We start from the raw sequence: 1,153,433 nt of genomic DNA on the forward strand, positions 1-1,153,433 counted from the left end.
GGGCTGCAGCTCATTTTATATTTAGATGTGTTAAATAACTTTTCCGGTTTACTTCTAGTTATCTTGTTCTGCATTGACTTTGACAAAGTAACTGTAGCTGGAAAAAGTAGATTGGAAGTATGGATAGTAAAAAGCAAATACCAATTATATGTAAAGTTTTGCTAATTTGTAGGACAGTAGCACTAGATTGGGATCTTGAGATAAAGTATCTATCTATAATATGCTAATTCCAAGAATGTAAATGAAAATATATTATTAAAATTTCTCATGTAATCATTTTTATGTAAATTCTGAGTTATAGCTAGAATGTCATGGGATCTATAAAGGGCTACATATTCACCAGACAGAATATACTGTAAATCTGCACTTACCCATATAAACGTCATTGACATATCCTCTTGGTAACAGTCATAGCCAGATCAACCAAATATGTTCAAAAATGTAAGAAAGCAATAGAAGCATACTAAAGTGCTATTACTATTTTACTTTTATCTGAAAGATGTGAGTTCTTAAAAACTGTTCTTTCTTTAGTCATATCTTTTCTAATTATCATTCACTTATGAAAATTTAATGGGTATTTGTATGTGAGCTATTTGTCAGGGAGGGAGTTAAATGATGAGTGAGACCGGGTCACAAACCTTAAAAAAACAACAAAACAAAACAAAACAAAAAACCCTACATTATAGTGGAGAACAAAATTGTAAACAATTGCATTAGATAAAATTTATGAAATTGCTGGTATTCAAAAAAATTAGGTAATGGCATTTTATATATATCGATCTGATATTACAAACCAGAATGAAATAATCATCACAGTGGAAATAACAACCGCCTTCAAAGTGCGAAGAATAACGAGCGGACTGAGAAAGGCTCACAGGAGAGGTAGAATTTGTACATTGTCTTCAAATATGTGAAAGATTTAGATGATAGAGAATGCCTGTTAGTAGCTATGCCATTTTATTCTTTTGTTGGATTGTCTCCACCCGTACCAGGTCAGCCTATGGTTTGGCATCTTGACATAAAATCAGTTATATGAACATGCCAATGTGAATGGAGGCAGGAAACCCCCAGGCACTACTGGGCTATGGGCTGAAAATGAAAATAAACATTGGCCCTTGACACAGTGGCTTATTGACAGGTTTCCTGGCAAAGTGTTAATTACTTACTGTGGCACTCTTCAGATAGATGATAAGAAACAGAATGAGGATAGTGAAGGTCCTGTGTTGGTAAATGTTTCCTAGCTGGTTCTCTTGAAGTGGGGAGAGTCCGATTTGTATTTTTTGCCAATTTCAAGCTACCAGACTCTGACGCACAAGAGATAGAGCCCGGAAAAGGTGCACATTTAGCTCTTGCAAACCCAGCCAGTATGAGGGGGCTCCAGCATGCTTGTGGTGGTGGATGTTTTTCCCTGAAGTGAAGTAACCATTATGAACCCTGGTTGAGAGTTCAAGTGCACTGATGTCATGATATCTGTCCTATAAACCCTGTCAGATTGATGATGTTTCAACGATCTATCTGCAGTACTTGTGTGGAGACCACTCCAAAATTATTTTAACCATCTCAGTATTTATACATCTTCCCCCAGAACCCCCCACCCCCCAAAAAATCTTTCTTTGATTATCAGTGGCTGTATTTTTAAAAGAAATTGATTGCATTTTGTACTTGTAATAAAAATAGTTTGTTCTAGATTTTCATAATTGTTTTGATGTCTACTGTTTGCTCCATTTTTGCAAGTAATTATTAACCTTCCAAAAAGTGTAAGTCTTTATCTTTTTAGTGAAAATTAAAGAAATAAGATCCCTAGGCACATCTTTCTGAGTTCTTAATAGGCACAGAAGACATCTAGAGAAAATTCACATTCAAATACAATTGTAATTTAAATTCACTAAGCATTTATTTTCTAGACTGTCAGTTTGAGCCACACTGAAAAGAAGTATAAAGACTTTTAACAGTTGCTATTATCAGATGTCAGCTTAATCTCAGATACTGCATTGAGATCTTTTCAAACCTCTTAGCAGCAGCAACCTGGTGCTTCTTTTATCTTGCTACTAATCAGATCTGCTGTTTATCCAGGTCTTGTTGAATAAACAAAATTTGCATGACAAGATGTCTCCATCTGAGAGAAGTTCTTTATACTCCATTTATCTTTTGCTAGAGGGTGAGTTTATGAGAAGGGATGTCTCATAAACTGGTATCAGACTTCTCCAGGCCTTCCCCATACCAAGACTCTTTTTCTTTCTTCTTTGGACTTTCAGATATCCAGATTTCTTTTGGTTCCTATCAACGCAGATGTGTGTGTCTGTACCAAGATCTTACACTGATATTGAATCTCCTCCTAACCCTTGCCTTTGTTTTAGATCAGTGCCCAGACTAAGGCTGTGTAATCTGAATAATGTAGTTTTCTCTTTTGTTCCATCTGCTCTGTCTGCAAATGTTTAAATATCCTTCCAGGTTTCCTTTAAAAACACATAGGCATTAACACAATGCACATCATTTTATAGCCCTGAACCATTAATGCCTTTTAAAGTCAAGACTTTGCAAGGTGGTATGGGTCACTTACTAATGCCAGTGCTCACTTTCTGTAACTTTGTAGCTAACACCCACCATTTCCCCTCTGTTTCCACTTTGTTTCATATGTAATTCTGTGCTTGAAAATGTGCTGAACTCTGCCATGGGATTCTCCACACCAAAGCCTGTTGGACTATGGGATGGTCAACACTATTGGATATTGCTGCTAAACTACTGCCTCCTATCAAAGGATAGAGCTTGGTAAATGTCACTTCTGGCCACATGTCCCTTTCAGGTTAAACATATTTTGAGAGATTGAGAGAAGAAAAAAACAAAAGAAACCTGGATCTCCTTGGACATGGCTTGATCATAAACCTTGGTACTCTATAAGTACCTTCAACAAAGAAACTATTTTGGGAAAAGAGATACAGCTATGGCCGCTCCCCACCTCAACATAACTATTTTTTTGTTCTCTAAAAACTTTTATTTCTCCCTTAGTCTTTTATTTTTTTTTATGTTTATGCATTTATTTGGGAGGGGGGTGGATTTCACAAGCTAGCATGCATGGGGGAGGAGCAGAGAGGGAGAGAATCCCAAACAGGCTCCATGCTATCAGCACAGAGACCCACATGAGGCTCCATCCCATGAACCGAGAGATCATGATCTGAGCCCAAATCAAGAGTCAGACGCTGACCCAACTGAGCCACCCAGGCGCCCCTCCTCCCTACTCTTTTTCTCATTGTCCTTTGATCCTTTATTAATTCTTTTCCTTTTCTCACCTTCTTTAATATTGTTTTCCTGGTTTCAATTTATAATTTCAGCTCTATTTGGCAGTCTCGCTTTACAGTCTCATTTTATTTTATCTGAATGAAGGAAGCTGTCTTCTCAGAGGTTTGTTGTTTAACCCACCTCCTCATCTCCTCCTCCACTTTCACAACTTGACCATAGACTTGCTTTCTTCTGTCTAAATTTCATGCACATCTCCAGCTGAAAAACTGTGGGAAAGAAAAATTTAAACTATGTACTCATCTTTTTTTTTTTTTTTTTCTTCCTCCTAATCCAAGGAAAACTCTCTGAAGGCCGGCTGGGATCCAACAGTCTCAATGAGTTCATTTGGACAATGTAAAGATACGCAGAGTGGCATTCACTAACACCTGTCTCTCTAAATCCACATTGAAAACTGCCTCTTTCAGAGAGCATTCTTGATTATCTTCTTGAATGAAGTGTTGCTTTTGGCAATGTGATGTAATGAAAGCCCCACATCTATGTTTATAAGCTTCCATAACAATTTCTGAAGGGGGGACATTCCCCTACAGGAGGATTTTAAAAATAACTTCCTTTTTTCTTAAAGGCCAATCTTAGCGCTACTGAGACAGTCTCACAATTATAGACTGTGCCATATCCATCACATTATCTTTTCATAGTTATTTATTCATTCAATAAATGCCACTGTGCTGGGCATTTACATTTGAAAGAATATTGAGCCATGATTCCTTTCTATTATTATACACAGGAAATTATTATACAATATAAGGGCTGTGTTATAAATTGCTAAGGTAACCCACGAGAAATATACCTAGAGACCAGGTGGCAGAGTACATGATCTGGTTGAATGAATGTTCTATTTAGGTCTTCCATGGCAGTAAAGAGTGAAAAATGCCTGCGTTTTGCAAAAGAAATGCCATTGAAAGAGATAAACCAGATTAATATGCTGATGCTGGCAAAGTTCTTTAGGTTTGAGATATTTTGTTGAATGGATGAATGCAACCTATTATTTTAATTGTTCCATTTAGTTTAAGAGCATAATCAAAAGTAATTTTGTCCTCTGCCTCATCCTGAGAATGCAACAAGCATTTCATTCTAGAATACATCGGTATGTTAGTGGCTTTTCAAAGTTGAGTATATAAAATGTTACAGTCAGATGTGTGTTTTGACTCTGGGTAAAAGGAGTCAAAAGCAATCTAATTTGATTATTAGCATTGTGCTTTAGGTGATTGGACGCCACTTGATCAGAAGAGAGGAATTAAGTTGATTTGACAGCCCTCCAATTTTGCTTTTACTGTTATTGATTCATTGAATCCAGGCTTTTCTATTCAAGGCTTGCTCTTGAAAAAGGCAATGATGGGCACATGTAGCCTAATCACATTTCATTGTCCATTTTCTGTGGGTAATGATAAATTTCACTACTCAGATCAATTTTGGTCTAATTTCCTCTAATAGAATATAACCCAAAGAAGTCTGTTAGATTAAAAGCAGTTTCTTTTACAAGATATATTAAAAGGGGGAAATGAACTAGAGGCATTTTGCTTTATAATTTTGGTTTAGATTTTATTTGAAGTGTACTACCAAAATAATCAGTGCTTGGGGTGTTGTGTAGGAGTCCAGGAGAAGAAAGATCGTTTTCATGATTAATTAAGGATGTTGTTCAGAGAACTATATGTATTTGACAATTTAAGGGATCATAGATACTATTAAAGTTATTTCCTTCATGTCTCAGACAAAAACAGGCTTAAAAGCATATGGACCAGAGCAGGAGATGCAAATTGTTATGGGTCAATTTCCATGTATCATGCCAATTTATCATGCCATGCCACCCCTACCCCCAATTAACATTTCACTAGTAAATGAATGGTATATTTGATCTAGAATACATGACTACATATAACATTTTATGAATTTAGATGGAAATTATAGTTAGGTTTTCCATGTTTATATTTATTTCTTGTCTTTATCCTTTCAATTAACAAATCAGAAACATAATTGCTTAGCAAAATGCGTAGTGAATTGTTTTAGAAGGTTAACACTGTGCATGTTCCCAGAAGTCAATTATGTTTGTAGGATTTGGAGATTGTGATGGACTGGACTCGGATTGACATATACAATTAAAATCTCTCTAACCTGCGTATCAAGAGAATTGTTTAAGTATTGAAGAGTTAATGCTGTGAAATGAGTTTCATTTAATGCAGATAATTACAGTGCCATGAAAACATAGGGGAAAAAAATCAACGGAGGGTCATATACAAGGAAAAACATTTATTCTGAGACATTATTTTCTTGTGTGTGTGTGTGTGTGTGTGTGTGTGTGTGTGTGTGAGGAAAGAAGAGAATTAGAAACTGTTGAGTATTATGAACAGAAATATAATGTGATGGGATAATAGATACTGAATCAAAGTCAAAGTTTTGTCATAAAAACACAACACATGTTAAAGAACAATAATAATAATCAAGATAGGGATCTATTCCAAGATCAGTTAGGTAGAAAAAGGTCAAGGGAATGAATGAGGGGGGAGAGAGGAATAGAAACTGAGAAGTGTTAAGGAAGGATGAGGAAAAGCAGCTTCTAAGAAAAGCTTGCGTAGAGAGGGTGAGTGAAGGTTGAGATACCAGGATTCTATCATTTGAATGCTGAGCTTCAGAATGTTCCTGGTATTGAGATGACAATTAGCTTATTCAATCCTTTAGAGCTTTTCACCTGCTCTTTTACTTTTGGACCTTACCATGCTTCTAAAAGGTATAGTCTCCTATATAGTTAACAGAGCACAGAGTAGCTTAGGATCAACTCTTGTCAGCCCTTTCTACCTCTCAAATAATATACAATGGATTATTCTTAGTGTTTGTGTTGAAAATCCTTACAGTTATATTCAGTAAAGTTTACTGAAACTATACAGACAGTCCTCACTTTTCAAGATAGTGCAAGGCTGTAAAAATGATTACACAAGCTTAAATTGTGCATAAATCTTATTACTCAAGTGGGTAAAGTTATGATTGTTCTGTGACCTTTAAAATGTTTGGTCAAAATGTTAAAAATTCTCTAACAATCTGTTATAATAAATAAGTAAGGATTTTTTTAAATAGGAAAACTCGTATCAATTTAGTACACCATAATTTAACATCAGAAACACTGAGGGTTAAAGCATTTTATTTCTTTATAAAAAAGCCATCACGAGTAGTTTGAACACTATTTGTTTTCTTCTTGTCATATAAGTGATGCTATGGACCGGGTATCTTTCCCATGATTTTGTAAATTCTCATTCTCTTTCTCAGTTTGGATCAACTTGAACAATTTATTCTTTGTGCTTTTAATGTAATGAAATATCTGTGAGAGTCCTTCAATTTGGGGTGTTTTGCCAGCATCGCTTCCTCTGGGACATCATCATTTTCTGCAAAACCACTTTCCTCATTTATGTCAGCAAGTTTGCCTTCACCAAGTACCTCTGGATGTGTCTATAGATCCTTTGGAGAACCAACATTTTCCACATTCACACAGACAGATAGCTATTGCTTCTGAAATTCCATGTCAGGGTGCCTGAGTTGAGCATCCTACCCTTGGACTCTTGATTTCAGCTCAGGTCATGATCCCAGAGTCATGAAATTGAGCCCCTTGTCAAGCTCCACGCTGAGTGTGGAGCCTGCTTAACACTCTCTCCCTCTCCCCCTAACCCTCCCCCACATGCTCTATCTCTCTCTCTCTCTGAAATAAAAAATAAAATAAAATAAGATAAAATAAAAAATAAATAAGATAAAATTTCATGTCTATCCAATTTGAATTTTACTTTCAGCATCATCACTTTCTGATTCTTTGTTTTTTTAATGTTTATTTTTGAGAGAGAGAGAGAGAGAGAGAGAGGGAGAGAGGGAGAGAGAGAACAGAGTGCGAGAAGGGGAGGGGCAGAGAGAGGGAGACACAGCATCTAAAGCAGGCTCCAGGCTCTGAGCTATCAGCACAGAGCCCGACATGGGGCTCGAACTCATGAACCATTAGATCATGACCTGACCTAAGCCAAAGTCAGATGCTTAACCAACTGAGCCACGCAGGCGTCCCACTTTCTGATTCTTTACTGCACTATTTTATTTTATTTTATTGTTTTTATTTTATTTTATTGTTTTTATTTTATTGTTTTATTTTATGGTGGTTAAAACACCTACCATGAAATCTATTATATTTTATAATATAATACATTATTGTATATTGTTATACAGCAGATATCTAGAACTTATTCACTTTGCATAAATGAAATTTTACATACATTGAACAATTCCTGATTTTCCTCTCTTCGTCGCCCTTGGCAACCACCATTCTATTTTCTACTTCTATGAGTTTGAATATTTTAGATTCCTCATACAAGTGGAATCCTGCAGAATTTGCCTTTCTATGACTGAATTGTATTACACATAATACAGTCGCCTTAACATTCACCCATGTTGTTGAATATTGCAGAATTTCCTTTTTTTTTTAATTTAATAGTATTTCATGTTATTTACATACCGTATTTTCTTCATCAATTTTTCTGTCAATGAACATTTAGGTTGTTTCCACCTGCTTGCTATTATGAATACTTCTCCAGTGAATATGGGAGCGCTAATATCTCTTTGAGATCTTGACTTAAATCTTTTTGGATAAATACTAAGAGATAGAATTGCTGGATCATATAGCGGTTCTGTTTTTATTTTTTTGAGGAAATTTTATAGTGTTTTCTATAGTATTTGCACTTTTGGTTTCCTACCAATATACACAGGTTCCAATTTCTCCACCTCCTTCTCAGCATTTGTTGTCTTTGTTTTCAAGACACTTTGACACGTGATTTTGTTGACCAAAGTCCTCAATCAATTGTCCATTTTTGTCAAATGACACATGGGTTAATTACTGGGAGATGAGAGTCAACACAACTATAAGGTTGTTTTCTGTGTATGAACTAAATAACAGATGTGCAGTGATCAATTACAGACAAACCTTGAAAGAAGTGACATAAGTCATCATTGATGATGATGATGCACATCTTTTGTTCATGTAGTGACTTGTGGGCTAAAGAGGTAGCAGCAAGATTTATACTTTATGAATTTACTCATAGTTAATATCTCATGGTAATTGAAATGTGAACCATGTTGTTGAGAGCCGGAAGTTATTTTTTCTAGCATGGAATGACTCAGATCTGTGCATTTCAGAACTCTGTACAAGGACTTCCTGTACATACAATACCACCTGAAATGTTAAGTATAGAATCCTAGTAAAACTGTTTACATTTTCATTACATTAGAAGCACAAAATATAGAAATTTTAGATGACCATGGCTTGAACTACTTACTGTGAGGTTGACTAAAATGTGGTAACTTATTTCTCTTTTGTTGATGATGTCAGTTAAGGCACTGTATAATGAGCTTCAGATCAGATCATTAATGAAGTCTTCTATCAATCATGAAATTTTACAGGTTGAAAGAATCTTTGAATTAATCTCATTGTATAATAGCTGAGTATGTCTCTTTCTTGATGTGTTCTGAGTATTGCCCATGGTCATAAGCTAGTTTGATATACAACTGGAACATGCCATTTGACTTCTCCAGTCAATTTTTCACAAGTTTGAAAGTCAATTACAAGTATATTTTCAGGAATAAAGACAATATAGACCACAGGGTGAAGTGAGATATTAAATTGGATTATTTTTAAAATGCTGTTTCTGACAATCTTCTATAGATATAGAGAATTTTGCTTTATAATATTAAGTCCTAAAGAAACCACAAATAATTCATCTCATTTTTTAAGTTTATTTATCTATTTTGAGAGAGAGAGAGAGAGCATGCATGCAAGCGGGGGAGGCGCAGAAAGAGATAGAATCCCAAGCAGGCTCTGTGCAGAGCCTGATGTTGGGCTAGATCCCACAAACCATGAGATAATGATGTTGGCCTAAGTCAAGACTCAGAGACATAACCAAGTGGGCTACCCAGGTGCCCCTAATTCACCTCAATTTTCAAAAATATGTGTTTTTGAAAAATATATTATAATTATATATACATGAGAAAAGTTAGACATTTAGCATGAAATCAAATCCTCTGAAAAACTTTAATGATGTTTTACTTATAAGTCATAGAAATTCCACCTAAGAAATTATTTGGTTGGATAATATCAACAATCTAAGTTAGACAAATCTAAATAATCTGACAATAGATGTTCGACCAAAGTCACAATTTCTATATAAATGTTATTATAGGCTAAATGTTTGTGTCCTCCCCCCCCCAAAATTCATATGTTGATGGTGTTGGAGGTGGCATCTTTGGGTGCAATTAGATTTAGATTAGGTCATAAGGTATGACCTCATGATGAAATTAGTGCCATTATACGAGGGGGAATACAGACTGGTCTTGCTCTTGCCCACATACTCAATGAGGAAAAGCTCTGTGAGGATATATGAAGAAGTTAGCTGTCTACCAGTCAGGAAGAGGGCCCTCACCAAGACCCTAATTTGTTGGCCCCTTGATCTTAATTCCTGACTTCTAGAAATGTGAGAAATAAATATCTTTTTTTAAGCCTCTCAGTCTAGGGCATTTTGTTATGGTATCCCAAGTCAAAACAAATATGAACATACTATACTTTTCATTGGGTTAATTTTTTATGATACCCTCACATATAAGGTGGACTATGCAAGAGTCTGCTGTGATTATTCAGTTTCCTTGGTGCTAGCCCAGGTCCACTTAAAGCAAATATCTTTTGATTCTAAGAGAGACAGACCCATTTGGCTAACCCAAATAACGGTTAAGTAGGAGGATTGGTTTTTGTAAGCACAATGGAGGTATGATGGAATCCAAGAAAACTGAGTCCAACTAGACTTATAGGAACTTCACTTTGGCAAGGTTTCTAGTATCTTTTCTATTTTGAATGAAGTAGATCAATTTTACTTGTAACATGCAGTCTCTTGGAGACTAATTTATTGTGATGCAATCGTTATGAGAAAGCACCATATAACACTGTCCCTTCCTTTAGTTTCTCTCCATGCTTGAACCCCAAGAATAAGGCACCTACCACCAATGGAGATCCATGCGTTGTGTTCACTCTTGAATTCAGCCAGAAAAGTGGATGACATGGCATAAGGTCTTCTAAGATCTTTGTAGGTAACAAGTTGTGCTGGTCTCACACATTTTTCTTCAAGGAAGCTGCCAAAAAGGAAAGTTATATCTAAACAGGCATCTCTACAAGACTGTTATGACTACAAGTGGTTTCACACCATCCTTCTATCTTGGCATAAATCTTTACAATAGTGATGACTTTTCTTTGCATCAGAAAGATGGATGATCTCCTTCTTAGGTCATTTAATTAATCCTCTAACCCAGGGGTATATGAAATTTTTCTGCATAAAAGTAGATAGTAAATATTTTAAGCTCTGCATGACATGTAGACTTTATGGCAACTGCTCAGCTTTGCTCTTGTAGCAAAAAAGCAGCCCTAAACAAAATGTAAATGAATAGGTGTGGCTATGCTCAAATAAAACTTAAGTTACAAAAAAAGGCAGTGGGCTGGATTTGGCCACTAAGTATAGTTTGCCCACCCCTGATCTAACCTGTTACCTCTCTGTATGTTCTGCTTGTAGTTCTGTGATAAATCCTCTATAATTACTCGCATTTGAGAAGCGGATATCCCAAATGCCTGAGTAATGCAATAGCTAATTAACTTTTCATTAACTCTACCTGGTTTACTCTTACATTTGTTGCTAAAAAGATTCCAAAAGGAAACAAAAATAGTACATACCGTGCAGCATATCTAAAGGAGTACATGTCTTAAATTCACTTTATTCTGTGACAGAGTATAAACTCAAGAAAAACGGGTATGTGAGCAATACCAAATGATGCAATAGTGTCCGGAAAGATGAGAAATAAAAATGGCCATTGGATTTGGCAATAAAGAGGTTATTGGTGACCTTCAAGAAAGCAATTTCAAGGGAATTATTGAGGCAGAAACTAAAATGCAGAATATTTAGGCCTGATAATGATAAGCTATAGAAGATCTTCTCATATTAAGCAAAGCTTAATTTAAAATGCACTCCACCCAAACATCCTCTCTACTTAAATATATTTCAGAATGCTTTCAAGCCAGTTTAAATAAATGTATTAATAGAATAAGCTTTCTTGCAGCATATTTGTGTGTGTGTGTGTGTGTGTGTGTGAAAACATTTATTGATTAAATTCCCTATGCCACACTTGAATTTAAAGCTGTGACCTGTGATCTCAAATTGACTTCATGACAATAATGATTAGGATGGTGGGTGAGCAGCACACATTTACTGATAATCTCTCTGTAGTAAAGTCAATGACTCTTTTTCCCAAAGAGAGAATCCAGTTATTAAAAAAAAAAAAAAAAAAGAAGTGTTTTCATTGGCATACTTTCTTAATCCACTTCATTTTCTAGTCACAAATGTAAACCTATGTTACATGTTTGTAATTCTACTCTTTTCACTTGATTTCTAGTCTGCACAAAAACAAAATAGAATTTCTAATGTAAATATGGGAATATAAACAATTATAAAGACAGAAATCTTTGTCATGTTTTTATATTACTTATAATCCTTTTGTTCCAGTGATTATTTGAATATGTGGTATTATTGAATTTGACTACTTTGTCTGGAAGTTACAATCTTCCTATTTCTGCCACCCAATATTCGAAAGTGAAAATGTCATTTTATTTTGACTTATGAGGTGGAGTAAGTATCATTTCTCTGCCTCTTCCTGCTTTCCCTAACCCCTTCCCCAACTCCCTAATCTTCCATTTTAGTTAAATACTATAGAATGTCACATGGTTGATAAATTCCTATTTTACGAGTTTTTTTTTAAGAAATTTAATGTAAATTCAATGTAAGCTTCAGTTATAAATATATTTAATATAAACTTTGGTTTTCTATGGGAAAAGAAATGATAGGCTATAAAGATATATGATGCCAATTTTATTCTTATTTGGAAGCACTGTAGAATCTTTCCAAGGAAATAAATTATACCTGAATATTTGTTATTTGTATCCTTTTATTGTTCAATTATTTATTAAATGTGTCTAATGTAATAAGAAACACACAAGCAACTTGAGACTCAAAAATAAATAGATGGAAGCTTTTACGATCTATTGTGTAGCTCACACTTAATGGGCAACAAATAAAAAAAAATAGATCAATCAATCTTAAAAGTTTATTTTTAGAGGCTTAAACACCTACCTACCTATGGGAGAATAGAGGAGGAAGCCATAATTGTCTCAGTTTTATAAAATTTTAATATCTATATTTTTCAGTTATTCTGAAAGCAAACAAGAGGTTTCTGGATCAAAAACAGACTATTTCTCTACACCCCAGTACCCCATCTGATGCAAAGAGATAAGAAATTCTTGGTTTTGTTTGTGTGGACAAAGGAATTTATACCCAAAAGGAGACTCCAAAATTATGAATCTTGAAGTTTATAGGGGAACTGCCACTTAGCTTACTTGAGACAGCACAAGAAACCTTCTGTCAAATGTTTTACACTTTGGAAATGTAACAAACTGGAATTGGGAATGTAAGTGGATGGCTTCTGCTTTCATTTTTGTCTGAAATGGAAGCACTTAGCTCAGGGGGGGATAAATATTTCTGAAGATCACTACCTAGGCAATCATTCTTTAACTTTCCAGGCATATCCTTTAGCCCAAGTTTCAGTTTTCTTTGCCTAGAATACCCAAAATACAGAGAAACATAAAAATTCTTTCTTTACAGTTCTACACAATTGAGGAAATGTTCTCTTATGGAGATGATATTAGAATCTAGACTATTAGATCTATACGTGTTCTCTACACAAAAAAGGAAAGCCATTCCTGGCAGAGGGAACAGACACACAGCAATTGGGGCATAAGACAGAACATGATGGAATTCGCATCCACTGTTTGACAGTCATTATTTCTGGGAAAGGGAGTTGCAGAGCAATTGAGAGTTTAAGGATATCTTACCAACTTTATTTACTGGAATCACTCATATCCAAACAACATTCATACATTATTCTCATTAAAAAATTCAAGTAAAAGAAGACAGCAGAATGTCATCCAGGAAACATGTCATTTTGTCATTTGTTGGTTGAACATGCAGCAGAACAAAAAACCAATCACAGATCATGAAAATGTGTATGCTGTATGTACTAATTTGGGCTTCATTCTTTAGGCACAGAGATCTAAAAGTTTTCCAGAAGGAGAGTGATAGGAATGTATGCAAGTTTTAGAAAGATTACTCTGACATAATAGATTAAATGAATGAATGAGTGAATCATCAGGGGATTGGAAGAAGGGGCACAGATTGGCATTGCAGTGATTGACCAGACTATTCAAATGATAGCAGAGGAATACAGAGGAGGGCAAACACCTAAGAGATGTTAACTGGATCAAATCAGTGAGCCTTAGTGTGTCATAGGATGTATGTCTTACAGGGACAATGGGAGTCAGGATGACTCCTGGGTTCCTGATGTGGGTAGGTGAATACATGATGGAGACATTAACTCCAAAAGGAAATATACATATTTGGTTTGGGTTTTGAGGGGAGAAGATATTGAATTTATCTTTAGATCTTAAATTTGAGGTTTCTATAAAATACTTTTACAGAAAGAAATGTTTACTAGTACCTTAAAAGATGGGCATAAGAGAGTCATTGTAAATTAGATATAGATTCTTTTAGGAATATGAGAGAGAGAGAGAGAGAGAGAGAGAGAGAGAGAGAAGAAATAAACATATCTAAGAACACCTATGTGTCACACAAAACTTAGGATCTGGAGTTTTGTGACTATTGGCATCTGTTTAGCAGATTAACAATGTAAAGTTCAATATCTCTTGGTTTTCTAAGCTCTTCTCATATTTGCTACCTCATGGTCATAAAATGAATGTTGGAGTTCCAGATATCACATGTACTTTCATGACAGGGGGAAAAAAATAAGGAGTTGTACAAGTTTGCCTATATCCTTGTATCAGCAAACTAAACTGTTCTTCAGAGTTCTCAGTTTTCCACTTGCATCTCATAGGCCAGAATTGTGTCAAATTGGAACACAGTGAATGGAGCCGGAAAACAAGAATTTAACTGGCTAGATGACTGTCTCAACAAACTGAGGATTATGACTACATAAAGGAGTGAGAGGGTATTGAGTAGCTACTTCAGCATCTGACACAGGAGATTTGAAGGAAGACAGTGAGGTCAGCAATGTTAGACGCTGTAGTGTTCTACGAATCAATTCTGGAGTTTCCAGAAATGAAATAGTTTCCAGATTAATTGTGTTTAAAATAAACTATAGGCATACCTAGTTTTATTGCACTTTGGTGTATTGCATTTTGCAGATAATTGCGATTTTTACAGATAGAGGGTGGCAGCAGCCCTGTGACTATTTTTCTGGCAGCATTTGCTCACTTTGTGTCTTTCTGTGACATTTTAGTAATTTGCATAATATTTTTAATTTTTCCATAATTATTGTGTGTGTTATGGTGATCTGTAGTCTTTGATGAAAGATCATTGCCAATGTACCCAGGCACCCAAAAACGCTAATGGAGACATACAGTGAGCTGAACGTTATTTTCAGACCTGCTAACACGACATCCTTTCTATAACCTATTGATCAAGGAGTCATCTCAACTTTCAAGTCTTATTATTTAAGAAAACATTTCATCAGGCTATGGCTGTCATAGGTAGTTAGACCTATGATAGGTCTTGGAAAAGTAAATGAAAACCTTCTATAAAGGATTCACCATTCTAGATGCCATTAAGGACATTCACAATCCATGGGAAGAGGTCAAAATATCAACATGAACAGGAATTTGGAATCTGTTAATTCCAATGCTTATGGCTGATTTTGAGGGGTTCAAGACTTCTGTGGAGGAAGTAACTGCAGATATGGTGGAAACATCAGGAGAACTGGGATTAGAAGTGGAGCCAGAGATGTGACTGAATTAGAGGACTCTTAGGATAAAATTTTAACAGATGAGGAGTTGCTTCTTATGGATGAGGAAAGAAAGTATTTTCCTGAGATGGACTCTAATCCTTGTGAAGGTACTGTGAAGATTGTTGAAATAACACATGATTTAAAATATTATATAAACTTGTTGAGTTGCTCATGAAAGCGTCAATTAATGCAGCAAATTTGGTTGCCATCTTATTTTCAGAAATTCCCACATGCATCTCAATCTTCAGCAATCACCACCCTGATCAGTCAGCAGCCATCAACACTGAGGCAAACCCTCTACCAGCAAGAATATAATGACTCATTGAAAACTCAGATGTGGTTAGCGGTTTTTAGTAATAATGTATTTTAAATCAGGGTATGCACACTAGTCATTTTAGACCTAATGGTATTGAACACCAAATGGACTACAGTATAGTGTAAACATCACTTATATATACACTGGGAAACCAAAAATATTCATTTGATTCACTTCAATGTGCTATTCAGCTTATTGTGGTGGTCTAGAACTGAACCTGCAATATCTCCAAAGTATGTCTGTAGCTTAAAATGCCTGCCATTGGGCCGATAAACATAAGGAAAGGTCATTAGGCTCATTGTCTGAAAATAAACATGTAGAAACAATGAGGTACCATTTCTTACACATCAGTCTTGAGCACCTATTTTAAGGCAGGCACTGTGTAAGGAAGGTGAAAGGCAATGGAATGGGAAGGCTGGAAGGACACACATCCAGGACGATGTACGCTGAGGTAATCACAGGTGCTGGGCAACAGTCCATTTTCATCAGCACCATGCTTTTTCTCACCTATCTTGAAACACTTTTCTCTGTCCGGAATTTTGTTATGCCTCACTCTTGGATACTTTGAAAAATCCTATTGACTATTACTTGATTTTACTTAGAAATCACTTCTTCCAGGCACCCATGATTTATGTCTCCAAAGAATGCCCAGGCTTCCACCTCTTTCTAGCATAGTTCCTTGTTCTCTACCTATCCCATATCTCTATAACTGCATTAATTACATTGTTCTGATTATTTATTAATCTCTGTGTTTCCTCCAAGGCTTCTAGGCAATGGGAAATTTGCTCTATTAACTTTTATGCTTACAGTGTGTACCACACTTCTTAAAATAGAATAGGCTCTCATTCATACCTGCTGATTGAACAAGAAACACTTCTATTTTTGCCTCTCATAGCCTAATCATTCTAATAAATTTTTTAATTGCTGCATGGTAATTATTTATAGGAAGAAGAGTAAGCATGACTCTTAATTAAGTTTTTGTCCCCATAACAGTAGGTACAAACATTCAAATCCAATATGCATCAAAATGAAGCATCTTTCCATTTTACATTGTTTTTGTTACTGTTGGTAGGAGCTTCTACTAGTCTTAAAGGAAAATTGAAGTAGTATGTTGTCTTATTATTCTGGAACATGCAATTACTACTGAAGGAGAATGCCATCGCCATGTGAAGGTCAAAAGGAAACGGGGAAGGAGAAAACACAAAGGGAAGTAAAAAAACTAAGAGCTAAGTGATGGCAATCTTGAAAAAAAAATCCTAGATGTCTGTGCTATGGTTCTGACTCCATTTCCTTTCCATATTTAAGTTCCTAAAAGATCCTTCTGTACCCTTATGAAAAGCAAATCAGTTGACAAAAACCTTCCTCGAGCAGGAATGGATGGGTCATTGTGACTTCTGGGTGCTCTTCCTTACCAGCATTCTTTTGGGAAAGGAAATGTTCTGTAGCGCTATGATCCAGATTCTGATCCTGTACCTACATGATGGCATTAACTCTATGTTTCAAAGTTTGTAAAGTATCTTAGTCACCACAGAACTCTTCTTCCTTTCTTTCCCTAACTTCCTCCTTTTTTTAAATATTAGAATGATGTTATTTTAGTTATGCTTTCAGTTTTTAAATAATTTTTCCACATGAAACATCTGTCATGGCATTTTTTAAAGTGCTCTTTGAAATCCTGTCCACAGGATGCTCCTAAAACTGTTTTGTTTTGTTTTTTTCAGATTCACAAGGAAGATAAGCATATTAAAAGTTCTGACAACTCTAAACTATAAAACCTAATAAACTGTTCAATCAAGGAAATTTATAAGTCAGTTTTTGTTTAAAAACTGACATTTCCCCAAATTTTTTGATGTAGACCTATCATTTAGCATCACATCTGTAAAAATCTTATGGAATGAGTCTTCCTTCAAACAAGCTTTGGGAAAGTGCTCTGTTACAATGCATGGGGAAAAACTTTCAGGCCTTTTTGACTTCATAATGAAGCACTTCAAACTCTTTATCCCATTTTAAACTTGTTTATTTTAATGTTGCTTTTGATAATCAGATAAATGATTTAATTATGCTCCTCTGAATTAAACCCAATAATTTTTTTCTAGTTTTAATCAGTGATTCCCATGCAATGATCCCTCTGTGCATTTTTTAAAAGGTTTTTGTTCTTCTAAGTTGTTATCTTAGTTATTTAGTTATGTCTAGCTCCACTGATGAATCTTCTGCCCATATTAATGAGATAATTCCAATGAACTGTTTTGGATGTGGTTTAACATCATAATGAGTGCCAAATGCAGTTTTGTCAGAAATGAATAATTCATTTCAAAATAAACTTGCTTTTGACCAATTCACTTCCTGAGGATTAGTGCAATGACTATTAAATATCAATAGTTCTTAAGAAAAGCTGGTAATTTTTATTGCATTAACCTTGAACAACAACAAACCCTCTTTTTTCTTTTCTTTTTATTTCTAAACAGTTGGTAAGATCGAGTTAGCAATCTTTATTCAAAATTAAGGACATACTTTAAAATGTCCTCCAAAATGTAAGGGAAGTTGACGAAGTGCTCAATCACACCTAGGTGGTGTAGAGGAATTTCGAGTCCATTGTAAACTATTATGTGGTAACATAAATTAGAAACGAATAGACTAGACTCCACTTAGTAAGATTAAATTGAGTTAGTTCTTATATGATAGATCTTGAACTGTGAATTTTTTTAAGTAAAAAAAATCTAAGAATTCAGAAAAATAGAGAAAAGTATACTTCAGAAAAATCTGCAGCAAACTGTATATCATTATATTAGGAAATAGGGTAGCTTCTTAAAAGAATGAAGTCTTTTGATACCCAGAGGTTAATTTTTGGCTTTTTTTGTAAAATGGAAAATGCAGACATTTGTCATACAGCCTCATATTAGGAAGGAAATTTTACCCATGGGTTGTTTACACCTTTTCCTTTTTAGTAACTAGATCAATCCTTGAATATAATCAGTTCCAATAAGTGTTGCTGTTGTTCATAGGGAGGGAATGAGGTAGAGTCTTTGAAGTAGGAAGTAATATTTCATAGGGTGTGGAAAAGCAGACTTACTCATCATTCAGGAATGGAATGATGGGTTCTGTGTCTAAAAGTAGCATTGTGAAAAATTTGTTTGAACCCATTGAAAAACAAGCAAACTTTGACATTAGCTAGAACTGAAAGGAAGTTAAACAAATTCCATTTTGAGAGAGGGATTTCTGAGAACATGTGACCAAGGAACCCATCCAGGACATGTATTTGTGGAATGTCATGTATCCAGCTAATGCTCCCTTTTAAAAGACCGCAATTTTAACAGAGTATAACAGGCCAGTACAGTACATTCAGTTGCTGAAGACCCCCATATCCTAGAGTCTAAAGGGTAGTTGGTGCTATAGTCAACACAGTGCAGTTTTCCAAAATTAGCACTAGACTGAAGTAGGATATAAATACACACTAATACACTACGCAGTTTCCAATGACAATGACTTTGGGAACTTTTTAACAAAATCTTTTTTCTTGCAAAAATCAGCATCTTTTATGAAATAGAGATTTATGGTTCTGCCAAGGAGTCTAGTGACTGTTTATTCAAAACTTTAGCCTATTCTTTTTAGTGTCCACAAACTGTGTGTTAGGCAAAGAAATGAGAGGGGTAGCTCCTAGTTTCGTAAATCTAAATTTGCAATAGGTCATAACAAGCTCATAAACAATATATGCTTCTGATACCACTCTAGGAACATTTTAAGTTTTTGGTCTGTTTATTTTAAATGGTAAGATGCAATGCCACTTTGTATGTGTACAATGATTAGGGATAAAATAGATTTCCCAGTGTATAATTAAACACAGAGAAAGAGAAGATCCTTTTTCTCTTCCATACAACAAATGATTAGAGATCCAGGCTCGGATTAAAAAGTTTCCCCACAGAATCTTATGTGAGTCTCTGGCAAACAATTTTGCTGAAATTCCAAGTCAGGCGGCTTGCACTATGCTTTTGTTAAAAATGCCACCACCACCACCACCAACAACAACAAAAAAAAACTCTTATAAGACCATCATTAAAATGTACCTTCAATAAAGATTGACTCAGCAGTCTACTTCAGAATTGTGGAAGATGAGAAAAATGGAAATCTTTAAGGCTGGTGTCTTTCTGGTGCGATCCAGCTCAGTAGCAGGGACAGTATAGTATTTGACAGTTCTCACATTCCCTGTGGTTCCTATTGTATCCCTTAAACCTAATTGCATTTGAACCGAAATCTTGACCCATGGTTTGTAACGTGAGAATGTTAAACATATGTCATGTGGAAAGTATCTGATGCATGTTGTGCATTGTAATAATCTACTAAAGATTAGAGCCACTAGAATCAAAGAAACCAAAATCTATAATTATTGGCATTTGTGGGAATTGTTCTAAGAACATTTAAACATTTTAATCCAATTTTCTTTCTTTATGGTCCTTAACGAAAAGGAAAATATACACAGAGGGCTTCAATCCACAGCCACCTTTTATTCTTTCTTATTGAGGAATATAAACCAGGTCTATGGCTTACCTAATATATAAATCTTATTCAACATACAAAAAAAGAGACATAGGTGCTCACAATGAATTTTTGTCAAGTTCTGTCTTTAAAAGAGGTTTAAGATTGGCCACAAAACAATTCTATGTTGACTTTTAGTTAGAAGCTTTGTTTTAAAAGTTTTCATCAGAATTATGTTCTTATAAAAGGCTAGTTTGTAAACAATCCTTCTAATGACAGAAAAAGTCACAATTTATGCATTTTTTGGAATTACTTTATTCTGTTTTATCACAGTTTTATTTATGAGATATGACCATGAAGAAGTAACACTGATTTATTTTGTTGACCTCTGCCTATTGTCAAGATAGATGCATTGATAATACATTTATTCAAGCAATTCTGTTTTAGATACTGTTTGATGTCTCTTTCTTTGAAACTGACATTAAAACTAGTTTATCAACTACAAAGAAATTGACATTATTGCTTTAGTAAGTACTTGAGCTTTACCGAGAAAGAAGAAAAAAAGGTACATCTCACTCATCTATTTATTTATTTGTTTGTGTGTTTAAAATATTTTTTTCACAGATAACAGATATGGATTCAAACATGATTTGGCTCATTAAAAAAAAAAAAAAGAAAAGAAAAAAAATCTGCCTTTATAAACTGGAAACATTCCACTCTGAGGATATTCAAAAGAATAAGAATATGCTTGTAATTTTGAAGAAAATTGAACTTTAGATAAGTCTAGATTGAGGTTACATGTCAAAGAACAAATACAACTTAATGTGCTAAAGTAAGAAAGAAAACTAATAAATAAATAAATCATCCCTTGTTTACACTTCAAACAGCAAACAAATTGGTAGTTTACCTAGCTGGTTGAACCTTGCTTACAGGCCACAAATGACTATTAAAAATGAAACAGTTGAGCCATCCTGTAGAATCCTGTTTTTCAATTCAGATCTCCATGACTGAGCTCAGATGTTGTGTGTGCTTAAATTTGCCTACAAGGAATCTTTGAATTGCTTAATGGGAAGGCCAATGACAAGCACCGCCCCTCATTCACTGATCACAGCAAATCCTTCTGAGTAACCAACTCTGCTGGTTGCAAACCACGTCTACTCTGAGGAAAATGTAACAACATCTCGTTGTAGCTTATTTCAAGAAGGTTATACATTGAGATCACTGCCACATTTAGAAACCTTTCTATCCATTTCCCAAATGCCTTTTTTTTTCCTTAAAATGTGAATTAAAAGCCATTGAAACTTATCAATGTGAAGGTAATATTTGACATGAGTGTTATAGCCACAGAGCAGACTAGTAAGCAGGCTAGTGCTATATATTTATTTATTTTTCATTTCTATCCGTAAATCTTTTACAAGGACTCTGTCCACAATTTCGTCATGCAAGGTAGCTTGTCTGAAAGGTAAGGGCTTCGATATTTTTCAGGAACTCTAAAGTTCTAAATGAACTGGCTCTAACATCAGTTTTAATTTATTTTTTTTTGAGAAACCAAATGAATGATATGTCTTGAAAAATGCTAAAAAAAAAAAAACAGCATGAAGGTAAAGCTTATCAAAGTACAGTAGTTTGACTCAGACATGCTATAAATTCTCCTGCAAAACCAGTTTTTAAAAGAATCTTTACAATTGGCAGTGAGAGGAATCAAAAGCAAAAACTATTGGCTGTGTTTTAGTTGGCTTCAATTAACAGTCTTTGAAAGTAACGCAGAAGATTACAAAACTACTTCTAACACAAATGATTTCAGAATGAAAGCTTCTTAGATACTTTTAATAAAAAAATATTTAGTAGCTCCTATAACTATGTATTTCTTACCTCAAAGATTTACATTTCATCTGCTGTAGGCATAAAATCCACCAGGTAGCATGGTTATAAATCTTGGCCTATTAGGTCTACTAACATTATATAACCTGCCCAAACCAGAAGGTAGCTCCCCATTTCATAAAGAAGTGAGTGAATAAATGATGTTTGTAAAAATCTATGACAGACAGGATTATCTCTGTAACAAATTTATATGAAAACATTACATGAGAGTAGGTCTCTGCTAAATAATTTTTATGACATGTCTCTAGTTGTCACAGAAGAATAAATGCAAGGTAAGGTCAGCTTAAGAGTTATATAAGAACAGCTTTCCCTACCTCCAGTTTGGCATTAGAAATTATAAGCAGCCTGTGCAATGCTAGTATAACTAATAGGCCAGGATTACTACCGTCCTACCTGATGGATTTTATGCTTACATGAGCTTAAACATAAATCTTAGTGGTCAGAATAACCATAGCTTTATCAAATTCTGTTCCTTTTGCCAATGTTATTTTAATACATTTCCAAAAGTAACTGTAATCATCCTTCCTTAGTTGGAAGGTAGACAGTGTGTTCCTGAATGTTCATCTTGGAACAATTTACTGAGGGAAAACCTACCATGAATGATCTTAAAAATCTTAGCAACTTAAGCCTAGAAGTCATTAAAATAAGAGAGCCTCTCTGGGGGTGCCTGGATGGCTCAGTTGACTGAGCATCTGGCTCTTGATCTCAGTTCAGGTCTTGATCTTGGGGTTGTGTGTCTGGGACCCGCATAGGGCTATGTGTTGGGCATGAAGACTATTAAAAAAAAAAAAAAAAAAAAAAAGGAATGAAAGCCTTTCTGTTCTTATAAGTAGTCACAGGGCATTAAAGATACAGGTCTTAGAAGCACTCATCATTTCAAAAAGTATTGCAAGAATATTCCCTTTAAGACTTATTTCTGGACAATGCTATTTCACAGATAGAGGTATTGAGCCTTCACATTTACTGGTAGAGACCTGTAGATTAGAACGTGTTTACAGTACCCAAAATAAGGGCTTTCTTTACCTGAAAACTCAAAATCACTGCCTCAAACATTTTAGTCAATTCTATTAAAAATCATTTTACTGTTTGTTTCCATGGACATAGTGTTCTTTCAAATGACACAAAATATAAAAGTGAATACAGACACATTCAACAAAACGTGAACCGATTTTCCAGGCATTGGGTCTTTTTGCCTCATTCTAATCCATCATTCCTTTAACATATTTTTTTTGATAATCACTTATGCATTCTCTACATGTGACATACCAGAAATTTTAGTGTAGTCATACTTTGTTAATTTTAGAGATGTAAAATTAGGTCTATATTTATATAGTTTGCTAAGGTTTTCCTTGGCCTGTATTATGTATACTTACAATGGAAATGTAACTTTAAATTCCATGAAAAATGCTAATTCAATGCTAACATAGATAAACATAAAAGGAATAATTTATTTGAACATATATACTTGGCTATTTTTTCCAATTGTCCAGACATAACAATGATATTTATACTGCCTCAGATGAGGATTTTAAAATTCAGTTAAATGGAGTGTTTGATTATATCTATTTAAACTATTCAAATTTTAACTGACTTTATTGTAATTTCCATTCTTCCCTTCTAAAATTTCTGATTTTATGTAGACAAATATTTATATAATTTAAAGTAAAAAAATAAACATGAAGTACATTTAATAAATTCATCCTGAGTGTTGTCATTAACAAAAACTTTTTGATAAGAATCTGCCAATAAAAATGTAAAAGTTCTGCTAGGAAAAAATGATATGTTTCAAAACTCAACTTCAGGGGCACCTGGGTGGCTCATTCGGTTGGGCGTCCAACTTTGGCTCGGGTCATGTTCTCACTGTTCGTGGGTTCGAGCATCGGGCTCTGTGCTGACAGCTCAGAGCCTGGAGACTGCTTCGGATGCTGTGTCTCCCCCTCTCTCTGCCCCTCCTCTGCTCGTGCTCTGTCTCTCTCTGTCTCTCAATAATGAATAAATGTTAAAAAAATTAAAAACTACAAGAAACACACCCTCACTTCAAATACGTACTTAGCTTAGAGCTGATCAAATAGGGGGCTACATAAGAGAATGGGGCATCTAACAGATAACTTTGTTAGTGTTGGTAGAGATAGGTAGTGTTTGCCATTCTCTGTTTATTCATGCAGAAAAGGTGTGAGAGGTGTCTGTATCTGTCTGAAAGCTGCCCCAGAGTTTCATAAGCATCTATTCTCCTAAAGGAAAGAAACGATAGAAAGGAGGCCAAAGAAACCTTAGATGGTACAGATCTTACATACTTCAAAGTGTGCTATAGGAAGAACCAAAACAAAGCAGTATACTTATTTTTACTTATTTATTTAGGAGGAGAGCCTATAAACTTGAGTAGCATAAAAACAAAATTTTTTTTAGAATTAGAACTAGTCATTCAGGTAAAAGAATATGCTTAGAATAGTTTAGTTTCCTAATTAAAATCCTGATTTAGGAGACTACTTATTTGCAGCTGTCCCTTGCAAAGTCCATCACTGAAGGGTAATGCTAAAAGGTTTTCAGCACAACCATCAAATTCTGATAATATGGCAATTGGCTACCAACTACTTTTGTCCTCAAAACATTCCAAGTTTTGACTCAAAAAGCTTTTTAAAAATATATATACAACTTAACAAAACCCATGATTGGAAAACTCAGGCATGGATCATAAAACAGTTTTGAGTCCCTCAATGTGAATCAAGGTGTCTATATACAATTTTCCAGGAGAGCTCACAGATTCCATTGGCATAAATTATCACCTTTCAAAAAAGTCATCCCAGATTCTCAAGTTTACTTTATATTCCAAATCAGAAATGTCTAATATTCCAACATAAACTTTAAAAATATCAAAAATTCTTACAAAGTTTCCCAACTTCTACATAAAGCATTTTTCTTCATTTTTGAAGTATTCATATTTTATACATCACCAGGGCTTCTGTGATAAGACAAATAAACACGTTTCATTTTGCCTTTCATCTATCATTTCTCATTAATTATAAAGCAGGGTATTTCTGATGAGTCTTTTGACTCTACAATTTTATTACCTTCATAATATAATGCAAGAAACTGTCATTATGATATATTTCTCCCCAGAAATGATTTTCAAGGTATTAAGTTCTTTATACCACGTTTCTCTGAATCTGATTACTTCCTGCATTATTTACTTGTTTATTTCATCTTCTTTTGACCAACCTTATCCTGCAATGCTGCTCTATGTCTTTCATCTTCAAAGCCCCATTTCTGGATCATATGTGAGTGTCTAAAGTTAGTTGCTGAAATAAACTTCAAATGCAAAACTTCAGTTTAAAAAATTCCAGCTGAACTTTATCATTCCTGAAAATGTACAGATGTTTCTACCACATTTAATCTTTTTATTGTCAGGATCATAAGGCTGAATGCTAGCAGCAGGCTGTTTTCATTTCAATCGTGCTATCAATTCAGGAAAAATCAGACTTTGATCTTTGGGAAGAAGATTTGGGACACCCAGTGTGTTACAATTGGCTTTAGAGATTTATTTTACAAGAAACTTGCCGTTGTTTTCCAGAGTGTGTTTTATATTTATTACCAACGGAAAGAGGAGGGGTAGGAAGTAATTCTGCTGTCAGCCTTGAAAAACTCAAGTTTAAGTGATTTAAAAAGTAGACTTAAGTGGGACTTATGTGACTTTGTATGGAGTAGGTCTCTGTGTTACCAGCAACACCTCTGGAAATGTTCCACAAACACTGAAGACAGGAAAGAGGGAACTAGCTTGAAGTAAGAAAACAGAAAGAATAAAATAGGAGGATATATTGTTGAGGACCTTTCACAGGCTTGATCACAGCTTATCCTGCAGGGAGATCTTAGATGGAAAGCATTTTCTTTTTCAAACAGATTTACTCAGAAATAATTTATGTACCAGTGTAAAGTGTGCAATACCATGGTTTTAACACATATACAGAATTATGCAGTCATCAGCATAAACTGATTTTAGAGTATCACCCTCAAAAGAAACCTTATATCCATTAGTATTCACTACCCCTTCCCTTTTGCTACATCCTGAACCTGGCTCCTGGCAATCACTGATCTCCTTTGTGTCTTTATAGATTTGTCTATTGGGGACATTTCATAAAGAGGAATCATAGGGGCACCTGGGTGGCTCAGTCGATTAAGAGTCAGACTTCGACTCAGGTCATGATCTCAAGGTTCATGGGTTTGAGCCCCCTGTGGGGCTCTGTCCTGGAGCCTGCTTCGGATTCTGTTTCCCTCTCTCTGCCCCTCACCGGCACACACACACTGTGTGTGTGTGTGTCTGTGTGTGTGTGTGTGTGTGTGTGTGTGTGTGTGTGTGTCTCAAAACCAAACATTAAAGAAAAAAAATTAAAAAATGGAATCATAAATGGGTCGCCTGGGTGGCTCAGTCAGTTAAGCAACCGACTTCGGCTTGGGTCATGATCTCATGGTTCGTGGGTTCGAGCCCCACATCAAGTTCTGTGCTGACACCTCAGAGTCTGGAGCCTGCTTCTGATTCTGTGTCTCCCTCTCTCTGCACCTCCCCTGCTTGTGCTCTGTCTCTCTCTGACTCCCAAAAAATAAATGTTAGTGAAAAAATTTTTAAAAATAGAATCATAAAATATGTGATCTCCTTTGTAGATGACTTCTTTCACTTAGCACATTTTCAAGGTTTATCTGTATCGTAGCATGTATCAGTACTTCATGCCTTTTTACTGGTGAATAGTATTCCTTTGAAGAATATGTGACATTTTGATTATCCATTCATTAGTTAATGGATCTTTGGATTGCTTCTACCTCTTGTCTATTATTAATAATGTTGCCATGAACATTCAAATCCTTTTTGAATTATCTTTTCTTAGGTATATCATTAATGTTGTTTCTTTGTAATCTGGAAAAAAAAACTATAGACACATTTTATTAGAGAAGTACATCACATCAATTATGTTTCAATAAACCTAAGAAATAAATTTTAAAAAGTAAATCACTTCTAATTATGCACATTAAAATTAGACTATTATTAGTGTATTACATGAATATCATAATAGTATTTTTGTGTTATAAAGTTTTGCTATTTGAGTGAAAAAAATAATTTTCCAATTATCAAAATTATGCCTTTAAAAATGTGCATTATAAAAATATACATTTATATGACTTGCTTTCTGAAATGAAACATGCTATTAAGGTAAGTGTCTATAGACTGATTTAATATCAAGCTTGAATGTAAAGAAAAAGTAAATATTTGAAAACCATTTATTGAGTTCCTCTTATATTCAAAGAGAATGTAGGAGATAAAATATAAGTAACACTGTCTTTGGGGGTTCAATCCATATATATATATATATATATATATGTGTGTGTGTGTGTGTGTGTGTGTGTGTGTATATGTGTATATATATATGTGTATATATACATGTGTGTGTGTATATATATATATATATATATATGACAAAATATTCCTTTACTTTATTTGAACCTTGGCTCTTCCTTGAAGACAGAATTTCTCTTGAAAAGCCCATGTGTAGAGGCAACAGAGTTCTTATTCTTGCCCTGCCCAGGGATGGAGTTGACATTCTCCATGCCTTCTGTAAGTCTCATTCCATCCCATTTTTACCTCCATGCAAAATTCTTTCATACATTTTTGTTTCTGTCATCCAATGCTTTTTAGCCCCATTATTATTTAGTCTATTGTTTACAGACTCCTTTATCCCTCACCTGCATTGATGACTATTGGCATACCTTTCTCCCTCATCCAAAATCTTGCTTTCATACTGCAATCAACAATATTTATGTAAGTTATAATTCTGACATCCTATGGCAGTTTCTCAGTGTGATATTTCTGCCACCCACATCTAAATCATCTGTTTAAAGAGATAAATTCATGGATTCCACACCACATCTATTGAATCAAAATTGTCAAAAGTAGAATAAGAGAACTTGCATTTCTCAGAAGCTCTGCAGGCAATGCTTAGCCACATTAAAGTTTGAGAACAAATGCCTATACCTCCTATTTCCTTATTCTGTTCAACAGTGTTATTCAACCTCCACACCATCTAGTCACACACTACTGGCTAGACACTGCTCTCCATTATTCTACTTTTGAAATGATAGATCTCTTTGAGCACAAACTTTGACTCGTTAATTTCTATTCATTCTATTTTTAACTTTTCCCCTCAGATGTTTCAGCGTTCTCACTTCATTTGCTTCTCCATGCAGCCTAAATTCCATTACCCAATACTTAAACTGTTTCAATCAGTGCTCTAGACCCCATTGCCCACTCATCTTTTCAATCACATCTGCTCCACAAACTCCAGCTGCTGATTCATCCAACTAATTGTCACTTTGATTCCTACATGTGTGGATGACTAGGAAACATTTCTCTAACTTACCAGACTATTGCCACTATCATATTTGCTGCTCTCTTTCTGCTCCTTTCAAAATACTCCTTAGCAACTAATCAGCTCTTGGCTCCAGTCTGCCCAACAACTACTTCAGAAATTTATAACACCAAGAATCCGAATTCACTGGCTATATCTTCTCTCAGCAGATGATCCTGCTTCCTGTTTCTTACCTCTAAACCCATATCCATTGGTTTACCAGATAAATTCTCTAGAATTTCCTACATCCACTTAAAATTAAGTATGTCTGTAGTAGGTTGAATAATAGTTCCAAGGATATCAGATACTAATCCCTGGTACCTTATGTGGGAAAATAGTCTTTATAGATGTGATTGAATTAAGGACCTTGAGATGGGGAGATTATCCTGTATTATGCAGGTGGGTCCTAAATGCATTCATTAAGTGTCCTGACAGGAGTCCTTAGAGGAAGACTTTCTAGACATGGAGGAAAAAGTGATATGACCAAGGTGGCTACTCTTGGAATGATTTGGCCACAGATCAAGGAATTCTGGAAGCCTCCAGAAACTGGAAGAGGCAAGAAACAGATTTCCCCCTAATGCCTCTGGAGGGAGTGCATCACTGTTGGAACTTGATTTCCCGAGTATACTTATTTGAGACTTCTGGTCTCCAGAATTTTGAGAGACTAAATTTCTATTGTTAAAAAACACCAAGTCATTGGTAATTTATTACAGTATCCACAGGATAGTAATAATGAAATACTGTGGCCAAGACGTTTCTTTTCAAATATATTTTCTTCCTCTGATGAAGTGACTAGCACAAACTTTTCTGTATATTTCCTTATTTGGATCCCCAATATCCCATCCGTCATCAAATTCCGTTGATTCTACTAAATGTATGTATCTCAAAATCGTTCATTCTTCTACAAGCCCACAGCCATTATCTATCTTGAGCCATAAACGAGTTTGGATCTGGTTTTGTAGAGTAGCCTCTGTTGCAGACCTAAGTTTTTATTATTTCAAGATTTTTCAGGTCCTTTGGTAAATACTGGTAGCTTCTGGTGACTAGGAAGTAGCTCTAGATCTAGTCTCTAAAAACTCTTCTCTGTTACAATGAAAGCAGGTACTAGACCAAAATCTGCTGTATACACAGAGTCTTTGTTGCCTGTCTATAAATATTAGCAAGCAAGAACAAAATTTCATACATGTTCCAGAATACTCAGCAAGTTCCTGTTAGCTCTCCTTAGGTAGTCCATTGAGAATCACCCCCTTAATCAATGCAGCAATATTATTGCCTTAAGAGCAGCCAAAATTCTAATTGGATCAAGAGATAGAATTTTACCATATTTGGGGATTTTCCCAAAGATAGCAGGTTCTTGGAGTTTCCAGTTTCTTACACAGTGTTCACAGAGGAGCAATGACTCTGTGGAACCTTTCAGCCAACCATGAATCCAGAATACTACTCATCTTCATTCGTCCAGTGGAAGGATTCCCCTTCCTCCAATGTAATGTCTAAATCCTTTATGCTAGTCAGTTAAACTTCTGCTATTGATTAGGTGATATGTGAAGTACTAGTCAAAGCTTCACCGGAATGTGTGTTTCAGATTGGGTTCCTTCAAATATCAATGAACCATCCTCAGGGTGTGATAAAAGTTAACATCACACACAAATACATCAATCAATCTGTTCTTCCGGAATTAATTCCAGTAAATTACTTCACAGAAAATTTAAAGATTCAATTCTCTTTACTTTTTATGTCTTCCCTTCATATCCTTTTTCACACTGTTTCCAGACTGATCTTTCAAACAGAACACCTGTTACTCATTGTTGACTCTTATGGCCTTCTGGGCAGATGTTGATCTTTGTCTACTTTTTTACTCACCATGCCATTGTTATTTCAGAAATATTTAACTAATAATAGTCCTCAAAAAAAAATCCAAGCTATAATCCTTCTAGATATACAGCTATCTCTTTGCCCTCTCCAGCTTGCTTACCAGAATATTTTTTTTCTCGTTCTTCAGATTTATACTTAAAATATAGATAGATCCCCTGTGGACCTACAGTATTTTTCTGTGTATCTTAGCTTCCTCTTCCCTCTGCCTTCACTTTTCTGAGTTTATGACCTTATGTTATGACATTGTTAAATTAACATGTGATAACTGGAGTACAAGCTACTGGATGGTGAATCATGGTTCAATGAAAGACCACAAGAGAAACTGAAATAGAGAAGTCTAATAATCACAGGTCTTAGAGGAGGTAGAGGGAGCACCACGAGGTGCCATGTGGAGAGGTCAAGGCAAGGTGCAGGCAGAGAGAGTGATAGGACCTGGGGCACTTCCTTTATTAGGGTCTGTGTGTAGAGGGCTCTCTTGTTTCCAAGCTAGGTCCAAATTGGTCAACTCAGACCAAAAGAGCAGGGTTATGGTAAGTCCCACAGGGGTTTTACCCAAGGAGTGCAGAAGGCACAGATGTGCTGGGAGGCAGGAGAGACTGTTGATTACAAGGCTGTTGGGGAGTCCTATCAGGAACCTGCATTTTCTTGTGGCTCGGTGGCTGCCATCCAGGACATGAACTTGCATGAAGGGCTGCTGTCAGCTTAGGTCCCCACAGGCTGCTTGGCTGCACAAAATGGATGCCAAAGCAGCAATACCATGGAGTAGGTTGGCTCAACTCTTGGCATTTTATATTTTTGCCGAAATGCATTTTAGATATTTGTATGAGTCCCCTGAAATCCAAACACATCAGTAAGCTTTCTGAGAGTTGCTACCATGTCTGTTTCATATGTGGGAGACTCATTTCTATCACAGTGCATGGTTGCCTGTCTATAAATATCTGGCAGATAAATGAATGAATGAATAAATGAATGAATGAATGAATGAATGAATGAATGAATTCCAGAACCAAAGAATATTGTTTATTTCATAAGCAAAAAATATCTCTTGCAACTACAGGAAAGAGGCCTATGTAATTTTTAGGCCTTTTATTTTTGAAAGTAGAAAAAACATGTGTAGATGTGGGTTATTATAAAATGAATTATGTATGAGCAGCATGTGTAAATTGGAACAGATATTCCCAATGATTGAGTTATCTAATTCTTTAAGCATATCTTTGTTCTATGTTACATTTAAAAACTGAAATAATGGCAAAATTGGCTATCAACCTTTTTTGAATATTGCATATACCACATTTTCATAGTCTCAAGGATGTAAAATGTCAGTATTTTTAAAGTAGAAAAGCTACACTATACATTTCTACAAAAATATATACCCTATATATTTCCCCACCCATGATGTTAAGCTGCTAGGCTCTAAGAATAAAGTTGTTTAAATCAGAAAATCTGGGCTCTGGTCTGGGTGGTCCTGAGATCACCATTTAATGCTAAAATGATCTTAAGTAAGAAAATACAAGAGACACACATGGGTGGGAGAAAGAAAGACAAAAGCATTAAATGGAAATATTCAAAATTACTGTTTTCTGATTTGCTGCTCTAAGTTCCTTTTATTCATCTGTATTTGGCTGATTTCTCTGAAGTGGTATGCTTACATTCATTTTTCATTCATTCAATGCCTATTTATTGATCCCTACTACGTACTCAACTCTAATGTGCTAAGAATAAAAAAATGAGGACAATGGCCTACTGCTGGAGATATTAAAAGAAATCTGCCTAACTGTAGGCACGTGCTTTTAATATATACCTAAGATATATTATAAAATATAATTGGTCTTATACATTATTTCTATATTACCTTTATTTCCCCCTCCTATCATAGTAACTATGTTCTATTACTGCACTAAAATTGGAGTTTCTAAGGGTTGATAAATTCCATGTTTTAGAAAATAAGCAAGATTTTATTTTATAGTTAATTTGAAATCTGTGAAATAAGTGTATTAATTTTCCTAACATTGATCTATATCTTTTCCTAAAGTTAATTCTTATAATATCGAATGTGATTGCAAATAATATCTTGTCAAGCTTTGTTTATTTATTTGTTTTAAAGCATTATTAAATCATAAACTTGAATTCTTCTTTTGCTGTAAATGTATCTTTATATTTAGTCCTCTCAGTGCCATAAAGCACAGCTTTCACTGGAAACCACAATGCTAGAAATTCATATATTTCAATTATGTCCCCCTAGAGGCCAGTAATTATTGGAAAAACAGTTAACTGGTTTTATGGTCAACCTTTGTCTTGAAGTTCATCCCTACAACCTACAATCTTTCACCTTACCTCTAAAATGTGAATGCAAAGTAGAAATGGTAACTCCACAGTAAAATACACTTATATGAAATCCATTATTTACTGATAAAAATGTGCCAGAAGGCATTTTGCTGGAAACATTTCCATTTTCACTTAAAAAAGATTTTGGTTTATAGAGTAAGCATTGTTAAAAGTATTGTTTTCACTACAAGACAGTGTGCTTTCTTTTTCTCTTATTTATTTTTTTCCTCTTTCTCCCTCTCTCCCCCACCACTTTTTTTTCTTTTTCGGGAGTTAGAGCATTTTCTTACAACTCTTAGTAATTTTGACTCTGCTCATGATTCAGGGATGATTTCTGTCTTGCTCTTCAGTCTTGACCCTGCTCTACTAACATCATAACATTCCCTATCAGAGATTTGTTTATTATCTTTTTCATTCTATAGAGGTGTTTTCAGTTCCTAATAAACAGATTGGACTCTGTAAATGGATCCTGACTATAACACCAGAGAAACTGTCTTTTTTAACACAAATAAGCAAAATAATTACCAAGGTTTTCTGATTGCTTTCAAGTAAAGCTGAATTCTAGGATGTAGTAATACAAATTATCCCAGAAATTGACTCTGAAAGCAATATGGGGGTATTCTCTTCCCTTTTCTGATAACTCTCTGCTCTAGTATTTGTAGTTTATTAAAACAAAATAATTCTGCAAATCTATGGCAGATGAGGTTTAATATACCCTTAGTTTTATGACTATCATAAGAATAAGCCATGAAACAATAAAACAATGAAAAGGACAAGAATATTTGATGTGTTTTGAGGCTTACTTTGAGTGTTCATATTTATGTTTAAACACTATAAATTTGCTATTTTTTCCTGTGAAGAATATATGTATTTCTAAAACACTTCCATTAACATAGTCTTAGTTTTATAACCTGGTATTTTACTTATTTCCATAGCTTGTGTATATAAAACAAATATTTGAAAACCATCAAAGTTTGTCTTCAGTAAAAATTTTAAAAATGATTAAATGTGGAAAAATCTAAGTATATATGGAAATATTGTTAAGTTGGTTAACATATTTATACATATGATTTAATGAAACCATCTGAATGTTCTCAGTAGATTTCCTTTACTATTCCAATGAGCGTTAAGGGAACCTACAGGTAAACAATGTGGTATGTATTTCCTGGGCATGGAAAAGTAGGTGGGAGGAGAGTTAAAATGGGGGGTGAGATACTGAAAGAGAATAAGAAATAGGAGAAGATGCTGAAAGAGAATGATCTGGGCAAGTAGAGAGAGATCAGCATCTGTCCTGGAGGCCATAAGATTCCTCAACAATGAATAACAGGTGTCCCGTTACTCTATGTTTTGGGCTCAGTGTCCAATTTGTTGGAAGTTTTTCTTAATTCACGATTTCTCAGGGAAAGTATTGGGTGCCAGGGAACCCCTTTGCATTGTTGTTGCAAGATTTAAACATCCATGAAAGACTATTATGCTTTTCCCCTGAAAATAACGATGAGTAAATTATTGTCACCTTATCCTGCTTTTCAACTTAAAACCCTCAATTATTGGCCACAGCATGATTTTTTCAAGCCATTCCTCAATGGTAACTCAAAGGAACACAATGTTAGTATAATTTTTCTGTTGCCTGGCATTGAATGATCAGTTTGAGGGAATTTTCCTACCGGACAGAAAGGTGTGCTCTGTTTGAGTTCTACTCCTATGGGGCTTATAAGCCCAGAGGAAGAAGAGCTCTGAAATCTAGTCTCACCTCACTACTCACTAGTAAAAAGACCTTGAATATACCACTTTCTGGTATTCATACAATTATTTCTAATACTTTTTAAATAACTGTTAGGAGAGAAGAATGATGTCTCTTAAGTTCATGGGGATTCTATATGAAGGAAAACAGATGAGGTTAGGTAAAGGCTTCATGGAAAAGGTAACATATGGCTGATGCTTAAAACTTGAGTAGAATTCATTAATTTATTTGACAAACATTTATTGATCATCTACTGTCTGCCAACATTGCAACAGAAATGAGGAAATGCAACAAATTTCCCCACAGCAAGGCATGATTCTCAGTTTTTCAGAGTTCTTTCAGAGATTACATCACCCAGAAATAATAATATGTTATTTTAAATACTGTAATGAGAGTATGTGCTATCAGTGGAAACTGGGAATAAAAAATGGTTTATTGTAACTGGGAGATCCAGAGAAAGCTTCAGTGCGAAAGTTACCAAAGGTCATTTTTGGAGAACGAGTAATAATTTTACAAATAGTGGAGGAACTCTCTGGCAGAAAAAAGAAAGAGCACATGTAAGAAGAGTGACGATTGGCACACAGTTTGATGTGGCTGAAGCTGATGCTGGAAAGATAAATTGAAGCAGATTGTAAAGTCTTCTTGTACTATGATGAGGACTTTGGATTTTATCCTGAAGCCTCTGGGGGAATCATTGGCGGTTTATAAGTAGGGGAGAACAGAGATGAGTTTTTAGAAAAATAACAGTTGTTGATGGGACATTGTGCAGAAGATGGGGACTGGAGTTGACCAACCAGCTAGGAAATTGATCAATTCTTGACATTCGTGATTTTCTCCAATAGATTTTTAATATTCCTCAGGGAAAGAACCCAATTTTATTGACTTTTTTTTAGTCCCTGAATAATGCTTGTTATATAAAGGCACTTATTCTTTGATGGTTGAAGAGGGGAGGAAGGGCCGGAAGAAAAAAAGGAAGAAAGCTTTCGTAAGTGATAAAGTGGTTTGAGTGAGTAATGGTGAGGACTGAAATGACATATCAGCTGTAGGATGGCCAGAAAAGACAGATTGGATATGGATTGGCACCATAATTTAGCAAACAGATTTCATTTCTGTACATATGGCCAATGAATATCTTTTACTTTTTTTCCTAATATGCCCTGGCACATGATCTCTGAGGTTTATGATGAGTCTAATGTACAAAGCTGATTTTGCATAGCTGATCATAATAGTTGTTGTGTATTCTTCCTTATGGTCCTGAATTGCTCACTTCCTAGCATACTGATGACGTTATAGTTGAGTGAAAAGGAAAAGTTTCCTAGGGACCTAGAAGCATATTTTGGCTCTATTTTCTGAAATGAAATCTATGAGAATGCCCAGTAATCTTATTCCCATAAGGGAAAGAGAGGTATTTACTCATTTGGAGGTGATCAGATACAAAACACCCATTTGAACATGGAAGAATATTCTCTGAATACTGGTTATCCAGGCTTCTGTGCCTGCCCAGAGGGAAGAACAATAGAGAAAGGCAAATTTCCCTAGATCTCAAGGGCCTGTGGATACAAACAAATGAGGTTGTATTAACTTTCCAAATTAAACGTGCTGGTTCATACAGTTACCATTTTCTTTCACCTTTGTCAGGTGTTATTTATATGAATCCCTAGGGATACATTGCACATGCCATAGGTCAAGTATTAGAAAAAAAAACTGCCAGAAGACATTTTTTCCTAAAGCCATTTCACTTAAAGATTAATTCACTAATATTGTCAAATTTACCAACTTATGAGTAACAATTATATCTAAATCTTAAATAGCACTATGTGTCAGTCATATTAGAAGCAGTTTACATAGGATGCCTGCGTGTCTCAGTCAGCTGAGTGTCAACTCTTGATTTTGGCTCAGGTCATGATCTCATGGTGGTAAGATCGAACCCTGCCTTGGGCTCTGTGCTGGCAGTGCGAAGCCTGTTGGGATTTTCTCTCTCCTTCTGTCTCTATGCCTCCCACGCTCTCTCTCAAAATAAACAAACATTAAAAAAAGATCAGTTTACACAAACTAATTCATTTTATCTTCCCAACAATATTTATAGTACCTTTGCACAGATGATGAGCTTAAGTAATGGGCCCAAGACACTCAACTATGCTGTATCTGGTTTTAAAGTCAATAATAAGAATGTTTAATAATTATTCACATCAGGAAATGAAAAAAAAATCAATGTTTCATTCAGCAATTTTTGCATTAATATTAATTTGTTTTCTCACATTTTAGAATTTTTAGGTTTCTTTTGCTAATTTCTCAAATAGTGTGTTAACATTTAGAAGAAAAGTTTTTTTTTTTTTTTTATTTTCATCAGTACCAGAAGTTGAATATTTCTGTTAAATAGGATGGCCATATAACTTATGAGATGGCCATATAACTTCTAAGCTGAGGATACTTTTGAAAGTTAAAGGGGGCATTATTAGTAATTCCCCAAAGAAAACAAATTTGAACTTGGACCCTCCCATAGTAACTGGAATGTTTGGTCCCATGTTATTAAACCATTTAAACTTTTTATTGTTTTCTTTTCTTTCTTTTTTTTTTTTTTTTTTTGGTAACCTCTTTTGTAGACTTTTTAACTAAGGCTCTTACATGTCACCAACATAATTTTTTAAATGTTTATTTATTTATTTATTTTGAGAGAAAGAGAAAAAACATGAATGGAGGAAGGACAAAGAGACAGAGAGAATCCCAAGCAGACTGCACACTCAGCGTGGAGCTGGACATGGGGCTCGATCTCACGACCATTAGATCATGACCTGAACTGAAATCAAGAGTCATCAGAGCCTAACCAGCTGAGCCACTAAGACACCTGTCACCAACAGAACTTTTAAAGGTGTAAATCCACAATCCCTATGTTTGGTGATGTTCTTTTGGAAAACTGACCATTTGGCCAAATTACTTTGAGCAAATTGATTTTCCTCTCTTCAAGGGCTCAAATCCAGTGCATAAGACTGAGCTAGAAACTTTCCTCAGGTGCCCTCTTCAAAAGACACACTGTAAACAACTCATCCAAAAGTTAGTTTGCTTTGTCACTCTTTATCACTTCCAGACATTTCAATAAGTAAAATTGCCATCTAGTGGGAGTAGGATTTGGATGTCCAGAAAGATGTCGTGACATTGCCTCTTCAAGAACCACATACACAGAGATCAGCCTCCAAAAACTGTGAAAGTATAAAAATAAGGTCGAAAATAAACCCTGGATTGAATTCCTCTACCTCATCTCTCCTCATTAATTAGATGAATCTCAAGAAGTCAAAGCAATTTTTTGCTTGATGCTATTTGGCATAAGTAACAACACAAATCAAAAATGCTCTGCAAATATTTCAGGAGACACTGAATGTTAGGTGGATAAGATTGTTTTTTTAGATTGTGTGGTGTTGGGAATTTTTATATTGAAAATTTTAAATACATTCAGTGTTAAGGTTGTTTAATGTTATTAAGTGTTCTAACACAGAGACAAATTGACACACACATGAATATACAACTATACAAAATATTCGCTTTTTCACCAATAATTGTGGATACAGGTGGAAAGACGTTTATAATTGCTGAAAGAAAAATCTGTGGTAATTATTAACTCTCACAAAGAGAAATACAGATTCGAATGAAATCTGTTCATCTTTTAATGTAAATTGGCCTTTGAATGCTCATTTGTGGACATTCTCTTATAGCCTCATTATCTAAAAATGTGATTTAATCTATTTTATTTTGAACTTGGAGTATATAATTTGTATATTGAATCCATGAAAAATTTTTAATAAAGTCTAAGGTAAAATCATTACTGTTTACTACTATTCTCAGTAAAAATTTAAAATTTACTGTTTAAACAAAGTACCTTTATTATTGACAGTAAATGGTAATCTAAAATATGTGAGGCAGAAAGCAATGGTAGTATTTCTTTGTTACAGCATACTCCATCCTGGTTTTATGTGCTCTCCCAAGATGTGCATGTATAAAATCTTTCTAAGGAGCAGGCTCTGAATGGTTACTGAGAATGATGGAGAATGAAGCATAATATAGCTTTAAAAATTTGATGCAAAAAATAATATAAAAATAGGGAGGGGAACAAAACATAGAGACTCCTAAATATGGAGAACAAACAGAGAGCTAGTGGAGGGGTTGTGGGAGGGGAGATTGGCTAAATGGATAAGGGGCATTCAGGGATCGACCCCTGAAATCATTTTTGCACTATAAGCTAACTAACTTGGATGTAAATTAAATAAATACAAATATATTAATAAATAAATAAACAAATAAATAAATAAAATAAAAGCTTGATGCAAGAATTGAATATTATTATTTATGATAATTATAACCATATATTACATGTTAAAAACTAATATGGTGGTTTCTTTCTCTCTGAAATATACTTAATTTGCTTCCTATAGATGAAATCTATGTATGAATAGTTTTATCAGGGTTATTTTTATTTATATTATTTTGTAATGAGGAAATTCACATTATTTTTATCATCCAGAATAGAATTTATCAATGTTGACCTTTTCATTATTCACTGATTTCTTTTTCTGGTAATGCCTATTATGATTCTACTATATGTACTTCTGAATGTCTCAAAAGACTTGTTTTCTCAATTTTATTGGAAGTTATTTTCTGAGATTTAGAATCCATTTACTCCTAGGAAACAACCAACAGAATTCAAAATGTCAATCTTAACTATAGAGAACAGACTGAGGGTTACTGGAAGAGAGGTGGGCAGGGAGATGGGATAAATGGGTGATGGGTAGGGGATGCCTGGGTGGCTCAGTTGGTTTAGCATTGACTCTTGATTTCAACTCAGGTCATGATCTCGTGGTTGTGAAATTGAGCCCTGAGTTGGGCTCTTTGCTGGGCATGGAGCCTGCTAAAGACTCTCTTTTCCTCTCTCTTTGCCCCTCCCCTACTTGTGCTCTCTAAATAAATAAATATATAAATAAATAAATAAATAAATAAATAAATACTAAATAAATAAATAAATAAATAAAATGTTTAAAAAATAGCTGATGGGTGTTAAGGAGGGCACTTGTGATGAGCCCTGGGTGTAAAGAATGAATCGCTGTTTTACTCCTAAAGCCAATAATGTACTGTATGTTAATTAACTAGAAGTTAAATAAAAAACTTGAAGCATAAAAAATAAAGAATTCAAAATGTCAAATAATGGTGAAGATGAAGTGGTGATGTTAGTCCAACTCTTCCACAAGGGTGAAACAAGTCTGTCTTACCATTAGTACAAGATTTAAGCAAATTGCTAAATAAAGCAAAAATCATTCGAAAGACATATTACTTATGAAATGCAGAAATTGTCTGCCCAATCTGGGACAAGTCACTTTTCTACACAAATGAATACAATAAAAAACAAGACAGGTAAGGCCTGATCCTCCTTAAGTTTATGTTCTCTGTGGGAGGTACATATAATAAACAAATGTTTACAACTGTGGAATATTGAAGGTTGAGATGTTCAGGCTTCTCAACCTCAACATTATTGCCTTTTGGGCCCCCAAAGATATTTTGGTGTGGGGGCCATTGTACACACTGTAGGATGTCTAGAGCATCCTTGATCTCTGTCTGAGATGCAAATAGGAGCACATCCCTCAGTTTTGACAATTAAAAATGCCTCCACACATTGCCAATTATCCCCTGGAGGAGGTTAGGGGAGTGGAGAAATTGTCCTCAATAAGAGCAACTGGGCTAGATGAAAAGAGAAGAATTGATCTTTGTATATAGTTAGCTAGAGGTCATTGATGACCTTGATAAACAGTTTGAACTGGAGAGCTGGAAATGAATATTAGAATGATGTGAATGAGTCAATAAGTAAAGACATGGAGACAACTCTCCAGAAAAATATTTTCTGTGAAGGGGGCATATAAATAGTGCAAAAGCTAGAGGTGGAGGTGACATCAAATTAGACTGTTTTGGTTATTTTTATTTCTTCATTGTTTTCTGTCTTTAAAACAAGAGAGGAGCACCTTGGTGGCTCACCTGGTTAAGCATCCGACTTCAGCTCGGGTCATGATCTCATAGTTCCTGAGTTCGAGTCCCCGTGCCTGGTTCTGTGCTGACAGCTCAGAGCCTGGAGCCTGCTTCAGATTTTGTCTCTGCCTCTCTTTCTGCCCCTCCCCTCCTCACACTCTGTCTTTCTCTCTGTCTCTCAAAAATAAATTAAACCTTATTATCATTATTTTTTTAAACAGTAGATGTGTGTTTTCTGGGTGGCTCAGTTAGTTGAGTATCCGACTCTTGATTTTGGCTCAGGTCACGATGCTAGGGTTGTGGGATCAAGCCCCAAGTTAGGCTCCACATTAAGCATGGAGCCTGCATAAGATTCTCTCTCTCTTCCTTTGCCCCTCCCCTGCGTGAGCATGCTCTCTCAATAAATAGATAGCAGGAGATGCTACCACATGTTGAGTGAGATATGCTGGGGAAAGTCTGGGCAGAATAGGGAGGATAAATGAAGTAACAGTCCCTAAAATGGTAGCTGGGTGAGGATTCAGCCTGTCAGTGAAGTAGTTGACATGGTAAGACACTTCTTACATTATAGCAAAGCAAAGAGAAATTTTGTGCTCAGATTCAGGAAGCAGGAGCATTAGTGATATGTTTTATTATTCAAGTAGGGAGCAAGGTCACCCACTGAAAAGAGACAAAGGTAGCTGTTGCAGGTAGTAAAAGTAGAGTTCGGCTTCCCATGGCTTTGTTTTCACTGTGTCAAAAATGGATAGAATCCAGATATTCTCTGTCAAGCCCTCTGACACTGATCTTGAAATAACGCCTTAAATAAAGCACACTCTTAATTCTAAGTCTTACTGACAGAACAGTACACTTTATGTCAAAGTAAATACAATTCCCATTTTTAAGTTTTTATACCAAAATATTTTTATTAATTATATACTTGTAGCCCATACAACACTGCACTCCAAATAATAGCAATAGTATAAGGAAAATTATTGGTAAGGAACAACTTTATCATTAAATCAATATATTCTTTGACATGAAGTCAATTTGCTTAGAGTTTTATATGGCCTTATTGATTTGAATCATAAAAGATACAAAAGAGGATACATTTGTACAAGTTCAATAACATAAAAAAGGAGAAAATGTCTTCAATGAAAAAGACCTCAAATTATTCAGTGCGTTGACAGATGCAGGAATTTGAAAACAATGTAAATTATTTCCTTTTTTATCACAAACTTGGAAGAAATCTGTAGTCTGTCTGCCATGTTATCTTACCCTCTCTTCTGACCTAGATATTCCCTGTGAGAAATGTGCCAGTGGAAAGTACTAACTCACACGCAAGAGAACTAAACATAAATTGAGGAAATGTTCACTTTGGCCTTTATTTTAAAAGCTTGACCAATGTTTTGAATTCTCTTACCCTGATTTCATCTTTAGTTGCTTTATTTTCTGACCTGAAAGAGTAAAACATACTTACATTTATAAAAAAAAACTTTGACTCTCATGACTAATGGATGTTAATTGCTATGACAGTGACATTTTGTATCTTACCCATATTTCTAGGTTATCTTTTATAGGAAAATCTTTGAGGACTAAATTACCAGGGCTTTTAGAAAAACTAAAATATAGTGCTTTCTAAAAATATCAAATCATTGCTAGCATAAAGCTTAATATAAATCACATGCAATTATAAGACTGTGTTTTAAAATTTCTTTGAAATATATTTTACTTTAGTAATTTGAATTTTTAAAGAAAGGTAATTAAGCAACTACATGAACAGAAAGGATAATTCTGTTTTGTATATTTATGGCATCTTTATTTTATCAATATTCTTGCCTTATCTTATCCTGGTCATTCTAGGGTGGTATAACCCTTTGAACTGTTGAAAACCAACGACTTCCTTCTGATAGTATTTTATAAATGCTGTGGTGTTTATTATAATCCTCTCTAGCTGGTTCTTAGCCTCGTAGCCTGATCTGTCTGTAGGATATTCCTAATCTCTTTACTGTGGTGGGGACCAAGTTTATAGGCTAAAACATTTAAGGATATATCTGAAATGCACTTTGGTCTCTGCCACAAATACCTTGTTTATCTACTTTTATCAAATGTGTTTATTTCAATCCAGGGAGATTTTTTTTTTAATCTTTAAAGTTAAAAAGAGAAGGCAAAAGAAATTAAGCATATTCGTCTTGATGAAAGCAGAAAATGGGACTTCTAAACTTTATAATTTTATGTGCTCAGATTTTAAATATTTATATGTCTAATCTTTATTTTATTAACATGGCTACATAAACTCACATGTCTTTGACCATTAGTAAAGATTCCTTTGCCAGTAAATGTGGCTGATATTTACTATAATAGAACTGAGCAGGAATCATATTTGTATTTATTTATAAGAGTATAACCTTTTTAGGGGCACCTGGGTGGCTCAGTCAGTTAAATGTCCGACTTCAGCTCAGGTCATGATCTCGAGATTTGTGAGTTCGAGCACCGTGTTGGGCTCTGTGCTGACAGCTCTGAGCCTGGAGCCTGCTTCAGATTCTGTGTCCCCTCTCTCTGCCCCTCCCCGACTTATGCTCTGTCTCTTTCTGTCTCAAATATAAATAAACATTTAAAAAGTTTGTTTTTAAATAAGAGTATAACCTTTTATTTAAAGTTTTTAATTTAATTTTAATTTATAGCATGACTGTCTAGCCATCAAGATTAAATGACAACTTTATTTATTTATTTTTTAATTTTTAAATTTTATTTAAATCCAAGTTAGTTAATGCATAGTGAAATAATGGTTTCACTAATAGAATTTAATGATTCATCACTTATATGTAATACCCAGTGCTCATCCCAACAAGTGCCCTCCTTAATGCCCATCACCCATTTAGCCCATCCACCTGCCCAATATCTTTCCAGCAACCCTCAGTTTATTCTCTGTATTTAAGAGTCTCTTATAGTTTGTCTCACTCTCTGTTTTTATCTTATAAAAAGTGATTTCTGGAGGAAGGGGTTGGGAATTTAAGACTCCAGGTTAGAATGGCATCATGTTTCACATTCTTTTTCTGAATGTCCAAGTTTCATTCTTGTTAAGGGCAGTAAGAGGTAAATTGCATTCTTTTTATGATGCAGTATAGTAGGCAAGGTCTACATACAGGTTATAGAAATACCTATCTGTGAGTGGTATGTGATGTACTAGGACTTGGTGTCCCCCATCTTAAGTGATATAGTTCATTTTTGATAAAATATTTCTTTTTCTTAGCTTATTCTTTGATCAGGAACAAGATAGTAGTTCAGTAAAACATCTCATTACATGTAGAGATATAAATGACTTCGTGACAGTAGATACAGGCATGTCTATTTAGATTTCCTGACAGTTATCAAGCTCTTCAGGTAAAAATATATATCAACAGAGATGCTGTGTGTAAACCTATAGATGTTCTTCATATTTTACCTGAAGAAGGCACTCCATAGAACTCCCTGGATACTTAACTTTTTTGTACTTCTAAAAGATGAAGGCTAGTTGATAATCAGGTTTCAGTCATAATTAAATCCTGAATTCTTATAATTTAGGCAAATAAATGCTTCCATGGATAAAAAACTGCCTTTGTTTCACCTGAATAAAAGAGTCATTTTAAAAAAAACTACTTTATGTGAAAATACAGAGCAAGAAAATTTGTAAGTATGACACAATGGAGAGATAAAGGTTGAAAGGATGATGTGAAGAAATATACCCAGGGCCTCTTTTAGATTCCATTTAATTCATAGCAAAGATAAGGCCAAATTTCTCCTACCCCAACCCCAAATAAAGATAAAAAGACACGGATAAATCTATACGCAATGCAACTAATTATAATTGTAGGACTGATTATCATGTAAGCCTTTGGAAACCAGGTAGCTTTTCCCAAGAATATCACAGCACATTAGATATATCTTGGTTTTATTATTATTATATTTTTGTGTCCAAATAAGAATGCAAACCTAATCTCAGCATTTTTTGTTTGTTAAAAAAGAATTTGTTTTAGAACATGCACACACACACACACTCACACACACACACACACACAAGGAGTTAATGTCCTTGTTCATTGAATAATGAACTTATTTTAACTTTTAATTTAACCCTCTGATGGGATCTAAAGATTGTACAGTAATTAAATAAAATATCTCCATGGCCAATAGTATTATGCTGAAACATTAGCAAATGATAATGTATTTTTATTTGCAATCTCCTTTAGGAAAATCCTGTATCAGATATTATCTGAAGGGCACTCTTTGATGTCTCAAAATGGCTTCCAGGAGCAACTAGGAGTACATAACCCAGGTCATGTACAAGGCCAAGTAATTTTTCCCCTCAAATTTAAATTTTTTTTTTTAATGTTTATTTATTTTTGAGACAGAGAGAGACAGAGCATGAACGGGGGAGGGTCAGAGAGAGGGAGACACAGAATCCGAAACAGGCTCCAGGCTCTGAGCTGTCAGCACAGAGCCCGACGCGGGGCTCAAACTCACCAACCGCGAGATCATGACCTGAGCCGAAGTCGTCCGCTTAACAGACTGAGCCACGCAGGCGCCCCCCCCTCAAATTTAAAACACAAGTCCTGGAATTTACTCTGATTGGATTAACCTAAGTCAAATATCAGTCCTTTAACCAATCACTTTGTCTAGGGCCAAGAATTTTACTAATTGGTTTAGGCCTGAGCTCTGCTAGGCCTAACCCTGGAACATAATGGCATCTTAAGGCATCAGTGTCCTAGGGAGAATAATGGAATAAAAATTGAGTACCTGTAACTCACAGAGAGAAGACCGGGTCAACTAAGCATATCAAGTACATTTTGCCCGTGACATCTGAACTACTCTGGATAGTTTTGTTTGTTATTGTTATTGTTGTTGTTTTTAGTTTTCCCATGACAAATGGAACTACATTCTACCTGCTGAGAATCATGTAAACGTGAAACAAAAAAAAAAAAAAAAAAAAAAAAAAGAATGAGGTGGTGAACAGAGAAGAATTAGATTATATTTTTTAAGAAATATTACATCATTCTGAGACTTTTATTCTCTTTTGTGATCCATTTTTCCTCTCGTGCTATGTAAGTCTAGTACCTATACTGCTTGACACATAAAAGAAACTCAATAAATTCTGAATTATTAAGTATAAATAAATGGAGAAAGTTTATGCAGTAACAAGTTGAGTTTTAATGCAATCTTTTAAAAATTAAATTAAATAGAAATTGGAGCAGGAAATAATTGGTTATCCCACTTTTTTTTCTAAAAGAAGCATAATTATTTAGTTGCATGGAATTTTGCTATGAAAACAATACATATGTTCATTCAGGCCTAATCAAAGGGTACTATTTTCTTCCCCTCCTGAAAGTATTCAGCTGTATTACATGATTTATTGTGTTACTGACTTTTAGCTTTCCCTGCCAGAAGACAAGGGATTCAGATCAATGACATTTTCTTATTCTATGAATGTTCTGTAAATGGGCCCCCTGCCTTTCAAATTACATTAGAAATCAAAAGTGCACATGACTTTGACAAGATTTATCTTTCCTTAAGTATATTTGAGAATTAATCTTTCTGCTATTAGTCTTATTTGTGTTCTAATAAGTTAAAATTGAGCTGTGTTTTGAAGAGAGATATGAGAAACGTACTGTTCCCATCTCTCTTGGTCAATAATGTCTCTTTCTCTCTCTCTCAAATCTATACATAGATTTTTCTATATGGATATATATATATATGGACTGGTCAATAAAAAGATATAAGTAGATATAATATAAGTCACTGAAAATCCTAATTTTTGTTATGTCTATATCTCTGTCTATATCTGTCTCTCTATCTCTTTAGGTTTTCAGTGACTAAATTTATCCCAGCTTCTTCGATTTCGACAGTTAACATGCTTTTCAGTACAACAGCCTTTCATTTATTTACTATATATGAGCTGTTTTTAAAAAACACATTGTAATAAGATTCAATAAGCCTCCTCGAATTACATTGTTTTGAATCATTTCAAGTTTTTCCTTACTAGTGGGAAGGTAAAGGAACAACTTGTGTGTGTGTGTGTGTGCGTGTGTGTGTGCATGTGTGTGTGTGTGTGTTTCTTCTGACCTGTTAACAATATAACTTGGCAACAAAAACCAAAGTGGACCATTTCAAGTTAGAATCTTTCTTATTTCTATTCCTTATTGTAATTTTTCTTTGTGTGCTAGAGTAACTACAACGAGTGTATCACTTTACATCTCCACGTTGGTTCTTTTATATGTGAGGACAGCTATTACCTTCATTTAGCATCTTTCCACATTTTCTGCAGTAAATGCATCCTACCATCTCTGAGGAACTGTCCTCTAAGCACACTCAAATCTATGCCAGGCCCTTCTTAAAACATGTCTGTTTGTTTTTATCTAGGAATATATGTAAAAACAAACAACACCTGCTCAATTTATTTAAACAACAAAATTATTTTACAGAACGGTGTAAGCAATAATTCCATATCATAGCCACCAGTAACTCTCACGGAATTTGTCTCAATTATTTTAAAGTTTATATATTCATTTTGAGACAGACAGAGAAAGCATTAGGGGACGAGGTGCAGAAAGAGAGAAAAAATCCCAAACAGGCACCACACTGCCAGCACAGAGCCCCATGCGGTGCTTGAACTCATGAACCATGAAATCATGACCTGAGCAGAAATCGCGTCAGACATGTAACTAACTGACATTTACATTTTTCATAGAATGTTATCTATCTATCTATCTATCTATCTATCTATCTATCTATCTATCTATCTATCATCTATCTATCTATCCCTATCTATCTATCTATCTATCTATCTATCTATCTATCTATCTATCTATCTATCTATCTTTTTCTATTTATCTACGACTTACTGGCATCTCTATGTGTCCTTCATGGAATTTTAAAACTATGTTTTTAAATGTAATGTACTAAGGCTTGGGTTTGGCCAAAGAAAATGGAGGGAATTTGTGTGAAAATAACTTACAGAAATCTACTTTTACACCTTAATATGAATAGGTAAACGAAACTACATTTGAATGAAGGTTGATTACTTTTAAAAATTAAAATATAGTTAAGGATTTTAAATAAAAAGAATCACAGACTTTATTTATCTGAATACTGTGCTTTATAACTGATCTCTGCTATTACAATTTTACTATCAAGAAGCTTTTCTAAAACATGAATAGCAAATTTATAAGCATGATAGAAAATGTAATTTCAGTCCTTGTCAGTCCTTGTCCAAGTCCTTAAAGAGCTTGTAAATGTGCATTAAAAAAAAAAAATAGGTGAATACGGGGAGCCTAGGTGACTCTGTAGGTTAAGTGGCCGACTTCGGCTCAGGTCATCATCTTACGGTTTGTGAGTTCAAGCCCCGGATCCGGCTCTATGCTGACAGCTCGGAGCCTGGACCCTGCTTCAAATTCTGTCTGTCTCTCTCTCTCTCTGCCCTTTCCCACTCATGGTCTGTCTCTCTCTCTCTCTCTCTCTCTCTCTCTCTCTCTCTCAAAAAAAAATAGATAAAACTTTAAAAATTTTAATAAAAAAATAAAAATAGTTGAATTCAAACAACTGTAATACTGAAACATCTTTAGATCTAGTTTGAATAAATTAAACATGTAATTCTCCCATTGAAATTATTTGTGGATTCCAGTTCAACCCAGGTATCAGTTTAATTTAATATTTGATTTTTGGAGGGAAGAATGAAAGGCAATGTATAGATTTAAGGATTTGCTTTGGAAACTCCATTTTGTATTATAACAGGAGAGAATTAATGGTCATAAGAACAAGTTCTAATTTCTATCTACATAGGCTACTAAGGGGCTGTCAAAAAGCATTTTGTTTCTCCTCTTTATCCCAATTTATTATTTCTGAATCATGGTGATACCTTTCAATCCATATAAATTTAACATGGCAGCATATTTGCCCTATGCTTTTTAAAATAAATTAACAGAATGTCCTAAAATTGAAAGGTAGGATATTGGGTCTTTATGTTCTCCCCATATCATTGTTTTTATGAAAATAAAAAGCCTAATATAATAAAAGAAAATATAAGTAATGTTTAATATTCTGTGATGTTGATAATGTTATTTCTAAGCATAAAACTAAAGAATCACAAAAGAAAATATTAACTGATTTACCTGATGCATAAAAAAACAGTTTTATTAAAGCTGCATATTTATTTGCAATACATATAAATGAATAAAAATACTAAAATAAGAATAACAACATATATAGGTTTATATAATTATTAATATGAAAATAATTCAGTTTCACTAGTAACGAAAGCAAACTAAAACATGTATATTTTCATTTTTAAAAATTTATTTATCATATTTATTTATTTATGGTATTTGTTTGTGTTGTTTCATTCTTTAAGCATATTACCCAACGTTAATAAGGTATAGGAAATCAACATATTAGTAAAGTTATAAATTGTTACAACTTTTTAGAGAATAATTTTTAATTTTGTTTTTTAACATTTATTTATTTTTGGAGACAGAGAGAGAGAGAGCGTGAGCAGGGGAGGGGCAGAGAGAGAGGAGACACAGAATCGGAAGCAGGCTCCAGGCTCTGAGCTGGCAGCACAGAGCCCAAAGCGGGGCTTGAACTCACAAAACCGTGAGATCATGACCTGAGCTGGAGTCTGACACTTAACTGACTGAGCCACCCAGTCTCCCCTAAAGGATAATTTTTAAATACACATGGAAATTTTTTTTAAATGTGAATATCTGGGATGCCTGGGTGTTTCAATCAGTCATGATCTCACCGTTGGTGAAATCAAGCCCTTTCTCCGGCTCTGCGCTCTGACTTCGTGGAACCTGCATGGGCTTCTCTCTTCCTCTCTCTCTGCTCCTCCCCACCTCTCAAAATTAATAAATATACCTTTAATAAAAAAAAATAAAATGTGCATATCTTTTGACACGCAATTCTAATTTTAGGAGTTAAGGAGGTAATCATAGATATGCATATGTAAATCTATTGTGATGTTCATCATATTGGGATTTGTAACATTGGGAAAATAAAATTAACCTAAAATTCAACTACATAATGCCAGTTAAATACACTTTGACTTATGTTTCTCACAAAAAAAAAAACTATGTACTTTTAAAAAGGCTATAGTTATGGCAGCATATTTAATAAAATATACATCGTACTGTATTATTTTTATTTACTTATTGGAGTATAACTGACATACAATATCTTATTATCTTCAGGTGCACATCATAGAGATTCAATATTTTTGTACACTATGAAATGATTCCCACCCTAAGTCCAGGGTTCACCATCTGTTCACCATACCAAGTAATAACAATAGGTGAAGGGGATTAAGAGGGACAAACTCCAGCTAAAATATAAATGTTATGCAGATGTAATGTACACCATACGGAATATAATCAATAATATTGTACTGTATTGTTAAATAGAAAAATAACAGGATAGAAAATGTATAGCATGACACATTTTTTGGTAAAAATTATGTATACATTTGGAGAGATTCAAAGACTGAAAAAATATAAGCTATGCTAATAGATATAATCTTTAGATGTTTAGATTATAAATGATTATACAGCTTGTTTTCTAAATATTCAGCAATCATCATGTATTATTTGAAATAATAATTCTTTAAAAGAAAAAAGTGAATCTATTCAGTATGTTACTATAATGGTGGATATATGTCAGCATAAATTTGTCCAGCCTCATAGAATGTACCAGCATGAACCCTAATGTAAACTGTTCACTGTGAGTGATAGTGATGTGTCAGTGTAGGTTTATCATTTGTAACAGATGTACCACTCTGGTGGGGGATGTTGATAACAGGAAGGCTTTGCTTGTGTGAATAAGAGGGTATATGGGAAAACTGTACCTCCTGCTCAATTTTGCTGTGAATCTGGAACTGCTTTTATAAATGATCTCTTTTAAAAGAAAGAAAGAAGTAGAAACATTCATTTTTTTCCCCAAATGCTTATATATAGGTATGGTACAATTATACCTTAGCGTTGCCCAGCTTATTAGAGTTTAAGTAGTTGGGACCCCATGTGATTACTCTTAAACTCAATATGATTTAGCAGTTTGCATACTATTAATGGATCACAAAATCAATTTCCTTTAAAATTAAATTGGGATAGAATAGGAAAGAACAAACAGAAAACAGTGTGCTTTTCTTGCTGTTGTTGCCCACAGTTGCTCATAGGGGATCAGGTAAACATACTATCACAAATTCTGACTTGAGTAGAATTGGTCACTAAAGGAAGTAGACCGTGAATATCCCTGGCAGCAGAACTTTCATAAGCAAAGACATGGAGGTTGATATAAAGAAATATATATCATTGGGTGTACAAATATTGAGGGTATAGGCCAATCCATGTGCATGGGAAGATGGTTGGACTTTATCCGATAGACAATAGTGCATCAGTTGAAGCATGGATGACTGGCAGTCCTTACATAAAGGTTTGGGGAGACAGGCTCAGGAAAACACCGCTCTGGGGGTGTGGTGAGGCCAGTTATGTATGATACCTTTCCCCCCTGGATCAGATTTATGTGTCCTGATATGCCTATGGATAAGGAGGTGTCAGGTAAAGATTGACATTAAAATACACTTAATACTCAGCTTTAAAGAATTAAAATTATGTTACAAAAAGGGTGTTCCCCCAAGAGCTGCACTTCTGCAAAGTTTGACAGGTTTGCAATGAAAACAGGTTCCGTGTCACCAAAAAAAAAATTATGAAAGTTGAATTAGAAAAATTTTCCCTTCTAAAGGATGTATCAAAGAACTTAATATGCCAGTTTGCATTCTGAATCTTTAAGAAAATATAGTACGAAAGGGCTCCTGGGTGGCTCCGTCATGAGTTCGTGCCCCACATCACGCTCTGTGCTGTCAGTACCTCCAATCCTCTGTCCCCCTCTCTCCCTTCTCCTCCCCACTCACTTTCTATGTCTCTTAAAAACAAATAAACATAAAAAATATTGAATATTGTAACAACTTTTATGCTCTGTTTTATTTATAGAGCCATAATTAGAAGCTTATATGCTGTTTTATTATTTTTAATATGCCTCTACTCTGCATTTAAAAAGTAATGGTCTAATAATGTGTGAATCCAATAAAGTTATACTTTCAGTTCAGACTACAAATATATACCCACAATAATACGCCTTAATTTTCCTCTTATAACCAATGAGCTATGGGCAGGGTGATTTGTGCAAACTCTCTGTCAAGTGGATGGGTGGTTGAGCTATTTTTTAAAATGATTGTTTTAAAAGAAAAAAGTTTGAGAGTTAGATATTTGATAATTCATATGTGATTTGTGGCAAACACTGCAGGTCACATATTGGAAAAGTATCAAAGGAGAGATCGTGTGTCTTGAAAAAGAAAGAACTCTTGGGACGACTGGATAGCTCAGTTGGTTAAGCATTACTCTTTTGGTCTGGGCTCAGGTCCTACATGATCTCACAGTTCATCAGTTCCAGCCCCAGGCTGGGCTCTGTGCTGATAGTGCAAAGCCTGTGTGGGATTCTCTCACTCCCTTTCTCTCTGCCCCTCCCTGCTTTAAATAAATAAATAGAAAGAAAGAAAGAAAGAAAGAAAGAAAGAAAGAAAGAAAGAAAGAAAGAAAGAAAGAAAGAAAGCTCTTCAGCATCTTCTGTTCTATTATTTCAACTTCCTCTTTCATTAAAATTTCTCATCTCAATTATATGACAGTACCAGCAGGGGCTGCTCTTAGCATTACAGGCAAACTAATTTTCTATGTAGTTGAATTATTTTCAGTCCTTGTTCTGAGTTTAACTGAAACACATTTAACTTCATGAACATTTTACAGTAAAACTAGTGGTCTTTTCTTTTTCCAAACTTCTTTTTTTCTTTTTTTTGCCTTCTCACTTTAAGCTTCCCATATATGAGGTCCATATGCATTAATGCAAATATCACTACTTCTTACAAATCTTTGTAAATTTTTTTATTGGAATAGATACAATAAAGGAAAGACAAGTTAGGAAATATGTGTTCATAAGATAAACTGCAGTTTTAATAGATATATCAGGAAGGAGAAAGAAAATCTGCTTTCAATAATAATCCCGATTTCAAATAGGAGCTGTCTTTCCTTAGGGCAATTCACAATAATACAGAAAGCAATTTAGTTTTGTTTTAGCTTTGTTTTCTGTTTTTTGTTTGTTTTTGGTTTTTTGTTTGTTTAATTTTGGTTATTTAAGCAAGCTTCTTCTTTCCAGGTTATTGGAAAAACTAAAATAAAAGACAGCTTCCTCTAAATGGTATTTGAGGATATGATACAGCATGTTGGCAAGATATGGACATAACTTGCATAGTAGTGTCTGCACAGAATTGGTGTTATTTGTCCAAGGCTAACTGCACTATATGCATTAAAGTTGCTACACTGGAGGGCCCGGGGGTTGGGGGTGGTGCATAACTTACTCACAATTCCTAAACGGCACTGTGACTTACTTCCTCAGTCTTGTGGCTGTTCTGTGTTTTATTTATGTTCCAGCTTTGCTGGAAAAGCTCCAAATAGTTGAATAAATCACCTGTCTTATGATGCTTAAGTATAAGAACTAAGAAAGTCTGATTACTTGTGATAATGCTGCTGCTTTTATTATTTCCAATTAAGAAATGTACCACTGATCAGATGCTATTAAGGCTTGCCAGGTACCCAAATCATATCTTTGGGTAAGACCTCCCTTTTAATAACTCACTCATAGACATCTCAAGGTTATTGCTAATAATGTGTTTGAGATCATCAAATTTGAGACTGTGCACTAATTAAGGAGTTTGGTACTTTGTCACTGCGTACATGCATTTGGGTATCAGGTGGTGGGGCTATTGTGTGATAGATGGAGAGAGAGGAGGAGGAATTGCAAAGGATGTTCAAAAATCTTAAAAGCTAATGGAGAAAATATCGGGCATGTATATATCCAGTCTGAATTCTATACAACTAATCACATTTAAATGAAAAAACACAAATGTTATTCAAATATTCACATTACTTACAATCTTTCACCACTACTGCTGTGCAGTATAAACTTTCTATACACTTGTTATATCCACCCATGAGGTAATTATGTAAATTCTATGACTAGATAACTTAATTTTTTGTTTCTTGGAAGTAATTTCATAATTGGCCTATTTCATTTTATATTCAGATTATTGATTAAACGAATCCTTCAATAAAATAAATTCTAAGAAATATAAAAATCTATTTATTTTTGTGCGTGGTCTTTATTCATTCATTCACTGAACATTTATTAAAGAATTTCCATGGGACAGTTCTAAAAGTACTCATTCAAATAAGATTCATTATTTACCTTTGAGTGTATCAGTCCTTGTGTTATTCTGGAACCAGTAAGTGTTGTAATAGAAGTATCCGGAGTGTTATAAGAGACTCGTTAAGAGACAACTACCTCAGAGTAAGAGTCAGTAACCATAGGTGGTTGGGGAGCTATGTCATAAGTTTATTTTGAAATTTTATCCTGAGAAAAAGGCATGTATAAAGAATTTTAACAATATTCAGATAAAGAGAAAGAATAAGGTACTTAAAGCATGAATAAAATTGTGTTAGAAAATTAGCTAGACTTCAAGACACAATCCTACCTCTGTACCTGTTCTGGCTTTGATTGTGCTCTCATCTTCATGTCCAAAGACATGTTTTCTTATGACTTCACCTCCACTGTATTATAACTTCCTTGTTTTAATGGACTATGCCTTTAAAAAAAAACAATCTCTATATTATTTGTGGGAAAATATTTTTTTTCTCTTTGAATTTGCCTTAGATTAGATCTGAAGATCACAAAGCTTGTGGAATATAAAAAATTCCTGATCCAACCACTGTAGCCCTTCCTCTGGATATGTGATCATCCTATCCACCTACCCAGTGTTAGGGGCAGTAAGAAATCTATGGTAAAGTTGTTGAAAATTACCTTGTTTTAAAATAACCTACAAATAGTATCAATTATTAATTACCTAATATGTGAAATTTAGGCCCAATAATAACATAAAATTTATCTAGTATGGTAGGCTTTTTTAATGTTTGTTTATTTATTTATTTATTTATTTTATTTAGTTTAATGTTTATTCATTTTTGAAAGACAGAGAGAGAGCACAAGCAGGGTGGATGGAGAGAAAGGGGCACAGAATAGGAAGCAGACTCCAGGCTCTGAGATGTCAGCACAGAGCCCCACATGCGGCTTGAACTCACGAACCGCGAGATCATGACCTGAGCCTGTCAGGCCCTCAACGGATTGAGCCACCCAGGCGCCCCATAATGTTTATTTATTTTAGAGAGAGAGAGAATGTGAGTCGGGGGTGAGCAGAGAGAGAGGGGGACAGAGGATCAAAGTGGGCTCCACACTGACAGCAGAGAGCCCGATGTGAGGCCCAAACCCACAAACCATGAGATTACGACCTGAGCCAAAGTCGGATGCTTTAACCAACTAGGTCACCCAGGTGCCCCTGGTAGTGGTTGTCTTTATACTCAGAAACTGTAAGTTGAATCTTCATGGTCTGTTGGCCAAGCTCAAGGAAAAAAGTATTGAATGAAATATGTCACTGGTTATTTTTACTCTTTGAAATATTTCTGCCTCTAAAATATAAAAGGTCTCAGTTACCAATATGAGAAATAATTTAAATGATAGGGAAATAGTCATGTAAATGACTATCCATAAGAGAATATTTATAAAATATTTGTATAGGACATAGTACGCAGTGATGAATTATTTTATATTTTGCTGCATTCCTGGATTTGGGAAGATTTTTCATTAAACTAGAATAAAGCACATCTATCATCATAGCTCCAGACATTCCATTGCAGTAAGAATGAATCTGGGGTGAAAAAATAATACATTTTTTCAGAAGACCAATGAAAATGCAGTTTACTTTTCCATAGTCATGTGATTATGTCATTTCAAAATGTTTGTAAAATAAAAATTTAAAAAATGAGGTTCATAGAATACTGCAATTTCCATGATAATTTCACAAAGCCAGATGATCCATTAGAGTTTAACATAATCTTTTACTTTTAATTACCTACTTTTCTTAATCTGTTTTCTTACTGGATAGTGGCCAAGAGTACTCCATCTGTAACCAAAGGCGATGGCAAGCTGTTCCCAGGGAGCTTTACAACCTGTTTTGACCCCAAGTAGTTCTATCCACAGGAAGATAAGTTCCTGTCTTCCAAGGCCATGTGGTCTTGTTGAATGAGGCACAGAAGGTTTTTATGAAATTTTCTAATTTAGAATAGGAACATGGCAGATATTTACATTGGATATATCTAAATGGAAACTAAGAAAGTGAAGAAATTATTAGTTATGAATAGGTTTGATATCTTGATACATAATTTAGGCCTAATCACATTGTGTCCAGAGACCTTGAAGATTATGGTCGCTAAATCCTCAAGTAATTTCAAAATATTGACATTTTTGTAGTGCCATGTAGTACATGTTTAAGGCCATGCTTTTTTTTTTTTTTTTTTTTTTTTTTTTTGTGCTATGCACATAGCAGCCCAGTAAGGGAGGTAGGGCGATATTCCATATTTTGTAGATAAGAAAATGGAGATAAAGAGAGGTTAAATTTAATGCAGCTTCACATAAAAAGTAAATGAAATGGGATTTCATTTTAGGTCTTACAATTCTCATCCTATGTTCATGCCCTTCAAGTCTATAATTACGAGACCCAGAGGCATAGAACTCCTAAGTTGTTCACTAAAAATAAAGATAGGACTAACTTAGATGGAAAAAAAAGAAAAGCGTATGTAACTTCAGATCCTTAATCGTACTAGTCCTCTTCTATGTTTTAGTCTCCAAGGAAAAGAAGGGTTGGGTTGATGCCTCTATGACCATCCTGGAGGTAGGTTTGGTGATCTTAGCCTGACTTGAACTTCTGGTAAATGTCACCAAGTTATGAAAATCATTCATCTTGACCTTAAAACTATAGCACCTGTAGTAGATAAAAAGTGACTCACTCATAGAAAAATAGTTCATGGGGTGCCTGGGTGGCTCAGTCGGTTAGGCATCCAACATTGGCTGAGGTCATCATCTCATGGTTCATGAGTTTGAGCCCCACATCAGGCTTCATGCTGATGGTGCAGAGCTTGCTTGGGATTCTTTCTCTCTGCCCCTTCTGTGTGCTCTATCTCTCTTGCTCTCGCTCTCTCTCAAAATAAATAAACTTAAAAAGAAAAATAGTTCATACTAATTAAAACCAGATAGCAAATTGGTTTGTTAAAATATACTATTACTGTTTTGTTTTGTTTTTCCTGAAACAGTAAATAAAAAGAGTGCTTTAGTTGTTAGGAGAGAGAAGAAGGAAATAAACATAATAAATGATGATGACATATACTTACACAAATTAGCTTGTCATATTCATCCTATGAGAAAGGTGATGAAGTCTTCTAAGCCATGGAGAGATTTCACTCAGCAGGGGTGAGGAAGTGAGGGTAAGGGCTACACTGTGAGTCACCAGCATCTGTCTCTGGAGAAGTTGTCAGCTTTTCCCCTAGTAAGCCTTCAGCAACAAAATTTTCTGTGAAAGACATGATTTATAAAAGGATAGCAAGAAGATGCCTCTAAGAGAGAACCAGAATTATAAAAGCAGAAAGAATTAAAGAAATTCTAATTAAGGAGCACCTTTATTCTTTGCCCATTCATCCCCATCCTCACCTACTTTTCTCACCTAATTTATCTCACTCCTTCTCCTTTTTTTCAGTACCATCTAATCACAACCACCAGATCTAACACTACCACCCTGGGCTGATTAAGTAATTTCTGTCAAACTTGATTTCACTATTTACTTCTCTGTTTGCCTCTTGTAAGTTTTCTAGAAGGCATTGTGTCCCCAGCATTTTGCAGACTGCCTGGCCCAGGTTAATTCTTCAAAAGATAAATGTTAAAATAATAGACAAAGATATACTGTAATATTTCATTAAAGGCAGACTAGAAAAGGAAATGTAAAACATAACTTGATACAAAAGCAAATGTATAGCTTCTTAAATCATCTGTAGTGAATGCAACTAAAATTGACATTGACAAAGAAAATTGCATAATTTTGTTTCAAGGGTGGAAAAAAAGAATATCCATTTCTGCAGCACTCTTGACCTTTAATACCTCTGTTTGAAAGTCATTGTCAGGAAATATCTTCTATTGAACAAAGATGTCAGGAAGAGACCTTCAGGTCTAGATGAACAAAACGTGCCTGTGCTATGACAGGGCTAAGGAAGCTGACTGAGAAGGTGATGGCTATAGCTCTACTTAGCTTCGAAGGCATGATATGAGGCCTACAAATGTATATTCTCAGGTTTTGCCATTGACCATCATATCTCTTGTTCATCTTTCCAACTCTCTTCAAGTGAGTACCTTCGCCAGCTCTGATACTTTGAGAGATCAAACAACTTCCTTGAGCCTTCCTCCAGAAATTCCCTAAAGTAGTTGAAACTTACTATTTAGTTCTTGAGTATTGCACCAATCACCTTTACATTAGTTGCAATGCTTATCCTACCTCTCTGTGGGGAAGATGAGACCTCCATGTTAAAAGCTGATATAGGCCTTAACATAATATATTAATCATAACAGCAGCTGGCAGCAGACATTTTTGTGCAATTATTTGCATTTTTTTAATGAAGGTCAGGGTGCCTGAGTGGCTCAGTCAATTCAGCTCCTGACACTTTGTGATCCCAGTGTCATGGGATGGAACCCTTTGTCAGGCTCTGTGTTGAGCATGGAACCTGTTTAAGATTCTCCCTCTCTTCCCCCTTTGCTCCTCTCCCCCACTCACATGTGTACTCTCTCTCTCTCTCTCTCTCTCTCTCTCGTAAATAAATAAATAAATTAATAGTGAAGATCACACACTAAGGAATTATAGTGGGAAAGGCTTTGACTATATGAACACATGTTTTTTTGTTTCTATTAAAAGGGAATGGCATGTATATTTAAAAATGATGTATATACATAACACACACACACACACACACACACACACACACACATACACACACACACACACAGGACTTTGGCCTCTTCGTTCTGTTTCATGTATTAAGGACCGAGTACACATACTGTTTTAAAATGGGTGTCCAGGGCACCTGGGTGGCTAAGTCAGTTAAGCATTCGACTTCAGCTCAGGTCATGATCTCATGCTCTGTGAGTTCGAGCCCCGGGTTGGGTTCTGTGCTGACAGCTCAGAGCCTGGACCCTGCTTCTGATTCTGTATCTCCCTCTCTCTCTGCCACTTCCCTGTTCGCTATTTCTTTCTATCAAAAATAAATAAATGTTTTAAAAATAAAAAATAAAATACAAAAAAAATAAAATGGATGTCCAAATAGTTCTGTATCTCTTGAGCTATCCTTTGTTTAAGGCAATTGTTTTTTTAACATAATTTGTTAAAGTTTAGTTTATTAATTTTGAGAAAGAGAGAGCACACAGCAGGCGCAGAGAGAAAGCAAGAGAGAGAATTCCACTGTCAGTGCAGAGCCCAATGCAGGGCTCGAACTCATGATCTGTGAGATCATGACCTGAGCCAAAATCAAGAGTCCTACGCTTAACTGACAGAGCCATCCATGCACCCAATGCTAATTCTTGATTAAACAGATCATAGTTTGAAATTATATTTACTCTTTCAAATCTCAATCATGTAGAGCCAGAAGGACTCTTAAATGATGAATCAAATTTTCTTATTTGCATATAAAGAAAGTGAAGTGCAGATAGACTAAATGTTTTGCCATAGTCAAAACTATTAAACAGAAAAGTTAAAACTGGAAATATTCTTCTGCTTTTTAGTCCTGTTTTGTTAATGATGTTTTTTTTTTTCCTTTTAATCTATCTTAAATATTACCTTGTTCCTTGAATCTAATCAAGTGTTTGGTTCTTATGTTTCTGACATAATTTGACTAAATGTCAGAATTTAAACAAGGACCAAATTTTCTTTCAACAATTTTAGTGCTTTTCCCCTTATACCACTGCTTCTCTTTAATCATGAGTTACTACTATAATATAGGATTTTTTTTTTTTTGGAATGTGCTATTAAAATGTAGAAATGCTAGACTTAAGTATATATTAATGCATATTTGAGGCTGGCAATTCAATAGGTAATAAAAGTGATAGATGCAGTTGTGGGCTTATCTATAAAACATTAAAGTATGACACAGTGCCTAGCACATAGTTGTAGCTCTGTAAAAGTCATTAAATAAATGTATTCATTATATGGATAAGAAAACATGAAACCATAAACAGTAAATATAATTTCTGAAATGTCTTTGTCTTGGGACCCAGCATTTCTAGAGGATATTTTTGTGGTGGCATGAGGCATTGGAAATTGGTCACGAGGTGACCTGGGTGTTAGGAAACTTGGGTTCCAGCCTCTTTCTTGTAACTACCTAGAGAAGGCATCCCTCTTTCTTGGACCATAATTTCACAAACTTCATAAAAATTTTGAAATCAGTGGGATTACTGATCCCATGATTAATCCCATCTATACACTGATCCATGATTATCTTTACCTAGTCCCTTGTATTAGTTTGCCATAACAAAGGACCACACCCTTGTTTCAGTTCTGCCCCCTTCAGCATGTATAATCTTGAATGAGTAACTTCCCTCTTCTGGGCCTCAGAATTCTCATCTATACAATGGCCAAGTTTAACCAGATTGTCTTTTAAATCTAATCCAGCTCTGACATGTGGAAAGAGGAAAATAATACACGTTCCAAGGAAGTAGTATATGAAACAAAGAAATAGTGAAACCACAAAAGAATAGAGTGACTCTCACTTGTGGTACTCATACAGAGATATTAGTTCCCTCAATAATTCAATGTAGATAATAGGATTTTAATAATAAAATATATTGAAAACTGTAAGTTTCAGGTGAATCTTTTAAAAACTTTAAAACATTTACGAGTATACTAAAATAGACTGTTTCCAAATTACTGAAAACATTATCCTCTCTTTTTCCCCTTGTAAAATAGTTTCCTATTACCTGCAGGCAAAATTAACCTCTGATTTTTTTTTTTTTAATACACACACCATGGCTAAAAATAAATATCTGGCTTTAAAAGAAAATGCGGCTTTTAAAAGAAAGCACAACAAAATGCCAAGAACACTTCTATAGGCAACTTCGTGCTTTGCCTGCTTCAGGAAAAGGCTAGTAGAAAACAGGTGTCACTAATCACCATGCAATCTGGGATCTCTAGTTGGAGGTAGAGAGAACCTCAACCAGCTGCTTTCTCCTCTGATTAAAAATTCCTTCATATTAAAGACCTAACCTTTTGCTCCTATACTCACACATGTTTTGTACTTTTTTTTTTTTTTTTTTTTTTTTTTGTCGGCTTGGGGAAATGAATGGATTAGCAGCATCTTACCTCTGAGTCAATAAGTTAATTAAAGAGTGTGTATATAAAATGGAATAATGAATTATTTAGCTGATAACAAACATGATAGAAAATTCCATTTGTTGAATAGCCAATTCAATTTTATTAGTTTTAGAATTATATAAATTATTTTTAACACAATGCAAAAATATTTAGTATTAGCAGATTTAGTTTTTATGTCATATGTTTGTTGTTCTTACAACTTTTGGGGGGTACTTAATGGAATGTTTTAAATATCTGATTTAAAAAAAGTGCAATTTGATTAAGAAGGAAATTATGCAGCTTCTGAATCAGAAAGACATAAAAGGCTGAATCATTCCTGCATTTTGTCTCCCCCTTTGTTCTTTAACCTAGGATACTCTCTAATCTTTTTTAAAGCATCATTTTTCAAAGTGAATTACATCATATCAGTATAACTAGGGAGCAATTTAAGCATAAATAGCATGACAAAACTTCCAAACCCTTATCTGGCATACCTCTTCTAGAAAAAAAAAATTCTATAAGATATATACAATTACTTAATTCAAGCCTTAGAGAAAAAAGTACTTCTGAGTAAGAGTTCAGGCTAATCTCAGTTCTGTCTCTGTCATTCAACAACTCAATTTTATGAGCATTTATAACTTCCTTTGTATAGGATGACCACACATTGAACTTACACTAGGACAGCCCCAGTTGAAGCATACAGTCCAACTACCTGTCTGGTGATTACTTCTTTTCAGTCTCATAGGGGTCCTGCTTTAGAACATAAAATATATAGCATCTTTAACACTGTGCATATACCATATAACCATTCTACAAATTGATTGCCTTAGCTAACTTAAAATGAGGAAATTGTCTACCGTTTCTTTCAAAATTAATTATTATATGCTGTCTTTTTTTCTCAGAACTAGACTTTATTATGTTGTTGTGTAATTGTATAATTATTGTATGATAATATTATTACTGTTCTTTACCTAAAGATATCTTCTTAAGAGACAGATATGCTGAGCCCCGTGATCTCCTGAAAATGCAAATACCATTTAGTTAAAGTTGTGACTTTGTATAATGTAATAAGCTGTCAGCAGGGCATGGGAGGAAGAAAACAGCATTTAGAATATAGCCTGATTTGTGCCCTTTAGCAAATTTAACTTCTTTAAGTTTCCATTTCCTCTTCCATAACTTGAAGCTAATAACACTTTTTGGAATGCTCGTTGTAAGAATTAAAATATTGTGTATCAGGTGCCCAAGAGAGTGCCTGGTGCAGAGCCAGGGTAGAAAATATGGTAGCAATTGTAGTTATAATTTTTTTATTGGATAACATCAGTGGACACTTATGGGTATCAATGGAGTAAAACAGTTTCTTTTTCATCTTCAGAGAAATCTCCCTAAACTAAGTAGGTTGGTAGGGTTCAACACAAGTTGAATTTCATAATGTGCTTGACTGTATTTGATTCCGGAGATTAGTATCTCGTTCAGATGTTTAAAAAAGTATGAACTTTTAAGAATTTAGTCAATTAAAACTAAAGATGGAACAGCTTAAAGCCTCATTATCCTTTAAAGTGATTTTATTTAATTCCTTTTGCTTATGATGAATTTGAGCAAATTTGGAATGAACAATACATTGGAAGAATAAGATTGTACCATGATTTTTTTTTAAAGTTCTTTGGTTTGCCACATAATGAACATCTGTCCTCAACCACATAAAAAAAAAATCTCAATATCTAAGAAAAATTATTCATTTAATAAAATACATAATTCAGTAAACCTTTGTATGAGTCAAATATTTATCCATCAAAATAAAGTAATAATAGGTTCTTTAATTATTTCTTTTCTTTTTCTACAATGAGAATTCCAGCTTTTACTTGTTCCTTAACATGAGCAAACTGTTTTGAGGGGTAAATTATGTTGAAATGTGTTCCAGATTTACATGGATGGTCCGTAATAACTACAAATAGACTCTTTGTCACATACACATTACATTAAACAATATGCCTCAAAATTGAAATTAAAAATTTCAGTATTTTCTCAAATTTTAATCAGAAAGTGGGACTTCAGATCCTAGTCCCAACTGTCATTTCAAAAAGTTACTAACCTCTCTGCACCTCCACATTCTCAATATTGTTTTCTATGCTTCTCATGCTAAAGTGTACCCTTCATGGAGGTCATGCGAGGCCTACCTGGCCAAACGTTCTGCACGGAGGTGGAAAAGGTGCCAAAGGTGGCCACTGGCTCCCAGAATTACCTGTGAAATCATGCCATTTTCAATTCCCTTTCAATAATGACAAAGTATGGTATGTCCCTAGCTTATCTCCCTCATATATTTTAAATTACATTGTTCATGATGCCTCCTTTAAATCCTTGATGTAGCAAAGTAAGATATAAATTAGAAAATTAATTAAACTTAGTAAATTCACTATTCAAAGTTAACATTTATATAGCAGTTAACTCTCTTAGTCTGTCTTAAACAAAGGCAGTAACATGTAAAAATTATCCTCCTTTGAAGACAATTGAAAATGCTATCATTAATGTATGAATATTCTTAACATCAATCACGCACTAAAAGGTTCTGTCATACCTGTTGATTTTAAGTTATTACAAAGCAGACAAGTTGAAAGCATTTGTCTAATGATGCCAACTACCCATTCTACCTACTTCAGGGGGTTGTTGTAAGACTCAAAGTGAAATAATGTATGCAAAATCACTTTATGTGATACAGTGATATATATAAAGCGTATTCATTCAATTAATATTGATATTGAATGTGTGCCATGTGCCAACCAATGTCTTAGGCACTTGATAGCCAACTATTCTATTAATAGTTAGACTACATCTAACTGGCCATTATAATTCCGTACTTTATATATATAAATATAGATATGAATTCTGCCCTTTCTTAATGACCTGTTCAATCACCACTGCTTTTGAAATTTGTTCTTATCTTTATCTGTTCCTTTATGTGTGTTCTTCCTCTTCAAGATCTAACTCATTTTCTTTCAACAAACTCATGAAAACAAATGCAAAGGTCTACACTTCATCCTTCAAGGTTATCCTAAACCTGCAGTGTCCTGCACCCATTATCTGTATTCCCCAGATTTTAAAGCCCATAGGAATCACCTGGGAATGTGGTAAAAGGGTGGATTCTGATTTGGTGGGACCTGAGAGACTGCGTTTCTAACAAGCTCCCAACTGACCCCCATGCTGCAGCTCTGCACAACACACTTTGGGGGGAACGGTTCTACTGCACTGAGCCTGTGCACTGAAGCCCCACTTCCTCTTGTTAAACTATTTTCCCGCATCCCACTTATTTTCAACAGACATTCTTCTTACAAATAATTAAATCTTTGAGCTGTAAACAGTATCCTGCATATTTATCCTAACTTTAACACATTCCATGTGTGGAAAATTTTAACCACAAAGGATCTTTGTTTTGTACCTGATCTAGGAAAGTCTCTCTCAATTCAATTAGCCAGTCCACGTGCAGTAAAATCACAGGAGCCAATTGATGTGAGCGCCATGTGTTTGTCCGTGGAGATTTTAATATAGAATCTGCTCTCCTTGTTGCTTGCTCCATTTTGATTACTGTATGTAAATGCGAATACTAGATGATTTGAACATAACCCAACACATACCGTGGCAAAGTTACATTAAGTCCACACCTGATTTCAATCCAGTTTCATTTGTGTTTCATAGAGGCTTTTTATTAAACATCTATGGTTTGTTTAAATATGCTTCTTCTCTGTCCCGAATTCGATTGTAACTTTATGCAGTTTTAACTACTTTGAAATATTTTAATTATACTGTTTCCATTGTTTGAAAGTACCCCCAAAGAAATCTTATAATATTAGCTTCTGCTTTCAATTGTTTGAGTTACATTATTAATATTAAATGACCATACTTTTATATACAAACTTCTGAGCGTGATAGAAGAGCCTTCAATTCCTGGCTCTATCTTAATTTCCCAGACTCATCTTCTTTAGCTGTCACATTTTTGTCTTACACCATAGCCATATCAAATTTAACTTGAATTTTTTGTTTATACTTTTTGACTTCTCAAATGTAAGTGCATTTGGAATGCCATGTCTTCAGACAGGGAGAGGGCTGACCACCTCGGTGGTCAAGGGTTCCTCCTGATGACCCCTCTAATCCCAATCCTCTGCAACCATTTCTTTAACCTCCTGTGCAGTAAACCCATTGCAGAGCCCACCCAATGCATATTTCTGTTGTAGTAACTTAGCAACTTTATTCTTAATTTATGTTTATGTTTCTACCTTCCCTGGAGACCTGAGGGCACTTTTTTTTTAATAGTTGTATTTCTAGTACCTAGATTTGGAGCTCTCACACATCTGTACTCAGTTATATGTTGTTGATTTTCTATTGAATGATATGCAACTAAATTTTAAATATTGAATATATGACTCTTATTTTCAAGTCAACTGTAGTTCCACCATGAGAACTATATATGTGGCCATTCATAGAGAAATGGGAAATGATAACTTTTCATACAGTTTCTCAGTAGGAGTGACAGGATATGACAATGCATACCAGACTCAAACCAGAATATGGTAGGTTTGAAAGATGGTCACAAATTCTTTGCCCTCCCACCTTTGAGATCTGAGGTTTATGTCACCTCCCTTTCAATATGAGCGGGATCATGAATGCTTTAACCAATAAAGTGTGGTGGCAATGATACTGGATGCTTCCAAGACTAGTTCATAAGAAGCCACATAACTTCCACCTGGTTTTCTTGACACAATTACTCTGAGGAAAGCCATATACCATGTAAGAACTACCTGAGACCCTCACATTGGAGGGGCCATTCATAGGTTCTCCAGTCAACAGACTCAGGTAAAATCCAAGCCAAGAGCCAGTGTCACTGCCTTCCATTGGTGGGATATCTCAGCTGTCCAGTTTAGGTCATATTTCTGATGACTAAGCCTGCCCCAGCTGACATCTGATTATAACCGCAAGAGAGATTCCAAGTCCAAACTACCCAGTAGAGCTCTTCATTCTTGAATCACGAAATAGGGAGAAAAATAAAATTGTTTTAAGCCACTCAGTTTAGGGGTAATTTGTTATACAACAGTAGTAACTGGAACCAATCCTAGTCACAACCAGGACTCTAGTCCCAAATCTATCTGTATGCTTTCAGGAAAGTCATCCTTTTTCTTTAGGTCTCATTTAATCTCTTTGTAGCTATCAACAGTAATAACTTGTATTTTCAAAATATTTTTATCTACATTATCATATGTCCAAATTCACACATAGAATGGCTATCCTTATTATCTCTACAACTGTGGCCTGAAGTCTCAAGGGTAGGCTTTGGCCACATAAGAACTTAAACCCAAGCCTTATTCCAAGTTCTTCATTAGCCAAGGAAACTGTGATCTACACATTTGCATACACCCCTACCTCTGCCCCACTTCACCTATAAATGAGAATTACCAATTCAATGAATGACTCTAAAGTCAGATGTAGCTCTATTTTCCCAAGATTCTATAATATTCTAAAAAATAATCTTTTTTTCCCCATTTTAACCTATGAATTCAGAGAAAGTAACAGTGTGAGCAGTGAGACTAGCAGGTTTTTAAAGTGGAGTGGTCGTGCTGTAAAATATGGGGGAGAAAATAACAGAAAGGAAATATGAACAATGGTTTGCTTGAGAAATAAAAACATAAGCAATGATTCAGATGGGGACACCCATTAAAAACATGAGCAAAGTAAAGCAGTAGCATTTTCTCCAAGTAGCAGTTGTTTTCTTTTGTAATGGGAAATATGACACTTACACTTGCCTCTATTTGGACAATGTGCTTGCCCAAACAAACCCTTGAATTGTCATGATTTTACCAATATCCTCAATAGATCTTTTCCTTAAAAACAAAGTGGGGGTGGAGGTGCAGTAATTTCTAAATAGGCAAGCTCTCATTGGGATAAATGGATAATGGAACAATAGCTAACGATTAACCATAAATCACTGTTAATATTGCCATTGCTCTCTAGAGGGTAATTGAATACTCTGAAGACATATATAGGACTAGGGAACTAGAGACTATGTATCTTGCCTCTAATATTGACTTGCAGAATGACAATAGGAGAGCAACTGAGAATACATAGCTTGAGAAATGGAAGGATTTCTACAAGGTGAAAATTATTCAAAATTCGCTTTGTTTATAGAATTTATAAGGAAATGAATCAATGCATAGAAAAAATGAGTTACCTATAAATGATAAATATAGGACAATAAATTATATTAACCTAACCTCAAAACAACAATGCCTACAGACACCTAAAGTAGTTGGCATCATTAGACTTCTGCTTTCAGTTTCTCGTTTTTGTATGAACTCTTATCAATCAACAAGTATGACAAAAACTTTTTAGTAAGTGATTAACATTCAGAATATTCATATATTAAAGATGATTTTTCAATTATCTTCTAAGAATGGATGATTGCTGTGCTTTATTGCCTTTGTTATTTAAAAAACAAAATATTTAACTTCTACATAAATTTTTATTTAAGTTGTATATTAGTGTGGTTAGCCAGTCAGGATACATGAAATAATTACTTAGCAATTAACTTATTTAATCACATCTTCTTGTTCCAAGAATGAGATAAAGTAGGCATCATGACTTTACAATTGTACTTTACAATATCAGTGACATAGGTTCACAAAATACTAAACATTATAATTAAGGATATAGAAATGGCAATAAAATTTTGCTTCAAGTGACATGAAGAATAGACATATCCTATAACTATTACTCTTCCATGAACTAATTTGAACCATTGTAGCTCAGAGAAATCTCCATAAAGAAAATTACATACAAAGTTGATTTAAAAAATAAAAAAAAACATTTTTTAGGGTATAACGCAGTAGGAGACTTTTTTGTTTTTTCTGAATTCAACTTTCCATTGTTCTACTTTTAAAGCAATGTATTGTACCAGGATGTATGTATTATCAGTACAGTGAAAGCACATCACATAAATATTGTAACCTCCAATTCAGTATGTACATAAGTTCATTCATACAAAGAGAATGTCATTGAATTATTCACATTATCAAATAACATTAACTACATTGTAGTTCTCAATTATTATTTTGTGCACATTAGCTTTTGGTGAATGTGGAATCTACTTTTATGGATTTTCCCTGAAGATAGACAAAGGGATGATATATTTTGGTAGCAAGTAAAGACAAATTACTATAATGTTAAATTTGCTTGTGTCTAAATGGAACTGATACAGTACACATTAACAACTTTTTCATCACATCCTCACCAACACTTGTTTCTTGAATTTCTTATTTTAGCTATTCTGCAGGGATGAGGTGATATCTTATTGTGGTTTTGACTTGCATTTCCCTGATGATGAGTGATGTTGAGCATCTTTTCATGTGTCTGTTGGCCATCTGTACATCTTTGGAGAAATGTCTGTTCATGTCTTCTATTTTTAATGGGATTATCTGGGGATTTTTTTCTGGTGTCAAGTTGTATAAGTTCTTTATATATTATAGATAATAACAAATATGTCCTTTGCAAGTATCTTGTCCTATTCAGTAGGCTGTCCTTTAGTTTTGTTGTTTCCTTCACTGTACAGAGGTTTTCTATTTTGATTCAGTCCCAACAGTTTATTTTTGCTTTCGTTTCCCTCACCTGAGGAGATAATATCTAGACAGATGTTGCAACCAACGTCAGGGAAATTGCTGCCTGTGTTCTCTTCTAGGATTTTTATGGTTACAGGTCTCAGATATAGGTCCTTAATCCATTTTGAGTTTACTTTTGTGTATGGAGTAAGAAAGAGGTCCAATTTCTTTCTTTGCATGTAACTGTCCAGTTTTCCCAGTACTATTTGTTGAAGAGACTTTTTTCCCCACTGCATATTCTTGCAATTCTTTATTGGCCATATAATTGTGGGTTAATCTCTGGGCTTTCTATTATGAATTATTGATTTTTAACCTATTTTTGTGCAAGTAATATCCTGTTTTTGATTACTTGAACTTCTTAATATAACTTGAAGTCTGGTATTTTGATATCTCCAGTTTTGTTTTTCTTTTTCAAGATTGCTTCATCTATTCAGGGTCTTTGTGGTTCAATACAAAGTTTAGGATTGTCTATTCCAGTTTTGTGAAAAATGCTGTTGGTATTTTCATAGGGCTTGCATTAAATCTGTAGATTGCTTTAAGTAGTATGGACATTTTAACAATATTTGTTCTTCCAATCCATGAGCATGGAATGTCTTTGCATTTCTTTGTGTCATCTTCAATTTCTGTTTTCAGTGTTTATGGTTTTTAGAGTAAAATTCTTTCACCACTTTAGTTAGGTTTATTCCTAGATGTCTTATTGGTTTTTGTGTAATTGTAAATGAGACTATTTTCTTAATTTCTCCTTCTGTTGCTTCATTATTAGTGTATAGAAATGCAACTGATTTTTGTACACTAATTTTGTATCCTGCAACTTTATTAAATTCATTAGTATTAGTAGTAGGGTTTTTTGGTGGAATCCTTAGGATTTTCTATATATAGTATCATATCATCTGCAAATAGTGAAAATTTTACTTCTTCCTTGCTAATGTGGATGCCTTTTTACCGTTTGTCTTTCCTGATTGCTGTGGCTAGGACTTCTAGTACTATGTTGAATTACAAATGGTGAGAGTGGACATCCTTATCTTCTTCCTGACATTAGGGAAAAAGCTCTCAGTTTTTCCTTACTGAGTATTGTGTTAGCTGTGGGTTTTTCATGGAAGGCCTTTATTGTTTTGAGGTATGTTCCCTCTAAACCTACTTTGTTGAGGGTTTTTATTATGAGTGGATGTTGTATTTTGTCAAATGGTTTTTCTGCATCTATTGAAATTATCATACAGTTCTTACCTTTTCTCTTGTTAATGTGATGTATCACATTGATTTGTGAATATAGAACCACACTTGCATCCCAGGAATAAATCCCACTTCATTGTTGTGAATGATTTTTTTAATGAATTGTTGGATTCTGTTTGCTAATATTTTGTTGAGGATTTTTGCACTTATATTCATCAGAGATATTGGCCTGTAGTTCCCTTTTTTTTGGTAGGGGGAGGCGGTGTCTTTATCCTGTTTTGGTATTAAGGTAATGCTGGCCTCATGTAATGAACTTGGATGTTTTCCTTCTCCTATTTTTTGAAATAGTTTGAGAAGAATAGATAATAGCTATTATTTAAATGTTTGGTAGAATTCATCTGTGAAGTTGCCTGTTCCCACTCTCGTTTTTTGGGAAATATTTTCATTACTTATTCAATTTCATTGCTGATAATCTGTTCAAATTTTCTATTTCTTCCTGTTTCATTTTTGGTAGGTTATATGTTCTAGGAATTTATCCATTCCTTTTAGGTTTTCCAATTTGTTGATGTATAATTTTTCATAATATTCTTACAATCATTTGTATTTCTGTGCTGTCAGTTGTTATTTCTCCTCCTTCATTTCTGATTGTTTTTGAGTCCTTTCTCTTTTTGTTTTTATTGTGTGTGTGTGTGTGTTGTTGTTGTTGTTGTTGTTGTTGTTGTTTTCACAAGTCTGGCCAAAGGTTTATCAATTTTGTTGATCTTTTCAAAGAACCACTTCCTAGTTACTGATCTGGTTTTGTTTGTTTGTTTGTTTTTGTTTTGTTTTGTTTTTAGTTTCAATATCATTTATTTCTGCTCTAATCTTTATTATTTCCTTCCTTCTCTGGCCTAGGGTTTTATTTGTTCTTTTTCTAGCTCCTTTAAGTGTAAGATTATGATGCTTTTTGGGATTTTTCTTGCTTCTTGGGGTAGACCTGTATTGCTATAAATTTCCTTCTTCAAACTGCTTTCATTGAATCCCAGTTTTGGGACCATTGTGTTTTCATTTTCATTTTTTTAAATTAATTAATTAATTAATTTATTTATTTATTTGATTTTGTGGCTGACCCATGCATTGTTTAGTAGCATGTTATTTAAGCTCCATATATTTGTGTTGTTTCCAGATTTTTGCTTGTGGTTGATTTCTAGTTTCATGGCTTTAGGGTCAGAAAAGATCCATGGTATGATTTCAATCTTTTAAATTTGTTAAGGTTTGTTTTATGGGCTAATATGTAATCTATTCTGGAGAATTTTCTATGTGCACTTGAAAAGAATGTGTATTCTCCTGTTTTGGGATGGAATGTTCTGAATACATCTATTAAAGCCGTCTATTCCGTCTATTGTGTCATTCAAATTCACCGTTTCCTTGTTGATTTTCTGTTTGAGTGATCTTTCCATTGTTATAAGTGGGGTGTTAAAGTCCCCTACTATAATTGTATTACTGTCACTTAGTTCTTTTATGTCTATAATTAACTGTTTTATTTGGGGGCTTTCATGTTGTGTGCATAAATATTTACAATTGTAATATCTTCTTGTTGGATTGTCCACCTTAGTTTTATGTAGTGTCCTTTGTCTCTTGTTACAGTCTTCATTGTTAAGTCTATTTGTCCGATATAAGTATTACTACTCTGGCTTTCTTTTGACATCCATTAGCCTGATATATGTTTCTCCATCCCCTCACTTTCAATCTGCATGTCTCTTTAGGTATGAAATAAGTCTCTTGTAGGCAGCATATAGATAAGTCTTTTTTTTGTTATCCATCATCCTGTGTTTTTTTAATTGCAGCATTTGGTCTATTTACATTCAAAGTAATTATTGATAGATATATATTTATTGCCATTTTGTTACTTGTTTTGTGATTGTTTTTTGTTGTTTTTTTCTCTGATCCTATCTTCTCTTGCTCTCTTTCGTGGTTCGCTTACTTTCTTTAGTGATATGCTTGGATTCTTTTCTCTTTATTCTTTGCATATCTATTATTGGTTTTTGATTTGTGGCTACCAATGTGTTTGTATATAACATCTTCTGCATAGAGCAGTCTATATTAAGTAGATGTTGGCTTGTGTTTGAACACACTCTTACTTCTCTGTTTCTCCACATTTAAGGCATATGATATCATATTTTATGTCCTTTTATTTTGTGAATTTCTTGACTAATTTTTATAAATATGCTTATTTTAATGCTTTGGTATTTCAAACTTTCCGTACTCTTTGCTTATGGTCTTTCCTTTCCCCTCAGAGTCTCCAGTAGTATTTCTTATAGGGGTGTTTTAGTGGTCATGAACTCCTTTAGTGTATTTTTCTGAGAAATTCTTCATCTTCCCTTCTATTCTGAATGACACCCTTGCTGAATAAAGGATTCTTGGACTCTTGGCAGCGTTTTTTTTGTTTGTTTGTTTGTTTTGTTTGGTTTTGTTTTGTTTTTCCCTTCAGCACTTTGAACATGTCATACCAGTCCCTTCTGGGCTGCAAAGTTTCTGCTGAAAAATTTGCTGATAGACTTGCAGGATTGCCCTTGTATGTAACTATCTTCTTTTCTCCTGTTGCTTTTAAAATTCTTTCTACATCAGTACTTTTTGTCATTTTAATTACTATGTGTCTTAGCGTGAACTTCCTTGGGTTGATTTTGTTGGGGGATTTCTGTGCCTCCTGGATCTGGATTTCTGTTTCCTTCCCAGATTAGGTAAGTTTTCAGCTATTATTTTTTCTAATAATTTTTCTGCCATTTTTTCTCTTTTTTTTTTTCTTCTGGGATCCCTATAATGTGAATCTTATTACACTTGATGGAGTCACTGAGTTCCCCTAAGTCATTTTCATTTTTTTTTTCTCTCACTTGCTCAGCTTGATTAATTTCCACTACTCTGTCTTCCAGGTTACTAACCCATTCTGCTACCTCCTCTAGCCTGTTATTTATTCCATCTAGTGTATTTTTCATTTAATTTATTGTGTTCTTCACTTTTGATTGGTTCTTTTTATCTCTTTGTTAATAGTCTCACTGATGTCCTACACTATTTTCTCAAGTTCAGAGTATCTTTATGATCATTACTTCAAATTCTCAATCAGGCATATTACTTATATCTGTTTTACTTAGGTCTGTTGCTATGGTTTCTCTTGTTCTTTGACTTGGAAATTATTCCTCTGTCTCCTCATTGCATCTAATTCTCTAGGTCTGTTTCTGTGTATTAGGACAGTCAGTTACCTCTCCTGCTCTTGTAAATAATGGTCTTATGAAGAAGAGGTCCTGTAGTATCCTGCCATGCAGTGTCCCTTGTTCCCCTGAAACTGGCATTTCAGAGGTTGTCTCCTATGTGTGTTGTATGTGCCCTGCTGTTGCATCCTGGAAACTTTTTCTTTCAGTCCAGTTATCTACAGAGGCTCTCTTTGCCTGTTATGGGCAGTGTTTTGTCCCTGGCTGAGATGGGACACACAGTTTTAACAAGATGTGGGCAAGTCTGCTTGCAAAATGAGACCTGTAGTTGCTGCTGCAGAGACTGGGACTGCATGGGTGGGGTGCACAATTTTAACAAGGTACACCTCAGGCTCCACAGGGCCCCCCACTGCTGCTGCCACTGAGACCAAGGCCCTGCAAAACACACTGGTCAGGATATGAGGTGTTGGCAAGGTTTTGCTGGTCTTCCGGGGGAGGGTATCCACAGAGCCTAGACTGAGGTAAATGTGACTGAAAAGAGTGGATCTGCCAAAATGTAGTGGGGGAGGGGGGTCTTGGTGTAAGCTAATTAGGTAGTGTTGACATTGTGCTGGTTCCTGCATGTGGTTGTGTGTTTATGTTGGGGCAAGGGGGCAAGGCAGGGAAATGTTGCCTCCCAGCTACTTTGTTCCTGAAGGAGTCTCCCTCTGGGATATGCTTTGAGATGAGTAAATAGCTTTTTTTCCAATGTGCTCCAGATGTTTTGTTTTTTTGTTTTGTTTGGTTTTTGTTTGTTTTGCTTTTTGTTTGTTTTTTTGTTTTCCAAACTGCTACTTCTATGCTGTATCTCCATGGGCATAGTGTAGAGTTCTTTTTTTAAGGATAGTGACTCAGCTTCCTATTGCCCTCTGGGCCCTCCCAGAACACAGCCTGTTGATTTTTAAAATTCCAGGATTTAAGTCTCTTTGGTAGTAAGAATTCAACAAAATTAGTGCCCTCTCCCCTTCAAAGCCAAATGCTAAGGGGAACTGTCTTCCCCATGCAGGCTCCCCGGTGTGAAAGTCTGTTTTTGTCCCCTTTTCTTTGCCTGTGGCTCCCTGCCTCCACTCCCTCTACAGAAGGCCGTGGTCCATTTTCAATACCCAATGCATCTTCACCCCCCCCTACCCTCTTTGATGTGGCCTCTTCTCAACCATTAGTTGTGGAGTTTGTTCTGCCAGTCTTCAGGTTGTTTTCTGGGTTATATACAATAAAGTGAGTTTTATCTAGTCATAGTCATAAGACAAGGTGAGCTTAGGGTCCTCTTACTCTGTTATCTTCCCAGCCTGTGGGATCGAAAACAGGGCTTTTTAACTGAGCTTTGAGAAACTCTACCATGTAATGACAAGATAGAGGAGTGTACGACTGTAGAACAGCACTTCTTAGCATTTAATGCACTTTCAAATAATTTGGAAATCTTATTGAAATTCAGATCATGATTCAGTGGGTCTAGAGTGGGATCTGTGAGTACACATTTTAACTAATTCTCAGGTGGTGATGATGGTGATGGTGATGATGATGAGGATGATGGTGTTGGTGATGATACTACATGGATCACAATTTGAGCACTACCAACACACCAGCATTTTGGTTTATCATTGGTCAGTTGTACAACTTAGGGCTCTATCTATGATCTACATTGATTGATATCTACCCTGACCTGTTCTATAAGTTCTATAAGATACAGATTGTTTATCTGTAAATCATAATCATAACAAAGGCCAAAATAAAACTAGAGTGTAAGACAAAAAGACAGTAGTCATTCCTTGTTAGCTAGCAATCCTTTACAGTTAAGTTAAATCTACTTTTAATATTTACTTTGTATTTTCAAAATGTGATCTTTCCAATGAGCTCTCCATCTGTAATTCCTTTGTTGCCTCTTGCCATAGAGCCCAGACCCTGCTAAAATTCATCCTTGATGTTTCAGTGTACAGCCAGGTCAGTAAATTAATCTCTCCTACTGTCCACTGCAGGCACATGTTCTTTATTTCAAGTCATCTGGCTTTAGAAAAGATCTTCTTTATAACTTACTATGTTTGTTCATCTCTTCTATGGTTTAGTTTAGTGTCCTAGCACTGATCATTTTTCTCTCCACTCCTATTTTATCTCTTAAATGACCATTTTCCATTTTTTAATAAATTTTGGAAGCTTCCAAAGAATATTGTCATTTGCAAATATATATTTTTCACTTAGTGTCAGCATTCTCTTTTATTCACAACTAATTTTAATAAAACATTATCTGATATTAAACAAATATAGCAGATTTTTAAATGACGATCATACAACACTTTACTTTGTAATTTTTGAGTAAATCATTCTGAAAAAATAACTAAGTTAGGCATAACTCTAAAAATTTCACAGGGTTTATATTTGCAGGGTTTGACTAAGAAGGTGTAACATTTGAATGGCTTAGGATTATAAATTATGGTTAAATTATAAAGCCACGGTTCTAACTTTGTGCTCCTATTTTTCTTCTTCCTCTTTCCCCTCCTTATCTTTTCATCATTGCTCATTCAAAATACTCTATTTATTTAATGTACGGATGGAAATACAGTCTTTCATCATGGTGTTGCCCTTTTTTCCTAGATGATGATGATTAATCAATTACAAAATTATGAAAAAGAAACACCTGGCACACTTCCATAAACAAATAGGTTTCCTGTGGTTTTACGAACAGCTGAGGGTATTTCAAAGGGTCAGGGGGCTCGGTGAGCAAAGCTCTCTTCACAGTTTGACTTCCCACATGCCTCTTTCTCATAAATATGCACCCTTACACCCAACATACATGTATTTATTTATTTATTTAGCAGGCACATGTTGCAAAGGCCACAGAGGAACAAAGAATACAAGGAAGAGAGAGGACAGGTTAACTTTAAAACTACGTATTTAAAAGTCACCCTTCTAAAATATATATGCATTTAAAAAGCCATAAGTGTAAACCAAAGAAAATAAAAATAGAAGCTACATGAGTCAGAGACATACAGCTCAGTACCTCCAACTGAGGTGATTTTGTCTTACAAGTTAATAGCGACAATTGGTGTTGGATACGAGGCATTGATAAAAGAAGCGTGCTCGGATACTTCCTTCAGCTGTTCTGCCAGACCTACTTTCTTGCCCTTGACTACACTTCTGTGGAAAATTCTACTGGTATGTTTTCACATTCAAGGGGGCGGGGGGGGGGGAATATTAAATTTATTATACTGTGAAATTTTCTACTTTTTAATATCTCCTATGCCTTTTCACCTCACTTTCCTTAAGTGTAGATTTCTTGTAAAAGGTAGGGTTTATGAGGATCGCTAATCAGTCCTCCAAGGCTTTGTGTTCAGTACAGTGGCTACTCCCCACGTGTCCCGATTGAGCTATGCTGCTCATGTAAAACATAGGAAGGTTTTAAAGACTTAAGATACAAAAAAAGGTTGGAAAGTATGCCATAGATAATTTGTTTGGGTTGATTATATTGGAAATGATAACATTTTTAATATATTGGGTTAAGTAAGATATATTGACAAAATTGTTAAAATCTCCCATTTGTTTTGTTCTTTTAAATACAGCTACCAGAAAATTTAAAACCACTTTGTGACTCACATGACTCACATGTGTCTTTTAGACAGCACATCTATAAGGTGTTTTTTCCTTTTTCTTTCATTCTGTAATGTAGAATATTGTTTTCTCCTTTTGAAATATTCATTCCCAATTAATCTGAATACTAAAATAACTACTCAAACATGGAAACTTAAAACAATCTCATAATAAGAGTAGTTATTTTTCCCAGGCTATATATTTGAGTCAAACTCAAAGTTAACATTTTTTGTTTTAAGTATTTAAGTATCATGAAGTGCTCAAATTTAGAGAAGTGTTTTTTTTTTTTTTTTTTCCATTCCTGGCCTTAAACAGGAATCAATATTGTATAAAATGACTATATGTTTTCTATAAATTTTTAAAAATTTGTTTGAAAATAAGTATAAAACTCAGTGAGAAAAGGGTAGAGAAAATAAAAATACTAAAGACAGAAACTTAAGGCATTTTCCTACTTATTTCATAGCTAAGCATCGTTTTACTCATAAAATGCTTCGTATAATGCTAATTCTTACTTTGAAAAAATACTTTAATACTGATTTAAAAATTACAGCATGGAAAGTTTGAAGATATTCACAAACATTGAATATTGCCACTAGCATTTTAATATATGTCCTTAATCATAGTAGGGTGAAGAGCTTTTCCAGCATGATTTAATAAACAACAGAAAGTCTGTTCTGGGCCTTCTTTAAGGGTGTTGATGTTTGATACAACAAAACTGCCTTACATAATGTGGGTTTGTTTATGAGGTAGCCTCATTCCATGATTTCAGATTACATTTTTATTAGTTCTTTGTAGTTAATTTAAAATATTTTTTCCAGAATCTATAATAGTCATATCTAAGGAAGGGCTAAGGTAAAGTGCTTTCTCAAGATTATTTTTTATTAATCACCAAACTATATATATATATATATATATATATATATATATATATATATATACACGTGTATATACGTATATATATATACATATATATAGATAGATAGATAGATACATGTATATACATATATATATACATATATATACACACACATATACATATATATATATATATAGCATATATATTAACACACATATTAAAAACATCTATTAGGTAAACTTTTCCATAGTTAGTGTAGTCCACTCTGCTCCATATTATACCTCATATTTCTTCAAGTTATCTTTGGGGATTCATGTTAAAGAAGTAGAATTTGATTTTTCTATTCACTGTAAATTTTAAAAGATTTATCTTAAGTTGACTTTGTTATGAGTGGACTTATTGAGTTACTAGAGAAGTGAAGATAGCACAGAGTGGTCCATGCATTATAATTTACTACTTTTTAAGGGGTACTGTAATCATCATGTCATGGTGATTTGCCAGAGTGGACTATTACTGAATCATGTGAATGATTTGTGCCACTTCCAGAGAATTCAATTGGTTTCCATTTTCATTAGTGGGAATCTATGTCCCTAACAGTCAATGATTTATATTTATGTCAACAACTGACACAAAAAATTTTGAATTAATACAGTAATGGGATGAAGCTGAAATTTCTCTATTTGCACACTATATTTCACAGTTGGTTTTCTAAGAGCTTTGAAATAGGCTGAAATTCTGAAGGACTGTGATGAGGAGAGCCTGAAATTCTGATAAAAGTCATACAAATACTATAACCATCAAAGTTAAGGCAAAAAGATAATTCAAAGAAAACATAAATGTGAGAAGCCACACATATACTTGATAAATGTGCATTGTCTTCACGTAATGAGAAGTGGAATCTGATGAATGAAATGTCATGGTCAAACCCTTTTAATCAATAATAAAATACAACATTATTCATATCATAACTGTCTTGAAGGTTTCTTTTATTGTGATTCATGTTTTATTCTTTTGTTAAAAAATTGTTAAATCTAATTAGATTATTAGACCTAAATTTATTCTGTTTTTGTTGTTGGGGGGAAGAAATAAAATTGTGATTTCATCAATAACTTGTTATTGAAAACTTCAAAGATTAGGTCAATCAACTGTATTAGATAAGTTTTATTCTTCCTTCACATACATTAGATTTTACCTGCACTTAATGATGAAATATATTTATACACACACACACACACACACACACACATGTATACACACACACACACACACACACACACACACATATATGCCTTATTTTTCTGCCTTGGTCTTTACTGCTTTTTTCATCACCAAATGTCATTCTTGAATCATTATTAGAATCGATATATACACTAATATATATCTCTCTGTAGCCATCTATGGAGTAGTATTCTTTACATGTATGTCATATATAGTCCTAGTTGAATATTTTTTGGATCCTGAGAACAGACTTAGACCCTCTGTTTAAATAGCATTATTTTAAAAACATCCATAAAAGAATGGTGGGGGGAGGGAAGCTTACAAAATAACCATGGGGAGAATACAAGCATACTGAATTTATTTTGTCTTAAACAATTCAAAGATGAGGGAGCATAATAACATGAGTAATGAATTACCAACTAAGTCATTGAAACTGTGACATTTGTTCCACTAGACATTTTGTACGATAAGTATGTACAAATATTGATTACTTTTCCTATTCTGATACAAATGTGCTCCTTTTTAGAATCAAGTGGCTGATGTAGTTGTTCTTTCAGTGGGACTTCAAGGCAGAGAATAATTGAGAAAGTTGTAAACATGTTTAGATGCTAAAACGTAAGCACAGTTGAGATTGTGGTATCTTCTTTGAAATGAATGAATCTTCATCTAATAGATGTGCCATATAACTTATGATGTAATTTTGAAAGTCATGAGTCAACTTTGTATTTCAAGTGCAGTTATGAAAAAATCAATTAAAAATACTGTTTACCCTAATACTGTAATTCACAAGATCTGATTTCTTGATCCTGGTATAACAACTAAATTGTTGTCTCTTCTGTTTTTAACTGCAAAAATAATTTTAGAATCATAGAATATCAGAGGTGGGCGAAAGATTCCATTTAATACATCACTTTTTATTCTTTTGAACGATCAACGTATATATAAATAATTATATTTCTTGGTTTAATTCATAGTACATCTTGGTTTAAATCTTTCTATTTTCTGGAAAAATCACAGTGTTAAAAGAGAAACCTGATATAAACCATGATTTGTGTTAATTTCTTTAATTGGTGCTTGCAGTTCCTCTAACAGGCTGGGTATAAAATTGCTAGACATCTTTAATTAATAGGAGTAAGGGAAAGGAGAAAGAATGTCAAGACCAATGGCAGATAGGAAGTAGGCTTTATTTTTGTTATGAAGAGAGGGTATCATTATTTTGATTTGAAAGAAATGTCCTATATTCTCGAAAGACAGTATTTCTGGTGGTTGCTTGAATTTTATAGTTCAAGAAAATACTAAATATAGAACTTATTAATATCCTAGGGTTTTTTCCCCGTTAGAATCAATTGAACCTTATTTCATCCCTAGCATTAACATCTTTTCAGAAGAGAGTATTGATGAAAATATTGATCTTTTGACAAAATCCATTTCATGGAGTATGTTGATGCTATTTAATTGTTCAGTCATATTAACCAGGCCTTCAAATTATTTTTGTAGCCTAAGAGTTTAAGCCTAAGTGAAATATAAAATTGGAATAGGACTTTTAGTTATCACTATAGTACGTTAAATGGTAAAATGTATTTATCTCCAAAACACCTAGAAAACAGGGATATAGAACATATTCTCTGTTTGTGCATTTAAGCATGTCTTACTTGCAGCTCTTCTCTACTATCCCAACTCACAGCATTTTCTGAACCTTTGCCCCCTATCTCTGTGTAATTCATGTCATCCAATGTAATACTTAGTGTGAACTCTTCTTATACATAGCTTTTCCCTCTCTCCAGAACATCTCAGCTTTTAACAGAGCATACATTTCAAGATTCTGACCAGAGCTGTGAATATTTCCCCCAAAGAAAAACAGAGATGGGTACTATTAAAAATGTTCAAAATTTTGGAATCTCTACATTTGTAACTATCTTAAATAAACTCCTCATGACTGAAGTGTAATAATATAACTAGCATAATTTTATATTAGTGTTAGCCCCAACTAGTAATATAAAAAGTCTTACTTTATAGTGATTTTTCAGGTAATGCTTGATGATGAATGATTGATTAATAAAAAATAAGCCTATGGAAGTAAACACATACACACAGACACACACACACACACACACATGAGAAGCACTCATCTTGATGTTGGTATTTAAAAAGTCCTTAATGAGAACTAAAATGCTATCTATTATAGATTATAATTGTGATTATTTTACATCAACAAGTATTGGCCAAGTAGAAAGAAAGTTGGCATCAATCACAAAAACATAAACTGGACAATGAAACGTTCTTGATATTTACTAGAAAGAGTCCTGGGTGCTTCCATCCTTTGGGAGCTGGTGAAGATCTTCCTTTTCACTTTTTCATGGTTCATTTCCCATGTGACTCAGTCATCTATTTATCATCACACAGGGATGATGATTCCTTACACACAGTGGGTATGCAGTAACTACTATTTACCAACCAAAAGAAGACTTGTAAAACTATACAATGAATTATGAATGAATGGCATCTTTAAACGAGCATATATAGCAGAGGTATAAATCTCAAGGGGGAAAATAATATTAAATTTGGCTGCACTGATGCTTCCAACATTTCCAGTAACCCTGGTGAAACTTTAGTTTTCAATGGCATATTATAATATTACCATAAAACTATAACACATAGGGCAGACTCCTAACTGCTTTTTCCCAGCTACTTTTTTCCTATGGGTTTAAGTATTCTGTTGATGTATTTATTACACGGTAACCATTTTGCAGTTAACTCATGTTCTGAATATCCTGTTAAAAGTGAGTAACTTAACTCAATGCTAGAGAGCCACAGTAGCATTCCTTCATTCCTGCAGTATAATCCTTAATTTGAAATGGAGTTTGATTGTTTTAACTACAAAACATAAAGGAGCCTGCACTACATCAAGACCTTTAATGGGAACTAATGGAAATTTTGGCATAAAATAGTAGAATTAATTAGATCCAGCAATGCACACTGTTTAACTGCTAGACTGCCATTTTACACTGATTTGAAGTCATACATACTTAACAAAAGACATTGGGTTGATTGCACAAAGGAGTTGAACACTCTTTTTACATTCGCTGTGTAAGTTATTATCCACTGTGAAAAGATTATTGACTTTTTTTAAGGAGATATTATGGAGAGAAATGATTGCTACCAGGATGACTGGTAGAATTATGTATGAGATAAGTAATAACTCTAATTTCTCATCTGCTGAATAAATGGCTTTAATTTTAAAATACTAGTTAGTGTATATGAGATTTCTGCTGAATTGAGCAGAATTCTCAAAGCTGGTTTTGAAATGTAATGGACACTGAAAATGAAACATAAAACAAAACCTTTATGTACACCTTTGTTTGATAGTTATATATCCTAAATTGTTAGTGATGTTTTGTATATTTTATTTATGACCTGAAAAAATATTGCACATATATGTGTTATCCTGGATGTTACTAATAGGGTGTAGAAAATGCTCATGCCTCTGGTTCTTATATAAAGATCAATCATACTTATTGATAATTGATGACCATTTAGTTGGTATGGAGACAAAGATCAATTAAATCTATGTAAGCATAAGACTCTAAAAAGTCCTTGTGTGATTTCCCTATAGTGTTTCTTTCCCAGTATTGTGATTTTCTGTAGTAGTATGCCTCAACCTTGCCTGCTTATTGGAACTATCTGAAAATCATGCTGTAAGATACAGATGTGCATCAGAATCAGTGACAGATTACTTCTTTGAAAGCCTGTCTGTGGTTAGTGACCACATACCTGTGAATCAGTATGCACACAGATAGCAACTGCAACACACACATCGGTGTTGACTACTTATCTCTCAGTGATAACCTGTGGTGTGTGTAAAAGTGGATAACTGAAAGAGGGAATTGACCGACAAAGATTAAACTAGTACAGCAGAGAAATGACAACTGAGAAGGGGTACTTATCAACATAAATTAGGGAAATGGTAGTGACAAAAAGGCTGAGGGCATCCCAGAGCAAGTGCTCTGACAAAGTATGTGACATTAAAGGAATTGAAATTTTCATAACGTTGAAAGTGTAGAAGATAAAATGTTGGAAGCGGACTCAAACTTAGGAAGAAGTGTGACAATTCACTAAGGCAGAGCAAAGATGCTCACTCCAGATCACAAGTTATGTGATAAGAAGGCAACCACTGTTCAAACCACACTTGATACATTTTTTTAACTTGTTTTATTTTTTATTTTTTTTAAATTTATATCCAAATTATTTAGCATATAGTGCAACACTGATTTCAGGTGTAGATTCCTTAGTGCCCCTTACCCATTTAGCCCATCCCCCCTCCCACGACCCCTCCCGTAACCCTCAGTTTATTCTCTATGAGTCTCTTCTGTTTTGTCCCCCTGCCTGTTTTTATATTATTTTTGTTTCCCTTCCCTTATGTTGATACATTTTTAACAGAGAAATAATACACTTCCATTCTCAAAGTTTCCAATATTTAAATCAGTGTTTTAATTAATAATTACTGTTACTATTTATATTTCCCTATACATTAATAACTGAGAATAAGAAATAACTGAGAATAATAAGAATAATAATAACTGAGAATAATAATTTTTGATGTTTTAACTATAATTTTTAAGCCACACAAATATCATTTTCCCATTGATATTATAATTTCTTTGCATGGTTTCAGCTTACACAGCCATTTTTATAATCCTGCACTACAATGCAAAGTGAAGACTGCCCATGTCTAGTTAGAAATAGTTCATTAACTAAATAGATGAATGAATGGTAAAATATCTGGGAGAGAATTTATTTATTTATTTATTTATTTATTTACTTATTTACTTATTTTTGAGATAGAGAGCAGGGGAGGGGCAGAGGGAGAGGGAAAGAGAGAATCCCAAGCAGGCTCCACATTGTCAGTGCAGAGCCCAATTAAGGGCTTGATCTCACCATCATGAAATCATGACCTGAGCCAAAACCAAGAGTCAGAGGCTTAACCAACTGAGCCACCCAGGTGACCTTGGGAGAAAATTCTAATGGTAGCATCTTTAAGTACTTCTCAAATCATGTTATTGTCAGTCTTCTACTTCAAGTCCAGGCTAACACTCTGTAAAAGATAAACAAGGTTCCCATTTACTGCTTTTATCTCACTTCTCTGCTCCTGTCAAAAAGTCCTCCTTCATCAACTCACAGTCACTGTGTCTCTTTCACCACATTTCCTTGCTTGTGCCTTTGTTTCTCAGTCCTTCTCCTTCTGCTTACTCCTCCTCACTTTCAAATGTTAGCTGGGGTCTTTTCCTCAGTGAAGGCTTCTAGATGTTTCTGTGTTGTCTTCTTCTCTTTTACAGCCTCACATAGAATTTTTATTTATACTTTCACTTACAGCAGTTACTATAGCTAAAATTTTCCATTTAGTAAAATAATTATTTCACTGAGGCCTGTCTTAAATACTCTAGTTCCTTCATAACAGCTTTCATGTCTGATGTGCAAACTAGGTTCTAAGTATTTGTGCAAAGTTATAGGGCTAGGAGTTGCCCTGTAAAGGATTTTGACCCAGGTCTTTTCTGCTCCATATTCCCAGCTCTTCCTATCATTCCAGGCTGAGTCCTAAAGAAACGACCCCAGAGAGCCCAGTCTATGGCACCATGGAGAAGTTTTCTTCATTAGCACATATTCTTTTCTTCATCCTCTTTATCCTTGGCTGGTTTTAGTTTCAATCCCTTTTAAATTCCCATCTCCTCCTTTTGTCTTCCATTACTATTTCAGTCTGAACAGGAAATTAAAACTGAGGTTCAAGTTTGGCAGGGCACTGTATAATAAATACCCTGTATTTTAATTGTTTATATGCTGGGAATTCTCAGGATCTGAAAATCAATCAACTAAAGCCTTCACTGAAGTAGGACTATCTTGTTAAGCTGTGAAGAAAGCTTGGCTCAAGTTCATCTGTGAGAATGCCCTCATAATACAAAGTTTTAATATAATAGCTCACCTACTAATACATATACCAAGGGTAAAATATATTTTATTTATTAAATCATACATTTCTGCTATTCTTTGTATAATTGGCATAGCAATCAACACTTTGATGGTACTTCTTTTTAAAAAGAAATAAAAATAAAATTAAATTATCTTTAAATCAGTATTTATTTCATATTGCATATTGTTCTAGAAATTGAAATAACTTACACTCAAAGCCAACTACTTAAGAGAGAAGGAAGGATTACATTTGGCTATGTCTGTATGCACATGACATAACACATACTCTTACAAATTCTCCTCCACTCCCACCAAAAACTTCCAGAGTGACAAATAAGCCAAACTCACTTGCCTAGTGATTAAAACCTAGAGTAGAGTATCCCATGAAAAACTCTCCCCTGCCCCCTAACACACAAAATTCCTGGACTTCAGATACGGATCTGAAATTAACAAAATGTGTCACTATTTCTTAGCTTCTTTTTCTGCAGCATTAGTCATACTATTAGTACCTACCTCATAGTATTGTTGCAAAAAGTAATGGAGATGATGTATTTAAGAGCTTAGCATAGAATCTAAAGACCAGAGAAGTGCTCAGTAAATATTAGTATTAGTTATTTATTAAGATGATGCTTGTATTGTTTTCTCCTTTGTATTTTTCCCATTAGTACTATGCCTTCTCCCAGGTGTTTTTCCCCACTTACACTACACCTCTACCTCATCATTTCTAAATGTCTCTAGAACAATTGGTTTTGTTACTCTGAACAATTGGTTTTGATGGAAGCAGGTTGCCAAGATGGTTGTTTCAAAGCAGATATTTCAAAGGGATGAAACTTGGGCATCTGATGAATGTCAGGACATAAGATTCCTTGGGCAGAATCTTTTGGTGATACACACATTTTAAGTGACTACATATAGACTAGTGCTACATACTGGTGAAAGTTAGATCTGGAGGCATTATGCCTTATCTTAAGAGGTTATCAGTCTTAATATCCAAATTAATATGGATCTGTTATAAATATCTTCATACTTAATTTTTTTCTAAGTTTTTATTTTCATTGAAGTCAGGTTTAGAGAGGGTATGGAGAAGGAAGGAACTATCCCACTGAATTTTAATCACTGAGTCCTAATTGAATTCCTGCTCCCAAATTTACTTTTTAAACTCTGTATGTATGTATATTGTGTATGTATGTATGTATGTTTATCAACCTATATCAGAGCTGGAAAACCCATATGGCCTACAGTTAGAACTTAATTCTCTCCATTTATTTATTCATAAATTTTCAGGAAATGAAGCTTTCAAGATTTTGTATTCTCCTATATTCTCATATCTAATATACATTTTTCCAGTTTGCCTCTCTGATCAATGTGTACTTAATGACAGAGATATATTCTACCTTTATTTGATCTAGGAGAATATTAAATAGTTTTAAAGTTTTAAATGATACCCTAGGACATTAGCAGGAAAACTTTTTTTCTCTAAAGGGGCAGATTGTAATTATTGAGGCTTCTTGGGCCATATGGTCTCTGTCACAATTATTCAACTGTACCATTGTAGCATGAAAACAACCACAGACAACATCTAAATAAATTGATGTAGTGGTATCCTAATATAATTTTACATATAGACACTAAAATTTAAATTTTATATAAATTTCATATGTTACAAAATAGCATTCTTGTTTGGATTTTTTTCAACCTTTTTAAATGTAAAAAAAAATCAAAACAAAAAACATTTTTTTTTGCTTCTGGGCCATACAAAAGCAGATGGCTGGCTGGATTTGGCATATGGACCATAGTTGGCCAAACCCTGCCGTAGCATTCTTAGTTACTTTCACCAGAGGGTAATGTTTAAATTTGTTTAGTGAGCACCAAAACCTCATGTACAAAGAGATAACACTCAACCCCAACATGATAAAGAGCATATGACTTCCGCAGTCTACTTGCAAAATTCTTTTGATATCCACAAATGTTTTCAGTGCATTACATTCAATATATATTCCAAAATGGTAAATGGGGCACACATTGTCACTCTCTCAGAAGTGACAAAACTGGTGACTCACTTAGCAACCAACCAGTATAGATTAAGGCAGAGATTTGCCTGGCATGTGAAATACATTTTAAAAGCCCAGAAAGGTTAAAAAAAAAAAAAAAGAAAGAAAGAAAGAAAGAAAACCACACACACACACACACACACACACACACACACACACACACACACAAATATCCCCTCAATGTATTTAAGTCTATAACAAGTGTCAGATAACAAAACAATTAGCATATGTTTTCCAGTGTATGCTATTAGCCAAGTATTTTCGCAAGCCATATTTCATTTGCTTTCTACAGCAACCTACAATGATATCAGTGCAGGAACATACCTAAGCACCCAGATAGCAATCCTCAATTACAATAAAAATAAATCTGATGTTGACAAGACTTAAAACAACCTTGAGAAATTAGCAGTATTCTATTTTATATTGGTCCAAATAGAGGAAAAAATTAAAGGAATGGGATTTCCTTTTATCTCCTCTACTGATCATCCTTATTTCTAAAATATTCCAGTTCTATTATCAGTAAAACAGAAGGAAAGGAATGGCAAAGGGAAGTGTTAGTAAAAACAAAGAACTCCTATCTATTAAGTGCCTAGATTACGCCAAGGACATAATAATATTAATAATAAATGTAGTCTTGGGGCAAAATATCTGGGAGAAAAGGAAAGGGTAATTTTGCCTCCAATCTACACAACACATACTCTTATAAATTCCATCTCTCCCACCTGAAATAGTGTGGAGTATAAGCTTGGTGTGCCCTACTTAGCCCTTACTCTACCAAGCGTATTGTTTAAAGTTCTTATTTTCTCTCTTAACAAACCTATTATAATTACTTACTCTGGAGAAACTGAAGCTCAGAGAAATTAACTTGTTTAAGTTCATGTATCTAATAAAGAATCAGAGACAGGACCTGGGCTAGAACAGACACCACTGTCTCCTAACGTAGATGTTGTCAATTTAGTATTAATTTTATGACAAGAAATTAGACTACAAAATTACTTTACAGCAGTTTGACATGAAAGGATTTTTTATATTATATCCACTTTATATATGATTTTATAATGACCATAGAAATGACATAGCACATTTATATAGTGAAACATTTTTTTGTATTCTTTATCTGAGCTTAAAGAGAAAACAGCTATTGTTGGAGACACATACAAAAAATGTCCACTAATATTTCAATAGTAGGCCCTTTGATATAGCACAGTTCAGTAAGTCTTTTTCCTCTAGCAAGCTAGGGGACCTAAGAGAAAGTTTAACAGTGATAATCAAAAGAACCTGAGAGTTGAACACTGATCCTATTATAGCAAATGATTAGTACAGGTGGACCTTTCTCCATGTTCAATGACTGTTGGTAATCCTTAAATAATCAGGCAGCTGCTAGATAGCAAGAAAATGTCAAGTCGAGCACCTGGGTGTTAAACATTTATACAGGCTTGTAGGCCACTTTTGATCTATCTTCCCAAAATGCCAAATGTCAGTGGCTTCACATAGGTTAGGAGGAAAGCACCTCATTAGAGCATGGCTAGAGTTTGCTTAGCATCAAAGGCACAAAGAATCCTGTACCCTTAGATGCAGGGCGGTTATTTCCCTGTGCGCTGAGCTTGCCAGTATTTTCCCGTAGCCTAGGTCCTCTATTGTCTGTCTGTCTATAAATTACTTTTTTCTTTTTTCTGTTAAAAAAAAAAAAAACAGTCCTATGCCTTTGTTTTCCCAAGCAGAACAATACAAATTACTGTTTAATGGCCTAGGATGCCATTATATAAAGAAGCAGACTGCACTGGCAACTCCAAATTACACTTGAAGTTCTTCAAGGAGTTAATGACTGGTGGCTACTTGCAGTATACGGGGGTAATCATCACAAGATAAGGCAGCATCCTGGCTCACAGGATGTTGTGCAGACAGAAGCATGCTGGCTGATTGCCTTTCCTAACCTTCTGTGTGGTTCTGTTCCCCTCGCTATTGTGCTGCAGATGCAGTAATTAGTTTGCGAAGGGCTTGGGGAAAACGGGTTCACAAGCGAACTCATTTTCTTTTTTTCAAAGAAGCTGCCCAAGTTCATAAGCTGTGGTGAGTGCCTCACTAAAATCAATGTAGAGTTTATAAGGACAAAGAGCATAACACAAAATGAAACTTGATTTTTCCGTCCAATTTAGGGGACAGCAAATTTGATTTAAGAAATAGAATGTCAAGAAAAAGGAATGTCATGTATTAAGTCAAGGGCTCAGAAAAAGAATATATAGCAAAGCCCACGAGGAACCTTTTGATTCTACCATAACTCTGCATGTTGTACACACTCCCAGCTACACAAATTGAAAAGAATTTAAAACAGTCCAAAGAGTAAATATTTCCTCATTTGGTCGCGTATGAACTATTGCTGTTTCTACATCTTAATGATTATAATGAAGTTCAAACTAAGATTGAATCTTTATTTTAGCAACTGGTTATAAGACACAGTTTAAAAAATCATTGGTGTACATATTCAAATAGAATTTGGGGTTGGCCTCAAACTACTCAATCAAAATATCCACCCGTTCTGAAGAGTAGTATCATTTGTTCAATCAAAGATGAAGATGCTCCTGAGGCGATAGTTTCCCCTAAACAAGGTATCCTGGGTCTGTTCTTAATAACTAGGATTTCCAAGTGAGATGAGAAATCGTATCCAAACTTGAACCTTTAGGATGATTACAGGAATTTGCCACTAAAACAAAGGGATTGGTGAGGAGAATTGTCGAGTACATTTTCAGAAATCGCAATGATGTGTATGCAGCCCCAAACATTACTACTGCCATGACATTGCCTATCCGGTGGTGCTAATTTAGCCACATTCATTTTTAATATTTGACTGAAATGTCTGTAAAAGCAGTCATAAAATCAATTTGCAGCAAATTTCCTCCTCACTTACTTGTTTTTACTCTGAATCTCTTTACCTTCACTATACTTGAGGTTACCAATTTTGATGGCACCATCTTTGGCCGGAACATGAGTTAAGAGAGTTCAAGCCTTGGTAAACTGGCTTGTTGTATATTTTGTATATTTACAAAGAGCCCCTTCTTCAACATTTTCTGCAGAGAATCTGGTTATCTCCTACATGTAAACTAAAATATAATCACTGATGGTGTATTCCTGAAGAACTCATCACAGCCCCTTTAGTCACGGCATACCCCCAAAGGTCCACACTTTCATGACTTCTAAACTACAGATTAGTTTGCATTCTTCTATATTTTATATAATGGAATCATATACTCTGTAGTCTTAATATTTGGTTTCTCTCATTCAGTGTAGTATATGTGAGATTCATCCATGTTATTGCATATTATTGTTAATTTATTCTCATTGTTGTATTGGTTTTCAGTATATAGCTATACTGTATTTTACTTATCCAGTTTTCTCTGCTGATGTATATTTGTATTGCTTCCTGCTTCTTACTGTTGTGAGATAATTTGTAGATAATACTGCCATGAGATATTTATTAATTATAATTTTATGTAAAATATTTTAATTGACTTTTCAGCAGTCAACTTTTATACTTTGTCAATCTGAGCTCCCTTACAATTGAGGCAAATAGAAAAATAGTGAAAAACCTATACAACTTTAGTGAGAACATATTTTATTTTATATAAATTCTGGAAAATTTCACTTTCAAATTTAACATCAGTAATAGCTTTGAGTCTAAACAAATGAGCCAAAGTGTATTTTAACATCATATTTTTAAAGGTAAAGTTCATTCTAAATTTAGAAACACTTGCATTTTGCACTTTGGTAATAATGGTCCTTCTGTTAGTTTTGTAAAGGGGAATAATAAAAGCTATTGAACTTTCGTAGGATTCCTAACTTTAAAGAAAAATCCTATAAATATATTATATGTGAAGGTAATACATCAAGAGCTTTGAAATTTGGGATAAAGCTGTAGATCGGTTATTATCATTAAAATGGTTTTCTATATCTGAACAATCTATATTATTCATTTCTATATATCATGTCCTGATTGTGTTTTAAGCCATTTTTTGACCCTACAGCAAATGGGTTTCATTAAAATTTATTACAGCTTTACTAAATATGGGTAGCAATATAAAATATATCCAGACTAAATCACTTGCGGCATTTCCTGTGCCAATCTATTTAAAATAAAAGTAACACCCTTATACTAACTTACTAAAGTATTTTCACTAGGATATTTTTTCTGGCTAACTAATCAGTTTTGGTAAAGCTAATCATTCTTTCCAATACACAATTTCTTTATTTGTAAAATAGGAATGACTACTTCACAAGATTATTTGTGAGCATTTTTCCTAATAATCCCATACAAACACATAGGAAATTATTTTTCTGGGTATATAGTATTTTAACTGTCTTGCGTATCTTCTTACTCAATCTACCATTCTCAGTACCTGACCTTCCAGGTTATTTGGGGGCTCGTGGAGGAGGGGCTTAAAACCACTATAAGATACCACTTTCAAAATAGTTTCTTTTGACCGAAAAAAAAATTGTTTCCTGGAATGATGAGTGTAGATGGTAAAATAAATGCTTTTAATAGTGATGTGGAGCCTATGAACCTTAACTTAGTAAATATTCAGCTGTATGCCGCATGGTGAAAGACAAGAACAAGTGACATGTGAGCCCCTGGAAAAACAGAACTTGGAAGTCTATGCCTTATGGAAAGTTACCTGGAGAGCTGTTTTCTTTATTGTCTCTAGAGAACACGCTTCAAGACCATGAATAAATACTTAAATTTAGAGATCTTCTTTTGGGCTCATTTGCATAGGTAGGACATAAATAAGGGCATCAAGTATTCTACCAAAGATAATTTTGGTAAGACCTTGAAAGATACAAGTAATGAAGTAATAAATGTTAGTAACATTTGTATAATTTGTCACCTACTTGATAAAAGAGATACTGTAGTAATAATTGGGTTCTTCACTTTCCTGCTTACTTTTGAGGCATTCAGAGAAGGCCATTAGCTTTCATCTGATTAACTTGGACATACTTCCTGAGACAAAAGAGATTCCCCTAGATAGTAAAATATCCCTTTCTTTCTACCTACATACTTCCTGGAACAAAAGAGATTCCCCTAGATAATAAAATATCCCTTTCTTTCTACCTAACGAAGAAGAAGAAGAAGAAGAAGAAGAAGAAGAAGAAGAAGAAGAAGAAGAAGAAGAAGAAGAAGGGAGGAAGGAAGAAGAAGGGGAAGAAGAAGAAGAAGAAAGGAGAGAAGGTGGGAGAAGGAAGAAAATACATTCAAAACAACCAAAAAAAACCCTAGTTTTCTGTACTTTTCTTAAATTATTATAGCAGTTTTGCTTAGTGTACTAGGTTTACTTAATTTTTAATTTTCCTGTGCATAATAAATTACATATTTGTGCAGGATCATATATTGTAGGTTATTTTTTTTAATCTTATTTCACAGGCTGGACTCCAGCCTGGACACTGAAAACAAATTTTATCAGTGCTTTTAGCAACTTGCAAGAATATGTACAATGAGTAGGAGGACCATGGTGAGAAGTTGGAGTCACTTTTAGCTAAGTCCTATACAACCATGGCTCTTAAAATTGACAAATGATGGGTTTAAGGGAACTAAAACATGAAGCTATAGGGAAATTATGCATTCGCTTGAAATTCAGATTTTCTGCTCAAGTTTACGGGTGGGCAAGCAGAGTGATGAAATTATATTTATGGGGTGAAGTCTATGTATAAGGAAACATCCTAGTGACATTACTCTTCTGGCAAATATTTACTGATCTCCTATCTTGTGTGGATACAGAGGCGAAGGAGCATGGTGGTCACATTCGCTGGGGAGGCAGTAAAAGTAAACAAATGAGAGACTGATGAGTGCCAACAGTGGCACTGGCTAACGTGGAGGATGAGCCCTAGAGGCGAGTCCCAGAGGTGAGCCTGGCCCTCGACCAGATGATCAAGGGAAGCTTGTCAGAGGGGCCAATTTGAGCTTAGAACCAAATCACAGGAGAGATTTACTCATGTGAGGATCTGAAGGGAGAGAGCATTCTGGGCAGAGTGAGCTGCAGGCAGAACATGGTATGTTTATGGTATAGAAAGAAGGCCAGTGATTTATTGCAGCCTGTTATCTAACAATGATAAGTACACAGACTGAGAAATGATGTCATAAATAACAGCATCCTTATATTAATAATAGTAACAGCTGGTATTTACTGGGGACTTTGTGCTTTGAGGTCAAACTTTTGGCATAAACTACATTGAAAGACAACTATGGTAGGATATTAAAGTTCATGCTTTGAGGGCATACAACCCTTGGATTTGAATCCTGGTTCTGTCAACGATGAGCTTTGCAATTACTGTTAAATTCCTTAATCTCTTTTCACCTTGTCTTACCTTTCTTTAGAATGGGAATAATAATAGGACCTACCTCCAAAGGTTGTTCTGAATATTAAGTACCATAATAATAGCTAACACTTCCTGAGTATTTATCATGAGGCAGTGCCTTAATATGAATTCATTTTCAACCTTGGCAGAATGAAACCTCGTTAGTTTCACATCAGAGCAAATGTTCTTTTTAATAAACAATCTCTGAAGCATTAGTATCAATTCTTTATACGTGCTCACTAGCAAAGTGCTATAGAGAAAAAAAAAACATGAAAACATTTTAAGACCTGATGCACACCAGTGGAGATCAATGAGGATAAATATTGCATTGTGGTTACAGTCCTTTTGGGGGTATAATCCCAAAATATTGTGAGCATTTTGAGAATTGGTGCTGTGGCCTATTCATTTTTAAGCCTCCATATCATAGTATCTGACACACAGTAGGCTCCTAATAAGTGATTGCTGAATGAATAAGTGAACTTTAGAATTTCTGCAGGTGAATCTTTATTTTTATTTGACTTCTTTTTTCTGTTCTTCTCTTGACTCTGTCAGTATAAATGTCTTTCCTTTGCACTTTCATTTTGGCTGTTTCTGCTCCACTTCACTTTTGATTATTTTTTTCCAACTACATGTTCCACTGAACACTTGTACAGCTGGGAATATCTACTCTTCTCTTTAAAGCCTTTGGTTTTACTCCTCCCCTCGAATGCTTTCTTTATATCGTTTAAAATATATCCTGCGACCAAGACATCTTGAAAAGAGAGCTAGGCATCTTTTCTTTTGACCACTGTTTTTACTCTGATTTCTTTATTTCTTTCTTTATCTATGTATACACACATATAGATATTTCATAGCTTTTGAGATACTAATTTTTAGCTATTACTGTAGCCTGGGTCAGAAAAACAGTATATAAGTTCTATTATTTCTTGCTCATAAAGCTTCTTAATTCTACTGACCTACTTCCATATTTGTGTGTGTGTGTGTGTGTGTGTGTGTGTGTGTGTGTGTGTGTGTATGCATGAATGTGTATGTGTGTGAAGTATATTCCAAACTGTTGGCATTTATATCTAAATAAGTATCCTTCATGTCTTACAGACTGAATCTAAATATTTGGCCTGTGGGTCATTTTCTGTTTTCTGCAATCCTGTCTGTTTCCTAAGACACAGTAGAAAGTCTGCCCTAACAGACACTTCTGTTGGTATGCTGGAATATGTAAGAGGGTTAAATCATTTTTTCCCTTCATATTTCTTTAGAGGTGGTGGAGTGTTACACATCTACAAATTGAATCTTTTCTTAATTTACTTCTTGGTCGAACATCTTCAAACTTGGATCTTGCACATCTCCAAACATAGCCTTGGTATCCTAAATTAAAGTCCCCCTCTATATTTCTTTTTCATTTACAGACCAAAGAAAGAGCCCCTGTCCCTCCCTTGATGTGAAATCAATTTCCTTCTTTGTATTGAAGCTTGTTTCTCTTGTACTAAGATTACATCTAGTCTTCTTCCTCTAGCTGTCTGTGTTCTTAATGCATTACATGGTTCTGCTTGAAGGTCTGCTTTTTCTATATCTGGGTGATTTTAATTAGTCCTTTGAAGTTTCTTTTGAAATCCTCTTCCCTTTCCCTTTTGATTATTTACTGTCTACAATTTTCCTTATCACACTCTCTATGTTAATTATTTTCTATATTATTATTTCTTCTAGAATTTTAATTCTAGTTATCAGGGCATTGGTCTGGTTATTTTCTGTGTGTGTGTGTGAGTGTGTGTGTGTGTGTGTGTGTGTGTGTGTGTGTGTGCATATCCATGGTGTAGTTACATGCATACACACAAATGCATTTTTCCCCTTTTAAAATTTTTCTCCACTTTCCTCTGGAAGCAGAAATGAGTCCCTATTCTTTCACAAGGACCCCTGAAAACCCAAGGAATAAACAAATGTTCTCCAAATAATGTGGTAAATTCTGTGGAACAGAGACCTATAAAAAAAGTAGATTATAGCAAACCCTAGCCGGTCAAGTTTTTGAAAAGAAGGTTCCTTGGATTTTGTTTTAAAAGTTGAATAGGAGTTTGCCAGAAAACATGAATAGAAATGAAACATTTTAGAAATAGTGACTTTAAAAGTATCTTCATCTTCTGAAAGAAAGCACCTCAAATTCTCAGAGATGCCAGCCAAAATGGTTAGCATATTTACCATTTAAAATTACACAGAACGGGGGTGCATGGGTGGCTCGGTGGCTCAGTCGATTAAGTGTCCAACCTGGGCTCAGGACATAATCTCATGGTTCATGAGTTCCAGCCCCCAGTAGAGCTCTGTGCTGACAGCTCGGAGCCTGGAACCTGATTTTGATTCTGTGTCTCCCTCTCTCTCTGCCCCTCCTTCACTCGCTCTCTCTCTCTCTCTCTCTCTCAAAAATAAATAAACTTAAGAAAAATAAAACTACACAGTAGGATAAATAAATAAATAAATAAATAAATAAATAAATAAATAAATCTATCTACATAGTAGATTTCCCAGCAACATTTAATGGGTAAGAGCTTTAGTCTACAATACAGAAAATTGTGGTTAAGGTATCACATCTGGTACTCAAATGATCAAATTTGTCTGTGACCTACCTCTCTTGACATTTGCCTTGCCTGTGCTTCTATTATATATATTTATATATTAATTTATATATTAATATACAGGCATATGATTTATAATATATACATATATAGTATACATACATTAATATATATACATATATGATTTATGGTAACATTGTGTGTCAACTCTACTCAAATAAAAACTAGAAGGAAGCCCTGGGTGGCCAGTTGGTTAAGTGTCCGACTCTTTTGATTTTGGCTCAGGTCATGATCTCAGGGTCCTGAGTCCTAAGGTCAAGTCCCACCTGGGACTCCACACTGGGTGTGGAGCCTGCTTAAGATTCTTTCTCTCATTCCCCTTCCTACTGCCCCTGCCCCACTCATGCACACTATCTCTCAAAAAATAATCATAAAATAAATAAATAAAAATAATAATAAATGACCCATCTTTAAAAACTGGGCAAGCAGTTTTTTTAAAACTTCTGGTTACAAGGGAATTACACTGATTTATTTTATTTATGGCAATTTTAAAAGATTAGTCTCATATATGGTGGATGTGAAATAGTTGTATATGCTGTCATTCAGTTTTATTGTAGAGTGATAGATCTGAGTTCTTTGTAAATGAATTTTTGTTAAATTATATTTTTTCTCAGGATGTCAGGAACAGGATCCTTTATATTAGTCTTAACTTGCAGATTTTTGCTTGTAATTCAAGTTGGAGTTGAGGCTTCTGTAACAAATTAGTTCTCAGCATTGGTATTTTTATTTCCTACTGTGTTCATACATGAAAATAACTTATAAACACATCCCTTTTAAAATTCTTATTTTCCATTAAATGAACAATTTCAGCTGTCTTCATTTATTGACAGGCCACAATGTGGAAGACTCCCTATAGATATGTTCACTAATAAGAACACCTACTAAAGGATTTTATTTGCCACCTACTTCAAAACTTCATAACTAACAAAAATTTGAAAATTCCCTCATCATCTTTTGATTCTGTGAATTCCTGGTATGAATTTACTAGAGAAGTAGAGTGAGTTCTGTGTGTGTTTATACTCTTTTAAATGACATCACAATGATGGGGTGCCTGGGTGGCTCAGTTGGTCAAATGTCCCACCTCAGCTCAAAGCATATTCTCATGGTTTGCGAGTTCGAGCTCCCTGCCGGGCTCTGTGCTGACAGCTCAGAGGCTGGAGCCTGATTTGGATTCTGTGTGTGTGTGTGTGTGTGTGTGTGTGTGTGTGTGTGTCTGTCCCTCCCCTGTTCCCACTCCCTCCCTCCCTCAAAAATAAATAAACATTAAAAATTTTTAAAAATAATGTTACAATGAAGAATATTCATAACAAACAGGTGGTGTACCTTCAGTCCTATTGTAAAGAGGCACTCATGACATATTTTTTTTTAATCTCTGATATGGTTTATGGGGTGCCTGAGTGGCTCAGTCAGTTGAGTGACCAACTTTAGCTCAGGTCATGACCTCATGGTTCGTCATTTCGAGCCCCGTGTTGTCTCACTGCTGTCAGTGCAGAGCTTGCTTCAGATCCTCTGTCCTCCTCTCTCTCTGCACCTCCCCCACTTGTGCTCTCTCTCTCTCTCTGAGATATATAAAGCATCAAAAAAATCTCTGATATGGCTTAAAAATATAATGAGTGAAAACCGATTATATGTATTCTGAAGGGGTTTTTCCTATTTTAAACAATCTAATATACAAGAAATATGTAAATAATTGAGCAGATAAATTATGATGATGTTCCAATCATTTGTATTAGAAAGGAATGAGTAATGAGTCTGGGTATGGAAGGTAGAGCCGAAGTGGCCAAGTACGTCATTATATTGTAAGTGATTAGGGAATGAAGAACTTAGTGGAAAGAGTGGAAAATTAATATGGAAGTAACGATACAGGGTATCGTAAAAGACCACTAATGTCAGCCACATTTCCCTGGTGGGATCCTGGCTCTCCCAATGATCACCTTGTGAGAGTAGACACTATCCTCTCTAAAGAACAATTTGTTTAGAGAAAATAAAACATGTGCTGAATGAACGAACGAATGAATGAACAAATGAATGAAATGCTTTATTAGTTTCTCATGGTGCTTAATACATGATCACATACATCTATTTAGACATCTATTCTCTCAAACCCCACTTGGGACCCCTTTTTATTATTCCATTTTTGCTCATCATTGTTTCTGCTTTAAAAAAATAGAGAGGAGGGGGCGCCTGAGTGGCTCAGTCGGTTGGGCGTCCGACTTGGGCTCAGGTCATGATCTCACCGTTCGTGAGTAGGAGCCCCGTGTTGGGCCCTGGGCTGACAGCTCAGAGCCTGGAACTCGCTTCAGATTCTGTGTCTCCCTCTGCTGCTTGCACTCTGTCTCTCGCATTGTCTCAAAAATAAATAAACATTAATTTTTTTTTTTTTTAAGTAGAGAGGAGGTATTCTTTTTAAATCAACTTATATCCTTTTTTTTTACAACATAAGGATAGAGTGAAGAATTAAGAAAAATAATAAAAAAACAATTCAATTAAGGAAAGTAGAGGAAAGATATGAGAACATATAAAATGAAGACCAATGAACAGTTAGGATGCCTTTTGATATTATTTCAGAGAGAAGTAATTAAATCTAGAATCATGGAGAATACATTGGAATTAGGAAGAGAGGGATATATTTGAGGGATATTATTATGCAATACTCATAATAAAGTGAATTGTCAGTACAATATAACTGACAGGATTTAGAGTTCAAACTATGAGATTTTTAAGATGACTCCAAGAGCATGGTTGAACTGAAAGATTAAAAAGGTATCAGTCGTGAGAACTGCAGAGTCATACAGAACAAAAAGGGTGATGGAAACTAGGACTATTTAGTTTTAGTCATTAAATAACATTGGAGAGTAGAGGAAGATACCAAGTACTATTCTAATATTGTTTTAGAAATAAGAGTGCTTATTGAGTCAAAGGTACTCAATAACTGACAAAGCTGACAAAGGTACTCAACTGACAAAGCTCACATAATCAGGGCACATTCAGGACCCCAGACTAAATTTTTTGATTATTTATAGTCTAGAATGACTTTCTATCAGACCACAGTTACTTTCCAGTATTAAATTGTGGGTGAAAGAAGAATATCAGACATAACAAATATGAGATATAAAGATAACACAGATGACATTTAGGGAAAGTAGCTGCATTAGAGGAAGACATTTGGATATTTCTGTATAGAAATAAAGCATTTTTCAGATGTGATCTTCAAGAGAAGCATAAAGAGAGAAAGATATCCAGCTATAAGATAAGCCTTAGGCCACAATCATATCTTGAAAGTAAAAGGAGGAAGACTAAATACCTACCACAGACACTGTTTATAGGGATTAAAGACTATTGAATATTATCATTCAGCTCAGTATTTGGCATGCAGTTTTTATGTGTCATACTTTATGCAACGTTACTCAGGAATGGTGAAAAATTCACCTGAGGACAAAAAATAGTCTAATAAGCTTTAAAAATTCCATTTTGTGTGTATATCAAAAAACCAGCATTCTGAAATTAAGAAAGGTTTTTGTTATTTCTTTCTTTCTTTCTTTAGTTTATTTTGAGAGAGAGAGCGGGCTGGGGCAGCGAGAGAGAGAGAGAGAGAGAGAGAGAGATTGAGAATCCCAAGCAGGCTCTGTACTGTCAACATGGAGCCAAACCAACAGGGACTCAGATTCACAAACTGTGAGATCATGACCTGAGCCGAAACCAAGAGTTGGATACTAAACCAACAGAGCTACCCAGGTGCCTCTGAAATTAAGAAAGGTATTAAGAGATAAAGCATTACTATTTGGGGAGGGCAGAGAAATTTCTTCTAAGACTAAACTATTTAACGACAGTTTGTGAGATGAGGATAATTTGGTTGTTTATTAATAAGATGCAAGTTACTTCCCTAATGAACCATTTTAATCAGTGATCTATCAGTTAATCAGTGTTAATCAGCATTTCATTACTAAATAAGGACTTCGTGATGAGGTGGACAAACTCATAGTGTTGCATGACTAATAAGTAGACATCATTTTTTTTCTAGAAGATTTTTATTATCTTAAAGTCTATAATATTCAAAGTTTGAGAAAAGACTATATATAGGCTAGCTGAATCCAGTGGCTTCACGAGAGGAGTGTAGCATTTGTGATCAGATGTTTCTGGGATGCACATCATCGTTGGCAAATGTGCAGCTTCTCCAAGTAGAAGAACCTGGAAAAAGTGCTCGTATTGTTTATTTTAGGTTGAAAAAAAAAATAGTCACTGAGAATTCTTTCTTTTGTGTTGGTTCTTGTTCCATTTTCTTATCAACAAAACAATATTGCTTATGTAAGATCTTAAAACTGATGGAATTCTTGAATGTTGAGATAAAATCAAACAGCTCTTGAAAAGTAGTCCTGCAACCATTCCCTTTGCTTGTCAGAGCATATCTGGAACATGGGATTTCGTTTTGAGTGTCATGTTGTAAATTTTGGTTGAGTTGTACCTCATCCAGATTCTTTGCAATCAACTCGCCTACATCTACCAGTTTTGATGAATTGTTACCTATGTAGACACTTTCAACTCCAACCCTGGCTTTTCCGCCCTGGAAAACCAAATATCAATCATTGTCATATCAAGAAAAAAAAAGAGGCAGATTGTGCTGGATTTTAGAGATTTTTATCTTTATACCTATTCTCCAGACTGCTTGCCTAGCATTTTGTAGTTACTGGTATTTTTGTTTCAGGAATCTAGATAGTATTCAAAGACTTTTTTCCTAAACAAATTTATTTTATGTTGAATTACCTGCATCATTATTTCTTTTTTAGTGTATATTTTGCCTATACAGTTTTATTGAGGTACAATTAGCATATATTAAATTCAGGTGTGTTACATAATGATTCAATATTTGCATATTGCAAAATGATCACCACAGTAAGTCTACATCCATCATACATAATTATTATTTTCTTGTGTTGAGAACTTTTAATATCTGCTGTCTCAACAACATTCAAATATGCAATATAATATAGTCACCATGCTATACATTACATTGCCATGACTTACCTGTTTTATAACTGGAAGTTTGTACCTTTTGATCTCCTTCACCCATTTCATCCACCTTCCACCCTCTCTGCCTCTGGTAACCACAAATCTAATCTCTGTATCTATGAGCTTGTTTTGTTGTTGTTGTTGTTGTTGTTTGTTTTTTTTAGATTCCATATAAAAGTGAGATCATATGGTATTTTCTCTGTATGACTTATTTCACATGTCTTCAAGGTCCATCCATGCTGTTGCAAATAGAAAGATTTTCTTTTTAATGGTTGAATAATGTCCTATTGTATTCAATCCACACACATACATGCATACATATACGTCATATCTTCTTTATTCATTCATCCATTGATAGACAAGTAGTTTCCTTATATTGGCTACTGTAAATAATGCTTCAGTGAACACAGGGCTGTATGTATCTTTTTGAGTTAGCACTTTCATTTTCTTCAAATAAATATCAAAGAGTGAAATTGTTGGATCATATGGTAGCTCTATTTTTCATTTTTTGAGGAATCTCCATACTCTTTTCCATAGTGGCTGCACCAATTTATATTCCTACCTACCAGTGTACAAGCATCCCTTTTTATCCTCACCAACACTTGTATTTCTTGTCTTTTTAATAATAACCATCCAATAGGTATGATGTGATATCTTATTGGGGTTTTGATTTTCATTTTCCTGATGATTGGTGATGTTGAGCATCTTTCCATGTGCGTGTTGGCCATGGAACACCATGGAAAAATGTCTATTCAGATCTTTCGGTCACATTTAAATCAGATTGTTTGTTTTGTGTCTGTTTTGAGTTGTATGAGTTCTTTATATATTTTGGATATTAACCTCTTATCAGATATGTGATTTGCAAATATTTTCTCCCATTCAGTAGGTTGCCTTCACATTTCATTGATGTTTTCCTTTTCTCTGAAGAAAGTTTTTAGTTTGGTGCAGTCCCACTTTTTAATTTGTTCATTTTTGACTGTGTATTTGGTATCAATTTCAAAAAGTCATCACCAAGACCAATGTCAAGGGGTTTACAACTTATGTTTTCTTCTAGTATTTTTATGATTTCAGGTCTATAACATTATTTATTATATTGAAATATATATATGTATATATACACATATACAATACATATATTTTTAAAGTTCATATGAATTTTTAATGTAAAAAATCTTTCAAAGAAAAACAATGTTTGTAGTAGATCATTCCATACCTAAAGCTCATAGGTATTTAAACATTTGGGCCCTTACTTATTAGAGAGATTTATAGATCTGAAAAAGGATTTGGAGAAGATTGGAGTAAATGAGAAGGCTTTATCCTGAATTTCAAAAAGGAAAAGTTGAAAGAATGGGGGGGAGAAAAGAATAGCAGAATAAACCTAATCATCTATGGCCTTTTTCTACCTTTATGTAGGATAGAATCAATTATTCATGATGAAACCTTTTATTTCTCTGAGGAAATATTCAATTACCCATAAAAACAAAATAATAGTTCTCAAATTAAGATATTTATAATTAAAATAAGACAGTAGAGTTTTCTAAAATATATTCATAAAATATCAGTAGACACCCAGTCAACACGTTTTAAACATAAAAGATGCAACTATAAAATATATAGGACAAAATTACTAAGGGAAAAAAGTTTCCCACAAAAACTATTAGTGGCATAATGATTATCATAAATCCAATTAAATATACGTTCCCCATAATAAAATTACCCTAGCATAGAAATGATATATGTATAAATATATATAATATTATATATATTATGTCTATGCTAGGATGCATATTTATAAATACAAAATGTAATACAAATATACAATATATAATACAAATCAAAATGAACTTGGATGGGAGACTCCTGAAAAAGCAGAATACATAAGCACATCTCATTGTTTGTACTGGCACTCTTACTAGGCAAACTTTAGAACTTGGAAGAATATTAAAACAATTCCTATCAGGAAAGTCAAATTAGCATAGCACACAGATGCTTTTAAGTATTGTCATAGCTCATTAAGAAAATTGTGCCTGCAGCCCCTTTCTCCAAGTATGTATACATACGCAAGGCCCAAATAATTATATTTTCAGATATTTCCCAGGTTTAAATAACATTACTGTTTTGAAACTTTAACACTGATTGATCTTTAGCCAAAAAAACCTGAAATTGAAGTACCACAAAAGTTTACTAATATGTAGGGAATATAAACCTGAGACTTAGGACATGTTTAGATTGGTTTTGTCCATCTTTTTGGTCAAAACATTTTTAAAAGTCTGTTTAACAATAATATTGTGTACAAACAAGAGTAATTGCCTCCAATGTTAAAATTTTATGGTTTTGTTGTAAGAAAGCTTTAAAATTCTGGATAGAGACAAATGCTTTAGTTTATAATTAGTTTGTACATGATAAGTGATGTAAAGTAACAATTTCCAAATTTATGAAAAACAGGTAAATATTCTAAGTAGTTACATACTCAACGCTATAATAAAATAGCCCAATATCTATATTCATTTTGGCTGCTCAAGTAGCTATCAGGAGAATTTCACCATTATGCATATATGTGTATATCTCAGAGCCCCTATCTTTGGCATACTCTATATGAGATATAATTGAAGATGAAAATTAAGGGATGTATTGTGTTATTGATGGAAAATCTGCTTGTACTAATTTAAGAACAGTGAAATATAACATGAACATGTTTAAGAGACAAATGAGAAACTAGAAAATTATATATTAATCTTTTAATAAGTCACTTTTAAATGACCACATAATTAACAATGTGGGCAAAATATAACTAAGTCATTCCCAAAAGAAATACAAGTGCTTGGTAAGCAAAAATACTGTTCAATTTCATGAGTAATCAGGAAAATAAACATAAAATGGCATTATATTTTTCCAAACTAGATTGGCAAATTAAAAACAAAGCATCAGTCTAGTCAGTATATGAGAAAATGAACATTCTCGAGCAATGCTGTTAGGAATATAAATTCACTTAAATAAAAAAGGTACTGTGTGTCCATCCCTGGGCAATGCACATATTAATGCAAGTTTAGATGACCATGACAATGGAGAATATTACAAATTGTGTTTGTGCCCAGGAATGGTGTAGAGAAAGTATAGTAGAGGTAGAAGACAAAACTTGAATAAAACTAGAAGCCTGAAGGATCTGTCCCTTTCCTCCTCTCCACTTCTTTTTTGTCTCCACCACTCCTAAACAAAAACCTCAGCAGCTTTCAACATTCAGAGTAAATACAGTACATGTCAATTTGTCCATTGCATTGGAAACGTGCATTTCTGTAATGAGTTAAAATTAACCTATTTGATCCTGAGAAACATAACAGAAACCCATGGGGGAGGGGAAGGAAAAAAAAAAAAAAAAAAAGAGATTAGAGTGGGAGAGAGCCAAAGCATTAGAGACTGTTAAAAACTGAGAACAAACTGAGGGTTGATGGGGGGTGGGAGGGAGGGCAGGGTGGGAGGGAGGGCAGGGTGGGTGATGGGTATTGAGGAGGGCACCTTTTGGGATGAGCACTGGGTGTTGTATGGAAACCAATTTGACAGTAAATTTCATATATTAAAAAAATAAAAAAAATAAAATAAATAAATAAAATAAAATGGCTCAAAAAAATAAATAAATAAATAAATAAATAAATAAATAAATAAATAAAAAATAAAAAAAATAAAATTAACCTATTTGATTAATAAGAAGCAGCTAAATTTAGTTTGAGAAAAATAAATATATTCTTTAAGTTAAATGAGTTGAAGCAATAGAATACATAAAAAAGCTAACTTCATTTTTCCCATTGATCAATTAAATATTATACAAAATATGCACTTAGCATGTCTTAATATATTATAATAAAGTCCTAAGAGATGGGTCCGGGAACCATGTAATTCAAGAAATAAAAAAGGAACTTTACGTATTACACCTGGCAGCTGTCCTTATAATAGACTTCTTTCACCTTGTGCCAAAAGGGATAATTGAAAGGAACATTGAAAAAAATTCTGGAAAAATAGAAGAAATTTTTAATAAAGGAATTTACTATTTTCTGAACCAGACCACTATGTAAAACTGATAAACAAAATACCGCGTTTGCTGAGTATCTGCCAGTGCTGAAGATCCAGAGAAGAAAACACAATTGTCTGTAGTTGAGTTCATAGTCATGCCTTCTCTTCACTTAGGATTTTCAAACATGCATTGTTAGTCTGATAGCTCTGAAATTAGGGCAGAAAAATGAGCTTCTTATTAAATTCCATTTGATAGGGTAGCCAAGCTAGTGATCGCATTGTTTAACAATAGTTTTTATTGTTTATTCTTTTTACTAGAGAAATTCAGTATCTAATTTTTTATAAAGGATCCAGGAGAAAAAAATTTACATCAAATGTCTTACCAGCCAGTACAGAATAAGATAGCAAATATCACCTCAACTCTCGTAGAGATTTTGAAAGACATCAACCCTATTTCTGTGAAATTTTTATGTTATGGTATGGATTCATGGGGCTCATTAAATAAACTATTTTAAACTTAAATTTGCAAAATATTTAAATCTTTTCCATCTTTTACCAGTCAATAGCAATAAATTATGTCCAATAAAATTGAAAATTTGTTAATGCAATCAACAATGAGTAGGTTACAACTATTAAAAATACTGGCGCTGATTCATGCTAGTCCCAAATGATGAATATTGTATTTTCAGGCATTTTCTGTGGAATTCTAAAATTGGAGTCACACGTTACCTTTTTCTTCTACTTTTTCCACCTTTTTCTTCTTTTTTCTTCTTTTTCTATTTTAAATAGAATCATTCGGTAAGGGCTAGAGAAAATGGCCTATCTTCTGGGTACTTTATTACATGTCAAACATTTCAGAGTTTAGAAAGCAGCTAATGAGAGTGTAATATTAAAATGTCAAACATGTACATACCATTTTCTTCCTCTTCCTGACTCCGAAACCCTCTGGTAACAACTATAATGATCTGTTTAGGCTTCGGTTCATTGTTCCCTTTCCTCACTCATATTTAGTAATTACTTTCTCCTCAAGGCTGCACTTTTCTTGAGGAAAGTAAATTTCCAGAGCGGTATTGAGTTTTGAATTAAATCCTGCTCCTATGACAGCAAAGACACATTAGGGGAGTGAATTCGACAGCTTGTAGCTTTCCCCATTTATTTCTATCTCTACAAAGTGCCTTACAAAATATTCAAGTATATTTTTCTCTGTTGAGAAGGATTTTTCCTTAGAAAGCTTTCTGACTAACTGCCTATGGATAACACCAGGGAGGATTTTAAACTGCCTGATATGTGTTATCCTTTTTGCTACTCAAACAGAGTGTAAGAAGGAAAAAGGAAAACATTTCTGCCAGCAAGTGCTGAGTAATTGAAAACAAAGTCCCTATTGCAGTGGCAGGACATTGATACTTGAAGACTAAATGTGGATTGGGAATTTTGTTATCAGTGGCACTCTATAGAAGAATGTAAGATGTTTGTAAAAACATGTGCCTTTTTCCAAGACTAGTTAATGTTCAAAGTGAATTTACAATAATAAATTTTAGTACCCTGCAGTATTCAGTAGAATTAGTGCAGAATTGTCATCAGGAAATGTTCCATAAATAAGTGTAATCATGGAATGAGTCAAAGTAAGTGATTAAGAATCAAGTAGTGACCATAATTGCTTTGCTATTGTTTGCGATTGCATATTGTTTGCTATTCTTTTTAAGTGCAAGGTCAGTGTAATACGTGAGATAGTTATGATATTAACACTTTCAATATGATGTTTGTCATGCTCAAGTACATGTGGTTTGTTTTAATGTCAACCATTAGCCTATTAAAAATAATTCAGAGCTACTGTCAACACTTGGAGTCTCTAAGTACAAAAACAAAGAATGGGTAGAAGATTCAAATGGCTGCCTGATCCTTCACCATTCATTAAGCTGGTGAAAATTGTGGTGTTGTAGATTGTGTACTATAAAGATAAGTATGTTTGTGTCTGTCAAGACATCATTGGGATAATTGTATTCTTTATGCTAAAACAAAGAGCTGGGACTCCAAACCAAAAGAAGGAAATTATTAAGAAATGTTACAGAAAAATGATCCAGTATCAACTCCTCAACCTTAAGCTCTCCATCTTAGATTTTCTCTCTTGAAACCCATCATAATATATAACTGCTATTAGTGATCTCAGCTATCCATTCTTTCAACAAATATTTTTGAGTGCCTGTTATGAGCAAGGCACTGGAGATATACAGTGAAATTAGATAAAAGCTTCATAGATAAACAAGTTACAAATGAATTATACCAAACAGAAGTGGAGAATGCTATGAGAATATAACAAGGTACTTAACCTAGTCAGGGGGTCAGTGAGGACATCTCTGTGCAAATGATATTTAACTTGAGATATGAAGAATGAGTAAGAATTAGGGAAAGGAAGTGGGGATCAGGGGTTAGGTAGATTAGGACATGAGAAAGTCTGTTGTCTCTTTGGATACCTTCTTCTAGACAAATATTGTCTCTCTAATCCCTTATTGAGCTGAACCTTCTGTTAAGCTACTGAGCTTTATTAGATAGTTGTGTTTCTTGACATCAGTGCTGTCCTGTAACGTGTCCAACCCTCTGGAAACCTCTTTCCTCATCCCAAGCCCCAGAAAATCACTAAAAAAATGTAACTTGAAGAAGAGAAAGAGAGCATGTTGATACTCTCTGGAACACTAAGAGAGCCACTTGTGTTGGAATTTAAGGAATTTTTTTTTTAAACGTCTAGGCTAGTAGATCATGTTCTATAGTAGAAAGATTGGTACTATAGATTAATTTACTGATAATTAATTTTATGAATAAGCATCTAGCATACAAAAACAGTGAAAAGATGTAATCCAATATGCCTTTTTTTTTTTTTGGTTTAAAGTATATTCAGACCAATAACAAAAGCTCTGCTGTTATCTTTATAGAGAAGCTTCAACTGGGACCTGTGTCTGTGTCATGTAAACCTATGTTGGGAGAATGAGGATAAATACTGGCTTTGGTTCAATAGGAGTTTTTAAATAAGTCAATCTCTATTCTGTCTATCTGATGACTCTATTTTTCTGTATGTTCTAATCAAAGACATAACTCACTTTCACTCAAAAAAAATGCTCTGCCAGGTAAATCATGAGTGACAGTCTGACTTGAGTTCAATCCTGGTTCAATATAGCCCCACTAACATGTCAGTTATTCGAGAAGCCCTGTTGATCGATTTGCTCCATGTATACATTATTCTGATTCACAGTGATTTTAAGCATCAGACTTTCAAGTACAATTGTATCCCATCTAAATCAACACCTCTAGCCTTCTCAATCATCCATAGACATGAACATGCACATTCCTTCTTCTAAGAGGAGATTTTATTTATAAAACATTGATGTGACATTAGTTTCAACAGAAAATAATTTCTACACCTGAATCAATATGATAAATAGTGTCCTTTAAGGCGCACAATAGTCCATTACATATGGAGAAGTGTAAATCTACTGTTTTCCTTTTATCACTTTGAATTTGATAATTAAAATATAACATAAAATCTTATTTTATTATGATTATATTTAATTTATGGCCATCATGGTAGGGCCATAATAAAGAGGAAAGATAGTACAGTTTTCTTTAAAAAAAAAACCTAAAAACGGAGGGGTTGCTGGGTGGCTCAGTCGGTTAAGTGTCTGACTTCCACCCAGGTTATGATCTCATTGTTTGTGAGTTCAAGCCCTGCATTGGGCTCTGTGCTGAAAGCTCAGAGCCTAGAGCTGGCTTCAGATTCTGTGTCTCCCTCCATCTCTGCCTCTCCCCCACTCTCATTCTGTCTCTCTGTCTCTGGAAAATAAATGAACATTAATTTTTTAATAAAAATAAAATAAAAATCTAAAAATGGAAAAATTCAGCCATAGCCAAATGAATTACACAAAATGACAGTAATTTATTGGCCTGAACTTGTTTATATCAGGAAATCCCAGTGGGTATGTAGTCGACAAAATTCACTGCACTAATGTACTTTGAAAGTAGTATTTTTTGAATTGGATTGAAGTATGAGTCTGAAAATATGCACTTATTATTTAAAACATGTAGTGTAGTGTGGATTATTGTGTATCTCTTTGTTATTAATACTTGCATCAGTTAGGTCTATTGAAAATTATGCCATAAACTTTTCTACTATCTAAGAATATTTTAATTAAAATTAGAATATGTTGATAGAAATATATTCAAGAGTAAATGATATTTGACTTACAAGAATCAACACCTGGAAGCTGGTGAAAATTTAAGTTCATAAGCTCACAGAAATCAAACTGACATCATTCAACTGTTTATTTGAAGGCATAATCATATTAACTTAGTCTTTTTAATTTTAAAATTCAGGAAATATTCCTCTGTGTATTGTCAAAACAACCTAAATAACAAACACCACATACAGTTAAGTGTAATATGCTTTCTATGAATTGGTATTATTTTGTTTTGTTCTTACATGTGGGACAGAATATATGCCCAGAATAAAAGTGACTATTCCTTTTTAATGATTTCGTTAAACAAATGTCTTTTATCATTTCATCAAGCCTATGGATTTTATATTTCCTTTACATAGCTCAACAATGCAAATATTGGGTTTGTAGATAAGAATTTAATTAGCATTTCAAAGAGGTCAAATTAATTCCCTCCCAGACAATAGCTGTTATTTCAGTCTACAAAGTAAAACTCAATTCTACAGCACAAAACAATTTTTAAATCTTACCAGTCATTTTGCTCATAGAAAAATACTGACTCTATAAATGAAAAGTTTTTGAACTAAAATCCTTAATCTTTTTAAAAACTATTTTTATCTTCTTTAAAAGGTTGTTATGAGGGATTTTGGAGTTCATATCTGGGAAGCACTTAGGACCATGTCTGGCATATAATAAATGCTAAGAAATAATAAAACACCCAAGTTCAAAAGAACCATTAATGTATAGAGTATTAGTGACTGTGTGATTCCAAGATCAGTGCAGAAAATTAGTGGCATCACAAGAGGTTAGGACACTAGGAATATTCTGCCCCAGGTGCCTTCCATGTTGGGTTCTTTGTGGGTAGAGAACTTTAAACAGTAATGAACTGACCAAAAGTTGGTCAACTTTTAACTATAATATGTACTGACAATTCCAAACAATCTCAGTGGTAAAATATTCCCCTCTGCCAGGGTCAACCACTCACATATCCCTACCATCCCTACCAAAGGGTGTGCAACTGCAGAAAATAATAAGAAGAAGGCAAATGCGTTTTGATTCCTGAATGATAAAACTCTAATTTTAAGTTCCCAAACTAAACATCAAATGCATTTAAAAATCAATGCTTTGTGGCATTTATCAGGTAAATTATTTACCGGACGTATTTGAACTGTAAATGACCTGCATCATAATGCTATTTATAAGTTTGAGTTAATAACAGCATTCATTGGATTCCTACTAGATGTTCTTTTTCGAAATAATCCTTTTTCAAAATAACCAGTGGAATTTCTAAAAAATGTTTAATGTTTATTTATTTTTGAGAGAGGTCAGGGTAAGAGGCAGAGAGAGAGGGAGACACAGAATCTGAAGCAGGCTCTAGAGTCTGAGCTGTCAGCACAGACCCTGAAGTGGGGCTCACTAACTGTGAGATCATAACCTGAGCTAAAGTCAGAGGCTTAACCATCTGAGCCACCCAGGCGCCCCATCCCTTCTTATTATTTATTTAATATCTGTCTTTCTCACTAAACTATAAGATCTATGAGGGCAAAGACAAGGTCTACCTTGTTCAATAAAATCCTGGTTCCTGACATATGGTGCATATTCAATATTTTTTTAAATGTCAGAAGTTTTTAATGTCACTATTTACTAGTGAAGGTTAAAAAATTATTTTTATGTAGCCCTACACAGTCATAAACTATCGTTTTCTTCATATAATGGTAAGAGGACTTCTGAGTCCTAGTTTTAGGTCATGTGCTATTGACACTGGAATACAAAATGGGAATTAATAACATTAGCAACAGGGAAGGTGGATGGAGGGATGGGCTAAATGGGTAATGGGAATGAAGGAGGACATTTGTTCTGATGAGCACTGGGTGTAATATGTAAGTGATGAATCACTAAATTCAGGGATCTATACATCAAAGAAGGTTAAGACCATGTTCTAGAGATTGGGAATATTTTTTCAATCGAACACATTTGGATATGGAAATAGTGGAATAATAGTTTAATATATATGAACAATTATAGATAATAACATCTAGGTCAAATAGAGGCATGAGACAGAGGAACAATAGTGACTTTCCCCACAGTTATATTAGTTGGATCAAAACTAAACTGTTATAACAAATAGACTCCAAATTATAGTGGGTTAATAACTATAAACATACCTCTGTCTATGAAATAGGTTTGACATAAGCAATCCAGGTTTATATGGCACCTCTTTTCATCACAGTCATTCAGGAATTAGATTCCTTCTAAATGGTTGCTCGATCATCCTTTAGAGCACTATTGTCATCTGTATGGTCATAGCTGAGCCACTCTACTTCTGTGTTCTGATCAGAAAGGAGGAAGAGAATGTAATAGAGACATGCATGATCTCTCAAGTCCCAGAAAAGGATATGGCATGTATCCCTTGTGTTCACACTCTATTGGTGAGAACTTGGTCCTATGGCCACACATAACTGCAAGGCAGCAAGTAAACAGACAAGCTGGGCAGTTTTGTGTCTGGCTATAATTCTGGGAGTATTAAAGAGGAGAAGGGCAGATTTTAAGGAAGAGCTTATACTCTCTGCCACACTTGTCTATTCTAATTCATACCTTCCCAGTTTGTGTGTTTTCATATTTTTCCAGACTTTATTACTTTCAGCTGCCCACTCATTTCTTTAATTAAAATGTCTTATTATCCATCTTGTCCTGAATAGTTTAATTGAGTGTACAAGTTAAGATTTAGTCAAGAGACAGAAGCCACATGAGTGATTTGAACATGGAAAGTTTCATATTAATATAATGGTTAAGTAGTAACAGGATATTAACCAACAAAAGGATGAAGAGAACTTCAAAGAATTCAGAAATAGCAAATATGGAGAGCAGGTACTACCTTTAGGGAGAGACATAGTACCCAAGGAAGAAGCAAACTTGTAAGAGGCCCCACTACCTAACTCCTGCCCTGTCCCCCAATACTGAGAGTCAGACTTTTTTGGAGAGGGTATGGCAGTGATTGCTGGATGGCACAGTTAGTTGAGATGATGCAGATCAACCATAGCTAACATGAAACTGTCTGCCAGGTTCCCATGAAAACTTCCTGGGAAAGATGCTGGCTTGTGAGCTCACAAAACTTACAAGGAAGCTTCCCTGGGGGTGCTAGGAAGCTTCCTGGAATGTGAGAACCACTAGATGTCCTCCACTCAACTTGTAGTCATGTACTAGGAAAAAGAATTAATTAGAAGTTGTACCAGAAGCAAGCAGAGAACCCCTTCTCCAAAGGTGTCCCCCCAGCACCTGCTGCCAAATAAGGCTTAACATCTTGCCAGCTGGAAAGGAAGATGTGTTTCCAGGATCCAGCATCAGTAGCATGAAACAGGGCAAAGAAACATGGAAAGTGGAAAGGCACAAAACTTTGATGACTGGCACAGTGGGTATGCCGCGAAATTATTGAATAATGTGCTTTTTATCACCACAAAGTTCCATTTTTAGAGCTGAATAAGATGAAAACAATGTCATAATTTTTATTTTCAATATAAACAAACAATACTTCCGCCAAATAAGGTGGCTTGTAATTCATGGATAATCTTCAATCTCAGAATTTCCCCCAGTGTTGTAGTATCCCTCAACAAGTTCCTTACCTCTCCATACAGCAATCTTGAAGAGAAATGTTGCCAATTGGTTTAACAATGATAGAAGTCCATCTTCTTATAGCCTTAGCTTACAAAAAATCTATAGTATATATTTCTGCCTGTTTTTACACAAAGCAGTGTACGTTTCATAGGATTGCTTGTGACCGTCTCCTCAATGACCCTGCCATTATCAGTGTGAGGAGTGAGAAAACGAAAACCAAAGCTGCAGATGTGTTCCTAGAGCCATCTGGCTCCTTTGGAAGGTAATTTACTTACCTAAAAATAACCACATGCATATGGACAAACCCCTCCCCCTTACCATAACATATTCCTAAAACTGTTAACATTCATCCCATTGAGTTTACAAAAACAGCATTTCTCCTGTGTGCACTGTTCTTTTGTTAATATTCATATGTGGTATCTCAGGAAAAGAAGCAACACTCACACGTCCTAGGAAGCAAGAAAAATCTGTTGATTAGTTTTTTTTTTTTTTTTAAATCAAAAGCATTCTTTTGGGCACATTCAATCAGTGGGTTTGTGTTTTTTTCTCTTAAGTAGCTATAATAGTGCCACATTTTGAAGCAGCAATTTAGAGTTTGATTCCAAACTAATTTTTCATATGCAGAGTTCTGAAAGGTAGATTTCCAATAGACTATGATCATCTTAGAAAATTTCTGGTTGTGCATAGCTCTGCCAGCATTGAAAATTTGAATTCTTCAAGCATGGCATTACAATCTGCCATGTAGAAAGAATAATGTAAGGCACACCCTAGGCTCTCATACATCATCCTTTCATTGTTTGGTTGAATAACGGTGAAGGCAGTTTAAGGTTGTGGGTATGATCCCTTCCACTGCTTTAGGGAGATGATGGGGTAGCCTTATCAGCCCAGCATTTCCTTTCAGTAATCAGTGGAAGAGTTAACTTATGTAACATCTTTATACTATGAAATGCTAATGGTGAATGCAGAGGTAATGTCTATACACATCAGCTGAGTGGTCTTCAGCTACTGGTGGGCTTGAGTGGTATGGCCCATAACAATATAAGCATGCTTCAGAGGACTAGATATATGTAGGACCACCCATGGGTAATGTTCTGTTCTTGTATGGGCTCATTCTTGAATCTCTTAAGCTGAAGATATATGACATATAAATACCTAGCACGTTGCCTGTATTCCAAAATATAAGCTAGTTCTCTGTTAGTAAAATTGGTTTAAAAGGAAACTATTGATTTTATGCTGGTCTCCATAATTTTACCTGACGTACGCATTCCCTAAATTATAATGATGCTCTTTTACATTTTTAACTTGTCAAAGTGTTTTTAAATAGCCTAGAAGTAAGAGCAAAGTGGAGAAACAGCTGTCCCTTGTTATTTTGTTTCCTGAATACAAATAGTCTTAAATTGCTGTAAATGGAAAGGTTGGAATGAATTCAAACACTGCTTGTTTAAATACACTCAGCCTGATGTTTGTGTGTTGGAACCTCTGGAGAGGGCAGCACTAGAAAATGCTCCACATTAACTTGTCGCACATGACAATATACGGTTATGGCTTCTCTTTCGTTTGTTAGGTAGAGTTGCTGTGGTATTGTTCAGAAATTTTTGTGACAGTAAATCACAAGAGATTTGAACAAAGATATCTGAAGAGCAGCATTAGCTCCTGAAACATTTAGTGTAATTTTTATTTAACTCCTCTTAGGAAAACAAAAGCCCTTTTGGACTTACACAGTTAACTGAGGTCAGGGGGGTATTTCAGAGTTTTATATGTCAGGAAAGGAATGAATGGATACATCTAGTCTTTGCTCTTTCCTTTCGGCTTCTGATCACTCACCATTTGAGAAGTTGGTCTATATGTAAAGGCCAAAAGAAAGTGATTCATCTGTTTTTCCTCCAAAACCCATTAGTTTAAGGTAAGCCCTACTCCCAGGATGTTCTTTATAAATAGAGCTTTATCCAACAGTTTTATTGACTATGTGGAATTGGAAAGATTGTTTAACAAATTCTTTCTTCTAAGTTTGAGTAAACAGCAGCAGAGAACGTTAAAGAAACGTTAAAGAAACCAAGGTCACATTTAGTGGCACAGTCACAAATGAGTTTTTGGTGTTCAGACTCACCATGCAGTATTTTTATCATAAAATCATTCTCACAATTCAGGTTAAGGACTCTCTCTAGCTGGCATATTACTCTACAGAGTAAGGGTAGTGTACTTATGCTGCAGAGCACCTCATTCAGCCACTTCCTCCAAATTCAGTATTACATTATTGCCTAATATTACAGACTCTTTTCCTATTAGTCTCACCCACAAACTCACTGCTGAGCTCATAATATGAAAGCTTAGGTAAAATATTGGTATGCTAAACCTTTGAAATTACAACTGCTATGATTTGACTACCTCACAGATTCTCGAAAGGTGATAAAGTGACAGTACCAACCAAGTAAAAAGGAAGAAAAAAGACTAAGGACCGTTAAGATTAGACTTATTTATTGCAGAAAAAATAAACTGTGAGATGAGCTTAAAATAAAGAGTTGTAGATACGAGGTAAGAATCAACTGTTCTGTATCCCCACCACAGATCGAAACTAGAAGATAAGGTAAAATTATGTCATTAGTCATGGTCACAGACTTATTTAAAGCAACACCCTGAATACAGTTGTGAGAGACCTGAATTCATGTCTTGCCCTTGCTTTGTGCCTTTGGTAAACTGGTGACCCTTTCCTTGAGTCTCAATTTCTACTTCGCTGTGTGGCTATGAGGAATAAATGAAATAATATATAAAGTCCCTATCTAGCACAATGCTGGCTCATGGTAGGTGTTCAGTAAATAATTCCTGTTTTGTTTTGTTTTTAATTTTTTTAACATTTATTTATTTTACATATATATGTGTGTGTGTGTATATACACACAGACACACACACACACACACACACACATATGTATATATAGGGGGAGAGAGAGAGAGAGAGAGAGAGACCGTGAGTGGGGGAGGGGTAGAAAAAGAGGGAGAAATAGACTCTGAAGCAGGATCCAGGCTCTGAGCTGTCAGCACAGAGCCCAACACAGAGCTCGAACTCACGAACCACAAGATCATGACCTGAGTCAAAGTTGGACGCTTAACCAACTGAGCGCCCCAAATGATTCCTGTTTTTATTTTATTTATAGTCATTTATATTTTATAATCATAACATATAGTATACATTGTATTAATAATTTTAATTAACTAAATGATTTATGTTAATAATATTTAATTCATATTATTCTTCCATTTAGACACAATATATTTAAATATAACAGTATATTAATTGTATATATAACTGCATATATAATTATATGTAGAATAATGTATATTATAGATGTACAATATATAATATATAATTGTATTTATAATTGTGTAATTCTTTTTTATTTATTCTTAGCACTAACTTAATGTTCATTGTATGGAGTGGAAGGAGAGCAAGCGATAAAATTTATTAGTGCACTAAAATGACTAGAGCACAGGTGTGTATTACTGAAAGGCATGAGCTATGTTTGAAAATTCATTCATTAATTGGGTTCTCGGAGGCACTCTCCCATTAGCAGTAATAATTTTCTAGGCTGTTTTAAACATAAAATATTCACTTTCACAATAAAAATCCATGTTTATGGGACATGTTTCCACATCACTGACATAACATGTATGTAAGTATATACAATCACCTTGATATGCTTATCATCCCTTATCCTGTGTTGTTTCTGGTCCTTATATAGTGCAACAGCTTTTGAATAAAGCTCACCTTGCCATTCCTGTCAAAAAACAGAACTTTTGGTAACCTCTTCTCACAGAGAAACAAATCATCTTTTCCCTTTTACAACCGACTGCCTTTGAGCCCCTCCTGTGTGGCTTTTTCTAGTCTACATGTTGTCTTATGATTTTTCCCTAAGTGCCTTTCATAGTTCAGCATCCTCCCTTTCTCTTTTCCCTTAGCCCACAAAAAGCCTGAGTCCCTTCAATCCAATTAAAAACCCTCCCTTAATCCTGCCTTTCCTAAATCACCTTCCCTTTTGGTTCCTTCCCTAACCCCCCAGAACTCATTTATTCTATATTTGCAGTTTCTGCTTCCTCAGCTTTCATAGGCAGCCTGCTCTAATCTTCTTTTCTCTCAGTAAGGTACTGAAAATGTCCTCTCAAAAATGCTACTTATTGCTAAACCCAGTCATGTATTTTCAGACTTTTTATCTTAGTTGATGTCCTGGCAGCATTGGATGACATGTCCTCCATCCTTACAAAAATCTCTTTTGAGGGACCCTCCCTTGACTTTATCCTCATTCTCCTCCTGCATTAAATCCCTGTCTTGATTTCTTCTCAAATTCTTTTCCCTTCACCCTTTTAGATGCTATGTTTTCTATGGCAACATCCTCAGTCATCTTCATTTTCATGTATAATGAGGAGCTTTAACAGATATTATTTCTCCAGTCCTGGTCTCTCTTTTCTGAAGTCCCAGCATAGATTTCCCAATGATTTCCAGAACATAATTTCTTGAACACCCACAACTCAGTCTGTCTTCTTATACATGCTCTTCCTTCAGTATTCACCATCTTGATTATTGCAAGAAATATTTGTGTTATTTGTGGACCTCAGCCATTGTAACACATTTTTTTCCCTCATCCTCACAACTGACTAGCTTCTATCAGTTCTGTCAATCACTTCAGAAACATCTGTTGTGTTCCCTGCACTCAATTTTTGCTATTGTTCTAATTCTTTGCAGAGGGTTCTCCTTTTTTATTTTTTTTTCTTTTCTAATCCAGCTTTCATAACTCCAACACAATATCCTCCCCAAAGCAATGTCTAATATTATCTCCTACTCAGAAAACATTTGTTTGTTCCTTATTGCTTACATAATAAAATATAATATTTTTAGCGTTTTCTACAATCTGGACTTTGTCACATCCTACGTCCTTCAGGCAGTCCAAGAATTTTCAAAATGTTCTCTACTTCATGACTTTGCTTGTGCTGTTTCCCTTCCCTGCCTCTTTATTCTACTCATATTTCAAAAATACAGATCAAAAGTCACACTTTGGCACACCCCAGTTAGGATTATTCTCATTATCTTAGAGTTATCCTTCTTGTTAGCACTCATCACAGTGCACTTGGGTTTTCTTCAATAGATATTAAGCCCAATTGCTACATGTAATATACAAAATAATACCTAGACATATTGTGTACATTTAGAAGCATCCTGGTCAAAAATATCCTGGCAAGCTATTAAGAATTGGGGAAGGGTTGTTTTATTTTTTTAATCATAATCTTTCTCTCAATGCTATTCGTATAGCATATACAGATAGCTATATGCTACATAATAAAAAGAATATTTTCAAATTAAAAATATGCAATTTTACAATATGATAAGTCCAATGATCTATTTAAAGAACTTTGAAAACACACTTGCTGATTTTAACAAATCTACAAAACAGGCTTAGCACAGAAACAATATGGATTATTGTGAAAAATCTACTAGAATATGTAAAGGCATGAATTTGTATAGGGTTATATTTTTAGTAGGCATAACATTACATAATGCGTTTCTTGTAGCAATAAAGAGATGAGGCCTACATTTTAAGTTCCTTTGAAAATATCTACAATATTAAATTAATCAGCTTTTCCCCAGGAGTCAAGTCATTGTAGGAGACCATTGCAGTCATTTGCTCCTGTGTCACCTTTATAAATCTGTGTTGTCTCTCATTTCACTTCCAATCATATTCCCTTTCTTTAGCACACACATCTATGTGAGATAAAAATTATTAATGGCTTCTCAAATTATTCTCTTAAAACGTCACAAACAAGAACAATCATTAGGATGCTTTGATTTATATTTAATGGAGATTCCAATATAAATTGCCTTAAACTTTTTAGAAGACTTATTGGATCATGTTCCTATAAAGGAAAGAATTTATGTTGGCAAAATTAGCTAAATTTTGTGCTGAATGGGTCAACACGGACCCAGCTTTGTACCCAGAATACCACGTGCTGACTAGCTTAGGCCAGGATTACTGGAATTTACTGGAATAGAAAAGAATACTTATTTGTTTAGAAGACTCAAAGCAATCCATGAAGTAGAGGAAGAAAGAAGAAATCAATCCCTTTCAGATTACATGATTGCTATACATGAGGGGAAGGTTGAAATTAATAAAATGAATGTTGGGAAGACAAGTACAATGACCACCAATAAGATTAATTAATAACTTTGACTTCATTTAATGCTTTCACTCTGAAATGTTCTACATAAGACTGAAAATATTTAACACAAATCAATGAATTAATTAAAGTACTTTCATATTATATCCAAAGAAAGTAAAGACTTATTGAACTAATTTTCAATTTAATGTGTCTCTAAATAAGCATAGAATTTGAGGACTGCTGGATATTATGTCAGGCTATTTCCTGCCCTTCGTTAAAATCAATATGAAGTTATAGCATACTTATTAATGACTAGGATTACAGAATTTATATAAGCCTCAGTCTTTGCCTCAATAAATTAACAACTCTGATTGTGGAGACAACACCTAAACACAGAAAATAATTGAAAAATGACACTATTTAATGCAACATAGAGTGCTATTTAGAATCATGATACGAGATAAATGCTCCCTCAAGAAAGGGAAGTCTCTTTGTTGACTAGATGTAAAGGAGTTAGGCTTCTAGAAACACTTGGGAACTGATAGGACTCTGGAAGGGTGGTATAATTTGGATAAGTAGGAAAAAAGGAGACAAACCCATTTGAGGTAAAGAAAAAAAATAAACAAGTAAAAATGATTGCGGAAGGTGTTCATGGGGTACGAATGCTTGTGGGAGTGAGGAAGGATGGGACAGGGAGGTGGCAAAAGAACAAGATGTCTGCCTAGAGACAGAAATATTTGTTCAAGATTAATGTTAGAAGGCATTTTATAGTTAGGGTGAGGATGGGTTATACCTAAAATTTTAACACAAGGACAGATTTCAGAAGTATAAAAATTGGGCAGTCTTCATCTGAGGGAAAACATGATCAAAGCAGTAGTATTTCAAAAATGTATCAGTGAGACTCATACAAATTCAGACCATAAGAACAAAGAGAAAGGCTAAAGTTCGCTTTTTGGGAGAAAGCACATGTCTCTTAAGTCCAGTGTGACAGGAAATGGTGAATGCGAGCGTCTTATCAAAATTCAGTTTCAGGGTCAAGAAGTGCAGAAATTGGTTAGGACATTTTAGCTTTTACAAGGGACGGGACCTTGGACAAGTGAATTTACCTCTTGAGATTTCAGTTCCCACGTCTATAAAATGAAAGGGGCTTCAAATCTCTATTAGGTCTGAATATATAGTCTGCAGATGTCAAATATGTGAACAAGATAATTTCCTTTATCATCCTCTTTTGCTCATTGAGACACAGGTTGGCAAAGTTTGGCAGGATCACACACGTAGCCCCCTCCTGCAATAAAAGAATAGTATGTACTGATATATGATTACCACCACTTATCAGATATATCATCAAAATTTTAATATTTTAATAAAAATTAAAGATTGTGGGATAGAGTGTTTTATCTGAGAATTATGAAGAAACAGACTATTTAGAAGACATATGTTATGTGGAAACACAAGAGTGTGAAGAGAGGTCAATGGTTTACATTTAGACCTTGATTGGTGTTGTATGGTGAGATTATACCAAAAATGAATGCACAAAGAAAGTTGTCTGTATTCCACAACTGCACTTAACTGTTACCACCAGTCATTTACTGTCCTCTGTTCTCACATACCCATTCAATTCTTTGCTTCTCTCTCATCTCTTCCTCTCCTCCCTCCCTCTCTGCCTCATCTCACTCTTGTACACTTGTAAATGCACTCACGGCCACACCCACTCTCAAACCAACACAAGTTTTAAATATTTTTTTCAGTCAGTAAAAAATAATTGAAAGTGCCCACTATGTCATTGTGGTGGCTAAAATTAGGTATTCAAAGATAATAGCACCCTTCCTATTGCCTTCTTAGTAGTTGAACTATCCAAACACTCACTGACCATTTTCCAACACAGTTTTTTTTTTCTTTTTGTTCCTTACTTTTGCTCATTTAAACTGGCTTTTGAAAATTCATGGTCCCAAATCTAAAGAATAAATTATATTTTTATCTGGAATTCATATTCTAACATCCAAGACCATGTACACTATTTGAATAAAACACACATAACATTTAACTTTTTAACTTATGAGAAATCCTTTTGAAACATCATGAGCAGACACCTGGGATTCTTGAATTTAAAACCAATGAGACTAACTCAAGGTCAGTTATACAATCAGCTCTGTCCTACTTGACAGATGGGATATAGGAACAATCTGTTATATCACATACTTAGTAACGATGATACCACTTGAATATTTGCTTTTAATTATTGCTTATATTTGATGAGCATTTATATGGATAGGAATGATAGTCATTCAGGATATATTTGTTATATGAATGAATAAATGACTTTGAAGATGTCGTTAATACATTATATACTAGTACCAATCAATGAAGGATTTCCTATATGATCTTCCACTGTGCTTTAGTTTGACCTGAAATGTTTCCAATATGTTTCTAATAGTTAAATGTTTTACGGGATTTTTGTATGTGACAGATATTGAATTTTTCCCAGTGCCACATTTGATTAAAAACAAATTCTCTGCCACTACCACCATCTTTGGTCCTTACATTCTTAACTTTGGCCCTTTTATGAATGAACTGTTATCCTCTTAACTTTGCTCACGACTTTTAAACAGTGTGCTAACTTGTTAGTTTGTTTAAAGTCTTAATTTTGGGGATGCCTGGGTAGCTCAGTTGGTTAAGTGTCAGACTTCTGATCTTAGCTCAGATCTTGATCTCAGGGTTGTGAGATCAAGCCCTGCTTGGGTTCTGTGCTGGATGTGAAACCTACTTAGGGAAATAAAAATAAAGCTTTAATTATTGAAAAAATTCTTGTGATGGGGAAAATATGGATTTTATTTTTTTAATGTTTTAATGTTTATTTACTTTTGAAAGAGAGAGAGATAGAGAGCGCAAGTGGGGGAGAGGCAGAGAGAAAGGGAGACAGAATCAGAAACAGGCTCCAGGCTCTGAACTGTCAGCATAGAGCCTGATGTAGCGCTCGAACTCACGCACTGTGAGATCGTGACCTGAGCCGAAGTCATACGCTCAACCAACTGAGCCACCCAGGTGCCCCAATATTGATTTTATTTTTAATTGTTTCATTTTCTTTAGGTTTTCCTTGTCTTTTGTGTTTTCACTTTTATTTAATCCACATAACTTTATGTTTTTCCTTAGAGAGTCCAAATACTTTATAATTCCCCCTTTGAATTTTATTTGATCCATGGGTTGTGCAGAAGTATATTATTTAATTTCCAAGTATTTGGAGATTTTCCAGGTAGTTTCCTTTTATTTATTTCTAATTTACTTTCATTGTGGTCAGAAAAATTGTTTTGTAAGTCATGAATCCTTTTGGGTTTATTTAGACATACTTTATGAACCAGGATATCGTCTTTCTCAATAAATGCTCCTTACATGCTTGACAAGAATATTTATTCTGCTTCTGGGTGGAATGTTCTGCAAATATCAATCAGGCCAATTTGGTCAATAGTGTTCTTCAAATCTTTTGTATTCTTAGTGATTTTCTGTCAAAATGCACTATCAGTTGTTGAGAGCAAGGTACTGAATTACTGACTATAATTATGGAATTGTATATTATATTATGTTATATATATATATATATATGTATATATATATATATTATGTTATGTTTTATTATTATATGACAAAATGCCTTTTCTCATGTCATGTTACCAAGTTAATGTTACCAGCTACATGCATTGTATTTAGGTAGGGTATTTTTTTCTTAAAATCTGTTTAAGTTTATTTATTCTGAAGGAGAGAGATTAATCAGGGGAGGGGCAGAGAGAGGGAGAGGGAGAGAGAGAATCCCAACCAGGCTTCACGCTATCAGCACAGTGCCCCATGCAGAGCTCGACTCAAGAACCGTGAGATCATGACCCCAGCCGACTCCAAGAGTCAGACGTTTGACAGACTGAGCCACCCAGGTGCCCCTGGATAGTGCATTTTTATTATAATGCTTCACCATAGTTTTCCATACTATAGTTTGCCATTCAAGCAACTTTATAAAACTAAGGAAAAGTGAGTTGGAGAAGATGGATCTTATTGTACACTAAGCATCGCAGTTGCTGCATAGTTCAAACACTTTAGATTTGTAGAATATTTAAGATACTACGTAACGCATGTACTAAAAATCATTCATTGTGCTAGGTGGCTTCAAATTAATCATTAAGCAATTTGTAAAAAAATGCTCAGTAAGAAACAACTACTATATAGGTATTTGGTTCATATAAATAAAAGTATTTATATTAAAGGAGTTGGGATATTTTAGAAAATGCTTTATATCTCAAAGAGTTAAACCATTTTAAACAGTGTTCTTAACATTTTACAGTTATTTCTAAACCACATTTTATAGTTATTTCTAAATTTTCTATGCTTTTAAAAAGTTCTAAATGTAAAAAAAATTTCATAATGCAGTTAGCTCACAACTTTCACTTGGATTCACAAATTAACATTTTACCAGGCTTATTTTAGCATCCTCTATTCATGAATATTATTAACATATTGCTATTGTTGTTGACTCACTTGATGGCAAACTACAGACAACATATCCCCTTACTCTAAATAATTCAATGGGTCTCTGCTAAGAATGAGTATAATCTGTTTATAGCCACAGCATAGTCAAATTCAGTATATTTAATATTCATGCCATACTATCTAACATACTGTCCATATCTAAATTTTTCCAGTTGTCATAATAATATATCTTATGGCATTTTTTTCTCCATCTAAGATTACCTTGAGGACCAGACTTTGAATTTATTTTTGCCTCCTTAGTGTTCTTTAACTTGGAGCATTTTCCAGACTGTATGCGCAATGTTCTTAAAACTGAAGAGGTAATATTTTTCACCTAATGAAATGTGAATGTACATGCTGTACATTATTCAAAAATACCTTAGCTTAAATCCACATTTGGAGATTTGGCATAAAAATGCATGTATTTTTTTAAAATAAAAAAAGTCCATTTAAGGAGTTAGAATGTGTTCTGAAAAGAAATCGTTCCAGTGGGAGTCTTTTGGAGCATTTAGTCACAGACCTGCCTTGGTATCTTAAGAGCAGTCAATCCTTTTAGTTCCTGTCAAAATCAGATTGTATAAATCACCGCATAAACAAAACTATTCTATAATCACTGAGGATAGTTTTTAAATCATTATGTTTTTAATTTTGTGTTTTTAATTTGTAAGTGTCCTTTGCTGATCTATATCCTGAAGCTGCAACAATGCTGGTATTGTTGTTCGGTGTTTGGGCTCTGGAAGAAGACTTATTTTTAACACTTGCTCTATCCCTTATCAGCTGGGAATTTTTGGATAGGCTCTTCAAAGTCATTAATTTCACATTCTTCATCTGTAAATATAGTGGACAAAAATAGTATCTCCCAGTATGGACTTTGTGCACTGAGTGGCACATGGTTTGTATTAAATAACCATTAGCTATCATCAGCTTATTAAACCGCCAAACTGTCATTTCTTAAATATTTGAATATTCTGCTCTACTGCAACTGGAATCAACCATGTATACAACCCATATATTCCTTAATGTAAAACGCTTTAAAAAAGAAAAAAATGACATCATTAATACACATAAATCGCAAAGCATAGGAAAGTAGTCACCCAACTTATTACTTTCTAAATATAAAAAGGAAAAAAAAACCTCACAGCAAGAATTCCCTAAAAACAAAGAGGAATTACTGTTGAGAATGAAAATGCAAATTAAATAAAAGTATTTCATGAAACAATATGCTAAGCACTGTAGGAATTCAATGGGGTGTAACACTGGGCCCATCCATGGTAGAATTTAAAGTCTGGTTGATGAAATAAAGCACATGGGAAAATATAAGATTTTGTTGAATTAACCCTGCTAAAAAACCTAGTTGAATATTAGCACTACACAGAAATGACCTTTACAAAATTTGAACAGAGGGGATGCCATCGTGGGTTTCACTACAGAGGAACTGGGATATTGATTTGGACTTTGAAGATAGTTAGGATTCAAATAAGAGGGAAAAGGAAGAAATTAGGAAGGGATTGGTAGTGGATATTCCATTCAAGGGAGTGATGATATACATATAGATAAAGTGTGCACACGCGCACACACACACACACGAGCATGCAGAAATAAATCAGTCCACCTTATGTAAAACATTTGTTTGGGTAAAAGTAGCCAGCGATGTTGGAGAATAGAACTGATCCAGATTCTAAGGGATTGATACTTCATATTGTAGACAATCATATTAATCAAAAATTCTAAAATTAACAAATGTCATTCCTGAGTTGCAATTATCCAGAGTTTTTGGTTCACGTCTTGCTAAAATAAGCAAAATAATATATTGTACTTGTAAACAGAGCTCAAATATTCCAAGGGAAGTCAAGAGACAAAGGGGCAGGATTTGGGAAGCCCCAGATAAAGGAGAAATAGGAATTATAGGAAAGTATTCATCATAAGTATATTCCAGTTGGGACCCTCCGCTTTTGCTTGGGGACTATCAAATTAAGAAAATAAACTCCAGGGGCACCTGGGTGGCCCAGTTGGTTGGGTGTCCGGCTTCGGCTCAGGTCATGATCTTGAGGTTCATGAGTTTGAGCCCCGCTTCCGGTTCTGTGCTGACAGCTCAGAGCCTGGAGCCTGCTTCGGATTCTGTCTTCCTCTCTCTGCCCCTCCCCGCCTGCTCGCTCTCTCTCTCTCTCTCTCTCTCTCTCTCTCCATCTCTCAAAAATAAGTAAACATTAAAAGAAAAAAGAAAAGAAAGAAAACAAACTCCAGCTATCTTTTCTACCTTTGTGACACTCTCCCAAGATTCTAAGTCCCTGAAGGTAACATCGGTCATGGGTCAGATATAAACCACATGCCCACTCCTTGGCTATATCTGAGTGGTGAATACAAAGCTCTGATCCTTTCTGTTACAGTAGTAGATGGAAGGCAGCTGGATTTCCATAGTACCAGGACAATTCACAGTGAACAGAGATAAATCTCCAACAAAAATAGTGTGCTTAGGAACAGAGGAGGGGTAATATAAACCAGGTAGCCAAAAAAAGAAAATGTCTACAACATAACAAAAACAACATTTTAGAGAACTAAGATCTTGGAGTCTGTGCAGGAGCCAGTGGATGAGAAAAGATCCAAAGAGGAAAAATTACAGACTTGTACTCTTCCAGATAAATGGTAATAACATTCTGGACTCAGGGACACATGTGACCCCAGATGACAGAGCTTCTGATTTCCATGTTTAGATTCCTAACACTCTGCTGTGGACCTGAACAGCATTCCTCTACATTTTTCTATGTCCCTAAAATTTGGTCTTTATAATTCATATAAGCTAAAACCACAAATATAAAGGGGGAAGCAAGATGAAAAATAACGGAATGCATAGTTGTAGCAAAACTGCACTAAACCGGCCAGCATTTGTGGCATTTGTTTGGGTGGGGGCCAGTAAATTGCTTTTTTGTTGTTGTTAGGAGAAAACATTAACAATTCTGACATCCCTGTCTTCTCTTTTTACTGTACATGTAATAAATCCAATTTCATCAGCCTTGAAAGTGCTAATAAAAGATAAATGATAGCTTTATAAAAGGCACCACTATTAAGAACATATAACAGAAAGGGCTGTTGTTGTTTTTTTTAATGCCACTTAATTCAGCACATATTTTAAAAAGGTGAATTAGACATTTCTAAATGCTCACGATGGAAGGACATCTTTCATACATAAATCTAAAAATATTTTCTTAAGGCGAATTAGAAGTACAATTTAATACAAATTTGTGTCTGGCAGCTAGCTGAAGCAGAAGTTGTCTATTTGCTGCAGCTGATGCCTATCAGACTTTGAGGCACAATATGTACCAGCTGAAGTCTGTCAACAGGGAGACCAGCATAAGGGCAACATGATAGTCAAAACAGGATGAAACCATAGTCTAAACAAGATGACGTGAGCATTTGTGCAATTAACAGCATCAGCGAAAGGAAGGTTGTGTTTGGAATATTCTGCCAGGAATCCAAAGAAGGCAGAATGCTTATTTTGCCATAATAATGTTATGCTACATCTGACTAAATAGAATCAATGGCATGATGGGAAACTCTGCATAGACAGTAGTAAAGGGTAGAGTGGATGATGACAAAGTCTTAAGATTGAAAACGTTACCATGGCTGTTGCTATTGTAATCTGAACCCATTTTAAACCTAATATTCATTCCATCACTCATCTATGACTGTATTTAGAGACTATTAGCTGCTAATTTTGTACCAGGCATTGTACTGGCTTTTCAGTATTCATTATTTGATTTACCTTTTAATTTTGTCTTTATTTAACATTTATTCATTTTTGAGAGACAGAGCATAAGCAGGGGAGGGGCAGAGAAGGAGAGGGAGACACAGAATCCGAAGCAGGCTCCAGGGTCTGAGCTGTCAGCACAGAGCCGGACATGGGGTTCAGCTCTCGAACCGTATATCACGACCTGAGCCCAAGTGGGATGCTTAACCAACTGAGCCACCCAGGCGCCCCATTATTTGATCTAACTTTTAAAACAGTGTGTGTGGTCCCCATTATTAATAACATTTCACAGATGACAAAACCACAAGGAAGAGGTTTTTGTTTTGTTTTGTTTTGTGAGAGATAGAGATCGTACAAGTGTGGGGAGGGACAGAGGGAGAGGGAGAGAGAGAATCTTAAGCAAGCTCCACACCCAGTGCAGAGCCCAAAGGGGTTGGGGGGGGAGCAGTGAGGGAGCTTGATCTCAGGACCCTGAGATCATGACCTGAGCTGAAGTCAAAAGTCAGTTGCTCAACCTACTCAGCCACCCAGGTGCCCCCACAAGGAGCAGTTTTAAAAACCACTGTAGTGGAAAGAACTGTGAAGTTAGGCAAATCTAAGCTGAACTATCAGTTCCGCTTTGCATAAACTCTAGGGATTTTACATAAACCACTTTATTTTTCTTGACTTTGGTAATTTTTAAAATACAAACCTCGAACAAGTATGAGGGTTAAAAGAAATTACTTCTTTTCACATGATTTTTGATATGATGTAAGTATTCAATTAATAGTGGAATCGATATTATTGTGGTTATTAGGAGAAACAAGTTAAAAATGCTTTATAAATATGTCCTCATTTATGTAATGAATGAAACTCAGATTGTTAAGAGTACTAAGAACTTAAGCTTGTAATTGTAGGTTGCTAACCACGGGCATAGTGCTAAGCATCTTCTATGCCTTGTCTCATTTCATTGTCCCAGCTCTATGTGAGTGAGTTATTATCTCTATTTAACTGCTCAGGGACAGAGGCTATGGAAGTTTTGAACACAGGTGATAATTTTACTTCAGAACTTCTCCTTCTCCAATCCAATGCTCACCCCACCTGTCTTTTCTTTCCATAGATTTAAAGACAACAAAAATAGATAGCATTGTCTACTACTAATCTAGCAAGTAGAAGTTGAGTCCATCTTTATGGCATTGTCATTTGATATACAGAGGTATCTTGTAATTAGTTATATTTGTTTCTTTAAACACCATCAATTATAGCTTTTGCTCGCAATTTTGTCTTTAATGATGATTTTTAACAGCAATATTTTAAAAAATATATAGTATTTATTAATATCGGGTTTTAGTCAAAATTTGCCTCCAGAAGAAGCATTGAGAGGTACCAAATGACTCAAAAAAGAGCACAAGTGCATCTATAGTGCATTACATTGTTATTATAGTAAATATTTTATGAGTGTTAACGAGAAATTTAAAGCATTACTTCCTCTTGACAGGAATACAGGGGTATTGACCTCTATGGTTAGTGCCATTTTCCTTAGTTCGGTTTCCTTAGCTATTTCTTAAGGATACAGTCATAATTCCCACTACATTATATTTTTATTCTTATCGAACTATTTAGATTTGCAAGATTTTTACATCAAAACTCTTGTGATGATTTAAAGATTTGGTGAAATATACCTTCTCTTTGTGTCTAAGACCCTGCTGCTACTTAAGAGCAGAAAGACATCATCTGGTTGCTTATCAGAAATGCAGCATCTGAGGCCATACTCCAGACCTGCTGAATTGAAATCTACATTTTTTCAAGTTCCCCAGATGAATTGTCTGTACATTAATATTTTAGAAGCATTGTTCGTGAAAACACAAGCAGTAGAAGCTATGATTTTGCTGGGCATAACTTTGATGTATGGTGAGAACAGGGGAAGATTTAGGATACCCTAGTTTTGTAGTAAGAAGAGTTTGATTGCAGGAGGAAAAAAAGAAGAAAAAGAAAACCTGATATATTTTCAGGTGCAGCATATAGGGTGGAATTGTTGAACTGTATCATCTGTTAAATATAGGAGTTCTACATTTAATGGATTTAGGTTATTTTATTCACTTAGTAAAGTTAATTTCCTTAGAGGTAATCTGGGTCCTTGTTGCTAAGGGATTTTGGCATCTTTTTTGTTGTTGTTGTTTATTTGTTTGTTTTCTCAACACTTACATTATTTGTATAAATAGCATGTTTATTTGGGGTTACGATGTTTCATGTAATTAAGAATTAGTTTGGATGCAACTGTTATGAATGATAGTCTAATCTACTGGGAATATGATATAGGTTTCTAATCTTCCTGAACAGATTTCACATTACCAAGCAATTTTAATATAAATTCTTCTGGATCAGTGGAAATTTCACACCAATCAATCAGAACATATAGAAAGATCTGTGTATGTAGTGAACTACATATGCAAATAAACTACTTAATCAGAGAAATGATTTTTCACATCAAGGCTGTGGGGTTCAGATCATAGGGCAGTAGCAAGTGAAAACCATGAATAGTTTTGTTTTTTTTTAAGAAAAATGCTTAAATTATCTAATTTAACATTACATATTTGAGCCTGTGCATTTTCCTCAGGGGTTTTCCTCTGAGCCTTACTTATACCTGGATCCCATTAGTTCCATAAGTGGTTTATCCCAAATAGGATTTTGGAGTTTCATTCGCACATACCTCATAATATACCTACAGCTATGTACCTCTCATAATATATCTATATTATATACCTACAGCTATGTACCTACAGCTATGTACCTACAGCTATCAATGTCTCCGAAAAGCAGAAGTTTCCTTCAATTTGTATAAGATTTTATTTTCCTTTCTCAGCATTCAATTTAGAGGTTTCCCTTTTCCACCATTGTCTCTTTCTTCTGGCTAAGAATAAAGGAGAAATAAAAACCTATACACTACCAAAATAGAACTGTATTTACTGCATTAGAAAGATCAACAGAGTAGTGGCTTTAGGCTAGTAAAAACAATTAATCAGGGATAGCAAATTGAAGGAAACAAAGAGGGAGGGGGAAGAGGGGAAGGAAGAGGAGGAAGAGAAGGAAAGGAAGAGGAAGGAGAAAGAGGAGTAGGAGAAGACGTAGAGGAGGAGAAGAGTGAGGAGAAAGAGAAGGAGGGAGAGAGGGAGGAGAAAGGAGGAGGAGAAGGAGAGGGAGAAGGAGGAGGAGGAGGAGAGGAGAAGAAGAAGGAGGAGGAGAAGGAGGAGGAGAAGGAGAAGAAGAGGAAGGAGAAAAGACCAACTATTTAAACCAGGAAGGACTTCTGAAAGATCTTTTAGACAATATCCAAATTGTTTGTAGTTTGGACTTATATGAACATTCTCATTGATGAAAATGTAGTCACATTTATTTATTTATTTATTTATTTATTTATTTATTTATTTATTTTTGTAACTTACAAAATCAAAGATTTCATAGCCTACTAGAACCTTGTAACCTTGGCTTAAAACAAAAGTCAAAACCCCAATACCATAGTTCACAAAATGAAATGTTGGGGTTATTTAGCAATTTAAAAGTGCTTACTTCTCATCTGTGTTCCAGAAATGATATTATTTTTGGTGGTTGAAATAAAATTCATCCCAATTTAATGATGACTTTTGGCATGTGATATAGAACCAAAACATGGATTAAAAAAAATTGCATTAGGGGTCTGGGTGGCTCAGTTGGGTAAGCCTCGACTTCAGCTCAAGTCATGATCTTGCAGTTTGTGAGTTCGAGGCCCTATGCTGACAGCTCAGAGCCTGGAGCCTACTTCAGATTCTGTGTCTCCCTCTCTGCCCCTTCCCAGTTCACACACTGTCTCTGTCTCTCTCAAAAATAAAACAACATTGAAATAAAATTTTAAAAAATTGCATTAGGGCACCTGGGGTGGCTAAGTTGGTTGAATAGCCTACTCTTAATTTTGACTCAGGTCATGATTTCACAGTTCATGAGTTCAAGACGCACATCACCTGCTGGGAATTTTTCCTCTCCCACTCTCTGCCTCTTTCTCTTGCTCTCTCTCTCTCAAAATACATAAATAAACTTAAAAAAAATAAAATTGTGTTAGATCTATTGCTTTTCCTTCCTTGGTCACATCTGTCATTCTATGATAGATGCAATTGATCATAAAGGACATATAGACATAGATACAGATTTAGATGCTAGATATGCATACATACCCTACTGGAAAAAAACAATGAAGTTGTTCTTTCACACTTCTAATTAACACAATAGCTATCCATTGCAAGTATACTAGTCCCCTGAAAGACATTTGTACTATTTGTGCTAGCTGGATTATGTTTAAGGTATACATATGCTAAACATCTTAACATGTTTAGAAATATGAAAGCCTGAAAATGAGTGGATTTCTTGTATTTTCACTTTTGCATTTCCATATGATATTTTGAAGAGGCAATACAGTAGTCCCACCTTATCCAGAGGGGATTGTTCCAAGACCCCCAGTGGATGTCTGAAAGTGATGATAATACCAAACTTTGCATATTTCCTGTTTGTTTGTTTGGTTTTTTTTTTTGCTGTATATACACACCTATGATAAAGCTTAATTTATAAATAAGGCACAGTAAGAAATAAAGAACAATAATAATAAAATAGAACAACATAACAACATACTATAATAAAAGCTGTGTGAATGAGGTCTCTCTAAATATCTTATTGTATTATACTCACCCTTCTTTTGATGATGTGAGATGACGAAACACGTACATGATGAGATGAAGTGAGGTGAATGACACAGGCATTGTGACATAGCACTAGGGTTACTGGTGACCTATATGGACCTGTCCTTTTCCAAGGGAGGATCATCTGCTTCCTGACTACAGTTGAGCAGAGGTAACTGAAACTACGGAAATCAAAGCAAGAAATAAAGGGGGACTAGTGAACTTCAATTTACTATTAATGCTGTCAGCTTATTCTTCTCAACACTCCTTATGTTTTTCTGGGCCAAAAGTGGTTTGAGAAAATTGTTCGTCTTTATATGTGTGCCTATTGAGTGGCTCTTCTGAGGTTATACAAGCTAAAATACCCTGTATGCTTAAACTCACTAAACTATTCATGCTTGCTTATTCTTTTGAAAATCATTTTAATTCAAAATTTTAAAACTAGTTTTTGACATTTTGCCTTGTCAATACACTAGCTGACAAAGACAGTCAATCCATAACATGCTCTCAGTGATCATTGCTGTCAGCTTTTGACCAATACTGGTCTTTTTTCTATAATTTAGTGCTAATGCTGGCAGACCTTGTGATTCACATCTTTCCTGGAACTTAATTAAATAATTGAACAACAATCAACTTATTCACTCTCAGTGGCCCCGCAAGCTGGAAATGTCAATAATAATTCTCCTTTACAGAAGCAAATTCAGTGTTAATTTAGAGCTATTGGCCTGCTTTGTTAAATATGCCAAATACACACTTGGTTGTGTCTACTTAGTTGATTTACTACTGAATAAGAGTTTTGTTTTTTTCTCATGTATCTTTTTTTAGTAGAAGAAGGTGTGACATAATAACATACACACTGTTCCTGTTACATATTCAGAAGCAGAAAAATAACTTTTAAATGCATTGGCACTAATTTTCCAGAGACAATTACATAAAGAATAATAGTATCTAATCTCACTTAAAAATAAATGAACATTTTTAAATATATTGAAATAATATTTATCATAGTTTTAAGCCCACAAGGCATTGTTGATTCCAGGATATGCCAGATCAGCTACCAGAACAAGTTGATCAGGCCAGGCACGAATCAGTTCACCTTGTCTCTAGATAGGGTTCTCATTTTACTCATTCTGAAACTACATGGTACCAATTCATAGAAAATATCACACTCAGTGAAATACACATAAGACTAATGTATGAATCAAAATGACGGCCCACTGGGGAACCTGGGAGGCTGAGTGAGTTAATCAACCAACTCTCGATTTCAGCTCAGGTCATGATCTCGTAGTTCATGACATTGAGCCCCGAGTTGGGCTCTGCTCCGACAGCACAGAGCCTGCTTGCGATTCTCTCTCTGCTCCTCCCCTGCTCAATTGCACATAATTTGCACACACTCTCTCTCTCAAAATAAAGAAATAAACATTTAAAATCTATATATATTAAAAAAAAAACCAGAATGACGGATCGTTAATGTTAATGGAAGATAAGTGGTAAGGAGGCTACATTCTTGTGTTTGGAGATTGCCATATATTCTATGTATAAAAGTAATACTGAAAAATGGTTTATTATTATTTTTTAATTCATGCACAACGTGGGGCTCAAACCCACAACACCAAGAACAATATTCACACTTTACCAACTGAGCCAGCCAGGTGCCCCCTGAAAAAAATGTTTTCTTATAAGACATCTATTGGAGTGAACACAGAGAAGGAAGTCATAAATTTAGGTAATCTGGAAAGTCATTCTCAGCTAAGAAACCTATAGACAGGCTATGGCCTTTGCCAGTGTGACTGGGTTTTCTGTCTGGCGCCTGCAACCCTCAACATTGTCCAAAAGCTTGATATTATCTTTTTTTAATATTCTTATTTTGATGACTTATTAAGAAAAAATTAACATAATTATCTTGTGAGGGTTCCAAAGTACTCATCTGCAAACCTTGTACTAATATATAGTAAATGGGGAGTGTAAAAATGCAAATTTTTCTTTTCTAGAAAGAATTGCAATTTATTCAGAGATTATATATTATTATATATTTTTTTACCTTTTTTAGTATTAAATGTTCTTTCAGTCATGAAATTAAGATGAGAGATGACAAGAGATGACAAGATTTTTAGTGATTTCATAACATAATAAAAATTGGAAATGTGATGGTCCCAGAATTAAAGAAGAAGCAATTTAGTTGTCATAAAAATATCAGTCTGGACACTACCTGTCTACATCATTACTTTCTCATGCTGTAGTGTAGAGCCAGAATTTCATAAAGCAGCACCTCATCTCTTGATTCTTGTGGGGGTTTTTGTTCCAGAAAAAACAATTTGGTTGCCAGATTATCATGTATTGCATGGGAGCAATGCTTCTATGAATAAATCTGATATTGAATTAAATTAGTTATGAGTCCTGAGATGGCTCACAGTTTGCTGTGTAGGGGCATACCCATAAATGCTGATGCTAAATGTTTAAGGACAGGGTGGGGAAGGAGACAACTTGATTTGTAACAGTGATGATCTCTGTGGTGTGGATACTCCCACTATGTTGGATTTCAAGTTACCACCATGACCTCTCTTCACTGAACTTGGGCTTGAGAAGAGATGTGCACAATCAGCTGAGCAAACTATTTTGATACAGGTTTCAGAAACCACTGCCCCAATGTATTTAACTATTTAGATTTTATTAGACACATGTCCACAGTTTCCATTTGGTAACATGGATCGATGTTGAACTTAAAAAGAATGAACGGAATCCAATGTAAACAAAAACAAACAAAAAAATAATTGTAGAAAGTAATTTTAATTGTTACATTAAACATTTTTCCCAAGTTTCAACCCATGTGTTTCCAAATGACTCTATACCTAAGGCAATAGAATTTTGACAAAGATATTATCTGTTTTATCACTTTTGGGTTGCTAAATTATACTATAATATAGTCCTTAGACTTGCTCTGTGGACATAAATTTCCCGGTAGGGAAATAACTTAGAAAACTGTCCTAAAGTCAAGGAAATCTAGGTCTCGGCCTCTGGGCCTAGGCAGCTCAGGAGCTCAGGGCCCCTGTGCAGTGGTCTCATCTACCTTGAGGGGCATGCAGTTGGTTCCCTTCCTCGTTTTTCAGACCCCCACGTGCTTGCAGAGTGGGAGATTCTTGCTGGGCTGTCGGAAGTCCAGGAGGTGTTGGACTCCTCCCCCCTCCAGGAAGGAGGGCACAGCCGTTCCCCCCTCTGCCCTTCCTTCCAGGAGGCCAATTCGGGTAGAGAAATGATCCTGCTTTCCGTGTCTGCTGAAGTCGCTGTGACTGCCACCCCAATTGTCTCAGTAAACATTTTATTTCCTTCCATCAAAGAAAATGTTAAGGACTATCTACAGACACACTGGGAGAAAGAAGAGTGCCAACAGGATGTTGTCAGTCTTTGGGGGAAACAGGCTGAAGAGGATCCCCACCTGGACTGGGCTGTTCCCATCCCTGCCACCTCTGGGAACAGAGCAGATGACCTGCAGTGGGTGATCCAGGCCAGCGGTGGATAAGGGGTGCTGGCAGAAGTCTCTAGACTGAAAGACCATGGTGATGAAACAGCTGCAGAGCCTCAGGTGCAGGGCGGCATTCACAGCTGGGCACATAAAAGCAGCATTCTTTGACAATGTGGTTCCAGCGGTCAGGAAATGGAGACAGGCTGGAAGGAAGGTGTATATGTATTCTTCAGGGAGTGTAGAGGCCCAGAAGTTATCATTTGGCCATTCTACAGAGGGAGAGAAACTTGAGCTTGTTGATGGTCACTCTAATATCAAGATTGGACACAAAGTGGAGAATGAGAGTGACCAAAGGATTGCCAAAAGCCAACCAACAACATCTTGTTTCTGACAGACCTTACTCTGGAGGCCAGTGCTGTTGAGCAAGTGGATGTTATTGTCACTGAGCTGGTGAGACCCAGTCATGATGAGCGTTTGACAGATGACGAAAAGAATTACCACAGCCTCATCACATCCTTCCATGGACTGTACCTGCCTTCCTCAACCTAGAGAAGGATGACAAACCTGTCCTCACAAAGTTGTCCCTGGAGTCTATTTTTATTCTGATGGTAAAAGTAACTTACTTTGAAAACACATATATATGATGCATAGAGAGGGGAACCCTTTTGTACTGCTGATGGGAATGCAAACTGGTGCAGCCACTCTGGAAAACAATATGAAGTTTCCTCAAAAAATTAAAAATGTACTACCCTAGACCCAGCAATTGCACTACTAGGAGTTTATCCAAATCTTACAAAAATGCTGGTTCGGAGGGGCAGATGCACCCCAATGTTTATAGCAGTGCTATCAACAATAGCCAAATTGTGGAAAGAGCCCAAATGTCCATCAACGGATAAATGGATAAAGAAGATGTGGTATATATTACAATGGAATACTACCTGGTGATGAAAAAATAATTTAAGTTTGCTATTTGCAACAACATGGATGGAATGAGAATGTATTATGCTGTGTGAAATACATCAGTCAGAAAAGACAGATATCATATGATTGCACTCATACGTGGAATTTAAGAAACTCAACAGATGAACATAGGGGAAGGGAAGAAAAGATAAGATAAAAACAGAGAGGGAGGCAAACCATAAGAGACCCTTAAATATAGAGAACAAACTGATGGTTGCTGAAGGAGGGGTGAGAGAATGGGCTAAATGGCTGATGGGCATTAAGGAAGGTACTTGTTTGGGGGTGAGCACTGGGTGTTATGTGTGAGAGATGAATCAGTGGGTTCCACTCCTGAAACCAAGACTATATGTTTTCTAACTTGAATTTAAACTAAAAAAAAAAAGCACATATACACATCCACATAGGTATGCAACTGTATATTTGCGTATGTTTAAATTGCCTTCCACAGGTACATAACTGAAATGAAAATCTCAGTTCAGTGAGAGATGTCCGAACAATATGTCTTTGGCCTTGCCTCATCATTGAGTTCTACTTATTTCCAAAAGCCTGGGAGTTTTGACTGATGGGAGCTGAGAAATATTCCAGCTCCCTCATTTGACACCTCCCTTCTCCAAACTTCACCAAACTGGGGCAACTATGAAGTATTCATTTTAAACTATATCAAGAACTTTCTTCATGGAATTTATTTCTAGTGCCCACAATAACTGTCTGGATAATGTTTTTTCTTGTACCTAACCTTACCTGTGTCACTTTCCTACCAGTGTTCTTCATTCTCCCCAAGTAAACCACCTGTATTTTAATCCTTGCCAAAGCAAAACACTAGACTAGGTTTACAATCTCATGGACAGGTCATGTACAGAGGTTTATTACCCATAAAATTTTAGGATATTATGGCAAATATTATTTCCCTGAGAACAAAAGTACCTGAGCTCTAGTCCTTGATTCTTCACAGTCTAGCTCTGAAACAAGGATACTTGTCTTCCCCGGACTTAGTCATCTCTCATTGTCATTGTCAGATAAGGATTTGGATAGATAAATGATCTAGAGCCTCTTTCTAGACTAACTTTATGATTCTAAGACAGAAATCCCTAGAAGGATTGCTTCCATAAATGGTCTGTCATATTTTAGAAAATGAAGGTTTGGGTGCAGATAGATGTTTCCTAAGAACCTGAGAAGTTAGGTGCCTGGGTGGCTCTGTCGTTAAGCATCTGACTTTGGCTCAGGTCATGATCTCACTTTTGGTGAGTTTGAGTCTCACATTGGGTGAGCTCAAGCACTGCTTCAGGTAAAAACATGAGCCCTGGGTGAGACCCGCTTCTCTCTCTCTTTCTCTGTCTCCCTCCCTATCTCTCTCTGCCCCTCGTGGGAATCTCTCTTTCTTTGCCCCTAGCTCACTTGTGCCTCTCTCTTTCTAAAAACAACAACAACAACATAGAACCTAAGAAGTTTTGTGTATGCATTCATTCATTCATTCATTTATTCCACAGACTTTATTAAATATCTCTTCTGCAAAAATCACTGTAGATATACATTCTTCAAAAGCTACTAGCCACATGTGACTAACTTTAAATTTAAATTAATTAAAATTCAATAAAACTAAAAATTCAATTGTCAGTCTCTCTAGCCACATTTCAAGTGTTCAGTAACTATTATGTGTCTAGTGCCTACTCTGTTGCATAGCACAATTATAGAATATTCCCATCACTGCAGAATATTATATTGGATAGAGCTGCTCTCAGAATGATGAAGAAAATTAAATCAGACAATTAGCCTTCAAGAAATAATACCTAAAAATTTCAGTAAAATGTGAATATGTAAGTGGGCATAGTTGATACCAAGTGAGCGTTTCCAATCACCTACTTTATAGTCATTTAGATGTAAGTTTTCAGGGAAGGCTTCATCGTAGATAGAGAATCTGAAGGTTAGTCAGAAGAGTAGACTGTTACAGACTTTGTAAGTCTTTATTTATTTATTTGTTTATCAGAGAGAGAGAGGGAGTGAGCAGGGGAGAGGGGCAGAGAGAGAGTATCTTAAGCAGGCTCCATGCTCAGCTCAGAGGTATATATGTATGTATTTATTTAGTTAGTTATTTTATTTATATATATATATATTTTTTTTTTTTTAATTTTTAAGTTGGCTCTATGCCAAGTATGGAGCCTAGTGCAGGGCTTGAACTCAGGACCATGAAAGGAAGACCTGAGCTCAGATCAAGAGTTGGTCGCTTAACCAAACTGAGCTACTCAGGTGCCCTTGTAAACATTTAAAAACCAGTCAGAGAGACTTAAATTAATAGGATGAAAAAAACTATAAAGTAACATCATAAAATAGTCAAATAACATTGTTTTAACTATATTCTTACAACCACTATATTTAAAAAAAAAAAACTTTAAATTTAAGTTTAAAAAAGCTTTAAATATAGTCGTTGTAAGTATATATATATGGGGCTTCTGGGTGGCTCAGTCAGTTCAGCATCTAACTCTTGTTTTTGGCTCAGGTCATGATCTCATGGTTCGTGAGTTTGAGCCCCAAGTCAGGCTCTCTGCATCGACAGTGTGGCGCTTGCTTGAGATTCTTTCTCTTCCTGTCTTTCTGCCCCTACCCTGCTCGTGCTCTCTCTCTCTCTCTCTCTTTTTTTTTCAAAAATAATTAAACTTAAAAAAGAAAATACCTTGGATTGTGAGTAACTTGTTCTCTGAGTGTTCTACTAGACAAGCGAATATTTCCAATAAATTTTAACTTGATAAGCAAGTGATGTCTTGTAATACGATTAGTACATGGCACATCACATGATTACAACTGAGCCAATGGTTCTTGAAATTTGCTTTGATATACAAGTGCTTCGAATTACAAGCATGTTTCCAGAGTGAATTATGCTCACAAACCAAGATTTTGCTATATATAGATGAGAGTTACAGAAAAAATTGAAAGCTTCTTTGTCCCATATATTTTATTTTTCTTACTTGATAAAAGTGGAAACAATAATAAAAAACAGAGCATTTAAAAAAATACTTACCTTTCTCTTAGGTTTATTAAGTATCATATAGATTGTCATTTAGATCTTTCTTATTTGCATCCACCACAATATCTAACAGTAACTAAGAAATACCTGTTGGATGATGTCATTGGATAATCATCACCCTTAAGTCTTGTGAACTTTCTTTTGGAAAAAAAAAAAGATTTAAAACATCTTTTTAATGTCCAATGTAATTTTGTAGTGTTTACATGTATAACTTTCTTGGTTTGGATTTAAATTCTCCACAAGCTCTGTGACCTTGAGCAAGGTAGGTAAATCCCTCTTCACCTCACCTTTCTCATCTGTAAACAAGTTAATAACATCACCTCCAACATGAGGTGGCTGTAAGGAAGTAACTGAACTAAATCATCTAAAAATACTTAGAATAGTGTTTGGCATATAAGAAATTCTCTATAAGAATTGGTTTGTGAATATTGTTGCTGTTCTTATTGTTGTTCTCAGCTACTCGTTAGAATATCTGAGATCCACTACAAATAAGACCTGAGTTAAGATGTCTAGCTTTATAATTAGATGAGCCGGTAAAACTATCATCAATATTGAGTGAGCACTTAAATGGGACACTTATTAGGAAGTGCTTCAGTTTACCTATTAGCTACCTTTGTTCCTTCAAAAAACTGGGTGAAAATGGTATTTTGATAAATGCTTTGATTTCCAAAATAAATGGTATAGAATATTCTTTCCCATCATACTCAATAAATATGGATTTCATAGCTTTGTCTTTCTGCATTTATTAAAGGAAAACTGTATTTGTTACCCAGATATTAAATAAAGTGCTGAATCTAAGACTTGAGCCATTTAAACCTAATCCTGACCTCTTAATAGCAGAGGCTCTCACTGTCTTGTCTAAGAAGAATCTCAGTATGTTCTAGATGTGCGGCAATTATGTTGATTTGCCTAAAGGAGTGTTGTTGAGATCATGATGTCATCTCAAGGGTAATGGATGCTTCGGGGTTGTTGAATATTTAATTTGTCAGACGAGGTCAAAGAAAAGAGATGTTATGCTACTTTTCAAATGTTTTAAGACAGAGAAAATGAACAGCTCAAACAAACCCATAAAAACAACTGATGGAAACCTCCATATACAGAGCCCTAATCTGAAAGAACAGTGGTAGCATGTTAAGAATAACATGTGTGATTAAATATCTTTCATTGTTTTGTAGTAATTAAAAATTTTACATTAGCAAATACAGCTTCTAGGTACTCTGCCTATGTACTTAGCACTTGGTGTTGTATTTACTATTATTTTTTTAAATAGCATAATGATTATTATAGGTATAATACTAAAAGAAAATCTATTTACATGTACATAAAATCATTATCAGGTGTTTCCTGGGAAATATATGTTACTTAAGCAATTTAGAGTAATTGTTAAGGAATTGTGTGCATTCAAAGAGGTAGTATCTTAATGACTACTCTTTTAGGCAATAGTGTTTATTTCTGGATTAATATGTATAATGAGATTTATATCTTAAAATAACATCAGGCTTCATCGCATCCTTGAAACTGGTCTCATGTTATTTTCTAAAAGCATGCAACCTCTATATTATTATTCTTCGACTCTTTGACTGTAGTAACACTTTCTTAATATTAAGGGTTTTTTTTTTTCCTTCTCAAGCCTATGTATTTTAAAATTTTTCAGTGATGATAGAATTGCTGCCAAGGTACAAAATAACTAAATGGAAGTTGGAGAGATGGCCACTTGAGATTATAAATGTATTGTTTTTCAGGAGTTACTTTGGCTTAGATTATAATTACAAATTTCAATTTAAAACATTTACTTATTTTTGAAGTCTTGCTCAAAGTGATTATTAGAATCTTTTTACATGATTTGAGAATGAAAATGAATGATATTTAATTTCTACATTTATGTCACTATTCAAATAAGGGGCTGTTAGCCCAAGATTCATGGAGAGTTAGGGATCCATGGATGGCCATGGAGTGGATACAATAAATAAGTCTCCTGGATTTATTGCAAATTTGTGGGTGTTTACATGTGTGCAATTTTGGGAGGAGACTGCCTATAATATAATCAAGTCTAAAAGTGTAGCATTGGCTGCAAATTTTTAAGTACAGCTGATTGGATAAAAAATTAAATAATGAAAGGACATTGGAAGAATATTCCTTAATTGTTCCTAATGCAAAACAGTGGAATCTTTAGAATATGGTCATTTATTCTTATGTATCCCTCAATCCATGCTTTTCATTTTGTGGCATATTTTAGAAATGAATTATTTGCAATTATTTTTTTTATTTCTTAAATTTATTTACCTAGTAAATTCACATGATAAATGTCTTTAAAATGCAAAAAGATTTAGAATGAAAAGTGTGTGTATTCCTACCCTATTCACCTAGTAGAAACAATCCTTGCTTTGAGTCTCTTGCGTATCCTGGAAAGATACACAGATACATGAATAAACAGAAAACTAGATTCACTTTCTCTTTCTCAGTGTCTTACACTAAAATTAAGGCATATTATATACACAGTTTTGTGTCTTGCTGCTTTGATTTCAAAATACACTTTGAAAAATTAGTCCACATCAGTACATGTTGAACTACCACATTCTTTTAACGTCTGCAAATAATCCTTTGTGTGGGTGAATAGGATTTATTTAACCTGTCCCCTAATAATAGATATGTAGGTTGCTTTCAATTATTTGCTGGTACAAACTATGATGCAATGAATACTTTTGAATATGGTAAATGTTTATACATTCAGTTCCTTGAAATGGAATTGCTGGCTTAAATGGTGTATGCATATTTAATTTTTATATGTTGGATGAATTATGCTCCATAACAAATGTTAGCAAATTATCCTCCATAGAAAACACTAATTTACACTTCCACCAACAATGAATGAATGTGATAATGCAAACTTTTGAGGATTCAGCACCATTTACTTTGGTTTTGTCAACCAAACCAATGTGTTGGGAACACACTCAGATGACTTCTAGTTTAACTTGTTGGCATAGTTGAGGAACAGCAATAGAGGAAATGAATCTTGTTTCAGATCTCTGCAATTCTCTTCAAATGCTTCATCTTGTAGAAAAATGGCATAATTCCTTTGCTAAATATTTGGTTGAAATTGTATGATTATTGGATATAATACAACCCAAAGTCCTCTTGGCCTAATGGTGTCATTACTATTTCATTCAACTAATTAACATAAAACAGTCCATTAGTACTAGATATATATTTATTTATAATAGAAACTAAAAGGGGAAAAAATTCTATACCTATCTAAAATATTGGGTCAAAGATAGTAACCTAAAAGAAATGTAAAAGGTAAGCCAAAAAATATCTGAACCAAACAAGAATCAAATTGTGTATGCGAAAACAACGAGATATTTGAAGTGTAGTTTTTATTGCTTCTGTTCATCCTTACCTTGTCAATAAATGAAAATGCCTAAGTGCTCCAGGAAATGTTATGTTTGTAGCACTCCAACCCTGGTAATAATCAGGAAGCACTAAAAATGCCCATGGAAACAGTATTCCACAAATTAACTGAAATTCACACATGGTTAAATAAGTAACCTAACATGCCTACACAAACATTTTATATGGTTTCTCATTACTAAACCTTCAAAACAAATCCACTGAAGCAGTTTGTTATCATCCATTTAAATTATATCCTCTAATTTAATCAAAAGCTTTTCTTTAGGGCAAAATAGTTTAGTGTATGTGGATGTTGATGTAAATGTTGCTGAGGGAAGGAAGCAGACTTTCTAAGCATGACTTAGAGTGTTAATGAGTATCTTTACACATGGCTTTACATGACAAGGTGATAGATGTTTGGTTTCACTGTCCTCCATAAACCATAAGACAGGGTGCTACTAGTGGATACTGAGTTCAAATCTCAGACCTTTGCAATCTGCATGCATAAAACTAATGTGTTCACGATATAAAAGAAATAGGTCTTTTTTGATAAGATTGCATAATTCCGAGATCAGCATCCATCTGTGTATATATTTTTTTCTCTTAGCTTATGTTAATAGCTTTATTTGACAATTTAATGTTTTCCTTTTTCCTCCTAACAGCAGGTGAAAGAATTCATAAATCTGCCATGAACAGTTGTCAATGAATATTCATATCTAGGATGTCTGATTGCAGCAGTTTGACATTTTTATTTGATTTCCATCAAGAAAAGAAATGCTTTGTTTCTTAATTCGCAATGCATTCTAATCGGTTTCTGCACATTATACCACTGGTTAAGTTATTGTAATTGTCAGTATCAAACAACTAATTTATAAAATAAGAATATTTGATATAATTCAGAAAAAAATGTGACTAACAATTATTCTTACAAACTCATTGAAAATAGTATACCTTTGTGTTTCATTGGGTAATTTGTATTAAAATTAAGTTTGCACTGAGGACCTTCATTTCCTATCCTGAATGTATGTTCTATTGAATGTGCTGGTATCTCCTGCTGGATGAGCTGATCAGGTCTCTGTGGGTGTAGGAGTCTCAGGAGCAGATATCATAAGCTTAATGGCAGATATGTCCTATAGATCATTGTTACATGAATGTGAACATATAATTGGTTCAACCAGAGCCAATATAGGTTTGGTACGATTTTAGTGAATATTTGTGGTTATCTGTTAAAAGTCTAGACATTCACAGCAGCAAAATTATTTTTTTCATTAACTAAAATCATCCTTAGATTTTGGATTGATCTTTTACTATAATTCTTCTCAAGATGCATAATTATCATCTGGAAAGCTTGCTAAAATAGTTCCTGAACCATAACCCTGGAGATGCTTATTCAGTATATCTGGAGTGGGGCCCAATAACTTTTATTTCTTTTTTTTAATGTTTACATATTTATTTTTGAGAGAGAGAGGGGCAGAAAGAGGAAAGAGAGAATCCCAAGCAGACTCTGTGCTGTCAGCTCAGAGCCCAACACAGGGCTCAAATTCACAAACCATGAGATCATGACCTGAGCCAAAATTAAGAGTTGATCACTTAACCAGCTGAGCCACCCAGGCACCCCAACTTTTATTTCTAACAAGATTTTAGTTAGTGATGATGCTGGTCTACCACACCATATTTAAATATTTTATAGTGCTGGCTATCTCTTGGTCTTCTATAAAATGTACAGAAACCTTCTAGGTGAAAGCACACTACATCAAATGACTAAGAAGCATGTATTGGCAGACAGATTGCAGGAATTAAATGTGGGGAGAAGGGTTCAGAATAACATGCACATTCAACAATCCCACACAACAAGTGTTTTCTTTAATTCTGGTTCTGCATAGTATCTTTACGTATGGTACATATTAGATGTAAGGAGTTTAAAGCTAAGAAGAATTTATTTATTATTTTTCAGTTTATTTTTATTTATTTTGAGAGAGAGAGAGAGAGAGCAAGTGGGGGAGGAGCAGAGAGAGAGGGAGACAGAATCTCAAGCAGGTTCTGCACTGTCAGCACAGAGCCCAACATGGGCCTCAAACTCACAAACGATGAGATCATGACCTGAGCCAAAATCAAGAGTCGGGTGCATAACAAACTGAGCCACCCAGGAACCTCAAATAATTTATTTTTAAAATTCTCATATGAAGTAGAATCTGCATTCCCCAGCCCCAATTTATTATTGAAAAGCTAAATATAATGTAACAGTAAATTAATGAATCTCTATTCTTAATTATCTATAAATAAAATACAAAAGAAAACTATCTAACAGATTAAAAGAGAAAACCATGGGAATTAGAAGGCATTTCCTTAGCCTGTTATTGAACTCAAAGGAGTTATTTTTACTTATGATTTATGAAATGCTGATCCCTATGTTTTGCAAAGCAAACACATATTTTGATTTTTTTTTTATTTTAATGCATCTTTACTACCCAAAATAATTTTGTTGGCCCATCGGGTTTCCGCACTGACTGTGAACAAAAGTTTTTTGTTTTTTGTTTTTTGTTTCCCTTGGTGGTAGCGATGGAAGGTGTTGTTTTTAAGCAGTTACTGTTTTCCCAAGACTGTGAGAGACCCAAACTTCTCAAATAGTTTTCTCTACTTCACTACCAGCCCTTCCAAGTGTTTTCAACTCTGCTGCCAGACATCTTTCTAAAACGCAAATATGACCACACAACTCATTATCTTAATTAAAATCTTTCAACAGCTTCCCCTTGCTTTCAGCATAAAATGAGGATTTCTTAGTCTTATTCACAAGGTCCCTCATAAACTGACTCCAGCCTACCTCTTTAGTTTTATAGCTAAACATTTTACTCTAGCCATAAAAAAAAACATTTTAGGGGGGTGCCGGGGTGGCTCAGTCAGTTGAGCATCTGACTTCAGCTCAGGTCATGATCTCACAGCTCGTGGGTTCGAGCCCCACATCGGTCTCTGTGCTGATAGCTCAGAGCTTGGAGCCGGCTTTGGATTCTGTGTCTCCTCTGCCCCTTCCCTGCTCATGCTCTCTCTCGCTGTCTTTCAAAAATAAATAAATATTAATTTTTTTTAAAAAAGCAGCTAGGAATCCTTAAAAATATCATATATCCTCAGGCTACTGATCCCCATACTGATCCCCACAGTATTCATCTCTTATCTTTCCCATTTAATTCCTTTTTGTCTTGTAGGACTCAGCTTCTTTTTCTCATTCTTTTGGAAATTTTACTTTGTGGTCCGAGTCTCCATTAAGTGCCTGTTCTCAAGATCCCCATTATCCTGTTTACATACTTCTAGAATAGCCCAAGCTGCATTGTTCACCCACCTCACTCTAGGTCTTAAATTCCTGGAGAACAGCACTGTGCCATTTATATTTCTGTTTATCACAGTGCCAACATATAACAGCAACTCAGTAAATACTTTTTTAATTCTTTTTTATTTTTTTAAGTTCATTTGTTTATTTTGAGAAAGACAGAGACAGCACACATAGGGGAGGGGCAGAGAGAGAGGGAGTCTGAGAATCCCAAGCAGGTTCTGCACCATCAGCACAGAGCCGGACATAAGGCTTGAATTCACAAAACCATGAGATCATGACCTGAGCCGAAACCAAGAGTCAGATGCTTAACGAACTGAACCACCCAGATGCCCCAATTTTTTTTTTAATTTTATGTTTATTTTATTTTTGAGAGAGAGCTTGAGCGGGAGAGAGGCAGAGAGCGGGGGGACAGAGGATCCAAAGCAGGCCATGTGCTGACAGCAGCAAGTCCGACCTGGAACTCGAATTCACAAACTGTGAGATCATGACCTGAGCCAGAGTCAGAAGCTCAACTGACTGAGCCACCCAGGTGCCCCAGTAAACACTTTTGTAAAATATTAATTTCCAAACATGTCATGAGTAATGAGAAGTAAGATTTGATATCTAAAGTCAAATCATGGAAGAACGGCTAAGAACTATTACAGTGTTTTGAAAGGTAAGGTGACACAATGCAAACAATGATTTGGGAAAATAGAGAGAATACACTAAGCTGGTACGGTAGCTCATATGTGGGACAAGAAAGATCTAAATTTGTGTGATGTTAATGTTGTGAAACAGTGAGGATATATTAAATGTAGGGCTTGAAAACCCCCAAGGTTTCTGTCCTGGATGATAAAACACATGGTGGCAGTGCTTTCAGAAATAGAGTGAGGACAAGGAGAGGAATTTGTCTCATGAAAGATGATGGGATTTGGGGAAAAACCAGGTTTAGGCAGAGGTCAATGGAAAGCAAGGAAAATCTGTAAGCAATTAAAATCAAGAGTCCATGGATTGAACGAGGTTCTGAGTTCCAAATTTTGAATATGAGCATCAGTTCCATGTAAACAGGAGGTTGACTCCGGGAGCACTGAACATCTACTTTGTCAGGTAAGAGTAAAGAGATGTCAGAGGATAAAGGACTGTGAGAGGCAACAGGGAGCAAAGAGAGACTGACCAAAGAACGTATGGCTTTCAACAGAGGGAAGGTCAATATTATCAAGGTCGTGAATATCCAAAACTTTTAAGTCTTCGTGTGCAATAGGTTTGTACTCATGTATGTTAGATAGTCTGAAATTTTAGAAATATACAAAAGTGAAATATCATTGTGAAGAGCCCACATGGATTTTTGGTGAGTGATTTTTCTACTGTTTCACTCTGGGCTTTCCCTCCCCCCCCAACTCCCCCATCCCCCATTTTCCTGGGTATCCCAGTCCAGATAGAGTGTGTGTAGCCATCTGATGATTCCCTCCTCCCCAGAGCTCAGCTTCCTCCTTCCTATTCCAATCTCTCTCTCAAGCTTGGTACCTCTTTGCTTCCCGTCTTCTGTCTGCCTTCCTGTCCCTGCCTATCACTTTACATCTCTCCCAAGAGCCCCACTGTGAAGATCCGTGAGGATGTGGTGAGACCACATGGGGAAAGCAGAAAGATTTCCCATAAGTGCACTGAAACTTCCTCAGCCACAACCTCCGGCAACATCTTTTCCCCACCCTGCTGATAGTGACCACGCATGTTCTCACTATTCTGCCAGATAGCATATGGCAGTTAACCATTCACTGTCCAGCGGAGTCATGATCCCCTGGACCACTTCCTTTGTTCACAGAACTGCACTGCTGTTCAAAATTAAGTGTGACTCATCAGAACAATAAGAAAAGCAGATGTGACATCTGTGGCAAGTCTCTCTCTCACCATCACTGTGATATTTGGATGTGGATGCGATTCATCATTTGTTGCTATTATCATCTTCTGTTATGGATGATATTTCATGATACCCAAAAGAATGTCGTGCCTTTACATAGTAATTTGTATTATAAAATAATTTCATATAAGTTTATAGTTTAATCCTTAAATAAGTCTTTGATCTAAGGACAATTATCCTTATTTTACAAAAGTGATCAAGGTCCAGACTGGCTGAGTGATTTACTCCCAACGACTGCATGGCTATGGCATAGTTGATCCAGAGCTGGTATTTTTGTCACTACACTACTTGGAAGCTTTCAGTTTATTCATGTTTCCTCCAATAATAATAAATTTGGAGGGGCCTCGTCTTTTCTCAGAGGTTTTTCTTTTTTCCATTTTTCCATGCAAAAAAATGTTTCAATGGGGCCATTTACAAATAAGAAAATTGAGAGGTCATAATTCTAAAGAAGAGTTCTGTCAATGAATTTGTGGCAGAGCTCATGCTAGAAACCACGTCTCATCATAATTATCCCCAAACTATTTTTATGGTGGATGTTGTTCTCTGGGTCCTTTTTGGTTTTGTTCCTTTTCTTTGTTCTCAGGGCATAGTTAAGAATGCATTACTTTCAGGTTATCTTTAATTTGCCCTACTACTAAAACATGATGAAATTCTCATTCACGTGCTTCAGGCTAATCCAGCCACATTACCCATTGATGCCACTGTCTACCACCTTTTCTTCCAACTTGACCCATTAGTTTTCCATCTTTATTCCACATTTTCAAATAGTCTAATGACTTCTTCACTACATATATGATAAATCATACTTAAGTCTGTATGATCTAACAAATTTTTAAAAAAGCCTTTTTCCCTATTTTCTTCTCACAGCCTCTCACCTTCATTTTTATTTTTTTCTTAATTTTTATTTATTTTTTAAATTTACATCCAAGTCAGTTAGCATTTAGTGCAACAATGATTTCAGGAGTAGATTCCTTAATTCCCCTTACCCATTAATCCCATCCCACCTCCCACAGCCCCTTTAGCAACCATATTTAATAGTCTCATGTTTTTGTCCCCCTCCCTGTTTTTATATTATTTTTCTTCCCTTCCCTCATCTGTTTTGTCTCTTAAATTCCCCATATGAGTGAAGTCATATGATCTTTGTCTTTCTGAATAATTTGTCTAACCGAAAAATTTCGCTTAGCAAAATACCCTCTAGTTCCATCCACGTAGATGTGAATAGCAAGATTTCATTCTTTTTGATTGCTGAGTAATACTCCATTATATATTTATACCACATCTTCTTTATCCATTCATCCATCGATGGACATTTGACAGCCTCTCACCTTTAATTCACAGATAAATGCTACATTCTTTCTCTCCTTTGCCTCATCAATTTTAAAAATGCTTATTCATTTGAGAGAGAGAGAGAGTGGGGGAGGGGCATAGAGAGAGAGGGACAGAAAATACAAAGTGGGCTCTGTGTTGACAGCAGTGAGCCCCATGCAAGGCTGGAACCCACTAACCGTGAGATCACGACCAGAGCCGAAGTCAGACATTTAACCAACTGAGCCACCCAGGTGCCTCATCCACTTTTTTTAAACTACCCTTATTGAATGTATGTGTGCATGGGTGTGTGTGTGTGTGATAAAAGGAAGGCATGAACTTTCTCATCAGCCCATCCATATCAAACTTTGACTCACCATTCCACTAAGGGGATTCTTGACGAAGTCACTGGTGACCTCCAAAATTTCAAATCTAGTCATTTTATTTTCCCTCTTCCCTGACCTGTCTGCAATATTAGTAGGAGCCAACAACTTCATCATTTTCAAATCTTCACTCTATCTGCCATGATGGCAGTTAGCGTTTCTTCAGAATCCTTTGAACATCTCCATTTCCTTTGGGAAAGTAGGGTAGAATAATGATGAGGAAGGGCACTGGAGTCAGGCTAATGGACGCCACCATTAATGGTGTAATATTGGGCAACTGAGCTTCTCTGTGCCTGTTTAAAATGGGGGGTAATAACAGAACTTACCTTATGAGTTCGCGACTACCTTATAGGATTGTTTTGAGGATTAAAATTGTTAATACCTGGGAGGCACTTACAGAAGTGCTCAGCATCTGGTAATTGCCTAGTAAATTATTCAATGACCACTATTGTCTATACCACTGCCAGCAGCACCAGCACCAGGACCAGGACCAGAACCACCATTGCTCCTCTTTTTCTTGCTCCTCCTCTCTTTCACCACAGTCTAGACACTGGTGTTCTCTACAGTTCTTTTCTCAACTCTCTTATGTCCTCTGAGCACTCTCGAAGGCCATCATATCTATTGTCAAGAGCATGCCTCCACTGCACGTATTTTTATGCCTCTCACACCTTTATATCCGGCCGTTCGCATAAATTCCAGATTGTTATATTTAACCACCTATTAGACCACTCCCTCTTGATGTCACTCTTGGATGTATTTGTAAGTCAAAATTTCTAAATATAATGTTAGTGTCTTCCCTTAGAACATGAATTTTAACTCCCTTTTTATTAAGGTCAGTAATCCTCCAAGCTAGAAATCTCTACTTGCTTTTTCTCTTTTTCTTCACTTCTAACATCTGTTAGATGTGGATTAAGAACAGATTTTACTATATGTAAAACAGAGGCCTCAAGTAGAAAATGGCTTAAATATAATCATTTACTTTGTTTTATTTATATCTCCAGAAACTCAGACTCATAGGTCACTGTTCTCCCTTTCTAAAAAGGAGACTTCAAGAGAACAGACAGAGTTCCAGCAATCATGCCTGGAGTTTTGGCAGAAATTAAAAGGAAGAGATTTAAAGAGAGAGAGAGAGAGAGATTGAGAGAAAATTCTCCACCTTGTAGGTAGGAATTGTTCCCTGAAGCTGCTACACAATATACTTCCTTTTATATCCCATTAGCCAGAACTTAGTCACATGGCTACATGCAACCAGAAAGAATGATGTCTTTGTTCTGGATGGCCTTGTATTAATTTAAACATTGATAAAGAATACAAGAATAATGTTTTCATGTTTTAATTTCAACTTTATTGACATATAATTGATATATAAAATTGTAAGACATTGAAAGTGTACATCATGGTGATTATATATATACATCGTGAAAGAACCCCTCCCACCTAGTTAATTAACAAAAATCCAGTACCTGACATGTTTATCTTTTTGGTGATTTGATGAATGGCCTCCAATATTTATTATCTTATAAATTATAACTTTAACAGTCTACCAGATTTTCCTCTTCTCCATTGCCATTGCTGCTGACCTATTTTAATGTCGTCATTCCAAAAAGGCAAATGCTATGAAACTTGGTCTCCACATTGCTGATAGAGTCAACTTTCTAGAACACACACCTGATCACTTCTTGCAGCCACATCAAATTATTTGCAGTCTCTGGAGGTGACTGTTCATTTATTTGTCTTTGTGGCTTTGTGCATGCTACTTCAAGAAAAACATGGAAATACCTCCCCCCTTTTATGTCCTTCAAAATCCAGCTCAGATATTACTTTCTTGTTAGTTTTATTTTATGTCCTTCAAGATCCAACTCAGACATTACTTTCCTAGTAGTTATCTTCAATAAGGTTGAGTTTCTCATTTACACCTTCATACTCATAGATCACTATATCTTGTATATATCAGACAACGTAGTGTAGAACTTATTCTGATTAAGGGGAATTTTATATATCTATTTTCCCTCTGAGACTGTAAATGCCATGGGTACTTGTTAGACTTCTCTGTTTATCTGCAGTTCAGATACAGAATTGTAGGTACTCAGTAAATGTTTGTAGAGCTGTTAAACACATGAAGTTAAATATATTATTATATATAATTATTATAATAATGCATGTTATGCCTGTAAGGAAAATAATTACCTCCACCAATAAATGTCTCAAGCAAGAAAAACACTAGACTTTATAAGTAATCTTTTTTTTAATGTTTTTATTTATTTTTGAGACAGAGAGAGACAGAGCATGAGCAGGGGGAGGGGCAGAGAGAGAGGGAGAAACAGAATCTGAAGCAAGCTCCAGGCTCTGAGCTGGCAGCACAGAGCCCGACGCGGGGCTCGAACCCACGAGCCGTGAGATCATGACCTGAGCTGAAGTCAGATGCCCAACCGACTGAGCCACCCAGGCGCCCCTAGACTTTATAAGTAATCTAAATCAATGCTTGATGAATATAGCTAAATTACCTTTTGCCAAGTTAAGTGCCTTTTCTTGATGTTTAACAAGGTTTTTATTCTTTAAGTGAGAAAAATCCTGATGATACTTAAGGAATTCCTCTGTCATGAAATGTAAATATTTCTAGTAGAAAAGAATGCATGTTTCCAGGTGGTTGAACATTCCCCAGGAGTCCAGTGTAGTTCTCTGGTGCAGTAATCTGCTACCTGTCATTCTACTCCTCCAGAATGGTTTCACTTACTTAATCGGATTGGTGTCATAGATTTAAAAAATATATAAATGTTTATGATACCTATGGGGACTCTGTCATTCACAGTATGTTTGATTTGATGGCTACATGTCTGAAGTTCCTTGAGTTTACAAATCTGATTGTTGTTTTATAGTATTGAGAATATTTTCCTTGATTTATATTTTCAGTAAAATATTCCTACCGTATGAAAGAAAGTAGATGGAATAATTTCTCACTTCAATCGTTTTGTTCCAGAATATCAGTTAAGGTACTAAACTTCCTTCACTTTATCTTGATGAATAGGAAAATTATTCCAAAGACATCACAGAACTAATCACAAGAATCTCTTAGTCTCTGCATTTCATATCCCATGTTCCATTTTTTCTCATCCATTATGTCTCTAAGGTAGAATTGCCAGAAACTCAAGTTGACATCATAGTGTTTCTTACTCCCAGCATGTGCCTTTATTTTGACATTCATCAAAAAATTTTGTCACCGTACATGTGTAGGTACATGCAGGTCTTCACGTATAAGCAGCAATTTGCCATGCATAAGGAGAAAGAGGTTTAGCTATGCCTTGACAGTGATTTTGGTTAAACTTCCATATCTGCAACCAGAAGGAAAGAAAAATGTTTCCTTGCCCAACAATTAGCTAAGTAGATTATCAAATGGTGTGTGTGTGTATGTGTGTGTGTGTGTGTGTGTGTGTGTGTGTGTATATATATATATATACAACAAAAATCAATGTTGATAATGGTCTGAACTTAAGAAATGCTGTTTTCCATCTGAGTTGTAAAATTGACCTAAGAAGAGACTTGTACTAAAATAACTAAAAATGTCAAATGACACAATATGGAACTAGTTTGCAGTTTTTTGAAGGTCAAGACAAATTTTAATAATGTACAATATGATACTTGTCTTGCTAATAGATTTAGCATAGCTAAATTGAAAGCAGTTATAATAGCAGAAAATCAGAATTTAAATTATTGAGAAATTGAGCTGTCATTAAAAACGTCAAGTATGAAGTTCATTTTCCCTAGAGACATCTCACAGAATATTCTACTTCTACTCTGTGCTTTTTCTTTTCTTTTTTTAAATATATCCAAAAATATAGGCAAGCAGATGAGGTACACCATTGTTTGTGAATTTGTTTTTCTTTTGCATTCTGTTTTGGCCCAATATTTGATATAATACAATAAAAAATAAAATATTAGGAAAATAAAAGGTCACAGCCATATAAATTAAAGCCATCTTTTATGATCAGTCTGCTAGAGATGCAGATATCCATAAACATTTGGCACTTTATTTTTTTTAAGTACTCTCTACATCCAACGTGGGGGCTTGAACTCACAACCCCGAGAGCAAGAGTCACCTGCTCTACCAACTGAGACTTCCAGGAGCCCCCGGTTTTTAATTATTTTTAGAATCCACAACAGCAAATCAATATCAAATTGCTATCAATGCTCACTCTCAAGTTCTGTACTTAATGAGCCGTGAACTGGTCACAAGCCGTTGGTGGACCAACACTGGCCCAACGGACCATGCTTTGAATAGCACTGCTTTACACTGTCACTAGGGCAGAACACAGAATCTCTGACACATAAGCACTTCTATGTCCTACCATAGTCTAGGTTGTTGAAGGGTACGGATCAGATCGCTAAGGTTAACCGGATTTGTTATACTACACTTCCCGTATTATTCCAGATTATCAGATAGGGGTCACTGATATTTTTGCCACTAATATTGATTACTCTGGCCCATGGTAGATAGATAAGTTGTTGTTTACAGATATTGAAAGAAATTTTAAAAGCCATAAAGAATATCCTGCTATACCCACCAAGATTTTTTTTTTTTTTAATGTTTATTTATTTTTGAGAGAGAGACACAGCGCGAGCAGGGGAGGGGAGGAGAGAGAGACACAGAATCTGAAGCAGGCTTGAGGCGCAGAGCCTGATGCGAGGCTCAAATTCACAACAGTGAGATCATGACCAGAGCTGAAGTCGGACGCTTAACCAACTCAGCCACCCAGGTGCCCCTATACCCACCAAGATTGTTTTAAGCAGGTCTGATCTAATTTATTTTTTGTTCAAATGCTATATTACATTTTGAATTAAGAGGCATTTTATTCCTGCAGGTAGAATTTTAGTATCAATTATAGCTACCTTGTATTTTAGTGTGTACTTCAGTATGATTATATTAATTTAAACATAAAAATTGGGCTACTTATACAGGACTTGAAGTATGAAAGAGCTTCTCAATAGGCTCCTTATTTTAAGTCTTACCAGTGAAATTACAGTGTAATTGCTTTTATTTGATCTTTTCCTGTCTAAAAACTGTCTTGAGGGTGCATGCTTCACTCTATTTAATTTCATCAAAGAGAGAGAGAAGTCCATGAGTTTGTCAAATAACTTCTAGATTCAAAGTGGTGAAGAATATTTTATGTATTTTTACTACTCCATTTGGATACGTAACATCAGCTGCTTTTAAAATAAGGAAGGGGGGTGCTTCGGTGGCTCAGTGGATTAAGCGTCCAACTTTGGCTCAGGTCATGATCTCGCGGTTTGTGAGCCTAAGCCCTGCGTCGGGCTCTGGGCTGTTAGCCTGCTTCAGATTCTGTGTCTCTCCCTCTCTCTGCCCCTCCTATGTTCATGCTCTGTCTCTCTCTGTCTCTCAATAATAAACGTTAGAAATTAAAATAAATAAATACATACATACATACATACATACATACATACATAAATATGTTAAAAGAAGGAAGAGAGGGTGCCTGGATGGCTCAGTCAGTGAAGCATCCGACTATGGTTCAGGACTTTGGTTCAGGCCATGATCTCAGGGTTTGTAAGTTCGAGCCCCTCATTGGGCACTGTGCTGACAGCTCAGAGCCTGGAGCCTGCTACAGATTCTGTCCCCCTCTCTCTCTGCCCCTCACTCACTTGCGCTCTGTCTCTCAAAAGTAAATAAACATTAAAAATACTTCACTCTTTTTAAAATTTTTTTAAAAATGAAAGAAGGAAAGAAAAAAAAAGACAAGAAAGGAAAGAAAATAATGTTTAGCTCTGCAATAAAGTTATTTAATTTCATATTTTGAAAATAAAACAAGGCATTTGGAAGAGCACTGCTTATATTTGCCACAATTTGTTATCCATGACATAAAGCATTTGCCATAAAACTTAGGCTAACTGTTTACATATTATTTTGTACTTATTTTTACTCCAAGTTTAGAATTCTAAATATAAATATTATTTTAAAATAATATTGTTGCGAAAACCTCAATTATATGCCAAAAAGTTACTTTTATTAATTTACCATAAAACAAAGTTAATCCATTTGGGAACTAATAATGATGAATGTAGCACTATCCAGCACTCCAAATTTAGAGAAATATTTATGACTGTCTTTGTTAATTAGCCATTTGAAGTATTCCATCTGTATTTCTTCTTTACATTTAATTCTCAAATAGTATTTTAGGGTTTAAACCTCAAACCAGCATTTTTTACATAATTTTTTTCTGCCATAGATTTGGTAGTTATTTCATTTTAGGATTTGATTTTTGGCAAATAAAAAAAAAACAAATGAAAAATGTGAGTGATTGTTTATACGTAATCAGTTTGAATAAAGAAAAGTAGGATAATTTTCATAATCCACACTAGCTATAAGTAGACACACCTGCACATCTCGACTGCTACTTTCCAGTGCCCTGGGATTTTCTCAAGGGCCTGATCTTACTCATTTAATGAACCATATGTTAATTGTTCAGCCATTTCTAGTGACTTACCAGGGTAAGTCACTAAGTGACTTGGAATATATAATGTACTGTCTCACAACCAGATAGTAGCTACATATTAACTGAAAAGCATGACCACCACTTATTTTTAAGCAAGGGAAGGAGCAGGGCATTGGTTCAATTCAGTAGACATTTATTAAGTGTTTATATGTTGAAGAGTATTAACACTAGCCTAAATTACCGTTATTTTGTAAGACAGGAGGAAATGGCATATAATGGACTATCAGCTTGACCTTTGTTCCCCAGGGAAATCCTGTTCAGTGAAAAACTTGTCATTTGGCCTGTCATAAGGCATCAGTTTCTTATTTTAGTAGAAATATAGGTTAATCGGACATTTAAACATTATACAGATACAAGTCTCGGTCTGTTGAATGTGAGTGCTATTGAGACATAGAGGCTCAGGGATCATCTTCCAGATAAGACCATTTTATAAGAGGCTTATGTGCATTGTAAAATGTTATGCATTAATTTTGCTTCTTTGGTTTATTTGTTTGTGTCAGTCTTAGCTTGGATTTAAGAAAAATTGAATCCATAGAAATTTAAAATTTAAAAGGCCACTATTACTGAAGCTCAATCTGGGGGGCACTTTTATTTAATGCTGTTTCAAAAAGGGACAGAAAGGTATCCAACATGAACCTGAGTATTCATTTTATTTTGGTTTAACAGAAAATGTTAGCATCAACTTCCAATAGAATGCATTAGCAGCTTCAGTCTTGTAAATTGTTTCAAATAAGAAAGGAATTCTAAAAATAAAATAAATGTTCATTTAGAGAAAAACATTCCCTGATTCTATCCTTGAAAACTCCTACATTTTTGGGGAAATCTTTAATTCACTGCATGAAAACGGGAAAAGTAAAATGCTTTTAAAAAGAGAGAAACTTGTTTTTTTTGGTAGAGTTTTAGACATGACCTCAGGGCCACCAGTAATACCTGAAGCAAGTGATCAAAATATCAGGTATGTATATCTTGCCAGGGACTCTCCCCACCCTATCACCACCCACAGGTTTATGCTTTCTCATGTTATTAGAGGCTTGACAATATCATCCCCTTCCCACACCACCCCCATACAAACTACTTTTTTTTAATTTTTTTTTAATGTTTATTTATTTTTGAGACAGAGAGAGACAGCATGAACGGGGGAGGGTCAGAGAGAGAGGGAGACACAGAATCTGAAGCGGGCTCCAGGCTCCGAGCTGTCAGCCCAGGGCCCAACACGGGGCTCGAACTCACGGACCATGAGATCATGACCTGAGCTGAAGTCGGACACTCAACCGACTGAGCCACCCAGGCGCCCCTACTTTTTTTTTCATTATAAATCATCAGACAATATAATCCAGACCTCTTTTAGAAGTATCTTATGAATATAACAGTATGCAGGGGGTTTTTGTTGTTCTGTTTTGTTTGTTTGTTTTGAGAGAGAGAGTGCGAGTGGGGAAGAGGGGCGCAGGCAGAAAGAGAATCCCAAGCAAGCAGGTGCCACCCTCAGCAGGGAGCCAGGCTCCATTCCACCTGAGCCGAAATCAAGAGTTGGAAGTTCAACCGACCGAGCCACCCACGTGCCCCAAAGTATACATTTTATAGGTACAGGGTATAAATATAGCTATCACCAATTTTCAGATAGAGTAAAAGAAATACACATGTATTTCAATATTGTAAATTACAACTATTTTTTACTCAACATTGGTTCGTTTTGGCAACCTCCCTAATTTATGAATATTGCTTCCCCTAAACATCTGCAGTTCATGGGTTTCAGATTATGACTTTATAATGCTCTTCTAAATAATTTTTCCTCTTCCTCTCATCTTCCACTTTCTTCTTTATGTAACATGTTTGTCTTGACTCATTACTCCTTAATGAATAAGAACCAGCCATAAATTCTCTCTTTGGAGATGGAGTTCTCACTCTCAAATATGTATTTGTTACATTCATCAATATGTTCCAACATAAACAAGGCATCTCAAGACAATAAATCACAACTTCCAATTTTTTTAAATTTCACTGGTAAGTTTCTGATAGCATCTTATCAAATTGTATCGTACAGTCATCAGATGACATCCAAGTTACATCTGTTGTTGTTAACTAAGTAATGTGAATGTAAAAATCTCATCCAAAAAATTCCATGAGAAATCACAGGAACCAGATTATGTTTTACAACAATAAATGGATTAACAATGGTAACAATACAGGAATAAAAGGGAAATATCTAGATAGTCTTTTAATGTCACATTATGCTTCTGAAACATATAAAATCGTTCCTTGCTTTTACACCATAAAATAGTAGGAATTAAGTTCACTTTTGTCAAATGAATAACATGTGTTGTGCTAATATGTATTTCTTCTGTTAGGCATATCACTAAATAATATTGGGAATAATTAGTAATATTAGTAATATTAGGACTGTGTTAATAATAGTAGTGATATTAGGACTGTGTGAAAACTTTAAATCTAAGTAGAGTATTTTAGTTCAGGAGAGATAGATACGTCCAAAAATTAAGTCAGAGGAAAGAGATGATAACACTTAACAAGCATTCATTCAGGGCACATTTTTGTCTTCCACAGTGCTTTACATTTCTTAACTCATTTAATCCTCTGCAAACCCTAAGAGATAGAAATTATTATGCTGTTTTTGTAGATGAAGGAACTGAAGCACAGACAGTTCATGTGCCTTGCTGACCGTGACATAAGCAGTAGACATAGGATTCAAACCCAGGTATTCTTGACTCTCTGTACATGCCTCTATACTATTAAGGATGTAGATCTGCCCACATACATTGTTAGTGATTTAAATAACTTTTTTTTTGGCAACAAATGGATGTTTAAAGCATTTGGGGAATATTTTGTGTGACTCAGAGATATTGACCACTTTTTTTCATATCATGATTTTTACCATTGAAACAGAATGTCAGAGCCAGAAGAGTTCTTAAAAATAGTATACATAATTATGTCGCCTTCATTCATATTGAGAAAATAGACCCACTTCATAATTGAATTTTCCACTTGCTGGGGCTATTTATACTTCTGACGCTATGCTGGGAGCAAAGAAGTGCCATCCAAGTTTTGTGGGTTGGTTTCAGTTTGGTTGATTCTAAATTAAAAGTGTTGTTAACAATCTTAATTCTGTTCTCTCACTCAGTCTTCATGCCCAATCCCAAAAAATTATAACGCACTTAATATTCTCTCCCAATTGATTTATTAAATTCTCAAAGACAGTTTTTAAATCCCTCATAGTATCTGTTGAATTACAGCAAACCCAATTTCCTAGTATCTGTTGAATTACAGCAAGCCTTGGAGGAACTTCAAACCACCTGGATTAAGATATTGGTTCCCTGATCCCTGGGCTGGAGAAATATAGTATGATGACCTCCCAATATTCCTGGGCAGTACTGATTTCTTCTAGAATCTGCAAGTTTCTGCAGTTTTGGCAAAGCTGTGAGTTGTACAGATATTTGACTTTTGCAATATTCCCAGAAACAAACTGAGAGGTGATTTTAGCCTTCTCCTGCAGAGAGATCAGGGACAAAATATTCCTAAAATATACCCATAAGCTGTTATATACAAAAAAAAATCTATTTATTTAAGATATTTTTAGAGACATATGTATTTAAAGATATTATCAAAGAAAAATACATAAATATATGTTTAGCAAGAAAAAATATTTTGCCAAAGGTGTTACTGATGGTTGTGATATGTACTAATGAATATAATTATAAAGGAAAGATACTAATTTTAATGGACACAAATGGAAAGTTTAAGGATGTTTTTCGTTGAAATTCTTTAGAACTGAACAAATGCAGGGAATTTTGTGGGTGAAACAGTATGCTGTAGTTGGAGTAGATGATATCACTAAACTAATGTAAACACCACTTTCCCATCCTTGTTTATACAGAAACGTGTCTCTAAAGTATAAAAGATGATAGGAGACAAAGGATAAAATTCCCTGTTGGCTACACAGCAAGACCCAGTAAAGAAACAAACAAACAAAAAAGACTAAATATAGTCCCTACATATCATATGATGCTTATGAAATCATGCACTGCTTTTACAACATAGAGTAGCACAAATTCCAAAAGCCCCTGTTAGCAGAATAACTTATATTGTGCTAACATGTGTTTCTTCTCTTTGGTGCATGACAGAATAATATTTGGAATAATTTTCCATTTCAGCAATATTACAACTATGTGAAAACAGCATAAATAATAACTATGTGGCCTTGTGCCACAAATCATTGACCTCTTTGTATATATACCCCCTCCCCCCCCCCACCCATAAAGAAGATTTTGAACTTTGCAATCAATCATGAACCTGATTTTCATCAGAATTACCTGGGGACATTTTTTAAATTGTGAATTCTCAACCCACCTCTATAATCTGATGCAATAGACATGCTATGGACCTTAGGAATTTCTTGTTTTAATGTTTCCCAAATGATTCTCCTACAGCCAACCAACACTGTTATTTAGAAACATGTGTTTGGATGATCTTCCAGTTTTCTAGGAAGCCCAAATTCCTATGATGTGTATGAGCTTAATTTTGGAGATCATCTCTGGTGGTAAATCCAGGGAGGGATATCTCTGCACTAGGCTACAGTTTCTCACTGGACTATGAATTCCTAGAGACTATGTGTCCTTCAGTCTCATTTCTAGAGACGATGTCTCTTTTTCACCCAGGTTCTAGGACACTGTCTGGCATTCAATCAATATTAATTTAGTAAATTTAATATACCAACAAATCAACATAACTTCTTATATGAAATAAAGTGTAATCTTTCTTTGTATTCCCAAATTAAGAGAAACATACAAGTTAAATAGCAAATACTTTATATGGCAGAAAATGAATCTTGCATAGTTCATAAAATTCCAGTTATCTAAAGGATAAGGCAAAATGACGTAGATACCCAAGATCTTGTGTCCACATACTGAGTCAAAAAATTTAGCTAATTATAACCCAGCTTTCCTCCCATACATCTTGTCACATCCTCCGATTACCTGCCTTTTCCATTAGTCTTTCTTTTTCTTTTTTTCTTTTTTTTTCTTTTCTTCTGTCTTAGAGACAGTGTAAGAGATACATTTCTTCTGACTTTTAAATAATTAAATATTAAAGGAAATTTGCTAATTTCTCCCTCATCTACCACACAAAGAAATAAAATTGGGTCATAAAATGTATTATTATTTAGTTTTTATTTTATGAAGCATGGGAATTGTGAAATTAACTAAGGGAATGTTTCTAGAGTAGAACAGAATATGTAGACAGTTCTAAATAACAGATTTACTTAATCAAGCTATGTAGCCTTATATGCATAAAAACCAACAACAGGAACAAAGGCACTAAGCTTATTCAGTAGTTTTGGAATTTAAAATGATATATGACTTAGTAACTCTATTTCTGTTCTGGGTCATGTGGTGATCAGCTCTTCTCAGGAACTGTTTTCTCTACATCTATGGTTGTCAGCCACTATTTTGAATTCTCTAAATAACTATATACCTCAGTTTCATTTTTAATTCCTCTGTACTTTGTGGAGTTTTACCTAACTTAATCCAGGATTTTGTCTGTGAAAAATACCTATTTAGCTACAATGCAAGCAATCACTAACTCGCTTTAGGAAATGATTAGTGGAATCGATAAGGAAAATCACATTTTTCTTGGAAATTGGGAGCTGAGGAGCATGTCTGTGATCGTTACCTATTATTTAGAGATTTGTGATTGTGAATGGCAGATAACTTGTTTCATGAAAAGTCTGTGTCTGGCTGACTGTGACAGCAGTAGATCTGAAAGAGACCACTTTTTGGGTCCATCAAAATTGGGCTGACCATGGCTGTAATTAGTGTGAAAGTTCTCTGGCTGCAGATGGCTATAGGGAGGGAAACCTGGCGGAAGAAATGGCAGGGCTGTCGCTCAGCAGTACGTCTTCATCGTTTTGTTTTTTGTTTTTTTTTTAATTTTTTGGGTTCTTTTTTTTAATGAAAGCTCTAAACCTGGAACATTGTACCACCTGGAGATTTGTCATAAATGTCACTGAAATATTAATTGACTCACCAACAGAAAATAACAATTTTTGATTTTCTGGTACTCTGCAAAAATTTTATCTCCTAAATTTTAGAAACATAACCCAAAATACAGTAATTATAGATTAAGTAAGAGACTTGGCCTAACTAAAGTGTTCCTGTGATTTTATTTTTCTGATTTATCTTGCAGACTAGATGCTAGTGTGTTCTTACTGGAAACACTTAACTATGACTTGAATAGGATGTTTGTACAATATCCTGAAAATTTTAATCACAAAAGCAATTCAGAAATTCGTAGAAACCTGAAAAAGTACAGAAAAATGCAATAAAACTATAAATTATTCATAACCCTAATACTCAGGGGAAAAACACTTTTGTTTCTTTGCAGTTAAAATTGTGGATTAAAACTTTTTTAATTTTCATTTTAGTCTTTAGAAATTAAAGAACTCTGCATATTAGAATGGGATACATAAATCGCTCAAATTCAATACTTTTTCTAAATTCTTATATTTTCAAATAATTTATCTCATTCCATGAAGGGAATTTGATAGTCACCCTTTCTGTCAATTTATGAAACTTAAAGTCAACAAGGCCCCAGTCTGTGTAAGGTCTACTAAGAAATGAATTCTATGACATCAAGATATTTTTAAATATATTTTCTACAAGTTTTAAATTAGAACTAAGTGCATCTTTACCACCAAGTTTGTTTGCATTAAAAATATTCAGACAGGGCTCCTGGTTGGCTCATTCAGTTAAGCACCAACCTTCGGCTCAGGTCGTGAGCGTTCGTGGGTTGGAGCCCCGAGTCAGTTCTGTGCTGACAGCTCAGAGCCTAGAGCCTGCTTTCGATTCTGTGTCTCCCCTTCTCTCTGCCCTTCGCCCCTTCGTGCTCTGTCACTCTCTCTCTCTCAAGAATAAATAAACATTTTTTAAAAAGTCAAAAAAATATTCAGACTTGTAAAGTTTGGCCTGCACATATTTCTGCTGCTATTAAATGAATACACTTACTGCTAAGACTTCTACATGCTTTCTTTTGTTGCTTCCATTGCATCTGTTAAGTATTTCATATTAATGTAGGCCAGAGTCATCAGTGTGGCTGGGCAGGAAAAAAAAATTGCATTCATTATACCAAAGTGAACAAAAGCAGCATGAAGGTCCTAAATATTGTGAGATGCTGACAATTTCAAGAGTGTATTATAAAAGTGGTATTCTGCTTTGTTCATACAAAGAATTCACAGGAATTTTGATGTTTTAAATATCTTTGATAAGAAAAACGAGTCATATTTTTAACTCTTACTTGACAAAAGAACATCCCCCAATTTTTTATTCTTCAGAAGAGTAATGTTAAACCAAGATTACTTTCCGTGCACATTAAACATTACATAGGTTAATAAATGTCACATTACAATGGATCAGTCAATATTTAAGCCTCTTCTAAGGCAAAGTTCATGGGCTCTAGGGCAAGGAGAAAAGCTTCATAAATATTTTAATTATTTCAGAACTGGAATAAGGGTATATTGAATGACTTGTAAACCATGGGAATTATTTTATTTTTTATGTAGTACCTTGTGTCGATACAGACTCCTGAGGACACTCTGCATTTGAGAAACAGCAAATCTCCTTATATAGTCAGCAAACTTTTTGTTTGAATATCCAATTTTTTTCCCCAAATGTTCTTTGAATTATGGAATGAACTGAACAAAGTGCTTCCTGGAAACTTGTGGCATCTCTCACTTCCGTAGACTGCCTTGTACTGTCACTTGCAGAAATGGCAAGATTTGAAACAACAGCAATAGCACACACTTTGAATGTATACTTTGCTCTGAAAGCTTTCTCAAAAAATTTGCTCATCTGGCATATGAGCTACCAATGCTAGGAAAAGTTTCTCTTTTCATTGCTTCTTTCCAATTATCAGAGGCACACGGGGTATTCTGAAGTTTATCACCCAGAATGACAAGGCTTTAGTCTTCTCCTAATTTGGTTATTGACCCTGGTGGCCTTGAAACAGAGAATGGCACTAGCTGAATAAATAGAACAGAGAAAGAACCAAACAGAAGCATAACAGAAGTAAACTAAAGAATGTCAATTTCCCTGAGACCCCCAAGTTAGAGAGGAGAGCAGGTTAGTGGGCCAGCCACGTTTGATTGACTGAAGAGATAAGTCACCCTGGGAATTTGAGAAAAGGAATCTAAGTGCCATTAGGTTAAACAAAAGCTTTAGGTTAAACATTCTATGTAGAAGTTAGTTGTTTGTTTTCAAGCCAATAAAAAAAAAATGTCTTTGACTTAGAAGAGCCATTAACTCTTGTTTTTGTCTGCCCACACTACCTCTCAGACTTAAGAATCTTCCAAAGCCAAACTGCAAGTTATTAGATGAAATAACTGATCAAGCTGCCATCAAATCTCTTGACTCTTTATTCTCTTTCAATCAATTATTCATTATTGCCCAGAAATCTCCTTAAGAAACCCCAAGGATGCTCCTGATTAATTCTCAAACTGTAGAAAACGTTCCAGAGATTGGGTTGGCATGGTTTTGTTTGAAGTCAGATTTTCAAAGCCAAGACAGTCTTCATACTCTGATTCTCAAGCCAGTGGAGAGGCTATTCTGCCTCCACTTCCTCCACAACCCAACACAGAAGTTCATATCAAAAACCCAGGGACAGAAGGAAATTATGGCTATTTAAAAAAAAACAAAAACAAAAACATTTTAATGCACTTATTTTTACCATAGTTCAAACAACCAAAAATTAAAGTCCATTAATAGTTAAACATAAATAAGAATAAATAAATAAATAAATAAATAAATAAATAAATAAATAAATAAAATGTTTTTTTGGTCTTAAAGAGAGAGAGTGAGAGCATGCTCATGAGTAGGGGAAAGGAGCAGAGGGAGAGAGAGAGAATCCCAAGTAGGCTCCATGCTGAGCATAGAACCAGACGTGGGGCTCGATTCCACAACATTGGAATCATGACCTGAGCCAAAATCAAGAGCTGGGCACTCAACAGACTGAGACACCCAGGCACCATTGAAATGTAAATAGAAGGTGAGTGAGAAAAGCCTTGAAAGGGCATGGAATTAGTAGTAAAGAAAATTTGAGAGATGATGATTTTGTTGAATTCGTTCATACTTAATGCAAAGAAGAGGACACATGATTCAGACAGGAGAAATGATTTCCTGAGGTTTCCCAGTTAGCAAATGACGAAGCTAAGACAAGAAAACATACTGCCTGACTCCATGGGAACACATAATTGAAATGCTACATATGTAACAGAATTAACTCTTTCTGTGGCTTAATTGTTTAATGATATAATGTGAAAATTATTTCCTTGCTCTGTAGAGTGCATTTGTTTCCTATTTCTGCTTAATGAATTACTACAAATTTAGTGGCTTAAGGCAATAGAAATTTAGTCCAGTCTGGAAGTCAGAAGTCCAAAATGGATTTTAAAAGTGGTAAAACGGGGGTGTCAGCAGAGTTGCATTTCTTCTTGAGAGTCTAGTGGGAGATACATTCTTTGCCTTTTCTGGCTTGCATTTTTTGACCTCACTTTCAACTCTGCAAAAATAAATGCCTGTGTTCAATGGAATAAGGCCTTCACAAGAATAATCGCATGGAAGAAGTAAAATTTATGAACCTCTTGCTATTTCACTGCAATTAGAAATTGCGAAAGGAAGGAAGAAAGAAAGAAGAAAGAAAGAAAAGAAAGAAAAAAGAAATTGCTGACATTCTCCTCCAGAACAATAAATTCTGTCTAATCAAACTACAAATAGTTGCTATTTTGTGCCCTAGATGTTAATATATGCATTCATACCAGATACTATTCCAGATATATTTTTAAGACATTCGAATTTAGAAAATTTTCCCAAATCCTAAGAAGGTATTTTGTATTTCCATAAAAGTTAACAAAACTTAATGTTTTCCATGCTTTCCAAGACTCTCAAATTACACAAATATTTTATACATGAACATGTAACATAAAATGGTATTATTTTGTTAGTATTTGAAAGTTGGAGCTTCTCATAGCAGTAGCACTGACCAGGAAATGTGATAATGAAATTTCTCTGCACAGACCAGTTTAACGTTAGCTTAAATGTTTTTCTGAGAAATATTTTGGTTCTGGTCAAAGGATGGTAATCTGAATCATATGCGAACAACACACACCTGAAGTTATTTTTCTTTCAGTATAATATGCTGTTAGGTCAGAAACCAAGCCTAATTGTATTCTGTGCTCTAAGGCCATGTAGAAGCTCTGGAATACTAAGCACATGAGAGAGAGGGGGAGAAAATGTATCTTAGAACTTGAGGTGGAGGAAAGAAGGGAGTTAGTTGGTGGGAAGGGTAATAAATAGGAGCTAGTAGTTAACACACAACTCTTTAGAGCCTTTTTATTCCTAGTAGGAAATAATTTATGAGACAGGTTTGCTTTGTTTCCTTTGTTTTAAACCACCATTTTCTACTTTGCATCTTCAAAAGTTCTATGACACATAGTAGATATTCTATAAATATCCGCTCTCTGAGTCAGATCCAGCTGCCAAAACATAATAACCATAGATTGGGTGGTTTAAACAACAAAAATGTATTTTAGCATAGTTCTAGAGTCTGGAAGTCTAAGATCAGGGGCCAGCATGATCATGTTCTGCTGACAGCTATCTTCCTGGCTTGCAGATGGCCTTCTCTCACAAGAGGTATGTGTGTACCCAAGGAAAGAGAAAGACTCTCTCTCTCTCTGTCTCTCCCTGCCTCTTCTTTTAAGGCTACTGATCTTGTCAGATCAAGACCATACCTATATGAACTCATTTATTCTTAATTATCTCCTAAAAGACCTATCTCTATATGCAATCACATTGAAGATTAGGACTTCAGCATGTGGATTTTGGGGTAAGCGTTCAGTCCATAATATTCCACCCTGGCCCCTAGACTCATATCCTTCTCATATGCAAAATACACCCTTTCTACCCCAATAATCCCAAGAATCTTAACTTATTCCACTACCAAACTAACACCCAAAAATTCAAAGTCTCATCTAAATATATAAATCCGTTATGAGATTGGATGTATGATTCATCCTAAGGTCGAATTCTTCTCCAGTTGTGAATATGTGGAACAGTGAAGTTATTACTTCCAAAATACAATACAAAGAAAGGACAGCCAGACATTGATTAGACATTCTGAGTCCACAAGGGAGAGACAGGAAGGAAGAAAAAGGTGACAGGCCCCAAGCAAGTGCAAAACCTAGCCGGGCAATTTCCATTAGATCTTAAGACCCAAGAATAATCCTCTTTGGTTCGATGCTCTGCATTCCAGGCTCACAGGACTGGTAGAGTCAACCCCCAAAGCCCTAGCTGGGAGTCTCACTCCCATAGCTCTGCAAGGCTGAGGTCCAGCCCCCAAGGCAGAGGTCATCAGGCCAGCTGAAACCAAGGATGTGGTCTTCACAATCTCTAAATCACCTTCAGGTTCATCTTTCCTTCTTCTATAACAGAGTTTATTTGCTACTGAATAGTTCTCTCATCCCGTCCTCTCAAATCCAAGAAGTCCCACAGCTTTCTTTACTTTCATCCTTTCTCCACCCCCTCAAGTTGAAGCTGACAGTACCTTTGCTTGCATAATCCCATAATTTTTTTAGCAAGTGATATTCCAGTCATAGTCTTGGTGTTTTCTGCACAAATGCTTTTCCTTTCTCTCTCTCTCTCTCTTTTTTTCCCAATGTGGATAGACTAAGAAATTTCCAAATCTTTAAGTTTGGGTTTCTTTTTGCTTAATAATTTCTTCTCAACTCATTTCTCCTTTTTCACATTTTACTGTAAGCAGCCAGGAGGAACCAAGCTGGTCCTTCAACACTTGGATTGGAAATCTTCTCAGCTAAATATCTAATTTCAATGCTCACAAATTCTATCTTCCACAATAAACTACAAGACAGTTCAGTGAAGTTCTCTATCAGTTTATAACAAAGGTCACCTTTCCTCTAGTTTCCAGTAACAAGTTCCTTATTTCTGCCTGAGATTGCACCAGAATCGTCTTTAATATTTGTATTTGCAGCATGCTCCTCAGAATGTTTCCAGCCTCCACCCATTACCCAGTTCCAAAGTTGCTTCCACATTTTTTTGGTTTTTGCCACACTTCTCAGTAGCAAATCTCTTTTAGTTTATTCAGGTTGGCATATCAAAATACCCTGGACTGGGTGGATTAAACCATAGAACCTTATTTTCTCACACTTCTGGGGCTGGAAGTCCAAGATCAGGGGACCAGTATGGCTGGACTCGAGTGAGAGCTCTCTTCCTGGCTTAAAAATATCTGCCTTCTTGCTGTGTTCATATGGCCTTTCTTGAGTGTTTGTGTGTGTTGGGGGGAGGGGGGCAGGGGGTGGAGAGAGAGAAAGCAATAAATGTGGGGGGAGTCTAGAAGGAGATTTCCTCCTCTTCATATAAGGCCACTGATTCTGTCTTATTAGGATCCCACCCTCAAGAAAGAAGCGTGTGGGATTACGTGTAGAAGCCCTACAAAATAATTTTAATGCCAACTCTGCCCAGAGCCGCTGACTTACCTATAAAATGAGTTAGGTATAGAAATTTCACATATATTTTTTGTAGGAAAATTCAATTAATCAGTTTAAGAAAACAACTGGCTTTCCCTTTGTCCCCAAGGGTGTTCAAACCTCAATTCAAATCAGTAATTACATCCTAAAAACTCAGTCTCTAAATACAGTCACATTGGGGGTTAAGGGATCATTATATCAATTTTGAGGGAACACAATTCAGTCCAGCCCATTCTGTCCCCATGACTCATTGAGCACTTCATTTACAGAAACATCAAGAAACCTTGTAAGAAATGGATACAAGGTAAATAAAAGAAACTTTTAAACTCTGGCTGATGGTAATTTTACTGAAGTGTTTTTAGCAATTGAGGTTTTACAAAAGTTTCTTAAACAGCCTTAAAAAAGTGAAATGAAAGCTAAAACTGACTCAAAGGAGAGTTATTCATTATTCCTCTTTATTAGTGACTCTTCAAAATAATAACAGGAAAAGCAATGTCAAATCTCTTTCACTAAAATTTATCCTTTGCATTCTAAAGGTATGTAACTGGCTTACAATGAAAAATATTTTAGGCTCTCTTTAAACATTTCCCATGGAAATAAATATAAAAATTTTAAAATATAATCTGATATTTGTTTTATATTCAATAAGTTAGATCACTGCTAGACCCTAATACTGAATAGGAAAGTCTGAGCTAAGATCCACACTAAAAATTGTAAACCAAGATTACTAAGTAAAATTTTGCCAACTACCACCATTTTCCTTTACTCAGTAGAAAAAAGAAACTCTTTATCATTGGAGAACAAGTAGTCTAGGACTTAATTCTGCATACCAGTGGTGCCTACCCAGATACCCACAGATACTATAAAAATAGAAAAGAGACTGAAAAGGAAGCAAGGCTTTGAAGACTTGAAGCATAATCATTGAAAATTCTAAGCTGTATGTGAATAATGTGAAAATGAATGGAGTAAATGTTTGTTTTTACCTCCCGATGATTCATTTCATGCTCCCCTTTCCTCTCTGTGTGCTTACAAAGAGAGAAAATATATCATGGTTTAAAAATTTTTTTAAATGCAATATATATATATATATATATATATATATATATATATATATATTCAGCTAGAATAATAAACATGTGAGAGGGGTATAATTTAATAACATTCTTAAATTTAAATCTAATTTATTTTTAATATAAATTTCAATTGAACCAAGCTGGAGGACTTATTCATAAAAAGACCCACCAAGGTGATTTCTTCAGTTCTACTTTTATGCTAATATCCATTCCTCTACTGAAATTCTATGCCATTTCCAATCAACGCTTTTATATTGAAAGTCAAAGGAAATGTGTAGAGAAGAGGAGAAAAATCATATATTCATTTTTAATCCAGTATGTACTTGGTGCTAAGTGCAATGCTCCTAAAACTTGAATGTGCATTTGGATTTCCTGGGATCTTCTTAAAGTGAAACCTGTGATTCAATAGGTCCTGGTTAGTAGTATAACAATCTGTGTTTTTAGCAAGCTCCCAGCTGAGGCCCATGGGACGTCACTTTGAGTATCAAAGTGCCAGAGAAAAGATGACAGAGAGAAAAATCTAAACAATCCCTGTAAGTGTAATGTCTTTCTTGGAAAAAAAAAAGAAGAGAAGAAAAATCAAATTTAAGGGACTTTTTTTTTTAAAAAGCAAAGCAATGAAATAAGCATAGCAAACAGAATATATCTACAAAGGCCTCTGAGGTTATTATAAGTCTAGAAGACTGAGGCTAACAAGGGCAATTAAGAAGTCAGAGAGAGCTACAGTAATAGAACAAATCTGATATGGATTGCATACAAAGAGAGACATTCTGAAGCAATCATTTAATTACAATGATAAAATAATAATAATAATAATAATAATAAAGCTAATATTTTTTGGAACTTTTATACTGTCTATAATGTTTGCTCACCATCAATTTAGACACTAATTATCAGAAATCTGAACCACTGTGTCCTAAACTGTTTAACATCTGTCCCTGTGAACAAAAGATAATACTATCAAAAAGGTAAAAGCAAAAATAAATTAGAGTACGGTATCTTTCATGTTTGACCAAGTAAATTTTGCTATAGGGTGTACACGCATTGGGATTCTGTTGCAAATTATTCATTATAAGACAAAGAAAAATAATAGAAGTAGTTCTCAAAGTAATGATTTAGGGCTTGAATTTTACATGTTTTCCAAGGGCCTTTATGACTATACATAATTCATGAATCCGTTTTTCTGTAATGTTAGATTTTTTTTCCCCTGGAAGTGTTTTTTAATGATTAGGTCACATGGCCAGAGCAGTCCTTTAATGTCCTTTAATGTCTCTCTTTTTCCTGGTTTATCATTTTTCCATTTTGCTTAGGAATACATTAGCCTTTGCTATATACCCTCAAAACATCTACTTTTGCAATCAGCTTGGAACAGAGAATGAACAGTGCCACCTAATTGAATATTATGTATTTAAGATGTCTAAAACTGATACAATTTTGAAATGAGGAATGCATATACATATACACAATAAAGATTAAAAGATGGTCAGCACAAAATAGAGGACTGTATGCCAGCTGAACACGTTTCGGTGTGTAGCCAAGAGTGTTTATTGAATATTTAAAAAAGCATGCTCTCCCAAAATGATGCAAATGTTTCCATATGAAGACCAAAGCAGTTTCACACTTCCAAAGTTAGAACCTTTTTACCTACAATAGTTCGCTAGACCTGTTAGTATGATTTTTAGTTTGAAAAATCAGGTTGTTAGATATAAAATCAATGTCAGTGGTCTCTGTTTTGCCTAGCAAATCATTACAACTAGTTCTCATACCTGATCCTTAATAGCTCCAAATTGTTTGCTACTCACTTGGTAAATGGAGAAAAATAATCATTGCTGATCACACTAGGTAAAAACATTTATGAGTACAGTGAACTTAAAGAAATATGCTATAGAACAACTATGTATAAGTATTTTAATGCATTCCTAAAAAGTTTGGACTTGGTGACACTTTATTAACATAGACTTTTTAAAATGAGAATTTGGAAGGAATCTTATTTTGTTTATTACTCAGCCTTTTCTCTCCTGGGAGAGTTTTCCTATATTAATTGCTTCTGTGCTCAGATGCTTCTAATTATTAACCTGCAGGTGTCTCTAATCACTGTGTCTTCCAGCAGAGTTTTGTTCGAGGGCCATTAGCTGTGATGCTTAATTATAATACACTGTACCTAGTTTTGTGTACTGTTTGATCTTTCAGATGGCTTACCAGACCTCAGAAATAGTCATTGGCGATGATTTTCTGCAATTAACCACAATGCCCTGTATCTCTTTCTCTGTTAGTAAATTGGATCGGAGTGTATAGAATTATACAAGAGGGAATCCTTAAAACAGAAAAGACTATGCCCCAAAACAACACCTAATGATACTTAATCTCTAGGATATTTCAAATCAAAGAATGTAAATTTATTCCTGTATTTTAAAATCTGAAGTTAGATGTATAAAAATATATACAGTCACTGAATCTTCAAGTGTTCAGGGTTCTTAGAAATTCTTTAGTTCTTACATTTTAAAATGAGGAAAGCACAGTTGCAATAGACTTGAGGTTAAGGGAGACTTCTGTTTCTGAACCTCATCTGCTACACTGCACTGACTTACTAACCTCCTATGCCATTCCCCAAATTTTCAGGAATTTGTCAAATTGGAATAACTGGAAGAATGTCACTATTAGGACATATTCCTGCTGCAAAGTTATTCTAGAACTTCAAAGTATGTATCTTCCATTTTACATCAGAATAAATTACATGCTGAATAAAAATCAGCATGCAAGTAAAGATGTTCATAGGTCAATAGTTTTCTCCCACTCAGAGTGCTTATTTGGATCTCTGAATATGTCTTTTGACCCAGACGTGGCATCTAAATGGGGCACTATGATTATGGCCCTGACTCTGACAGAAAGAAAGAAAGGCAAAGCCTGATGTGTGATCAAACATAACACTGTCTGCTGTTTTCCATGCCTGCCCTCGTAATTACTGTTTGGTTTGACTCAGCAAGATCACCAGGGCATTCGTTGTGTGGTAGGTTGAGTTTCTTTGTGGGTGACATTTATCGTGCTTGGTTTTTGATTTATAGGTTAAGTTTGGGTTTTGTTGAGGCTGTTGTTGTTAGTTACAATACTGCTTTTAACAGTACAAATTCTTGTGGTGATGAAACAAGTGTGTTGTCAGTCTGTTAATGTCACATTCAATAATTCTATATAATCAGAACTATTCAGTATGTTGCATACCCTCATTTACCTACTTGGCTTTTACCTCTTAGTACACAGTTAATCTTCAGCCCATCTGAAAATACAATGTCATCACTGCTTTCTCAGATAGCTCTATCTCCCCTCAACCCTCTCTCCCTGTATTTCAAATACTTTCAAAGAGACGAAATAGCTTTTCCCTTTCTTGAAAATAACATTAGTGTTTTTGCCACTTGTGGCATCTGTTAACCTGTAGCATACTATGCAAAAAATGCATTAAAGTAACAAAAAATAAAGTTAGAAAAATACATAGCTCTGATATAATACAAAACTGAGTATCAGGATTAAATGATTTTCAAAATCTATTGAGAACTTTCTGGAAAATAAGTTACCTGTATTAATTCGTTCATGATTATTTACTGCATTTGTCCACTGTTAAGTCTTTTTGCCCATCTATGAAATTGACAGAAATTTGTTCTCATACAGAATTCTATCCTAAGAAACTAATGTTTTGTTTCTTTGTTTTGTTTTGCTAAAGTTTATTTATTTTGAGAGGCAGAGAGGAGAGAGCAGAGGAGAGGCAGAGAGAGAGAGAAACAGAGGGAGAGAGAATCCCAAGCAGGCTCCACACTGTCAGCACAGAGCCCAATGTGGGACTTCATCCCGTGAACCGTGAAATCATGACTTGAGTCGAGATCAAGAGTTGGACACTTAACTGAATGAGCCATCCAGGCACCCCAAAAACTAAAGTTTTATTACACCCAAACCTCAAGTCTTGCATAGAAACTGTAAGCTACTCTGTGAAAGAGAATTTTTAAAATGAGTAACTCTTAAGTATGATATGTCAAATGGTGTGGGGTTCCCAGCTTTAATTAGTTTCCATTATAAATTTTTTGTGTCCATGTTAAAGACACCATATCTGTAAAAGGAAATTTAACTTGAAATTCTGCCTGAAGGAAGGAGAATGACCTCATCTGCTTACATGATAGCAAACAAAAATATTATCATCACCCATTAGATCACTTATTTTAGAACTGCTCTAAATTTTATAAAGCATTAATTGGCTATATCCTAACTGTTTAATAGGAAATGTAATGACTCTTCCTGAAATAATTACCTAGAATCATGAGCAGTCATATGTATAATTTGCTCCCTAATACGTATAAGTATAAATAGATGGCCTAAAATTTTCATTGAAAAATTCTTGTATATTGTTTGTTTTAATCTATTAGGAAAGTCTACACAGATTAATTACTTCATAAGCTTACAAGGGAAAAACTATTATAAGTATGTAAGAAATCTTGAAATATTATTGAAACATATTCCTAATTATTTAACACTACTGCCATGCTCACATTTTGTGATTTATATAAATGATCTCAAACTTTGTAGTCATTAGCAAAGCCCTCTAATATGCTAGGAAAACAATCTACAGACCTGTTATCTTGGTTCTTTATTCTAATCTTCCTGAATAATGAGGCAAATTCAGTATATTAATAGTGTCATTTTCTGGTTTTTGTCCTCAACAGAGGCATATGATGGAAACCATTTATCTCAAACCAATTTAGTATCTCACTATAGAAGGAAGCAAATGGAATAAGTCTTGTATTATGATTTATTCCGTGCCATGTGATCTAAGGTTGCTAACTATCCATTTACTTTATCTGGTGTCCAATGCAAGATTGCCTAATTAAATTCTGATGTCCAAGGAGCAGCTATTATCAAGCCAATGGTTTCCTAAGATTGTTAGAAATATTCAGTGTAGAGTTGGTTCTGGGACTTGTTGTTCAACAACGTTCTCTTTCAAGATTGCATTAGAGAGTTTTGCTTAAGAGTCCTTGATTTAATTATTCAAGTTGGAGCTATATTCAGGCAATAGAGAAATGCAATGAGAAAAATTCAATTCTGAAACTAGACACCAGCTGATTTTAAATGACCCAAGATATATTGTCTTTTGTTATCTATAGCACATCCATAATAATTAATAAACATTTATCAAGCCTCTGTGTGAACACACTAGGGGGTTTAATTATCTCTTCTTGCTTAGTATGGGCATAAACACTATAATGAATCATCTAAGTGGCACGTCTCCACTTGTTTTTTTATGATAGATTTAAAAAAGCTTCTTAGGAATTTAGTTTAAATTCAGCATAGTTCTGTTTTATAATATAACAATAATAAATACCATAAACACAAATATCCTCATTGTCAGCTAATGAAATTTAATTTAATATAATATGCTTTGAGATGATTGTTAAGAATTGATACAATTTTATGTGGAAACATTCATAATTTAAAATTTTTCCTTATATCTTCAAATATTTAGGACCTATTATCCTCTAAACTCTACTGGACACCAGGAATACAAAGATAAGAAATACTCCCTGTCTTCATGGAACTCACTTTTCAGCAAAATGGATGGTTCTGTAGAGAACAAACACAATGCTGTTAGAGCTGTAGGGAAATGCCACAGAGAAGACTTTTGAGGGAGACGACTCTTATGTCAAGTCAGGATTTGCAGAACAGGACTCCCCTGGGACCATGACCACTCCTAGCTTCAGTTCTCAGCATTGCCATCTAGGAACACAGTTGTAAGCAACTAAAAGATCAAATCAGGGAATAGATTTTTATTCAGCAAATTGCTAGAAACCTAGGGATATTTGGGTTATTATTTTTTTCATGTTATTATTCCTGATGCTTTCCTATTAGATTGTATTTTAATGTTTCCTATTTTTTAATTCTAATGCTAGTGCCTCTCTAAGGAGACAAAACATTATATTCAAATGGGAGATGACTGTAGAGAATGCCTCACTGTCACATCTCCCCAAATAGACACGATAAATATGATAAACTGCCTGCCAATAGCACAAAGAGGGTGAAATCAAAGTGCAAAGGAGAGATGGTTAATCTTTTTGAGAAGGTCTGGGTCGGTAGAGTTGAGTCACATACCTAACTCTATTAAATAAACAATAGATGCAAGTAAGCCTGAGACTCAAGAGCAAAAATGATAGAAGAAATGTGTGACTGATTTTAAGGCTTTCTTGAGACTTGAAGCCACACAGAAAACACTGAGTAGCCAAGACCTAGGAGATTTCATATAGATTTATATAAACAAACTATATATATATATATGGATTATATATACATAATTATACATATATATAATTATATAATAATATAAAATTATACACTATAATAATTATTATGTAATTATTATTATATATAATATAATCTTTATAAGTATAATACTATTTCTAGTGGGTGATTTAAATTATTTTCATGGTTATTTTTGACCGTCCTCAATTTTTACTTACAAAGGGACTTAAGAGCTTAAGCTAAAGTAAGATTCAACTATACAGTACTATCCTTAGAGAAAAGGTGACTTTTTTTATTAAAATTTGTTAATGTTTATTTATTTTTGAGAGAGAGAGATAGAGCGTGAGTAGGGGAGGGGCAGAAAGAAAGAGAGACACAGAATTTGAAGCAGGCTCCGGGCGTTGAGCTGCCAGCACAGAGCCGGATACGGGGCTCAAATTCATAGACCACAAAGTCATGGCCTGAGCCTAAGTTGGACACAACCAACTGAGCCATCCGGGTGCCCCAGAAAAGATGACTTTTTAATTTAGCCTTAAGGATTCATGAAGTTTTGTTGGGTGGAAAGGGCAAAAGCACACCTCAGGATGATGAAATATTTATCAAACAAATATTTTTTTAAAAATAAAGATTTATCTCAAGAGTATAAGATTTCAAAGACCAAGCTGTACAAAATACAGCTGGTATGAAAATTACCATTATCTATTAATATCAGAGTTAAGAAAGCCAGGTCATTATTTCCTACTCAAACTATCTCAGGATATGTATTATCTAAAAATATCTGTGTTCGCACACTTGTACATTCACTGTCCATAATTACCCCATCACAAAAATAGAACTCAAATTAGAGGCTGTATGCTTGCCACCCTTGAGTGCTAGGGTCAGGGAAGAAAGAGTAAAGTGGGTGGTACTTGTGAACTACATCAGATACTCTTAGTGGCATCTACGAACTTCGTAGGAGGGTCTCTCTCTGAGGCCTTTGGACTCTATCTCATTCCGGTACTGCAAGTACTGGCTTTGCACTAGCCAACATCACTTGCATCTTGCTTGTTGCCCACATGGCACACTCTGCCTTTCTCCTTGATGCTTTCTTATTGTTTCTGAAACATGAGACGTCATGGGACACATTAGGGACTGCTTGTGGGCCACCTGGAAGTGTATGTATTTGGGTGGAGTAGAGTGTATTAACAGCTCATGAAGCAAACCTATGACAATATAATTAGGAATATGAGGTATAAATTCTCCTTTCTTTACCTCAAGGTAGACTGAGATTCGATAGTTCAGACTACCTTTTAAACATGGTGAAATTGTGCTTGACACAAATTATAGAAAGTTTGGTAACTCTCCTCTGTATTTTTGCTCTCCCCCCTTCCCTTGTCTCTCACAGTGACTTCCTTGGAAAAGCACTTCCTAATACAGTATTAGCACATAAGTTTTTGTTTGAAGTTCTATGCCCAAAGGGCTAAAAGACTAACTTATTACAAAAAAAAAATCCATATAAACCCTATGGGTTATAGATCCATTTGAAAAAATGACAAATATTTCTTTAAAATTACTTGTATTAAGCTTTAAAGGGTAAACTTTTGGCAGACCTCCACGTTCTATCTCTTAAAAATAAAATAAAACACAAAATTTTATCTGGTCCCCAATAGTATTAAAAAAATAAAAATAATAATAATACAGCAAGCCCAGCCTCTAAGTGTATGGTTTCCTATCTGGAATAGAACCCTCTGGCCACTTGAGAAGTATGGAATGTCAACATTTCTGCTTTACACAAGGTGTAAGAATGAGAACTGTCTCAAACATCACTCTACTAAGACTATCCAAATTTCATTGGCTCTCATTGCTTCTCGGCCTTTTGGCTAAGATTAAGTGCAAATTTCATTGGCTCACTTTTTTTCCAATTCAGTTTCTCTGGGTATGTCAATACCTTTAACCATGCCCCCCCCCTTTAAAACACTAGTGTTGGGGCACCTAGTGGTTCAGTCTGTTAAGCGTCCAACTCTCGGTTTTGGCTAAGGTCATACTCTCACAATTTCGTGAGTTCGAGAAATCCAGCGCTGTTCAGATTCTCTTTCTCCCCCTCCCCTTCTTACACGGTCTCTGTCTCTGTCAAAATAAATAAATAAAAATAATTTAAAACATTAGTGTTGATTTTTTTGTGTATTTATAGTCTACTGGTATTTCCATTTCCTTCTATTTCCTTGCATATATTTGAACACTTAGTTACCATTTTATTTTCTTCTTCCTGCACTGATTTCCATAAAAAAAAACACACACACAAATAATCATATGGCTTTAATATCCCCAACTTTTAGTTTGATTTCTCGTTTACATTCTCAATAGTCATGTATTACCAACTGTTTATGTAATTTTGTCACTTAGACATTTCACACTTAGTCATACCTCTGAATTTACTTGTACATCATTGTTTTTATTAATATATCAACCACAGTTTTATTTACCTCCCAAATGTAATATCTTTGTTTGAAATTACTATACTCTGTATTTCTTACGAAAGACACTTTGAAATTGTTTCTGACTATTCAGGTTTTTTTTCTGTTCTATTCAACCCAATTACCAACATGTCTTTCAGACTCACATCTTCTTTTCCATGGCCATTTGAATGACTCTAGTCCAGACCATCATTACCCCACAGCTGACTATTTGAATGGATTTCTAAGCAATAGTCCATCTAATCAATTCATCATACTACTGTTAGACTGAAGTGTGGAATTAGTCTGTCATTACTCTGCTTGAGAGAAGACAATATTACTCCCCATTGCAACCATGTTTTTTTTTCTGCCAACCTTTCAAAAATATAATTAATACAATTAGGTAGACATTTAAACATTCATTTATTCATTCATTTATTCATTTGTTCAAAATATATATGGCAAGTGATATGCTTATAACTGGCACAGCTTTTTCCACAGAGACCCTTACAATCTCTAGGGTGGAAAAAGATAGCAAACATAATTGCCCTCTGGAAGAATAAGTGCTATCTGCCTCAGGTAGATACTATCTAAACAGGATTAAGGTAGAAATGGGTTGGAGGATTCAGACACCTTCTCAGGAAAAGCATCATCTTCTCAAAACATGAAAGGTGAATAGATGTTGGCTAAGAGAAGGGCAGTGAGAAATTGGGAAGTGATACTAACAGACTGGCTCTGAGTCAGAGGAGAATGGTTCCATTAATAAAATTGGGATTTTAATATGGACAAGCCATAGAATGACAGATGAGAGTGTGGTGAGAGATGATATAGAGAGGAAGGAATGGACCAGGTCTGGGCTCACTTGATGGCCCCTAGTCACATGTGGCTACTTGCATTATATTTACGTTAACTTACATGTAAATTAGCTACAATTATTATTTCATTCCTCAGTCACACTAGCCACATTTGAAATGCTAGTAGCACTTGATACTGGACAGAGCAAGAACGTCATAGGAAAGTTTTATCTGGCAGTCCTAGACTAAATCTTAGAAAATGTACTATTTTTTATGGGATAATCATTAGTATTTGCTAACAGGTTTTAAGTAGTAGTGCTTCTTTCAAAAGTATCCATTTAAAAGGAAAAATATGGCACTTCCTTGTTTCAATGTGCATTTTTTGATTATTAATGAGGTTGTTCTGCTTTTGCTTCAGGAAGCGTTTTTTTTTTTTCTGTTTTTGTTGTTGTTGTTGTTGTTGTTTTTTGTTTTTTGTGTTTTTTTAGGGTTGATGTGGTGAGGAAAGCAGTAATCCAGATTCCATTTCAAAGACCAGCCAAGTGATCCTAGGGAAATTATCTGGCCTCCTGGCTTCTCTGTTGTTTCAGCTTTTAAATAATGGCATTAAACTGCTGTGCCCACCAGTTCTCGCCTCTAGGCAATAAATAATTTAACATAAAATTAACCAAAGTAAAAATAAATTGTAAAAAGTGAATCTATTTTCAAAGAATCTTCTATTGAGTCCTAAGGTACAGAAGGGGTATATCAAAGGTAGCACAATGGTACATGAGGTGGGGGGAGGATGGTCTTTACCTTCTCCCTTTCCCATCAAAGAATCTTCTATTGAGTCCTAAGGTACAGAGGAGGTACATCAAAGGTAGCACAATGGTACATGAGATGGTGGGGGGTGGGGAGTGGGATGGTCTTTACCCTCTCCCTTTCCCATCCAATCTTTATACTTCAATTAAAAAAAAAAAACTTGACTGGATGGATGGGGGATGGTATTCCTGGGTGGCTCAGTTGGTCAAGCATCAGACTTCAGCTCAGGGTCATGATCAAGCAATTTGTAAGTTCGAGCCCTGCATTGGGCTCATTGCTATCAGTGCAGAGCCCTCTTCAGATCTTGTCCCTCACTCTCTCTCTCTCTGTCCCTCCCTGGCTTGCAGTTATTCTTTCTATCTCTCAAAAATCAATAAGCATTTAAAAAAGTGAAATTCTTAAAAAAAAAAAAAGCTCGGGTTATTAAATTGAGATACTGGGTATTGCTTCAGTAAAAAAAAATGTTCTGGAGTATCTGGGTGGCTCAGTCAGTCAGGCATCCATCTTTGGCTCAGGTCATGATCTCACTGCTGGTGAGTGGGAGTCCGCATCAGGCTCTGTGCTGACAGCTCAGAGCCAGGAGCCTGCTTCAGATTCTGCGTCTTCCTCTCTCTGCCCCTCCCCTGCTCGTGATCTGTATCTCTCTCTCTCAAAGATAAATACATTATTTAATTACATTAAATACATTAATGTATTTAAATACATTATTATACATTAAAATATATATATTTTAAAAATGTCCTGCTACTAAAATCAATAAACACAGTTCTCTCCAAAAATCTTTTCTGATATTCTCTGATGCAAGAACCGGAATTCCAGCACCAGTCTTCTCCTGCAGTCACATTATGGGTACACTCAAGTGCATACTTTCTCTGGTGTGCATGTATTAGTCAAACCTTAGGAAGCCATATTAGATATATTATCTCAGGCCAAAAGACTTGTCATATTCCCACTCAAACTACTATTTGCATAAGATGGAACTAGTAGAGTGATTTGAGGGATAAGGTTTATTAGAAAAAAAAAACATGAGTGTTAAAAACACTAATGTGGAATTATCTCTAAAATTCTATTACTATAGATTTGTATTTATCCACCACTAGGGAATTCAAAATATTTTGGTGACTTTAAATACATTCAAATTACAATATCACTGTCAATGGATAGCAAGATCCCAAAAGAAGATTTTTTTTAATGTTTTATTTATGTATTTTGAGAGAAAGAGAGAGCATGCACAAGTGGGAGAGGGGTAGAGAGAGGAAATCCCAAGCAGGTTCCATGCTCAGTGCGGAGCCTGACTTGGATCTGAAAACCATGAGATCATGACCCAAGCTGAAACCATGAATCGGATGCTTAACTGACTGAGCCACCCAGCACTCCCAAAAAGAAGACTTTTAAATCAATCTAGTTAAGTGTTATGATGGTGAACATCAGTAGAACCAGAGTTACTACTGATTTTCCAAAAGTTTAAATATAGATCCAATTAAATAAAATCCAATTAAAATACATGTGAACATGGATTAGATAAAATTTTATAAAAACTTCAACCAAACTAATATGTGTTCTCCATCAAGATTATAATTGCAGCCATATATGGGAAGAATCATGTTAAGTAGATTTTGTTACCATATGACATTGCCAGCTTTACCATTTATGAATCATTGTCTACACATCACTCCAAAACGTGCTTTTGATTATCTTATGCCACCGAAGGATTTGGGCTCTGGGTTTTTATCAGTGCCAGAAAGAGTTAAGGAAGCTGATTTATCGGCTCATTTTCTTTGGTAAATGTTCACACGTGTGTAATGTTTAAAATCCTCTAATCTCCACTTTGGTTCATGCTTCCTCCAGAAAAGATTATCTGTTGAGGACTAATAACCTTTAACATAAAAGCCAATTTTTCCTGGATCTTGTAATGCCCTCAAAAGTTGACAGATTGTTTGGTCAGAACTTTAAGACGTTCTTCATCATTTTTATTCATTCTTCACACTATTTATACACCACAGTGGCACTTCTGTTGGAGCCAAGCCTACACAACTTCCTATAACCTTCTCCAAATCATAGCTGTGCCCCCAAGGCTTGACTGATGATAAGTGTTGAGAACCTGATTCATGTTTACAGTGGTAGAGAAACCCGTTACTGAGCCAAATTGCTGACTGAGATAGGATTGGCTCACTTGCTCAGTGTAAGCACTGAGGCTGTTTTTTTTTTACTCTTGGCATTGGATTCCCAAGCTTATGGAAAATATATTTGAAATACAGGCATTATTTCTCCTTTAATTGTAACATGTTAAAGCATAAGATCTTAAAGAAATGGATATCAAGGAATAATTGAGAGAGATCGGATCTACCTGGGGTATTCACAAAATCACAGGTCAAGATAATCAAGGACCACCACATATGAAAGGGAGCTCACCTATGCTAGGAATTAAAGGGAGCAAAGTGATAAAATCGCCATAAAAAATATGCTGTTGAAAGATGAAAATTGGTACCATTTAGTAGTAAGTACATTAACACATGGAAATGAATTCAATGCTCCCGTTTATAGTAATGTTGGAATAACAACAAGTCATGGAACAATTTTTTATTAAATATATACCGCATGCCAAGAGTTGTTCTAGATAAAGGGAAAAAGGAAAGAAGAAAACAGGTGAAGATCCCTACCACTATGTAGATTATACTCTTATAGGGAAGACAATAGTAGATATTTATATCAAGTATAATGTCTATTATATAGTAATAATGGAAAAATAATTTTAAAAGAAAACAGGAATAAGGAGTGCTGGGATGAGAGTTTGGGGGTTGTTTTGTTTTTCAGTTTTATTTTTATTTTTTATATATTTTTAAGTTAATTTTAAGGGAGAGAGAGAGAACAGGGGAGAGGCCAAGAGAGAGGGAAAGAGAGAATCCCCAGCAGACTCCTTGCTGACAGTGGGGGGGTCCAAGGCGTGGCTTGATCCCATGGCCCTGGGATCATGACCTGAGCCAAAATCAAGAGTCAGACGCCACACAGGTACCCATTTCTCAGTTTTAGATAGGGTGGTGAAGAAGGTTCTCTACAAAAAGGGACTTTTGAGCAAAGAGATGAAGGAAGTAAGTCAGCAAACTTAAGGCAGAGTACTCCAAGCAGAGGAAGCACAAATTCAAGTTCCCTGAGAAAGAAGCGGGAATGGAGTAGGAAAAGGGAGAGAACATGATTCCAAATAAAAAGGTCTTTTAGTCCATTATAAGGATGACTTCTACTCACATATAAAGGAAGCCATTTAAGGATTCTGAGCCAAAGATTACCATCATCTAAGATACTTTTTAACAGGATCACTGTGTGCTGGGAACAGATTGTAGAAAGCCAAGGGTAGCATTAGAGAGACTGGTTAGGAAGATATGATAATAATCCATGAGAAAAATGATAGTGGGTTATTGAACTACTACCATGTGACAGACGTTGCATTAAGAAATTTACATGGCATATCTCACTTTTAGTAACAGTCCAATAAAAATAATTACTATCATCATTCTTTTTGTTGTTAAGAATATAAAATTGAGGCCTAGAAGGCTTAAATCAACAAACATACTTAGTATATTATGTGGTCAGGATTTGAACTCAGTTTGTCTGTTTTGAGTCCACAGGATTGGCCACTTCATTACCTAAAATCAGGTAAAAAACAAACAAAAAACAAAAACTACTAGATTAAGCAGGGTTTTTTCTTATACCTTTATTTTTTTTAAGTAAGCTCTAAACCGAATATGGGGCTCAAACTCACAACCCCAAGATCAAGAGTCACAAATTCTACCAATTGAGCCAGCCAGGTGACCCTGGGCTAAGCAGTTCTAAAATGGGAATATCAAGGGGCGCCTGGGTGGCTCAGTCGGTCAAGCATCTGACTTCAGCTCAGGTCATGATCTCACAGTCCGTGAGTTAGAGCGCCGCGTGGAGCTCTGTGCTCACAGCTCGGAGCCTGGACCCTGCTTCAGATTCTCTGTCTCCTCTCTCTGGCCCTCCCTATTCATGCTCTGTCTTTCTCTATCTCAAAAATAAATAAATATTTTTAAAAAATTAAAATGGGAATATCAAGGGTGTTCTGCCCTCATCTCAAGTGCCTCCCTTTAAGGATCTGTCCTTCCTCTGTTCTGGACTGATCTTTCCCCAAATTTTGATACAGGGCTTGAAAACTTCTTAGGATGATTTATAGTTAATTCATATATTTTTGTTACCATAGTGAATTACATATTTTCTATCATATTTTATTGATCACTTATAATGTGCTTTTTCTACATTGAAGTTATAACTGACTCTTACTGGATACTCCAACCAGTTTCAGGAAAACAGTCTTTTTCATTAATTATTTTGTACTACCTCAGTAGACACTATCATTAAATAATGACAATTTTGTATCTTCCTTTTAATCACTTGCTACTCTTTTTTTTAAATTTTTTAAATTTTAATTCCTGTGTAGTTAACATAAAGTGCTATATTAGTTTCAGGTGTACAATATAGCAATCCAATACTTCCATACATTACTCAGTATCACTCACCACTCTTTTTTTTTCTTATGTTTATTTATTTTTGAGAGAGAGAGAGAGGCAGAGAGCAAGCAGGGAAGGACAGAGAGAGAGAAGGAGACACAGAATCCAAAGCAGACTCCAGGCTCTGAGCTGTCAGCACAGAGCCCCACGGTGGGCTCAAACCCATGAACCGTGAGATCATGATCTGAGATGAAGTGGGACACTTAACCGGCTGAGCCACCCAGGCGCCCCCACTTGCCACTCTGAATATTCCTCTTGCTTGTTGCACTGGGTCAGTCAGTGATGGCGGCATCCTTATCTGACTGCTCACCTTAGTGGTAATGTTTCTAATATTTCACCATGAAGTGTGACATTTCTTGAAGTTTTCTGGTGGATTCTCTTTATCAAATCAAGACAGCTCTTTCTTTCACAAGCTTGCTGAGCAAGTACAAAGTCTGGAATGGATTTTGAATGTCATCAAATGCTTCTTCAACATCAATCAAAATCACATGGTTTATTTTTTCACTTTTTACTCATTAACATGATGGATGACATTTGTATAATTCTTAATATTTAACCACCTTTGTATTTTTCATGGTAGATTTTTTAAAGTTTTGGATTTTATTTGCCAGTGTTTTAGAATTTTATACTTACCTTCATAATTCATTAAATTATCTTTCTAATATTGAACAATAGCTTTCTTCTGTGCTGCTATCACCGAATTTTGTGTATTAAGAATATGCTACTTTGTTGAATAAGGTGGAGTGATTTCTATGTTTTTCTATGTTCTTTCTCAGTTTAAGTAACTTAGGAATTATTAGCTTTAATTTTTTAATAAAAATCAATGTAAAACCATTAGAAATTTAATGTCTTTAAGGTTAGATATCTGACTAATAATTTTACAGTATTTTCTATGGTTGTGGGTCTGTTGGTCCTTTTACCTCTTTTTGAGTTGATATGGATACTGAAATGAAAGAATTATGGCAGGTGTGGTATGCGAGAGGAAGAGAGGGTTTTCAGGAAAGTGCTAATTAATAACATTTCAAGACAAAACAGAGAATGACAGAAAGGCTCTAGGATGACCAAAACAAGTACTATTGGTAGATTGTTGAATTTAATGGTGTAAGCTTCATGAAACTAAAATAAATTGGAGAGAGAGGAGGAGAAATAATGGCCTAGATTTCAATGAGCTCAAGGAAAAACGTTGAAGGAGATGACGTTTCCTCCACTTTAGGGGATACAGTGCAAACAATATCCTCACCAGAAATCGCAATTTCAGTTCTGTAACATTCAGGGAAGAAGCTGACAACACTGAAGGATTTTTTGATGAAGTGGCATGACTACCAGAGAGTGCTAGAAGTCAAGAGAGGCGGCATGGTAGGCAAATTTAGGAATATGCATATGAGGATAAAAGTCTTTGCACAAAGAGGATTTAGGAGTTGAGTTCCTTGTGGGGATTTGAACTACTAGGAATATAGGACATTTATGAGATCAGGACTTATGGATTTTTAGGAAGACTATGGCAATGAAGCTATAAATACTGACATTATTAAAGGAGATGGGAGGTGGGGAATGTCTTCCAGAACATTCAGAACTCTGTTTCAGTCTCTGGTTTAGTAACCCCATCCGTATATGGAGACCACACAAGGGAAGGGCACCAACAGCACACAAAGATCTGCATTCCTAGGCAGCTTCCCTATGAAAATTCACTGAAGTCTTAAATCTTTGTGATTATGAATGATATCCACAAATTTGACACATCCAACACTGTAGTGCCCTGATTTCTTGGACTTTGACTCCTGTCATTTTAACCTCTCTTTGCCTCTGCCAATAATCATTACCATAATCTCCAATCAAGCATTCCACTGATAGCTGTCATTTCCTATCTGTTCTGTCCACCCCATCTAGTGCCCAGTTACCAACAATAATTCCAATCCTTATGGATTTCTAATTCATAGACTAATTGTCTGATAGTCCTATATTACTTCACTTCTCTCCTTAACCGACTTCAATTTCCTGGACCAACCTAATAACCACTTTCTCAAATACATGCTCTCCTGGTTCGCAATGTTTCTCTTCATCTTCCCTACTCAACTGACAAAAATGTAAATCTGATTAAATTCCTTGCCTACTTTTTACCTGCATAGCTGGAGGGAAACACACAACCAGATTGGCTCAATTCATTCTATATTAATGACCAATGACTTTCAATGGAGGCAAGAACTCCTCCTTCATTTCTCTAGCAAATTCATTTTCTCTCTTCCCAAGACTGATATTTTTTTCCACTCTCATCAAATCTATAAGACATCCTTTCCATCCCTTTCTGTAAGCTGATCATTTTGCTTGTTAATTCACTGAGAAAATATGAACAATTGAAGACAATTTCTACATGCTCTAACAACCCTTCAACTTATCATCATTACCTGAATAGTGGGGCCAACCTCCTACCTCAAAAGATAAATAACTATTCTGATTTCTTCCCAGGGCCAACTCTCCCAAAGAAAACAATGGAGACCATTCCATTCCCAGGAATATCTCACAGTTTTATCAATTACTTAAAATTAACATTTTTGGCTTTTTGAAAGTATTTATTAAACATTATCCTATGTGTGCTTTTTTTGTAATGTTATTATCATTTCTTCCCCCTTTTGACAAGTCATTTGCATACATAAATTCATTTGATTCATTTCTCTCTCATTGGAGAGGGACAGAATGGCCAGGGATAATCTTGGGGATAGGAAAGAGGAAAGTCTTCAAAATTGTGGTAAGGTCTAATTGAAAGTACAGCTTATTTCCTCTGGAAAACTATTTTAATTAGTTCATTTTTTAATTTTTATAACCAAAACTTAAATAATTATCTTAACATAAAGGCTATGCATTGATAAAACATTCTGCCTAAATGATATGGGATTTGTTCGAATTTTCAGTAGTAAGGATTAATAAAGCATTCCCTTGGACAGTCCTGTCTCTCTTAGAAGTCTTGGCCTATACTTTGTTACTTAGATGGTTACTTAGCTGTTACTTAGGTGTTACTTATCTCTGGAGAAAAAAACATTCCTTCCTCCAATTTCACAAAACCTATTACCATTATTTCCATTACAATTTGTTAATTCAGTGCATTTTAGATCCTATTAGGTTTTTGGTATACAGATATGATTTTGTATATGTTTTGATATTTCAAATGTCATCTCTGTGGATCAAAAATATGATAACTGAATTATCTTTTTGTTATTGCTGTGGATCAGGCTGTTGTCTTTTAAAACTGTTAAATGCCTGTTTAAATCATAGATGTCTGTGATTTAGTATATCTCTCTATCTTGAATTGGTATGTCAAAGCATATAATAATGCCATTGCTTTGATGTATCCTTGAAGATAAAATAATTTCCAATTATTATTATATAATTTTCTTTCTATTGAAGAATGATATGTCTTTGAAAAACATATCTATTTACTATATTTGCCTGCCATTGGCAGTGTTGTTATATGAAAGAGATGTTTGAGAATGAAATATTTTATGACCAGAGGTAAAGTAAATTATCATAGTTCTCATTTGAACAGTTCTGGATTCTGAATTGTTTCCTAACTAAAAATTATTCAAGTCAATTTTAATCTTGCTCAGAAATATAAAAACTTATTTTGTCTGTTCGTCAGAGTCAGAGTACCTGGAGAAAACACATTCATCTATATCGAGTCACACTATTTTTTCTGAATCATAACATGTTTGACTTAATCCAACAATATGAATCAGAAAAAAAAAACAATTTTTTTAATTCAAGAAAAACAAATGGACTGACCATATTTGTATGGAAAAACAAGGATGTTTTCTTTTAGGTTACTTAGTTTTGCTTTTTGTCTTGTTAGAAAATATATTTTAAAATAGTGTGTTGGGACACCCTGGGTGGCTCAGTTGAGCAACTAACTCTTGATCTTGGCTCAGGTCATGATCCCAGGATCATGAGAACAAGCCCTGCGTTGGGCTACACATTGACTTTGGAGATTGCTTAGGATTCTCTCTCTCTCTCTCCATCTCCACCCCTCTCCCCTGCTTGCATGCTTTCTCTCTAAAATAAAAACAAATATGTAAATATTAAATTTTTTAAAAATGTATTGTCTTAATTCTTTCCATATTAAACATGTTAGTAAAAATTGAAACTCTAGGGGTGCCTGGGTGGCTCAGTCAGTTTGAGCTTCCAAATCTTGATTTTGGCTCAGGTCACGATCCCAGGGTCGTGGGATCAAGCCCCACATCTGGTTCTATGCTCAGTGTGGAACCTGCTTGGGATTCTCTCTCTCTCTCTCTCTCTCTCTCTCTCTCTCTCTCTCTCTCTCCCTATGCCACTCTCCCCTGCTCATGTGCTCTCTCAGCCTCTTTCTAATATAATTTTGTGTAATTAAAAAAATAATTGAAACTCTAAAAGCAAATAATAATAGACTTTTATCTTCAAATTGCAGCATTTCTGTCATGGAAAAAAATTTTTCTTGTTTCTCTTTTTGTTCTTTCTTCCTCTATTTCCTACTCTTCATCATCGTATTTACCTTCCTTTTCTTTTATATATTCTCTTCTTCAAGTATTTTCAGACAGAAGTACTGATGCATAGGGGCACTTGTACCCCAATGTTTATAGCAGCACTCTCAACAATAGCCAAATTATGGAAAGAGCCTAAATGTCCATCAACTGATGAATGGATAAAGAAATTGTGGTTTATATACACAATGGAGTACTACGTGGCAATGAGAAAGAATGAAATATGGCCCTTTGTAGCAACGTGGATGGAACTGGAGAGTGTTATGCTAAGTGAAATAAGCCATACAGAGAAAGACAGACACCATATGGTTTTACTTTTATGTGGATCCTGAGAAACTTAACAGAAACCCATGGGGGAGGGGAAGAAAAATAAAAAAAAAAAAAAAAAGGAGGTTAGAGTGGGAGAGAGCCAAAGCATAAGAGACTCTTAAAAACTGAGAACAAACTGAGGGTTGATGGGGGGTGGGAGGGCGGGGAGGGTGGGTGATGGGTATTGAGGAGGGCACCTTTTGGGATGAGCACTGGGTGTTGTATGGAAACCAATTTGACAATAAACTTCATATATTGGAAAAAAAAGAAGTATTTTCAGGATCAGTTAAATTTTCTAATGTTTTGGCCCTAATATTATTTGGCTTTAAAAAGTAAACATACAAAATAAATTTATCAACAAGTCCCTCAAGCAAAACACATATGTACTCACTCAAAATGCCCACTTCATATTGCCCCTAATGAAATGCACTGTAAACTAATCATTATAAATTTTAAATAATTCAAAATTTGAGATAGTTAAAACAGAGGCCAGAGCACCATATGTTTAATGCCATAAAATTCTATATTTCTATTATATTTACAATTATTATATTTTAATTATAATACATTTGTTATTCGTTAACTTTTACCACAGCATATATTTATAACACAGTACTATATAATTTCCTTAGTAATTGTTCGGTGAAATCTATATGATTAGGACCAAGTACAAGCTCACATAATGATGTTTTAAAAGTAGCTTTGAAGGGGCGTCTGGGTGGCTTGGTCGGTCAAGTGTCTGACTTTGGCTCAGGTCGTGAACCCATGGTTCCTAAGTTCAGGCCCCGTGTCGGGCTCTGTGCTGACAGCTCAGAGCCTGGAGCCTGCTTCCGGTCCTGTGTCTCCTTCTCTCTCTCTCCCCCTAACCCAGTCACACTCTGTCTCTCTCTAAAAAGTAGATAAATATTAAAAAAAAAAAAAAAAACTTTTAAAGTAGCTATGAAAACAGTAGTAGGAACCTTCATAAAATGAAGTTTTACTTTCCTTTGGATTCATAAGTAGCAAAGCTAAATTCTTGAGATTCTGCAATAGTACACCAGAATAGCTAACACAACTTGAAATATAAGATTGCATCATAGAGCATGTGAGAAAACGTTTTATGTTCCTGTTTAAGAACATAGTTTTCATTTACTTGAACTTGGTTATTTTATGGTTATTTATTTATTTATTTATTTTCTGGTTTGGAATAAGACGTTTTTAAGTCATTTCACTTTGACGGCTCAAATTCTCCCAAGACTGCCCTATGCATTCCTCACTTTGTCAAAACTGCACTTTTTGTTTACTTGAACTTTTGCATTTAGGAACAATAGGAATTTCTTTTTGCTCTTTGGACAGGTTGAATGCCTTCTCATTCATCATAAACACGTAGGGAGGTCCCATCTCTACTTGGAATCCTGTACCTGACCCACCAACAGGAGCTCATTGCCCTAATTGCAGTGTCACTGCCAATTTGGTGTATTTGAGAGAAGACTGCTTTCTTGATCTCTGGCAGAAAAAATAAATCTATTCCTAACCCTTCTTTTTATGGAAAGAAATGGCTATTGAAGAAATTGAATAATTTAAAAATAATTTACAAAGATATAATTAGATAATATTAAAATTAATGTGTTAGTGTTACATAGCAAGATTGTCATCAAATGTTTGTGAAATAAGATGTAAATCTAAGAGATAATTTCATTTTTAGATCCTAAGCAGGACGCATTATTTAAATCCATGTACATTTTTTACATTTGTTATATTAATCAATGATATTTTCTTCATTACTTACTAATCATCTCCACATATATGAGCTAGCATGCTTTTGACATAGAAACTGGGTTAGATTTCCATAGAAACTGGATTACATTCATGTGTAATGAATGTACATTCATATGTAATGAACCTGTTATTTTCTACTACAAACATTATGTACACTATCAATATCTGGGGATGAGGGCACCTGGGTGGATCAGTCGGTAGAGCATGAGACTATTGATCTCAGGGCTGTAAGTTCGAGTCCTAGGTTGGGTATAGATATTACTTGAAAAAAAAATCTAAAATAATAATTAAAAAAAAACCCTGAGGATGATACATCAATATTTCTATTTAGAGAATTCTATGTTATTTAATATTAAGCCTATCTTTAAATATAAGGAATTAAACTATGATCACCCCTGAAACTGAAAGAAAAATGGTATTTTCAGTTAAAATAGTAAAAGTAGCCTCAACCTTTGAATTCTTCATGTTACTGATTTTTGAATTTTAGAACTTTTTGTTTATTAAAGTTGTAAGGGCATATTGACTAAATTTTGCATTGAATGCAAAGACAAATAGTATTAAAAAGTATTTTTATATTTTAAATAAGTGCTTTTGAGTGAAGAGAGGTGGGATAGATGATGCTCTTTCACATAAAATGCTTTTATCTTCAATTCTTAGATTTTAATATAAATCCTATCCAGTTGTTAAAATTAGTGATTAGAGGGGTGCCTGGGTGGCTCAGTTGAGCATCTGACTCAATTTCAGTTCAGGTCATTATCCCATGGTGGTGAGATCGAGCCTCAAGTCGGGCTCTGCACTGAACGTGGAGCCTGCTTGAGAATTTCTCTCTGTCCCCCTGCTCCTCCCCTATTTGTTCTCACTCTCTCGCTTAAAAAAAAAAAATTAGCAACCGGAATTCGACCAAGTCCATAAATTAAAGTGTTGAAATTATAGTTTTATATAGCTTACTTGATACAATTTTCATTTTCTGATATTATTGTTAACTGGGAATTTATCATAGTTTCATTAGAAAGGACAATTTAAATATTTTAGGACACAATAATTCTGATGTTAAATATTTGAGAACATTTAGGAGAATTTGTCAACATTTTGGAAATTTCTGAGTATTTTTAAAATAGTATATCTTAATCTCTAAAATGTGAAATATGCAGGAATCAAATCTTGACTTCATTTGCTGTTAATTGCTATATCATTGCTGGGTGAGGCAGGGGGTGCTAAATTACACTTAGTGCTTAGTCCAGAGTGTGGACAGCTGTCACTACTGTATGTGAATCTAAGCATTGTACCCCTAGAGTACTTTCAGATCTTTTAGTTAGACATGGGTCTAAAAATATGATGGGCACTGAGTGTCCAAAATATGAGTACCCAGTTTACATAATGGTGCATAAATAGTATGCAAAACAGTTTTCATTTTCACTTCATAGTTATGATGGATCTATCAGTAGTTGGAATAGGATTGAAGTTTAGACACACATAAAAAATGCTAATTATATTCTTGTGTAACTGCATAACAACATCAGGAAACAGCTGCCTTAAAAAAGAAAAAAAAAACCCACTGGCTTTAACTTACATTAAAGAGAGCTTCAGCAGTTTTGTAAAACTTTGAAACATCCCAGTGAATTTTTTGATGATTTGTGTGAGGCCCGGAATTTCTATCCCTGAAAATGTCTAAGACACAGGAGGTTCATATTCTTAAAAAAGCAAAACAGAAGGTGTAATACTGACATCAATACCAAGCACATAAAAAAATCATGCCCTGTGACAAGTGCAGATGTCCATATAAAGTGCAGACACAGTAAACTAACCAACATGACTTGATTGTAAAGAGGTAAGTGCTAGGAGAATACAAGTACCAGTTAAAGTTAGAGGGCCCTGAAGGTCAAATCAAACTTGTCAATGTGTACCTTTCCCTTTATAAATGTACGTCCTGGTTATCTGGTTAAAATGAAATTCGTCAAAGACAGTGTGGCCTCCAATTTTTTAAGTTCTTAAATTGGATTTAAAATATAGAGTTTCCATGTTGTTGACTAAACCAGTAAACAATTGACATGGAAGCTTTCTCTTCAGTTGGATATCTAATAGTGATATCATGTTGTCATATATTTAATCTATCATTAAATAAATACTTGATGACAAATTACAAAAATGCTAATAACTAACTCAGTATAGGTTCTGTACCTTCGTAGTTATTTTATCTGGGTTTCTACAACATATTTTCGCATCAGAATACTACTTATGGTGAGATAACCTCTTGACCACTAAAGGATATGAATAGAAATGTGTTGAATTGTCTCTCAAAAAGGACATGAGGGCTTGTTCATTTCCCCCATAGAATTCACAATAGCAGATAGTTACTGCTGAGTCTTTTGGTGTACTTTATTATTTAATTAAAATTATTGTATCTCATGGAGGGAACACAGGATAGAACACTTCTGTAAAATAAATATAAATTATAACAATTCCATGTATGTCTTATTAATATAAAAGCTATATTTTTAAAGTGCTACACTTTAATTTCCTTTATATTTTGAGTACAGTTTTAACACAATTAAATCACATCAGTCAACCTGAAAAATATGACAAATGAACAATTCTAACAGGTCTGATTCAATAAATTCATCTAATAATAAGTACCAAATTACAATTTTAAAGCATCTATACTAAAGATGGTTACTGATAGACAGAATTTATAGGTAGTATACAGAGTGGAAAGTTTAACACACATAAGTTCTAACTTATTATATATATGTCCATTGATAGGTACTCAAAAACCATTGTGAAATAGCAATCGTTTACATGTTAACATCCTGTATTTAGTACTCTTAATCTCACTTTGTCGTTTGACAAATGAATATTAACAATTTCCAACTTCAGTTTAGACAACATTTATATATAAAACAAAAGATTCTCCCCACCGCGCCACCCAATTCAGTTTTGGGAGGAATTTTACTTAGTTTTTATCAGTTCAGTGAGTCTGCTTACATTTGTTTGAGAACAGCAAAATTTCCACCCGTAGTATGTATGGTGATGTGAAGAAACACTGTTACATTAACATAAATGTCTCTGTATTTTTAGGGTCATCTCCATTTCTTTACTAATACAAATATTTCTTAGAAATATACGTTCTGCTATCTCCAGTATAGAAAGAAAAAGAGTATATCTAGCTGGCATTTATTATACTCCAATTATTGGGGGGAGGGAAGGATTCCATGCCAGGAACTGTAGACGTTCAAGTACAAAGCCCTCATCATCTACGTGTTTGACAGGAAAGAAGAATGGGTCACGTGACAACCCTAAGACATGGAAGAAGGGTAATTGCGCACCAATTCCATGTGTTTTCAAAATCACCAGCACCAGATGCAGGATGTATGCAAACATTCCTCCACTTTCCTTAGAAGGAAAATCTCTCTTTTTTTACAGCCAACCTAGTGTAGTACTATAAATAAAACCATATTTTTTTTCAGAGGGGATGGGAAAGTTTTGATAGAGCTCTTGATCTGGCATTTAAAAGTCTGTTCACAATTTTTTTCTCAATTGTTATCTTTCAAAAAAAAAATAGGGTGATTGAACAAAGCAAAAATCTAATCCAGTTTCTATGTCAAAAGCATGCTAGCTCATATATGTGGAGATGATTAGTAAGTAATGAAGAAAATATCATTGTATAATATAACAAATGTAAAAAATGTATGTGGATTTAAATAATGCCTCCTGCTTAGGATCTAAAAATTAAATTATCTCTTAGATTTATACCTTATTTTACAAACATTTGATGACAATCTTGCTATGTAACACTAACACATTAATTTTAATATTATCTAATTATAATCTTTGTAAATTATTTTCAAATTATTCAATTTCTTCAATAGCCATTTTCTTTCCATAAAAAGGATAATCCTTTAATTTACAAGGATATGATGTTGACATCCACACAGATTTATTTGACATGAACAGATATTATTTTTTTCATTTATTAATCAAACATTTATTGAGCAGTTCTTGAGGGTGAGACATTGTTCAAGGTGACCAACTTTGGCAAAGCCCCCACCCTCATCGTTTGCGTTCTATTCTTTCTCTGGGGTATGGTTAATTTCACATTTCATTACCTCAATGTCACACTCTCCAAATTATTTAGAATTAGGTGAATATTAACGACTAATTATTATACTCATTATTATGTATTTTGTACTCATTAGTATATGTTTTGAAACATAAGGGAAGATTTATTGCTCTGAAGCAATATTAATGGCTAAGTTTATGACCTTCTGTGATGGAACGGGAGTGGACCTTTTGCCCAGTTTGACTAACTTTAAGTTTGACTCTAAGCTTAGATTAGTTGGAGAAGACCCTTCTATCAAAATTCATTAGATGACATATCACTTCAGGTGGTGCCATAATGTTATACACCATGCATAATAAGGAAGTTGTGTCAAATCCTTAAAAGGATCATCAGTATGAATAGATCCTGGATTGTCATGGATTGTCACATTTTTTCTTAAGACTTTGGAAGTTTGTTTGTTTGTTTGTTTGTTAGTTTGGCTTGCTTCTTTTTATCCACAGCCTTTGACAAGAACTAGGCACCATTAAATTAATATTGATGATTTTAAAGCTCCCAAAGGGAAAGTGACCTGCCAGCCAAACCTAGAAATTGGGACCGATGCTGTCAGCCTATATGTAAAATCAAAACAACACATTACAAAGGAAGCTGCTGTTGATTATTAAGAAATAAACATTCCTGTGGTTCATTTGAAGGCAAATCTGTAGTAGGCAGCCCAGGATAGATGCAACCACATCTGAGACCTGGAATTTTCGAGTTCCTGTGTGCAATGAGAAACTGAGTACCATGGCAATGCAGATGAAGAAAAGATGGTATCAAACTGTTTCCTTTCCATCTGGTGTTTTACAGCAGCTATGCTCACAGTTACTCTTAAAGGAAAATAGAATGAAGAAAAATACATTCACAGTCTTGTGTTGTTTAGGCTGAATAATCTAAGCCAAATTATTGCTTATGAATAAATTAAATACTGAATAAAACAGAGTCTAAACATAAGTTACACACACTCAATGAAAACTTCTCACTGTAATGAGACCCTGAGTTCATCTGACTTTCTGAGGAACAACAGCATACTGATACCAGTCACAAATATAAAGGTTAATGTGGATTTTGCCCATTTCACCCTCTATTCAATTGTAATACTTGGGTATTCTCTATCCCTTTTCCTAATTTACTTTTATCTCCATAATGTATCCCCAAATTCCATATTATATATTTAACTCTTTTATTTTTGTTTATATTATTTCTTTGGTACAGGAATATAAGCTTCACGAGGACAAGCATTTTGAAGCATTTTGTTCGATTTTAAATCCTTGGCTCACAGTAGGCACTCAACATATATCTGCTCTTTTTTTTAAGTTTATTTAAAAAGAGAAAAAGGGAGGTAAGGGACAGAGAGAGGAAGAGAGAGAATCCCAAGCATGTTCTGCGCTGTCAGTGAAAGCCCAATGTGGGGCTCGATCTCACAAAATGTGAGATCATGATCTGAGCTGAAATCAAGAGTCAGAGACTTAACCAACTGAGCCAACCAGATGCTCTTCAATATACATCTTTTAAAGAAATAATAAATTAATTTTCTTTATATATGATGCAGGGAGCATCATATACAAACAGGTATATGATGATCCCTTGTAGGTAATATACAATGCGACAAATATTTATTCTGGAAGCATTCTTGGTAACAAAGGACGCTTTTGAGTTCTAAGGAAAGGTTTGTTAATTAATTATCATTTGTTTATTTTTTCCCAGATGCTTGAGAAATATGACTGTTTTCTTTTCAAAACACTTTTTTTTGGAATGAGAGAGCATGTGCAAGTGGGGGAGAGAGGCAAAGGGAGAGAGAGAGAGAGAGGATCTCAAGCAGGTTCCACATGTAGAAGAAATCAAGAGTTGGATGCTTAACTGACTGAGCTACCCAGGCACCCCTTAAAACACTTTTTTAATCCAATTTAATTTCTTAAGAAATATGTTCACATATGTAATTGACGGATTTAATGCACATGGGTTTTTTTCTTTTTCTTATTTAGTTTTGTTTAACCCTAAACTTTTTCTTCCTGCTCCCTACTTCATCCCACCACACACACACACCTAAGAACAACCATCAAATTCATCTTTCTCCCCAGAACACATGGCAATGTATAGAGAAGAATCAAGTACTTTTTATCATATTTTAGGGTTTTTTTTTTAGGATTAACTTTTAAATGAATTTGCTGAAAACACTTTAATATATCTTTGAGGATGTAAACATATGTGTGCTAGGGCAAAGACATGATTCCGTAACAGAACTATAAGAATTGTTCATCATACCTAGAGAGTACAACAAAATGTATGAGCTATAGAAAAAGCTTTTCTTCAAATTTGTTTTAACCCATTTTATCATATTAATGTTGCTAAATATAGCAATTGGGTATAAAAGGTAAGCTGACAAAATGTATTAAACCAAGATATAATTGAAGTGTCTTACTCTTTTAATAAAATTTTAAGACATAGCATCTATCTAATGGAATGATTCCATAGAAGATTTTTTTTTTTCCAAGTTGAGGTTTTAGCCTCATACCTCTTCAGTCATGGAACCGGACAATGCACTCCTTTCTCGCTGCCTCCACCTGCTGGCAAGTGAGATTGACTAGGATTAAAGAACTGGCTCCTATAATCCATTTAGTATAAGTATGCATCTTGGTTTGGTCCTAAATCTTTGATCTGCCTATTATTCTATCTGTATTTGCCCTAGGAAGGTGAGCATTCAAGGGCAGAAAAAATCGCATATTTTATATCTTCAGAACGTTATCATTGCTCAGTGTGAGTTTGTGACTGAATTCCCTTTTTGCCTTTCCACCGCCACCAGTGATTATTTCTGAACTACGTTTCTCTTGTTCAAAACTAACTATCTTTTCTCCCAAATGCATGGTTTTTTGAGAGATTGAAGCATTGCTTCTGTAAGAAATGAAAAATATTTTTTTTAGAAATCATGCAAGATACCTCCAAAGTTGAGTTGAGTTGAATTTTTTAACATAAGTATTACTGGAAGAAAAACTAAGTGTCAGAGTTTTGCTTACATTCTGGTTATTCTAGACAGACTTTCCAAGGATATGAGTGAGATCAAAGGAGTGGAAATGTATTGAGGAGAACGATGTTGTACTCCAGCCACTGTGGAGGAAGACAACTGAGGGGAGAGCCATGCTTTTCCTCTGCTCTTTAGTTCCTCAGCTACAGGTCCTACACTCTAGAAATGAAAAAGCATTATAATTGAGAATAAAGTAAGGGAATAAGATGATTAAGGGCAAGGCGGCCAAGTATTGACGGCACATAGGTTAGAGGAGTAGAAAAATTCCACGTTAAACTAGTGTAAAGTTAAGGAGACTTTCATGACCTGACACATGACATTATAATACGCATTTTTAAAGTATATGTTTTCAAGTATCAGATTATCTTGAGAATAACAAGGATCAATTAGGATCGATTCTCACTAGTCCAAATCATAAAACCTTACCTTAATCCAAAAGCACAGAAGGATCATAGAAAGCTAGAAGAGCTGTGACCCAAACCCTTTTCTCCAGATTCCCAAGTGAGTGCCTCTTCACTGTCTTGGCCCCTACTAAGGAATTCCTAATTTAAAAATTATATATCTATATCTATATCTACATCATCTATATCTATATCTATATCTATATCTATATCTATATCTATCTGTATCTGTTATCTTTTCCACCAGGAGACTACCAGTGCTAAAAATTATAAATCATGTATAAAAATCCAAGATATAACTTGGGGATTTTTTTTTATTCTTGACATAAATTGCTGTGGATCTTCTTCCTGTTGGTTAGATTCCTCACCCAGCCGTCATCTTTGAGCTCAGGAAAACCAGATTGTTGTCCTGAGACAGTCTCATGAAAGTATCTGTTACTATCTCTGCTATAAAAATCTGGAACCCACATCTCCCAAATTTAGATCCTGGAGTTAACTTCATCTTTCATCTTTTAATATCTTCGTTTTTGCTATCAAATCAAAGTTTTGAGACAAATATGAAGATTGATAGCTATCAATAAATACTAGAAAAAAAGTTTTCTTCTTCTGTGGCTTACGTTTGTTATATCAGGCAGAAAATGAACAGCTTCTTCTCAAAACAAGTATGCGATGAGATTTTAAAAACATGTATAATGGTAGTCTGCTTATTATTGTAGTTCACAGATAATTATAAAGAGCTGTTGTGAGATCCACTAGCCATTCTCATGCCAAAAACGAACTCGTTTTTGCTCTGTTTTTTTTTCTTATGGAAAGTAAAATCTTAATACTGGACATAAACATTTTCCTTCAATCATATATTAGCGTTAAATTATATAATTGAATTTAATATTTCTGTCTCACAACCATGTATGAAATAGATCAGATTGCAGTATGTGTAGGTTTGGGGGACATTTAGATATATTTCATGAAAAAATATTAGGGCAATTGAGTTTCAAAAGAACTTCCTTATTCATTGGGTTATTTAGCGACACAGACACACCACATGCAGCTGGCAATTCATGGAGTTCATCAGCTAACAATAATGGTTATTATCTGAAAATAACCTGGAATGTAGTAATATATAATTGCTAATGTATTTGATGTTCACACTAACCCTATGTGATATGTACCAGCATTATTATCCAGTTTGTAGTTGATAAAATTATGACGCAGAGATGTTAAGTAACTCACCTGGGGCACACACAGTAAATGGCCTTGTTAGAATTAAAACTTAGGCAGTTTGAACTCCAGAATCTATTTTCTTAACCATGTTGCTGCACATGCTCTCGTAATATAATTATTTAAATGTTCATCCCTTTTCCCTACTGTACTATAGATTTCACTATATCCTCTTTCATTTCTGTATTGATATCTCCCAGTTTGACTACAAATATATTAAATGATTCATTTTGAATTTGTAAGTCTATTTGGTTAAGATCCCATTAGACTGCATAGTAATTTAGTTTTTATGAAAAATGTTAGTATTTAAGTTAATTTTATGCCTTTCCTACACAAAGATGATAGAATTTCCCTCAGCAAAGCAAACATTTTAGAATCTTACTGTATAATGAAGTTGGATTCTGCATTTTTTACTTCTTGTATCTTTTACCCCTCCTCCCCATCTCATTCTCTCTCCTCTTGCAGCCAATAGCAGATATATTTAATCAAGTTAATAATGGTAACAGAAACAGTTTTTCACCATGGATAAAAATAGGACAAAATAAAAATTCTTGACTTCTCGAAGATTCACTTAATCATTTGATAATATTTATTGAGTGCCTACTATGGGATAGAGAGTCTATTAGATACTGAAGCCAAAAAGAGAGACAAACATTTACGTAATTCCTACCATAATAGAGCAGTCTAATGGGAACACAGTCATTAATTAAATGGGTAAGTGAAATGATCCTCACAGATATTGGTACATGCCTCTCTGTTTTACTACCATGTCCCAAATAAGTCAAAAGCCACAGATAAATAGTCAACCAGGGTTTTTTTAAAAGAAGTTTCTTTGTAACATTGATTCCTTTCTGTTCTTTGGATGAAGCTTGGTGTGTGAAGCAAATAATTAGTATTGAAAGTTTTATATGTGACTCCAACTGGGTAGCCCCAACATTCTGGTTCTGTTCCAACTTTAATTCTTGACTCAAGTGATAAAATGTAGTTCACCTACAAAGCAGCACTCTCAGCATAGACGCAGATATGTCAGTCATCGACATGGAACCATTTGGCAGAAAAACCGAGGTGATTGGTTTGAGTAAATGTCAGAGTAGAACGATTCTCAAACCACAGACTTGCCGAAGTTTGTCAAAAGGACCTCACAGCTTTTATCCTTGTGTCACTTACACTCCGAACTGCAGTCAGCCATTTACTTAGGCAATCCTTTGGTGAGCAGCTGTCGCTGAAGAGGCACAGAGAATTCACCAGCAGAGGTGAAAGATTAATTTTGGGAAAAGAAAGCCAGATAAAGCACAAATACGAGTGAAAGGTATACTGAAAAATTTTCTCCTTAGGAGAGTTAGTTATTCCACTCTTGATGTCTTATATACTTGTTTTTGAGGAACCTGTGTATTAGGGAAGTTGATAGGAATTACACCTCCAAAGTGATCAATGTTCAAATAAAGGACTTGGTACGTAATATCAAGAGAATTGTCTTATTCCTTCAGCTTGATAAAACTGAAACAACACACCTTCTTATCATCTTTAACATTTTTCTAGGTTTTTTTTTTTAATTTGGAACAATTAATGGTGCTTTGGAAAAATTTGGGGTGCTTTGACCCCAAAACTTTTGAGATTGACCCTGGATAGCCATATGTAAACAGACAGAAATGAATCCAACAAGATTTTTTATCTATTTTACACACATGCATGCACACACACACACACACACACACGCACACTGACTACAATATATTGGCACAAGGGAAATGACAGTATAAAGATCAATCGAATCTGACCTCACTTTATTCAGTAATTATTCATAGATTATTTTTAAATTGGCATTTTAATCCAGCATCTTTTGAAAACCTTTTAATACTTAGGTCTTATTATTCAAAAAGTCTCATAATTCTAGATTATTAAGCTCAAAATTTAAGGCAAATTTTACCTCAGGTAAAATTCTCAGCTGGTCTTTCCAAGAGACTAAAAATTTTTAAAGGGAAATATATTTTCTTTTCATTGCCATACTACTTACTGCAGAGGCAGAATCATGTGTGGAAAGGAGTGTGGGACTTGAGGTCAGAAAATAGGGTCCCTGATTTTCCTCTCAAGAGCTATTTGTAACAAGTTTCTTAATTTCCCTGAGCTTTCCACTTCCTCCCACTATTTTTGTTAATACCTAAAATCAATATGGAATCATGGTGGTTAAATAATGCTGCAAAACTAACACATACTACTGCTATTACCTTCGTAAAATCCACGTAAGTTTAGGTTAAAATGGTTATGAACGTTCCTCCCCTTTTTTTTAATAATTTTTAAAATTTTATTTATATTTTTGAGAGAGAACATGCTTGCAAGTGGAGGAAGAGCAGAGAAAGAGGGAGACAGGATCAGAAGCAGCCTCTGCGCTGACAGCAGACAGCCCAACGTGGGGCTCGAACTCATGACCTTTGAGATCATGACCTGAGCTGAAGTCAGATACTTAACTGATTGAGCCACCAAGGCACCCCTAAACTTTCCTCCTCTTACATGCTAATTGTTCTCAGAGAAGCATTACTTCCATGTCCCACTCAAGTTATCTTAATTATCTGATTGGGACACTGTTATAAAAATCTACAGCATTTATTAACTTATTAGCGGCTGTAAAACCCACTGAATTTAAAGAAAATATATCCGCAGCAACTATAGATGGGTCTGTTGAACTTTCATGAGCATGAGGCTTTTTAAGTTATTTTTTTTCTTATACACTTATGACATGATAAGAAAGGTAAAATTTGGTTTGACGAAAAAAAAAAACTTGGTTTGAATGGGCTCTGAAAACAAGGTTTTAGAAATCACACACAGTAAAAGAAAAAAGAAATCAAACACATTTTGCCCATGTAAATAATGCTTACAAGAAATGAATATATATCATACAGCATTAATCATTAATGTACTTTTTATGTTATTTCCTTATGAGAAGAGGCAAGTGTCATGTAATTATTTGAAAAAAAAAGTTTTCAGGTGGACAAGTTCTTTTTTATCGTTACTTCCCAGTGCTTTATGTACTCTACTCAAATAGTTTTCACAAGATTGTCTCCTGAGTGATCCCGAGAAAAATACATGGTTTTAATAGTGTATGTGTTGGTGGGCATTTGGATAGGTTCTAAAATGTGCCATCTGTACTTCTGAGATAAACAAGTAAGAGATAATTTAGCAGCTAAGCAGGAACTTACTTTAAGAAATGAAGTGTGGTGCTTGCTGGAGATTTCATTTTTAAGGTCAAAAACCATGTGGCACACAACAAGGTCCTTTCTGAGAAAGGGGAAATGACTGTCAGCAAGTGGTATAATATTTGTTTCTAACACAAGTCTTATTGATCTGACGTCATCCTTTCTTTATACCTCATAATGATGTATTGGAGCCTCTGTGAAATTCATTACCACTTTATATTTCCAAGGAGAACTAGAAACCCTTTCCTTAATATATGTTTTCCTCCCTTCAAGTCATGGGGGAAAATGGCAGTGGATTTCAAATTTAAACCCCAAATGCAAATAAATTAGAGTTGTATCTTTTCAAGGATTAAGAAATGGGTTAGAATTGAGGCTGACAAACAACAATGATCAGGTGAGAAGGACAATCAAAGTTACAAAGAGTAGGCTAGGTGAGGAGAACTATTGTTTTCTAGAAGGGTTACTTTTTAAATTCAGTCTGTAAAGAAAGACTTTAGTGTACCCAATTATGCAATCCACTGAAGTTTGTCAGCAGTGCCTGTAACTATAGATGTTCTGTAGCTAAAAATTGCAGTTCTTCCAGATTCTTCAAATATGTGCTATTACTGTTACCAAATTTGAAAGTGTTTTTTCATTCTCAAACTTCATTAGTGGATTATTTAAATAGAAAATTTTTTGACCAACAATGTATATGATGTCTATATCAGATGTTCTATAAGTTTTCTAAGCAGGCAACAAAAAACCCAAAACTCCTCTAATTAATCTCCAATAGGACCCTTCAGTCACATACATTTTCAGATTATAACATTAAAAGCCAATTTTGAAAGCATAATGGAATATAAAATATTATATAAAATATTAAATGCTAGACATAAGACTCAAGTTTTTTTTTTTAAGTTTACTTATTTATGTTGAGAGACACAGAAACAGCATGAGTAGGGGAGGGACAGAGACAGAGGGAGAGAGAGAATTCCAAGCAGCTTTCACACTGTCAGTGCAAAGCCAGATGTGGGGCACAAACTCACGAACCGCGAAATCATGACCTGAGCTGAAATCGAGAGTTGGATGCTTAATTGACTGAGCCACCCGGGCACCCCAAGACTCAAATTTCTAAAGTTGATTGAGTCATCAGTTTGTGACCTGAGCAAATTATTTCTCTGTATATGTTCTTTTTTTCTGTGATGGTAAAGAACTGAATTAGATGCTCCCCCAAATCCCTTAAAGTTCTAGAGAACTCATGGTATAGCAGCTCCTATCCCCTAATCACACCTGAGAAGTTTTTATTTCTAGCAGTACAATAAGGCTTATAGAGCCTTATAGATAAGAAAATTATATTTATTTCCTTTCTGAAGTAATGATTCTCTTTCCGATAGATTTTTGAAATTATAAGAATCATAGCAACAACCCAACATAAATTGTCCAAGGATATCTATAAAGGAACATAGGTTTCTCAGAAGGCTGAAATTCTAGATAAAATAATTTACAAACCTGTCCACCTTATCAGCATATGATAATCAGTAGCCAGTTAACATCCTAGATTTTCTTATAATTTGAATTGATAAAATTTGTTAGCTCTATTTTCCAATTTCTGATTCTTCAACTAATGACCCAAATAAAACTTCAAAAAGAGGTAAAGGAAAAAAATCATATGAGAAACAAACTAAAATTGTTTCTTAAGAGGATAATTTATAGATAAAACTTCTGTTTGACTGAACTGCAGTTAATTGCATAGTATATAGTCAATCTTAGGCAATGAAGCCTTTTAAACAAAAAAAGTGTGGGTTTTTTTTCCCTAAATTGGGAGGAAGGGGACTATTATGATGAATTACTACTTTTGCTCTTTACTCTGAGATTTCTCAGTTGAAATGGAGAAATACAATGATACAATCCAGAGCCAAGTCAGCTAAGATTACATTCTTTCTACAGAGGGAGTTTAAAAAAATAGGCCCTAAATGTCCAAAGGGCACACAGATAACTTCTGAGTAACTCAAACATAAACAGGAAAGAAATTTGATAGAAAACCTTGGTGGTGGTCCAGATCAGGTCTAATTACTGTCGCTCCTTGTAAAAAATTTTGAATTAATAGGGTGGGAGGAGAAAGGAAATGGCAAAGCATGATGAGCCTTCCGACTTTATAATCTGAAACCTTGACCCTCTTTCAAAATGGGCCTCCCCCCCATGAAACTGCCTGAGTTGATGTATGAATGAGTATTTTATGGGGTGGGAGAGGTCTTAAAGAGACATCCCTCTGGACATTTTACCTATTTTGAAGATCATCATTATGGAGGGAGTCAGGCTCTCCCTATCCATAAAAGCATGCAAGGTATTCTAAGGGCATAGCATTCAATTACTCACAGGTGCCAATTTAGGAAAAAAAAATAGGTCTATTATTTAGAACTGATTAAGGATATGCTTCTACCTGCATGCTGCATGTATATTTTACATATTACTTTAATATTTCTTTAAATATTTCTTTAAACATCATTTCTATGCATTATCAGTACTATAATAAATCAAGATATCTGTGATTCAACATCTTAAGGGTCTTTTTTTATTACAAAATTTTGTAGTTAAAAACTCTAATAGGCTTTTTAAAGACAGACTAAATCTGGTGAATAAATAAATGCACCGTGTGTGTTTAAGAGATTTATTTTATTCTGCCCAGAAACACTGTGGCAGTTACTCGAATTCAGCCACTTACTTGCTGGACCACTGCGAGGACGTTCCAAACACTTGCTGGTAAATAATGCCTCTTAAGATGAGTTAAGTGCAAAACAGACTGAAATTTGATTCAGTTCCTGATATAAATTTTTGAATTAAAATAATTGCTTAAAAGTTAGGACTTTTACCAAGCATTTTGTGTTGGTAGTGTGTAACAATTACCCTTAAATATTTCTATTCATGGGAATCACTAAAATTTATTCTCAAATGCAGAGTATACCACATAAGTTAAACCCACCATCTACACCCTGAAGGTTATCAGCATTATACAGACTTCTATGCTAAGTGCCTCCTGAATTTACCAACAAGAGTAAACCCTTCCATGTTGACCAAATTTTTAGAATCAATATGCAGATATGATGGGACATAATCTCATCATTTCCCTGATTAGATTTAGGCTTTTTTTGAATATTAGCATTCATTTGCACACCATCTTAATTTTTTTTAATATTATGAATAACTGTTACCTATGGTTACTATGATATCATAGGTACTCAATTTCCTAAAGAACCACAAGCGAAATAATTCTCAGATCTTGGTGCCAAGAACATCTGTGTCACTTCTCAATTGTTAGTATGTTTTTTACTTTTATTTTTTGGTCAGTATTATGTCTTTCTCTTTCAGAGTTATCAGGAAGTTGAGCACAGAAATTGGGACAAATTTATACAGTTGTGCAATGTCTTTTGGTATATGCATTACAATACATACACTGGTATTATAGCGACTACATCAAGATCAATGACAAATGAGATAATATTGCATATATTTTGGTAAGCTTTCTCAATTTGGTTATAGAACAAGGTGCATGTTGGAAGAAAGAAAGCAAATGAGAATAATTTCTACAGATGAGAAACAAGAGAGCTCTTTTCGAAGAGAAGAGGAAGGCAGGAAAGAATGTGCTCTTTTATCTAGTGGGCTTTACCGTTGCCAAAGTGAAGTTATTACAAATGGAAACAGAAACCGAGTCCCTCTAAACAGGAACATAATTTCAGGAAAACCTTCTCTTCTATCTTTTGAAACACCTATTTGTAGTTTTATTAATATGGTGTTTTATTCTTTCATAATTTTTATTTCTTTATTGTTGGTCTCTCCCAGCAGAGTATAGCTTGCAGGACAGGAAAGATGATTACTGTTTTATTTACCTTGCCATTCCCAGTGCTTATCCATGTCTAGCAAACAGTTTGAAATATACGTGATACACATGAGCCCTGCATCTTCTGTGTACTGAGAAACCCATTGTAAAAGTGTAAGGACAGAACATGAAATGATTTTAGCCTTAGTATTCATGGGCGAGGGCATTAAGAATGAAGAGCATGACTTTAGCAAGGCAGCTAGTTCTGTGACTTCCTTGTCCTTTCCTGCTTACAGGTTACTGTCCTAGTGAGTGTGGGCTATTATAACAAAAATACCATAGACCCGGTGGCTTAAAGAACAAATATTTAGCTCTGACAGTTGTGGAGGATGGCAAGTCCAAGATCAAGGTGCTGCTAATACTGGGTCTGGTGAAGACTTTCTTCCTGGTTTGCAGACAGCCATCTTCTCATATCCACAGGCATCTTCTCATATCTCTGCCCAGGAAAGCAGGGACAGGAAGCCATCTTTCTCTTGCCCCTTTATGTAAGGGTATTAAAATCCTGTTAGGAGAACTCCACCCTCATCACCTAATTACCTTCCAATAACTCCTAATACCAATACATTGAGGGTTAGGATTTCAACACATGAGTTTGGGGGGAGACAGAACGTTCAATCCACAACACCCATGGAATAGGTTTTAAAATGGTTGCTGGGGAGCCTGAGTGGCTCAGTTGGTTAAATATCTGACTATTGATTTCAGCTCACGTCATTATCTCACCCTTTGTGAGTTTGAGCCCCTCATCAGGCTCCACCAGTGGGGAGCCTTCTTGGGATTCATTCTCTCTCCCTCTTGCTGTCCCTCCCCCATGCTCTCCCTCTCTCTCTCTCTCTCTGTCTCAAAATAAATAAATAGACTTTAAAAAATTATAAAATGTAATGGTTGCTAACAGTTCTTTTGAATAAATATGGGGTTGTTTTAAAGAGCTCATCTTTTACTTGACCTTTTGATGTGAATTACACAGATACTTACATTTGAATGAGACATGGTTTTGCAGAAATCTTAACTTTGGCAAACAAAGTCTGATACAGCAAAATAAAATTGATAGAAAATGGAAATAAAGGAGGCTTTGTAGACAGACACATTTTTGTGTTTTAAACACAATTTTTGTGAACCTCAGTATATTTAAAAATCTATGTTAGGTAGTAAGTAGCCAGAATGATTTTTATGTGGTCATCTGAAATTAAAGAAAAAGAGCAAATAAACCAACACCATAATATTTCCATCTCGTTTTTTTTTCTTTCTTTCAATAGGCTTAAACAACATTCACCATCTCATGTAGATACAATAAAAGAAAGAAAAAAAAGAAAAGAAAAAATTTTCTCCCTTGATGATACCTCAGGATTTAACCATGTCCTATATATCATACAGTAATAGTAGCAATGGATTTCTTTCCAAATGTTTTTCAAAAAGAGAATGAAAAAGAATAAATCCAAAGGGATTCCTTGAGTTCACACAAGAATATGAGAACAAAAGGCCTTGCCTCCCTCACTCATTATTTCGTTTTTTCAATTAACAAAGTCTTATAATAAGGAAAGTACTAATCCATCTGAGGAACAGAGAGATTCTGGCTTATTTTTTTAGTTAATTGTAGGGTCATCCTCTCCCCAAAAGTACAAATTGACTGGAAAAGGAGATACACCTTAACTTGAATGGGACTTTTAAATTTTAGTGGCTGTTAAACATAGCAACTGATGATAATAACTGATAAACCAAGGCTGGGATCCATGGACAGGGGGGTATCCATACCCAGAGGGAAGAACACTGCATCTTGGCATCAGGCCCATAATGTTTCTGCTTCATTTTTATGTTCTACGTATGGTAATCAAGAGTCCCATTAAAGTAAAGAATGAAGTCTGGTAGTCTGTTGCTTATTATGCACTGGGATCATTGCTATTTGCTTTTTCAGTAATGGTGTTTCTTTTCTGTCGAGAATTATAGAATTTTCCAAGGAAATTCTTACCTTGAGAGGATTCAGAAATTGCAGAACCTTCAGGCAACACTTAACATGGAAACAAAAAAAAAATGAGATTTTCACTGACAAGAAAAATGATTGATAACTGTGTGCTGAAAAAAAACCATGAAAATGTTAGGAAACCCAAGAAAACTATTCAGTGGAATCAGCTCTATGCAAATGAATATCAACATTTGCATATTTCCTTTTCCTGCTTCAGACATTAAGAGGCCCCAGGTGGTGCTGAAAGAAGAGTGCAGTTTGTTTTGGGATTTTGTAACAATTTGTGTCTTTTGCTCATTCACCAGCTGTGTCAAATATGGCCAATGATGGCTGGTGGGAACTTCTCATTGAGGTTAAAAAAAAAAAAAAAGTTCTTTTTAAAATCTGGCTGGTGACAGCCACACAAATGGATAATCTGGTGAGCTAGAAAACTATGGCTTATATTTTAAATCCAGGATTTTTTTTTCTTATCTCTCTGGAAACTATAAGCAAGTATGAAGAAAGTTATGTAATCAAGGTGACTCAAGGCACTGGAAAAGGAAAGATCACAATAAGGAAATGGTACTATATTAACTTTTCTAAATATTAAATGAAGAAAACTTACTACTTAACCTATTTATTTTATTTAAGAAAATTGGGCATACAAGACTGATCATGATTGGTTACATAACTTGTAGAGCCCAGTGCAAAATGAGAATGTGGAGTCCCTTGTTCAAAAAGCAGGGGGGGGGAGAGGGGGTACAGTTAAAAGTACTAAGATATGAAGCAATTTATTTTAAAATATTTTATTACTTATAAAACACGATGGGCTAACACATGAGTAATAACTTACAAATTGCAAAAAATAATATTTTGGTGTCATAATTACATATAATACATTAACATTTTGTTAATATGATGTCTTTACTGATCATAAGATTTTTCTGGCTTATTTTTCTATGAATGTATTAAGTCATCCAAATGTATACTTTTAAAAACTTTTTCAATCCACATAATTCACAGTGGTGTCAAATGTTTGATAGCAAACAATTTTTGATAATTTTTAATTTAAGAGTATCATTCTGATGTTCCAAAACTGTTGAGAACATTTTATAGACTGACAATTTGGGGATATTTCTGATAAATTATTTTAAAATGTAAGTTTTAGTTCAAGTTTTAGCACACATGAAGGTGTTGATTTTTACAAGAATTTTTTTTTTAAGTTTATTGATTTTGAGAGAGACAGAGAGAACACAAGCAGAGGAGGGACAGAGAGAGGAGAGAAAGAATCCCAAGCAGGCTCTTCAGGGTAGTGCAGAGCCCAACTCAGGACTTGAACTCACAAAACAGTGAGATCATGACCTGAGCTGAAATCAAGAGTCAGACGCTTAACCAGACAGAGCCACCCAGGAGCCTCGATGGGAACTTTTTTCTTAAAAGATTTATCTCTTCATACAAATCAATTTCACATTTGTCTGAATTTAATTCTGAATGTAAATTTATAAAACAAGCTTTTCATGTTTCCTCTGACATTTCCAACAATTTTGTAGGGGTCATACAAGAAACAAGAAATGGCTTCCTGATTTATAAACAACTCAAAGCACTTGTATATACACTTTACAAAAGGTAATAATTGTCTTTTAATAATTGGTTCATCTAAACCTCATATTGAAAATTGTATCCTTTTGCACTGAAAATCGATCTTAAAATTTAATATGAATTTTTAAACCTGAGGCTATTCATTTTGCAATGTTGCAGCAGTTTTTCAAAACTAGAAATTCTAAACTATTTGCAGAATTCTAATAACTCCGCAGTATGCTTTATTGCAAAGTCACATGTAAGCTTTAGTTTTGTGACTGACAAAGTTTACTGTCAAAGATCAGTTATATTTTCTAAATATTAAGATAAATAGAAAAAAATCCCCACCTAACTTATTCATCTTAAGTAAGAAAATTGGACACATAAGATTTGGTCAGAAATGGCTATGCAATTTGTAAAGCCCAGTGCAAAACAGAAATGTAGAGTCTTGTTCAAAAACCAGGGAGAAAAAAGTGTAGTAATCCAAAATCCAGTAAATTCAGGCCACTTTTGCCAACTAATATATCATTTGTCTTTCAACCATTTCATTTTTTCTTGATTTAAGAATGTGTTTTTCTTCTTTTATTTTGAGGATAGAATTAGCCTAAAGTCTCATTATTGTAATAGAAAACAGAGTAGATCTCTAGAACTTATTTATCTTGCATTAAAAAAAACAAAAACAAAAACACTTTATACCCACTGAGCAACAATTCCTGATTTCCTCCCCCTGCTCCCAGCCCCTGGCAACCACCATTTTATTCTCTGCTTCTATAAGTTTAACTGTTTTAGATACTTCTTGGAAGTGGAATCATGCAACATTTGTTCTGCTTTGAATAGTTTATTTCACTTAGTATAATGTCCTCTAGGCTCATCCACAATGTCACAAATGGCTGAATTTTCTTCTTTTTAAAATAGGAGTAATATTCCATTGTATGTATATACCACATTTTCTTTATCCATTCATTCACCAATAGACATTTGCTTTGTTTCCATACCTTACCTGTATAACATAGTATCTATAGCTAACATTATAGTATTATGCACTTTAAAATATATTAAGAGGATAGATCTCAGATTAAGGGTCCTTAGCACAAAGGACACACATACACACATGCACACACACATCAAAGGACACAAGGGCATTTTTGGAGGCAATGGATATGTTTAGTACCTTGATTATACTGGTGGTATCACAGATGTATATATATGCCCAAACTAATCAAGGTATATACATTACATGTGTGCCATTTCTTTTGTATGTCAATTATACCTCAAAGAAGCTTAACAAAATAAATATCATATTTATTAGAAAGTAACACTTGAAGGAATCAAAACTCACTTCTTTTATTCGTAAAACATTCTCAAAATGAGACAGTTTAGGAAAATTTTATTTATAAATGTGATGCCATCATTCAGATTTCATCAAGGAATAACAGGTTCACTTTTGACACTTTTTGGTCAAGAGCAGCAACTAAGTTTTATTGCACACAGACCTGGAGTTTAAAAGTTCATCCTTCCAGGTCTCAGTTTGAATTTTTACTGTTTGGTCTCTTCTATAGACAACAAATACTAATTTATAATATACAGTAACCTACAAAGCTGTTCATTTGGTGCTGTGTCTACTGCACCAAACTAATATTTTTGAAATTAAATCAGTCTCTGAAATAGCCTTTCAAAGCTGTAGCTCACTTAAAAGCATTGCATATGAAAGTAACATACTCTTTAACATGAATGTGAATTCTGCTTTCAAAGTTTACACAATGCATATGTTCAACATTAGTATCAATTAATTAAACTAGTTTAGGTTCAAATCTTTTGGAAGGAAGATGCAAAGTGATGCAAGATATATTCCAAGCTACTAGTTAAGTTTGATTACTAAACAGGCAAATTTAAATAGAATGAGTTTTAGATAAAAATGCAGTACATAAAATGAAAGCTAAAACACAGCAATGGTTTTAATAAAGGCTCATTAAAAACTGTGATTCTTGGCAAGCATACCCATTACTACGTTAAACTATAAAATCTATATGTTCAGAGGGCAAACAGTATTCTCTTTGTTGAGCCAGAAAATGAAAAAAAAAACCTATTTCAAGCTACACTAATAAATTTTTAGTGAGTCCTTTCAAGTTCCTTGCCAAAACATTAGACAGGTTTAGGGGAATGCTTGGCTGCAAATTGATCCATAATAAATTGATTGATGTCATCACTTGAATATATGCTTTCCATGGTTGGTGATTTAGAATGTATTACAGTTGGATATGTGTTCAACCTATGAAGAATTCCTCTTATTAATTTAGTTTAATTATAAAAAGTAAATGGGAAAAAACTAAATGAGAAATATCCATTTTAAATGTACCCAATTTTGCCATGTACAAACTCAAATATTTGCACTGATAATTTAAGAAGCATTGGCCACTTTTTACATGACAAGCACCATTCTTAGTCCTTGAGATAGTGAGCAAAATAGAACACTAATCAATCATGAAATAGTCATATTGTTGCTATAGTTCTAAAAGACGAAAATGTTAGTAGAATGTTAGGATCATATCTGACTGTTTGGAGTCATGTGAGCTGGGGTAGTTGCCCAATTTTGTTCTGTTTTGTTTTAAAATGTGTTGAGATGTGAGTATGCATACCAGAAGAATCATAAAACCTCATAGTTTTCTGCAAAGCGAATGAAAATACTTTTCTATGAACAAATAAAAATACAAATAGAACTGAGTCAAAACGAATTATTCAACTACTATGGAATGTGTAATGTGCAAGCTACTATAATGGAAGCTGGAAAATATAAAGCTGAAGGAGACATTCCTATACTCTGGTAGTTCTACTAACGGACTGCTTCGAAAACAAGGAGGAAATGATAATTGTAGCTTTAGGTACCATCTTGGCATAAGTAGTAAAATTGAGACCCAACCAAAGCATTCAACTGAAAGAACCTCACACCTTTGTTCTTGAAGCATGAGAAGGGAGAGGAAGAGGTGTGATTTTGAGATGGGAGTTGACATATTTCAGGAGGGAAGACAGTGGCCCAGGAAGACCTCTCTTGGAATGATAAGTGAAAAGGAATTTTATCTATCCCAGCTTACTCTAAAAGATCCCCACTTGTCTGCGCACCTCACAGAGTCTGAGAGGTGAAACTGGAACTCGTTCCTTGTTTCTTCCCCCACCCCCAGATCTCACTGGACAGGCTTTTTAGGCCAGGAGCCTTCCAGAGTCCCAAGACTCGTTGTAAAGACCTCGTACTCAACACAGAGCTTCTGGTTCCATCAAAGCCATGTAAGAGTCAATGCTGTACATTGAATGCTACTGTTTCATTTAGTCACGGAAACTGGGCTTTCCAACTTTCCTGAGGGAGGGAAAAAGTAACATGTTTTCAATCTTCTTGTGATCAGGAATTCATTTTTATCTATTGTCAATATAACTCAATGAAATAAAGCTTTGTTTCCTGAAGAACACAATAATAGTAGGAATGTTTACATTTCTTCCTGTTTCTGACTGTCACAGAGTTGCTTCTGGCATAAAGGACAGCATATACGGGCTCCACTGCTTCTGTTGTCCCCAGGATTTATGCCTTCATCCAGGTGTAAAGAGGCTGCTATGACAGAGACAAAGCTTAACTCACTCAGAGCTATCAAAAGTATGAATCATTGCTGGAGGCTCAAAGGTAACAGCTCCCTGCCATTTAGCTTCTGAACATCATTATCATCCTTTCTAAAAATAAAGGATAATGTTCCCGATAATGTTCTACTTCAGAAAGTCAATCACTCCATTTTAATTTTACTATGAAAGAATACACATGTATGTAAACAGATATATAACTAAATATAGTATAGCTAAAATGGCGCTGAGTACATATGTGTGTGTGTGTGTGTGTGTGTGTGTGTGTGTGTGTGTGTGTATGATGATTAGCAATAATGCAGTCCCTGTTTCCTCAAATAAGCTCTGTCCAAACTCAGTGAACTGAAGGAAATGGCCATAATGAGAAAAGGAAAATGCTAACAACTCTAGCTCCTTTTTGGTTTTCTAATAGAGCTCTTCTGGCTCATTGGCCTAGTTCATTGGCCAAAAATGGGGGAAAAGAGTAAATAACCACTGGTAATCATTCTGTTCCACAAAGTTATCATCAGTACATCAGAAAGATTAATCACAGAAACATTGTGCCCTGTCTATTACTGTGCCGAGGGACCTGAAACTAAGCAGTTGTGCTGCTGAATTTGGCTTCTGGCAGCCTGACCCTTCCTCCTGTGTTTTTCCCAATTCAGATCTAAAAGATGAATGAGAAAAAACAACGAAATGAAGAACTAAAAAATATGAACATGAGTTTGTGTGATCTAGAAATATTCCATTTGTTCTTAACGCATTTACTCACAAACCAAAAACGAATATATTGAAAACACAACAGTGTTATATAATAGTTGTATTTGACTTTGGAAATCATTTGTTATTTTTAGGTTCAATCTTCTTTTTTCCATTGTTCAGTGGACAAAATACTTAAGAATTTGGAACAAAAATACACAGATCTTCTAGTTATAATTTCATCTAAACAGATTTTATCGGGGCACCTGGATGGCTCAGTTGGTTAAGCGTTTGACTCTTGATTTTGACTCAGGTCATGATCTTACGGTTTAACAAGCCTTCTTGGAGCTCCGTGCTGACAGTGCAGAGCCTGCTTGGGATTCTCTCTGTCTCCCACTCTCTCTGCCCCTCACCCACTCACACACTCTCTCTCTCTCTCTCAGAAATAAATAAACTTAAAAAAATAAAGATTTTATCATATAAACTATAATAGACCTATATCTATTCTTGTACCATAACATTCTACTTTGCATGACTGTAGATTTATGTATCTATGTTATCACTTTTACTAAGAGCTACCTAAGCCAGAATCCATATTCAATTTATGTTAGTATTCCCAATGCATACCTACTAGTTCTTTGCACAAACTCAAATTTGTGAATCAGATTGAGCCATCATTGAAACTCTGATTGTGAATCAGATTGAGCCATCATTGTATTTATATATTCAAGGAGTTTAGATTAAAAATGCCATAAATTGGAATCTCAACTCATCCACCTGACTGTGTGTCCTCTGACACTTAGACTCTCAGGGCTTCATTTCTTCATACGCAAAATGAGAATAAGTCATATATAGAATTATTAAAATGATAAAGTGAGATTATGTGTGAAATGCAAAATACAGTGACCAACATTAAAGCCATTGTAGTTAACTTCTCTACCAAAACTCAATAAATACTTGTTGGATAGATAAATAAGTGAATGACTATAAAGACCTTACAAGTTCTGATTTATCTTTGAGTTGCATTACATATTTGCCTAATAATACCTAGCATGGATGTTGAAACTTTGGAAAATATTTTTCCAAATTTTACATTTGAACGTAAGTAAATTATTCAAGTTAGTTAGCATTCAGTGCAGTATTGGTTTCAGGAATAGAACCCAGTGATTCATCACTTATATAAAACACTCAGTGCTCATCCCAACAAGTGCACTCCTTAATACCCATCACTCATTTAGTCCACCCCCCAACCTTCCTCCCTTGTATCAACCCTCAGTTTGTTCTCTGTACTTAAGATTCTTTTATGGTTTGCCTTCGTCTCTGTTTTTACTTTATTTTCCTTCCCTTCCCCTTAAATGTTCATCTGGTGCATTTCTTAAATTCCACATATGAGTGAAATAGTATCTGTCTTTCTCTGACTGATTTATTTTGCTTTGCATAATGCACTCTAGTTCTATCCACGTTGTTGCAAATGGCAAGATTTCATTCTTTTTGATCGCCGAGTAATATTCCATTGCATAAAAGGACCACATCTTCTTATCCATTCATCAGTTGATGAACATTTGGGCTCTTTCCATAATTTGGCTATTGTTGATAGTGCTGCTATAAACATTGGGGTGCATGTGCCCCCTTTGAATCAAGATTTTCATCCTTTGGATAAATACCTAGTAATACAATTGCTGGGTCACAAGATAGCTCTATTTTTAATTTTTTGAGGAACCCCCATTCTGTTTTCCAGAGTGGCTATGCACCAGTTTTAATTCCTGCCAATAGTGCCCAAGTGTTCCCCTTTCTCCACATCCTCGCAATATCTGTTGTCTCCTGAGTTGTTAATGTTAGCCATTCTGACAGGTGTGAGGTGGTATCTCTGGTTTTTATTTGTATTTCTCTGATAATGAGTGATGCTGAGCATGTGTCTGTTTGACATATGAATGTCTTCTTTGGAAAAGTATCTATTTGTGTTTTCTGCCCATTTATTCGCTAGATTATTTGTTTTTGGGGTGTTGAGTTTGATAAGTTCTTTATAGATTTTGGATAATAATCCTTTACCCAGTATGTCATTTGCAAATATCTCCTCCCATTCCATCACTTGCCTTTTAGTTTTGTCAATTGTTTCCTTTGCTGTGCGAAAGTGTTTTGTCTTGATGAGGTCCCAGGAGTTCATTTTCATTTTTTTATTTCCCTTGCTTCCAGAGATATGTCTAGTAAGAAGGTGTGCAGCCGAGGTCAAAGAGGCTGCTGCCTTTTTCTCCTGTAGGATTTTGATGGATTTCTGTCTCACATTTAGGTCTTTTTATCCGTTTTGAATTTATTTTTGTGTATGGTGTAAGAAAGTGGTCCAGTTTAATTCTTCTGCTCATTGCTGTCCAGTTCTCCCAGCACCATTTGCTAAAGAGACTGTCTTTTTTCCATGAGATACTCTTTCCTGCTTCGTCAAAGATTAGTTGGCCATTTGTAAGTCCATTTCTGTGTTCTCTATTCCGTTCCCTTGAACTCTGTGTCTGTTTTTGTGCCAGTACCATACTGTCTTGATAATTACAGCTTTGTAATACAGAAATGCAAGAGAATTGTGGCACTAGAGAAGCTGATGGTCCTTGCTTTTCTGTGAGGACTGCCTGAACTGCAGAGGGTGTGAGATCCCCAATCTGGGGATGAAAGATATGGAGTGATACCATTTTCCCCCCAACACCAACAAGGTGGGACTTCAGAGAGCACCACAGCATCCCCCAGTGGAGGTGGGACCCACTTATACCAACCTCCTCCCCCATCCTCTGCCCATTCCTGGCAATTGTTTATTTACTGGGGCAAAACTGACTCATAGCCAACACAGCCAGCCTCTCCTCCAGAAGACCAGCACAGCCAGCACAGCCAGAACTCTGCATACACAAGGGCACTGAAAATCCAGTGCTTCAAAACAACACTGACAGTTCCTTTTTCTTTTTTTTTCTTCTTCTTTTTTATTTTTGAATCAGGCTCATAGTTTTTTTTGGTTTTTTTATGGGTTTTTTTTTCAGTTTCTTTACTCTTGTTTTTGGATCAAGCAAGGTTTTTTATTCTTTTCTTTTCTTTCTTTTTTCTTATTTTTTTTTCTTTTCTTTTTCTCTTTTTTGGGGATCAAACTTTCTTCTCACCCTCCTCCTTTTTCCAGGGTTACTTCAACAAACAAATCAAGGCACACCTAATTAAAGGTCCAAACACTCCAGTACAGCAAGCAAGGAAGAGCTTTGCAGAGGACTAAATGGTGGCATAGAGCAGCCAAAACATAACAGAGTGCACACAACAAACACCAGAAATACTTTCTGAAGTTCCAGGCCCTGGACAGTGCATGACCCCTTCTTAATATAGCAATGCTCTCAGGTGCAGGAAACACAACAAGCTTTTAAAACACACAAAAGACATAAACTTAGCCAAAATGACAAGATGGAGGAATTCTCCCCAAAAGAAAGGTCGAGAAGAAATCGCAGCCAGGGACTTGTTCATAACAGATATAACCAATGTGTCCAAACAAGAATTTAGAACAGCAGTCATAAGACTACAAGCTGGGCTTGAAAAAAGCACAGAAGACACCAGAGAAACCCTTGCTGCAGAGATAAATTATAGGTATTTTTTACAGTTAGTTTCATTCAACTGTAAACTGTTTCATTTCAAACATCAGTGTATTAAATGTCTTCCATATCAAAATGCTAAAGTTAGGTCACATGTATTTCGAGGGAGGATACCTAAACAACATGGCAGAGGTGTTTTTAATTGACTGAAAAGAGTGGAATATTGTTTCCACATTTACAATGTGCTCCTCATATTTTCTTGTGTTCTTCAGTGCATGATGCACGGGAGGGAATACAGTAGCGAGGGCCAGAGGGGTTGGTTCTGGGAGTGCTATCTGAGGGAGAGCAAAGGCAACCCCAGGAAATGGAGCCACCTAGGGAAGAGAACTAACTGGAATTACAAAGATCTCATGACTGAAACGTGTCACAAGATCATGGTAGATTCATTTAAAATATATTCAATAAGCGCCAACTATATTCTATAGAATTACATGGATAAAATCAGACTAGAAAAAGCCTGGACAAAGAAAAGATCAAACTGTATTTCAGAGATGGGGCCAATGGAATGATGACAGGGACAGACCTGTCTTAAGTGGCTACGCAATCCTCTCCTGCAATGATGGTCTTAAAAACTGCCATGCTTCCATTTGGCTAAAAGATAGTATGTTTTGATTTCTACCTGAATTAAATCTGAAGGCTTTAATTTTAACTTCTACCTAAGAATTTCATATTTACATTTTGATTCAAATTGCTTTTTCTTCTCCAGACTCCCAGAGTTGCTGTCTCATAGAATTTTGACTATGTCTAAATGACATGAAGTTCAGTCAAATGTGGCCACATTTTTTGGACTCATGTTTTGAAATTCTTTTGCTTGTATGAATAATTTGGAGATTTTTTAATAAATTTTTTCACGTTTATTTATTTTTGAGAGAGAGAGCCTGAGTGTGAGTGGGGGTGGGTGGTGGGGGTGGGTAGAGAGAGGGGGAGACACAGATCCCAAACAGGCTCCCAGCTCTGAGCTGTCAGCACAGAGCCCGATGCGGGGCTGGAACTCACAACCATGAGATCATGACCCAAGCCGAACTCGGACCAACTCAACCAACTGAGCCACCCAGGTGCCCCGATATTTTGGGTTCTTGTTGAGCATGAGGATACTTAGGCAAAGAGGTTAACATAAAAATGGAATGGTATTTTAATGGTGTGTGAAGAATGAGAGAAAACTGATCCTAGGAGCTAATTATAGAAATGTCTCCATAGGAAATTTCACTCCGAAAAAAGTACCCTACTCACCTACAAAAAGGACATTTTTATAATTTGCCTTAATTTTTAAGTCATTCATAAAAGTCATCAGGATATTGTATTTGACGTATTGTGAAAGTGTATTGTCATTAGTAGCTTCATAACTCATTTTGTAAAGCTTGGTTTCTCCCACCTAGCTCATATCCATAAGTAATTTACTTTACTAACATGGATGTGCATTCACTTTTAATGACTATCAATACAAGGTAGTAAGTAAAGACAGAAGATCTGGGTAGTTTCTTGAAAAGAAACTGGGTTAAATCTGATACTTCAAAACATAGGAAGTTTTTTTAAGTTTGAAATTGTCAATAGTGTGAACTGAGCTAAGAATCTACAGAGGGGAGTTAAAGAACTCATCAGTAATAATGACTCCAAATAATCTGTTTTTGAGGACAGTCTAGCTCAAAGAGACACCACTGTAATCTATTTGACGATCCATTTCATTTAAAAACCAAAGGAGATGAATCATTTTCAAGCATTTGAAGCCTACCTGATAATAATGGATAAAGTAATTATTTTTGTCCAAAGCAATTTACTAAACTAAAATTTGTTACCCAGCCTCACCTTAGACTAAATCTTTGCTGAATTTAAGAAATTACTGAACTTAAGAAATTACTGAGAATACAGAAGTATTTATGGGAGCATTGCTGGACTCTGGTTGTTATTCCTAATTTTTTTCTTACTCCTCTTATACGATATAGAATATCTTACTAGATAGTCAATTAATTATCATTGAATTCAGGTAGAAACAACTCTAATATGTCCATAAAGCTAGCATTATGAAATACATTTCCACAAAGTTTGTTGGGAAATTACCCTCTCCCCAACAACAGCAACAAAACTAGTTGGTCAAATAAGTTTTTCAGTAAATTTTTCCTAATTTCTAAGGACCTTTTAAGATAATTCCCATACAAAACAAACTATGCTAAACTATCCATAGTTTTCTTTCAATTTTTCAATATTACAAGCAGCATAGTAATAGACATCCATGTACATAAATAATTGGCATCTCTGATTATTTCCTCACAATAGATTCCTAGACATGGGATTACTAGAACAAAGTCTAGTATTTTCTAGTCTAAGTATTTTTTCAGCATTTTTAAATTCTAAAAGTATTGTTTATTTTTATTTTTAAAACTAAATAATTTTTACAATATTCTCAAATTGTTGTGCAGGAAGGAAATACTGTTTTATATGAACAATATATAAGAAGCTTTTTTCATCAAAACCTCTTCGAATTTGCTAATAAGGAGTACAGCTTTTTTCTTTTAAATACATGTTTTAAAAGTATAGAAAAACATGGAGGCAAATATACCACAGTTTTCAATGAGTATCTTTGGGTTATGAAATTGCACAGACTTTTTTTTTCCATTTATGAACCTTCAAAGGAAACAAACTCATTATATACTTCATATCCTCCCTCCTCATCCACTTCACCCCCCACCTCCCCCAACAGTTTCTTAATATATTTTTTCACTATTTACGTGGTATTTTGTATTCAGTGTCTCCAGGCTGAGTATTATCATGGAATTTTGGGTTCTATCATTTTTATATTCATGGTCATCAAATTTTCCTGGGTTTTTTGTTTGTTTTGTTTTGTTTTACGTTTTATTTTCATTCTCTCTGGTTTTTTGTTTTGTTTTGTTTTTCACAATTTCTCTCCCATCTATGTCTTGAGTTCCATTTCTAAACACAGTGGTTCTCTTTAAATTATTGTACTCTTGAATGATTCAAATAAAGTCTGAATTGGTCTTTATGACTCTGATCTTTTCCTTGTATAATCTATTTTATTTGCCATGCTGGACTAATCTCTTTCCAATAGTGCTTTGATCACCTCATTTGTTCTTAAAAACCCATAATGACTCACTATTACTGAATTCCCACTCAGGTTTAAACTGACTTTTTATTGAGTCAGATACAAAATAAAACTGCTTTTTTTTTTAGTTTTTTCCCCCTAATAAAACCCTACATTGTGGTCTTATGAAATGACATGCACATTTTGTTAATGTACTGCTATTCAATATTTGCCTATTTAAGATTTTACTATGCTTGTGCTCTATCCACATACATGCTGTTGTAAAATGCTAAATAGCAGCATTTCTATGTTATCAGAGAACTTAGCACCTTACATTACATCTAACATAAGTTTAGTAAATAATCATTTTACTTGAAGGCAGAGTATTTTTCACAGGAATAAGACACATAAAAGACTTTTTTTTTCCAGTTTTATTGAAACATAATTGACATGGGACAATGTATGAGTCTAAGGTATAAAACATAATGATTTGTTATATGCCATTGCAAGATGATCAGAAGCTAATCAACATCAATCACATTACTAATTTCGTTGTTGTGATGAGCACTTTTAAGATCCACTCACAAAGACTGCCTTTGGTGGTGTACCTCTCAGCAGAGCTTAATAGTACACAAGAACTGTTTGGAACATGGAAAATTATCAGTGCCATACAAAGGAACTTATCAACTTCAAGAAAACCACTCGAGAAGCCTATCTCTAAAGCTGAGCTTCTACATCTTGCCCTCTGTGTATTCGTTATTATTGTTTTTGAGCCAATATTGACATAAAATCCTTTCTTGCATATTTGTCTTATTAAACTTTGTGGACATAAGATTTTCCTGATACCAGTTTCTATCCACGCTTCCTGACTTTGCTTGTGCCTGGCAACCAAAATCTAGCTCTCCTTCTACCGTCTCCTCCAGGGCAATGTGCTGGCTTTGGCTCTTTCTTCACTTGCACAATACAAAACAAAACTGAGCAGCTGCACACGCGATGTTTCTCAATTTCCATACAGTCAACATTATTGTATGCTATCCGTTTACATCCTCGACTTTTTTGCATATGCCACATTTAGAATTTTATTTTTCATGGGTGCTTTGACTCTTCGGGGTCTTTTGCACTTCCATATACATTTTTTTTTTCAACTTTTTTTTTTTTCAACTTTTTTTTTTTTTTTGGGACAGAGAGAGACAGAGCATGAACGGGGGAGGGGCAGAGAGAGAGGGAGACACAGAATCGGAAACAGGCTCCAGGCTCCGAGCCATCGGCCCAGAGCCCGACGTGGGGCTCGAACTCACGGACCGCGAGATCGTGACCTGGCTGAAGTCGGACGCTTAACCGACTGCGCCACCCAGGCGCCCCTCCATATACATTTTAAGATTGTTCCAATTCTGTGAAAAATGTAGGTGGTATTTTGATAGGGATTGCATTAAATGTGTAAATTGCTTTGGGTAGGATAGACATTTTAACAATATTTGTTCTTCTAATCCGTGAGCATGGAATGTCTTTCCATTTCTTTGTGCCCTCTTTAATTTCTTTCATCAGTATTTTATAATTTTCAGAGTACAGGTCTTTCACCTCTTTCGTCAGGCTTATTGCTAGGTATCTTACTGTTTTGGGTGCAATTGTAAATGACACTGATGCTTTGATTTCTCTTTCTGCTGCTGTCTGCTGCTTCATTATTGTTGTATACAAATGCAACAGATTTCTGTGTGTTTTGAATCCTGCAACTTTACTGAATTCACTTATTAGTTCTAGCAGTTTTTTGGTGGAATCTTTTGGGTTTTCTATATATAGCGTTACATCATCTGCAAATAGTGAAAGTTTGACTTCCTCTTTGCCAATTTGGATGCCTTTTAAACTTCATATGTTGCATATACCTCCCTATTACCTTTCAAGAGTGTTGCCGTAACTGGTTAAGCAACAATGTGTTTTTAACTTTGTGTATTGCCCTGGTTTGTTTACCTACATGGAAATGATTAGGCTTAGTGGAAAAATAAATATGCTTATGTGAATAAAAAGAAAAAAAATGATTTCTCATCCAAGAGCATTTTATATTCTCACTGCGGTAGGCAAAATAACAGCCCCCCACACACAAAGATGTCCATTTCCTAATCCCCAGAATTTGTCAGTCTGTTTTAATTTACATGGTAAAAGAGAATTAATGTTACAAATGGTTAAGATTGTTAATCAGCTGACATTAAAATAGGCAAGGATGGGCGCCTGGGTGGCTCAGTGGTTAAGCGTCCAACTTCCGCTCAGGTCATGATCTCGCAGTTCATGAATTCGAGCCCAGCCATCAGGCTCTGTGCTGACAGTGCAGAGCTTGGTGCCTGCTTCTGATTCTGTGTCTCCCTCTCTCTCTGCCCCTCCCCCGCTCATGCTCTGTCCCTGTCTCTCAAAAATAAACATTAAAAAATTAAAAAAAAAAAATCAGGGAGCACCGGAGTGGCTCCGTCAGTTAAGCATCTGATTCCTGATTTCAGCTCAAGTCATGATCTCACAGTTCGTGGGATCAAGCCCAAAACAGGGCTCTGTGCTGACAAGCATGGAGCCTGCTTAGGATACTCTGTCTCCCACTCTCTCTGCCCCTCCCTTTCTCTCTCTCTCTCTCTCTCTCTCCAAAATAAATAAATTTACAAAATAAACTGAAATAGGCAGATTACCTTAGATCAGCCAGGTGGTTCAGTGTAATCCATGGGAACTTAAAAATGGAAAAAGAAAAATGTATCAGAAAGATGCAATACTGCTCCCTCTGCAGATAGACAAAGGATGAGCCAAGGGGTGTGGGTGACCTCTGGAAACTCCAAAAGGTGAAAGAACGGATCCTCCTTCAAAGCTTCCAAACATGAAATGCAACCTCTTTAACACCTTGATTTCAGTCTGTGAGACTGAGTCTGACCTTTGACCTATAGAACTATGAGATAATACGTTTGTGTTGTTACTGAGCTACTAAGTTTGTGACATTTTCTTGCAGCTGCAATAGAAAACTAACACTCACGGAGCAACGGCCTTCCAGTTCCTACCCAAAGCATGTTGACATATTAGATAGTCTCGTTGAGAATCTAAGGGAGACTTCTCTGCCTCCATGTACTTAGTTTCCCCTTTTCTCTGAATCCATTCTTAGAAATTTCTCAGGGATCTCAAAAAGTGTACCAACTCAGACTTCTTCACAAGGTTTCCAGAACTTGCTGGTGTTCTTTCTCTCTCTCAGTCACTCTTTACCTTTTCTAGTCTCTCCTCAACTCCTAGGCTACCCCAGGTATCTCAAGTATAAAATATCCAAAACCGAGCTGCCGATTTTCTGCCTTGTCACCATCTCAGTAGGGAGAAGCTCCATTCTTCCAGATGCTTTGACCAGAAACCCTGGAATAAGAGGAATAAAGCAATTTCTCTTTTTCTTGTGAACAATACCTATTCGGTCAGCAAATCCTTTGACACGATCTTCAAAACATATCCAGAATACAGCCACTTCTCACTACATCCACTGCTGTCAACCTGGCCTGTGCCACAATCGTCTCTCCCCTGAATCATTGTAACAACCTCCCAACTGTTCTCTCTGTCTCCACTATGACCCCTCCACCTTCAAACTAACAGACAAGGTAACCCTTGAAAATGTAACAAGGGATATGAAAGCACTGCTCAGAGCACTCTGTGGTAGCTTCAGATCTCACTCGGAATAAAAGTTGAAACCCATATAGTGTTCTCCCTTCCATTCTCCTGAGCTTTCTGACATCATCCTTATTCATCTTCCTCTTATTCCCTCTACGTTGACCTACTTGCTGTTCTTTAAATGTGTCAGGCACACTCCCATCTGAGGGAGCATTCCTGCATGGAATATACCTCACCATTCTTTGTGCACGTCTCCCGCCCTCACTCCCTTCAAACCTTCTCTCAAATGTAGCTTGTGAAGTTTACCATATGCAACACTACAACCGCTATCACCCAAGCCCTTCCTTTTCATCTTCCCTGCTTAATTACTTTTTAATCACTAACATCATATATGTTACTTAATTATCAAGCTTCTTCCCTTTTTCTCTCCACTAGAATGTAAGTTCTATGAATGTTGGCATGTTTACCATGTTTTGCACTGCTGTATTCCCAGTACTTAGAGAAAAGCCTGGAAAAGAAAGGGGGAGCTTTATGAATGAATAGATAAAAATAGGGGCAAGGGTTGTATAAAGGAAGAGAGAGAGAGGGAGTATTTTCTGTTGCTCTCTTATGGCGTTCAAAAATTTCTAGTTTCACTACAGTTCCTTTGTTTGGTTTGAAGTTTAACTGATATGTAAAATTAAAATTCACTGATTTAGTCATTAAGTTAAAGGTTTTTAGGGCTGCCTGGGTGACTCAGTTTGTGAAGCATCAAACTTGGGTTCAGGTCATGGTCTCATGGTTCATGAGTTTGAGCCCCACATCAGGCTCTGTGCTGACAGCTCGCTTCAGATTCTGTCTCCCTCATTCTTCTGCACACCCCCTGCTTGTGATCTGTCTCCCTCTGTCTCTTTCTCAAAAAATAAATAAACATTAAAATTCTTTTAATTTTTTAATGTTTATTCATTATTTTTGAGAGAGATAGAGAGAGCATGATCAGGGGAGGGGCAGAGAGAGGGAGACACAGAATCTGAAGTAGGCTCCAGGCTCTGAGCTGTCGACACAGAGCCTGACGCAGGGCTCGAATTCACGAGCTGCAAGATAATTGTCTGAGTGGAAATCAGACACTTAACCAACTGAGCCACCCAGGCGCCCCAAACATTAAAAAAAAAATTTTAAATAAAGTTTTTTTAAAAAAAACTTTAATTTTAAGCCAATTAAGGAAAAACTTTGAAATTAGTGAAATGGATGAACAGAACTAAAATCCATTTGCATTTTTATACTTAGAAATACATAACACATTGTCAGCTTAATTTTTATTTTATTTTACTTCAGAAAGTAAAATAGTGAAAGCTATCAGTTTTCATTTGACTGCAATTCAACACACATTTACTGCAGGTCAGACATACGCCTCTTCACCACCTCAAAAAACACATAAAACCTGATTCCTTTATTAACTTACAATTTACTTAAATATTTATATTACATTTAAAAATATTATACACCACATCTTTGTGTGTTTTATAACATACACATGTGTGCATATATACATACCCATAAGAGTTTTCAGCTTATTATATTGTCAATGTCATCAGCAATATTTTTATTTCTTTTGTTAGCCTAGTATTCTATTTAAAAGGATGTTAAGCACATATTTTAAGCTAATATAAATGCCTAGATATCTCCACTGAGAATCATCATGCAAAGGCTTTAAGGTAGTTTATATGGTTTAATGACTTTCAATACCAAGTAGGTTTTCAGTTTTCTCAGGATTTCTAAGCATAGAATACAAATTAAAAAAAAAAAATGTACAGCGTGTAAAACTTAAGAAATCTGGTAGCATGCTTGCTTTAGGATTAGTATTTTAGAAGACATGAAAAAGAACATAACATTTTTGTCATAAAGGAAAAATAAAATACTGAAAAAATATTTTCTACATTCATTTAATGTGCATAATAAATAGCTCAGCATCTTGATACTGAGTTAAAAGACACATTTAGTTCATACCATTAGATAATGTACAAGGTAAATAGAAATGTCATCTTATGACCACAAAAAGAAATGATCCTGTCTCATCAATTTGTATGCATGTTTAGAAACACACTCACATGCACACGCACACACACACGCATCTCTGAAAAGAAATATAAATCATAAGTCAATTTTGCAACTATAATCCCCAGTGTATTATGTAATGCCTCCACTCGCCATATGCTGTAGCTATATTTTCCTCTTCACTTGAACTGCAAAGAAACTTCTGGCCAAAAAAAGCCATTTATTTCTGATTGTTGCACAAAAGTCCACCCACAAAAAAATCAGTTCAAAAGAAAACAAACCTCCATTCTAAGATTCCATATTTACTTAAGAGAACTACCTAAACACAAATTGCTAAACTTTCAGTGAAGTTAGTACTGATAGGTGGTACTTTGAAGAAAACACAGAAGAATTGACCTTTCACATTTCACTCTTCACGTAACTTTGACACCTAGGCATTCCTGAAAACAATTGTCTAAGTCTCCCAATGTCTGAGTCTGATCTACTCTTAGAGAATCACAGAAAGAGGAACTTAGCTAAGTGTGATGAATCCATCTCCCTGAAAAATCTATTATCCTTACTATTCAAGGCTAAATTGCATGATGCTGGACATACATATTTTGTAAGTGTTTCAGGATACATGTATTTTGTTAGGATGACAGTATTCTTTTTAAACCTCTGCAATTGAAACTAGGTTTGAGGAAGCGGAGAGGAAGTAGAACATAAAATAATATATCTTAAAATAGAATATATTAGTCAAGATGATGTCATAGTATTAGCGTCATCACCATGTTTGCTATATTCCTTCCCTAATAATCAGTTTCTTCATATTCCCCATACTATAGAGCCCCCAAAAGTATTAATCAAAAATAGTTCCTCTTGGCTCTTTGTGATTTACTATCAAGCAAACTCACTACTTATTCTGTCATCCCAAATATTGTGTTGTGTTCTTTGAATAAACTGGTTCCACTGAACTCAGCACATTCTTAGGGCTAGATTGTTTGTCCTTTGGAAAATCAATGCCCTATAGGAAATTTATTTAACTTCATTAAGTTATCCATATAATTCGGGTGTGGAGTTTGGTGAGTTCTTTATAGATTTTGGATACTAGCCCTTTGTCCGATATGTCATTTGCAAATATTTTTTCCCATTCCGTCAGTTGACTTTTAGTTTTGTTGATTGTTTCCTTTGCAGTGCAGAAGTTCTTTATCTTCATGAGTTCCCAATAGTTCATTTTTCCTTTTAATTCCCTTGCCTTTGGAGATGTGTCAAGTAAGAAATTGCTGTGGCTGAGGTCAGAGAGGTTTTTTTCCTGCTTTCTCCTCTAGGGTTTTGATGGTTTCCTGTCTCACAGTCAGGCCCTTCATCCATTTTGAGTTTATTTTTGTAAATGGTGTAAGAAAGTGGTCTAGTTTCATTCTTCTGCATGTTGCTGTCCAGTTCTCCCAGCACCATTTGTTAAAGAGACTGTCTTTTTTCCATTGTATATTCTTTCCTGCTTTGTCAAAAATTAGTTGGCCATACATTTGTGGGTCCAACTCTGGAGTCTCTATACTATTCCATTGGTCTATGTATCTGTTTTTGTGCCAATACCATGCTGTCTTGATGATGACAGCTTTGTAGTAGAGGCTAAAGTCTGGGATTGTGATGCCTCCTGCTTTGGTCTTCTTCTTCAATATGCTAAATGAAATAAATCATACAGAAAAAGACAGATACCATATGTTTTCACTCTTATGTGGACCCTGAGAAACTTAACAGAAGACCATGGGGGAGGGGGAGGAGGAAAAAAGTTAGAGAGGGAGGGAGCCAAACCATAAGAGACTCTTAAAAACTGAGAATAAACTGAGGGTTGATGGGGGGGTGGGAGGGAGGGGAAAGTGGGTGATGGGCATTGAAGAGGGCACCTGTTGGGATGAGCACTGGGTGTTATATGGAAACCAATTTGACAATAAATTTCATATTAAAAAATGTTATCCATATAATTCGATGATCTTAGTTGCTCTAATGATCAATAAGGGGTGCAAAATTGTGAATGAAACTCCTCTGTTCAAAACAAAATGTATGAATAACCCTGGTATTGATTGATGGTCATTTGTAATCTTGACTTGATTTTGATTAAATCTCAGAAGGCAGCCTTGTAGCAATGATTTCACACTTGTGACAAAGATATCCCCCCTCTAAGTTTGGGTTGTGGAACTCATACATTATGTATTTCCTTTAATGATCCACATAGCCAAGGGATGGCACTTTAAATTGATGAAGGTCATATATTCATATGTAGAACAAATTAGTTTAGAGACAAATGAAGAATAGATGTGCAGTTGCGCTAGCATGAACTGTTACAATTATAGTGATTATTATAACCACAATCTAATACCTTCCAGACATCGGCTGCCATTATATGTGTCTGTATCATGAAGACACAATCCTATCTCTCCTACAATAATATTTCATTATAGGAATATTATTTATATAAAAATAGTTTGGATGTTGCCAGTAACTCCATATCAATCCACTGTTTTCAGGAGTTTAATATTTAGTGGCATAAAATTTGCTTTAACGAATATCTAGGATTACAGTTCATCCATTAAAAGCTTTTACTATATTGTGTTCTAGAAACTTTGTTTTAAGGAAGATTATTGAGCATAATGACAATTTCATTCATAGTCAACATAAATTGCTCCCTCAACGTCATGCTGTCATACTCCTAGCCAAGTAACCTGCATATAGCATGGGATCAAAAGCAGGAAAAAAAAACCCTACGTATTAAACCACCTTTAAAACTAATCTTCGAACAACATTTCAGATTTAAAGGTTTCAACTCAGGGGCACCTGAATGGCTCAGTTGGTTAAGTGTCTGACTTAGTCTCAGGACATGATCTCATGGTTTGTGGGTTCAAGCCCCGTGGTGGACTCTGTGCTGATAGCTCAGACCTGGGGCCTGCTTCTGATTCTGTGTCTCCCTCTCTCTCTGCCCCTCCCCCTGGTTGTGCACTGTCTCTCTCTGCCTCAAAAATAAGTAAATAAGCACATTTTTTTAAATAAATGAAGGTTTCAACTCTGAAAAATTAATGGGGTAATTATATTTACTATTTCTGAATTTTTAGAATATCATTTTTTTGAATTCTTGTGGCATTTATGATTTGATGACTAGGAAAAAATAGACACATGAATAAAATGTAATCAGTATCCAATTGGCATATGCTTCATGAGGAAAACATCTTCACTTCAACTTGGAAGTGACAGAATGGTAAAAGTGTTATTTCTCTAGTTAAATTTTCTGCAATGCCAAGATCTTTTGTAGGAATTATCAGAATTGTCTTGCTTTCTGCACACATAAAATAAAAATTCAAGCCCTTTGGGCTAAGAATGTGGATTTTTTTTACTTTAATACTATACTTAACAAAAATTTTTGCAAAACATAATACCCACTGTTCTTATGCCCTTAATTCACTCTCTCCTAATGTTTATCCAATTACCTGTAATTAACAATGATACATTTCTATTAACATACCTACAGACCTAATTTAAATTTTGCCAATACTCCTGCTAATATTCCTTTTCTGGTCCAGCATCCAATCCAGGATATTACATTGCATTTATATTCCATATATTCTTTTTTTTTAAATTTTTAAAAATCTTTATTTATTTTTGACAGAGAGAGAGAGAGACAGAGTGTGAGTGGGGGAGGAACAGAGAGAGGGAGACACAGAATCCGAAGCAGTCTCCAGGCCAGAGCTGCCAGCACAGAGCTCGACGCGGGGCTCGAACTCACGTTCGTGAGATCATGACCTGAGCGGAAGTCGGGCGCTCAAATGACTGAGCCACCCAGGCGCCCCTATATTCTATATCTTCTTATACTCCTCCAACCTGGGACAGTTTCTTGGTCTTTCTTTCTTTTTTCTTCTTTTGACCTTGTTGCTTTGATGAGTACAGGTCAATTATTTCATTACATTTTTCCTCAATGTGGACTTGCCTGAATTTTTCTCATGAATAGATTGAAGTAATGCATTTTAGCAGGAATTCCACAAAAGTGGTTTTATGCCCTTCCCATCACATCATGTTAGGTGGCGCATGATGTGCACATGGAAAGAGAAGTGAGGGAAAGGTAGACACTAGAGATATGAAATACACGAGTGAATTTACACTCTCATAAGAGAAATAGATGTATTTGCAGGGACAGAAACCTACTTTAATTCAGGGAGTCATAGATATGTTGTAACTTTCCAAAATAATGTGAAAATCTCTATCACGGAAAAGTGATTTATCTTATGTCCTCTTCTAACCATGATTTGTGTGTTTATTATTATAAATATGAAATATCCATACAGCCTCTAATTGCATACAAATTTCTAAAATTCAGTTCAATATAGATTACATTTGAAATTGAGAAGAATTTTAAATGTCTAAGGGTTTCATGTGTAGCAGCTTCAAGGCAGAAAATGAAAACATTACTGTGAATGGTTTTGCTCCTCTAAGTCAGAGAAGGTGTGGCCTGAGTATTTATGAGGTGTTAAAAGCAAGAACTAATAAATTAATTTTTTGCTGGAGTGAACGCATTACATCTAGCACCAAAATGTCCATATTAGTAGGCTTTCTTTGTAAATGAACATTCCTGTTACATGTAAAGAGACTAGTTATAGAAGTGTGGTTGTTCTTATGACATTGGTGGAGAAAATGGTTTTAAGAACTCGTTTAAATTACAGCAGTAGTGTCTTTCTAGACTATATAGTAATTACGTTTTTGGTGTTCAACACAGTTCTACTCTCTAACCTTCTTGTATTTAAATTTGGTTCTTTTTCTCTATATGTAAAACCTAGTTAAGTATTTATATTCTTAGGAGCGTATCTGGCTACGATGTGGTTGTTTGAAACATTATTCCAAGACAATTACTGAGGTTGCCAGCGTGTTAAAATGAAGATCAGCATCTAGATTAACTAGCCAACCCTTTATAGTGTTCAGTGACTCCATAAACCAGTATTCATATTGACCTCTCCCTCCTTATCCTCAAACCACCACATTGATTGATTCTTCATTTTCCTGCTTGAACTTGGCAAACCCTGAAGTGAAAGGTAGTCGTGAGATAAGATACTTCTGTATTTCAGCAGTTGATCCTCACGACAGAATACAGGTTTGGGAAGTTAAAACATATGGCTATCCATATAAGGGCCAGGTAAATTTACTCTAACATAATTATGGATACCTGATTCAAATGTCTACCCAACACATGCTTGATATGTGGCAGATAATGCTACCTATTAAAGATTATGAGAAGGGCTATGCAAAACAGTAAAAAGACCAGAAAAAAAAAGAAAAGAAAAAAGAAGAAAACCATACTCTGCTACCATAAAAATGTACTGAAGTCATACCAAGATATACCCTTCTATTTATTTAATTATAAGTACAATCATAGTTTATTATAATCTTGCATTCTGTTCCTTGTTTTGATTTATGATAAGCATATTTTCTTTTGCTTATGTAGTTATTACTCTGATTAGGAAAACAATGCATGCTTATTTTGGATAATTTAAAAATAAAGAAAAGCCAGTGAAATAAAATAATAACCTATCAGCCCATCACCCAGAGAATACCACTTTCACGGATTTGACATCACACTAACTATATGATTGTACATTTTTAGCATTAATTCCAAACCCAATGCATGTATGTGCAACAAGTTTATAATTTCCAGTTTTATAGATATAACAGCATTTATTTATACTGGCCTCAGTGTTTCAATATTATGCATGAGGTTAAATAGCCATCTTTATATATGCAGTGTCATGCCACCCTCCACCCACCCACACACATTTAGGCATGTTCACTTAGTACTATTTCTTGTGTTATTTGAAAAAAAAATCAGTTCAGGTAAAAAGTCAGGGTGGTACTCGGTGCTATTTGTCAGTGTGACAATATAGGAATTATCGTAGGAACCAATAGTTAGAAAGTACAGGCAGACCTCCGAAAACTGGTGCCTAGAACCTAGTTGGCAATCATGGCTACTTTTCCTTCTTTGAAGCTGCACACTCTCGCCTATCTCTGTATCTCTCTACTCTTTAATTGGCCTGCTTCCATTATCAACTGATTCCTTGGCTGGATCATTTGGGTCTAGCCCTCCAGGGCCACCAGCCTACACTATGTTCTTCTCAGCTGACCTGCTCATCTTGGAATTACTACAGTTCTAGAAATTGGTAGATAGTCAGCTCATATGAGTGACACCACAGGTACTACAGGTACAGCGAATCCTCTGGTCCTTTCTTAGATTGTCGGCCACATGTAGCTCAATCCGTAGCCACCTCTGCACCAAAAAAACAAAGAAACAAAAAACAAAAAAACAAAAAAACAAAAAACAGAAAAACCCAGCCCTGCACTGTTTCACTGAAGAAGATCCAAGGTACCGAACTGTTTAAGAAAGAAAAGGAGGTGAATAAGCCAGGAAATTGAAAGATAATATCTGTTATTGATTTGGCATAATAAATTAAAGGTGCATGGTTCTGTTTTAGATATTTTATAATAATAAAAACAAAGAAAAAGAGAAAAGAATTGCCCTATATTTAGCACTAATTGGGTTTTCAAAATATGTTTATTTTTCCACTAACTTTTCTTGAGGTTATTTAGATATTTCTTGATAAACCTTTATGGTAACGTATGTGAAAGCAGACATGTTTATTCTGTTATTTGGTGGAATGAATTGTGAAAACTCTAGTTCTAACTTTGGTAAAACTTGTAATGAGTAAATATTCAATAGAGTCAATACTAATGATAAGGCACATTATTCCTTTCTTGTGAAGTTTTCTTCCCCCCCCAAATCTAAAGACTATGAACACAGAACAGAGTGTTCAATAGCCCCATTTTCTCACCATTATATATAACAAGTTGCACACCCACTAGTTTCATAGCTGACTGCATCTGTTGCTAACACTATTTCTTAACACTCTGTAAGTTTCTAGACTGGTTTGTATATCAACAATTAATTTCGAACGAGGCATGGCAGATGAGGGATGGGGCAATGAGAAATTCTGAAACCGCCAAATATTACAACTATAGATTTAATTTCTTTTCTTTTTTTTTGAGTATAGCCAACATACAACATTATATTAGTTTCAGGTGTGCAACACAGCAATTCCACAACTGTACATAATATGTTCCCTACAAGTGTAGATACCATCTATCACCATACAGCACCATTACAATGTCATTGACTACATTCCTTATCCTGTGCCTTTTATTCCTGTTGCTTACTCATTCCATAACTGGAAGCTTATATCTCCCATTCCCCATCTTTTCCATTCCCCTACCCCTCTCCCCTCTGGCAACCATCAGTTTGCTCTCTATTTATATAGTCTGACTTTGCTTTTTGGTTTTTTATTCATTTGTGTTTTTTGGTTACTTTTTGTTTCTTTTGTTTTTGTTTTGTTTTGTTTTTAGATTCCACATATGAGTGAAATCATACGGAATCTGGCTTTCTCAGTCTGACTTATTTCATTTAGCATAATACCCTCTAGGCCCATCCATATAGATTTTACAAGAGAGGATTAAATGTTTTTTTACCATATTAATTTAATTGCTACTCTCAGTACAGGGTCAACAATGATTTCAAATACACTTTTGACTTAACATATCCAAACAGAACCCTTGATTTGTCCCCCAAATATTTTCCATCCTTAATTTTTTTTCTCACCAACTTATACCTTCAGCCACACTTTTTTTGAAGTCTAAAGTTTTGGAGTCATCTTTAAAATGTCCCTTACTCCATCACTAAATGCTGTCAATCCTCCATCCAAACTATGTCTCAACTGAATACATTCTTCTTGATCTATTTTGCCAACATACTTTTTTCCAGTTAACATGCCAGTGTAGTTTTAGTTGGCCTCCTTGCTTCCATTCTTGTACTCCTTTACTACTTTGTCTGAACAATCAATATAGGGATAATTTTAAAAATAATTTATTAAATGGTTCCAGCATTTTAAATTATTCAAAATGTTTTATGTTACTAGTTTGCATTAAGTGTTTTAGAATGTATCCTATTATAGCACAAATTCTTTTTTTTTTTTTTTTTTTTTTTTTTTTTTTTTTTTTTTGATATAGAGGACACAGTGGGCAAGGGGCAGAAAGAGAGAGAATTCCATGAGGGGCAGAGAGAGAGGGAAAGAGAGAAGCAGGGTTCACCTGAAGGGGGACTCATGTTTTACCCGAAGCAGGGCTTGAGTTCACCCCATGTAGGATTCAAACTCACAAGCCATGAGATCATGACCTGGACCGAAGTCAGATGCTTAATGACTGAGCCACCCAGGTGCCCCTAGCACACATACATTCTTCAGTAAGACTCACAAGGTCCTTCATGGTCTGACCTCTGCCTTCCTCTCCAGGACAATATTATTCCACTTCCTCCCTAACTTTCAAGGTCTTCCTTGCCTTGCATTGGCCTTCCCCTAAAGCCTAATTAAGCCAAGTTCTTTTAAAGCCAAATCTTCACACATGCTGTTCCCTCTCCTTGGAAGCTTTCTTCCCCTTTATCTTCTTATCTCTTAAATTGTGTTATAACCTGTAACGATAGAAATAATCCCTTAGGTGCACCAGAGTGGCTCAGTCAGGTAAGCGTTGGACTTAGGCTCAGGTCTTGATCTTGTAGTTTGTGAGTTTGAGCCCCACACCAGGCTCTGCCCTGTGAGCATGGAACCTGCTTTGGATCCTCTCTCTCTCTTTCTCTCTCTCTCTGCCCTTCCCCCCATCTGTCTCTCAAAATACATAAACGTTAAAAAAAATCATATAAATTTTTTTTTAAAAAACAATAATCTCTTAGACCCAGTGACCTTTCCCTTCTAATGTCTTTGTAATTATTATGTTCCTCTTTCTTACTTCTCCATAATCTTTGGGAGGGCATTGCTATAGCAGAACTTTACCATATTACAACAGAACTTGATCTTTACTATATTACTAGAACATAACCCAATGCCTGATACATGATTATCGCCTAATAAATTTCTTTGACCGATCAGCAAAATTTAAAAATACAAATGTTTTAATATTAAAGAATAAGATCTCTTCCACTACAGAAAATGGACTCTCTTAGAATATAATTTGTAGATAACTGGTAATTAAGTATTAATTACTTAAAATTTAGTTATTACTAATACTTATCGAAAAGAAAGCATATTTTCTTGACATTAATAATAAATGTTACAATTCTCTAGAAAGACCATGCAATATATTTTCTAAAAAGACCCTGCGATACATTTCTAAAAGTTACCCTAAGTCATTATGATACAAAAGAAATTTGTGTATAAGATGAATATTTAGATTATTATATAGGAAATTTATAGTTAGTTAGAACCTGGAGACTTAAACTATTTAGTGGTTTCTACTTTAAATGTTTTCCTGTTGAAACACATTGATTTGTTTTCCTTTTCATCCTTCAACCCAGCAGCTCTAAGTTTGACATTTTTATCACCCCAGTGGAATGCCTGGTTTTCATTTGCAAAGCACACCTCACTTTTACGAGTGAAACATTTCAATTTTATAAGAGAAACATCGCGGGCTAAGTAGCACATGCAAATCTAACAACCAACCCCACTTAATTGTTCTGACTCCCTATTTCCACAGACTGGGATTTCTCATAAGATAAATGCATTACATAAGCAACATTCTTTTCAATGTAGAAAGGGAAAGCTGTCCACTGAGCTTGCTTCTGATTCTTTGCCCGGGAAGCACCACTGACATTTAAAGAGTGTTGGCTTCATTTATGAACATGCCCATGACAGCTGCTTATGGAAGTGCAGAACCTCACATGTGGCTCCGTTTGCTTTTTAACACTTAGTTACATTGGCTGTACCTGCCCATCTCCTTGACTCCAGGGGACATGCAAAATAGAAACATTTCAACGGGGCTCAGAGGAAACACTGGCCTCTGGGAATCCAGAAGTCTAGTTTTAGATGATTCCAACTCCAGTCGGAATCCTCTTTGGCATTGAACAGTCAGTCCCCTTTTTTTGTTGTTGTTGTTGAAGATACAATTGGCTTTAAGTGATTCATAAATTAGGCAACATCTCATGTAGCAAGTAGAAAGATACTCCTGAATAGTCCTCTTAATTTTTCATTTCAGTTCCCCCATCTATAAATGAAGAATTGATCTGGATGGACCCCAAGAAGTCCTTCATCTGTCACTTCCTATTACTCCAGTTTTCTATCTCTTGGCTGGAGAAACAATAATATTATTAAAATATTATGCTTCGTCTTATTATGATGAACACTGAACTGTAGGTAGAAGGTCACACTCCAGTTCATTTAGACTCTTAAGACGTGTAGCTTTATTGTCATACACACTTTTCTGGCATTATTTTCTTCGTACCCTACTATTAAAAATATTTTGTACAGACATAGACTTTAATTTTTTTTTTTCAACGTTTATTTTATTTTTTGGGACAGAGAGAGACAGAGCATGAACGGGGGAGGGACAGAGAGAGAGGGAGACACAGAATCGGAAACAGGCTCCAGGCTCTGAGCCATCAGCCCAGAGCCTGACGCGGGGCTCGAACTCACGGACCGTGAGATCGTGACCTGGCTGAAGTCGGACGCTTAACCGACTGCGCCACCCAGGCGCCCCCAGACATAGACTTTAATGCAATGCTCCTCCTTTAATGTTTTCCTAACCTCATGTGAGCTCTTCAGCAGTGTGTAGAGAGGGAGGGAATACATTTTTTTAATGTTGATTTATTTTTGAGAGAGGGAGAGACAGGGTGTGAGCAGGGGAGGGGCAGAGAGAGGGAGACACAGAATCTGAAGCAGGCTCCAGGCTCTGAGCTGTCAGCACAGGGCCCAAGGCAGGACTCGAACTTGGGAATGGCAAGATCATGACCTGAACCAATGTCAAGATGCTTAACCAACTGAGCCACCCAGGATCTCAAAAGGAATATCTTTTAATATTCCAGTAATAAAATGTGCTTTCAAATTTATTTTAGCATTTCTTCAGTAGGTTGACGTTCAGTTGGTCCTTTCTAAGAAGTCTGTATCATGGTCTATTGAAAGAGCTGCCTCAGAGGACTGGTATTTGTGTTTCGGAAATTCCCCTTCACAAACCCCCCAACCTTCTCTGTCTTGAGCTTTACATACCATTCATTGCTCTGTTAGTAGCTGTGTCTGCAGACCTGGCAAGAACATTTAAAGACTTTTGTTGTTTATTATTAAGGTTGTCATTCAATTATAATTGTTCTTCTCATATTTCCAACCTGCCTTTTAGTGATCCCAAACTTCCCAGATAATGAATTTTTGAATTAGATCTTTAAGAAAGTCAGAAAAATGCATGCTAGGTTTCTGTAAAACATATTGGAAGGTATCACTTAAAGTTACTGCTTCTCTACAATTGAAATCAGTCGCCAAACTAGAAAATAATGACCCTGTTTTAATAACTGGGATTTACACAAAAGACTTAAAAACTAACACACATTCACGGTTATATAGAGCTATTGCAAGGAGTAAAAAAGAGAGAAGCCATCTTTTCTGCCAGCACTTTTTTTCTACCTAGTTCCTTGAAAAGTTAATAAAGTTTACTGAGAGTTAGGTTAGTTTCTGTCTGTTATCTTTATAGTACACATTGTCCTATATATTGTGCTGAGTGCTATTAGGTGATATTATGCTGTTATTAACTCTTTAAAGGAACACAGAAGACAGGTAATATAAATCCTAACTTATAAATAAGGAGGAAATTGAAGATATGGTAATATAACAAATTGACAACAATTCAAGCTAGGCTTACTTGTCTAATTCAAAGCTTTTTAAATTTGTTTTTTCACATAAGCTCTAGGCCCAACTTGGGGCTTGAACTCATAACCCCCAAGATGTCTTATGCTCTACTGACTGAGCCAGCCAGGTGCCCCTCTAGTCCAGAGTATTGCTTTAAAGAATACTTCGGGGGGTGCCTGGGTGGCTCAGTCGGTTGAGCGTCCGACTTCGGCTCAGGTCACGATCTCATGGTTTGTGAGTTCGAGCCCCGCGTCAGGCTCTGGGCTGATGGCTCAGAGCCTGGAGCCTGCTTCCGATTCTGTGTCTCCCTCTCTCTCTGCCCCTCCCCCATTCATGCTCTGTCTCTGTCTCAAAAATAAAAAAAAATAAATAAAAAATAAAAAACTTAAAAAAAACAAAAAAAATAAAGAATACTTTGGACTAATTGAAGAAAACTTATGGTGAATTTATAGAAAGTCAAAATTATTTTTTAAAGTTTTAAATTTTAAAATACATGTAATTAGAATTAACTTAGCAGTTAAAGACTTTCCAATAAAAAGATCTGTTTCTATTAAGTTCCCAGTTGTCTCATACAAAATAGTATTTCTACAATTAGTAAGTCATTGAAAATTAAAACTTTTCTAAGCACTTTGTATACATAATGTGGAGTCATACTATACTTTTACTTTATTTATAAATGTGTTTTTTATAGATGGTGAAAAAATAAATGCTAGACTTACCCTCACTAACGCAAATTTCAAAAGTACAAATGAACAAGGTTAATTACACTAAAACAAAATAATTGTGTTTACTGAATCACCAAAAAGAAATCGTTGATATTTTCTTTATTTTTATTTATTTTTTGAGAGACAAAGAGAGACAGAGTGTGGGTGGTGAGGGGCAGAGAGACAGAGGGAGTCACAGATTAAAGAGCCTCCAGGCTCTGAGCTGTCAGCACAGAGCCCGACGTGGGGCTCTAACTCACAATCTGTGAGATGGTGACCTGAGCCAAAGTCTGATGTTCAACCGACTGAGACACCTAGGCGCCCCAATAGTTGATATTTTCAGATAGTAGAATTTTCTCAAGTAACATTCATCTCACACTCTACAAAACAAATGATGTACAATTTTCTTTTTTTTTTTTAAGAAATTTATAATTTTGTAAATCCACAGGTATGTTAGCTCCAAATTAAATCCTAAAAGATTCTGGACATCACTTAGGAACGTGGTATGTTTTAAGAAACTGAAAAAGGAGAGGCACCTGGGCGGCTCAGTCAGTTAAGCGACTGACTCTTGATTTCAGTTCAGGTCACAGTTTGTGGAATTGAGCCCCCTACTGGGCTCCGGGCTGACAGCGAGGAGCCTGCTTGGGATTATCTCTCTTCTCTCTGCCCCTCCACCACTCAATCTCTCTCTCTGTCTCTCAATAAATAAATAGATAGATAGATAGGTAGGTAGGTAGATAGATAAATAAATAAATAAATAAATAAATAAATAAATAAATAAAGTTAAAAAAAGAAGAAGAAGAAGAATTGGAACCTGAAGTATTCTGTTACAAATTCGGGTGTTTGTTAGGCAGTACATATGTGCTTGGGTTCGTTAAGCTCCATTGTTCGGTGGTTTTATACTTTTCATCAAATTTTGAAAAAAATTGGACATTTTTCTCTACACATCTTTTCTACCCAACCCCAAATACACCTTTTTTTTTTTTTTTTTTTGAGAGGCTACAATTACACCTATATCAGACCATCCAAAGAGTTTCCACAACTGACTCATGCTCTTTTAGCTGTTGTTTTCTTGTCTCTGTTTATAACCTAGGGGCAAACATAGGGCTCCTTTCCCCATCATCCCTCAGAAATGTAATGCCTTTCTTTGCCTGATGTCCAATGTCTTGAAAAGCAGTGTTTCATATATTTAGTATGACGTTTTCATTGTTTCAGGTGATAGGGTAGAGCTAGTTCTATTACTCCATCATAAATGGAAGCAGAATTTGGAAACTATTCTTCTTACCATTGAAAAATCACCATATGGTAAAAGTTTCCATATCTTTGGTAGGTTTATCAATGCGTTTAATTCCTTTTTCATGAGTCAAGAAAAAATAATATTTACATTATAATCACACTCCCAGAATAGTATTTGTTCAGAAGAAATCTTATAATATATTTAACCCATCTGTTTAGTACTTGACTTTTTTCTGTAAGAACACATATAAGCAGCCATTCAACTTATGTATGATATCTCCAGAGACAAGAAACTTATGTCTTTTTGAGGAAGTCCACTCTCTTCTTAATGGAACAAAAGGAACAAAAGGATATAGATATAGATATAGATATATAAAGAGAGAGAGAGAGAAAGATATAGATACACATATATACACAGATATATATATGTATGTATGTATATACCTGTATATATGTGTACACATATATACATGTATATGTATACATGTATATATAGGTATGTATATATGTATACCTATACCTATATATACATATACATACATACATATATAACATATATATACATATACATGTGTATATATATGTATATATATACATATACATATACATATATGTATGTATATACATACATATACATGTATATATATATATACATATACATATATATATATACATATCTGTTTCATTGTTTCTTGCTTTACTACCTAGTAAGGTTCACAATAAAATATGTTTTTCAGTACATTACATCATTTAAATTATTTAAGAAAGATTTTATTGTCCCAAAGTTGTGTCTTCTCTTCGCTAACAGTTCTGAATTCCTTCAATTCAATCAGTTGCATATGATGCAGTTCTGTTATCTGTCACCATTCTCATCCGAAAACAATACTTTTTATTTCAAGTCATGTCATTGGTTGTTATCTTGCTGGAGGCTTTAATCTCCTAAAGTTGGAAATTATTTATTTGCTTTATAGTCAATTTTGGTTTTTATTTTTCACATGTTTTTCAATATCTGTGCTCACCATTACTTACTGAATCTCAGAACTTTCTAATAAGATATTTTTCCTTTATTTCTGATGAACATTTCTAGATTTCCGTTCTGTGGTAGTCTAGTGGTGGGCAATTCTTAGCTGTTACTCATATTGGTATGTGTTTCCTCATGTGTTTTTCAATTTTGGATTAAGCATGTCATGTTTTATTAGAATCCTGTGGAGTCTAGGTTGAGAGTGTGTTTTTCCAGAGAATTCTTTTTTTTTTTTTTTTCTCTTTTCTGGCCGCACCTCATCTCCAAGCCATTGCTAACAATAGGGAAAACTTTTCATTAATTTATGGACTTGAAGTTTTTTAGATGAAGCAGGAAGAGTAATTTTATTTTAGTGTTATGTATTTTTTCGTAGAAGTATAGTTGACACACAATGTTATGTTACTTCCAGGTGTACGACATAGTGATTTGACAAGTCTATATATTATGCTATTTTCCCAAGTGTAGCTACCATCTGTCACCATACATGCTATTCCAGTATCATTGACCATATTTCCTTTCATTCCTGTAACTTGTTCATTCCATAACGAGAAACCTGTATCACCCACTCCCCTCACCTCTTTACTCCCCTTCACCTCTTTTTGCTAATCTTCCCACCCACCTCCCCTCTGACAACCGCCAGTTTGTTCTCTGTAATCATGGGTCTGTGTCTGCTTTTTTTTGCTTTCATTTGATACCAAGTACATATTGACATAATTTGATGTGTTAAGATATATATATTTTTTTATTTTAATTCCAGTTAGTTAACATACGGTGTTTTCATTTCAGGTGTAAAATATAGTGATTCAACAATTCCTTCCATCCCCTGGTGCTCATTATGGCAAGTGAACTTCTTAATCACCTACCAATCACCTATTTAACCCAACCTCCATTCTCCCTCTCCTCTGGTCACCATCAGTTTGTTCTCTATGAAGAATCTTGTCTCTCTCAGGAAGAGTAAATCTGAACTCCAAACTAGATAGAAGGTAGTCATGTAATTATGAATTCACAGAGACATTTTTTTTTTAATCTACGAGTTAGGTTGAGTCTGAGAGGCTACCCACCTGTTTCCAATGGTTAGTGGGTAGACTTTTTCGCTAAAAGTGTAGTCCTTCAAGGGTCCTGACTTTAATGGGACCAACTTGTTTACCTTGCCTCTTCTTGTTCCCAAGATGAATGTTAAAACCTGACACTTAAGGGTGCTGAGACTGTTAAAAATTCACTGAGCAACTGTGGCTCCCGTGAAGAGATTTTTAATCAGCCTTCTTGCTGCTTTGTTTTTTGTCTTTGAGAATGTCCTTTGTTATCATGCAAGCGTTTTTTATCATGATTATATTATTTTAGCAAATATTCCCAAGGTTTTGTAATGGAAATATTTTTTCAGGTTTGTTATTTTAAAATACAGTCCCATCTTCTATTTCTTCTTCCAAGTCATTTGGAAGCATGCTTACTGTGACAAAGATAAACCTGAAGTATTACAGGACATTTACTTAAGAACTGTGTTGTTTAGAGGCACCTGGGTGGCTCAGTTGGGTAAGCATCTGACTCTGGATTTCTGCTTAGGTCGTGGTCTCATGGTTCATGAGGTCAGTCCCTGCACTGGGCTCTGCACTGACATGGAGCCTGTTTGGGATTCTTTCTCTCCCTCTTACTCTGCCCCTCCCCTGCTCTTGCTCTCTCTTTCTCTCTCAAATAAATAAATAAACATAAAAACCCTGTGTTATTTAACAATAACCATAAAGCTGAATTATGGCCATTCTAATTTCCAATTCATTAAATTATCTTACATTTAGCCCCTATTCCTTTATCTTGTCTCCAGTACAAATAATCTACTGATGTTCATATATACTGAGTATAAAGTCAGAATATTTTCAGCTTTAATGACAGAGTCCCAAATCAAAGTATCTTAAGCCAGAGAGATAGGATTTTTTGGATGATGTACTAGAAAAGTCCAGTAGTTAAAGTAGCTAATTTCCGGTGGATGAATGATGTCACAAAAATCAGCTTCATGTCTCAGACATGTTTTTCTCATATTGGTTTTATTTTTTCCTAAGATGTGTAGAAGGACAACCAGCTAACTCTCATAAATTTGGCAACCCCACCAGAAGTTGATATTCTCTTTTCTAATAGTTCTAGAAAAAAAATCCATATATCATTCTCATTTGTGCAGATCAAATATCTGTCCCTGGACCCAGAGTATAGGGTTAACCCCATCAAAATGACATGAAATTAAAAGAAGAGGCATGGCCAACTCCCAAAAGAGCTGAGTCGGCTACTACTGTAAGGAATACTCTGCAGGCAAAATCAACAAGATTTCACTGTTGTTGTGTACTCTCTGTTTTTGTATTCTAATTGCCTAAAAACATTACAAAGAGAGAAAAGAAATTTATTATAAAATCACTTCTTAGTGAATCATATTGAGGCATTGTAATCATTGCTTTCTCAGTAAGTTCACAAACCATCCTGGTATGGTTAGCTGAACCAGTTGTGTTCCACTTTATAAAATTAGAATGACATATACATTTTTAACATCTCTTTTTTTGTCACAAATTCTCCAAAGTTCCTGAAAGTAGTTTGGTGATCACCTTTACAATACCCTGGGATACGATTCACAGAGGCCAGGTATTTTAATGAATCTGTACTAGTAGAGGCTTTCTTTACAGTTTCCTAAATTTGGGGAGATTAGAATCCCTTATATAAATACTTATTTTACAATTTGAAGATTGTGGTCTTTGACAGAGATAGTAAAAAAGTAATTGAGAAATTACTCCATTCTTTCCAACAGTAGAATCCTTTAGTTTCTACTCAAGTAGGAGGCCAGAGTTTTTCTTGGTTTTCTTCTTTCTCTAACAGAATCAAATTAGTCTTTTCATTGCTTAGTCTTTTGTAAACTTCAATTCCCATGTACACATAAAACCCTCATTTTCTAGAATGGCAAATCTCATTTCAAAGCTATATATAATGCAGAAATTGTTATTATTTATTTCTAATCCATTATGGATTTTGTAAAATGTATTAAAGTGAACTATTAGAATAATTACATATTAGGAGGTCACAGCCATTTCAGTTAACATGAAGTTTTAAACACTTTAATTGCTGTACATATCTTATCATGGCAGGTGGTTCATGGACCATGCTTTAAGTAGCAACAATCTAAAGTGTGAATTGGGTCATGCCCAATGAACCCCACCCCCCCCCAGGTTATAAGAAACTCTAAGATGTGCTTTATTTCTTTTCACTGTCACTTTCATATGGATATGAGTTGAAGATAGATTCATTTACTCACAGTCTAGCTATCATCAAGGCAATAAAAGTCAAGAACTTACCAGCTTTTATAGGTATACAGAAAGTTCAAACCACCATCTTTTTATACTTGGCTTCAGTTCTCTCATGATCTGAATTTGAATTCCATCAACCATTTCTTTACCCATCTGAAGAACTGAAATGTATCCCTACAACTTGTTTTGTTTTCCCCAATGCATTTCCACTGTCCTGTTTGTGAACTAACACTCTAGTTATATCATCTTCCTTCCTAACAGATCCTATTTCTTTTAGAGTGTTAACATCCTCATTTACTGAATGCCAGTCTTCTAGCTTCACTCAACACTAACTTGATGATATATCTGAAATGATATTTACTTCTCTGCAATATATGTGTCACCTGAAGTAACGTTAATACAGGGAAAGTAAATTTGAAGTTATGTGTGCATGTATGTGTGTGTTTTAAGCATGCATTTATATGAAGATAGAAAAGGGCAAAATACTGGTTTTAATCCCTTTCTTAACTTGTTTAAGTGATGTATTACTTTTTGATTTTCATATCATCATATTTGCTTTTCCCCATAGAACAGAAAGGATGTACTATTTAAGAGTGTTTCCTTTGTTCTTATTTAGTTAATTAAAATTTTTCTTAGTAAGAACAGGTGACTTCTTTTAAAAACATAGTCTTCCACCGGTCCACAAGATTTGAGCCATTCTTACACTATTATAAAGCATGATTTAAAAATCGTCTCTATTCTCATTTTTCTCATAACTAACTGCTATACCTTCAGATTTTTTCTCATTGCCAAAGGCTGTATTAATACATGTAAATAGCCCTTGTTATCAGGAAACTCTCAGGTTCTTCAATTTTGCCATCAAGTTTCCAGTGGCAGCCTTTTCCCTACTTTGTTCTACAGGATGAAAAATGTATTCTTTAATACGCATGGTCCATAAGTACATAACTTTGGTAAATTATATCTGGTAATTTATTTTGAAAGTAATGTGTCCCTCTGAATCAGCACAAGTCAATGGCATATGAAATATTAGGTCCATCACATAGTCAATATATTCTTGAAAACTCAACCTACATTCAAATTGACCATGTCTACTAACATTTTTTAAGTCAGCTGATACAATAGTTAATTGTCAATGGACATGAATAATTCCTACATCAGGTCAAGGCAAAACTACTCTCTCGTTACAGGCTACTTTTATATTCAGCCTGTGAAATAAATTTTTGTAGAGTCATGAAATAATCACATGGCATAATTTTCTCTTCTATATATTTAGCAAATGTTTGCACATATTTTTGTATATATTTATGTATAAAATATTCAGTAGTTATATATATTCATAATAATAATTAACATACAATTTATAAACTACATTTTCTGCTCTTTCATCATGGTCAGCAGTTTTAATTAAACTAAATTTAGTTTCATTTAGTTTTAATTAAACTAAACTTTCAGATTTTATTTTAACTTGTACAGATGTCAATTTTTTTTTAATCTCTTGACTATAATTTGCACACATTCCATAAAATTCTACCAAATGGTAGTTAGTAATTCTAGCATTTTGATGTAGTCAAAGACTAGTAATCATCATAAAACCTGTCGAAAAATTTGTCATCCCATACCATTCTGACAAAAATCATGACAATGTATTAATGCTGAAATTTTAAGTTTCAAGATAGAAAATTAAATACAAATGCTATCCAGTGTTTTAAAAATTGATTCTGAACATGATTCTATTTTTGAAAACCATACTCTTATTATAATAGAAAGTTTGTGAAGATCGACAGCTGTTAACTTCGGCTCCCTGCTGTTTGTGAATGCCACCCATCTTGAAAGCCACAAGAAGAACGTTTAGTGAGTGTGCATTTTAGTTTGAAACAAACAAATATGACTGTTCCCATGAAGGAAACTTGGTGTAATCTAAATGATTAAGCTGCACATATTTGTAAGGCTCATTCAAGGGATGAATATTTAGTGACAGCAAGTAAAGAACAGAATATGTCCGTGTGTTGTAGTGTGCCTAGGCAGCTTTAGGGAGCAAAGGGGACTTAAGGGCATTTAATTCAAACTTAATATTATCCTGAATGATAAGGATGAGACCTAAAAAGCTGCAGTTCTATTCTATGTACTCAAGGACACCATTGTCTCACTGGTATTCATATAATTCAATAGACTTCCAATTCACCAAGCACTCTTCCCTGATAGAATGTTGAATTTCATTTTGGAAATTAACTTTTACAACAAAATGGTCCTTTCAATCTATATTAATGGTTGAGTAAGTACAAGATATACCAAGCATCATTTTGTATTATGGTTGCTAGGGAATGTGGTTGGTTACCTGTGAGAAGATACTGTCCTGGAAGTACACACACTCTCTGTCTCTCTCCAACTCTATTTTTTTCTGTCTCTGTCTCTCTCTCTCTGTCTCTCTCACACACATACACACACATCACTCCCTCTCTTATAACTTAATCTCAATAAGTTAACATAAGAGACCAGATGCTCCTCCTTTTTAAGTGTGTGTGTATGTGTGTGTGTGTGTGTGTGTGTGTGTGTGTTACTGTTGTACGCATAAAGGCTGGCATCCTATGTTCCACTGGAGCAAATCTGTACTCAAGTGCTCCTTTGCTAAAGGGAATTTTTAAATGCCATAAAGCTGTAGTCTTAACCTTGACTGTCTTTCATTCTCAAATATCTATTCAGTTATATGTGCTGAGTGACTTAACAACGAAGTGAGAAAATTCAGTGACTTGACATTTACAGTTCCCAACTGATTCGTTTATTTATTCAACAGAGTAAATATTTAGGCAGCAGAATTAAATTGGAAAATGTTTATCAAGTTTGAGACCACCTTTCTTTCAATATATAAAACATGAACCCAGAGGCCTACGCATAGAGAAATTTACCTATAAAAGTGCCCTACAGAGAAGGGCACATTTAAATGTCCCAATAGGTTTTCATCAACCACTAGTTTGTTTGGAAAACTTCTGCCAATACTTTAGGACAGTGCAATTGAAATAACACCTAATAAAACATAACTTACATGCAACTGCACTTTATTAATCATTTTGTATAATCTTACCATACAGGCAGTTCTCTGACTGTATTTTCTCACCTTATTTCAGACCAAGGATCTATTCTAGTTAGTTTGCCACACCTGAAGTGCATAGATTTCTCCCACCACATGTAACACCATGTCTTTATCTACACACTTGAGAGATTAGCTGAAAAACCCCTATACCCACAACCAGAAGACGGACTCTTAAACAGTGTCTCAGCGTAAAAGTATAATAAAAATAAACAAAGGCTTGAGGTTTCTGCTTATAACAACATTGTATGGATAAGCTAAATAAAGAATATTGTCCAAAAAATAGTTTCCAATGATTCTCAGGATGATTTTACTGTCACTAAGCAATAAAAATAATAACATCATGCCAACAGCCTTTGAAATCTGAGAATATATTGACATTCCATTGTCATAATGGAGAAAATAATTACAAACCTAACTTTTATATCAAAGTCAGGCAGCATATAATTGCAATTTTCCATGGACATAATCGAGAAAAAAATATATAGGGGCGCCTGGGTGGCTCAGTCGGTTAAGCATCTGACCTCGGCTCAGGTCACGGTCTCACGGTATGTGGGTTCAAGCCCCACATCAGGCTCTGTGCTGACTGCTTGGAACCTGGAGACTGCTTCGGATTCTATGTCTCCCTCTCTCTCTGCCCCTGCCCCGCTCATGCTCTGTCCCTCTCACTCTATCAAAAATAAACATTAAAAAAAATTTTTAAGAAAAAATTACATATACATATATATAACTTAAAATTTACCAGTTTAATCATTTTTTAAGTTTATTTTGAGAGAGAGAAAATTTATTATTTATTTAATTAGAGCTTATTTATTCTGACTTTGTTTATTTTGAGATATTTATTTAATAAAATTGAAGTTTATTTTATTTATTTTGAGCACGTGCTCTGGAGGGGCACAGAGAGAGAGAGAGGAAGAGAGAAAATCTCAAGCAAACTCCACACTGTCAACATGGAACCCGACGTGGGGCTCAAACTCACAAACCATGAGATCATGACCTGAGCCGAAACCAGGAGTTGTGCACTTAATGGACTGAACCATCTTTTTCATCATTTTTTATGTGTGATTCAGTGGCATTAATTACATTCCCAAAATTGTGTAACCATCATGAATATCTGTTTCTAAACATTTTCTTCACCTCAAGTAGAACCTCTATACTCTTTAAGAAATAACTCCCTGTTTTCCAACCCTATAACCACTGAATTAAAATCGTCAGAGCAATATGAAAGAGTTTGAATTTTTAAGAACACAGCAGAAAAGTTTTATAAGTAGGCCAGTCTGATAAACAAAGGAGGGTGGTGGGAGGTTGGTCCAAGTTAATCTTCTCAACTAACATTTGTATAATCCTGAAGTCACATATTTAAAATTGAGGGTCCTAAAGATTCACTGTTATGTCCTGAAAACAGACTTTAAGCTTCTGTTTCAAATTCCATGTTTAAACATATAGAAGTTTCATATCTAAATTTAAATATATCATCTCCTTTCAAAATATTGATATTTTTATGAATAAACTATCACAATGTTTTAGTTTGTTGCCGTTTTTGTTTGTTTCAAGTACTAAAAATAACAGTGTGTTTCTACCAGATAAATGGTAGAATAGTCTCTCTGTATTCTTATCTTTATTTACTTATTATGTCCAATTTGCTTCCAATATTCTCTTGTTTAGGAAAGAAAACTCAACTTAGTTCCCTTGAATATTCTTTCCCTATTACTTCCATTCCCTGCGTGTTCCCCCAAAGTTCAATCAACATCATGTTTCTAACATTAAAAGTTATTAAACATTAGAACACTGTTAGGTCTTTTACCAGGGCTTGGAATGTTTCTGTAATATTTGAATTAACATCATCTGTGAGGTTTTTCCAACTAATTCGCAAGGAATCAATGCTAGCTCCCATATACCACTTTGTTAAGAAAGTGGTAAAATTTTGCTCTGGATGAACTTGAAGTGAGGACATTGTGTTCACAACCAGATTGGAAGAATGAGCGCAGTTTACCCACATGTAGGTCCTCTGAGGGGCATTGAAACTTCAGCAAGTGAAAGAGCTGCCTCTCCTTGTCTTTTCTCCTTCATTTCTCTCTCCTTTCCTTCTTTTTCTCACTGCTTTCCTTCCAAATGGAATTACGGGTGGAATGTTACTCTTTAGAGTGTAAAAAAAGAAAAAGAACAAATATTAGTTTCTTCACTAAAGTGAATTATATGTTTCAGACTAAACACTTTCTCGCAGCACTGCCACCATTGTGTGCTAAGGTTCTGAATTACAATCGGTTTTCTAAGTATTTAAGTCCCACCCGATATTAAAACAAATAATCTCTATTTGAAATATAGTTTGTGGTTTTTATCCGTTTGTTCTTCCTCTCTTCGCTCAAGTTTAGGCATCAAATTGCACTGGGTACATTTAAAATCCCAATCCAAATGATGCAACTCTGCAGTAGTAATTTAATCTGAAGTGTTATGTTACCCTAGTGCCATTTCACGGGTTTGTAGACTTGCTTTGCTTGTGGAATCCCAACTGTTTCAAGTTTTTAAGAAGGGTATACTTTACTAGAACTTTCTGAAGTTTCATTTTATCACAGAACTAGCATGACCCTTTAGCCATGGCCAAATACATATAGTTTATGCATTTCGAATGATTTTTAAAGCTATGTGTTCAGTTTAGTGCTAGTGCACATTATAATCAAGTGGTCAGGTTTTATCCACATGGTCACTTGATGAAGCTGAATATAAAGCCAATGCAAGAGGCTAAAACAACATCCATTTTTATGCATTAGACATTTACATATGTTTTCTAGGAGTAATTATGGATGTTTACCTTTTCACTATATTTTCAATTATTGGTATAATTGATATTCTTCCTTCCCTTAAAACAATTTGCTTCCCACCTCTTCTCCTAGGTCACACTTTTACAGTTATCTCCATAGCAACATAACCATCTAACAGAAAGATATATCTTCTGAATGGCTAACAATACAACGTTAAGTGTTAGAACATAACATATTTTTCATGTTGAAAACATCTGGAATTCACAACCAACTGATATATATAAATATGTCTGTGGATCTTTAACAGTTACCCAAGGCTGAGCTTGCTTTCTGAGTTAGAATTCATTTACAAACAACTCTTATTAACCAGTTCTGTAGAGCAATAAAACCAACCTTTATTTCAACATCAGAAAAAAAAAAGTTTAATTTACAAGTGAAGTTGCTTATAAAGACTCAATTTGCCCTTTGTGGAAAAGAGTTTATGGTGGAGTTGGGCTGTATTACCAACCTATTACTCGTGCACTAATACCTCTATTTACTGGCTGATTATGTCCTCTGGCAAAATTCGGAACTGTCTACTCCTCTGGTGCAAACTAATCAGTTTTCAAAATTAGTTATTGATCTCAGACCTATTGTGGAGGACCAATTTAGTGGTGGGCTCATTGAGTACTGAAGTGACATCGTTTGCATAAGTAGCAGAGAAAGAGCAAATATTGTGTTCAAAGACAGTGTTTAAAGGTAGTTTTCTATCGCAGGGAATTAACAAATACAAGTATTCAAGGCTGCTAAGTTTCTGTCGTTAGAGATTAATGATGTAGGCACATCCCTGCCAGTCACATGAACTTATGCTTTTCATATGTACATTTGTTATTCATTTTCTGAATTTAAAGAAGTAATGGATGGTAAGTCATTTTCTTTAACGTTAAGAGACCATTTCCATCTGTTTCTGAAAACTTAATTTTTTATTGAATTTATGTGAGGACAACTAAAGGGAGTTTTCATTTCACAAGTATAAAGTGATTACTTGCTGATGAGTGTGTGAAGGGAAATGCTAGAAAAAATCAAGCAGAAATGAGGAGTCCAAAATACTTCAGTGTCTAAATTCCATTTCATATTCCTCATAACTTATCCATCATTATTATTTCACTCTTGGGATTTTTTTTTTCCTGTTAGAAATAATTTATTAATGGTTTGCTTTCAATACTTTGCTTTAGGAAATGTTACAGATAATTGAGAGTTAACAGTTTTCTGAGTATCTCAGAAAAAAAAATTATGAATTATATCACTTGGCTGGCTACACAGGTGAAAACTACTCAAAAACTGTTCTTGAGTTTTCTCATCAATCTGACATTTCTGAATAGAGGTTAATTTTAAAGGTTAAGATGCAGAATTTATACAAACAACCCCAAATAAGACTGGCTTATTTTTAGCTATAATTATTTTTAAAAATGCATTCCACATTAGCAATACATGAATTGACACCCACACCGTAACCATAGCTCAATACTGGGAAGAAACTTAGAGGAAGTTACAGTAGAAATATCTTTTTATATTTCTTGTTGATGTGGGTTCCTAACCATTTTCTAATCACCTTGACTTTCAACAACACACTGATCTTTTTCTTTTCTCAAGCCCTTTATCAATGTAGGTGTGCATACGTGTCTACTATGGCATGTAAATATAAAATATAACCTTCAATATTGTTTTAATTTAAAATATGTTTAAATTTTCCACTAAACTCTGGTATCAAGAGTTAAGATTATTTTAAGTAAGAAAAAGAAAAAAAATGTTTCAATAAGTATTTAGAGGTGACTACTCACACCTAAATGAAGTCAACCTTAAGTGGAGTTCCTGTGAAATTAGAAAGGTGTGAACAGCTCTTTAAGATGTAAAGGTGATACAGACTCTGTTGTTGTTTTTTTTTAAATTTTTTTTAACGTTTATTTATTTTTGAGACAGGGAGAGACAGAGCATGAACAGGGGAGGGTCATAGAGAGAGGGAGACACAGAATCTGAAACAGGCTCCGGGCTCCGAGCTGTCAGCACAGAGCCCGACGCGGGGCTCGAACTCCCGGACCGCGAGATCATGACCTGAGCCGAAGTCGGCCGCTCAACCGACTGAGCCACCCAGGCGCCCCTGTTTTTTTTTAATGTTATCACAGAATTCCATAATTTAAGGGGCGCCTGGGTGGCTCAGTCGGTTGAGCGTCTGATTTCAGCCCAGGTCATGATCTCGCGTTCCGTGAGTTCGAGCCCCGCGTCGGGCTCTGTGCTGACAGCTCGGAGCCCGGAGCCTGTTTCAGATTCTGTGTTTCCCTCTCTCTATGACCCTCCCCTGTTCATGCTCTGTCTCTCTCTGTCTCAAAAATAAATAAACGTTAAAAAAAAAAATTAAAAAAAAAAAGAATTTCATAATTTAAGAAATCCACTTATAGTATTTTCATTATAATAACCTTTTTAATACCTGGGAGGAAAAAGCTGTAGTGTTATTTACATTGTAAAAATATAAAGTAATATAATCAAGAGAAGATAACGAAGAAAACAAAATGTAAAATTTTCAGAACTTCATATTATTAAAATTAAATCTACCTCATGATTGCTGTTATCACTTGTCTAGCATCTAGTAGTTTCCCTAAGATAGCAGTGAACATCCAATAGTTTACTGCATATGAACACACGTATGTCACTGGCACTGGGCACAGTTAAAAAATCTAGGAACATTAGCAAAATTTTGCCTTGGGCCAACATTGGGCCCATATTCAGTCAGATGATGTCTTTAGGACTGTGGTTTTTAGCCTTGCCGAATCATCAGAATCTGCGCTGAAGCTTGTTAAAAGATACAAACCCTACTGAATCAAAATTTCCATGGATAGTTCTAAATATTTATATTTTATATGCTAATGTGCCACAGAGGGAAAAAAAAAAAAAAACAAACAACAACAAAAAAAACCCACATAGTTTAGATTTCCCTGGACCTCAAAGGAAAATGTAAAATAAATCCAAATATGTGATAGCTGAAAAGGTGCACATATCACAATGTTCCTTTTTCTTTTTTCAAGAATGCTTCACAGAAAATTTTTGGTGTATGGATCTAAGACATTATTATCTAAACACTTCAGCTATCAACTTAAAAATTAGGAAATCATGTTCATATGTTTTTACTCAAATTAATTTAGGAGGATAAAGGGAAGACTAAAACAATTTTTTAAAACATTAAAAACTCTGTATATTGGGGTCAGAACAAAATGTTCTTCCCTTTTAATACTGATTATTTGGAACTAGTCCTAAACCCTATATTCTTAGTAATATGATCATAAAATGTGTAACGGATCTGATTATATAAACATGGTTATCTGGATCAGTTGTTTTAGTTTATGTATTTCATCTTCCAAATATTTGTTTTGATCAATCTTAGTTTCAACTAACATCTTAAAGAGTTCTTATATAAAAGGAATGCAGAATGAATTTCAAATGAAAATTTCAGAAAGCACATAGAACTACAATTGTGCACCTGATAAAAATATGCCTTTACCACAAAAGGAATTTCGTATTGATGAAGCCCCATGACTATACAGAGTGATCTAAAGAATGAAAGTTTTATGGAATACACGCTTCTTCTCTAGACCCGTTTCTGTTCAGATATTTCATAGAGAATTTGGCAAATTTGAGCACTGAACTTTTTATCTCTATTCCCATACTAGCGTTGCATAAACTTTTACAGACAGTAAAGCAGTAGATTATATAAAAAATAAGCAGCAATAAAATTGTCCAAATAACTTTTCCTCTATTCTTATTTATTTTCCTTTGTTTCTCCAAGCAGTCCCTAGAGAGATAGCCTGTAAATCAAAAAGACCTATATTATCAAAGTACTACAAAAAGCTATTCAGAAATATGTAACTTTAAAAACTAGAAAATTAAAGTTTTAAGCATAAAATCCATGAAGAACAGCCCAAGGAAAAAAAAAGCCAGAATACTTTTCAGATTCTATCCCATTTGTTTTATTCTCTCCCCGCCTCTAGGACCAACTGAACTCAAGGCTAATTATAACACAGACACAAAGGACTAGTCACTGCACTAAATGAAAAGAAAAGAAAAAGAAAATATGATTTTGAGTTCAACTTCAAGGGTGAATAGCAGATTAGAATATTTCCCCATGGAGGAACAAGTTAAACAGTAAAGCGTGACATTGTTAAAGGTTGTAAATGTTTTGTGGAAATGGTGAGAATCCAGGATTGCTTCTCATACATGTAGTCATTAAGGGAAAAATGGATAGTACTGGGGCTGGCATCACATTGGTTTTAATTCATATTAAGGTTTAAATGATTGATTCAATTTTTTGATGACCTTTTGAATTTCATCCAGCTCTTAATAGACTCCAAATATATCATCTTCATTGTCTTAGTTGTTATCTAAATAAAATAATAAGGTTTGATTAGATCACCAATTATAGGTCGTTCTGTGTCTCAGATTCAGATTCTGCTATTCCCTTTGGAATGGAAGTATTTTTCTTCTACACTTTACATTGACATTAGTGCTTGTATTTCCACTTTGTTTGGTGCTCTAGGAAGTAATACACTGGATATAACCTAAAATTGTGAGCAGCAAGCAGTTCAGATTTATTATTGTTCATGACTTATAGTCATTACAGTTACCTAGAAATTGACTAGTTACTAGTTTATCTCTTTAATGACTAGAAAACATTTCCATGGGCCACTTTGTAATTAATTATTATAATCAAAATATCACATCTAAATGTCTTTGATTCCCCAAATGGATTTTAAACTTTTTTTTTTTTTTTTTTTGGTATTTCTAAAAGATCTCCTACTGCCATGTCACATGATGTCACATGACTAAGTGGACAAGGATATAAGACTAAGAAGTAGACACAGGCACTGAGAGTCAGCAAAAGGCTTGAGCTGACAGTGTGCTTGGGTGAAAATGGTGGACTAGGAGTGGAAAGGGTGATCTCCTGCTTATTAGGCTGAAGCCACCCATCTTCTGGCTTATAGCAGAGGTCTCCCTGCTAGCCAAATCCAGACAACCTGAACATCACTTCCATGGACAGAGATGACCTGCGTTCTGGCAAGCCTACCTGTATCGCTGAAATAGGACAAGGTATACCTCCCAGGTATACATTAGAGATCAGTAGCCTCTGCCTTCCCAACTCTCCTTGCCTTCGTGTTTGTGTGGATTCAATAAACATCTGCAAATGTTCCAACTCCTATTCCTCAATCATTGCATAGCTGTATCTTGGGGCCAGTTTTCCACCAAAGGGAAGATATGTGTGCCCATACTGTGCAGAGAGAAAGTTTGGAACTGTGGAAAGCATATATGCTTTAGCATCTAAATCCTTGTTTTGACACTTGATAGCTGTATGACCTTAGTCTAGAAGTTAAATGTTGAATCTGTTCTTTCATGTCCATTAGACATGAAAAAATAATATTTTCTTAAATTGTTATAAGAATTAGATATGTCTGTAAAGAAACTTCCACAATGTCATAATGCAAAAGGTAGCTGCTAAGCCATTATTATTTTAATATTGATTATTATTCCTTTTGTGGGCACTGGTATAAGACTACTCATATCAATAATTTTTTTCCTACTTGTCCTTTTTTTTTACATTCATTTAACTAGGCAAATCTTTTATTTGACTCATAAAGATTGCTTAAATGCAGATACTCATAGTTTATTGACTATAAATGATACATGTATAATATTTATTGAGGGCCTAACTATGTTCAAGAGTTTTACCCGTGTCATTCCTTTTTCCTTCCATTTTACTATGGGAAACTGAGTCATGGAATAGTTAAGTAAGAATTCCCAAAGTCATAAGCTAGTAAATAGCAGAGCCAGAATTTGTGAACAAGTATGCTTTAAATCTTTTTACTCTGTGTCTTATAATAAGTCTTAATAATGAGAGTAAGATGAGAAGAGAGAATATGAGCAAATACATAACTGATGAATGGGAAGATAAGAAGTGGAGAGGTTATGGTTGAATAGGTAAGAGCTTAGTCACTGTTATTAAACTGTTTGGGTTCAAATCTTAACTTTTCACTTGCCAGCTCTGTGACTTCAAGCTAGTCCACTCACCTGCCCTCAGGTTTGGTATCCTAATCTGTAAAATAAGACTAATAATAATAGTGCCTGTATTTTGGGATTCTGTGAGGATCCAGAGATAAAATACCTGATACACAGTAAGCATTCAAACAATATTTGGTATGTTTACCATGGGTCCAAAACAGGAGGTTTAAGATATATAGAGAAAAAATTTCATCTATACATCTCAATTTTACCTGTAACAGCTGGGTAATCAGTTTTTGCATTAAGTGCAAGGCCCCCCACAACATTCAGCAAGCAGCATACAGATGCTACACTAAATGTACCATTATTAAATGTCTATCATAGCACAGAGAGTTTGCTAGGCACTTTGTATACAACCCCTCTAACTCTCACATCAAATTAGTAGGTTAACTACTACTGTAACCATTTTACTGATGGATGTAAAGGTAAAAAGACATATCCAGAATTATACATACACACTTAAGACATTAGCAAAACATAAAAAAAGAACGCTGAGGACTTAGTTTACCATGTACATTTTCCCCACAATACTATTTCCCTCTTGTTAAAATTGATTGTTTACATCTCAGATCTCACAAGTCTTGCACTGTTGGTAGTATTAGAGAAGTGACCAAGATCTTTTTACATCTTGACTTTGGAAGGTTTACATTTTGTTTGGGTTTTTTTTTGTTTCCTTGTTTATGTTTATATTTTTCCTGATATTTGGAGTGAATGAGAAGGTGCATGACATGATTTGAGTATCCAAATTCCTAGTTACACTCAAACATCACATATAAATTTTAATATTTTAATGTATTTCCAATAATTTTTAAGTATTTCTGATAATCATCCAATAATGATTGAGAGAGAAACTGTCCATGGCAAATAGATCTAGGGTAAATCTCTCTAGAATATATATGAGGCATAGTGTCTTGTACTTTGGTCTTGTAGATGTATTTTATATTTATACAATTTCTAATATCATTATATGTAACCATTTGTTCCAGGAAGCATCTACAACTCTTTAATTTAAGTTATGCTAATCATATATATTATTAACATGATGATATATATTAATATATTATGGAAGTCTCATAGTGATCTAATTGATGTTTCCTTTTTGGAAATTTACATGAATATAACATGCATAAAATCAATAGTTAATATTTATCATACAATTGTGAATCACATAGATGTATATATAAAATTTTAATAACAAAATAACTGATATTCTGGTAAAATATCAATGATTAAGACAATGATTCAAACTTCCTATGTTTCCCAAAAGTGTCTTGCAATTCATTCTTTCTTGTTCTACTATCTTCCAGTGAAGGTTAAATCTTGAATATTTCAATTTTTAAAACTGAGGATGGTATACTGTCACAGGCAAGTTTTCATCAGGTTTATACTGTTTGCCAGAAAACCATCATAAATATTATAATTTCATCAATGATTGATGGATACCGTCAGCCAAATATGCGACATTCACTCTCATTATGTATGTTACCTTTTTTACAACACGGTTTATATTTTAGAATGCTGTTTCAGTGGTTTACATTTTTCAAGACTTTATATCTCCCTTTTAATCATTTTTAAAAGTTAATTCAGTGACAGCTGTGTAACTGTGTGATCTGTCTCAGTGTTATTCTACCCAGCATGGATAGCTTTTCATTAATTTATGTTTTAATCTAGGTAATGTGTGTTTGGTACTGCAGCATTTGGAGACTTATACATTTATTAAATAAAGACTCAAAGCAAGTGAAAGACATTTCTTTAACTGTTTGTAAGGTGGGGCTATCAAGTGGTTCAGTTGAATATGAACTGGTTCAGTTCAATGAGCTTTGAAAAGAAGTGAAAATCGCAGAATTCAATAAGGTGGCTAGGAAATTTGACCTTACCTACTGCAGATTTTAGAATCCATACATAAACATGTTCATATAGAAAACAAGGTTAAAGTATTCCTTCTGGAAAATAATGAAGCTTTAAAATTTAATGACTAATTGAAATACCAGGCCCCTTTTGTGTGACTGTGGCTTCTCTCATTATACTATACCAGAAATTGAACTGGTCTGCAAAGCACATAGAGGGTCTTTGAGAGACTAGTCTTTGTTGCAAGAGAGTCTCTAAGCTCCAGTAAATTGTTCCAATAACCTAATTTTATTATTTTAGAGAATATGATGTACTCTGTCTCTAAGTACCAAAGAGCCACAAAACCTGAGACAGTACATTTGCTGAATCATATATCAAACTGAGAATGATTTGTTAAAAATAATTCTTTTGAAGAATATATTCAGCCTCAGTTGTATATCCTCGGCTGGCCACATGCTGGTTTTTCTCTCTTGATTTCTACCCTTTTAGCTTTCCCTTTATGTCTTCTTCCTGGTTATAAAGAGAGCATTCCAGTCTCTGATGATGACTTACAAGCTTTATTATAAATTATTGGGGGCTTCAGAGATTTAACAAAGAGGACTATTTTTTTCTTAAGCTGTGTTAGAACCAATCATATCAGAAGGGCTTTGTGTATGTGTCTGTGTGTCTGTGTGTTTGCTAGTTTTAGAATTTTTGAAGCAGACAGTTGTTCTTTGAAAATCATTGTATCATTAATTTTTAAGAATATAATTATAGTGAGTGCTATAAGAGTACCTTGCAAATCTCTCCAAAGGGACGAAATAAAGCCAACATAGTTCAAAAGTTCAGAATTCAAAGCTTCAAAGTGTAAGCCTGGAAGAAAGGAAATTCCTCTGGGACCACTATCATTTTCTTACATTTCCACCAATGCTTTACTGGTTTGTTCTGAAGAACCATTCTCCATAGACCCCTCATTACAATTTCTGCTGTGACTGGCCACAGTCACTTGAAAGTTGGGTTAAAAGACAACGTATTTATCCACGTTGTCATTTTGCTTCTCTGTGGTCAGGGGATTCATCACTTTCTCAAGGGCCTAACTCTACCATTTCCTTTACTTTCGGGAAAGAAGATTTTAAGAAAATGCTACTGTGTGACCACAACTTATTCTTTAAAAAGAAATGTAATATATCATTTAAAGAAAGAAAATTACCAGGAGGTAAATTTAGCCAGAATTCAGTTATTTAATTCATATTTGAGAGGTGACCTCACTTTGTAGCCAAATCAGGACTAGAAGTACCCTTCTAAACATGATGAAAAACTAATGTCTTCAAATGAGTGAGCCTTGTGGCCTGGACGGGTGCCAAGCATTTGGTTGGCTTCCATTTTCACTAGCTTCAATCGACAAGCTGGAAAAGGGCTAAATGGAAAGTGGCAGAGGAGTCTTTCCAGGAAACAAAACTGGTAAGGATGCATGAGGACTGATGCCTGGCTAAGGCAATGAATCGGTGGAGTGAATCCATATTAGCGTTGTAAATGGCTCAGTTGGAATACTTAGTAAACCAATAACATTTCACTAAAATAAACAAATGGCAAATGATTATTTAGCATGAGAGAATTTCTAAAGAAGAAAGTCATCTCATATCAGCACCTCATCTGTTAGTTTCTTTAGATTTGATTATTTTTATTGACTCCCTTCCATTAGTCATGTGATCTCACATATATCATCTTGTTACTTTTCATTGCAAATTTATGAAATGTATGTGATTGCTATTTCCATCTCATGGACAAGAAAAACCGAGTCAGAAAGAATTAAGGAATTTTGGCTAACATTGCATATTTAATATATTTATGACCGAAGATTCAAGTTCTCATCTGCCTTATTTTCAATCCAGGCTTTTCCCATTGCTCTATGAACTTCTGCCTTTGAGAGTCACGTAATAATTAATGTATATTCACCTGTTGTACATAGTTACTTACAATAACAAACTACTCAAGAAAAATTGTATGAAGGAATATCTTTTCTCTGCCTTAAAAATGACAAAAGCCTTTTTTTTTTCCATTCCAAATTTAATCTCCTATGATTAATTGCCCATCATTTCTCTCAGAAACTTCTGCCTCTCAAGCTATAATTGACACTGATGTGTTGCTCCCTTTAACATGGAGATGATGGTAAAAGGATTACAAATCCTACTATAGGAGAAAGATATACTAAATATTCCAGAATGTTTTGATCTAAATATGTTGAATTTGAAAAAGATCCAATTACTTAATATCTATATAAACTGAACTTATATAACCAGGTTTACTACCAATTTGGGCATTGTTGAATTAACATAAGTTAGATTTTTATATGTGGGATGGGATATATTAAAAAAATAAAGGATAAACACATATATTTGGCAGGAATAAACATCTCAATTTTTCCCGTAAAAAATGAGCAAGCTAAAAGGCCACACACTCTGAATGTATCAATTTGACTTTAGTTGTCAAAAGAACATTTCTTCATGTGTGTTTTTTGCTTCAGATAGACAAACACATGGTAGTTTACCGAGCTTAAATGAAAATCATAACATTTACATTTTCGCATGCAGTTTGTAGTTCAAAAGGCCTCTATTTTGCAGGCAAATTATTGAGCAAAACTAAGAGACGCAGATTCAGTTAAGAACTTACTAACTTGATTCAATTCACCCAGTGGTGGTGTACTAAGCCCTCAGCAATTGCTAAATGCACAGCGAATGGAGCTCATGTGGCAGGTAATACAGCCGTGAGCAGGCTCTAACCTGGCAATTCAATCACAAAGCAGATTAAACAAGTTCAAATAATATACTTACACTAAACTTCATTTTGATCACATCTAAATGCAAACTCTGACAACTTCACTGTTTAACATCTGATACTTGTGTTTCCCAAATAACCTTAATAGAGACTGTATTTTTCTTCTTTCCTTTTCTCCTTTAGCTCAAGAGCCCCCATGAGAATCATAGCTAACACATTAACAAATTCTGTAGAGGAAATTGCTGGTGGACCTCTTTCTTACCCATTGATCTGTAAACATAAAAAAAATAAATAAAAAAAACACTTGACAAGTTTCCAGTCTCCACAGAAATCTCACCTGCTTAGTTGGGCTCCATCCCTACAAAGCATCTTACGTTTGGAAATGAAGCACATTTCACTACCTGCCATTCAAGAAAAATACTTATGTGGATTGACTTTTTGTGGAAATTGAATATTGAAAAAAATTTTAGTATCTCTTCATTAACCTGTCTAGTACTCCAGTTTGTTATTTGTTGCTGACTTTTTTTCTAAGAAAATTTGAATATAGAGTACAGTGTTAATTCTATTTTTATTAGTAGGAGGGGGCATAGCTGAGACTCTTTGTTCACATTCATGAACATATGTGCATACATGCATATATATTATGTACACAAATATAAGTGATGTTTTTTTATAATAAGGATGACTAACAGCAAAATAACATTAACAGCTTCTAACAAGTTAGAGATAGGGAAACTTACTGTTCTTTTTTTTTTTTTCTTTTTCTTATCCTTAAAGTTTTTAAAGAGCTGTTTAGTTGTTCAATATAGAAGTAGTGTTTGTATTTCATAAGTTATGGAACATTCAGCTGACATAAATAACCTTGGCCTGTCGTCATGAGAGGCCTCTGTGAACAGAGTTTATTTACCTCGTCTTACAACAAGATAAATTGAGACCCAAGTTCAGCTGTGTCAAAGCATAAAATTTGTATCTTTCCAAGTTTGGGCTTCCTTTTCCCTTTTCTTTTCCATTTGAACCTAAACTCTGCCAGTACTAGTGCCAAAACCTTAGTCCAAGTCCCAGAAATTCGGTGGGCGATCTGCTCCAGTAGTCTGCTGAAAATTACCTACATCAGGTAATTATAAATTTTTTTCCTTACCTCTCATCATGAGAGAGGCAGAGAAGCATTAAAAAATGTTTTGGGGTGCCTGGGTAGCTCAGTCGGTTGAGCCTCCAACTCTTGGTTTTGTCTTGGGTCATGACCCCAGGATCGTGGGAAAGAGCCCCCAGTCAGGCTTCACACTGGGTGTAAACCTTCTTGGGATTCTCTCTCTCTTTATCCTTCTGCCTGGCTTGTGCATGCATGCTGTCTCTCTCTCTCTCTCTCTCTCTCTCTAAAACAAAAACAATAACAACAATATGTTTTGAAAAAAGAAATCACTACAGAATTCAAGTCAGTATACATACCACTGTATTAAGAAGAATACTGCAGGAAAAAATATTTATAATATTCACATTATTATTGAACATAATAATTAATGTACCACCCAAAGCCAAACCTCTACCGTGAAGGAAAAAAAAGTCACCACGTCTTAAACCCTATTATCAGTAATATTGTCTTCACGTATGATAGACGCCATATTTCAATATGTCATGGACATTTAACTACAAACACAGGAGACATGTCATGACTTTTTCTGAACAATAGCTCTCAAATTTCAATGAAATAGTGAACATTTAAACGTTCTAACTATGTAGAAGTTGTGCTTGGAATTCAAATAGTAAGATAATAAAAAATTAATTAGATAATTGTGCTACCCCAATCCCATTACACAAGTCTCCCAGTCTAGCTCAAAATGCAATAGACAATATCATCTTTCAAGGGCTATCACTCCATTGACAAACTGCAGTAAATTGGAGGCAGGGATATGACAAACCCAAGGAAAGAAAATTCCAATATGATGAATTTAGGATAAGCTGTGGCAGTATGAGAAGTTTTAAGTCCCTGTTAATCACATAAGAGATAACATTTCATAACACTTTTTCTAATTGGGATGATAATGTTAACAAATCACACTATTTCCATTTCTAAAAGAGTCTTGCTCGAAAAGATTAGCCTTTTCACTTTCATGAAACAAAGGGAAAATTTTATCTAATATTTTATTTGAAAGGCAAAATTTTACCACATTAAAAAAGACAAAAACTCTAATAAACTGCTTCTTTTTGTATCCATTAAAACAGGAGGCAATTATTTCAGACCTATTTCTTAAGCCTTTCAAAACCTCTTTTCTTATGGGGGTGGGCGTAATTCTATTATTTGGGGAGAAGGGAAAATGTTTGATGAAGGGCTGGCCAGAAACTGTCATAATCTAGTAAAGTCCTATGAATTAACTTATTTGATAGTCACAAAATAGCTATTATTTTTAACTTGGGATTACAGATGTAGAAAGTAACCTGCCCAAGGTTGATTACCTAGTAAGGGGGAAGTCTAATACAGGTGATCTGGTCACTGAACGCATGTTTCTCACAAGCTTTGTAATTTATTTACTTATTAATTCTTCTCTGTTCCATTAACCCCCCTGGTGTTGCATTTACCTTTTTGGACTTCATTACAAATTTTCATTTCTAAATTCCTATGAGATCTGTTGCTTGAAATGTGCCTTTTTCACTTAGTCTTTAAACCCATCTATTCTTAGAAATGTTCTTGGCCTCTCTCCCCCAGCTATTGGTATGGTAGCTCTTCAAGGGCTTTGTGGGATGCGAATGGCTTGTTACAGTTGGCTAAATGATACCATTCAGAAAAGCAGAAATGGTACAGCACTTAAAGGCAGCAAAGATATGTCTTCATTTTCCCATCTTCCATAATAAACCATCCTCATTCTGCATGAGGATTCCTTCTTAATTAAGAAAATGAAATGAACCCCCATAATATAGTAATAGTATTTGATGCAAAATAACAAGATGCTTAGAATGCAGAAATGCTTTAACATAAATTTGTATCTAGGGGCGCCTGGGTGGCTCAGTCAGTTAAGCATCTGACTTCAGCTTGGGTCATGAACTCAGTTCCTGAGTTCGAGCCTGCATTGGGCTCTGTGCTGACTGCTCAGAGCCTGGAGCCTGCTTCGGATTCTGTGTCTCCCTCTCCCTCTGCCCCTCTCCTGCTCGTTCTCTCTCTCTCTCTCTCTCTCTCTCTCTCTCTCTCTCTCTCTCAGAAACAGATAAACTTTAAAAAAATATGAATTTATATCTCATTATGTAACATATGGAAGAAACCGGTAATATAGGCATGGAATATACATTGTACAAAATACATTGTGTGCTCTTGGGACTTTGCAACAATTTTCAGCACTTCTTTATAGGGTGCTTCAGCCCAGGGATTGGAGACGGCTGATGTAGAGGATTGTCACTCCATCTCTTGTCTCGGTTTGACATTTCATATAACAGCGACAATGATGTTAAAGTTGTTTCCTCTATTTTCCCAAAGATTTCTTTCCTGATTTACTTTTGGAAGAAACTGTTACTTTTTCCCTTACAAGAGCATCTCCTGATTTATATTATTTTTTGAATTCTACCTTTAACTTTACCTGCATTTGATCACTGTAGTTGTGAAAACATCAATACTTTTTGAAATCCAAGCATATTTTTTAATTAGGTCAGTTTTCTTAACAGTTAAAAAAGAATATGTTTCCAAATAGCATATCTCCAAAACTCTTTTGACAGACATGCTTTAAATTATATACATAGGCATGCCAGGGTGGCTCGGTCAGTCAAGCGTTAAGACTTCCGTTCAGGGCATGCTCTTGTGGTTTGTGAGTTCGAGCCCCGACAGCACAGAGCCGCTGGCTTCAGATCTTCTGTGTCTGACTCTCTCTGCCCCTCCCCCACTTCCTCAACTCTCTGTCTCTCAAAAATAAATAAACCTTTAAAAAAATAAATTATATAGAGTGGAAGAGAGCCAAAGCATAAGAGACTCTTAAAAACTGAGAACTGAGGGTTGATGGGGGTGGGAGGGAGGGGAGGCCACCTTTTGGGATGAGCACTGGGTGTTGTATAGAAACCAATTTGACAATAAACTTCATATATTGAAAAAATTAAAATAAATAAATAAATACATACATACAAACATACATACATACATACATACATAAATTATAGGGGTGCCTGGTGGCTCAGTCAGTTAAGCATCAGACTTTGGCTCAGGTCATGATCTCTTGGTTCATGGGTTCAGGCTCTGCACTGACTGATGAGTCTGCTTGGAGCTCTCCCCCTCACCCTCTCTCTGCCCCTCCCCCACTTGCACTTTTTCTCTCTTTTAAAATAAATAAACTTTTAAAAAATATTTAAAAAACAAATAAATTTATAAAATAAATTATATACATATGTTGATTTTGCAAATGAATGCAGGATTTAACTGTGATATAGATATAACTAGAACTCCAGTATGCTAGATTAATGACCATAGAATAGGCATTCCTAAAGTTGGCTGCTAGGGGATGCCTGGCTGACTTAGTTGGTAGAGCATCTCCTGGTTATGAGTTCAAGCCCTTTAAGTAGAGATTACTTAAAAATTAAAAAAAAATAATAATGTTTATTTATTGTTGAGAGAGAGACAGAGTGCAAACAGGGGAGGGGCAGAGAGAAGGGAAGACACAGATCCAAAGCAGGCTCTAGGCTTTCAACTGTCAGCACAGAGCCCGACACAGGGCTGGAACTCATGAGCTATGAGATCACGACCTGAGTCAAAGTCTGACACTTAACTGACTGAGCCACCCAGATGCCCCCTCCAATTTTTTTAACTAAAAAAATAAAGTAAAATGGACAGACAGGGAGTGAGAATATAGAGTCTCACACGCCACCGAATTCCAACTCTTTGAAAGGAAACTTAAGCCTCTACCAGGGTCAAAGTATACTATTTTTTCATGGCATTTTGGTTAGAAGTTCTTAGAGAATATGAAGTGGCAATATGTCTTAAATATTTAAACTGAAGCTCACTTCACAGAATCTGAAAGAGAGGAATAGGGATTTACAAATTCAATTTAGTCAATGTGATGGAAAACATGCAGAACAGACATTTTCCGGGTAGATGAAACATGGAAATACATTGTACCATCTTCATGCCACTTTGTAGCTTGTGTCTCAATATCCCGAAGTATAAGGCCATTGTTATTTTTCAATAATATAAAATAAATTTCTCTTTAGATTGAATAACACTTTCACACAAGCACACAAATAGACGTTGCCATTAGCATAATTTTTTGTTCTTGTTTTAAGCATGTCATGGGAAGTGTGGACCGTTCTCTAAATTGTATGGAAATGACATTGCAGTGACTGCTATTATCTGTTTAATCTTTAGATTGTGTTTTTAGTATGTCCGTAGGCAACATTACAAAGAATGGCTGGTAAGCAAGTTCACATGTAACATGAATAGTGACATTCCTTGACAATTAATAATCTTGTCTATCCAGCCCCTTGCCCCACTGCCACCAGCCCCAAGCAGGACACATAATGACTCTCTGTATTGATTTCTATTGAGTCACATGTGCTTTACCACTTAGAAAGCTGTTTAAATGAATGATTCGTCTGAGAATATGGGCAAATGTTTAGAAAAGTTAATACGTGAAAACAAAACATTTTTATTTTTGAAATCCCATTGCTAAGAAAAATTTCATATCAAACAATGCAAAATGCATGAACATCATGTTGAACCTGAGTGAAAAGTAATAAGTGAGTTCACCTTATGGTATTGCTGAAAACCAAAGTAGAACAAATAATTAAATCAGAGTATAAATCCGGTGTCCACTTTAATAATATATGATTCACTTTTGCTATTCAACATTTGCTACTGAACAACACAATTTCTTTTCCAGACTTTGCTTTATAGTTTTATGACTTTATTTGCTATTCATACTGGTAATGGCATCCCTATGTAAATGCTTTCAGGCAAATTGAAACTGAAGCCAAATACCAGAAGGGAGAGTAAGCAGTGCATGAGGTAACAAGGGTTAGCTATCCCAGCTAATCTCATACAAGGAAGCTCTGAGTAGTTCAACAAGCTTGGCGACTCACTACGTAGATATTAATATCTACCAATACCCCACCAATTTCAAGATCACCGTCTATTATGCATTGCATTATAACAAACTTTTTCAATGAAAGCTTTACTGAGAGGAAAGTTTTTCAATACAGAGTAATAGTGAACATTTGTTATGATTTCTGAATATTCTAATTGATCTTGTGGGAGGATGGATGGCCAATGTTGTTGTTATTTTATGTAATGTCTAAAAAGGTTATTAATAAATTGTAGATAATTAAGGCATTTTCATTATATGTGAATGTAAATAGGATAATTATTTTATGGAAAGCTATACTAAGGCTTAGGCCAGTGCAAGAAAAGAATTCTGTCATGGATTATAAGATATTCCTTGAGAACATTTGTAAATAGAAATAGGGCTCACTAAAGCAAGCTCTGATACCTTAAGTCAAGACAACTCATTTCATAAATTTTTTAATTCATTATTAACCTTCTAATAAGGGGAAAGGTATAACATAACTAGATTTCAGCTAAACATTTTATATCTTCTGCTTTGCTTTTTTTTTTTTTAACGTTTATTTATTTTTGAGACAGAGAGAGACAGAGCATGAATGGGGGAGGGTCAGAGAGAGGGAGACACAGACTCTGAAACAGGCTCCAGGCTCTGAGCTGTCAGCACAGAGCCCAAGGCGGGGCTCGAACTCACAGACCGCGAGATCATGACCTGAGCCGAAGTCGGCCGCTTAACCGACTGAGCCACCCAGGCGCCCCTCTTCTGCTTTGCTTTAACTGCAGTTAAATTGATTTGTATCTCGTATGCTTTATTTTGATGTAAAGCATTTGATAGCCACATAGAACTAGAATCAATTTTAGTATCTTTCTGAAAATAATACTTATCAATATAAGAAAAATAACCTGTGAATTTCAGATAATAATAATATATCCTCATCAGAAAATATATATGTAATATGAATGTGCTTAATTAACAAAAATCAGTTTATATTTCAAAGTTATCTCCACAGATTTTTGGTAATATTCTAAAATGTATGAATTGCTGTGCATTCATTCAAAGCTCAAGATTCCAAACATCGGTATTCTTCTGTGTATGAACTTTTGAGTTTGAATTATATATGGACCTGAAAATATTCTTGGTGATCTCTATGGTTATGTTTTCAACAATGTTAAAAATTTATGACTGAAGTGACTGAAAATTCAAACCTAAGTAAAGCAAGTAATCTAGCTCAAGATAGTGAGAGTATAGGTTCAAGACTATGATTCAGGTTACATTTTACATTAGAAGTCTACTTTTGTTGAGTAGCAACTAATTGCAATATATTGAAGGTTACTTTATACATCAGTCTTATGATCTCGGAATAAAAATACTAATCCTATGTGAGACAAAGCACTCATTTTTACTTTTCCTGTCAAAATACATATTGACATCTTTTTATTTGAAAGAAAGAATATCACAAGTGCTCTTAATGACCTGAGATTTACAGGAATGCATTGGAGCGTCTTTTAACAATGAATAAATGCTATAGATTCTTCTAAATAGCTGAGTTTAGCTCTCTGTTGCCAGGTGAAACTATACTGCTCACAAAATCAAAATGAATAACCAGAGAAATCAATACTCCTTGGATTTAAAAAAAATGAAAACAACATTATAGAGGATATTTTGGGGGTTCTGAAAAACTGAGTTGTCTATGCCTGAGAAAAATAAAATAGGTAACCAGATGCTTGACTAGTTTTGAGAAGAGAAACTGCTGCATTATGTAATCAATGGTGGAAATAAAGTATGTTATCACCCTGCTGTGTGTGTGAGGTTCCACAAACAAATATACCAAATATGCATTCACAGTTTTTAAAGGAAATTAGCCAAGCAAAGGCTTCCAAGGATATTTCAGGATTCTGAGGGTTCTGTTCAGTTTCTGTTTCTGTTTTGTTCTTCACTGTGCTGGAAAAGTAAACTTCCTCCACTTACTTTTTGTGTATGCAAACACACACACACACACACACACACACACACACACTTACACTTTAAGGTCTTCATTGCCTCATGTATTTTGTATTATCTTTCTGATACTCTCTTTTATTCATGAAAACTCTCAGCATAGCATTTTAAGGAGATTCCTGTCATTGAGGCTTGGACACTTTCATAAGGTCAAGCACTAATTAGGAATCAGCTATACTCATGGACAATTGAAGAACTTCCTGCTCCAAACTTTATGTGGAAGCCCAGTAAAAAATTTCTCTCTGCTGAGTTGCTCCCTAAGGTTATAAAGGGTGTAAACCTGGCAATATCTGGAGATGTGCTAGAAGGGCACACATCTGGTCCCAAACACCAAGGAATAATTTGATTCATGAGAAGGTGGTGAAGCTAAATGGGGGATGTTTTTCCATTGCTAGTTTCAGCTGCCTTCCAGCTTTCAGAATGGCTCAGTGTGATGCAGATGAAGTTCAATCTCAAGGGCTTTCCATGGTTGGTGGTGGCTAAACCACATTGCAACCAGAAGATAGAAATAGCACTCCCTTTTTCCCCTTAACCTACTGAAGCCTTCCTAAATCTATAAAAACAACTAAAGACTGTATGTTGAGAGCTTCAGCTACTGTATGGTGGTAAGAGCCTGCTGGATAGAAGGAAGCTGGAATATCAACCTTTCTTGCTAGGAGATTCAAAACAGAATACCACCGATCACATTGCTGTAATAGCGTAAATAACAGAAAAAAAATTGTTCAGTGTAAAGGGAAAACAAAATGCCTATTCTTCCAATATTTATATGACTTGAACTAAGCATTTTTAGAAATGGATTTAATATTGTCATTTAAGTACTTCCTTTTTTGTAGATATATTGGATATAATTCACATATCATACAATTCATCCATTTAAAGGGTACAATTCAATGTTTTTTACTATATTAACAGGAATGTCAAAAATCATTCCAATTTTATATCATTTTCATCACACCAAAAAGAAAGCCTCCATTTCTACCTTCCATCCACTCCTCCTACTCCCCAGCACTAGGTAACAAATAATCCTCTCTTTCTCTCTGTCTCTCTGCCTCATATTAGATAGATATATATCATATGGTAAACATAGATATTTGCCTACTCTAAGACATTATGTATATGTCTTAATATGTCATCCTTTGTGACTGTATTCTTTCACTTAGCCTAATTTTTCAAGAGTCATCCACATGCTATAGCACATATCACTATTTTTTTCTTTTATTGCCTAATAATATTCCATTGTATAAATATGTCACATTTTTTAATCTAGTCACCTAGTCACCAATTGATGGACATTTGGGTTGTCTCCACATTTTTGGTTATTATGAATAATGCTGCTATGAACATTTATGTATAAAGTGGAAATGCTGAATCAAACAGCATCTCTATGTTTAGTCTTGAGGAACTGCCAGTCTGTTTTCCAAAGTGGCTGCACCATTTCACATTTCTGCTGGCAGTGTATGAGGGTTCCCATTTCTTCACATCCGCAACAACACTTCTTATTTTACCCATCCCGGTAGGTGTGAGGTGGTATCTCATCAGGGTTTTGATTTGCATTTCTCTGATGACTATGATATTGAACATCTTTTCATGTGCTTTTTGGCAATTTGTATAGATTCCTTGACAAATATCTGTTCATATCTTCTGCCTATTTTATAATTGGGTGGTTTCACTTTTTACTAATGACATAATATTTATTATTCCTTTATATTTTACATATAAGTTCTCTATCAGATTTATAATTTGTGAAAATTTTCTCCCATTCTGTGGGTGTCTCCACTTTCTTGATGGTATCCTTTGAAGTATAAAAGTTTTTAATTTTGATGAAGTCCAATAATAGATCTATTTCTTATTGTTATTGCTTTCTGTTTTGGTTTAATTTTTTTTTTTTTAATTATCACTAAATCCAAGATCACTAAAATTTACCCCTGTCTTTTTTTTTTAAAGTTTTAGCTTTTATGTTAAGGTCTTTGATTTATTTTGAGTTAGTTTTTGTATGTGATATGAAGTAGATATCCAAATTTGTCCTTTTGCATGTGTATATCCAGTTGTTCTAGCATTATTTGTTGAAAATAGTGACACTTTTCCAATTAAGTAATATTGTACCATTATTGAAAATCAATTGGCTGTGGATGTGAGGGTTTCTGTGAACTCACAAATATTTTCCATTGATCTACATGTTCATCTTTATGCCAATACTACATTGTCTTATTCTATTGCTATTATTTCTGTCATTATTTTCCCCAGTTTTACTAAGAAATAATTAATCTATAACATCGTAAGCTTAAGGTGTACAACATGATGATTTGTTACATGTATACATTGCTAAATGATTACCCAATAATGGTAGTTAACACATCCATCAGCTCATAATTACAATTTTGTGTGTTTATGGTGAGAACATTTAAGTTCTACTCTCTTAGCAAATTTGAGTATATAATACAGTATTGTTAACTATGGTCACCATGCTGGATGTTAGCACCCAGCTAACTAAAATGACTAGAACTTAGTCATTTTATAACTGGAAATTTGTACCCTTAAATTAACATCTCCCCATTTCCCTCACCCCATAGCCCCTGGTATTCATCATTCTAGTCTCTGTTTCTGTGAGTTTGACTTTGTGGATCTTACATATGTATATGACAACATACAGTAAATGTCTTTCTCTGTCTGACTTATTTCACTTATTATGATGCCCTCAAGCCACATCCATGTTGCCAATAGAATTTTCTTCTTTCTTGTGCCTAAATAATATTCTGTTAATATATACACCACATTTTCTCTTTTCCCTCTATATTTAGTGAGATGTAATTGACATATAATATGGTGTAAGTTTAAAGTGTTCAGTATGATAATTTGATGCACATATACCATATTCTCTTTATCCATTCATTCACTGATGGACACTTAGGGTTGTTTTTATGTATTGACTATTGTGAATAACACTGCAGTGAAGAGTGTAGATATCTCTTTAAGATAGTGATTTCATTTCATTCATAGATTTAACCAAAACTGGGGTTGCTGGATCATATCATAGCTATATTTTTAATTCTTTGAGGAAACTCCATAGTATTTTCCCCACTCGTTGCATCAATTTGCAATCCCACCAACAGTGTACAGGGTTTCCTTTCTCTACATCCTTTCCAACATTTTGCTATCTCTTGTTCTTTTGATAATAGCCATTCTAACATATATGAAATGATATCTCATTGTGGTTGTGATTTCCATTTCCCTGATGATTAGGGATGTTGAGCTTGTTTTCATGTACCTTTTGGCTATCTGTACATCTCTGAAAAAAGTCTATTCATCTTCTATGCCCATTTTTAATCCTATTATTTGTTTGTTTGCTTTGGCTATTGAGTTGCTTGAGTTTCTTATGTATTTAGGATATTAACCCCTTATTTTGTGTATGGTTTGAAATATAAATTTCACCATTTCATAGATTGCCTCTTCATTCCGTTGATTGTTTCTTTTCTGTGAAGAAGTACACTGTCTTGATTAGTGTTGCTTTGTAATAAGTTTTGTAATTGGCAAGTGTGAGTCCTTCAACTTTGTTCTTTTTTATCAAGAATGTGTTAGCTATTCTGGGTCCCTTGATTTTTCATATGAATTTTTTCATATGAATTTTTTGCTGAAGTATACTTTTATTGCATGAATATATATCATGAAACAAACTGTGAGGGAGGGTTATATTTTGTAAATTTATACCTATTTATTTTGTAATTGCATATGAATAATATCGAATATAATTTTAGATATAATTGTTACATGCAACATTAAAATATATCAGAAATTATATTGAAAGTGATGTTTCATATTTGGATCATCAGTGAATGAATCTCTCTCTATATATATATATCTTTTTCCATTTCACCATGCTTCATTATGAAAATCTCTAAAAATAAATTCGCATTACAATTCTTCTTTTTTTAATTTTTATAAAATATTTATATATTTTTGAGACACAGAGAGAGACAGAGCATGAGCAAGGGAGGGGCAGAGAAGGAGAGACACACACATAGAATCCAAAGCAGGCTCCAGGATCCAAGATGTCAGCACAGAGCCCAACGCGGAGCTCGAACTCACAAACTGCAAGATCATGACCTGAGCTGAATTCGGATGTTTAACCAACTGAGTCACCCGGGTGCCCTACCATTACAATTCCTCTTATGTATTTGACTTAAAAAGTCATACCCAAGTTGTAGAATATCCAGTTTTGGTAACTGCTAAGTAATTAAAGACAATTTAGCATTGCTTTTATCTCAATTCAGTATTTAACATATTCAATATTTAGAAAAGAGGTCACTAGGTCAACAATTTTCAAATTTTCTTAAGGATTTGAAAAGCATATGCTTCATTTTGTAGACGATACATAATTTGGTGAATACATTTATCTAAACCAAATAAAGTTTTATTAATAAGATTCATTCATGAATTCAATTGATAATGTCCATATTGATCGTTTTAATTCCTTTTCTTCACCAAATATTAGAGTCTGACCTTATGTGCGATGAAATATCAGAAGTATGTACTTGAGGAATACTGATTGGTTAAACACGTAGATTTGATCAGATTTCATTCAAAGATTTAAAAAATATGTTTATTAAGAACCTATTATGTAGTAGACAACAGAGAAAGTAACTTCACATTCATGATCATATTTATTTCACTGTGTCCAGATAATAATAGCATGTCTTCACTTTATTTTTTTTAAATGAGGAAACCAAATTCCTACAAGTTTAAGTCACTTGACCAAAATCAGCTAAAAACCGACAGAGTGAAGAATCATATTCAGGTTATAAGACTTCAAAACTGTTTTGAAACTTACCATTCCATCTCTCTCTTCTTTAAATTCTTTTCTCTTGAACTACTTGAAGGGAATTTGCACCAGATATTTTGGTTCCCTGCTTCTTGCAGCTCAGCCTTCTTCTAAGACTCACTATAGCAGATCAAATCATTTAAAAACAGCAAGTTTTGGGAGCGCCTGGTGGCTCAGTCATTTGGGTGTCTAACTTCAGCTCAGGTCATGGTATCACAACTTGTGGGTTTGAAGCCACCATAGAACTCTATGCTGAGAGCTCAGAGCCTGAGGCCTGCTTTGGATTCTGTGTCTCTGATCTGTCTCTCTCTTTCTCCCTCTCTCTCAAAAATAAACATTAAAAAAAAAAAACAGAGTGTTTAAGAGAGGGTAGAAAAAAATATAAAAGAAGCAAAACCAGAACCATGGCCTCTTCTAAGCCTACAGTTCTCCAAGGGTTCACCCATAAGATATTCATATTCTATTAGGCTATGATGGTGGTTTGGCACCAGGGAAGATAGAAGCTTTTACTGTAATCCAGACAGGGTTTGGACCCTTTTTCTTTAAGTTAACCATTCTTCTGGAAAATGTTTAAAAAATGCATGAAAAGGTTGTGGGAAGGGTAGACCTAACAGCAAGAATGACATGAATGACATGTTTCATAAAACATGAAAAGAAGTATAAATTCTGATTCATATAGGAATAGGTTGTATTAGGATCAGGGTGGTATAGGAAGAATTAAAAAAAAGAAAATTGAGGGAGTGGAGTAGTGAAGTAGTAGAATAAAGGACAAAAAAGGTATAATTAGAAAAACTATTTTATACTACTCTAATACAAAATTTATTAAACATAATTACATCTATTCTTTCATTTCTAATTTGTTCAATTTTACACAAAAATACATATGTATATGTCAAAAACATTTACTGTAATAACAAGTAAATATACATGTATAATGTATCTTCAAACCAAAACAATACATTCAGAATTATTACTTAATATAAAATTGATGTGAGTTAAATAATAATATAATTACTAATCAATATGGAATGATGTGAGTAGTCTTCATTTATGTTGAAACGTACCTTTCTACTTCTTTTATTTCTTTCCTCTTTTGTTCAAGTTTAAGCTCGTTCAAAAATCTTAGTAAAATGAATTTATTGGGCTCAGCATTTTCAATTTTAGATGTTTAATTAATAGTTATAATCAATCTTAACATTATTAAACATTGGAAAGTATCTAAGATATGTATGTGTAATACTGAAAAACTTTTATAAATATCTGTTTTTGGAAAACAGTGGCTAGGAAAATTGCCAAGTGAAGATAACCTATATTTGCATAGAAGTTGCAGCAATTCATTTCTGTCTAGGGGGACAAAATCAACTTGATAATTATTGCTTATAATAGCTAATGACCTTCAGAAATTTTTCCATTGCATACTCAACTTTAACTCAACAGGTGGGATATAACTCAAGCAACAATGAAGGCACAGAGTAGAACTCTTGGCTATATATAGTTTCAACAATAACATATGCAATGCCAGTACTTCCTGAGGATTAATGATCAACTGGAAGTGCCTGTGGTCCTAGGGCCATTAACTCCATGTGGCCATTAATTCTGTTGGAAATATCTTACAAGGACATTTGTAACAATTACTTCCCTTCTCTTAATACAATTTTTGGACAGGACTTTTTCAATCTTCATTTTTTAAAGATGTTCTTTTATTACACACTGACTACAAAAAAAAATGACTTCATAAGCATTTGAAATAGATTCAGATTATGATATTTCATCTGTTCTGTATACTTGCATTGTTTTCTTATACCACCACAATGGCAAAGATGTATTATATCCTCATTAATAAACGGTGTTGAGTAATTTAAAGTCAAAGCACCTATTTTTTTCCTCCCCTCACCTCCCAAAGCACCTATTTAAATAATTTGCTATATAGTGCTCATTGACCAATGATAAAACTTACAACAGTCCAACTTGCAAAATGTAGAGTGTTTATCTGCAGGGCTATTTGCTCAGATTAAAATTCTGAGCAGTTGCCACTGCTTGAAAGATTTATGTTACTGCTTTCAAGATGCAGGCCAAATTTATGGTGAAGTTCCGGTACCTAGGTTGATGTGGGTTCTATAAGGAATGATTTCTTCATAAAATGTATTTTTAATCATTTAAAAACAGAAAATAGTGTCTTAATTTCCTGTAACCCATCACCATAATGACAATAAAAGTACTAATATTCTACTATGGATTAATTTTCTTAATTCTCATAGACAAAAACATTTTAGTTATTACTAAAATAACATAAAAATATTAGCAATTCTTTAAAAAGAGATGCTATAACATTATAAAATCAATATGTACATGTATGAAAATACTAATCATCACCTACAAAAATACAATGTTAAAACGTGTATAATTGCTCTTGGTTATGCTATTTGCATCATTCAGTGTGTTATTCACAATTTGCATATTAGGTATGTATAGACCATTAACCTCCACCTTTAATTGATATATATTATTGAAACCGACAGAAAATATAATAAGAGAACTCCTAGCTGGAACAAGATGCAACAAGCAACTGAAAAGAACATGCTAAATTAAGGCAGAATGAATCCCCCACTGACTAAAATGAACATGATGTTATAAAAAACTGATGTCACGTCTTATTGACAATAAAAATGCCAAAAGCGTGCATGTAAGATTAGGGCTAACCTAATTGGAGGATGTGGGACGTTTGAACTACAGTAATAGAAGCAGGCACTAATCTCTGTCATGATACGCCATGTCACCACTACTTGAAATTCCATTGGGCAATATTAATTCAAGCAGAGGTCTGAGCTACTAATAAATGAGGCAAATTGAGTCAATTACTAATTTCATGCTTTTATGATTTGGGGTTTAGCTAGATAATATCTGCAATTTAATACACTGCCCTCTAGAGATCTTGACCATTTACAAAGACCATGCTTTTACAGACGCATTTGCACTATTCATTTTGTTTAAGCTCCACACTGCCATGGGGAAAGTGGGGGAGGGGATGATGTTATTTTCTTTCTTAATGCTGTAGTCTATGTGTGACTTCCCTTTGATTGAAATCTTCATCAGGGTTTATAGCTGAATTTCTTGCCTTCTAGCAGTATTTACTTGCCCCTATTTGTCTTTGGGGAAAAGTAGTCACAAAATATAAGGCAAAAGTTATGTATTAATATATTTTACTGGGACGTTGCAAGGGAATTTATACCATCAAGAACTCATGCACTTTTTGAAACTTAGCTTGATCTTTCACTTTCTTAAAAAGCCAAGTATATTTTATGTTCAAATCAATAATTCTACATTTTTCTCTTCTATACCCCACCCTCAAAATGATACAGTAGTTCCTACATATTCTTTATTATCAGTGCTGATTACCAAGTTAATTTGTGCATAAACAGGTATCCCCCTGGGAGTAGTTTAAATTAAAATTACCCAAAATATGCATTTCATTTAGCTTACAAGATTTTTTTTTGCATGGCAACCATTTAATGAATTAAAAGTATATTTATTAATATTTAAAAGGTTTAATTCTGTCACGAATAGAATATTAAGAATTAAAAACAAAGCAGTATTAAAATAACGTATAAAGATAATTTTCAGCATATATGCTTTTATTTTTGAAAATTATACTTTTTTTACATTAAAATGCACGTACATAAGCTATACTTTATTTGGTTGAAAGGTAATTACAAGACAAACTACAATTTTATGCAATCTATTTACTGATATGGTCATTACAGAATTGCTCTTCTTATTTCCTGTTAGAAAATCAGACTTTTGTAATAATCCTATGAAGTACTCATTTGTACCATCTCTAAAGGTAGGGTTGTAAATTTGTTTTTCCCAGTTTCATCAAGGACCAAATACAACTATAGTTTAAATCAAGTATTTCCATCTGTGGTTAACCTGATTAGGAAGAGGTCAGGAGGGGAATGGATGGTTGCCAAAAATCCTCTTTGGCCACATCCCACCACCAAAGTGAAGTAGTAAATTGAGAATTGAGTCAATTATGTGAATAAGTCAGTCTAAAAAGCACTTTCCACAGAACCCTATCAATAATTTACCTAAGTTGTGTTGTGGGCGTTTGGGCCATGGTCAAGGTCAGAAATCTAGAATATTCTTATTTCCTTCCGCTTCCTTCCTTCTTTCCTTTTTTCCCCTCCCCCCTTCTTCCTTCCTCCCTCCTTTCCTTCCTTCCTCCCTCCATCCCTTCCTTCCTCCCTCCCTCCCTTCCTTCCTCCCTCCCTCCCTTCCTTCCTCCCTCCCTCCCTTCCTTCCTTCCTTCCTTCCTTCCTTCTTTCCTTCCTTCCTTCCCTCCTTCTTTCCTTCCTGCTTTTCCTTTGAGTTATCTTGTTAAGTCTCTTTATTTTCCATTTCACTCTGCTGGTGTAGGCTTTTCTTTCAACACCCTGTTATTTCCCACTGAGGTAAATGCCTTTGTTGCATAGAACTGAGACCTGCATGCCTCTGATTCTTTGTTCTGACAACAAAGCCTAAAACAACTTTCTTTCTAAAAGGCAGTTTGTGCTCTGAGATCAAGAAGTGGATAGATACTAGCCCCACACTACATGTAAGTAGATTTGGTTATCTCCAGTCCCGCCCGTTCTGAGGTTATGATATGCCCCGATTCGAGAGACCCCCTGAAAACAAACCACCAGAGTCCAGAGTCAAAGCCAAGCGGCAAGGGTCGTTTATTGCAGGTTCGAACCCGGTCCTCCGAGCACTTGTTGCCGGTGACCGTGACGCTAAGAGGCCCCGAGCAAGGATCTTACAGCTTCTTTTATAGATAGGCACAAACAAGTTAGGGATTTTTTTGAGGTTACAGAGCTGTTATAGGTTGACATTTAAATTTGAACCCTCAGCAGAACTTGATTGGTTCCCGCCTTTATTTCAAACCATTCAGCAGAACTTGATTGGTTCCCGCCTTTATTTCAAACCATTCAGCAGAACTTGATTGGTTCCCGCCTTTATTTCAAACCATTCAGCAGAACTTGATTGGTTCCCGCCTTTATGTCAGACTACCACCGGGCGTGCCCTGGCTGGTTTCGGGATCGGCGGGGGAGGGGAAAGATCTTTTCTCTGCAGTTGTGAGTACACCTGGTAATTTTTCTCTTAGCCTCTCAGTTACACATTTCAAAACCCACTCTACAGAGAAACTCCAAATTTCCCCACTGTGCTATTTAGAAAATTAATGTATTTGGCATAAAATATTATGTCATAATTCAGGATTCATGGAAGAGATGTTAGTCCTCTCTCTTCATATTTATTATCTCCTTAAAATCCTTATTAACGTGATTCTTTGGTGCTAAATGTCAATACTCTCCATTCTTATTTTCACTTACCAACAGAAGAATTGATACTTTAATAACAAAAAAAGGAAAATCATTTAATGTGAAATTGCTAAAATAGTAAAATAAGTTGCAGAGAGTAGATAATAATAGATAATATTTATTGAGGACTTATACAAACTGGTCATATTTTAAGAGCTTTACAACAGATATTATTATATCCATTTTATGAATTAGGAAACTGAGGCACAGAAAAGTTATGTAAACTGACCAATGAAATAGAGTAGCTTTTGAATCTGTACAGGCTGATCCCACCCTATACAAATACTCTAGTGAGAAAAAAAAAAAAAAAAAAAAAAAAAAAAGAAGGGGCGCCTGGGTGGCGCAGTCGGTTAAGCGTCCGACTTCAGCCAGGTCACGATCTCGCGGTCTGTGAGTTCGAGCCCCGCATCAGGCTCTGGGCTGATGGCTCGGAGCCTGGAGCCTGTTTCCGGTTCTGTATCTCCCTCTCTCTCTGCCCCTCCCCCGTTCATGCTCTGTCTCTCTCTGTCCCAAAAATAAATTTAAAAAAAAAAAAAAACAAAAAAACAAAAAAACAAATACTCTAGTGAGTATAAGCAACATATAACATGACGAGACTAAAAAACACAATTTCTGTTACCAATTATTGTCATAGTAAATAGTTTGGGAGGGATTTTGTTTTAAAATCGATCTATATTTTAAGGAACATTTGGGCTGAAATGTGTGTTATTAACATGCCACTATTTTTAAGGTAACATTTGAAAAAAAAGTAATAGAAAATTGAGTATTATGCTATTAAAATAATATTTCATTTAAATGTTTTTAAATGTTTCTTTATTTTGAGAGAAAGAGAGAGAGAGAGAGAGAGAGAGAGAGAGAGTCCCAAGCAGGCTCCACACTCAGTGTGGTGCCCAACAAGGGGCTTGATCCCACAGCGGTGAGATCATGACCCAAGCAAAAATCAAGAGTCAGACACTTAACTGACTGAACCACTCAGGCTCCCCTTTAATTCAATTTTTTTAATGTTTAGTTATTTTTGAGACAGAGACAGAATATGAGCAGAGGAGGGGCAGAGACAGAGGGAGACACAGAATCCAAAGCAGGCTCCAGCCTACGAGTTGGCAGCAGAGAACCCAACACTGGGCTTGAATTCAGGAACCAGGAGATCATGACCTGAACTGAAGTCAAATGCTTAGCCAACTGAGCTACCCAGGCACCCCAATTTAGATTAGTCCTTGTTTAGAAATGTTTCCTCTTATAGGCTCCAATTTTTCACCTAGCTGCAATCCCAGTATCTCAATAAGACTCAGCATTTAGTGCTAGAACAGTGATATGACAGTGTGGAGAGAAGTTTGGCAGGATATTTGGGACAAAACATTTGAGGTAGTTATAATGATAGATGAAATACAATTTTCTGACATAGTGTATGTGTGTGCTTGTGTACACACACATAGGCACATGGGCATGTGTGAACAAGGAAATGATTGTGCTTCTTTTACACCTAAAAGACTTATTCATCTTTCTTCCTCCTGAATCCTATTATTATCATTAAACCTCTGGGTTTAAAGTAATGGATGGTTTAAATTTATAATTTTTTTTTTTTATCTTTTGAGATCGAATAGGTCTCAGAATGGTAAGACTATTGTTTTCCTTCTCAACCCCAGTAACTTGCTTTATGAGGCTTATTGAAAAATAGATATTTAATTTCCCTCACTCTTCCCCAATTTATTTAAAAACAAAATACAATGTAAAAATGTAATAGCGGGGTTGAGACTTATTACCAACTTTATAGGGTCAATCTTGATTTATTTTCTTCTCCCCTCTTAAAATTACTATTCTGATAACCTTAGCCAGAAGGCTTTCTTTCTTCAGCTTAACCAGGTAGCTTTTGTTCACATATATCTCCAGTGAGGACATATGGACATAAGAATATACTGCCTACGCAAATTCATTATTGAAACTGGGAACTTCTGAAATATCAAGGTTGCTTAATGTTTGATGTTTTTCATGAATGTAACAATTTAGAAAATCAACGTATTAAAGCTAATAAACACTAGCTCTACCTAATGTTGGTAATATTTTTAAAAATTATGATATTCAGCATGTAACTCAATGCTATTAGCATTACCAAATAAAAGCCATTGAAACATATGTATGGTCATTTTTTTTCTACGGGAAATGATGGCTAGGAGTTCATTCAAACCATTGTGTAGTATTCTGTATTGCAACATTCTAAATCATATAAGTAATTAATCTAAATGCAATATCATCTCACAGTATACACTGTTTTCTAGTTTTCACTTTATGCAGTTTGAAGTCATCGATACCAATTACAATGAAATGTAGCTCATATTTTTACAACCACCATCAGCTAGAATCTCTGTGTTTGTTCAAGGGAGCTGGATAAATCACGGTTCCACGTTGCTGTTTCATTTTGTTTTGCTTCGTTTTGTTTTTGTCATAGTATTTATTGAGTTTTGCGAATTTAGAAGAGATAATACATTGGCAATCCAAGGAAGAGAAAAAAATAATTTCTTTACGGTAGAATATATATATAAAGCCCTATTGTTAAATTAACATACAATGCTTTTAGTGTATTAATATGCACAGCGTGAATATCCTGACACTTATTGATTTGCAATAAGAAACCAAGTGAATAGATCGTTAGTGGGAGTAGAAAGGCTTTAACTATCAGAGAATATAGAGTATGGCAGGGTTCAAAAAGCTCTGAATTCGTGTTTTTCATTCCACTAAGGCTATTGACCCTTGCTTGGAGGACATATATCCTCAAAAGCAGGGTTATTTGAAAAGCTTTTAATCAGATACTCACTCTGCTGTACATATGGAAAACTATATAAATTTAAAGCAGTTGTCCCTTATAAATTTCTCTGACCAAATAGAACTTCCAGGTCTTCAGTGCTGATGCTTGTTTTTATTATGAATGTGAAATGTATGCCAACCAGAACATAGACCTTCTTGTCCTCCCCAAAATTACTTACTATCCTGTAGCATAAGTAAAATACATTGCAAAAAAATAGATTTACCCTCCCACAGAATAATTCATCCTCTGGTAAAATAAGTGAGATAAGAGGAATGTAATATAAAGAAGGAATTCAACCAGTGGCATTAATTTGCTTTCACTCCTAGGTCCTTGTCTCCAATCGTCTTGCAGGCCGTATCAACCATTCTCAAGAAGCTATCTATATCCCAGAGAGTAGTAAATATATATTTTAATGTGACCTTTAGTAAAAACGAACAAACAAAAAAAACCTTGTAAACGCATTTAAAGCTCTGCTCTCCTAAATGAATGACAGATACACGTTAGCAGCAGTAAAGACTTAGCGCCACCCTGGTAAAAATAGCAGCGGGTTACTGAAGATCACACATCTGAGGCACAGGGTGAGAAAAACAATGTACTTGGGCCAATTTTTCCTGAGTGAAATTTGTTTGAAATCTTGGCATAACATTAAGTTTTTCCTAAAAGTATGAGAAACATTTTTGTTTGTTTCTGTATACAGGGACGGATGGCCTGTTGCTGAATGCCAGAGGTAGTACTGAGCCACAAGAAACTAGAGAGTGTACAGATCAGGTTTTCTGTTTTTAAAGAGACTTCCTTTCTACCATGGGCGTTCTATAAAATAAGAACTCAAAGGTTATTTGGGCTAGGAAAAATAAAAGTTGTAAGAAAAATCAAAACATTCCTTGCTTTCAAAACTTCTGACTTAATAGCCAATCTTCTATTCGTCAATTTTTGTTCTATCTGCCTTCTAAAAAGAGCTATTAATGTTATACCAATGGGAAGCATTATTTTTTAAATTACAAAATTAGATAAATTTAAATTTGCAGGTTTTAGTAATTCTGTCTTGAAAAACGAAGAAGTAAGAATTTGTGAAATTCAAAGACACCTTAGAGAAAATGATCCTAAAAAATCACATACAAATCATCCAAAAGAAACCTTTATTTGTTCTAGCTAACAGCCCCACAATGTCTTCATACTCACATCATCTATTTCTTTTTTTAACATTGCTTTCAAATAGTGCTTGAAATCCTTTCAACTAAAGTTGAGTTGGTTAATGACCTACTTTAAAAAAAAACAAATGCAAATATCTCTCTTGAATCTTGTTAAAAGGCTTTCAGTCATTCATGCTTCAGTGTGAATTGGTTTAATTAGCATGTTTCCACCCTAATTGCTCTATTTAAACAGGAAGAGGAAAGAAAGGTAAGTTATATGCCACACTTTGACGGGTAGGGTTCCTGAAAATTTGGGGGGCCTTTAAGTAGGAGAAAGTTTTAAAAAAAACAAGAAAGAAAAAGCTGGTAAATGAGTCCAATAGACAATCTACATATATTTTGAAATGTTAGCATTGGACAATTCTGTAAGAAGAAACGAAGAAAAAAGCCTTTTTTTTTCTTTTTCCTGTGTTGTACGTCCATCATCTGTCAGAACTTTGAATTTAGATTTGTTCCAATAGTAACATAATTTAGCTGTTAATGATTAAATGGAAACTTGCGTTGTGTCCTGGGAACCTAACTATTTGTAAGGTTGCTTCTAAGAAAAAGCACTCTTTGAGTTCCCAATATAAACTCAAATTTTTGAATGTGTTGTGTAAGTTGGAAGCTGCTTTTATTGGTCATCCCTTTCTTTCGTGATTGTAACTGACTCCAGCATGATTGCAGTGAGCAAACAGGATAATAGCAGTTGTAATACAAATAAACCATTTGTCTTATAACTTCCCTGAAATTCTCATCTTAAGCCTGATTAAATACTGAATCAAGACAGGTAGTAAGAAATCGTTTATTCTATCTTTTAACCAATCTTTATTGAGGACATAGTATGAGCCGATAGTGTGAAAGGCTTTATAGATATCCTGTTAAGAAATAGTAGCTTGATACCTGCCCTTAGAGAGATTGTACTCTCATGAAATGATATCCTGTTTTCCTGGAGAAACTTTTGTGAATGTTTTGTCCTCAGCATCCCATAAGCCATAAAAATGTTCTAGAAATTTCCACATTTTATCAAAAAGTAAACAAAGTATTACAGTGAGGAATATAACAAAAACATAACCTAATTTGGCAAAATTTTATTTTAATCAGTAAGTCCCATTTTTTTTAATTTGAAAATACTACTGTCAAATCTATTCCAGATGCTAATATGGGTAGAATTTTAATTAATTTACAATTAGGAATAATTTGGGCATAAGGCTGAAGTTTAATTTTACACTAAATATAAGTAAATGAGCAAAGTAAGAAATCAATATGACAATTATTTACAACAACCTTTATAAGAAGCTCCATAAGATATATTTGGCCACATTCTGGTGGTACCTGGGTGGCTTAGTCAATTAAGCATCTGACTCGAGTCCAGCTCAGGTCACGATCCCAGGATTGTGGGATCAAGCCCCACCTCGTGCTCCTTGCTGAATGTGGAGTCCACTTAAGATTCTCTCTCTCTGTATCTCTCTACTCCTCCCCCACATTCTCTTTCTCTCACTCTCTCTCTCCCTCTAAAAATAAAAGAAAAAAATTTAAAAAGGATATATGTGGCCACATTCTGAATTGCTATATACAAGAAAGAAAAGAGGGAGGAAGAGAAAGAGGGAAAGAAGAAAATAGGAAACAGAAGGACTCAGCTAGACTGTACAAACATTAACCCAAGATGAGAGGGAGAACAGGAGAAATTGAAGGTACTTTTCAATAAATCTGCACTGAAAATGTAAAGTCAAAGAACCCAGTCTCAGACAATACTAACGAGGTTTAACATACATATTGTACTTCATAGAGTGTTTTTATAATGTTTATTTTTAAGAGAGAGAGAGAGAGAGAGAGAGAGAAAGAGAATCTGAAGCAGGCTCCAGGCTCTGAGCTGTCTCCAGGCCCAATGAAGGGCTCGAACTCACAGACCACAAGATCATGACCTGAGCCCAAGTCAGACATTTAACTGACTGAGCCACCCAGGCACCCCTATACTTCATAGAGTTTTAAAGGAAACTTCCACATATATTTAATCCTCACATGACAAAAGTCATATATATGTAATCCTCACAATAATCAGTAGGACAAATATTATTACTCATAATTTACAGGTATGGAAACTGAGGCTCATAACATACTGTGCATAGTAGCTATCTTAAATAAATCATATTTCCTTTTAGTGAAAAAGTTATACAATTGAGTATTAAAAACCTTCACATCTTGATATTCTCTGGTGAGTGTACAACTAGCCTATGACTAATTTTCACGCCTCGGGGAGCTTAGTGATTAATGAAGCCAGCATGCTGGTAATTCTCTGGAAAGTTTGAATTAAGTGCACCTTCTCACACACACTGAAGAAAGATTTGCCAAGAATATTGAGGGTGTAAGCCTGATTGTAGGAAGCATTTTTATTTGCTTAATAAAACAGTTTTAAATGACCTTAATAAACTTATCTATTTATTGAAGCAATCCCAGCAAGATTTCAGCTTATAAGTATTTAATTAGCTCTCAGCTCAAATTAATATTTATATTCAAAATCAATGACACTGTGTTAAAGTTCATACTGGCCTCCCTCCAAATTAGTCCAAATCCACAAGGTTTTCTGTGTCTTGTAATTAGGCATACAGCTCAGAGTGATGATGTACATTTATAATCATGGACTAATGGAACATAGATTTACCGTAAAATGGGTGACGATCCCCAACACCTGTTTGTGTGTTGTGAAATGTACTTCTGTTCCTCCGCTCAGACTTAGGATTGATACTGTTGCCTCTAGCCAGGGGGGCTCTCAATCTGACCAAGTGTGAGCACAAGAGTGCACTTGAGGCTATCACTAATAAAGTCAGTAACCCTCTTGCAGATAACTGGGGGTACCTATAAGACCCTTATTCCAGATAACAGTGCCCTTTAACTTAAAATGAAAAATGTGTCCACTGTTATTTACTTACCTATGTCTTCCCAACTCAGCAGAACCAAATGCTTCTGTCAAATGACTCCTTGTTAAAATAACATCACATAGTTTAGAAATGTCATTCTTGTTTTATCCCCTGGAGAAATTGCATTCTAGTTAATAGTATTCCCTCTAGTAATAATTACAGGAATTCCAGGTCTTGACTAAAAACAGAAGAGACCCACATTCTAGCAAGAACTCTGTGTCAAGACTGATAACATACACGAGGGGCCCCTGAGATTTGCATGAATACATTTTTTAAGAGTTGTACGCTTTCTGCCAGTGTCAAGGTTCCTAATGCAGGACTCATTTCACAGTGCTGACCTTCAGCATTTTAAGTGTGTGCTTTCCAATTCCCTATCAAAATAAAACCTGTGTGTTTTGTGCCATGCATTGTTTCCTTTCTGTGTTGGAAAACTTGAAGATACAGATAAATGTCACTGCTTTTGTATCCTTTGCTGCAACTAGAACAAAACATAATATACTCAACATACACTTTCTGGTAAACTTCTGGCCATCTATACTCTATAACTCCCAACAATTCCAGACTTATTATATTCTTCCTTTATATTTTACTTTTGCCTGGGACAAGATGGCCTAATTAATATCCATTAAGAGAGACAGGAAGAGTGAAGAGCAGAAAAAGTATCAGTCCTTGGTTTTGGCTAAAGATATTACCCCAGACCTTTAAGAATGCTCCCATAGAAATAGGCCACTGAGGAAGAGGCGTTTCCCATACGAACTATGGCCAGATGTGGATGAACTCTCTTAACCAGTGACTCACCGCCATATATATTATGTGTTCCTGCTAGGTCACTAAAGGTCTTTGGGTTTAATAAGAATTGTTAAAACAACAAATATTAAATGCCAAAGACATACCATATACACAACCTATCTCCAAAGTCCCCCATTGCCAGTGTCTCAGTCTAAATATCTTTTCCTCTGTTCCTGTACTTATTCAAGGTCCTGCCTCTCCTGTTATGTTTCACTTAAGCTATGCCTTTGCTGGTCATTTCAGGCCAAAGTGGTCATTCCTTCTTCTGAAAGCTTTTGCTGTTTGTGTTTGCAAACACTCATTAGGAACTTATTTTGTGGGTAGCTGATGTTTTTAGCTATTTTTATACTATGCTAGGCCTTTTCAGATATCTTAAAATTCCATGAGCCAGGTGTTTGAGGGAACAGAAGGGTGAACAATAGGCTGGACACAAAGGATTTTGGGTGCCGTTAAAATACTCTTATAATACTATCATGGAGAATAGAAGTCATTATACATTTGTCAATCTCATAGAATGTACGACACCAAGAATGAACCCAAATATAAACTATGAGCTCTGGTGACAGAAAAAAAAACCTTGAGGATAGGGATCATGTCTTATGTATTTTTATATGCATAGTTACTAAAACAGAACTTTGAATATGGTACATAATTGATAGACATTCGGGTTTTTTTTTTTATTTTTTTCACGTTATTTTATTTTTGAGAGAGAGACACACAAAGCACGAGCAGGGGAGGGGGCAGAGAGAGAGGAAGACACAGAAGCTGAAGCAGGCTCTAGGCTCTGAGCTGTCAGCACAGAGCCCTACATGGGGCTCAAATTCACAAACCTTGAGATCCTGACCCGAGCTGAAGTAGGACACTCAACCGAGTGAGCCACGCAGGCGTCCCGATAGACATTTGTTAATGATGATGCTGATCTGCTGGGAAAGGTATCTTGAATGTAAGGAAGTGGGATGGAAACTGCAGAGCAAAATAATATTAAAATAAAGTTGCAATTATCATTCAAATCGACATGCATTGTAATTGAAAACCATATTTGCAGACACTATGTCATTTGTTATATACATTTGTAATTTATGCATAATGAATTGCTTTAGATATACAGGTACTTTCCAAAACCTCCCCTGACATTCTATAGGTGTTAATCTATCCATTCCAGCAGCATGTATTTAAAAGCCAGGCTGAGGCTTGACAAGTTTACCCAACAGACACTGTGTGCCTCCTAACTTTCTGGAATATGCACAAAATCTAAAACAGAGAATGCCGGCTTCACCTAAGAACAAAGAAGCAACACTGCAGCCCCACTTCTTTTTCTTCCTAAAATTATGTGCCATAAATGAAATCCGATGCTACTTTGAGCAAAAGTAGGGCAAGAACAGAGCCATTACTTTAGAACAGACTCATTTTGAAGCAGAAATCAAAATTGGAATGTCGGTTAATGCCAGTAGTAGCAGAGTTTTGGCTACAAAACAATCAGTTTACGGACTTATTAACAGTTCATAAAATGTATGGCATTCTTCTGGTTCTTGTCACTGGTGAACATATGCTCTGAATTTGCAACAGACTGAAGCACCATTCTATAAATATTAAAAAGAATTGGGAGCATCACAATGGAAATATCTCAAACCACAGTATAAATATGATTCATATTCTAAGATCAGGAGATCTTTTCAGACATGGTCAATGATGGATAACACTGGCAAGACGTGTGGAGGGGGTTTTGAGAGGGGATTTTCAAAGGGGCTTTTCGAGGTCTTCTAAGTGGTGCAACTTGTAACTTCTGAATTTCATAAGGACATGATAAACCCCATCCTGTTTCAAATTTATGATGCTTCTAGACCAGAACTCCCAATTGGCTACTGGTGCCAAGATTCTTTAGGCATAGGCAAAATTATCCTTCATAATGTCACTCTCAAACAATAATGTCATTATGAACATATTTCTAATCCTGAATGGGCTGTTTTAAAACTAAACAATCACTGCTGTCTTAGTGCTCCAAAAATACTTAATATGTTTTGTTGCACACATGTGTGTGACCATCTTCCTGCTCAGTGTTAGGGATCTTGTCTTCTTCTTTGTGTGTTCTTTCCACCTAGGTAATTCTAGCATAATGTCGAGGACAAAACTGACCATCGATGAGGACTTTTTAAATGAATGAAAGCATTTCAAATATATTATGTCATTGGAAAGACTATGGTAAATACATTTGCAGAAATACATATGAGTCCTCTATTACTAATTATCATGCATGAATTATTTTTTAATGGATTTTACTTTTCAATCACGCTAACATTATAGTTTCTTCATTTCTTGGTGTTCAAATTAATGCTTTATTTTATTTGTCCTTAGATTATCACTTTCAACTCTTGGAATGAACTTTATATTCCATATTATGGGACTTGAAAAGTTAACTTTAGCTTCATTAATGAAATTAGTATTTGCATTAATTTACACATCAATAAGATGTTTCTTTCCCTGAACATTTTACCCTAATATTTATATTTTTACAAAGCCTAAATCCTAAGGACGCTGGATCTATTTAAAGACGTGAATTATATTGATAATACATTATTTTGGGTTAAAATATTTGTCAGAGTCTAGCATCAACTATTTTATAATTGCAAATAATTATCTGAAACTCTAAAACTGATACTTTATTAAAGTAGCTGAGAATATTCAAAGGTCCAGTTAATACTAGAATAATAAGATACAACATTATATTGAAAGGGGTCATCTTTAGTTACAGAAGAGCTAATAGAAATATAAGACTTCATTTCAGCTTTGAAGTTTCTAGTCTTGTCTAAACACTGGCAAAATACTTCAATCTGGATTTTAATCTCCAATGATATCTTTTGTCTCGGTCTTTCAATCCAGCCCATAGATAATTATTAATTTAGTTGCGGTTTATGTTACCTTTTTATGTTTTTCTTTTTTATCTGGCACACCCATGAAAGCCAGAGAAATAGTTCAATAATATTTATTTAGTGCATATCCAGAATAAATATTAAAGGAGGAGGGAGGGGCATCTGGCTAGCTCAGTCAGTGGAGCATGAGACTCTTGATCCCGGGGTTGTGGGTTCAAGGCTCATGACGGGTGTAGAGCTTGCTTTAAAAAAAAACAAAAAAGGAAGAGTAAAATACCTACTCAAACACTCATGTTTAATAACAAGATCAAAGCATTCTTATGAATGACCATATGTCCAGAAATACACTGAAATTAAGGTAGATGAATTGAAACATTCCCTAAAAACCTTATATTGTATAACCATGAAGAAAAACAAAAGGAAAAAACAACCTATCTCCTGAGTATATTGACTATATCATTCCCTACTTTTTATCTCCACATAAAGAGTGTGTAATGTTTTTCTCTGTGAACTTCTGAATATTGTAGATGCTTAAACTTAATAAACATTCTTTGTTCGGTAGCACCTTTATAGTTCTTTACCTGGTTTCGCAACAATATCCTCTATGAAATAAGAATCAGCACATCACTTCCGCAGTTCCTGGAACACATCAATCCCATGATAATTGCTGTGTCTACAGCTGACGAAAACACAGGAACAAGAGATGTCCATATCCAAGAGTAATCCAGAGGGGCAATAAAATAAGAAATTTCTTTCTGGGGAATACTTTAATGATGTTACCTAACTCATAGTGCTGTGAGGACAAATGAGACAGTACTTGTTAAGTAATTAGAAAAGTATGCTGTAAATACTAGATAAATGCTCAACAACAACAAATAATTATTATAATCATCAGTCTTTGTTCTTTTTCAAGCCACTTCTCTACCCAGTTAGACTAACTTCAGGGTAGGCTTTCTAGAAGAGGATTCTTTAATCGGATCTACTGGATCTTTCCAGGGAAAGTTGTGAAATACATCTTTTCTCTCGCAGTCTAGAATTTATCTAATTGGCTGATCCACTAGCCATTCGTTATGGACTTGGCAGCCTAAGAATACATAGCCAAACTTTAAAATGTGTTTTCTGGGCACCTGGGTGGCTCAGTCGGTTGAGCATCCGACTTCGGCTCAGGTCATGATCTTACAGCTCGTGAGTTTGAGCCCCGCGTCAGGCTCCGTGCTGACAGCTCAGATCCTGGAGCCTGCTTCTGCTTCTGTGTCTCCCTCTCTCTCTGCCCTTAACCCACTCGAATTCTGTCTCTCCCTCTAAAATAAACATTAAAAATAATTTTAAAAAATGTGTTTTCATATACAAATTCATGTTCACTTCTTTAATTGTATTTCAATTGATAAATCAGCTTTAAAAAAAAGCTTTGAAAACTTTAACTTCTTATCTGAGCCAGGCATAATTAATTTTGAGTATGTTTATAATAAATTCCTATGTAATAAACTCTGGGCACTTAAAAAATGTGCCTCAGTAACAGGATTATATTGTTGTCACGTTAAACTTTTTAGAAACCTCAGGATTTAATGGCTATTGACATTAATAAAATCTTCATAGCTCTTCGGGTTAGCTTCTTAAATATCGGAACAAGCTTTGTGGCTTGTAATTCAGCCAGTGGTATAAAATAAAGAAAAGAAAAGGATATAAAGAAAATCCATAGGCAACAATGGTTTCAGCTTTTAGTTCTTTGTTCCTTGCTGACATCTAGTTGAGTAATAGTGCAGGATTGAAAGTACCAGAGACTGTAATTGAAGGTATACTTACTTCCACATTTTACTCCCTCTGAAAATAGGAACCCTGGTTAGGTCAATCACTTGCCTGGAGCTATACAATGTCTATGGTATTTCTAACTTATCCAGGGAACCAATCTAAACCAAATGTCTGATTTCAGTTGAAAGCTGCTTATCATCAAAGTTCTCATTCATTCTTTTGGGACCAGACTGATTACTGAGAGAACTATAGCAGAAGTCAGAAGAAAACCCCATTTATAGACTTTTGCCTTCAGTAAAATGTTTTGGTGCTGGTATTTGTTTCTTCAGATATTTTAGATGATTATCTGCAATAATATCATGGTGATGACATAACTTTTATTTTTTATAGATTCCACCTACCTTAGCAGTTTTTCCAGCCATCTTACCCTGCAATCTTCCTCTTGTACATTTCATGGGCAGTATTGCCCCCCAAATATCATGCCTTTTCCATAGGCTTTTTCCACTGGCTGCAAATTCCTTCCTACTGCTCAGATCTTGTCAAACCTCTCCCCATTCAAATGACATCCGCACTGAGCAGCACTCTAACTCCCTGTGGCTAGTTGCCCACTTTTGGTGTCTGGCAATGCACTTTAAGTATTTGAAGACAGAGCTTAGTTCCAACCTCTCCAGGAGCTTCCTGAAGACAGAGCCCATGTCTTCTTTGCATTCGTAGTGACAGCACCAAGCATAGATTCTGGAACAGATTTGACACTCCCTAGTATCCTAAGTGATGGTAGTATGCTGTCTGTTTGGCGTGTAATTCCTTATATTTGTGAGTCAATATATTTTATAAGTAAAATGAGCTTATGCTGTAAAGGCAAGTATCATTCAGTACTGATAATTTTACTTGTTCAAATGGATTTTATATTTTGATAATGTTCATAAGCTAGGTGGGAAGAGAAAGAGCTTTGTTGGAGGCATTGATATGTATATGTATCCTCTAGGAGGACTAATACAAAAGTGTGTTTTATAAATTTAAGGAAATAAAAAAAATGGCATAAATGACAGCAGAAGGCTGACGGGAGACTAGACAAGTGACTAATGGATTGGTAGTCTGATGTTTTTTGATTCTATTATGAGAGTGGGTTATTTATGGTTTGTGTATATGATTCTGAAGAAATTTGACCAAGAATATGACTTTGCTTTCCATAGCTTTTTTATACCATAAAAAAGGACAAAAGCATTTCTCTTCTAATTGGAACGTTGTTTGCATTAAAACTTGAGTATCTACAAATATTCTGTCTCTTCGTCTTTCAAAGAATTCATTGGTTTTCCAATTCTTTACTTTTTAATGAGTAAATTATTAGATAAATACCTTTTCTTGAAAACTAATTTACTGATAACCTTCTACTCTATAAGAAAATCGGAAGAGTTTTACTTAGACTATACATATATGTGCTTGCAAATGCAAACACTTCTCAGGTTCTTTTGACTATAGGATAATCTTTACTGCCTAAAAGGTGAGGACAGTCACTTCTGTAGTTGCCCAAACATGAGCAATATGAGAAGGTTGTTAACAGATATAACCAAAGATGAGCCAGGAACATTTCTAGGCACTGAAGTTATCATAATTGATAAAACAGACAAAATCTCTGCCCATAATCTCTGAGGATATAAACCATAAGGAAGCCTGTTCTGTAGTAATGATAACGGAACAACTTAAACAGTGTACATTGTAGAAACCTGTTTATGGTTTCAGAAAAGTGCCTGTTGCATCTCAGATACCATATCACATGGCTGGTTCAATAGTGTGTAGAGAGAGTTGGGTCAGCAGCGGTAAGAGAGCACATCAGTTTAGAAGGAAAAAGAGCATCAAAAACTTTAAGATGGTTACCACCCTACGGAAGATAAACTAGGAAGGCTAATTTACATAATCAGTCATTCTGGTTCCTCACTTAAATATATAAAAAGTTCCTCTTGTGGAGGAGTGGGGAGGATGTTATGAGAATTAAGGTGTGATTAAAAATGAGATTGTTCAGATGTTTTCCCTCTTTTGACAAAACAACTCTCCAGAAGGGATGGCCCATAGGAAAACCATTTTTTTTTAATGTTTATTTATTTATTGTGAGAAGGAATAAGCCCCGAGCAGTGGGGGGCAGAGAGAGACAGAATCTCAAGCAGGTTCTATGCTGACGGAGTGGCTTGAATTCAGGAGCTGTGAGATCAGGACTTGAGCTGAAATGGAGGTCAGATGTTGGGGCGCCTGGGTGGCTCAGTTAAGCGTCCGACTTCGGCTCAGGTCATAATCTCAGAGCTCATGAGGTCATACCCCGCGTTGGCCTCTGTGCTGATGGCTCAGAGCCTGGAGACTGCTTCAGATTCTGTGTCTCCCTCTTTCTCTTCCCCTCCTTGCTCACACTTGCACTCTCTTTCTCTCTCTCTCTCTCTCTCTCTCTCAAAAATAAACATTCAAAACAATTTTTAAAAAATTTATTAAAAAAAAAAAAAGAGTCAGATGTTTAACCAACTGAGCCACCCAGGCGCCCCAGGAAAACAATCTTAAGAAGAAAGAGTTCAGGTATCCTGTGGATACGGCAACATTGGTGGACACAATAGCCTGTTTTGTTATGATGGTTAAGGATTCATCACACCTTTAAAATTCAAGTTTGATCCAACCAGAACTAGGTATGACACTTATAATGTTCATACTAAACAAATGATGAAAGATGAATAGTAAAATATGTGTGCACGTGTGTGTATGTGTGTATGTATGGGTTCAAGAAAGCTGTGTTATTTTAAATCTCCCTGAAAAGTTCTGATGTGCATCCAAGTTTGAGGAGAGCTAAAGGAAAGAGAAAGGAAGTAGGGGAAATGCTACAGTAAGACTTTTAAAGTTATTTTAGAAAAAATAACTGTGAAAGTGCTGAGAGGAAATCAGGAAGAAAAAGGTCACAGGGTGTGATGAGGAAAAAAAAAAGAAACCAAGAAAGTGATTTAGATTAAAATAATCCCAACTTGCTACCTACTGATTATAATTCAGTTCGAGTCTCATGATTTCTCTGAGTGTTAGTTTTCTTTCTGTAAATTGTATACAAGGTTTTTGATTTCTCTGAAACTTAGTGCTTTATTGTGTTTTTTGGCGGGAGGGAGAGAGCTTGGGTTTTTCTTTGTTTCTTTGTAAATTGGACCTAACAATGGCTATTTGATAGGACTGGTAAACTTATTCCACAACAGTGTCTAAGAATGTACCTTATAAATGATAAAGCACTCTTAAAATATTTATTACCATTGCTCTACAGTAAGAGGAAAAAATGAAATTTAGAGAAACTACTTTGGGGATATACATAAGAGAATAAAAACTAAGAGGTATAGAAAAGTTTTAAAGTAAAACATCATAAAACTGATATAATGACAAAGGGATGTGTGATAAAAAATATGAAAGGAAGCTATAAAAATCGAGTTAAATCTTAATAAATATAACAAGAAGTATAGTTAATAGTTGTAAATTCTTCATTAGTTAAAAAAATATCAAAAAGGTAATATAGCTTGTTTAGGAACAATGAGGAAAATAAATGGAGATTAAGTAAAAGGTCAAAGGGCATTTGTACCTTAATCTATTGAGACTTTAAAGCAACAGGCTCAACCAAGGTAATAAGAATTAATTCAAGATCCAAAAGTAGAAACCATACTTTCTTTAATCAACATGTAAGGCTACTATGAAGAGACAGAATATACAGCGAGGGTCTAGAAGAGCCTTGTTGATGAATATGGGGATAGTTTTCTTTCAGCTGATGTCGTATCCCCCCCTTATCCTCAGAGGTTATGTGCCAAGACCTCCAGTGGACGCCTGAAATAATGAATAGTCTTGAACTCTATGCATATTGGTTTTCCCTATACATACATACCTAAGATAAATTTTAATTTATAAAATAGACATAGTAAGAGATTAACAACAATAAGTAATAATAAAATAGAACAATTATAACAATGGATTATAATAAAATTTATGTGAAGGTGGTCTCCCTCTGTCTCTCAAAATATCTTACTGTACGGTTCTCACCCTTCTTGTGATGATGTGAGATGATAAAATGCCTATGTGATGAGATGAAGTGAGGTGAATGACACGGGCATTTAGACTTAGTGTTAGACTACTACTGACTTTCTGACAATGTCAGAAGGAAGATCATCTACTTTCTGACCACAGTTGACCTTGGGTAACAAAGTGTGGAAAGAGACTACTGTCTTTGAAAAGCTGAGGTGAGGAAATCTACCCTAATTTAAATTCCATGCTAACATACGTGATTTTTATAACTGTTAATATTTTATATAACCAATTTATGGTATCTGAATTTATTAAATTTAGGTGATAATTATTAACTCATAAAAAATTCAATACATATCCATGTTTATTTTACTTTCATTATGTACTTTTCATTTTTACCCAAGTCTGCATTGTTCAAAATTATGAACAGCTACTTCATATCATCCATCATTCCAACTACATTTCTTAGAGACTGTGCCTCTGTCCATATTTTGATAGGTCTCGTTTCTATCTGTGTTCTCTACATTTACACACACACACACACACACACACACACTTGCTTACACAGTTTATTTCATTAAACAAATTGGGATTTTACTAAAGATAATATTCTGCAACTTGCTTTTTTAAATAATTTTTTAAGTTTATTTATTTATTTTTGAGAGAGACAGAGACAGCATGAGGGAAGGAGGGGCAGAGAAAGAAGGAGAGAGAAAATCGCAAGCAGACTCCCTGCTGTCAGTACAGAGCCCAATAGGGGCTCAAACTCACAAAACCATGTGATAATGACCTGAGCCAAAATCAAGAGTAGGACCCTTAGCCAAACGAGCCACCCAAGTGCCCCTGTGCAACTTGCTTTTTTAAAAATTTTGCGAAGTATTTTCATGCTAGTGTATATAAATCTGCTACATTTTTTTTAGTAGCTGCATACTATTCCATACTATGGGTATATATAATAACTTCTCCATTTCTGTACTTCTGGATGTTAAGTAGGATCTATTTTCTTCATTGCAAAAAATCCCACAGCATTTTTGTATGTACATCTTTAAGCATATACGTGAGATATATTTCTATAAGATACATTTCAAAAACAGGAAATTAGTGGGTCTCAGTATATACATTTTTTTAACAATTCTACTCAGTTCTAAAGTTACTCTCCAAAAGGGCTTCTCTAGTTTACATTTAAATGTTGGTTTTTCTACTAGTCAAGGAATTATGCAAAACATTATTATTTTAAATGGATTTCAACATTGCATGATTTAGTCTATTCTAATATATCTTACCTGAATATACAGTTTATGCTAAAATTATAAATTTAAAAATTTTTTATCATAGTTCATTTTTCCCACCTGGAAACTATCAGAAAAAATAAGTTCATGTTCCTGGTGTTTCAAGCACACTATATCAAAATTACTAGCATCATTGCGTTTTAAGAATACATCACTGTATGATTTTTTTCCAAAAATAAAAATAGTAGGAAAGTTTGGTTTCTTAAGTGTGTAATCTAAAACAAAGCCCAAATCCAAATTAAATTAAATATAGTCTTTGCACAATCGGTGTTATAAAAAAATGAACTGAGGGGCTCCTGGGTGGCTCAGTTGGTTGAGCATCCGACTTTGGCTCAGGTCATGATCTCACAGCTCGTGAGTTCAAGCCCTAGGTCGGGCACTGTGCTGACAGCTCAGAGTCTGGAGCCTGCCTCGAATTCAAATTCTGTGTCTCCCTCTCTCTCTGACCCTAACTCACTCGCATCCTGTCTCTGTCTCTCTCAAAAATAAATAAACATTAAAAAAATTTTTAAATGAACTGATACCATAAATATAGGAAAGAGAGGGGGCAATATCTTCTCATTTGAGAACAGTATCCATATATAGAATTGATTTTTTTCTAAGTGAAATCATTTGTACCATGCATATATGATTATTCTCATTGCTAAATATATATATGTAACGGATGTACATTCTGAAGGAATTATAGTTAAAAGTGGTAAAATGTACATAGTGTGTGACCAATTAAGTCAAAACCTAATTATTAGGTGAGGTGAAGAAGAAATATATGTCAATTCCAGCTTCAAATTTCTTTCCTTGTAATTGGGAGAATTCTGATTCTGTTCATTGAGCCACATTAAGAAAGACACATTTGATTATAACTCTTGCCACTTTGTATCTGGTAAGATGATGAGTCCTATATGTAGAAAACAAAGAAGGTATCTACAAAAAAGTTGTCAACAGTTATTACCAAAGATGAGCTAAGAACATTTCTAAGCACTGAAGTTATAGTAATTAATAAAACAGACACACCCTCTGCCCATGATTTCTAAGGACATACAGCTTAGGAAAGCCTACACTGGAAACTAATGACAAGAGAGTAACTTAAACAGCATAAACCATTGTTTCCAAAGAGCACCTGTTCCTTTTATTTTTAGGTCTGTCAGATGTAGGTTAGAGGTATAGAATTGGAAAACATATCTTGAGATATTAATGTTAGAGCCTTGTTTCAGAGTTGCTTAAAATTATCCAAAAGGAAAACAATAAAAACTAAACAGAAAATTCAAAGGTCTAAATGGAGAAGCTCCATAGTAGTAGAGACTTTTCTACTTATTTTGTTCATTCCTTTATCACCAGTACCTGGAATTATATGACATAAAGTAAAAGCTTAATAAACATTTGCTGAGTAGATGTATAAACTATTGTTCATTTACTGGCCTCCTACTCTTTGGATGTTCTCCCTTTAAAAAGTGATGATAAATGCATTATAATAACGTCAGCAGTAGGGACACTGAAGCATATTTCTGCATGCTCAGTTTCCTCATCTGTCTAATGAAGATAAATTAACCCTTTCTTCAAAAAGAATTAAACATCTGCTTGGCTCAGTTGAAAGAGTGTGCAAGTCTTGATCTCAAGGTCATGAGTTCAAGCCCCATGTTGGGTGTAGACATTACTTTAAAAAATATATATTTTTAAAGGTATAATTAAGCAATATAACCTGTTTAAAGGACTTAGTACAGTAACTGATTCATAATAAGCACAATTGTTACGATTGCTATTACCATAAATGTTAAACCTTGGACCAAGAATCAGAATTTGTGAATACCTGTCCTCACTCTACCAATAATTCATTTAAATATTGAGAATATTCATTGAGGTTCTGAGTTGATTTTCTTTTTTATTTGAGTAAATCACTGTTAAGCAGACTAACTTATTTAAAAGTTAAGGTATTTTTTTTAGCAATGAATCAAACTCAATTTTAAACAATTAAAAAAATTAAAACTGTAATCCAATGTTGTTCATATTCTTGGCAATTCTAATTTATTCACGGCATACAGGTTATAGCTAAAAAACAGAATTATTTCATAAGCAATGTTTAAATGCAATACAATGGTAATGACATTTAGCCACAGCTGGTGTTCCCACACTTGTATATGTTTAGTTAGAATACTCAAAAGGATAATAGCATTTTTGAAAGTGTTATTCTAAAATTATATGTCTTTACCAAAGAATCATTAATGAAAAATAACTTTTATAACCCAGTTAGATCTTGATTTACAGATATACTCAGCTTTTAAGTTTAAGTAGTGTAAATTCAGAATTCTATTTATTTAATTGAAATGACTGTATGCAAGCAAAATCAAAAGCTGATTTAAAGGATCAGTTAATAGGCTTAATTTTATGTTGTTTTCACTGAACTTGGTTGATTTCAGAAGCAGTAGATGGAAGAGTTTGACCATTCGAAATTTGTATTAGTTGTTTGATTTCAGTAAAATTGAACTACATGTATAGGAATGACCTTCAACTCACATGCTGAATCTGATTCTCCTCACTATCTCTACCTCCCACCAATCCATACCACCATGATCTTTAGCCTGGACTATTGCAGTAGTTCTATAACCTGTTTTCTGTTACTCTTGAAGGAGGAATAACCAGGGCAACTTTTTAAATTTTCAGATCACAATTGTCCTACTGAAAACTCTCCAAAGACACCTGCTTTTATAATGAAAACAACACTTTTCATAATAAATCACAATTTCCCGTGTGAGCAGACTACATCTTGCATTCCAACCTTACTTCCCATCAGACTCCACCATCTTACTGGCTCCTTCTTGGCCCTTTGTTTTCTTCCTTAAACATTCCAAGCTTGTTAGAATCTCAGGACCTTTCCACCTGCTCTTCCTTCTTCCTGAGATGCCTTCCTCAGATTACCTCACAGCTGGCTCCACACAGTTCTTGTATATTTTGCAGAGGCCGCCCTTGAACTATTAAGTAAAACACCACTGAAACCCATACCTCAGTCACTCTCTACCTGCCATCTGTATTATTCTTCATAAAACCTATAGCACTTAAAATTCTTTCTTTCTCTCGTTATATACCGAAAGAAAGCCCTAAGAATGTAAGACTACTGTGTGTTTGCTTCACTATTATATCTTTACTGTCTAGCACAGAGACTTGCTCATAGAAGCTATTCAGTAAATATTTGTCAAATGAATGAATGGCTATCTTTACATGCAAATCAAAATAAGTATACATATTAGGAGCATCAAAATGACTTGTTCCCTGTGTCGGGTATCTTCTTGCTTGATTCTCAAGGCCCATCTCCACCCTTCACCCCGTTTGATGCCCTGCGAGACTGATCAATTGGAACAATATCAAAAACTTGGCTTGTACTTGAGTTTGGCCAATGGGGGGCACTTGCAAGTGATTGTAAAGCAGGGAGAAGGTGAACTTGGGAATTTTTACCGGAATTCCTTTCAGAGTAATTGACCCAAGGTGGCTGCATCTCTGTAGCCTTCTACAAAAGGCCACAGTCCTGTCAGAGGGACATCTCCATACAGCTACGCTTTCCAGGACTAGGAGTGGTAATAGCTCCAGTGTAATTTTCTGTAAGCATTACATAAACTTTTGTAAATAGTCCCATCATTAAACTATCCTCAAAATACCAGTTAGATTGTGCCATACGTTTCCTGCTAGGACACTTATTTTGAAAATTCACTCATAAGGTTTTTCACCCATATTTGCAAAAGTAATGAATTGATTTATCATTTGGTGGTATGTTATTTAAAAAAAAAAGAGATATGAGCACCCAGCCTAAAGCAATTTTATGTAGGCTTGAAATTTCTTTGAAGTGTGTTCTTATTCTCCCTCTCTAATCTAAGTATATATATATATATATATATGTATATATATATATATATATATATTTCATAGGATATATGAAATGTTTCACTTCATAATATATTTATGTCCATTATAGTATAAATAAAATAAATACACAAATTTGATACTTTAGGAATATGCACATTTTACATGGTGGTTTTCTGTATCCCTGGGTCTACTACTGCATATCTTAGAATTACTCATGGTCCATGTTAAGATGTATGACTTCAGAGCAGAGAGACACCAAACAATGGATATCTGCAAATTTGTCTTTGGGATCTTACCTCTTGTGTTGGCTTTCCATTTCAAGGCTTCATGAAACTTCCTGTATAAAGATTAGCTCCCCAAGTTCATGTCAACAAACAGCAAATGGTAAATGACTCTGTGACACTACCCAACAAATTTTGAATTATATGTGAATTTAGTCTCTGGGAAATACTATGTATGCTTTGTTGTAAATTGAAGAGTCACCTACTCATAGGAATTTCAGTTATGTGGATGGATTAGAAAGATCAGATAACCACTGGGGGGAGAAGCTTTTATTGTCAAAGTTGGTCTTAGGGAAACTTATAAATCAATAATTGCCAAATTTGGCTGATTATCAGAATTATCTGACAAAATTTTAAAAATACATGTTCTCAGGCCTAAGCCCAGAAATACTGAATTCAAATGCCTAGAAGTTGGCATGGTGATCTTTATTTCAGTCAACTCAAGTTTTGATGATCAGCTTCTGTGTTACTTTCTATGGCCTCTTCCTAAATCCATTTTAGCTGTATATCTCTTTGCATGGGCATATTTTTATTAATCCCACTTCTGCATTTCAGATTTTTGTTTCTAATACCTTTTCACTACCTGATGTCAGTTTCTTTAATAGTACCATTTTTTTTAGAAGAGTTTCTAAAAAGAGTTTCTCTTTTGATCTCAGATGTTAAAGTAAGAATTAGAAAATGTAGTTGACTGGAGATATATTCATTGAAGAAAAAGAAATAGAAATTTCTATAAAAATCCTTTTATCTTTAAGCATTAGCCAATATTGGTGTCATAATACAATTTGCAATCACTAGGCATCACATCACTAATCTAATAAGAATTGAAATATTTTTAAAGGAAAGTAGAAAAATAATGATAAAATAAATTAGATTATAGGTGCACCTTAATTTATAAGACAGATGTGTTTCTGAAAGATTGGCTGTAGAGGTAATTTCTATTAACTAAATTATATTTTCCCATTGACTTGGGCTTATAAATGCAAAGGCATGATTCTTATAGTGGGGTACAATGAAGAATGTGGTCTAGAAAGCAAATGTAACAGATGTAAAGTTATTTTACAAATCATGTATTTAAATAAAAATTACAGATATCTATTAAAATAATAATACAGTTGACCATTGAACAATAACAAGTTTGAACTGCATGAGTCTACTGATTTGCATAGTTTTTCAATAAATATGGTATAGTATTTAAATGCATCAAGGAATAGTGCATCTCAATGCCCATGCATTTAAAGCTCTAGACATAAGTGAAAGATAATGAAATCTGTAGGGAGGAACAGATTAGATAAAGCATGCTGTTGCTTCCTTTCTGTTTGGGTAATGTAGTATCTCTGTATCTTTAGTAAATATGGTCTTTTTTAAGATCCTAAAGTTAAAACAAATTTTAATTATCACAGATGCCTTCATCAGTTAAGGGAATGTAGTTAAGAACAGTATCTCTAAAAACTGAAAATGCTTATGCACTTCCACTAACCTAGAACATTCTGTAATATCAGTTACCCAGATTTAGCATTTTGATAAACATTAGTTTCTCCATGGTTAATTTTTTTTTAGTGACATCTGCCCAAATACTTTCAGGATGATTACTGTTGAGTGAAATCTCATTTTCCTTGTTTTTTGAGCCTGAATCTGAGAGGGTATAAACATTTGGTCTGACAGACTCTAAAGTTTTAATGCATTAAAAAGTTTTTTAATGGCTGCTAAATTGGTCTGGTCTCTTATTCAACATTCCCCACACAACCACCTAATGGATTACTTTTTCACTTGACATCCCTCTTTCCCAAGCAACTTAGGTAATTTGTCCACTGGAAGACCCTGGCAAGACTCTGATTAAGATCACAATAGACGGGGTTGGGGAGGGTGTCAGTCTTTCCCCAGCCACAGCTGTGCTTGAATAGGGAGTGGCCTGTGCTATTCACAAGGTGACCAGCATACAAGCATGTGACTTCACATAGGGCTACCCTGTGATACAGATCCCAGCAGTTTCACACTCACTTTGTAAGGTGTAAAACCTCTGAGAACATGACAGGGAATTAGAAGTTCTTACCATCAGACTCTTCCATCCCTATTTAAACCTTGTAGGGGCGCCTGGGTGGCTCAGTTGGTTAAGTGTTGGGTTTAGGTCATGATATCCTGGTTGGTGGGTTTGAGCCCTGTGGCAGGCTCTGTGCTTACAGCCTGAAGCCTGCAGCCTGCTTCAGATTCAGTGTCTCCCTGTACCTCTACCCCTCCACCACTGGTGCTCTGTCTCACTCTTTCTCTCAAAAAATGAATAAACATTAAAAAAAAAACCTAAAAAAAACGTGGAGTTGCCAGGTCAATTAAAATGGGAGGTGCTGTACCAGAAAAGACCTGGTTTTGTTAAGGGAGGAACGACCCGGGGCAGCTGGAGACTGGGGGTGGTCAAAAGACCACCTAAGTTTTATTCTATTATCACAAACAAGCAAAGGAGTTGTGGATTGATGCTGGCAATTAAGAGAGAGAAAGAAAGAGAGAGCACCTAAATGAACAAGCAGAGTCTCATTCAGCATTTGCGTTCCTGCTTTCTTACTTTGGCTGAATGATGAATCTTTCACTCTATCAGTTAGGTTTCTATTGTTAAAATTGTCGTGTTTATGTCATCAAAAATCATAGATTACAATCATAAACATCTAATGAATTCTAATGAACTTAAGACAGTTGCTTTTTAAATTGTATCATTCCTACATATTAAAAGTTCAACTTACAAAAAGTCTCCTAAAAGAGAAAGCACTCATTTAAGAGAAAAAGGAAACATATTTCTAGCCAGTATTTCAGGAGAAAGCTTGTCATCCCCCCCCCCCACCCCCGCCCCACCACCGCCCAAGAGCAGCTCATCATAAAAGCTCTAAGGAAATAGTGTTTAAAATCAATTAACCAAGAAGGCCAAGATCAATTTAACAAGAGTTAGCTAATGTTTTACTAAAGCAAAATCTCTTTTCTTTAAACATGATTAATATCATTTAAGGATTGTTATTAGTGCTGTCACTTCTAAAAATTGTGACCAATTTGTAATGAAAAGGCCTTTGTGTACACTTATGGGATTTATGGGAAGCACAGAAATTTAACGTGGTATTAGTGATTGTATCTTTTCCTTGCCTTTGATATTTTAAGAGAACACTCCATTTTTACTCTGTCTTCTTGGAATGTCTCCTAAAAGGTCACTGAAGGATCAAGAAATACTTAACCTATAACCAACCCACGATTAAAACAACTCTATGCAAATTATATTCTAGGATGACATTTAGCAGTGTTGATATTGGGTAGAGCTATAAAAATCAATGGATTTTAGAGTTAGAAGGGGCTAAACATGTAGGCCAGTAGTTTCCAAACAATTTTAACAGCTTATTTCTTGTAAGAACCCCCAATATATACAATGCTAAAAATGTACCTGCTAAGACTAAAGAGAGGGGCTGTCTAAAGTTGGGCTTAGGTGGATTTCTCCTACATTACATCCCTACCTCCAGTCTATGACCCACAGTTTGAAAACCAGACAATGATAGTTTGCCTGAACAGAAGAGGAAGCTAAAACTTTAACCTAACAAGAAAGTAAAACCTGTTTAAATGACTTGTTACATTAGCAGGGTATATTCATATATTTGAAATATAACTTGATCCATATCTGGTATTACTAGTTGGTTTTATTTACTTCTCAGTGTCCATGTCTTCATATGTTGTTTTCACCTGCAGTTTTACACTTTATATTAATTTGCTTTGTCAGATCATGGTGCCTCTGTGAATTAGACCCACCCATAAATCTATATCTCTTCTCTAAAAACAGAACAAAAAACAAAACCTGATAATGCTTTACTGTTGCTTGTTAATAGCACACTTTCACTATCTTATATGCATGTAAGATTCTCAACCACCAAAAACGACATCATATTCATTTATCTTTGTAAATCCAGCTCCTGGTAATAGTAATGTTAATACCATGTAACCGAGATATGACCTTTATATACATTAGGTCAAAGCATAGGACATATTCACTATTTGAACTTTTTAATCTACAAAGACATGCTCATATGGCTTAATCTAGTACAACCTCTAATGCTTACGATAGCCTGGCAATGCAATCATTTTCTCTATTCTCTAGGTGAAGACACCGAGGTTCACAGAGAAGAGCTTTGCTCCAGGCCACACTTCCAGGAGTGTTAGGGTGGGGATTTGGACACATCTCTCCAAATTTCACATCTTTTCTCTTCTACCCAGCTACACTATATGCTCAGAACATTTGAATATAAAGAGAATAAGGTTATTCAAAGGGTACCTAAGTTCCATAGGAGCATGAAAGCAGACAGATTACATTTCTTTATGAAGTGAGTTTCATGTATTTAGATAACATTTAGTAAGATTTTGATCAGTTATGGGTAGCATAGATTATGTAAGACTTTAAAGCTTCCTCTAAAGCCCATGGGTACATCAGCTGTCAATCGTATTTAACTTACTACATAGTTCATTACACAATAATCTTACCTCGTGCTATTATCAAAGCAGGAGATCTTTATTTTGTCTAGAATTTTGAACTAACATAAAAACACATTAGACCAAAAACCAACAAAAGAAGGCTATTAAAACGTGAGAACGTTGCCTTGGAATTTGCACCTAATTCCAGAATCCGTTAGGTGGAAAATGATCAGACTTTGTGTCTATAAACTTTCATCTTTTAAATTGGAAGGAAATGAGCTAAAAACAAAACAACCACAATAGAAAACTTTCTACTGTAAAAGGAAGGTAAAGTAAATAAATGGGGGAAGTCACACGGATTTATGAAAAGATTATTTGACTCCATTAGAGTGAACATCCAATGGCTATTAGAACCCAAGAAATAAAAGTGTATGAGTAGATTGAACATGGTTTTCTTTCACAATCATCTTAGAATATTAGTGCGACAAAACTAGTTTTTTTAACAGTTACTTAAGCTGAAACAAATTGGAAAGATTTTAACATCTTATTACATTTTGTCCTATCCTTAGAAAAAGACTTTTAGGTCTTATATAAATCATTTACTTAAAAAAAGGCAAAATTAAAAATGAAACACAACAGGAAAAAACATAAGTCCATGAAGATTATAAGATTACTTACTTTATTATTTGCATGCTTTTACTTACTTTATTTTTTTTTTTTTGTGGACATGTATCTGAAGAGCCTAATTTTATTTTTAAATACATGCTGTGACTCACACGATTTTTAATAAATGTTCAATAAACATTCCATTTCTTTTTGACTTGCACTGTAATTGATAATCAAAAATGTTATGGGCATAAGGGTCTAACTTTGTTTCTGTTTGTTATTTATATTAATAGAATATTGAAAGCCTAGCTAAAGCCCTCTCTATTGTCTTTATATAGAAAAGCTTAGGAACATGATATATATGGTAAGTGAAAGCTCTTATCAACTCAGAGCAATATTTTAAATTTATTTTAATTCTAACATTTATAAACTCAATATAGAGATTTTTTAAAAAAATACAAGTTATTGGTGTATAAGGGTAATCTGGTGGCATCTCCTGTCACCTCATGATTGTCACGGTTGATTCTGCCATGTTGGAATCCCAAGAAAAAGTGGCACCTCCTCTTCATCTCTCCCCATGTTGGTGGTTGGCCAGCAAGGTCTTCCTTCCAAGATAGGGCACCTTTTTTTTTTCTATCAGCGATCTAACATGGCAGTGGTCCTCCACTAGAACCTCAAGGAGCTTAAGAGAAATTTTAAATGAGTGTTCCTAAAAATAAGTATTAACACAAACAGAGGGCCCTTGAAGAGAATGGAAGGAAGAAGGCAAATAGAAATAGTAAGTGGGGAATTCCAGGAGGAAAAATGTCACAGGGGATGGAAACAGTCGGGAATGCCCAAACTGACCCTCCATTTTGAGTATTTTATCATTTTCACTTTAAATGATTTTTGAGTGATTCTTTCATCCGCAAGTATTTATAATTTTGCTAAGAGATTGTTTTAAAAATTCTGTGGAGAATTTTGAAAAACGAATCTAAAGAGACTAGTCGGTTTCTATAAAATGATGTCTCTTGAGGTTAAGATTTTGGATTCTACCTGACGACAGATTTGGATTTAAACCCCAATTCTACCACTTCTAGCTGGTTAACTTAGTAAAGATTACAGTGATGGGGACTTGGTAATAAGAATCCAAACAATAATCAAGTTCATGTATATAAAATGCTTTGCATTGTCAACATAAAGGACAATCATTGATTCTAGCCATCATTTTCAATATATTGTTAGAACTATTAAAAGATATTTTGCTGTTTTTAAAAGTGGAAAAAGGAGGAATAATAAAAATTGAGTAGGTTTTGGGAAACATAATTGAGATATTTACTTCACTCTATACTAAAATTGAAAATACATCTTGATTATTATAGTTAAATGTAAAAATAAAACCACAAATGAAGCAGTAAAAACTGAGAACTGAATAATTTATCAAATATTTGGATGGGGAGAACTTTCTATACTTAAAAGCATTAGTGAAATAGACACTCTTATTCATGGACTGTGAGAGTGTAATTTTTTTCTGTTTTTCTCAGCAGCATCTTTGCGATGCATATTAAAATCTGAAAAAGTTCATGTCCTTTGAGTCAGTAAGTCAATCTATTTAAGCAAACATTTAAATTCTAATGAAGAAATGAAAAATGTGAACAATAGCTTATGGAAAATATGTTCAAGTCAGTGTTGTTTATTAAAGGAAACAAAGAATAATCCTGGAAATAAATGTCAAATAATAAGGGAATATTAAATAAATATGGTATATCCATATTATATAATATCATAAGCCATATAAAATGGTGTTTATAAGTTTAGTAACATAGAAAATTTTTATTTTTCAACATTATATGGAAGAAAAAGAGAATACAGGATAATAAATACGAAACTCACAACTATAAAGCAATATACAGAGAAAAATGGAAATGTATGATAACAGTTTATTTCTTGAATGGTAAGAGTATGGGTTGTATAAAATTTTATCCTTATATTTTTTAGTATTTACACATTTTCTATAACAAGCAGTGGAAAAATCTGCTTACCAAAACATGCAAATTAATATATCTTTTCAATAGTGGGAAAATATACCATAAAATGAAATTAAATCATTTTAACAAAACATAAAATTTACCATTTTAGCCATTCGTAAATGTATGTTTCAGTGTATTAAGTATATTCACACTGTTGTGCAACCATCATAGCCATCAATCTCCAGAACTCTTTTCCATTTTCAAAACCAAAACTCTATACCTATTAAAAATAACTCAATCCCCCCTTCTCCCAGACCCTAGCAACCAATATTTTACTTTCTGTCTTTACAGATTTAACTACTTTAGGAACCTCATATAGTGAAATCATATACTATTTGTCCTTTTGTGACTGGCTTAAGCAATAATATGTTTGCAAACTATTTTTTTTCTCCACAAAAGTACTGGAAAGTAAGGCAAATAGTGCATAAGGCAATAAAATCATAAAAAAAATCAGTCTCCAAAAGATTGTAAAATAGTTGAGATACATTATGACTGGATTTAAAATGTCATGATGTACAATAATTTTAATAACCAGTTGTATGTCAAAGGTTTTAGTATTTTTAGAGTTCAAGGAATTTAGACACAGTGTTGAAAGAATACAGCCTCTTAGTGACAAGTAAAAAAAAAATCCTAATTACCCTCTTATCTACACAGAATTATTTTGAAACACTTCTTTCAAACACATACCTAGACAGAAAAATTAAAGTCTGCCTATACTAGTGAAATTCTCTTGTCAATGTACTAGCTTCTTATTTTAATGAGTCTGTTAGTGTTTGATATCTATAGCCAAAGCAGTGTTTATAAATATGGATCATGTTAAAATTATAAAATATACATACGATGACACAATAAAAGACTCATGCATATTTTTTTTAAAAATTAAGAATACCTACAGCACGTTTTATAGTTACAATTAGCCACCTTAATTTACCTTCTTGGAGTACAAAAATGTAGTGTTTGATATAACTTTTTTTCAGGTCTAATAAGTCAGATTCTTTGTATATCATGTACATTGATAACAAATCTATGCACAGAAGGTCAGTTGTACATTGAGGGAAGACACAGACCAACATGGGTTCACTTAGTTATTATAAATTCTCAACAGGCACCCAGAATACCGCTATACAGATTGGTTTAGCACATCCCTACCCAATTAAACTTCGGAATAGGCAGAGAATTGTCTGCATATTTCAGCATGATCGAATTATTATCTCAGAAATATTTAAGAGGAAACCAGAAGGAAGAGGATGCCAGATGGGTGAGTTTGAATCTCAGGGACATCCAGTAGAATGACATTAAGCCCTGTGTGTTTATTTGTCTGAATATTCGTGTCACTGAAGAAACAGGTCTGGCACTGGGCACAACTGTGTGGAAATTGAGGCAGTCAAATGGGCAGCTTGAGTAGCTGATGGAGAGGGACAGGGGCCGACAAACAGGGAGTCATCTCAGCTTCAAAAAAATAAATTGTAGATTTCGTGGACATAAACGCATGTGATACTATGATCCGGTGTTTAGGGAGAATGGGGTACTTAAAGTAAAACCTAACGTTGGATTTGTAGCCTGTCACTGAGAAAAATAATTAAGTGCTGGAGATGTGGGGATTCTGCAGGTACCAGTGGTTATGGATTGCATTTTTTTTTTTTTATGGATTGCATTTTGAATAATAGTGAAGCAAAAGAAGAGGAAAAAGAAATTCAAATTTGTTTTCATAGCCTGAATCCTAGTATCACCATTTTGGAACATTTCCATATGTTAACTATTGTTCCAGAAATCTGCCTTTATTTTGGATTTGTGACTTAATACCATATTAGAAAAGGAAAAGACATGATTTGGAAAATATGAATACCATAAAGTGAAGACATTGACGCATTAGTGGAATGACCACGAGTTTGACCTTTTCCTGTTTTGTTTTGTTTTGTTTTTTCTCTTGGACTTTTTTGAAAAGACAGAAGGTCTGTCCTTTGGCAGTAAATTAATTTAGTGTGCCTTCTTTAAAAGGCAGGAGACTGGGTGGCTAGCTCCTCCCTTTCGAATGTGTGATGGTCATGTTGAAAGGAAGTGGCCATAAACCTCTAACAAAACTTTTCACTATAATGAAAAAATTATTTCTTTTAATTTTTTGTTATTAGACGTTTGAGATCAATGAATGTCGTTTGCATTCCAACTCTTAATTATTATTTTGGACTTGTCTTCACTAATGACTTCTTAAACCTGCCATTAGTTCATAAGACTCCTCCAAAATTGTTTCTTTTTATTTAGGGTTCTGCTACAATGTTATATCTTAAAGACAAAATACAATCAAACATGTCCCAAGTGATATCCATAATTAAATTGGCAGAAGCTTCCCAGTTCTCTTGGTGTAACAAATTCAGACATAAACTTATTGCTAAGGTCAAAACCAGAGTAATGTCCTATAGTGACTTGGAAATTTAGTTAACATGATAACTAACCAAAGTTTTTGAAAGAACAGACAAATTGCTCCTAACTGAACATAAAAGGAGATGACATAAGGTTAGACAAAAGATTCATGATTTAAGTGAATTTCTTTTGAAATGCAAACGATCGCAAGAATCTTTACAACTCTGTTAGGGAAAATCTCCTGGGTGGTATCATTTGTGCAGAGGGGTATTAGAATAGGCTAGTAGGGTGCTTATGGAAAGTATTACAGACTTAGTGTTTGGGGATTAACATGAAAGAATCCCTGGAGCAGTTACTGAAGATACCCACATAAATCTCTGCATCACTCCTTGAGAAGTATTTTCTTTGTTGCTGCCTTTAGCTGGATGTTTTGCATAGTTTTATTTTTTAAGTGGTACCTGCTAAGGAAACAGCCTTCAACAGTGTCTACAGGCATATATAATTCTGCTATGCACACCTCAACATTTCCATTTATTTATTTTAAAAATTTCTTTCACCACGATCACACAACCACCATCAAATCAACAGTCAAAACTAAATGTTCATTGTAAGAAAATATTCAAATGACAGAAATGTGTATATGCTCATGCTTGGTGTTAAGTCTCTTTTCTTATTTTAATCTTGAGAATGTACTGTATTTTCCTTCAGTCTTATAAGTTTTAAATTTTTTTTTTACGTTTATTTATTTTTGAGACAGAGAGAGACAGAGCATGAACGGGGGAGGGTCAGAGAGAGGGAGACACAGAATCTGAAACAGGCTCCAGGCTCAGAGCTGTCAGCACAGAGCCCGACGCGGGGCTTGAACTCACAGACCGCGAGATCATGACCTGAGCCGAAGTCAGCCACTTAACCGACTGAGCCACCCAGGCGCCCCCAGTCTTATAAGTTTTAATAACGAAGCTCAGTGGAATCCCTATAGACCACTTAATATCGACAGGTAAATTCTGACCCTTATGATATTATATATGTATCATTATAAGCTGTGTTATATCAGGGATCCTCTTATATTTTAAGAGGGTTGAGGTATTAGGATAAGGCAAGTACATTATTCATATGTAATGTAAGAGATGAACCAGCAACCAGGGATGACCACACATTCCAGTCTACACTTGGCCCTGGAGAAAAACTGCTAACATTCTGACAGTTTCACATCAATGCAAACATAAAGGATTGGACTAGATTGACCAATGAAAGACACAAAGTAAACACCACCCCACATCGCAGCCTTCAAAGCAACCTTATTTCACAGAATCTGACACTTGAAGCAATGATTCCTTACCTTTTGCAAAGGGCTCAAGTCTGATTATTAATACAAGAGCTGAAATCATTGGAAATGTCTTCTATGTGAGCAAAATTAAGTCATAGAATATTTTTTCTTAGAGGGGACTAGTTTCTATAAGTTACTTGTCCAGCTCTTTCATTTTACAGATGAAGGAACTAAAATCCAGAAAGGCAATGTGTGTTTATGAGGCAGACATTATTTCTGTTATAGCCTGGCATGTAAAAGTGCTCAATAAAAATTTGTTGAGTGAATTGAACAAATGAATCATTTTTTTTCCCTGATCTTCTTTATTCCAACCACTGAAATTTCTCATGCCTAAGAAATTTATCCAGGAATCGGCGCAGGCATTTTGACTAGGATAATGTATTTTGGTATTTGTCTTTAGCATAAAAGCTACTGTTATAGAGCAACAGCTCTTTTTTTTTTGGGGGGGGGGGCAGTTAATGGATTTGTAACTAGAAGAATAGAGTCATACTGCTACTTATCAAACATTCAGATTTAAAAAAAAAACTAAATTACATCAGCAGTGGAAAGTCATGTAGCTTAAACATCAATTCTAATTTAAAAGCATTTCTGGAGACAAGGCAAAATATAATTCTGTTCCTCAGTTGAGACAGTACTATTTCAAGGAGAATGAATATAGAAGTCTGACAAACAATAATGTTAATAACCCCCTTATATGTCTTTCTGATGACAATAGTGATGACAAGATCATATTACAAAAAAAGAAATCTCAGTCTGAGGGAAACAGGTAGGAAGAAACCCCCTGAAGCTCCTAATGCAGTTAGGTCTCTTGTCAGGCTGATGGCCCAAACACTCAGAGAGTGACATCTCCAGGAAACTGACATTGTACATGTGAAAGGGCCAAGATTGAATTGTTAATCTATTGCTTTCAAAGTTAATGCAAAAGCACACACAGACATCACCAGTTTGGACACCCCGGAGAGCATGTATTGCAACAAAAGTAAATTGGACAGTAAATGTTAAACCAAATTTTGAGCAGGAAATTGTTACATGACACTCACTAAGGTGCTTTAACTCTTTCCATGTCATGATAGGAATGTTAAAGAAAACCTTTGCCACATTTATGTCAGCATAGCACTTTATGGAACTATAGCAATTTATATAATCCTCTAAGCAGTGAGAGCTCCCTTAAAGATCATGGAAAGTCAGACGCAGATTTCTGCTAAGGGTATTAGTCAAGTACTACTCTCTGACCCACTAATGTATTTAATTTAGTGGGGGTGAAGGTGAGGATTGCAGCTAAACGGGCTGTGGTGTAATGAGGCTACATCTCAGTTTTCTTACAAGACAAAAATGAAGTGGGTAGAAAGAAATCAAAAACAAGAATACTAACTAGGCTGAGAAGTGAAATTAGCAGCCCAAAGAATATGGAATCACACGCCTTTCTCTTGTTTGTTTTTATCTTCAAGAGACTAAGTTTGTCCAACATTCCTCTCTACTGACTCATTCTCCTGCCTTTCTGTCCCCACACCTTTATTTTCCTTTTCTTCTGTTTTATTCTCTTACTCCATTTCATACTTGATTGAGACAAATAAACAAGGAACTGTTCTGAAATCCAGGCTTACTAAATCGTCAGTGCTTTCCTCAAGTTAAAAATGTTAGGAAAAAAAAATTCTACACACCCTTTTTATAGCTGGAGAACAATGATTAACATTAAATTAGTTAACACAATTTCATAGAAATGAAATGGATTCTGATGTCATTCAGGTCTCAGCACTATTTGTTTTTGCACTCTTTTGTTGCAATTACTTAAATTCTCAGAACCTCAGTTTTTAGTTTTTTGTTTCTTATCGTTCGTAATGAATAATCGTTTTCCCCACCTCTGATCTGTTTTAGATCCTCCAAAACCTTAGCAAACAATCTGACATCACTTGTCTTTTCTTCCTGGTTCTATGCATGTGATGTTTTGCTCCATGTTACCATGAATGGGGTTGAATATTTGTGGAATGTATTACTCCTTTCCAAAATCTTTTTTTTTTAATTTTTTTTAACGTTTATTTATTTTTGAGACAGAGAGAGACAGAGCATGAACGGGGGAGGGTCAGAGGGAGACACAGAATCTGAAACAGTCTCCAGGCTCTGAGCTGTCAGCACAGAGCCCGACGCAGGGCTCGAACTCATGGACCGCGAGATCATGACCTGAGCCGAAGTTGGACACCTAACTGACTGAGCCACCCAGGCATCCCTCCAAAATCTTCTAATATCTATCTTCTCTGTATTTTTTTTTTACTTTGGTGACCATAGGACAAGTGAAAAATTCTTTCTTCTTTCTAGTACCTCCCTTTCACACTGAAGTTTTGTGCAAAACATAGCACTAGGTACTGGGCAAAATATCATTGATTAGTACACCTATTTATGAATTTGGTTCAGATGTTGGTCTGAACTTCATGTATGCTTCTCTGTATAAATATAGCTTGTGATATATTTCAATCTTTGTTATGGATGTCACTTTAAACTAAAAGTAACAGACTGATGAGACTATGTTCCTTGAAGTGGGCCTGTGTATTTATTGCTACTTGTTAATAATTATCATGATGGGCTGGCTCCTGTCAGGGCTAATGTACATATGAAAAGGTTGCCAGGACAGGTCATGTGTTTGGTAATTTTGGGAGTTTCTAAATCTGGAGAATACATTGCTTTATTTATTTATTTATTTAAAGATTAATTGGTTTTTTTTAATGTTTATTTATTTTTAAGAGAGGGAGAGACAGAAGAGAGAGAGAGACAGAGTGTGAGCTGGTGAGGGGCAGAGAAAGAGGGAGACAACAGACTTCTAAGAAGGCACCTGGCTCCTAGCTGTCAGCACAGAACCCTATGTGGGGCTCAAAATCAAGAACTGTGAGATCAGGACCTGAGCTGAAGTCAGGTGGTTAACAAAGTGAGCTACCCAGGTGCCCTGAATACATTGGGGTTTTTTTAGCTGTTTTTAATTGGATATAGAAGAAAACTGATGGGGGAAATGGACTAGTGACATAGAAACTGATTTTTAGCTAATTTTTTTTCTTTATTTTAAAAGGAGAGCTGTGAAAAGATGAGAGTTAAGCCTTCTTCCTCTGTCAAAAGACATTATATAAATCAACAAAGGAAAGAATTTAAGTCTTCTATTCACTGCCAAAGTCTGTTGTACAAATCTGGTTCTGTGATAACATTTATGACATTTTGCAAAGGCATTCAGTAATAAATATGAATAGAGCTAGGACTGAATATTGTTATTTATATTCCCACATAGAGACTATGGAATAGATTTTAGTATTTCTTCTAATATTTGCATCATATAAAGTTATTTTTTAATTTTGATAATTCTAATTATACAAAGAATTTAAAATGTGCTAATGTATATATAATAAATTTTAATCAGAAAGCACTGGAGGTTGTAATAACAATTGACAATAGAATTTAGAATATCTAAATTCTAAAATTATCTTGGTTAAATTAATATAAATCTTAAAAGACTAATTTATGAATGTCTATTATTAAATTGGTGTCTTATCCTTGAGCGGTATAATGAGATTATGATAGATGATCTTAAAGATTACCATTCAGCTCTGAAATTCTAGAATGGAATTTTAAAGTAAACTTTTTAAATGTTAATTTTTCTTTGAATTTAGATATAGATGTGTCTATTTGTGTGTGTGCGTATATATTAAACTTTTGATTTAAATAGATATAGAATGCATATCACCATTATTTTCCAAGGACTCTACTAATTTACCATCTATCCACTTTGATTTAGTAACTAGAAAGTTATTTTCCCATTTTGAATTTACTGAAATAGGTAATGGCTATCTTAATTTTCTAAGGCTGCTGTAAAATAATACCACACATTTGGTGGCTTATAACCAGAGAAATGTAGTTTTAGAAGCTAGAAAATCGAGGTGTAACAAGACCATAATTTCTTCTGAAAGCTCTAGAGAAGCATCTCTTCTGGCTTCTCCCAGGGTCTGATAGCTCCCAGCATTTTTTGTCAAATGATGAAGTATCTCCAATCTCTGCCATTGTCTTCACACAGCTGTCTGCTCCCTGTGGCTTCTGTGTCTGTATCTAAATTTCTTTCTTCTTATAAGGATACTGGTCATTGTTAGGGCTCACTCTAATCCAATATAAACTCATTTTAACTTGACCACATTTTCAAAGACCCTATCTCAAATAAGGTTACATTTTGAGGTTCTGTATGGACATGAATTTGGGAAACACCACTCAACCCAGGACGGAATCATGTAATAATCAAACAGAGTTTCTCTTCAATCTGCAGTAACCAATATTGCCATAACGAAGTCACACAATTCCTTTCAGAAGCAAATATGTCTGTAGGAGATGGATACGTGTGATAGTAATAGAGTGGTTCAACAATTATCCAGCTTTCTACCTTTCATGAAGGGGGAATGGCTAGGTCTTGTGTCTTGGTGTCAACAAGACATTAAATAAAAGAAATAATGCCATTGTTTCCAGCCAATGGATTTAACAGCTATATTCTGCCTTTCCATTTGTTTAGAAAATGGTTCTCCAGGAAATAGGTCCTGGAATGAGAATGATGTAGAGCACAGTCCCCAGCAGACTCACAATATAGAAAGAAATAACCTTTGTTGCTTGAGATTTGGGAATTGTTTGTATGTGTAGAATATGCATTCTCAATAGGAGTAATAGAAAATTGGTTTTTGAGGGCAAAAGAAAATCTTACTTTTTAATGTATAAAGTATGTATATACAGTACCTGGTATTAAAGGCCCATGGAGAGGTGATTAAAAAAAAAAAAAATCTCTAAACATGCTCTTAGAGGTGTAAGTGAAAAAAAAAATTGAGAAACTGTTGTGGAATAACCTAGCTGATCCTCGGTGATATCATAGGTTTTGTTGATACTGGCTATAAGTTTCAGTTTCAAATTTTGACACTTGAAAAGTTTCTTCATCAATTTGAGTTTACATTAACAACTCTGAATTATGGGCCTAAAATTAATACCACCCTTCTATGTTTTGTGATAATTAAGACAATCAACATAAAAGTTTATTTCATTTTAAAAAATGTAGGTATTATAATTTAATTTTATAATATTCATCTCAGTTTAATGTCCTGTGAAGAAATACATTACATTTCCATTCATACTTAAGGAAAAATTCAAAGGAACTGATTATATTTGCCAGGATAAGCTAAGTGCTAAAACAAAGAATACTAAAAACTCAATAATTTAACACATTACAAGTTATTCATTGTTCAATTCATAGTTGAAGAATTGGAACCAAAGTGGGATAGTCTGCTCTACACAATCATTCTGGGATTCATTTATCATTCACTCCATCTGGTAGCTGTTTTCTATAGGATTTAATCATCAAATGAATGACAGAACAACAGTCAGAGAGGGTTCTGTCTGGTGGAACCCTAAGGTATGGGAGGGATCTTTGAAGCCAGACCTAGAAATGCCTGTGTTCCATTAGCTGGAATTCAATCACATGATCTAATCTAACTATACGGGAAGCAGGGAAATTTGGGAAACTTGGCCAAGCTTTGAGTGAAAGGAAAGATGATTCTGGGTTAACATTCAATGTTCTCTTTGCCACCATGAGAGAGATTCATTAGTACACTCCAATGACCAAAGTGTTGGAAACCAGTTAAAATGTCCATTGTGCCAAGGCCATTAAGTGCATCATTCAAATGCTCTTCTGAATAGGCACTATTATTATCTTTGTTTCAGTTGAGGCGATTGTTATGATCACATTGGGGGTGGTAGAACCAAGATTAGAATCCAGATCTGCTTGATCCAGAGTCCAAGCTCTTAGCCAGCATGCTCTATCTTTTCACATTTAGGTACCCATTAATCATACCTTCTAGTAGAGATAATGGAGTAGAAATGCTACTTCACATTTGTATTAAACTAAAAAAAATTCCTGATCACACGTGAATGGTTTACTTAAGAATATTGTAAAATCACTGAAATCTTTAAATTTTCATCTCTTTTTGATAGTTTAAACATGATTCAGAATGAAGGCTGGAAAATAGACTACCAGAGACCCTGTAAATGTTCATCCAGCTTTGTGTCATAATGTCTTTTTAATATGTTTGGTGGGAAGTGAAGAAGAAAGAAACAGAATAAAAAATAAGCAATAACCTGGACTTAAGACAGCTATAGATATAGGCTTAAAAAAAATCCCACAATGATCATCATGCTATGTAATTTTCATTGGCCCTGTCTATAAAATCAGTACTTCAAACACTCATGTTTGCCAGATCGCTAAAGGAAAGAATCCTAAATAAGTAATCTTTAAAACAAACAAACAAATGAGAGAGAGAGAGAGAGAGAGAGAAATTAAAGAGATTTGGTAAAACTTTTCTCATTGCTAAAACCCATAAATGTATTTAGATGCCCAACATATCTTAGATATAATACATTCTTATATTTTATAATATAATATTTTATAATATAATTCTTATTCTTTATATTAGATAAAATACATTCTTAAATTTTATATTCCTTTAAATGTAAGGAACTAGTCATTGAAAATAAAGAAAATATATTAAAAATGAAAATAAGCTAATGCAATAGAGGAATAATACAATTTGTATTAAATTGTTAGAAGTCGCACTAGCATTTTTCAATCTTAATCATTTATTCCATTGGTCCCTTGACATTAGTACCAGTAGATGAAGGAAAAGCTGAAATTACTCAGAGAGCAAAAATCATTTATTCCTATACTCCTTTTTAAGTAAAAGATAGGGGCGCCTGGGTGGCTCAGTCGGTTAAGCGCCGACTTCGGCTCCGGTCACGATCTCGCGGTCCGTGAGTTTGAGCCCCGCATTGGGCCCCTGTGCTGACAGCTCAGAGCCGGAGCCTGTTTCAGATTCTGTGTCTCCCTCTCTCTGACCCTCCCCCATTCATGCTCTGTCTCTCTCTGTCTCAAAAATAAATAAACGTTAAAAAAAAAAATTAAGTAAAAGATAAATCAGTAGAAACTGCTTAAAAGACATTTCATCCAAATTAAAATATTTTGACATGAGGTACTGTATATGTCATTATTATTCTTTGATTTGCAGCTTTGTCTATAAACTTGGATCATGGTGATTTTGTCCATAGATTTCACTTTATCACTTAAGGAAGAGAATGTGTATTTACATCTCTCATGTTTTTAAGCAAAATTATATTATCTAGACTTCCTGATGTTATCTAACAACCAAAACTCTAGTAATCATTGTGAAAAGAAGGACTTCAAGTACTCCACAGGCAGTCAGAAGTTATTTTATCAGGCAGAATAAGATAATTTGGTGATTGGAAGAAAATCAGAATCTGCTCCCAAACAGATTTAGTTCTTCTGTATGATAGAAACATAGGCAGTTCAATTGGATTACACGTGCCCTTGGATTAATTCCACGATATTATTGTAAAGGAGAATAAGGAACTTCTTTTGAATCTGAGGAATCCATTGTTAAGTATGTCTAAAAGACACTCGGAGAGCAGATAACGTAAAAATCTGAGACCTATAGGTATGATAAGCTTCTTCTCCCATCTTTGACAAACCCTTCTTTGTAAGAACAACAGAAATTCTGTTTTGGATTTTAAAAATCTTCCTTGTTAGGATTACAGTTATGCATTGGTAAATTTCAATTATACAAGGCCCAGATTGGAGCAGATGCACTTGAAATAGTTTGGCAAAGAATCAAAGGGATTTTCTCTGGTTCATGATATTGTGATGTAAAAATAGCAAAAAGTGTATTACTTAATGTCATTGAAATTAGGCTATATACTAAAATAAGGACTCAAAAAGCTTTAAATAGAGATAATAAAATACGGAGCACAAAAAGACCATGCACACATACAAAACGTAGCCTGTCATGGTTGGAGGACACAGAGAGATGTGCACTTATAGTGAGGTTGTGAGGTTGACAACTTTGCTTATTTATAAAAAGCACTTTTCTAATCTAAGGTTGAGGTTATTGTCTTTGGTACTTTTTCACTTGGGTAGAGGTTAAGTTTTAGACGTTACTAAAATGGAGGCAGGGAGAGAGATGGGCAACTGCAGAATGTGGAGTACTGATATTATAAAGATATACATTTTCAAACTCTTTTATTATATTTTAAAAATGTTTATTTATTTTTGAGAGACAGGGTGTGCACAAGAGTGAGGAGGGGCAGAGAGAGAGAGGGAGACAGAGGATCTGAAATGGGCTGCTCTCACAGCAGAGAGCTTGATGTAGGGCTTGAACTCACAAACTATGAGATCATGACCTGAGCTGAAGTCAGATGCTTAACCAACTGAGCCACACAGGTACCCTGAAGATATAATTTTTGTCAATGAACTCTGAGATGTTTTTTATATGTTTTTTAAAAATCCAAATTTTAAGGTGTATGCAGTTAGAGAAATTATGCCTCGAGTTACAATTACTGTAGCATTTTATTTATTCAAGAGCTCTACGTTTGAAAGTATCAGTCAACTTTTCAATCAAGACAGGAAATGATTTTCCAAACTGACTTTAATTCTAAAGAAAGAAAAAAATTCTTGATCACAAGTGATGGTATTTGGCAGGAAACACTTTATTTTTATGAAAGATTGCTATATTTTAGTCAACTTAAATTACAGATTTCTAAAAGTAGAATATTTTAATAACTACAAGTAACGCAGCCAAAGCGCTGCTCATCAATAGATACATATGTAGGTAGACTTATTAAATATATAAGACTATTGATGAAAACTTGAAAATGAATTGATTGAAATTAGATACTCTGAACATGTTTCAGAAGACCAATATTTAATTTATTTAAGCACCCTTTTACTTTTCGAACAAGGTAGAGTATAATAAAAAAATAACATAGGAAGGAATGAGTCATCCTTTTCTGATCTGGATTTCTAATACTCTGCTTACTTTAACTGTCTCGTATCTTTTTGTAGATAACAACCCTAAATGTGGTGTTTCTGTATAATATGGTAAGACAATCTTATATAGAAAAATTGAAACTGAACAGATAACAAATGGTTATCTCTTGGCTTTAAAAATTCTGTAATTTTGAAAACAAAAACTGATTACATATTTCTATATTTTTGGTACATCAGGGATTTTCTTAAATTTATCAAGGCAATTTATTAAAGTGTTTCTATAATGTGGAAAGTATCTCCAATTAATCTTAGGAAACATAGCCTAACACTTAGCATAAATTATATGGTTGGTTCTGGATTCAAAGGAATATTGTATCTTTTACTACCTTAGGTTAGATATCTAATCTTCAGTATTCTCATCTGCACATAGGAATAATATCAACCACATAATAAAACTTTTATAGGAATTAAACACTGTAATGAATTTTTAAAAACTAGAGAAATCCCTGACATAGAGTCAGTGCTCACCACATGGTGGCAGATATGAAAATTATCATCATGGATCAAACGTTTGATTTGCCTATATATACTATCTTACAATTATAATAAAAAGAGCATGTTGGAAAGAGTAAAAAAAAAAATGTTTTTTTTTTCCACTCACACCACATTTTTAAAGAATCTCATATGGAAAAGAAATATTTAATATTTTGCATCATATATTGTGCAGCTTGCCTTCAGATGAGTATTTTATGGTTCTCTATGATGCCAACTTAGAAGAACAATCACAAAGAAGGCCATTTGATCACCTCACCCAAATTAGGGTTAATTATAGTCTCTTACACACAGTTGTCTTTAGTTGTATTAAAATAGATATTTATCTGGTAGGCACATTTTGAGTACATAATAATACCATTCCAAGTTTTACATAAAAGGAGCCTAGATTTCCATGTACACTTCTCTACTCAGCTGCTTGTTTAGAGATGAAGAAGCAATTTGTATTTGGAAAGATACTGAAACCAAAAGACTGCTTCATCTTCTGTATTTTAAACTCTCTGATTTGGTTCTAACTCTCTTCCTTGTTCTAAACTCTCTTCCTTGTTCTAAGCCACTTCTAGTTTACGTCTTACTGCAAACCTTTAAAAAATGTTTTTGTAGCTAAAGCACCGCTAAAATTGAACTTCCAATTTCTAGTAGAATGTTTAAGTTTTAAAGATTTTCCTTTATTTTAAGAAAAAATTAGAGTGAGAAATTATTATTTTTTTTCTATAGACAGTGCTCACTAGAGGTGTGCTAAATTTAATTGAAATACACAGATTTCTCTAATACAGATCTTATCAAATCTCCAAGAAGGAGATGTCTTTGTTCCCTTTGGATTTAATGTCCATATGACATTTCTGTCTGCTGACTCTCACTGCCATTGACAGTGTGAGAGTTTTGGTCATAATCTTAAACCATTACTTGGTATGAGATTCTTTAAAAATGTCATCAGTTTTCCTTAGTCACATTTAATATCAAATGAGATCCTGACAAAACATTCTTTTATTTTTTTAAGGCTTCTTTATTTATTTTGAGAGAGAAGGAGAGTGCATGCATGTGGGGGCCGGGGTGGGGGGTACTGGGGGGAGGGACAGAGAGAGAGACTCCCATGCAGGCTCTGCACTGTCAGCTGAGAGCTGAAGCTGCTCGAACTCACAAACTTTGAGATCATGACCTGAGCTGAAACCAAGAGTTGGACGTTTAACCCACTGAGCCACCCAGGCACCCCAACAAAACATTCTTTTAAAGTATCACTTATGAGGGGCGCCTGGGTGGCTCAGTGGGTTAAGCCTCCAACTTTATTCAGCTCAGGTCATGATCTCCGTACATGAGTTCTAGCCCCATGTCAGGCTCTGTACTGACAGCTAGGACCCTGGAGCCTGCTTTGGATTCTGTCTCCCTCTCTCTCTGTCCCTCCCCCACTCGCACTCTGTCTCTGTCTCTGTGTGAATAAACATTAACAAAAATTTAAAAATAAATAAAAAATATCACTTATGAAAACATGGACTCCAAATTCCTTTGTTATAAATATCATTATTACATAATGTAGGTAATTTATAGCAAAAAGTGGCACAAGACTGAAATCACTGTCTTGACACTTGGAGTAGATAAAGTATTATGAATGCAAAATGATGATGCTTGGCCAAGTAAATATAACCAGAGCGATTTCCTTTAAGTAAGCCTTTCCTCTCTATGAGCTTATTTGTCATATTCTACACAAGGACAACTTTCTATGAGATATGAGGCCACACTTTTCTGCCCCAGAGGACAATAGTAAATGGTAGGTCATTCTCCTCCAACCTATCCCCCCCTTCTTCCCACACACACCCTTTCTGCCTCTGAGTGATTTTATAGATCACTTAAGGAAAAGCATCTATACATGGTGAGTCTATCAAGTATAAAATGGAATCTATCTTTTGTCCTATAAATTGATAGCCATGAGAAAACTCTTCAGGTGAAATGTTCCAATACCTTCCTTTCTGAGACCTATGCTAAAACTTAAGGGCTTTAAATCTTTGTCTTTTGTTAATTTTTGTATTATTTTATTAGGAAGACTCTATTTTCAGAGTATTTTTGTTGTAGTCATGTAAGGAAATTAGATTTAGATAGAAATTGTGTGTGTGGGGGGGTATAGTATTTTCAGAGGATTGAGGTAGACTTTATAATCCCTTAAGCTAAATCTTTGTCAAAGTGTTTTAAAATACAAGTTTAAAAAATATCAATTATTTTTCAGTATTCAGATAAATACGAAATTTTACTCCAATGAATTTTGAGGTTTTCCAAGACTGGGGTATTAATTTAGTCTTGGCCCTTTGGGGGGAAAAAAAACAAAAAGAGAAGAAAAACAAAAACAAAAAGATGTGCACGTTTAGTCTTTCTTTCAGAGAGTGGTAAGACAATAACACAGTCAGAATCCTTACTGTGAAGATTCCAGTGATTTAACTTCAGCACATTAATGCACTTTTTTTTTTACAACTAAATAATGTAGATCAAAAGTGTCCTGAAATTACTCTTAGTGCTTCACAAGAAAAGTGGTTTGTTTTATTTTTTGCAAGACTATTTCATCACCATAATTTTCAAGCATGCTGAGGTGCCACAAGAGCTCTCCTTAATTGCTTAAGCGTCGCTGACCTTTTATTTGAAACACACAATATCACGTCCGTAACAGGCAAAGGAGAGCTGAATTAAGTGGCAACGCCAAAATGTATCCACCAAACAAAAGGCCTGAAACGGCCTCAAACAGAGAGCCTCTTTCCTAATATTTTCCAGTAGGGGGAACTAAAGACTCACTATCCAGCATTTAGCAGGGCTCGGGGACCTGCGTTGAGTTCCCATAACCCGCCTTCTAATCACCGGAACAGGCATCAAACAGCTACCAGTGAGCCTGTGATCACACGTGGGCATGGCCACACCGGCCACACCGGGGGCACCGCAGACACTGGCATCCCTTTGATCCAACGTGGCCTTCCTTAATCATCCCCGGTCCTGATGGCATTGACTTGGTGTTTTTTGCCTTAATTTTCAGGGTCTGTCATCTTTGGGCTGAAATTCGGCTCTTTTTTAGCTTCTTTTAGCTCAGTGGGTTTTCAGCTTTCCTCCATCCTGTGTTTTCCGAAATTTCCTTTCAGAGTTGCCAGTCTCTGTGGGATAAGGGCTTCGAGTACACCTCTCGCCCTCAGCTCTCTGATCCCCTCTCCCCATCCTAAGCATCTTCTGCTGAACTCCTTGCATGCCACAAACCCGCGTCAAACTCATCTTTGCGGGGTCATAAGGCAACTGAGTAACATAAGAGGGGATGCCACCCTTCCCCTCCCTTCTTCCCCTGGGGATTCCTCAGGGGGCCATAGATCTTGGCTAAAACAAGCCGGTAGAGGCTAGAGATTTCTGTTCAATCCCCCCCCCTTCTTTTTCTTGTGCTTTTTTAACGACATAGGAAGCACCCACACACAACCTTTCCGCTTCGAAAGGTGGTTATATTTTGTTTCCTTTTCTTTTCTCCCTCCCGCCCAGCTTCTCATTTTGCTAAGAGGTGAAGAGTGAGTGTTTGTGTGATTTTAACGGGTAATGAGGCTGCGCCCTGGGTCCTGGAGGATGATCTTTTTCCAGAAAGCGCGTGCATCTCGGGCAGACGGAGGGATGAATAATTAGGAAGGGCTTCCATGGAATCACTCACCGAGAAAATTACCTGCCCATTAAACGGGACGCCGCGAGGAGCCGGGGACTAGAGCCCACCTATCCCCGCCCCGGGCAGGAGGCGCGGAGACGGGGAAGGAGTTGACGGGTGGCTTGGGCTCCAAATTTGTTAATTTCCGCCCCCCGAGGAATCTCGGCTCCCCTCCCCTGCTCCCCCCGACTGCCCAGCGGGCTAGCGCCCCCTGCACGTGCGGGTGGCGGACTCTGGAGGTGGAAAGCTCAGCGCACCCCCGCGTCACCCCTGCCCCCCTCCCCGGGGCAGACTCCTAGCAGCTTTCGTTCCTCCCCACCCCTCCCGCCTCCTCGCCTTCCCTCCTCTAAGTCCTTCCACCCTCGGCAGCTGCTGGAGGAGGCGGACGCTCTGCTGCGGGGCCGCGGGAGCAGCGGCGGCGGCGGCGGCGGCGGCTGCAGCGGAGGGACTGACGGCTGCACCGGGGCGGGCGGCTGGACTGCGCGCTCCGTTTCGCGCCCGCTCCCGGGCTTTGGGCTCGCTCGCCCCGCTCGGCGGTCGCCCGCGGCCGCCCGGGTTCACCGTCGCTCTGAGGCGGCACCGCGAGGGTGGCCGCTGCCTCAGCCCTGCCCCTCGTTCCCTCCCTCCCTTGCAGCCCCACCACGTAGGAGTTCGGATTCTCCACCCGAGTCGCCCTGATTTCCCTTTGCCTCTTTCTGAAGCGGGAGTGGTGGAGGGAGGCAGCGAGGCTGCGAGGGAGAGGCCCGCCAAGTCGGCCCGCCTGCAAAGTGTTGCTTTGACACATCCTTATTATGGAAGTTAAGTGAAAAAACTCTGGACGTGGAGCGGCTACCGGGAAGGAGACCGGGCAAGGAAAACCAGTAGGCAGGCCAATGGTGTTTCGGCAGCGCGCTGGCAAGTTTGTGGAACACTTTCTAGGAATTAGGTCTTTTTCCTCCCTCTTCATCTTCTTGACTGCTGAAGAAAGAACTTGGCTTTGGAAGGCAATGGAGCCTGAGGACAGAGGGTTAGACACACTTGAATAATCCCTCCGGCTGGGCTGAATTTGTGGGAATTTAGGAAGCCAGAGTGTGGAAATACAGCAGCCTTTGGAGTGCCCTCTGTTAATTTGGATGGAGCTAAATGTGCCCCATTCGAGACCTCTCCACTAACCCCTTCTGATCTTGCGATTTGCTCTTCTTGACTTTAATTAGCATCTAGGAAAGTCTAAACTTTGGACCTACCTCTTTTTTTGATACTTATTTTTGTACTTTTGCTCTCTGGGATTGGTTTCTTAAAACAATCTGGATCCTTTTTAATATGTCAAAATGAGTCGGCTGATGTTTACACAACTACTGCTCTGTGGATTTTTATATGTTCGGGTTGATGGTAAGTTAAAAATACTTTTATCCTCCTCCCACCCCCCAGAAAGCCCATTTATTTCTGAATGAGTTGTGGGCCATCAATAAAATGACATTGTGTCTATTAGTCCCTTTTGGTCAGGCACAGGGACTTTTGGGGGGCAGAGATTTTAAGTCTTTGTTTCTCAACTGCTGCAAGTGGAAGGCGTTAGTAGTCACCTATTGTTGTTATTATTGCAATTTGCTTAATTAATGGAGGAGTTGCATAATAAATAATGGGCTCTCAGTTTTGTTAGAAAAAGGAATATTACAGTAAATCTCTGGAATACTCTTGTGCCTACTGCTATTTGGTGTTTGCTCTTGTATCTGAACTTTGGCTTAGAAATTCAAGTAAAGAAAAATAGTAATAGACACTTGAATGAAGGTTCAGTGGGTTAGGAATTTGAGGCAGGGTATCTCAGGGATTGATGTGTATCACTTGTATGCTGGTGAGTGCTCTTCTAGTGTGAAATCAGAATCAAGAATTTAGATCACAGGGAGAAAACTGTCAAAAGTAAGACTGGGCGAGGCTCCAGGAAGGGGGGAAACATAAGCTCGGGGCTGGCTGTGGGCACAGAACACTCAGCTCAGTCCCCAGTGGCAAACACAATGGGGATCTGAAACAGGTACTGTAGGTGTCTCCCTCTGGGTTGAGTCAGTCTGTCAAGCAGACAGCAGTCTGCCTCTGATTCTCCTGTCTTTTGTTCAGATATGGTTTCCTGGGATATTTTCACAGGATGTCAGTTTCTTGTGGGAGGATTGCAAAATCCTTTCTTGTAGCTCTTTTGAATGATGAGTGGAAGTAATCATTAACATGCTTTTTTTGTTAGTTCATAAGAAGTCGAAAGAACATTTGGTATTAACCTTCTAGGGTCTTCAGTTTTTAAATCGATAGAAAGGATATGTGTAAAGAGAAGACTGGAGCATTTTTTTTTTTTAATGTGGATTGTAGTACTTTAGATTTGCAATAATTGTACTTGTAAAGAATCTGTGAATTGGTCCAGATATTTGAGCCATCATAGTAGCTTGTTGCTACATAAACTTTCCTCCAGCATTTGCATTGTGGACGAATTCATTATTTGGGACACTGCCTATTTTTGCCCGCCTGTAGGAGCTAACTTTGTTCCAGGCAGCTGCTGCTGCACAGAACCCAGCGTATCAGACTCCAAACAGGAAGGCTTTCTATAAACATGAGGCAGTACAGATGAGTTTACCTACTGTCAAGTGGCTGTTTTCAATCATGGACTACATGAGTACTTTTGCCCCCAGCGATAGTAGGCAAGGCATTCATGTGGGCACACTGCTTTTTCTTTTTTCCTTCTAAGTAGTAGATGTTTAGGAATTAATCATTATGAATCACACTGTGACAATATCTATAGTCCTACCTAATCATTAACCATGCATTTTCTTTTTCAATACATTTACCTTTACGATACATTTACGTTGACCTAACCAAAAGGTTTACGTATTTTTCCCAAGTGTGTTGGATTATCCTGATAAGAAGACTTTGATATAACTTTTTGGATAATATGTCCTCATAAACCATGAATTTACATATTTCAATACCAGAAATGCATGCATAAACTATATGTTAGACTATAGAATCATCACCAAGTTGTTTTTTTCTCTTTTGGAATTAGTGTGTAGCTAAGAGGAATACAATTAAATTGCTCAGTGGAAGTGACAGAGGGAATCAGAAGAGCTTGGTGTTACAGAATGTAATTAATGTACCAGGGTGTTTGGAGATATATGAAACAAATGCAATTAACCAGCTTGCTGGAACAGCAGTAGCAAGACATCGTTTCTCTCCTTCCTTCCCTCCCTCCCATCCTGCCTCCCTTCTTCTCTTCCTTCTCCCCCTTCCTCACCCCTCCCTCATGTCCCAGAGACACGCCTAGGACCTTTGTTCTGATTTAATATTATAGGGTAAGGGGAAAATTTATGTCTAGGCCACAATTATGCAGCAAAATTCATGGCAATGTAGTGAAAAATGTGCAGTGTTGAGAAGTTGAAAAGGTAATGGTAATTTTTTGTTTGTTTTTGTTTGTTTGTTTGTTTGTTTGTTTGTGAAACTAGTTTTTATATTTAACGTCTACTACTCCAGAAGCAAAGGAAGCTGTGGACACTTACTGAATGAGTACATAGAGCATACATTTGACATTGGATTGTCTTTGGTTTACTCCAGAACGATGACAGCTTCTCCATGGGGAGTGTTGAAAATTTGGGATGTAGACAACACTGCCCTCTAGGCTATCTCAACACACTGGGACTGAGTGCTCACATATATAATGAGTGGGTTGGTTTGTAAGATCTCTAAGCTCTTTCTCTTCCAGGATTCTATGATTTCTATTTACTTATTATCCTTCTTAGAAGTGTGTGCTTATTCTCCCCATGAATTTCAAATTTAGAGAAGCTTGTACCATTTCAAAGATATACTGACTATCCTCGTGCTAGACACAGAAATTAATTTTATTCAGTGACAAATGATACATAGATTTGCATTGAAATTTGCTTGGTAGGTTATTTATATGTGCATTTTTATAGTATGTGAAAAATGTTAGAGTTTTGCCTCCTCATAGAAGATATGTGCTAATATTATTTATGATTTTTCAGTATCCTGTGTCTGTAGGAATCCATAGAGAATAAACATTAAGTTAGCTGAGAGCTACAGACAAACTTTTCTATTTGGGTTGTAAATGAAGATTTTCTTATTTGATACAGAATAATGAATGGCATGAATATTTTTCTTTACTGTTCCATTGGAGAATATGTATCACATTTAGCTTTTGTTCTCCAGATTTTCTTTATTTTTAAGTGAGACTGTGGTTTTATAGTCATTTACAGGGAACAGACATAAATTACCACAATGCTTTTTAATTACATCCATCGCCGTGCATTGTGTCAATTCAGTAATTTTACCGTTGTGAAAAGATATTTTCAAAATAAGAATAATGTTCTTATCTTTAATTCTTAATGTTCTTATCTTATATTCTTAAATGAAAATGGCACACATGATATTTGGGGAGAAAACGATAATGTGCATGCAGAGTGTAGATGCATAATCTCATACATTTTGCTAAAGTGTTTCTTTTAGTAATGGGCGCATTATCATAGCAATATGTAGTCCACTTCAGAACTTAAACTGCCTATAAATAACCTGAAATTTGTTCTTACAACTAGGTAGTGATATCACTTTGAATTGGCTTTGTTTGAATAACCTTTGATTCTAGGCAACATGTGGACCTTAAACCAAAAAGATTTCTTAGAACATCAAAAAAGAGTATCTTAAAAGAAAAAAAAAGCCATGATTATACAAAATAATAATAATAATTCTGGTCACCTCATCCTTGAGCAGCTTCTATAAAATAGCATCTTTGACAATAAAAATATTGATTTGTAAGCACATTGTACACATATTGGGATACATATACTGTAATGAGAGGAACTTAGTTATGTGGAATGTGTGTGTCTAGTAATATCTGCTTTAGTAGTTCCTGCAGTCTGTAGGAGGTACAGTTACCTCCAATGTATGATTTGGTTTTTGAAGGGTTTTAGTGAAAAGATCTCCTTTTATTTATTTCTCTTCTTCCCCTCTTCAACTCCTTGTCTTGACCCTCCTCTTCCTCTTCCACTTCTTCTTTCTCCTTCTTCCCTCCCTTCCTTCCTTCCTTTCTTCTCCTTTTTTTTTTTTTTTTTTTTTTGGACCAGGTGGAAAGAATTAGAGAAACATTTACATTTGAAGAGTGAAGAAGATATGTTTCTTGAATGACAATTTAGAAAAATCTGCCTTTAAAGTAGATATATTAGGGGCGCCTGGGTGGCTCAGTCGGTTGAGCAGCCGACTTCGGCTCAGGTCATGATCTCACGGTCTGTGAGTTCAAGCCCCGCATCGGGCTCTGTGCTGACAGCTCGGAGCCTGGAGCCTGTTTCGGATTCTGTGTCTCCCTCTCTCTGACCCTCCCCCGTTCATGCTCTGTCTCTCTCTGTCTCAAAAATAAATAAACGTTAAAAAATTTTTTTTAAAAAATAAAGTAGATATATTAATAGTGTTTTACTTTTGGATATATCCAATTGGGGTCTTGACCAACACTTTTCTTTTGCAATACTCTATACCTTTATGCAAACTTATTTTGCATAGAACCAGTCTTTCTCCAGTTAGACAAATGGAAGTCTACTGATCTGTGTTCAGACAATGGAAATTTACAGACTGCCATTTTATAGATTTATTTTTAAAGGAAAATATTGTTATGTTTCTTATAGTGTATCCCAGTATAGACCAATCAACCTATCAATACATTAATATTAATATAGATTTTCTTCTTTCTTTAAATTATTGAATAAAGCATGAATGAATACTTACATAAAGTCTTTCAAAGGGAAATTCCCATCAACTTTTTCAATGTTTCCGTATATGTAATACCATGACAGAGACCTAATATACCATCTAAAGTATGGTATATTCACCCGATACCTATTTCTAATTCAAAACTGTGTTGGGATAACCTAGGCCTCAGTAGTTAGTGTTTTCTTGTCCATTTGCACCTCATTCTTAAGTTTTATCTAATCACGTGGTTTCATTTTTTTTTTTAAGTTTATTCATTTTGAGAGAGAGAAAGAGAGCAAGCTAGCATGTGCGTGCGCACATGGGTGAAGGGAGGAGCAGTGAGAGAGAGAGGGAGGGAGAGAGTCTCAAGCTGGCCTCACACTGTCAGTGCAGAGCCTGATGTGTGGCTCGAACTCATGAACCATGAGATCATGACCTGGGCCGAAATCAAAAGTCAGACATTTAACTGACTTAACCACCCAGGTGTCCCTAGTCACATGGGTTTGAAACCCATCTTAATGCTGATACTTCTCAAATTGCTGCAATCATTGTGTGAAGGAATATAGTGCCTGGAACAGTGTTTGACATATCCAGCTGACTACTTGACATTTTTGCTTGATATCTAATAAGCATATGTCACGCTTAGATGGTAAGTGGACTTACTGTGGTCATCATTTTGCAAAATACACAGATGTCAAATCATTATGTTGTACACCTAAAACTAATATAATGTTATATGTCAATTATATCTCAATTTAAAAAAAAAATATCAAACTCAAGCTGATGATAGAATCTGCTTCTCATTTCCAGCTGAGTAGATGGCATCACTATTCATAGAGATTTTCATGACCGAAAACTAGAAGTCATTCTTGACTTATCCTTATAGTCCATATCCAACTTGCTAGTAAACCCTTTGAAATATATCCTGATGCCAATGATTTTATGTATGTTTGTGATTTTCCCACATTTAAGCATTTTCAAATATACAGCAAAGCTGAAAGAAGTCTATAGTGAACATTCTCCTAGATTCTAGCATTATTTTACTGTACTTGATTACCACATACTCATCCATTCATCTATTCTTCTAAGCATCCATTATATATTTTTTAAAGTTTACATTTAACTCCATTTAGTTAACATACAGTGTTATATTAGTTTCAAGTGTACAATACAGTAATTCACCACTTCCATATATTACCCTGTGCTCATCACAAGTGCACTGCTTAGTAGCCATCACCTATTTAATCCATCCACCATCCCATCCATTATATTGTTTTGATGCATTTTCAAATAATTAGATACTAAACATTTCTTACTACTTTAACCACTACCGTCCTGGTCAAAAACTGGACTATTGCAATAGTTTGATAAATGATTTTCCACCTCCCATTCTTGTTCCTCTATTCCCCACACCTTAGCCCCATGCAAATTAGTTTTCCACACTAGACAAAGGGACCTTTTAAAAGCATGTAATGGCAGCTCCTTGCCTAGAACCATGTAATGGCTTCTACTCACAACTCTTCACAATGGTTTACAAGACTATTCAGGCCCCTCTCTGCCTCTCTGCCCTCATCTGCTCACACTCCCCACCTGTATTTAAAACTTTTCTTTTTAATGTTCTGTTTCTGACTCAGGGCTTTTGCATTCATTCTTTCTTCTAACAGAAATATTCTTCCATGGATTTTTGCATGGGTAAATCTTTCAATTGATCTAATAAGTCCCTATCCAATAACATCTCTTCAGAAATATGGGCATTCCTATCTAAAATTACTTCCCTTAAAAGACTATCGGGCTTCTTCCTTTACCTGTCTTAATTTTTTTCATAGCACTTATTACCTCCTGGAAGTATGTGTGTGTGTGTGTGTGTGTGTGTGTGTGTGTGTGTGTATAAACAATGATAAAGGGACTGACACCTACCCTACCCGCAAGGTAAGAAGTTAGGCTGCCACAACGTCATGAATGCTGGGGGAAGAAATGAGACTTCTGGGTCAGAGGTGATGGAGTTCATTAGTCATGCCATAGCAAGTAGCATGATGTTATGTTTGTTTCAATTTACCTTGCCCCTGAAATGCCTTGGAAGCGGTATAGCGGGGCCCAGAGAGATTACGCACACATAGTGGGTTAGCCTTACAGTTGAGGGACCCTGATCTTGGGAACCCAGATAGTATACACAGACAATAAGCACACTGCCTAACCTTTGCCTCAGAGGAAGATATTGTCTTGACTATATTGGATAATAAGCATATCTGCCTTCTGCTCTTAAGAGAGTCCATCTCAGGGGCGCCTGGGTGGCTCAGTCGGTTAAGCGTCCGACTTCAGCTCAGGTCACGATCTCACGTTCCGTGAGTTCGAGCCCCGCGTTGGGCTCTGGGCTGATGGCTCAGAGCCTGGAGCCTGCTTCTGGTTCTGTGTCTCCCTCTCTCTCTGCCCCTCCCCCGTTCATGCTCTGTCTCTCTCTCTCTCTCAAAATAAATAAACGTTAAAAAAAATTAAAAAAAAAAAGAGAGTACATCTCAAATTTAGAAGACTATTTGGTATCTAAGTATACTTGAAAAGATAGTTTTTAATAAAAGTATTAGTGGCTCTGCTAGCAAGATGTGCAGAAATCTTGCACATGGAAAATTTCCTCCCAACAATAGATAGTTAGAAATGTTTATTTATCGTCTGACTCTTTGAGCTTCTAGGGCAGACACTTAGTTTTGTCTGTCATGTTTAATAATGTTCCTCCAGTGCCTGGAGCGCTGGATGACACATACGAGATATTCAAATATTTGTTGAATAAATGAAAATGTGCTTATGGAGTCTTTTGAGATGTTTATTTTCATGCCCTCCTCAACACATGAAACATTTACCATTTGAGCAAGGTTTATTTATTTATTTTGGAGTCTGTGTGTGGGCACCTGTGTATGTGTGTCTAGTGAGAGACAGAAAGATAGTTATCAAGCATGAGTATTTTGACACAAGTGACATCATTATTTCTGGTGATTCAATATTCTGCTTTTCACCTGGCAGAAGATATAGATTTGACCATCTATCTAACCAAGAATATTTTCTGTAGTGGTAGTTTTCACGGTCACTCTCCCCCCAAAGCCCACACTAATACTGCTGTGTTTTTTAATCTTTATTTTATTTATTTTATTATTTTAATGGTTATTTATTTTTGAGAGAGAGAGAAAGAGAGAGAAGCATGGAGAGATGGAGCCAAAGAGTCTGAAGCAGCCTCCAGACTCTGAGCTGTCAGCATAGAGCCTGATGAGGGCCTCGAACTCATGAACCATGAGATCATGACCTGAGACAAAGTCTGATGCTTAACTAACTGAGCCACCCAGGTGCCCATATTTTATTGTTATTTATATATAGAGAGAGTGAGTGGGGACGAGGGGCAAAGGGAGAGAGAGAGGGAGAGAGAGAGAGAGAGAGAGAGGGAGGGAGAGAGAGAGAGAGAGGGAGGGAGGGAGGGGGGGAGAGAGAGAGAGAGAGAGGGAGGGAGGGAGAGAGAGAATAAGAATCTTAGGCAGGCTCCTGCTGCAGGGTTTGATCTCAAAACCCTGGGATCGTGACCTGAGCTAAAATCAAGAGTCAGATACTCAACCAACTGAGCTGCCCAGGTGCCCCAACACTGCTGTTTTTTAGCACACTGTTGAATGTTATGTGTATAGACAGGGAACTCCTTTAAATGATTTAGGTGACTTAATAAGAGCATACACATTTTCTACCCATTAAGGAATGTTGACTTATATGATGCTATCTGGTTTAGAAATTGAGACTTCTCAAAAAAAAAAAAAAAAAAAGAAATTGAGACTTCTCTGTACATTTAGGGCAGATTTCCATGTATGCACTAGCAAAAGAAAAGTGAATATTTAGAGATAGAATTACCTGGATTACTTCTTTTTTTTATTTTTTTATTTTTAAAAATTTTTTTTATACCTGGATTACTTCTAAAATTAGTCTCCAAATATATGGCTCACTAATAATTGAAAAAGAAGAAGATTAAACAATGCCCATAATGGGTGTTGTTCTACTCTATCTGCTATTGCAATCATTATGTTCAGGGCCCTATTTATCATTATTGATATTAAATTGAAATATATTCAAGAATTTGGTAGGTAGAACCTCTTTATGGACCTAATTTTGATTTTAAGAAAAAAATTCAAAGGATTCTTAACTGGAAAATTTACGAAAAAAGAAATAATAATAAGATAAGGGCCAACATAGACATCCGTAAATTTTGCTAATTAAATATTTTTTCTTCCAACAAGCTTATTGAAATGTAATTCATAGATTATGCAATTCACCTATATAAAATATACAACTCAGTGGTTTTTAGCATATTTACAGAATTATATAACCATCATTACAATCTAATTTTAGACCTTATTTGTCATCCAAAAAAAAGGAAACCCTATATCCTATTTCCTCATCCACCAGTTCTCTGACAGTCCTAGGAAGCCACTTGTCTGCTTTCTGTCTCTATAGTTCTGTCTATTCTCAACATTTCATGTGATAGAACCATATAATATAAGGTCTTTCATGACTAGCTTCTTTCCCTGAGTCTAATGTTTTCAAGATTCATCCATGTTGTAGCATATATCAATACTTCATTCCTTTTTATTGCAGAGTAGTATTCCATATCATTTTTCCTTTGAATTATTAATTCATGGACATTTAGGTCATTTCTACTTTTTGACTATTGTAAATATTACTGCTGTGAACATTTGTGTAGTAATCTTTGTGTGCACATGTATTTTCATTTCTCTTTAGTGCATACCTGGAGTGGATTTGATGGGTCACATGGGAACTCTAATGTTTAACATTTGAGGAACTGCAAGACTGGTTTCCAAAACAACTGTACCATTTTACATTCCTACTAACAATATATAGGGTAAATATATTCTCTTAATTCACCTTGGAAAGCAAACATCGGATGGCTTTTATGAGTTGGATATGGTGTCTTATAGTGAAATAGTTTTAATATTATAATAATACACCTTAAATTTCCATCTATGCTCATTTTTTATCTCCTCAGTGATTGTCTTCTAAGTCTTCTCCAATCACTCCATAAAGTTTTACAAATTGAAATTAACCCAAATTGAACTTTTCATTTTCAGCAGAGACTTCAGTAATACTAAATATAAGTCATGGAATGATTGCAAGTCAGAGCTAGAAGTTTTGCACTTGTGCAGTACAACTCTGTCATTGGTTGGACCCCTGTAGAACTGAAGCTCAGAGATTTTATGTGTTCTGTCACAGATCCCTTTGCTACTTAATGGTAGAACTGAAACTATAATTGAGAGATGCTTTCTTTCTATGTATCATGCTTCTCTTGAGAGACAGTTTCCAACTTCTCAGCCCTGAAACTCTAACAAGAATTCCAGACTCTTGTTACTGAAATGGCTAGTTGTTGGGGCGCCTGGGTGGCTCAGTCAGTTAAGTGTCCAACTTCAGCTCAGGTCATGATCTCACGGCTTGTGGGTTTGAGCCCCATGTCTGGCTTTGTGCTGACAGCTCAGAGTCTGGAGCCTGCTTCAGATTCTCTCTCTCTCTCGCTCTCTCTCTCTCTCACGATCTCCCCCTCCCCACTCGCACTCACTGTCTCTCTCTCTCTCTCTCTCTTTCTCTCTCTCTCTATAAAATAAATAAACATAAAAAAAATAAAAATGAAATGGCCAGCTGTTTTGTGAGCTTGTCAACAGGACAATTAGCTTGATACATTGAGGTGATTTATTTGATTTAGCACATGTTTATAGAGCATCCATTTATAAACAAGCCAACTTGCTGTGGGCTCTGTGAGGAACATAATGACCTGTTAAATAGTTGCCACCTTCAGCAAGATCCCCCAATGCAAGACAAGATAACTCATGTTCCAGTCACAAAAGCAAAAGTAGTGGCTGGTAAGTGGTTGAAGGTATATACAGCATAGTGTGGGAACTCAGGGAAGGAATAGTTGATTTCCAGCTGGTACAATCTGAGAGAAGTCAAGATCAAATGGGTCACTTAGAGGAAGAGTGGGGTCTTAATAGGCAGAAAGATTAGACATTACATTAAAGCAAAAGGAATAACAGGAGGAATGGTATGGAGATGCGAAGGTGTGCTAAGGGAAAGGCAAGACATCTAGTTGAATTGTAACATGGTTTGTCCATAAGGGACAAAGTGGAAGATGATTATCGAAAGGGAGTCAGTCAACAAACACTGTTGAGTGAGTTTGAGTAAATAATTTAAAGTTTTTATGCCTCAGTGTCCTTATCTATAAAACAGACAGGGTGATAATATATATTTTATACAATCAATGTGAGGAATAAATGTATTTATATATATATGTATGTATGTTTACATATGCACATATATACATGAAAATACATGTATATATATATGTATATATGTTATATATATAGAAATTATATATAAAATGTTCTGAAGAGTGCCTGGTACATAACGAACACCATTTAAGTGGGGTTTTTTATTATTATTTTATTTATTTATTTATTTATTTATTTATTTATTTATTTATTTAATATTAGAGAGAGAGAGAAAGAGAGAGTGTGTGTACACAGAAGAGGGGCAGAAGGAGTGAGAGAGAGAGAGAGAGAGAGAGAGAGAGAGAAGAGAGAATCCTAAGTAGTCTCCATGCTTAGTAGGGAACCTAATGCGAGGCTTGATCCCACAACCCCGGCATCATGACCTGAGCCAAAATTAAGAGTCAGTCGCTTAACCGACTGAGCCACCTAGGTGCCTCTAAGTGTTATTTATTGTTATTCTTATTATATCATTATTCCTTTTCTAGTGTGGACTATAAGCAATTTTAAGAGGACTTTGGCTATCAGGCTGATTATGGGCTGCATATGAGATGCATTTCATGATAATTTTCATGTCATCTTTCAAGTATGAGTCTTCAGGTGACTGATTAAGGACTTTTATTGCCTCTTAAGGGGAATCATCTGTGGCCACACCTATGCAACTGTGCCAAACATGCCAGACAGGTGTGTTACCATTGCATCATATGCTGATTGCGGAGGGATTCCCAAGTGAGTGGCATTATGAATGGAAGGAATCAACAAGAGAGGCCTACTGTAAATAGCAATTTGTTAACAAGTAGAGCATGCTCATGTAAACCTGCATTTTGGTTCATGCTGACTGATTTACATTTTATCCAGAATATTGTTTACTTGGTGCTTTTCATATAGAGTACCGTGAAGATCAATATTGGGTAAGACAAACTTATTTGGTTCTAAGTAAACACTTCTGGTATCGAAAATCCTTTGTAAAAATTAGCAGTCTGCACTCATATTTTTTCTAAATAGCCTACTTATCTTTCTCTCATTTAGTATAGACAGTGACTCTAATAATTTTGACAATTATCCATTCATTAGATTCCCACATTGAGTGGTTGTGTAAATCAAAATGGATAACCTGAGTAAAATGATATCATCACTCTCGTGGAAGGCACACACTTTAGGTGGTCAGAAGCTCTGAACTGCAGCTTTTGCTTTCCTACTAATTAATTGTATGACTTTAGATCTTTACATTTTTTTAAAATGTTTATTTTTGAGAGAGAGAGAGAGAGAGAGAGAGAGAGACAGAGAGAGAGAGATCCAGAGCATGAGCAGGGGAAGGGAAGAGAGAGAGAGAGAGAGAGAGAGAGAGAGACAGAGTCTGAAGCAGGCTCCAGGCTTGGAGCTGTCAGCACAGAGCCTGATGAGGGGCTTGAACTCACGAACTGTGAGATCATGAGATCTCATGAGATCATGAGATTTGACGACATGGCCAAAGTCGGGTGCTTAACTGACTGAAGCACCTGGGTGCCCCTAGATACTTTAAAAAAGATGAGACCTGACTGTGTAATCTTCAGCATCCACTTAGCCTTAAATTCTATTATTGTAAGTAATTTAGTTTAATGTCTTATTGTTTTTTCTTATGTTTGACTGCAATTGAGGAGAAAATTTAGGCTGGAAAGAAATTACCTAAAACCATATATATCTGTCTTTGGGTGTAATGAGTTTATTGTCCAATCCGCCTAGGGTATAACCCTGTATTTTGGTGTGGGCTTAATGACGTGAATATGGATGATAGGCAAAATTGACTAGTCTTATGATTTGCATCCGCTTTTATCCATTAATGACCAGTGGAATGTATGGTTTCTTTATGAATAAATTGAATTAAAAATAATAACACTGAGACAGCAATAGTCTTAAGCCAGTGTACTTAGCTTATGGCCACTGTAACTAGAACCATATGCAACCCAGCAGTTTTAGCTCAGGAAACTAACTGAGTTAATAGCCACTTTTTAACTTCCATCGTAAGGATTGATGTGGGATATTTTCCCCTAGCTCTTGGTCCCAAGCCTTTTTGGAAATAAGTTGGAGAACATGGAATAGAACTCAACTATTTCATTATATCTCTTTTCAGGTTTAAACAAGGAGCACCCACTTGAAAACTTTTTTGTTTGAAAGATTTGTCTAGAGGCACTTGGGTGGCTCGGTTGGTTAAACGGCTGATTCTTGATTTCGGCTCAGGTCATGATCTCAGGGTTCGTGAGTTTGAGCCCCACATCGGGCTCTGTGCTGACAGTGCGGAGCCTGCTTGGGATCCCCTCTCTGTTCCTCTCTCTCTGCTCATCCCATGTGCTTTCTCTCTCTCCCTCTCAAAATAAATAAAATAAACTTAAAAAAAGAAAAATAAATAAAAGTCTAAAACCTGTGCGATAGTTACAGACAATTAAAATGTTCATGGGGCTCCTGGGTAGCACAGTTGGTTAAGCGTCAGGCTCTTGATCTCGGCTCAGGTCATGATCTCACGGGTGGTGAGTTTGAGCCCCGTATCGGGCTCTGCACTGATGTTGCTGAGCCTACTCTGGATTCTGTGTCTCCTCTCTGACCCTTCCGCATTTATGTGCGTGCTCTCTCTCTCTCTCTCTCTCTCAAAATAAACTTTAAAAAAAAATGTTCAAAAGTATGGTCAAAAAAGGGAGAACTTCTAATTTTCCAAAAAATTAAGTGAAGAATTTTTCTTTATAAAGAAAAGGTTATACGTTGCATAAATCAAGGTTATGACACATTTTAAAGTTTTATAATATTTATTTCCAAATACTAGCAAATGCTAAAACATAGTAAAACTAAACATTTAAGTGAATCTGATAGTTATGGAATATGATTTTCAGGGTAACATTAAGGATGAACCTAGCAATAGCCATTCCAAGATGTGTTTGTATCTTTATTTTAAAGTGAACTTTAATGTATTGTCAAATAACAGTGTAGTTATTGACAACCAGTCTTATTGTTGATCCTTTGAACTACAGAAGACTTTTCACCTTTCCCTCCTTAATATACAAACAGCTTGTGTATTCTAAAATATCTTTGAAGGGCACCTAGGTGGCTCAGTCGGTTGAGCATTCGACTTCAGCTCAGGTTATGATCTCGAGGTTGGTGAGTTCGAGTCCTGCATTGTGCTCTGTGCTGACAGCTCAGAGCCTGGCCCCTGCTTTGGATTCTGTGTCTCCCTCTCCCTCTCTCTCATTCTGCCCCTCCCCCACTAATTCTCTTTCTCTCTCAAAAATAAACATTAAAAAAAAAAATCATTGCATGGCAGAAACTACAACAGGAAGCCATCACACAAATGCCAATTATGTGAACCCCTCCCCAACTGGATCATCTATTGGAAGAGAAACTGAGTAAGAAGGATGTAACCTTTGAAAAGAAAATGCCAGATAACTGAACATTCTACAGCACTTTTTTTTCATGAAAAATGGACTGTGAAGAGTTAGAACATGAATTTGATGGCCTCAGAGCTACTTTTTTCACTGCAGTGATAGTCTCACAAGTTAAAAGTTAACAATGAAAACATATTTCCATGGTAGCTGCACCCTGTACTCACAAATCTTCAGCAATCACTCAGTTGATTTTTCAGCTTCCTTTGCTCCTCACAAGTGCTGTTTAATAATTTCACCAGAGAAGAAGTGCTAACAGATTTAACTGGGGAGCTCCTCACTCACCATCTTGAAAACATGTAGGTGATTTTGTAGCGAAGTATGTTTTTAAGTGTTTCAATCCACCTTTGTGATTCGAAAGGCTGGGTAATGTCAACTTGTAATACAAAATGAAGGAAAAAAGAATGAGAAAAATATGTATAACATGTGGGTACAGATTGTGGGCAAAGATACTTCTTATCCCTCTGCCCCATACACACATGGCTGTAAGATATGAAGAAACTTGAGTTTTTTGATGCCTGCCCTCTACTCACAATCCAACAGACAACTTTTATTTTAAGAAGAACATTTTCCAGGCTATGAATTATTATTGTACTTTTCAGTTAAACTGTAACACCTGTGATGTTCACCAGTTGGATCTTATGAAACTCTCTCCAGATTTTTGAGGCTCCCAGTAAATGTGTCTCATTGCGTTAGGTTTAAATTCCGAGTTTGTTTAACTTTTCTTTTCAGAAAGTGGTTTTTATCTTTCTAAGCAGCAGCTAAACATGGCATGCACAGAAAGACAACCAGGCACTTGCTTTTATAGTCTGTCTTAGGATGCAATTTAAGTGTTCTGAACATGGAGTGCTTGTAGGAGTTTACACATGATCTTTGCATTAGAACTAGTCCAGGAGGTACAAGGATGTACCTGGGAGGGGCAATCTCTGTGAAGGATGAGAGGCTGGTGGGGGGGGGGATGTTGGAAAAGTGAAAAACGGAACATTTGAATTGAATGAATTGGACCAGCATTTGAAACTCTACTATATAGCAAGTGGACAAGTTGATATTTAGTTCTATGGATTGTTAACATTCACATAAAACAGAATTATTTAGCATTTACTGAATCCTTTTTGATAATCAATTTGGGATCAAATGCAAAAGAACATGTGTCTGGCTTTGTATGACCCCAAATTCTTCCGTTTTCCCTTTGAGCAGATGACATGCCTTCTTTGCTGACTGATATTGGTTGCTAGGAGAAGTGCAGTGGGCTGGTCTCCTCTTATCCCGCAGTAAAACTAAAGAGTGTATTGAGTAAGAGAAAGGGAGGCAGAACACAGTATAGGCCATGAATCATGACTTGTCTCCAATATGTCCACTTTACTCCCATTTTTTTTCCCTTTAAAAACTTTTGTTTTTACCAATGATGCTTTCTTTCAGCCTCTATCTGTAATCCTTTTGGAGCCTGAGGGGATGAGGGTTGCTAAAGGGAGGCTGTGCTGCTAAGAGTCCACTCAGAGCAATAATAAAAGCCTTGAGAGTTATTCATGGAGCCACATTAGTGAGAATGCCCTACTCAGTGAATAGCATCAGTCAGCTGCCTTTGAAATCGGGTGATTAATACCTTCTGTTTTTAATGGGGGGGAAAAGGCAGACAAGAAAGGTCTTCATAGTACTTTGGCTCCTTTGCAAATTAGATCTTCTACATTGTCAAAGCTTTAGACAAAGAAGTTGCTAAATTTTCAATACCTGAAATAGTCTTTTTTTTTAATAGTGTTTCATGAACTGTTACGATACAATTGAAATGGTGAAAATATCCCAAGTGAACACTTATAAAAAAAATCAATTAACTGTTCTTATATTTTGGCAATGTTTGTGATGATCATCAAACTAAAAAGGTGATGTTAGATGTTATATTCAAAATGTTGTCTAAGCTGATCTCTTTCACAGCACCCAAATCACATTTTTGTTTGTTTGATAAAGAAACTAATTACAGTACTCTTGAGATTTTAGAGAAGCATCTAATGAGAAAGTGTTAAGGGTGGCAGGTGCTAGTTTCCCATGAGCACTTGAGTGTAAGAGACTGTGTAATTTACAAAGAAGTTGTTATTTATGTATATATGTATGTTGATATCTATGGGCTAGTTTAGCATAAGGGACTTGAGATGTTATCATTATGATCTCTCTTCTCTGTATCTTTTGATTACATTGGATACATGGCATAGTTCAAATAAAATTGTCTGAGGTTTAGGAACCTTGTTAATCATCTGAGACGCATCAATAGAAAAGCTTCCAGTTGATGGCCTGTGTTTGGCAACTAGAAAATGCAAGGTGATGCTTGCTTTCATACTATTTTTAGTGTGATTATCATGTCATCACGACTGGTAATATTTAGATAATAAAGTAGGCAAACCCTTAGTGTTCTTTTACAATTATTTTCATTCTGCTGTTCACTTTACATTTTCAATTTATTTTTGATGTAGCGGCCTAGACCGGTCCTTTTATATGTACTCATGTTCATTGAAAAGCCTTTACTGTAGTCTGAATATGAGAACAAACAACATTTAAAAAGCTCTGCACGGTGCATCCTGCAACTTGTTTTTCACTCTATGAAAGTGAAATACCTTGTTAAGAAGTGGTAATACCCAAGGGCAATCAGAGATGAAAATGTAACGATTTGGTGGGTGATGTCTGGAGATCAGCTTCAAGTGAGGTCCCATTGAACATTGTTATTAGTGATATAAAATTGAGAACAAGATGATAAAAAGAAATTATATAACCAACATTAGAAAGCTATTGGATCCTAACTCTCCGTAACACCCCGACCCATGAGCATAGAAATGATTTGCAAAAATTCTTAACAGAGTAAGAACTAACACTTCATTTGGTATATGAATGTAAATGAATTCTTCAGGGAAATAATCAGAAATCTAGATACATAAGTAGAGGGAGAAGCCAGCAAACCAATAAAACTGGAAGGGCCCAGGGGATAAATATGGGAGTGGGGGCAGAGAGAATGTGATTCAAATTAGGAGTTTGTGCCCCAGTTTAAAGGTCAGGAGATTCTAGTGCCCATTTAGGGAGTGTTACACCACTAACTTGGGAGATCATCTTTCAATGAATGTGGCTTAAGTGCAGTTGAAATACTTCTCTCATTTTGCACTTCATTGCTAGACCATGAGAGTGTGAGAGGGATTTTGGCAGAATAGAAGCAGCAGTGAGTACAAAGACCTATTTCTTTTGGAAAATGCCTGTCCTCTTAAGACTAGAGAAGGATGCACTTGTTTACTCTGTATATCCTGGCCTATGATAGAAACCCATTAAACCTTTTTTTAAATATTGAAGGAAAAGATTGGCAAAAATGTAACCATGTTTAAAATATTTTACCAAGTACTTTCATGACTGAGTCACAAAAAATTTGGAAGCAATGAGTTAAGTTTAGATGAAAAATACTCATTTAAAAATTATTCTTGAATTAAATTATAGGAGATGATTACTATAAAGTTGCATTTCATTTCAAGAGAAAGGTAGTACACAATATGAGTCCACTATGTAAATAGACAAGAATTGTAATCAGACTCATTGGTTAAACAGGATCCAGAACATAATTCTTTTATTACTTTCAAGAAAAGTGAGGTCTCATTAGACATGCACCCTTTGGGGCTGTACAGTTAAAGAGAAATGTGAAAAAAGTTATAGTCTTTGCTCTGTAGAGAGTTGCAAAATAACAGGAGTAGAAAATAATACCTAAGTTTGACTACATGGGTTGGGATTCTTTTTTGTGTTTTTTCTTATGGTCTCATTATTTACTATTATTTATTCGATCATTATAGTTTGTAATATAACTTGAAGTCCGGACTTGTGATACCTCCAGACTTGCTTCTCTTTTTCAAGATTATTTTGGCTATTCAGGGTCTTTTGTGGTTCCATACATATTTTAGAGTTGTTTGTTCTAGCTCTGTGAAAAATGCTGATGGTATTTTGGTAAGGGTTGAATTAAATGTGTAGATTGTTTGGGGAAGCATAGACATTTTAACAATATTTGTTTATCCAATCCAAGAGCACGGAATGTCTTCCCATTTTTTTGTGTCATCTTTAATTTCTGCTTTTAGCGTTTTATGTTAGAGTGCAGCTCTTTCACCACTTTGCTTAGGTTTATTCCTAGCTATCTTATTGTTTTTCATGTAATTGTAAATGGGATTGTTTTCTTAATTTCTCTTTCTGCTGCTTCATTATTGGTGTATAGGAATGCAACAGATTTCTGTACATTGATTTTCTGTCTTGCGACTTTACTGAATTTCTTTATCACTTCTAGAAGTTTTTTGGTAGAGTCTTTTGGTTTTTCTATATATAGCTCATGTCATCTGCAAATAGTGACGGTTTACCCCTTCCTTACTGATTTGTTTGCCATTTATTTGTTTTTGTTGTCTGATTGCTGTGGCTATGACTTTCAGTACTATATTGAATAAAGTGGTGAGCATGGACAGACATCCTTGTCTTATTCCTGACCTTAGGGGAAAAGCTGTCAGTTTTCCCCATTGAGGATGATGTTCGCTGTGGGCTTTTCATAAATGGCCTTTATTATGTTGAGGTATGTTTCCACTAAATCTACTTTGTTAAGGATTTTTACCATGAATGGATGTTATACTTTGTCAAATGTTCTTCTATGTCTATTGAAATGATCATATGGTTCATCCCCTTTCCCTTATTGATGTGGTGTATCATGTTGATTGATTTGTGAATATCGAACCAACCTTGTGACCCAGGAATAAATCCCACCTGATCATGGTGAATGATTTTTTTGATGTGTTGTTGGATTCAGTTTGCTAGCATTTTATTGGGGATTTTCACATCTATGTTCATCAGGGATATTGGCCTGTAGTTCTCTTTTTAAGTCATGTCTTTATCAGGTATTGGTATCAGAATAACGATGGTCTCATAGAATGAATTTGGAAGTTTTCCTTCCTTTCCTATTTTTTTGGAATAGTGTAAGAAGAATAGATATTAACTCTTTTTTTAATGTTTTGTAGAATTCCCCTGGAAAGCCTTCTGGTCCTGGACTCTTGTTGTTAGGAGATTTTTGATTACTGATTCAATTTCTTTGGTGGTCACCAGTCTGTTCAAGTTTTCTGTTTCTTCTTATTTCCGTTTTGGTAGTTTATACATTTCTGGGAATTTATCCATTTCTTCTAGGTTGTCCAATTTGTTGGCATATAGTTTTTCATAATTTTCCCTTATAATTGTATTTCTGTGGTCTTGGTTGTTATTTCTTGTCTCTCATTTGTGATTTTATTAACTTGGGTGCTTTCTCTTTTTTTCTTGATAAATGTGGCTAGAGGTTTATCAATTTTATTGATATTTTCAAAGAACCATCTCCTAATTTCATTAATCTGTTATATTGTGTTATTTAGTTGTTATATTATTTATTTCTGCTCTAATTTTTATTATTTCCTTCCTTCTGCTGACTTTAGGCTTTGTTGTTCTTTTCCTAGCTCCTTCAGATTAGGTTGGGTTAGGTTGTTTACTTGAGATTGTTCTTGCTTCTTGAGGTAGGCCTGCATTGCTGTAAACGTCCATCTTAGAACTGCTTTTGCTGTATCCCAAAGGTTTTGGACTATTGTGTTTTCATTTTCATTTCTTTCCCCATGTATTTTTAAATTTCTTCTATTATTTCTTGGTCAACCCATTCAGTGTTTAGTAGCATGTTATTTAATCTCCGTGTATTTGTGGTCTTTCCATTTTTTTCTTGTGGTTGATTTCTAGTTTAATAGTGCTGTGGTCAGAAAAGATGCATGGTATGACTTTGATCTTCTTGAATTTGTTGAGCCCTGTTTTATGGGCTAATATGTGACCTATTCTGGAGAACGTCCCATGTGCACTTGAAAAGAATGTGTATTCTGATGTTTTAGAATGGAATGTTCTAAATATATCTGTAAAATCCATCTATTCCAGTGTCACTCAAAGCCATTTTTTCCTTGTTGGTTTTCTGTTTAGATGATCTGTCCATTGATGTAAGTGGGGTGTTAAAGTTTTCTACTCTGTATTATTATTGATTAGCTCCTTTAGGTTTGTTATTAACTGTTTCATGTATTTTGTTACATAAATGTTTATAATTGTTACATCTTCTTGTTGGATTGTCCCCTTATTATTATATAGTGCCCTTCTTTGTCTCTTGTTATAGTCTTTGGTTTAAAGTTGATTTTGTCTGATATAAGTATTGTTATGCTGGCTTTCTTTCTATTATTTTCTTTTTCTTTTTTTCTTCTTTTTTCTCTTTTTTTTAAAGTTAGTTCCATTTGGGGCTTGAAATCATGACCCAAAGATCAAGAGTTGCATGTTCTATCAACTGGGGCAACCAGGTGCTCCTTACTCTGGCTTTCTTTTGACATCCCTTTTCTCAAACATTCTTTTTCATGATAGATATTTCTCCATCCCCTCACTTTCAATCTCTAGGTGTCTTTAGATGTAAAATGAATCTCTTGTAGACAGCATATAGATGGGTCTTACTTTTTTTATCCATTCTGTCATCCTGTGTCTTTTGACTGGAGTAGTCAGTCCATTTACATTCAAAGTAATTATTGATAGATATGTATTGCCATTTAATAACTTGTTTTATGGTTGTTTCTGAAGATATGCTCTGAACCTTTCTCATCTTAATCTTTTTTATGCTTGCTGATTTTCTTCAGTGATATATTTAGATTTCTTTCTCTTATTCTTTGCATATTTATTTGTAGTTTTTGACATATGTAGTCTATTTTTTTAAATTTTTTTTTAGTGTTTTATTTATTCTTGAGAGAGAGAGAGAGAGAGAGACAGAGCACAAGCAGGGGCTGGGCAGAGAGAGAGGGAGACACAGAATCCAAAGCAGGCTCCAGGCTCTGAGCCATCAGCACAGAGCCCAACGCGGGGCTCGAACTCACAAACCGTGAGATCATGACCTGAGCTGAAGTTGGACGCTTAACTGACTGAGCCACCCAGGCACCCCAATATGCAGTCCATATTAAGTTGATGGTAGTTTAAGTTTGAGCCCATTATTTTCTCCTCTCCTCTCTACATGTTACATATATATTATAATATTTTATATCATTTTTATGAGTTCCTTGACTGATTTTTTATAGAAATATTAATCTTTACTGCTTTTGTGTTTTTTACCTTTATATTATCATTTTCATCTCTCTTTTCCACTCAAAGAGTCTGCTTAAATATTTCTTGCAGGGCTAGTTTAGTGGTCATGATATCCTTAGTTTTTGTTAGTCTAAGAAACTCTCTCTTTTTTTTTTTTTTTTTTCTGAATAATAGCCTTGCTGGATAGAGTATTCTTAGATGCAGATTTTTTCCCATTCAACATTTTGTATATATCATGTCATTACCTTCTGGCTTGCAAAGTTTCTGTTGAAAATATCCTGCTAGCCTGATGAGTTTTCCCTTGTAAGTTACTGACTTCTTTCGTATTGCTGCTTTCAAAAATTTTTCTTTATCATTATATTTTGTCAATTTAATTACAATATGTCTTGGTGTGTGTCTACTTTTGTTGATTTTGATGAGAGTTCTCTGTGCCTCCTGGATCTGAATATCTGTTTCCTCCCCCAGATTAGGGAAGTTTTCAGCTATTATTTCTTGATATAAATTTTCTGCCCCCTTTTCTCCCTCTTCTTCTTCTGGGACTCCTATAATACCAATATTATTACTTTTGATGAAGTCACTGGGTTCCCTAAGTCTATTCTTGTTTTGCATAATTCTTCTCTCTTTTGTTAGTTTGAGTAGTTTCCATTACTCTGTCTTCTGGGTCACTAATTCATTCCTCTGCTTCTTTCATCTTGCTGTTTATTCTATCAAGCATATTTCTCATTTTGTTTATTGAGCCTTTTATCTCTGCTATGTTATTCCTTATCTCTGTGTTAAGGGTCTCATGTCTTCCACTCTTTTCTCAAGTCCAGTGAGTATGCTTATGATCATTGCTTTAAATTATCTATTAAGCATGCTACTTCTATCTGTTTCACTTAGATCTCTGGCCATAGCCCTGTCCTGCTCCTTCATTTGGGATTAATCCATCTATCTTCTCATTTTGTCTGCCTTTCTGTGTCTCTTTCTGTGTGTTAAGGAAAGTAGCTATGTATCCTGTTCTTGAAAGTAGGAACTTTATGAAGAAGAGGTCCTGGAGTGCCTTGCAGTGCAGTGTCTCCAGTTTTCAGAACCTGGCATTTCAGGAGAGTATTTTATGTATATTGCTTATGCCCTGCTGTTGTGTCTGAGTCACTTTTCCTTTCAGTGCAGTCACCTGAACCGACTCTGCCTATTGTGGGCTGTGCTTGCTCTTTGTGGTGTTAGTGGCACCCAGGCAGGCCAGCTCTGAGAAGGCATGTCTGATGGGGAACTTGAGAACCAGTAAGGATGTTAGTAAAATTTGCGCTGGGCCACTAGTTCTATTTTGGGTACCCTGAAATACTGTGATGGCTGGGGGCTATGACCCAGGATGGCTGGGGGCATGATGTATCTGGGGCTGGGTGTGACATGTGGTGATGGCTAGGCATAAGTAGGCACACTGGGGTGGCTAGGTGTGGTTCATGGTGGCAGCTGTGTACCCCTTGGCAGAATAGGCATGGCATTAACAAAATATAACCTGAGTCGATGGCCAAGGTTAGCAAGGTTGGAGTGGGAGAGTCCTCAGAACTCATGGGCTCAGAACACTGCTAGCAGGTGAGACAGCAAGTGTCTGTGTAGCCCACCTCCCACAGATGGATCTGTGTTTATGATGGAGGGGGGAAGGAAAATGGCACCTGCCAGCTCTCTCATTTTTAGAGAAGTCCCTCAACACGTTCCCAAATCAGCATGAACAGATTTGCCTCCTGTTGCCCCCAGGTGTAGTATAAACTGCTGTTTTTATGATGCCTCTCTGCACAGGATGCTGGCCCTTTAAGGGCTGTGACCCAAGTATCATTCACTCTCCTAGCTAGCCCTGTGCTGATTCAGCTGACTTTTAAAGCTCCAGAATCCAAGGCCCACTAGTTATACAAACTCATGGAATTCAGCCCCTCTTGATTTGAAAGCCGAACATTATGGGTATTAATCTTCCCTGTGTAGCTCCCTGGTATGAGGGTCTGTCTCTCCACCCTCCATACCTAATCAGCTCCCTCCCTCCTGCTAGCAGCCTCCCCCTGCCCTTCTGTCTTTCCTAACCTTTCAGATGCAGCTTCTTCTCTATATTTAGTTGTGGGGTTTGTTCTACCAGTCTTCAGGTCACTCTCCAGTTTGACTTGGATGTGGGTGATAGCTAGTTGTAAACATGGAGTGGAGAAAGATCAGGGTTCTTTGCTAACCTCCCTTCAATTCTCAGCGATGTGGTGTTTCTAATTGAGGTATAGGGATAGAGAGGATATTCCTCTTGGAAATGGAGTTGAAGGTTTCCTGAGAAAGGCTCAGTCATGGAAGGAAGGCAAAAAACTCTATCTAGAAATTTTAAAGTGGGTTAATGTTATTCAAAAATACAAGATGTGACCTCTATCAAGGTGTTATTAAAGATGAAAAGACCAAAGGCAGAGAAAGTCCTGTAGGGATAAAATAGTGAGGGAATAAACAAACAGAAAACCACTAGATGTGGATGGAGAGAGACTGATTCTGAAATGGTAGTGGAGGTAGATTGGACAGTATTGGACTGGGTATAGGGGAACAAAGTAAAGAGAAAGTACAAGAGCAGATATTTCTAACGTTTTAAGTTTAAATTGGGATTTTGAAAAAGTGAATCAAAAATAAGACACCTTCAAGTACATTTGCCTTAATAATCTTTCAGACTATACAGGAATGATTTTTCTTCATGCCCTTCTTTGCTGATCTTCTGCAGATGTTCTTGAAGACTTTGGTGGTTCTTGGCTACATGTGGTTTCTTCTCTTTCTACTTGTTTGAGCTTGTATAAATTTGAACTGAGCTTTAGATTTGCAAGTAATTTAAAATTTTTTTTAATGTTTATTTATTTTTGAGGGAGAGAGAGAGAGAGAGAGAGAGAGAGACAGAGCATGAGTGGGGGAGGGGCAGAGAGAGAGGGAGACACAGAATCCAAAGCAGGCTCCAAGGCTCTGAGCTGTCAGCACAGAGCCAGACACGGGGCTTGAACTCATGAACTGTGTGATCGTGACCTGAGCTGGGCCACCCAGGCACCCCTAGATTTTCAAGTAATTTAAAAGTATAACACCAACTACTGTATACATGCTTTCCATTGAAAACTTCAAATAGTTCCATTTGGATAGAAAATATAGTGTCTTCAAAATCAAGAACAAATCACAAAGCATTCCAAGTGGTGTTTCTACTTTCTGTCAGTATACAGGAAGGCACATGTTTACCTCTTGGTCCATTTTATATCTGCTGAATTGCGCAGAGTAACAGGAAGGCACATGTTTACATCTTGGTCCATTTTATATCTGCTGAATTGCACAGAGTAGAGCTCTATTAATGTTGAATAATTAAGTTGTTCTTTATAGACAGTTTTTATGCCATCTGTCCCCACATATGTTCCAGAGTAAAAGTTCCTGTCGAAGTGAAGGATCTTGCTTCCTTACAGTAGAAGAAGGAAGTATGACATGGAGAGGAGGAAGCCTGGACAATGACTCTTCAAAGTAAATATGTCCTCCGTACAAACTTAAGGATTAATAAGCTACGCAGCCTGAGGATAATGGTCCAGGGATGATTGTACAAGTGAGATTCTCTGCTTACTGTAAAACCGTGCTGGCTCCTTTCCCCCTGGTCTTTAGAATTCCTCATATTTTTTGTTCCTGGTGTGAGATAGTGATAGACAGAAATAGAATAGAGCCAGTATCTCCGTAATACAAAAGTAAGACATAAGTTGAGATGGACAGTGAGGTGAAGGAGGCCAATTCCTAGAGTTTCTAATTGGTTTTAGTTTGTCAGTTTTATGTTACTGACATGCTGTGGAGCAATATCCTAGCTAACATTTGAAAGCATATGGGCACGGTGCCATAACATCATTGCAACCAGTTGTTGAGGGGAGTCTAACTCTACAAAATTTCATCAATATATATGTGTGTCTTACACATATTTTCCTAAAGTGTAATGTGTCAATAATGACATAAGAGCCCTGATAATTAAGTGCCTACATGTTAAATTTGGAGTTATGGTACAGGAATAACTAGAGAGGCATTCATTCTTTTTTAAGAAATAGCATGCCAAACTTACTCACCTGGAACTCACCCTTGTATGTTTCTATAACCTACTTTTATAGTTTAATGTTTTTTAAAGATTTTCTTTTCTGTTCAAGGAGCACCACCTCTTCCCACTAAAATCAAATCTTTTTGCATCTGGAATCCATCATTCTGTAACACAGAGCATTTAATGTTGAAAAGGATGGCCTTGATAGTAAGAGTCTCTACATAAAATTTATTCACCTGGTTTTATTATTGGACCAATAAATTGCATATTGTATTGATGAAAGGGCTTTAATTTTCATAATAGTCTATGAACTCTGGAGGGACTAGTTTGCTGATGAGGCACATATAAATGACTAGAAGTACAGAATGTCTCATAATGGATCTAAAATAGAAATATAGATGCCTCAAAAGAACATATAGTGGACTCATTTACCTTTTTTTCCTATGCATTGTGATTTCCTAACTTGTTATCATATCACAATACTCCCGAGTACCTTCAATTTCCATTCCATGTGAAGGTTATACAGAATTTGAGAAGTTGGAGGACTCATTTAAGTTCACTATATCCACATATGAAATGACGTAAATTGGATTGGACTGTAACTTGTGTTACAAAAATATAACTAAAGTACATTTTCGTACCCTGAGGAACTAATCAAAATGAGTGGGGTAACTTTATTATACCCAATCCCAATCAATTTATTTCTGTAAATTTGTGTTAACTATTATGTCGTTTCTTATTTTCCCCCTCTAATGTCAAGTTTAAAATTAAGGTCAAGTTAACCAAAAGAACATTTATAAAGTGAACTTGGTTAGGCAAAATAGTGATTATTATAAAACACAACACTTTAAGCAGCATTAATTCAAAAAGATAAATAGAGTACTTAGAGTAGTTGAGTTGTCCTTATAAATGAGTGCATGATATGAATAATGTCTTTTGGGAGAGGATTTAGGACAGACTTTGTATGTATTTATCTTACCCAAAGATGAAAGTTGCCTTCCGTGGGAAAACATTAGATCACAGGAAGGCCTGAAATATTTGAGAAACAACTTTATGAAGCCACACTCAATCTAAGAAAGTTCCAACAAGATAAACTCCTCAGAACAAGAAAAGGGGATGATGGCCACAAAGATCCACTATCTTGTTTCCCAGATTTTTCTATAATGTAGCTAATGCTATCAATGGTGAAGTCATCCTTTCTGGATGCATCTGTGTAAAAACTTGTTCTTCTTCCCTCTTTTTTCAAGCAAATTTGGTAAGCTTATAAAGACCTAATTTTGTTTGATGAGATTCACTGTGATTAAGCCATATATATATGTGCTGTATATATATATATATATATATATATATATATATATATATATATATTAAAGTGAAATATTCTACTGCTTAGAATTATTAATATATTTATTTCTGGTATGCTTTAATACATAAGAAGACATGAGTACTGTGTAATATTTCATTTTGGATTGTGAGAAACTACCAACTTCTCATTCATATGGACAATTTTAAAAATTGAGAACTGGATAATATTGGGAATGAAGCAGTTATGGAAAAATCTATAGTATATTTGGTATAATTTTCACAACTCCAAATATACCGATAACTCAAAACTAAGGTACAAGACATGATTTTTATGGCAATTTTGTTAAGGCTTGTAGATACAATAATATAAAAATAATTACTTTTTTTTCAAATATGTTGCTTAATATTTTTAAAGTAAAACATAAATGGTTGAATTGAGGCCATAGTCATAATTACTAAACTATGCACCATGTTTTATAGATCAAGGAATATATATTTACCCAAATGTATGTAATATATGTATACATAAACATGCACATATGTATACACACATATACATAAAACTGCATGCAAACACACATATGCAAAAATAGAAATGCTTAGAATTAGTTAAAAATGTCCACAACCAAGCTCAAATGGTTTTGAACTTCTCTACTTTTGTCCTAGCATTCCTGTGAGTTAATTACCAACATGTAAGCCATCCTTTTTTGCTTTGGATTTTATGGTTTTATGTTTTTCTTTTCTTTTTTTAATATGTACTTGGATTAGGATTATGATTGAATTTCACTATTAGGTGCAAGTGTGTGTGTGTATTGTTTTTATAATACATTAGAAATATTAACAACATACAAAATATTAGAAAAAGAAATACTAACATTTCTTCCTAATTTTCTATTAAGAAAATTCTTTTGCAATATTGGCGATAAGTAACATTTTCATTGTCTATTACAAAGCTCTCAAATATCACCTGATTTGAGTAAATGAATAAAACACCTTATGCATACATTATTTTAGCTTGATAACAACCTAGCTTTATTTCGTAGTTTGAGGCAAAACTCAGAACCTATAACTACAGTACTCTAACGTCTAGTTACCTGGGAAGTTCCAGCTGAATGTAAGTAATATTGCAATAGCCTTGTTATTGTAATTGAAAGAACAAGATTATTGTGTGTTATCTGGTATAGCCTGCCCACCTGTCCCATAACACACCTGAGAATGAGTTTGTACCTCTTCTCAGGGTTAGCGAAGACCTTAAGTATTCTTGAAAAGTAATGGAAGATAGATCTGCAGAATATGGCACTAAGGAGTAAGTTTCTATTTTTTAAAAAATCTCATCTTGTTTTGCTATTACCAGGTGTGTGACTTTTATTAGATGATAGCACAGATGTGCATTCATTCATTACTCCCTTCCAAAGATATTTACTAAGCCTCTGCATTGTCCTGGGGCTTATAATAGTGTAGTGAGCTTTCAATTTAGTGAGAAAGATAGGTAATAATCATACTGAATATGTTTGTACTTACAATTGAATTTAAGTCTTATAAAAGAAGACAGTACAGTGTCATGAAGAGATTTAAATATGTACAAAATTTAGTTTATTGTGCCTGGAGTTTATTGTACTCCCCGGGGAGTAATATTGATGATGAGGCTGTGGAATTAGGGATAATCATGTGAGAAATGGGATCTGAGAAGAGCATTCCAGGCTGAGATAAGGTCCTGAAGGGAGCGGTGGTGGGGAGACCCTGACATCTCTGAAAACCTAGAACAATAGAAGGGAAAGCTGTGGGCAAAGGAAAGGTAGGAGAAGGCTGGGCTTCATGACTGCAGATTATGTAGGTAAGGGTTCTGAATTTTATTCCAAGGCAGTGGGAAGACATTGGAGGATTGTTAGCCTGCTGGGGAATTTACAGGCTAGTAAAAGAGGTCCGATGGTACATTTGAATACTGCATACAGTGTGATTAGCTGTTAGCTTAGGGGTGGCCTCAGGGTGGCATGAAAGCATATTGTATGGGAACCTCAACTACTCTGGGGATGAAAAAAGGATTCAGAGGGGGTTACCTTTGGCTGAGAACAGAGTTAGGTTTTGCTAGATGCTATGTGGAGCCTCCATGCAGACCAGTTACATTAAAAAGGTTTACGTTACAAAAATTTATGTACATGCATTATGAATCATACTTATGTTATGCTACATCATGTCAGGAGCTGTTTCCTCCTTGTTACTTCTTGCTGTGGGTAGCAGAGAACTTTGCACATAAAAAGTGTTCACTAAATACTTGTGGAATTAAATTAAAATGCCCCCCTTAATTAAGCCCTTCTTTGTCCTTACTTGTTCCAGACTCAGCAAAAAATCACTCTTTAACCTTGGTTTTACTGAATTCATTAATAGTGTATACAAATTAAAAATTATCTATTCATTACTTTCTGAATATACACAATTCATGTATTCTGAATTTGATTTGGCTATATCCTATCCATATTTGTGTGAATAAAACCAGTTCCTCATTCGTAATATACATTTAGTGTTGTAATTGTTAGTTTACTTACCTAGATGGAAAGCCAAACCTGTTTTCTTCATGTTGACTTAAAGATTTTTTTTTTCTTGAGAGAGGGTGAAAGTGAGTGAGGGGCAGAGAGATAGGGAGGGAGAGAGAGAGAGAAGGTGAGAGAGAGAGAGAAGTGGGGCTCACCTGAAGCAAGGCTCAAGCTAACCTGATGCGGGACTTGAACTCACAAACCCTGAGATCATGACCTGAGTCGAAGTCAGATGCATAACGGACTGAGCCACTTAGCCTCCCCTCATGTTAATTTTAAAGCCAGCAGAAAGATTAATGTGCCTATGTTACTATTTTAAGCTTTCTATTATGTAATGTCATGAAAAGAAAGTGTGCGAGTTCATTGTTTTTATTTACTATCACTTTTTTTATCAAAAAGAGTTGATTTTATTTTTAAAAACTACTTTAAAAGGAAATGTATTCAATTATGTCAGTTTATTCCTTTCAAAGAAAGGAGATTAAAATATAAAGATTAGTTGATAAGAGCTTATAAAATAAAATTTAAGCGTATGAAAAATTCACAGTAAAATATATTTTTATGTAAACCTCAAATTTGTTTTATATGTATTTTAATAAAATTAATAGTTGAATATTAGCGGTATTTCAAGATATAATGCAAACATATTTCATTCAATAATGAAAAGTGCAGAAAGTTGTAACAATTTAAAAATTGGGTGGGGGGTACCCGGCTGGCTGGCTCAGTCAGTGAGCATGTGACTTTTAATCCGAAGGTTGTGAGTGCAGGCCCCATGTTGGGCGTGGGGATTACTTAAAAATAAAATCTTTAAAAAAATTGGGGACAGATTAATACTTGAATCAGAATCCTATCTATATAATAATGATTTGTGCTTTCTCACTCAAATATTTTTTATTTTTTTCCCTTTGGAAAAAGGGAACGCAAATTATTTTCTATAATAAAGTATTTGCAATAATAATTCCCTGATGTTCTCATTTCTCATTTTTCCATAAGGCTGATGCCCGCCAAAGGGATAGGAATGTATTGATAGCATTAATGCTCAACTGAAGGCAATAGAAATGGGTCTGGAAAGTGACCAGAATTCTGTGTCTCTTCAGATTTGGGAGGCAAGAGTGCTCACAAAGTATTTTTATTCAGTGATGTAAAGGCAAGGTGGGTCTGGCTTAACCAAGGGCACTAATTCCTTAGTGGAAGAAAATTGAGGGGACTGCATATAAAAAAATAATAATCACAATAATGTTTAGTAATATTATACCACTCTTTCCCTAAGGAGCCTCAAGCAATTGGCAATTGTCTCATTAATTCTCAGAAGCTCCCTGGGAAGGAGTAGGGCAATAAATTACATGTTGAAGAGATCTTTTAAATAGGAATACTTGTATTCTTAATATAGATAGGTTGGTCAGCAAAGGTTGCAACTCGTTTTTATAGAAGTAAAGTTTTTGCTTTTCATTATAAGAAATGAATGACCAAGTCAAAACTTTCTTCATAATTAATTGTGAAAAATAGCTCATTGTTTTGCTTTGTATTTTCATTTAAAACCAATTACCTGTCATTCCTATGACCTATTTTCAAAATTCCATTAAAGTCAGTGAGTAACAAGATTCTTAGTAATCTTTAGTCAGATGTCATTTGACTATCAGTGATCAAGATTGAGAGCACCTTAAATGAGGAGTTTCAATCAATGGCCATCATCCATACTATTGATTAAACACTTTGTTACCTTAGTAATGGCCCAAATTTTAAACATTTCTTGGAATTGGGTTGTTTTAAGGGACAAATAAAATAGTCAAATAATATCATTTTTGAATAATTAGTTGAGAAACTAGTGGAATATGAAGGTAAATATGTATGTTTCTCTTTGAAAATAGTGCCTTGTGCTGTTATTGGATATGCAGATGACCTTTGCACTCTAAGGTCAGAGTTCAAATTAAGCCTTGGGTCCTAAGTAAATTGAGATGAATGGTTTGGACTTTGTCCCTGGTGTAAAATAGTCTATATCTCAAAATCACCATACATCTGTTTTTGTGAAATTGGCGTAATTGGCATTCTCCTAGGATTTTGTTGGCATCAAAGCTAAAGGTATTTCTACTATAAAGGAAGATTCTTGCCTATGTCTTGTTTTTTTTTATTTTTTTTAATCTACACAAATGGCCTAGAATATGTTCCTTCAATTTTAGAAGTAAAGAACTACGTCTCCTCATAATAAGTTTGGTAATTGGTAATAGCACAATAACAATCTAATACATTTACTAAGATGGGAGTGCATGTGGGAAATGAAGAGATAAAAGTTGGAATGATTTTGAAGCGGCCACCTTCTTGATCTCACCAGTAGTTTCATTACTACCTTCACTCAATTATATTCAGAAAAATAAAGATTGTCTTTATATTCCAATAAATTGAAAGTTATTTATATTTATCATAAACTTTAAAAATTTAAGTGCATAGGTGTAATACTAGATGTCAAAAAAGATGGGGAAATAATTGGTTTCAAAATCAACTCTTGGTTCCATACGTTCCTGTCTTAATCACAAACAGATTTTAACATTTCTCAAAGATGTTATCGTGTATGTTAACAGTAGATCAATTTGAAAAAGTTCCTTAGCCAGAAAAACTCTATGTGGAAAGGTGTTTGTATATAGTGTCACCCTGTAAATCATGCAACAATATGTGAATGGTAAATTTAAAAGACCAAAAATGGGGAAAACAAGTTAATGTATGGAGGTGTAAACATTAATGTTAAAAATATTCCTATTTCAATTATATAGTTAATCTAGATTTTGGGGCGCAACGACTGTTTTTATTTTTGTTTTTGATAGTACAAATTCTAAAGTATGTATAAGGAATGCTTGCTTAATGTTGTGTAGTGGAGAGTTATATAAAAATGTAAAACATGGGTGCTTGGGTGGCTCAGTTGGTTCAGCAGCCAACCTCAGCTCAGGTCATGATCTCCTGATTTGTGAGTTTGCATCTGGCTCTCTGCTGTTAGCACAGAGTCCTGCTTTGGATCCTTTGTCTCCTTCTCTCTGACCCTCGCCTGCTCGTGTGCATGTGTGCTCGCATGAGCACTCTCTCTGTCTCTCAAAAATAAACATTAAAAAACAAAAATGTACAACAGTTCTACCTGCATTATCCATCTACTTACTCAAAATAAAACAAAAACAAGTGTTCAGTATCATTACAGTAATTTTTAAAATTAACACTTGAGTTTGGGTTATCAAATTGTACTATTTTATTTATTTATTTATTTTTTTTTTTTTAGAGAGAGAGAGAGAGAGCAAAGAGGGCAGAGGGAGAGAGAGAGAATCACAAGCAGGCTCCCCATTGTCAGCATAGAGCCTAACACAGGTCTCGAACCCACAAATCATGAGATCATGGACTGAGCCAAAATCTAGAGTCAGATGCTTAACCAACTGAGCCACCCAGGTGCACCTCTACTTCCTTTTTAGCGACTACCAAAGTTGTAATGCTGGATTAATTAAGCCATAATTTCATTTGTAAATCATACGGGCTGAAGCCAGAGTCCTTCCAAACATACGTGGCTGAAAGGGTATTCTTGTGTGTGGTCACTTGGGCTCTCATCAGCTGAATGGTTCTCAAAGTTATTTTTTTTTTTTCGTTTTGCTTGCTACTTGTAGCCAATATTTTCTTTACCATCCGTATTTAGTGAAAGTTAAGCCAATGGACAATTGTGAGTACAAAAAGGAAGGGTTTTATCTGTACTAAATTAAACAGAATCTATGTTGTGTGTCTCTAAAATCAACTGCTTTTGAGTTAGATGTGACTAACATACTGAAAAGTTTAGGGACAATGTCATGGGATTTTCGTGGGAGAATTAACCAAGATAACACATGAGAACAGCTACCAACATGCTTGGCATATACTCACTGCTGAATTGAATATTTGCCTCTTTTTTTTTTTCATAAATTTTTCAACACATGTCATCAGTTCTTTACTGACATATTATCTTCAGCCTCAGAGGACATAGAGTTTTAGGAAGTATGTGGGAAAACCAAGACTGCTTTCAGTATGAAATTCCTGGGAATTAATCCTACATGGCATGCATCCATCCACAGGTTCTCTCAGTTTTTAAATAGGTTACAGAGGATGCTTCAAACTTGTTTTTTTTTTTTCTTTTTTTTCTTTTATTGATGACTACTTCATACAGTGATTTTTAAAATCGTCATTAGTAATTCCTCACAGGATGTACCTGCTTAAGATATTTTTCAACTCTAAACAGTTATGACTGAATATTTATTTAGTATTTATCTTTCTGCTATTTTGTCTTCTTTCTTTTTATTCTGGGTCCATTTTTAGTTGTTTCCAAAATAATCATAAGTGTATATTTGCAAAATTTTCCAAAGAAGTACCATTTGCTTCTGTCCTTGTTGTTCTGTTGTCATGGGAGGAAGAGGCTGTCCTCTTTTGGAGCTGTTTTTCTCTCTCACCACTGGGAACACACAGGCTTCTTGGTTGGTATTTATGTTAGGGGTGTGAATCTAATTTGATATGAGAAAACATATTTTCATGGTGAAAGAAAGCTGCCAGTCTTATGTGTCAGAAACGAGTAAAATTAAGACAGCATTTGCAAAGATGTTTCCTTCTGTTGTGCCATCATTTCCCAAAGGAGTGATAGAAGCCATTTTGTTTTGACTCTGTGAAATGAGAATGAAGAAATACTCTTTTGAGAATAATCTTTGTTTAGATGAGCATTGTATAGAATAAAGCATAATCATTTTTTTCTAGCACTAATTTCTAAAACCTCCTACCAACTAGTCACTTAGCAGTCAAGTTTAATATTCACTCTAAAGAGAAACATATCTTGAAAATATAATTCAAGCATATTATTCATTTGTGGAAGAGGGTAAATGGTATCAAAACAGCATGAGAGACTACAGGATTGGGAGTAGACTAGGTAGATAAAGATTTTAATGTTTTTGTGAAATTCAATTCAATATTATTCCACAGTATGATACACAACCCACTTCCACATGTTAGTGAGATTCCAGGGCTTTATTATAGAATACATTCTCTGAATTAGACGTGGGCACACTGCAGCCTTTGGGCCAAATTTGGACTGCCACCTGTTTTCATATGGCCCACAAACTGTAATCTTTTTCACATTTGGAAATAGTTGAGTAACAATCAAGAGTACAATAATATTTCATGTTAAGTGAAAATTTTATTCAATCAGATTTTCTTGCCCGCAAAAAATAAGTTTGCTGATTTCGGATTTAAAATATAAGGGATGTTGCTTTTGCTCTAATGTGTGTTGTGGGACCATATATGAAAGTGCTAAATTTTAAGACAGAAATAGACAAACTGGAATTCATTTAAGGAGATCACTTAGGAGAGAGGAGGAGGAAGTGTGAGATGGATTTTAAGACAGGATATAAGAAATGGTTGAAAGAATGGTGATACTTTGCCAGAAAAGGTAGCTAATTGGCATCAGAGCGCTATCCACTTCAGACGTCCGCTATCATGTGGGGAAATTGTTAGCTTGGTATATTTAACACAAAGGGGGTAAAGTTGGAGTTAGGAGAAATACGTGAAGATTTTACTGAAACATGTTGATTCAATGTGGAAAAAAAAGAATAGGCTAATAAAATTATACTATTATAGTTGAATCCTTTTTTTTTTTTCAAGTTTATTTATTTATTTTGAGAGACAGAGAGGGTGTGAGTGAGGGAGACGCAGAGAGAGAGGGAGAGAGAGAGAATCCCAAGCAGACTCCACGATGTCAGGGCAGAGCCTGACATACCGTGACATCGTGACCTGAACCGAAATCAAGAGTCAGACACTTAACCAACTGAGCCACCTGGGCACCCCTCTTTTTTTTTTTTTTTCTTATGATCAATGACTTCTAGTACTTCAATTATTCAAGCATAAGCTTTCAAGCTCTTGGTCAAAATGTCTAATGGTTACATTAAGTGACTTTTTTATGTGCTCATTAATTAATTCAGCAAGCATGCACTGGGTACCTTTGTTTTAAACATCCTTTTAGGTGCTAGGGTTAGATGATGACCATCACAGACAAAGTACCTGCTCTTCTAGAGCTAGCAGGGGAGGAGGAGAGGACAATATGCAAGCACTCAAGTCAATTGTTAGGTAATTATAAAGACAGATTGGTGTTTAAAGATACCATATAGTGTTATGAGTGCCAGGCAGGCCAGGCCTTCTCAGATAGAGTCATCAGAAATCTTGGGACGCCTGGGTGGCTCAGTCACTTGAGCTTCTGACTCTTGGCTTCAGCTCAGATTGTGATTCTAGGGTTATGAGATTGAACCCCATGTCAGGCTCCCCGCTGGAAATGGAGCCTGCTTAAGATTGTCTCTTTCTCTCCCTCTGCCCCTCTCCCCTGCTTACTTGCACACTAAAATTAAAATAATAATAATAATAATAATAATAAATTAAAAAATAAAAGCAGAAGTCTTAGTGGGAGGAAATGTTTGAGCAAACACCTGTATAAGGGCCAGTCTTGCAAAGATCTGCAGGAAAATCATTCCAGAAGGGGGAGGAGGCCAGTCAAAGCCCCTAAAGTGGAAAAGAATATTTCCAGAATCAGAGAGGAAGCCTGTACAATATATTTATTTACTAGAGCTGTCATAATAAATAGCCACACACTTTCTAGCTTAAAAGCCACTGAAATTCATTCTTTAATAGTTCTAAAAGTCAGAAGTCCACAATCAAGCAGTAGGAAGAATCCTCATATGGATTCATGTGTGCTCCCTTAAAAAGATTTGTTGAGATCCTAATACCCAGTATCTCAGAATGTGATTATTTTGTGAAGATTTAGTCTTGATAGAGATAAATTAATATGAGGTCATTAGGGTGGGGCCCTGATCTAATATGACCAATGTCCTTATAAAAAGGGGAAATTTGGACACAGAGACAAAGGGAGAATTCATGGGAAAATGAAGGCCGAGATTGGAATAATGTATTTGCAAGCTGAGGGATGCCAAAGATTGCCAGCAAACCACCAGAAGCTAGGAGAAAGGCCTGGAACAGACTCTCCTTTGCAGTTCCCAGAGGGAACGAATCTTACCAATATTTTGGATTGGAGTTTTTAGGCTCCGGAACTATGTGAGAAGTTTCTGTTGTTTAAACCTCCTGGTTTGTGATACTTTGGTAAAACCACCCTAGGAAATTAATACCCCTTCCTTGCCTCTTCCAGTGTTGGTGCTCCCATGTGTCTCTGGGCTTATGGAAGCATAACTGCGATCTCCGCCAACATCTTCACATGGACTCCCCCCCGCCCCCCACCCCAATGACTCTGTGTGTCTTTTTCTGTCTCTTATAAAAGCACCCTCATTGGCTTAGGAATCACTAGAATCCAGTATGACTGGATTCTATCCAGTCCTTACGTTAATAACTTCTGTATCCTTACCTATCCATCCTTACCTTAATAACTTCTGTAAAGACCCTATTTCCAAATAAGGCTACATCGTGGGTTTCCGGATGCACATGACTTTTGGCCGGGTATTGGTCAACTCTCTACAGCTTATATGCTCACAAAGTTGTCAGCAAAGGGGCTGGGGTAGTACAGAATGAAAGGGGGGGTAGGCAAGAGATAAAATAGAGAGGGTATTGTAGATCCCAGTGAGGAGTTTGGATGTTATTCCAATACAAAGAAAATAGCTTGGAGGGTTTTGAGCACAGAAGCAGTAGCATCATTCAAGGTACATTTTAAATAAGTGTTTCTGGCTATTGTGTAGAGGATGGGCTGTCATGGGACAGGAGTAGAGATAAGGGAAAGCTTGTGTGGCTCTTAGAGAGAGGAGGGCAGCTACTCAGTACAAATGGGAAGAAGTGGGACCGGGTTTGGAAGACGCGCTGCTAGATTGATTAGGTATAAACTAAGAATGGCGTGTTACAGAGTAGGGAGAAATCATGGGTGGTTCTTTTATTAATTTGCTGCCTTGCTTATTTATTTTTATTAGTACTAGCAGACTATAAATCTTTCAAACTACCGAAGGTTGTGTTGTGAAACAAGTCTCCCCTCTAGCCCTGTCTGCCAGTCTCCACTCGAGAAGCGACCATTGTCAGTAGTTCTGTCTACAGCCCCCTGAGGAAATAGTCTAAGTATTTTTTTTTTCTAAGATGGCGTAATCCCCTTCCAAACTAGAGCCGCTCTTTCCCCATAAAGTGCAATTAATGAACAAGTCTCTAGCCCAGATAAAACTTACTTTTTAGAAACACCTGTTCATTCAGTAAAAAGTATGGCAGAAAATTTTAAAATAGGATGAAATTAAAATGAAACTGTACTTTCAGCATAAATGTCCCTTATGATTTTTGTTACCTGAAAATTCATGGCTCGGGCTTTTTGCCTAGAAATACGAAAAGCGATTCTTTCCCCCACTTGCAAACCTCATAAATGAAAAATGAAATGAATTCTCTCATCCATTCTTTCTTCTCTTATTCCCTTGCAATGAATGATGGTGGTTTCAAAGCATGGTCATTGAGCAGCTTGCCCAAGGGGCATAGACACTTTCCAGCAGAGTCCATCTGAGGTGAAGGCTGGGATTGATGGTGTGTGCACATGCTCCCTCCTGTGAGGCACTGCTGTCTTTGTGCCTGATTCAGGGTCTTTCTAGGCCACTTAAAAAGTGATTAGGGAATTATCAGCTTCCAGTGGCAAAAGGACTGTATCATCTCTTCTCTGGGTTATTGAAGAGCCTCCTGGTTGATGCCCAGGCTTCCACAGGACTCTACTTAGAGTAGCCTAGGTGGCTTTTGAAGAGATGAACCAGATGATGTTAGCTTTCTGAGGTGTTTAAAACATCTCAGTGGTTTCTATTGCACTATGATAGGATTGTATTCATTAGTGGGCCTTATAAATTCCTACATAGTTTTGGCCCTCATTACCTACTTTAAACTTTATTTCACTAGTCTGTCCCTTATCATATGCTGTAGCTACATTGATGTTATTTCAGTTTCTAGAACATACCAAGGTCTTTCCCATTCAGGAGACTGCCTATGCTGGATACTCATGCCAGGATTGTCTTTTGCACTTCTTACCTCAGCTAACTACATTTATCTTTTAGGACTCTGATCAAGAGTCACTTATTTAGAGAAAACTTTCATGTCCAGTAATCCAAATGAGTTATTCCTGTTACATCCTTCTTTATGGCATTTATCACATTTTTCAAAAAAAGTTTATTTATTTACTTTGAGAGATAAAGAGAGCAAAAGTTTGGGAGCGACTGAGAGAGGGAGAGAGAATCCCACGCAGGCTCTTGACTATTAGCACACAGCCTGATGCAGGGCTCGAACGTGCGAACCATGAGATCATGACCTGAGCTGAAATCAAGAGTCGGATGCTTCAGTCAACTGTGTCACCCAGACACCCCCACAGTTTTTAAATATACACTTACATACTATATACTTATATACAACCAGATGGTAGTCTCTGTTTTGTTCACTAGTATATACTCAGTGCCAGCCTGGTTAAGTTCTCCACATATATATTTGTGAATGAATATATTTTATGCTTAATATGTATTAGAGACTGAAAACATTCATCGTCCCCAAAGTTTGTGTTCATTGAGGCTGTTTCCCACAGTAATCTGTTTTTATTTAAAATCATGATTGCATTTATCTTTATTTACTATAAACATAACAGAGTGAAGTTCATTTCTTTTAAATGGAAGAACGGTTAGGCCATCATGATTTAGTTAAATGCAATGATTACCGGAAGTCAAAAGGGAAATCATTTACAAAACATGAATAGGAAATGAATCTGCTAAGCCTTTATTATGTTTGTAATATCGAAGCTTTTGAGTGTGGTTTTGTAGATAGGTTTTGAGGAAAATGCTCAATAGATATGAAAACAATTGCCCTTTAAAAATTACAGCAAACAAGTATTCAATCCTAAGGGGTTAATAAATTGCTCAAGGGAAAAGGGTTATAATTATATTTAATCACTATCATTAAAAATAGTCTTTAACAGGTTGAATGCTTTTAACTCGATGTTCTGAATACCTGGTAAACACCGACCATTATTATTCTTATGTTTTCTTTGCCGTAAAAAATGAGCAGAGTGCGAGGAACACGTTTTTATTCGCGAAGAGAAAGGAGCATGCTGCTTCTAAAATCACCTGTCGGGTGAAGTAAACATGAAAGGAAATATTCTTTACGATTGTTTAAAATTCACTGCAAAGATTGCCCTGCCGTACAAAAGAGGAGAGTGGGTATGTGGCCGAAAACAAAGATCCGTGGGACAATAAGATTAATTTGAAGTTGAAGTAAGAAAGGTGCCTCATTTGTCACCCAGTGCCAATTTGCAGTAAACCTTAGCGTTTCATCACAGGGTTGCTTGTGAACTACTCTAAAGCAATCAGCTTTCCTGAAGCTGGGACCTAGGGTCTTCCTGAGTCCTCTTTGAGGGCACAAAATCCCCGTGATTAATCTTCTGTTCTGTCAACATGAATATTAAGTGATTTCCTCCCTAGTGCATTATTATGTTGTCTTATTTAATGCTACTTTCTGAGGACTACACAGCTTGACCCTCACATTGAGGGTGAACAGATAGGATTGTCCTGTGGGCATGGGATTCTCCTTGAGTGTGAAATTATGCAGGCATGTGGCTTTATGCCTAGCCAGAGATTATGACTTGAAAATATACTCAAGGAAAGAGAGTCAATGAAGCTTGTTAATTAAATCATACATTTTAACTTATTGGAAACTAGCTATTTTGATAACCATTTGGGCATATATATCGTAATACAAATATGAAAGTGCACAATAATTCCATTGCAAATTAAAATCCTGTGCAGTACAAACAAATGCATTCTCATTAAACAGGTAGTGTTAATATTTCATATTTATTACTAGCACTAAATCACTTATGGATTATAAATACAGATTTAAATTTAGATGTAGCATAACTATTCACGTGCGTTCTAAGTTTTTCCAAGTATTAGTATGGGACGTAATTGCATTTTTTGTTCTCCACATGTGTGAAGGCTCCCTTGAAGTGTCACAGTATCATCCTGACTCATGTTCCCTCATCTTTTCTCGAAGATTCAGTTTTAAAATCTGTCCCCTTTCACCTGTCCAATAACTCTAGAACATAAAAGAAGCAGTTAGGAACAGACGACTTTGTATGTGTCTTGCTTCCTTGCAAATGTCTACTAACACAATTAGTTACATTCCTGGGAGGGTCTTTGTATTTATCTATTATGTTTTGAATGAATCAAGTCATACTCTTTTCTAACACATTAGAGTGTTTATTAGTTCAGCTGGTTTGCTGACAGATGTTTCCTTTAGGATGGAAGAAGAACTAATACAGCAAGTTCAATTAAAAAAAGTCGTGCCCGGGTGACTTCATGGCTTTGTATTTCTCTCCGATTTTTAGAGTAAACTTTCCTAGAGAAAACATCACCTTTATTGTTTTCTGTTCCTTCTGTGATGTATATGAGCCACTGGCACATTACCTATAAATAAATGACGAATGAATGAATTAATGCAATCCTTTGAAGAAATAATGTGATTTCAGCATAAATGTCCCTAAAGGCAGAGTGAGATCATAGTGGAGCAAACTTTTCCTCCAAAGGAAGTATTCCTTCGTGAGTATTTTTTTTTAATTATTTTTATTATTAAAAATGTTTATTTTTGAGAGAGAGAGAGAGACAGAGTGTGAGTTGGGGAGGGGCAGGGAGAGAGAGGGAGACACAGACTCAGAAGCAGCCTCCAGGCTCTGAGCTGTCAGCACAGAGCTGGAGGTAGTAAGCTCAAGGTCATGAACCCTGAGACCATGACCTGAGCCAAAGTCAGAGGCTTAACCCACTGAGCCACCTAGGCGCCCCTCCTCTCTGAGTATTTAAAGTACTGTGTTTTCTTTACCCAGTCTTGAGAGGAAGGACCTAAAAATGTCAAACTGTACTTTGTTTTTAGTAAAATCGTTTTGGGTTTCATGTCTCTGTCATATCACTTAAATTTTCATAACTAAAAAATTTGAATACAGTAAAACCTAGCTTATGATAAATGGGCCTAAGTATAAGGGGAGAAGTCACTTAGCTTGTGGTCAGCAATAAATACGTACACATATACACAAAATGTAACTCTCTATAAAAGTTAGCATTGTAATTTATGTGTTAGCATCCTAATATTAGCCTTGTAGCATGAGCAACCAGGTTTTTACCAGTTGTATCTTTCTTTCTTTTTTTTTTTTTTTAATTTATTTTTTTTATTTTGAAGAGAGAGAGAGAGAGCACAGAAGGGGTAGAGAGAGAGGGAGAGAAAGAATCTCAAGCAGGCTCCACACTATCAGTGTGGAGACCTGTGTGGGGCTCAAACTCATGAACCGTGAGATCATGACTTGAGCAGAAGCCCAACACTTAACCAACTGAGCCACGCAGGCGCCCCATGTATTTTTCTTTTTTAATTTTACTTGAGAATGTGTTTTTGGTCATAACTGTATCTGAAGGTACAGTATATGTAATGCTTTGTAGAAATAGGGATACCTCAGATGAACATACTGATGAATTTGAGTAATAAAAGAAATTGGGGACATCAGCAATATTTTAGAGTTAAGAGTAATATTTCCCCCCTCTTTCCAAGACTGGGCAGTGCATTGAGATGATTTGGGATTCCTGTCCTTGTATTTACTAAGAACTTGGAGGTGATGAGGGAGGAGTGCTCTAAGAGTCATTGTGGGTGGGCCTTACTCTGTTTCTTTTAATTAATAACCCCCTGAGGAAAACAACTAATAGAACAAATACTCTGTTTTTTTTTTTTTTTTTTTTTTTGTATTTTATGATAATATATACACCAAAATGTGGTCAACATAATTAGATGGATGGTAAGTTATGTACTATGGTGCTTTATGGCACACTAATAGGACTTGAAATTACTGTTTTTTGCTGAAATCAGGAAAAGAATAATAGTTGGAAAACAGTTTGAAAGCTCAAGTACATTTTACTATTTTGAGGTTTTATTTTAAAAGATTCATTATTTGGGGCACCTGGGTGGCTCAGTCGGTTAAGTGGCTGACTTCGGCTCAGGTCATGATCTCACGGTCCGTGAGTTCGAGCCCTGCGTCGGGCTCTGCGCTGACAGCTCAGAGCCTGGAGCCTGTTTCAGATTCTGTATCTCCCTCTCTCTGACCCTCCCCCATTCATGCTCTGTCTCTCTCTGTCTCAAAAATAAATAAACATTAAAAAAATTAAAAAAAAATAAAATAAAAGATTCATTATTTTTTATAATTTTCTTTTTTGACTTTATCATAAGATCTAATGTATGATTTCTATATTTTTTTCCCCTACACTATGGTTATTGTACCCATGTTATTGTGCTTTCTTGTGCTTCCTGCTTTTTCTTATAAACACTCTAATTTTTTAGGGATTAGGTTAGACTAGTTTGTATACATAGTACCTAATATAAATGTCTAAAACTTGTCTGGGAGAAGGAAGATGTTTTAGCAAATAGAGTACGAAAACATCTAACAACAGTTTGTGTTTTTGTTGTTGTTGTTGCTTAAAGTTTGCTTTTCTAAGTGATAGAGATTTTAAAAGGTAAAGGAAACAAGTAAAATTAGAGGGAAGACAAACTATCCTCTTACCAAGCTGTATTTCACCACAACTTACTATAAGTTCTAATATCAATAATGTAGCACTTTGTGTCGCATATAACTTACTATCACCTACAGATATATCTACATGAATCATTAATCACTTGCCTTAATTAAAATTATAGGCTTGGCATTTACGGAGAGTTTTGAGCTTTCTTCTCCAGTAAAAGAGCTCCAGGTTATGAGCTTCCATTTTTGCCTTAAACGTTTCAGCAGACTGATATTGACCAGTGCAAGTTTTGTAAAGATCTATGTAGGGGGAGGAAAGTATCTTTTCCTTCTTCCGTTCTTAGTTCTTGGCTGGGGCTCCTGGAACAAAACACAGATTAACAGAAGTAAAAGCATGCACGTTTACTTAATAAGTTTTTTGTGACACGGGTGACTTAATAAGGAAATGAAGACCCCAAGAAGTAGTTAAATCTAAGTGTTTTTATTGTGAGTTTTGATGAGGAGTAGAAAGTCCTGGGAAAAAGTGATTGGACAGAGTATGAGGTAAGTGTACTGAAATGGAGGAAACTTAACCAGGCCTTTTGCTTCAGATTCCTCTCTGTCCTTTAGTCTTCAGAGAGAAAGACACACCTTTCCTTCAGGCATAGGGAGGTCACCTCTCCCCTGACTATTTGAAGACCTGCTTCAGGGGAAGGTCAGAAAGTCCTTGATGTTCTTGCCACTTCTCAGATTCCTTCAGCATGAAATAATCAATGTACCAAATTGCCCTGTTTTGGAGTAGAATGTGCTGAACCCCATAGACTATTTAAAATTGATGATGCTGAAGTTTTGTTTTGTTTTGTTTTGTTTCAGTAAGGAGTTTGATAATAGGGAGTTTCAAAGATAGTATTGGAACAGCTCATTTAAACAAACCGGTACTCTGTCCTGATGAATGTACTTAATGCTTCCTAAAATCTTGGGGGAAAAAAGCACAATACGCAGCACATTTGAAGTATATATTGTTGCTTTTTGAAAAACAGCACAGAATTTTGTATTATGTCTTGATAATTTTGAGTGCTGAGGATATAAATCTGTACAAGCGATTTAAATTCTTGGATTTCTCTTCTGTAACTCAAGGATAATTATACAAAGGTTGTGCTGAGAATGAAATAAAATAATCTTTGTAAAGCACCTGGTGCCTATTCAACAAGATATAAGTATAGTGATCCTTGCTGTTATTATTGAATATTAGTGCTATTGAGAAGGAGTTAATATTTGTTAAACGTATGCATATACCAGAGTAGTGTGCTAGGCACCAAAAATATGAAGTTAAATCTTGCAGAAGAAATAAGATCTATATAAATAAACAAAATTCTAAGACAACAATTGATAAGAATACTTCCTGTACTCTTATGTACAATTTACCAGCAAAACTAGTCAATTCTGGATTTAGTTCAGGTACATGATTGCTGGGATGGGGCTTGGCACTGAGAGGCCATTGGTAAAAGAGTAGACAGGAATGATTAGTATCAGCTGGGACTATGATCCCTCACCAAACGGACCTTCCAATCTTATCCAGATTTTAAAGTTTTGTTTTTTTTTTCCTTCAGAGTAGCATCTGGTCGGCTTTTTTTTTTTTTAATAATACATATGAATACAAATACACTCTTTCATAAATACATATATATATATATATATATGTATTCTTATTCATCAAGAATTATTTTTTTAATGTTTATTTATCTTATTTTTGAGAGAGAGAGAGAGAGTGAGCATGTATACAAGTAGAGGAGGAACAGAGAGAAAGAGGGAGACAGAGGATCCAAAGCAGGTTCCAGGCTCCAACCTGTCAAACAGAGCCCTATGTGGGACTCAAACTCATGGACAGTGAGATCATGACCTGAGCAGAAGTTGGATGTTTAACCAACTGAGCCACCCAGGTGCCCCAAAGGTTATTCTTTGCTTTATCAGAGGTGTTGCATGGATGGGGTTGTCTTTGAGTATACAGGTGGCTCAGCAGAGTGCAGAATCACTCCTGCATGTTCTAGAATCTCTGCTCATTTCTATCTCTATATTCTCCTTGGGATAAGGATCATGAAAGTGGGCTTTTGATCCATACTTTTATAATTCTGTGTCAGTTATATGAGCTTCCTTGGCATTCAAAGAAACATATGACCTGTCTGCTTCAGATATTATACTGCGCAGAAGAGAAAAAGGGTTTAATCAAACTGTCAGGGCACAAGACTCTGAACTCCTTGAAGGTGGGGCTCCTTTCCTCTAGTACAGTGCCTGGCGCATAGGATACAAGAATTATTTGTGTCAGTAATTACTAAAGTTACTAATATCATTGAGACCACTGTTTTCATGTAAGAGCCAATGAAAAGTACTTTATAAAGCATATTATCTATAGATAGACCTCATTGTAGCATCCAAAATAGTTCTATTCTTTTAATAGAATAACATACTTTTAATACTGAAAAGAACAGTGCCATTGAAAAAATAGACACTACTCTGTAGCTAGTCAACAGTTAATGCACGTCCAGACTTATGTGAGAACTTACAATATAAAGACAACTTTCTTAATTTTTATCGTATAACAGACTTTTCATGGGACATGTTGTCTCAGGCACTTATCTAGATACTTTAAATATATAAATTATTTTCTTCCCCTAACATGGGGTAGGAGATATTATCATCATTATTTTACACCAGGTTACCAAGAAGGTTAGTAAGTTGCCTGCACTTACCCAACTCCTAGGTCTGGATCTCCAATTTGAGCCCAGACTCCATGTTCTTAAATGGCCCTAATGTTTTATATTCACATGCTGACTTAGAATTTAAGCAGTGTGGTTTACCTGGGTGATCTCATTTTATCATCAACACAGTATATAGAAGCAGATATAATTTTCAACCCACTTTACAGAGGAAGCAATTCGGGCTAAGAAGAGCAAATGTGAGCCTGAACTGGGTCCAGAAGTGGTTGCTTTTATCACTGAGTGGTTGTGTCACTCACTCTTTTCTGCTGAGATAGAGAAATGGATCACTCACTGTCACTCATTGTCTGCTCCCCCAACCCCAGTTTATTTGTTCTACCAATTTCTCAGAAGGTCCAATGTTGTTGTCCTCTGACTTCTCAAACTGTGTTTGTCTGATCATGAAGCCTTGTCTTTTTTATCTTACTCTAGTCAGAACTGAGGAAACAAATTCACTTTCTACTCTAATCCAATTTTTTATGTTTTGTTTTATGAAGGCATTTTGATACTTTTCTGTCTCATAATGTTAATGAGACTGATTTCTTAGACATTCTTCAGGCTAAGATAGACTATGTTCTAGATTTAATGGTTTTCTTGGCTAATCTTTCAGGTTTTTCTAATGGCAAAAGTTTTCTAAAGGATAATTTCTTATGTGGCCACATTGAGTATTGCAATATTCCTCTTCATTATGCCTTGAAATTTGAAAAAAAACAACAACAACAAAACAAACTTACAATATTATCGGGACACACTATGTAAAAAATATGGCTATAAATTAATGAAATTAATCTCATAAGTCTTACATGAAAATCAATTCTACCTCTAAGTAGTTCAATATAATGGTTGTTTTTATTTGTCCTGGTCCTTTATTTATTTACATTTTTTCTTAATTACTCTGTGTTTCAGAATGATGTTTATTCCACAGGTAGTGCTGTTCAGTCTGCTCATAGGGGAACATTTAATTTGTGACATTAATTATGGATCACAGTGGAACTTCCATGGGAGTGAAAGTCAATGTTAGCCAGGGGCTGTATTGTTTATATCACATATGTTCTGGTGAATCAATTAGTGCAGACTTCTGAAATTCAGAGGCGTATTTTAAGAATATGTTTGTTAACCAAAATTCTGTTAACCACAGAATGACTTTGTGATTAATAGACAAAACTCCTCTAATCCCATAGCATGCAGAGGGTAGCTTTTAAGACCATGAACTATCAAACAATATTTTCACCTCACCTTTGTTAACCTAAAAACAAGACAGATTGAATTGCAAAGCTCATTTGACAAATGAGCATATTTTGCTCTCTTCCTATAGTTTTCTTCTCTTGGCTTTTGTGACCAGTGTTCCTTCCCAAGCAGTGTTATGCAAATGAACCAATTAATGATAGATAAAATGGTCTTCCTACCTCGCAGAGTTTGTAACTGGAAGGGCAACACCGTAAGTCACGTACCTATTCAGTGGATTCTATAGGCCACTGCGAGGGTCTGATTAGCTTGACTGTGGAATACAATCGCAGAGGCATCTGCTCGGTTAATTTTGAGAGAAAATTTACCAGATGGAGGCTGAAGATTTAAGTGATTAGAAGGTAGTAGATTGGAATACAAATTGGATTAAGAGAAATTAGATTGATATAAATCGAATTGAGTCACAACAGTTTGTGTTGTTCGTACCAAGGGGCAGTGGATTATGGGAGAAGCAGATGCTCCAATGAGATAGGAATTAATGTGGCTTTGACAGTCCATCTGCGAAGGTCTGAATATCGAGTACATCCCTAATCTCTCTCTCCATTTATCAATGCCATAATGTTAATTAGTACTTCATTCATTAAGTTACTTACAGAAGAAAAAATCTCACCCTTATCCCCTCTCTGCTTGAGAATTTGTTATTCTGCCAAGAATTGGAAAGCTCTCTTCAGCTGAGCTAGCCACAGTTGACAGAGAGACCTGTGTCCTTTTCCTCATGCATACTCATGCCTATGCCTTTGGCATGAGTACCGTAAGCTTAAAATCTTTGCTCACGTGTTCCTCTTCATAAATATATAGTTATTTGAAGTCTGGCGTTAATAACTAGGCACAATTCCACTAAAAAAAGAGTGGTTATATTAATCCAATAATGTAATTATATATACTCTACGTTTTGGTTTTTATAAGATACTTGAGTTATAAGTTTTATTTAATGACTCAAGTTTGACATTAATGCTGCATGTCAGATTCCTCCTTGAAGAGAAGAATGAGAAAAATTCTGTTCCTGTAATTCTGTGACTGTGTTTATACCTGTGTGTGTGTGCGTGTGTGTGTGCGCGCATGTGCATGTACTATTTATATGCGAGTTTATAGAAAATCGCACGTTGCTGTTACTGTTGTCCATTTTGATATAAAGTATTTAGACCTGATCATTAGAAAAAAAAAGTTTGATGAAACAAAATTAAAAGAAACACAACATTTTAAGTGCTTAGGCTTATATTGGGAACATGACTCTTTAAAATCCAAAGCGTATTGACACAGGAACCTCAATATTACAGCACTGGACACAGCAGTGAAATTCAGCATCAGGCAGTCTGTCTTGGATCCTGTCCAAAGGAACTGAGCCAGTGAAGATCCAAAGGCGGTCTCCCTTGTAAGGCAGCCCAAGAGTATGGAATCTAAGGACAGCCATGCAGAAGTATCCCTGTATTAATAGCAATCAGGCAAATACAGCTTCTGAAGGCTAAAGCGATGAGATGGGCAAAAATGGAACATCGAATCCTATGATGCAAGAAGCATACCATTAAAGGTTGTGCCAAGTCATTCAGAAATAATCGTAGTACGGGCAAATGTGGGCTGCCTGCCAGTGTGCAGGCAAGAAGAATTTCTATTTTTGCTATGTGGAGGAAAGCAGTGGCTTGTACAAAAGCGTATTAAGTGTTTTAAAATTTTTGGCTTAACAAAGAAATTCTATAGGCAATGAGCTCTTCGGGTAATGCTCTTAATGTAGGAATAAGATATATAGATAGAGATAGATACAGATAAAGATATAGATACAGATAGACAGAGATAGGTAGATATATAGATAGATATGTGCTATGATATATGATATATTTATATAAATGGCCACTCCTCCCCCATGCTCACCTGAAGCTTCTACATCCTTCCCAGACTCCAATACTAGGGTAGTTTTTGGAGACACTCTTAATGTTGGCAAAAGAATCTGATGCTCATATTGTCTGCTTCAAAAATAACCTGCCTTCTAGAAGCCAGGATTGAGCCTGAGGTATGTCTGACTACAGAATCTATGCACTTTCTGTTTAGGGTCTTATATGTAAGCAGTGCATATGGCCCATCTTTCTAACTGTATACTCATCAGTACAAGCTGATCATAATGAGAGAGTGTATCAAGCTGGATTCCAGCAAAATATAGACGAAAGTAGAAAATCAAACGAAGATGTAAGCTTGCAAAATGTAAAGTGTAAAGCAGAATTCCTTGTTGTAGTAAAAAGCGATCCTCCAAATTTGTCTTTTGCTGTTGTGAGAGTATTCAATGCCACCTAGAAATAATTTAGTACTGAGGATCAGTCCCTTGTTCCTGTTTGTCGCTTCAGTTTTCAATTGTCAGCCATCTAATTGGGAGTCTTGTCTTTATTAAGAACCATCAGTACATCAAGGTGGGGCTTATGGAGCCTGGCAAAGCCAGACATTGTGCTCTCATTCATGCCTTTGTTTCTGTGACTGATTATCGGGTGTTTAATACCTTGTTGAGCCCCAACGAGGATAATTAAAGGAATCACTTAGTTGTCAACTAATGACCATACAATCTCCCCATTTTTTTATGTTGATAGGCTTTAGACAGTGGATATAGTTTTGCCGTGAACTGTGTTTCAGTGTTTTTGCATACGTGAGTTCAAATCCCACATATCAGACATACAGATACTGAGGCTAGTGAATGCATGTCAAGTACGTCAGTGCTACTACATGGTTTCATGTTATTTAGTATTTATTTTTGCTAATCATCTCACAACATTTTTCAGAAATTAATTTGAGACCCCTATTTACTAGGTAATATTTCTCTGTTTTATATTTAAAGGCACTCGAAAGCCAAATAGAAAACAATCAGCCAGATTTTATCGATGCTTGCATCGTCACTTTTGGATGCATATGAATCAGCTGTCTCACAAGCTTGCTTTCAGTACAGGTAGTTCAGATAGATACATCAGGTATAAACTACCTCCAGGAAATGGAGGCTTCTGCATCTCATTTTTTCCCCTTGCAGTTGACATATTTTTTCAAATTTTCAGTGAACTCAGAAATGGAGAGACACAGCCAACTTTTAATATAGTAAGTGATGTTCTGGCACCTTTGACTATAAATCAGTGTTGCAAAGACATTATGGAAGCATGAGGAAGCACTGTCCAAGTAAATGCAGAGCCCTGGCATGCTGGTTCAGAGTTTTGTGCTTCATCATAGGGCTCACAGGGCAATTTGCTTAATCCTGGATGCAAAAGCTGGGCTTACAAAAGTGCAATTTGTAATTCAGCTGGCCAAAGAAATGGATTTCTACTGGTCAAGGGAATGAGAAGAATTTAGAGTATCCCACGAATGTTTGAGATTTACCTGGCTAACCTACTTCTTTATTTGTTTCTTTAAAGAAGTTATACCTAGCTCTCCAAAATCCTTATATATATATTTTTCTGGATATGGAGTGACAAGGGAGAGGAATAGTATATACTTGGAACAGATAAACTATGAAGTTTTTGGAATAATGATAGTGTGATGCAAGTCTAGAGAGGGATGGAACTGAGAGGCAGATATAAAATGAGAGAAAGAAGGAAGAACGGAAAAATCCATAGGAATCTATGCCTGAATGGATGTGAAAGAAATTAAAGAGTTAATCCTTCCAAGTGGGATTTCTAGCATGAGGGACCTGAAGTAAATGGGCTTATGTCAGAAAGAGGAGGGGCATGGGGTGTAGAACAAGGAGAGAGAGGTGAGGGATCTGTTTTGAGATTTATGGAATTTGAGATGCTAATTGAACATTCATGTGGGCAACTGGACCAAGCCTAGAGCTTTCCTTACCTGGAGACTTGACCCTTCTTGTCATATAAACGATACCTGTCATGGTGAATGGGGATGGGTTCCCTGTGGTAAGAATGGAAGAGAACAAGGCCTACATCACACACCTTGAGAGGCATTAATCGAGTCAGAAATTATTAGACTCAATTTAGGCTTTTAGTTCAGTAGTTTACATATAACTCAACGATATTTTTCCTCCCATTTATTCTGGAAGTTTGTAACACAACTAACCAATAACCATGTTCTGTAATTTTTTTTTGTTATTTCATTTTATTAAAAAAATTTAATCTTTATTTATTTTTGAAACAGAGAAAGAGAGAGAGACAGAATGTGAACGGCGGGGGGCAGGGGGTGCGGGCAGAGAGAGAGGGAGACACAGAATCTGAAGCAGGCTCCAGGCTCTGAGATGTCAGCACAGAGCCCAATGCGGGGCTCGAACCCATGAACTGTGAGATCATGATCTGAGCCGAAGTCAGATGCTTAACTCACCGAGCCACCCAGGCTCCCCTGTAATTTGTTTAAATGTCAATTGTAGTTTGTTAAAGAACAAAGCACTGTTATTACTGGCTCCTATGAAAGTTCTCTCCCTACATGAAATGTTAATCAAACAACATTATACTCTTTAAAAATTCACGACTTTTTGGGGCACCTGGGTGCTTCAATTGGTTGAGTGTCCGACTTTGGGTCAGGTCATGATCTCGCATTTCATGAGTTTGAACCCCATATTGGGCTCACTGCTGTCAGTGCAGAGCCCTCTTAGCATCCTATGTGCCCCCTTTCTCTACCCCTCCCCCACTTGCCTTCTCTCAAAAATAATAAACATTTTAAAAATAATAAATTCACATACTTTTCATTTTTTTCCAGATTTTCAGTTTCTGCTTGTTTATAAAATCCAACTTGTCAGAGTTTGATGTATTGAGTACTTGACGGTAAAAGCAGCTTCCTACATTTAAAAGATAGCACCCTAATCTAAGCTCTTGTTATTCTTGTCTTTCATAATTGCTATAACTCTATACATTTTTATTCCCCTGCCTGTCAATGTTTTCTTTTCCTTTAGCATATTCCAAAATAATTCTATGTGTTCCACTCCTTTTGCTTTGTGAAAAGAAGGCATTTCATTTTGAGAGTGGCTAGATGGAGGTTAATTCCATATCCACATGGTAATAACCTGGGAAAACCAGGGGATGATCGGTTTCATTTGATCCTTCATCTGATAAGGCTTCAAAGTAAATGAACTGAATGGGAAATAACATTTTTCGTAAGTTTTCCAGAAACTGCAAATGTTTTTTGAGAGACCCAAGGAATTGAGTCTCTGATCTATTTCAGCGAAACATAATTCAACCAGAACATGATCATTTTGAAACATTTATAACACTCTCATTTGCTTCTTTTCTCCATTCAGTCGAAAAACAAGTTCTTTTTTCTCTATGCACACCAAATCTTTTAACTGAAAACTACACTTGGTATTTTTGTTGCAGTAATGATGTTATCTGGTGGTCATTTTGCTCTGAAACAGAAGATATCCCTTGAAAGGAAATTTAAAGTTTTATTAAATCACTCACTTTTTAAAGGCATCAACAGATACTGTAAGTAAAGAAAAATGAAGACAGAGTAGGCCCCTTGAATGAAAGGTATACTGATGATTAAGGTAACTCATATTCTTTATCTAATAGACTAAAGCAACTCTGATTTCCAGTCTAAATTTAACCAACCATTTGTATAGCCTTACAACAGATGTCATATCAAATTCATTATGATTTACTAAATAAAACTGGATAGAATGTTTTTCTTAAAGAGATTAACTGAAGTTTATATTGATTCTTTAATTCAATGCATAAAGTGAGGCATAAAATGCTGGCTTGAAATTTTTCTACAATATTCTAAAGATTTAAACACATATTTAATTCCAAGCTTAAGAGCTATTTGCAGCTGATTAAACATGGCCTCTTTTTCAACCTATTCTGGATCAAAATTTTGTCCAGCGTGTTTTTAGAGGAGTAAACACTTTAAAGGTGAATTTTAGTGTGTATCCTGCAAATAACTCTGCAGAAATGTGATGCTGTCGCTTCCATTCAGTTTGGTCAACTGTGAAAACCCATTCACTCTGAGTGTGACAGTGAAAGACAAAGCGATAAGTACAAGTTGTATTCAGCTACCTTTATAAACTGCCTTTACTCTCCAAGGTACAGGCTTCAGAAAAAGAATTCCGACCTGCCATTTCACAATACAAAAAACCCTGAATATAATATGGCCGTTCCCATCATTTGAGAGAAAATCTTTCTTTTCATCTTTGGGATCACTGTACTCATCATTGACTTGGGTCTTTTGTTGCAAGAGGTTTAGCCTTATTTTAAAGGCACACAACTTCATAAAATTGTAATATTTTGCTTTAAAAGGAAGAAAAGGAAGAAAATGAGTTTGTTTTAACCACCCCTTTAAACCCCTGGCAAGTTAATTTCAGACAGTATTCTAATAATATTCCTGTAACAGGAATATTATTAAGGTTAATAATGAGTGAACCTAACTCATGTTATTGCGCCTTCGAAAGATGTCTTTTGATATTCTTTCATTCTCTTTAAACTTATGATCAAAAGCAACCCTGAAATAGAAGCTTCCCATGTATTTATCACACATTGGTTTTAAGATTTTTATAAAGAAAAATAATTGATAATGGTATAATCTGTTTCAAGAAAATATTTAAGGGGGTACAAAGAATTATTAGGCACTAATATTTAATTAAATATCAATTACTATAATTCACAAATAATTTCTTTAGCATGCCAAGGTAGTAATGTCTGGTACTAAAGTTTTAGGTATACGATTTGTCACGAATTACAGTAGTAGAAGCTTTCTTAAGCTGTTATAGAGGCTTTTTTAAGTCAAAATCTAGGTATCTAAATATAACTCCATTAACAGAATGAAAAAAGGAATATATTTATTCATGAATTTAAATTACATATTGACTTAGCACCTAATATTTTCATCTTTAAAGTTTATTTATTTTGAGAGAGAGAGAGCATGAGCAGAGGAGGGGCAGAGGGAGGGAGAGAGAGAGAATCTCCCACTGACGGTGCAGAGCCAGCGTGGAGCTTGCACCCACAAACTGTGAGATCATGACCTGAGCTGAAATCAAGAGTCAGATGCTTAACTGACTGAGCCACCCAGGCACCCCTCATCTTTAAAACTGAATACAGTATATGACAAATGCAAGCCCAGAATTGTTGAAAACATGAAGCCTTCGGGGGAAATGTAGGTAGGGTATATCATTCAGAATGACCTTTAATTGGTAGGTAGGAACAAGCAGTAGTAACAAATCATGGTACAGAGATGGGAAGAAGCTGTATTTTGAATGACATACTATTGCATTAAAAAAGACCATTTTGTGGATGGTAGCCCTTTGTTTTTATAGAGCCATAGATTTCTTTGAGTATAGTGAGAGAGTTTATCCTACTAAAAAATTTACACTTTATACTAACATTAATTAAGTAAACATTTACTGAGTGCTTACTTTGTGCTTATGGAAATAAATCATTCAGCCTTCTCAGCAATGTTATTAGATAGGTCCTGTTATTAGATAGGTTTTATAGATAAGGAAAACAACATGTGGGGAAGGTAAGAAACTAGCCTGCATTCACAATCCGATCCAGCACCTGGATAAGAGCAATTTTAAGTCAGAGTCCTCTTGTTAAGAGAGTCTCTATTAACTGCCAAAGATGTACCTTATAAAAAGGCATATGCACAGATGTTCACAAAAATTTGCATCTAATTTCTGACATCTCCTCTCTGCCATTCCACATGAGCCCATCTGTGGCTTAAGAACCATATCAAAAAATGATAATAGAGCAATGCCGTGAGAGTCATATGTTAGGCCAACTTCTTAAGTATAACTACAGCTGGCTTTTGAACAACATGGGTTTAAACTTGCACAGGTCCACTTATACGCATTTTTTTTGTTTTTGTTTTGTTTTGTTTTGCAATGCTCTGGCTATAAAAAGCTTTGTTGTTTGCACCTGATCCACGTTTTGCTCGAGGGCTCCAGAGGGGTTAAAATGCTTCCCCGTGCCTGCAGGGAGAGGCTCAGGCAGAGGCTCTGACACCAAGAGGGATATCAAAGGGGCTCCCCAAGAGCCACTGGGCTCTGGAGGCTCCTATGCATTCTTGAGACAGCCTTTGAAAGCGCTACTCCCCCAGCCCAGGGTCAGGGCCTGCCAGCCAGCCTGTGGAGGTTAGTCAGGTGGTTACCATCTTCTTGATGTTTTACTCCTTCAACCAGGAAGTGATTCTCCAGGAAGTCACAGAGGTGGAGGTTTGCATGGCAGAACCCAGGATGTGCAGATACAAAAGGACTTAGTTCAGATTCTTCTTCAGGACCGTGGTGGCTTCCACGGCACCCTGGGTTTTACCGATTTATATTGGGACAGCTTTTGCACTTCCTAGGGGAGTGCACAGCTGCTGGGCTGATTTTGCGTTTTCAAGAGACACTTGACACCCTTGAGATTCCCTCGGCCAACCCCCAAATAAGTGGCACTTGTCCTTCTGAGCCACTTATGGTCAAAATAGAAACCCAGAGAGAGGTAAGTGTAGGAGGGCCACAGATACATGTTGACCTGAGGGTTGTTTGTGGCCCCTATTTCAGTGGGCTAATTTTGATGAATATGGGAGCTCGTGGTTGGTCGGCAATAAGGAGCTAAGCTCAACAAACAAACCAACAAAAACAAAACCCCCAAAAACATTGTTGACTGGTCTGGGAGGCAGAGGATAGCTGAGAAGATGGTTCTGAAGGCTGTGGCTAGAAAAGAGGTTGGAGGGTAGTCGGAACTTGGAAGAAGGGCATTTCAGGGTCTTTCTATCCAAACACTGTTGAAGCAAAAGACAGATTCATCATAAATGAATTTTCCTTCAGATTTTCTTAATGATAGTTTGTTTACTTTATTTTACTTTATTATAAGAATATAATATAAAATATGTATAACATAGAAAATATATGTTAATCCACTGTTTATGCTATTGGTAAGGCTTCCAGTAAACAGGAGACTAGTAGTAATTAAGATTTTGGAAAGGCAAAAGTTATACATGGATTTGTGGATTTTTGACTACGGGGTCGACAGAGTTAGAGAGTCAAGAGTCTACAGCCCCCTCCCCAAGTTGTTTAAGAGTCTACTGTAGAATGTCTATTGGAAGTGAACAAGGCTCAAATCAGTCATTGTGTGCATTACTTAGACATGAGACAGCTAATACGTGGCTCGTGGCAGTTGTAATTTTTTGGGTAATGCTTTAGCAATTATTCTCTTAAGAAATTTTCTGAATTGTGCTAATATTTTCAATTCTATTTTTAAAAAAATCTTTAGTATACTATATGGTAAAAGAAGTTTGCAATATTGACTAGGTCACTGAATCTCAATTTAAGTTTATAATAAAATAGTTAGGCTAGAGGAAAATATATCACAAGTTCTACACAATTAGCAGAGACTAAATATTTCACAAAGTTTAGCATGCATGTAAAATATGAGTGCTGTTAGGAATGTTGTTTTCTGATGCTGACACTGGGGGCTTTGGAATCTATGGTTACAATGATTAACACTACTGCTACAGAATTTTCAAAATATATTGCTTAAGAAATAAAGTAGAAGGTTAAATGTTATCACTCCATTGGAGCTTACATAAAACAAATGCCATATTTTTGAAATAAGTTCATAGTCTCCATCAAATATATGTTGATGTTTTTAGAAAATTAAACATCGTTAAACATTTTAATGAGTTTGGAAATTGTCCCATTGCATATCTCTTATAAAGTCTAATGAAATTTTGAAACCACATTGAAATATTTTAAATATGATGATCAGAAGATGAATTTCAAGGATATCTTCCTGGAATAGAGTTTGCTTTGTCATTGTAAGGCAAATCTACATAACCCATGAAAACCTCTGATTTGGTGGCAAATCACTCTTTAAAGAATGCCTTCAACCATGGTAAGGTGTAGCAAATTGATTTGAAATAGTATTGGATGAGTGTCCAGGTTAATACATTGGCTCCACACTGACTTGTTGGAAAATGAATTCATAAAGTAGGAAATTAATTTGTTATTTCTCCAGAGGAAATCACTCCTAAAAATTTACTAAAAACCTTTCAGGTTTGTGGTTTCAAAATGTCTCTGCAATGTTGTAGAGATATCCCCATGTGTCTACTCCTGGCTTCAGTTTCTTTCGGTGACTGGTCTAACTTTCCCAAACAGTCATACCTTCCCCTGTATGTTGGGGCTGTGTTGCCTAGATCCACCTTCTGAGGTGAGGTCGGTGGCTCAGTGCATTGGATTTAGGCAGCCAGAAAATGTGTAATAAAAAGCAATTAAAACTTACATAATGAAGGTACTAAATAACGTTAAGGAGGTGGAGGAAAAAAATATGGAAAATGTGTCCCACTTTTAGTATCTTCAGCAATTTCTTTTAAGAGTACTTAAGTAAAGCCCTGACATACACTTGTGAAATTCAGAGAAAAAGTTTTATGAAATCTGTCTCAGTTGCTTTCCCCTAAAATAGCAACCTGTTTACCCTGAATAAGGAAAGAAATGTTAAATATCTTGACTAAGGTTGTATTTTACATAATTGATAAAATATTTACTTTTAAGATAAGCATCCCTATCTTAGCAGTTGGTTTTTGGTTAAAATGATTTTTAGAACCATGTATTTATTGGCCATGAAAATAAATTTCATAGAAATGTAAGAATAAATTACAAGTGTTACATGAGCTAGTTTTTAAACAAAAGTTTTTAAAGCATTGTTAACTTTTGGAGCGTTCCCTAAGAAAGCATTTGATTAGCCATTTCTTTTGATAGACCTATCAAGGCAAACTTTCTAATTTATATTTTATTAAAAGTATGAGCATTAATCTACCTCATGTATCTTTAAAAATTTGCTCTGTGCTAGTAAATCTAAGCCTGCTACCTGTTATCTTCTCTTGTCGTTATGTCCATTATGATGTGACAGCCATTGTCATGTTATGAAACAACGAATTTGTAGGAGTTTACTGTTCCATTTGCCTCAATTTTAGGATGACAAAATAGTGTTATAAGAAAGTTTAGGTAACTTGCTTAAGGTCATATACCTAATGCATACAATGACCCAGGGGGGGAAAAATCAATTAAGCCAAAACAAAAATAAACTGAAATCTAGTGCTTGGTTGGGACTTTCCATTTTAAATTTCCAAAAAAATATGGCTAAGGAAGAGGCATAATGGACAAAGAAAACTCATCCTAAAAACAGAGCTTGTATTCCTAGATATGGTAACTATAGTTCTTGTAGTCTCAGTTTTGGAGAAAAACTTCAGTTCTTTGGTTCTCTATTTCTTTTTTCTTCTCATCTGTAATGTGGGGATTTGAGATGAGAGGGTCTTTCGTGGCTTCATCTTCTTCCTGTTGGACCTAGAAAACTGGATAATGGGGATGCTGCTGGATGCCATTGTGCATAACTGAAACTTGCAGAATCAAGGTTACTTGTTAAGTTTGACAAGAAACATCTTTTATACTTGTCACTTCCCATTCATATACTTTGCCCTTTAGTTTTATGACATTGAAAAGCCATACAGAAATTTTATAGTAAATAAGTAGTTTTTGGAGTTCTCAATTTTAATTTAAACTTATTTTTAACATGGTACTGCTGTGCTTCCAGAAGGAATGAGAATCTTATAAATTTATTTAATTCATTGCCAAATCAGGTCATCTCCTGAGAGAGTTTTACTAAGGTTAAATGGATAAAACAGTTTTTGTGTTTCCTGAATATTGACTTGCTCACCACATCCTATCATATATAGGACTTATGTGGGGGGGGGAAATGATCTGTTTCCCCCCTCCCTCATAAAGGAAGTATACTAGAATTTATTCATCATGAAGAATTCAAGGATAGAAAAGTTACAAGGACAGACTTGATGGAGTGATCAATTCCATTTCATTACAAATTATGTTAGCTCACTAATCAGTGTGGATGGAGTTTATAGTGGCACTGGGATATGTTGCTTTCCATGGAGAAAATTTTGATAGGATTTATTTTCGCAAAATAGAAAGCAGTAACAACTCATTTTGAAATCTAGTATAAAGGGATCAACCTGGTCTAGCTAAAATTTACCTTGCAGAAAAACATTAATGCAAGAATGACCTCAGAAAACATCAACTCTTAGCATTGTGATTAGGGTTTTAAGGAGGAAATATTGGGGGGGGATCTTTGTTTATAGAAGAGAAAAAAAATAAGGTGCTCACTACATGTCCTGGTAGTCTATGTGTAATTTCTTTTCATCATCCAAACTGGCTGATGAGTCATTTGGTATTCTGATTTGCACCTGGTAAAGTGAAGCATAAATATTTGCTGGTTAATAACCCATATCCCTTTTTCCTTCCACAATGACCTCCTCCTCAATGTGATGGGTCAGGAAACCTTGATTTTTTTCAGGTAGCACTATGCACCTCTCTGAGGGAGGGAAAACTTCAGGAAGTATCTCTGGTCACATTCAAAATTTGAGTAATCAGAAAGAACCTTGCTGGCTTAGTCTTACTAGGATTTTTTTTTTTTTTTTGAAAATATTCATAACTGTCTTAATGCTTTGTTAGAGGTCAAAATCAACCTTAGCTTGACAATAGCCAGACCTCCAGGATCCTGTAAGTCTTCTTTAACATATGAAATTCCTTTAGAGACTTCCTTTATCTCTACCTGCATACCCCCAACTTAAACATATATAATCAGTCACTCCTCACAGAGTGCAGCTCTTTCTGCCCAAGTGTCCTATCCCTATGCTTTAATAAAGGTACTTTTTGCACACACAAAAAAGAAAACAACAACAGCAAAACACATGGTTATTATTAACTAGGAGATAGTACTGTGTCTGTTTTTAGGAAAAAAAAAACAACAACAACAGATGCTGCACAGAAATTTGGCTGGAGGGAGTGTATTTGCCAAGAATTTCTTCTGCCTTTTAAAAAAAATCAGAAAAGTTTGTGTTGTTTGACTTGACCAGATATGACTATATAGTGAAAAGTATAGCTTTCACTATGAGTGAAATATGAGTGAAAAGTAAAGCTTAGTTCAAGGAAATACTATACTCTAAGTGAACGATGAGGAAGGAGCAGTTTACCTCTGAAATGAAATCAACAAGTGTTCTTCTAGGTGCTTTATTCTCTTTTATTATACTGTGTAATTGAAGTCACTCTAAAAACAAAAGTTACTCTAGCACTCACTGAGTAATATATATTTAAATAAATATATATTAAATATATTTATAAATATATTTATGAGTTAGGATTTTATACTTCAACTCTCTAACATTTGAAGAGCAAATAAACTACTCTGTTTTTTTATTAAATATTTTACCAACGATCATTTCAAAATCATTGTTTGAGAATCCCTGAGAAGCAGAAAAAATCCATTATGTAATTTTGGGTGCTTAGAACCTCATTCAAAGATGCTTCTGCATGCACCTGACTAATTTGTTGCCAGGTATAAGTCATGACTTTCCAGACCAGTTTAGACCAGGTCAGAGGGCATGACCTTCTCCTGGTCAGCATGCCAAAAATGACTGTCTTAGACCTCTTCCATTTGTAACTTCTGACGCTTCTTGTTCACTGTGGGGACCAAGAATCTGCATTTTAAGGAGATATCCCGGGTAATGCTGATGCTGGTAGTCTGAGAATTATGTTTTGAAAACCAAGGAAAATATGATTAGAGGCATCTATCTGACTCATTTCAGTCAAACTTAGAGGAGGGTTTTGGAATTAGGGTAGTTGTAATGTGCGTTCTTTACTTATTCTTACATCCAGTTTTTAAGAATCCTGAATATTTTGGATTAAAGGTCTTAAGTTCTAATTCTGTTTCTGTTAGCTCTTTAATTATGAACAAGTCACTTGGCTGTTTTATAGTTTACTTTCATGGTTAGCAACAATATACATTTGGATGTTCATCTTTAAGTCCCTGTGACTATTTTCTGTTTGTTTGTTTGTTTTTTTTTTTTTAATAAGAGATGAAGAAAGTTGAATAAAATGCTTTTAATTATAACTTGACTGGGGTGCCTGGGTAGTTCTGTTGGTTAAGCATCCGACTTCAGCTCAGGTCGTGATTTCAGTTCGTGGGTTCGAGCCCTGTGTTGGGCTCTGTGTTGATGCCTAGTTCAGATTCTGTGTCTCCTTTTCTCTGCCCTTCCCCTGCTCATGTTCTCTCTCTCTCTATCTCAAAAATAAATAAGCATTAAAAATTAAAAAAAAAAACCACTTGACTTTGTGAATGTCCTATTAATAATTGAAATAAAAAGGTGTCTAGACTTGCTGCAAGAAAAGTTAGAATTGCAGGTAAATCTGATATTTTGCTTAGCCGATCTGTTCATATAAGAATCCCAAATAATTACATGAGCAATATCAACACTGCAGTCAAAGTTGTTTTTTTTTTTTCCCATCTGAAATCTGGAGAAAACAGTTTTATGATCCTATATAAAAGAAATATAAGTGAAAAAATTAGTTATTAATGGAAAGTGACAAACAGGTACTCTAAAGCAGATTGGCAAACTTTTTCTGTAAAGTATCAGCAGATATTTCCAATGTTTTAGGCCACATGAGGTCTCTTTCCTCTTCTACCTTCTTTTTAATTGTTCCTCCTTCTCCTTAGTCTTCTAACAACACTAAAAATGTAAAAAACGTTCTTAGGGGAGGGCCATGCAAAAACTGGTTACAACAGTGCTTCTCAAACTTTGCCTGCAGAGGCATCCCTGAGGGGGTGCAGATTTTGATTGTGTAGGTCCTGGGTTGGGCTTGGAGTCCTGTATTTTCCAATTTGCCTTTGGATGTCAAAGTTCGACAGTTTTCAGGACACTTCATGTAAAGTACAGCCCCCTCTACTGTTCAGTTTTGAATCCCCATTAAGTTTGGCTGACAACTCAGCTGTCTTTTTTTTTTTTTTAAACGAAATAATTGGGTTATTTGGCCCAATAATGTAGCATACCTAGTAGTTTAGTGGTCCTTCCTAATTTTAAAGACCCAGACCTCTTTGCAAATTTGATGAAATCTTTGGTCCCCTCACGATTCTCCTGTTCTGCCCACACATGAGTACCCATTTTTGTACAATTTTAAAGAATTCACTACCTACCTAAAGCTTATCTATCTTAAGGTCACTGCTATATTGCATAATGTCTGAATTTAAGGGAGTTCAGAATTAATCCCCTCAGTTTTAATAACATCTTAAAATTTAGATATATTTCTGTAGATCTACATGTCTGCATTTGTTTGTGTATCTATCAACCTATATGGTGAAATCTTTCAGCTTTATTTTATGCCCTGTTGGATATTGCTGACCTGATGATTATATTTCAAAACAAGAATTATAAATGAAGATATAACCTAATTGTTGGCATGGGTGAACATGAATTCTTACCCCTTATGTTAAGCTTGTTCACAATGCCTTACCCCTGACTTTTTAGAAATTGCTTTATTGAAATAATTTATATGCCACATAACTCACCTATTTAAAGTGTGCAATATAATAGCTTTTATTATTATCACGGAGTTGTGCAACCATCATCGTAATCAGTTTTAGAATATTTCATCACCTCCAAAAGATACCCTTAATACCCCTTCACATCCAACTCCTATTCCCCACCCTAGATAATGACAAACCTGCATTGTGTGTCTATTTTCCTCTTCTGGACATTTCATATAAATGGTGTCATGTAATATGTGGCCTTTTGTGATAAGCTTCTTTCACTTAATATAATGATTTTAAGGTTCATCCATGTTGTAGTGTGTATAAGGACTTCATTCTTTCCTCACTGCTGAATAATATACCATTATGTGGATGTACAACATGTATTAGTCAGTTGATGGACATTTGGGTTCTCTCTTTTTTTTTGTTATTATGAAGAATGCTGTTATGAACATTACATTAGACTCATGTGCAAGTTTTTGTGTGGCTATAAGGTTTCCTTTCTCTTGAGTTATATCCCCAGAAGTCGAATTGTTCGGTCATATGTTAATTCCAAAATTTTTGAGAAAATCTAGAATATTATCCGAAGTGGCTGCACCATTTTACTTTCCCACCAGCAATGTATGAGGCTTTCAGATTTTCCACATCCCTGGCGATACTTGTTATTTTACTTTTTTTTTTCATTATTGCCATTCTTCTGGGTGTGAAGTATGTCTCACTGGAGATTTTGATTTACATTTCCCTAGTAGTTAATGATGTCAAGAATCTTTTCATGTGCTTATTGGCCATTTGTCTGGCTTTGTTTGCAAAATATCTATTTCAAATCCTTTGCTTATTTTAAAATTTGGTTATTTGCATTTTTTTTGCATTTTTTTATTATGCTATGAGTTCTTTATATTCTAGGTATAAGTCCCCTATCAGCTATATGATTTGCAGATATTTTCTTTCTGATTCTGTGGGTTGTCTTTTCATTCTTTTGATTCCACCCCCCCCCCCCGCCCCCCCGCCGCAAGCACAAATATTTAAATCCAATGAGTCCAATTTATCTGTTTGATTTGTTGCATGTGCTTTTGGTGTCCAAGAAAGTTTTCCTTAACTCACAGTCATGAAAATTTGCTCTTATAATTTCTTCTAATGGATAGTTTTACCTCTTCCATTTAGATTGTAGATGTCTTTTTGAAGTTTTTATAACAGTGGGAATACAATGACTAGAAGAATATCCAAGGGTGACAACACCAGATTAGGTTTACATATGCTATAGTGATTAATGGGTAAAATTCTCTGAGGGCTTATTGGACATGCTGGATTCTAGGTGTAATTGCTAAGGGGGCTAGATATTTTGCCTTTTTTTCCTTTTATAAGTCCATTATTTTCTATTTTATTTAATAAGTATTTGTGTATTTCAGGTTCTTTGCAGGCCTTCTCTGGGCCAACTGCCAAATAAGGTGGGGAACTATTTGATAAAGTGAAGAGCACTCTAATAACATGGATGATTGACTTGCTTTGTTTTAATAACAGAACAACTTTGACATAGGGGGGCTGCAGATAAGTGCACGTGGCAAATTAGAGAACAAGAAAGGTATCTAAACAAGGTGATTGTAACCTATATGCCTGTTACATGAAGAGTAAGATTAACTGTTGTTCCATTTTAGGATCAGATTGTATGGCTCTGAGACCAGATCTTTACATTTGGGAATATGTTACTGATTTGCCACTGTGATTAGACATTCATATTTAAATACTTTGAGATCTTTTCTGATTGTTTCTTTTAAAATACATCTTTTTATATTCTTGGAATTCCTCATTTGCTTTTGTGATCCAGTATTTTCAATATATATACATAACCTTCTTTGTTATTGTGATGCACAAGGTGATTACCTGTCCATATTTATATGCTTTGGGTTTTTTTAGTGCTTTAAAAAAAATAAATTCTGACCTTTGTACTCTTTTGCTTTAGGTACCCAGCACTTGTAATGTTTAAGTTCCTTCTTGGATCTGATGAGATAACAAATTGTATTCAACAACCTTGGGAAGTTAATATTTCTCAGATTTATTTATTTTTGAAGCTGAAATGTGCTAATATTAGATGATTGGTTGGAAAATGTTAAAACTTGTATCTAGACTATCATTATGACCTCACACATGGTTATTTTTTTAAGTTTATTTATTTATTTTGAGAGAGAGAGCACTAGCAGGGGAAAGGCACAAAGAGGGTGAGAATCCCAAGCAGGCTTCACAGTGTCAGCACAGAGCCTGATATGGGGCTCGCTCTCACGAACCAAGAGATCATGACCTGGGCTGAAACCAAGAGTCTGACACTTAACTGACTGAGCCACCCAGGCACCCCAACTGACACGGTTATCTCTTTCACCATCTCTGTTAGATTTATGCGCAAGAGCTGGTAAGACCCTTTCACAAATAATGGCCAGTGACACCTTATAAACTAAAAATATATAAAACAACACATTATGAAAATTTTGATCTCAAAATACCAACAGGTTGTTTTCTTCCTATTCTTTCTACCACTTAATGGCTCCCCTTTCATTGTACTTACAAGGAAGTCATTGGTGCCTACAACTCTTCCTGACTCTATGGTGAGATAGCATATTCTATCAAGGGTTATTTTATGGTATGCCTCTGTCTTCTTTTTTCTACCTTCAGCATCATTTCTCAAAGTCAAGTTCTTTTTATTGTTCTCCAGAATAGTTAAGTAACTTTCTCCTTTTGCCTCCATTGCTCTTTATCTTTTATAGTGCGCACCAAAACTATCTAATACAGATAGTCACGTCACTGCCCCCTCAAAATCTGTTAGCCATATAGAATGAAGATCACAATCCTTAGCATGTTATTTAAAGCCCTTTTTTTCTGGGCTCCAAAACTACCCTTCACCCCCACCTGCCATATCAATTTCCTCCCTGATTATGAAATATATTATTTATGCATATACTCTCATGTTCTCATGTTGTTTCTTCAATTCGAATGTCTTTTCCCCTCTATTTACATAGTTTTATTCTTTACAGCTCAATTAAATGTCACCTTTTCGGGGGAGGCCTCATTATAATCCAGTTAAAGTTAACATTTCTTTTTCCACTCTCTTCCCATAATGCATTTCTTGGACCTCCATGCAACATTTATTTTATTTTATATAATGATTTATACTTGAATTCCTCAGTCATATATCCCTGAGTTCAAATCCTGCCTCATCAGCTTATTTCCTCTACATTTCTGGGAAATTGATGTCATTTCCTGAGATGCTTTCTTATCTGTTAAATTGAGTTAATATTTGTATATAATTTGTGGGTTATCTTTTTATGTTAAATCTGATGACACAATGCCAGTATGATACACTGCATTGTATATTCTAGATACTTGCCCACGTGGCTTTGTCCCCCAGTAGACAGTAATCACTTCAAGGATAGGAGATCGATCTTACTCTTCTTAGCACCCAACAGAAAATCTCATATTCTCTTTTACTTTGCTTGTCACAATTCATGGAAAATTTAAACCTAACTCATCAGAATTAACATATTAATTCAATGGTATATTGTCACATTCTGCAAAGGAGTGGCAACGACTTAGGAGCTGCATCAAGAACCAAAGAATGAAGCATGAATAAAATAGTAATAAGGGCATTTTGAATAATTGGGGATTTCAATGTGAACATAAGCCAAACGAGAGCTATAGATAAGGAAATGTTAAAGCTGTCTTCATTCTGTCCTGTTTGTAGGATCTCGTCTTCGCCAGGAAGACTTCCCCCCACGGATTGTGGAGCACCCTTCAGATGTCATTGTCTCTAAGGGAGAGCCCACCACTTTGAACTGTAAGGCAGAGGGCCGGCCAACGCCCACCATTGAGTGGTACAAGGATGGTGAGCGGGTGGAGACTGACAAGGATGATCCCCGGTCTCACAGGATGCTTCTGCCCAGCGGATCCTTATTCTTCTTGCGCATTGTACACGGGCGCAGAAGCAAACCTGATGAAGGAAGCTACGTTTGTGTTGCAAGGAACTATCTCGGTGAAGCAGTGAGTCGAAATGCATCTCTGGAAGTGGCATGTAAGTAAACACAATGAATCTTATAAATGGCGTGCACTTTAACTTTGATTTATTTTTAGTAAGCTTTGATTTGTCCCTGTGGCTACTTAATACCTAAAGAAGAAAAGTCAACACACTGTGCATAATTTTACTTTGCCTTCTCCAAAGAGCTGGTCAAAATAATGTCAAGCTATGGTATTACAGTAAATTTATTTATATTGAATCAAAGTGGAAATTATGCTTTTACATTAAAGCAAAGTGGCAATGATGCTGATATTTAAAATTGGAATTATTAATGAAAGATATAATCAAGTATTAAAGTCAGCCATTTATTTATTTAAAAAAACTTTTTTAAATGTTTTTATTTATTTTTGAGACAGAGAGAGACAGAACATGAGCAGGGGAGGGGCAGAGAGAGAGGGAAACACAGAATCTGAAGCAGGATCCAGGCTCTGAGCTGTCAGCACAGAGCCTGACGTGGGACTTGAACTCACAGACTGTGAGATCATGACCTGAGCTGAAGTCGGATGCTTAACCGACTGAGCCACCCAGGTGCCCCGTAAAGTCAGCTATTTTAAAATGTAAAATTTATGTCTAATGTGGCCTCAAATATAGGGCATATTCAGTATTTTATACCTGTTTGTGTTACTTATCTATATATAACGTATTATGTTATATTATATTATATTATATTATATTATATTATATTATTAGTATTGCTAAATCTAACTTTTAACAAATGGCCTTAAAAAGAATATACTCCCTAGATTATATTAACTCTTTTATTACTTCCAGTCTGAACTCAGGAATCACTACCCTAGGTGTGTAGGGTAGAATACAGGAACAATAACAACAACTCTATTTGTTTATTTTTTCTACCAACAAAACTCATCAGAGAAGAAACCTGGTTTTTATAAGGACAAAATGTTTATACATAGAAGGGTCTTGTTCAGTCTTGGGAGTCGGCAATAGTTAAAGGGTTGACCTCTGGCACTTAAAAAAAAAAAAAAAAAAAAAAAAAAAATATATATATATATATATATATATATATATATATATATTTATTTATTCATCAGATAGCCTGAATAGCATTAGTAAGTCAAGAGGTCAATGCTTTGCATCTATGTGAACATTGCCTTCATAAGTTCATACATTATTTTCCAGAATATATTAAAATACATGATAGATTTGTTTATTATTATTATTATTATTATTATTATGGTTTATAGGTAAGGATCAAATTTGTGTCCTAATTTAAACAGTACCATGAAATTTTGATATTAGCTATTCTGTGGAAAGATTTTATCTGGAATTGATCATTAATAAGATGGTAACAATTGGATGTAAAAAGTTTACTCTTCACCTTTCTGGTTGTACCAGTAGGTCTTCATAGATAAGAAAATTGAGATGCTTCAAGATGCACGAGACTTATTTATGTAGCTGGGAAGGGAGTGCAAAATAATAGCTCAACGTCTCATGTCTGTAATTAAACTTGGTAGTTATACTCATGTGCAACATGGTATCAAACTGGATTGGGAAACTTGCATATATGTGTGTTGCAATTCTCTAGAATATGTCAGCTTTACACAGGGAAGCATCTTTTAGTAAATAAAATCATAGGATTTCTTCTTCAGCTACCTAGATGAAAGCTTTTGTTCTTAAGTGTCTGAACTTTTGATTTACAGTTTGTACCAGGAAATCTGAAACACACTAATGCTTGAAATGTGTATGTCCAATAGGAAAGGCTACAAGAATTCTAAAACCCAAATTTGTTTTGTGAAGTACTTTGCGATAGGGGCATTAGAACCTTAGCTAGCAATGCTATTTTGCACAAGGTCCCAGGTAATTTCATTTTTATAATTGACTTCAAAAAGGAGCTAAATTAGATGCAGCTTAGTGAGATTTGAAATGTACACACAAAAACCTCAAAAATAAATATTCCTGACTCTTCTATTTTTATTTTGAAATATCTTATTCCTGGAATTTTTCAAACGCATTGAAATATTTCAATGTCAAATTCCATTGATTTCCCCCCCCACCACCTCCCTTTATAGGAAATGTTATCGGCATTATTCTCCCATTTTATAGATAAAATGAAGCCCGTGATGGTTAAGTGACGAAGACTTAGGCAATAAGTTAATGGAGATTTGAAGACCAGATCCTGATTAGTCTAATTTTAATTTTAGGGAATTGTGCCATATTTGGGAAAACACTCTAATTGAAATTTGGCCTACTCCACAAATAGCAATAAAGAATTTTTAATTAAAATGTTTTTTTTAATTTTATCTACTCAGCAACAAATATCTGTTTTTAATCTTCAACTAATTTTTCTTCTTAATATTAAAGTTTATCTAAATTGCCAGTCATTTTATTGTTGGGCAGCTATAAACATTTTTTTCCCCTGAACCTTAGCTTTGTTAAAATTCTTCCCTACATGCATTCATCTTGTGTTTTTATTTAATCTAAAGATTGCTCGCTTTCCTACTTGTGTCATTAATAATCAATCACACTTGTTTTAGGAGGAAAATTTTAAACCATGATTTTCTTCTTTTGTAATGTGACAGTAGCACTTTTTATTTTTAAATCAATGAGCTTTGAGAAATTCTAAAAATACTTTTTGACCTAGAGAGGAAAACAAGAAGGCTTCTAAATTGGATTGAGCTAGTGAATAAAATTCTTTCTTCTAATGCCGTGTCAACAGTTCATGCCATTTGAGGCAACACAAGATCAAATAATACCCATTTATATGCTACTCATCTCTTTCACATTAGATCATCAGTCATCTGTCTTTCCTTATGTGTTTCATAAAATGTATTAATATGGAAATTTGGGTCAAAGCATTGTGGTGTTTCAGTATTATTTGCTACCAAGGTATATATTTTTAAATAAAATGATACAACAATAGTGATAGATGAGGTACATGTTTGGCCTTCATAATTTAGAACACTTAACCTAAATGCTGAATTATGACACATCTCTTTTTCATCCAGTAAAGGAAAGAATGGAAGCCTAGCAACACTGTGTATGAGAACTATAGGTAGCTTGAAAGATTGGTGAGCACCATAAGTTGGGAAAGTAGATTTTTTTTTGTTACGTAAAACAGTCCTTGAAAGAGAATTGAAAATTGGGTTAAGGAGATGATGATTGAAGTCAGAGATGAGTCAATAAGTTGTCAAATCATTCAGAAAAGAGTATATATCAGATTTTGAACTGAAAATAGCGAGGATTGAAAGAAGGAAATAGTATGAATCATATTTAGAAATTATAAGGCATATCACTTTATGGTCAGTTTAGGGATTAAGGGGATACGAAATGATTCCCAGTGGTTGCTTCTTCGGTTTTTTGTTTGTTTTTGTTTCTGTCGAGTGACTAGGTCTATACTGCTACATCCGTAGGGGTGGCGGGTACAGGAGAGAAGAAGCAATTGAAATGGGAATAGGAGATTGAGGTGAGCTTTGGCTGTATTGTTTGACATACCAATGAGACCTCAAGGTAAACATATCTCATGTTCCATTAAAAAGGGAATTTCTAGAATTGAGAAGAGAGGTCTTTACCACATAGAAGGTAAAGTGATGAGAGGAGAAAAAGAAGTAGACATGACTGCCCAGGCAGGCTGTGGTCAGGGATGGTTAATAAGGGCTGAGGTCACTCCTGTTGCTTGGAACCCCCATATTTAATGGTGGACAAAGGAAAGAAGTACTGGATCAGGAGGTGCTGAGAGGTATCAGCGTGATGACGTATGGGGAGTGAAGGGACAAGAAAAGGAAACAATTTTAAGAAAGAAAAAGTATTTTGCAATGCAAATGTCATGTGATGGTTAAATAAAAAGTACCTGTGGGCTCTAGGAATGGAAAGTGAACATGTCAGCTGAAGAATGAATCAGCAGTGGAATTAGGGTGGCAAATGCTGCCATTCTCCCAAGAATTTAGCTGTGAGTGGATTGTGAGGGAACTAGAGCAAGGTATCTAGGTCTCTGCACTATTGCCATTTGGGGTTGGATAATTCTTTGTTGTGGGGCTGTGCTCTGCATTGCAGGATGTTTAACAGCACCTCTGGCCTTTGCCTAGGAGATGGCAATAAGACCTGCTCCCCCCCCACAACCCCCCGTCCCAGTTGTGACAACCAAAAATGTCTCTGGACTGCCAATTGTCCCTTGAGGGGTCAAAATCAGTTGAGAATTACTGATCTCTGGTATCTAGGTGATTAAGAGTATACGGATAAGTAGCAAACTTGTTACAACTTTTATTATGAAAAGATTATTGATTAAAAAATACGGAAATTTTTGGACTCTCTTTGCTTCGCCTTGATTTTCATTTTTCATTTCAAAAATCTTGGTTTCTGCTGTCAGATGAAATGTGCAATTTTATTGATAACCGTCTATCTTGGCAGGTTGTAGAGAAGTCAGCCCATTCTTTACCATACTGTAAAAACACTTTTTTGTTTTCCTTTCATACAAACTTCAGTTTTATGTAACATAATAATGCGCTTGAGGAAAAAAAAAAAAACATTCAAGAGGGCATCATTGATATGGAGTGTCCAATCACTTACCTCATGTTTGCTTTCTCCCTCTTAATTTGTAAAGAAAAAAAAATAGCAATCCAGAAAGTACTTTTCAAATCACTTGAACTCAAGAAAGGTATTCAGGTGAAAGCAACTTTTACATATTTGGGAAACAGAATTGCGGGATTCCCACCAAAGCACCTGGCACCGAAGATGTTAATACACAGTTTTCCAGTGAGCCCAAGAGAGCGGAGGCATAGCTGATGCAGATAGGATTTCAGTGTGAACACCAGTTGTCCCTGTGTTTGGAGCAGAAGGAGCACAGGGGTCCTTACCCATTTTGTGGCTGCCTGTGATATAGCCTGAGTCAGTGGTAACCCCTAGAGATAGCAGCTGTAGCCCCAGGTGGTAAATATATGACAGCAGCTTGATCTATCGACCAGGGTAAGAGGGGGTTCTGGCCTAAATGAAAATTCATGAAAAATTGATGAAGTCCCCAGATTATGTTTTCTGTTTCCTTTTCTCAGCACTATGCCACTGTAGAGAGGGGAGATTAAATGAGGTGCTGAACGCTTTAGTGGCAAGGAGGTTGTGGTTCAAAGGTCAGGGGTCACATAGAGACCGATCTCTCTCTCTCTCTCTCTCTCTCTCTCTCTCTCTATATATATATATATATATATATATATATTTGCTTTCCTTACTTCGAAAGCAAAATACAAAAACTTTTCAGATTAGCTCTGATAGACTTTTGCTTTGATAAAAATAAAATGGCAAAATATTTAAAAGGTGGCTTTTGATGCAACTACAAAAGAGAGAATAGATGCGGTTTATAATTTAATTGGGGAACTAGAAATAGATGGAATTCCATGACTGTGGGTTGATTTGTTTTTCTTTCTTTCTTTCTTTCTCTCTTTCTTCTCTTTCTTCTCTTTCTTCTCTTTCTGTTTCTGTGTATCAAGACTCATGCTGCAAGAAAGTCATTTAGACAAGGAAAAGGTCTTGCATTATTTATAGGTCACAGATTGCTAGAATAGCAAAGCTATGGAACACTCTGCAAACATAATGATCCTGTTTGCTTTAAATCCACAACTAAATTGATGTTTTATCTGTACAAGGAAGAGAGGTTACAGAAGTAGACCGACTTTAGTAATAGAGGTCACAGGTGGCATTAAAAATGAACACAAGGTAGTTTCTTGATATTTCCACGTTGATATATATGTGACTTTTTTCTTTTTCTTTCATTTTATTTTGGCTGCAAATGAATGTTAGCCAGGCAAATTACCTTTATATTTCATAAAGACACAAAATAAATTAAATTTCAAAAAATGTTGAACCATGGAGAACTTTTTTAAAAAAAATTGCTTTATTGCTTTATTTAATTCACTTACCATACAATCTACCATTAAAAGTGTACAATTCATTGTTTTTCAATACATTCACAGAGTTGCCCAACCCACATCACAATTTGATGTAGAACATTTTCATCACTCTTAAAGGAAACCCTATACCCATTAGCAGTCAATCCCCATTCCTCTCAAACCCTCCTGCTTCAGCCCTGAGCAAAGACTAATCTTTCCATCCCTGTACATTTGCCTAGTCTGGATATTTCATATAAATGGAATCATAAAGTATATGGTCTACGTGACTAACTTTTTTTCCTTATTATAATGTTTTCAAGGATTATCCTTGTTATGACATGTATCAGTACTGCGTTCCTTTATATTGCTGAATAATACTCTATAGAATGAATATACCCCATTTTATACATCTGCTCATTGGTTGATATGCATTTGGATTTTCTCCACTTTTTATATGTTATGAATAATGCTGCTATGAACATTCCTGTGCAAGTTTTTTTGCGTAGAAATTTGGTTTCATTTGGGTATTCTCTTGGGTATATATCTAAGGATAGAATTGCTGAGTCATATGGCTGGTAAATCTGTTTCACTTTTTGAGGAACTTACATGTAACTTTGAAGTTATCACACCATAACTATCCTAAAAGAAATAAATATACAAACAAACCTATCCTTTTTAATGCATAAGAGACAGTGAGTCAATCTGGAGCTGATATTCGTACATTTGGACCATAAAGAATGTAGGTGCAACTGATTTCTTCATGATTTTTCTATTTGTATTTGTACAAATTTTAAGAAAGAATTCAGAATTTTTTTTTGTAGGGTAGGGAATATTAATAGCTGAAAAATGTTCATAGCCCAAAGTATTTGAGCCATGTTATGGGTTGAATTGTGTTCCCCCCAAATTTATATGCTGAAGCTCTAACCCCTAGTATCTCAGACTGTGAGTTTATTTGAAGGTAGAACCATTAGAATGGTTAGAATGCAGCCACTACATTAGGTCCTAATTCAATCAGACTGGTATCCTTATAAGAGAAAAATTGGACATGTAGAGAGACACCAGGGAGACAAATGCAGAAAGGAAATACCTTGTGAGGACACAGCAAAAAGGGGGAGGCCAGGGAGGGAGACCTCAGAAGAAACGGAACCCTACAACACCTCAATCTCAGATTCTGAGCCTCCAGAACTGTGAGAAAATAAATTTATGTTGTTTAAACCACCCAATCTTATGGCAGCTATAGCAAATTAATACAGGCCATTAATCTTAATACAAGAATAATCCCTTCTAACAGATAGTATTAAGAAGAAAGTAATGTTGAGAATCAAATATTGTTTGCATTCTATAGATTTTGTTCTGCCCCACAGTGCTGGTCTGAGGTTGGTTTAAAAGAAATCTGTAAACTCAGTAGAATGTATTATAAGCCATGAATGTGTAGGCATCAATCAATCTAAAATATCTTTACCTGGGGGCTCCTGGATGGCTCAATCTATAGAGCCTATGACTCTGCATCTTGGGTTGTAAGTTTGAGCCCCACATTGGGTGTTGAGATTATTTAAAAAAAAATTCAACTGGAAACAAAAGACAAAGTAGCAAACATTTTGGTATCAGAAAACAGATGTTTGTGGAAGCGTGTTTATGTGCACATACATACATCTGTGTTATTTTGGGCTGTTCTGTGTGTGTACCTTTTAATTTTGTGAAACTCCATCAAATTCTTTCAAATACATGTTGTTTCCTTAAGCTTTGCAAGTGAAGGTGTGAAATTGCTGCTGCTGGGGGACATGTTTGAATTTATGGTCTATTTAAATAGGTATGCTATATTTTGATATCAGGTTTCTGTTGATTGAATTGACTGCATGCAACCCCTCTTTGGTACAAGTCTCAAGTTGCTAGTCACTCAAATTAACATGAGTTAACCCTGACTCCAGGGAAAGCACATAAATGAAGTGAAATCTTGATGTCCTTTGCCTTTCTCAAAAGATTGTTTCTGAAAACAGTATTGTCCTGAGGTCTGCAAATATGTGAATACTATCCATGGAGTGACAATCAAAACTGTTGATAATGATGCCAAGATGGGTCAATACAAAACATGCTCTGGTTAGTGCTGGTTTTCAACCCCAGCAACACTGTTCAGATGTGGTTAAAAAAAAAAAAGTCAAGGTTTTGGAGGATTTCCCACCTATAAGCCTTCAATTTATTAGCTTTTGATTGGTGTGTAAATAAAAGTTGATACGGTTGACATTATACCTAGAAAACGTAATTTGGGGCTGCAACTTAAAAGCTTTTCTCTCAAGATTTGTGTTTCAGCAGAATCCGGGTCTCCAGTTTTCTTCTTTAGGTTGAATTCGTTTCTGATACGTCTAATACACGTTTCCATTCGCATGCAGCCCCCACAATGTTTCTATCTTTTCATGAAGGAGATTTTACTTCTTTCATGCATGAGTGGGTGTATATGGTGAGCTCATTATAAGAGTATAGAAGTGAAAACAGTACGTGAAATTTTATTCAGCTCTGCAATTTCCTCTTGTGGCAGTTGGTGGCTTCACTGCCAAAGGGTGAGGTTCTATTGTAAAATTGATAAAGTGTTTTACTCTGTATCATTGGAATTGGTTTTTCTCTTTAAGCTATTTTCAAAAGCAAAAACAACACTCCCAACCACCATTTAAGAAAACTTAGGAGATATTTATACATTTTTGGCAATTGGATAGATGTTTTACAAGAAATAATTTGGGTTCCTGCTTGGGGTGATTTCTATTATCTCTCTAAAGTTCCCTAGCACTACCTTCCTGGGGCTGCTCAGACAGCAATAGATGAATGTTTCTGGGCCTTGGGTAGAAATGAAGCTAGGATTGTAAGGGAGACAGGTGTTTTGATGACGTGACAGACAGACTGATACATAGGCCCAGACCCTGGTGAATCCCAACAGGTTTTCTTGGTATGTTTATTTTGTTTCTGCAGAAAATCTACCATCTGTAATCATGTATTCACTGATTAATCTAAACCTGTTGCACAACTGATCCTCAAAAGGCCAACAAACAAGGTTGTCACCCTGGATTACAGGCTCCAAAAGTCTGGCTGTTTGTCTTTGGCTCAGTGGGTAGCATAGCAAGTAAAGGTTGGGAATTCAGCCTTTGTTAACACGTAAGCAGCGAAGGAGCTCTTTTTGTTTTTGTTTTTGTTTTTGTTTTTTTAATTATCTATACCTTTCCCCCTGAAAATCAGGCCATTTCCTAGTTATACAAGTATTTATAAAAGCAATCATTATGTTTTTTAATGTGGTTATCTAACATCTAAATCTGTACCAACATTTTTATAACAAACTTTACAGTTTCTAAATGGAAATATAATGTAACTATTTTGTTTTCATAACAGAAGTCATATTTAATATAAACCATTTTATATATATTAACTGGCCTCATTTTCCTCTTCCTTGTTTTCTCTGCTTATTCACATTGAGTGAGCACATTCAGTATTTTTCCTTAAGTCCTTAAAACATCTTTATTTGGTTTCTAGTTGTTAGGAACTGAAAGTGGTTTAAGAGATCCAGGTGTCAGTGGTCCTTGTGTTACTAGTGAGAGGGTTGGGCAGCCTCATCACGTGACCCTCCACTGTGGTGTAGGGTAAGGGCCTTCTGACAGAGCATGCCATTGGAGGTCAAAGTGGCACCAAATGCTTCTGGATCAATATGAATGCAAGTGGCCTTCGGAAACCGGAGAGAAGTATAAAAGCAAAGGCCTAAGGTTGTGCTTGGCCAGTGTGGGAGAAAATGAGCATATGTTGATTTGGAAAATGGATGTAGGGGAGTAGAGGGAGATAATTTAAATAAGGAAATAGAGATTGGTAATGAGTCAACATCCTAAGGAGCTTACTACATTTTCCTTGAAGATCTAAGGCAGTCCTTTGGTGTTTTTTTTTTGTTTTTGTTTTTTTTTTAATTTTTTTTCAACGTTTTTATTTATTTTTGGGACAGAGAGAGACAGAGCATGAACGGGGGAGGGGCAGAGAGAGAGAGGGAGACACAGAATCGGAAACAGGCTCCAGGCTCTGAGCCATCAGCCCAGAGCCTGACGCGGGGCTCGAACTCACGGACCGCGAGATCGTGACCTGGCTGAAGTCGGACGCTTAACCGACTGCGCCACCCAGGCGCCCCAGTCCTTTGGTGTTTTTGATTAAGGAGCGTTACTTGGAAGTGTGGTATTAAGGAGATTTGTTAAACACAATGTGTGTTGGATGGGAGCATGGGGGTTCATGGGTGGGGAGATCTACCGCAAGTTAAGGTACAGTAGGATGAGGGTTGAGTTACGCTGATGAAATAAGTCGATATCAGAAAAAGGAGAGATGGCATTCCAAAAGAGAATTGATAAGCATTTAAGTCATGAAGATGGGTTCTTGGGATGATATAAATTCTGTTTGCTATACTTTTGTACAGTACTAACTGCTAAGTATACAGCTAGGTATTGAGGATACAAATATTTAGAACAAGTGTTGTTTAACATATAAAGTTAATGTATAAAGTTTCATTGTCATAAGATGAAAAAGACCTGGAGATCCGTTACACAACAATGTGAATATACTTATCATTACTGAACTGTGCACTTAAAAATGGTTAAGATAGTATACTTTATATTACGTATTTTTTTAAAACTTCAGTTGAAAACCACCACCACAACAACACAACAGAGTAAGACATGACTCATAAAGTCAAAGTGTGTTAACATATTGATACAACATGTGGTGTGTCCTCTGGCTGACATTCTGAGGGGATTCAAAGGAAGAAGGGGTTGATTCTGCTAAGAGAACTGCAGAAGTGGAATGATTTCTCTGGGTAGAAAATGAATAATACTAATTGCTACTGCTTACTAAATGGCAGGCTTCTTTTTTAATGTCTTATGATTTATAAGTTCTCAAAATAACCCTGTTATTTGGTCTCTATTTTATTTGAAGCCCAAAGAATTAACTCATAATTTTTTACACAGCAATAAGAGTCAGGATTTGAACTCAGGCAGCCTTCCTCTAGAGTCTTCTTTGTTCACCACTAAGGTAGGAGTCCTCCTTGATTCTTTTAAACAAAATTATTCAATGTGTAGAGGAAATCATTAGCCTTTGTTTTAGTTATTTTACTCAGAAATGGTGATCTGCTTTTATAGATACAATGCTGACACCAGACTAGGTGAAGTCTAAAGCTTTGTTTTGGTGTTAAAATTCTGTGATTCATGGGATATTAAAGAAAAGAAACAACAGAAAGGGTAATCTTTTCTTTCTTTTTATTTAGTTATATATTGACATTTGAGAGCTCATTAGTTTATTCAAGTAATTTGATTTTCTCTGTACAGTTCCTAGTTGTCAAATATCAGTATCAGGAAGATCCATCACTTTCAGTTGTTATTGACATGTTTGCAGGCCAAAGCAGCTTGAAGATTAAGAATCCAATTTATAAGATGAGCCATCTATCATTTAATATCTAAAGATAACTTGACTAAGTTTTATAGAAAACGGAGCATGATAATAATAATGATACCTTTATAATATTCCTAGAGTTCTTGAGAATTATAAACATACTGACATGCATTTTCTCATAGACATTTGCTGACTTTGATAATTTCTAAGTCCAGTATGTAGTATCATTAACATGGGTCAATTTGACTTTCAAATAACTGCTTTTAATTTTAAAATAAATTGGAAGAGGAAAGATAGTGTTTTCTAGTAAGTGATATTGGAGCAATTGGATGTCCATAGGCAAAACAAAAACAAAAACAAAAACAAAAACAAAAAACCAAACCAAAACAAAAAACACCCAAAAAACCCTCAACTTAAACCACACACATTATACAAAAATGAATTAAAAATTGATCATAGATTTAAATACAAAATATAAAATTATAACACTTTTAGAAGGTAGGATAAACCCTTTGGTGCCTAGGGCTTGGTGAAGAGTTCTTAGACATGATGCCATAATGCAAACTGTAAAACTAGATGTGACTTCATTAAAATGAGAAACATTTATTCTATGAAAGATCCTGTTTGTTTTAAAAAATTTTTTAACGTTTATTTATTTTTGAGACAGAGAGAGATAGAGCATGAACGGGGGAGGGTCAGAGAAAGGGAGACACAGAATCTGAAACAGGCTCCAGGGTCTGAGCTGTCAGCACAGAGCCCGACGCGGGGCTCAAACTCACGGACTGTGAGATCATGACCTGAGTTGAAGTCGGATGCTTTACCGACTGAGCCACCCAGGCACCCCGAAAGATCCTGTTAAGAGAATAAAGAGATAAGTAATATTCTAGGGGAACATATTTGTAAACAACATATATCTTAACGTATATCTGATAAAAGACTCATATCTATAATGTGTAAATATCTCTTAAACTCAACATGTTTTTCTTTTTCGTTTGTTTTTGTTTTTGTTCATTGCATGTTTTTATTTAAATTCCAGTTAGTTAACATATAGCGTAATATTAGTTTCAGGTGCAGAATTCAGTGATTCACCACTTACATGTAACACCCCATGTTCATCACAAGTGCCCTCCTTAATACCCATCACCCATTTAACCTGTCCCTCCGCCCACCTCCCCTCTGGTAACCATCAGTTTGTTCTCTATAGTTAAGAGTCTGTTTCTTGGTTTGCCTCTCTCTCCCCCCCAGCCAATGTTCATCTGTATCATTTTTTAAACCCCACATATGCATGAAATCGTATGATGCTTGTCTTTCTCTGATATTAAAACTCAACATTCACTGAAACAATCCAATTAGAAAATGAGAATAAGACAGGAAGAGATGTTTCACCAAAAAGGATCTACGGATGGCAAACAAGCACATGAAGAGATGTTATACATCACTAGTCTTAGGGGAATGCGCATTAAGAATGGGATGAGATATCACTGTATACCTTTAGCTCAAATAAAAACCTAAATAACTAAATAATAAAATAAAATAAAAATAAAATTGTGACATTACCACATTCTGGTGGGAAGGCAGAGAAACTGGACCACTCATACATTATTGAGGCAAATGTAAAATTGTACAGCCGCTATGGAAAATTAAGTTGGCAGTTTCTTTGGACACTAACCATACACTTACTATACAGTTGCACTCCTGGGCACTTACCTAAGAGACATGAAAACTTGTATCTTCACAAAACACCATATACAATTGTTAATGGCAATTTTATTTATAATGGAAACAACTCAAATGTCCCTCAATAGGTGAATGATTAAACAAAGCATCCATACCATGGAATACGACTCAGCAATAAAAAGGAATGAATTATTGATATAATGAGTGGGGTGGATCTCAAGGGCATTATGCTGAGTGGAAAAGGCCATTTTAAAAGGTCGCATGCTGTATGATTTCATTTATATAACCTTTTCAAAATGACAAAATTATAGTGATAGAAAGTAGATTAGGGGTTGCCAGGACTTAGGGATGATGGGCAATAGAGGCATGGGTGTGACCATAAGGGAGAACAAGTAATGATCTTTGTAGTGATGAAATAGTTGTGTATCTTGATTTTGATGGTGGTTACACAAATGTGTACATGTTGTAAAATGATATAGAACCATGTATACACGCACACACACACACACACACACACACACACACACACACTGTACCAATGTCAAGTGCCTAGTTTTGGTATTGTAGTAGAATAATTATATAAGATGTAACCATTGGGGGGGGAACTGCGTGAAGGTACAAGGATCTCTGTACTATCTTTACAACTTCCTATGAATTTGTAAAGAACTCAAAATTAGAAATTAAAATAAACAAGCTGTCCAACTCTTTTAAGTAGAAAATAAAATATACATAAGAGATATCTTATTAGGAACTGAATAATTTATTTTGTAACTCTTAAATATTTAAATGTTTTGCTCAAATACTGATGAATTCATATTTTTGTTAATTGTTCACGATCTGCTTAAAACTACTTAATCAGACTTACAAATTCATAGTTTGAAATTCGTAAATTCAACATGTGGTACATACTACATACAGTTCTGTGAAATTTTCTATTTTTGATTTTGCTCCATCATGATTTTTGAATTTAATGATAGGCATTTCTTAAGGGGAAGGAGAGGTTAATGTAAAAGGGGTGTGGTTGTTCATGGGAGTAAAGAGTCCCTAATGCATGATAATGAATGGGGGTCCATTATTTGGCAGCTGAAAGTCTCTTACTCTAAATTGCATTAATAGTTGAGATTAAGAAATGTAATCCAGTTTGATTCTTTACTGCTGAGAAAATGTGTGAAATATTGTCAGTAGCTCTGAGTGTCAGTTTAAATTCACCATTAAACCTGGCATACCTCTAGAAGAGAAAGATCTAGGATTTAAGACTGTCACAAGTCGGGAAAGTGGAAGGAACTGGGGTTATTCAGCCAGGAGCAATGAGGACATTGGTAGGTCTGTAGTTCTCACCAAGCACATCAAAAACTGTCAAGACAAAGAGAACATACTTGTTCTGTTGACCTTTGAGGAATGAAAAGGACCAGTAGATGGAAGCTGCAGGTTTTGCCTTACATGTGGGGCAATGATCATCATGTACCTGTTCCTTCTCGGGATCTTAAGGAATTATAGGCAAACCTTAACCAATGTGATGATGTGGTCAGAAGAGAATTTTAAAAATTATGTACAACTACATATTTTAGTAGGGGTTTGCTTCATGTTTTTCCTCAAAGGAAAAACCAGCCTCCACAATAATGAAACAAAGTAACAAAACAGTGCTGGTAAACTGTTCAGTTGCAAAATAATCCTCATCACTTTCCTAGTCACAAGGAATTTCATAAGTAGAAATAATTTCCTTAAATTTAGTATTATCATGTTTCATGAAAAGTCCTTGGAAAAATCCCATTTGTGCATACATCTTACACATCTTATTTTGAAATCCTTTGAGATTATAAGCAATTAAATTAATTGCATTTTGTAGCCCAACCCCTCATTTATAACATATAATTCCCCAGGAACCACATGTCCAGATTCAAGAGCAGCTTGATAGAAAGCCTGATTTATTTTTGTTTTCTTCCTGGGTCTGCTTTGAATATTCTTAAAAGAAGGGGGGAAATGCTGTGTTTAATATTCATATAGGATTTTCTTTTTAAAGGCAGCTTCTCTCAAAAGCCTGTTGTTAAACAGGACTACCTAGAAAGGGGTCAACTTGCAAAACCCTTCCTAAGTACTTGTTTGGTTCTTTAGGATTGATGGATAAGCTGATAGGATCTAATCTTCAAATGTGTGTATCATTAATAGAGATGTAAGAATCTCAATTTACTTTGTCTTTTTCTTTTCTGTCACATCATAAGGAACAGCTTTACTAATGAAGTACCCAATGGTAATAACCCATTATATGCTAGAATCTCTCTTTATATCAGATGACATGCAAATGAACTGTTCTATTTCTGTGGAGAAAGAGAGACAAGGAGTGGTCTAGTTAATCATACTTGAGGGCTGCCATAGTTGTCTTCTGGGAAATATTATCATTATTCATTCTTATTTAAGGGTCCTTATCCTGTGCATAAGAAAATCTCCCATTCATTCCATTTGGGTTTGATGTTAATTACAGGGGCATTAATGGAAGCTTTCTCATAAGAAATGAATGTAGGATTAAATCAGAAAAAAAAGCAACCTTCGGGTGAATCAGGTCATCATAATATCATGCATTTAGAAGCTGGCAGGTTGGAGGAACTTTAGAGATCATCAGTCTTCTTGTTCAAAAGTAGAAACTGAGGTCCTGAGAAGTGAACTAACTTAATCAGAGCTCCCAGCTGATGAGAGGCAGGCTTGAAATGACAAATAAGGGAGTCAGTTTCATGAGACAGCAAGGTAGAGAGAAGATAATTCTGGGAATTTCTTTTCCCAGAAAGCACCAGATTCTGGCCTTTTTCTACTCTTAACTAAGTCCATGATTTTGGGGAAACCTTTTAATCTCTCTGGGTCTGTTTTCTTGAATTTAAGGTAAGGAGGTTGGACTGGATCATTTGTCCTCCAGAAAAGGGAAATTGAACTGAGCTAGTATAAAGGGTCAACGTGTTTATTGGAAAAAAGGTATTTCTAACATATCATTTACATTTGCTTCCAGAAAACTGAGAACAGCCAACTTTGGATGTCAAGTAAATTTAGCAGCAGTCTTTTTAACTGGCCTTTCCTCCAACTTTCTTCTTAGCCCTGATAAGACTTTTTTTTTTTTTTTTTTTTTTTTTTTACCATTTCTTCATGTGAATTCTGGTTGACAACGAGTAATTGATAATATTACTGGTAAAATGAGGTTTTTCCTTAATCTTACATGTCTTTTAAGGAATTAACTGATTATGTATCCACATCTATGCAATCCCTATTCACCTTGTCACCATGTAATTAAGTCATTTTTCTTTTTCATTCAGGCATTAGGGTCTAAGGTAAGTGGTGTTTTTTGAAAAATTATGTACATTCTTGACCAGTATTTCTGGTTTCTTTAAGTTTAATGAAAACAAACAAATATAAATTTCTGGCATATAAATTGGATTTTTTTTTTGTTTATCTAGAAAGGAAATGAAACAAATTATTTTTTTTACTTATATATTTGACTTATACTTAGTGTATACAGTATTTTATTAGGTAAAATGCCTGTTTGCTATTTACTAAAATATTTTCACCTCTATTTTATAATTATATACATAAGGAGGCGTATATTAGAGCAATATTACATTTCCCTTCTCTTCGGACCAATATTATCTAAATTACTATAAAGCCTTTTCTACTGTGAATATCTGTTTGCTTGTTTTACTTTTCTTTATTTTGTATTTTACTTTCATATGTTTTTCTTATTATGTACTATATTCTTATTTTAGAAAGGCTGGGAACTATAGAAAAGTAATAAAATAAAAAATTACCGCCAGAAATAAACATTATTTCCACTGTTTTTATTTGTGAACACTATCACTTTAATAATAGTCTATGAAATGGATTAAATTTTGTGTAATGCTTCAGTAAAATAAAAGTTAGAAATACCACACGTATAAATGAATAGCTCTATAATTTGGTCAAACTGGATAAGATGTAACATAATTTCAGTTTTTATTTCTTCAAAGTATTAGGAATTTGGATGTCACGTAATAATGACTTGCACATGTACTCAGGAAATAGAAACAATATATGTTGCAAACATGTTTAGTAAGTCCTTCCACAGTGTAACATTGTGGTTTCTTGAATGTTTTCATGTAAGGGTCTTACTGCCAACTATTTTATAACATCTCTGTAAAATAAATTAAAAACATTATTTTTTTCTGCCACAAAGAAGTTTTTCAGCTTTCTAATTGTGGTGATAGCTTTGTGAATACTAGCCTTTTCTCTACCTTTTTATACCAACTAACATATATGGTAGTCCGAACTTGACAAGGTAAGAAATCACAGTAATTGTTAATTCATGGACTAACTAACTAGGCTTTGATGGCCCCTTTAGCAATGTTTATCTATTTTTTTCTTGAGAGTTTATAGGTGATTTATTCTTCATTTCTCCTTTTAAATTTTATTGATTTCTTTTCTTTTGAAAACATTTTAAAGCTTTGATTTTAATTCTAGCTAGTTAACATACAGTGCTATATTAGTTTCCAGTGTACAATATGGTGATTCAACAATTCTTCATTTCTTCAAACTAACTTAACAAGTACGTATATGTGGCTCTAGAAATCAAATTTCATATAGTTTTCTTTTTATAGGTGATGTCAATTCTAAGAAAAATCAGTTCATTTCATCCAACTGGTTTTCCTTTACCTATCCAGAGTCCTCAGTTGGAGTGACCTTTGGAGTGACTGGTGTCTTGAGTGATGTAGTTAATGAGATCTAGCGACATCATGACCCTGACCCCTTCATGGCCCTGGCTCCTCTCATCCATCTTCTTAACCCCACAGGCTGAGTCAGTGTGTAGAATCAGGATTAAACAAGTGTGAATAAACAAGTTCAAGAGTTTTCTGTCATGACTGCCAGCTCATGGCAGTGGCAAAGTAAGACATAGAGAACTTAATACTGTGAGCTCTCTTTGGGCACCTCCATGAATCCTGCTGGAGAAATCCTACTGTTTGTGGTCAGTGCAGTGCATCTAATCTCCGTTTGCTCCATTCCTGGACAGTGATGGCAGTTGGTCTTTAATAATCACATAGCTGTTGGCACATTCATTGAAAGGATGGCTGATCTATCACTTACCCAATGTCACACGTTAGGAAAGCTTTTATCTCATTAACTATGATTAATGTTTGTATGTAATGGGCTTGTCATGTAACTGTTCATATTCAGCAGTTTTGAATCCCTTAGCTTACTTGAATGGTGAAGGGTATTTCTCTTTCCAGAGGAGAGCTTTATCTTAAGGACTTAGTGAGCTCATTATCCAATCGCTATTGCCACATGGCAAAAAACAATAGTGATACAGCTCTTCCTTGACTCATTCCCCATTATTCCCCAATGGTGTTCAGTCATTGAACTTGGTATGCCTTTATATAACTGCAGTCTAACTGAAATATATGAACAGTTTAGTTTATGTAGAAAAGAAAGAAAAGCCTTAGAACTTTAAGGAAGGATTTGTCTGTTCTTTTTTAGCCTGAAAGTTGCTTTCCCAATATGATTTCCTAAGTCTGTTTTCCTAAGGTGGTATGAAAGGGGTAGAGATAAAGAATGCAGTTACTTTCTTGCCTGTGGCTGTGGTTCTTGCTTTATCTGTTCTACATTTGACAAGTCCTTCCCCTTCGCCCAGGGCACCATTTGATAAGTTGACCAGTCAGTGATTAAACATATTTATTTAGTTCAATGGGTCAGAGCTATTGCGACAGATAGAAAATTACTGATGGATTATCAATTTCAGCACCTCTGACATCTGGCCTCAGTGCAGTCCATCATCTGAGGACTCATAACACATTCATTTCGACAATAACATGCTCAGCTACCTGTGTGATCACAGAGCTGGATATTGGAAATATTTTGCTCAGAATGAATAAGACAGAAGTCACAGGAATTAGAAGAGTTTTGCCCTGACACTTGAAAACTCAAAAGCACCTAGTAGCTTACATTGTTTATGGCCGGAATGAGAACTGACTTGTACTTTAAACATGCTGTGCTGATTTTGCTCATGTTTTTATCATTCTTTTAACAAGCATATTTTGGAATTGATGAAACAGGTATTTGGAAATACTTTCGAAACTGTATTACATATAAAAAGATTACCTGTGTCAAAATACTCTATTTACAATTTTTAATGAATTAAAATAGCAGTCTTAAGTTTTTGGTCTACTGAAGTTACAGGATTAGCAAAACAAAATAACTCAAATACATACTATTCAAATTCTTTCAAAAAGTATTTATAAATACCTTTCTTCTATTTATTGTTACTTTGAGGGGTTCTTTTATCCCAAATGGATTCTAATAATAAGAAGAATCGTATGGCAAATGCTAATCCAATATGGAGATATACTCTACTCCTCTATTTCATTAAAACTTATTCCAACACAATTCATATTCCAATTTCAAACTTTCACATAAAATGTAAGAGTGATCTTGTGATTAGGTTTTTTAAACAAATATGATTCAGTTAGTCTGCTTTAATGTGTGCTCAGATCTTGAAATCTGGCCACACTTCTTGAGAAATTAATAGGTCACAACAGATAATAAGCTTAACTTCTATTTTGGCTCTCATTTGTAAATATTTCATGTGACTATTCCTGTATCTTTATATTCTGTGTACCTAATGGCCTACTTTATGACAATCCTACATTTAATATTTATGTGTGCTGTCATAAAAATATTTGTGAAGCTAAAAATGATTCTGAGTCTTTAAAAAGCTTACTTTCACACATTTTCTTGATTTTTCATGCTGATAAGAACTTAGAAATGTTATCTTTTTATTTTATTTTTTTAAGTAGTTTTATTTATTTATTTTGAGAGAGTGTGTGTGAGCATGGGAGAGACAGAGAGAGAGAGAGAGGGAGGGAGAGAGAGAGAGAATCCCTGCACTATCAGCACAGGGCCCGATGGCAGAATTTGAACTCCTAAACCATGAGATCATGATATGACCCAAATCAAGAGTAGGATGCTTACCTGAGCTACCCAGACACCCCTAGAAATATATATTATCTTTGTTCACAAAATAAAGATTGAGCTCATTGACATTACAGTTTGTGTTATTCACTAATACAAACTTCTTGTCATAAAACTGACAGGCCCTGTGGAATGTCCAGCTTTTTTCCAATATGCGATAACTTGACAATGTTACAGGCGATATGGTCATTTTTTTCATTGCTAAAGACTTCCTGCTTTGTCTTAAAATTATGTGAGGTTTATTTTATAATTCTGTGGAAACCTTCAGCAGTTGAGTATGGCATTTAATCAACCCATCTCTCCTTGGGAGAGACCTTTAAGTTGGCAGGAAAATTTTTGGATGAATGCAAGTTTTAGGATCCTCTCTTGAATCTAGATGTGTGAGTCAGAAAAACTGTCATGAATGTTCAGATAAGACACAATTAAAAAATCAAGGAGGTCAGATTAGAATACTTGAATTTGATTTGGAGAATTGATTTGAGCAATCACAGGGAAGCCACTGTAACATTTTCCTTAAAGGCCGACCCCTCTGAATGTTAGTACATTCCACATCCATCATTGCTTTAACTTCTTAAGTATGATGGACAACACTTAATACTTCTTCAAATATATTACCCTGCACTTTCAAACTTGGGGGAGGGGCCACTCTCTGCTCCATATTTTGATTAATTGTTAAACATCTAAATTTGTCTTTTCCTTTTATTTTACACCCTACTTGTCTCTGAAATAACATAAAAATTTTCATTTGCAATTTTTTTTTAATTTTTTTTTTAACGTTTTATTTATTTTTGAGACAGAGAGAGACAGAGCATGAATGGGGGAGGGGCAGAGAGAGAGGGAGACACAGAATCGGAAGCAGGCTCCAGGCTCTGAGCCATCAGCCCAGAGCCCGATGCGGGGCTCGAACTCACGGACCGCGAGATCGTGACCTGAGCTCAAGTTGGCCCCTTAACCGACTGAGCCACCCAGGGGCCCCTCATTTGCAATTTCTAACATATAAACTGTATGTAAGTTGCCAGGAGTAGGTCAACAGATATTTCCATAAAAATCAAACAAACAACATGGAAAAGTGACATGCGTTATTTTGGAATAAAGATCATGTGGATCAGTCCATCATATGAAACTTGTGATGCCATAAAAGTGCATCAACTTAGATTAAAATATTCAATAATATGAGTTGCTTGTGTTGAAGTTTCTTTGGGTAAAAGAATGTTGCTAGGTTAGATTGCCAGGTGCTTTCACACAGAAATGAATATTATCATCTGTAACCTCACGGGGAGACTAAGAAATTCAACAAAATAGCGGAAATGCCTTATGATGTATATAAAGCTCCAGCAATGTGAAGTATGTTATTTTAATGTTCTGTGAGTTCGTTGACACAGACTGTAAGGAAGAGAATACACAGCCATCCATTCTTAGAGACTTCTGTGCTGACAGTCCAAGACTTATGGTTTTACAGAATTCATATTGACATGTAATGATTTTTCATGCAAGGACATTAACATTGGCCAATTTCATGTACTAAAATGTAATGTAAGAAGACGCTCAGAGCCACAGTTTTTAAATGCTGCCTTCTATATTGCCCTTGTGAGCATTTGAATCAGTAATTTGTAATTTGGAATGATTTTTATCATGGACTGTTTTCTTTTCATCAACCCTATTAAACATCAATGATATTTTTTCACTTCTTTTATATTATTGGATTAGTGCTTTGCATCATCAACGACCTTGATTTTCTGCATTTAAATTCCATTTTTAAAGCATTGTGAGGAACAGTTTGATAAGTGGATGAAAGAATGATTATTTTAACTTGTCACCTGCATTGGCATTTATTCCAGTGTGTCCAGCAAATGCATTGTGCGGGATAACTTTGGGAAGATGTGAAAAGAAACTAAGTCAGTGATACTGGCATAGAAATCTAACAGTTTTACTTGGATGACCCGAAAGGATTTAGGCACTAGGGGAATTTGGCAAATTATGAAGCTTCTACGATGTGAGCTGAAAGGATTCAAAGTAAATCATATTGTACCTCTGACCTGGATTGATCCATATTATAATTGCCTCTCAAAAAACTGATGATATGCTAATATTAAGTTGATAGGAAAATTTTAAATGTGATGTAACTACACAAAATTTAGAAGGAAAGTTTCCCTTTATTCTATGAATTTAACTTTAGCGTGGCACAATTATGATTTCCAGCAATTACAAAGATAGAATTCAATAGCATAGCTAGAATTACAGTGATAGCAATTGGCTTTAAAAAAAAAAAAACAACTTTGTTAGCTAAGTATATTGCTCTCTTCTGTATTCAGAATATTATACATCTCAGCTAAGTCTGAATACAGCCTTTAGGAAAAACGAAACAAAACAAAACAAAAAACTAACAACAACAAAAACTAAGAGAAAACAATTGAGCAATTATTACACTGAGTTGAAAGGACAATTTAAAGCTGGAAATTGATTGTACCTGTAGCCAGCCTTGTTTCACACACTCCTTACACTTAGGAACCCCAAAGAATGCCTTATTAATCTGTGTTTGGGTAAATGAATAGGTTTCAGCATTATTTAGTAGATGTTTAGTGTTACTACGTCAATGTGAATGTATGCTATTAATGATAATGTTTTTTAATTCTTGACTTTTACTGAGATCCATTTCACTGTCTATCCATTGTAAGTCCTTGACCTGTTGAAACTGAGTAAGGAATGAGACATTCTGTTTTAAATATTTTCCAGTTAACTTAGTTAAGCCAGATCTCTTTGTTTTGTTCAAGCCATAATGCTCTGTTGGAAATCATTCTTAGAAATTTTATCCTATATTATATTAGTTGGAATCTCTTAGGTGATTCTCATCATGATAATAATTCTAAGTATTGGTTCTCTTTATATTTATGAAATCCTGAATATCCATGCTCTGTTATTTCACAGTGAGACATTCAGCTTTTCCTTTACATAAGTTGAACACTGATTATATTCTGGAAACTTCATATAACATTTCATCTTCACTTCAAGCCACTGATGTTTAGGATATTATTTTCTTTTTTCCTTTATCAAGAAATTAAATGGCAGATTGGGCAAATATTCTGCCCAAAGCCATACAGCTAGTAAGAGGAGACTTTTGGCACATTTCCCACGTGTCAGTTCAATGATCTGGATAGCTTTCCACTTAAAATAATATCTAGAGTATTAGATATTAGGGAGAATTCTTAAGATTGATCTCTTTGTGAGTATGAAGTGCAATAAACAATTCTGAGTCTGTGAGTTCAGGGTCTTGGTTTATCGAAGTATAACTCTTGTTCTATGTAGATGAAGCAGCTTATTGTTCAAAACACAAGTGAATGTGTATGTGTGGGAGGGGGGTGTTGGGAGAGAGCGCAAAATAAGGGTATTCAACAATCTGTTTCCAGCAATACAAATGTGGACTGTTTACTTTGTGATCACAAACATAAGAACTTTTGTTTGTTTTTAATTTTTGACTATTTCCCCTTGACCTAAGCCTCCAGATATATATTTGGTGGTCATCCATACAGATGTGTACAGAGTAAGCATTGCCTAGGTGGAGAGTTGAGGTTATAACTTAGTTCTTGCCATATCTTTCCTTTTGTGTGAACTGAAATGGGTAACATGGAAATTCTTCATTCGTTTTCATACTCAAAGAAGATGTAGAAATCCACAAAGTTAGCTAATTTAAACTCAGATTATTGCTACACTGGTACTAAACTCATAGAGAATGGCCACTCAAAAAGCTGAAGTCCAGTCAAATATCTTTCTTACAGTGATGACAACATAAAAAATGAAGCTATGATGCTTTACTCAAAGCTTACTTCTCAGATCTATTCCACATGTGGTGTTGCGGTAATATTGCAAGCAGTGAAGTATTAAAACAGTTTTGTCTTGTATTCTTTCATTCTGACAGGCCAATGACATAATGTCGACAAGCCATGTCTGATAGATTTGAAATTAAAAGTGAATGCCCTGCCTTTTTTCCCTAGCTCTTGCCTAATGGCCTTTGAGCCAATATGCTATTTCACTGCTTCCGATGTACGGTCTTCCAGAGTAAGTCTGGGAACAGCTTGGGAGGGTATTTTCTCAGGCTGCAAAGGATGGTTTGATCAAAACCATATTACTTTGTTATTAAAGGAGAAGAATGGAGAGGAATCAGCAGTAAAAACAAAGTCAGTTCAGAATCTGAACTCCAGAAAGCAGTTTGCTGATAAAGATATTAGCCCTATATATACAATTTAATGCTTTTACAATAAAGTTAACCAGTTGGTTTTCATGAACATACATGGAACAACATCATTTAGAAAAGTAAAGGTAGAAGTTGAAAATGCTCTGCAAAGTGACTTTTAGCTTAGTTCTACACTATATTATATAGTTCTAATATATAGTGAGATATTTTTTAGATTATTGCTTTTGCAAAGACATGCAAGAACTTAGAGAACTCAAAAAAATAATTGAGGATGATTATTAGTAAACTTTGGAAGTATTTTATTCAATTATTTATTTAATCAGGGACGTACTTAACTACAGTTTATTATGAATCTAGCTTGCTTTTCTCTTGAATTAAGGTGTGGTCCTTGCTTTTTGACTGCTTATATACTAATTGGAAAAATTAAACATACACATACGGAACTGTTGACCATTATAGACAGTGGGCAAGAAGGTGAGAAATATAAGTAGATGCTATAGGACAGAAGCTTTAATATATATACATATATATGTGCATATGTGTGTGTGCCTGCCTGTGTGTGAAGCATTTACGTTCGTGAAACAAATTCTTATTGGAAACCCCAGTGTCCAGAGTCTAGGTCGGATAAAAGCAGAGGTCATCTATTCCTTCCTTTCTTGAATCTTCAGAGAGTTCAAATAGTTTAAAACCATTTTCATAGGATACCAGGGAGCCCTTAGCTAGATGTGGGCCGTGGTAAGAGAGGTGGGTAAAGCCTTCCTCATCGGAGAGATGGTTTTTGAACCAAACTAAAATTTTAAAAAATTGGAAGAGAGGAAAATGGCGGCATATCAGAAAGGAAGAACATTGTGAATGAAGGCGCTTGAAGCCAGGAAGAAACTGGTTTTTTTGAAGGGTTATAAGAAGACCAGGTTGACGTGAATAGAGTTTAAAATATTGACATGTGAGATGTCTAGGTCAGGTAGAGCCGAGTTAACAGGAACCACGAAAGTAGAGGTGTTTGTTTTGTTTTGTGTTTTTGTTTTTGTTTTTTTTCTTTTTAGTACAAGAAGCAATATGACTATGTCTAGGTCATCATCGAAAATAGATATGACACAATGAGATCAGTGTTCTATGACTTAACACCTCATGGAATTGGTGGGAATGGGTTACTTTGCAAAATCAAGCCAACGTAGGAGAAGAGTGGAGATATTTGCCGGGTTCTTGTATTCATTTTGGTAAAAGGAATACTGACTTTGGGAATAGTAGTGCAGTTACCTATTTTATGCCATATGTTAGCCATGAAATAAATGCACACTACAGTATACATCTTACTTGAGGTACCATTTTTAGTTCTGATTAAAAGTAGCAAATTGATTTATCCATTTTAATTGCTTACAGCTTCCAGGGACTTATGTTTGCTCCTTCCCTCCTTCCTTCCCTCCCTTCACCTTTGCTCTCCTCTTACTTTCTATCTTTATTCTCCGTTTATTTCTTTCTTTTTCCCTTCCTTTCTACTTTCTATATCTCTTTCTGCCATACAGGATACTGACCTTTTAATTATTGTTACTATTAAACTCTAATATAATAAGATTATATCCTCATGATACAGGAATATCAGGGTTGAAAAGGGGAGAATCCAGGTACTATTCAAATACTTAGTTTAGATAATAGTAAGTCCCTGTTTCTGCTTATTTTCTAGGTAGTGTTTAGATGCAACCTTTATTTTCCATGAGACCTGAACTATAATATAATATAATACTTAGTAGGAATGCCATATTAATGATAACAGCTGTAGTCTGTCTGCACAATGTCACAGTCATTGCCACATGAATATCTCTGGATTTGTACCTCTCAGAGTGTTGTTTAGGTAGATTCAGGTGATTATGCTGGAGGGATAGATTTGTCTTTGAAGTGCAAATCACAGCTTCCAACCTTTCCAGGGACTTGGCTCCTCTAATGGTGTTGGTTTCATTAATTATTTTATGTTTCTTTCAGATATGGTGCTATTGTTTTAGTATGTTAATATTAATTCTGCTGAATTTGTGGCTCTAGCCAAATTCTAGCACTTGCTTTACTGGTAGACATTTACTACTGTCTCTCATGAACAAAGAAAAGATTGAGAAGTGAGAGAAAACAGAGATTGTCTAAGCTGTACATAGGTGCTTGGAATGTTTGATCAAAGGTGTGATATGAAGGAATCTAAACTTTTCATTATAAGGAACTATGAAAAAATGTTTGGCTATAGAAAGAGTTTTCTTCACCAAAAGGATAATCTTTTTTGAATATATGGATTTACCAGTTATATAGTGTATTATAATTTTTATGAAGTTTTCATGATGAGCCAAGTGATTAACAACTGATTCTACAGAGTGCGATTGTTAGAAATTGACATTATAGAATAAAATATACAGAACAGTCATAAAAGTGTGCTTGCATTTGGTTCATTTCTACTTCTGGTGTACTACTAGTTGTTTAGCTTACATAATTAAGGGAAAACATGTTAGCCAAGTCTACAGCCTACAAATTCAAAACAGGTTATTATTATTTATTCAGCTCCCAGCGATTGCACACATTTGACCCTAAATGACAAAGTAAATGAAAGCCCTTTTTCAAAGTAATACAATCAGTTCGAAAAATATTGTGCTAATAAAGTTATGCATTCTAATTGAAAGATTGATGGCAATCCATTTAGTTGTTACTAGGTTATTTGTGACAGACAGATGCAGAGTAACCTCATTACAGTCAAAATTGTGATGACGTGTAGCTGAAGAGAGGAATAAAGCTGAAACCATTGTCACAGTCCATTTCCAAAATGTATTCAGAAGATGATTTAAAAGAAAATGTACGGCCATTAAATATAAGTTTGAATTGGTTACCTAGCTGTATTATTATAGAAGCAATGAAGTAATCATCTGTTTGATCCGTAATTGGCCTACTTAAAATTCACAAATCAGATTTAGTGATTCCAATTTATGTAAGAGAAATACAGTAGCAAACACTGGATTAAAAAGATTATCCCTTGTGGTTTGGTATTTCCAGTTCATATTTTTAGTTGTTTTCTTCTTGATCATTAAGTCTCTATCAGCTTATTTTAGACATTTCTGTCCACAATCACCAGTTCATAATAAATTATTCACCACTTTTCATTTGTATGTTGCCTAGTAGTTTAATGTCAGGCTTTCAGCAAGTTCTCAAGGGAATTCTATCAACATTTTAAAGTTATGGTTGAGAGAAAGAAGGAATATAGATGCACAATAATTATTTTTATTTCCTTGTGAAAGATGTTGACATCTTTGTGGAATATATTTCCTGTATATTTGATTTTGAAACTTCCTTTTCTTGGTTAATGAAAAGTCCTGTAGAAATTTTAACCTGAAGGAAACTCTGTCTCTCCACACTCTTCCTCCTGCAACCCTGCAATTTCCATATGCATCTCTACGATTTCTTCAAAAGTATCCTCACAGACATTGCTTTTGTTTCAAGTGCAGTAATCTGATGCTCCATCTTGCTCATAAAACTCATCTCATCACATCTTATTTCTGGTACATTCTCATGCATAGTTGTCCTTCTCTCATATCCTTATGATCACTGCAATGTCCTTTGTTACAGCTTATCTTTCATCATGCATTATAAAGTTCCCTTATCTTAACAGAGATACCCTTTATGAGTAGACTGTTATAATTTTGATTTAAGGTTGACCCTAATATTTTGAAAAGGTGCATTTAGGGGATGCCTGGGTGGCATCCGACTTCAGCTCAGGTCATGATCTCACAGTTTGTGAGTTCAAGCCCCACATCTGTGCTGACAGCTCAGAGCCTGGAACCTGCTTGGGATTCTGTGTCTCCCTCTCTCTCTGCCCCTCCCCAACTTGAGCTCTGTCTCTCTCTCAAAAATAAATAGACATTACAAAGAAAATTAAAAAAAAAAAAAGAAAAACTCCATTTAGGAAAAGAACATTTTCCTATTGTATATAAATTTTCTGTGCAATATCTCTTAATTGCTAACAAGTATAGCATGGTGTTTTTTTCCTAAAATAATGTCTCCACATTAAGTTGATATTTTGTCTGTCCTAAGAAATGAATAAAAAGGAAGACTAGAGTGACACTTCCTCATAGGTTGTGTCATCAGTTAAGGCTTAAGTTTTGGCTTGTCTAAGTAAGTGAATTAAATAGACAAACAAGTGAGTAAGGAATTTAGGAACAATTCTTTCATTTTCTAAGTTTCTATCAGATTTGACCATTTAGCAAAGGAAGTATTAAATTAATTAGAAGACAGTTAATTAACACCTTCTGATAAAGTGTTTGTGTATTTTTTTATGTGACTGTGTTGTTAAAAAAGAATAGTATTCTAAAAACTGGTCATTAAAGATAGGGAAAACACATTATTAAATTATTAGATAAATTACTTGGAAGTCAGTCACTTAACATGTATTTGAAGTGGATTAGTTTGAATACGTATTTTCCATCTTAATATAGGAAAACAAAGTAACCTGCATGATTTCTTAGTGACTACTTTAAAATAGGTACATATGTACATGTATATAGGTACATAGGTACATGTATATGTACATATATATAATATATAATATATAATATATAATATATAATATATAATATGTAATATGTAATATGTAATATATAATATATATAATATATAATATATATTGGAATATATAGAAATATATATAGATAATATATATTATATATTACATACAGGAAATATATATACTATATATTATACATAGGAAATCTATACATAGTAATATTCTGACCAGCAGAACAGATGAAGTTGTTGTTGTTGAGGTGAGAGCCCAAAGGATGAAGTGGAAACAAAAGAGCTTCTCCCCAATCCTAGTTACAGATCACTTACCATAGATTACTGATTACCTATCACTTAACTTCTTAATCTTAGTTTTTTCCCCCTATAAAGTTGGATGATGATTCTAGCCTTATAAGTTTTTTGTGATAATTATACATATACTTGTATAATCATATAAGATTGATTCATTTATGAGTTATGAAGACTGTTTAAAAATTATATGTACTTTTTATTCCTTAAGCAAATGGTTGGAGTGCCTACTGTGTACCAGGTTAAGTGCCATGTTAGGGATATGTCAGTGAATAAACCAGAAAAATGTCATTTGTAGCCTCCAGTAGCTCAGATTCTCAGTGCTTACATATTCAATGCAGAAATTTGAAAAATATGTGAGTGTAGATGTACAAAAATAAACTTACTTGGAAGTCCTCTGGTAATGATTTGTGGATAACTATATTTTTGCATGTTTGTATGTATGCATATGTTTTGTGGGTTTTTTTCCTCCAGATTATCATGGTAGCTGTGTCTTCTTGCTTATTTACATTTTATAAATATTTTCTCAGATCATTTTTTCTTCACTGTCCTGTACATTTCATTTCACGTTGTATGCTAAGTTTCTTCTTCTTCGTCATTGGATATTTATTTTTTATTTTTTATTTTTTTAAATTTTTTTTTTCAACGTTTTTTATTTATTTTTGGGACAGAGAGAGACAGAGCATGAACAGGGGAGGGGCAGAGAGAGAGGGAGACACAGAATCGGAAACAGGCTCCAGGCTCCGAGCCATCAGCCCAGAGCCTGACGCGGGGCTCGAACTCACAGACCGCGAGATCGTGACCTGGCTGAAGTCGGACGCTTAACCGACTGCGCCACCCAGGCGCCCCTCGTCATTGGATATTTAAGTCATATCTAGTTTTTCAGGATTGTATATGAACGTATGAACTATAAAATACATACTATGATAAAAATTCTTGTGCACATCCCTGATTATTTTTCTCAAGTAAATTCACACATAGAATTATTGAGTCAATGGGTTTGGATATATATATATATATATTTTTTTTTTTTAATTTTATTCATTTCTTTTGAGAGAGAAAGGGAGGAAGAGTGCCACCTCAAGTGGGGGAGGGACACAGAGAGAGTGGGAGAGAATCCCAAGCAGGCTCCACACTGTCAGCACAGAGCCTGACTTGGTGTTCAATCCCACGAACTGGGAGATCGTGACTGAGCTGAAATCCAGGGTTGGATGCTTAACCACCCAAGTGCCCCTGGGTATAGATATTTTTAAGAATTTTTGAAAGTTCTTCAGTAATGCTATTTTAGTTTAAACTCAATAATTCCTGAGAGTGCAGGTTTCTCATATGCTTCCTTTAGGACATTTCCCTATGCCTATATGATAAATTAAATCATTATCTCAGCAAGTTTACATTTTATTTTTAGTAAGGCTGAAACTTTTGTTGTGTGATAATTGCCTTATTCTTTTCTTCCTTTGTGAATGGGCTATTCCTGTTGTTTAAGTGCTTTTCCTACTGAAGTGCTCTTTTTTGTTCTTTTCATGTTCTTGGGTGTGTGTATGTATGTGGATATATGAAAGTTTTCCATTTTAGTATAGGAAAACAAAGGACCCTCCATGATTTCTTAGTGGCTACTTTAAAATAGATACATATATAATTTCCCATAATCCTTTTACTAATCTGTTATATTGACAATATTAAGATAACATTGCTGGGGTGCCTGGGTAGCTCAGTCGGTTAAGCGTCCAACTTCAGCTCAGGTCATGGCTCACGGTTTGTGGGTTTGAGCCCCGTGTTGGGCTTTGTGCTGACAGCTCAGAGCCTGGAGCCTGCTTCTGATTGTGTGTCTCCCTCTCTCTCTGCCCCTACCCCACTCACACTCTGTCTCTCTCTCTCTCTCAAAAAAAAAAAGAAAAAATAAAAATTAAAAACATTAAAAAAAGATAACATTGCTTATGTGTGAACCTTTTTTTGTGTGTGGGTGTATGTGAACATCTTACATAACTAGTTACAGAAATAGATTTCTTAATTTGGCTTTTGTTTTTTCTCATTATAGTACTAGAGTTTCTTATTGGTTTCCCCTTTGGTACATATTATTGGAGAAGTTTTAGACAGCTAGCAAAAAGAAAGAATGACATTTAAAGTGACTAAGAGGTACAGATCCAGTGTATTTTTTCCATGGATGTCATTTCTACCTTTCCAATTCCATTGGTTTGGTAGAATCCTAGACTTAATTAATACTGAGTGTTCAGATGAAGGATATCCCCTCCCCCCACTTCACGTACTTTTCCCCTGAGATACACTGGAGGTATTTGAATTTTCTGTCTTTTTTTTTTTTTTTTTCATATTTTAGAGCAGGTGGCCCAAAGGCTAAGTATAGATAGACTCTGTTAGCCCTGACAGTGTTTTGCTATTGTCGTATTCTAATTGCATTTATGCTTTTAGGTGAGTTTTGTTCTCTCCAGATCTCCATATGCCCTACAAACCAGATTTATCCACAGCTTGAATGCTTTACTCATACATTACTTTGCTGGACCCAGGTGGCATGTAAATTTTAAGACAACTGCAATTAGTGACTAAAGACTGCTAACAACAAAAGAGTCACCGGTCAAGAGATTTAAAGTCTGGTGCTGGAGGAGCTATTAAAACGCTGGTGACATCGGGGGGCGGGGGGGGCATACAATCTTTGGGATCCATAAATATGGAAAGTAAATTGTTGATAAGCTTTAAGTCTAAAGAGGGCAGAAGTATGTATTTCTTATTTTTTAAAAAGCTATGACATGTATCAAAGTGCCTAGTACAATTATCAATGCTCAATAAAATGTATTGAATAAATATGATACAGTTTCCACACTCTTCATTGCAATTTACGTGTTAGACTAAGGAATTTAGGAACAATTCTTTAGTTTCCTAAGTTTCTATCAGAGTTGACCATTTAGCAAAGGAAGTATTAAATTAATTAGAAGACAGTTAGTTAACACTTTTTGATATAGTGTTTGTGTATTTTCTTTATGTGACTGTGTTTTTTAAAAAGAATAATGTTCTAAAACCTGGTCATTAAAGATAGGGAAAACACATTATTAAATTATTAGATGGATTATTTTGAAGTCAGTCATTTAAAGTGTATTTGAAGTGGATTACTTTGAATGCGTAGTTTCCTTTAGAATATGACCTAATATATTTCCATGACTCCCTCATAAAATTATGAAAATAAAGATAAGTATATTTTAATCTTTACCTACAAAATACATATGATTTATTATAGGGTTGTGATTTTTATCCAACGTCCTAGTATTGAATGATGGTGTTTAATAATACTGTAATACTGTATGTCAGAAGATTTATTGTAGTTTTAATTTCTCTCAGCCAGGAGACAGAGTACTTGAATGTGTTTGGCGATTATTGACTGATAAGCAATAAAATGATCCTACATAGAGCTCAGTAGCAAATGTTTCTCGAACTCTCTGATGAATATGGTCTTTTTGGTGTAATGTGTCAATTTTATCAGATTCAAATTTATCATCAAACTAGCTATAGTAGTTTTAGTTCTTAGAAAGGGCCATTTTGACTGAGCTATCATTACATTCACAAACAAAATTGTTTATACCACCAGGAAAGTCCTTATGAAGAAGTCACTCTTCATTACTGCCTGATCAGCCAAAAATACCTTTAATGCCTTTATAGACATTAGATGAAATAAATGACCTATGTATCAGTAGTTTTGGAAAATTGTAATTGTTTCTAATAGGCTAATGGAAGTTTCTATCCAGTCACTGAATCTTTTTGACCACGGACTTTTTAAGTATAGCAGTCTTCAGTCTCTAGAATATGGAAATGTCTCCAATAATTGGAAGTGCTAGAAAACTGTGGATTACTAGCAGGAATAAAAATCTATAGAGAGAAAATAATTCAAGTAAACTATGCTTGATATGCTTATAGTTTGGTTGAATTTAATTCAGCAAATGTCTTTTGAACACCTTCTGTATGTTAGGATGTATGCTAGGTTGCAGGGTTATAAAAATGAATGTATGCTAAGAGAAATGAATAGATAGAAGACATTTATTAATCTTTTCTAGAACACAACATATGAAATAACCAAGAATGGAGACATATAAAAAACTTTTTACTTCCTGCTTTCTTTAATCTTGCAGTATACCTCTGTACTTATTTATTTATGTGGTAAAATGCATGATTGAAACATTTTACAGCAATTATGGTTTATAAGTACAATTTTAATTTTTTTCTGGGTCATAAAGACCAAAAAGCCATTGGAATGAGAGTTGAAAGGTGAAGGGAGATTATAGAATAAAAAAAATTACATTTTGTCAGGTAATTTCTTGAGGACACAGTGATTAGGCCACTGGAGAGAGGAAGCAGAAAACATTGCGTGATTATCAAAATAAAAGATTATGGAACCACGACTGTCCTATTTGTAAGAATTGCATCACTCTATTGTTAATATAATGTACTAACAATAAAACTTCACTCATGAGGAAATCAGATAGCAACACTTTTAAGAACTTTGAGACCACCAAAAGAAATCTTGGCATTATATTGACCAAAATATTTGAAATCTAAAATGTTTAAAACACAAATGTATCATTGTTAAAGGAATTATGTATATCTCATGGATTGTGTGTTTTGCAAAAGACAAAAAGAAAGCAATCTAGTAACTCTGCTCAACTAAAACCACATTCTGTTTTGGGATTCCTTTAATTTTTTTATGTTTGCTTCTAGAAAAATTTATGAAATTTTAAAAATATTTGTATTTATTTATTTTGAGAAAGAGAGAAACACACAGAGAGAGACAGAGAACACACAAGCAGGGAAGTGGCAGAGAGAGAGAGAGAGAGGGAGAGAGAGAATCCTAAGAAGGCTCCATGCTGTCAGTGCAAAGCCTGATGTGGGCCTCCATCCCATGAACTGTGAGATTGTGATCTGAGCCAAAATAAAAAATCGGATGCTTAACCCCCTGAGCCACCTAGGTGCCCCCACCCAGTAATTTTAGTTAATATCTTAATATATTATTACTAAGGAGAAATTGTACATATTTGGTTGTACGTGTGGATAATTTATAAAATACAACTATTTCCAAAGGGTTTTATATCTGCCATATTTGTTTGTTATATATGTTGCAAGAGATGCCTAATCCTTTTCTTATTTCTTTAGTTACCGAGATGGAAACCATTCTGATGGTTGCTCACATGTTTGTAAAACTCCAACCAAAACTGTTCAGAAAAACAGAAGTGAAGACAACTGAAATTTATTGTTTTCTTTCCCCAAAGTTGCATCAGAGATAGGTAGGCAAGGAAAGATGGTTCTTGTGAGAAAATACTTGAAGTTCCACAGAATTTTTTCTACTTTCTGTTCATGATTTGTGACCTTTTAAAAATCTGGAGGGTTAAAAACAATGCACATTTAACTTTTTATTTTTTTACTACTGGTTTTGGTCAAAGCAGTATTTAAAGATTAAAAACATGGAAATGACTTTTAACCTACTGATCTATTCTTCTCAGACAGCATATCAGGGTGCCTTACTTACCAGATGTGTGAGGCTATATATCAAAAACAGGAGGGAGAAATTGAAGGACAAAGGTTTTAGCTCATGTTAGGATTCTTTCAAGAAGGTTCCAACATTGGCATGGGCGAATGCTGTATCTATGCCCTTTCAGTTAGGAACCAATGACTGTGCAGTGAGGGTATTGTGAGTGTTCACATCTCTACCTGTCAGCACTTCTGAAACCTTTCAGCACTTTGTTTCTCAGTTTCTTCTTGATCAAAGAATGACCTGCTCACTAAGGCTTTTATAAGATAATAATTTAATAACAAACTCTGAGCCTGAAGACAAAGGAAAAGACCGTGTAGGAGGCCACTGCTAATTTCCCTCCCAACATAATCAAATCAGTACAGCTATCCAGCCAGGACTCATAACCCTTAATAAGTCACTCTACTCGATTAAGAGAAATTGATTTTCCTCTACCGTGGATCATAGTGATTATGATAAATATGGTATCTGCCGTTCATTGTGGCCCCCCCACTCTTTGCTGCCTGTGGCTATTTGTTTGCAAGGCGGCAGGTATACGAGCTAGAGGACGATGCGGTGTCATTAACTGCAGTTGGTATTGGTGCTTTGACAGCTGTGGAATTGAGTGGTTCCATAGATCAGCTTCGAAGCCAGTTGTAACAGGCTTGTGCAGCAATTACACAGTCCTGGCAATCCTACTGGCAGCCTTCAACACAGAAAACCCCTGGGTCATGATTTAAATAGTCGGGAATGATGGAGTTTAAACTTTAGTTTTATAATGTAAAAAGTTACATGAGGGCCAAACAGCAACATGGTACTTTGTCAGGGTGCTAACTTGATCTTCTAGTGACTTGAAATCTACCGTGGGTCTGTTTTAGTTCTATTTCTACAGTCAAATCTAGATTTCCAGATAAAGCAGTACCTTAAAATAATAATGTTGGTTGCAGAAATTTGGGCTTAGCTACTCTTCTGACCTTTCTTGTAACTCACATGAAGGATCTTGAAGAGACTAGTTCTATTTGGAACAGTTTTCCATCTCTTTACTTCAGGTGGTAACTCTTGATACTCCCTTTCAACATCAATGGGGGCGGGGGAAGGAAAGGAAAATATTCAGAGCAGAGTTAGTATAATTGCTGAGAATTCTCATAATAACTTTCTTTCTCCACGTATAGAATGTTTGTTCCCAAACAATGTAAAAGTACGTTGTTCTTAACTTGGCGTCTGAAAGGAATTTTATATAGTGCGATATACAAAGATAGTAGCAGTAATAGAAATGCACTTTTTACTACTTTTCATCTTTTTAAAGTATTTTGGGTTTGAGAGATTGTGCATACAATTGGCTTTCGGTAGATACCTCACATTCCCTTGTTGAACGCAAAATGGGGTATTACAGGGGGATAAAGTGCAGAAGTGAAATGTTATTCTTTTTTTAAAAATTTTTTCAATGTTTATCCATCCTTGAGACAGAGACAGAGAGAGAGACAGAGAGACAGAGCATGAGCAGGGGAGGGGCAAAGAGAGAGAGTTACAGAATCTAAAGCAGGCTCCAGGCTCCTAGCCATCAGCACAGAGACCAATGCGGGGCTTGAACTCACAAACCGCAAGATCATGACCTGAGCCAAAGTAGGATGTCCAACCAACTGAGCCACCCAGGCACCCCAGTGAAATGTTATTCTTAACTGTGGCAGCAGTAGACAAATTATAAGAGACCTTCAAAATAGACCTTAGAGTTCTCTTCATAAAAAAAATAGATATTTTAACTAAAATTTTATCTTGGCTTGAGTCAGACCTAGGCTTTTTTGAAAATAGCTCACTATTAAATGTCAATGTACTGTTTTCTATTAGGATATGCTAAATTATTGCATGTGAATTGTTGCGTCTCTGGAGAATAATATAGTCCAAGGAAAACTACTCTTTAATTCTTATCTTGGTATCTTTTACCTTTTATGTAGGAAGGGGCAAGAAAAAATGTGGGTTTTTTTCAGTCTTAAAAATGCTTTGGTGAGTTTCACTTTATTCTTGAAATTAAAATTATTCAAAAGTAAAATTATTCTTTGCTTTTATTTGCATTTAACTTTTTGGGACTTGAGAAGTAACAAACTACATGATGATAAAAGTTGTTAAAACTCTGGCTCTATGCCCACCAATTTTGAGGAAAATTTCCCCCCTATTATCCAGGGGATTCTGATTGTACAGTCCAGTGAGCACAGACAAGTCTGTGCTTGAGGGTAACTCTCTAAATGGCTGCTTGACCATAAGAGTCGATTGTCCAGTAAGGAAATGTGGAGGAGAAGATGCATTTTGCTCAGTTCTATAGGCTTAAGCTGGAAATTTAATGAATGAAATACAGCACAGTGTATTCAGAATTCTCCCTCTTAGAGCTGGGCTATCCCTTGATAGAGAAGGTCTCTGTGTGGAGCTTCCAAGTAAAAACAATTAAATTTAACGAAAAGTTTTTGCATTCACAATATTCCAGACACCACAGAAAACTTGGGACACATAGATGGCTTTAACACCTATTTGAATCTGACAAGACTATCATGAACCTTCCCTCTTATTTCCTCCAAAATTTCTCTTGCAATGTAGTTTCTTAATTGTTATCATCATGATAGATCATTTGATGATATTGTCCAATTCTCCAGCCCACTGCTGTAAGTCTAGTTTTTATACTAGCTTTCGGTCACTCTTCAATTTTTGCACTGAAATTCACATAGCCTATTGAACAACCACAGTCTCTTTTCACTCTCATTCTATCTTTTTAAAATACAGTTAATTTTAATTTTATTAAAATACAGCTAATTGTAATAGTACAATGCATCCTAGTGTCTACTGCATACTGCTTAATTCACCAAAATACTTAAACCTGGTTTATGGAACCTCTTCTCAATAATAATTTAGATACCTTGACACTTTCAATGACAGAATCATGAATGGAAAAGATCTTTTTGAGTACAAACATGCAAACTGTTACAGAATCTTTTGTGCATCTAGTTTAGAATACTCAAAAACATGTTTTCATGTTAGGCATACAGCATGGACTATGATTAGCAGAAGAGAGACCAATCATTATATGAAGAAATAGATAAAAGGACTAAAATGATGATTAAAAGCCTTTAAATGTACCATGTAGAGTAAGTGTTTAAAACCCTGTGTGTGTGTGTGTGTGTGTGTGTGTGTGTGTTTTACTCCTTGTTTAAAGTTCCGTTTTTAGTTTTAAGTCAACAGTATAACTAATAACAAAGATAAAAAGACTTGGAATGATTGTTTCTGTGTTCTGTTTGATGCCAGAAAGTGGTCACAAGCAAGCACACTGAATGTGGAATAACAGGAACAATTGCAAAGCTTAGGGAGGCTTAGCCAATTGTAGGCTTCCACTCTTAGCAAGGAGAAAGCATATGCATGAATGCAAGAGCGGAAGTGACTGGCTGTGAAGAAAGAACAATGTCTAGGTCTGTGTTGAAAAGTAAAAGGGTTTTGATGCTAGACTATGGTTCAGCAATTGAACTGTGCTTCAAATTATTTGTGAAATGAGAATTTATTATGAATTATATTCTACTGAAGGGAAAATGGTCAGGAGCAGTCTGGACAGCTCTAACCTCTGGATCTATAGGAAAATATGTTTGAGTAGAGAATAGACAAAAAGAGCAATAGAGGAAAAAATGTTGAAAGTCTACATTTCAGTTACTCCCGGGAGTTAATCTGGTTATTCTCAAGAGTACATACAGAATGAGAGTAGAGAAGAGTATAGCTGCTTCCCACTGCCCTGCTGGAAAAATATATATACGCTGAAAACTTTTAGATACATGTGAACATTTTCCTGATATTAAGAATCTGGCACTAGACAAGGAAATCTTCCGAATATTTTAATGAAATAGCAAAAATATACTTTCATGTATTTAATTCCACTAATATACTCCATTTACATTTTAAAATTATTGAATTTTAAGTCTAGTAATAGACCGTACTTGGAACAGTACATCAAACCATAACTTACCTACGGTGTGTTAATACTAAGTAGCCTTGCAATCAGATATACCAACATTTTAAGAGCTTAACAGGAAAGATCTAATTTACCACCTCAAGTTTGTTTTTGAATCCTGCATCACTTGAGAGATTTGGAAGTGTGGCTGTATGATGCAGATTTGAAACCCGTTCAGTCACTTAACTGTTCTGAGCTAGAAAGATCAGCACATTCCCCCAGCAGAACACTCCTTCAGAGCACATCAGTATTAACACTCTTTTGCACTTTCCAGTACAGTTTTGTGTTCATGTAAGCCATGTCTCCTGCCCTCAGACTTTAAAAGGACCTCTCGTCCCCACTTTCTCTGAAGTTGGACAGCAGCCCAAGTAGCAGCTGCCTTGCTAGTCACTTTTCTTCCCCTTGTTTTGATAATTATGAGCAAAGGTCAATCACTTTCCCATCAAGGCAAATCCTGACAACGCCACATGTCAGAGCCTAAGTTATGGATGACATGCTTGTCAACATCAAAACCCTGGGAGTCTATCTTTACTTCCTCATGACCAGCTAAAGTCCGAGCCCTACTGAAAACCAGAGGCAGGAGGGGATGAAGGAAGGGTGGCTGCGTGCCCTGCCTTTGTCAACCACAGATATATGGTTCTAGGGAGATTCTGTAATTTTAAGCTCCACAAATGGACAATTACATTCCGCTTGTTAAACATGGACTATGAGCACCCTGACGGAATGCAAATGCTTCTCTTAACAGCATGACCTTGTAGTGCCTTAGAGGGAGAGGCTTTAGTTTTATTGTGGCGTTTTTTCTGAACCCAGCTTAGTTTTTTAGAGGGAGATGGAATGTTTTAAAGCTGGGGGGCGGGGGGGCGGTGAATAATGCTCTTTTTGTAACTAAATTCTGGGTAAATGAAAAATTTGGCTAAGACCATTATAAGGATAAAGCTGCATAGCTCTGTTCACTAAGCGTGGAAGGAGTAAGAAGAGGGATATTTCGTTCATGTTATGATTTGATACTAAATTTGTGCTGCTCAGATTAAGTCAGGGGTTCATTTACATTTAATTATACAATATTTTTCAGTTTCCCTGGAATCAGCGTTTGTGGAAATATGCATTATTGAGTCTGCTGATAACTGACCCTGAAAACATAAAGAGAGCAAATCAGAAATGCATCAGCAATGGAGACTTTATGTTCAAGTGGCCTTTGGTATTAGAATTCTTGCACTCCTGTCAACTTATGAGTCTAGCCTAGGCTCAGTGTTTCTAGCACTTTATAACATAAGAGAATAGGTTGTGAGGTTAAAATGGGGTGCTTTCCTTTATACAATCAAAAATTTTCCTAAAATTCCTTTGGTCATTTTATTTTAAATACTCTAAGGACTTTCTGTTGGAAGAAAATCTATAGCAACACCACTTTCTCCTCTTTCTAGAAGGTAATAAATCCTGCTGCACGATATATCATTACCAGCAAGTCACTGTGCTATACACCTTAAACTTACACAGTGCTGAGTGCCAATTATATCTCAATAAAATGAAAAAAAAAAAACCTCCTTGCTTCTCACTAGTTTAAATCAAAATTTTTATTTACTGCACTCTTTGAGTGTTATATAGCGAGTTACCTCTAGGTATGCTGTGATGAATTGTCAGTGGGACATTTGCTTTCAGGATGAAAGAAACCATCACTTTCCCAGAAAGTTATCACCCAATGATAATTTAGAATTAAAAGGAAGTGTGCTGTGTATTTCCTGCAATGAACAAATCTAACAGAATCTTATAGCGAGTCATATTTAGATTCTTAAGAATTCAAGTCTTTATAGAAATGTAATGAGTTGTGGGTACATAATTTTGTGTTCTGGCCAACCAGCTCTTTCCTTTATATTCTAAACTGAAATATGTAAGCGTCTTATAACAGATACACTTATTTTATTATCAGTCATTGTTCTTAGACATATATTTCTTCAAACAGAATGATAAGCTCTTGGGAACACTCTCGAAGACCATGGCTTTTTCTTCTTTTCTTCTCCGTTGCCCTGTTGCCTACCTTCCAGTTGCTCACCTTTCTTGATACCCCCAAGAATGGAGTCAAAGACTAGAAAATACACAGGTGTTTTGTCACTTTTTTTTTATCCCCTCCTCAGTTATTCATTATGGTAATGGCACTTTGTGATGTGCAATTTCTGGATTTATGACCCATTCTCGATAAGCGTGAATCCGGACTGCGTGTGCATCTTTGATAAGGTTCTAATTGGATAGCAGTGACCTTTCTGAATGTAATTCAGGGAGGAAGATTAAAAAGCAGTCCAGGAAGTGACAGGTTTGGGACAATAACGTATGAATTCGGCTCTGCTGGCAGGCAAGAGATGTAAGCCGTGATAAATTAGAGGCAGACCAAACAGGCTTAGTGAATGATTTTTCATTTCTGCTGCATCCTTGGGTAAAACTCTATTGCAGAAATTGTGCTAACACTAGGGTATTCCCCTACTCCGATGTTATACTACCTGTTTACTGATTGGAAGAGTTGGCAAATTACTCAGCTAATATACCTTCAAAATGACTGAAGACCATGTATTCAATTAAAAGTACAGTCTGCAGCTAGCACACTTATGCATTCCTACAAATCAAATGGTTACTGAGTATTTGGAAAAGAGCCACCAAAACTTAGAAAAATCTCTCTGTCTCTCTTTCTCCTTCATTCCCTCCGTTTGTCACTTCTGCATTTAAAACCTATTAGATATGTGTATATAGACTCAGATCCTGAGATCACCTTTCTCCAATTTTAAAGATTGAAGTTTAAATTTAAAATTAAAATTAAAGATGGATTCTAAAAGGCAATTTAATCAGGAAACCATATTCTTATAGTTAATAGTTTTAAACTCCTAATATATCATTCACTTTGAATACATAGTGGAAATATACTTGTATAGACAAGTATATTTAAGTATATACTTAAAAGAATAGGAACACACACATTCACATGCAAACACATATATATCTTCCTCCAAAGTGATACTTCTCTCGAGGAGTGCCAATATATGATAAGCTAATATTAAGTATATAATAAAAATGCTAATAAAATAGAATTAACTGTTTGAAAAGGAGAAATTGTAAAGTCTAAAAGGTAGCTATATCAGATGATTGTGTGATGTCTGACTTCTGTGCTACTGGTTTCTTGTACACATGGCACACAAAATAAATTGTCCAAGTACCAAGCAAGTCAGTTCTTGGGCTTCCCTCTTAGGATTAATGGAAGGAGAAGTTCTTTCTGTCCCATCACTTCCTCCTCACACATGGGTGCCTTCAAGGAGCACAGGTCTATCAATTCTCTATTTGCTTTAACAGGGAGCCCTCTGCAGCTTGCCATAGTGAGGGAAGGCAGCTACCTTTTTTGAGGGCTTGAGGTGGGTCAAACGCCAAGCTAAGCCCATGTGGAATTGCAGCCTGGCCTCACCAGAGCTCAGAATGGTGTTATTATTAGAGCTGTCTTTCCAGATGAGAAGAGAGTTTTCCTAATACTCCGCACAGGGCTTGCCCCCCAGCAGTTACCATGCAAATGGAAAACAAAATGAGTAAGCCTGGGAGAAATGAAGTAACTCACCCTAAGATTACACTAATTGAAATCTGGCAAAACTAAATTTGAACCTGGGCTCTGTGTATCTTAACGCAAGCCAGCAGCAAAAACAAACTTCTGGCTGTGTTACTTTATGGCAGTTTTGCAATTCACCTCCCTGACACCATTTTTAGCAACTTTTTGAGATGCTTGACATACCATACAATTCATCCACTCAAAGTGTTGGATGTCACTTTACATTTTATAACTGTTATAAAATCAGCATAGTACACACTGCCTCTTCCTCAGCTGTGTTTACTACTTATTGCCGAAGACTTGTTTGTTATTTTTCCCACTTCAATCCAATATTATGTATTTCTGCTAAATTCTCGGATACATAAATATTTGTATTCTTCTAGAATTACTCTGACATACGTTTCCTGTTCTTTTTTTTTACATTCACTATTTCATATTCACTATTCTGACAGACATTGGACTATTCCTAGAAACACTTATTCATTCCTTTTCTAGACTTTTTGCTACTCCCTTCCATCCTATACGCTTACTGATAATTTAATTGTCACAAAAACTTTACTTTCTCTTTGATGCTTTTCTGTTCTTAAAGCACGTTGTCTGTCAGATTAAGTTAAAAAGAAAGAAGAATCTTCAATGATGGGCTGCCAATGCCCTGCATCATCTGATCCCACTTTATTTATGAAATCCTTTTATTTCATAATTTCTATCAGGAAATGCCTTCTCTGTGTAGACCAAACCCCTTAATGTCTCACTTATGTTGGTGTTGTTTCTGACTCTGTGCCTTTTCTTGTTTAGGCAGTTTGCCCTTCATTTTCTTAAATGTGGCCTACAACAAAACTTAAATAGTCGTTCTTCTATCAAGACTTACTCTCCCACAACTCAAGATCATCGTCACCCTTTCAGCTTTGAAATCCCATTGAACTTCCAGGTTTTTTCACATAATTTAACTCTTGATAATCAATTTTTCCTTTCCATCACTTTTCCTTTAAATTTTTTTTTTTTGTTTTTATTTTATTTTTGAGAGAGAGAGAGACAGAATGTGAGCAGGGGAGGAGCAGAGAGAGAGGGAGACACAGAATCTGAAGCAGGCTCAGGGCTCGAACTCCCAGACTGTGAGATCATGACCTGAGCCAAAGTCGGATGCTCAACCGACTGAGCCACCCAGGTGCCCTCCCATCACTGTTCTTCTTGAAAATTTCGTATATGATCATGGTGCCTCTAAACATTTTAAATTTGTTAACATGTTTCATGTATGATTTCTTCATGCAACTTTCTTCCTAGCATGTTCTTCTGAAAAGAGAATACTACATTTTTACTTGTGTATATTATATATTTATCCTCATGTACATAAACTCATAACCTTGTTTGAAAAGAAAAAAAAAATGGGTGCCTAAATGGCTCCATTGTTTAGGTGTCTGGCTCTTGATTTTGGCTTAGGTCATGATCTCATGGTTCGTGGGTTCCAGCCCCGTGTCAGGCTCCACACTGACAGTATGAAGCCTGCTTGGGATTATCTCTCCCTCTCTGCCCCTTAACTCCTCTTGTTCTCTATCTCTGTCTCAAAATAAATAAACTTTAAAAAAAAAGGAGAGAAAGAAAAAATAGATTAACACAATTTATGTAAACTTTGTAAACTTCAATAAAATATTGAATAAAATATAGTAATTCATATTTGAGTGGACTCTATGGATGAAATTATGACAAGATATCTGGTACTGGAGATCTGAAATGAAGTTATATTACTAATTTTTAAGAAGTATAAAAAGCCAACTGGTGGAAGGAGGTGGAAGTAAGTAGAATTTTCGTCAATGGAATTAATGAAAGTTTTGTGATAAAGTTAGATATACTTTGTTCTCAATCAGGGTCATGCCTCAAATATCAAAGATAGCGTGAGCCTGTGAAGCAATTATTTATTAATACCTTGCTCAATAGAGCGTGATGATAAAAATGGGCAGTAGACACTTCTCTGAGCATTTGTTTTGTCTCATTTTAATCTCTCTAAATGTGAAAGTATGAATCATTACAGGAAGCTGTCAATGTCCCTGATTCATTTGTCTTTTGCCATTTTTTAAAAATATTAATATTATAAATAATGAAGTCACCTTGGATTCACACTGAAAACAAATAGAGGAAGTTTGTGGCTTTTGTACTTCACAGTCCAGGATGGCCACAAAAGATATCTGAAGAGTGACTAGTGCAGGATAGCTGGGTTGAACATGGGCTACGTGGATGATGTGGGGACTGCACATTTCCAGGAACTCAAGAAATCAAACAAAGAAGTTCTAAAAGTGAAAGGAGTTCATCATCTCTTGGTCTTTTCAAAAGTATTAAGGTAAAATAACATAAATACAGATTCAAGGGAGACATGTTTGAAAATTGAACATTTTGGCCATGACAACTATGGTTACAAAAATATATGTTCAATTTTACAGGATATTACTGTGATTCTTGTAGCTAATTTTCTAAAGGATAAGTACTGTGTTTTAGGTTATGTACATTTATAATACATATAAATAAAATTTCTAAATTGCTTTAAAAGTTAAAAGAGGGATGCCTGGGTGGCTCAGTCGGTTAAACATTTGACTTTGGCTCAGGTCATAATCTCGTGGTTTGTGAGTTCAGGCTCCACATCTGGCTCTGTGCTGACAGCTCAGAGCCTGGAGCCTGCTTCAGATTCTATGTCTCCCTATCTCTCTGCCACTCCCCTGTTCATGCTCTCTCTGTCTCTCTCTCAAACATAAACATTAAAAAAAACTTTTTTTTAAGTTAAGAGAGACACTATTTAAAAGTGTTAATAAAACATTGCATAAACTTTTACGTGTTTCAAAATATTCCCATATGCTTTAAAAATAGGCAAACTATAGAACCATGATGAATCTTTTAAAATTAAATGTACCAAGGTGTCATTTTCATGGTTTAAGGAGGTTATTTTTATGACTCTACCCCCTACCCCCACCAACTGAATGTGATAATTGATGAAAAAAACTGAAATAAATATGTCATAAACTTGTGTGAGAGTGTTGGTAGAAACGATGGCTTCTACATGACCAATGAACAACCTGACAACAGTCTTAGTTTCTTTTTTGTTAATGTTTATTTATTTATTTTGAGAGAGAGAGCACGAGTGCGAGTAAGGGAGGAGCAGAGAGAGAGAGAGAGAGAGAGAGAGAATCCCAAGCAGACTCTTCAAGAGCCCGTATCAGGGCTCGATCCCACAAACCGTGAGATCATGACCTGAGACAAAATCAGGACTGGGACAGTTAACTGACTGAGCCACCCAGGCACCCTTTCAGTCTTAGTTTCTAATTAATACTTGTTCGTTGTTAAAAATGATTTAAAAATCTTATAGCATGCTTCTCCATTTGTGTGTAAGGTGTGGCATTATTGCTGTTGTTTCTTGAAATTTCTGAGGAAGGTAACGCATGGCTTGGAATTTTGGGTGTCGTAAGTTTCTGAGGTAACACTCATGTGCCAATATGTTGAAGGTGGTGATTAGAAAGCACAGATTGCTGCTGTTCAGGTCATCTAGAATTTTCGTTCCTGCTACTTAAATTTTACAGTGTAGTGCTCTTCTACAAGCTGTAGACTCCCAGCCTGCTGCCGTGTCAAAGAGCCAGAGAAATCAAAGAGCCACCTACTGACCCTCCCCATTGTCTGGGCTTGTCGTCTTCTATCAGTGGTGTGCCACAATCAGCGAGATACACATGTACCTCCTGCTTGCTCCGGGTTTGGCAGCCCCAGATCCCTGCACCTGTTTGCTTATACATGAGCTGTGCATGTTTGAATTTAAATAGACGCAGGGGGGTGGAGCAAGGGGGGGAAGGGTGATGGCTCTGTCAGAAAGGAGTTCATTACTGCGTGCAGAAGAGCCGAAACCAGCTTTTAGGGAGATGGGAAAGCATGATCAACAGTATCGGTTGATAGAAGATAAGTTTTCCCTGTAAGAATAATCTTTTTTTTTTTTTCTCCTTAAGTTGAATGGTGGAGAGGTTCAGTTAAAACAAGGTTAATGCTCATTTTGATGATCTTATCTGTCAATAAGTGATATACTCAATAACATAGAAAATTGTAAATACAGGGGTGCCTGCGTGGCTCAGTCAGTGAAGCATCCTACTTCGGCTCAGGTCATGATCTTGCGGTTTGTTAGTTCCAGCCCCACGTTGGGCTCTGTGCTGACAGCTCAGAGCCTGGAACCTGCGTCAGATTCTGTGTCTCCCTCTCTCACTGCCTCTCCCCCACTCACACTCTCTCTCTCTTAAAAATAAATATTTAAAAAAAATTTAAAAAGAAAATTATGAATACAATGATGAATCATATTATCTGGGGTCTTTTTTTAAACTTACCTTTCTTTAAAAACTTCAAATGATGTCATTGCAAAAGGTAATCAGTCTAATGTATCAAAGAAATAGCAAGAACTTCAGAAGTTCGTAGTAAATTTAGTAAATCTTTGTACCATGGACTCGTATCTATGATATATACAGTACACACCTGTTTGTATTGGGAAGTTATTTACCTGACAAGAAATAATACCATCAGCTTTCTTTGGCAACTTGTTTGGTTAAACATGGCTCTTTCAATTTGTTTCCACTCTTAGTGATGACCTGTGGCAATCGTGTGTCAAGTCTTCTAGGTTTCAAGTCAGAAAACCTGATGAGTGGCTGCCATAGTTGGTATTGTGTTGTAGTATTTTGTAGTTCTGTGACCTTGGGTAGGTTATTTAATCTGCCTGAGGTGCAAGATATTCATCTGTTAAGAGGGAATACTGGCACCTACTGGGATACCAAAGGTGGGCATTTACTGTAATAATTGTGTTTTTTCAAGGAGTAATGCAATATATAAGTTATGTTATATTAGACAGTATTCCTGTTCATATTGATGTTTAACAAGTTTAGCCATGATCTGCATAAGATAAAATACTTAGTTTCATTACTAAATCTATTTTCTTTCTAAGGGCAAAATCCTTTCAAAAACAACTTTGTTACCATCATCCTAAAAGTTCCATAGAAATATTTCCTGCGTAAAGCACAGTTTTGTATGTTAAAATATTTTTTGTGATGTACTTCCCTATCATATACAATTGACAAAATAATTCTAGAGAATCAAAAATGGCAGTCTTAATATAATATTATTGCCAATACTAAACTTTGCTGTAACTTTGTTGTGCCAAGAATTAGTGCAAAAGTTATACAGACTGAAGTATGCTTTTTTCTTTGGGTTTTCAATGTTTAATCTAACAAAAAAAATGAAATCACTTGGAAAGAGGATCCGACATTTATAAATGCACCCCCCCCACACACACACTTATATCCCCCAAAGTTATAAAAGATCTGTTGAATTTGGGGGTACCTTGAAAGACTTAAAGCTGTCAGCATTTCACTACCCCATGTGGTTTGAGCAAATGAGCAGCCTTGAACTTTGCACACAAAGTTCCAAGGTCTGGGCAGAAGGCAGTGCATCTGCAGGCCCTTGCATGACTAATTTCCTGTCAGCAAGTGATTTTATTATCATTTAAATAAGAATTTATAATAATAGCAGTAAACTTGCCAGATGGCTGAATTAGTAAATTTTAAAGGATATAGGCTTAAAACACTTCTGTGCATCCGTCTTCAGTGCCCCTCACCCGATGCAATCAACTATTTTGGTGACCACTTTTGATTTAGCCACTTTCATCATTTCCATTGATTAAAAGGATTTTAATAACACAATATTGTGTTGCCTGTTTTACGAGAAGACATATTATGACTCACGGCTAGTTGTTTACATTGGAAATGGGAGAAATGCAAATATGAGTCGGCATTTCTTCCTGTCCACTGATAATCTCTGCATGAAAATTTAGTTTCTGTCTCTACTCTTATAACATTTAACAGAAAAGAAAAACTACCTAAACAACTTATTTCTTATTCTTTGTGCAACATTAAAGGCATATGCAAAAGTAACTACTGTGTATTTATTTCTCATGTTCTCTGTCCAAGAAAACACATTTTTTAATAGTGAACACATTTTTACTTACAGCAGTTAAGTGAGGATAATCTTAAAGAGAAGAGATGATTGGTATTACAGGTTTTCAGTTTTTCCTAGAGTATAGACACAAAAATAATTCATATCAGATGAGATTTTACAAATATTCCATACCATTATGTCAAATGAATGCCATTAAATATGAAACAAAATATTGACACTGTTTCATAATACAGCGTATGGTTAATAAACAAATTAAATACAGAATTTTAAACTACCAATTTAGCTTAATTAAAAGGTATAATTTCCACAATCCTGATTAAATAAAAGCAGAAGCATGTGCTACATCCTCTCCCTTTGAAAATTTTTAACGAAATGCTTGAGAAATTTTCCTGTTTGAATTATAGCTACACAAGAATGATTCTGCTGATTCCTTGTGATTTAAGGTATTAAGATCACTACTAACCAAAATACATTAATTAAAAGCTTGGAGACGCTGAGAATTCTAATGGTATCTTGCACCAACATACGTATGTAGATAGTGGTTTTTTGGGTAGACTAGCGACACTGGCTGGAGAATTAGTAACCACGCACACTCTTACTAAGCCTTCTTGGTAGCTGTCTGTAGGCTCAGAGAACTCAACTTACAACCTATAAGACAACACATCTGTCAAGAGTTTGGTACTTGCTGCAGGGGTTTTATATTTCCATAGGTCAGTAGTGGCTTATAGAAGATTTAGAAACTTCTGGTGGCATTAGTCAGCTTCAAACATCCCTGTCATCCAACTCACAGCGTGAACTTCCTCACCTACCAATGTGCGTGTTGGCTGCCTGGACAGCAAACTGTTGAACAGCTTTGAGGAACATGGATTATTGACGTGGTTCCATCCAGTCTTATCCCCGATGTGATCTGTATTAAATATTTTGATGATTAGGCTTTATTCCCATTTTGCTTTTTCTTTTCCTGCTTTTGTGATTCTACTGTCAATTAGTGTTCTGTTTCCCATTTTTTTTTCTCTAAATTCTGCATATTTATTTCTTAATTGTGTACTGTTTAGGCAGGGTTATAGCTAATTTGTGCCGTAACAGGAAAATTGGCAAAAAAAAAAAAAAAAAAAAAAAGCACAAAGTGAAAGAAAATGCTTCCTCAGGAAAATGTGTCGATTGGATGATTATTTTACTTAATATTTTGTTCCTGCCCCTCCCCCCTTTTCAGTGGATATATAATTATATCATTGTTTCAGTAATGTGAAACAAAAATTAGATGTGGAGGAAAACTCTAAATAGGGAACCATAATGTTCTTTTGAAATGAAGAATTTAACTAAACCACTCTAAACTCCCCTGCTGGGCTCAGGCAAGCTGAAATTAATTCAAGACGGCAGATAAAATTTTTAACCAGGCCGAGTGGAGATGACGGATGTGACAGCTCTCAGTTAAAATGTCTTTTAGTGGCAAATGCATGCGTATTAGTCAAGAGATGTGACATAACTGTCCCGAGTGAGAGAAAATGAACCAATGACCATTTGCATTGAGAACAAAAGAAAAATTCTTCATAGTAAAATGTGGAGAAGGACAGATGAGTAACTCATTCACGTTTGAGGTCATTTTTTGTAATCTTTTTACAGTAAAAAAAAAGTCTCTGAAAGTTGAGAGGAACATTTTATCTCAAGTGGTGGTTCTTTTCTTTCTTGTCTGTATCTCAGAAGAGGGAAATTTTTTGAATAAAATGTCTATGGCCAAGAAAGAGGCTGTCCTTCTCCCCACCCCCACCCTTTTCTATAGAGAACAACAGAAAAGTGTCCATAGGTCATCATATTTCAAAGCTGGGCAGGAGAAGCATTATAAATTATAAACCCAGATTTGGCTGTATTAATGAAATCCTGCAATGAGAAGTTTGCTGTTGCTGTTTCCATAAGGATACTAGCTCTTTATTTTTTCATTTCCCAAGGATAGTGGCAGTTTGGTAGTTTATTTTAAAGCAATACAAAGAAACAGGAATGGATGTGATTCTATGGCAGAATGTAAATAGGGAATGAAAATGATTTGGAAACTATGGTTGGCAGAATTCGACCATGTAAAAGTCAAGTTTAATTAATTGTAGGAACAGATGCTTTCAAGACATAGTAGATACCAGTAAGAGCTGCAAGTATAATTGAGTTTTTAATCATATACAGTTTATTTTCTCAATTAAAATCAAATTGCATTATCATAATTTTCTTATTAGATGTGACACTCTACACTTTAAAAGGGACACTGAAGTGTGAACCTAGGACTTAACCTCTTTTTATCAAAATTAAAAGAATCAACCTAGGTGTGTTGTTAGTCTCAAGACAAAAATATATGTAATTTCCAGTGTAGAATTTAGTTGTTATTTCCTTTAGTAATCTTTTATCCTCAAAAGAGTAGTTGTTATTTCCTTTCATAATCTATTATCCTCAAAAGAGTATATAAGAACATAAGAAATTTATTACAATATTATATGGGCCAAAGTAGAATTTTGTGTACAAATATTCACTTAAGCTGTGCAGGTTAAGAACATGCCACAGAAATAAGATGATAATTTATCTGAGGCTTCAGGGATAAATAAGAATTCCCCTTCAAAAGAAGACTGTTTAATTCCAGGTGAGGTAAATCATGTTATTCGCTTACATCTCTGGCTTTTCTTTCTCTTTCTTGTTTGTAGGATTGGTCTTATATATCAGGTTATTAAAACTTTGAATTCCTTAAGGCTTGGTCCTAAGTCCTCCTCACAACTTATACGTGCTCCCTAAACTATTTCATCCGTATACATGACTTTAATTGTAACCTGTGTACTAACACCAAATTTATGTCTCTTGAAACAACTATGCATGTTTCCAACTATGCAAATATGCTGACACCAAATTTATATCTCTGAGGCAGACCATTCTGCTAAGCTTCAGATCCATGTTTCCAACTCTGCATTTGACAACTGTTCTTAAAAGTCTCAGGAACACTTCAAGCTCAAAATGTCCAAAATCTTACTAATACGATGTCTCTCAACCCCAAAGCGACTTCTTCACGTACTGCTAGTCCAGGGAATGGTGTCTGTTTGTTTGGTTATGCCTCCTTGACTCCTGCCTCTCTTAACCCCTATATCCAACCCAGAACCAAGTCCTATTGGTTTTACCTCTTCAAAATTCCTCCTATTGGGGCACCTGGGTGGCTCAGTTGGTTAAGTGTCCAACTCTTGATTTCAGCTCAGGTCAAGATCTTGGGGTTCCTGAGATTGAGCCCTGCTCGGGCTCTGCAATGACAGTGCACAGCCTGCTTGGGATTCTGTCTCTTCTCTCCCTCTGCACACCTCCTTCAAAATAAATTCATAAATAAGTAAATAAATAAATAAATAAGTAACTAATCTCTCCTATAATTCCAATTCTTTCATTTCTATCAAACAGCCATCACATGTCACTTAGACTACCACAATTTCTTTCTAACTCATGTTCCTCTTCATTGTAGTCTCAGCAATGTATCAAAATAAAATCTGATCAAGTCATATTCTATATTAAATATATTCAGTAGCTTCCCATTGCTTAAGAGATTTTACATGGACTAATTCTTACTTATTTTCTCTGTATTATACTGAATCTCTTCCTTTCTCTTTGTGGTTCAGGCTAATATGTTAAGTTTTATAAATTTATCAACCTCCTGCCCCAGAGCCTTTGCATATACTATGTTTTTTCTTGCAGTATTTTTCAATTCTGTCAATATTCTGTGTGACGTCTACCCATCCTTTGAAATGATGACTCAAGGGAAGTAAGTCTTCATTGGGCATGCCCATCCTGCCCCTGCCCCTGCCCCAATCTAAATGAAATCTCTTAAACTCATTAATGCAACATTCATCTTTTTCTTTTATTATCAGTTCTCATAGTGGGAAGTCCTCATATAGTATTGGCATTAGTCACCTAATGTCTGCTCTGCTCATTAGAATATCTTTTTTAAGTGTACCAGGATAGTATAATATATCTACAATATGAGAGGTCATTTGTATTTTTAGTAAAATTGATTAGTGAATATGCATGTGTAGACATTGAGTTAAGGTGTATGTGAACTTAAAAATCATTTATTTCAGTTTTGCATTGAAAATTAACCTCGATACTGGCCTTTATATATGTTTTGGCATAGTATCATGTGGTTCACTGAATGCGTTTTAAAATGTTCTGACATCCTACTGCCTGGAGCATCTGGGTGGCCTCAGGCGGTTAGGAGTCCAACTCTTGGTTTCAGCTCAGGTAATGATCTTATGGTTTGTGCATTTAAGCCCCACATCAGGCTCTGTACTGACAGTGCAGAGCCTGCTTGGGATTCTCTCTCTCTCCCTCTCTCTCTGCCCCTTCCTCTCTCTCTCTCTCTCTCTCTCTCTCTCAATCTCTCTCTCTCTCTCAAAATAAATAAACTTAAAAAAATTAAAAAAATAAAAGAAAATGTTTTGACATCTTAGAGAAAATTAAAAAAACAAAACAAAAAAAGTGAGAGATGCATTAAAGTTCTTGTTATCTTTGCCTGGTTTCCTACTTTTTTCCTGGCCCTTTTGATTTTTAATAAGTGTGCAATTAGTCACAACCTCAAAGATTCATTCATCCACCTTGCCAGGATGAATGTTTTGTGAATCTTCTGTTTCTAATCGCCAGCGTAATTTTATGTGGACACCAATCTTTCAACCTACAGTCTTTGGTCAGCATATAACTTTGATTTGCTGTTCAGGTTGTCCTTGACTAAGTTTGTAACAATGCTTAAGTTGATCTATTTTATGCTTATTTAATGATGTAAGTCCCCCACACCACTTTAAATCATAGAAAAAGACTCATTTATTTCCCATTTCTAGCTCAGCATCAAAAGATGATATTTTTTCCTATGTCTTATATTAAAGTTTGCATTTGCAAATGACATCTTTTACTGAGGTTGAAGGGATTAAGCAGTATTGATTATAACTTTCCATAGTGCATATAGGTAAAATTTATATTTTGGCATGAATAAATAGTTTTCATGCATCTCTCCCATTAAGCTCTAGCCTTTAGATTTTTTCCCCTACTCTGTTGCTTTTGTTAGGCTCTAGTATACACTTTCTACCACTCTAACACCATCACAATCCTCAGCTGTATTATATTATTCAAAGACAATTTCCTTCTGTTCATCTTTTGATAACACTTCTTAAGATCACTATACATAATATTTGGGGTATATTCCTTTAAGTTTTTTAATTGTATTCATTCTGTATAGTACATTTGTGCTACAACTATGAACTGTTTACAGTTGATGACAACTAAGAACATTCTTGATACTGATAATGTCTTGTCCTATGTAGTAAAACAATACTATTTGCTGCTGATACTGAGAATATGCACTAGAAGAACAGGGTCTCAGAAAAAATGTAAGCGATATAAGTAAAGTTTTCTGGGAGTCATACTAAAAAGCTAAAAAAAATAGGTGAAATTACCATTATATTTAATCCAGTATCCAAAATTTTGTATCAATATGTAATCAGTATAAATGTTATTAATGAGATCTAAAATTTTCTTTTTTCATGCTAAGTCATTGAGATCCAATGCAGACTTTACACTTGGGGCACATATTAATTCAAATTACCCACAATTTCAATGCTTAATAGCCATGTGTGTCTGGTGGCCACCATATATGACGGTTTTGACTCTAGGAGCTTATTACTCAAAGTGTGCCTTTTGAACAAGCAGCATCCATATCACCTGTGACCATGTTAGAGGTGTAGAATATCAGGCCCCACGCCAGACCTCTCCTGGTTTAGAATCTTCATTTTAACAAAGATCCCTGATATATTAGATGCACATTAAAGATTGAAAAGCGTTGCTTGGGGCTCCGGGGTGGCTCAGTCGGTTAAGCTTCTGACTTTGGCTCAGGTCATGATCTTGGGGTTTGTGGGTTCGCGCTCCATGTCAGGCTCTGTGAGAACAGCTCAGAGCCTGGAGCCTGCTTGGGATTCTGTGTCTCCCTCTCTCTCTGCCCCTCCCTGCTTTTGCTCTCTCTCTCTCTCTCTCTCTCTCTCTCTCTCTCTCTCTCTCAAAAATAAATAAACATTAAAAAAAGAAAAGCATTGCTCTACTATTGATGTAGAACTTCTAGGTTCCCACATGTAAAGAAAATTGGTATTAGTGTTACTCCATATACCATGGATTATCTGTTATAACAGCTTTATTGAGATATAATTGACATAACACATTCACCCTTTTAAAGTACATTCCAGTGGTTTTTAGTATATTTAAGGTTGTGCAGCTATTATTGCTATCAATTTTAATATTTTTCTCATGGTGGAAAGAAAAGGTATATCCCTTATCCAGCATCTGGCAACCACTAAAGTTCTTTCTCTATGTGTGGATTTTCCTATAGTGGGCATTTTTTTAATAAATGGAGTGATACAATATATGGCCTTTTTCCATCTGGCTCATTTCACTTAACAAAATATTCTTAGGGTTCACTATGCTGTAAGCATGTTTCAGTACTTTATTCCTTTTTTATGGACAAATGATATTCCAACACACTGATGTACCACCTTTTGTTTATCCATTCATCAGTTGATGGCAATTTGAGTTGTTTTAATTCTTGACTATTGTGAATAATACTCCATGAACATTTGTGTGCAAATTCTTGTTTGGACATATATTTTCAATTCTTTTAGGTAAATACTTAGGAATGGATTTAGGTCATATGGTAACTTTATGTTTAATTTTTGAAGGAATTGCCAGATTATATTACAAAGTGGCTATACTACTTTGCAAACCTACCAACAACATATGGAGGTTCCATTTTTTCCCACATCCTTTCTAACAATCATTGTTGATCTTTTTTTTTATTCTAGCCACCCTGGGAGATGTATGTGGTATTTCATTTGGTTTTCATTAACATTGCCTGGTTAGTGATAGTGTTGAACATCTTTTCATATGCTTATTGATCATTTGTATATCTTCTTTGGAGGGATGTCCATTTAAATCCTTTGCCAAGTTTTTAATTGAATTATTTGTCTTCTTATTGTTGAGTTGTAAGAGTTCTTCATATATTTTGGATACAAGTTCCTCATAAGATATATGATTTGCAAACATTTTCTCCCATTCTCTGCACTATCTTTGGACAAATTGTTTCAAGCAAAAAGTTTTAAATTTGAAGTATTGTCTGTCTGTCTGTCTTTCTCTCTCTATCGATAATCTATCATCAATCTATCTTTCTATTATCTGTCATCTACTTTCTTATGCTTTTGGTATCATATCTAAAAAGGTATTGCTAAATCCAAAGTCAAGATTTATCAGTATATTTTCTTCGAAGAGTTTTATAGTTTTAACTCCTACATTTAGGTAGTGATCAATTTTGAGTTAATTTTTATATGTAGTGGGAGGTAGGGGCCCAATTTTACTCCTTCCCATGTGGATATCCAATTGTACAAGCATTGTTTGTTTAAGAAATAATTTTTCTCCCACTGAATTGTTTTTGTACCAATATCCATTATTAAATAAACATTGATATGTGTATCTATTTCTGGGCTCTCAGTTATATTCTATTGACCCATATGTCTGTTATTATGCCAGAACCACACTGACTTGATTAGAATGGACTTGTAATAAGTTCTCAAATTGGGAAATCTGAGTCCTCCAATTTGTTCTTTTTTTAAAGATTATTTTGGCTATACATATGAATTTTCAGATTAGCTTTCCAATTTCTGCAAATAAAGCAGCTGAGAGTTTTATTGGAATTGTGTTGAATACATAGGTCAGTTTGGAGAGTTTTGCCATCTTTAAAATATTGTCTTTCAATATCCCATGAATATGACATATCTTTCCATTTATTTAGGTCTTTTTTAATTTATTTCAGTGTACTTTATAGTTTTCCATGTATAAGGCTTATACTTACTTTTGCTAAACTTATTCCTACATATTTTATCCTTTCTGAAGAAACTATAAATGAATTGTTTTCTTAAATTTATTTTCTGTTTAATCAATTTTACTTGTATTTCGCAACCTAACTAAACTGTTAATTCTAATACTTTCCTTTTTGTATATGTGAATTCCTTAGGATTTTCTTATACACAGGATCATTTAGGAACAGAGAAAAATTTACTCTTTTTTCCAATCTGTATGTCTTTTATTTAATTTTCTTGCCTAATTTCTCAGGTTAGATCCTCCAGTATGAAGTTTAAGAGAAATGATAGACCAGACATCATAGGGAGAAGGTACTTAGTTTTTTTCCTATTAAGTATGACATTAGCTGTGGAATTTTCCTGGGTGGTCTTTATCAGGGTAAGAGGTTCCTTTATTTTCCTTTCTTGTTGAATATTTTGCAGATGAAGAGGAGTTGGAATTTGTCTTCTTTTTTTGCATCTGTTGGAATGATCACGTGGTTATTGTTTTTCTTTTATTAATTGATACATTACATTCATTGCCTTTTCTTTGTTAAACCAAAACCACATTCCTGGAATAATAGTTCTTGGTCATAGTACATACTTTTTATATGCTGACGGATTTGGTTTGCTGGTATTTTGCTGAGAGTTACTGCATTCATATTTATGAGATACTGGCCTGCATTATTCTTTTCTTGTGATGTCTCTGTCTAGTTTTGGGATCACAGTAACACTGGTCTCTAAATACGTTGGGACATATTCTCTATTCTAGTTTTTGGAAGAGTTTGTGAAGAATAGGTGTTAAATCTCCTCTAAACATTTGGGAGAATTCTCTGGTGAAGCCATCTGGGCCTGGGCTTTTCTATGTGGGAAGTTTTTGTTTTGTTTTGTTTTGTTTTGTTTTGTTTTGTTTTGGTAACATGCATTCTCTTGCTTTATGTCTATTCAGATTTTTTATTTCTTCTTGAATCATGTTACATGGATTGTATCTTTCTAAAAATCTGTTTGTACCATTCCATGAATGAAGTGTGGTTATTAAGTGAATTGAGGAAAGCCAGCTTTTCTTTCACTACTCTCCATGTAATATGCAGCAAACATCATTACCTGTAATTAGCATTGTAACAGTACAACCAAAATAAAACCTGGGAAGTGTATACTTTAATACATCTTCATGAATTCCTAAGAGCAAATGATGGAACCAGACTATTTCTGTAGCTACAGTTGACTTACTATTCCCCCATAAGATGCACAGATCATTTAAATAATAAAGGAAAACTAGATAGGAAAAAGACAGTACTCGTAGTGAAATAATGAATGTAAGTGACCAGCCTCAAAAAAAAAAAAAAAAAAAGACCTATATATTTACATGGTATAGGGCATATCCAAGTTAAGTCCATATACTAAATATTGGAAGAAACTTGATCATAATTTAATGCGGCCTTCCACTCAATATTATTTTTAACATTACTATTTTACAATAGGGTAATAGCCCTTCACCCCTTTCTTGAATACTTACACTAGCAAGGTAATTACCTCCCATAATGTAATCCATTTTATTATTAGCAAGTCTAATATTTAGTAGGACTTCATTTCTTTTAAGCAGAAAACTGCCTCCTAGGCTACATACATTCGGTTTTTGTTCCGTAACCATGAGTAGTATGGAACAATTTACTTTATTTTCTTTTTTGACAGCCCTTCATATATCAGTAGGCAGCAAAGCATTTTCTTCTCAGCAGATTTTGTAACAAAAATATAATGTGATTAAGCTAAAAACAAATTCTGAGAATGTAACCTATACTTTAAATTCCCTAATGAACTTTCTCTTGAAACATACACATAAAGTATCTACTACCATTTTCTAAGCATTTTCGGGGGGAGGTTGAAACTGCAAATAGATTAGGGATTAAGAACAGATTTGGTAACTTGGTTAAGTGATGCCATTTGGGGCCTGTGGTTTTCTTTGTAACAGAGCCTTCTCCTCTTCTTGTTCTAGAAGCCCTTATCTGCATTAACTGTTTTTATTGACTGTCATTCTATATAGCATGCATATTTCTATTTTCAGTCCAGACCGCCTTTCTGAGCTCTACCCATAAAGCTCACTGCCTACTTGAATCTCCTTTTCTTTGTCTCCAAGATTCTTCAACTCAGCATCTCCCAAACCGAACTCATAACTTTCCTTGTGTACATGACACTGTTCTCTTCCTCCTTTCATAATCAAGATATTATTTTTTAAATGTATCTCCAATTGATCCTAATTTTTATTCCTGTTCCACCAGCATCACCCTAATCTCGCCATTACCATTTCTCACCTGGACTACCTCTAAATGACCGACCTGCATCCACCCTGGACTGTGTTCATTCTGTTTTCCACCTTTTAGTCACAGTAATTTTAGTGTCAACCTCACCATGTCACATCTGTAATTAATAGTTTCTCTTGCCTTTAGGATCAAGATAAAACTCCTGTGAGTGTCATGCACTTTTCCAATTTGCTAAAATACTTTAGTAACCCTAGTAGCAAGTGAAGCACCCTGTCTTCAATATAATTTTAGCATGGTTTTAGTCTCAATCACCACTTTTTTACCTAAGATCATAAATAATAAGGAATCATAATCTGGAAAACATAAAGAATAACCAATATGGAATTAAGGTCTCTAAGCTTTTCTTCCTGGTGTTTTCCTTCACCATTATCCTAAGTTATGTGTCCTTCTGGATTGACTGAGCAAGTAGAGAAGTAGGCTCCACTTGGAAAGGAGGGGGAGAGGTGATGTAGCCTAGATGTGCTGGAAATGCAGTCAGATCTGAATTGACCTGAAATCATGTTAAATAACGTAAGATCATATCTTTACACATATAACTAATGTTTTGTATTTTCCACAGTGAAAGTAATATCAATTTCATTGATGCCAATTGCTAATTTTGTTGAATCTCAAATATCAACTGGTTTGCTTTTACTGCCGGGTTGAGTTGTGAATGTCTGATTGATGTACATATGACACTGGAAAACCATTATTAGTTAAATCCATTGGCACACATATTAGTCATTAGAAATTTAATGGACAGAATACATTCCATTCACACTCTGATGTGAGAAATTACAGCATTTTTTCCAAAGATTTTAGTAGTGTTTGTGCAATAAAGTTTTAACATTTTTAAGTTCTTGTAATATGGTATTACTTCACAGCAGCTCATTTAATTGTTACAAATTTGTGCTGGTGCTTAGAACTCCTTTTTATTGATTCATGAGAACTTAGAAGGATTAAGCTAACTAGTGAGTAAACATCCTAGGATTTGAATAGAGTGCTTCTGTCTCTAATGTCTGTAATCTTTCCTGTATCAGTGGTTTCCAAAGCGTGGTTACCACACCAGCAGCATTAACATCACTTGGAAACTTGTTAGGAATATAAATTATTGGGCCCCACCCCAGGCCTACTTTTTCAGAAACTCTGGGATGGTGCCCAGCAATAAATGTTTTAATAAGCCATCCAAATGACTCTGATGGACACCAAATATTGGGAACCACATTGTTATATCTCTCATAATCCATAGATCCAACAATCACCTCACATCTTTCTTATTATTTTTGACTTACGAATTTATGGCCACTGAAACAGAATAAGCAAATAATTCAGTTTTATTACAACTTACTAAGCAAGAGATAACAGACTTAATAATTAGTGCCCCTAATTATATTTAGGATAGCATATAATTAAAAGGTTTAAATGTCTAGAAATTAATTGAATGTTCTTATTGTAAACTATATTTAACTTCAATGTCCTGTGCTAAAAGTTTTAGTTCATTATGGAAACTTAATGATTCTCTAATTCCCAGGTTGAATTGCCAAGGGAAGAAACTTATAACAAGTTTATACTTGGAGGAGAATCCCCTTGCTTTCTGTATGGGAACAGAGCAGTTCTTTTTACACATTTGCTCTACTCCCATTGAAAAGAATAAGGTAACCCTGAAGGCCAATGGAGTCCATGAGGTGGGGACTGGTTAGCAATTAGTAACAAGTGAAGAAGCTGTGCATTCCTTCATTTGGGGCATGCTGATCGTGAATTGATTTGAACATCCTTGCTTCACTCTATTACAGGTTGAGGAGGAGGAGAAATGTATGAGGAAATACATTCTGTGCTCTAAAACTAACTGTAAATGAGCTTTTGGGAAACAGAGATTAACTGTATTTTATTCTGGAGAATGAACATAGCTACTTAGATATTAAATTTTAGTGAGTACCTATTTAGTAAAATTTGATAGGAGTTATGGGAGCCAGGCGAGTAACAGGGCACAGAAGAAATCCCGAAATGCAGCCCTGCCTTTAGCCAAGCCTTCGTAATTCAGCTGTTTGACTTAAACAAAGGGAAGGGAAGTGGACAAATTGTAACTGAAAATTCTCATATGAAATTAATCTCATTCAAGGTACCTAGCCTCTAAATGTCGTCACAGAAAGTATAGTTAAGTACCATTTCCCTGTAGGCTGATCCAGGGGTGAAAAAGTTTAACAATGAAAACTTTGAAGGAGTTTATGTTGACAATGTGTAAGATAGACACACGGCAGGACCCAGTAAACCCCCTGTTCCCACATGGGGTGGAGCTTGTTGATAAGCAAAAGTGGTTAGCAGAACCTCCCTCAACGAGTAATTGGGCTATCCAGCCTATATGGGAACGGCCCCTGCTATCAATGTTTGAAGACTGTTACTTGCCTTTAAATAGCTATGATTTAGAAAGCTACCACTCAGGCACTAATGTAGTTCAGTGTGTGAAAACCAGACGACTCACCATATGAGGTAAGTTAATATATGTAATTGGGGATACTGCAAGTTGAATTATTTCGAGGAAAAGTGGTTTACAAATTGAATACATTAATAACAAATATCATTACTAGTATACTTATGGCATAAAGAATAGGGCCAAAGGATAAAATGCACCTGGAGCTTTTGTAACTCAAGAGATGTTTTCATATCTTTAGGTAATAAATACTTGTAGCAGGAATTAGCTTGTACCTCAAGTATGCGCTAAGAGACCTCTGCCTGAAGAGTTTGTCTCCTGACATGCCGAATTGCCCCGGGGTCGGTGGCAGCTTAATAAAATATGTGAATGTTCAGTGTGGAGCTGTTAAGTTATTTATTCCTCTTCTGATACTGCATGCATGAACTGCCAGTGTTTGATGAATCACTGAAGAGAATGGGAGCTGACAAACAACTCTTCCTTTAGTGGCTGGTCACACTGACAGCATCAATAGAAAAACACATCATGGGTTCTAAAATGCCACATTTTCACCATTTACCCTGAATGAGACATGAAGCTCTTTAAGGAAAGCAGTAGTACGTTATCATTAAGGGCCAGCTGACAGAGAGGCAAGTGTGCTTTGAACTCTCTCCAGTCATCATTCTTAATTTCTTCTCTCCTTCGATGGAAGGCCCACCCACATGAGCTCTGAGCAAGGCAGGGACTATTGCACCTTTTAAACTCCCATTGATAGATTGGTCTCATCAACACCCATCCTGGATCCTGCCCATTGGGAGAGGCTCCTGTTCTCATTAGGGTCCTATAATGTCTGTAGCTAACATTGTTCTCATGCAAATAGAATGGCACAGAAGATAAGTGCCATGAAAATTCAATTTCCCCCGACCATCATTACCCTTTTTCTTTTAGTTATTCCCACTTCAATCTGCGGGAGGTAATGTGTGCAATCTGCTGGTACTTTCGCAAGATGATGACTACATTTTAGTAATGAATTTCCCAGCTATTGCACTAGGGGGTGTTTTAGGAGGTTCCCTAGTTTTCCTACCGCAGACTTGGCAGCAATGCTTGCACAGTACTTCCACAGTGGATGTTCAGCGTGGAGAACGCCCAGCTAATAGTACTTGTGTCCAGTACTTTCCCTTCTTTCGTCCTCAGTGGCATCCATGAAGAACAGCACCTGACTTGTTTACTGTTGTCTAGAAAATGAGAATAACGTGTGTCTACCTGTCCAAATCCAGGGATTAAAAACTCCTCTCAGAAGATGCATACTAATAGGGCGCCCAGGTGGCTCAGTTCGTTAAGCTTCCGACTTCAGCTCAGGTCATGATCTCACGTTTGTGGGTTTGAGTCCCACGTCAGGCTCTGTGCTGATGGCTCAGAGCCTGGAGCCTGCTTTGGATTCTTCTGTATCCCTCTCTCTGCCCCTCCCCTGCTCACGCTCTGTCTCTGTCTCAAAAATAAATAAACATTAAAAAAAATTAAAGAAGATGAATAATAATGTTTCTCTGTAGTCTGTGACCAAACTTGGATAACTTAATAAGAATATAAAGTTCAGGGTATCTCATATAAATATATTGAAATTATTAAAGTGTGCAAGTTAAATAAATCATGTTTTAAAACTGGGGAGAATTCCTACTTGGGTTCATCTCTCTTCATCTGAGAGAACTGATGGGCTATATTTAAAATGTTTAAACTTACTCTTATCCTTTATATTTTAAGTTCTTCAACAGTGGGATTAAATTGTAAACTTTTTTTTTTTTGCCAATAATATATCATGTTATACTGGTTCTATGCTTCTTCTAAAATTAGCCCCCCACAACTTCATTAGTGTGGGAATTAGTTATAAGAAAAAGAAGAGAAAGAATAAAGAGAAAAATGTAGATTTAACCGGAGATAACACATTTGTGTGTGTGTCCATTATGGACACTAATATAGAATGTAAACTGTACCTTCTCTGATTATTATCTTAATAGTAATTGTGAAGGGCAAAAACACAGGCATACTTTTTCATATATTTTATGGAAAACTTATTTATTTCCTAAGTAAGTATAGATGTGCTTTCCCAGTGATTAGGAAAGCCCTTTACCTATGACAGCAATTTTACGTATGAAGGGGAATAAAAGTTTTCAGAAATTTTAACACTTATTTGAAAAATATACTGACACAGTTATTTGTATAAGGCTTGTCTTGAGAAATACTTTTTCCTTACCAACTGTGAAGCTATTTTTGTAGGGCACATGTTATTTATGTTATTCTATTTACATGATCTTGATGTATTTTTAGTGGATTAATGTGTTAGATGCATTAGCCATTTCTTTTACTACTGAAAAACACTTATTTAATAATATAGCCCTAGAAGTTGAAGATGCTGATACAATGAAAAAAAAAATAAAAAGAAGTCCAATTATTTATTTACCTGAATTACTTCATTTTACAAACTGATATATGTAACTTAGTTCAGTACTTAGGATGTAGCTCTTCAGGATATCTCTGGGGTATGCCATGCAGTTCAGACGTGAAGAGTCGCCAACATGTGGTACAGAAAATATATTTGAACTACAGCTATAGTAATGCTACTTCACGTTACACACCAAACATATAATTACTGCATTCTTGGTACGTAATTACATAGGAGTTACAGTTTATATTGACCTCAAGAAATACTGATACTGTAATTTTAAACTAAAAAGTAGAACTTGAATGTGAAACTGTATGTTGGTCTTGAATGGCTTGTATTGTAAATTTGGTCTCCTGAAGAATAATTTACTGCTATGATAACTTTCCCAATTTCCTATTAGAATACGCATCGGAATATGTAAAGTGTTATTAAAGCATCCTTTCTGACTGAATGGTTAACTGGTTACACGGATAGGTAAAAGAAGGAGAACTCCAGTGGGTTGGAAGAAGCTGCTAATTACAACCCTCCCTTCCTGTAAGCTTCATGGTCTGCACTTCTCAGAAAGATAGAGCCAATGGAGCATGACTGCCTAGGGCATCTCAATCCCAGGGGGTTTTAGTTGTTTGTTTAGGTGTTGAGAAACACGCATTATGACCGTAATAATAATTATGTATTTGGAATTGGATTTTTGCATCTGCAACACAAGATTCCATCTTCCATAAAATGCAACCTCAGCACCACTTTTATGGTGCTTCATTTGCATATGGAGCTAGATACAGGTTTCATTTGACTATGGTGTCACCATTGTTAACATAGTGTTAAAGGTTCCCAGTGACCACTCTTCAAGAAATGTTTCAACTCTTTATTAAGGACAAGTATGTGTATATAGTCTTTAGTTGGTATGAAAAAGTAAGGTTAAAAGATTATTAGTTATTTTCTTTTTCAGAGTAATTAACCTCCTATACTTGTTCATAACATGACAGAAGTAAAGTAGTTGAACTTTGTTTATTTAGATAGTGATTCCATAGCAATTTGCTTTCATTTTCTGAAATATGGCCCAAAGATACTCTATTTTTGCCTCCTCTTAAAATCAGATTCAGAAATAAAAAAGAATTCAATCTGAAAATTAATTAATACTCTAGCTTTCATTCACTCCCATGTATTTTCTAAAAATACATCTTCTCTTTGTTTCTCTTGTGACAAGCAACAATCATTCAGGTTTTTTTTTTTTTTTAATTCTTTTCTGCCTCTGTCCTATTGTTTTTCATCCCATTCTCTGCTGTCATGTTTTTTTTTTTTTTACTGAAATATGTAGTTACTTCTGCACAAGAATATTCCAAATGATTGTCAAATTAGTAACTTGATCCAAATTATATACAAAGTCGTGGTCTGAAAGTAATATAGGAACAGAACTTCTCTATTGCAAATTCAATTGTACCAATAAAAAAAATCTCTTTCTAAAGAAGATATAGATGTAATTAATCTCTTCTCACATTCAGTGTATAACAACTTGAGATTTAAAATCCTGATTTTTAACTTAGGACATTTACAAACTTTCTTAAGTCGTAGCTCTCTAATATCACAAAAAGAGGACATATGGCAGAAAGCATAGTCTGCAAAATAGAATAGCTAAAAAAGAAAAAAAAAACACAACAAAGCAGTTTCAGAATAAATATTATGTCTGTACCAGTAATAACACAATATATATTTTTATATTTTTGTTTTCATGGTACAGGTTTTAAAATTTTGGGGTGCTTTAAAAATATATAATTCTAGTTAGCAGATGGATATTTTTAAATTTTTTTCAATGTTTATTTTTGAGAGACAGTGAAAGACAGTGTGAGTGGGGAAGGGACAGATAGAGAGAAGGAGACACAGAATCCAAAGCAGGCTCCAGGCTCTGGACTGTCAGCACAGAGCCCGACATGGAGCTCGAACTCAGGAACTGTGTGATCATGACCTAAGCCGAAGTCAGAGGCTTACCCAACTGCACCACCCAGGTGCCCCAGAAGATGGATATTAAAATAATACATGGCTTAACAAACATTGATATTACATATCCAGATATACTACATAAATTATTGTGTTAGGAAAACAGCTACCATTGTCTTCTGCATTTAATTAAAATAACTTTCAACTGATAAACAATAGTATTTCCACAGGTAAGATCCAAGAAGTACCATCTTATAGATGCCAAGTTTAGTGTCTTAATGAATTCTTGAAATGTTGCTAATGAAAACAGTATATACCTGCCTGTGTGTCACTCTCTCCCTGATTAGAAGTGATGCGGCATAGAACATTAAAAACAATCTCCCTCCTACATGAATCATATAACTTATCATTTACAAACAGTATACATTTCCCTTTTTCTCTAGTAAGCCTGGAGACGATTTAAAGCATTGGATCAGGATGTGTGAGGGGAGGGGTGGAGATTGACACTAGATGTGGAAGACACTCAAAATCCTCCAATTCAGTCTTGAGAGTTATTACGTTGGAGATTTCAGTAGAGATGGTCTTACAAATTTTGCTTCTTTTCAATATGTGCAATGTTTTTTGCCTTTCCCAATGTCAACAATGTCCCCTAGCTTTGAAAATGTATATAATAAAAATACTCTTCTTGCCATGTACACACACGATAGGAGTAAAGAACCCAGACATAGATTTCATGAATGTTATTTTACAGTATATAAATCATCCACAAATATCAAAGAATGAGAGTTCATCATTGCTGTAATGGAGAGGTCTAGCTGACTCTGACAGCAATCCTGCAAATCATTACACTGTTATTAACTTACAGAGCTTACAATAAGCCAATGACATATATTGTGTTCTGGGCCATTCATTTCACAATGTTGTATATTATAAAACTCCTTACTTACAGTGATCAGCTATACTTTGGCATTCTTAGAGTTCTCCTGCTATTTTTCTTCATAGTACCCTGTCATTTCACATTATAATATTTTTCATAATTTGAAATTATATCTGCGTGTTCATTTGTTTAATATCTGTTTTCTCAAGTGACAGCTCATTTTTGTTAAACAACTTACATGTAATACAAAGATGTATTACATGGTCTGGGGCATATAATAGGAGCTAAAGAAAATTGTTTTGGGGGTTTATAAATTTACATGTCTTACATTTATTTAAAACAATTGTGTATGTTTCAGATTTATTTTTGGCGTTACCAAAAATGGTTTCTCTTGAAGGATGGATAGATAGCTAGATACCTATCTATATGCATGCCTGTATGTATATAGGTAAATACAGATATATTCATATGCACACAGAATTGTTTTCCTCTTAGGATGAATATATTTGAATTCAACTAGATATTTCATCAGTTTCCCATTGCCTGTAAATAGAATCTACTCTCATACAGAAACATATAGATAAAATGGTATGTGGATGTCAATATTCTAGTTGTGATATTGTAGTATAATTTTTAAACATGTGACCATTGATGGAAACTAGGTCAAGGGTCCATAGCATCTCTTTATATCGTTTCTTATAACTGCATATGAATCTACAATTGTCTAAAATAAATAAATAAAAATAAAAATGGTACGTGGAATTTGTGTAAGAACATTACCAGATATGGAAAATGAAAAATAAGACAACTCTTTTTATTATCACTGTGGCAGTTGGAGACATTTTGTGTCTCCACACATTTAATTTACATATTTAAAGAATTAGGCCAGCTTGAGAACATTTTAAAACATCAGTGATAATGTGTTAGTATATTTATGAGTTTTCCGTATTGCGTGATTCCTATGTTTTTGTAAATTTAACTAAATTATAACATGCATGAAGAAAAGTAAAAAATAATTCACACATATTCAATCTGATGGATTTTTAGAAACTGAGCAAACCTGGGGCGCCTGGGTGGCTCAGTCGGTTGAGCGTCCGACTTCAGCTCAGGTCACGATCTCACGGTCCGTGGGTTCGAGCCCCGCGTCAGGCTCTGGGCTGATGGCTCAGAGCCTGGAGCCTGCTTCCGATTCTGTGTCTCCCTCTCTCTCTGCCCCTCCCCCATTCATGCTCTGTCTCTCTCTGTCTCAAAAATAAATAAATGTTAAAAAAAAAAAAAAAAAAAAAAAAAAAAAAAGAAACTGAGCAAACCTGTGTAACTAGCACCCAAATAGGTGTCCTGACTTCTGCCTTCAGAGGTTGAGTCTTATTTTATCCCCACTTTCCTGTTTTGAAAAAAAAAAATTAATATATAAAAAAGTTGTAATATTAGTGTATAAACTAAATATTAATAAATATTTAGATAAATAAATATCCAATATAATATTAACAAATAAATATGTATTATAAAATGTTAACAAATATTGCCAAAGTCCCCTTATCTCTATATATAGATAGCATTTGAACTCTACTTACGGATAGTGACACTTTATCAATAAGTACTCTGGCATGCATCTCCTAGGAATAAGAACATTCTCCTACATGATCTCAAAAACGTTTTCATACTCAAAAACTGAATATTGATACAACACCATTATAGCCAAATATTCCCAATTACTCTATTTATATGCATTATTACTTTTGGTACAAGATCCAAGTTAAGATCAGGCTTTATTTTTTTTTTATTCCTCTTTTTTCTCTATCTCTTCATGTTGAATGTTTTCTAAGCACTTTTGTTTATTTTTCACAACACAAAATTTTTTGAGGAGTCCAAGCCAGATGTATTAGAGAAAGACGTCTCATATATACTTAGGTCTTAGAGAAAAAGTTACAAATTTGGACTAATTAGTATTTATGGTCTTTTAATTTTTTTTTCTTTTAAAAATCTAATTTAGTATCTGGTCCCTATGAGGTAATAAATAAGTGACCTGGTGATAAGTTCATTCGATTTCCAGGTAGAAAAACCCATATCCAACTCTGTTACAAACTATGTGAACTTGGGGAAATGTGTTGGTCTTTTTAGACCTTAACTTTCTCATCTTTGAAGTGAATTGATTGGATTCCTTTCAATTGCTAAAATTCTATTATTTTTATATAAACATTATGTATGACCATGATACCATATTTGAAATTAATGTTACTACTATGGAATAGACCATTATATCAATACTTTGCCATTTACTGCGTTGGGTAGAATAGCAGTTATTCCTACATTCTTTAGAATATTCTATGCACAGTTATGTTCTGAATTGAATTTCAGAACATTCAGATTTGAATCTATGCTATAATAATTCTATACAACTTGTCTAATTTAAATTTCCAAGCGGTTAAAACAGTTTTTGAAGAGCTGGCTGGCCTCACACCATCAAGTATACTCTCTGTCGTATACCCCACAGGCCACTTGAGAACTTTTCTTCTTTCCTTGAGTTCTAAGTATAAGAGGGGCTACTAGAGTGACAGTTAAAGTTATATATGTTTTATTTTCCTATGTATAGTTGACCCTTAAAACAACATGGGGGTTAGGGCCACCAGCACCCCGTGCAATTGAAAACATGTGTATAACTTAGGACTTTCTCCAAGCTTAATTACATATAGCCTTCTGTAGGCCAGAAGTCCTACTGATAACATAAAAAAAACAATTAGCACATATTTTGTATATTATATGTATAGCTAGGGAAGAGGAAATGTTATTTAAGCATCATAAGGGAGAGAATGTACATTTACAGTCCTGTGCTGTAAAAATTTGCATATAAGTGGGCCCACGTAGTTCCAACCTTGAACGTATTGTTCAAGGGCCAACTGTATTTCATTTCATAAATATATACGTGTCTTTCTATACCCTTCAATAATCACTTCATTTTCTGTGTCATGCTTAGATTTTAGGAAGTATGACGCTTTAGATAATATAACGCATTTGTGGAGTATACTAGCATTGTTACAGTAGTGGATATATTTTTAAGATTTTATGATTTTATGAAGATGTCTTGGATCTTCTCACTTCACAAGTTTGTCATGTTTTTATGGTAGATTCTGTGCCACTTCCTTCAGAATTATTGGAAAATGGAAACCTCTCTAGTTATCTACAAAGAGGGGTGACATGATGTTTCGCTGCTGCATTAACTTTACTGTTCCCTGTAAAACATTAACATAGCAAAACTCTGAGCTTGTAAATGAGAAACCAGTCTTCATTTTGATCAGAGGAATGGGATTTGTAATTCAAATGAGAAAAGGAAATAAACTCAGTGCTTATCCTGGAAAAGTGTTGTAATGTGCCAGTTTGGTTCTCAAAAGGTTGATTCCAAACATCCCCATTAAGGTATTGATTGTATCCCTTTGGTAAAAAGCTGAGGGTGCAGTGAACTTCCCAGTGGCTTGGCATTCCATCACTATACCTGTGTCTGACAACAATAAATCTTCAAGAATTTTGCTTGCCATACCTCCTATCCCCAGACATGATAAAGTCAATGGCAGAATGGCTGTGTAACCAGTATGGTTCTTAATCTTGATGCTAGTCTTGACTGTCTCCAGTGAAAAGAAATGTCACTATGTAATCCTTTATATGGAGTTATCTGTCCTCTATTGGGAGTATTTTTCTACTTAATTACATGTGTGAATTTGTAGCTTTAAAAACTTGCAGGAAAAACACAAAATAGCAAGTCCGACTTGAAATTTTGATCTTTCTTTTCTCATTTCCTTAATCATAGAGACTCAGTGGAGCTATTGGAATGGGTTACATTCCTCACACTCTTATAGTAATGTGTTTATATCATAGTAATGTGTGTGTATATATCATTGGAATGTTATATCTTTATAACAGATAACATCCAGTTGTGATTATTTGCCGTAGCTTATGTAAGCCATAGCAGGGAATGAAAAACAAAACAAAACAAAACAACAGCAAAAAAGTCTGTTCAATTGGAGAACATTTTCATGATTGAAGAAACAAATGGATCCAGTTTCTCCCTCCCAGAGAGTTCCCTTTGCTTCTCACCACTTGGAGTCCTGCCTGTGTCATTTTGAGGAACATCAGAATCCATTTCAAGGAAGGACAAAATTGGTGCTGGAGTGTGCAGACTTGTCCATTCTCATATATGCAAATGTTTTCTCCCAGGTTTAGATAACTGTTTTTCTGCCAAGTGTGTTTTGTCCTTAAGTGCTACCAGAAAATGGGAACGGTGATTTCATTTCCAGTGTTCAAAGAAGAGGATTAAATGAGCACAGAATAAGGATTTTTACTCTCTCCATGTGTATAATGTTCTTTTTAAAATTTTTTAAATATTTGTTTATTTTTGAGACACAGAAAGAAAGAGAGAGAGACAGTGCGAACAGGGATGGGGCAGAGAGAGAGGGAAACACAGAATCCAAAGCAGGCCCCAGGCTCTGAGCTGTCAGCACAGAGCCCGATGCGGGGCTGGAACCCACGAACCGTGAGATCATGACCTGAGCCAAAGTTGGACGCTTAACCGATGGAGTCACCCAGGCACCCCCTACAATATTCTCATTGTACCTGTACATATACAAATGGGAAACATTCAGATTCCATCTTCTAAACAAATATGAATATATAAAATATGTGTCTGTGTCCATTAAACTCATGAACAGATCATTAGGTGTGTCCACTGAGGTCATAAACAAATCATTAGACTAGGTTCCAGGTAAAGTGTTCAACAATCTCTTAGTTTTAAAACTTCACCTGGATACTTGTACACTTAGCTTTTTTTTTTTTTTTTTCAGCATTCTTAATGGGATGTTTTAGATACCATGACTAAAATGACCTTTTGTTTCATTTTTTGTCTTCCATGCTTTAATGAATCTTTATCATTATCTACTAGACAGGAGTTCTAAAAGGAAAGAAAAAAAAAAGAAAAAGAGGGGCGCCTGGGTGGCTCAGTCATTTAAGCATCTGACTTCGGCTCAGGTCATGGTCTATGGCTCATGAGTTTGAACCCCACGTCGGGCTCTGTGCTGACAGCTCAGAGCCTGGAGCCTGCTTCGGATTCTGTGTCTCCCTCTCTCTCTGCCCCAGCCCCCGCTCTGTCTCTCAAAAATCAATAAACATTAAAAAAAAAAAGAGAGAGAGAGATCATAAGACTCCTGATTTACTAGGTATCAGAATTGGATTTAAACTCCTGTAAAAATGTTTCCATTGATATTATTAAAAATTTCATATGCTGAATAGAATATTGGCATATATGGTTGGACTTTTGTGAACACTGTTTCCTAAAATTCCTTTTTTTTTTTTTTGTTGTTTACCTGTAAATCAAACCTACTTATCTATACTATTTCAGTGAAAACTTTTCTCTGTTATCTATGACTGTGCTTAAACTGGAAACCCAGGTTAACAATCTGCCTTGACGTTCACCTTTTTTTTTTTCCCCTTTCTTTTTAATTCTAAAGGTAAAGGTCACTTCAGGAAGGTAGTTCATGAGTTAAAAGTGTGCCAAAAAGGTGGCGATTACAAGGGAAACAGCCACAGTTCCCCACAAAGGGGGTGGGAGTTGAGCAGAAGCCTCCCCACCGCAGTTTTCCCAGAGGCTCCAAGGGGTGGGGTGGGATCTGACAGTGATGGGCTTCCCTCACTGGTTCCTTCCTTTGTACCTAACTCTGGTCCGGAAATAGAGCAGCACATCATGCTCCCAGACTGACACCAGGGAAGCTTCATAAATCAGCAAGTGAGTGTTCTGGCATGATCCTTCAGCCACTGCCTTCCCTCCAGAGCTGACACCTGTCACCTTTTAAAGAGTGTACATTCTCTGTCAGCTGTCGCTGAATTCTGTCTTTTTTCTCTATCTACTCTCATATTCTGCCTAGGTGGTATTATCTGGGTGGCTGCCTATATATTATTAAACCACTGTCATTACGGACAAGGTTGTTTTTATTTATGCCTAAAATCCTAGAATCTCCTTAAAGTCATTGGGTATACAACCTAAAACAATCCCCAAGTGTATTTCTTTTGTGAAAGAAAGTGAGTATATAAATGTATCAATGCAAATCTAATTACATGTATTTGTAATCATTGATAAAATAGTGCACTTAATGGTCTTGTATTATAATTAATACTGTAGAGCATTTTCAATGATAAGAATCCTTCAGTATCTGTGACTTAGGCATTTGAAATACTTTGAACATTAATCAGAATGTCACCATTGCCATGAGGTCAGTAACAATTGCTTTTTTTTATTAAAAAAATATGTACTTCCCTGTGAAGCACATATCACTTTACTAGAAAGCCATGCCTGAATCAACTGGACTGTTATCTGGTTTCATTTTGTTGTAACTATGTTTTACATGTAAATAGCACAGTATGATCCTCCAGCTTTTAGAGAGGTAAGGTTATGGCAAATATTTTAAAAATTTGGCAAGGCAGAAATCTACATGGGCAGAAATTTGTGTCTCTCCAATGTTTGCATAGTAATGACATTAAAAATAAAATATTTAATACACATTGGGGATTTCTCTACCACCTCCCAAATTGACGTCTTAAATCTTACTGGGGATTTTAGTGAAGCAAACGAGGACCACAAGGTGTTTATAATTGGGGGGTATTAAGTGTAGAATACAAGTAGAGAGTGCTTACAAGGGACAGAAAAAGTCCATTGCCTATTGATTGAACTGCGGTGGGATAAATGTGTGGCTTCTGCCCTTAATGGAAGCTGATTGTTCAGGGATGTGCCGGTGAGACTGGTCGATTCTTGAGCTGTTGTTTACTGGGAAGGACAATATCAATTTTCCAGAGGGATGATTGGTGTGATGTCAAGGCTGTCACCCTTTTCTCCTCGTCACTGACAGACAGCCCAGTGACAATTACCAGTGATGGGACATTGCCTGCACTGGCATATACACTAGAGGATATAACTGGCAAACAAAAAAAGAGGAAAGCACTTCTGTAAAAAAGATATAATCAGCAGTTGTCAGGACTGGTTACATATATGATGTCTGAATAACAAGGCCACAGCACATTGCCTTTACCTCTGATGTAACATGGACACTGCCTCATCCTGCTTAGAAAATTAATCATGGAATTTGGGGGGGGGGAGGTGGGGGGGAGAGCATGAGTTGTTGGCATTATTTGTTTGAGAGTTAATATCAGAAAAAAACACATTTTTGCTTATGTTTTCTAAATAAAATAGACTTTGGAGAATTCAGATGGGTTTGAAAGGCGAATTTTTATTCTTTAGAAATAGTTACATTTGTAGTATATTTCATGAGTTAAGATAACTTTTATGACTTTTCCTCCTGGTCTCATGTTATTGGCCAAAGTCCAAATGTACAACTTTTGAATTGCATTGAATCAGTATCAGAATGAAATACTAACCTCTATCAGTTTTTCAAAAATGCATCATTTAAGTTCTGGGTAGGGTATATAGTACATGTACCTAACTTCTGAATTTTCTATAAAGGTTCATCTTTCCCTTTCTTTTTGTCCTATTGTTTAATAATTTCAATATTAAAGTTTATTTATTTTGAGAGAGAGAGAGAGAGAGAGAGAGAGAGAGAGAGAGAGAGAATCCCAAGCAGTCCCTGAGCTATCAGCATAGCGGGGCTTGAACTCACAGACCATGAGATCATGACATGAGCTGAAATCAAGAGTCAGATGCTTAACCAACTGAGCCACCCAGGTGCCTGGGTTTGTATAATAATTTCAAACAAGTTTAAAGATAAAGAATGATATTTCCAATGCCTACATTTAGTTGTAGAGAAGCTAACACCTAAACTAGTCAGACTACCTGGAGCATGGGAATTGCCAATTAATTGTATTTTTTTTCCCTCAGGAAAATATTTTTCTTTGTATTAATTCATAAATTTCATGTGTTTAATTTGTTATATTCAGGCTAGGCATTTCATAAATTTACTATATTCTCCTGGAATTTGACTGGAAAAGTTCACCATGAGTATGGTTTTACACAAATTTACAGGTATTTTTGTTTTGTATGAATTAGAAAATTTTCTCCACTGCAGATAATCTTAACATCAAAGTGAAAATACCTGTAAATACACAGATAAACACATTTTTGTCTACTTCTCAACAAGAAGGATACATTGGGAATACTTTCTAGGCTTTTACTCAATTGCCTCATGAGAGTTGCTTTCTACAGAACTGGTCACTGTAGAGATGAAAATAATTCAATATATAATGTTAGTTTTCTACCATCTGTGATGTATTTTTTCTTTGTGAGAAATATGTTCTTAAATATGATTTATATGATTTTTTAAATGTTTTTTGTTTATTTATTTATTTATTGAGAAAAAGGAAGAGAGAGAAAGAGAGAGAGAGAAAGCCGGGGAGGGGGAGAGAGAAAAGGAGAGAGAAATCCCAAAGCAGGCTCTGCCCTTTCAGCATAGAGCCCAACGTGGGGCTTGAACTCATGAAGTGTGAGATCATGCCCTGAGCTGAAACCAAGAGTTGGGACACTCAACTGACTAAGCCACCCAGGTGCCCCTTTTTATGTGATTTAAAAGGAATGTTCTTTTATAGAATTAGACAGATATTAAAATGTGCAAATTATGAAAATAATTACCTACCATTTACAGGAAAACATTGTTAACATTTTCATATTTGCCTATTTTGTTTTTGGTTTTAAAATCTTAAGTATCTACATGTGTATGTATTCTTTTAAGTGCTTTCAGCGATGCTATTTTCAAGATTGGTAAATATATAGACAAGTCTATGGTTTTGGTGCTGTCTTTTTATTTTAAGTAAGTAGGTTACAATACTGTCAAGTGATTGCATATGGAGGTTATTTCTGATAGGGCTTGTAAGATGGTGTACAAAAGTTATCTTAATTTCCTCTCATAAACCACCGGCTAATTGATTTTCCATTGCACTCATTAAAAATAGATACTCAGCTTTTCAGAAGATTGTCTCAGAAAACCAAGGCAGGGCACAAGTCCTCTGGGATGCCATCAACTGACCATTCCATCAGGACTAAAATAGTGGCCCTCCTACTTGTCAGAACTGAAGTATTTATCCCATTTCCCAGCAGATAAACATTTGCAAGGCAAACAATAAATTAGCCATTAATCAGAAGAATGTTTGCATTCAATGAACTCTGAATGGAGTGGAGATGTCAGGTAGATAGACAAGGTAAATCAACAAGGCAGAATCAATCCCTAGGAAGAGCCACCCATAATTTAGAGAGTGTGGCCCATATGTTTAAAGACTTTGGAAGTTAAGGACATTTTGTAAAGGAAGAAAAGCTATTTAGAAGATATAAGTAGATTTTAAGAATAGATAGTACGTTAGCAATTTTTATATATTTAAGCCTCTGTTATAATGATATATCATTTAGAAGTTTGATTGGAAACCTGACTGCCAAATACTTATTTTTAAAATCTTTATGTATTATAATATATATATTTTTTTCAATGCCAGGAGAGTGTTCAGGTTTCATGAAAAGTTTCCATGCCATTATTTTTTTTTTCCAATTAACAATCTGGCAAGTGTATTGCTTCGGAAACAAGAAATGACCTTGATATTTTAGGGCTATTTTTTATTCCTCATTGTGTTTCCTTTCACATATGTAATACAAAGACTTAGATTTAGAGTCAGAGAGGCTTTACTTGGCTACATAAAAACATCTGATCATGGGTAAGTTACTTGAACTTTTATGACCCCCAATTTCCTTATTTGTAAAGTAGGGATATTAATGCCCATCTCAAAGAGTTTCCATAAGAAATGAAATAATGAAACAAATGAAATCTATCTATCTATCTATCTATCTATCCATCCATCCTAACACAGGTCTGACATTGTTATTTATTTATTTATTTTTACATAGAAAGCATGTGTATATCCATTTATTCTAAAGCATTATTAATATTTAATCATTTCAAAAACATTTTTGTAATCATTTAGCAATGCATATTTTGTTTCTGGAGATCTCATATCTGAAGGGTCTTAGAAGGCCTCATGGTTACAGAGAGGGAATATTATCTCCTTCAATTCTCTCGAGATTAGAAACTACAACCTTTGTTGTTTTAGAATTGACCATAAGGGAAATTGCTCTTGATTCCAAACACCTACCATCTGGCATGCTCTATCTTCTCATTGTGATATACAATGACTTAGGCATTTTAAAAGTTCGTGTGTGATATATCCCCAACTTTTCACATCTTTTTATTTATTTATTTACAAGTATAAGGAAGAATGAAAGAATAACCCTAATCCTCAGCACTGCATTCCAGACTCTTCATTTATCACTCTTTTTTTTTTTTTTTTCTCATGAGTAGAATTCTATCCTCAAGCTAGGTTTCCTACAGTAGGTATTTTATAAAGTTATTATACCTTTTAACCAAAATATTAACTGGGTCATAGGTGTGCCATCCCTATAGTGTCGATTGACTGAGAAAATCCTTCTAATCGTGAATTTTAAGTAAGACTTGCAGTATTAATTAGCATTGCCTCAAGCATAGAGAACAATTAAAATGTTTTGAAATTTTAAAATAATATAAATTACTCTTGCAAAGGAGAAGAGATTTCTTTATACAATCCAGAAGCTATTATATTAACCTCCATTAATAGATTTAAATTGAAAAGCATTTAAATCAAAACATTTCAACTCAGCCTATAATGTTTATTTTTTTTTTAATTTTCATTTTTTTTAAAACTGATTCATTCCTGTGGATCTCCCCTCCTCTCATACCACCTTAGAGGATAACTTCAACCTGAATTTCATGAAGAAATATGTAGTTATTAGGTGACTTACTTAAGTTTTTCTCTGTTTATCTAAGGATTGCTCCAAACCTTCATTTATCCTTATCTCTCTGGTTCTGTTCTGACTCTTGCCTAAGGCTAACCTATCTAGTTATGTTTATGGTTTTCATTTACTCCCATTCTATATCTCACACATATCCATTCTTTCTGGAATTTCACTCTTTATTGAATCATCCTTAAAATAGAAACATACCCACCTCTCATCCATGCCAAACACAGAACAATATAGATAAATTAAAAAAAAATCTGTAAGATTTCTTAGAAAAAAATAAATTTAGTTTTGGAAAATTAAAAGGCCACAAAAGACAGTGCCATTTGAAGATATTCTTAAATAGTAACATTTTAAAGCCTGCCAAAACATAAAATACTACTAATGATCATCATGAAATATTTTAACTATAACTCACTCACTTATGTATGTATGTATGTATGTATGTATTTATGTATTTATTTATTTATTTACTTTGAGAGAGAGAGAGAGTGGTGAAGGGGCAGAGAGAGAAAATCCCAAACAGGTTCTGCACTGTCAGCACAAAGCCTGATGTGGGGCTTGAACTCACGAAGTGTGGGATCATGACCTGAGACAAAAACAAGAGTCAGATGCTTAACCAACTGAGCCACCCGGGTACCTCAATTATAACTCACTTTTAATACCTAAAGCATACAGTGAGTCACAAAGTCTTAATGGTTTGAATTAACAATGCATCTATTTTTCACACTGTATGAAAAGGTCTATTACTGTTTCTATTCTACAGATGTGGAAAGTGAGTCATAGAGAGATTAAAAACTTGCCTGAGATATATATATATATATATATATATATATATATATATATAGTTATTATATAATATATATAATATATATACACGTATACATACATATGTATGTGTATACATATACATATATATTTTTTACTTTTTTGTATGTGAAGCATCTAAAGGGAAGTAGCATGAAATAAGAACAGAAATGTAGGTTGGAACTATATCACAGAGGTTCTTGAATTCTAGACTCAAAAATTCTGACTTAATGTAATTAGTGTACAATGAGGGGTTATCAAACGTTTTGAACATGAAGTGACAGTTCTGGAGCTACATGTTAGCAAATATAGGAGAAACTGAAGCAGAAAACATTGATAACATGGACAATCATTTGGAAGCTATTACAGTAGTGTGGATGAGAAACCAGGAAGCCTAAATCAGGAAGGTGATAGTGGAATGGAAAGGAGATACATTTGTCAGAGTAGTTTAGGTAGAATTTATAGGATTTGTGATCTGGAATAGTCATGGACCATAGGATCAAAGGTAAAGTGGAAAGATATGACTCAAGACTTTAAATTCATAATGAGAATATAGAGGAGCCATTGGTGAAAACTGGAATATCAGGAAGACAATGGGATTTGGGTGATATTTGGCTTGGTACCTGTTAAGTCTGATATATTAATGGGAAACCCAGATACAAATTTGGAAATGTCATTCCTTAAGTAGGAGAAAAGTCAGTGGCAGAAAATAGTCTTTGGAATCATCTAGTTAGAGGAAGTGGACACTATTGAGTCGATGGAATCATGAAAGAATAAAGTACAGAAAAAATAAGAGAGAGAGAGAAGGCTGAGAATTAGCTTGCAGTGGCACTTACATTTAGGTAGCAGGTAGCAAGAGCAATAGAAGGAATAGGAAAGGAGAACTCTGAAAGGTTGAATGAATCTGGGGAATCATAAATAATGAAAAGAAAGAGACTTTGAAGAAGCAGGAGGTAGTCAAATTTCATATACTTCAGAGCTGAGAATAGAGTGTTTACTTTAACCAAAGTCTGTAAAGAAATAGCCTTCAGTTAGTGATCAGTACTGAGACCCTGAAGAATGATGGACAGAGATTGACTGCTTAAATAAGAATAAGCCAGTGAAGGGGCACCTGGTGGCTCAGTTGGTTAAGCATCTTACTTTGGCTCAGGTCATGATCTCACGGTTTGTGAGGTCAAGTCCCACGTAGGGCTCTGTGCTGACAGCTCAGAGCCTGGAGCCTGTTTCAGATTCTGCCTCTATCTCTGGCCTTCCCCACTCATGCTCATGCTCATGCTCTCTCTCTGTCTCTCTCAGTGTCTCTCTCTTTCTCTCAAAAGTAAATACAGCATTAAGAAAATTAATTTAAAAAAAAAGAATAAACCAGTGAGAACGCCTAATAAACAAATAGTATATGATGTTTATGTGGACAGATTGTCAGTTTGAGTACTTTCAGGGTTTGTGTGTCTTTAGACTATTTGTTCATAAACACATAATCATTAAAGTAAATCTTAGAGTTTATATTTTTTATTAAGTTTCAAACATCTTTAAAATTATAATGCAAGCCAATGGAGAAATATAACGTTTTATAAACTATTTATCTTATACACAGCATTTCAGAAGCATATTTCATTATAAATTTTTTTTTAATGTTTATTTATTTTTGAGACAGAGAGAGACAGAGAATGAACGGGGGAGGGTCAGAGAGAGGGAGACACAGAATCCGAAACAGGCTCCAGGCTCTGAGCTGTCAGCACAGAGCCTGACGTGGGGCTCGAAGTCACAGACCGCGAGATCGTGACCTGAGCCGAAGTCGGACGCTCAACCGACTAAGCCACCCAGGCGCCCCGCATATTTCATTATAAAGTAAGACCAAGATGTACTTTTTTTCCCATTTTTTAAATGGGAGAGAGAGAGAGAGAGAGAGAGAGAGAGAGAGAGAGAGAGAGACAAAGTGTGAATGGGGGAAGGGGAGAGAGAGAGGGAGACATAGCATCCGAAGCAGGCTCCAGGCTCTGAGCTGTCAGCACAGAGCCCGATGCAGGGCCTGTACCCATGAACTGTGAGATCATGACCTGAGCCAAAGTCGGACTCTTAACCGACTGAGCCACACAGGTGTCCCTGTTGTTTTTTTTTTTTTTTTTTTTTTTGTTCTTTTCCCATTTTATCAATTTATTATTCTTTATCTCTGCTGACAAAAACCTGTGGATCTTAACTATATCCACACATACTTAAACATAAAAGAAAGATTTTAGATTAATGAAAATAAGTTGTTCATTTTCTTAGGAATAAATTGCATTATGTTCAAACTATCAGAATGAATTTTGATCCAGAAGTATGTGCCATCTTATTTTGGTGAACTATGGTTTACCTTTATTAAGTAGAACTTCCACATTCAAGGCTGAGAATCTGACCAAAACTGGGAAACAGAAACACAAACTTGACACTCTCCACATCAAAAACAGCAAAAATGGCAGATAGTCTCTCCTATTCTGTGCTACCTGCCACTCCCTTGCAGTGTATTCAATCAACTTCTATCTCCTTTGGGACAAAAATAATTTAGTTTCCTAATTTACAAAGTATATCTTTGAATATACTATAGGTAATTTGTTTTATGACTTCTTTAAGTACTCGGCTCAAAAATCCGTAAGATACACAAACGTAGTTCAAACAGATGTCAATTTTGGTGACATACTATTTGTTTACTTTCACTTCACTTTATCTTAAAACTTTGGATATATCTCATTGATTATACTGGAAAATATAAAAAAAGCAGCCAAAATACCTTTGCATTTAACAGGTTTTAAGTCTAAAGCCTCTAAAAGTGTTTGTTTGTTTGTTTCATCTAACCAGACCAGTACAAGATACACTCTTCATTCTGCCCTTTGGTTCTAAAAACCTATCTGTTTTAAACACCAAATAATATTTTTATTTATTTATTCATATGATCGTTTCCTATAATAATATGATCATTTACATTTTTTGGTGATGTTTTCAGTGTAGCTTTCCATTTTTCTGATTAATCATGTATATTAAAAATTAGATTTGTAATCAATAGGAAAGAGGATAGAAATGCCATACATATACCCTACAAAGACTGGGGATGAATTGGTAAGTAATTTGCCTTCATACTTTCCAGTTAATCAACATAGACTTCCCTTTCATTCATAAATATGAATGCAAATGTGTGAAAGGAGTATTGCATTTGACATCTGATTTTCTGCAATCCCTTCAATGTTTTCTAACACATTTATTCAGCTAAATATATATTGAGCATCTACAATGTCATGTACAGAACAGTAGATAATAGAGACAAAGATTTGTCCGTAAAGAGCTTCCATGTGAAAGAGGTACATGGAAGATAAACCTAAAAACAACATAAAATTTAACATCAGTTCCAGAGTAAAGACAACAGAAAACATGACAGGAGAAGAGAAATGGCTGTGGGGGTGGGGGCACTATGGAGTAGGAAAGATGGAAACAGCAATGGGAAAAGGCAGACCGTGCAGATATCTGCTGTGTACCCTTTCAATAATGTATAATCCGTATTTATCTTGCCCATTTACTGATCATTTTGTCTTGTGGAACTGGAGTTACCAACACACCAATTAGAGTATGATTTTAGAATACCTCCAAGCTCTGTCACATAGAACTGTATGTTGATGCCTCAATTGTAGATGTTGATATTTTATTTTATTTTTAAATAAATTAATGTTTATTATTTATTTTTGAGAAAGATAGAGAAACAGAGTGCAAGCAGGAGAGAGGCAGAGAGAGAGGGAGACACAGAATCCGAAGCAGGCTCCAGGCTCTGAGCTGTCAGCACAGAGCCTGACGTGGGGCTTGAATTCACAAAACGTGAGATCATGACCTGAGCCGAAGTCGGATGCTTAACTGCCTGAGCCACCCAGGCGCCCTGTAGATTTTGATATTTTAGAGGAAAATGTGCTCTTCCGTGTGTTAGCCCTCAACTCATGCTCAACAGCATTGATTTGAAATCTCCAAAACCTGTTGACACAAAAGCGCACACTCAGAAATTGATCTCAGTTCTTCGGGTTAATGAAAGACACTCTGCTTTATTAAACGGTTGAGAATGTATGCTCAGGAGAACCAGCAAAGGGAACATTTTAAAAATCTGAGCAGCTAATATTGTATTTCAAATGCATACCATTCAAGTTCATTGAAATAATTTTTAACCTTCTCAATGTACATATAATTTTTTGTTGCCAGGTATATATAAAACCATCAATTTGCGTAAGATTTTTTGACTCATGATTGCTTCTATTTTTTTTTTTTAAGTTTATTTTATTTATTTTGAGAGACACAGAGACAGCTCAAGCAGGGGAGAGGCAGAGAGAGAGAGGGATGGAGAGAATCCCAAACAGGCTCCATGCTGTTACTGCAAAGCCTGACACAGGGTTGAACTCTGAAAACTGTGAGATCTGGACCTGAGCCCAAATCAAGAGTAGGACGCTTAACCAACCGAGCCACTTAGGTGCCCCATCACGATTGCTTTTAAATATTTTTATTTTTTTACTAATGTTTTTAAAGATATAACTATTCTTTTTTTTTTTTTCCTCTGGTACTTTGCAAAAACATCTTGAAAATAGGAAGGCTGTGTATAACAAAAGCAAATTTAATCTTTTTTCTTTCAAAATGTTAAGTTTGAGTCTGAGTTGGAACAGAAATCTTATCTTGTTCTCTCTGGTCTTGTTGTTTAGACTCCACACTGCCCGTATGCTTGAATACTGATATCAGTGTGGATGACTTGGGTCTCAGCCAATAGTACCAAAATAATTCATTGTGATGTACTTTGTATCCTAGGTACATAGTAACATGTACTATGTGGTTATTTATATATGTATTCCTTTTATTTCTAAATTAGTTACTCTCATTATTATGAGCCACAGAATATTCCTTAGAAACACTGAATATGAAAACCTTTTTTTTAAACTGTCTTTTGCATAATGAAAATTCAGAGAACTTTAATATTTAGCAACTGCCTTTAGGTATAGTTTGTCAGTGTCCCTTCCATCCTTAACAATAGGCTTCAAAACTCCTGGTCACTTGCTAATAACTCTTCACTTCTCAAGAGATTGAATTGCTATAGGCACGTTTACTTAATAAACCTACAAAGAAAAAATTAAATAGAAGACTCATGTACTTATCTCCTTTTCAATTGTTTTTTTTCTGTATTGTCATGCAAATATATTTTATTCTTTTACCTAATGTATGAAGGTGTACAAATATATGTGCATTTAACAAAATTCATGTTTTGAAAAAAACTTGTTTATTTAAAAAATCATAAATATTTTATGTGAACATGTTTGGACCAGGAGAAATATCTAATGAAAAGTAGGAGGCAGGAAAAAAGTCACAGTTTAAATTTGTGCAGCATCAAGATAATAAGAATTAATGGCATTAAAAGGAATGGATTGACACTCTTTTCTGTTGCTATCCTTAATCAACTTTTTTATATATTGCACATAAATATATAATCTTAAATACCCCATAGACTTTGTTGCTTTCTGTAAAGACACAAATGAGCAAACATAACAAACAAAACAGAAAAAAAAACCAACATTGCTGTTATTAAGGAAATAATGTGACTACAAGAAGGGGTCTTAAAGAGTAAAGTTTTGATTACATTGTCTCTTAACAAGTTGCAGTCCTGGGTATACTCCGTTAAGGCGATAACTTCATGAACAGGAGCCCATTTGTAATTAGATAAGGAAGGCTGACAGCAACAGTGAGTTAGTGACTCCCATGGACTGACAAGTATTGACTGAATACCGGGCTGTGTTTGAGATGGTGAGGCAGTCGATAAAAGCATCAAGGCTTGTTTGGAGTACCACTGCCAGCGATGCATTAATTTGCCGCCTGGAAAAGAGCCACAGACGTCCTTCCCCCATGTTTATTGTTGATGAGGTGTAACTCTTAAATTTAATCTTCTGTTTACCACTAAGAACACTTGTAAGTGTATATGGCACCACAAAGGGGAAACAGAACAAGTAGCATATTTTGTATGAGTTCCATGGTGCAGCCCAGGTCTAGAAAAATAAACCTATGTGAACCATCAAACCAAATGTAGAAGAAAAATTTTAACTAATCAGTTGAGAACAAAAGTGTTAAATGGTTTGGGGGAAGAGATAAAGAATAGAAAATATTTCTAAACTACCTGTAAGTGTCCTTTATACATTTTTCTATATACCATCTCAGTTGAATGAAAGAAAATAAATTTAAAAGGAAGTGCCATGAAGTTCATAAACACATTAGGGATATATTATCTCTATATAATTAAAGATCTCATCTCATAATTCTGTTTAAAAGCAAATTCTTCTCAAATACTTCCCAGATATCTTAAGACTTGTACATAAAGATATCTAGATAGGTAGATAGGTAGGTGGGTAGGTAGACAGATAGCTAGCTATAGATAGATATAGACATATATGTAGAAAGAGGGAGGGGGAGGGACAGAGAGAGAGAAATTATATAAAAGAATATTAAGGTATACTTTTATATGTGCTATTTGTTTGGCCCATAATGTATACCCATAAAATCCCACCAAAGCACCTAGATGTTAACACTGACCTTTAGAGCTCTCAGGTAAAAATATTATTGAAAAAGCATTACTTCTGGTCCAGATTTTACTGAGTTGCCTTTAACTTATTACCAGAACTCAGTATAACTATTTGCACATACTTATTACTATGAATTCTAATAATCCTCCACATGTGGCCTTCAGAGTCTAATTAAATAAAAGTAGAATTTAAAAGTACTAGAGTATTTAAATCTCACTTGATTGCCAACATTTAATGTTGCCCACCTGCTGTAATAGAGGAAACATTGAAGATAATCTGAAATACCTTTTGGTTGTCCAGGAAGTTTCAACAGCTTAGGGTTTGTAGTGAATTCACACTGAACTTCTGTTGACTTGATTAGGTGACCTGCCAAGATTACCTGACATGCTGTGGAGAGGATGACTGTGGAGGGGATGAGATACAACCCATTCTCACAGGAGAAGCTAATAGAGTGACTTTTTCCTTGTTTCCATGTAGGTTGCAAAGCTGTGTGTCATTCTGGGGAAGAAATTCATCCACGATTGAGAATGTTAGGTCTGAATTTAAGATAGGATTGTTCTGCCACATTAAGTACTTTATCTCAGTATATAATTTTAAACATGTGAAATGAAAAAAAAAATCAGGACATAATTGTAATATTTAGCTAATATTTTCTCACACATGCCTGGGATCCCTAAGCTGTAAAGTATATTTCCATTTCTAAAATCTTTGCAGAAATTAAAGAGGACAAAGGACATGACTCAACCAAATCACTCTGAACATAAAATGTTTAGACTGAAAAGGTATTATTGACTACTATAACTAAGGAAAATGATGCACAAATATGCTGGCTTTTTGTGTCTTTCAGAATGTATTAATGATATGTCTGTTATTATAGTATATGTAATTGTCAAATGTTTAATTATACTGAAAATATTTTGAAATGCAAAGACACATGTAAATTGATTAACATAGTTTGGTGGTTAAGTCCAATAAAGTTGATTAAATCAAGCATTTCTTAAGTAGGTAGAACTATTAACCTTTCTGTTATTGGTACATGATTGATTTTAGTTAAGGTAACCTTGAATCCTTCATGAGCCACAAAAATCAGTACAGTTTTAGTCATATGTATCCAGCTGTTATGAAAAGTCACCCTCTGATTCTCTGTAAGTGTTTCATTCATAGAGGTTTATTTTATTGCTTTGAAAATAACTTATAGTTGGCAATGTTTTAAACCAACCTTAACAAAGCCAATTGAGATTTAAGACTATCAAGAAATTTTCAACAGCTGAGACCAACTATGTGTGCAACTCATATTGGTATCCTATACAGCACTAACAATTTATATTTATAGTAGTGGGCTAAGCCATATAACTCATTCACTCATTCATTCATTCATTTATTCATTCAACAAACAGTGTTTGAAGGACTAACAGTCAGTCCTTGTGCTTGGGGTTGGGACAACAAAGATCTACATAGCCCCCATGTTAAAGGAGTCCTTAGTCTAGGAGAGGAGAAAGACATGAAAATAAATTATAAGGTGGTAGTGTGATCAGCACAGTAATAGACATAGGTACAAGCTAGAACAGTAATTCTGAAGGAGAGAGTGATTAATTCTTTCTGAGGTGGGATGGGGAGGGATTGAATTCAAGCCCATTCTGTTGAATAATGCATGAGAGAGCAACAGTCCATCCTCCTAAATTGAGTAGTTTAGCCAAAGAGAGCTGCCAACCTATCGATCAGCTGATGAGAAGACAGACTGTAGACTGAGCAGGTAAATGAATAGTGAGCTGACAGAAGCAGGGCTCGGTGCCATCTGTAGCTTTATCCCTGGAAGTACAATGAGTTGGTGAGCTGCACAGTCTCTCTATAAAGATGATGCCCTCCTATAGCAGAAGAAATTTAAAAAAATAAAGGTACTAGTAAAGAATGTCTAGAGATGCATGTAACCGAGCCATAAATGACATTGTCTGAGACCTCCTGAATACAAGCCCTTTTTGTAAAATACAAGTCACCAAATCCATCCTTAAATGAAAATGTTACTTAAGCATTTCTGAATGTTTTACAAGTTGTTCTTCCTAATTTAGGGGGTAGAAGAAATAAGAAAAAAACAAACACAAAATCAAACAAACAAAAAACCTTTCCTTGAGCTTGCTCCCTCCCCTAAGCCTTTAGCATGTACTTACAGATTCCACACTATCTTTGCCACTCTGTATTTCACCAATGCCAACTCATGTTTTATTGTTACTAACCCATTAAATGTTTTCAAAACAAAACATAAACATGAAACACACCAACAAAATACCTTGCTTGTTCCAACCTTCAAAGCTTTTAAGTTTTTCCTCATTTTTTGCTCTTCAATGATCTTTAGAAATTCCAGGAGACTCAAAGTTGCTTCTTCTCCAGTGTTGCCATAGCAATTACTTCCTCAACTAGACACATGGCCAGGTAGTAATGGTTGTTACAGGATGAATGTGTCACTCAAAATTCATATGTTGAAGTCATAATGACTGGTACCTCAAAGTGTAATTATATTTGGAGATAGAGTCTTGAAAGAAGTGATTAAGCTCAAATGAAATCATTAGAGTGGGTCTTAATGCAGTGAGACTGATGTCTTCATAAACAGGAGATTAGGACACATACATATACAGAGGGAAGATCGTGTGAGGAAACAGGGAGAAGACAGCCATCCTACAAGCCAAGGCGAGAGGCCCGAGAAGGAAGCATCTCTACCAATACCTGATCTCAAATAATTTCTGGTGTTCAAGTTCCCCACAGTATGGTAGTTTGTGATGGTAGCCATACAAACTAATAGGATAGTGATGGAAGTTATTGTTTGCGTATTTTGTCAGGTTCAATTGCCATGATATTTCACACAGACTGGACCTCTTGGTCACCTCCAGAACATGGTACAGATCACTGTTCATATAGTAAATGCTTAGTAAATCACTGTTTAATTGATTAACTTTCTTATTTTCAAGTGATATGCTGTGATTCATAAAAATCGCTGCCATCCTGGTTGATTTGTACTATGCTGTTTATCAGATGAACACTCAGTGCCAATTTCTCTGCTGACTTTAATCATCATGTAGTTTACATTAGGTTGCATCTGAGGTTTATTATCTATTCCCTTATTGCCCTGGACATCATTAGATCCCATTAAACACCACCCAAACCTCCAGGATAAAAATATTTATAGGTATGTTCATTGAATGATTAGGAGCATGTTTATAAGATTGGAGTAATAAAAAGGACTCTAGAGGTTTTCTTATTGCTGGACAACATTACCTGAACCTCCAGAGCTGATGTTGACTAATTATAAAGTACATGCGTTTCATCCTTACCAATCTTCCTTCACTTTTAAATTCTGAGATTCACGAAATATTTGGTTTCTTGAACATAATTCAAAACTAGCAGTGCAGCCATCCAACTGATGAAAATTTATGAAGCATTCTCCATGTATGAGGCACTGTGGGAGATAGGAAGATGAATTAGATGTAGATTTTGCCGTTAATGATCTTACATTCTAATAAGGGATGACATGTGAAGTTAAGGAACTATGATAGAGTGGAAAGTATCAGATCTAGGAGTGATACAGGTAGAATGCTGAAAGTTCAAAGAATTGGTTCTGTCTGTGGGAACCGAATAGTGATTGGTAGAAAGTTGGCAATTGTATTGTGGGTAAAAACAGATGGTGGGATTGGGTTTGCACACCAAGGACATGGAAGAGAGAGGGCATTTCAACCTGGTGGGATAATGTGAGTGAAAACACAGATAAGAAAATACCTGTGTTTTCTCAAATACAAGTAAAATGCAGTTATCAGGTAATCCTTCAATGTCAGCTTAAAGAAATTATATTATTGTTTTGCACTGCTGGTGGGAATGTAGTCTGGTGCAGCCACTCTGGAAAATAGTATGGAGGTTTCTGTAAAAATTAAAAATACAACTACCCTACAACCCAGCAATTGCACTACTAGGTATTTATCCAAAGGATACAAATATGCTTATTCGAGTGGGCACATGCACCCCAATTTTTATAGCAGTGCTGTCAGCAATAGCCAGATTATGGAAAGAGCCTAAATGTACATTGACTGATGATGAATGGATAAAGAAGATGTGGTGTGTGTGTGTATATATATATATACACACACACATATATACACAATGGCATATGTATGTATACATACATACATACATACAATGGAATATTGCTTGGTGATAAAAAAGAATGAAATCTTGCCATTTGCAACAATATGGATTGAACTATGCTAAGTGAAATAAGTCAGTCAGAGAAAGATAAAAATCATATGATTTCACTCATGTGTGGAATTTAAGAAACAAAGCAGAAGAACATAGGGGAAGCGAAGGAAAAATAAGATAAAAACAGAGAAGGAGGCAAATTATAAGAGACTCTTAAGTATAGAGAACAAACTGAGGGTTGCCAGAGGGGTGTTGCTTGGGGGGATGGGCTAAATGGGTGATGGACATTAAGGGGAGCATGTGTTGGCATGAGCACTGAGTGTTGTATGTAAGTGATGAATCACTAAATTCTATTCCTGAAAGCATTATTACACTGTATGTTAACTAACTTGGATTAAATAAAATTTAAAAAAAGAAGAATTAAAAAAAATAAAGAAAGAAGTTATATTATCGTATAGAAAGTAAAAATACATCTACTATTTCTGAGTATGGGTCTCATACGAAAATATTCTGCTTCTTTTATATATGTAATGAATTGGGAGAGAAAAGCTTTAGAGGATATTTTGGGATCTGCAATTGGGAAAATAAAACAGATAATACAGTGCTCATTTTTACATGCTCAGATTCTAGCATCGAGCCTGGCACTTAGTAGTTTACAGAACTTGCTGATGAATTAATTGTAATCACAGTCTGAAATAGCTAAGTAACCATAGAAATAGAGCACCACGGATGGAGGAGATATCTGACAACAGATCCTTCAAAATTTGAGAAAGTTTTGTACAGATTCAAGGCTGCCATAGAAATAGGTCCCATCAAAAAGAGTGAGGGTGGAGATAAGTTTGTGTTGAAAGAAAATATGTTCATTTGGAGATCTACCATTTGAAGTATATCATAAACATCTTTTTTTTTAAAAAAAAATTTTTTTTTTTAACGTTTATTTATTTTTGAGACAGAGAGAGACAGAGCATGAACAGGGGAGGAGCAGAGAGAGAGGGAGACACAGAATCTGAAACAGGCTCCAGGCTCTGAGCTGTCAGCACAGAGCCCGACGCGGGGCTCGAACTCACGGACCGTGAGATCATGACCTGAGCCGAAGTCAGACGCTTAACCGACCGAGCCACCCAGGCGCCCCAAACATCTTAGACTTAGATATAAAGTGGAAGAGTCATCAGTTTAGAATGTTAGTTCAGGACCAATTACTAAAGAAGACATTATAGGGAGATATAGATAATGCTGAAGAACAGATTTTTGAAGAATGAATATTTTTGGAAGAGAGAAGAAATCAAACCACATAAGCAAACAAGGCAGTGGTCAGACAAGTACAAGGGATACAAAACGTCAACATCATGGAGACGAAGGAGATTAGAAGTATACAACAATAGCTAATGCTATGGGGAAACAAGTGAAATAAGTCAGGGGGGAAAAGGCCAAAAGTTTAAATATCAGAAAGTTCAGTGATGATCTTAGAAAGAGCAAAGTCCATATATTAATAACTTTCTGTTCTAAATGGCAAGGGGATAAAAAATTAGTAAGTGATTATTAGTAAGGTAGAAGGTGATAGTTTGAAAGAACAGCAGGATGAACAGACCCTTCAGGAGAGAGAGATGACCCAGAAAAGAGAGAAATCTAAATTCTGATGTAAAGCAACTGATGATGACTGGACCTCAGTCCAAGGCAAATAGTTTCTCCAGAGCACAGAGGGCTGTATAGGACTTCTACCGAGACACAGGGAGGATTTGTTTGTTTGTTTGTTTTATTTTATTTTCTGTAATGAGAGCATGGTTTTTAATGGTTGTCTCTTTAAACCTGATAACAATTCTTGAAGGTAGATACAGTGATCCCATTTTACAGACATGGGAACTGTGGTTCCATGAGATTTCATCACATGATGCATATCATACAACTATTTGTGCCAAGTTAAAATTCTAACTGTTCATCTGGCTTCAAGCTTGCAACCTGGCAGTTATTACTACTTTGCATTTTACTGCTTTTTCTTGCTTATTGGCTTTAAAAGTTGCTTTAACCTTCTTTTGATTAGGCAATATTATTTACAGATCTAACTGGTCCGCTGAATTATTTTAGACAGATAGATAGATAGATAGATATAACAATATCATACATACAAATATATAACATATCATACAATATGAACCACATTGGCATCAGCTGATTATAAACTTGTACTTTTAATATTCTGGAGGCAGGAAGTAAAAGCTGTACTTTTTCTGTAATCGTCACAAATGTAATCATTGCTACTGTTTCTCCTGCAAAATTCCCACTGAACTAAATGAAAATGAAGACAGTAAGACTGATCCTTCATTGTAAAAATAAAAATGAAACAGGATGTAGGATTAAATAAGCCATCTATATTAAGATATTTGTTCTACAGAGTGGTTAGCAGAAGAATCAAAAATTAGTATTTGATCTTATTAAACTAACTTGTCTACCTAGATTAACTTGAAACTTCTGCCATTTAATGAAGTTAAACTAATTATTTCATTTTAAATTAAAAAACAAAAATTTTTTTAATGTTTACTCATTTTTGAGAGACACAGAGAGATAGGGTGTGAGTATGGGAGGGGCAGAGAGAGAGAGGGAGATACAGAATCGGAAGCAGACTTCAGGCTCTGAGCTGTTAGCACAGAGCCGGATGCGGGGCTTGAACCCACGAACCGTGAGATTATAACCTGAGCTGAAGTCGGATGCTTAACTGATCAGGCCACCCAGGTACCCCTAATTCTTTCATTTTAAAATGTAAAAAGCGTAAGCTTTGCTTTTGCCATTCTTGGGAATCTGAAAGTTCTGTTTGGTGCCCAAAGGACCCATTTATCCAAAACCCAAATTCCACCTAAAGTTATTATATGCCAGTTTTAAATACATAATACTTAAAAGTAGACAAATAAACTTAAATATTTAGTTAAAAGCTTTATATTCATAATGAGGATTTTTATCTTTATAGTTGGCTTTGCTCTTGTTTTGATAGGCAGATGACTATAAAGGACTTGTTGCACTTATAAAATACTTCTGTCCCACTGCAGAATCTGTACGTCTTTACATTCGATGTTTTGTAAAGAATTTTACATATTTGTACTTATTTTTTTCCTTTTAAAAAATCCTAGGCAATCTCTAATTCTATTCATTTCTGCATTTAGAATCTCTACAGTAGGAAAAGCAATTATGCAATTCTTTTAATTTCCAAATCTCATTTTTTTTCAAGAATAAAAACTAAAGTGTGTTATGTTCAAAATTAATTTATAAATTTAGAATTGGTATGTATTTTCTTTCATCATAAAGCACTGGTGTAAGTATCAGAGAATAACTTTCTCTTTATTTTAAAATTGAGTAAGAGATAAATTCAGTAATGTATAAAGAATGTTAAATATAATTGTTCTGATCCAGTTAGAAACACACTGTCTGTATCACATGTGTGCTATAAGTAAAATGACTTCCAATCTCTGTATTACCATAAAATATTGGCATAATATTTTCAAATGAAGTAAATGAGAAAGAGTGTATTTTATATAATGTTAAACATGAAAAGTTTCAGGTCTACTATGCCTTGCTTACATATTAATTCCCTTTGACACTATGTGGATTCTTCCTTCGAATGGCATGTTACAAAAAAAAAAAAACAGAAAAAAACAAAAACAAAAGGAAGGATGGGAGGGAAGAAAAAAGGAAGGAAGAAGGGAGGGAAGGAAGGAAGGAAGGAAGGAAGGAAGGGAAGTTTGAAATCCAGTAGGCTTATTCACTTATACATGATTTTTTCTGAAGGGAAAAGGCAACCAAATGGACTTATAAACATATTGGGGAAATTAGTGTATTTTTTTTTCAACTAAAGGATTAAGTAATATGAAGGAAAGCACTAATATTTGTCAAAATAGAGGTACCTTTACCCTAGAGGGTTATTAAAGTCTAGATGTGTTTTATATGCAAAATGACCTGTCAGGATTACAGGGAAAAATTCTGACACCTGCCTCCTCATTAATGCCCTAGAAACAAAGGTGAAGAGATATTCATACGTTTCTGAGTATGAATATTTTTAGATCAATAGCCTTGACAGAGCCCAAAAGCAGTCTAGAAGAAAAGGATTTTTTGGATATATTTTCAAGCAATGCATGATGGGAGATGGTAACATTTCTAGTTTAAGAGCAGGTATTTACAACTTGAAGCCAGATTATTTCTATAACTGTGTGTCTGTGTGTGTGTGTATGTCTGTGTGTGTCTGTGTATGTGTGGGAGAGAGAGACAGGAAAAGAGAGAGAGGGAGGGAGGGAAACAGACAGACACTTGGTGTTCTAGTTCAAAATACAAAAGTTTTACTTAAATAGAACACATTTTTATTTTATTTTTTTAACGTTTATTTATTTTTGAGACAGAGAGAGACAGAGCATGAATGGGGGAGGGGCAGAGAGAGGGAAACACAGAATCCGAAACAGGCTCCAGGCTCTGAGCTGTCAGCACAGAGCCCGACGCAGGGCTTGAACTCACAGACTGCGAGATCATGACCTGAGCCGAAGTCGCCGCTTAACCGACTGAGCCACCCAGGCACCCCTAGAACACATTTTTAAATAAAAGTGTTGAGTTATATACTTTGTAAAAATGGACTTGTGTTATTCTAGCTGAATTAGAATCTTCGTGTGGGTTCCCTCATTCATTTGATTTCCCAGTGTAGTCTCTGAGAAATTCATTTTCCTGATGTGACTAAGTTTGAAATGCTGTTGTACTCATTTGCTTTGGTTTGACATGGTGAACTCTTGTAAACAGATATGATAGGGTTAAAATTTGGACCATCTTGAAGATTACATGGAAACTGAAGAAGTTCCAGGTTTGCTGAAACACGAACACTGAAGATAAGATTTGTAACAAACCCTCTTAGAAGTGACCATGGAAAGATGATAAATTATATTTACCTCATATGTCATGATAACTGTTTTTTAAAGAAGATATCTGTGCCCTCTTTTATCAGGGGTATGGTAAAATGTATCACTTACAAGCACTCAATCACTATGACAAAGAAATAGCAAACCTTGAACATGTCAAAACAGTACTTGTTCATTCTACTTCTTTTCTTGAATGCAGACTTTATTCTCCGTTTTATATCCCTGAAATAATTAGTCTTTAAAATATGATGTTTATTGTATGGTGAGATTTCTATTAACCATGTAAGTAGGTATGTGAATATACACAATATATATATTATTTTAATATAGAAATAAATGTTAGAGTAAAAGAAAATATTTGGTTAGGACAGCAGTGTATGTAGTTGTGTCTTAAGCAGAACAAAGGCAATCGTTTTAAACAAGTTAGTTGAGTTTTGTGGTACTACAATCAGCTCAAGTTACTGATCTTCGAGGTCTTGTCCATGTTCTTTATCTCTCCATGAAAAAGTAGTTCAGGCTGATTTAGCATTGAATTTGAAACTACGTATCTGTTTCATGAGGCATTTTTCTATGTGAAATGTGAACCTTTTTCCGAAGAATGCATGAGTTTTTGCAAAGAAGATCCATATCTCCATTAAACACCCATTATATTCCAAACATTCGCAAAAGACTAGAATACAATTAAAAATGAACAATTAACTTAAAATTATTGGAAAATTCTGGCTGTGCCAGACAATACTCTTGTAATCATTTGCAACTTGTTCAGGGTGGCTTTATCTCTGTGTAAAATAGTAAAAGTGAATTCTGATCTCTACTCTTAACTGGTGTGTGCCAGATGTTTCTCAAAATAAAAGATACTGTCTCTGAAAGCTCTGTAAACAAATCTTGACCTGAATGCTGTCTTTAGCATTCCTCCCAATTTATCCGATAAAAATGAACTCTATTTTCTTTTCAGACAAAACCTATATAACTTTTTAGAAAAAACAGTGAAGCAGCATTATAATTTGTCAAATACTCACAGGATCTTGGCAGGCAGCATCTAGCAAAGAAGCATTACATTTTGGCTGAACATACTTTGTACTTTTATCTTGGCTAAAGCCTTTTTTAAAAAGAATATGCCTGAAAAGAATTTGTTTCTGCTGTTCTATACTACATTTTGAGAAGGAGAGTTTTATTCAGTAATTACACTCTTGGACTATATGCAATGCGAGGTGTGTATACACAAGTTCATTATGCTGGTGTAACTTTCAGGAACTTCTGAAATGGTAATACCTGTTTTCCTTCTATAATTTATAGTGGTGCACAAAAGTGCTAAAGTTGTTTATCTTAAAGGTGAATGGCCCCACTGGCAAGAAACATGTACAAGAAATTCAGGGAAAAAAAAAAGTTTGCATCTCAGAAGTACTTTTAGTATGAATGTTCCTAGGGGCACCTGGGTGGCTTAGTCGACTGAGTGTCCGACTTCTGCCCAGGTCATGATCTCACGATTTGTGAGTTCAAGCCCCACGTCGGGTTCTGTGCTGACCCCTCCCCTGCTAGCTCTCTGTCTCTCTCTCTCAAAGTAAATGAACATTAAAAAATAATAAAAAAATAAATGCTCCTAGAAATATCTCAATCATTATAAACAACGACACGAATTTTAAGCAAAAACGCAGAATTTTAGGAAGATGAAAACAAATAACCTTGCCTTTCACATATTGACTCTTATTTGATGCTAAATCACAGGTATTCTACATCTCTGGAATATTTGTTTAAGTTCTTATGGTCAGTAATAGAAAGTGAAAAAAAGAGTTATGGAAAGTAATATATGAACTCCTTTATATTAATGACTTACTGGGTGACAGATATTGTACTTTGAGAATATTAGTGTATTTATTCCTAAAACAACCCTAATGAGCAATGTAAGATTACTGTGCGAACAAGTTATTGTGAGCACCTTAATTTTTTGACCTGTTGTGCTACCAGTGAGTCCAGTTGAGAGCCATAAATTGAGCAGAGAGTCTTAATTGTTCAGGGACTCAGTGATAGGGCTAAATACTCATGAGGGATTTCTCCAGATCATTCAACTCTTTAAAAGTGCGACCTAAGGCAGATAGGAACCATGATCTCTAGGGATAAGAGGCTAATGCATTAAACTTGCACACTAGCTTGCCTTTGGTATTTACAATTTTGTCCTTGCTTTTCCTTTTTACCTGATAAAACTCAAGGCAGTAGGAATGTTTTAACACAAATATTGTTGAAAGCTTAACCCAGTTGGGCAAAGACTACAATTTATGATTTGGTTGTTAATTAGACTTAAAGAACAAAGCTGATGCTGTTCCATTTAGTGAGAAAAGTCTCTGAGGATGGAGAACTGACCAATATTGGTTCTCCTGCTGGGAAAACACTATGCATAAACAAGTCCCCAGGGCTTCATTACTGAGCCTTTTAGACAAACACAAAATGCATTTTAGTTTATTTGAAAATCCTTACAATGAAGCTTTATTGTACATCTATAAATTTTCACGTTGACATGTCAGAGACTTGTAAAAGTATACTGGCAAGCAGGATAAACATTATAAATAGCACTTTTCTTTTAAATGTAAGATGATTGTGGATAGTACACAGCATGGTCATAAAATGAATAATGATTCTGTTTGGGGAAGCAATTGGTGGGGCTGAGTGGTAACATCCAAACGGAGTGGTAAACTACATTGAAAAAGCAAGCATATTCACATTGTTCAGAAAAGTTGGGTATGTAGTTTTTGATGCTTAGCAGAGAAGATATGTCTTTCTTTTATCTAAGGCAGTTTAAAAATAAAATGTAAATGCCAATATACCCTCGATGCACTTATCTTACCTTCATAATTTTGTTAAAAAATGTGTTCTGCTTTATGAGTATGTTTAATATGTTGGCTATGCTTTTTTTTCTTTTTTGAGGGGAAGTATATTTGTCTAAGAATTTAAAATGAGTATTTTCCAATTCTTAAAGTCAGTGGGTTCACACTACCACAAATTTCTCTACTTTGCTGGATTGTCTTTATGCATTCATTGGAGACAACTCTTTTAAAATCAGTATAACTTTATTGTTTTTTAATGTTTTTTAAACATTTTATTTTTAAGTAATCTCTTCGGCCAGTGTGGGTCTCGAACTCATGACCCCGAGATCAAGAGTCATGTGCTCCACCAACTGAGTCAGCTGGGTGTCCCTGGAATAAGCAGAGCTTTAAATTTTAACTGCAGCTACTCAGGTTTAGTATTAATCCCAATGTTAGCAAAACGAGTTATCTGCAGATTGACTGGAGCCACTAGGTAACTTTTCTTAGCCAGTAATATTTTTAAGTATTTTCTAATGGTCCTATAGACAACACATGCGGCGCTCTTAGCCATTTATTATTAAATTTGAAAGTTCTTTTCCTTCTCAATGAAACAGCACTGTTTTATTTTGATATGTACTGTGCTGTACAAATAGTAGACTATGTTTCCACAGTATGTTCACAGAAGTGCCTGATTTGTAAGTGGAATACCAATTTAAAAGGTAAATGTTATTTCAATATGGTTTGAGATTTCACCCTGGTGGGATAATCACAACGAGAAGGAGTAGAAAATGGCTTTTAGAACAAAATTTGTGATGTTATAGTCACTTCTTGGCTTCAGAGATAATGCCAGTATCCAGGGCAGAGTCCTGCCTAGCTCTTTGAAAAATTATATAGAAAGGACTCTTCTTGATGTGAGGGCTTACTAAGATGACCAGTAGGGATGTTCTGATGAATCTGTGGACCTTTGGAATCATCATTTTTAAGGCAACAAAATAATTTAATATACAAATTTCCTTCATTTTGCTAATGGATCATGACCTTGGGTTAGCAGAAGGTGAGAACAGGCCATGACCTCATCAGCAAGGGTAAATAAAGCCATATCATCACCCTGGTGGTCATTCTACTAGTCAGTCCTTGGAAGGATTTCTTCTTTGCTAAACCCCATATAGGTCTTAAAACTTACAAAAGCACATAAGATTGAAAAAAAATACAAGAATGAAAGTGAAGCACTCTCCTTTTTCTGAAGTTCTAGTTACTGATTATAGCTGTACTAAGAATTATGTATTTTACCAATGTATGTGGGTCTATTTTTTAATATGGAAATCAGGAACCTATCTATTCAAATATTAGCTTAGTTTTGTATTCTGTTTTGTTATTCCCAAACGCTGTCAAAATCAAAAGCAAAACAACAAAAACCCACAAAGACTAACTTATGGGAGATGACAGGTTATGCAAACACAAATGGGCATGGGATACTGATGCGAAGATTTTGTCTTTATTACTTCACATCCCACCCAGAAAAACATCCTAAATGTTACAGCTAGTTCTTAGAGTTACAATTGATAGTAAGATCAGTGGCAGCTTAATCCAGTAGATCAATTTACAGCCTTCCTCCAAATTCTCTAGGGGACTCTCCTGTGAAGCTCTCTTCTTGTCATTGGCCTCATTCACTGCTAACATCTAATTGTCCTGTGTCTTTTTCATGTAAGTTCACTTGTGTCAAAGTTAACATGGTTATTTGTTACCTTTAGTAACTCCTTTCTTAGGTGTTACTTAATCTCTCTTTCATATTTTCTGGTCACTCCAGATTCCATACTCTTTCATATATTAACATTCTGTTACCGGATACAATAGGTTAGTATTTAATATTTCTTTCATTGACTGCAGAATATTGAGTTGATTTATTCAGCTCAGTAAGTGTTTACTGAGAACTCATTAATTGCCAAAATGATAGGTTCATAGGGTAAATCTAAATCATGTTTACGGATATTTTTGACTAATCTGAAAAAAAAAATATTTACAAATTTTCTGGAATAAACATCAGGTTAACTGCTATTGTTAACTTATAGTGTCATAGACTTGTGTTTTTTAGAACTTCCTATGAAATGACAGGTTTTTATCTTTCAGGCAACAATTGAAAAAAATAAGACTACATTAATGAGTTGTTAGAAACAGCATTGGACGAAGGAGTAATTATAGTGTAAAGCTTGATTTGTAATATTTGATTCATATCAGAAAGTCGTTTTTCATACTAATCATTATAATTTCTTAAAAATTGAACATCAGATGGCTCTTAGAAGAAGAATTTCAGAATAAAGGGGCAATGTTATCAGGATTTTCCATGTTGGAAATGACATTAAAATATCTCATCTCTCCCTCCCTGACATGTGTGTTATTTCCTTTCAGTGACTAACAAGTTTTTTTAAATAACTTATTTTGTTCTCAATTTCATTACATTCAAATAAGTATGTCTTTTTTTTTCCTTGTTACATTTGCCAAAGTAGCAATTTGTCATTGAAACTTTTATATTATACTTGACTTGTTTACAAAATATAGAATAGTTTTTTTTTTTCATTTTAATTTCTGCATATCCATTACTTTGGTGAGCTGGAGAAGTATAAGAATTGGTCAATGAAATGTTAAGGAAGCATTTTTGAATAGAGATTGAATGTAATTTTTTTTAAAAAAGGATAACTTACCTAAGGTGCTTCTATACAGCTTTTCTATCTTCAAATGAAAGTAGATGCACTAATGATCAAGTTCAAGAAAAGAACTCTAAGCTGACAGTAAAATTATAAATAAACTTAATAAAAAAAGAAGAGTAGATAGGATAAATAATTTTAAAGGTTATATTACTTCATTTTGATAATTAATCAGGCACTTAAGATTTCTGGAAATATCATAGTTAACAGCAAACATTTTAAATCTGTCATATCTATAATAGTAATTTTTTTCTAGTTTTATAAGAGAAAACTTAGAATGAAACACCACCAAGTATAGACTTCCAGGTACAGTGTGTACTTGCCTTGCAAATTTCAAAAGGAAACACACTTGTTATGGAAGTACTGAAATGTATAGAACCTAAATCTATCAAGTTAACTGTCAAGTTAACTGTCTTCCAGGCCCCTCTCTCCACCTACCAGGCCTCATTAAATTAATCTGAAAAGAACACTATCTCTTTAAAGCTGGGAAAGTATTGTGCTGATGAGCTAGGGGCAGCCCACCAATTGGCAGACCCATTGGGTGATAAATGTCCAAGGACCTCTAGGCTGACGACACATTTTTCATCATTAATCCAGCCCATGGTAACCAGGGCCACTCACATTGATTCGAACTAGGGGGTATCATCTGCTGTTAAGAGGGTGATGAGTCGCTAAAAATGAAGGCCTGAAACTAATCAAATATGTTTAGAGCATTCCCTGGCACCTTGCTGGAGGGCAGCCGTAGAGAGCTTAAATAGAGGAGCAAGAGACAGGTAGAACAATGATCTGCTTGCTTCTTATGAGAACATGAGAAATCCATTTGAAAACCTGTCATGTGATTTTAGCTATTATACACTGTAGTACAACTGTGTGTGTGAATTAGCCCAGTACTACCTGTACTTAAGTGTCTCATTAAAAATGTAGTTTTGAAATATCATCCTTTTAGTTGGAAAATGTAGGAACTCAGTTATAAAGAATCAAAATTCTCAAACCAAGATCTATCTGGTTTCTTAAATAGTTTTTGTCAGTTTGTAATAAATTGTTTGAGAAGGATTTTAATATTTCTATTATGGAATTAACAAAAAGTGATGGGGAGGAGACCATCTCTTTTCCCCTTGCAAAATTCAACAAAATTAGTTAAATTTGGCTCTTTTATACTTTTAAGATTATTTTTTACCTAATAATTTAGTATGTATTTTATCAGGATACATTTAAATAGATTTGGCAGTTCAAAGGTATAGATACATATATTATACATAGACACTTCATTATTTATGTGTGCATGCATTCATTTTAAGTCAATCTTTTATTATTTTAATTTATATGGGTAAAAAAAATGGCCCAACTTAGGGCACAACAAGATTTATCCAAAAGATAATGGTTAAGCAAACTTCTGAGACTCAGATAAACACAGAAAAACAATCAAACAAACAAGCATGTTCTTTATTTGCTGCTTGTACCTGCTTAAGCAAAATCAGGAAAAATTAGGAGATAAATTTCAATGATTAGATTTACTCATTAGAAAATTTAACTTATGTATATATATATATATATATATTTATATATATATATATGTTATATATATATATATATATATATATATACACACACATACACACACAATAGAATCAAAACAAGCAGGGACATTTTGGAAATAATTTCATTTAATTAAGGAAGAAAAATGAGAGACCCAAATAAATTCTTTTTTATAAATAAGAAAGTAGAAAGAGGAAAAAGACAAAGTAAAATGAATAATGCAAAACCTCCAACTGTTCAGCTAGGTCCAGTGTTCTCATACATGAAACCATTGGCTATTTCCTAAAATATTTTATGGTTTCATGAAAAAAATATATATATATTTCTGTTGGATAGGAAGTCTTCCACATGATTTATCTGGGGGAAAGTCATCAATCCAATTTTGAAATCTTATTTCTTCCAAGTTCCCCAACTGGAATTTCACATATACTATGTTTGCAAGCTTAAAAAGGACTACATATGTAGTTATCAACCATTTCTACCATTGATTAAATTTATGTGGAAAGCTTCATTACTGAGCAACAGATGGCCTGACTTTATCTACCTGGTGATGAATGTTCAAAGTCTGAATATTCTTAACTGGGACTGTATGACACAGTGCCAAAAAGTAACTGGTTACTAAGCATCATGTAGGAGCAGAGTAGAAACTGGTTAAATTCTTATGTTCTTTAAAAAACAAATTTCACTGGGGAGTTTGTTGGTTCCAGTGAAACACAACTGGGGACTATTCAGAAAATGGCTGGGGGGTGGGGGGAGAAGAAATTGGTCTGAACACTGCTGACTTCTATCTTTATGCCATTCGAATGGAAGTGACAGTAAGTCACACATCCAAAGATCCAAATACAAAGAAGATGAGAAGTAATTCATTTAGCTTCCTGTCATAGGCAAAATAATCGACCTCCAAAGATGTCCACATCCTAATCTCAGACCTGTGACTATGTTGTCTTACAGGGCAAAAGGGATCTTCCAGCTGTAATTGTTAGGGCTTTGAGATGAGGGGGTTATCCTGCCTTATCTAGGTGGAGCTAATCTAAATACACAGTCCTTTGGAGCTGAGAGCCTTCCCAACTGTACCCAGAGTGACGTGTGACTATGAGAGGTGGGTCAGAGAGATGCACCATTGCTAGTCTTGAGGATGGAGAAAGGGGCCACCAGTCAAGTCTATTTGGTTTATCTTCTGACTTACCAGATCATAATCTTCACAAGGGCCTCAAGTTGGTCCTGTTCACAGTGGTATCATTGGCACTCGACATAGCACCTGACATATAGCTGGTGCTCAGTAAATATTTGCTTGAATGAATAAGATAGTGAACAAATGAATCAATGCTACAGAACATGGCTTTTCAACTTTTGTAACCCATAAATATAAAAGAAAACTTATGATATCCTAGTTATATTACTTTGAAATAATGTATATTCATTGAACATTAAAACAATTGGGGGAAAGCCCTTTATATCCAGCATATATATTTCCCCAAGCTAGTCAAGAATTCCCTCTTGACTGTGACCTGCAAACATCTGCCATCTTGCTGTATTCAGAAGTTCAGCTAGAGGAGAAAGAGAAATGCAGTAAGGCAGATATATACCATGCATTTGGAGAGCTAGTATTCTACCCTTAGATTGAGTGAAGGCCTCAAAATTGGATGTATCTCATATGATCCTGCCACTAAGGTACATTCCCTTCATGTAACTTGTTTCATTTGAGTAAGACACTAAACAAGAATGATCCACCTTCAAAATGATTAGAAGTTAGGGTAAGTGCTGGAAAAAAAATTAAACAGCATGCATTGATAGAAAATAGCAGAGAGGCTTGGTCAGAGTGGTCAGCACTGAGGAAGGAAGAGTTAATCTGAAATTTGAGAATGGAAGGAATTTGTCTCATAAAGACCCAGAAGAAAAGAAGTCTAGGAAGAAGGAACCACCTGCCTAAAGATCCTGAACAAAATAAGCAGTTGGCTAATTTAAGAATTGAAAGAAGCCCCAGTGGCTGGAGAGGAGTGAACAAGGTTTGGAGTTATCTCACAGGAGGATGGAAGGCCATGGTAGCCTGACTGCGTGAGCTTTTGAGGACCAAGATAAAGAGTTTCAATTGTACACGACTTAGGCTCCAAAATGTTTCTTAGAAAGACATTTCATTTCAATAAGTATTTAATAAAAATATACTCTGTGTCCAAGTGCTTGGTCTTCAAGGATAAACTTTAAATGGTCCTTACTCTCAAAGACCCTAGACTCCAGGGAGACAGATGTGTAAACAGATAATTACAATACAGTGTGATACATATAAATGACATAGTGATCAATAGTAATGATTCCCAGAAGGATGATATTCAGTAGTTGGTAAAGTGAAGTGTTACCCCTCTGGTGAAAGATATCTTATAATCTCTTGCAGGATTCCTTCCTGGGTTTTCATTCCTTGTGGTAGTACTTCTTGACTCCTTTTTTTTTTTTTTTTTTAATTATTTTTAACATTTATTTATTTTTGAGACAGAGAGAGACAGAGCATGAACGGGGGATGGACAGAGAGAGAGGGAGACACAGAATCGGAAGCAGGCTCCAGGCTCTGAGCCATCAGCCCAGAGCCCGATGCGGGGCTCGAACTCACGGACCATGAGATCGTGACCTGAGCTGAAGTCGGACGCTTAACCGACTGAGCCACCCAGGCGCCCCATTGACTCCTTTTTTTAATGCAAGTGTTTTCTCTCTTTTTTTGCTATGCATTGGTGCATTGGGGTTTTTATATGAGGTGGCTTGAAGCATAAGCTCTTTGCCTATCTCCCTTGGCAACTGAAATAGAGAACCTGGGTTGGTCACTATTTGGGGAGCTGGAGACATCAAATGAGCTAGCTGAAGGTTTGAGTAAGTGCAGTGAGTCACTGCTATCTAAATGGTGGTGTCTAGGTTGTATTCAGGGAGCGAACACAAGAGTATTGAGGGAAAAAAAAAATCACAAATGCTAATTCAGCTATTTTCATTGTAGGTGAAAAGTCAGTGATTCCTTGGTCAAAATGGTTGACCTCTTGTCCCTCAGCTGATACATCTGTGCACAGTAGGTAGTGATGCAGACTATTCTCATTCTGATAGTCTCTTTGCATCACATATGAATAGTGTACTCATAGAGATTTATGAGTTGACATGGAAATGTCCCATTTACACATTTTTGAATGTAAAGTGTAAATGTAGAAAGAGCATGATTTCATTTGTATAAAATACATTTAATTTCTGTGTTTTTACATGTCTATGTATAAGAAATGATGTGCAAGGATTCAACAAGGCTATTTACTCTTGGAAAGGGGATCGCATTTAGAAGGTGTTATGGGCTGCTTTCATTTTTTGTTTTTTAGGTTTCTTTTTAGTGTGCTTTCATTTTAACAATTTTATTTCAATGCTTTACAAGGATTAGGTAGTAATGAAATATATACCAATTGTGTGTGTGTGTGTGTGTGCGTGTGTGTGTGTGTGTGTGTGTTTATGTGTAACCTGTATAATCCATCATATAGTCTAATTATTGTAGGCAAAGGGCATAAAATAGAAAACAATTCAAAGATTCTAGACATGGTTACTTTTGGTAGCTGTGCTTGGTATCGGATCAGTTTCAGAGCCACAAAAAGCAACACAAGAAATGCAACTTAGAAAAATTAAAACAGTATTACCCCCCTGATTGGTCATATGAATTTTTTAAAAAATGGTGTTTACTTTGAGGGAAGGGTTATTTGAGGTCCCCATTCGTTGGTCTATTTGTGTCAAGTGCAGATGGTATTCTTCATCTAACATGTAGATTGGATGTTCCTTCAATTGTGAGATTTTATCAGAAGAGCCATAGTTCAGCTGCTTTCTTAGCCTTCACTGTGGACTAAGAAAAAAGAAGACAATCACAATGAGATTGTTCTTAAAAGCAGAGGTCCCTGAAAGCCAGTTAATTTTCTTAAAAAAAAAAATATATATATATGTAAAGTACATATTTTTATGTAAAATATGGTGTGTTTGATATGTAGGGGAGGAACAAATATTTCAATATCTTAGGATCGTGTCTGAGGCTCTCTAACAAAAGAATAGAATAAAAAAGAGAAAAGCATACAAATTTATATGAATTTATAATGAAATGAAGACCCAAGGCAAAAACCTAAGTGCATATATATATAAGGTTGAATGAAGAGGGGCAGTTGTGGAAAAGTAACTGAATATATGGAGAGACTAAAACAAGATACAAGTATTTTAACAAGGTCTGTTTGTACAGTATTCTCTCATCCTGGACTCCTCATCTCTGGTGTAAGAATGTTTCTTTCCTTCTGGTACAGGGAGACCACCTTTCACATGGGAATTTAATCTCCTGCTTTCAGGATGAAAAAGGATCAGTGCACCCTTTTTGGACCTGCTAATTTCCAAGTGCCTTTAGCTCAAAATAATCCTTAGAGCAAAATGGCATATTTTGGGGTGTCATATTCTGTCATCCTTCAGATAACAGTGACTGGAGGGCACATATTATTTAAACACATTGTCTCTGAATGACATACCAACTGGCAACCAAGGATTACTTCAGACACTACAGGCCAAGCACTCCCTTCCCCCAGTGAAGCCTTCAGACTCCAAGTAATCCATAACTGCATGGTTGCAGGTCTCTCTTTGCTGTAATGAGTATTTGTGATTTGACTGTAATTAGCATACATACTGCCTTTGTCATTGCCTCTGTTCTCCTAGTTATTATTTCTCGAGCACCTACTAGGTGCTGGTCATTTTTAGTGCTGTATCACTTAGTTATTCTTACAACAGCCTTGAAAGGTAAGGTAGTGTTAACCTCATTGTGCAAAGTGTGGAAAATGAAAGCTATACTGATTTTAACTAACTTGGTCAAGGACACACCTCTCATAAAATGGGATGACCTGGAGTTGAGCACAGGTCTTTCTGGATTCTGTGCTCTTTCTACAACTTCACAGTTTTTTCCTTCGGTGAGGTGATATCTCACTATTTCATCATTAAGAGTTTTATAAATGCAGGCACCTGCGTGGCTCAGTTGGTTAAGTGCTGGCTTTGGTTCAGGTCATGATCTCACAGTTCATGAGTTCAAGCCCTGTGTCAGGCTCTGTGCTGACAGCTCAGAGCCTGGAGCCTGCCTCAGATTCTGTGTCTCCCTCTCTCTCTGCCCCTCCCCCGCACATGCGTGTGCTCGCTCTCTCTCTCTCTCTCTCTCTCTCTCAAAAATAAAACATTATTTTTTTTAAAAAAGAGTTTTTTAAATGTCATAGGATAATGTAAAAGGAAAATCCTTCCAAAAAGTAACAAGTTCCATTGCAACCATCTCAGATTAACTTGCAATTTGAGCATATGATGTAAATTACAATTTAATTTTTTTTATTTTTAAACTTATATCCATTGTGTTGCTCTTTATGCCTCTGAAATTGATTTAATAACAAGACCTCTAAACTTGAGTAGACCAACGAACAACATAAAAACAGTTTGGAAACTCATATTTTTTCTTGGCCGATGCTATAATCCCCAATTTTCCATCTATAAATTCTATATAAAAGTAGTTTTGTTTGCCTTGTATCCCTGGTACATGGCACAATAACAGAGTGTTTCTGCACCGCTTGGAATGTTAACACTGAACTGCTTAGAGCATCTATTATGTTTGTCACCTAAAATGTACTTTTCGACCTTATGCATGACTATCTGCGTAACTGGACTGGTGAGTTCAGGGAAGACATACCCCAACTTTAGAGTAAAAGAATTATTGAAGAATGTGTTAAAAATCCACACTCATGGACCCACTCCTCAGAGATTCTAATTTAATGAGTATGGGGCAGAGATTAGGAACTTCTGTTTTTCAAAAGCATCCAGGGTAACTGGGGGACACACGGTTAGACTTTGAGGGAAATGGTTGGGTTATACCACCTTCCAAGTTCTAAATATAATAAATCAACAATACACTTACATACCACAGTACTTGAAGAGTAATACTTCAAGGTTGTGAAAGAAAAAAAAAGAAATGAAAAAACAAACCAAACTACAGAAAACATGTCGATACAGAAAGCAATCATGAAATCATGAATTTGGATAGGATACAAGGAAAATAAATATTTTTCTCTTAGCTTTTCATTGAAGATCTCTGTTATACTTCTATTATCATAATAAATAATGAAGTATAATAGTTTTTATACTAACTGGATTTTTTAAGTTTATTTACTTGTTTTGAGAGAGTGAGAAAGAGCATGTGAATATGAGAGCAAGGGAGGGGCAGAGAGAGGGAGAGAGATATCCCAAGCAGACTCCGCTCAGTCAGTGTAGAGCGTGACACAGGGCTCGAACCCATGAACCATGAGATCATTACCTGAGCTGAAATCAAGATTTGGATGCTTAACTGACTGTGCCACCCAGGTGCCCCTGGGTCTTTGTTTTAACATCAGTGGTGTTATTTCTGTGAAGAAAGACCGGTATTCTGAAATTTATATTAAGATACAATGCTATACAACTGCCAATAGCCAACTTACTAAATATTGTTTTTATGAAGATTATACCTTGATCTTCGAAGACAGACAAATTATGGATGGCCTACTGGGTTTACTTACTTAAAAATTATACATCTAGTTTGCTCACAGATTCCTAAGATTTAAACTAATTGCGTATGCAGGCTATTTAGAGCTAATTTGTGGGTGTGTATGATTCTCATGTAATCGACATTTTGATTAAACTAGTAGCTTTAATTTTGGCATGTTCAGATAGGTATGCACCTACTTAGAAGTCAAAGAAAGAGTGAAGAATAATAAATATCAAAGATCAGAGAGAAGCTAGCCAACTGTGAAATTGCTGATTGCGGGGCTTTTTCTCTGAGTTTTGACCATATATTTCAAACTGCTATAGACACGTTTTCTGAAGTGTGGAACACTTCTACCTCATGGTACTTTATTCTAATTTGCTCCATTTGATTACCTGTCTGTCTTCTGGAGGAACAGAGAAAAGCTGAATGGTTTGAAGAAAAACATTTTAGTGCTATTCCAGGAGAGATAACATAGTAACAACCACTAGTGAGTGTCTTTATGTGAGCCTGTCCTATCACCCTTGTCATTAAAACATGGGGAAATGACCAGGTGGGGCTTATGATCTAAAATATAGTTATTCCTATCTGTCTAACCCCATTATTGCTTTAAAATTTACTCTTCATAGGCAATTTGATTTTCCTTAGCATGAGTAATGAAGTCATTATGTAAGAAAGCCCTCAACTTAATACTTGATTTCCTTCCTTTCTTCCTTCCTGCCTTCCTGCCTTCCTGCTTTCCTGCCTTCCTGCCTTCCTGTCCTCCTTCCTTCCTCTCTTACTGTTCAGCACTCACTGTTGTTCCCCACTCATTCTCCCTCTCTTTTTGATTATATATCTCCTTCTCTTTCTTTATTCCTTTCTTGCATTCATTAAATATTTACTTTATTGCCTATGAAGTATCTCTTTGGATGACTGTAGCAGCCCCATGAAATCAAATGACTCAACTCAGAATTACATGACTGAATTTAACTGAAAAGCCTTTTGACAAGAACACTCAGCAAGGATGGTTTCTAGCAGAGCTCTCATTCAGAGCTTCCCCAACAGAGATATTTTCATCCAGTGCCTTTTAGCATGTAGGAACATAGAATCTCAGCCCCTCATAAATTGCAGCTGGATTGGTTGCCAGCAGAGAATTCTGAGAGCCCACTCATGCTGTAAAGTCATCTGGGATTTGGAGGAAGACCTGTCTCTCTTGGCACTGGAAAGTGGATTGTTGTGTCCTACTGTGCCTAAAGGAATCAAATAAAACAAGTAATATGGCTCTCCATTTCCACATATGCTGGAAGACAAAGTATTGCACATAAATGTGCCATCCTAGCTATGTGAAGGGTTTGTGCAATTTGTAGGATATTTTTTTTTGCTAGAAGGGCACCTCACCCACTTTCATGATTTTGTTGGTCAATAGTATTAAGAAATTCTTGGTGCAAATATGTCATGGAATAATTGATCGCATTCAGTTCTTGTGGGTGAGGCATAAACTGTTTATGGCATTTTGAAAGTTTGCAAATCATCTTAAGAAACTATTTTTTTTCTTGGAAATGCTTATAATATAAAAATAGGTTTTACATTTCCTTGGGAGGGAAAGCAGTGTAAGTGTGATTGATGTGTAACTAAGGCACCAGGATCCAATGATAGTGGTAACATTTAAAGTGGCAGGTTTAGGGGTACCTGGGTAGTTTAGTCAGTTAAGTGTCTGACTTCAGCTCAGGTCACGATCTCGTGGTTCATGGGTCTGAGCCCCTCATCAGGCTTTGTGGTGACAGCTCAGAACCTGGAACCTGCTTCGGATTCTGTGTCTTCCTCTCTTTCTGTCCCTACCCTGACTGTGCTTTCTCTCTCTCTCTCTCTCTCAAAAATACCTAAGTAAACATTAAAAAAATAAAATAAGTGGCAGGTTTAAAGTGTTTGAATGTACTTGCTGTTTAAAAGTTACTGAATCAAATTTGTCTGTCTTTTTCAAAAAACTAAATGCCAATTTACTAATTACATATATATTTTTTTTCCTTTCTTACTGCTTCATGTTTTTACTGGATGAGGCTTTGTGGCTTCTCTACAAATATTTTGGTGATGATTGTGTGTGGCTAAAATGGACACTGTTGAAATTGACCTACCTGTATTTTCTCATTCAGTTCTTACTGCCATTCTATCATAATAGGAACTATAATCATCCCTATTTTGTAGATGAGCACGCGAAAGTACAGATGACTCTGGAATATCTTCAGGACCGCACAGCCTGTAGGTACAGGAGCAAGGTTCCAAAGTCTGGACTCTTAACTTCAATGCAAAACTACTTCTGCATGAAAAGGGCAGCTTAGATGAGAGTAAGGTCTTCTTTTCTTTTGGCTACTGTCTATCTTGAGATAATACGACCCATAGTATGGCCTGGCTTAACCCACACTGATCCCCAGAACGTAGGAAGTTAATCCACTTTACAGAAGAAGGTAAATAAGAATGATTTACCTGTATAGAATATTTTAAAAATTTGGGGGGGGTTCTGTTTTGAGAGGGGCCTACCATCCAAATCTGGCTTAGTTTTGCAGGATCCCAAAGGAGTGGCTACAGATATATGATCAATAGTCAAACTCAGTTTGTTACTCTATGTAACAACTCAGTTGTTACTCGATGGTACAAAGTACCATCAGTTTCTCTCTTCTGCATTTCTACACCTGCTTCATAACAATTACATAATATTGGGTAATGTTTTCCTATAGTCACACTGATAATAATATTGCATTCAATGGATACAATTTAAAAATACCACTTTTTTGTTAACACAGTACTTCTTTCTGTTACGTCAGCATTTTACATCAAATAAATGTTTTTTTTTGTTTTTTTTTTTTTTTTTGGTAAGCTGCATGATAACTTAGAATTAAGGAACCATTCCCCCCCCACACACAAATATATGAAATATTTTTAGAAGTTATCTTTGACAAATAGCTTTATACCTTTAAGTACCATGTTTTCTGTTACAGAATTTATAATTTTAAAGTATCTATATGTTTAAATCTGTATTTTGAACATTTTTAAACTACTAGACTCCCCCTCATTTCTAGTTAAAATAGGAAAATGTTTATAATATTTTTAGAATATGCAATTTTTTTTCTTTATTGAAGTTTGGCTACCAAGTGTTTTACCTGAGATTACTTTTAATAATTTAGTGTTTTCTCCTGTAAGTGTGTAAACGAAGAAAAAAAATATATGCTCCAAGGGAAATTATCTTTATTTTTCTCCGTTAAGAAAATGTCTAGTACTGGCCAATCTAATTAACCAGAACTTACACAGGGAAGTAGGAATGTGTCAAGACTCATACCAGTAGTTTAGTTGGATGTAGTCTTAAAGTAGCCTAATATTTTGTGCAATTGGAGGAATTATCACACTTTTTTAATGCATAGGCAAAAAAAATTATAATCTATTTTATTTCAAAAAAGGGCTTTAAGGAATAATAAGCTCGCTTTGACGAGTGGGAAAATATTGAAATAAATTACGTAGAAACCTTCTCAAAGTGGGTTTATGGGGAACAAGATCAGATTCCTAGGACTACTATAACAAATTGCTACAAATCTGGTGGCTGAAAGCAGCAGGAATTTATGCTCTTTACTTCTTACAGTTCTGGAAACCAGAGGTTTGAAATCAAAGACCATGCTGTCTGTGAATCCTCCACGAGATGGTTCCTGGTCTCTTCCAGCTTCTGATAGCCCCAACCATTCCTCGGTTTCTGGCTACCTAAATCCAGTCTCTGGTCTCTGCCTGTGTGCCCACATGGCTCTCTTGTCTCTGTGGTTATGTCTCCACATGGTGTTCTCCTTCCTGTATGTCTGTCTCTCATCCTCTTATAAAGACACTAGCCACATTGGATTAGAGGCCCACCCTACTGTTGTACAATTTCACCTTAACTTTATTACATCTGGAAAGACCCTATTCCATATAAAGTCATATTTGTAGGTACTGGGGTTTACATTGTCAGTATATCTTTTGGGGGGACATAGTTCAACCCATAATGATGAAGATATGGATTTTTTTTAATTGATAGTATTTCCCTCTTAGAATAAGATAATTCTAGTGCTGGGCCTTCTTTCCATGAACATAAATATTGTAGCAATACTTTCTTATGAGAAAATGTTTCTGTTACCCATTTAGCATCTTTTATTTTTTCATGGACATTTCAAACTCTTTTTTTTTTTATGTCTATTTATTTTTGAGAGAGAGGGAGAAAGAGTGCGGGCAGGGGAGGGGCAGAGAGAAGAACGAGACACAGATTCTGAAGCAGCCTCCAGGATCTGAGCTATCAGCACAGAGCACAATGCCAGGCTTGAGTTCACCAACCGTGGGATCATGACCTGAGCTGAAGTCAGATGCTTAACTGACTGAACCACCCAGGCATCCCATTCCATGGACATTTTAAATACACTGCAGTACTCTTGATTTGTTACGTGATTGCACACTATTTACTGACTGACCCTACACAAAGCATGGCACTTGGTTGGGCTATTGTTTTTTCCTTTTATCACTGGATTGGTGACTTAAGATAATCTAGTCTCTGGATAACATTTCATACCCATAAACTACTAATACAGAATGTTGTTAAAATAATTTCATTTAAATATGGACGTTATATCAATTTAATTGATTTATTTGGGCACACAAACTATGGTTATAGAGAATATGAGGAATATTGTTATCTGCATGTGATATTAAGTCCTAGTTATCCCATCAAAAGTTTAAGATTTGGAAGGAGTGTGGGGTATGAGTGGAAGAAATGAGAGAGTTATTATTTTATGTCTGTTTTCTTTAGGAAAGGTCATCCTAAAGTATCCACTTCACATGACTATAAAACCCATTCTAGCAGTCATACTACCTATATTAAGAATCAATTTTCACCCTAATTGTATATGAAATAAGTCAGAATTATAGTTTTGATGTGAATTTTATATTTAGGTATTTAAATAAAACATCCATTCGTGAATTTATAGTTTTGCTTCTTTTAACTTTAGCCATCATTTTTAAATTAATTTAATTTAATTGTTTTAATTTAAATTAATTAATTTATTTAGAGCTTAAGCAAGCGCATGTGAGAGCAGTGGAGGGGCAGAGGGAAAGAGAGAATCCCAAGCAGACTTCACACTCATCACGGAGCCCGATCAAAGACTCAGTCCCACAACGTTGGGATCATGATTTGAGCTGAAACCAAGAGTTGGACACTCAGTTTGACACTGAGCCTCCCAAGCACCCCTAGCCATCATTTTAATTTTAAAACATACTTAGGAATATACATGAGCAGACTGTGATCTCAACATCATTTTTTGATAAAGACATGACTAAGAAATGAGAGTATAATTCATACTGACATTTTTGTATGTTGTGCGTATATGAGATCCAGAATTATTTTCACTGTTAACACTATTTGCTGATCAGTTATTTTCACTGTTTCACACGCACTGTACACTATGCACAGGATTAGAAGGAAAGTTCCAGTGATCGCAAAAAGATAGTCACAGGCTCTTAGTGTGCAGCTGTTTTCAGAGTATCCTTGGTTAATATGAAGCAGTTGCAGATTTATTGGCTCTGTGTTTCAACCTCTAAATACTTTGAGTGAAGTCTATTAATGATATGCCTTACATGCCGCTGACATTTTAAGATCCTTGCTGCTTTTAAAAAAGTGTGGGCACTAAAGATGTTCGTACCCCTGAGAATTGATTTCATACTCAACAGGAGATTGTGATGATTCTTTCCCACTGTGGGAATTGTCCCTGGATATCCGAGGGCAGCAATTGGCTCAGATAACGAATCTATCATGAGCTCTCTCCTGTAAAGAGTAAGATTTGTGCATTAGAACTAGCTGATGCTGAGTTTAATTCCCAGTCTCTTTTGTGATTCTAAACCATTTGTCAAAGCTCTGCCTAGTGTGAACAGACTGATTAGGAAATGTATTCATCCCATGACCTTGTCCACTCATTTATATCTCTTTAAAAAGTATCTCACCTGGAACTCAAAGCTCCCTAAGAATTCAGGAGTTGTGACTATATTGTTCTCTTAGTCTCTAGAACTACATTTTTCTTTGGATGAAATGTAGTATCGGGGGAGATTTTTGTTTTGATATGGTTGATCAAGTTAAACATTGTATCAGGTAATCTTACCATAAATTTATATTTTCTTTTGTTTTAAAGAACATGGCAATTGAAATGAAACTGATAAGTAGAGTTTCACAAGCTGGCATGACAGACAACATTCTGTTGACTGGTAATGAATAGTATTATAATTGTTAGCATGTTTTCATTGACCTCTTGATATTTAACTCCTGAAAACCTATTAAGCTGGACAAAATTTAATACTTAATAGAAGACACTATTATTATACAGTCATAAATGAGAAATCAGTCTCATATTTGTTTGAAGATAGACAATAAGCATAGGGCCATATGGCTTATGACACAATGACTTACTGAAATTTTGAAATTTTGTGTTTTTTTAAATGTTTATTTATTTATTTTGAGAGAGAGAGCAAGCGAAGGGCAGAGAGAGGGAGAGAGAGAATCCCAAGCGGGCCCCACACTCTAAGCAGAAAGGCCAATGTGGGGCTTGATCCCATGAACTGTGAGATGACCAGAGCCAAAATCAAGAGTCAGATGCTTAACTGACTGACCCACCCAGACACCCCTGAAATTATTGTTTTGTGTAAGAAAACCATATATTCATATTTCACGTGATACAGAGATATCTTGACTTTCTCACTGTCATGAATTAAAATAACAAATTTATTTCACATAATGAAAAATATATTTAAAAATGAAAAATTGACAAAGAAATAAAATATTAACTATAATACTATGTCCAATCTGTTATACAAATTATTCATTCATTCATTCATTCATTCTTCCTACCATTTTTTCCAGCTGTGAACAATAGAAACATAGCTCCGACTCCCTGGAGATTATATTCTGGGGGACAAGGGGAGCAAGGTAAATAGAAAAAAAAGCAAACAAATATACAAACAAGCAAATTAAAAAGAAATAGATAAGAACTGTTGTAGAGAATTAAAATCTGCTGCAAAATATTTTATTGGTGCCATTTTAGACATGGCTGTCAGGCATGGTATCTCTGAAGAAGAGACATTTGCTTGAGAGAACCCTGTAACTCTCTTGAGCAGAAGCATGGTACTCCAGAGCTGCTGCTGGTTTCGGGCCCAAATGTGTGAGAGCTTGGCGGACTTGAAGAGAAAGAAGGCCAGTGTAATTGTTCATAGCAGGTGAGGGGAAAAGTAGCAGAAAATAAGTCAGAGAGAAAGGCATGTTCAATCACAATGAGCTGTATTTTGTTAAAACTAGGCACTTAGACTGAATTTTAAAGAAAGAAGCCATTGGGCTGCTTTGAATAATGGACTGAGATTATATATTTTGAGGAGAACATTATGGTTGATATATTGTAAATAATTCTCCATTTTTGGTGGAATTTTTGAAAGTTCTGAGAAATTGACCTCAAATCTGATTCTTTGAGAGGTAGGCATGGTCTTGTAAGTTTTAATAAAGGTTTTTAGAAATATATTAATCTACTATTAATGACTTTATTTTAGAATTAATTTGGCAGTGAGTTTTATACTACAAAGGTGAATGGTAAGGAAAAACTAGAATTCAATATTTTTTAATGTTTGTTTATATTTCAGGCAGAGAGAGAGATACGGAGCATAAGTGGGGGAGGGGCAGAGAGAGAGAGGGAGACACAGAATCCAAAGCAGGCTCCAGGCTTCGAGCTGTCAGCACAGAGCCTGACGTGGGGCTCGAACCCATGAACCGTGAGCTCATGACTGGAGCCAAAGCTGGATGCTCAACCAACAGAGCCACCCAAGCTCCCCAAGTAATTATTTTAAACCTCATGGACTTGGATGCCTTACACTCAATTTTCCTGACATTATAGCATGTGTTCATTATTTAAAAAAATTTTTTTTGCATGTATTTATTTTTGAGAGACAGAGAGAGATGAGCACAGGTGGGGGAGGGGCAGAGAGAAAGAGGGAGACACAGAATCTGAAGCAGGCTCCAGGCTCTGAGCTGTCAGCACAGAGCCCTATGGGGGGCTCGAACTCATGAACTGTGAGACCGTGACCTGAGCTGAAATCAGATGCTTAACCAACTGAGCCATGCAGGTGCCCCTAAAATTCAATATTTTTGTTTCATGCTCTATAAATCTAAGACCACATAGTCAGTTGAAAAAAAAAAAAACAACAATTAAATATTTATATGCCTTGGACAATCTAAAAAACATTCTCTGTTGCTGATTATTGAAATGTTCATATTTTAGTGGACTTGTGTCACAGAAAGACACCTTTACTGAGGGCAGGATTGTGTAAAACTGTACTGCTTTAATAGTTTTCATCTAATTTTCAATAAATTCAAGGTTAAAAAAAGAACTGAGATCCAAACAGCAATAAACAGGATTCATAAGGCATGGGCTCCACTTTGTGAGATCATGCAATGAATATCATTAAATAATCCATTTCTTTCCTGATTGCTCATTTAACGGTGGAACCAGTGGGCTGATCAGCACATGGGTATGCCATATTGACAACAATTGAAGCAAATTAATATTGTGGAAAGAACACTGGTTTGAGATTTAGAGGTCTCTATCTGCTTGTTTAACTAGACACTTGGGCAAACACCATAATGTGTGTGGAGTCACTTTCCTAATCTACAAAATGAAAGGATTAGAGTAGGCAGTTTGATCCAAAATGCTGGTCTAGGGACAAATGTCAGGCTGGCCACATCAATATCTTTTAGGAAAGTTTTAAATGCCACTAGTTCCCAGATTGTATACTCAGAAATACTTATTATTATGTCTAGAGTGGGGTTCAGGGATAGGTATTTTTACAAAGCAATCCAGGTGATTCTGATGTTGAAACTATGTTTTAGAACAATTGAAATATACAATTCCTAAAAAGATTCCCCTTTGTAAAAGAAACAACAACAAACCTTTACACACTGTTTCTCTAAGCTGTTTCCAAGTATCTTTATAATATAAATCAAGCTGCATTTATGGATTTGGCTCTTAGGCTCTCAAGACTACTTTGGAAATAAGCTCATATTCTTATAGTTTAGCAGCATCCTGTGCAGATCTTCTAAAAATATCTCAAAAGATCACCTTTCCCCTATAATTTGGAAAATGATCTCAAAATTTGCCTGTGCTTTAGCCTAGTAGTTTCCTTCTATTGATTGATCTTAAATTGTGTTCAGAGACCTGTGTATAATGATATTCTTCACAATATATTTTATTATAGAAATTAATCTAAAATATCATAATTTAAAATATTAATTTAAAGATACCCAAAAGTGAGAAGTTGGTTAAAAGAAATTCGGTATAAAAATACAATATTATACTCTGCAGAGATTAAAAATTCTGTGCTGAACTATATTTACTTTACTGACATGGTAAATATTCACTATACATTATTTAGTAAACGAAGCAAATTACCAAATGATTGTTATTCTATGTTTGTAAGCAAACAAAACACCAAAATAAAATCTCACATGTGCAAGGAAACAAACAAAAACAACCTCCCATGCAAAATACCTCCATAATGAGTTATTTCTATCTCTAAAGAGATGAAATTATGGAAGATTATTTTCTGTTTTGTGTTGACTGACATATTTTTCTTGGAAATGTATTTGTTACTTTGTCTTCTTTAAAAAAACCCCAATGGCAAGTATGTAAGATTGTATGGGGAAATCAGTAGCATGAGGACACTTTTTATCTTTAGCCTAAAAATGTAAAGCTCCATTTTAAGATACTATGTAACTGATGTTAGAGCTTCAAGGTACAAGAGATAATTTCATCAAGGGAAAACTAGGGGTGTAAAGATCACAAGCAGAAATTCATATGTGTGTAGGTCCTTTATTTTTCTATTTTCTACTTGAAGATATACATACTTAATAGTCAGTTTGGACCTGATTAAGTCATGCCATCACTGCATGATGAATCTTTTTGATTCTCAATTATCTTTTGTCAATAATTCTTTATTTAGCCCCAGTTTCACGATGTGATATTAATGGAATTATACTTGAATAGCTCAAAATTAAATGCTTAATTATGTTCAGCTTCAATTACAGTGATTAATTGATCCACACTTATTAGCATGACACCTGAAGGGAACCAGTTACATAAAACATTGTAGGAGGTATTACTTTAGGTATTACACTCATGTGAGCTAGCAATGTAGATGAATGTTCTTTTATTAATTTTATTAAGTTTCACAGCATTTGGATTCATATGAAAACTCAGGGTCTAGGATTATAAAGAACACACAAAAAAAGCAGATTAACATTGCAGGCTGGAGTAGTTTTCCATCTATATGAGTTACTATCTAATTCTTTTAAAATTAGCTTATCTTTTGTCCATTTTGGATACATTGTAACAAGCCCTGGTTATCCATGCAAAAGTTAACTTTGAATCTCAAGAAAGATATTTTATAATAAATAAATACTCCTTTATAGTTTCCAAGAAAATTTGGAGCCAGATTTAAGAGTATACATATCTCTGTTTACACTGATCATTTGTAGGGTCCAATCATCATGTATGAATGTGTTAAATACCCTTGCCCACTATGGTTTCTGACTGGACTGGGGACTAAATAGTAAGTTCTTCAAACACGGCCCTTGGTGATCTAATCTATACCTTCACCAACCTCATACTAATCTCTCTTCTGCCTGCAATTCCCTATATCCTGTCTCTGCTTGTCTGGTTTTTACCTAACTTTCAGAGTTCACTTGAAATTCTCCCTTACAGAATTCTCCTTACAGGAGTTCTTTTAGTTATTTCCTTTATAATTCTCCTGCAATTTATAGTGATATATTTATTTGTTTGATTAATATCTGACCTTCCTGCTAGATTAGAAGTTTTAAGCCATTGAAAACTATACATTTTTCTGTAATAGTCTACACCTAAAATGTAAAACAGAACAGAGCACAAGGAAAATGTCTTTTTATACTTTTTTAAACTTTTATGTGTTTTTTGAAAGTGCTAATTAAATGTTTGTGACTGAATTAAGGTCTCCTCTTTCCAATATTTTTAGCATTATGTTTTATCACCTTCTTTTTGGGTACCTTTGCTCATTATTACTACTTTTCACTTACCTTGCAACACTGCCCCCCCCCACCTTGGTTTGGTTAAATGATTAACATCAAACTCATCAGTCTTTATTTTACAAGTAAATTCTTGAGAGAACAATATTAACTACCTAAGTGCATATCACACTGGGTGTTTCCTTTGGAGGGTAACAGATTTGGATCAGAAACTCAAGATTTGAATTGTGGTCCTGCAATTTGACCATGGACCTTGAGGAAGTCATTTACCTTTAATAAACATCAGTTTGCTGATTTATAAAGTGGTTAAACCGCAGCATTTTCCCTCATTAAATCACAGTTGTAAATTAGATGTAGCATTAAAAAAAATGCTTTATAGATGTAAAAGACCTGTATTAATTTCACTTCATGGTAAAAGTCCAAATTGTACAGGATTTTTTTAGATCTCTGAAACTAACTTCAAATACATTTGTGAGATGGTAAAAAGTTGTAGATTTCAATTACTTTAAGGCATTTAAATCCTGTGGCAAGATAGGAACAATGACATATCCAAACAAAACTATAGGTGACAATAGAAAATATTCAGAACAGAGCTTCAGAAAACATGCCTGTATGTCTTTACAAACTGGCAACTTCTCCACACACACAAAAATTACACTCAGACATCAACTAAAATATAGATATACTTTCTCTTAGAAATAAGAGTGTGCCACACTATTGCTTAATTCAAATTACTCATTTTAACTCAGTGCTTTACATATATTAAAAAGTGTTCATTTATATTTGTCATTTCCCCATAAATCTAAAATATGAGAATATTATCGTCTCTACCATTTTAATGAGTTTCAATTAGATTTCTTTATAGAAATTTTAAATGATCTTTAAAAAAAAATAAAGGCATGGATCTGTCAAGATGATTAAATGGACATTTTTCCTAATGTTCTAGTTGAACCATAGAATCTTCCATTGATGTGTACTTAATATCATGTAAGTTCTGAATACATTCTCATAGTAGGTGTAACTAGCTTCACCTGACTAATGAAGAGAGATTAGTATCTCTTTTATCATTTAGACATTAATGAACTTTCAGTCTTATACAAGCCAGTTACCCATTTATCTTTTTGAAAAAGATTAATTATTGTTTAACTTGCATCCTAAGTATTATTATGTTATATAACAAGAGAAATCACACATTTTCTATTACAAAAGTAAATAGGTGAAGTAGATTCACAGAAAATATAAGCAAAGTGGTGGAGGCAAAGATAGCATTTAGCATTAAGTACAATTTTCAGTGACCTGTATGAATGTGATGATAAAGCTTGCCAATATTCCTCAGGTTTTATGTGATCTAAATATTTTGGCAAGGAAAACATCAATTACATGAACACCACAGACCCAGATATGACTGGTACACAGCTTTGTCTTTATGTGGTTCTGTGGTTCATACCTCTGGGAGCACTTGTTCTGGGTTTGGCCCCCTCTGCAGGGCGGAATGTGCATGCTGGTACTCTGCTTACCTGCACTGCAGGGCTCTACAACTCAAATCCCATTAGTCAGATCACGTTCAAGGTAGATAGAAGACGTTTGCTCTTTTAAAGTGGGTTTTTTGGAGTGCGTTGAATTATTTGGTAGTCTTTTGTTAAATATAACAGAAATATAACTTCAACCGATGTAAACTAAAGAGGCTTTTATTATCCAAGTGTTTGATAGTAGTGTCACTCATCCAATGCACAGAGAAAGCTGCGCCTAACACCAGCATTCAGACCCTTACGCAATATTTCTTGCATCTCTCATATCTAACTTCCGGTGTCTCTCTCTCTCTCCCCGTAAACTGACCTTCTTATGCGTCTTTTAAAAATTCATCCAACAGAATGTCCCTCAGATAAAAAGGATTGACTGCCCAGTTCAGCTCGAGTGCCCATTCATGCACCAGTCTACTGGGACATGTGAAAACGTGGCCGTTTGGACAAAAATTATAGGAGTTCCCAAAGGAAAGGGGTTCTGGTGAAGATACACAATAGTTTCCAACAAATGAGTCATAAGATGCACACATATATATATGTGTGTATATATATGCACATTTGTTTTTAAAAATATGTATTCTAGTGAAATATTAATACTCTATCTTATTTTACCCTCCTGTTTAAAAACCTTAGTGGGAAAAGAGAATTTATATATATGTCAGTATGAAGAATTAAGTATAGAGAACAGTACCTGTTTAAGATCCTTTAATCTCTAATTTGGTGTATCTTTTTTCAGTGGATTATATGTTACCAATAGTCTACTGTCAGAAGAATTTGAACATCACAGAGGCTTTTCAAAGTAGGAATCACTCAGTGATAATGAAATGAAAGCTTTCTAGGAGGTTTTTAAAAAATATATATTGTAACATTTTCCAATATAACAGAATGTAAGAACTTCCAAGAGAGACTTAGCGTGCAAAGCAGAGTCTGTTTTTCCCTTCAGATGTTACTGATTGGTTTTCTCTCCTCAAATTTTCTTTAGGTCATTGGAAACAACTGACGTCCAGGTAATTTATCTTTATATACATGCATTTACAAAGAAAACTTTTTTTAAAAAGCATTTCTTTCCCACCTAATTTTTTTTCTTACTTGAAGCTGCTGATGAGACAGCGTGGTGATATGTCCCTTTGCTCCGTGTGATACACACATTTGTTCTATGGGAAAATGTGGTCTACTCCTAATTTCATTTTCATTTCCTAAATAAGAAGACCCATTAAAACGCAGACATCTGGTGGAGAAAGCACTTAAAGCTGAAGCTCCCAAGGAGTGCTTTCCTTCCTCTTTAAATATGTATGAACTGTTGTTTTGGTAATCCACTTCACCCTGTCAAAATAGAATCAAATAGAGTGTATGTGTGACCTCTTCTCCTTCTACCCTGGGAAAATGATTTCCAAGATCGTTGAGGTGTACAATGATCTTGCTTCATTTGCTGTTTTAGTCACCTTCAAAGCTCTTGTGTTACCCAAGCTGGAAGTCTAGGTGACATTACTTTATTAATAGTTGTACTGTTTTACTTACAATGATGGACCTGTGAGCTTTTAATAGTTCAACTATAAAAATAAATTGTAAACTTTCAAACAAATAGGACTTGAAAAGAATTTCAGAATATTTCTACTTTTGTTGATATTTCACATTGGAAAGGGTTCAAGTTTTAAAAAACTGTTAACAACAGTTCTACGTGCAAAATACTCATATTCAATGGATACTAATGCTAAATATTGCTAACTTGCTTTCCTAAGAGAAGGGAAAAACTAAGCTAAGCATTTGAGCTAACATTTTCTTATGTGATGCATAGTTGATGTCAGTTTGCTTCTTTGAGGTTTAGACCCACATTCTCCAAAATTGTGACCTGCAGAATACTAATTAAGCATGCCTGTCTACTCCGTTCTCTGTTTCATACCAAATGGGTTCCAAAGTCAAATGCTACCTACTCTGCCTTCTCCTGTAGATTAATGATTAAATTTTACCCATTATACTCTCTGCAAAATTGTAATAAAGATATCTGTGATACCTTGGTTCAACTGAGTTGCCCAGGTGTATTTAACTTTTGAATATTAAAAACAAACAAACAGAAAAATCACTTTGGGAAACTGTGACTTAGGCTGTGTTTATTTGCAGATCATATTAGAAGTTAGTACAATGCTTTATTAAAGCTGGAGAAGAAATAAACCTCATATTGTCTTCCTCCTAGTTTTCTTTGTCAACTTCCACGTGATTGCATCAAGTCGAAGTGGTTAGCTTGAAATTTTATTTTGTTAATGTTCTATGGATTGCTGGGTTTCCCACAGCAGTCTGTATCTATCATATTTATATGTGGTATCCTCACTGTTGTTCAAATGTTATAAAGCACTTAAATATATACTTTTGCTCTTAGAATGAATTTACAAGTCATCTCCTTCTAAATTTGTATAAATGAGGCTGTGCCACTTCTGTGTTTTAATTTTTATTAGTTTTCTTTATTTTTGAGAGGCAGAGAGAGACAGAGTGTGAGCAGGGAGGGGCAGAGAGAGAGGGAGACACATAATCAGAAGCAGGCTCCAGGCTCTTAGCTGTCAGCACAGAGCCCGATGAGGGGCCCGAACTCGTGAACCATGAGAGCATGACCTGAGCCAAAGTCAGTCAGATGCTCAACCGACTGAGCTACCCAGGCGCTCCAACCCCTTCTGTGTTTTAAAATCATCTGTTGTAATTAGAGCACTTCTAGCCTGTGATCTTAAAAGTAGCAGCATCCTGTTTGGATTACTAGTTGTAAACCATATTCTCTAACAGTGCTGATTAACATGTTTTCAACATGTGAAGAAAGTTCTTTCACTATAGGAAAGGAAAAGTAGTTTTGAGCCCCAGCACAGATTTCTGAATTTACTTTCCATATAGTCCAAGTCCAAAGATAATGGACAGTGTTTTTCATAAACTATGAAAGCTTAAAAACCAGAGCTGAAAGGCTGTGTAATTAAGTAAAATAGAGTATCCATAAGATGGCTTAGGGAAAAGATATCTGGTTAATTTAAGATTATGGCATCTTGGCTTACACATTTGCAAATAAATCCTTATTGACTTAGAAAATGCATTCATAAAATACAAAGAACAGCATTTAGTATTCTTGGGACTTACAATGCTTCCATACTATCACTATCCATATTAACAATAATTCTACCTACAGTAATTATTGAATTAAATCTATGTTAATTCTAGAGCTTATCCTAAAGTTTGTTTTTAATCTTTGACCTTTTTTTTCAGGGGGAGTTTATTTTTTAAACTAAAATCAAAAGTTTATTTACTAGTTTTCTCTTAAAATAATAGAAAGGGTCAGAGTCTGAGAAAAGGTAGGAGAACCCATTTGAAATTCTTGATTACATGGAATCTAGATAAGACACACTTTTAGACATTTCTCCCTAGAGAAGATTTCTGATAGTGTCCTACAAGATTAATAAATAACATTTAGTTGGTAGGTTTGCATCAAGTACAGAAAAGGTTCGAACGTAGGTACAGATTTAACATAAATGGCCTAATTTATCATTATAGGGTCTCTCTCTCTCTCTCTTTTTTTTGTTTTGCTTTTTACTACAAAAACTTTTCAACTTATACAAAATTATAGAAAATAGCATAATGATCTGATGATCTATAACCATGACCTAGATTCTACTATAACTAATACTTTGCTATAATTTTTATCTCTTTTAATGTATATTAAAGCATTTCACTTCACTACTAGGTATTTTAGTATGCATTTCACAAAATATATAGAGACTTTTCCTTACAAAATTAATGAAATTTATTCTCAGCATTTTTTAATGAAAGATGGAATAAATTGGCCCTAAGCTTATATTATTTTGTTCTATTGGAAACAAAGAATAGTTTTTTTAAAGGATATTTCCTCCTGTTTTGCTTTCATTAATGGATTCTATTTCAGTCAATTTTGCATAATATGTAATCATGAAAAAGCACCTTTTAATTCTTTCTAAGAACCTTTGGATTCTATTGCTCAGAGGAAACTCATCTTCTACAATATACTCAGACTGGGTGAAGTGCTGTGATTTTTTTTTCCACTTTTGTTCTTCAGATTTCAATTTCTTTAATATACTTGCAGCCATGCATTACTGTCAACCTTTTTTTTTTTAAACATAAATTCCATAATAAATTAAATAAAGCTCTGTGTGGGTCATTTTTTACCTAATCTGATTTTATATATATATATATATATATATATATACACACACACACACACACATATGTATATATATACATTATATATGTATATATATGTATGTGTGTGTATATATATATATATATTAAAGAGATAGAGTGGAATACTGTGTGCAGCTTAATCAATTATGAGCATATTCACCATCAAGTGACTATGTGTAATAGTGTATTAAAATGCACCTAAAAGAATAAAAAGTGGCTCTTTCATTGAAGCTGAATTCACACTCATAAGCTTATAAAAGTATATAAAAAGCTATAAACATTTAAACAAAGTCCTTTATTTTCAGCCAGAAATGTAATTTTTATATAAGATTTTTTAAAGTGTATTTTACGTATTTTGAGAGAGAGAGGGAGAGAGCATGGGAGGGACAGAGAGAGGGGGAGAGAGAGAGAGAATCCCAAGCAGGCTCTGCACTGTCACCACAGATTCCAGTGTTGGCCTCGAACTCACAAACTGTGAGATTATGACCTGAGCCAAAATCAAGATTCAGTTGCTTAACCGACAGAACCACCCAGGTGCCCCCTCTATATGAGATTTGATGCTTCGCAAGTTTCAGTATCAGAGGAAGATATTCATGATGTTTAGTTTAGGACAGTATTTCTTAAGGTGAGATTTTAGGGAGAAATATTTTAATTAGAGTGTTCTGTATTATGAGAGTCAGTTAAGCGTATGATATAACCCATTGCTATTATTCTGAGCATCTGGAGAACTATTGAAATAAAAATTTGCAGATAAAGTTCTACTCCTCTATTATTTGCAAGAAATAAAATACCATGAATCTTTTATTTTAGGAATGTTATAGAAATAGGGAGACTATAGACATATGGAAATTACACAAACAGATTCAATTAAAGCTATTTTGACTACAATAACATAACTTATGTTGCTAAGAAATAAGGAAACAGCAAGAGATTGTTATCCTAGTAAAACAAAATGACCCTATTGGGACTACATGAACATTTTCTTTCTTTCATCTTCTTTCTTTAGGCAGTTTAATGTTTTTTTTTTTTCTTCAATTTCCACATTAGACTACTGTGTTGGATTTCATTTGATGGCAGTTTTTCTCAGTCCCCATTTCCTTACTATCTCCCCTATTATCTTCTCCTTTCTGATCTTTACCTTTCTATCTCACACAGCTCAGACATGCTGTGGATTTTGTTACCTGCACTAAATGCACTTAGAACAATGTAAGTTTGACCCCTCATATTGTTTCTATTGACAAGGACAAGGTCACTCAGTTCAAAATGAGTGGTTCTGACCAAGTTGATTTTTCTTAAAAACTTGAATTGTGATGCCAATGGAAATGTAATTTTATATTAAAAATTCTTGTCCATTTATACAATAAAAAAGTCACCTTAGAAGCAAGTTTGATTTTTATAAAAAGGTTTATAATTTCATTTTTGCAATAGTGGAAAACATAGGTTCTGTATTTCTTTTGTCAGTATACAAAAGTAATCTTTCTTAATAAATTATGTTAACTACCCCAAAATCCAAGTAAAAAATAAATCAAATTAAAGAATGTTGACTAAAAAAAGGCATATAAAGTGTCATAATCCTCAGTTAAAAAAACAACAAATATGTCTTTTAAAATACTCATATAAGGGGAGCCTGGGTGGCTCAGTCAATTAAGCGTCCGACTCTTGATTTAGGCTCAGGTCAATATCTCATGGTTCCTGGGATCTAGCCCTGCATCAGGCCCTGCTCTGACAGTGCGGAGTCTGCTTGGGATCCTCTCTCTTCCTGTCTCTCTGCCCCACCCCTGCTTGTGCTTGTCTCTCTCTCTTGCTTTCTCTCTCTCTCTTTCAAAAATAAAGAAACTTAAAAAAAAATAAAAAGTAAAATATTTGTGTAAAATTCAGACATACAACTTTGTCACGTTGCCTTATATCCCTGATTCCACTTAGGACAGTCAAGAAAAATACTTAAAATAGATTATTTTCTGGTTAATGGGCTTGAACAAGATTTTTTCAAAAGGTCGTTATTGGAAAAAGTTTACAATGACACATTTTGACTCCTAAAATAGGATTCTGGTAAAATAATTAGAAATTTGGTTCCTTTGTATTGCTATTGGGCAGACACTCAAGCACAGACCATTTCTAAGGAAAGGACAACATATACCAGAGAGTTAATTTTTTGTGAAGATAGTTCTCTTCTTTAGAAATGCACTCAGTAGCTCTTCCCTAGCTAATGTCTACATGTACAAACTAGTTTGTATGTGATGGATTTGACGGACAGGTTGCATCAGGTTGAGGTGGGGTTTGGGGATGGACAAGAGAGAGGAAACAGGTCATACTATCCGCTCAAATCAATCAAATAACTGATTGTTCATTCAACTGCCTTACCTTGTCATTGACTGTCAAGTCAGTCAAAATAGCGAAACTAGTTTCCGCACATATGCAGAGCTGTATTTTATGAACTCTATGACCTCACTCTTGCAAAACAGACATAACAAATATGTCAGCCCACGTGTTGGAAACTATAGCAAATGTTAATGGGTATGGGTGTTTATAGAAGAGAAATAAGGCTGAAGTTTAATCCAACACCATATTTTCCTAATATTTGACTGACTACTCTTCAGACTCAAATAATAGGTTAAACATGCAATTAAAATGCTTCTTTACAGAACCATTCAATATGTTCTCTGTAGTATTGATTTCAAACTAGCTAAAATTCCAGGATTTTACTGAGGATTTGCATTAAATAAATAGGAGAGCAGATACTGTAATTCACATACACAGAAACATACATACACACAGTTATTTATTTTATTTGCAAGACTAAAAATAAAATCTTAATAAAACTCAGAGAGAATCACTAAAGACCTAATTATTTCTGATCTCTTAAAGAGGTTACTCTGTTGAAATGCTCTAATCCAAGTTAAACTCATTAAGTCAACAAACTAGCGGATAGGACAAAAAGTTTAAAATAGTTGGACTACTCACAGGGCGCCTGGGCAGCTCAGTTGGTTGAGAGACTCACTTCGGCTCAGGTCATGATCTCACAGTTTGTGAGTTTGAGCCCCGTGTCAGGTTCTGGGCTGACAGCTCAGAGCCTATAACCTGCTTCAGATTCTATGTCTTCCTCTCTCTCTGTCCTTCCCCTGCTAGCACTCTGTCTGTCTCTCTCTCAAAAAAAATTGAAAAAAAATAAATTAGTTGAACTACTCATTTTTAGTTTTCATGCAAGTCATTTTGTGGGTCAACAGAAATTCCATCTGCCAGGTTCATTTGGCATGTTTTTTTGAAAAGATAGCTGCTACACCAATGAACTTAATCTCTAAGAAACTGTTTTCACATTTGGGGCTGATTTAATTTCTAAGACTTTAGCATCGTTTCCGTAACGTATTTCTCTCAAATGAGACATAATGACACAAACACACCTACTTGTTACGTGTGTGTAGGTGTGTGTGTAGGTGTGTGTGTGTGTGTTTACGTTTGTGTGTATATTTGTGTGTGTGATTCAATACTGAACTGTATTACGCAGCTGTGTATAGTTTTAGATGGTTTTGTATACATTTCGAATTTGCTTTTCAGAAACACCCCCAGAGACAAACGTCATGAATATTATCAAAGCTGTTAGATACATAAACCAAGGCTTGGGAAAGTTAAATGAATGGAACAAGTTGGATGAGCTCATTAGTGGCAGTACAGTGTTTGCTGCTGGGCAGGGCATGCCCTGCTTCCTTCATGTTGCATATCTTTGTTTCTTTTAGGTGATACATATTTCAACCCATTGGAATCACGAAATTATTATTTTTCCTAACAATTTATATTCAGCATTTCACTCTGTGATACAAGTTAGGTATATTTTTACTTCAGAGTTTTATAGAATAGTAAAAATTATTGGGGCACCTGGGTGGCTCAGTCAGTTGAGTGTCTGACTTCGGTCAGCACATGATCTCACAGTTGGTAAGTTTGAGCCCCGCATGGTGCTTGCCTCTGTCAGCACAGAGCTCACTTCGGATCCCCTTCCCCACCTTCCTCTCTGCCCTCCCCCTAATCATGCTCTCTCTTTCAAAATTGAATAAACATTTGAAGAAAATAATAAAAATTGTTTGATCTGGCTGTCTTAGATTTGATGGTAAATGTACATGGTAATTTATGTAGAAGTAAAGTTATTCTTTTATCTAGTGAATAAAAATCTTGAGCTTTATTAAGTGATTTTATGCTAGGAAGTACATTTTTGGGCTGTATCAGAGAATACACGGTTGTTACTTAAATCATTCATGATAGACTACTTTTTTATTTTTATATTTTTAATTTATTTATTTTGAGAATGCATGGGAAGGGCAGAAAGAGAGAGAGAGAGACAGAGAGAGAGAGAGAGAGAGAGGGAGAGAGAGAATGAGAGAATATCCCAAGCAGGCTCTACACTATCTATCAGTGTGGAGCCTGATGCAGGGTTCGAACTCACGGACTGTGAAATCATGACCTGAGCCAAAGTTAAGAGTTAGGTGCTTAACTGACTGAGCCACCCCAGCACCCTGAGATTACTTTTTAAACTATAGCAACAACAACAATAATAATACGAATAGAAGTTACAAATGTAATGTTAACATAGATTTTTTGAAGGCAAAAGTGAATGCAATGGGTCCTGTCAAAGCCAATGGGAAAAGAACATTAAAGGTATATTAATCCTAGAATTAGATGTATGTGGCTATATCAAGTGGAGACCTATTTATTAGAGTACATTAATTTAATTTTACATTAGTTTACTTTTCTGTCAGGATCTTTCAAGCGTATCTTCAAGTTGTTATCTGAAATCTGGTTTATTATTCAAATAGTCTTGATGAAAGAGCTAGAAGGTTGGTTGCTGCATAAAGTATAGAGAAACTCAAGTTTCTCTAAAGCACAGGACATTTTTTAAATCAAGAAAAAATGTTGAATAGTTGTTTGGTAGAGAATATTTCAAACAGCAATTTCTGGTTTTCCTTTAAATTAGACTTTTTTTGAATGCATAATTGTTCTTCTATTAACTCTTTGGTGAAAATTGTTAACACAGGTGAGCATTTAGGTCCTCTATTTTGATTTAATGTTTCATTTTAAGCATGCTTTAAAAAATATTTACTCAAAATGTAGTTTAATTTTCAGCTAATGAAAGCAATTTGTGTGATTGAACATGTGCTTGGAAGGTTTGGTTAAAAAAATTGCTTTATTTAAAATTGTGAGTTACTTTCTCACTAGTTCAGAATAATCCTGGTCAGTAAGATCACATAATATTTTGGTGGTATGAGCCTTAGGATAAAGTAAAAGACATTTAAAAAGGAGGAGGGGGAGATAAATTCTAGGACCCCTAATCACGTTCTCCTATTCTTTATTGGGTCTTTTAATGCTCTGCCCAACTCTTTTGTATGAGTTCTTAAAAATCTTACTTCCCGCTTTACAAAGAAAATAGAGGTAGCTATGCTAGAATCTTTGATCTGATTTATCTATAAATTCTTATATGTTATTTAAAATTTTTTGCTTTCCTTGCAGTTTCAAAGATAGATACTTCCACTCTTTCCCAGTCTGAAACCCTAAACTGGTGTTTTATTTCTTACACTGTTAACTCTTTTGTCAAATGTTATTTTGTCCCTGACAGTTCTTACTTGTTTTTCTCCACTGAGTCTTTGTCCCCACTCTATCTGTTGAGCACCCCTTGTGGAAGTGGATTATCCTAGTTCCCTCTTCTTAGAGTCTAGTCTCTAACCTTGTGGCTCTGCTGAAACTAAAGTCTTTTAATGCTTTACCCAGTCCTTGTTCTCTGTAGCCTTCACATTATTGAGCGTTTGCTCTCCTTGAATATTTATTTCTTTGAATCCAGTGATATTGTACTCTCTTGGTTATATTCCTATGCTCAACCTTTCTGTGTTGTTCCTTCTTTTTTCAAATTCATTTATTTTCTTTTAGTCACTATTTATTGCATACATACTATGAGTCAGGCAATGTTAGAGAAACTGGAGATACACAAGTTACTGAGATGGAATATGTTCCAGCTATCATGGAGCTGCATGCTTGTGGAAAGAGAGAAAAAAATGAATTTAGAAACATTTAAATAATTTAATTAAAAATGAGTATTAAATCTTATGGGAAAATATAATAAAGTAATGATGTTTAGAGTAATTGGATCAAGGGAGCTATTGACACAACATGATCTGGACTATTCTCTTATTCGGTGACATTTGAACTGAGACCAAGAGGGGCCATCCTACAAAAGCCAAAGGGAAAAGAATCATGAAAGAAGAAAGCGCAAGTGGAAATGTCCAGACACAAGAATGATGAATCTTGGTGCGCCTGGGTGGCTTAGTCATTTAATTGTCTGGCTCTTGATTTCAGCTCAGGTCATGATCTCAAGGTTCCTGAAATCGAGCCCCGGGTAGAGATTCTGTCTCTCACTCTCTCAAAATAAATAAATAAATAAATAAACATTAAAAAAAAAAAAAAAAGAATGATGAATCAGGTAAGATTAGCTTCCAGATTGTGTTGGTAAGTAGATTAGGACAATGGAAAATGAAAAGATGGAGACAAGGAGTATAATTTCTTTCCAAAGTTGGCTCTGAAGTATAATGGACTTATGAAGCTTCTTAGAATTGAGATACTCTGGCACTCTTGTATGCTACAGAGGATGATCTAGGACTGAAGAGAAATTGATGGTGTGGGAGGTGGTGGCCATTTGTAGGAGAATATCCCTGAGATGTGGGTGCTCTTAGTTCCCTGCTCTCTTCCTGCTAAGTTGCTATATATCTTGCTTTCACCCTAAACATTTTTCATTGGATTCTATTTCATATTAGTGATACCACCATTCTCCAATTTTTTTGATCTAGGTTCTATAAGGATATTTGGTTATTCTTCTTCAATATTCAGTCAAGATCCCTTTTCTTTGCTACCTACACACACTCAGTAGCCAAGGCCTTTGTTATTAATGTCACATCTATCTCCTTTTCCTATTAGTACTGCCATTTACCTGGTTCAAGCTTTCATTACCACTGTCCTGGGCTATTGTACAAACAGTTCTCTTTCCTATGGTCTTCATTCCTCCAGTCCATTTATATACCGATACTAGATATCTACCTTTGATTGATTCTATTTCTTATAAGTCTATTTTCTCTGTCTTCTTCTTTATCATTGTCCAGATTCAGGACTCACAAAACAGTCAGGGTTTCATCACATAGCATTCACACCCTTCCATAAGTTTCCCTGTAGCCAACCTTTCCAGCCTGGTCTCTGCATTTCTCTTTCTAAACTGTAAGTCTAGTAACATGGAATCCCTGATGTCCCTCCAGATATTTCTTGTACTTATCTGTCCCCTTGTTATTGTACTTAACTTTCCACTTCTTTTCCCATCAAAAACCTCTCTTAGCAATCAGATTTATTCAATTGTTATTGACTTTAGATTTTTATTTAGATTTTTTTTGTCAATTTATGTATTTCTATGACTTCCAGTAGATTACAAACAAAAAATATTTCTTACTGTTTCTTATTATTCTTTGTTTGACCCATGAGCCCCCTTTCCAGCATCTGGTGCAATATTCAGGTGTCGATTTCAATTGCCTCACCGTTTCAAAGTACTTCTGGGTTGGTGCCACAGGAATATATAATTGTCAAATGATTTTTATTCCTTTAACATAAACAATAACTTTTATTTACTTTCACCAGTTGCTTCTGACACATATTCTGAGTTCAAATTGCTGTGTTTAAGACTGGTGCTTGTAATATACCAAACCAATCAAATATGAAGAGGTAGACTATATTTTCTCTACTTATATGGGAAAACTAAAAGGAAGAAAAGTCTGTAACAAGGTCATATAATAGCTTTTACTTATCTCTGTGGTCAATTTAGGTCTCCGCATAGCTAATCTGATTGATTGCTGCCTCATCAACTAATATGTCTGAAAATTCTAAGTTAATAACATCATGAACAGTTCAGTAATGTCAATGAGATGAAGCCTCTTTGTATTGTATTTTGAATGTGATTTAAATAATTTGAACAAAGCAATTCTTGCTTTAATTTATTTGGTAGTTCTGTGGGCTATAGGTGACCCATGTGAAGCAGTTCTACATTGGGAAAGGCAGTGTGATTTACAAGAGTACACTATTAGGCCCTGGTGTCGGAGGACAAAGGCAACATCTGCTTCATGGGCCGCTGTGTGTTACAGAAGGGAGGATACCCTGTTTATTATTATATGCAAAAGGACATGATCCGGTACATGGAATCCATGTTTGAGTCTAGAAGACAATGGGGATCGACTTGTATTTCAAATTTTAATAAAATTCTAGTATAACACTTCTGTATAGCTATACCATGTTACGTATAAAGTTTACTATTTTAAATGATGTTTACGAATTATAACCAAATTGTAAATTGGTGTTCATATAGGTTTTATGTTTTAAATTAATATCATATATAATGAGATGTTTATATTAAATTTAGAAAATGTGAGCAAATGAGAGCAAATAAATCCTCATTATTTAACTTAAACCTGATTTTTTTTTCCTCAAGAAAAATAATACTTAAAGGAAACTAAAACTCATTTGACTCTTAACATCCATATACAGGATAAGAGATGTGTTAGTGAATCCTTTTAGCATATAAATATGCATAGAAGTTAATATTTGCACAGTTTAAAAATATGCATGCTATATTTGTGTTTCTGTTTTAACATTTTTTAAAAGAACCTTGGGATTTATAAATATTCCCGAAGAAAGTCCTTGTATAGTATAGTCAAATTAGTTCTGAATTTGGTTTTGCCCCTTACAGCCTAACTAAGGAGAGGACCATTAGCTTTCCTGGAGCTTTGGGACCTTGGGCTTTTGCCTTTGGAAATTAAATATTTAATATTGCTTTGTCTGGGCTGGCTTTGAACAGGATCCTTCCATCATTCCAGGGCAATGTCAAAATTCATAGAAGAGCAACAACTCATATTGTCTACTGAAATCAAACCTGACTCATCTCCCCTCCCTTCTCCCACTTCTACCCTTGGGATTGTGACATCATTACCATCTCAGAAAACCTAGGGTGGTTGTTCATGTTAAAATGAAGTGAGATTAGGGTTCGAGGAGAGAGCAGTCAAATATTTGAGTACTAATCATGCCTGGATATCGGTTATTACTTTTCAGACGGTGGAATTCTTTTGGCTTCAAGAATTATACCACAGTCATTTCATGTGAATGTGGACAGAGCATAATACAATTAGGTGAATCACAGAGACAATCTGCTGCTTTTTAGAGCATGCTTTGAAATGAAAGATGCATCTATTTAAAGGTTATCTGGCATATGAAAGGGACATTTATCCCCCAAGGAGCGAAGGAAACTACTTAAAAAGAATAGACTTTTATTAATATTTTTTCAATTAAATGTTACAATCTCTTTATCATTTTTTCTTTTGTAATTTTCGTGTTGACCTATGTAAGTGCTTAGTCTGTGTAACATTCACTCTTTCTGGGAAAGTCATCAGATGGGACGAGTTTATTGAAAAAGAAACAGAATTAAAAATTCAATGACAAAGGTTCAAATAGTGTCTGTTTAGAGCTTATCTTCTCAATGTCACAGCTTTCATGGTTATTGGTTAGGGACTTTTGGGATTCGTTCCTTGATGCTCAGGAGGATGATGTCAGCATCAAGGGAAGAAGTGACCTTACTTTAATTCTGGGGGTTTCTGATGATTGCTTGTATTTAGCATTGTGGCTATATATTTTTTCCCTGTAACACTGAAAAGTTATGCATTTTTGTAATTGAAGTATTTGAAATACAGAAGACAGAATAATTCAATCAGACAAAATGGAAAGAGCTGTTATTGTATCTTCCCCCCTCAAAAAAATGACCATTCGAAAAACAGTGACTTTGTATCATTTTGGTAGATTTCATAATGTGTTATGATAATGTTTAAATAAGCTTCATTAAAACATACATTTTAGGTAAAAAAATATAATACATAAAAGTGCTGATTAGATATGAAACATAGGATAGTATAAATGCTAATTGTTAATCACTAAAACTGTTATATGACCTGAAAGATTTTATCTAGGTCAAGTCTTATAAATTCAATAATATGGGAGAAAAAGACAGTAATGGTGTGGGTTGAATTTACCTATATAATATTAACTTGAACAAATAGTACTTTTATATATTCTTTTTTAATGCAGCATCAAAAGCTGTGATATTATGCATTGGCAAAAGTTTAAGTTCAATTATGTATTAGACAGAAAGTCCCAGAGGTTTAAGAATATTTATTTTAAGACATTTCGATCCTGCTGACTGCCAAAGTTAAAATGTGATTCGAAAGCATTCATTTGGATAATTAACCTTTCTTCTGCCAGAAAATTCTGGTACTAGCATTCTATGCCTTTGCCCCTGAAAACAAAGTTCAAATCACTCTTACTACTTTCCATTTGACCATTTTTATTGAGAATACTGATGGCTTAAATTTTTCTAATAGTTATCTTTTAACATTAAAATGGATTTGAATGAAAAATTAATTTAAAGAACATGTATTACTAAATATTTTTTAATTATAACTTCAGCCATATTTTTAATCTAATTTTATTTTTTAGAGACATATTTCATTAGTAGACTAAAGATATTTTTCTTTTACTCATTATGATCACATTTTTCATCTCTTTCAAAAATGCTTATTTAAGTTGGGACATTTTTAGGCCAACAGGCCACCTTGGACATCAGCAAGTACTTTCTGTATTCAGTACTATGTTCAGGGCAGCAATATCCTAGGGATACAGACTTGTACAGTGGAATAATCTTGTTTTCTCTACTACTACAGATAGAAGAGGTAGCTAATATCTTGAGAAGCATATAGTGTTTGGATTAAAATTTCATGTTTTTTACTGAGTTCAGCAAATCACTCATATTTCTGATGAAGGTGGAATACTCTTCCACTCAGATAGAAGGGGGAAAATGACAGCTAAATGGATATGTTTGGGGAAACTGTATAATATAACTTTACATAGCAGCCCAGACCTCATGGAAAATTGTAAACAAACCAGCTAACAAAACACAACCAAAAATGAACATCAGACTCTAGTAATTTCAAAGTTCGGCTACAACTCTATTTTACACGTTTTCTTTGATTTTTCTTTTTGTCTGATGATTAGGCAAGAGGTCAGGGATGATTGGCAGGTATGACAATTCAAATGAAAATACTTCACAAACTTCACATAAACATCTCTTGATAACCAGATTTGATGAATGGATAAAAAAATGCTTCTGTTTTATGCAGAAATCTCTATGCTTTGGACATATTTGATAATTTATGCATTAACTGGTCTTTTGCAGACAGATGTATTCACTAAACTTTTTACTGGTTGTCCTCAGATAGTAAAATATCCTATAAGATATCAAAGATTAGCTGAGGTAAATCATCAAAAAGTTTTATGTACTTTTAAGTCAAACTTTAACTGGCAGCTCTTCCTGCCCATAGGTGCTGTCCCCGCACTTTAATAAACTCACCTTTTTTGGGGACACCTGTGTAGCTCAGTTTGTTAAGCATCCAACTTCGCCTCAGGTCGTGATTTAACGGCTTGTGAGTTCGAGCCCCGCATAGGGCTGTGTGCTGACAGCTCAGAGCATGGAGCCTGCTTCAGATTCTGTCTCCCTCTCTCTCTCTGCCCCTCCCCCACTCATGCTCTCTTTCAAAAATAAATAAACATTTAAAAAATAAATTAATTAATTAAGTCAAATTTTACACAACACCCTGTAAGTCTGGTGAAATAGAAGCACTTGTGAAAATTACACTTTTTTTGGAATGGTACTAACAGAATAAGGATCTCATCTTTCTACTTCTAACTTTAACTCAAACCATACAATGCACAAATCAAAAAGTAAAATAATTATTGTAAGAAAACAAATTTTATTTCAATTTTCTTGTTTCCTTCAAATTCAGCTTATGCTACTTAATGAAAACACTATTTTCATTTTTTTTTTATTTTTTTAACGTTTATTTATTTTTGAGACAGAGAGAGACAGAGCATGAATGGGGAAGGGTCAGAGAGAGAAGGAGACACAGAATCCGAAACAGGCTCCGGGCTCCGAGCTGTCAGCACAGAGCCCGACGCGGGGCTCAAACCCATGGACTGAGAGATCATGACCTGAGGCGAAGTTGGATGCTCAACCGACTGAGCCACCCAAGCGCCCCATGAAAACACTATTTTCAGTAAAACTTTATATTTTAAATGCCTTTCTATAATTCACCTATTTAATAGGAATGATGCTAATAAATAAAAACAATAAGCACTATCCATTTGACTTTCATAAGATTAGAGGTAAATCATTAAGGATCCCAAATGACAGAGGAGAAAATTGGGGCACAGATAAGTCAGGTGGCAGGCTCACACAGGAAATAAATAGTAGCTATGCTAGTATAAAAACATCCATCTTCTGACCTCTATTTCAGGGCTTTTCACAACTGCAGTATGATTAATCAATACCAGGAAGCAAACTAAGTATCAAGAAAAGATCATCCATTTGTATCAGTCTTTCCTTTATGTGATTAGAATCCAAACTACCAAGTGTTGAAGGAGTCAAAAGTTGAAAGCTTTGCCTATTTTAGTGACTAGTGAACAGTCTTTTCTTTATTATTATCAGCAGATTTGCTGATAAACACAGACATGCACTGTACCCAAATCTGTGAACTCTTTTGTAGATATTTTGCTAACATGTGGAAAATAAACTCTTTCTTTTAGCAATTTATTTTTATTTTCTTTTATTTTTATACTGAGAGAACACTCAAATAATGTGCTGAAATATGTATTGCCTTATGGATTGCAGTTGGCAGGGGCTCTTAGTGTTAAAGATTCACACATTTCAAGTAAGATTGGATACATTTATATTTGTGTCAGGGAAAAAAAAAAAAAGAAGAAGAAGAAAAGAAAATGGTTACTTAAAATATAACCAAAAGGCAAAATCATGGCATTTGGCCAGAGAGGTGGCAGGATCCTTTCCTGTCAAAGCTCCGTTTTGGCAAGAAAAAAAAAAAAAAAATTGTGGGATATATTCTACTGTACCATCTTTCACTGAAAAAAAAAATAATTATTTAGAGAAAGCAATTTAAATCTAAGGTATGGTAAGGTGTTTGCTAGAGAAACAAACACTCCCTTCGATGCTGTTGTTATTCAGGATATATTCTCTTCTGCAGTTTACTAAAATAATTTCTCCAACGTGTGGGAAGTTCCTATGCATCCAGCTTTGCTATAGATATGACATTACATCAACAGTGACACGACTTGTTTACAAGAGGGTGGTATAAACAGCAAATGTTCTTCCTTAAAACAGCTTTCTTGTTGAATTTCAACAGAAAAGTAGAATAAATGTAGAAGGAAGAACAGAAGGAGATAATCTTTAACATGTAGAGTAAATTCTAAGGCAAAGGAGAGAGCAGCTGATGGTATCATTATGTGTTTGCTTAAAAATATATATATTAGTACTGACTCTGCTGCCTTCTTTTTCGTATCTAATATAAGACATTCAAATTGTATGAGTTTTCAGTGTGGAAGGTAATATATGGCTTATTGTAGTGTGCCTTAATATTTCAAGATATTACCTGGTTTCAAATTAATTAAATGAAAGTAAAAACATCAAACAAGAAAGAGGGAGGGAGAGAGGGAGAGAGAGAGAATGAGAACCCAAATACCTCCTCCAGCCCTGATTTAGTCAACTTTCTGATGGAGGAAGTCGCAGGAGACACTCACTGGAAGAATTATAGATATAGCAAAAGCCCTTCTCATCTTTTTGATCTTGTCTTAACCTTCTGCCTTTTCCCAGATGTAAAAATGATTTGCATAACTGTAAATTATGCCTGTAAATTGTACCTGACATTGAAAAATATTAATTCGCTTCTTACATGAGAGATATTATTCAACACAATACAACCCGATAAAAATAAGTTAAATTTTAGCACATTACTCATCATTTGGATTATCATTGCTAGCTTGTACCCAGGTACTGACCTACATGATTATAATTCCAAGGGCTTGGGGACCCTTAGGAGTATCTGTAGGAGCGCCCTGGTCTGGAGAGAAAGAACTTTTCCAGAGCTCTCTGGAGCTGGTCGTGGAAGGTGTTTCGTTTCCACAGATGTTAGCCCGTAAGAGAAACTCACTGGAGTAGAATGGAGTAAATATTCTGGACACGATGTCTTGGTTTTGCTAGTCCAGTCTCCTCTAGGTTCCTTGGAAGGTGCATTTGTGCTTCGTGAAACTGTGGAGTAATTGAAAGTGCACAGTACATGATTTTTGTCATTAATATGCTGGAACTTGAACCCCAGCACTGTCACCTTATTGGCAGGTGGGTGGCCTTGCCCACCTGATTTAACCTTTCTGAATCTCTGTTTTCTGATTTATAACACCAAGTTAATATTGCCTCCTCTATAGGAATGTTTTAATATTAATTCATTAAAAATATAAATCAAAACTATAATGAGATATCACACCGGTCAGAATGGCTAATATCAACAACAGAAGAAACAACAGGTGCTGGTGAGGATGTGGAGAAAGGAGAACCCTCTTTTACTGTTGGTGGGAATGCCAGTTGAGGAAGCCACTGTGGAAAACATGGAGGTTCCTCAAAATGATAAAAATAGAGCTACCCTATAGTCCAACAATTGTACTATTAGGCATTTACACAAAGAATACAACAATACTCATACAAAGAGATACATGTATCCCAATGTTTATAGTAGCATTATCCACAATAGCCAAATTATGGAAACAGTCCAAGTTTCCATCCACTGAAGAATGGGTAAAGAAGAAGGGGTTATATATACAAAAGAATGAAATCTGGCCATTTGCAAGGACATGGATGGAGCTAGAGTGTATTATGCTAAGTGAAATAAGTCAGAGAAAGACAAATACCATAGGATTTCACTAATATGTGGAATTAAAGAAATAAAGCAAATGAACAAAGGGGCAAAAAAAAGAGAGACAAACCAATAAACAGACTCTTAGCTATACAGAACAAACTGATATTGCCACAGGGGAGGTAGGTAGGGGGTTGGGTAAAATAAGTGATGAGGATTAAGGAGTGCACTTGTGATGAGCACTGAGTGATGTATGGAAGTGTTGAATCTCACTATATTTTACACCTGAAACTAATATCACACTGCATGTTAACTAGCTTGAATTTAAAACTTAAAAAAAGTACTTTAGATACTATTAATCCTAAGGCAAATGTTAGCTATCATTATTATGTGGAATGAGTCAGTGGTTTCCCCAGCAATCTCCTCAAAGCCCATGTCTCTACACCAGCTGAAACCTCATTGAAGTGAAGAAACACATTCTGAAATCTGTTTTTTATTGTACCAAAATACACATATTGGGACTTCAGAATTGGATTGCATCATAGTATTCAAGATTCCAAATTCCTTAGATTCATAGTAGTAAATTAGTGATGGACCAACAGTGATCGTATCATTATGATATATGTAATTGGTCATGTTTTTCTTTTTAACATTTATTGAATCTCTGATATGTAGAAGGCCTCAGGCCAGATGCCTTAGGTTATATAAGGATGCATAAGGACTCTTGTCCGCAACAAGGGCAACTAGTAGACAATATATATGTTTCTAGTGGAAGAAATTAGTCAACATATGAAGCAGAATAAATAAATGAATCATGTGCTAATTAGTAGATGAACAAGACACATATTGTAAAAATTCCAAAGGAAGAGTAATTACATATGATGCTGTAGGGGAAAGATGGAGAAAATCAAATTTTTGGACAGCATTGGAATCGTTTGAGACAAAACACAGATAAGAAAATGTATAGTGTGCAGAAAGGCAGGGAGGGATCCATAAATACTGGATTTGTCTAAGGATTTGTTAGTGGATGAATGGAAGATGCTAAAATACAGAGTAAGAAATCTTCCATGAAGCTTTTCATTTTTTTTCTTAGCTTTATTTCCAGATATTGATGGAGGTGTTTTGGGGAAATCTCAACCTAAGTACTTGTGAACAAATGAATAATAAATGGTTTTTATAAGAAAAAAAATAAACCTTTGGACTACTTTCACCTAGTTTATGGTTACAAATATATTTCTGTTTTGATTTAAAATGATGAGGAAGATGGCTAAAAATAAAATGAGCCAAGTTTTATGCGTATTGCATTTTAACAAGTTGGATGTCTCATTGGAATGCACTGCCTTCTTGCTCCACATTTATTTTTGGAATTTAATAAGGCGCCTGTCATATCTGCCTCAAGGCTAAAAAACATCATGGGGGAGAAATCCAAAGTACTGTCATGATTGAGTGACACGGAGCCAATTTTATTTTATTTCCTTTTCATGGGAGGGTGGCTGAAATTAGCCAGCCTCCCTGAACAGGCTTTGCTACACCATCTGTTCTAAAGGCCTTGTGCTGGTTAACTGGTAATGACATTGACCAGTGACATTTGTCAGGTGGATTTGACTCAGAATACTGGTAGAGGACTTTCATTAAAAAATTAATTCTGTGCATTGTACTGCAAAGCTCATTCTCATGATAGATTCTGGTACAGTGCCACATATCTGCAGAAGTGGGTCTCATTACCTGAGAAACTTGGGAAGGTAATAACTTCTTTATTTCTTCTCTGTGCTCCCAGAGCACATAATTAACATGCTGACTCATTTAGCTCAACTCTCTTTAGGATGTGGCTTTGCGAATACAATGGAGACTTCAGAGAAACCGTGGCCAACAAGTATGCGTTCTGATTCTCATAGAGACTGAGGGAAAGTCTCTGCTATTTGCTGCTGCTTTCTTTGAAGTTGATGTGTCATACAATGTGACTTTTTAAAATACCATAATATGTTAGGATTTAAATGGAGTCATGATATTTTAAAGAATTTTAAGTTAGACCAGGTATCATGGAATGATCTTGCTATTGCTGAGTTACTTATAAAATTGGGAGTCATACTTAGCTGAAGGATCTGACTAAGGCATAAAAATAAATGACATACCATTCAGTAGGTATGCTGCTGTAATAACTGTGTAAGTGCTGTTTTGCTAATTAAATCAGAGATGAGGTTCATTTTTTTTTTTTTGGTAGTCATTAGGAACAAGAAAGTTAAATTATGTGAACTGAAAACATGTGAAATAGTACTATGATGTCAAATAATATGTACCATGAACAAAGTGAATAATTTGTAGTTAGTCATCCTTCCCTACCTTTATTATTTTGAATTTCCTGCATCTTGGGTAAACAGCACAGGAATAGTGAATCTAACCCACTTTTTAACGAGTTTGCACCTTCCTGGCCACAAAGAGAGATCTGTCAGTTTTCCCTGAATCCCAGAAGATCCTGGTGATAGGATTGAAATGTGAGTTTGGCTTCAAACCACTAAGGGTATACACAGGTGCATATTGGATGGGTAAGTAAGAAGGGAGGTCCACTGTAAGAACGTTGAACCCTGAGATCATGTGGCTACACTCACTCTGATCCCAACTATATGGGTTGGATCAACTCTCAGTTGTATGGACGATTATTTAGTAGTAGGACCAGATCTAAACCGTTAGGTATTGAGCCACCATGTAAGAGTAAATGTGAAATAAGAGATAGCAAAATAAGCCCTTCTCCATGGCAAAGGCACTGCGTGCTTCAGCATTCTCAAGGAAGCATGAATCATGAGATGCCAACTGTCTCTTGACGTGTTGGCACTCAACGCTTTATTTTTCGTTCTGATGGAGCTACAAGGCAGTATTGTATAGATTCCCTAAAATATTCTGAAAGCTATCAGGAAAGCAATTTATCATTTTTTGGTAAACAATGAATTCAATTTAAATACATGCCATTCCTTGGAGAGAATATGCCTCTTGATTATAGTTGGATCCCATCTTATTTTACACAAGCTATCTCTTGGGGGCATAATTTTTCAGTCAAAGAAACAGGAAGATATATTGACTGTTTGATTTAAATGTTTATTTGCCTCCCCCAAACACTTTATTGCTTAACTGGTCATTGACAACTGGTGCTGAGAGTCGAAGAGGGGTAGGATGAATTATATTCAACTTAATGAAAAGTTTAAGGTAATGCTCATGAAAAAAAATGGGGGCAACCTTTAAAATATTTCACTTCTAGTCAACAATTACATTTATTATTTGGGTGGTTATCTACCGAGTGATGAATCATTCTAAACAGATTGAAGTCTTTAGTCCATGTGGCTAGTTAAAGATTCCATGCTTAGAACTGCTTTATTTAACTTAAATGTATCACTAATGATTTCTGTGAAACTGTATAATGCTGTTCCCATGAGCAACTCAGAATAGCTCTCAGGCTTTGAGTCTAGTCTTTATTCCTGGAGCTGGCAAGAGGAGGTTGTCATGGAGCTAGGGGAGAAATCAGCAGACTCTATTTATGTTCTAGGTGAGAAGATACTGTCTTTCTTCTGTAAAATTTCAGAATTTGGTTGTGCTGCAAGGTCTTAAGAGAGAGTACTGTGCACATGGGGGCTGGATGATGTTTGTGGATAGTGATGAGAGTAATTGGATATTCACATCTCAAATATGAGGCCAGTTGTCATCCTTCAATTATTTGCTCACAAATACATGGGCTCCTCTTCTGCTCTTCAATAAGAGTAATTGTGTTGCTTACAAAATATTTCCCCTACAACCAGAAATTCTGAGTGATAGAATTCTCTTCCTTGATTGAAAGGCACAATGCTGCTGAAATTGCCCATGTTATGTTCTCTTTCCTTTGGATTTTAGTATTTTTCCACCATTTCCCTTAGTGTTTCAAGGCATCCAACTGATTTGGATTTGAGACCTAGATCTGCCACATTCTGTTTGATGTTAAACAAGTAAAATTACATTGTCAAATTAGTAATAACCCTGTGAAAGAAAATTACTTGATGAGTTTGAGAGATCATTTGATAGAAGTGTATCTGATATTTCAGTCTACCAGTTTTATTCTCATAAGTGTAAAGATTCTTCATCATGTTTTTATTTTTTTTTATTTTTAAAGTTTATTTATTTTGAGAAGTAAATTTTGCATTTATTTTATTTATTTTGAGAATACAAGCAGGGGAGGGGCAGAGAGAGACAGAATCCCAAGTAGGCTCTGTGCTGTCAGCACAGAGCCCAACGTGGGCTTGAATTCACAAACCGTGAGATCATGACCTTAGCTGAGATCAAGATTCAGATGGTTATCCGACTGAGCCACCCAGGCTCCCCAAGATATTTTGTAACCTACATTTTTAAGATACAAAGGGGAAAAACCCAAATCCTCATCTTTATCCTTGATTACATGCTTAAAATTTTTCTTGACATTTTGTCTGGATTTAGAATACATGTAATACCAATAGTTATAAGTATTTTCTATAATGAAAACAGATTAGCTTTTTTCCCTCCTTATTTCACAGGTTTTTTTTTATTCTTTTTGGTTTCTTTTTTTAAATTTTTTAATTTTTTTAATTTTTTAATATATGAAATTTATTGTCAAATTGGTTTCCATACAACACCCAGTGCTCATCCCAAAAGATGCCCTCTTCAATACCCATCACCTACCCTCCCCCCCAACCCCCATCAACCCTCAGTTTGTTCTCAGTTTTTAAGGGTCTCTTATGCTTTGGCTCTCTCCCACTCTTCATCATGTTTTTAAATTTGGGTGTTTATTTCATTGAGACCTGGAAAAAAAAGCACAACAAAACAGCTTTTTTCTGGGTTACCTGAAAACCAGCTATGACAAAGTATTCTGCTGTGATTTCTGTGTCTATTTTTTTTTACAGTTGTTTTTGTTCGAGAAGACACTTCTTTAATGTTTGTGATCTAGAGAGAAATAACCAAAGCTTCATACAGATGAAGTATTAGGAAAAATCAGTGACTTTAAGGCAACGTACTGTGCTGAAAACTTCTTGCAGTTTTCGAACAGAAAAGGATAGTTTCTTCCCACACAGTGCCTGGCAGTCTGCTTTATCTTTATATTGAAGGTGGTACTTAGTTTCAGCTGAATGCCAATGTCACCTACCAACTTAAAATGAAGTTGTTAATTTAAATTTTAGAAAATGCATAGCTTTATATATAAACATTTTGTGATTGCCTAAGGGTGTAAACATATGAAACTTTACCTTATTTTATATTCCTGAACTCATATTCATATTTAAGTAATATAAAACAAATAAGAATTAATATTAGGAGTCAGAGAGAATGTTTCTTTAAAAAAAATCTTTCCTTTTCTAACCAAATTTGAATATAACTACTCTATAGGATGATGATGATGCCATCTAGGACCTGTGATATGCACAGAAAACTAAGAGCTGGCTGTAAAGTTAAAGAGTGTTAGATTTTCTGTTTTTTCCCGATTTTCCATATATAAGTTTTACTTGAGGAACCCTGCTTTTAAGGAACCACTCTGAAGAAATTTTTTTCTACATAAATACAGAAAAATGCTGTTATATCATAGCACACTAATGCTATACATGCAGGAAGTCAGAATTATAGCCCTAAAATATTGTTATTATAGAGTCATAACTAAAAATGACTAGCTTACTTCAAAACCACGATAATTCAGAGTAGTTCATTAACTGCAGATCTAGAAAGGCCTAGAACTGAGTTCTGTCTTGAATTTTGATTGATTCACTTTGTAATCCTGGTCAAGTTATTTATCGTGGGGTCATTTTTAGTCTCCTCCTCTCTAAAATGGAGGCCCTCAGCCTTCCTCGGAAGATCGTTTGGAGGATTCTGTCTGGTAGTTGTCCAGGATGACTGGGCTGCCCTGTACTGGGCTTTCAACAAATATTCAGCTTCTTTCCATTTTGTCTCTATCATTCCACTGGGGAAATGCCTTTCCCTTTCCTCCTTCAATCCCTGGTCTTTCTTATTCCTCGTGCTGGACGTGAGGCAGAGCTGGGGCCATATGCTGAAATGCAGTGTATCTCAGAGAGAAAACTAATGTCACTTGAGCCAATGATTGGTTTTACTTTTCAGGTTGGAACATTCTTTAATCCTTTCTTAAAGGTAAATTAGTCAAACTAGACAAAGTACATACAATCTTTGTGGACCATGACTGAGCTGTGTACACAAAATACCAGCGGAAGCAGACACGAGACTTTTGCTTCAGAATCAAACATTAAAGCGATAACTGACTGGAATAGGCATTCTCTTTTATGTTGTCCCCTTGCCAGTCCTTTGACTTGGTTTGGGATACACCTGGATTGTGTCTTAATGACCCCTGAGTAGTGTCCTTCTCAGTGTTTGCTTTTCTGCAGCTGTGATTCATGAGCAAGGAGAGACCACGCCTTCTTAAAAAAAAAAAAAAAAAAAAAAAAAAAGCCCAGGCTCAGTATGGTGACTAAGAGTGACAAATGTGTGCATGGCTTATTCATAAATCACTTCATTCATTTTAAATGGCATTTGATTCTTTTGAAAGAACAAACATTTTGCATCTTATTTTTAAATTAGGAAGAAACAGAAAGTTATGGTAAATGAATGCTAACTGGTCACCTGTTTAGAAAAGGCAGATTACTCTATCTGACAAAATACCATTAATTTAATTTATATGGCTAGTTGTATTAACCTTCAATTTATGTTGTTTGGAAAAATGAATGAGTGCATTGAAGCTGGCATCACAGAGCTGTGTGGAGCATTTTAAGACCCAAGTTAAGGAAAACGAGGAAGTATTGCAAACAAATTTTTGAGAAGGAAGAAGTAAGCACAAATTAAGAGCGCTCAAGCCAGCATATCTGTGTTTCTCCAGATGGCCAACAGATGCTTATATTTGATTCTGTATGAAGTGGACTGCCCCTGATGTACACAATTTCAGCAGTAAGTTTGGACTTGAATGAGAATATTAGAAAGATAATTGTAGTTCCTAGGAGACTTCTTTAATAGCTGAATTTAAAAATTAACTGTAAAGTTCATACAAGCCAAAGAAGTATTTCTGCAAGTTGATTCAGGTATTTAAATACACTTGTATGGAAAAATAATTTGAAATTAAATCAGGTGGAGAAAAAATGACTTATCTAGAATTTATTCACAAAAGGAGCTATGTGAAATAAACTACAGAAATAAGTTTAATATTCATTGAATAGTTCTATTAAAAAATCATAAGTTTTGTCTTTTTTAAAAATTAAATCTAGGGACACCTGGGAAGGTCAGTTGGTTAAGCGTCCAATTTCGGCTCAGGTCATGATCTTGCGGTTCCTGAGTTCAAGCCCCATGTTTGGCTCTGTGCTGACAGCTCAGAGCCTGGAGCCTGCTTTGGATTCTGTGCCTCCCTCTCTCTATGCCACCCCCCCCCCCACTGAAGAATAAATAAACATTAAAATTTTTTTTAAAAATAAAAAAATTAAATTAAATCTGGTATTACCAAAGTATTATGAAATATGAGTCCTGGCATGAAACAAAGTTTTTCCTGGTAGGAAGAATCCAAATCTAGTGAGGCAATGAAAATCATACAATGTGATCAATTGGCCTGCATGACTTCAGAATGATGGACAATCAGATTTCTTTTTTTTTCTTTTTTTTTTTCTTCTCTGCCACTGAGAAATGACAACATGTCAGCAGTGGGGTAATAGCATATTCTTCCATTCAAATATATGAGTTATTTCCATAAGAAGATTGTGGTTTTCACTGAGACAGGTATGGATTCTAATCTCTAGATTCCAATAAAGTAAACTTGAAAGAGTGGTAAGAAATGACCTACAACCATGAATATAAATTGACACTTAAAAATCCTAATATATAATATTTGATACATTCGTTCAAAATAGTTTTTAAAAAACACATATTGGACATAATTTTTCTTTTGATATTGTTTTATACTTTGTTTAATCACTATGCTTAAGGACACTTTAGCTAAGCAGTTAATTTTGATTTTGTTTGGGAAGATAATGAAAATATTGCCTTGATTTTTTTTTTCTCTGAAGACATAATTTTCTGCTACTGACTAAGTGATTGCTATATTAAGTCAACATATTAATGTTTTAATTGGATCAATACAAACCTTAGTTTATCTAATGTGGTAGTTATTTTCTAGGGAGTAAAAGAGGACTAACCCTTTGAAGTACCTTTACCATGCAGTAAGTAATTAAAATAGTGCTTTCTTGGGTTTTTGATAGAATGATTTTGGCTCCTTTCTCTAAACTGAGAACTTAAAATCTGTAAGCTGAACTACCAAAAATTCTTACATGTAGTCTTAGGTGATGTTGAAGTTGAACACCTTTCAGAACTGTTAGAAAAAAAGAGAGAATTGTTCTATTTTTTAAAGTTTATTTTTATTATAAGCTATTTTTATTCTCCATAATCTTTTTGTTGATTGTCAACTTAGAGTTAGAATTTAAAGCACCTCCAGTGTAGCATTTGTTAAAGATCTGCTCTGTTCTAGGCACTTATTTCGTTTGCTTTTATTTAATTCTTATTTCCTTATTGAGCCAGCATTTCCCTTTGACAGAAGAGGAAACCAAGGGTCAAAGGGGTTAAGTGTCTTGCTCAATGTCACCCAGCAAAAAAGTGGCAGAGTAAGGACAAGGTCCCAGATCTTCTGACCCAAGGTCTAATGACCTTTCCATTAAACTTCAATTGCCAATTTTGTGCATAATAGGAACAGGCTACTGTATCCTTTCTTAGAAAAATGCACTGAAATACAAAGTTTCAACTGTACTGTCAAAGGGAAAAGTAGACTTGAGACTTTTCACCAAGATGCCAGATATCTAGGGAGGTAGCATTTAGGTTAATCCTGGGGAGACTGAACTTTCTTTTGGAAAAAAAATGTAAATGTGATGTAATCCACTGAAATATGAATTTAGGGAAACCAAAATCTTTTTTGAGGTTTTGAGATCAAATTAAGATATTCAAGTCTAAAAGTAGAGACTACCTATCTTAAAGGCACCTGCTAGTTTAAAGAAAATTGTTGGCAAAGTGACAGTTTGTAAGAATTAATAAAATGAGCCTGGAATAAGGATTCTGTGTTTGAAAACAATTCAACTAATAAGTAATAAATGTAGGCTAGATGATGAATGTATTTAAGGCCTATTCTTGGAGGTTCCTAACCATGTGACCACAAATCTCTACTGCCACCTTGTGGTAGTATGTGTATCTCAGAGACTGGCTCCAGTGAGGAAAATTAACCTCTTAAGTGCTGGGAAGCGCAAAATGTCCATGGTAGCTAAACTTAGTTTCTGAACTCAGGGGCCAAAGAGTTTGGGGTAACACAATATACATCGTCCAGAGTTGCTACCCAAACTCTCACTGTAGTGATGCAGGAACCCTGTTGATTTGGAGAGCAAAGCTAGTTTACAGATGCCACAGGATGAAAACCATGAGCAAGAATAGGAGCTAAATTTCATTTCAGATTCTTTTGTAGTCATAGTGAAAGAAGACATGGTGTTTTTAAGTGGATCCCAAACGCCAACACAATTTTTATCTGGAAAGTACGTTTTAATCTATTCCATAGAAAGCAATGAGAAAACAGTCTTGCCAACAGAAATCCTCTGGGTGTGTAAGAACAGAAGGCTTCCAGTTACTTGTAGACATTTTGCTGCGTTCATAAAACTGACCGACAGTGTTTGTGTCTGGAGGTTGAGTAGTTACTGCAGGTTGTAAGCCAGCTTTGTTGTCAGCCCTGAGCATGTGTTTCAATTATCACATCAAAAAATATGTTTGATTCCAAAATGATCAATTATTGAAGCTCTGTATGTGATAGCGAATGTGTCTATAAACTCATTAACCCAATGAAGCCACCTAATTGTCAACAGTTGATCAAGATTCTGTCTTGAGATCATTTGTCTGTAGGTGCTAGTGATCTTCCTGTTTTAATTCCACTAGCAGAAATAGGGTTAATAGATCAAAATACAGATGCCAACAAAAATTCTTTGCACTTTATCATCTTAGAAATAGTTTTAAAAATCTTCAGTACTTAGCACTTATTTTATATTTTGTAATGCTTAAAATGTTTGGAATACATCTTTGTGTTAAGAGCAAGTCTGTACCAAAATACAAGTTATGTGATTTGGGAAAATTATTTAATCAATTTCCTTATGTGCATGATAAGGAGAACATCAACATCATAAAGTATAAACAGAAGTCAAAAGAGTAAAATGCTTCGTGTGCTTCTCAGTGTGTGTGTGTGTGTGTGTGAACAATACTCCCCCAATAATCTCTATTTTACTCAGCATAAACATCTTGATAGCTTCTTATATCTTACTTAACTTAAAGATGATGGGAAGTTTAAGTATTAGTATAAAAAAATTGTACAAAAAACATCTTCAATAATAGATCAGTTAGTATTATGGAGTATTTTTTTAAGAATATTGATAGAGAAAGGCATAAAGAGGAATAAGCTTGACCCAAGAAAGCCTTTTGTTAAGAGCAGAATATAAAACCAAGGCTCACAAGGACCACCAAAACAAACAAACCTCTGCAATGTCTGAGTAAGCCAGCCTGCCTGGCTCAGTAATTTATGTTGTGTGCCACTGATTTCTCAGGCAATTTTTAGAGGCTTTTTGAAAATGGTCTCCAAATTATGCACTAATACAGCACTGCTAATGAAAGCCCTCCTAGAACACAGCCTCATTAGCTCTCACTTTTTTTTTTTTTTTTTTTTTTTTTTTTGCTAATCCACAAATTCTATCCTTCTTGGTGGACACCTGGTGGTCCCCCTCCCCTTCCCATATCTCAGCAGACATGTAATTGCCAAGGAGAGGAGCGAGGTTTCGTATTACCTAGACACGGGGCTCATGCAGACTCTTCCATGAGACTGTCTGTTGTCAATAATTAAGAGCTATCAAAACACTTGGCTAATTTACACTTGATAATCTGAAATGAGGGTCCCTGTGATCACTAGCTTCTGTTTTATTATTTAAATATACATGGTACACAAAGCGTACTGGGCCCTAAGCAAGCCATATCAGGGAAAAGATGGGCTTTTCAGCAAACAGGATGTAGCCCAAAGGTTACGACAAGGCAGAACAAACACAGCCCTGTGAATGGTCTTTATTGCTGAGAAGCTTCACAGAGCAGGTGGGATTTTAGAAGCTCTTTTCAATGCTGAGATGAGACCTGGCAAGATTTAATTGGCAAGCTGTTGTAGTCAAATGCAGAGACCATGAAAAATGGGCATGCGTTTTGGACTTGAGTAGGGAACTAGAACACTTTTTCAAAAGAAATGATTGCTAGAAATAAGAGGAAGCCACGAGGTATTGACAGAAAGAAATTAAAAGCATTAATTTTTAGAAAATGCAAACTGTCAGTAAAAATAAAGGACAACGTCGTCTCTATGTAAATAGTGAAAAACCCTTGGCAAAAAATGGTCAGACTTACATTTTCAGCAACATTAGTTTAGCATAGGATTGACTACCTACCTAACCTGATTACTTGAGCAGAGTTCAGGATCTTTATGATTTTCGAATTCCAGTTTACGAGATGAGAGATCAGTGGTATAACTGAAGGTACTGTTACCAGTATTTTCAGATTATATTAATGGCTAAGACACAATACACATTGACAAAAAATGATCTGTAAGAAGGAATAATGCCATGAAAATAATGCCATAAAAATAATGCCAGGGCACGTTATTTGAATCTATCTCATAAATAAAATGCTTTGCTATAATGTCATTTAAACAGTTTTTTTAGCTAAATGTCTTGAGTGGAATCTAGGGCAATCTAGCTTGTATTAAACTCCATTAGATAGGAAGTATATGACAAAATGTATTGGTTTTATAACCTATCGAGATACATTCTGTAAATTTGAAATAATGTGCCCGCATGAGGGAGTGCCATGTGCCATGGAAAGTGTGTATAGGAAATTAGCAAGGTAGATATAGTCCAAAGCCACTTGAATGGGTTTCAGGTGAAAGGATATCTGGAAATTTTAGATGACCTTAAAGTTAGAAGTGAGATTAGTGCTAGTTTAAGCAATAACCAAAATAATTAGAAAATATACCAGGTCACTTGGTTGGAGGGGAGAACATGGGTGTTATAGACGTTTATGTCTCTGTAACAGTTTTTCTAATCATACGTTCTTCCTCAATTTTCTTAACTTTACTACTTAAGAAAATTATACACATTTTCCTCAGAGGAGCAGATCATTTTCAAAGTCCAAGTAAGAGTTTCAGGTATGTCAGTGCTCATTTTTGCCCAATTGCCCACAATCCTTTTCTGTAAAATCTTACTTTTGCTTCAGAGTTCAGCTTAAATGCCTCCTCAGTGATCTTCTGGCTGTAAATAAGCCAGATCTTTCTTTTCAACTTCCAAAATATCTTTCTTGGGGAATTTATCACTTTTATCTGTTTATCTGTGTTTATTACCTATAAATCTCCCCAGTTAGGTTGCCTTGAAGATGAAATATCTTTTGGGGTGCCTGGGTGGCTTAATCAGTTAAGTGTCTGATTCTTGATTTTGGCTCAGGTCATGATCCCAGGGTTGTAAGATCGAACCCTGCCGTGGGGCTCCGTGCTGAGCATGGATCCTGCTGGGGTTCTCGCTCTCCCTCTCTCTGCCCTTCCCCTGCTCATTCTCTCTCTCTCTCTCTCTCTCTCTCTCTCTCTCTCTCTCTCTCTCTCTCACTCTCTCTCTCTCTCTCTCTCTGACAAAATAAATAAACTTTCTAAATATCTTTTAATTCATGGGTGCTTTGCAAAAGCCCTTGATGACTGTCCACAGATGTCCACTGTACCTTTAGTTCTTTCCATATTTTCTTCTCATCTGACATTCCACCTCTGCTAAACTATTGGCTGAGCTCTGAGGACTCCATTCTCTTTTCTTGGGTTGTCCTTTTCCTGAATGTTCCTTCAGCTAATTCCTTCTAAACTTCCAATTCTCAACTAAGGTCTCTCTTACTTTGCAAAGCCCTCCCTAATAATTTTGTCATAGTCATATCCAATTTAATGACCCTTCTCTGTGTTCTCAGGAAATTATCCTTTATGGTTGAAGTTAACATTTCACACGTTTATTTTTGTCTGTTTTCTTGTCTGTCCCCTGGAACAAAATTTCTTCTCCCTTTCAGATGAGAAACATATGGTGTATGGTTAGTGCTTACTAAATACTGGGGAGTGAATGGATAAGTTAGCATTAGTAAAATGGATGCATCATAAGAGTTGGGACTTTGTTTTGTATATCCCTCTACCTGTAGTGCTTGGAGCAGTGCCTGGTCCATAGTAAATAATCAATAAAATAGTTATTGAATGATTAAGAAAATACATGAACACAAATATTGTACATTTGGAAAAGAAGACAATTGGTTGCTAAGAGGTTGTGTCATAAAGGATAATTATAGCTGGACACAAGTACTAAGAATTTAAAAGATGACAAAACAATTAGATGACAAGAGTAGAGCTTCGTATTTGGAAGTGAGCAAAATCACAGCAGGAACAAAGAAGCAGGAATGCATACTAGCTGCTGTTGTTTGACAAATAAACTCTTCCTCCCTAAAAGTTTACCTTAGCATTTCACCAGCTGACAATAATAAGAGAAGTAAGAGATATGAAAAATTACATGTCATTTCACAATCACTTCCGTGCTTTGTCTGTTTGCTTCATTGTGATGGTTCAGATGGTTCCATTTGACCCTAACCTCTAGCCGTTCCAACCTCAGAACCAATATTTATTGCCACATATGGGCTATCCATGGCAGCTGCAAAATCCAGATGCCAAGCTTTGGAATGTATTTTTACGGCAGCACCATCTGGGGCTCTGGCCAGCCTTCTTTATTGTCTCTTGAATGTTTACACTAATAGCTTTGCCGGGCCGTGGCACTACCTGTGGGACATGGCGAGGGTCAGGCCGTTTATGAGATCCTCTTGTCATTCCGTTTAGAATTTCCTTTTAAATGACTCTCACACCATATCAACTTATTCCTCTTAATGTATCTGCAATGCCCTGTACTAAAACAGGTGGTCATCAAAATTAAGAAAGGGGTGGATAACACTAGGAGAGGATGTTTTTCACGGATCGGCAGCCCATTTGTGGATGTGGGGGAAAATATGAATACTCTTACAAGTTAATGAATATATTATTTAACACATGGAGCATGGAAGACACACCCTATTATAACCCTTAATCCAACTTATTGAAGTAGCATATTGATTGAGGTGATAATACTTCACAGCATAACTAAACAGCATTTTAATTCCTGTGAAATTAAAAAAAAAAGGAGTGGTCATTATTTCTCAGCAGCCAATGGACTGGGTCATTTGAAGATTTTCTTGCAACTCTGGATGGATAAAATGACTTTTTGTGATCCATAGAACTGTAGTTTAAGAAATTTCTCTAAGGTGAACCAAGCTGATGCACTGTTTTGAATTGCAATAAACCCATCAGTTTAAATGAAGCAATACAGCACAAAGAAGATTCAGCTCAAACACTCACTTAGTGTGTTACACCTGGCAAGAAGAATTGGCTCTGGGAATTTAAATGACTTACCCAAGGTCACACAGGCCATAGATCCAGAGTGGAAGTCTAGATGAGGTTTGTACAATTATTTGATGATGGTAGGCCTGACAAGAGGGTCAATCACGATAATCGAGTCTCTGAAATGATGAAATGACCTAATAATTGTGCAACATCCCCTTCACTTTCAATGCTCTAATACTTGTGCTGCCCCGGTGCATATTGTCACCTTCCCGGGATGGCTTCGGGGGTAGGGATGTGGGGCAGCTACAGCCAGGCAGGGAACGTGACGGAAACTGCATTTGTTTGAGCTATTTGAAACCTCTTCCTGGTAGCTGGGCTTCATGGGAATTTCACAGACAGGCTGCCAACACAGAATTAGTGATGAAATGAGGTGCTCCCAGACCGCTGGTTTCTAATCAGCCTGTCACATATCTGAGGAAGTAACTTGGGGCAAAGGGAGCATATGGGAAAGCAATTTGGTTGGAGATCTGCCTCTGTGCTGTATGTCTGCAATAGGAACTAGGTGCTTCATTTTAAATATATCCAGGAATGGAGAGAGAGACAGGACTGTGGAGTGTGCCTGTGCCCAAATGGCAAATGTGTTCTTGGAGAACACGCAGACGGGTTTACAGAAGCAACCTTACAAGTAATGAAGCCACTTAAGACAACAGTGACAATTAGATCCAAGGGAAGGATGATATTCTCTCCAAAGACACTTTAAATAGGAATGAGCTGTTAAAGCGTTTTTGTAGACTGAGAACAGACCTTTTAAGCGATGTTTAGTCTTGGAAAGAACAAGACATATTGCTACACTGTGTTGTCAGTTCTCTAAGGAAATAGCATAAAAGGGAGCTTTTATTGTGGCTTAATCCTTTGTTCTGGAGAATCTGTGCTTTTATGTACAAGAATATGTTTTAATCAAAAATCATGACAATATTACCGTTCATATATCAGCAGTAAAATGCTAAGATACACAGACATATACGCTCATATATGCACGTTTGTATGCATATTTTTTAAAAATTGGTTTATTGCCTTAGTTGGAAGAAAGTCAGTACCATTTGGGACCAAAAATACCTCTGGCGGCTCTGTTGCCAAAAGAATGCATTTCAGACTTCATCTTTTATGTGAATGAGATGGGAGAAGAGTTTGTAGTACTCTAAAATATCCTTACACCAATGACATATTCTCAGACTTTCTGAAAAATCGTGACTTAAAGCTGCCCACCTAGTAATGCTTACCACTTCAATTTTGTATCTTCAAAAACTATTATGGGTGAGAACAAATGCATCACCAACTGCATTGTTTAATACAGTAGCTGGAGGATATCTTTGGGAGGAAACTTAAACAAATAGATAGTCTCAAGTGACACAGTAGGTTATATGCGGCAGATGATCTCCCGTGACTGAAAAACACATCAAAGGGTGCTATTTTGCCTTTGTTTTGAAATCTGTGTTTTGCAAATTGAAAAAAATGGCCACAATGCTGTGGTACTTAAATTGCTAAAGACGTGCAAGAGGTGAAAAAAGTAGTGAGTTAAATGATCAATTGGAACCAGGTTTTTATTGCCCAAAGTACTCACGAAAGGGTGCTTGTGCTGATAAGTGTACTGGGAGTTGTGCATTCACAATGAGAGAGCATTCTCTCCATAAAAGTCTGGATGGACCTTGGCTATACATCCTTGTAAGTAATAGAGTGCTATTGAAGGAACCCTTGGGGCTTCTTCAAGTTGAACCTGGAAGTGGAGAGTAAGCGCACCTCTCTTGCACACACACACACACACACACACACACACACACACACACACACAAAATCCAAAAATATATTTTAAGAATCTCTCTAGAAAAAGTATTTTAAAAATCCCTAAAAGCTACTTGGGATAGCATGCATATTTTATCCATTGTCATTGGGCATCATAAATCAGGGTTGGGATGTTATAAAACAGGCAAGTGATTATAGTAAGTCTTTGAGAGAACAGATAAAGTTGGTGATGGTGATGCTGATGCTGATGATAACTATGATGATGCTCAGAGCTAACTTTGCTACAAACTGAGAATTACACTAAACACTTTAGTTATTGATTAATTTAATCCCCATGACAGTTCTCTATCATCCGCCTTTTTCATATCAAAACAAAACAAAACAAAAACAAAACCCTGAGACACAATGTTTACATAGGTTCTCTGAGATCACACCGTCGCTAAATGGAACATTCCGTTCTCTGTGTTGTATTACATCTCAGTGGAACAAGTTGCAAAATGAATTGTAGGGTCATCTGATAAGGTAAAGAAATTTAAAATTCTGAATTACATTAGTAGTAGAAAAAGCCCTCTCTAAAAACAAACAAACAAAAAACAAACAGCGACATTCCCTGAAAGCTAAGTAATAAACTATTTATCTGCTGTTTTCAATGCTTTACTTTTAATCTCCATGACTTATTTATTTTATAACTGGAATTTTGTACCTCTTAATCTCCTTCACCTATTTCACCCATTCCCCCATCCACCTGCCCTCTGGCAACCACGAGTTTGTTTTCTGTATTTAAGAGTTTGTGATTTGTTTGTTTGTTCATTTGTTTCGTTGTTTGGATTGTATATATAAGTGAAATAATGTGGTATTTTTCTGTGACTTATGTCACTTAGCATCATACCCTCTAGACCCATCCATGTTGTCAAAAATGACAATATCTATTTTTTATGGCTGAATTGTAGCAGGATTCTCGCACAAAGAGTCGCAACACCAAGGCTTTTCTTTCCAGGAAGGAACTTATTTGTGCCAGAACCACTCAATTGGGTTCTTACCGAAGAACTGAGCCCCAAACATCACATGGCATAGTGTTTATATATTTTCTAAGTCTTTGTCTCCCATATATGGTAACATACAAACATGTAGTCTGATTAGGTGGTCGCATGTTACAAGGTCGTGGAGGATGTTGTCAGGTACACATATAGCCAGGTTGCCTTGAGTTTGTTTTTGTTTTGTTTTTTTGTTTGTTTGTTTTGTTTTGTTTTGTTTGCTTCTTTCCTTAGGGAGAGTATCCTAGCACAGAATAATATTCCATTCTCATGTGCTTACACACGTTCTCTATGTTTGTGTGTATGTATGTATATATATATATATATTTTTTTTTTCTTTATCCATTCATCCATTATTGGACACTTAGGCTGTTTCTATATCTTGGCTATTGTAAGTAATGCTGCAATAAATATAAGGGTGCATATATTTTTTGAATTAGTATTTTTATTTTCTTTGGGTAAACTCCAATAGTGGACTCACTGGATCAAGTGGTATTTCTAATTTTAATTTTTTGAGGAACCTCCATACTGTTTTCCTTAGTGGTTCACCAATTTACATTCCCTCACCAATACCTGTTATTTCTTGTCTTTTTGATACTAGCCGTTCGACTGGTATTAGGTGATATCTCATTGTAGTCTTGGTTTGCATGTCCCTTGTGATTAGTAGTTTTGAGCATCTTTTCTTGCATCTGTTGGCCATCTCTATGTCTTCTTTTGAGAGATGTCTATTCAGTTCCTCTGCCTATTTTTAATTGGATTGTTTGCTCTTTTGGTGTTGAGCTATACAAGTTCTTTATATATTCTGGATGTTAACCCCTTATTGGATATATTATTTGCAAATATCTTCTCATTCGGTAGGTTGCCTTTTCGTTTTGTTGATAGTTTCCTTTCCTATTGCAAAAGATTTATTTTGGTTTAGTCCCAGTAGTTCATTTTTGCATTTGTTTCCTTTCTTGAGGAGATATAGTCATAAATATAGTGACGAGGCCTACGTCCAAGAGAATAATACCATTTTTTAAATAAGAATTTCTAAATATTCAAATTAAGTGCTTATAACCAATGGAAAGTACGACCATGATTTTCTTCTAAAATATTTTTTACCACAGTTGTATAAGAAGTTTATAATAACAGAGGATATTTGTTGGTTTTATAGGTCCTGGTCTGGGTCTAAAGTGAAAGTTAAAACATCCAGGGACAAATGTTGTCTTCAGCTTTGTTAGTGAATCTCTCACCTGGACTCTTCCTTCATTGTTGGTTGTGTCTATTCTCAGTCACTCTTTATATCAAACTGATTTTGTAACAACTGCCATTTCACATGAACTTCTAGATTTTTATTTCCTTTCTACTTGTGTACGTGTGGATAAAGGTTGTAATTTTCATCTAGATTTATTGTTTTATTCAGATTTATTCTCAGCCATCATAGGAATGTTAACTTTACACTTTTATGACTTTTCCCCCATTTTGAAAAAAGCCTCTGTCTACTGAGAAAAGTCTCCTTTAGTTCCTGTACTTGATCATTCTAGAGAATTCAATCTTTTTTTGTTTTTGCACGATCTTCCATTGCCATTCGGGATCTGCTAGAACCACAGCTTTACACTATGGTTATTACTAGTAGATAGTTGCACATACTGTGAGATGGAGGCTTTTCCATCTTTGTCCCTTTAACACTTCCTGTCTCACTGATAGTTTTATTAGTCATTGTAGTGCTGCTGACGAGTCTGAATAGTGAGCAGCCTTTCCACTTAACTGTTAAAATAAATGGAGAATGTAGTTAAGATATTATATTTTAACATTCTAGAAATTAAAATGGCATATGATACTATTGCTTCAGGTATACTACTTCATAACAATCTCTTATTCCTATTCCTTCAGAAATACCTTGAACAATTAGCAAGCGGTCTGGAGTGATGGTTGCTCATTTTACTACTTAAATCCAGAATGTAATCTATCCGCTGGAACTAGAATAAGACATCATTAAATAATTATGGTAACTCAAAAACCAGTTTCTTCTAATGTGCTCCAAGTGCTTCATTTATATTATCTGATTCATCCTCACATCCTGTGATATAGAAGAAAGACAGGCATCATGTTATCTCCATTTTCCAGTTGAAGAATGTGAGAGAGTCATTTGCCTATGGTTGCACAGTATGTCAAAGGCAGGAGGAGCAGAATATGTTATGTTTGCTCACTGCCAATCCACCCTTCTTTCCATTAGTCCTTATTCTCCTTATTCCTTAAGGTGTAGGCCATTAGGGAATTGATCTTGTTGGGGGAAAAACATCTGTTTTAAAATTGGATGCTTTTACAAGCTTATGTGCTTTGATATTATTTTAATAGGTATATCATTGCCTACTTTTTTATGAGAGATGGTATAAAAGTGAAAAAAATACACTTACAGAAATGAAATGAAAATAATAAATAAAGCCCTTTTCCATTTCCATTATTCTAAGTCATGCTCCTTGAGACTTCAATCTCAATATGATGTTAATAGAACCATTAGATATGATTCATACCATACATAAGACACTTCTATTGACAATTCCATCTTGACCAGGGGTCAATGGATCCATTACAATGCAAATCTTACTGTATACTTTCCATCTAAATCAAAAGACTTTGGTCTTGTGTCCACTCTAATATGTTTCACGAACTAGAGTCCAATCTCAGATGTGAAGTACACATCTGTGTTTCTCATACTAAATCATGCCTCTGTCTATATGCTCTCAGTTTAAAAGGTAATTAATTAAGTTTTGCATTGGTAAACTACTTTGGAGTATTTAAAGAACTGCATAGGGTTTATGAGAGTCCAGATTTGCCCTTTTAACACATCCAAACCCATAAAAAGAAAAATTTTAAGGATACGTATCTCAATAATTCTGTACATATAATGGTATCCTGCATATTCAATAAGATATGAAGCATCAGAATATTTTCCAAAAGAATATCCAGACCTACCCTTATAAAGTATAAGAGATTTCTACCAGTTTTTCAGGTAAGTTCAAAAATATCTCATTAGGCCCAGATACTTCCTTAAACTTCCTCTTTTCCTCATGTGATTTATTTTCTAAGCTGTTCTTTGTCTTTTTTTCCCATTGATCTTGGGTATCACTCAGACTCCTGCTGTACTCAGTGCTACAGGCAGCTTATGAGTGAAACCTGTCCTTATTCTGGGCAATCACTGAGCCTGTTTCTGGCCACATTTAAACTTGAGAGATGTACTGATCTCCAGTTACTCCTTCTCTTTTATTTTTCTTAAAAAAAGGAAAATTATAATTAATTGTTTTTTATTGAGGTGTACCAGCATATAACAGTACTTTCGTAGAGACCTACTCTCTTAACAGCTTTCATATATATAATACAGTATTATTAAATACAGTCACCATGCTGTGCATTACCTCCCCAGGATTTATTTATTTTATAACTGGGAGTTTGTATCTTTTAACCAATTTTACCCATTTTTATCCATCTCTCACCCCTGCCTCTGGCAACCATAATCTGTTCTCTGTGTCTGTGAAGTTGTTTGTTTGTTTGTTTGTTTTTAATTCAGTATGTATCAGCTCAGGTCATGATCTCTCGGTTCGTGAGTTTGAGCCCCGTGTCACGCTCTGTGCTGACAGCTCAGAGCCTGGAGCCTGCTTCAGATTCTGTCTCCCTCTCACTCTGCCTCTCCCTGGCTTACACTCTGTGTGTGTGTGTCTCTCTCAAAAGTAAATAAATATTTAAAAAATTATGGGTGATATTATATAGTATTTGTCTTTCTCTGACTTATTTCACTTAGTATAATGCCCTCAAAGTCCATTCCATGTATAGCAAATAGCAAGATTTTCTTCATTTTTATGACTGAATGATACTCCATTGTGTATGTATATATGTGTGTGTGCATATATATATGGAATATTGTATACTATACACACACACACACACACACATACACACACACACACACAACATGTCTTTACCCATTCATCCACTGATAGACATTTAGGGTTGTTTTTTTTTTCATATCTTGTCTATTGTAAATAATGCTACAATTAAATAGGCGTGCATATGTATTTTTGCAGTTACTATTTTCATTTTCTTCAGATCTATATCTAGAAGTAGTATTGCTGGATAATATGGTAATTCCTATTTTTGATTTTTTGAGGAAACTCCATTCTGTTTTCCTTAGTGGTTGCACCAGTTTGCATTCCCACCTACGGTGCATCTTTTCTTATCTCTGTTGCTTTTGTTTTTTTAACTGAGCTGCTTGCTGTTCCTCCCCCATTTCTGTTCCCTGTGAGTATTTCTTAGTACAGATGAGGTGAAAGTAGCAGGGAGGGGTTGAGCAATATTGCGTATGGGGGCCTTCCCTCCCCTGGGATTCCATGACTCCACACAGTTCCTCGATGGACCTCACAGCTTCCCTCCATCTTGCCTTCTGTTTTCTTCGAAGAATGAGTGGTGGTGAATTTTGGACCAGGCAAAACTATCTGTTAATTCCTGTTTCACCTCTTCTCACTGTGTGATCTTGGGAAAATCCCCTAATATTGCTTAATCCTCAATTTTGTCATCTGTTAAATAGTGCTAACAAATACCCACATCAGAGGATTGTTGCAAGAACTAAATGGAGTGATTTATGAGAGTCACAATGCCTGGCTCAAAGTAGGCACGTCTTCCTCCTCATACTCTTTTCCATTTTTTTCCTCCCCAAATATCCTGGCTTTATGAAAAAAAAAAAAGTTGGCTTTTTAAATGTACCACCAGCCAATCACATAGCTACAAACTGATGAACTTTTCCAATATTTATACTTTTTCAGAAGTGTTGGCTTCTGATATGGTGCCAAGTATTATATATTTTTGTCATATTTTAAATATAACAGATATTCTCAGACTCACAAAACTTCAGTTTTTTTGTGTAAAAGCAGGGAAAACGTAAAAAAAAATAGAGATAGGGCAATAAAACTAATAACTGAAAGTACACAAAAAGCATCCCAAATGAGATCAATTTTGTATGCTCATTCAAATGTGGTTAGGACTTCCAGTTTCAAAAGTTCTCTTCTTTGATAGTCAAAAGAACTAGTTGCTTTCATGCTGACCGTCTTCGTTTGCAAGTGAACAACATCTAAAATTGCAGAGTACAGTATTCCTGGAAGTTCTCCCCAGCCAGCCAGCTATTGGGCATCAAGGGGAATCTCTGTGGAGAGAAAGAAGATAAATGAATGTGCTGAAGTTTCCTCTTCCCAGGTGCACTTTCTCATGGGCATTCTGACCTGTTTCACCTGCACCTTGGTTACTCTATAAGGCATATTTTATCATTCTGCAAAAGACAAGTGTACATTTTTAAAAGCTAGGGTGTGTGTTCGTGGGTTGAAGTGACCATGGGAAAAAAATTCTACTGTGGAAAGATAGGTCACACCATGGGGCCAAAATGAACAAGAATAAATAAAACAGTTTATTTGTAAGTGAGGCTGATCCTTCTTGCTCATGCATTAGTGCCTGGCCACAGAAGAGTAGTAATTTATTGATGCAGATGGCTATGTAAAGTGCATGCAATTTGTGAGGGGGCTTGACCCTTGACTGATGGGCCATATGTTGTAAAGCCCTAGGGACGTCATTTGCCTCAGCTCTCTTCCTCTCCCCGTCTCTGCACCTATGGTCCTTGTTCAATCACCACATATTGAACTATAGACTCACTAACTCCCCCAATAAATCTCCAACTAATGGCTCACAAAGGCCATAACTTAACCCTTTCTGTACAACAGAGCACATTATTTTGTATCATGATCACACTCGGTGAAATAAAAGATAAATATTATATGACCTGCATAGAACAGGAAAGCAAGTTGTTGTAAAATGCTTTCCCTGCTGGGTATTTACTGTATTTGGATATAGTAGAATTGCTTTTAGCTTGCTGAATTATATCATTATTATACCATGTTATAATTACAGCTTACTGTTATCACATAATTCTTAAAGACTGTTCATACACCACACCAGAGAAACATTTAGTGTTTTTTAATTAGCTTCTTTTGTCTAGGTCTTCTTTTTTCTCTAATAAAAAATGGAGCCTATGCTCAATGAAAAATGCATATATTTTAATTCCCACCCAGAAGGAAGTTTTAAAAAAAGATATGAGGACATTTATATGAAATAATGGGGGAAAAGTACAGTGTATGTTTTAAATACTGAGTGTACTCTAATTTTTTATCTGAGTCAATTCCAGAAGAAGGGCTTCGCACCGTAAGATTATGAATTCTCAACCTCAGCACTGGAATCTTCCTGTAATGTATGCTTTCTGGGTCATGTCATATGCCACTTGGGAGAAAACCAATGACAATAGTACTAGAAAAAGTTCTTGTGTACATACTATGTTAATTTCATATTTTCCCACCAAACAGAGAAAAATGAAGGAATACTAGTTGAAGCCATGCTTATCAGTAAAATATACCTTATTTTAGGAAAGCCAGTCAGTAAGTTGACATATGCTTGTACCCATCAGGTGGATAAGGTCTAAGAAAGAGTCTTCCCTAGAATTCAGAAAGAACATCATTGCAGGCAACACGAATACGTCTTTAGCTAATGCAGAGTCTAAAGTATATTCATATTTACTTTCTTTCTCCTCTTCTGAGGACAGTTCTTGGCAGATTTTGCAGCAACCGAGAAGAAGCCAGAGGTGTGTAAGAAGAATGAAACAGCCATAGATTCTTGGCTGGACCCTAGGTTTCTCCAGGGCACCACCCATCTATACAAAGAGCAATAAGATACTTCTGTCTACTTTTGTGTTTGTGATAATAAGCTTCCCATAAAACACTTCCGCTTCTACATAGCTTGCTACTACAGTGTTCATGGTGTGTGCAAGATATATTTTATGCAATAGTTCCATCAAATATCGGTTAGGTCTCTAACATTTTCATTTTCACTATATTTGGTTGCATTTCCTTTATTCGTATAAAAAATGTCTTCATAACTTTTCTTCTTTAACAAACGAATGCTTTCCTCACTCTGCGGTGGAAATCCAGATCTCAGAGTCAATTAAAGGACAGATGAAAAGGAAGTTGACTTACACATATGCTACATGAAAATTTTTCATTTTTGAGTCACTAGTCTTATCAACATGGACAAGTGATGTAGAAAAAATATTAAAATATACAGAAAAGAAGTCATTGTCTTCTGTCCTAAACCCAGTAGACTTAGAGCATACAATGCAGCCAGAAAGAAAATCAGCATAAATAAGCCATGCATCCACAATTGAATTTCAATAATTTAAACATAAATCCTTTAGGCTTTGATACATCTTTTTTCCACATGGGCTATTCTTTTGGATTTTGGCACTTCTAGCATTCATTTAGAATTCATTTGCAAGTCACAAGTATATAAGGTGCCTAGAAAACTCTAATAAACAATCCCCTTTGAGGTTACTGTTCCATAGTTTTAGGAATTCTAATGAAAACATGGTGAGCAAGGGGTTTTCCAAGATAAAGTGTCAATGTATCTGCCTGTAAAGGGACCAACATTTTAAAGGAAAAATTCCCAAATTTCCTATATCTAGCGGAGCATAAGGGATGATCATCTATAATATATATTTCTGAGATTACTAATAAGCATGGATGAATCACTGATATCATCGTTCCCATATATTAGAAAAAAATCTTGATAGTTTTCAGAAATTGTGTTGGCAGAAGAGCTTTTCTCTGGCCTGGTGTGATTGCTTTTCAATTATAATTTGGCAGCTAGAATTCATTGTGTGTTTTAAAAATAAGTGAAAGCTACATTGCAAATTATATTAATCTTTTAAAGCCCTCTAATTAAAATTTAAACATAACAACAAATGGCACATGAAACATTTCAAAATATAAAAATGCAAAATTATGTTTTAAATTGAATTCAAATTTTAAGAATTGAACTGTATCAACTAAAGCTGGTACAAGTGAGAATTAAGTAGTTACCTTCATTTATTCTATTTTCTATATCACTTTTCATTTCCCATTACTTCCGTAGTTAAATTCTGTAGCTATAATGTTAGTACTCCTCAGAAACAACCAAAAATTAACCTTTTCTTTAAGAACATTCTAGAATGCTCAAGTCAATACCATTTCTGATTAAACATTCTTCTCTCACATTAGAAAGACTTGCAGCTTTTGACCTACTTTTTATGCTGGCCCACAAAATAACAAGTAATCTTGTTATCGCCAGAGTGAGACCCAGTCACATTCTGACATAGTCACTAAGAAAATGGAGCCATTCAGATATAATTTGCTTCTCAGAATTATGTGAGTATCTGGTATCACATTAAGTTATACCATTGAACATATTAATTAAAATGCCTCAATATTGAACTCAGTGGTTCAACATATTATCATAATAAACAAGAATCCCTAATCAATCATGTTTGAAGATTGCTGCTGATGTGTTTACAGTAACACAAAAGTTACATAAATGATATAAGAATAGTCACTTGTGTTTGAAATGACATGCAAAATATTTAAGGAAAATTTAGAGTTTGTTTAATAGAGACTATATATCATAGTTGAGATGATTTTTTTTGTACTCTTATGTAAGAAATATCATTTTATCAATGCACATGTAGGATAGGTTTTTACATTTTCAGCCTTCAGAAATTTCACCTTCTTTGTGTAAAAATTATGCATTATGCCTATTATTTTATATCTTCTATTTAATGTATACACTAGATCAACAAATATTTATTCAGGAGCTGCTCTGTGTTAGGTGTTGGGAATATAATATTAAACAAGATTACCTTCTCTGCTGATAAAAACTTGCAGTATAAACTACAGTGATACCTGAATATTTTTAATGTTTCTCTAATAATTCCTAAAAAAAAATTCAATAGTTGGAAGCCTTCCAAAAGCAGAAAGAAATACACTAGTAAAGTTAGAATAGAAAGATATAATGCATTATGGAGGATATGTTTGGATATGTTTGTTTTATGTAACATTTTAAAAACATGGTACCATCTCCTGACAGAAGTGAGTGTGTCAAGCATTAACCTGAAAAGTATTTAGAAGCAACAGCTGAAAGATTAAGGAAACATCAGCACCGAGTAAGGAAGTAAGCATACACTGTGATTAGATTCTCTGAAGTGTGTTATTCTTAGTCTTTCACTATAGAATCACATCAATAATTTTTTAGTGACATTTTTTATTGCCCCTGTAGAAAACATAATGAAGTCAGAGATAGAATCACAAGCAAAAAAGAAAAAAAAAATCTAAGTACTGCTCAGATGTAGGCTGGTGTTCTTTTACTGTGGGTTTTAGGTGCCCTTAATTACACATTAACAACCAACATCCTTGTAGCAAAATTAGATGCTCCCATGGAACCTGACTTTACCTTTTTCATGTCGTTTCATCATTTTGAGAAATTTTCCTTATGGTTAACCAACAGCCTTTTTATCTTCTGAACAAGTTCTTGCAGCAAGAGGGTTGAGTGCTATTTTTAGCATGCCTGTGTGAGTGGTGAAGAATGGCTCCTTCCCTCACTCTGTGATACACTTCCCTGCAGAGTGTAGAAGGAAGTACTTAATTCTGAGCTTTTCATTTGGGTTAGTAACCCTGCAAACAGAGTGCAGGTGGCTATAATTTTATGCCACGTGAATGAAAACGTTCTTTTCCTTTTTCTCTCGACCTTCTTGGTTTGCCATCTTAATTAAACCCATAGATGGAGAATTCATGCAACTGATACTTTAAATTGCACTAGTTTGAAAAATGTTTGAAAAAGAATCCAAGCTTTCTAATCAAAATGAAAAATTGGTAGTGATGGGGAAAGATTTATAAATATTGGGTTCAAGTTAATGTAAAAGTGGTAGCATTTATCCATTAGTTACTCTGCTCCACGTATATCATTATCATAAGTTATCACAGTTTCATTACTGTAATTGTGGCTTATCTTTGTAAGAAACTTCATAGTTATTTATGAAATAAAGTTTTGTTACATGTCAATTTTTAAGTCAGAGTCTTTTCTTAAAGGGTAGAAGATGTCTGCAAATTCTCTTGTCTGGCAGACTTAAGCATGGATAATCCTTGCTAAAGTGCTGGAATCATGACTGGATAATTCCAACTATATCTGAAGAATATGCATGAATGTCAGTCTTAATACACAGAAAAACAAAAAAAAATTCTAAAAGTTTTACAAAGCTGTTACCATAGTGTAGATAATATATTATACACAATTATAGTAAAACTGAAATTTTCTCTAGGATAGTTTCAGGTTTTTACTCTTTATGGTTTCTATTCTTTTTAAGGCTTTGCTGCTAGTTCTAATTTGGCTCTAATGGTCTTTTTATCCACTCTTACTTGTTTTGTTTCAAATATTCAAACATTTTTGTGCCTTAATTTATACTGTTATTTGGTATGTCTTTTTTTAAAATCTTCAAAATGGCCGTAAAAGGTACTTTTTTGTTCTGCATGATGTTTAATTTTTTTCTTTTGAGATGTAAGGGTATGCTAAAAAAATAAACTCATGCTTGATAAAAAGCAAAATCACATTAAAAATAATAGTAACCCCAAGTTATGACAAATAGTTCTTAAATATTGAGAAATAATATTTTTATAAAAATAACTGTTAGGAAGCAAAGCCAACGAATAAAAAGATCTATTTTTTTAATGTATATAAAGTATCATTATCAGTGATGCTATATGAAAATTAATTTCAGTTATAATGGATGGGTGCTTCAAATTTATCTTCTGACCCTAAGCAACTAGAAAACCAGACAACATATACAAAACAGTGCTTTTCCAGTGTTGGGTAGGAGGAAGTTCAAGGCAGTGATGTGTGAGGAAAGGGAAACAGAAAAGATGAGTCTTGCAGTTTCTCTAGCTTTCTTCTTGGTGGTACTTTCCAGACTACTGTCTAAAGAAGGCGGCCCAAATGAGCCTACTGGTCTCACTGAGATGAAACAAAGAGATCATTTTTTGGACAGTCTGGTGTATCTAGCATTTACAAGCAGTGGAGAAGAAATTTCAAGGTGGAGGGGAAGAGAGTGAGCTCTAGAGAACTGCAGAGAGGTCCCCTGAAATCTTTGGCTTAGTGGCAATCAGTTCATAAGTGTAAGGAAACTACCCAATACCAAAACTGTTGGTACTCACACAGAGCTGGGAAAAGTTTATGTTCCCACCAATGGGTAGAATCATCAAAAGAATATCACTTGAGTAGTAGAGATAAATTAGTTCTACACTAAAACTGGCTTGAACTTGTCCTAACAGATCAGAGGCAAACCTCAAAAGCATTCAACTGATTTCCCTTAACTGCACATTATTTAAAGGATTACAACAAAAATCCAGTAGGAAATAATTTAAAATTGGTAGTGTTCATCATTCAGTCACAAATTACCTGGCATGCAAAAAGGCAGGGAATATGACACATATCCGGGATAAATATCAATTATGAGCAATCCTAGAGGCAGCTGGGTGGCTTAGTCAGTTCAACATCTGATTCTGGCTTTCGGCTCAGGACATGATCTCACAGTGTGAGATCCAGCCTGTGTCATGCTTTGTGCTGGGTGTGGAGCCTGGTTATGATTCATTCTCCCTGCCCTCTGCTCCTCCCCACCCTCTCTTTCTCCAAAAAGAAGAAGAAGAAGCAGCAGCAGCAGCAGCAGCAATCCTAAACACAGCATAGATAATGGAACTAGTAGCCAGTGAAGTTGAAACAGTCATAAACAGATCCCATATGTTCTAGAAAGTAGAGAAAACATGAACATGATAAGGAGAAACATGGGAGATGTAAAAAGATCCGTCTCTTGAAGATGAAAAATATGATGGCTGAAATGAAAAAATCCACTGAATGAGATGAACAGGAGGACTAACAGAAAAAGAAGAAGAAAACATCAACAAACTAAAAGAACTGTTACATGAAAATATTCAGAATTTGCACAGAAGTAAGAAATTGGGGGGGAAATGAACAGAGTATTCCTTGGTAGTGGGACAATACCAAGCAAGTCAGCCTCTATGTAGAGTTCCAGAAGTAGAGAATTAAAAGGATGGAGCAAGTAGTTATGAAAGTAATATCCAGAAAATTTCCCAATTTAATGAAAACTACGAGCTGACAGATTTAAAGGAGCTCAACAAAGCTGAAGGAGTATAACTCTAAAGAAAACCATGTCAAGGTACATTATAATCAAATGATTGAAAACCTCTGATTAGGGAAAAAAGACTTTTAGGAATCTAGAAGTAAAGACACAATACTTAAAAAGGAACAATGATAAAAGTGAGAGTAAATTCTCCTCGTAGTCTATGCATGCTAACGTGACAGGAGGATGACTTCTTTAAATTACTGAAATAAATAAATAAATAAATAAATAAATAAATAAATAAATAAGTATTCTTTACCCAAACAATTGTAGAAAAGAGCAAAGATGGATGACTTACATATCTGATTTCTAGTTTTACTGTAAAGCTACAGTAAGCAAGATTGTGTAATAGTGATATGATGACAGACATCAAGAATAGAATCCAGAAATAGTTCCCTGTACATATGGTTAATTGGTTTTGGGCAAATATATCAAGATTATTCAATGTAGGAAAGAATGGTCTTTTCAACAAATAGTTCTGTCATACATATATATAATTAATTAATTAATTTTACAAACAAATTTTAAAACCTTTACTATTATCCCATTTCTGAGTGCCCTACATACATGTTAACTCAAAACGGATCCTAGCTTAAATAAAAGAGCTTATTAACACTGTAATTTTAAAAAGGGAAAAAAAAGAGAGAAAAATCAAATGATCTTAGGGTAAACAAAGATTTTCTTATAAGTTGTTAAATCATAATAAAAAAGATGGGTTAGAATTCATAAAAATTAAATGCTTGCTTTTGAAAGGACTATTTTAAAAACATATAGCAACTTTTACATCTCAATAAGAAGAAAATATGCAACTCAGTTAATGTTTTAAATTTGCATAGGCATTTTACCCAAGAATGCCTATGTGTAGCAAATAAGCACATGAGAAGGTGCTCACTCTTGTCACTAGAGATGATTAAATTAAACCACAATGAAATATTCTACACACACACTAAGTTAACTAAAATTAATAAGACTGACAATATCAAGCGTTGTTGAGATTTCAGAGCAACTGGAACTCTGATACATTGTTAATGGGGAGGCAAAACAGTAGAGTTTAGATATTTGGCAGTTTCTCCTGAAGAACACACTTACCACGATCCAACACTTCCACTTGTAGATATTTCTGCATGAGAAATGTTGATTATGTCTACACATATATTTGTTTGTGACTGCAATAATAACAGCTTTAATCATCATGGTAAGGAACTAGAGATGACCTAAGTATCAATAAGTGGGTATACATTTGTGGTATATCGTGGTATACTTGTATAATGGAATGCTGCACAGCTAGGAAAAGAAGGAACTACTGATACAGAATAACAGATAACTGTTAAAACATTATACTAAATAAAAGAAGCTAGATTCAAATAATTACATGCCTTATGGTGTTATTTATACAAACTTTTCAAAGAGGTAAAACTGTATTGATGGAAAGCTGATCAGTGGTTTCAGGGAGAGGAATAACTGCAAAGGTCAAAGGGGAACTGTGTGGTTGTTGATGGAAATGTTCTTTATTATGATTGTATCATGAGGATGGTGGTTATTGTATCACACTACAGAAATTTCAAGATCCATCCAATTCTTTACTAAAATTGGTTACTTTTATTGCATGGCAATTATATACAAATAGGGTTTTAAAAACTTTTATTTCACTTTCACGTCAATGTTATCTAGATAATTTGACTTTTTTTTCTGATTTTGCCCATAAATTAAAGCCATGCTAACATTTTATTAATGAAGTTACTAATGGAATAATTTACAGCCCTAATATATTCTTCTGGTTGCAATGTGAGCATTTGAACAGAATAAATTGAAGTATAAAATTTTAACCAAACTAAGCACTTTTTTCCCAAGAAAAATTTATCACACAAGTGCATTTAAAATACATGCATTCATATCCAAATTTGCATATAAAGTGTTGTGGGAAAATTAGGAAACATATGGTCTATTTTTTTTCTTTTTTATTGTCTGAGAAGCACTAAAGCCAAATAACTTGGCATGATTCTTCTAGTTTCACTCTTTTTAAATGGCTTTATTGTCAGACAGATGGGGAGTGCTAGCCACTTATTAAAATTACACTTGTATATATTGTAAAAATGTTTTATATTAACTCATGAAAATAAAATTTTTAGAATTGACATTGAAAATTAGCAAAACCTATCTGTCATTGGGTTGGGTAACAACTGTACCTGTCATTTCCCAACCACTTTGAAATAGCAGCATGGATGGCTGCCTAATGAATATGCTGAGATCCAGGTTCATTTTAATGATGTTTTTAAAAGCTCTCCATCTTGGAAAAGAAAATAAAATCATAAGCTAGGGATTGAAATAGATAGAATGAATTTTAAGATGTAGCATCTCTTTCAAATTGTTTTCGTAAACATCATCATGTTTCTCTTAATAAGTACTTTCTTCTTCTCTATGAACAATTTTAAAAATAAGTACTTAGAATGGATAGTCATACAGCATCATTTTGTGGATTCATAAACTGAGTCAAAGAGATGAATTTAAAGTCGCCTGTAAGACAGTAGACAGTTACAATGTTTTTCTGTTTCAGATTAGAACGAAAAGAAAGATTTATTTAAAAATAAAAGTTGGATATCTATATTTATGAATCAAAATTTGTTACTAAGAATTTGAACAAGTCAAGGATGGCATTATTTTATGTATTTAAAAAGTGTATTGACACATGGATATTTTTCAGTTAACTATCTGAATTACTGATAACCACCTTGGATTCACATTACAGTTAGAGAAGTAACTGAATCATTTGATAAAGAACATTTCAAAAATCTAGAATTCCTATTTGAAACATGAAAACATATCTCATAATTCAATAGACAGATGTGTGCGTGCACACACACACATACCCCTCCACACACACACACAACAAACCAACTTAAGTAATTGACTTTGAAAACTTGGTTTGTTTTGAAGACAAAATTTTAGGCACCGTTTTGAGGAGGTATTATGTGTGATGAGGGAATTTTTTATAAACTTGAAGTCAAAACTAAATTTTCTGTCATTCAAAACTATCATATGTCAAAACCTTTTTGGATAAAATCTCAGGAGGAATGTTAGCATCTCATGATGCCGGGTCACTGAGGAATTTGAGTGTATGCAGAGATCCTGCCAAAATATAAAGAGCACACTGTCTGAATAATCACTCATTTTATGTCTTCCCTATTTCTCCCCCCAGCAGAGTTGCTCTGTACTTACAGTTGTAAGTACAACTAGTGAAGAAATAGAACACTTGAAAAAAAATTAGCTGGTGTATGAATGCAAATATCTTTAGGGTTTTTTTTTGCTTTCCTGTATCTATTCTCTGTGTTTTTTTTAAATTAATTTATTTATTTTGAGAGAAAGACTGTGAGAGAGAATTCCAAGCAGGCTCTGTGCTATCAGTGCAGGCCGGATGCGGGGCTTGATCCCATGAACCACAAGATCATGACCTGAGCCAAAACCAAGAGTTGGACACTTAACTGACTGAGCCACCCAGGCCCCCCTTGTGCATCTATTCTTTATCTTAGTTTATTCCTGTTTTATTGAATGTTTTCCCCATGCTTACAGTATTGAAATTCTGACTCTTAGCCACATAACAAAATAATAAAGCTTTATAGTATAAATTGCCAAAAAATAATTGGTGCAAGAGTTTGCCAGGAGCACAGTTGGGTGTACAATATGGTTCAAATATGTCCTAAAAACTGTTATCTCCCAATTTATCTCTAGATGGACCACAAGATGTGATCTGGTATTTGAAAAAGTTGTTTTAAATTGTCTTGTTCTTCAGGGCTTTCACTTTTGTCTACATGAAGCTGTTAAAGCAAACTGAAGCATGCATTTCCTAAATTACCCTATCCAATTGTTTCCTCCTTTACATATGGTGCGGTGCAAACATATCCATGTGCTAGGGATGCGTTATATAATTTGAATTGATTTTACAATCTATGGAGAGGTTGTGAAATCCCTAAATGTTGTATATAAAAATTATGTATGCTTTCTCTTCATTCTCTCCATACATTTTATTTGTATCTATTCTTTTCTAGGTGTGCCCTTTTGTGTTAATGGTTAACAGATTGAGGGGAAAAAAACCACCTCTGATACCTGTAGCATAACATTTCTCACCTTTTTTTATTCATTAGGACTTCAGAAAGGAGTTTTTTTCAACAATTTTTCCTAATTGCTATCCCTATAAAATCTTAGTAGTACAGATAGACTATATGTGCTTATGTACTATATGTATAGCTGTGCTTTTATATGTAAAAATACTCTAATTTTTGCCTCCCCCACCCCAAGAATCTATGCTTGCCTGTTGGCATTGAAATCTTCCCCATTCTGAATGCATGCTGTGTCAGCTATAGTTAGGACACATTCTCATGCATAGGGATTTTCTTTTTTTTTTCTGGTCATTCTCTTGGTCATTATCTCCTCTGATCTCCACCTGGAAATGCTTCAATAATTATACAATTCAAGAGAACACAGTTTTCTTTATCCATTTCAGAAAGTACATGGAGGATAGGAAGAGATGAGAAACAGCTAGACTCTTCCCTTGTAAGCAAAGAGCTTACATTTTGGTTCTCATAACTGACATATTTAGAGTTAATGTTTGTTCCATGAGTGAAAGGCTATGTAAATCTGTGGAAAAAGCAGTGCTAAAGGACTGAGGTTATCTGTCATAATAATCAACTCCAATAGCTCCTGGAGTAGGCTCCTACTATGTTAATGATGAATCCTATATCCAACCTCAGCTCTGGCCTTCCTATTACCATGTAACTGATATCTCTCCAAACCCTATAAGTAAATGTGTGTTCAGGGATTATATCTTGGGCGGAAGAGTCATTTTACTAGGAAATAAATATAATGCAAAGACACACTGATTTCACAAATAATACTAATTTACACAAGATTGTTGAAATGTGAATAATTAGAATTTATGAATTACTATTAAATATGTTGTGTTTACTAGAAGCCAGGTACAAAGCTATTAACTTTACATAGATTTTCTAATTTTTTCCTCCCAACAAACTATAGAACAGATACTTGTATACCAATTTTATGTCGTGTCTAAATGTGGTGCCTCTCTGATAGGTTGGGGCAATGACCAGGTGGAGGCAAAGGAATGGAAGGTGAAAGAATTCACCTGAGGCAGAACAAAGGCGATAGAAGTTTATTGACTACACCACAGGGAGCAGTGGGCAGGGAGGCAGAGGAGAGGCTGTCTGAAAGGAAATAGTGAGAGGAGGGTGTTTTTAAAGAGGGAAGGTGAGGAGGTATGGCAATGCATGGAATCTCCCCCTTTTCGGTAACTGTGCCTAGTTACCAGTAGTAGTCCGCCAGTAGTCCACCAGTTAGTTAGGTCGTTGGATATTTTGAGGTGGTCACCTGATGGGCCTACCTGTACTCAGCCAGGTAGTTGCTGTGGACCCTTCCACACTCCATCGCCCAAACCTGCTTGCCCAAAAGCAGCCTTTACATTTTATATTTAAGTAAAATAATACCCACGCTGCATTTTAAATACTGGTTTTAATAGCTAAGTTTACTGATGGTCACAATGAGAGAGTATAAAAATAAGAGTTGACTAATTTGTGTTTTACTTTTTAAATTTTAATTATACCCTTGCTTTGGGTGGTAATATCTTTCCGCCTTTACAGTTGTAGACATTTTAGCAATAGATACAAGAACAAAATAGCCAACAGGATGAAAAAATGACAAACAAGAAACGTGACTTCAACTCAGAACTTCAGAACTGGTTGTTTTGAAACTAACAACTGTCATAATCATAATTCTGATAACAGCTGGCATTAGTTAACTACTTACTAAATCATCTCACCTTCACAGTAGCACTTTTACTGAATAGGAGACAAGGTCAGAGATGCTAATCATATTTCTTAGACTCTAGACCCCAATATTTTATTAGTGGTGTTCTTGATTATTTGTTGCTGTGAGAGGTGTGAAGGATAATTAAATAGTGCCCTACGAAAGCTGAAAACATCTTACACACATAGTTATCACCATATAAAATGAGTAGTGCTTCATTTATTTTTAACTGCTTAAATTTGCAGAGCTGTATATCTTTTCTGAGTATAACTGCCCTGAACAACAAACTTATTCCTTTGAGGTTTAATAAAATGTACCTTTTCATTTGCAAAATTTCAGTCACTTAATGATGCCGTTGCCTATACTGGAAACATTATGCAAATGAATTGCAATGAAGTCTATGAGTTTAGTTAAGCTTGAGAAAAAGTTTGTAATTAACAAATTAGCATTTGAAAAAGACATTTTGAATATGTATAGTAGGAAATTCTGCTTAACTTGTGGGGTGTGTTCATAATGATTACTTCAAAATTCATGCATATGCATTTTTTTAAGCATGCAAATATTGGAAACCTTAGTGGACTAGTCCAGATCAGGCTAGTTTTTTTTTTTTTTTCAGTTAAATGACTAAAATTTTAAATAAGGCATCAAGAATACATACACTAACATGTGGAGTCCTCTTTACTCCTCCATTTGAGACAGTATTTTCTTAAATATTAAGAACACAAAGCTAAGTACATTCTAGTTATTATGACTTCAAAGTAGAAGAAAATAATAATATTAAGAATAAACAGTCTTGGTGTCTGTTTTTCTACCAAGTATATGTTATGAACTAGAATATTGTGGCTGGGACTTAAGTTATCATGTATGTTAAATTGTGTTTTAGAAGATTATTTGGATTTTGGTGTCTTATACACACAAGCCCACATGGATATTTCAATTATTAATGGAGAGTGAAAAAATACCCAATGGTTACTTTTTAAAAAACTGCCATATATATTTGCTTCAATGTAAACTGAAGTGCATTTTCTTAACTATTTCTTTAAGTAGGTCAGGCCTTTCCTCTCTTTTAGGGACTTACTAATTCTTGATTAACTATCAGTTATGATTTCAAATCTTTAGCATTGAGGGCTGTTCTACAATACAAAGCATCTTTCTCCCTGCTCATCAGATGTCCCATTCTCGTTTGATTTCTATACAATTTTTATGTTTCCAATAAATGCATGATCATTAAATTTTCTCTACCACCACCCGAAGGGTTACATGAACAATCCTTCTGCTCAGAGACTTTACCCAACGTGCCTAAGTCACGGTGATATTTTTCATTGGTTATATCTAACCAATTATAGCTAATTTATAGTAGATAAGTATGTGAATGCTTTGTCTCTCCAACTAGAGAAAAGAAATCATGTCTTCTCTTGTTTCAATCACCCCTAACCTCCAGTAGACAGCTAAGAACAGATTTCACTTGACCTGGCTACTGAGAGGATGGGCACTTTTTTCTAATGAACTCTTTCAATGTTTACTCCATATTGTAATCAAAAGGAATGATTAGAGCTATAAATCCATAGAACAAATCAAATATTTTTTCCACATTAGTTCGATCATAGCCCTACGCTAGAAAATAAGATAATTAAGTGGTCTCACGAAGCTCCTCCTAACAATATGCTTTTATATGTTTTAGGTTCTTGTGAGTGGTAATATTTGATGTTTAATTCTGACTTTAAAAAAAGTATGTGTTTTTTCTTCCTTTCAGTGTTTTCACCTTCTTTTTCATTGTATTGATCATCTATCTATCCCTAGACACTCTTTTGTATACTTTTGACATGAAACCAGTGAAAATCCACATTGAAAAAGCATAACTAAGAATTAAAGTGAAGGAATGCCTGACACTAGGTCCAAGGACTAGGTGAGTGACATTTGAGCACAGTAGAAACTTAGGGATGAAAAGTATTCTAAGCATATGGACCAGAATATGCAAAGGTGTAGAATAATAAATGCCTCTAGAGAAATCAAGTGGGATGTAAAGCTAGCTGGATTATCAAGTGTTGTTTAGAAAAGGCATTATGGGCAGTGCTTATCCTTTCCAGCATAACCTACTAGAAAAAGTGTTCATTCAGTGGTTGCATATACGACCCTAGCAGAAGATACTTGCAACTTTCCATTTTCTTTTTTTTTTTTAATTTTTTTTTTTTTTAACATTTTATTTATTTTTGAGACAGAGAGAGAGCATGAATGGGGGAGGGGCAGAGAGAGAGGGAGACACAGAATCGGAAGCAGGCTCCAGGCTCTGAGCCATCAGCCCAGGGCCCGACGCGGGGCTCGAACTCACAGACCGCGAGATCGTGACCTGAGCTGAAGTCAGACGCTTAACCGACTGAGCCACCCAGGCACCCCATCAACTTTCCATTTTCTTATGAGCATGACCTCAACTCGACAGTGGATGGGTCCCAAATGTGCACTCTGTCTTGAGTTGTTCAGATCAGATTTGCTGTCTACTTTAGTTTTATTTTCTGAGAAATTTTCAATAGTCCTTTGTTCTGTTAAAACCAGACTTTGATTTTCTAAAAAATTATATTTTTACAGAAACAAAAAAAAGCAAAAGGTTTCATTCAGACAGTTTTAGCACAAATTTTTTTCCGGACTTCAATATAGCAAGTCTCCAGTTAGACAGTAACTTTTCTAAGTCCCTATGTTAAGATTTTACTCATTAAATATAAATAAAAATTAAAAAAAAATACTAGAAATATCCTTAAAATGCAAATATTTTACAAGCTGTTAAAAATCAACCATTGTAGTTCTTTATTAGTGTTTCCCCTCTCTTTTTATGACTGAATTTTTTAAATAAGTGAATTAACACATGAAAATATAATTATTTTTATACAATTTATAAGTATGTACAGAGGATAGTATGGTTGTTGGATGACAGATAACTGGCATTATAGATACATTTCTGTAGGTGGCCAGAATGACAAGACTTACTGCATGGGCTACTTCCTTCAGAAACTTTATTTCTTGCTCTTCATTGTTTACTGTGTGTCCATAATTATTACTATAAATGACATGTACTCTAATATACAAATTTGATTTTAATGATGCGGACATATTTCTCTCTATAATGTAGAAGCACAAATCTTAAAGGTTAAAACAAATAAGTGGGCTCTTAAAGCTATCCACACCACCTCTGCCTTATAAAATGTGAGTTCAGTGTCAGATAAATTAATTCTCAATGCACTTAGCAAACTACAATAAGTATATCTACACAAATAAGGTCATAAATTAAACAAGTTCTAATACATTTTATTTTAAGCGTAATTTGATCTGAGTCACTGTTAGGCTCAAAGCATAATATATAATCAGAAAAAACTGGGAGGTCCAATCAATTAATTTATAAATCTGCCATTAACTTATCACTTAACTAGAGTGAATGCTATACTAACATATGAAGAGAATTTTTACATATGAAATGAAACATAATAAATATTTCATTTTTTTTTACTTTTCCATTAAACAATTGGTGTTAGTGTAAAAAGCTTTTTTTTAAGTTGCTGTTATAATCTTGAAAATACAAATGACAATTATGTCAAATTGAAATATTTTCTTTATAACACTTTTTTCTTTTCTAAAGCATTGTTAATGTAACCTATGTTACATGTTAATATTTTCATTTTCCTTTGGTGAGTTTATTTGGTCTGCATCTAGAACTACCCGGAAAACATGTATAATATATGTATCTAAAAGGGAAATGAAAAGGCATGAAAATATCTAATTGTGTATACTGTTAAGCTAGAGAATGAAAGATGATGACCCCTTTTTACCATCCAGCCGAGCGTGAAAGAGCAAAAGAGATTTAAAACTTCATTAATTGCTCTCACACAACGTTACAGGCCACCTGCACTTGAAAGAATTTACATTGGAGCAGATGGATTGCTGAATGTGATATCAAAGATTTTCAGAATGTTTGTTTTAAAAATAAACTGGATTCTAAGACAAGGGCAAGCAAAGCATACAATTTACAAAAATGGCAGAGCTATTATTCGGACTTCTTTATAGGAGTAAGACACGTTTTCATCTCTAAAATAAAAATATACTCACCAACTACTCTTTAAAATGATGGAAATTGCATATTTAAATTTACAGATGATGATATATTTATACATTTTAATTTTGCTCTTTTTATTTGAGTCTTTTGAACCTACCTGACTAGTTTTCTTTACTAACTCCTAGACCGGTGAAATCCAGCCTTTGCCCAATATGACACTTTTCACAATTCTGGTTATTCAAGCCCTAGAATAAAGATTGTTCCATATGCAAAATAAATAAGGAAAGGTTGAGGCTAACTTTTTATAGAGGAAATTCACTTTCACTTGTCCTTTGATTCTGGCTTAGGCTATGCACTTGCATTGATGGATTCAAATCACCCACTATGTAATAGCTACTTAAGATGGAATCGAGCTAACTAGATGCTTTTGGGGTCAGATATATTCTGCTTTACTTCTGCAACATGTTTTAATATTTACGTTTTGCAAGTGTTTCTACAGCTTCGTCCACCAATTAAGTTTTACTGAGAATTTGCATTAAAGTATTTCAAGTATTCTGTGAGCATTGATATACTGAATCAGCAAACTATAGCCAGTGGGCTGAAATTTGACCCAGTGCCTGTTTTTGGAAATAAGGCCTTACTATAACACAGCCATGCCCATTAATTTACTTACTGTCTGTGGCTGCTTTTGTCCTGCAGTGGATAGAACTGAATAGTCACAACAAAGACAGTATGGCCCACAAAACCTAAAACATTTACTATCTAGCTCTTTACCGGAGTTTACTAACCTAGATATACTAGCTCACTGTGTGATCTTGGGCAAGTTTTCTTAATCTCTCTGGGCATTAGTTTTCTCAACTATAAAATAGGGATAATGATAGCACCTACTTCACAATGATTTTTCTGATGATTAAATGGACGAATATAAGCTCTTAGGAAAAGGCCTGACCTGTAGTAGATGCAACACAAATGTTACCTAGCATTGGCATCACATTTTCTAAGGAATAATGATAGGTCATGGAAGCTGAGAAATGGATTTTTCCATTTTCTTTGTTCAAATAATAATGTAGATAATGTTGTTTTGTATTATAGCCACATGTACTTTGAAGGTGGAAACCCTGGGTGTGAATAACAATTAACCCCTTACTTGCTGTTTAAATAAAAGCTTCAGCAAGTAAGGCGAACTCTCTTATCTGTAAAATAATAATGATAATAATAGCAATAATAATAGTATCTCCCAAATAGCCTGTGTTATTGTACAGGGCAAATTAAATAAGAAATATGTAGGAAAGTGAATTGTAAAGTGTAATACAAATCACAGATTTTAATGCCTAATTAACCTTTTCTCACTTCCATGCTTTACACTTTTGGGTAATGAATATGTGTAATTATTTAGCCAAAAGGGCTAAAAAGGTTAACCCTTTTGTGTCAAGTGTTGCCACATGCATCAACAGGGATGGATCTGATAGACATAACAAGTGAAGGAAGCCAGACCCAGAAAAGCATGTGTGATATGATCCCTTTATTTAAAGTTCTACAACTAGAAAAACTAATCTTTGGAAATAGAAAAGACTGTTAGTAACCTTTGGGTGTGCATGTATGGGGAAGAGTATCAATAATAAAGACTTCTAGGAGACTGGTAATGTTACACATCTTCATCCAGGTACAAGTTACGTGGATATGTTCACTGTGTACAGCCTCATTGACCTGAACAATTATAATTTGTGAATTTCACTGTAGGTATTTATACTTGAGTTTAAAAAATGACTACAAGAAAAAACATTAAAGACCGACAGAAAAGGAAAGACAGTCAAATAAGTATAACTGCTTATTAGTGTAACTGATTGCTTTTACAATCATGAAAAAAATTTTTTCTGCCATCTGATCCATTTGCCTCACTTCAGCACTTACGCACTTACATCTATATTACTCTCCACAGCTTTACGCAGTCCACCAACACATACACACACACACACACACACACACACACACACACACACACACGCCTCTGTAATCAAATGGGACTCTACTTTGGCCAACCTTGTTCCCATATGGTGTCCCGAATATGCGACTTTTGACAGAATTGGTCTTTTATTTTTCGCTCATTTTTCCAAACTACATACATGTTCCTTGAGGCAAGATAAAAAAAAGTCTCCATAAAGATCTAGGTTTACAATGGTAGTCAAATATATTTTTAACATTAACTTTTGTTTATTTTTAAAAGGATAACACTTTATTAGTACAAAACCAAAAGTATAAAAGCTACATAGGGAAAATTGGGTTTCTTTCTCACTCTAACCCCTACGCATCTGATTTCCTTCTTAGAAGTAACAAATGTTGCTGTTTTTCTTACACAAATCTCTAACATCTGTGAATAATCTATGCATATGCATTAAGCTTTGTGTTTTATAAATTGGTAGCTTACTATAGACATTTTCTTATACCATGTTTCATTAAATGAATCATATATATCTTGAAGATCTTCCATACTAATAAATAAAATGAATTTAAAATATCCAAAGATACTATGGGAGCATAGAGACCTGAAATTACAAGACAATATCTTTTTTGCAAATATGATAAAATTGCCTTCTTGACGTCATCAGTGTAGATTATTCTTACACTCATTTTGTAACTTTGAGAGGAATTTAAAAGCAATGTTTATGTATTGAACTATGCTGAAAATTGTTTGTTTGGTTTTTTTTCCATTTTATCCATGCGGTTTCCCCTTATCCTTCACATGAATGTATTGGATAAATATTTAGTCTATTGTTCTTGAAGTGTACCCTGAAAACTATGTGAAACATTCTTAGTTTTTTTTTTTCTTATTTGTTCGTTGCATTTTAGCCAGGAGTTTGTTTAAATTATATGTCAGAACTTTGGACCTTACTAGATGTTGAATAATATGCTGCAAAGATAGAAGTGCAAATGGTTTCACTCTTGATTCCTCTGTACAAGCAAAAGACAACTTAGAATTCTAAACAGATAAAAATAGAGGTTGATGTTCATTTGGACTCTCTTAGAAAAGAAGGCCCTTTTTGACAAATCCCTCTGCTTTTTAGACAAAGTGCAAAAGCATTACATCTGGAGTTCTTAAGCTATTGTTTTATGGAATTTATTCATCACACAATCCCTTCTACTCTTGAAATAAACCCATGAGTATTTGTTAAGTAAGATGCTATATTATATGCACAGTAACACATATTCACTTGTACACATAAACACCCACAAACCCCTCTATGAACACATGCTCCCTTTAGAGAGTTATGCCCTTACAAAAAATCCCATAAAATGGAATCGCAGCATGCTTTTCCAATGGGTAGATATTGTTTTAACATTATCTTTTAATGGATTTCTGAATTCAGCTGCAGGAATTATTCTTATTCCTCCAAACCAATAACCCCTTATTCCTTTTTAAATTCAAAATGCTTTTATGATACATTTCCTTTTATTGAAAAGAAAAAAAAAGAAATAAAGCTGGGATTATTTTTGAAACACGCAATCCCTAGATACTTCAGAATTTATTTTCCTTCCTCAAATCTTGAAGCACGCTATTTCTTTCACATCTTTAGACTGTCGGAATCCAAACTATTGATTTTGCAAGAATAAAATTTAAAGAAACGTAGTAAAAGGCTATTTATGTGGGACAGGGATTTTTAGAGGATTTTAGATATTTGAGAGGAGCGACTCATATTCTGCTGCTCTTAAAATTCCTTAGGATGCCATTCTAAAAGATGATGGCAATTCAGATCACTGAGATGCTTTGATGTCTTGTTTTTTCTTTTGCAGATTGTAATCCACTTGTTCACAAGGCCTCTCCCTAGAGTATAATTTAATGTAATTGACAGTCCTTGTTCCTTGAAAAGTTTGAATTAAATTAACATAAGCATGAATGAAACTGACCAAATAAGCACATACAGACTTTATTATTTTTTTTTCCTTTAGGGTCAGTGACGATATTATGTATAAAATTGGCATTTGGCTATTAGCTCCTCATTGAATCACTCCAAATTTGATTAAAAGTGGATATCTTGTGTGTAGTAATTTAGGTTCATGAAAAACTGTTAGGTTTGCCATTTAGTTCTTGGGTTTATTGAAGAACAGGGTTATTTTATGTGTGTCGTGATAAATTTTGTTCTTTCTCTTTTCTACACTAAGATCAAATACAGACTGCAAAACTGACCGAGCATGAAATTGTTTTTAGAAATTGTGGGAGCTAGTTTAGATGGCAAGAATCAGATGAACAGCAGTTAGTAAAAATGTGTGCGTGGAAAGGATGATGGTGACGGATAGAGAAGGAGAAAAGTACAGAGATAGTGGTATAGAGCAAAAGCATTCAGGAGACAAACATCTCTATAGAATATTTGCATGTTAAGCCAGTATGCTTAAAAGCATACAAGTTTTTTTCTTTTTGGAAAAAAATTCCCATTGTTTTGACTTTTCTTCACGGAAGACTGGTACGGGTTTGGGTTTGGGATCTTATGGAAACTGCCACAGCAAAGCAATTAGACTTCATTATGGCTGTGCTTATGCAATACTAATTAACATGCCTGTTGTGTTGTTTTCCTTATTTGACCATGTGACAGCCCACAGGTCTGACACCCTCTGTGAACCAACAGCTGAGGAAATTTTCAACGTGGCAGATTTTTTACAAAATACACCCAAACAAAAATGTAATCACACTTTTCCCGAACAACTGCATTAACAGAATGTGTTACAACGGATCTACAATTAGTGGATTGCGTTCATTTGTACTGGGGGGAAAATGAAGGAGACTAGGGATGATTCAAGCCTGTGCATACAAATGATTATACCTTGGGTCCAGAATTGAAAAGTGTTATTACACTGTTTTATATTATCTTTACCAGTATAATCAGATCTCATAATGTTATCATTAAAAGTTAGAAGCTAAGTTGTCAATATATTTATAGCACCATTAGAAATCTGTATGATGACCAGATGATTTATTAAATCTGTGTATGTTATGAATTTAAGGATCTGGATATTGGCAAATTTTGTTTTTGTTTGTTTTTGTGGAACTGGAGGTACTCTGGTTAACAAAAGCAGATACAATCACTCTCTACATAGATTGTACAGTCTAGTGTTGACATTGGGATAGAGACTGTAGACCCAACTAATAAATATAATATTAACCCTGTGATATGAGGAAAGGTGGTTGGTCCTGAGAGATTGTACACAGAGGTATTAACCAGACTGTGAATTAAGAAAGTTTTCCTTAGAAAGTGAAAATTCGCAGAGACCTAAAGTCCAATTGGAGGTTAAGCAGATGAGCTGAAGACATTAGGACACTGGGTCACATACTTTGTTGCACATCAGAAGGACGTTAGAAATTGTGGGTTTCTTTAAGTTACTAATGCCTGGATCTCCTCTCTAGAAATCTGATTTAATTGCTCAGAGCATGACCTGGGCATTGAGAGTTTCAGAATATCCAAAGTTTAAGAACCATTGGGGAGACATTATAGGCAGATAGAAAAGTCCTGTGGTAAGACAGAAGCATGGAAAAAGCTTAATAAGGCTGAAAGGTCAGCTACTGCTTCTGGAAGGCAAAGAAAAGAAGGATTGGAGAGAAGCATGTGTAACATGAGACTGAAGAGCAAGGAAAGAAGTTAGGCTGCACAGGGCCTTCTAGGCCAAGACACAGAGTTAGTTAGATCTTTGCTGAGTAGTAATGGGAAGCCATTCAAGTCATTTAGTAGACATGTTACCCACCTCCCACTTCCCACCTTTTTCCAGGAAACACTTGAACAGGGTTGACTGTGCTTTTTCTCTCATATTTTGACTCCTTGTCTAGTCTATACTTTTAAATTAACAGGAGTCATTTTTTGAGATCCTCAGTGAATGGAGAAACATAAATCTTTTCCTTTTTCTTCAGAGTTAAGTTATCACAAAGCCAGAAAATGTACAAAAGATCAAAATGGTTCTTAAGCAGTCATTAGATAAACTTCTAGCCCTCTGGTCTCCCAGCCACCAGAGGTGGATCTAAGTCAGACTGAGTTTTCAAGTTCAGTTGAACATGACAATTACTTGTTATAGATAGATGATATATAGATATAGATATAGATATAAATATAGATATAGATATAGATACAGATAGAGAGAGCTGTTTTAGGTTCACAGCAAAATTAAGAGGGAGGTACAGAGTTTACCATATACCTCCTGCCTCCATATATGCATAGCTTTCCCCATTATCAGCATTTCCCACCAAAGTGGTATATTTGTTACAATTTGTGAACCCACACTAACACATTATTATCCAGGGTCCATAGTTTACATTATATTTTATTCCTGTTTTATGTTCTCTAGGTTTGAGCAGATGTATAATGACATGTATCCATCATTATGTTATCATACAAACTATTTTCACTTCCCTAAAAATTATCTGTGTTCTACCAATTCATTCTTCCCCCACCACCCCACCAGTCCCTGGCAACCACTGATCTTTTTATTATCTCCATGATTTTGCCTTTTACAGAATATCGTATACTTGGAACCATACAGTATGTAGCCTTTTCAGATTGGCTCTTTCCCTTAGTAATAGGCATTTAAGGTTCCTCCATGTATTTTCAAGACTTAATACCTCATTTCTTTTTAACGCTGTATAGTATTTCATTATCTAGATGTACCGTAGTTCGTCGTTTGTCCTTTATCTATGAAGGACATCTCGGTTGCTCCCAAGTTTTGGCAATTATGAATAAAGTTGCTGTAAACATCCGTGTTCAGGGGGTAGTTCGGATATAAGTTTTTAACCGTTTTGGATAAATACCAAGGGGCGTGATTCACGATTGCTGGAGGGAAATTTTTATAAATACTGATATCCAGGCCCAAACAAGTCAACCTGGAGGTGATATGTAAGCGTAATTTTTGGGGTTTCATTAGTGGGTCTAATGTTCATCTAGAGCTAATAATTACTGATATTTTTGAGTTTAAACTTTGGGCACGTTAATCTTCAGCGTGAACAAGAATCTGTTGGTTTTTGGAAGTGAGAGGAAGTTAAAATGAGCGCTCTAAGGTGTTTGTCTAAGTACCCTTTTCACAGAACAGAGATGATTTCTTTCAAGGCAGAGCCAGTTAAAAGAACCGGCTTCCAGAATACTTGTGATGAAATGACAGAATCCTGTCCTCCCCTGGAAGTTTGCCATAGACCATAGCACATTTACTGTATTGTATTTTCAATTGTCTGCCATCTAGGTTGTAACTTGAAACATTTGTGCTTCTGTCACTTGGTTCTGATTATTTTCCCACATTTATGTCAAGTCCACACAATTTTATCAATGCCTCTACTTTTCTAGACCCCACTGAACACTCAGAGTCTGTACATTGAAGAGAGGACAAAGAAAGTGGCCAACAAAAGAAGTAAAAGAAGTTTGTACAGGATAGCAAAGGAAGGAAACAGACCTTGAACATGGGTAGAAAGGAGAAAAACAGACCATGTCTGGGAGAGAAGTCACATTGCCATGAAGAGGCATACTTATGAAGGTCAGAAAGAGGAAGAGGAATCACTGGACAAGTGCCAAGATGGTTGAAAAACCAGGCAGCAGATGCAGGAGTTTGTCAATGGATGGCTACCCAAAGAGGCCGGGCATTAAGCTTGTGGGTTATTCAGCAAAGCCTCCTCAACCAAATAATGAATGGCGTTAAAACCGTCAAAGGATTCAGTGATAGGGAAATGAAGCCTTTTGGGTGAAGAATTCCAGGGAAATTCTGAGGGCTGTGACACAGATGTAGGGAAATTCTCAGCGTGAACTGAACAATATTCACACGGAGTTTGAAAGTCAGAGCTCAGAATGAGTATTAGAACCATACCACCTAGCACCAGGGAAGATAGTCTTTTAATAATAATTCTTAGGAACTCAGGCATGTAAAATGATTTTCTAAAGGTCAAGGTTAGCAGATTATGCCTTTCACCTCCACTGAATTTCAGAGCTGGAAAGGAACTCCCAAATCAGCCGGTCCAAACCTCTCATCTAACAAGTAAGAAAACTGAGGCTAACTGATTTGCCAAGCTAACAAATTTGTGAGAAGGGGGGCCTAGAATCCAGACTGCTAACCTCACAGGCCTTTTGTCTTCTTAGTCCGTCATGTTGCCTTCAGACCAGGGGGAAATATAAGGAGACTGAATTGCAGTGGGGAAAGGTTTACATCAGTCGTGGAAAATTGTAATGAGGGTTATTTGATACTGTGAAAGTATAGTGTTGAAGTTGGGGCCCCATAACGTTCACAGCTGACTAAATAGCAAGTTGCCATCAGCAGAAGAGTGAACAGAACACCTTGGTGGGAACTGAGGAGACTCGAGTTCAAATTCTTTTCTGTTATGGACAAATTCATTCATTCACTCATTCATTCATTCATTTATGTCTCCTAAGTACATGTCAGCATGCTGGGCACTGCAGAATCAAATAGATATGCACTTAAGGTGCTTCTAGTTAGTAGGGAAGATAAGACAAATGTGAACATAATTACAATAAAACACTGGTTATGAAAAGTCTGTTATAGTGTCTAGAATCATCAGTAGCCAGGAAATCTGAGAAGCCAGAGGTGTTATTTTCTTCTTTTGTGGTGAATAGAATTATGAGAGTCCAGGAAATTTCACAGAAAAAAAAAGTAGAATTCGAACCAGATTTCGAATGGTAAGTAGGATGTATATGGTGAAGAATAAGGAAAAAGTATTTTAGAAAGACGGAAAAGATAAGCATGTATGAATAAAATCAGTGGTGTTTCACTGAATGTGAAACATTTTTAAAAAATAAAGTTAGGAAAGTGAATTGGAGTTACATCCAGGCAGACCTAAAATATGAGGGTAAGTGTTGTGTAAATTGACATTGAGATAGGGGAGGGGACACTGGGATAGAGAGAAGTGGCATGGGGGTGTCAGGATGTGTTTTAGGAAGAGCAACTTTGGTGAGAGCCGTGGGTGATTTGGAGAGAACAAAGAAGGAAAGTAGAGAGGTGCATTAAGTCATGACTGCAAAATCTTAGCTGAGACTAATTGAGAGTGGGACTAGAGAGCAGCTGTAAGAATAAAGACTATGACACAGATGAAAGAGCAGAGGAGGGGCGCCTGGGTGGCGCAGTCGGTTAAGCGTCCGACTTCAGCCAGGTCACGATCTCGCGGTCCGTGAGTTCGAGCCCCGCGTCAGGCTCTGGGCTGATGGCTCGGAGCCTGGAGCCTGTTTCCGATTCTGTGTCTCCCTCTCTCTCTGCCCCTCCCCCGTTCATGCTCTGTCTCTCTCTGTCCCAAAAATAAATAAAAAAAACGTTGAAAAAAAAAATTTAAAAAAAGAAAGAGCAGAGGAATGACAGGCAAGGTCTGCCAATTAGATGCAACTAAAAGAAGGAAGGTGGGGACTCCAAGTTACTTCAAACATTCTGAGCCTGGGTGACACAGAAAAAGGCAGAGTCATGAAAATAAATATGGAATGCAAATATTTCTATAACACTCATCATATTCTCATACTTGGAAAAAATAACTCATTCTTTCACCCATAAACATATAAATCTGCCATACATGTTATATATTGTGTATACACAACATGGGTAGCAATGCGTATGCTGTAACTTTAATCACTTTTGCAGATTAGCATAGATTCAGAGCCAAAAAGAAATTGATACAGAATTTAATGTTTAATGCTGTAGGGAAATCACATGTTTATTATTGCTCTTGTTTAAGCTATTGAACTCTGCCTAGAGTTTTATCCATTTGTAAAAACTGTCTTACATATTCCAAGATGTATTCTAAGAAAGAGTTATTGAGGCAGTTAATTTAGTCTATGGTGCAGCCACTCAGAATTAAAGATAATCAATAGTAGCTTAAGATTCAGGCTCTAACTAGATATTTAGGCAGGGACCCCAAGAGATGGTTATTCCTTTTAACTCAATTTAGTACAATATAGGAAGCATGAATGTAACAGTCCAACCCATCTGTTCATTTTTCTAGTTTTAAAAAGGTTATTTTTATATTAGTTTGGAATTTTTAGTTTTGTCTCTGCTATGCTACACAAGATACTGTTAGTAACAGGCTGAAAGAAAAAAAAAATAAGTTGTTGGTAAGAGGAAGAAAAAAGTGTTATACATTAAACCTAATCATTTTCTCATTTGGCATTCTTTACCTTTTTTTTCCTTTTTTTTTTTTCTTTTTTTTAAGTACACTCTATGCCCAATGTGGGGCTTGAACTCGTAATACTATCAAGAGTAGCATGCTTTAGAGACTGAGGCAGTCAGGTGACTCTGGTATTCTTCCATATTCTTTACTTTTTTTTGTTTGTTTGTTTTTGAGAGAGGTGGAGAGAGCATGTGCAGGAGCTGGGGGTGGGTGTTGAGGGGGCAGAGAGGGAATCTTAAGCAGGCTCCATGCTCAGCAAGGAGCTGGCTAGGGGGCAAGGCGCTCCAACTTATGACCTTGGGATCATGCCCCGAGCTGAAATCAAGAGTCTGATGCTCAATCAACTGAGCCACCCAGGTGCCCCATTTCACTTTTGAATAAACCATGTGACCTTTTACTTTTCTGCTCTCTCTCTTTCTCTCCACCTCAAGTTTTTGTTTTTGTTTTTCATTAAAACCTCCACATTTTGGATAATGGGTATATCCAGAACTTTTTTATAGGAGAGGTTTAAGTGCTATAATCTACTGAAATAGATGCAGTTGGGGACTTGTCTTAAACCTACATTGGAAGAATAGGTGCATTTAAAAAAATTTAAATCATACATTACTGATTTAAAAGGACGACAACATTTCTAAAGATATTTTTATTCATAATTTTCATACTGATTCCCTAATATGTTGCTATTAGTGGTAATGTTATTGTCAGGATAATTACCAATGGTGATTAGGAGAAATCTAATTAGATTCTATCATTGCTGATAATATAATCAATTACATTAGCAAAATGCAATTTATGACATGATGCTCAGTAGCGGATTCTAACTATTCGTATGTAGCTTTCAAACCTTTTTTTTTTTAACATTTTTTAAAATTTTTGAGAGACAGAGTGAGACAGAGCACGAGTGTGGGAAGGGTAGAGAGGGAGGGAGTACACAGAATCTGAAGCAGGCTCCAGCCTCTGAGCTGCCAGCGCAGAGTCCAATGTGGGGCTCTAACTCACTGACCCCGAGATCATGACCTGAGCCGAAGCCAGTTGCCCAACCGGACTGAGCCATCCAGGCTCCCCTGTATATAGCTTTTATAATGATAGAGTGATATAGATATATTTTACACAGAGATCCATGTATTTATTCATTTATCAATTTATCCATTCATCAAATGTTTAATGAGATCCTATCACACATATAAATGTGGATATCTAAATTCACATGTGCACAAAAATCATCTATTTGCAAAATAGGCATAAACAGTTAAATGAAAAATTTCCTTTTCTAACTGCCTCCCTTGTACTCCTAATAATGGCTAAAATGAGACTTCCTTTAGTTCAGAAACCGGTTGTCAAATATTGTAACTTCAAATATTACTGGAGGCACAGTGTGGTGGCTAAACACACTACTGTAGCTAAACAGCTAAATTTTGGCACATACTAGCTATGTGTCCTCAGGCAAGTTACTTGACCTCTCTGAGCCTCAGCTTTCTTATTAATGAGATGAGTATAATTATAGTACCAACCCCATAAGGTGGTTGAAAAGATTGATTGAACTAATGCAAGTAAATTACTGCGAATATCGCCTTTTTCATAGCGAGCACTTAATTTAAGCATAACTATTATTGCTCTGACTAAAGCCTCCCTTCTCTTCATACATACATAAATGTTAGGCTTAACCCTTCACTTTTCACAATCATCCCCAAATAATTGTAAGTTGTACTAGCTAAGCAAAGAAAACCAATAAACCAATAAGTGTACCCATGTATATTTCCATATATTTAATGAACATTCTTGAGCTATACATTTTTATTTATTTATTTTTTTAAAGGTTTATTTTTGAGAGAGAGAGACAGAATGGGAGCAGGGGAGGGACAGAGAAAGAGGATGACACAGAATCTGAAGCAGGATCCAGGCTTTAATCTGTCAGCACAGAGCCTGATGCAGAGCTTGAACTCACAGACCATGAGATCATGACCTGAGATGAAGTCGGAGGCTTAACCAACTGAGCCACCCAGGTGCCCCTTGAGCTATAAATTCCTAAAGGTTTTGGTAATTATGGGCACCAAATCTAGTTGATAATGCCAAATTTCCAAATCTTTTCTGCAGTGTTCCAACTCATTCTATTATTTTGAAAAGTTTAAAATCAACTGTAATTTCAAATACTTACTGGAAAATGTTCTAATTATCCTCTAAATAAAATGAATACATTAATCTAGCTGAAATATGTACTTGGAAGGCAACAACAGCCGCTGGCTGTGACCTATGTAGTGAGAAAGTGACCCAGAAAATGGCCAAGGAAATTTCATCATTTATTTCCCACTTCTAAACCAAAGTCTTAGATACCTTTATATCCCAATCATATAGAGTTGGCTTCAGATTGTATATAAATCACAAATTGAGTAAGACAATGTTTTATCTTTTCGTGTTCAGATTTTTTTCGTCCACATCTGATAGGAAACAGCACTAATACTTCTTTCCTTAAAATGAACAAATAACTAATTTTAATCCCTCCATACCTGGAATTCATGGGACTTAATATGCTACCAAATTCAATGATAGATATTACTAATTCCCTCAGGATACACATTTATTTCTAGATATGAATATATAATAGTACCTCCATGCCAATGTCTTTCTAAACTGCTACAACGCACAATAGGTTAGCTGAAAGAAACTGACAGCCCCTGACCACAGCCAGCACCAACTTGCTAGCTAAGCTACCTGAGTGAGTCAGGTTGGAAGCAGATCTTCTAGCCCTAGTCAGTCCCTAAAATGACGGCTACAACGGTGGAAATCTATCTGAAACTGGTAAAAGACCTTGAGCCACAACTACCCTGTTCACCCACTTGTGAACTGACTCTTAGGAACTGTGAAGTAATCTGTGTTAATTGTTTTGAAGCACTCCATCCAAACAAAACAAAACAAAACAAGACAAAACACAATAGGTTAAAATATATGTAGAGAGTACTATGTTAATTTGAAAATTGGAATCCCTATAATATTTTTATGGACAAATATAGATTGCACAGGATGAACACTCCATGATTGAGTTGCTTAATGAGTAACAAAGGACAAGAGTTTACTCTTTAGTAAACTGTGGAAGGCAAAAATACCCAATCTATGTATTTGATATGGGGATATGGTAGAAGGATTGTTTTGACACCATCTATTCTCCTATAATATAAATATTCCATGTTTTTAACAGAGTGGAAATGTCTACATTTATTCATACAATTAATATTAGACAGCATCTTCTGTGTCTATGTATGGAATAATATACATTTCTTGCCTTCACAATGCTTTCTTGAGTAGGAAAGACCGATCAATGAGAAGACAATAAAAATAAAAGCGAGAAGTCAAGAACTAAGGATAAGCTGAGGTTTCTCTGGGAATGCTGAATCATGTAATGTTTTAAGAAGAATTAAATCTCCACTTCACCTTTGTAAGGAGATACATTGCTGGGCTTCCTTTCTAAATGGAAAGTGAGGTGATAGAAAATGGACTCACGTAGCTCTGTTTAGTGGAAAAGCTTTCCTCTCAACACCAAGTAACATGTCTTATAGGTATCCTTAAAGTTTAAACCTATAAATATTCTACCTCGTTAAGCATAAGGACCAGCCATGGACATATGCCACTAGTGTCCACTTTCCTTCAGAGATTTAGGGTGATGGGAAGATAAAGGGTCTGCTTACCAGATGGAGCTTGTCAGATTAGCAATTGGAGCAGAGTAAATATCACTGTCATGTTGTTTTTTGAAGCACAAAGAACCCCCTTTGTATAACGCATGTGCATATTTAATAGTTTAAAACAAAACAGCTCAGCAGAAGGTTGGCTGGTGGCTGTACCTCTAGCAGAGTGGCCATTGCCTGAAGGCACGTTTCTGCTTTCCTCATAATAAGGAACATTAGCAACCAGTGGCTCGAGAAAGGCAGAGTCAAATAAGTCTCCTGGGGCCCAGTCGGCCACATGAAGTGAGAGCCGTTAGACACAGCAATGAGATTACTGCTCCAGAAAGGGTTTACCACATATATTACCACATAGACTTTACAGGGCTGCAGCTCACTCAACTTACAAATGTCAAACATGATTTAAAAGGTTATTATAGTATCGAGAGGGAAGGAGGATGATTTTCCATCACGGAAATTTCTATTTCATTCTGGTGCACACATAGTGCATCTCAAGAACTCCAATATTGCTAAATAACCTGCTTTTATCTTGAATAAGTGTTTTATGGGCCTCAAATTGGAAGAACCATTTTCAGTTTATTTGTATGAGAAAATTTGATCTTTTTCTGGTCCAATAGCAGTGCGATAAATTTGGTACATGCATCTATGTATTGTGCTTAAAAGATTGTTCTTACGAGAGGAGTGAATTTATTTGTAATGTGTCAGATAGGTAGAGGATATGTAGGTAAACGTAGTTTTTGGCAAATGCATCTGTAAGTCTGTAGTATTTCACCCTACAATGATCAGTTCTATATATTGCATTATTTATTTCTCTTCGGGTTTTGTTATAACTGGTCTGTAAAGAGTTTACTCTCCCAGCTCTTTGACTCCTCTCAGAATATTTATTGCTCATAAGGACTCTCTCAGTTGTCTTCAGTAATGAGTTAATTTAAGCAGTTCTGTTTGAAAAGTTGCTCAATAAAAGTAGATGGCTGTTTTGCTTTGATTTTGCAGAGATTTTGAACCTTGTTTTGTGACATTTGAAAAATAAATAATCTTCAAGTGTAGTTGTAAAAATATACAGTAAGCATCCAATTGTCATTGTGGAATTTTTAAACACGGCATTTCTAACAGAGGTGTAAACCAAGGAATTTCAGCTGCCCTTGTGGAAGCATGCCTCATTTCATTTTCTAGCGGATCACCCTGATTGCTTTTTTCTTAGTGTTACGCTATAAAACTGAAGGTTGCCTACATATCCAAGTCCCAGAATGTGCCATGCACAGCAATACGTCAGCACTATAAGCTGACACGTTGTGGGATGATGCTCTCAGATGGGATGTAAAAAGGATAGAAGAATACAGTTTGTGGTGTTGAGATATTGTTGGTTTCTCCCTTTATCTTCAACTCTGAAACATTAAATTTAAATCTGTGAATTCACCCATGTTCACATGGGCATTGTCAAAACTGAATTAAAGCCTATGATAAAAAAAACAATCCTCAGCCTGAAGGACAACATCTTCGCTCCAAGTTCAATACCTATTTTACTTTTTTTTAGTACCTATTTTAAAATTATCATTTGCCATCAGTACAAAAAAAGGCCACAAAAAAGAAACAAGAAAATAAACAAAAAACTACTTTGAATTTTGAAAAATTGCTAGACTTCCATGTAAAAATAATAAAAATTCAAAATTTTCCAGAGTTGTTAAGATGGAATATGAAATAAGTTTTATAATATTTAAAGGAGAATGAGCCTGAATATTTACCTAGATATTTATGTGTGTGTGTGTGTATATCCTTTATGCTTCTTTAGAAAAAAAAAAGACTTTTTTAAATAACTTATGTTGTATATATTTGTTTCAGGTAATTTCTTTTCTGTTATAAAAATAAGTTAAAAAGACATGGAAATATTTTGGGTAGAGGAAATAATGAGAATATCCTATTTTCTCCTCTTTCACATAGTCTCAATAGAAATAGAAGAATAATTTAAATATTAAATGAAAATAAATATATTTTCTATTTCAGTTTTCAAGTTTGCTCAAATAGTAAATACTGAAAAATGTATTCATTTATTCAGTAACCAATGATATATCTATGTAAGTATTGGATTTTAAAAGAGCCCTGTTTAAACAAATTTCAAAATATTGCTTTAGTCTACTTGGGTAAAAGCTACCTTTCAGAAATCTCCCACATGTTTTTTGTTTGTTTGTTTATTGAGAGCTCTGTTGATACATATGAAATAGAATTTGATTAATAAAATATAAAACCAAAATATTTTTTAAAAAAGAAGAAAATCTTAAAAATCTTTTTAAAACATTCGGTTATTTGGGCAAAGCAAAGTATATGCAACACTCAAAATTATAAACTACGGTTATTAGTATGATGAAACATATCTCACATTAAACACATTGCAATGTGTTTCTTCTAGAGCAAAATCTTAGCTTCTGTTAAACACACATTTAAAAAATGCAGTGTGACACTATTTCAAAGAGGTAAGTTCACTAATAGATCAATAAACTATTTTCTGAAAGCCAAATTGAGTTTTGAAAATAAATCATTCTTTGAAAAAGATAGACACATAAACCACCTAACATAAAACTTGTTTATGTCGGTATGTGTGTGGAAGAAATTTATCTCCTTGCTATGGTTCTGTAATAACAAAACTTCTTAATTGAGATCTCACAGTTTAGTACAAGAACTAGAGGAATGTGCTATCCTACAAACCGTGCTTTCAAAAGTCGCTAAAACATTTAGAAACCTTCGCTTCAAAATCAAATGTCATACTGATGTTGTTTTGCTCCCATCAAGAGCAAAGGCATCATGTATGAAAGATATTGTCTCTGCATCTGATAATGTAGGATATCACTTTTCATGCTAGTTACCCTTGAAAAGTGTTCAGTAATGTATCCTTAGGGCACCTGGGTGGCTCAGTCGGTTAAGCCTCCGACTCTTGGTTTCGGCTCCAGTCATAATCTCAGGATTCGAGGGTTCAAGCCCTGCATTGGGCTCCATGCTGCCTGCTGGTACAGAGCCTGCTTGGGATTCTCTGTCTCTGGCCTTCCCCTGCTCACACTCTAGCTCCTTCTCAAAATAAATAAGTCAACTTAAAAAAAAATAATAATAATGCATCCTCACTACCTCCTCCCCAACCTCAAAAATGGTACCTTATCACCTTAAATATGTCATTTTACAAAATAATAGCAGCTTTGTGCATACATGACATAGCTCTAGAGGGAGCAGAAAGAGCTTCTATTGATTGTCTAGTGTGCCTGGTGCTTCGTGCTTCTGGAGAGATCCCTTCGTCTGCATTCTCCTGGAAGAAGCTACTGGATGGTGATGAAAAGCTCATAACTAGAGTTGCCATATTTAAAAAATAAAACTATTTGTATTAAATTTGATTATCTGGCAACTCTATTCTTTATACCTTGGCTCCCAAATTAATCCCTGGACCAGTATTTTTGGTTTCCTTCCCAGATGAGTGAAAACAATTGCCCTGTTTGCAAAAGACAAAATGTAAATCTTTCCATCTCTAGAGACTGTGACCCTGATGAAACATCCCTCTGGACAATTCCAGGAAGAATCAAACATTTCTATCAGCAAGAATCACATTTGTGTCTGCTGTGGGTATGACTCTGATATTTAAAGCAATGAAACTTGAAAAACAACAAAAGTAAAGCGTAGAATAATTTAATGATTTTCTTCATTCATCAATATATACTCTTCTTCTACAGATAATTCAGAGTAAATGAAAATGAGGAAAAAGTGGTAGTTAGACATTTTCTCTTTCTTGTATTGAAAAAGTTTGAAGGAGTGCCTTAGTGGCTCAGTCAATTAATCACCCTACTTGATTTCTGCTCAGGTCATGATCTCAGGGTTGTGAGATCGAGCCCCACGTTGGACTTGGCACTGGACGTGAACCCTGCTTAAAATTATTTCTCTGCCCCTCTTCCCCTGCTCGTTCTCTCTCTCTCTCTCAAAAAAAAAAATCTGAAAACTTCAAGTTCATTTCTATGAAGGATGGCCATCCAGAGATTGTCCATTCAGAATAAGATGGCCTCTCCTACCTATGATGGTTTAGAAAACACCTTCTCCTCTTACTTTAAATGTCTTTCATTGGATCACAAACCAGATTTTTAAATACATATAAATTCAAATCTATGGTCCATGTATGGCAAAATTGTCTTGTTAGGAAGCTGAATCTAAACATTAACCAAATTAAGTATTTATAGTCTGATGGTCTCTGGAAAAAAAAGTTTTGGATTAAATTATATTCCCTACATCTCTAATAGAGCATTGCAGCCAGTTGAAGACCTATGAGAAATTAAATTGAGAAAGATATTTTTGGAGAACTCTTTGGGAGAAATTAATTTCCTTTTTTTTTTTGTCCTGAGAATACCAAAACAACTAAGAAAGCAAGACAGTGGCTCCAGTTCTCTTTGGAGTATCACATCTCTACAATTGAGAATATATGAGAAGAAAAGATTTTGTCTGTGTCTATTCATCTTGCTGTTCAGTTCAAATATGGTTTTAGAAAAAAGAAAAATAAAATCCAGAGAGGGCTATTGTGAACTTCAGAAAAACTGTGCATTTCTTTCCACTTGAGATGTTTCAAAATTAAATGGTATTGCAAAAATTTATATAATCTTGTTTCACTGAAGACTCAAGCTCTGTTATCTTAATTATTCAGTATTCTGAGAGATAAGAAATAATTTAGAACAACTCTATATTATATAACAAGATTTATCAATTCAATGTCTTACCATTTAAATATAGAATGTAATGTGGATAGTAGTGATGAGCTTTAAGTGGAAAAAGAAAACAACAACCCATAATGGATTAGTCCTGATACAGCCTTTTGTCATAAGTAAAGAGGCTAATGTAATATAAGCACTCATGAGTAATCAGATGTCTTCTGATGAGTGAATTGAAATGTCATAGCAGAAGTAATCCACCATACATTTTATTATGAATTTTTGTGGGTAGATTTAAATTCATTTTCTGACTCATTTAATTTATTGAATCAAAACAAAATCTAAAATGCATGAAAAAATCAATTTTGGTGATAAGAGATTTCCCTCAATGTATGTATTCATTTCTTTTTTTTTTTTTTTTTTTTTCTTTTCCTCATCAGTTGCCTGGGCTGTAATTTATGTAGTCATTCTTTTCAACTTTGTTTCTAGTTTTTGCCAAAGGTCACACAACTATATATAGCTAGCATATCCAACAATGTTGTGTGTTTGTATGTACACTAGAATATCTGTTTTCAATAACTCTGATCAAGTGTATCTTTGATATGATTTCCCAGATTTCATAGATAAGTCATTTTTTCAATTTATTTTTGAGAGTAGTTGAGACAAATACTACATTAGTTTCAGGTGTACAATATAGTGAGTGATTCAATAACTTGTACATTATGCTATGCTCACAAGTGTAACTACCATCTGTCACCAAATGCTTTTATAGTACCATTGACTATATTCCCTGTGCTGTACCTTTCACTCCCATGACTAATTTGTTCCATAACTGGAAACCTGTATCTCCCACTCCCCTTCAACCATTTTGCGTATCCTCCCACTCTTACCCCTCATTTCCTTTGGCAGTCATCAGTTGGTTCTCTGTATTTATAGGTCTGATTCTACTTTTTGTTTGTTTGTCCATTGGTTTTGTTTTCTAGGTTCCACATATAAGTGAAATCATATGATATTTATCTTTCTCTGTCTGACTTATTTCACTTAGCATATACCTTCAAAGTCAATCCACGTTGGTTTAAATGGCAAGATCTCATCCTTTTATATGGCTAATATTCCAGTGTGTGTGTGTGTGTGTGTGTGTGTGTGTGTGTGTGTGTACCACATCTTCTTTATCCATTCATCTATTGATAGATACTTTGGTTGCTTCCATATCTTGGCTGTTGTAAACAATACTGCAATCACAGGTATGCACATATCTTTTTGAATTTGTGTCTGTTTTGGGGTAAATACCCCATAGTGGAGTTATTAGATCATATGGTATTTCTATTTTTAATTTTTTGAGATATGTCTGTGCTGTTTGCCACAGTGGTTGTACTAATTTATATCCCCACCAACACTTCACGAGAGTTCTTTATTTTCCACATCTTTGTCAACATTTGTTATCCCTAGTCTTTTTGATTCTGGCCATTTTGACAGGTGTAAGGTAATATCTTATTGTGGTTTTGATTCACATTTCCCTGATGATTAATGATGTTGAGCATCTTTTCATGTGTCTGTTGGCCATCTGTGTGCCATATTTGAAAAAAAGCTTGTTCAGGTCCTGTGCCCATTTTTAACTGGATTATTTGGGTATTCTTTTAGTGTTGTGTTATGTAAGTTCTTTATATATTTTGGATATTAACACTTTATTGGATATATCATTTGCATATATCTTCTTTGTCAGTACTTTGCCTTTTTGTTTTGTTTGTGATTTTTCTTTGCTGCACAAAAGCTTTGGATTCTGATGTAGTTCCAATAGTTTATGTTTGCTTTTGTTTCCTTTGCCTTAGGAAAAATATCTAGAAAAATGTTGCTACAGACAACATCAAAGAAGATGAGGCACATATTTGCATAACAGGATTTTCCAACATATAGTCAACTAGCAAAATATATGGCTATTTAATTGACTTCTGTTCCCTCTTAAATTATCTGGCTAAGGTTATCATCATCTTTGTTGATAATATAATTGCTGAAAATATTTTGAAGTCACTGGGTCGATGATTAAGAATAAAAAATTAGTATTTACTGAAAGTTCTTACATAGCAATCATCGTGGCCATCATTATTACCCACAGGACATTGGAATTCAACTAGATCCACTTCAGTAAAACAAAACTACTTAACATCTCAAGGTTCTTGCTGTATTTGAGAGTAGAATGTGCCTTAATGTTGATCACAAATTCTTTTCCATAATCAGTTTTTCTCTATAAGCAACTATCTCACTTTGTCATCATCCTCTCTCAAAGCAAATCATTCAGAAAACTTAGAGTTTTTAAAAAATTTACCTCTTCTAGCAGTTATTCATATATATGAAAGGCAGTTGAACTAGATTTTTTTTCATATTATTTTTACAACATTTGATACTACATAAGTGAAAACAGTACACAGAACACCTGGATGGCTCAGTTGGTTTAGTGTCCAACTCTTGATTTTGGCTGGGGTCATGATCCCAGGGTGGTTAGATTGACCCCCACATTGGACTCTGCACTGAATGTGGAACCACTTAAGATTCTCTTTCCCCCCTCTCTCCCTCTCTCTCTCTCCTTCTCTCTCTCTCTCTTTCTCCTCTCTCTTTCTGTGCCCCCCAACTTACACTTTCTCTCTTTCTTTCTAAAAGAAGAAGAAGGAAAAGTAAAAAAAAAAAAAAAAAAGTACTGGGGCACCTGGTTTGCTCAGTCAGTTGAGAGTCTGACTTTGGATTTTGGCTCAGGTCATGATCTCAGGATTTGTGAGTTTGAGCCCCATGTTGGACTTTGCACTGACAGCACTGAGCCTCTTGGGACTCTCTCTGTATCCCTCTCTCTGTGCCTCCCACCCCACCACATCTTGTGTGCTATTTCTCTCTCAAAATAAATAAACATTAAAAAAAAAACCAAGAATAAAAATGATTTGTTTACTGAATAGCTTTGTCATTACATACCTAAGCTATGTTTTTAATTGTTTTCATTCTTATTGAGCTATAAATGACACACGACATTACATTAATTTCATGTGTGCAACATAATGGTTCAATATTTGCATACATTGAGAAATGATTACCACCATAAGTCTGGTTAACGTAAGTCATCTTACATAAGTACAATTGATTTTTTATTTTTTTTTTTGTGATGTGGACTTTTAAGATCTAATTTCTTAGCAACTTTCAAACATGCAATACAGTATTATCAACTATAGTCACTAGGCAATAAATTTCATCCCTATGACTTATTTATTTTATAGCTGGAAGCTTGTACTATTTGATTCCCTTTACCCATTTCTCCCCATACCTGAGCTATTTTTAAAACAACCTGCTAGTGGCTTCAGGTATGTTTTGATCCCCAGTATGCATCATATCATCCATGTATTGTTTGCAAATGATCAACTTTATCTGTATTATCTGGAAGCATTTAATGAAGTCAGGTTTATATATGCCCTTAGAAAAATAGAAAAGTTCACATTCCTGTATCTAACCGAGAACACAAAAGAAAGCGATTGAGTTCTTTTTGTCTTACCTTTCAGTTCATGAATAAACCATTATGGAAGTAGTAAGACAGTAAAATAGAAATCCATATCTCCTTTCAGAGTTTTGAGTGAGTGTACCTAGAAAATTCAGATAATTCATCATTTTTGTTCTCTAGCCATAAAGTATAAAAGATAGATTCCTCAATCAAGGAAGAGTTCGATGAGTGTATGTTTTCTCCTGTTAAACTTTAAATGTCTGAAGTGAAAAGTACACAGAGTTTGTATTATTAGTGAGTGAATTGTTTACCCTGAGCAAAGAGAGGAAATAGTCCTTCTTTATCTTGAGAGTAAAATAGAAAACCATGCTTCAGAATTTAGTATGTCAGGTACTCATGGAAATGACTCAACACACATTTTTTTTAAAAATTCAGAAATCTTAATTATCACCAAATCTATAAATCTACGACCTTTATCCCACTTGCCTGATGGCTTTTAGAGTCATGCTTAATTTCACAGCTGACAGTATGAAGCTTATCTTCATTTTCAAAAATGTCTAATTGGAACCTAGCAGCTGTTTTCAATAAAAGAAAATGCCTCTTATGTGAAAATGATATAACCTACTCCACCCTCTGTCAAGGAAAAATTAAAGGAACAAGAAAAGCGTAAGTGTACATACATTATTTCAAGTACCAATTTTTATTTTATCAGTCAGGATGGGTTAGGGATTGTGTGGTAACAAACAGTCTGAAATTTCAGTGGTTTTAAAGCAAAACAAGTTTTTATCACTCCTTTGGTTTAAATCCCTATTGCAAATTGACTGGGACCTTGACTTCACTGTGGAGGGCGAAGGGATATTGACACCCTGATGACAGTGGCAGAGGGAAAGGAGAGTTCCAGAGGCTGTCACATCAGCGCAAATCTTTCATCTATAGTAACACATGCCATATCCTCTCACAACTCACAGGCTGCAACAAGTTACATGGCCACACAAAACCATAAAGAAGCCAGAAGGCAACCTAGTCATGTGTCTGAAAAGAGGGGGCAATCAAAACCATTTGGTATACAATGATAATGATTATACAGACATTAACTACAAATCTCCAACCCCAGTAGAGACCCATTTCTGCCAACCTTATTTAGTCTAGATGCCAATTTGACTCCCTATTTAAAAATTAAACTCCTTTCAAAAACTGCTTTTTGCATTGGTCTAATTTTCCTTCAACAGGGTTGTCTTCTATGTACTATTGATGTGTTTGTTCATTTGTTTGGGGGAGTTTTATTTTGTTTTGTTTCAAGGTGTCTTGCTTGTCTTATCAAAACAAACAGTGAATGTGTCATTAGTAACTAAGCCCAATAATTATGACGTTGATTCAACAGGTATAAGATTTACACATGAAATTCTGCCATCAAAGAGTTCAGGCATATTTTCTTACCATTTCCTGAGACTTAACTGTTTCTGTGTTTTCTATGTTATTTGTAAGTATTAGAGAGTAGAGACTGTGAATCATAGAATCCTAACATCATAGGGCTGACGGGGAACTGTTAAAAATATGTCATCTAGTGTTTATATTTCAACAAGATTGTACTCCAAGCAACATATATCAGTCCATTTTGGGTGGGAAATTGTTACCACAAATTGTTACCAGAGAAATTGTTACCATGAAGTTGTTTTATTCAATTCATTGGAAAGTAACACTGCCACAGGGAATATGGTTACAGTTGTTTTATTTAAAAAAAATAGGCTTTTCTTTTGGCCTTTTTGGCTAAATTTCAGTAGTATATTTTTTTTTCTTTTACAATAGTTTTCAAATCAATCTGTTTGGAGATTTTATATTTATCTGCCTAAGTTATTACCATTATTTTTTAAGTACAGGGATATTCTAAATAATAATAGTAACAGTACTACTACTACTACTAATAATAAAATGTGGGACAGGGAGAAGAGTACTGGACCGCATTATTGTGACTTATAAAGTTACTTCATGTCTCCAAAGCCTCAGTTTCCATTTTTGCAAAAGGGAGAAAACAAAACTGACCTTTACACACAAATAATATGAACTTAGAACAGCATGAAAGTCTAGTTTGCAGATCAGTCTCAGTACAACTACATAAATAGAAGCATTGTAAGTGTGATGGTATATAAACAATCACACAATTGTAAATGAAAATGAAATTTCATTATTCAGACCACATTGATTTTATCTGATCAAACTGCTTTCACATATTTGAGTTACAAGGTCCACGGGTGAATGGCATTCTGTGATGAATTACAACAAGTCTGGGCTTTACCTAATCAAATTTTACAGTGTTGGACCAAACAGTAATGCTTGTGAAGTTGACTTGTTTGTCTCTCCTTATCTTTGGGATGCTTAATCTAATAAAGTCATAAAGTTTAAGAGCTAGAAGTGACTTTGAGTTGTATCTTCCAGTTCCTTACATTTCAGAAAACCAGACTATTACCAGTTAGAGACTTTATTCAACTGCTAGTAAAATATATCTAAAAATTAATGTCATAAAGAAATTATGGATTAATGTACCCAAGGTGTTTGTAATTTTTTTGGACTTCCTCTCATAATTGCCTGCATGGTTCGCAAGAAGGTCTTCACAGAATCTTATTTATAGAATAATGAGAATGACAAAAACCTAAAGGGTAAGTGGCTAGAGAGTCTGTCCCCTTTTAAGAAGAACAGGTGTTTTTGCTTACATTTTTTATCCAGCATTTTATCAGAAGGCCACACGTTGCGAGGAAGGCTGTGCAGTATAGTTTTGTCACTGCTTATTATTCATGCTCCTAAAACTAGGGCTCTATTAATAAACAAAGAAAAGGAGAATAAAAGTATTACACCAAAAACTGGTGATCTCTGCCAAAGAGAGCTATTTTATCATAATGGATAATAATGATATAATATTTCTATTACTTATAATTGTTGTTTCGCTGGGCTGGAATCTCAGCAAACCAGAGTTATAATTAACAAGAGACAATGTAAATTGAAATTATAGGTTCCAAAGTGAAACTGACTTAAATTCAAACCAGGGCCATACCATTTGTGCAAATTACTTAACATTTTTAAACCTCAGTTTTTTTTTTAAAGAAGATGGCACCTAATTCACAAAATCACATCCTAAATTAGACAATACATGTGCAGTTGAATGACTAAACACGATGCTTAGGATATAATAATCATTCTGTAAGTAGTTGGTACTGCCACCAATGGATGAATGTTTTTTTTCTACATTTTACGCTTGAGAAGTTCAAGATTATTGATGCTTTATTGAAATCAATGTCAAGGTAATATTTATCAAATTATTGTACTTTAGGTCATCAGAATTATTTTAGGGTCTTCGAGGTTCTTCTCTAAGATGAGAGTGGTTATTATTCATCTTCTATCAATCTCTATATTTTTCCATTCATATCTGTGGATCCATCTTCTAAAGAAGTGACTAAGTCAATGATCTTGATTAGCCTGTGCTCCTTGTCCAATATTACAGTACCTGGAAAGTAATTATGTTTCTACTTTTCATTTTAATTTGATCTTACTACATTGACAATATGGGCATTGGCCAAGTCCATTATGAGCTTAATTGCTCATGTGTCAGGTGTTCAGAAAACCATCCTTTGAATCTAAAGAAAGCAAAAGATGAATCCACAGAACTCTGATACATTTTATTCATACCTTACTCTAATTATGGTCAGAGAAAGAGCAAATTGTTATATATTCTATATTTTACATTTCTTCTATGCGTGGAAAGATGGATTTTTGTTGTAATGACATCAGTCATTGATCAGGTGTACCTACAGAAATCTCCTAATTTAAGTAAGAGGAGGATTTGTCTTTGGACCTGCCTAGACTTGCTGCAAACAGAAACCTGATTGCCCATGCTGACTGACAGAACAAGCATTGACTATCAATATAGCCTGAACCTTTGTTTGGTCACTGAGATTTATCCATCTGAGATCTGTCCATTGGCTGGGAAGTTTGTGCTACAATTGACTCTTCTATTGGTAAAATAGCTTTAGTGGAACCTCTAAAGAGAATAGGGAAACAGAAAGGAAAAAAAAAAACTCTCTAGTATCTTTTTCCACTATCACTAATGCCTGGGGCATTATTATTATTTTTTTCATAAAATATTCCATAAAAAAGTATGGAATTATTCAAATTATACTCTGGCTGTGTCATAATGCTTTCATTCTTCAGGTATATGTGAGATAGATCCAAATGGCAGTTAAGTGGCTTCCACTCATCCATTTATATTTTAAAAATCACTTATAGAATCTGTTGACTATATTGCTTATCCTTCTTTCCTTATGCTATTTAGTCTGCCCCCAAGTGGTAGAGAGCTGAGAGCCTGAAAAGATAACATGGTCAGTCCATGACTTAGGGCTGCATTTGTGTGCCTGATTAATTTTTGTCGGTATATAACAGCTGAGCAATTATAAATTTATTACATGTAATATGAATTCATCTGTTCATATCATAGCAGTATAATAATTCTTGAAATTATGGCTCTACATTTTAATCCAATATTCTAAGTAAATAAATTTCAAGACATACAGCCATTCCCTATGAAATACATAGTTCTAAAGGTTTTATTTTGGGTTCATTCTCTTCTTTCCTTACGTGTTTTAAAACCCTTCTCCTCGCTATAGGCTTATACTGGAAGACACTTTTCCTCTTGATTTCTGGCAGTTTCTAGCTTGTATGGTTGAATTTTAATATTCAGTTTGATTCAGAATGCTTACCTTTTTCAAGTTCTTAGGAGCTCCCTTTTGTCTCATTTTTAAACATGGCCTTTGGGGAATGACAGGGATTGTGACAGATGGTAGAGGAATAAGAGTGCACTTTGGTGCCGCTTCTGTCTTTTGCCTCTGATCTCTTTCTACTTTCTCAAGGCAAATTATAGATTTCCTTTTGCCTCTAGAGGGATGCAAACAGCAGTTGCCAGTTCTATGATTCTTTGTTTCTAGCTCTTAGAAAATTGGAGTTTTATTTGATTAAACATTATCATTATGTTTATTGTTAATAAAGGATACTAATTTGTATGTTGACCAAATACCTGACTAGACAGGAATGGGGACTTGTTGAATCACAAGGGGACAAAATTCTTCTTTAGTGAGTTTGAAAGTAGTTTCCCTCTAGTGGTCCAAAGTGGTATTTCACTTATAGACTATGATCCAATGTTTGAAAACTAACATTCATTATCTTTTAAAAACATTATCTAATATGTATAATTTATTTATTAGATATGTTAATGAATGTGCCTTGCAACTAAAACTGATTTCCTTAAAACTCAAGAATCTTTTCAATTAGTAAACTTAATTTTAGTAAAAAAAAAAAAAGAAGAAAAGTACTTTATTATGTATTTGTTCTCCAGTAACCCACAAATCCAATACATAATTCCAAATGAAAGGATTCCAATGGACTGATAAGATAGTAGAATGGGTCTGCATTTTTCCCCATTTATAAGATGTGTTTAAAGTAATTTAAAAGTTTAAGTGTAAATTGGGTGGGAGGTATATTTGAAATCCTTCTCTTCATATATAAAATATTTCAGAATGATAAAAATTCTAGAGAGAGGTGGTATAGTCGCCAGATAGTTAAAAATTAAGCATTAGAATTTAAATGGAACTTGAGGTGAATTCAGAGTTGTAATTATAACTTGAATTTATTTGTTTACACTCATTTATCCAGTTGGAAAGTATTTAAGCAATACCAAGAATGTGCTATACCCTCGACAATGTGGAGGAAATACAAACAAGACCTAAGAGAGTCTAGCAAATAGATGAGTAAGCAAATGAGACAGGGCTGGTAGAAATATGTATAAAGGGGAGTACACTGAGGACTGAGTGGCCACTGTCCTGAGTGCCAGGGAGGACAATGAAGCACAGAAGTTTGGGTGAATTGATCAAGAGATTGGGCACAGTATAGAAGTGTTACCAAAGCACAAAGAGCTTCAGGGAGTGGTTCTGAGCAATCAGGGCAAATGGGCCTTCAAGTATAGAGGGCTTCTCTGGGCAGAGCTGAATGGAACACATTCTTTAATAACTTTCCTAAAGCAAACCTTGAGCAGGTTCATACCATGGTAAATTATCAAAGGAGGGAAGATGAGGTTCTTGACCCCTAGGTCACACACGTAAGTATGAATAATTTTACAAGCTTACAGATTCATTCTCATAATGCCAGGTAGTCAAAAATTGCCTGATGAAATGATGGTTTTGTGTTTAAGTTTGATGTCTTAACCTAGTGTTTCTTGGAAGGAGTTACATTTCTCACTCTACTGTATGACTTAAAGGAGACGTAGAATGAGGAGGTACTCAAATTTAAAAGTACTGCTGAGAAAGTCTGCCTCAACAAATACCATGGGGATGAGAGAATTAGCACAATCAAAATTGTGGTTTTATTCTGAGGTCAGTTGGAAGTGATCATTTCTAATTGGAAGTGTTGTTTGCCTAACATACTGCTTAAGAAAGCTTTTGGTGGCAAAGTTGCACACTGATGTGAAGGAACGTAAAATTCTGAAGATAAGATCAGAAGCAAGTTTAGCAAATTGATGACCAAGATAGGCAACCATAAGTAAAGAAATGGGGATGTCAGGAGATATATGAACACTTATTTAGACAATATCCTTAATTGGTTCAATGGCTCTATTTTATGCATATTCTATAGACATATAGATATTTTCAAGTTTATAGTCTCAGATTTTCATTATGAAACTATACACACACACACACATATATAGTACCCTTATACCTGCAATTACACATATATATGTTGTATGTAATGTATGTGTATACACATATGTATAAAGTACATAATATATGTGAAGTATATATTACATAAATGTAAACGGATGTATCTATCTCTCTCTCTCTATATATATATACACATACACACATATGTATATAATAATTACAGTTATTAAAAACAGGCATAATTACTTGTATCAAATAAAGTTTTATCCCCCATGTCCATCAACACATTCTCTATTCTAGACACCCCCCATGCTTACTCCACTTTCACTATCCAATGATCTCCAACTGCCCAAGATTATGGCAGTCATGCCCCAAATGCATCAACCTTTCCTTGGAAATGCCCTCATGCTCTTTACTTTTCTCATCTGCTCTCTTGAGTTGAGACTTAATTGTTTGTTACAACTGTTACATCAAGCCCCTGATATCAAGTATATGATGAGATTAAGTATGTGATCTGAAGAGCTACTCCATGCTAATAGAGTAACACATTTGCATTTTAACCTGTGCCTTTTCCCCAAATTAACTGAAAGGGATAGTTTTTCTGTAGAAAATATGCCATTTGATTAAGAAAATTCATGTCAAATAATTTTGGCATCATTTAATCACACCAAGTACATACCTTTGGAATCTACTTGTGTGGAGAGCTGAACTTGTACCTGATAAAAATTTGCAATACTAATAACAATCTTTTAGCAAATTGAGCAATATTATTCTTTAGTTTGTTTTTATAGATGAAACTTCTGAAGATAGTTACAAAGCCCATTGTTTCATTCTGTCTCTCTCTTTCCCTCTGTCTCTGTCTCTGTCTCTCTCTCTCACACACACACACACACATACACACACACACACACACACACACACACACACACACTGTCATGCTTTGAAAGACTCGTGTTAGACAAAGGAAGTTGTGAGTAGACTTGGAAATTGCTTGGCATTTTTTGAGATTTGCCAAACAGCTTGAGATATTTTAAAATATTTTTGTTCAATCAAATCCCAAACATGTTTTTCCAAGTGCTTTTTTTAGGTCAATTTTATAACCATGTGTAATTTCAAGGAAATTTAACCCATATGTTTGTTTCTGTTACCATATATTCAAATTGATTTATAGCACAGATGTAAGTTTTTCCTTTGACACTGGTATATGAAGAAGGTGAGGGAGACTTGCAATTTGCTGCACACAAAAGTCCACAGTGAGACTTTAGATTAATGATCATAGACTATAACCCAGTTCTAACCCCAACACAGTCTTCATGATAAAAGTCACAGGGGACTGTCTGTAGTGTCAACAAAAGATGAGATCCAGGTACTGCAGTATGGTGATGAATGTAGTTCCCTAGCATGGGCTCAAAAGATGGAACTCTGATTGGTGATTGTACAGTACTATGGGATTGAAGCCCTTAAATGCTACTAAAGGTCTTCGCCAAGTGTAATGAAAAACTGGATCTATGAGCAGTGATATTTACTGGCAAAATAGGACTGAGAACAGCCAGTACATTCTATTATTTTTTGTGGCATAGAGCCTAGAAATGGGCTTGTTGTAAGGGGAAGTTGAAACAGAGTCAAAATTTCACCGTACTTTATAGGCATAGCCAAAAATGGATCTTTTAAATGAGCATATGTATTACCTGGAAACTATTCTCAAAAATTAAATAAAAATAGAAAATCTCTAATAAGATCCTTTCATCCAACCCGTGTGTCACCTTAGAGGTAAGTGATACTTACCCCTGCAAAGATGCTGTGACTGAGAATGGATAATAGCAGGATATCAGGGCCAGTGCCAAGTAGAAGGAAATTAAAGTGCAGTTACAATATAAGGGGGGGGGGGGAAGTAATTCTGAAAGCCAAAGCATTTAAGGAGTAAATAAGGAATGGTTCATAAGCATTGCAAGCCATAGTCAGTAATCACATGTATACTGATGTCTGCATGTATATTCTTATAACATTTGCAGGGAGAAAATATGCTCCCTGATCCTAAATGTCATGCCCACAGAGAAAATGAGTCTGTCTCCTGGAGGGAGGGAATCTCAGTGATGGAAGAAGTCAAACAACTTCTTGAACTCTGAGAGCCACCTTGGCTGTTCTGCTTCAGGGTTTTTAGCAACATTATAGGATCTTTATGAATGTTACCTTATAGGATGTTAGTTATACCAGGGCAGATACAACCAGGAATTTGACAACTGCACCACACTTTGACTGGACTGACATTTCCTTAGCAGTAACAAGCTGACACTGTCTGGTGCCATGGGGGCCCTTGGGCTTGATTTAAGAGCACTGATGTTGACTGCTTGTTATTTCATATCTTAGAGCTGTCAAGAGGCAACTGATGTCAGCATAAAATTACTTGATAGCTCTACATTCTTGGGCAAAATGTGAACCTATTGATGTCTATAAGGTAGCCATTAAAGTCTTGAAATTGAGGGTGGGGATAATTGAGAATAAAAATTCACCTGGTTGATTGGTTATGTGATCCTTTGTTTTAAATGAGGTTCACACAAATAGGAAACGTGACTATCTATTGGGCTCCTGGCAGTTCTATTTATTAAGCTACATGGTCATGTAGTCCTCACAACAATCTTAGATAAACAGTATTATCTTGATCTTCATTTGACAGGACAGATTGCACTACTTGAAGGCAGTAGAATCATGGTTCAAATGCAGACAGTCTAGTTCCAGGATCCATGTTTTCATCTTGAGTTAAACTTCTTCTCTCATGGAATTGAAGACTCTAAATTGATGGAATTCTTTCAATGAACCTCAGTTTATTTTATTTTATTTTTTAGTTTAAATGCAATAAAATAATTGTTCATTTCATCAAAGGAAATTTGTACTAACAAATACTCACTGCAAGTAAGAGGTTTTATCAACCTCATAGCTTTTTGTGAGTTAGCTTCTATCTGATGCAATGACTCTAATCATACATGGAATTCTCTCATCACAGTACATAGATTAACACATTCTTTGAGAACACTAAAAATTTGTAGAGTCATAAATAAATGTGTGAGGATTTTTGTGGTTAATACAGAATCTTAGTAATGGGCAAAGTAAGCAGTAAATAATATCTAGTCTATAAATTGTAGCTCAGTTTGCCATTCTGTTTTTCAGATTACTTATTTTTAGCCATAGGGACCATCTGCAAATGCAGCCATTTTCTGAAGAATGTATTTGACCATTTCTTAAAATCATCTCTAAACTCTAAAGCATTTCCATATATGATATATATGATAATTTATTTATGCATTGATCTTGTTTTTAAAAATATAACCTTTCTATATTTCTTGATTAATCTGAACAATGGCAAATGACCATTTAATTTTGAGAAAGCATTTGTGTATGTGTGTGTGAGTGTGCATGGTTCTTTTTTTTCCAACCAAATCTCAAAGATCTAATGGAATTCTGATTCTCTAATTCTAGCTCAGTATATAGCAATTGCAAGCATTTAGTTGTGATTAAAACAGATTGAAGGAGATAATCCCTCTGAGAAAGCAGCTTCAAATAGCTTAGCCTTGCTTCTTCAGGGATAAGAACTAACACAACACACGCTAATTCCTGCAAAGTCTCCCTGGTGGTGCTAGAGGTACCCCTCATTTGCTGTTTTCCCTCCTTGTTGGGTTCTATTCGAATCCCTCAATGCAAATTCTGCTTTGAAGACTGTTTTACTCATTCTGTGTTCCAAGAACCAACAATTAGCCTTTTGCTTTAACTCAGGTAGTGAAATGTACTTGATGTCAGAAAGGAGCAGAGTGCGGACTGTTCCCAGTTTATAACTGAAATATATTGTAAAAGTCTGTGGATAAATTATAGGCAATTTAGAACTTGGGATGTCATATACCATAAAAATATCATTCTGCTCTCATAGCACAGAGCCTGCTTGGGATTCTCTGTCTCCCCCTCTCTCTGTCCCTCCCCTAATTGTATGTGTGTGATCTCTCTCTCTCTCTCTTTCAATAAACAAACACACATTAAAAAAAAAAAAAGATGTTTCCTGAACAGCCCTCCAAATCCTATTTAACCTATAATGTAACTGAATATACTTGTAACTATTACTATAAAAGTCTAACCTCTTTGTATAATAATAGTTCTATAAGAATACTCCTAACCCATGTTGTGGGTCCAGTATTGGAGGGGAAAAAAACTTTTTTTTTGGAGTGGATGGGGGGGATACCCTCAGAGTCATTTCATTCAGGGTGTCATTTCTAGGGTTAGAGAGACAGGTAGATTTATACCTTCTGGGAGTAGTGTCCTGGACATAAGAGAGACACAGAGGATAATTTACAGATTGAGGTTTTCTTTATTTCCTTATCCCTTCTCCATTGCTCTAACCTCCTTCTGCAGATTAAGGCCTTTCTCTTGAGAACAAGAACCATGTGTGGGGAAGAGAAGAGTGAGGTGCATGCAGAGACCCTGCTTGTCAAAGGCTGAGAACATAATCCTGGATCTTGGCTGCACATGGGTCAATATTCCTGAAGCTATGCTTAGTAGCTACATGTTGTATTAAAAAGCAAATGATTGGAATGTTCCTATTGTACACACCTCATTCCGCTTCTGCCTCTATCCTCTCTATACACCCCCTACTCCCACACATCCCCTCCCTTGCCAAAATTGTCATAAGCCTTCTCTACCTGTGACGTAGAGACACATAGGAGGCCACCATAAGGACTCAGCGAATTGAGTAATTAACCACATGCTGCCGTTGAGTTTATCAATAAAATTTAGGTCACATTTTGAAGTAAATTATTATTTTAAAACATGGAACACCATTTGCAATGTAAGTTTTTTATAAGCTGGAATGATATACCAACTTGTATCCTATAGGGCCACGGTATTAAGCCAGAATTTATTGACTGGCAGCATCTAACCAAATCTAAAGTTTTAATCTAGCTTTTTAAAAATATGAATCACCTGCCAGCATTTCATCATTTTTTTTCTATATATACCCTTTGCTCTGCTATTATGTGGCAATTGATCTGCTGTTTAATTTACAGTAATGATGATGGGCTAGCATTAATAATAATGGCATATGTTAAAAACGTAACAGGGCACTTCAATGCAATAAAAGAGATAGATATATAGTTTAAAACCTTTTAACACTGCATTGCCCCTGCTAACGTTTCACAACACTTTATACTCTGAGGAAAAAAAAAGTGGCATAAAAATAGCATGGAAAGTGTTATTCCCACATGCTGTTCTTGGTCTTTTGCATGCCTGTTTTCTCCACATAATCCAAAAATGACAAGAATGCATCCCATCTGATACATCCTGTGAAAAATTTAAGAGCATATTTGAAAACACAAAATACTGTTTTCATAAACTGCTGAAAAATCTGTGATAGTTTGGCAGTAATCTCAAGAACAATGCTGGAACTCAGCTCTCTATTTTTCCTTTCCTTGCATTCTTTTTGTCAAAGCCCCTGAACTTCCCTCTGCTCTGTTGCTTTCCTATGTGCTTATCTGAGCTTCCCTAAAACACACGTTAGTGCCTAAACAGAGTTTGGCAGTTGGGTTTTCCCCATTAATTAATGATCTAATGTTGATATTGATGTAGTCTTTCTTTGAAGGATAAAAATAAATAATCTGAAGCTTACATAGCATGGAGCAAATCAGAATCCAAGCTTTTAATAAAGAGAAAAATGATGGAATGTGAAATACCAGATGTAAGATTTTCTAGACAGATACATGTGGATAAAATTTGATTGAGGCGAGATTTCTGGGAACTTCTGTTTCTATTTTTATTCTCCTTCTATTGTTTGAGAACTTAAGATTCATTTCTTGCCCACATGGCAAAATATAACAAATACTACGGACTCTTGTGTTCAGACTATGGAACAACACAAACTCTTGTTTACGTTAAGAGCAATCCCATATCACTTATGAAACATAAACATCCTCCAGAGTGCTCTTTGCCCATAAGTATAGTAAAAGGCAATTCCAAAAGAGTTCAGTCCAGTGAAGGTGATATAATAGTAAGGTCTTTGGTCATTTTCTCCAGGGTATGTAACCTTAATTCCCATTCCCCACTGCCCAGCACCTTTTACTGGGTCTTTACTTTGCATAGTGCTTAAGAGGTTTGCATGTGCAGCCAATTTCAAGAGTCAAGCAGACCCCAAAACTTGTTGATATACACTGACCATGTTAAGATTGTAACCCGCATCTACTTTTAGTATCATGTGAAAGGAAGCACAATGATGAAAGCAGTGGAAGCTGATGGAATGGATACTGTGCTTGACATATATTATCTTATGTAATTCTCATAGCTCTGAAACTTAAGAGTATGAAGGAAAAATTTGTAGAAATAGCATTAGACAAATTCAAACTGAATTCCTTCTTTACCACTGAGTAATTTTACTACTTTTACACATACACACACACACACATACACACACACAAATTTTAACTTCTTTTAGTATAAATTAAACCACCGGTTCCTCCACTTTACCTCAAAGTCCAAATGGAAGGCATATTTCAAAGTACCACTTAATTGGTGATTTGGTGTCCATGCTGTGTCAGAGAATGACCTAGAACTGGGCATGTTTATCAAATGTAGACTTGAGTGGCAGTGAGTTATGACCGAGCCACAACTGTGGTAAAGAAGCACATCCAGACAAATGGATAGAGGTGGCATGAAGTGTGTTTAGGGGGTTATTAGAAGATCACTTTGAAATACCGTGCTCAGGCACAAGAGTAAAAAATTAAAAATTTGGTAGGTGGTCATAAACGCCTTGAAAGGCAACCAAATAAATTTGTGTTCGGATCCAACGACCTGTTGTAAAAATGTGTATTTACTAAGCATTGTCTTGTCCTTCTTCAGTAAGATTCTTTGTTTATTTGATTAAGTATTAGTGGTTTTTTTAAATGTTGATGATTATTGATTCCAGCATGAAATAAGTTAGCCATGTGACATTGTTTCTCAATGTTTGATTGACTTGTTTCATCCGTTTTTAAAGAAAAGGTAAGTCATATATAATATACTATATGATGTAGATTTTGTCACTCAGTGTGAAAAACTTAGATGTGTCTTCTGTCATTGGAGGGTGCACTGTTGAATCTGACAAGAAAAGAGCCCCAGGGTATCAGGACTACACAGTCTCCAATCTAGATTTCAAAATGTGCCCTAGATGTTTGGGATATGACAGAAATGTATTAAGCCCATTAATATGGTAATTATCTAGAGTAATGCTTTGCTTCTATGTACTCTGCACTGATTACTACACAAACAAGATTTCAAAATATAAACTTTTGTGTTTAGTGAAAGTGCCAACGTCTATGTCTGAATTCATAAGCTCCATCTTAGGAACCAGGCAATTTCTGTTTACAGCCTCGTGCCTTAGGGAGACTGTTTAATGAGGAGATGTGAAGCCTTTTGCAGTTTATTGTTGGTGACATTTTGAGGACACTTACAGCTGCAGTTGGGTAGTCTGAAACACAATAAAGCTGGGTATTTTCTTAGATGTGGTTTATATGCCCCAGAGTGTTGTATCAAATTTTATCAGTAATCAAATTTCTACTTGATAGCAATAAAAAAAAAATTCCCTCTTAGCAGCTGAATTCAAATACTTAAGGCAAAGAAAAAAAAAACAGTATTGCAAATCTGATATCTAGATTTTCTGAGATTCAAAGAATCCCAATTTTACTATCTGATATTCAGTTGAACCAAAAGTTACTACCAGTGTTACCACTGTTTTTTTTACAAGCTTGAAATGGTTGCCTTTCTGGTTAGATATGATATTGGTATAACCGTTGATATTCTTTGTTCTCTGTATTTAAAACCTCTGAGGGGCACCTGGGTACCTCAGTAGGTTAAGCGTCCGACTCGATTTTGGCTCAAGTCCTAATCTCCTGGTTTGTGAGTTCAAGCCCCTGCAGTCAGTCTCTGCACTGATAGCATGGACCCTGCTTGGGATTCTGTCTCCCTCTCTCTCTGCTCCTCCCCGGCGCTCTCTCTCTCTCTCTCTTTCTCTCTCACCCTCTTTCTCATAAATAAATAAATGAACATCTAAAAAAATAAATAAACCCTTGGAAATTGCTTGAGATCTTCATACAATAGAAATCAAATTAACATTGCTATTCAGATAACAACCTTGATGTTGAATAAAACTCTTTATTTTGGTATGCGTAGACATAACATACATTCATATCTATTGCCTAATACTTTTAAAATGAATAAAGAAACCAGGTGATATATTTACTTTTGCCTTTGTTTCCATCTGAAATTTTTGTGACCACCCGTATTTGTTAAAATTATAGGACTATGACACAAAGATATGGTGGAAGATGAACCAGGAAGTCTCTGCAGTTAGCACAGTGGCTTTGTGGCTTCATCATCTAGCCTGATCCTCAGCTTTGTGGGTGGTTTTTTCAGAGGTGGAGTTAATGGAGTATATGGTTTAAGTTCTGGAATTGAATTCTGTAGCCTTGAATCCCAACTCCATCAATTTCTTATTATGTATCCTTGACCTAGTTAATGTACCTTCACTACACCTTAATTAGAAAATGAGCAGTTGCCATTCATACCTTCTTAGATTATCATAATGATGAAAAGAAATAATTCATGATTAAATCAATAAATCTAAAGCTAAAGGTATTTACAATGTAAATACCTTAGCTCTCATGTGGGGCACAAAATTAATAATCAGCATTAAGGGCTACTGTTGTTATTAGTGTTAGTTCAGCTTCATCATCAGAAAGGTGCTTGTTGAATACTGGGTTAAAACAGAGGGAGATCAAGTTTTAATGCAGATTTCACTCAGGCCATGGAAAAGTTCTTTGCTTTAATCAGGAAATGTGTCTGATGATTTGCTCTTCCCCATTTCTAGTTGGTGTTGAATACAATCTACCGTTTTCCATACTTTGTCCAGACTCCTTTCTTTCCCCCAGAAAGAATTATTTGACAGGATGCAATGTATGTGATTACAGTTCTGCTGGTTTAAGTCGGTTTATTATAATGGATTCAGTTGAGGTTTGGTTATATTCCAGCATTAGCTATTTTATTAACTGTGAAGAGGTTACAGCTTTAGATTTGTTGATTCAATCATGCCTTCTAAAGATGGTATCTGAAACACCTTAATTAAACCTGGCTGTTCCTAAATTTCCTCGACCACTTCTACTCTAGTTCTAATTTTACTCTTTGAAGGGAAGCTGTCTGCTTCCATACAGTTGAAAACATAAAGAATCCCAGAATTTAGTTTCATTACATGGATAATTATGAACAGAATGCAAATATAGAAGGTTTTAAATGAAAAGGTCTACATGAACAAAAATCTATTCCTATAATTTTGTCATAAACCAGTGATTTGAATTTAGCACATCTGTTTGTGAAGAGAAGTAGAGTTGTTATTGTAATAAATAGTGACAAATCATTGCACACATGACTCGTGAAAATAAACCTGGCGGTGAGTTTTATCTCATGTGTTCAGAACTCACCATCACATATGCCTAAATTTTTACAAATGTTTGTATACTAGGTTGTTATAACCATCTGCAGTCAAATATGGTATGCAAAACAAAGACTGATTTGTATAACTGTTTCCTTGCTTCAATAATGAAAATCATCACATTAGTTTTTTTTTTCACGTAATTACGCATAGTTTGGTAGGAGGTGGGCATTTTTCAGAAATGCCCCTTTTTTCTAAGATGTGTATGAAAAGAATATTAATCCAGCATAGGCCAGGGGAACCAGCAGGCCTCTGATTAGAATGTCTGTCCCAAACACTCTACTAATGAATTCATGCAGATTTAGTAAGCTCTCTGTCTCTGTCTCTCTTTTTTTAAAGGCAAAATCTAAGATCCATTCTTCTGCACACACCTATACCTTAAGGTGAATTTTCTTGATAAATATAACAAGTCCTTATCTCTAAATGCCTAGGTGAAGTCAACTATCCGGAAAGAATGAAAGTTTTAATTGGTAGGTAGGAAGTGATAATTTCAGAACTTTCAGGTGTACTTAGATTTTGTAGGCAGCCAAAGAGAAAAATAAGAACATTGGGATCAAGGACTGAAAGAAGTTATGACTGAAGATCTTGGGAGGACAGAGGCAGGGCAGAAAGTGAGAGGGGGCCAGAGAAGCACTTGAGCTGTGTAATGCTGCCTTGGGCACTGTTGACCCATATGAAGCTGAACATCATCTCCAATGACATCTTTGGTGGACCTGTCCCAGATTGCCTGTGCTTAGCTGCAGGCACTAATTTTCTATCCTCATACAATACAATCCATTAAATAGTTTTTCAGGCCTTAAGAGGGATTTCTTTTCTTTTTCTTTCTTTTTTTTTTTTTTTTTTTTTTTTTGGTCCAGGCCTGAGATAAAAGGAAGCATTAAGTGCTTCATTCATGCACAAATATGCTTCTCTCCCACTTTCCCTTCCTCATTCCCTAACATACCCAGGCACTTCTAAAGCTCTCAGATATTCCTTACAAAATAACAGGCTTCCTGGCATAAGAAGAGGCAATAGCTCTTTGGTAGTGCTCACAGGAGCGACAGATACTTTTAAGCCTGGCAGGAAAAAATTGACACAAGCTATTTTTCACGAATTGTTTTTTGATGGTATATGCCCTAGTGAGACACAAACCTGCAGCAAAGGTGGCAATTATTAAGCCCTATAACTCAAGTTTACTTGAGGTCCTGAAAACTCTACACAGCCCATAAGGGAATTCCCTATAGGATAGTATAAGCAAGACACATATCTATTTTGTAAGGTTATCTCTTTCATTACGTTTGACATTTTCAAGTCTATGGCAGTAGGCAAGAAAGATGGACCTTCACAAAGATACAGATCACACAAACAAAGAGGAGTTAAAACTTGAAGAGACAAATAGTCTTCTCCAAAGGTTGTTTAAGTACACTATATGACTAATATTGAATTTCTGTATGCATTTGAATTTAGCAGATAAGTGATCATATTTCACACCTGGAAAAATCAGAAAGATAGAGGCCCCCCAAAAAGTCTATTCTTTCATCTCTACTTCTATTATCTTTTATCTCCATATCTATGCTTTTAACTCAATTAGAAAAAAGAGCATTATGGTATTTAGTTTTACATTGGGATATAAAGATTTTCTACCTCCATTCATTCGCTAGATTAGCTCCTTTACTACATACCCCAAGCCCACTCATAATTCACCTGCTACTTATTTGGGCCTACGCATGATCATAGTGGTCATAATTACTGAGGGATTATTGGACATAAAGTATACTAAGTGCTAGGTCATTCTCTGACTTAGAGAAGATACCAAGAAGAAAGAAGAAATAAAGCACAATCACTTACTGAATGGCAGCTGAACCTGTATATATGCTAGATAAGACAACTTTGGCTTTAAAGTGCTGACAGTAAAAAAAAAATGCTGACACTATAATAGGAGAGATAGACAGTGCCAAATTTAAGTGCTAACTAATATTCAGTTAATGAGCCCTCATAATTTGATGGGGGAAACAGCCTCATAAACTAAAAATGTGGAAATTGCAGTAATTGTGCTGTATGCAAGGCACTGTGGAATCACAGAAAAGAGGCTCTGTTAATAGCCTATTAAGGCTTGGGTGGAATTTAAAGCATGGGGGCTCCAGTAACTGCTTGGTAAAGGCAAGAATGGCCTCATAGTAATGGTATTTGAGATGGGTTCATGAATGAGCAGGAATATGCCGGGGGAAAAGAAAGAAAAAAGAAAGAAAGAAAGGGAAAAGAAAGAAAGAAAGAAAGAAAGAAAGAAAGAAAGAAAGAAAGAAAGAAAGAAAGAAAGAAAGAAAGAAAGAAAGAAAGAAAGAGAGAGAGAGAGAAAGAAAGGGAAAGAAAGAAAGAAAGAAAGAAAGAAAAGAAAGAAAGAAAGAAAGAAAGAAAAAGAAAGAAAAAGTTAAACAGAGGGGTCCTACTTGCACAAATGGAGTTTTTTTTTTAAGAGTGCCCTTGGGCGCTATAGGGGAACAGAGAGTCACTGTGCCAGAGGCATCGTGTGCAGAGTGTGGCATTATGGGAAGTGAGACTAAATATTTTGAAGTCAGATGACAAAGGACCTCTTAGGTTAAGCCAAAAAGCTGTGGATTTTGTCCTATGGGCCACAGGGGGTCCAGAGGGAGTTGTTTGTGAACTTTTAGTCTCTGTATCTCCCATCTCTGGCCTTTTCTCCAACCTCCCTTGTTTCCTTTTTTCTTTCTTTCTCCCCACCCCCTTTTTTTTCTTCTCCTCCTCATCTTTTTCTTCTGTTCTTAGTATAAGGATAATTCTTCTAGTAGCAGTGTGGTAGATCGACTAGGTTTGGGAGAGGGGTAGGGTCTGTTCATTTGTAAAACAATTTGAAAATTTAGCAGTAGGCCCAGCAAGAAACTCATGAGTGCCTTCTACAAAAAAAGTAGTTGATAGAAGGAATAGGGCATTCCCTCCACCACCTTGGAGAGCAAAAAGAAAGATCTCACCTTCCCTCCCCAAGCATGGTGTATTGTGCCACTGCCTGGCACAATATAGGCAGTCTGTGAAGATTTATTGCTGGCAAAGAGTAATGGTGAATAAAAAGCATGCTTTCTATTTTGTGAAACTGAATCAATTGGTGAAGCCATTTACCAAGGTCAAAAATAAAGGTGTGGAAAATATTTGGAGGGGAAAAAGGGAGAGACATGTTCCGCTTTTGTTTTGCTAAGTTTTGTGTGTCTCCAGGAAGAGGTGATGTCTTTGTCCAACAAATACTTGGAAATACGAGTTCTCAAAAAAGGGAAAGGAGGAAAGATGGTCGCCAAGAGATGAAGTGTCATCATGAGTTTGTATAGTACAGATAATTTAAACTGCTGATTTTACATCCAGAAGCAATTGCTCACTTTCAAAAGGAACACCACCAATTTCTAGCTATTAGAATGTCAACTACTATTTCTAAAGAGGCATTGCCAGAAAGATAAATTTGGAGCCTTAAAATGTCTTCTTTTTTTCTTTCAAACATGCGCAGTTTGCCTTTTCCACCTATACAGCAGGCACAATTATCAGAAGATACATGACTTTCTTCCTCAGAAGGAAAATTTTGTTCTGAGAAAAATGGCATTTCTTTCCCAAGATTAGCCCACAAAATATTGGTCTAAGAATGAGGCAGCCAATTATGTCCATGCTTATGACCAGAAAGGAAATTAGAGCGTTGTTTTTATTTTTTTAATAAAGGCTACTCATGTTCAACAGTTAGTGTATTTGAACTACAAAATTCATTTTTATGTTGAAATGTATTATGTTACCTCAGCTTGAGTTCACAGTACTTTGAAAAAGTACTTTCCAGAGGCACCTGGGTGGATCAGTTGGTTAAGCGTTAGACTCTTGATCTCGACTCAGGTCATGATCTCACATTTGGGAGATCAGCTCTGCCTTGAGCACAGAGCCTGCTTAAGATTCTCTCCCTTCCTCTCCCTCTGTTCCTCCCCTGCTCATGTGCTCTTTCACTCTAAACAAACAAACAAACAAACAAACAAACAAATTTAAAAAAAAACCACTATGATACAGGACACCTGTCTGGCTCAGTCGGAAGAAAACTCAACTCTTGATATGGAGGTCGTGAGTTTGAGCCCCACACTGAGTGTAGAGATTACTTAAAAAATAAGTATACATACTTTTAAAAAGAGTATCTCTGAGAATAATTTTTATAAAATGCTATATTGCATAGCATAAAATATAGAAATGTTGAATCACTATGTTGTACGCATGAAACTAATGTAACATTGTGTGTCAAGGCTACTTCAATAAAAAAGATACTGTATATGAGATGGAATTATGTACTGATTATGTTTCTTGAATTGTTCCTTCATCTTACTTGAACTTAATAACTAACTTGCAAATTATATATCCTGTCCCAATAAGCTATTACTTTAGGTCTACACAAAACATTAAGTATGAACATCACAAAGTAGATCGATTCTAGGATCACATAAACATTTACTAATCTTGGTGCTAAATTCATTTCTTTTAGGAGCATGTTACAAAATTTAGCGGGGGTGGGGAGAGTCTTTGTATTAGACTTTGTAGAGCCCTTGAAATGGTAGAAATGGTAGGCCCTTTAAAATGTATGTATAAGCAGTATAAGATGTTTATCCCAAATAATTTTATTAGTTAAGTTTCTGTTTCCTTGCTAGAAAAGCTCGACTTGACTCCACAAACCCATATAATCAAATTAGTTTTTCTAAATAATAAATCTGTAAGTATTGGTTGAAGTTTAATTTCAGCATCCTTGAAACGTTCTACCAAACTTTCGAATTTCCAATGAACAACTATGGTTGGTAATAATATGCTTGTCTAGAACAAAGAAAATGAGGTTATTTCTAATTCTAAATCTACGTTTCAGAAAACAGGCATTAGAGAAGGGGGACTACAGACCTATTTTTAAAGTATAAACAAGCTAGAACTCATGTTTTATGTTGATCAAGGGATTAAGAAAAATCTTTGTTTGGAGGAAATACTTCAGAGTTTCCACACTGGGCTTCTTCTAGCTCTCGTTATTTAGGATATTTTTATGGAAGTGCACTTTGTTTTTTAGATACCATCTGTTCCTCTCTTGTTTTGGTCAGCCCCCCACATCTGGTTGTTCTGGAATTGTTCATGAGATCTCAGATAGGATCATCATGACCTCACTAGAGTGGTTGAAAAAGGAGCAGATGAACATCAAGAAGAAACAGCTCATGTTTTTCAGATAAATAACTCTAAAAATAAAATACAAAAAGCAAACACATGAAAATAATTGATACAGAGCAATGTGATTATTTTTTTTAATGTTTATTCATTTTTGAGAGAGAGGGAGAGACAGAGCGTGAGCAGGGGAGGGGCAGCGAGAGAGGGAGACACAGAATCCAAAGCAGGCTCCAGGCTCTGAACTGTCAGCACAGAGCCCGATGCGGGACTCAGACTCACGAACCGCGAGATCATGACCTGAGCCGAAGTCGGACACTCAGCCGACTGAGCCACCCAGGCATCCCATTGTGGTGATTATTTTTAAAGAATGTATTAATCTTTATGAAATGAAAAGGGGGGGGAAACCGTACAAAGATCTCTAAGGAACCATGGAATATGAATATAACTATTAAATTAAAATGTCGGTTTAGATATGTTGCAAATACTAAAAATCTGCAATTTTTGAGTATCTGCAATCTGCAATTATGAGTATTCAGTATTTTTAAAGCATCCTAATATATTTTGTCACAGTCAAAAAAATTGCTAGGATTAGGTGTTTGAGATTAGCAAAACAATACCATTTTTTTTTCTGAACTGTTGCATTTCCATTAAGATGTTTAAATAATTTTTGGTTCCATATTTTACTGATAAGTGCTGCTGACATAATAAAACTAGTCAATTTAATTAATTGATTTGTTTTGGAATTGCTTATCTAATATAGAAACAGCACATAGGTGAGTCCTCAGTACCATTTCAAAGTGCTTATTTAACTTATGATATTAATCATTTGTAACGTATTTACTTTTCCCTATGGGGAAGCATGGGGACACAGAGACAGCTTTTCTTATCTTAATTTTTTGGGCAAATGATAAACACACAAGAAAACTGCATACCTTTTAAAAATCATAGTTAAAAAAAACAGATATGGTTAAAGTAGGGGTATCCAGGATTAGGTTATCACTAGAAGATATCTGCAGTTAACCTAGTAAACGTTGACCATGATTAGGTGAGCAAAGAGAATTTGGGCATGAGTTCATTATACAGATAATGTGGCTACATGGGTAATTTCAACAAAACAGATGTTGAAATGTTCAGATAATGAAGACATTATCTGATGAGATGAGATGTGATGAGATTGATCCTTCTAAATATGTTGCACTGTTTTTCTAATGTGGAAACAATCTTTTAATTGCTTGAATCTCAACCTTCCCAAGAATATAACTTTGTAATTGTAGATGTTCAGAATAGGAAACTTTAGCGAAACCTACATTAGTGGATAACATCAGAGCCTCAAAATGCAAGCAATGATCTTGGTCAGTATAGCATCAGAGCAATCCACTGAAATGAAAGAAGAGCAGCTTTTCAATTTTCCTGTATCTTTGGGGAATCTTTTAAAATCGATGTCATTTTTAGGTCTGCAAGAAGAAAGCATTATTATTATGGTCTTTGCATAGAATAAAAAGGTGTATTTGTGGAGAATGATGACCTACTCATGAATTTCTGGCTTTAGGCATCATAATATATATTAAAGAAAGAGTTGAAGAGGCTAGGAAACATCATGCAAACATTTTATAGTTTTATTTTTTTCTTTCCTCCCCAATGCATTTATTTGAAAACTGCTCATTTGCCTGGATTTGCCCTGTTGGCAAAATTTTCATACCAGACAGCTACTTTTTGTTGTTGCTGCACATCATGAATAACAGCTTTATTTGATGGCAAATGAGATGCCCCCAGTTGCAAGCTTTCCATAAACATATCTGAATTGTTCAATTTCCTTCTCATTGTATAAATTCCACCTTGGCCCTTTGCCTGCTGATGTTCAGATAGAGATTTCATTCAAGTCATTTTCAAAACTGTGCTATGTTGCTTGCTATCATAAGTGGTAAGATTGTTCAATTCATATTAGCTATACAAGTACTATACAGGTTTTTATCAGATATTTCTAAAATCATTTCTTTGTAATAAATGGTAATGAGAACAGTAAAAGAATGCCTCCAGTTGGTTTTCCAAACAGTGGTGGTTTATTGACAATAGAATTAGTAATGAGAGTGTGTAGAAGTCATTTTCTGAAGAAAATACCTTAATGAATTATTCTGTTTCCTTTTCTTTCATGTCTTACTAATGTGGATTTGGAAACTATGATTGCTGATTGATTCTGAATGACTTGGCTCTTTGTTTCCCTATTAGGTAAGTGATTTTCATTCTTTGATACTTGTAGGAGTCCACAGTTGTATTTTTAAATCATTGTTTGTTGCCTATTTACACTATTGAGTTATATGGCAAAATGAGGTTAAAAATTAGACATAAAAACACAAATCACCATATTTAGAAATGCATTTAAGGTCGATTTCATTGGCTGGCATAGGCTACAAACTAACAAGAAGACCCAGTTGGGTTGCTCCTATTCACAGGAACCGTATGTTCAAATTCATTTAAATCCTTTATATCAGATGGCTTTTGTTTCTAAATGAGCTGTCAGATCTTGCCCAGAAAGTTCAGGTTATACAAACTGGTTACTAATTATAATACTAGTTACCCAGCTGTAAGAACGTATTCCATATGGTAGATAATGACAGTATGACATAGAAGCAGTAGCTAACAAGTCTGATGATGCAAAGATATCTAGGTGAAAAAAGTTTAGCTTTAGAGTCTGAGGTATTGTCATTGATTCTGCGCTAGAACTGGAATCACAGAACAATAGTCTATGGGCCAAATCTGGCCAACCACAAGTTAAGAATGCTGTTGATGTTTTTAAATGGTTGACAAAAAAATCAAAAGAAAAAAATATTTTGTAACATGAAAAGTATTTGAAATTTAAATCTTGATGCAAAGTTTTCTTGGAATGTAGCCAGAACCACTACTTTAAATTTTGTTTAGGGCTGCTTTCACACTGCAGCCATATGGCCTCCAAATCCTAAAATATTTATTTTCTGATCTTTAACAGAAAAAGTTTGCTGACTCCCTTACTTGAGTACCAGCATATAAGAGGTTGATTCTCAGAGTTTCCCACTGTAGGGCTGCTGATATGAACAGAAATCATTACCTATTACACATCTGGCCTTTTCTTCAGTCATGGGGGAATCACCATCCCTAAAATGACCACATCAGAAAAAATGGAAGAACAAATCTTGGTTGTACATTTAAACTTGTCTGTAGTAGTCATTGTACATACTTATATTTCTTATACCTTTAGACTTAAAACATTCAACACATTAAGTCTAATTTATTTTGACTAATTTATGTGGATCTCTGAGCTGGCCCACAAATATTCAAAGCCCAGTGGCTAATAAGAACTAGGAAATCTCATTCTGTGTGGCTGGTGAAACAGCAGCACATAACATAATGAAAAATAATTTCCTCAAACTTTCAAATTGCTTCTCAAGGATCTGTTCCACCTAAGAGAATATTAAGATTCTATATTATAGATACTGGTACTGGCTGTTTGGAGTTACACATTACAGTGTTGGAAAAATGTAGTGTTGATCATTGCAATCTAACTTAGCACCTAAACAGCACAGGTTGTGCTTTGTGAAATAGACATAGCAGAATTTTCTAGAGGCAAAGTAGAACATGAGTGGTCATAAGTTCATTCTGATTAAGACGATCTTAATTATAAATATATTTCTAGTTCTTTTCATCTTTGCATTTATTAGAAATGAATGCATCTGTAATCCGAGGCAGAAAAATAAAAGAGAACAAAGAATATTCTTGGAATATTGCAAGAAAGAGCAATGTAGGAATCACTGGATATTAAGAATATGCATTATCTTCTAGGTTTAAGCCACTGGGAAATAAAGCTTCTGTGTGTGTATTTGATATATAAAGGCAGACACAAAGAAACAGGCGAGCGTAGTATGGATATTCTGGTACAGTACAATTCTACAGTATGTTTTCCAACCCTTTCATGAAAATTTGACATTACTGTACTTCAGCTAGAAACAGCAGGAATCACCAGGGAAAGAACAGCTGGATACTTTATTAGGTTTTATGTTGTACATAAGGAGACCATGTTTTCCATTGTCAGTGTGTAAAAGAAAATGAAAGCTCTGGGCATCATTAAAGTCTCGAAAGCGTAGGATGTGTCAGCTCTGTTCTCTCAGCACCTGGATTGAAAGCGCAGTGTGAGGTCACTGTAAAACAAAAACAGACCGTCTGCTTTAGTTGGAATTCCAAGAGTTGATTCTTAAAAAATAAAATAGACCATAATTGTTGCGGAGAGAATTATTCTTTTGTAACCAGACAGTTACATGTATGAATATCTGCTTATGTGGCCGCGTGAATATGTTTTCCACATTATTACACCCGAAGAGCTCTTTGCTGTACCCTAAGAGGCACTAGGAAGCTCCTTTGAGACAGAGAAGCTGGAGACTCTCCATTCGCTGGTACCAATGGTGTTGCACTCTTGATGAATATTTCTCCCCAGCTCTCCAATTTGGCATCTTTTTTTGGATCATTTTTGTTGAACATGCCCTCTCCCCCTACACACATTCTTTTTATTGGTATACCCATTGTGCCCCTCCTTGTAAGTGTCTCTCAGGTGAGGTCCATTTTATCATATATCTTTATAAGTTCCACAAAGCCCATGACTGTGTTCCTCAACGGTGATTGCTTTTAAACTACAGTTGGCCCTTCAACAATGTGAGGGTGAGGGGCACTGACCCTCTGCAAAGCTGGACATCCAAGTATAACTTCTGACTCCCCCAAAACTTAACTGCTAACGGCATACTGTTGACTGAAAGCTTTATTGATAGTATAAGCAGTCAATTAACACATATTTTGTATGTAATATGTATTATATACTATATGCTCACAATAAATTAAGCTAGAGGAAAGAAAATATTATTAAGAAAACTATAAGGAAGAGAAAAATACATTTATAGTAATGTAGTATGCTTAGTAAAAAAAAAAAAAAATCCTCATATGAGTGGACCCAGTGTTCAAACCCCTGTTGTTCCAGAGACAAGTGTACTTTATTAGTCTGCTCAGTTTGCCATAAAAATATATTAAAGAGAGGGTGGCTTCACCAACAAAAATTTATTTTCTCACAATTCTGGATGATGTAAGTCCAGCAACAGGGTGCCAGTATGGTTCAATTCTGGTGAGAACTGTCCTCACTTGTAGACTGCCAGCTTCTCACTGTGTCCTCACAGAGTCCTGATGGATGAAGAGTCCACCCTTATGACCTTATTTAACCACAAGTAACTCTTAAAGACCTTATCTCCAGATACAGTCACATTGGGGGTTAGGGCTTCAACAGATGAATTTGGGGGGATATAATTCAGTCCATAGTAAGTACCTATGGCACAAATTGACTTGCAGCAGAGGGGACTGAATTTTTGCACTTACCATATGAAGCTGTAAGAGGTGTTTGTAGATTTAGATAACTGATAATTGGTGTCTTATCCATAAGTTGGAGTACGTTTTTTTAATCTTCATTATATGCTGGTATTACATCTACTAAATTACAAAATGTGTTTCAAGGGGCCCTGGGTGGCTCAGTTGATTAAGCATCTGGCTTCAGCTCAGGTCATGATCTCATGGTTCATTGATTAGAGCCCCACGTCAGGCTCTGTGCTGACAGCTCAGAGCCTGGAGCCTGCTCCGGATTCTGTGTCTCCCTCTCTCTCTGCCCCTCCCTGACTCATGCTCTGTCTCTCTCTCTCTCTCTCTCTCTCTCTCTCTGTCTCAAAATAAATAAATAAATAAATAAATAAATAAATAAATAAATAAAAATAAATAAATAAATAAATAAAATAAATAACATGTTTTAAAAAAATGTGTTTCAAATATTAAATAATGTTCTATATTCTAGCTATAATTTCTTCTTTTATCACCTTAATGGAAATGTACAACAGATTGAGCACTGCTTCTATTTGTCATTCATGAGTCCACTTGTTTGTATACTGATAAAGCGCCGACTAAATGCAGGAGAGGGGTAGACCAAGGGGCATAGTATCTAAGGAATAACTAACAACATTCTGTCCTTTAGGAGCCAATAGTTGGCATAAGTAAGTAAGTAAGTAAATAAATAAATAAATAACAGTTTCAGAGCAATATGTTAAGTGCCTAACATAATTTGCTATTGAAAGAAAAACAAAGTGTGCCCATAATTCATAAAGGAATGGCTTTTCACTGGTGATAGCATCTAATCATGAGAATGAGTTTTCAGTTGAAAAGAGAAAGGGAGCAAACACCAGGGAAAGGCAAGTCCAAAGCAAAGACGTGGGTGAATAAGAGAGTTACCTCAGAGCCTGCAAACCAATGTAATGAATAAGATGAAGACAATGAAATGTTCCACAGTTGTTGTTGTTGTTTTACTGAGCTTGTGCTATCTGTCAGGTTCCAGGTTATGTGGGTTCATGTTGAGTGGGAGGTCAGAATAAAATCCCTGTTCTCAAGCTGATTTTCTAGGGAAAGGAGACAATTAATAAACAAGTAAGTAAATGATCAAGAGTTGTAAATGCAGAGAATATAAAAAAGTAACCTTGATACAGAGATACAGTGATCCTCACGGGGTGGTAGGAGAAGTCCTCTGGAGAACACAGTGAGAGTGCGATGTTTGACTTAAAGTTGGAATGACAAGAGTCACCCATATAAAGATCCAGGCAAATGAAACAGTTTCCTTAATACATTATCAAAAACATTGTTTCTTAAAATATATGGCATGTAGGTTTTGCTTTAAAATATGTAAGAAAAAAGTAGGGGGATAAGTGAAATACTGTCAAAGTGAGATGGGAGGAGTGCTAGCTGGGTAAGAAATCAGGTGGCTATTAAAGATAGGTGGCAGGTACTTGGGAGTTGTCATAGTGTGTGTTATAATTTTATGTACCTTTGAAAATATCCATATTAAAAGCCTTTTGCTTTTAAAGTGCTTCATCTTCTAACAATCCGTTTCTTTTGGATATGATTCACCCATTAAGCTATCATAATGAACATTTTAACCCTCCATTTTTTGAGTTGGAGTGCATTTGTTAACTATTGTAGTATGACCAATTACCCCAAAGCTTAGAGGCTTCAAACAGCAATGAGTATCCGTTATCCTTCACAGTTCATATGGGTCACGAATATAGGGTTCTGGCTTTTGAGATTCCTCCAAAACATGAAAAAATACCTGTTAATGAGGTTTTAGTCCAGATATTAGTAAGGGCTGATTTCATGTGGCATTTGACTTCTCCTGAGCCATCCATGAGCATATAGAAATAGCAATGTCCTCTTTGTCTTACTCCTGAAAGTCACATGCCCTCACTTCTATACTATTGTATTTTATTGTTCACACAAGTCAACCCTACTCAGTGTGGGAGGGGACTATATAAGGTCATGAATACCAGGAGATGACAATAACTTGTAGCCATCTTAGAGGTTGGCTACCTCAGGGAGAAACAGTATTTTTAGTATTTAATATGTGGACTCATGGAATTGATGCCCATAAATAAATCCCTAGTTAATTTTTTTTTCAACCAGTAACTGACATAATTATCTTTGAACTTCAATATCCATATTTGTTCTCCAGAGTACACATTTATATAACACTGTCTTTCTTCTGATCAGGTACTTAAATTAACTTTATTTAATGGAATAATGATATTAAACACCTTTGTAAATCAAAAGGTGAAAATATATGCTGGGAATAAATTATCAAGACATTGTCCAGCATAATTGATGGTGATTATTTTCCAGTATACTCTTCAATTCATTGCTGTAGTAATCTTTTCAACCAATTAACAGCCAATTTGGTCTATTATGTTAAAATGTTAGCCACATTATTTGCCTGTTAATGTAGGTTAAATGTTAATTATGCTGTTCTATAGTGACTAGCATGGCACATTCTGAAATTGCACATATTATTGGTTGGTTTTTTGGCTCTTGTATATTAATGTACCTCTATCATTGTGCTAATTTTCGTATGAAGCATATCATATTCTATGGCATTTAAAACAAAACCACCGGTCTGATAATCCTTTCCACCAAACATTAGATGTTTTTGTGTTTCGGAGCAGTTTATGTGATTAAACAGGTAATGATCTTTCAATCTTAGCCTGCATTTGATACATTGAGGCAGCCTTGCTTGATATACTTTAAAGATTTGTAGGTCAAAGGGTAATCTTCTTTATAACAAATGCAAGTCATAATTTTAAGTTAAATGTACATTTGAGGGGCGCCTGCATAGTTCAGTTGGTTGAACGTGTGACTTCAGCTCAGGTCATGATCTCACAGTTTATGAGTTCATTCCCCAAGTCGGGCTCTGTGCTGACAGCTCAGAGCCTGGAGCCTGCTTTGGATTCTTTGTTTCCCTCTGTCTCTCTCCCTCTCCAGCTTGTGCTCTGTCTCTCTTTCTCCCTCTTTCTCGCAAAAATAAAAATTAAAACATTAAAAAAACTAAAAGTGTACCTTCATAATCTTCATGAGTGCTATGATTATACATACATTTATGATTATTCCTTCAATTCTACTGCTAATAGAATGGAATATCAACTTACTTCCTGGGTCTAGTTTTATTACTACTCATTCAACTCTTATAACATCAGCTGTTTTTTAGTGTCATTGAGCAGCATTTCAAAAATAGGGTTTGTATTTATTTTCTATTGCTGTGTAATAAAGTACCATAAATTTAATGTCTTAAAACAGCATGTATATATTATTTCACAGTTTAGTAGTTCTGAAGTCAAGGATCAGCTTTTTCCTCCTCTGGGTTTCATGTCAAAGTCAAGGTGTTGGCAAAGCTGCATTTCTTTCTGGAAGCCTAGGAATGAATCTACTCTTTACCTTATTCATGTTCATGAGAGAATTCAGTTGCTTGCAATTGTATGACTGAACTCATTTCCTTGGTGGCTGTTGACAATGGGAATGAGGTGGGGGGGTCTGCTGGAGGAGTGGTTATTACCTAGAGGTTGCCAACATTCTTTGTCTTGTGGCCCATTTCTTCCATTTTTAAGGCCAGCAACAGAGAGTTGAGTCCTTCTCAAAGGTAGAATCCCCTTCTGAATCCCCCCCCCACCTTGCCTTTTCTGCCTTTAGGCAGAGGAGATTTTCTCCCTTTCAAAGCCACGTGATTGGATTGAGCCCATCTATATAATCCAGGGTAATTTCCCCATTTTGCAGGTGATTACCTGAATTCCATCTTGAAAGTCTCTCTACAGCAGTACTGATTGATTGACCAGTGGAAGGGAATCTGCCAGGGATATCTTTAGAATCCTGCCTCTGCTTACCACAGTGTATTGTATTGTATTTCATACCTGAACTCATTTCTGATTTTATATTAATAAATAAAAAATATCATAATTTTCCCTTCCTTGTTCTTAAAAATATTGCTGTAGCAATGGTCCCCTCTCTTTTTCTCTGATTTAGACCATTACTATCAGCACATGATTATGTTTATTTCTCTCATTAAAACAACAACAAAAACAGCAAAAAATAAACACAAAGAACCTTTATTGTATCAATTCACCTTTGTCTTTCCTTATCTATCTTTTCTGTCTGCAATTTCTTTCCAATTTTTCCTTGAACCCACCCTAAAGTCCAACATTTTTCCATAGTCTTTCTACCTAAACTGCCCTTATCATGAACCATGGTGACTTTCACATTACTAAATCTGATGGCCATGTCTGTGTATTCCTCTTTTTTTTTTAATTTTTTTTAACGTTTATTTATTTTTGAGACAGAGAGAGACAGAGCATGAACGGGGGAGGGTCAGAGAGAGGGAGACACAGAATCTGAAACAGGCTCCAGGCTCTGAGCTGTCAGCACAGAGCCCGACGCGGGGCTCAAACTCACGGACCGCGAGATCATGACCTGAGCCGAAGTTGGACGCTTAACCGACTGAGCTACCCAGGGGCCCCTGTGTATTCCTCTTAATAGACCTATAATCAGCATTTGATCCAGATGATCCCTCCCTCATTCTAGATACACTTTTCCCTTTGATGGCTTCCAGGACAGACACCTTGCATTGTTTTCCTCCTGTTTGCCTAGCCACTTCTTTGATACATGTGCTGGTTCCACTTTCTTGCCTAAACCTTATATTTTGGAGTCCCCCCTCTCATGGCCCTTCAACCTCCTCATTTTCTATCAAAATGTACTTTCTAGGTGATCTCAACAATTTTAATGGCTTTAACTACTTTCTCTATATGTTGATAATCATCAAAGTAATATCTGAAGCCTGGACTTCTTCTCTGAACTTCCAAAATTATCAACTTAATATTCCATTTAGATGTTCAAAATGAATCTCAAAATTAACGTACTCCAAACTGAACTCCTAAAATTTCTAATTCCCTCTCTAAAACCTGCTCTAACCACAATTTTCCACTCACTTAGACCAAAGATCTTTGGTCTTGTACATCTTTCTCTAATCCCTTATGCAATCCATAGCGAAAATGTGTTTCTTCTATTTTAATCTATTTCTGAAAATAGATTATATTAATCTCCTTTGCCACCACCCAGCGTCAAACAATTAGTATCTCTTACTTGAATTATGGCAAAATCCTCCCGACGAGTCTCTCTAAGTTTGTCTTTCCCTCCATTTGATACATTCCTCCATTAGCACCAGGGCACATCCCATCTCTGACCTCTTTCCTAACAGCCTCCCCATTGCCAAGTCTGCATTCACTTCCTTTTGTGTTCTCCCAGATGACTGGTTTTTCCCCCTAGCTTTTACAGTACATATCCATTTGGTCAGCAATCCTATTCTTCAAGTCTTTCTTCATAAACCTTCTCCATGAGGCCTTCCTTTGTCACTCCTCTTTACAGTGCAATCTCCCCATCCACTATTTCCAAGTCCTCTTTCTTATTTTATCTTCTGATCACTTACCTATCATCAGTCTAAACTATACACTCCATGTGGGCAGATTATGTTTGTCTGCATTTTTCCCACTACCTCAGTGCCTACAGCAGAGCTTAGAAGATAGTAGGGGGTCAGTAAATGTTTAATGGTGAGGAAAAAAAAAAGTAAATATGTGAGTCCTTGATGTTTTGGTGCTGGCTACAACCCTTTATGGTAGATACAGCAAGTATCATCTTCTTTATTTTCCAAATGAGGGCAATTATATGTCTTGCCCAAGGTCACAAAACTAGTTAAAGTGTCAGAGATTAAACCAAAACTCAACTCTCTTGACTCCTAACCTGGTTTTCTTTCCACTACAATAGGTGCTAAAAATATAGTGTTGTCTGTTCTTGGGAGCTACAGTGCAGTGTCCCCCAAGAACCTGAAAATAAAGAAATAAGATTGCCTTCTGAGAGTTACACTATGAAATCAACATATAATGAATCAGTTTCCTTAAAGAACTAGAATTGCTTTTAAACCAAAGGGACCTTTCCTGATTAAATGGCTTACCATTTCTAAAGAGAAAGTTTTAATAAGGTAAGACAGACTTAGAGGCACTTGAAAAGAATACTCAAAAGCAAAAGCTAGTAAAATGCATCCAAGGGAGTAAAGCTTCATTCAACCAGTAAATTGTGATTCCAGGACCTCTGTGTCCATGGATGAGTCAGACTCTTTTAGTGATACCAGTGAACATTGATTCATCTCATTAACTCATTTTTTTTCTTATTCTGTAATCACCAAACAACTTTATGATTAATAATTGATTTTCCATGCTCTGCCTCTCTACAGCAGAAAAATCCCTGGCAAAATGTGCTCCCTGTGATTTTGTTCTGATGTTAACTGTTTTCTTATTAAAAGTTAATAAATTGACCTTATGATTATGATTTGGCTTCTGTGAGGCTTGCTTTTGGGAGATCATTCTGTCACATATATTCTGATTTATTTGACAGTTATTTTCTAAGGATTTAAAAAATCAGATTGTGATTTTATATATCAATTTCCCTAACTTGGCTAATTGCATTTTTTCCCACTTCCGTTGAATATGGAAGTGCTTTTAAATCTTTCAGCTGTGGAAGAAAATGAACCAGAGCTTTCAGAGTGTCAGCCTATATTTGAAATGCTGGGCAAGAGAAGACCCTGAAAGACAGTCCTAATTTAGAGAAGGAGGAGGGGATTTTTTAAAATAGGACATTAGCAGGAAGTATCAGCTGAAATTCAGCAAACTTAAGGAAATAGTTGGTCAAGGACAGTTCTGGTTCTCAGCAAAGAGCGGTATTGGTCTTGCAGATTAATAGTCATCATTTTGGCAATTTGGATTTTTATCAAAAGGAGTGGAGAAGGAACGTTTTTGGCTAAGGTCACCTTAAGAGGGAGTGGGGAGGAACTTGTGCAGGGAATAGGACACTTAGAGAGGCCCAATGGAAAATTATCCTTTCCTGTCTTCACACAAGAAAACCAAATTTCTAAGTCAGCCAGGCTGAGAGCTAAACACACACTTGCTGACTTTCTGATTTCCTAAACACAGTTGGCCACAGATTGTTTTTAATGTTTTCATTGATAATTTATATGTGTTTCAATGAGTTATGTTTTGGTGTCTTCCTCCCTTTTAAGTTTTGAATAATAGCTAACAGCATTCAGGGAACATAGTTTATTTCTAGAAAGAAAGCTTTCTTCTTCTTATTTGTTTGTTTTACTCCTTACTCTCCATTTTAATTTATTTCATCTTGGATGATAAATCTTAGGGAGGTTTATTTTGACAACTTCAAATTTCTATTATACCATAGTCAGATCTTGAATAATTAGTTTCAAGAAACAAAGAGCAACATAAACATCAAAACACACTGCCATTGTGATTAAATAAGAACACCTGAATTTTAGTCTTAGCGCTAAAAATTCCTCTTTAAAGTCAAGGCACCATTCAGTTACCACAGAAGTGAAAAATGAGTAGTAACAGGTGACATGATTGTGCTGGAGGGAGCATGAAAGGAACTAATGATGGCAGGGGGAAGGGTTGATGAGTAGGAGAAGGAAAGTTATCTCCAGGCCCACTAACTGGGACCTAAGGAAAGGGGGGTGGGGAGGGGAGGTGAACTGAGATAAAGGGTTCAGCCTTTGAAGACATTAAGGACCTCATTTTGGACATTTTTCTCTCAACAAGATGGCAGAGTCATCCATGTGGAAATACAAAGAAGGTGTGGTGTGTTAGACATCAGGAAGCTTACATTTATCTGCAAGTAAAAAGGAACATCACTCTAGTAATTAACTATGATTTCTCATTAGCCTAAAGTTGTTAAGGATGAATCAGTAAGGACACATTATGTCAACATTATAAGTAGAAAGAGCACAACATATTCTGGGGTATCTAGCAGCAAGAAATGCAGGTATCAGCATTTCATACTAACTTTCTCAAGGAGCTTGTATTAAACTCAGGCCAAAGTACTACCGAGCTGCATAATGAAAGATGTACGCTTTTTAAAGTTATCACAGAAGACCTGGGATCTGAGTATAGGGGCAAAACTATAGATGTGTTGTCAAACTTCTTGACTCAGAGATGATGACAACTCATTATAATTCATTATAATTTGTGCATCATTCTGTATTGTAGATGATACTCTTAAATGGGCTGTCTGACCTCCTGTGTCTGCATCTGTGCACAACAATGTTACCAAAAGGAGGGACGTCAATTATGAAAACAATTGATCATTTTTAATGCTTTTGCTAATGCTTGTTTTCTTTTTTAATGGACAAATCATTGAGGGTTACCCTCATCATGCCTTTTTGTGAGTTCAACATCACTAGCACCAATTTGGCAATGAAGAAGTCATCAATGGGAATGAAGTCTTTATGTGGAGTTGATTTTATGTTAATTTGCTACAGACATTGGATGTTGCAAAGTATTTCTTTCTGTGACAACATGGCCAGATTGAGAGGTCAGGAAAATGACAATGCAGAATATCTGGATGTAAACATCTCATTTCATAAGGTCCATCACAAAATCCTTATAATCAGTTTATTTCATCCCAACAGATCTATTAATCTTCTGGGTCATATATTGCCAGTGCTTGATTGAATCTTCTATTTACAGGTTATCAATAGACTTTTCAAAACGGATCCACTGAATTCTGTATTGAAGGAAATGTTCTAATTGACTCAGGCTTTTTCATAGGCTATTATTAATGTTAATTTTTTAAAGACCATTTTATAAGCCCCTTTAATCAATTCTGGGCTCAAGTTCAAGTTTGTAGTCTCTCCTCCAAGAAATACGTGTAGCCAGGTGATACAGTTCTGCAGTGTGGGACACAAACACTTTTGGGTTTTCGTTAATGACATGAGAGTTTGAACAGTGACTGCTTCTTCAGAGAAGGCAGTTTTAAGACAAGGTCTCATTTAGTTAAAACTTGATAGGAAGAGAGCATATGCCTGCGCATAGTTAAGAACCAGGAAGAGTATGGTATATTTCTGTGCAAGTCCATTCGTTTTATGTGAATCAAGAATAGCAGTGCTGAAACAAAAATGTTCAAAGAGGAAGAGTATTCGGTATTCAATTTCTTTCGTATGCTTCAAAATAGTTCTTTCATGTATAGGATAAATTACCATGGAAACTGTTTCTTAATGCAATAACTTATTAACACTGCTCAGAATATATGTTGGAAAATATTGTCCTAGAAAATCTAAAATTTCTTCTTTATTTAAACTGTAAGTATAGAAAAATGTATAGATGAATTACATTAATTACTGTGTGTTACCACCCCCAGTCTCTCTTGCAACTCCAGGCCTGAATTGTTTTTCTGAATGTTTTTTGGAATTATGCCCTTGGGCCACATTGAGAATCTTTAGAAGAAACAGCCCTGAGAAACTCATTACTTTATTTACCGTAAGAATTTTGTTCAGGATGTTGTTCTCTGCATTGCCCGGTGGACACCTCATGAGAGCTCCCAGGAGAAATATATCTCCAGGCTCAGTACCAAAAATAGTCTTCTCTTTCCTGATCTACTTGTTGTTGGTATCATGGACACTGAGAGTTATAAAAATGATTGTTTCTCAGTTTACACTGGAGACTAGAAAGCGCAGAGCAATTTAGGGCACATCTCTAGGACTAATACAAAATATCACAGCTTTTTTGTCCCGGTCTCACTGAAGTTTTTTTCTTATTTTCCTATGTTAATTTTCCTTCACCTCGATACATTCGTCTACTTAGTCTTATTTGATTTTACATTTTGGATTTCAGAAGACATTTCAAATTTTCTTTGGAAAAAGACAGAATGTAAATAAACAAACTCCCTTTATAGTGGTGAGACCAAGATATCTCTGGAAAGCCTAAGTCCTGGTTTTAGATGAGGAACTTGACTGATAATTGAAATAGCTGTATCTCCATGAACTCCCATAGTGTGGAAGTATGTTGAATGAGGGTGTTGTTTGACTCAGAATCCCTGTGGCCAATGCCAGAACATAGGTATTTTTTAGAAGCTAGTAATCCTAACCAGTACAATCACAAAGAAAAGTATTTCTGGCATAGAAAAGAGCAAATACAGGGCCCTCAGAATATGCTCAGCATGGTCCCAAAAGAGTAAAAAGCCATGCACGCTTGGGTCAGAATGAGTTAAAAGGAAAGGTGTGGCAGATAACATTGAGAAGGACATAGGCCTGATTTCAGGCAGAGCATTATAAATTGTGATAAGAAGCTACATTTCAGGGGAATGGGGGAATGGGTGAAATAGGTGATGAGGATTAAGGAGGGCACTTGTGATGAGCACAGGGGGATGCATGGAAGTGTTGGATCGCTATATTATACACCGGAAACTAATATAACACTGAATGTTAACTAGGTGGAATTAAAATAAAACTGTAAAAAATAAGAAGCTACATTTTATTTCAAATACAGCAGAGAGCCACTGGAAGTTTCTTTGTTAAGTCAAGTTTATGGAGGTATAATCGACAAATGGTGACATTCACTCTTTTTAGCAGATAGGTCTGTAAGTTTTGATAAACATATGGAGTCAGATAACTGTCTCCATCATCAAAATGAAGAAAAATGTTGTCACTCAAAGAAGATTCCATTGGGTCCTTTTGGAGTCAGCCCTTCCTTCCACTTCCTGTTGATGGCAACTATGACTCTGCTCTCTGTCTCTGTGGTTTTGCCATTTGCAGAGTATTTTACACATTAGATCAAAGTCTAGGTAGCCTTTTGAGTCTGCCTTCTTTGATTTACCATGCATTCATACTCTGGCACATACACCAAGGGCCTTGGGCAGAGGGCGATGTCAGCTGCTTTATATTTTATGGAAATAACTCCACTGCTCTGTTGAGTATCCTAGTGTTGTGGTTGTTACGAGGTGATTGTAGCAGGTTAGACAAGGGAGATGATGGCTTCCGTGGGTGGGAGCAATGGAAGTCCTGAGAAATGGTTGATTCGGGAAACATTTTAGGAATTGAACTGATGGAAGCTCTAGTGATTAGATACAAGTAGCAAGGAGACTACTTGGGAAAAGTAATTGGGAAAAAATAATTTTAGCTAAATTAAAAATTTAAATGTTAAAAACAATGAGAGCACTAAAAGCATTCTCAGGAGACTTATTTAATATAATCTTAGGATGAAGAATGACTTCTTAACAAAACAAAAAATAAAATTAGGGAAAATTTGCAATATAAAAAATCCACATTTGTATAAGGTGAAAGATAAGTTATAAGGCCAGCAGTCCAAAAGAAACATGCATAGCATATATAACCAAGTATTGACATACATACTATATAATGAGCAGCTATCAATCTCTGAGACAAAGAACCTAAAAGAAAAATGGGCAAAGCAGGAAAAAAGTTGCTGAAGAAATACAGTGTCCAATATACATATAAAAAGATGTTTATCCTCATTACTTTTTGATTCAGCAATTCCACATCCAGGACTCCATTCTATAGTAACACTTTTATAGGTGGGCATAGATTGTTGTGCATCAATAGTGGAATCAATATGTACATTTTGGTTCATTGGAGCAATAAAATATGCAGCCATTGGAAAAAATGAACCAGATGTATTTGGTGTCATGGAAAGTTCTATATTAAATAAAGAAATTGCAAAACATTTTGTTTAGCATGATTCCATTTATAGCTAACAACCTTTTGTGATTATGAGGGGTGCCTGGGTAGCTCAGTCGGTTAAGCATCTGACTCTGGATTTTGGCTCACATTATGATCTCACAGTTTGTGAGTTTGAGCCCCACATCAGGCTCTGCAATGACAGTGTGGAGCCTTCGTGGGATTCTCTCTCTCTCTCTCTCTCTCTCTCTCTGCCCCTCCCCTGCTCTTTCTCTGTCTCTATCTCAAAAAATAAATAAACTAAAAAAAAAAAAAAAATTGGAGGCACCTTGGTGGCTCATTCAGTCAAGCATCTGACCCTTGCTTTCAGCTCAGGTCATGATCTCACAATTTCCTAAGTTCAAGCCCCACATGGGCTCTGCGTTGACAGCCTGTATCCTGCTTGAGATTCTCCCTCTTTCTCTGCAACTTCCATGCTCACATTCTCTCTGTCTCTCTCAAAGTTAATAAACTTAAATTTTTTTTAATTAAAAAAACACACCTTTTGCGATTATGTGTGTGAGAGAAAGATAGAGATTGAGATTGAAATTAAGATTGAGAGAGAGGAGAGAAGTAGAGGGAGAGAATAAGTACAAAGGAAATCAATTGGATGCACAGCAAATGGTTAAAAGTTAACAGGAGTTCACTTCTGCAGGGGATATGGGTTTGGGTATGATTCTATAAAATCTCACAGTTTTCTTTATATGTTTTGTAAAGTTTGACTGTTTTCAAGATTTAAAATAATGCTTTTACAAACATTGTTGCAATTTTTACTCTTACTCATTTACTCTTACAAATATGCATCAAGTATTTCTCCGAGATATTTATCTAAAAGTAAAATTGTTGACTTTTAGATATATGCTTCTTCTTTTATTGATATTGGCAGTCAAGAAATGCGTAAACAGTCAGAATAATCATACAATGGGGTACCTTACAGCCGTTAACCTAAATAATCTAGACACTCATATATCAATGGGGAAAAGTCTCAAAAACATGATGTTGAGTGAGAAAATTGAAGAAGTCTAATTGTATACTATTTATGAATATTTTTAAGAAAACAAAATATATATATATTATTTGGGGGGAAATACATATTAATAAATGGTTACAATATACAAGGGACAGTACCTTACAATACAGTGTTATTAACTATAGTCATCATGTTGTACCTTATATCCATAGGACTTATTTATTCTCTAACAGAAAGTTTATATCTTTTGATCACCTTCACTCATTTTGTTCATCTCCAACCCCTCCCTCATCTCTGGCAGTAACCCATCTATTCTCTATTTCTGTGAGTTTTTGTTTGGTGGTTTGTTTTTAGATTCCATAGACAAGTGAGATCTTATGGTATTTGTCTTTCTATTTATTTTTTATTTATTTCATTCAGCATAATCCCCTCTTGGTCCATCCATGTTGTGACAAATGGCAAGATTTCATTCTTTTTTATGGCTGAATAATATTCCTGTGTGTGTATCTTTGTGTGTTTTACTTAGATGCACAAAGGAAATAAATGGGAAATATATTGAGGAAATGTAACAAACATTGTTTAAAATTGGGGGTGGGGAGAGAAGTGTTTGAAATGGAATGAGATGATACCATTATGATTTCTCTTGATTATCATGATATAAATATTAAACCACATCTTGGGAGAAGTTACTGTATGTTAAAATACTTTCGCAAATGTCTTATGTGTATGTTGTCATTTAACCCTTACAACAGTTCTGTGATTCACATATGTTGGAAAACGGACCTACATGAGCCTACACTTTTATCCATGGTCACCCAGTAATCAAGTGATAGAACTAAAATTTTAACTCAAGCCTACTTACTCACCCCAGAGCCCCAATTCTTAACCTCCATCCTCTGTCACCAAATGCAACTTTTCAGTTGGGAAAAGAAATGTGAAGGAGCCTCGTGTTAGGCCTAAATCAGATGAGTTATAAGGAGATGAGCTAGGGAAACAGAAAACAAGATTTGAGAAAAAGTAGAGAAGAGAGGTCCAAGTTAAAACTACCTTTCTTCTGGAAGGATTAGCAAAGAATTAAACTTTTGAGAGGTTTAATAGGGATGGGTGCAACATATTTGTATTTTCACTTTTGAACTGCTACCAGGCATAAGAAACAGTGTATTCTCAGAAAGATCCAGTATCAGACTTTATCCCCACTGAAAATGTTGAAGGATAAACAGGTGTATTACTTTTCAAGGACTATTATAACAAAGTGTCACAAACTGGTTGGCTTAATACAGAAATTTACTCTCTATGAGTAGTTTCAGAGTCTAAAAGTCGGAAATCAAGGTTTCTGCAGGGCCCTGCACCCCCTTAGACCCTAGGTACAATCTTTCCATGTCTCTTCCTAGCTTCTGGTTGTGATTCTCATTCCTTTTGTGTTCCTTGGCTTATAATTTATGACTTCAAACCCTGCTTCCATCTTTACATGGCGATCTCTTCTTGTATCTTCACATATTTTTTAAGGACACTGATGATTTTTTTATTGAGCGATCCCCCCTACATCAACACACACACTCCAGTATGACTTCATTTTAACTAACTACCTCTAGTAAAAATCTATTTCCATATAAGGTCACATTCAGAAGTACTAGAGGTTAGGAGTTCAATATGCCTTTTTGTGGGACACAATTCAAGCCCTAACAACAGGAAAACAGGAAAAGTCCTTCTTTTTAACTGTAAGGTTTCATTCTTGATTTTGGTAGATATTTAGCATTAAAATCCGTTAAACCGGGTGCCTGGATGGCTCAGTCAATTAAGCTCAGTCAATTAATCTAACTTCAGCTCAGGTCATGATCTCACAGTTTTTGAGTTCGAGCCCTGCATTGGGCTCTGTGCTGACAGCTTAGAGCCTGGAGCCTGCTTCATATTCTATGTCTCCCTCTCTCTCTGCCCCTCCCTTACTTGTGCTCTCTCTCTCTCTCTCTCTCTCTCCCTCAAAAATAAATTTTAAAAAACATTAAAAAATTAAAAAAAAATAAAACCAGTTAAACTATTGAAACATGCATCTATATATGCTACACTTTATTCCTGAATAGCGCACACAGTTTTAATCCTTAGCACTTATTATTCTGTGTTGAGATTTTTTATCTAAATAACAACTTCTTTAGAAAAAGAGATTTGGAAGGCATCACACTAGTTAAGAAACCAGTAGCATAAAACTGTATTACCTTTCCTCAAACTCCTAATTCAGAACAGCTTATAGTATTTTTGTCCAACAAATTATTGCATAAATAACCTTTTGGTGATGTAAATTGTTAAAGTAGGCATACAAGACATGCAAAATCATGGTAGGAAAAGCTGTCAGTGAGTATGGTTCGCATTTCTTTTTGTTTATTCCATTTTGTTTTGTTTTCTTCTCTAGCCAAAAGTCTTCACGGAAACAAAATTGTTTTTCTTAAGCGAAAGATTAGCACTCTTTCTCACACTGACTTCCTGCTCTATCTTGAATAGAAAGCAATGCAGGAGTGTCTAAATAGGAATCAAAAGTTCTTGGGGAGACATGCAGAAGAAACAAGAGAACAACTGGATATTATTCGCTTCTCAGGGACATCTGCTTGTTCATTGAGCTACAAAAGCTGAAGCACCTGGGCAAATCTGCTTAGACCAGCAAGGATGTGAAGAGTAATAGAAAAATGTATTTCCGTGTCAGCTGAGAGAGCTTGTAACTATTATATGCTATGGATGGAATGTGATCAAGGGAAATTCAAAAGAGAGACTATTCCAAGCCCTTATAGCGTAAAAATAAAATGTAGAAAAGAGATGACAGGTCTGTCCTTTCAGGCAGAAAGTATCTGTTTTGGAAAAATAAAATTTGCCTATGCAGATTTAGAGACCTCAACTATGCCTCTCCAGAGTACTCTGCAAGGATCCTTGTCCAATGAGCCTCTAGAAATGAAGGATGCTTTTCCTGGTGGGAGTGGGAGTGTATGATGGTCTGGGTTGCCTCCAGAACAGATAGTGTGGAAGAGACAAATATAGACCACTCGAGAAAACAAACAAAAGGCCTTTTAAGAACAGCTTTCTTAATTCAGTCCTTAATTCAGAAATAGATGAATCCATAGGTAAGAAGTGTTGAAATTGAAGTACTAAGTCTCCACCGTGTTCCCACCCTTGCTAGGAATGGAATCCCCCAGCATCAACTTGAGCACTTAAGGTAATACTCACTAGCAACCTGTGGTCAGGCCGACTATTCATTAGTCATCAAATTCAGGGAGCCCTGTTGTTGGACAGCAGGGGAGCAGTTTAGACATTCTAGCTGCAAATGCACTAATTTGCAAGAATTGGAATGCAGTTAAACTCCACCAAAATTTAGAAGCCCTGGAAGGATTTATTTCCTGCAAAAGTTGCCACAATTTTGACACTTCTAGAAAAGTAGCTTTAATGATCACACATTTTTATTTTTTTGTGATAGAGGGTAGAGGGCAGGTTGGGAATAGGGAAAAGTAAATCCATCTAGGTAATTAAAATCAATGAGCTTTGTTAGAATGTGTTATTATTAAATGCTATAAATGCGGTCTTGGGTTTATACAGATGATAAATGTCTATGTTTTATCAGTAAATTCCTTCTGTGATAGTTTAGTGCATGCAAGCCATATATAACCATTGACAATGTTAGGAGGGGTTTTGTTTGTCTGTTTGTTTTTAGTTACAGACATAAAACTGTGACCTGTAATCTGCCATTAGCTTTCATTTCAAACTAAAGATATATTTGAAGAAGCAAAGTGTTTTGTGTGTTCCCAAACTTCAAGAGCTGCTCTCTTAAATTGCTGGGCCTGTGTCCCACCCCCACCTTCTTTCAGTTTAACCCTTTGCACTTTTATCTCACCACGTTTTACATGTTTGGAAAGATCCAAAGGTTTTCACAGGGACTCAGAGCTAAAATTGTTTATCTGCATGTTGTCTAGCCTTGTTTTTTTGTTTGTTTGTGTTTTTGTTTTGTTTTGGTTTGGTTTTGGGGGTTTTATTTTTTTGTTTTTTTTGGTGTTATTTTTCTGCTTAGGATAGGTTGTTGGTGGTTTGTTTGTCTTAATTCTGGTGATTTGCTTATTTCTAAAATAATGCCCTTTTCAATTCCATAAACAGCATTATTACTTTAAAATCTTATTATCACTTCATTTCTGTCAGGCACCTTCTTTGATACTTTTGTAATCTGTTTATGCTAATGCCTAGATAGAACCTCAATAGGCAAATCAAATTTACTTGTCATGGGTGACCTCTTTAAAGTAGTGTTGCCACATTAAAGGCCGGATGCCCAGTTAAACTTGAATTTTAGATAAATAACAAATAGGTTTTTTTTTCTTAGTAAGGGGAAAAATATTTTCATGGAACGTTAGCTATATTAAAAAGTGTTTTTTGTTCATCTCAAATTCAATTTCACAAGTCATTCTGTTTATATATTATTTTCAACTGGCATCACTAATCTAAAGGAAAAAAGTATTGGAAATTAGTTTTAAAATGTTATACATCAAATCCTCTTTAAAAATGTCTGTAACAACAACAACAAAAAATGTGTGTAACTGACCCAGTTATTTTTTTAATGGTTGAGGGATGGAGTAAAAATAAATTTAGGATCTTGTTAATGTACACTCATTAATTCATTTCACACATGTTCACTGGGTACCAAAAATGTCAGGCCCTAAAGGAGGAGCAAAACAAATATAATCCTTGCCTTCCTGGAATTTATAACTTAATGGAAAAGAACATTAATCCCATAATCTCACAAATACAGAATAACCTGTAAGGAAGGAAACTGTTCATACAACGGGGGGTCTAACTAATGTGTTGAAGAGGGAGCTTCAGGTAAAATTTCCCCGAAGAAGTAAAATTTGGGCTAAAACCAAAGCCTAACTGGGACTAAATTGGGCAAATGGCAGGTTAAAGAAAGGAAGTGGATTTCTTGGTAGAAAGGAATTGAAAGCAAGCATCTGTGGTTGAAATCCAATGAGCAGTTAGTGTTACTAAAAAGGCTGCAGAGGAGGTCTGTAAAAAGATAGAGTGGGACACGGTAGGCATTTTGATCCATATTTTAGAAACCAATGAGAAGACTTTGCAAGGCTTCAAGAAAATAATAAAATTTCCATTTGAAAAGATGAATCTAGCTGTTTGAAGGAGAGTAGGGCTGACTGGAAGGTTTATAAAGCATTTCCTGGGTGGTCAGTAAATTCCTCCAGCCAAATGATCATGGTACTTTACAAAATAGATTGGTAAATTCTTCTGGAAAAGGTCACGTAGTACATGTTTTAGGATTTACCTCCATACATTATCTGTTGCAAGTATGCAAAGCTCGGCTTCTACTTTTAGACAAGTCATAGGTGATATGCAATTGAAGTGTGGCTGTGCTCCAATAAAACTTTTTTTGATACTAAAATTTGAATTTCATAGTATTTTCATATAGTAGTTTTTAATTTGTTGTTGTTGTTAACCATTTCAAGATGTAACTTGCAGGCTATACAAAAATAGCCCTCATTCATGTTCTAGTTGTGTGAAGTGTATTTAGGGAGGATTGGATGGTCTTAAGAGCTATTCTGGAAAGAAAATTAAAATAAATGTTGATGGCTTAAGTGTGGGTGTTAAAGAAGATATAAGTGTTTAAAAAGTCTCTCATGTTTCTGCTCTGTGTGGTAGCACCATTCCCGGAAACAGACAAAGGACTCTCTTAGCAATTTTCAAATGTGCAGTATAGGGTTATTAACCACAGTCACTATGCTGTGCATCACGTCTCCATGACTTACCTATTTTATAACTGAAGTTTGTATATTTTGACCATTTCACCCATTTTGCACCCCGCCCCCTCCAACCTCTGGCAACCACCAGTGAATGTGTTCTTTGTGTCTATGTATCTGTGAGGTGTTTTTGTTTATTTTTGTTTTTAAGATTCTACATATAAGTGAGATTGTACAGTATTTGTCTTTCTGAGTCAGACTGATTTCACTTAAGCATAATGCCCTCTAGGTCCATCCATGTTTCACAAATGGATATATACATATGGATATGACTACATGTATACATATATGCATACCTTTCAGAGGCTCTGTGGGTAGTAAGGTAGTGCATATTGGAAAGAAAATCATTTCAGGGCCAGAATACTGGTTCTACCTTATGCTAGTTGATATGACCTTGAGCAATCAGTTTCTCTAAGCTTTGATTTACCAATCTGTAAAATGAAATAATGGCATTAAAAAATAATAATTCACTTAATGTGTTTACTGAAATTATGTAAGGCGATAATGCTTTTAATTCCTGGTTTTGGTGTTGGGAGAAAGACTCTTCCTTTTTCAGCTTAGGTCCATGAGGTCAGGGGTCTGCAAACTGACAGCAGATCAACAGAAAAATTTTGATTCACACAAATGTGGGAGTACTCAATAGTGAGGAATTTACAGAATAACCAGATATAAGGGCGTGCATATGCCAGCATACCCAGGGGTAAGGATTTATAAACAAGCTTGATGAAAATGACATTTGGGGGTTTGGTGGAAAAGTCTAGAAGGTTATATTGGACTTTTTTATCCTGAAGCTAATGCGCAGTCTCCTTTTTGGCTGGAAGCTTCTCCAGGGGGAGCATATGGCAGCTGAACTCTTATCTCCCAGTGCTAAGAGTCAGTCTTCTCTCAAGTAGGAAACTCCCTTGGTGGGTGGTTAATGACAGCTGTATTTTCAGGAGACTCTGCTTCAGTTTAGATAATTTTTTTCCTTGCAGCTGTGGTTTGTTCAGATGTTTTCGGTTTAAGATAATCTCCGTACCATTCTGATGGGTTGTTGGTCCGTTCAGTGGCTTTAATAGGCCTTTGTCTAAATAGATGTCCCATACCTATAATTAGACTGGAAAGGATTGTCCTATCTTCTTAGAATGATGCATTGCTTTGTGTAACACCTGAGATTCAGCAGACAAGTTAGGTGTGGAAAGTTATTAAAGCCTTCCTGGCTACATGTAAACTACTCACATAAGCAGTAGGAAAACTCATAGTGAATTGTGACTCACTTGCTCATGTTTGTGCTAATATGATGACACTCTCATGGTATAGCACAGACTCCATTAAAATGCCTTCAGTGAATTATCCCAGACAACCCAAAGACATAGAAGTATGAATAGCAGCTCTAGACCAAATATTGGACAGTGTATTTCATTGGAGAGGAGAGAAAAGTTTTATCTAACAAAATCCAAGGAAATTACAAGGACTAGAAAAATCCAAGGGAGTTGCAAGGACTAGAAAAATACTTTTGAGTAGGGAAAATTATTATTATTTTTCTCTTCTGCCTCTTTTTAAAGGATAATTCAATATAAAACACTCAGATAACAGAACAGTCCAGGTATGATAACCAAATAAAAGTACAAACAAGGTGGTTTTTTGTTGTGGTTGAGTTTGAAAAGAAATATATATTATAATAAATTTACTCACCCACCTATGAATCTTTAGAAAGAAAGAGTTTGAAGAAACCTGGCAAGTCTTGTAGGATATACAATTTATCTTGTGTGGGGATTTCTGCCCAGGGTTCTTCCTCCTTCATTGAAACCTGAGCAGTTTCTTGACTATAATTTCATTGCTTGTTATTGATTCTGTGCATACACTATAGTCTGGAGCTCAAAGAATCCTTGGGTACTATATGATCATATTTCCATGTGGTTATATACATTAAAAAGTATAAGCAGAAAATCTGTGCTGATTGAATGGTGATTAACCAAAAAGTGATTGTTGATTAACCAAAGTGAAATGTTGATCATTCACAAGTGTCCATTTGCTAAGGACATGGCTAGTGTATTCCTTTATATTTGTATCCTTAATATCTATATCCTTGTGAGTATCCTTGGAGTATAGTATCCCTTTCCCTGCCCCACTCCCTCACCTTCCACCCAATAAGTGATGGCTGGTTTCTAAAACACACACTGAGAATCATCTCCACTTTAAAAATAGTAATAACTCACTAAGGTTAATAACTGAGCTCTTGATAGTTTTCTTAGATGAGTAATAAAACAAAAAAGACGTTCAGCATGAGAAATTAAAGGTGTGAAGATGCCAAGAGGCATTTTCTTCATTTTACTATGGGATTATCAGGAAGAGATGGAGTCTCACCCTTCCAGAATAGTAATTTTCTGTGGTTCTGTGGGACACGTTATGCTTAGCAACGTAACTGTGTGTAATAAACTCTGTGGTTGAAATATTACCTCTAGGTTCCAGAAATTTATTCTGTTTATCCTCTCAAAGGGATTCTGTGCTCATGTTAACTCTTAGACTGCTAAGATTTACCTGCATTTGAAAACTCTACTATATTGCTTGTGATTTTTTTATGTAAATATTTGACTAATGAGCTTCAGAATTTCTACTAAACAGTCTTTAGTAGAAATGAAAAATGGGTTTTTGAATGATAATACAGTTTTATGGAAACTTAAGGTTTTTTTTTTTTTTCCATCTAGGAATATTAACTTATGAAATTAAAGGAGAAAAATTACATCTTATACATAGGATGATGTTTTTAGTGTCACCTCTCTCTCTCTTCATTGTAAATATTTTCTTAGAGTATTTGTGATACATGTACCAAGTGTTTGACTATTAAACAGATTCTAGTTGTCTTTAAAGGGTATAGCTTATAGTATACAAGTGCCTTTATTCTTTGTGTTTCATCCATACCAAATTTCCATCATTTTCCTTTTTTTTATTGCAATTCTGGAGTCTAATACATTTTATCCTTTGTCATTAAAACAAAAAAAAAGAAGAAAGCCAAAATTAACCATCTAAGAGCACGTATAAAATTTATTATTTATTCATGTGTTCATGTCCATGTGTATGCATAATATAGACACTTCATAGGTGCCTGCATATTTGAAAACTTTGTTTATATAATGACTGGCTTTGGGATTCTGAAGTGAGAGTTTGTCCCTGGCATGAAATTGCAACAAACCCACAAACAAAAACCTTGAGCATTGAATCTGCTCATCTCTAGCCACTAGCTATATGAAATTCCAGGGATTGTTTGCCCATTAGCTGATACTTCTCTGGCTATACTATGCTGAATGTTATTCTTTACTGAATATACTAATGTTCAAAACAGGGACTGCATCAAAATACTAGACAACATGACCACCCAAGATACAGACTCCATGTTTATTTACTCCATGTTACGCACTCCTGTGCATACTTCCATGTTTGTGTGTGTGTGGTCATGCTTTTTTTCATTGATTTTTTTGTCCTGCATCTTTTGTGATAATCTTAAAACAATTGCCTACCTACATTTTAAATGTGAAGATACTTCTTTCTTTCCTGAATTGATTACTTAACACTACAAAAGGTTTTCAGTGCAGACTTTGAGATATCAAAGTTAGGCATTTATCTTATAGTTAACAGTATTGATAGGTATGAATATATGTCAGAGAACAACCGTAAAGTCACCTTACATTAGTTTATTAATTCAAAAACTATGTATTTAGAACCTACAGGATGTTAAAATTTTATCTGGCATTGGCATCTGGCTCCAAATACCAAACCACTGGTGATACTATCACTATCACAGGTATCTTCTTATTCATTCAGGGAAAGTAGAATAGTGTTGTCTGAGGTTGGCCTTGCATATAGCTATGGCAGAGCTGGGACCAGATTGAGGCAAGTGCAGTACTCAGATGCAGTGTTATGGAGGCATTTGAGTAAACACGTGCCAACCTTGTTCTTGGACAGGAGTGGACGCCATCTTAAAAGTCAGGTGCCTAGCATGAAAAATTTAAGGAAAGTCTCCCTCTGAAGGTCATGCAGGTGCTATGCAGGACCCTAGGATGAGTGTCTGCTTAAATTTTGCACACTAGTTGCCTCAATTTCTTTGCTCTAGTTTAATCCTGGAGTGTAGCAGCTTTCACAGAATGTGTTCCAAGGGAAATGCTGCCCTACCATGAGTCACTGAGCAGATGCAGTCTAAGTGTTCTGGGAAATGAATGAGAGTCCCTTGAAAACAAAGCAAAACAAACAAACAAAAAGATAGTCAAGTAAAACCTCAAGTGGATATAGGCCATAACCAGGCAGGTTGCATGCTTTCTTGAAAGTGTGGGACTTTTTCTCATACCTTTCTAGGATAACTATGAATTCCTTATAGATCAAAAGAAGAAACTTTGCCAGAAGGCACAGGGGGCCAAAGCAGAGATCAGTGCTTCAAGAATGACTCACACAAGACAGTCAGTTCTACAAGGCCACAGAGAAGCTGCAGGTTTATCACTATTGGATCCCATAGAGTTATACTCACCTGTGAAAAATAATGGGACAATTTGAAATACAAATTAAGGTGTGTTGGAATCTTGATATTGATTCCTTGCTAAAGGATGCTAGACTATTCACTGGGGGGACTGACTTGGGTTTCTATGATTGCCTGAAGCCAGATGAAGTATGAGATTGTCTGTTTATCAAATAGAGTTTTCTTTCCCAAGAGTGACATTCTTACAAGTAGTTTGTCCCTGACCTTCTTATGTAGATGAAAAGATGAGCATCTGTGACTAATACATTGAAGTTCAGTGTCAGATGACAATAGTATTTGAGAAAGGTCATCCACATGTTATAAAATTATTAATAAATGACATCTAATGAATGAGCTCAGGCATTTGCAGAACCACCTAAAACTCTGTGTTTAAACCTATTGCTGATGCAGCTAGAGGGATGCAAATCAGATTACAAAGACTATGCTAATCCTCTGAAAGCTGGAATGCTCCCAAATGCTCCCAATTTGTGATGTGTCCAAAGTAATGGTTGTCATAACAGAATGGTGATGATCTGAATAAAGTACCACAAAGAGAGCCAAAATTTAAAATGGTTGGTGCATATCTAGGAAATAGTAAGGGCTTGGTGGATCTGGATAATTGATTTGGCATCTTTAGATAGTTCTAACCTCTTATATAGAAGCGGATTCTCATAACACATCATTCAGAAAACTGAGTTCAGAGTTTTGGTATATCTCACATAACAATGGAGTCTCTTTACTAGTGTGAATGAGTCCAATCACCTTTCAGTACACTGAGGTACGGTATGTGTGTGCATGCAGAAATAAGTTCCTGAAGTTGAGCTACAAGATACTGAGCCCCTTTCTTCATTACCACCCTCTTTCTCATTTTGCTTCTGTTGATGCAGGTTTTTCACTGTATCCTTCCACCATTGGGTACCCTGCGGCTTGATAATTTACAATTGTATCCTTCCACCATTGGGTATCCTTCCATGGGTACCCTGAGGCTTGATAATTTACAGGTTGGGTATATTGGGCTGAACAGTGGACTCATTCCAGTTGAGTTGTTAACGGAAGTCTGTGGTTTAGAGCAAGGGTCAGCAAACAATGACCAATGCCAAGTCCAGGCCACTGCTGTTTTTTTGTATGGCCTGTGAGCTATGAATGATTATGTATTTTAAAGTGGTTGAATAAAAATTCAAAGAAGAATATTATTTTGGGACACATGCAAGTTCAATGAAAGTCAAGTATCAGTTTCCATAAATAATTTTATTGGAACACAGCCGCACTCATTCATTTCTGACTTTTTTTGCTACAACAGCAAAGCTGAGCAGATAGAGTTAATAACAGACTATGACCCCCACCATTTTTATTTTATTTTATTTTATTTTATTTTATTTTATTTTATTTTATTTTATTTCTTAAAATTTATGTATGTATGCATGTATTTATTTATTTGTTAAGTAATTAATTTCTTTATTTTGAGAGAGAGAGAGAGAGAAACAGGGAAGTGGCAGAGAAAGAGAAACAGAATCCCAAGCCTCCTTGCCGTCAGTGCAGATCCCAATGGGTCAAGTGTCCCTGACCCCCAAATTCTAAAACACATGCTGTCTATGCCACAAGAGGAAAAGTGTGTGTATCTCAGCCTTGGATAGTCTAGGGAAATGGACTGGGAGTATTCAGAAAAGTCGTGGTGTATTTACAGCTGTGGTGTGTTTCAGCCAGCACGGGGCTGGGTTGAAGTTGTGTTGTAGCAATGGGTCCTACAAGAAGAGCAGATATCATGAGGAAAGTAAAGGATAAAAAGAGGTGATAATGATTTTTCAGCTCCATATTGATGAGGGTAAAACTAAATCAAGAATTGGACTTATAAATTCAAATGTATTTTACAGCTCTTAACAATGTTTTATGTTCCAAGTATGAAGCTTGGCAGTTTCACATGCCTGATCTCATTTATGAGAAAACTATTGCTAATACAAAGAAATTCACAAAAGTCATCTCAAAACATAATCACGTACTTTTCTAAATGATTATGTAACTGTTTTCATGGTTGTGTCTTCTCCGTAACTACTTTTTTTAGGTACTACAGGATAAAACCTACATTTTAGAATGTATTTAACCTCTCTGAGTCTCTCTCTTCTCTTTGTTTTTCTGTGTCTTCTCTTAATCTGGTGCAGATAATATAGCATGCTATTTAAAAACATAGACATTAGAATCAAATGTTCTTGGGTTTCAATCCACACTTTACTCACACTAGGTGTGTAAAATCAGACAATTTACTTAACAACTGTATTTTCATTTGTAGTATTTACCTGTTAGAACTTGTTGAAATTTCAGTGAGATGATACTCATCATATACATAGCATAGATAATACAGGCAAACCAAGCTTCTTAGGATGAGTCTTCTTTTTTTTTTTTTTCTTATTTTTTTAATACTTATTTTTGAGAGAAAGGGAGAGAGAGCACGAATGGGGGAGGGACAAAGAGAGAGGGAGACACAGAATCTAAAGTAGGCTCCTGGCTCCCAGCTGGGGCCGGAGCTCACTGACCGTGAGATCACGACCTGAGCCAAAGTCGGATGCTTAACCAACTGATCCAGCCAGGTGCCCCTCTCCCTCTGGCCCTCTCCCTCTCTAAACAAAGAAACAAACATTTAAAAATTTTTAAAAACTAAAAAAAAAAATAAAAATCTGCCAGATTTATGCAGAGTCAATTTCTACATGATGAAGAAGCTCTCAAACAGAAAAAAAAAGTCACAAGTCAATGTTAAGAGTTACTAAAAGAAGCCTTAAGTTTCTTTTTCACTCTGAGTGTGGTGGTAAGGTTCCTCCACAAATACTACATTTTAACTATCTTTCTATGCCACATAGAGTTGGTAGGCAGGAAGGAAATAAGTAATGGAACCTCATTATAAAGCTGAAAAGTATCAGTCTCTTGGACATCAGATGATCTCATTGTGCATAAAATATAACTGTCAGTAGCAAATTTATAAAGGTAGGTAGCTCAAAATTATAGAATAATTGTTTCCATAGACAACACAAGAATAACATACTATGCTCACATACAATGTATACTAAAGTTTACTAAAGAATAAATTTTTATTCTTCTGGAATGGAAACATGCAATTCTCTTTCAGTAGAGGAAAATAGTGAAGGCGTGGAGGCAGATCTTGCTGGTTACTTGTAGTTCAGGTGAAAACTGTTATCATTGGATTTGCATTAAATGCAGTTCCTTCCTCTTAAGATAGAATGATTGGCAGGGATTAAGGCTTTATTACTAAAGACTTCTGAGCTGAGCTTCTTTTTTCATGAATAATATCTACTCTGTTATTTATTAATGGTGTTTTTGACAGCTGACAGTTCAAGAAGTGTATGTACTACTGTGTTAACTATTAAAGTTCTCTGTTTAGATCAAGCAGAGGTGACACATACTTTTCCCATTGACCCAACCAGTTATGTTAAAATCATGGATGAGAAATAAATTTATTGTAATACAGTCATAATTAAAACAAGATATGGTTATCATTTTAGATTTTTTTTTTTAATTTGGGAAGGAAAGGGAAGTATTAGAGGAAAAATTTGCAAACCATCAAGGTATATTTAATTATACCTTTGTCAGTATTATTCCATCTAGTAATTTATTTATTTGTGCATTAATGATGAAACAACTAAATACAAGTGATACTACCTCTGGGTTTCACTTTAACTTCATTGAACTTAAGTAATTCTATGCAAATATCTTGTCTATGTATCTCTGTATCTTTATATCTATCAATTAATTGGCTTATTTTTAATTATTAAAAAAAGCCTTGCCCTGTATTATTACTTATTAGTATTATATATTTATTGTAGAGGCTTCCTAGCATATAAAAAAAATTACAGTCCTTAAAAATAATAGTATTCATAACAAACTTGAAAGCCAATACAAAGAGCACCAAGGGAATTACTTCTCTCCAGAACAGCGCTACCTCCTGGTGAAAAGAGGGAACTGAAAAAAATGCATGTTTGATTGTGATATATCAGAGAAATTATAAGGGGCAGCAGCCCTCACTCTAGGCAGACAATTCACAGTGGGGTTTTATCCAAAGGAAAGAGAAAGGGTCATCTCCTCTGGCTTGCTCTTGTCTGGGCCTGCTCTTCGCATTGTCATTTTCTCCTGGGAATGATTATACCAACCTTGATACCAAAGAAGATTAAAAAAAAAAAAAATTTGGACTACAAAATCCAAAACAGATTCTGAATCCTTTCTTCAATACTCTGAGGCCAATTGTGCATTCTGTTATCTAGATATTTATTTAAAAAAAAATTTAATGTTAATTTATTTTTGAGAGACAGAGAGAGACAGAGCATGAACAGGGGAGGGGCAGAGAAAGAGACAAAGTCCAAAGCAGGCCACAGACTCCAAGCCATCAGCACAGAGCTCAATGCAGGGCTCAAATCCACAAACCAAGAGATCATGACCTGAGTCGAAGTCAGATGCTTAACTGACTGAGCCACCCAGGCACCCCTGTTATTTAGGTATTTTTAAAAGAAAAATATTAAAAGCCTTGAAATTTGGGTTGGAATCAAGTAAAAAAAATAGGTTGGGGTAACTAGAATAAATTCTGTGAAAGAAAGGAATTTACGGATTCTTCTTAGGCAATAGGTATGGTTTTTAAAAATACATATCATTTCAGTGTCAGCAATTTATATTTAATTAAGGATATGTTGACTTTCTGGAGCCTTCAATAATTGTGTTCAAGAGAAAATATTGTCATTTAAACCTCTCTATTGATTACTGCTGCATTCAGTATAATTCATTATGCTTCCTTAGGTTTCTCTGCGTTTATTTTCTGGAATTTCTCTGTTTGGCCTTATTCTCAATTTACTCTATTATCTTCAGTTGCTCTTATAGATTTTACTCTATTAGTTGAAACATACTTTGCTGTCAGTTTACTAATATAGTAATGGGGATGTGCTGACTGAATTAGTAAGTACCGACTTAGTAACTTTGAACTTTGTTGTTGGCATGTATAGAATCCTTTACTTTAATCCGGAAATAATTTAGTAACAGTATTTGACTCAGCAGCTTCTTGTTTTCTTGTTTTAAATTTGCATTTCTCTATAAAAGAATATTTCAAAAATTTCTTTGAAACAAACTTTGCTTTCAGTATGGTATGGTATATGAATGAAGCCAAAAGTGGTTTCTTAGGGCCTGTTGTCATTGAATAGATGTATTTAAACTCCACTCAATGACAATAAGATACATTTCTTCTTTCTCATTTTTGTTTTCCTTTCTGTCACATCAAGCAGCTGTCATATAAATAATTAAGAGCAGAACATTAAAAGGGTACACTTTTTTATTGTAAAAGATTACACTTTTTTTTAATGTTTATTTATTTTTGAGAGAGACAGAGACAGAGTGCAGGTGGCTTAGGGGCAGAGAGAGAGGGAGACACAGAATCTGAAGAAGGCTCCAAGCTGTCAGCACAGAGCCAGACGTGGGGCTCAAACCTACAAGCTGTGAGATCGTGACCTGAGCCTAAGTTGGAAGCTCAATCGACTGAGCCACCCAGGTGTCCCTAAAAGATCACACTTTTAACCTAGAAGTTCACCATATCGCTTTCCAGATGATGGTGCTGATATAACTTTCTCTCTTCACACGTGATTTCACTTATGATGACTAGTAATCTTTTATTTAATACTTTAGTCTAGACTTTTTTACTGTGAATCTGTCTAAAAACTAGTAACACCTTAGGGTTCAAGCTAAGTTAACTGAAATGAAGAGTCGTTAGATGTTAAATGGCCTCCATTGTATGCAAAATGTAGGTTCTCAGTTGTCTTCTTTCAGGAAGACACCTTTATATGTGAGCTATCCCACACATTTGTCTACAAACTTGATACACACTGTACTATAACCACATACTTTTCCTAAAAGTGGTCACTGCTCACACTCACCCCTCAGCACACATAGGAGTAATTGCACAGAGGTGCTCTGTAGGAGCTAAAAGCCTTTTAAGTGTGCCATGAAAATGGCTATTATTAGAGTACTTCCAACTAGTAAAGAGGAAAAAAAGCCTGGCAAGCCAATTCAGACTAAGGAATTCCTGTCTCAGGGAGCCTGGGTGGCTCAGTTGGTAGAGCATCTGACTCTTGATTTTGGCTCAGGTCATGATCTCATGGTTCATGAGTTTGAGCCCTGTGTCAGGCTCTGTGCTGATTGCCTTCTTGGGATTCTGTATCCCTCTCTCTCTGTCCCTCCCTTGCTTGCTCTCTCTCTCTTTCAAAATAAATAAAAATAAACTTAGAAAAAAAAGAAAAAAAAATTCCTGTCTCAAATAGACCATCTTTGTCTCTAAAGACCTTAATTAAGGCTCTTAGACTTCCATTTTGAAGGATGTAGGGACAGTCCAGGAAATATTCTCTTGGAGATACAGCTACTGATACCAGATCCTGTCACAGATACTGCTACAGAAAACAAGCCAGCATTACACTAGACATTATCTAACTTTTATAAAGTTTGTATGCACAAATTCAATTCCTTCTGAGTTTGCATTAAGGTTAAAATATCACAAGCAATGAAGGGTTCATGAAGAAGTCCAGGTGTGTGGTTCCTGTAGGCCATTCTAAAGTCACTTTTCCATAAAGCCCAAGATGTCCAACACTTAACTTGCCTCAATCTGACTGAATTCTAATTACCTGCACATTTTATGTACCTCTAAATGACACTCCCCATGAGACAGTAAGCCCGTTTAGGGTACAGCCTCAATGTTAGCACAGTGCTGGGGTTAGAGCTGAAGAGCTGTAAGCACGTATTGGCTTTGGCTATCATAATATCCAATGACTATTCACTTGCTAATTCTACCATTTCTAACATGTAATTAATATGATACTATTTGGTAAAATCAAATGTGGTTCCTTCCTGAAAACAATCTTACTGTATCCATGAGAAAGTGTCAGCCCAAATTATTCCCTCATTCTCTTCAAGCAGTAATTCCTAAACCAAATTTGTTCTTTTCCAAATCTAAGGTATTTAGGATAAAAGGTCTTGTTTACTAAAATCATAATTTTATGTAGTGATTTTTTTAAATTTTGTTTTTAATGTTTATTTGTTTTTTGAGAGAGAGAGACGGAGCACAAGTGGGGGAGGGGCAGAGAGAGAAGGAGACACAGAATCTGAAGCAGGCTCCAGGCTCCGAGCTGTCAGCACAGAGCCTGACACGGGACCCAAACTCATGAACCATGAGATCATGACCTCAGCTGAAGTCAGCCATTTAACTGACTCAGCCCCCCAGGTGCCCCTTTATGTAGTGATTTATGCGCTTGACCAGAGGCTGATTTTCCTACCTATTTTAGAAAATTTAATTATGTCTTAAATCTATATTGTTTTTATGTTTGAAGATAAGGTAAGCTTACATGATTCAAAATTGAAAAGTATGAAAGAATAGACAGAAAAAGTTACTTTGTGAGCCCATCCAGTTGTTGTTTTCAGAGTTCTTGGTTGTTCCTCCTAAAATATTTTGTGTAGATAGATACAAGCAAATACACATATAAAAGGTACATTAGCCTCTACCCTTTGTTACACAGAAATTAATATGCTATATGCTATTTTTTTGATCCTTGAAATTTTAGTTGATATATTATGGTGATCCTTCAATGTCTATACCAGAAAGGATCCTCCTCCGTTTCTATAGTTAGATAAGCATTGCATTTTATATTGTATGCAAACTGAGTTTTGTTTGTTGAACTTCATTTGTGGAATACAAACCCAATAGGCATTTATATACAAGTCAGTTAGGTCCCCAAAACCACATGAAAAATATGAGAGACCATGGTCCATGGTTAGTGTGTCTGGCCATCGTACCATGTTGTTAAAGTGACTGAAGCTTATTGACCTACTGCAATCGGAGTCAGATATCTGACTTAGTTGGGTATATCCATTTCAAAAGGAAAACCCAGGATTTTTGGTGTCTAATCCTTTGTGTACTTTCCCGTAACCCTTTGCCATTAGGCTGGACTTAAACAATACTTAATAGCAGTGACTAATGGCTGTAGTTCTTCAGCCTGGCAGCAAAACAGAGCAGTTCAGAACTAATCAGAAGATACAATCAGATATATGTCAAAAGTGAGGGCTACTTTTTATTTTCTTTCCTCTGATTCTCTGGAGTATTCTCTTTGCAGTAATTTAGGTCATGTCTATACGTACTGGAAGAAAGCTTTATCTGTTGCATTCTTTAAATGGTGATACCAACTAAGTCTAGTTCTTAGCAAAAGGACTAAAAAAAAAAAAATGAATAAATCTTAGACCTGTTTGTTTGTTTAAAAACATATAAAGACTTACCTGTCTTTTCTCATTTGAGGTTGGAAGGGAAGTAACATTTTTGGAAATTACCATAATCTTATTGCAACGGAATAGTTAAGAATTGTTCTCTACAGTTTGGCAATGCAGCTAATATTTATTGAGAAATTTGTCTTTACCAGGTATTGATTTAGGAACCTTGCATGTATTAAATCATTGAGCCACTATGAAGTAGCTCCCTTTTATTAGCCCCCTTTTATAAGGCAGGGAAATGGGGAGCAGAGAATTTAACTGGCTAAGAAAACAGCAGAACTAGGAATCAGTAGAGCCATAATTAAAAGAAAACAAAAGGCGTTTGATGGCTCAGTGAGTTGAGCATCCGACTCTTCATTTGGGCTCAGGTCATGATCTTAGGGTCTGAGATCAAGCCCCAGGTGGCCACCCCCTCCCTACCCTCACTCCCCCTCCTCTGCCCCTGGGTGTGGAGCTTGTGGATTCTCTCTCCCTCTTCCTCTACCCTTCCCCTACTTGCATAGGCTAGCTCTCTCAAAACAAAACAAAAACAAACAAAAAAAGACTACAAAACAAAACAAAACAAAAAAAAAAAATAAGCAAGACATTTAGCTCCAGCACTCTTACTTTTTACCCCTGAACTTAACTTATGTAGGCTCTCAGATGAGGAAATGAGTTCAAAAAGCTCAATGCCATGTCTCTACTAAGTGGCAAAGCCAGGATTTGGCTCCAGGTCTGACAGTGACTCCATATAGTCTTAGTCACTAGGTAGCTATGGGTAAATATACATGTAGGCATAAACATAGGTGTAGATAAAAATATTTGAGGTAGGTTGTGCATTACTGAGGTGAGTAAATTTCCCTTTGCATTCATTGAAGCAATCATAGATTGTTTGAAATGTTTTATAATTCTGGGTCATGGTTCACTATGCAGTTGTTTCTGCATCGATGCTTGTAAGATCTCTCCTTAAGATCTGTTCAATTATCATTTCTTCTGGGAAGCCTTCTCTGGTCATACCACCCCTGACCCAGCATGTGGAACCAGTCAAGGTTGTCATCTATCCTTGGTGCCACTTCCTCTGCCGTTTCCACAGCTTAGCTAGGTACCTGCCAACACTTTCTCATACGTATTTGTTGAAACGTGTATCTTTTTGGTAGTCTATGATACCTTTAAATAAAGTATGGTGACTTGGTTTTTGTATCTAAGGCATGTGGCATGTTGTTTGGCCCCTGGTAGGCAATCAATGAAAACATTTTAAAATTGTTAACTCCTATACTGTCCTAAATGTCTCTATCTTAATATTTGCTTAACTGTAATGAATTTGAGCTATATACCTTGAAGAAATGTGATATTGTTAAAGTAAAATATGGAATAATATGTTTTTACATTCTCAATTTGGATAAATTTTTAAAATGTATCCTGGGTGGCTCAGTCGGTTGAGCATCCAACTCTGGCTCAGGTCATGATCTTGCGGTCTGGGAGTTCGAGCCCCACGTCAGGCTCTGTGCCAACAGCTTGGAGCCTGGAGCCTGTTTCAGATTCTGTTTCTCCCCATCTCTCTGACCCTCCCCCTTTCATGCTCTGTCTCTCTCTGTCTCAATAAATAAATAAATAAATAAATAAATAAATAAATGTATGTTAAAAAATTTTTGAAAAAATGAAATATTTTAAAATAATTTTTATCTTTTGTGAATTAACCCTATTGTGCCTCTAAAATCTGGTACTCTGAAATTCTCCCACTTGACCTTCTTGCTACTTGTTTTCAACACACTCCTTGGCTCTTGTGGAGCCTATTCTTTGCTTCCTTGGAATCTCTTCCTGTTGTACCCATCGTCTCCTTCCTGGCCTTGCTACTCCTGACTCATCTCCTAGATGACAATCTGCTTCAGGCTCCCATTTGCCTTACCAGGTCCCCTGAGAGGGTCTCTATCCTGTGGCAGTTCAGTTGTTAGCTTTCATCCTCGACTTCTCAGCCAGGCAGATCATCTGTCTTTATCTCCTGGGAGAAGCAAAGTTATTTGGATTCCCCTAAAACACTCAGGAAGACTTAATGGATAGTCACTCCTAAAGCACATTTTCTGTTTCAACACTTTTACTTTGCACCTCTGTGCAATAGGATAATATTAGTAGGCTACTAATATTAAATTTATGAAACAAGAAACATCTATCAAAATAACTGCCATCAGTGAACCACCTAAATTTGAATTTCTTTTCTTATAATCAGCAGCAAGCCAAAAAAAAAAAAAAAAAAAACCTCCTACTTCTTTGTAAGAAATCAAAATAATGCAAATTTTACTTTAGAATCTGAAACACACTAGCAAAGTGAGCTGTTTAAAGTTCTTCTTCTTGGGGCGCCTGGGTGGCTCAGTTGGTTAAGCATCTGACTTCAGCTCAGGTCATGATCTGTCGGTCCAGTCCGTGAGTTTGACAGCCTGTGTCATGGCTCTATGCTGACAGCGCAGTGCCTAGAGCCTGCTTCGGATTCTGTGTCTCCCTCTCTCTCTCTCTCTGCCCCTCCCCACCTCGCACTCTGTCCCTCTCTTTCAAAAATAAATAAACATTTAAAAAATTAAAAAAAATAAACTTTTCCTTCTGAATTATTTTTTCCCATTGTCAGTATGGCACCATTGATTTGGATGTAGGGATGTCATGGGATGCTGGCCGATTGCTGATCTTTCTTCTGTGTCCATCACAGAGAAGGAGAATAGAGTTTGAAGGAAGGTTAAAAGACACAGGACCAAAGTGAAAATGGAAATAAAAGGGTAATAACAGAGATAAATTACATCTGGGGATTTTTTAGAATTCAATAATTGACAGAATTAGTTGTGCTTAATTTTCTTAAAATACTTTGATTTCTTGGATTAAAGTGCCACTCTTTTCTCCTCTTTCTCTCTTTATCTCTCTCTTTTTCTTTTTTGAAATCAGAGCGGTGAGTGTTACAGAGACTATCTTCAGTGATAAATCTGTGTGAAGAGAAATGTTTCTCTTATTCTCCCCACTGATTAGTACAATCTCAAATGGCATGTGTGAGAAACCTCCATCTTTTGATGCCGTTCCTGCATCCCTACTCCAGCCCCAGACTCAAAGAGAGTCAGATCAGAGTGTTCCTTTTCCTTTTTCCCCTTGAAAAAGAAACTGGCATTTCTCCCCATTTCTTCTTAAAGCAGACATTTAGAATAATCAAGACAGCGTTCTTACATTTTCTGTTTCCATGGAACCTACAGAAGGTCTAACGTATCCAGGATGCCCTGTTAGCCCATAAAGCCATTATCAGATTTCCAGTCTCTTGAGCTTAACTTAGATCTTCAGAAATATAATGCAGGGCTGTTTTCAACAGAGAAACTCTGCATGAAGGGCCTTTTAAATGATAGCTTCTAAACTTTCGGTATGCCTTTGATGATTTCACACTCTGACTATTTTTGCATCTTCCTGACATTTGCAGTTCCCTTGAGGCACATATTATAGTACACACACTACCCATGCTTAGATAATCACAAGTTTAGATATTTGTGAATGTTTAGGTTCTGAAGAAGAAAAGTGACTTCGGGCAAGGATACTTGTCAACATGAGCGTAGAAAATCTCAGGAAATTCTATTTGCATGTGTCCACAGATGTGAGTATTCAGTTTTGGTTTTTTTCACCCCATATGACTTCTTTATTTTTGCTATTGCTATTTTGTTTTGCTTGATAGTCCTTTTGTATTCATGTATGTTCAACTGTTCATGTGAATTCATCATGGAAATTTTCTGATTTGTTGGGGGTGGGGAGATTATATGAGACTTGATACCATTTTGACATGAAATCTAATTTTTTCTAGGGATAAATTCGATATGTCCAGGAGATTTCATTTTAACCCCCACCCCTTGGATAATATGCAGTAAATGCCCAAGCTAAGTTTGTCCTTGAGGGCTTGCAAATAATTCAAAATTCCTGGTGGGGTCAGGAATTGATATTTTGGGGACATACCAACAAGTGAGCACATATTAAAATAAAGATTGTTTCGTTCTTGATCTTATTTTCTAAACAGAGGAAATGGCAGGCCTGCTGTGAATAGAAAGCTGTGTAAGATAAGATTAAACCTGGAAATGGATATCAAAAAATAATTAAAATTTCAGATGAGACAGAGTAGACATTTCTGACATTCCCATTTTATATTCTGTTATACATCTATGATTATTTTCATTAATCATGACTTGTAGAGTCTCCCTTACTTAATTCTACATTGAACTGTATTGAATTTCAAGGTTTATTATTAGGGCAATCAAAATTGGGCTGAAAGTTTTGTGTAGGTTCCTAAAGGTAGGTTTATTCTTTATGATCCACAAGCTACTGAGTCCAGAACTCTCTTCTACACTTTACCAAGGAGGAAGAGGAGATTGAAGAGTGCTACCTATAGGAAATTTAAGATTTGGGTTATTTTCTTTCTCTTTGCTTCATCCATGCTTCTTTACAACAGAATAGAGTTTTCATCCATCATATGATCTTTAGTATTTCATAGATGTTTATCACTTCCGTTTTAGTGCACTAGCCTAGACAAGCTCATATAAAATCACTACAAATTCCAAGGCCTCATCCATATATGTTTGGGGAAGGAAAAATTATATTTAGAACAACTTAACTAAAAGTTTTATAAAAAATTTCCAAAGTATTTCTAGGAAGAATTGGCCAGTTGACAAAAGCAAAACACATTCTCCTGAGTGTTTTTACATGCAAAATATTTCCAGAAAAAGAGAATCAGGATTGGTACTACTTTTTCCTATACCTTCTTTATGCATTCATCATAAATATGCGTTCATCATAAATGCATGCATTCTTTATGCATTCATCATAAATATATGTGATATTTGGTGGAGATTAGTGCTAAATTATTTACCAGGGTGCTAAAATCTATATATCAGCTGAAACTCTTTAAAGAGGATCTTATTAATGCCAGTCTGAAATATATTAATTAATTTCTCCCAGATACTCTGATAATACTTGCTTCCCAGAGTCTGACTGTGTAATGACTTACACTACAGTTATGAACCCCTAATTCATCTCTTTCCAATCTGTGGAGCTTCCATTATTAATTATATTCAAATTTATTTAAAAAAAAATGCCTAAGACTGAAAAGTACTCCTTAGGCCCATTTCCCAGATAGATAAACAGATCCTCTATTTGAACAGAAGGTAAGTACCTCTCTTCATCTTGTAGAAACAATTGCATGATAGCTTTGTAGTCAACTATTAGAAGATTATACACTGCTTGAACACAAAGACTGTGCCTCAGTGGTCTATATGCCTAGTACTTTACCTGAGACACAAGTAATACTCAGTGTCATTTTAATACATACAATAAGAAATTTGCAACATATATTGAATGTTCCTTATAGAGTCTTGAACCATCAATGAAATACAATTAGAATTTGAGTTATGAAAACTTGAAATATTGAGATCTAGAATATGACTCCTAGATTTATGGACATTTCCACTAATGAGCAAAACTTTAAGTAGTGTAAACCTTCTTCTCTCTACCCCAAACTTTTCAAAAATTTCCACAATTTCAAAGCTTTTGGGCTCATTACATTGTTGACTCTTTCTAGGAGACAGTTTCCATTCTCTGGTAGGTAGAAACACCTACCATGTTTGGTTAGAATCCAGTTCTGATTTCAAATATAAAATGTGTTTCTTTGTTTTAACATTTATTAGATCATCTGTAAGTGATTTTCGTAGTATTGCCCTTTTGTTTTAACATTCACAATTATAATCATTTCAGATATTTTCCATATCAATTGTGATATCAATTGTGATGTGACCTTTTAAAGGCAGTGCTTGGATCTAGCAAATACATCTGGTGATAACTTTGCAACAGAGTTTAACAATGATAAGCTATGAAGAAACCTAACCATCTACCATGGTATATTTGAGGAAGTTCCTCCTCCAGATACCTTTTACATCTTTTCTTGTGGGAAAATTGGGTTACAAAAGTTTTCACTTCTGTGAGGTCTTTGGAATGAACTCTCAAATGAAATAAGACACCTCCATTCACAGTCCTATAAGGGGAACTTGCTGTGTTTTCCTGTCTCATGTAACAATGAAGACACTTCACCAAAGGGTTTTGATGATTTACCCAAAACCCTCAATAAAGTGAGTGACAAAAGGGTGCCTGGATGGCTCAGTTGGTGGAGCATAAGACTCTTGATCTTGGGGTTGTGGGTTCGAGTCCCACGCTGGGACTTTCAGATTTTAAAATAAAATCTTAAAAAAAAAAATGAGGAGTGATAGAGACTTGAGCCTAGAACACAGATCCTAACACTCTGTCCAGAGATTTTCTATCACTTCATTTCTAATCCTAAATCTAAAAGTAAAATAACAATAGCAGTGGCAGCAACAACAATACAACAAAGAAAAACAAAAATATGAAATGCTGCTTGTAAAATAAATTTGTAATGACATCTATATTTTATTATTCTAATAGTAATTCTTATCAAGTGTTTTCTAATAGGGAGCGCTATGTATTGTGCTAAGTATTTTACTTGTATTTTATTATTTTATCTTTATAGGAACCCTCAAAAGTGACAATTAATATTATCCTTATCTTACAAGTGTGAAAATTAGAACTGAAAAAAGTTAAATACTTTTCACAAGATTGCACAGCCAGGGTATCCTAAGTGGAATCAATTCAAATTCTATCTGACTTCAGAGCCTGTTCTCATAATGGACACAGTAGTATACATTTCAGATTACAAACATTTAAGTAATACACCATTATAGCAACATTTAGTTTAGTATTAATTACATCAGGTACATTTCTAGTAGCACTTGAGGGTCATAAAATGTTTAATTAAAACATGTTTTCTTAACTGTTAAAATTTAGTTAATTTTCTCAGCTAGATTGATTCTCTTTTTTAACTTCATTTTTCTTTCTTAAATGGGAAACATTTGAAGGTCAAATGTGGAAGTATTTTTGCTTTAATTATGAAAATGAATATAATTTGTCCCACCACTCACCCTTGCCAAGTAGTCAGATGTTTATAGCAAAGTTAGTTATATTCTCTTAATATCTATAAGCTGCCAGCTCAAACTCTGTGTGTAGACATTCATATACTCATACATGTACTTTTCCTATAAAAGTAAAATTTTACTAAAATGTAAATGGATGTGGGGTTCTTTTCTCAATTTATATTGAACAACGAAAATGTTTTTTGGATTCCTTCCACTACATCAATATTATGATCCCTTCTCTCCTCCCTCTCTCCCTACCCCAGTCCCCTCTTCCCCTTTCCCCCTCCTTCTCATTCTCCTCCTCTTCTTTTTCTCACAATTAATGTTAAATTCTAGTTTCTGCTGGGAAGGAGTGTTGCATCTTGAGTACTTTATCACACTCTTCAATTTGGCCTTTTACCACCATAGTAAATTGACTGTAAATCAGGGAGGAAATTTAATACACCAATAAAATCTATAAAAATTTGTCTTAAAAAGCAGCGTTCTCTAAAAGCAATTTTTAAATGGAAAGAGGATTTAGCATTTGTAAATATAGAACATACACTGAACTCAGATTTGGCTATGGAGATCTTTCCTTATTTATATTTAATTTCTTATTTAAAAAATCCCTCCATCCCAGGTATATGTTACCAATCCAGTAGCCTCTAGCTCCATGTGCCTATTTACAGTCAAATTATTTAAAATTAAATAAAATATAAAATTTAGTTCCTCATTTTCATTAGCCACATTTTAACTGTTCAATAGCTGCTTGTGTTGGTGGCTGTATCTCAGCACAGATATAAAACATTTCTATCACAGCAAGTTCTCTTGGACAGCACTGTCCAATAGAGTTGGAGATTTAACTAATCAAGGAAATCAGAGAGTATTACAGAAATCATTCTAATATCTAGAATATATATATGTGTTTATATAGAATATATATATATAACTAACTATATGTATGTATTTCCTTACTCCCCTTTTTCTTTGAATAATTTTAATTTTGACGTAAGCCATTAATATTTTTCTTTTTTTTTTTTTTTGATATTTCAACAAGATCACATTGGCTTAGCCACATTATATCTATGTAGGTGTGTGTTTATGATATCACTTGAAGCTAGTATAGATACTAAATCCAAAGAGGTGCTCCTCCAGGCCATGGAAGGACAAGGTTATACTGTTGCCTTACACTTCATAATGTCAAACACATTCACTCTGAAGGAATGAAAAGAGGATTATAAACTTGTGATTTTACTCGATGGTGTACAATGATCTATATTCAGAACAGGGGAAGTGGGGCTCCATCTTGGGGCTGGACCACCTATATGAGAGTAAGAGTTGGTGGGATGATGATGGTAGGAGCCAGGGCCTCAGGCTGGTCTCTGAGCCCCTTCATCCACATCAACAGTATAGCTTTGAGTGCATCCCCAGATTCTCTATGTTACCTAATCTACAGGTAATCTGTAAACTGATTAGCCTCCTCCTTGAAAAACTAAAATCGGTGTAAAAAAAAGTTCCTAAAGTTAAGTACTTTGGTTTTCTTTTTGATCTATGAAAACTATAATCAAAATGTAATTAAAAAAAAGAATAAACACTATATTTTAAAGTAATTTGTGATCATTTATATTTTAAAGATATATGGCAATCCAGATTGTCTATTATTCCCACAAGCATCACATTCAGTCTACACAGTGTCTAAAACGTTCTTATTGGGGTGATAGTCCACTGATTCCCCAGCATCCCAACATCTTAGAGCATCTCTCCAGTCTTTATCTCTCATTAGAAGCTCTTTCAAGTTTCAGATAAGTAAACACATGTGTCCTCTCCCTTCCCTACACTTTCTGGATTGTTCCAGTACCTTTGCATTCCAAGTCTGCCTTCACTTAGATGCCCTCCTGAGTTCTGAGTCTCATGGTGTCATGTCCATTATGTTCCCCCAAGAAGAATTAGCATCACCTTCCAGCATATTTCTCTCGAAGTCCAGGGAGTGCACAGTCTGTGCACTGTGAGGAGAACATTATTTTATCTTATATTAATTAATGTTTTCATACAGCCAGGTGTTGTACTAGTTGAGAAATAAGGGGAGTGCAAGACAAAACATGTTCCTAGCAAATTGCTCATAGCTTCAAGTGTTTGTTCAAATCTGAATTCCACTATAATTCCCTGAATATGTGTTATAATATGGCATGTAAATATGAAAACAAAAGGGATTCCTTTTTGTAAGGGAAGAAGTGGATACACCTTAGTATGTTTGGAATACCTCATTTGCTTCCTAAGATCTATTGTCCATATTCTTTCGAATCCCTTGAGACTTATTATTTCAAAAACTTAATTTTAGCCAGCTCATGCATAACAAATTTTTATCTATAGAAGAAATTGCAGTGTGAAATAAGGACTGTCAAAGCAGTGATATTTAAGGAAGCGTTGATGTTAAATTGAAGGTTGGCATTTTCGTTTTGAAGTGTATTCATCTATTCTTTGACTTCATAAATCATATTTAAACTATTGGTGGCTACAATAATGAAGTTACTGTGGATTCTAGAAATGAGGTATTGCTTGTGTGGTCTAATGTGTATCTGTAGTAGACTGTTTCTGAATTGCTAAAACACAACCTATTTGACTCTGTCAGAAGAGCATTAATGTCCTTCATTGTGCAAACTTTGTTTCTGTCACCCTTGACAAATCCTAATAGGGATTAATTTAGTTATGGGAGTCAGAATGAGCTGCAACAAAAACCCTGCATCGTGTCATAGATCCAAACTAGTTATGAGCTTTGCTTACCCCGCTTCAGGCAGAAACTTTGCTAAACCTACAGTGGACATGGAATTTGCCTCTTTTTTTCTTTTTCTTTTTTTTAATTTTTTTCTGTCCGTTACTTGTTCTTATTTAGCATAACCTGTCTCTTTCTTGTGTGGCCCAATTTAAAATTATATATTGTGGAGGTATTTGAAATTGCCGTAATAAATATGTGTTCTACACATTTTTAATCACTTGCCAGTCTGCATTAGCCTTTTAATTATTAATAAAGTGAAATCCATTGATTTCCTCCAGTTGTTCGAACATGAGTCTGGCCTAATCCTGCCTCAGGCTTGAGGGGTTCTGAGATGAACAGCAAATCCTTGAGCTAAACATTAATTTTGTGGGATTTAAACATAGTACTATTTTTTTTATTCCTGAAGGAGGTTACTCCTTTGTCTTTTTCCTCCTGAATTTGCAGAAGTATTATGAACTTTGGTCTGTTTCATGTTATACATACAAAGTAAATCTTGGACAAAACAAGTTTGTGATGTCACTAATATTTGACCTTTCTCATTATTTTGTTCTGATATTAGAAATTTTAACATGGATACTCATAAAACGTTAGGTTCCAAAGACTTTAATGCCATTTTTAAATTAAATTGAAGCACATATATTAATAGAGCATTTGTTTATTTCTATGTGTTAGGAAGAGCTCCAGTTTTTTCCAGTTATGTTTTAAAACTTCTTCAATAACACATTTGGATTTATTGCAGATTTTCTTAATGAAATCTCATGTTCTAATTTCATTTGCTCATTGACATAATACCAGTTAACATATTTTTATTTCTTATACTTATAGAAATTGAATGGTATGTCAGTTCCCCTTTTCAATCTCTTCTTACTTCTAAAATTATGTTCATTAACCTGGTTGGCAAAATTGCATTTGAATGGAAATTTATATTTAGTCTTGCTTGTCTGTATTTTTTTTTTGTAAAACCAGTTTAGAGTTTTAGAAGCTGAAAACAGCATGAACTACAACTTCTAGAAGCCAGAGAATAAACATAGATACTCCATCTCATTTTATATGCCCAAATATTGTTTCTCAAGGATGGAAGAAAAATTGCTTATCATTATAGTCCTGCACAATGGCTACATGTAGTAAGGTACTTGCAAACATGTGAATAGATTTGTGAATGAATTAACTATTATGCCATATGATAGACTTCTCTAACAATGATATTTGATGACGACAGTTATCAGGTAGCCAGGACAATAACACCTGTCCTGTTCAAAATAGTCTTATTTGGAGAAAATTTATTATAGCCTTATTGATCGAAATGTCATACTATTCTTATTCAATAGTCATTCATTTACTATTCATACACTAACTGTTGCATATTTAACTTGATCAATTTGGTTGTTCCTTGCAACCAAATTTAGGGTTCTTCTCTTAATATACGAAGCCTATAGAATATAATTTTACATTCGTCTTATATTGAATTTAATTTTATATACATGTATAAATCATTCTGCCAATTTATTAAAATCTGCAGTAGACTCTATTAAACTCAGTTGATTTAAACATTTACAATTGGACACTGAGAAATTAAAGGTTACAAGTGTGTGTGTGTGTGTGTGTGTGTGTGTGTGCGCGCGCATGTTTTTGTTTTTGTTTTTGTTTTTTACCAAACCATGCCTCCCCCCTTAAAAAAGAAAAAAAAAAAGTCATTTTTATGTGTGCAGTCTTTCCCTGCATGGCAAGCCCTCATAACTGCTTCTGATCCCAAATCTCGGGGAATTTGTTTTCAACACCATAATAGTCTTTCAAAAGCAAGCGTGATTATAGTAACTTCAAAGCAGCAAGCATCTGTACTTTAAGATGGGCCAATGGAAGCTAGCATCCGTCTTCCATAAAAAAGCAATCGTGCTCTTCCCTGCTGCCACTTATAGGGGCTTCCTCAGGGACCTTGTTAGATGCTTTCATGTGAAGACCATTTGACCCACTTCTGATTAGTGTGCAGGTTTTCACGGCAATGGCTTCTGGGAGGGAGATGCCGTTGGCTGGTCGCCTCCTTATTCTTGAAGTGAAAGAAAACTCTCAGTGGAATATATTAAGGATAATAAAGGGAAGAAGAAACACCAGTTAAAAGAAGGTTGAAATATTGAATTACAATTAAAAAAAAAAACAACGAAACATATTTCTATACTGATTGTTAGGAGGATAGCCTAGTTGGTATCGCAGTTTCCTATTTTGTGATCAGAAGAGGTTAACTTCTCCGTTTCTTTTTCCTGAAATATTTCTGAAATAAGGGTTTCGAGAATGCAGACTAAGTGACTCTAGCTCATTTTACCTTTGGTCAGTTTTCCATTGCCTGAATACCCATTTTTTTCCATTTAGAATAACACTAAAAAAATATTAAAATGTCTTTAAAACTAACAATAAAGATACCAATGATGCCTAGATTGTTAATGTTTCCAAAAACTGTCACTATAGCTATAATATAGCCTTAGGTAAAATCTTCCCTCATCAGATTTCTGTGGAATGAATATCAGCAACAGTTGTTGATATCAAGACGTGAACAAGCTTCTAGTCATATTACACCATCTTTAAAATTCAATGCCAGTTTTTTCATTCATAACTATTACTGAGTTGAGAATTTATTTAAGGTCCTACTTGCATCAATAGGCCCAGTGTTTTTCCATTTTTTGTACTAACAGGTTGCTTACACTCACAAAAACAATCTGCAAAGAAAATAATTTACCTAATGGCTTCTTTTGCTATTTTAATTTATTTATATATATGGAAATAGTTTACCACATAATCCAGCATTTGCTCTCTTCCTGCCCCCATCCCACGCAGGATTGCCACAGTCTAATTTTCCATTAGGATAGATTAAGTTTAATGTAACTTAATGTATCACAATATATTCCACACACGGTGTTCCAGTACTCCCATTTTTAATTTCTCCTGCTTTATCCCTTTAAAAACCACAGCTGTTAGTAGGATAACAAAAGTGATGTTGAGTAACTGCTTACTTTTCCACTTTCCCGCAGGGGTGGGGGAACAGCAGGTAGTGTAGCCTCCTCCCGAAACCAGATGTTGCTTTATTAAAAATTGAACGTTTTGGAGGGACTAGAAGGAGATTTATGCTTTAGGAGAGGAGCAAAATTAGAAGGAGTAAGAATATCAGATGGTCTAATTTGGCCTTTAAACTCAATCTTTGCTTATATTTTATTGTCAGTATTTTACTTAGATCTTATTTTACATGTTTGTGGACGAATAAAATACCCAAGGTCTAACCTAACACTAATTGATTGTTATCATTGTTAGTCAGTCCAACACGTTTTTCTGTATTCTTACCTGAAAATGACATCAGGATAAGTTCTGTAAAGGATTCTAATGGTAGTAGAGTATAACACAGTATAGTTCCTCCCTTATGAGAGTCTAATTGTTAATAACAATTCACTAAATTATTTAGTTATCAGTAAAAGTTATTAAGGAATTTAATGTGTGTTGTGTGATACCTCAATCTACCATTTAAGTTTATTTAACTATAATTTTGTTGGATTATATTTTGCATAGATTTTTTTTATTCTTTAGGACATGAACAAGCCATAGGTTTCAAAGTGCTATCATTTTGCCTGTGTTCAGAACTCTTTTTTTTTTCCACCCCTCTAATTAATCTTGGAAGCATGCTGAACATTTCAACTACTGCAAAATCGTTCTGCAATAACTTAGTTCTTTGGATATCTGAATAAGAAAATTATGTATTTTCAAATCTAGCAATAAGGTCTTAAAATTATGTCTGAGAAACTTTTAAAGAAAATGTTTGCACATTCTCAATTGCATCCATCCCCCCCAAGATAAAGTTCAAATTAAAGATTTTTGTCTCATCTGCTTCCTGGGTTACTATTTGCCGGTCTAGAGGCTAAATGATGATGATAGGTCGTGCTTTTACAGTTACCACTCTAGCATAAAAGATTCATAATTTGTGGGAAAATTATAGAAGCATGAGTAAACCTTCTAAAGCTAAGCAGCTTCTTGTTCCCTCTAAGTAAATTTCTTCCTTGCTATGTTTCTCAGTTGTTTTGTCTTTGAAAATCAAGTTATGAGATCCTCCTCATCACCTTCCAATGACAATGCAGTGACAAAAGAGTAATGACATAAAACCCTTGATCCTTAAAATTATTATGTATAACTGTTGTAGTTACTATAGTCACTAGAGACTAATTGAACACAAGTATTCAGAATCATTGCTTTTTAATTTAGTGTACTGAGACACGTATCTATTTGCAGGTGGTGATATCTTCCCCTCCCCCCACCCTGCTAAATGTCTTCTGGACACAATCATCCTATTAGACTCTGCCATGATTAGATTGCTGTTGTTGTGTGTCTCCGTTATAGAAGTCTGTCAACTGCCAATGAGGATGGATAGTTTGAATCTTGCAATTAGTCAGCAAAACTTCATCATGCCATTTGTCTTAATGTTGTCAATTTTGTTTTATAGCATTAGACAAACACAGGAAAGGGAGACACTTATCTGGTCAAGTTATTCCATAATGCAGTGACACTATGAATAGAACATTTTTGACTTTTCTTTGTGGAGGGGATGGAGAGTTCATCGTTTGAGGTCCATAATAAAAGTGAATGCACTGAGAAAACTTTTGCAAGTTTTAATTAAATATAAATACATGTTAAAAGTTCCTGATTATAAATACTCAAAGGATACTTAAAGGTAGGACATATTTGAATCTGTGTGTGTTGTGTTAATAGATTATGTTTTACAAAGAAAATATCCATAGTGTTACTGTAGAAATAAATCGTGCTTCTGAAAAAAGAGGATCCAAAAGAGAATCACTCTCTGCATACCCAGCAACTCACACAAGACCAAAAAGGCTTAGTTGGTAAAAATGGTCACGCTGTGTCCTTCTGTTGTACCCTACCAATCAAGAGATTCAATGAATTCAAACTACATAAAAATATACAGGGTGGAAATGCTCTTCATGAAAATGCATTTAAACCAGGTATAACTGAGAATAATAATCAAAGACATTCGACACTCATTGGTAGGAGTTCCATCATAGCATATGCTCTTACCTGGAAAGTTCTGTCCATCTTCTGGCTTATGATAACCCAGGTTGGAGCTGGAGCTTTATAGATGAGAATACAATCAGTTGATTTGAATAAAAAATCCTGCATAAAAAATTTCTTCATGTAACTTCTCTGTATTTAGTAACCACAGTGTTTGGCAAAGATGTATGTCTTCCTTAAGATAAGGTGTGTATGTATGACATTTATCTATAAATAAATGTCATGAATGTTCCAATATGATTCATAAAATGTTCGTTGGCAATAAATTGGAGTTAATAAGTGGCTTACTTTTTAAAATATTTTTAAGTTCATTAATTTATTTTGAGATAGAGAGAGAAAGCGCATGTGTGCACATGCATGAGTGGGAGAGGGGCAGAAAGAGAGGGAGAGAGAGAATCCCAAGCAGGCTCCACGCTGTCAGCACTGAGCCCAATGTGGGGCTCAATGCCATCAACCATTAGATCATGACCTGAGCCGAAATCAAGAGTGGGACACTTAACTGACTGAGCCACCCAGGCACCCCCTAAATGGTATTTATTTTTAAAGATTATTTTTCTTTTACTTAATGTAATGTATAACATTTAAGGGCTCTGCATTGTCTTGAAGTGGAAAAAACTTAAGTGCTGTTCCTAGGTTTGTGTTGCATTCTGAGTTTACCTCAAAAATCTTTATTTTAGTAGTATATGCTATTTTTAGGAAAAAAAAAAATATGCAGGAAGAACAAACCAGAAGGAGACAGACAAATAGAAAGAGAAAAAATAAAATAAACTTTTAAGTACTAGTACCAAAAGAATGTCTTTAACATTTAAGTGTACAGTTTTCTTTATATTTTATAAACATGAGGAATTATGTAGTGCATTATGAATGTTTCATTATATTTCATTATGTTTCATTACATATATTTCATTATGAATGTTTCATTACATTTCAGTGTAATTTATATAGAAATTATATACACTAATATTTACTTCAATAATCAGATAATGAGTCATTTTTAAGCCAATTATATTAACCTTCTCTTTTGCACTTAACTGGGCTTTAGGCATCTGAGCCATTTGCAATCTCTCTTGACTCAGGGAAACCAAAATAGAGGATTTTCAGAGAAGATGCAGGAATTAGTTTGGAATGTTGGGTGGCAAGAAGTGAGTGTTCAGACTGAAAGGGTAGCTGTGGGAGGTCTTGATGCCAAGCTGAAGAGATTTTTCTTAATTTTAGTAACTATCCCGGTGCTATTTATCTGTTCTTGAAATTTTAAGAGAGAGGAACAGAGAGAGGGAGATTAAACTTTGTAGTCTATCGTTAGGCTGCGTTTTGTACAATGTAAGATTACCTACATAAAAAAAAAATAATTTACTTTGGTAAGAAACTTTTCTGGGTCAAGTTTATAGACAACATAGTTTTTAATGGGCTTCTTTTTTAATGACTTCATTAAAGCCAAGTCTTGTAAAATAGCCTGAAGTTAACAGAGGCCTTTTTTTTTTTCCTCCTTTCTAAAGGATTCAAGCTCCTGCTTGAGAAACTAACAAGGGCTTGATGCTACTTAGTAGTTGGTTGCTAATAGGTGCCTTTGAGAGTGTCTTTGAAAAGACAAGTTAAATTGCCAAGTTTGTTTGTTTGCTTTCATGTTTCCCTCCTTCCATTTCTCATTACATACAGATTCAAGAAAATACTTAAGTGAACTGCAATGAATAATTCTAGGAAGGCACTTAAGACTGTTAACTACTGGAATAGCCTGGTTAAATGCTTTGGATGAATGGCAGAGAGTTAAGTTTATTTTGGTACATTAATCTCCTTGATATCTACAGTTCTTCCCCCCAAAATCTCAGCAGACAGGGTACCCTAATGAAAACATTCTTTGGTGACAAAAGATATATTTATCCTGGCCTTTTAGTCAAGACATTAGTCAAGACATGGAAGTCTCTTGGTGGTTTCTTTATGATGTGTGGCTTGACCACACAATATTTTGTTTGTTTTGTTTTTTGTTTTGTTTTGTTTTTACATCACAATTCAATACAACTTTAGCTGCTGAATCAAGAATCTGAAATCCATGTCCTTTGACACAAATTTCAAACTCTACCTTTTAAAGCCAAACTCTAAGAAAGTCCTAAGTCTTGAAATGCCTACGTTTCTTGAGGATGAAATCTTAACTTAATGAAAATGAAACCATTGTTATGGGTTTCATGTTGTGTCTCCCCCAAGTTCATATGTTGAAACCCAAATCCCATGTGACGCTATTTGGAGGTGGGACCTTTGGGGAGTAATTAGGTCATGAGAGTGGAGCCCTCATAATGGTATTAATGCCCTTATAAGAAGAGAGCACTTGTTTCCCCTCTCTCTGTCTTTCTGCCACGTAAGGTCACAGAAGGAAGACTGCCATTTGCAAACCGGGAAGGGGACTCTCACCAAATAGTGGATCTGCTGGCAACTTGGCCTTGGATTTCCCAGCCTTCAGAACTCTGATAGGTGAATGTTTGCTTTTTAAATCGCCCTATCAATGGTAATTTGTTTAGCAGCCCAAACTGACTGAGACAATCATATATCCAAATGTAAATTGACTTAGGATTGCCATGAGAATGACTGACACTTATGTGGTACTTAACAGTATTAAGTATAGTCTGACCTTTTCAAGGGTAACAATACATGAGGGGTGTCTGTCTGTGTGTGCACATCCATCTCTACCTATCTATCCTTAAAATGCCTTTTACATGTGTCAAAAATAGAAACTTGTGTTGTCCTCAGAAAATAGACCACATAAACCCTAAGTAATCTGCAAAAATCACATAGCTCTAGGAGTCGTGGTGCTAAAAATGACATGCCAGCCTCCTGACACTATGATGTAGGTTGAAATCACTGCAGTGTACTGCCTTGGGCCAGGTTTTTCTGGGCTGGGAGAGATTTTGCTGTACACGTGGCAGGTGGGAAAAGAGAGGTGGAGGGGGCCGTGTGTGGAGACACATGACTAGGAAAATGGAAAGGCAGGTAGAGAAAAGGATGGAATTAGGAACAGAAGCATTGAAGTTGATTTTTAAATCTACTTTTTAAAATTTCCATTTTGTGATTACTCTAACCATGGAGCTTGCCTTTGCTTAAAAAAATCCATTATTTCTGGCCCAGGTTGTCATTATGCTTTGAAAAATTCAAACCTTAAAAATGATAGGCTTAGAGGCACGTGGGTGGCTCAGTCGGTGAAGCATCCAACTCTTGGTTTTGGCTGAGGTCATGATCTCAGGGTTTGTGAGATAAAGCTCAGTGTTGGGTGTTGGGCTCTGTGCTGACAGCGTGGAGGCTGCTCGCAATTCTCTCTCCCCCTCTTTCTCTGCCCCTCTCTTGCTTGTGCAGGCTCCCTGTCTCTCTCTCTTTCAAATAAATAAATAAACTTAAAAAAAATGATAGATTCAGATCAAAGGGGAATGAATGGGTGACATGAGTAATCTGCCTCTAGGTAAATTCTAATCAAACAGAACTATTAAAATGTTTCAATGACTTTAAGGACATCTTAAATAATTACTAGTATTGATATTTCTAAACTGCACTTAGTTTCTTTCCTGCAGCTTTTATTAAGAATTGATAATGTGAAATCAACCGTGGATTCTTCTAGAGTCACTTTGGGGGCCTTGTCAAGTAAATCAGACATTGGGGAGCATAGCTCCAAAAAGCCAGTAAATTCTCTTTAGTTAATCAAAATTTTTTTTCTTCTAAATTTATTATTTTATAAAAAATGGTCTGGAAGAGTTACTTTGCATTACTGTTTTAAGAGTGAAATATTGTGAGCAATTCTTCTTCTGAGGAGGCTTTCTTTGATAAGCTGTGCTTGTTTTGTGATTGCCTTATTATTGGTTAAAGAGCGCTTTTTTATGGCTGGTTTAGATAGTTTATTATGCATTCAGGCATGAACCAGATGCAGATATAGTTAATGTGCTCAGCAACCCTATGAGGCTGATATTAAGATCTCCATTTTCAAGATGAGGTAGAATGAGGTAGAGCTGTGTTAAATGAATGTTTAAAAAAATTTACATCTACTGAGTGGTAAATTTCTAATTACAATCCAACCTTTTTCTAAATACAAAATTTGCATTGTTAATTTCCATGCCTTAGGATTATTATTATTATTGTGAAGTAAGTTTTAACTCATGCGGACAACTTTTATGGTCTTTCTTACCTTCCCTGGGAGGGTCCTTATAAGAATAAAAATATAGGACTTTGTGGGGTTTCAGATTGTTCTTTGGATTCTTGGTTATTTCCTCCATGGAAGCCAGGGACACTGGGGATACGAAGATGTTGTAGAAGGAGTTAAATATGTCCAGAAGTTCTGTGTCTTTGTTAGATTACTTCTTCATAAGCCCTACAGTTTTTTGAAAACCCAGTTCTAAATGGATGTATTATGAATATATATTTAATGTCATCCTGCTGGTCGTGTATTACTTCAGGGTTTATTTTGTTTTGCTTGAACTCAGGGAGGGGGATTCCAAACCTTAAAAGGCAAAAGAAGTTTGTTTATATTTCTAGAATTAAGCACCCATTCGTCCCAGTGTTATGGACCTTTTCACAAACCCAAATATTCTGTTCATAGCTAGATTTTAAACATCTTCTGGACAAGGACAGCATATATTTATATTGCCTTGTAAATATGCTGGATACAACTCAGATTTTTTTTTTTTTCAAATGCTTCTTGAGTTGGATTTTGCAGTATAATTCATTTTGAAGACTATCTTAACTTTTTAAATAGAGGGAAGTGAAATTAAACCTATTGGACATATAAAAGAGATATGTATTTAAAAACTTGGTGGTCTGCTGTACTTTAGAGAGCATCAAGATACTGGAAAAAAAGCTCTAAAGGACATATTCTGTGGAATTAATAAACAGTGATAGACCAAACATTTCAATGGAGTAATGCACCCAAGCAAGGACAGGGGAGTTTGAATCAGACTAAGAGAATAAGGTTTCACCATTGGCACTTGGTTCTCAGACGTGGATAGCTTGGAGCAGGTCAGTGTTACAATTTGGCACTATGCTTACAAACGGTTGCTTTTCACTTGGCATTTGCTGTATTAAAACAACACAAGCAAATGGGTGCATCCAATTAAAGATACCCAAGTACCACAGTTCCTTTACGACTATGATGGAATTGCAGGATAATAATTCCTCAGTACATCAAGGCTGCAAAAATTTTATGTGACGGTCTCTATATAGAATATCATTACTCATGGGTGCTTGGTTTTAAAACAAACATTAGGCATGGGGAAATCATTAAAAGACAGCAAAGCCTTATGAAATATAATATTTCATGTGTAATTTTATGTACACAACCCCTCTTTATAAACACTAAGTGTGTGAGCATGTATATAAGAGGTAAGGAGGCAAAACTGACTTTTAGTTGTGTTTATATAAAGCAGATAATTTCATGATTACATTTCTTATTCTGTGTGTCACTTACAGTATTTCTTCTCACAGTTGTTGGACAACAAGCTTTGACATTTTAAGAGCCTACAGATGTCATAATTAAACTTAGTAATCAGTCTAGGAATAAACACGTAAATAACAAGGGATCATAAAGGTCGGCAATATGGCACGGCATAAACATGGAATCCCAGTGCTTGCTTCTAATATGAAAAAATGCGTTCTGCAGTTCAAAGCATGTCATTCTTTGCATATGTTCAAATGAAATATGAAAGGTGAAAAACTCTCTCCAAATGATTAATGTAACATTTTACAAGGACATATGGATGTTCTTAGAATTTAATGGGGGAGGGGGAACTTACCTGGAATCAATTATGGGAAATTTGGCAAAATGGAAAGTGAAATATTCATTCGCTCTTCTTCTTATAATTACTTGACATGTGTTGTTAGAATTTTTAAAAATCCAACAGAATAAAATGAGGGTAATTTCAGTCAATGGGAATGAATTGTATTCAGATGATAGCATGACAAAAAAAAGACTCAGGTTTTGGAACTGATTTTGAAGGACAGATTTCAATGGATGCTGAGTAAAGCTTTAGCCTTGGCATTGTCTCTGCCCTGAAATTTTCTCAGACCCTCCCCAAGTGATGATGTTTCCCCAGGTCTTGTGTGTCTTTGATCCATATACATGCACATACTTCTCTGAGTGGAAAATTCACAGAATTATTCACTCACCCATCTATCTCACCAGACTACGAAGTTCTGGAAAGCAGTGACCTCTCTTATGATATATCTTTGCATCCCCAGTTATTTTTGAAATATCAGATGCTTCCTATTTCATAGACTGCTGGGTCAGGGCTGAGAGTTCACAATAGGTGAAGAGTAAAAATCTATAACTCAGTGAACAAAATAAATGAATGAGTTCATATGCTAGTGAATGAATGTTGCACAGATATTTACTTACTTTGACTTAAGACTTCTCATTTCAATCACTAGGGATGTAGCAATTGTACTTTTTCATAGGAATAGAAGAATATTTTAAAGCTTTTTTTGGTTAAAAATATGTAATCATTTCAATACTTCAGATGGGTTTCATTAACAAAAAATTAAGATTACCATCATACCAGGGGCACCTGGGTGGCTCAGTCGGTTAAGCATTCGACTTCAGCTCAGGTCATGATCTCATAGTCCGTGAGTTCAAGCCCCACGTTGGGCTCTGTGCTGACAGCTCAGAGCCTGGAGCCTGCTTCAGATTCTGTGTCTCCCTCTCTTTCTGCCCCTCCCTGCTCATGCTCTGTCTCTCTCTGTCTCAAAAATAAATAAAAACATTAAAACATTTTTTTAAAATATACCATCATATCTTTAATATCTTCATATTATCCTTACAATTAAGCCTCAGATAACAATTAAGACTTTGCAATAAGTGTGGCAGTGTTCCACATAAATAAAAGTAAACATTGCAACTAAAATGAGGCAATGATTAAAAATGTGCAAAAGTCAGTTGTCATTAAGTACAAATATTAATTTTAGAAAGCACAACGTTTTGCCAAATAATTTTTCCAACTCTACTAAATGATCAGAGATTTTTAGGAATTTAGAAGTTTAAGGGAAATTAGAGGAGTAACGCCCCACAATGTTGTTGGAATGCAAGAAATATTATTAATATTGCACAGGTCAGCAAAAAGAATCCTTGAGTCAAATCTAGCCACACCCAAAACTGAAAACGGTTACTTTGTGGCCCTTTACAGGAAAAGTTTGCTGAATGGCAAAACTTAGAGGCCTCTATACTTATTATTCTATGTACTGATTTTTATCTTTCAAATAAAAATTAGAATTAAAATGACAGAATCAGATATTAATGAGTCACTTATTTTTCTTAGTTCCTATAAGCAAGGTTTGAGGCAACAGATTTAAATTTTTATTAACATGACCTTATATTATCTCTACATGTTAAATATGAATGAGATGCTGACTGCAAGATCGTTATATGTAGCAATCATAATTAATTTGATGCTAAGCATAGGTATTGTCTCATTTGTTTTCTTTCCCAGGATTTTAGAATATATTTATGGATAAGGCTAAAAGGAAAAGTGTGACTACTCACAGTCCATTGGATTTTTACACATTTTTAAGTTCTAGGCTTCAGTGCTACTCCCTGCCCCCATTCCATTAGATGTATTTTTTTAATGTTTACTTATTTTTGAGAGAAAGAGAGAGAGACAGAACACAGCAGGGGAGGGGCAGCGAGAGAGGGAGACACAGAATCTGAAGCAGGCTCCAGGCTCTGAGCTGTCAGCGCAGATCCCAACATGGGACTGGAACTCAGAAACCTTGAGATCATGACCGGAGTCAAAGTAGTATGCTTAACTGACTGGGCCACCCAGATGCCCCATCCATTAGATATTTCTTTTTATTTATTCTTTTAATGTTTATTTATTATTGAGAGACAGAGAGAGGGACAGAGCATGAGCATTCAGGGACAGAGACAGGAGAAGACACAGAATCTGAAGCAGGCTCCAGGCTCTGAGCTGTCAGCACAGAGTCCTATGTGGGGCTCGAACTCACGGACTGCAAGATCATGACCTGAGCTGAAGTCAGACGCTTAACTGACTGAACCACCCAGGCGCCCCCATCCATTAGATATTTTAAACTTAACAAATGTTTGAACTTTCTTTCAACTTTAGATTGCGATGTGGTGAGAACTCAGTGATGAGGCACTTATATGAGGAAGGATAGGAGAAAAGACTTTATTGCTTTTAATAGCTATAACTCCCTTTATGTTTGTAGATATTTATCAATAATAAGTGACAAACAAATAGAAAGGGTCCACATTACCGTCTGCTATCAAGGAATACATGGTACAGGGACATGTGGAAGAAAATGGATTCTTGGTGGATTCAAAAAAATGTTATCAGTGGTTTGGTCAAATATCTTCTGAAATAAATATTATATATCAACCACAGAATTCTTTGTCCTGAGTCTGTTAGAAGAGCTTTTCGCAATTTATATGACCTTATAAACAAATATAATGAAAAGTACTATGACAGTTCACTGACACATTCCCTTGTTGAGAATGTGGTTTCCATGCCAAGAACAAATATGAAAAATAGCATAATATCTCTGTTGCACAACTGGTCACAGTGCAGTTGTGTGCCCATCAGTTGATCTTTTAGAGGAATTAAGGGAAATTCAAAAGAAAGATTATCATGTGCAAACAATGAGAGCTTAGATATCTTGCCGACTGGCCTAAGGTCTCCCCATCATTCCTGCAGCGTTTACTTTTTGTATCAGGAGTTAATTAAGGTGAAACATGAGGTAATTAGGGATAATCCTCCTGGCCTCCTGCTGGCCTGTTGCCTCCTAGGCCATTGCCTAAACCAAACTATGTTCACAGTTTAAGAAAAAAAAGCAAATTTTCGTAAAAGTGATGCCCATGCTTTCTTAAGACATGATGTCTCATCTTTAAGACTATGGTTTTTAATGCCTTTGAATGGAAAAGGTATAAAAATGATTATTCTCTTCTGGAGTTTTGATTTAAAAAGAAAAAAAAAAAAAACTATTGAAGTAATACATACCTGGTCACCGGCAGGATTATGGAGTTACATTTCTTCACCTTGTCTGTTACTACTAGATTCAATAAAATCTGCACTAGGATAAATCTTTAGTTTTGATTATGCTAGAAAGTTATGCCCTTTTCCCCCAACCCCCAAATTATATTCTTTGTACAGATTTGTCAGTGAATTGTGCATTTACAACTATAATAGCAATTGGTGGGTGGGTGGGTGAGTGGGGATGAGGAGAAATGAAAAATAAAAGCAAAATTTTTCCCTGAATAAACATCCAGGTATTTTATCCTTGAGGAACATTCTAGCCTTTATAGTGTGGCGAATAAATATGCCAGGTAGTTACTGACTTCTCCTTAGAATACATACACCTCTGTGTGTTTAGGTATGTTAGTTCCATAGTACATTTTTGCATGAATGTGTTTTGTGTGCGTGTGTATGTGCTGTTTTACTTTTGCCTTTTAAATGAAGGAAAGAATAAAAAGGTTTAATATCCTTGTTAAGCTTTTCTAAGTTGAAAGGGAAGCACGTGCCCCTTTACAGATACCCTAGCCTTCTAATTTACCAGCCATAATAGAATCTGTACTCTTGCCAAAAGGCATTTTATTAGGATGTTAAGATTTTTGAATTGACAGACCCCCTATATTAATTAAACAGCAAATTGCTAGTAAGCAGCCATGACATTTATAAAGGAGGGCATTTATAGAAGAAGTAAAATCTTTTCTGCCATATTTGTAATATCCTATCAGGTTCTGGGCTAAAAAACCTATTATAATAAATTTTATTTTGTTGTTGCTGTTTTTTCAATTGCTAACAGAGTTTTAACTTCTATTTAGGCTACACCGAGTCCTTTTCTGTCTTTTTAGCTGTGTTTTAGAATTGTTGGTGCTAGCATCTCAAATACATATATATTTTAAGTCCTTTATGGAGATTAAAATGCCTTCTGTGGAGTAAACCAGTAAAGATTACAGAACAGTTCTACGACAACAAGTTGCTAATTCATACCTTGTTTGAGACTCTGAAGCAGTTAATATTTATGTTGCTAGCTATGTGGCCAAATCATAAACTCTTATTTAGTGGTGAATATCAAAACCTTCAAATATCTGATTCTTACTTTTTTTTTAGAAAATGAGAGAAAAACAAAAACGTGATTTTTATTCTCAGGCTTTAAGACTAAAGGAAACTCAGGATGAAGTTCTTTGTGTTTATTTAGTGAATTTGGTGTCAGTCCCTTCAAGTAGATGTGGGGCCTTTTCTCCTGCAAAATTGCAAAGAGAGCATTTGCACTATGGCATTTAAGAATATATCAGATGAGATTTTCTATTGATCCCAGTGGCAGGGATGAGTGCCCTGAGAGAATAAATGAGCCGCCTTTATGAGGCTCCTTGTCAGCAAGGATTTAGCTGTTTCATTTGCAGATTCCTGTAAATGTTCACCAGATTCATGACCAGTAATTTTCACTGGAGAACGACTGGACCATGGGTAAGCAGGTGACTCTTTGTCATTAACGGTTTCAAATAGCATTAAAAATGTTCTGGCAGCTCAGTTGATTCTGATGAAGATATGGAGCCCAATCGCAATGTGTCTCTAGCTAATATTTCCAACTATCAGGCAAAGCAAAGGACCAAAGTGAATACTGATAATAAACACAGACACACAGACACACACACACCCTCAATACATACACGAATTCTGGTCACATAATTTTTCAGTATCAAGATTTAAATTGAAATCTAGAGATAGTCACACTTAGAATAGCACAGTAAAGATACATGTGAACCAGAAACGACTTCTTACATAATTACATGTATATTTGCTGATCTTTACAAGATAATGGGTTATCTTCCAAGTGACCAGTAAATTGCATGCAATAACTGATATATATACCCTATTGGAAACAGTAGCTATGCGATGATTTTGACTCTACGTATGAGCTAGTGTACCAAAATTGGTTTTGTATTAACATTTGATGCAGAAATCTTCCACAAATTTTGAGCCATGACAGATAAATGGATTAATATATCTGTCTGTGGGGGCACCTGGGTGGCTCGTTTGGTTATGCCTCTGGCTCTTGATTTCAGCTGAGGTCATGATCTCAGAGTTGGTGGGATCGAGACCTGCACTGGGCTCCATGTTGACACCACAGAGTCTACTTGGGATTCTCTCTCCCTGTGTCTCTCTGTCCCTCTTCTGCTCATACCGTCTCTCTCTCAAAATAAACTTAAAAAATATGTAGATAAATCGATCGATCTGTGTGGAATCTGTTTCTATATATCAAAGGTTTTAGTCTATGTGTTAATATATAAATCACCTACCCTTAATGTAAGGTTTACAATTCTAAATTTATTATTATTGGTCTTAAAATTTCTTTTAGAAGTGTGTTAGAAAATGCTATAACTCTCTCTCTCTCTTTCTTTCTTTCTTTCTTTTTTTTTTTTTTTGTTTGTTTTGTCCTGTATCAGTTCTGGTATGGAATGACTCACAAAGATGACTGGGTTACATACAATAAAGTATTCAGTGATTTTTAGTTTCTCATAAGCACAGAGTGGAAATAAAATATTTTAGTATCATTTTCAGAATTTTCCTGACTCCTGTTGCCCAAATTTATCCTTTCTCCTAGGAAAGAAGTGCCTGTAGGCTTTTTGCAGGCTTGTCCAAGATCATCCCTGAGGCCACATTGCTGGTGTGGGTGCAAATTAATAAAACCTTTATTGAGGGCAATTTAGCAATATGAATTAAATTTATAAAATGCCTGTACTCTTAAACCCTGAAATTCCACTTGAGTAAATGTATATCTCAGATAAATTGGTGTGTGCATGTGTGTGCATGCAAAATGGCATTTTATGTATAAATTTATGCATTATAGCATTGTTTTATATAGCAAAAGATAGTCATCAACCTAAATAGGATGAAGTCAGTAGGAGATTACAGGAAGGCCACTATGCATTGATACAGCAAGGCTCCCAAGATACTTTATTAGGCAGGAAAAATAATGGTGCTTAATTGTACATTCCCGTTTTAAACTATTTTATAAAAGTAAGACAAATGAACATATAGGTACATATATGAGTATCTGTGCACAGTAGCAATATATGCATGAACCATATTTGGAAGGACATAGAAAACATTAATAATATTATTTGGTAATGGAGATGAGAACTGGATGAAGCTGTAAGACAAAGCCTGGAGCAAGACATTTTACAAAGAGCTTTAAAAATGTTTTTATACTATAGGGGCACCTGGGTGGCTCAGTCGATGAAGTGTCCAAATCTTGATTTCAGCTCAGGTCATTGATCTGTTCATGAGTTCGAGCCCCACATCAGGCTCTGTGCTGACACTGCGGAGCCTGCTTGGGATTCTCTCTCCCTCTCTCTGTCTCTTTCTGCCCCTACCCTGCTCACGCTGTCTCTGTCTCTGTCAAAATAAATAAATAAACTTCAATAATGTTTGTATGCTAAAAAAATACGTACAAAAATACATTTCATCCTTTATTGTTTCTTCACCAACCTGATCTATCAAGTTCGAATGTTTAAATTATGTTTTTCCTCCTCCCCACTTTAGTGATGTTGATTTTGACTGGCTATTAGAAATATGGCCTAAATTCATATTAGTGTGTTGTAGACTGACAGCCTCATACCTCCCGGAGATGTTTCTGAGTCAGAAGAGGACAGTGTTAAATTCACATGGAATTCTCACTGGTTAAGCTTCGGGCAGTCCCAAAAGGACTTTCCAGGCAGAGAGGGCAGGATCATTTGATTAAAGTGAGCCCAGCAAGCCAGACAGCTGTAGTGCTTTCATGCACCTCCCTGACAGAAGAAGGAAGTACCACAGCAATCACAGCAAGCTTCTGAATGGAGCCTGATGCCCAGAAGGCTTCCAGGCAACTGCACTTTAGAAAACTAAGTGGGACCAATTCCAGGTCCAGAAGGGACAGAACTACTGAACTCTTAGCCAGAGTAGCTTAAATTGTGGTTATGACATAAGTTTTTATAAAGGCACATGTGACATTTGCTTAATGCTGGAGTGCTTCTAAAAAATAAAGACTCCCCCATCCCTCCTCCAGATCTACTGACTCAGACCTTGTGGAAGAACCTTGATTTGAGCAGTGTTGCTCCCTGACTAAATCTCTGGATCTGTTGCTTTCTGGATCCCAGTAAATAGAGTGCGATCTCATACCGGAAGTGTTGTTCTTGGAACACCCAAGCTCTAGGCAATCTTTGAGCAGCCAAGCCCAGGGTTCTCCGTTAAAGATCTGAAAGTCTTTGCAAAGGCCTTAAAAGCCCCATCCTGCCAGGACTCTTCCCAGAAATGCTTTCCTAATCCATTTCCTGGGGGCTTTCTGCTCACTGTTGGCCCAGCCCCATACTAGTATTTGATACTGAGCTAGACTCTGCCTGGGGCACTGAGCTAGGAAAGCCTGTTCCTTTTCCTCTATAACCAATACCTGTTAGCTTTTGGGGATGAGTCAGTGCAGCAAATTCTCTAAACTCTATTTTTTTTTCAAATTACCAAGCATGATATTGAGCTCAGCACTTTTCTAGGCACTGAGGATTCCAGAGGAAATAAAAGAGACCAAAATATCTCCATGGAGCTTTCTTCCTAGAAGTGGATATAGACAAGAAATGCAAATAAAGAAAACATATTGTTCATATGATTGAGTTGTATAAGAGAGAAAGCATAAAATGGGAAAAACCTTATGTGTATTTGGATGGGATGGGTGGTGAGCAGCTGGGGAGTTGTGATTTTAGATCAAGTGGTCAGGGAAGACCTCCCTGAGAAGGTGAATTTTGAGTGAAGCCTTAAGGGAAATTGAAAAATAACAAAAATTAACAATGGGGGTGAGGGGTGTGGTTGGGAAATGTTTCTAGGTAGAGGAAAGAACAAGTGCAAAGGTCCCAAATTGGAAGTGCTGGAAGGTTTGTGCAAACAGAGCAGCCTGGTCCAGGAGAAGGTAGACTGAGTGATGAGTTGAGGTAAGAGTATTGAGCAGAGGCCAGGTCATGCACTTACTCTGGGGACTTTGGCTTTGATACCAAGCTAGACCATTGAAAGGTTTTGAGAAGGATGAAATGCATCTTATGTCTTAAAAGGATAACTCTTGGCATTGAGTCGAGAACTTCCCACATGGGAGCAAGAACTGAGACAGGGAAATAACATACAGTGATCCAGGTGAGAGCTAACTAGGTGGGGGCAGTGGAGGTGGTGAGAAATAATTAGGATCTGATAAATTTTGAATCTAAACCCATCAGGATTAGAACACTTTATGTGAGGTTATGAGAAAAGTACAAGAGTCAAAGATGACTCACCTTTTATCTGATAGACTGGAAGAAAGAAATTACCATTACTGAAATGAAAGACTGTGAGAGGTGAAGGTTTTATGGATAAGTCAAATTTGATGTCTGTGTGACATCTAACAATGGAGACAGTAAGTGGGTCGTGGAGGTATGAGTCCAAGGAAGAGATCTTACTTGGACATTTGGAATACTAGCATACATGTAGTAATTAAAGTCATGAGGTTTGATAACACTCTACAGGGAGTGTGTGGAGGCAGAAGAAATCTCAAGACTGAACTTTGGGTCACTGTAATTTTAAAGGTTAAGAAGGTAGAGGACCTAGCAAAGCAGAAAGAAAGAAAAAAAAAAAAAACCCATTAGCCAGTAGACAGAAAATTGAATGAGTATATGATGTCTCAGGTTAGTGAAATAGGTATTTAAAGTTGGAGAGAATGTTCAACTGAGTCAAATGCTACTGAACAGTCAGGGAAGGTGAGAAGCAAGAACTGATCATTGGATATGGCAATGTGGAGGTCACTGGTAACCACTATAGGAGCAATTTTGTTGGAGGAGTCGTGGAGAAGCCTTTACTACAAAAGGTTCAAGAGAGGATGACAGAAGAATAATTGGAGACCCCAAATAAGGAGGTTACTCCCAGAGTTCTGCAATATGGGGAAGAGAGAGTTGGAGAGCATCAGAAGAGGAATGTGGGGGCAATAGAGGAGTTGTTTTCATTTGTTTTTAAAATGAGGTAAGTTAAAGCTTGTCTGTGTGTTTATGGGAATCATCTAGTAAAGAGGGAAAAGCTAATAATACAGAAGAGAAAGGGGAAAATCACGGAAGCAGTTGTCCTTGAGTGGGCACAAGGAGATGGGGGCTAGGGACAAGTGGAGATGTTGCTCTACTCTAGACACATAGATCATCCATTCATAACACATGGTAGATAATGGGCCCAGAGGCAGTTATATGGGTAAAGGAGGTAGATAATCATAAATATTTGATTTTTGTAGGGTACAGGTCACAATGCAAGATCATTTTTTCACATTAATGTTTGTGGAAACAAACAAATGGAAACTGGCTTCCATTGTTTTGTAGAAAACGATGAATTGTGTTGAAAGAGAACAGATTTCCAGACAGTGTTGAGATCTCTGGTAATCTATCACATATGGCTCCTTTTATAGTCAACTTGTATAAACAGAGAATTCCTTTTCCAATTTGGTTTAATTAGACAAAGAAGCACTGAGTGCTCATGATTACTAAGACCCCACCCTGCCTTCAGGGAGCTGCCTATCTGGTGGGACAAGCCCCAAGATATGGTGACCATTCTTTTCTAAACAAAAATCAGGACGGATCACCCCACCCATGGCCTGACAACAGGAGAGAATATTTAACATGAGGACTATTCAGGCATATTCAGGGCATATGTTCACCATTATTGTAATTAGTATCAGATGTTTGTAAGTGCTGAACCAGAGAAATAAAAGTATATGGAACAGAAGAGTGAATGTTTAACTTTGCCTGGGAGATGTGTGGGAAAGCAAAGCTAAGGCTTTGAAAATTACTGAAACAAAGGGAGAGGCAGAAATTAAGCTTGGGCAGGTAGATTAGAGTCATATTGAATGAGTCTTATTCTAAGGAGTGTGGATATTTTTCTATAAACATCAATAGTGACATAATCATGTCTGTATTATAGAAAGATAAGTCTGGTAGCTATGTGGAGGAGAGATTGGCCAAACTGGCAGTCATTAACGATTAAGTGTCCTCTGCAATAGTCCAGGAAAAATATAATATGGAAATGACAAAGTAAAGGGCAATAGAATGGAGGAGGAGGGGGTGGGTAGATCCTAATATGACATTTTAGAGGAAGGGAAACAGAACTTGAGACTCATTTGGAAAATAAGAGAACCAACTAACAATGACTACAGGATTCTGATCAGGGTAAAAATTACACTTTGATGTCATTTGTCAAGATATAGAATACAGAGGATGAGCAGTTTGGGTCAGGAGGTGACCAAACGCAATGAGTTCATTATGTGTGTGTTCAGTGTTCGATAGTTTGAAACAGCTAGAAAGTCTGGGATTTTTCTTTGACATCTTTCCTTTCTTTTAATGGACATTGGATTTATCATTTGAACTCAACAGAAGTAGAGAAATAAAATTAGCAATAATTAGGTGCAATTAAAATGATGTGAAGGACATTCAGTACTAAAGGACAAATTCATTATATACTTAGCAAAAAGCAAGGGTTCCCAATATTTTTAGTGCATGGTGACCACATTTTCTTGATTGAAGTTTTGTTTTGTGTGTGTGTGTGTGTGTTTTGTGGTTTTTGTCATTTATAAGATTAGCCAGAAATATTTTACTTTCTTCTCAGTTATTATATATTCACATTCAACCAATCCGTTAATAAAAATAAAACAAAACTGCAAAATGGTTAGAAAGGAAGTGGTAATACACATCAAAGAGGAGAAATAGTTTACTTTTCTTACATAGATTATGTGACCAGAGGAAAATGCTTTGGGGCATAGTCTTAAGGTTTCCAAGAACTTCAATAAAACATACATAATAAATACATCAAGCTCCCTAACACATTTCCCAAGTCATTAATTATACACCAAGGCTATTTAATGACAGAATAGATTCCTTATTTGACCAATCCACAAAGACCTCATTGATTTATATCTTTCTGGTCTATGTATTTGATACCTTGTAAAACTTCAAAAATTAGTAAATTCATTTTTTTAACAAATGAAAGAAATTCATGATATGCCACAATTTTTTCTTCTGTTTTCTAATTATGCTATCATAATATACTCAGAAAGTGGTACCTACAACAGGTAGATTTCACATGAATTTGATATTGTTAGTTTTATTGTGACATCACATATACTCAATGCAATGCTTTTTTACCTAGAAACTTAGAGCTAAGTTTAATGGATAATCATGGCAAATATATTAGTTGCTTTTATTGTTAAAATATTTACAATTTTCACTTTTCACCTGCTTTTAAGAAAATTTTTCTTTGTTTTTATTTTTAATATTTTTTCAAATGGCTTCATTATATCTTAAAGTGTTTAGGTTTTTTTTGTTTGTTTGCTTTGTTTGTTTTGGGGTATTTTTTTTGGCAGCAGAAAAGATAAAATAAGGAATATATGAATATACTAACTGACCTAATAAATAAGCCATGTTGCTTTGCCAGTTTTTATTGTTTTGTTTTGTTTTGTTTCCTTTCAGCGAATGTAGAGGATGAGAGAGATTGTGAGCAGGGGAGTAGGGGCAGAGAGAGAGAGAGAGAGAGAGAGCGAGAGAGTCTCAAGAATGTCAAGCAGGCTCTGAAATGAGCGTGGGCCAAGTCCCATGACCCATAACTGTTTTACTGGATTATGACCTGAGATGAAATCAAGAGTCAGACACTCAACCAACTGAGCCACCCAGGCTCCCTTGTTTTGTTTTTAACCTCACCTTGAACAATGTTAGTAGCCCACTGAAACTAATATCCTTATATGATTTTCAAACCTGCAGAGAGATCTATGAAAAGGTCACAGCAGCCTTTTTGGCACTTCTAGTGTCTGAAGCCATGGCAGCTTGGTCTAGCATGGGACAAGTATAGTCCTTGAGCAGCAGTTTTGTTGGTGTTCTCCTAATTAGCCTTTTCTCATTCAGGGGGCTATATTCTTATTATAGAACCATAACTTTGCAACTTATTGGGTACATCTATATCCCAAAGCAAGTGTCCACTTTTAGTACAGATATAAGTAGTAACCTTTCTAATTATATGGTAGTTTTTATTAAGCGTGGCTCAACTTATCAAAGATAGCTTAGAATTAATTTAATAATGTTAAATTTTGCAAATTAAAATTTATTCTTTTCTTTTTTTCAGTTTATTTATTTATTTTGAAGGCAAGAGAGAGAGAGAAAGAGTCCATTTGCAAATGAGCAGGGGAGGGGCAGAGAGAGAGGGAGAGAGAGCATCTCAAGCCGGCTCTGCACTATCATCAGAGAGTCCAACACAGGGCTCAAACTCATGAACAGTGAGATCGTGGCCTGAGCAGAAATTGCAAGTCAGATGCTTAACTGACTCAGCCACACAGGCGCCTTTATAGTTTATTCTATCATTTTCATTTGTATTTCTCTCTCTCTCTCTCTCTCTCTCTCTCTTTTTTTTTTTTTTTGTTTTACTTAGAGATTCACACTCTAAATATTGTTTAACTAAAATTTCTTTTAAGTACCATGGAGAAAAATATTGTATTCATGCATTTGTATAACTGAGACTTTTATGCAAACTGTTTCACTGGAAGTTACAGGACTTAAAAGGGTAAGGCCCAACCTCTTTTTCTAAGAGCTAATAATATGTTAGGGACAGACATTTAAATAACACAAGATAGAATATAATGTGTTCCATTGCAACATTTTAAAAAGTGATAAGCAGTGAGAACACCAAGAAACAATGGTTAAGAAATCAAGAAAGCTTTACTAAAGGTGGCAAGTTCCATATGCCATAAAGGATGAAAGAAGAGCTGTTTATAGGTGGACAAAAGAGGGTTGGAAAAAGAAATAATAGGTGCAACTGTTTCCTGAGCTGACATATTAAATTAGCATAAACTTGGTGGCTTAAAACAGAAATTTATTCCCTCTTTGTTCAGGTGATCAGAAGTTCGAAATCAAGATTTGGTTCCTTCCAGAGGCTCTAAGGAGAAACTGTCCCATGCCTACTTAGGAAAAATAACGATTTCTCATTATTTATTGTTTTAATTTCTGAAAGAGTAAGAGGCAGATACTGTACAGGTCTTCTAAAGCAACGTAAATTCATTGGTGTGGTTTCAGTAATGTTCTATCATAGACTTAAATTATATTCTGTCAGTTTACAGAGCTACATTGACCTATCTAACAGGATAATAGTAAATATTATTAATACCAGCTATCATGTATTGAATTCAGATAAGGCTTTTTCATATATTATCTCATTTAATCTTTACCCTAAAGGTAGTACTAGCATGTTCTTAGCAAAGGAAAGAAAACTGAGGTGTAAAGTGGTTAATTAATAATAGTATCTCTAAACACATGTGATAAGCAGAGTAGTAATAAAATAAATTGAACATGAGGACATATATTAGTATAAAAATTGAAAAAAGGAACACATAATACATAGCCATAAGCATTATGACAGTAGTGTGTTATGTGACTATGGAAATGTAACTCCGTGTACGATAAGCAACCTACTTTTTAGTGCTTTCTGCTTCTGCCTTCTGCTACAAAACCACTTCCACCATGTAACACTATTATATGGCCACTTACTATGATAATAAAAATGAAAGCTATAGTAGACATAGCCCTAAGACCCTACTGTTTGGGATTGAGAATTATATTTGGTAAACTAGAGTTTAATATGAAATGCCATTATAAAGAAATTGATATTTTTAAAAAAGGAAATAAAACCGAGAACTCTAAAATGATTTCATTTCTGTGCTGGGACTCAAGTTCTTGAGTTGCTTTATCAGGCTGTTATTTCTCAAGTGAGATTTCAATATGGTCTTCCTGCAAATGGGGGCTGGAGGAATAGTTAAAAATCAGATTACTGTGCTCAACTCTGCACCTTCTGAATCGAGATCTCAGGGACTCGGATGAGGCAATCTACATTAAATTTTTTTTTAACTTTTATTTATTTCTGAGAGAGAAAGAGACAGAGGAGGGGAGGGGCAGACACAGATTCAGAAGCAGGCTCCAGGCTCTGAGCTGTCAGCACAGAGCCCGGTGCAGGGCTCAAACCCCGCAAAAGCGAGACCATGAGCTGAGCTGAAGTCTGATGCTTAATAGACTGAGCCACCCAGGCGCCCCGAGGCAACCTACATTTTAAATAATGATCCAGGATAATTCTTTAATCCTAAAGACCTGAGAACCACTGATCCAAGTTAAAGGTAGGTATTCAAAATATTCCTTCCCCCAATTAAAAAAACCCTATTTCCTGAATTCACTGTTTTATAAAAAGATGATACTAGTAAGGTGGAAGAGAAGGCTCTAAAATGTAAGACTGATCTAAGTCTGCAGTGGCTCCATAAATTTCTAGTTCGAAGGAGTTGTAGTAAGTAAATACATAAGGTAAAGATTTTACATGCTACCTTCCATTAATCAAATCAATATGTATAAAAAGTCATTGTTTTTAATGACATTGTTTTTAAATGATTTTTAATATATCCAAATACATGTATGTATATGGTATGTATAGTGTGTCTCTCAAAATAAAATATAAAAGGTAGCTTTTGCTCTGTCTCTTGCTATTCAGAAAGAAGAGGTCCACCCATAGGGCCAAATTTCCTGGGCACACATCCTTCTGGGAGTGGCTGCTCTCTTTACTTCCCCATTTAGCAGCTGTACAACTGGGAAACGGCCAACAGAATGAAAGCCACCTGCTCCTCTAATGATTTCAGCCAAGCGGGCGGGATTGAAGCTCTACCAAATGTGTTGTCTGTCACTCTGATTCAGTTTTTAAAAGGAAATTATACTGGTCAGATATTCATATAGAAAATATGTGCTGTTAGTTAACTCCTGTTGTGCCTGAGGTTCCTTTCAGGCTACCACATTCTGTTGATTTGGACATGCCTTTCTAAAATGAAGAGTGGAGTTGATTCAGAGGTCAGAGTTTCATTGGAATTTCCAACGCATGTCTTTTCCCACCTCAGTCTCTCTCTCTTTTTTTTTTTTTTAAGATAGAAAGAAGAAAATCACAGGCTTTCTAATCACATAGATGTGAAGTAGAACCTGATCTCCACCGTAATTTGCCCTGTGGGCATGCTCACTTGCAACTCTGAGCCTTAATTTTGTAATCTGAAAATAGGATTATTTTAGGGATTCGGTTTGCATGGAAATGACATGGAACATTTGTTTTCAGGTAAATATTGAGTATTATCTTTTTAAAATTTTATATAATTTCTATATATTTGTGTTTTATGTTAATGATCTTCCCCAATGATATCTACATCATGACAAACATCCAGAGAAGTTCCATTTCAAGTTTCCTCATTTCATCGCAAACTGGCCATGTGTAGCATCTTTGAATTTCTGTCATTTTCAACATTATGCCTTAATATCATTTGACAGAAGTGACACAACATCAGTTTGAATTTGTGTGTAAAAATATTTCCATACGGATCACGTATTAATGCTTGGTAAAGATTAGTCCATATAATAGCATAAGTATAGGTAGAAAAAAAAAAATCCACAAAATTTTTCCTAACAGTTCCAGGAAAATGTTCTATCTAGGCTTTTTTTTTTTTTTAACTGAGCCTCAGATTTTAATCATTAAAAGCATGAACTAGCAAGCACCTTCAGTGAACATAATACTGTTAAAAAGTTTGGGGCGCCTGGGTGGCTCAGTCGGTTGAGCGGCCGACTTCGGCTCAGGTCATGATCTCACGGTCCGTGAGTTCAAGCCCCGCATCAGGCTCTGTGCTGACAGCTCGGAGCCTGGAGCCTGTTTCGGATTCTGTGTCTCCCTCTCTCTGACCCTCCCCTGTTCATGCTCTGTCTCTCTCTGTCTCAAAAATAAATAAACGTTAAAAAAAATTTAAAAAAAAAAAGTCTGCAGAAATGAGTCAACTGGAGAGGAAAATGACAAGTAGAAAGAGGAAAATAAAAGTCAAAAAGGATTTAACAGCAATCCATTGATAATCTTATTTTCAGTAGTTTAAGTAAATATTTTATTAAAATGAGCGAATGAAGTAGTTACACCTTAAATCATTTTAAGTTTAAAAAAGAATGTCTAGTGTTAAAGCATGTTATCTTCCTTTATACATGAATGCTATTAATTTAGACTCCTTTAATTTGGAGCTCATCAAAATCCATTCAAATGGATTAGAAATATCATGAAATACTAGATTCATGCACTGATTTGTATTCTTTCATTTAATGGGCACTTTGCTTTATACTCTTCTGACAATTTTAACTGCTGAGGTAGCACCGTAGAAAATGCCAACATCGGCAGACAAGTCACAAAAGTCAAGAAGCCATTTACCTAATTGCTACATCAGTCTTAACTGCACAGAAGCCTATGCGCTCTTATGGTACTAATACCTGAAGGCAAAATCAACTTGGTATAGAAAGGATGGGGGATTAGCAGGCTCTTATTTTTGACATTTTACACCTTTCACTTCCCTATTATACCCACTTTATCTTTTTATGTCAAGACAATCTTCTCCAGAAATAGAAATGAAGGTTAAGAAGGCATTTACAGTTAATATGTAACTTTCTGCCCAATGTTGTGGTTGTCTTTGGATCTCAAAATGTTCCTGGCACAAATTGCGGCATATGGTGGGCATTTAGCACACATTTTTTTTTTTTTTTTTTTAATGTCTTTGCCGTGTCCTTCTAGGATAGAAGTATAATTCTGGAATCCATCAGCTCCCAAACTGCTGTGTCAAAAGTTACAGTCAGCTCAATGATATCGAACCACAGAATTATTTAAGCAGAACTGTTTCAGGCATGGATTTTAAAATGATCGTCTTAGTATTTTTCTGCAAAACATGGCTAATGTGTTTCTGAACATTTATCTGACCTCCCCTCATTGAATGACTCCATCTTTATTGCTGAAGCATGCAGGCATTGCTTGGACACTCATGGTGATTTGCACCTATTTTTCATGGATGTGTCAGCCTATGATTATATAATTATGTGACTTTTGATAAAAGCATAGAAGGCTTGGAAAATAATGTGCCTTCATTTTATGAATGCTCAAGTACTCTTTGAATAAAACACTTTGCTCACTTTTAGAGCTATGCCACTGGAAGGTAATCATTGAGTCTTTTATGTAAATTACTATTTTTCATTATTTATCAATTCCCAGTTGCCCCATATATAGTCTAAGTATATTCCCTGTGGCAGTCAGAATTGTATAATCTAGGAGTTAAATGATTAAAAAAAGAAGATTTTGTGGGATTAGATGCAATATAATACTATGTTGGTATAAGTAACTGGCTCTCCCCCCTCCCCCATTGCTCATTAGGCAAAAAGAAAAGAATCAAAATATATGGCAGTTAAGTAAATGATGACCCTATACTTTTAACCAGTTTATGAAGCAAGATTTCTTCAACCTTACTATTTAGTCTCTACAATGCTATTCAGATTAATCACTTTTAAAGTTTAAATGAATTATCAGGGCACCTGGATGGCTCAGTCAGTTGAGTGTCTGACTGCAGCTCAGGCCATTGTCTCATGGTTTGTGAATTTGAGCCCTGCATAGAGCTCTCTGCTGTCAGGGCAGAGCTCACTTCAGATCCTCTGTCCCCCTCTGTCTCTGCACCTCCCCCACCCACATGCTCTCTCTCTCTCTCTCTCTCTCTCTCTCTCTCTCACACAAACAAATAAACATCAAAAAAATGTTAAAGTCTAAATGAATTATCATCATATTAATTACATATTTATTTAGTAGCTATTTCCAAGTCAATGATATTCTTATATAAGAAATGGACCTTTCATGCCACAAGGTTTCAAAGTACAGTAAAACCTTGGATTGCAAGTAACTTGTTCTATGACTGTTCTGCAAGATGAGTAAACATTTCTAATAAATTTTAACTTGATAAATGAGTGATTTCTTGCAATATGAGTAGCACATGAAGCCAAATGTCACATGATCAAACTTGAGCCAATGGTTCTTGAAATTTGCTTCGATATACAAGTGCTTTGGATTACAAGCATGTTTCTGGAATGAATTATGCTCACAAACCAAGGTTTTACTGTAATTACAGAATGCAAATACCGTAAGTATTTGCAAAATGCAGGACAAATACCATAAGTACAGATGCAAAATACAGAACAAATACCATAAGTAAAAAATTAAAAGAAATTATTGCTAAGGTTATACTAGATTGAAATATATAAAACTGTCCATTTTAAGCTGTGGTTGACCTAGTATAACTACAAGCTTATAATTTAACCTAATATCCCGCTTTCCCTCTATTCTATGTCTCAGTCCTTGTTGGTCCCTCTTCTGGGAAGGTCTTTCCCTAACTGTATAGTTTTGGCTAGAGCACAATATGCTCAATGTATCTTTACTGAAATTCACAGGATGAGTTGGATACCACCTTATTGATTGCATACCTTTTATATTTAAAATATGTCAATATACGGCAGTACCCTAGAGTATGTGATTTCATATGTGCCTACCCCACCCTGGTCCTTCCTAAAAAGTAATTCTTTCAGGGTAATGTCATAACATATTTGTGTCCTTGAGAGTAGATGTCACAACCTATTTGTATCTATAGAACTTATTGACATGATTGGCATCTAACCAAGGCTAAGTAAGTGCTGAACAAATAAATATGTGACTATGTTAATAATTCGGTGACAATGTATTTATTGAACTGGGAGAGACCTTACAGGTTTTCTACTTCTGCCCCTCATTTTATACATGAAGAAACTGAGGCTCAGAAAAATAGCTTGTCATTACTCCTTAAGAGTTGAATTAGAGCTGGAAGAGTACAAACAAAATGTTAAAAATAATCTAAACTGATATGGGTTTAATATATTTCTTTGCTTATAAACCTGAGCTCACTAATCTATCTTATTCTATAACAACTTGGCTTCACCTTCAGGTACCAATGTCTCCAATACTTGGGAGATCTTTGGCACAGATTTTTAAGCAAAGAATTAGTAACTCTGGGATAACTCTTGGTAATGACAGTCAGTGACAATCTTGTATAACTGAGATTTAAATCAAGTCTGAAAGTATGGGTCAAATTAAGGTGGGTGGCAGAAATGGGAGAATGTGAGTGGAGTGATATGAGCAAAACATTGAGGCAGGAAAGCCTAAAGTGTGCAGAGAAGAGTGAGCAAAGAGAATATTAAACTAGTCAATGGTCATCCTCATGTCCTTTGAAAGTATGCGGTTTTGGTTTTAGACATATATATCTATATCTATATCTACTAAATCTATAATCTATCTACTCTCTATATCTATCTATCTATTATCTATCTGTGTTTGTGTGTGTGTGTGTGTGTATTTGTGTGTGTGTGTGTGTGTGTGTGTATGTGTGTGTGTGTATGATGCTAGAGGCTGTCTATCTAGGTTGAAAAATAAATATCAAATTACAAAAGTATCCTACATAAAAAGTTAGAACAGGGTTGAAAACTGATTATACTCTTAGACTTATTTTTTTTTAACGTTTAGTTACTTTTGAGAGACAGAGCATGAGTGGGGAGGGGCAGAGAGAGAGGGAGACAGAGAATCCAAAGCAGGCTTCAGGCTCTGAGCTGTCAGCAGAGAGCCCGACACAGGGCTTGAACCCACGAACCATGAGATCATGACCTGAGCTGAAGTTGAATGCTTAATAGACTGAACCACCCAGGCACCCCTATTCTCAGACTTTAAAAGTTGGCTTAAACATAAATATATTCCTACTTTACTAAAACAACTGGCCTTTTGTCCTTGATAATATAAGGTGGATTTTTTCTTCTTCTTTTTCGTTTTTTAATCACCATCAAATTATTTCTGTTAGCTTCTTAAAATACTGAGGAGATTTCTTAGATAGTTTAGTTCTCCTTTATATGTTTCTTACAGATAAATGTGAGCACTGTGTGTGTGTGTGTGTGTGTGTGTAAATTCATAAGGAGCAGCGTTGGAGGAAGTTGGTGGAAAGAAATCTTCCCTTGACAATATAGTTTAGGATTGGTATTAAGCCTCCTGTGTACCGCCCTTCCACCGCATGACATCCACAGCTAATAGAAATTTTTCTTTCTGTTTTTGGCCTTGGTTATAACATTTTACGAAGAAAAGTCACCATAGGTATCCTCTCTTAATTACTGTGAATTGGAAAAAAAGATATATTATCAACTGGTTTAAGAGTATTAATTTTTTTTAAATTATATATGTGTCAGCTAGACTCATACTCATGGCTAATATTTAAATATTTCCTCTACTGAGTCATTTTTATTCATTTAACCATTTATTGAGTGCTCACCATATGTTTCTCAGCATTCTAGCATTCAGGGATGCAATGGCAAAAAAAAAAAAAAAAAAAGAAAAAAAAATGAGCATGGGCTTTGCCCCCATGGAGTTTTGAATTGGTGGGAGATAGATAATCAACAATTGAATAATAAATGTTACAAATGGTTGAAAATATCTTTAGAGAAGTAAATGGATGATGTGGTAAACCAGTTGGGGAGGGTGTCCCATTCTGGAGAAGGTGTTCTCCTGAGGTGTTCTCTCTGAGGGAGTGACATGTAAACTGAGACCTGAGACGAAAGATTGAGTCACCCAATCAGGGAGAAATTACTAGGCAGGGAAGTGGAACCATATAGGCAGTGGTCCTGTGGTAAGAACTTTGTGGGCTAAAGGAACCTGTGGTAGACCAGCGAAAGGAACTCATGAGTGAGGGGTAAAGGAGGAGGCTGCATGTAAGGACGATGGGTGGTCCAGAGTCACCAGATCTGGCACGAATATGCAGACCATGCTAAGGATTCAGTTATTCTTTGTGTTATAAGAAAGCACAGGAGTGTTTTAAGCAGGGAAGTGTGTTAACAGGAAAAGATCCCTGCATATTGAGAATGGATTGGAGAGGAAGAAGAAAGAAGTAGGAATGTCAGTTAGAAGGCTATTAAGTTATCCAGGCAAGAAAGCATGGTTGATTGGGCTAGGATAATGACAGTGGAAGTGGAGTGAAATGAGCAGATTCTAGAAGTACCAGGGAGATGATAGAGCTGTGAGAACTTGATGAAGTGCTTTGTGATGTAAGGAAAAGAGACTGATGCAGGACAGCTTACAGATTTCTAACTTCAGCAACAAAATGAAAGGCTGAGCCACCAACAGAGATGGAAACCATTGTGTGAGCAGGTTTGGGGGGTGGGGTGGATGAGAAGGAGAGTTCAGCTTTATAAGCTTTATTTGTGATGCTTGATTGACACTTTGTAGGGTTTAGAAATCAGGAGTGAGATTTAGATGACAGATATAGACTTGAATAATGCAAATGTATAGATAATTGAGGTGATAAAATTTCTTTTTCTTGATCATAAAGAGAAAATCAAACCTAATCTGCATGGGTATATAATGTAAATATATACGAATATATAAAATATAAATATATGTACATGCATGTGTGCATGAGCACTCACACGCACACCCATGTCCTTCAGGAGTGAAAAGAATAATTGATATTATTTGGATAGGAAGGAAAGAAGGAAGCGAGGAGGGAAGAAAGAAGGGAGAAATAGAGGGAAGAAGGGAAACTTTGCTTGCCTAGCGAAAGCTGTGTTCAAATCAACTTCAAAAATTCAAATAATTTACCAATTCAGTTTACTTCCCCCCAAAGGTGTATATGAATGTAAAAAGAAACTTATAAAAATATAAATAAGTGTAATTCAGCTCCCAAAGTTCACATCGGGTAAGAATATTTCAATTTCTGTGTTCTCTCGTGAGACTCTTACTCATTTCGTTATTTGCTGACAATGAACTTCACATTTTAATTTAAACCTAGCTGAATCCTCTAGAAATGCCATTGCTACAGAAAAGTGACCTGGAGTACTGGACAGGTCATACATAATGTGTGGAATATGTAGGACCAGTTTGTAAATGTGTATAAGCATTGGAACAGAGGTTAAGTTAACCCTAAAAATCTGTGCATTGGGATTAGCCCCAGTGGCTACCCCCTGCCACTGCTACTGAAGTTGTATCTGATAGAAATATTGTCAGACCTCAGGATGTTTCAGACTACTGAAAAGACAGGGCCAAACTAATAATAAAAAATAGTAAATGTGTATTATATTTATGACGTGCTAGCCAGTGCTGTAAGCAGTCGATGTGTTATCTCGTATAATTCTCATACTGTCCTGAGATGGGCACAATTTTATCTCTGTTTTATGAATACAGAAATTGAGGTTAGTTTCAGTTGCTTAAATTTGCATAGCTCCTAAGTGGTAAAGCTAGGATTTGAACTCCTGTGCACAGAATAAGTGTTTTTTTGTTGATTGTGAGGAGCGCACGGGGGCAAAAGTTTCCAGTCCCAGAGGAAAGAAAGCTGGCTATTGCCTGGGGTGGAAGGCTTGCTGGCTCCCACTGGTGAAAAGCGAAAGAGAAGGAAATAACAGCAAGTTGTTAATTCATAAACCATAATTTTCCCAAGTGCAAGGCTTGCAGTTTCTGCACCTGGAACATTGCTGACTCATCTCACCTGAATCATGTAGTCAGCTTCGTTGTGTTTGCAAGATCTGCTAATTACCTCACTGGAATAATTTAAACTATCAATAAAGAATGCAATAAATCATTAAAGATAATGGTTAATAAGGAGAAATAATTTTGACTATTCAGCTTGCATTGATCCTTGATATAAAACGATTAATTTTATGTTCTATTTTTAAACTTACAGGCAACCATTAGCCACGTCTTTTGGCAGAGTTGAGCTGAGCTGGGTTTTTCATTAAAAACTTGGCATTTATCTTATCTTTGAATTCGTACTGTGATATCTCATTCCAGGAACAGAAAAATATTGTGACTTACCAAGAAAGTGCAACAAGACAAATGTTACCTGTTTAATAAAAATCATTACAGCATAGCTTTGAAGTGCATGCAGTTTTAGTAGTATTACTGAAATCTTCATCATTTTGAACCTACCTAGGTACACATAGTCCTTAGTCTTGTTAATTTAGAAGATTGATCTCTTCCTCTTACACCTAGAGGAAGTGGGTGATTTTATTTGTTACTGAAGTTTCATAGGGATACAGTATCAAATCCGTGTGACTTAAAATATATAACAATGGAAACATTTCAGGTTTCAGGCATTCACATCAAAGCTTAGGGACTATTTTAGTGTTAATGTCCATTTGAAATTCTCAGAACAGTGCTCATTTTCCATTTATTTTTATGTTTTTGTGGTGGCTGGACAAAATTGTATTACAAGAAATACTTATTTTGTAGTTATGTTGGTCCACTGCATACCAGGATTCTAATGCATATGTGCATGACATCAAAAAGTTTTCTAGTTTTAGGGGCGCCTGGGTGGCTCAGTCGGTTAAGCGTTGGACTTCAGGTCAGGTCACGATCTCGCGGTCCGTGAGTTCGAGCCCCGCGTTGGGCTCTGGGTTGATGTCTCAGAGCCTGGAGCCTGCTTCCGATTCTGTGTCTCCCTCTCTCTGGCCCTCCCCCGTTCATGCTCTGTCTCTCTCTGTCTCAAAAATAAATAAACGTTAAAAAAAATTAAAAAAAAAAGTTTTCTAGTTTTAAACATTGTCATTTTAATAATAAAACAAAAAGAATGCACCTTGTGTCAAAATGCATATCTGTGCAAGAGAAAGTCAGAACCATACTGTAGAATTTTGACTTTTTTTAGATTAGAACCAAATGAATAATTACTGCTGATCTAAAGTTATACCAGCTAAGTAATTTGTATCTGTTAAAAAGCTTCATTTTGCCTCATCTGAAAATATTAGAAACATATATAACAAAACAACAGAGCAAATTTTAGAATCATAACCTATCATAAGCAATAAGTCATTCAATCCCCAAATATGAATTTAAAAAGTGTCTTCAACTACTCTTGAATATGGGAGAATGGTAGGTCACAAATACAATCTCTCTCCTCTGTTTTACTTCTTCATTTAGTGATTCTGTGAATAGGCCAGCAGCTGCATTTTAGTACCACCCCATAAATGCACCTGACTTCTTTTTTCAGACTTTTCCACATATTTTTAAGCCATCACTATGGCCCCAACTAGTACCTGTTAGAAAGCACTGAATGGAAATGAAGAGTAGAAAACTGGTATTTCCTCCCTCCCCCCAACCTGATGGGAAATTCTTTATGCAATCAACCAAACAATAAAATCTACTCTACTGGTGTCTGAGGATTGTCCTTTAAAAAAGTATAGAGAACCAAAGACATTCCTGTTCTGTTCTGTCCATGCATCTTTGGGTTACAAGAAGTAAGTAAGTAAGTAAGTAAATAAATAAATAAATAAATAAGCAAGCAAGCAAGCAAGCAAGCAAGCAAAATGATTCACCTGAAAAGTTCGTTTACTGAAAAGGTGTACCCATTATTTCACGCAAGTAAGGACAGAAAGTGACGTTGAAAGTAGCAAAGTCGAAAAACAAGATTGCCGTCTTCTCTATGAAACACAGTGTTCTCTCTGAACCCTATTTCTCTCTGCATGCTGATGTCTCTTAGTTCTCCCTGTTTAAACCTCTTACTTGTGGTATGAAATGGTCCCATCCAAGTTACAACTTCATGGCCTCTCAGCTCCAATCCCCACTAATGGTTGCCAACAGTTGAGAGGAAAAAGCACACATCTGGATTAGCATGGCAGATCCCATGAGTGAGAGTCTACTGTGCTGAGACCAGGGGATTAGATCGAGTTGGTCTAGTAGTGCAACAGACAACAATAGGCATGTTTCATATAATTCTACCCCGTGTGCCTGGAAACATGGCAAAGACATTGAATGAGAGATAGAAATCTAAGGCAGTTTTGGTGAGTGGTTTTGAATAAATTCTGTAGAGAAGGGAGGACTTGGACCAATTCTTGAAGGATGAGTAGAAATTGACAGGTGGGGAAGAAAACTGATCAGTTCAGACTGGGAGAGTGATAAGAGCAAAGTCTTATCTTGGAACCTGCAAGAGAACTTTGCTGAAAGTGACCAGAAGAGTGAGGAATGTCAAAGGTCTGTATGAAGATATTGGGAAGGATGCTTTGTGGAAAATCTTGGAGGAAAGGCTAAGAAGTTTTTACTATCTGTGAAGACATCTTTGAACTTTTGTTGTCATTGCTTTTGTATGCATGTGTGTGCATTAGCAGGGAGTGGCTATTAATCAGAGATGTGCTACTAGATGTTTAACTGACAACTCACCAAAATAAAAATGTGCATTCATGCACATATTATTCTAAATTTTACTGATGAAAGGATATGGAACACGCAATTTGTACATAATAATATATAATATCCTCTATTATAATCTCATATCGCAGATTGCTTTGGTTGATTTTTGCCAAACTCTTTTTTTTTTTTAATGTTTATTTATTTTGAGAGAGCAGGCTGTATGCTGTTGGCACAGAGCATGACACAGGGCTTGATCTTAAGAACCCCGAGATCATGACCTGAGTCATGACCTGAGTCATGACCTGAGTTCAACCAACTGAGCCACCTAGGTACCCCAGCAAAGTCTTATATCTAGAGCCGAATCGTGGTTGCAATTCAGCCATAATTTGCCAAATGGAGTTGCATCGTAATCTGCTAATTCTTTTCCCAGTAAGTTTATTTTCATTAGATCTAATATATGACCTACTGTTAAACTATTTCTTATTCTTATATCAATTACATTCTTCAAATTGAAAATTTTTTCAGCTTTCTACTGATTGTAAATGTACATAATTTATCAATAAATTCACAAAATACCTGAAAATTTAGCCCTTGGCTCTTGTGACCCAGAATGAGCTGGCTACAGCAAACAAGTGCTTAGTGTATGAGAGGTGATGATCATCTCAACATCAATGGGAACCAAAGTGGGAAAATCGGTGCAATTTGATTTGGGCATGGGAGCAAGATGGAGTTAAAGATTTCAACAGTTTATGTGTGGATGAAGAGGTTATGGTGATACCATAACTGAGAAGGGATGTAAAAAGCCATTCATGGAGATCTGCTTTATGATCAGTCAGCATGTGGTACTTACATAAAAATCCATGCATTCAGCAAGTATCTATGGAAGAGCCAATAGTCATGAGGAAAAGCTAAACATTCTATATGCTCTACAGGATAATTTTCTAATTAATTGTTGAAGTCACCTACAGTTCAAAACTAGATATAAATAATTATTGATTTCTATTAAATTAAGCTTCTCTTTTCAGCTTTTAGTGATGACCTTACTTACACATTCTTCCGGAAATGGCAGCCTCACTGGAGTCTGAGCCTTCCCAAAGCAGTCTATCTGACTGTGTTCCCAGTCAATCCTGTGTTCCCAGTCAATCCTGTGTTCCCAGCATCTAGCTCAGTATTTGGCTGATACTGTTCAATAACTATGGGTTAAGGAATACAGAATCTCTAATTGGGCTCCATAAAAGACAACGGCTGTAATGAAAGTAATGAAAAGGGGCAGGCTAGTTGACTTCAATTCTTAAGCCTAGAGAAGATGTTTACCCGTAGTTAAATTTAGAGAGGTGATTTTTTTATTGTTGTCATTACTGTCAATCTTAAAAGTCTATCAGTCTAGAAGGAAGTCTATACAGAAGATTCAATAATAAAAACATGTGGCTTGATTCTGTTGTTTCATTGTCTTCAGAGTGAAAACTCCAACAGTTTTAGAGATACCCTTGAATTTCAAACTCGGTAACTAAGGATAAGGATAAGAGACTTGTGTTAGATATTGATACAGCTATAAATATTTAGCAAAACCAGGCAGAACAATCCCCTCTGTAGCATACAATGCATATACAATATGCTTGCTTCCTTTTTTGCCAGTATACTTTTGTTTTTAGCAATTTAGAATAAACTCTTTGTAAAATGGTTTAACTCTTCTGTTTTTATTAATGAATATAGAACAGGACAAAGAGGGAATTATAAAACAAAATATTTTCATTTTCAAGCTGGAGTGGTGGAATTTAAATAATTTTATAGGAAATATAAGGAATGACATTTTTTTCCCTTTTAATCATGTATCAATAAAGTGAATTCTGTTTAAGGAATGCAGGTGCCCTCTGTGAATTTATCAAGTTCTCCAAATTCATTTGTAAACAATAGTTTGCAACATGATGGATCATTTTGCATAGAAACAGTATTAGATGTAGTTTTTTAGTTACCCCACGCCAGTCTACAAAACTTGATTTAGTTCAGTGTCTGAAGGCTGTGAAGGCACAAATGATATTATAGAGTAGGGGTTGGCAAACCATGATCTGAGAGCCAAATCCAGTCTACCTCCTAATTTTGTAAGATAATTTTTTTGGAACGCAGCCGTGCTTGTATTTTTTTTCTTCTTTTTTTGAGTTTCTTAATTTTTGAGAGAGAGAGAGAGAGAGAGAGAGCACAAGCAGGATAGGGGCAGAGAGAGGGAGGGAGACACAGAATCTAAAGCAGGCTCCAAGCTCTGAGCTGACAGCAGAGAGCCTGATGCATGGCTCAAACCTACAAACCTTGAGATCATAACTCAAGCCAAAGTCAGACACCCAACCGACTGAGCCACCCAGGCACCCCAAGCCATGGTTGTTTTTTAACATGTTGTCTATGGGTATTTTAGGGTCACTGTGGCAAAAGTTAGTGGTTGCAACAGAGACCTTTTGGCCTATAAAGCCAAACTTTTCAGAGGAAAAGTTTGCCTATCACTAGGTAGTCCTTAATCTTTAACACCATAAGGAGAGCGAATTGTGGGAATTTTTATTCAGTGTTCACTCTGAAGATTAGGTATGGATCTTTCTTGACCAGAGCAGTATGCTTGCTTGCTGTGGCTCGTAGCTCCCTCTTGTATTTTCTTGCCCCACCATTCAGTGATTGGTACAACTTCATGTGGCCAGAATTGATTCACAAGGCCTGAGGAGGGGATATAAGAGAGTGGAGACATGTAGAGAGTGGAGCTGGGTTAATTTCTTCCATCATTTTCTGGTCTTTTGGAGAAGTGAGGATGTGTGGCTAGATTTGGGGATATTGCCTGTATTGGAGACTAATGGTGAAGGGGTCACTTGCAGGGTTGAATCTCCTCTGCTTCCTTCCATCTCACCACAACTATTCCCACTATAGCCTTTCTGCATCTGAGACCTTCCTCAGGGTGAGTCTTGGGGTGAGGTACTGTGTGTACGTGAGTTGAAAGTTAAAAGATTTTGTCTTGGGCAGGAGCCACTAAAGCAAGGATGGGAGGTAAAGAGGGTATTATAGGCAGTTGTGAGGAGGGAAAGGGCATTCCTGGGTGACTCCTGGATATCTCAGTTTATTAGCCAGGAGAGATGAAAATAAACTAGATATTCCCTATTCTGTATTAAACTTTCCTAAATGGTTCTGTATTATGCTCTATTTTTCTATGTTATACTGGTACTATCACTGCTCAATGACATTGATGTAATGTTTGCCTTGGGCCCAGCAAGGTGGTTGGCATTCTCCAGCACTGCACTCCAAATGTTTTTCTCCTCCTCCTCCTCCTCCTCCTCCTCCTCCTCCTCCTCCTTCTTCTTCTTCTTCTTCTTCTTCTTCTTCTTCTTCTCTAGGAACTGTTCTCCTCCTTCCTAGATATCATCATCATTATATAATCTTTCAAAGATTGAGTTGTTCTAGACTGAGTTGTATGTGCTCTCAAACCTCTCACCTATATGATCTCTCTTGACCATCAATCACATCTACTTTACTGCTTCAGCCTTCTATAAAGTGATAACTCAAATTTACAAAACTTAAGTAACCCATCTTCTGAGCTTCAGATCTGGATATCCAACTGTGTACTGGGAAACATTTCTATTTGGCTCACTCTTGGTTTTTTGTTTTGTTTTCTTTTGCTTTTATTCTATTCTTCCTTCATTTCCTGTGTTAGTGAATTAGTGAGTGTCTCCACCATTTATGAAATTTTGCAGTCCAGGAGTTGCTGTGTCAATCTTGTCCCTTCCCTTTCCCTTACTTTCTGTGTCTCATCAACTAATTCATTGGATTTTCTCTCCTAAATATCATTGCAGATCCATCTGCTTCTTTCTATCCACGCTGCCACCATCCTGGTCAAAGCAACAGCATTTCTCCACAGGAATAAGAAACAGCTTATTATCTGGTCTACCTGAAGCCACTTTTAGCCCTATTCATGTCGCTCTTCTCTTTGAAACTTTTCAACGACCTCCTTTTGCTTTTCAGAAAAAGTCCAATATTGTTCATGTCACCTACCAGTCCTTACATGGTCCTTTTTTTTAAGTTTATTTATTTATTTATTTATTTATTTATTGAGAGAGAGAGGGAGAGGATGCTCATGCAAGTGCAGGGGAGGGACAGAGAGAGAGAGAGAGAGAGAGAGAGTCCCAAGCAGGCCCTGTGCTGTCAGTGCAGAGCCTCACGTAGAGCTCGAACTCACGAATTGTGAGATCATTGAGAGTTGGAAGCTTAACCAACTGAGCCACCCAGGTGTCCCCTTGCATGGTCCTTATGTAGCCTTTTCACTTCCTTCCACATGCCATTCTTCTTCCTATCTTTGATCATGTGGTTCCCTCTGCTGAGAAGGCCCCCGCTTCCCTATACTAGACAATATCTCGGCCACTTTCTTGATAGAACTTAAATTATATTCTTAATGTGACTTTTCCAAGAATGATCAGACTACATAAGGTGCCCTAGATTTCCCATGTGTAGCTGTCATAATCATGATTAATTAAATTAGTACATAATTATGTAAAATCTGTCAGCTTCACTAAAATGTAATCTCTAAGAGGGCAAGGGCTATATATTCCTGGTTAGGGCTGTGCCTCTGTCCCCTAACACAACAACTGTATAAATATTGAAAGAAACAAATCTACTGGCTGAATCTACTGATTGAATGAATAGCTCATTTAGCAGGCACAGTATTATAAGATATTTATTGTTAACAGGACTCATGGTAAAACTAAGTAAACTAAGTAAAACTAAGTTTCGAACCTAGGCTATCAGACCCTCAAACTGTGCACTGTAATATACTGCAAAGAAGGTTTAGGTTATTTGCTCTCTTCCTTGTTCCCCGTTGGCGTGTATAATGAAACGTTGATGAGGTCCAGCAACTGGATCCTAGGTAAGGGAAGAGCAAATCAATATGTAACAGTGTTTTTGGTGTTAAGGGTCAAGTTGAATAAATTGTGTACCTTATTACTGTTACATAGATAATGGCTGCACTGGATGTCACTCTTTTATTTTAAGGCCACTTAGTCTGAATATTGTTATTTTTAATGCATTCCCGTATAAAATGAAGAAATGGCCTAATAATGAATACTTGATCCCCAAATCATGAAATCAATTTTAATATGCTTAGAAGATTTAATATTTTCTTAGTGTAGTGAGATTGATGAAGTCCTGTTAATGAATATATTGATGAGATTGAAGGAAAATGGGCCCAATGCTCTTTTGTCACCAGTGAGATGAACCTGTGATAAAAACTAAAAAGTAAGTAGAGAAGGTATTAAAGTAACTGTGTTAAGTGTGAAAAGTTAATTCTTAACTTCTTGGGCTTTTCAAAATTATAACTGCATTTTTAATGTAGATAAATAAAGCTAATTTTCTCAGAAAATATATTTTAAATCAATACTAAGTATCTTAAATAAATACTCGAATGAATCCATTTATTTTCTTTCTAGACCAGTGGTTATACACTCAAAAAGAACTCCTTTGCCTGATACATCAATGGAAAGTTTTTTGTTTCAAATAATATTTTATGAAATATCTACTCTAAAAAGAAAATGTCTTCTTAAACCAAGTATATAGTAAGAAATGTGAAAAGTAGCTGTGGTTTTAATTACAATTTTATTTTTAAAACACTCATATTTTAGAGGTGATTTTGAATACAGACTTAATAGTTTCAAAAGATTTTTTCCATCCAACGTCTACCCATCAAGCTGTATTCCCATGTTAACTAGCTTGAAGACAGATACTAATTGTACCCCCAATTTGTAATGCATCAGTTTAGCACTATTGATCTACTTTAAAAAATGAAAGTAAACTAAGCAAAAGCCAGTCTCAATACCAAAGGAATGATATATTGATTTCATGTGACAATGCTTTGTCTACAGATCAATGTGTAACGTGTAGCATAGACCAGTTAAGAATGAAACAGGGTGGGAAAAGGTCATGAAAGAAACAGTATCCAAGATTATTGGACACCATGAAATGAACATATCTTCAAAGTTTATGTGATAGTTGTTTATAAAGGAATTCAGTAGACTTAGTGTCCAAAAAATTCACAGCATAAATATTTGATGACTAAAATACTATGTCACCATCTACTTGGAAGAAATTAAGACTCACTTCTTAATTGAGAATGAATTTGTTGTGTATTCATGAGATAAAGGTGTTATGTGAACTCAGTATTTTTCTCATTTTACCATGTGTGAAATCTTTTCTGTTAAAACCTGTTTCCAATTGCCTCTATCAAACACTTATATTCAAATGTCCTCAAGTCCAGAATTCTCTGACACCTCCCTCTAGGCTTTATTTAGATCCTAATGGTTGACCTGTATAGTCCTCTGGGAACCAAAGGTTCTGTTTACCTTTCAGTCTTTTCCAGGTTTTTATTAGAATAGGCATACATTCTTTCAACGTGACAGCAGAATTTAATGTGGAACATAAAATGTCATATTACTCAATATATCTCTTGTGTCTTTCATGATATTTTGGTACCATAAAGTTGACCCCTTCCCAAATAGAACCATTTATTTCTTACTTTAAACATATGCATGTATTATGACTTTGGACTTAATTCTCCAAGTAATGTTTCTCCTACAGCTGTGCATGTTCTTAGAGAGCTGAATGTGTCTAATTTATAATGCAGGTTCTCCAATCCATGTTTTATGTTACCTTCAGATTTTCTTAAGTTTCAGATATTAAAAAATCAGATATATCCAGCTGGGCTGGTAAAAGGTTAAGAGATGGAAGAAACATTTTCTAGCATAATCATAAAGTGCTATTTCATCAGATACTAGCTTTCTTCCCTGTGGAATAAAATTTAATATGCTATAGTAAAATATATGCATATGCAAAAATTATTTTTGTAAAGTCTTAACCACTATATTATAGAATCACAGAAGGCTAATTGCAACATTATATCTATGGATAAAAATTGCCTACCACAAACTTTCTTTTTTCCTCCCATCTGCAGTTTTTATTTTCTGGAACTTGTTATTTTAAGAGGAAAACTAGGTGTCATTCTGTATCAACATTGGTACTTCAAGAATAAAGATATTCTAGTTTATCAATTATTCAACTTAGCATGTCTTTGGGGATTTTTGAGGATTCTAATATGGTGAGATGTGAGCTTATGAGATGATACAAAAATAAAATAGAATCTAATTCATGTGTAGCAGTATTGGATTTCAGAATAAAATAATATAAAAATAATCAGAATATTACCTCCCCAAAAGTATATGCACTTTGGAGTTATCTTATTTAGATGTTATCTTGGTTTTTAAAGCCAATTTTAGTGTTTGTTTTGATTTAAAACCTAATGCATAAGGATAAAAATACTCCCCACAACCAAACAGAAAGGACAACAAACAACCATGATAACTTACATTCACAGGAAATATCTGTCAACTCTACAAAGCAATAGTCATGCAATACATACTGCGTGTTCCCTCTCTGTGTTTATACAACTTGTGTTAGCATTAAGAAGTGTGGTGAATCTTCTATACTAGCAATCCTTGACCAATCATATACATCAGTTTCTATTTTTACATACCTTATAGTTCAGGGCTAAAGCAATATTAGCACACTGCAATTGTAATCCGTGCAGGAAAATATGTTCCTGAGTACCTCGTATAGTCCAAATCTTCTGTCATTCACAGTTCACAAAGGATGACAGCTTTTTCTTTTAATTGCTAAAGTGGTCCCAGCCTGTGGTGATAGTATAAAGCCAGTTCAGCAATAAGTTGTCCTGTCAGCATCAACATTTTTTGAATGATTGGCAAATTATTATTTTTTTAATTTGTGATTTCTAAAATTTTGTTCATAATGTGAGGATCTATTTTATTTGATGCCTTTTCAAATAAGCTCAAATGCTACTGCACAATATTTCCTTTTGTCTTCTAAAACTTGTGCTTGAGAACTGAAATTATAATGTGATAAGTCATATTTGATTTAAATAGAAGCAGCGGTTATTATTACTTTAGAAACAAAAATACATGAGAGTTGTTATTAGTTTTATAAGTTAGCAAAAGATATACATAGTTTTAAGTACCTCCTAAGAAAGCATCTTATCTGTTTATTTCCTTGGTTCTTATATTAAAAAAAATATATTTGTATAGGGGCACCTGGGTGACTCAGTCAGTTAAGCATCAGACTCTTGATTTTGGCTTAGGTCATGATCTCATGGTATGAGAAAAAAACCCATGTTGGGCTCCACACTGAGTGTGGGGCCTACCTGGGATTCTCTCTCTCCCTCTATCTGACCCCCTCCTACTCACACAAGCATGCATACTCTCTCTCTCTCTCAAAATAAATATGTCTACATTAAAATATATATATATGTCTACATTAAAAAATATATATATGTATATATATGTATATACATATATATGTGTATATATATATACACATATATATGTATATATATGTATATACATATATGTGTATATATATACATATATATGTATATATATATGCATAGAACTGGAGAATGTCTAAGCTTTCTAAGTGAAATGGAACTAGAAAACTTCCTTTATTAATTATATCATCCATCACAACTTGCAGATAAGTGAGGGGATTTGACACTGTTTTCATAGTCTGGCATAGAAAATGGTTCAGTTTTTATTTGGTAATTACCTGCTCACTCAAAATTCCTTCTGGAAAATCAAAGAAAATCTCTCTTGAAAATGTTCAAAGTGAAATATGACAGCCTTCTGTGAACACAGTGTGTTTTCTGACCAGTGTATTCTTTTTTTTTAAAAACATTTATTTATTTTTGGGAGAAAGAGAGGGACAGAGCACAAGGGGAGGGAGAGGCAGAGAGAGAGGGAGACACAGAATCCTAAGCAGGCTCCAGGCTTTGAGTTGTCAGCACAGAGCCCAACACGGAGCTTGAATTCGCGAGCTGTGAGATCATGACCTGAGCCAAAGTCGGTCGCTTAACTGAGCCACTGAGGTGCCCCAGTCTATTCTTATCTTAGAATTTGGATACCAGAACTTCTTTCAGTTGGAAGCCCAAAGAGATGGTATGCAAAACTAGGATAGTAAATAAAACCTACTAATGTGGTAATGAAAATCTATGCTTTGTAGCAACTTAAATAATTCTTAAGACTTAGGTTACCTTGTATATGATGTCTGAGAGATTTGCACTGTCTTACAATACCCATTCTTCTTCAGTATACACTCAGTTTCATATACAAACTCTTCAGTCTCAGCAGCCTTTACTGGTCTGGAAATACTCTCTCCTCCATCGTCTCTCTTTCTGTACAAATCAGGGCTGGCCCCTGAGGTGGCTACGCAAATAGCAATGGTACCACCAAGATGGACAAGCAAGATGAGGAATTACAAATTGTTGCCCACTTATACTGATTTCCCAGCATTTCAGACCTGACACTGAGTTTTCTCAAATATTAAATTGGTATAAAATGTATGCATGGAGAGACTACACATATATGATCTGTGAAAGAGCAGCCGTACTTTGCTGGAGTATTTAAGGGTGTTTAGTCTGAAAAGAGTGTATATGAAAAGGCGTGTATACCAAAGGAAAGGGAACACACACACACACACCCACCCACCCACACACACACACACACAACCCTTGAACAGCATGAGTTTCAACTGTGTGGGTTCACTTATATATGGATATTTTTTTTTAAAGGATGCAGGATGTCATTCCTGTTTTTTTTTTTTTAATGTTTATTTATTTTTGAGACAGAGAGAGACAGAGCATGAACGGGGGAGGGTCAGAGAGAGAGGGGAGACACAGAATCTGAAACAGGCTCCAGGCTCTGAGCTGTCAGCACAGAGCCCGATGTGGGGCTCGAACTCACGGACCGCGAGATCATGACCTGAGCTGAAGTCGGCCGCTTAACCGACTGAGCCACCCAGGCGCCCCTGGATATTTTCGATAAATACAATGTAGTACTATAATTGTAGTTTCCATTCCTTATGATTTTCCTAATAGCATTTTCTTTTCTCCAGCTTACACTATTATAAGAATACAGTGTATATACAGGTATACATTTGTATAACATACAAAATGTGTGTTAGTTGACTTTTTATATTATTGGTAAGGTTTCCAGTCAACACCAGGCTATTAGTAGTTGTTTTTGAGATTATACATACGTATATATATATATATATATATATATATATATATGCATATATGATATATGTATTATATTATATCATGTATATTATATTATACATGTATATGTATATATGATATATATATATTACTTTAGCATTAATAAATATGTCTATAATATATATAAATATATAAATAAAGGATATCATGTATATACTTAAGGATTTAAATTACCACTTAAAAATATGAATAGCATTCTTATCTCACTAGCCATAAGAAAATGGACAAAACGACTAGTTTGACCTAAGGGCTGTTATTTGCAGACCCCTATGCTAAACTGTTTTTTAAGTACATACAGAATAAGACATATCTTTTTTTTTTTGAGTTTGCATTAGTAAATAATTATCCTAGGAAACTGAATAACTCATAATTAGTTTTATAAAGAAAAATTGAAGGGGAGCCTGGGTGGCTCAGTCGGTTGAGTGTCTGATTTCGGCTCGTGAGACTCAGGTCATGATCTCACAGCTCGTGAGTTCGAGCCCCACATTGGGCTCTATGCTGACATCTCAGGGCCTGGAGCCTGCTTCAGATTCTATTTCTCCCTCTCTCTCTGCTCCTCCCCTGCTCACACTCTGTCTCTCTCTCAAAAATAAATAAAGATTAAAAAATTTTTTTTAATTAAAAAATGAAATAGTTTCTCAAAGTAGTATTGCATGTAGAGATATCAAGTAGGTAGTATTCTATATATTAGGTTCATTTAAAATAAAAGCAATCTCAGTAGTTCAAGGGAACGGCGGAAATTATAACCATTATAATTGGGGAGGAAAAAAATGCAAAATACCAAAGAATATTATATATATTTTTTAAGTCTTTTCAATTACCATCAGCTTTAGCGGTTAATTTTCTCAGTGTTAATCAAATAGAATAGAACCCTATATTTACCATTATCAATTAGCCATTAAGTTAATAGCAAAAAAAATGAATGATATCTTGTAAGTCATTAAGAAGCAATTAATATCTTAAAATTTCCAGACTCTGAACTCATAGCTTTATTGAAATAACACTCTGCTTTATCTACTTCGTTCAGGATTTGAACATGATGACCGAGGACATATGTTAAAATATGAGGAATATGTCATTTATAAAAGGGAAGAATCTGATGATTTTTCCATTGCATTGAATCTATATTTTATCAAGCTGTATAGTTTTGTGGCCTCTTATCATATGAATTAGTAATTTGATATCCAATTTAACTCTGGAAAAGATGGATGGCATTTTTCTCTTCCTCTGTGCTCTGGCATGTGCTGAAATAAATCGTTATGGTGTTCAGGGTAGAATAGAACAAGAGCCACAGAAAAAAATGTCTTCTTTACACTAGAAAGAGGGTTCCTTGCATTAAGGAACATTTTGAACAGAACATTTCACATTCCAGTATGTTGTAGATCTCTTCTAGATAGGCTCCCTCATGCTTAGAATACCTTGTTCTCCAAATGGCTCTTTTTCTTTAGCTTTATAGAAGTATCATTGACAAACAAAATTGTAAGATATCTAAAGTATAACAGAATGATTTGATGTATTCTAAATGCCTTTTAAATTTTTTTTAATGTTTATTTATTTTTTGAGAGAGCCAGAGACAGAATGCGAGTGGATTAGGGGCAGAGAGAGAGAGAGGGAGACAGAATCTGAAGCAGACTCCAGGCTCCTATCAGCACAAAGCTCGACAAGGGACTCAAACTCATGAGCTGTGAGATCATGACCTGAGCCGAAATTGAACGCTCAATCAACTGAGCCACCCAGGCACCCCTATTCTGAATGTCTTTTAACCACATTAAATACTTTGGTGTGGTATTGGTCCACCAGGCAGCAGAATAGTGTTTGCTGAATGAATGATGTGGCAGAAAAATATGCACGTGGAATTAAATTTTTACTTAATCTATAGTTTTAAAATCATAAGTTATTTATTATATATAGGTTCAATTTGAGAAACAAAGAATATAAATGTAGCTAAAATGTACAAGTTGTTTCAATTTATATTAGCCTAGTACATATTTACTATAACAATGAAAGAAATACAGTTTAATAAAATGATCACTGCTGATAACATATCCTTTCTTCTGAGGCTCTTTACCTTGTCTTTACATATGACACATTTTATCATTTGGTCAATAAAAAAAGCCTTTTTTAAAATATATAGATGGCTATCATGTACTTACTGAATCCAGAACTCTGTCCTTGTAATTACTTTTGTATGCCATTTTACATCTTTCTTTGTACTGAATAACAAAATTAATTGATAACTCGAGTCTTTTGATCCAAATAAAAGTTAAATTACAGCAATGCCTACTATTTTTCAATAAATTTAACTTTACATTTATATTAATAAGTAGTTATTTCTTTGTAATGAGTTGTGCATATGGTTTTAGTAGTTGTAAATATACACTCTCTCAGCCAATGTATATGGGTCATGACATGATAAATTGAAGGTTTTTAAAAATCTTTTATTCTATTAGAAGTGCTTTGAACAATCAAAGAATGTATTTATAGTAAAGTTAACCTTTGGTAGTTTCTTATGGTCTCTCCTTAGAAAAAATATCTTAAAATTTCCCTAAATTTCATGCTTGGGTGGTTCATTTGGTTGAGCATCCGACTCTTGATTTCTGCTCAGGTCATGATATTGTGATCATGAGATCGATCCCCTCATTGCGCTCAGGGCGAGGAATCTGCTTGGGATTCTCTCTCTCTCTCTCTCTCTCTCTGCCCCTCCCTGGCTCATTCTCTCTCTCTCTGTCTCTCTCTCTCTCTCTGTCAAAATAAATAAACCTTAAAAAAAATTCCCCTAAGTCACATTACTAATGTGAAAACCTACTTTTATTATTTATTGATTCTTACATGGAAAGAAGGAAAGTCACAGTCTAAAGTACAGTCTTTGATACTGATCAGTTTTGCTAGGTTCCTCTTCCATTTCCACTGGTGTGAATTGACCTAGTTCTGGAAACTACCTCTCCAAAAATATTTGAGGGTAGGGAAAAGGGATGGGAGGGGAATCTCTTGCATTGAGCACCCAGATCCAGGAAAAGCCCTAAGTCAACCTTCTTTTTTTCCTTGCATTCCCCATTTTTTCCCTTTTCTTTCCCTAAGTTTTTTTAGATTTAGCAAAATCTGTCCAATTCTTTGACAAAGATTTCATACTGAATCTGGAAAGTCAACGTCCAATGGGGAACATGCACATGAGAAATGTAGAGTATTGAGTAGGCGATAGTCCCACATGCCATCCTCTCCTCCTGAACATTTTCTTTTTCATTTTGCAAGTTGGCCCCGTGTGACCCTCATTGTTCAGTTGTTTTTTTGTGGTTGTTTTGTGTGGTGTGTTTCTTTTCATGGGGAAGCTCTTCTCCATTTCTCTTCAGTGTGAGCATTGTATTCTTAATTTAATCCAAGCAACATGTTTTGAAGTCTGGTGGGCACAGCATGTAATGTTTTCAAAAGAGTGACAGAAATGTGTATATATGTGTGTATTTATGTACATCATATGTATATTACTGAAAATAATATATAGTAAAAATAAGATAACGATTGTTATGTTAAAAATTGCAACAGGGGCATCTGGGGCTCAGCTGGTTGAGCATCTAACTCTTAGTTTCAGTTTAGGTTAATGATCTCACATTTCGTGGGATCGAGTCCTTGCAGGGCTCCATGCTGGCATGGAAGAGTGTGCTTGGGGTTCTCTCTCCGCCTCTCTCTGCCCCTCCCCACTGCACACGTGCTGTCTTTCTCTCTCAAAATAAACTTAAGAAAAATAGCAACATATTGGGGCGCCTGAGTGACTCGGTCAGTTAAACATCCGACTCCTGATTTCTGCTCAGTAATGATCTCAAGGTTCATGGGTTTGAGCCCCACGTGGGCTTATGCTGGCAGTGCGAGGCCTGCTTGGGATTCTCAGTCTCCCCCCCTCTCTCTGCCCCTCCTCTGCTCATGCTCTTTCCCTCTTTCTCAAAGAAATAAACATTAAAAAAAATAGCAACACATCTTACTTAAAGTTATTATAAAACAGTACTCAAAAAGCATTTGGGGAAAGTTAAAAATAAGATATAACAAATATGGATCTCCATGTCTACATTTTAACCAGGAAAGAATTCCTTCATACATTGAGTTGCACTGTAAAAGAAATCAGTATTCCAAAGGACGTCTGTTTGAGTGAGACCTTTGGGATCAAACTAAAAAAAAAAAAAAAAAAGAAAAAAATGATAACCCAGAGTAAAATTTATAAGATAAATGTCTTTGGTCAAGGTTCTCAGAGTGACTTTTTTGCCTCTTGTAGACAATAAACTGCTAGTTTCTAAACTTCAAAAATCAATTTTGGTGAATAAGCTTAAAGATACTGGAAGAATGCTACCTTAAGCTATTATTCTTGGCAATTCAAAGACAAATTCAGAATGATCATTTTTGCTGGGATTTATCGACATTTTGTTTATAAAGCAAGAAAAGCAAGTTAAAATTTAAAACATTTTAATATTAACTTGCTTGTTTTCCTTAGGTTTAAGCACGAAACCTTTTAGAATTAATTTCTAAATATTAGTTAAAACGTAAGAGTAATATGAAATTTACAGGCATGAATTTTTGCATGCTATTTACAGCTCAAAAATAGAGTATAGCCATTGCACAAGACCATTCTGTTATGTAAGAGACAATCTGTGTAATTAAAAAGTATTTAAGATCTATCATGATAAATGTCTGATGATAAGCATCTAAAACTGATGAATATTAAGAGTCTATAGTACTATAGTCTATTTCATGTTGTTATGACTAATGTTATATCTTTTGGTATTGGTCAAATAACACTGTGATGTACCCTACCCCACATAGCAGATTTCCCTAAGCATCAACTAGCCCTACCAGAGTTTATGTGTGTAGCATTCTCATTTGCACCATTTTACAAGTGAATAAGTTTCATTTTTATTTTTTGACAAGTGAATAAGCTGTCAATAAAAATATCATAAAATCTAATGATAAGTCTCAACCTTCAGATCCAAAATCAGTGGTAATTTAATGTATGTGAGCATCCTGTATAAAATGCCTGAAATGATTTTGCAAACTTTACAATGCTGTGTAAATACTACTAATAATAAGCACTTTAATTTTGCATTCAGTACTCAGGAAAGCTTTTGAATTCAAGCTCTGAATGTCAGTTAGATTCAAGTTCAAGTGAATTAAATTGGCAGCATCTTTGGTAGATATAAAATATATCTTATCACGTATTATTTTCTATTATATTTAAAGATAGTAAGAAACCAACTGTAAGATGAAATTCAAGTCTAACATTGTTGATCCCTTGACACCTCTATGGACTACTGGAGTTTGGTCACATACAATCAGAAGAAAAATAAATGTAAAATTAAAACTCATATTGTTGCTTGTAATAATATTTGTGTAGGGGTGCCTAGGTAGCTCAGTCGGTTAAACATCTGACTTTGGCTTGGATCCTGATCTCATGGTTTGTGAATTTGAGCCCTGCGTCGGGATCTGTGCTGACAGCTCAGGGCCTGGAGCCTGCTTTGGAATCTGTCTCCCTCTCTCTCTGCTTCTCTCCTGCTCACTCTCTATCTCTCAAAAATAAATAAACATTAAAAAATATTTTAAAAATAATATTTGTGTAGCTCTGAGAAGTTTAGAGAGTCATTTCTCACACATTATGTTTAATAATCTTCAAAACAATACGGTCAGATATTTAGGAAACGTTGATTATTATTATTTTTTTCCAGAATGGGAAATAGACTAAGAAGAAAAATAAATTCAGCTTCATATGGATTTGTTTTTTCTCCTTTGAAACCGTAGATTTCCAAGACTTCTTCATCTAAGACCTTGGATGAATGGGGCAACATCACTTGCATCTCCTGGTGCATAAAATACTCTGTCTTATACTTGTTGACTCAGTGCAATGCAGTGCTACTCAATATTGTAACAAGTGAGCTATTGTCAATACCATGAAGCACCCTCTCAGAATAATAGAGCAGGATTTCCTGTTTTAGAGGCAGGACACTTCCACCGACATTGAATTTTTTGTAATACTAGAACAATTTGAGAAAAAATACAAAATTAACTTCATTTTTCCTCCAAAACATTTCTATGTTCTTCTTATCAGACACTAAGATCAGCAATTTGGAATTTAACATCTTAATCACTTTTCATATTAATAAAAAGAATTTAGATCCTCTGACCTTATTTGGAGAACTCTCTCTTTTCCCAAGCAAGTCATAGGCAAGTTACCCAGTAGGCAAACATAACTTTAAGATGGCCATCCATTTTGGATGAAAAAAGGAATGAAATAAATGGCATGAGTTTAGCTACTAAAGAGCCTCCTCTCATACCAAATCTTATTTCTTTTTTGATTCCTATGTCACTGTTACCAACTTTACAGCCTTCTAAAATCATCTGTATATACCACCCCAAGCTGCATGCTTTTACAAATTAGGCAGGTAATGTCTCTAAGTGTTCTCACTTCTTTTATTTTTCTTCTGATTATTTCTGCATTTGTCATTTATTATTGTCCATGCCTTCAGCTTTGATTTTAAATTTTCTCTTCTATTTATTCAATATTCTCCTCTAAACTTTACGTAAAGAAAATTCAAGAATACTGCTGAGTAGAATTTTAATATTCATCTTTCTCCTTCCTACACATATATTTGCATAAATTAGTTTAGGTTTATATATTTTATTAGAAAGGCTAACCTAATTAATACAGAGGATAAGGTTAAGAGAATATAAGTTTTTTATGGTGCTTGGTAGATTTGAGTATGTAATTATGTACTTATTCTGATTAGGTGAATATGTATATATAAAACTTTCATATTTTAATGGACATTCTATATACATTAACTCATATCACCACATAAATATCCTCAATAACTCTGTTGAATGTCCTCTGATACTAGTTTCTACCTGTTGATGTTTTTAGTCTGCCCTTTGATAGAAAATTATACTTTGCTATGTTTAGGTAATTGAAAATAACATTTTGATACCCTGAGAGAAATTTTAAAGAGGAGTAAAGAGGTTAGACTGTTCATGGGAATTCTTGATTTAGCAGTATTGAATTCTCCGTGAAGAACGAATGCTGGGGCCTGGGTGGTTCACTCTGTTAAGAGTCCAATTCTTGATTTCAGCTCAGGTCATGATCTCACAGTTTTTGAGTTAGAGACCCACATCGGGCTCTGTGCTGAAAGCCCAGAGCCTGGAGCCTGCTTCAGATTCTGTGTTTTCCCCTCTCTCTCTGCCCCTCCCTGGCTTGTGCTCTGTCTTTCAAAAATAAGTAAGTAAACATTAAAAAAGTAAAAAAGAACAAATGCTGCCTGTACAGTGAAGTCTCTGAGTGAATCGGACGTAAAATCGTGTATGGGGAAAAAGGTGGCAATTACTGAAAAGAGCACATCTGTTCATCGAGGGCTTTGGGACTCAGGAAAGACCTTTATTTACATTATGTAATGTGTAGAGGAAGGGCGTGGGCTTCGTATCTGGTTAGCTAGTAGTATCTCGAGTTAGGAGTTGTCAGCAGAATTGTCACCAATGTTTGCAGTGTCCTGAGGCACCCTTTCTAATTGCGATGACTGAATCAGGATGGGCCACATGTCTGCAGTGTGGTGCTTTTCAGTTCCAAAACCGGAGCTGGTTTGGAACCGTTCTCATTCTTTAAATGGCATATTGCCCTTTTTTTTGGCAAATAGAAATCAGTAAGTGATTGATGTGCCATACCAGTTTGGTGACATCTCCTGCTGTATCACTGACATATTTTGCCTTTCCCCTAGATGCAGCCTTTTTAAGGACTCAAATAATTCAGTGTCTAAGGGGGATGACTGACATGAAAGCAGAAAGATGGGAACCTGGCCTGTAGCATCATTAGCCACTCTGGGCTAAGAGTAGAGAGAAACATTTAAAAAATTTGCAGTCCTTTTTTAATGTAAGTAAAAAGATCTTAAAAAATTAAGAATATTTCAGCTAGCAACCAGGTGAACAAATATAACATTCAATAATGGTCATAGTTGGTCAGATATAAGTTAAACAGACAAAAACTTATTTGGGGTAATATGAGCATGTTAACTGCCTGCAAAAGGTACCCCTCCTCAATAATTACATATGCTTCTTATAATCTCGCCCTGAAGTATCCATATAAAAATGATATCTGAAAGTGACTTGACCAAATCTCATAAAATGAAAAGAAAAGAAGACTTTTGCAACAGTAGATCATCCCGTGAAACGAGGTTAGGGATTTGCTAAGTGTTTCCATAAAGTCTCTCCATAAGGTAAATGCAGAGTTTAAATACAGACATAGCTTAACTTGGTAACTGCGTAAGCTAGAATTCCCAGGGTAGTTTCTTAGAAAAAAAGAAAGACATATAAAGTTGTGCTTTTGTTCCATTCACTTTCCTGGAATGACAGGTAACAGTTGCTTTTCAACAATGTAAAAGCGTGTTTTCACAAATTTTAAAATATTGAGAGACAGAAAGAGACAGCGTGTGAGTGCGGGGAGGGGCGGGGGGGGGGGTGCGGGGGGGTGGACACAGAATCTGAAACAGGCTCCAGGCTCTGAGCTGTCAGCACAAAGCCCGACGCGGGGCTGGAACTCATGAACTGTGAGATCCTGACCTAAGCTGAAGTCGGACGCTCAACCCACTGAGGCACCCAGGTGCCCCAGGAGGCTAGGTGTTCCTCGAAATATATACCATAGGAGTACTTGAAATATCTAACGTGCTGCAAAGGTGAGATAATCACCGTGGATGACGTGTAGTACTTGCGTCTGTAGCTCCAATTACCCTGAGGCATTGACACATCTAGACTTAGGCCTTTATTCATCATGTTTGTGAGACAAGCTTTTCTGTAGAAATTAATCCAGATTAACTTCCCTTGAATTCAAGGATGCCACAACTCTCCTCTCTAGAGAACCAGCAAGAAATCATTGAATTATTTACTAATTGTGAGCAAAATTTGTATTGAATTTTTCTGTCTCTCAAGCTGATGTTAATAGCATCATGCTTCAGGTCATTAACTACTTTTCAGCGCCATCTAATTGTCAAAGAATCACTTACTAAGACACAATTGTAGACATCAAAGCCACACACACACATGCACACAAACACAAAGAAAATGGTGACACAGGCAGTTAATATTCTCTTTCTCCTCCGCCTCATATGGTAATATTTTATAATAGATAGTACATGATTTGAAAAAAAAAAAAACAATTCTAAACAGTATTAGAACTACTATGTCACCAACTCAAGCCATGCCTGATTTAATCACCAGGCAAATAATTTCTCATCACACACCAGTGCTGCTACTACAAAAAAATACAGCAAAGAATAAGCATATGTCCAAATCTGTTCATTGGGCTGTCACATCCTTTGAAGCTGGATATGAGGGTATAACTTTTGATTTTCTTTTAAAATCACTTTATGGATGTTAAAATAGACCTTGTGTATTTTGCACACTGTTCAAATGCTAAATGTAGTTTCTGGTAAAACAAAACTAATTTCCATGTCCTATAATCTCAACAATACATTAACAAAGTGTTTTAAATTAAAGATGCTTGTCAGTTCTCTGCACAAAAATTTGCCCAGTAAATTTGACAAAATTTAGTGAAATATAGCTATGGAGAAAAACAGACAACAATCCTTTGGATGCTCACGATAGGCTTTTACATGGGAAAAGCTGTTCCTCTCATGGCCCCTAAATAGTTGTTAAAACCAATGTACCTCATCTTTGACATCTGTTTGAGCAGGATGAATCCATTTTAAATCCCCAAATCACTTTCATTGTGACAGAATGCAGTAAATGAAACAAAATGGTTTGGGGAAATGAGAAAGTGTAAGCAAGCCAATCAGATGCCATTTAATTTCCTGGAGAGTCAGAACTTTTCTCAAAGAAAAGTGAGATCAGACTTTGATAAAGGAAACCCTGCCTATAACCCATTGCTATTTGAGGGAAGTTTGTCTCACATATATTGAGATTTAAATTGATACTATGCCCAGAAATGTTCCGTAACAACAGCCAAGACTAATAAGTTACTTAGCAGTATTGCTAGACAGTCCGTGAATATCTGTTTTTGTATATACAGGAAGAAGGCACCATTAATATTTTGATGAAACTTGTCCTAATGAGAGACATGGATTCTGATTGCCATGTGTTGGAATATTCAACACTTGTGCTTTTCTTTCCACCCATTAATAATCATGAGGTTCTTTAGTATTGCTGGATTGTTAACATCTGTTAAAGTCTGAGAACATAAGATAAAAACACACTGTTAAACATTAAGATTTTTATGCACTAAAGTTTAAAATAACAGTCCATTTTTGCCATGTAAACCCATTCAGTATGTTCATGGGACATCTCTGGAGAGACGAGTGGGTCACAAGATGGGCCATGTAAATTTTGGGAAAAAAAATTGGCATCACACCTTGATTGGGATGGAATTCATATATGATATCCATACAGTTCCTGCAGGCACATCATGAATGGTGTACCTTTGAACTAATGAACATTTGCCTGATAAATTACAAGTAAAATTGAGGTCTCACCTGCTGGTTCCAAAATTAAAGCTCACTAATTGAGAATTTCTAGTGCATAACACAACAAAGAAAAAGAGAACCTACGTTTACTAGACCTTTATGTTTTGTTTTGTTTTTAATTTTTTAGTTATTTCTTTGAAAGACTGTAAGAGGTAGAAAAAAGTGCCTATGATATTGAGCAATTTATTTTTTTTAAATGAAACTACACTTTTTTTTTTCAATATATGAAATTTATTGTCAAATTGGTTTCCATACAACACCCAGTGCTCATCCCAAAAGGTGCCCTCCTCAATACCCATCACCCACCCTCCCCGCCCTCCCACTCCCCATCAACCCTCAGTTTGTTGAGCAATTTAAATCCCTAGTGCCTGAGAAATATTTTGTTGAGTATAAACTCTTGCGTATTGTACATAAACATTATAAAGTGTCACATTAATTTTTAAAGCTTTGGTAGAGAGGCACCTGGCTGGCTGAGTTGGAAGAGAATGCAAGTCTTGATCTCAGGATAGTGAGTTCAAGCCCCATATTGGGTGTAAAGATTCCCAAAACAACATTAATAATAATAAACTTAAAAAAATAAAATAGAGCTATGATAGAGTGTTTGCAAAGATGGGTACAATAATTCCTTCCACCCCTGTAATTATACTCTTTACAGTATATTTTTGTCACTTCTATCAAGATGAAGGAGTCCAATTTTCTACTGCTTGAAACCAGGCTAGCCTTGTGACTTCTTGGGCCAATAGAATGCCAAGAATTGATAACCTGAGCATACACCTCATGGGGGTCTTGCTGATTCCACATTGGCCTGCTTGGAACATTGATGCCACCATGTGAAGTAGCTTGACCTAGACCCTTTGGGGTTAAGAGAGCGAGTGGGGAGAGTGGTCCAACCATTCAGCCTATAGCCATACCAGTAACCCCTGCCAGCACCAACTACTTAGAAATGTGGATCAGGCCATCTTCAACCATTCAGTTCCAAGTAGATGCCCCAGATGACGATAGATGGATGAGTAGCCCCAAGCAAGAGCAGAAGAATCACTCAGCAAAGTCTCACCTTAATCATTCAGCCACACAAGTGAGAGCCAATGAAATAGTTGCTGTAAGTCATTAAGTTGGCTTTTTTTAAGCTACTAAGTTTTGAGGGGGTAAAACATCAAGAGTTAACTAATGTGTATGCCTGTTAGGAAAGGGCAGGTATTAATGATGTTTCTGTGCCTTATGCTGGCTGGAACATGGTAGATAGCAAAGAAAAATTATCCAATCAAATGAAATAAAACAAGTAGAAATCTTTGATTCAAGAGAATGGCGATTTCACTAGGAAACTGGGCAACAAAACTTTGCCACTGACTGAGCCTGCGAGTCACCTCCAACCTCTCACTGAGTTCTGGGCTTGAGACCAACAGTTAATGTTTTCTTCATAAAGACATTTATATGAGCCAGGATAAAAATATTTATATGCATATCTATGTGAAAAGAAATTATCTGAGGAAATTTGGATAAAATCCATCTATAATCCATTTCATTTAATATGATTATATTGTTTTATTTGAAGTACAAAATTATCTATAGATGTTTAAAGATATCTATGAATTGTTTATAAGTATCTTAGCTCTTTAAGTAAGTTTTGTGGTTTTACTGGTCATCAAATGAAAGGTGTAAACATTCCTAAAAGTACTGTATATTCAGTTGAATGTGTCAGTTGATTTAACATGAAGATGTAAAATAATCATAAAAAGAATAATTAGATTGATCTTTGGAATTAACATTTGGCAAATGTTGTATTCTATAACTCAATATTGGTTAAATTTTAGAAAAGAAAGCTTGAGCTTGAAGTTCATAGCATGAAATAATCAGGTTTAATGATAGCAACAAATGCTTATTAAGATTATAAAAACAAATAGTGATGAGAAAAAAAAAGGTATGTATCTCTAAGTTTCATCTTTGAGTTAAAAAAAACCCACATTGAAGCAAATGAATTTTTAGGTTATTGGATATGCAATTAGATTGGCAAATATAATTCTAGAGAAGTTAAGGGAAAATATATATCCTGCAAAATCTATAGTCTTTGAAGTATGTTAGAAAAGGTATTTTTCTATCCACACAATGTGTTAATTTTAATCACAGAGAGGACAGTTTTGGTTGAGTTTCATTCAAAGAAAGGAAAAGAAATCTGCATCTTTCATTAAAATCTCCCATCAACCATGTTTCCATTAGAGTTCACTGAAAAATGACTCATAAAACCAACAATTTTATGCATCAGGTGACAGGTTTTGACAGAAACAGCACTGCAGTTTTTGTGATATGCTACATTTTGAATGCTTAAACTGTGTGATTAGGTGTGCTTTATATGACTTCCACGTGCTTAGCTAGCAAAATCTGAGTTTATTTATACAAAATTATTCAAGTGAAAAAAATGGTGTCTCTCAAGTGAGCAAAGTCAGACCTCGAAAAAGACCATAGGGGATTGGCTAGTATTTTATTATCAAGTGAGCCGTTCCAGCTCTGCTAAGAGTAAAGCACAGACCTCCTTGGTAAGCACAATGGGCTTTTTATTTTTAACTGACACAAAAATAGAAATAATGAATTCCACCATTTAATAAATTTATTTTCTGGTTCAGCATCTATTAGTTTGGTTCTAGTAAAAGAAAAACTACAGGTCTCCTGTAAACAGAAAAACAAATTGTTGTAAATTAGTAATATGTGTGCCAGAAGCTTTTGTTTTTCCATATGAGAAATACCTCGTTGCTAATCTTTAGATAATATCTAGACACTTTTCTCTGGGCATATTTTAGAATAATTGCATTGTGCAGTCAGCTTTTTTTTTTTTTTTTTTTTTGAATTGAGAATGCAGTTGTTAAAGTGTTCAAGTCAACATCTAACACTTCGCTGTTGAATGAGGTGCTTCACTCCTTATTGTTAACATGGAATATTAATCATGCAACTTAAACTGGTAAAAGCCCTTTTCTAGTAAGGGAAGTAAAAGGAGTATATGTTTTAGAGACAAAGAGCCCTGGGTTTCCAACTCTAAGCTCTATGACATTTGGAAAGTCAATTTCTAAAACTCAGAAGCATGCATCTTTGAACTGGAGATAATCTTCTGAAAGCTGGTATGAGTTTTGGAGGTTATATACTCATATGGTTACCTGCTGGATAATAATATCCCAAGAATGATGTGATAATGACGATGAGTAGAACTAGTATATGTAATAAATTTTTTATTTTTATTTATTTTATCCAGGGAGTTAATATAAAAAATTAAATATTATTTGTAGCTACTTATCCTGGTGATTTTGGATTCTTTTAATATCTGAGACGGTGGAGTAAGTGGAACAAGTCTAAAGCCTTTCTCTTTTAGAAAGACTAGAGATTTCCTTGCCATATTCATAAGCCAAAGAAAGGTAAAAGTAAAGGTAGTGGGAGGAAAAATACCTTATTTACATTTTGCATATTTAGAATAAATTTTTGAGATAATAGTTGGCATTCAATATGAGTAATAAGAGAGTTAATTTTTGACCCTTATAAATTAAAATTCAAAGTATACTCAAACTTATTAATTGTTAAATGCATATTTGGAATTCTGCAGTTAAAACTATGCCTCAACCCCCATAGTTGCCTTTCATATTTTATTATATTCATCAATCAGTTTCAATAGCTATATTTTTTTAATTTCAAATATATATATATAATTTTTCAAAAATCCAAATGGATTTGAGAACAGTCTGATTCTCAAAGGAAATCATAACAGATGATATATAAGTAGATTTCTATCCATTTTTAATTCCCCCTTACATCAAAATTTGCTTCAATAGCTTGAAATTCCTTTCAAGTTTCACTAAACGACATTTATAATTTCTAATTCTCTCCATTTAAAACCTTTGAATTTTGAAGTTTTAAAAATCATTCCTGTCTATAAAAAACAAAATTTTCAACTGACATTCCAAAAGAATCCAACAAACTTAAAACAAAAAATGATCTTCTCCCATTCCTACCTTTCTCCTAAATTCTATGATCTCACAGTGCTTTTCTTTGAACTCCCATATTTTTTACTATCTAGATCACACAATCTTGGCTTAATGTCCTCCTGATGGGAGGGCATATTTATTTCAGTGAAAGCCTACAAGGTTCATGTGTGTGTTGGCTCAGCTTTGCATCCCCTGATGCTAACACAGTGCATGCCCAAAGTTGGTTTTTATTTAATACATATTAAATGAATAAATGAGAAGATGATTACAAGATCTCTCTTTGAAATTTGAGTATTCCAACATTATCGGTCAAGATGTGTAAAGTCTATCTGATTTCCTCTTCATTCCTGTCCCCCCTTCTTTCCTGGCTTTCTCCCTTTCTCTCTTTTTTCCTTTCATTTTTCTCCCTACCTTCCATTTTCTTTTCTAGAAAAACCATAAACATCTTGCTGAATTACATTTTAAGTAGGAAATAATTTTAAAAATTAGTTCACAGGCAAAATAGTGTAAAATTCATCCTTGAAAATCCCTCAAATCATCCATAAAGTATCATACTCTCTAATCACATTCAGAATAATGAGGTGCTTACATTACATGTGGAATAGGAGAATGTGAGAGGAGAACAGATTTCTAAATCCAATAGTGTTTGGAACTGACAGAGTTGTAGAAATACAGTCTCTGTCTCCTTCTGAGTATGTACAGTTAAATTCAGGTTAATCCAATGTGTTTATGTTTCAAACTTATGTAGTGAATAAAAAGAGCATGGATTTGGATAAAACAGATGCAGATTCCTATCTTTCAGTTACACTTTACTGTCAATGGGAACACTAGGAAAAATAGTTACCAGGTATATATTTGTATGGCTAGAGATTCTCATTAGTAGGATTGCAATTTAACAATATCCACCTCTGGAATATTTTTAAGATTAACACAGATAATGCCTGCAAGGTGTTTAGGACAGAACCCAGTATACAGCAACTACTCAATAAGCGTATTAGCTATTATTATAACAAGACCCAGCTTGTAGCTGGCAAAATCAGTTTTAAAATGATTAATATGGTAAATGTGATTATTGTGTGTCCTAACCCCAAAATGTGTTTTTCTATAAAAGTATGACTTAATAATTGAAATCTATGGAAAAGTTCATTCGATTTGCAGGAATATGTTTGAATATCAAGGGCACACATACATTTCAATGTGAATCAAATTTCAGCAAACTTTACAGTTTCCATTTCTTCAACTTGCTCTGTAAAGTTAGTATTAGAATTCTCTTAAGAACTTTACCATTTCCTTCAGCAATGCCTTTTGTCTCATATTATCAGTTACTTCATGGGTGCTAACATTTCTCCAGCCTAGCTACAATACATCTGCATATCCAAACCTACTGAATATTACCACTTGAATGTCTTACACTCACCATTACTCTATTTTCTCACTTGTCCAAAATTAAATGTACTACCTCATCTATTAAACTACTCCAAAAATTAGGAAAAATACTTATAAAAGAAAATTAAAATATATCTTTCCCATAAATGATCTTCCACATCATCTTTTTAACTCAGTAAACATCTACTGAGCAACTTCCTAATCACTATATTAGACTTTGGAAGGGAAGAGTTTAATAAACAGTGGTTTCTCCTGAACATTCATCTGAATGGTTGATTCTTATAAATTACAGTTTTAAAGGCTGGTTTCTTTTTTTCTTACTTTACTCTAAATTTCTAATCATATCCATTAACTGGAACTTACAATTTCACATTCATTGACTACACTTGCTTGTTTCCATTACTGTTTTCTTTATGGTATAGAATGATGTAAGGGCTAAAAAGAATTGGAAATAATCTAATCCACCAATTTGAAGATATTAATTGAGCTTTAATAATTTGAGATTTTTCCCATTGCCAAATAGCTATAATAATAAAGTATATAAAATTAAGTTAATATTTTTGATTATTTCTGAAAATTATTTAACATTTCCTGTTTTTTAACCATGGTTTCCATTAGATGCTTAGATCATTGAGGACAGAAACTATATTTATTAACTGTTATTTTCCAGGTGCATGGCATGAAGTTGTAATTAAACAATCATTTGATTAATTTACATTAATTAACTACCCAAATCAAAGGCAAATAACAAGTTGACCTTTTTATAATGTGAGCTTCTAGGAAGAAAAGTGAGGATGAATCACTAGGAGATTGCAAGATATCTGATGTGTTTCAAGTGTTTCCAAATGCATGCCCTTTCTGTTGTTCTCCCTGTTAAATCAGCACATTTGTTCTCACTCCTTATTCTCAATGATTAGAGCTGGATTAACCAGATACCCTCATTGGAATTTAAACAATAGAACTTGTGTGTAGCCTTATTTGAGATTGGCATCTCCCTCAAAATCTTCTTAAACTTAGCCTTTCTTGTATACCATTCTGTTGAATTGTTTATCCATTTATAGCACAAATATCTGCTAGTGCATTCCTTTTTTTTCTTTTTTAAATTTGTTCTGGTCATTGATGTTTATTTTGATTGCTACTCTGTTGTTTATCATATAAACATGGTTGCGTTTGGAAAAAAAAAAAAGAGATGAGCATTGAATTTAATTTCTCTGTTTTTGCATTTTCTGGTACCCTGCCTTGCTAAATGTAGCAGTCTCTAGCCTGCCTCTTCAATTGCTGTACATTTCCACTATCATCACATCGGTCATGCACTTATGCTGAACCCCAGACTCCTTTGCAATCAAAACTCTCCTGATTGCATATCAGGTTTTATATTGAGGAACTTTTTCATTTAGTCATTACTTATACTAATATATCTTGAGGCAGAAAGATGGAAATATTTATATTAATCTTCTACACAGCTATAATTTATGCTATGATATCACTTTATTTCTGTACTGGCATCATGTGTTCAGACATTTATTCTTAATCCGTAGCATATCTGACTTATAATATTTCACATATTGTTGAAAGGTTGTCTGTTAAATATTTCTTGGACATTCTTCTAAGTTCATAAGAGGCCATCATGGACCCTTAAAAATTTCTAGAATTATTATTTTTCATTATAGCTAATTTTATCTCATTGTCTATTCTTTTTGTTTTCTTCCTTTCTGATTACTTATGTTAGTTATTATTTGTGTATAACCATCCATGTGCAAAGGAAGTTGCCATGCTGGTAATTAAGTTTGTTGGGCGCCATAGCTTTGCCTTGTAATGCACTCATTCCTACACCCATGCTGCACCTGTAATTTAGTCTGCCTTTCCACAAGTGTGTGGCTTAATGCTAGGATATGGCAAGAGAAATTGCTTGAGCAATTTACTGTTGCCGATTAAAGTAGTTTTTTGTTTGTTTGTTTGTTTTTGTTTGTTTCATTCTATGGCTTGTAACTTCAAAAGGTAAAATTATCATGCGATAATATAGAAGAATGAAGCTATAATGCTGACTCCAAAGCTACCAATTTAACTGAGTTTAAAATGAATAGAATTGCCATTATAATTATCAAAGCTTGTATGTTATTTGATCAATGTAAAAAACTTTTTTTCACAGCTTTGAGAAGATAATATAGAATCGTCAAATAAAACTTGAAGAAAAAAATGTGTGAGCAATTCCAATCATTAATGAAAAATCTTTTTTTAAGTTACACTAACTAGGGGAAAATGTACAGAAACATTCAAAAAGTATGACACTAAAAAAAAAGTCCTATAGTAGCTGACATTGTGAACATGGTTAAATAAGACAAAACAGGTGTATCTGAATGTTAGGAAGAATAAAGATATTTCTTCTTTTTCTTTAAAAAATTGTGGTTGACAATAGCCAATATGCCTTTTTAAATCATTCATTAATAAGTATCAAATACCATCATCATATATATGATCTCATTTGCAAAACAATATTCACATTTCACTGTATAGTAAGGTCTTTGGAAGTGAATGATAATTAAGGAACTTTGTCTATAAAGTGTCTTTGTGGAACGAATCTGCAAAATAGATGTAAATCTTTATTTTCTTTCCTCTTATAAAAAAGACATTATCAAGGCTGTTCATGTCTTCTTGTAATAAAGTGATAGAGGAATTATTCAGAAAATACTATCAGTTTCTCTATATCCCCTTGAATTCTGAGCACACTGTTCAGTAGCCTGCTGTAAAAATATGGCATAATATCGTAGCACATTCTATATAGAACTACAAATAAATAGAATTCAACTGGATATCAGCTAGAAAAGAACAATAATGTTAAAAGCTATTTCGTAGTTGTCACTTGTATGTGAACTTTTTCATAGTTTGACACAGCAAGCAAACGAAAAGAGTCATTGAATATCTAAACCTAAGAGTGAACAGAAGTTGCTGTCTTTAGACATGAAGCATAATTGTTTATGTTTTGTTGGCGGTGGAAGATATATCAAGGGTTGGCTCTGCTTCAAAGGAAAGAATCTTAGCTTGGTAGAGAGGAAGTAGTGGACAGTCTTGGAACTGATGGGCAAATATTCACGTAAAAATATGATGTTTTAATAAAAGCTAAAAGATACAACGTGCTGAGATATGCATACAAGACTTTCATTCTGTTCCAATTAAATACTGAGTACAGAAGCGAGAAATTCAGTGGCAAAACTAACATGAAAAGAAAACAAACAGACTTCTTTTTATCCCGATGTGCCTAGGCAGCATTCCAAGCAGAGATCTTAGGCACCATATGTGCTGACCTCCCTATGGGGATGATCTTTTAAACTTAACTGAGATGACTGGGTTTGTTTGATTCTGCCGGATCGTTTTTGCCTCATTTCAACATAGCACGGCTCTTCCAGGTAGAATATGCTCTCAGAAGACACAACGTTAATTGTCAAAAGGAAGACTCAGTGAGGCCAGTGTCTTTTGCTGACATTCAGGTCCCATCATCTAAAACAACTCAGGGGCACAATCTAAATATGGGGATAGGAGGCATCTCCACGGAGTCTGCATTTAGGCACCAAATTTCCTGGCTCCTATTACACGTCTTTCCTCTGTCTCAAGAGTGCTGAAGGATTATTTGTTGCTTTTCAGATAACCCTTAGTTCTTGCCCCCGCATGGAGTAGAGATTATACTCTTCCTCTAGCCCTTTCAAAGTCCAGCTCACCCAGCTTTGCCATGTGTGAGCAATCTGCAGGCACTATTAGCCCCGCTTGACTAGCTCTTGATAACGCTCTCTAGGAAGTCAATTAAAGATGTCAGGGGGTGTACTGGACTGCTTTTCTTTTACTAGAAGGGATTTGGAGAGTGGAAGATGGAACTCTCAGGAACAGGTGATTTTTGGTTCTCTAGGAACTAAAGCACTTGATTTGTTTTTTCCTCTATTTCAACTTTTTTTTTTCTTTTTGTGATCTTGAAATAAATGATCAATTTTAATCTTTAATCAGCAATAGTTAATATAATATTGAGGATCCGGTACCCAATCTAGTAAATAATGAAAACACATGTGTTCACCAATTAAAAATATGAAGAGAGAAAATGTCTTATAAATTTGAGCATAGTGAAAGTCTGCATTAAGAAGCTATGTTTTTGTGTTGAAATACAAACATTTAAAGTAAGACTAAATGATTGTTCCCTAAGAATTAGATATAAAAGTTGCTTGACATTACAGAGTCATTTTTTGCACCTACTTTGTACATGTTGTGATCCCTTCTTTGCTAAAAGTCTTGACCCACATTTTCTATGTGTTTTTTTACTAAGACTATGCAAAAAGAAAATGATTATGTTTTTCTCAGTTAATATAAAGCAAAATTAAAGTGTCCCTTTTCATCTAAAAATTAGCATAAATATTTAAACTGATTATTTAGACCAATGAATATTATTTTGCTTATGCAACATATTATTCAACATTACTCATTAAATATTACATTATTAAATTTGTGTGATAATAGAGAAATTTCCACTTTATTGTGTGTCACCTACAATTTCTTTATAAATCCATTAACCTAATCAAGGTAATTATCACTGTGGGGATATACGTACCTTATAAGGGAGTATATATATAACTTCCTCTTTGCCGGGTATATGCTAAATGCCAAAACTTATTTCACTTAATTCTCATTGCCATCCTGGGTGAGTTACTATTATTCCCATTTTACATATGTTGAAGCAGAAGCTTATAAAGGGTAAATAACTTGTCCTAAATCCCATAGCAAATAAGTAATGATGTCAGGACTCAAACGGAATGATTTCCTTCACCAAAACCTGTGAGATACCAGGGCCTAACTTGCAGAGGGTAAGGAATAGTTAAAGCAAGATTCTAGCTATACTTTTAACTGGAAAAATTATAACCTCATAATGATTATATCACTCTGAGAAGGGAACTATCTCTAAGATGGCTGCGTATTTGTCCTAATATTCTGTTAAAAATGAGAAGAAAGGATTGAGGCTGAGTAGAGATTGACTTACATATTAACAAAAACAAAAACACAAAAAAGGAAGGAAGGAAGGAAGGAAGGAAGGAAGGAAGGAAGGAAGGAAGGATGGAAGGCAGGAAAAGGAAGACTATAATTCTGAGGTCTTGAGCGTACCATTAAAAAAACTTCCTACCATTAGAAACACAGCAGTATAATACTTAGCAATTCACTCACCATTGGCTTTTGTTCTTCAGGGTTTTGGTTTTTTTTTTTTTTTTTTTTTGGTTTTTGTTTTTTTTTAAAAAAAGCAATTGTGTAAAATCAAGTTCATATTAGAGATTTATTCAAAGAAGCAAGTTTCAGTATGAATTTTGAGTTAAACATAGATTTAGCCTAATGTTTGAAATCACCATCTCACAGCATGATACAATAACTGATTATAATGAAGATCTTAGTTACCAAGTTAAATTATTTTTAGTATATTTAATCATTAGGTTCAGCAATTATAAAATATGGCTGTTATGCCTAAGTTTCCACCACCATAATCTTTAAGTGTAGGCTCTAGAATAAAAACAGAAGATTTATTTTCATATCCTAGCTTATTAACTGGATGAAGTTGGCATCTTGAAAACAGCTGTCTTTTCATTCATAAACCTACCTACCATACTGGGTTATCATGAGGCTTCCACTTACCTTCTAGGCAGGACATCACGTCAATTATTAGGCTTTGATTTACCCCACTCTACCAGAAAACTGAAATATTTTAAAATAAACATTCAGAACATGAACTTGAAATTGTTATAAATGTGGTAAGCAGTGACATGAGATTCTTTCTTCTGACTGAATAATTTGAAATTTGTGAGTTAGTTTTTAACTTTGAAAATAAGACAGTACTAGCATTTCAAGGAAGAGAGTCCCCAATAATGTCTCTCATAGCATACTGTATTACTTACTAAAATAAAGAACAAACAACTCTCCGTACATTTATTCAGTAAAATCATTAAGTCACTTTAAGTAACTTTCTAATGATGTATATGTAATAATCAACTCAATCCAGTTTAGCTGATGACGAGAATTGAAATCCTTGACTCATCTATTCATTCAATAAATATTTACTCTGCGTTTACTTTGTGCCAAGAATAACATTCTAGACCCTGGGGATACAACAAAAAACAAAATGAACTTAGTCCCTGCTTTCATGGAGTTAGCTTACATTCTACTGAAGGCAGATAGATAAGGAACAAATAAACAAATTATAATAATTTCACATAGTGATATGTGATATACAAGGGGAAAAATACCAGAAAGATGTGATATGTGCGATCTTGTTCCTTCTTTAGATTGGGTAGTCCTAAGAGGGGAACCCAAAGAATTGACATATAAAGTGAGATTTGATGGACAAAAAGAGGAGAGCTAAAAGAAAATCTTAGGAAAAGAAAATTTCACAGCGATAGTGTATGAATAGGACCTAAAGAAGTCATTTGCCTTGCTAGAAGAAAAGAGCCAGACTGGCTGGGGGAGAATGGAGTAAGAAGCATGAATAGTAGTAGATGAGAGCCAGATCTTAAGATGCTTTGTAGGTCAGAGTAAGGATTTGATTTTTCTTTTCGTAAATGTGACGAGTCCTTTGGAAAAATTTTAGGATGATAAGATCTATCTTATAATTTTAATAAGATTACTCTGCTGGGTGGAGAGTTGATTATAAGAGGGGTAAGACTAAAGTAATATTGTTAAGAGTCACCTTCACTGTTCCTGGTGAGATAATAGTGACTCAAACCAATGACAGCAGTGGAGGTAAAGAATATCAATTCTGGGGAAGTTTCAATCATTGGGCCTTACTGATGGCCAAGATTGTATGTGTGTGTATGTGTGTATGTTCACGATGGACAAAAATAGAGGAAAACTAGTAACTCCTTGAGCAGCTTGTATATGACAGCACCATATACAAAGACACTGAAGACTGGGGAAATGAAGATTTGTGTGACAAAAGTCAAGAATTCAATTTTGGTCACATTAAATTAGAGATACTTTTAGGCACTCAAGTGGCAATGTCAAGCAAGCAAGTCTGGAGCTCCAAAGGGCTCAAGGCTAGAGGCATTCACTTTAGAGTCATCACCATGGAGGCAGGATTGGCAGAGGGTAACTTGGAAAAATGTGTTTCTGAGGGCACTCCATTTTTGAGTAGTAGTGACTATGCTTTAAGAACAGGAAGTTTCTCGCAAAGTACATGCAAGAATGTTGGCTAGTGGGAGGAAAATTAGGAGAGTATCTTAGGATACAAGATAGGAAATATATAATAAAATTAGATCTATCTTAGGCAGTTCTTTAATGGTAATGGCTTTATCATGTCAGATTTAGGGAAAAATACAAAAAAAATCACTCATATGAATTTTCCACATCTTAACTTTCAACACTATTATCAAGTATTTACTATGGCTAAGCTACTATGGGAGAGAAACATGAAATAATTACATCTGCATTGGAGATGTAGCTAATTTCCAATGTAATTTCTACCTGACTTTTCATTCTTACAAATTACTGACATATCTAGTGAAGGCAATTAATTGCAACATTTGATTAAGCCATCCACTATCATATGGAAATCCTATTCATCTAAACATTATAAACATTGAAAGAGAAATAGACTATGGTAACATATTTTATTATTATTTCAAATCATTTCCTATCTCTAATATGCCAAATGAAAAAGAACAAGAAGAATTCTGCAGTAACAAAATCATTTTTAGAAAATGCATTTTTAAGTTATTGGGCTGCTTAATATTTGAAGACTATTGAAAATATACAATGAACCTTTTTATTATGCAAATATATTCAATTCTGAAAACAATTGAATGATAATAAAGTATTCTCTTTTTCTTTACCTCATATTACAGTAATGAAGCTGTTACCTCTGAGTGTGCGTTTTAATGAGTTTTAACTAACATTTTAATGAGCTGACATTATAAACCCGAGGATTAGACAAAGTTGAATTTACTGGATAGAGAAAGTTTCCTCAATAGTTAATTATATTAAGATGTAATATAATGCATTTTATGATATACCACTAACTATCAGCCTACAAGAAAAATTATATTAAAAGATTGAATAATATCATTATACTTAATCTGTACATACATGTATCCTGGTTCCTCACTTTTAAAATAAAAAGCTAATGATGTTTTTGTATATGCAAATCACATGAAATATATAAGGCATAGACATATCAAAGATAACAAATCAAAATTTTTATTAAGTTAAATGAATTTTTTTTGACATTTGCAATAAAGAAAACTCCATGAAGAGCTACCTTCAATTGGAGACAAGATTTTATTTTTAAAGAATGAATCATTTATAATTGTCTTGATTCACATATTTAAAACGGGTTTATAGATTCACAACTTACCATTTGGGAGAGATGAAGAACTTTTTGTAAATAAATGATATTTTGGGGGTACCTGGGTGGCTCACTCAGGTAAGTGTCCGACTTCAGCTCAGGTCATGATCTCACGGTTTTGTGAATTCGAGCCCCGTGTCGAGCTCCGTGCTGACAGCTCAGAGCCTGGACCTTGCTTCAGATTCTGTGTCTCCCTCTCTCTTTGCCCCTCCCCTGCTCACGTTCTCGCTCTCTCAAAAAAGTTAACCGTTAAAAAATTTTTTTTAAATAAATGATATTTTGGTTTTGATGCATTCTGTGAAGACAGTTAATAGGTGATGGTTTCAAGGCTCTCTCAACTAAAACATAGTCACCATTACTTACTCCTTCCTCCATATCCTCCTTGCCTTTTATCCAATCCTCTCTTCAGGCACTACGAGGCCTAGGTGTGCATCAAAAGGTTGTAATCTGAGGGAAGCAAACATAAGAGACTCTTAAATACAGAGAACGAGATGAGAGTTGCTGGAGAGAGGTGGATGGATGGGCTAAAGGGGTGATGGGTATTAAGGAGGGCACTTGTTGTTATGGGCACTGTGTTAAACGTGTAAGTGATGAATCACTGAATTCTACACCTGAAACCAATTTTACCATATATATTAACTAGGATTTAAATAAAAACTTTAAAAAAAAGGTGTCATCTTACCTCCGTATCTCTTGTACAAAGCTCATAGTAAGGCTCCAGTTGACCGTCCATGAAGAGAGGCCGTCTCAATATTCAAGTTTTCTGAATTTTTATTCTATTTTAGAAAAAAGCTAATTAATCAAGTTATATATTTTGATCTCACACTTATCATCAATCTACAGATATTCTGTTGACATTTATATTTCAAATCGCCATTCTTCTGTAAACCTGCTATCTGTGTCACTGAGTGACTAGGGAAAACCCAGGTTTCCATACCCTGTCTACAACTCTGTTGAATCCATTGGGGTAGAGCGTACACTTGTAAAACACTCAGAGTCGATTTTATTTTTATTCATACATTGTTCAATATATATGTTAATAAACAATTACTGCATTCACAAGGTTGTAAAATCAAAAAATATAAGATGGATATAGTGAAGCCTTCCCTTTCTGTCTTTTACTTCCCAGTTTTTTCTCCACAAGACGTTTGTTATTATTGGTTTCTTACGTTTTCTTCCAGAGATTGTTTTATGCCCATGCAAGCACATTCCAGCGTGATTCTTTTCTTTTTGTAAGTAATTAAAGCATATGCTGTATATTCCAAACCCAACTCTGAAGTTGGCTCCTCTAAAATGCCTTCTTTGTTGAACGCCATATTTCTCTCCATTGGACTTTTTTTTTTTTTTAATTTTTTTTAACGTTTATTTTATATTTCTCTCCATTGGACTTTTTTTTTTATTTTTTTTTTAACGTTTATTTTATTTTTGAGACAGGGAGAGACAGCATGAACGGGGGAGGGTCAGAGAGAGAGGGAGACACAGAATCTGAAGCAGGCTCCAGGCTCTGAGCTGTCAGCACAGAGCCTGACGCGGGGCTCAAACTCACGGACCGCGAGATCATGACCTGAGCCGAAGTTGGGTGCTTAACCGACTGAGCCACCCAGGCGCCCCTCTCCATTGGACTTTAAAGCATTTTTGATGCACCTCTCAATGTAGTTCTCTGTTATTGGATGCTTTTTTTTTTTTTTTCCTTTTCTTTCAGATTGTAGTTTTGAGTTCTCTATGGTAACCCTCCTAAATCTCTTTAGTGCTCTGAAGTCAAGATCTAGGCTTGAAGTGTCTCATACTTCTAAATGTGTTACATAGCACATTGTAACAACAAAATATGCGGTACCCATTTAGTAAATGAAGAAGTGAAGAGCACCTGGCTGGCTCAGTCAGTGGAGCATGTGATTCTTGATCTTGGGGTTGTGAGTTTGAGCCCCACATCGGGTGTAGAGATTACTTAAAAATAAAAAAAAAATTAAAAGAAGTGAATGATTTGAAAAACTCTTCTGTTATCAAAAAGATGTAGTTACAACTAGAAGTGATTGGAAAGTGAAGAATCTCTAATTTATCCTGTATCCACTAAAGCAAAATTAAATGTTATGTTAAAATCACCTTTTAGAAATGAACTGAGCAAGAGGCACCTGGGTGGCTCAGTCAGTTAGGTAGCTGACTTCAGCTCAGGTCATAACCTTTTGGTTCTTGGGTTCAACCCTTGAGAGGAGTTCTGTGCTGACAGTCTGGAGCCTACTTCAGATTCTGTGTCTCCCTCTCTCTCTGTTCCTCCCCTGCTGGCACGCTCTCTCTCTCTCTTTCCCAAAAATAAATAAACATTAAATTTTGTTTTTTTTTAAATAAACTGGGTAAAACTGGCCAAACTTTAACCTTCTGATTGGGAGGAATCAATGATATTTTATTGTCCTGTTAATACTTTATAACATAACATAAGTAATATCTAAATATGTTTGACTTAGAATTATACTATTATATATAAATCTCAACTCCTATAGTACTCACTCCAATAATTATCATTATCTACTAACAGTTGCATAGAGTTTGACAGTCTATCAAGACATTAAAGTAGGAAATATTTTATACACATTGTTCTTGAATATTATTAACTTCTTTACAGAAGAATTAAAAATCGACAGCCATTGAACTCATGTAAAATTAGATACACAAATAGAATTGTAAAGCCCTTTTTATTTACTAGCATTTCTATTTCCCAACAGCAAGCGTAATTCTCATTTATGAAGTACTTCCTTTATGTCACATTGTGATTTAGAAAGATTGCTTTTTAATTCTTTTTTAATTTTTTAATGTTTTTTTCTTTTTTTACTTTTGAGAGAGAGAGAGAGAGACAGACAGAATGAGCAAGGGGAGGGGCAAAGAGAGAGGGAGACACAGAATCTGAAGCAGGCTCTAGGCTCCACACTGTCAACACAGAGCCTGACATAGGGCAAGAACTTAGGGACCATGAGATCATGACCTGAGCCAAAATCAGACACTTAACTGATTGAGCCACCCAGGCGCCCCACTTTTTTAATTCTTTGTAACAATCCAAAGACAAAAGCTTTATTATCTCCATTTTATAGATGAAGAAGCTCAGATTGTATAAGACCATCTGGTTAATAAAGTGGCAGAGCTGAGAGTCAAACCCAATCCTTTGACTAAATCCATTATTTTACCCACAATGCCATATTGCTTCCTTAAAAAATAGTAGTATTTTCATAAACATAAATTAAATGCAAGTTCCAGTTCCCATGAAAGCTCCTGAGCAAATGGTAGAGAGGAAGTAAGATGCATTTCAGGAAGAGAAAACCAAAAGCATGAAGGCCCATTAATGGAAAGGAGCTCATTGTGTTCCAGGAAAGGCCAGTGTGGGTTGAGTATTATGATTGAGTGGCAAGGACGAGACAGTAGAGTTTTAGATGGTAAACTACATAGACTTAAAGACGGGGGCAGGTGAGTGTCCTACCTGGATTTGCTGGAACTGCCCTGGCATCATTCTGAAGAATGCTTCCTTTTGTTTTCCAAAGTGCTTAGTATGGAGTTATATATGGTGATCCAACTTATAGGTAAAGTTGAAGATTTTAGATTTCACAAGAAATGAACAAAGTTTTTGGTGGTTACTTGGGATATTAGTAGGAAAGTGACAGATTATTTTAGTCCAAATTCCATACCTGGTACTTTTCTCAACTGACAACATCCTCATGATATATTGAAGCCATTTTTCATGGAAACTTACTGAAGCAAAGCTATTTCTTTTAAGTAAATGTGGGGAGAAACATGCCAGGAGTAGTATTAAACATGTGTTTCAGACATCATTGGATAAATATATGTAACATCTGATTATTTGGGAGCTACTAATTTATTTTGAAATTTATCCCATTTGACAACTTCAGATTTTCCTTTTGTTGCTCACATTTTAGACATGTTGCCCTACATTCAGAAGAGTTATAATTTGACTGCTTGTTGAAAACATCAAGAAAATGTCTCTAATTTGACCATTTATAGACAGTTTTGGGGATGAGTGGGGTGAAGCAGTTGATATTTTGTGATTAAAAATGGCCAAAATTTAGGATTATAATACTTTGTTAATTTTAGTAGTATCACAAATGGCCTTGATTAGGACAAAATAATGAAGGTTTGATGGATTCTGATAACTCTTATCAAGTTTTGGTATCCTTTCAGGTACAGAAGCTAAAACAATCAGATGCAATGAGGCAGTTATCTCTATGTAGGGAGTTGGCACCTCTCCAAGCAGGAAGTGGCTCTGTTTACTCTTCGTCTTAATTTAGGAATGAAAAGTATTACTTACCTTGTCCTCACAATAACAGTGGAGCCTAGAGAATAAAAATATTTATGGCTGACCATGTACTCTGTGGACGGCCAAGGATGACTCTAGGATATGTCAGAGGAAGAGAGGGATTTTTTTAAAAACTTCCATGCTTAAGATGACATCTTCCTAGTTTCATATAAGATATGAAGTTTTGATTAAAGTATACATGAATGTTGAAATAAATATTTAAACACTTTTCAGGAAAATACACCTACAATAAATTTTCATCGTGAGAAGTCAGTATCCCTTACCCTAAAATGATATTTGGTTTTTTGTTTGTTTGTTTGTTTGGGTTTTCTTGGTGTCAGCTTGTTTTCATAGAGTATATGACAGTGGGTGGAGTGGAGGTGGGTTGTGGACTTAGCATCAGGAATAAGTGAAATTGTGCTTCTCATAGGTAAACAAAAATTGTCAAGCACATTGTTTCCAGTTGCTGTCAATGGTGTTATATGAGTTTTCTGAAATCATTTAAATGTGGTCTTTAGCACATTTGCATTCATAAAAAGTGCCTGGGTATGTATGCTCCTTGCTTCTTCTCCTGCTCAGCTGTCAAAACATGGTGATGCTTTTGAAGATTTATGTTAGATAGGTAATGAGATTACTGAATGTTAACTGCAGCATTCAGAATTCACTTGGTGGCAAAAGAAAAGAAGGTTACTGGGTCTTTGGGATAGAATAGAGAAATGATGGAGCTAGTTCTAATCAGCCAATTTGAAAATAAATATACTGTATTCTGGATTAGGAAAGATTTCAAACTTTGTGTCATGTTGTAATCAAATACAACATTTCTAGAAGAATATAGGATGTCACATTACTTCCATTTCAGCAAAATTCATGACAGCTTAGAATAATGGCCATATTTTGTGGTATGGACATATGCAAATCTTAATATTGGATGGGAAAGACTGAAGAGTCCACAGGCATGTGTGACACAATTTTTTTTAAAAAATGCTTTCATTGTTGCATTAAAAATGTAAATAAATCTCATGTAGTTGATCTATGTTCCTGTGTAAAACAGGAAAATAAACAATGTGATTTCAAAGTGGTCATTTTCAGATTTACGGATTATAATGGCGTAATGGTTACCTTCCAAATCGGACCTCTACTGGTTATGGTTGTGAAATGTGTTGTTAAAATAGGAAACATGATGAAAATTGTGAAATCAGCATAATTAAGTTGAAGGTCCAAAAACACATTATAATATATATTTCTTTTATTCAGAGATTTCACTGAGTTTCAGGTAGAGGGGAAAAAAGATAAAGCAACAGTAGTTTAGAAGTAACTGGCATTCTCGACAAGGAAGGTTGACCTTGACCTTCTTCTCCTTCCAACCCTCATTTCATCAGCAGGGGTGAGATTACTTTGAGACCCTGCCAATAGGTAATAAATAACACATAAATTCCAGGACACCCTTGCACTGTAGGGTGCCCTAATGTGTAATAATCCTTAGACTATTGAGTTTATAACTCATGACATCTGGCAGTTACTTGGCATTGTAATTCATGTTGATCATGCACATCAGAATACACCATGGGAGAGAAATATTGGAGTAATAACCCGTTGATACCGGGACAGGGTGGAATGACAGGAAGATGCTGTCGAGATTGTGTACCTCTGTGAACTATGCAGTGTTGGAATGCTGTAAAAACTAATGCCTTCAGATAAGGACTAACAAGGCAGGAGGAGGGTGGTAATCTATGGGGATCCACAATGGAGCAGCACATTAATATTTACTTGATAGCACTCTTTATTCCTTTATTCAAATTGACAGATGTAGCTGTACAGCAGTAATGAATCCAGAAGTTAGAATTTAAACATATACTCATGTTTATTTTAAATTTAAATGTGTCCTTAAATAAATGTATTGAATTCCTTTTTTTTACACATCTGCATATATGATATTCAGTGCTCTCAAGCTTTTATTTTATTTGGTCTAATAGTGAGGATTAAATGAACAGGAAGAGAAAAGAGAGGAAGTATTGGGAGGTAATGGGCAAAAAGAGCGACGTACAAAGCAGTTGTAACAAGCCTTCCTGGTACCTAAGAGCCTAACTGCTTTGGCTGAAGACTTGAGGCTCATGGGAAATGAAACAGATTGAAAAGCTAGAAGCAGACAGATGGCTATTTGTAATCAGCCTGTAAATATAAATCCTATAAAGATGTTGTGATTATTTGTATGTTTGTTTGTTTGTTTATACTCAAACCTAGATCTAGAGAAAATGGGACGCAGTATTGTAAGCTTCACATAATCTGGTATTTCCCCTTGTTACCATTCTGAAAAACATTACATAATACTTAAAAAAAATGCTAGCCTCTGTAGTTCTGAATTTTAAATTCAATGTACTATTTTTTTCATTACCCAGAGTTGTAGGCATCTCCGTAACCAAGATTGGAATTACCCCTAAATGGAGCAGGTGCTAGAAGGAAGTTGTTTGGGTATCAGAGCAGAATATTTTGAGGGTATCCAGGGGAGGTTTTTCTTCTGAATATAGGAAGGCATTGCCTTGAATGTGTTTAGACTGATACCTGCTGTTCTAGACACCATCCTCCTCCTCACATACTATATTTGGGCACGTCTCCAAGATGCTCTCATCCCTTTGAGCTCTCTGTGATTCTGGAGGCATCATTCCCACATGAACAGTTTTGTGCACGATGGCACTTTAAGGAAGAAAAAAAGGGGAGTTGATTAAACATTAATTAGCTTCAATCCACAACTTCCTCCTAAGCTAATGGATAGAGTTTGCAGATCCCTGTCAAATATCAGATGCTAGGCTTTGCCAAAAATAGGACTTCCAAGTGTTGAAGGTATGCCAACTGCCGGCTCCTTAACTCAAACCAAAGGAAATGATTGCCAGAGGCAGGCCTTGAGTCTGCTGTGGTCAGATGTCACCAGTTTGCAGTGCCACATGTGATCCAAGAGTTTATGAATGATCTCAACACTTGGTCCCCAAGGAGAACATATGCATTACAGAGGTTACGGATACAAATTACAGAGAGCAAGATGTTTCCATGCAATTTCTAAGAATCCTTCAGCAAGTTTTAAACATTAATGGAAAACATTAAGGAAGACTTGGCACTCTTAGCAGGACTTCAAATTATATTGCTGGTGAGGACAGAACAGAGCTAAAAAAAAAAAGGGATTCAAGAAGAAAGGCTTAGCTAAGAAATCTGGGGCTGGCCATTCCTCTTGTGAATTGTGTGTGTGTGTGTGTGTGTGTTTTATTCCCTGCAGAATTACCAGGCTTCACAAAATGCTAGAACTTGAAAATGAACAAGTCACAGGGCATCCTTGTTTATTCAGCATGCTCCAATTCATATCACTGGTTTATCAGGATCGTTTGCTGACTGAATGTGCTTGCACAGGGAGTCTTAGTAGAGACGGGGGCGGGGGTGGGAGGGTGAGAGCGTCTCAGCTTGGAATTGTCAGCATGCTGCAGGGGTGCCAAAGTGCCAGAGTGTCAGCTTGCACAGCAGTAGCAGGACGTCTCCCCACTGAGTCCTTTCTTTCTCATTCCCCTTCTGTGCAGAAGAAACCACTTATGACTTGTCCCCTAGATATCAGATTTTATCATCTATTTAGCTGGTGGCGAGCCTGTCTGTTCTGACTATATTTTGTTTGATCATACCAAGTAGAATAAAACAGTTTGTTGTGAATGATGATTCCTCTTTCAGTGTATTTGGTCTTTGAGTCATTGAAACTTCAGAAAAATACAGAATTACTAGAGCTTGTCAGTGGGGTCCTTTCAGTTGAAAGGGGGCAGCTCAATTTAAACTGGTCTAAATATGAAAGAAAGGTTGTTTAGATCATGTAACTAGAAAGCCCAGATTTAGCCCAGTCTTCAGGATTTATTTATCCAGATAGGTCCTCAAGAACCCAGATGTGTTCAAGTGCGTGGCCTCCGTTTCATCCTCAGACTGGAGCTCCCCCTGGGGTCACAGCCTGGCTGTCAACAGCAGCCATTTAGTACAGCAGGAGATAGTGTTCTTTCCTCAGAGGTAGAAGACCTAAGCTTCAGTCTGGTTGGCATTACACCTGCCCATTCCCTGTGATGATATAGGCAGTGGTGGGGCTGGTAGTGGTAGTGGTAGAAATAGGGAAACAATATACACCAGCTGTAGGAATGGCTAGCATATTTTTTTCTAGTCCATTATAATACCGATAGTATAATTTGTTCTAACAGTTTTACTGGTTGGCATAAATCTGTTGTGTCTTTGATGGATTGATTTCTGACCTTGAACTGACTGGATTTTATTTTAGATATTTCTGGGCTTATCGGTAGCAATTCAAGTATTCTGTCTCTTAAATCCACCCAGCTTAAACTGTTCTTCCTAAACAACATTTTAAAATCAAGTTAAAGTATTTTGGTTTGTTTAATGTGATAAGGAAAAGACTACGACACACCTCTTGAAGAGGAGTTCATCGATTCAACCTATCAAGAACACTCGATGAGCTCTTCTGATGCCCTGCAAGATGGGAGCCTATTGGAGGCTTACCTAGTCCAGTGTGAGAATAGAAGGAAAAACTTTTCAGATGACTAAGTCAGAGGCTGACCCTGAAGGAACGGTATACATTTGAAGGGAGGAACAGGAAAAAGTAAGGAAACAAAGGGCTATCTGGGGGAGATTTTCAACCCAACAGACCACCATATGCTAATGTACATTGATAATTAGACGTTCCTCTGTATGTTTTCTACCGAGAAGTCTTGAGCCACACAGCTGTGACAGTTTCTGGGCACATACAGAGAGAAACCCTGCTGGCAAAGAAACCTTGTTATCAGTATTGCTCTGAGCTGCTATCAGTTTCTACTGCTGCTAACAATGCTTTTAATTATAATTTCTTTTTAGATTACCTTTCTCATGATCAATTTAGTTTGTTGCGGGTGATGTTTTTTATCCAATGGTGTGTATGAACACTTTCATCAGTAATTTCTCTAGGCTCTGTATTTCTAATAACTACTTAGAAGCATGCATACATTGTAATTCAGAAATACATCTTTTGGTCTCTTAATTATGTAGCCTCATCTCATTGTCATTGCTAGTTTATCTTAATAAACTAAGATGGAAATGACTGAGTCATGATTTGCTTTGTCTATGTTGACAAAATATAAAATAAAAATGTAAAAAAAATATACAAAATATAAAATACTTTATAAAACATATAAAGATATAAAATATATGTCTTTAAAATTCTTGACAGCTGTTGATTTAGGACAGAAGGGAGAGGACCTGGTGAGTAAAAGAAGGTGGTATGAGGAAACAGGAGCCAAAGATATAAGCTGTAAAGGCACAACTAGATCTAAAATTCTTTCAGGCCATTATATTAGTTGCCTATTTTTGTGCAACAAACTACAAGACTCAGTGACTTAAAATAACATACATTTATTCTCCATCTGTGGATCAGGAACCCAGATATGAGTTATCTTAGTTGTCTGCTCTAAGGATCTCTCACAAAGCTGCAGTGAGGTGTTGGTTAGGGCTGTGTTATCATGTGAAAGCTCGATTGAGGAAGCTTGTTGGACTGAAAGCCTCAGTTCCTTGCTTGCTGTTGCCTAGAAGCTGCCTTTAGATTGTTGTCAAATGGACCTCTTCTTTGAGCAAAAAGGTATCTTACATGATCAAGGAATTCGATGAAGGAAGAAAGGGAGTGACAGAGAAAAGAGCTAGAGAGAAAGAAAGATGAAAGTTATCATCACTTATAACCCAGTATTGGAGATGACATTCCATAAGTTTACAATAACCTATTCATTAAAGGCAAGTCACTAGGTCCAGCCCACAGAACAGGCAAGGGGATTACACATGAAAATAAATGCCAGGAGGGAGGGATATTAAAGAAAAAGCCCACCACAGGCATTATCATGTCATGCTTGTTTCGTATTTCTTCACCATTTTATAGGACAGTGCCAAGTCCCTTGTTGTGTTTATTATGTTCCTGGAGAATTGAATTAATTTGTTGCAAATCTTTATGTCATGACTAAGAACTGTATTTTATCAAACACACAGTAATTCAAAACTTTCTGATCTTCCAGAATAACTTCCTAAGTCACAGTGCATGTCAATGTAAAAAGAATGCAAATCTAACCCAGATTATGAGTAGCTGGGTGTACTCTCATTTATGATTTTCAGCTCATATACAGAAATGAATATTTGGGTTCTAGCCAATTAGAACCCCCCCAACAGTCCCGGGGATTTGAACCTTTGTATCTAAATTTAGCTCCACAAACAAATGCTATATCAAAACTGTACCTGTTTGTATCTTTTTTTTTTCTTTAAAGCATAATTTATCACTATCCACTAAGCTTTTGTCATTGTAACCAGATTTTTTTCTCAGTTAATCAGGTTTATTTACTTTATTTTGTTTCACTCTACATAAAGAACTGTTTGGAGCTTTAGTTATTACACATATTGCTGTGTGCCCTTGCTTTGGCTTATTTGTCAAGCCACATCAAAAATGTAGCCCTCAATTCTTTCTACAATAGGGGCTTAAAGAGAAAAAAATATAGAGTTAATTTGGATTTGCTTTGCTTTCCTACATTTACAAGACCATTTTACTTCCTTTCACCTCACATGCATGAATTCTTTACTGCAAAGAATACTTTCTTTTCTTTATCACCTGCAATAAAGTGTAGGGCAAAATCCAAGACAGAAATGAATAACTAGCATAAAAATTGGAAATAATAAATATTATTTTATTTTGTCAATATTAATGAATGGATATCAAAACCTCGGAAACATGTAAGCAAATATCAGAACATACTTAACCTTTGGTACGGTTTGAGAAGAGTAAAAATGACTTCACTTTTCCCTAAGAGTAAGTTTTCTACATTCTGTGCTAGGACCTGGTGTAAAGGATGTGTTTCTCTTGAATGTTTTATTGAGACAGAGAAGAAACACATTTTATTACCCCAAAGATTTAAGGTAAAAGAAATGGTATCATTAAGCAAAAGATGAATTAACTGGATGCTCCAAAAACCCCAAAGAGCATTTTACAAGTTGAAGAGGGTACAGTACCAATTACACTATTATCTCACCCTACTCTCTGGGTGAATAGCCTGAAAGCCTAAAATTACAGTTGATGTTAGATTTCTTGGCTTCATTTGCAAATTGGAGTCATTTTCTTTTTGTGAACGCCATAAACACATGTTACATTGTTTAAGAGTAGCAGTCCTTAGTTTGTTATGATATTTTTCTCCTTTTTGTCCTCCATGTCAAAGGACCTTTTTTTTTTTTCCTTTCTTAATTTGGCTTGTTACAAATTGATGTAACACTGTGTTTCTGAATGATTTGCAATGGCCTTAAGTACCATCTGAGCAGAGGCTTTTTGGCGTGTCATTTGTTAGGGGACCAGTTCTAGAGAAGGTCCTTCAACTGGCCAGATGTGTCATTTTGGAACAGATTGAGGGCCTGCCAAAACACCATTTGTTGCCAGTACTGGATATTGTAGGGGTGCTCACCACTCTGTTACCATATTTTTGCATGTCTTAACATTGCATAAATAGGCAGCTGTTCTGTATTTAGAATATAAATGAGTCACCAGCTTGCTTTCCCAGGAGGATTTACCTGCAAAAGGAAACCACGGTGTTAACCCCTTCCCATCCCCCTGCCTGAATGTCACATTAAATGCACTCTTCTCTCAGCCCATTCAGAAGCAAATCCTATGCATATAAATCACACCTCTCTTGCCAGTGAGACAAGAGAACCAAAAATGTGCAGTTCACCATGCTAAAATGGAACACATTTCCTTAGCAGCAAAGGCAGTAAATTAATCAGCTTATAAGCTGAGAGTGAGCAATTTGAGCTGAATTCTTTCTTACTGTTCCTTCAATAAGGAGACAAGTTTCTCTAATCTCTAAAAGGGCCATGACTTCATTAAGATGGAAAACCGTGTTAAAGGATGTGTCGCAAGAGAAAAGAGAAGAAAAGCCCTAAAAGTCACTCAGTTGTCTCTCTGGAGCTATTTTCAGGCCAGGGAATTTTTATTTATTTGTAGAATGACAATTAACCTAGAGACTTTGCCCAAAAAGGAGCAGAGTGCTGAAGTGGGTCTCATTATAGCACACCAAAGGCAGTTGGTTTGACCTAATCCACGTTTGTAACAGATGATTTACATAACAGACTAACAGAATCTACCTAATTTTGATTTCAAATAGCTCAACCAATATATATATATATATATTTGCATAGATATAATGCACTGTATGTGCATATGTTTGTTTTGTGTGTGTGTGTGTGTTGCCTTTAGATATACTTAGGAAACAATGTTGTCATTGTTGGCATATAAAATAATAGGAAAGTCAAGGCAGCTAGACAAAGCAAAGGCTGTTGAGGTATGTGGTATATTCCTGGTCTGAACTACTTTTTTGAATGTTTATCCTAAAATAGACATGGCCCTTATTTGCTAAAGAAACCCAGCATCCTGCAATCTGATAGGGCCAAGTCATTTCTCCAGGCTTTTCATCCTGCCAGCAGAAGAAATGCACACACAGATAGATAGGTGACATTTGGAGAGCCAGGCATGCCAGATTTTCGGAGGTTACAATGGAGGTCCAACCTGCTGTTCTCCTAATGAAAGGAGGGGAAATTCAGACTGGCCAAACTGCTATAAGGGATATCTCTGCTCTGAATGTCACGCTGCCCAGATGTCGCTTGGCAGGTGGAGAAGCAGAGAGAATGAAAATGTAGCCCTGTGTATGTGGGTGCTAGTGCGTTGCAGGGTGAACAATGAGTCTATCTTCTGAAGTGTAATGAAAACAGTGTGGATCTTGTCCATATTCATGTCATGAGAAAAGGCATTCTCAAAAAGTCCTCACTCCACTTCCCCTCCCAGACTGACATACATACGTGCTCACAGACCATGTGCACATGACCTGTTTCGGGCTTTTAAGTCTAACTTGATAATTTAGGTGTTTATTTTAATGCATTTGTATACATATGTGTATATATGTTTTTTCTTTATAGAAAATAGGATCATACTGCATAAAAAAATTTTGTACCTTGAATATTTAATCTCAAAACTATTTCACAAGTATTTCTTTTCTTATTTTCCTTAGGCTTTTCTTATTTTTTAAATTAGATTTATAGCAAAGGTACATGATTACATAGTCAGCCATTTCCCTGTTGAACATTTAGGTTGACTCTAGAATATTTTAAAATGGACATGGCTATGTTCTCAGTAAATATTCAACGTTTATTAAAATGAAGTAAGATTTGAAGTTACTTTTTGCAAGAGAAAGCTAAAGTTGCTGTCATTGAATTTTCTTTCAAAAACATTGAATTATTTTTCTTCAGTGTTACGAGATGACTTCCGGCAAAATCCCACAGATGTTGTAGTGGCAGCTGGAGAGCCCGCAATCCTGGAGTGCCAACCTCCCAGGGGACATCCAGAACCCACCATCTACTGGAAAAAAGACAAAGTTCGAATTGATGACAAGGAAGAAAGAATAAGTGTGAGTTAAATTAAAATTAATTCCTACAGAGATTGAATATCAAGTCTTAAAATGGATCATTGTATTTTTTGTTATTGTTAATAAAATTGTAGAATAGCATTGAATGCTGATTACCATTTAGACTGCATTGAAAGGACTGAAAAGGAGTAACCCAAACAAAAAAAAAAAACTTTAGGATGAGTCTTCAAAGAGACAAAAATTAAACAACTCAGGTATAGATGATATAGTAATAATTGCACCCATCTGAATATGTAAATATGTCTTTGCAGTACAATATTGATGACTTAGGTTTTTTAACATCTCAAATACATACATCATTGCACTACAATATTGATGACTTGGTTTATTTTAATATCTCAAATACATTTATTGATCATGCTGTACATGAATGATAAAGGGTAGATGATGGCTGTGAGCCATATTACCTAGAACATTTCTGTTTACACCATTTTCAAAATTATAAGAGAAAATGATTCGAGGTGATAGGTACTTCAAGCACCTTTTCCAATTTTTCAATGTTTATAACTAAAATTTTATACATGAATTTATTTAAAAGTTTAGGAGGTATGAAGTAAAATCAAAGTAAACATGACTTTTATGGTTCTGCAGTTTAGCTCTTGCAGAAAAAGAGTCTGCCTTCAAGGGAAATTGGTGATTAGGTTCATCACAATTAATATTCAAAACAAAACACCCAGAACATTGTAAAGAGGTAGAAAAGGGGAAAGACATGCAATTATTTTATGGTTTTGTGGAATCCACTCAACTTTTGCTTATGACACTTATGGGAACCAGTCCACTGAAACAGTAGAAATGCCTCAAACTTCTGAGGTTATTCCTAATACAATGTTTATATTTAATACAATTATTGAGAATAAATATACTTTATTTAAAATCATGTCCATTTCTCTGAGCAAATGTGACATTTCTGTCAAAAATCCATACAGTCTAGATGTCTATTTAAAAATATCTTGTAAATGAGGATTTTTTTTTTACATGCACACTATGGTTACACCATAAAGCAGAACTGGACAGGCCATATAGGGGATCACAATATATATTCCTATGATTCTGGCTTGAACTCTTGACAGCATGAGGATCTGCATAACTGGGGGCACTTTGGCTCTCAATGGTCTGTGTTTGGGTACCAAACATGAAAATGTGTTCCTGGTGACAGAGTTAAATCAATGTGGAAGGGTTTCTAGTTCATGTTTGCATCATTTACCTTTCCCTTTGTACAAACCACCACAAAATACAGAGACTTATGATAACCATTTTATTTAGACTGTTCTGTGGGTAAGATGACAATTCTTCATTCTGGGCCAGATTGGCTGATCTTTGCTAGGTTTTTTCATGCTTCTGTGGCTTGTTTAAAAGATGTGCTGGCAGCCAGATGATCTAGGATAACCTTACTCACATGTCTGGCAATTGACTTACACCCAGTTGGGCATCTTCGTTCTTGTCTTGGCCTATAATTTTCCAGCAGGCCTGCTCAGACTGGTTCCCATAGTGGTCTCAAGATTCCAGCTGCAGCAAGGAAACATAAGTCTCAATGTGCTAGCACTTTCCTTCTATTGAAACATTTCTTTAGTTTCATCTGTCAAATCAAGTAATTTTGCCAAACTCAGCTTCAGGGGGAGGAGGAGTGGCCTCCATGGACATTTTTATAACTTATAGTTTATTAGACTCCACTGTACCTAATTAAGAACAGGTTGATGGTCTTTTTGTCCCATGGAAAAACAAAGTTGAAAGTCCTTTTTTTGTGACATGACAAGTTTTAGAGCCTGAAATATCTCTGATGAAAACATGCCTATGTGGATTTTGTTTGCCTAGGAGATAAAAATTGCCAGAGGAAACCAGCATGTTCTTACCTCATATCTCTTTAAGAACACTCAGCCATTGTGATGTTAAGATCATTGAATTATATAAATACAAAGAAACAAAATTGGAAAAGAAGCTATGAGTTGCTGATACACTTACTAAAAACCTAATTCTGCTTCAATATCCTCTTTAACAAATAGACATTTTAACATTTTCATTGGTTTATTCAGTCAATAAATGTGTCTCATTTAGGAAACATTTAGGGAACACATTTTAGAAGCCAATGATTTGTACCAACTCATACTCATTATTAAAAAATGTATTTATTTTTATCCCCCCCCTGCCCTCTTCTTCAAAAATTATTTCATAAATATAGCTAAGGTAAGACATAAATAGTTAATGCTAACAACTGAAATGTAAGCTCCATGAAAGCAGAGGTTTTTATTATTTGGTTTCCTACTGAACCTCAAGTGCCTAGAACACTGCGGAACCCATAGAGGTACTCGGTAAATGCTTGTTGAATCACTCTGGGTCCGTTGGATTCCATTATATTACCAAAAGCAGGTATTTAGTACTTCTTTCTGGTAACAAATTATCAATAGCAATTCATTCAACCTACTTCAGAGTGAAGATTAACCATTAAGATTTAAGAAGCACTCACAAGACTCAAAATAGGACCAGATGAGAGAAAGAATGAAACACATTTTCTAGAAAGGGAATATGGAGGTTAATCCTGAAGGAGAATTTAAGAGAAGAAAAGACACATGCCAAAATACTGGGAAAGTTTTCTGTCTTAGACACTGAGCTATTTCCTTGAGGGAAAAAAAATGTTGTGCTTAAATATTCAAAATGATTTATTAGTCACCTTCCCTTTGCTGTTTATTTTCCTTTCCATTTCCTCCCTCCCTTTCTTCCTTCCTTCCTTTCTCTCTCTCTTTTTTCTCCTTTCTTTCCTTCTTTCTCTTTCTCTTCTTTCCTTCTTTCTCTTTCTCTTCTTTCTTTCTTTCTTTCTTTTTTTTAATTTTTAACAGATTCGTGGTGGAAAACTGATGATCTCCAACACGAGGAAAAGCGATGCAGGGATGTATACCTGTGTTGGCACCAATATGGTGGGAGAAAGAGACAGTGATCCAGCAGAACTGACTGTCTTCGGTAAAGCTCTCTTTTAAATTATAAATTGCTATTTATATATACTTTTCCTTAGATTGTAAATATGTTTTAATACTAAACATCAGCATATAGAAGGACAGTTGCTTATGACTTATGGTGAGTAGTGAAGGACTGATTTGTCTTGGTTTCTGGTTCTATCCGTCAGATGAAATCTGTGATATGAAGAAAAATAGAACTTTTGAAACAATAATTCATTTACTTTATTCATATATATTTATAGGATTTTCCCTTTCATCAGAATGTAAAAAAAATTCATCTTTCTCAAATTCTGTTTGAGATATTATATCCATCTAAAGTTTATCTACTGTGATGTATTTTTAAGTATCTTTTATGGGTAAGACACTGGGTAAGTTTTGTTTTTTTGTTTTTTTGTTTTTTTGTTTTTTTTTTTAGTGTAGTGCAAATACATTTCACTTGTCTTCTGCTTTAAAAATTTCAAATTTAGATATTTGCAGTTTTAGCTTACGATAAAAAAAACTAGCCAGCTACACACACACACACACACACATAAATATATACAATCAAAATTAGGAAAAAAACAAACCAACCATAAACTCTCTTGCTAATGCAGGCAGGCTGGGTCCAAGAACCCAGGAGAGAGTCCCAGAGGACCATCCAAAAGGATCCTTGGCTTCACACAGGGTAGAAATCAAATGTGAGCCAGAGTAAGTGAAAATAGCATTTATTGAATAGTATACATGACAGAGAATAGCAGACAGAGTGGGAGACTCTGAAGGAAAGAAGAATGAGTTTTGTTTGTTGCTTGAGACTAGCGGTTTATATTCAAAAGGGTCTAAGGGTCCAGGAATCCAGGGTAGGGTCCAATCAAAGGCAAGTGTCAGGTGAACAATAGGTGTTACTCCATAAATCACAGAAGGGGTGGGATTAATGCCCGTGTCAGCTGAAGTTTGTTTGAAGCTAACGTCCTGGAATATGTTTGGGATCTGGCTTTTCTTAGGTGTTAACAGGTGTTTGGGCCCTAAGACAAAACTCAGAGAAGGATTAACTTTCTTGCTTCCCCCTTGAAGTGGGAACAGAGCTTCCTTGGCTTACTCAGAGGCAAAATATGGGGCCCAGCAGAAAAACAGCAGAGATGGAGCCTTTGTAAATGGAGTGCCATCAGCTTCCCTACCTCATTGCTATGATATTCATGTTTCTTCAGATTTCAGAACCAAGGGACTCTTTAGCAGAGTAATAGAATTCATAGGTTAAAACTTGATTAGATCTGTATCAGAGAAATTGTGGACAAAGCATTAGGAAAGAGAAAATTGGGTAGAATAAAGATGCCACAGTCAACAAAAAAGGAAAATGCTATAGGGCAGCTGTGAAAAATTGAAAAAGAAATAAAATTACAGAAAATTGGGGAAAGTAGGGATCCTAAAGATATTGGAAAATGAAATATTCCTTCAGAAGTCACTGAAATCCCACTTAAGTCTGTGTATGGATATTTGTCTATACGTACACACATATGTATACATGTATATATACACACACATATATATGTATGTATGCATGTGTGTGTATATCTATCTGTAGCTTAAAAATATTTGACTATTAAAAAAAATATTTGACTATTGTTGATATTGTGTGATTTTTTTTTTAAAACATAGGAGATAAGTGTGATTTTTAAGTTATTTTTCGTGCCAGCAAAATAATCTTCTGGTTTAATGAATTAGAGTAAGATCTTACTGCTGGTCATTATAACATGTTTGAGCGAAGCATCAGAATTCTGCATACATTCCAAAAGAAACTGCTTTTGTAGTTTGAGATGTGCCATCCCATGGTGTTATGGGAGCGCCCCAAAGCAAAATAGCCATGTTATGATTTCCATTACATGTAAAGCATTAAGGTGTGCTTTATGAATGTGTACCTGAGAACAGGCCTCTCTTTTCAATCACGCTGAGTGCCGAGTAATCTCTGGTAATACTCCGTATGGATACTAAGCAGCTTGAAGTCCCAAATGACCAAACCAGGAGAAAGTCCACAATTCATTAAAGGAATTGAATAGTAAAAATAAAATTGCTCAAAGTATGCATGTAAATTTCTGTCCCGCAGAGCTCAGGCAAGTATCAGTTTGCCCTTCAATTTCATGCAGTCAGCTATAAGAGTCTCAAAATGTGCTTCACTCCATAATGAATAAAATACAGTTTTTTCCTGGTAAGATATGAAATTAGTGGTCACTGAACATTAGCATTGAAAACCCACACGTACAGCTGTTCTATTTAAAGAAGCACTCATTACTATTTTTCTGTAACTGCCACAAGCTTTGGAAGAGAAAAATGTTGCATTCCAAAAGTACATACTGCCTTCAAAAGGAAATTGAAAGGGTTTAATGTCATTACCAAAGCAATTAGACTTACCAAAATGTGACTGTGTTATGAAATATTTACCTCATGTTCCCTAAAGACATGATGGGAAATATAGGAGGTCCTTAGACATGTCAGGAGTTACAGGGGAACTTCTAAATTATTTTGAAAATAGCCATAAAGCAAAGAGATTGGATTTGTCTAGGGGCAGTACCTCTGGAAGAATTGATTTAAGAAACTAAGAACATTTATCTGATGGTGTAAACTAGTCAGAACTGACCTGGGGGTTATAAGTACAGTATTAAGTTGAAGGAAAAACTAAAATTCCATTATTGATAAGAAAACATCATCTGAACCCAGAAATAAAACATAACAGTAGTGATTGTCCAAATCAAGGATGTGACAAGGATTGCCTGAGAGAGGTACTTTGTTCAGTTCTTAGAGAAAATAACCAGTGTCCTATGTATAATGGGGAATTCTTTATTTTATTTGGGTGCTTTTGTATCCATACACATTTTCTAATAAACCTCTTTATATTTCATCATTGTTAGATATTATTATTTCTGACCTAGGGTTTATAAAAGTATAACTGGGTACATTTTTCCCCTCCCCGCTCTCAATTTTATTTTCATGTAGCAGAAATTCTGCTTAAAAAGAAAAAAAAAAATTGGCTACTGTGACCACTCTGTAGCTACAGAAGATTTTAAATGTTCTTTGCAACTCGATCTTTACTTTAAGGTATGTTATACCCAGGGGCACCTGGGTGGCTCAGTCGGTTAAGCACCCAACTTCGGCCCAGGTCATTGATCTTGCAGTCCGTGGGTTCAAGCCCCGCATCAGGCTCTGTGCTGACAGCTCAGAGCCTGGAGCCTGCTTCAGATTCTGTGTCTCCCTCTCTCTCTGCCCCTCCCCCACTCACACTCTGTCTCTCTCTGTCTCAAAAAATGAATAAATGTTTAAAAAAAATTTAAGCATGTTATACACAAAAAGTAATTGATGGTATTAATTGCTCAAAACGTATAATTCTAATTCACTTGTAAATGGCAAGAAAAACAGTGAAAGGAATAACAGGTCTTTGGTATCCAACAGCCATCCACAAGTATTTTGATTCTTTAGTGTGTGGGCTTGGACTTGGAAGTTGTTTAGTTTGAACATTTCAGTTTATCTTGTAAAAATCTGCTATTTAGACAAAGGCATGATCAGTGTAACTTAATTTTCAAAATGTTACTATTCCATACTCCACGAATCATTTATTCTATTTGTTTTTCTTTAATAGATGTTGGTCATAAATAACAGCTTAGTTAAGTGGACAGTACCAAATATAAAATTAAGAAGTAGGCATCAAAGCGTAAATGGACACTAAAATCTATGGCACAGTCTAGATGCCTTCAAAAAGAATACTCCCTAGCACTTTATGTATATCAATTAAGTTCTAAAGATCCTGCTGTCAGAGAAACTAGAATTGAATTTATAATTATGGGTAGGTTTGGGATATCTTTTATCCAAAATTTCACTGTCGCTTAAAAATGACATAAATTTTTCCAAATGATTTTTAAATGCTTATCAAAGTAATCCATGAAAATACATTTTATGTTACGCTACTAATAGACATTAGAAATATTACCAAACTTATAATGAAATACAAAAATAACTAGCCCCACTCCTCCTTCCAATACACACTCGCACAAACACACACACGCACACACATACACACACACAGTCCTCATCTTTGAACTTAACTACAAGCCTGTTTTATCTTTTCTTCTGGGATTTATTTCTATATTTCTAAATATATCCTTATTCTGCAGTTTTATACATTATTTTGGCTTCCTATTTGGAAGATGATGATTTGACCCATTTATATCCCCTTCTCTACCTTCTCACCTCTACTTCCCCTTCTTTCTTTCCTTCAGTAGATAGACTTTAGAAACATGGGTTGTATTAAGATTCCGAATTTGAGTGATTAGAACCATGTAAATATGGACTGTGAGCAAATGTTACACTATTATGATGGCATTTCTTTTCTGGCACTTATTTGTTCTTCAAATTAACAATAAAGCCATTTTTTCCTTTTAGTTATGTTTGTCTACCCCTGTCATGAACTCTTGAAATCTCTAACAGAACATTTAAAATCCTCTAAATTCTACTTAGCTCTTAAGTTCGTCTTTGCTACTGCCTTCCTGGAGGCCTTAGACTTCCTGCCAATCTAACTAGGCTGGATGCTGTTCAGATCTACTCCAGAATTTCATCCTGACATTTACTCCCCTTTTCTCTCATGCTGGATTTCCTGTTTGTTGCATCCTGTATTTGTTTCTTTCCTGGTTAACTCCTATATCAGAACAGTGTTTCTCTCCTGCTTTCTATTTGACTGGAGCCTAGAATAAATTTCAGGGTAAAAAGCATGTATTCGATCTGAAACTTAATTGATACTATGACTGGTTATAAAATGTAGTTAAACAAAACAAAAACAAAAAACTTTGCCTATAATACTAAAATCTCTCCTCCAAAATCATTCAGCTTTACTGTTGCTTTGGGAAGTCTACTGTGCTTCTGACTCCTATGTGATCTTTCTTTCTTTCCTTTGTTCTTTCTTTCTTTCTTTCTTTTTCTTTCTTTCTTTCTTTCCTCTTTCCAGTTTTAGTGCTATATCATTATTCCAGTGTTCTAAAATGTTTCAATACTATGCCTTGTTTGCCACTTTTTTTCCCTTTACTTGGTGAACAATTTCAATCTGAAAATTACTAAACAATTTAGTGAATTATCCTTTCCCATAATTTTTATTCAGTTTATATGTCAAATATATATTTACTAATTAGATGTGAAACCTCCCAGGTCTTTCTTTTCTCTCATTCTTCCTCATTTATCATATTCTGTTCTTGTTTCATGGATAGTTTAAATTCTCTTGTGTCACAGGATTTTAATAACTTTTTTTTTTCAAATAAAACTTTCTTGTGATGCTTCCTGCTTCATTTTTTTCTGACTCCCTCCCCACTTCCTTTTCTCCCTTGTTCTGTCTTTTACACTGGAGGCTTTCTTCAAATAGCAAGTGATCTACTGTTGTTCATTCATATTTAATAGCTGCTCACTAAAAAGACTATTGGAAACTCTGTGTCAACTGATGGCTTTCACTGTACAATGATCAGATTGGGAAGTAGCCATTTGTTGGCAATGAGGACAGAATTTAGGGCTGTTGATGTTGATTTTCAGTTATTAGATTAGAGATTTTAGGTGGTGGCCTGACTGTATTTGAGATACCAGTAGGCAAAGGTATTAGAGAAGATACCTTAGAGCCAAACCATAAGAAATATCTAAGTTTTGTTGATGTACTCTGGCCTTCACTTAAGAATTCCAAATATAAGTCTATTAAAATTAAGACTATTATTGAAAGCTATCTTTTAAATAATATTTTCTTGCAAACTTTAAAACAGCAAAACATTTCTTATTCATTTTCTCATTTAACAAACATCCCCTGAGCACCTCCCATGTGCCAAACCCTGTTTAAATGATTTAATATAGTGGTAAGATGAATAGACCTTTTACATCACATTATCAACAATAACATGAAACTTTGCCTCCAAGATATGGTGAGAGAAGCATTTTTTCCCCTCTGAAAACATTTACCTATGTTTGTCTTTACTTCACAGGATGACTTCTCTCAGACAAAGAAAATTCTTGGCAAGAAAAAAAATTAATGCAGCCAGGATTTATTTAATCACATTCAGACAGACTGATCATTATCATCCAGTCTGTTTTGGAAGGGCACAATAATTCACATTCAATGGCTATCATAACCCTCTCCCCTCATGCATACCCAGTAAAATAAAAAGAGACATACTAATGCTAGCCATCTGACTTCCCAGGTTAATAGACACTATAGCTTGGCAAGTACTTCCAGGTCAGCTGAAGTTAAGATAAGGTTTACAAGCAGTGGTTACCTCTCCTGTCCTTTTATTTCATGCCTTTGGTCTTATAGGACCTAAAGGACTTACCTATGTGATTATTGCTGTAACACCAGTTTCATAATGTCAAGCAAAGATTATTTAAAAAATTGTTAAGATTATCCTAGTAAGAGCTGTCATGACACAGCCATTGCCAATTTTACAGCCATATTCAATGCAGTTGAAAAGAGAAACTTGTTCAGTGGGGATTTAATTTCTTTCACTGTAGCATGTAAATAAGAAACTTAAGAGATATTATGCAACCCCATTTCAGATTTATTGTAATTTGTATTATTTTGAACATTTTGTTTTCTCAACACTATTGGCATAACTACAGTGAGACTTGGCATTTGATTTTATTATAGCCACACACAGTTGGATTTTCCAGAATGCCAATTTGAAACTAAATTGACCTGACTACTTGAGAGCTGTACTTTACATAGTACCACACTGCCAAACAACACTACTGTCTCAAGAGAGATTAACCTTGTAAGCAAGTTATGCAGGTGATTCAAATCCAGTTAATCTCACATAAAAAAAAAATGTTAATTGCATTGGCAAAGACATTGCCTTTGATCACTCCAAGGCTATATAATTAGGGATCAGGCCATTCAGAGGGACTCTAATCTAATTGATAAGCAGTTAAGAAACAGCCCTTGAGATTTTTCCCGAGTTTTCAATATGTGATCAGACATAAGGTGATAACATGGAAAAATCAGTGACCTTATTTACATGCCTCAAAATTAATTTTTCTCATTATTTAGTAGTTCAGGATGTTTCATATATATTTATTTTGATTGTGCAAAGTTTCATGGGGTACAAACTCCTGGGGCATTAATGGGTATCAAATGGGATTACTTACCAATTTACCATCTAATCCTTATAACTTTACATTTATTTGCAGATCATTTTGACATAAAACAGCAAATCCCAAGACATTTCCTTATAATTTTTATAATTTGTGTCTGAAAGCACACCTTTTGTTTGGCTTAGAATAATAGTAGTCACTGCAAAGGCAAAGCCTTTAAAAATATGTTTTCTGCCTGTACAACTTCTTTAGTCTTCAATATTCATGTTTCTGATTCTCAGATTTTTCTGGAAATAAAGTCTAGTTAAGGAAACTGGAAAATGATTCTTACAAAAAATATATTTCCATTTAATAAATGTTAGGCAAACCTACAGTTTTTAACATACCATTTTTTGTAGGCAGTTAAATTGTAGTAGAAGGTGATTTTATTATAATTAGCAGAAAACAATTAGAATAATGAATAATACAATTTAGGGATAATTACTGTAATGGGCACTACGGATATTCCCAGAATAATACTTTAAAAGTTGTGACCAAACTCCAATGTATTAGTAAATGTCAGTGTCACTTTGTTGGAAGGTGTAACCTAAGTTACTCCAGTATAAAACCCATCTTGATGTCTCCTATATGTGCAAATGACTTTTATTTGCATTGTCTTTTCTCTTTCCTGTCAATTGAATTACATTTCCATCATGAGCCAATTCTAGACTTCCAAAAATTTTATACCACATACTCTCCTGTGGTTATTTAGTTGCTAGGCAACTAGACTCTGCTTGAGGGCAGAAGGGAATAGAAAAAGTTCATTGCAAAGTTGTCCACCCCTGCTGGGTTCATCAGAACAGCAGCAGGGGATCCTATCTCTCCCTTCTTCTTGAATTATAAATCAGGTTCTTCCACGTGTCTCCATATAAAACAGTGGGGCTTAGAACATGTATGAAAGCCATAAAACCCTCAAGGATCCTGATGCTGTCCCCTGGATAAAGAGACAACTTTAGTTTTAGTAATTATAGTTTCAGAATAAGTCTAATGTAAAGTTTATCCTTTGGGTTAATTGCATTCATATGTTGCAATTTTGTGGCAGGTAGTATGTTAAAGAAAGCATACAAAATCTTTGCCTGAAAATATTCATGTGTATTTTAATGGAACTAGTCTCACATACTGTTATACAATTTATTTTATAGTTAGCATCATGTCATGAAAATTTTCCATGTTAGATAGATAGATGATAGATAGATAGATAGATAGATAGATGATAGATAGATGATAGATAGAAATAGCTTTAAGATTCCAGTGACTTACTAATTTTGCAGTGTATGAATTTGTCACATTTTTTCTAAAAGCTCCCATTTTCTAATACTGTCAACATTACTACATTGATCCTATGTAGTTCTTATTTTTTGTTGCAATTATCGATTATCAAAATTGTTATTCTATTCTCCAGTACGCACACTTTTCTTTCTTTTTCTTATTGATTACTAATGTTGGCATGTCCATCATGTTCCTGATTTTAATAGGCATGATTTTAGCATTACTTTTAAAGTTTATTTATTTATTTTGAGAGAGACAGAAAGAGTGTGAGTTGGGGAGGGACAGAGAAAGAGGGAGAATCTCAAGCACGCTCCATGCCATCAGCAGAGAGTCCATGTGGGGCTCGAATTCACAAAACCATGAGATCATGACCTGAGATGAAGCAAGAGTCCAATGCTTAACCGACTGAGCCACCCTGGTACCCCTGGCATACTAGTTTTAAAAAGAGGTTTTGATTTAATTTCTGATAAAATATCTTCACCATGCTTAAGTTTCTTTTGATTCCCTTTTTATTTTTTATTTTTATTTTTTGAAATTCAAGAGCTTTTCTATATCTAGGTATGATCACGTTTACTTTTTCTTTTTCCCTTCTATTTTGTAAGTAGCCTCCTTTATCTTCTTAAATAAGAATGCATTTAACTTCGGGGCACCTAGGTGGCTCAATTGGTTAAGCGTCAGACTTCGGCTTAGGTCATGATCTCAGTTTGTGGATTCGAGCCCGTGTTGGGCTCTGTGCTGATAGCTCAGAGCCCGGAGCCTGCTTCTGATTCTGTGTGTGCCTCTGTCTCTGCCCCTCCCCTGCTCATACTCTGTCTCCGTCTCTCAAAAATAAATAATGTAAAAAAAAAAAAAAAAAAAAAAAAAAAAAGAATGCATTTAACTTCAAGTAACAGAAACCTGCTCAGCAATGGCTTAAGCATAGGTGTTCATTTTTCCCCTGTCTAGCATTTCTGTGATGAAATGATCTACACACACATAGACATACACACCCCATATCCATGCTTTACCTGCCAATCTGTTCCAATCTGCTAAATGGAAACTTGAGAATCCTTTTAGACTTTTCTTCTTCAATATCCACTTCTGATTGATCACCCAGTTTTGATACCTTTTCATTCTGCCCCTTTTCCATATCCATAGAACCATCGTGTCAGCCAAAGCTGAAGTAATTTCTTATAAAATCCATTTGACCTAATTCACTGCTTCATGTTTCTCTTCTAGTTCATCTTTCACATATCTGCCAACACAATCTTTTTCACATGTTTATTTAAAATGTTGCTTCTGTACTTAAAACACTTCAACATCTCTCTATCACTCTTAGGGCAGAACTCACATTCCTTGACATGGCCTGAAAGGCCCTTCATGGTCTTGCCATTCACTATCTGACTGGCTTCATTTCCTACCACTTTTCTTTTTTTGTTGTTTTTTTTTTTTTAATTTTTAAAAAATTTTTGTCAATGTTTATTTATTTTTGAGAGAGAGACAGAGCGCAAGTAGGGGAGAAACAGCAGTAGAGGGAGACATAGAATCTGAAGGAGGCTCTAGGCTCTAAGCTATCAGCACAGAGCCCCTGACGGGGCTTGAACTCACTAACTGTGAGATCATGCCCTGAGCTGAAGTAGGAAGCTTAACCAACTGAGCCACCCAAGTGCCCATCCCACCACTTTTCTGATGAAACCAAGCTGCTGGCTGTTCACCAGCTACTAAGCTCAAAGCCTGACATAGGAAAAGCTGTGTTAATATGTGCTAAATGGAAGAGTGGGTGAGGGAATGACTTCTGTCCATATACGAGGTTGTAGCACAATACGCTCATTAAAATCAAAGGGGGCAGGAAAATTCCTCATTTCTCAATCTCAAGTGACATCAACAGTGGCTTAGCTGTCTTTTAATATTGGGTATTTCAGTTTTAGATGAATCGAATGAACATCCCTGAGTGATTGCAAAGAAAACAAGTCAATCCTGCTTTCTGGGCTAATGATTCATTTTTGCTATTAACATTCTAAGCACTCATATGAAGATACTATACTGATCCTGTTGCCTATTTGCCGCCAGAAACAGTAGCTCAGTATCAACTAGCCAGTGCTAAAATAGTTGTTGGAAGCATGTAGTGTCCAAGGTTCAAAAGAATAATACGAAATGACTGCATCCAACATGCAGATTTGTTCTGTCTTTGGGCAGGGGTGGGGTGGGGAACACTTAACTGTTAATTGATTCTGACTACCTAAAATCTAATTAGGAGCAACTTTTTTTTTCCCCCTTCCAAGTTCTTATGCTTTATTTCTAAATTCTTCATTAAAAAAACCTCTCCATGAGAATTTCTATTTGCCTGTTTTATGGCTTGGGATTTTGGGGTCTCAGAGTGCAGGTACTTAATGCTTAATATGCAGGTCACTGTTTTAGAGAAAATTTTGATCCTTACTGTCAACTTCACGGTGGAGAGATGGAGTTGTCTTCCTTCTGAATGCCAATGATTGTTGACTTTAATGAAATAAAATATGTCTATTGCAACTTACACATTTATTTTATAAATCTAGATCTTATTTAGTCAATAAAATTATGTACTTCCATCCTATATTCTTAATATATGCTACTTGAAGTGATTGATTTTCTTTAAAGATTTTTTTTTCTAAATATGTTTCAATTTTTTTTATGCCACTATTGACATTTTTAAATTGGGTTTGAAACTAAAGTCTTAAGTGACTAAATATGACCATATGGCCAGACAAATTGTGTCAATTCCCAATGGATTTCATCTTTCTTTTCCTTGATTTCTCTTTCTACTTCAATAAGTAGAACTATTGGACTGCCTATGATTTGGAGACATGTGCTAATGAAATCTTAAGTGGTAATGTGTCCTGTATCAGACCATTATCAAAAAGGGAAGAAACTAGACAAGAAATTCAGGTGTTTAGAGATTTGTAAAACTGCTGTTTGTTTTATATTTCTCTTAGATGGTAAAATTTTCATGGACAGGGATTTATTTTTCCCTAGCTATATGTAGAGGAGTGGAAAATGCAAATTAAGGGTGATAGGTGCAAATTAACAAGAAGAAGTAAAGGATGGGAAAACTGAACCTGAACACTAGAGAAATAAAGAAACATAAAAGTTAAGTAAAGAAAAAATGGGTAAATCTGTGAAACACTGAGGAGAAGATAATTGAAGTGGCCTTAGAAAATTATGTATGACAGTAGTTTACAATAATTAATAATAATGGTGATTTTGTTTAAGAAAAAAATCAGATTGACAGCTTTTATATTTAAGAAAAATTAAATCGGGTTGATAGCCCTCCATACACGAGGTGAAAACATATGTGGAAGTATTGAGTCTTTGTGAAATGATAGCCTGAGTGGGAAAATTTAAATAACAGCATGTGCGAGAGCACAACTTTTTGTGTGTATTCACTGTAGCGTTCTTTTTTCTTTTTTTTTTTTTTGTCTTATTTCCAGTTAGTTAATGCTAGCATTCTTGATGGAACATTAATATTGGTTTCCTTTTTGATAGTTTCCATCAGTTTCAACTTTTAGTTTTCTCACTCAGCTATTGGGGTAGATTAAAGTAATCGTTTTTATATCTTTCCGTGTTTCTGTGGAATGCGCTGTTCAGATTTTTTGTGATAGGATTTTCCATAGCTCAGGAATTCACTGAAGAATCAATTTTATTCCCAAAAGATTATATGATCTTATATACAAACCGTAGCTACTTCTGTGTTCCAAAATATTTTATTTTATTCAATTGCATTGGATTAATAAGGTCTTATCAAGATATAGTTGAGATACAGAGTTTTTTTTGATAATGTTCTTAAGACATGCACAGCATTGATTTCATTTTACCACTGTTCCTTTTTTTTTTTTTTTTTTCCTAAGAACGACCCACATTTCTCAGGAGGCCAATTAACCAGGTGGTGCTGGAGGAAGAAGCTGTAGAATTTCGTTGTCAGGTCCAGGGAGATCCTCAACCAACTGTGCGGTGGAAAAAGGATGATGCAGACTTGCCAAGAGGAAGGTAAGAACTTTTTCCATACAGTTGGAAAATCATTAGATAACCACTGAATAATTAGGAGGGAAAAAAAATTCCTGATTTTACCATCAGACATGCATATCTTGGTGTATTATTTCCAGACATCTGATTTTTACATATGCAAGCCATGTATCTGCTGTTTAATATACTGAAGTCCTACAAGCTTTTAATTGCTCTTTCACTGAATTTTCACGTAAATGCCTGATTCTCCACTTCATCTCCTGCCCCCAAATATCAAAGTTTCTGGAGGTGGCCCCTCCTAGGTCTGCTATTCTGCTCCTAGTGAACTCTTGACTATTTATCCTAATTCCTCCAACTACTGTTCTGTTGGCATGATGCTTCAGCCCACACTGGATGCTGTTTGCCTTCCTAGTGATGTCCAGAGCATCACTCACCAAAGGCTGCTGAGTCTAGCTGACTTCAAGGTCTGGAGTAAAGGAGAGGTTTTGTGCAACACAACACTGAAAATGCAGCAAGTCCTGGATATCACTATCCGCAGAGGGAATTTCTCACTTAGGGACTGCCTGTCACTTTCTCACTTTCCATGTCTTCATGGAGACCTGTTTTTTCCATCTAATCTTCCTATCACCAAACTCCTTAACCTAGTCACTCAACTTTCATGGGTAAGTCCAAACATGCTTGTTATCTTTTTATAAAAATACACTTAACATTTTTGCTGTCTAGATTTTTCTGAGACCTTGCCCTTTATGACCAAATAAATCATTCAAGTATTTTTTTTATTTGTTTCCCCATATAATGAGCAAGTTTAGCTTTAAGATTAGTTTTGCCTTACTCCTAGTGTTACCTTCTGAAACTATGGCCATCAGCCATCAAACCGACTACAATCATCTGAATAAGATTTGACATCCTGCCTTTTTTGTAATTTTTTCCTAAAAAAAAAAAGAGAGAAATTTGGTTTCATTCAACTGACTGAAATTAAACTTGCTTACACAGACATCGGTTGCCTTTTATCTGCTTTCACCAGCAACCACTGTGGATACTTTCCTGAATTTATGCATTTATTTCAAAATCTTGATTTATTTATCATTATTTCTCTGATACTGTATTTTCTGAAGTCATATGATCAACAGCCCTGGTCTCAAATGGACCAAACATTTTTAACACTCAATGAGACCTTCTTTGCAATCTATAGAAATAAAAGAAGTAAATATTTTAATTTGGTTAACTTTTTAGCCTGTATCGTAGGGAAAGTTACTTCTATGTCACTTTGCTGTTAGACATCTAGTTTTAAAGGAGTGTTGTTACAGGAGTTTGTGAATGTGAAGTTCCTCAAGTCTTCTCAGTGTTGAAGTAGGTTAAAATGCAAGAAAAGTTGATGGAGCTGAGAGCAGTTAATGTGTAATTTTTAAATGTTGATGTAAGATTGAGAGATGAATTATATAGTAAAATTTAGCCTAGTGTACACAAAGGTTAATTTTCAGTTACTGGGGGTAAATATACTCATCCATTAAACACAAACAAACTAACAAAAACTTTTTTTTGGAATATTTTCAGGTTTATAGAAAAGTTACAAAAATAATATGGAGAATTCCCATATACTTGACATTCAGTTTTCCCTATTATTAACATTTTACATTACTAGGAAACATTTATTACTCTGAATGAACAAATGGTAATACATAATGATTATAGTTTATACATTGTTTTGATTTCACCAGTTTTCTCATTAATGTCTTCCTTCTGCTCCAGTCTCCAATCGAGGGTATTTATTTAGTTGGATATTATAGAATATTGCATTTGCTTGTCATATTTCCCCAGTCTTTCATTGTTTTCATGACCTTGACAGCCTGAAGGGGTACTGGCAGGTACCCCAAACTGGGATTTGTTTCATGTTTTCTCATGGTTAGACTGGATTTGTGGGGTGTTAGGAAGAAATCCACAGAGAATGCCATTTTTTTGTCACATGATGTCAGAGGTTAATGATGTCTATATAACATCCCTCATGATTCTGCCATTTTTAATCATTAAACAAGATCCAGTTCAAAAAAGTTTCAAAAATAGAAAGTAGTAAGGGTGTGTTGCATTTTAATGGCTCTATGTCTCTGAATTGAGGTAAAATAAAACTTAATCAAGCCCAGTTTAATTTGTTCCCAAATTTCTCTAGGTGTTAGGTCATAAGCCTGACACCTTTAGTTGCTATAATATTCTCCAATCTTACCAAATTCATTTGCTTCAAAGTTCAAATAATACACAAAAATCAAACAATACTATTAATACTACATGTTTAGAATGGATGATATAAAGACCTCTAAAGGTGAGGTTGAGATTTTGAGAAATCTTACTTCCATTAACTTTCCTTAAAACATTTTCATAGGTTTCTGGCCTCTTTATTCTTCTATTACTGGCATGATACTACTACAGTGCTTTGTGTGACCAGCTTAATATTTTTAAAGTATTAAGCAAATGGAAATGCTGTATAAGCTTTCAACTGTACATTAGAAAGGCTTAAAGTAAGGATCAGCGCAATACAGAAATTGAGGTCAATATTTTTATCATGATAGAAACGAGGTACTATTTCATGAGTTCTCAATCTTTAAATGGTATTTCAAAGAAGCTTATTCATTCTTAGATTTGTAGGCATTAGCATAAGCTTCACTTGTGCATAATAAGGGGGAAATAGACCTCTTTACTTGGTGAGGAATAACAGTAATGACTTTTAACCAACCATAGCCTAAATCAACAACATTGATTCTATTACATTATTTAAGTCTCAGACTAGGGAGATGGCCATTGTTCTTGTGTAAGCAATTGTGTGAAGTGGTGTGGAGGATGACATTTCTTTGGCTTAACATTTAATGCCATTTGAATAAGGTTTGTGTAGTGGTTCATGCTTAACACATTTATAGTAAAGCTTTGTAGGGCAGCTGCATAGCCTGTAATTACTACGTAAGTAATATGTGACTATTTTTCTTTTGGAGACAAGAAAAGCTTTTCAATTCAAGTATAAATTTATGAAATGCTGTGATAGCTATTTAAACCTTCAGCACAGAAGAAGATATCTGTGCCAAACTTGCAGTAACCAGAGATGAATTAGGGGAGCATTTTTGTTTCCTTTACTTTGAAAATTTATTTTTAGTAGACTTATATACCTCTTTCTTTGATTTAGCCTTGAAATTCCTGATCTTTCTCAGTACCTATCTTTAATAAAATTAAATTGTACCCTTGGTGAGTTGGTATTTTTTTTGATTTGATGAGTATTTTGGTGAGGTGGGAAAAGTAGCATTTCCTAAGGCTATCAATACTTTCACATACCAATATGGAAATGAAGTGGGTAGAGGGAACAAAACAGGAGATGAGGGGAAAGACTTTTTTTTGTTATTTGTAATGATTATTTATTTATTTTAAACTTTATTTATTTTCTTTTATTTTTGAGAGAGAGAGAGAGAGAGAGAGAGAGAGAGAGAGAGAGAGAACAAGAAGGGGAGGGGCAGAGAGAGAGAAAGGAGAGAAAATCCCAAGCAGGTTCTGTGCTCTGCTCTGAGCCTGATTCAGGGCTTGATCTCATGACCCTGAGATCATGACCTGAGCCACAATCAACAGTTGGACACTTAACCGACTGAGCTACCCAGGTACTGGTATAATGATTTTTTTTTTTTAAATATAGGTTTTGTTAAAGCATAATTTAAATTGTAAAAGTTACGCTTTCAGATTTACCTACATTTATTAAGTGCCTCCGATATTTTTAATGCTCATTAGTCTGTAAAAAAATTATATTTAAGCAAAATAAATATAGTTATTGATTGTTTATTTTTTTTATTTTATGTTAACCAGATGAGTGATATAGAAAAGTATTTACATACATTAAAGAAACTCAGGCCTAAAGTAATCCTAGTTTCTTCCTTGGGTAGTATATTTTTTTTTTACAGGCAAACCTAGACCTTTTTGCTGATTAATACTCTCTTGATGACCAGGTGCCTTCACTACATCTTTCCATAAAGTGTTTCATGTGATAAAAGTTGCCAGTATTTTAATTCTGTGATTATGTTTCATCTGTGCTATGTTCCATCTTATCGTAGGGATGTTATATATTTTTGTTATACCAAAATAAAAAATAAATATAATATGCATTATATGCTGAAGCTTTATGAAAATACTGTGTTCTAATGTAAAAAGAAAGAGAATATAATAAATTTACAATGAATTAAATAAAAAAAAATAAATTAAAATACACCAACACGACAATACTCTGTTCAATCTAATATTAGCGAGAAGAATAAAAATATCCCTTCTCAGAAATTAGTTAAAAAGTAGTGTGATTAATCTGATTGTAATTTCTTATCTGGTCTTGTCAGTATAGATTGTGTTTCAGTTAATTATTACCAGTCTTTTAAAGAATTGTAAATATGAGATTTAGCATCCTTTACCATTCATATAAATTTTAGTTATATCACTATATGGTTAGCTCCATGATTTTTTAATTTCATTTTTATTTATTTTCTGAACCAACTCTAAAGTGACACTAACTTTCTTAATAAAGATCTAGAGTACAGAAAGGAATGTTTATAATAGCTTGTCAGAGCAAAAAGGAAATAAAATATGCCATTTACATTCTTATGTATGCCTGCAAATTCTAAATGCAGTTGATGGCTTGCACATACTAGATATAATTCATGAATATTTCATAAAAATAGATAAAGGGCTAGAGAATAAGAGTTGCAAGATATATGGTGGAAAATTCTATCAATTTTCTTGAAGCCACTGACAAATTCCTTTCTCTGAAGTGCAAGTCTATTTTAAGAGAGACTTTTTAGAGTTCTTAGTTCCATGAAATGCGAGATTCACATAAATACATGAATCCTTAAGAAAAGAAACTGAATAGAACCACTTATAATTCTTTTGTGTGTGTGTGTGGCTTTTTTCACACTAAGTGGCTCTTTTCACTTAGCCCTGGAAAATGTTCTTATATTAATTGTTTTGAAGCTCCATTGTTTAGAGAATGTGCTTCTGGGATGCGGAGATGCTGAACAGGTGCTCCGCCACCCTGCTGAGGAGATGGGCCTTCTTCACATACAGCGTGTGCTTCAAGGACATGTGGTAATTTGGGCTCCTGATAAATAACCATGCTGATTGGTAGGCTGATCAAGATTGGTCAATTAAAAAAAAAATTAAGAACAGAAAGAACTAAGAGCAGGAGAAAAGCAATGTATATAAACATTGTATGTGACATCTGAAAAGTGAATTGGTCCCTAAGGCTCAGAAATATAAAGAAATGTGTTAATGAATACTCTGTAATTTTTTAGCTGTATAGTTGCCTTAGCCATTTCTGTCTAGAAAAAAAAAATAGAACTACATGGACAATTACTGTGAGATCTTTTAATATAGCTATGAATAACATGAAGAATACTGAGGCCATCTTCAGAGATTAAACTTTAGGCTTGTTCTGACACTGTTCAATCATTTAATCAGTTTAGTTATACTCCCATGTTCTGGAAATGGTGTTTGACATATTTCTCTACCACTAACTAGGAGTGTGACCTTGAAGAAGATATTTCAACTCTTTGTGTTTTACATTCTGAAGAAATGGACCAGAAATGCAAGGGGACTAATAACTAACCTACACTTTGACTCATTTGTACAGGGTGAATAATTATGCCATCCATTCTCACTCAAAGGGTTATTAAAATCATATAACTCATTCAAAGAACTGTAAATACTATACACTGGATACACATAACAAGTGCTCCAGTTTTATAAATTCTGCTGGTTGGTGGCATTTATTAGCTACCTAGAAAACTACAAGGAAAATATATTAAAAGTGAAAAATATAAAGTATACAATTTCTATGGATACTCAATTTCTTTGGCCAATCAGTTTCTATAGAAACATAAAATCTTACTGATTTAATAGATACCACTTTTGCTTTTAAATCATATAGATTTCTTTATAAATTTTTCCAGCCAGTTTGCCAAGCCTGAAAGTTACCTCTGATTTTCCTACCTCTCAAAGTTTGTACACGGTCAACATATTTTATTGTAGCCCCAGTGTAATAAGACATCTGGGTTGGGACTTTCAAATTTCACACATTATATCATATCAGTTGTCGACTGATAATAAAAAAACCATCACTTGTGTAAGAAGATTATGTAACAATAAAAGCATGTAATTTTGAAGGACTTGTTATTTGCCATGCACTTTTGCTTTCCATATGTTAATTACACTAGTTTAAATAGTGTTCTAAAATAATACTATTCCTCATTTGAGAGCTATGGAAACAGAAGTTTAAGTAACTTGCTTCCAAAGTCACACATTAATACGTGTTAGAGCTAGGACTTGATTTAAAATCTTTCCAGCATAAAACATATATTTTAAACTAATGGGCTTTGTAATTATGTGATTATTAATTGTTTATGGACTCGAGCCACTGACTAATTTTATATTTGATAAAATTTTAGATACTCAGCTAGAAACGCTGTATCATGAATAACTTTATAGGAATGTTAAGTGTAATTTTTAGACCAACTTCATAAGCACACCTAGTGTCTTCGTGTTTTGGAAATCTATATTTGGACCATGTCAAAGTTACCTTCTTGGAAGCTGAAGATATAGATTTTTGTTTACAAACAGAATTAATTAGCAACTTTCAGAGGGATGCCAAAATGGTACTTTCTCTGCGTTTTCATCAAATAGGTGCTAATAGTTGCTGTTAACACAAAACTAATTGCCACCTAGGTTGAAGAGTGCAAGTTACCTCATCCTGTGACCACATTGGCCCATCTGTTGAGAATCTCAGCTCAGGGACAATGCAGGAACTGGCATCCAATTTGGGTTCTGGCCAGTGGTCAACTAACAAGCTGGGACACACTTGGAATATGAAATGCCTCGAAGTCAAAGATGCCCATTAACTGGCAGCTCTTGTGTTGTGTCAAGGCAGAGCCAAGACCAGGTGCAGTTTGCAAAAGGATCTGTCTGAGTGCCACCTGTCATTGGCATGTGGGTGTTGTCCAACATAGAAGCTAGGGCAGGTTTGTTTCTTCCATCATAGCGTAGGATGTTAGAGAATTCCCTAGGCAGAGATCAGGATTAGGGCAGCATTTTACTTAGCCCAAATTGTAGGACAAGCCAAAGGGTTACCAAGAGACAGTCATTGTATCAAGACTCAGGTGGATATATTGGGTATTTACCATTGGAGACACACTTTCTAGTATCCTAGATTCTTACCTCAACTCTACACAAAATATAAAAAGGAGAAAGTTGGGGAGCCTGATGGCTCAATCAGTTGAGCATCTGACTCTTGGTTTCAGCTCAGGTCATGATCTCACAGTTCATGAAAGCAAACCCCACATTGGGATCAACGTCAGCAGCATGGAGCCTGTTTGGGATTCTCTCTCTCTCAAAATAAATTTTAAAAAAAGGAGGGGTGCCTGAGTGGCTCTGTTGCTTGAGCATTCTACTCTTGGTTTTGACTCAGGTCATGATCTCATGGTTCGTGAGTTTGAGCCCCACATTGGTCTCCGTGCTGACATCACAGAGCCTGCTTGGGATTCTCACTCTCCCTCTCTCTCTCTGCCCCTCCCCAGCTCTCTCTCTCTCAGAAGAAATAAATAAACTTAAAAAATAAAAAAAATTAAAAAGAAAGTTATTTAATTGACTATATTAACACAAATCCTTGCCTTCATATGACAATTTGTTGTTAGAATCACTTAGATGGTTTTTAATCACCCAGGGGTTTTTCTTAAGATATGCTTCTGATTGATTTTTTGCTGTTGCTGTTCTTAATAAGTTGTAATTGCAATGTGGGCTTACAAGGTAAAGTTGAATTTAGGAGACTAACAATCTTATCCCAGCTCTGCAAAAATGCATCATGCCGTTTTAAATCATTTACATAATGTGTTGAGTACTAGGGTCTACACCTGCAAAATGTGCAAGTTGGATTGGATGGTTTCTGTGGTGCCTTTAAATTCTGAAATGGCATCATTCTGTGAATGGCAACAACTCAAAACACTTTAAAAAGTATAACACATTTTTATAGGAGGGAAAAAAAAGCAAATTTGACATGGATGGGCCTAATGAAGAAAAGTACAGTTACTCATATAACCATTTATAACTGATAACTACTTTTTTTATGTTTTGCATATATGCTATCAGATTTTTATGTATATATGGACATTTTTTAAAAATTTAAAATTGCCTTTGACCCTGAATGCTTATTTAGGTTTTTATAGGAAAGGCTAATATTGATTCAAAAGAGTTGTTTTTATTGCATTTTCCTTTCCTGTAAATATAATATTAATAATTATATTTACATCATACTTCTCTATATCATACCTATTCTAGGCATTTTACATGAAAACATTCATCCTTATGGCAACCGTATGATATAAATACTATTATTATTCCCATATAACAAATAAAAACATGAGACACAAAGAGTACGGTAAGTAAGATGAAGTCAATCATCTAGTAAGGTATCTTGGATGACTGGCTTCAAGGTGCACAATCTTGACCATTATCTAGAAGTGCTAAGTGGGAACAATTTTTTTTTTCCATTCTCCATTTGGGATTATAGATCAGGAAAAAACAGCTTAGTAAATGCTTGCCTATTAGATGGTCACAAAATACATCTGTGTAATAAAGTACATATTAATGCTTTTATAACTTTTATCATAATGGCACTTATCAGTACTATATAATCCATTATATTGTATCAAATAAATAAGTTTGCATCATTTAAAAAAATATCATTATTTCCTATAGCCCACTGAAACAAAGTTTAAAACAATTCTGTCTTTGTCATCACAGAATATTTTATTTTAATATAGTCTTGTATTCTTCTTACCACTGTATCTGGAAATAAAAATGAAGTCACTGGTAATACAAATGAAGCTAAAGAAATGCTTGCTGAGAGAATTAAATAGTATAGGTATATAAATCTAGAACAATGAACTTTTCTAGAGCATGATAATGTAATTCTTCTTTTCATCTGCATTGTCTCATGGCACTTAGGCAATGGTTAATTTTACTAAAAGAGCATTATTTTATATTTTCTTGATAATATTTGCTTATTAACAGTTCCATAGGCAGTTATGTGTTGGCTGACAGTTCTGATTTCTAAAGTTTTTTTCATGTTTATTTATTTGTTTTTTTGAGAGGGAGGGAGGGAGAGAGAGAGAGAGAACGCACATGTGGGGGGGGGGAGGGGCATAGAAAGAGGGAGGGAGAGAATCCCAAGCAGGTTCCACGATGTCAGCACAGAGCCCAATGCAGGGCTCAATCTCACAAATTGTGAGATCATAACCTGAGCTAAAATCAAGAGTCAGCTTAACCGACTGAGCCACCCACGCGTCCCTGACAGGAATGAGTCTTTCTAGACTCTATATTTCCTCAAGTGTAGAGCTATCATCATCATCATTATGGTTATTCAAATCAATTATTCAAATCAACTGGTATGAATTGAAAGAGAAAGAGGAAAAAAAAAAAAGAATAACTTGAGACCTAGTATTACAATAACATGATGAATGAGGGGTATGTCTTCCTTAGTGTGTGAAGGAGATACAGTTGTCAAAAATAAGATACAAAAACCAAATGCTTTCAAAGCATTGTAAGAACATACCCTATTCCACAGAATAGAATCAATTATTGAAGAAATCTACTTTAGTTGGTGCATAGCATCAACTCATTGGAGCTTCATTCTTAAAGGACCTATTTAGGCGTGGGGGCTGCTATTGGGACACAGTGAACCTTTGCCAAGAAATTAAAGTACTAGAAGTCTCTTCTGAGAAGTGATTCGTCATAAATCTATAGGATAGACCTGTGACAAGATCTCAGTGCGGAAATTTTGCTGATCATTCTTAAGATTATTGTGACTGTTACAATTATATGACCTACCGTAATACCTTTCAACTAATTTCATCAAAAGTGTGTGTGGGGCCTTTATTAAGAAAACCTGGTTAACTATCACAGCCATTCATACAACTGGCACTTTCTGTAAAATATATGTTTGATGGAAGCTATAAATACTTCATCCATCAACCCACATTTTCTAAAAGTTTTGTTCAACATTTATACCACAAATAATAGAAGCAAAAAAGTCAATCAGGACTCTTAACCCTTATTTGAAGAATTTTATAAAGAGAGAGAAAGAAAATATTTTTAACCTTACTATGAACACAATTTATAGCAAGATGGCAATTCTCTCAAAGGAATAACAAATATCTCTAATGTGAACTAATAAAATGTTACATTTCAAAAATTCAAAAAGAATCATACATATTCATTGCACATTTTTAGTGTTGATAATGCAACAAATTAAAAAAAGATGAGTTTGTTCTCAAGGATTTGAGGGGGAGGGTATGAGATATGTATAATGTTAATTACTAAATAAAGCAAACTATTTAAAAAAGCTATAATATACAGACTCTTTAGAGTTGCAGAAAGGAAAAGCTGCTTTAGTCCCATGTGATGTTAGAGATGGGTCTGGAAAGGAGAATAGAATTCTCATAAGTGGAGCTGCAAAGAATATTCCTAGAGATGGAATCAGGATGAAAAACCATTGGTGGCGGAAAGAATATGCCAACAATTAGTGGTTCCGTTTGCCTGGAGTGGAGTGGAGTGGCACTTAAGGCCAACAAGGTTAGCTGAGGCTTTATTATGAAAGCCTCTAATTCCAAGTAAAGTGTTTTATACTGAATACACTATGAAATGGGGATTCACTGGAGCACATTCAATACAAATGTGTCTTTGTCTCTAGGTTTAAAAAATTGATTCTCAAATTTTATATAGGGTAGTTTGGAGTAGAGAATGTTCAGAGGTAAGCATACCTGGTAAGAAGTTGCTTAAAAGGTAGTTAGGGGATTCTTTTGGGTTATTTCCTGTGAATATACGAAATGGCAATACAAAGAAAGGTTGTGTTTTTGTTTTTTTTTTTTGTTTGTTTTGTTTTGTTTTTCCTTAAAGAGATAGATTCTATGTCAGGATTCATGGGGAAAGAGGGGATAAAAGTAATACTGAGGTTTATCCCTTGGGTTCTGGATGAGAGGTGTTGTCTTTATTAAATACAGAAGTCAAAATATTTGTTTAACCCAACTATTATTTTTAGTCCTATAATAATATTATAAGTCATTGAATTCAAGTTGGAATTGTTTGTAGGATCTGACAATACTTTCTCTGAATGAAGAAGAAAAAAAATTGCTTGATCAAATATAGTATGTCATCTATGGAAAATGATTTTTAATGTCAGAGATGTTAAAATAGAAGAAATGTGTATCTTCAAATTGACTATGGGACAATAGCTAATTTTTCAAGTGCTTTACATGTAGATAACTCATTTGATCTTCACGGTTTCTTCATGAAACAAGTGTTCTTATCATTTTTATGTTACAAAGGAGGAATCTGAGGGGCAAATTCAAGTGGTAGAGATTTGAACCCAATTAGGCACATTACCCCTCAAGTCCACTGTCTAAACTACTTCACTCAAATAATTCATCTTTTTTTTTAAGATTTTGTACTTAAGTAATCTCTACACTCAATGTGGGGCCCCAACTCACAATACTGAGAGATCAAGAGTCGCATGCTATATCAACTGAACCAGCTGAGTGCCTCTAAAATAATTTATCTTTACAGGAAATTGTATTAAAATAATAAAGAGTATGGTATTTTTTTGAGGGCCCACTGATTTTATGCTAGGTGCTTGTACAGTTATAATTAATCTCCCCAATAGCCTTAAAGTATGAATCACCTACCCCTCTTTTTTTAAGTTTGTTTATTTGGGGGGGGGGGGTAGAGAGCGAAAGAGAGAGAGAGAACAAACTGGGGAGGGGCAGAAAGAGACAGGGAGATACTGAATCTGAAGCAGGTCCAGGCTCTGAGTTGTCAGCACAGAGCCCAATGCAGGGCTCAAACTCAAGAACCCCGAGATCATGACCTGAGCTCAAGTCAGCTGCTTAACAGAGTGAGCCACCCAGGCACCCTATGAATCCCTTTTTTTTAACAGTGCAGGAAAATGAAGCTTAAGGACAATGAGCACAATGCTCAAGGTCACAGGACCTGAGGGTAGCAAAACAGGATGCAAACCGCAGGTCTCTCTGACATGAAAGCTTGCATTCATTTCCCATTTGTATCTTAAACACCCTTCATTCCATTTTTTTTTACTCAATAGCCATTGGCTTTTTTTAAAGTTCTGTGTAACTAAGCGAAAACAGTGTTAGTCTTGTTATTGTAATTGTTTGTTTCTCTGTCTCCCAACTCCCCTTGCCATATTTATCTTCATTCTTAAATGTCCAGCCCTGTATCTGCTATGTGGTGCTCACCAGACACAGTTAGTGCAGTGGTTCTTCACGAGGGCCAGCTTTGTCTCTCCCATTTACAGAGAGACATTTGGCAATATGAGGAGACATTTTTGATTGCTGCATTTGGGGAATTAGGTACTACTGTCTTGTGGAGGGGAGAGGCTAAGAATGCTGCTAAATGGCTGACTATACACAGGACAAGTCCCACAATAAGGAATAATCTGGCCCAAAAGTCCAAAATGTCACTAAGTGCTGTGGTCAAGAAACCCCGAACTAGTAGAAAAGATGAAGTAGGAATTGCTTACCCGAATGCTATTTTATATGCTTTTTAATTTTGTTTTTAACGTTAGACAAAAATAATAGAATGTTGTTCAAAGAAATAGACCTCAAAGTCATTTCTTATTGCCTTGGCTATGAAGGTTATACCAGTGAGATGGACAAATAGTGCCATGGCAAGACTTGACATAAATAGGTCATCACCAAATGCAAGAAGGTCCTTTGGTTCACTAATGACTTCAGATGAATGTATATTCTTGCATATTTTCTAGAATATATGAGGCATGAAATGTTTCTTTATATTTCTTGCTCATTAAATAGTTGCTGAATTGATAAAACTAGTTAAGAGTAGCTTAATTAGAGAAGTGTCTGAACCTTCTATTTTCAAATATATCTACCAACCTCTACGGTATGTTACACACTTAATGATGACAAGTGCCCCTATGTAGCTGTGTTGAATTTCTAAATTATTCCAGAAACACATTTCATGAGGAGGTTTTTGTGGGCAGAAGTAAAGAGGAGAGAAAGCCCTTGAATCTTCCAAAGCACAACCCAAACTGATAATGCAGAACACTTCCATTCTACCTCAGCTAATGCTCCCTTCCAACACCAATGGAATCTTCTTAAAGGTTGTTCAGTAAGGATCACAAGGCCACCAGATAGATAGCACATTTGAAGATCTATTTCACTCTGAACTTGCAGTCCCTTATTGCACAGTGTTCATTCTCGACTCAGAAGAGTACAAGAAGCTGCCTGTCAAAAACATCTGGTGTAAGCTATGAATTTTGTGGATTGTTGTGGATTTAATCCCCCAAATCCTTCTTCTAAATGAATGTAAAGTGAAGATTAATTTCTAACCAAACACACAATTATGAAGTAGATCCACTTTTCCAAACCTGATGTTACATTTCTTAGTCCTGTTGTAAAATCAAAATGCCTTGAATGAATTTAAGCCAATAATTATTTATAAATTAAAAGATAATTTAACCTGCCTACACCACTTTATTCGTTCCAAAATGCTTTCCTTAATTGTGATTTATTTGCAATTTTTACCATAAATTTTCATGTTCTAATTAGTTACACAAACATATGGAAATAATACTAGTAAGTTTTAAAAGCATTTAAAGTAATGCATTTAAGGAATTGCAGATATTATTTTATTTGAATAAATCACAAGGATGGTTGCATAGTAAGGATAGCAATAACAATAATTAAATAGTCCTTTCTGCTATGATGAGCTAAATGAAATTCTAATATCTCTAGAATGGTTTGAGTTTAATCTTATATGACTGTGACAGAAAGTAGAACATGATGTATACACACACACACACACACACACACACACAATCTCTAAACTTTTAAGGGATTTAAATTTAGTGAAAATCAGTATAAGATGATATTAAAAGCTCTCTGCAGTTTTGAAAACAATAATGTAATTAGCAATGATAGGTCAGTGCCCAATCTGCAGATAACACCAAAAATAAATAAATAAATAAATAAATAAATAAATAAGTAAATGAATGAAAAAGAAAGAAAGAAAGAAAGAAAACCTATAGCAATCAAAACAAAATTTCTATTGCCAGACAAATAGTGAATAGCATGTCAATTAAAAAAAAACAACACATGGGGCGCCTGGGTGGCTCAGTCGGTTGGGCGGCCGACTTCCGCTCAGGTCATGATCTCGCGGTCCGTGAGTTCCAGCCCCGCGTCAGGCTCTGTGCGGACAGCTCAGAGCCTGGAGCCTGTTTTGGATTCTGTGTCTCCCTCTCTCTGACCCTCCCCGTTCATGCTCTGTCTCTCTCTGTCTCAAGAATAAATAAACGTTAAAAAAAAAAAACAACACACACACAGTTCTAATTTTAAGATTAGTTATGTTAATTAGTTAATTAACATACTAATTAAGATTAGTATGTTAATGTTTGGTATAATGAAAAGATTATCAGTGATAAAAGATATTATCATATAATTTTTATCTTAAAGATAATTTTTATCTTAAAGATAATATTTTCTTAAACTTTTTGGACCTCACTTTTTTCTTACTGATGTATGTTGAACTTGAGGGTTTTTTTTTGTTGTTGTTGTTTTGTTTTTGTTTTTGTTTACCTAGGCAACAGGTTAAATCCCAGAACAAGGACAGGTGTGAGTAAGAGTATACTCTGTAACTGAGTATCTCCATTAAACTATGGATTGCTCCGGGGCCCTTCTAGTGTGTTGTTAATTATGGTATTAGTCAATGATTTGGAGAAAATGAACACAGAAAAACGTTTGAGGTAAAAACTATGAGTAGAAGATACAATTTAAGTAAACTCAGTCAAAATTCAGGGAACTGAAAACAAAGTGAATCTAAATGTTCAGAATGTGTTGTGTTGCCCACAGACTCTCTATTATACAGATTTGGCATTTTGTTATCAGTGTTGTTTGATACTGGTGAAAAAATAGAACCTTCCTCTTCCTGTGTGTGTATAGCCTTAATTTAATTTTTCATGAACAAATTGGTCTTGACTACCTTTATTCACTGTACTAAGCTCTGAGGATACATCTGTGAACAAAGACATGACCATGCCTTTGTGAAGCTTAAACCCTGGAAGTGTAGATAGATATCAACACATTGATTTTATACCAGTATAAGCAGAGGTAGTTAGGCTATAAGGAGGGAGAAATGGGGAGTGGGGAGGCATGGAGAAAAGTCCAGATGTGAGGACACAGCATATGCAGAGATGCAGAAGCAGGAGAGAACTTGAGAATTCTGGAGTACAGTTGAGGACTCAGGTATAAAGTGGGCCATAGTGCAAGGTGGGACTGGAGAGGTTAGCAGAGACTAGGTCAGGAAAGAACATACTGGGCAGGTTTAGAAGTTTGGATGGACTTTTCTCTAGAGAGCCAGTTGAGGGCAAATTGAAGCATTTGTAAGTCTACTCTTGGTATATAAAGAAGATGGCAGGAGCACCTGGGTGGCTCAGTCAGTTAGACTGGCTGAGTCTACGGCTCAGGTCAAGATCTGAGTTATTGAGTTACTGAGTTATTGTTTGGAGTGGCAAGGAGTATACTTCCTACATCCCTTCCTCTTCCACACTTTCACCAACTCTCAGGAAAAAGCCAGATGTTCATTAAGACACGAAGTGAAGGTAAAATTCTGTGAGAGAGGATAAGGAAGTTTTACAGGTCAGTGAACTAGTATTCCAGAAGGCATAGTGAAAAATTTGGTGGAGGTGGCTACAAGATGCAATTGTGAGAGGTTGCATCCGAGGAGACAAAGCTCACTGTAGAAGTGAAAAATGAGAGAATAAGATAACAGGAGAAGATGGAAACGGGTGGTGACTAAAGACAACAGGGTGTGAACTTTACAGTTGTTCACAAGTACACCAAGAGAATTAATCCCCGGAGGCCCCATTGTCTGTCAGAGGAGTGGAAGATGGGTAGACAGGGGCACTCAAAACACGGCAGCAGGCTACAGTGATTAAAACTCGCAGGCACTTCTAGTTTGGGGTGAGCGGTGTGCTTTGGCCTTTCTGGAAGGGCTCAGCTGCGGTTCGGTTTAATTACTCCAGCTCCAGAGAGAGGCTCCGGTTTCAAGATGGCCGCGTCAGGGAACCCCGGGAGTGTTCTTTTGGGCCTAGTTACCCTGTGATCTGAAATCTGCACTTCATTAAACCAATTATAGTATTTTTATCCTAGTGTGGGCATTTTTAAACATTTTTTGTTTATTTTCTCTCAGCTTTTCAGTTGGAGAATGTCCTGCTCCCTCAGCTGTGCTAAAGGGAGACTTGGTAGAGGGTTTTCCATCTATGGTCAGGCTGACAAGGAGGGAGCCACCTATGCCTCAGATGGAGGTAACGAGGAGAGCCTTTAGGGGAAGCCAAGAGAATCTAAAATACTGTTTGGTTATTTAGGGCAGAGTCAGATGCCATCATATTTTAAATTTCATCTTGGCTTTCAGTAGAGGCTCCCAGCACAGTACAGCAAGTTCTTTTCAGAGACGACTTTGCCTCTTAATATTTCCCTAGAAGTCTGAACTTCCACATTTTTTAATTTTCTTTCCCTTTCCAATGAATGTTGCATTAGTTTTCATTTTTTAAGAAGATATCTGCCCTTCATACTGTTCTTAGGTGCCCTGCCCAGAAACTCTTATGACCTGAATCCTGAAAGAATACGTAAATATTTCTTCCTCAAACTGCAAACCTTAGCTTTTAGAAGTGTAATGCAATTACAATATAATTATAATATATAGTATTATGTATTGTATGTTATTATATATTATTATATATTATAATTAGGATGATATTAGTAGTAGTATAATGATAGATAAAAAGGAGAATGTGACCCAAGTTGTCTGTAAAGTATAGAAAACTTGACTCGGTATCCATTTGCCAGCATGATTATGACCCACTGGGCTCATTTTGGCTCCCAGACTTCAATTGTTATTTAAGAGCTTGACTTCAGATATACCTTAAGTATTAGAGAGTATGAAATTATCACCTGAGATTTAGGTTGCCAAGAGACGCTTACATGAGTTGTAATGACAGTTTCAAGTGTTGTCTGTGGAAGGATTTTGTTGCGATAATTGTGAGCAGAAAGATTGCTTTAGGAAAATTGAGCAACTTTTTCTGTTTTATCCGCTTTCAAGCCTGAACAAAGCAAAAGATTTAAATTTCTCCAAGAAAGTGTATGTTTTATACAGGAGTGCCTCAATTTAATGTTGTGAGTTGTTAACATACGCTTTTTTGAGCAGGTGAAACGCATCACCATGGGTTCTAAATGGCTGTATCTCCGTGTCCACTGGAATCCATGCTAGTGCTGTCAGTTAGTTGATAAGTGTGTCTTTAATTATCAGTGAATGACTCTGAAAGATTCACGAGTAACTGTTACCCTGAAAATCCTTCTTTTGAAAGCAGGGCAATAGACTTTGTGATATTTTTATATGAAGTCTCCATAATTAAATTTGCATTGAATTATGGAACTATGGAATGGCCCTTATTGTAGACATTTCTTCATTTTCTGCAAGAGTCCAAAAGGTGTAGGGTTATCTTCAGCTATTTGGACTGAGTGCAAATATTTTGAAAATTGAAAACAAACTTTTTTTTAACTCTCCTTTAGGGAGTAAAGTCATATTTACTTACCTAGACATTTGATGTTTCCTGGTTTAATTCATAATTTTTACCAATGGCCAACATAATGATTAATAAAGCAGATACATCATAAAATGTTAAGTGCTAATTCAAAACATTTGTTCTAAAATTAGAGCCAGACATCTCATAGCGAGAAGTAGTAGGTGATTTCAAAAAGTAAAGATCTTGAGAAAATAAATTTCCTCTCATAAAAAAAACAAAGGTGCTTGTGAAATGAGAACAGCCATTCAGGAAGTTTTATTCGTGCAGAATCCTCACATAATTCAAGCAAGGCAATGAGATACACAGGCTTGAAATGAACCTGGTAAAATTCCACCTTGTAATAGAAATTGTGTTGTATTTTCTTTTGTTCTTTTCTCCTCCTAAATTCTAAGGCCACTGTGGAAAGCTTGGAAGGGGAGGTCCCTAAATTATCTGAATTATGTTTACAAAAGGCAGAAAATCAGGAAAAGTTCCTATCCTAGAAGGTTACAATGCATTAGGGATTGCAAAGTATGAGAATTGTATGCGATGTGGTTATGTATAAAATGTTGCCAGTTCTCAAAAATTTTGTTTGGTATCTTCAAAGTAAACTTAGATTTATAGGCAATCTCCTCACTATCCATGAAAGAAATAAGAGATCCTTTACATTTAGAAGTGATTTTAGAGTATAGTACTGGTTTTTGAACATGAATAACACTTTCGCTTTTGAAACACTTTTAAGATTGATCATCAAACATAAGATCATGCATAAACAGAACCTCGCACATAAACTGTTGTGTTAAGTATTAAAATAAATTTATTTTGTTTTGTTTATTATTTAGCTGAACATATGGTAATGGTTTTGACGCAATTCAGTTTCCTTTTCCTTTTTTTTTTTTTTTTTTTAATTTGGAGGGAAAAAAACAACACAAAAAACAGAGCTTCTTTTCCCACTTTGTCACAGCTGGTTACCAATCAATCTCAATTCACGGTACAGTGATGATAGCACATGTTGTCCGGGGGCCAAATCTGATTGGGTTGCATTTTTCAGCAGTGTTCCATATCAGAAAAAAAAAAGGTATCTTTATGGTGAGGACTGTCAGCACATGATTGTACAACTGTCATTAATCAAACCTGGCAACAATGACTGCATTTATGTAAGTCTGAGACTGACAGATTTTTACAATCAAAATCACCCAATTCCTATTAGGATTTCCTCACCAGCATTTTTTTGCCCCTCTATTTCATTCTTTCCCCCCTGGTTTTATTTAAAGTCAGACAATACCTCCTACATGTTGATCATATATATTGTACCATATTTACAAAGTATCTCTTTTATACGAAGTATGTTTTACTTATTTAAAATTGATTCTCAACTATTTAAAGGGAGAACAAATCAAGGCAAAATTTAAGTACATTTGATTGTTTAATTAAAGAATGATTTTAAAGTGTGCATATATTAGTAAACACATGTATGAAGCTCCTAGGATTATAGTTGGTTTTAGAGAAATATTGAGTAAAATATTAATAAAGTCATCTTCTGTAACTTTTGAAACTCTAAATATAAAATCACTGGTGCATAAATGCACACCTGCCCAATGTGCACGCGCGCGCGCACACACACACACACACACACACACACAGCAATAACACACATGTCAAATGGAAGGGGCGTGTCACTCTATGTTAGAAGAATAAATGTACTTGCTGCAGAGGACATGGATTCTAGTCTGTTTACAGCTCAAGACAACAATCTCAGAATCTTCTATAAAATGGTGTTTGGAAATAGGCAATTTTTTCTAAATCATTTATTGTTGTGAAACCGTGTATTAAACTCTTTTGTAAAGATCTCTCTAAATGTAAGGAGTTGTTTTCATAGTTTTGTGTATTACTCAGTCAATATTTACTTTCTCGGGAAAAATGATTATTTCTCCAATTATCCAATGCAGTAGTGAAAAGCATCAATGAGATTACTATTGTGCACATCCCAGCTTATCCAGAAAGAAATACAAGAAATAAGGCCACATTTATTGGACCTGTGGAAATATTTGACGTCCAATTGCTTGTGATATATGTAGTTTTTGGAGCAATTTATTATCTCAGAGAAATCATGACCCATTAGAGAAAACAAAGGCTAGTAGTAGATACTCATGACAGTTTTCTCCCTGATTATAATTGCCTCAATGTGTGGCCTTTGGAAAGGAAGTTTGTCATTTTTGCCTCACATTGCCTAAATGCGAAATTAGGAATGAGCCACATATTTATTTCTTTTTCGGTTTTGAAGTGTTTTGGGATACAGTTTATTTAAAATCGGTTCTTGTATTTCTTAAGTTTTTGCAAGTAAGAGTTAATTTGATCACATTGTAAGTCTATCATTTCTCTGACCTAAGATACTTCTTACTGTAAAAATTGCTAAAGGTCATGATGTGCTTGAGTCCCCTGGGCTCATCAGGGTACCTTCAGGGTTCAGACGAGAAATTGCCACTGTGGTTGAGTGGTGTTGGGAGGAATAGTGTCCCCAGCTGTGCAGTGCACCGCTGTATTAGACCCATTGGGTTGGCAATGTAATAAAGGAGAAAAGGTGTGTACTTTGAAGTAAAATAGACCTTGATTTGAAAATCCAAACTTGTATATGAAGATATCAAAACTTTAAACAATATCAATTATTGCAGTAATTTAAAAACATCTGTGAGGCAAACACACACACACACACACACTTACACACACACACCTTGCTTTCGTGCATAGTTCAGCCCACAAATAACCAAATTGCAATTATGAATTTATATTACCCAGTATAAATTTCTGTACCCAGACCATGAGGCATTGACCATTTATTTATTGAACCCATTAAGGAAAAATTTATAGGAGCAGCTGCTATTTTGGTAGTATTCCCCATGCTTACTTTAATTTTTCTTTATAGATCTATACATCATGTTATTTTAAAAAATTGAATCTTGATACTGTCTCTTGGTATGACGTTCTAACCTCTGTAATATAGTTGATGAAAAATCTAGATTCTAAATTCATATACGGTCTAAATCTTTGCTACCAATGAATTTCAGCATTCTGGATAGCGAAGTGCTATTTTTCTAATCTTAAACTTAGGATGTTAAACTACACTCAATTTTTTAATTATTTAGTCTGTCTCAGAATTTATTATCTGTTAGCTTCTTAGAATAACTCATTTCTGTGTATTTTATTCTAATTACATAATTAATTAGTACCCCCACCCACTTCACCTAGAGGTATTTAATTTAGGCTTCAAGTGTTCACCCTTAATATTGGTATACTGAATATTTCTATGTTTACCAATTCATGTTCTTCATGGTTTTCTCTATTGAAATAGTATTCTAAGTTTCATTTTTACTTGTGAAGAACTTAAATTCATGTACATCACCTTTATGATTGTCATGTCTGCAATTCCTCTTGGGATAAATATGGAATAAAATTAAACATTATATCCCAGATTCTGCTATACTATATTTTATAAAAGCATATTTATTTTTTTAATGTTTATTCATTTTTGAGAGGCAGAGAATGAGTGGGGAGGGGAAGAGAGAGAGGGAGACACAGAATCTGAACCAGTCTCCAGGCTCTGAGCTACCAGCACAGAGCCGGATGCAGGGCTCGAACCCATGAACCGCGAGATCGTGACCTGATCCAAACTCAGATGCTAAACTGACTGAGCCACCCAGATGCCCGTATAAAAGTGTATTTATTAAAAAGCTATATAGTTTGCTTTCAGTCAGGTTGAACTTTATATCTCTAAGTTTTGTGTATCTCTAAGTTTTGTGGGGGAAATCATATTTTTTCCTCCTTACCTACCAGAATTTTTATGAGGATAAATTAAAGAGTATATTTGAGAACACTATGCAAATGTATTTTTATTGTCATTATTTTATTTTCACAAGACATGTGATTAGAAATCACCCTAGTTGCCAAAATAATGAGATAATAAATTTGAAAGCATTCAGCAAAACACAAAGCTTTAACTCTGTTTTCTCATAGTCTTCACATTTATATTAGATATTCTACTAGAGTCACTTTATTTATTCTGTTGTAGGAAGAGAGATTATTTTTTGATGTTTTTAATTTACAGAGGGAAATTTATGATGATAACATGTAAACCAAATGTCTAGTTGCTGGTCAAGATTTGCTATCTTCTTTATTTTAGGTTTGTCTCTTTCTAAAGTAGCATTTATATATTATATATCTTGAGTTCTTAAATTTATAGCATTATGTTGGTATCAATTTAGCTTACATTTCAGAGCTAACTGCTGATGTATAAACCTAACAACATTACTATATTTCTTGATATATTTCAAATTAGTTCATCTTTCTGTTTACACGCAAGTGTTTTACTAGTAACCCTGTTAAGAAAGAACTACAGAGTAGTTCTGAGCATTTGTTGGGTGGTTCATCATTCATTCGATAAGCCTTCATTAAGCACATCCAAGATCACAGGTGATATTTTATAGGACAGGAGGTGAATAGTTTGGAGCAAGAGGGATTCAGTTCTTGTTTTCATGGAACATGCATGCTCTTGAAAGGCAACAAACAAGCTAAAAACTTGAAAGAGTTATGTGCTTTAAAAAATAATAAAAGTAACACAAGAAATAAAAAAAATAAATAAAAAGAAAGAAAAGTAATCTTTTAAAGTTACTGGTGGAGGGGGGGCACCTGGGTGGCTCGGGTGGTTAAGCATCAAACTCTTGATTTCAACTCAAGTTGTAATCTCATGTTTTGTGATATTGAGCCCTGCACCGGGTTCTTGGCTGATGGTGTGGAGCCCGCCTAGGATTCCGTCTCTCTCTCTCTCTCTGTCTCTCTGCCTCTATCTCTATCTCTATCTCTATCTCTATGTCTCTGCCCCTCCCCTTCTTGCATTCTTGCTCTCTCTCTCAAAATAAATAAATAAACATTTAAAAAAATTACTGATGGGTAGAAAGCTACTTCACATTATTTGAGCAGGAAAGACATCTTTGAGGGAATATCTAATCTTGAAAGTCAAGAAGGACTGGCAATGGAAGATGTGGGGAAGGGCACTCCATTAAGTTGTGACAGCAACGAGGTAGTTATTTTAAACAAGGAAAAGAAGGGTCATGTGGTTAGAAGAGGGTGAACATTAGCCTTGACAGATAGGTAAGGAATTGATTATCTAAAACATTGAATATTATAGAAATTGGTTTTATTCTGAGTGACTGAATGAGAAGCCATATTTAGGTTGAATGAAATAATCATATTTAGGTATATCAACCGATGAATTTGTATTGATGCTCTTCATTCTTCTTAAAACCCTTAGATTATATATCTGCTGCACATTATACAGTTGTTGTTACAAATATTTGACCTAAAAATGAAATAATTCATATGGCTTCAAGCCGGAGAGAGAGTGCACTTTTCTGATTGGCACAGGAAGTAATAGGATTACTTGAAACTTCTGGAAGAAGTGTTTTATTTTATCATTTATAGAAGATCATCTAATAGAGATGTTCAAAAATGAAAGAGATCACTCATCATAGGAATAAGTTGGAAGACTGGTTGGTAGATTGTGGCACACAGGATTCAAATGTTGATGGATGGTTGCAGAAGGGGAGCTTTTTAAAGTTTCTCTTGATGGAAAGATTCAGACATTTTATATATATTCAAAATACTTCTAAATAAATCCATAATGCTGGTAATATTCACAATCTTCTCTAAGGCAAAGATCCAGTGAAAAATGAGAATTTAAAGATTCTGAGCACCCCAAGATATCAGAGAGTGTTCAAATCTGTTTTGTTGTTGTTTTCATGGTTGGTTTGCTAGTTTTGTGTGATGGGACCCAGAAAGACTAGTGTAGTTAGCGGTTATTTCTAATTGGCATAAGACAGCATGTCCCTCAGAAACGTGTGCATATCAAACTTTGGGACTGAGGAAACATATGTGTTAGCTGGAGAAGTCTTAGAGGTAGTACCTGGCATGTAGGAGAAATGTAAGTCTCCTTAAATGTTAGGATTTCTTGAATAAAATAATTAAAATTATTACATTTTTATTATAATTTTCTCAAATGTCAATGATTTTCAAAGGTAAATTGAAATGAGGCAGTGTTTGAGCATCTACTAATTCCAATGAATAAGCACTTTAATTTTTTTTAATGTTTATTTATTTTTGAGGGAGAGAGAGAGCAAGCAGAAGAGGGACAGAGAGAGAGGGAGACACAGAATCGGAAGCAGGCTTCAGGCTCTGAGCTGTCAGCATAGAGCCCTATTTGGGGTTCAAACTTGTGAACCGTGAGATATAACCTGAGCCAAAGTTGGACGCCTAACCAACTGAGCCACCCAGGAAGCACTTTATATAGGGAAGCATTTTATAATTAAAAATTATCCTGGGGCACCTGAGTGGCTCACTTGGTCAAGTTCGCCTCAGGTCTTGATATTACGGTTTGTACATTTTAGCCCTGCTTTGGGCTCCGTGGGACAGTGTGGAGCCTACTTGGGATTCTCTCTCTCTCCCTCTCTCTCTGACCTTCCCCCATCCATTCTTTCTCTCTAAAAATAAATAATCTTAAAAAAAATATCATGCAAAAACCTCTTTCTTCTCCAGCCTTAACTATCTCACTACAAATGGACCTATGACCTGGATACATGTACTCTCTGTACCTAGTTGGAATCCTGCAAATATTCTAACCAGAATCTCCATACCGCCAGACCATTGTCCTTATCCAGACTTTTACAGCCTGTTACTAAAACCCTGTCTATAGTTAGAAAAAAAAAAGTTTACTTACTATTTTCTGATACTAGCATGGTATCTTTGAAAGGTTGTCTCTTTTCTTAGTAGCTAAGATTAATTCAATTTATTCCTCTAAGGTGTATTTCATTTTTCATTTTTCTTATGGAGACCAAATTACAATGATTGAGTAGAATGCACAATTACTTGGATCCCTGATGAAGGAACCCTTGGTAAACAAACAAACAAACAAACAAAAAACAATTAAAAATACTAAAACACTGATACAGTATCCCCACTACTATTCTTGGCTTTCTTTCTTTTATTTTTAATTTTTTTTTAACGTTTATTTATTTTTGAGACAGAGAGAGACAAAGCATGAACGGGGGAGGGGCAGAGAGAGAGGGAGACACAGAATCCGAAGCAGGCTCCAGGCTCTGAGCCATCAGCCCAGAGCCCGACGTGGGGCTCGAACTCACAGACCGCGAGATCGTGACCTGAGCCGAAGTCGGAAGCTCAACCGACTAAGCCACCCAGGCGCCCCTATTCTTGGCTTTCTTAAACACTCCTTAAAAAAGTGAGAAATCTTAGCAAGTCTGATTTCAAATCAGACTTGGGTTTTCTGATTTGGGGTTCAAGTATTATGTAATCTGTAAGTTATAATTAAACACTTTTTAAAAAAATATTTAGTCATTTTTGAGAGATAGGGGACGTGCCCAAGAGCAGGGAAGGGACAGAGAGAGAGGGACAGAAAATCTGAAGCAGGCTCTCTGCTCTGACAGCAGAGAGCCCACTGCAGGCCAAGAACTCATGAACCGGAAGATGATCTGAGCCAACGTAGACACTTAACTGAGCCACCCAGGCTCTCCTAATTACTTTTTCTTACTAAAGCAAGATATAAAAAGCTCTGTCACTCTATCCCCCATGTTGTTCCCTATATAATGAATTTATCTAATGTGAGGTAAAATTTGCCATAAGGTATAACTATGTTTGCTGAATGTGAAATTATATTTCTATCCAGGTGATATAGATATTGTGGCATATATGTCTTAAGTTAAAAATTCAACAAAGTATTTTACTGTAGGAAAGGGGTACATAAGGAGTGGAAAAAGCACCAGGTTGAGAGGCAGTGTTCAAGGTTTGAATTCTGATTTTTCTCTTATTAGTAAAATGACGTTGAGCAAATCATTTCACTCGACTAAGGGTCAGTTTCCTCATCTGTAAAATGAAAATTTCTGGTTCAGAGGATTATTCTGAGTATGCTATGCACTAATGGATGTGTATTTTTGTGTTTTGTTTGTTTGCTTGAACTGTGAGGCAACATACAATTCATTATTTTTTTTCCTCAATGACAAATCATAAATTATGGATAATATAAGTATCCTTTTATAAAACTTAGAATACTGGGGCACCTGGGTGGCTCAGTTGGTTGAGTGTCTGACTTTGGCTCAGGTCATGATCTCGTAGTCTGTGAGTTCAAGCCCCGTGTCAGGCTCTGTGCTGACAGCTCGGAGCCTGGAGCCTTCTTCGGATTCTGTGTCTCCCTCTCTCTCTGCCCCTCCCCCACTCGTGCTCTGTCTCTCAAAAGTGAATAAATATTAAAAAAATTTTTTTAGGATATGGTTTTCATGTGTGTTTGATCCAGAGAGTCCTTTATAGACACTCAAGATCATCTTCCTCTCTTTTAGCTTTTGATAAAAATTCAGAGTGCTGTGAAGCGACTTTACTAAGTTAAATAAGAGCCAGTAACAAAACTCTAACCAGAATTCAGTGTTTTTAGATGAATTAGAAATATCTGCTAAATATTTTCCTGCATCTATTGAGGGGATCATATGGTTCTTATCCTTTATTTTATTAATGTGATGTATCATGTTGATTGATTTGTGAATATTTAACCAGTCCTGTATCCCAGGAATAAATCCTACCTGATCGTGGTAAATGATTCTTTTAATGTATTGTTGGATCTGGTTGTCTAGTATCTTGTTGAAGATTTTTGCATCCATGTTCCTCAGGGAAATTGGTCTGTAGTTTTCCTTTTTAGTGGGGTCTCTGTCTGGTTTTGGAATCAACGTAATGCTGGCCTCCTAGAATGAGTTTGGAAGTTTTCCTTCCATTTCTATTTTTTGGAACAGCTTCAAAAGAATAAGTGTTACGTCTTCTTTAAATGTTGGTAGAATTCCCCTGGAAAGCCATCCGGCCTTGGACTCTTGTTTGTTGGGAGATTTTTGATTACTGATTCAATTTCTTTACTGGTTATAGGTCTGTTCAAATTTTCTATTTCTTCCTGTTCCAGTTTTGGTAGTGTATATGTTTCTAGGAATTTGTCCATTTCTTCCACATTGCCCATTTTATTGGCATATAATTGCTCCTAATATTCTCTTATCATTGTTTGTATTTCTGCAGTGTTGGTTGTGATCTCTTCTCTTTCATTCTTGATTTTATTTATTTGGGTACTTTCCTTTTTCTTTTTGATAAATCTGGGTAGGGGGTTATCAATGTTGTTAATTCTTTCAAAGAACCAGCTCCTGGTTTTGTTGATCTGTTCTACTATATTTTTATTCAATCCTTGTATCCGAGAGCTTAGCATGTCACGCAGGCTAACTGTAGGAAGGATTATTTTTATTAGACATTAAATACATCACCAGCACCTTTTCTGAAGCCATCATAAAAAAAATTTTTTTCGTGTTTTTAATTGGCAAAGTTAAGCAAAGAAAGTTTACATGCACTGTTACTCTTGTATGCATTTTAGCCCAGGACTTGTCCTCCTAAACTGTAAATGTAGCTCATAAGAAAACCCTACTGGACAAATGTGGCAAATTTGCAGCCTTGCAATCATTTAGATTATATCAGGAAGAAATGAGATATTCATCATGTAATCAGCCAGTATTTCCTGAACTCCTACTATGTGTAATAAAAATAGATAATGTGTATTGTGCTTTCTGTATCCTAGTTTTATGCATTTTATGTGTAACGTCTCCTTCAAAGTTCACTTCTACTCCATGAGGTAGTTGTTATTGTCAGCACCATTTTGCTAATGAAGAAAATGAGGCCCAGGGAATTTAAGTATCTTGTCCACTTTTACCAGCATAGGAGGAAGTAGACTCCTAGATTAGAACTCTGGCCATTGGCTCCTGAGACTGTCCTCTAAACTACTTGGTTATGCTACTGGATGTTAAAAGCTCTGTGTTAGGGGCTGAGGATATAGCAATGGGTGAAGCAGACAGGACCTCTGCCTGCATCAAAATAAACAAATACAAAAAGTAAGCAAGTGCAGAATGATTGTATAGCAGTAGGTTTCAAGGAGAGAGTAATTACAGTTTTCTAGTATAGAGATGGAAAGCTTCAAACAAGAGTTTGATAAGGCTTTCCTAACAACTTATGACATTGTAACTCAGCAGAAGTTTAAATGAAAACATGCTGACAATAAAGTAACCATCATTATTGGAGGATAGAGGATCATGGATAGCTACGTTTAGTTGGCAAGACTGGTTCATAGACATTGCTTTTTGTCACGCAAAGCTCTATAAAACAGAACTATTATTAGGTCTTACACTGCAATAAACATAAGCTATTATTCTTTTAGCTAAAGCCAGAAGTAGAAGAAATCTGATTATACTCATCTTCAATGCAAGCCTAAAAAGTTTGTTTTGTCCTGAAAGCAATAGGAAATCACAGCTAGTTGTGAGCAGCCAGAACCAATTAAGGTAATATTTTTAAAATACAGCTTTGTCTGCGTGATATATGTGAGGAAGAAAGTCAATGTGATCAGTCAAAAGCTATTGCAAAATTGTGTGAGTGAAATAACAAAGGCCATCAGTGAAAATCAAGAGGAAAGATCAGATATGAAAAGGATAATAATAGCTTTGTTCTTCTGCTTGTGTAATCATAATCTCTTAGAATCTAATAAGCATATTCTTATGAAAGCATTTCAACAGATTCATGTTAAAATTTTATAATTCTTTTCTAAGCTACTGTGTTAGTCTACTTGTTAAAAATATAGAAATGAGGGGCACCTGGGTGGCTCATTCGGTTAAGCATCCGACTGTTGGTTTCTGCTCAGGTCATGATCTCAAACCCGAAGATGTGGGTTTGAGCCCCGCATCAGGCTCTGCCCTGGCAGTGTGGAGCCTGCTTGGGATTCTCTCTCTCACCTTCTCTCTCTGCCCCTCCCCTACTTGCACGGTCTCTGTCTCTCTCAAAATAAATAAATAAGGGCGCCTGAGTGGCTCTGTCGGTTAAGCGTCCGACTTCGGCTCAGGTCATGATCTCACGGTCCCTAAGTTTGAGCCCCGCATCGGGCTCTGTGCTGACCGCTCAGAGCCTGGAGTCTGTTTCAGATTCTGTGTCTCCCTCTCTCTCTGCCCCTCCCCTGCTCATGCTCTGTCTCGCTCTGTCTCAAAAATAAATAAATGTTAAAAAATTTTTTAAAAAAATAAATAAATAAATAAACTTTAAAAAAAATAGAAGTAAGCAAATAAATATGTGTGAAAGAGCTGAGGATGTGCATTTCCAAAAACCACTCCAGGGCATGTCGATATTTTAAGAGTTAATATTACTAATTAAAAAAAACCCCGGCTCCTTCTTAATTCTTTCAACCAGGTGTTTGTGTCAATTGGCCAACAAATAAGAGAAAAAATGCCTTTTAATATATTTTAGCTTGATATTCAAGATGCCCCCAAATTAAATCCAATATTTAAATGCAGCATAATTTACAAAATGATAGAATACAACTCACCGAGAAACTGAAATATACACTATTTCCTTATTACCTAAAAACTACCACGGAAACGTTTAAAGTGCTTTTAATGCCTTTTCTAGTTTTGATGCAGTAAGAGATGTATATGTGTATAAAGTATCGATCATTGATAATCAAACCGCAAGAAGTCACATATGAACTTAATGATCTTATTAGTAAAACCTTAAATCTAAGCAATTACACTTTGTGGCGGCATATTACATGTGTATGTGTACATGTGTTTTGTTTTAGTTGAAATACAGTCACAAAAGAGAAGAAATGAAGGTGAAAACAGTGTTATCTTAATATAGCTGAAATGCTATTTAATAAGACCAATTCATATTCTACACAGGTATGACATCAAAGATGATTATACTCTGAGAATTAAAAAGGCCATGAGTACAGATGAAGGCACCTATATGTGTATTGCTGAGAATCGGGTTGGAAAAGTGGAAGCCTCTGCTTCTCTCACAGTCCGAGGTAAGAAACGTAAGATGGGAAATACAGTTGAATCAGCAGACTAATATTTGGTTAAATTGGTAAGTGAACTCACAGTCAAAATAATAGCTGATACTCTTCTATTGTTTTTTACTAAAATGTTTAGATTTTGTGTCCTTTCTATTATTAATTGAAATAAAATTACTTTCAAATTTGGTTCAAAGGGATGATTATTTGAAGCGATTTTTTAATTTAATGAATAATAGTTAATATGGTTTAAAAGTAAATCTTAAGAGTAGAAAAGATTTATACTAGTCTTCGTGGTCCCACCGCTTTGAAGTATTTACTGCTTTTAAGTGTTACAGTTTCAAAGGTACTCTGTTTTCTGTTTACTAGTTTGTCGGGTTTATACTAGTAGAGTACTACTTTGAAATTCATTTCATTTCAGCATCCAAGAAGCAATTAAAAACAATAAAACTGACACTGCTTGCAGGGTGGAAAATGGATACAAATGAGCAACCGCATTGAGAAAATCTGATTGAGAGAGTGATTTGTGAAGTTCATTGGCCTTGAATAACTGAACTAGTGTGGCTCCTGTAACAACTTACACTTTCTGGGAAAAGTGTCATGCACTTTTTCATTCATGGGAATAATATTCATTTATAGACTCCCTGGAATTGCTTAGTAGTGAAAGAAAGCATTACTTAACCCTACAGTGAGGTAGAATGAATCAGCTGTCTTCCTGGTGGTGCCTGTTGATTCACATGAGTACATTATATAGCCCCAGCTACCAAGTGGTACCATGTGGACATCTACACTTACTCTTGCCAAAGAGACATCACCCACCGCATCATTTACACTCACGGGATTTCAAACAGCGATAGGCAAGCACGTCCTCTGATCTCTTTCCACCTTTCTCCCACCACCCCAACTGATGGCTTCTCCTCTCATCCTTTATCAGGTCAGCTGCATGCTCGCACCCTATAACTGAGAGACTCAGTTATATCTCATCCTGTTTAGTCACACCTCCTACCTTGTGCAGCTGTACTCCCAGAAGTTTTCACAGACGGGTGAAAAGGTTTGGAGGAATTTGGCTTGGTGAGAAATGTGTCAGGGATTCTCATGTTGGTCCTCCATCTGGACCAAAAATGATTTTTGCTGACCTATGATTTCAGCATCAAACCACTAAAAGACAAACAAGCAAACAAACAGAACCCAAAACTTAACTTCCTTCAGGTAACTATTAGGAGACATGCACTTTGAATGACTTGGAAAATATTGATGATTTCCATACTTTCCAGTTACTCCATTTTTATTCCACTGAATCCATTTTTTCCTCCCATCCAGACATTCTAGCGTGAACTTAGATACAGAACAGATTTAGACAAAATTGGCAAGCTAGTTGTTTAAAAACATTTCCATTCCTCATTAGTTAACAGATCATAAAAAGCTATGATCATATAACAATCAAATATATACACTGATTATATATTATCAAAATCTGATAGTCTTTGTAAGCCACTTTACTATATCTAATCTACCTTCCCTGTAGGTGATTCTATATTAATATAGATTTGTGTGCTAGTCCTTTGGGAAAACAATCACTTGACCAAATTTCCCCCAAAGCTTATTTATTTGTTGTTTCTAAAGTGAGTGGGGGAAAAAAATAAACAACCCACCAAGAAATGTTCCATTTAAAAAAAAATATATATATATTTGCTGACTAAACATAAATGGTGAGAAAATGTGAGGAGTTGTTTGTTTGTAGAAGCAGCAGTTCTTTTTATACTTGAATGCTTGGCTGAATGAGACATGAAGTGGTCTGTTTGCTTTAAAATATTTCCCAGCTAATTGTTTTCGTAATTTGTTGAAAGTTTCAGGTTTAACATTTCATTTAACAAAGCATGCTCCTCTCGCATGGATGTTTAGAGCTAACTTAAAAAACTAATAGAGTTTTTTTGTTTTTAATAGGATTTTTTTTAAATCAGCAAACCTTAAATGGTCTCTCCCCTAATCTGTGTCCTGTAGATGGATTAGAGAGTTTAATCTGTGTGGTATGTATTTATTACTCATCTAAGACTGAATGAACCTCAGCAACAGGGTTAAAGAAAAAAAAAAATCTCCATAAGACAATAGAATGTGGAGTAAAATATTGTTTAAAAATATTTTTTACCATTAGGAAAAGCAGTTGGAACTTCTCATGCTAAGAGGTTAACAGGAGAAAACGCATATTATCTATGACTTAATTTTTTTCTGTGCTCATTTTTCTATGCACGTACATGAAATGGTTAGCCCTTCCCTGTATTGTTTTATTAGAACAGGGTCAACCGACCCAAGAGGCCACATCCATTTTCATCCATTTAATGCAGGGACACAGTTTAGTTTAATTTGCTGATTTTGAAAACATCCACCTGCTGGGGTTTTTTTCAAGATAAAATGTTGCTATGTAACAAAAACAAGAAGTTTAATTGGGATGTTTCTGCTAAAATTTTATCATGATATTCAATTGGGAAAAAGGAAAAGGACTTTTGTAGTCAAAATCTGGAACACAGATTTACTCAGTTGTTTTCCACTTCAAAATAAGGTGAAAATAGACTATAAAATTAAATTTAACAGCAAGTGGCTCCCTTTGCTGACTTGAGGAACATAAAATTAGAAAGAAGTAATGCTAAACAACAACCAGCCTCCTAGCATTTATATTCTAACCAAATAATTCATGATCTAAGAGAGCTTTTTTAAATGGCTCCAGAATGTGTTAACACAAACTGCATATTTGTAAACATTTTTCCCCATTTCAATTGCTGAAATTGGCTTTTCATAAATCAAGACTTCATTGGAAAAACTATCTTGCTTCTAGGGCAATAAAACTTTTTCCTTTTTGAATTACCCTAGACTAGGTGAAAGAGAAATATATTTTATTTTTTTAAACCTGATTTTTCACCATGGTTTCTTCTTTTTCTCTCTTCATTATCATAGACTCAAAATGCCTTTTCGTTTCTAAATGAAACATTGTGTTTGAGATTTAGCCTCAGGTGACACCTGAAAATGCAAATTAAAAACAAAAAGACAAAGTTCTTTTCCTACTGGATGTTGATAAATTAAGAGATATATATTTCGAATGAGGCACAACTTTATGATTTCGTCTGATATCTTGTTCTTGGTTGTTATTTTTTTTGTGCACCTCCCCCAAGATTGGAAAGAAATTGTGCATTGGGCAACTTTCTTCTTTTCTTCCTCTTGCTATGGGAACACATCATAGACTGTAGGACACATTAGAGCTTCACTGAGCTAGAATTTTCATCCTGCTGCTATAATTGCTTTGCTCTTCTTTGAATTATCTTAATCCCCCTCTTAATAATAAATAATAATATAAGGCATGCATCTCCTAAATAGGCAGCACCATATTGTTTCAGAAAATGCACAAAGCTAGAATCATGGCGTATTGGTTGAGTGAATGAATGCCTATAAATATGGTTTCAATGACTATATCCATCTCATCATGTCCAATGAGACCTCATCAAGACAAAACTATGCTAAATTCTAGAGTCACATTATATATGCACTAGAGCTATCCACTAGGATGTGGGTGAGACACTTGTTTGTCACTAAAGTTTATATTTTGAATGTAAGAGTTCATAAAAGTTCAAATGCTACTAAATATATTTCTTCTTCATTGGAATAATGGCACCATATGTATTTATATTTTTCCATTGCTTTTATATAAAGTGGTTTACTATCTAAATTGATTTGGCATTATTCTTTGTAAAGAAAGTATTATTAAGCCCATGTGTGTCTCTTACAATTGCTGTGCATTAATAACAGGGCCAGCCTATTACTAATGATGTTAGTGATTGAAAGTTATGGTATAATAAAAAAATAATAATAATTTGTTGAAGCAGCAGTTTGAAAGCCATTCTCAGAGTGAGTAAGAATCAACTTGTCAGTCATTGTTTCCTGCCCTCTGCCAAAAAAAAAAAAAAAAGAAGAAGAAGAAGAAGAAAAACGTTTAACAGTAGTTAGGGAGCTACTCAGTTGAAATCTCTAAGGATGTTCCAACCTATTTGTTATATTTTCATCCACCCTGTCCACGGATGAAAAGTGATGTGATCTTAACTTATTACTGGCTGAAAAGCAGCGTCAGGGGCTTTTCTGTAGTCCTTGTAATGGTTCTGACTAACCATGCTTAAAATCCAATTCCTATTTAAATCAGACAGTGAGGCCTTCTTTTATTGACATGACATTTGCTGGTCTGTGACTTGAATGGTTATATTCATCAGGTTCTTAACTTTGGGGGTAATACAGGCTGTTTAAAAAGTTCTTTGAAATAATAACTATAGTAAGTGATGACAATCAAACTTTACATGAAATTATCTCTCACATCACATAGAGCTAATTCTGGAATGCAAAATAATTATTTTCTTAAAATTATATGTATAACTTTCAGTTTTAGTCAAACTCAGACATCCTGTTCATACTTGAATTATAAGACTAGAAATCACTCTACTGTCCATACTTAAATGTAACATTACACATCATGCATTCTGATAATTTTCTTTTCTTTCTTTTTTTTTTTAATTTCTTCTTTATGTTCTCACCACACCATTGTAATGTCTACAGCTCGCCCTGTTGGTAAGTAGCCATCCTTCTATCCATTTAGCATGGCTTTGTACAATGCTTCATAACTCACGCATACTAGGATTTAAGAGAATGAAATATATTTATCACCCATGTTTAAATATTACTTGAGGGACTATCTTCTGTAAAAAATTGCTCCTGATCTTTTCATCAGTTTGATAAACAATTTTATAGTGACTTTTGGTATTAACAATGAATAAGTAATGATTGTCATGAAAAATAATAATATGAATGTTTAATACTATAAACTGCTAACTTTTCTTAAAGAGAAAAATACAATAATTCTTTTTTCCTGTATATGTAAAATAATCATGTATTAGTTATGCTTGATATTCATTAAGATAAATGATTATGAACTCAAGAAGTTGGCCTACTGGATGCACTTTTTTTTTATAAACAGCTTCGAGTCCTTGTTTATTATGGGCATTTTTAACTGATGTATACTTATTATCTGTATGCCTATTTAAGCAAAATGTGGTAGAATGCTTCAAGTTATTCTAAGGAGATGCTTACACTAAGAGGGAAAGGGAAGGATGAATTGTGTTCTTTGGCATGGAAAGGTGGTGGTTTTAATATATCTCATCCTTCTTTCAGCTTTGCAAAAGTGAAGTTAACTGCATTTGCAGTAATTTAAGTGGTAATTATTTGTAAACATTTGGAAAAAAAATCTTTTCAAATTCATTGATCTAGTAATGTTTCTGCATCTCTTTTAAAGTTTAGCTTAACCAACCAATACATGTGTTTAAATAAAAGAAATCTTGGTAATTGTGTTATAAGGAAATGAACGGATTGATGCATAAATGGATGGATGGATGGATGGATGGATGGGTAAATGAATTTAGTATGTTTCTTTTTTATATATCAAGAGATACTTTAATAAATTATCAATTTGACACAGCTCTGTAAATGGTCCATCTAACTTCAAAATCTTTCTTAATACACTGACTTGACATTGACATTTGATATGTATTGGTCCAAACTCATAACGTTTTTTTTTCCCATTAGTTGAAACATTCACAAACCTTATTGTTATGTAGTATATTCCTCCATACATAACAATACAGAAAATAGAACATTGGTTTCCCAATCTGAGTTTCTGGTCTGCTATTTCTGAGCAGTGCTTCTTTTGTTAGTTGTTTGATATCCCTGATCCTCAGTGACTTCACCTAGAAAATGGAGAGAGTAATATTGACTTTTCAAAGCTGTTGTAGGAATGAAATGAGTTCAGGTCGGATTATATATGTGGAAACACTTTATATGCCAATATTGGTCAACATTCCTAGTTTCTGAGACATATATTATTTTATACTTTTGTGTTTTTGAAACATAGCTATGTCTTGCAGTCATAAAATACAATCTTGTTTTCTTTCAATATAATTATTAAATTGATCATGCTTTTTTACACTTGGAGATGTAGGAAATTGAAGAATATGTTACAGTTTTAAGCCTCATTTTTTAGTGTTGTATGAATTCTTATTAATGATAACTTTACATATCTATGGTATGATATAAAACATTAAGAAGTGAATGGGAAACAATAAGATAACTTTTCTGGTTAACAGGAAAAATAACATTTAAATTGTAGATCTTTATATGTAGAAACCTTATGCCGATAAACTATGACCACTTGATTTATATTACTTCACAAGTTCCCAGAACATAAAACAATATGTTAATAATTTCCAATACATTTAAAACTCATAAATAGAAAAGATGTTCATTAATAGAAAATGTGATGCACAGAGAGTATTGGGATGTACTTGTCACCTGCAAGGCATTTTGAAGTTATTTCTGTTTTATTCTTGTTTAAAATGATTTTTTTAATTCCCATTGGACTGGAACTAAAGAATAGCTTTTTGACACATTGTGTTTTGTTCTGGGAAAGTCTGTCATTTCATAAATCTATCTCCAATGACTTATGACAATGTTCAGAAATATGAAGAACTATACTTTAAACTTGACAACTGCTATTAATTTTGGAAACTGAACGTTGGATATGCTTTTAGTGGATCACCAGAGACGAGACTGATAATGAGGAAATTAGCTTGCTTTTTCTTTGCATAAGCTTTTTAAAATTAATTTTATTATTTTTTAATTTACATCCAAATTAGCATATAGTGCAACAATGATTTCAGGAGTAGATTCCTTAATGCCCCTTACCCATTTAGCCCATCACCCCTCCCACACCCCCTCAGTAACCCTCTGTTTGTTCTCCATATTTAATACTCTCTTATGTTTTATCCCCCTCCCTGTTTTCATATTACTTTTCCCTTCCCTTATGTTCATCTGCTTTGTCTCTTAAAGTCCTCATATGAGTGAAGTCATATGATATTTGTCTTTCTCTGACTGACTAATTTCACTTAGCATAATACCCTCCAGTTCCATCCATGTAGTTGCAAATGATATATATATATATATATATATATATATATATATATATATATACACCACATTTTCTTTATCCATTCATCCATTTTCTTTATCCATTCATCCATCGATGGACATTTGGGCTCTTTCCATACTTTGGCTATTGTTGGTAGTGCTACTATAAACATTGAAGTGCAGGTATCCCTTCAAAACAGCACACCTGTATCCCTTAGATAAATACCTAGTAGTGCAATTGCTGGGTTGTAGGGTAGTTCTATTTTTAGTTTTTTGAGGAACCTCCATACTGTTTTCCAGAGTGGCTGCACCCAGCTTGCATTCCCACCAACAATGCAAAAGAGATCCTCTTTCTCCGTATCCTCGCCAACATCTGTTGTTGCCTGAGTTGTTAATGTTAGCCTTTCTGACAGGTGTAAGGTAGTATCTCATTGTGGTTTTGATTTGTATTTGCCTGATGATGAGTGATGTTGGGCATTTTTTCATGTGTCAGTTGGCCATCTGGATGTCTGCTTTGGAGAAGTGTCTGTTCATGTCTTTTGCCCATTTCTTCACTGGATTATTTGTTTTTTGGGTGTTGAGTTTGATAATATTTATAGATTTTGGTAATCTTTATAGATTTTGGATACTACCACTTTATCTGATATGTCCATTGCAAATATCTTCTCCCATTCTGTCAGTTGCCTTTTAGTTTTGCTGATTGTTTCCTTCACTGTGCAGAAGCTTTTTATTTTAATGCGGTCCCAGTAGTTCATTTTTGCTTTTGTTCCTTTGCCTCCAGAGACGTGTTGAGTACGAAGTTGCTGTGGCCAAGATCAAAGAGGTTTTTGCCTTCTTTCTCCTCAAGGATTTTAATGGCTTCCTGTCTTACATTTAGGTCTTTCATCCATTTTGAGTTTATTTTTGTGTGTCATGTAAGAAAGTGGTCTAGGTTCATTCCTCTGCATGTCGCTGTCCAGTTTTCCCAGCACCACTTGCTGAAGAGACTGTCTTTATGCCATTGGATATTCTTTTCTGCTTTTTAAAGATCAGTTGGCCATACATTTGTGGGTCCATTTCTGGGTTCTCTATTCTGTTCCATTGATCTGAATGTCTGTTCTTGTGCCAGTACGATACTGTCTTGATGATTACAACTTTGTAGTATAGCTTGAGGTCCGGGATTTTGATGCCTCCTGCTTTGGTTTTCTTTTTCAAGATTGCTTTGGCTATTAGGGGTCTTTTCTGGTTCCATACAAATTTTAGGATTATTTGTTCTAGCTCTGTGAAGAATGCTGGTGTTATTTTGATAGACATTGCATTAAATATGTAGATTTCTTTAGGTATTATTGACATTTTAACAATATTTGTTCCTCCTATCCAGGAGCACGGAATCTTTTTTTCCATTTTTTTGTGTCTTCTTCAATTTCTTTCATAAGCTTTCTATAGTTTTCAGTGTATAGATTTTTCACCTCTTTGGTTAGATTTATTCCTAGGTATTTTATGGGTTTTGGTGCAATTGTAAATGGGATGGATTCCTTGATTTCTTTCAGTTGCTCATTGTTGGTGTATATGAATCTTTGCATAAACTTTTTAGATGAATTTGAATTCAGGAGTAATAGATATGGCAACTTTTATTGTAATGTAAGAAGGTACAAATCAGGTAAATCATAAATTAAATATTCAAATAATAGAAACTGCATTAATATTAATATTTGTTAGTTGACTACGACACACATTTTTCAACTTTGAAGTTCTCTGCAAAGTACATTAATATTAGTATTTGTTAGTGGACTGAAACGTAAGTTTTTCAACTTTGAAGCTCATAGAGATAGCATAAAGGGTATATAACAAAGTAGAAGCCACAGAAAGGAGAAAAAAATCTGGCCTTGAAGTCCCATATAAATTAGGTGAAGAAATATGCACCAAGTATATAAAATTTAGAGAAAATTTAAGGGATAGTTCCTATATAAAGCTTTTGAAAGAAAATTAGAAATATATTCAGATTCCAGAGTATGTAAATACTGTAAATTATAATTTGTAAATTAAATTTAATTTGTAAATTTTTATTTTTAAAATGTAAAAATATCTGCAAAGATTCAGAATCAATCATTACATTACATATAGGATAAAGAAAAAAAAAAACACTTGGTAGTATGGGTGGAAAGCCCATTTAGAAATCATTATAAACCCCCAAACTGGGAGTTTTGTCCATATGTATAACTCTTATGACCTGCATTGGAATTAAAGAATTGGCAACTCTGCAATTTGCAGTTGGAATAAACACCTTCTGGTCTCTATTTTTGAGATTGTAGGAATATCTCTTGATTTAGAGGATCCTTGGCGTGGGAGACATTACTGAAAGCAGACAATCACATACTTGCCAATGAAGAAGAGTATTCTCCAGATTTCACTTCCTCGCCTGCAATGTTATCAACGTCTGAAAAGAGTCCTTTAATCCCACTTTCATATTTGCTGGTTACCACAGAATCTAGACAAAGGCCACTTTGATTATCAAATGTCTGCCAGCCCTTCCCGCGGTTTTGACATTTTACTATTCCAGAGTCATTCTTTACATGAGATGCAAAAGTACCTCATAGGACACAGTTAGCAAAAAATGTGGAAATATCCATTTATTTGGAAAACTCTTCTGATAAGTTCTGATAAGGGAACTGACAGAAGAAAATAGTCTAAATAGGGATAAATAACTTGCTTCCTATACCCATCTGTCTTATTTTCTATTGGAAGCCTTTCTCAAGCTTAAAAATAAAAAAGAACATCTATTTTGGAGATGGGCAACACATTTTTTCCTAGCAGCAACTCAAAACATGATGAGTAATTTGGAAAAGAACTGTCAAATCTACCAGCTGCCTTGCTTGTGAAGTTGAGCCCTGCTCCGTTTTCTATCATGTACACCATATGCTAGATGCTGACTGCCTCCAGTACGGAGACGAAAAGCTGTGTGCATCAGGTGAAACTTGCTTAAAACATCAAAAACAAACTGACAATACACAACTTTATGGAATCGTCTACATATTTCCTTATTTAGTGACTCAAAACGATGTGTTCTTTTGATGGAAGAACATGACTGGCCACAGCAGAGTTTGTAGGTATTTAGAAATATATATGTTTTAGGCAAAATTTCCATGTTGTTATTATTAATTAAAAGAAGCAGCCACTGTTCTAAACAAAAATCTATAGGCACATTGCTTTTGCAATGTTTTCACTGCTTAAACACAAAAATAATTCTATCCTCTTTTTAGAAAAATCTCTTTTGAGCTGAAGTGCAGTTTTGTTTTAACATGCTCTAAAGCACATTACTGAGACCACCAAGACATCCAATAAAAGTGAGTAATTGAAAAATTCATTCAGGAAAAATTATAAAGTAGACATTACTTACAGAATAAGGCAATTGATATTTTTGATACCACCACCCTCTACCCACCTTGAAATCTGGAAAATGTTATGTGCTGTATATAATTTAACTTAGGGGCGCCTGGGTGGCGCAGTCGGTTAAGCGTCCGACTTCAGCCAGGTCACGATCTTGCGGTCCGTGAGTTCAAGCCCCGCGTCGGGCTCTGGGCTGATGGCTTGGAGCCTGGAGCCTGTTTCCGATTCTGTGTCTCCCTCTCTCTCTGCCCCTCCCCCGTTCATGCTCTGTCTCTCTCTGTCCCAAAAATAAATTAAAAAAACATTGAAAAAAAAATTAAAAAAAAAATAATTTAACTTAGTATTGGAAATATTCCAGGCTTTCTTTTTTTTAAATCAGAAAACATGTAGGTATTATATATGAACCCTTTCATGTCAAGATCCACTTTTCTGCAAAAGGCATCCTGAGTGTGTCTTGAAAGGAAACCTATACTTTTATTCCCTGCAGACTTTCTTCCTTGGACAAGCTGTTACCCCATGACCCGAGGTAATCATCTCCCTCCTACAAGCACTTAATGTTTCCTGCACCTGGCGCTAATTAGCTACCTTATGCAGAGTCCAATTTAATTTTTATTGAGCATCGCGTTTTCATTGCTCCATATGTTTTGATTAAATAGGAGGTAAAAAAATAATGCATTCTGTTTTGTCTTGTACATTCCAACAGTTCCCATAATGAGAAACGTTTAAAATAAGCTAATGCTAATTATTAAAGTGAAAAGCAAGTGCTAGTTACTTCTCATGGTTGGATGATTTTAGTCACTGACTTGATTCTTCTTCAAGGGCCTTGTGTGTTGGACAATGTCTGTTCATTGCCTGTAAAGAGGATAGGTATAAAATTATCGAGTCATATTTTTTCTCAGAACTTAGCAAAAATGTTGGGTTGCTTTAGTATTGGAATGTTACTATAGTGAAGTCTGAGGCTTGTAGAATATTTTTATCTTTGGCTGAGATTCCATTTTACTATTTGAATACCAGTGTAGTCCTTTCTTCCATAACTTTGCTGGATTATATCTTGGTTCTGGTCAACCTGTAAGTAACATTCTTAGAATACAAGCCCCTCAAACCTGCAGATTCATGCTGTAATTTACTCTATTTGAAGAGTGTTTTCTTCTCTTTTATCTTTTGCTAATTTTTCCCATGAGTTGTGTTGGCTTTCTTTATCTTAATTCCATATTTATTCAGTTCAATATAATAATTGATTCAGTTCAGTCATCATTTTTATTTCATATTGTCTGATTTCTTTTTTTTTTTAATTTATTTATTTTGAGAAAGAGAGAGAGAGAGAAAGAGCATGAGCAGGGAAGGGGCAGAGAGAAAGGGAGAGAGAGAGAATCCCAAGCAGATTCTGTACTGGCATTACGAGGTGGGGTTTAAACTCTTGAACCAGAGATCATGACCTGAGCAGAAACCAAGACTCAGACATTTAACAGGAGCCATCCTGGTTCCCCATATTGTCTGATTTCTGAATTCCTATATTGTCCCCCTGTTTCAACTTCAGTTATCATTTTTGTGCTTCCAAATATATTCATTTCTTAATTTTATTTTCTCTTTTGTTCCTTACTAACTTTAAATATAATAGTCTTCACCTCCAGTTGCCTTTGAGCTCTTTTATTCCTTTTCAAAGATTTTTTTTTTAATTTGACTCTTTTAAAAAAGAGAGACCCTGTTGTATGAAATTTCACTTAGTCTATGGACAACTAGTATAAAGTATTTCTGTGGGTTTTTTTGGGTAATTTTTTGACGATAGAGATTCTTTTTCTTTCTTTTATTAATTGAATATGTTTTTTTCTGTCAATAATTACACATTTAGTTACTGTATAGTTTGTTTTATTTTGTTCTATATAGATCCTGTTTTAGGCCCTACCTGATTATTAATCATTTAGTTAACTGCTGAAGATTAGAGTTTGCATGTTTGGAGAAGAGAAAGTGGGAAGTACCAGGGTCATTCAGTAATCTGTACTAGGCCTGACGTCTTGAATATTTTATCAAAAAAGAAGTTGTTTCTTCTTGGTATGCTGGTGTTCCTGGTGGTACACAGCAAATCTCTTTTAAGTTATAAGCTCTCTGTATTCCATATGAAATTTTCTCTTCATTTTTCTTCATAATTACTGCTTCATAATAAAAAATGATTTTTAGGTGTATTAGTTTTCCATTACTGCATAACAAATTACCACAAATTGAGCAACTTCATTAGCACCCATTTATTAGGCTACAGTTCCTAGGTCAGGAGTTGAAACAGGCTCATCTAAGTCTTTAGCTTAGCATCTCACAGGCCATAAACAGGGTTTTGACCAGGCTGAGCTCTTCTCTGGAAACTCTCCTGAAGAATCCAGTTCAAAAATTTATTCAGGTTGGTGGGCAGAATTAAGTTCTTTGCGTCTGTAGAATTAAAGTCCCCATGTTCTTGTTGACTGCCAGCAACGGATTGCTCACAGTTCAATTGCTAGCCTTTGCACATGACCCCCACAACCTTCAAAGTCAGCAATGATCTGTTGAATCTTTCATATGATTTGTTCTATATCTCTCTGACTCCCCATTCTGTTAGCAGGTAGAGAAAATTTCCTGATGGAAACCTCTCGTGTAATTAGACCCATGGTCATTATTCTCTCTATCTTAAGGTCAACTGAGTAGTAACCTTAATTACATTTACATAATTCCTTTTGTCATGTAACATAACATAATCATGGGAGTTTCTCCAGTAAGTGAAGTTCATGGAGGCCACCCTACAATTTGGCCATTAACAGTATGCTTGGCTTTTCCTTTCCTTTGGTACCTTCTCCTCAACTTCTGAATTGTAACTGGTTGTCTACAAAGTCATATCTCCTATATCCCAAGTCTCCTTCTTGATTCTAAATTTTCTTCTTCTCATCTAAGATCCATGGGATGGACTTTCACACCATTGACGTAGTTTTTGTGAAATTGGTATTGATAGACTGTGGATGGAGGCTAGTTGGTATTTACCAAACTTCCTCATTTTCTCCAGACTTGACTGTGTTTGGTAAGGGTAGTTCACCATTTGTGGTTTGGGACTATGGTAGTTTTTCTACATTATTAGTTTCTCTTGTAGTAAATAGAGGAAAGTGGAACAATGAACCTTTATTATCTTAACCCAAGCATCAAAAAAACTTAAATACTCATTAATGTTGGAGTTTTTCCAAATAAGAATAAAATAAACACTAAATGTGTTAACTTAGCAGTTAAAATTAAAGTACTATAAATACAAAACATCAAAATAAGATAATACTTTGGACTGAAATAGCGTTAGGAAATAAGTATTAAGAGATTTCCCTGTCTATTGCCAGAAAAAAATAGCATGAACATTTTAGTCTCACCTTATAAGAAAGTCAAAATTTTCACTTATATAAGTAATAGTAACTTATAGACAGAGAGAGATATCATGATACATATATGTGTGTATATGTGTACCTTAAAACAGATATTATGATGTGCATTACACCTAAAAATTATATGCATGACATTTGAATTATGACTCTACTTATTTAAACATATTAAATGTCACTCAAGGGAATAGTACATAATTAGATGCATTAAAAATATATAAGCTACCAAGTTAAATTACATTTTGAGTTAAAATATATCTGAATGGCTTTTAAAATCTCTCTTATGGCAAGCATTGCTTTCCAGATTTATTAGGGATATTATTTTCATCTGTCCTACAAAACTATTAGCTCTTTGTTAGTAAATACATTGTTGTATTTATCTTTCTGCTGCCTCTAGGTCTAGCATAACACTTACATGTGGTAGGGGCACACCAAATGTTGGTGCAGTTAATTGATACACACATATGCATACATAGGTAATATTTGCCTAGAAAATGTTTATGCAAGCAGCTTTAAATAGTGCTATAAAAAGATTAAGCAACATTAATGGTAACAGGCCAATCACATAGTCCCCATTCTGCTGGTAGGAGATAAAATACAACAAAAAGAAGGCACTAATGAGTTAGGATGGTGCCTTACTAAGCGTGTAATTAATGTTATTAAGAAACATTGCAGTTGCATATTAAAATTCCGTTAACTAAGCAGCCCTTCAGCATCAGTACATTTGTTTCTTGGTTCCAAGTCCTTTTTTCCTTTTTTTTTCTTTTTCTTTTTCTTTTCTTTTTCTTTCTTTCTTTTTTTTTTTTTTCTGATTGGCATCTTCATGCAATCTTTTTCTAAAAAAAATGAGATAATGGGATGTGATCAGCCTTCATGGTTTAGCTCAAGTGCTGACATGACAGTTCTGGCAAGTTGACAGTTTAAGTGAGTGAAAATGGATGTCTTGTCTCACCATTTATTTGAAGAATCTCCTCCTCACCCCCATATTTATGGCCCCTTCTATCTGCAGTGTGAAAAGTCTAGTTTTCCCAGGTTAGGATCTAGATAAGTGTTTTTCATTACTTGTTAAACTATTCCCTCTGTGTTGGTAAAAAATGAGATATAAAATATAATGTAAATATTGCATTATTTGATAATTCATTAGCTTTTAAGTTAAAAGTTTTTTTTTTTGAGAATGTGAAATCCTTTAGAAAAAAAAAACAAAATTTTATTTTGTTCTCAGTATTTTAGTCAATCAGGAAAGCAAGTACGAAAGTAAAACTACTATTGGTAATGGACAGAATAATATAGTAACATGTGCTCGACAATTCAAAATTTGTTTAAAATTTTGACAGATTTTTGTAAGTATTCTTAATTTATAATTTTTGTAGAATTTGGAAGGTCTATGAAATTTGCATGTTGAATCTCAGAATTATTTACTGTAGTTACATGATTTCCTGTACTTAACCTAAAATCAGAATGAAATCTATTTTGGTAATCTGGAATGTAATAAAGTTTAAAATTATCTTTGAGCCTGTCCAAATTATTACTTTTGGAATTAACTATTACATTTATTGCAATGCAGAAATATTTAATACCATTAGAGGATTAAATTGGACTTGCTAAAACCAATGAAAATTATTTACATGGAAAAAATTCATGGTTCTAGCAACATAATCCTTCACTTCAACAAACAGACTGATTTGTCAAAGGTTGTCATGTAGGTTGGTCAGGGTAATAATTGTTGCAGTCTGAGAAACATATCTGTAATATAATGCATGCCTTTTTCCCTCTGTGAATCCCACTTTCCCTTCCTTATCTACTTTATTTCCAAGGAACAATTCAACCTGTCTCTCTCTCTCCCTCATTCTTTCTCTCTCTCCTCCTGTCTTCATGCTTTCCCCAATTGTTGGAGACAGACTGAGTCAAGTTATTGTCATAATGGTAGGACATCCTTTATTACAACCCTCATTCATGTTCCTCATGTTGCATCAGACTTGATTGTTTCCATGTGAGTTTCCATGGTACCAGTGAGTTCCAGAGGACAGAGATCTTAGAACCTTCAGCTCCTAGCACTATAAAATAAAACCAAAAAATGTTTGTTTAAAATAATTGAATAGTATTATGAGTTGAAAGTGCCAACCAATATCTGAATTCATTTCTAGCATAATTTTTATTACCATGGTGTTTTCCAATGGTGTGATGTCTTAAAAAAAAAAAATTAGGACCAAATCCAAAATAGCTATGTTTATATAGTTGTTTATCATAACACTGTTTTTCTGTGCTTGCCCATAAAATCCAAATGTCAAGATATTTTGAACCAAATGAATTTACTCTTTTCAAAGGCATTCTAGGCACTCTCTATAATCATAGAATTATTTCATTTTGATATTGTTTTTCCTTCTCAGGGAGAAGTATATTATGTGACTATAATTTTTTCAAAAAATGATTTTTATTTTTTTTAACATTTATTTTTGAGACAGAGAGAGAGAGAGCATGAACAGGGGAGGGTCAGAGAAAGAGGGAGACACAGAATCTGAAACAGGCTCCAGGCTCTGAGCTGTCAGCACAGAGCCCAACCCGGGGCTTGAACCCACGGACCGCGAGATCATGACCTGAGCCGAAGTCGGACGCTTAACCGACTGAGCCACCCAGGCGCCCCTCAAAAAATGATTTTTAACCACTATTACCAAACATGCATACTTTTGTGTGGGTGTCACACTTACTACTAAAAGTTGGTACTTTCAACCCTCTTTGGAATTGCTTCCTACACATATATAGAAGGCCTCTTACATGATTTTATAGTCACACTGTATAATTCATTTGACTAACTCAATGGCCTCATTTGATCATCAGATTTCGAATGGCCATGAGTTACTTTTAGAGTTCTAGCTATTTTTGAATCCTCAAAAAGTAGTCTTCCCATAATCAATAAATTAAAGAATATTTCAAAAATTAAAGAGTAATAAAAGCACTTCAAAAATGTAAAGAGTAATAGCTTCATGATCGCTACATGTCTTTATTCATACAGGATTGAATGCAATGTGTGTATGTGAGACCTTTCATAGGTAGAGTAGAATGCAAAGTCTGAATAGGTGAAGAACATAAGAATTGTGATTTCCTGTAGTCATTCTATTGTGTACGGACATTTACTTTTCATGTTTCTGAAAGCAGCATGCCATTTAGTACTTTTACCTTTTCATTTAGACAGTAAAGAAGTATATCTATATATGTAGATGATCAATAGATGATTGATAGATATTAGATTTTTGAAATGCACATATATGGATAGACAATTGTTAGATTATTAGATTGTTGTTAAAATAAAAGGTATAGATACTGGCGTTTTAGCATGGAATAAGAATTTTTAACATTAGCCAGAAGTAAGATACTGACTAAGAAAGAAGATATAGCACTCTTCTAGAAGAGCTATTGCCATGGATTCAGCAAGAAAGAGATTAACTGGAAAGGTAGGTAATTTAGCAAGTTGATCACTTGTATTCCTTGAGAATAATGACAAATGGATAAAATGTGATTAAACAAACTTTATAAATGTAATATCCCTAATTTATGTTTTCCATTATAAATGCATTGCTTCCTCTAAGATGAATTATGTGTTAATAAGCTTCAAATCAAATATTTTTTGACATTATGCATTTCCAATAATACTAACAGAAATTCTTTTGAAGTCAAATGAAGTGTTAAATAGTAAAAATTAAACAGAATTAAATAGGTTGAAGAAACAATCATTTATCAATTAGAAGTCAGTCTGTTCTGGTGATAAACTAAGTAAATATTCATCTGTTATTCCTGCTCCATATTGCATTTTAATGAAATGACTTTTCACTCTTTATTGTTGGGGAGGTAAGCCTATTAACTAATATTTTGCAACAACATCTAGAATTGGTTGTTACACAACTCCTCTGTTTTTCTGTATTGCTTTTATCACTCTCACATGGTGGCTACTCATTGATAGTCTTTGTGTCATAAATTTCCAGTGTGCAATAGGGGGCCTTCTCTACAGAGGGGCATATCAGAATCAGTTGGGAGATTTTCTTCAAACAACATATTTTCTTTGGCATGCCTCCACCCAAATTACTACAATAGTGAGTCACTGTCGCTGGTGGGAGTGTGTCATATCCTTCTGGTATGATAAGATGGAAAAAAATATTGAGTATTTGCTTGAGATCAAGAACTCTCTTTCTTTTTTTCTTTTTTTCCAAGACACTCATTTAGTGTTCCCTATTTGAGGCTTTTCCAGGCCAAATAAAGATACCATTTCAACACAAAATGATACCCCTCCCCTATTCCAGGAAGACACCTAAGCAGGGGAAAAAATAGAGAAAAAAAAGCCATGCAAGCAAGAGCAGGTACTTTAAAGTGGAAAGAACACAAGAAAAGTACAACGTAGAGTGTGTTCAGGTTAATCATTGTTAACAAAATGGATCAAAGGATAATAGATAACAAGATGGGTGAACAACAAGAACAAGAAAATACACGTGGGAGTGATTGAAAGGAGGCTGTTCTGCTGAAATATTGGAGTCGGTTTGGGATGAGAGTCAGGATGGTAAAATTTTGGGCCAGTTAATGGAAGCCAGAATGCTGCACTGAGGAGAATAATTTGCAAGCATTGCAAAGGCAAGCTATAGAAAAAAACACTGTAGGTTTTTGAATAAAGAATGAAGTGAAATAAGTATACTTAAGAAAGGTTGTACTTTTAAGTAGTACAGAAAGAGTAAGATCATAGGTTTTCTGCTACTTTAACAAAGCAAATATTTAGGAAAAACATAATGTTATGATTTTAACATCATTATGCCATATTGGAAACCATATTGGAGACCATAGCGTATAATTCTTACTTTTCTGTTTGGTACTAGAGATGACAAATTTTAGCCAGATCATGGTTTGAAGTCAGATAAATTAATCTAAAGGCTCAGTGTTTAAGAGTTCCAACAGTGGTGTTAGATGCACCATAAGTCAAACCTGTTCTCCAATCTAGTGCTTTAATCTTAAAAACCTGTGTTCCCTTTATAGGATCTAGTTTGTGATCTTCATATCATAATGGTAGTAGTTAAGACATAGGATTCTTTGAATATTAAGTGAGACAAGGCCTGCAAATGGTTTGGCGTACTCCCTGACATTTAATAAGCACTCAATTAATGTTGATTATTGTTGTATTCAGCAATTTATGACTCAACAAATATTTAACACAAGCATATGACAAATGAGTGTGTTTTTCAAACATGCTTATAGAATATTTTAGAATTTAACAAGCAAAAAAATATTAAATAGCCAAAAAACATGTTCTACTTCTTTAAGATACATATTTCAAAATGTTTATTATTACAGAATAAGAAGCTTATTCAGTCAAGCAAAAATTACACCCAAAGAAAGATCTGCTGAGTGTGCCTGTAACTATCCTGTCACATATTAATGTATGCAACGGCTGCATGACTATCTCCATGTTCATGCCTGCCATAGAAAGTCATATTTTCCTGTAAAAACAACTCGGAACATGATGTGATTAACCTTTGGTTCCCTCATCCCCTCATCCCCAAGCCCACCTCATGCATGGCCTATGCTTCCTACTCATGTTCAGCCATCTGATTTCCATAACACCCACTCACTTCCACCAGCGGGGCATTAGCATAACAGAGCTGTAGCGTGACTTTGATTGAAGCCAACTTGGGCTGAATGCAGTATCAAAGCATAATTTAGCAGAAATCAAATCTAATTTACTGTGCATTGTATTTAAATTCTCAAAAATGCAGTTTCAAGTGAACAATACCAGACCTCTAATCTTAATTGACCTTTTTATATGTGGTTATACTTCTCTGGAAAGCACACAACACGTTCTTCCTCTAAAGCTATTGTTTTTAACTTGTGAGTATCAATTGAACACTGAATTGTACCACTGTTTTCTTCATCTCACTTCTTGTTACAGCTGTAACAATAAGGTATAATCATTTAGCAGATTAAGCAACTCTGTTATTACATCGCAGCCACAAAAGATTTGTCTACTGCTTTTGGATTTTAGAGAGGATATAAATATGTATTTTATAGTCTTCTGTCTTAGAAATATGTAAGAGAATTGCCATTTCTGTAAGTAGCATATTCTTCTGGAGTTTATAACTCAACCTCTTTAATTCACATTGGGTTTAAATGTGTGTTTTGAATTGTCATCCTGAGGACCCAATCATGTTTTTTTTATGTATAATGAGAGCATCATAGAAAATCCATTTTATGTATAGCACACTTTTTGCTACCGTGCCGTATTGATAAAATGCCACCTCTCTGTCTACTCCCTCCCATTGGTACCTTCAGCCAAGCACTGCCTTTTCAAACCATTTTCACTGCCACCTGGCAGAAATACTGAAAATGTGAAATGTTAGCAGAAGAATTATTGATGCAGTTTTTTATTTTAAAACCTCAAAAATAAATTCCTTCAGCTGATATCCCTTCACAGAAGATTGCAATATAGATCTTGAGCAGACAGAGTCCACAGAAGTAAAAGTGATTGATGCAATTTGTTTGGTGGTCCAAATGAAAGTGACAATAGGAAAGGATGTACATTTTCAGAGACTTAAATACTTTTGAATTTTTTTGCTTGGCTTTGATATGTTTATTTTTGTTTGTTTAATTTTAGAAATGATAAAGGTGAGTCCCATTCCAGTGTGGCTTAAGTTCTGGTGATAAGAAACTATTTGGTACATTAGAAGTGGAGTATATTTATAATAATTTGGAATAAAAATACAATATAAATAAACATCATGTGGAAGAGTACTTCACAGCATGAACAACACAAATGCTGAGAGTATTTTGTTAGAGGTCTTTCAAAAAGTTCAGTATTGGGAAAAAACTCAAAAAAAATGGATTCCCTGCCTTCTTAGGTTCTATCATTATTAGCAAATATTACATTGTAATATTGCAGAATTTCTTTGTCCTTTAAGAGTTCTGATGAAATGTTTTCTTTAGTTGCTACCATGACTAACGGTCCTCTACTGGATTTTCTGCCCAGCTTGCTACGATTTTCCAGCCTCACATCTGTCCTTTCTCTTTTACAAAGAACAGTCTATCTAAAACACAAATTTTATTACATCTTTCTTGCATCAACATTTTTGAACAGGTATCCATAGCTTTCAGAGCAAAATTTAAGCTATTTTAGCGCAAATTATCTGTCCCTCTAACACTTTTGAATCTCCATCTTTTTATTCTTAAGGTCATTTACCCTCCACTAACACATCCAGCCCCTTGTGTCTCTGCCTTATGTCTGCTTCTGTCTGTTCCAAGTGACCTGCTTCTCTTCATCCAGTGAACTCTTACTTGTGCTTCAAAACACAACTCAACCATAGCCCTTTCTGGCATCTTCATCTTCCATGTTCATCACCTGGTCTGTTTGCTGCTTTTCCAAGCTTTCTCACCCAATGCCCACTGCTATTTGTATTATTATACAAATCATACTCTTCTGTATTTGTGTTTATTTACTTATTTACTTGGGAGTTTCTGCTGATTTTTTATTTGGCTTTCCGTCCTCTGTACCAAACAGAATGTCTCATAATTTGTAGTCAATCAATGCATTTTGAATGAATAAATGAATGAATCCTATGTTTTCAGGAAAGTGGAGAGATTGATGTGGTCATTTGCCAGTCCTTTTGGGGGGTATCTTTTAGCAGCTGGTTAAAATTATAGGATCTAGACTCCAAAAGCATTTTGCAAAATCACTCATCTACTAACAAGTTCTTAAAAGCTTAAAAATTTAAGGAAATCTGTAGTTATAATTAAAGTATAGATGTTCATTTTACTGAAATAGATGGATAGATACAGAGTAGGCATAATATGCTGAAAACTATAAAATATATTTTCATTTTGTAATTTGGTGTTTCATTTGATGATTTCAATCATGTGTATTCTCGGTTATTTCATTTTAAAAATTAATTATATAAGGAAAGGGCTTCATAGCACATATGGAGCTGTAAGATTTTACTAACTAGTTATGTGAGCCAAAGCAATACAAATGAACAAATAAGCTGAATATGTGACTTCTATCATACTGTTAAATGATTTTTACTAAATCTACTTTTTATTTAATGAGATACAAGCTAAGTTACTCAATACTTCTGGCTTAGTTAGTGTCCATATTGGCACTAAACTTGTCTTTCATAGGATTACTAAGAAGTGGGAACTATATTTGATCATTAAATTTTACTTAATATACATTACTTTCTTGGATATTACAGACAATAGAGACCAATCTTAAGTCTTGTTTGGTGTAAATAATCTGGTAGTTTCACCTCTTCCCTGAAAAATGGACATTGCAATGTTTTAAGAGTTGTCCCTGAAGTAATTTTGTAACATTGATTTAATCTATCATTCCTATTAGAAAACATGGAACAAAAATCAATGTATCTGCTGATTCAGTGAAATTGTGTAGAAATAACAAGAAGATTGTAAGAGGCAAGTAATCTCCTGAAAATGCAAGGCAACATAAACCACATTCTCTTCAAATAGATCCATAAATCTGGGTTCTCCATCCCGTTAGACTGAGTCTTCTGTTATCTATAGTTATAGAAGAAAATTTCACTTAGTAGATTTATTCCCGCTCTCCCTGGGGTATGTGTTGAATGTGTCGAGTTGGGAGGCAGTCTAATAGAACACCAAAAAATAAGTCACTACAAATCTCAGTGAATTAAAAAAAAAATGCGGCTGCTGTTTCTATACTAGCATTCTTGTAAGAATGAGTAATTTGTTATATGTGTGAGGCTACCCTACATTTACTCTGTTCTTGGACCTGCTCTTGTGTACTCCTGAAGGGCTGAAAGAATTTTGGGTAAAGACCTTTATTGAATGTCATTTTTTTGTTCTAATTGTTTAGAGTTCACATTTTAGGATGGTTGCCATGTAGAGCAGGTTTTAAAAATTAACATTGATTTTAAAGTTTTTTTCTTGGTCTTAAGTTTTTCAGCATCAGCAATGATTTAAAGTGTAAACAGATGATGAGAAAAGTCATGGAATAAATACGCTGTTTTTTCTTCAACAGGAGTGGGCTTTGATATGTAGAAGATGTCATTGTGAAAACTTCCAGATATACTGTCTCCTGTCTTTCACTTTCTTCTTTCTTTTTACAGTTAACTCCCAACTTAAACCTGAACTTCCTTAGGATTTTTACCCCCATCATTTTATTCTCTTTTCTAATGGAGCTACTCATGTGTAGGTCTCATTATCTCTGCCTATGTCATTTCCCTCATCTTCCAACCAGACTTCCTACTTTGTTGACTGATGTGCCTCCCTCACAATCCATATCTTATTCCTGAGAGGGTTAAATTTTCCAACGATTTTGCTTTGCATCAAGCACTCCTTAGCGTAGAAAGAGCCTGAAGAAAATCCCCACTTGGGCTTCTCAAAGACTTTCTTAGGCTGCATCCAAATCCATCTTTTTTAGCCAATGATATTTACAAAACCTGGACCCTTCATTTCTGCCAGATTACACAGTGTATACGAGATGTGTTCTTGCTTCTTGCACTTTGCTCAGTAAACTCCTTGCTTGGAATGTGCTCATTTCACCACTTACCTAAATGCTGCCCTTTCCTTAATGCCCCCATGATGTGCACTTTCTGCAAAAACCCTTTCGTAGTTGCCATAACAGAATGGGATACCTCTGTGCTGTGCTCTGAAAGCACATCAATCATTGAACTTAGCATGGTTTTAGATCATTGTTTTACCTTCCTTTTGCTGTTGTCATCATGTTTTGTGTTTCCCCTTAGGTTGTGAGTTCCTTGAAAGCTGCAAGATAGATACTTTTTATCTCTGTATCTTTAGTGTCCTGTAGGGGAACATAGTAATTGTCTGACTAATGCTTATTTATCTAAATGAAATGAATTAAGTAGAAGCAACTACTTTCATAGGTGACATTATATCATTAGTTATATTTGTATTTAATTCCCAGCTCTTCAATCCTTTGATGTCTTCAACACATTAACTCTTCAATTCTAGATTATAAACACTTTGAGGATAGGAATTATATTTTAAGCTTTCTGGTATCTCTGCACATAGAACAACGTCTTACAAATAATATAGGAATGGCCAATATTTGTGAATAGACTAATTTCAGAAGAGATACTTGTATAATGAAGTGATTTTTTTTTTACCTTTATCTATGCAAAACACAAAACCAAATTGGGAAACCATGTTTTTCCTTAAAAACATTAGAACATCATTAAAAATCTATTTTCCTATGCAAATATATGAGCTACAGGATTAATAATATACATTTAGAAAATGTCTACTGATAAATTTACTTTTCTTTTCCTTATATTTTATAGAGTGCTCTTCTCCTTTCCCCATCATGTTTTGGAAAATGCTTCACAAAATTAAAAAAAATAAAATAAAAACTGTAGCTTCTGTCTGGCACTGAGCCATCCATGTACTGCCAGATTTTCTCTGATATCTTTTTCTTTGTCAATGGTTGATATTTATATACTTTCTTTCCTTTTAAATTATAGCTCCTCCACAGTTTGTGGTTAGGCCAAGAGATCAGATTGTTGCTCAAGGTCGAACAGTGACATTTCCCTGTGAAACTAAAGGAAACCCCCAGCCAGCTGTTTTTTGGCAAAAAGAAGGCAGCCAGGTGAGTGTGAACTTTGACTGCTCTTCTGAACCCCTCCTATCTCTGGTGCTCCTCACTTTGTCTGGCTTTTCTTGCTATCAATGATGTATTTATTTTATTTCTAAGGAGAGAACAATGTTCAAATATAATGTTCTTTATTGTCTAGTGTGAGTTGTCCAAAATTTTGTCTCTTAAAAAGAATAGGTACAACTCTGTGTAACTAAATTATATGAAAAAGTCTCATCTGTAGCTACTTAAAATCTCTGAACAGAAAAATAATTTTACTTCTTTGCAGTGAGTGGAATTGGGATTATTAAATGAGTTTGTATATAAAAAGTGCTTAGACTATCCCAGGCACATGTAAAACGGCCAAACAATATTTCCTTTATCAGTCCACCTAGAAACCAGTTTCAATCCCCTTTCATGGATAGATAGTATAAATACCTTTTCTTTACCAGTAACTTAAGGATACTTCCATTTAAGAGTGGGAGAAGTATTTACTTCCATCATCTCTTCTGGGTTCCTTCATAGCGGGGTATATAACACATTATATACCAGAAAGAGCCAACACTTGTCTGCTCTTTGCCATGCCCTGGTTTGTCCACTCATGGCTATCTCTGGGTGGCATGGCCTTTCAGACTCTCTGCTCAAAGTCAATTTAATACACTATTTTTTTTTTCACTTACAACTTGGCCCAAACTTGGACAAGCACTTGGCCTCTAGGTTCTCAGGCAATGAATGACATTTCTAGCTTACACTAGAAACTGTTCTTTGCCTAAGGACTTATCAGTGAGTTCCTAAAGGACCCAGAGATATTTTTGTTGTAGACTTTCCAGAATCATCTTCAAGGAGGCATACAGTTCTCAGAAAGAGATTTCAGCCCCTGTTATTGTTAGTCCAAATTCTGGAAGAATTTCCTGGGGAATGATGAAAACCATGATTAAGAGTCTGAGGAAATCTAAAAACCTTGCCAAAGATGATAGATTTTTAGGCTATGTTAAAAAAAAACCTGTTGGTCAGAATTTATGTATGATTATCTGAGTAGAGAAGCATCAGGATGTTTGACTTCATCATCATCTTTAAATGCCATGGATTCCTATACATTCCTGTACTACCCAAAATTAGCAGTTTTAGCAACTCAGTATAAGATAGACAAACTGTTTTTCTCCCTTTCCTCAAGCTCCTTGTTTGATTCACTTCCCTTATGATTTATGGGATGTAAAGGTAGTGATAGAAAGATGAGATGAAGTGCTGTCCATTGCTTTATCCCACATCAGAATGTTCCAGGCCTGAGGTGCCTGGGTAGCTCGGCCGGTTGATGGTCTGGCCCTTGATTTGGGCTCAGTTCATGATCTCACAGTTCATGTGTTCAAGCCCCACGTCAGGTTTCTCACTGACAGAGCCTGCTTAGAATTTTCTTTCTCCCTCTCTCCCCCCCCCCCCCGCCAAATAAATAAATAGACTTTAAAAAAAAGAACTATTCCAGGCTTTAATATTCATTTTTTTAACTCCTTAGTGACTGAATAGATTTCTACTCACAAAAGTTCTTGATTCTTCACTTAAAATTTGCTTTTTGATGAAAACATCCTGAACTCTAAAGTGAGTATAAAGCAACATGAAAGAGTTATCACACATGTGTGTGCATGCACATGTGCACACACAAACACCTTGAAAAAGGAAAGAATTCAAAAGCCATTTTCCCTCCTTATGAGTGTGCGATCTTTATAGCACTATTTAACCTCGCTGAAGCTTCTTTTCTTAATCTAAAGTGTGAGAATAATACATTTTACTTTGCATAAGTTATGAGGATTACATGATTAAGTTGGTTTCTACGTGAAACTGCTTTGCACATTATGAAGGTCTGACAAGATGTTAGAAATGAGGAGAATGTGAAGTGCCTCCCCTGTATCCTGGCTGAAGTGGCAAGTTCATACTTCTGCTCAGGCCAGGGATGCCAGGACCTGAACTTCCCCACTGCCCAGACACTACTGCCCCTCACCAAGCCCCAGACTCACACAGTGTTTGAGAAACCTAGGATGGGTGAACCCTACAGAGCCGTGGTAGCTCTACAAGATCCTTTCTCTTTCCTGTAGCTCCCTCCCTTCACCCACCCTGGGGGGCTATGGGGTCCATAAAAGTTACTCCTTTAAGCCACTGATAGCAAACATAGTGATATGAATATGTTATTTATTTATCAATTTTATAAATATAATGATGTAGAGAAACTTGATTGTTGCAAATTTACACTTTAAATCCATGTATTGAGTCAAATCCCATTATTATATATGTTGTTATTATATAGATACAGCTATACCATGTGTAAATATCATGCCCTAAAATAGCTCTAGGTTGATACAAGATATTGCATCATAATGTTTTGGTCAAAACAGAACATGTTTTTGTCCTGTGGCCCAATAAACATGATATTTAAATATGCTACATTCTGCTTTAATGTTTTTTAAAGTAATCAAATAGCATTAAGGTACTTCTTTTTCTGTTATTTGACAAAGTGGCATGTAATCCCAGAGACATTAATCTCTGGAAAAAAATTCCAGTTAGATAATTTGATTTGACTATGTTCATAGGTCTGGTTTTCTTATCTTCATCTATCTCCCTTGCATCAGAGAGAGAAAGAGAGAGAGAGAGAGACTGTAAATGAGAATAAAAGTGAATTGCTTGAGCAAATTGTAAAGTTTTAAATTATGAATTGGAATATTAGGAAAAATAAATCGGTCTTACTGTCTCCAGTATCCAATTTTTACAGTGATCTATGACTCTCCATCAGTGGAGAGAGTTAAGAGCCTGGACTTAATGGTCCATATTCCTCAATATGTGCTGATAATGCCTATTAGCACTAATAGGATACCCAGCCACTTCAGGGCAAGAGGAGTTCTGTAGAATTCCTGGGTTTTGCTTGCAATCCATTTTCTTGTGCCTATGTCACACAAGCAGCGAATAAAGATGATGGGTTAACCTCAATCATATGCCATTTTCCATGTCAACGAATCATTTAGAAGGTGGACTGATATTACGTTGTAGAGGAAGAGATCCCAGAGAGAATTAAGCCTATCTGATGTATTAGTACTATGTAAATTAGTATTCTAATGGCTAATTGCAGGAAAGTGCATACTTTGAGTTATTGTATCATTTGCAAGTAGCTTTAAAATTTAGACCCTTCTTTTTTAGGTGGTTTATTTCAGTAATATATTTGGATTCCACAAGAGAATTAGCTTGTTCTCAGATTATTTCATATGCATGAAAATGTCGAGCCTTATATAGTAATACAAGTTTTATAGGAGGGCAATAGCATTTTGAAATTATATTCCTGACATGCTTGCAAACATCAGTTCTTTTAGAAAGGGCTTAATAACATGGTAATGTTTATGTAAAGTGGGCTTATAGTGTCACACTCAAATCTAATAAAGTGGACATCCATCATGTTGCAATAAAGAGAAGAGCTTCTAATTAAAGTAGGACATCATTCGTAGGATTAAAGTCATTTAGCGTAATTGAAAAGTGTTAATACCCTATTTTATCCTCTTCCATTGGTATTACTTCAAGGGTAAAAACATTTTAAGGTGAAAATGTGTCTTAGGCCTTTAATTGAATGTTATTACCTCCTGATTGTAACGTATTGAAACTGTTTAATTACAAACCTGGAAAATTAATTACTATGTCGAGAAACAGATCCCAGAGGGTTATAATGTGCTTTTTTGTAAGTAAATACAACATAAAAATTGATATGTTCTTATTTATAATCCAACCTGGAAACATATCTCAATATGATTTGTTATACCCAAATGTTTTACCTAATTGAACAACAGTAAAGCAACATGGGTCATCCAAGTTAACATTACTGTTCTCATATAGGGACTTTCAAAGTTTTATGATTAAGCTGCTTGTGTTTAATGTGAGATGTATAATAAAATAATTTTTCATAAAAAGTCCATATTATGAAATTCTTTAAGGGCACATGCACACTTCAGAAGCATTATGCATCTCCTTTTTATTTTCAATGATTTGCTTAATCTTGCATATATGGTATTGTTTAAACCTACCTCCTTTCAAAGCTGTTACTTGGGCACCTGGGTGGCTCAGTCAGTTAAGCGTCCGACTCTTGATTTTGGCTTAGGTCATGATCTCACATTTGGTGGGATCGAGCCCCACATCATGCCCTGTGCTAAGAGTGCAGAGCCTGCTTGGGATTCTCTTTCTCCCTTTCTCTTTACCCCACCCCCCCTCTCAAAATACATAAACATTTTAAAAAAACCTGTTACAATCTGCAGAAATCTTATAGCAGGAGAAGATTTGGCTGTCTCTCTCTGTCAGTCTCAGCCACACCCTTTTGAATATCTTTATGAGAAATTCAGACAATTACATCAAGTATTCAAAATGATAAGTGGAAATTGATTTTGCATTCCTTAGTAATATGCAGTTCATAATTCACATGCATAGTTAAGTTACATTCCACATTATCACAATGTCTGATGAGAGTCATTATTATGCCCATTTTACAGATGAGTAAATCATGTTTCAAAGATATTGAGTAACTAGCAGTAAGTCAGGGAGAGAGTAAATGGTTAAGATAAAGATCCAGGTATTTTAAAGGATTATTCCTTCAGAATAGAGCATGTTGACTTCTTAGAGCACATTATTTTTGCATGATTTGGAAAAAGTTCCCAGTGAAACACTATGTGGCATTTAGTCATTTCAACACCATATTTTTATAATAACTTTATTTTCTTTTCCCAACAATATTCCAGTAATCATAATAGCCATTTTTAATGTAATTGTCCTTCTGAATGGGAAAAGATATTGATGAGATTGTGTTTCTTCCACAGAACTTGCTTTTCCCAAACCAACCCCAGCAACCCAACAGTAGATGCTCTGTTTCGCCAACTGGAGACCTCACAATAACCAACATTCAACGATCAGACGCGGGTTATTATATCTGCCAGGCCCTAACTGTGGCTGGAAGCATTTTAGCAAAAGCTCAACTGGAAGTTACTGATGGTGCGATATTGTTGTTTGATTTGTCTTAGGAAAATAGTACTTTTTGTTTCAAGATCCATTTTAACCAAGTGAAATTTTTGGGTTGCTAACTATGTAAATGAATGCTTATCTTCTAAGTTTAACTCTAGGTAAAATAACATTTTTAACAGTTTCTAGTTCTCCTTGATTTAATACCATTTGCTTTCCCAAAGAAGAATATCAAAGATTATCTCTTTTATTCTTAAAAATAAAATGATGCCTTATTTTAAATAAATGACATCATACTTCGTGTGTATAATGTCATCTGTATATGTTTTTAGTCTTATGCTGACATGATTGCTTCTGATGGATATTAATAATTTGATTTCATGAAAGAGGAAGAGATATCATGTTTAATATTATCAATGGAAACAGATGAATTTTCAGTTAGGTAATCACATTATGATATCCTATAACTTTTTAATTATTCATTGACTAAGGTAAATTAATTAAATACCTTCCAAACTACTGATGGATCCTAAAATTATTATTTTTTATTTGTACATATGTACTATAAATCTTAACTGAAACGGCTACATTTATAGTGATAGTTGAAAAAAATATAGCGATTTTCATAATCTGTTTTTTCTCCCCTGATTGCTTATTTGTCACAATTGATAGGTAGGCAGGTTTAGATACTTCCTGACCCTGAGTATGAATTTAAGCCCTGTTCTGTGATGACTAAAACAAAAATTCTCTCTTATTCTCCTATATTCTGAGGTTTGTGAGGTTTTTATTTTCCCTTGATGCTGACTTCTGAGATTCAAGAATTTTGGTTTGTGACCTCTTTGATTTTCTTCCTTCTCTGCTCATGAAATTTGATTCACTTTTATAAATCAAACTTACATGTATATTATGTGGTAATTTAAAATTAATAGAAAGGAAATATTTTTTTTAATATCTGTCCATGATATTGCCTGATTCAGCACCTGTTAGGAATAGGAATGAATGGAACAGACAAACATTGGCTGAGGGAACATTCAGTCATTAATAGCTGTACCTGCTGATGTTGCAGAGACCTGTCATGAAACTGAAAGAAGTCAGGTTCAAGAGTAACAATGCTAAGAAATTCTTCCTTTATATGGGCAAGAGTTTTGATCCTTAATACCTATGTATTTTTTAAAAGAAATAAAAGATAATTATTCATCCTTTTAAAGTCCATATATTTTCTACCATTAACAAAAATATCCAGGTACATATACTGGGAAAACAAGATATTCTGGCCATAGCCTAAGTTGTTTTATATATATATGATATATATATCATATATACTGTATATGTGTTATATATCATATAATATGATATATATGTGATATATATCATATATACGATATATATGATATATATATAATGATATATATATGATATATATAAAAGATATTCCAAACATAATCCTGAAGACCTCCACTTTAATCTAGCTGCTTATATTATTTTACAAAGGACAGACTCTAAAACATTTCTAAATAAAGAAATTGTTATATAAAAGACAAACCATATTTTAGAAAGCAAAATTGATGAATTAGAAGAGCCGATTGATAGGACAGATATTCCGAATCATGTCCGATGCGATGAAAAGGAAGACTTTTATTTTCCTGGTGTTGGTTGATGACGTAATCTCATGGAACAGTAGTTATTCTAGCTTTGTTTCTGAGGTTCAAAGTAAAAGAGTGATAAATAAGTTTAAACCTGATGACTGAAATGATTGTGAACATTTTGTTACAACTGGCATGAATATTAATTCCTACATTGATTTTTACTTAAGTAAGCAATCACAAAGTAAAGATCCTTTTGCAAAAACATTGAATGAAGGTTATAGAGTTATTGATTTTGACAGTAAAAAACTCTAACTTCAAGACATAAACACATACACACACACAGACACTATTATTATAAATAACTGTTTCTTAATATTAACTTGCCACATTGGCTGATGACTTTGCTTCTATTCATAGTTTTGAATTTTTCAGATTAGTTAACAATTTAATGGTACATGAGCTATCATTTTCATTTGGAACATTTTTTGGAGGGTGTGACCCAGGGCAATTTAGAGCCAATTGAAATTCCAGTGTAGAATAAAAACGTATGTTGTGTTCAGAGAAACAAGCAAAACATCCATAGAGATGTTTCTGTTGCTACATTTTTGCACTTAAACTCCTTTCTGGGAAGTATTTTTAACTCAAGTGTTCATATGAGATGAGATTGCTAATGGTGATGAAATGTTCTGTTGAGTGATAATTTTACTGATTATAGATTGAATGAAGATGCTTCAATATACTTGAATTTCAAAATATCCTTTTAGAAGACCTTCTCATTAATTCATTGGTACTGTTCATTTCTTCTTTTCTTTTGCTCTGTATCTCAGAGAATGAGAAAATTGTAATGAGAATTCTGAGTAGAGTCAATAGAATCTAAAGGGACTGGAAAGAAGAAATGTATTTATATATTATATTGACAATAAATGTCACACCATGATCTTATATGAATGGTTTATTGAGGATTTATAATGCATAGTTAGAGAAAACCGTGGAGTTGTTCACAGATCACTGGAAACCCTAAATGTTCATTTAACCTTTGACCTCAGTGTCATGGAAACCTGTGGTCATCTCTCACGCATAACATCTTTGAAACTGAAAATTCCTTCTGGCCAGGAGATTTTCAATTACTTTATTGATCAAATTCATTAAAAAGACTTTGAGCTACTCATTTGAGCAATAAAAAAGAAAGAAACTAATTAGATGTCCTTGGCTGTATCTAATGATTTCAGGGATATAAAAATAAAAACAGGTCATAAGAAATTACCTGAATTCTGTAGAGATATTTAAATTGAAACAAAGGAGTAGGAATATTTAAAATTGAATAAATAGATTCTACCCTGGTAATGCAGACCCATTTTTCTCATTAAATTTAGAAATCATTTATAATATTTTGTGAATTGGCCTTCTACTTATGACCCATAAAGAAAGTAATTTCCATGAATATTCAGTTTGAATATCTGTTTGTGCAGTTACTGCTAGATGAGTCAGTATTGGTGTATATCGTGTTTTCACACTATCTGAAGATATTTTATTTATTTTTAAAATGAAGAATTTGTTCAAGAAAATCAGGAAATAACTGGTTCTAATTTTTCTTTACAAATAATATAAAACAAAATTTTATTGTTTTCTTAGGTTTTTATAAGGTTGTTACATATATATATTTATGTATATATATGTGTACATTTACAAATATATATTTATTTACATACATACACACACACACACACAGACCTAAGCACACATTGTAATATATATTTTGAGGTAGTAGTTTTAGTGTGATTAAAAATCCACTGTATCTTGACATGCAGTGGATCTATTTCATAACTTCTATTTTAAATTAAAATTTGTTGGCTTTCTCGTGGTAGGCTATGAAAGTGCTGGTTAATTTAATGTTTTTCCCCCCAAACCATGAATTCTAATAGTAAATATGATGCATATGGATTGGGAAATAGCTAATCATATAAACTATTGTTCATGAAAGCTGTGGACTAAGAATATTAGAGTATTAATGAGCAAAATGATATTTTGATTATGTATATTTAACACAAGATTACTTTCTTCAAAGCCACTTTCTCCTCATAGTTGGTTAGCAATCATTAAATCATTAAAATCCACCATTCTTTTTTTTTCCTTTCTGTGGAAGTTTGTGTTTATATATGATATAAAGATTTTTGGTAATTATATCATAAATGTAATAGAAACATACATAAATATTTCGGGTAGCTAACCAAACTCTATGCTGAATACAGAACTTTCTCTTAAGAAAGCCTCACTTGGACATGGATGGACATGTCAGCTTTATTATGTAGTGTTCTAATGAGTTCTGGATGAAAGTTTGCATCCAATTGTGTCCCTATTTGTATCACCCATTTAAATCATACTATACATTCTGATATACTTCCTAAATCATTATGAAATACTTCCAAAGGCACTGCAAATACTGCTACAAAATATTTTTTAAAAAACACTGAACTAGAAGTTTATGATATTGTATAAATTTTACCCAGATGAACATAGAAATTGATATATAGGTAAACACTTATTTGAAATGAAAACGCTATTTTTTCATACCGCAAATATAGTACAAACAGATTTTTTTGCTTAATTCTGAGGAATAGTAAAATCATGTCATCCGAATTGGATTACTATACTCTAACTCCCAGTGTCATAGTCTTGGAAATAAAGTGTTTATACCTAGTAACTTACATCAACCAAAATATCATAATCTATGTGAATACAGCAAGGTGCTTTGAAGGGAGATATTAAGTATTATGCATATATTTTAATAAAAGCAAAAGTAAAAATTGTTTATACCCATATGACACTCCACAGACTTTCTTAAATATGCCTATAAGAGACAAAATGGACATTTTATGAATAACTGCCATGAGCTCTCTATATTTTAATTTTAATTTCAATATGATTAAGACTTTCAACAATACTAAAATGTCAGAATTTATTTTGTTGTCATCTACTGTCGGTAATTCAGAGTTAGTTACAAATAATAGTATGTCCTCAGTAAATATAACGTATGTATAGTATATATAGACGATAAATACATAATGGATAAAGAATATGCTGAATAAATTATAATATGTGTGTAATTCACATCTAATCGTATAATATAACTTCTTAGAAGTTAAAATATCCTGAAAATATTCGTATCCTTTAGTTTTGACAGATAGACCTCCACCCATAATTCTACAAGGCCCGGCCAACCAAACACTAGCAGTAGATGGCACAGCGTTGCTGAAATGTAAAGCAACTGGTGACCCTCTTCCTGTAATTAGCTGGTTAAAGGAGGGATTTACTTTCCTGGGTAGAGATCCAAGAGCAACTATACAAGAACAAGGAACATTGCAGATTAAGAATTTACGGGTAAGTAATGTTTGACTTGTATTTGGATCTTCATTTCCGCATAAGCATCACCCTAGGGAAAAATTGCTTTGTGAACTTAAAATCTCACAGACTAGAACAGTTGCTCTACCTTTTGTGGTAGGCCATGTTATATCTTATTTTACAAATGATGAATTGAAATTAGAAGGAAAGTCCTTATGTTGGTGATAAGTTCATAACAGACCTAGAAACTTTTTATTCTTTCATCCCAGCTCACACTTATCCAAATGATAAAGCTAAAAACCTTAAATACATGAAGTTAATGATAGTAATAGGATATTTATAACTGGAAAGTGTCAAATGCTTCTGATTTACCCTCTTGAGTAAAGGAAGCTTTCAAGGAATTGTGGATAAGTTGGCTTGGCCAAACTATTATGTGGAAAAAACTAGAGGTAAGATTGAGTACATAAAAGGTGGCTTTGGCTAGTGGGTGGAAAATCTTACATTTTTGGTTAAGTTGCTCTGGAGTATAGATTTAAACCTGTGGGCAAGGACAAGTCATTGTTCTTTTAACAGAAGATGATGTGCTAGAGAATGACCATTCCTGCCAACTTAACATATTAAACATACTTCAGAAGCAACTCAAATGCCTATTTCTGAATATCGTATTAGCTGTCTACTGCTATTTAACAATATTAGCAAACATTTAAAGGCTTAAAGGAACAAAAAGTTACTCTCATAGTTTCTGTGGGGTTAGGAGTCTGGGCATGACTTAACCGGGTCTTCTACTTCCAGGTGTCACAAAGTTACAATCGGGTATCAGGGTTGTGGTCTCATCTGAAGATTGACTGGGGATAGGGTTGACTCTGAGCAACATGATTGTTGACAGCATTTAGTTTCTTATGGCTACCATACTGATTACCTCAGCTTCTTATTTGCTGTTTACTGAAGGCTGCCTTTAGTTCCTTGCCGTACTGATATTCCCATTATGACTACTTGCTTCCTGAAACTCAAGAAAGTACAGAGCCTTCTAGCAAGACAAGCATTATAATATTATGTAACATAAGATGTGACATCTTATGCATCACAAATGTGACATCCTATCACCCTTGCTGTATTCTTTTGTCCAGAAGCAAGTCAACAGTTCCCACACACATTCATGGTGAGGACTTAATTATACAAGATGTGAATACCAGTTGGATGTTATCATGGGGACCACCCACCTTCTACAAGTATATTCACTTCATTCAACAAAATGTAGACAGCCTCCCCTCCATGTGGCAATCACTACACTAAAATAGAAGAACATGCTAGAATAATCAAAAGATTGTGAATGAGAACCAGAAATAAGATATAATAGTGCATGAACAAAAATTAATTAAAAATTATTTGGTGGATGAACAATTAGTAGGATCTGGTATCTAAGTAGAACCAAGAGGGGTGCCTGAGTGGCTCAGTTGGTTAAGTGGCCAACCTTGGCTCAGGTCATGATCTCGCGGTCCGTGAGTTCAAGCCCTGTGCTCGGAGCCTGGAGCTTGCTTCTGTTTCTGTGTCTCCCTCGCTCTCTGCCCCTCCCCATTCGCGCTCTGTCTCTCTCTGCCTTTCAAAAATGAATAAATGTTAAACAAACAAAAAATGTTTAAGTAGAATCAAGATAAAAAAAAGTGGGAAAAACAATGCTGAATTTTAGCATTCAGAAACTAGGAGAAGAAGATAAAATATTTTTTGTAACATGTATTTTTAAACAATTACGACATGGATTATTATCTTAAAATACAGATACATTTACAATCACTTCTTAATTTGGTATTTATCAGTGTATCACACAGACATATACAAAAAAGGAAGAACTCTTTTTGCAGTATGTACATACACAAACACACAAACTTTTGTTAATTTGTGTATTTGTTAATAACATTAATATATAGTTCTTTTTCATTTTAAGACATAAGCATTAATTATCGCTTTAACTAGAAAAATACTGTCAAATTAACTTAAAAGAAAAGTAAATTAGTACAGATTTTAGCCTTTTTATTGATAGTAAATTAATTGTTAACCTTCTTTGAACAAATGGGAGTTATTAAAAAATTAATGCCAACTCTCCTTGAGTAAACACTTTAACCTCTCTCTTTGGGCTAAAGTCAGTCTTGGGCCATGGAGGTTAATGCATTTTCACTGTACTGCTGAATTGAAGGGTGTGCTTGAATAGTCAAGATCCCCAGTAGTGTTTGAAAGAAGCAATTAAAGGTAGGTGCTTGATGATGTCAAACAAACTTTGAGCCCTGTGACAGGCTTCTGAGCAGTCTCTCTGGGATGCAAACTCCTGGAGCCTTGTCGACAGCCAACCACACGAGGAGAAAAGCAGGTGATAGAGTGTGCCAGCACATTAATTTTTTTAAAGCACTTGGTTAAAGATAAAGAGAGAAGGATAGAAGAGATATGAAGTACCTGAAAAGAAAATATTTAAAGTTAAAGGAATAAAAATGAATGTAGTGGCGATGATGGTAATGCAGGAGTGAGTTTTTAGCAATGATATTTCAGCTTCAGATATTGCTTTTGATAAACTCCAGTATGAAAATGTTGTTCTTTTTCTGTAAAATGACTGTCTTTAAAGGGAGCTAAAAATGTGCTTTACAGTACTTCATTCGTACAGTCAAGAGAGGGTTTCTGTAGGTCATATTCCTTTGTGTCTCACCGTTTCTTTCTTTCTTTCTTTCTTTCTTTCTTTCTTTCTTTCTTTCTTTCTTTCTCTTTCTTTCTTTCTTCTTTCTGGTACTTAATGCAAGGGGGGAAAAATAACGTGATGAACACTGTATTCTCATAGTCCAGCTAATTGGTAACTGAATCTGTGTCTTTCGAGAAGTAGAATATTCCCATACTCATTAAAACCTACCTACCACAGCTAATGTCAGACCGTGTCTCTACACAATGACAAGGAGATGTAGTTAAGAAGCATTACCTACATACACTTATTTTAGCATTTGCACATAATAACAAGTGCTACATTTTAGTTCAACAGCTATAATAAAATGCAAATTCTTTACTCTTTCACAGACCATATTCAAATGAACATCACATTAAAATCCAACCTTGGCTCATTATATTTAGTTTGTGAGTGATGCTTCTTAAATGGAGAGATTTCTAATGACTATAATGCATGCACAGCCACATTTGAAAGAATGGCTCTTTCTACAGTGGCTATCCCCCATCATCCTGCTGTATAATAGAAGACAATTGTATGAAGATAACATGGCAAAGAATGATGTGCCGTTCGAATGATGAGCACTTTGAAACTCAAGTTACAATACATAATGACATTTAAAATCAATTAAAACAGTGGCACAGCAGTAACATCCATGCACTAATAATTTACCTGAGATTTAGTTGTGGAAGGTTGAGTCACCAATACACTTACATTTTGAACCCAGCAGGTATATTCCATGAACTCTCAGATTTCATCAACAATTAGACTCATCCTTATCAGAGAATTTTAATCTTATGTCAGACGACCTGCCTTATTCAGTTTGGTGATCAAACTGATTGTATTATCAACTACTTTAAAAATCTTTTGCCACTCTTCAAATGAATAACAAAAACAGTTTAAGTGACCGATGAAATGACAATTTTTAAGTACGCTTCAAAGAGTTATGAATGAGTTATTTGCATGGTCCCTTTCAGCTCTAAAGTGCAATGATTCCATAGACATGGTTTGGTTTTTAATGATACAACTTTATTTCATTCTCTGTCACACTACTACAACTTAAATATAAGTGAATACTAATTTATTTATGGGGAGAGATTTAGTTGCTTAGGTTTTGTGTGTGTGTGTGTGTGTGTGTGTGTGTGTGTGTTTTCCTTCTTCACTTTCTCCATGTCTTAAAAAAAAGAAGACCAGCCCCGTGTTATTTCAGTGCTTATTTACTCCTGAGTACATTTTCTCCATTGAAACATAATGTATTGGAGATAGAGAGGACAGCTTTGCATTTCTCATCTCTGAATATTTATAAGATTCTGAAAAGTTCTGTCCTGAGTTGCCTGCATGTAACTCTCACACAGCGAAGCCGCATTATAAATTGGAGTTATACAAAGATAAGGGCATTACCACAGAGGCAAGAGGGTCAAAGAGAGTTTACCAGACAAATAACATTTAATTGTAGAAGTATAATAAAAAATCATTGAATTCCTTTTATGAATAAAATAATATATTATATGAGTTTATTGTAATATTTTATGTGTACCTGTGATTCATTCTAATGAATAATTTTGACAGCTAAATGACATACCACATTTTAAGAAATTAAATGTTACCTTGTTGAGATTGACGAAATACAAATTAATTGAAAGAGTTGAATTCTCTCCCTCCCTTGCACACTAGATTTCTGATACTGGTACTTATACTTGTGTGGCTACAAGTTCAAGTGGGGAGACTTCCTGGAGTGCTGTGCTGGATGTGACTGGTGAGTCCTTGGGAATTACCTTAACAGAAGAAAACTCGAGTCCATTTTAGTGATTAGCCCATTACCAAATAACAGTTGAAGATTCAGATTCAGATTTTAAATTCATTGAATGTAAAAACTAAGTCGTATGCCACTTTTCAATTCCTCCACAAAACATTGCATATATGCAATCTGATATAGTTAAGGGGAGAGATTTTCTTGCTTTTTGTCCTTGATAAGTGTATTTATTACCTCTCTCTGAAGAATAAGCAATTCTAGAGCTTATGTGAAAGTAAGCATTTGGTAACATGTAGGAAAAGCAAATATTCATTTATATACTTTTGATTCATGAAAATGAACTGCTCATTGTCTAGGTCAATTTCTTTAACAGACTGTTTTTCCTGTTTTTAAGTATTATGTCAGTATATGCAATCAGGAATGAAGCATTTTCTGTTTGTCCTCTATAGACTCTGGAGCAACAATCAGTAAAAATTATGATTTAAGTGACCTGCCAGGGCCACCATCCAAACCACAGGTCACTGATGTTACTAAGAACAGTGTCACCTTGTCCTGGCAACCAGGTACCCCTGGAGCCTTTCCAGCAAGTGCATATATCATTGAGGCTTTCAGGTATGGGACACTTCCTTTTCTTTTCTCCATGGGTTTTTGCTTTAGCTCCTATATCCTAAAATCTCATGTGAGCTATCCTGCTGTTTTATCTTAAGAACATGTTTAACAGTGCATTTTCAGTACTTATCTTTTATATCTGATTTTATTCAAGGATATACTCTAGTTTTTTGTTGTTGTTGTTATTCTTTCATTTATAAGTTGATTATAGGATTAAATTATGCATTACCCATGCCTAAGCCTATGGGGATCTAGCTCATGACATAATCATATAGATCCCTTCTTTACCCTGACCATTGTAAAGATTTAAGATGAGATTATTGTCATTAGAACTAGGCAGAAAGTAATTCAATTGGGCACAGACATTTTTAAGTTCTGCAATATTTATTGAGGCATGAAACCCTAGAAACTTGCTTCCTAATAATTAAAGCAGAACTTAAAGTCATTCCATTGTTTTTATGCTCTATATTTTAATACATTAATTGGATATGCCTTTAAAATGAAAAACTACAGCTACGGAATTGATTCCATGTACTTCTGGTTGCTAAAACAAAGATATGCCCAATTGCTATTTGAAAAAAAAAATTTCATCAACGTAAGGATATAGACTATAAATTAGCAAATGTCATGATACAATCACCATGAAAATTTAATAAAATATTTATACAAATGAGAAAATGAAGTTTGCATTGTTTCAATGTGCTTTGATTTGCCTTTATAAAGATAGTGATAGCCACTGTCATTTTCAAGCATTAGGACAAATCATTACTTTCATTTTAGGCTTCCCTAATCTATTTAAGGTAATGATCAATAAATATGTCATGTCCAACTTTCAAAATACTATTTTTCTATAATTTTCATGCTTTAATATATAAGAACTGCTGAAAAGTAAATGGTCGGCCCTGAAAAAATCACAATTTTCTTCTCGTTATGAACAAAAACAGCATTTGTCTCTAGACAAAATTTTCTAAATGGGCATCCCATCTGTAAGTGGCTGCTAAGGGGTTTCCACACATATTTTCAGAGGTATTTCACCATTTGAAGATGAGAAATCACAGTACTATGTAATGTACAATTTTATTAAAAATGTGACCAAGGGAAAATATTCCTTACGTGCTTCCTTTCTTCTTTTACAGATATGTAGTTTTAGAAGGCTCTATTATAATATTGCATGTGGAATTGATGCAAAAGAAAACACACCTTGTAACAGGAAAATGTATTGGCATAATTTACTCTGTAGTCCATTTATTCTTTCTACAGGTTAATTCTTTTCAAGGTATATATATATATACATTTACGAGGACCATATTTATTGTATAAACTTGATGTTGTGATCTTGGCCTCTGTTCCTTTTACAGGTATTCATTTAGTGGGCTGCTGTGCATTAGCAAAGTGCTGTCACATCTCCTGGGCTGAGTTTAATTTTGTTGTGCATGGCACTTCCGTTAGGTGGGCTCGGCTTTGTTGTTGAATAAACAGAAATCATCCAAATGTTTCATTTATTGGGCTTAACACTTCAAGTGTTGTGCGTGTGTGTGTTTAATTTTCAGCCATTAACTTTTGTCATTGATGCCCAACTCCATTTCCGATACCTTTAAGACAGTTCTTTAAATGGAAGTCCTGTTCATGTTTCAGCCAATCCGTGAGCAATAGCTGGCAGACAGTGGCAAACCATGTGAAGACCACCCTCTTTACAGTGAGAGGCCTGCGGCCCAACACGATCTATTTATTCATGGTCAGAGCAATCAACCCCCAAGGTCTGAGCGACCCAAGCCCGATGTCAGATCCTGTGCGCACACAAGGTAATTTCAATAGCTGTAAACATGACTGGTTCTGGAAGGAGGCATTAAGCAGATCTTTGAGAACAAAGGGATTGTGTGAGGAAAGATACATGTGTCTGATCACTTATTACAATGATTCATTAGACCTGATCCAGGGAAAGGAACTTGCTGTTCACCTTGGTGAGTGTGTCCTCTTCTGGGAATTGTCAGGGTCTGTTTAGTAAAAGATAAACAAAATAATTGGGTCCATATACATAGTAAGAGTAAATCACCTAAGTTAGGGCTTTACCATATTTCAAAGGGAGGAAACATGTGCCGCTTTTGAAACTAATTTTGCAATAGCAAAAACTGATCTTTAATGGATACAATGCCCAGATAGGGATATCATCATTACTCGTAGTGTTCAAGAATTCTGTTTTTAGTGCAGAGAGTCTCCAGGTGTAGTTCCTACAGAAGCAGTATCTGCATCACGTAGGACCATGTTAGAAAGGCAGACTCTTGATCCGCAGTTCAGAAGCTCTGGGGGTGCAGCCCTGCAGTCTGTGGTAAGGTGCTCTCCAGGTGATGTTTGGTCAAGTTTGACAAGCATCCGTATAGTGTCTTTTATCAGATGGTTAAAGGAGCAATTTGTTTCAGAAAGGAGTAAATCAAGTTTTCTTTGTGAGGTATGTGATTCTTTTGGCTAATAAAAAAAATATTTAAAGAACAAAACAAACAAGCAAAGGAAAGAAAAAAGAGAGAGGGAGGCCAACCAAGAAACAGACTCAACTATAGAGAATCACTTGATGGTTACCGAAGGGAAGCTAGGAGGGGGGATGGGTAAAAGAGCTGATGGGGATATAGGAATGCACCTGCTGTGATGAGCACCAGGTGTTGTATAGGAAGTGTTGAATCACTATACTGTACACCAGAAACTAATATACATTGTATGTTAACTAATTGGAATTTAAATAAAAACTCAAAAAAAACCACCCAGCATATTATAATCTCAAAACTGAAGTTTTTCTTCTAATCTTTATTAGCCTGTCTCTTCAAATTAAGATGTCATGAAGTCTAGGGGTTAATACAGGATGTTGCATTACAATTTCCCTTCCTACTAGTAGTAGATGGAAATAATAAAGCAGACACTATGGCTTTATTATTTGTTACAAACTGCTTCCCACAGGGTTCTTGAGAAAGGGTTAATTATTTCTTATTTGTAAAAGGCTTTGAACAGGATATAATTCAAAGTAGTATTTTTATGCAATGAAAAGCACCATACAGCCATAAAAATATTATTATAATTACAATGTAGTTCAGTGATAGTAACTAGCGTGCTATTATAACAGAGAAGGGCGCCAAGGAATCAAGTGAAATAAAGTCACCACGTGATTTTGTAACGTTGCTGACATGATGACAGTCAAGGGAGGAGGGAATGCCACTTTGCTATTGTTCTCTAAGCAGTAATGTGATTAATTTTCCATGATGATAAAGGGCCTGTAGGTAAAGAACCTGTCTCTAGAGGAAGAAAAAGTACAACAAGGAATTTGAAGATCTGAAACTGGTTATATTTTACCTTCCTTAGATCCAGTCTCCTTTAGTGTGTCTGGATTTAATGAGTAAATTAAATTATTGAACTTGACGACATATATGGTTTTCACTCAACAAATTACAGTAACAAGGTCATTTTTACTAGTGTGGAGAGAAAGAGTCAGTTTTTGTGTGCAGTTGCAGTGAAAGGTGGAAGATAACAGGATGGGGGAGACTCTTGCTGTGATTATATCCGGCAGACCTTCTTGATCATTCCATAACTGCCAGACACTAAATCTTGACTCATAAAATAACTTCTTGGTGAAAAGGTCAAAAAAGATTAATGAAAAGTTGTTTGTGATCTGGCTTGTTCCAGTTGAGAGACTACATAGAGCAAAAGACTTATGTTCTCTTAACAGATATTTAATAGGAAAACTCATGTTTTGTGTCTGAATGGCAGGATCATTTTTTGACATCATACTTTTAACAGCTTTGCATTCAGCAAAGCACTTCTTTTCAAAGAATACTTTGCTGTGTGAGCTCTTATTTTTAAAATATTAAAGATATTAACATCATTTTTAAAGATATTAAAGATATTTTTAAATATACTTTAAGATACTAAGTACCATAGAACTTAGAAATCTTTTATTTTAGAAAGGCAGCAAATACTTGTCCTGTCAATATCACAGGAGACCATAGATGTGACAGCAAAGGTCAATATTATTCATATAATATTATTAATATGTTTTTTTTCCTAAATGAAGTAAAACTAGTTATGCTATTTATGTTAAGGATGAAAAACACTGGAACTGGGGAGAAAATCACCAAAGTGTAGTTCCCAAATATTAATGTCCTGGTTTTTTCACTCATTTTTTTTTATTACTTACATTTACATTTTCCAGATAATAGCAGCAAATATATATCCTGAGTCATGAGATAAGTTTGTGCTTTACTCGGATTGGTACAGAGGGTTGGAAAACAGCAGAAGAGTTCTAAGATATTTTAATCCTGTTTTAATTATAATCAAGTTTGTAAATTATTGATATAAATTCCAAATACTAATAAAGGCAACACTTTAATTATATACCAAATGCTAATGCCAAATTAATGCATTCTTCCAAGTCATGCTAAGATCCTTGAGAATTTTATTTTCTTTTTTGAATTTTTTTGAGTATAGTTGACACACAATGTTACATTAGTTTCAGGTGTACGACATAGTGAGCCATCATCTCTGTATTATGCTATGTTCACCACGAGAGTAGCTACCCATCTGTCACCATACAGCACTATCATAACATCATTGACTATGTTCCCTATTCTGTGGCTTAAAAATATATATTAATTTATTTTTAAATTTGAACATAATTAGCATTCAGTGTTATATTAGTTTTACGTATACAATATTATGATTCAATAATTCTATACATTACTCATCACTCATCAAAATATGTGTACTCATTCCCCTTCACCTATTTCATCCATATCCCCCTCCCATCTGGCAACCGCCAATTTGTTTTCTGGTGGTTATGTGCCCTATGCTATAGCTTTTATTCCATGACTTATTCGTTTAATAACTAAAGCCTGTACCTCCCACTCCCCGTCACCCATTTTGCCCATAACCCTCACCCTCTTCACTATTGATGTCCCAATTTAAGTTAGTGTACCCAATTTAAGTTATGACTGAAATATGCACTTAAAAATATTTTTGCAAGAGTGTTGTATTGTGGCCTGAGAAAATGGGAGAAAACAGGATTAAAAATGAATTATTTCAAATTAGACTCCTCCCTTGAAAGAGAGTTGGAGAAAAAAAAAAGAAAAAAAAAAGAAAATAGTTGGAGAAAAAAGAATTCAACTTAATATTGCTGTGCACCAGTTAAAGCAGTTGATTTGAGTATGTGTGAAATTTAGTCTGTGGTATCAATTTGATGAATTGAATGTCTGTAATTTATCTTAGTTTTTTTCTTAATGGTACATAGGATATAAACCATTGTATGGAACAATAGAGTAGTATTATATGAATGATGGATACAGGGCCAAACAATATATGGCTGAGAGTATATCATTCTAAATATTGCAATGATTTTTCCCTCTCCTCTCTCTTATCACTTCCAAAAAGCAGCTGAATTCCTTTTTTATTTGTCAGATATTGAAGTCCTGCTCAAAGTTTATTACTCTAGAACAGTTTATCAGTATTCTACTTTTTTCAGTCAAAATATTTTTGTGAATTTGGAGGGTGAGGGGCATTTTCCCTTCTTTCACTCAGTTTGTTAACCATTTGTGACATAATTCACTTCTCAGTTTCCCCTGATTATGTTATTTCCATGCTTCCAGTCTGGAATAGGTCAAGGAGTAAGAACACACAGTCTTCCAATTGGGAAAAGGGATTAAACAAATTCCTAAACAGCAGTTTTCAGATATTGCTCCCTTAACTACTCAGGAAAGTCCTTCCATATGCCCGCGTCTATAGAAAACTCATGTTCCTAAAGAAGTCTTATGGCATATACTTTATTTCTTAATAAGCAAATAATAGATCTTCCACAACAATGTATTTGAAGGGAGTAAGAGATTATGAACACTTTTATTAATATTGTTTTAGGAAAGATAAATAGTATCTCTCAAATTATGTCCTAGCCCCTGGGTGGTATGTACATAAATATGCTCTAATGTTGTTGTTGTGTTGTTTGTCAATAAAGGTTTCAATTTTTTCCTCTGCAATTATTTCTAATGACCTATAATATTGTCTTATACAATACAAATTGGAATTTTATGATGAATTTTTAACTATTGGGAATGGTTATCTCTGTAGATATCAGCCCACCAGCACAAGGAGTGGACCATAGACAAGTACAGAAAGAACTGGGAGATGTCATTGTCCGTCTCCATACTCCAGTTGTGTTGACTCCCACCACTGTTCAAGTCACGTGGACGGTAAGTTTCAAAGGCAGTATTAATGGCACTTTCTTTTATTCCTTTGAGAAAACAAATCAAACAAGGAAAATGAGAATCAACACACAAATAGTAACAGAAGCCCTCATCATTTAAATCAAGGTGGAATCAATGGCAAAAAAGAAAAATATTCAATAGAATGGAAGAGTAAGATAGTTTGCAATAGAACTATGGTGTGTTTCATCTTATTTTTTAAAAGCTTTACTGAGATATAATTAACCTATCAGAGTTAGGGTGTACAGCTCTGTGTTCACTCTATTTACAGAATTGTGCAATCATCCTCAAAATCTGACTTTAGGACATTTTATCATCCGAAAATAGAAAGAACTCTGTGTTCGTTGGGAGTGCCTCCTCCATTCCCCCTGCTTTAGCCCTTTGCAAGCACCGATCTACTCTCTGCCTCTGTAGATGTGCCTGTTCCTCTCATATGAATGAAATCAGGCAATGTGTAGTCTTTTGTGTCCTGCTTCTTTCACTCAGTGTCAGGTTTTCCAGGTTCAAACAGGTTGTAATATATGTATCAGTACTTTGTTCCTTTTTATTACTGGATAGCATTCCATCACACAGATGCATCACATACTCTGTTTATTCATAGCCTGATGCACCTTTCAGTTGTTTCCATTTGGGGCTACTATGAACGAGGGGGCCATAAACATTTGAGTACATGTTGACATATGTTTTCATTTCTCTCATGTGTTTTAATTTCTCTTGGTATCTACCTAGGAATTGCTGAGTAAAATGATAACTCTGTAACATTTGGATCAACTGCCAAAATGTTTTCACAAGTGGTTATACCATTTTGTTTTCACCAGCAATGCTTGAAAATTCGTTTCTTCCACAACCTCACCAATTTCTCTCACAGCTTCCTCAACACTTGTTATCTTCTATTTCATTATAACCATTCTAGTAGGTGTAAGTGGAATATCTTTGTGGTTTTGACTTGCATTTCTTTAATAACTAATGATGTTTTCCATCTTTTCATGTGCTTGAACATTTGTATATCTTCTTTACAGAAATGTCTGTTCAAATTCCTTGCTCATTTTTAAGTTGGGCTGTTTGTCTTTATTTTAGACTTGTGCTTGTTATATATTGGATACAAACCACTTATCAGATATATTATTTGTAAATGTTTTTTGTCAATAAATATCTTTTCTGTGGGTTGGTTTTGACTTTCTTAGTGGTGTCATTTGAAGCACAAAAATTTTTAATTTGACCGAGTTTCTTTCTGAATTTAAATAAATCATCTGTACATTCTTTTAGCCGAATCTCAAGTAGCAGCACCAAAACATGAATATGATTTTAATAATTGGACATATATAGTAAGAAAGTAATGGATTTTAAGAAGCAAGTTGATATGTTAGTATAAGTTAGGAATATTCAATTCCATCATTGTTAAATGTCAACCTACCCACTGTTATATAAAATGCAAAATGTTTTGATCACTTGGTAGCCACTAGAGTAAAAACAACAAATAGTGTAAAAATAGCCACATTAGTCATATTAGAGAATACTAACATTTGTGTATATGTGTTTGTATCTACGTATGTGTCTGTGTTTTGAGAAGAGCCAGATAATGTTCTTCCCTGTGCATAACATAGTTAGTGCCAACGTCTTATTTATATCTAAGATTTCTCTATTATAACCTCTAAAAATCCATAATATATCAGGATGTTAGAAGACCACAACTTCTTTAAGCCCTCTATGTCTGTGATAGATCTTGTGTATTGTATAAGTAATGGACATTTGAGGTACAGATACTTACAAAATTTTTACTTTAATTTTAATATTAACTGGGAGACTATAATTTTGTCACTATTATTGCTCTTTTGTTGTAGTAAAAGAATGACTAAGTAAGAAGAAATTGGATTTTCACCATCCTCTTTTAAAGTCCATGTTTCTTTAGGGAAATAACCGTTTATCAACTCCATCAAAAAGGGAGCTGAGAAAGGAAAACTGGCTATTTTTCATCAGTTCTTAATTATATTTGAAGTATAAAATAACATTAAAGAGAATTATTCCAGTGTCCCCTCAGTAATAAATCCATTGAACAAATCCAACTCAACAAACATTTTTTGTGGGCCAATTTTATACTAGATCTGGTGGAGAACTATCAAAAAAACATAAATCTACTTGAGAAAAACATGGAAATGCTTAATGACAATAGACAGGGATAAGAGCCATAACAGGCATATATGTACCCTATAGAGAGGTTTCAATCAAAGAAGAAGTGATTAACTCTATCTTCAGGCACCAGAAAAAGCATCACCACTTATTTTCAACTATATGGGGAAATATGAAGGCATTATCATATTAGAACAGGAAAACCCAAAATAACATTTAAGGCTGGTTAGTGTACTTCTACAACTTTATAAAAGGAAGCCAATGTATTCGGGTTGGACAATATTCCCAATATCCTACACCTGTAAAAATAGGATTAGAATTTATTTACTTTAAATATACTTTTGTGTATGTGTTTTTTTTTTACTTTAAAGATAAACTGTAGACAAATATATATTCAGAAGGCCTACCTTTTAATGGTGGATTTGGCATTAGGTCCTAGATGGGGACATTTTGTTACTTCTTAAGCCAGATCACATGATCAAAATTTTGGCCTATGAGTACAAAAGTGGATAACACTTCAACGACAATAAAACTAAGTGTATAATAATTATTTAAGACTACATTGTTTCTGATTCCATTTTTAACATTATTTTGCATAGACTTATCCTGTTTTCTGTGTATAATGATTTCTGTTCTTCTACTCCCATGGAAGGAACGTAATGACCTCATCATTTTTCCAGTGGCACAGGAGGGGTAGTATCTGACATGCCTCTTCCATCTCTCTGTAACTTTGGCCAAATATAAAACTAAAATGCCAAGCAAATAGTTGTATTTTTAAAGCAGATTTTTCTTCAATCTCAATTGAAAAAGTCTCAGCTCTGTGGGGAGTTTTGAAAGGACTTCTTTTAAGCTGCTTCTAAATGTGGAAATTGTTTGAGTAAGAATCAAAGTCATTATGTTTATGAAGTTAATCACTTTAAAAGTCACTGAGTTTAAAAGAATAAATCAAATTAGATGAAAATTGCAGGTCTGTAGTCTGGGAGTTCTTCCAGGAGAGGAACCTTGTCATATTCATCTCTGTGTCCCACGAAGCTTGTCATTATTAGTTTGCATATCTTTCTCTCTCATGAGTTTGGCTTCTGTGAGTCTGGAGTCCATGTTTTTCATTTTTGTGTTTTCATGGCAGAGCATCTATTACAGAATGCCCTTTCAATTACTGTCTGTTGAATGATCAGATCAGTTGTTTTAATACATTTTTATTTTTGTTTTAAAAAAGAAAGTGTTCAGTTATATCACAGGGTATTGTTCCCCACGAATCAGTAGTTACACATGAGGTAAGTGTGTATCTGAGAGGTAACTTTAGTGAACTAAAGTCAGACTGGGGGAGGGGTCAGTTGCTAAAGAAATTATAGCCAAATGTTTTACTTCCATGTCATATTTTCAACTGCTAACTGTATATGTTCTTTAAATTATTACACTGTGTGGATCCTGAGAAACTTAACAGAAGACCATGGGGGAGGGGAAGGGGAAAAAACTTAGAGAAGGAGAGAGCCAAACCATAAGAGACTCTTAAAAACTGAGAATGAACTGAGGGTTGATGGGGGGTGGGAGGGGGGGGGGGGCTGGGTGATGGGCATTGAGGAAGGCACCTGTTGGGATGAGCACTGGGTGTTGTATGGAAACCAATTTGACAATAAATTTCATGTTAAAAAATAAATAAATAAAAATAAATAAATAAATTATTACACTGTTAGTATCTGAATTACAGATGTGATATTAGAGAAAAGAAATATATCCCCCAACCCATGTATTTAGATTTGGAGGCCAGCTGACGTGGTTTACCAAGACTAATCTTGAAGTAAGAGTAGTTAGTAATGGGTGCTTTCTAAAGATGACTGCTCTTATAATGAGAGTAGGCAAAAATCGTAAGAAAATGAATGTTTCACAAAGAAAATAGCAATAAATCTCTTATTTAATAAACAGTTATTCATGTGTGTGTGTGTGTGTGTGTGTGTCTGTCTGTCTGTCTTGTTTTTGTTCAAAGACAAAAAGAACCACAGATCCTTTGCCCTTTAAACATCACAGCTACTGAAATTGAAAGTGTGCATTGGCGGGGTGCCTGGGTGGCGCAGTCGGTTAAGCGTCCGACTTCAGCCAGGTCACGATCTCGCGGTCTGTGAGTTCGAGCCCCGCGTCAGGCTCTGGGCTGATGGCTCGGAGCCTGGAGCCTGTTTCCGATTCTGTGTCTCCCTCTCTCTCTGCCCCTCCCCCGTTCATGCTCTGTCTTTCTCTGTCCCAAAAATAAATAAAAAACGTTGAAAAAAAAATTAAAAAAAAAAAAAAAAAAAAAGAAAGTGTGCATTGGCAAACTAGAATTTCAGATCTCAGCTTAATCCAGATCAGCCACTTAGCAGACTTAGCTCACGAAAGAAAATTCACTTTGAATTTTCAATTGAGGTGGATTTTTTTTAAATTGAAAAGATGGTGGTAAGCATCTCACTTAAACATTTATGGGCATGCTGATTTGAGGGTCACATGGACCTTTATTTTGTCTTTACCATATCCCTAACTTAACAAGGGTGCTCTGTCATTGTGCATCCCTACAACTTACAAAATTCTTTAACTTATAATAGCCATTTAATTGTATCTGGACCCATGTAATATGAATATTATTTGAGCAAATTAAGAAAACTGAGGCTCAACTGGGTGTTGTATGTAAATGATGAATCACGGGAATCTACTCCCAAAGCCAAGAGCACACTATATGCACTGTATGTTAGCTACCTTGACAATAAGTTATATAAAAAAAATAAATAAATAAAACAATAATCATCTCTAAAAAAAAAAAAAAAGAAAAGAAAACTGAGGCTTAGAAAATTTAAAAGGCTGAACTGTAGCTCATGTGGGACCTTATGATTGGAAGATGGAAACTTGCTTCATCCTTTGACTTTTTCCTGAAGACAACGCTTTTTTATTCCTATTTCAGAAAATACAAATTTTTAAAATTCTGTAAACCCATGGTTTTGTGGCCGGACTCTGATTATCATCAACTCTAAAGAAAATCCTCCTTCTTATAAACAGAATTTTAATAAAATCAGTGACAAGCATATGGTTTAACTTGAAAATGACCACCTGTCAAAATGTGCTCTAAAAGTCAGTGGTACAGAACACATATCCAATACAAATCCCACCTAGTTTTTTAAAGGTAATGTTTGGCATTTTCATTTCTGCTTCCACCTGTAACAACAAATTTTCTTCTGAAAAGAATATTGCAACTGCACAAAACCAAGTTAAACTATTCAGTTATTAAGCAGGCCATGAGAATATACTGGTTAAACGCAATGTACACTGAAGTGAGCAAGGCGATGCTGTGTAGTAAACATTAGCTTCATAAAGTCCCTGAAACACTTAATTAATGAAAACCAAACATGGATAAAACCAATTTACCCTGATTTACACACTCTCTTCATCTGGAAACAGCTGCTTAATGTTCTTCCTAAAAACACAGCTTGCTTCTTTCAGTATTAACAAGCTATTATTGTGAGTTATGTCTTTCTTTCAGTATATAAATTCACTTAAAGCGAATGCAGAGAAGTTTATAAAATGCCAGCTTAATGTTGTTTTAACATATGCTGCAAGGAATTTTTGAACATTGACAGTTTTGATTAAAGACATCTCTCTTTGGCTCTCATCAATTTAACTTTTGCTTTTGAGTTGCCTTGTTTGTAGTGTCAGAACAACTTCTGCGCTTCAAAAATTATGCCTGTTGGTACAAACACCAAGCATGGATAAAGATTCAAAGATCATGAGCTTTGGCATCAGAGCCGGGATAACTTTTCTTGACATAATCTCATATGAGTATAGCACTAATTCCAGAAAGTCTTTGAGGGTTAGATGGAGGTGGATGAAGGAAGGTGTTAAGACTTAGATAGACATAGAAACACATGTGTTCAGCCCACCGGCTTCATGGATTCTCTAGCTTGGATGTTCTAAATATAGAAAAATGCCCCTTTGTTCCACTATATTTTGATTGAGGTTCTGTGTTTTAAAATTTTCTGCTTTCACTTAAAGATAATTGTTAAATGCAGCAACTAAAAAATAAATGTTAGAAGTTAATACATAAGGGAATACCTTTTATTCATGTGTTAATAGTTGGATGAAGAAGTTTTTAAAAAGTTGAAATAACCATTTTCCTCCTCATCTTCTCTATTTCTTCTCTCTCAACTTTTCCTGAAATGAGGCCCTTCCATCTCTTCTCCATTAAGTTTTATACTTTATTTGACAGTGAAATATGTCAAGTTAAAGGCTTCTTAGAATATGGCTATTAAACTATAATCTATGGAAAATTAATTGAAGAAGGTGCTGTGATAGTTATTTTTAAATCAAGCGATTCTTACAAAAAATGCCATTAAAAAATATTTAAAAGCTAAAAATCCTCTTCTCCCTGAAAATGAAATAATGGTGAAACTCCAATAGAGATTGTTTAATAAATGTATAAGGAGAACATATTTTATTTGTAGGTTCCATTTTTTATGTATTCAGTGTTCATGTAATTATTATGAGTGAACAATAGAGCTTCTTCAAATTTTTATTTGGTATGAGTTTTCAGAGTCAAAATTTCAGATTTTCATTCAAAACAGCTGCTTATTCTCTGTACTTTTAAGTGAATGAAAGGATCAAGAAAGTTATCAAATTGTGCCAATAGTGGGTCTATTCAAGGAGCTAGAAACTGATAAATTAATTAAAGTCTTTCATTTAATAATTTGCTAGTGGGTAGGAGTTTTTCATATGCCTTTTTAAAGTTTGTTTATTTATTTTGAGAGAGAGGGAGAGGGAATGAAAACAGAAGAGGGGCAGAGAGAAAGAGAGGGGATCAATCAAGATTCCACACTTGTCAGCACAGAGCTCTATGCAGGGCTCGATCCCACAAACTGTGAGATCATGACCTGAGCCTAAATTGAGAGTCAGTCACTCAACTGACTGAGCCACTCAGATGCCCCTTCATATTCCTTTAAAACAGATGCTCTAGCTTCACAATTCCCAGTCTTCTCATATACTTCCTCCAGCCATAGGAATGTTTGTTTGCTTGTTGTTTTAGAGAGAAAGAGAGAGAGCATGTGCATGAACAGGCAGAGGGAGAGAGGAGAGAGAGAGAGAGAGAGAGAGAGAGAGAGAGAGAGAATCTTAGGCAGGCACCACACTTAGCATGGAGTCTGATGCAGCGCTCGAACCCACGCCCCTGGAGTCATATCCTGACCTCAAATGAAGAGTTGGATGCTAAACCTACTGAGCCACCCAGGCAGCCCACCGTAGAAATTTTATACATGCTGTTTCTACACTTCTTCCTCAGGAATAATTGATCCTACTTTCCTTGCAGATCCCAGCACTTGCTCTTTTTCAGGGAAATGCTTTCTCCCCTTCCTGATTCTGTCAACTTCTTCTCTACTCCAGGTTTTCCTAGCTCCTTGTCCATCTCATTCACAGCATTTTTTTATGTGTATTAGTTATAAATGTAGTTTGACCAGTAACTTGATTAGTAGGAGTTCAAGAAAGGTTTTGAGTGAGTAAAGACGTTAGTGAATGGACAAAAGATAAGAATGGAAATTCCTGAGAAGCAGCACATTACATATCCAATCATAAAAATGGGAACTGTTGAATATAGGAAGAGGATGGACAGATGAGAAATGAAGCTAGACAAATCAGCAGGTCTGGGCTTTATCAGACCTTTGTGCTACTTTAAGGAATTTGAATTAACTAAGTAGATATCTTAGATACTATGGAGTAGTTTAAACAGGAGAGAGAGTTGTTCCACTCTTCATTTTGGGAACAATAACTTGAGGGCCATGTGAATTCAGAACTGGAATTGGATACAAGAAGAAGGAAGATAAATTACCAAGCAGTGGTGTCACCCAGATGAGAGTTGAAGACTGAAATAGGTACAAGAGAAATGAGGATGGGTTCATTGTCATATCTAAAATGTTTCCATTTGGTTTTATGCTGTGTTTTTCAGGTTGATCGCCAGCCCCAGTTTATTCAAGGCTATCGAGTGATGTATCGTCAGACTTCAGGCCTGCAGGCTACGTCAGCATGGCAGAATTTAGATGCCAAAGTCCCAACCGAGAGAAGCGCTGTCTTAGTCAACCTGAAAAAGGGGGTGACTTACGAAATTAAAGTTCGACCATATTTTAATGAGTTCCAAGGAATGGATAGTGAATCTAAAATAGTTCGTACTACTGAAGAAGGTCAGTTTTCAGATTTCTAACAAAAGGCAAACTTAAAACATAACGAAGCCAATTTCTGTTGAAGTTCTAATTTACCACCTACCTTAGAAGAATATCAAGAGAGGATATAAAAAGTGAATTCAGGAAGTGTCATTTTCTCCTTTTTCTGAGAATCCCATAGAATCTGAGAGATTTTTAAAAATGGCATTTAAGTAATGTGAATTTTTCTTCAGTAAACATTTACTCCAAAGTTTGTCAGTACAATGGAATTTGATTATGATATTGTCCCATATTATTTTTCTTAATATGGATTGAGCTCATTTGGCTTCATTAAGGGACAGACTACTGGAAACTCAAGAACACAGGCTATTCATTGTCTTTTTTTTTCTGATGTACCAGAGCATTACATTGTTTTTGTCTGTTTGTTTGTTTGTATGTTCTGTTTTGTTTTGTTTTTTATAAGCCTCCTTCCCTGTGGGCTCTGCCAGTCTGACTCCTAATTTCTCATTCAGAAGGCCACTTGCATGTTTGCAATAGCATTCTTATTAGTGACTTTCCCTCCCCCTCCCCCATTTAGAAATTGTCTTGCACACAGATACTTTAAAGTCAATCTGTGATGGACGTGAAGTTAACGTGGTTTTGAATCATTTACCAGTGTCCCCTTCACTAAACGAGAGGCTTATAATATATGGTACTATCAAAGTACAAAAAGTCGGATGCCAAGTACAATAACCCCCTCCTTTTCTGCTTTTCTACTAATTTTATGTGCACAGCTCTGTAAAAAGCCATTGTTTATAAATCCATATGAGAACAACTTAAGAAAATGTATGTAGGTTGCTTATGCTAATGTAGATGTTCATGTTTGACAAAAGAGCTGTTAAGTTATACATACCTTCTAATCAGCATCCCAGTGAAAATGTTATGTTCACATTGGTTTACAATGTGATACACTGACATGGGCCGTAGTACTTATCTTAAAGATACCATTAATCTACTTGTACGATATGTAAAGAAAAAATTCCTAAAAAATTAATAATATCTTCATCCACCGTTAAAATTTACTTTATATTGAAAATATGTAGTACTCCTGAGTGCCGTGGGCAAATTTGGTACAGAATGCTATAGTTGAAGCCTACTTCCTTCCACAAATGAATCTCACCGTAGTGAGACTTTTCCTCTCGACTAGACATTTGGCACCATTCGGTATGCGTTCATTTCCAATGCATGTGGCCTTCGGAAGGTAAAAAACGGGAACTCAGCTGGGGTGCATGTGGGAATGACAAGCAGTGATTTGGGCTCTTCCACATCTGTAGAAAGAAGCTGAGCCCTGGAATAACTGACCTGTCAGGAGAGCAGGAATGATGTTCTTCTCTCTAAGCAGGCAGCAAGGCAAATGAGAAAGCAGTTTTCAAAAGTGTTATTTTTCAATGCACCACAACACTGGTGAACACATGGTTGGATTTATATCATTGTGCCCTATGTTGGAGCAATGTTATCTTATAGAGGAATAATAAAGAGTGGTATTGTGCTACCATGTCTGTGTATATCCAATATCTTGATGCAACTATGGTCATACCTCAGTGACAAATTTACTAAACGTGGGAGACTTTATCAATAGGCTTTTAAAATATCTTTTACCGTTCAATTGTACATATGTTCAAAGGATTAAACTCTAGAGTTATGAAAGTATTGATCCTTTTACACAGAAATCCTTTAATGCCACAAAATTCTTTGATTTTTGTTTCAAATGGTATTTCATTTTGTTTTTCCTACTCAGAGATTTACTGAAAATTGATAAAATTCCTGTAAATCAGTATTTTTCAGCTCTCAGATAGACTGGAGAGCAGATGCTGCAGTCTAAAATCAGAAATTTTTTTTCTCACTCATCTTTTCTCAGTATGATTATAATTAGTTATAGGAGAAACCATAAAGAATGAGAAGTATAGGAAATTAAAACCTATCCATTTCACATTTGACCCAACATGAACTGTTTTCATTTATAACTTCAGAAAGTCTTGCCCATCTATATAAGTTTTAAATCTTACGTTATGAGACTATGTATATGTTAATTATTTTTCCCAATATGAAAAAAAGTATATTTTCTTATATTGGTGAAATTTATTGCTGTGTTTCTATTTTGATTTATTAAACACAAAATAAAACAAAACAAAAAGACTGTCATTAATGACACCACTCAGAGAAAACGTTTGATGACAATTTGAGGAAAGCATCCTCTCAGAATACTTTTGAAAGGGGTGTTTTGTTTTGTTTTGTTTTGTTCCAGAAAGAAAGCCTATTGGAGTCAAAAGAAGCAAAGTTCTATAGCCACACATCCCTGGGTTCAAATTCTGCCTTGGTGTTCCATTGACTTAGACAGCTCTCTTCTTAGACAGTACTCTCTTCTTTCCTTTTCTGTAAAACTGAGATAAGAGTTGTTTTTACTTCTTGAGGTTAGTGTGATAATTAAATATGACACTTAGCTCAGCACTGGGCATACAGAAAACACTCATTAGAATGTAAGTTGTTAAATTTATTATTGAGCACATATTAACACAGCTGTTGTATTTGCTTTAAATCTATCCATTATATTTAAAGGACATTAAAAAAAAACTGTCACTGTTGAATAATACATGCAAATTCAGAACTACTGGAAACCAGACCTCATGCTACTTATCCTCATATTCTATAAGCGGTATTAATGCACATCAAGACTTACAGTTTGTGTTTATTCTAATTACTTCCTCTGCAGCCCCAAGTGCCCCTCCACAATCTGTCACTGTGCTGACAGTTGGAAGCCACAATAGCACAAGTATTAGTGTTTCCTGGGATCCTCCTCCTCCAGACCATCAGAATGGAATTATCCAAGAATACAAGGTAGGGCCTGAGTGAAGAAGAAAGGCTCACAGAGAAGCTTCTCAAACAAGTCTCAGTGTCACATGTGTGAAGCATGTCTCCAAAGGCTCTCTGATTGAGTCTGTGTGTAACGTAATTTTTGTATTGTTTTATGACAGGTAAAGAAACAAATGCATAAGGAGTTAGAAACGAACCCCAAGACACAGATACACAAACTCACTTGGACTAGTAAACCATAACAGTGGAGTGTTTGGTTTTTGGTCTTTGGTTTTTTTAGTATGGCATGATTTCAGAACCTCAAAGATTTAGAGAGATTGGGTTCAAGAGTGGGTAGTGAAACTCTCCTTCCAGAAACTTCCTGTATCATTGTTATTAACTTTCTTTGTAATGGGCCTTAGCAGGGATATGTTTAAACTGTGGTCTCATAAAAAGATGCTTCCAAGGTTTAGAAAGTTGGAGGCGGAGGCTCCTGATAAATTTGTTGCTGTTTAGAAACAGTATACATCCATTGTCTTTTTGCCATCGTTTGATGTTTAAGAGACAAAAGAAGTCTAACTTTGAGAAATAAAATTTTGATTAGCTGTGATGTGATTAGAACACATACAACAGTAAAACACCTTATTAAACCTTATAAAAATTCAAAACTATGATTTTTGCTATTAATAGTTATTTATGGAATTTTGAAAATTAACATGCTAGATAGATCTATTAGAATAGAAAACTAGACACCCCACCTCACCCCAAAAGTTTATAGCTGTTATGTAAAATGAAGCTGAATAATTGCACTGAAATCATTGCAGATTGAATTCTGTTATTTCTAATAAAAATAATAAATTCAAAATAGAATTTTCCTAAGTTAAAGGTTAACTTACTGGAACAAGCAATGTACAGAAGCACTTACTCTAAAATTATTCCCATCACTTTATAAAGAAACATGTGTATGAAATATGTTTTACAATAGCATAATTATAATTATAAATATATATATGACGTTTTACAAGGATTAGAGCACATTGTTTTAAGAGCAAAGTATGATCTATTCTTGTGCGTGTGTGCGTGTGTGTGTTTTAGTGAAGTTAAGATTATACTTTTGTATTATCTGGAACTAAATTTAAGTAAAATTCCATTTACTTAAATACTGATTTTGATTATAACATGATAAATTTTGTCCTAAATTGTAACCTTTCTCACTCATATGAGATTGCCTTATTTTGGTAACAAAGTGTATATTTTGGTGAGGCCTAAATATTCCTACATTAGTAATTTAGATATCATTGTGCAAATAAAAGAAATATACAGTTTACAAGAATTATTTTAAATAAAAAGTCAGGAATTTACCCATTTCAGGAACAAACTGAATGTGTGTTCCCAATTATGTGTCTATATGTAGATTATGAAATACTGTGTGTTACGAATACAAATATATGTTCACAGTGTAATTCTTTTTGTAATGCATTTGACAGTAACAAATCCCCATATCCCAGAAAAAAAGTATGCCTTAAAATGTGATTCTTACTTGTGGTAAAAGCCTAGGTTCTCTCACATCAGTGTTTAAAGACTTTTCACCACTTTGTTCTCATGCATGTGTATGTGTGTGTGTACATATGTTTTGATCAATATTAAGATTTATTACTGTCGATGTAAATACTGGCTTTAATTTCATCTCAGTCAATACTTATAACTTAGGTCAATTAATCTTGTTAACTACTTCTGGGTAAGTTAATATTTTCTTAAATAAAATATAAATTACTTAGATGTGTGCCTATATACCTTGGATATTACAACTCATAATCACTGTATTTTAATAGATTATATGCATAATAAATCTTGATAAATAAATTAAGCAGAGGAGTTTATGTGTTTTAATCCATACCCAAATGTTGTGTGTAACCAAAGACCACTTTACAGAAGTGTTAAAAGAATCATTGTGTGATGAGCATTCAGTGTTGATTATAAGGTATAAAGGAACATGGCATAGTTTTAGCTTCCCTTATTGTTCTTCCTTTTTTTATTATTGTTCTTCCTTTAATACATACACACACACACACACACACACACACACACACACAAACACTCATACACATATATAAATAAACTGCAAAATTAGGCTCTCGAAAATGTCATTTACAAATATTTCTATAAGCCTAGAGAATAGATTGGTTACTACTAAAAAATATTTCATCAATTTAACAGAAAGGATAATTTTATATTCTTTTGTTATTCGCTTTACATTTTTATAGATCTGGTGTCTGGGGAATGAAACGCGATTCCACATCAACAAAACTGTGGATGCAGCCATTCGATCTGTCATAATTGGTGGATTATTCCCAGGTATTCAATACCGGGTAGAGGTTGCAGCTAGTACCAGTGCAGGGATTGGAGTAAAAAGTGAACCGCAGCCGATAATAATTGGTAAGTACCAGTGTGTGTAGGTTTTTTTAACCTATATCCTAAGAGTGGATATGCAGCAATGATTGAGAGGGTGCCCTCATCATATAGGCAAATAGGCTGACTCACTAGGGCTTCTTGAAGAAATCATTAGCAATTTCTTGTGCTCTTAAGATTCCCACAAACTTCTTTAAATTATTAGCACTAAGTCTTTAAATGCTGAAAGTTAATTTGAAAATAATTTTCAATCAGTAATTTCATGAATAATTTTGTTGTCGTTGAAATATAATAGGAAATGAGGCAGTTACTGAAAAAAAAATGCATTATGTTTCAAACTTGCATACTTCCTTTTAGCCAGGAAAATGTCAAAATTTAACCAGAAACATGCCAGAAGAAACTTTTTAATCAGAGGATATTATCCTGAAGAAGAAATCCCTATTTTTTTTTAAGTTTACTTATTTATTTTAAGAAAGAGAGAGTGAGAGAGCTGAGGAGGGCAGAGAGAGAGAGGGAGATAGAGAATCCCAAGCAGGCTCTTCCCTGTAAGGGCAGAGCTCCATGCAGGGTTCAAACCAACAAACCCTGAGATCATGACCTGAGCCGAAATCAAGAGTCACACACTTGACCTACCAAGCCACCCAGGTGCCCCAAGAAGAACTGCCTATCAAATCTACTATCATCATTACAGAACATTTTTCCCTAGTAGCATTGTGTTTGCCTGTTCTTGAAATATATCTAAATGGAATCAGACAAAATATAATAATACGTGTCTAACTTTCACTAAACAATGTGTTTTGAGATTTACCCAGGTTTGCAATCCATATGTGTTATTTCGAGCAGTATTCAGTCTGGTGAATGTATCATATTTTGTTTCTCTGCTTTTCTCCTGAGAGAGTGAACATTCTTGTGTAAGTCTTTTTGAGGACATACGTTTTTATTTCCTTTAGGGAAACATTTAGAAGTGGCATTTCTGGGTAATAGGATTGACATAGTGTATAAAAACCTGCAAACACTTTTTCATATTGTTGTATAATTTTATACTCTCATTAACAAAGAATATGACTTTCACTTTTTGTACATCTACATTATTTGAAGTTGCCAGTCCATAATTTTAGTTATTCTAAGGAGTTTAAAAGACTACCTCACTGTCGTTTAAACGTCAATATTCTTTGATAGCTTGTGATGTTGAACAATTTTACATGTGTTTATTGGCCATTTGCATATTTTCTTATGTAAAATTTCCAAATCTCTGCCTTTTTAAAATTGTATTGCTTGTCTCTTGTTACTGGGTAGAAGAAGTTCTGTTCTGAGTACAGATCTTTGTCATATATTTGTATTGCAAATATTTTCTCCTGGTCTATGGATTTATTTTCTTAATAGTGTCTTTTGATCAGCACATTTTTAAATTTTAGTGAACAACAATTTACCACATTTTTCTTTTATGTGTAGTGCTTTCTAAGAAATTGTGTCTTACCTACACATACCAAAGACATTTTCTTATATTTTCTTCTAGCAGCTTTATAATTTTAGCTCTTATAATTATGTCTATAATTCATCTTAAAGTAATTGCATGTGGTTTGAGGTTTGAGGCTTATTTATTTTAATAAGTATATCATCCCATGGTTTATTAAACTGTCCCTATTTGATTTTTTATACTATTATAAGTATGTTTGTAAAATTTCCTTTTTTAACTGTTTTAAATTATATATAAAGTTAATTTTATATATTGCCCTTTTATCTTTTGACCTTACTCACTTCACTTATTTATTTTAATAGTTGTGACATATTTTTCTGAGTGTATTCAAGTAATATTCTATCTCTTTTCTTATTTGTTTTAATATGGTAAATTCTATTGTATTGTTTTAAAGGTGAATAAATCTTGCACTTGTTTCTGGGTTAAATCCCACATGGTCAAAATATGTTTTTTTGGATACTACTGGATCTAATTGCTAACATCTGGTAAAAAAAAAAATTGCATCCATGTTCATGAGGGATATTGATCAATAGATTTATTTTCTTCTAATGTCTTTGTCAGGTTTTAGAATCAGAGTGTTTAGCTTTATAAAAGGGATTGGGAAGTATTCCTTTCTCTACTATAGTCTGTAAGAGTTTTTGTAGGCCTTTTAATTATTTTTTCCTTAAATATTTTGTCGAAATCAGTGATAATATCTCTGCCTAGAGGTTTTTTTTTTTGTGGATTCTATTTATATTTATGAATTTACATTTATTTAGAATTTTATTAGTCCTGTATTGGTTGTGATAAATGGACATTTGGTTTTGAATTTGTCTAATGCATCTAAATTGTTGAATTTATAATCATATGCTTATTTGCACTACCTCCGTATTTATAATACACTCAATTGTGATGATTGCAGGATGTGTGGTAATGTCATCTCTTTTATGCTTAAATGATGAGAATTTGTGTTCTCTTTTTTTTCCTCCATTTTTTTTTTTTTTGCTCCCTCCCCTTCAATTTCAAGCTGTCTTGATATGGATTTATCAATGTTATTAATCTTTTCAAAGTAGAAACTTTTGACTTTGCTATTTTCTTTCTAATTAATTTCTGCTCTTTTTTCTTCTACTTACTTTTATGTTGCTTCTTAAGATAGATATTTATATCAATGATTTGGACCTTTCTTCTTTTCTAATATGGATATATAAAGTTATACATTTCTTGCTAAACACATGTTCAGCTGAATCTTACACATTTTGAGGTGTTATGTTTCCATTTATCACAATGTTGAAAATACTTTTCACTTCCCCAAAGGACTTTTTTTACTTTGTAGAGGTTATTTGGAAGCATATCATTATATTTCCAAATGTTTTGGGATTTTTCAGATAGGTTTTTCTTTCTGATTTATAATTTAATTCCAATGAGTTCAGGGAATGTATATTGTATGAATTTAGCCTTTAAATATGGAGACTTATTTTATGGCCAAGCATTTGGTCTTAATGAATGTTCCTTGTGCACTTGAAAAGTATGTATATATTTCTGTTCTACAGTGGAATGTTCTATAAATGTCATGTCAAATTAGTTGGTAGTATTATTTAGGTCGTTACTGATTTTCTACCTATTGATTCTTTCAATCAATAAGAAAGGAGTCTGGAAATTTATTGTAATTAAAGATTTGGGTATTTCTCATTTCCATCTATACGTTTTTGTTTTTTACTACTCCTTTTAAGTGAATACATTTTAGGGTTGTTATATCTTATTAATGAACTTACCCTTTATCACAATGGAATGTCCCACTTTTAAGCCAGTAAGATCTTTTTCCTGAAATTTAGTTTGTCTTATACTAGCTAATAGCCAATTATCTTATAAGTGTTATATAGCTATAGCTATACTAATAGCTAATTATCTTATAAGTGTTTGTATGGCTTGTGTTGTTTCCATCCTTTTACAGAGAAACTGTACATTTCTGTTATTTAAACTGCATGTTAACTCTTTTTTAAATTCAATATAACAGTCTTGGGGCACCTGGCTAGCTTAGTTGGTTAAGCATCTGACTTCAGGTCAGGTCATGATCTCATAGTTGGTGAGTTAGAGCCCTGCATCAGGCTCTGTGCTGACAGCTAAGAGCCTGAATTCTGCTTCAGATTCTGTGTCTCCCTCTCTCTTTGCCCCTCCCCGGCTCATGCGCTCTCTCTCTCTCTCAAAAATTAACATTTAAAAAGTTTTTAAAAATATGACAATCTTTTAATTGGAATGCTTACACCATTATCTTTAATGTAATCAGTGATGTGTTTTGGCTTAGAATTACCATCTTGCTATTTGTTTTCTATCTAACTCTATTCCTGTTTTCCTAAGTTCCCAATTTCATTTGGATGAATTAAATAATTCTCTATATTATAGTTTATATCCACTATTTTTTTTTAATAATGGTTACTCTAGGATTTGCCTATAAGGATCTTAAAAATATAATTCCATTTTCCTTGCTCTCAATATTTTTCTATTGTTAAAATTTTACTCTTATACATATAATAAACACCAATATACAAACTAAGGTATTACTTTTTGCTTCACTTTAAATCATTAATTCTCTTTTAAGTAAATTAAAACTAAGGAAAGTATTTTATGTTACTCATTTTTTTTTCAGATATTTTGTTCCATAAATTCAATTTCCTTAGTGTCCCTGAATTCCTGTATTTCTTTAACTTAGCCACATTTGACCAAAAGCTATGAAAATAATATGATCTCCCTTGTTTATTTCCCTTTTTTCACAATGCTTCCCTTTTGTTTTACATATTTGCTTAGTTTTCTACTTATTTATGGTGAGATTACATGTCCCATACCTGTTATTTCTTTATGGGCAGAAATGAAAATATCCAGTGAATTATTAATTTTATATAATACACTTTTGTGTTCTACTCTTTCCATTGTTTTTCTTTTACATTTTCATCCCTCATATATTCGTTCATAATGACTCTATTAATTTAAGTCCATGAACATATTGTAATAGCCATTTTAATGTCCTTGTCTCCTAATTTCAACATGTGTATCATCTTATGGTCTGTTTCTATTGATTACCTTTTCTCTTGACCTTTGGTCATTTTTTTCCTGTTGTTTGTGCCTTTTTCTTTCTTTCTTTCTTTCTTTCTTTCTTTCTTTCTTTCTTTTGCTGTTATTTTGCTTATTTTTGCATGTTTAGTATTTTTTTACTGTATACTAGATATTGCAGATGCATACTGTAAAATTTTGTGATCTTCTAAAGAAAGTTGGGTTTTGTTCTAAAGTAAGTTATGTTACTGGCTGATCATCTTGATCTTGTGGTGGTTTGGATTTTACATTTGTTAGTATAGGGCTGTTTATATTTGACCTTATTCTCAAGCAAAATCTCAACATTATCTTTTCTTCTAAATCATGGCTCTCAGGAGGGTTCAGTGAAAAACCTAATATGTTTATCTGTTTTCCCAACTTGATGAAATTTGAGGTTTGAACACAATCTTTGCAGTGGACATCTGTTGAAAGTCTGTGTAGCCTTTTCAGCTTTCTAGCTTTTGATTTTCATGAGATGTTTGGAATCTTCATTCTTCATGCAACTAAGGGTTAAGCTTAGGATTCTGCGGGGGTGGGGGGAGGGGAAGAGTGTCGATTGGGGATTTAGGAACATCATTTTCCTGTGGCTCTTTCACATGGCTTCCCAGTGAAATTTTTCAGTCATTCTGTCATTTCAGAACACTATCCTCTGACACCTCAGACCAGTACAATTGAGGATTGCAACTTGGGTCCTAGCTGCCCAGCGCTGTAGGGATTGAAATCTTCAAGGGGAAAAGAAAGCCTCAAAAGTACAGATTTCCCCTAGAGTTCTCTGCTTTCAAGAGACAAATCCTTTTAGTTCTTTCTGCTTTCATTTGGTTATTAGTATCTTTAATTCTTAAAAAAATACTCTTCCTAGAGTTTACATATTTTAAGAATATTTGCTGAGAGTTTGGTACAGTGGAATGTCTCAGGGAGCACCAGAGTGGTTCAGTTGGTTAAGTGTCTGACTTTAGCTGAGGTTATGATCTCATAGGCTGTGAGTTCAAGCCCTTCATTGGGCTCTCTGCTGTCAGCATAAAGCCCACTTCAAATCCTCTGTCCTTCCTCTCTCTGTCCCTCCCTTGCTCTCTCTCTCTCTCTCTCTCTCACTGTCTCTCTCTCTCCCTGTTTGAAAAATAACATTAAAAAAAAGAATATGCCAGTTCCATTGATTTCTGTTTGTTTTATTTTTGAAATGATACACACAGAGCACACTGCCAATTTCTGGAAAATTGTTTCTTATTACAAAGTATTTATTGAATATGAAGAGATTTAACATTCAGTCATATTGTTGATTTTTTATTTCCTCCAAGTTTTTGTTCTTTTATATATTAAAAGAATTAAAGAGAAAAGTTATAGTATTAACTTTCCTTTAAATTGCCTTCCCTTTCTTAATTAGTCATACAGACTGAATTAATTTCTTAACCTGAGGGGAACCTACAGTCTTGCCCTTCTGAGATTTTCTAAAATAAATTGGAATAAGAGAAAAATACAGGTACACCCAAAAGGATTTAACTGACATATGTGTGTGTGTGTGTACATATATATAATGTGTGTATGCATATATATATATATATGCAATTAATTTTTCCCTGAAAAAATGTTTATGAAATATCTTTAAAAAAGCACTGTTTTCTATGAGAAATTCCAGATAAGTAAACAAAGCTTTAAGGTTTTTTTGCTCTCTCTTGCATATATGAAATGTAATATGTCTAATTCAAAGATTATCAAGTATCTATATTTTTTTTTCCTGTTTTTTCTATTACCTTTATTTATAAGTAAAATTCTCAAGCAGGGGAAGGTTTTTTTTTTTCTTTTTTGTAGGACTACTTGTGTTGTTCCCCATATTTGGGGGATTTATTATACTTGGAAGCAAGTACAACATTACAAGAATACCATTTAACCAAGCTCATGTGATGTCAATTAAGAATTTTAACAATTGTATAGTAATTTTATTTTATTTTTAATATATGAAATTTATTGTCAAATTGGTTTCCATAAAACACCCAGTGCTCATCCCAAAAGATGCCCTCTTCAATGCTCATCACCTCCCCTCCCCTCCCTCCCACCCCCTATCAACCCTCAGTTTGTTCTCAGTTTTTAAGAGTCTCTTATGCTTTGGCTGTCTCCCACCCTAACCTCTTTTTTTTTTTCCTTCCCCTCCCCCATGGGTTTCTGTTAAATTTCTCAGGATCCAATTTGTATAGTAATTTTTAAAAAAGAAAGCTAATTTAAAGTATTTTAAATCAAAAATAAAGTTTTCTTAAATTTCTATCATTTTAAAAGGACTGTGTTCAAATGTATAGCTAGTACCTTTTGGGTTATTTTAGTGTATCATATAACTGCTTCCAAATTTTCTATGAATAAAAACATGTAATAAACACTATTTCTATCTTCTGTTCAAGCAGCTAGAATATGCAATATTCAAGCTATAATCAAATAGAATTGAAAATAAATACATGCACTCACACATAAAAACACATGCATGCACACACACGCACAATTCAATGCAGAAAAGGCTATGTGTCCTCAAGAGATTTATTTCTTTTTAATATCTACTGTTGTACGGAAGAAGCCTTTAATTGTTTCTTTAATTACTCCAGCACGTCTACCTTAACATCTTGTCTGATAACCTTATCTACACAACTGTTATTCCTTAGTTGAAAAGTGATTTAGGATGGCTAATCTCTTTTTCTGTTTCAATCTGTGCTTTCTCTATTTTCTAGTCAGTACTAGAAACAGCACTCAAAGGGACTCAAGCTCTACCGCACTTCCACTTTGCTTTAATTAAATCATGTGTTGGCATTTGATGTAATTTATGGCGATAACTTTAGATTTGTCTCATACCAGACTATGCACAGTTTCATCTATTTCTTCTCAGTTTAGTTTTCATTCCAGAAAGTTCCATTAAGGGAATATTAAAATATTGTATAAAGATAATAAATAGCCTTACACAAGTTTAAAGGCAATATTGTTCTTTTGTCTGTATTTTCCACTGGTAAGATGACTTTTACCTCAAAGTGTCCATAGTTCTGTACTGTTGCATTTACAGATACAGAAATGCAACCACATATATTTACATATGTAAGCATCAAAGAGTATGCCATGTAACAAATTTATTTTGACTTAAAATTTTCAAGCAATCTTGTTTAATAATATATCTATTGTTTCTTTAATCATTTGGCCATTTAATGCTTACCTTATATAGTTGGTAATAATATGTGGAACAGCTGCAAACTTTCACAGTAATAGGTACAATCGAATCTGATGTGTCTAATTAATTTTTAGTCCAACAAATTAGTTTTGTTCTTCATTACTCTCCAATGGGAGAAAGACATTACATTTCATTATATTTTTTGTCTGCAAGAACAATGGAGCGTTACAGGTCACATGCATCCCTTGTCTATACTCTAATTAGTCCAACTGACAACATTTTTCAAAAATACCAGAACCATAAGAAATAGTAATAAACCTTGGGTAACATATATATCACACTATACCAAATATGATATTTTATGGACCTTTTACACAAATGAAGGACACATTTTCTTTTCTCTTTGTTCTATAAGGTGTTTGTTTTCTTTTTAGTAACTATTAGTAGTTAGAAAAATCGCCAGATATGTGTATGTCTCATATTGAAAATATGAGCTCAGTTTAAATACATGTTTTAAAATGTTTATAATTGAAAGAGGGCAAGTGAGCAGGGGAGAGGCAGAGAGCCCAATGCAGGGCTTGAACTCATGAACCATGAGATTATGACCTGAGCTGAAGTCAGATGCTTAACCAATTGAGCCAGCCAGGTGCCCCTTTAAATACATTTTAAACTAAGTTTATATATATAATAATAAAGGGCAAATAGGTTGGAAAAATTAACCAGGTTTATTACATAAGTGAATCTGGTTTTCACATCTAGAATTTAACACAAAAGACATTTCAGAAATAGAATATAAGTATGCATAACAAAAATACTAGCAGCTGTAAGAAACAAGCCTATGTACTGATTGGCTTTAAAAAATAAAGGTTGTTTGTTTTTTCTTATTCATAGCCCTGTCTAGTGTGGAGTAGCAGAATGGGTGGGGCTTCTACTCCACAGTTATTCAGGGAATTTCAATCCTTCCAGTCACTAGCTGTGCCATCTTTGAGCGGGGTCAGAATCCTCCAAAGATCCCCTCTTTCTATTTAACATTAGGAAGGAAAGAGAATGTCAAGTATTGTTACAGTAGTGTCTGGGTCAGATCTGGAAGTAGTATGAATAACTTGTGCCCCTGCTGTATTATTGGCCAATAACTCAGTCGCTTTGTTTCACTTCAACTACAAGTGAGTCTGGGAAATGTAGGTTAATTTCTGACCTGAAAGAAAGAAGAAACTAGTAAACAAGTCATCTGTGGTTTTCCAGATCTCACATCTGGACAATTTACAACTTACATCCCTGAAGTTATGTGAGTGGTTCTTAAAGTAACCTGTACCTATACCTGGGTCCTAATTTTGAATCAACAAACTACTGTGTTCCTATCAGCCTCTTTACATACATTATCTTAAATAACACTCCCAAATATTTGAAACAGGACTGTTGCCAACTAGCAGAAACAGGTACTTGAAAAGATTAAGTGACCTACATGAGGTTATTGCTTACTTAAGCTAGTAAGTGGCAGGGATGATATTCAAACAGAAAACTTCAAAGACCGTGTTCTTTCTAATATATTGTAGTGCCATGATAACTAAAACAATGAACATCTTTGGATGTAATATGTTGAAATTAGCCACTTATATTTCGATTTCAATTTCTTTTAAAAAGCCTTTGATTAGTAATTAACAAGATATGATGTTGACATTACAAATAATTTCACATCAGTGTGTAAATTTCTTAATCTCTTATATAAACACCTAACCTAAATCTTTGCTCTTAAGTGATACTATGATTCCATGAGTTTTTAACTATTTTAAAATGTGGATTAAGATTTTAATTATCTCTGAGAGGTCTAAATTCTCAAAAAACATGAGTATTTCTAGAATAATAGTCCAGATTTATGGACCTTTAAATGTTTATTTTAGTGGGTCATCTGGGTGACTCAGTTGGTTAAGCGTCTGATTTGATTTCAGATCAGGTCCCGAATCTTATAGTTCCTGAGATCAATCCCCATGTTGGGCTGTATGCTGACAGCACAGAGCCTGCTTGGGATTCTCTCTCTCCCTCCCTCTCTCTCTGGCCATCTCTTGCTTGCTCTCTCTCTCTCTCTCAAAATAAATAAATTAATTTTAAAAAGTAAATGTTTACTTTAGTAACATAGACCTTAGAGTTAATTTTAAAGTTGTCTTTTTAATTAAACCTACAAGTGGATTTTCAAATTAGTTTAGTTTTAAAGGAATATGTGAGACTTATCTTTTTGTGACATTTTAATTATAGACACTAATCTCTATGAAAATATACTTCTATAATTGCCATTATTTTATATAGTAGTTTTAATACATTCCAAAAAAATTAAAGGTTGTTTGATCAAAATAAATTCCCTGTTAGAATATTAAGGATAATATTAAGTTACCTATTTTTAAATCTTGAACACTTCAACTTAGGCAGTGCTATAGAGGAAAGACAATTTATAAATACCCTGTGAATGTTGTAGTTGCTTTTTAAAATTTTATTTTAGCAAGACTATATTAAAATATGCTTTATTTGGCTGAAGAAAAGTTGCTGTTATTTTGCCCACTAGCACTTGCATTAGTACTTATTTATAAGGCAATAAATCAAGAAGCAGTTCTGAATCTATTCATAGTAACCCCAAGCATAAGGGAGCAATGTTCTTAATCACATTTTAAACTCATAACTTGACTCTTCTTCTGAGACGTATAATATACGCTTATCAATAATTTTGACAGGCTCAGAGCACAATTATTACCTGCCTTCATAGGAATTTTCTAATTTTCTCTGCCTTTGGTACACCATGTATGTATTCCTGTGTTTACTTTCATAATAATGTTTACTAAAACTATTATTTCTTCCACAGGGGGACGTAATGAAGTTGTCATTACTGAAAACAATAACAGCATAACTGAACAAATCACTGATGTTGTGAAGCAACCAGCCTTTATAGCTGGTATTGGTGGTGCCTGCTGGGTAATCTTGATGGGTTTTAGCATCTGGTTGTATTGGCGAAGAAAGAAGAGAAAGGGACTCAGTAATTATGCTGGTAAGAGACTGTTTCTAGCTAAGAAAACCTCTTATCTTTAGGAATGTAAGGAAATGAAAGAGAAGGAATGGAATTGAATAACGAATGAGTGAATGAACGAATGAATGAATAGATGTTTTGGGCTTGTTTTAAACACCTGCTCTGTAAAATGCAATTATAAACAACATGCTTTAATGCATCTCTTTTCACCATATTACGTTATAAACATAAGGCAAGCTTTTTGCTTGTATCTCCGATGAAGTGCAACAAGAATGCACATGGATATGTGTAACCATTTTTTTCTCAAGTAGTTCTTCAAAACAGTCACTCACAAGCACAGCACACACACACACACACACACACACACACAAACACACACACACACACAGACTGCATGCTTTGCAGCCATTATTTGAGAAGTGGATTTAGGCAAGAGCGTTACTAACATGCTCAGTAAGAACAAAAATATTTAAAATATAGCTTTTAGTATTTCAAGATGCAGATTACAATAGGACATGTCCCGGACGGCAAATAAAAATAAGCAAAAAAAAATCTCATCACAATTAATAAGACTGATGAGGCATGAATTAAATGACTTAATAATCACTTAAAGAGGGTGTGTATTTCAAGGTAACCAATCATCATTTTTGAAGGAAGAAAAAGGAGAAGGAAAAGAAGCAGCAGAAGAAAAAGAAGATCCTAGATATTCTATTTGCAAAAATGTTTTCTTTTTAGAGTCTGAAACAGAATTTCAAGGAGTCAAAAATTGTGACCTTCAAAACATTTCTGAGGCAGAGGAGATAGGGGAGGGGGTGGAATTATCAAGTCAGTGATTAGAAGAGTGAACTCAGTAATGAAGCTATAGTTAATAATCATTTTAATTGCAATTCATTTTAAGTATTTCCTCTAACAACAATCATAAAAATAAGTTGTCTCACAATATTTCACACTTTCTAGAATTTAGAAGGGAATAATTTTCATTTAACATCATCCTACAAACATTTTAGAATTTTTTGACACATTTTATTCAGTCCTCTATTTCTAGTTTTAATTTTAAGTTTAAATGTTTATAAATGTCTTAATAACTGATTTTGACAGAAACTTCATAGTTTATTAAGCTTATATGCTGCTGTAGCTTGTAGGCTTCTAAGCCACTGATAATGTCTAAATACTGCAAAATGGAAGGGATAGCACCCACTTGGTTGTCTTACTGGTTATTTAACAGTGTTTAAATATGATGATTTGATTCTAACGTTATGGCTCATATCTGTATCTTATGAAAATAAAGCTTATTATTTACTGGTTAGAATATGTTTCAAAGACTAGAGAAAGCAGTATAGTGTATCCATTGAAAAGGGGATTCCAAACTTTGTGACTTGCAATCATTCTCCCATTCTCATATTCCATTGGTCGCTGATGGTTTCTCCCTTGTGTTTTATCATTCTGAGTGCTATCTCACCACATCAGGGAGGCATTCTTCCCAGCAAGGAATACTAGGTAATAACTGCCAAGTGTCAGAGTCTTGAACATTCGTGATATTTAATGTACTTCTTGTCCTGGAGTCCAGTCCTCTACTTTCACTCCTTGTAGGTATTGTCCATCAACCCATCTATTTAATCAATCACCATGTTACAGTTCATCCCTGTGATGCACGTACAAATCATCTAAATCATAGGGAAGAACTGACTTAACTCATGGACTAGTTTATGTTTATCCCTTTGCTTGACCTAAGTGAAAATAATAAAAGATTGACCGTGCTAGTTTCACTGCAAAGTTCTAAGATATCCACATTGGAGGCATTGCATTTTTATCCCCCACATTCATTCCCTCACTCCTTACAAATAACATAGCTCTCTTAACTTTTAGGTTTGTGCTTTTAGTAAAATTATATCAGACTTCCTTGTTCTTCTTTTTCTTCTCCCTTTTATTTTTTTTTAACATCAGTTCTTTTTAAAACCTATGCATTTAATTTGAAAATATCTGTTGGTTTTTGAGCTTGACAAGAATAGTACAGTTCCTATTATCATTTCTCATTGTGATTGATATCCATCTGCTTGTAGAGGAACTGCTAACTCAGAAGGTGCTATGCCCTTCAAATATTTTGGAATAAGGCCAAGCCAGAGAGCAGCCTTCCAAAACCTTTATACTTAATTGATAGATGGCTGACTCCCAGAATGGATTTACCTTCAACTAATAATTTGCCTTCTAGCAACTGATGTTCTCTGCTAAGTGAGAAGCAAATGAAAATCCAAACCACAGGTACCTAGCAATGTATATCTGACTTTATGATCTTTTTTATAATCTCCGTCCGTATACATCTTACCCTTCACCTGTTAAAATTTTTATATTCTTGTCCTTCTACAACTTTAAAAATGGGGATTTTAAATAGGAATGATTAGTGGAATATGTATCAAAGTTTTAAATTTCTGATGTTGTAGGAGCACAAAGATTTCATACAAGGCTATTTTTTTCTTTCTTTGAAGTGTGTTATAAAACTTATAGGGAATATACTTGATTAGTACTGGTTCTATTTATATTTTGGTTTTCATAAAACTTCTCTGGGAATGTTTTAAATTTTACCAGTATGAAAGCAATGTCATTTTCCTCACAAAATGGAAAGCCTACTGTTTTCACATTTTTACTGCATGGTAATGTCTATATAGTGTCCAAACTTTATTGTTAATTCATGACAGCATTGGTAATTTGTTTTCCCTAAATAAACACAAAGTCTATTTTGGGATAAGTATTTAGGTTAATTTTGCAACATAAGATATTTCCTTTCTTTCCAACCTCAGTTGTGATCTTGGATTATACTTAAACATCTGGTGCAATTTATATATATATTAAGATATAATATATATTTCGTGAAATTGCATATATACACACATTTTATTTTATTTTGTTTTATTTACTTTTTTTTTTTTTTGAGAGAGAGAGAGGGTGCAACTGAGTAAGGGTCAGAGAGAAGGCAAGAGAGAGAGAATCTCGCACAGGCTCTGCACCATCAGCATGGAGCCCAAAGTGAGGCTCCTGACGCGGGGCTCAATCTCACCCAGTGGGGCACCCGTGCTCACCCAAAGCGGGGCTCATGCTCACCCAAAGGGAGACTTGAACTCACCCTATGTTGGGGGGGGGGAGGCTCAAGCTCACCTGATGCGGGGCTCAAACTCAGGAACCTTGAGATCATGACCTGAGCCGAAGTCAGATGCTTTACCAACTGAATCACCCAGCTGCCCCTATACATGCATTTTAATAAAGCTTGACTGACTCTAAGTAGAATTGTAAAGCAGGTAAAATTTGATTTCGGCACTCCCTTTTCTCTGCTTCATTCCAAATCTCTTACCACTAGAAGTAGAACAGGGAAGATTTTAACTAGTGGGAAGACATTTCAGTATCTTTCAGGTTGGAAATTCTAACTCTCAGCAGGCAGCCTTCCCTGTGCAGGCAAAAACTTACTGACTTTTTTTAAAGCTAATTTTTGTGTATCTGTCATGTGGAAAATTATATTTGAATGTTTAGAAGGAAATAAAATAAAAACATGCTACTCAGTATTGATATTTTTCATATATCGGAGGATTTAACATATTTATCATAGAATACTAGTGAATGACACCTTACATTGTAAAAATGAATATCAAGTATCAAATGCAGGGGCGCTTGGGTGGCTTAGTTGGTTAAGTGTCCTACTCTTCAGCTCGGGTCATGATCTCACGATTTCTGGGTTCAAGCCCAATGGCAGCACAGAGCCTGCTTGGGCTTTTCTCTCCTCCTCTCTCTCTCTCTCTCTCTCTCTCTCTGACACTCCCGCTGTCTCAAAATAAATAAATAACCTTAAAATAATGAATTAAATGCAAACTTATATATTTAAATGATCTGAGAGGAGAGTTTGGCCTGAATATACTTTGTTTCTTTACATAGCAGATAGTGGAGATTTCCCCAGGGCAATGTTACATGCTAACTTCTTATTCAATTGTTTCCTATTTATCCAATTCTTCAGATACAATCACATGTCACCTCTTTGCATATGGTGCAAAGAAAGGCAGCTTGAACAACAACAAAAAAGGGAATCCTTATATTCTATGTGAAATCATTTTACACTTTCATACAGCATCATACAATGTTATTTATCTTACGCTCCATTGAGCACTAAAAGTCTACTTGTCACTGCTTGTGAGGTTCATGACTGCTCGACTAATTCACCACTTGAATTGTTGTAACATCAAATGAATTGTAAAAAGATTTGGGCAGAAAAAACAGAGCATATGAGGTGATTTTTGAATCTGGAGTAAATGTTTGATCACAGGTATAACAGTATTTGTGAATAGATAAATAAACAACATAAGTTTGAATAAAAACCATGTAGCTCACAGGAGAGGTCTATGTTGCTATATGTATATATAATATACATACTCATATATATCCATTTTATAATCCTCATGAAGGCTAATGACTCTTTTCAAACTTACATTGTTCACTTTTCTTATTCACAATTTTTAAGTCATCAACTTTTTAATGAAAGTATATATTTTGCACCTTTAAAGGGGTGAATGATACTTTATAAGTATTATGTTACCTCTGAGAATAACAGGCTTTATGAAACTCAGTAAATATAAACAATATATTATTGAGTAAGCAAATTATGAAATGCTAAACACTTCTTACATAGCTTTAAAACTGTTGGTAAAATATAAATTATTTGACAAAACTATCCAAAGAGAGCTAAAAGATTTGATGGAATTTTTATACTCTGATTATCTGGGCTGAGTTAATGCTTATTAAAAGAGGATTAATCTACATTCATATTTGAGAACTAGCTTATCAGGAGAGGGAATGAGGCTTGGCTGGCAACATTAAAGTTTCCATTTGGAGTAGGAAAATGTGGCCTACTAGAGATAGGCACTCTGAAAGCTTCCTTACCTCAAAATGTCAATTTACCACATAGTTACATTTCCCTTCCCCCTCAGTTCTAGCAGGCATGAGATTAGGATTAATCCTGTCAGATAATAATAGAGGTACTTTCTGTATGACATAAACTTGCAAAATCTCTTTACCTTATTTCCTTTATAAATATTGCAATAAATTCAAAATATTTAATGCAATTCTAAAATGTTTCAGATTGTGGTGTCTGTAGAACTTTTTGGACATCTTAGCATGATCCAGTTAGCCTTAGATTAAAAAAAAAAAAAAAAAAAAAAAAAAAAAAACTTCTATATGTTGTTCCCTGAAAGTTCTTAACTTTATATACTAGCAGGGACCCGTTCCTGGTAAAGATTCACACTTATTTCAAATTTATCTCTGGTAAGCACAAAGTTATTACACTGTGATTATCAAAATCATGACTAGAGCCAAATTTTCCAACGACCTCTCTTTCCCTCCCTCTTGCTTTTAAATTCAAGGAAGTTCAACATCTTTTTGAAACGAAAGCCAAATCAAATCAGAAGAAATAGCTTGCAATTTTCTGTGGCATTTATTTTTCCCCCCTCTGGAAAGAAAGAAGGAAAGAAAGAAAGAAAGAAAGAAAGAAAGAAAGAAAGAAAGAAAGAAAGAAAAAGAGGAAAGAAGGAAGGAAGGGAGGGAGCAGGGGAGGAAGGAAGGAAGAAAGAGAGAAAGGGAGGGAGGAAAGGAGAAAAGAAAGAAGGAGGATGGGGGGAGGAAAGAAGGAAGAAAGAAAGAAAATGAAAAAAGACGAGGAGAAAAATGCAAATCAAAACACCATATATGACTTCTATTTGTGAGTTCTAATTGCTTGTCCTTATTTCTAGTCTACTTTTCATTTCATGGTCTAATGCAACAAAGTTACTTTTGGTCTACTTTTCAAGATGGAACAAATCCAGAAGTTTGGAGTATGTGGTAAAAAGGAAACTTGAATATTTGTCATAATATTTTTTTTCTTTCTTTACAAAGATAACTAATCAAACATTTTATAGTTAGAGTTTCTTTTTCTTTTTTTCTTTTTTTTTTTTTTTTTTGGTTTGTTTTTTGGGTTTCTTTTGTCATGGAAGCATACAAAATAGAGAATTTTCATGTAGACCAAATTCTGCTTCTGGACCATTTTAAGTTGGTCATGCATTTATATAATGTCCTGTTTATTTTTGCCTTTGTACAGTTCGTATGCAGAGGTGCAAAGATAAGAGTCTGTTTGGAATATTTTGCCAAAAGAGGTCTAGAAACATTTGAAAACGTATTTTAATAATGACTGGAACACAAATTGAAAATGGATATGTCCTAAATGCTTTGAAATTTAAATATATTTTACTCACAACATTTAGCATAGAGTCCTTAGCATAGACTCCATTCTCTAACACGTCTTTAATTTAACCTTGGTGATATTTCCCCAGTATTCTATGTGTTAAAATACATATAACATAAAAGATACTATTTTGACTATATTTAAGTATACAGAGTGGTATCATTAAAAACACTCATGATGTGCGATCATCACCACCATCCACCTCCAAATTTTTTTCATCTTCAAATTGAAACTTTATACCCTGTAAATAATAACACCCCATTCCCCCTCCACTGCTCTAATCCCTGGAAATCACCTTTCTACTTCCTGTCTATGATTTTGGCTGCTCCAACTTCCTCCTATTAGTGGAATCATATAGTACTTGCCTTTTTGTGACTGATTTATATCACTTAGCATAATGTCCTCAAGTTCACCCAGGTTTTAGCATGTCAGAATTCTCTCCTTTCTTATAGCTGGATTGTATGTATATAAAACCACTTTTCTTATCTATTCATCCATCTATGGACATTTTGATTGCTTCCAAGTTTTACCTATTGTGAATAACAGTACTATGGACATGGGTCTACAAATATCTTTTGAGACCTTGCTTTCAGTTATTTCAGGTATATACTCAGAAATGGAATTGTTGGATCATATGGTAATTTTATATTTTTAAATTTTGAGGAGCCACCCGTTCCAATTTCACTACAGTTCCAATTTCTCTCCTTGCCGAGACTTGGTATTTATTGTGTCTTGCATAGTAGCCATCCTGATGGATATGAAGTAGTGTCTCATTGTAATTTTGATTTTTATTTCCCTGATATTCAGTGATGCTGAGCATCCTTTCAGGGCTTAGTGGCCATTTGAATGCTCTCTGTTCGGTAAAATTTTGAGTGTGGCCTTATAACTTTAAAATTCATATTTTATGAAGAATTTACCAGTAGTATATAAAAGTGCAATTTAATTTTTGGGCCTCTGCTTCAGTTGCCTTTTTTTTCCCTCTAATATCACTTATTGCTCTAACAATAACGGAAAGTTTGGATGGGGACGAAGGAGCATCTAAATTAGGAAAAATACTTAGCTTGTTTCCACAGATCTTTGAAATAGCACATTTTGAGGTGTAGCCTATCAGTGCCTGCTTATTTGCATATTCACAATGATATTCACAACATTATCTTAACTCTCTTTTAGTAGAGTAAAACATTCACTTGATAGCCCATTAAAAAAAAAACCACATAACTAGAAAGTCACATCACATGGAAAAAAGCTAAGTAGCTGTACTGTTTTCACATTTTGTGTGCACATTTTTTTCCTTAATCAGGACTTTATTTAATATCTCCAGTGCTCAATATTTTCTTTATCAATTGTTTCAAATTAATCCTTTTTTTGTTTTTGTTAAAGGCGGTTATTAATGGGACCCAATGTGGTATGGGCCACTGCTGATTCTTGTCTCCCATCACTTAAGCGAGCTTGTCAGGAAATAGAGTGGCGATCAGTGTCCTTTCATCTTCTCTGAGGAGATGTCCAAAGCCAGTTCTGGGCAGATGCAAAGGATATGTCAGGACTGTTTTGTAATGAACTTGAGATGTTACCTGAAAAATTGAGGAGGCAATGTAGTTCAGGTGCCAACAAGATGTTTCTGAAGTCCTGACAGACCCTGGGAATCATGATCATGATCATGTCACCTAATTATGATGTTGTGAGAGATATGTCCTTGGATGACCTTAAGGAAGGGACTGGGGAACTGAATTTGAAAATTGACAAAATTTAAAGAGCAATCATATTTCATAGCAAAAACTTGAGGAAAAATGAATTATGGAGAGATTATTCAAATTAAAATGATTTACTGTCTGTATATTTTAAGTGACAATATAGGCTCTATGTATTTAAGATATGAATCAATTCTTGGGGGGAATAATGTCCCCTAACATTATGACTCAGTCAGTTGAGCATTTGACTCTTGATTTCAGCTCAGGTCATGATCCCAGGGTCTAGGGATCAAGCCCCACACTGGGCTCCACACTGAGCATGGAGCCTGCTTAAGTTTCTTCTTTTTCTCCCTCTGTCCCTGTCCCCTACTAGTGCTCTCTCTGTCTACCAAATTAAAATATATATATACATATATGTATATATATATATATATATACGTGTATATACATATATGTATATACATACATATATGTATGTATATATATACGTGTATATACATATATGTATATACATACATATATGTATGTATATATATACATATATATATATACATATATATGTGTGTATATATACATACATATATGTATGTATATACATATATATGAATCAATTCATAAACTTTTATTTTTACATTTACTCATTAGGAAATCGTGGTAAATATAATTTGTAGATTCCAAATATGGGATATACTGGATTCACATCTATGCAATGTTTTTTTTTTCTTAGTTTTTTTTTTAAAGTTTCTAGTGTTTATTTAAATTCCAGTTATTTAACATGCAATGTAATATTAGTTTCAGTTGTACCATATAGTGATCCAATACTTCCATATGATACCTGGTGCTCAGCAGAGCAAGTGCCCTCCTTAATCCCCATAACCTATTTCCCCCTTCCTCCCACCCACCTCCCCTCTGGTAGCCATCAGTTTTTTTCTTCATCCCCAGGAATGGGTTTAGCTGATCTATGTTCATTTTAGTCAGAATTGCCATTTTGCAATCCATAAACTAAACAGCAAAATTTTTCCATGATCTTAGAGTTAACTCTTTGAGAGGCAAAATTTGATCCATGCCAATGTGAAACTATTTATAGATTTTATCCCACTAATCATGAATATTTGTATTTTATTGCAAACATATTTTAAAAAAACCTTTGAATAGAGTTTTTGTCTTAGATCCTCTCTGTAGAATGCATTATATTACCTTTCTGAAATCTGAAACATTTTGAATACCAAATATGTTTGGCTTTTCAAAGGTTTTGGAAAAGAAATGATGGATCCTAACTGATATTTACATTCTTTGGCCAATCCTTGAAACCCATTTTTATGTTGATAGCTTTGTGGAATGGAATCTAGTGTCTGGAGGGAGTAGATTCTCCAGCTTTAATTCTATGGGATGCTTGTTGGTGTGACTAATAAGTTCAAGAGTTTTATAAAGGACTTAAGTTTTTACAATTATTACATACAATTTAAATAGACTCAGTCTCAAATATTTGAAGATTTTATTTTTTGTGAAGGTTGGATGATAAAACAAAGCACTCAGCGCATTATTCTCTATTAATTATAGTTTATGTCTATTGTAACTGTAGTTGTTCAACTCATAGTGATTAATGGTGTCCTTCAAAGGATCTGTGATGATGAGGAATATGTCGTCAATCAATACCTGTTTATCTTTTTCACTGGCAGAATATTATTGCCTGTTTGAACTATTTTGTTTCTTTCTAAAAGTTTTTTAAGTTTTATTCATTTTTCAGGAACAGAGAGAGACAGAATGTGAGGCGGGGAGGGGCAGAGAAAGAGGGAGACACTGAATCTGAAGCAGGCTCCAGGCTCTGAGCTGTCAGCACAGACCCCAACGCAGGGCTCGAACTCACAGACCATGAGATCATGACCTAAGCTGAAGTAGGACACAACCAACTAAGCCACCCAGGCGCCCCATGAATGATTTTGCTTCAATTTCTATTATGTGCATTTTATGTTGTGCCTTCTAATTAGGACACCCACATATTAAGATTAAAAGTCATGGTTTGATAATCCCCCATTAATGCATGTAATCTTCCACTGCCACTATATATTCCAGTTGTAACAGTTTTTGACCTCTAAGTACAAATTGCCCTTTTGACTTAACCATACAATTGGCTTGAAGTATTTTTAGATGTCTTATTAAACGATGGCTTTGCCCTGGGCCAAACCACTGCTTCTTATTCTCTGTATGATTATGTTACTTATATTTTGTTACAATCCCAGAGGCCTCAGCCCTAAAGTAAGGACCAGTATGTAGCTGTTATTAATTGTAATTAATATTGACTACTTGTGTGTGTCTTTCTTTTGTTAACAGTTACATTTCAAAGAGGAGATGGAGGACTAATGAGCAATGGGAGGTATGCTAAGAAGATTCTTTCTTCTTCTTAGTTTAATCAGGACTGAGAACGCTATAGTAAAGGCTATTATTGTAATAAACGATCACTTACAAGTCTGAGAATTCTAGGAGGAATTAAATGGCTTACCACAAGGTTTAATGATCTATCTGTTGTGCACTTTAGAGGAATCAAGTCCAGATGTTTCATATCTCCCAGATGCCCCTGAAGAAATTAGTAGTAAATATCACAAGGAATGTGTTCATTTGTTAGCAGGATGTTTATTGCATTAATTAGACATTAGCAAATGAAGTTGCTGTTGTTTAAGACTCCTTATTGGCTCTCACTAAATTGCTGTGAGTGAACAATTACACATAATCGATCACAAAGTAAATGATTCATGGATGATGAATAGGCTGTAGATTGATAGGACTGGATTCCACAACTTTGGATACTCAATTGAAATTGATAAAAGCTGATAACAAACCCATATATCCTCATCTATTTTCCCTTTGCCAATATGGAGATTGTAATTAGGCTCTGGTAATAACTTCCAATCTCCCATTTAATCAATATTTTAGCAAAAAGAGATTAGGTCTAATGAGAGCTAGTGCATGTAGCAAGTAAGCAGTGGGATCTTCTTATTGCGGTTTCCATAGAAACACATGTTTCTCTTAGGGACTGCACAGAAATGGTCTATCAAAAATAAAGTACAATGATTATAGATGTTGCTGTTTCTTTGTAAATATGCTAATAATCTGGAAAGGAATCGGATTCCCATCTTTTATATCAAAAATAGGAATTCTTTATTAAATACGATGTGAGGGAAGTTTTTCTCGTAGTCTCTACTCACATGCTGGATGAGATCACAGTGAATCTTTAATTACCTTAAAGATCTTTCCTATACCCCTAATATTTTGCAATTTGGAGAATTTGGAAATGTGCTATTGATGGAACAATATAAATACTGTTCATTAATTTTCTTCAAGTTCTTTGCCTCTAAATCAAGCGTGAGGGCTCATAACAGGGATTACAGCCTACGGGGGACAGATAAATATGGGGGCTGCAGGAATCGAGGAAGCAATAGCCCAAAGTCCTGGAAATGGCTGATACTGAGCAGTCACTCTGAGCAATTGTTCCCTGGAGGTGCCAATTTATCATCAAACCTTGTTTCAGGATCCTGCTATGTTGCCAATTCCCACCAGTTTCAGGGCAGACAACTAAATTCATTTGGATGTCAGCAGAATCCCAGGCAGAATGCTTCTGCTTCTACTGACAGGCTATATATAGTCTTAACCACTGAATTTCCTTAATTCTCGAGAACCTACACATTTTCATTTGAAGTGAATTAAAAGCTTCCTCAATTCTTTAATCTTGTGCATGAGACAAGTGTCCAAATCTTTCATTGAGCTCCATGGGTTGATTTCCCTTTAATTTCTGTTTTAGCCGTCCTGGTCTTCTAAATGCTGGTGATCCCAGTTATCCATGGCTTGCAGATTCGTGGCCAGCCACGAGTTTACCAGTAAACAATAGCAATAGTGGCCCGAATGAGATTGGGAATTTTGGACGTGGAGGTAAGTTGTGCTATTCAAAATGTTGTCATTTGTTTTCTTGGCTTTCCTAAGTGTTTTTAAAAAAAAATTTGGGGGGGCACCTGGGTGGCTCAGTCGGTTGAGCATCCGACTTCAGCTAGGGTCATGATCTCACGGTCCGTGAGTTCGAGCCCCGTGTCAGGCTCTGTGCCGACAGCTCAGAGCCTGGAGCCTATTTTGGATTCTGTGTCTCCCTCTCTCTCTGCCCCTCCCCCGTTCATGCTCTGTCTCAAAAATAAACGTTAACAAATTTAAAAAAAATTTTAACATTTATTTGTTTTTTTGAGACAGAGAGAGACAGAGCATGAACGGGGGAGGGGCAGAGAGAGAGGGAGACACAGAATCCAAAATAGGCTCCAGGCTCTGAGCTGTCGGCACAGAGCCTGACACGGGGCTCGAACTCACGGACCGTGAGATCATGACCCTAGCTGAAGTCGGATGCTCAACCGACTGAGCCACTAAGGCGCTCCTCCTAAGTGTTTTTAAAAGCATGTACTAGAGAATATTGAATAAAACTAAGCTTTAAGGAAGTCATTACTAACCACAATGACAATATTCATAATACATTTTGTTTTTAGGACTATTCATACACAATTAGTGAAATCAGGAACTATGCTGCTAACTGGAAATTAGGATTTTGAACTAGTCATTTCAGTTCTCTACATGTCATTCAACATAGATTTATTAAGTATGTCCTGTGTTCCTGCCACTATGGCAGATATTAAAAATAAAATACCAATATAAAGAGAGATGGTCCTTATCCTCACATGATATATCTTATAGAGTAGACAGTTCTTGAGAGTTGACATGTTGAGAGATAACTTAAATCTAGTTCTATCATTGTTAACGAGTGGCCCAAATAAAAGACAAAAAGGTGCTAAGTAGCTCATATGCTAAGGTCTTCAAAATTTGTTGCCACGATCCTCTCTGTAGGTCTTTATAAGGAGGCAGAATTTGACCTACTATAAATAATTCCAGCCTCCCTACTGCTACCTTTTCATCCATTCAAAAGGAGAGTGGTGGGTTTAGAGAAAGATGAGACAAGAGAAGTCTGTGGTCTCAGTGTTTAGTTTGGCAGAAATAATTGACTTTTCCATTGGTGGAAAGTTCTGTAGATAGTAAATGCACTGGAGCTGCCTTGCCAGTACCCAGCATGAGAAAGCTGCCCACTGGGAGTAAGAAAGTTCTATGAATGGAGTGTTGTTTAAGTTGACATCTGAAGGAGGGGTAGAGATTAGTCAGAATTGTGGGAAAAATGTGTAGAGAGGAAACAACCATTTGAGGTTTATAAATAAGAAAGACATAGACTTAGTTGACAAAGGAATGAATTTCCTAGTGAATATAAAGTAGTAGGCAGCAGAAGTGGTAAAAAACAAACAAACAAACAAACAACAACAACAACAAAAATACAGAGAGACAGATAACAGAGGGCCTTCTAAGTCACAGAGAGACTTTAAACTTTGTCCAAAAGGTAGTCAGAAGGCATCAATGAATTTGTAAGAGGAGAATGCTAGGATCCAAGTACAGTGTTAAGTCATCCAGCCTTCTGCTGAGTGATGAGTGGAGTTAGGGTAGAAAATGGAGTGATTAATTAGGAAAGGGGTGCTATGAGCCAAGAAAGTGTGGCTCAATCTGCTAGAGGATTTCTACACATCTAGGTGGAATTAATGCTGGACCCAGGGCTAGGCTAAACTATTATAGGCTTCAGAGGGGGACTTCACAGACATGAGTGCATAAACATACTGACTTAGAAGAATAATTATGGGTACTGGCATTTTCTCTTCACAGATGGAATGCCAATGCATGCTTGAATATAATTAAAATAGTATTTCAAATAATAAAGCTACTAATTATTGCATAAGTCGGCATTCTGTCAATACCAACTTTAAGAAAGGGAGCCTTTTCTCATTCTTCAAATAAAATACAGACAATAACAATCCCCGTGTCATAGGTATATAATAAGGATTAAATGGGTGATTACATATACAGGTTTAGCACAAAGCGTGACATACAAGCAGTGCCCACCATCAGTGTAGTAAATAAGAAAATTAAAAAAAATATATTGTTGTATGACTTCTTAGCTTCTGTAACCACCCCATTTAGGATTCTTACTCGCCAAAGCCTCTGAAAATGGCTGTCTCCCCTAGTGACCAAACTCTGAACCCTGCAATTACAGGCTATGACTTTTCCATGAGTGGGTTCTATGTCTGAGCATCTCCTCACCAGGAGAGCAGATGACTCCTGTCTACCTTACCCAGAATGATTTTGTAAAAAAAAAAAAAAAAAAAAAAAATTCTGTTCTGAAAGTTTTTATCTATCAAGGATTAGATGCCTCTTTTACTTACTATATTTGTAGGTGATTAGTGCACCATTCTCTCTTTACATCAACAAATGAATGCCTAAAGGTGGAAAATATGTTTTGTTTTGTTTTTGTTTTTTCAGTTTGTAGCAGGCTACACTAACATCTAAAATGTCTCAGTCTAATTTAGTCAAAGGATACATTTATAGATTTTCAAGGTTTATCTTCCATATCCACCTCATTTTTATGAAATATTTCACAGGTGAACATCAAGGCCAAGACGAAGTTTTTGCAAGGTTTACTCTGTTTCCTTTCAGTGTGATAGGTATTTTAAGCATTTACTGTGTACCAGGAGTAGGTAGGATTTTTTGTACATTTTATTTCATTTTCTTTGCATAATAAATGTGTGGCATAGACAATAGATAATCATATTTACACTTTAAAGGCCAAGAAACTAAGGTTTATCAAAATGAATAACTTCAGATCTAGGTATAGAATATAGGTCTAACACATTTTAAAGTCTACATTCTTTTGTATGCACTGTTCTGCAATTCTCAAGGTGGGATTCACATGTATGATTGTACAACTATGTTCACTTAAAAGAATTATTGTGGATACTGACATTTCCCTTTTAAGAATGGAATACTAATACATGATGAAATGTAATGAAAATAGTATTTTGAAAAATAAAGTTACTAATTATTGCATCAGTCTGCATTTTGTCAATACAAACTATAAAATATTAATTTAATCATTTAGGGGGTGCTTACTCTCTGCAAAACACTAGGTGATGAATTTATGGAAATTCAGACATAAATCCCATATGTTCCTGTTCCTAAGTATCTTACAATACCAGGAAGGAGATAGTCATGTATGCAAGTGTACCAGGCCAAAAGGAAAAAATGCATGGATCACTAAGGTGCTAAAAGCTGAGAAATGAATCATGACTGATTCCACCTGGAGGAAAGGGTTTCTGTAATTCATAGGTTTCAAACTCCACCGTTAACAAGTGCAAGTCAGCCTAAAGCACTCAGGAAAGGTAGATGTCAGCTGTAAGAAATGGAAAATGGAAGGTCCTGCCTAACGATGGAAGCACGGATTCATGTCCTATCTTTTAGAGGAAGGGTGGTCCAGAGTTCCAAACCAGCTGATATTATAGGATGCTTCCCTACATCCAGATATTCATCTATAGTCTTCCAATATTTCAACGTTTGAATATAATTCGATGATTTTTTGAAAATGTAAGAGTGATCAAATAATATTTGAAGGAAATCTGCAGCCCCCAAATCAATAGAGAAGCACTTAGACTTGAAGCCTGGCTAATTTCATCCAGCGGGGAGAAAGATTCTATTTCTAGCACTTCAGCTTTAGTTGTTGCAGAATAACATTCTATAGGTTTAGATCCTCACACAACTTTTTTTTCCATGTTTAAACATTTGAGCATGCAACCATTTCAAAAACTTGTAGTTAACCTGGCTCACAGTCTAAGTACAAAGTTTTGGAAGGTCTCAAGTTCAAGGTTTTGGGGAATTGGGGTCCATGCCGGAGAAACCTGGCTATCCAGTTAATATTATCAATGAACAGTGTGAGAGGTGGCAGAAACAACACTCTGAAAATGTCTGCAGAGTGAAGGATCTATTTTCATAATTTTGATATATTACTAAATATGAAATGTCTTTGAGAATGAAAATGATATTGACATTTGAGAATGAAGTACACTTTTTCATTATCAAATTTCCTAGTTATAAGTGAAAGCAAGAAGGGAAAAAATAGTTAAGGGATCTGGAAATCAAAAAACAATTTTACTTGCTTGTACAACTTCGTGAAATATTATATATTGAATATCTTTAATAAATCCACTGATATGCATTTAAAATATTTACTTCAATAAAGTATATATCCACATCATTGTAAAGCAAGTTGGAATTCCAGACTTCTGAAAGACCTAAATTATACAGTGCACAAAATGCATTATAAATGTCTTATTCCTGGGGTGACTGGGTGGCTCAGTTGGTTAATCATCCAACTCTCAGTTTCAGCTCAGGTCATGATTTCACAGTTCATGGTTCAGGACCCACATGGGGCTCTGCTCTGGAAACTCAGAGCCTGCTTGGGATTCTCTGTCTCCTCTCTTTATGCCCCTCCCCTGCTCATGCTCTCTCAAAAATAAACTTAAAATACATACATACATACATACATACATACATACATGTCTTGTTGCCATTGCTAAAGAAGATAATTTTTAGCTTTAAAAATTATCATTATTATTTTTTAAATGTTTGTTTTTATTATTTTGAGAGAGAGACAGAGAGTGTCCAAGCAGGAGAGGGGCATAGAGAAGGGGGGAGAAAGAATCCCAAGCAGGCTCTGTGGTGACAGATGCAGAGCCCGTTGCAGAGCTCGATCTCACGAACTGTGAGATTGTGACCAAAATCAAGAGTCAGACACTCAACTGACTGAGCCACTCAGGTGCCCCCCAAATTATTATTTTTATAAGAATCTTTGTTTCAAGTACTATTAGGTATCATCAAATCTAAAAATTTTAGGATATTTTGACTAAATATCTACTTCCACTTTTTCTTGTGATGATATTTTAGTTTTGGTGCAACAATAGTTAGGTTTATTACTTAATATTACACTACTATAACTAGTTGAAAATTTCCTATAATTGAAGAAATCAAGTGGGTTGATGACCCAAAGTCCTATGAAGTGTGGCTTTCAGAACATAGATTATTAAGGAACATACTATAACTAGATTCACTTTTAACTCTACATGATTGAAAATCTGCCATTTAGTATTATTGTTGTTGTTGTTGTTGTTTTAATTTTAGTATCTTTCTTCTTTAAAAAAGGAAAAATTAGAGCTCAGGAGAGAGATGGCACTTCTGAACCAGAAAGCATCGTGTAAAGATAATTCAGCACACCAAAAGATAAATGGACTGATTGATATTCAGTGTTGTTACTAAAATTTCATTTTATTCCTGCTGTATTAAAACTTGAAACTGTAATTCTCCACTTCTAAGAGTTAGTAGTATAAATTAAACTCACTGAGAGTTAGTAGCATAAATTAAACTCACTGATCACTCAGATTGCTTTTCCTATAGTTCAATCCTGCTGTATTGTGAAAATGACTTATTCATGAAAATTTTCCTTTGTCATAAAAAAAAAAAGACTGCCATCAGTTCCACTCCATACTAGAAATGTGAAACCAAATCAGATAAACAGCAAGTTGGGATTTTAGAAAAATGCATCCCATCGTTGCTTGTCTAGTATAATTTTGGGAAATTTTGCGTCTATTCAGCACTTATATTCTATATCTTTTGGGGTAAAGTGGAAAAAGATGTTTTCATCCACAATTTGTAGAATCACTTTTATCATCGCTTCCGTAAAGAGCTGACGACTCCATTGGTTCTAAAAGCCCTATGCACAACCGAAAGCATTTTTCTGTAGTGAAATATCCCAAACATCTCATTCATGGTTGAAGAAGATGGGGGAAGGGATGTGTTAAGCAGTGAGACGTGAAGGGCGAGCGCTAGGCCTGCCTGTCACTGAGGCTGATAGCTTGGCGACGGTTGTACATCATCTCCCCTTCATTGGCTCATAAAGCCCATCTCAGCTGAAATGCAAACGTGCGGCGTGACACATTTATTTTTCATCCTCAATCCTGATAGTTTGGGGCTTCCTGCGCATCATTAAATTGTTTCATTTCCCTATGTTCACCACAGATGTGCTGCCACCAGTTCCAGGCCAAGGGGATAAAACAGCAACAATGCTCTCAGATGGAGCCATTTATAGCAGCATTGACTTCACGACCAAAACCACTTACAACAGTTCCAGCCAGATAACACAGGCTACCCCATATGCCACAACACAGATCTTGCATTCCAATAGCATACATGAATTGGCCGTCGATCTGCCTGACCCACAATGGAAAAGCTCGATTCAGCAAAAAACAGATCTGATGGGATTTGGTTATTCTCTACCTGATCAGAACAAAGGTAACAATGGTGAGTCAGGTTCCTATTACCCGAGGAGTTATCTTCACATCATTTGTGCATGAGATAGAAATTAGTATTTGTTGTTCAGTTTAGTGGCTCATTACCAGGTTCACCACCTAAACTAAAAAAAATATTATCGGCATGTATTCAGTACCTTGCACAATCCCTACCACCACCACCGCCACCGTCACTGCCACCACACTCCAACACCAATCGGTTTCATCCGTTTAGCTCTTTTTCAATAGAGTGATCAGTAATCCATCTCAACTTCCATTAGGCAGGATAGAGGAAACATTCCTCCACTGTCCCACGACATCTGCTTCTGAATTGCTAACTGCATGTTCTGCATGGGCTTGTGCTGTGAACTAATCACATGATGCCACTATGACCTCTGCCCTTTAACCCTTAGCCTTACTTTACATCCCTGACTACCGATTGGCTGAGGGATTGTCTAATAGAATGCCACACAACCAGTCACAGGATTTCAGCACCACCAGCTCTCACAACAGCTCAGAGAGGAGTGGCAGTCTCTCAGGTTGGTCTCATCACAGTAAGGAGAAATATTTGTTTGTCACCAGCATATGACCTGTGTTCCTAACAACCGTGAAGAAATACTGAATCACAACTCACTGTCAGGCATTTATCTTTCAAATGACAATCGCAGTGTATCCTAATGAAATCATGCTTTGGGAAGGGGCGGGGGAATAAAAATCACTGTCACTATGTACTAAGGGTACAACACCATATTTACTCAAAAATAGTGTATCATTTTACCATTATTTAGGAAAGAGCAGATGAGTTTGATCTGCCGTAAACCCTACCTAAAAGCCAAGAGAACTTTAAAACAAAAAAAAAGATCATACAGGAAAGTCAGTTCCATGACATGGTCAGCAACGATAAATTCAGCTAAAATGCAAATTGTTTGGGACATTTTTCATAATCCTAAGATTCCAGGGATGGGCCTTTTTATTTTTGGACAATTTTTTCCCAAATATTAGGATTTATTATCTATCGAATGATAGTATTTAGAGTAAGGTGCTTCTACCGTGCTAACCAAGAATGTTAATATCAGACGTTATTCTTCACAATTGATTTCCCCCAAAGATATGATCTTTCATATCGATAATTCTTTTATATAGTAAATGTCAATATCTATCAGAGATATAACAGACAAACTAACAATCTACAATGTAGGCATTGTGTAGCACAAGTCAGGGCCAATTTTCACTGGATAGAAATATATGTCTATTGTAGTGAATAGCACTGATATCCTCCAGGCTCAAGGATCCTCTCGTCTAAAATAAGGAGGTTGTGGTCGACACCCTCTAACTTCCAAGCATATCATGTACACTGTACGACTGATGGCTTTATCTGCACATTTCTATTGTGCGCACCACTACGTTTGCTTATTTTTTCATATTAATGGTATGCCATTTGTTTTTATGAATTTTTTTAATCTACAAGTTCTTAGTAAAGGATTACAGTGTATTATGATATGTCACAAGCTACCAAGCCGTAAAGAGTTAACTCTTCTACATCATTAGGGTAACATTTACTAAATGACTTTTCCTCAGGAGATAGAACCCTTTCAGTCTGAAATGTTAATGCTCTCTCTTCCCTCCACAATGAGGCATTTGCTCTTGGTAGAATTAGATACATTATAGAATCCAGAAAATTTTCAACATCTGTTATGAATTTAAACTGGCTTAGTAATATCGAAGGCTATTTTGAATAACCTTATATGTCATTTATACTGTCATCTATTTATAACGCGTCCCACAATTGTACTGAATAATTAAAAAGTAATGTATCCTAGGCCTATTTCATTCCAGATATGTAAAGTCCCAAGCAGTATACATATTTTAAAAATCTATATATATTAAGCCATGAATTACATAAGACCTTTTGTGAATCTCTCATTAAATATTCTGTATATGTTGATTGACACTGAGTTTTAAAAGTTACCTTTTGAGTAATTGTAAGCAGAACATGATTCACAATAGTGCTTACTGCTTTTTTTAATCCATTAATCTCCTGAGTGACATTTATATATATCTATGAATTATATTAACTACTTCATCTACATTTGAATACAAAATTACTTAAATTGGTGATAGAAAGCATTCTTTAGGAGGTAAGAGTGAAGTGATTATTCCTTTCTAGTTTAGTCCAATTGAGTTTAATCTTACAGAATTTGATTTATTCTTATAATCATAGATATGTTTTCTAAGGCTCAAATTTAAGATCAAACTGCCCTGTGAATATCTAATCATATCATATTATATGATTTTCTTAATTTGTACACAGCAGTGAAATCAATTTAAAATAATCACAATAATAAAGAAAATTGGACATTTCTGAATTATTTCAGTGAATTTCTCATCCTCTTTGAAACACTTTTATAATTTATTCCATACATAAGTTTTGAGCATTTGGGTTAAAAATCTAACCATTAAAAAAATATAAAGGAAAACTCAGATTTCTCAAAACCTATATGAAATCATAATTATATATACACATATATATAGCGCACAATATCAATAGTGGTAATGAAATATTTTTATACACCAGTATTTTTTTAATTATGTGTTTTACTAACTTGAAAATGAGCTACTTTTATAATTTTCTATACAAAGAAGTTACTTGTTCAGCATAAATGTCAGTTTAAATACTTACATTTTGAGTTGAAGAGAAATGGGTCAAATATAGTTGACGGTCTTCAAAATATGTTCTCATAAAACATACTGCAGACAGTTCTCACTTTAAAATGTTTGGGGATCTTCGGTTGCAAGAAACAACAGTGAGCTGTGGTGGCTCGCTTAGCTCAAGGTTTAGATCTTAGATAAATACAATATCCTTAGCCTACATCATATGCCCACCACCAAGCGAAGAGCCCACCTCTTAGCTCATTGATAAAGGAGGACAAAACATATTCTTTTAAATTTGTTTTATGTTTATTTTTGAGAGAGAGAGAGACAGAGCATGAGCGAGGCTGGGGACAGGGATGGTTGGTGCAGAGAGAGGGAGACACAGAATCCGAAGCAGGCTCCAGGCTCTGAACTGTTAGCAAAGAGCCCCATATGGGGCTTGAACTCATAAACTGCGAGATCGTAACCTGAGCTGAAGTCGGATGCTCAACGGACTGAGCCACCCAGCCTCCCCGAGAGGACAAAACATATTGATTCATAGTCCCATCAAGACTCCACACAATGACAGAGCAGAAATTTCCCCTAAGAGGAGAAAGTGGACATTGGATTGAAAGCCCTCACAAATTCCCTCTTTGCATCAGCTTTGTTTCCCCATTTTTTTAATGTTTATTTATTTATTTTGAGTGAGAGACAGAGAGAGTGCAAGCAGGGAAGCAGGGGGAGAGAGATAGACAGAGACAGAGAGAGAGAGAGAAAGAGAGAGAGAGAGAGAGAGAGAGAGAGAGAGAGAAAATCCCAAGCAGGATCTGCACTGTCAGTGCAGAGCCGGACCACCTGGGACTCCATCTCAGGAACCATGAGATCGTGACCTGAGCTCAAGTCAAGAGCCATGTCATGTATCCAACTGACCCACCCAGGTACCTCTCCCCAAACATTTTTAAGTCTGATATTTGGAATAACTGATAATGCCTTTTTTGAACTTGGAAAAGAACTCAGCAGAGTTGGGTTCAGACTCCAGTAATAGTAATTTCTAGTAAAGCTGCTGCATTCTTTTTTTTTTTCCTACTGTGTGAATATGGACCAAATAACACTCAGAAAGAACTCTGTTTCATCATCTATTAACTATTTCATCTACATTTGAATACAAAATTAGTTAAATTGGTGATAGAAAGCATTCTTTTGGAGGTGAAGAGTGAAGTGATTATTCCCTTTCAGTTTAGTCGAATTAAGTTTACTGTTACAGAATTTGCTTCTGGAGATGTAAGAACTTCACTATTTGTGTCATTCAGTTCTGGTGGTGATCATGTAACATTTTCTAAAGTGCCATGAAGTGAAGAGTGAAGGAACCAATGTACACATATAAATATATAAGGAATAAAGGGTGCCCAACTAGGGGAAAAGCCACTAAAAACACATAGCCCGACCCATTCCTCTTTTAATTACTAAAATATAATTCTGAGACTACACAAAAGATATGATCCTGGTTTGTGATTTTGGTGCACGATCAGGAAACAAAGGGTCAAGGCTCATCCATCTTAAACACAAAAATTATAGACTTATATCAAGAAGTATAGACATATTTAAGCAACTTCATTATTTTTATTCTGAGAGTCAGACTATTTCTGGGAGACTCATTGGGGTTGGAGAAGTCGGGCTTGACAAAGGCTGTAGAAATAGGTAGAACCATGTTTGCTCTAAGGCAGAGGCAATGAAATAGAGTAATAATAAGTGGCATTTATTGAGCTTTCTGTACAATCTGAGCCCTTTACATGCTTTGTCTCTTTCAACCCTCAAAATACCCCAAAGAAATAGGAAATTTGTATCTGTTTTACAGATATAAATCAAAGTGATATCTATTGAGTAATTTATACAGATACATGAGAAATGAGTCTTCAACCCCAGATTAAGCTGTTATACTCAAAACAGAAGATACCTGCTGTTCTTTCTCTTAAATACCTCTCCTTTTGCCCAGGACAGGAAGTGAAAGGAAGGAAGAAAGCATTCTGTCTGTAGGGATGAGCTTTTAAATCTGTGCTCATGACATAGGAAACAGACATCCTTCCATCATTGGCAACAGTGTCTCTGCCCAGCTTACCAGCTACATTACCTTCTGACACTCCAATAAGTCATTACTGAATGACATAATTTTCTGAGTTGGCTGATGCCATTAGCTGATCATCAACTAGCTGATGCCAGTTGCTGATGCAGATTAACAGTTGGTTGAAGAAAGGAGATGGAACTTCTGGTACTATGTCTGTCTATTGAGAGCCCTGCTGCAAGTATTTGATGCTCACAACTTTCAGGTCCAGAAAGATGAAGCCCAAGGGGTCAATACCATTATTTTTGGAAATATAACGATAGCCATAGTAGGAGTGAAGAAAGCTACTTGCATTCTATTGAACAACATCCTTTGTTATGCTGCTGCAGAAGTACTTATTCTTACAATCAACCATGACACATCTAGGAAGAAATTTGATTTACTTCAATTTTGGAAGAGTGAAAACTATGACACTATACAGATGATGAATTTGATTTTTATATTTCATTAAGCTCCAGTAATTCCAGATTTGGTTCACACGCTGCCAAGTCATTTTTTGCTCGTGTTTTGTGCATGAACTAATTTGTATTAACAATAGTAGTGAAACTGATCACTGCATTTTCATTAATTTTTCCCCTCTTTTTGGAATTTTAGAAAATGCTGTGCTTAAAACATCTGGGAACTACTCTCACTATAAGCAAAAATAAGTACGCCATTCGTTAGTTTAAAATTCTATAAAACTTCTCATTGTGAAAGATTTATAAGTACCCAGATTATATTTGATTGATTTTTATCAGTCACTTTTGAGAGAAAACTGTACTCTCTTGGATTAATTAGAGTAAATTCTAATGGAAAAGTTTAGCCTGTATCCTTAGACACTGCATTTTCCACTGAGAGAGATTATGCAAAAGAGCATTATGAACGCACTAAAATCTGACATTTGGAAGAATTTGTTATGGCCCGTTATTTTGTCTAACAATGAAAACATAGAGGCAGCAGACATGAATAAATCAATAAGTGTGCTTTTGCTACAGGACCCATGTTTTTGGTTTATTCAGCACTGTAGTTCATGCATTGGGAAAGACACAATATAATGTTGAGTGATTTATAAAAACATTTTCTGATTAGATCAATTCATTGTTTATGGCGTTTAACAAATGTAATATACTCATTGTGGTGTTTCAAAAACATAAATCCATCTTCCCACCCAATGACTGTGTTTCTTCTGATATTTGGTATATCTGAATAGAGGCATTATTACTTGCAGGTGGGAAAGGTGGAAAAAAGAAGAAAACTAAAAACTCTTCTAAACCTCAGAAAAACAATGGATCGACCTGGGCCAATGTTCCTCTACCTCCTCCCCCGGTCCAGCCCCTTCCTGGAACAGAGCTGGAACACTACGCAGTGGAACAGCAAGAAAATGGGTAAAATTGTCTTCTATACCAACAGAATGCCCAGGGCATTCCTCTTCTCTGTATTGTGTTTTCTTTGTCTTTATCTAGGATTCTCTTACTTTTTTCCCTGCCCCCTTCCCACCCTGTTCATTGCCCTCCCCACAACCCCACTTCTGTTGTTTGCACCATCTCTGTATTTTAGCTGATAAATACAACACAGCACATATTGAGAACCTAGAATCCTTGGCTGTCAAGTGCCTTAGATTGTCTGCAATCATGATAATGCAGCCTCCATTTATAATATTGCTTGTTAGTTTGAAAGCAAATGTCCACAGCTCTGTGAACTAAAGAGCCACTCCTGAGCAGGGTTGAAAAGGGAATTAAAATAACCTGCTTCATCATCTCTCACAGCTTTCTAATGACTCGTCTGGCCATAGCAGAGCACCTACTGTTGAGCTCCATCACATGGTGTAATTGTAGAGAATTTAATCATCGGCTTTGATGGGAATTTAAGGGCTGGAACATGAAAGAGGTTCAAGCCACTGCACATTCTGTAACAAAACCTCTCTCAAGTTAGAAAATTTCCTTCAAGGGCCTTTAAATGTGACCAGTTTCCTTTTTCTTTCCCAAATATGTCTCAAGAGTTAGTTCGCCTCTGTTAAGTGTTAATTGAGTTTAAAGCAGAAAGACATTGATACTTTTTATTCTCTAATAAAAGAGCAAGTGAGGAGAAATATACTCAGTCTTTTTTTTTTCTATTTTAATAATTCTAACTGCTCCGTCTTCCTCACAATTCCCAGGTCATTACTGCTTTTGACTGAAACTGAAAAATGCAGAATAAGGCAGCTTTTCTTTTTCCAAGTTTTTTTTTTTTAATTTAAACATATTTAGATATTAAGACACCTCAGTTTATTTGAATAATGTTTTATTCCCTGTCTTGTTTTTTGTAAAGATCACAGCACAAATTTTTTTTGCTTCATTTCCGTTTCTTTTTATTTTTTAAAAGTTTATTTATTTTAAGAGAGTGCGTGTGCTCACATGCATGAAAGAGAGAGAAAGAGAGAGCAGGGGCGGGGCAGACAGTGAGGGAGAGAATCCCAAGAAGGCTCCATGCTTGTCAGCACAGAATTCCAAACAGGGCTCAATCCCACAAACCATGAGATCATGACCTGAGCTGAAATCAAGGGTCGGACACTCACCTGAATAAGCCACTCAGGTGCCCCTTCATATGCCTTTGAAACAGATGCTCTAGTTTCACAATTCCTAGTCTTCTCATACACTTCCTCCAGAAAGAGAGAGAATCTTTAGCAGAACTTGAGGTGGGGCTCGATCTAATGAATCATGAGATCAAGAGTTGAAATCAAGCTCAAATCAAGAGTTGGATGCTAAACTGATTGAGACACCTTAGATGCCCTCCTTTTCTTTCTTTCTTTCTTTTTTAATCTTTTTTTTTAAGTTTATGTATTCATTTTGAGAGAGCTAGAGAAAGAGCACACAAGTGGGGGGTGAACTAGAGAGAGAGAGAGAGAGAGAGAGAGAGAGAGAGAATCCCAAGCAGGCTCTGTGCTGTCTGCACAGAGACTGATGTGGGGCTTGAACTCAGGAACCATAAGATCATGACCTGAGCAAAAATCCAGAGTCAGACACGTAACTGACTAAGCCACCCAGGTGCCCTGTCCTTTTCTTTTTAAATAAGTGCTATCTTAGATAACTCCAGATTGCTATCTTAGATATCTCCAAATTAATTTTCTTAATTGGAACATTCTATGTCACAGCATTTGCTTCCTTCAAAATACCTCATTTACCTTTTCTTGATTGCATAGTACATATATACTACATATATATAAATATATATATATACATTATACACAGAGATGTAGGTAAATATGCATGTACACACACACACACACACACACACACACACACTTATGTATTCATATACATACTTCTCTATATTTTATTCTCTACATCTTTCTCTTCCTCAAAAAGGGCTTTACTTGCTTCTGTAGGATTATAATTCCCATTTATATACATATCATTATTATTTTATATTTTTAAAAAGTTCACATTTGAAATAGGAAATAAATTTTCTCTGACTTTTTAAAAAGTTAAATTTTGCACATGATCTTATGCAATACATATCAATAATGTAAATGTACCCAGGTCACAGGAGCCTGTCAAAGAAAAAAAAAAAAGATGTACTTTCCACAAGAGGAGATTATCCAGGACTCAGGAATCTTCATTTTAAAGGCTGTATTCAGGAAATGGGAAAATAGAATTTGTGAATTGGGAAGAGTAAATAGTACTGACAAACATGGATAAACATAAAATTTTGAACTCAGATCACATGAATATTTTAGATAATTTGAAATCTTTTTTTTTCTTTTCCCACTAAGTCCCCTTAAAAATAGGCTATGATAGCTATTACCCATTGAAATAAAACTATTTGTTCCAAATAAATGCTAAATGTCTCACTTGATTTTACTGCCCAGCAGTAGAATTAGAAATATTCATTTGATGAATGAATTATTACATATTGCCGAAGACTTTTATTTTTTGATATAAATTATTTTCTGAACATCAAGCTATAAAATATATAGGCATTCCTACCCAAATTATTTTAATATTTAGTCAGGGTGTATGATATTATAAAATCTTTTTTTTTGTAAAAATTCTTAAAAAATTTTTTTTAAATGTTTATATATTTTTGAGAGCGCATGAGAGAAATAGTGCAAGTAGGGAAGGGGCAGAGAGAGAGGGAGACACAGAATCCGAGGCAGGCTCCAGCCTCCGAACTGTCAGCACAGGTCCCGACGCGGGGCTCAAACTCTCGAACGTGAGGTCGTGACCTGAGCCGAAGTCGGACACTTAACCGACTAAGCCACCCAGGCATCCCATTTTTGTAAAAGATTGATAAAAATCCACTGGATACTTTAGATGGTAAAGAAATATATATTTTGATTATATCTACTCAAAAGTCTTTGTAGCTTATAGTTTGGTTTTCAAGAACCTTTGAGTTATTTGTGTTAAGTACCTAGTATTTCCTAAAATAAAAATTATCACTCTTAACAAAAATATTCTAAAGTCTAATCTGTCAGTAAACTGACAGCAGAATTCAATTTTCTTATTCCCTGGACTTAATTTTTCAAAGGTTAATATTTCAAAGTTCTTCTTTCAATTGTTGGTGATGACAACACATTTAAAATCAATATGACAAGAGTAAATTAAAATTAGTAGATTAGTGATGACTTTGCCCATTTCTTGATATTCTATTTATACTTTTTTGTTTTCTAATATTGAAAAGGAAAGATTTTTAAAGACTTCCTAGATTATTTTATAATCTGCTATTCGTGATATTAACATTGAACATTTTATAGTGAGTTCTTCTATAGAATTTTTTATGGCTTATTTTGAAATTCATATAGGTTTAAGAGTTTTTATTTTCTTAGGTGTTTTTATTTATTTTGAGAGAGAGAGACAGAGAGAGAACCAGTGGTGGAAGGGCAAAGAGAGAGAAAGAATCCCAAGCCGGCTTTGTGCTATCAGCACAGAAACTGATGTGGGGCATGATTGCACCAACTGTAAGATCACGAGCTGAGTTGAGATCAAAGTCAGATGCTTAACCGATTAAGCCATCCAGGTGCCCCAAGGTTTTCTTGAAACACAAACAGCAAAAAGTGTAGATGTCACCTCTTGGTTTTTAATAATTTTTATTTTAACAATCAAGAATTCTTGGGGCGCCTGGGTGGCTCAGTCGGTTAAGCGTCCGACTTTGGCTCAGGTCATGATCTCACGGTCCGTGGGTTCGAGCCCCGCGTCGGGCTCTGTGCTGACAGCTCGGAGCCTGGAGCCTGTTTCGGATTCTGTGTCTCCCTCTTTCTCTGCCCCTCCCCTGTTCATGCTCTGTCTCTGTCTCAAAAATAAATAAATGTTAAAAAAATTAAAAAAAAAGAATTCTGCAACTCTACTTCTTATGGAGATACATAGTTTTTATTTTTGTTGTTTTTAATATATCATAATTGAGAACTTATTCAACACACATTTTTTTTTTCAAGTACATAACAAGTGCTAAGCCCAGTGTCAGGAAGAAACGCAACAGAAATGAAAGAAACAAACACACAGTTATTCAGGAAGATCTCATCTCTGATCTAGGGAGTCACAGGAGTGGTAGGTAGATAACAGAAAACACACACACACACACACACACACACGCACTATTTTGCATGATAAGCCCTAGATGAGCAATGTATACAAAATAATAATTTGCATTCAGGAAAGGATAACCAAGTATACCAGGTAAAGTTGGAGCCATCTGATAGTTCAGTGTTGAGGTGAATCTTGAATCATTTATTCACAAATAATTGTACCCAGAGTTAGGTGGTTGCTGGATGCCAGCTCTGAGCTTTCTGAAGCAAAAGGAGCAAAGATAACGAGAAGTGGTCCCTAACCTAAAGTAGCCTAGATTCCAGAATAAACTGTTAACAAACGATTACAACTAAATGTTATTAATGTCACCATTTGCTGTGCAGATGGAGAGAATTTTCTGTAGCCAAAGGGGAAAGAATAGAAATAAAAGATGAGGGGCGCCTGGGTGGCGCAGTCGGTTAAGCGTCCGACTTCAGCCAGGTCACGATCTCGCGGTCTGTGAGTTCGAGCCCCGCGTCAGGCTCTGGGCTGATGGCTCGGAGCCTGGAGCCTGTTTCCGATTCTGTGTCTCCCTCTCTCTCTCTGCCCCTCCCCCGTTCATGCTCTGTCTCTCTCTGTCCCAAAAATAAATTAAAAAAAAAAAAAAAGAAAAAAGAAATAAAAGATGAGAATGAAAATGAATAGCCCCATTAGTTTTCCTTCAGTACTTCCCACTCTTCCTTCAAAACCCCATCCTACTCTAGTTAAGGTTACTTGCCTTTCCTTAATTTTCTTATTCCTTAAGCTTCCTCCTCTATTGTAGTCAGTACTACATCACATTGCGTTCTAATTGCTTGTGTGTATCCTTCAGCAACTGGTATGAGATTTGTTGAGTTTGAAATATTCATAGTAGGAGATAATCTGAAGAGGTGTCCTAAGGCCAATTGTGGAGAGTTGTATGTCATATAGGGAGTCTGATAACAAAACTGGTAAATGTTCTGTCATCGATATACCCCTCTCGGCTTGATAAAAATGTATCACGACATATTCACCCTTAGCTATAAATATAATGTATTTTTAATGCATTCATATGATGCCAGGAAGAATTCAGTAAGGATTCAATAGAAATCTGATGCTTTTCTTTGTAGCTACAATTAGAGATTGGCAAGCTTTTGCGGGTGTTGAACTGTATTGTATTTTTATTAGTAATTCGGTATTTGTATCTGGCCTTTAACTAGTTAGTTCACATGCAACATTGATTTGTTGTCATCTTTCTCATTATTTCCCAGGCAAGACAGATAATTTGATGCCTCTTACTTCACTGACAATAAATAAGTAAAAAACCAAACCTACAAACAAAAAACAAAACAAAACAAAACAAATCTTTTCTAGGAATGGTTGGCCCAAAAGACCATTAGTTTGGCATCAGGAGCATTTTCACAATCTTCTTTACGCTACTGCTAGGAAAAGTTGAAATTCCATCACTCAAATAAGATATATATCTATAAATGTGAAGAAAATACTAAAAACAAAGCTACACTTTTGATAACCTTTATAGAATCACTTGTTACTTCCTTGCCCTTCAGAAATGGCCTGACACCTAGCATTTGTTGCTCTGGAATGGATTAAGATATGGATACCTCAGAGATGGTGAAAAGCCCTCCCTGCTGCATCATGTGCTCTGTGTCCCAAATTTCTTTCATCTCTTCTGCCACATCCTTCTCCCAGTCTTTCTTTTATCCTCATCTCTCTATTTTTGTCTTCTTGCTCAAACCTCTGAGATGAATCCCATATTCAGTTTTGCCTATGTTTTGCATTGGTGGAGTTTGCTCTCACCCGTTCTAGATTACCTTTGTAGAAAAGACTGAAAGTGATGATAAGCACCCATTCTATTTAAGAAGAGCTACTGGAAAATATTTTAGTCATTTAATACATTATGCAATGTGTTTGTATAATTTTTGGTTAGGCTCTCTTTTGCCTGATGGTATTTGAATAACAAAAAAATGAGTTGAGTGCAACTAATTACAATTTTTTTCTATGTAAACTTAACATATGATACATATAACATTATTTCTTGTTTCTCTTATGCTGTCTACATATTTTCATTCCTCATGTATGTTCTCTTTATTTTTTTTTAATATATGAAATTTATTGTCAAATTGGTTTCCATACAACACCCAGTGCTCATCCCAAAAGGTGCCGTCCTCAATACCCATCACCCACCCTCCCCTCCCTCCCACCCCCCATCAACCCTCAGTTTGTTCTCAGTTTTTAACAGTCTCTTATGCTTTGGCTCTCTCCCACTCTAACCTCTTTTTTTTTTCCTTCCCCTCCCCCATGGGTTTCTGTTAAGTTTCTCAGGATCCACATAAGAGTGAAACCATATGGTATCTGTCTTTCTCTGTATGGCTTATTTCACTTAGCATCACACTCTCCAGTTCCATCCACGTTGCTACAAAAGGCCATATTTCATTCTTTCTCATTGCCACGTAGTATTCCATTGTGTATATAAACCACAATTTCTTTATCCATTCATCAGTTGATGGACATTTAGGCTCTTTCCGTAATTTGGCTATTGTTGAGAGTGCTGCTATAAACATTGGGGTACAAGTGCCCCTATGTATGTTCTCTTTAGATTATTAGCAGCAAGGATAGTTTACTACTTATGAAGTAGGGTAATTTTAGAGAATAATTAAAGATTGAATATATAAACATGTTCTTTATTTATTCAAATGTAGGAAATCCCTTGCAATAAGCCAACGTAAACAAAGGAAATACATGCTCTAACTTACGGAACAAAAAAAAATGTGATATTTTATGGAGTAAATTTTTTTTAATGTTTATTTATTTTTGAGAGAGAGAGACAGAGACAGAGCATGAGCAGGGGAGGGGCAGAGAGAGAGGGAGACACAGAATCTGAAGCAGGCTCCAGGCTCTGAGCTGTCAGCACAGAGCCCATCTCAGAGCTTGAACTCACAGACTGTGAGATCATGACCTGAGCTGAAGTTGTAACTCAACCGACTGAGCCACCCAGGCACCCCTGGAGTAAATTTAATTATAACTATGGATGAAGTATAATAGCACTCACATTTCATACTTGAAAATGGGCAGGTGTTTCATTTTTGTCCTTTTTTTTTTAGGATTCTTATATATATTTTTGTTTGACTTTATAATATACCATTTAAAGTCAAAAATTAAGTTAATAAAAGAAACCTAAACATCCTGTTTTTTTTAATTTCAATATAATTAACATATAATGTAATTTTAGTTTCAGATGTACAATATACTGACTCAACAATTCCATTCAACACCTAGTGCTCATCACAAGTGCACGCCTTAATCTACATCACCTATTTCACCCATATCCCCATGCACCTCCCCTCTGGTAACCATCAGTTTGTTCTCTACAACTAAGAGTGTTTCTTGGTTCGTCTCTTTCTCTCCTTTTTTTCTTCCCTTTGCTCATTTGTTTTGTTTCTTGAATTCCACATATGAGTGAAATCATATGGCATTTATCTTTCTCTGACTGACTTACTTCATTATACTTGCATTATGCTCTGTACCTCTATCCATGTCATTGAACATCATGAGTGTTTTTATTAATGAATCAATTTATGTGTTTTCATTTCAAATCAATAAATAGGCTTTTCATCTACTATTTTTAAAGTATTATGGCAGGTGTGGCCAAACAGAAGTAATTCAATGCCATAATTTTAATATAGCATAAATCCACTTGAGGAAAAGACACTATCAACATGTGCAAGGTTAAATTCTAAAATAAATTAGACAATAGTTAAATAAACCAATGTTGGAAATGGCATAACATTGTGCATAATCAATTTCCAAGTAAATGTGCAAAAATGTCAGTTCAAGTTCAGAAGAGTAATATATCAGTGCTAGTTGGCCTTATCAGGGCAATCTTTATAAAAATATGGGATATAGCCTGTGGCTTGAAGGATCCATAAGATTAAGGTAGATGAAATTGGAGGAGTTCAGCTTATTCAAAATAAGTTGAATTCTTTAAACTAATAGACCAGAATGGAAAAGTATATTTAAAAAAATAATAAGGAGGAGGAGGAGAAAGAGCGGTAGAAGGAATAGGAGAAGAAGGAAACCAATTTATTTTGAGTAGGAGATTCTCGTTGAGAAACTGGAAAACCCATCTAAAAAGATTGAGGCTTAGACATATATAATGGACAGAATAGAATAAACAGAAATGAATATTTTATTCAAACAATTCTCATGATCTCATAGACCAGTTTGTAAGTGGCGTGAGGGATTGATTAGTGGATGGGAAAAACTGGAAGCACTGAATCCAGCTGGGGCCTTGAGTTGCAAACTTTGTACACAAAAGAACCTTTTTTTTTTAATGAAATCTAACTCTGATCTCCAACATATAAAACAGGTCAAAATGGCATCGTTTTGGAGCAATGTATTTTTTTCAAGTCAGAGAAGTACTTACCTAGTCAATAGATGAGAATACAAATTTAACCAATGGAATTTCCTAATACAAAACAAAAATTGTTGTCTGTAACATATTTAAGTGTGCCTGTTTATACTACAATATAAACAATATTTTGAAGGGATATTCCTATCAGAGTGTAACAGGGCGTCCAAACAAGGTCTTCAGTTTACAACTCACTGAGGTAGATTATTGAGGTAGCCTCAACAAAAGAGGTAAATTGGCAGCTAAAGCTGATATTATTCCCGGTAAAAAAACCTCTCAGGATAACTATCCATCACCTACAGTCCTTCTCAGGACTGATGAGGCCCTGCATGATCTGGCACATCCTCACCTCTCCTGCCTCATCTCTGGGCAACTCCCTTTATTTTCCAGCTCTTACCAGTTAGGGAACTATGTGAGTTCTTCAAATATTGTTATCTTTTCTCTTTCTCTGGGCCACCAAATGTGTTACTTAGAATATCCCCTTTTTCTGTGGTCTGCATAGCCTTGTCCTACCCCAAAACTAGTTTCACTCTCCCTCCTCCCTGTTTCTATAGTACTTGGCATTGTTGATTATTTGCTTAGTATCAGTCTGCCCCACCGGATTGCATGCTCTGTAAGTAGATGCAGTTACCTAGCACATGGCTATCAAGTACATGGATTATCGATTCAAGGATTTTTTAAATAGACTTTATTTGTCAGATCAGATTTAGGTTAACTACAAAACTGAGCAAAAAGTACAGAGATTTCCCCTATACCCCCTACCCCCAGAGATGCATAACCTCAGTCACTACCCATGTTTCCCTCTAAAGTGATACACTGTTAAATTGATGAACCTACATTGATATATCAGTATCACCCAATGTCCATGGTTTGCATTAGGATTCATTCTTAGAGTTGTATATTCTGTGTGCTTGGACAAATGTACACTGAGATGCATCTACCATTATCATATCATAGAGAGCAGTTTCATTGTCATAAAAATCCTTCATTCTCCGCCTGTTCATCCCTCCCTTCCCTTAACTTCTGGCAACCTCTGATCTTTTCACCATCTCCATAGTCTTGCCTTTTCCAAAATGTCATATACTTGGAATTATACAGTACATAGCCTTTTCTGATTGGCTTCCTTCACTTAGTAATGTGTATATAATTTTCCATTAATTCTTTTCATGGCTTGGTAGTTCATGTCTTTTTGACACTGAATAATATTCCATTATTTGGAAAATTTTCAAATTTTGCCTATGGATGAATTTTGTCACAGTTTATCCATTCACCTACTGAAGGAGATTTTGATTGCTTCTAAGTTTTGGCAATTATGAATAAAGCTGCTAGAAACATCCATGTGTAGTTTTTTTTTAATAAATTCAGCTTTAAACGGTACATGAAGACACTTGAGTAAAAATATTCGAGAATCATCTAGACATTTACAAATTAGGATTTGTTAGGGAGGTCAGGACTACATATATACACTTGTAATAGTCATCTATTTTTAGTTTCTTTAATGAAACTTCTATATGGTAGATACTGTATCAGGTGCTAGAAATGCAAAGTTGAAAATGATGGAGCTCTAAGTTTAAAGAGCTCGTAGAATAGTAGGAGAAAATAGACATGAAACAAGTAATCCCAATATAATATGGGGAGTACCACAATGTAAGTATTTTGGAGTTGCAATCAATTACATATGGCAGAGGCAGAGAATACCTCATAAAAGTGACAACATTTGAACTGAACCCGAAGGAAGAACTGGAACTCACAGGCAGATGATTTGAGAATAGTCATATACAGGCCCAGAGTTTAGAAAAAAATATACAGTAGGCTGATGTTGGGGAAATAGGTAGAAAGATAGGTTGATCAGATGGGAAAGGGTTTTTTTTTTTTTTTTAGTTCCTCCTATTGAATTTGAACTTTTTTTATAATAGTGATAATCACTCAATAATTCAAAGCCTAGGTATAATGTGAATGAAGATTTTAGAAATATAATCCCATTGTCTGCATGGAAGATAGGATAGAAGAGACGGAGATGAAATCCCAGGAGACTAGGAAAGCAAGTTAATGAGCTAGTTCACATCAGAAGGATTCTGATCTGTGATTATGAAAGTAGAGGTGAAGTATTGGAGAAAGATTCAGTAGAAGTGGAATTTATAGGACATTCAATAATATTACATTCAATACATATTTTATTCAATGATATTATTTATCCCATTCTTAAGTCTCCTTTTTAAAGCATACTGGGATCTTTCTGATTTATGAAAATGATAGTATATGGAGAAGGTACAAATAGAAATGCCACTGATGTTGTGTCACAATGAAAACTGTTTGGGCTAATTTTCTATATTCCCTTACCAGAGTCCCTAAAAAAAATACTCTCTTTAGAAGTTGTTATTTTTCTTTTTAATATGTATTTTTGCAGGCTAGCTTTTGAACGTCTGTTTTATAGATACAGGCAAGCATGAGTTTTTACTGAGGAAGTTAGAGAATCAGGAGCATCAAAGGGCCATTGAATCCATTTCGTAGCACAAAGTCTTAAAGACTGACATGTCATATGGAGTGAAAGGTTAGCATAGATCTAGAATAAAAGTAAAATTCTCAGACACTTCTTTGATGATCAATATTGGCATACACAGGGATGAACAGGAGAAGAAAGTAATTAAATCTACAAGCACTAAGGCACTAAATTAATTCATTAATTGTCTGTAATTAGCAATTTGGCTTTTCCACATGAGTAAGTTTGTTAGGAAGTTATTGCCTTTTGTAACTGTGGGGTAACAATTAGCTAATAAGATCTTGTAAGAATAGATTGAGATATTGAGATAGCAGTAGTAATTGTGAGTAGAAATTAAGATAACAGCCAGGTGATTTACCATGGTCCCACCAACAAACTGAAATCAGGACAAAATAAATAGAGAGAACGTTTTAGGTGCTGTTGTTCCCATGGTGGTTGTTATTTATTGCCAGTATGATTGTGTGTATGTGTATGTGGATGTATGTGTTGATAGAGTTTATATTTTCTCACTTGATTTCAGTTATGACAGCGATAGCTGGTGTCCGCCATTACCCGTGCAAACATACTTACACCAGGGTATGGAAGATGAACTGGAAGAAGATGATGATCGTGTCCCGACACCTCCAGTCCGAGGCGTGGCTTCTTCGCCTGCTATTTCCTTTGGACAGCAGTCCACTGCAACCCTCACTCCATCCCCACGGGAAGAGATGCAGCCCATGCTGCAGGCTCACCTGGACGAGCTGACCAGAGCCTATCAGTTTGATATAGCAAAGCAAACATGGTATGTATTCTTGTTAGGACAGGAGACCCATGCCTTCAGCACAGGGACAGAGGAGGTGTTCTTTTGCAAGAAATTCATAAGGAGTTCTCATATAACTATACAGCTGAGGTTAGAAATTCTTCTTTGCAGTTCCTCTATCATCTGCATAAAGAAATTGACCAAGAAAATGTTAAATAACTGGATCAAAGTCATATAACTGGTTAAGGAGTGACCCGGAGCAAGAATTCAGATCTGCTGAATTGCATGCTAAAGTGCTTTTGGCTACACCAGAATCTTTTCTGATTTACAGTTTAGCTTCGATTAGCTTATCCTTGAACTCACTTCCAGTGCTACAATATAAGGCTCCTTTTGGATTGTTCAAAGTGCCTGTGATTAATTCTGTATGTGGTCATGAATATGTAAATGTAAGCTTCTACAAATCACATATGGTCAGTTATTCAAAGATCCTTGGGCTGAATAAAATGAGACAGGAAGAAAAAACAGCAATATTAGTAACAGTAAGTGCATTAAAAAATAAAACCTAGAATAACCAAATTCCTTTTTTCTAATCAACTCATAACCTTTCCTTAGGTATTGATGGCAATCTACTTAGATATCCTGTGCAAGCATGGAAAAAATACAAGTGGGACCGGCTCTCACAATTTTGTACAATCGTTTTTTTTTTGTCTGTTTGTTCTGTTTTGTTTTTTATGTGCGCTCTCTTCTCTCAAATAGTGACATATAAGTCTGACTCTTGAAAATGAAATCTCAGTGACATACCTCTGATTATCTTCTGTTGATTTCCACGATGTACTTGAAGTTAATTTTTTATGAAATAGTATTTGCTTTTTTTGACAGTCTTAGTTACTGGGATAGTTGATAATGAGATATATCTCATTCTCAGTGTTGAACTATTTATTTTAAAAATACAGCAAAATGTACAAAGAGATACTAAAACCAAGAGTATTATTTAAAGCTTCTTATGAGCATAGGATCTTTTCTTAGAACCAGAGGTTTTTAAACATTTTTTTCTCAATCATCAGATATGTTTTCAAAGGTCAAAGCAAATCTGTTAAACAGTATTATTTTGCATCAGGCTGCTTCATAAAATACCACTATTTGAGTTGAAGCCGACTGCTTTAAGAGCCAGAGGATTTCCTTCAGTTTAATGTGGCCATGTACTTCAGTAATTTAAGACACAGATTATAGCTTAGGTGTTCCCAAATTCACCTGCATTTCACCTGGATAACCTTAAAATATATTGATGTGTAGTCCCCACTCTCAGATATTCCAGATTGCCTGATCGGGGATTTGACTGAGGGCAGTTGAGGTTGGGACAAGTAGCACTGTCACTACTTACAAGCTATATGACACTGAGCAACTTAACATTTCTGTGCTTCAGTCTCCCATTTGTAAAATGATGATGATAATACAATTAGCTCATTAAGAGCATAGTCTCTAAGACCACTTGGTTTCAGTAATTCACTAGAAAGAACTATAGAACTCACTGAATGCCATTATACTGAAAGTTACGGTCTATTATATTGAAAAGATACAGATTAAAATCAGCCAAGAGAAGAGAGGCACAGGACAGAGTCTGGGAAGGTTCCAAAGGTAGAGCTTCCAGTCGCCCTCTCCCAAAGGAGTTGTGGAAAGCATTACTTTCCCACCAACAACGTGTGACAATATGCATGGAGTATTACCAACCAGGGAAACTCACGTGAACCTTGAGCTTCATGGTCTTTCTTGCACCTTTGTCATAGACATTGTTAGCTATCTGCATGGCTGACCTCAGTCTCTAGCTCCTCCAGAACGCAAACTGATACCATGTGACTAAAAGCCCCTACCATAAATCACGTTATTGGACTCTCTGGAAAAGCCTAAGATTACCAGGTGAACAAGACACTTCTATCAGGTAGGATATTCTAGAACTTAGAGATTATCTCCCTGGAGCACATGACAAAAGCCTAGCTTTTCTTTGGGCAAGGTCAAATTCTTTATTACACATCATATTGTGTGAGAATTAAATGAGTTCTTCCTGGCTTAGTCAGTAGAGCATGTGACTCTTGATCTCGAGGTTATGAGTTCGAGCCCCACATTGGATGTTAGAGATTACTAAAAATAACATCTTTAAAAAAAAGAATTTAATGAGTTTCCTCATATACAAGACTAAGTACAGTATCTAGCTGTAATATAGCTGCTATTCAGAAGAGCTTGGGTTTTCACTTAAATTGTTCACTGCTGTATTTCCACCCTTAGAAGAGCACTACCCTTAGTGAGTGTTGCACAGATATATGCTAAATGAGTGAACAAACTAGTTCTTCTTTACCTGCTCCAAGTACCCATAGGGAAAACCCTGTTTCTTTCTCTGAGTATGTTTCTGTTCAGTCCAACAATCCTCCAGAGTGTCACTGCTGACTCCCTATGTAAAAGTTATGAACCTCTATGTACTCACACAGGATCTCACCCTTCAGGAATGGAATATGCTCCTCATCTGAGCTGTACATCAACATCACAGGAGAAATATTTAAGAAATAATAATTCCTAGGATCCACCTCCAGGGACTCTGTATATATTGACCCATGTAGTGCATAGCACAGTGCTTGTCACTAGAAGATATTTGTAAATGTTTTGCACCCTCTTCCTATTTTAGTTTATCTCCTAATTCTGCTGAATTCAAGAAATATGTTTTTTTTTTTACATTAATGTATATTTGTTCCATTCAAGAGGTGTCAGCAATGATGTAAGACTAGAATGTCAGTTTATTTGGTACCTTCCAGGACCAAAGTGCACACCATTAGAGAAGGAATCATATATGTAAATATCACCTTGTATTCTCTTGCTCATGACTTGACTCAGTCCATTCTTGATTCACAAACAGAATTTGAGGCAACATTTACAGGATGTCATCATCAACACTCAAGATATTCTGCATTGGTAGTTAAGAGACTTTCTGATTTTTACATAAATGAGCTATAATGAATGTCAGATGATGACTTGGGACCTCATATTCCTGACCCATTAAGTTAAAGATGTGCACTTGATGATATTGAGGTGGCTTCTGGAACTAACATCTTAAGGGTTTTTTTCCATTGAAAAATTTATAATGTTGCTAACATTGGAGTTGGTTGCCAGTTCAAGAATGCATTTGGGAGAGGGATGTTAAATAAATTCTGGACGAGTGAAATAATTGCCCCCAAAATGCAGGTATTAAAAATAACCTTGTATTTCTAATTCAAAATCTTTGGGTGAAAATGCATAACACTTATACATCTGCCTTAAATAGCCAACGTCTTTTAAATACTTTGTATTAAGGCAAAAAAAAAAAAAAAAGATTTACTGTATTAAGATATGTGGTATATTCACTCCCTAATGACAGGAACAAATAACAACTAACAAGTAACAAATAAGAATGACATATATACATATGTCATATGTATGTCATATGTATATATGTCATTCTTTGTTATATATATATGTGATACATGTATATGTCATTTTTATTTGTTATATATATATGTTATATATATGCCATTTTTATTTGTTATACATATATATAATGACATTTTATAATTGAGAAGAAAATATTTTTTTCTTAGTGTTTATTTTTGAGAAACAGAGCACAAGCAGGGGAGGGGTAGAGAGAGAGAGAGGGAGACACAGAATCCGAAGCAAGCTCCAGACTCCGAGCTGTCAGCACAGAACCCAATGCGGGGCTCGAACTCACGAACCATGAGATCGTGTCCTGAGCTGAAGTCGGAAGCTTAACCAACTGAGCCACCCAGGTGCACCTAGAAGAAATTCTTAAGTAGTCACAAAGCGAATCAACTGAACCTAGAGTCCAACTCTACATATTGCTAACCATACCATTTGAAACAAGTCACTTAAGTTTGAACATCCCTTGGGTAGGTTCTAAGAGCTGAAAATATGAATTCTGTCTACTTCACAAGGCTGAGATTAAAGATACACATGCATTGCAAAGGGTATGTTTAGCACACCTGATATTCTAAACACAGAAAATGCTGAGATGAACCTTTTATGTATTTTAAGTGTTTTAGACTTCAGTAGGTAAAACAGAGGCACAAATAAGTAACCTGAACACAAAGTAGTCATTCCTACTTTAAACTGTGTTAAAGTGGAAACAACCAGTGGCCTGATTCATGGGGGAGCCTGCAGGAAGAAAACCTTGTAGGTCAGGCAGTGTGCTCATGGTTGAGAGAAGGGTTATTGGATTTAACTCTTCATGTGACATCTTTTCTTCATATGGCCTCCACACAGGCTGAATACAACTTCCACACTAAGCTGGAAACAAAATTATTATACTCTTATGGTACAAAAACAAAAACAACTTTAAGTATTTGTGCAAACATTCCTATTCTCCTTTGATGATTTATTTACACAAAAATACTAGGTCTGTATATTTTTTCTCTGTATATTACCCCATGAATACCAATAGAAGAGTGTAATAGTTTATATGGTTATGGTTTTGACTAGTCATGTATACATAGCCCATTGTCTCTTCTGAGAAACCATCATAAGCTCCAAAATTAGTTAATAGAAAGCAAGAAGAAAAAATTAGTCGCTGCAACATGCTGTTTAATTGTAATTATAATTTTGTGGGTTGTTAATGAATTCCCTCTTTTTTTCCCTCCCATTTGAATTCTAGGCACATTCAAAGCAATAATCAACCTCCACAGCCCCCGGTTCCACCATTAGGTTACATGTCCGGAGCCTTGATTTCCGATTTGGAAACAGATGTTCCAGATGATGATGCTGATGATGAGGAAGAAGCTTTAGAAATCCCCAGGCCCCTGAGGGCACTAGAGCAGACACCCGGATCCAGTATGGACAATCTAGACAGCTCTGTGACAGGTAATGTAACTGATTTAATAGGAATAACTGACCTATTTATTACACTCAAATGCATCAAAAATCAAGCACTTTCTTATGTAAGATTTATTCCACTCCAGCTATTTCTATAACATTTTAAATATGTTAATATTAAACACAAAATTCAAAAAGGATTTGGAAATACTTTTGCTTTGCTGCAAAAATGATAAGAAAATTCATGAATTTTAAAAAGCCTTAAAGACATGAAAGAAAACTCAATTATATCCAGGGCTTTCAAGAAAAGTTCACTCTACTGGGGAACCAAGTCTATTACATAAAAAAAAAAAAACCTTGACTTTTAGAAATGATCTATTTTGTATATCAGGAGCAACATACAAAGTGAACGCAATCTCAAAACACTTTTTGATATTTCACTCTGTACAATCGTTCACTGATGAAAATAAGCAAGTCTTCAGAATGAGCCTCTCTAAGGTTGCACAAGGTATTGTGTGGAGAAAATGTATGGCGAGATAAGCCATACATTGACGCATTTCATATCGTTGGATTCGGTAATTGCTCCTCTCCCAAGTAATACAGTTATTTTTGCAGTTTAGTCTTCTGGCGTCCTCTGGCTTTGTTCACTAAGTGAAATGTTGCAGTTGCTACACTCCTAAGATGATCCCAGGACTGCAACCTATTTGAAAGGATTTAAGTTTATCCAATTTTGTTGAAAAAACTTGAATCCTAATGTGTACACAATGAATCTGGGAAAACGTAAAAATGTAGTCTTTCTATTCCAGTAGATATCCATTCTTTGACACACATACATAAATGTCTCTCATGTGACTGTAAAGACGCAACTACCCCAAATGTAGATCTTGCTTTTGCAGGCATTGGGTCTTCTCAGAAAAATCACCCATGTCTCTATTTACCTGGATAATATCATCTTCATCCTAGGAGGCGTGTACCGTGGTCCCATTTAATTCATGTGTATGCTCCCAGCTTGCAAAGGTTTGTCACTCTGACTTGAGCCAACACTGATGGAAACTTCTTTAGGACAGTGATGGAAAAGGATGAGGACCTATATGTTTCCTCTCTATGCCTTCCTGAATAATACAATGTGTGATGCAGCAGCCCACTTTTTTTGTTTTGCTTCTTACCTGGGGGCTGTCTGCTTGCCAGGCTAATTAAGATTTAAGAACTCCAGATATACTGCTGCGATTTGAAATCGAGATCCAACTGAAGGTGGCAAAGCAAAAGTTTGAGTCTTTGAATGCAGAGAGCTAACTTATTAGTGCACTATTATGTTAAGCCCTCTTGCCTGAATTTCCAACATAATCTCCTTCAGGGTAAAATTCTGCATATTTTTGCATATCTCACTAATGATACTGAACTCCTCTCCATTAGGAATGCAGTAAGAATTGCAATAATAGCACACAAAAAAGGGCAGCTATAGCCTATGTAGTCCTTTTATTAAATATTATAATGTCAAAGATGATAAATATATCTATAAATCAGAAGATTGCCATTTCGCACTTTTACATGCTCACCTGTTAGGCTGTCTAATGTGAACATGGTTAAAACCAATCTGCCTTTCTCCTTGTAGCTAGTATACTGTTCATTCCAAATGAAGCTTTTATTGCTAAGAAAACAGTCTGTTTTCCTACTTGAATTCACTGCTTAATTACTGCTGTATATAAAAACCTCAGGGTGTTTAGGTGTGTATTACATGATGAATTTGCCCTATGAATAATGCATCTTCTCAGTGAAAGAAGTTGTGGTTTACAGGAAGTAGCCAAAGGAAACTCTTTTTTTTTCTTTTTTCCTTTTTTCTTTTCTTTTTTTTCTTCTCCTCTTTTTTCCTTTTTTTTTTTTTTTTTTTTTTTTGGCTCTGCAGTAACTTTGTGGGGAAGGTATGACCAAAGATGTAATTTGTTTTGTTTTCTAGTGTATAAGTGTAATGTAAGTAAATATAAATCAAAAGTAAATATATTTTCTTTAAAAAGTGTGTGTGTAGGAAGTGTGAGTGAGGGTGGGATGTGTGTGTGAAAGAATATTGATAGGGTTTGTGATTACAACTGCATGTGTGAGTGTATTTAGGGCTCTGTGTGAGTGTGTGTAGGTGTGTGTGGGTGTAAATAGGATTGTAAGCATATGTGAGTGTGTAAGTGTGTGTGTGTGCACATATGCACATGTAAGCATACATGGGGATGGCCCTAAGGTGAATGTATGTATGGACCAAATGTTACAGAAATCAACATGCTGATGAATATTGTTCTAATGTGTTTATGTTTTCTTCAGACCCTTAAACCTAGTTTAATGGCCTTAATTGAGGTGGGCAGTAAAAACAGACACTGTTGCCATTGGCTTTTTATGTTTCTAAGATGGTAAGTGCCCACAGAGAGGATTCTGATTTTACTGTAATTTACTCAGGGTTCTAAATTCGTACGTGATGTGAGGAATTCAGTCATTACTTTCACCTAAATTCTTTGGTAGAGATTTTCATTTTCATGAAACTAAGAACCATTTTTATTAAATGCGACAAAAAGTTATATTCCATTCCCTGAGACTCTAAATCCAAGCAGAATGATAGTCCAGTGGTAACCCAGAGATGGGCTAAAAAGCCGGTGTGTATTTTACTTGTATATATAACATTCCAACACTTAATCACATTAAGGAATAAGTGCAGAGCCCATCTTTATAAAGAAATAATTATATAAATTCCAGATATTTTCAAAACAACTAAGTAATTTGTGATAGACATCTTAAATTTTGAAATAATGGTCCATGAATGGAAAAGCAAGAAGAAAGGAAAATATCAGCAGTTTCCTATTCCATAATCTCAATGTCTTAGTCTTGTTAGGCTGCTCTAACAAAATGCCATTGACTGGGTGACTTAACAAACATTTATTTCTCACAGTTCTGGAGGCTGGGAAGTCCAAGATCAAGGTGCCAGGAGATTTGGTTCCTGGTGAATTTCTCCTCCTGGCTTACAACCAGGTATCTCCACGCGTGTTCTCAAAAGGCAAAGAGAGACAGCAAGCTCTCTGGTCTCTTTTTAAAAGTTTGCTAATTCTGTCTGATGAACCCACCTTCACGACTTCATCTAAACCTAATTACCTCCCAAAGACCCCACCTCCAAATACTATAACATTAGGGGTTAGGGCTTTTAACACATGAATTTTAGGGAGAAATAAACATTCAGTTTCTAAAACAGTAATGTGGAAAATGTATTTGCAAGTCTACTATATTATTTATTTATTCCTACAACAAACATTTACCAAATGTCTCTTCCTTCCAAACTGTTGGCTAGGAATTTAAATATGATAATAATAATAATGATAATGATAATAATAATAATGCCATCAACAAGAAGAATACTATCTTGTGCATATATAGCCCTTAGTAAGTGCAAGGCACTCTTCAAGCAGTGACCTGATTTTTTGTTGTGACTCCATGAGCTAAGAATGTTGCCTACATATTTAAACAATTGTAAGAGAACATGAAACAAACGAAAAGAGACGGCAAAGATTCAAATATTTGGTATCTGGCACTTTATAGAAAAGTTTGCTGATCCCTGTCCTAAAGTTTTAACATATATTAAATCCCTTACCTATCACAAACCTATTTTAGTTCATATTTTACAGATACGAAAATTGGGTCACAGAGGGGTTTAACATCTTTTAAGGTTATACCCACCTGATAGGTGGCAAAAGAATTTTCAAAATAAGTATCTTACTTTCAAGATAAATGACCATGATCCTTGCTCTGGATATGACCAACTTTTTTTTTCATCTCTGAATTTAACATATTTAAAAGGAAAATGATCTCTCGGTCTATTACCTAACATACAGATCTCTATCTCTGTCTTTCTGTGTCTCTCTTCCTTTCTGCATGCATGCGTGTATGTGTGTACATATATGAATATATATTCATACAAATACAACATATAATTTTATCTCTGGAAACATTAATCCTTCCCCCATGCACTTAATCAAGAGTAAAAAATATTAATTTTTAGCTGTAACCTTTATTACTTATTATCTTACATTTAGTTCTATATTCAGTTATGGTGACTCTCGCTAACAAGAATCATCTGTATCAGCACTTTTTGTGGGGAATCTCATTTTTAATTTATTTATAGCATAATTTAAATCTCTTTGGTAGTAATAAAGTCTAAAGCTATCTTGATTATAGCACATCACACTGATTTGGGCTAGAAAGTAAACGTATAGAATTATTTCAGTCTTTAGGAATATGCTTGCTATATGTCTTCCTAAATGCCAAATCCACCATTTTTGGGCAACAGGGTAGGGAGAGGAGTTAATACTTCTTTCTATATCTTCCATGATGGGAGTCAAGGGTAAGTGTTTCCTGCATTTAATGAGTCCGCCACAGGAAAAAAGAAACAGAAGGCAGTGTGAGAGAGGACAGAAGGAAAATGTCCTGAGCATGAAGCCAAGATTCTAACTGCTTCACTGATCACCAAAAGTACAACCAAGAGGGAAAGCCATGAAGTGAAATGAATAAAAGTTTCCTTAACTGCTGGACCCCACATAAATACCACGGCTGAAAGGAAATCGCGGCTCTATATTTTCTGTATTTTATGTCTTTGGAGGTTTTACTGGAACTCCCAAACCAGATCATTTTGAACACAGTAAAACCTGGCAGCCTCACCACCTTACTCGACCACACAGCTTTTACAGAATTGGCCACTTAAAAGTGTGACCTGATGCCTTGTTTTTGTTGCAAAAACTTAAGGAAAATATTGTAGTACTAGGAGAATTTCAGAGATGATGCCAAAAATAATGAAATCATTATCTTAGACTGTGATGTATTTAAAAAGAAATTAAATATTTACTTCAGGTTTAACAGATAAAAGGGGAACATCATTTATTCACCTGAGTGGAGCAAGCTAACAGGTGTCCTATGTCCCAAGGAAGACATTTTTTAATCGCTTATTTTGCTTTCATGTATATTACACATTCTTTCTCTCTCTGAGGAATGCAGGTGGAATTGTTGCATATTCAATATGTTTGAGGGAGAGAAAAATTTCTAAATATTAGACATGTTTTTCTCCATTTAAGCAGAGGTCAATATTTGGATTGATTTATCCAAAGACAAGTATAGCTGAAGATTTTACTTAACACATAGTTAGACTGATTGCACTTAATAGGAAGAGTTCCTCGATTAAATATTGGCTGAAAAAATGGGGGACAGCCAGTTTTTGTATCTCATAAAAATGGTAATGCAACAATTAGCAGGGTCATATTATAAAGCACAGACTTTACTCTAGCTTAATGGATCTAAGGATAAGCATTTATCAGCAAGGAAGGATTTAGCATAAAACGACATGTAAATGAATTGATGACTGATCATAAATTAATTTTAGTGCTGAAGATGTAATAGAGACACAGAAAGATGCCACTTTATCATGGTATTTTACTGCTCAGTAACATTTGAGCAACAACTTAATGTCCTATATGCAGTTCTTCTTTAATAGCTTGAATAAATTTGAGATTTTTTTGGCCTTTCAGCAACTTTAAGCCTGAGAAATTTCAGAAGATTGAAAATGTAAACACAAATAAATTTGGCTATGTGGCATAAATTCATTTTTCATTAAATGTTTAAATATGTATTGATTATGTTTGGGGCTATAACATGTCAAATTGGATGGATTGTGTATAATTTGTAAAGAATCTCTACCTGAACTCTTTCACTTCATGTTCATTTTAATTTTTTAAAATTTATTTATTTACATGCAAGTTAGTTACAGGAGTAGAACCCAGTGATTCATCACTTACATATAACACCCAGTGCTCATCCCAACAAGTACCTTCCTTAATGTCCATCACGCATTTAGCCCATTCCCCCACCCACCCTCCAGCAACCCTCAGTTTGTTCCCTAAATTTAAGAGTCTCTTATGGTTTGCCTTCCTTTCTGTTTTTATCTTATTTTAATTTTAATTTTTATATTTACCTTTATGAAAGTAAACCAGTTATCCCCAAACTTGCTTACTTTCTAATTCATGAATCAATGTTTTTCTTTTCCTCCTATCATTGTCTTCTTTCTTGTAATGGTTTACATATATGTTCAGATCACTCTTGATGCTTAAATCTAAAGAAAGAACAAGCATGGTAGCCACAGATAGGGTAAATCAGTGATTGCTAAATAAACTTTAACAATTTTATATGGTGCCTAGGTGACTCAGTTAGTTGGGCATCTGTCTCTTGATTTTGGCTCAGGTCATGAGCATGGAACCTGATTGGGATTCTCTATCTCCCTCTGCCCTTCTTCCCCATTCATGCTCTCTCTCTAAAATAAATAACATGAAAAAATATATTTAAAAAACAATTTTACAACATGGATGAAATTTAATATATGTTCTACGTTTTTAATTCATGATGTATTGTCAATTTTCTATAAAAATGATCTGCACAAACGCACCCATTCCATATATCACATTTAACTACAGAAGAGGGGCTATCGAAGGTAAAGTCCAAGGGACAAAGAAAAAAGAAAATTTATTGCCTTCTTTTGATGTGTTTCCTTCTTGCTCTCCATTTGAAGGTGAACTCAACTATAGGAACCTGAGGGCACTTGCCTCTCTTTAGTGATGAGGATTCCTGTGGTCCACCATGGCCAAATCTATATGACACATGTGTCTTCAACTCTGAAGTCATCTATCTAATTTTTTAGCTCTTACATAGAGTAGTAAAGAAAACAGAAGTGGTGTTCTTTCTATATTGACCAAAACCTACTTGAAGCCATGTCTTCCATGCTACTCTCTTTTCCCAGAGAAAGAAAAAAGAAAGCACCAAAGAAAACTTCATGAATAACTGGGATTTCTGAGGGAATGGAAAGTTGCATTAACAATAGAGATAAACTCAGAGCAAAGACACAAAGGCAGGAAAGTAGTTGGTATGTTTAGGGACTGGCAAACTTGTACATTGAAATCCTTATATGAAGGACTCACTATCACAGGAGATGAACAGAGTGTTTTTGAAAAAGTCAAGCTAACTCTGTTAAGAGATGTCCCTAAGTGGCATTTCTGTAGTGGCACTGCTGTGGTATAGGATTTTTCCTACATTTTCAGGTTCAGAGACTATTTGTCAAAATGTCAAATCCTCAAGCTGGAACCACACAGCAAGCCAACATTAATGAGAAAAAACAAAAAGACTCAGTTATTTCAAAAATGGACTAAATACATTAAGATAGATGGTTGAGTGTGGATAGATAGTTCAGGAGAAAAAAAGTAAATTGCCACTTAATATAACATTATTATCTTACTTTGATCAAGATATTGACAAATATCTATATTCAACTGTATCAAAGCATAGCCAAGATATGTATATTAATCATTTTTAAAATTTTCCCTTTTGGGTAATAACTCACTTCTTTTCCTGTTTTCCAAGTTATCAACAAAAGTTGACTGACATTATATTCCTTGTTTACTATATTTTTTAGAAGTTCTTTTGAGCACATTTTTTCTATAAGTATCATAAGTTCATTGCTGGGAAATGGCACAAGGGATAGAATCACATAGAAATTATGCTGAGTAATGAGAATGTTGAAGACATTTAATCCAGTATGCCTAATGTTTGTTGAAACACCTATAGAAAGCACCTATAGAAAACAAAACACCTATAGAAAAGCACCTATAGAAAAAATATGAAAATAAGTAAGAGTCCCCAATTTCTAGAGTTCCACTGTCTAAGAAGAAACCTTTATATGAAACAAACTATAGTTTGTAGAGACCTGATACGCTACTGTATGCATAGTGTTTGAAAAACACAGGAAGCAGAGAAATTGATTCTTCCTAAGACAGAGTTCGAGGTGAGATGGAATCAAGGTGATAGAAGGGATATTGATTTGGACTTTAAAGTTTGACAATGGTCCATAGAGTTAGTGACAATCCAGAGATGTGTTAAGGAATGAGAGGTAAGGCTATGTAGGGCAGGCGGTGGGAGTACACAGGCTATCAAGAGGGTCTGGGGCTGGAAAGGGAGGCTGGACTACATATTGAAGGATCTCAGATGCTTAACTCGTTAGCTGAATGTGGCGCTGGCAAACAAGGTAAGGTTGTGAGTGAAGGAACCAAGTTATGTGATAGATGAGAAAAGTAGTTCAGATGACGCTGAAGATAAAAGGGACCAGAAGGAAATCAGGAGGAGGTTAGGAATGAAATTGGAGATGTAGGAAAGGAGATGCTTGTTTGGAGAGTGAGTTTCAGATAGCACAGATTTATTTGCAGATGTTCAGCAGACCTTTAGAAATACAGAAAACAGTACATAGCAGGGACAGGAATGAGCTTTCATGTATTTCAAAACTATCCTCAGTTCTAGGGTTTCATATTCTCTGGTGATCATGGACTGAATCACTTTGATTTTCTTTTTTCTTATCTACCATAGCATTATACTGCAAAGCCCATGACATCATTTCTTCCTTCGTTTTGGGCTGTTGGTCCTTGACTTGCGATTATTAACTCAGAAATGGTTCTCTCAGAGGAGGCTCGGTTGCTGGTGTTATCTGCGCTTCCTTGCAGTGGCCTGTGTCAGGGGAATTTGTTTGGAAAATAAGAATTGTATCCCTGTGCTTTTGGCAAATAGAATCAAAGCTCTTATCTTTCTCTGCTACACTTAACACCCTTTTAGCTTCTCAGATTCTTCTAACCCCTTTGGTTTCTATTTTCTCTCTCTCTTGCAAGTGCATGAACCCGTGTTACTGTATCCCGGGACCCAGACTACACATACAAATACTTCATCACAGCAACACTCCTAACTATACTGTTGTCTCTTAAACATTGGTGAAAAAGCAGGGGCCGGGGAGGGAATCGCTGGCACTTGAATTTAATCTCTTTATGTGAATATGTGATTGGTTTATTTAGAAAAGCTAAAATTAACTTCTTATAAATACTTCTTTTTGCTCTCTCTTTATAAAACTTAGGCTAAGCCACACTTGGCACTTTACTGTGTCATGAAGTAATGGTATACAACTTAAATAAATATTGTAATGTTAATTATATTATGTAATAGATTACTGTTTCAGTATTACTTGGTCGAGGAAAAAATATAAAATTGTAAATAACTTGCCAAAAAATTAAGAATGAAAGTTATTTCTCAGTATGTTCATATTTTGCACATCAAAGGGTGATTCTTTTCCTCTATCACCATGTTGTATTTTGCAGAAAAATCCATAATAATGCCAATTGTATTCTTCATAATGGTTAATTTTCTAAGACAAAGACTACCAACAAAGAGAAAACTAGAATTCTTAAAACAATTAAAATACCAACAAAGTATCCTGAGCTTTGAAATTCATAGAAATTTTCAAAGATACATTTTTTCCTTTTGTTCTAAGTCTATTTGCTCTGATTATCATTTATACATTTTTTTTGGTTTATAATGTTTGTTGTTATATTTCCTGATTATTTAAATTTGTATTTCAAATCCTTGGAATAATTCTAGCACTTCCCCAGTATACAAGCGTATATTTAATGGAAATTATCATTAAAGCCAACACTAAATTCACGATATATTCACACTGTTTCTTCATCTGAGTCTTTGATAAGTTTACGCACTATAATTTACTTCCACAAAAGCGTTCCTCCCTGAATTGTAGGACACAAGATATACATAGTAATTCTCTTTTGGAAAATGATTATGTAATGATTCAATCAATGTAAGAGTGGAACCCTGTGAAACATGTTTTGTTCACGTGTTGCAAACAGACACAGGTTTTAAATAACACTCATTCTTCCGCGCTGGGAATGTGTAAAACATGGATGATGCTTGCATGTGGCTAGAGAAGTGGCGATGAAACCAGACTTGCCTCAAGGAGGAGTGAGGAATTGAGGCAGCTTATTTGTTCCTTAGCAGAGTGTGTGCAAGCAGATGGGCTATCCACTATATCCCACTCACTAGACAACTACATTTGTTTTTAGGTTCAATGGTAAATGGATGGGGCTCTGCATCTGATGAGGATCGTAACTTTTCTAGTCATAGATCTAGTGTAGGTAGCTCCTCAGATGGCTCCATCTTTGCCAGCGGCAGCTTTGCACAAGCACTGGTGGCAGCAGCAGATAAAGCTGGTTTTAGGCTGGATGGAACCAGCCTTACAAGAACAGGTTGGTAGACTCCGAGTCAACACTCTTTGCATGAGAGATTCTCGTCCTTTAGACACCGAGCTATATTTCTCCTGTTCTTTCTCTTCAGTGAGTCTGACGGCAGGGCTTTCTTTAATATGCATGACCACGGTTGGGATCCTCAATTACCAGAACTCTCTTCGGATGCTACTTTTGCAGAGCCGAGAATAGGCTCCTACTCACCACCTTCTATCCTTTATTTCCCTTTCCCTTCATGGCTCTGCTGATTAATTGGAATATGCTTCCTTTCTATATTACAGCCAAGCTGCAACTGAGATTGCCATTAAATTTTCAATAACTCACACTTTGCAAAATTCTCACACAATCAATAATGTGCCCAGTGATTAAAATTATTCAGCTTTTATCTCCATTACTTTCCTTTGCCCCATTTCTTTCTGCAAATGCGTTTTCTGGGAAGGCTTCCTCAGCATGGGGTGACTGGGTCTAAGTCTGTCAGTCTAACAGTTCAAATGGCTGATGGTCTTATTAATTGTTTGGCTGTTAAAATTTTAACCCAATAATGTATTATTTGTTTTAAAGGATGCTAATTAAAGATACACCCACTGCATTTGCAACTTGAATAAAATGATGACTGCATGCGTATTGCTCTGTAGCATAATCTACTTTGGGTTTCTGAGAATAATCGAGTACCAATTGTATAATTTTTCATATATCTGATTATTTTCCCCAAAATGAATATGAGAGTCATTCTCATAATAGATCAGTAATTTGTAAGTGTTTGTTTTACTGAAAAAAAAAATAACTTTGGCATGATCCATGCTTTTATATGACTGTAATTCTTAAATGCACATATAAGAAGGTTCTACTATATGAATTAAATTGAACTACCTTACAAAACAAACTAATGAAACTTTAAATGCATTTTTGAAATCTTAATAGTATTCAAACAGTAAAGTGAAGAAAAACGATTTTGACCCTTCACTAAACTCTCAGGTTATAAAAATCAGTCTTGGACATTTTCTTTGAATTATAACATCAGTATTTCTTTTGAGTATGCATTAGAAATCATCAAATGGTATAAAAAATTTTCTCCAAGCATTGCAGAGGTTTATTTTTCATATAGCATCCAAACTAAAGTATGTTGTAATATAATGGTTATTTGAGTTTTCTTGCTTTATAAGGCATAAGTCAGAAACTTTATGTTGCCTGAGTGTTTTTTTGTGGGTAGTTGTAAGCACAGCAGTGAGACAGTGCAAGGAAACTAATAAATTAGAAGGCATAAGTGCATTTCTTGCATGTATGCTAATATCTAATAAAGCATTAAGCAATATCATGTCACATTGACTTAAGAAAATGTAACTACATACAATAATTTTGTGTGAAATGAAAACATGCACAAGAGAATAAATACATGCACATAAACCGACCCTCTCTCACCATAATAAACACTGTATTGAAATCATAAGATGTTGAAAATTTATTAGCTACCCTTTTCACAAAATAAATTTCCCTGGGTATGTACTAAAGCTCAAAAAAAGGACATAACACAATTTCATTTTGCAATGAGAATTTGGAGTCTGCTCAGATACAATAATATTCATCAGAAAATACCTATTGCACTTTGGATATGCAAGGTGGTTTTAACCTGCTATCTATCCTATATTATACACTAATACAATTGAGTTTCTGTAAAAGAAGTAAAATTCATCGTGTATTTATATGGGTGATAAGGTCAGTTTAATATATGTCTTTGAGCAGACCTTTCATGTAAATTTTCAAATGCATTTACTTCAACACATTTCTCCTGTGCTGAAAGTGAGTTTATAAGATTCCAAGGATAAAATTTGATGAAGCAAATAAGACAGTACATAATTCATTTCAGAAATAACTTCCTTAATTTTAAGAAGTAAAAGCAGCATTAATTTGCATATATCCATGAAAATATCACTGAGATCATCAAGGTTAAATAATAAACCAAGTAATCTCAAGCTTTTGGTTGGTGGATTTGTTTTTTTATTCATTTATTAAATTTTTTTCAGCGGGCAGTGTGTTGGTTACTAAAAATTGGATAAAATGAATGCAACATGGCGTTTTTTTATGGAGATGCACCAGTATTTGGTATCTTCAAATGGCATCTCTAGGCAAGTTTATAGGTTAGTCTAAGTAAGAGCAGAAATACAAGACACGCACAATCACTGCCTTGTAACATCCTCTGTACCACATTCCCTTTGTTTTCTTTTTAGGCAAAGCTTTTACCTCCTCTCAAAGACCTCGACCAACCAGCCCATTTTCTACTGACAGTAATACCAGTGCAGCCCTGAGTCAGAGTCAGAGGCCTCGGCCCACTAAAAAACACAAGGGAGGGAGAATGGACCAACAACCAGCATTGCCTCATCGAAGGGAAGGAATGACAGACGGTAGGTTTGTTTCCTTGTCTCTTGTCTCCTCACTGAAGAGGTGTGCTCTGTGCAAGTCATTAACCTACATTAAAGTAGCTATGGTAGATTAGGCATTGCCTCATTACGTAACAAGGCAGAAAATCTAGCAATATGGTCTTGTTTAAATAAAACACCCTCTTTTTTTTCTTTTTAACAATCTGGAGTTATTTCTATATTACCCAGCCCCAAGAAATGTATGCCATACCACTTTCCAATGTTGATTTTGCTACCATTCTGGAGTTTTCCATCAATGCTTTTAGTGAACATTCCCTTTTGAGATTAGGAAAAAAAAAAACATAGATAGCATGGGCACTTGGCATGCATTTCTGATATTAAATTTGGAACATTTCTGATATCAAATTAAGGTAACTTCAGTGGTATTTCACTTTTGAAAAAGACCATGAAATGATTTGTAACTTAGTAACTTTTTTTAGTTTCATGAATTTCAGGCCTAAAAGCTAGCTACAGATCAGCGAATGGATGGGTCAGCAAACTTTTCTATAAAAGTCCGGATAGTAAATATTTTTGACTTTAGCTGGCCATACAGTCTGTGTCACAACTATTCACTGCCATTGTAGTCTGAATGTCGCTACAGAAAAAAATAAATGAATGGGTGTGACTGACTTCCAATAAAACTTTATTGATAAAACAGGCAGTGGCTGAATTTGGCCCATGGCCCATTTGTTGATCTATTCCAATCCTTTTATTTATGTATAGCATTCAGTCTTTGCACAGCAAACACTGTTGGTTTCAGGAAGCACAATATTCCTGGGACATGTCCTTGTTCAATAAAGAAGAGTTCAGTAGCTTTACAGAGCAGGATTTATCTCCCATATGTTCAATTTAATTCTCATACATTTAAATGTAGGAATACAACTATTTATCATGAAGTTTTATCTAAGGAATATTTAAGATGATATATGTAAAGAGCCTAGTTTGATGTCTGAGCCAAAGGTAAATTTGTTCCCTCTTCTCAGCACTATCCCCTGTAAACACACAGAGTTTGTCTTGAGGTAGTTCTACTAAACACCACAAGAGTGAACCTACCCAGTCTGCGCATTAGAACAATCTAGGGAACTCTTAAATTGTACTCTGGAGATTGGGATTTAATTGTTCTGGGTGAAAACCAATTATGAGTGTTTTTAAAGCTCCACGAGTGAATCTAACGTGCAGCGAGCACTGAGGTGCTGTAAGTGAGTCCTTAGCATTCATTTTACTCTCTTGGACTTACCATTATAGGACAGAATGAGGCCTAGTTGGGAAAGAAACATCTGTTCTTTATTAGTTTGGGTGGGTGGGGGAGGTCTGTATCTGGCAGCCATCTTTGTGATTTCTTTTGTCATTTTTTAAGGCAAGGAAGATTTTAAAAGTCAAACATAACTTGTTCTAAAAGCTTTTAGGTTTCCTTATCTTTCCTGTTACTTTGTTTTCATTGGGAAGTGTTTTATGGAATATGAGGGCAAAGGTACACTTGAGATTTTGGTGCTTTATAAGCGAATATCCTGTGCTGAACAAAAATGCTCACCGCTGCCTCGCTGCCTCAGATGGTCTGAAGATTAGTTGAGCACTTAAAGCAGTCAATAGTGTTGATCTTATACTCTCTAAATAAAAAGGACCACTCCCACTGGTATGCTACTTATAAATCTCAGAATTAATAATTTTGTATAGTTTTTCTGCTACGAATGTTGTGGAAAAAGAAAAGAAAAACGTTTTTTCTGAAATGTTTGAAGATTATATCCAGAATATGTGGAAGGCATAAAATATAAATCAACAAAATAGAAAGCTCTCCTTTTCTTCCTAAAATTCTTTTCTTGCAATTTTTAGCAGAATGTCTGGTTAAAGCAAGCTTCCACCTAGTTTAAAGCATGATCAATACATTGCTTATCTTTCTCACAACTAATAGGTTCCTAACTTTTAAACTTGCCAGCATTGCAAAGCCAGGTTATGGATTATGTGTTGTTAGTAGAAATATTTTGGAAGTAGTGATATTGCAAAGGGAATTTTGGCTCCCATGTCTTCACAAGTGTATGATCCAATGATGTTTTATTTATGATATGAGGGCATTTATTGTAGATGACAGTCTACAGATTATCCTTAAGGATGTTGCTATTTTATAGCAAATGTATGTGTCATAGCATTTATATGGTATCAATGCAGGCATTGGTAATAATTTTTTTATTATTTGTATGTGAAATCAAACCGTTCTTTTGGGGCAGGTTGCTGTTTAGCAGCACTTAGTGCCTAGACATTTTTACACGAAAACTTTTGCTTTATACATTTTAAAATTGTGTTTTGTGAGCAAATTAATCAGAATAATTACCGCCAGCTGCTATACCAAAGAACTTCTATCCCTCAGTGGCTCAGCACCGCAAAAGTTTGTTTCCCATGAACATAATAATTTATCAAGGTCAGGTGTCTCTCCTCTAAGTACTAATGTAAGAAAATACGCTTTTTCAGTAGTGGGATACCATTATTTTTACAGTGCGACATTTATGGCTTCTGAGTGATCACTTGAGACGTTCTCTGGTCAGGCCTGCAAGTGGTGCATATCCCTTATCATCTCACTGACAAGTACACTGTCACATGACATCAGACTAACTACTGGGAAAGTGATATTCTCTTGTGTCTAGGAAGAGGAATTGGGAATGGTGGTAAACATAAGTCTCTGTCTTAAAGACTATGAAAAAACCCACACACATGTCAAGGAACATTTTGCTCCTTTGAATTCTCTTCGAATGGAGCAATGGCTCCATCCAAATCTTCTCTTCTACGTGCATAAGTCAAAGAATACCTTTTCAAGCCAATATATTAACCAATACTGAAGGAAGAAGGCAGAGGAAGTATTTTTCTATCCATCAACCTTTTTTTCCCTAGATCAGCTGCTTCTAGCCTGTTCTCCCCTCGTTCCTAATGTCCTGGTTAGAGAACTTTCCTAGTTCTGCCACAGACTGGCTTGGACCGTTGAGCGAATTTCTGTATTTATTAATTTGTTCATTCAAATATTTACTAAGCACATAACAAATGATAGGCAGTGGAAACCAAACAGACAAAATTCCTTATCTTCCTGGAGTTTACATTCTGTTGAGAGAAGATAGAGACAAACAAAATAAAAGTAGGTAAGATGGTCATAAGTGTCATGGAGAAAAAACATAGGTAGTTGAGAAATACAAAGGTTAGGCGAGGTCTTTTTTAAGTAGAGTCTCAAGGAAGGCTTGACCAAGAAGATGACATTAGAGAAGACTAAAAGATTAAAAGGGAAAAAACAATGCTGATATCGAGGAAAAGTCATTCCAGAAACTGAGAACAGCAACTGGAAGCCTGAAGCTTGTTTTTTTTTTTAATTTTTTTTTTAACATTTTTTTATTTTTGAGACAGAGAGAGACAGAGCATGAATGGGGGAGGGTCAGAGAGAGAGGGAGACACAGAATCTGAAACAGGCTCCAGGCTCTGAGCGGTCAGCACAGAGCCCGACGCGGGGCTCGAACTCGCATACCACGAGATTGTGACCTGAGCCGAAGTCGGACGCTTAACCAACTGAGCCACCCAGGCGCCCCAGCCTGAAGCTTGTTTGATAAAAAGTAAGAGAAGCAGTGTGACTGAAGCAGACAGCCACAGAATAAAATGTAAGTTTAGACAAATAAGCAAGGACCAGTGTTTGTAGGGCTTTAAACTTTTTTAATGTTATTTTAGAGAGACAATGAGAGACAGAGCACAAGCAGGGGAGGGGCAGAGAGAGAGGGAGACACAGAATCTGAAGCAGACTGCAGGCTCTGAACTGTCAGCACAGAGCCCAACATGGGGCTTGAACCCAAAAACCACAAGATAATGACCTGAGCTGAAGTCAGATGCTTAAGCAACTGAACCACCCAGGCACCAAAAGACCTTAAACTTCTATAAGGGCAAGGCTCTTACTTTGAACAGGAAACCACTGAAGGGGTGTGTGTGTGTGTGTGTGTGTGTGTGTGTGTTTAAGGCAGAGGAGTAACATGATCTTACTTATATTTTTGTTTTATTTTTATTTTTTTTTAAAGTTTATTTATTTTGAGAGAGAGAGTCCATGTGCTCCCAAAGGAGGGATGCACGGGAGGGGCAGAGAGAGGGAGGGAGAGTATTCCAAGCAGGATCCCAATCTGGATGCAGGTCTTAAACTCACAAATCAAATCATGAGATCATGACCTAAGCTATAACCAAGAGTAGGATGCTTAACCGACCAATCCACCCAGGCGCCCCGTTTTTATGTTGAGACAGATTAAATGCACTTCTCTGTGGAAGCACAAAAACCACATAGCAGGTTGTAGAAGTAATATAGGGAATTGATGTCAGAGGTTTCTACCCAGGTAGAATCAGTGGAAGCAATGAGAAAGGTTGAATTCTGGCTATAGCTTGGGATTGGTGCCACAGGATTTGTTACTGAAATTAAATACAGGTTGTAAAGCAGAGAGGTCAACGATTATGCCAAAGTTTTGGTCAACTTGTAGAATGCAATTGCTACTATTTGAGATGATGAACACTAGAGAAGAAGCATGTTTTGTCAAGGAAGGTCCAGGGCTCAGTTTTGATATGTGAAAGTAGATGCTTTCTAAATAAGTAGAACACCTAAGTGTGGATTTAGTCATGTGAGTCTGAAGTTGATGGAAGGAGAGATCCAAGCTGGAGGTATTTGATTTCTTTTTGCCTTTTTTTTTTCTAAAAAGTGGATAATAATGGCACATATTTCATTGGATTGTTGTGTGCCTGATAACAGCAAATCCTGAGTAAGCCAGTAAGAGACTCGTTAATGAATTAATTTAGTCAAAATGAATCAACATGGAAATTAATAAAAATTTAAGTAAACATATTTGATTACGTATTTTTATTTTTTCCACAGTCATTCTTAATCCCATCTTTTTCCAATTCGTTTATTTCAATGTGCACGCCATGTACTTTCTTCTTAAAGTATACAAATTCCAAGTATATGACTTAATTATGTAGCCATATAATTTCAGGTTAAATTAAATAGTAATCAGAATTTCAGCTAGCATAAGCAGATGCCATTTTGTCCATTTTAAAAATGAAGCTCCTTTGATGGAGAATAAAAATCAATGACAAGATATGTTATTTTGAAAGCAAATGTAATAATTTCCCCCCTTCTGGCAGTCTTAAGGCCAAACACTCCAATGAAATGATTGCTTTACATTTATAATAATACATACTGAAGGAAGTCAGATTGAATATAAAGGAAACACTACACCCCTTGGTGGACTGTTCTACAAACAGATATCACGATATTGGATTAGCTCTTCATTTTGGAAGAAATTTTCCAAATGCAACTGTATTCTCCCAGATGGAAATCTTGTTCCCTTCAATAATTAGTAATTCATAATCTACCAAGAGGACATATGTATGAATTGGGAATGCTGCTTCAATATGGGAACTCCCAAAGCAGATGCAGAGGAGAGTGTTATTGTCAATTCAGTGGAGGACAATATCATTTTGCTCGTTAAGAAAGAAGGTATAAGGCTTCTTAATAAAGTCTTTAAAGAGAGCAACTTAGCCTTTCTGGAGGAAGCCTGTCTTTTGTACACAAGAAATTTATACTTCTTCCTTTTAAGTGTCACAAACAGTACTCTTAGAAATAAGAGCACAAATACAACAATGGCGTGGGAAATAATGGACTATCTATATGCAATATCACCTATTAATAATATAAATATGTGTATTATATATGGTATTTGATTTTATGAACCAATTATATATCACTGATATATATAATTAGTATATCAATATATATTGTATCAATATTATATCAATAATAATTGACATTATGTAATCACTGATATTCTGAGGATGAACAGAGAAGTTTGCAGTAGTATACCAGAAAAATTACAAGATAATAATCCAAAAAAATGTTTAGAATGTTCAGGAGATTTCAAAATCTTCAACAAAGTAATTCTAGAACTAGTATAATGGCATAAATCATATAATAGAACTAATATAATACTTAAAGAAATATGAAAGAAGAGACTATGATATCACAGTTGAAGACAAATCAAAGTATAAAGGTGTCATGATCCAAACAGCTAACTAATAAAAGGAAAATGAAAAATTGGCTAAGCATTTGAACTTTTTAGTTTTTTCACATCTTATATTTAATTTAAAGAGCTTTTTGGCAAAGTTATCTATTCTACTACATCTCAAAGTTTTATGATGCATTGTCTACTCTAGCACCATGAGGCATATTCTATCTGTACTCTGAACAGTGGTTATTACTTATTAAAATTAATACATTGGAAGATTATAATGTATTAGTTGTAACTCATTAGCTAACTCATGAAACGAACAGCCAGAATTGGTTGTCAGGCAGAATGTTAATTGCATTTAATAAATGTTAGCTTAACCCTTTGACTGTTGCTAAATGTACCACATACATGGGTAAAGGCAGTCATATGTTGCATATGATACGGCATATAGTTCTTAATTTCCCGAGGGCAACATTTCCTATGGAGATTGGCAGGACAGCTTTTATTCTTCCAGGGGCCTTTTATTAACACAGCTGCTAGAATGTCTAGTCATTTTGTGTCATGATATTTCTACTTTGGGGAGGTGGGGGTGAACATTGGATAAACTATGGAGAAAATATAAAATGCCCTTTATACCTTGAACATTAGCCTCAGTGTGCAATTGAAAACACTCTCCACATATAATAGTTGAAATTAGTCAATTTTGTTTCAAATACAGTGTGATCAAAAGGTAGAAAAGAGATCAATAATATGCATTTTAGGAAGAAATAACTGACCTTTGCCTCCCCCCACCAAATTTATTTTGCGTGAGTGAGACCTTTACGAGGGCATGGGTTTTTTTCTTCATCTTGAATCAGAACCTGTATTTTTCATTACATTATAGTCCATTCTAAACATTATTCACAATTTTTAGATCTTCCACCACCACCAGATCCCCCTCCAGGTCAGGGTTTAAGGCAGCAAATAGGCCCGAGCCAGCATGCTGGTAACGTGGAAACCTCAACAGAGAGAAAAGGAAGCTCTCTGGAGACACCACAAGCATCCACCTTAGAAGACACAAAGAGCTCATTGGATTGTCCAGCTAGAGCATCCCTAGAGTGGCAGCGACAAACCCAAGAATGGATAAACTCCACAGAGCGCCAAGAAGATATACGGAAAGCCCTACACAAACAAAGTGTTGGACCAGGTGTGTTCTGCACAGTCCTAAGAAAGTGTGGACTTTTACCTGTTTTTCCCCCCCTACCAGGTACTTAGAAATGGCAGTTGTTTAAGAGCATCTGAAATATGTTTGCCTTGAATCGCTAAAAAGTTGGGATTCCTCGGCAGAGCTCACTGACACATCTTAAGTCTCATTCCCATGGGGATTGTTCCTTACCCTCTGCATAGAGGTCTGAGCTCAAGAGACCTCCAAGCTTTTTTTTACCTGGATTGTTCAGGAGACAATTTGATTTTTTGCCTTGTAATGTTTATGCTGAATGCTTTTAAGACCTCCAAATTTCGTCTTAATGTCACTATAATCTCTGCCTTTAACCAGTTTCGTTTTGACTGAAGTAACTAGTCATTTTGAAAGGAGAGCTCCTTTCGGTCAATTTGTTGAATTCATTGAAATAACAAAAGTTGTACTGAAATGCCCAGTCACAGTATTCTCAGGAAAAAAAAGAGCTTAAACAGGGCCTACAGTTTCTCCAGCTGGTTAAATTTAGTGGGTTGTTAACATTTCACTGGGAAATATTCTTATTTATGAATCAAACTTCCTGGAATTGTCACAAAATAAATTTCATTATTTGTGGTTGGGTTTTTTTTTTTTTTTGGAGGAGTGGTGGTTGTTTGGGCCTATTATAGAAATACATTTTTTGGAACATTTCTTCTCGTATCAGGTTTCATTGAGTATTAAAATGTACACACAAACACAAATGACATTTGAGAGTTTCTTTATACATTGATTTTTGAACCTGGACTCCATCTTTTCTAGATATATCCTCTACCCATGCATTTTTAATAATTATATGATATCACAACTGGGTGCTCAAAGTTTGAGAAAATTTAATATATGGAAGAACCAAAACATGTCAACTTGAATGTCGAGATTTAGTGAAATATTTAGGAAGTTACATCATGCAGGCTGTGAGAGAAAAACAAATTATTATTGTGATTCCATAAAGACCATCTAAACAGAGTGGCAGTCATCACAGTAATTGTAGCTCATATCTAGAAAGAAAGAAAAAAAAAGAGGAGGTAGAGAAGGAGACAGGAAGAAAGAAGGAAAGAAAAAAATGTTTCAAAAATATTAGGTATTTAATAATACACATAACGAGTTATTTGTAGAGAGTTGCTGCATTTAAAAAAACTTTATATTTACTATTTATCGTTTGTTAAAATGTGTATCTCTCTTTTTCTTTTAAGTAAATACACAATCTTTAAAATAATGTGTTTATATCCCAAGAAACGGCAAAAATTTAAGGAGCTTATTTTAACTAATACATGGTTCTTCATATTAATTGACTGAGAGAATGTCGCTATAATTTAAAGCGGAAAAACACCATGTTTATTCAGTCTTCATGGAAAAATTTAATTGGAGCCTCACTGAACTCCAGAAATTATGCTCAAAGACGCTTTAGTTAAACAATAGGTTTCGTTGTCTGCAGCTCTCTTTTGTAAAGAATTTAAATGTTCAAAGTGATATGTAATATTATATTTTTATCCCCAAATTTCCTTTGATTCAATCCTGTTTTAGTTCCTGTTATAGGAAATGTTGGCACATGGAAATTCTTTTAATATCCGGGCCTTCTTAAACCTCTTATTGTTAATTTTAATAAAGAGTGAAATGGTAGAATAGCCCGTCTTAATATTTAAAGTTAAATTTCTTTTGTCTCCATGTTGTTTAGCTTAGCACTCTGTATTTCTTTTTCAGAGGAGACATTGGTGCCCTACAGCAAGCCCAGTTTCCCATCTCCAGGAGGTCACAGCTCATCAGGAACAGCTTCTTCTAAAGGATCCACTGGACCTAGGAAAGCCGAAGCTTTGAGAGGAAGTCACCAGCGCAATGCCAGCGACCTTCTTGACATAGGATACATGGGCTCAAATAGTCAAGGACAGTTTACAGGTGAATTATGTAAGTGCTTTAGGACATTTGAAAGGCTCTGGTGATTCAGAACTAACATTGGGTTAATAATGCAGGGGAGGTAAAAGTTTTCCTTGATCCTCTTAGGGTCCCTGGTTGGGTCTGAAAATTAACTGATAAAGATAAACAGGAGAGGGGCGCCTGGGTGGCTCAGTCAGTTAAGCATCTGACTCTTGATTTTGGCTCAGGTCACGATGTTGCAGTTCATGAGTTCCTTCCCCTCATCGGGCTCTGCACTGACAGTGCTGAGTCTACTTGGGATTCTCTCTCTCCCTCTCTCTATGCTCCTACCTTGCTCACACACTCTCTCTCAAGATAAATAAATAAAAACTTAAAAAAAAAAAGGATGAACAGGAGAAAAGCGTACATGGGTGCCTTCACAAGAGAATGAGCCATGACCCAAAGTAGTGACCAGAGCAGAAACCTATTATATCTTTTAGACAAAGAAGCAATAAATTTGTGAAGGTTTTAGGAGACAGAAGGGTTTGGGTAGGAGCAGTCAATGGTAAAGAAGTAACTCAGAAGAAAAGGGTTAGTTTAAAAAGGTTTGTTTGCACAGTTTATCAGCCCCCAAACTCCCTGTCTCTGGGAATAAGAATATCTTCCTTCTTCCTGGTACAAGGAGGGTATCTTTCACGTAGGAGTTTTAGGACCTGTTTCAGAGAAAAAAACTTGGGTTGAGGGAGGGAGGTCAGAGTGACCTTCCTGCTTCTGTTGGTTTCTCAAACTCTTTCAGCTTCAGATATTCAGTGTGCCAAGGTGTCATATTTGGCAGTAGTATGTCCTGAACCTCAACAATAATATTGGCACAATAAACAAATTTCAGAATAGTAGAAATCTTGCTGTGCTATGAGAAAAAAAATGTTTATGACTTTGAGCAGTTTTGGTCATAATGTAGACCTTTGCTATTTCCAGCTGTCTATTAAATAAGCATTTCTTCTATTTCAAGTCTGACTTATACTATACAAAAATTGCCTATCTTTAGGCAATTAATTTTAATATTTATAAGTTAATTATTTGTAGTTTTGTTTACCTTTTTAACCGAGCATATAAAGAAAGGGAAACATATTGGCCCTTTGTTAGTTTTTAAAGAACCTCAAGAATTTTTCATTCCCTAGTTGATGTCTGTCTTTATTCATTTATTCATTTATGTATTTATGTATGTATGTATGTATGTATGTATTCATAGAGAACCTGTGCAAGTGAGGGAGATAGAGAGGGTTGGGGGAGGGGTAGAGAGAGAGTGTGAGAGAGAATCTTGAGTAGGACCCACGCTCCACATGGAGCCACATGCGGGGCTCGATCTCATGACCCTGAGATCATACCTGAGCCAAATCCAAGAGTTAATGCTTAACTGACTGAACCATCTAGGTACCCCTATTTATTTGTTTCTTTATTTATTTATTTTAAGAGTCAACTTTTTAAAGTTGATTTTTGATTTCAGTTCATTTGAAGTACTTTGATTATAATAACATATTATATATATATATATATATATACACACACAATTTTCTTTTTGAATAAAGAGCCAGCAATGATAGTTAGTACAACTAATCTATAAAAATATAATATCAGCTGACAGAGAAAGATAGGATGTCACAATATGTCACAGTAAGAAGCACTGAACTCTTGGTGTTAATTTTTTTTCTTGAAATTGACCACTTCTGCTATCCAATGTCCAAATTATACTTGCTGAGTATTTTCAGCTGCTTATTTGAATTCAGCTTAAAAGCAATGCTGAAGGAACAGCGTTGGGTTCCAGTCTTAGCCCAGAACAAGTAAACTACCTTCCTAATCTCCACCCCCTTATCTTAAAAATCGCATTACTATTATGCTTACATCACAGACTGGGGGATGTCTTGAAATAATGGAAAGTAAAAGTACTTTCAGACTGTAAGTTATTTCTTGACTAGAGTTAACATTATTGTTTTCTATTAGTAATCTGATTATTAGTAAGATATGTTTATAATTTTTAATTTGATTCATGACTACTTGGATTTTTCTTTGACTTTTAGAATAGTTAGAGATTCGCAAGAAGTGCAGAAATAGCTCTACCTGGATTTTAAATCTCCAAGTTTTGCAGTTTCTTTTTCTTTCCCTTTCCCTAAGTCCATTTTCTTAACTTTACACCCTCACCAAGGCTATCCGATGATGTTATCTTCGTTGATTATCTGTTTGTTTCACTTTTTGTTATACTGGTCGGGATGAAAGACCACTTACGTTCAATACAAACTTATTTCTGATTTTCTTAATCTCTTTGTAGAGTAACTGAGAGGAGACATGCAAAGCTGCTCTGAAGGACCACCAGGTCTGAACTCATGGAAGTGATGACACTAAACAGTGCAATGAACAATTTCTTTATTTATGTACTATTAAAAGACTGTAAATGCAATGTAAAGACACACAGCCACACATATCCCACAGATATTTTACTTGTGTTCTTCTCTTAAGTACACCACCCACCTTAACTCTTTCTTGTCAGGAGTATATACAAAAGAAAGAAAACAAAACTCGCCCTCCAGGAAGAAAAGGATTTTCCTCTGTATATAATTTCTTTTGTGCGTTGCTATGCAAGCTCACTCTTTTTAGCTCTGTTCATACTATTGTCTGTTTTTATTGGTCTGTTGTACTATATGTGAATTAATAGGCTGTGGTGCCATATATTAACTTTTAATTGTGTAACTTTTATGTTTAAATTTTGCACTGCAATTTTATTTGGTGATAAGCACAAATCTCTACTCCTCGTGACATGAAGAACAAGACTGAATGTGAAGGGAGTTTCTGTACTGTAAGCTAGGCTGGATATGCTGGTTGGAACCAATCATGTGAGATGGTTTGCAGTTGGGGTGTAGAAACAGGAGGATGCAAAGGAACAGTGGTGTTGGCGAAGTCTTCCTTGAGTACCAGGGACTGAGTCAATAAAAAGAAAAGCAGAAAGGTGGCTTTTACTATTGACAAAACGCAGGGGTCAAAGAAGGAAATCTAAGTCTTAAGGCTAAATAGGTATTAAAATACACAGGTAGCAAAGATGTACTAAACTCGCTAAAAAGAGAAAGAAAAAGAAAATGAAAATGAAAGTTATATGTAGCATCAACTTTACCTGTCATTGTAATTGACCCATCTGAGAATTATAACAAGCAAAAGGAAATGAAGGTGTTTCGCAAGAGCTGTGTTTGTATTACAGTGTTTTCAAGAAGCATTTTCTGAATTACCATAATTAATCTCTCCAACTCATTAAGTCAGGATCTAATATGAAGTTCCCCAAGGAAACAAACAAAATGAACTCTAGAATATCTAGCAAATAAAGAGGCAATTTATTATTAGGACATACTCGGGCTGCTTCCAAATGCAAAAACTCTATTGCAATATCTTGTTTCATCTTTCTAATACATGTTCAGTACACACTAGAGGATAGAGCTGCATCGCTTAAATTTATGACTTTGAAAAAAATCATGCAGTCTATAGACAATTCTGTGTTTTGTTTGATTAAGAGGTGAAGTTCATGCCACCAGATGTATAGCCAAATTGTAAGTGCTTAAAAAGCAGTGCTCAGAGTATGTTCAGTTCACAGTAAGTAGATTTATCGAAAGAAACATTTTATGGTACAGTCTCAGAAATTGGCTACCGACTAAAATATGTTTGACCCATTTTGAATGAGTAAATTGAAAAGAAAAATTTTAAAGGAGAAACAATGCATGTTTATACGCTTTTTAAATAAAACCAAACCTCGTTAAGTGGACATTAATCACAGTGTCCTGCCTCATTTGTTTTCACGACTTTGAGAACAAGAAATTCCTGAACATCAGTCATGTATGGTCAAAATGAATATGGCTTTGAAATATACGTAGCCACTGTACGTGAATAGTGAAGCAGTCCAGTAGAAGAAAACTTCCCTGAAATTCCAACTTGTGACATTTTTCCATGTGCTGCCTACAACAGCTGTAAATTCGACTTCTAGTTATACTTTCTCATGTTTTCCCTATGATGTGCTCAGTAGTTGTACTCTGAAAAATATTCGATGTAACGATTAGAATCAATCGTGAAATATGGGACCCGCTTGAGTGATGATTCATACTCCATGCATTATTGGCTCAGTCACCAATTCTATGTCATATTTGTAATAACAAAGGGATAACATAATTTGATTTTTCCCTTTTTTGTTTCCTGAGACTGCATCACGACAGGCAAGAGTGGAGGAAACTAATGTTCTTAATGGGCCCCAATGTTTTTGGTGCCATGTGGTTCATTTCTTCACTGAAGAGAAAAACTATTCTCAAACATACTTATTAAATGCTGTAGCAACTTTCTATAATCAGTGCCTGATTTGAATGCGGTTTGGTTTCTCTGGGTCAGATTGTCCACGGAAGGTGAAAAGTTTCTGTGAAGAATGAGTACGTAACATTCACAACAGTAGGATGTGAGGAATTTAATTTCTACTTATGCGGTTCCCTACTTCACCTCTTTCCGTTTAAAAACAAAGTTTTGTTCGTGTTCCCTCTTTATGCTATTCTATAACCCACTTTAAAGCTTTAGTTCATTACATTTATTACACATAGACTTTGTACCCTGGTAAAAGGTGTATGTGACTAATAAACCAAGACTTCAAAATTAGATTACGTGTATGCAAGTGACTTCAGGAATAACGTAGGACATAGCCTTAAACCTTATTTTCAGTGTATATAAATTAACTGTTCTGGTTAGCTTTTGGCAACAGAGACCTTATGGTTGGTTACCTAGAATGTTCTTTTAGAATACTCCACATACCCTTTTAAATCTAATTTTAAATAAATTGGTCAGTAAAATGTTGCACCCAATATATCATCCTCACAGATTTAGAACAAGATCAAATGCTGTGACAATCCAAATGACTTCAGGAATCCTGGGAAAAAAATCAAAAGCTTTTGACAACTTGGTATATGTAAAAAGCTTCTAATCAGCGTAAGTCAGAATGTCGTTAAAGAAATACAAACATGTATGAGAACGTCATTTTTTTCATTTTGCAGCCCAGTCAATGAATGTCATTAGAAATCACTGAGCTCACTCTTCTTCAGGTCTAAACAAGGCCTGTATAAGTTGTCAGAGGGAAATCTGGATGGGAGAGAATGTAAACTTATCTCACGCTCACAGGCAATGCCAGGGTGCAGCCAGGCCCTGAACAATACAGCTCCATTCTCAACGTGCAAAGTCTCCATTGGGGAAACACCCATCAGTGTCCCAGCTCAGGAATGCCTCAGTGTGTGGCCCCACCCCTCCCCAGATCTTTTCCATGATGTATTTAAAGTGGGATAGTCCAGGGACTTGACAACAATGGATTCCTTCATAGGATTCGAACTCAGTACAAGGGAGCATATAGGAAAATCAAGACCAACACTTAAGATATCATATAACCAAAGGGAAGTAAAAATGTACGTATACTTGCTCTAACAAAACAGATAAAATGGTGTTCTTTGTCATAGTTTAATGCTCTGGGAATTTAAATATATCTTCAATGGGATTCAAGTTGAAAGTTTATATGAGCTTTGATAGAACACCTCCAATTTCTGTTCAACAAATTTAGGTAATTGTCCATTGACAACATAATTATAACAATGCCGATGAGCTCTAAACTGTGGTTTATCTTCGCCACTGGAAAGTGATTGTGTATCAGTATTAAAGATATGCAGATCCATGACATTCACTAATTTGTACATCTGCTTCTGTACATTGTATTTATCAAGTTACATGCCAAGAATTGGTGTAAAGCAACATGTCTTTCCACATTATCTTAGAGATGAAGTTACTTTTATTTTGCTTCTCTACAATGTGTACTTCAAATGGAACCCCATACCTTTTTTAAATGAATTTCAGTTTACTGATTTTTCTTATCTCATCATCTTCAAAATCATTTATTGTGACTTTAAAGTGTTGCAAGATAAGGGATTTTGTGGCCGTGGGTAGACTTTTTATACTTTGTTTTATAGATTGACTTTTTTTTAACTAGTTTGTTTAAGTCACCAAACAGCGTCCAAAATCTTAATGTGTTTCATTTGATGTTGTTAGACCAGAAAAGAAATTGGCATAAAATTGGTTAATAGTATTGTCAAAGAATTGTGTATTGTGTACTCACTGGGAAAAAATAAAATATATTCACATTTCAAATTTGTAAAAAAGCCATTTATGTAAAACAGACTTGCCTTGTAGAATAATCAAAATAGACCATACTGTCACTTGTGCAACTCCCATTAATATTTTGTGACCAAATGCAAAATCTTATTTTCTCTTGTGGTAATGGGTTGGGGAGTGGTAAATACAAATTGGAACTGACTTATATAAATGACTATACTAATGACACTGATGAATATAAAAAAGCATTTGAAATCATAGATTCCACTCTATACGCCCTCCTTTCCAGATCTGACCTTCCCCACCCCATAAAGACCTGCAGATGGATAGAATACAAACTTCTTGTCTACAAAATTACCCTAAAAATCATTTGTTAAATATAAATAAGTATGAGAATTGGAAGAAAGTGGATATTTCTTAATTGCCTTCGAGTAGCTAATGATAACTTTGTTTAAGATGATGGATGTTGGAAAGTGATCTTAGAGTCTGGATAGAAAAGAAAAAGTCCCAATTTTATTATACTCCATGAATATTTCATTCTTTTTCACTAACTACACTTACAAGATCAAATTATTTCTAAAAATAAAAAAGAAGGTTATGCATTCTTTAAAATTATATAATAATAGTAAAAGTGAAAAAAGAAACTTCTTGAACTCTGAAGCAATTTATTAAAAACTATTTTTAAAGCACATGGTAAGTGGGTAATACACTTCAGAGTTTCATTTAAAATAAGTTAACATGAAAATAAAACAGTATTGGAAGAATCACAAATAATGTCGCATTAATATAATACAATGGTAATCCATAATATGTGTGATTAAAGACAAATTTATCATTTACCTATATGACAAATAGTAGAGGAATTACAAAACAATCATTGCTTTATTGAATCTGGGTGCATTACGGAAACACCTGAAAATGGCAAAAGTACAAAATTATCAGAAAGATTTATTAAAATGATACACTACGCTCTCTTCACTATTATATATTAACCATAGAAAATATATATCCGTGTTGTAAGAAAGCATTTTAACAAGAAATAACACAATGTCATCAATTTGTGAAAATGTATTTTATATCATCCAAAGAGAGTATCAGCCAAATTCATGCTAAATCTCACTTCCTAACAAAGATGTGAAATAAAACTGCAATAACTGAAAAGCACGTTGTAAGAATTCAAAAGAAAAGACACATGGAAAGACTTACCAGGAAAGGAAGATAATACGTTGTCTCCAAAAAGTTTCAGGAACTCTTTTACCTCGATGAATTACTGCAGTCTTGGTTTTGGTTTTCAGCCTTAGAGGGAATTTCCTTCAGGTGCAGAGAAGGAATTTGGTATAAGAGAGGAATGCAAAGCTGTCAAGGATCCCAGAGACAGATGCAAGACAATTGTATGGCTGGGTGTGACCTGCCTTTGTATCTCCCAGTTTACACACTTTCTCCTGGCAGCAGTTAAGCTACAAGAAATATATATATTCAGTTATCTTGGTAATTAATCAGAGACAGGCACTTTTATAATTCAAATACACTCACCTTGGGCTCTAGTCAATGTCCATGATAGGGAATTGGCAGGTCACTATAAATGCCCTTAGCTCATAACACCATAGCACCCTTTGCCTGGAAAATACGTTAATGGATGCAGCTTCTAGGTAGGAGACTTTTTTGGACAATTTTTATATGGTGTTTCTCTAGACAACATTTACCAATAATTTGTTTCTGACAAACGGTTTGGATTTTTTGTTGTTGCTGTTTTGGCTATTTATTCATTAGTTTTGCAAGCAAGTACTGAGACATTGTGCTAAGAAATATAGAACGTGGTTAAAACAGAAATAGCTTTTGCCTTCATAAAGAGATTAGTATCTTCTATTAAGTACAGCCCTGATCTCTAGGAAAGTATCTTTTTGATGAATGTTTTTGAGCTAAGGGAAGAGAGACAATGAACAAGGCTTTTAAATATATTCGCAAGCAATAAAATCTGCATTAGCTTCATTCATACCCCCTCACCCTGTCATATTATCCATATCCCAGTCTTTCTCAAAATAGTCTATGGAATTTTAATAGGTATTTTAAAAATAAGAAAAGAATGGATGAACATATAAAGAGATTTCTTTATTACTTGACTCCTTTTCAAAGTTGCTCAAATGTTATATAACATAAGAACCCTTTGTCCTGAGGCATCTTGTGAAACCAGTAGTTTGGGACACTAACTTTGAGAAATACTCTCCTAGAAATCACCATACTTCATTCTGTCCCTAGGCTCTGCATTAATGGCCCCAAAGTACCTTTGCCATTTTTGTTTCCCTTGCGGTTTTTTAAAGTCGGTATCAACTCATGACAAAGAAATGTGTGAATCTCAGGTATTCTGTAGAGATAACAGAGAAAAAGTATTCAGTGAGAAATTGCATGTATCCTTCCCATTTATGACAAAGTGTAAGTACTTACCTGAAATCAGTGTTTAGCACTTGGGCAACAGGTATGATTCCATTATGTTCTTTCACTGTTCCACAATCCTTTTGTAGGCTAAGTCTCCAAATCATTTGGCTAAATCTAAAGCATAAAAATACAATCATTGTCTCCCCTCACCCAGCTCCTAACTCTCACAAAAGGATAATGTACTCCTTTTTAAGGCTACTGTCTGATTATTGCAAAGTTCTACTTCAAATGGTGCTAAAAATAATTTCATAACAAAACAAATACCAAAAAAAACTAGGGAGAGAAGACTTATGATTTCTCGGTAAGACAATACAGAAGAACTAAGTCCCGGTGGAAAGCAAAATGCAGCCAATTAGTAATGATGAAAATTGGCTCAGAAATAGATAAATATAAAAGTACAAAAGAGAAATTGAGGATTATCGTTACAGGAACTGTGGCCAGCATTAAGTATAAAGGAATATGATATAAGATAAATTAAAGTGAAATGTAGGAAGGAAGGATTTAAATTTACTTAATTTTGAGATGATAGATGAATGCAACCAATAGATTAAAATGCCCCAACATAGGTGATTTGAGAGTAATTGCCTGTGAGTAATGGTTATTCTAATAAAAATGATGGAACAGACAAATGGAAGCAGCAAAAAAAAAAAAAAAAAACAAAAAAAACACATAAACGGAGAGGAACATTCAGTTTAAAAAGAGGGATTAAAACATTTTCAATAAATGTGCAAACATTTCTTGTGCAAGTAATTGTCCACCAAGGATTACACCTTGTTTTCATTAATGTTGGTGATACTATTTTTTTTCCTAACATTTTCCTGATACATAGTCCACAACTGTACCTAAAAAGTATAACACAAACACCCATATACGTATGACAACTTTAAAGAACATGTGTGCTAAATATCTAATACCATCTAAGTCCTACTAAAATCATTTGAATAGTTATTAAAAAGGTTAAAATTGATAATGATGATAAGAACTGTTTTCATCAATGGATCTGTTCTAATAATAAGCCAAATAAAAAGAATTATAAAACTTAAAATGTATAACCAATGCATGTCATAGGAAATTCACTCATCCATGTACACAAACACATAAACATATCCACACACATATCCACACACACACACACACGCATGCATATATACACATGTACATATATGAATAGTTTTCAATTCAGTAGAATCTAAGATATGATGAATAGACTCACAGACTTTGAAAAACGGACACCAACAAAGACTATGGGGGTCAAGATAGGCATTCCAGACAGAACAATTCTTCCGATAATCTCTATTTTTCTAGACAAATTACATACACATTTATACGTACGTATACACATTTTTATGTGCATTTATGTTTATATATATGCATTTATATTTGCATATATGTATACATACTCTCATTTTATATGTGTATTTATATTTATATGTATTATATACATCACATATATATAATACATACATATGTATATATGAAAGAATGGGTATTTTGTTGTTCAAATGACCAAATGTTTTAAGATGAATAAACAAATGTTGTATACACAGTATTTTGCTTGGCACAATATAGTGGGGGCTGGCAATAACAAATAATAGAATCTCATAAACTAGTTGGAGGGCAATATAAAGCACAGAGTGAACATTTTTATTAGAAGTAGAAAGTGAAGCAAATCATATAAGATAGTGAGTGTTTTAGAAATCAATTTGAGGAGTTAACAGGTAGGAGAAGGCATAGAGGATGTGTATGGGCACGTGAGACTTCAGTGATAAAAGAGTTTGAGTTGCTATTGATTGTAAGGATTTGATAGAAGATAGGCTGGAGGAGACCCAGCAGACATGATACAGTCTTTAGCCTACAGGAAACTACAGTCTAATGAAATAACCAGTGAACTGAATCAACATTTCCAATTTGATGGAATGCAAAGTATGATAAATATACACAGAGTGTTACTGTGGCATATGGAAGGTGGGTACCTAATTCAGATTCAGACTCCAGGAGTTAAGATAGGCATCCCAGACTGAATAATGCCTCAGACAGTCTCTGTTCCTTCTAGACAAAGGAGATAAATAAGGGCTCAACTTTCCTCTGCAAAAGCATGGAGCCTTGAGATGCTACAGCATTGTAAATACAGAATAGTAAATGGTAAGTGGAATAGTCAATAGTATGGAATGTTTGGAAAACAACAATAGAATAAAGATACACTGGGGAAGAAAGAGTGAATGGGATGAAAAGAGGTAGACTAAGAATGCCTACACTTAGTGAAGACGTAACAAAACACAGTCTCCTACGACCCCTTCACATGCTTCCTTTTCCATTCTGGGGATGTAAGGACACCTCATCCTCAAAGGGGATTTGTGCTTTTGTAAATGGGAAAATTCAATTCTACCTCCAAATTTTACGTATCCAAACTAGCCATGCACGTGGTATGTTTCCCAATGAAGAATGTTATATAAGCTGAAATCGACAAACAAAATAAATATCATAATTATAATAGAGTGTGAAATATCCCCATTTAGAAAGTGTATAGTTTCATGTAAACAATAACGAGAAATACCAGACAGAAGCAGAATGAGACCAATTATGATTAATACAATACAATCCCAAATGGGGCAGAGCGACTCTCTACACATACGCAATTGAACACGGCAGAGCCAAGCCAGACCCCAGGGCTCAAATAGGAACTTCATTAGGGAAAATTAAGGACAATACACAATGCTGATAAATCTTGCAACAATAATCTGCCTGAGGACCAACTACAAAAGGAGCAAAAACAAATAAAACTATATCCTGGAAAGAATACATGAATGAAAACAAGGATAATGTGCAATAAAACTTAGAAAGGAAAAATAGATTTGAAAGTAAATCTTGGTCTTCCTGCCTTTCCTCCTTTCCATTCTGTTTTCCCCCAGGATCCTAATGAGTTGTTGATTATCTCTTTTTAAAGACCAACTACAGAAAAGCTTAGAAACGTGAAAAATAATTAGAGCATGGGACTAAGTATGGATAATTATGAAATGGCAAAATATAATTAATCATCAATTCCCTGCAACTTTCTCTTTTAAGATGACTCCATAGTTTTAAAATGCACAAGAACTTTAATGTTGTGATACCCACCCACATGCATAAACACACACATACAAACAGCATGCAAAACTATTTTCTGACCAAATATACTTGCTCTGAGACTTAGAGGCAATATTCAACCTACTCTGGAATGTGAGTTTGCTGGATTGGCTCCCCAGGCATAAACTATACCTGCTCCACACTTTATTTGATATCTGTCTTTAGTTCTAGCTTGTCATCAGGGATTTTCAAGTTTTCCGTGTTTGGATTTAGTGCTATTAGAGATGATTTTTTCCCCTTGAAGACATGTATATTTATTTTCCCAACCATTTGAGACTTTCTAAATAAAGATTGTGAAAAATTTAAAAATATACGGCACTAAAACACCATGGCTTCTACTCCTTTTGCAACTGCCAGTTTCTGACACAACGCTGAATTGAAGGGCTGCCTAAATATTGAATTGATTTGAATATCCTGGCACCCACTGAATTATTTTACCACATTAAGTTGAATGGCATTGTGACTTTCCTTGTAAAAGCATTTATTCCATTTGACTAAATACCCTAAGAGCTTAAAGTCTAAACATTTTGCAAAATAAGCTAATTAGTCTTGGAAACATAATGGAAGGCAACAAAAATGTGTTTAGAAGCTACCAGTCACAGGGCTGTTGAATGGTAAGTTTGGACTTAACTCCACCTAAGAGGAGCACAACATCATACCGCATCATTTTACCTCTTTATGTCAAAGTAAATAGCATAAAATTCCTCTGAAGAGACAAACATTTATTCTGCTAAAATCTCAAGCAAGCAAAAACTTAGCAGGAGATTTTTTGTATAAATGATGGGTAAGCCAGTAGCACTATCTTCGACTGCAGCTTTGCAAAAGTCAGAGGACTATTATTCAAAGAGATCATTTTTTAATATAAACCCTTTATACAAGCTGAGGGTTGAAGTCACAGTAAATATTACGTATTCAAGGCAATTTTATTGGTGGTGTTAAACTGTAGGCGGTAGACCAGTTTTTTTTATACCTGGGGAGGTCAATCCACTTAAGCAGCATATACTTAGGGAGCAAATAGAGTCAATATTTTCCTATGAGAAGATCCTTGCACCACCTTAAGCATTTACCAAATGCCTGAATGTGGCATTATATGGAAGAAATTGTCCTTGAGCTAAAAATGATACTGGCATATGCTCCCACAAAAGAACTTCCTTCTAAAGGAACTCAGCTATGCTATGGAATATGCAGTACATTCGTTGAACATCCCCCCACCCCAAGAAGTCACTGAATATACTCAGGAAACAAGACACTCATCAATGAAATGAGTGAAACTACATTTCTCCATACATGTGTTGATGAATGTGCCATATACACACTGGTTTTCCTCAGTACAGGATGGTTCAGGGGCAATTACCAGGAAAAACAGGGAGCAGGTTTCAGCCTTATTAACATTTCAATTCTGGTTTCTTGTTTATTACTATCATAAGAGTATTAATTTCTTTTTCCTAACTGCCAATCCAAGTTGTTAAGGTTCATATTAAACACAAGAAGTAAATTATAAGAAAAAATACAATTTTTATTTTCAAAACTGTCATTAGAATACCCCTGGATCAGATAAAGCTTTTGGATGCAGACAGAATATGTTCCCCCCAAAATGGTTTAAAAATACAGATTTAATATAACTTAACACGTTGCCAATGTGCAAATAGTTTCAGAGTAGATGCAATGAATGAGTTGGCAACAAAATAAATATAATTAGTTATGGAATAATGTTGCTCCAGTCCTACCCACTCTTTCTAATTAAATTAAGTAAAAAAAATGGCAGAGTGTTAAAGTTATATTCAAAACATTTTTTTTTTCATTTGGAGATACAATCATACAAAAGGAGACTTATATGTGATGTTAATTATTTTCAAGAGATCATGTTTCATACAAATTCTGAAAAATTCTAGCAGAAATAGATAGCTTGAGATCTTTCCAGATTTATGCGAATCATCAGACATTTTAGAAAAGATGGAGTTAGTGGGCTGCTAGAGGGACCAGACAACAATAATAATAATAAAATAAAATGTATAATATGGATAACCTAGTGGTTCTACCTGGGGTGTTCTTGAGACACTTTCAGAGAGACTGTGAGGTCAACACTATTTTTATTATAACATTAAAATGCTATTTGTCTTTTTCATTGAGTCTATACTTACAATGAGAATGCAAAAGTAGAGGTAGGTCTGTTACCCCTGTAGCACAAATCAAATTAGTAGCATCAAACTGTATAAAAAGTCATTGTATTCTTCACTGTAGCTTTTGTATTAGTTCTTAGGATTACCGTAGCAAAATATCACAGACTAAGTGAGTTAAAAACAAAAATTTATTTCCTCACCGTTCTGAGAACTAGAAATCCAAGGTCTAAATATGGGCAGTTAGTTTCTTCTGATCCATCTCTCCATGGCTCGTGGGTAGCTGACTTTTTCTTGTGTCTCTATATGGTCCTCCCTCTGTATCCTAGTATCCTCCACTTACAAGGACACAGGTTGTATTGGATTAAGGCCCACTCTAATTTCCTCCTTTTACCTTATTTACCTCTTCAAAGACTCTATCTCCAAATACAGTCACATTTTGAGGTACTACTGTTTAGGAATTCAACACTTGCATTTGGGGTGGGGAGCTGAATTCAGCCCATGATATTCACCATCACACAATTCTCATTAAAAAAAAATAATAATAAGAGTATTTGATGATGCAGTAAAAAGTATTAACTCTGTTAAATCTCAAACCCTGAGTACGCCATCTTGTTATATGTGATGCAGTGGATAGGAAGTACCCACGAAGCAGTTCGGCTTTATATCAACATATGAATGGGAGTTCCAAGATCAACCATGTGTGGGACTGAAGTAACCACTTTTTAAAATAGAACATACTGACTTAAAATAACTACTGCCTATTTGAACATTCAACAGATTTTTTTTTTCAAAAATGAAAGAAGTGAGCCTAACACTTCAAGCAAATATGAGAGTATTATTAATGAAAACATTTGAGCTTTCAAGAAAAAATTAGAATTTTTGAAAACTTGCCCAGGCTACCATGCAGTTGACAACCTTCTAATACCTTAAAGGCTTTTCTAGTGATACTGGCAATGATATTAGTATATATGATTTTTGATCTGTAACAAAATGAGGCTGCAATTAGAAGATCTGCCTAACTCAGTGAGTCAATATTTTCCAAATGGCCATAGCTTGATATTTAAAATTTTGTATAGACAAAGGATCTATTCAAAGTGCATGATAGACTAATGGATTTTAATGTAACAGAGTTTTAAAAGTTCAGTGATATGGCTACAAATTTTACGTTGCAACTTAATTTCAGAAAATTCCACTTGTCAAGTTTGATATGTTATCAAAAAGACTATTCATTGTTATCTGAAAAGACTATTAAAATACTATTTTCCAACTACATATCTTTGTAAGGCAGAATAGAAGAACAGGTGTGCCTATTGGACTGTTCTCCTCCTACTGAGGCATTGGAGGGACCATGTGTTTCTGGGATTGAAGTTACAAGATTCTGAAGATCCCATAGGCCTGGATGACTCAGTGAATAGTTGGAGCAGATTCCCATGATGGACATATGCCATTAGTGAACAGAACTGGCTATACAGTGTGTAGGGCCTGGTGCAAATGTGAATGTACTGAATGAATGCCGTTGAATTGTACATTTAAAAATGGCAAAAATTCATGTTATGTATATTTTACCACAATTTAAAAACAATCATTAAGAATACCAAGATGACTAAAGCAGTTAAACCAGACATTGGCCCTTCTTGAGCATGAGGTCCTGTGTCACTGCCTATGTTGCAGGCTCATGAAGTTGGCCTTGCTAGTAAGAAATAACCTCATTGCATGAAGCCATTAGTGTTATTTATTATCACAGTATCACCTGAAATATCCTGACTAATAAAGAGCTAAAAAAGGCTTAACTAAAGAAATCACTTTCTAAACTAACATCCAAAGAATAAATAATACTTAGCAAAGTGAATAGAAGGATTGCTCAAGGAGAAGGAATGGTATATGCTAACACCCTTAGTGAGGAGAGAGAATCACAAACACAACATAATGATACCCCATTTGTTGGATATTGCTATTGTCCCTCAAAAATACTCTTCACCATCCAGCTTTCTGCCCCAGTAGATGACTGGTATAGGTTATAACAATGGATTCCCTTAACTTTGGCTCGTAGTTAGATTTGGCCACTGCAGAGCTCTGATTTTTCTTTTTTAAAAGTTGAGGGAAGAATAAAGAAGTTAGGATAGTTTTTTCTCTGGCCCTTTCTATGGAGGTGCGTCAGGCAATGTCCTTCCACTAAAGACCACTTTTTCTTTCAAGTCTTCTCCAAAGGGATCTTTCTTCCCAGGTTCCATAGCCACTGCTATTCCACAATCTTTTTTGGTCCTAAGTATGGTAGCACTTTTTGGGTGTGGTTTCAATCTGTCTTACATATTTGTATATAGTTTTTCTACTGAGCCGTCATTGAATTATCTTGTTTTAAGAGTTGTCATATTGTTCCCATTTGGGCCCATTATGATAATGCCAATATCAGAGAGCATAGAATGAATATGGTTTAAGATATGGTTAGACAGCAATGTAGAGCCCAAGTTCATGTGGATATGTTAAGCAGTTTTGCCCACCATTTTTTTTTGTTTGTTTTTTTATTTATTTTTGAGACAGAGAGAGAGCATGAGCAGGGGAGGGTCAGAGAGAGAGGGAGACACAGAATCTGAAACAGGCTCCAGGCTCTGAGCTGTCAGCACAGAGCCCGACGCGGGGCTCGAACTCACAGACCGTGAGATCATGACCTGAGCCGAAGTCGGCCGCTTAACCGACTGAGCCACCCAGGCGCCCTGCCCACCATTTTTTAAGAGAAGTCACTGAAGTACATGCTGAAGGCATGTTGTAAATGTAGGTACACTTGTTAGAAGAAAACTATTACTACATGTTACATTTGAAGAAAAATACAACATAGACTTTGTTACAGTGGATATATTAATCCTCACACCCTACATGTTTAAATCTATTTTTTTTCTGCAAAATCAATCACAAAACTCTTGTCATTAGTCTGTAGAGAGAATTATAACATATATGAGTTGGAGAATAAAGTAACCAACTCAGCTGCCTTCTCCATAGAAGAACAAAAGTGTATAATTAGTCTAGAAAGATGGCCCAAGAGGTAAGAGGACACATGTTTTTTAGGTTTAATTATCTCTTAACTCTGGGTAATTACCCATAATTTCAAAGTAAATTTCAGTTGCATTACCTAGTTTATATTTTCTTCATTCCTGTAAAGAAATTTGCATCATACTTCTTTTATAGTTAGAAGAAATTATTTTAGCTACCAGTTGAACTATAGGTTTGTACCTCATTGTGGCTAATAATGGCACCTAATTAAAATACCTTGACTAGCTAGAATAGTTGGTTAACACCTGGAATAATTTATTATAATAAAAGTAAATCATGTTATCCATTCATATCTGTTCATGTCCATTTACTAAACCCCAGAAATATTTGTTTCCTTTTCATCAAGTTGTGTTTTAGAAAAAGTTGTATGTCTCCCTAGGAACTGAATTATGTCCCCTCCTCTCCCAATCATATATTGAAGCCCTAACTCCCAATATGACTGTACTTGGAAAAAGGGCCTTCAAGAGGTAATTGAAGTTAAATGAGGTCATTAGAATAGGGCCCTAATCCAATAGGACTGGTAGTCTAATAAGAAGAGTAGAAGGGTAGAAAAGAGGCCTGCCACAGAGGAAGGGCCATGTGAGGAAACAGCATTAAGGAGGCTAGCTGCAAGCCAGGGAGAGATCTTTCCCCAGAGAGCAACCTAGCTGGACCTTGATGTGAGACTTCCAGCCTCCAAAAGTGTGAAAAACATATTTCTATCATTTACGCCACCCCATTTATGGTATTTGTTATGACAGCCAAAGCTAACTAATACAGATCTGGGGACTGAGATATGGAGTCCTACCATTATAAATACCTAAAAATAAGGAAGTTCCTTTGGAACTGAGTAATTTTTTTTTTTTTTTTGCGGCGGGGGGAGGGGTTTAATATTTTTAATGTTTATTTTTGAGAGAGAGACAGCACCAGCGGAGGAGGGACAGAGAGAGAGAGAGTGAGAGAGAGAGAGAGACAGAATCCAAAACAGTTTCCAGCCTCTGAGCTGTCAGCACAGAGTCCGACGTAGGGCTCAAACTCACAAACCATGAGATCATGACCTGAGCCGAAGTCAGACACTTAAGCTACTGGGCCACCCAGGTTCTCCTGAGTAATGGGTTTTGAGGTGCATGCTAGAACAAGCCAAGATTGAGGAGAAGGGACTGTTGATAGAAATCTTGATGCTAAAGGTAATTTTGGTGGTAGCTCAAAAAACAAAGCAGAGGAAAGCTGGAGAGAAGGTTTCCATTTTCTTACAGAAGACATGAATCATGAACAGATTGTTGGTCAAAATATGGACATTAAAGACCATTCTGGTGAGATCTTAGATGGGAAGGAGAAATAGGTTATTAGAAACTGGAAGAAAAGCAATCATTATAAAATGACAAAGAACTTGGTGGAATTGTGTGGATATTCAAATGTTTGTCAAAAGTAGATCTTACCAGTTATGAAATTAGATATTTAGTGGAGGAGATTTCTAATCCAAGTATTGAAGAAGTGGCTTGCTTCATCTTGACTGTTTATATAGTAAAATGCACAAGGAGAGAAAGAGATGCAATAAAGAACAGATTGTTAAGCAAAAAGTAACAAGAACTTGAAAATATGGAAAATTCTCAGCCTGTGTATATTGCAAAAAATGAGAAAGTTGGTTCTGAAAAGAACACGAAGGGTGTGACCAAAAACCAGTTGATAAAGCGATTAGTTTGAGTGTGGGGTGACCCAATTGGGTGAAGGAATTCACCCAAGGTAGAACAATGGAGATAGAAGTTTACTGAATACACTACAAGGGAATGGCAGGCAGGACACCAAAGGAGAGACGGTATGCCATGTGGCAGGGGTGGGGGCTGTGTCTAGCGGGAAAAGGTATGGGAACATATGGGATTTTCCTTTTTTGGTACCTGGGCCTGGTTGTAAGTAGACCATTTGTCAGCTACGGTTTATGGATATTATGAAGTGGGTCAGCTTATGAGCCTGTTTGTATTCAGCCCAGCGGTTGTTACAGTGGGTCCTTTTACCATATTCAGGTCTCCATCGCACAAGACTGTTGTCTAAAAGTGGCCTCTACAAGTATAAAGCATGATTTTAATCACCCATCTCAGTAGAAGGCAGGATCAGAGATGGCATTATGCTAGCAGAAACACCAGACAGAAACAGAAAATAGGAGGGATTGAAGGAAAGCTGCGAACATATGTGTTAAACTTTGAGAAAAAGGAAGATTGACCCGAGATTCAGCTCAGAGATCATGAGAGATGCCATTCCCACGATAGTCCCAGGGGCAAGACTATTTGTGCCTACTTTTCATTGGACAAGGAGGCCTTCACTGATAACTGCATGAACAAGCCCCCCTGCATGGGTAGGATGGGACTCCAGCAGCAAAGGAAGAAGGATGCCCTAAAGAGTCAGAGGGTGACACTGCAGCCCAGTAGGCCTGGAAGGCAGGGCATTAAACAAAAGGGGATTATTTTTGAGATTTAAGATTGAATAGAATTTGCACTCCCACGTTTTGGACTAGGGTGGGGCCTGTCATCCTTTCTTCTTTCCAGTTTCTCCTTCTTAGAATGAGAATGTCCCACCTATGCCTCTCCTACCATGGTAACTTGGAAGTACATACTTTGCTTTCACAGATTCAGAGCTGACAACAAATTTTGCTTCAGGATGAATCATACCTTGAGTCTCATTCATACCTGACTTAGATGATATTTAGATGGGAGTTTGGACCTTAGAATTTCTAAAGTAATCTTTTTAAATGTTTATTTATTTTTGAGAGAGACAGAGACAGAATGTGAGTGGGTTAGGGACAGAGAGAGAGGGAGACACAGAATCCGAAGCAGGTTCCAGGCTGAGTTGTCAGCACAGAGCCTGACACGGGGCTCAAACTCACGAGCTGTGAGATCATGACCTGAGCCGAAGTCAGATGCTCAACTGACTGAGCCACCCAGGCGCCCCTTGGACTTTAGAATTTAGACTTGAATCTGAAGTGAGTTGACTTTTTTGGGCTGTTGAGGTAAAATTAATGTATTTTTCATGTGAGAAAGGTACAAACTTTAAGATATGAAATGAATTCTCACCTAAAATTTCTATGTTAAAACTCTAACCCTCTATGTGATTGTATTTGGAGAAGGGGCCTTTAGGAGGTAATTAAGGTTAAATATGGCCCTATGGGTGGAGCCCTAATCTGACATCGTTGTTTATTTTATAATAGAAAGAGATTTCTTTCCCTCTCTCTCCCTCTCTCTCCACATGCCACAGAGGGAAGGCCATGGTAGAAAGTAGCAAGAAGACAGTTATCTGAAAACCAGGAGAAGAGTTCTCTCTAGGAGCCAAATCTGCCGACCGTTTGAAGCTGGGTTTTCTAGCCTCCAGAACTATGAGAAAGTAAATCTCTGTTGTTTAATCCACACAGTTGGTGGTATTTTATTATGGCAGCCTGAGCAGGATAATATAAGACTTATTTTAAAACTTCAGATAATGAAAAGAGAAAGAGAAAAAATTCCTGTCTCCCTCACCTGAATACATCCTATGTAGTTTTTTTTTGTTTTTTTGTTTTTTTTTTTTTAGCTGAATCAGTACTAGTTTCTGTCAGAAGTCTGGGTTTGGGGGGTAGGGTGAAGCAGGAATAAAATAATGTGATGCCCTGGCACTACTACTCTCCCCTATTTTTTAAGCCAGATGGTTCACAGTGCTACAGCAGGATTCTCCTGGAAGACTATTGTTATAAGAATCACTTGGCAGTAGCTTTTCTTCCCCTCCACCAGTTGCCAGGGCAACTCAAGTATTGATTACTGTCTTTTTGCTTCTGTCAGTTCCCTTTGCCCTATCTTCTGAGTTTGCTGACATACATCTAAACGAAGTGATATGTAGGTGTGGTGTGTGCATGTGTATAGATGAATATGAAAGTGAGTGACTGAGTCACATGCACTCATCTGACCATGCTTATTTATTTGATTTTTCCCCATATGACTAGTAGAACACGAACTCTACTGGGACCTTGTAAATTCTCTAACAGAAGCAGAGCTGTCCTCCACTGTGCTTTTTTTTGGATTATCCATGGGCTTTCAAGGCACATGGCATGCCAAGCAGTGTGAGACAGAGCACAGATCATCTGTGGGATATGATGGCTTCCTGTTTGTTAAGTTATACATCCTAGATTTAACTGCAAAAAAGAGATTTTCCTGGAGAATCGAAGCTACTGCTAACAGTGTTATCCGTTCGGTTTTCATTATGCTCCAAGTTTTCCTTAAGGTCATCTGGAGGAAGGAGTGTGGGCTTAAGAAACTTCTAGCTCCACCATTAACTAGCCAAACAGCTTTGCACATTGTCATTTAGCCTTCCTTGGTCTCATTGATTCATGAAACATTGTTCGAGGACCCACATATGCCAGATGCCATTCAGGGCTGCCCTAGATTCTGTACCCAGATCAGAACTTCATTTTCCCAGGAAGAAGGAGCTTTTGTGGCAGGTAGAGCAGAGAGCTAAAATACTTATTAGATCCAACAAAGGCCTGATGAACAGAAGATTCTACCAGGAGAGGCCTGAGACTGCAACAACAGTATAATCCAGAGTCAAAGACTCATCTTTGCCTACATGTGATGTCCACAATACTTGAGAAGTGAGTGTGGTGTGCTTATGGAAACTTCCTGCTTTGCAGTATCATAAATGTGAGAGAACTGAAATAACAAATGAATATTAATGTTAATACAACCCCTATGGAGTCTATGGAAACTGTATAGATTATATACAAAATTATCATAAACATATTAGAAATACCTAATGAATGTGAGTACAAACAGCTATGAGGACACATAAAGGTTTGGAATTAACAACTCATGGAGGATTGAAGAAGGATTAAACGGGAAATGCTATAGTTAATCACTTTCTTAAAGGTAAAATAACACATTTCAATAAAAAGAGGAAACATTTCAAAAGTGTCAGTATATGAAAAGGCATGGGAAAATAATGGCACTGTGGAAGAATGTATCAGTTACAAATGTTATCCATTGCAAGTAACAGAACACTCAATGACAGTAGGTTTTTTGTTGTTGTTGTTGTTGTTGTTTTGTTTTATTACATAGGAAGAAAAGTCTCAATAGGTCTTTGCTGGATATGGTTCAGGGAATTAGGTATGTCTTTCCTTTACGGTGGTAGGGAGGCTGCTAGAGCTCCAAATATCACACACAAACTTCAGTCAAAAGGAAGAGAAAAGACAAAATGGTGACACCAGCCATCCTATTTTACCTGGAAAGATAGAGCTTTGCTAGAACCTTCTTCCCTTCTCCTATGATTTTAAAGTCACACATTCCCTTTCATCTTCCTTCTACCCCACCACCTCTGTTAGCAACAAGACAGTCTAGGAAAGCAAACATTTAGCTGAGAACATTGCTGTGTTGAAAAACAACAAAACAAAACAAAACAAACCCAAAAAACAAAAACAAAAAACAAAAAACCCCAAAGTATTAAGTTAGGAAGAATAAAGGATGAACCAACAGGGAATAGGAAAAAATTACATATGGCTAGAACATACAGTCTTCGGGAAGAAAGGCAGGGAGAGCTTTAAAATGAAGTCTAGAAGTAAAGTTGTGGTCTGATTGTAAAAGCCCCTTTTGGCTATATGTACAAGTATTGGCTTTGTTCCTCAAAACAGAATAGACTAAGGGTGCCTGGGTGGCTCAGTCAGTTAAGCATCTGACTCTCGCTCAGGTCATGATCTCACTGTTCGTGAGTTGGAGCCCCACTTTGGCTCTGTGCTGACAGCTTGGAGCCTAGAGCCTGCTTCAGATTCTGTGTCTCCCTCTCTCTCTGCCCCTCCCCCTCTCAAAAATAAATAAACATTTTTTTAAAAAGTAGGGAATAGACTAATACTCTTTTAACTTCAAGATTCGGTAAGATACCTTGTCAACAATCTCTAACATTCTATAGAATGTCCTTATTGGAACATTAGCAGTTTTCTCTTATTCATAAACTTGTTGCTTGCACCATTTTCCTTAAAACCCAGTAAATGTAGAACAGGAGCCCTTCTTCCTCCTCTTTCTCTCTCATCACATCAATGCTAGGACCTTGGCTACATAAAGAATAATATAACCAAAAGTTATAGAGAAATTAAAGTTAAGAGAAAGCATATGCATGTGATATAGATATATCCAGCATCAAGGAAAAGCAATGGGATGACCAAAGGACCCAGAGGCAAAAACTTCTCTTCAAGTCCCGACTGTCACAAATGAGCTGTGTGTGCTTCAGTTAACGCAATCTCTGGTCTGGTATCATGGAGGGAAAGGTAAAATGATAGAATTGAACTAGTAAAATTCTAGATTCTCTTCTAGTTCTGTGATTATTTGTTGATCTATTCCCGCTAGCTCCTCCAAATAGGCACATACACCATGGCTGTATTTATTAACGACTTATAGAATGTGATTTAATGGGAAAGCAATCAAGGCAAAAAAAGAGTCCCTTATTAGGAGAAATATGGATCTCTAACTTAGCTAGATGCACAATCTTTGTGCAGCTAACAGTTTTGCTATAAAGGAACCTATTAAACAATATCCTCTTAATTTGGGGGTCTTACACTTCTATGAATCTAACTTCTCTTATTTCACTGTCATACATTTTGAAGTCTTGGGTTTTTGGGTAATTTTGCTATTTCTTTCCGTGCACATTTCTGCCCATTAAGCTTGGCACTGCTGCCTTCATGCTTCTAGACAGTCACAAATATCCTTAAATGTCTTTCAGGCATGACTGTGCTTATAAGAATGAGGAGGTTTTGCAATTGGGTTCAGGGAAATAATGACCTCTCTGCCATTTATCATCAATAAGCCCTTGACAATAGTACATGTAGGCACTCTGCTTGGACATAGATGCCAAGCGAGGCTACTCAACTAGCAACCGGGCTCTGTTGTTTATTGCTCTTCTTGGATCATTTCCTTCATTTAATTTTGGCAACTTACCAAAGTGAAAGAAGATATTTGCTGCTATTGTGGCTGAGATCAGCCCACTTGTCAAACAAACTGATTGTGAGATTTTGGGGGAAACTTTTCAGTGCCAGGGACCAAAGACAACAATGCTCACTGATGGGGAAAATCTTTATTGCTGTGAGTGTTGAGCATGCTGTTGTTGCAGGAGAGCTGTGACATTTTTCTAACTGGATTGCATCTGCACTTTTAAAAGACAGACAACTAGAGTATCACTGGAGATAATAGGATCTGGGACTGGAAAGCCTTCATATTTTATTAGGGCTACGTTGATCCCATTTCTTTAAGTCACTGGAGTGTTATTTCACATTCCAGTGTCTGCATAACTGTATTGCCTTTGTTTCTCAGTTCCATTTAAAATTCCCTGGCATATCAAGTCTAGTGAATGTCAGTGAAGATAACTATCAACATGTAATAACTTCCAACTACAGAAACGTGTAGCTTGAAAACACTTAAATGAACAGGTCTTTCTGTAATAAGTGGGAGCCAAGGGAGGACAAATTAACTCCAACCACTGTGTGTATGTCAGATTTCATTTGAATTTTGACTGTATATAGACACAGACATTCATTACAGATGGTCAAAGAACGGGAGTATGTTCCAGTGAATAATAAGGCTACATAAACCAAATGAGAGACTGAAAACCTTTATACTGACCAGCTTCAAAACCATGTAGGAATCAGGAAAAGATAGAACTCAAATTGTAACTACAAGGAAATCTTACAATAAGAACTTAATTCAGTAACTTGCTTAAAACTCTGTTTTGGTTATCTATTGCCACATAAAAAACCATGGCAAACTTAATGGTTTTAAGCAACAATTTATTATTACCATTACTGATTCTGTGAGTCTCCCATGAGACTGCAGTTAGATATTGGAAGGGTCTGGACTCTGCTAAAGATTCAGTTGTAACATTGAAGGATGGATATACAGGATGTGTACTTCAATAACAGGTGTATCATTTGCCTGAGGTGGGACACCTTAGGACTGACCAGATATCTTTCTTTCCATGCTCCTTCCTTACATGAATAACTTGAGCTTCCACAGAACATGGAAGTCCGAGGGAGCTGGCTTTCCTTGGAGCCTGAATTCTAAGAGACAAAAATAAAAAGAACCTTGGTGGCTCAGTCAGTTAAGCATCTGACTCTTGATTTTGGCTCAGATCATGATGTCATGGTTGGTGAGTTTGAGCCCTGAATCGGTCTATGCACTGACAGTGCTGAACCTGCTTGGTATTCTCTCTCTCTCCCTTTCTCTGTCCTTCTCCTGCTTGCAATCTCTTTCTCAAAATAAATAAACTTAAAAAAAAAAAAAAAGAGTTCTTATGTCCTAGCATCAGAAGTCAGACAGTATTATTTCTATCACATATTATTTATTTACAAGTTAGTCATAAGAGTCCGTCCAGATTCCTGGGAAAGGAATTACACATGGCATGAATATTAGGAGGCTTGGTCCTTTGAAGTCCATCTTTAGAGAATCTAATACGCTCACTACATAAGTGAATTGTTATAGCTTACTATGTGCCAACTATTACAATAAGTAATTTTAAATAGATTTTTTATTCTAATCTTTACAATAACCCAGTGATTGTGTGGTATTATTAGCTTTATTTTATAGATAAATTAATTGATGCAAATATTTATTGATGGCAATCTATGGCAGACTGTGGTAGACAGAATTCTAAGCTGTCTTCCATGATCTCTGCCTCATAGTGTTATGTTTGTGACTTTGTTATGTTACATGGAAAAAGGGATTTTCAAGATTTAATTAAGTTTCCTAATCAGTTGACCTTATTAGAGAGAAATATTAACTCCAACTACTCTATGTGTATGTCAGGTTTAATTTGAGTTTTGATTGAACGTAGACATAGACATTCCATCGCAGATGGTCAAGGAACTAGAATGTGTTACAGTGAATAACAAGACTACATAAACCAAATGAGAGACAAATACCTTACATTATAGAGCAGCTTTTTATCAACCAGCCTCAAAATCACATAGGAACTAGGTTCCTATACAGCATATTAGCCTAACCTGATCTCACAAGTCCTTTTTGAGAGCAGAGAATTTTCTCCAGTTGGTAGCAGAAGGGAAAGTCAGAGATATGAAGTACTTGAAGGGTTCAAAGGGTCATTGCTAACACTGAAGATAGAAGAGGCCATGTGCAAAGGTGCACAATAGCCTTTAGGAGCTGTGAGTGCCCCCTGGCCAACAGCCAACAAGGGAATGAACGGCGTCTACACTTGCAAGAAACTATATTCTGCCAACAACCTAAATACACTTTGAAGCAGGTTCTTCTCATGAGTCTCCACATGAGCTCTACCTGCCTGTAATTTTGATTTTCACCATGTAACCCCCTAAGCAGAGAATACAGTTGAGTTGCCTGGGTTTCTGACTTGCAGAAGTTTGAGCTAATAAGTGGACTTTTTAAGTCATTAAACTGTAGCAATTTGTTATATAGAAATGGAAAACTAATTTGATATTTATAAGAATTTTCTTTTGCTGTGCAGAAGCTTTTTATCTTCATAAGGTCCCAAATGTCCATCAACTGATGAATGGATAAAGAAATTGTGGTGTATATACACAATGGAGTACTACGTGGCAATGAGAAAGAATGAAATATGGCCCTTTGTAACAACATGGATGGAACTGGAGAGTGTTATGCTAAGTGAAATAAGCCATACAGAGAAAGACACCATATGTTTTCACTCTTATGTGGATCCTGAGAGACTTAACAGAAACCCATGGGGGAGGGGAAGGAAAAAAAAAAGGAGGTTAGAGTGGGAGAGAGCCAAAGCATAAGAGACTCTTAAAAACTGAGAACTGAGTGTTGATCGGGGGTGGGAGGGCGGGTAGGTTGGGTGATGGGTATTGAGGAGGGCACCTTTTGGGATGAGCACTGGGTATTGTATGGAAACCAATTTGACAATAAACTTCATATATTGAAAAAAAAAGAATTTTCTTGATAGCATACCCTTGCTTGACCATCACCCTTTTCTTTTTTTTTTTTTTTTAATTTTTTTTAACGTTTATTTATTTTTGAGACAGAGAGAGACAGAGCATGAATGGGGGACGGGCAGAGAGAGAGGAAGACACAGAATCGGAAGCAGGCTCCAGGCTCTGAGCCATCAGCCCAGAGCCCGAGGCGGGGCTCGAACTCGCGGACCGCGAGATCATGACCTGAGCTGAAGTCGGACACTTAACCAACTGAGCCACCCAGGCGCCCCGACCATCACCCTTTTCAAGTCTTATTACCCCACTTTTATGCCATTTTTTTAGTTATTTATTTCTAATAACTCCAAACTTACAAACCTTGTCTCAGAATATGATTTTGGAGAATACAGTATAGCATAGTTGTTAACAGAGCTGGTTTAAAAAAGAGATGGGCAGAAGGGAATTCTGCAGTGAGGTTACCCTTAACCAGATGGTAACAGAGATGCAATACTGGTGAAAATTGGATGGATGGCAATTCCTGGTATAAAACTTTCTTACATTTACTGAAACCTTCCTTTCTGGTAAACCAGAATGGGTTGAAGGTGGGAGATGGTGTATTGGCTTGTGCAATATCTCTAGCATTCAAGTAATGTAAGAGTAATGGTTATTTTTAAAATTGTGGAATTGATTGCTTTTTTTGCTAGATGTCACTGATGAACTAAAAAAAGAGAGTGATAAGTTTAGGTAAGTCAATGACCAATTCGTAATATGAAAGTAAAATTTCTGGGGAACCTGGGTGGCTCAGCTGGTTAAGTGTCTGACTTCAGCTCAGGTCATGATCTTGAGGTTCATGAGTTCTAGCCCCGTGTCGGGCTCTGTACTGACAGCTCAGAGCCTGGATCCTGCTTCGGATTCTGTGTCTCCCTCTCTCTCTGTTCCTCCCCTACTATGCTCTGTCTCACTGTCAGAAAGAAAGAAAGAAAGAAAGAAAGAAAGAAAGAAAGAAAGAAAGAAAGAAAGAAAAGAAAGTTTCTTCCATGGCAGCACTAACAGAGGGTCTTCTCAGCTAGAGCCAGAGAGTGAGCCCCACACTGAGGTTCAAGCCTAGAACTCAATGGTGAATCCTACAGAGCTACAAAGAATGATAAATTCATAGCCTTGGAAAGTCTATACTCTAAAGTCTGCAAGCAACTAGGAAATGGAAGCTCAGTGGTGGAGTGATGGCTATCTACTGGAGACCAATATTAATAAGCAGAAATGTTGTGAAACTGCATCTGCTGTTGTGGGGATGATATGATTACAGAAAAGCAGAGGCTAGGTGGTAGCATTTAATCATCAGACACAGAGTTGAGTATATTTAGCATTATGGGTAGTAAGGTTGGAATAGAAACCTGGGGGCGCTGACCCACAGGGATCTATGTTTATGGCTCATTTACCATGGTATTCTCAAGAGCCAGGAAAATGGACAATCAAAAAAGTATAGCTTAATATATATAATCAAAAAAAGATTAAGGGCAGATGAACTGATATTAGCCACCTTGGTGAAATACTATTATTCCTCATCCAGTTTCGAGACCTGAGCTTGACTGAAGAAGATACAAGTTAATTTGAGGAAGGATCCCGCTATGCTATAGCAATTCACCCAATCTTTCCCCAAAAGAATCTGTATACACTGGGGGTGGTAGAATACCCAGAATTTGTGAAAGTTGTCAGTTATAAGTTCAACCTATAATGAGATCAAGGACCCCAAATCCCACTGTGACCACCTATTATAGAGGAATGCCAAGTGATAAATGGAGTTCTTGTCCAATTCCAGAGAAAACATGGGTTCATTATGTGGTCATTTCCTAAACTTGGAGTTTTTAATGGGATGGATATATTTACAGCTAGGGAAGACAGTAATTAATATCTATTTCAGGCTTGATCAATGATACTTAAACTTTCCTGCTCTATGTCATGGTAGAGTCCAAGAGGATCTTGCTGGTCCTCTGCATAAGGAATCCTGAAAGACAGTGGCAAGAAAAAAAATCGTCCCAGTGGTCCGAGTTTGTGTAGTTCATCTACTCTTCTCTCTCACATAAAGAAAGAAGTGGCCTGTTGTAAGGACATACCCAGATTCCTGACCAGTTGTAAATGGCTGGGCCAATTGATCAGTAGCTTGGAAAGAGCAAGACTGAAGAGGAAATCTAGAGAAAGACATATGGATGGACTCATGGTGTGTAGATTTTTGTAGCCCACATTAATGTCAACTAGAGAATACTTTGCATAGGAGGCATTAATAAGCTTGTGGGCAGGATGATTCATCCAGTATGTCAACTACCCTCTGTACTTATCTGTGCCAGTGCTCACAAAGTAGACCCATAAATGGACTAATCATGGTAAAAGAGATGTTAGCTATAAATGAGTCTATAGTATGGGCTTATTCTAACAAGTCTGAAATAGCCACTATTGCTGTTAAATGTCTGACTTGTCAGCAAAAGTGTTTGATGCTCAGCTCTTGAAGTGCTATCAGTTCTCAAGATTAATCAACTACTTGATAGCAAGATGATTACATCAGATTTCATCCACCCTGGAATGGGCAGTAATGAACACATGTGTTGGTATGTGTTTTCCTTTCCTACCCTTAGTGTCTTGGTCAGTATTTAAAGGCTTACAGTGTGTCTGATTTACTGACACTTTATCTTCTATGATATTTCTTCAGATAAAAGGACACATTTTGCAGAAAAATGATCATAACATTGAGCATGGCCCAAAGGATAATTAGCCTTACTATTTTCTATACGACTCAAAGCCTGACGGCCTAATATAATGCTGCAATGACCACTCAAAGGCATGCCTGAGGCTCCAACTTGCAAATAATACCTTGCCGGTTTGGAGAATTGATTTCTGATATGGTATATACTTTTTAGCTAATAGCCATTTTGTCCTGAGTCTCTGATACTTAGATTATGTGAGTCCAGAAATGATGGGATGGAAGCAGAAGTAACCCCTCTCGCCATCACTCCCAGTGAACCATTTAGAGAATTTGTGCCTCTTGCCCTTGCAATTTTACATTTGGCAGATCTAGAGTTCCAAAATTATGACTTCTACCTGGCATTTTGAGTTCCTCATGCCAGTAGACTTGCACACGAGAATGTTACCCTATTGGCAATGGTAATGGACTCTGATCATTGTGAGGAAGTAGAATTGCTTCTACACAAAGTAGCAGAAAGTAGTATATCCAAGCCTCTAGAGACATACTACAGCATCCTTGGTGATCTCAAACTTTGTTTTAACCATGAACAGACCCTAGCCAAATAAGTTTTAAGGCTCAGTCTCTTGAGGTATAAAGATCTGTCACCCATTTCATTAGCCCACAACAGGAGAAATGTTGGCCAAGAGTGAGATAAAAGAGGCAGATGATGAATATTACCTAAGCCTCAAGACCAATTACAGCAGTGGCAGCTGTTGCTCAACCTGCTGATCTTTCTTTTGAGAATTCTTTTTTTTTTTTTCTATAAGTATTGCCAAGCACCTTCTTGAGGAATCAGTACGGTAAATTTAATGTGAGGATTGCATGGATCTCACTACTGAAATGGGTGGATTGTATAAGACATTGTTTGTATTTTACACACATTCCCTGAAATCAACCAGTTCATTCACTCTGATTCCAAGAGTCAAAACCTGCATCTCTTGCCCATGAGGCTGTCCACAGAATGTTGAGTTTATTTTACTCACACAGAGTGGGAAACACCTTAAAACTTATGTCTCGGGGCGCCTGGGTGGCTCAGTCAGTTAAGTGTCCGACTTTGGCTCAAGTCATGATCTCATGGTTCATGAGTTCAAGCCCCACATTGGGATTTGTGCTGACAGCTGAGAGCCTAAAGCCTGCTTTGGATTCTGTGTCTTCTTTCTCTCTGCCCCTCCCCGGCTCCTGCTTTGTCTTTCTCTGTCTCTCAAAAAATAAATGAATGTTAAAAAAAAACAACTTATGTCTCTCCAGGCACAACTCTTGAACAATAATTTTGTTATGAGGGTATGAATTCTCAACTTTCTTGCACCTTGACTTAGACAATTCTAAGATGTGATGTACTCTGTAGGCTAGCTTTTTTAGATTGAGCTGGGATTTCTGTCTGTAAAACTTTGCTTAGTACATCTACACTTCTCTTTCCATTCTTATTATATTTTCCCTTGAATTTTAGACATACTTCTTCCTACCCTAGTCACGAAGGAGCAATTCATGTTCAGGGTCAAATAGCTAAGCCAGTATGTTTGTGCAGACCCTACTGTGGTAAATATTTAGTACTTTATTCTGAGTGAGATAGAGTGCCATTGAAGTTTTAAGCAGAGGAATTACATGGTTTTACTTTACTGGACATTATATGAATCCAAGCCTCCACAGGACAAGAATGGAATCAAAGAGACTAACAAGAGACGATGATAATTTAGGTGAGGGTGATAGCATTGTTGGTTGATATCAAGTAGTCAGATTCTGGATAGATTTTGAAAGTAGAGCTCATATTTGTTGATTAAATGGATTCACACCTAAAGGAAAGGAAGATTTCAAGAATAACCTTAAGGTATTCGCCTGGATAATTGGAAGGAAGGAATTGCCAGTTAGTGAGAAGGTAGAAACAGAGGTTTTTTTGTGTGTGTGTGTGTGTTTTTTAATGCATAATAATGCAACTGGAGAAAAGTAAAAACCAGGTCAATTTTACCAGTGTGATAGCATCTAAGATGTTTTTCTCTCCAGATCAGAACTGGAACATCCAACTTCTATGCTTCCCATATCTTCCAAGCCCATTCTTGAATTCCTGTTCAACACAAAATCCAGCACAACTTTAGGAAGCCATTTTACACAAGGTCTTACCTTCATATCAACCCCCTTTGGGCTATTATCATGTTTAGAGCTGCAGACTCTGGAATTAGACTGAATTCAAAATTTGACTCAATTGCTAATTTGCTTGGGAAGGTCACAAAACTTTAAAACAATTCATCTGTAAAAAGGGAATAATGAGAGTAACTCAGTAACTCAGGATTGTGTAATAAATAAGATAGTAAGATGATAGGTTTAAATAATTTAGGCTGTGTATTCTGGTAAGTGTTTAACAACCAGATCCCCAGGAAAGAAAGAAAGAAGAAAGAAAGAAAGAAAGAAAGAAAGAAAGAAAGAAAGAAAGAAAGAAAGGGAAAGAAAGAAAGAAAGAAAGAAAGAGAAAGAAAGAAAGAGGAAAGAAAGAGAGAAAGAAAGAATGAAAGAGGAAAGGAAGGAAGGAAGCAAGGAAGGAGGGAAGAAGGGAAGGGAAAGTAGAAGTAGAGTTGAATAGATATGAACCAGATTGGATCCACTGTGCAGATAAGAGCCAGCTCCAGCATATGAGTAGGTTTGACACAGTGCTTCACATATAATATATATTCATAACTATTAGCTATTGGCATTACTATTTGTAAATGCATTCCACTTTGGATACTGTATTACATTGTATATTTATATATCAGTCTTTCTTCCTATATTGTTCTTGAGGTCAGAGATCATGGTTACATGGTTTGAAAACCTAATAAGACACTCTGACCTCTTTTCTAGTCTTTCTTACCCCTTTTCAGGAATAAAGACCCATGTCTTTATTATAGTGTATGGGTATGACCATCCTGTCTACGTCCATCTCTCCCAAAGCTGAACTGGCTAGGTTAGTTTTGCTACCCCAATTGCCTCACCTCTGGTCTTTTATCTAAGCCTTCTTTTACCTGCTGCTTATTGAAAAATATTAACTAAATAAATGAATTATTGAACTAATGAACTAAGATAGTGGACTATAGAAAGAATATCAATCCTAAAGATTTAGTGCAAACACCAGAATGTTAGTTTGAGAGGTATAGATGCACTCATAATTAGGCCTTGGAAGATAATACTTACAAATAATTAATAATAATAATAATAATGATAGGAAAAAGTCACATAATAAATACAGATATCACTAATAAAAATCATAAATATAGCTATACGATGAGGGACATTTGTCGAAGCATTTTCTCTCCATTTTAAAAATTAATAATCACAGCAGCCCCATGAGATATACAGCATTATTTCTATTTTACAGAAATTAGCAGCAAGGGACACTTGGGAGAGAAATAATGACTGGACCTTTAATGGTAAGTATAGGGACCTAACGATTGAAAGCCCCATTTGATTAGGTTGGAATTAAGGAGAGGTCGGTATGGCTGCTGTGGGGACTTTTTTTCTGGCTCAACTGGGACTAATTCAGGAAAACTGGGTATGCTGAATCTGCATATGGGAAATCAGTGCGTCTATTTATAAAAAGTTGAAGAAGATAGAGAAGAGGAAGAAAGGACAATGGTGCATATAAAGATCACAAATCAACACAAATGTGAGGAATGAGTCTGGTATGGAGAAAGAGTTCATTTACATCTAGCATACATTTAGTACCTTCTCCTAAGACATTCTCCTGAATTTGAATTATTTTTATTTTCACAACACAATCCTTATAGGTAGATATTCTTATCTCATCTGTGTGTATGTGTGTGTGTGCATGTGTGCTATTTGGATTTTGATGTTACTTTCTTCCTCAAGACTAGTTCTGTCTTCATTGCTCGCTACCTGGTAGCTGCTGTATCAATGAATCTCAATAAAAAGATATAAATAGTTAAAGAGAATAAACAAATCCCTAAAGAGATAAACAAATCTAACCTATTTGTAATTTATATTACATATTTATTTTTACTTAGTGGTCATCTAGCTAAGTTTGACCTAGTTTGTATATAGAAAATCTACAAACTTTTTGGTGAACTGGAATAAAAAGAGAAATGATTTAGTATCTTCTGTTGATGTAATCACATTATAAAGGGATTAAATTTATACTTGTACTAATGTGTGTAACACTTAACTATCAGAGGCTTTTCAGCATTATTTAATCCTTGAAATATAGTTTATATAAATAATTTTATTAAAAAAATTTTGATCAATTCTAGACAGAAATCTGCCACCATAATTTTTTACATAATATACTGGAATTGATACCTAACCATTCCTCAATCAAGAATACCTGAACATCATTGACCTTGGAAATTATATTAGTCGAGGTTTACAATTTCAAGTAACAAAATCCTAAATTGTATTAATTAGAAAACATAGGCAATATTTTAACTCAAGAAATGTAAGGTATAAATTAACATTCAGTACATAAGAAAGTTGGGAATGCAGCTGAGGCTTAGGAACCCCTAGAAACAGGACTTGAAGGACTCTAGCTGGGCTTCCATTTGCCTAATTATATTATTTTTGTGAATATACAAAAGTACAAAAGTATCTTCTGTGTGGCAGAAAGCATGGCTTTTAATACTTTCTATGTTTTTCATCTTAAAGTTTTAAATCTCAGAGACAGACGTATCTGATTGGTCTTGGGTGGTGGAGTCCCCCAGCCCGGACCTGTGACATTAGCCGGGAATCAAGGAATCCTATTTCTACCAGCTTTGGTCAGATTTACACTCTTGCACCAATGAAGGTGCTTAAAAGATGGAGTCATGAAAACATAGCCCTCATTGACAGAACTCTTAATTGCTAGTGAGAATTCTAGAAGACGGAATCCCAGGCAGAACAAGCAAAAGCTGCCCAGTATAGATATAGAAAGCCACAGTTTCCAGTTCTTATGTCAGTGGTCACTGGGGACCCAATAACCTCTTTAATATGGTTCAGAATGGTCCTAGGGTGCCAACTCTCAGATTGCAGGGGGCTCTTTTTACAGGTTGGACCTAGCAGGCATAGCTCTCCCCTGTTCTTTGTTATTCCTTCTCACAAAAGGAGCACTGTTAGTATTCACAACACACTTGATAAAATGAAATCATCTATTTACTCAATACCAAAGGCAGTGTTAGATATTAATTAACCCTTGTCGTTGCTATAGAAAAATAATAACAGTTCTCTTTTCTTTTTTTTTTCTTTTACTAAGATTTTAATTTAGCGGTAGTTCCATTCCTGAGTCTCCTTCCTTAACAGGCAGTGACCTTTAACAAATATCTACAAACGACATTAATATTTTCCTTCTCATTCCTTGCCCTCTCCACCCGTTGTCTCTGCTCTGTCTTTCAAATCACATTGGGTCACACAGAGGACACATGCTAGATGTTTGGATTCTAGAATTACAAGCTTCACAGCCAATTTGTATTTGCATAAAAGCAGACTCCTTTTTCAGACATTAGACACACATAGCAGCTTTCAGCCTGCCAACTTTATTACTGTTCATTTCACCATCCTACACTAGCTTTTGCTGAAAAGAGTAGCATAAATCTCAGTGTATAAAGGTAGTATCCCATAATCACTCATCAAAGAAATAAGATATTACCTTATTCTATGATACACGTCAATGATGGGGCATTTGTTAAACCATTTATGATTTGGAAACAAAGGTAATAAAGTCTGATTGAATATCTGAACCAGATATCTTGAAGGATCAATATAGAACTCAGGAAAATAATGTATATATCTTTCATTTTGTCTGGAAGTGTTATGCCAGGAATAGTATCAAAATACTTAAGTACAAATATGGTAGCATAATAAAAATGCTTGGATAGGGAGAGACTATCCCATATATTTTAAAATAGACACAAACACACATTCTTTATGCAATGTGTTCACACATTCTAAGTCCCATTCTGTGACTTGCTGAACCAGCTAATGGGTTACTCCATATTCAAAGATTTACACTAAGCCTTTTCTTACCAATTTTCCTTCTACTGTGAGAGTTACTAATGCTGATTGAACTCAGAGGCTCAATAAACAACTTTGCTATCTCAAAAAATACATCCTCTTTGCCAGCAAGATGTTTGGAGTCATTCCAAGAAAAAGAAAAAAAATCTGGTCAACAAGAGAAGGGACCACATTGAAATGTATGCTCTCCTATTTTTACTCTGGTCATAAATCATTATCCACTCTGGCATTGATTAATTGGTCTTTCTGAAATCGTCCAGAATTCTTATGAAAATCCAGGATAAAGCACGATTACAATATTAGCAGCCAACAGAAAGGGATACATTTCAAAATGTTGTCTGGAGATAACAGCGTATAGACAAAATTGTGTCACATTTCAAGCAGCTTTCTGATTATTTACATTTTTTAAGTGATTTAGTTTCTTTTGTCAAAGTCTTCATTCACCCCCTTTCTTATCTTAGGTTCTACAACCGAGCCCGAGAAAGGTGAGAATGACACGCTCCCCATCTTCCACCTGTCAGCGTGACACCAGGGCGTCCTGGACCCATTGAAAATTTCCATGTTATGATGTCTAATTCTTCAGGATATTTTTGCTAATGATCGAGTTTTGCATTGGTAATTGAAGCTAGTATCTTAAATAGATTATAAATGGGCTAAAACAGCTGTCTGAATGTCACATACGGTCAGTCTCTTGGAGATTAGACTTGTAATTCTAACAATAGTTTCACTTTGAGAATTAATAAGCTTTTCATTTGAGGACTGTTTGCTGATTCCTGCTTTCTTTCATCCACTTTTTTCTTGCCTTACTGCTCACTCCTCAGTGGTTTCATATCTTTCACTTGTGTCAAAGTAACTTTCTCATTGCATTCTATAGTTTGGTAGTTAGCATCCTGAATGCTACACTATTTCTCAGTAAAGACTGGCTATTACTATAAATTTATAAACGTAAAAAAAGTCTGGCAAGGCATAGGAAAAAAAAATAGACCAATGAATTACATTCAAGAGTCCAAATATAAGGCCATGAATATATGGATATTTGGTATATGACAAAGATATGGACATTTCTTTATATGGATGGCTTTAATATATGGCACTGGGAAACTAGCTAAATATGAGGATTATAAAAAATTATATGTCTATTCTACACCACTCAAAGATTTAAAATTTAGGTGGATTAAACATGAATGAAGGTTATACAGTCAATATGAAAATTTAGGAGCATATCTTTACTCTACCTCTGGAGTGAACAATGTTTTTTTAATGTCCCTGAAGCAAACATCCTGAGGTGCATTTAACTAGAGTAAAATTAAATGAACAATACAGATTAAGTTTAAATAGTTCTATGATGATTGTAAGCCATTTGAGTTGTAAGATTTTAGAGGATTTAAAAATAGAAGGAAAAATAAATGGGCAGATTACTGTTACTCCTAAAATGTTAGTTAAATCTACAAAACTGAACTTTTTAATTAATCAGAAGAAAGAGGAGAGTAGTCCAACTATTATGACGTGCCCATATTTTAATTAACAAATGTACAGGGGTGCCTGGGTAGCTCAGTTGGTAAAGCATCTGGCCCTTGATGACAGCTCAGGTCATGAACTTGCAGTTCGTGAGTTCAAGCCCCACCTCTAGCTCTGTGCTGACAGCACAGAGTCTGCTTGGGGTTCTCTCTCTCCCTCTTTCTCTACCCCTCCCCGGCGTGTGCTTTCTCAAAATAAATAAAATAAACATTTAAAAAAATCTTTAAAAACAAAACAAACAACAAGAACAAAAAACCACTAATGACTGTACGGCACCATTGTTCTAAGTATTGTTACAAATATTAACCACATTACCCATTGTAACAATTACATGAAGTTGGTGCTATTAGGGTCATCCTCAGTTTATGAATGAAGAAAGTAGAAGGAGGTTTGTAACTCATCCCAAGTAAGAAAATGAAGAAGTGGATTCATTGAGATGTGAACCCAGGCAGTTCAGTTATAGATCTGCCCTGTCAACCAGTAACTTGCATTGGTTTCCTCACAGTTTTGTATGGAAATAGCAATTAACACTAAAGTGCTTTTCCTTCTGGAAAATGCTTGTCTTTTACTTTGATATTTTTCACCTTAAACATCTCATATACGTCAGCTACAATGATGGAAAAAGAAAGGAAATACTCCATTTAGTGACAGTTTATGTATTTCCAGCTTACAATGTAGGCTTGTGACAAAAATCCCTACATCTTCCTATGATTACAATATATGTCCATTTAACTCCTTTTGATGTTTTCTACTAATTAATCTATAATTTAACAAAAATAGCAAATTAATTCTTACCCTTTTCAAACGTGTAAAATTAGCACAAAGAAAAATAGAATAAATACAAAAAGTAATTTAAATTAGATGAAAATACATTTGGAACAATTAGATTTGGACGGGATGAAATTAATATTCTTAGTTCTTTAAATGTGTAAAACATGGAGCACATGTGGGCTCTTAACAAATATCAGTAGAATGGATTAGTACAGAAATGCATGCTGAAACTCTCAGTCTCTTTGAATGATAATTAACAACTGAAACACTATAATATTTAAAATTATAAAAAAGTATACGAATTACTAGTTTGGGAGACAGGGACTACAGAGAGGTGTAAGTAGTGTGCTTAGGAAAGACCTTTATTTCTCAAAAATGTGCAAATGCATGCCTTTTTTTATGTTTATTTATTTTTGAGAGAGGACAAGCAAGGGAAGGTCAAAGAGAGGGGGACAGAAGATCTAAAGTCGGCTCTGTGTTGATAGCAGCAAGCCCAATGTGGGGCTTGAACTCACAAACTGGGAGATCATGACCTGCACTTAAGTGGGAGGCACAACCGACAGAGCCACCCAGGTGCCGCCAGACACATGTCCTTTATAAGTCATATAATCATAACATCTGAGTTCCAGAAAGGTCTTTGTCTATCATCTAGTCAAAACACTAATCCATCCTTGTTCTCCTTTTATTACACTCCTGACAAGTGGGAAGTCATGATCTTTGAAGAGCTCTGGAAGTAGGAAAACCAAGACTTCCTAACAAAAGTAGTGTAGTGGAAAATTAAGTTAATTAAGTTTCAAGATTCCTTGGTTCTAGTTCTGGCTGATCCATTAAAGAATAGAGGAGCAAATCATGTACCCTTGCTGAGTCCACATTTCCTTATCTGGAAAATGAAAAAGTTGGACATAACTGTAAGGTACAATTCTATCAACATTAAACATTTGCATTCTATGGTTGTACTTTTTGGATAGATTTTTCATCATAAAAATCTTTCCTATAGTCAACCAAAATTGGACTTCGTATAATTGTCACCAAAAATTTAGTGGCAACCCTTCAAGAAGTAACTATTCTTTGTTTCAGATATTCATGCATCATAACAAGCCACCCACAAAGCTTAGTGACAAAAAAAAAAAAAGCAGCAAAAACAAAAGCAAAAATTAAAAAAAAAAAAACATACATTTTTATCATGATCTGCAAGTTGGTCAGAGCTTGGCAGTCATCAGCTTGTCTCTGTTCTATTCGGCTTCAGCCGGACGGGTCCAAAGACTGATTTGCTGAAGCATTATTCACTCAGATGTCTGGTGTTTGATTCTGACTATTGATTTATACCTCATCCTGGGCTGGTGGCCAGAGCATTTGCATGTGGTCTTTCCATGTGACCTGAGCTTCTTTCCTCACAACATACTGGCAGGGTTCCAAGGATGACTGTCCAGAGAGATGATCAGGTAAGCTCTACCTCCTTGTATGACCTAGCTGTGGAAGTTATTCAGTATCACTTATTCTTCAATTTATTCATGAGAAGCAAATCACTAAAATTCCAGTGAATTCAAGGGGAGAGGAATCAGTCTTCACTTTTGTTAAGCCTTTTAAATATTTGAATATTAATATCATGATTCCTGAAATTTTATTTTTTTTCTTTGCTAAATGTACTCTTCAGTTTTTTTTAACTTTTTTATCAGAATACATTTTAAGTTTCCCATACTTTTTCTGACTTCAAAAAGATATTGTTTTATTTGTCTATGTTAAATGATACTGTTCTTCTAAAAATTATGAAGTAATAGCTCTCAAAAAATGAATCCAAGATCCTTGGGGTTCTCTCAGATCTTTTGGGGGTGGGTCTGCAATGTTAAAACTACATTTTATTACTTTTTGAATGTTTATTTATTTGTTTTGAAAGAGAGAGGGTCTCAGCACAGAGACCAGTGTGGGGCCCAATCTCACGAACCCTGATCGTGACCTGAGCTGAAATCAAGACTCAGTTGGTTAACCAACTGAGCCATCCAGATACCCCCAAACTACATTTTAATAATACTAAGACATTATGTTTATCTTTCATTCTCTAAGAATGTAGAGTGAAGATTTCCAATTCTACATAACAAGTAATTTTACTGTTAAAAGATACTTAAAAAAATTTTTTTTAGAAAACATCTTTCATTCAACATTTTTTTTTCTAGCAATCTCTCTTGACGTTGGCATCAAGATTCATTGCTCTGCATCTGGAAAAATCCAAGTTTTGGCGTTTTAAAGAAAAATGGGATTACATTTTATCATCTCCAGTCTTTTGGTACCTCTTTCATTTTCTGCTCCTTTTGTCAGGTTACTGATAGTAGTGTCACTAGCTAGACCTCAAAACCTGACCTTTACTGCCCACCTGCTTATACCTACGAACTTTGCCCCACATTTTTTCTTAAGCTCTTCTTTCCAGCTTGTCTCTTAACTCAGACCAAAGATCTGACAGGCAGAGCATCCCTTGATGGAAACTGAGACTACCCCTCAAGCAATAACGACTACCCTGTTGAAGAGTTCTGGTGGCCCCAGACCACCTGATTTGAGCTCAACCTCCGCCTCATGCCTGCGCAGATGGACCATGGAATGACCCATGGAGTGACTGACAGCTACCTTTACCTCATTATAATACTACAATCTCCACCTGAGGAGGAACACAAACCTCATCTACATAACATACAATGTATGTATAAGCATGTTTCTTCAAGGCACATGTGCGACCTTCTACCCGCCTCTATACACGAATTCTGAGTACTCGCCCTAACCCTAAATAAAAGGAACTCACTCACCCATGTTCAGGGGATCATGGCTTTGGAAGTCATTCCCTGTGATCTTCTTATTTGCTGCAAATAAATTTGTCTTCGTGTGACAACTATACCTGGTGCACTTTCCATCTGTGGCTCACCAAGGAGCGACCTCGTGTTAGCGCAGTTACAGCTGTCCGACTATTTTCCCTGATTATAAGTAATTTCTATATTTCTTTAAACTCAGTTCATTCCATTGTCAAAGATTAGACCTGAGTAAATATTTAGTGAATAATTCAGTTTACTTTAGGCATGGCATTTCAATCTCATTTGTACTCTGACCTACTGAGCTTTCCATCACCTTCTTTCAGATGATTTTAGATCTGGACCGTTATATTGTCTAGAATCTCCTGCCTCTTTTCTTTTCTTTTCTTTTCTTTTCTTTTCTTTTCTTTTCTTCTTTTTTACATCTATTGATCCCTTAAAACAGTGCTTTTTGGTTTTTGAAGTGTGATCCCAGATCAGAATCTACCCTTGTTTAGCTTGCTAAAAAATACACATTCCTAGACAACAACCCACTCCTCCTATATCAGAATGTCTGATTTGAGTTGAATTTCTGTCATTTATAACCAATAAATAGTAAACCTTTTAGGAGTCTTAGCTATCTTACTCAGTCCTCATAAAACCTTATTAGCCCTATTTTATGATTGAGGACACTAAAGAACTAGCTCAAGGTCACATAGCCAGTAATTATCAGAGTTGGGCATGAAATCAGAATGTTATTTATTTGTTTTTCTGCCTTCTAATGTTACCTAAGCAGATTAAGCACCTGAGGGGTACTGGGACGGGCTTGGTGGCAAAAAGTCACTTTCACTGGCCCTGCCTCAGAGTCTGGAATTGCCAGCATTCTCCACTCCTTTCAGTTAAAGGCAGCTGTTTAAATGCAAATTATATCTGGGAAGGGTGTCACATTAATAGCTACTACCAGCGATTAACTCCTAAAGACAAATCAGTGTTCTTGTTCTCTAGAGTAGACAGGACTCTTAAAGAATGTAACATTTGGAGCAAATTTTGGAACTGAGGGTGTGGGAAATGGGAAAGGCTGGGAGCATAACGATGCCCTCATGGTAGGGGCTTTGGTGAGTGACAGACCACAAGTGCTAGAAGGTGTGCAGGCTATGGGAAGTGAGGGTAGGAGGAGGGAGCGCAAGCGTGCTGAATGGGATGTAGAGCGATAATAGCAAAGATTACCTGCTTTCCATTTTTGCATAGAACCATTTAGAACCATTTCAAATTCTGGCATCCATTTCGATCAGGCTTTAGTCTTTATGATAAAACACAGGAAATTACCCCCGAATGTGTAGTGTGTGTTAAATATGAAGAATTAGTCCAAGACTGCCAAATCTAATACACATAAGGTCCCAGCATGAGCTCATATTCGATGATCATTAACATCTTTAACCTTTTCTTCAATTTCTTTAATGAATAAATGTATCTTATTTCCTTAGACTGTAGGACAATTGGACTGTTTTTCTTCAGTGTCATATACATATGCAATGTAAAATATAGACACTAAAAGGATTAAATCATGTAATAAACATGACCACACCGCTTTGTTGTCAGAATCGTAATCGGAGCATGATGTTTGAAAGGTAATGCTGAAGCGGCTCTAGATTTATAATTTTTCCAATGAATTACTCATAAAGGGAGATTTCGTAAACCAATAAAGTAATTCCCAGGCTGCATAAATTACTAAATGACTTGTTAAGTTAAAAAATAAGTGGCAAAGCTTTTTTGTGCCATAGTGGCTAATGTCAGTGCCTAATAAATTTGTTATACAATGTTATAGGATTTTTTTTTTAAAGGTCATCATTTAGGCTTGGATTAACAATCAAAAAGCAGGAGCTTTTCCTAAAGCTCTAGGTGAACAATGGCACTTGAAAATGAAACACTGGCAAATTGCCCATCTCCTGTGGGAAAAGGAGGAAGGAGGCAGCAGCATCTTTGTAAGCAATCACACTAGAGAAGGCAGGCTTCTTCCCGGGGCATTAACAACATCTCCACAGGACTCAGAGATTTTTGTCAAGAGCCACAATTTACACAATAATTACACTCATTGGAGCAAATACTGATCCCAAATTGCCTCCTACTTCTTGTCCTCTCCCCAAACCAAATGTTTTGTCCATGTACCCAAGTTGTTTCAAAGGATTAGTTAATTCATGTATTCATTTAACAAAAACTCGCTTTTGTAAGCGTGTTTTATTTTTCCAAGCAATCAATTCATAAAGCAGACATTATTTTCCTTTCTAGTAACGTAATAAAAGAAAATAAATAATATGATTTTAGAAGCTCTTGACATATCTAAGCTAGGACTCTGCTATGTTCTTAAAGAAAATAGATATTTTTAAAAAGTGTGTCTAAACATGCTAATCATAATTTATTAAGCAACACGAAACCAAAGGCAATGAAAGGCAAGTTGGATTTATGAGGAAACCGCCAAGATTATATTGTGCATTTTACTAGACAAAGGTAATGTTTCCAGACTAGTAGTTGCTGGTTCTTCAAGGACAGACGCAAAGTTATCAGTTTTCCAGATGAATAGAACAAGGGAGAGAAGTGCATTTGCTATGGCCTATCCTCACATGCTTACTGTTGTTCACAAAGCACCCAACAATGTCTGTCTTGACAACATGGGAATTCACTTGAGCCCGTGATCAGACTCTGCCTTCATGATGACATGAAAGAGAAGGGTGATTTTAGTCCACGACAGCTCCAACTATTGATGTCCAAGCTCATTATGCATTATTAACTTCTTTATGGTGTTGGGACACCAAAGAGAGATCCTGTTAAGAAGCAGAGAGTGCAAAACAGGATCAGTGGGATATTGTAATCAGGTGGAGGAGTAACCAAAGTGCCTGGGAAAAGACCTCCAGATGGTGATGAAAAAAAGATGACCTCCAATGGAGATACTACATAAACTCCTGGAGGGGAGTCTCATGGCCACAAGCTGAGAAGGGGATCTAAGGAAGAAGAAAGAGCAGTCAATTTTTCCTTCTAGGTAGAGATCAGGACCAAAGCCTCCTTGGGGATAAAGTGCAAACCCTTTGAGCCAAAGAAGTTTGTTGATTATTTGTGGATTTACATCATCCATACACACTCCTTGCCCCTCACCAGCAAGAATGAGGTGATGTACATATGCATGAAAATATCCCTGCCTACGGAGTTTGTGAGTGTTGGTACCTCTACCTGGTATGGCGGGGCTCTGCTGTTTCTTCAAAGCTCTGAAGAAACAAACCCAAATCACATTCCAGGAATTCTCATTTTTAGGCAAATTGAATGTTTTTATATGAGGGATTTTTTTTCTACTATTGGGAGAAACATCAATGATTTATCTACTGATAATAATTTTTCCATCTATAGGGTTGTGAGAATGAAATAAATTGGTATTTGTTTTAGCATTTAAAATGCTGTACAAATGTGGATTATTTTTATCATCCTATTGGCATTGAAATACATGCATTACCTATTCAATTGATGTAAAACTTGCACTATGAAGTGATGAAGCAACTGCTTAATATTGGATCCTACTATGCCCCTTCAGATTTCCATCCTAGGCAACAATAGGTTCCTAGAACTATGAAATTAGATTACCTTTTTCATGAGTGGAATTAAAAAGAATTAACATGTAATGGTTAAAATTAACCATCAATAACATTGCCCCTATCTAAATAAAAAAAAAATAGTGACTTAGGAGATTTAAGGACATGATTCCAATATTCTATTTGAAGCTATATATTAACTTTTTAAAAATTAACTGAAGTCCTAATGTAACTGATTGTATCCAATTAGAAATAAATACACCATTATATGCAAATGTATTTATAAAAACAAATTCAAAAATAAACACATTTCACCAGGAGACAGCTGTCAAATGACAAAAATAAAAAAAAATTAATAATGAGTTTGATGTCATGTGTTTAAGGTAAAACCATCCATGGAATTAGGGAGTAGAGTGTCTCATGAGCACTTGTTTCACAGGGATTTGGGGCAAGAGTGAGTTTTATAGAATGTTAGATGTGGCACCGTGGAAACAAGATTTAGCTGGAAGATCAGAGATTTTATATATATCCAGTCTATATTATAGGGTAAGGTAAGCTAGTTAAAGCTGAGTTGGAGTATTGAGATGTATTTTAGATTTCCTTGATAGTGAGGCATTTCCCTATATGTCAGCTGATTCGTGATATGGGCAACACTACTGGGGCATCCTCCATTTCGTGGGTCTCAATAGATGGATTATCTTTATCACAAGTTACAGGCATATTGTGGAAACAAAGTAAAATGGAATTACTTAGGTTAAGAACACAATGGAGTCAGTCAATGCAGTACATAAAGGAAAATTAACTTAACCTTACGGGAATTCACAGCTTTTCTCAGAAATCAGCAGAAGACACCAGCCAATCCTCAAATGCCAAGTTTGTTCATATCATCTCTAGGTATCCTTGTTCCCCAGAGTCACCCACCCTGATCCAAATAAGAAAGAAGACCACTAGGCAACAAATCAGCTGAAAAAAACAAGTAACTTTCATACTTAGTCCATGAAAATTTCTTAGTCTGTGAGGAACTTGAAACTCTTTGCTCCTATAGCCTTGAATTTTTCTGCTTGCAAGTTGAAACCCTTCAGTATGCAAAGTTTGGTTTTGACAACATGACTTAGAAACCAGGATCTCAGAGCTTAGATGGAATGTGTTTCTGTAAAATATACGATGACACAAGGCAACAATCTTTTGATCTGGTAAACCTGGCCAGTTACAGAATTTGAGATTGGCTTAAATTATCATATTACTCAAAAAAGCCAGACATAAATCATGGGTTCAAAAAATGATCTAAATCTCTGCAAATTAGACTACTGTGTATTATCTTCACAGTGAAGCACATTGTGATCCCACAGAAAATGGGGTTAGTGAGCGTGTGTGGAGGATGTTTGTGTGCTCTAGAGGTGGGGAAATAGTAGATGGCCATGTTTGGAAGAAGTCATTTTGGCCATTACATTATGTAATATTCCCTGAAAAAAAAAAGAAACCTGTAAAAGATGGTAGGTGTGAAATGCCAAGGCATGTTTGAGAGAGTAGGAGCACTCTGATCATGCCAAACCATTAGCTGGGAGGTATTGTAAGAACGCAAGAGAAGAAGAAGGAGTGATCTTTTACCTGGTTGGAGAAAGAGACGGGGGCATGCCATCATCATGCAAATGAATCTCACTTTTTCATCCTCACGGTGTCTCTTTTAATATTTGTCTGGTGTCACTAATAAACGATTACAACTATTTACTTATTAGCTTATTGAGGGCAATTTCTTGCTCATCTCCAAAACTCTATCTTTAGCAGAGTACCTCACGAAACCTGGCAGTCAATCAACATGGCAAGTAAGAGAGATGAGAGTAAGGAGAGAATCACAGACTCTGAGACCTGCATTTGACCCGCCAAGAGAATCTGACTCCTGCCACCAGGACTCATAAAGATTCTGGTCCATCTTCACCTTCAAGGCAGTGGCTCTGTGGCAAAAGGGGGAGGCATCTGCAGATGCCTCCCAGGAGCAGGTGCAGGATTAGCTGTTAACGTCAGCTCGCACAGAATGCTGCATCTGAAAAATATGGCGAGGGGAGGCCCAACTAAACGGTCCTACGTCTCTCACCTCCTGCCATCTCCGGCATGCCAAGACCACATTCAATTGTCTGTTGGTCAGATGCAGACGGCATTATCGGTGCGTAATGATTTCATTAACAACAGAACTCTCATTACAGCAAGGTTCCAAACATGAAATGCACTATTCCTAATAACCAGTAAAAGAATCTGAAATGGGCTTAATTTAATTTAGCTCTCAGGAACGGTAGGGCTATATCGCAAGCTGTGAATAATCTGCTTTAGATCACTGCAGAAAGCGCTGTGTATTCAAGTAGAGGAAATAGAACATTTTGGTCCTTTCAGTGGGTATAGATTAGTGTGGTCATTAGCACACTTTGTAAATCCACCAGCTTAGAATTAGAGAAGGCTGGGAGGTCACAGGGCTGAAATTTCTCAGAGCACAGCCTCTCAGAGACATTTCAGGAACAGTTTTGTAATTTCTCCTTGAACTCATGTGCTTTCTGCATTAGACTATTTACATTTTGACACACATCATGTCAGTCAAGTAAGAGAAGATAGACATCAAGTGCTCGAGGGCCCTAATATACCATTTAGAAGGGAGTCACCAGCTGTGGCAATGAAAATGTGAGGGAAGAATACAATCTTTTTAAAGAACCCTTTGAAACATAAAAGAAAAATTACAGTGTGCCTTGCTGCTTGATTGTCTCCTGTACAAAGGCAACTGACACTGACTGGAATCCGTGGCCTTGCACCCACGTGCTTTCCAGATGATCTAAATTACTCAGGCTTGAAATGAGAAAACTTGAGGCCTCGTCTTGTATGTAGACTGGTGCAGGCATTTGCTTGTTTTCAATCAAACTTCAATATGAAGTACCTCTCAGTCCCCTCCTTCCCTCACTCTCTTGAAACAAAACAAAAACAAAAACAAAATCAAAACCTGACATGAAAAATGTTATCTTGATTCTTGTTGAACATTGTCAGTTGAAAATTGCATCACAGCTTTCACAAATAAATGGGTACTCGCATGTTGCCGATGATCATAATAATATTAATATTGGCTCTCGGCAGTGTCATTTCTCAGCTGGTAAATGGAACTTCCCATCTTTTTTTTTTTTTTTTTTTTTCAGAATGTCACCAGTTCTGAATTTGGGGCTGGATATAATCAAGTGCTGCCAGCTGAATGAATATTTCTTGAGGATCTCACCATTCCCATATGTATTCGGCTTTTAGCTAAAGAAAAATACATCCACTCCATCCTGTTTGATGCTAGTTGCCAGCTTCTGTGAAGAAGTAAAATGCAATAGCTGATTTTGACTCAGTGCACACCATTTATAGAATGAGAGTTAATCTGTATTACCGAATCTTACACTCTATCTATTGCTTCACTGAATAAATAGATAAGTCTTACATGTGAATTTTTTTTCCATCAGAGGCTCAGTACCAATATCTGAATTAGAGATACCATGCACATTTGAGTGGAAATGAATGGGAAGCGGGTAGTCAGGATTTATTGTGTGTCTACATAGTGATCCAAGGTATCACATTGCGGGCAGTGTTCTAAAATCTTAGTGTGCATCAGATGTCCTGGGTGGTTGTCATTCAAAATACTTCATTCCAGATCTGCAAAATTAATCTCGGGAGGTGGTCTTGAAACTATAGCTAGGGAGCATCACGATGATGCAGGTAGACACTGGGGGTCTATATTTTGAAAACACTGGTTTATGACTTAAATAGAATCCAGCAGCATGGAGTGGTGAAACGGTACTGGAATTAGAAGCAAACCTCCTTGAGGGGTGCCTGGGTGGCTCAGTCAGTTAGGTGGCTGACTTCAGCTCAGGTCATGATCTTGTGGTTTGTGGGTTCGAGCCCTGTGTCGGGCTCTGTGCTGACAGCTCAGAGCCTGTAGCCTGCTTCCCATTCTGTGTCTCCCTCTCTCTCTGCCCCACCCCTGCTTGCTCTCCGTCAATCTTTCTCAAAAATAATAAACATAAAAAAAAAAAAGAAACAAATCACCTTGGCTCCATTCATAGTTTCTTGGTTCGCTCTATTCTTGCCCTATTAAATTAACATCACTAGACCTTAGCTTCTTTACCAATAAAAACAAAGAGGGGCTAAGATAGTAGTTTTCACCTTTAAGGATCAATCTAGCAGCATAACTCAACTTATTTTTTAATGTTGTGTTTTAAAGAAATTTTAATCTTTGATTTTTTCTTTTTGATTTTACCAGTTTTAGGAGAAAATAATCTAGACTTAGGGTAGTATTGAGAAAATTTTCATTCTCCATGAACATTCAATAATGATGTTCATGTTACAGTGTTACTTGAAGAACTGCAATTCTAAAGTAGATATGTGAAAATGTGCTCCAATTTTATTTACACAGATTTGGAGTAGATCAACGTTAGCAATACGGTACATGACCAAAAATGGGTTCTGGTACTAGTGAAACAAACAAACAAACAAACAAAAGAAAACAAACCGTCTTAGACCTCAGAAAGGGTAACAGGGCCAAAAAACCAAAACAGAACTGTGGGCATGGTAATGACATGCAATGTATTTAGAGTCTAGTTCCTGTTCCAGAACTCAGATCCTGGAAACTTGTACCATCTACCCTCAGCCTCAAAGTTCAAATGTCAAAAGAGGAAGACATTTACAAAACTGTGCCCTTGCCTTCTAAAACTGTACTTTTTAAACTATTCTAACATAATATTAGTTCTGGAGTTAATAGCTTATTTTATTTCCTTACTGTGAAGAAATTATCATTCTGTATTTAGCTATTGCGGTTGTTGCCAGGGTGATTGTCATGCATGCAAGGAAGAACTAAGCTTCTTGAAAATTTCCTATTTGCAGACACTCCCTATTCCCTCATCACCTAAACAAAAAGAACGTTCTGGTGAAAAACATTATTCTGTACTATATCCACTCCTGTCTATACCAAAAGATTTAATCACACAGATGGAATTTTATGTACCATCTTTGCAAAGGTAGCCTTACATATGCAACTTGGTGAGGACAAGGATGAGGAAAGACATCAGAATAATTTATGATTGTTCAAGAATGTATTATTCGTATTGTTGAATATCCTTTGCTTCTATAATATTTTCTAGTCTTTACTTATAATTAGATCTTTATCTTAATACAATGTCTAAAGACCTTAATACAATGGTCTAAAGACCAATGACATTGTCTTTAGAATCAGAGGAGTACAAAACTAAGCATTGGGCAATTCATCTGTGTATTTGTTTTGTATCTCTGCACAATTCCTTTCTGGGTTATGTAGTTGGAGGCCTAATGCCATGCCTCAAGGGTGAATCAACGTGTGCCCTGGCAGCAACCTTATAAGACATTTTCCAGCACCTGCAAATATTAATTGTTAGCTGAGTTTAGACAGCTGAGGTAGGCAAGTCCTTTTTTACTTCTTTTCCCCCCATGTGGCTCCAATCACAATTACGGATAACTAGATGGTGTTTGACATTAATAAATGCAAATACATTTCTAGGTCAGGTTAGTTTCCACAACATTGGAAAGGGGAAATGATATTCTCTTTAACTAGTGATTACAATTAAAATTTATTGTAATTATCAAAAAGAAAAAAAATTAGTGGGTTAAATATGATAAGGCAATGTATAAGAAGGAATTAAATACTAAAACACATGTATAAATCTCTAACACTGGTAAAACTTTCAAGGTGGGATAGACACTGAGGTGAGGAGGCCAGAAGCAAGTTCTGCAAGAAGGAGATTAGGAACATTACACTCCACGTCCCAGGCATGAAGGATAATTAGGTGCTGCCACAAGCCAGTAGATCTTGGGTGACTATATCTGTTTAAGGGGCAGGAAGAGACCACACCTGAACCAATGCTCTTTTTTTTATCTTTAGTGCTCAGCTCCATGCATTGTGCAAATTTGAAACTCCACAAATATCTGCCGAGTGAGTGAATAAGTCAATAAAGCATTTCTTAACTCCCTTTTCTGAAGATGATGATAAAGACCTGAAGGTATGAAAATGAAATATTTTTTGCCATACTCTACAATTATGAAAATATTCTTCGACTTCTGGCCAATATTTACATTTTATTGCCAAATTTATATATATCAAGCATTGTTAAAAATTAACTTTCAACAGAGTGAGTAGAGGAGTCCAATAGTCTTTCAAGGAACGAGGCTAGGCATGCTATGTACATTCCTTCAGGAGATAGATGTTATTCCTCCCACTTCACAGACTGTGAAACTGATGCCAGACTAGCTGGTGAGTTGACATGCTTTTATTAAGTGGTAAAAACTATTTAATGCCTTTCAGGAATAGGATACCTAAAAAGCTAGAGAAGTAGCTTTGAGGGGCGCCTGGGTGGCGCAGTCGGTTAAGCGTCCGACTTCAGCCAGGTCACGATCTCGCGGTCCGTGAGTTCGAGCCCCGCGTCAGGCTCTGGGCTGATGGCTCGGAGCCTGGAGCCTGTTTCCGATTCTGTGTCTCCCTCTCTCTCTGCCCCTCCCCCGTTCATGCTCTGTTTCTCTCTGTCCCAAAAATAAATAAAAAACGTTGAAAAAAAAAAATTTAAAAAAAGAAGTAGCTTTGACAAACAAAACAACAACCACAACAACAAGAACAAAAACCCTTCTTTGAATGGCTTTTTTTTTATATATTCTTGGGTGTGCTTTGTATAATTAAATAATAAACATCTATATTTTGGTTTTTGTTTTTACTACTGAAAGCCTATGCCTTTAAATTAAATCAGTGTTCAAAATGGAATATCAGTGCACATGTAAATATATGTAGATACAAATAAAATGAAGAATAAATAGGCTCGTAAGCAAAACCTATACTATTAATACACTCGATTCTATATTTCAATCAAAACCACTCACTGAGTAGCAACTATTGAGAGTCTCACATGATTAAGACTCGCTGTCGGGCTTAAAGAAGTGAGGAAGAGAGATAATTAGAGAAAATTACTGAACTATGTCACAAAAACTATCATGAAGGTATGTAAATGGTCTGTCTAAGCAGGAGGAGTGGACAACCTTTCCATCAAGAGAGAATGTGAGTGGAAAAAATGCAATCAATTGAGTAACATGGGACACGCATGCGTGCTCTCTCTAGAGCGGGCATGCTCACACTCAATTTTTTTTAGTGAAATTCATGCCCTCCTTGTGCTCAGATCTACTAAAAATTGAAAAGTATATTGCTCCCTTATAAAGACACCAAATTGGACCCTTTTATGAGACTGAGATAAATAAAACTTCATGTAAAACTGGCATACTATTTTACAATACTAAATTACAAGATGATTTATGTACAAGATGGTAGAGTCTTTTTAAAAGAGACAATGATATGATCAGTTTTGTGTTTTTAAGAGATTATCCTGTTATCGTTGTAAAGAATGACGTGGGAAGGAATATAATGAGTCCTAGGTGTGTGGCAATAAGCAAAGGCACCAGCAAGAGATGACAGTGTTGAGAAAATGGTGAGGGTGAGTTGTGTGTAACAATGCAGTTTTACAGGATGAAAAATCACCCACTGATTGGATGAAAATCCAACCACAATTGGATGAAAATCAACCACTAAAAGAGACAGAGCAAAATGTAAGACTACACTCAGGGCAATCAGACTCTACCGCTAGACCACTCTATCTTGCCACTTTAACTTTGGGAATCTTAAAAAGAATAAGGTTTGGAGATACAGTTTTGCAAAATATGTCGTGGCCAGTTTGTAGAAACATCTTCCCATTTTTTACCTACGCGATGTATATTTTCTGTTTTTCCCTCCAGACCCACTTTGCTCTCTTCTCCCCCAACTCCTGCTTTCCCTTTGCATCCTATGAGGCTGGTCTTTATGGACACTCTTACCTCTGTACCAGACCCAGTTCATAGATCCCTAGATCTGCACCATTGCCTTGTTTGCTCTCTGAGTGGTGTGGCCTTAGTGAGGGCTAACATTGTTCTTTAGATCATAGAGATAGATCTTTCCTCCCACTTAAGGCCCAAGGTGCCTCTGTTTTGATGGTTCACTTTCCTTTAGATTGTCACTGTCCCCACCCCATAGAACCTTGGCTTAAGCTGGCCACTTCTTTCCTTGTACCCTACAGCTTCCTCATTGCTGCTGAGTGGAAAACACCGTGAGACCAGTTACTGCCCATGCATGACATGGTCCAGATCAGAAGCATCGACACTTCATGGGGCTATTAATAGCCAATGGGCCCCTTTAGACTCCTGAGAGACATCACAGCTTCATAGCAGTTCTCTGGAGATACTTTGTGGAACCAAGCAATCTGCAGCTTATGGAGATGGGGCTATTTTAGTAAAGCACGTTTTAAATATTTTCTCTCCCTTTGTTACCTCATTCCTTTTTTCCCTTACCTTTGCTTTCCAAAGAATATGTTAGCATAAGCTATGTTTAAAATACACTTTGGCTAATACATCATCTGGTTTCCAGTTTATAATTACCAAAAAAGAAATGAGATAATGGGAGGCATAGCATGATAGTAGGTGGTTCAGAAGAAAGAGAGTTTGGTGTGTTGGTTCCCTATCTTCAGCCTTGCCAATTACACTCCAGCCCTCTCTTATAGCTCTCTAGCTTCCAGTGTCTGTCCTGTCCCTGGGTCCTTTAGGCCTCCCAGAGGTAATGATTCCAGGGTACCACACTAGTCCTCTTTATTCTGCCCACGCCTTATAATTCATTCATTTATAACATGACCTCAATTACCCAGTTGATTTGTTAACATCTTATTTGGGAAAGATGGCAACAGACCCAGGGAATATACCTCATAAGTAAAGTTGGAAATTGTTATGTTGATAACCATAGAACAGGAACAATGGAGAAGTCCTGCCAAGTGTACAGAGGTGTAGATGAAGAAAAGATTTGGCAAACCTGGTGTAAGGGTTGAATTACATCATTGTTAACATCTGCCAGTCTAACATTCTGTGATCCTAGCTCAGAGAGCACACAACCCTTAATGTTAATCATATCTAACGAAGGAAACAATAGAGGGGACAATTTGGTAGTTTTCTTCTCTTTTGAGTTATGTTGGTAAATGGTCCAAAGCAAGCAGGAAAGGTGCTCTGATATACAAAAGCATAAAACGAAAACAAAAAAAACCACTCAATTTGAAATCAGAACAGATGAAACAGAGCCATCACTGAGATACTTATTAGTTATTTGACACTGACCAAGTCATTTCCCTACCCTGAATTTTAGTGTGCTAATGTGTAAAATGGTGACTAAAATGCCATGCCACATGGTCACATGGTTGTTCTAGCAACTAAATAAGATGAAGCATTTTTGCTACAGCATTAATGATATTATAAAAATAGATATAAATGTTTACCCTTCCTGGAAGTAGCCTAATATGCATAAAAGATTCCATCTAAAACTATGAAACAGGGAGCCTGGGTGGCTCAGTCAGTTAAGCAACCAACTCTTGGTTTCAGCTCAGGTCATGATCTCCCAGTTCATGAGTTCGGACCCTGCATCCAGCTCCACGCTGACAGTGCAGAGCATGCTTGGGATGTTCTCTCTTTCCCTCTCTTTGCCCTTCCCCTGCTTGTGTGTTCTCTATCCCTCTCAAAATAAATAAATCAACTTAACAACAACAACGAAAACTATGAAACAGAAAACATTGGATATGCTGTTTTCTTTGGGAAGGGAATATCCATTTATAAATCTTTGTCTAAATAATGCACACTTAGACACAATGTACCATAGAAGCAAAGGGAAAAAAAAGAAATATCCATTTTACATTATTTCTAACATAAACCTCATGTTTCTGGCCGTTATTTTACAAACATATTTCTCTCATCTATATATGCCTGATTATTTTTTTCTGACACTCTTTACCATTTATCCAGTGTAGTGAGAAAAAACAAAACAAAACAAAACAAAAGTCACCTTTCCAGGCAAAGAAAATGTGTATCTCTGAGGAAGGCAGCTACAAGCATAGACCAGGCCCCAAGCAAGCCTGGGTCCGAAGATACGGCTGAGAGCCAATTCTTCCGGTTCCACAGGGCTTTGCTTTATCCATTCAGTGGATAACAGCCTGCTTTGAACCAGCTATTAATGGCTTCATGCGCCGACTCTGTCTGAAACTGCAGCATATGTTACCACAGGCATTTGATTCGCTCTCATTTCTGAGACTAATTCAGAAAGGGCATTTATCAACTGTTCCTGCTTTCTTTGGTTCACATGTTGAAGTTCTGCTGACATCCACTGCAGAACTGAAATCAAATTCAATATCCCATCAATTTTCAGCATAGAAAAGCAAGCACATTTCAGCTGTGTCACTGCATCAGCAGTAAACATATTTAATAATATCAATTACTGACTTCAACACTTCCATGATCTGGAAAAAAACATACAGCCTCTTATAGATAGAGCTTTTTGCAACTAAGAGAATAATGCATTCATTATAGAGCATGGCACAAACATTTTCAGTGGGTACTAATTATGCAGCTACAGGAATAGCATAATCTTTTGTGATTCTTTATTTGGGGAAATAGAAATCTAAGATAAGGAGCAAAATAAATCATCTAATTCCACCAGACACGGTTCTTTAAGCAATCATTGAATTCCTTCAGAGGAGCTATATTTAAATATTCCAGAGAGGTAAATTAACTTGCCTTTTTATTTTATTTTATTTTATTTTATTTTATTTTATTTTATTTTTGTAATTTGTAGGAAATTCCACACTGACTCTTGGAAATTACAGTTGACTAATTCAATGATTATTATTTGAATTCAATATAATGAAAAACAAGAGGGTTTTTGTGATTTATCATGATGATCACCATACTCTGCTAGTTGCTTACATGTTTTCTCATTTTATTATATCATAAGTCATATCAAGAAGATATAAGTATAACTACTTTATAGATGAGGAGACAAAGCCTCAGAGATGGTAAATAATTCAAGATCAGAAGCTAGTTAAGAGACACGCTTTAATTCATTTTCACTAATTTAAGACTAAATTTTTTCAGTGATGTTCTGCTTGCCATTTGTTCTAGACCAGGAGGCATTAGGGACTGATTTCTTTAAAATCTTGATTTCTAAGACTATATGCAGTTTTCCTTGCTAGAAGTAAAAGTTTATCGAACACTCTCCTTGTGACCTTGCACATACTACTACTCTATAGAAGAAACTCTCCATGTGCTATTTCTCAGAGATTTTAGATTAAAAATAAACAAAAAAGTGCCTAGCCACAGTCTTTGTGTGATCTTATGTGCTCAGCTGAGGGTTGTATTGTAAATGCCTCACTTTATGGAGGCGATAATCAAATGAGGGCTCCAAAACTTTAAAAAGCTGTAAAAAAAATGAAATTTTCAGAAGAATGGAGATGGGGGCCCTGATTTGAGAAACATTCACCCAGCCAAAGGAGAAAGGACAGCCCAGTTCCATCTTCCCTAGCACCTCCCTCTTACCATGTTTATGGAAAATGTGCTCCCATTAACAAGGTAAACCAATTGCCCTGGGGTGACCTTAGACTCTCGTGGCCAGGAAGGTGATGGAATGAGATAGCTCAGTTAAGTATCTCTGGATGAGGAAACTGCATACACGGGACTAGTCCTTGGGTTCCACAGAACTGAAATAGAAGCTGTTTGCTTTAACTTCAGCTGGGAAAATGGTCAAACAAAGCCTCCATCCATTAGTCTCAGAAAAGGAAACCAATAAGGAATCTGAGCATGTTGCAGACATGAGAGGTGAGAGATCAGAGTCCTGGGCTCTCGGAACCTGTTGGTCACCATTATGGGGAAGAACCTACCCACCTGGAAAGGCAAATAAGCTGGAGGCAGAGGGTGAGTCAGTTCTCCACTTTGACATGATTGGAGAAGATTTTATCAACCTGCTAAGACTAATTCCATGTAGACGGCCACAGGAATAACAGCCCTAGGGAGGCAGTTCCTTTTGGAGACCGGAACAGTTGGAATTTCTCCCAGATAGAAGGAGGTCTGGAGCTGTGACACCAGGACAGAGGATTCACACAAAACCAGTGTGCCTGATGCCCCCTGAATTTCCAGAGTTGCATATTTATTTTTCTACGGCAGAACGAGGTTTGCAGTTTCTCTCGCTTTTTTTTTTTTTTTTTTTTTTTTTTTGCTTTTCAATTTCTTCTTGCTCTTTACACATCTTATCCATTAATTTAATCCTCAACCAATGTTATGAGGAAAGGAACGATGTTAAATACTGTCAGAACAGCGTTTCAAACCCAGGCAATCCGACTCCAGAATCCGTGAGCTGGATCATTTTTTCACATTATCAGACCTTGTCCATTGATACTGGAACACTTTTGTCTAGAGAAACTTCACATTAGTGTTGGAAGTACACTAAAACTTCAATGTTGGTGTGGAAGTACATACACTAATAACGATTTATGTTGTATCTCCTCTATTTTGGAGACTCTGAAAGACTAAAGCTTCTGTGTACGAAGGCCAATAAGGATCTATTACCATCTTTTCAGCCTAGAACCAGGACTCCGCAGGAAAATCCAAAAAGGTGAAAAGACCCACAAAAATGCAGGCAGAGAGGACAGCCAGGGAGAAAAGAGTCACCTGATGGCCATCTGAAAAGAACTTTAAAGGGGCTGAACTTTTCTTGGTTAGAGGAAGCAAAAAGGTTTTGTTATCACATGTTTGACTTTGTTTTGTTCACAAGTGATTACTAATAAGGTAGATTTCTTTCCATTAATGGAAAATCTTTCCTGCTCTTCCAGATTATTCGGCCACAACTAAGAACGTACATGTATTAACTATTGTTATTATAAATATTTGTTTATGCATCAGTCTCCTTCAATGAACTGTGTGTTCTTACAGGGAAACTCCTCATTCATTTCATCCCTGCATCCTGCATCTGGCTCACAGTGCTATTTGGTAAACAAGAACGGATGTTATATAGTGGTGCCCAACTCTTCAGCTTGTGTCTCTGCACCGTGGAATGCTTTCATTAGTAAACTGCTTTACATGGCAATTCTCTGGCAATGGGAATGATTTCACACCCTACGAGTAGTTACCTATGTTCTTTACTAGGGTTTTGGGAAAATAGAGAATAGGGTCTTCCCCTGTGGACTGAAACCTCTTAGGACATAATCCAGTCACTATCAGTCTTATGGGAGATTTATAACATATGTGGAAACAACGTTGGGCCCAAGTTCACTTCAAAGTGTATGTGAGCATTGGTTAATGTCACCAGAGACAAGGAAAGACACAAAGCTCAAAGATGGAAGTTTATTTGACTCCTGCATTTAATATACGTGTTCACATAACATGAACATGTGTATGTGTATATATTCATGTTATATATATTCATGTTATATATATGTTTACATATATAACAACTAAGCCATTGTTACAATTAGAAGTCAAATAATACAGTTTTTTTAACTTTAAACAACGAATCCTATGACTTGAATTATAAACACACTGTGATTTCCCAAACTATAAACTGCTCTAGTTTATCACATTTTACTTTTAGAATGATGTGCAAAAACTGAGGTGAGAGAATGACATCTGCATATCTATTTATAATTCAGGCCTGTTAATGGCTTGTGTGTGTATCAAATATTATGTAGGTAAGAAGAAAAAGTTACTTTAAAAGTTGTGAGCCAAAGGACTAACCAGAAAAAATTTTTAAAAGCTAAAATTATTAAATGTCATAAGCAGATTAATTTAATTTCTTACTTGCTCTAAAAAGTGGAAGGAGAATCAAAGGCCATTTAATATAGTTATTGAGATGATATCTTATATTTTTTCCAATTGATCAAATAGGAAGTTTTTATTTTATTTTGTATATGTGCATGAATATATGGGTGGTGGGTGGGGAGGCGAGGGGGGCTGGAGGAATTAGGCTGTCTTTCCTCATCGGGAAGTTATGCTTGCTGCATAGGTTACATTCAGGGAGCTAAAGCACTTGTCTAGATAGATTTAAAGATTTCACTCTAAATTCATTATTTAATTAACTGGGAAAACTTTGCCATTATTTGATTTAGAACTATGAGCTCTCTCTGCCTAATTGCAAGTCCTGTTTTATCAGCCATTTCTTCCCTCCTCTGACCCCCGCTATGGTTTTGTACTTTCTCCCATTATCTTCATTTAGACCTCATTATTGTGCAATTTGGAGCCTCCTGTGCCACCGTCAAGAAACTGCCTTCTACCTCAGTGTCCGCCCTTGATTTCCTTCTGTGTTGCTTTAAATCTGCTGACCTCGAGTGGTATTGCTTTTCTCATGGTCCATCTTCTGCATGGGCTTCTTGTTCCTCCCTGCCCATCAATGGGACAGAAGTTAAGATGTCATTGTCTATCTCTCAATTACAACTGCAGTCAGTATACGTCGATCGTCTCAGTTTTCCACCGTACTTCCTACCATCACCTCAGAGTACATCAACATCCACGTACATGATTTGCTAACATATCTTAGTTTCTCATTCAGCTGTGATGACATTCACTAGACCTGGTTGTAGTCTTGAAAGTATTTGCTTCTGGAAAATTAAGTATCAGTACTTCTGAATATCATACTCTATACTTCTAATGCTTTCATTTTGTTATTTTCACTAAAGTGCTTTGCTCATTTCAATGCGGTATCAAAACCTGATTTTTTGTTGTTCTTCAAATGTATTAGTCCATTCCTCAATTAATGCATGTGAATACCTACCTGGTGTCTTGTGTACTGAAAGTATTTAGGGAAAACTACCTTATTGTTAGTGGTGCTGTTGTTGTTGTTGTTATTATTATTAGTGTCCAGAAGGGCCCAGGGTTTATTCTTTTGGTCAGTTTCTTACCAGTTCTTTTAGGTCTTTGACCTTTGCCTTCCTTCACTGCCCCCATCTGGCAAATTCCAACATTGTTAACTTAATCCAACCCATTTCTGTTCTGAGTTGCTCACACTCTCCCCTTCTCCTTGGCAATTGTCTCCTTACCGTTATTCTCTTCACACTGTTCCCCTAATGACAGCTTATCCCAATCTTAGCCATGTTTCTAGTTCATGTTAGGAAAAATGATATAGATGCGGACAGTGAAATAACACATAGCAGTTAGAGGCAATTGACTAGCTGCTCACCCATCAGCATAGACAGATTATGAAAACATATTGCTGACTGAAAAAAGAAAAGTAAGACAGAGGAAGAACATCATAGTAATATTTGTACGCATTAAAAATGCATTAGCACAAAATGACACCAAACATTTTATAAGAAGCTAAGCTTCTTCCATCGTATTTACCCTGGCTTGTTGCACTGCTCTATTGACTGAGCTCCCAGCTTTAGCCCTTGGCCCATGACAGCCAATTGTTAAAATTCTCCCAAAGCTTCCAAATCCTTCAGGGGCCAAGAAAACCCAGCACAATTTGCCCACTGTCTTGCTGTCCTCTCCAAGTTCATCTATTTGGGCTATAGTGGTCTCTTTACTTTCCTTGAACAACCCAGGAACACTTTTCCCTCAGCCCGCTCCCCCTGGGTATCGCCCAGCTGTCTTCCAGATATCCAATGGTTTGTTCCTTCTGCTCATGTCTTTCTTAAATATTTACTCAAAGCCTACTTTTCTGGGTACTGCAGGGAGGAAGTGGGTGATCAGTGAATACATCTGTGAATAAAACAGAAAAGAAATACTCCTTGTCCCGTTCCCTAGAAGGTCACTTTCTAGTGTGTGTGCCCATGGGGGGCTGCAGAGGAGAATTGAGGGGAGACAGATAATAAATGAAAGGAGCCATTTCTATAGCATTTTAGAAAGAGATACATTTTATGGAATAAAATGAAGCAGGGAGAGGGATAGAGACTGCAGACATGGGGGGTAGAAGGTATGTTAATTTATGTATTACTTTTTGGATGCCCCAATGACTTTATTAACTCCCTCTTCCTGGGGGTAGCAGGACCTCATAGTTGGAGAGCTGGGAAGAAAATCTGGCAATTGTTGTCTCAGTATGGGCCATTAAAAGGAACAGAGAGTATCCTGTACCTATGGGAACCCTCTTCCCATCCACCCTAAGCATAGACACAATGTGTCTCCGATTTTTGTTCAGGGTACCTAGCTGTTTCATTTTAAATGCATTCCCCGGGGAATGCCTTGTTGAGAAAGTGACAATTAAGGAAAAAGTAGAAAGAGGTAAGGAGGTGAGCTGTTTGGATATTTGCAGGCACTGAGTCATAGCTGAAGGAAGAGCAGGTGCATATGCAAGAGGTACTGGTGTGTTCTAAGAGCAGCACAGAGTCTACTGTTTCTGGACCTCAAGAGTGAGGCAGAGTGGGTCAAACATTTACAGAGGTAGAGTGCGGGCAGGTGTACAGGGCTTTGCAGGCCTTTCTAAGGATCTTTGGCTTCAAATCTTCACGTACTTGTTCTAATGTCACTTTCTCAGTGATACTCCGACTGCCCCATCGGAACCCCAACCTTATGTTTCCTGGGCATTCCTATTTTTATTCCCTGGTTTCTTTTTTCTTGATAGCACTAATGACCATCTAAGGTTTATATGCTTTACTTACTTATTTTGTTTTCTCTTTTTCTGCTTCTTCTCCTCATGTTAGAATGTACAAGGGCAGGGCGTTTTTTGTTGTTTTTTTTTCTGTTTTGTTCACTGACGTATTCCCCAGCTGCATCTACACATGCATGTGCTAGGAATAATGCCTCATCAGATAGATAAATATCATAAGTAAAAGACACTTGAACAAGTGCCAATAGGGGCAGAGTAGATGAGTGAAAGTAGAAATAAGGGTGAAACTGATGGATAAATAAAATGGAAAAGGAAACTTACATGGGTCTGTGCCACCACACGTTGAGTTAAATTTAGTCAACTCTTGGCAAACAAAAAAAATACGTATATATTATATGCCTAAATAGAGACAAGCTCTCGGATTCAAATTTCTTTAAATTACTGATCTGTGATCAACTTAATTGCCTCTGTGTCCATTTTCACATCCACCCCATCCTCAATAGAAAGACAGTGTCTCTCTTATGCAAAGTGGATCCTTTTATGTGTGTTCAAGATCATGTTCCCTTCATTTTTCTTGGGGACATTACTTCCTAATTTGTGCCCTCAATTTTCAGACTTTTAGCTTTTTACTCCCCAAAGAGCTTTTCCCTTCATTTATTGATATGTTTATGTCTTTCCTATCTTAAAAAACAAAAATGAAAACAAGCAAATAAGAAAACTTCTGACCCTGTGTGTCCTTCCAAATGCTGCTTTGTTCCACTTTGAGAAAAGCTTTGAAAAGTGACCTAAATACTGTTTCTACTGGGGAACTTCCAGTATCAAATCACTTGTCATGATACTAATTATCGTTAATATACACCTTATTATACACTTAAGCTCTTTACTTAGAAATATCATTCAGTTGTTGGGGCACCAGGGTGGCTCAGTTGGTGAAGTGTCTGACTTCGGCTCAGGTCATGATCTCATGGTTAGTGAGTTCAAGCCCTGCATTGGGCTCTGTGCTGATATCTCAGAGCCCGGAGCCTGTTTTGGATTCTGTGTCTCCCTCTCTCTCTCTGCCCCTCCCCTGCTCACACTCTGTTGTGTGCTCTCTCTCTCTCTCTCTCCCTCTCAAAAATAAACATTAAAACAAAACAAAACAAAACAAAACAAAAAGAAATATTCAGTTGTTATTTTTTGTGATAATGTAAAAGACAATTACATATATGTAATATGTGTCCTCGTCCTGCTGGACATTGAGATTGCAAAGATGGCAGGAGAGAGTTTTTCCACCAATGCATCACTATCACTTTCTTGGGCATAAAATGCATCCCTTCCGGGTGCTTAAATGAGGTAAAATAAAAGATATGGGCCTTTAAATACAACTTAGAGGGAAAAGAAAGGAAAAAGAAATATCTCTCTCTGCATAAAAACACAATAGTTATGCTATGGAAAGTTTGCTTGACAATGTAAATGGCTGGTTTTCTTATTGATATTTGATCCTGAGGCTGACACAGCTATTCTTTCCTTCAGTATTTTCCCTAATCTCAGAGACCTGAAACTTTTCATTTCATTCTAAGAAATATTAGGTCAAAGGGAAGGTTTGTCAACCAAGAATGGAATTTGAGAAGAAGAGGCAAGAGCACAGGGCAGGAATCAGGGGAGCAACATTCCTTAAGGGACTCCAAAGCATGTGGAGAAGGGGTAAATAGAAATTTACAGGAAGGCAATTCTCCCAAGTGTACTGGAGTTAAGAATATGGGAGAATATCATTCTTCCATGTTCAGGAAGGAACTGGTAGGTGAGCTGAATAATCCTTATAGGTGTCTTGTCATCCTCCATTCAAAATGGAATCTGTGTGGAGAAACCTTTGACCAGAAGTAAAGAACTTCTCTGTATATCAGTCTGAATTAGGTTACTTGATTTATCCACTGGCAGAGACAGGAGACTTGATTCTATAAAGAACTGTACTCCAGTCTCCTTTCCACGCAAATGACCTTATATAAGAAAGAAGATGCTGCCTGAGTCCTCTTGGAATGATAGCTTACCGAGGAGCAGACACTTCAAATAAGCAGTTGGAGCTCATAAGGCAATCATTTTAATGTTGTGTGTGTCAAGTACAATAGGAGAAGAAGAACCTAAATCTTCCTGGGGATGTCAAGTTCAATGCTACAGAGGAATATAGTATTTGAGTTGAGAGTTTTAAGATGTAGAAAGTTGGTTAGACTCCTCAGAGGAGAAGATACAGGCAGAGGGAACAGTGCATACAAAGGTAGAGAGGAGCAAGGCTTTTTCTGGAATCTATAGGCAGTTCAATATTGTCAAACCGAAAGTAGGAGATAACAGAGGAGGGTCATGCGGTTGGATCCAGAACCAGGAATTAAATGTCAGAAGGCATAAATAAATAAAGGCATATGTAAAATATTATGTTTCACTGAAGAGTTTACATTTTTTATCTTACAGGCCGATAGAAAACTATTGAGGAATTTATGGAAAGGGGAGCCATGATAAGATTTGCATGTTGGCAAGCTTACTCTGTCTTTCTCATGGCAGGTAGATTGGAGAAACCTGAAACATTTCTCAAAAAATTTTTCACGGGACATGGGTTTTATATGATTTTTCTCAGAGTAAGTATATTGTAGTCAAATAGATTTAAGGAAAAGCTGCATACTTTATCTTCCTGGAAGGTCAGAATGCACAATAAATATGCTAAAGTTGGCTTTAGTAAAGAAAACTGCAGAGAAAATTTAACCCTGGGTTTCTCAAACTTATTTAATGTGTTGTTGGTCAATGTTTTTATCACAAAAAAGGAAAAACCACACTAGTGAGTTTAAGCTGAAAGTTAGTTATCAAAAAATATGAACCAACTAACTGATTCTCCAAGAGGTCCTGAGAGCAAGGATTGTAAGGTCTAGAGTAAGAAAAAACCTCAGTGGTATACCACACGGGCTGCTTTCAAGGCAAAACATTGCGACTAAAGTCCATGATCTCAGTTCATACCAGTGAGAGTTAAGGTTTCATGTCAGAAATTCTTCTAAAAGTGCTCGAGCAAAGCTGGCCACCTCCACCGCTAAGTTGATAATTATGTGTAATTTCACTCTGTTCTCTTCTAAAACTAATTATGCACGTGCATCTGGTTGGAGGAGACAAGGTAAATGTGACCATCCAGTATGCAAGAGAGACCGAGAAATTGAGTTCAGACTCTGAAAGAGGAAGCAGGAGTCCTGTTGAAGGACTTTAAAATATAGATTCTTTCAAACATGGTGAATTACCACTATATAATGAATATCCAGAAATGTGACTACAGAACTTATTTCCTACCTGCTGCCTATTCACTAATAACTTCTTGGAATAAATATCTCTTGTTAACACACTTTGGGAAACACTGAATCAGAAGCAGGGAGACTAATAAGAAGGCATAATAAATACGCCAGAATCTTTTAATCTTTGCAGTTTCTACAACTCTGCACTCCACTTAAAAATTCCCCATCCTTGTTGTGGGTAAGGATTTAGCCAAAATACGATCATTTGCGGCTATCTTCTTTATGATAAATACCCGACAACCTCAATATTGGTTAACTTGATATGGTAAAAGTATATGAACCAAAGATAATTTTTGGTCGACAGGAAAATTTTTAAATGATGCCACATTCTTTAGCTTTTTGTTTTAAAGAAATTCCTTCTCTGTTCTTGGCCACTATTGCATGTATTCAAGGGTAGGTGAGGAGTGACTAGAAATTTATATGGGATATATTCCAAAAGAATCTGCTTCTCTATCTCACTTGCTTCCATTTTCCCGTATAACGTGTGCTTGGAAGGAAAGGAAAAAAAAAAAAAAAGGAATTTAAGGGGAAGCTGAATTGCAAAGAGGAAGAGTATATTACTTTCTTGAAGCTGCCATAACAAATGACCACAACTTGGTAGCTTAAAATAATAGCAATTTCTTCTCTCATAGTTCTGAAGGATAGAAGTCTGACCTCAACGTGTCAGCAGCTCAGTGTTCCCTCAGCCCTCTGGGTTACCTTGGAGAATTCATTCCTTGTTCCTTTCTGTTTCTAGCGGCTGTGCACATTTCCTGACTTGTGGCCATATTCCTCCAATCTTTTCCTCCATGATCACATCGTCTCCTTCTTTTCTATCTGTCTCAAATTTCCCTTTGCCTTTCTCTTATAAGGACCCTTATCATTTGATTTAGCGTCCACCAAGATAATACAGGTTAGACTTCATTACATTTGCAAAGATCCTTTTCTCAAATAATATAACATTTATAGGCTCCAGACATTAAAGTATGGCCATATCTTTGGGGACAGGGGAGTGTTACCATTTAATCCACCAAATATCGGAGCACTGTGGTCCAGCCATGGTTACACATAAAATTAGCCACTAAAGAGGAAGTGATTCCAAAATAAAGAAATAGTGCCTTTCTTTGACTGGAAATTTCTGAAGTCAGGGATTCATTGAAGTATACTTTCCAGGATAGCTTGGGGAAGTGTAGTGTTCTGTTGAGCTTGGAGATTTAATGGCAATTTAATGATAAATTACATTACCATTTAATTTAAGGGGAGGAGAAAGTAAGAACCAAGTTCCCAATCCTGTAAGATGGGGTGGAAGTAGAGGCAAAAAATCTCTCTGATTTCTGGGGTATGGCATATTGGTCAGGATTCTACAGAGAAATAGCAAATAGGATGTGTGCGTATATGTGTGTGTGTGTAGAGATATTATCTATCTATCTATGTATCCATCTATCTATCTATCATCTGCCATCAAGAGATTTATTTTAAGGAATTAGCTCATGAGACTGTGGAGTTGCAACTCCAAAATCTGCAGGGCAGGCCAATAGGCTGGAGACCCAGGGAAGAATGCCAGTCTGAATCCAAAGGCGGTCTGCTAGAAGAACTTCTTGCTTGGGGGAAGTCAGTCCTCTGTTCTTTTAAGACTTTTAACAGATTGGATCAGACTCATCCGTATTGTGGAGGGTAACCTCTTTACTCAAAATTCACTGATTTAAATGTAAATCTCATTCAAAAGATACCTCCACAGAAATGTCCTCCAGAATGTTTGGCCAGATACCTGAGCACTGTGATCCAGCCATGGTTACACATAAGGAAGTGATTCCAAAATAAAGTGCCTTTCTTTGACTGGAGATTTCTAAAGATAGGGGTTCATTGAGTATACTCTCCAGGGTGGCTTGGGGATATTTGTTCTGCTGAGGTTAGAGAGCCAGGAAGGCACACTCCTTCCTTCCTCTTTTCCCTACCAGTTGTCCTTGGATGTCAATGTGTATAGATGATAACCTACCAGGCTCTTTACAATCAGAGAGAAGAACCAAAGCCTGAATTCACTCAGCCAAGTGATGATGCATAAGACCTTCTGAGGATTCAGCTTTTGATGCTGACAGAAGTCAAAAGGAGAAAGGCTAAGGATCCTCCAAAAAGTGAGGAAATGGGCATTATCCTTGCCAAAACCACAAAAGCAGCAAGAATCAATGATATCAGATCAAATCAAATCTAGAACCTAGGTACCTTTTTTCCACTCATGTGTGCCAAGTTGAAATTGTAGGCAACAGTGGACTCTGCCAGAACCAGGGACCAGATTGGGGGGAAGAGGCATGTAAGAATTCAGCTATAAACTACCTCTAACCCAATAGTCATGCATATATGTCCACCATGCATAACTTTCTCCCAATATACAAACAACATCTCAGAAAGGAAAAAAAAGAATCTTGAATGTGATGTAAATCTCATCCACAGGAGATTCAGTTTTCTTTAATTCTATGATTAAGATTTGGTACCATCACTGAAAGTTGAGGTTCCTGAGTTAAGGTTAGTTGTTGAGATGCATTACCTTCTTAGATTTCAAATACCGCATAAACAATGCAGTATTAAAGCTGTCTACAATTTTTCTAGAAGTATATTTTATTACATCAAAAATATTTATTTTATATTGTTAAATAAAAACCTAACCAAAATAATAAAACACTATATGTTAACAATACTGGAATTAAAATTTAAAAAACTTAATAAAAACACACACGTACACAAAGTAATATATAAAAATATGCAAAAAAGCTGAAAAGACACTACAAAGTCATGCGATGGTTCTCTCTGGGTGATACACCTGTGGTTGATTTTCATTTTTTGTTTTCAATTTCTCCATATTCTTTAGAGTGTCTACATGAACAACTCCTACATTGATAATAAGAGAAGAATAAATACATGGAACATTACTGCCCTCTCTGCTTGCCTGGATTCAATTGACACATTGACATCAACTTTAATATTCAGTGCCTGTTGAGTTTGTTAGCTATCGATAATGTCTTTGAATCTGATGGCTACTTGTGAATTGATAAAATCAGTTCTCTAGAAGTGATCAATTATTTTCTAAAGCATCTCCTTGTGATGAATAAAATAATGTACCTACACTTCATAGAGGTAAGTGCCAATCAGAAGGAGCAAGTTTCACATTCAATTTTTAAGGTTCGGTTGCATATATCTTAGTGACCATACTATGTTCTCTGTGTGTTTTAGGGCTTTGCCTCACATGAAGCTGGGTTTGAAGACTGCGAACTTCAATTTTTTTTAAAAGGTTTTTACTATGCCTAAAATTGCTTCCCATTTTTAGCAGCACTATTTTTAAAATGTTCACATCTTGATTTAGTATATCTTCTTGTAAGTTTTATTTTCATAGCTGTTTCCTGTATTAATGGCTATTGCCCCCCCCCCCCCGCCGCCATTTTATCTTAAGCTCCTGTTAAGGACAGAGCTGTATGATCTATCGTTCCTAGGAATGACTTCAAATTTTCTCATTACTGCAAGACATTAAGTTGCCAAGATATGATTTACTTTAGTAAGTGGCTTTTATGTCACCTACATTGGAGAGTTTTTGTGACTGTTATTTAAATTTCATTTCCCTGACAATTTGTCTCAGTGTTAAAAAATTTAAAAAAAAGAGAGAGAGAGAGAGAGACTAGATGTTGAAACCTACCAAGACACCTAATATATAGACAACTACCATTGCCTCGTTAGGCATATACCACCACCACAGACCACACAGCACAGGAAACCAGAGCAGCCACCTGGAAAAAGCCGAGGAGTGGGGTGCTCCTTGGCACTGGCTTTCCAATGTGTTCCTATCAACTGCACACATTTCAGAATATGCTGAAGCAAAGAGAGGACCACAGAAGTGGAAAATTGGAAGGCGAAAAAGAAATCCCCTCAGGCAAAGATTTGAAGTTAATTTTCAAGAATGTTTAGGTGGAGAATGCTTGCTGGAGTTCGATAAAGGTAAAAAGTACAATAGAAGCTTTCTGTTCCGAGGTTTAGGGACTGTGTTGAATTGGCTGATAAGAAAATGAAATTGTGTAAGCAAATATAAGGCGAGGATGAAGGGGTTCAGTCGTGCTGAGGGCTTGCTAAACGGGGCTCAGAAAGCTGCCACCATCTCCATCTGACGAAGTGATGTTTTACATGTCTGTGTCCAGTGCAATATTGGGAGTAAAAAAACATATAAGGTTGATAGAAGTAGTCTAATTTAAATGATTCCTCCATTGGATGGCAAAAGATTCCGATATTTTTACACAAAACATTAAGCATGAGTATGGAATATGAAATATTGGGTTAAAACAAATATTTAAGGGAAGCAAAATAATAACACATTATACATGAGTATTAGTTTGAAAGTGCCTAAGATAATCCAGTAGTCATATTTTATTTGATGATAAAGATAATGTCTATGGTCATTGTTATTATTCCTTTGATTTATAACGTGCACTTACTTTTAAAATCTCTAGGAACATGTAAATTACAAAATGCTACATGATTTAAACAATGGCATAACTAACAGTGGCACTTAAGAATTGTGTTAGCCCTGCAACACCACTGTTACTCACATTGGCAGACCGTAGGTGTATTATCTCAGAAATTACGTTATTGAATTATTCTCATTCTTGTCATCATATATATTCCTGTTCAATGGCACTAACCATAGAGAATCATTTAAATGTTAAGAATAAACCTTTTAAGTCATGTTTTCCAGAAATATTCCTAATATTAATTTTATAGCTGGTCTCAGTAATGTTGTTCCCTCCAATAACATCGTCTTCAGTAATTGCCTTTATTAAAAATAATAATAATGGCAAGGTACTGTGTGCCACACAATGTATTTTAGATATCAACAATCTTATGAGGTGAGACTATTATTGTATCTGTTTTTGCAGAGGAAGGTAATCAACGCACAAAGAGGTTAAATAATTGTTTTCTACAATCGTGTTGCTTAGGCAGTAAAAGCGTAGATAGGCTTAAACCCAAGTTATCTTGGCTCAGTTTTGAAACAAAGAAGAAACACTTCCCTTTCATCACTAATTGTTTTAGGTTAATTTAATGTGTTTTGTTCTCATATTTAAAGGCAAATAACGATAACAACAAAATATTCACTGGTGTGTTCTGTAGCACGAATTGTCAATTGCCAAACACCTATATATTTAGAAACATTCCTTTTTTGGACCAAATTTTCAACTTTCTGTTTCTGTGTTTCTTCGTTTCTGTTGGAGTCCAGTTGGTGGTTGGGCAAGAGGGGCTGAACAGAACAAAAATGATGAGGCAGAAAATCAGGAAAAGTTCCTGAAGCAGACGATGGAGGAAGTTTAAGCAACTAAAATATTCTGCAGTTAAAACAGGCAGATGTCCTGGCAGGTGACACAGTTTGGCAGCTGAGTCCCATAAAGCCATTAGCATGAGGAAGATATGTTCAAAACTGTTGCAACTCCAGCCAAATGGTATTCAGAGGCATGTGCTGGGTCTTTAGTAATGAAACAGAAGGATAGTGCCATTGAAGAGAAAACCGAAACAAGTAGGATAGTGAGATTCAGTGAATAAAATAAGAAGCTGAGATTTGTAGGACAGACTTCTTTGGATCAGGAACAAAATATGAAAGTAAAAATCAATCCTGCTGATAATTATGACAGTGATGTTCATAAGGGAACATCAAATGTTTTCACAATGGATCAGGAACAAAGCTAACAAAAAAACAGTGTTTCTGAGGCACATTGGGTGGCTTGGTCTGTTGAGCTTCTGACTTCCATTCAGGTCATGATCTCATGGTTTTGTGAGTTTAAGCCCCACATTGGGCTTGCTGCTGTCAGGGCAGAGCCCACTGCGGATTCTCTGTCCCCCATCTCTCTCTGCCCCTCCCCCAGCTCAAAAACAAACATTAAAAAAAAATGTTTTTCTCAGAGTCATACTCAAGGCCACACCACAACCACAATATTACCAAGGACCAGTTGTTCAGAGTGATTGCTACCTTATTACCAAAGACATCAAGAGCCCTATTTCATTTCTCCCATTTCTTGAATAAAGATTATTAAAATAGTTAACTGCAGAACTTCTTGAATGCATCCATCTCAAAATGGGACCCCCATGTCTATGTTCCTGCTTAGAGTCAACCAGTCCAAGTTAAAACGCTATAAGAGATCCTCTTCTTTCCCATGGTCTTTCCAAATGCCCCCACAATAATTCTGGTATGTGTTCTCTTTTGCTTCAGGAAACTAATAAACCTAATCCAATTCCCAGACCCAACTTCAATGTTGGGGGCAGGGAGAGGTTCTTCCACACATAACACCATCAGGGCATCTAAGATATCCAATCAATTCTAACACTCTCTACCTGGAGGTAACATCAGATTAAAGGTTAAAGGTTAAAGGTTCAATTCTATAAGTCTGTCCCTCTACAGCACACTTAAATAATAGTCACAAGTCCTAGGCTGTTACTTATACTTCTGATGACCAGCTACAGATTGGAGGTTCCAATAACCTCTTCCTTGGGTTCAATTAATTTACTAGAACAGTTAACAGAACCCATGGAAACACTTTATGTTGTCAAGTTTATTAAAGGATATGAATCAACAGTCAGATGAAAACATACATAGGGTGAGGTCCCTAACATGTTTCTGTCCACATAGAGCTTGGGGTCTGTCTTGATGGCACATGGAAGTGTTCTGGTTCCCCAGGCATGAAAGTTCTCAAAATATCAGTCCAAAAAGCTCTTGTCTTGGGTTTTTATGGAGACTTCATTACATAGTCATGATTGACTAAGTCATTGGCCATTCACTGATTCAACCTTCTTCCGCTCTTCCCTCCCTGGAGGTCAGGAGGTTGGGATTGAATGTTCCAACCCTTTAATCACATGGTTGATCCTCCTGGCTACAATTCCCTTGCTCCTTTTGTATGTGGTCCAAAAGTCACCTTCATTAATAAGACACTCATTCACATTTATGGCTCTGAAGAATTTTCAGAAACTGTGGATAAAACCAAACACACCTGAAATATATATTCTGGTCACTGAATGAACAAATATACATTTATTATACATCATTTTATCATGCTTCACTTTCTTACATTGCATTTGTGTTTTTGGGTGTCTTTGGTCAATGGGCTTCCACAAGTAAAAGAGATCAGTTCTTAGAATCAATAGGCTTGGTCAAATAAATAAGATTTCCTTTTTCCATGAAACTGGCATACACTATACCTGACCAGAGTTAGACTTTGATCCAGAACATTGATAGGAGCTAATTGATGAAGCTAAGTGACCCTAGATACAAAGTTCAGAAAGACTGAGGGCTAGGAAGTCAAGAAAGGTAACTATAGCCCAAGATCAATTATACCATAGTTTTCCAATTTCATTTATATTTTATATTAGAATTACAGAGACTTGAAATTGAAGTGATCTTTTAGGTAATACAGTATGGGAGTCAGGCACTATGTTAGTTTGAATGTTTCATCTTAATGTCAATTTTGTTATAAATATGTTTCAAAAGATTTAAGATGATTTTAATGGGTTTTTTAATGTGTCTCTGTTTTCTTGTATAAAAGAAAGTCCAGAGCTTGTAATCATTATCTGAAAGATTCTATCCTCAACCCATAGGCATTTATGTTTGATATAAATTTTCTTAGCTAAGCTCTCATGGACTGCTAGGTTTGTTACGAAGACAGTATGAGCAGAAGAAATGCATTGCTTCATCCCCCCAAATTTCCTCATAACACATAAATATTCTACAACATTTAAAACACGGGATGCAATCCACTGTAAGTATAATCCTGAGGCTGTTTCTAGGCCTCTCTGTTTATTTACCAAAAAAAGTGAAATGAAAAGAAACGCAGCACCTACACCTCATTATAAATTCCTGACTGAGCAGCGAAGGTGCAGCTGCTAGCTATTCATCACCTAAACTTGGCTTTGTTTCTATTGACAGATCGTTTTAATAACCACAATTCTCCAGTTGATGTAAAGTATTCCACATTTCCATGCTTGAGCAATTTATTATCTAACTGCCTAAAATAGGAAATTTTATTTCTGCGCTTCTCCCTGGTAATTCTTCCCAGTACATTTTTTTTTCTCTTAAAAGTGCACTGAATAACCATGTTGCTTTTTCAAAAAAAAAAAAAAATTCAGTCTGACAGTTTAGTCAGACTTGACAGACAATGTGAACCTGTTTAAACAGAAGGTACTGGTGTCATGTGACCTGTGGTACCAGAGAACTGTTTCTTACGTTGGTTGAACCTGCTAGTGATCTCTTCTGTCTGAATTTATAGGATGTTTACATGAAGCAATTTTTTAAAATGTGGAAAAACTAACACATACAAACCAGGGACAGTGTTCAGTTTTGCTCTGAGGAGAAAGATAGATGTGTGTCCACGGCCTCACATCTTCCAGTTGATCAACCTCTCTCTCAAGCCTTCCATCCCTTCTGCTTAATGAGAGGTGGAAAACAGCGCTAATTCTTTTTATCATGGTTGGTCTAAGAATCAATACCGCAATGACATTATTTTGAGCAGTAAGGCATCTCTCCCGTATTGTACTCTAAGTTAATGATGTGACAAGATCCTAGAGAAAATACATCCTGTTTTGTTTATGACAACAAATGAGGCTTGGGTTGTCAACTTGTTCATTTTATATATTGAGCTATGAAGCTGAAAAATACTTACTACCCAGGAAACAAGAAATCACAGTGTTTTGTAGAGATGAACTTCATCACATCTCTTTCATGCCATTAACTAGCCAAGTGCAAACTGACTTGAGAATGACCTGATAAAGTTTATATTTTTAGTCTGAGATGATGGCTCAAAAGGCTATTTTCATTGCCCTTGATGATTTTTTTTCATTCATTGCGTTTCCTTATTTCTTGCTAAAGCTATTTTGCTAAAGGCTACAATATACTGAAGAATTAGAGCTAGTAGGGTAGAAGTAAGTTGGCTTTGAAGCTAAGTGGCCAGACTGCCTCCCTCTGGCAAAAATGTCTCCTTATGATGAAGCAGAATTCCTTTATAATAGGCCTGGTGAACTTCTAAGAGATTACCCAAGTGTCAAGACCCCGTTTAGAATGTACTTAGGATGCCATTTTGAAGGAAGAAAATGCCATGTTTGTTCAAGTAAGCCTTAAAAATAACATTCAAGCTTTACTTTCTTTTCCCTCCTGCAGGCAAGGCAGAATGAAGTTAAGGATAAAGAAAACCTATAATCAGCATCAGAGAAAGGGCTCATAACTATAGACTTTTGCAATATAAGAAAGAATTTTGGGAAAGGAGCCTAAATAACTTATCTGTCTGGCTTCACCAACTTCATGTTAAATATAAGGTTGTGACCTTTTAGTAGTCAAATCAATATGGCTTTGAGACAGACTCCTTGAATTGAGGAGCTCTTATTCTATTTCTTGGCTTCTCTTCTTCAGATACTCTCCAAAGCCCACTAGAGTTAGTTCTGACCAAGTGTAAACCAATCCTGGTTACTGTCATTGGAAAGTCTTATCGATCTAAGGTAGAGTCCATTACCAACATTAGTTTATCGTCAAGACCTGGGCATACTAAATTTTTGTTTGGATCAATATTAACTGACCATGTCTGTATACCCCCCCTCATAGTTCCTCAGGATGTAAGGTTGAGAAACTTATAATCAGCTATGTACTCTGCCAGTCCTTTACTACTTTTTAAATGTGTAGTATGTGTTCCTTTTTTTTTAAACAAAGAAATACATATAATGAACAAGATAAGCCAATAGTGCACAGGGAATTTCCCAAAAACCTCTACTATTTCTCCCAAGTGACCTATTGTAGAGGCTACTAATATTCCAATTTATTTACTTATTTCAAGAAAAAATATCACTTATAAGATTATTGTGTGGCTCTTGATAAACCCAACTTATATAACTCTACACAATCCATCAATATTTCTATTCCAATTTATAAGACTTCAAGTTTTGTCCCTGAATGATAGGTGGGTATTTGTCCTATATGTATGCAACTGAAGGACTCTTCCTGGTGCTTCTCCCAAAGTAGAGAAAACTTAGCTTCAAAGGTAAACTATACATTCTAAAAATCCATGCTGTCAGGCAAGCCAAAGAGGCAGTCCTTTATTAAAGTCAAAATGAAATAACAACATACATTCAAACAAACCATATTCCTAAATCATTTTTACTGGGTATCAACTTATGCAATATGTGTTAGTTATTTACCTTAGTGCTTGATACATGGCATTGCTGATGTCATCTCAGGAACACTACAGAAGTATGTCAATCCTTGCCTAAAATAAAATGGATCTGATATTTTTTAAAGAAATATTTTTATTACCCCATACACAAAAATAAACTCAAAATTGATTAAAGACCTAAACGTGAGACCTGAAACAGTAAGTCCTAGAAGGAAGCCTTAGTAATCTTTTTGATTACTTTTTTTTTAAATTATCATTTGTTTTCCTTGGCAACATATTGCTAGATATGTTTCTTTAGGCAAGGGAACAGAAAAACAAAAATAAACTATTGGGAGTACATCAAAACAAAAAGTTTTAGCACAATGAAGGAAACCAACAACAAAATGAAAAGGCAACCTACTGAATGGGAGAAGTATTTGCAAATAATATATCTGCTAAAGGGTCAACATCCAAAATATATAAAGAATTTACACAATCCAATACCAAAAAATAAAGAATCCAATTGAAAAAAGGACAGGGAACCTGAATAGGCATTTTCCCAAAGAAGACATATATATGGCCAACAGACACATGAGAAGATGCTCAGTATCAGTAATTATCAGTGAAATGCAAATCAAAACTAGGAGATATCACCTGACACCATACAAGACAGGGTGCTCGACACTAGTTGCTGTAGCAAATAACCCACAAACCTCAATGGTTTAACAAACAGCACACACACACCACACTAACACACACACTCACACTCAAGCATGCAAACACACACATACACACACATGCACATATACATCACAATCTCAAGTCTGATGTAGACTGGATGTGTCTCCTGGGCAAGATTCTTCTCCGACTTTGTGATTTAAAGATTCTGGCTCTTTTCACCATGTGACTCAGTCATGTCTAAGTTTTTTGCATTTGTCCTCAGGGCAAATGGGAGAGGACACTCTAGCTGAATATCTCTGGGAGATTTTATTTTATTTTACTCTATTTTTTAATTAATTTTTTTAATGTTTATTCTTTGAGAAAGAGAGAGAGCATGAGCAGGGGAGGGACAAAGAGAGGGAGACACAGAATCAGAAGCAGGCTCCAAGCTCTGAGCTGTCAGCACAGAGCCTGACACGCGGCTTGAACTGATGAAACACCAGATCATGACCTGAGCCGAAGTCGGATGCTTAACCGACTGAGCCACCCAGGCACCCCTATTTTATTTTTCTAATTAATTTTTTTAATGTTTATTTTGAGAAAGAGAGAACGAGTGTGCACATGTGCACACGAACGAATGGGGGAGGAGCAGAGAGAGAGGGAGAGAGAAAGCATCCCAAGAATCTCGATGCAGGGCTCCATCTCAAGAACCATGAGATCATGACCTGAGCTGAAATCAAGAGTCTGGGCACTTAACTGACCGAAACACCCAGGCACCCCTCCGGGAGATTTTAGTATATAGGACAGGAAGTAGCAAATATCGCTTCCATTCACATTTCATTAGATAAAACTAATCAGATGGATCTCTAAGCTAACCTCGAAAGAATCTTTGAAATTTCCTTCCCGCATACTCAGCAAGAGAAAATGGGATGGGTGAGTATCTAACCAGGGTCTGCTGCAATGCTCTTGACAACAGGAAGTTTCTGCTGCATTATTGTGAAGTTTGTGAAGCTCTTTATAACCAATTAGGTGCGATCGGAAAGCCTAATGTAAATGCTGATCTCATCACAAATCCTGTGCAACTCATTTCAGAAACCTAACTAAACACATTACAGTATGTTAGCAAGGATGATAGGCCATTTATTGAAACTACACCTGGACCATCAAACTTCTCATTGCTTTGGCCTAGGATGGGAGATGTTGGGCAACTATTCAGAGAGATATAGCATGAAGTGGTAAAATTTTGTGGGAGGGTAATTGGTTGGCCCTGGCCTCTTTTCGTGAACAGAACTTGTAAATATCCTCTAGCAATAAGAAGTAATTCCTTGAAGCTCTTTGGAAAAGAATAAATCCTAAAGAGTTAGAGAAAATGAACCATTTTTAAAATTTTTTTCTTAATGTTTATTTATTTTGAGAGAGAGAGAGAGAGAGAGAGAGAGAGAGAAGACAGAGTATGTGTGGGGGAGGGGCAGAGAGAGAGGGAGATACAGGATCTGAAGCAGGCTCCAGGCTCTGATATGTCAACACAGAGTCCGACACGGGGCTCGAATCACGGATCACATGACCTGAGCCGAAGTCTGCTGCTTAGCTGACTGAGCCATCCAGGCACCCTGGGAATATAAACCATTTTGAGTTCGTTTCAGGGCATGGGCTCACTGTGAGTATGTGGGTGGGTGTCGGGTAGGTTTGGAGCAGTTATTCTGAGTGGGCTAGTGTTGGTCACTCAGACTGTGCTCTAACTGCAACCCTTGAAGATGAGTGTCTCAGCCTAGCCACAAGGTTTGAAGCAGGGACAGAGGAAAACCAGAAGGAGGGCTTCATGAACCCAAGGTAAGATGTCTAGGAAGGCCCGGCAGCCCTGCTCTGAGGCTGCAGTTCAGTAGGAAAGGATTAGCACTGCAGAAAATCAGACTCACTGGCAGGACTATTTTCTGAGCATATGTGTGATGGAAGGGGTGACCTCCAGTACAAACTGAGAAGAAATTTGAGAGGACGGTGTAGGCTGGGGTCTGCGCTTTTCCTACAGAGCTATAGGGAAAGGTCCAGAACTGTACCAATTTTGTGGCTGTTGCTGGGCCTGAAGTTTTACATCCAAATGGGATATACCTGGGGACACCTGGTTTCGATTGTCCTAGAATAATGCCCTCTCCCCCACCCCCTACCCCAAAAGAAATTCCATGAGAGGATATGGTTTCTATGCCGTGTTTGCCCAACTCACTTCAGGAAGGCTGCTATATTTAGTTTTTTGTTACTCTGGATCTCTGTTTTTTATCCCTGTTACCTAAATTAACTACTGTTAGTGAGAATTACAGGGGAATTTTGGACAAATTAAATGCCTGAGGTAGACTATTAGTTCCTCAGTGTAATAACCTCCTTTCCACAACTGCCTAAGCAATGCCTAATCCCATGCTTCTCTTGTCTCCAATCACTCACATAAAATATATAAGAAGCATGTTAACCATTACTTCCTAGATGATTAAGAGAATGGGGTTCCCTTCCTTTATTCCTGCTCCTCTCCAGAAATACTAACTTTAAAAGAAATGCAAATCAAAACTTCAGTGAGAGATCACCTCATACCTGTCAGAATGGCTAAAATCAACACTACAGGAAGCAACAGGTGCTGGTGAGGATGTGGAGAAAAAGGAATACTCATGAACTGTTGGTGGGAAAGCAAACTGGTGCAGCCACTCTGGAAATCAGTATGGAGGAGGTTCCTCAGAAAGTTGAAAAATAGAACGACCCTACAATTCAGCAATTGCACTGCTAGGTATTTACCCAAAGAATGCAAAAATACAAATTAAAAGGGATACATGCACCCTTATGTTTCTAGAGGCATTATTTACAATAGCCAAGATATATAAGCAGCCCAGATGCTGTCAATTGGTGAATAGATTAAGATGTAGTGTATATACACAATGGGACATGATTCAGCCATAAAAAAGAATGAAATCTTGCCATTCACAATGACATGGATGGAGCCAGAGTATAATTCTAAGTGAAATAAGTCAGTGAGAGAAAGACAGATACCACATGATTTCGTTCAGATGTGGAGTTTAAGAAACAAAACAAATGAGCACAGGAGAAAAAAAAAAATAGAGAGAAACCAAGAAACAAACTCTTAATTATAGAGAACAAACTGATGGTTACCAGAGGGGAGGGGGGCTGAGGGTTTGGGTGAAATAGGTGATGGGGATTAAGGAGTGCACTTGTGATGAGCACTGGGTGATGTGTGTAAGTGTTGAATCACTATAATGGACACTAGAAACTAATGTGATACTATGTAGTGAAACTAATATAATGTTAACTAACTGGAATTAAAATAAAAACTTAAAAAAATAAAATAAAGTCGATGATATCTAGTACACTGAGGATGATGTATTCAAGTATTTCAAGCATTGCAGAACCTCACCAGCAGGGACTTTCATGTTCTACATATCCCTTGTTCTTTCCTGAATTTCTGATACAGGTCAAATGCAAAATGCCTTACCTTTTAACTTATGATGATATCCAAAATAGGCCACCATGCCTGGTCTAATTCTAATCCCCAAACCATTGGTCTAGAACCTCTAAGTATCCATCAGTGAATTGATGTCTGCTTGAGTTCTCTCTGTGGATCAGCTTTCTTGCTCTAAAAGTGATGCGACTCCCTTACAAACTCTTTTAAAGATGTAGTCTTCCATGTTTCTTTACAAAACCTACCCTTTGGTATTTTCTTAAATTACCTCTCTTAGGAACGATCCTTGGTAAATTCAGATTAAGATGTAGTTTTGTCTTTGTAGTTGTGTCTCATTCTGTGTTTTGGGGGCCATGTTCCATTTTCTGTCTTTTTCACTCTGAGAGGGTATTGTGACAAAGAATCATGCTCTATAAATATTTGTTAGATAAATGCATGGCAAATAGTATGTACACTTATTTGTACCTTATATTGACACTAATTGTCATGTCAGTGTCTTGCCAGGGTTAGTTCTGTGGCATAGTTTGGTTAAGGCATAGCCAAATATTGTGTCACAGTGTAATAATATTAGACAGTACCATTCCCAAATCGTAATACTTCTAGGTAATGCAGCCTACAACAAACAGTTCATTAGAATCAAGGAATTGTAGAAAATAATTATCACTTTTCTTTAATCATGAACACTAAATATTTCAACTCAAACAGCAAGTTTCACAACATGATGGAGATATAGCCCATTGTATTTGTCCTTAGGCTTAGTCCATTGATATGGAGGCTTCACTTCTAAATTTTCAGAACAGATTGTGGGGATACCTCCACGCTTAAGGTAGAGAACCTTCCTTTTGGTTCTTACTCCTGTTCACTCCCAACATAATTTCTAGAACTTTTGTGCCTTTTATTCAAACTCCCCACCAAGTTTCTACCTCCCCTGGTAGCTGGCCTCTGGCTTGTATTTGGCATTTTCTGTTTTCGTCTCTGTGGAAGCAGAGGTAAAGAGAAATACAGAAGGAATGCTTATGGATGTTGGGAGAATCTAATAGAAAATCAGTTAATTTGTGTTTCAAAGATTAAGCTCCTCAGGCATATAGTAAATATTTCATTAAAACAAGACTGTCTATATCTTTTTCAACTTTGAGATACATTACAGAAATTCTCTTCTATTACTTTAGACTCAGAAGCCAGAAAAGAGGAAAGCAGGTTACGAAGAAGGTAAATCTTTTATGACTCTGTTATCCACATCTATTTTAATTTATTTATGGTTAATTTGAAGTGATGGACTCCATATGTTGATAAATAAATCTTATCAATGGGATGAGAGTGTGTAAATTTATAGAAAAGATAAGGTTGAGATATCTTAGAAAATAGAGTCCTTGATCGCACAATTGGACTATTGAAACTAAATTCTAAAGTTCCAGGAGACGGTAAAAATAAATAAACCTATCTATCTATATCATCTATCTATCTATCTATCATCTATCTATTCATTTCAGTAAATGAGGCAGAGACAAGCTAAGCATTTTGATCCATTATTTAATATTTTGTGTAATCAGAAATAATGAATTTTCCTGATACAAATTTTGGAGCTACTGATACCTTGATAATTATGGCTGAAGCAATAGAAAAATGAAAGAAGAACAATTTCATATATATGTACATATATGTATATACATATGTATATACATATATATGTGTATATGTATATGCATATGTATATACATATATATGTGTATACATATATACATATACATAAGCATATACATATGCATATACATATACATATACATATGTATATATGTGTGTGTGTGTATTTTTTTTTCACGGTGATCTTACCTGAATCATATGATCTGTTTTGATTTCTTTTGGGGTAGTGACATTACTAATGTGTGTTTTTCATTTATATTGGCAAATATTTCATTTTAGTTGGCTGATTTCCCAGTTGTTTTGCTGTTCATTAATGTCCTCACCATTGGGTAGGGAAGTGTGGGGATGAGAGGGAAGTATACTAAAAGGAAGAGACTTAGCTTGAATGAATCAAGTTTGCATCTAATTATGAGCAAGCATAAGTGTATATTTTTTTTAAAAAAAGGGATATGCTTTCTTTTAATAATTATGTTATATATTATGAATATTTTGAAGTACACTGAGAGATGTTCTGACTAGAACATATATTAAATATATTGTTTTCTTCTGTGTGAAAGTCATTCATGGCCCAAAGCTTTTCCAGATAATTTTAGGTGATAATGGATTGTCTCTATTTCCTAATATTCAAAATCTAGCCCAATATCATATTAAAACTCCAAACATCACCAATTAATTCTTTTCACAACCAGCTGGCCCTACCTCAGGCAAGGAAACTTTCTGTGGGATAAAAGTTATACATTCTCCTTCTTCAGATTTTTCATGAGTGACAGAAAACAGACTCTTTATCTGTCAGATAGTCCAGGCAATATATACCATGCTCTCCAGTGATCCTCAGGAAGCCATGCTTATTTAGCTTGGGAGGAGAGGAAGCCCTTCCTGACCCTACCGCACAGGAGGTGGGGAGAGCACACTGACCAGTCTCTCCAGATAAATCCTCACCAACACTGTCTTTAATTCTCTCTCACTCTTGCCTCCCACATACAAGCTGGAGTTGGGTGATGGGGTAATGTTGCCAGAAACAAGCATTATATAAGTATTGTACAGAAAACATAAGAATCAACTTAAAACTGGAAGTATAGTGACATCTAGTATATTTTTTCTGGCCTCAGAGGTATTGGATAGAAACTCTGAGGTTATAGGAAATATACCTGGTTGTGTTTTAAATTTTTTTTTTAACATTTATTTATATTTGAGACAGAGAGAGACAGAGCATGAATGAGGGAGGGTCAGAGAGAGGGAGACACAAAATCTGAAGCAGGCTCCAGGCTCTGAGCTGTCAGCACAGAGCCTGACACGGGGCTCGAACTCACAGACTGAGAGGTCATGACCTGAGCCGAAATCAGGCGCTTAACCAACTGAGCCACCCAGGCGCCCCTACCTGGTTGTGTTTTAAAGCACAAGTACTGTATCTGGCACATAGTGGTACTCAGGAGATATCGATTAGTCCTTTTTATTTCCCATTACTCTTTTTTCTTAAAAAACCCTTCTCTGAACTAAATTTCTTTCCAGTCCACAACTTCAAATCTACAAATGTCCTCTTTTATAAATACATCATATGCACATTTCTGTACACTTTTATCAATTCATTTCCCATAACATGGAAAAGGAAGGAGATTGGGTTTATAAGTAAACATCATTAAGGAATATTAAGTATAAATATGGAGTATATGGAAAATTAAAAATTATATCCTATGTGTTTGGAAATAATTGAGAACCACAACAAAAATACACGAAATATTACCAGACATTTCTATTTGTCTTTTCTCAACCATAATGAGACTTTAGAAATAAATGATGTTATTAATTTACAACTGAGGATAAAAAGATGTCACAGTGAGTAGAAGTATATTTCACTTCCTCAGTGCTGTGCCTCTGTCTACTTAGGGGTGTTTTATGAAAGATCCTCCATCATATTAAGCAGGAATATTTAAGTCTTCTTTCTTCCTTTAAATAGTCTCATAGATTTTAATAAAAAAAATCTATGGATTTAATGATTTCAATATCAAACCTTCTTAAATTTATTTGTAGTTCTGTAGCCTACCATTTACAGGATAGTTTTACTATTATATAGAGAAATACTTTCCATTTTTTGAGTGAAGTCACTGCAAGGTCCAAGGAGTGACATCTAAAAATCTTAAATCAACCACCGGAAAGAGCTGAGGTGGCCTGAAGGAATATCAAAAGCTGATAAACTGTCGTGTCCGAGCATTGGTCAGTCAGAGATCAGATCAAGAGAGCATTTCACACCCTTGAGCAAAGGAGTAAAGACTGTGCGAAGTCCAGTTAAATAATATGAGAATACTGGCAGGCAGCAAAAATAAGTGAAGAGAGCATCTTTGGAAGGGTGGAGAGGAAAGGTAATTGGGGATGGAAATGAAGCAAAGAAGAATTTTGACACAGAGCCAGTGCACTGTCTTGGCCTCCACTGTCTTTATATTCCTCTCACTCGGTTGAGATTCGGTCCTGACTGAACCTGCCTTGGAAGTAAACCTGGTAACTACAAACAGCTGCTTGGCTGCCTGAGTAGCAGACACTTAATCTACATTTGCCGGGGTGGAGGACAGACATATTTCTCCAGCATAGGCAGCTCCTTGACACTAATATCAGTGAACATGCTCTCCGTGCCTTTCATGATTTTGTAAACTTTGATCACTGTTGCTTCATCTTTCATGTTTGCAGGCTGAATGAGTCTTTAGCCCTTCCACATGTGGCAGGCCCTCTTTCCGCTCAGTAATTTAAGTTTATAGTTCTCCAGACGTTCTTCAACTCCATTATTTCCTGAGGTGGATCAAGGAGACTTTCCAGGTGTGGATTCTTTGTTGTTTTGAATAAGGACAGGGCAATAATTTCTATTTTATTCCTAAATGCTTCTTTAAAAAAAAATCCCAACATGCTTTGGGCTCCGAATGCTCTTTGAACAGTTGTTTTCATGGAATCATACAGTGCTTTCTCAATATCAGGTCTTATGTGAATTCAGTAGATCTGAGTTGAGGTATGATAGTCTACATTTCTAGGAAGTGCCTCCGGGATATTGCTGGTGTGTGGACCACACTGTGAGTTGTGGTGGGTTAGTGCAATAGCTATCAGAGTGTTTCTTTGTGACAGAAGAAAAACAAATTGAGTCGAATATGCATTATTCTCTACCTTCTATCCCCCAACCCCCAATCATGACTTTCGAATTTTCTAAATTTGCATGTGCTTATTGATTTCCTTAAGAAAACAAATACATAGCCTCTCACTGCATTTTATTTATGTGAATTTAACAGTGTAAAGTTTGGAAGTGTTTGACGTTTGCCAAATACATTTCAATTTAGTTATATGCTTCTTGTGACATCATGAAGCCTGTCATCAAGGCACATACATACATAGAATGGAACAGGTTAGCAAAGAACTGCAATGATGCTCGATAGGAAGTGACAGAAGCTAAAAACGAGGCTACCGACACTACAAGGTAATCCAAAATGACATAGATGGTAACCAGGCAATTTGACTCTCTCTAGTCATAACTCCAGCAAAAGTTGGTATCAGGGGCCAAATATCTTTGCTACCCCATCATATGGATAAAGAGATGTAGAATTTGGTTTACAGTTAAAAATTCAGCCGGGGTTTTGAGGTGGGATGACTGAGGTATAAGATTTATTACCATATTAGAAATTCAAAACTATGGGTTAAGGTAAATAAACTCAGTACAAGTCTCCCTTTGCCAGGAGGAGAAGGGAGGAACCCACTTAAATCTAGCTCTAATTGGGAGATAATACTGTCTCATCAAAGTTGGGTTTTTTTTTTTAATTTTTATTTTTTTAGAGAGAGAGAGAGAGAACATGAATGGGGGAAAGGGGCAGAGGGAGAGAGAGAATATCAAGCAGTCTCCATGCTCAGCGTGGAGCCCAATGCAGGACTCCATCCCATGACCGTGGGATCATGACCCGAGCTGAAACCGAGAGTCAGATACTCAACTGACTGACTGAACCACCCAGGAGCCTGTCATCAAAGTTGTTTTAATAAGCTGCATCCTTCTTTCCTTATATCAATTTAAGAGATGGCAGGAAAAGTCAAGTATGCCATGCTTGTATAGATTATTTTTAAAATAGCTCAATGGAGACTGCAGGTCCAATATAAATATGGGGTTACCATAATGTCTCATTTTAATAAAATCATTAATCTGAATAATATATCCTTCCATGGCAAATACTGACACATTGTGACTTTTAAAAAGGCTTTTAGAAAATCTAAATAGTTTTCACTTATACTTCTCATCTGTGTGATTATTTAACACCTGCTTTTAGGGAGAAGACACATTTTCTTCCCCATTTCTGATAGTTTCTTCCATGTAGGGTGGGCTCTCCCATTTAACACTCCTGCCCCTCTCCCCCTCCTTATTCATCTATTTGTTAAGTATTGGAATAAACTGGACATGAGAACCTTGGCCTCTTCCTCTCTCTTTTGTGGGGTCTGCTTGCCTACAGAAGTCTGATGCTCTTGGTTATAGGATCACCCTAAAAGCTAAGGCTCTGCCCCACAGAAAGGTTCATGGTGGTCCAGGGCTGTGAGGGACTGGGGGGTGGGGGGGAGGGGTTATGTCTTTCTGATTTTTTGGAATCAATAGTAGGAAGTGTATCATTGTCAGTTGTCCAAGCCACATTCTACAATTCCAACTTTAGTACCAATAAAGGTAGTATTTGGTTCCCATTTTTATAATCTTTTTGTCTTTCCAGTTGCTTTCATACTTTGGCAGAGAAGAGGTAATATTTGTGTGACTGACCTTTGAACTCAAACCTTGTTAATCATCTTCATTCCTTCAGAGAACCCTAGGAGGCTAGTTCTAATGGGAAATATGTTGTTTCCTTCTCATGATTAATGTATATGGATTCTCATATTTATTAATAACCATCCCAAAGTCAAGATTTGGGGAATTTGGATTGAAAACAGTTGAATTAGAGCTATAGCTTCCATGTTACTATAATTCATTAGTTGGCCATTCACTCTCTCTAAGTCTTAGTTATCTAGTCTGTGAAATGGGGATCAAGTGTCTGCTGTCTACCTTAAAGAGTGACTATAAGGTTAAAATTAAACGCATATGAAAATGCCATCACAAGCATAGAGCACAGCAAAGATGTGTCATTATTGTAAGAGTTCTTTATATGTGTAAATAAGCAAACACACATTGAAAATATATAGGACATTGCTTTTGAGAGTATTCACATTGCTTCTCTTTATAGAAAGCTTGAATTTAAGCTGTTTTTTTTTTTCTATGTATACTATTAACTCTTATTTATTGGGTTATATTCTTATTTCATACCATAAGATATGCTTTCTTCCAGAGCTACTTTTTGCTATATACATTAAAAATGGATCATTTTTATATCTAAGCACTATGATTGGCTGAATGTATTTCCATGTCACATAAAGATGTTTAAAAGTGAATTATGTTTATAGCACTTATGTAATTTTTTTAATGATGTAAATATCACCTTGTCTTATTGTTGTGCGTTTTTAGATTTATTACTTTTAGTTATATGAGGTGTCAAATAACATTTGCTAGCCTTATTTCAGTACAGGCACTTTTAAAATGTCAACCAAACAGATGTTCTACTATAAACATGAATAAAAATGAGGTCATAGTGAGACTAAATATAGTATATTTTACTATGTTAATATTAATATTACTTAAGATTCAGTAGTGATGAAATTATATATAATTAATGAAAATGACAAGAAAAACACCCAAGTTATAATTCTTTAAACAATATTTGTACTTTAAGTTATATTTCAAGGTTAAGAGTTATTTAATAGTTTTAAATAGCAAGATTATGGAGTAAAGTTAGACAGATCAGATTTCTAGTGTTATTGTGTTATTCTGATTATTTCTTATGTCTGAATCTGATGCTGATTTTATTTTTTATTCTGATTTTATGATCTGATTTCTGTTCTCATTTTTTCTGATTCTGATTCTAATAGTGCTAAATCTCAATGCCATCTCAAGTTCAATATAAGTGGACATTATATACTGATAATATGTGCATATTACTTAGCACATAAAAAAGGTGGAAAGGAGAAAAATCCATGCTATGAGAGAAAAGAAAACATAACTGTGAGGGTTTTTTTTTTTTCAGTTTTGTATGTATCATAGCACCTATGTATCATAGAACCTAAATAATTTGAATTTTTTAAAAATGTGTAACTAGCTTAAAAAGTAAACCAAACATGTTGTTAAATTAAAATATGATATAAAACAATTAATTTGTCCCTTTAAAACTTTACTTCTTTCTCTTGCTGTATTAAAAATGTATAAAATGTGTTTGCATAAATATGAGTCTTACTCTGTGTAAATCTATGTACATAGAACATTTTGGGCTCTTCTAAATTGATTACAATAGTAATAATATAATAATGTCATATAATTCTATTTTTTTATTTTTCTACAGTTGTTTCTATTTTTTAAACGCCTATTGTGTATTAAGGATTTGGGTAGGTACCTTATATGTGTTGTCCTATTTAATATATTTGTTTTTAATTGAAACTAAATTGATAAAGCATTTTATCTTAAAACACATTTTTCTTAATTCAAGACAGGAAATACATAAAAAGAGTTCTTGAATTTTGAAATGTATCTGTAAAGAAAATTCATAAGTATAAAGGCAAACAATTCCAAAACTATTAATAACATGCATTCTTGTGAATATTCATGATGAACTAAAAATAGCCCTTGTGTGCATGGAGGGACTTTGTTCAAAGTTAAAAAAAAAAAATGTATATACGTGGAAAGAAAATCTGTTTTTTTCTTCTGGAGAATGTCCACATGGAAAGAAAATCTGGTTTTTTTTTTTTTGGTTTTATGTTTATTTTATTTTATTTTTTCTGGAGAATGTCCTGTAGTCTCAGCATATTAAAAATATATATATTGTAGACACTTTATATGTATGTGTATAATTCTTTCCTGTTGGTAGTTATTCAAAGAAGCCATTAGGTGATTTATTTCAAATAAATAGCAATTCCCTAATCTGCTCTGTAAGTTTAAATTATAAACTAGATTTCCCTAAAAATAAGGAATACCTGATAGTTTATCCTTAATTGTTCTCAGTTCATACACAAAATGAAATCCATTTGAAAAGTATTTCATTTATTAAAGTTTGAAGCAATTTTGAACACTGCAAAAAATCTTTTTTAACTTTGTCATTTGTAATTCTAGACATTTAAAAAATAAATCCCTAAGTAAATAAAATATTTTTTTTTTCCTTCCTTGGTCAACAGGGATTTATTTAAACAGATATTAAAATAATAAAATACTCAAGTAAGGTGAAAATAATAAAGGTTAACATTGCTATTATTTTAGAATTTACAAAGGCTGTTATTAACACCTCTAGTTAGCCCATAAATTAGGTATTATTTTTCATCCTTTATACATTAGCAATCTGAGCCTCAGAGAAGTTAACTTGCCAAAGGCTGCTGACCTAAGGGAATTTAGTAAGGTTAGAGTTAAAAGAATATCTTAATTCTCATTCAAACAAGGATGAAAATATATCATGTTAGACAGAATGTCTTTACTGACTTCCTATGAACCTATAAATTTTTCTACTTTGTTGTCAGAAAAAAAAATCTGCTAGACAATCTTGATAACTTTTTTGACAAATTTTCATTGAAATTTTATTTATTGTTTAGAGAGGTTACCAACCACAAACACCAAAGTTTTTAAAGTTTTAAAGCCAGGTTACGTTACTAGTTTTTTATTCTTGCTGTAACAAATATTAACTTAACTTTTGTAACACAAAGGTAGTGGCTTAAAACAAGACATTTATTCTCTTACAGTTCTGAAGGTCATAAATCCACAATGGTCCCCATAGGTCCACAGATGGAGAGGATTTTTGCCCCAGGGTGGATTATTTATAAAACCTCACTCATCCTTAATTTAGATGATGAGGTTTGGGAATTTTCAGCTGATAAGACTTATATGAAAATCTGAACTTGATGTTATAATGGGTTGAGAAATTTGAAGACCTTGGATGAGGTGAATGTATTCTGCATGTGAGATGAACATGAATCTTTGGAAGTCAGAGGGTAGCTACTGCTGAGATGGCTGAAGGGATCACCGAGTCACATACATACCCTCTTCAAAGGACTTCTATGTGACTGAACAATTTACTTTTTGATCCTTCAGAGGCACTAGCAAAAGGTTTTCAACCACAAAATTGGCTCTCTCTCCAGAGCATGCTTCCCGACAATGACTCTCCAATGTAGCATTCTTTGGGGAATCAGGATAGTCTAAGAATTCTCCCAGTCATTAATGCTGTCTTTTTTGCTTAACAGTTACTATCTCAATCTATCTCTAACCACTTGCATTCCACTATAAATAGCAAGAATAAATGAGGCTGCACCCCAACACATTCCTTGGAAATTTCTTCAGCTAATTTCCCAGTTCATCACTCACAAGTTCTGTTTTCTATATGACTATAGAATACAGTTCTGCAAAGTTACCTGCCACCGTATGATGAAGATACTTTTCCCTACAGTTCTGATAACATATTCCTCTATTCCTTACAAAATCTCACAAGCAGCACCTTTACCCTCCATATTTCTATCTAGTCTGTTTATGACACTTTGGGTATTCTCGAAGATAGGCTTATCATGCCCCTCACGTCTTCGGAGTTCTCTCTAGCAGAGTCATTAACATCTATATTTCTATAACAGTCTCTTTAAGGCAATTTACATTTTTTGAAATTTCATTTTCAAATACTTTTAAAAAACTATTTACTCAATCTACACCATATATCTTGACAGCCTAGTAAGTGTAAGGGACTGCTCAAGAAATAGGGGACATAATAATCATTAACACAGGAATTTTGTTCTTAAGGAGCTTGCATTATATTTAGAGGAGATAAACAACATATAATTTACAAGAAAATATCAAGCAATTATAATGCAAGCTTGATTTGAACATTTTTCTATTGAATTTATAGTTTTTTCTATCATGCTTCTTATAATTTTTCCAGCCTTTCCCCATTACCCAATTATAAAGCTACTTCCATACTTCTGGAAGTATTTTTTCAGCAGTACGCTCCTCTCTGCTATCAAACATATATTTGATGCCTATTGCTATTCTAATAAATTACCACTGGGGCACCTGGGTGGCTGGCTCAGTCAGTTAAGCATCTGACTTTGGCACAGCTCGTGATCTCATGGTTCCTGAGTTCGAGCCTCTCATGGGGCTCTGTGCTGACAGCTGGATCTTGCTTCAGATTCTGTGTCTTCCTCTTTCTCTGCCCCTCCCCTGCTCATGCTCTGTCTCTATTTAAAAAAAAAAAAAATTTTTTTAAATAAATTACCACTACATTAGTAGCTTAAAACACACATTTATATTATTACAATTTTGAGGATCAGAAGTTAGTCTTTCTTGGCTAAAATCAGACTCAGCAGGAATGGTTCCTTCTAGAAGTTAGAGGAAAAAATCTGTTCCGTGAATCTTCCAACTTCTAGAGGCTGCTGAAGCAACCTCACCCCCATCTCTGCTTCTATTGTCACATCACCTACTTCTTAAAATGTATCTCTGCTTCCCACTTATAGACACTTGTGGTGACATTGGGCCCATTCCCATAATCCAGGATAATCTCCTCATCTCAAGATCGCTTACTTAATCACATCTACAAAATCTCTTTTACTGTCTAAGGTAACATGGATAGGCTCCAGGTATTCAAATGTCAACAACTTTGGGGCCATTATTAAGCCTGCCATAGCTTGATATTATCCCTCATTGTTTTTTGTTGTTGTTGTTGTCTTCTAGTTTTAGTTGACTCTGAAAGGCAATTATGTTTTAGTGGCCTGGAAAGGTAGTATTATAAATTCGTTACTGGCCATTTATTCAAGTGTTGTTATTTTTTAACAATAATATATATAATACATATAATGATGTATGTGATTTTATGTAATGTAGATGATCTAGGATTTAAAAGAAGTTACGATATTAAGATTATGCAAAAAAAAAAAAACATTTCTGTGAAAGTCAAGGTATGAAATAATCATATTAAAGATAATTGATCATGTTGCTTTTCCTGTCAGAATACACCACCTTTTGTTAGATAAGAGAGAAGAAAGAAGATATGGCCAAAAAGCTTTTGTCAAAAATGAGTTAGGTACTTCCTTTGATCTTAACTAAGATAAGATCACTGGATATGCAAGCTTCACTTTTATAAATTTGGAGAGCTCATTCTGTGTATATGCCTATATTGAGAGAAAAAGAAATAGTATATATCTAGGGGCGCCTGGGTGGCTCAGTTGGTTAAGCATCCAACCTCAGCTCAGGTCATGATCTCATAATTCATGAGTTCGAGCCACACGTCAGGCTCTGTGCTGATAGCTTGGAGCCTGGAGGCTGCTTCCAATTCCGTGTCTCCCTCTCTCTCTGCCCCTTCCCTGCTCGTGCTCTCTCTCTGTCTCAAAAATAAATAAACATTAAAAATCTTTTTTAAAAGAAATAGTATATATCTATAAAGGAGAAGTTTGAGGGGTTTAGGATGTGTTATTTTTTTTTCAGATTACAGGAAACCTAAAGTAAGTTTCAACAAGTAGATGAAATGTACAGTTGGCACTATCCTAAAAGCAAATTACCTTTCTCCTCTAGGCAGTACAACCACATGTTATGAATCTGGTTCCACAAACTACAAAGGGACATTAGTTACATTTCTTCACAAACATTTGGCACTACTAGAGCTAGGGAAAGCTTATGCCTTAATAATGTCAGCAACTGAACGGTAACACCATATGTCCAGTTTTTAAGCCAGCATGCTTGGAGTTAAACTCTGATCCCTTTCTATCACATCCAATTGACTGTCAGTATCTGTTCCATCCAAATTCACGGCCACTGAGCTAATTCAGCTCTATGGAACTGTTCCACTGGCTATTCAAGAGCATTGCAATTCTCCTTCCTCCTCACAGTCATCATGTGAGGTCTCCAATTCATGTTCTACACACATAACCCTAACGTTTTTTTCCTAAAATGCTACTTCAATCGTGCCACTTCCCTCCTCAAAATTATGCACAGTAATTTCAGGTTTAAGCCCAAACTTCTTAATTCAGCTTGTGGGGACTTCAGGATCTGGCTCATGTCAATTTTTGAGTAACATACCCTTGGATCTTCCTCAGAGAGAATTAAGCTCTTCCCTGGGCTTCTTGATAATCACAACTGGCCTGTTTTTCTCACCTACTATGTTGCATGTAATTTTCAAAAAATGTCATTACCGTTAATGGCACACTTAAAACAGAAACAGGCTAAAATTATCCACGGATATTGTATAACATTTCCTTGCTTAAGTTTTAGGCAGCAGAACTGGGATGTGTATAGGAACATATTTAACTCTTCACTATGCTTCTTCTCCTACTGTGCTAGAATTCAGGTATCACCCGAACATGGTGCTTATGTCTCTTGTAGTACTTAGCATAGTTCTTAGCTTAGTATTCTCCCCACTAGACAGTGGCTCCTTACAGAAGGAATCATGTTCATATCCCAAGAATATAATATTGTATCTGGTGCAAAGTTAGGTCTTCATTCAATGTTTGTTGAATGAAGAGACATTTTAAGATTTTTTTTTTTCCCCTGCATGGCAATGTGGCCAAAAAGAAGTGATTTGCATATGAGGGAGGAAAAGGCATTTGAATAAAAGGATCAAAAGCAACAGGGAAAACCTAAATGCTAAGTCCATTACTTACAAAGTTTAAGGATAGTAGGCAAGTCCTATAGACACCAACTATTTCTTCCCAGATTCCATGTTTTCAAATTGTGTATATGTGAAACCAGGTAAGGAGCTGTGCCTGCAGGAGGTGGTAGATTTATTTACTTTTGGAATGGATAACTGATGAAGCTTCCATTAACACATTTTTCTAGCCAATTGTGTGTGTCTGGAGAGGGGGGCGGTGATGTTTAATAACATAAAGATGTAGCCTTAGTAATTACTAGGGTTTGTGTAGCTGATTTAATTTGAAATACAAAATGAAACAATATAAAATACAAATGATGTTGAATGGGCTTTATTCACTGAATATAGGAGGAAAAGATATTTTGAATAGATAGTAGGGATAAAATGGATTTTCAATGCAGCTGGAAAAAAAAAGGTATAGGTACCTAAGAATTTGTGGAGACATAGACAAAATAGGAGACAAAGCAGGAAAAACTATAGGACGTTCTGATTTTTTTTTCTTTTTTTTTTTTTACCTGAAGCTGTGAAGTCATTTAAGAACACGATGAGAGTTTTTACAATGGGGGGTTAAGATTTTAGTAGGGGTTACAAGACACAAAATTTCTCACATTTTTAAATAAAGGATTAGTGCTTTATGAAAGAATTATAATTAAAAAAAGAAATCAAGTAAATAGTAATTAATAGTTGAGCCATAAATTGTCTAGGTAGTTCTACCTTTGTTGAATATCTGGAGAAAGTTTGGGAAGACCTTTGCACTGTGCGTTAGAACTAATTATATGTTAAAGGGTTATTTTGATCCTATATGCTTGAAAGAGTTCCCAGATACAGTACAGACCCATTGTTTTTCCTAATAGTTTTGCTAGAATTAGGTATAGACAATGAATTATGTGGTTACCTATCACACATCCTATGTTCTATTCTACTGGTGGGCACCTCTATCTAGAAGCAAGTAGAAAAGGGGCAGTGGCTCATTCTTGTGTATTGTGTAATAGTCTTGTCATGAGAGTAACTAGAAAGGCTGAGCTTATTAATACCCAGGAAATTAGAAACCACATAGAGAGAGTAATGGGCTAAATCAGGAAGCCAATAAAGACCTATTACAAATTAAGTTCAGTTTGTCATTGTTTAAGATAATCCTTGGTTTACTTTCAATGCCTAATTTAGATCCATGTCTTAGAGGCAGCAGCCATCCAGATGGTGGTAGTTCTTTGGGACTTGACATTATTTTAAAAGGTCACCACAGGCAAATTATAACTGGCACCTCATTCTTTTCAGAGACCAAACATCTGTGAACTTGCTCCAATTTTGAATCATTGCTAGAGTATTTTCCCATGGTAGCTCCTTGCTGACTTTTCTTTCTGAGTGACCTATGTGAACTAATATTTTTCCTATTAAAAATCGTCCCGTGTATTATATACATAGGCCCATAATGTTCCTAAAATTTTGTCACTTAAATTTGAATCAAAAGCTAATAGGTTTTTCATTTAGAAGCAAGCCATAGATTCATTGACAGCAACATCAAATGTTTAAGAAATGTCTCTTATGTAAGATGTATTTCCTTCCTGAAGTGTCACTACATCCAGCAAACTTACATCATTTACTCTGGTGCCCCAAAAGTATTGTACAAATAAACAGTGTGTGCATATATGCTATATATTATATATGTAATGTTTCAATTACATTTCAAAAGTTCATATCTCCTTTTAATATTAGAGAGTAAAAATGTATAAAATTATGAGACAGCTGTACATTCTCTCATATTATCCCCATGTACTCTCATCCACAGATATGCAGATCCCTAGGTTTTCTGTTATTTACAGACATGTATTATGTGTGTATGTTATGGGAAGAGGTAAGTGGGGGAATGGAAATGTATCTTTTATTTCACCACCCTGAAACATTTTACTACTACTTTGCTACACCTGTAAGAATTAATGCTCATACAAAAGATTCAGAGGCCATTAATTATGAATGAAAGCTTCAATTATGGTCAGTGCAGTTTTTGAATTTAGTGAATTTTATTCTTATTTTTTTTTGCCTCCTTCCACACACCTATTTGAATAATATTTTAAAAAACAAAACAAAACAACTCTGCTCAGTATTAAGCTCTTGTTCTGATCCCTAACCCTATACTTAAAGTCTGGCTTCTTTGCTTGGTTTGTGTTAATAAACTCTCCACTTACAAAGAGATGCTGTGACTGTAGGAACTAGCCTTGTAAACATATTCCTTGCTATAAACTCTACCACTTGACTTTTGAGTATAACTCATGTAGTGAAGATAATTCCCTATACTTTTTTAATGACTGTCATTGCAATTTGTTTACTAAAGGCAATCCTAGGACTATTTAAAGCAAAGAATGCAGCTTTAAAAATCACCTTGATGTGTTGTAAAAACATATGGATGTCTAGAGTGGGGCCTCAGGTACATTTTTATTTATATAATCTGAAGTGTAGCCTTATTTGACAGCCACTTACTACCCCTATAATATAAGCTCCCTAAAAGTACACATGTACATATAACCTCTTGGTGGAATTCAATAACTGTCTACTTCCCCATTTATAACTCTAAACTCAAGGACATAAATGGGTTATAGTGATATGTTACAGAGTTTTCAGACTAAGAAATTAAGAGGCCTTCCACATCAAGTTGTCATTTTTCTCTTTGGAACACGTCTTTGGTTACTCTTTTCTCTGGGAACTCTTGGAAATATAGATGGATCATCTCCCATTTGGGAGGCAATCTTCAAACCACAATGAATTCAGATGTTTGGAAGAAAGACCCAGCAGCATTCTCATAGATCCAGATGGAAGGAGGCAGGAAGCAGATTGGTTAGGTTAGATATTCTTTGAATTTTGGGGTAAATGCTATTTTCTTTTCTTTTCTTTTCTTTTCTTTTCTTTTCTTTTCTTTTCTTTTCTTTTCTTTTTCTTTTCTTCTTTCTTTCTTTCTTTCTTTCTTTCTCTTTCTTCCTTTTTTTAAATTTGTGATTGGCTTTACTACTCATTAAAATGGTAAAATTATGAGGATCAAAATACTTTGCGGGACTGGGGATGTTGGTCTCTTTCTGGGCTCCAAATTAAGCTCACAAATACTGTTAGAGTAGGAGAGCACCAAGAAATTTCAGGCCAAAGCCTAGTCAATAATCCAGTTTCCTCTAAAGTGTCCTTTTACGTAATGATACGCATGGGAAAATACCTGCATTTTTACAGTTGCATGATGATTTTAAGAATCTGAAATTTAACCATCTTCATCTTTCTCAGACATTCAACCAATACTAACATACTGTCTTCTTATGTATAATGTTTTTGAACATTAAAACATTTAAAAAAATGTTTAAAAAAATGACAGTTAACTGAAAAAATGAAATAATAATTTCCTCCCTAATTGAGCTCATCCTCTCTGTACTGTGCGGATAGGTAAGTTTCTGTATATGGATTAGGAGAGTCATGCATATAATAAATCTCTTTTAGTGTTTGGCATTTTCCCAAGTGGAATTTCAAATCTAATATTTAAAAAAAAAATGGACAGCTACATAGCTACATATGTAATCTAACCTCCTTAGCCTGGCCATAGCATTAATAAAAAAGATACCTGAAAATATTCTAAGAGTTCAGATTTTTTATTAAAAACAGACATACTTTGTGTTTATACATTAGTAATTCTGCAACTCACAGGAAAAAAAATGATGACTCACCACTAGGCTTAATTGGTAAACAAATGAAGAGGAATATTTTGCACTTCTTTTGTTTTCTTTTTAAAGAAAAAAAGGTGATTTGAGGTGGTTGAGAGCAGTGAGATCAGTGTAACAGATGTGACCAATTTAATTTTTTGGAGTGGAAAGGGATGAAGCAAAATATTTGGATGTATATTATCCTCATTCTGTGTAGATCATGGCCAGAATTTAAGGTAAAGTACAGTTAATCCTTGAAAAACATGGACTCGAATTGTGCAGGTCTGCCTATACAGCTTCTTTTTCTATATAATACAGTACTATAAATGTATTTTCTCTCCCTTATGATTTATTAATAACATTTTCTTTCCTCTAGCTTACTTTATTGTAAGAATATACGTAGATGATATCTGTTAATCGGCTGTTTATGTTCTCATTAAGTCTTCCAGCCAACCACTATTAGTAGTTAAGTCTTGGTGAAGTCAAAAGTTATATGTGGGTTTCTGACTACACAGGGGATCAGCCTCACAAACCCCCATGTTGTTCAAGGATCAACTGTATATTTCAAAACAGGAATTTTAATATTTAAGATTCTGACCTCATCAGTAATCAGAGTTTCACAATATCTGTTTTCCAGAAATGCTTTCAAAGGTATCAACAGTTATTATTTAAGACAAAAGCTCTATTGGCAAATATATTTGGGAAAAACTGGTTTAAAAGAGTCAAACAAATTTCTTTATTGCTGTAATTCTAAGAATATTTAAAATGTTAACTTGGACTGTTGTATATAAATTATATATATACATATATATATGTATATATACATATACATATACATATACATGTATATATATACACACACACATGTATAAGTAATATAGGCACACACACACATATATATTATATTATTTCTATCATATATGTATATTATATATCAACAGTTATGTATGTATCAACTGTTGATATGTATGTATATTATGTATCAACAGTTATTATGTATCAACTGTTGATATACGTATCAATAGTTATTATTTAAGACAAAAGGTCTATTGGCAAATATATTTGGGAAAAACTGGTTTAAAAGAGTCAAACAAATTTCTTTATTACTGTAATTCTAAGAATAGTTAAAATGCTAACTTGGACTGTTGTATATAAATTATATATATATACATATATATATGTATATATACATATACATATACATATACACATACATATATATGTATATATATACACACACATATATAAGTAATATAGGCACACACACATATATATTATATTATTCTATCATATATGTGTATTATAGAAAGAGACCAGTTTTCAAATGTATTATATATATATATATATATATATATATATATACTCTTTTCAGAGCATTTCATGGAGTAGGGTTCTATAGACCCTACTTAAAAAAACTGAAATAAATGTTCTTCAATCCACCCACTAAGTCTTTGAGATTGTTGTTGCTGTACTGATATTCACTAATAAATAGACTAAATGGTAGTGTACTGGTCAGAAAATGCTAAATAATCGCAGTTAACTGAATCATGTACTGGTTTTTATCTAAATTCTGGTTAACCTTTCCCTTTTGTCTAACCTGTAGAAGAAGGTCATCATTAAAATGCGCTTTAATTTTAACCTAAAAAACTGTCTGTCAGAAGGAGAAAAAAAAAAAAGAGCCTGAAATTATACCAGGCTGTACCTCTGGTTAATAAAATACTTAGATCCCTGATGAAATAAATCATTGTAATAACAATATTTATAATGATTATCATTTCTTCAGAAAGAGAATTAACTTTTGGGTATTCTTAGACTAATTCCATCTGCCACCACAAAATTTGGAATTTGAAACAAGTGCATTAGATATTTCCTAAATCATATCCCCAGATAATGAAGAGCTTCATTAAATATAGATAGCTCTCTATACCCTCTGCGTCCCAAAGGTTTAATATATAAAAGCCTGCACTAGATACAGAAATTATATTTCCATATCAAACCCATGAAGTTGTACAGCATTTTGTGTGAGAGACTTGAGGTCACTGCATCCATCAGCCAACAATAGCTAATATTTGCATTTGACTTCCTTCTTTGCCTGATTTCAATTAAAAAGAAACAACAGCACAATAACAATGACACAAAACATTTAAAATCCAGTTTTCAAGTAATGATAGCTTGCATTTCTGCAAGACAGCAAAGACGTTCCAACTGAAAACTATGCTAATATCTGCTCTGGCGATCTTTCAAATCCATGCAAGGCAGACAAAAACACCTATCTGAAAGGGTATAAGCTGAAAAATGAACTAGAAACCTTGGTAGATCCACTAGGGAAAATTGTTGGATTGCATAACAGTCATAATACATAAATAGGATTTAAATGGGAACGTCAGGCCACGCGAAATGCTGTTCTGATGGTCTGCAAGTCTAATCTTCAATTTCAAGGTTCTGGGAGTTAAGGCCAAGGAAAGATGTAGCGAGATGCCTGTAGAAACATCTTGCCTAACAATGTTGAGTATTTCTTGTGTATCCTTTAGTGATAACTTTAATATCGCTTCCTTTAAATTTTTTAATGACCTATAAAACAGTTAAAATCTAGTGTAGGAATTCAAATTATCTGGATAAAATTAGCTTTTATCATGACCTATGTAAAAACTATAAACTTTGCCAAATTGTGTAAGAATATATACATCAAATCATGTGAAATGGCCAATATTGTACTGTTTAAACTCAAAACTGTCAGTTTTATACTGCTTAAAATATTAAAATGGAAACTAAATGTTATAGTGGATAACAACTACAAAGTGAAATTTCATATTTTCTTTTTATCTCTTTTTTTCTACTCTTCTATTCTGTGTCTTATTACATGAAACTAAAAGAAGCCAATTGACATTATCAGCACTCAACCTAGGAATTAGCTTACTGATGAAACTGGCATATAGTCTAGTTGTTTCTTCATGTTGAAACAGAAAGACTGCTTTTTCTTTCCTTTTTTTCTTTTTTTTTTTTTTAAGATTTAATTTTAAGTAATCTCTACACCCAACATGATCTTGAACTCACAACCTCGAGATCAAGAGTTGCATGATCCACTGACTGAGCCAGCCAGGTGCCCCAAGATTGTTTTCTTAAGACAACAAAAGCATAACCTTAATGGACATATTTTCATACATTTTATTATATTAAATTAAAGTCATCTGTATATCAAGATACTCATAAAAAAGTTAAAAGGCATGTGATAGACCTAAAGAGGATTTTTGTAACTCATATAATAGAGACTATAATGAGGGATTGGTAAACAAAATGTACAAAGAACTACAAATTAATAAGCAAGCCCAGCAAACTGATAGAAAAATGGGCAAAGGATAAGAACAGGTAACCACAAAAGAATAAATACTAATGTCAATTCTATAGTTGCCATAATAAATTACAATAAACTTAGTGGCTGAAGCAACATAAATTTATTATTTTGTAGTTCTCAAGGTCAGTAGTCTGACAGTTCTCAAAGCATTAAAATCAAGTTATCAGCAGGCTGTATTTCTTTCTGGAAGCTCTTTGGGAGAATGTTTCCCATACCTTTGGGTTGTTGGAAGAATTCTGTTTCTTGAGGTCATGGCATCAAGATCTTCATTTTCTTGCAATCTGTAAACTGAGTCATTCTTAGTTTCTAGAGGATACCACATTCCTTGAAAATTTTCCCCCTTCCTACATTTTTAAAGCCAGCAATAGAGGTGGAGTCCTTACATTAATTTCCTTTGACTCTTCTTCCATCTTTTATGCTGTAGGACCTCATAGGATTGGATTGGAAGAATCCAGATAATCCAGAATGATCTCCCCATATCAAAATCTTTAATGTTAATATTCAGTTTCTTCTTTCATATAAGGTATCATATTCATAGGTTTTAGAGATTAGTGTATAGTTATTAGGGGAATGTATTTAGCCTACCACAGCTAATAAACATAGGGTATCAGTTTAAATTCATCTGTAATCAGGAAACATAGATTAAAACAATGAGAAGTAATTGAATTGAACCCATTGAAATGGCAAAGATTAAAAATTTATTTTCTCAATTATTTGAACTGGCAAAAATTGAAAACATGACAATATCAAGTGTTCGTTCACTAGGATATGGGAAGAAGATATATTTATATACCACTGATATACATTGGTATAGGTAATAAATGGCAGATGGTCATGCTCACATATATAAGTAAAATCTATATTTTTGTTTATGGATACATTCTATATATGTTTATATTCACATAAATATTTTTTTTAGTCCAAAAATCCATCAAGATCATCACAATGATTTCCTCAAGAAGAGAAAATGTAAAGGTAATATGACTTTGGGTAGTAATCAAAATAAGCTTTACATTATCTATAATAAAAATATATTTTCAAAAAATTCTAGAAGTACAACATGCAAAATAAATAAATAATAAAAGGTCTTTACTGTCGGATACAGGGTTAGTTTTTACTGTTATCTATTATCTCTATCTATCATCTGTCCATCTATCTATCATCTATGCATTTGGATTTTTTTAAACTTGTAAAATAAGTATATCTTAAGACAAGGAATAGAAGATCTCTTTAGACTATACAAATATACTCACCAAAATATATTCTAATAATTATTTAAAGTAGGGGTCATCAAAGTTGAACTTTCGGGCTCAAATCTTGATGCTTGCTTTCAAAAATAATGTATATTGGAAAACAGCCATTGTTAACATATTGTCTATGGCTGCTTTCCCGATATAATGGCAGGGTTGGGTCATTGCAACAGAGACCATATTGCCCATAAGGCCTAAAATATCTATTATCTGGCCCTTTTTACCCTTTTTGCTTAGAAGGGATCCCTTATTAGAGCTGGCTAGGGATTGTATAAGTCTAGAGCCCGTTGCCTCAATATGGGTAATTGTATTGTAGAATTATTTAGCATCAAGAAAATCAAGTCACAAATTAAAAGCAAAGATGATCACGATGTTTGGTTACAAATAAGTTCCAATGAAATTATTAAATGAATAAATCACATCTTGTACTCAGCCACAGATTGCTCTACTTAAAGGTGTGTACTGAAAGATAGAATTTTGTGTGGTTCCTGACTGGGAACAGCTCTTCAGTTAAATAATCATAACAAAATAAAATAATTATGCTTCACCATGTGAAGCATACCCAATTATTTCATAACTAGTATCTCATTTGATTTTTTTTGGCCTATATCCAAATGATAGGACTAATATTCTCATTTTACAGAAGAAACTGAGATTTTGAGAAATTAGGTTAAAATGTTTGTTCAGTAAATGGCATGAAGACCAGAGACCTCATTACTTGTTACCCAGTATGCATTTTTTTTCTATTTAATGCTTTCTTCTCTCTTGAATGAGGACACAGGAAAATAAATATTTGATTGGTATAGACTGCTGCTTTTTTAAAAGGCAAGGGACATTATATAAGATACAGCTTTCTTCTAGAAAATAGAAAACTTGGAAATCATGCACATACTTTTTGCAAACCAAATGTTCCCAGCCCTCCCTAACCAATAGGTGCGGCTTAGGTAATCTTTGCGTTATTACCACAGTCTTATGAGCTTCAAGCTTCTAGTTGCTCACACAGAAGTATTAATCTCTATTCCAATGTCACACTAGTATTGCTGATATTCTCCATGTTGATCATAAACCAGTCTAAGCTTCTACTCACCATGGTGTGCCAGAGACACAATCTATCCCCGGCCCTTTAGGCGCCAATATATGCTTTAATTGCTGTATCATCCTCCTTTCTTTAGAGCCCAGCCAATACTGTCAGCTTCCAATTTTCCCTTCCAAGTCCGATATAGCATGGCAGTCTCTTGAAGAAGAGAAATAAAATATCTCACTCTCTTTTGGTGTTCTTGCAGAAGGGTGTCTAGAGCACCAAAATAAAAGCTGTTTGTGCTCACTCCCTTAGTTCTTTTTTCTCCTCAGGGGTTGTAATGCCATCAGATGGTCAAATTGCAATAGATTACTGTTTCTGCCACTCATTGTACATGAATTCACCATTCTCGTGTAGATGCCCAGGTCATATAGGTAAGATAGCTGATATTTAGGTTCTTATTTCTCTTTGGATAATTTTCTCCTGGGATCAATTATGGCCCTCCTTGAAATATTATTTCTGTTACCTCACCCCAATCTGATAGTCATAAATCTGTGAACACCAAGAGTAGACATGAATAAACTACCTTTCTACCCACTGGTAAGAGCTGACTAAAAATTACCTTCCCACCACCTCTGAACTGAGAGCGAGCCTCATTTGGATGGCAAATCAGTGAATACAGATAGATATTGTTGTGGGAGAAATAGTCTAACTCATTATGCCAAAATACCATACCTTAGCACCTTATTTAAATACGAGTATAGTGCTTAAATTCTGTGATGGTTCATTTTTCTGTGTCAAATTTTAGCTGGGCCACAACGCCCAGATAGTCAAACACTATTCTGGATGCTTCTATGAGAGCGTTTTTGGATAATATTTAGATTTAAATTGGTGTGCTTCCAGTAAAGCAGATTGCCAGTTTTAATGTAGGTGGGCCTCATTCAATCAGTTGAAAGCCTGAAGAGGACAAAAGACTGATTTTCCAAGTGGAAGGGGGATTCTCCGGCATACTGCATTAAGACTTGAACTGAAACATTGGATCTCTTCTCTTTCCTAGGTCTCTAGCCTGACAGTCTTTGCACTTGATGTATAATATTGGCTCTTGTCTGAGTCTCCAGCAATCTGGCCCATCTTGCATGCTTTTGACTTGCCAGCTTCCATAATCATGTGAGTTAATTCCTTAAAATAAAATTCTCTTTTTCTTCTTTCTTTCTTTCTTTCTTTCTTTCTTTCTTTCTTTCTCTTTCTCTGTCTCTTTCTATCTACACACACACACACACACACACACCCATGCTCATATGCACCACATATCCTATCAGTTCTGTTTCTCTGGAGAACCTTAATTCATATGATTCATAAAATATGTTATTAATTAAATATATTTACATTTAAAATTCGTGGCAGATATAGGTACTCAATAAACATTTAACAAGAAAGACATGACACATTATCTGGGAATCTTTCAACAATTATGGTAGGAGACTCTTTAGATGTATCCCAATGATCCCAGCTTCTGAATGATATTGGTATCTCTGTGTAGTCTCTTCCCACATTATATCAGGATTAGTCTGTATAACCAAAAGAATATGGAAAAGCAATAGTATATTAACTTCTGAGATTAGACTATAAAAGTCACTGTATCTCACATTTTGACTGCTTCCTGTCTCTACCTCAGATCATTTTGTCTGAGAATTGTAAGCAGACCTATGGGGATACACATGTGGGGGGGAACTGAGGTCTCCGTCCAATCGCCAGTGAGAAACTTTGGGTTCCTGCCCATAGCCATGATAGAAAGCTTGGAGCATATTCTCTAGCCCCACTCAAGGCTTCAGATGACTTCATCCCAGGTGAACTTCTTGAGTGCAACATTATAAGAAGTTCTGTACCAGAATCATCCAGTTAAGCTGCTCCTGAATTCCTGAGCCTCTGAAAATGCGTGCTATGATAAATAGGTGGGTTTTAAGCTGCTGACTTTTGGGGTAAATTGTTACATGACAATAGATAACTAAAACAGACCTTGCTACCAAGTGTGTGGTGTTCTATAACAAATACCTAAAAATGCAGGGGTGGCTTGGAAACTGGGAAGTGAGCAGAAGCTGGAAAGACTTGGAAGAGAACATTACTGAAAGCTTAATGTGTGTCGTGGCCTTTGAAGAGGCTAACTAACAGTAAAGGCCTGAAGGAGGGATGATCCTCTTACTGGAAACTAGTAGATGGGGAATTTTTAGTATATACTGGCAGAAAGTTTAGCGACACCGTTGCTTTCGGTAAAGTGGAAAGTAGCAAATAGACCTAAGGAACAGCTTCATTTAGATCAGAACTCCAGCCAGAGGGTTGAAGATGTTGCCTGGTTTGTTCTTGAGCTTATCATAAAATGCCAGAAGAAAAAAAGGTACGGAAAAAGTGCTGAACATGAAGAAACTGGAACTTGATGGCCTGGAATGCTCACAGGCTTTCCAGGCTAACAAACAATGCTAAAACTAAGAAATGTCTTCCTACAAAGAGCAAATTCAGTCACGGTTGGGGGTGGGGGGCAGTCTTCAAGTGGAGGGTGTGCCTGTCAAATGCATTGTTAAAACCTTAGAAAAACCTAAATTGGAATTTCAGAGTCCTATTGAGTCAGATAGGGTTTTCTAAAGATGTTTAAGGCTATGACTCACAAATCCCTTTAAACAATAGGCCCCATTAAGTTTTAGGGAGTTTCCCTCCACTATGTTAGCAGAAGCTCAGCTAGAGAAGGACTTACTTCAGAGTTATTTGTGATGGGAGTTTTTGTTTAATGGAATGAACCTTAATAAGATTCAAGAAGACCAAAAAAAAAAAAAAAATTTTTTTTTAAAGAAAATTGTATTTGGAGAATCATGGAAAGCTTGACTGAAAGGGAGTAGAAAATGAAAACCTTTGGATTTTCAGACTTCTACAAGCAGGATGCAGCTGCAAACACACATTTCTTTTTGTGTTAAGGAAAACATAACATAAAGGATAACTCAGCACAGAATGAAGATCCCAGAGGGTGGACCCCAGAACCACAGTAAGTCATTTATAAACAGGAGTTGAACTGAGTCTTAATCAAGTAATTTTCATTTTGCCTGGATGGATTTTAGAACAGCTGTGGATCAGTAAGTGTGCCTCCTGTTTTCCCAATTTTTGGATAGGAGTTCTTATAGAAGTTCTCTGGTGTCTGCTCCACCATTGTTTGTTGGGCGTGTGTGTGGATGGGGGGCAGGATCCTATGTCCCTTTAGATCACAGGACCCCAAAATGAAAGGACCTGGACTCATGAAGCTTTCCTTAAGGAATTACACACAAGTAGAACTCCCTGAACCTGGGCCTGATTAAATGATGAGATTCTGGATATCACACTGAGGCTGTAATGGAATGAGACTTCAGGCCCTTGGAGAAAAGTGAGACTATTTTGCATGTAGAACACACAGGAATTATTAGTGGAAAGGGCAGACTGCCTCCAAGATAGCCTTCATAGCCTGGAATCCAGACTGTATTATAGTCCTGTCCCACCTTGTAACAAGGTTAGGCCATGTGACAAATTTTTAGAACTAATGGTACTTAACTTCTAACATAGATTACATTAGATTCTGTGCCTTTCATTTTGCTAGCCTCCTCTCTCTCTTTCTCTTTCCCTTCCTTCCCTCAGATCACTTGCTCTGGGAAAGTAAGCTGTCATGTCATGAGCAGCATTAACAGAGAGGACCATGTGTTGAGGGGACTGGGACTCTTGATCAACCCCCAGTGACAAACTGAGGGCTGCTGTCAACACCCATATAGGTGTGCTTCCAAATGCGTCCTCCAACCTCAGTCAAGTTTACTTCCCATGTCAGCCTAAAGATTGACTACAACCTCCTGAGAGACCCTGAGTCAGAACCATCCAGTTAAAGTATTTCTTTCTTCCTGACCCTCAAAATTTATGGGATAAAATAAATGTTTTTTGTGCGTTTTTGTTTTTGTTTTTGTTTTTGTTTTGGATTAAGCTGCCAAGTTTTGGGTGTAGTTTATTATATAGCAACAAATAATTAATACAATCATCCAAGTGTTTATTAATATCTCAGGAGATCTCCTACTTTGTGTAAAGACCTATCAGAGCTAATGAGGAAACATAATATCTGACCACTATATCAATTAGGACTCAATGCTGAACAAAGAAATCACTGTAGGAATTCTGAACTGGAAGAGTTTTAACAGAAGGAAATAGGTACTTAGAAATAGTTTGGAAAACTTCAAGTGCATGGTCAAGGCAAGGCCTCTGGGAGCTACTGATCTTGATTTGATTTGATTTTTTTTGCTGGTGCCAGGAATTAAAAAACACACTCCTATATAGCTGAATAAGGCAGATGGGGTAAAAAAGGCTCCACCAGAGCTACTGCTGCTGCTACTGAGGCATGTAAGTCTGGTAAGATGGGAAATAGAATAATGTTCCTGAAGAAAAACAGCACATAGCTAATAACATTGCATATCAGCATAATCAATGAGGTGCAAAAAAAGTGGCTTCTGCCTCATTCCCACCCTCCAGTTCTTCTCAAAATAATTCAACTAGTGGAACCTCATTCTCTTCTGGAATCACAGTAGCCACAAAGTCTAGGAATATTTCTAGCTTTCTAATTTCTTCAGTTTTAAAGGATGTAACATGGAGGTTGAGAGAACCAATTCTCACTCTTCCTCAATAGTCTGTGCTCACCAGGGGATTACAAGCTTAATGGAATGACAAGATTAACACAATGTGACAAAACTGGAGATGGGGCATGTGCTAAATGGAGTGTTACAGCTTAAGTTCAACAGGACATCAGGAAAAAAAACGAGATTAGAGTATGATGGAGAATTCAGAGAAAGTTTCATGTAAGAACTCAACTTTCAGTTGAAGCCTAAAAAGATGGTAGGAATCAAACAGAAAAAAAAAAAAAAAGAAAAGATATTTAATGCAGGTGGATGTCAAGAGCAAAGACCTGGATTAATGCAGATGGCAGCAAGTAGTTAGCCTGACTCTAGCAAAGAACAAAGAATGAAAGGTGGTGACAATAATGGACTTTGAAATATAAAAAGCTTTAAAATTTGAAGTTCAAATATATTGCATATGAGTATGCATATTCTAAATGCCCATAACACGTAACTATATGAATATGAAAAATTATGAATATTGTTATCATTCAGTAAATTTGTTTCTTTGCCAGATGATGATGGCTCCTAGACTGAACTACAGAAATCGACATGCCCACAGATATCTCAACATTTTCTCCCCCCACCCTTTTTTTAACCTTTTTTTAAAAGTGTATTTATTTATTTTGAGAGAGAGAAAGAGAGAGAGCAAGGGAGGGGCAAAGAGGAAGGGGGAGAGAGAGAATCCCAATCAGGTTCTGAACTGTCGCTGCAGAGCCTGATGTGGGGCTCAAACTCACAAGCCATGAGATCATGACCTGAGCCAAAGTCAAGCATAGGCCACTTACCCAATTAAGCCACCCAGGTATGCCAACAGTTTCTTCCCCTTAATCCTAGTTATATTTAAACACAAAATATCTCCTTTATGTTATAGTATCTCAGATCTCACAGCTTACAAAGTATTGCTGTTGTTCATTACTTCATTTGATCCTCAGAATAAGCCTGAGAGATGAGAAAAGTAAATAATTACCTGTGGTTTTTTTTTTAATATATTGGAGATGCAACTAACTTCCTAGTCACCTGCCCTTGCAAGTTGAGTGTTGAATAATCCTCATTATATTTTGATCAAGTCTTAGATGAAGAAAAATTTTATTCCAAGTACATTAAATAGACAGACACACTGATAAAATGATAACTAAATAGATCAGTTAAGGATTTGAAGCTTCAAGAGTTGAAAGTTTGGAAGCTTTCTAATACTACAAGGAAAATATTCTGTTTCAATACAAACCAGTAAAATATAGTTATAAAACTTTTTTTTTTTTCTTATATAACTGATTCAGTCTTGGTTAGTTATTCAAATCCTCACCTGCACCTGAATGTCATACATCCCATTCTGGACAAAGTAAACAAATCAGACATCAGTCATCTTTCTGAGATTGTAACCAATCACTCATGTCTTCTGTCTATTAATGCATTATTTTTAATGGTGCAAGTGTTAAAGAACCTTTTTTTCGCCCCCGGTTATCTGTACTGCAATGGACCTCAGAAAAGTATTCTTCAGCCAACTTATACATGTATGTTTACATTTATGTTGGAAGGTGAGTTTCCTACGGGGGTTCACTATACACTAGATAGCTGTCTTTGGAAGTGTTAATCCATAAGGCAACCTAAGAAAATAAAGTTTAACTTCAAATTAAAAAAAAAGGAATTTTAGTAATTTGTCAGGATGTGGGAAAGAATTATAACTTCAGAATGACCTCTTGTTCTCAAATTTCATCTTTTCAGCAATTAGATTCCACAACCAGCCTGTCCTCTTCCGTTCAAGAAACAAAAATTTATGCCTATGTAGCATCAAAAATTCCTTGGTTATAATCAAGAGGAACATAAAGGTGAACATTTTCATTAGTGCATGTCATGAACATTGTAGAAAAAAGAATTATAACCCATCCCGGTCCAATCCATCTTCCCTGAGGAGCCACTTAAAGGACGGGGTCGGGGGACAGATCCTTAGTTTTTTAGTTGCTCTAACTCCTTGACATAAGTCTTAAAGTTACACAAGAAAGTTCTTAAGGAATAGCAAGGCTGCTTGATCTCCGTTACAGCCATGTGAAAAAAATCTCTAAGTTAGAGACTAATGATTTTACATTAGGAATAATGTATTCAATTCTAAAATCAGTGCTATTGATTGAAATCCAAGAGATAGATGTGAGACTTAAGCCTGGAGAAAGACAGTTAATACATTTTTCCATATATTTAATTAATCATGGTCATTACAAGACAAAGAATTAAAGATAATACATCATTTGTCTAGGCTTTATTGAACACTTTATAATTACATGAAATTTATATGAGAATTCAAATATTTTGCTTTCAAATCACAGGGAAGGGACTTTGTAGCTTAACCCTGAAAATTAAAAGGTGTTGCAAAAAAAAAAACAGTAGTTGGCTCAATAATAATGCTTTACTAGCCAAGAATGTCCAATGGGGAAAAGATAGTCTCTTCAGTAATGGTGTTGGAAAACTGGATATCCACATGCAAAATAATGAAACGGGATCCCTATCTTACACCATATGCAAAAATCAACTGAAAAAAAGATTAAAACTTTGAACATAGACTTGAAATCTTCAAATTCCTAGAAAGAATTTTGGGGAGGTGGTGAGCCTCTTGACATAGATCTCGGTAATAAGTTTTTGGACTTGATACCAAAAGCAAAGTCAAAAAAAGCACAATAAACAAATAAATAAATAAGCAAGTGGGTTTACATCAAACTAAAAAGGTTCTGCACAGCAAAGAAAACCATTAACAAAATGAAAAGACAACCTATGGAATGGGAAAAAATATTGCAAACCATGTATCTGAAAAGCACTTAATATCCAGAATATATAAGGAACTCATACAACTCAACAGTGTGTGTGTGTGTGTGTGTGTGTGTATATATATATATATATATATATATATATATATATATATTTGTGCAAAGGACCTGATTAGACATTTTTTTTTCAAATAAGACATACAAATGGCCAATACATACACAAAAATATGCTAAACATCACCAATCATTAAGGAAATGCAAATCAAAATCAAAATTAGATAGCATCTCACTCCTGTTAGGATGGCTATTATCAAAAAGAGATAAGGAATGCTGGGAAGGATGTGAGAGAGGTAATCCTTGCACACTCTTGTTGGGAATGTAAATGGTGCATCCACTCCGAAAAACAATATGGAGATTCTTCAAGAAATTATAGAAGGAACCAGCATATAATCCCAAAACCCCACTTCTGGATATATATCCAAAAGAAAGAAAATCACTATCTCAAAGAGATGTCTGTATTCCCACATTCACTGCAGCACTATTTATAATAACCAGGGCATGGAAAAAGCTGGTGTCCATCGGTGAAAATGTGTGATATCTATAATATTGTTTAACTTTAAAAAAGAAGGAAACTCTGCCTTTTACAACAGCATGGATGAAACTGGAGGACATTTATGCTAAGCGAAATAAGCCAAAGACAAATACTGTGTGTTATCACTTATGTGTGAAATATACCCCCCCCAAAAAAGAAAATTCTCATGCGTAGAAATAGAAAGTGAAATGGTAGTTATCAGGGGCCTGGGAAAATAGACACTGGTAAAAGGATATAAATTTCAGTCATAAGATGAATAACTTCTGAGTATCTAATGTATAACAGGTGGCCATAGGTGATAGTATCATTTTGTATAATAGAAATTTGCTAAGAGAGTACAAGTTAAAGCTTTTCATCAAAAAAAAAATAAATAAATAAAAGGAAAGATACATTTGTAAGATGGCTCGATATGTTAATTAACTCAGTGGTAGAAATCCCTTGGCAGTGTATAAGAAATCATCATGTACACTTTAAATTTATTAGACTCTTATTTGTCAAATATACTTCAATAAAGATTTTAAAAAAGAGGCAGAAAATCCTGGGTGTAGGTGACAGATTAATTTTTACAACTGAAAATAGTTCTTGGTGACCTCGATTACTCTAGGGCAAAGGTCAGAAGGAAAGGGAAGGAAAGGGTCCTATCCCACAATGTAATGTGGTGATTTCCCAGTACACTCCTGAGTATACACACATTAAGAGGAAGTTATCCCCAACCAGCTCATACACTATCTTTGTAAACACTGCTGGGAGAGGTATAATTATTGGCCAGACTCTCTTTTGTGCTTAAAGTAACCACAGAGAATTTGGATGTTCCATCAGGGATTGGCAAATTGTAGCCCAAGTGCCCATGAGCTCACTGTCTGTTTTTATAAGTAGAATTTTATTGGAATACAGGCATAGCCATTCATTTATTAATGCCTCATGTTGCTTTTGCTCTGTAGTAGCATATTTGAGTAGGTGAGACAGATGTTATGGCCCACAAAATTGAAAATATTTACTATCTGGCCTGTTTCAGAAAAAGTTTGCTTACCCTTGCTCTAAAGGGATATAGGAGGGCAAAGCTTTATAAAAGATGCAGGACCAGAGTAGGGAGATTTTGTGAAGGGTGTTGAGAGATGGCAGCATGTATGTGTGGTTGTGGTTGTGATTGTGGCTGTAGTGATTGTAGTTTAACAAAATGGGAAAGGAGAATGGATTTCAGGGAATTCTGAGTGGGGTCTATTGTCACATTTGAGACAAATTTTCTGTCATTTGCTTCTTGCAGAAAATTATTTACTGGCTTACTTTCTTTAATAAAGCCTTATTTTGTTGCAACATACTTACAATGTTGGTATCATCTGAAAGATTTTTTGATTTCTAAGTGGGAATTTGAGCCAAGACTAAGGGGACCCTCTTAAAAGGAAGCCAGTCTCAGATTATATTTTCCTTAAAATATCATGTGAGCATGTATGGGTGTGTATGTGTGTGTCTTAAAGATATTTCTCAGACGTTGTCCCAGTAGAGCTTATGTATTTAGGTATAGATTAAAAAGTGTAATTTATTACAAAGTATATGCTGTCTGACCATATTTAGGGGCACGTTGTTATATGCATCTCTTAGCTCTGACAAATCCTGAAGGACCAAATATTACCATTCTGCCCACTTCAAAGTTCCTCTGAGTTCTTACTGTTCAAATTGCAGTGGTGGCTAAATCCCCCTTTCCATTTGCTTGTCCTTTGTCTGTTTTCACAGTCTTCTTGGCTGTGTAATCACTCATTCTCTCTCATTTATCACAGCCTTTCCTGGTCCTGACTACACTATCTCCCCATTTTTGTCATGGTGCACTGGTACATTACAAATACAATTAAACCTCTTATGATACTGCAGCTTTTGGCCAACACATCCCAGCTTCAAGGTTGAAAGATTTCTGATATTACCACTGATATCACTTCTTTCCCATTTATCGGCAGTGTCCGGACTAATGCAGTAGTGTTGCATTAATTAAAGGAAGCATCTAGTAATACTGCTGTTTTTGCCAGTCTGACACTGAATCGGGAGCCTGATGCCTGCTCATGTTTTAAGAACCATTTATCACCCATGTCATCCCAAAGCAGCCAGCTGTCTGAGCCAAGCCTCATTTGCATTTCATCAACCACAGGCTCTCTTTCCCCCATTTCATTCTCAAGTCTTTGTATAGCAGCTCTAATTTTTTGTAAAGCACATTTTTCAAAGAAGAAGCTTAGCTAAAATTAGTATGCTACGTAGAAAGATGATTTGAATACCAGACACAAGTCTCCACACTGATTGTGGCCAAAATAAGTAACAGAGACTGTGTATTAGATTCACTCTTTCTCTTGGTGGGGTGGGGCGACTCGTAACTACTACCCCACTCCCCAACATTACCACATGAATCTCATTAATATTCATATTCAATAGCAAACGTAAAGATTCAATTTCATTTTTGACTATGAAAACAATTTTTATAGCAACAAATGAAATGAATTTGATCCAATATCATCCTTCATTTTGTATGTAGCCCACTGCTCTCATGCTCTCCAGTTGCACATTATATAATGTTTTTCCACCCACCAAAGCTTTTTAAAGACCTATCTTGACAATGGCTCAATATTTCCCAAACCAGAGAAAATAAACTTCTGAAACTGCATTTTGAAACTATCTGGTAACAAGTTTTGTGCTTGTCTTCGTAATTCCAAACCCTGTGTAGTTAACACACACTTTTTCCTTTTTCGTGTGTAAGATTTTGACATATCATTTATCCACGTTCAGGACCTCTTGAGAAAATTTAGTTTTTTCTTTCAAGGAAAATATTTCTTCCTTTCCCTGAATCATCTTTATAATAAATATCTTCACATTAAGTATACACAGAATGTGTGTATGTATATGTACGCGTGTGTGTGTGGCTGCGTATGCGTGTGGAGAGAGAGAGAGAGAGATTATGTTAACTCACTGCACACAGACTTGTCCACTTCCAATGTTTTGCCTAAACCAAATCTCTGGTGATCATTTTAAGGGGTAATCATACCCTTTTATGTTCTTGCTTCTTAACCCAGATGGTCAACAACAGTGGACACCTGTCTCTCACTGAGACCATATGATAAAGGTCATTTAACAGCCTTTCCTAGTAATGCTCTTTAGTCCCTGTGGGTTTGGTTTCAGATTCCATTCAGTGGCCTAGAAACTTGAAAGCTCTGTATCCATAACTAATCCTCTGGGATTTTTAGTCCTCAATAGGTAATTATTTCAACAAGTTTCTCTCTGAAAAGAAGTGGTCTTTTGGAATTCCTATTAAATTGAATAGGAAAATAAAAACTTTGAATGTATTAATTTTAGTTGACATCCAAAGCACATTTTAAGATTAGCATGGTTTAAATTTTAGTCATCTATACATTCCACTTAAAGCAAGAGAACAAATACTCTTTAATAAACTGCGTAATAGTTTTAAATTTGATTTTAGGATAAGTGTTTGTGATTTACTAGTATGTATTTGATAATCTTTCAATCTGTTCTCAAAACACCGTACATTTTTAAAGCAGCAAAAGGTGTTTCAGTAGGGAAAGTTATGTTCTAGAATCCCTTTTAACTAGGATACTATAATTTATTGCCTAAACAATATGAGTTTATTTTCCATTGACTTGAAAATTCCATGTTGATGCCACTGAACTCCCATTCATCATTTAAACAGTAAACTGGTTTTCTATAGCTTATGTGTTGCTGTATATTCACAGAGATTCATGAAAGAGACATTCTTTTACAATTTTTTCCCTATCTTCTCATGTTTTTATTTTATACCTATTTCCCTTCAGATTTATGAACTAAGATCTTAATGCTTGAAGTTGAAACTTTCTGCCTCAGCTTTTGCACTTGTAAATCTCTTTTTACGTTACAACACTCCCTGCTGTATCCCTGAATATAAAATATGTTCACATTTGTGTAAATGGATTGTTTCATTAATAACATTTTTGTAAACACTTTTCTTTTCACTACTTTAATTTGCTTTTGTGTGTTTTCATGATCCACGCAATATCTGGGTTTTGAGACATGGAATAAAGACTTCTGACATAAGAAAAATGGATTTAATGAAAACAGCTTTTTTTCATTGCTGAGTACATTATTATGTCCCTCTTTAGCAAAAACATAATAAAATTATAATGGAAGATGTGTGTTAGTGGTAAAATGGATTGTCCTTAAACACTAATTGGGTAAGTATATGGACCCATTTTTCCAGATAAATTTTTGTTTTAGAACTGTTTTAGATTGACAGAAAACTTATAAATATAGCACAGAGAACTCTCATATACACGATACCCACTATAGACTTAAGTCTGTACTTTGTGGAAACAGATTCTCTTAGTTTTTTACCAAATGTCAGGGGACCATTCTGATAAGAGAAAAATTTTACAGTGTATATCTACAGCTTGGCCACATCTAAGAAAGGGGGTGGTGGGGGGTGGATAAGAGTCCCTTCTGTTTGAGCTGGAATTTCTCAAAGTTCACAGTTTTAACTTAAATTCATTAGCCATGTGATCTTAGTCAAGTTACTTTGTCTAAGTCTTAATCCCTTTATGTAAATGTAAGTAAAGCAATAATACCTCTCTCTCAGGGTGGCCGTGAGCATTCAATTAAATGTTGCAGATAAAGTTCTCAATGCAGTATCTAAAACATATTCAGGTTTCAATGAATGTACTCCATAAATGTTGGCTCTTTTTTATTGTATTACTAAATTTGAAGGTTTAGGAAATGTCGTAGCCTGAGAGTGATCAAACTGACAGAATGTCAGTGTGGCTTCAGACTCATGAATATCTTCACATGTCTAAAATTCACTTCATTTTCAGGTATAGATCAGAGAGGAGATATCTGATCTACCAAATAGCCCATCAGGTATACAGCAGTGAAAACTAAGTTAGAAAGGGAAAATCCTGTTTTAGCTGCTTTGGCTATAATTGTGCATGAGTTTTCACTTTTAGTAAAAAGTGAATAGGAAGTGATGTTTTGATCTTTGATATTTGTTTTGTTTTGTTTTTATCATTTTCAAAATATCTAGAGATTGCTGTGACAGAGGGAAACTAAAGTGATCCCATGAAAAATTGTTTTATTCACTCCCTTTCCTGCTTCCATTCTTGTTAGGACCTACATCCCTGCCTTATGCACACTTTATAGAACAGATCATGTACTTCCTTGTAAAGGTCAAGGTTTAATGATTTCTTTGGAGCCTCCTAGTACAATATAACATCTAAGGAGTAACCATATGGCCTCATCATGAATGTGTTCCAAGGCCGAGAACTCATCAAAACCCCTGGCTCTAGGGCATGAGTGACTTATGGAGGACACCTAAGTACTCCAGCCTTGTTCCAGGACTACTGAGAAGACCTGTGCACTGGACCACCATCCTTAACAAAACAAAAACTGTAGGCCCCAAAGATAAGACCCTCTTCTCTACCCTTACCTTCCTGTCTTCTTTACTCTGTCTGTATCTATACTCTGTTCTAGGTCTTCAGTAAACTCTGCTTTCACTTCCCCTTGGTTCATGTTTCATTTCCATCCTATGCAAAGCCAAGAATCCCCTTAGCTGATTCTGGGGTACCCTTCTCTGTCCTCAGAACCAGCCAGCCTGCATCAGTGGTGGAAATGAAAACCAAACCCTGGTAAAATGTGGAAAGACTGTTTTCACACTAAAGATTGTTACAGTGGCTACTTTGCCTTGAAAACAGAGGAAAGAGTGATCAGTGCATTCCCCAAATCTAATTTGAATGAAGGAGCCTTTAAATTTACTACTGTCCTCATATCTGTACCATAGAGGCTCAGACAAAAGATTTGCTTAAACAAACACTCCATTTGTTTGAGGAAATGAGAAAAAAAAAAAAAAAAGGAAATAAAAAGAAACCAAAACAAGAGTTTTGAAGGGTGGGGTTTTGACAATGGCATTGGATTGAAGGATGCAAATGTAGATCAGTTATAATCCACCAAAAATTACAGAACAATTACAGTTATAACAATAAGCCAAAAAAAAAAAAAATGCTGTGTTCATTGGGAGGAGGGGATTAGTCAGGGATCCTATAGCCATTCAGATAGTTTTCCAACAGCAAGACTTTCCAAATTGTGCATTGGAAATAAAGAGTTATAAATTAAGAAACCCAAAATACAGTCTATCCTAGGATAAATGCTGCTCTGTGTGCATAAATGGCTGTTTGAGCATGACTTTGTGCTTTGTCAATTGTAACACTGGGTGATAGAAATAATAAGGATGTGCATGAGGCATCGTGCTAATGGTAATACTACTGGTAAGAGCAAAAGAAAGGCCATTACTTCAAGCAAAATTTATATAATCAAACATTGGATGGGCTTATTTGTATTTAGATTTTATAACCATACATTTATAGCTGTAAAGAGGAAATTATATTATTAAAATTTCTGCAGTTGAAGAGAACTTGTTTGTTATTGTGAATCTGAATTTCCCTAACCTATAAACTGACTGCATATAAGTTGATTTTTGTTGTTTTTATTATTATTTCTTGGCAACACAGAATCAATTTTTTATAAACAGGAATGAGGTGCTCTGATTACACTGCAGTATGAGAACCATACTATGTATATGTATATCCCTATTATATATATCCCTACTACATATATCCCTACTTTATATATGTATATATATTTTACCTAATTTATAAGTTCATGAATATTTTGTTAATAGAGATGAACAACTTATGAATACTTTGACTTAAACCTTTTTGGGAAAATTAAAAATAAAGTGATATAATAGTAACAAGCACAGGTCATCCTTCATTCACACTTTAAACACTTGTCTATTCATTATTATTATGTTTTTTATTCATAATTTAATGTGAGTATTCAGTAGTCCAATGGTTAGGACTTCAGATATGACAAAGACTGGAGACTCCATTCTACCATTAGTTTAAGTGTACCTGACTTTTCATTCTCCTTTCCTCTTCCTTAACTACTTAGATATCCCAGTCTTGAGTTCTAAACCACACATGGTTTTATTCACATGTAGTTTTACCTAAAAAAGAATTGTACTATATAAATCTGTCTCTTAAAGGTATGGAGGGATTGACACAGAACCATTAACATTGATTATCTTAGTGCAGCAGGGATTGGAGGAGGCAGAGGATAAGGAAAATGAGATTATTTTTCTCTTTATACAATTTTACTATATTTGTGCTGATACAAGGCTCATGCATTATTCGTAACGAAATATCAAAGTACTAAAATACTCGTGTATTTAATGTACTGTAAATGAAATATAAAATCACAAATACAAACATTCATTTTATTCCTCAGATTATTGATCCTGATAAAGGTCAAGCCATTAAAAACTTGTATGGAGATATTTAAGCAAAAAAAAAAAAAACTGTAGAAAGAGGTAAAATATTGAATGCATTTTTCCTTATTATGTAATCACCGTTGATAGATTGAAAGCATCTAATTTAGAGCTCCTGAGTTAAATCTGATCTTTTCTTGGAGAGTAGTAAGGAGTGGTGAGGATGGATAGGGAACAGAGTGTGTTTTGAAAGATAAAATTTAGAGAAGCTTAATTTAAAAGCTCCTTGTGTGTCAAATAGCTATTAAACATAATTTTCATGATTTTAATATAAGTGAATCTGAACTAGCATATGGACAAAGTTTCTTTTAAGTTGCACATGGGTTTAAAATGTAGGGGAAAAAGATCACTTGGCAAATATGTTTTTGGTTTTGAAAAACCTCCAAATGTTTAAAAAGTACTTTTCAAATCAACCATATCCATATGCATCCAGGTTTTCTCATCCTCACTATTGAAGGATAAAAAGAACTAGAATTGGGGCAAAATGGTTGGAGATGAGATACATATGCTGTAAAACTAAAAATCAGTTGATACTCCAAGGAATTGGTTAAAAAAATAAATTTGGTCCTTATGGCAACTTTACCGAAAGAATCTAGCACTTTTATTCTTAGCGATTTAGGATCATGGATGATATTAATCTGTCACAAACTGATCCTATGACCATTTCCAGAAATGGAAAAATGCAGAAATAGAAAATGTGTATAATATTGCTATTTTATTTTGTTCCAAGTCCTGTTACTATCTGTGGAAAGCAATGTTCCAAGAGAATGAACATTTAGATGAATTATGACATGAAATATCATTTTCAATGCTTTATGCATAGATAAATTAATAATAACTGAGCATTGTTGGCATATGGCTTCCAGACACTGTGAAGTTTCCCTCATACCATCTGAAAAACTAAAAATATGTGTATGCCTACTTTTTAAAAAAATATAAAGACATTAAGTTTTGTCAGTAATTTTGAGCTGTTATTTAAAAAATAAGTTGTTAGAGCTTTAATTTTTTTTTAAATAAGAGGATGTATTTGGGCAGTTAGTCACCAAATTTTTTCCAAAAAAATGGATAAAGTATATTTTGTTTTTATTCTTATTTTAGATTATTTTGAATATATTGATGCAAAACAATCAAATTGCTACAAATAAAATATAAGTAGGGTCAATAATTCCCAAACATCAAATAATATTCAATGAACTTCCACATATGCATTTGGTGGTTCATTATTAACTTAAGAAGTAACACACCATTTTCCTGTCTTTTTTGTCTTTTTTGGTTGCTTTCATTTTTACAAACTATAGCAATAGGTAAGTGTGACCAAAGACATTTGGTTAGTTTCCCAAATCTTTTTAGCAAATTTCTTTTTTTGCCATTTAAATTATGTAGAATTTTCAGAAGCCAGTGGATATAGATCCTATGATAATGATCATGTGTATTTTGGGAAACAAAGATTATTATCTTTTAGTCAACCAACATCAAAGGTACTGTCAGGTATGTTTGATGAAGAAGGTAATCTTAGAGCCTAAGAATCAGAATGCTGTAAGAAAATATATTTTATGGTACCAGGTATGTGACTCATATTGTGGTTATTGTTGTACCATTTTTGTCCTTCCTCTTTAGGAAGAGTGTGAACAAAAATGTCTTCATATTTATTCATCATATTTTCTACTGCAGTACCATCTATAAATACATTTTCTGGAATATATTAAGGGAACAAAAGCAAAGAAACTACACATCATGAAAATACAGGTAAGTGGCTGGAGGGGTGAGATATTACATGTAGTTCAGATTATCTTATACATAGTCAAGTGATACATCCTTTTTATCTTTTATTTATTTATTTTTTTAAAGCAATACATGGCTCTTTGGAAGAGAGGCATGAAGTGCAGAAGAGAAGTGTGGAGTGAATATTAAATGGTGAGTCAGTCTGCTTTCAGTGTTGCCTTCTCCAGGTGAACCCAAATACTGATGTTACCCTTCACTGTCCTAAAGCATGAGTCTCTACTTAAGAAAACTTCTGTGGTTTACATCTAAAACCACATTTTACCCCCTACATTCACTACTAAACTTCCTTTTCTCAATTCTTGTTCCACCATATCCTACTCTCTTTCATACCTATACCCCAGCACCACTGTACCAGACTAAGTTCCATGAACACAGGACTTACATTTGTCAGTTTCTCTCCTATGTAATGGTGGACTTGGTATAGTTTGAGTATGTGTCAGTTGTTCTGTTATTGATCTCACAGCATGTTATCCCAAAACTTATTTTGTCAAGAATAAGTTGTTTGTCATATTTTAGTCAACAATATGCATATGGGAAGATAAAGAATCAGTGAGATTGGCTTATCTCTGTTCCATATTGCATCAGCTGGTGCAATTTGACCGGAACATGAAGATACATGTTAAAAAATGGCTTATTCATGAGACTTGTAAGTGGGCACTGGTTATCCACTTGGAGCTAAGCTGGGGTTATTCTGCCTTGATTCCTCTCTACATGGGCCTCTTCACATTGTTGCTTGGATTTCCTTACATTGCAGGAGCTGGGTTTCAAAAGCAGGTATTTCAAAAGACAAGATGTAGAAGCTGCCAGTTTCTTAAAAGGCCTTGGCCCAGAAAGTAGCACAGGATAATTTTTGCTATATTCTATTAATCAAAGCAGAGTCTTCTTAGATTCAAGGGAAGGAGTGTCAAAGATTTGGTATCAACCTTTAGAAGTGGTGCTTGAAAATTATTGAGTGAATAGTTATTTCACTCCTCCAAATATTTCTTACATTTCCCAAATCCTTGTGGCTCTGCTTCTGTAGTTATCCTTCAAGGGATGGCTTTATATCTTTCTTAATCCTGTAAGGAATGCCATGCTACCATGCCAATGTCTTATATACTACCACCATGAAATTGGTCATATTCTCTTACTATTATTTTATTTTGTATGTGTGTATTGTGTGTTTAATTACTTTGTTATCACTGATCACAATCTCCTTTGCTAAATTATTGTGTGCCTGCCTCTCATTAGCCTTTTGGACTTCCCAGAGTGAGGTTAACTATGTTCTATTCTTTAGATATGCTTAAATCAATGGAAAAATGAGACTTTTCCAATAAGAATACAGAGGATAGAGTGAGTCTGTGTATAACACATTCACTTACACAAGTATTTGGAAATAGAACTCCTATCTGTTTAAAAGAGGGGAGGTGGTCAAGCAAATTCCAAGGACTTCCATTTTTGGGGGGTTAAAAAGTAAATTGCCAGTAACTTTATGAAATGTGACATAAGAATAAGCTTAAAGTTTTTTTGAATGTTTATTTATTTTTTGAGAGACAGAACATGAGTGGGGAAGGAGCAAACAGAGAGGGAGACACAGAATCTGAAGCAGGCTCCAGGCTCCAAGCTGTCAGCATGGAGCCCAATGCGGAGCTCGAACGCACAAACTGTGAGATCATGACCTGAGCTGAAGTTGGATGCTTAACTGACTGAGTCACCCAGGCACCCCTAGAATAAGCTTTTTTTTTTTTTTTGGAAAAAATATTAAATGGTTTTAAGTACTTTCAATCAAAATCTTAATGTTTTCTAATTGTTATCAAATAGAGCTAAGTATGAAGACTTTTAAGAGCATCTTATGCTTTCCTTCTCTCCATTACTTAATATTAAAAAAAAAAATGTTTCTGGGGAATAGACTATCAAGACATGTATTCACATGCTTTCCTAGAACAGTTGATCAAATCTCATTTTTCTCAGGTGAAGGAAGATCAGTCATATAGTATATGGCCAAGGTGACTCTTTAACCTATAAGGCAGCAATTTACAACTTATCTGGTGCAATCAAACCATTTGTACAGCATCATTCCCTCACTTTTAATTATACAAGTTACTGGAATTGGAAAATCTAAATCTTGCAACTGAGAGGCACTAAGGATAGGGGGTGGAGATGAGGTGAGATCTATGGTGGGCACAAGGATGGGGACCAACGAGTGATGCAGACACAATTAATTATTCTTTCCCTATCTTAAATTTGAAGTAAGGTGTTTTAATTGTGGGATTCTCATTGAAAATGAAATGTTTTTGTTGCTGTTGAAATGCATCAAGGAAATGAAAACTAGGAGCCATCCCTTTCAATCATATCTATCTTTATCTTTATCTATCATTTATCTACCTAGGTCTATATTTACCTTAAAAGTAGAAAAGGAAAATAAAATGAGAGCACCATTATGCATTTCTTAAAATCTGCTGACTTAGTAGAGATACTGCAACAAATGGTCTATGAAATGAGAGCCTTTGCACAAGCCAGTGAGCTTTACAGGCACTAATGATATTCCATTCTGCAATTCTATACTTTACTATGTGAGGATTCTGCATTTCATTATAACCAGAAAAAAAATGTAATTGTGTTATTCCATTTCTGATTTTTTAGTCCCCCTTGTATAAAGTGTGTGCTACTTCAAATGCTTGAATCCAGAGTTTGAAAAATTGCCCCTGACCTGTCTCTGGATGTTTTGGATGCAGTACAAGCAATGTGTAAAAACACCTGGGCTCAAGCATGGCAAATGAAACAATGAGGTAATTGGTTAATTGCAGGTGAAATTGGCCACTCACCTCTTTTACTGAAAGAGCAAGTGACTAATTGCACTTGTGAATGCTCTAAAAGAACAAATTGTTACCCAATTATGGAGTAACATAGGTTTGGTGGGCATGCAGAGACCCACATGGGAAAGAAAGCCCTGATATCCACACTTCTACATTTCCCAGCTCTGAGAGGACCTGGAAATGGTAATAATCCAATGGAAAGACAGAAATGTGAAAATTATACCAGGGCAGGGAAGGGAAAGTACAAGATCAACCCAAAATACACTATTGTGCCAGAAAGCAATGACATAGTCAAAGAACGATGAGAACATAAACACACACACACACACACACACACACACACACACAAAAGCCAACTAGAAGGCCTCCCTCCAGACACAGAGGGGACACATTGAATGTCAAAACAATAATGATAGTAGTATTTTATAGCCCAATGAATGCATTAGGAAAACACAAATGTATACGGATAGATTAAATAAGTTAATTGATACTTTCATGAGGAATGTGAATATGATATTTATGTAGTTTCGTAGTACCTATACTTCTCATCCAAATTCTTACCATTATTAGAAAGGGAAGATGTATAATTTTACAATGGAGAAGCTGGCAGATGTCATCTTAAATAAGTGATCAAAATGTATCATCAACAACAATGGGACAAACAGAAATCACATGACACTTGATGGAATGCAATGAGAAGAAAATAGCATCATGTCTATGATATTCCTGCCAAAGATGCATAATCTTATTCTCTAATCATGAAGAAACATTCCACAAACCCAAAATGAGACATTCTACAAAACAACTGGTCTGTAAACTTCAAAGATAATAAGGTCAAGAAACTAGTGAAAAATTGAGGAGCTATTCCAAACTGAAGGACACAAGACATAACAATTAAATCCAATGGCTGATATTCTGAGATGGATCTTTGTGCTATAGACATTTTTAGAACCATTGATTAAGAAAAATATTGTTTTTTTTTCTACTCTACCTTCAATTTGTCTGTAAATTTGAGATTATATAAGTTTCTCTTGTCCTCCATTAACAGGTGTCATTTCTTTCACTACTTTTTGTCATCTAAAATGGGCCAAAGGATTTTAAAGCATTGTCTTGTCACCTAAAGGATTAAATATTTTAAGTTATAGTAAAACAACTCAGTAGTTTCCTCTCTGTCCTATTTTGCTAGAGAAAGTAGAAATAAAATTTTGGTTAGAAGATGGAGCTGTCTTTTGGGCCAAATCCTCACAATTTAGTTTGTCAGTTCAGGAAATGACTTTTCTTTAGTATAAAATTTAAAAATTATGGCTTCAATCTTGGCCAAGTAATTAAGGTTATTGTGTCATTAAGACTTTCTTATATGTGTATAAACGTCCAAGATTCATTCTTTTAGGCATTCAAAAAACATTGATTGACTCCTTATTTTGTTCTAGGCACTGAGGATGTGCAGTAAACAAAACTGATGAAATTTCTGACCACGTGAAGCTCATACTCTAGAGGGGAATATAACAAACAAATAAGTAAATTATGTGCTTCAGACCTATGCTCAGTGGAGAAAATGAAAATAGGGAGGAGAAATGTAATTGTGGGGGCCCATGAAACTTTAAATGGAATGGCCAAGGAAGACACTAATGAACGAGAAACATTCAAGCCAAGACCTGAAGAAAGTGAAGAATTGTGCTGTGCAAATGCTTGGGGCCCAAGTGCAAATCTAAATAGTTCTCTGTTTTAGTGAACAATGGAGAGGTTTCATATGTTTTTGGTTTAGGTGAATTATGCAATTATTAAAAAGAGACTGATGACTGCATCTCTATCTATACTAGAAGGAAATGAATTTCTGCTTATGGGGCTAAGTGTCATCTTGAAAAAAAAATACTTGGAAAAAATATTTGTTTGGGTATAAGTAAATATATGTAGGACATAAAAATTTGCAAAAGTCAAAGAAAAAGTTGGTAACACAAAAGGAAGTTCTGAGAGGAACAAATGAGAGAAATGAGGGAAGGTAGGAAAAAGTGAGAGAGAGAAAGAAAAAGAAAAAGATTGAGAAAGAGAAAAGACAGAAAGGGCAGGGAAAGAAAGGGTAAATAGATAATAAATCAAGAGAAGAAAAAACCTAGTGTGGGGGAGGGAAACTTTTTCTCTAGAAGGAAAGATGATAAATATTTCAGCCTTTATGTACCAAAAGGAAGCTCTTTCAAAACTGCTTTACTCTGTCTGTATAGTGTAAAATCAGCTAGAGGAATTATATAAGTGAAAGAGTATGGCCATTTTCCAATATGACTTTATAAACACTAATATTTAAATTTTGTATGCACAAAGACACATCACAGAATATCTTTTCAACCTTTTGAGCATGAAAAAAACATTCTTATTATGCTCTCTACAAAAACAGTGCATGGGACTTGACAGTTGGTCTATGGTTTGCTGATCCCTGATCTAGAGCCTAAGAGGCAAGTCATGTAAATCAATTTGGTGCAATGGGAGGTGGAAAGGAATCAGATTAAGTACCTGGTTTCCTGTCTTGGCTTGATAACGTGTTAATCCTTTGACTCTGAGCCAGAATCCATCTCTCAATGCTTTCTTGTTTCAACCAATGAAATGAGGGTGTTGAAATACATGAGCATCAAATCCTCTTCTTACATTATATTTTGTTTTATTACCTTTCAGAACTAAGAATTGGTATCTATAAAGGAAAGAACATTTTATTTCAATTAGAGTTCATGATTTCAGTACTATTCTTTGCAAAAATCTCTTCTTAAGACAAAAATGTTCTTCAACTTTTGGGTATAGAAGTGAGTGTTGTATACCCTTTAGGAAATCGGTGTTACCATGTTTTCAATACCTTGCTATAAAATTCCTGAAATGGCCACTTTCAACTGCCATGAGCAAGGCTACAATATGGCCCACCAAGACGTCAGTAGTTTGTTTCTAAACGAAAGCCATTCTTTTTTTTTTTTTAAATTTTTTTAACGTTTTTATTTATTTTTGAGACAGAGAGAGATCGAGCATGAGCAGGGGAGGGGCAGAGAGAAAGGGAGACACAGAATCCGAAGTGGGCTCCAGGCTCTGAGCTGTCAGCACAGAGCCCGACGCAGGGCTCAAACTCACAGACCGCGAGATCATGACCTGAGCTGAAGTCGGACGCTCAACCGACTGAGCCACCCAGGCGCCCCTAGATGAAAGCCATTCTTAAGTGGTGGTGAAAATCCTCATGCATAATAGTTTATCTCCTTCATTCCAGTTTCGATTCTTTGAGAAGCCAGGTGTGTTGAGGTCTGGTTTTGTAATGAAGCATGGGCTTCTTGTTGAAACAGCTCTCTCTACACTACTTCAGGGCAATGAGGGTGCAGATTCTGACTTATTAAACTGTTCTTCAGGATGACTGCAATTTTATATATTTAGGAAGGAACTTTCCCAAAATATTTCTCACCTCTCCTCCAGAGATAATAATGTCTATAAGATTTATAATTTTAAATGTTAATTCCATAAAATATATGATGTTTTTATTTTATTTGTTTTTTAATGTTTATTTATTTTTGAGACAATGCAAGAGACAGAGTGCAAGCAGCAGAGGGGCAGATAGAGGGAGACACAGAATCCAAAGGGGCTCCAGGCTCTGAGCTGTCAGCTCAGAGCCCGATGTGGGGCTCGAACTCATGAACCATGAGATCATGACCTGAGCCAAAGTCAGACGCTTAACTTACTGAGCCGCTCAGGCGCCCCAATATATGGTGTTTTTAAATAGCAAACCAAAAGATATTAAACTGATTTAAATTGTCTTTCTAAAGATGGCCACAATAATATCTCCTATTCTGCCACATGAAGTTTTGGAGTCTATTTTGCCCTCCCCTTGAATCTACTCTGGTGAATTACTGTTGAAGAATAGAATTAAATGAAACTGGCACTGTAACTTTTTTTTTTTTTTAATTTTTTTTCAACGTTTTTTATTTATTTTTGCAACAGAGAGAGACAGAGCATGAACGGAGGAGGGTCAGAGAGAGAGGGAGACACAGAATCGGAAACAGGCTCCAGGCTCCGAGCCATCAGCCCAGAGCCTGACGCGGGGCTCGAACTCACGGACCGCGAGATCGTGACCTGGCTGAAGTCGGACGCTTAACCGACTGCGCCACCCAGGCGCCCCTGTAACTTTTTATTTTTATTTTTTTTTTAATGTTTATTTATTTTTGAGACAGAGAGAGACAGAGCATGAACGGGGCAGGGGCAGAGAGAGAGGGAGACACAGAATCCGAAACAGGCCGCAGGCTCTGAGCCATCAGCACAGAGCCCGACGCGGGGCTGGAACCCACGGATCGCGAGATTGTGACCTGAGCCGAAGTCGGAGGCTTAACCGACTGAGCCACCCAGGCGCCCCTGTAACTTTTGAGGTCAAACCTTGTCTCCAGCTTCCAATTCCTCTTTTTTGGAGCCCTTATCTGCCAGGAAAAGGTCCAGCTACCTTACTGAAGAGATGACATGGAGAGAGAAGGAGAGATATCCAAGGGGCCCCCAGATATTCCAGTCATTGAAATGGAGACACCATGCAGGTGAACAAATACATCTTGGGCTTTTCAGCTCCTGCTAGCTTAATGCCTCCAATGAACCCAATCTCTAGCTGATAACCCTCCTAAATGCAGCCAAATGAGTAACTCCAGGAAACGCCATACGAAACATAAGAAATGTCTAGTCAAGTACACCTGTTCCCTGAATTCCTGACCCCTTGCACAAACACAATGATTCTGATTTTAAGCCACTAAGTGTTAGGATAGTTTGTTGAGCAACAACAGATAACAAAAACAAACTTTACCTTAATTAAGTTTCATAATGATCAATTATATCACCAGTTACACTTTAGGTGACTGTACACAGCTTATCAACAAGTAGCTGCTCCATGGTAAAACACGCTGAAATCTGTAATGTTCATGTTATGGGTCTTCTGTTGTTTAAACAGTCATTGTTCTTTAGGCAATATTACTTGTTGGCTAATATAATTCAAATGAAGTGTAACTAATAATGAAATAGCATATATAATATTTAAAATTTAATTTAAAATTATTAAATTTAAAATTATCTACAATGGATTTAACATGAATTAATTCTGGTTTATTGTTTTCAGAGTTAGTTGATCACAATGCCACTAAAAATGCAATTATATTGTTATGTGGAATATGGTGTTTAATTCCACATGAATATAAGTGTACTTTAAAACTATTTTGAAAACATAAACATATTTATTTTTAAAATAACTGGAAGTAAACATACATTTTTTAAATAACTGGTAAATCATCGAAAGATAGAGATTTATGTCATTCATATGTTATTGAAATTAAAAGATTTTTTCTTAATGTGGTAGTAAAATTGCACTATATAAAACTATTTATAATTACATGACACATCTGACTTTCATTATAATCATAGCTTATTTGAAGTTAACCTAATGTTTTCTCGATGCTCCTTCTTCATGACAAAAAAAAAAAAAAGAATACTTAAATGGTAACACAAATTGATGTTAATAAATTGGTACATTCATACCAGGACTCCCAGTTTTACTGCTAAAAGCACACCATTATGTGCAGCATTATGTAGTTTAAAAGGCACACTGATAAGTGCCTGTATTCAAATCCATTTCTCTGCCCTTTGTGTTCTTATCTTTCCCTGGCCAGCAGACAATCCCGCTTTTCACTAACCTTTGGCACTCCACCATCAGCAGTAAACTGTGTGCTCCTTCCCAGTCCCTCCCTGAGCTTCCTTCATTAGCATGACCTGTGGTATGTTCCATTCAGAGCAGCCCCATCAGCGGCACAAACCTGCTGGGGTCCCTGCAGGTAGAAAAAGGTTCAGTGTTTCAGGGCTCTGGGGAGTCCATCTGTGTGCCTTAAAGTCCTAACTAAACACCTATCCCGTTCACCAAGCTTACTGTAGTCTCTAATCCGGGCAATTGTGCCCCAGTGATGTAGAAGTAAAGTGATAAACAAGAACAGTCCACAATACAGTGGCCCAACAAATTAAGTAGAACATTTGCCCTCTGCTTTCAAAATGAAAAATACTTGTTTTTATCTGGCAGATTATGTAAAATATTTTTCTATTCTTTTTCAAGAGGAAATATTGTTTGTTTTTACATTTATATTTTCTCTAAGGATTTTTCATAATTCATGGAAGTTGTAAACATTTAAATATGCTTTTGTCACAATATATTTTTAAGCATGAATTTTGAAGAACAGCTTCAAAAATATTCAAGGTTGTGTTTTCCCTCAAGGTATTTAATGGCATAAAGCATCTCGCATGGATGTTAGGAAGGTAAAATTGACACATTTAAAACATTTAAAATAATGTATATAGCAATGAATCATAAAAAATGTAATGAATGTCTTTTACTGAACAATGGATGACATGTAGGTTGTTAAACCAAAGGAATTTTAAAAGGCTTAATTTGTGTTCTTCTCACGAACTCACACTTTTCTTCTTTCATACCTTTTCTTCCCTGCCAAGAAGAATTGGCTGTGACACTTAATGGGTATATTTTGTTAAAGCTAAGTTCTTTTAATGTCAAGCTATTATATCTTCTACATACCTAAGAGAAATGGTACCAAGATTTCTAACAAGTAGGTACACATCCATCTTTAAAAAGAGAGACACTAAAAAAGCTCTGTGTTGGTAGATTGATGTGTTGAAAGAGCTGCAAGTCAATTCTGAATCTGTTAGGCTAACAGCTGTTTTTGAGAAAAGAGCCTATAGATTAATACTTATGCTAGAAACAAAAGTGTCTGATTTCTTTGCCCAATTTGTAGTAAACAACACGTATTTTTACCTACAATACTTTGACTACAAACATAGGGTAGAAACGTTGCCTTAATTGTTCAAGGTTTTGATAAAGAAACAGAATATCATAGTCTATTTTTGTTTATATGTTTTGAGTAAAAATAAAAAAAAAACCAATAAATACAAATTTAGTCTTCAATGACTTCCATTTGCAATGGCCCATGTGCAAGAAAGGAATTGCCATCATAACTTCATACTTATCAAGTTTTCATTTCCCAATCCATGCTCAGAATGAAAGATTCTAATATATGAATCACACTCTTCATCTTACATATGAGAAACTGAGACCCTGAAAATGACTTGTCTGGGACTATACTGTTATTAGTGATCAAACTCTGGTGTCTTGAACCTTACTGTTGTGCTATTTCTACTGCAAGATTCCACATTCCTTCACTGACGTTGGTCTCTGAATGTCACATGGAGGTGAATTTTAATAACTAAGTGTAAGTTAAAGCTATAAACTGTATATAATTATATAATTTGTAATACAATGCATCTCTCTTATAAAGCGGGCTGGAAACAACCCAGAGTTCTAGATTACAAAGCCACACAGTCATAGTTATGAAGGAGTTCTTTCCTTCAACATAGGTCACTTAAGTAACCAACCATCATCAACCTATTTGGAAGTTTTTCAAATAAAGAAATCGGCTACTTAGACAAGGCTGTAGCTCTATAAAGCAGCAGAAGGAAAATAGAATACATAAACAGAGAGAAATCTGCACAGGTTGTAACACTGCATTAATTCAGGATATTAACAACAATGATCCAAACATAAGATCAACCAAAGGTTCTTTCTTGTACGTATGCATGCAACATTAAGCATTATTTTTCAAAATATGCTTTGCAGAATGTAAGGTCTTCAGAATATTAACAAGTCTTAAGTGAAAACAAAAGTTTCAAACACAAATATAGTCGAGGAAAAAATGCGTACAATATCCCTTTTTTTGATATTTACAATGCATGTGAGAGTATGAAAGGCTCTGCAAAGTTGTGCACTAAAGATACCTATTTAACTATTTTTCCAAGTATTTCCAAACTTATTTGACTACAGAACCTTTTGTTTTGTTTGTTGTTTTTGTTTTTGTTTTTTTTTACAAATAATTTTATAGAACACAATGGGAAACGTTGATTTAGTATGTAGCTTATGTCCCGAGAAGCCAAAGCAGGGAATTCTATTATCCATCCTCAAAAAGTATTGTTTGAATCTCTTTCCTGAAAATAAAATGTATACAAAATATAATTTTGTGACTAATGTCTCTCCTTTACTTCAATTTTCCTTTTCCAATGCCCCCCCCCAATTAAAGACCTGCATGAGATTTAAGAAATACAACATTAAATGTGTCTACTAGAATAGGTAAAAAATGAAACCCACATCTTTTCATTTGCTTACAAAGGACATTGCATCTGTCATGAGGCCAATCACTGTAGCTAAGATTATGGATTATCCACTATCCCTAACACACACACACACACACACACACACACACACAGAGGCTGTTTTATGGCTATATATATTAAGTGTGTCAGGGCAGTATAGACCTGAGCGCCCAAAATTCTGTTACACTACTTGTTATGAGTTGTACTTAATGATTTTGACCCTGTTCCTGTTAGTAATTAATGGAAGTAGAAGAGCAGGCTTCCTGCATAAAAATTATGAACAAACAAATTCCCAAATAGAGTCCCTTGTAGAATAGAAATTTTCAAATGTAAAAGATAAAGAAGAACTTGGCAAAAGCAATCTGTGAATTGGCTTTAAGAATCCACCAAGGAGTGGGGCACCTGGGTGGCTCAGTCAGTGGGGGTCTGACTTCAGCTTGGGTCATGATCCTGTAGTCTGTGAGTTCGAGCTCTGCATTGGGGTCTGTGTTGACAGCTCAGAGCCTGGAGCCTGCTTTGGATTCTGTGTCTCCCTCTCTCTCTGCCCCTCCCCTGCTCGTGCTCTCTCTCTCCTTCAAAAATAAATACACATTAAAAAAATAAAAAAAATATAAATGAATAAAAAGAATCTCTCAAGGAGTTTCTTCTTGCTAGTTGCTATTAACTCAGAGGAACTGCTAATAACCACTCTTATTCCCTGTTGATATGAGGCCTTAGCTGCTAAGATCCTATCAGGACATAAGCATTTAGCCTTATTTTGTACAGAGCAGATTTCTATTAGATTATGTGAGAATGTGTGAAATACAGTTAGGATTTTTCTTCCCTATGCAAGCTGCACAGGACGAGGGTGGGAATGAATATGTCTGCCTGTGTAGTCTGGAAATTCAAAGCACCTTTTGTTAACTGATGGCAGAAGGGCAGAGGAGCTAACATTTGCTGGAAATTGTTTCACTTCCTAATTTTTTCAGCTCAAATTTAATATTGTCTCATAAAGACATAGGGGACATAGGGGATGTTCCTAGAATGGTGATTTAACCAAGTATTACCAAACAATTTAGCATTACTTTAGTATTGAATTACAAGATTTGGAGTAAATCAGATCTCAATGATAAAACCATAAATGGTTTTATCTGTACTCAAATCTATACATATATATACATATACATATATATATATATATGTATATGTATATACGTATATGTATATATATATATTTACATTCTCAACAATTCACTGGGCATAGACCTGGAGCTTTGTTTAATGCAAAATCTGGCCATGTGGAAAATATGGGCACTGAAGTGGAGAATATTTTTGCATTCTTCCATGCCAGTGTTGCCCTTTTCTGTCAAGATGCACATGCACTTGTCCACAATGGGAGCGATATTTACAAGCTGTATTTTACATAATTCCAGGGAACGAGTATCCACTCTTCCACCGAAGAGAATTCCCTTGGCGCTCCTGCTTGCCATTCTGTCCCGCTGGTTCGTTTGTTCTATTGTATATCCTGCAGAGTGATGCATTGCAGCATCTTTGCTGGTTGTAGCTGAAGTGGAGTCATCCATCATCCCAATCACTGGAACTGAGGACCTTATGGACTGGGAGTAAATTATGAAGCTATGAGGAAGGTGATCATTTTTGCAGAAACAGCTATTTTATGTTCCTGTTCTCTATACCATCCTTTCTTTCTTGTTTGGGAAAATGAAAGAGTAAAAGCCACAGGACCAGTTTGTGTCCTTTGGATTCACACCGAAAAGAAGAAAATACAATCAATAAAAATGCACTTAACAAGCTTGAGATTGACTGGTCTTTTTCTTGTTTATTTTGAATTTCAGATGTGATTTTCTGTTGACCTGCTGTTAATGCCATATAGCTGTAGATTTCCCAGATTTAAGTGTGTTATAAATGGATAAACTTCACCACATGGGATGATTTAAACTGATTTGAGATCCAGTCTGGGCACTACAAAGGGAAAGTTGTCAATTATCCTAGTAAATTTCAGCCATGTGGAGTCAAAGTAGGTAAGTTATTCCTCTTCTACACTCTCTGCCCCTTCTTCCACAAGTGGAAACATCAATTAATGGTTGAAAACTTGCCATTTTGTTTCATGTAATTTACACAAGTCTTAATTTTATTCTAGTAAATCTAGAATTAGTTTAACATTGGAAATATGGAAAATATGTTTAACTTCATTGCCGATATTGATTTGTTTTGGTTTACCTTTATTACATACCCATTGAATATTTTCTACTGGAAGAGTGCCATATTACTATTATGGACACTAATTCTTTCATAAAAAATTTAAATCTACAAGATGACTAGAGAAAGCTAAGTAGCTCACTTTGAAGACAGATTTTCTTTAATGTAAATAATGTGACAACACTTCGATGTAGTTCCTTTAAAGTGGCTTAAATAGTAAGACATGTCATATTTAATCAACAACTCAGTAAATATAATCTAAATTGATATTTTAAATTTGGAAGGTATACTTTTTTTATGGACAAGTAGACATTAAAGGAAACATTTTAATTAAAAATTAAATACTAGGAAGAAACTAAATCTCAGTTACATCTGGTTGCTATATATGAGATAAATATTTAACACAAATTAAACTATGTGTGGTATTTTTGAAACAAATATTTCCTTTTATTTAGGATGACCACACACATATTTTTTGTACTATAGCTACTGAATGTTTATACAAAATGTCAACAGATGTGGTAGCAATCAAGCTATGGAAATAAAAGTTGGAAAATAAATTAAACTTTCTTTGTAGGGGTGGGGAGTGTTTTTTATATGAAGTGTAGCAAAGCAAGCTAATCTTACCATGTTTAAATGCAAATTTTATTGAGACAAATCAAAGGCAATGAAAGGCAGGTATAATAGTTTCATTCTAAACTACTTTATTGGCTTCAGCTGTTGTGTTTGAATGAAGCCAGTCTCTTATACTTTATTGACAATAGTTTATGCCCAACCTTTCACTAAAGAATAGAAACTTCATTAACCTGAAGAACTCTTCCTTGCCAGTTAGTAAAATAATGAAAGAGGGACTCTGTTAAAAATATTTTTTGTTTATTTTTAGCTAAAAAAATTGAAAATTTGAGTGTTTTACAGGAATTACAGAAGTACTAACTAAACATATATTGTTCTTGAGACACTCTTAAATGTTGCATCCATAATTTTCAGTTGGGTGGAGAAGGCTGTTCATCTAAGAGTATTTTGGATGGGGTGCTTTTAAAATTTACGCAATGAGCCAAAATCAGATCCTAGATGGACAAGGTTCTAGAATTTCACACGTCCTTGTAATAAAATATTGTGACTCTTATTTCAAAGATAGATTTATAGGCTCGTATGTAACCTAGGTTGCTCAAATTTCACATGAATATCCAAAACCAGATTAAATTCATATGGTTTTCTGTATGGGATGAAAAACAGCTTTGGATGTACCACCTTCTTGTATCTGCTTTTACTAAAAACTAAATCACATAATCCATAGTTAGTGGCCTCTGACGCTGATGGAAGTGTCTTACTGATCTTTGTAAGACAGTTTCCAGGTCCACAGTATAATTTAAAAACAATTTATGTAATTGACAGAGTAAAAGATTCCCATGTCATATCTTAGACAGCCATTTGGCTGACAAGTATTTGAACATGACTAAACTCTTCCAGTAATGCATTAATTCACTGCCGAAAGAATTGATACAATTCATTGTTGAACTAGTTTGAACTAGGGAGGCAAGCTTGTCTAGTCTTTGTCATATATATATATATATATATATATATGACAAATATATATATATATATATATTTCAACTATGTGGGATTATGAAGTACTGCACCTTAATCAGACAATCTAATGTTATTAAATATTACTAGTTTTGAGCCCTATCATTCATTTAGAAAGTAATTTCCACATATAAGCTAAAATAACTAATTTAAAAGTTATAAAAATATGACAGAGTTTTACAAAAGTAAAACCTGTAGTTTTTACTTCAGAAGCAAGCAAGCAAAAAAAAATACTATTGCTCAGCATTGTTTGACTTACTATTTCCTGCTTAAAATTCAGAAGTTTCACTTAGTAGGTTTCTTGTACACAAGAAAATGTAACACAACTGTTTTGATATAAATCACAAAAGCATACATGGCTCTTTCATCAATCCACTTGAAAATGTCTTCACAAAAATAGCCTTTAACTGTTACAAAATTTGATTTTATATTCCCAAAAGGAATCCCATTTTCTATCTGAAGAACATCGGGATTATTATTTCATAGGAAAGCAATCATTATGGTGCCTTTAGCACCTGTGACTGATTTTCTCCGTTTACATGTTCCTACACATCATTAATCCTTCCCTTGTGTACTGAAAGGCATATGGCATTAGTCAGTAGTGAATTAAAGATCTTCTGTTCGCTTCAAAGATAATTTTAAGGCCCTATATCCATGATGTAGAAAGTGTGTGATTATTCATTTTTAAAGCCTGCTGTGTAATTTACCTAAGGTTATTTTTTAAATTAAAACATTAAAATACATAGAACACAGGTAAGAAATGAAGTTCACTCTTACATAGCTGTACAATAACAAAGGATTTCTACCTTCCATTATTGAAATTTTGCTCAATAAAATATAACTTATGTAAGAATTGGTACATTTTATCAAACACGGTCTATTCAGCCCATTTTTTGTATTTGACATAGTCACCAAAAAATATAATAAAAAACAGACCGGCATTTGTGTTGAGATTTTAGAAAAAAAAAATAACATTGAAAAACAATTTCAGAGATCTAAGAATACCTTTAGAACATCTATGAATGATCAAGAAATTTCCAAAAGCTCTATGTACAATGGCATGCAAAAAGTTTTCATTTTGATCCCAGTAACTCACAGTGTTTAAGATCCCAAGCTAAATTTCCTCTGGATACTTCTTGATCTTTTTATGTGGTCTCTTATCTCTATTACTTTTATCTGCTCCTACTCTGGTGAAATGTAGAATAAATCTGTCTCAAGGATCAGACAAATGAGTTCTCGGGACTTCTTTATTTTTCATTTCTGTGCAGTGATTTTTATAGTGCATGGAGCTGGAACCAATGGCAAGACTTGGTCAGCTGTTTTCATCTGTTTGTAGCTGAAAGGGCTAGAAGGAATATTGAGGATAACCAAACAACACATTTAAGAGTTCAGGTGAGAAAATCACATTAGCAACCATAAAGAAATCAAGAAACCAACAATCTTGTGAGTCAAGATAGGGGTAGAGCAACCACTAGAATTTAAGTTCTATGAAGGCAGGGATTTCCATCTGTTCTGTTCATTGTCATAACAAGAATAGAACATAGTAGGCACCCAATGGACATTTGTTTAATGAATCAATATGAACAGCACAAGAGCAAACAAAACATATAGCAGATAGTAACATAGAAGATTAGGTAAGAGAAGAAAGGCATTCCAAATGATGTACTGGGAGAAGAAATTTGCAAACAACATGTCAGAAAAAGGGTTAGTATACAAGATCTATAAATAACTTATTAAACTCAACACCCAAAAAGACAAATAATCCAGTGCAGAAATGAGCAAAAGACATGAACACTTTTCCAAAGAAGACATCCAGATGGCTAACAGACACAAAAAGATGTTCAACATCACTCATCATCAGGTAAGTACAAATCAAAACCGCAATGAGATACCACCTCACACCTGTCAGAATGGCTGAAATTCAACAATGGCTAAAAACTGTTTCAACTCTGGAAGCAATAGATGTTGGCAAGGATGCAGAGAAAGGGGAACACTTTTGCACTGCTGGTGGAAATGCAAACTGGTGCAGCCACTCTGGAAAAAATATGGAGACTCCTCAAAATATTAAAAATAGAACTACCCTCCACCAGTAATTGCACTACTAGGTATTTATCCAAGGGATACAAAAATGCTAATTAGAAGGGGCACATGAACCCTGATATTTATAGCAGCACGATTGATTATGGACAAATTATGGAAAGAGCCCAAATGTCCATCAACTGATGAATGTATAAAGAAGATGTGGAACATATATATACAATGGATATTACTTGGCCATTAGGAAGAATGACATCCTGCCATTTGCATCAGCGTGGATGGAAGTAGAATGTATTATGTTAAGTGAAATAAGTCAGAGAAAGATAAATATCATATGATTTCACTCATATGTGGAATTTAAAAAGCAAAACAGGGGCGCCTAGGTGGCGTCTGATTCTTGATTTTGGTTCAGGTCATGAGCTCATGGTTTGTGGGATTGAGCCCCACATCGGCCTCTACACTAACAGTGCTTCTGCCCCACTTCCCCTCCTGTCAGAGGAGGTCATCCAAAGGACGGGATTATTGCCTGTTGACTTGCATGCTGGACCCAGGCAACTGGAGAGGCTCCTTAGTCCCTCCCCTGTCCCTGGAATATGAGTTCCACCTACTGTTCCCACAGTCTGAGCCATTTCAAATATGTATCCTTGAGAAAGTAATATGCAGTAGAGACCACTTAGGTTGAAAATGTCACTAGACCCCATTAAGGCCTCTATAAAAACTTTTAAGGTTTTGGAAGGCAGGTGGGAAGATCTATTCACCTTGCCGCCACCCACAGAAAGCCTCATTTGTAAGTTCCCTTGCTAACTGAAGCTGCCACCTGCCAGTCTGGAGTGGTCTGCCTCTTTCTTTGGTCTCTCCTGATTCTCCATGTATGGGAGACAGTTCCAAATTTCATCTGGGGAAACTCCCAAGGTTGTGAACTAACAGGGACCCAGGTTCTTTCCATACTGAGCCTTGACCATCTTCTGAAGCCTCTTATTTTCTGTGACCAGTGGTACAGGGGGAAGAGATTGAAGAAAAGACAAACACTCTTCTTAACAGCTGTATCCCAAATGTAAGGTACTTTGGCTATCACATCCCATTTGGCTATCAGTCACATGCCTGTACCAAGGAAATCTGAGAAAGGTCGTCTGTGTGCCCAGTAAAAAGGGGAAACATATATTTAATGAGCAGCTTGTACATAGACCCTAGAGAACATAGAGAAAATGTTTGTGAGGATAAAAAAAAAAAGAAAAAAAAAGGGAAAAAGAAAGGCATGTCCCTCTAAAACTTGTAAACTTGTAATAATTCAAATCACATTGACAAGAAAGTAGATAAAGAAACTGGGACACATTCACACAATTGGATAAAATGCAGCCATAAAAAGAAAGAAACTACAGCTAGATATGATTGCAGGAATGGACCTTTAGAAACAGATCAGGACAACATAATGGGTCCTGAAAGACTACAACAGTTGTATATATAATGACAGAACTAAAAAAAAATGCAACACGAATATCTACTTCAGCACACAATAAGACTAGAAAATCTAGAAAGTGGTAAACAGAATGAAAAATAGTGGTTATCCCTAAAGGAGACATAATGGGGTGGAATAGGAGAATGGCCTAAAGGTAGATGCAAATTATTGGAAATGGTCTAGTTTGAAGATTGGGTAGTGGGTTCATATTATTTTTTTATAGCTTACATATATTATTTATGTATTTAATAATGCATTACAACATAGAATATTAAAGCAAAAAGATCAAAGTAAAACAAGCACATTAGAATTTATTATTAAATATCATATGATCTCACTCATATATGGAATTTAAGAAACAAAACAAAGGGGGCGCCTAGGTAGCTCAGTAGGTTGGGCGTCCGACTTCAGTTCAGGTCACGATCGCACAGTTGGTGGGTTCGAGCCTCATGTCAGGCTCTGTGCTGATAGCCCAGAGCCTGGAGCCTGCTTCGGATTCTGTATCTCTCGTTCTCTTTGCCCCTCCCCTACTCTCACTCTGTCTCTCTCTCATAAACATTAGAAAAAAAAAAAAAAAAAAAAAGAAACAAAACAGAGGGACATAGGGGAAGGAAGAAAAGAAAAAAGAGGGAGACAATCCATAAGAGACTCTTAACTATAGAGAACAAACTGAGGGTTGATAGAGGGGAGGTGGGTAGGGGATGGGCTAAATGGGTGATGAGTATAAGGAGGACACTTGTGATGAGCACCGGTGTTATATATTAGTAATGAATCACTAAATTCTGTCCTGAAACCAATATTATATTATATGTTAACTAATTCGAATTAAAAAAAAACAAAACAAAACTTGAAACAAACAAAAACCGAAAAAAAAGAATTTGTTTATTATTGAACATTATGTATCTACTGAACATTTGCTAGTGGCAAATTTAACCAAATTGTTAAAGCTTTAGGACTTGCACTGCTAGTTATTTTAGAAATCATGAAGCAGGATGAAGCAGCTAATTAGACTGCTGTGAATATCTGGTACTATATTTCATTTTTGCTTTAATTACTGTTATTTTGTGATATATTTTGATTATAACACATTAGTTTTAGTATTAAGATTTGTTAGTACACTATTTTGAATAACTTGGAGCAAATTGTTTTTCACTCTATTAATGCATTTGGAAATGTAATTTTATTATTTCAAGGAAGAGATTCTTTTTCAATATTTAAAATTTTTAATGGGATGGAGAAGAAAGTAAGAAAAATACAGAAATGCATTTATATTAAACTCTTAATATATTTCATTAGGTGAATATTATTAAAAAGAAAATTTTAAAAAACCTCTTTGGAGCATGCTGATAAAAAGCTCACCTGTGAACTGTAGAGTTAATTCATACTGGAATAAAAAACCTAGAAATAATCTTTGGAATCATAGAGAAAAGCAAATAATTTCCCAAGATCAGTGTTGTTCAGCCTGTGGACCAGTTAGTGGACAGATCTTTATTATATTCAAACACCCTCCTGTGTATTCAACTTTGAGTCATAAAATCAGAAGATATTCTTGGTATATGTCTAAACTTAGGACTTCTGCTACTACCTCAGAGCCCTGTGTTATGCATTTTGTAGCCTTCAGTCTGAGACTCTCTAATCGAGGATCACAGAAACTGAGAAAATGGTGGGGCCTGGCAGAAGGGAAAAAAAGAAGTTCACTTAACCTCTTTCCCTTTTCTTTTCTAATGTCATAGAAATGCATCTAGGTATCCACTTACAGTGCAACATCAGGGGTGCCTGGACGGCTCAGTTTGTTAAGCATTAGACTCGGGCTTGGGTCACTATCTTGCAGTTCATGAGTTCCAGCCCCACATTGGGCTCTGCGCTGATAGTGTGGACACTGCTTGGGATTCTCTCTCTCCCTGTCTCTCTGCCCCTCCCTTGCTCGATCTCCCTCTCTTAAAATAAATAAATAAACAAAAATAATAATAAAGTGCAACATCAGAGAAATAGCTCATAATCTAGTTAGTAATGGATGATTGATGAGACTATATTAGAGCATTAATGCAAGTGAGAGGTATTTTTTAAAAGATTTAACACAAAGCTAAAAGCTCCCACTTCCATTCCTGTTTATATTTAGTTATCATTTAGGTTTGAGCTCTCACAGATATGCACAGTGTTTAAACAACTTGTTTTGGCAAAAGTACATAAAAAATCTCAAGCAAATACATTTGTTTGGGGATGGTCACGATATTTTGACAAGTTGAGGATGGATAAATGTAAAACTGATGCAGAAACTGTGATGCCTGACAGACATTGGTGTTTGCTTCATTATTGTCATGGAAATTTTGTATAAAAATAAATTTGACAAGCTTTGTTATGTTTTGTGCAATTGAAAAACTTGTTTGTGTAATTCCTTTGATGATTAACTGACTGGAGTTTTAATGATGCCATTGAAGAGAAAAACAATGAAGGATCATTCCTAGCAACTGGTCCCCGCAGCATAGAAAATGATTTTCACATTTGGCAAATTTACCTTGAATACAGCTGTTGGAGGAACATAAAATTTGAATAGTTGGAAGAAAAATGAGATATGGAGCCTGGAATTTATAATGAATTATCAAATGTGAGTAATTGTACTCAGTTGAACCAAAACACTGAACTTCTTGAAGCTGACTCATCACTTTGATAATTTCCTTTTAAAAGCTATTTTATGCCTAATAAATCCATAAAACATGAAAATGCTATGAAATATAACCAGTGCTATTTCTTTCATTACAAAAGGAAGGAGTGAGCTTTAAAGTACATTTTCCCAGAAAACAAAATGTTTTCTCCATGATATAGTGATTACTACATTCTTGATTCTGTCTGCCTATTCATGGTTTGGCTCTACGAGGTAGCAACTGTGTATTCAGCAGTCATTCAAGCAAAATTTGATTCCCAGAAACAAGAGATGCACCAAAGAAAAAGAGCCTGAGAACAACTGCAGGATGAAGGGTGGAGAGAGAAGGAGAATCTTGATTTTTACTTTTGCTAATGTGCCAGTTATTCAGGGCCAGTTATCCAGAGCCCCTGATCTGTGAACCTAAGCTCAGCTGACAGAAGTCTGTCTATCAGGGATAACCAGGGTGTCATGTTTTATCATAGCTAGAGGGGGGAAAGATCATCAATACTTGTTATCATGTCAAAGAATTAATGGAATTTACAAAATTGGTGCCCTTTTTCCAGAATTTACAAGAAGGTCAGGGAGTCTTGTTTGATGTGATTTTTCATTTTGATTTTCCCTCTCTACCTAGTGCTTATTGGAGCAAATAAGTTCCATGAAGTGGGAGGAGGGATCTTTAATTTTGGGGCATCCAAACCTTTATAACTTGTTTTCTTTGTCAGGAACATTAAGAAATAGACAAGGTCTGGCACTTAGGGACCAAAATAATACACAGAAATTACAATCACATTGGGTGAATTTAATATTAGGGCATCAGTAAACCAGGGACTTTGGTAAGCAAAGATTCAAGAAAATGCAAGCCTGTTGAGCCTTGTAAAATTTGTGTTGCATTTTTAAAGTTTAATTGCATCTGTTTTATATTTATTTTTAATAGTTTGCATGTTTTAATGCATATTAATGAAATCATACTATAAATATTCTTCAAAAGCATGATTTTTAAGTTGTCCCTAAGATTTAGCCATATTGGTCCTTTTCACTGTTATTCATGATTCTTTCTGCTGCATAGTATCCATTACCTGGATATACCACAATTTATTTACCATTCTTTTGTAAATTCTTACAGATGTTTGAATGTGTCTGGTTGTTTTTCTAAAGTAAACAATGCTATTTGAATGCTCTCATGCTTTTTTTCTGGTTATATATAGGAGTTTTCCTGGTAAGGTGGCTGTCTCTCTCTCTCTCTCTCTCTCTCTCTCTCTCTCTCTTTTTAAAAGTTTTTATTTAATTATTTTGAGGAAGACACAGCCTGAGTGGGGAAGGGGCAAAGAGAGAGGGAGAGAGAGAATTCCAAGCAGGCTCTACACTGCCAGCATGGAACACGATGTGGGGCTTGAACCCATGAAGCCATGAGATCATGACCTGAGCCAAAACCAAGAGTCAGATGCTTAACCAACTGAGCCACCCAGGTGCCCCTGAAGTGGGTTTCAATAATGTTTAACCATGGCACATAATATGAAATTTATTTTACATAGTGAATAACAAAATTCTCCCCAAACAACAAAAATTATTCTGATTTGATGCAGCCTCATATTTTCTATTCTGTTGTATTACATTTATAATCTAACCTATATTATTTTAGTTTGTAAACCTTTTGGTCTCTTTCTGAGAATCATGACCACAAAAGCATGAAAATTAAAGCACAACTTCATTTAATTGGCACATGAACTCAACTGAAGACTGGTTTACTATTAATCTCTTTGAGATTCCTCTTTCACTGAATTTGGGTCAGAGAACCATCTAATTTGTCCATGGAAACCATTGGTGTATCAAAAGCTCTCTTCCCTGACTTGCCTGCCTTCAAGCAGAATGAATTCTTTTCTCATTCCTCTTCCAAAGTAATAAATATCCTGGGACCTATCCTCCTCTATAATGGAATGGAGAGATGTGGAAGAGGCTGATGCTCTGAGATTTTAACTGCAACTAGGTATGCAAATTCAAATAGAAAGAGGAAGTAACATGTCCCTGCAGTATTTCCAATCTAGTTTTACCAATAATGTATATTTAGATTCTCATTTGGCTTCTCATGTCCACTTTCAATTGATTGGATTTAGAATGGTTGCAAATTCCTTGACATTCCTTCCATTGAAAATTGGTGTTGGGGTGCCTGGGTGGCTTAGTCAGTTTAGCGTCCAACTTCAGCTCAGTTCATGAACTCAGTTTGTGAGTTCGAGCCCTGTGTTGGGCTCTGTGCTGACAGCTCAGAGCCTGGAGCCTCCTTTGGATTCTGTATCTCCTTCTGTCTCTGCCCCTCCCCCACTGATTCTCACTCAGTCTCTCAAAAATACATAAACATTAAAAAAACCTGATGTCTAGGGATGCCTGGGTGGCTCAGTTGGTTCAGTGTCCAACTTCAGCTCAAGTCATGATTTCACGGTTCTTGAATTTGAGCCCCATTTTGGGCTCTGTGCTGACAGCTCAGTGCTTGGGGCCTCCTTCAGCTTGTGTCTCCTTCTCTCTCTGCCCCTCCCTCACTCATGCTCTGTCTCTCAAAAATAAATAAAACCATGAAAAAAATTGTTTAAAAAACGATGTCTATATCCCCTCCCCTAGCAACTGAGTGGGAAAGTGATGCTATATGACTTCTGAGGCTATAGCATAACAAAGCCACGTGCCTTCTACTTTGTTCTCTTTGAACACTCACTCTCCAGATGCTTTCTCTTGGCTATCTCAGAGCCCAGTTGACAGTAAAACTGAGCCCAGGATTAAGTCTCTTATCCCAAGAAGGCTCCAGAATAATCTAGTACCAAAATACTTGAGTGATCCCCAGCTATTTGCGTCTGCTCAGCTGAGGGTCCAGAATCGTGGAGCAGAGACTAGACATATTTGCAGAACCCTATCTTAATCCCTGACCCACAGAACCTGTGCACATACCAGGTGGTGATTGTTTCAAGCCACTAAGTTAGAGATAGTTTGTTTTCCAGAAATAATGACTAGAACAGCTGGAGAAAAAGTGTGGATGAAGGGAAATCAAAAAAACTTTCCCCTAGTCTCCAACAATATGGTTAGGCAATCAGATGAATCATACAAAGAAAAAATTCCTGGGAAAGAGAATTATTAGATATGTATATCATTTTTAGGAGTTCTGTAGGTTTTATCTGGATCTAACCATTCAGGATAGATTATTAAAAAGTAAACCTCTAATATTTATCAACAGTTATTAGAGGGAATTTGAAATGTCTTTAGGACTGTGATTGGGGGATGACTAAGGCCAGGTTGTACTAAATATCACCCACCTGACCAGTTCTGAGTCTATGTCTTAGAATGCGAATATATGTATAATACAAAAAATTTATAATACAAAAATTATATATATAAGACACATGTACACATGCATACACAGACACACTTATTTAGAGGAAAAGGCAAATGGCCAAAAAAAAAATTACATCAAAGTTTGGATTTAGTAATAGATACTCATCTTAAAAATGTAACATATATCCTAGATTTAGTGCAAACCACATACCATCTTATATCGTCTACATTTATATCCATATTTCTAAACAATGAGAATTAGTGTCTACTTGAGTTGATGATCCAAGATAATTAAATATTTTTTATTGTATGTTACTGAAAAGTATCAACAGTTCAATAACAAGGATGAAACAAAAAAAAACTTAAAGGTAGAATGAGAAGCTGAGGTCATAGAAACCATATTATTCCCGTAACTTTATAATTAAAGATTTCCCCCTTTTTATGACAGAAAATTGGTTGCAAAATTTGTTCTGGAAATTTTATATATAATCTATGCCATTTCAGTGCCTAATTTAAGGAAAAAAATTATCTTTGTACTGTTTATTAGGACTCTGAGTTTCAAACAATAAATACTAACAGACACTAGCTTACGCAAGTGGGATCTTACTATGGTGCAAGAATATCTCACATAACTGACAACAGGTGTACATTTAACTCTCAGGAATTGCCTGGGAATGGGAACTTCAAGGCTTGTGCCTCTCTTTATGGCTGCTTCAATTTTCTCTCTCTCAAAATAAGCCTATTCTTATTTTCCTGACCATAAATACAGCAAATTAAAACAAACAAACAATCAAACAAAAGGAAAACAAAACACAAAATAAAATCAGAGAAAACATGGCTGCTGATGAATCCTGAGCTGATATGTTGTACCCTTTAGCAGATTTTTCTTTCTCAATCCCAATTTTAATTTCCTAGGAAGTGAACCATAAGTATCTTGGCAAAGTGATTATCCTTAGGGAATAGAATCTGATGAGCTTGCCTGGCCTGGTGAGAGAACAAGGTCATGGTGTGTAAAATGTCTGTCCAGACTGTCCCTGGCCAAGCTGTGGAAGCAAAGGAAAGGTGGTCCCCAAAGATGGCATGGAAAGATGGGACCAAATGACTTCCCTGGAGGAATCTGTTATGAATATAAACACTTTGCCTTAAAACTGTAGAGAAAACCAATGAGTTATCAGAGAAACCATTGAGTTAAACAAGAGTCTTGTGACTCTACTCAACACATCTACCAGTTACACTGATCCATTTGAGAAGCCTCAAAATAAAACATGTCTGTATTGTCTTGCCACATCCTGTTCCCTTTCCACTAGCTACATGGTTAACAAAGCATTACTGCCTAGCAGTTTATGTAGTAATGAAGGGGAGAACCCCACATAGGAGGGACACACCATGCTAGATTATGGTGGCCAATCTTTCAAGGCAGTCCTTCTAGATGAGCTTGAATTGAAATCACATTGACATTAGAGTCAGTTCAGGATAGCAGGCTCAGCAGAAGCAGCTGGGTGCCTGATAGGCAGAAGCATTTCCCTAAAGCCCAGGCAGTACCTGTTTCTGCAAAAATCACCAGAAGAGATGCTTCTGAATCAGTGCAGCTATAGCCAGATGCACAGAACCAGAGCTGTATAAAGGAATTGGGAATAAATTATATTTTAGGTCTGGAATGGCTTCTAAGGCCACTTCCTATTTTTTTCAAACTTCCCTGTATATTGTAAAAAAAGCCCCAATTACCTGAGGATAACTAATGTGATCCTGTACCATCAAACTTTAAGCCTAATCGATACACTTCTCAGGATCCAAACTAATACTGAAACTGAGGGAGACTGAAATGATTTAGCAGTAAATAATTTTGAAGAATGTTTTACTAGCAGTAATAATGAAAAAAAAAGTACTAGTAATAACAATGACAATAATACTAGCTACTTTTTATCGAGTGCTATATTCTAGTGGAGAGTACTTCAGGTATTAACTTAATCTTAGCCACACAATTTTCCTATGAGGTAAGTTCAACTTTTCATTTGCATTTTGCGAATGATGGATCAGGCTCAGAGAGGTTAAGTTTCTCAATATCCCACAGCCAGAAAATGATGAAGCCAAAAATGTGACTACACAATCTGAGCACTTAACCACTTTGCTTAACTGCTTCTCCTATGGGATTTAAAAAATACATATAGTATTGAGAACAGATTGCAATTTTATTTTGAGAAACAGAGTAAAGTTCAATATAAAGACACTTGCATAGAAGACTCCCAGTAGCAAATGTGTGGTAACCTTTCCACATATTTTCTGAAATATTTGTCCTTAGATACTAATCCTAAAGTTTTTCAACATCTGGTTCAAATTATGCATTTTGCTTTATCTATAAAACTGTAAAATGTTATGTCATTAGCACCAAGCAAACATGTGTTCTTCATTATGTCTCATTCTATTCATATTGAAATAGTTATTAAAATAACATGACACAGTTTCTCTATTCTCTGTATTTGTGCTTTTTTAGTAGCAAATAGTGTTTTGTTGTTAGCATAAAAGGCCACATTGAAAATTTTGGAAAACTGCTTCTTTTATTTTGTTTTTGCAAATTATCAACCATGATAAAATATTAAAATGTTGTAACCCATAGTTATTAAAAACAATTCACACTCTAATAATAGTGTACTTCCAACTGTAATGAATTATTGTCTAAGAAAAATTGGAAAGCTTTTTAAGAAATAGCTTGTGTCTACCATTTTAGTAGTCTTAACATTGTGGGTCACATCCTTTTCTCTGAAGAAAATTTTCCTTTTTTGATTTTTTTTTTTATGTTTTATTCTGGTCCATTTACCTCTCTTCTCCTCTAACTCACTCTATCTCAGTAAGTTGTTTTTCAAAGAACAGTGTGTTATACTAGATTTTTGATATTTTATATTCATCCAGGAAGACAAAAGGTGTCACTTACTGTGATTTCATGATTGCACGTAGCCCTAAGGAATATGGCCCTGTACTGACACTTCTCGGATTCAGTTTTCACTCCAGTTAGTAGATATGTGACCGTGGGTGGGAAATTTAATGTCTTCATACTTCAGTTTCTCTATCTGTAGAATTTGGAGGATCATAATACTTTGCCCATAGGGATACTGAAAAGATTAATATGAGATAATATGAGTAAAATACATAGTGCGCTGTAAGCATTTAATCAACATGGAATGTTTACTTGAGCCCTGATTCCTCAACCATACTCCAATTCCATATTTCTCTTCTCCCCACCCTCCCAGCTCCAGACAAAATACTTACTGGTTGGGAATAAAGACTCAGTAATTAATAAGAATTGATAAAATACTTTTTAAGAAGAGCAGTGAAGTGTTGTTTGGGGCATATAGGCAGGAATACCTGACAGATGGCTGCCATGGTAATTTAGGCATGAAGTAGGGAGGGTCTGAACTAAGGAAATGGTAATAGATGTGGATGGAATGGCCTTTTGGAAATGAGCTTCAATGATTTTTAAGACTGCATGTGTAGGACAAGGGGGAATAAATAAGTAGGATTATTTCCAGTGGTTGGAATAGTGAATAATTGCTTAACAATCCCCTTAGTACAGAGAAAAAAAGATTGTTGAGAGAGGCAATGAGGGCAATAGTGGAAGAGGGTGTTAAATTTAGTTTTGGACAGCCTAAGGGTGAGATTTATATAAGAAACCCAATTAATGCTACTCAATGCATGTATACACACACACACACACACACATATATACACACATATGTGCTTATATATGCATACACATATATACTGTAGGTATATATGTATATATATATATATATATATATATATATATATAATATACAAGTTCTAAACTATGTACATCTAAAACTCTATATACACTACTCCAAACTATTTCTTATATGGATACAACCATAGATTTATCACTTATTAGTACACAGATATGCATAAGATCACTTAGAAGGGAATTTGTAGAGTGAAAAGAAAACTGAACCAAGAAAAGAATGCTATATGACACCAACTATAAATAATATGTACAAGAAGAAGAGCCCAGAAAACTAATTGAGAAGGAATGTTCAGAAAAATTGAGGAAAATTTTTGAGATGCTGTTTCATGAAACACTAGTTTCCTGGGAGCCAGGAATGAGCACATTTCAAGAGTCAGGATATGAAGCAATCTAAGAAGACTATATGCCATTGAAAAGAGAGAGGATCCCAACTTAAAAGTGTGTCTGAGATTTGGCAACGTGGGGAGACTTGTAATTTTCTAAGGACATTTTCCACTTGAATAGTTGAAGCCACACTGTAGTGAGCTGAAAAACAAATGGGAATTGGAATGTGGTAAATACAGGAAGAGGAGAATACTGCTTCTAGACCCTTAGCTATGAAAGAGAAAGATGGTGTAGCTCTAGTAGATTACAACTATGTAAAGGTCAAATAAAAATTTCTGTTTATTTTTGGAGATGATGAAAATGTTTACTCCTTGAAAGACACAATAGAGTGAGAAATTTAGAGCCACAGATGAATTATAGGATGACCCATAAAGCAAGATCAATGAAAATAGAGACGATGGGAAAGGAAAGATGGGGAAAAGAAAACACACACACACACACACACACACACACGGAGGAAAGAGCAAGAGAGTGCCATATATATAGATTATAGATTATAGATTATAGATTATGGATTATACATCCAAATGCAAAAACCACATTTCTGGAAGCAGAAAAAGATCATTATGTTTTGGGTTTCTAGATTGAAAAATAAAATAGTGTTATAATTTTTGAGATATCAAGAGAGAAAATATAATGAATTAAAAACTGGGCTGGAGGGGCGCCTGGGTGGCTCAGTCGGTTAAGCGGCCGACTTCGGCTCAGGTCATGATCTCGCGGTCCGTGAGTTCGAGCCCCGCGTCGGACTCTGTGCTGACAGCTCAGAGCCTGAAGCCTGTTTCAGATTCTGTGTCTCCCTCTCTCTGACCCTCTCCCCCGTTCGTGCTCTGTCTCTCTCTGTCTCAAAAATAAATAAACGTTAAAAAAAAAAAATTAAAAAAAAAAAACTGGGCTGGAGAAAACTTTGGCAGAAAGAAACAGGAAGCATATGTAAAAACATAGAACCCAAAAAAGGTTCTATAATATATTTTTTTTAATTATATGAAAGTAAACAAACATATAAAACCTAATATCTCCATTTGGTCACTGGCTTACAATCTTGTTCATAACCCCTTGCACCAATGACCTGAGACCTGGATACTTGAGTGAAATAGATGTCTGTAGCTACTCATTCTTTCTTTCTGGACTTTATTTTGAATATTCAGTTCTTAATAAGAACTTGCAACTTTAGTTTGTGTTGATAATTGAGCAATTATTTCAATCTTTTGTTAAAACTCTGTTGTTTTGGGATTTATTCTGAAAATAAGTGGCCTAGCATGTTTGTATTTTAGTTTGGGTAGGAAAATGAAAAGCAAACACCATAGTGAATATGGTCTTTGAAATTCTAAATCACCTAATGTTCATGCCCTTGTGCTCTGAAGTCTGTAAAAGTACTGATGAAAAAAATGGCAACATTTTGCAAACCATGGGAAAAGGTAAACTGATCACTTTAGGGCTCATACAATAGCTTTCAAAATTTTGTTTCATGTGAATGTTTCAGGCCAAGTCCCTTTATTAACATTATCTTTTTAAAATGTTTTTTTAATTTATTTTAGAGAGAGAGAGCGAGAGCGCGCGCGCATGAGTGGGGCAGGGGCAAAAAGAAAGGGAAAGAATCCCAAGCAGTCTCCACACTGTCAGCACACAAGCTCCAACTCACCAACTGTGAGATCATGACCTGAGGCAAAATCAAGAGTTGCCTGCTTAACCACCTGAGCCACCCAGGTGCCCCAACATTATTATCTTTAATTCTACATTATGGGTGTTTCCATTGAACTTTTTCATGTTTGTGGTCTTTTTTCTTCAACCTTTATTAATGCTATTCTAAACTTGGTAACTCCTGCAACCTGAACAGGTCCAGAAAGAAAATAATTGACAACAAACCAGTATTATGTGTCTTCAAGGATACTTATCCTGGAAGTATGAATGGGCCTAACAGCCCTTGAACTTAATGTTAAATCTGTACTTAGGCAACTGCGAACAGAACAAGACAAATGAAACATATTTTAATATTCTGAATAATGCTTGATTTGAACAATTCGATTAAATATATTTGTAAAGTTCTCTATATTTAATTCACTCAAAGATAGCATATACATGTTTATATATCATGTATTATATATAGTATACATATACACATATATGGTTCATCAAATTGGTTATTTTTTGCTATTGGGAATGATTTTAATCTTTCTTCACATAACTTTTTCTAAGATTCATTAGGATTAAATAATAGTTTCCAACAAATTGAAGTGAGATGTTTTAAGAGAATTAGGAGTTAAGTCAATGATATTTCAACCCCTTTCTAATGAAATTTCCTATAATGAATAAACTGGTAAACTAAAAGTAAATAAATAAATTAGATAGGTGATGGCTAGCTAGATAGATAGCTACATAGACAGATAATAGATAGATGATAGATCGATAGATAGATAGATAGATAGATAGATAATATTTTCAGATTCCCTTGAAGGTGGATTTCCTTGCAGTTATGGTTCTTCTAAGTAGGTACAGATACATGAACTTAGAAGGAGGAAGTGAGCAATGAAAAATATACAAAGAAGCAAGTATAGTCAGGGACTGGGAGATACTTACTGCACTAATGCCTTATCTTCATCTTTAGTACAAGTTCTAATATACAGTTTGTAGCATCCTAAGTGCCTAATGCTATGATGAGCAGAGTTGGAGCTTACTTTCAAAGAGAAAAATATGGGGCACCTGGGTGATCAACTGTTTTAAGTGTCAGACTCTTGATTTCAGCTCAGGTCATGATCTCAGCATTGTGGGATCAAGCCCTGTTGTATCAGCTCTACACGGGGTGGGGAGCCTGCTTAAGATTCTCTCTCTCTCTCTCTCTCTCTCTCTCTCTCTCTCTCTCTTTCTCTCCTTCCTTCCCTCCCTCCCTCTGCTTCTCTCTCTCTCTCTCCTCCTATACCTACCCCTGCTTGCACACATTGTCTCAAAATACATTAAAAAAAAAGGGTGAGCTTTTCCTAACTTTTATTGTTGCTGGACTTCTTGTAGATTCTTCTTCTAGCACTCTAATTAACCTTTTTCTACTTAAACTAGCCAGAGAAAGAGAACAAAAGACAGAGGCTAATAATGAAAGATAAACTTATTTAGGCTAAAAACTACACTTGGATTAAAAAGATATGCCTTGTTGGTCCCTAAGGACATGAGGGTGGGTAGAGGAAGGCCAAATCCTAGAAGGAAGGAGAAGAGGAGGTGGAAAAAGAGATGGAAAGAGTTGGGGGAAGCAATAAGGAGATGCGGGCATTGTGATAGCCTCAGAAATGTTGGTGAAAAGTTTCCGTCATATTAACTGATGCTGGTGATAAAAGAAGGCTGCCTTAAATTTGGGGCCACAGGCTATTAGAACTTGCTTATAGCATTCAGATACTAACTGGATCACTTCTGTGCTCCATTACCTCCTGTAGTGTCAAATGCCTAGACACCTTACCCAGTTCCCTACCATCCTGCCCCAGTATCCCAAGACTCCTTAAAGTTGCCTACTCTTATTTGAACAACAGCAGTTCAGGTGTAGCCAAATATCCATCTGGGATAGCATATCCCTTACGTTTTATCCATTTTATATTTATTCTCTAAACACAGACATCTTTGAGACCAATCTGTAGGTCCATATCTCATCATGCTTTCTTTTTCCTTAGGGAAATACTCTGCATTCATTATCTATGCCATCCTATACGTGGGTTGGTCTGAATCTTTAGCAGTTCTTTTCTCTTTCTCTCCAGCTATTTTAAATATCTGTCCTTCAAAGGATCACCTCTAAATCTCCACAAAGCCTTTCAGGACTACTCCAGCAGAGACTCTCTGTATTTATTGAATTGTATTTATAGCACCTATCGTCTGATCTACTTTTTTAAAAAATATATACATATAGGCTGCTTCTTATTTTTTTAATGCTTCATTTTTTGAAGTATCATCTCATTCAGTAGACTGTAAGCCCCTGAAGGGTGGAGACAAACAATATTTTGATTTTCTTTGATGGCACTAGTGTCATAAATAATGAATGAAATATGGTAACAATGACAAAATAATCATTCCACATGGACACTAGTCATGATGATTGGACACAAATAGACCAGAAGCATATTAAATTTTAGGCAACTGTGTTGCTGAAATCCCAAATGTTTGTCTCAAGGAGGTATGACAGTTCAATTTACAAATAAATCTCTGGGCCTTTAAAATTGTAACAGTAGGAAGCAAGCCATGGGTTTTATACAACCCCCAAGAAGGGCATACTGTTCAATACTCACCTCAGATACAATCAGGAGATCTAGGGCAAGGAAAATTCTCTCAGAGGTCAAAGTCAGGGCCTTGGAGGAAAATGAGCAGGTGATAATCTATGCAAGAGATGAATCAAGGCCTATCATACTGGCTAATCAAGAAACAAATTCCACTGCTAGAGCCAAGTCTCAAGGCTATTTTTATTAGGTGGCATTTGACTGCTATGTATTTCTCATTCTTCCCTTATAGTATTTTAATCTACAAGTCATAAGAACTACCCCCAACATAATGTGCACAGATCTTCATGTAACTCAGAGATCCTGGGCCTTGAGGTCTGTGTAGAAATTCTATGAGAATTTTAGGGTGGTTTTCTTTGAGAGAAGGTTGTGTTTCTTCCATATATGGGGGGGTGGAATAAGGGGCATGTTGATGTTTGAGTGGGCAAATATGCAGCTGGTTGCCTGCCCAATATTCATTCTCCTTTTCTTGCCAACAGAACCCTGGGCATTGTGCCCAGATGAAGATAAAGATAAGAGAGCAAATGGAGATTTAAACAGATGTTGTGTGAAGATTCAAGATAAGGATTTTTTTCTTCCCTCGTACATCTTCCTTTCTAATGCCTCATATGAGAATATTATGTGTGTTAAGAGTTCCCAAATAACCCTCAGATTTGTTGATTTGCTCAAGGGACTCACAGGAGCCAGGAGTTCTTATTTTCATGGTTATAGTTTATTATAGCAAAATGATATAGTACAACATTATCAAAGAAAAAAAAAGGTTCATGGGACAAAGTCTAAAGGAAACCAGTCTGAAGCTTCCCAGATTCTGCTTTCTGTGGGGTTGCATAGCATGTGCTTAATTTCCCTAGCAACAATATATGAAAACATGCACACAGTGTTTTCTATCAGGAAAGCTCACCTGTGCCTGGACCTAGGCGCCCAGGGCTTTCAGTGGGGATTGGTCACGTGGACATACAATGCCTACAGGACTTGCCACAGTTCCTCCAGATCCCCAAAGCAGGTGTTCACTGTAAATCACACTTGCACAGGTTATCTGGAAAAACTGGTACAGCATGGTTAAAGGCTCCAAGCCTACAAAACACTTTCATCAATTAGAACATTCAAAGACCTCATTTGTTAGGAGCAGCTGAGGGCCAATCCATTCACAGACAGGTCCAGTGTTGGGCCTGCTGTGCAAGGTTTGAGTAATACAGGGCTGCTTAGTTAACTCTTTCTTGCACAGATGGCCATCTTGTGACTTTGGGGGTGGAACCTAGGGCAAACTTAGATGTCTTTCTAGATGCAAAAATCCAATCCTAGCCTGCCTAACTCTTCATTCCATGTGTGTGTGTGAGACAGAGAGTGACCTATCTTGTACATGAAAGCTACTGTTAACACTTATCTTCATTATCATTGACTGAATCCAATTTTCAATTCTTAACCAACACTAAAGTGAATGATGATGGTACTTCATTTTCTCAGTTTAAAAATGACGACTATAAAATGTTCTTTGAATAAGATTTTATTCATTGATAGCTATCACTCAGCTAAAAATTAAAGACATATTTGCATTTTCTATGAAGCATTTCATCTCTATAATTTCTAATGCTCATTACCACTTACTTTGGGTTGTGAAAGAATAGAATAAAGGGATCAGGAGTTACTCTACCGGGAATCTTGAAAAGCACAATTTTGCTTTCTGGACCAACACTGGCTTATAATGACTTAATGTAAAGAGGAATAAAAAAATGATGTTCATATGATTCTGAATGCCCGCATAGCTGGTATTATCCACTTTATCTCCTTTATCTCTTTCTTTACCTTCCCCTCTTTTTCATTACATACTTGGGGTCCTTAGGTTCTGCTTTACTCAGAATTTTGATAACAACAACAATGGCTTGCCTGCATGACTTTCTGATTAATATTATTTGGCTTTAAGGAAACTATAAAATGAAGGCTCCATTATAGAACCTATAATCCTGCATCTTGTTCCTTAGACTCTGCTCTAGGAGTAGAATTATTCCGAGTATCACCTGAAATGACATCAGAAATAAATAGAGAAAAAAGACTTGTGAACTCAGAACTTCCTTGGAGAGTGATCATGATAAATTACTCAGAGGTTGCAAGTCTTCTCTAAAGAATTTTCAAAAGGAAGTTTATGGGCCTTGGGGCCCATACCTGTTATCATACCTGATAACAGCAATTCATTATAGATGTAAATGTAGATATAGATTTATATCTATATATTAATATAATATATGATAACATTATATACAATATATAAGTATAATACATACAGTATAATATATAACACATATTATAAATAATATAAACATATCATTTTTATTTTGATGCTTGTCATTTTAATGTTTACCCTTAAATATATATTTTAAATGTTTATGGAGATTTTCTTTCTGGAAAACTTCTGATTTTGATCATATTTTCTTTTTTTTTAAGTTTTTTTAATTTAATTTGAGAGAGAAGCAGTAGGCAGAGAGAGAGAATACCATGTAGGCTCTGTCTTGTCAGCACAGAGCCTGACACGGGGCTTGATCTAATGAACTGTGAGCTCATGACCTGAGTCAAAATCAAGAGTCAGACGCTTAAACGACTGAGCCATCCAGGAACCCTGATCATCTTTTCTAATTCTTTTTAGTCTAAATGTGCTTCTTTGAGCATAATCAAGTTTGATTTTGGAGAGGGGCAGTAATATTCCCAGAAAATGATGAAAAAGTAAAAATAACAGCCTTACACTATCTAATAGTTGAATATTACCCAAAAAGTACTCTATCAATTGTCTTTGATTTTAAAACTCGGCTGTGATTCAATGGAAAGAATACTGTCTATAAGTTTCAGAAATATTTTCTTATTGCAAAAAAAATCTAAAATAACAAAAAAAAAAACCCTCCTCTGCCTAAAAGTATAAAAATTCCTCAAATGTAAACAAATAATAATGTAAAGAAACAAATAAGCAGAGCCTAGCAAATATAAGGTGCTCAATGAATATTTCTAAATGAATGAAGGACCAGGTGATTGAGAGACATTTTACCTCTTGGCCTGTATCATGGGCCAGTTCTTCCTAGCTGGTTATTAACCCAGGGCTGAGATGAGCAACCACAATATAGTTTATTGAACCTTATAAATGCACTTTAAGGTTTCCACATTGTTCCACAGATTGTGGATATTAAATTTGTGAAGAATTTTAAATAAAATAATGTCAATGTCTCTCTGAATTAGTCACAAGTTTTTTATTGTTGTTGTTGCTGTTTTAATTAATTAATTAACCTTTCAAGTAACTTCCTGAATTTTCAGTCAACTCAGGATGCAATTTTTGCTCTTCTACTCATGTTTTTCCTTTAAATAAATGGTCTTAGTTTAACCATGCTCAAAAAGATGGTTCAGCCATGTTTCAAAAATGTAAAATGCATATTTTAACTACCTGTATTCAATCATAACATTCAAAGAAAGTGTCATGAAGGATCCATGCCTTACTTTGTGGAGAGCTCAATAAAAGACCAAAATTAATGGAATAAAATGAAGCACAGAATATGGCTTTCAGACCCGAAATGGCCTGGTTCCTCAGTCTAAGATGTAAAGGTCAAATTATAATGTCATGCCAATATATTTTGTAAAGTATACTGAGGGTACTGCATTTAGAGAAGTTAATCTGCATGACAAAAATTTGATAAGAACAGAAGTTGGCACAAAAATCAATACATTCATGTGACAAGCACTGCAATAAATAATAGAAATGAAGAACTGGGTATATTTAGCTCTGTTTTATTACAAGTTAAAGTCAGACTAATATCTGATATTATTGGCTAAGAGCAGACTGCTCAAAAAATGCAGAAAATTGTAAGCCATACATTAGCTAATTTTAGCTTTTACTCATTCTCAAAAATAATAATTGAAAAACGTTTCTGACCTTGCCTTTTATATATGAAGTACAATACCTGTGTGTATCTATAAATTGACTAGTTTTTACATAACATGAAAATAATCTGGTCATAACGTACATAACGAGAATTCACTCAGCATGTACATCACACTTCATCATGTAAACCCAGCAGCACCTCTTCCTCCTGGGATCAGCTTTATTTTCATACTACATTTCACAAATAAGGAAACTGAGGCATAAAAATCATTAACCTGTTTTGTGTAGGTCACAAGAAAAAATCTGTGCCAGATATCAAATTATGATCTTTAGCTGCTGGAAGCAGGATTCAAGATCACTCAGTCTTTAATCTCCTGAAGTTTTATTTCTTGGGTCATGTCACCATGGATATAATTGCTGATGTACATAGACTAAGGGATTTTCTGTCAGGGTGATTTTCCCAATTACTCAAACAGTCACAGCTATGAAAAACTAGCTCTAGTTCCAAGAATAACATTTCAATGGCTTAGGGACAAATGGGTATGCACACAAATATAGGCATGTACATTTTCAAAATTAAAGGAAGTTAAGTACGTAAAAGAGAAAGCTCACATACAAACCTAGAGCAGTAAACTTTTCTCTTTGTGTACATATACATTCATTCTGATCTTGTCCATGGCTATCCTTAAAACTGGAGTATTTAATCAACCATAGACATGACTACTGAATGTTTTGAATTATCCAGAACAATCTTAATCGAATATAGTTATATTCTTTAAAAAAGATAGTTTATTGCATATATAAATAAACATGTCATTTATTAAAATGTAAATGCATTTTTGAGATTTTCCATTTGCAGAAATCCATAAATATTAAAAATGTCTTTGACAGACATTACATCCAAATTTTAAGTTTATTATCAATAGAGAGTAGTGAAGCCAGGGAAATTATATATTACATTTTCCAAACTCCCAAATACATCTTAATTGCTTTGGGTAAAATGAAGACAACTTCAAAAACAAAGTATAGCCGTGTGAAAAGCAGTTTAAAGGAGATAGAGATGATAGAGAAAGAACTGCCTTGGTGATTCTTTTGGGAGATATTGTAATAATTTTATCTAGCATCTGTTGTCTCTTAAAATATGATATGATGTCAGAAATGATGGGTCCCTTATATTCCCAGATCAGAACACTCACTGCAACATATTGCCTAAGATGGTTCTGTCCTGAATTTGATAAAAACAAAAAAAAAAATCAGGGACATTGTCTCTCTTATTACTGGAAATAAATTGAAATGCAGAAAAATATTCATATGTTTACAAAATCCATCCCTGTATGTGATTTTCCCAGGAATATCTATACATAGATGAGTATGGATAAATATGATTAACACTAGAGAAATTTCATATATATTTGTATTATATTTCTTTTAATTCAAAGGTCAATTTCTTTTAATGAAATTTCACCTTTTTTTAAGTTTTTTTTTTTTTTAAGTTTATTTAAGCAATCTCTAAACCCAACATAGGGCTTGAACTCATAACCCTGAAATCAAGGGCCGTATATTCCACTAAGCCATCCAGGCTCCCCTGAAATTTCACCTTTGCAAGCACATCAAATTACATATTTCCTTGAGATTTTGCCCTCATTAAAAACGTACTTCCTTCCTATATCACCTCTCTCTCTGTCTCTTTTCCTCTGCCTGTCTCTGTCTCTTTCATCGTGCCCCCTTTCAGATTTGAAAGCAAGCATCCCCATTAAGCAATTTGAATCAACTAATCACACCAAGACTTCTGAAATCCCTGAATATTGGGCCTACATAATATTGTATTATTTTATGTTAATTAATACTTTGTACTATATTGTCAGATAAAGGCATTAAAATTTGTTAAAATAGCATACAATTATACTATGTTTAGAAAACATGGGATAGTGTTGTAACCTTGTGCCCTTTAGAAAAAAAAATGAATGTACAAAATTATGATTAAGAAAAAAATTTGAATCCTATTATAATGCATTGGGCTTTATATTCTCACGTTTGAAAATTTTAATCCAGATTGTATTCTGATATTGCCCACAGTCAAGAATCAAGAAATCTAGATTGTCATTTTGTGGTCACCAAATATTTTTAGCTTTCCCACTTTTTGTTACATAGTTCCATTGTTTTTTTGTTTGTTTTGTTTTGTTTTGTTTTAGCATGAGTTTTGGTCCTGGACTTGCTTCTAAATGTGAACAGTGATGAATGAAGAACCCAGGCTTAATTTGCCAAGTTGTCTTCTTACTGATGATTTTTTTTTCCCTTTCTGATGATTTTGAAAGCTTCTTTCAGTATGGCTCTTCACATAAACACAGTGAGTAAAATATTCTAATAATCTAGATTGGTCACATGAGAGAGAAATAACCTTTTGCAGGATTAAAATAGTGATAAATTTTGAAGACTGAAACAAGTATCCTACAGGTAAATACTTAGTACACAGGAAGCATGAAATAAATGCTCAATAAATGTGTTTTGTAATTCATAATCCAAATAATATATTTCATTCCAAAGTAAGAAGAAACTTTAGATATCAATTCTAGGTCCTAAATACTTATTTTTCCAAATAAGTGGGCAAAGACAGATATTTTTTTAATTGAAATATAATTGATGTTCTTTCATCAATATCTTATAGTTTTCAGTATGTATATCTTTTACTTCCTTCGTTAAATTTATTCCCAAGTATTTTGCTGTTTTTTCATGCTATTATAATTGTGACTCCTTTCCTAATTTCTCTTTCAGGTAGTTTTTTTTTTTTTTTTTTTGCTAGGATATAGAAATGCAACTGATTTTTGTATGTTAATTTTGTATCCTGCAACTTTACTGAATTCATTTATTAATTCTAACACTGATTGTGGTGGAGTCTTTGGGGATTTCTATTTATAAGATCATGCTATCTGCAGACAGAAACAATTCTACTCCTTCATTTCCGATTTGGATATATTTTGTTTCTCTTCTTACTTAATTGCTCTAGCTAAAACTTCCAGTACTATGCTAAATACAAGGGGCAAGAGTGGGCATCCTTGTTTTTTTTCCCCCTGATCTTAGAGGAAAAGCTTTCAGCTTTTTATCATTGAGTGTGATGTTAGCTGTGGGCTTGACACAAATGGCTTTATTATGTGAGGTATGTTCCTTCTATACCCAGTTTGCTGAGAGTTGGTGAATGGTGAAAGGAAGTTGAATTTTATCAAATGACTTTTTTTCTGCACCTATTGAGATGATCATACATTTTTTTCTCCTTCATTTTGTTAATGTAGTGTATCAAATTGATTTCTGTATGTTGAACTATCCTTGCATCCCAGGGATAATCTGATTTTTTCACAGTGTACAATCCTTTTATGGTGCTGCTGACTATGATTTTCTAGTGTTATACTGAGAAATTTTGCATCTATGTTCATCAGGGAAACTGGCCTGTAATTTTCTTTTCGTAGTGTCCTTGTTTGGCTTATTTGGCTAAAATGAGTTTGGAAGTATCCTTTTCATTCATTTGTTTGAAAAGGATTGGCATTAACTTTGTAAATGTTTGGTAGAATTCATCAATGCAATCATCTGGTTCTTGGCCTTTCTTTGTTGGGAGATTTTTGATTATTGATTTCTTATATATCTATTCATATTTACTATTTCTTCATGATTCATTCTTCCTAAGTTGTAGGTTTCTTGAAATTTATTCATTTTTTTCTACTTTTCATTTTTCAATAGTGAGCATGAGAAAGCTTGGACATGTGGGTATCATTGATTTGAAGACTACTTTTTAAACACTTGGAAGTTTTTCAAAACCAATAATATATTTGCCAAGTGATCCTTTCCCCTACATTTTAATCTTTGTTCAACTTAAAAGGAACTTTGTCCATATGCTAGTTCAGATTCACTTATTTTAAATTTATGAAATTGATGGTAGTTACTTGACACACAAGGAGCTTTTATATTAAGCTTCTCTAAATTTTATACCAGTAAGAACCCTGGTTCCTATCCAGCCTCAACACTCATCACTACTCTCCAAGAAAAATCAGATTTAATTCAAATATCTTTAATTCAAAAACATATTCTTTTGATAAACTGATCCCTTTGTCATTGTATAATGACCTTTTCTGTCTCTTGTTACAGATTTTTACTTATAATCTATTTTGGCCAGGGACACCTGGGTGGCTCAGTTGGTTAAGTGTCTGATTTCTGGTCAGGTCATGATCTCACAGTTTGCCACTGCGAGCCCCACATCGGGCTTGCTGCTGTCAGTGCAGAGCCGACTTTGGATCCTCTGTCCCCCTCTCTCTGTGCCCCTCCCCCCACTTGTGTGCACATGCGCAGGAGCATTCTCCCTGTCTCTGTCTCAAAAATACATAAACATAAAAAATATCTATTTTGTCTGATAGAAATATAGCTATCCTTCCTCTCTCAATTTCCACTTGCAAGGAATATGTTTTCCCATCTCTTCACTTTCAGACACACACACACACACACACACACACACACCCCATAGTGAAGAGTAACTCATCCTTGAAACTTCAGTGCAAACTTTATTCAAATATTGCTTTAGTCAGAACACCATCAGTTTAGACAGGTTCTTGTTCTCTATTTTCCTCTAATGTCCTGCCATGTATTTCTTATGGTTTTTGTCACATATAATTGGAGTTATTGATTTTCTTTCTCTTTCTTTTTTTTTTTTCTTTGCTGATTACTCTGAGCAGGTTTGATGATTCACTCATTACTGTATTCCCAGTGCCTAACACAATGCTGGAAAATAGTTAAAACATAATAAGTGCCATTTAAATCAGCAAATTAATAGAAATGAATGAATTTTACTTCACTATCTATTGCCCCTAAAGTTTCTCTTTCAAGTCATCAATTCATTCAACAAATAATACTTGAGCAAAATATGGAACAAGAGGATGTGAATAGCTTATATAGAATGAAAAAAAATCTGACATATTAGTTTTCATATTGTATCTATTAACCTTTGTTAGGTATCTTGTTTGTGGCATCCTGTTTAAAATTAAAGAGAGAGAGAGAGAAGAAATACTCCAATTAAGAGATAGCAGGCATTGTGGATATTCTTAATAAATTGGACTTCTGTGGACAAAAAAAGAACTTCTGCTTTTAGTTATTGTCTTTTGGAGCTATGCTAGTGTATTAATGCATATATTCAAATAGTGTTCAGTCTCTAAATTTAGAGGGTGTATCTTTATGTTTTAAGTCAGACTTTTATGACTTGAATTATATTTTTGTACCTTGTAGTGTTGGCTGTCTTCCAAGAGGACAATGGGCAATGTTCTCATTAAGCTGGTGGATGAGGCTATCTCCTAAACCATTGATTAAATATTTGAAAAATACTGGGTCTTAGAACAGAGACCACAGTGGTATGGCTCTCAATATGTAACCCTAGTTTGTCACATAATCACTGATAACCACCTATGAATATAAACTTTCGTACAATTATACATTAACCTTACAAAATATTCCAAATTTCTTGGTGAAAATGACATGCAAATCTGCATCAGGCCTTTCTAAAACCTAGATATATTAAATGTCTTGTTCGATTTTAGCTATCACTGTCATAGAGAAATTAAATTGTTCTGGGGTGATTAATTTTCATGAAATCATATTAAGTTATGGTTGAATACTGTGCTTTTCTAGGTATTTGCTAGCTAATAATTTTATGATTATATCTAGTAGCTGTCCAAATATCAAAATTAGTCTGACTCATCTTTACTTAAGATAACTTTTCTTATTATATTCCTTAAATTCTACACTTTCATTTTCTACTGCAACATGTCCATCCCATCTGGTCATACTTCTTAAACCTTTTGTTTCCTTTTCTTTCCTTTGCTTACTGCCTGTCCCCAAATTGGCTCCCTACTTGATCCAAACTAGCTCACTCCTACTCTCACCAAACTCACCAGATTTGTATTTGTTCCTTTGTTTAATTGTGCCCTTTTCAAGGCTTATTATTTTGCTAATAGAAACATTTCTGCATCTATAGGGTCCTGCAAAGAGACTGGTATATGTAGAGAATCAGTAAATAAATGCTGAAGGAATTTATTCTCGGACTTTTCCTTAAATATCACTTCCATTCATTTGCGTTTCCCTCAAAACAGATTGTATCTGGCTGTCTAATGCACTCCCCCAGGAATCCATAGCGACAGAAACCATTTGCACATTCCTTGCTCCCTGCAAGTGGCCAGAATACAGTCATTCCACCCATGTCTTTTCTTCAGCTCATACTGACAAGGTTTGCTTTCTGTCCTTTAATACAGTCCTTTACTAAGTTGCTCAGATTTTCTTTTTCTTTCTGCAGTGATTTCAGCACCTGGTCTACATTTTCACTCTCTGCCTTATCTCTTGCAAAGTTTATGACTATCTGATAGAATTGAATCAGTTCACAGGCCCTCACCCTCTTCAACTCTAGTAACTTAATTTCTACTGGCCACAAGCACGACCATAGAGCCTTTCAGAGTCTTAAACACTGATATTTTTTTTTCTCATGTATGACACATTCTTATTCTGCATCTAAGCATGCTGATATAAATATTACTACATTTAGATAATGTTTTTGGAAATTCTCTTAACATGAAGAGGGTTCAAAGAGAGCTCGAATGCTCATTTTGCAATCAGGGAAGCTACAGTGAGTGGGAGATTTGACAAAAAGGAACGTAACTATTCCATGGACACCAGTAAAATTTCCTTCAAATAACTTCATCTGAATCCTTTCCCAACTCACACCACAACCCCCACATCTAATGAATGCAAACTTACTTCCTTGAGATGTAATTCAATGCCATGAATGTTTTTTGAGGATCTTTTATTGACAAGACATAGTTCTAGGAACTTGGCATACATCTGTGAACAAAGCAGATAAAGTTGCCTGCCACTTTGACATTAAAATCCTTTGCTTTCTTAAAAATAAGACAACAGACCCCCAAATGGAGTCACTTGTGCTAAGCCTCATGTCACCAAACCAATACTTAATTACAGTTTCAGGTATCCCAGAAAAGGAATCTTAAACTAGTCAATCAAGAATTGCCTAATCAGCAGTAGTTACCTAATCTGCTGATAGAATCCTGCCATCCCCTAAAGAAAAGTGATCTTACCATTACCAAACCACTTTTTTTTTTTTTTTTTTTTTTTTTTTAATTTATTTTTGGGACAGAGAGAGACAGAGCATGAACGGGGGAGGGGCAGAGAGAGAGGGAGACACAGAATCGGAAACAGGCTCCAGGCTCCGAGCCATCAGCCCAGAGCCTGACGCGGGGCTCGAACTCACGGACCGGACCGCGAGATCGTGACCTGGCTGAAGTCGGACGCTTAACCGACTGCGCCACCCAGGCGCCCCCCAAACCACTTTTTTTACCTGGTATAACTTCTTTGTTCCTGCTCTGCCGATAAGTCTTTCATTTTGTACATCTCCTTGAAGTTATTTTCTGTCTGCTAAATTGGATGTTCCTGATTTATGAATCATTGAATAAAACCAATAAGATCTTGAAAATTTACTCTGTTGAATTTTGCTTAATATCTTGAATTCTCCTGCATAATGTATCCTATTTTGTCTTGTATTGTACATATTATTTATAATTTTATGAGTTGCTGTGTTCAATAGAATCTTGGAACGAGAAAAATCTTGCCATTTTCTACCTTAACTAACATCTCAAGCCTCAATTTTCTCTTCCATGATAAAAGCATATAACCTTATAAGGTGTGTGGACAGGTTAAACAAGTAAATGTTTAGAGTATCTTGGATAGTGCCTAGTACATAAAGCATTCTGAAATTTTAAAAAATAATCATTATTAGTATTGATAGTTTAGTAGTAGGAGTAGTACTAAAAATTCTGCGCATATAATCCATTATAGCTTTTTATATTATCGATATTTTTGCATAGCATCTCTCTACCAAAGAGTACCCCCTAAGGTCAAGGATCCACCCCCCACCCCCCTGTTTTGTGAAGTTCTATGTGGTTGGAATATTGTTGGCATTCAAGACTTTCTGCACATTGAATTTAAGTAAAAAATTATAATTTCATCTTAATAAATGTCATATTTTAATTTTTCTCAGATTTTTCTAAAATACTCTGTTTTTAATTCCTATCTATTCCTTAGAAAATACCTGGAAAGAAAATTATAAGATTTTAAGGATCTAAATATCATTAAGTTTAGAAAGGACACTCTCCTAAGAAAGCTGTAATTGATTTTCTGATTGTAATTGAGATTTACTTAAAGGATGGACAGATTATGATTCATATGAAAGTTTCAGTACTGCTTATTGAAGTGAAATATAGAACATTATTTTAATGTCTAAACCTAGATCGTCATTTATCTAGAGGCAAATCTGAGAAATGAATGCATTGGAGGTTATCATAAGTACATTTTTTTTAAAGAAAGGTAAAAATCATCCAGTTTGAGGATACTGAAATCTAGCCTCCCACATTTCCAAAAGCCTGTGGATTCCATATTTGGTATGCTAATGACTAATCAAATCACAATCAGTATGCATTTTAAACCACAATTCAAATATGGATCTTCATTTGGTGATGTAACTACATGATAATAATTATGGAAATTTCTTTGGATGAAGGGCAGCAAATATTAGTACAACTAATGTGGTCCTTATTTTATTAGGTACTAACTGCCTCAATCTGCCAAATGCTGCTAAGGACGCTGCCACCTACTGTCATATATATATATATATATATATATATATATATATATATATACATATTTCATTCTCATTGCTGAAAAAAAGAAAAGAACAACATTCATTATAAATGAGCCAGCTATCTTTCTTTGACATACTCCATAATGGTTTAGCTATGCTCTTCTAGATAACTTTATGATAATTACATAACCATATGGCTCAGGCTGTCTTGCTTCAGTACTCTAGCTTGTCAATGCAAATATTTCCAAGTGTCTTCCATATGCATAATAATACATTTGAATAAACAAAGAATCAAATGACCATTGTTGCTTGGAACCATTCTTTAGGCTTTTCAACAACCTGGCAAATGAGCTTTCCTCTCAGAAAGTATGAGATTTGTTTTGCAATACAGACTGATGATGATAGCCTGTCTCTGAAGGAGTTAAACTTGGCTGCTACAGAAGGTAGTGTCTTATCTCTGTAAGAGCCATTTACTGCACTGTCTTCCACCTGGAATTAGAGGTAGGCGAGATAATCTTATCAATGGTTCAAAGCAAATTCTTCAGATTTTAAATTATGAGATAGCACTACAAGTTGCAGAGCAGTCTCTCCTAAATTATTTCAAATTACTCCCACAATTCTGTAAAGTAGATTAGACATTTGTCAGATGAGAAAACTGAAAAATATAGAGCTACATTACCCTGGTTATTTGTCTTTATGGAGAAGCTCCCCGATTATTTTATTTTTAATCAGGAAGTTATATTTTTTCCTTGTAGGATATTAACATATATTAACCTACACTATATAAAACAAAGTTCAAACACTAGAGAAATATATAATATAGGAAGAGAAGGTCCTCATAATGCGCCTTGCCTTACCAAGAGCTGTTTTTAATTTCTGTTGTTTTCTATATTTTCTACATATATTTTCATTTCTTTACTATTAACAAAATGCAGCATTAAATGAATTCTATTTTGTACATACTGTGAAAGAAACTTGTTTCCTCTCATTCCCAATAATCTTTATACTTTATTTTCTGTGCCTGTATGTGTATGTGCTTGGATCATTGTCAATTTTTTACTACTAATCATAACATCATAATAAGCATTCTTATGGCAAAATTTTTCACTCTCAGGTAAGCTTATTTTTTTAATTTAAAAAACATGAGTATGTATCAATAAGCAATATTATATATGTTATTATATATGTTATTTTATATTAATATTATATATGCTAATTTTACCTAAGTAGGTCTTAACAATATATGATAATTATTGACTAAACATTGGGAGCTGATCTGAGGAATTAAGATCATATTTTTAAAAGTTATTTTCTGTGGATTCCTGGGTGGCTCAATTGGTTAAGCATCAGACTCTTGATTTTTGCTCAGGTCACAATCTCAACGTTTCATGAGTTCAAACCCCACATCAGGCTTCGGGCTGGTAGCACACAATCTGATTGAGATTCTCCTTCTTTATCTGTCCCTCCACTGCTCATACTCTATCTGTCTCCCTCAAAATAAATAAATAAACTTTAAAAAACAAAGTTATTTTCTGGAAATGCCTTTATAACCTATTTGAAGTAAATTGGTCAATTTGTATATATTTAACTGATAAGTAAATCAAGTGAAAACATATTTACTGAGTATTTACCATGGAAAATTTGCAGGCCACATACTCATAGAAGAGAAGAAAAGAGAAAATGGGACTTATTTAATCTCTATTATGCTCCAATCACTGCATTAGACATTTTTTTCTGCCATTTTAAAATCTATAGACAATCCTGCCATGTCAATGATTTTTTAATTGATAAAAAATCTAATGCTTGAATTGGGAAAATAAATGAATAAACCAAAAAATAAAGCCCAAGTTTACAAACTTTTTCAGTGATAAAGTTGAGATTTGAATCAAAATCTCTGACACTAAGGTTACATTCTCATCACACCATACTGTACAAGATGTGAGGCAAAAACATTTAGTATTTTCTGAATATATGGTCGATTATCTACTTGTTTGCTTATAAATGACATATCTACACAGAGATATAGATATGATATATGGTTGCTTATAACACAATGGGTCTCATGAATTTAATAATACATTTTTCCTGTAAAGAGGAATGTAACTCAGCTGATTGATTTTTTTCCATGTGCTAGATTAGATAAAGGTGTCAATTTTGCAAATTTAGATGGAGACATCTTAGAATCCAAATATTAAGTTTCTGTGAACAGCTAAAAGTGGAAATGTAATCTCTTTACTAAGTCTAGGTTTCCACTGGCAATGTGGAGAATGTTAAAAGGGACATTAATAAAACACTTTGCAGAGCAAAACAATCAAGGGGGATTTGCCAGGAATTAGAGTAACATGATGAAGCATAACACAGACAAAAATTACTTGAGTTTATTTATTACAAATAACTCAGAATGGTTAATGAGGACTCCTATCATGTTCTGATAAATTTTAAATCATCAGTTTAGCTCCAAGCCCCTACTTATTGTAAGTGCATCTATACTTATAATCACAGCTGCTGGTTTTTCTTCCATACTTTGAAACTGCCAATAAATATCAAGAATTTATATTTGCCACAGAAAGCTCTTCTATGAAGCATTGTATGTATTTATTTCACTTTAAAGAACAGTATAATTCTTATGGATGGTTTAGTCGCATGTTGGATAGTCTCCTCTATGACAGTAAACTGTATGTCCATATCAAGTGAACTAATACAGCCCAGATGCCAGATATACACACACAGAGCATTTGTGTGTATGTGTGTGTGTGTGTGTGTGTAAGTAAGCATTCATTCCAAAGATGTGGAAAGCTTATTCCCCAGGAAGTATTTACTTACCACAACATCAGGTTTATTTTACCACCTGCACATTTATTAGAATAAAATCCTATATAAAGGAAATGTATCCAAACAACATAAGGTAGAAGGAGTTAACCATAAGTATCCTCTAGAAAAATGTGTTGAATTTCATTAAAATAAGGCACCATCACATGTATCCAATTATGACTAAATTATGTAACTTTAAGTAATCTTTCCCTTCCACAGTTGTGGAAAAATGCCACTATACATTGAAGGCAAAGGGATCAAAGCCTCGGTAAAGTTTGCCAGAACTTTGTTCCTTGTTTTCACTTATCTTTAACAGTATGCAACATTAAGCCAGACTGTATGCATTTTACAAATGAGTTTACCACCTGTGAGCATCTTGTATATATTGGCAAAGCCACAACCTATTCTTGGCTTTCAATAGAAAGTTCTCACCCACCAAATTTTCTGGATTCTGGAAGACCTCAGAGTTTTACAGAAATTTAGGGACCTTCCAACACAGAGAAACACTTTGGAATGGGGCAGAATATGCTCTAGTTCATTGTGGAAACCAAGGAAGGAGGAACTGGAAGTTGTTTATGTAGAAATCATCTCATTTGCCTTTATTTTACTCTCTGCATTTTATCACCTGAAAAATATACCAACCATAGGGTTCGCAGCTTATGTGAAAATAGAAGACAATGTGCAAGGACAAGAGAAGAGATTTTATAGTAAAAAAAAAAAAAAACCCTCAGATTGTGCCTCTGATAAACTTGAGGAGCAATTGAGCAAATCCTTAACCTCTGGAAGTGCAGTTTAACACCACTGGGGGATTACTTAAGTCGATGTATGTAAAAGCATCCAGGACACAGTTAACTGGTTCAGGTAGATACTTAATTTTAAAAGGTTATAAAAAAGATTCCAATAAACTGATTTCATATTACATTGTAGCAGCAGAGCTAGAATGTGAGCTTATGTAGTGTATTACTAAAGGACATGCTAGAATATCTTTGATGATGAGTTTGTCCTTGGTGGGGAGGTGGGGTGTGCGGGGAGGAAACCGTTGCACCACTTTTTAGGAGGTCATTTTGTTAGGCCTGAGCATTGTAAAACAAGTTGTTTATAACCTGGATATAAATTATATATCACAAGAATTGAATATTCAAGTGTTATTAAATTAATTGATTATAAGAGAGTGTTTCTTTGAATTGATGCCATGATTCTGTTAGTTTTGCTCTTTGGAAAGAATATCAGCCAGAAAGATTTTGAATGCACAAAGTACATTTAAATAGTTGCTAAAGATGCCACTACAATTAAGGGACAGTGGCCTGACTGCTCTGTAGCCTTTGATCTGGCATCAGGCTCTCTCTGAGAATGTGCAGTTAAAGCCCGCATGTTCATCATAAAATGTCTAGGCCCTAAGGAAACCTGACAGCCACTTTGACAGAACTTTTGCATTAAGGTCTTGAGTCTTTGCCTGGTATTACTCCTCTTTTAGACTACAGTGACCAAACTCATCAATGCCTGAGATCTCAAGAGTCCAGAACAATTTATCCAATTTTTACCACTTGCTGAATAGACGTCCAGAGATAAATGTGTAAGGAGATGTGCACTGTGCCAAAAACCTTTGTTTCTCTCTCAACAGTCTGGGAATTATGGGTAGTTGGTGGCAGTGACAGTACCTTGGCATACAGGAGTAGAGACACAGAGAGAAATTAACACAGAGAAAAATTCTGCCTCCACCTGTCCTTTGGAAGATTCCCCAAATAACTATACTAGTAATATGTGATCAGAAGCCTGTGGTCTGAGTTGAAGAAGAACCCTCTGACAAGACAATATTGAAAGAGTTGTGACCATTTTAAGATAGGCAAGATTTTAAAGCAAAATGTAATATTATGGTTTCTGGTAACCAATGGATACAACCAACACAACTCTAACCTTCCTACTGCTAACTCTGTAAAAAGATACAGTCCATTTCTATTCATTTATTTCTTTTTTTAAAACAGCTAAAAATCATGTATGCATTACTTTGGTAATCAGAAAGAGAAAATACTAAAATCATAAAATAATAAAATCGTTACTATTGATCCATTATAACTGGGCTTATTTCTAAGAAAATTTTACCCATCATGATTAAATACGAGTTTGGTAATACCAACAAGAGTTCAGGGATGAGATGGACTCAACAAAGTGAGGATGTCTGCTTTAGATATTTCTCGGCAATAAAAACAGTTTCCTTGATTGCTTATTTATTTGTCCATCCATCCGTCCATCCATCCATCCATCCATCCATCCATCCATCCTTTAGTATTAGTGTGTAGAATGGTGATGTGGCCTTTGTTAAATTGTAGCATATCAAAAAGCATATATTGCACTTCTCTACCAAAATGGCTGATAGGCCAGCACCTAGGTCCATTGGGTCTTTTGGCCAGGAGCTGGTTTATTTATTTATTTATTTATTTATTTATTTATTTATTTATTTATTTAATTTATTTGTTGTTATTTAAAGTTTATTTATTTATTTTCAGAGAGAGAAAGTGCACGAGCATGGAGGGGCAGAGAGGGAGAGAGAGAATCCAAAGCCAGCTCTGTGCTATCAGTGCAGAGCCCAATGTGGGGCTGGATCCCAGGAACCATAAGATAATGACCTGAACCAAAATCAAGAGCAAAAGTCAGATGCTCAACAGACTGAGCCACCCAAAAGGCCCATGTGTTTATATAAAACCTAAACAGTTCTTTCCCCGCTTCCTTCACCTGTCCCTCCTTTCCTTTTCTTTCTTTATTTTTTCTTTTGCTTTTTATTTTGCAATTATTTTAGATTTAAAGATATGTGACAAGCTAAGGCAGAACTTTCACATATACCATACACCCCTCCCCACACTTCCCCTAATATTAAAAATTTACAGAGTCATTATATAATTATGAAAACTAGGAAATTAACATAGATATAATACTATAAACTGAACTGGTCTCATTCAACTTTCACCCACTTTTTTTCACTACTACCCTTTTATGTTCCAGAAAACAATCCAGGATCCAAAATTGCATTTAGTTGTGTGTCTCCTTAGTCTCCTCCAACTGAGACAGCTAGGGTCAGCTAGTCCAGCTAGTTATTTTGTAGCCTGTCCTTCAATTTGGGTTTGCCTGAAATTTGCTTGTGATTAAATTGACATCATACATTTTAGCAAGAATACTACAAAAAAAATGTTATGTGTCTTTCTTGGTATATCAGGTTGGGCGTACATGATGTTTATATGTGTTACTATTGGTGTTCACTTTGATTTCTTGGTAATAGTGGTGTCTGTTGGGTTTCTCCACATAAAATTACTACATTTCACTTTGTAATTAATAAGGTGGATACTACTGAAAAATACCTTAAGATTATGCAAATATCTATTTTTTTCTTCAAATATTTGCCTACTGATTTTAGCATTCATTAATGGTTTTCTTCTGCAATTATTATTATATAGTGTTTGCCTATGGTGACTTTCTATTTCCTTAGCTCCATCTATATTTTTCAATATTTGAAGTCATCTCTAATGAAGAGCTGTCCCTTTTCCCCATTTATGTATTTATTGTAATTACATACATTGATAGGGACTCATGGATATTGTGGGAGGCTAAAAAATAGCCCCTCAAAAAGTAACCACATCCTAATCCCCGGAACATATGTGTGGTTTATTACATAGCCAAAAAATGTGATTATATTAAGGATTTTAAGAGGAGGGGACTATCCTGGATTATCGAGTACACCCTAAATGCAATCATATGTATCCTTCCAAGAGAAAGAGAGATCCTGCTTTCTGCTCATTTCTCAGTCAACCCCTATAGGTAACAAATTACTTAGGCTTCTGTTTTCTTCTTTCTGTGTTTATTTTGCACAAACAAGAAGATAGATGTATTTTGTATTTTGTTGTATCTCCCTGTTTCTTGCAAAAGGGATAGGATACTATTTACGTTTTTTTGCAATTTACTTTTTTTTTTTTACTTAACAGTATACCATGGAAAACACCTCCATACCATTTCACAAAGAACATTTGCATAGTACTCCATTGTGTGAATATAATAGAACTTATTCAACCATTCTCCTATGTGTGAGTATTTAGATTGCTTCCAATATTTTACAACTATAAACAATACTGGAATGAACAACCAAGCCTAAATTCCTTTCTGGCAGTCGGGTTCCAGAGCCCATGCTCAAAACTATCAACTATGTTATGCAGTGGCTGAGTGTGATTTTCTAAAATACATATTATTTATCTGGAAATATTACAAAAAATCCACACAGCAGAATTGTGCAAAAAAGACATTTAAGAATATCTACTGACTTTTTCATAAGATCATTGTAACAATTTAATAATGATTTGCTACATTGTTCAGTGTGTGATGATTGTATAATTCACCAGCTTGTGAAAATTTTGTTGAGTGAATTCTTTGTGGACTAATGCATTTAATATAGACCACTGTGTGGATCACAGAGAATGAAAACAGTGAGTCATCTTACTGATATTAGGAAGTTTCAGTGGTCCCTGTTGGCTTAAATATTTAGGAAATTAAACACTCAAAGTATTAAATTGCAATTATGTTACTATAAATAATATATACAATTTCTTAGTCATTATCATATAAGACAACACTGAACCCAAGAAAATGCATTCAGAAAATGTCTGAGGCTAGATCAAGGCTTTTCAAATATTTATCTCCTTTGTAGTTAAAAATGTCTAAGTTTGGGAATGATTGATTAATCAGATCAGGAGAGGACCTGGTTGAAATAGATAAGTATTTGTCACTGCATTAAATGGTTGCATCATAGTTGGGGAATAAAACCCTCAGGTCCCTCTAATCATGTTTCTTTTGTAACACATGGAACACACTGGGAAGGTAATGTGGAAAGAGAAAACAGCATCCATCTCAGGAGACCAAAGATAGCATATGAGCAACCTGGGATTAAAAGAAACACAAATCAAATGGGAAGCCCAGTGTGAAGGAAATGTAGCATGATACTGAGAAGTCAGCAGGCTATGTTCAGCAGTATGAAACATTCCACTTGGTGCCTTCAAGACTTATCATGAAAAATTTCCACAGTATTTTTACTGTGGAAAGTAGAAATGTTTATTATTAAGGTTGTTATGGAAGAAGTATAAATGATATAGCCTGTAGAAGAATTATAAACTCGACTTTAATGGTTAAACCAGGATTATTGAATCAAGGAGAATTCTGAACATATGGCCAATTATTAATTGCTAGTGACTAAGATTTAGCTACTGTAGTAGCATGTACCGTAAAATAATTTCAGAGTTTCCTTGAAATATCCGTAAAGCTTAAAACAAATATATCATTTCAGTCCCTACATACAACAAAAATGACTAGCAAAATATTTATTTGATTTTTGATTTCCATGAAAATTAATCTGTAAACATATTCTATTGAACTTACTCTAGTTTAAAATATTTTAAAATAAAATTTTTTTTTAAATTCCTTTCACTCAATATTTTTGGTCTACTCCCAAGTGTTCAGCTCAGTTCCCATAAAATTATAGGCCCTAGGCAAAATACAGGACATTTGTATAAGAAATTTGGGGTCACTTAGAACGTGAATTTTCTTTTTACCACTTAAATGTCTTGCTGTGAAGATACATTAATTTGTATACAAAACTGTTTTTTTTGCCTGAAATTAGAATTAGTTAGGTGCAATTACTTGTTTTTATATCATATTCTCTCCATTGATAGTAGATAATAAATAATCCACAATAGATAACTTTTATAGTAATAACTACATTTAATAATATTATATTTAGTAATATTTTGGGGGTGATTTCATACATTGAAATTAAAATAATGATTGATAACTATTTATGAATGTCTATACCTACTTTTGGGGACATATATATTTATATATATATGTGTATATATATATGTGTGTGTGTGTATATATATATAAACTGTATGTATGTGTATATAATATAGCTCTATATGTATGTTTGTGTATATGTATTGCCAACCAGTGTTGTTTTTGTGTGGTGTTCTGGGAATCTGTTTCAGGGTGGGAAGAAACCAACTTCTACTATATAAAAATATTATAGTACATAAAGGAGATAATTAAGAGGGGAGTATACCAATACATAAAGACGATAGACAAAAACTAAACTAGTAGAATTTTCTAACATTTAGAGAATCATTCATTAAGAGCTTTTATTAAAATTGGAAAAAACTTGGGGTGACTGGCTGGCTCAGTTGGTAGAGACTATAACTCTTGATCTTAGTGTTGTGAGTTCAAGGCCCACATTGAGTATAAAGCCTACTTAAAAAAAAAATGAAAAAAGCCTAATTTAGTGATGTTTAAGGCACAAATTAGAAAGAAAAAAAAAACCCTAATCTTTATAGATTAAATTCACTAGCTCAGTTAAAAAGACTTAAAAAAAATATAGACATCCTACTGCTATGCTTGAGTGAAATTTGGTAGAGCCTATTACAGGAATGTAAAACATTTTAAGCTATAAATTATTTGTGATTGTGTCATTCCTCTTAATAAGACTGTTACCAAAAGATTTTTAATATAAAATCCATAATTTTTTTATATAACTGAGACTTTATTCTGTGTATCTGAATATCACATAGGAAAAAATTTATTTTTTAACACTTAAGTCTATGCTTAATCAATTTTGTTTTACATTTGGAATTGGTTGCTAGCAACTTTTTTAATGTTTATTTTAGTTTTGAGAGAGAGAGAGATAGCACATGCTAGTGGGGAAGGGGTAGAGAGGGAGGGAGAAAGAGGATCGGAAGCAGGCTCTGCTCTGACAGCAGAAAGCCTGATGCAGGTTTCGAGCTCATGAGCTGTGAGATCACGACCTGTGAGGAAATCAGATGCTTAACTGATTGAGCTAATCAGGTGCCCCAGTTGCTAGTAATTTTTAATCATCAACTTCAAGTTCAATGTTGAAGGTACATACTATTATATTTAAGAAATGCTAAACCTCATTTTCCTGTATTTCAAGTTTGAAGAAGCTTAGATTTTCATCCATATTGTGGCTCATGATTTGAAGTATGTAGATAGATATGTATTTTAGTTCCTAGAGGTTTTTACAAATACATCTTGATGATAAATCTTGTTTATATATAGGCAATATGTATTTCAGTTGGAATCATAAAAAACAAATACAAACTCTTGTTCATTGTGTAGAGAGAGATTGCTGAGAAATAATAAAGGGATTATGTATGGAGGTAGGGTAGTAATTAACATGAAGGTGACAATGTATATAGCCTTAACTTCATAGACACAATAACCAAAGGATAAAAATGTATAGAGGCAATTCAGCCATGAGGGAATAATGGTACCAGACAATGTTCACGTATATAAAGCTGGCCAAAATTTATAAAAAAGCTGTTTCAGACACTGGAAAATAACATAAAATTGTATTCATTAACAGGAGAAAAAAATGAACTCAATACAAATACACAATAAGTTAATAGTAAAAGGATAAAAGAAAACTACACCATGCAAACACTAAACCTAAGAGAGCTGAACTGAGTATATTAATGTCAGCCAAACCCAAAGTTTAGGAAAAGGAACATAGGCAAGGATAAAGAGAGACATTTTATAAAGGTAAAAGAATTAATTCATCAAGAATACATAATAGTATGCATGGAAAAACAGCTTCAAAATACATGAAGCGAAGCTTGACAGACCTGAAAGGAGAAACAGACATCTCTACAATCAGAGTCAGAGACTATAGCACTCTTCTCTCTGTAACTGACAGAAGAAGAAAAAATCAGAAATAATCTAGAAGATGTGAACATTATTGCTTAACATGACCTAATTGACATACAGAGAATATCCATCCAACGAAGACAAAATACATGTCCTTTTCAAATGTACATGGAACATGCACCAAAAGAGATATATGGGACCACGAAATATACTGTACAAATTTAAGAGTGGAAATTATACCAAATATGTTCTATGACACACACATGAAAAAATACAAATTGGAAAATGGATAAAACTGTCTTTATATTCAGAAAACAATGTGAACAGAGAAAATCTTGATCTAGAAAAAAAGGCCACTAGAATAAATATTTGAATTTAGCAAAAACTATATAAATTCAACTAAATCTTTATATTCTAGCAATGAAGAGGTAGCAAATATTATTTACAATAACACCTAAGAATTAAATTAGAAGCAAATAAAAAATCTCAAAATTTTCCAAATATTTAGAAATTAAACATTGCAGCTCTATAAAATTCACGTATAAAAAACTCAAGGAGGATTAAAAAATATTTTACACTGAATAATATTGCAAACACGGTGTAACAAATTGGTGGGATACAGCTAAGGTGGTGTTTAGGGAGAAATTCATATGTTTAAATATTTCATTAAGAAAGAAAAAAATGCCTAAAATCAATGTTCTAAGCTTCTACACAGGAAGGAAGGAATTGAGGTAGGAAGGAAGGAAGGAGAAAAGTACACAATGATGAAAATTATATTTATAAGAGTGGAAAAATGAACTTGAGTAAACTATAGAGAAACTTAATGAAACCAAAAGCTAGCACTATACCAAGAAAAGGTGTTTTATTGTATGTAAATTTAAAAAAAAATTAAAATGAATACAAATTTCTACCTTGAAAATGTGTCTTATGTTATAGTTTACAAACTATTCCACATACCCCATATTAAACTTTCTACTTGTTTGGAAACGACATGTTTATAGAGTTACTCTGTCCAGTCTGATCATTACCACCACCTGCCCAGTTGGATTTGGGCACAGATTTGGCAGAAAATGACAGCCAGGGATTTGGTTACCTTTTAAGATTTGAGTCTTGGGGTATCTGGGTGGCTCAGTCAGTTAAGTGCTCAACCCTTGATTTCAGCTCAGGTCCTGATCTCACAGTTCATGAGACTGAGCCATGTACCAGGCCCTGTGCTGAGTGTGAAACCTGCTTGGGATTCTCTCTCTCCCTCTGCCTCTCCCACCTTTAAAAACAACAACAAAAGAAAAAACCCAAAACAAAACAAAAAAAATATTTTAGTCTTAAAAGCAAGTGCTTCACTTATTAATAAAATATTTGTAAAGAATCTGTTGGATTACTGATGACAAGTAATTCATACACATGCTTTTATTGGATTCTCACTGTTTCTCTGAATAGCATAAGGCAAATAATATAATCCCACTCTGGAGAGGAGTGAGACACAGAGAAATAAAATGACTTATCTAGTCAGTCAGATGATACTAGAGGAGACTCAATTTTTATCTTTAATGCCAAACCTCATTCTCTTTCTGCTTCGCTCTGTGGTAGCATTCTAAAGGATTCTGACTGTTCCAGCCAGGTGAGTGAATGTTGATTTGGTTCTTAAGAGAGAACCAACCACATGTTCAGGACTGTGTAGATATTGTAAGGGAAGCATAGAATATATTCTTTATTCTCTAGAGGTTTAAAACATAACTGGATATTTGTACAAAAGGAAGTGGAAGGATGGTGGTAGAGAACATTCCACAAAAGCACAGGAATCTAGAGGCTATTTTTCATGTACTTACTTTTTTTTCTTTTTCCTTGATCAGCTTAACTACTGCTATGCATAGTAACATGGGTGAATCTCACAAATATATATAGTTAAAGAAGCCAGGCACATGAAAGTGTATTTTGTACACTTCTACTTATAAGAGATTTCAAACCATGCCAAACTAACTGAGGGTGGGAGAAGTTATAATAATGGTTAACTTTGGAGAAATGTTGACTAGAAGACATTAAAAGAGAGGCTTCTACTTGTGGGTAATATTCTATATCTGAACCACATCAGTGGCTATATGAGTGTATTGGTTTATAAAAGTTCATTAGGGATATATTTAAGAATTATGCACTTTAGCCTATGCACACTTCATTTTTAAAAATTTTACAAAAGCTTATTTATTTTTTTAAACTTTTTTAATGTTTATTTTTGAGAGAGAGAGAGAGAGAGAGAGAGAGCGAGCGAGCAGGGGAGGGGTACAGAGAGGGAGACACAGAATCGGAAGCAGGCTCCAGGCTCTGAGCTGTCAGCACAGAGCCTGACATGGGGCTTAAACCCACAAACTGTGAGATCATGACCTGAGCTGAGGTCAGACGCTCAACTGACCGAGCCACCCAGGCACCCCAACAAAAGCTTATTTTTTAAAGTAAATCTAAAAAATCTCAAGGTAGACTGGTTTAAGAAAAGAATAACATTTATAATTGATCAATATCAGGAATAAAAAAGGGGACATCACATAGTTCTAAAGTCATTAAAAATAGTAAGGAAATGAATATTTTTTTTATCAATAACTTTGGTAAATTAGATGAAATGGACAAATTTCTGGAGAGAAATAAATTTGCGAATCACCGTAACTGACACACACACACAAAATAGAAAACTTTGATTGTCCTAAATTTATTAAAAAACTGAATTCATATCTAAGAAGTCTTTTTTATAAATATAACTTTAGGCCTAGATGGCCTCAATGACAAATTTCATCCAATACTTAAGAAATTAAAAATGTTAATGTATAGGCACAGCTTGGAGATATTGTGGCAGTTCCAGAACACCAAAATAAAACAAATATCGCCATAAAATGAGTCAAACGAATTTTTCATTTTCCCGGAACATATAAAAATTATGTTTTCATCCAGCATCCAAGCTTTCAGCGAGTCATAGTCTTTTTGCTGGTGGAGGGTCTTGCCTTAATGTTGATTGATGACTGCTGACTGATCAGGGTGATGGTTACTGAAGGTTGGGGTGATTGTGATCATTGCATAAGATAAGACAACAATGAAGTTGGCCACATTGATTGACTCATCATCTCTCAATTTCCCTGTAGCATGTGATGCTGTTTGATAGCATTCTACCACAGTAGAACTTCTTTCAAAATTGGAGTTTATCCCCTGCTTTAACAACTAAATTTATTTACTATTCTAAATCCTTTGTTGTCATTTCAACAATCTTCACAGCATCTTCATCAGGAGTAGTGAACAAACCATCTCAACAAACCACTTCTTTGATCATCCATAGGAATCAATTCCTCGACTTTTCAAGTTATATCAGGAGATCACAGCAATTCAGTCACATCTTTAGGTTCCACTTCTAATTCTGGTTCTCTTGCTTTCCACCACATCTTCAGGTACTTCCTCCACAGGAGTCTTGAACCCCTCAGGTCATTCATGAGGGTGGGAATCAACTTCTTCTAAACTCCTGTTAATGTTGCTATTTTGATCTCTTCCTATGAATCACAAGTGTTCTTAATGGTATCTAGAATGGTGAATCCTTTCCAGAAGATTTTCATTTACTTTGCCCAGATCTACCAGAGGAATCACCATCTATGGCAGCTATAGCCTTACAAAGTGTATTTCTTAAATAATAGGACTTTAAAGTCAAAATCATCCCTTAATCCATGGACTACAGAGTGGACGTTGTGTTAGCAGAAATGAAAACAACATTAACATTGTACATTTCCATTAGATCTCTTGAGTGACTAGGTGTATTGTTAATAAGTAGTATTTTGAAGGGAATATTTTCTTCTGAGCAGTAGGTCTCAGAAGTGGGTTTAGAATATTCAGTAAACCATGTTGTAAACAGATGTGCTGTCATGCAGGCTTTGTTGTTGCACTGTTAGAACACAGGCAGAGTACATTTGGCATAATTTTTAAGGGCCCTGGGATTTTCAGATGGTAAATTAGCATTGGCTTCAACTGAGTCACCAGCTGCATTAGTCCTCAACAAGAGAGTCAGCCTGTCCTTTGAAGATTTGAGGCCAGGCATTGACTTCTTTCTAGCTATGAAAGTCCTAGATGGCATCTTCTTCCAATAGAAGGCTGTTTCATCTACATCAAAAATCTGTTGTTTAGTGTAGCCATCCTCATTAATTATCTTAGCTAGATCTTTGGATAACTTACTGTTTCGCTTGCACTTTTATGTCGTGGAGATGGCTTCTTTCCTTAAATCTCAGAAACCAACCTCTGCTAACTTCCTACTTTTCTTTTGTAGTGTCTTCACCTCTCTCAGCCTTTGCAGAATTTAAGAGAGTTGGGCTTTGCTCTAGATTATGCTTTGGCTTAAGGGAATGATGTGGCTAGTTTAATCTTTTATCCAAAAGATCAACTAAAACTTTCTCCATTTCAGCAATAATGCTGTTTTGCTTTCTTATCATTCACATGTTCCCTGGAGTAGGGCTTTTAATTTCCTTCAAGAACTTTTCCCTTGTAATCACAACTTGGCCAACTGTGCAAGAGGCTTTGCTTTCAGCCTATCTTGGCTTTTAGAATACCTTCCTCACCAAGTTTAATCATTTCTATTTTTTAATTAATTAGTTAATTAATTTTCATTTTAGACAGAGAATGCAAGCTGCACAGAGGGGCAGAGTGCCCAAGAGAGAATCTTAAATAGGCTCCATGCTCAGTGTGGAGCCCAGTGTGGGGTTTGATCCCATGACCCTGGGATCAAGAGTTGGAGGCTCAACCAACTGAGCCACACAGGTGTCCCTCTAGTGTTCAATTTAAAGTGAGACACATGAAACTCTCCCTTTCTTTTGAACATTTAAAGGCCATCGTAGGTTTATTAATTGGCCAACTGTCAATATTGTTGTGTCTCAAGGTATAATAGGAAGGCCCAAGGAGAGGGAGAAAGATGTAGGAATGTCAGAACGGGTACATTTATAGATTAAGTTTGCGGTCTCATATGGGCACAATTTGTAGTAACCCAAAAGAATAATAGTAGTAACACCAAAGATCAATGATCACAGATCACCATAATGAATACAATAATGAAGAAATTTGAAATGTTGTGAGAATTACCAAAATATGACACAGAGACACGAGGGGAACAAATGCTGTTGGAAAAATGGTGCCAAAAGATTTGCTCAATGTAGGGCTGCCACAAAAACCTTCAATTTGTAAAAAAATGCAATATTTTCAAAGCACAATAGACCAAAGTGCAACAAAATGAGATATGCCTTGCTTTTAATATACAGCTCAAATGAAGGAAAGTGTTTGTCTCTAAACATTTTATTAGTAGTAGTATTTATATTCCATTATATCTCACAAGATAATTGGCTACTTGTGATTTGTAACTTTATTAAAAGGCATTAATAAACATTTTACCTTTTATTTGTGTGTTAATCACACACCTGAATGTGAAGTTATGATCAATAATTTTTGAATTTTTTTATCTTTGGTAATTTTTAATAGATTCCTAAGATATGAACTTGGTATATGAATAGGAATTATAGAGATCACTATCTTATGAAAAATATATCCCACCACCTGAAAAATGAATCTAGCGTTTGCTAAAACAGGTAAAAAAAAGGTATTATGCCTAAGTCCTTCTATGTTTTTGCTCTCTTTTTAATCTGCATAGAATTGAGCAACCTTGTGCAATCATGGTAATTTCTTGGAAATGGAAGTTAGTCTGTCACATGATATAATTCTGTTCATAGCTATAGTTGTATTCTGAAACACAATTAACTTGAGAATAGTGCAAGAGAGGTATGGTTTCAAAATATCTTTGAACCTAGGAGAAAATCAGAATGGACCAAAGATAATTAGTTGTGCCAGGATAGAGAAGTAATTGGTTTAAGAAATTAAGCAGTGAAAGCAAAGAGGGTATATTTCAAGCTATAGGCAACTCTAACCATAAGCATAAAAATAGAAGTGTTAGTTTGAATGTGAATTTTTATACTTATAATAGCTGTGTCTACATTAAATGTACGTTCATTGCTATACTTGAGAAAAAGAGGGAAATCTTTGCCTCTGTATTGCAAATCTCATCAAATAGAACAGAGTTTTTACAAAGAATAGAAAAGAATAACAGAAAACCAAGTATTTTAGGAACGAAAATTCAGGGGACTGAAGAGGTAGCATAGACCATGTATAGATGAAAAAATAGCCATATCTATTATGGAGTCTCCTGATAATAACTTTAAAGGACAGACTATGTGCCAGTCACTCATATGTGTTGTCTGTAATTTAATAATCATCACAAGCACCCTGTGTGATAGGAACTTTTATTGTCATTATCTCCATTGTAGAGAAAATGTAACTGACTTGCCCAGCATCATCTAACGAGGAAGTTGTGAAGCTTGGATATGAATCTTAATACTACAGATCCAAAGTCCGTATGGTTACCACTAGGCTTTCTCGTCTTACATCTCCCTACTTTTATCTTTCTGTGCAATGAGTAAGGGGTTTTCTCAAAGAGCATACTCTAAAGATCCAGAGTCTAGCTGAGGCCGTGGATGGAGGATAGGGAAGGGAATTCTGCACCAGTGGTGGGAGCTAAAGGCTCTTCTGACAATTAATGTGTTTATCTCTTCTGGGCATTAGGGTCAAGATGGGAGGAATGGGTTAACCTGCTCCCACAGTCAACCAGAAAAAAATACACCTCATAATTTATACTGATTTGCTATGAGGACAATATGGAGGATTATAGTTCTAAACTGACATGATCAAGTAGGTAGGTACTATCTAAGGCAAAGACATATCCAAAATGGAAAGAAAGCATTGCCTTACTTATACTCTTTGCACTATATTCTAGCCATTTACACCACTGATGTGGGACAAGTACAGTGTTAGAAGATACAACAGGGATGTATCTCTAGAGATTTTGAAGGCAAATGAGAAAATTAAGATCTTAAACTCTGGAAGGAATTTGTAATGTTATAAAAACCGATTTCTGTATAATGGTTTATAACAATAGATTCATGGCCGGGAGAAAAACACATCTTCATGAATATGGCTTGTCTTTTGCATTTGGTAGCAAAATCACTAAAAACAATAAAATGGACTTATTCATTATTTATTCCCAGGGTCAAGTACAATGCATGATACAAAGTACATATTCAAATCTATCTGGCTTACAAACTCATGGAAATAGTGAATAAAATGGTGGTTGCCAGGGACTGGGGTGAGACGGGGCATGAAATGGGAAGATGTTAGTGAAAGGGTACACATTTCCAGTTATAAGATGAATAAACTCTGGGGATCTAATGTACAGCCTAGTGACTATGTTAACAATACTATATTACATACTTAAAAGTTGTTAAGAGAGTAGATCTTAAGTGTTCTCACCACACACACACACACACACACACACACACACACACACACAAATGGTAATTATTTGAGATGATACAGGAGTTAACTAACCTTACTGTGGTAATCATTTAGCAATATATACATATATCAAATCATCATTCTATATACCCTAACTTTATTCAAATTTATATGTCGATTATATTTCAATAAGGCTGGAAAAAATAAAATATAAAATAAAAAAAATAAAATAAAAATAAAGTAAAATATAAAACATATATCTGGCTTAAAATGATTAGTGTAGTAAGAGATGAAAAAATAAATTGATTTACAGATTGAAGCCAGTAATTCTTGGAAAGCAGATTCAACGAAACAAAACCAAACACAAACAAAACTCATGTCTTTAGAAGGGTAAAGGCCAATCATATTTCCTTCATATTAAGTACAGCAAATGTTTGATAAATACATGTTTTATAATCCATACTGCTATGAAATCCACCAGCAAAATTGAGTATGTCTTGTAAAACTATTGAAATTGTGGAGAGAACTGGGGGAGGAAAAAAAATTCATGAAGGAATGTAAATGGAAAGAGTAGAAAATCTATAGAGAAGAGAATTTAGTAGAGTATTATTGCTGGCAGGCCTGCTGTAATTTCCCCATGACTTTGTTCAGAAATGCAGAATCCCAGGCACCAATTTAAACCTACTGAATCAGAACGTGCATTTCAACAAGATCCCAGGGTGATTTATATGCCCATTTACTTTTGATAAGCACTAAGCTAAAGACATCAAGCCTTTTGTCAAACAATTCTGTAAGAATCCTAAAGCCATTGCTTAACTCCCAACTGAGGAAGCAAACCCTTCTTGTTTGTCTTAGTACCTCACATCAATCCAGAGAGGAGAATGACAAAATATCTGAATCTAATTTACTCTGGGTCATTGGCTTCTAATGGATAAATGGAAAAATCAGATAAATTTGGGGGACTTTTTAAAATTTCTCAGTGATCAGTATCCCAAATGGTTGCTGTTGTCTCAGACTACAGAGTTTTTCAGACTCCAAAGATTGAGCTGTGGATTTTGATCAATTTCTGGATGAGGGTTGTTTTAGTTTAAGCATTTGGTGAAGCAATCTGAAAGACCTTTCTTTATTAGGAAAAGTTAGTTGCAAAAAAAGCTAGTGGGAGACTTAAAGGTGTTATTTGCAATGGGCATAGAACAAGAACTATGGCTTGTTGCTTTTTGCCTGAAAATAGAAGTTGCTTAGAGGGAAATTCCCAGTTGTAATTGAATGCCTCCATAATGTCCTTTAAGCAATTTAGTTTTTGAAATTTGTGACAAATTTTATTTCTTATTATTTATGAATTGTATCACTGTTAATGAAGATTATTTTGAACATTGAAAGGAGAGTCTTATGTGTCTTGAAGAATAAGTAAAATTTGTTTTTTTCATTCCACTTAGAAATAAAGTGACTGACTTTTAATTTATCTTTAGTTAAGTGTCATAGATATATAAATAAAATAGATTTCTTTTTTCCCTGAGGCTTGCTTAAGTCAAGGTCAAAGACAGAGAGTGAGAGAGAGAGAGAGAGAAAGGAAAAAGCTGTATTCCTCCCTTTTTTTTGATCTGGTGAAAGCCCCAAAATGAAATTAATATTGATTTACACTAAGAAAGGACAGATGCTTTAGGTGAGTATATATGTTTATAATAGGTCTATTATTAATAGATGGTAAATACAGGCACATCACTAGAAAGTGGAATTATGACCCAGTCACAGAAAGAAGAAAGCAGGAATTTAATTTTGTAAGGCTTCAGGTCATACTAAACGAAATTGTTTTTCTCAAAAATAATTCAGACAACATAATTACTATGACTAATGGTATCACATACATGATTTTGTCTGTATGTGCACAATCTAGACACTGACTTTATCTATAGCCATCTATGGTAGGCAGAATACCTCTGGAGATGCCCGCGCCTTAATCCTTGGATGGCAAAGGGTAAATAAGGTTGTAGCTGGAATGAAGATTACTAATAAACGGACATTAAATAGGGAGATTATCCTACATTATACAGGTGGGTATAATATAACCCCAACGATACTTACAAATGGAAGTGGGAACTAGAAGTGAGAACCCAAGGGATAGCAGCACAGAAAGGACTCCACTGACATGCTGGTTTTGAGGATGGAGGAAGAGGGCCATGAGCCAAGGAAGGTGGGCATCCATTAGAAGTTGGAAAAAGCAAGAAAATGGATTTTCCCCTAAAGCCTCCAGAAAGGAACACCCCGTTAATACTTAGATCTTAGTCTTGTGAAATCTATGCTGAATGTCTGATATTCAGAATTAGAAGATTTAAATAAATGTGTTGTTTAAGCAGTTAACTGTATGATACTATCACAGCAGCAATATAAAATGAATACACCCTCTTACCACGGCTCCTACTCCCATGATAAAATGATAATACCTACCAGGTAGTATATATTGAGCACCTTCACTGTGCTAGGAACCTAAAATCTATCATTTTAGTTCTCACAAATCTCTGCTAAAAATATCCTAAATTTATGAAGAAATTGAGCCTATGTAAATTAAATTGTCATCTAGTAATAGTTGAGCAAAGATGTTAACATAGGTATTTCTAACTTCTTTCAAAGTCTGAAAATTTATCTCTATACCCATTATTTCTTAATCTTGTTTTCGTTGAATTACTCGGACAACTGTATGAATCGTCACTAGATAAGAATTAAAATCAGGAACTGTGTGGTTACATATTATTATCTAGAAACAGTCCCTAAATTTCAGTAATTAACATGTTTATTTTTATAGTATACAGTGACAAAAGTCTGTGTAGAAAGAAATGGAACAACTATGTACCCGTCCTTCAAAGGATACACTTAGGCTTTGGATACATGAATTATTATATGGGCTGAACAAAAAGGATTCTTTCATGTTTTTAACAAGTGACCAGAAAGGTCAAATTTATGGCCTAATGTTCTTTTATAAGAAGGAGAAATATTCTTTCCTACCTAATATAGTATGAATATATCTTCTTGGGAGATATCTACTAGTATATAATAATAATCTGTTGTTCTTTGTCAACAAGGTATCCCTCAAGCATTAGTTTATCTGCAATAGTACAGAAGCATTTCCTAGTATTCTTCCGTCTTCTGGTGTTATTACCTGGTAAGGCTGCAAACCTTGCTTTATAATCTGTGATGTTGCTCTGTATTTTCCCTTTATAGTTTCTTGTTCCTTTGCTGGGGCTGGGGTGGGGGTCTGGCCAAGAGAAAGGTACCAATGCAGTTTTTATTTCTGCTGAAAGCAGTACAGAGAGCTGTGATTAAAACTCAAGCACTCGTGTTTCCGAAAACATCACTGTTTTCCGACAGCTGACTCAAATAGCTCAGCAGGCACTTTCAATGCCATCTTTCCAGGTAGGCGATTTCCACTTGATATGTAATTCAGATCTTGGCCTCTCACTTCCTTAGCTGTCAAAATGCGGGCCTCGGAGTACAGCAGATTGCTCAGATGCTGGAGGGAAAGAATTGCCGCCCATTCTTCAACAGACCATTAAAGCTAGAGTCCCATCTGGTAGACTCAGTAGCTTTCTATGTTCCTTGTAGGAAGCAGGATGGGAGGACATTACGATGGTGGCAAAATTAATGAGGATTTAGTGAGGAGAATAAGCTTTTTAATGCTAATTCAGAACTAAGTAGAAATGTTTATTTCTGCTACCTAAATAAAATAAAATTTTAGAATGAATTGAAATTTAAATTAAATTCTTATTCTTACTCTTGAACACATACACTTAAAGAATATGTTTATGGTGGCTATTTTTTTTTCTACTATTTTTTAGGCCAAAAGAAACATGTGTTATATATTTTTTTTCCAATAACTTGGATTCAAAGAGTCTCTTTCTATTTGACTCTAGAAGGTTAACATTTATTATTCAAATGCAAATGTTTAATAACTGACATATATTTAAAAGTACATATAAAATGTTTAAAGTCTGTTTATGAGACTCAGGGAAGTGTTGAAATTTTTGAGTGTTAATAAGAAGTCCAAGAAATACACCATCTCCTTCTGCCATGTAAAGACAGTAGTAATTATTATGTCCCATGATATGTTTATATAGGTATGATAAAACTCAAATCCTTCTTTTCACAAGATATTAACTATATTTGAAAATTAGCAATCTATTTTGGAAGATATACAAATTCTTCCAATCTCTGCTGCTCAAATTTATTTTTGAAAATGAAGAACCAACATTTGTAATACACACATATCTTCAATTTACCAAATGTAATTTATAAGAAAGGAATAACTATATCATCATATTTTAATAGTGACTTTACCATATTTCAGAATAGTATTTTTTTCAAATGTCTTGCCAAATCGGAATTTAAATACTCAAGACAAAGGTCTCACCCTGGTACCTTCCTAATTAAATGGTTTCCTTGTGTAAAGAGTCAAAAAGAAAAAAAGAAAGCACACAATGTCTGTCCTGTTGCTCATGCATAAACATTTCTAGATCTCCCAGGCCCAAATACTTTTGAATCAGATAACAAGCTCCCACAGCTGTGTGCTATTTTGTCCACATTCTTCTTGGAAATTACCACTTCATCACCAGCGTCTTCTTGGAAATTCTTCATCATTAAGTCCTCCTGGTGTTTATCTTGCTTGTTTTCAACCCAGGAACCATCGTTTTTGCCTAGCCTGGTTTGCACTATGGGTTTAAAACCTGATTGTGTACCTGCTGCCAGTCTGGCATCCTTCGGCACGTTGCACTGGCATTTGTTTCTCAGAGTTTCACGATGCATAATTCCAACTTTTGATGTTGTTCCACTGCCCAAGTATCTGAGGACACTCTACATCCAGACCCTTCATGTCTGGTGTGAAGAAACAATGTACTGAAAATGCATGTTGATGTTTTCATTTGCCTTATTGACTTTGTGAGTAAAGTGGGAAATAATGCTCCTAATGTACTGTTGCTAGGAGGATGTTTGGGGGCGGGGGGTGGGGTGGGTAACAGGAAATACCTCAAGAGAGTTTCAATGTTCAGGTTAGGTGACCCTTTCTTTCAAAGACAACAGAGTACAACACCATCATTCCTAGGGGCAAAGGGAGAGCAGATTTTTTTCAGGATACCTATGCAGAGAAAGGGCACAAATTTGCAAATGAAAAGGCTATTCTTGCAATAATAAGACAGGCAGACAGTAGGTGATTTTTTTACACCTAAAAGCAGGACATTGTAGGGGTCAAGGGTAGTCTGCCTCAAGATGGGCCATTTTCACATGAATGCTATTTTGAGTTAAAAGCAATCAAAACCCAGCAGCTTCAGGAGAAGAAATTTACCTTCCCTTCAACTTCTGCTTATACCAGGAAGAGTGCTATTAACAGAGATTTCTCTTTGCCTAAGAAACTTATCTAACAGGGCAACCTTTGTTTTCCAAATGTCTCCTTTCACCTTCTTGCTAATGATCTTTCTCTACTTTGTATTCTCAGACCCCTACACCTTTCCTTGGCTCTTATAAACCTCAAGTTGCCTGAATGTCTTTGGAATTTCCATGTCTGCGTGGATTCCTTATACATACGCTATGAAATTTGATTTTCTTATGTTGCTATGTCTCCTCAGTTTGATTCTTAGTTCAGGTAGAATGATCTTGAAAGATTAAAGAAATTGTTTCTCCCCTATAACATAATCATGGAGATTTAAGGGCTTGAAACACAGACCAAGAACTAGTAATGACAACACTGAAAGAAAGAATTACCAGTCAAGGAGTGGAAGGTTTGAGGCAACAAAAAGGAATATATAGTTCCTGGAAGAATGAAAAATTGGACGCAGTTTTTTATGTATATTGGTTACAGTTCTGAACTAAAAAAATCACACAATTTTATAACCAGAATTCCACAGTATATCCTTTATGGGTTTTGTATATAATTATGCTAAAACTATAGAATTTACACTCTAAATTGTTGGATTCTGTCACTTTCAACCAATCTTTTTTTTTTTAATGTTTATTTATTTATTTTGAGAGAGAAGGGGGGGAGGACATGTGTGGGTGGGGGACAGGCAGAAATAGAGGGAGAGAGAAAGAATCCCAAGCAGGCTTCATGCTGTCAGTGCAAAGCCCAATGTGGAGCTTGATCCAATACTGTGAGATCATGACCTGAGCCAAAATGAAGAGTTGGATGCTCAGCTAACTGCGCCACCCAGGTGCCCCTCAACCAATTCTTTTCTTGTCACCAAGTAAGTTGTAGTATTCTGTAGTATGTGTATGTGCCTTAGGAGTTCCTTCTAGGGGATCACAGATCAGATTCCAGTATTCACTGTTGGAGGTGAGGGAGAACAGCAAAAATGAGCAAACATACATAAATGCCATTCCTAAGAGAAAGCTGACTTTTAAAAAGCTTAATATTCTTTGTGTCTAGGACACACTGAGAAGGGAATAATCCCTATTCTGCTGTCAATATAGCATCACCTTTACACAACAGTAACCATGCAAGGCCATGAAGATGAAAACTGTGGGATGGTAGCTTCACATACACTTTGCAACATAGTGTGGTTGGGAAGAATTTGGGCTGTGGGGTGACGCTGCCTGGGTTGGAAACCAGGGGTCAACTGCTTTTATTTTTGTCATTAGTGAGGATAACTTCCATCTAGTTTCATTGTAGATGCTGTCTGTCTGTTTATTTTCTCAGGGCTATTGGAAAGATTCAAAAAGTATCTCTCCACAGTAGCTACCAGCTACTCTTCCTGGAATCGCCTTTGTTCTTTTTTGAAAAGAAGAAATTGTCCTTCTTAGATACATTCTTTTTTTTTTTTATTTTTTATTTATTTTTTTTGTCTAAGAGAACATAGCATGTTGCTTGTTTTAAGAAATAAATGGGGAAGGGGATGTTAAGTTCGGAAACCAGCAATTTTTAATGATATTTAGGTTTCTACCTCAAAAACTTGTATGTGAATGTGCACATGCCCTGTCTAGTTGCTTTTGAAAGGTAAGAGTCTAGGACCTGTGTGACAGCAAGCTTTTGTCTGGGGTCCCATGACGACTTCCTCAGGTAGCAGAAGCCACAGTCAGAATTGCCTTGTTATGCTGGGCCACATAGTACCATCACACAGTGTCACCTATGTGTTAGACAAGAGAGTATGTCACAAATTTTTGAATTTACTTATTCTCTTTAACCTCAGAAGGAACTTAAAATACTCGAATGCAAAAGATTGTGATGATATATCATTATAGAAATTATTCTGAGTTTAGATATCTGTTTACAGATATATTATAATGGATATAACAGATACATGGTAACTCTTGAACACCATAGGGGTTAGAGGCACTGACATCACACATGATTGAAAGTCCACACATAAATTTTGACTTCCCCCAGATTTAACTACTAACACCTACTGTTGGCTGGAAAGCATTCCAATAAAATAAACAGTTGATTAACACACATGTATTATACATTGTATTCTTACAATAAAGTAAGCTAGAGAAAAAGTATTAGTAAGAATATCATACGGAAGAGAAAATACATTTATAGGACTGCAATTTAATATTGAAAATCATGTACGTAGAAGTGCACCTGCATAGTTCAAACCTGTGTGGTCAAGGGTCAGTTGTATTAAAATCTGTAAACATGCATTATTCAGATAAAAATGCTCTGCCACATTCTCTTATCTTTGGAATAAAAACATCAAATAGAAAGTAACAACAAAAAATTCAACAACAAGGAAATGAGAATGATTATGAATTTATAATAACAAAGAAGACCCAAGACCAAAAGGGCTACTGAAAGAGCTTGTAAAACCTACACCCCATAACAGAAATCTCTCATAAATGATCATGTATTATCAACAGTATGGAGCTTTACATTAGTGCTTTTTTAGTTTTGTTTGTCCTTACAGTGGTAACAGAGGTAATTTTCTATTGAATTAAAATAAGCTGTAGGCACTTCTTCACGGATCATAGTACACTTTAATAATCAGGTCTATTATTGTAAACAGGGGGAGAGTGATTCTTCCAGATGACAAACTTGATGCATCCCTTGGTGCTCATTTACAGTGGTTAAATGGGATTTAGTGAATTGTTAACAAACGTATAATTTGTATAAATGTATTTTATTGCCACTTTTGAGAAAAAAAATTTCTATAAATTAAATTTCTAATATTTAATCTCCCTTAATTCAAATATTACTTTGTCAGTAATTAACTCAAATATAAATGGGTCAGGTAAAAATGAGATAGCTTTGATGCATAATAGAAAAGGACCTACTAAACAAGATAGCATGCTATACTTAAAAATATAGTGAGCTTCCTTTTACCAGAAGCATTAAAGCATGACTGAGAAAAGACAAAAATGTAGAAATGATTCACATATCTGATAGAAGCTTGGACAACATGCCTTATATTACATGTGAATCTGGAATGCCAGCATTTCACGGCCATGTTAGAATCCATATCAAGATTGTATGTCTAAGGCAGTGCTACATATTTTACTAATATTGTTATAAATGCAAAGTTACTTCTTTGCCATAAATGTAATACATATAAAGTAAGACATTCACATCGTAAAAAAAACTCAAGTAATAAAAAGTATTAAGCAAAAATGAATTATCTGTCCCTTACCTTCATTCTCATCTCCTGAATATCAGATCTCACCATCAATGTTTCATATTTTTAGTTAACCCAAATCAGAATATGTTTATGTCTATAGTCTTTACTATATTTAGACACTATGGATTTCCTTCCAATAAAAATAATGAATTTGTAACTATTACTTGTATACTGTTCCCAATCTTGCATTTAAGTTGTTGTAATTTATTTCTTCTATTTGCTACCTTCTGTTCCCGTTCTAACCTATAGTTAGTGTTCCATCAACTTTAAACAAACTTCACTCTCCACTTTCACACTTGAGTAAATAAACACCTTAACTTCCTTCTTTTACTTGTACACCAACAAAGCGTATAGTATTTATATTCTACTCTGTTACCATAATGAATTCTTCTGTGCTTTGCCTACAGATTCTAGAAATTGAAATTCAATAAATTCTGATTTCAATTTGGTGTTTATTTACACATCATACACTGGCACTACATAAAGTGATTGGACAGGGAGAAAAAAAATTAGGCAATCTATGTGCCATTCAAAGGAGAATGTTACAAGTTTCAATGCCACATAGATTTATTTATCCTTAAATTCCTCAAAATAATGCTGATTTGGGAGATCCAAGTTCCCCAACACTCACTATAATCAATAATATTTTTATTTTTCATGGGAAGCAAATTAGATTGGAGCTGAAAACTTCATATTTTTTAATATGTCACAGTGAAACTGCCTCTCTTCCAGAAGAAACATTACATATTTGTAATGAGGGGTAATAAGATAAAAAATATGTGGAAATCATGTAAAACATCTTATTTTATCCAAATGCTATATTTGTGTTCTTTTAAATTTTCCTGTTAAAGAATAGAGAGGGATCTGCACAGTGACACTGTCTCAAATGAGGTCATAGAGTTATGATTGGATATTATGGCTCATAATTTATGCCCCAGGGAGTAATAAAAGATTAGAATAATTTCCCCATTCTCAAGAGTTCCCTGTAGATCACACAAAGCTTTATGACAAGGCAAGTGTAAACCCTTTGGTGTCCTTTTAAGACCAAGTGAGCCTTGCCATTTAGTGCATTTTCCTTAGATAACAAGGTATCAAATAATACAGATAGTATCGTAATGCTGCCTGACATTTGTAGCTAAAACTGTCATGTTCACTTATATCCATGTATTTTTGCAGTTTGGCCATGGAACTGTATGGAAGATAGGTAGAAGTGATGGCTACCACTTCTAGGACAGGCCCCTACAATGTCCTGCACATTCTGTTTTCCACATTGGTCACCAAAAATCAAGAACCCTGAAACTTCAGAACCTCATGATGGAAGGAGTGTGGTTCTCAAGGTCAGTCTTTGAGACTGAAGGCACACAGAAGGACAACCTGACCAACATTCATCTGTGATAAAACCAAGACATAAATGTTCATTATGTTAAAAGTCATGAAACCACAGGGTTTATTATGGTGGCTTATGCCAGGCTATTCTGATTTGTGTCTCCTTGTTTTACGAAGAAACAATGGTACACTGGACTCATCTCTGTTTCTTGGTGTCTTGGAATATCTATCATGTTTATGAAATAAATAAATAAATAAATAAATAAATAAATAAATAAATAAAACATAAGTCAGAAAAGTTAGTTTTACCCCAGTTGTAATGCCAATTTAATTTGGACCAAACCTTATGGAATCTTATCTGGAGTTTGTATAAGTTTTTCACTCTTTATTAACAAAATACACTCTGATTTCTTCATTATATTGTTAAGATATTCTATTTTCTTTTTAAAAACTTTTAACATTTATTCATTTTTGAGAGAGAGAGAGAGAGAGAGAGAATCCAGAGCAGGCTCCAGGCTCTGAGCTGTTAGCACAGAGTCAGATGCAGGGCTCGAACCCATGGACAGCAAGATCATGACCTGAGCTGACGCTGGACGCTTAACCGACTGAGCTATCCAGGCACCCCAAGATATTCTATCTTCTTAATTATAAGGTTTAATAGAATTCACCTCCTTCCTGAAAGCATACTTTTTTGAGCCTTTATAATTTGTCAGATTTCACTAGAATTTAGACCAATTGATTTTTAGTTGTTCTACATCTGCCGAATGGCTGTCCTTCCAAGCTTTCTTTTCACATGTTAGATCCTCTGTTTCCACACATACTGTGCTTTTTTCTCTAGGTATTCTTTTGTATTTTTCCTAGATAATATATGTAATTTTTAAGAAATTATTTAAAGAAGATAAACTTTTTTGACTCTTTGTATTTCTGAAATTAGTGTTAATTTCACAAATTATGAAGGGCTTGCATAGGTTCAGAATTCTAGATTCAAAATCATTTTTCTCAAATCCTTGACTGCACTATTCTACTGACTTCTAGAATCCACTGTCACTAGTCACTATTCTATCATATTCTAAATGTCCTTCTGCTGGAGGCAAATTGTTGTTGTTCTTTGGAAACTTTTTAGAACCTCTCTTTAGCATTAATATTCTATAATTTCACAATGCTGTTTCTGGTGTTAAGCAATGAAAATTTATTTTGCTTGGTACTTGGTAAGTTCTTTTGATCTGAAAAGCCCTTTCTTTACCTCTGGAAAACTATCTTCCATTTTTCTTGGATTATTTCTTTTTCTCCATTTTCTTGATCCACCATACCTCTCCCCACCCTCCAGAACACCTCCAAGATATACATTTAATGTCCTGGTTTAATGTTTCATGTCTTATTTTTTTGTTTCTAAACATCCATGCTATTAACTATGATATGATACTGCCTTCTCAAAAAGTATTTTTTTTGTTTAATTTCAGAGAGAGAAAGTAAGAGAACACAAGTGGGAGAAAGAGGCAGAGGGGGAAGGGGAGGGAAAGGAGGGGTGACAGAGAGAGAGAGAGAGGGAGGGAGGGAGGGAGAAAATCCTAAGCAGGCTCCACTCTGAGAGTGGAGCCCAATGTGGAACTTGATCCCACAGCCCTGGGATCACAACCTGAGCTGAAATCAACAATCCAACACTCAACTGATTGAGCTACCCAGGTGCCCCAAAAGTGTTTGTTTTCTTAAAGTGAATATGGACATTTGACCTTTCCCATCTCCAATCAACTCAGAATTACTGAAATTTTATCCTGGCTTTTAAAGTATTTTTAAATATATAAACTTGCCCAAATCATCGCTTTTTAGCATGTATTTAGAAATACTTCTTGGGGTGCTTGGGTGGCTCAGTCGGTTAAGCATTGGACTCTTGATTTCAGCGCAGGTCATGATCTCACAGTTCATGAGATCAAGCCCCACATTGGACGTGGTGCTGTCAGCACTGACAACAGAGACTCTGTTTGGGGTTCTCTCTCCCCCTCTTTCTCGGCCCCTCCCCCACTTGTCATACATGTGCATATACTCTCTCCAAAATAAATAAATAAACTTAAAAAATTAAAATAAAAATCTTTTATAAATAATTTTTTTGGAATAGCTCAAACTAAATTGAGTTCACATTTTATCCATTCATCTATTTTTCTTATATTTTAATTTTTCCTCTAATATTTAAACCTCAAATTCTGGGGGGGGGAAAAGCATAAGGGACATATGTGCCTGTGGAAAGGGTTCTCACAACACTGGATCATATCAGAACTTCCAGAAACTACACAAACTCTCAATCAATTGATACTATTGAATGTAGCATATGGTAAACCGTGGAAGAAATTGACTCTTAGGTCCCATCTTTCTTCCTGGAATCTCCCATTGATACTAGATGCTCAATATATGCTCCCAATATTCAGAGATTTCTTTTTTTTTTTTAGTGTTTATTTTGAGAGAGAGGTGGGGGAGGGGCAGAATGGGAGGGGGAGAGAGAATCCCAGTCAGGCTCCATGCCCAGCAAGGAGCCCAAGGTAAGGGGCTCCATCTCACAACTGTGAGATCACGACCTGAGCTGAAATCAAGAATCAGTCACTTAACCGATTGAGTCACCCAGGTGCCCCCAATATTCAGAGATTTCTAAGTGAAAACTTTTGTTACCTCCATGATTATGCTTCTGAGCTGAGAGTATCTCCTGGGTAACACTGTTCAATTTTGCCATATACATGCACATGTTTTTGCATTTGTATCTTAGAAATAACAAATAAGTTTCTATTTATAAGTTCTAACTAAGAACATATCTTATTACCTTTGTTATTTCTGCATTTTTCTACAGTATCTGGCTTCAAATATGTGTCTACATTTATTTATGTATACTTATTTACATATATTTATTTATAGAGAGACACATCTGTTTATTTTTATATATACACTTTGATGACTAAGGAAGAAGAAACTATTTGACAATCATCAATGCTAACATGAAGTAAGGGAACTCTTTTACATGCCCTATAAGTGTTGGTTTGGTTTTTAACTGTATAGTGTAGTTCAGGCTTACAGTATGCTACTAGGCTCTATGAGTCACAAACTGCTGTTTCTTTTTTATTGATTTCTATGGCATCATTCTCTCCATTCGTTCTTGCTTCTCACAACATCTCTGGATTTGGAGAGCATTGTCTGCCATCTGGTCTTGGTTGAGCCAGCTTCCTGGCTTGCTCTCATGGATGACTGTTAGCCTCCAACTTTTTTCTTATCTACATTTCTACAGGAGGTTCCATTAAAACAAGGGGTGCTCAAATTTCACATTTACATTAAGTAAAGTTATAAAAAAATAATTACTCTTATATCCCCATTGGGGAATGTGAATGTTATCTTATAAAAACAAACAAATAAAAATTCCAAGAATCCCTTTCGCATTGACATTGTACATGGCTAGCAATTCGTAGTCAGCATTGTGGTATAAACAAGACACCTACATAGAAACAAAGAAACAAACAAGCACAGATATCTCACTGATATCTCTGGTCTTTGTCCTTTGTTGTGTGTGTATGTGTATGTGTGTGCCTTCAAATACCTCCCTCCTCTGAAGAGGGCTTATGATGGTAGGTAGATGGATCTTCAACAAATATTTGAAACTGATTAGCTGACTAAGAACATAATTTAGGTTATTTCAAGTCCATATGATGGTAAGCTCCAACATAAAGTTCATTTTATGAGGAGTTTCTACTTTGTACTTCTATGAGATAAAATATAGAATCATGAAGTAGAAAATAAGTGATGAAATCATTTTCACAAGCATGTACTTAAATAGAAATCCTATCCAGGTCAAGTTTCTCAGGTTCACAGACTACGGAAGCACCTGTTTATTTATAATAGTGCAAACGACATGTAAAATTTAAAGTGAAGACCTGTTGTAAAACATTCACAACTTAAAATATTCTTTTTACTAGTAACTGATACTTAATCAAAAAACAAGCCCATACTTTCATAAAGCAAGAACTATTTAGTACTTATTAGCCACATGCATAATAATCCTAGAAAAAAGAAACTCAAAAGACTCTTATTTACATGCATTATAAATGAGAATATAAAACCCGTCTATAAATCAGGTTTTGAATTTTACTATAATTGTGCTTTTCAAAGTAGATAATTAAATTGCTATGTCTTTGGGAAAAGGTCAGCTTGTTGGGATAGCACAGATTAATCTCTCTAGGGCATTCTCTCTTAATAACCATGAATTGTAGTTTCATAAGCTTGAAGGCTTGGCAAGTTTCCATCCAGCCTAAAATACTTTGAAAATGACAGAAATTCACTAAGAAACACACTGATAGTCTTATTTAATCACCAATTAACCTGCATAAGCACCTTTGTGTTATCATCTACCAGTTAACCTATACTCTGATCAGATATTTGGGAAATTGAGAACATGAAGCCTCTTGGGTTTCTTTGTTCATTCCTGTGTTCGGTTTGGTGTTGGGGCCCTGAGCTAAATGTAGAGGGCAAAAGATATGAACTCAGATTCAGACAGAATAAAACCTCTAATTCTATAAACTATTGTTGAGTACCTGCCATCTGATTTTGCATTTCTATTATAATACTTCCATGTTGTACCTTTGTAAAAATTACTAAATAATTTCGAGTACAGCTTTTAAGAGTCCCAAAAGAACCTTTCTAAAATGTAATAACAAAATCTTTGTCTATGCAATTAAAATTAAAGTTTTTTATTGGAAAAATAATAGTCTGAATCCCATAATTGTTAGAGACAAATACAATTTGCATATTATTCTAAAGTTGTGAGCCTAAGTTTTGCTAAATTCTATCAACGTACTCTTTAGTTACCAGCAGAATATTGAATTTCAGAAAAATCTTTTTTTCCTATAGTTGTTACCAATGTATATTTGATGATTATTTTTCTTTCTTTTTTTATACATGTTTTTTAAAGTTTATTTATTTATTTTGAGAGAGAGGGAGACAGAGTGCAAGCAAGGAATGGGCAGAGAGAGAGGGAGAAATAGAGAATCCCAAGCAGGCTCTGCACTGTTAGCCCAGAGCCAGAGGCAGGGCTCAATCTCACCAACCATGAGATCATGACCGGAGCCAAAATCATGAGTTGGACACGTAACTGACTGGGCTACCCAGGCACCCCTAATGATTATTTTTCAAAAGCTTAATTAGTGGAACAGGGATCTCCATTGCTCAAAATAAGGACCCTTGTTCTGAAATGAATACCTGTTTCTGGATTGCCCTTCCTGGCCATTAAATAGCTTGTGCTTTCTAGTAACATTCTCTGAGTTCTCTGGGGTATCAAAGAAGATTTTCCTTGTCTTGATATTTGAAGAAAGGAGGCTTCCCCTTGTCCTAATGCATTTAATATATGTGTTGGCATCAACAATTTTGAATCCTATGGGAAATATCTTTAATATCTTGGTGCAGCAGCATTTAAAGGAAACCAACAAAAATGGAGAATATTTTCTAAGAGAAAAGTCACATTTTTTTTTAGTAATCTGAATTATAAAGTTGTATAACAACAAAAATATGCTTGCAATTGCTTTCTTCTCTGAGTTAGCAGGGCCCCTTTCTTGGCACACCTAAATTAAGATTTAATTGTAAGTACTTTTGTTAATTGATTTTTGTGTAATTATCTTACTTTGTGAGAAATGACTGTCGAATGTTGTGTTATAAAAGTTCCAAAATTAAGGAATGATTATTATTGTTACATGATTATATCAACTTGAAAACAATTTATCATTTAGTAAATCATTGCATAGTAGAACATCTGTTCTGAACCACCAAAATATCCACAGGACAAAGTTTGGAATAGTCTTTTTCTTATCAGTAATACTTCATCGCAATGTAATATTTACTATGCTTTATTGCTATTATTAATAAGCCTTTTTTTAATCACTTGATGACAGAAGGATTTTTTTAAGTTGACATTTATTACTTTTTAAAACTAATTTTCTTGGTCAGGTGCCAGCTCTTTGAAAAATATTTTAAATAAATGTGAGAGAAATTTCAGTTTAAGTATTTGAAGCTAATGGACAGAAGTTGTACTTGTAAATAAATTGTTGAATTAAATTTTTCACCTGTGTACTGGGATCCTACACAGGGTGGCTAATCTTTTCAGAGCCTTCTTTTAGCATACCTGTTTTTCTACAATCAGTAAAAGACATTTATTCTGCATTTTGCATTAGTAAAAACTCCCAAAATTTATCTATGCGTCAAAAGGAATGTTTTTAAAATAAAATGATTTTAATTTGCACCAGGCTTACAAACCATACCTGTCATAATGAATACAAATATAACATGTGTATTATTAAAATGTACAAAAGGATTCCAATTTTTGAGGTTTTATACATTTTATAACCACCTATATAAATTCGTTTGATTTTATGTTACAATTTTAAGAATTATTATTTTTATGTTTATTTTTGAGAGAGAGAGAGAGAGAGAATGAACGAGAATGAGAACGAGCAGAGGAGGGGCAGAGAGAGAGGGAGACACAGAATCCGAAGCAGGTTCCAGGCTCTGAACTGTCAGCACAGAGCCCGACATGGGGCTTGAACTCACAAACCCAGAGATCATGACCTGAGCCAAAGATGGATGCTTAACCAACTGAACAACCCCGGTGCCCTAAGAATTCTTACTTTTGTTCACTGTTTATTTAATGAACTGAACTTTTATACTCATTCTAGTCTATAATACCTTAAGGCTGTTTGGATCTGAAATTAATTTTATTTCTCTGCTAGATCATTTAATACCAATTACTTTAGATCTCCCCACCCTGTTTCAGGTCATTTGTTCATTTACCATTAACAAACTCATTAGCCTAAAGAGTCATTGTTTAAAATATGTTTTCATGTGATGATAGCAATCCACAAAATCATTTGTTCATTGCTATGTCCAAAATTCAGTTATTACCATTGAGGTAATCATTCTACCTTTAATTATGCTGCCTACAAAGGCATACAATAGCTTCTATTCTGAACAGAACATCCCTTAAAGCAATTCACTTCAAACTATTAAGCTAAGAAATTAATGACTCTGTCTACTGTGGCTGTTTCTGGCAGATTACTTGAATAAGATAAAGTTTTGTGAAAAGCATATTCTTTTTCCTTTGTCCTTGGCTTACAATCTATCATGAAGTTTTATGACCTTCCTCCAACTCATCATTCTGGTCAAACTTTGCCACTTCATTGAGTATGTGCATGTAGTTGGATAATTGTATAGGGCAGAGAGATTGCTACATGAAGAATATGGTCTTAAGGAGTCATATGACAACACTAACAAGTAGAGATATTAATAAAAGAAAAATAAACCAGCTTTTTGACCCTGGCTTTTAACTTAGCCTTTCTGACACACACTGAAAACTTACCTAGTCTGATCTACCCTAGAAGAATTTGCTTTTAGAAAAGAATTTGATAAGTTAATTCACACTGAGATGTAAATGATAGGTTCAAATAATGTTAAAGGACACAAGGTCCTATAATGTTTTTAAAGAAATCTACTCTAAGTTTAAAAATTTATGCTTGTGAAGTAGATTAGTATTGCTTTTCAAAAACACTAACAGTGTTGGTCATAATGTATACATTAAGAACTGCATGGGTAAGACACAGTTCTATGGATTTTATTTAATAATGGTTCTTTGAGGTGCATAATATTATTATTCCTATGTGCATATATACATGTTTAGAGAAATCTCTCAGAAGTTTCTGAAATCACATTGCTAATATAATTGGTACAATCTTTTAAATCACCTAATCATTTGGGGGTGTGGTTTTTACTTTCATAGTTTATACTAAGTGTTTAAAAAGAAAAAAAAATTCCACAGATAATACATACATATTATCACTTACTTACATTTTAAAATATAACGGCACTTATAAACTCTGGGAAAAAAATAATAACTAATTGAAAGCTCTGAAGAACAACCAAAAGTAAGCAGAAATTGGATAGGAGTCTAATCCTGGAGGAAGGCATAGAGAGAGTCTAGCAGATATGTAACTGACATCTCAAAAGGAAAGAAGATAAATAATTGGGAACAAAAAGAAAAAAATAAGAAATAATGGCAAAAATTTCCCCAAAGTTGGTGGAAGTCAAATGGCTGAAATATAAAGAGAAAAAATTTTAATTAGCCAAAGAAAAAATAACACATTAAAAATAGGGGGCACAAAGGGTGCCTGGGTGGCTCAGTCAGTTAAGCATCTGATTTCAGCTCAGGTCATGATCTCAGGGTTTGTGAATTCAAGCCCTGTGTCAGGCTTTCTGCCGTCTGTGCAGAATCCTCCTCAGATCCTCTGTCTCCCTCTCATTTCCCCTCCCCCACTTGCTCGTGCACACTATCTCTCTCAAAAATGAAAATAAACATTACGTAAAATTAGGGGTCAAAAATACAAATGATTAATACAAATTGTGACAGAAAATCTTCAATGAAATTAACAACTTTCTTGAAAATTACCATACCATTTCTTACACAAGATCAGTAGAAAACTTTAACATCCCTATACATATTAAAACTAATATATATTATATATTAATTATCAAAAATTTTCACAAGGAAAGCTGCAGCCTCAGATGGATTCGCTGGCTAATTCTATCAAACATTTAAGGAAAACATAATATAATCATGTACAAACTGTTTCAGAAAATTAAACAGGAGGGGCACCTGGGTGGCTCAGTCAGTTAAGCATCCGACTTTGACTCAGGTCATGATCTCAAGGTTCGTGGGTTCCAGCTGCACGTCGGGCTCTGTGCTGGCAGCTCGGAGCCTGGAGCCTACTTCAGATTCTGTGTCTCCCTCTCTCTCTGTTTCTCCCCCGCTCTCACTCTGTCTCTCTCTCTCTCTCATTCTCTCAAAAATAAAGATTAAAATAATTTTTTTAAGAAAATTAAATAGGAAACATTTCCATTTTGTTTAATAAAACAATAAGTTCCTGATAACAAAATTAGACAAAGTCATTACAAGGAAAGGAAACTACAGACCGATATCCTTCATGAACATAGGTAGGAAAATTCTTTACAAAATATAAACAAATCAAATTCACCAATACATGTTAAATCAACATAATGGTCAAGAGGATAATCATACCAGGAATGCAAAGCTGGTTTAATATTTTAAACAGTCGATGGAGAACTGACACTCATGCCTCTTACCACCTCAAACTTTCATGTCATGGGGCGCTTCTGGGAGAAGCTGGTATCTTTCACCCAGAGCTGCATATGCACCTGACCCAGAATTCAGAAAAGCTGAAGGGGGAGATCCTTGAAAACCAGAGGAGCTAAAAGACTCTCATTTCCACCCCACACCCATGAAGTGAGGTACAGATGAAAAACAAAAAAGCTGTTAATATAACTTATCATATTAATAGAATAAGGAAAATCATATCATTTTCATAGATAAAGAAAAAGCCTTTGGAACTATTCGACGTCCATTCATCATGAAAGTTCTCAGAAGATAAGAAAAAAAGAGAACATCTTCAATACCCATTCATCATGGAATTTCTCTATTGCTTCTCGGCCTTTTGGCTAAGATCAAGTGTAGCATCATGAAACTTCTCAAGAAATAAGAATAAAAGAAAACATCAGAAAAATGGAGAGAATATACTGAATACCTTCAACTAATATGATACTTAAAAGTCAGAGATTAACCACTTTTCCCATAAGATCAGGAATGAAACAAGCATGTCTGCCTACATCACTTATACTAAACATTATATTGGAATTACTTCCTAATGCACCAAGGCAAAACAAAGAAATAAAAGGAAAATAGATTAGAAACGAGGTAGTAAAATGCTTGGCATGCTTGATATGATGTAAATGTAAAATATATTAAGATGTCTATGAAGCAAATACTAGAACTAAGTGAATTTACTGGATCACCTAGTCACTGGGTCAGGGTCAGTATAAATATATATATTTTTTAAATTTTTTAAAAAGTTTATTTTTTTTATTTTGAGAGAGAGAAAGAGGCAGAGAAAGGGAGAGAGAGAATCCCAAGCAGGCTCTGTGCTGTCAGTGCAGAGCCGGAGTCAGCGTCCAGTCTCACCAACTGTGAGATCATGATCTGAGCTGAAATCAAGTCAGACGCTTAACCACCCAGGCACTCTAAAGCTAATTTATTTTAACGCATTTATGGAAGAATAAAAATCTAATATATAAAGAATAAATTAATAAAAAAAAGTACAAATAAGTTTTATACTAAACATCACCAAGTACTGCTGACAAAAATTAAAGGATATCTAAATAAAAATATATACACAGTGTTTATGGATTAGAAGACTCAATATTGGTAAGGTGTCACTTCTTTCCAGATTAAACCGTAGATTCAATGGAATCACAACCCTGACTCCATCAGGGTTCTTTTTTTTTTTTTTTTTGTAGAAATTTACAAGCTAATTCCAAAACCTACATGAAATTAAAAAGGATGTAGAATATTCTAAACATTCTCAAAAAAGAAGAGCAAAGTTGGATGACTGACTTCAAAACTTGGTATAAATTTATAGTAGTCAGTAAAGTGTAGTACTAGTTTAAAGATAAGCAAGATCAATTGACAGACTAGAACCCAGAAATAGCCCACTCTTCAATTAATGTTTTAGTTAATTCAGTTAATTTTTGACAGGAAGCTAAAATAATCTAATGGGAAAAGTATATTCATGATGAAAGAAAACCAAAATCAACTCAGACTCCCAACTTATACCATACATAGAAAACAACTCAAGATGAATCATAGACTTGAATGTGAAGTGAAAACTATATAGCTAAATCCATATGACATAGAACATTTTTGTGATTAGATGTAGAGTAAGTTTTATTATAGATGGCACCAAAAGCAAAAATTACATAAGAAAAACTATAAATTAAACTTTATAAAATGTAAAAATTTTGCTCATTATAAGATTCTCTTAGGAAAAGCAATGGATAAACTACAGACTAGGAGCAAATATTCACAGACATACTATCTGTCAAAGGACTGGTATCTAAAATTCTTAATAAAATCATACAATTCAATAAAATATCAAACAACTCGATAAAAGCGGTCAAAATATTTGAACAGATATTATTTTATAAAAGAAGCTATATAAATGGTTATAAACACATGAAAAATTTTACAAACCATTAGTCATCAGGGAAAAACAAAACCACAGTGAGATGCCATTACATAGCCACCGGAATAATTAAAATTCAAAAGAACGGAACACCAAATTATTTTTAAAAATTTTTAATGTTTATTTGTTTTCAAAAGACAGAGGGGCTCTGAGGGGCAGAGAGAGAGGGAGACACAGAATCTGAAGCAGGCTTCAGGTTCTGAGTTGTCAGCACTTGAACCCACTTGTCAGGCTTGGATCCACAAACCTTGAGATTATGACCTGAGCCGAAGTTGGGCACTTAACCAACTGAGCCATCCAGGTGCCCCAAGGAAACACCAAATTTTGATGAAGCTGATGAGCAAATAAAGTCCTAGTGTGCTATTTGATTTGTGGTATTATAAAATGATACAACTACCTCTAGCAATTTCTTATCAAATGAAATACACATCTTCTCTATGACCCTTCTGTATTACTGGATTAGGAGGAAGGGTCAACATAACTTACTTTTTTATTGCTGGTTTAGAATACAGTTTCATTACTGCTATTATGCAAAAACCTGTTCTGAAGTCCGTAACATTCTCCAGTTTCCTTCATCTCTAAATCCTGTGGCTAACCTTTACTGCTATCCAGATGGACCTTGATTTCATCTACAAGTTGTCTTCCCTGGATTATTTTATGTCTTTCTACTTAGTACATTTATCAACTACTTTGATCACCTATAAGGCATCCTGGCACCACAGTTCCTAGATTTTTTTCAACTACAATGACTTACAATTAAAGAGTAGTTATCCAGCAAGCTCCATCTCAGAGCTTGCCTACAGTTGGAACTTGCATTATTTTTCTGTGATTTACAGTTTTTAATTCTCTCCCTTTTCCACTTCCGCTCTGCTCTAACGCTTTTTACCATTTTGCTCTTGTTGTGGCCTCTGATCCTTCAGCACCTGCTCATTTTCCTGGTCTTTTTCTTTCCTCACTTATTGGGATCTAGCATCAGGCTTGAAACTGGAGACCTCCCATAAATATTTGTTAAACTGAATTGAATCCACTCACTTCTCTGCTTTGGTTGCGTATTGTGATTTGTCATCTCAAGGTCCCCTTTAAGACACCCTAGAATCACTCATACCTTTGTCCTGTACTGCATTCCTAAACCCTTAATCACGTATACCTGTAGTATCCTCTGTTTTCTCTCCCGCTTTGTTGACGATTGATGTATAAAGTCCATTCATATGACTGATCACACATAATAATTACTATGGTAATTACTAAGCTCAGAAAGCCCTAGCTGTAGCTCAGTTGTCCATATATTCATCTTTTGTTCTATTCCTGTTCTATTAATAGTCTACAGTTGTTATTCTAATATATATTTTTTAAATTTCTTCCAACCTCTTGTCGTCATTTCTTTTCTTTTTTGAGGAAAATAATGACTCTCCTGTTTTACGGTGTTAATACCTCAATGCTTAATCACTTTCATCCTGACTTCTACAAAAGAGCAAGTTTTATCAATAATTATCCCCTCGTTAAATTTTCAATATGGTTTTCATTGGCTTCTTTCCCTCTTCCTATAAGTTACTCAGATCTCCTCTCCCAAAAAAACAAATACCCCTTCACCCCTTAAAAATATTTTTCTGTGGTATCCTAAACACTGCTACCTCTAGTGAGTTAAAATACAAGTTTGCTACTTCTATTTCTTCAACAATTATAACTTCTTAGACTCTGGCCCCTTAACCACTTAAGTCCCATCATATATGGTAACTGCTTTTAGGAAGGCCACTGGTGATCTTTTCACCAAAATCAATGTCTCCACCAACTCCCCTGTCCCCAGCCCCACCCAGGTTTTCTTTCTCTTTGAACTGGCAAGGTTTATTATGATCCTCTCATTTTTCAAAACATTATCCTTAACATGGCTCCTGTACTTGGATTCCATTTTATCTTGTATTTTATTCTTAAATATCTTTTTCACATATATTATTTTTTCCTTCTCCACTTTTGTTTCAAAGTTCTATTTCATCTTGCTTTTCTTATCAAAAGAGGTAATGACTAACAATAGCAGTTGGCCTCACCTGGTTCAAATACATTTTCCTAAAATCAATCTTTTGGGCTACCTGGGTGGTTCAATTTGTTAAGCATCTGACTCTTGATTTCAGCTCAGATCATAATCTCATGGTAATGAGATCAAGCCCCATGTCAGGCTCTGCACTGACAGCACAGAGTCTGCTTGGGATTCTCCTTCTATCTCTGCCCCTCCCCACTCATTCACACTCATGGTCTTGCTCTCTCTGTCTCTCAAAATAAACATTAAAAAAAACTTCTTTGAATGAAGAACTTATTAATGCCAAAAGAAAACAATTCAATATTGAAAATAAACTTTATCCTGTTTATTGATGTTTAATTTAATCAATTTCTGTCTGCCTCTCTCTGCCTCTCTTCCTCCCTCTCTTCCTGCCTCTCCTTCTCCCACTACACACACACACACCCCAACACACACACACTAAATTGAACAAATCATATTTGGCCGTAACAACCAAGTAATTCAATTATTGACAATATATTTGTCCCACATTAGTACTAGAGAGATCCTTCATTACTAGCATTTGCATCCTAGTTCTTCTGGATCTCCATCTTCCAGTACTCTGTTTCCTGTATCTATTCCACTTTGTCTACTTCTGGGACCCATATGTTCTAACTCATTTGGAGCTGTCTGGAATTTGTAGAAATTCAGTACACAAAAGAGAGGCTTTTTCTCTGTGCTTCACAGAGCCTGACAACTATGCCTCTAAGTATAACTATTCCTGTTTATAATTTCTATTGTACAAGCCCAAGGAATTTCTTCACTGTAGTTTCCCATCTCTCACTTTCAAATCTTCCCTGGCAGTAGAAGCTGAAATTAAAGTTGTCTAAGCAAATGCTTCCTCACTCGCTATTTGCCAATGTAAGAATTGAAGTATAGTCAGATTATTTTCTGCTTAGTGAATCAAATTGGCTCCCATCAATTCACCTTATCAATTTCAAGCTCTTCTCCAAAGTTTTCAAAGTTCTCCATAAACTTGGGACACCTGGGTGGCTCAGTCAGTTGAGTATCCTACTCGGATACTCATGGGTTCATGGGTTCAAGCCCCACTTCAGGCTCCTTGCTGACAGCTCAGAGCCTAGAGGCTGCTTTGGATTCTGTGTGTCCCTCTCTCTCTGCCCCTCCCCCACTTGCACTCTGTCTCCCTCTCTCTGTCTCTCAAAAATGAACATTAAAAAAAATTCTCCCATAAACTTGACCAAACTTCTGTAACAATCTTATTTTTATTCCAACTCACAGTGCTGCTTGCATTACATAAATGTACTGTCCCTAACACAGCATCTTACTGTTCCGGTCAGCACACAATCTTTAGTGGAGTTTACTTCACTACGATGACTCCCCCTCTTGCTGTACATTATTAATTCTATGTGCTATTCGTGGCCAAGCTTAAGTGTCAATTCATCGGAGAACCATTCCATAGTTATTATACCTTTCTTGTCTTCCCTTTCTCTGGTAATATTTACTCTGAACCACTGTTGAGTATTTCATCACAAATATTATTGTGTTTTTTAAAACTATATTGTAAAGTTCCTGATGTCAGGTGCTTTATCCAATAAAAAACTTATTGGCAGAGGGAAGTAGACATACATTTCAATTGGGCATTTACAATGCCGGAAATATTGAATATTCAGAGAGTTTGCTAGGTCCCAGATGCTCCCCTAATTTCATTTAATTCTCACAACCGCACTCCGCGGTCATTGTTAAACCCACTTAATAAATGAGAACTGAGGGTCAGAGAGCTTAAATCTCCAAGGTCAGATATCTAAAGAAAAACAGTCATGTTTAATAGCAAAGCCTATAATCCTTCGATTTTACCTGATTCCAAATTCTTGTGAAATGGTTGTTTTAAATAAAAAGCAATGAATTGGTTTAATATGATGTCAAGTATTTATATGTAAATAGTGTGCCTAACTTTGAGTCTATACTCTGAAAAGGATCCTTGTTTTTTGGCTATTTTTGGGTGGGGGTTGCTTTGTTATTATTGTTTTTTGTGTGGTTTTTTTGGTTTTGTTTTGTTTTTTGTGGGTTTTATTTTTTTGGTATTGTTTTTGTTGGCAGTGAATATCTTTTCTGGAATGTTCTAGTCCTGCCCAAAAGTGCCATTTCAACATGTAGAGTTCCACATGAACTGAAGTTTCAGGTTTGTATTATTTGGTAAAGAAACCTAAAGTTCAAATGACTGATAAGATGCACTGGAAAAATATCATCTCTTAATGGCAAGCAACAGAGCAATAAAAGCAGACCATCTCCTAGTATTAGGATTAGATGAATAAATTACTAGTGTTTTAGTAATAAGGTCTTTTTAAAGGGAATATCACAATATTTATCTCATAGAAAATATGAAAAATAGTGGGAATAAGGTTAAAAGAAGTCATATAAAAATTTCCAATTGTACTTTGTGCAAATAAGACAGGTTCTCACCTTTAGGTGAAAAAAAGAAAAAAAGAGAGAACTTCAGAAGACAAAAAAGTGTCATGTAAGCCAAACAGAACAAAACCAAACCACAAAAACCAAACCTGGATCAGGGAAATAGTATTTATTTTACTGAAGCAACTATAAATATTTCTGAAAAATATATATATGGAAGAAAAACCTGTAGAATGGAAAGAGTTTGGCCATCGACTTATTAGATGGAAAAACTTCAAAGATAATCAGATTATGTCAGTATATCTGAATGACATTTTAATTACAGAATGTTAAGAGGAAATGTAATGGCTGAACAAAGGAATTTAGAACTTTTTGGAGACTATATTCAGCTGAGAAAGCCCAGGAGTCTGTCATTTTCTAAGAAAGGTTGATATTATGTTATGCCATCAAAGGTTTTAAAGAGAAAGAACTCAGTTTCTCTCTCCTGTTACCTGCTTACATTTGTGTGGTTAGTGAATAAACTTGAATTCTCTTTTCTTAACCCTGATTAAGGATCTTAAGAGGCCCATCTGAGTGTCACTTATGTTGTTTGGAACTATCCCAGATATGAGGGCCAATAGCGTCTTCCAAAGCCGGTTACATTTGCCTCAAGCCCAAAGTACCAGGGCATATCACCGGATCCCCTACTATGCTTTGTTTCCAACAACTCTCACAGCCATCCAGATATCAGACATCTCTTTTATTATCTACATCATTCTGTTAGCTGCAAAACATTTTAAAGAGAGAGACAGAGAGAGAGAGAGAGAGAGAGAGAGACTGTCAAGTTAGGAAAAAGAAAAAGCATAGCAACTTAGCTGATATCAAGGGACTTTGAGGCAAATAAGAACTTTCAATATGAGAATAAGGCGAGGAACATGACAGAGATGACAAAAAGACATCTCTCTCTGTCAACAGCCTTCTTCAGTTCCGCTGAGATCCATTAGCAGCTGTGAAGTGTGAAAATTAGGAGCTAAAGCACGGAGGATATTTTAAGGCTGAGAATGCAGCAAGCTTTCACATTTCCTTATCACGTCCCCTTTTATTCCATCAAACATGCTATCCGTACTATTTCTTAATGATTTCTCAATAGATTCAAATATTGCCTCAGAAGTCTGCTGAGGGTAATGACCTGGTTGGGAGCGATAGCCTCGAGGGCTTATTTCCCAAGGGAATTTTTCAAGGGGACAGACAGGGAAGCAGATGTTTTCCATCAGCAACCCATGCTGGAGAAGTACCATCACTCCCTTCCTAACCGCATGCTCCAGGCCGTAATCATGTACTTCTGTCTTCTGCTTTCATAGACACAGCGGCATGTCATAATTCACATCCCGTCTTGTTGACACAGCTGAAGCAAGCTGTGTCACATAGCAAATTGTTTGTTCACTGAAACCAAAGACACAGCAGCTCTTTGTGGAGTGACTAAAAGGAGCTGCAGATTTCTAGATGTTTGCAGTCAAGTGCACTGCAGGGTAGGGGTCCAGAAACACTCCACAAATATGTTTATACTCTTTCAGTCCCGGCTACATATGGGGTATTTCTATCGCTGCCATCCTCATAGCACACATCAGCTAAAACAGAGCCTGTGCATCATCTGGATAGCCTTACGCCACTCCTAAAGCATCTTGATCAAAATTCCTTGCTGTGCCAAAACATAGTATTTTTCAATGAGGGAATAAATGTGAAGGGGCAAAGGCAACAAGGATTATTATGTAAGAGAGAAAATCAATCTCTTTTTAGAGCAGTGTCAATTACAATACAGCACAGCATGATCTTTGAGGAAACTGAAGACACATCCTGTATGATACACATTTACTGATTACTAGGGACAACTTATTCAGGTTATTTATCACCAAGATATTATTGTGTATATTTGTCCCCTAAAATGTGGTTGGCATTAGTTCAGGCAGGACAGGCAAGGCTTAGTGGACAGAGAATTGATGTAAAAATTTATATGCTTGGTCTTGTTCCAGCTGCACACAAATTATGTAACCTGAACCAACTTACTTGAGGATGCAGTTTCCTTATCTATACAGTGAGATCTAAAGTATCCCCAAAACTCATTGAAGCTCTTAAATTCTATTTTCTCTAAATTAATGCTTGGTAATCAAAGCTGCAAATCAGGACAACTGCAATCTAATCACCTTTTCAAATGATTACAAATACTTTTCGAAGACAAAGTCCATATGCCTGATCGTCTCTGCTCTTCTCAAGGTTATACATTCACAAAGAAAATTTTCCCATGGAAATGGGCAATTTTATATAATCAGCTCATTCTTTCTTCCATCCCTCTCTAACTCTTCAAATCCAGGGCTCTACACATTATGTTTGGTATTTCCAATCTTTAGTCTATCTGCCATGCCCTCTGATATTTAGTCTATCCCTGGCCAACTCCTTTTCATCACGGCCGGAATCATCTTGAAAAAGCAATTTAATTTCATTCCCCTTTTCCAGAGTATAAAATACTTCTCTGTTAACCTGACAAATCAAGCCAAAATTATTTGCTCAAGCTTTCAAGACCTGTGTATGTTTATGAGCAAATCTTATAAACGCCCCCAGAATTACCCACCAGGGCCAAGACAGCTTCCTCACTGCCACAGCTTTATCACTCTCCTTGCTCTGTGGTCCTTTTCTTCTTTATGTCATTTACTTGCCTTAAATCCCTTTTCTGTGACATTTGACCTAATTGGGTTCTGCTCACCCTTCATTGCCCAGTTGAAGCAACTTCAGGCTGCCTCCTGCAAGGATCTCATAGGGCCCTCCAGTTTCTCTTACTTCTCTGAGCATCAAGAGTCAAAACTGGCATTTTAGGGTGATAAATATTAGTGCTTCTCCTTTCCACCCACTTTGGAACCAAATGAGAAAAAGGGGGCTTGAAATATCATCTTTTTTTAAATGTTTATTTATTTGCGACAGGGACAGAGAGTCAGGGAGGGACAGAGAGAGAGAGAGAGGGAGTCAGAGAAACTGAAGCAGGCTCTGAAAAGAGCTTGACATGGGACTCAAACTCATGAACTGTGAGATCATGACCTGAATCGAAATCAAGAGCCAGATGCTTAACCGACTGAGCCACCCAGGTGCCCCGAAATATCATCTTTATTATGAGGAAAGGCTGAATTGGAAATTGTGACCTACCTAGAGCTAAGACTGCAGGGAGTTCGACATATATTTTGCCCCAGATTTGGATAACCACACCTTAGAGTCTGGCAGATTGCTGACCAGAACCCATTCTCCCTGCCAGCAGGTAGACTGGCAAAGACAGGCCAAGGAGGAGGAGGCTGAGTTCCTTCTCCCAAATGTCCCAACCAGATGAGCCTCTCCTCTTCCTCTAGGGTCAGAGAGAAACCATAAATATGTGAAGTAAAATGTGAAGTAACTCCACATAGAAACTTGGTGCATCTACTTCTTGGTCAATCTAAAAGATCACATACATACTGACCCTGTTAGTGTTTTACACATATTAAACATGCTCCCCAATGAAATTCTAAGACTCAAGAGGACATGAACCATTATCTGTATTCCTTTTACATTCCTTTTTCATTCATTATGTGCTAGGCACATAATATTGGTCAAAAATTAAATATTGCCTGATTGCTTAACAAATTCATTTATTCATAATTATTTTTACAATGAAAATGTATAGTATAGATTTGTGTCCATGTTGAATGTGAACAAAAATATTTGCAGATGACAGGAATCTTGAGAACTGTTACCATGTACATGTCTAACAGAAATACATAAAAAGGAAAAAAAAGTCATATATAGAGAATATTTTTGTTCAAGTAGATGGCTTTATTAAAAGATATAACCACCAAAGCTTGTTTTGTTTCTAATAGAGTATAAATGACACGGCTACCGATGAAAACAATTAACAAATCCTACCATACTTTGTTAGCTCTTTGTGTTAAAGAGGGAAATCAAAGTATTTATCATCTGCCTTAATGAGATACTGTTAGTCACACCTCTTACTGACATTATTGAACAGCAGAATAATTTTTTAACCATAACATGGTGGATTTTCCTGGTGTCACAAACTTGGAATGAACTTGAGAATGGAAGTGTTCAAATTATTATACCAATTATTTTTTAAGTATAAAATGGGTAATGTTACATTAAGATGATAATCATAGACCATCTTTTTTTAATTTTTTGTTTTTATTTTTGAGAGAGAGAGAGAGAGAGAGACAAAGTGGAAGCAGGGAAGGGGCTGAGAGAGATGGAGACACAGAATCCAAAGCAGGTTCCAGGCTGTGAGCTGTTAGCACAGAGCCCGACATGGGACTCTAACTCACGAACTGTGAGATCATGACCTGAGCTGAAGTCTGATGCTTAACAGACTGAGCCACTCAGGTGCCCAAGACCATCTTCAAATAAGAAAGCTTGGTGTCTTTCAAGGGCTAACTGCTCTTGGCTACTTTTATATCACTATAAAGTTATTCTAAAATTTCTTAAATCATAAAATTTCTTACTTATACTTTCTTTCCACTCATATTTTGCCACGTGTGTTTCTGATCTGTGTTGAATACCTAATGGAGAGAAAGAAACTACCAAAAATGTTTATATATAAAAATATTATATATACAATTTCTATATTGCAATTGAACAAAATAATACATTTTACATATTTTTTTCTAAATGACCTGCTTTTTTTCTTTGGAAAAAGAAGGAATTGTGTTTTGCTTTCAATGTTGTTTTTGTCTATTTGCTGAGGGATATTATGATCAGACAAAGCCTGAGCTGCTTATTGATAAGACATACATACAGTGGCTGAGTATTGTTTTCTAATAGGCAATTCTCTAGAGAAAACTCAGGTCTCATATGTCTTCCATCCTTTCTCATACATAATAAGGAGACTCTCGGGTGTTGATTCTCTGGCAAGCATAACTCAGTTATAGGCTGTCCTATTTAAGAAGACAACATGAAGCTCATGACTGACTAGTATTTGAGCATAAATTGAGTGAAACTTTGTTCAGCTACACAGGCAATGGGTAAATTTGCGTGTGTGTGTGTGTGTGTGTGTGTGCGCCCGTGCATGCGCCAAAGAGGTTATAATACTGGCTATGATAGGTTGAGAAGTCTCCCCCACCACCCACCTCGCCCTGGCCAATGATGTCTATATGCTAATACTAAGAGCCTGTTAATATATTACCTTACCTGGCAAAAGGGATTTTCAAGGTGTGATTACATTAATGGTGTTGACATGGGATATTATTCCGGATTATCATTGTGGGACCAGTGTAAGCACAAAAGTTTTTATAAGAGGGAAGCAGATTGGTCAGAATCAGAAGATGTGATAATGGAAGCAGAGGATCAAAGTCAAAGAGTAATTTGAAGATGCTATACTGCTGGCTTTGAAAATGAAGGAAGAGGACACCAGCTAAGGAATGCAGGTCGACTCTAGAAGCTGAAAACTACAAGAAGGCAGATTCTTTCCTAGAGCCTCTGGGGAGCACAGCCCTGCCAATATACTGATCTTGGCCCAAGGGAATCCATTTCAGATCAGAAGATCTCCAACACTATGAGATAATAGATGTGGGTTGTTTTAGGCCACTGAGTTTGTGGTAATTTGTTATAGGAGCAATAAGAAACCAATACATTGAAAGTTGTTTAGAAATAGGAAAAAGGCAAACATAAGCTGACTTCATATTTATGAAAACACATTGTTATGCTAACAAAATGTATTAATCTTCACAAAGTTTTTAATTATGAAATAAATGTTATAGCATCAGAAAACTTTCCTAGAATTTCTGTTTTCACTTTTTAGAAGTTCCAAAAAAATTTCCAAACCCAGCTTAAATGTAGGATAGTCCTTGTTTTCGTGATCTCTACATACTTAGGTCTAAGTCAAAAGAAACCTTGAAACCTTGGCTTGGAATATTTCCTAATACCGGTCAATAGAACTTATCTGTGTTTTGTACTTGGAATTACTTGTGATATTACTGACATTCAATTTAATTTAATTTTCACCAATTTTTGGTAATGTACATTCCTAAGCCCTGTAGACTTAAAATTCTTTTTTTAACTTACTTAAACAAAGTCTAAAGCCATTCTTTCTGGCTCTGTAAATTTTGAGAAATGCCTGTCTTTCTGCATCTAGCACCAATAACAACATACAGATTATTTCTACCAACCCCGAAATCCTTCATGTTACTGTTTTGTAGTCAAGCCCTGTTCCCCAACCCCAACACTTGATAACTTTTATCTGTCTTCCATCCCTACATTTTTATGTTTTCCACAATGCCATACAAGTAGAATGATACAAAATTTTATATCATTGCCCTCTGGATCTGACTTCTTTTACTTAGTCAAATATACAAGAGATTTAAACATGTAATGGAGTCTGTCAGTAGTTCATTCATTTTTATTGTTGGGTTTCCAACTGTATAGAGGTAAAACAATTTATCCCTTCCCAGTTAAGAGATGTTAGAGTTATTTCCAATTTTGGTTTATTACAAACAAAACTACTATAAATATTGTATGTAGGTTTTTGATGATAAGTTTTCATTTCTTTCTAAGAGTGGGAATAAGTTATAAGTTTATTTTTTTTAACAAATGACCAAACTGTCTGTCCCATCCCTTCTTTTCCTCCCCTCCTCTTCTCTTCTCTTTCTTTCTTGTCTTTTTGAGAGAGAGAGAGAGAGAGAGAGGGAGAAAGAGAGAGAGAGAGAGAATGTGGGTTGGGGAGTGGGGCAGAGGGAGAGAGAAAATCTTAAGCAGGCTCCATGCCCATTGTGGAGCCCAACTCAGGGCTCAATCTCACAATTGTGAGATCATGGCCTGAGCTGAAATCAAGAGTCAGAGGCTTAGCTGACTGAGCTTCCCAGATACCCTAAATTGTCTGTATTTTCTAAAGTGGCTGTATCACTTTTGCTTTCCCAGCAGCTACAGTTCTATTTGTTCTATGACCTTGTCAGCATTTGCTATTGTCATTCTTTTCATCTCTTTCTTTCCTAAAAATGTAACTCTAATAGTATGACACTGTTGATTTAATTTCAATTTCCCTCATGAATATTTATGTTGAACATCGTTTTACATTATTATTTACACCTTTGTATATATTTTATAGTAAAATATCTCTTCAAATCTTTTGCCCATTTTTTTTTAAATTGGGTTTTTGTTCCCTCATTGTTGAGTGAGAAAAGTCACTACATGTTCTCTATATAAAATCCTTCCAGATAAACCATCTGCAAATGTTTCTCATAGTTTATAGTTTGTGTTTTCAGTCCTTTAATATTGCCATTCACTGAACAAAAGTTTTAAATTTAATTTTGATCAAGCTCAATTTTTATCACTTGTTTCTTTTAAAAAAAATCAGGATTTGGGGGATATTTTTTTTAATTTGCCTAACTTAAGGCTACAAAGATATTTTCTTTTTTAAAATATTTTTATTTTAATTCTAGTATAGTCAACATACAGTATTATATTAGTTTCAGGTGTACAGTATCGTGATTCAATACTTCCGTACTTCATTACTCAGTGTTCATCATGATGACTGCACTCATGAAGTGCCTTCACCCATCCTCACCCCCACCTCCACTTTGATATCCTTTATTTTCAACAAGTACCCTCAGTTATTTTTTTTCATCGAGAGATACTTTCATAAATGTATTGAAGTTTTATAGTATTGGGTTTTATATTTAAGTATATAATACACTATTTAATTTTTGCATACATTGTGAGAGATGGGTCAATTTTTGATCGGTTTTGTTTGCATATAGATGTCAACTCTGCCAGCATAAATTCACGAAGACTACCCTTACTCCATTCACTTGCCTTTGCAACTTTATCAAATTATTTTATTAGTGTGGGTCTACTTCTTGACTCTATTGCATTCAACTGATACATGTTTCTTTTATATTATTATTATTATTATTATTATTTTATTATTATTTAAATTCAAGTTAGTTAATACACAGTGTAGTCTTGGCTTCAGGAGTAGAACCCACTGATTTATCTCTTACATATGACACCCAGTGTTCATTCCAAAAAGTACCCTCCTTAATGCTCACACCCATTTAACCCATCACCCCACCCACCTCCCCTCCATCCACCTTTACTAGTACAGCCACTCTTGAAAACAGTATGGAGGTTCCTAAAACAATTAAAAATAGAACAACCCTATGACTCAGCAATTGCACTACTAGGTGTTTATCCAAAGGATAGAAAAATGCTGATTCAAAGGAGTACATTCATCACAATGTTTATAGCAGTGCTATCAACAATAGCCAAACTATGGAAAAAGCCCAAATGTCCATCAACTGAGGAATGGATAAAGAAGATGTGGTATGTATGATACATGTTTCTTTTTGTCAATACCATACTATCATTTTTTTTAACATTTTTCTGTAGACTTAAAACAAACCTTGAAATCAGTAATATGAATTTTTTGTTCAACTTTGTTTTTCCATTATAAAATTGTTTTGGCTATCCTAATTCCTTTGCCTTTCCATATTAATTTTAGAATAAAATTCTAAAATTGTCAACTTGTCAATTTCTATAAAATTCATTCTAGGATTTCTATTGAAATGGCATTAAATTCCAATTTGAGAAGAATCAGCAAAACTATTGAGTCTTCTAATTCATAATAATTGTATGATTTTCTGTTAATTTTGGTTTTCTTTGGTTTCTCTTTTTCTGTAGTGTTCAGTATATTGATTCTGCAAATATCTTGTTAGACTTAATCTTTAAAATTTCATTTTTCGGGGCACCTGGGTGGCTCAGTCGGTTGAGCGCCGACTTCGGCTCAGGTCACGATCTCGCGGTCCGTGAGTTCGAGCCCCCGCATCGGGCCCCTGTGCTGACAGCTCAGAGCCCGGAGCCTATTTCAGATTCTGTGTCTCCCTCTCTCTGACCCTCCCCCATTCATGCTCTGTCTCTCTCTGTCTCAAAAATGAATAAAAACGTTAAAAAAAAATTTTTTAAATTTCATTTTTCTATGGTGCTGTTGTAAACTGTATTTTATCTTACATTTTGAATTCCAATGGTTTATTGCTACTATAGAGAAATGCAATTTTTTTTTTTACTATATTGTCCTTGTTTATTTCAATTTTGTTTTACTGCTAATACTACTTAACTCTAGGACTTTTTCTGTAGGCTTTTTAGTACTATTGTCTGTGAATAGAGAAAGTTTTGGTTGTTGTTTATAATGTGAATGCCTTTCTTTTTTTTTGTTGTTTTATTACATTGTCTATGACTTCCAGCATGAGATTGGCTAAGAATGATGAGAGCAGACATCCTTGTCTTGTTCACCATCTTGAGGGAGAGAAATAAGTCATCAGGGTGATATTGGGTACTTTTGTAGAGTACCCAGTCTGTTATCAAGCTTCTGTTCCTAATTGGCTAAGAATTTTTATTAGTGATGGAAGATAGAATTTGGCCAAATGTTTTTTCTGCATTTATTGAAATACTCAGGGTTTCTCCTATTTAGTTTACTAATACTATGAACTACATTGATTGGTACTCAAATATTAAACCAGTCTTATATTCAGATAAACCCTGCTTACTTGTGATGTGTTTTGCTATACTCACATATGGTAGAATTGGTTTTATAATTATCTTGAAGATTTTTATAACCATACTATGAATGATATTGGCTTGTGATTCTTTTTTCTTCTAATGTCTTTGGTTTTGATATTTAGGTAATTATGATCTCAAAAAATATCTTGGGAAGAGGTCCCTTGTATTTTCTAAAAAAAAAAAAAATTATATGGGATGTGAATTATTTCTTCCTTGAATGTTTGAGAGACTTCACTAGTGAAACTATCTATATTTAGACATTTTTAGTAAAGACTTATAATTAGTTGTAATGTTTAATCTTCATTATGTAACACTCTTCAGTTGTTTATTTCTTCTTGGGTAATGTCTGGTAGTTCATATCTTTTAAAGAATTGGTTCCTTTCATCTATGTGCTTTACATGGCATTCCCTTATTATCAGTTTATTGTCCATGAATTCTGTAGCAATGACTTCTTTTCATTCCTAATATATTGTCATTTTTCACTTTTTCTTTTCTTTTTTTTTCTGTCAATCAATCTAGAGGTTTATTAATGCTGACTTTTTCTATTGTTTTTATGTTTCAATTTCTTGGATTCTGTCTATTATTTCTTTTTGTTTGTTTTAGGTGTTATTTACTTTTGGGTTGTTTTCCCTAGTTTCTTGTGGAGGATGTTAAGCTTACTGATTTGACACCATCATCTTTTCTACTATAAGTATTCAATACTATAGATTTCTCTTTATATATTGATTTAATTGGATCCCATACATTTTGATGTTGTATTTTTATTTTCATGTGTTCACAAAACTTTTTCAGTTTACTTAAATTTATTTAAATTTTTGAGCCATTCTCTTTGACCCATAGAAGTGTGAATTTTTTTATCCCAAATATTTTAGAATTTTCCAAATAGTTTTCTGTTATTTATTTCTAGTTTTATACTTTCATGGTCAGGTTAGCTCTATTATGGCCTGAAAATATATCTATATTTTTAATATTTATCAGAGTATTTTTATGGCATATAATATATGGATTTGGGTGAATATTCCAACTACATGAAAAATGTATATTTTGCTATATTGTTGGGTAAAATGTTCTATAAGTGTTAAGGCAATAAATATTGCAGTAGGTCTCCTACAAACTTGTTGATTTTACATCTACTTATTCTACCAATTATTGAAAGAGGAGTTGTCTTTAACTATATTTAGACATTTAAGAAGTTCCCTTTCCAGTTCTATCAAGTTTTATTTATTTTTAAATTGTGTTGTAAGGTGAATACACATTTAGGGTTGTTATCTATTCTTGGAAGATTGGCCACTTTGTCATGTAATATAACTTTTTGCCGCTCTTCTTCTAGTTTCTATAGTTTACTTTGTCTGATATTAACATAGTCATTCCAAACTTGTGTTTTCATGGTGTAAATTTTCCCATATTTTTACTTTTAAGCTATCTATATGTTTATATTTAAGTGTGTTTCCTGTAGATAACATACATGCCTTCCTTTTTAATACAATCTGACGATTTACATTTAATGTAATTATAGATGTAGTTAGAATCATCTATTTGCCAGCTACTTTCTAACTTTTTAATGTTTTGTTTTTATTTTTATTTATTATTATTATTATTTTTTGCTTCACTTTTTCTCTTTCCTGCATTCTTTAGGGGTAAATAAGCAGTTTTTAATTATTCAATTTATCTCCATTATTTGTATATAATTTATGCCTCTTCTTAAAAAAAATGTAGCAGTTCTAGTATATACAGTAAATGTTAATTAGTCTACTCTCAAATAATTTTACAAGAGTATTTTCTAATTCTTCTGTCCTACTTTTGTGCTACTCTTTTGATACATTTTAATTTTGTATATTATATAAGCAGGACATGCTGCTTCTATTCTTACTTTTAGACAGTTACCTAGATACTTACTTAGACAGACTTTGCCCAGCGCAAAGAAAAGTAAAATAAATTTTATTTGCTTTTTTAAAATTTCAGTCCCAGTCCTGTTTATTTTTTGTGCAGATTCAAGTTATTGTCTGGTATCATATTTCTTCTGCTTGAAAAAAGTTAATTTGTCATTGCTGTTTTGTAGTGTAGGACTACTGGCAGTGACTTTTCTCAGTTCTGGTTTACCTCAGAAAATCTTTATTTTTCTTTCATGATGAGAAATATTCTTGCTTAGTATAGATTTTTTCACTGCTCAGTTTTTTTTCTTTCATCACTTAAAAGATGTCACTTATGGTGTTCTGACTTGCATGGTTTCAGACAAGAAGACTTCTTCAATTTGTATCTTTGTTCCTTTGTATCTCAGGTGTCATTTTCCCAATGGCCACTTTCAAGATTCTCTCTTTATCTTTGACTTTCAGTAGTTTAAATACGGTATGCCTAGAAGTGTGAGTTTATTCATTTCTTTATCCTGCTGTTCTCTGATCATCTTAAATATATGAGTTGACAATTATTATTAATTTTGTACAATTCTTAGCTCTTATTTCTTCACATATTTCTTCTGCCCGTTCCTTTCCTCCACTTCTGGAAGTCCAGATAAATGTATGTTAGATCATGTGACATTGTCTTACAACTTTTGGATGTTCTATTCTTCATGGTTTTGTGTTTTTTCCTACTTTTTTCCCCCTCTGTTTCAGTTTGGGTAATTCCTATACCCTACCATTGGTCTATTCCCAAGCAGTCTTGAGTCTACTAATGAGCCTACTGATGGCATTCCTCATTTTTACTTGATTTTTTATTTCTGTTATTTCAACTGTTTCTGCCAGTTTTCATCACTCTACTTAAAATGGCCATCTAGCTTGGCAGGTTTCCATCTTTTCCATTGAAACATTTAACTATGCTTTAAATTTGCTGATATTGCCAGCCTCTGTGTCATATGCGAATATGGTTCATTGATTATTTTCCCCTGGCAGTACGTTGTCTTGTTTGCTTTTTCAGATTACTCTGCGGCCTCAGCTTTCTGATGGGCTCGGGAAAAGTTGTGAAGTTCAAATTAGTCAGCTTTATTGTTGTTATTTTTAAGGAGGGGAGTGTTATTCTTTCCTATTTTCTGTATCCCAAGTGAAACCCCAAACCAGCACTGAATATATTTTAAAAATAAGTAAAACCGTCTCTGCCTTGAGGCAGTATATAGGCTACTGTGTATGTATTTGGTGGGAATAAGATAGGGGGATCATAAAGGAACAGATACCCAAACGACTATGATTCATTTTATTCCAAGCATATTTGTCATGTACATGCACTGCCAGATCCAGTGAAAATTTAGGCAAAATAATCAGTATGAAATCAGAGGCTTCTTATAAATATTAGTTTTACATATTATAATAGCTTATAATATAGGTTGTTATTTATGTCAACATTGAGAATATAATGGAATAAATAATTTCTCCAATGTCATATATATGGTAACTATTGAGGCCAAGATTCAGACCCATATCTGATGTGCAAAGTTCACATGTACCCATCAAATTTTACATCTAACTGGAGGTTGGAGGCAGAATGAGAAAGTCTTATTAAAAATACACTACTAGAGCCTTTGTTGTGATGAGCACTGGGTGTTACTGTAAGTGATGAATCACTAAATTTTACTCCTGAAACTAATATTACACTGTATGTTAACCAAATGGAATTTAAATAAAAACTTGAAACCAACCAAAAAGTAAAATTCAGGGAGAAAGAAAATAATTTTAAACAAGAAAAAAAAATGCACTACTTGTGGTAGACAGAGAAATTTTAAGACAAGATAAGGTCTTCCAAAATAAGTCAGATTTAAGATTAATTAGGGATGCAGGTATGTAATGAAAAGAGACAAATGAATGTTAGAATTGTATGGAAATCAAATCTATTGTACCTAGATAGGGAGTTAAATAGTACTCAACTGGTGACTGGAAATGCTCACATCAAAAGGTAGATGGTTTGAATAAGTGAAGGATTTGAAAAGAGGCAGAAGAGGGAGGTGATGAAACCAGTTCAAATATAATATCTTGAATTGTCAAAAGTGTATATATGGCTTCATGTCTAGTAGATTGTTAGGAAGTATTAACTTGGGGGAGGACTGTAACAGAGAAATAGGCATGGCATATGTCTTTAAAGAGAAAATCATTGAACCTATGGAAGAAAATGATACTCCAGAATTATTAGGGTGCTGATGGCGTAAAAATAATGTCAAAAGAAGCCTCGATAAATATCTGTATTTAGAGAATGGGAAGAGAATAGCAATGTTCAAGGAGATAAACACAGAATGGGGAAGTAATCAGAGAGAAGAAACATTTTTTTATAAATGCAAAAGGAGGAGATCCAAAAAAAAAAGAAAAAAAGAGGAGAGAAAGAAAAAACTTTATGTCAAATGTTCATGTGAAACTGAGTGGGGAAAGTATGTAAAGAGTCTTTAGGCCTTTATTTTTTTAATGTTTTTTTTTTTTTTTTGACATTATTTTTAACAGAGCCAGACGGAGCAAGACAGAGCACAAGTGGGGGAGGGGTGGGGGGTTGCTCACAGGATCCGAAGCAGGCTCCAGCCTCCTATCCATCAGAGCAGAGCCCAGCCCCAGGTGGAGCTCAAACCCACAGACCACCAGATCATCACCTAAGCCAAAGTCGGGCACTCAATCCACTGAGCCACCTAGGCACCCCATTAGGACTTCTTGATAAAGACGTTGTTAGTGAGCAATAGTTCAAGTTCTTATTGCAGAAGCATTAAGGCAGCAAAATATAATCTTACATCTGATTTTTATTAAAATATGCATGTTCAATGTACAGGAATTTACCCAAGCATTCTTTAATTCAATAACATATGTATTGCTTTGGAAAAGGTTTATATTATGTACAAATGCAGAATAATTTGAAAACTGATATGCATTGTTAAAATATTTTATTTTTGCTTTACCCAAATTTTAATAAATTTATGTAAAAATGGAATTCAGATTATATATTTTTTTCCTTATTATTGTTTTCCTAGAATTCATCGAAATATGGGCATGATTGAGGTACTCATTTTTTCATTTTTTCTGAGCATGAAATAAATTTCTCTTTAAAACTTCTTAGTTCAAGTTGACTTGTTTGGTGTTTTATTTGCACTGGCCCATTTTGCTTTCTTTGCTTAGCCAGGCACATCGCTAATTTCAATTGGAATATTGGCCACTCAGGATCACATTATATTTCAGGGTCATTTGTATCAATTCTTTTGGTTACAGGACTGTTTATACAAAATTCACTGGAAGCAGTGAAATATTCAGCATTGTTGATCCTGAAAGAGTTAATTTTCAAGGCTGAACTGTTCCCATAGTTCCTACTGTAATTGCTGCTGATTATTTTTATGTTGTAATGAAGCAATAATGATCAAAGCACAGGGCATTTCTTAGGGATCCATGACTGGCTGGTTTTGCCTCGGGCCATTAACCCCAGTCATTAATTCCCTTGGAAATACATTGTGCTTAGGTCATTATTGTTAGTAACAGAGCTGTATGAAAACATTTGCACATACTCTGGAGCAAAGCTGTTGATTATTTTCTGTACATACAAGTTTTGTGATTGAGAAACTTAAGGGTGAAGAAATTTGGCCAAGAGAGAAAAATAAATTATTGTTCAGTGGAGAGGAATTATATATTTAACATGTATGTACTCTAATATCATAGATGTGTGCACATATATATACATATAAATACATATATATGCACACACATCTATCTAAATATATATATATATATATATATATATATATATGTGAGCATGTATATAAATATATGAATACATGAATAAACATACATCTTTTTTATCCTTGGACTGGATAAACATATTTAACTTGTAAATATATTACATATCAGCTGAAGATTTTAAAAACCATTTCTAATTATAGCTACATTCTTAATTATGAAAAATAAATACTGAGCAAATGTACCTTTTTCCCCCATATATATATATTTTAGAGACAGAGCATGAGTAGGGGAGACAGCTGGGGGCAGGGGAGGGAGAGAGGGTGGGAGGGAGAGAGAGAGAGAGGGAGAGAGAGTGGGAGAATCTTACACAGACTCCACGTTCAACACGGAGCCGGACGCAGGACTTGATCTCACAATGCTGGGATCATGACCTGAGCCGAAATCAAGAGTTGGATGCTCAACCAACTGAGTCACCCAGATGCCCCTCTCCTACTATATATTTATTCCTCCCTAATACAGCTGGGAGAGTGAACGTGAAAAAAATTTCTCTGAAAATTTATTTTCCATTCAGTAACAAATCAAAAAGCTACCTTTGTTCTCTCCTAGATACAATCCCTTAAAATAGTGATAATGGTAGCACTGTAATTATCACACTCAAAATGTTCTATTTCATTTTTTAATATTCTGTATACACGTCACTAAAGTTCTCACCAAAAGGATAGCCACAGTGTGAGCTAGCCTGGAAAATCAAATAGCAAAACAACTTAAACTCTGTCTTGAAGTTCAAGGGTTACACTTGTAATCAAAGAGCTATAATTGAAACTTCACTTTAACTAAGCTTCCCTATAAGGCAACCAGTTGCCCTAGGAAAGAGGTGAGAGACCAGGAAATACCAAATGGTCAAACGGAAATCAAGCAAAACTCAAGAAATGCTGTCTTCCCTTTACTCCCTTGTAAATGAAGTTGTTTCTGTGATAGACCTCAGTCACTGTTGAAGTTTAACTTAACTGAGAACAGTAATTTCCAATTTTCATTAAAGTTTAAATTTGCACTATTAAAAACAATGTAACTGCTATTTAGTTTTTATCTTTTATATTCTTCCATATTTAAAACTTAATAGTGACTAAAATAAGCAAACAGAAAGAAAAGAGATATGCCTAGAGAAGATTTTGGATATTGTCCCTACAAAGTTTGCTCTATCTAATGGAATTGGAAAAATATAACTGAAAATGTCAGGGGCTCCTGGATGAGTCAGTCAGTTAAGTGCCCGACTTCAGCTCAGGTCATGATCTTGCAGTTCGTGGGGTTGAGTCCTGTGTTGGGTTCTGTGCTGAAAGGTCAGAACCTGGAGCCTGCTTAGAATTCTGTGTCTCCCTTTATCTCTATGTCTCTCTCTCTTCACACAGAACTAGTGTTCTGTCTCTCTCTCTCTTTCTCTCTCTCTCTCTCTCAAAAATAAACAAACATTTTTTTTTAAAGCAGCAAAAAACAACTTGGATAAAATGTTTTTAACCTTAAAGATAGAAAACTAGGGATTCAATCTGTATTTCTCAAATAGGTGCAAATCAATGAAATGTGAATAAGTGGAAAGATCTTTGTTTTACAGATGGAAAAGCATGGCTCAAGTAGCTAATTTAACTTAGGCAAATCACCTACAGAGCAGCAGAACTCAGATTTGAACTAATCAAAACCATATTTTTCTTCCTTATTCTACTTGGTTTTATTACAGAGAAACATTCACTATTGTGTCTTTTTTTTTTAATTTTTTTAATGTTTTTATTTATTTTTGAGACAGAGAGAGAGCATGAGCAGGGGAGGGGCAGAGAGAGAGGGAGACACAGAATCTAAAGCAGGCTCTAAGCTCTGAGCTGTCAGCACAGAGCCTGATGTGGGGCTCAAACTCACGGACTATGAGATCATGACTTGAGCTGAAGTTGGACACTTAACAAACTGAGCCACCCAGGCACCCCTACTATTGTGTCTTTTTAAAATACTTTCTATAAACCCAGATGAAAATATTAAGATAATTATTTTCAGTAGATGGTGAGATGGTTAATCTTATGTGTCATGGGAACCAGATATTTAGTAAAGTGTTATTCTGAATATTTCTATAAAGGTTTTTGTTGTTGTTGTTGTTGTTTGTTTGTTTGTCTGTTTTTAAGATGAAGTTAACATTTAAATCAGCAGACATTGAGTAAAGCAAATTTCCCATCATAGTGTGGGTGGGCCTCCTCCAATCAGGTGAAGGCACTAATAGAACAAAGACTGACTTCCCTTGACCAAAAGGAAGTTCTGCCAACAGACTGTGTGTGTGTGTGTGTGTGTGTGTGTGTGTGTGCGGTATGTATGTATGTACAAAAACACACAAAAAGTGTGTGATACATACCATACACACACATACATCCTATTGGTTCTGTTTCTCTGGAGAATCTCAACTAATACATATGAAAGGAAACAAGAATTAGGAAATGTTGTGAAGAACCAAAAGTATGTGGGAAAATGTGCGGATGAGGAAGACATAATATGAGTCTGAGAATATCACTGGGTGTGGTTCCAAATGGTTCCTACCTCCAGAAACATAATCAAACAAAACATCATCACAACCTCTGGGTTGAGTGTGAGGTTGATATGAAGATGTGGTGATATTTTATTGACGCTTTCTCGCACACTCAAATACTAAAACCCTTTATGTTTGATATACCTAAAATCTGCTTTCCTTTTTAAACAAATCTAGTTTCACGTATACTTTAAGATTCAAAATATTTAAGAAATGCTTTTTCCAGAATAATTTTTGAGCAGGACATGTATGAATGGATTTGTGTGTATGTGTATATATGGAAACAATAATTAGCTAAATAGGTAAATGTGGAGGTTAGGGAAAATGTATCCTTTATGATACATATTTTACAAAGCCTTCTATTTTCTGTAAAATTAATTTGCCTTTGAAAAGTACCTGAAAGCCCTTTAACAGCACATCATCTCTCCTGGAGGCCCCATATTATTTCAATTACATCTAACTATATAACCAGGTGTGTGTGTGTGTGTGTGTGTGTGTGTGTGTGTGTGTGTTGGGGGGGGTGTGTACTCATGTTGATATGCAGGGTGGTCCATTTGCACAGAGCTTCATTTTATACTTTATTGTTGTTGGTTTTTTTTTTTTTTTAACAGACCACCCACATATGCTTCAGAAATAATTATGTCTAGGCAGCTGCTTAATGTTCTTTCTTCTATAACACTCCTAATGGTGGTGGTGGGGATTTCATGGAGAGCAAAGCATCATAGGTAAGGGGGCTTGTTTGGGTTGGCAGCATCTAGAATTGTCAGGGTTCTTTATTCCTGGATTCAGCAATGAATAAAGAGATTCCCTGCTTTTGAGGGAGATTATACTTGTTATTCCTATATATCTAACTACTGTTGTACTGATCAACTGTACCTCTAAAATATCACTTCTGGTGGTGGCAAAGAGGTAAAAGTGAGATCAATGAAAAAGAAGGCAAAAGTTCAGGGGGAATTGGGGATTCTTTTAGCCATAGATGCACCTGTGGGATGTCAATTGTGGGAACTCTTCCAATTTTTAGACAGCCCTGTTGGATGGTGACCCCTGGCTTGCCTTCTCTGAAATCACTCCTGTGTGACAACATTTTCAGGGTGGAAGGTAGGAAGCACCTCTCCCCTTAGGGATAAGTACAAATGGACAGTAAAAGTATGCAGATAGATAGATGCTACCTCTACAGTTACTTCATGGAATAGAAAACTGGCAGGTTCGTTTGCATTATTTCATTATCTGTGGTGCTTGTCATGAGAAGAGCTCAACATGATGATGAATGTTATGATGATCAATGAAAACTGAAGGATTATTCAAGAAAACTGAGGGATTAGAATTAAAAGTTTTCATTTCAGAAAGGTGCCTAAAGCAAAATTTTACATAAATAACATTATCTATCCTTACTTAATATGTAGGCATTCTTCCCTATGAGGACAATTTTTTTTTACGTTTATTTATTTATTTTGAGAGAGAGAAAGAGCACGAGCAGGGGAGGGGCAGAGAAGAGAGGGAGAGAGAGAATCTCAAGGAGGCTCCACACTATCAGCATGGAGCCGAACGCAGGCTTGAACTCACGAACTATAAGACCATGACCTGGCTTAACCGAATAAACCACGCAGGCACCTCTCCTATGAGAACAATTTTTAAGTAATATTTATTAACTGCTATTAATTCACAAATGTAACAAAGCCTCCCACGATCCCACCACCCCAAAATAGTGTTGTTTTTCTCCTTTCCATATTGATATGTCATAAAAATTGTACTATGAAAACACACAACGATTTTAGACATTCTTTAGTGGGAAAATGTTGCTCAGTACAGAATACTGGAACCCATTTACTCACATTTGACAAAGATGCTATGGAGCTTCTAAAAGTGATTCACTTACGCTATAAATGCCTAAATTGCCATCATAAAATACAGTCTCTAGCAAATACGTCACTTATTTCTTTAGAGAAATCTCTGCCACACATTTTTAAAAAATATATATTTATTTATTTTTGAGAGAGAGAGTACAAGTGGGGGTAGGGCAGAAAGAGAGGGGAACAGAGGATCCAAAGTAGACCCTGCACTGACAGCAGTAAGCCCAATGTAGGACTCGAGCTCACAAACTGTGAGATCATGACCTGAGCCAAAGTCAGATGCTCAGCTGACTGAGCCACCCAGGTGCCCCTCTGCCACTCTTTATTTCTGCAAAATTATTTCTGAAATTGTAAGATTATCATATATATAATATATATATATATGATATATATCTTAGATATATATATATCTTAGATATATATATATATCATATATATATAAGAAATATATATATATATTTCTGCAAAATATATATATTTCTGCAAAATAAATATATATATATATTTCTGCAAAATTATTGCTGAAATTGTAAGATTATCTTATATTTATAGGTTTTTGTGCTGTTAAAAATACTTTGATATTCATTACTGCAAGTTTTCTGTGTTTCATGATGATAATAATTATCTCCTGTATTCCAGGTGTATAAATTAAGCCTCATCAGACTTGCCTAAGTTTTCAGAAATAAAATAATAGCAGTTGAGCCTAGACTAAAACCTAAATTTCTGGTTCACAAAAAAGTCATATATCATGGAATCTTAAATTTATTTATATGAATAATCAACAGAAATTGCTTAAAAATTAGAGAATTTAAAACCCATTATTTTACGGCACTATTAGGTCTAATTCATCTGTTTCACTGGCCACTATAGAACTTTCTGAAGTTCCAAGACTCTTGTTCCATGCCACCATGTATGTCTCATCATTTTAGCACCCCCAAATGAGTTCTGCAGTAAGATCAACTTCTTTTCCTCCAAACTGAATACAGTATTTTCTTGCACATCCATTTATTTGGTGCAACACAATTCCAACCATAGGTCCTAAACTTAATAGCCACCAGAAATCCAAACAAATCAGAAAATAGTCTAAGACAGCAAGTGGGTGGGCAACAAAGTTAAGAAGGGAATAATAAAAAGTAAATGTTGGGAATGGCAATTGAATTGTCACATTCATCCAAAACCTTAGGCTATTTGATTCCTTGGGACAATGGTTAGATGTGAATTCCAAACCAATAAATCAAATCCTGCTGTTACATTCATTTATCCTCAGATTGTCTTCCTGCCCACCTTTTATTTAGAGCACCAGAGCCTTGGGGGCGGAGACCATAATCAAATTTGAGTCAAATAAAATCTTTCATCATTAGGGTTCTTGTATAAAGTTAAAATCACAACTTTGGGTCCAGGCAAAAGAGTATAATTGAGGAGAGAAAGTTGTTCCTCATTACCCACGTTAGCATCAATATTTTGTAAAATGAAGGCAAGTGGGGATAGATAAAGCATAACAATCAATAAAAAGTCCCACCAGCAGTTATGGACAAAGAAATTTTAACAGCAGATCTGCTCTCTGGGTTGCAGTTACAGGGCTAAAAGTGAATTCATCCTTGAGAGTAATTGAGAAAGAACACTGTGGCTCATCTGAGAGGGGGAAATTTATGTTTTAGAGCAAGGATAAGTTGTGACAGTCAAGTGATTTTACTCACTGTCCCATTCTTGTATGGCCTAAGAATTTTCTGTTACATGGGAACGAGGTGTTTATCTCTGTGCAAGGCCTGCTCTAAACTTTGGGGGAATATCAATAGGAATAAGACAACTTCCTTCAATTTAAATACACATACTGAGACTTGAATTAAATGCCAAAAAGAGGAATTAATAGAGAATAAAAACAGAAAAAACTGTATACAGAACTGAGGGGACAATGAAAATGTAAATGGAAATCTTTAAGCTGGACATTGAAGGGCATGACCAATTTTATCAAATAGCAAAGTAATTAGGCATCTGGGTTAAGTCACACTGACCCATGATTATTTTCACTGTACTGAGATCGGGTAAAGCCCTCAAGTTATATAGAAGATAATTATTAAAAATATCCCTATAAAATAGGATGTTGAAACTATTATAGAGCATGGTCAATTATTGTGTTCTTTATAACATAGGGTCCCGAGAAAAATTGCCAGAAACAGTTCTACTTAATGATTGGTTTTATTGTTTGAATGCTCTAAATTGTGTAACAGACCAGGTTTTAATTTTAACACAGGTTTTAAAAATAGGAAATGTATGGCCCAACCACAGTTCTGGCTTTATTTGATAATCCTATTCTTGTTCTCCTTTATTCTTTTGCCCCAGTCTTAAATCTGCTTATTAAATTTTAAATATCTTGCCTTTAATACTTTCTGGTTGATACAGAGTAAATATGGCATACGAAAAAAACAAAAGAGCAAAATAGGGAAAATATTAGATTTAGCATAGATATAACCAGATTCTCAACACAGATGTTGTTTGGAAAAGTCTGTAAGATCCTTTAAAACATAATATTTCTGCTGGCTTCTGGAGAAGTACTGTTCTTACAGTAATGCTTCTGGAAAGCAGAGGAGTTGGATTTGGGGTTGGGGGAACACTATGGAACTGAAGAAATGTTGAATCACTGGATTTTCAACCCAGTACGTGCATGCAGAATTGAAACAACATCATTCCTCAGCCTCTCAGATTGTGGTAAGAGAGCCAAGGTGATAGGAGTAATGTCCTAGTTTCAAAGGGCTTCCGCAGCAACCAGTACCACAGGCTGGGTAGCTTAAGATAAAAGAAATGTATTGGCTTTTAGTTCCAGAGATTAGAGGTTGAAGTCAAGATGTCTCAGAGCCAGGCTCCCATTGAAGGGTCTAGGGAAGATCCTTCCCTGCCTTTCCCTAGCTTCTGGGAATTCCAAGGTTGGCATTCTATGGCGTGTGGACATATCACTCAAATAGTTGCCTCTGTCATCCCATGGCTTTATCTTTTGTGTGTGTGTCCAGATTTCCCTCTGCTTTCTAGATTCACTACCATAAATACAGTAGTTTCTCAGAAACAAGCAAAAAAAATTATGCTCTAAAGGTTATTTATAGACTTTTACAAACAACGTGTCAATTCAGAATTCTGGTTATCTCTATGCCATAATCTTCAATGACTATACGTTCTTCATTTTTTTTTTCTTTTTCTCTTCCAGGTCCTCTCTAATCCACTATGATCTTATCTCAATTTGATTATGTCTACACATAGTGTCTTTCCAAATAAGGTCAACTTTTTAAGTACTCAGAGTTAGGAATTGAATTTGAATTTATCTTTTTAGAGATATAATTCATCCTACAACAAGTAGTAACAATAATAATAATACAGTAGTAATTATACTATGAGCCAGGTTTGGGCTTCCTCCTCCAATAAGTCTTATTCTTACAACTACAATTCAAGTAGTGTGCAAACTTATATTTGCTATTCTCATCTCCCAACCTTTTCACTTGCAGTGGTAATTGTATCTGGTATCCGTCTCTATATTTGTATCTGATTTATTTCTCACCGTAATGTTCCTTCAGATGAATGATTCATTAGTTGGGACAACCAATTGATTATGTCAGCTGCTAAGAAGATTCCTGCTTCCAAATGAGCCCCCTTAGACCCCAGGGAGCAAATGAAAATGCATACCCTCATAGACTCAGGCTCCTGAAATATTCAGACAGGGGATCCCACACAAGCCACCTGGCTTAACCAGAGTAAGGAGTCTTTGCTGACTCCTGTTCTAGTAGAAACATTTGTCACGTTAACAAATATGGAATTTGGAGCTAGATGGAAATGAGCTCAAACTCTGATTTTACAAAAACACAGGCTGTTCTGTGGGTCATCTGGGCTTGAAGAGGCACAACCATGTGTAGAACTGAGTCCCAGTTTTCCTGACACACCAAAGCCTAAAGCAAAATAACCGGGAGTTCCGGGACTCTCCTAGGAAACATGCCAGTTCGTCAAGAGAGAGACATCTTGTTCATACAAAACTCCAGAGTAATTGAATAAACCATACGTTCTGGTTTTGCCACCTTTGAGGTATATGAATTCATATATTAGTTCAACTCCCAAAATATTTTTTTCATGTATAAAATGAAAGAAAAAATAGCTTATAATTTGGTTATGAGAAATCAAGAAAACAATTAAAATTTTTATTAAGGTTCTGGCACACAATAGATGCTTAATAAATGTTGGTTCCCACACATCTGATGTAAACATCAAGAGAGCTCACAATGTCATCAGTGATCATTCTATGATGCTAAACTTTGGGACAGGTTTCATGGTATATTTGAATGTATTTTGTTAAATACCCATGTCAGTGATATTCTAAGAAATTTCTGTTAACTTCTTTCAATAATATATATATATATATATATATATATATACACACACATATATATATGTATATATATATGTGTGTGTATATATATATATATATATATATATATAATTTGCACACTTATTTTTTTCTCCCCTACTCAAATTAGTCACCTATATTTGCACAGGATTTGTGAGTGAGACTTCTGAGATTACCCTTTTCCAACCTAGTCAACCAAATATTTTTCAAATTAACAGAATAAAATGCTGCATAGAATTAAAGTAGGCATTTTCCCCTTTCAATTTTCAAGCCTCCAAAGGCTTCATTAACACCTAGTGTGAAACAACTTGGAGGCATAATATCATTTGAAATATGCAAAACCCCTCTAGTTGTTGGCCAAACCTCTCATTTCAGGACACAAGACAAAAGCAGCAAGGCCATAGCAAAGTGCAAGAAAATTCATCTGAAAATTTTAATGAAAGAAACACTAGTTTTTTCAGACACTGTTATCACAAGGCTCTGTAATTTACAAATTACATATAATTTCAAAAAACACCCTATATAAGTGATGATCAATATGGTTAATTTGTTTGTAATTTATAAATAATGACAATGTAATTGCAATGAAGTAGGTTTGGGGTTTTGTTGTTGTTTGTTAAATAAGAGACTAAGTATCTATTGATTCACATTTAAAAGCAGATCATCTACCAGAACTCCTTTTCCAGGTAGAGGGGGCGGGGGAGGGGGGTGGGGGGTGGGGGGGGCAGAGAAGTGGGAAGAAGAAGAAGAAAAAACTTTTAAAAATGGGGAACATTTAAACATTGATACATTAAAAAAATAAATAAATAAAAATAAACAAACATTGATACACTGTTTGGATAAACAATGCAGCAGATAATAAAAGGATATTGACACAGTAGTGAATGTCGATTTACTTATAATAGCCCTTTCCTAATGATGTCTGTCTTCAACTATCCGTAAGCTGAACTTAGTACCCAATGAGAATGCTACAACATCCTGTATATTAACACAAGTGTGATTATAGAATTTATGTCTCTGGAAGCTTATAGTGTTTCCTGTTTTGTAAAATCAAAGTAAAATCTGCTTTCAGTCGTAAATTTGTTATATTAGGGTCAGGGCAAGTGGAGACTCAGAGCGACAGCTTCTGAGGAGTTAAACATATATTTCTAGCTTTAAAATAACTAATCTAGGCATGTGTGCCTGAGAAACATTGGAAAATGTCATAGTGATATTGATATATCCTCCCTTAACTTAGACTATAATTTTAGTAACCTCCTCAAAATTGTTTCCTTTCCATAATTGGAATTATTTCTGTTTTCTGTCTTGTGTTTTATCTAAATGAATATCAGTCTAGTTTCTTGGTCTTTCATGAAAGCATGCTATATTTTGGGCATGAAAGAAATTACATTAACAAAAATATAAAAGTAGTGTTACTATCAGTACAAATGTACTTTTAAAACTCATTCATTCTTGAGCTCACTTCATAAGTGTCTGGATGTCCAAAGTATCTGAAGAGTATGACAGAATCTCTATTATTAAAAATGTGATACTACACTTCTTACTGTTTACTTGGAAATCATTTTAAATACAGACAAGTTGCAAGATAATACAAAGAAATTTTGTATACCTTTAGTCAGATTCATCAATTGTTAACATTTGCCTTAACTACGTTTTCATTGTGTATATCTACATGTCTGTATTGTTATACTTTTTTTTTTCTTACTGCTTTACTCTTAAATGCTGTGGGGTATATTTCCTAAGAATAAGAACATTCATTCATGACCACTGTATAGTTAAAAATTTCAGGGAGTTTAATACAGATTCACTTTATAGGTTTTGTATTCTACATTTTCCAGTTTGTCACTAATACTCAATTTTAGCGTTTTTTTCATCCTAAATCCAAAATCACACACTGCCATTGGTTGTCATGCTTCCTATTTCCTTTAATCTGGAACATTTCCTCAGCTCTTCTTTTTTTTTTTTTTTTTTAAGACTACAGATCCTCTTTTCTCTTTAATAGTGTGTTTTAATGGGTTTGTAAAAATTTTCTTCATATTTAGATTCAGATTCTGTATTCCATGTCTAAACTCTATATAGAGGATATTGTGCCCTATTCAGGGAGTCTTATTAGGAGGTTCACATTTGTCTGTCTGTCCCTCAATGGTGATACCAATTTGGATCAAAAGATCACAGTACTGCCTCGGTTTTCCACTGTAGAGTTACCATGTTTCCCTTTTTGTCATGTAAGCAATTTGTAGACAAACCCTCTAAAACCATGAAAAATTCTACTCCTCCTTAAAATCCCCCTCAATATTTAATTGGAAAAAAATATTCTTAATGATGAATGCAAAATGATGATTTTATAAATCCTGTAGTTTCTCTACCTTTATTGATCAGCATTCTAATTTAAGAAAGATCCCTCTCTTCTTCTTGCCTTTATTTACTTACTAATTGATTATCAGTATGGATCCATGTGTTTATATTCTTTTCCCAGTAGTTTATAATTCACTACTCCCTGCTTATCTTGTTCTGGACTTGGTGGAGGGAGCACCTTCAAGCTGATGAAAGTGTTCTTTTAACCGGTCGTCATTTCCTTCTGCACAGTTTTACCTCCTGCCCTAATAAATTATGCCAGACTCAACTTACTCTGTTCTATACCATGAATTGGTAAATTCTCTGAGGATTCCTGCTTACTGTTTCGTAGGGAGTGTTACAGAGGTGTGTGGAGTCTACATATGCCCATAGTCATTGGAATTTCTTTACTTCTTGGTCTTTGCAATAGATAAAACCTCTATTTCTAACATAAATTCCTACCTGTACTTTCAACTGCTATCCACCTTAACATGGTTCTTCCTCCCTTCCCTGCCCCTGCCATATTTATATTTTCCTTCATTCATTGTAAGGATCCTGAATTCAAATCACCTGTAATAATTTGATCTTCGCTTCATCAATACACCTATACTACTACAACAAAGAATTTTTTAAAAGAGTTCAATATCCCACTTCTGGACTAAGGGAATATAGTCACACACTGTGTTCAAAACTTATACTTTGTTTCCACTTTGTTTACCTTTGGTTTGCTTTTTAACCCTTTTGGTGTAATATTCTAGTTTTGACATATAGCTGGGTTCATTTATTTCAGTTTGTGTTCTTTTTTTCTTCCCATTGTTGTTGACTTATTTTTGATTTTGAATATGTAAAACATCAACATGCCTCTAAGTATCAAAACTATGTAAAAAGTATACTCAGAAAAGTGTAACACTCTCCCCATTCTCTTCTCCCCAGTCATACCTTGCTAATAATAATTTCATAGTTTTCTGGGGCATCTGAGTGGCTCAGTCAGTTGAGTGTCCAACTCTTGATTTTGGCTCAGGTCATGATCCCAGGGTCATGGAATCATGCTGAGGATGGAGCCTGCTTATGGTTCATTCTCTCTCTCTCTGTCTCCCCCTCTGTTCCTCTCCCCAGCTCATGCTCTCTCTCTCTCTTTAAAATAAATAATAATAATTTTATAGTTTTCTAGTTTATTCTTTTTGTATTTTTTCATATAAGAACAGATATATGCATGCTTTACTATCTACCCTTCTTTCCATATATATACCTATAGAAATAATATAAATATAAAATGTGTATATATATATGCCCTTTGCTCTTTTTCATTGAATAATACATCCTTAGGGGGTACGGTGATCATTTCTCAAGAT

At 35.3% G+C, this 1,153,433-nt stretch overlaps 1 protein-coding gene, 1 long non-coding RNA gene and 1 pseudogene across 2 annotated transcripts; 2 read left to right on the top strand and 1 right to left on the bottom strand.

Moving 5' to 3' along the window:
• Window positions 1-100,367: 100,367 nt before the first annotated feature.
• Window positions 100,368-119,405, bottom strand: LOC122230707. The gene is made up of 6 exons (XR_006207753.1): window positions 119,235-119,405; window positions 115,671-115,757; window positions 110,539-110,703; window positions 105,085-105,266; window positions 104,252-104,378; window positions 100,368-100,405 (listed from the first exon to the last, which is right to left on the bottom strand). It is a non-coding gene; the product is annotated as an uncharacterized LOC122230707 (long non-coding RNA).
• Window positions 119,406-134,314: 14,909 nt separating this feature from the next.
• LOC102964260 lies at window positions 134,315-135,073 on the top strand (annotated as a pseudogene).
• A 190,577-nt stretch (window positions 135,074-325,650) lies between these two features.
• ROBO2 (roundabout guidance receptor 2) lies at window positions 325,651-925,904 on the top strand. Its single transcript, XM_042998321.1, has 30 exons — window positions 325,651-325,711; window positions 326,856-327,000; window positions 391,159-391,511; window positions 742,262-742,419; window positions 745,269-745,389; window positions 757,628-757,766; window positions 787,185-787,312; window positions 791,888-791,899; window positions 811,512-811,636; window positions 816,457-816,628; window positions 821,354-821,559; window positions 825,893-825,974; window positions 826,421-826,583; window positions 828,216-828,382; window positions 832,677-832,798; window positions 840,888-841,119; window positions 843,848-843,972; window positions 846,192-846,363; window positions 856,861-857,043; window positions 867,292-867,334; window positions 868,757-868,884; window positions 874,927-875,208; window positions 881,153-881,309; window positions 892,872-893,132; window positions 897,778-897,983; window positions 907,886-908,068; window positions 910,291-910,464; window positions 917,398-917,670; window positions 919,396-919,596; window positions 921,869-925,904. Coding segments are annotated over exons 1-30 (4,776 nt in total). The 3' UTR covers window positions 921,871-925,904.
• Window positions 925,905-1,153,433: the final 227,529 nt, after the last annotated feature.

This window comes from Panthera tigris, chromosome C2 (assembly GCF_018350195.1).
Source record: "Panthera tigris isolate Pti1 chromosome C2, P.tigris_Pti1_mat1.1, whole genome shotgun sequence".
NCBI lineage: Eukaryota > Metazoa > Chordata > Mammalia > Carnivora > Felidae > Panthera > Panthera tigris.

What these genes read in the sequence shown, in the direction of transcription:
- ROBO2 (XM_042998321.1), top strand. Translation starts at nt 325,651, where the DNA reads ATGAGTCGGCTGATGTTTACACAACTACTGCTCTGTGGATTTTTATAT. An exon ending in ACAAGGAAGAAAGAATAAGT is followed by an intron (nt 742,420 to 745,268) that starts GTGAGTTAAATT and finishes AATTTTTAACAG; the next exon opens with ATTCGTGGTGGAAAACTGAT. An exon ending in TATATCATTGAGGCTTTCAG is followed by an intron (nt 826,584 to 828,215) that starts GTATGGGACACT and finishes TTCATGTTTCAG; the next exon opens with CCAATCCGTGAGCAATAGCT.